The sequence below is a fragment of the Mustela lutreola genome, chromosome 2 (genome assembly GCF_030435805.1).
Source record: "Mustela lutreola isolate mMusLut2 chromosome 2, mMusLut2.pri, whole genome shotgun sequence".
Taxonomy (NCBI): Eukaryota; Metazoa; Chordata; class Mammalia; order Carnivora; family Mustelidae; genus Mustela; species Mustela lutreola.
Window position 1 is genome coordinate 18,153,528 of NC_081291.1, and position 1,104,486 is coordinate 19,258,013.

At 48.1% G+C, this 1,104,486-nt stretch overlaps 43 protein-coding genes, 7 long non-coding RNA genes, 1 other non-coding gene and 2 pseudogenes across 137 annotated transcripts; 17 read left to right on the plus strand and 36 right to left on the minus strand.

The window, feature by feature from the left end:
• Positions 1-23,865: 23,865 nt before the first annotated feature.
• CDC25A (cell division cycle 25A) lies at positions 23,866-50,884 on the minus strand. Of its 4 annotated transcripts, none has more exons than XM_059160782.1 (15): positions 50,223-50,884; positions 49,156-49,229; positions 47,561-47,603; positions 47,012-47,048; positions 46,228-46,326; positions 43,898-44,017; positions 41,140-41,274; positions 40,310-40,384; positions 36,058-36,231; positions 31,349-31,447; positions 29,749-29,811; positions 29,555-29,653; positions 28,342-28,472; positions 26,047-26,158; positions 23,866-25,836 (listed from the first exon to the last, which is right to left on the minus strand). In XM_059160782.1, the coding sequence occupies exons 1-15, from the start codon at positions 50,390-50,392 to the stop codon at positions 25,696-25,698; spliced, it is 1,572 nt and encodes a 523-aa protein (XP_059016765.1). In that variant the 5' UTR covers positions 50,393-50,884; the 3' UTR covers positions 23,866-25,695. The 4 variants fall into 4 exon arrangements, with proteins under 4 accessions (XP_059016765.1, XP_059016764.1, XP_059016767.1 ...); XM_059160781.1 differs by having other exon boundaries at positions 46,228-46,329; XM_059160784.1 differs by lacking the exon at positions 43,898-44,017.
• A 38,890-nt stretch (positions 50,885-89,774) lies between these two features.
• On the plus strand, positions 89,775-91,929 carry CAMP (cathelicidin antimicrobial peptide). Of its 2 annotated transcripts, none has more exons than XM_059160785.1 (4): positions 89,775-90,003; positions 90,654-90,761; positions 90,899-90,970; positions 91,716-91,929. In XM_059160785.1, exons 1-4 carry the CDS (start codon positions 89,806-89,808, stop codon positions 91,866-91,868), a joined length of 531 nt encoding a protein of 176 aa, XP_059016768.1. In that variant the 5' UTR covers positions 89,775-89,805; the 3' UTR covers positions 91,869-91,929. The 2 variants fall into 2 exon arrangements, with proteins under 2 accessions (XP_059016768.1, XP_059016769.1); XM_059160786.1 differs by having other exon boundaries at positions 89,776-90,003; positions 91,740-91,929.
• A 13,988-nt stretch (positions 91,930-105,917) lies between these two features.
• ZNF589 (zinc finger protein 589) lies at positions 105,918-107,076 on the plus strand. The gene is given in 3 exon segments (XM_059160787.1): positions 105,918-106,138; positions 106,141-106,407; positions 106,410-107,076. Coding segments are annotated over 3 exon segments (702 nt in total). The 5' UTR covers positions 105,918-105,937; the 3' UTR covers positions 106,644-107,076.
• A 3,806-nt stretch (positions 107,077-110,882) lies between these two features.
• Positions 110,883-120,099, minus strand: NME6 (NME/NM23 nucleoside diphosphate kinase 6). Of its 7 annotated transcripts, none has more exons than XR_009350693.1 (7): positions 119,826-120,099; positions 117,131-117,227; positions 114,994-115,096; positions 113,865-113,904; positions 113,279-113,439; positions 111,780-111,919; positions 110,883-111,465 (listed from the first exon to the last, which is right to left on the minus strand). XR_009350693.1 is itself a non-coding variant. In XM_059160790.1 (6 exons), exons 2-6 carry the CDS (start codon positions 117,218-117,220, stop codon positions 111,861-111,863), a joined length of 453 nt encoding a protein of 150 aa, XP_059016773.1. In that variant the 5' UTR covers positions 117,221-117,227; positions 119,826-120,099; the 3' UTR covers positions 110,883-111,860. The 7 variants fall into 7 exon arrangements, 5 of the variants coding, with proteins under 5 accessions (XP_059016773.1, XP_059016771.1, XP_059016776.1 ...); XR_009350692.1 differs by having other exon boundaries at positions 110,883-111,532; XM_059160790.1 differs by having other exon boundaries at positions 110,883-111,919.
• Positions 120,100-120,138: 39 nt separating this feature from the next.
• On the plus strand, positions 120,139-145,771 carry LOC131823885 (uncharacterized). Of its 4 annotated transcripts, XR_009350697.1 has the most exons (5): positions 120,139-120,276; positions 120,414-120,736; positions 136,115-136,325; positions 141,633-141,754; positions 145,484-145,771. It is a non-coding gene; the product is annotated as an uncharacterized LOC131823885 (long non-coding RNA). The 4 variants fall into 4 exon arrangements; XR_009350696.1 differs by lacking the exon at positions 136,115-136,325; XR_009350694.1 differs by lacking the exon at positions 136,115-136,325 and having other exon boundaries at positions 120,414-120,616.
• Positions 145,772-167,032: 21,261 nt separating this feature from the next.
• On the plus strand, positions 167,033-183,527 carry FBXW12 (F-box and WD repeat domain containing 12). The gene is made up of 7 exons (XM_059160794.1): positions 167,033-167,144; positions 172,832-173,041; positions 173,612-173,770; positions 174,727-174,937; positions 175,386-175,564; positions 175,635-175,768; positions 183,283-183,527. Exons 1-7 carry the CDS (start codon positions 167,040-167,042, stop codon positions 183,380-183,382), a joined length of 1,098 nt encoding a protein of 365 aa, XP_059016777.1. The 5' UTR covers positions 167,033-167,039; the 3' UTR covers positions 183,383-183,527.
• Positions 183,528-192,884: 9,357 nt separating this feature from the next.
• On the minus strand, positions 192,885-219,249 carry PLXNB1 (plexin B1). 8 transcript variants are annotated; one of them, XM_059160796.1, is made up of 38 exons: positions 219,096-219,249; positions 214,472-214,524; positions 212,694-213,806; positions 211,841-212,023; positions 211,369-211,497; positions 211,171-211,271; positions 210,751-210,883; positions 210,302-210,458; positions 209,951-210,059; positions 209,760-209,868; positions 208,675-209,361; positions 208,344-208,466; positions 208,034-208,156; positions 207,671-207,764; positions 207,423-207,595; positions 207,115-207,266; positions 204,596-204,701; positions 204,315-204,451; positions 203,872-204,048; positions 203,504-203,675; positions 203,072-203,314; positions 202,137-202,313; positions 201,912-202,060; positions 201,304-201,404; positions 200,984-201,201; positions 200,650-200,828; positions 200,443-200,509; positions 200,035-200,181; positions 199,168-199,336; positions 198,768-198,871; positions 198,609-198,693; positions 198,199-198,371; positions 197,848-198,008; positions 197,596-197,743; positions 195,929-195,993; positions 195,710-195,785; positions 194,822-194,896; positions 192,885-193,640 (listed from the first exon to the last, which is right to left on the minus strand). In XM_059160796.1, the coding sequence occupies exons 3-38, from the start codon at positions 213,798-213,800 to the stop codon at positions 193,536-193,538; spliced, it is 6,414 nt and encodes a 2,137-aa protein (XP_059016779.1). In that variant the 5' UTR covers positions 213,801-213,806; positions 214,472-214,524; positions 219,096-219,249; the 3' UTR covers positions 192,885-193,535. The 8 variants fall into 8 exon arrangements, with proteins under 8 accessions (XP_059016779.1, XP_059016785.1, XP_059016780.1 ...); XM_059160802.1 differs by having other exon boundaries at positions 212,694-213,652; positions 219,096-219,248; XM_059160797.1 differs by lacking the exon at positions 219,096-219,249 and adding an exon at positions 218,901-218,968 and having other exon boundaries at positions 214,472-214,525.
• A 1,793-nt stretch (positions 219,250-221,042) lies between these two features.
• Positions 221,043-229,545, minus strand: CCDC51 (coiled-coil domain containing 51). 7 transcript variants are annotated; one of them, XM_059160813.1, is made up of 5 exons: positions 229,468-229,544; positions 224,921-225,043; positions 223,669-223,988; positions 222,502-222,666; positions 221,043-222,025 (listed from the first exon to the last, which is right to left on the minus strand). In XM_059160813.1, the coding sequence occupies exons 3-5, from the start codon at positions 223,939-223,941 to the stop codon at positions 221,270-221,272; spliced, it is 1,194 nt and encodes a 397-aa protein (XP_059016796.1). In that variant the 5' UTR covers positions 223,942-223,988; positions 224,921-225,043; positions 229,468-229,544; the 3' UTR covers positions 221,043-221,269. The 7 variants fall into 7 exon arrangements, with proteins under 7 accessions (XP_059016796.1, XP_059016794.1, XP_059016798.1 ...); XM_059160811.1 differs by lacking the exon at positions 224,921-225,043 and having other exon boundaries at positions 229,468-229,545; XM_059160815.1 differs by lacking the exon at positions 224,921-225,043 and having other exon boundaries at positions 223,669-223,867; positions 229,468-229,537.
• A 27-nt stretch (positions 229,546-229,572) lies between these two features.
• On the plus strand, positions 229,573-231,669 carry LOC131823892 (uncharacterized). The gene is made up of 4 exons (XR_009350698.1): positions 229,573-229,698; positions 229,781-229,836; positions 229,919-230,006; positions 231,459-231,669. It is a non-coding gene; the product is annotated as an uncharacterized LOC131823892 (long non-coding RNA).
• Positions 231,521-234,303, minus strand: LOC131823893 (uncharacterized). The gene is made up of 2 exons (XR_009350699.1): positions 233,948-234,303; positions 231,521-232,051 (listed from the first exon to the last, which is right to left on the minus strand). It is a non-coding gene; the product is annotated as an uncharacterized LOC131823893 (long non-coding RNA).
• A 7-nt stretch (positions 234,304-234,310) lies between these two features.
• Positions 234,311-248,024, plus strand: ATRIP (ATR interacting protein). 4 transcript variants are annotated; one of them, XM_059160807.1, is made up of 14 exons: positions 234,311-234,772; positions 237,064-237,194; positions 237,874-238,044; positions 239,652-239,770; positions 240,913-241,070; positions 241,895-241,987; positions 242,292-242,421; positions 242,865-243,554; positions 246,069-246,205; positions 246,374-246,465; positions 246,924-247,004; positions 247,209-247,461; positions 247,725-247,761; positions 247,844-248,024. In XM_059160807.1, coding segments are annotated over exons 1-14 (2,340 nt in total). In that variant the 5' UTR covers positions 234,311-234,525; the 3' UTR covers positions 247,845-248,024. The 4 variants fall into 4 exon arrangements, with proteins under 4 accessions (XP_059016790.1, XP_059016789.1, XP_059016788.1 ...); XM_059160806.1 differs by having other exon boundaries at positions 247,865-248,024; XM_059160805.1 differs by lacking the exon at positions 247,725-247,761 and having other exon boundaries at positions 234,312-234,772; positions 246,377-246,465; positions 247,865-248,024.
• A 26-nt stretch (positions 248,025-248,050) lies between these two features.
• TREX1 (three prime repair exonuclease 1) lies at positions 248,051-249,963 on the plus strand. The gene is made up of 2 exons (XM_059160816.1): positions 248,051-248,657; positions 248,957-249,963. The coding sequence occupies exon 2, from the start codon at positions 248,977-248,979 to the stop codon at positions 249,916-249,918; it is 942 nt and encodes a 313-aa protein (XP_059016799.1). The 5' UTR covers positions 248,051-248,657; positions 248,957-248,976; the 3' UTR covers positions 249,919-249,963.
• A 244-nt stretch (positions 249,964-250,207) lies between these two features.
• SHISA5 (shisa family member 5) lies at positions 250,208-275,725 on the minus strand. 4 transcript variants are annotated; one of them, XM_059160817.1, is made up of 6 exons: positions 275,523-275,725; positions 273,112-273,268; positions 258,978-259,061; positions 251,920-252,038; positions 251,551-251,763; positions 250,208-251,436 (listed from the first exon to the last, which is right to left on the minus strand). In XM_059160817.1, the coding sequence occupies exons 1-6, from the start codon at positions 275,590-275,592 to the stop codon at positions 251,357-251,359; spliced, it is 723 nt and encodes a 240-aa protein (XP_059016800.1). In that variant the 5' UTR covers positions 275,593-275,725; the 3' UTR covers positions 250,208-251,356. The 4 variants fall into 4 exon arrangements, with proteins under 4 accessions (XP_059016800.1, XP_059016802.1, XP_059016804.1 ...); XM_059160819.1 differs by having other exon boundaries at positions 275,526-275,724; XM_059160821.1 differs by lacking the exon at positions 275,523-275,725 and adding an exon at positions 267,880-267,917 and having other exon boundaries at positions 273,112-273,207.
• A 12,851-nt stretch (positions 275,726-288,576) lies between these two features.
• PFKFB4 (6-phosphofructo-2-kinase/fructose-2,6-biphosphatase 4) lies at positions 288,577-322,616 on the minus strand. 2 transcript variants are annotated; one of them, XM_059160823.1, is made up of 14 exons: positions 322,513-322,616; positions 313,812-313,928; positions 313,571-313,667; positions 309,475-309,541; positions 306,500-306,574; positions 306,085-306,141; positions 305,239-305,360; positions 302,667-302,874; positions 301,935-302,081; positions 295,416-295,520; positions 293,698-293,827; positions 293,529-293,591; positions 292,556-292,620; positions 288,577-290,476 (listed from the first exon to the last, which is right to left on the minus strand). In XM_059160823.1, exons 1-14 carry the CDS (start codon positions 322,574-322,576, stop codon positions 290,417-290,419), a joined length of 1,377 nt encoding a protein of 458 aa, XP_059016806.1. In that variant the 5' UTR covers positions 322,577-322,616; the 3' UTR covers positions 288,577-290,416. The 2 variants fall into 2 exon arrangements, with proteins under 2 accessions (XP_059016806.1, XP_059016805.1); XM_059160822.1 differs by lacking the exon at positions 322,513-322,616 and adding an exon at positions 318,801-318,988.
• A 1,521-nt stretch (positions 322,617-324,137) lies between these two features.
• UCN2 (urocortin 2) lies at positions 324,138-324,464 on the minus strand. Its single transcript, XM_059165174.1, has one exon. The coding sequence runs from the start codon at positions 324,462-324,464 to the stop codon at positions 324,138-324,140; it is 327 nt and encodes a 108-aa protein (XP_059021157.1).
• Positions 324,465-325,622: 1,158 nt separating this feature from the next.
• COL7A1 (collagen type VII alpha 1 chain) lies at positions 325,623-357,094 on the minus strand. The gene is made up of 119 exons (XM_059160824.1): positions 357,007-357,094; positions 356,828-356,913; positions 356,151-356,331; positions 355,359-355,518; positions 355,190-355,283; positions 354,937-355,098; positions 354,542-354,705; positions 354,335-354,464; positions 354,108-354,224; positions 353,849-353,995; positions 353,647-353,763; positions 353,423-353,572; positions 353,198-353,326; positions 352,277-352,420; positions 352,058-352,183; positions 351,812-351,955; positions 351,108-351,227; positions 350,802-350,945; positions 350,348-350,473; positions 350,103-350,249; positions 349,766-349,888; positions 349,283-349,429; positions 348,898-349,032; positions 348,666-348,812; positions 348,450-348,586; positions 347,815-347,941; positions 347,583-347,729; positions 347,324-347,496; positions 347,187-347,222; positions 347,076-347,102; positions 346,938-346,982; positions 346,802-346,864; positions 346,310-346,381; positions 346,177-346,212; positions 346,009-346,044; positions 345,772-345,843; positions 345,583-345,660; positions 345,326-345,352; positions 345,189-345,242; positions 344,984-345,046; positions 344,836-344,895; positions 344,695-344,730; positions 344,447-344,491; positions 344,332-344,367; positions 343,934-343,978; positions 343,815-343,850; positions 343,641-343,673; positions 343,257-343,289; positions 343,037-343,090; positions 342,901-342,960; positions 342,772-342,807; positions 342,585-342,665; positions 342,441-342,476; positions 342,210-342,254; positions 341,961-342,032; positions 341,716-341,760; positions 341,437-341,463; positions 341,205-341,234; positions 341,004-341,084; positions 340,892-340,927; positions 340,780-340,815; positions 340,612-340,692; positions 340,325-340,360; positions 339,897-339,959; positions 339,656-339,700; positions 338,616-338,651; positions 338,507-338,542; positions 338,308-338,403; positions 338,152-338,187; positions 338,017-338,052; positions 337,862-337,909; positions 337,524-337,559; positions 337,264-337,386; positions 336,977-337,177; positions 336,853-336,888; positions 336,720-336,773; positions 336,468-336,536; positions 336,347-336,391; positions 336,159-336,221; positions 335,939-335,983; positions 335,552-335,587; positions 335,391-335,426; positions 335,207-335,251; positions 334,978-335,010; positions 334,837-334,899; positions 334,711-334,746; positions 334,551-334,631; positions 334,353-334,421; positions 334,188-334,223; positions 334,069-334,110; positions 333,866-333,910; positions 333,732-333,776; positions 333,014-333,049; positions 332,871-332,930; positions 332,626-332,733; positions 332,371-332,442; positions 332,174-332,209; positions 331,622-331,681; positions 331,480-331,524; positions 331,222-331,257; positions 331,075-331,110; positions 330,939-330,995; positions 330,720-330,791; positions 330,154-330,225; positions 329,904-329,939; positions 329,528-329,608; positions 329,241-329,294; positions 329,113-329,166; positions 328,977-329,039; positions 328,464-328,526; positions 328,243-328,359; positions 328,070-328,147; positions 327,919-327,972; positions 327,704-327,752; positions 327,155-327,187; positions 326,928-327,014; positions 326,588-326,677; positions 326,284-326,481; positions 325,623-325,952 (listed from the first exon to the last, which is right to left on the minus strand). The coding sequence occupies exons 2-119, from the start codon at positions 356,910-356,912 to the stop codon at positions 325,936-325,938; spliced, it is 8,811 nt and encodes a 2,936-aa protein (XP_059016807.1). The 5' UTR covers position 356,913; positions 357,007-357,094; the 3' UTR covers positions 325,623-325,935.
• Positions 357,095-360,687: 3,593 nt separating this feature from the next.
• On the minus strand, positions 360,688-369,456 carry LOC131823896 (cytochrome b-c1 complex subunit 1, mitochondrial). The gene is made up of 13 exons (XM_059160826.1): positions 369,305-369,456; positions 368,913-369,053; positions 366,975-367,061; positions 365,578-365,707; positions 365,158-365,356; positions 364,538-364,617; positions 363,012-363,127; positions 362,636-362,779; positions 362,357-362,517; positions 362,161-362,246; positions 361,736-361,824; positions 361,326-361,401; positions 360,688-360,881 (listed from the first exon to the last, which is right to left on the minus strand). The coding sequence occupies exons 1-13, from the start codon at positions 369,371-369,373 to the stop codon at positions 360,817-360,819; spliced, it is 1,443 nt and encodes a 480-aa protein (XP_059016809.1). The 5' UTR covers positions 369,374-369,456; the 3' UTR covers positions 360,688-360,816.
• Positions 369,457-378,697: 9,241 nt separating this feature from the next.
• On the minus strand, positions 378,698-380,728 carry TMEM89 (transmembrane protein 89). Its single transcript, XM_059160842.1, has 2 exons — positions 379,256-380,728; positions 378,698-378,888 (listed from the first exon to the last, which is right to left on the minus strand). Exons 1-2 carry the CDS (start codon positions 379,646-379,648, stop codon positions 378,703-378,705), a joined length of 579 nt encoding a protein of 192 aa, XP_059016825.1. The 5' UTR covers positions 379,649-380,728; the 3' UTR covers positions 378,698-378,702.
• A 134-nt stretch (positions 380,729-380,862) lies between these two features.
• SLC26A6 (solute carrier family 26 member 6) lies at positions 380,863-390,857 on the minus strand. 10 transcript variants are annotated; one of them, XM_059160834.1, is made up of 22 exons: positions 390,127-390,750; positions 389,978-390,026; positions 388,663-388,821; positions 388,442-388,581; positions 388,109-388,219; positions 387,395-387,558; positions 387,040-387,204; positions 386,814-386,966; positions 386,411-386,493; positions 386,177-386,324; positions 385,818-385,931; positions 385,616-385,693; positions 385,196-385,291; positions 384,859-384,965; positions 384,642-384,711; positions 383,619-383,711; positions 383,432-383,530; positions 382,926-383,018; positions 382,046-382,225; positions 381,798-381,852; positions 381,383-381,519; positions 380,863-381,150 (listed from the first exon to the last, which is right to left on the minus strand). In XM_059160834.1, exons 3-22 carry the CDS (start codon positions 388,779-388,781, stop codon positions 381,136-381,138), a joined length of 2,220 nt encoding a protein of 739 aa, XP_059016817.1. In that variant the 5' UTR covers positions 388,782-388,821; positions 389,978-390,026; positions 390,127-390,750; the 3' UTR covers positions 380,863-381,135. The 10 variants fall into 10 exon arrangements, with proteins under 10 accessions (XP_059016817.1, XP_059016821.1, XP_059016816.1 ...); XM_059160838.1 differs by having other exon boundaries at positions 389,938-390,026; XM_059160833.1 differs by having other exon boundaries at positions 389,978-390,029.
• A 1,029-nt stretch (positions 390,858-391,886) lies between these two features.
• Positions 391,887-418,125, minus strand: CELSR3 (cadherin EGF LAG seven-pass G-type receptor 3). Of its 5 annotated transcripts, XM_059160830.1 has the most exons (37): positions 413,688-417,889; positions 411,306-411,956; positions 410,721-410,946; positions 410,384-410,499; positions 409,913-410,001; positions 409,648-409,805; positions 408,952-409,115; positions 408,560-408,685; positions 408,300-408,469; positions 407,690-407,875; positions 407,013-407,129; positions 406,454-406,625; positions 406,164-406,305; positions 405,947-406,067; positions 405,464-405,647; positions 405,054-405,155; positions 404,819-404,833; positions 403,609-403,703; positions 403,174-403,383; positions 402,759-402,954; positions 402,348-402,503; positions 401,775-401,949; positions 401,001-401,168; positions 400,630-400,756; positions 400,335-400,541; positions 399,950-400,124; positions 399,667-399,779; positions 399,159-399,238; positions 398,602-398,728; positions 398,036-398,152; positions 397,793-397,941; positions 397,415-397,530; positions 396,947-397,105; positions 396,213-396,413; positions 395,610-395,828; positions 394,940-395,064; positions 391,887-393,593 (listed from the first exon to the last, which is right to left on the minus strand). In XM_059160830.1, exons 1-37 carry the CDS (start codon positions 417,871-417,873, stop codon positions 393,546-393,548), a joined length of 9,888 nt encoding a protein of 3,295 aa, XP_059016813.1. In that variant the 5' UTR covers positions 417,874-417,889; the 3' UTR covers positions 391,887-393,545. The 5 variants fall into 5 exon arrangements, 4 of the variants coding, with proteins under 4 accessions (XP_059016813.1, XP_059016810.1, XP_059016812.1 ...); XM_059160827.1 differs by having other exon boundaries at positions 394,940-395,828; positions 413,688-417,780; XM_059160829.1 differs by lacking the exon at positions 407,013-407,129 and having other exon boundaries at positions 394,940-395,828; positions 413,688-417,872.
• A 7,177-nt stretch (positions 418,126-425,302) lies between these two features.
• NCKIPSD (NCK interacting protein with SH3 domain) lies at positions 425,303-435,546 on the minus strand. Its single transcript, XM_059160843.1, has 13 exons — positions 435,264-435,546; positions 432,644-432,753; positions 432,194-432,398; positions 431,914-432,004; positions 431,237-431,727; positions 429,807-429,977; positions 429,594-429,680; positions 429,369-429,507; positions 429,208-429,288; positions 428,957-429,085; positions 428,740-428,832; positions 428,425-428,597; positions 425,303-426,196 (listed from the first exon to the last, which is right to left on the minus strand). The coding sequence occupies exons 1-13, from the start codon at positions 435,432-435,434 to the stop codon at positions 425,993-425,995; spliced, it is 2,145 nt and encodes a 714-aa protein (XP_059016826.1). The 5' UTR covers positions 435,435-435,546; the 3' UTR covers positions 425,303-425,992.
• A 1,767-nt stretch (positions 435,547-437,313) lies between these two features.
• Positions 437,314-447,713, minus strand: IP6K2 (inositol hexakisphosphate kinase 2). The gene is made up of 5 exons (XM_059160845.1): positions 447,476-447,713; positions 445,345-445,567; positions 442,271-442,446; positions 438,544-438,719; positions 437,314-438,089 (listed from the first exon to the last, which is right to left on the minus strand). Exons 1-5 carry the CDS (start codon positions 447,675-447,677, stop codon positions 437,589-437,591), a joined length of 1,278 nt encoding a protein of 425 aa, XP_059016828.1. The 5' UTR covers positions 447,678-447,713; the 3' UTR covers positions 437,314-437,588.
• PRKAR2A (protein kinase cAMP-dependent type II regulatory subunit alpha) lies at positions 447,697-597,168 on the minus strand. Of its 2 annotated transcripts, none has more exons than XM_059160846.1 (12): positions 596,625-597,168; positions 541,164-541,199; positions 521,358-521,410; positions 518,308-518,391; positions 512,550-512,656; positions 510,040-510,193; positions 502,479-502,580; positions 502,243-502,317; positions 491,688-491,753; positions 489,277-489,418; positions 488,684-488,817; positions 447,697-447,807 (listed from the first exon to the last, which is right to left on the minus strand). In XM_059160846.1, exons 1-11 carry the CDS (start codon positions 596,875-596,877, stop codon positions 488,684-488,686), a joined length of 1,206 nt encoding a protein of 401 aa, XP_059016829.1. In that variant the 5' UTR covers positions 596,878-597,168; the 3' UTR covers positions 447,697-447,807. The 2 variants fall into 2 exon arrangements, with proteins under 2 accessions (XP_059016829.1, XP_059016830.1); XM_059160847.1 differs by lacking the exon at positions 447,697-447,807 and adding an exon at positions 484,940-486,449.
• Positions 469,445-502,527, plus strand: LOC131823905 (uncharacterized). 6 transcript variants are annotated; one of them, XR_009350704.1, is made up of 7 exons: positions 469,445-469,523; positions 469,621-469,770; positions 476,133-476,172; positions 476,553-476,636; positions 479,557-479,642; positions 492,931-493,025; positions 501,854-502,527. It is a non-coding gene; the product is annotated as an uncharacterized LOC131823905 (long non-coding RNA). The 6 variants fall into 6 exon arrangements; XR_009350705.1 differs by lacking the exon at positions 469,445-469,523 and adding an exon at positions 493,455-493,607 and having other exon boundaries at positions 469,536-469,770; XR_009350702.1 differs by lacking the exon at positions 469,445-469,523 and having other exon boundaries at positions 469,536-469,770; positions 492,931-493,068.
• LOC131823904 (transcription factor BTF3 homolog 4-like) lies at positions 548,335-549,359 on the minus strand (annotated as a pseudogene).
• On the plus strand, positions 596,876-603,301 carry LOC131825504 (uncharacterized). Its single transcript, XM_059165011.1, has 5 exons — positions 596,876-596,972; positions 597,103-597,365; positions 598,917-599,036; positions 599,832-599,927; positions 600,309-603,301. Exons 1-5 carry the CDS (start codon positions 596,876-596,878, stop codon positions 600,396-600,398), a joined length of 666 nt encoding a protein of 221 aa, XP_059020994.1. The 3' UTR covers positions 600,399-603,301.
• On the minus strand, positions 603,117-633,564 carry SLC25A20 (solute carrier family 25 member 20). The gene is made up of 9 exons (XM_059160848.1): positions 633,331-633,564; positions 628,064-628,156; positions 622,689-622,816; positions 619,121-619,211; positions 606,484-606,601; positions 605,714-605,786; positions 605,235-605,344; positions 604,632-604,756; positions 603,117-603,969 (listed from the first exon to the last, which is right to left on the minus strand). Exons 1-9 carry the CDS (start codon positions 633,433-633,435, stop codon positions 603,907-603,909), a joined length of 906 nt encoding a protein of 301 aa, XP_059016831.1. The 5' UTR covers positions 633,436-633,564; the 3' UTR covers positions 603,117-603,906.
• A 13,100-nt stretch (positions 633,565-646,664) lies between these two features.
• ARIH2 (ariadne RBR E3 ubiquitin protein ligase 2) lies at positions 646,665-704,599 on the plus strand. Of its 3 annotated transcripts, XM_059160850.1 has the most exons (16): positions 646,665-647,455; positions 650,630-650,689; positions 652,586-652,929; positions 685,069-685,136; positions 689,401-689,464; positions 690,907-691,057; positions 692,136-692,257; positions 693,765-693,874; positions 695,790-695,907; positions 696,891-696,941; positions 697,032-697,053; positions 699,029-699,180; positions 699,991-700,134; positions 700,740-700,808; positions 702,076-702,159; positions 702,384-704,599. In XM_059160850.1, exons 3-16 carry the CDS (start codon positions 652,681-652,683, stop codon positions 702,453-702,455), a joined length of 1,476 nt encoding a protein of 491 aa, XP_059016833.1. In that variant the 5' UTR covers positions 646,665-647,455; positions 650,630-650,689; positions 652,586-652,680; the 3' UTR covers positions 702,456-704,599. The 3 variants fall into 3 exon arrangements, with proteins under 3 accessions (XP_059016833.1, XP_059016835.1, XP_059016834.1); XM_059160852.1 differs by lacking the exons at positions 646,665-647,455; positions 650,630-650,689 and adding an exon at positions 667,427-667,472 and having other exon boundaries at positions 652,789-652,929; XM_059160851.1 differs by lacking the exons at positions 646,665-647,455; positions 650,630-650,689; positions 652,586-652,929 and adding exons at positions 656,935-657,089; positions 667,427-667,472.
• Positions 704,600-711,812: 7,213 nt separating this feature from the next.
• Positions 711,813-725,934, plus strand: P4HTM (prolyl 4-hydroxylase, transmembrane). Its single transcript, XM_059160880.1, has 9 exons — positions 711,813-712,165; positions 712,377-712,458; positions 720,534-720,724; positions 721,538-721,634; positions 722,955-723,117; positions 723,691-723,876; positions 724,584-724,674; positions 724,871-724,994; positions 725,500-725,934. The coding sequence occupies exons 1-9, from the start codon at positions 711,833-711,835 to the stop codon at positions 725,718-725,720; spliced, it is 1,488 nt and encodes a 495-aa protein (XP_059016863.1). The 5' UTR covers positions 711,813-711,832; the 3' UTR covers positions 725,721-725,934.
• On the minus strand, positions 715,804-718,754 carry LOC131823917 (secreted frizzled-related protein 5-like). The gene is made up of 4 exons (XM_059160884.1): positions 718,555-718,754; positions 717,415-717,584; positions 717,079-717,165; positions 715,804-716,754 (listed from the first exon to the last, which is right to left on the minus strand). Exons 1-4 carry the CDS (start codon positions 718,749-718,751, stop codon positions 716,438-716,440), a joined length of 771 nt encoding a protein of 256 aa, XP_059016867.1. The 5' UTR covers positions 718,752-718,754; the 3' UTR covers positions 715,804-716,437.
• A 57-nt stretch (positions 725,935-725,991) lies between the features above and the next one.
• On the plus strand, positions 725,992-733,779 carry WDR6 (WD repeat domain 6). Its single transcript, XM_059160871.1, has 7 exons — positions 725,992-726,346; positions 729,434-731,915; positions 732,024-732,107; positions 732,194-732,310; positions 732,423-732,541; positions 732,641-733,239; positions 733,372-733,779. Exons 1-6 carry the CDS (start codon positions 726,247-726,249, stop codon positions 733,099-733,101), a joined length of 3,363 nt encoding a protein of 1,120 aa, XP_059016854.1. The 5' UTR covers positions 725,992-726,246; the 3' UTR covers positions 733,102-733,239; positions 733,372-733,779.
• Positions 733,303-737,335, minus strand: DALRD3 (DALR anticodon binding domain containing 3). Of its 2 annotated transcripts, XM_059160877.1 has the most exons (12): positions 736,163-737,335; positions 735,793-736,088; positions 735,414-735,670; positions 735,247-735,326; positions 735,037-735,165; positions 734,614-734,675; positions 734,428-734,489; positions 734,262-734,344; positions 734,001-734,183; positions 733,803-733,916; positions 733,631-733,699; positions 733,303-733,537 (listed from the first exon to the last, which is right to left on the minus strand). In XM_059160877.1, the coding sequence occupies exons 1-12, from the start codon at positions 736,325-736,327 to the stop codon at positions 733,418-733,420; spliced, it is 1,620 nt and encodes a 539-aa protein (XP_059016860.1). In that variant the 5' UTR covers positions 736,328-737,335; the 3' UTR covers positions 733,303-733,417. The 2 variants fall into 2 exon arrangements, with proteins under 2 accessions (XP_059016860.1, XP_059016859.1); XM_059160876.1 differs by having other exon boundaries at positions 733,303-733,699.
• A 1,465-nt stretch (positions 737,336-738,800) lies between these two features.
• NDUFAF3 (NADH:ubiquinone oxidoreductase complex assembly factor 3) lies at positions 738,801-740,500 on the plus strand. 2 transcript variants are annotated; one of them, XM_059160883.1, is made up of 5 exons: positions 738,801-738,994; positions 739,503-739,723; positions 739,881-739,947; positions 740,059-740,159; positions 740,239-740,500. In XM_059160883.1, the coding sequence occupies exons 2-5, from the start codon at positions 739,625-739,627 to the stop codon at positions 740,353-740,355; spliced, it is 384 nt and encodes a 127-aa protein (XP_059016866.1). In that variant the 5' UTR covers positions 738,801-738,994; positions 739,503-739,624; the 3' UTR covers positions 740,356-740,500. The 2 variants fall into 2 exon arrangements, with proteins under 2 accessions (XP_059016866.1, XP_059016864.1); XM_059160881.1 differs by having other exon boundaries at positions 738,836-739,431; positions 739,531-739,723.
• Positions 740,501-741,081: 581 nt separating this feature from the next.
• IMPDH2 (inosine monophosphate dehydrogenase 2) lies at positions 741,082-746,029 on the minus strand. 2 transcript variants are annotated; one of them, XM_059160878.1, is made up of 15 exons: positions 745,812-746,029; positions 745,318-745,366; positions 744,997-745,098; positions 744,806-744,880; positions 744,276-744,482; positions 743,685-743,772; positions 743,412-743,611; positions 743,237-743,327; positions 743,042-743,137; positions 742,705-742,776; positions 741,900-742,043; positions 741,669-741,813; positions 741,427-741,570; positions 741,263-741,346; positions 741,082-741,163 (listed from the first exon to the last, which is right to left on the minus strand). In XM_059160878.1, exons 1-15 carry the CDS (start codon positions 745,907-745,909, stop codon positions 741,142-741,144), a joined length of 1,617 nt encoding a protein of 538 aa, XP_059016861.1. In that variant the 5' UTR covers positions 745,910-746,029; the 3' UTR covers positions 741,082-741,141. The 2 variants fall into 2 exon arrangements, with proteins under 2 accessions (XP_059016861.1, XP_059016862.1); XM_059160879.1 differs by lacking the exon at positions 742,705-742,776 and having other exon boundaries at positions 745,812-746,023.
• A 216-nt stretch (positions 746,030-746,245) lies between these two features.
• On the minus strand, positions 746,246-799,600 carry QRICH1 (glutamine rich 1). 2 transcript variants are annotated; one of them, XM_059160875.1, is made up of 11 exons: positions 799,438-799,600; positions 797,911-797,970; positions 787,594-787,923; positions 763,869-764,906; positions 758,003-758,180; positions 757,201-757,355; positions 755,437-755,551; positions 749,777-749,885; positions 749,267-749,418; positions 748,855-748,945; positions 746,246-747,229 (listed from the first exon to the last, which is right to left on the minus strand). In XM_059160875.1, the coding sequence occupies exons 3-11, from the start codon at positions 787,900-787,902 to the stop codon at positions 747,037-747,039; spliced, it is 2,340 nt and encodes a 779-aa protein (XP_059016858.1). In that variant the 5' UTR covers positions 787,903-787,923; positions 797,911-797,970; positions 799,438-799,600; the 3' UTR covers positions 746,246-747,036. The 2 variants fall into 2 exon arrangements, with proteins under 2 accessions (XP_059016858.1, XP_059016857.1); XM_059160874.1 differs by lacking the exon at positions 797,911-797,970.
• Positions 799,601-800,769: 1,169 nt separating this feature from the next.
• QARS1 (glutaminyl-tRNA synthetase 1) lies at positions 800,770-809,532 on the minus strand. Its single transcript, XM_059160872.1, has 25 exons — positions 808,229-809,532; positions 807,835-807,953; positions 807,529-807,676; positions 806,826-806,935; positions 806,593-806,668; positions 806,307-806,371; positions 805,680-805,733; positions 805,489-805,549; positions 805,064-805,135; positions 804,863-804,948; positions 804,598-804,684; positions 803,855-803,954; positions 803,656-803,734; positions 803,465-803,573; positions 803,242-803,372; positions 803,041-803,133; positions 802,791-802,928; positions 802,620-802,707; positions 802,388-802,531; positions 802,181-802,285; positions 801,896-801,988; positions 801,683-801,810; positions 801,511-801,577; positions 801,312-801,437; positions 800,770-800,912 (listed from the first exon to the last, which is right to left on the minus strand). Exons 1-25 carry the CDS (start codon positions 808,269-808,271, stop codon positions 800,862-800,864), a joined length of 2,373 nt encoding a protein of 790 aa, XP_059016855.1. The 5' UTR covers positions 808,272-809,532; the 3' UTR covers positions 800,770-800,861.
• Positions 809,533-811,295: 1,763 nt separating this feature from the next.
• USP19 (ubiquitin specific peptidase 19) lies at positions 811,296-823,042 on the minus strand. 15 transcript variants are annotated; one of them, XM_059160870.1, is made up of 27 exons: positions 822,858-823,040; positions 821,105-821,364; positions 820,808-820,843; positions 820,503-820,631; positions 820,283-820,416; positions 819,908-820,207; positions 819,579-819,795; positions 819,293-819,449; positions 819,111-819,182; positions 818,880-818,995; positions 818,557-818,771; positions 818,271-818,466; positions 818,053-818,186; positions 817,786-817,944; positions 817,591-817,701; positions 816,993-817,103; positions 816,812-816,913; positions 815,730-815,870; positions 815,519-815,637; positions 815,120-815,257; positions 814,721-815,034; positions 814,497-814,607; positions 814,192-814,408; positions 813,956-814,108; positions 813,700-813,860; positions 813,440-813,618; positions 811,296-811,796 (listed from the first exon to the last, which is right to left on the minus strand). In XM_059160870.1, the coding sequence occupies exons 2-27, from the start codon at positions 821,226-821,228 to the stop codon at positions 811,680-811,682; spliced, it is 3,963 nt and encodes a 1,320-aa protein (XP_059016853.1). In that variant the 5' UTR covers positions 821,229-821,364; positions 822,858-823,040; the 3' UTR covers positions 811,296-811,679. The 15 variants fall into 15 exon arrangements, with proteins under 15 accessions (XP_059016853.1, XP_059016851.1, XP_059016848.1 ...); XM_059160868.1 differs by having other exon boundaries at positions 818,557-818,777; XM_059160865.1 differs by having other exon boundaries at positions 818,557-818,777; positions 819,573-819,795.
• Positions 823,043-823,213: 171 nt separating this feature from the next.
• LAMB2 (laminin subunit beta 2) lies at positions 823,214-834,980 on the minus strand. 2 transcript variants are annotated; one of them, XM_059160853.1, is made up of 33 exons: positions 834,864-834,980; positions 834,691-834,776; positions 834,403-834,575; positions 834,178-834,313; positions 834,023-834,096; positions 833,427-833,615; positions 833,271-833,334; positions 832,836-833,038; positions 832,627-832,747; positions 832,119-832,307; positions 831,729-831,908; positions 831,496-831,608; positions 831,147-831,226; positions 830,925-831,057; positions 830,584-830,742; positions 830,379-830,506; positions 828,551-828,683; positions 828,177-828,369; positions 827,954-828,097; positions 827,501-827,732; positions 827,254-827,417; positions 826,950-827,174; positions 826,645-826,862; positions 826,437-826,533; positions 825,979-826,351; positions 825,701-825,885; positions 825,209-825,450; positions 824,783-825,131; positions 824,269-824,476; positions 824,050-824,191; positions 823,790-823,966; positions 823,539-823,698; positions 823,214-823,458 (listed from the first exon to the last, which is right to left on the minus strand). In XM_059160853.1, the coding sequence occupies exons 2-33, from the start codon at positions 834,773-834,775 to the stop codon at positions 823,322-823,324; spliced, it is 5,406 nt and encodes a 1,801-aa protein (XP_059016836.1). In that variant the 5' UTR covers position 834,776; positions 834,864-834,980; the 3' UTR covers positions 823,214-823,321. The 2 variants fall into 2 exon arrangements, with proteins under 2 accessions (XP_059016836.1, XP_059016837.1); XM_059160854.1 differs by having other exon boundaries at positions 834,691-834,925.
• Positions 834,981-850,251: 15,271 nt separating this feature from the next.
• On the minus strand, positions 850,252-854,048 carry CCDC71 (coiled-coil domain containing 71). The gene is made up of 2 exons (XM_059160885.1): positions 853,960-854,048; positions 850,252-851,775 (listed from the first exon to the last, which is right to left on the minus strand). The coding sequence occupies exon 2, from the start codon at positions 851,721-851,723 to the stop codon at positions 850,284-850,286; it is 1,440 nt and encodes a 479-aa protein (XP_059016868.1). The 5' UTR covers positions 851,724-851,775; positions 853,960-854,048; the 3' UTR covers positions 850,252-850,283.
• A 4,117-nt stretch (positions 854,049-858,165) lies between these two features.
• Positions 858,166-863,020, plus strand: KLHDC8B (kelch domain containing 8B). 2 transcript variants are annotated; one of them, XM_059160886.1, is made up of 6 exons: positions 858,166-858,300; positions 859,230-859,738; positions 860,821-860,985; positions 861,321-861,545; positions 861,645-861,746; positions 862,177-863,020. In XM_059160886.1, exons 2-6 carry the CDS (start codon positions 859,363-859,365, stop codon positions 862,371-862,373), a joined length of 1,065 nt encoding a protein of 354 aa, XP_059016869.1. In that variant the 5' UTR covers positions 858,166-858,300; positions 859,230-859,362; the 3' UTR covers positions 862,374-863,020. The 2 variants fall into 2 exon arrangements, with proteins under 2 accessions (XP_059016869.1, XP_059016870.1); XM_059160887.1 differs by lacking the exon at positions 860,821-860,985.
• Positions 863,021-863,782: 762 nt separating this feature from the next.
• Positions 863,783-874,158, minus strand: C2H3orf84 (chromosome 2 C3orf84 homolog). The gene is made up of 4 exons (XM_059160888.1): positions 874,072-874,158; positions 871,594-871,707; positions 864,572-864,628; positions 863,783-864,190 (listed from the first exon to the last, which is right to left on the minus strand). Exons 1-4 carry the CDS (start codon positions 874,096-874,098, stop codon positions 863,783-863,785), a joined length of 606 nt encoding a protein of 201 aa, XP_059016871.1. The 5' UTR covers positions 874,099-874,158.
• Positions 868,557-868,973, minus strand: LOC131825708 (large ribosomal subunit protein eL34-like; annotated as a pseudogene).
• A 326-nt stretch (positions 874,159-874,484) lies between the features above and the next one.
• On the minus strand, positions 874,485-879,756 carry LOC131823921 (uncharacterized). The gene is made up of 3 exons (XR_009350707.1): positions 879,590-879,756; positions 874,869-874,975; positions 874,485-874,771 (listed from the first exon to the last, which is right to left on the minus strand). It is a non-coding gene; the product is annotated as an uncharacterized LOC131823921 (long non-coding RNA).
• Positions 879,757-879,904: 148 nt separating this feature from the next.
• On the plus strand, positions 879,905-923,896 carry IHO1 (interactor of HORMAD1 1). Of its 4 annotated transcripts, none has more exons than XM_059160890.1 (9): positions 879,905-879,946; positions 892,644-892,714; positions 894,650-894,698; positions 896,533-896,704; positions 898,590-898,753; positions 913,730-913,778; positions 913,969-914,056; positions 921,480-921,583; positions 921,931-923,896. In XM_059160890.1, exons 2-9 carry the CDS (start codon positions 892,669-892,671, stop codon positions 923,077-923,079), a joined length of 1,821 nt encoding a protein of 606 aa, XP_059016873.1. In that variant the 5' UTR covers positions 879,905-879,946; positions 892,644-892,668; the 3' UTR covers positions 923,080-923,896. The 4 variants fall into 4 exon arrangements, with proteins under 4 accessions (XP_059016873.1, XP_059016875.1, XP_059016872.1 ...); XM_059160889.1 differs by lacking the exon at positions 879,905-879,946 and adding an exon at positions 884,330-884,407; XM_059160892.1 differs by lacking the exon at positions 894,650-894,698.
• Positions 899,154-899,260, minus strand: LOC131826132 (U6 spliceosomal RNA). The gene has a single exon (XR_009351426.1). It is a non-coding gene; the product is annotated as a U6 spliceosomal RNA (small nuclear RNA).
• Positions 923,897-928,875: 4,979 nt separating the features above from the next.
• Positions 928,876-939,095, plus strand: LOC131823925 (uncharacterized). Of its 2 annotated transcripts, XR_009350710.1 has the most exons (3): positions 928,983-929,261; positions 929,611-929,767; positions 938,216-939,095. It is a non-coding gene; the product is annotated as an uncharacterized LOC131823925 (long non-coding RNA). The 2 variants fall into 2 exon arrangements; XR_009350709.1 differs by lacking the exon at positions 938,216-939,095 and having other exon boundaries at positions 928,876-929,261; positions 929,611-935,429.
• Positions 934,844-988,169, minus strand: USP4 (ubiquitin specific peptidase 4). 4 transcript variants are annotated; one of them, XM_059160893.1, is made up of 22 exons: positions 988,010-988,167; positions 984,753-984,880; positions 980,168-980,298; positions 978,903-979,029; positions 977,691-977,836; positions 977,500-977,561; positions 959,456-959,596; positions 958,286-958,403; positions 953,019-953,192; positions 951,038-951,196; positions 950,003-950,227; positions 949,182-949,265; positions 948,002-948,096; positions 945,529-945,720; positions 944,780-944,868; positions 941,177-941,404; positions 939,968-940,038; positions 939,589-939,707; positions 939,083-939,232; positions 938,028-938,131; positions 935,967-936,055; positions 934,844-935,607 (listed from the first exon to the last, which is right to left on the minus strand). In XM_059160893.1, the coding sequence occupies exons 1-22, from the start codon at positions 988,108-988,110 to the stop codon at positions 935,446-935,448; spliced, it is 2,895 nt and encodes a 964-aa protein (XP_059016876.1). In that variant the 5' UTR covers positions 988,111-988,167; the 3' UTR covers positions 934,844-935,445. The 4 variants fall into 4 exon arrangements, 3 of the variants coding, with proteins under 3 accessions (XP_059016876.1, XP_059016878.1, XP_059016879.1); XM_059160895.1 differs by lacking the exon at positions 959,456-959,596; XM_059160896.1 differs by lacking the exons at positions 934,844-935,607; positions 935,967-936,055; positions 938,028-938,131; ... (3 more) ...; positions 941,177-941,404; positions 944,780-944,868 and adding an exon at positions 946,366-946,462 and having other exon boundaries at positions 945,581-945,720.
• On the minus strand, positions 965,521-977,492 carry LOC131823926 (uncharacterized). The gene is made up of 2 exons (XR_009350711.1): positions 966,551-977,492; positions 965,521-966,116 (listed from the first exon to the last, which is right to left on the minus strand). It is a non-coding gene; the product is annotated as an uncharacterized LOC131823926 (long non-coding RNA).
• A 9,061-nt stretch (positions 988,170-997,230) lies between the features above and the next one.
• GPX1 (glutathione peroxidase 1) lies at positions 997,231-998,383 on the minus strand. The gene is made up of 2 exons (XM_059160897.1): positions 998,075-998,383; positions 997,231-997,788 (listed from the first exon to the last, which is right to left on the minus strand). Exons 1-2 carry the CDS (start codon positions 998,324-998,326, stop codon positions 997,429-997,431), a joined length of 612 nt encoding a protein of 203 aa, XP_059016880.1. The 5' UTR covers positions 998,327-998,383; the 3' UTR covers positions 997,231-997,428.
• A 1,043-nt stretch (positions 998,384-999,426) lies between these two features.
• Positions 999,427-1,057,079, minus strand: RHOA (ras homolog family member A). 2 transcript variants are annotated; one of them, XM_059160898.1, is made up of 6 exons: positions 1,056,923-1,057,079; positions 1,051,468-1,051,545; positions 1,010,327-1,010,483; positions 1,007,179-1,007,299; positions 1,002,052-1,002,182; positions 999,427-1,000,675 (listed from the first exon to the last, which is right to left on the minus strand). In XM_059160898.1, exons 3-6 carry the CDS (start codon positions 1,010,480-1,010,482, stop codon positions 1,000,502-1,000,504), a joined length of 582 nt encoding a protein of 193 aa, XP_059016881.1. In that variant the 5' UTR covers position 1,010,483; positions 1,051,468-1,051,545; positions 1,056,923-1,057,079; the 3' UTR covers positions 999,427-1,000,501. The 2 variants fall into 2 exon arrangements, with proteins under 2 accessions (XP_059016881.1, XP_059016882.1); XM_059160899.1 differs by lacking the exon at positions 1,051,468-1,051,545 and having other exon boundaries at positions 1,056,923-1,057,078.
• A 203-nt stretch (positions 1,057,080-1,057,282) lies between these two features.
• TCTA (T cell leukemia translocation altered) lies at positions 1,057,283-1,060,649 on the plus strand. 4 transcript variants are annotated; one of them, XM_059160902.1, is made up of 4 exons: positions 1,057,283-1,057,753; positions 1,058,030-1,058,132; positions 1,059,239-1,059,318; positions 1,059,753-1,060,649. In XM_059160902.1, the coding sequence occupies exons 1-3, from the start codon at positions 1,057,531-1,057,533 to the stop codon at positions 1,059,279-1,059,281; spliced, it is 369 nt and encodes a 122-aa protein (XP_059016885.1). In that variant the 5' UTR covers positions 1,057,283-1,057,530; the 3' UTR covers positions 1,059,282-1,059,318; positions 1,059,753-1,060,649. The 4 variants fall into 4 exon arrangements, with proteins under 4 accessions (XP_059016885.1, XP_059016883.1, XP_059016886.1 ...); XM_059160900.1 differs by having other exon boundaries at positions 1,059,239-1,060,649; XM_059160903.1 differs by having other exon boundaries at positions 1,057,303-1,057,753; positions 1,058,054-1,058,132; positions 1,059,239-1,060,649.
• A 394-nt stretch (positions 1,060,650-1,061,043) lies between these two features.
• AMT (aminomethyltransferase) lies at positions 1,061,044-1,066,345 on the minus strand. 2 transcript variants are annotated; one of them, XM_059160906.1, is made up of 9 exons: positions 1,066,205-1,066,345; positions 1,065,429-1,065,596; positions 1,064,852-1,064,932; positions 1,063,833-1,063,964; positions 1,063,344-1,063,422; positions 1,062,888-1,063,033; positions 1,062,621-1,062,801; positions 1,062,094-1,062,249; positions 1,061,044-1,061,993 (listed from the first exon to the last, which is right to left on the minus strand). In XM_059160906.1, the coding sequence occupies exons 2-9, from the start codon at positions 1,065,540-1,065,542 to the stop codon at positions 1,061,815-1,061,817; spliced, it is 1,068 nt and encodes a 355-aa protein (XP_059016889.1). In that variant the 5' UTR covers positions 1,065,543-1,065,596; positions 1,066,205-1,066,345; the 3' UTR covers positions 1,061,044-1,061,814. The 2 variants fall into 2 exon arrangements, with proteins under 2 accessions (XP_059016889.1, XP_059016888.1); XM_059160905.1 differs by lacking the exon at positions 1,066,205-1,066,345 and adding an exon at positions 1,065,698-1,066,192.
• On the minus strand, positions 1,066,304-1,070,847 carry NICN1 (nicolin 1, tubulin polyglutamylase complex subunit). The gene is made up of 6 exons (XM_059160907.1): positions 1,070,618-1,070,847; positions 1,069,274-1,069,450; positions 1,068,901-1,069,014; positions 1,068,388-1,068,459; positions 1,067,947-1,068,051; positions 1,066,304-1,067,872 (listed from the first exon to the last, which is right to left on the minus strand). The coding sequence occupies exons 1-6, from the start codon at positions 1,070,747-1,070,749 to the stop codon at positions 1,067,831-1,067,833; spliced, it is 642 nt and encodes a 213-aa protein (XP_059016890.1). The 5' UTR covers positions 1,070,750-1,070,847; the 3' UTR covers positions 1,066,304-1,067,830.
• Positions 1,070,848-1,104,486: the final 33,639 nt, after the last annotated feature.

Sequence of the window (1,104,486 nt, forward strand, 5' to 3'; positions counted from 1 at the left end):
TGGGATCATGACCTGAGCCGAAGGCAGCTGCTTAACCAACTGAGCCACCCAGGCGTCCCCCTAAGATTTTATTTTTAAAGAATCTGTACACCCATGGTCATGGGGCTCGAACTTACAGCCCGAGATCAAGATCTCATATTCTATCAATTGACAGCCAGGCACCCCAAGCATGCAACTCTTGATCTCGGGGTTGTGAGTTTGAGCCCCAGGTTGGGTGTAGAGATTACTATAAAAACAAACTTAAAAACAACAACAAGAAACCCCAAGACCCAAGAGAAGACAGGGATTACTTTTTTTTTTTTTTTTTAAGATTTTATTGATTTATTTGACAGACAGAGATCACAAGTAGGCAGAGAGGCAGGCAGAGAGAGAGGGGAAGCAGGCTCCCCGCCCAGCAGAGAGTCCAATGCAGGGCTCGATCCCAGGACCCTGAGATCATGACCTGAGCCGAAGGCAGAGGCTTAACCCACTGAGCCACCCAGGTGCCCCAATAGGGCTTACTTGACTTCCAAGTCTCCCAGGTGCTCCATCTGTATCTAGACTCTCTCTGTGTCTTCAACTCTCCTCTCACTTCCTCTTGGCTCAAGTTTGATTTCCATCCTGTGAGAGGCCAAGGACCCTTTTGGCTGGTTCAAAGGGAGCACAAAAGGACAAGTTTTTTTTTTTTCTGGGTCCTTAGACCCAAGCAGCTTACATCAACCTCAGTGCTCCTTATTAGAGACCCACAATACATATATGCTAAGTAAATTAATCAAAGCACATCAACCAATAGACCTCATCCTTTTTTCTCAGTCGTCTGACCCTGCCACCAATTCCAGTGTGCTTTCTCCCCACATCAGCAATCCATTCTCAGACAACAGCTGGGTGTCCTACAATTCTGTTCACCTTCAGACACCATTCCCAAGGGCAGATTGTAATCCGCTCTTCTGACTCACTAGCTTTAGATTGGAGGTTTTAAATATCTCTCCCTTGGGTTCAATTAATTTGCTAATGCGGCTCACAGAACTTTGAGAAACATTTTACTTCCTAGATTACCGGTTTATTATCGAAGGATCTTACTCAGAAACAGGTGGAGGGAAGAGATATACAGGGTATATGGGAAGGGGCTCAGAGATTCTAGGCTCTCTCTGGGGGTACTGCTCTCCCAGTATCTGCACATGTTCAACAACCTGGAAGCTCTTCAAACCCCATCCTTTTCTTGGGTCTTTATGGAGGCTTCAGGACAGAGGCTCAACGGATTAAATCACGGGCCACTGGCCATTGGCTCAACCTCTCACCCCTTTGTTTCAGATGTCAGGGGGTGGGACTCAACGGTCCAGCCTTGTAATCACGTGGTTGGTTTTCCTGGCCCCATTCTTAGGTGCCTTCCCAAAGGCACTTCATTAACATAAACCCAGGTGTGGTTGACCCTGGTTTGTTGTAAATACCAAGACACCTAGCAGTTCTTATCTGTTAGGAAATTCCAGGGTCTTTTTTTTTGTTTTAAAGATTTTATTTATTTATTTGACGGAGAAGAGAGATCACAAGCAGGAAGAGAGACCGGCAGAGAGAGAGGGGGAAGCAGGCTCCCCACCAAGCAGAGATCCCGATGTGGGACTCGATCCCAGGATCCTGAGATCATGACCTGAGCCGGAGGCAGATGCTTAACCCACTGAGCCCCCCAGGTGTCCCTGAATGGTTTTGTTTTTAAGATTTTACTTATTTGTCAGAGAGAGAAAGCACAAGCCAGGGGAGTGGCAGGCAGAGAGAGAAGCAGACTCCCTGCTGAGCAAAGAGCCCGATGTGGGGCTCGTGGGGCTTGATCCCAGGACCCCAGGATCGCAATGCAAGCCCAAGGCAGGCCCTTAACCAACTGAGCCACCCAGGAGTCCCATCGATGGGACTTTGGCTTTTGAGCCTCGAGCATAACTTGACCTTTCCTTGATGCGTCAGTGTTGACATTCTGAATCCCTCTTCCGTCAGTGCCTCAGTTTCTCTCTACAATGAAAGCGCTCACATGGGTCTTCTTCATGGCTGTGATTGTGCCTTTTGTCTTCCTGAAGTCTTGGGCCCTGACTCCATCTCTCCCTTGGGCAGGAGTGGGTGGACTGTGTGTTCTCTAGACAGAGAAGATATACAGGTTTTGGTCCGCACTCTCTCTTGGCCTGGGAGGTCCATCATATGGGGCAGATAAGCACCATACAATGAATACAGACAACGATATCGTATTCTAATCATGTAATGTAATAAATATCATGACAAGGACATGGGGTGTCCCGATTGGATGGGCGGGGCCACCAAACGTGAGGTGTCCCAACTGGGTGGAGGCCAGCAGCATGGGCGGTGAAAAAATTCACCCAGGGCAGAACAAAAGAGACAGAAGTTACTGAATCCACCACAAGGACAGGACGAGCCGCGCGTGTAGGACAGCAGAAGAGAGGCTGCCTGCCACGAGGCAGTGGGGAGGGGCCGCAGTTAAAGCACAGAGTGATGGAATATGGCGATTTCTGGAATTTCCCCCTTTTTTGGTAATCTCAGAAACTGTGCTTGTTTGTAATGGGTCTGGTAGGCTACTTTCGAGGTGGGTCGCTTTATGAGTCTGTTTGCATTCACCTGGGAGGTTGCTGTGGGCCCCTTGGCCTCTATCTACAATGGACAATTGTATCATGATGTATAAATGTATTAAAATAACACACTGCGCCCCTTCAATTTACACAATGTTACACATCCAATTTACTCAATAAAATTAATAATTAATTAAAATTAACTTAATTCCAAATAAGGGGCAGTTAAATCAGAAGAGGCAAACCCAGGCAGTCTGATGCCATATCTGACTCTTTAATCATGACAAGCCACTCCCTTCCCTGCTCAAGCTGGTTGGGTGAAAGCCACCTCCAGGGATTTCTCCTGGCACACAGCTCCCCAGAACCCAGCCAGAGATCAGCACTGATGTCAGTGGGGAATCCCGGGCAGCTGGCACTCAGGTCCAGGATCCAGCCTTCAGAAAGGGTCATGGCAGCCTGACTTTGCTCTCCAGGGCACCCAGGGGAGAAAAACGCTGCCTGAAGGCATAATTAACAGACTCTGTGAGGATGGAAGCCCCTGCCCCAGAGAACTTGGCTGTGATCCCACAGGCATCTTATCAGCTTCTGTACCCGCCAGTCCCAGACCTGAGACCCATGGTGTGCTCCACACCCTTCCTTAAAAGCTCCGGACAGAAGGATGATGTTCTCCACTCCAAAGTCACCCTGTATCTGGGCTCTAGTCCTGGCTCCTTTTTTTTTTTTTTTTTTTTAAGATTTTTTATTTATTTATTTGACAGAGAGAGATCACAAGTAGGCAGAGAGGCAGGCAGAGAGAGAGGAAGGGAAGCAGGCTCCCTGCTGAGCAGAGAGCCCTATGCGGGGCTCAATCCCAGGACCCTGAGATCACGACTTAACCCACTGAGCCACCCAGGCGCCCCTGGCTCCTTTTTTATGAGCTGCGATGCCCCTAGGCGATGTGTGAAAGGTGGCAGTACGCCCTTGGCAAATGGAATCAAGGGTCCTCCTCATCATCGTGTTTGAGCTCAGCTGGAGGGGAGAGTAGGTCGATCAAGACAGCTTGTGGGTTTTGTCATCCACAACATGCAAAATGCAGAAAAGCCTGATGGAAAGGACACAACAGGCAAGAGCCAAAGGCTCTTCGTTTCCAGGCTGCAGGGGGACCCAGGACGCAGGTCACAGCCGCCAGCCCCATTCTCAGTCATCAGAAGCAGCTCTTGCCCAGGCCACTTGCTCAAGCTGGGGACCCACCTGTTCTATTTATTTATTTATATTATTTTATTTTATTATTATTATTATTTAAAGATTTTATTTATTTATTTGACACAGAGAGAGAGAGTCAATGAGAGAGGGAACACAAGCAGGGGGAGTGGGAGAGGGAGAAGCAAGCTTCCCAGCTGAGCAGGGAGCCCGATGCGGGGCTCAATCCCAGGATCCTGGGATCATGACCTGAGCAAAAGGCAGATGCTTAACGACTAAGCCACCCAGGTGCCCCTATTATGTATTTATGTATTTATTTGACAGAGAGATCACAAGTAGGCAGAGAGAGAGAGAGGAGGAAGCAGGCTCCCCACTGAGCAGAGACTCTGATGTAGGGCTCGATCCCAGGACCCTGGGATCATCAACTGAGCAGAAGGCAGGGGCTTTAACCCACCAAGCAACCCAGGCGCCCCTATTATTTTTTTTAAGTAAGCTGTACACCCGACATAGGGCTTGAATTCACGACCCCAAGATCAAGAGTCTCTAGCTTCACCTACTGAGTCAGCCAGTAACCCCCTTCCACTCCTGACCTTACTCACGTTAGAAGATCCTGCTAACTTTTGTTCAGCCAACAAGCAAGACAAATGCTCACACTTTGTTCCAAGATAGATCCTGAGGGGCCTGTGTTTAATATGATTCCTCTGGCTCCTCCCTGGGCTCCTGGGCCTGGGTGGGGTGGAGGTGGGGGGCAGAGGGCGGTGCGGTTCTTATTCATCAAGAAGGAAGTGCCGAGCAAATAATTTGGGGCCCAAGCATCTGGCATGAGCACTGGCTTTGTCACTTACCAGGGGGGGGATCTGGAGCAAGTTGTTTCAATTCTATGAACCCCAAACGGCTCATCTATCAATCAAGCAGGTGTACACCCTCCACCTCACAGGGTCTGTGAGAGGGTCACGGAGATACCACATGCAAGTACTTGGTCAATGATGAAAATACACAAATGAGAGGGATTATCATTACGAAATAGCTCCACGGCCAGTTCTACAGGCTGGTATTGGCTCTGTCCTTACTCAGGCTAAGTCCCTTCCCCTCTCAGCCCGTTTGGATAGTTGGGCTAGAAGAATCCCTCTGTTGGAGCAAGGCTGACAGTCAATGGTGACCGTGGTGGGACAAGCCAGGGCTGGGACCTTTGTGTGGGAGGGCCAAGCAAGGCGAACGGACAGCAGCCACCCACGTTGAATGACCAAAAGAGGTGACAAAGATGCTCCCCTAACATGTACAGCATCGAGTCAGGCCTCTTCTGGATTTAAGCAGGGAGGCCGAGCTGGTCCACCTCAGTTTCCTGAGCAGCTCCAGGCCGTAGCCTAGCCCCCGAGAAGCAGGCCGAAGAAGGCCACTCGGAGCAGGTCTGGAGTTTGCAGGACAGGCAGACATTACGTCATTCGCGCATCTGGAAACCACAGACCCACCCTCCCCAGGCCCTAGCGGTTCTCCTCCTTTCTGACCAGGATCTCCGAGTTCTACTCCCTGTGTGTCCTCAGCGCTTCACATTCCGGGCTCCCAAGGACCTGAGAGCTAGGACCTCCTGGGCTTCTGTCCAAGCAGCTTGTTCTAAATTCCCCCACCCTTTAGTCCCCTGGGAGTAAACAATCTAACGTTAAACAAAGCCGGCTGCTTCAGCCTTGAGGAAAAAATACTGGGCATGGGGAGTGCTAGGGTTATTGTTTATTTCTTTGTACCCACGCTCTGTTCCAAGATAGAACCTGAGGGGGCTGTATTTATTGTAAGTCTCTGTCCCTTCTCTGGGCCTTTGGACACTGGGAATCTTGGTCACGTTCACAAGGTCAGTGGGGAGACGGAGCAGCCGTGTTTCAGGTCGGAGACTTGAGTGTTAGCTCATCCCAGCTCTGCCCCCTTATTCGCAGACAAGTCTCTCAGCCTGTCTGAACCTTTGTTTCTTTGTGCACAAAATGAGGCATGGATGATAATGACACGGACATCACCGGGGTGCTGTGAGGACGGAATGACTCAGGGCTTGTCACGGAACTGCGTGCGGGGAGCACTCAACATAGAGACCCACCTGCTGTCCGCTTCCCTTGCATCAGACCCTGGTCATCACCGCCCTGGAGGCTTGTTCAAGCTCTAATTGCTGGCCTTCACCACCAGAGAGCATCTGATTAAGCAGTTCTGGGCCCAGGTCTGAGATGTGCAGTTTTTTTAAAGATTTTATTTATTTATTTGAGAGAGAGAGAGTGAGAGAGAGAGCCTGAGAGGGGAGAAGGTCAGAGGGAGAAGCACACTCCCCATGGAGCTTGGAGCCCTATGTGGGACTCGATCCTGGGACTCTGGGATCATGATCTGACCCAAAGGCAATCGCCTAACCAACTGAGCCACCCAGGCGCCCAAGATGTGCATTTCTAACAACCCTACCCCAGGGGGCTGCTGCTGTGGGTGGCCCAGAGGCCACACTTTGAGAACCACCGCGTTAGACAAAGTTGGCACAGCCCTCCTCTCCTATGTGAGGAGGAGGTGGAAGGACTGTGCCCTCTACTCCCAGCCTGGCAAGCAGGGAACCTCTGGGATGAACCTGGGGGAAGCAAAGGACTTCAGGTATTTGCTGACGTACAACTGACACACCATACCACTCACCCGCTCTGAGCGCAGCATTTGATGAGTGTCCATAAATTTACAGAATTGTGCAACCATCTCCACAATCCAGTTTTAGAACATTCTCACCACCCCCAGAACATTCCCTCTGTGGTCAGTCCCCAAGCCCACCCCAAGCTCTAAGCCACCATTGGTCAGCTCTCCGTCTCTTAAGTTTTTGCCTTTTCTAGAAATATCACATACATGGACTCACGCAGCATGTGGCCTTTTGCGTTTGGGTCTTTCAGGCAGCGGCATGTTTTGGAGGTTCGTGCGTGTGTCAGGAAATCATCCCCTTTTACAGCCTAGTAGAGTTCCTTCGTGGGGGGGGGGGGGGTCTCACAGGTGGTTTACCTACTCATCAGTGATGGATGCCGGAGCTGTTTTTGCTGTCTTATGACTGACACAGCTTTGAACATTCGTGTGCACACCCTCCAGTGGACATGCGTTTTCTTCCTTTTTTTTTTTTTAATCACCAGTGAACTATTTTTTTTTATAAGATTTATTTATTTGAGAGAGAGCGAGAGCACACAGTGGGAGGGGAGGAGCTAAGGGAGAGGGAAAAGCCCACCCCCTGCTGAGCACAGAGCCCCACGCTGGGCTCCATCCCAGGATCCTGGGATCATGATCTGAGCCGAAGGCAGACGCTCAACCCACTGAGCCACCCAAGTGCCCCTGGACATGTATTTTTAAATGCTGTTTTTAAAGGTAAAAAATGATTCCCCTAGACTCTTCCCCACTCCTCAGCATGTCTGCAGCCAATGCCATCAGAGGCACGAAGCAAGGGATTGATTCCAAAGGACTAATGGGAGAATCCAGCCTCTCCTACCAGAAGCTAAGCAGTTGAGATCAAGCTCAGACCCCTCCCCAGGCCCTCCCCCGCTGCAGGCTGGCCTTACCCACTGTCATCGCCCTCCCCCTCCCTCATACCCCAAAAGCCACAACTGAGATCCGGCGATTAAAGGATTTCTGCCTTTCAGTTAAATTAAAATGCCCCAAGCTGCTGGCAGGGAAGAGAATTCAAACAGGATTGACCTAGATCTCTTGAAAGTCCTGGGCCCTCTCTCATCCCTCCTGAGCATCCCTAGGCCTGGGATGTCCCTCGGGGATGAGATCCAAAATTCTGGTCCAAAAGTAGCATCCTGCATGCGCAGCGGTCAGGACAAACTGAGGCCCCAAACACTGGTCTTCTATCCCAGAGACCCCCAAATCTTTTCGGCTATTCAGCTCCCCTGACTCAGTAGAATTCATGTCTAAAACAGTAAGCCTCTTTATATCAGGGATACCCCAGTGCTGTACAGGAAAGTCTTTTTCCTGCTCCACTTCCAACCTCTTCCTTCTGCCCCTCAGTGCCACACAGCAGCAAGGCTATTACCCTGAGCACATACACTGTCCCTCTCGGGGGCCTGGAAGGGATCAATAGAGCAAAGGCTGTTGAGTGGCCTTTGCCCTGAGCCCATTCCAGGAAACCTTTCCTGTGTCCAGACAGTTTTGGGGCTTAAATTCTCGGTTAAGCCATTTGGTAGAGAGGGTTCTGAACTCCCAGTCCAAAGATCGGGGTTTGCGTCCCTGGGCAGGCTTGTGACAGCAGTGACTTCAGGTCCTTTACCTAGCGTGGGGGTGATGCTTTGCCTCCTGCCTGTCTCCAGGGACAGCTGAGATACCAGGAAGAGATGGGGGAGGTACCTGCCCTGAAACTCATATGGGCTAGAGACAGACCCCTTATCTAAGGGATTCAGAGAATGGGAAAACTTCACTCCCAGCATCAGTCAGGTTAGAAACAAGGACCCTTTCAGGGAGACGGTCTCTCAGGAACTGCCATCCTTGGCTGGCCCCCCAGGTCTGCCAAGTCAAACACTGGCCCTGGGCCAGGAGCTAAAGATGTGCATTGAAGTGAGGGACAAAGCTACATTTTTATATAGGAGTGAGAGTTTGGGGGACTTAGGCCACACTGTTGGGAAACACCTGGGCGTTTACTATGTTGTGGGAAAGATCATAGCAAGTGGGACAAGAATAAAGGCCTGGACTGTAAATCCCAGCCTTGCCATCTACTAGCTGTGTGCCCTCAGGCAAGTTATTTAACATCTCTGGGCCTCAGTTTCCTCATCTATAAAATGGAAATAGGCATCTTCCAAGGTTACTGTGAAAATGAAGAATGTATGTGACGTTCTTAATTTTGTGCCCAAAATGACATTTTTCTTCAAGTTTTATTTTTTTAAAGATTTTATTTATTTATTTGAGACAGAGAAAAAGAATGTGTATAAGAGAGAACAAGAGTGGAGGGAAGGGGCAGAGGGAGAGGGAGAAGCAGATTTTCCATTGAGCAGAGAGCCCGATGTGGGGCGTGATCTCAGGACCCTGAGATCATGACCTGAACCAAAGGCAGATGCTTAAACAGCGGAGCCACCCAGGCACCCCATGTTTTCTTTTTAATAAGGCATTTCCCAAGTGCCTGCTGTGCATCGGATCCTCTAGGTGTGTGTTCATATGTCCATGCAGTAGAAATTTTCAAGTGCCAATAATATGCTAGAATTTATGAAATACTCTACTAAAAAAAGAAAGTGGGGCACCTGGGTGGCTCAGTCGGTTAAGCGTCTGTCTTGGGCTCAGGTCATGATCCCCGGGTCTGGGACTGAGCCCCATGTTGGGCTCTCCACTCAGCAGAGAGTCTGCTTCTCCCTCTCTCTCTTCCCATCCCCCCTGCTCACTCTCAGTCTTGCTCTCTCACATAAATAAATAAAATCTTAGAAAATATATATTATTTAAAAAAGAAAGAAAGAAAGAAAGAAAGTGAAGGAGCACCTGGGTGGCTCAGTCGGTTGAGTGTCCAACTCTTTGTTTCTGCTCAGGTCATGATCTCAGGGTCCTGAGATCCAGCCCCACGTCGGGCTCCACGTTGGGCATGGAACCTGTTTAAGGGGTTCCTCTCCACCCCTCCTCCCTCCCTAAAAAAAAACAAAAAGAGAAAAAGGATCTTGAAAAGGATGAAGTGACAATTAAAAAAAAAAATAAGTGAAGATTTATATGGCGCTGGGCCACTTTCAAAGCTCTTTTACACACACTGCCTTGTTTTACCCTTCCACATCCTTCAAGGTGAGGATGAGGAAACAGAGGCTCTGGGGATGTGGCGATTTGCCCAAGACACCAACTAAAATGTGCCACAACAGCCTTAAACTCAGGTCTTCAGATAGTAAATCCAGTTGACTTTACAGGGCACCCCACTTCAAGAAGGACAGGGCAATTAATACATGAGTAGGATGGACACCCCCCTGCCAGTCTCCACCACTGATGCTCCCAGAACCCCGGACACCTCCCCTCATTGAGTATCTTCCGGGGTACCTATTGTATTTACCTACCGTGACTCATCTCCATATTCCAGGAGCCTTCCCCGAATGAGGTATCATATTCAGTGGACAATGCCTGAGTCCATTAGGTTCTTAGTTGCCAACAAGGGCCCGGGTTGGGGTGGTGCCCTGGCTGCCAAGTGGCTGAGGAAGTGAAGGTCTGGCTTCTGTCTGGAACGGGGTGGCGGGGGACTTCAGCAGGAGAGTGTTCAATGACTCTGGGAGCCATACAGAGGGCCAGATGTTCTGCGTCCTGGCCTGAATCTGAAACTGGGTGGGTGGGGAGACCGTGTATGTATATTCAGCCCTAATTAAAGAGCAGAGAATCCTTCTAGCAGAGTCTCGGAGTCCCCCGTGGGTGCTCAGAGCCGGGATCCCAGCCTTCTGCTGGCCAAAGAGGTTCGGGTGGATTCCCGGCCAAGGAGGCCTCACTCCGCACAGGCATAGAGAGACACAAGCCGCTGGCCTTGCCCTGTCCAGGTGCATCAGCCGGGTTCACTGGGATCTGGTCACCCGGAGCAGCAGGAGCCTCAGTACTTAGAGGCAGGGTATGGTTTCTGCTGGGACACCAGATTTGGGGGTGTCCTCAAGTGCAACCTTGAGCATTCCAACCAACAGTGCCCTGCCCAAGCTGTGGGTTCCAAGGAACAATCCGGATTCCCAAGCTCTGACACCCTGGAAAGTACATAAGCCCACTCCCCACCTCGGTTTCTCTAAGGGGAAACTACTGAGCCTAGGGAAGAGCCAGAGAAATGGGGAAAAAATGAGAGAAATGGCAGGATTAGAATAAATGCAAAATAATCACATGGACAAGCCCCGGAGAGAGAGAGCAAAGGGAGAGGTGATTGATGTTGCCCAGCGGAGTCTGAGAAAGCTCTGGTGGGGGAGACTGGCAGGAGTCCCCCCGCAAAGCACGGGAGAGAAAGGTGTTTTGCACGAGGGCACAGCACGTTCAGGGAGAAAATTCTTCAGGCAGGCAAGCTTCTGAGGAACGCTGACCAGTTGGCTGGCTGGACGGGAGGCAGGAAGTAGGCAGGAAACGCCAGTGGGGCAAAATGGGAACAGGAGACCTGGCTGTGACCTTCAGACAGGGGCCAAAAGGCTTGGGACATTGAGCAGCTTTGCATGTGAAAGGGAAATTGGCATTTGTGCTGAGAAATAAAGCTGTGTATGTGGAGGGCCAACTCTGCTCCCCATGGCTTCCTGAGAATATTTTCTGTCACACCCTGTGCCCATTTTACAGATGGGGGATGAGACATAGCAGGGGGTTTTCTACAGCAGTGGCTCTGGGTGAGCAGAGAGCTGGACAGAAGGGACCTAGGCAGAGCCAAACCACCCCATTGAGGGTGAGGACCCTCTCTCATGGAAGGAAGCAAGTCCAAGTTGATTAAAGAATTCTCTCTGGGTGCCTGGCTGGCTCAGTCAATGCAGGTTGCAACTCTTGATCTCGGGGTGGCACATCTGAGCCCTACGTTGAGTGTAGAGATTATATAAATATAAAAACTTAAAAAAAAAATTCTCTCTTCTGATCTTAAGATCTGGAACCTGGGTCCCCTCTCTGGGCCATTGCAGCACCACCCTCAACATCTTAAACAAGGCTTCTGGTCAGGAGCCCCCAGACCATGGCTCTTTGGTGGTGGGGCCCATGGACCTGACGCTAGGCAGAGGCTTAGTGATAGCTGTTCGACGAAGCTTCCTGTAAATAATGCTTTTGGTGGTCTCCTAGCTCTGGCCAACACCTTCAGGAAGTAATTCTCAGGCTCCCTGGTTCACCAAAGTCATGCAGAAAGGAAGGACCGCCATGTACTTCTATGATGCTGCCCAGGGCCAGAGTGCTCCCTCCCCAGTCAGGCGAGTCAGGGAGGGAAGGCTTCCAGGAGGGCCCAGCCCAGTGACCTGCCGGGGGAAGGGGACCTGGGCTCAGGAGTGAGGACAGAGGCTGGTGGAGGCCACGTAGGGAGAGAATATCAGCTTCTCACCTGCGGGGCTGTGTTTCCCCATCTGTGAAAGGCAGAGTCTCATACCTGCCTCAGCAGGATTCCCCGAAGTGGTGGGTGTCGGGAGAGGCTGGAGGAGGGAAAGAAACCAGCCCTGCCTGAGCCAGCAGATGGACCAGGTCCTCTGCTGGGCGGGCCACTCCATACCTCCTTGCTACACGTCAGCCTCAGCTGGTTCTTTGTGGTGAGTCACAGGCCCTCTGTGCCTGCTTCCCCCTCGACCAAATGGGATCCATAACAGCACTGACCTTCCAGGGTTTCATGACATCCAGGTGTGAGGTGATTTGGGTTGCTATCTTGATCTTGTCTGCTGTTTTGTTTTGTTTTGTTTTGTTTTAAGATTATTTATTTATTTATTGGACAGACAGAGATCACAAGTAGGCAGAGAGAGAGATAGAGGAGGAAGCAGGTTCCTGGCTGAGCAGAGAGCCCGATGCGAGGCTCCATCCTAGGACCCTGAGATCATGACCTGAGCTGAAGGCAGAGACTTTAACCCACTGAGCCACCCAGGCACCCCTCGTCTGCTGTTTTTGCAGCTAGGTAGGGGATAAGAGATGAACCAGAGGCTAAACCTGCTGTAACTTACGTGTTGGGCTCCTAATACTCACACCTGGAACTTTGGAGCACTTATAGGGACTGTTCTGAGTTCCTTGTATGTATCAAGTCATTTGAATTCCCAAACTGCCCTGCTAGCATCGCGTCTTGTAGGTCAGAAATCTGAGGCTCCCTTCCCTGTTCCCTTATTCCCTCAGTTGCCCACCGAATCCGGTGCTCGCCAGGCGCTCAGTAGCCTGGCGTTGGGTCAGCCCACACTCGTCAACACACCCAGCCCTCCTGGGCCAGCCAGGTGTCTGGGCAAGCCTTGGAGCTCCCTGTCGCCGCACCCTGTCTCAGCCCCACCTGGCCACCTTCCCTGCCCCGCTGGGTAGCTCGGCAACTGCCAGGGCTTGTCATTCTTCCCCTTTGAGCCCAGTTGTTTGGGTGCCGGCAGATGCCAGGCAGATAGGGAGCCGCAGCTCTCTGCCGGCCCAGCTGCCCTCACCCTCAAGGTACAGGGTAGGCGTGGGGCACGGAGCAGGGGAGAGACAGGGTGACTCCCAGGCTCAGGAGGGCTGAGACTGGACGGCAGCTGAATCATAGTGTTAACTCATCTAGAACTGGAACCCGGGAGAACAAATGCCTGTACGTGTCCATCTGGATCCAAGGAGAGACATGATGTCCTTGAAACTGGCAATAGAGATGTCCTCCACCCAGGAGTGGGGACAACTGATCTTGCTCTTCAACCTAGAATTCAATGGGTCCCAACTTCTCCCCGGATTCTGAACCATGCAGGGCCCATCAGGAACCAGGGAAAGAGGGGACAGCAAATCTTTCCAGCATAAATTAGGAAATTAAGTCTCATGGGAATTCAGCAACTGTGCAGTTGCCCAGGGGAGCGTCCCTGAGCTCAAGAAGGTGAAGGCCAAACACAGAACTGAAGGCCCAAGAGGGGTGGCCTATCCCGGTCCTCAGAGAGCCCCCCAACCCCCACCTTGGCCCTTCCCACCACCCTGGGCAGCCTTGTGTTGGAGGAAGGAAATGTCCTCTGTAAAAGTACTTCTAACAGAAAAAGAAGACAAAAATAGGTAAAGAATGCTATGAGGGACCTTGAAAAAAACCTCCCATCCATTTGAGGAGCCCTGTGTTCCTTGGTGGGATGGGCTCAGCATGTTGCAGAAAGGGGACAGTGGGTCAGGCCTTAGGGAACCTTCTCTCCTCCAGACCCTCTTCTGTGGGCCCTTTTCCTCACGGCCCTGCACACCTGGGGTACAGGTCCCTGGCTGCTTTCTCACCCTGGTGTTCCTGGAACTCCACCTGTTTCCTGACCTGTGTGTCCCATTCCCCTCCCTGTGGCCAGAGACCATGCCTTGATGGTGAGTTGGGGGTGGCCAGTGGCAGAGGTAAGAGGGCCTCAGAGGCTGGGCCCTCACTTTCCTATTTGGGCAGCAGAAGAAATTACCAGGATGAAGCCTGCAAAATCCAGCACGAAGCTTTGTCCCAGTCACTCAACCCAAAGCTCCCCACTGAGGGCTCCTGGAAACATCACCTTACCACTCTGCACCAGTCCAGTGTTCTCCGCAAGCACGCTCAGCTTCGTGCATCAGAGCAAGCGGCTTCAACGAGGAGAGAGTCAGGAATGGCCTCGGACTTGGAACCTGCTGGTTGTTAGCGAAGGAACCAGAAGCAATGCACCCATCTTGCGGTGCCGGCATGTTCTCATCTGGAAAATGGGGGTAAATCCCACTGGGTAAGATTCAAGTGAGACTGGCCCCATGGAAACCAGCAGCCCCCAAGTCAGCCTTCAGGAACTTAAGTCTCATGAGACTCTCCACGGAGAAAAGGCTCCATGGGCATGGAGTTTGGAAAAAAGCTGTATCTTCTAGAATGTATGCCGGCAGGTCAAGGATTCTGAGAAGACCTGCCATAAAGAAACCAGATGGAAATTCTTTAAATCGGGGTTTCCCAGACTTGCCCCAGAAATAATTTGTTTGTTTGTTTTTAAGAAGCATTCCAGGGGCGCCTGGGTGGCTCAGTGGGTTAAGCCGCTGCCTTCGGCTCAGGTCATGATCTCAGGGCCCTGGGATCGAGTCCCACATCGGGCTCTCTGCTCAGCAGGGAGCCTGCTTCCTCCTCTCTCTCTGCCTGCTTGTGATCTCTCTCTGTCAAATAAATAAAATCTTAAAAAAAAAAAAAAAAAAGCATTCCACGGGGTGGTGTTCTGAGTGTCCTTTTGGCAAATGTTAGATGGGCATGGGGTTTGGAGAATGGCCACGGAGTCCACCTTTGTGGGAGGGGAGCGTTGTACTTAGGAGGAGGTGGTGGCCGCCTAGAGCTTAGGTGGGCCTTCCACCTGCTCCTGCCCTGCCGGCGGAAGTGGATCTGATATTGACCTGATGAAAAGCACTTTGCACGGATTAAAGTGGTGAAGGCTTTTCCGCTCGGGTCATGGTCCCAGGGTCTGGGATCGAGCCCAGCATCAGGTTCTCTGCCCAGCAGGGACCGGCTTCCCACCCTCCTGCCTGACTCTCTGCCTACTTGTGATCGCTGTCAAATAAATAAATAAAATCTTAAAAAAAAAAAAAAATAAAGTGGTAAAGGCTCAGGGCGCCTCGAAGGGCTGAGTCGAAAGAGCATGCAACACTTGACCTTGGGGTCGTGAGTTCAAGCCCTGTGTTGGGTGTAGAGATTATAAAAAGTAAAAAAAAGAAATTTTAAAAATGTTAAAGGCTGGGGCACCTGGGTGGCTCAGTGGGTTGGGCCGCTGCCTTCGGCTCGGTCATGATCCCAGGGTCCTGGGATGGAGTCCCGCATCGGGCTCTCTGCTCAGCACGGAGCCTGCTTCCCTCTCTCTCTCTCTCTGCCTGCCTCTCCATCTACTTTGATTTCTCTCTGTCAAATAAATAAATACATAAAATCTTTAAAAAAGAAATGTTAAAGGCTCTACCATGTGATTGGCAATTTCACTTTTAGGAACTCATCCTAAGTAACACAAGTACTTGTGTTTAATGTACGCACAAGAACTTCAGCTAAGGCATCACTTGTAGAGAGAAAGAAAGAAGAAAGAAGGCATCCGCCTCCAAGGTAATGACTGTCCGAACCTGTGTGCTTCAGTGAAAATGCAAATCCCACTTACATAAAAAAGAACTTTTTCTTCTTTCTCCGTGTATGTATACAAATACACAGCATAATATATATGCTTTGTTTTGATGTTTATGGATGATGCTTTGGTGAACATTCTTGTATCTAGATCTCATGTAGTTTATATAGGATAAATTTCTAGAAGCGATATTGTGTCAAAAAAATATTTTTAAGGTGAATATACACAGACACAGAAAAATATAGATAAATGTAGATATATGTCTATATATATTTCCTTATGTATGTATATATGTGTACATATATGTGTCTATGGATACACATGTCTAAATACAGGGGACACACACCCTTATCCATATATCATGTGTATTTATATTCTCTATATATTTATAGATGCATAGAAAAGGGTCCAGAAAGGTACAGGGCCAAGTTCACAGGGGCAAGCTCGTCAGAGGGGTGGGGGGAATCAGGAAAAAGGGAGGGGGGAGAATAGTGAGACTTAGGTACATTTCCATAGTTTTTATTTGTTACCGTGAACATGCATGACTTCGGAAATTTTGGCGAAACTCTGGTTTTAAATTGGGAGGAAGAGCCACTGAAAGTAGACTGCAGAGGATGGCTTTTGTTACGTAGCCAACTTGAAGCCTTTGGTTTCCTGCAAACCTCAAGGTCTGGTGTTTGTTACAAATACAAGCACTACATGGCTGCTGGATCCTCCGATTCACTGGTCTGTGAGTTCAAATAAAATCATTTTTTTTTGCTTGTTTATATTTAAAAAGTACTGGAGATCACAATAACGTGTAACATACCACTTAAAAGAAAGACGTCAGAGCTATGTTCCTTAGCCTGTCCAGTCTTTTCTCTGGAAACAGCCCTTGTAATAACCACCAGTGGGCAGGCTGGTGCAGATTCTTGGGAGGATTTTATTATTGTTGTTGTTATTTCTTAAAAAAAAAAAATTTTTTTTATTAGGTAAGCTCTACACCCAACATGGGGTTTGAACTCACGATCCCCAATGTGCATACATTAAGATTAAGAGTGGCATGCCCTCTCGCATTACTGACCTTCTTTCTGGGATTCTTGCCCATGCTTTGGAAGTATACCCTTTATTTTTATTAAGATTTTATTTATTTATTTGACAGAGAAAGATCACAAGTAGGCAGAGAGGCAGACAGAGAGAGGGGGGGAAGCAGGCTCCCCACTGAGCAGAGAGCCCGATGCAGGGTTCCATCCCAGGACTCTGGGATCAGGACCTGAGCCAAAGGCAGAGGCTTTAACCCACTGAGCCACCCAGGTGCCCCGCCCCTAGGCTCTCTTGATACGTACCACCAATATATGCCTTACGTGTTGTATTCTAAATAATTCCTTAACATACTTCTCCAGTGGATTCTCTTCAGTTGGGTCTAATCTGTATTTAACCCATCAATTGAGTTTTAGATTTCAATAATTATTCAGCTTTATAAAAATAATGAGTTCTGGATGTTAATTCAGAAAACTCCTAGTTATACAGTCCCCAGACACGCGGATTTAATCCACATGTTTGTTTCCGGAGTAAGTTTGTAGCTTTTGGGGTATCATTTGAATTTGCTTCAGGGACAGTTCTCCTCTCCAACACCTAAGACAATACACATGCCTATGTTTAAACAATCATTTCAAAATAAACAATGATAGTACAGTGATTGTGAAAACAAGTTAAAAGCAAAAAAAAATTTATTTGGTTTAAATTTTATTTATGTATTATGTATTTATTGGTTTAAATTTTAAAACATGAAACAAAGCACAAACTGCAAGTTTGTTTTTTTTTGTTGTTTTGTTTTTTAAAGATTTTATTTATTTATTTGAGAGAGAGCATGAACGAGGAGAAGGTCAGAGGGAGAAGCAAACTCCCCATGGAGCTGGGAGCCTGATGCAGGACTCGATCCCGGGACTCCGGGATCATGACCTGAGCTGAAGGTAGTCGTCCAACCAACTGAGCCACCCAGGCGTCCCTTGTTTCGTTTTTTTAAAGGAGAATCTACACCCACCATGGGGCCCAATGCCGGGCTTGAATTCAGGGACTGGAGATCAAGACCTGAGCTGAGATCGAGTCAGAGGCTTAACTGACTGAGCCACCCAGGTGCCCAAAGGGTAATGTGTTTTGTTTTGTTTTTTTCCAAAGGGTAATGTTTTTTTTTTTTTTTATAGATTTTATTTATTTATTTGACAGAGAGAAATCACAAGTAGATGGAGAGGCAGGCAGAGAGAGAGAGAGAGAGGGGGAAGCAGGCTCCCTGCTGAGCAGAGAGCCCCATGTGGGACTCGATCCCAGGACCCTGAGATCATGACCTGAGCCGGAGGCAGCGGCTTAACCCACTGAGCCACCCAGGCGCCCCAAAGGGTAATGATTTTGATGGTGCAAGTCGTACTTTATACTTGAACTATTTTACTGAATCTGCATATTGGTCTAAAATGGAAATTTATTTTCTCATTGTTGTTCTTTTTACTTATTATTTAATGGTTGGTATACTTTAATATTATTTATATTTGCAACAGGCCAATATGTAAATGTAAGTTTAAAAAAATACATGAATATAATTAAAAATTATCAACCCACCATCTTCCCCTTCGTTGTGGTAATATTTTTATTTTTTATTAAAAACTTTTTTGCTGGCTTGCTTAAAGTTCAATAAAACAGTAGAAGAAGAAGAAGTAGTAGCAGTAGTTCTGTGTAAAAAGAAGGCATCCCTCAGAGGTGTCAGCATGACATGTGTGAGGATCTATCCAGGGATGGCACAGGAATCCTGGATTGGAGGGATGAGGGTGTTGCCCAGGCTCATCCTATTTGGATTAGACCTCTATGACCCAGAGAAGTTAAGTTTTACTCAGGGCCACACAGCTAATTAGGAGTGAAGTCAGAATTGGAATGTAAGCTTTATTCCTTGATTAGAGCCTAGGAATTGCTCGGGACCATCCAAGGGGGAAGGATTTAGGCACAGAAAAGACTGAGATGATTCCCACCCAGTGTCATCCAAAATAAACCCAACAAAAGGGCACCTGGCAGGCTCAGTAGGTGAAGTGTGTGACTCTTGCTTGATCTCAGTGTTATGAGCTCCAGCCCCACGTTGGGTGTAGAGATTACTTACAAATTCTAAAATCTTTTAAGAAAGAAAGTTGGAAGAAAGAAAGAAGGGGCGCCTGGGTGGCTCAGTCGCGGAGCGACTGCCTTCAGCTCAGGTCATGATCTCAGGGTCCTGGGATCGAGCCCCACATTGGGCTCCCTACTCAGTGGCAAGTCTGCTTCTCCCGCTCTCTCTGTGATCTCTCTCACTCTCTCTCAGATAAATAACAATCTTAAAAAAAAAAAAAAAAAAAGGAAAGAAAGAAAGAAAAAAGAGAACGAAAGAAACCCAACATAGGTCTGGTGTCTTTCCACGAGGACCACTTTACTGTATTTATTAAAAATGTACACTGGGGTACCCAGGTGGCTCAGTTATTTAAGCAGCTGCCTTCGTCTCAGGTCATGATCTCAGGGTCGGGGGATCGAGTCCCCAATTGGGCTCCTTGCTCAGCTTTGTCTGTCAAATAAATAAATAAAACCTTAAAAAAAAAAAAAAAAGGTTAAAAAAAATATACATACACTAATGGCAGGGCACCTGTCTGGCTAAGTCTGTAGAGTATGCAACTCTTGATCTCAGGGTTGTATGTTCCAACCCCATGGTGGGTGTTGAGATGAAAGCAAAACAAAATGAAAAACAAACAAACAAAAAAACCCAAACACTAAGGGGGGCAACTGGCTGGCTCAGTTGTAGCACACGTCACTCATTCTCAGGATCTTGAGTTCAAACCTACATTGGAAGGCACCTGGGTGGCTCAGTGGGTTAAGCTGCTGCCTTCGGCTCAGGTCATGATCTCAGGGTCCTGGGATGGAGTCCTGCATCAGGCTATCTGCTCAGCAGGGAGCCTGCTTCCCCCTCTCTCTCTGCCTGCCTCTCTGCCTACTTGTGATCTCTCTCTGTCAAATAAATAAATAAAATCTTAAAAAAAAAAAAAACACCTACATTGGACATGGAGCCCACTTGAAAGAAAGAAGTAAAAAATAAGTAATTCGTTTTATAAAATATATATACACTGATAACCCACCCTCATCCGTCCTTTTTCTTCCTCTGTTGGTGCTCCTGCTTCGTGGTACGTGAAGCACATGCTTTTACTAGGCCTTTGGGAACTGCGGCCTGAACAAGGAAGAACAGCACCTTTGCCACACTCAGGGCAGGCAAAATGCCTTTAAATACAGCCGGAAGCCAGGGTGGAGTGGGGAGCTCCTGCAGAGACCCCAGCTCCTCCCAGTTAGTGGTTCCGGGGAAGAGAAGCTGGAAGGCCGAAGGTCTGGGAGGCTAAACTGGGGCACTATCGCCATCTGGTGGCGTATTCCTGCCATGGCCGTGTTCGTGGCCGCAAGCCCCGCGGGGCGAAATGAGAACAAAGGACGCCGGTGGGTGGAGGCGTCCGGCTGGGCGGTTTGTCTCGGCGGAAAGAGCTGACCCGCCCTGGCCGTCGCTGGAAGGGGCTGCCTCCTGGTGATGGTGAGTTCCCTGACCCGGGAGTGTGCAAGCAGGGAGCCCTAGGCCGAGCTTGACACGAGCTGCAGGCATGATCACTTGCAAATCTGAGTGGCCAAGGTCTTCAAAGGTTAGAATCATCAAGGTCATCCGGACTTCCAACCCTCCCGCTAGGTCACAGTCACACAGACGCCGAGAACAGCCCGGGATGCCCCCGCTCGCCGGTGACGCTGTTTCTGCGTCGCTCCTAGGCGCTCCTCCGCCTCCACCCCAGTGTGGGAAGCCTTTGTTCAACCAAGGTCGTGGGGCGCGTTGCAGCCCCAGCCAGCAGAGCTTTCCCTTATCTCTCGGGCCTTCCAGCGGAACGGCCCGTGGCTCCACTCCCCTCCCTTCCCCGTCCTGTCCCTGTCACTGCCATCCTGCCCTCCAGCCTCTCACTGCTTCCCTGAGGCCCTCGGCGCCCCTCCTGCTTCGCCCCCCCCCCCGTCCCCGCGGGGGACCTCTCGCGTACATCAATGCCATTTGGGTGCTTGGGACAAGTTGCTGCCACCACCCTGGATATTTCTCCAAGACCGTTCCTCACGTTCATCCCCCGGCCACCCAGGCTTCTGGACAGACAGACGGCTGCCTACACCCGCCCTGTCCACACAGGAGCCTAACCCGCAAGTCCTCACCTCTTAAACTTCTTTTGAAATAATTTCATACTTACAGAAAAGTTGCAAAAATAGTACAAGAACTTCCTTAGACCGTTTATCAAGAGTCACTGATTTTGGGGGGCACCTAGCTGGGTCAGCTGGTAAAGCACAAAACTCTTGATCTCCAGGTTGTGAGCTCCAGCCCAACGGTTGGGCCTAGAGTTTACTTAAAAAAAGAAAAAGCCATTGATTTTCCACACTTGTCCCCACCCCTCCCCCCCTTTTTTAAAAAAGATTTTATTTATTTGTCTGAAAGAGAGGGCAAGCAGAGAGAGAGAGGCATAGGCAGAGGCAGAGAAAGAAGCAGGCTCCTGGGTGAGCAAGGAGTGTGATGCAGGACCAGATCCCAGGACTCTGGGACCACCACCTGAGCCAAAGGCAGCTGCTTAATGAACTGAGCCACCCAGGCGCCCCTCACACTTGTCCAATTTGCTTTCTCTCCTCTGTATCTTTTATACACACACATTTACATCTTTTTGTTATTATTATTAAACCACTTGGAAGTAAATTACATCACAGTCCTTTACTTTTTTTTTTTTTTTTAAGAGAGAGAGAACCTGGATATGGAGGGGTGAATTTTGAGCAGGCTCTATACCCAGTGAGGGGCCTGACACTGGGCTTGACCTCAGGACCCTGAAATCATGATCTGAGCCAAAATCAAGAGTCTGGCGCTTAAGTGACTGAGCCACCCAGATTGTCCCCCACCCTTTTTTAAGTAGGCTCCACACCCAAGTTGTGGTTTGAACTCAGGACCTTGAGATCAAGAGTCGTGTGCTCTACTGACTGAGTCAGCGGGGCACTCTCCTGTCACACAGTCCTTAACCTTAAATGCAGTGTTATTTCCTGAGAATAAGGATATCCTTAGATACTTATCGAAATCAGGAACTTTAATCCTGAGGCAATCTTTCAACCTCGGTCAACTCCATATTGCAATTTTGTGAATTATCCCAAAAATGTCCTTTATAGCACTTTCTTTTTGTTTTGGTCCAAGGTCCCATATTTCATTTAGTTGTTGGGTCTCTTGAGTCTCCTTTAATCTGGAACGGTTCCTCAGCCCCTCTGCCCTGTGTGACACTGACATTTATGAAGAATCTAGGCCGGCAGCTTTATCAAGTTCCTCAAGGCAGACATTTCCTTTCCTCTTATATTTTTTGCTCTAAGTGCCAATGATCTGCCCAGTTCCTCAGGCTTCGCCTCTTGGGTGGTATGCTTCCTTCTGTCCCTCTTGAGCACTACTGGCTCTACACCTGTCTCAATCCCAGCTTCTCCTCCCCAGAAGTGTTACTCCCATGTGCTCCTGTCTTGAAGGGACTATTTCTCCTACTAGTTGGTGAGCTCCTTGAGAAGAACCTGCCTGTTACACATCGCCTCATCCTGGGGGTCTACCTAGCGCAACTGAAATGTCTGTTGAAGGAGCACGTGAAAGAAACAGCTCTTCTTCCACAGTTGCCCTTCTTCCCAGTAGATCTGAAGTGGGTACTGGGGCATCCAAAGACCGGAGTTACAGAATGTTGGGACAGGGGTAGCCACAGCGCGACATCAACTTCAAATGCCCTTTGTTGTGAGGAAAGGCACCAGGGAGTGAAAAGTGACTTACTGAAGATTCTGTGGCTGGAGAGGTGTGGCCCTTTAGTCATCGCTGGCTCATGCTTTGCTCTTCCTGGAGTCAAGTGGCCTTATGTGGTTTGGTTGAGAAACAGGGTCATAAAAACCAAAGTGAGGGTCACCTAGGTGGCTCAGTCAGTTGTGTGCATCCAGCTCTTGGGTTGGGCTCTGGTAGTTATCTCAGAATCGTGGGATCAAGCCTTGCATTGGGCTTGGCGCTCAGCAAGGAGTCAGCTTGGGATTCTCTTTCCCTGCCTCTCTGCCCCTCCCCATGTATATGCACTCTCTCTCAAATAAATAAAATCTTATGAAAAGAAGTGAGATGCAGAAGAAGGTGCACAAAATAGAGACATTTATGCAGTTTTACATGAAAAGCAGTTCTGTATCTGGTTGCTTAGGAAGCAATCACACTGCCAATGGTAGCAGTTACCTTGGGGGGAATGGGTGGGACTGGACAGTTGACCATTAAGCGCGAATTCACAAACCCCAAGCTCCAGTCACATGCTCTACCGACTGAGCCGGCCAGGTACCCCTGAACTTAAACATTTTTCTACTGAAACCAAGGGATTATGGCTTGCATACAACAGTTGCCCCTAATCTTTTTTAGTGAGCTGTCTTAAGATTCTCAGGGAACTAGCTCTCAACCAAATTTCCAAGCAAGGCTCCAAGGGCAGGGTACATTCTAAAAACAGAACTCTGCCTGTTATTGGAGGATAAGATGAACACAGGGTAAGGCTGGCTTTGTCTTAGCACATGGGCTAGAGTTCAAGTTTAATTTTATAGGCAACAAGGAGCCATTCAACTCTCCAGTGAGAATGGGCTGACCTAATTAGACATTTAGCAAGTTGATTATGGCAACAACAGGCTAAGCCAAAAAGCCGGTGGGCTTTTGCAATAATCCAGAGAGGTGTTACTTGCTCAGAGTAAACTTAAAGAGCAAAGTCAGGGAGAAGTGAGGAAGAGAAGATGCTCTGAGTAGATGGTTGTGGAAGCTTTCTAATGGGCAGAAAAGTGGTTCATTATTCTTTCTGGAGTTCTCCATGATTAAAAAAAGCCAATTTCTTGTCAAGGTCATATACACTCACATGACCCGTGAATCAAATCCTTAAAGAATGGATACTTGGAATAAATAAAGTTTTCATACATGAACTAGAAAGATACAAGCCTCTCAAATAATTTGGGATAAGAAGATGGGTTCAAAAATAGTAGTAAAGTCTGGAAACAAATATTAAAGTTGTTGGTTTTTTTTTTTTTTTAAGGTTTTATTTTTTTTTGACAGAGAGACAGCGAGAGACCAAACACAAGCAGGGAGAGTGGGCAAGGGAGAAGCAGGGCTTCCTTTCAAGCATGGAGCCCAATGTGGGGCTCTATCCCAGGACCCCAGGATCATGACCTGAGCTGAGGGCAGACACCTAACCGACTGAGCCACCCAGGAGGCCGGTTTGGGTAAGCTTTTGATATCCCTATTTCATCTTGCAAATCAATCTGAATGCCAAGTTTTTGGCGTCAGGGTAGTAACTGGCGGTTATTCCGGCCATCCCTGGGACCATGCTACATAGGAGCCCTTTGGCCTCTTGGGGAAATAGCCGCGCCCACCCCCGCACCAAGGGTTTTAGTCAAGTAGGGTCCCAGAACCTTAAAGGGAAACACAATTCTCTTAAATCCATCAAGAACTAGGCAGAGAGTATGGGTTCAGGATTGTTTTTATTTTCAGAGCCTGCAACAGTTGGTCACCCACGCGAGCTAAGCTGGTACAGTCCGAAGGCCATCCCACCTCCCTTTCCAGGCATCCAACCAACAGAATCCCTACCAACAAGATTAGAGACCAACTGAGAAGTGTCTCAATGTGTGGTGAGAGGGGGAAGAGGCCTTTCTCTTTCTTCCTGTTCCCTTCCTCCCCCACTGACTTTTTTCTAACAAGATTGTTTTATAGCCAAATACAACTCAAACCCATAAGAACAGCAACAAACCATCTCCTGTACCACTGCTTCCCTCCCTACCTCCAGAGGAGGAAGGGAAGTAAAAGGGGAGACTGGCTCTTGTGTTTAAGAAAAAGTTGGCTATACCCCAGTGGAACAAAGATGGCGACGAGGCTGGTGCCTGGGGGCGGGGGGGCATGAGCAGGAACCAAACAGGCTTGTCCAGAATCAGCCAAGTCAGCCCCAGCTGACTTGAGACTGTTCCTTTGAAACCCCCATTTCCACAGGGCTAGATGAGGGGGCAACTAGTGACGATCCATCACTCCCTGTCCCTCAAATTCAAACATGATAAACTCAGAAAGTTTTACCTTCAAAATCCACCACGCTGCCTCCTGAGAACCACATTCGGTATCGTCATCTGTATGCACCTATGCCCCTCTCCTAACGCCCAGGACTTCCAGTCCCTCTCTTCACCCTTGAGTGGCCCAGCCAACACTGATTTGATACTCCCTGACTCATACAATGACTATTTTTAGAAAACCAAAAGCTATTCAAGAGTATCAGTGTAACAGAAGACACTGAGCATACACTCCTGTCCCCTATCCCGCAGAGAACCCCCACGCTGCCCTCCCCCCCACTCTAGGACACCTACACTACCACACTCCGACAATGACCTGGGGGTGGCCCAATGGAAGCTACCTGAAGTGCTTTCCTGACTGGGACTCCTGTACCAGCCAGCATCACAGGGAACCGGGGTGGGCAAGAGCAGGGTCACCCCCTCCCACATACACATTGATCTCAGTGGCCTTCGAGGTAGGTCTGGGAGGTTTAGCTTATGTCCTGTAGTCAAGTCTGAGTCCAGTGCCCACTCCTACTGGTACCTCAGTCCTTGGCTTTAAATAGCAGCAGCCCCAGTACCACAGTGCCTCCTGGGGGTGACAGAGCTCCTAGGTCTGTCCCTCGACACATGTTTGCCTCTTCTCTCCCATCTTTTTTTTTTTTTTTTAAAAAGCAGAGGTAGTCCCTGGGATGATAAAACCCTACCCAGAATGGCAGTATTATGACTTAAAGAAGCAGTTAAATAAAAGTCTCCAGGAATTTAAAAAAAAAAATATTAAAGTGATTGATGAAGTTGAATAAATTAAAGATACGGGTTATCCCACTGAGACCGTTCCCTTCCCAGGCTGTCTTTGGTATCTGGCCAGCAGCATTTCTGCTTCCGTGACTTCTCTCTCACTCTCCGACGCCTCCCCTCCGAGAGGACAGTGCCCCGTAAGGCCCCAGGTGATCTGTTCAACACCAGGGGGTCGTCGGGGGGGTGAGAAGTCAGAACTTCCTAACTTGGTGCTCGGAATGGTGCTGTGGCCAGTGACAGCCTTGGCAGCCAGTCCCGAGGCAGAAGGAGAACGTCTTACAGGGACAGAAGAGGCTCCCAGCCCGGGAGCGCAGAGGCAGGGGTAAGGTGAACCAGCCCCGGTCCTCTCTCCGCACGCTGCGCACACGGCTGGCCCCTTCGCTCACGTTTCTCTGCAGCGAAGAGGGAAGGGGGGAGGCACGGAGGGAAGCTCAGGCTGCTGTAGTCCGGTGTGGCCACCCTCACAGCTTCTTCAGACGGCTGTACATCTCCCTTTTGCTCTTCTCCCCTGCCCAGGTCCGGCTCTTGGTGCGGAACTTCTTCAGGTCTTCTTTGAAGTCCTCGTGGTGCATGGGGCGGTAGCTGGGGGGCTCACAGTGAGACTGCAGAGGGGAGAGGACGAGATGAGGGGCCCCCGCCTCACAGCTCCCCCCACGTGCAAGGCTGGGAGCAGCGCCCACTGGGTAGCACGTTCCAGGGCCCGTCTCTGTGCAGGGCAGATCTCCAGACGAGACACAGCCATGCCCACCAGACAGATCGGACCGTCCAAGCTGCGTGAGGGGGTACTACGCCCTCCCGAGACTCCCCCTTACCTGGCATTTCAGGAAGAACTCCTTGTACCCGCCCTTCAGGACATATAGCTCAGGGTAGTGGAGTTTGGGATACTCGTTACCAAGCCGATCTCTCTCTCTCACGTATCGGCACCTACAAAGAAGGCAGGCCAAAGCGAGGTGAGCCGTTGCGACGCAGAGAACATGACACAATGCAGCAAGCGCGGCGGGGCGGTGCGAACACTCCTCACACAGCTTCCCAGTCTCCTGGTCATTTGTGCAAACAGTCAGTGTTGAGCTGTGCGTTCCTGGCCACACAGGATCTCTAGGAAGAGTTCCCAGGTGGTGGGAGGGAGACAGTCTCTCCCCGATGGTCCTTCCTCCGAGTTAAACAGCCCTACCAGCCGGCCCCTGCCCAGCATCCTCCCTGCCCCCACGGGACTGACATGGAGCTGCCCACATGGGAGTGACAGCCTCAGAGCCAGCTCCCCACTGCAGTCTCCGCTCTTGGCACATCCACGACCGGGGTCCCTCCCTCACTTCCTGTGTAAGCCGGCTGCCTTCTTCCTGTGGCTTTTAAAGAGGCTGAGCTGGCTCCTGCCTCAGGACGCCTCCTTGCACCCTCTGCCTGGACTGAATTGTGAAGATCTTACTAACACCCTCACCCGGCCTTGGCTCCTGAGCTCCCGATCCCGGGTACCAAAGCCAAGTCCTCCCAGGGGCCCACAATGTGGTACCCCACCATCGCCGCTCCCCCCCTCTCCCCACTCGGCCACTCCTGCCACCTTGCCATTCCTCCAACGTGCTGGGGGCAAACAGCTCTCATCTTATTTGTCTCCAAAGCACCTTCTAACACACTGAGTAGCTGACTTATTTTTTATTGTCTTTTCTGCCCACCCAGAAAGGCAAGCTCCATGAAGGCCAAGAGTTTTTGCTCTCCTACGTTTTGCTGTTCCCTGCAGTGCCCAGAACACCTTCTAGCAGGCGAGAGGCAACAGGACCTGTCTAGTGAATGAGTAATCCCACTCGTGAAGGAACAGAGTCCTCGCTGAAATTCTGCCTCTTCCTGTGACCAGTTTTGTGCCAAGTTCAGGGCAGGTCCCTGTCCTGGGGAAGGAGGTGGGGAGACAAGTTCCTGCTATGGGTGCACGTGGGCCAGTGAGGCAGAAACAGCAGCGCTGCTGAAGCACATGCAGGCAAAGGGCCCTTTTTTTTTCCTTTGAAGAATTTTTTTTTTTTACATGGGGGCATCTGGGCAGCTCAGTCAGTTAAACATCTCCCTTCGACTCAGGTCATGATCTCAGGGTCCTGGGATCAAGCTCTGTGTGGGGCTCCCTGCTCAGCGGGGAATTGGCTTTTCCCTCCACCTCCTCCCCACTCCTGCGCATGCTCTCTCTCTCAATTAAATAAATTTAATTTTAAATTAAACAATTTTTGGGGCGCCTGGGTGGCTCAGTGGGTTAAGCCACTGCCTTCGGCTCGGGTCATGATCTCGGGGTCCTGGGATCGAGCCCCGCATCGGGTTCTCTGCTCAGCAGGGAGCCTGCCTCCCCCTCTCTCTCTGCCTGCCTCTCTGCCTACTTGTGATCTATCGAATAAATAAAATCTTAAAAAATAAATAAATAAATAAATAAATTAAACAATTTTTAAACAATTTTTAAAAAAGAGATTTGAGTGTGTGTGTGGTGTTGGGGGTGGGGTGGTGGCAGAGGGAGGGAGGGAATCTCAAGCAGACTCCCTGCTGAGCAGAGCCCAAAGCTGGGGACCATGACTTGAGCCAAAATGAAGAGTTGGGACTTTTAACGGACTCACCCCCCAGGTGTCCCCATGTGGCCTGACTTTTGAACTGGTTCAAAATGAAAAGGCTGTGCAAGAATCTAGGCTTGCGGGCCTATGAAAAGTTTACCTTGGCCCACCCTGGTCAAAGCTGCACCCTGCCCTGCCCCAGCCCCCACCCCCCCTCTCCAGCTGTCCCCCTGTTCTCCCAGTACAGACCACACTAGCATCCGAGACAGGGCCAGGCTGGAGAAGGCCCAAAGCCCTTGGCAACAGAAACTGCTAGGTCAAACCTATAAAAAGCCACACTCAAGGAAGCTGTTCATCAAATCAAATGACTGTTTAATAGATAAGAATTTGGGAAAACAATTGCTATACATGAATTTGAACTTTCACAAAGCCAACATTTGCATGCATGCAGGCGAGGGTATGGAAATGACTCAGGAGGTGTGATAGGGTGCTCAGTGTGCTGACGCCTGCCCCGAGCGCAAGCCATCCCCGGCCACATCCCCCCAGTTACGGGGGCCCACGCCCCAGAGCCCAACTGCACGCAACACTCACATGCGAGGACCTCGCTCAGAAGAGAACTCGCAGTGGAACACGACAATGACGCGCTTGCCGTCAGTAGGTACGATGGGCTTCTTGAGTAAGAAGTCCTCGACCTCCTCCTCCATGTGCAAGTTCACCGCACCCTGTGGAGGCACCAGAGACCTTTGGCATCCGTACGCATCACACTTGCCAATAAGGATTCTGGGAGAGTCATCTTTAATTGGGTACCTCATATTCTGTTATGGCTACAGTGGACATGACTGGTATTTATGGATTCAGGACTTTCGAAAGCCACTGAGACCGTGGCAAACACTCACGTACTGAATGTACCCCTTTACTGTATAATAAAATATACACTATTTTATTGGTTAAAAGATTAAGCTGGCACAACCAGTCACTTTCTTCCTGGGAAACTGTGTCACAACACCCGCCCTCCACCCTGCGGCTTAATTCCATTACAGACTTAGAGGCATCACTAAGCCTGGCATAGACGGAAATACGTCCCCAGAGACTGGCTTCTGGTCAGGAGCCTTGGCATGCTCAGGCCTGGCTTAGCAATCAGTGGGTACAACCTAGAAACGCCCTGGATGGTGCCAGTGTGAGGCCTAGGACAGCGAGCATCTGCGGCAGTGCGGTGAGCAGTGCAGGCCAGGCAACGTTCTTCAGTGCCCCAGGAATCGAGGCCTCTTTCAAAAATTCGCATAACCAGCATGCGAGCTAATAAGCAGCCAGGTGTCACACCCCACCCCCCGCTTTATTTTACTTTTTATTTATTTTTTAAGTAGGCTCCATGCCCAGTGTGGAGCCCTATTCAGGGCTTGAACTCACAACCCTAGGATCAAGATCTGAGCTGGGATCAAGAGTTGGAGGACGCTTAACCAACTAAGCCACCCACACACCCTGACCATCCTGCCACTTAAAAAAAAAAAAAAAAAAAAAAAAAAATCCCACATCCGTGGGGTGCCTGGGTGGCTCAGTCTTAAGTGTCTGCCTTCAGCTCAGGTCATGATCCCAGGGTCCTGGGACTGAGGCGGGCACCTGGCTCCCTGCTCAGCGGGGAGTCTATTGCTCTCTCTCACTCTTGTCTCTCAAATGCATAAATAAAATCATAAAAATAAATAAATAAATAGATAGATAGATAGATAAATAAAATCACAGATCCTGTCAGGGCTCCTTCTATGCCTCCCACAACAGCAGGGCTCACCAGCAAGTCTCGGGAACATACCTTGATGTGGCCTCCCTCATACTCATACGGGTACCGGCAGTCGATGATGACAAACTCTTTAATGAGGTTGGCAAACTTGCCATTTAAAACAGATGCCATCTGTGGACAGAAAACCCAGGAGAATCAACTGGGGCTACCAGAAACAGCTAGATGCAAATACCCCATGGGTGGCAGGATCCAAAAAGATGACTTACAATTTCTGGAGAGATGTATTTTAAATCCTGATGCTTCCCAGCAACTGTATGAAAGAGATAACCCTGGGGGCGGGGGGGGGGGGGGGGGAAGAAAAGATACTTAGTAAATCTCAAAAGGCCTATAAATGCAACATTTACACTGCTAGCCTGCCGGGGAAGAGGCAGCTTTATACACAAACCTTAAATAGTACAGGCAGGTTACTCATCTAGGCACTTTGTCAACATCCTGACATCGCATGTTTGCTCATACCTAAAAGGCTATTATCCTTCTTCTCATGTGTAAAGCTGGGCACTCTATCTGAGGTTAGCTAGCTAGTAAGCCAGACAGATGTAAATACAGAAACCTCAGGTAATTTCCTTCCTCCTCCTTGTCAGGAACCTTCATCTCAGTAGCCAGATTGGCAGGAACATGGTGCTGGGCATTGGAGATGGGAAAAATGAGACCTGGCCTGGCCTTGAGGGGAAAGACAGGCACATCGGCAAGTACTCATTAGGGCAATTCGCTGAATCAAGAGCTCACCTGTCCCCATCGCCATGTGTAAGGTCATTATGGCAAAAATAACCAACAGCTTCAATTCAAATGGAAGGTTCCATCAACGAGGACACACCCAGTAGTATCTGCTTGCTCTTCCCTTCAGACAGAATTGTCTCCTATTTTTAATCCCCTTACAGGTCCCTATTCCTTCAAAACCTACCTGGCCGAAATGTGAAACATGGCCCAGACCCGTACCCTCCCCAGTCTTCTAGCTGGGACAAGCCGTCTTCATTTTTCCCAGTCTGCTTACACTGCCCTGACCTTTACTTCCTTCTACTCTGCAGTCCACTGTCCACGGCACAGCAAGTCTTACCACATGAGAAGTGTTTTGAGGGAAGGGACTGGGTCTCATACTGGAATCTTTGCTTAATATGTAACACTGAGTGCTTCAACAAATGCTAGCTAACTGATGAGTAAGAAACTGATCTGGTAGCCTTCACATCCTTGTGGCTGAACCAGCCGTACCTTCTCTGTCCCACCCTTGTATTTCACGGCAACCCAAAGCCACCAAGTCCTCCACTCAGTAAATCCGTATGTATCAGGCCTCAGATCTTCCTCCACACTTCCCTGAGGCCCTTCTCCCTCAAAGACTATGCTTCTCTGCACAACAGAGAAATTTGTAACCTTAGGATTTTCTAAGATAACCTTTTGATACACAGTCATATAGTGAGGCTACGGGTTTATTCTTGCTTCTTTGCACTTTACTGCATTACTGTTTTTATAATCAGAAACACAGTTCCCAAGGAGCCTGGCCTTTGGGTTGGAGTCGAGGTGGCTGGTTGGTGGCTTCCTACTTTGTCTGATCAGTACTGGTAAGGTTGACAGTGTCAGAGAGCAAGATACATCAGATTATGAGACTGTTTCCTTACCTTCAAAAACTTCAAACTCTGTCCCCTTGATCTCAGGGTTGTAAGTTCAAGCCCCATGTAGAGTGTCCCCAAAAATGCCCTTTTGGGGGCATTGCAAGAGCCACCCCAGGGAGGAAGAAAGGCTGAGGGGGGTTCTAGGAAACACCCCCAAGTCCAAATCACATAGCCAGAGCTCCTTGCATCTGTTTAGAATTACCTTGGAGAAGTCTCCTATAAGGTCCCTTGGGTCATTATCCAAAATGTTCTCAATGGTGCCCTTTGGGGAAGATACCAAGGATAAAGACTGATGTAATATCTGTAACAAATCAAAGGTGGAAAATGAGGCCAGGGTTCCGAATAGGACTTTTGAAAACATTCACCTAGAATATGTCACCAGGAGAGTGACATATAAATGTCTATATTTAGCAAATAAAATATTTTCCTTATTTGATTGAATCTAGACTGAAAAAGATAATGTGGGTCACTGACTAGGTCTATTATTTCAGTGTCTAACTCCAATGTTCTGAAACATTGATTTTTCTTCCCTTTTTACATTTTTAAAAATTTTTAGAAGATTTATTTGAGAGAGAGAGAGCGTGTGTGTGCACAAGGAGAAGCAGCAGGCAGAGGGAGAGGGAGAAGCAGGTTCCCACTGAGCAGAGCCCGATGTGGGCCTTAATCCCAGAATCCTGGGATCATGATCTGGGTGGAAGGCAGCCACTTAACTGAGCCACCCAGGTGCCCCTCCCTGCCTTTTTAAAAAAGGGAAATTAAAATTAAGGCCAAGTCTAAATAAATATTTTTTAGTTCTCTACAACTGAGAAGCTCTAGAGGTACAATGAGCATTCCTAAAGGATATTGCGGTCTCTAAATACTATTTCCCACTAAAAGAAACCAGGGTTTGAGGGTGCCTGGCTGGTCAGTCAGTGGAGGTGCGACTCTTGATCTCAGGGTTGTAAGTTCAAGGCCCATGTAGAGTGTAGAGATTACTTAAAAATAAAATCTTAAAAAGAAAAGAAAGCAGGGCTTTTTGAAGAAGCAGTTGACTCCAGGTTGGGACAAGAAATGTACAAGATAAACCTGGAATGCCTTCTGATAGTAGCAAGGAAGTTACCAGACTAGTCAGGCTGTGTCAAAAGGGCTAGTCATGGGGAGGTAAGGATTTCTTTTTTTTTTTAAAGATTTTATTTATTTTATTTGACAGAGAGATCACAAGTAGGCAGAGAGGCAGGCAGAGACAGAGGGGGAAGCAGGCTCCCTGCTGAGCAGAGAGCCCGATGCGGGGCTCGATCCCAGGACTCCGAGATCATGACCTGAGCCGAAGGCAGCGGCTTAATCCACTGAGCCACCCAGGCGCCCCGAGGTAAGGATTTCTTAAGCAGGACACAAAAACCACTGAACAGAGATAAGACTGATGAACTGAAATACATTTAAAACTCAAGAAATTCTGTTCATCAAAAGAACAGTATTAAGAGAAACGGCAAGCCAGAGTGGGAAGATATATAATCTTGTCAATACTACACAGCAATAAAAAAAAAGGCGGGGTAAGGGAGGACCCAACCATGGATATGATATACAACAAATGATTCTCACAATAATAATGCTGAACAAGAGAATCCAGACTTAAATGAATACATACAGTAGGACCCCAAGGATACAAGGTTCAAACACAGGCAAAACTTGGCCACATTCGCAGAGCTCGGATCAATGTTACTGAGGGGAAGCACAGGAGGGGCTCTGGGTGGCTGCCGGGGCTCCTTCTTACGTCATGATTGGGTGTTTATGGGGGACATTCACTTCAAAGAGATCCAGCATTCATTCTGTCTTTCCCAAGGGTGACCAAAGAGTTTGATGCGCAGAAGTTTCTCTTTGTGGGAACATTCTGCCAATAAAGGACGAGTGATGGAACTGCAGGATTGGTTTCTGAAACCTTTGTTAAAGAATCCTAGGCAATAATCATCAATGGCTGCCCAGTGGCGGGCCGCCTGATCGAAGTAAACGAATCACCCAGGAAACAAATGGAACCGCAATCTGATTAAGCCTTCCCAGGGTTTAGGTGTACGGGTGATCCAGAGGATAGAAGACAAAGTCAGAATATCCCACAGGACTGGGAACTCAGGACAACTGGCCTGAGTTCTTCAACCAATAAATCTCAAGAAAGAAACAAAAAGATGGAGCCCAGGGGCCCAAATAATAAGAGACCTAGCGACTAACTGCAAGGCACAGACCTAACTTCATTCAACCTAGATTGGAACAAATAAACTGGAAACGCATTTAGGGCACAATTAATTATAAATGACACCGGGGCATCTGGGTGGCTTCGTTGGTTAAGCATCTGACCTGATTTCAGCTCAGATCAAAATCTCAGGATCATGAGACCCAGCCCCAAGGCAGGCTCCTTGCTGGGTGTGGAGCCTGCCTAAGATTATCTCTTCCTCTCCGTCTGTCCCCTACTCTTTCTCTATTAAAAACAAACAAACAAACTTAGAAATGATATTAAGATTATAAAAAGATAAATCCCAAGTATAGCAAAGAGTATTGATAGACACATACACTAGAAGCTTCCTGGAAGGCAATTTGTTGGCATGTATAAAATGCAAAGTATCATAAATGTTCCTGCCCTTTAGTCTAGAATTCTGTTTCTTTTTTTGAGGGGGGGGTACAGAGGGAGAGGGAGAGAGACTCTTAAGCAGGCACCATGTACACTGTAGAGCCCAACATGGGGGCTCCACCTCACGACCCTGAGATCACAACCCGGGCTGAAATTAAGAGTCAGGCACTTAACCAACTGAGCCACCGAGATACCCCTAGAAATCCATTTTTTTTTTTTTTAAGATTTTATTTATTTATTTGACAGAGAGAGATCACAAGTAGGCAGAGAGGCAGGCAGAGAGAGAGAGGAGGAAGCAGGCTCCCTGCTGAGCAGAGCTTGATGCGGAACTCGATCCCAGGACCCTGAGATCATGACCGGAGCCAAAGGCAGCAGGTCAACCCACTGAGCCACCCAGGCACCCTAGAATTCCACTTTTAATAAGAAAAAGTAAAATGCAGGGCGCCTGGGTGGCTCCATTGTTAAGCACCTGCCTTAGGCTTGGGTCATCATCCCTGGGCCATAGGATGGAGCCCCGAATCGGGCTCCCTGATTGGCAGGAAGCCTGCTTCTTTCTCTTCCACTCCCCCTGCTTGTATTCCCTCTCTCGCTGTCTCTCTCTCTCTCTGTGTCAAATAAACAAATTAAATAAATAAATAAATAAATAAATAAGAAAAAAGAGAAAGAAAGATGCTCATCAAGTATTAGGTAACCAAAGACAATTATAAAATAGGAGATAGCAGGCCTAGGTAGTTTTAATGGCTGTCATCTAGCTGATTTTTTTTTTAAAAAAAGATTTATTTATTTATTTATTTGACAGAGAGAAATCACAAGTAGGCAGAGAGGCAGGCAGAGAGAGAGAGAGGAGGAAGCAGGCTCCCTGCTGAGCAGAGAGCCCGATGCGGGACTCGATCCCAGGACCCTGAGATCATGACCTGAGCCGAAGGCAGCGGCTTAACCACTGAGCCACCCAGGCGCCCGATTTTTTTTTTTTTTTAAGATTTTTATATATTTATTTGAGGGTAAAGAGAGAGAGCACAAGCTGGGGGGAGAGGCAGGAGAGGGAGGAGCAAACTCCCTGCTGAGCAGAGAGCCTGATGTGGGGCTCAATCCCAGACCTATAGGTGTTTCAACCTATAGAAAGTTCATGATATATTATTAGTAGAGAAAGTTCCAAAGTAACAGGAAAACAAACCATAACCAACTATGAGCAAACCATGAGAAGTTAGAGAATTCGATATGCTGAACTTGACACCAAAGAAGATACATATTGTTTGGAGCATAGGTAAACTTTTATATTTTAGAGGCACCTGGATGGCTCAGTGCGTTAAGCATCTGCGTTTGGCTTGGGTCACAATCTCAGGGTCCTGGGATGGAGCCCTGCATCAGGCTCTCTGCTCAGCGGGGAGCCTGCCTCTCTGCCTATTGTGATCTCACTCTCTCTGTTAAATAAATAAATAAAATCTTTAAAAACAATTAAACTTTTATTAGGCCATGACAGGTCTGAATTAAAAGAAAACAATGGAACCAGAATACTTAGAAAATACTGAAAAACATTACACCGTTGTGAAACAAACTTAAAATAACAGGTAATTTGTAGATCCAAGTAGACCAGAAAACAGTGATGTAGCAAACTCAAAGCAGTAAGAAACCATAAGGAAAGTCTGTTCTTCCTAGCCAAAGGACTAAGAAAAGGGCCGCCTATCAAGGCAGAAAACTAAGACAATACCACCACTGTAGGCAACGCCAAGGGAAAACTACTGATGGCCCAACACCAGGCCCAGTCAGAAGCAGGGAGCTAACTTGTTCAGCCCTTGCCCAACTGTAATGAAATGCCCAGTCTCCATTCCACTGGAACGGTATCAGCAGAGCCCCTGTGGGGACCCTGAACCCCCACTCTGCCCAATAATAATGAGGCTTACCCCCATCCAGTGTGTCAAGGGAGGCTGTGTTGGGGGAACCTGAACTTCCACCCCTATCATCCCCGCAGTTATCACAGGCCTAAAACAGAACATTTACATAGACCCCAGTCTTATAATACCCAAATACACAGGATACAATAGAAAGATCACTTGCCATAGCAAGAACCAAGAAGATCTCAACTTGAATAAGAAAAGACAATCAACGGAACCCACCACCACAACTTGGATGCTGGAATTATCTGGCAAGGATTTTAAAGCAGCCATCCTAAAAATGCTTCAGTAGCCAACTGGGAACATGCTTGAAACACATGGAAAACAGTAAGTCTTGGCAAAGAAAAAGAACTAAATGGAAATTTCAGAATTGAAAAATACAGTATCATGCTCCTTGAACGAAGAGGCACCTGCCAGACCAACCTCCTGGGGCTTCTCTGGACTGGCTGCCTCCTCGGGACCGGCCCCAGCCATGCTCTTTCTCCGCTTTGTATTTGCGGGCAGGTGCTCCTCTTGAGATCGATCTGGTCTTTTTAAAACGGACCGGGTGACAGAGCTACACGTGGACGAAGAGTCAAACAGCTTGCATCGATTGCCCTAGAGAGGAAACAAAAGAGACCCATCTTCCATTAAAACCTGCTCACTTGAGGGGCAGCTGGGTGGCTCCGTTGGTTAGGCAGCCGACTCTGGGTTTCAGCTCAGGTCATGGTCTCAGGGTCCTGGAATCGACTAGAGTCAGGCTCCGCATGGACCCTGAGCACAGAGACTCCTGAGCACGGAGTCTGCTTCAGGATTCTCTCCCCCTCTGCCTCTCCCTCCCTGGTTGCTGGAGCTCTCCCTAAAATAAATCTTAAAACCCAAACCAAACAAAAACCCCTGTTCATTTGGGACGGTAAAGAAGATGGGTCATGAGCTTGCTGGGAGGAAACAGACACGGTCCCTTCCTCTAGTCCCAGTGACTGCTGGAGGACTGGGCACATAGTAGCCACTGAGTACCTGATGCCTACGTATACAGCTGACAGGATACGGAGATAAGACAATCAGCTCTCCAAAGCTGTCTACACAAAGTTCCAAAGATCAAATCACTGTTACCTTCCAGCTGGGAACACATTTTTTTTGGTTTGCCTCCTCCCCACTGTTTGTTAACCTGCACCTTGCTCTCAACTGGTTTTAATACCCCACCTAAATCCAGAAAAGGTATGAAGTTGCTAGATCATGCTAGAAAACAGGGCCAATGAGGTGTTAAGATAGTGCTAAGGGTGTACGTTTGTAAGGAACAGGGATGTGCAGAGGAGCAAGTGCCTTCAAAACTGTGTTCAGAAGTCCTCTAGAGAGGCACCTGGGTGGCTCAGTGGCTTGAGCCTCTGCCTTCAGCTCAGGTCATGATCTCAGGGTCCTGGGATCGAGCTCCGCACTGGGCTCTCTGCTCAGTGGGGAAGTAGACTCCCCTCTGTCTGCCGCTCTGCCTACTTGTGCTCTTTGTCTGTCAAATAAATAAATTAATTAAATCTAAAAAAAATATATTAATTAAGGAAAAAAAAAAATAGTCCTCTTGACCTGGTCTTTCTAAGACTAATTTTCCAGAGTCCTGGGGCAGCCACTCTGACCAGTGGTAGGGGCAGTCTGAACTCATGTGTCTGTTCATGACTCAGTATGCCCTGGCTTGGCTTTCCCTTCCATGCAACAATCTACTTTCATACCCCAGTAAACCACTCCTTTCCAAGTTGATACTATAATTGTGATGCGTCCTTGAAATGTTCCGGTTAATCCCTAGCAGAGTGTGCCACTCCCAAACCAACTTTCTCCGAGACCAAGACTATTCCTAAAAAATCTATTCCAGGGGGCGCCTGGGTGGCTCAGTGGGTTAGGCCGCTGCCTTCGGCTCAGGTCATGATCTCAGGGTCCTGGGATCGAGTCCCGCATCGGGCTCTCTGCTCAGCAGGGAGCCTGCTTCTTCCTCTCTCTCTCTGCCTGCCTCTCTGCCTACTTGTAATCTCTCTCTGTCAAATAAATAAATAAAATCTTTAAAAAAAATAAAATAAAATAAAATAAAATAAAATAAAAAATCTATTCCATATTAAAGGAATGTTTTCTGAAAAGCGAGACCAGAGTTCTTTTTTGTTTGTTTTTTAACCTAGAATTGCTGAAAGCATTTTTGGGGAAGAGGATCACTGCCTTCAACAGTCTCAGGGGGAACTGTGAACAACCCCCAGGGCCCAAACCACATTTCCAACACAGCCCAGCAACTGAAAGTCTGCAGTAAGTGTCCTTACAAGGCAAGTCCTTGCTGTGAAGGGCCCCAGAAAGCTATTGGTTAAAAATCTAATTAAACAACAACAAGGGGCACCTGGGTGGCTCAGTGGGTTAAAGCCTCTGCCTTTGGACAGGTCATGATCCCAGTGTCCTGGGATTGAGCCCTGCATCAGACTCTCTGCTTGGCAGGGAGCCTGCTTCCTCCTCTCTCTCTGCCTTGTGATCTGTCAAATAAATAAATAAATAAATAAATCTATCTTTAAAACAAAACAAAAAAACCACCACCAACAAAGAACTGATAGACATTTCCTAAGCTTCCTCACTCTGTACACAATTTACATCTTTCAAAGGGACCTAGTAAATTTAGTCAAAGCATTTGTACTGGGATTGCCCACTAGCAATGCTTATAATTTTTAAGTGATCTTAAGGGTATAGTTCATTTGTCCCATATTGATAGTTCAAGGGCCTAATTTAGGATTCCTTCAACTATTCCCTCCTCTCCCTGTAAATCAGAAAAAGTCTGGAGCACTTTGCCAAATAGTCACAACCAGCGCCTAAGTAACCTGTTTGTAACTGACCCCTCCTCCCTTCCAGTTAAGGGTCACTCTCAGATTTTGGCGTCCCTGGGGAAATCCATCCAACCCCCTTAGACTGGCAGACGGGTGATACCCGTTCACCACCTCACCCCTGCCCACCACACGTCCCCATTCTCCCCCTTCTCAGGGCCATGTGCTTTTCCCCAGATGAACTCTCTTTCATGAATTAACACATCCTGTCCCCCAGCAAGTTCCTACACAGCCTGAGACCTTGAGCAAATGTGCCCTCCCTGTGGGATCGGCCCCTGACTTGCTCACAGCACTCAGGTGGTGGCTCACAGCTTATGGCTCTTCCTAGGGGCATGGACGTACTTGCCCGTGAAGAGTCCACAAGGCCCACCCATTCGATGGGCTACACGTGGCCACACATACAGGGTAAGCTACTGTCTGCTTCCCCACGGGGGCTCCAGAACTCCATGGCTACTGTGTGACAGAGACGTGCAAAAATAATTCATTCCTTGCTGTCGTCGTACTGCTGAAAGGGTGAAGTTTTAAAATGGGAGCTGAATCAAACAAAGGTGTAGCTGAGGATGACAGCGGGGCAAACCCTATGTGGGACAAGATGATGACACACAAGCTATACAAGCTCTAACAATGGCCTATTAAGGACACCGGCTAGAAGGGAAGTCTCAGTGTGAAAGCACAGGCCGAGTTCACCCACTGACACCTCAAACTCCTGGCTGAAGCCAATGTTGGTGACTGCCACAGCAAGCCACCTGCCCCTTCTCAAACTCAGAGCACCTTTCTGAGCAGGTAAAGCAGAGGGCCAGAGGGGGTTCTGCTCTGCAGAGGTGGGACACAGAGCTTCATGGGCCACTTTCGGACCCCACACCAATGAAGAAGCCATCCAAGGATGTGCCTCTATCCCTAACAGTTGTAAGCAAATGCCTGGCTGGGTCCGAGGCAAGTCTAACTTGACCTAGGCAAAAGAAACACAAGTATCTGTCCTAAATATGAGCTGTGAGTGAGTCTATACAGGAGAAACGGAAAAACATAAAAATGATATAAAACTTCAGTTATCTACGAGTAACACTCTCAGCACTTTTAAGCTCCGAAATAATCTGAAACTCCACGTGGAAAATACCTGTAGTAAAACAGAATCTTTGAGCAGAAAACGTTTGTTCCAAACGTTTGGCAGTGTTTGTGCAAATGTTGAAAAGCATGGACAAAACAATCAAGCAAACCTAAGAAAGAGGAGAGCCAGAGACCTAGGGAGTACAGACCTAAGAGGAGAGCCAGCTCCGCACGTAGGTGTGCTCCTCAGCTCCTGGGGGACATCCTGGGTTTTGAGGCCAACCAAGGCCTGGGCCTGTGAACTCAGCCTCATTCAGAGCCAATCCCTAGACTACCTGGCCCAGCACCCACAGCTGAGAACACAAATGTGCCATCCACCACGATCACTTATGAGGGGTTCAATTTAGCAGACATTTTCCTGAAATCTTAAACTAGAAAGTAAGAGAGGTCAGAGTTGAACAGAAGAGACATTAACACACACACACACACACACACACACACACACGACATTAACTTGACCAAAGGTTGGGATAAACGAACTAGGGGTGTATGTATCCCAGCCAGACTTCCTCACACACCAATAAGGAAACAAAGAAACAAAAGAGAACAAAGAAACAGGGTGTTTTACACCAGAGAACATCAGTGACCAGTCAAGGGAAAGGCGCACAGACCGAAAGACAGAATCAAATGCAACTATTTCTGATCCCTGTGGTGATGTGGGCAGAAGGATTAGTTTTCCATTTAGTCTAGTCCACTATGTCCCAGAGGTCTAATTACTCAAGTCTCTCTCCAGACACTCAGGAACAACTTACAAGGTTTGTCGTTCTTCTCATGACAAGGGGAGCTGTCCAGAGACTCGACATGCACGATGGGGTCTCTTCATCATTCTAAAAGAGAAAAACTATTATAAAGATACAGCAGAGCCTAATAGTTTAAAGGCATTAGGTGTGACTCTGCCTGAGAAGCATCAGATAGGCCTGGAGAGGAAGCCTCAACGTTCGCTCCTCTTTCCCATTGCCCAGTATGTTAAGGTCAGAAGAGCATCACATTTCACAATTTGGACACCTGAACATGTAGCTAAAACCACCCCAAGCTAAAAAACCAAGGATTTGTGAGTAGGTAGTTTCTAGCTCTCCAGCTTTACACCAGCTTGTTCTACACCTTCTTGTTCCCAGTTTCTTGTACAAAAAAGACTGTCAGCTCCTTCAGGGTAAGAAGGATCCTCCCGGTGTCTTCTTTTGAACTGTCCCACTTCCACCTCAGATTTAACTAGACTAGGAGCAGAGTCTCTATAAAGAACAAAAATATTGGGGCGCCTGGGTGGCTCAGTGGTTTGGGCTGCTGCCTTCGGCTCGGGTCATGATCTCAGGGTCCTGGGATCGAGCCCCGCATCGGGCTCTATGCTCCGCAGGAGGCCTGCTTCCCTCTCTCTCTCTCTCTGCCTGCCTCTCTGCCTACTTGTGATCTCTGTCTGTCAAATAAATAAAATCTTTTAAAAAAAAAAAAAAAAGAACAAAAATATCAGCCACCCAAAGCCCTGGAGAACTGCAGTTCTTTCTCACGACTTCCCCAGCGTACTCAGTGGAATGGGTAGGAACACACGCGCATGCGTGCGCGTGCGCACGCGCACACACACACACACCTTCAGATTCTCTCCATCAAGAAGGTCCATGAAGCCATCATCCTCATCAGACAAAGTGGCTGTCACAGGGGACTGGGGCATAAAAAGAGGGACGAAATTCCTGGGCTCGCTGCCATCTCTTTCGTTGGAGGAAAGCTGGAAGACAGAATTCACATCTTGTAAATGACTGATCACATTGGATTCCCTTGGATGGGTCACTAGATTTTATGAGGAAAACATACTGTATTTATTAGAAGTAAAATTGTAGTAGCTACTCGTCAAAAGAAAATGCAGCCCAAGATGACAAAGGATTTGATATCTACAGTCCTGAGCAGCATCAGGCCTGGAAGTCTTCAAAAAAACCTCTTCCCAGAAACAATTCACCTTACAGTGGAGTTGGGGAGAGCCTCTAGCAAAGGGCAAGGCTTGCTTTATCAGAGGACTGTAATCCGTGAAGTGGGTTGTGATACAACAGGATAACCGGCTGCAAGGAGGAAGGTGACAGATACAATCTCTGCCCACAGAACTGCCTAGAGAATGCCTATGTGACCCTAGCTTTGATGGGGTTGCAGGGAGAGGAAAGGGTGGCCTGGTTCTACAAAGTCTATCCTAGTCCGTTAGACTTGGAATTTGAATGACAAGTACTGTTTTTAACTGAGGAATTACTGTGTACTGGGCACTATGATATCATCTTAAGTGTTCAGTTCCATTGAAACCTCACAACACACTGAGGGGAGTTACTCCTCCTCTACTTATTTAACAAATCAGGAAATCCATGCTTAAGAGAGGTTACCAAGATCACATGGCTCACCCATTTGACTCCAAAGCCCAAGCTTCTCTCCCCACTATATTCTCTCCTAGGAGAGAACTATTCCTGGAGTAAAAATGAGGTATTTTACCAGGTGACCCTATGTTGTTCTCTGGGGGGTAACCCCCATCTTAAAACTACTATATATTTAATATAGGAAATTTAGACAGATGGCTCGTAAGTCTACCATCTAGAGATAAACATTACTGGGGCACCTCGGTGGCTCAGTCGGTTAAGGGTCTCCCTTCAGCTTGGGTCATGATGTTGGGGTCCTGGGATCAAGCCCCACGTGGCTCCCTGTTCGACGGGGAGTCTGCTTCTCCCTCTCCCACTGCCCCTCCACCCTGCTCATGCTCTCTCTCTCTAAATAAGTAAAATCTTAAAAAGATTCTAGATATAAACATTACTAATACAAATATTGCTGATAGTGAATTGTATCTTTTCCAAATATTTCCCAAAGCCAGGAAAAATGTTCAGAGAAGGATATTTTTCCCCACAGTAAGGAAGCAGTCTCAACCTAAGTCCTACAGACAATCCTTAAGACACAAATCCCTTTGTGGCTGGCCTCCTCTGCTTCAAGCACCTGCTTGCTTCACAGAAGTTCTAGGTGCCTCTGATCCTCCACAAGTGCTCCCGAGCACGCTTGGGGCATATTGTCAAGTTTTCAGCCAGCAGAACCAAGGGGCAGGTAATTTTATTGTGGGGCAACACCCCTGAAGGCTCAGACTAGAATACCACTATTTGTGGGGCGCCTTGGTGGCTCAGTAGGTTAAGCATCTGTCTTTGGCTCAGGTCATGATCCCAGGGTCCTGGGATCAAGTCCCACACTGGGCTCCTTGCTTAGCCAGGAGCCTGCTTCTCCCTTTGCCTGCTGCTCTCCCTGCTTGTGTGCTCTATCTCTCTGACAAATAAATAAAATCTTTAAAACAAAATTTACAATACCAGTATTTGTGACCTAAGTTCTGGGATCCCTAGTGCACACGTGATACAGCAAATGATGGACATGTCACCTATAATTAGGGATGACCAGGTGACCACAATAAACCCCGATGTAGTAGTCTTCAAGGGCACACTAAAGAGATTTAGTTTTGGACACGCAGTACTTAAAAGAATTACTGTGTAGTTGGGAATCAGTAGGTTTTGTTAAATCCTGGTCTTCTATTTATGTGTCCTTTGGCAAATCACCCAACCTCCCTGACCAGACTTTTCCCAATCCGTAAAAGGGGTTAACTCCAGCTACTTCACAGGCTTATGAAGATTTAAAGACCAGAACATATATAGAAGTGCTTTGTGATTATGCTAGACAGAGTAACAATACTGGACCTGGACCTGACAGCACAAGCCAGACTGGAAAGCTGTATTTTCACATGCCAAGTTCCCAGGAAAACCCAGAAACCAAATGCGGTCATTTCGTTGGCCCTCTCTAGCTTCAGCTGTCAGATTGCAGCAGGCAACTTGGGAAGCAGTGACACCTCAGTCTTGCAAAGAAATAACCCTGGCGTAGGTGGCCCCCAATACTGTCAAGTAGCCCATAGGGAGTGGGTTTGCCAGAATCCCTAATAGTTCTCAATAAACCACCTTTGGAAGAAGCCAAGTGCTATCTCTGAACAAAAGCACTCTGGGAGTATCTCTTAGCTCTCAGGAAGCACTATGAAAGAGCAAGTTTTAAGACCTATAATCCCACCGTACACACATTTAGAAGAATGACCCAGAATGCCCCAATCTCCCAGAATTGACAAGGTCAAATATTTCTTGCCAAGTTCAATATTCCAAACATACCATTTCTCATTCTGCTTCTGCCTGTCTGCTCTCCAGACACAGCAAAAACACCAAAAAATGTGAGTCTAGTTTCAAATGACCAAGTCAAGGTAAAGACAACAAGAGCTACTGTAGTGTCTCTGACTCCAGGTTAAAGAGGATGCTTTAATTCTGTTCCCATCAGGAACTCCCCTGTGAAGGCCGGGCACATACCATCCGAGCTGGGGCAGAGTTCTGCCTCTGTGTGAAGAGATCTTTACTCTCCTCAAGTCCATGAGAATGCAGGCAGCCACGAGATGCCGGTCTTATTGGCTTCTTAAACTCAAAGGCTTCCTGCAAGACAGTAGAGTCAAGACATCTTCCACTGTCCATGAAAACCAGGGCCTTGGCTGTTGCTCGGGTGAGACGATCAGGGGAGCAGGCACCGCTCGCCTTTGTAACTGTCTCCAAACTAAGGGTTTACCTGTTTCTGAGCTTAACTTCAACACTGGATCTGTGTCACCAAGAATTTCACAGACTCTGTCAACAGCTAACTTCTAAGGCAGCATTTTTATCTCACCACAAAGACTATTTCCTGACAAAAACATAAATACCAGCCATGTATACAAAACACTGAGTTAAATAGCTACATCAAATCGACAACTTCTAAGCTAAAGCAAAGTGTTTCAGTATAATTGCCTGTGAATGGGAGCCAAAACTTCTCACTCTAGATTTGTTTGAGGATTTTCTATTTCCCACCTTCTTCCTACCAAGAGGAGTTAATTATTTTCCACTTTAACAGTTTTGTACTCCATACTCAAAGCAATGGAAAATTAAGAAAACTACTGTTTTACACAAGAATACGAATGATTCACGTATGTTGAGTGAAAGCCAGAAGTGACAGAATACATTCTGTATGATTCCATCTACTTCAAGTCTGAAAGCACATATAAACCCCCACTTAAGAGCCACTTCACTTGTGGTGAGCGCTCAGAGCAGTAACAGCTAGTATCACAGAGTATTTATATGCCAACACAGCACTCAGAACTTTCTGTGCATTAACTCAGAGAATCATCACCGATCACCCCCATTTTACAGATGAGGAAAGCAAGGCCTTACAGGTTAAGTGATGTGCCTAAGCTCACAAGAGCTCTTTAACTACCATCTATACTGTTTCCCTTCAGAACAAAGTTCCAAGCAGGCAACCCTGGGAAAAGACAAGTTCAGGGGAAAAATCAGGCATCAGTACACCTTTCTTGCGTCCAGTAGAAGGCTATATATATATATATATCCCTCTCTATATATACACATACACAGGCCAAGGCAGTGCTCCAAGCACTTGAGGCAGGAACTCACTCACTTCTGTATTCTCCCTCCAAACCACTCCCAAGTGGCTAAGGGAATTACTGGGAGAATTTACGGAGGCAGAAGGTTTTACATGAAGTCTGGAAGATGATAAGAATCACTTACTGTGGCATTTTAGCGGGTAATGGAAGAGGAGAAAATCGACATGGGGATATAGTGAGGATGAAAGCTGATGAAAGTTCAGCCAAGTCACTGAACTGTTTTGGGTGCTTACTCTGTGCAAGGCACCTGGCAGGTGTGAGAAAAGCCAGGCCGGGGTGTTCTTGGCCTTTTGGATGGTGCACCACAAGCTCACCCTCTAAGCTGCCAGTTTAGTTACTCTGTAATTCCCAGAGACTTGTTGGCCCTGTTCTTTCAATACTGCCAAGAAGCCTTTTCCTAAGCTTACAACTCATCCCAGGTGAGCACAAAGAGGCAGGGCCTGGGCAGACCCTTCTGGAAAAAAGTATTCATGGTGTAATTACTCCTAAGAGCTACCATTTCAGCAAATCCTCCCAGCTGGGAACCATTTTAAATATTTTATATATATTATCTTACTTAATTCCATAATGTCCTACAAGTTTTGCTACTCCTATCTTACAAAGAAACGAAGAGGCCTAAAAAGAAGTAAGGGGGGTGCCTGGATGGCTCAGTCAGTTAAGCATCTGCCTTTGGGTTGGGTCATGATCCCAGGGTCCTGGGATCAAGCCCTGTGTTAGGCTCTTTGCGGGAACCTGCTGCTCCCTCTCCCTCCTGCTCCCCCTGCTTGTGCTGTCAAATAAATAGATAAAATCTTTTCTAAAAGGTGGGGGAGGGTGCCTGGGTGGCTCAGTTGGTTAAGCATCTGTCTTCAGCTCAGGTCATGATCCCAAGGTCCTGGGATCGAGCCCCATGCCTGACATCGGGCTCCCTGCTCAGCAGGAAGCCTGCTTCTGCTTCTCCCTCTCCCACTCCCCCTGCTTGCATCCCCTCTCTCTGTCAAATAAATAAATAAAATCTTTAAAAAAAAAAAAAAAGAGAGAGAGAGAGAGAGAAGTAACAGGTCAGGGACGCACAGCTAATAAGCAAGATTCAAACGCAGGTGTCTCTGACTACAAAGACCATGCATGGCTTTGGTGGTAAAGGTCTAGTCTCCCAGAAAGGAGCCCAGCCATACTATGTAAGCCACTGACACTTGTGGCTTTACCTCTATCCTAGGTTAGTACACTGGTGACACTCACATTTTCCTTGTTCTCATCCTGGTCCATCAGATGAAAGACATCATGGTCAAGAGAATCAGAATGGCTCCTCTTCAGAGCTGGGCTACATCCCAAGAGCTTCTGCTGTCAAAATGAAAAAAAGACATTAGGGTACATGACAATGCAATGAAAGTCAGGTTCAAAAGAAAAACAAAAATGGCAGTGGAGGGGGTGGGGTAGCTTCTCACACACTGCAGGGGTTAACCCAGAAATGTGGCCAGGGTTTCACCTTGCCACAACATGAGATAGAAGATCCCGCTACACAGCTTCCCACCTAACCACACAAGGTTGGTCTATAGCCCTCTCAGCAGAGATTTAGGGTGCCAAATCAACCCCAAAACATCATCTGCAAAAAAAAAAAAAGAATACTTCCTGTATCTAACTGGTTACATACTGTTAGAACTGAAAGGTGAGAGGCTCCTGGGTAGCTCAGTGGGTTAAAGCCTCTGCCTTCAGCTCAGGTCATGGTCTCAGGGTCCTGGGATCAAGCCCCACATCAGGCTCTCTGCTCATCAGGGAGCCTGCTTCCTCCCCCACTCTCTGCCTGCTTCTCTGACTACTTGTGATCTCTATCAAATAAATAAAAAAAATCTTAAGAAAAAAAAAAAAAAGAACTGAAAGGTGAGGTTGTTTAGGTGTTTGGAGTGCTTACAAGACTAAGGAAAAGCAGGTTTTGCTGTCTAAATTAAGTTCTACCATCAAGGTCATGCTGATAACTAAGGAGACAGATAACATGAATTAGCTCGAAATAAACAAGGGAACTTACAGGCAGGAAACTTATTCTCCTCATGGGGTTTTCAAGGCTGCAAAGAAATCAGAAGACAAACAATGAGAATAAAACAAGAGAGAGGTATTCACATTAGCAGATACAGTGTCTAGTCTATAGTCTGGGGAGGGGGCAGTCAAACATCCCCATTTTAAGCAAAATGGAAGAACAGACTTCTGAGGCTGTCTGTCCTGTTCTCACAAGCACCCCCAACATTACTGAGCTTCTAGGTAAAAAAAGCAAGCCTAGGTCTTCTCTTAAAACTCACATTTCTCTTTAAGTCTCTGATGCCAGAGGGTGAAGTAAAGGTTTGGGCAAGACTTGAAGAGAACACCACAAATTACAGTGAAATAAAAGATGGGAAGTCCTAAAATTTGCTGACACAAACAACTCATTCTCTAAAGGCACCAGACTTATTTGCAGGATCCACAAGTCTTACTGGGGGCAGCTAAATCCAGGTCTCTCATCCAGAGCACAAAGAATTTCAATAAAACATTAGTAAGAGGAGTCTTTCCTAAGTATAAACTTTTAAAACCAGTGAATACATACTTTTCTTTACTGTCCAAGGGCCCAGGAGAATCCAGACAGAAGCCTGTGGGAAATAAGAAAACCTCAGGAAATAATACACGAAACACCATCTTGTCATTAAATAAAGCAAAAATACTATTAGTACTGCTTCTTTAAGCCATCAGTCAAGACTCATGGCTTGGACTTCTGCCGGAATTATAGTGGCATCACTATTTGACTGTCAAAAACTTCCTCTCTGCACAAGTCTTAATACTTCCATAGTATATTTGCCAATCCCATTGTCCTTCTTGCAAACACCATCAAACAAATAGGATGTGAGAACTGAACATAATCTTTTAAGAACTAGTTGGTTATTCAGACAGAGATTATCCAGGTAACTTTCTGTTGAGTTCTGACAATGGAAAGAATAGGTACCAGCTTTCTGGAGGAGTTTTGACTTCAAATATTTTATCTTGTCAGAGCGTATGTGTAATCTGAGGGCTTGGAAAAATACATTTTTTTTTTTAAAGATTTTATTTATTTGACAGACAGAGATCACAAGTAGACAGAGATCACAAGTAGACGGAGAGGCAGGCAGGCAGAGAGAGAGAGAGAGAGAAGCAGGCTCCCTGCTGAGCAGAGAGGCCGAGGCGGGACTCGATCCCAGGACCCTGAGATCATGACCTGAGCCGAAGGCAGCGGCTTAACCCACTGAGCCACCCAGGCGCCCCTGGAAAAATACATTTATCAGGCCTATCACAAGCCAAGTCTTCACTGCCTTTAACAAAATAAGACCAAGTAAGGTGCTCATCTCATCAAAGGGAGCAAGGTGTAGGAGACACTGCTCTCAGGATGGCCCAGACCCACCAACGTCTGCTCTAGCCTACACCTTTCCTCACGATAGCCACATAACTGCAGAAGTCAAGTGCTAGCTCTGGTATTCTCATTTGCCACGCTGCTGCAAGTAAGCATCCTATCCCTCATTCTTTTTTTTTTTTTTTTATTTGACAGAGAGATCACAAGTAGGCAGAGAGGCAGGCAGAGAGAGAGGAGGAAGCAGGCTCCCCGCTGAGCAGAGAGCCCGATGCGGGGCTCAAACCCAGGACCCTGGGATCATGACCCGAGCCGAAGGCAGAGGCTTTAACCCACTGAGCCACCCAGGCGCCCCAGCTATCCCTCATTCTTAAGAAGGCTACATTTTAAGATCTTTGCTCTTGCAGTTCCCTAACCTAAAGCATCTGTGTAAATACAATCATGAATTTATGAATTAGAATAAAACGCACTGGCCCGTTTCCTCCATAGCAGGCTCGCTGAAACAATCATTTGACTCTGCATTTCAACTGATATGCTTTTCTGGTCTTGGTGTTATGGTTCATTTTACCCAGCTACTCAACCTCAAGATCAAGCACACACCACCTCTCCATGCATACCCTGGACACTTGTTTCCTCCATAAACTACCACATGGCCTTCTTTGTCCTGTTTTACCAGTGTTTGTCACGGAATCCCAGGACTCTTGTTTACTATCACAACTAGGCACCACGCTCCATTCCTCGGTGAAGTGCACGTTACAAGAAACTCCAAGTCTTGCTCCCCATGTAGCAAATACATAATAAATGTTGGAAGACTAAAGGAATACCTGAATCGGTTGACTCGGAGGAGCCCATTCTCTGCAGACTGCTGTTTCTCACCTCCAGTGGCTGTTCATATTCACTGAAAGCAAGAGAAAGAATTTTCTATAAATTTCTAAAACATAATGACAAGGTTATATACAGGAGACAGGCCATGAGGTTAGCAAGTATCCAGGCTGCTCTCAACCACCTCCTTCTAAGGCCACACCACAGCCCCATTTTGCTACCCAAAACACCCAGTTAGCACTTGAATATAAAAGATGAGCAGGGAGTGGGTAGGCATGGCCTGGGCAAAACTGTAGACAAGAGGACCACCATGCTGGAGTATTTCCTGAAGTGAGAGCATGTGTTCTAGGTACCTGCTAGGATGAAAGGTGAATCAGACAAGTTCTTGCTTTTCAGAGGCTGGAAAACGTACCAAGACCTGTGCTTACAGAGACAATGGGACGTCCAAAACCGAAGGAGAGCAGCTCCACCACAAACACCGTGGGATGCGTATTTTGCCATAAGGAAAAGCCCAGGAAGCGTTTTTGGATGGAAAGCTGAATAAAAAGGCCTGGCGATAAGAAAGCGGGGTGGACATCACGAATGTGCACGGGGTGAGGAACTGTGATGATTTTGCACATACGCCAGGAAAGAAAAATCCATGTCTCTCTGTAGAGAAGGAACAAAGCTAAGATCCTTCGAGATGGTTCTGCAAAGGATGGAAGTGAGCGCCTGGAAGGGTCCGCTTTGCCCTCGTGGGGGTAGATTACAAAGAGCTTCCTGGGATTGGGACAGAAAAAAAGTACAAAACAGTCTGAAAGGGGAGGCCAAGGTGGGGAACCCAGGCCGACCCCACCCCCTACCGGGCCCGGCTCGGGGCTGAGGGCAGCCCTGGAGGGTCCGAACGGCCTCTCCCGCCCCACGTTCCGCCTGGGGGGGGGGGGGGTGCACATGGCGGGCCTCAGCTCAGCCGGGCGGCGGACAGGTCTCGTCCCGCTCTCGGCCCGTTTCCCAGCCGGACCCCCACCCCCACCCGAGAGCCGACTGGAAGTCCAGCGGCCTGCGGCTCCGCTCGCCAGACCCTCCTCACCTGCCCAGCCCCTGCAGCTGGTCCATGGTGACCGTCAGGTTGGTGACAGGCGACAGACCTCCAGAGGCTGGCGCGCCGAACAGCGCTTTCACGACGGGCTGCGGCGCGGGAGGGGTGCTGCAGGCGAAGAGCAGGCGGCGGCGGTGCGGGGGCTCCGGGCCCAGTTCCATGGCGGCGCCCGGCCTCCCAGGGCTCCCGCTCTCTCTTCCTCCGCCTCTGCCTCCGCCTCTGTCCGCCCGCCCGGCCCCGCCCCGCCCCGCCGGCACCGGCCTCGGCCGCGCGCCCCTCCGCGGGCGCCCGCGGGTCAAACACAAACACGACCCCGCGGTTCAGGGACGCGGCTGCCGCGGGCAAGCGGCGCGGACGGGCGGGTGTCCAAACCCGGCAGGCGCCAGCGACATGCACGGGTGATTCCCCCTCACCCCGCGAGGCCAGCGGGCGGGCGGGCGCCAGCAACCTGAAGATTAAATCCAAACAAACGCGTCCAGTCGAGAAGAGAGAGCGGCCAGGGCCACAAGGCAACGGCCTGGGCTCACACTGTCTTCGCTTTTCTCTCTTTTTTTTTTTTTTTGCCCGAACCCGGGGTCGCGGAGCACCAAGTGGACCTTCACCTCCCTTCCGGGCTGTCGCTGCTGAGGTGGCCTTTCGCGGTAATAGCTTCTCACTAGGGACCTCCGCTGCCCCGCCCCCCTTTCCTAGTTGGCGCCAAACGGAATCCACCAATCAGCAAGCAACTTCTCCTCCTCGCACCCGAATGGCAGCTACGCTGGGCCAATGAGAGGAGAAGAAGGAAGAGGCTCGCGTGGCTCGGCGAGGTCACCCGCTCTCCCTAAGGGGCGGGGCCTAGAGAAGGCCGGAGCCGATCCAAATGAGAGGGGGCTCAGAGGTCAATGAAAACTCCCAGCGGAACCTGCGAGACGCGGGTAGAGCGGCGAGACCTCTCTTGCCCCGTTGCATGCTGGGAAGCGTAGTTCGCAGCCCGCACGGCCGTCCAGGCACCTTCCTACCCACTGTGGACACCGCTGCAGGGCCCCTTCCGGGAGGTCCACACACGGAGAGGACATGAGCCTGGAGAGAGCCGTCCCGGCCACTGGGGGCCGGCCCGAGCCCAGCCTTGGTCTGACCTATAACCATGAGGTACTGTAGGCCCCTTTCTTCCCGGGGGCCTCCAGGCCCCAATTTTGTAACTGAATGACCCAAGGACTGGACTCTGTGTCTTGAACTCCAGGCCCCCAAAGCGAAGCACGTCACACTCTTGCGGTGCTGGTCACGAACTGACCACACAGACTTGAATCCTACTATACAGGCTGCTGGACTCCGCATTCATTGCTTACCTCCATTTTAAGTTCACACTGCATTTTTTCAGAATCATTTCCTTCGTTTCTATCCTTTCTTACCCTTTTGGGTGCTCCAAGATAGTAATGCCATAAATACAATAATAGCCAACACTTATATAGTGTTTATGTGCCAGACACTGTTCCAAGTGTTTATCTGTACTAATTCATTTAATCCTTACAACACTGTGGGGGAGGAGTTGTTCCCATTTTAGAGGTGACCGTATTTATTTTTATATCTCCTGCCTCAGTGGCAGGTCCTAGATTGAATGGTTTTATAAAAGGGGCATAGGTACAGTGATCAGGCAGCAAGAGGACTTGTCTATAGACAGCATGCTTATTGGGATTGTATAGTTATTTTAGGGGTCTGCTGGAGATTATGACCATTACCTCTGCTTAGGGCCAACCATTAAATACATTCAATTAAGTGTTTCTTTGAAAATCTTTTGCTTTCAAAGATTTGTATTACACATATAATACAAAATAATTATAGCCTTTAGAAAATACAGATAAGCACAATTTAAAACACCTGTAATTTTACCATCATCGAGGACACAACTGTCAACATTTTAAACTTTTTTTTAAACATTTTAAATTTTTTGCGTGTGTGTGCATTGTAAACATACAATCAGTATTCGTTTCAGAGTCAAATAAAGGAATTGAGAGCTCTCCCTCCTGGGGATACCTTGGGGGATCAGTCAGTTAAGACAGTTAAGTGTCTACCTTTGGCTCGGGCCCAGATTCTGAGGTCCTGGGATCAAGTCTCTCATGGTGCTCCCTGCTCAGCAGGGAGCCTGCTTCTCCCTGGGGCTGCTGCTTCCTCTGCTTGTGCGTGCTCTCTCTCTCTCATGAATAAATAAATAGAATCTTTTAAAAAAAGAAAGTTCTCCCTCCTTGCTTGAGTAGACATTCCCCGAATGGGATCAGCCCAAGAAGACTAACATGTGGAAACACCTAAGCTAGCAAGTCCAAGTACTGGAATAAAAACGTGATGTCTGAAATGCAAAATGGCAGCAGAAGGAAAAGCATAGTTTCACCAAACCATTTCCCCCCATTCACTTGGGCATGCTCTCTGAAATCCCAGAGGACCACTGGGGGACAGTAAGAACCATGCACTGAGCTGGGAGGTCTGAGTTCTAATATGATTTTGCTTTGGGGCAAGTCAATTTTTTGCTCATTCATTTAGTCTCTATTAAGAGCTTACCAATTTGCTATATCCAAACAGAGTCAGTGTTTTCCTGGACACTAGCCTGAAATGCCCTTCTTACCTCCATAGTCCCTTCACTCAGCAAATATCCACCCTTTCCAGGAAAGCTCTACCCTCAGACATCCTAACTAATCTATTCCTCTGTTATCATCCACGTTCCAGGCACCATATGTTTACATTTGATTCTGTGATTATTGGATCAGGGTGAGTCTCCCTGCCAAAATGACTACAAACTTGAAAGGATAGAGACCCAGCCTTTTTCTCCCCTTCGTATAGTACCAGCCAGTGCCTGGTACTCCTCAGAACATACAGATTGAATTACATGTTACAAAGAAAAAGTGTAACCCCTATGCGGAGGGGGAGGGGAAGAGGAAGAAGAAAAAAAGAAAAAGTATGAATGCTTTGAATTTTTTTTAAGATTGTATTTATTTATTTGATAGAGAGAGAGATCACAAGCAGGCAGAGAGGCAGGCAGAGAGAGAGGAAGGGAAGCACGCTCCCCGCCCAGCAGAGAGCCCGACACGGGGCTCGATTCCAGGACCCCAGGACCCCAACCCGAGCCAAAGGCAGAGGCTTTAACCCACTGAGCCACCCAGGCTCCCCTGAATTTTTTTTTTTTTAAAGATTTTATTTATTTATTTGAGAGAGAGAGAGAGAGCGCCCAGAGTGAGTGAGAGAGCACATGCAGGGCCAGAGGTAGAGGGAGAAGCAGATTCCCACCAAGCGGGGATCCTGATGCGGGGCTCGATTCCAGGACTCTGGGATCGTGACCTGGGTCAAAGGCAGACATTTAACTGCTGAGCCACCCTGGCACCCCGATCTGAGTGTTTAAATTTTATTTTATTTTATTTATTTATATGATAGACAGAGACCACAAGTAGAGAGAGAGGCAGACAGAGAGAGAGGAAGGGAAGCAGGCTCCCTGCCGAGCAGAGAGCCCGATGATGCGGGGCTCGATCCCAGGATCTTGGGATCATGGCCTGAGCCAAAGGCAGAGGCTTTAACCCACTGAGCCACCCAGATGCCCCTCGATCTGAGTGTTTAATAAGGGAATCTGATCTGATCTGGTATGTCTCTCAGGAAATGTCCAGAAGGATAAATCCTTAGGAGGTAGAAGAAAGTGTTCTGGCCAGAGGGAGATGCCCTAAGCAAAGGCTCAGAGGCTCATGGAGTCACTGGTGCACAGCAGAGAACAGTGGGAGAAGAGGAGGCTGGGGAGGGCCCAGACTCTGCAAGGGCTTGGGGACCACATTCTGGAACTCGGACTTTGTCTCAAAGGCTATGGGAAACAAAGCAAGGTTTACATTTACATGTTAAGTAGATAACCTTGGCTGCAGAGTGGGGAACTGATTTCAGAGCAGCAGTGGGAGAGCTGGGGAGACCAGTTTGGGGGGATCACAAGGTCCCACCCTGAGAAGGTGGTGACTTGAACGAGGTGGGAGGGAATGCAGAGTGGGGAAGGAGGCCTGCATTGTACCTGTGAGTGATGACTCAGGTGGACCACAGCTGTGAGTGATGACTCAGGTGGACCACAGCTGTGTCTCTCAAATAGTGAGCTACCCTGGCAGGGTTCCACTCCTTGGCAACCACAAAAACTTGGCTTTTAAATCTGCATTAGGTAGGGCAGTGCCTTGTCCATTTTCTTGGGGAAGGGAGTCCCCTTGTTAAAAACAAACAAACAAATCTGCATAATTTCCCATCACTGTATCAGACTTAATTTCTGGGACAAAAGAAGTGTTTCTTTTCTGATTTCATGTTTTACGTATGTTCATTCTTCTTTTACCCACCTGTGCTGGTGGCAGGTTTGGGTTGATTCTGCCTGGTTATGGGAGGCAGCATGAGACTCCACCCAGAGGCTATCAGGTTTCGGTTTAAATTAAGGAGGGGGACCAGTGTAACCAGTATCTTAGATGCTGTCAAGGTGAGCCGGAGTCCCTGCATTCAGAGGCTCCCAAATTCTGGTTCTACAGCACAATTGTCTGGTATTTATTTATTGAGTAGATAATCTAATGGTCTGGTACAAATTCATATGATACCAAAAAAGCCTAGAGTAAATCTCCTCACCCCGTGCCAGCTACACTGTTGTCTTCCCTGTTGGTTGCCACCGTGGTCAGCTTTTTTGTGTTTCCTAGAGTCTGTGTCTATGCTAACAGCTAGTACCTTCTCTTCCACATAGACTTTTGATTTTTCGTGGACAGCAACATGTTATAAACACTGTCCTGGACATTTCTTTTTTCACTTGGTCTATCTTGGAGTTGGTTCAATAACAGATAGAGTTCATCAGTTTCTTTCTCTTTCTTTCTTTCTTTTCCTTCCTTCCTTCCTTTCTTTAAAGATTCTATTTATTCATCTGAGAGAGCATGTGTATGTGATTGGGGGAGGGAAGAAAGGCAGAGGGAAAGGCTGAGCAGGGAGCCCGACATGGGACTCAATCCCAGGACTCCTAAAATCATGATCTGAGCTGAAGACAGGTGCTTAACCTACTGAGCCACCCAGCTGCCCTCCTCAGTTTCTTTTCTTTCTTTCTTTCTTTTTTTTTTAAACTTCTTTTTAAAATTTTTTAAAAGATTTTATTTATTTGACAGAGAACACAAGTAAGCAGAGAGGCAGGCAGAGAGAGAGAGAGAAAGGAGGAAGCAGGGTCCTTGCCAAGCAGAGACCCCGATGTGGGGCTCGATCCCAGGACCCTGGGATCATGACCTGAGCCGAAGGCAGAGACTTTAACCCACTGAGCCACCCAGGCACCCCCACACACATTATTTTGATACGTAATCTGTATTCTTACTATACTGTGCTGGACAACCAGTTTTGATGGATGATATTCTGAGCACGGGCGACGTCTTGTCTCATGGCTAAATGTCTGCTCTCGAATGACAGTGTTTTCTAGTAGGTTCCCATCCATTTCCTCAACAGTGTCACCCACTCCTGCTACTTCTTGAGCCTTGTCCCTGCAGAGATCCCAAGTTCCTGTCTCCAGCCAGAATCTCCCTCCTGAATTCCAGCCCCTCAATTGAGTACACCTAGAAATGGTCCACTGGCAACTCAGCTCTACTTGCCTTAAGATCTCATCTATTTCCTTCCAAGCTTCTGACCCTCCCCAGGGCCCTTGGCAGGAAAGGGCACCGTATCTTCTTTCTCCTCGCTGCTGCCCTGGTCTAAGAGGACTCCCAAGTCCTGGCCCTAAGTGAGTTTTCTAAATGCAAATCTGATCTCTTCTTCCCTCTTCCTCTGCTCAAAGCCCTGCCTGTACCCCCCACATTGCTTAAAGCAGGGGCTCTCATACCTTTTGGACCAGTGACCCAGAACATACATTTCAAAAACTTTCCAATACATCGTTTATTCATACTTCATGCAACACAGTCTTTTCTATTTTATCTTATGTCACTTAAAAAGACCTGGTAATGAGGGGGTGCCTGGGTGGCTCAGTGGATTAAGCATGCACGGACTCTTGACTTTGGCTCACGTCCTGATCTCAGGGTCTGGAGCTCTAGCTACGTGCTGGGCGTGGAGGCTGCTTAGGATTCTCTCTCTTCCTTCACCCCTCCCCACCCTCTTTCTTTCTCTAAAGAAACAAAAACAAACAAAATTGGGTGCCTGGGTGGCTCAGTCGGGTAAGTGGCTGCCTTCAGCTGAGGTCATGATTCCAGGGTCCTGGGATTGAGTCCCGCATTGGGCTCCCTGACCAGCAGAGAGCCTGCTTCTCCCTCTCCCTCTGCCTGCCTCTCTGCCTGCTTGTGCTATCTCTCTGTCAAATAAATAAATAAATTCTTTAAATAAAAAAAAAAGCAAAAGTTAATGTTATGTTGGCTTTCAACCTATAGTTTGAAAAGCAATGGGTGATGGGCTGAAGCAAAACCTTTGGCCCAGGACACCAGATCCTTCACCCTGAGGCACCTTCCTCTCCTGCTCCATCTCCTTTTTCCCTCAAAGCACTCCAGCACCAGCCATGACCATCCTGGCCCTCCAGAAACCCGACACTATTTAGGCCTCCCTGCTTGTCACAGTTCCCCATGGGTCTGGGGTGACCTCCCCTGACCAGTCCACTATTTTCAAGCATTTTCTTCTCTTAAATATGAAGAGTTTCTTCCCTCTGCTCCTGTCTAGGGAGTTTCATACTTGGTTCAATATCCCTATTCTTGGAACACCTGAGTGGTTCAGTCAGTTAAAGTGTCTACCTTTGACTCAGGTCATGATCCCAGGGTCTCGGGATCAAGTTCCCCATCGGGCTCCCTGCTCAGCTGTTTCTCTGCCGGCAGCTCTCCCTGCTTGTACTCTCTCTCTCCATCTGACAAATAAATAAATGAAAATCTTAAAAACAAACAAACAAACAAACAAATCCTATTCTTGTATTCATTCTTCTAACAAATAGTTATTGGTCCCTAGGACAAACCAGGAAGGTTGGAAATAAAAATGCCACCATCCCTACCCTCCAGGCTTCCATCTGCCAAATGCAATCTCACAGAATGATAATTCTAATAATGGAGTCATCACCATGATAATGGTTGCCTTTGTGGTTGGTGCAACCTGGAGGAGGGGAGGAGGTGGAGATGGGGAAGGCTGGAGGAAGTGGGGTACGTCCCAAACAAGATTCAAGCCACTGAAGCTTGAAGGCTGGAGGTCCCTGGAAAAGGGGAATTTAGTGTCAGGCGAGGTGGGGTGCTTTCTAGGGAGAAGAGCCCCCTGAAGCTAGGTGAGAACAGCACTTTTTGGGAACTACTTCGGAGTTGCCCCAGCCAAGTCTTAGAATGGGGGTAGTTGAGAGGGACCCATGAGGGAGGAAGGAGTCCTCTCTTGAAGGACTTGGAGTTTGCGGAAGGGTTGGGTCTGCGGCCCTTGCAAGGGGTGGAGGGTGGGGGATAATGGGATTAGAATTGTTGCAAGTGGGTTAGTGGGGGGAGAGGTCAAAGGCCTGCTAGGTGGGGACGGGCGCAACAGTGCCGCGTGAGGAAAGGTGAGATCCTGAACCAAGGTAGGGGCCTTGGGAATAAGAGGAGGGGAGTGACCTTGGGAGGAACATAGGGCTCGTGGGATCTTGATGACAGGGTTGAGGGGCTCAGGGGGAGGAAGCAGTCTGGAATGAATCCTCTGCAATGACTTAAGCAACTGGGTGGATGGTAACATTATTTCAACACTTGATAACAACTAAGCCTTCAATATCCTGATAGTATTCTTTGCCCCAATAGCCCTTCTGAACACCCCTTTGTCCTCACCTACCCAACTCCTGTGTATATAACCAACCACCCCTCACAACCCAGGGCAGCAGCAGCTCTTCCTGCCCACAGGTCCTGTCCCCGTGCTTTAATAAACCACCATTTTGCACCAATGACGTCTTAAGAATTCTTTCTTTAGTCGTCAGCTCCGAACCTCACCCCACCGAACCTGACTTAGGTTCTGGGACTTCATCACTAGGCAGCATAGTCTTGGAGGAATTTGGTTAAGTTCCATTTTGTGCTTGTGTGCTATGTGAGCTTGGCACTCAGGAGAGAGGTTTGGGATTCATTAGCATGAGGATGGTAAGTCTGTTGAGGAAGTGCAAAAAGTGATTTTGGAAACTGGGTCTTAGGAGTGTCACCATGGAAGATGGGGTGTAGCAGGAGAGGCCTCTATGGAGGTAGAACTGGGGAAGGAACCACAAGGGAGGGACAGGCCTGTCCATGGTTGGGACAGGCCCTGAAGGGAGTCAGGGAAGGTGGCCAGATGGAGGTCTTAGTCATGTTGAGTGGGTGAGAGAGGCGGGAGGTAAGGAAGTAGCCACAGGAAAGCTCTAGAAAGGTTAGAGATGGCACAAAAGGTACATTGTGGTTCATAAGTGCACCAAAACATTTAAACAAATGTTCATAGCTTCATTATTCATTTTAGCCCCAAACAGAGAACAACCCAAATGCCTATCAACAATAGTATGGGCAGATCGAGGTTCTTTCATACAGCAACGAGAAGAAGAAAATCACCCATACTATGGAGGAATCAAATCCGCGTGGAAAATAAACCAGATGCAGAAGAGGACATGCTGTTTGATTCTACTGACATAAAGTTTTATAAAATGGAATCCTTTTTTTTTTTTTTTTAAAGATTTTATTTAGTTGAGGGAGAATGAGATCCGGTGTGAGAGGGGAAAGGTCAGAGGGAGAAGCAGACCCCCTACTGAGCAGGGAGCCTGATGGAGGACCCAATCCGGGGACTCCAGGATCATGATCTGAGCTGAAGGCAGTCACTCAAGCAACTGAGTCACCCAGGTATCCGGAACTCCTGCTTTTTAATCTTTGGTGATAGAAGTGAGTGTACTGGTCATCTATGGGGTGGGGTGGTAACTAGAAGGGACTGTAAGGAGAACTTTGGGGAGTGGATACTATGGTTTCTTGATCTGGGTGCTGGTGGCATGAATGTGTTCACCCTGTGGAAACTCACGGAGCTGCACACTCACGGTTGGTTCATGTTTCTGCGTGATTGGTATATTTCTTAATTTATTTTTAATTTTCTTTTTTTAAAAGATTTTATTTATTTGAGAGAGAGCGAGCATGAAGGGGGAGGGGCAGAGGGAGAGGGAGAAGTAGGTTCCCCGCTGAGCAGGGACCCCCCCCCCCCCCGCATCCCTCCACCCCTGCTCCAGAATGCTGGGCTCAGTTCTAGGACTGTGAGATCCTGACCTGAGCCCAAGGCAGACGTTTAACTGACTGAGCCACCCAGGTGCTGCTTGTTTTGTTTTGTTTTGTTTTTTTTAAGATTTATTTTTGAGTAATTTCTACACCCAACATAGGGCTCAGACCTACAACCCTGAGGTCAAGAGTCACATGCTCCATGGACTGAGCCAGCCAGGTGCCCCTGAAATGTTTATTGTTAATAATACAAATTATTATTAAATTATATATATATATATTTCATATATATATATGAAATAAAACCTGCCCTTCATGCCACTTCCCCCACAGCTATAGTCTTTCCCTTCACAGTTAAACTCAAAAAGTTGTCTCTAATTTCCCTGTTCTCATTTTGTCTTAAACCCACTCCGATCAGACATTCATCCTCTGTACTCTGTGGAAATGGTGTTTGGCAAGTTCTCCAGGGAACCCTCATTTTGCTGAATCTGGTGACCAATTCCTACACTTCGTCCTACTCCCCAGAAGCTGTCTGTTACAGCACTGAATACAGTTGACTACTCCCTTTTAGAAACATTTGCTTCATTTGACTTTCAGGACACCATTCTCCAGATTTTCCTCCTACCTCAAATTGCTCCTATAAAAAGGTGTTATAGAGAGGTCATGATAGGGGGAGCCGTTTGGCCCCGCAAGGGTGGGAACCAGGCATAGGGAGAGAGCCTTGGGTCTCCTGGGTAAGCCAGAAGCTCTTCTGGGCTGGTTCCCAGAGGCATGAGGAGAAATGTGTAGAGTGGATGAAGATTAAGAATTTGAGTGTTATCCTGAAAATGGTGAGTTTATAAAGGGCCTCTGAGAAGCTGTCCCCCCCCCCCCACTATGGAATATGGATTAGATTTAGGGAGCTGGCAGGTCTGTAGGGTCCCCTTCTCTCCAGAAAACATGGAGGTCTTCTCCGCCACTCTTCCCCCTGGTGGTCATGGTGTAGCACCTGAGGTGGCCGCCAGGGGGCACTTGTTTCCCAGGAGAATATTCTCTGGGAAAGAATTGACAAGTGTTGCTGGCAGAAGAGGGGGCTGTAGTCAGAGCAGCTTGGGATGGAAGCAAAGCGTGTGTGGGAAAAAAACGAATGCGCCCTAATTGTTGGGGAGGGCCTGGATCCTCAAACCTGTGTTGTTGGTCTCAGCTGGTCCTTTATCTTATGTGTCAGCCTCTTGGCCGCTCTTGGTCTCAATTTTACCCTCAAGGAAATGGGAGGAATGACCCCTGATCAGTCTACCACACAGAGGCATTAGCAAGAGAGAACAAATAGTTTCAATATTCTTCAGAAATTTGAAATGAAGTGTACTGGAGAGAAGCAGGGGGTTGCTGCCCCTTGCTGTCCCCCATGCTGCCCCTGTGCTGATGTAACCTAATGAGTGTGTGACACTACACTTGAAATTGCTTAAAAGCATAGAGTTGAACAAAAATCAAAATGGCTGTGCTAATGCTTCAGCAAAGCTTGATTTTTAATTTTTATTTATAATTTTATTATTTATTTATTTGACAGAGAGAGAGAGAGATCACAAGTAGGCAGAGAGGCAGCCAGAGAGAGAGAGAGGAAGGGAAGCAGGCTCCTAGCTAAGCAGAGAGCCCGATGCAAGGCTCGATCCCAGGACCCTGGGATCATGACCTGAGCCGAGGGCAGGGGCTTTAACCCACTGAGCCACCCAGGCGCCCCCAGCAAAGCCTGATTTTAAGGTAATCTTTTTCCTCTCTTCCGCAGACCTCCCCTCCTCCCTTCTTGAGCTCTTTTTCTTTTTTAAGTTTTCTTTTTTAATTTTTTAGTAACTCAGGACCCTGAGATCAAGGGTCAAATGCTCCTCCCACTGAGCCAGCCAGGCATCCCCTTTCTCGGCCTTTCGTTTCAGGAACCCGGTACAGCCCTGAAGACAAGACAAACGAGGTTGGCAGCACGTACACAATTCTTGTCAAAACCAGCTAGATCCCATATTTCCCTATAACCAACCCCCTCCACCCATGCCCCAGTCCCTGCCTCCAGGCAGTCATGCCGTTTCAAAGGCCTTAGCCTGCTGCCACCTCCTTTGCCCAGCAAAGCAAGAAAGCTGTTGGTTCCCCTTATACCTAGACTCTGTCTTCGTGTTACGTATTTCAGCTCCAGAGCACAGAGACTGGTTTTCAACCACACACTCATGTACACTAACCACTGTGATTAACTATAGAGTGCTACACACTTTGAGACAGGGATTCCCCATCAGGTAGAGGTGGTGAGGCCTGAGTTAGATCAGAGGCAGCGGGAAGGGAATGGAGGACACTGGAGCAATAGGGAGTCATAGTAGGTTCTAGAGTGGTGGGAGGGCTTCATTCTAAAGGGCCAGGTTTTCTTGCAAGCTTTCCTGGGTTCATCCCTCTGGAAGTGAGAGGTTCTGGGGAGTAACTGAGTTCTTCTTACAGCTTGCAGTTAGCTGGGTGATGTCCCTTCCTCCCCCGACCAGAACATACAGGGAGGGGAGGAAACACTGTGCGGGTGGCTGGAGGGGGCTGGAGACCCACAAGCTGGACCTGTGGTGTATCATTGCCCGGTCCTGGTCTTTCTCAATCCCTGGGCCTCTGGGAAGTGAAATTGTTCCTGAGACTCCCTCCCATCCTGGTTGAGTTAGACTGTCTTGCGCCATCTAGCTGTTAGCTGGTTGACAAATGGCTGCATTAGGCAAGGTCTTGTGGGAGGGTATTGCAGGTGGGAGTCTGGGGGGGTTAGTTTCCTGGACCTGTCCCTTTCCAGCCCTGAGCAGTGCCTGCCCTAGAGGGAATTGAGGCTGGACCTATTCTGAACTTTTTACACCTAAAATCCAGACTCTAAGGCCTGCTTCAGGCCTTCTGGGACGCTTAGGAGTTCTGTGAAAAAATGGGGCAAACTTGAGGAAATTAGGGATAATCAGAGGGAAACAGGTTCTTTTTCTGCAGGACTCATCAGACTCTTTAAATAGCAAATGTGTATTGCGAGTCTCCAAGAACCAGCAAGGGAGGTTTTACATACTTCCTTGAATAAGGGACCCTTTTCATAGAGCCTTGTATGGCCACTGTTCCGTGGAACACACTCTGATAGTACCAGCTAAATCCAGTGTGGCCCCCACATTCATTTCACACATGAGGAAATAGAAATGCAGAGGAGGGAGGGGTTGCCCTCAGCCCCAGGTTGGTGGGCCCTGCTTCTGAGTACGACTTGGGTCTCCCCTCCCTGGGCACCTCAGAGCCTTCCCAAGTGGGCAGGGAGGGGACACTTCAGGCCTCTTCTTCCTCACCACCAGCCCCTTCTCTCACTGGGGCTCCAGGGCCAGCTCATGTAAGCTTGGGTTTTGTGGTCCCAGAGAGTTGAGGAGAGAGAACAACACGTCTTCCTGGAAGGAGATGCCCACACATTGCCGGTGCTTATTTCCCCACTCTACAGCTTTTATTTTATTTTATCTTATTTTAACATAAAAAAAAAAAATCTCTATGCCCAATACGGGGTTTGAACTCACATCCCAGGGATCAAGAGTCGTGTGCTCTACTGACTGAGCCAGAGATGTGGGCCCCCACCCCCCCAGTCTACAGCTTTTAAAATTGAGGTATACATTATCTACCATAAAAGTTACAATTTTAGCAGTTATTTATATGAGTTTTGACAAACGTATGCAATTGTGTAATTATCAGCACAATCAAGATGTGGAACGTTTTCATCACCCTAACTCAATCCCTCAAAAACCCCTTTGTAGTCAGTCACTCTCTCCTTCCCAACCCCAGCCTCTGGCAGCCACTGATCTGCTTTTCACCGCTTCTACTTTGCCTCTCTTGGAAGTGTCACGTGACTAGCATCCTATAATGGGTGATCTTCTGTATCTTGCTTTCTTCCCTGAGCATAACGTCTATGAGGTTTATTCATGATGTGTGTATACTGGCATTTCTTTGCTTTTTATTTACCCATTCCATTCCATTGTGTGGATGTTCCACAGTTTGAGGGGCCTGCTGATGGATGTTTGGGGTGCTCCTGGGTTTGACTATTCTCAGGGAAGTTGCTGTGCACCTTCTCATCCAAGGTTTTGGGTTGGAGGTATGTTTTCATATTTTTTTCTTTAGATAAGCTCTGTGCCCACTTCAGGGCTTGAACTTACAACCCTGAGATCAAGCGTTGTGTATTCTACTGACTAAGCCAGCCAGGTGCCCCACATTTCCTGATGGTGATGACCCCGTAGTGGAATTTCTAGGTTGTATGATAAGCTTACCCTTTTCTTTTCTTTTTAGATTTTATTTATTTATTTGACACAGAGAGATCACAAGTAGGCAGAGAAGCAGGCAGAGAGAGGGGGGGGAAGCAGGCTCCCCGTGGAGCAGAGAGCCCGATGTGGGGCTCGATCTCAGGACCCTGGGATCATGACCTGAGCTGAAGGCAGAGGCTTTAACCCACTGAGCCACGCAGGCGCCCCAAGCTTACCCTTTTCAAAATGATTCCTGGTTGTCCTTCTCCCATCGCCTGCAGACGGAGTGGTGGGGCGCACAGATAGATGGGCTGAGGCTGGGAGAGGCTAAGGGGTAACCTGGGCCTCAGCCTTCCTTCCATCTGTCACAGTAGCTGGTATCTTCACGAGCTGCTCTGTCCTGCCCGGGGCTGGCCTCCCTTTACTCAGCTGTGACATGATAATAGCACTACAGCCCTCCGGGTCTGTCTCAGATGCTCTTTCGGGGCTGAAAGGAGGTGGGCAGGGGTTCTCTCTGGAAGCTGTGAGGGGCCTGCACTCTGAGGGGTGGGACGGACGTTGGTGGTACTTGACAGACAGAATAAGGTCCTGGGAGACGGCCTCCCTTTGAGAGCTCTTTGCTCTCTCAAGGCCATGTGGACATGACAGTAACCAGTTCCTGAGAAACTTGAGAGGATCCTTTTGGCCGGGAACTGAGTCGGCCAGGGCTAATATTTTTGGGGTTATCAAAGGCCACTCATTTTCCATAAACCCATTTGCCTTGGAATATGGAGCTATAAAGAAGGAAGAACATTTTGTAAGGAGACCAAGGAAGAAAGTGTCTCCACCACTGTCCTATACACATGTGGCTACTTAAATTTAAATTAATGCAAGTTAAATTAAGAAATCAGTTATGCAGGGGGCCTGGGTGGCTCAGTCGGTTAAGTGTCTGCCTTCAGCCCAGGTGGTGATCCCAGGGTCCTGGGGTCGAGCCCCTCTTTGGACTCCCTGCTCAGTGGGGAGCCTGCTTCTCACTGGGGAGTCTGCTTCTCTCTCTGCCTTTCTCTCTCTGTCTCTCATGAATAAATAAATAAAATATTTTTTTTAAAAAGATCTATTTATTTGTGAGAGAGAGAGTGGGAAAGAGAGCATACACCCAGCAGGAGGGGCAGAGGAAGAGGGGAAGGAGAATCTTTTTAAAAAAGATTTTAGGGGCTCCTGGGTGGCTCAGTGGGTTGAAGCCTCTGCCTTCAGCTTTGGTCATGATCCCAGGGTTCTGGGATCGAGCCCCGCATTAGGCTCTCTGCTTGGCAGGAGGCCTGCTTCCTCCTCTCTCTCTGCCTGCCTCTCTGGCTACTTGTGATCTCTGTCTGTCAAATAAATAAATTAAAATTAAAAAGATTTTATTTATTTGTTTGAGAGAAAGAAAGCGAGAGCCTGACCATGAGTCAGGGGGGAGGAGCAGAGGGAGAGGGAGAAGCAGCCTCCCCGCTGAACAGGGAGCCTGACCTGGTGCTCAATCCCAGGCCCTGGGGACCATGACCTGAGCTGAAGGCAGATGCCTAATGGACTGAACCACCCAGGTGTCCCAAGGGGAGAGAGAATTTTAAGCACAGTCAGGGCGGAGCCCCATGGTGGGGGGCTTGAAGTGGGGTTCAATCCCATTACCCTGAGATCGTGACTTCAGCCAAAACCAAGAGTTGGAAGCTTAACCAACTGTGCCACCCAGGCGCCCCTCAGGTTGGGTCTCAATTTCAGGGTGGTGAGTTCAAGCTCTGTGTTCCAACTCCACGACCAGCATGGAGCCCACTTAAAAAAAAAAAAGAAGAAGAAGAAGAAGAAATCAGTTTAGGCTCTACTAGCCACATTTCAAGTGCTTAATAGCTATGGTGGTTAATGGCTACCATATTGGATTGCACAGACATAGACTGTTTCCTTCATCACAGGAAGTTCTATCAGACAGCCTGATTGAAACCCCAAACCTTTGCCTTTGGGAGGCTCACTATGTTAGAACATACCTGGTGGACTGAGGCAGGCTCCATAGGGGTCAGCGAGCTTAGAGAAAAGAATCCCAAAGCTCCGGGGGCAGAGCTCATCATGAGACAGTTGACTTCACAGGGACCCTGGGGTTGGCTGGTGGGGGACATGGCCCCTGAGATGGACAGGTGGGTATAGTGAGAACATTTCAAAGGCAGAGGGGTGGGACTGGGGCAGGGTGGAAAAGGAAGTGGCTGGGTGGGGTAGATGTTGGAGGGGAAGGTTTGATGGGATGATGAGGAAGTTCCATTTGAAGTATAGGCAGTGGGCCTTCTCCGGGGTGTGAGGGGGTGAGAGCGTCAGACATTTCAGGAGAAATGAGCCAGGCCTCATGAGGCCATCTCCTTGGCCAGAGCCCCACAAGGGGAAATCGTGACCACTTCTGCTCTGAGTCCTGTCTTCAGGATGGTAGTGCTCTGTTGGGTGATCTCAGCACAACTCTCAGGAGTTGGTCTCAGCCGATCCATAAACAAGGTTGTGGCTGGACCAACCCTTGTGGTTCTTATCATAACAGCAAGATGCTGTTCAGCAGTAATCATCAGGGAACTTCGACGGGGAGGGCGAAAGAATAAAGGTTTATCACTTACAAGTTCTGGAAATTACACAGCACACTTGCGGCCACACAGCAAGGTTTCAGGTAGAGAGAGACAGAGTGCAAGCGAGCAAGGGCCTGGAGTTCTGCTTTTATTGGGGTCAAGGGTGGGGGCCTAGGGTTTCTGAGGCTCATTCTTTATTGGTGAATTTATAATATAAGAGCAGGAATTTAAAGGGTGGAAAGAGAAAAAGCACAGGGCCTAAATGATCAGCTATCAAAATCCACCAAGATCTCTAAAACAAAGCACCCTGGGAGGTCGGGGATAGAGGCCGGGAACCTGGGTTTTTTGTTTTTGTTTTTTTTTTTAAAATCTTGAGGTGTGGCTGGCCTTGTGTTTATTCAAGGTAGCTATCTGGAGCTGATGCTTCTTTGAAGTGGATTCCTCCAAAATGGGTAATCAAAGCTTAAGTCCAGTACTTGCATTACAAAAAAGAAAAACAAAAACAAAAACAAACCCACAACCAACTCTCTGGGTTAACACCACAACCCACCTTGTGGTGTGAAGGTATCCGAGCCAATGTTGAGGACATTAGCTACGCAGGTAGCTGATAAAGTCAGGGTTTGTAAGGCAGAAAGTACAGGTCTAAATAGGATTATAGCAGCAAATTTTATTTCATTTTATTTTTTATTTTTTTAAAGATTTTATTTATGGGGCGCCTCAGTGGCTCAGTGGATTAAGCCTCTGCCTTTGGCTCAGGTCATGATCTCAGGGTCCTGGGATCAAGCCCCGTATTGGGCTCCCTGCTCAGCAGGGAGACTGCTTCCCCCCCTCTCTCTGCCTGCCTCTGTCTACTTGTGATCTTTCTGTCAAATAAATAAACAAAATCTTAAAAAAAAAAAATAAAGATTTTATTTATTTATTTTGAGAGAGAGAGTGAGTGTGTGTGTGCACAGGGGAAGGTTAGGGGCAGAGGGAGAGGAAAAGGCAGACTCCTCACTGAACAGGGAGCCTGATGCGGGGCTTGATCCCAGGACCGTGGGATCATGACCCGAGCCGAAGGCAGCCGCTTAACCAACTGAGCCACCCAGGCGCACCATAGCAAATTTTATAATAATTCTGCAGGCCATAGTGTGAAATAACAGCAGATGGCTACAGATGTAGCCACGTCCCAAACTTAAAGGGTCCTACCATGAAAACAAGTTAATGATCTTGAGGGCCCTGGGACTTTGCCGAAGGATTTGGGCAATATTGCGGAAAGTGTTAATATTTGGGGCCATCCTGTGTAGTAGGTATGAACCTGTCCTGAGTTGCTAGGTTGGTCCATATTGCCTTGAACCAAATTGCTGTAATTCATAGATAGCTTAAGCATGGAGGTTTCCTTACATCCTGAAAAAACAAAACCATCATGTTTCAAACAAAAAAAAACCATTAAAATTACAATCATCTTGGGGCGCCTGGGTGGCTCAGTGGGTTAAGCCGCTGCCTTCGGCTCAGGTCATGATCTCAGGGCCCTGGGATTGAGTCCCACGTCGGGCTCTGCTCAGCAGGGAGCCTGCTTCCCTCTCTCTCTCTCTGTCTGCCTCTCTGCCTACTTGTGATTTCTCTCTGTCAAATAAATAAAATCTTAAAAAAAAAATTACAATCATCTTCATCAATTCATTCAGTTCCATGTAATTAATTAATTCTTGTTGATCTTGATCTTTTGTTGGAGGTCTTATGAAGCCATGATTTCTCCATTAGAGCTCTGTTAATTTTTATCCGTTCAATGGTATGATCTGAAAGTTACCAGAATCTTGTACTTGTCAAAATTGTTCCCATGAATCTCACTGAAGATGAAGCACTTTTGCAAAAGCTTCAGAGGAAAACAGTAACTGTGAATAACAAAAGACTTAAAAATAACTGTGGTTAAAGATCTTATTGAGGGGCTCCTGGGTGGCTCAGTGGGTTAAAAGCCTCTGCCTTCAGCTCAGGTCTTGATCCCAGGGTCCTGGGATCGAGCCCCACATTGGGCTCTCTGCTCAGTAGGGAGCCTGCTTCCTCCTCTCTCTCTGCCTGCCTCTCTGCCTACTTGTGATCTCTATCAAATAAATAAATAAAAATCTTTAAAAAAAAAAGATCTTATTTGAGTTCATTGCAATGCAGTTGACAAAGAAATTTGGTTATTTCAGTGATACAATATTTCAAGATAATAACTAGAATTATAACTGATAAACATAAGGCCAGGGCATATCAGAATTTTAGGAATTTCATACACTCTCTCAAACACTTACATACTTACTTACATAAATACAATATAGAGAAGTTGTAGTTACTTTTTACTTGACAATGCTTCCCATATAATTTAACATATCAAATAAGCCTAATTAGGTGGCTCAGTTGGTTAAGCATCTGCCTTCAGCTCAGGTCACCATCCTGGGGCCCTGGGATCTAGCCCTGCCTCTGGGTTCCCAACTCATCAGGGAGCCTGCTGCTCTCTTTTCTCCTGCTGCTTCCCCTCCTTGTTCTCTCTCTCTCTCAATTAAATAAATAAAATATTTAAAAAATAAGCCTAATTAGTTTAATGTTTCCTTTTCATAAGGAGAGGGAAAAAATATTTTGAGATGATTCAGGGCCCTTCTGGGTAATCTTGGAGTTGAAGTCTCCAAGTCTTCATTTAGAATTTGATTTTGGGGGGGGGGGTTTTATAAAAAATACAAAAGTTTTGGATGCTTGATTAAAAAGGATCACAAGTCACTGTGAAACAATACTTATACATGTAACCAAAGTGACAATAAAAGATTTTATAGGCGGGGCACCTGGGTAGCTCAGTGGGTTAAGCCTCTGCCTTCAGCTCAGGTCATGATCTCAGGGTCCTGGGATCAAGCCCCACATTGGGCTCTCTGCTGGGAGCCTGCTTCCCTCTCTCTCTCTGCCTGCCTCTCTGCCTACTTGTGATCTCTGTCTGTCAAATGAATAAATAAAATCTTAAAAAAAAACATTTTATAGGTGAATATAGAAGATTACATAACTGTAAAAAAAGACTTTAGTTCTTCTTCTTTTTTTTTTTAAAGCTGAAGGCAGATGCTGAACCACCCAGGTGCCTCTCTCTCCCTCCCCAAATATATATACCATTTTGTTCTTTATGCTCCTTTTTCCCATTCTGAAATAACTAGCTTTGCTTTAGGAAGAATTACTTTAGTTCCCTTCAAAATTCATCTCAATACCTCATACCTTTCTTATCCCAAAACACACCCTACTTTCTTCGTAGACAGAAGTTTTAATTGCATAAATTAATTGGGATTCTTAACCCTTATAAACCTGAATTTTTAGGGAAAATGAAGAAGTAAGAAGTTGTGAACTAAAAAGTAAGCAATTATGAACTGTTATACCAGCATTCTTTAGATTGGCAAATTGATGAATACATTTCATAATATCTAGAGACATACATTTCTCCATAGCACAATTTTTCAAAGTGACACAAGATATGTTTTCTAACATCTAACAAGATGTTTTCCAAATATCTTTAGTTCCTCTGTAGTAAGAGGTCAAAAGTAAGTAAACTAAGACATATTTAGCAATTAAGATTTCAGTATATCATCCTGTTTGGAAGTGACATAGGTATTCAATGAATTCCCATCATATAATTTTTTTTTTTTAGATTTTATTTATTTATTTGCCAGACAGAGATCACAAGTAGGTGGGGTGGGGGGAGAGGGGAGGAGGCTCCCTGCTGAGCAGAGAGCCCAATGCGGGGCTCGATCCTAGGACCCTGGGATCATGACTGGAGCCGAAGGCAGAGGCTTTAACCCACTGAGCCACCTAGGCGCCCCCATCATGTAATTTAACTTAGCAAAATATTAAGAGTGGAAGCTATCAAAGATTTGGGAAACCGTGTTTTTATTTTATTTTTTTTTTTATTTTTATTTATTTATTTTTTTATTTTTTTATTTTTTTTAAAGATTTTATTTATTTATTTGACAGACAGAGATTACAAGTAGGCAGAGAGGCAGGCAGAGAGAGAGAGAGGAGGAAGCAGGCTCCCTGCTGAGTGGAGAGCCTGATGCGGGACTCGATCCCAGGACCCTGAGATCATGACCTGAGCCGAAGGCAGCGGCTTAACCCACTGAGCCACCCAGGCGCCCGGAAACCGTGTTTTTAGTTTATTTTTTTTTTTTAAGTCATCTCTACACCCGGAGTGTGGCTCAAACTCATGACCCAAAGATCAAGAGTCTCATGCTCTCCTGACCGAGCCGGCCTGGCACCCTGGGAAAGTATTTTTAAGCAGATACACCATAACACATAATCATTGTTAAAAGTTTACTTAGAAACTGTTATCTCACTTATGTTTACGTAAGTCAGCTGTTCCCAGCAATTACATCTAGACCACTCATGAAAACTTCATCAGACATTAGATAAAGTCAGCCATCGGGAGCCTGCTTCCCTCTGTCTCCCCCTCTGCCTGCCTCTCTGTCTGCTTGTGATCTCTCTCTGTCAAATGGATAAATAAAATCTTTAAAAAAAAAAAAAAAAAAGTCAGCCATTGTCCCAAGCTACTTTCCTTGCTCACCAATTTTGTAATAGAGATAACATAAATTTCTTTGACTAGTAAACCCATGTAATGTAAGCTGTTTGTCTGCTTTGTATTTCATGTTGATAACTCTGAAGACATACCTATTTTAATTAACTCAAACTTAAAGCCAACTTTAATTAAGCCCAAACTAGCTTTTATTTAGTATGATCTCACATCATGTAAACCTGAGAACACTTATTTTAAAGCCAATTAAAATAAAGCTCTTTCACAAATTAAATTTTTAAAAAAGGTTTTATTTTTAAGCAATCTTTATACTCAACGTTGAGCTAGAACTCACAACCCTGAGATCAAGAGTCCCATGCTCTACTGACTGATGCCCCACAAATTGATTTTGACCATACCATCTGGAGATAGAAAAATATTCCGTATCTACAATGTACATGTACACACACACACTAACATACAGGCAGATAAAAAGACCTTATAGTTTTGGTTCTAAAGTTTTAGCCATGAGTCAGGTATAAAAATATAAAAGTCATTAGTTTATAAAAGAACAGTTGGATACAAATTGGGTCTCTGGCAGAGGAACAAGTTATAGTTACCTACTCCAATGGCTAAAGCTTCTTCTTCTTCTTCTTTTTTTTTTTTTCACTAATATTTGTGGAGAAGGCTTTTAAGATTTGTATTTGTCCTTGATAAGTAATGTTAGAGGTTGTGGACTAGATTTTTGGGCAATAGAGCTTTTTAAAATTTTTAAATTTTATTCGTCTATTTGTCAGAGAGAGCACAAGCAAGGGGAGTGGCAGGCAAGAAGAGGCAGGGAGAAGCAGACTCCCTGCAGAGCAAGAAGCCCAATGCAGGACTCTATCTCAGGACCCCGGGATCATCACCTGAGCCAAAGGGAGACACTTAACCGACTGAGCCACCCAGGTGCCCCGATACAAGGCATCATTTTTGATCTCAGTTTCTACTTCTTGATTTTTTTTCCTGCTACCTTAATCTTACATGATGTTACTAGAAAATTTCAGATGACATTCCTTGAGTCCTCTGGTAGGTGGCTGCTTTCCTTTCTAGGGTGTCCCAAGAGATGTCTCTGGGATTGGTGTCAGCCTCCACTAGCACAATACACACAGAGTCTTTGGGTAAAGCCCCCAGGTTTCTGGAGTGTGATACCAGAGTCTTGTGTGTTGGTGTGCCGTGGCACAGAGCATGCCCAGGAAGCTTCCGTGGAGTTCTGCGTTTATCAGCAGGCTAGCGCATGACCTCAGGGCTCTTAGAAGGCACTGGCTCTAGATATTCAGGATGTTTATATTGGTCTGTTAATTTTTTTGACATCGTACCAAGGATTGAACCCAAGGAATCTCATCGGGTCAGTGGACAAAGAGCAGGAGCAGTGAGTGGTGACACAGAGACAAAAGGTCTCTGTTGTATATTTCCCCTCGTGGTGCCATTGGTTTCTGGTTGCAAGGCTATTTACCCTTCTGGGGTAGGACATGTAGTAGCGGCACTACTCCCCTAACTCTGTAGTTGCAGGGAGAGGTCTCCCATCCTCACCTCTGGGAATATTCCTGTGTGTCTTTAGCCAGAGCCTCTTGGGATGTGACAATGGCTTTATGATCCAATTTACCCTCCTTAATTCTTCTTGGCTTCAAGGCAAGAAGGATGCCTACACATATTAACAGTCAATGATGGCCTTTATAATAGGTGGTCTAATTATCTCATTAGAACATAGAGCCTTGAGGGCCACCTGTGGTGACTCAGTGGGTTAAGCCTCTGCCTTTGACTTAGGTCATGATCTCGGGGTCCTGGGATTGAGCCCCGCATCAGGCTCTCTGCTCGGCGGGGAGCCTGCTTCCCCCCTCTCTCTGCCTGCCTCTCTGCCTACTTGTGATCTCTATCTCTGTCAAATAAATAAATAAAATCTTTAAAAAAAAAAAAAAAAAAGAACATAGAGCCTCGACTGTAGCTCTCTTTATATCTTTTAGCACCTGACACCGGGGATGCACCAGGGCACCCGGAGTGAATGAATCCCATTTTATTTTGTTTTGTTTGAAGAGTTATTTATTTATTTGAGAGAGAGACAGCGTGTGCGAGGGAGAATGAGTGTGCGGAGAGGGACAGAGGGAGAAGGAGAGAGAGAATCTCAAGCCTCCTCCCGGCTGAGTGTGGAGCCAGAAGCAGGGCTTGATCCCACCACCCTGAGATCATGACCGGAGTCAAAAATCAAGAGCAGATACTTAACCGACTGAGCCATCCAGGCGCCCTGTGAATCCTTTTATACCTCCGTCTGCTAAACATCAGAATACTTTTCAGTAATAGCTCTGTATAAATAAGCAATAATTTTTATGTTCTCGATTTATTCTTTAGGTTTATAACAATGTAAAGGGGAAAACATTGAAATTTAAAGTCATTTAAATTCAATAAAATATTATATATATATATATGAACATAGCCTGATCACACTGCTCTGAGGACATCATTAGATTATTACGGCAGTGGTGGTGACCTTTTGGGCTGGACACTACAAGCAGCAACACACAACAGAGGCAATATGTGAAGCACATAGCGACCAAATGACACCCGCATGCGGTGCTCCTTTCCTAGATGGTGTTCATTGAGTTAGGTGGTTAATAAGCAAGTCACAGGTAAAGTGCATTCCCCTTGGTTCGTTGCAGGGGCAGTTGTGCAATCCCAACTGTGCCATTTGTTGTATATTGGTCTTGGCCTATCAATGGCCAATGTTGTGGCTAGAGCAGCCCTCCTAGTTCTTGTTATAATTGCAAGATGTCCTTCAGCTGTAACCGTTAGGAAACTCTGAAAGAAAAAAAAAGCAAGTTTATTACTTGTAAGACCTGGGAATTACAAGGCACACTTAGGGCCACACAACGAGTCCCCAGGAAGAGAGAAGAAGCAAGAGAGAGCAAGCCTGGGGTTCTGCTTTTATTGGGGTCGAGTGTGAGGGCCTAGGCTCACTTATTATTGACAAATTTAAAGGAAGAGGAAAAAACCAAGCGACCCAAATGGTCAGTTACAGAAATCAACCAAGATCTCTAAAACAAAGGATCTTTGGTGGGGGAGGTGGCCTGGCTTTTTTTGTTTGTTTGTTTGTTTTGTTCATAGGGCCTCTCAAGCTTTTGCTCCCCTCTGCCATCCAGGATTTCATCTATTTTTCATACCAATCACTAATAATTTGCCAGACATTCCATGTTAATGCTGTGAAGAGGCCTACTTGGTGGCCTGGCTTTTTACCTAGCCGAGTGGCTGGCCATGTGTTTATTTGAGACAGCTGTTGGGCTGGCAGGAAGGGCTACTGAAGATGGCGAAAGTTCCCGCCACAAGACCTGAGCTCGGACAGGAGAACAAAGGCCCAAGCAGGAATCTGAGACCCCTGCCCCGGGCTCCTGTGGACCAATGGGATCCCAATGAGCAGGCGGGATATCCAAATAAGGGAAACTTGCCAAAAGACCCCTGAGCTTTCCCCAAGACCCCTTATTTTTTTTTTTTTTAAAGATTTTATTTATTCATTTGACAGAGCGAGATCACAAGTAGGCAGAGAGGCAGGCAGAGAGAGAGGAAGGGAAGCAGGCTCCCTGCTGAGCAGAGAGCCCGATGCAGGACTCGATCCCAGGACCCTGAGATCATGACCTGAGCCGAAGACAGCGGCTTAACCCACTGAGCCACCCAGGCGCCCCCCCAAGACCCCTTAAAAGCCCCCTCCTCCCTGCGTTGGGTGCGACTTCCGCCACTCTGCTTTCCAGAGTGGCGGAACCTCGCCCGAGGGTGCCCACCTCCTCCCGGCGCAATTTTCCTGGCTCCCCTTCTCCTGAGCCCTGAAACTTCGCCGGAGAGCGTTTTTAATAAATCTTGCCTTGCACCCACTTTGCCTGGTGTTGTGTTTATCTCGCCGGAAAAAACCTTACAACAGCCATCTTTGCTATTTTATTATTTATTTTATTATTTATTTTAAGGATTTTTTTTTTTTTTAATTTAGCACAGAGACAGATCACAAGTAGGCAGAGAGGCAGGCAGAGAGAGAGAGGAGGAAGCAGGCTCCCCACTGAGCAGAGAGCCCAATGTGGGGCTCCATCCCAGGACCCTGAGATCATGAGCCAAAGGCAGAGGCTTAACCCACTGAGCCACCCAGGTGCTACGGAGACAATCAAATCTTAAGCTGACATTTGCATTATAAAAAAAGTGAAAACCAGCTACCTGTCAGGGTTTACACTACGGACTGACTGGGCAGAGGCCCCATTGAATCTTGGCTTTGACATGCTCCAGTGAGTGGATCCCACTGGTTGCCCTTGTTGTTGTTCCCAGGAAGGATTTTGATGAACTCACCTGGCTAGATTACCAGGGTTGAGAACAGATAGATAGTTCTGAGTTATGACTCCAAGCACTTTCCTTGGCTAGGTTCTTTTGGGTTGTACTAGATGTGGAGCTAAAAGGAGATTTGGGCTAAACCCCAGGTCCAGCGCATATAGGGCCTGCCTGGAGATGGTCCTTACTGCCCAGTCCCTTGGGGGCGTATGGCCTTGCCCAGGGAGACTCAAGTTGGCATATCATTTATTTCCCTTCTACCCTCAGAGTCTGGTGGCGAATCCAGGGGCAAACTGAGCTGGGCCTTTCTCCCCACCTTACATCAGGACATGAACTGGAGTTCATTCCAGACCCTAAACTTTACCCTTCTGGAGACAGTAAGCCCCACAGAGGAGCTCGTAAGACCTCTAGAGAACTGTGGCTTTCTGGAAAAGGAGGTAAAGTAGGAATCACACCAGAGAGATCTCTTCCTCAAGGGTCACCATGTGTCCTCTTCCCTGGTTGCTTGGCTTCTGTTCTGCCATCCCTTCTGTCTGAGCCTCCTGGTGAGTCAGCCGGCTGGGCATTCCCTCTTCTTGTGGGTCTCCTCAGAGGGACCGGGAAGCCGAAAGCTGAGAGGGTAGCTTGAGGTAGCAAGGTACCTTCCTGAGCGGGCCACTTCAAGGTTGAAAGCCAAGGACACTCCCTCCAGAACCCAGTGGGGCCTTGAACCAAGCTGAGGAAACCACAGAGAAGCTAGGGTTCGGGAACAGGAGAGGGGATTGTGTTCCTGCTGGGGGGTGGGGCAGCAGGGAGGAAGGCATCTGGGCTTCCAGAGTTTCTCAGAAGATCTGTAGCAGGGGATTTATTTATTTATTTATTTATTTTAAAGATTTTATTTATTTATTTGACAGAGAGAAATCACAAGTACACTGAGAGGCAGGCAGAGAGAGAGAGAGAGAGAGAGAAGGAAGCAGGCTCCCTGCTGAGCAGAGAGCCCGATGCAGGACTCGATCCCAGGACCCTGAGATCATGACCTGAGCCGAAGGCAGCGGCTTAACCCACTGAGCCACCCAGGTGCCCTGTAGCAGGGGATTTAGAAGGGGTCCCCCATGCGATTCAGGCAGATTCCCATCTCCTCAGGAGATTTGCCGCCGCAGGCCAGCTGCACCCAGTGGACATGAAGGCAGCCTCCTCCAGAGCCATAACTCGCGATTAGAATAACCGCCCACTGCTGATGATACAGCACTGCCTGAGGGAAGAACTCTGGGAACCCAAATTTTCCTGGGTGAGGAGAGAGCTCCGCACCTGCCTGTGCAGGAGGGTGGGTCCTGGGAGTGAGCATGTGTGTGGGGGAGTGTGTTTCCTTAAAAAAAACTGGGTGGCTCAGATGGTTAAGTGTCTGTCTTTGGCTCAGGTCATGATCTCAGGGTGCTGGGATGGAGCCCTGAAGGGCTCTCTGCTCGGCAGGAAGCCTGCATCCCCTGCCCCCTCTGCCTGACTCTTTGCCTACTTGTGATCTCTTTCTCTGTCAAACAAATAAACAAATAAAATCTTAAAAAAAAAACAAAAAACAAAAATAAAATGTTTTTAATAGGAATGATTTTTTGTACTTTGTTTTTTGTTTTGTTTTGCAATTTCTTAAAGGATTTTATTTATTTGAGATAGATAGATACAGAAAGAGCATGAGCAGTGGAAGAGGCAGAGGGAGAGGGAGAAGCAGACTCCCAGATGAGCCAGGAGGCTGATGTGGGGCTCGATCCCAGGATCCTGGGATCATGACCTGAGCCAAAGACAGACGCTTAACCATCTGAGCCACCCAGGCACTCCGGGAGTGTGTTTTCTGTGTGTTCCCTCTGACTGAGACTCTTCAGGGGACATGGTGGACCCTTCCCCCCATTGACTCTAAAGTTGGTGACTATCTCTTGTGAGCAAGGAGTCCCCTGCCTTGGAGGTCATTCTCACTGGGGAGAGAGTTCCTGTGGAGGGGAGGGGAGATGCTCTCCTCTCTTCAGCCCTATTCCAGTGAGTTTGGAAACTCAGAGCCCACAGAGCAGCCCTGGGGCCCTTGCCATGACCAAAGCAAAAAAACCTGTGTCTTTGGGGTTGTCATAGTAACAGCACCTTGAGAGCGTGCCTGGGGCCATAGAATTTTACAGCCATGACTGCCCGTGGATATGCTGCCCATCATCTCTGGCCACCTGAGCCTGGATGTGATGCGTGCGTGGCTTTCCTGTGCCATCTGTCCCCTCTGAGTTCAGAGCAGTCCTGTGAGGAGGTCAGGGCAAGGGGTCACCACCACAATTCCCATTTGGCAGAGGAGGAGACTGAGGCCAGAGAGTGGGTTGCCTAAGGTCACAGAGGGAGGTCTTAGTGGGTCAGATCTTTTTCAGTCGAGCCTATACTGTGACCACACCTTTTTCCAAAGCCCACCTGGGTTGAGAGACTGAGATTCGGCTTCAATGGGTATATTAGAAATGGAGGGGCTGAACTGGGAGGTGGCTGGCCAGGGACAAGGGCCGGAGCTTTTCCTCAGGTGTCTGCTGACCACAGAAGAGGACAGAGAGTTGAGGGGTCTCTGCCAGCATTGTGCAGGCCTGAGGGATGCTCTATTCCCTGGGAAGCTCAACACTACTACAGCCTTGGCGTGGCCTCAGTAGAGCCTTGACGCCTCCAGTCTAACCAGCTTGCTTCCCGCCCACACACATGCTTCACTCTTTACATGAACTAGTCACTGCTCATGGAACTTGGTGGACCTTCTCACTGTTACGCCTTGGCTCACACTGTCTCTATTTGCTGTGGTTTTTTTAAATTTAATTTAAAAATTTTTTCAATGTTCCAAAATTCATTGTTTATGCACCACACCCAGTGCTCTATGCAATGTGTGCCCTCCCTAATACCCACCACCAGGCTCACCCAAACCCCCTCTACTGGCTGCATTTACTGGTCATCCACAATACCCTGGCAGCCCCCTCTAACACAGATATTGTGTCCTTGTCCATCTTCCTGCTGAACAGGGAGCTTCTTGGGAGTGGAGATCACCTCTGAGTCACCTCTGGGCCTCCACCGTACACATGGCACAGAATTGAAAGGCCTCAGGACATTCTGGAAGCACACACAGGGCAAAGGTGATTGTGGTTGTCTCTTCCACTTTGGATTTTTTAGTGGACTTCTCGTGGATTCTCTTCATCACGTGAATGGAAGAAAGAATCTCATCGTGATCGGGACTGGGCTTCACCCAGGACCCACAGGGGACCCACATCGGTGTGTGGCTGAGCTTTGTCAAGGGCGACCTTCACTTGTTTCCATCCATTGAGCACTTGGCCCTTCAGGGAATCTGGTCTTTCCAAGCTGCTCTTGCTGTCCCCCCCACCCCCCACAAGGCACTTCCTCCACTTTCTTTCTCCCGGTTTTCTCTTCTTTCTCCTCCTCTTTTTCTTCTTGTAATTATAAGCTCTGTTAAAGGACATAGTCTCCTTAGACAAACTCAAACAAGCACAGTATAAAAGTCCTTTTGACAGTTTGGATCCCTATTCCACTCATCCCAATGTCCACCTCAGAGATAACCTTCATTCTTTGTTTTTTTTTTTTTAAAAAGATTTTATTTATTTATTTTACAGAGAGAGATCACAAGTAGACAGAGAGGCAGGCAGAGAGAGAGAGAGAGAAGCAGGCTCTCCGCTGAGCAGAGAGCCCGATGTGGGACTCGATCCCAGGACCCTGAGATCATGACCTGAGCCGAAGGCAGTGGCTTAACCCACTGAGCCTCCCAGGCACCCGATAACCTTCATTCGCCAACTGGGAGCATACCTGTCCCGATCTTTTTCTAGATGTTTGTATATGTTGATGAGTGCCAAAAAATAGAGGGTCTTATATTACAGTGGTTGATGGTTTACATAAATGGAATCATCTGCACATATTATTCTGAAATTTCACTTGTCCTCTTCATAATTATATTGGCATCTTCCTACTTTTTTAAAAAAAGATTTTATTTATTTGACAGAGAGAGAGCACAAGCAAGGAGAGTAGGAGAGGAGAGGGAGAAGTAGACTCCCCGCTGAGCAGGGAGCCTGACATGGGGCCTGATCCTAGGACTCTGGGATCATGACTTGAGACAAAGGCATACACCCAACTGACTGAGCCACTCAGGTACCCTGGCATCTTCCTACTTTTAATTGAAATATATATGTATATTTATATGAATGTATGAAAAAATGCACTAATCATAAGTATGCAGATTGCTGAGTTTTTGCTAAGTGAACACATTAGTGTAACCAGCCCCCAGAAGTTCCCTCGTCCCTCTTCAAAGGGCTACTTGTCCCTATAATCATGACCCTGACTTTGAATTCCATAGACTAGTGGTGCCAGATTTTAAAACTTATAGAAAATAGAACCATACAGTATATACTCTTTTGCATACAAGCTCTTCATGTATCAGGACATTTGAGAGAATCACCTACGTTGTATACAATTACAGTTTGTTCAACTTTTTGTTGCTGAGTAGTATTCCATTCAATGACCATATCACAATATTGTTATTCTTTTGCTACTGATGGCTATTTGGGTAGTTTCCAGCTCATTCTTTTTATTTTAGTTAGTTAATTAATTAGAAATATTTTATTTATTTATTTGAGAGAGCATGCACACATAAGTGGGGGGGAAGGGCAGTGGGAGAGAGAAAATCCCAAATAGACTCTGCTGAGCCCACCAGAGGGTCCAATCTCATGACCCTGAGATCATGACCCGATCCAAGTCAAGAGTTGGCTTCTTTTTTTTTTTATTTATTTATAAGATTTTATTTATTTATTTGACACAGAGAGAGAGAGATAACAAGGAGGCAGAAAGGCAGGCAGAGAGAAGGGGAAGCAGGCTCCCTGCAGAGCAGAGAGCCTGATGCGGGACTTGATCCGTGGACTCTGAGACCGTGACTAAGACGAAGGCAGAGGCTCAACCCACTGAGCCACCCAGGCGCCCAAGAGTCAGCTTCTTAATGGGCTGAGCCACTCGGGCACCCCTCCAGCTCATTCATTTTTATTTTTTTAATTTTAATTTTTATTTATTTTTAAAAATATTTAATTTATTTATTTGAGGGAGAGAGAGCATGAGTGGGAGCAGGGTGGGGGGAGGGGCAGAGGGCATGGAAGAAGCCAACTCCCTGCTGAGGACCCAGGACCCTGGGATCAGGATCTGAGCCAGAGGCAGACACTTAACCTACTGAGCCACCCAAATGCCTCCAACTCATTCGTTTTAAATGGCTGCCCTGTAGACCATAGAGTGGACATACCCTTTCTCACTGACCTGTGTTTGGATAATTTCTGGTTCCCCAAAACTAGGTCCAGCAAAGCTGCATGGAGCGTCTCGGTTCACGCTTCCTCACCTGCATCCTTGAGGGAGGTTCCTGAAGAGTCGGGTCTCGGGGGTAACACCAGCAATGGCCTGGGCTTCTCCTGGTGAGCCGGTCCCAGGGTGGGGGCAGGCAGCTGTGGATTGATGGCTGCCATCCTCTTTCTCCCTCAGGAGGGTCTCTGATCCCTCACCTTGAAGTTCACATGGGACGCATTCCTCCATGGAGAAGACAATGGACTTGCAAGCAGATATAATAATATCTTCTACGTTATTGACAAGGAGGAGGGGCAGCTGGTGAACATCTTAAGTTTGCATACATGGTCAGCAGGTTAGGCAGGGGGCAACCCAAGTCACTCAGCCAGGGCCCTACTAGTTCTCTTACACCACTTAGCATGGATGGCTTGGAAATCCAGGGCTCTGGGGCGGGGATAGAGGAGGTGTTCACACACAAGCAAGGCTGTGCTTTGTCCAGCCTATGCGTTTTAAGGGCCAAGCATGACAGGGAAGGACATTTGTCTCAGCCAGACCGGGAGGAGGAAGAGAGGCGGACTGGGAAAGGTGGGAGTCCAACGCTGGGGTGAGGTGGTGATACCACTCCCGCACTGACCTCTGCAGGACCATCAGCTCCCACCTCTTGGGCTGGTGTCCTTTGCTGGGTTAGGAGTGGGCATGGGGTGGAGGGAGCCCAGAACCTGGCCTGACCATCTCAGGGCCTAGTTACCACAGCCTCTGAGATCTTGACCCTGATCTACTTTGGCTTGTCCCTTCACTCCAGGCCAAGGGTATTGCAGGAAAGTGGAGCGAGCATCCAGAAGGACCAGTTAGTTAGTTCTACGGCTTGTTCTGTTCTCCCTCTGAGCTTTATGCCTGAGGTGATGTGAGTTGGGCTCACACTCACTTGCTGCTGAGAGTGCCTACAAGGGCAGAATTTTTCCAAAGAAGTCGCAGCTAGTGAGGGTAAAGCAGTGATTCAAACACTGATCCGCCTGATCCTGGAGTCTATGGTCCTGATCAGCCCTTGGGGGTGGCTCTTCCCCCTGTTGATTTTAACATCTATAATGGACCACGTTCTTTATCTGCTTGGACTCCTTTATCAGACCGCATCCTTTATCAGCCACTGAGGTCTGTGCTCGCCAAGACCAACTTTAGAGGGAGGAAAATGGACAGACAGAGAAGCTGGGAAGCAACTTGCCCAAAAGCACTAAGCAAGTCAGTGGCAGAGCTGGGACTTCCAGCTTGGGCACCTAGCCCCAGCCTCTGTGCCCTTGGCCGCTTCTTGGCGTGGCCTTCATCAGAACCCACTTTCCTAGAGCCAATCCCATCTCTCTAACCCCCACTCCTACCCCCGGGGGGAGGGCCAGAAGAACCCCTTTTTGTTTTTTCAATTTTAATTACAATTCGTTAACAATATAGTGTTATATTAGTTTCAGGTGTGCATTGTAACGATTCAGCACTTCCATGCAACACAGGGAACTCATCACAGCAAGTGCCCTCCTTAATCCCCTTCACCTGTTTCACCCATTCCCTCCCCCACCCCCGTAACCCTGAGTTTGTTCCCTGTAGCTAAGAGTCTGTTTCGTGGCTTCCTCTCTCTTTCTCTTTTCCTTTGCTTGTTTGTTTGGTTTCTTGAATTCCACAGATGAGTGAAATCACACGGTATGTGTCTGTCTCCGACTGGTTGTTTATTCTGCTTCCCATTATACTCTGCAGCTCTGTCCATGTCCTTGCAGATGGAAAAGATCCACTTTTTTTTAATTAATTAATTAATTAATTTATTTATTTATTTGGCAGAGATCACAAGTAGACAGAGAGGCAGGCAGATGGAGAGAGAGGAGGAAGCAGACTCCCTGCTGAGCAGAGAGCCTGATGTAGGGCTCGATCCCAGGACCCTGAGACCATGACCTAAGCCGAAAGCAGAGGCTTTAACCCACTGAGCCACCCAGGTGCCCCAAGATCCATTTCTTCTTCTTCTTCTTCTTTTTTTAAGATTTCATTTATTTATTTGACAGACAGATCACAAGTAGGCAGAGAGGCAGAGAGGGGGGGGGGAAGCAGACTCCCCGCTGAGCAGAGAGCCAATGTGGGGCTCGGTCCCAGGACCCTGAGACCATGACCTGAGCCACCCAGGCGCCCCAAAGATCCACTTTCTTGAGGAGTTTCCCTAGTTTCTTTCTGGGAGACATTGCCTGGATCCCCTGCTCACTTGTGTAAAAGCTGACAAGGACCCTGGTGGAGTCTGGGATGCTCACGGGCTTCCTGGCTCAGCTCCCCGTGCCCCCTTGGGGGGGTGGAGCTGGGACAATCCTGAGTGTCCCTTCCTGAGCTCACACGGCAGGGCGCCCCACTATCCACCCCATACTAAGTGCCTTGGGGTCCGGGGCTGCTCAGAGCTGGGCCACAGATGAGCTGGTCTCACCCCTTGGGGGTCCCACCGTCTGGAGGAAGACAGACAAGGAAATGGACCCGGCCGCCATGCCAGTCAGGTATCCCAGCCTAAGACTTCAACTCTTTTTCCTACCTCAGGTCTTTCTGCTGTGCCTCCCCACGCCCTTCCCCACCTGCCCCCTCTCAGGAGCACAGCACCACAATCAGCTCACTCCGTATCTCCTCAGGATGCCCCAAGAGGGGTTCTGTACTTGTTGTCTCCATCCTAATATATTTTGCACACCTCTCACAGACTCACGACTGCCCCACAGAGACTGCACTGTGGGGCACGGTGCTGAAAGAGAGCTGTGTTCAGGGAGCCCCAGGAGCTGGGGCCAAGGACAGTCAGGGTGGGCTTTCCTGAGGAGGGGAGCCTTGTTCTGAAGGAGGGTAGGACTCTGGCAGGTCAGGGAGGCTGGGCTGCGGGGAGTGGGGGAGAGGGTGCTCCAGCAGAGGAAAGCTGCCTGTGCTGGAGGGGGCGGCCCACTGGGCGGGTTCAGGCTTGGAAGGGCTGGAGGCTGGCAGGGAGGCCAGAGGCCAGCTCACAAAGCTCCAGAGTGCCCCCTAGGGTCCGATGACGGGCTGCGGGGTGGGGGTGTGTGTGCTGTGGGGGCTGAGCCCCAGCCAGCATGGCCCCTGCCACATCTGTGACCTTGCTAAGCCCCCTTCTGCCTCTCTCTGGGGACCTCAGTGACTCCTTCTGAGCAATGGGAAGTTGCGATGGCATTGATACGCACTTCTTTGTGCCTGTTCGGAGCTCTTACTTTCTTTCTTTTTTTTTTCCCAAGATTTTATTTATTTATTTGACAGAGAAGTCTGTTGTTCAGTCTGCAGCTAAGAACCTGGAACTTTTGCCCAGGGCCCTGCCTTTCCACAAAACAGCTGCCGCAAGCCAAGCCTGCCAGAATCCCAGGAGGGCCGCTGCTCAGAGAAGCCGGAGAGTCCTTGCCATGTGGACTCGGCCCCAGCCCCACGTGTGAGGGTGTGGGGACCCAGGGGACATTTGGAAGAGCGGGAGGGGGCCTGGAAATCACACTGAGACTCAAGGGAGCAGGGTGAGACCCTGGAGAGAAAATCTCACAGAGTATGGTGAGGGCTTGGAGGGGACAGGGAGAGAGATCCTGGGGAGCAGAGAGGGATTCCCCGGGGACCTAACTGAGCCCTGCCCCCTAGCAAAAGCAGTCCGCTGGCTAAGGATTAAATAGCTTAATTTACCAAATTTACCTGGAGAGACCACTTTTAGGCAACCATGGAGCATTGAAAACCTTATACAAACAGGCCCATTAGGTGGCCCACCTCAGAACATCCCGTGAGCCCTAGCTGACCACTGGCTTACTAACCGGGACATCGGACACCAGACACTAGTACCAGGAAAGGGGGATTCTGTATGTTCCCATACCTCCTCACCTTCTCTCTTAACTACAGCCCCCTCCCCCACCCCTGTGCTGACCTCAGCTACCTTGCAATATATTCCATACACTTCTGTCTCCTTTGTTCTGCCTTGGGTGAATTCTTTCCTGCCTACAAGGCTGGCCTCTACCCAGTAGGGCTGTCCCACATTTGGTGGCCTCATCCCATCAGAGCGCGCCACATTACCAACACTTTGTTTTAATGACACTTCATTCCTGGGTGCCTGGGTGGCTCAGTGGGTTAAGCCGCTGCCTTCAGCTCAGGTCATGATCTCAGGGTCCTGGGATCGAGTCCCGCATCGGACTCTCTGCTCGGCAGGGAGCCTGCTTCCCTCTCTCTCTCTCTGCCTGCCTCTCTGCCTACTTGTGATTTCTCTCTGTCAGATAAATAAATAAAATCTTTAAAAAAAAAAATGACACTTCATTCCTAATATATTCTTATGAACACATTTCTCAGATATGTTAAGGAGATTGAATGCTGAGTTTGGGGAATTTATTCTTCTTGAGGGTTAGTCTTTTTATCATAGAACATAGTCTTTTTTTTGCTATACAATAAAAACTAGCTCTGTATAAATGAAAATTTTAGTTCTTTTGATGTCCCTTAAAGACTGAGTAATTTTCTGATGTGACTTTTTTTAGTGTCTTAAGAATACTGCTCTGTTTTTCAGACTGAGCAACTCAGAAAGTCTAGGAAGTGATCAATTAATTAAAGAGGGCCCTCAAACATTTTGTACCATTTACAGGAATTCAAGTTATAGGAGATTGGTTTGAACACTTGAAGATTTATCTGCAGTGCTACTGGGTCTGCTTTTATGTCTCTTCATAATGAATTTGAGCAGACATGGAAACATAAACTGGGGTGGTGAACCTGAAAAGAGGGAGACAGAGAGGAGGAGGCTGAGGACACAGGGAGGCTGGGGTTCCGGGAACACTGGAGGCCTGGCCCCTCTGACACTCTCAGGCCCTGTGACTCCATTCCTCCCCTCATCCCCTATAGAGATACATGAGTACGTTTTGGACAAATCAGTAAATTTTATCAACTGTGTGAATGGATCATTCAGAAATCATCATGGAGAAACCTTAAAAACATTATGCTAAATGAAAGAAATGAAACTGTTTATATGAAATGTCCAGAATAGGAAAATTCATAGAGACAGAAAGTAAATTAGTGATTGCTTAGGGCTTGGAGTGCTGCTGGGGGCGGGGAATGGGGAGTGACTGCTCACAGTGTTTTCTTTTTTTAAAAGACTTATTTATTTTAGGGAGAGAGAGATTGAGAGCATGCACAAGGAATCAGGGGGAGGGTCAGAGGGAGAGGGAGAGAGACACGCTGAAGAGCCTAGAGTCCGAGGTAGGCCTCAATCTCGGGAGCCCTGAGACCATGACCTGAGCCAAAATCAAGAGTCGGATGCTTAACAAACTGAGCCACCCAGGTGCCCCTCCAGGGGGTTTCTTTTGGGGATGATGAAAATGTTCTAAAACTGACTGTGGTACTGGTTTGCAGAACTTGTGAGTATTCTAAAAATCATCAACTTTACACTTTATTTTTTTAATGTTCTCACTTTTAAATTTGATTGTTTAGTGTTCTGTATCATTTTAAGATCTTTATTTATTTATTGGACAAAGAGAGAGAGAGATCACAAGCAGGCAGAGAGGCAGAGAAAGAGGGGAAAGCAGGCTCCCCACTGAGCAGAGAGCCTGATGAGGGGCTTGATCCCAGGACCCTGAGATGGTGACCTGAACCAAAAGCAGAGGCCTAACCCACTGAGCCACCCAGGCCTCCCCAACTTTACACTTTAAATGGGTGAACTGTGTGGCACGTCAGTCATATCTCAGTAAAGCTATTACAACAAAAAAGTTGATTTGGGACGAGGCATCTGCTTCCCAATCCCTACAGCCACAGGCAACAGATACAATTTACAGGTGCATGTTGCCTTGGCCCCAGCCACGTGGAGGCACAGAAATGTTGGAGCAGCACAGGGTTTATGGATCACTGGCAAGAAGAGGCTGGGAATGGGGAATGGAGCTGGGCAAGGTCACCAGGCAAGCAGGAGGGGCTGCCCAGGTCAGGAAGCTGAAGGCCTCATCTTCCTCATTGGCGGCAAATGTGGAGATGGGAAATCTGATTTTGCAATGGGGCCCTGGCCCCGTGTGGGTATTCTTGCACAGGCCAGGGTGTGATTGCCCACAGTGGCCTTGGCCTTTCCCAGGAGGACACATTCTTTGGTTTGACACTTCCAGTCTCCCCCACCATATACCTTGCAACCACCACCAGGGGAAGACAGATGGGCCCTAGAAGCTGAAATCCGGGCAATATCTGGGTTTCCCCATTCTGGCCGGACAGAGATTCCTGGGACACCATGTCCCAGGCCCCTCTAGGGAATCACTCCAGGAAACAAAGGCATATGCTCTAGAAATGACACATCAGCACCCCCATGATGTGTAGCTTTTCTTTTGATGGCTGTTCTCTAAACCTGGCTCTGGATGCATTGGTTGTTGGACCCCTCTGAGGGCAGAGCCCAGTGCCGGGTCCCAAGAGGGGCCCAAAGATGAAATGGGTCCTGTCCCCTAGGGAACCTGTGAGATGAAGGGAATGCAGAGTCTTGCCCTCAGGAGCCTCTGTCTGGGGGACAGACTTGGCACATTTGAGAAGCCCTGGGGGGAGGCTAGACAGATGGAGTGGCTTGGGGAGTCCAAGTTTGAGGGGGCAGCTCAGGCCTTCATGACTCTTGCCTAAAGGGATAGGTAGCCTTATCCTGGGGACCAGCCTCAGACTAAAGGGAAGGTTGGTGAGCTGCCTCCATCCTGATGTTGGGTGTGGGATGCATCATAGAAGATGCCAGCTGGGGGTGACATTGGGCCAGACCTCCCAGAGAGGCTGACTCTGAGGAAACATGTAACAGGACCCTGGGGCAGTGGGTGTTGGTGCTGGCAAGGAGGGCACAGCTCCCAAACCTGCATGTGGGCATGCACCTATTGGGATATGGTTGAGTTCGAGTCACTGCTGGGCAAGGAGACTTGACCCTGACCTCACTCACAAAAACTCCCCGGGAGGGCAAGATGTGACAGGACACATGTGTCCCCATGCAGACATTACAGGACATGTAATCCCATCCTGAAGATGAGGAGAGCCCACCGAGGCCCAGGAAAACAAAGCAACTTGCTCCAAGTCACACAGCTAGGAAAAGATGGTGCTCACGATGCCCCCATTCGAGGTCGTCTGGCGGTCCGGTCCAGCAGCGGGGAGAGGTGCACAGTGGGAATTGCGGAGTCTGGGCAGAACCGATGCGAAGCCCTGCTTGACCAAGAGGCCACTGAGGCAACAGCTGGCCTGTGAAACTAGGTTGCACAGCAGCCCATTTCTTCTTCCTTCTCCCAAGACTGAGTGTGCAACCAGCATCATGCATCCAAGATGCCACCTTCTGAGGTGCCCTGCCCTAGCCCCCAAGAGTCCCATGGGCTGCTGGAGCCAGAAACTTCCCCAAGGCTCACAGCCTCATGGCCGTTGCACAGGGGAGCTGGGACTAGCATGGCCTCTGGACCCTTCTGTTACTCTGGCTGATGGTTTCTCCCAGCGGTGCTCTCTCCACACCCCCCAGACCCAGCCACCCTAGCCTGAGGTCTCAACCAGAGCATTGGACAGAGAGAGTCATTTGGGGTCAATTCAGAGGAGACTTTCTGAAGGAAGCAAAGAGGAGCAAAGAGGAGGAGGTTGCTCTGACTGGTCAGAGTTCAGGGGAGCCTTCACAAGGTGGAAGGGCATGCCGAGCGGAGGGATTGGGTGCAGAGGTCAAGCAAGAGGAGGCAGCTCAGAGGGGTCTGGGCCGTTTGCATATATAGGGCATCCTGGTGTCTGGGGTGTGCAGGACTGCGGGTGACGGCAAGGGGGAGCAATAAGACTCCAGGCTCTGGGGGTGCCTGGGTGGCTCAGGCAGTTAAGTGCCTGCCTTCAGCTTAGGTTATGATCTCAGGATCCTGGGATCAAGCCCCACATCGGGCTCCCTGCTCAGTGGGAGTCTGCTTCTCCCTCTCCCTCTCCCCCTGCTCATGCTCTCTCTCTTTTTCTCCCTCTCTCTCTCTCAAATAAATAAATAAAGTCTTTAAAAAAAAAAAAAAAAAGAAAAAGACTCCAGGCTCTGATACCAGCTCAGGAGGCATGTGAGCTCCTAAAGGCAGGGGTTTGAAAGAGCCCCTAGAAAATTGCTGTGCATGATAGGTTGTGGCCTGGGGAGAGTCCGGAACCTAGAGAAAGTGGAGTCTGGAGATTATGGTCACACTCCAGAGGAAAGAAGATGATGACAGAAACCAGAACAAAGGGGCGCCTGGGTGGCTCAGTCGGTTAAGCATCTGCCTTTGGCTCAGGTCATGATCTTAAGGTTCCGGAATTGAGTCCCGCATCGGGCTTCCTGCTCAGCACGGAGCCTGCTTCTCCTTCTCCCTCTGGCACTCTCCCTGCTTATGTGTGCTCTCTCTCTCTCTCAAATGAATAAATAAAATCTTAAAAAAAGAAAAGGAAAGAAACCAGCACAGGGGGCTACGGGGGAGGTCTTCCCAGGAAGAAGGACCAGGCAGGGCACACCACAAGCTTTCATCTCAGGGTTCATGCAATGGCACTGAGCAAAACAGCAGACCTAGTGTAGACAAGCAGTGGGTATTCATGGGGGTCTTGAATGTAGAGATACAGACCAGGTCTGTCTCTCATAACTGGTGTCCTGAGAGGGGATGTCCCCAGGGAGATGAGAGGACTGGGAAGAGAAACAGCTCAGGATACAATTCTGCAAACCACCCCCCCCATCCATATTAAGAGAAGGGTCCCTTGGAGGAGATTGAAAAGGAGTACCAGGGACATGAGAGGGAAACCAGGAGAGTGGCATCAGGGGACAGTGGAGCAGGGGTCATCAGTGCCTGTGCAGGTAAAGACAAGGCTTGAGAGGGACCACTGCATCCAGCGAGGGCTGGCCAGCCTATGGCAGCGTGAGTGTCAGAGAGTGAAGAAGGGGGTCCATGAAGGTAGATGACCCTTCCTCGGGCTTGGGTGGGGAGGAGCCAGGGCAATGGGCCATTTTCAGGCTGAGAAAGGAAGTGGAGATGACCCAAGAAAGGGGGACAGCCAGAGCTGAGCCCCTGAGCTGTCCAAGGGCTGGGTCCAGAGAACAGGATGTTGTGGCCTTGAAGGTTTCCCTTACAACTGCCTGGGCAGGGGGTGGTCAGGCTCTAGAGGAGGGGTGGTTACTGTTATTCATTCATCAAACATGAGCTGAGTGCCAACTGGATGCAAGACAATGCCTAGAGCTGGAGATTGAGTGGTGAATATATTATATTACCGTGATTCCTGGGGAGAAGGATGTTGGACAGCTATCTGTCTCCTTTTTTTCCGGGGTACTCAACTCTCTTGAGCATCCCTGGCCATGACACTCCCCTGTGGGGCCCAGGAGAGGCCAACACATTGCCGGGGAGATGGAGAAACTATTTCTTTAGTCACACGTGAGGACCTCTTGCCCGCTGTCCAGCAAGCCCCGTGAGGCAACCACAGGAGGGACTGAGGCAAGCCTCTGTCCACATCCTGGCAGGCAGCCAGTGATGGGTGGGTCAGGAAGGCTCCTGGTTGGGTCTTTGCATCACACTCAGGTTGGGTATAAAGGAGGGACCTGCAGGTTGGGAGGAGGTCGACTTGGGGACCATGGAGACCCAGAGGGACAGCACCTCCCTGCAGCGGTGGTCACTGTTGCTACTGCTTCTCGGCCTGGTGGTCACTCCAGCCACCTCACGGACCCTGAGCTACAGGGAGGCTGTGCTCCGTGTTGTGGATAGCTTAAACCAGCGGTCCTCAGATGAGAATCTCTACCGTCTCCTGAAGCTGAACTCAGAGCCTCAAGGAGTGAGTCGGGGAGGGTGGCAGTGGGAGGGACGCTCTGCTCTGGCCAGCCAGGATGTCCGTGCTGTCCTTTCCTTTGTTCATGCTTTGCTCATGTCAAGAAGGCTTTTCTCTAAGTGTGGTCCAACCTCTTCCAGGAAACCTTCCCAGAGCTGTGTGCTGCCTCCCAACCCCCCCCTCCCCCCCAGCATGAGCGCTTCTTGCCTTAGAATCTCTGCTGTGTGTGAAGAGATGCCAATTCCATTCAGCCTTCTGGAAGTTCTGGGGATGAGTGGGATTACTGGCTCTGGGATGTGACTTCCCTGCCCTGGGAAGGGCTCTACTCAGCCTTGAGATTCCAGTGGCAATGTCTTTTTCTCCAGGAGACCCCTGTTTTCCTGCGGCTCCCTGACAAGGGGGTGCCACTCATTAGAGCTTGTCTGAGGTCTGCTCATGCTCTCAGCTTGGGGAGGGCGGAAATGGGCTCTGCCCTCTTCACCTCTGTGCCTTAGCATGTAGCAAGTATCAGACACACAGCAGGGGCTGTTGAAAGGCTGCTCTCTTAGCTGGGAGGTTGGTGGGGGGCATGGGCTGGGGAAGCTGGGCAGGGATATAGATTAGAGAAGGCAAACATGAGCCTGAGTCTGGTCTTCCCACTTTCCTCCCCTGACCAGGACGAGAACCCAAACATCCCACAGCCAGCAAGCTTCACTGTGAAGGAGACTGTGTGTCCCAAGACAACACAGCAGCCCCTGGAGCAGTGTGATTTCAAGGACAATGGGGTAAGGCTGGGGGTGCTGGCAGATGCCCCCCTGGGAGCTGAGCAAGTGGCTTCCTGGGAATATTTCCAGCCACTGGGGTGAGGCTGGGAGGTTATGGCACGGAGGCTCCAATTTGACCCAGAGCCTCCTCTTCTCAGCTGGTGAAACAGTGTGCTGGGACAGTCAGCCTGGATGAAGACAAGAGCTACTTTGACATCAGCTGTGAGGAGGTGAGTGGCCCCTTCTGGGTTGCAGGGGTTAATGGGAGTGGTGTATAGAACATCCTATGGGCCACTTAACCACTGTCACATCCAGGCAGAGGAAGCCCTTCCTACCCTGGGCTTCTCCCTTAACCTGAGCCTCAGGTCTCCAGGACTGTCTCTACAACCCTTTAGAACAGTGGTTCCCAAAGTGTGATCCTGAGAACCTGGGAATTTGTTAGAAATGCAAATTCTCAGGGCACCTGGGTGGCTCAGTGGGTTAAGCCTCTGCCTTCTCAGGGGTCCTGGGATCCAGCCCCGCATTGGGCTCTCTGCTCAGCAGGGAGCCTGCTTCCCCCTCTCTCTCTGCCTGCCTGCCTACTTGTGATCTCTGTCTGTCAAATAAATAAATAAAATCTTTTTTAAAAATGCAAATTCACAGGCCCCCCTCAGACCTGCAGAATCAAATTCTGGGGTGGGGCCCAACAATTCGTACTTTAACAAACACTCCAGGGGATTTGGACTCCTTTTGAGGCTTGAGAGCTAGTTTGAGTAATAAGCTTTCAGCTGTGAGACCGTGCGAAGTCCCCTGCCTTCCCTAGGCCAGTCTCTTCCTCCATGGGTGCAGGGATTCAATCCAGCACATACTCTAACAGAAGGATAGAGCCAGAGGATGACCCGGAGCCCCAAGGCTCTTGGGGTGGCCCAAGAAGGGGAGTGTCTAGGATGGGAGGGGTTTCGTCTTGACCCTGGGTCCAGACCAGCTCCCATAAAGAATGTGTTTCCTTTTGATGCACAGAACCTGGAAGTCAGCAAATACGGCGGGCTGCGCGATCTCCTCGGGAGAGCGCGGCGGGGTATTCGCAGAATTGGCAGGAGAATCAAGGGACTCTTTACGAAGTATCAGCTGCCCCAGGAAGAGTCCTAAGGGTCTGCTTTGCCCTGGCTCGGGTTTCTACACCCTGAAAAATAAATTTTTGTGAAAGCAACTTCCTCCAAGCTTCAATTTTACTTGTCTTGCCTCTTACTTACCATGACGGAATCTTCAATCCTGGGAGGGCTTGTGCGTGTGTGCGCGTATGCGTGTGTGTGCGCGTGCGCGCGCGCTTGTGTGTGTGCGCGAACACACACGCATGCAAAACACAAAAGTCTGCGCCGCTCTTCCACCCAGAAGGGCATGGGGTGAGGCTGGAGGGCTAAGAGGGCAAGGACGGTGTCTCCATTCTCAGGGTTCTTCCCCATGCCCTTCAAATGCCTCCCACCATCCTCGTTGAACACCCAGCAGTGATGAAGGAGATGCACCCTGTGTGTAGTGGTAGTGGAAAGGCTGCAGAGCTGTTCCTGCTCCCATAGAGATCACAGCTGTGGGAGGGGCCAGGCATTCTCTCAAACACAGGCAGTTCTGTCTCTGGCAGGCTGGGTTCTAAGGTCAGCCTGCTCGTGCAATTCCCATAAAGTTCCAATTCCCCATGTAAAGCCTAACTCTGGGGGCGCCTAGGTGGCTCGGTGGGTTAAAGCCTCTGCCTTCGGCTCAGGTCATGATCCCAGGGTCCTGGGATCGAGCCCCGCATTGGGCTCTCTGCTCAGCAGGGAGCCTGCTTCCCCCTCTCTCTCTGCCTGCTTCTCTGCCTACTTGTGATCTCTGTCTGTCAAATAAATAAATAAAATCTTAAAAAAAGAAAAGAAAAAAAAAGCCTAACTCTGGAAAGCCCACCTCTCCTGGCATCTTCTCTGGCATTGGAAAACATCACTGTTTCTTTAGCTGGGTAGCAGATTTAAGTTGGGGGTTTGTGTTTAGGGATCATATGGTACCAACACTTGGAACTATTAAAAGCAAGAATCTTGGATGCCTGGGTGGCTCAGTTGGTTGGACGACTGCCTTCGGCTCAGGTCATGATCCCAGAGTCCCGGGATCAAGTCCCGCATCGGGCTCCCAGGTCCATGGGGAGTCTGCTTCTCCCTCTGACCTTCTCCTCACTCATGCTCTCTCTCACTGTCTCTCTCTCAAATAAATAAATAAATAAAATCTTTAAAAAAAAAAAAAAAAGAAAGAATCTTGCTCAACAGGTTGAAGAGCTCTGGCTAGGAGAGACATGGGTGCTTAGGACACTGTCAGCGTCTTGCCCACTTGCCATTCAGTAGCTGACTAGAAGCACCTGTGGCTCTTTGCCAGGGGAGTTGGCACTCCGGGGAGTAGCCTCAACCAAAGATTGGCAGGAATTGGTGGAAAAATATTTTCTCTTCCTTGTTCCTTGGGTGAATCCACGCCAAGATGGGTTACACATTGCTCACGTCCCCAGCTGGTTGTGGCCTTGCTGCCCACAACAATGACCTGTTTACTAACACACCCTGTTCTGGCTTCTTCTGTTCCTGTTCCTTCTCACTTCCTTATGCTCCCACTGCTGCTTTCCGTATTTGCCTGCCAAATAAACTCCTTCCCCTTGTGTCCTTGTCTTAGATCTGCTTCTGGGCCAGCCTAAAATAAGACATAGATATCCTGTTCTAAGAGCAACAGGAGGCAGGATATCACATAGCATTTCCTTTGTTATCTCTCACACTTGCTTCTTCCTGGTGAGCAGGTCACACTAAGTTTTCTGCTTCCATGGCTCCTACCTTCCCAAGTTGAGTGGGTTCCACTTGACCCTCCTTTCTGTGACGTCCACTGTTCGTCAACTACTGAATTCCCATGCCCTGTTGTGGGCCATCATTGTGATCACTCTGGAAATCAGAGTTAATTGTCTTAGTGAAGGGACATGGTCTCCTCTGATTACAAGGTTCTGGAAAGGCTCTTCCTTTAGGAAATAGGTTTTCTCTTCCATCAAAGGTATTCATCTTTTTTTTTTTTTTAAAGATTTTATTTACTTGACAGACAGATCACAAGTAGGCAGAGAGGCAGGCAGAGAGAGAGGAGGAAGCAGGCTCCCTGCTGAGCAGAGAGCCCGATGCTGGGCTCGATCCCAGGACCCTGAGATCATGACCTGAGCCAAAGGCAGAGGCTTTAACCCACTGAGCCACCCAGGCACCCCCAAAGGTATTCATCTTTGTGTGATTTATTTAGTTTTTAAAATTTTCTCAGTATTTTATTTAGAAAGTAGTTAAACAGGGGCACCTGGCTGGCTCAGTCAGTAGAGCATGTGACTCTTGATCTCGGGGTCATGAGTTTGAGCCCCACACTGGGCGTAGAGCTCACTGAAAAAATAACATACAGAACCACTGAAATAACTGTATAGTGAACATGTACCCACCTATTAGAATCTACAATCAGTATTATATTTAGATTATTTTTGTAGTAGAGTCAATCCTTTAACAGCTCCTTGGATGGTCTTTGCTCCTTGTGGCTGGTTTGGGGGCAGAAGCATGGATTCAGGAGCCATGTTTTTAGACTGGGTAGCCCTCACTGATGTTTGTGATGGGAGGAAGCACTCCAGACAAAGATCAGAGCCACTGGGGGCACCTGGGTGGCTCAGTGGGTTAAAGCCTCTGCTATCGGCTCAGGTCATGATTCCAGGGTTCTGGGATCAAGCCCTGCATCGGGCTCTCTGCTTAGCAGGAAGCCTGCTTTCTCTTCTCTCTCTCTGCCTGCCTCTCTGCCTACTTGTGATCTCTGTCAAATAAATAAATAAAATCTTAAAAAAAAAAAAAAAAGGCTGGGGAGTGCCTTGGTGGCTCAGTGGGTTAAGCCTCTGCCTTCGGCTCAGGTCATGATCCCAGGGTCCTGGGATCGAGCCCCGCATCGGGCTCTCTGCTCAGAAGGAAGCCTGTTTCCCTTCTCTCTCTGCCTGCCTCTCCACCTACTTCTGATCTCTGTCTGTCAAATAAATAAATAAAATCTTTAAAAAAAAAAAAAAAGAGGGTCAAAGCCGCTGGTGACATTGACCCGTATCAGTCACTGAGGCTGTGGGCTGCCCCCTCCAGAACACATAGTAGGCACCCAAGGAATGGCAGTCCCTCTCTTCCTTTAGTGGAGAGGTTGGGCTGTGGATAACCTGAACTTTCTGATTAATCCAAGGACGACTTTGGTGACTTAAGACTGGAAGGTCTTTTTTTTTAAAACTGCTTTTTTTTTTAATTTATCAGAGAGTGAGAGGGGGAGAGATCGAGCACAGGCAGACAGAATGGCAGGCAGAGGCAGAGGGAGAAGCAGGCTCCCCGCTGAGCAAGGAGCCCGATGTGGGACTCAATCCCAGGACGCTGGGATCATGACCTGAGCTGAAGGCAGCTGCTTAACCAACTGAGCCACCCAGGCGTCCTGAGACTGGAAGGTCTTTAAACATGAGGCAGAGGAAGCGTGTAGCCTACCTGTGGTCTCGCGGTGAAAATTACTGATGGGAGCTCAGAGTTTGGGGCTACGTTCCCTGGAGCAGCCCCAGCACGCACAGGAAGGTCAGGTGCATTGACTGGTGCCTTGTAACAAGCCGGATGCCACCTGTGAGCAGAGAGGAGTAGAGTTTGGCCTTGTGGGCATCTGCTCATCTCCTGCGGAACGTCACTGTGCTGCTCCAAGGATGAACAATATTCCCTCTTTGTGATCTTGGTGCCAGATTTTTGGAGTTTTTGTTTGTTTGTTTTTGTTTTTAAAGCTTTTGATTGGTATAAGAACCTGTGGTTGAAAATAAATCAGTAGGGTGGATATGGAAATGTCTCCATGGGCCTGGATTTAGCCTCTGGCTGCTTCTAGACATACTGTTTGTCACCGGACTGCCCCATAACACGAGCTCCAGCCCCAGAGCACATGAGCTCATGGCTTTTAGGTGGAGGATGGTGGAGCCGTGCTCAGTGGGCCAGGAGGTGTTTTCCCCTCTTCCACACGTTGGCGCCAGTCAGCCCGATGGTTTGTGTGACCAGCAGTGGTCCTCCCTGTTCACAAGGGGCTTTGTGGCATTTGAAAGACACCAAGTGCCTGCTTCTAGTTTGGCCCGATCCTGTTGGCGGGGATGAGGACGTGTACATCAGCGTGGTTCGGGGCGGATGCTGTGGTCTGGTTCTGGGGCCCCGGGGCAGGTCTGGCTGGCCACCTCAGGAGCCTGGGGTGCTGCGTCTTTGGCCCGGGGCAAGCAACCGAGTTAGGGGAGCCTGTGGAATCCAGAAGAAAAACGTGAGGTGAAAAAGCAATCCAAACAAGCCATTAGCATGCAGGGGGTTAGGCCAAGAGGAGGGTCCCATAGGAGCTCCGGGGTGGGCTGGACAGCTGAACTAGAAGTGGTGGTTTCACATGGAGCCAGCAGGATTTCCTCAAGCTGAACCTATAGCCCTGCGGGCTGCTTCCAGGGTGCCTGGAGCCTCGGTCAAGAGCAGGGAGGGGGCACTTAGAAGCCTCCGCCTAAGTTAGCCACTGGGAATGTCTGCTTCTCTCCTTCCCCGCCTCTCCCTTAAGGAAGATAAAGGGTAATCTCCCTACACTGCACATGGGGGAAAACCAAAACCAAAAAACGTGGAAAAGAAACCCCACCCAAGATAGGAAAATGTCAAATAACTTCCCCAAGATAGACAGATTTCCTTAAATTGCCTGGTAAGAGTTTGGTGAACTGAATACAGCCCCGTCTCACCCAGTCACCGCACGGTCTTTATCACATTACCGCTTGCTTGCGAGGGAATGGACATTTCACAGGACTAGTCTGATTCCAAAATCCGAGTAGGGTGCAAATAGGCAAGCCTCGGCTCCAGCTGGTGAAAGAGGGAAAGTTTTCTTGCCCATGGCCAAACTCCAGCGTCAGAGCCATCCTGGGTCTGGCTCGGGCTTCCAGTCGGCCGGCATAGCCCCTCCCCTGCTCTGTCTGTACCCGGATGCTGCTCTGGTACCCAAGGGCACAGCGGAGCTCAGACCCACCAATACCTCCCACACCCTGGGGCTGTTCCTGGCCGATGGTTCCAGATCCAAAGGCCCAGGGATGCAGAGAGGGAAGGGCTTTTCGAAGGTTGGGTGAGTGGAGGGAGGTGGCCGGGGGTTATCCTTGTCCGGATATGGGTGAAGGAGGCTTCTGGGTAAGGCTGCCTCAGGCCGGAGCTGAGGGGCACACTTTCTCCCATAGACACACTTAATCCATCTAGTCCCTAAATTACATTATTCCGTTCCTTCTTGGGATAAGAATTCTGTTGCATTCCCACAATAATGACAATATATTGTATGTAATTACAACCTGATTTTGAATCTGATCTCTTTACCTAATATATGTTCACATCAGAACACAAGAATATGCTGATTTTTTGTTTGTTTGTTTGAACCAGCCTAGTTTGAAATACTCAGCTTTATCTACAAAGGAAATCCCAGTTAAACTGCCTGAGGAGTAGGGATTTTTAAGCCTCCTGCCCTGTATCTGAGAGGCCGTGTGTTGGGTGGACAGAGGACCCCTAGTTCACATTTCGATGATGAAACTAGGACTCCAAAGTGAGGAAGTGGTGGGTTTGGGATTTTCCATGAGTTCTTTTGGATTGCAAATTCAGTGTTTTCAACCGTCATATTATATTGTTTAGTATGAGATAATCTGAGAGGATCAAAGGTCACTAAAAAACATGGAGAACATAAGGGAAAAATAAGTCCTTCATACTTCCTCCCCAACTTAGCTGACTGCTCCAGGATTCAAGACCTAAAGGACACTCTCCATCCTGTGGCAGCTGGGAGCGGATGCCTGCCGCCTCCTTCCTGAGGGCCTGGCAGAGCCTCCTCACAGCAGGTGAACCATGGTCATGGCCCTGAGCATGTGGAGGTCATGGTCCTGACCAGACCTGACCATGGTGAGGGCTCTGGTCATCTGTGGTCACAGCTCTGAGAAAGTGACATTAAAATCTTTCCCATCCTATTGATAGATTGATTGATTGAGATAGAAGTTTACTGAATACTCTGCAAGGGAGTGGCAGGCTAAAATCTCTCCCTAATATATCAAAAAACCATTCTGACTGTGGTCAGAGCCAGGATTTCCCCTCTGCCCTGTCCTTCCCGCATTTCCCTTCCATAGTTTTTTAACAGGAAGAATGGAAATCACTTTGTTACCCCACAAATTAACTATTCCATCCGTCTAGCTCACTGATTATCTACACCCAATTTATAAAAGATAACTAATTATCTACCACCTTAGCATCATTCCCTGCACCAGGGGTAACAGCCCCACCTATGTGGGGTCCATAGCAGGTGAAGTTGGGTTTCCACATGAGGACACTGGGGTCCTGCCCACAAAGACTTACGGTGGAGACCCCAGAGAAGTTAGATCCTGGATGGGAGAATAGCACTATAGGGGTGACTGCTCTGAGCAAGGCAGTGGTCACAGCCCCAGAAGACCTGGAGTCAAGCCTTTGATTAAGTGGGGTCAGGGCCCTTGGCAGGGGGCTGCAGGCTCTGATTACTTGCGTCATGGCCCCAGCATGTGGGGGTCACAGTCACGGTTAGAGGGGCCACATTTCCCATCACCTGGAGTCAGTGGCTCTGATCATGTGGCGTCACGGTCCTGATCACATAAAGTCATGGCACTGTTCACACGCGGTGACAGCTCCCTGACGCACTTCCTTTAGAATCCCCGCCTCCTTCTGACCCACCTGCGGCGCCTAGGATCGCCGCGTGGTCCTCCATGGGCTTGCCTATGCCACTGTCGCCCCTGTCCCCGCTTCGCCTTCCTGTCAGCCTAGGCTCGGAGGTGGGACCCGCGGGCTGTGCTCGGGGTTCGGCGGCTCACGGTGAGTCGGCGGACTGGTTCGGCGGGCCGAAGGGACAAGGGAGAGAGGAGGTGACCGTCCTACTTCCTCCCGCACTTGGACCTCAGGCGCCGAGCTGGTGTCAGCGGTGTCCTAGGCCTCGGCTGCCCCTCAGGATGTGGCGGTTGAGGCTGGGCGCTGTGCGCGCTGCTGAGGACTCCTTCGACTGCTCACCTGCCCTGCGGTGGAGAGGGGTTGCCGTCCCCCTTGGGTCCTGGACACTGTCCATGGTGCTAACCGCCGCCTCTGTCCGGGGGTCAGGCTACACCACCTGTTGTGGCAAGCGCTTCTGAGGAACTACATTTTAAATGTTACTTCTAATTAATTTGTAAGTAAGTACTGGACAAGTCTAAAATATTTCCCCATCAACCACAAGTTAATTAATTAATTAGTTAATTAATTAACTTTAACAATTTTAATTCCGGTATAGTTAATAGACAACATTGTGTTTCAGGTGTACAGTATAGTGATTCAACACTTCCATACATCACCTACTGCTCATCCTGACAACTGCAGTCCTTAATCCGCATCTCCTGTTTCACCCATCCCCCGGCCCATTTCCCCTCTGGTAACCGTCAGTTTATTCTCTATACTTGAGTCTGTTTCATGGTTTGTCTCTATCTCTTATTTACCCCTTTGTTTGTTTGGTTTCTTAAATTTCACATATGAGTGAAACCATATGGTATTTGCCTTTTTCTGACAGACATATTTTGCTTAGCGTTATGCTCTCTAGGTCTGTCCATGTCAGAGCAAGTGGCAAGAATTCTTTTTTTTTTTTTTTTTTTGTGACTGAGTAATATTCCATTATATATAAATACCACATCTTCTTTTTTTTTAATTTAAAAGATTTTATTTATTTATTTGGCAGAGAGAGATCACAAGTAGGCAGAGAGGCAGGCAGAGAGAGAGGAGGAAGCAGGCTCCCTGCTGAGCAGAGAGCCGGATGCGGGACTCAATCCCAGGACCCCAAGATCATGACCTGAGCCGAAGTCAGAGACTTAACCCACTGAGCCACCCAGGCGCCCAATACCACATCTTCTTTATCCATTCATTTACTTATATATCCCTTCGAATTAGTATTTTTGTATTTGGGGAGTAAATATCTAGTAGCATGATTACTGGATCATGGAGTAGTTCTATTTTTAACTTTTTGAGGAAACTCCATACTGTTTTCCACAGTGGCTGCACCAGTTTGCATTCCCACCAACAGTGCACAAGAGTTCCTATTTTTCTGCAACTTCACCAACACTTGTTATTTCTTGTGTTTTTGATTTTAGCCATTCTGATGGGTATGAGGTGATACCTCATTGTAGTTTTGATTTACATTTCCCTGATGATAAGTGATGTTGAACATCTTTTCATGTGTCTGTTGGCCATCTGGATGTCTTCTTTGGAGAAATGCCTGTTTGTGTCTTCTGCCCCACAGGCTTATTTATTTTTGTTTTTGGTGAGACCACATTTTCCTTTAACCTTTGAAAATTTAAGGTCATTATTGAGATGTGCTTTGTCAAGTACACACTTGACAAAGAATATAAACTACTGATAACTTTTCAATATTGATTATCTGTTGAAATGATAGTATTTTATTTTTAAAAGTTTATTTTATTTATTTAAAAGATTTTGTTTATTCATTTGACAGACAGATCACAAGTAGGCAGAGAGGCAGGCAGAGAGAGAGGGGGAAGCAGGCTCCCCGCTGAGCAGAGAGCCCGATGCAGGGCTCGATCCCAGGATCCTGGGACCATGACCTGAGCCGAAGGCAGAGGCTTAACCTACTGAGCCACCCAGGTGCCCCTAAAAGTTTTTTTTTTTTTTTAATTTTAAAATATTTTATTTATTTATTTATTTGAGAGAGAGAGCAAGCAGAGGGAAGGGCAGAGGGAGAGGAAAAAGCAGACTCCCCACTGAGCAAGGAGCCTGACTTGGGGCTTAATCCCAAGACCCTGAGAGCATGACCTGAACTGAAGGCAGATGCTTAAATGACTGAGCCACCCAGGTACCCCTAAAGATTTTTTTAAGTTTTTTTGAGAGAGAGGGAGAGCGCACGTGCAAATGAGCAGAGGGGAGGGGCAGAGAGAAGGGGAGAGAATTTCTTTCTTTTTTTTTGTTTTTTAAGATTTTCTTTATTTATTTAAGAGAGAATGGGAGAGAGAGCATGAGCAGGGTCAGGGGCAGAAGGAGAGGAAGAAGCAGACTCGCTGCTGATCAGGGAGTCCAATGTGGGACCTGATCCCAGGACCCTGGGGTCATACTTGAGCCAAAAATGCAGACTGAGCCACCCAGGTGTCCCTAAATTCGCTTTCAACTGGCCAATCTAATTTGGTCTAATTTTCATCTTGTTTCATCTGCTCCTTATTCTCTATGCTCACATTTTTGTTGATTCTGAGGACTATGTTAAAATTGCCTTAAAATACCCTGACTCAAATTAATCTTTACACTGAAACTTTGGATCCTATTGGATCCATATCAGGCTTTGAAATGTTTTGCTACTCTTGATTCATCCTTTCCATATATTTTTTTTCTCTCATTGCTGAATCTTTTAAAGCAAATCCCATATAATGTGGCATACCACTCTTAAGTATATCACAGTGCAACTCTATTAAATAAGGACAATTTTGCCTTACATAACCACAGTATCATTATCATATGTCACAAAATTATCAGTAGTGCTTCCATATCATTTAACACTTAGTCCATGTTCAGATTTACCTGAACATCTCAAAAAAGTCATTTTGCAAATTTGAATCCAGATTCAGACAAGATCCACACATTCCATTTTTTTAAAATGTCTCTTAAATCTGTATCAATTTTTCCCTCTCCTGGTTTTTCTCCATGGGCCATGAATCTATTTGTAATGCTCTGAATCTAGAATATAAATCTGTTTTAGATAACACTAAAAGGTAATTTTTGCATAGATTATAAATCAAGGGAAAACACTTCTAAACTTTACCAAGAGGTGCTTATCAATATGAAAAAAAAATCACATCATCAATGGCAGTGCTGGTGGCAGTGTTTGAGTCACCACTTATATAGCATACCTGTGTCTATCACCAATAAAATAGGCATATGTGTGTAATCAAAAGACATCTGTATCTGTCTGCATTTGTAACTTCGTGTCCATGATGATCTGCCTATAGCTGTGAGCATCTGATTGCTTTGTTATGTCTCTTAATGTAGTCCTGACAAGAAATTCATATTGAAACGCATAATGTTTTATTGTAAATTACTTTTTAAAATTCCTTTTTGGTATTTTGGATAAGGTATTCCATTATCTTAAAAATATTCTTTGTAGGGGTGCCTGGGTGGCTCAGTGGGTTAAGCTGCTGCCTTCGGCTCAGGTCATGATCTCAGGGTCCTGGGATCAAGCCCCGAATCGGGCTTTCTCCTCAGCGGGGAGCCTGCTTCCTCCTCTCTCTCTGCCTGCTTCTGCCTGCTTGTGATCTCTCTCTCTGTCAAATAAATAAATAAATAAATCTTAAAAAAATTTCTTTGTATAGGCACAATTTATTAAATATATATTTCATTTCAGGACAATAAATGAGATGTTAGAAACCAGGGTAGAAAAGGAGGCTTTGGGAGTGCCTGGCTGGCTCAGTTGGGGGGAAGGTGTGAATCTTGATCTCAAGGTTATGAGTTCAAGCCCTATGTTGGATGTAGAGATCACTTAAAAAATAAAATCTTTGAAAAAAGAAGGAAGCTTTGGTTGTGACAGTGTTGACCATCTTTTATCTGTCTTCTCCCTCACCTTTTAGTTCTTAATTAATTAACTCTGCTCCTATCATTCATTCATTCAAAAATATCTATTGACTCTTCAATGTTAGGCCCAAATGCAGGTTCTTGGGATATATCAGTGATGTGTCTGGGAGGATGGTGTTCCCAACATAGGAAACAGCCAGGGCAAGGCTTCAGGAGGGGAGGTCGGCATGGCTCTGGTGGAGCAAACGAAGGGTGGAAAATAGATAGAGTCAGAGAGGCAGCAGATCACCAGAGAATGCGGATCCTCACAGGCCCTCTGAGGAGCTTGGCTTTTACCCAGAACATAATGGACTTATTTTTTTTTTAAGTTTTTTTTATTTATTTGTTTGACAGATAGAGATTACAGGTAGGCAGAGAGAGAGAGAGAGAGAGAGAGAGAAAGCAGGTTCCCTACTGAGCAGAGAGCCTGATGTGGGGCTCGATCCCAGGACCCTGGGACCATGACCTGAGCCGAAGGCAGAGGCTTTAACGCACTGAGCCACCCAGGCATCCCCATTATGGACTTTTAAAACGAATGTTTTAAGTGAAGGGTCCTATTTATTAGAAATATAGAATAAATATAGATTAAAAAAGGAACAGGAGCGCCTGGGTGGCTCGGTCGGTTGAGCCTCTGACTCTTGATTTCAGCTCAGGTCGTGATCTCAGGGTTGTGAGATCAACCCCCATCTCAGGCTCTGTACTCAGCATGGAGTCTGCCTGAGATTCTCTCTCCCTCTCCACCCCCCTCTCCACCCACCTCTTGCCACCCCACCCTCCACCCTGCTCTTAAAAAAAGAGAAGAGAGAGAATTGGCTTTAGTCCCCCACTCCCACCCATTTCTTCTATTCCTGATCTCAGGGCAGAGCTCTCCAGGCCCCAGGGAATACTACCTTTGGAATGGGTGAGGATCCTGGTAGGACTGGGTTCAGTAACTCCTCTGGAGCAGCGTGACCTAGCTACCCCCCATTTTGTCCTGAGTCAGTGCAGTTGGGCTGGTGTTTGGACATCTCCTGATCAGGATGTCTTGGTGGCAGCTTTACAGCCCTAGACTGCCTCCGGATTTAGTTTATGTGCCAAATTGGGTTAGCTTTCCCCTCAGAAGACTGTATCTGTGTCCGGGGCTTAATTCTTGTTATTTTCTGCAAAAACCTAGTCAAGGCAGCAAGAGTGTCATTTTTTGTTTAGAAGCTTTTTTCTCTCCCTTTATGGACAGATTTAGTAGGATATAAACCTTTGTATGCTAAGTAGTCAGAGTTATCTGTGGTTTGTTTAAGAGCACATCCTGGGGGTGCCTGGGTGGCTCAGTGGGTTAAAGCCTCTGCCTTTGGCTCAGGTCATGATCTCGGGGTCCTGAGATCGAGCCCTGAATCGGGCTCTCTGCTCAGCAGGGAGCCTGCTTCCCCTCTCTGTCTCAGCCTGCCTCTCTGCCTACTTGTGATCTCTGTCTGTCGAATAAATAAATAAAATTAAAAAAAAAAAAAAAAAGAGCACATCCTGAATCCTGTCTTGTCTCTTCTTACTTTGTAGCTGTGGATAAGTTACTTACCCCCTCTAAACCTCAGTTTCCCCATCTATGAAATGATAATAGCAGAACTAAATTTGGTTTTCACGAAAAACATTATATAGCAAAATGCTGGGCCCATAGCAAGAGCTATTTATTTTTTTTTAATTTTTATTAACATATAATGTATTATTAGCCCCAGGGGTACAGGCCTGTGAATCGTCAGGATTACACACTTCACAGCACTCACCATGCAAGTGCTATTTATTATGGCAAATGGTCATGGTAATAACAACTCTTAGAATCCAAATGTCAGGTCATAAAACAAAGACCACCAAAACTTACTAAGAAAAAAAAAATTCTGAGTTTATTTAATTGTCAGATAAAGATATATATACCAGTAGAAAAACTTTTACTAAATAGTTCACAGAGAAATATCAGAGATGTTTAAGGACTAGAAAGGCAGTTTTATGGCATTTGTGCTAATAAAAGATTTTAAAAAATAGCATTCTGCATGGGATGGAATGAATCTGTGGGTCTGTACATATTTGGTGAAAAAATTCCTTTTATTAATCAGGAAAGAGTCTTCAGTTAGGGCCAATAAAGGGTCTGGTCTCCCATGATTTCAAAGAGTTCATGATTTATCATCTTTAGCTGGCTAGAAGAGTTGCAATCCAGTTTTGATGATTTCTTAGGTAAGTGCAGACAAACGGTAAAATTTCTGTAGGTGCTGATTTGTGGAAAACAGAGAAGAGCATATCTTGGACTAATTCGAGGGGCCAAGAGCCAAGGTCACTTAAGTCAGTTGTGCCTTCCTGTCTTTTATTTTGCTGAATCTTTACTTCCTGGTAGAATGATGCATACTAGTCCTCTAACCAGTATCTGAGAATGGATGGGGAAACTCAAATGTAGATTTCACATGTGCTCTTTAACTACTGTTATATACTACCTCCTACATTGGAGGACATCCAGACTGAGTGACTCCTAAGTCACCTGTTCTTTCTTCCCATTGGAAAAGTCACAAAGGACCTTCCCATATAGGTCATAAAGATGGTTCTCTCTTATTGGAAACAAATGTTGTAGCTATTTGTGTCAGTGTAACTGGTTATGGCCTAGAAGATAATTTTAGTATAATTACAGATACTTACAGAGCTGAAGATACCTCTGATGCTTACTTGGAAGACTCCTTGTAAGATAATATGTACAGTAGGTTTTGCTGTGGGTTTTTTGGGATTCAGGTAAAGGATGTAATATTTAAAAGTTGAGTGTGGTACATAATTTGAATCTAACCATGGGAAGACATCAGGAATGCTCCCTATAGGGGCGCCTGGGTGGCTCAGTGGGTTAAAGCCTCTGCCTTTGGCTCAGGTCATGATCCCAGGGCCCTGGGATCGAGCCCCGCATCAGGCTCTCTGCTCAGCTCAACTTTGTATTTTGCTTCCTCTCACTTTCTCTGCCTGCATCTCTGCCTACTTGTGATCTCTGTCTGTGAAATAAATAAAATCTTAAAAAAAAAAAAAAAGGAATGCTCTCTATATATTCTAGAACATGAAGAATGTTCTTTAAAAATAGGGGAAGGAAACTAAAGAAACATAACTAATTATAATATCTGATCCTAGACCAGATCCTGTACTGCAGGGAAAATGCTATAAAAGGACATTATTGGCTCAACTGACAAGATTGGAATATATATGAAACTTAGATACAGGTATGATGTAAATGTCAAATCTATGAAGTTGATAACTGTATTGTAGTTATGGAAGAGAATACCCCTACTTTTATGATACAGACCAAAGTATTTAGGGGTAAAGAACCGTGACATATGCAGTATATTCTCAGGTGTTTCAGAGAAAAAATATACATACATACACATGCACACACACACGTATATATAACATCACACATGTTAACAATAGGTAATTTGGGTAGGGGGTGCCCAGATATTCTTTGTATTGTTCTTAATCTTGCAACTATTCTGTACATTTGAAACTATTTCCATATAAAAAGTTTAAAGAAGTTGAATGGAAATGTAGGTCCTGTAAAGTACATCTTGGGGAAACGGACATGAGTCATTGTGAATGATTAATGGACTAGCTCTTAATCATAAGACAAGGAAGAGGAGCCCAGTGAGCCTTTCCTATGACTACTCTGACTCAGAACTTCCTTTCCTCCTTTCTTCAGGAGAATCAAAACCGGAAGTTCATCCCTGGCCCTCTTGCTTTCTGGCCTTTGGCAAGCAGCAATTTCTCAGTCAACATGAACTACTCAATCACCCTACAGTCCAGATTTATATTCAGTAAATCCACTCCAACCAGGAGATTCTTGCCCAGAGGACCAGCAGCAGCAGCAGCAGTGGCAACAGCATTCTGATAAAAGCCACGGGGCGGGGGGGGGGGGGAGCAAAGAAAATAAAGGAAGAGGAGGTTCTCAACCCTTGTCTGGGAGTACAAATGAGAGGGGGACTTCTCTGGTTTTCCCTCACTCACCCCAGGGACCATCCATAAGCTCCTGGGCAGGCAGCCGAGTACTGAAGGTACAACTCAGTCCAGCCCTTGTGCCCATAGCACAAGCTCTGGGGAAGTGCACAGAGTTCGTGAGAGGGCAGGAACAGTTGAGTTTGGAAAGCATGGACTAGATTTTAGCCAGAAGACAAATCTATTCAGACACAAGGCAGTCATGCGTGTGCAGGGAGTGTGGATGAGGTTTCAGCAGGAAGTCTCATCTCATCAGACACGAGAGGACACACACAGAGGAAAAGCCTTGTGTGTAAGGGAGTGTGGATGAACTTTTAGCTCGCAGTCACACCTCCTCTCACACCAGAGGACACACACGGGAGAAACCCTTTGTGTGCGCAGTATGTGGGCAAGGCATTAGTGAAAAGTAAGACCTTGTTAAGCATCAGAGGATTTACACAGGAGATAAGCCTTGTGTGTGCAGGAACTGTGGAACTGTGGCCAAAGCTTTAGAGTGAAATCACATCTCATCCTACACCAGAGGATACATTCAGGGGACAAGTCTTTTGTCTGCAGGGAGTGTGGTTGGGGCTTTAGTGATAGATGAACCCTCATCACCCATCAGAAGACACATTCTGGAGAGAAGCCTAAAGTGTGGGGGGAGTGTGGGCAAGCTTTTAGCCACAAGACAATCCCCACCAGAGAACAATCACAGGAGAGAGGCTTTACAAGTACATGGCGTGTGGCCGAGACTTTAGCCTCAAGTCTACTCTCAGCACATATCAGAGGACACACTCAGCGGAAAAGCCTTATGCGTGTAGGGGATGTGGGTGAGGCTTTAGCTATAGGTCAGCCCTCATGAGGCACCAGAGGACACACTCAGGAAAAAGCCCTGGGTGTGCAAGGACCAAGGGTGTGTGTTTAGAAACAAGTCAACCATCAGCCATACCAGAGGACACACACAGGGGAGAAGCCTTGATTGTAAGGTTATGTGGACAAGGCTTTAGCTGGACATCACTCCTTGTCACAGAGCAGAGGACATGCTCAGGGAGAAGCCTGTGTACAGGGAGTGCAAAGTGTTAGCTAGAGGTGACCTTGTAAGAAACACTGAGAGTCACATCTGTCCTCCATAAACCCCATTAGAGCTCAGAGAGGGCTTCAGGGACAGTGTTCTAACCCTTGACCCCTCTGTGAGTGTGAAGGTGGCAGAGGTCTAGCTTCTGAGAACAGAGGTACCAAGTGATGCTCCCTTTAGTGGTCTTTGCACCAGTCAACTAAATCTTACTTCCTTCTGCAAGTCCATTAACTTCCATTGACTTCTATGACATTCTCCTGTTTTATTTTTTTTCTATGTCCCTAACCTTTGCTGCATCCTCTTCTGCACCCACTTTTAGTGATTGCTCGGGGTTGAGTCTCTGGCCCGTAATCTGCGGGACACCTCAGCCATGTCTTCCTGCTACCCCTCCAATCCCAGACCCAGGTCCATTTAGCCACACCCCAAAAGGTCTTCAGTCTCAGGACTTAGACTTCATAATCATGCTGCTTTGGCCCTCCCCTGGCAGGTGTAAGATTTCTTGCAATGTCCACATCAGCCTGACAATACCAGGTTTCGGGGCTTTCTCATGGTGCCTCTACAGCGCCCCCGATCTCTGTGTCCAGTCTTTTAGCCGCACACTTGTATCTGTCCTCACTATGCTGCTAAAGCTCTTTGAATCAGAGCCATTCTTGCCTGTGTTACCTCTTACCTGTGTTATCCAGGGCCCAAATGGCCCCTCTTGGTCAACATAAAGGAAAGAAAAAATGTTTGTTTTCTATTAAAATCCACACAGACATTGTAGAGACACCACAGAGGCCTGGCATAGTGAGACCACTGTCAGATCCAGGAATCACAGGAAGAGATGCGGAGGTGACAAACATCCAGGCCAGATAGCTTTGGGTTCCTTCCAGTCAAGAATCATTCCCTCCTGGGTCTGCATTTTTTTTTTTTTTAGGGAGAGAGAGACCATGGGCATGCATGTGAGTGGGTGGGGAGGGGGTGGGACAGAGGCAGAGGGAGAGAAACAGACTCCCTGCTAAGCATGGAGCCTGACACACTAGATCTCAGAATCCTGAGATCATGACCTGAGCTGAGATCAAAAATTGGACACTTAATTGACTGAAGCCACCCCTTCCTTTCTTGAAAAGGGATTGAAATCAGGTCTCTAACGGCCCAATCTCTACAATGACAGGCTCACGGTTTTGTGAGATCTTCAGAATAAAGGATTGTGAGTGGAAGAAGGGATGGGGAAAGGAGGCAAACACTCCAAAGACAGTTGCGGTTCACAGAAGTTCCTGCCCAGGGAGGAACAGTTGAAGTTTTGTTTTGTTTTGTTTAAGATTCTTTTTATTTGTTTGAGAGAGACAGACAGACAGACAGACAGAGAAAGAGAGCAGGTGAGGAGCAAATGGAGGACAAGCAGACTTCATGGTGAGTGCAGAGCTGGATGCAGGGCCCCATCCCAAGACCCTGAGACCATGACCTGAGCCAAAATCAAGAGTCAGACACTCAACCAACTGAGCCACCCAGGTGACGCCGGATCTCAAATCTTGCTTTTTCTTGGACAACAGACCTTACCTTAAAAATGGGTGCCTACACTTGGTTGGATCTTTGGCCTGGACTTGCACATATGAACAAGATTTTGAATCTTACCAGTGAGTTTTGGCAATGAAAGTGACTTTCATCTTGTATCTCAGACCTGGATGTAGTTCTTAGATTTAGGCTTCTGTCCTGGATTTGGATCTCAAATGTGAATATCAGACCTTAAAGACGAACCTTATTTCTGGACCCTGGCCCTATAATTCAGAATGGATTATATGTGACCTTGGGACTAGAACTTGGATTTGGATCTTGGAGCTGGAACTCAACCTAGTACTAGATATTTAATCTGGACTTTAGAGATGGATTTAATCTAGATCTTGGACTCAGCTTATACCTGGGAAGTGCACCTAGAATTGGACCTTGGGCCTGGTCCTTGAACCACAACACTGGATCTAACTTTGGATCCAGACTTTGGGTCTTGACCTGACCTGGACTTTGGAAGTGTTTGAGTGTACCTCAACCTTGAACATGGGGCCTTGAATCTGGACTGTGAACTTGGACCTAGATTTGACATTAAACACTAACACTGGACCTGAGCCTCAAATATGAACATAGATGTTGGACCTGGACCATGGACCTAGACTTGGATCTGGATCTTAGATATTATCTGTGGAAATGCACATTGACCTGCTCCTGAACCTTGTTGTAGGTGTTGGATGTGGAATTGGTCTGTAAATTAGTCCTGATATTAAACCTGGTCCTTAGACATGGACTTTGATATTAGGATTGTATCTTGGACCTCAGACTTGAACACTGAATATTTTAAACTTAGGTCTGCCCTTGGGACCTGAATGTAGAGTATGTGTCTGCATTTGATCCTGGATACTTATGTTGGACCTAGGCTTTGGAAATGAACATGGACTTTGGACCCAGACTTTGACCTGATATGTTGTAGACTTAAAGACCTTGTCCTCAAACTCTGGACCTGGACTTTGCATGTGGAACCTCAGATTTGGGCCTGGATTTTGGACTTGGCCTTTAGATCTCAAACTGGTCCTTGGACATAGACTTGGGACCTTGGACTTGAACATCAAATCTCAACTGTGGAACTCTATCCATGATGTTGGACCTGTCCTCAGACTTGGTTTTTTGGAAATGTTACTTGAACTTCAACCTCTAACCTGAGACTTTGACCTCATGTCCAGACCTCGAACCTAGAAATCAGACCTACATCAGGACATGACCTTAGACATGGAATGTTGATCTGAACCAGAATCCTAGACCTAGACTGGGGGACCTGGGTCTTAAACTGGAACCTTAGTTTGGAATTCAACTTGTCCTGGACATTAAACTCAGATATAGGACTGACTTGGCTCTTGGAACTTACCTTTGACTTTGACTTAGAGGTCTAACTTTGGTCACAGAACTTGGACTTAGGGCATTTGTTTTGGTCTCTCTTGTGGGTGCTACCTCACCATGTTAGTATGATTCCATGAGGGAGGGTAGCCTCAAACCTGGCTAGGAAAGAGAGTACTTCCCTTGGCTGGTTACTGATAGCTGGCACTCCTGATCAATTCTCTTTTGTCAGTTTGCTTGGTGTTTTAAGCTGGACTTCCTATTTAGTCTGTTTAGTTATGGGAAAGAATAGGCCAGATGGGCCTGTCATGTTTCCAGGTTACAGTTTGGTAAATTCCCATTCTGGATCACCTTGTGTTGTTGTGTAGGGAGACCCAAGATGCCCTGCTACTGTGTTGTTCCTCTAGTCTGGAAGTCTCAAACCAGTTCTTCTTTGGAGAACTTTTCAGAGTTCTCCTTGATTGTTTCTTGCATGATTTTCAGGTTTACAGTTGTACTTAGTGGGGAGGGGCAGAGGTAAATGGGTCTACATACATCTACATTTTGTCTAGACTGAAAGTCACTGGTCATTGCTGTTCTAAGTTACTCTGCTCAGAGTTTTGCTATAAAGGTGAGCAGAAATATGGGACAGTGGCATGAAGGAGATGATGTATTAAGGCTTGCTTTTATTTATTTTTAATTTTTTTTAAATTTTAAATAGGCTCCATGCCGAATTACCCAAACATGTTTTCAAAACATATTTGAATTCAAAGGGACTCAGCAGAGAGAGGTGAAAGTGCAGTAGAGACCAGAAAACCAAAAGAGCCAGGTGGGGTTCAGAGCACATAGAAGGCTTAATGGAAAGCAGGACACTTCCTATGTTGTAACAGGAAGAGAAGAGGGGAGCACATGCAGATACATTTATAGATTCAGATGTGAGAAGATTCTCTGACTCCCAGACATCCCACTCTAACCCCAGGGTAGCATGACACTATAAATGCTTTAGCCCATTATCTTCCATGCAAGGTAGCCCCCATGTTGGCACAGAGGCATTGTTCTTACCAAGGTCACAGTGACCTCCATGCTGCCACATTAGAGGTTATTTAAAAGGCTTCATCATTCTGGACTTCTCGATAATATTCAACATTGCTTCTTTCTCCAGAAACACTCTCTCCTCTTGACTTTCCTGATGCACATATCCTTGGATTTTTCCTTCCTTCTCAGGCTATTTCTTCATCTCCTTCGTTAATGTGTGCAAATACTTGTTTTCACAAATTCCATATAAATTCAAGGTTCCTCACTATGCCCTGTATGGTAGATTGCCCTAGTAATGACCCCCCAGTGATTCACACCTCCCAGTACCCATGCCCTTACCTAGTCTCTTCCCACATGGATGCTGGGCTTGGCCACGGGACTTGCCTTGGCCAATGGGATATTAGCAAACATGATATAAACAGAAGCTTGATAAGCTTGTGAATGGGGCTCTATCCTCCTGGAACCCTGAAACAATTATGCTATGAAGCAGCTCAGGATAAAAAACCATGTTTGACCTACCTTCAGCCACATGAGTGAATCCAAGTGAGACCAGCCGAATCACCCAGCCAATCCAGAGACACATAAAGATAAATCATTGTTCTAAGCCACTAGATTGTGAGGTGATTTGTAGTGCAGCAATAGGCAGCTGTTATCCTCATCTAAAACACAGATGTGGCTAACTTTAGTGGCTTTGTGCAATCAGAAAAAAAAAAAGTGAGTCATAGAAACATGCCTCTACTGGGTAGAAACACCTTTGTTCAAATAAAAGGTGCCCTCCTCCACCTGGCATAAGAGGCAGACTTATGCCAGGTACACAGCATGGATTTGGGCCCACACTCAGCTCTGTCACTGGGTGCTTTTATGCACTAGACAAGATGCACACTGTGTGTGAACCTTCTGGGAGATTTCTGCACAATTCTCTCCATTTAGCATAGACCAGGAACTGGGTTTGGAACAGTTTTGTTGTTGTTGTTCTTTAAAATTTATTTTAGAGAGAGAGCAGGGGGAGGGGCAGAGCAAGAAAGAGAGAGAACATCTCAAGCAGACTCTGCACTGAGCATGGAGCTCGACATGGGGCTTGACCCCATGACCTAATCATGACCTGAGCCAAAATCAAGAGTCAGATGCTTAACCAACTGAGTGACCCAGGCATCCCTGGGACAGGTTTAATTATTTCACTTAAGGAGAGAGAGAAAACACCTAGAACAGTGCTCTTAGCCTTTAGGATTTAGTAGAACGCTGACTTTTATTAAGAAAGATAGGCCAAATGGTGCTTATAGAGAGTCACTGCATTTTCCAGGCATGTCAGTTAGGCAAGCTCCTTGAGAAAGACGAATAGTTCTCAAAGAGAGGAGCCATTATTTCTCTGAATCACCCATGAACATTCTTGAAAAGAGGTAGATAGAGAGCTAGATCCTAGAGCAGGTGGCAGTGAGAAGCTAGGTCCTCGGGTGGCTGCGGTGCCTACAGAGATGGTGCCATGATTCCCAGGCCTCCCTGGTCCCAGGAGGTCTCCAAGAAAAGGCTGGGAAATGCTACCAGTCTTCACAGACCGACAGGCTTGTGTCAGGCTGGTCCTGGGCCTCCTGGTCTGGCTGCACAGTGGATGCCTCCCTCTGGGCTGTAGCGCACGGGCCCACAGCGCAACTGGGGCTCCTCTTCCTCATACCAGCGCTGTTCACTGAAGTCAGGGAAGAAGGCTGCAATCTCTCTACTGGCTGAAACCACAGAGTCTATAAGGAGAGGTAAGAAAGAGAAAGGGTTCTTCTAGGGAGTATAGGATAGAGGCAAGAGGCAGTTATAATCAGATTCAGAAACCTGAGCCTCTAGTTCTCTAGGCCCTCTAGGCCCTCAGTCCTGGGGCCACATCTGCTGAGCAGGCCACAGGGGCCAGAAAGGCCATTGGGAGGGAAGTTCACAGCAAGGTTACCTGGCTCTCAATTCCACCATATGGCCTGAGCACCAATGGCAAACCATCCTCCCTTATATGTGGCTGAGGATAGGGAAGGCAGACTCACCAGAGCCATGGGTTGTGTTGCGGGTGTCAGTGAGGCCAAAACTTCCACGAATTGAATCTGGGGCCACGTGACGTGCTCGAAACACTCTGGTGGGTCCCATCAGCGTCCTCCAGAGCTGGATGGCATCCTTGTGGGCCAGGATGTAGGCTCGGATTGGCCCGCTATGTACAGGAGGAACACATGTCAAGAATCTGGCTGTGGGGCTGAGTAGGGTGCACTATGAGCAGGGCACGAATAAAGGCACACTACATCCTGAGAGATACCCTGCTTTTCTAGCTAAGTACCCATGCTGCTTCAAGTTGCAGGTAATAGAAGGCCACTGTGGGTGTACACGAAAGGCCACAGAGGTCAGCAGAGCTGTTAAGTAGCATTCACAATATTATTCTATAGCCCTTGGACCACTAACCATCATGGGACAGGTGGCTACCAGGTCGGTGTTGGCTTAGACATGGTCCCAAGCCATGTTTCTTCAGACACTTAACAATGATTACAACTTGAAAGAGTGTCAAATGAAATCAACAAATTTAGGGAGCAGGGGGAGGTAAATCTTGGTGCATAAAGATGCTGAAATGAAAATGAGAATTACCTGGCCATGAACTCCACCAGCCGCTGATAGAAAAAACGCCCTGCAAAGAGAGAGTAACTTCATCAAGACACTGGTGCCCAAGAGAACTTTTAGTACTTCTGCCTCCTTACTTGGAATAATAAAAGCTGTTTTATTTTATTTTATCTTTTAAAATATTCATCCACTTTAGAGAGAGCGTGCAGATGGGAGGGGCAGGGGAGCTCCATGTTGAGCATAGAGCCTGACATGGGGCTTGATTCCACAGCCCTAAAATCATGACCTAAGCTCAACCACCTGCACCACCCAGGTGCCCCAATAAAAATTCTTTTAGAGGACTTTGGAGTCTGACATATCTGGGTCTGAATCCAGGCCCTGTCACTTACAACGTATGTGGTTTCAGGTAGGTTATTAACTTCCCTAACTTGGGTTCCTAATCTGTGTACTGGAGACCTAACAACATCTATGTCATAGGGCTCTAGAGAAAATTCAGTGCAACCATGAGCATTAGGACAATGTCTAAAAGAGTAAACATTCACTATTAACTACTGATATCATCAAGACATAAGACTAAATTTCTGGTTGGGACTAGGAAGTGGAACCCTCCTAGAAAAAAATATATATATTTGTAGGGAGAGGGTGGTTGGGTTATGGACATTGGGGTGTGTATGTGCTATGGTGAGTGCTGTGAAGTGTGTAAGCCTGTCGATTCACAGACCTGTACACCTGGGCAAATAATACAGTATATGTTAATTAAAATAATTAAAAAGTATATATTTAAAAATATTTAATTAATTAGTTAATTAATTAGAATGAGAGAGCGAAAGAGAGCACAAGCCAGGGGGGAGGAGCAGAGGGAGATGGGACAAGCAGACTCCAAACTGAGTGGGGAGCTAACGTAGGGCTCAATCCCATGACCCTGAGGTCATGACCTGAGCTGAAATCAAGAGTCAGGCACTGAACTGACTGAGCTACCCAGTTTTAAAAGATTGATAATCATGGAAAGTTTGTATATAAAGCAAGACTTTAGAATGGCTGCAATTTGACAACTGGTAGGTCAGAGACAGCCTGCCATTGAGCATCCAGGTAAAAATCTCTCTTGCGTACGTCTTGGGATAGAGAAGCCTCCCACTCAGAGGACTGCTGATCCTACCTTCATGCTCTTTGTAAAACTGCTGGCATTCTTCTTTTCTCCACAGAAGTTCTCTCATTCGTACAATAAGGAACTTGTTGCTCAGAATTTGCTGATGAACAGCCTGGATAAACATCACATCAAAGACAAAAATTGGTCAAAGGGACCATATGAGTGAACAGGAGACCCGGGCTAACCACAAGAACCACGAGGACCCATCAGAGCCCGGGACATGAGGGTCTGTCCCATTGTCAGGTCAAAAGAGAAAGATGGTGGAGGTGAGGTAAAGACCTTCGGTCACATGGCCAGAGCATGAGCCCTGCCGGGTGCAGGGGGCAGAAAGTGCATCTCTGCCCTTCTGTTCCTACAGCTCCTTGAGCAGAAACCCACACGACCCCCCTTCAGACCATCATAAAAATCTCTTGATGGTGGTCCTGCCTTGAGTTTGTCCAACTCTCTCCAAACCATCACACTTGACAGATTAAAAACACCATAACTTACATGTCACACTCTGGTCAGAACCTTATTCATAGAATGAGGTACAACTACTTTAGCCCAGGGCTCAAGGCTATACTTTCCTTGCCCTCCACCTCTTCCAATTCTAGTCCCACTGGCCCAGCCTTCCTGTGGCCCCCAGATCCACCACACATGTTCCTGCCTCAGTATTTCCCTCTGTGGAACATCTGCCCCTGCCATGCACTGACTGAAGTCCACCCTTCCTCTGAGCATGGCCAGGTCCCAACACGTGCATGCCACCATTTCTGACTGCTCTGGTCTTCCTTTGCATCACAGTCAGCTCACCTAGCAGAGCTGCTCAGTTAGTATTTATAGAACTATTGTAGGTAGAACCCTACAATGACCCTCCCCCAGTATCAACAAGATTCTGCACCCTTCTCTCCAGGACTGTGAATATGAAGCAATATGATTGGAACATTACATGGCAAAAGGGATTCTGCAGGTGTAATTGAGGTTGCCATCAGTGGACTTTGCTTTGTTTTTTAAGATTTATTTATTTCTTTTAGAGAGAGGATTTTTGGGGAGGGGCAGAGGGAGAGGGCGAGAGAGAGAGAAGGTGAATCTTGAAAAGATTCCCCGCTGAGTGTGGAGCCCAACATAGGACTAGATCCCATGACCCTGAGAGGATGACCTAAGCTGAAATCAAGAGTCAGGTGCTCAACTGACTGAGCTAGCCAGGCACCCATCAGTTCACTTTGCTTTAATCAAAACAGAGATTATCCAGAGGTGCCCAGTTAATCACATGAGCTTTTTATTTTTTTATTTTATTTTATTTTTAAAGATTTTATTTATTTTTGACAGAGAGAGACACAGCGAGATAGGGAACAGAAGGGGAGTGGGAGAGGGAGAAGCAGGCCACCCATTGAGCAAGGAGCCTGATGTGGGGCTCGATCCCAGGACCCTGGGATCATGACCTGAGCTGAAGGCAGATGCTTAACGATTGAGCCACCCAGGTGCTCCAATCACATGAGCTTTTTAAAAGCAGAGTTTTATCTGGCTAGGAGAAGTCAGGTTTAAAGTGTGAGAAGCACTAAATACACTGCTGCTATCTTGAAATGGAGTGAGCCATGAGATGAGTAATGTGTGTGAGTGGTCTCTAAAAACTCAGAGCAGTCCTTGCCTGAAGGCCAGCAAGGACATGGGGACCTCAGTCTTATAACCATAGGAACCAATTTCTGCCAACAACCTGAATGAATTTGGAAGTGGATTCTTCCCCAGACCCTCTAGCTAAGTACCTGGTCAGCTGATTCCTTGACGTTAGCCTTGAGACCCTGAGGAAAAACCCACCTGAGCCTACTGGACCGCTAAATTCTAGAATTGTGAGATAATAAATGTTACTTTAAGCTGCTAAGTTTATGGCAATTTGCTGTAAGTTTGTGGTAATTTGTTGCACAGCAACAGAAAACTAATATACATGCACTGTCTTGAGGTTTGGTTCTTCTTATTGTATTGGATCCTTATATTTTTAATCTGCCCCAATTCTCCAGTAGATTTTTATAGTCTTCTTAGGGTCAAAATCCACAGCTCCTAGCTTTGTGTCTCGCACAGGACTGTGCTATCAGTCTTCACAAGTGGCCCTGTGGCACCAGAAAGAGATGCAGGGCCCACGGTATACAGTAAGAGGTTTACGATTCCTTCTTACCTCCAGAATCAGGGGGTGAGCAACAGCATCAGGCTTGATCAGGGCCAGAGTAAGCTGGAGAGCCTGAGGGCTCCGCAAGATCGAGGTCATCTCACTCCTGCCATCAGAAAGCTGGATTAGGGACCTATCAGTGGTGTCTTCCCCACCCTCCCGACTCCAGAGCCACGCTGCCTTGCAAGCCCACAGGGATCTCACTCCCAAAGCCTGTGGCAGTTACCTACAAAGGAGTTATCTATTCAGGAGAAATTCAAGTTTAGACACTGCCTGTCCCTGCCAATATTCCCTTCACTTCCTAACTTTTCTTTGTGTTTTTGAGGATTTATAATTTACATTGCTAAACAGCCTGGCCACAAATGTACAATAACTGTTACCTTTCATAAGGTCTTCTATCCCACAGTGTGCTCCCATCAATCCTAGAATTGGAAGATTGGATGGACAAGAATTGGGACCTTGCCAGGATACCCGCAAAGAAGTTTGCCGGATATATACTATCTCTTATCTAATCTTACAGATAGGTCAGGATCTCCCCTGCCCAAATCAAATCCTTTAATACACTCGGTTGTCCTCAATGGCAAGGCTTGTGGACATGCAACTCCAAGGTCCAGGGCCAGCTGTAATTGTTTCGTATCTGAAGCTGCCGAAACAGTGCCACAACAAAGGTCAGTTTAACTGACTAACTGAACCTAGATAGTCGTATCTGTCCATCTTTGTATTCCTAGTGTCTAGCATGGTGTAAGAGCTCAATAAATAGTTATGGAAATGATATAAGAACATGAAAGTTTTTTTGTTTTTTTTTTAACTGGACTAAGATGGGGCACTTGGTGGCTCAATTGGTTAAGCGTCTGCCTTGGGCTCAGGTCATGATCCTGGAGTCCCAGGACTGAGCCCCATGGCTGGATCCCTGCTCAGCTGGGGGTCTGCTTCTCCCACTTCCTTTGCGCTCCCCCTGCTCCTTCTCTCTCTTTCTTCACTCTCTCAAATAAATAAATAGTTTTTAAAAAATAAATAAACTGGACTAAGAATTTGAGATCTCTCCCAACTGTGAAATGCTATTCACATGTGAGAAATTGATCATTTGATCAGGACCAAGAACTAGGTCTCAAAAGATTATCCGGCAGAGCTCCTAAATTTACCAACAAATATGGAGAAGGCTTCCATGAATACACACAGGGTCAGTATGGACAATGTTCTCATTTCTCTAAGGCTGAAAGTCTGACAGTCATGTCAAAGACAGTGCTAGGATCTCCCCTACTCATGTCCTTTCTACAGTTTTCAGCTGGATGCTCCCCTCAAACCAAAAAACTAAGTCTAGTTTAACTGGCTCAAGATCAGCCAACCCACTCTCCCTAATATCCCAGGTTGTGAGTAACCCAAAAGCAAACCAAATCTTCACCATAATCTAGGGAGAGATATCGCTGATCCCTCCCCACCCTCACTCCACATCCACACTCATCACGAGTCTCCTCTCTTTCTCCAGGGCCACCACCCCAGTCCAAGACATCATCAACCCTCCTGGGACTCCTGAAACTCCTCCATGGCCTCTCAATTTCTACTCCTGCCAGCCTCTACAATCTGTTCTCTGCTAAGCAACCAAGGAAGGAAAAATGCAAATCTAATTATATCACTGCACTCCTTAGCCCTTTGCCTGAGATGTTTCCACAGTCCAGAATGTGCCTCCTCTGGTAACCTCCTATTTACCCACTAGCTCTTAGCTGGCTTCCACTATTATATATAGCTTTTTGGACATTTTCTTCAGTTATGTCTCCACCCGTTAGGTCAGGTCTATTAAAGCAGGGGTCTGTTTTGCTCATCATATTATTCCCAGTACCTATGCCAAGTGCCTAGTACATAGCTGCCTCTCACCAGTATTTGTTGAATGAATGAATGAATGAATGAACGAACGACCAAACGAACCTCCTTCAGCTTCTGCAAGGCCAAGCTGCCAGGGGCTCTCCAGGAAAGGATGTGGTTCCTAATGTCAGCTAAGTAAAGACAGTCTTTAAAACAAATGCGGGGGGGGGGGGGGGGGCGCCTGGGTGGCTCAGTGGGTTAGAGCCTCTGCCTTCGGCTCAGGTCGTGATCCCAGGGTCCTGGGATCCAGCCCGGCATCGGGCTCCCTGCTTGGCGGGGAGCCTGCTTCCACCTCTCTCTCTGCCTGTCTGCCTGTCAAATAAATAAATAAAATCTTAAAACAAAAACAACAACACAAAGCAAATGCTGGGGGCTCCTGGGTGGCTCAGTGGGTTAAGCCTCTGCCTTCGGCTCAGGTCATGATCCCAGGGTCCTGGGATCAAGCCTCGCATCCTGCTCTCTGCGACGCGGGGAGCCTGCTTCCCCCTCTCTCTCTGCCTGCCTCTCTGCCTGCTTGTGATCTCTGTCAAATAAATAAATAAAATCTTAAAAAAACAAAACAAAACAACCCAAATGCTGACAGGTCAAGAAAATCGCTCAACTTTAAATTTCCTCTATCAGAGAATCACAAATTACAGAAGTTGCCTGGGCATTCGCCTCCACGCCTGAGGCGCCCATTCCTCTGCTTCCAGGAGGGCAGTGACCGAGCCCCCCTCCTCCCAGGCGCCGCGGGGGCCTGCAACCCCTCAACTCTGTCTCGTCTCCCCATCCCCTACCCTCACCCCGACACCTGAGGCCCACCTCCCCGACCACCAGGCTCTCAGCCCCATTTCTTGACACCAACCCCTCTCCTCGCGGGCCCTCATTTCTCCGGGCCGACAGCCGCGCGACTCCTGGCCTTCGAAGCAGGACCTAAGCGCTCCCCAGATCCAGGGCTGTTCGAACCCCAGCCCAGCCGGAGTTCAGGTCTGGAGTCACCTGGTCCTCCAGCGCGGAGCCCGGCCACCAGGCACTGCGATAGCTAGCCTGCGCGGCCCCCGCGGGGTCCTTCGGGCGTTCGGCCGGGCAGCCCTGCTGGGGGTCCTCGCCCGGAGGCTGCGGACCCAGCCGGTCGCGGATACCGGGTGTGTGAGGTCCGCTTGGGAACGGCGCAGTGAGTGACAGCGGCCGGGCTGAGGCGAGGCGGCCTGCAGCCCGAGGTCCGGCCCCGCTGGTGGCCCTTGTCTCTCCCCATGGGCTTGTCCCGGGCCGCACGAGAGGACAGAGCCGTCTCGGGCGAGAGCGTCCTCTTCGAGGTGGCGCTCGGGCGCCCCCAGGCGGCAGGGAGGGCGGAGTTCCGCGGCGGCCCTGCGCAGGGGTGGGGAGGGGGAGGTGGCGGTCTGAGGTTGGGACGGACTTTCCTTGCCTGATTCGCGCTCTCTTTTCTGTCTAGGCTAGTGCCTGGCATGTGGTTGGTGGCCAGTACTTGGCCGAAGTACGTGCAGGACGAAGAAGCTGTGCGCTGATCTCGAGGGCCGAGGCCGCCTTTGTGAAAGTCTCGAGCTGCAAGCGACGCGGAGACACGAGGGAGCGCAGCTAACGTGGGGGTGACCCAGGGTTCCGGGCTGCGGTCCAGGTGTCAGTAGGCAGTGATCGGTGAGCTAGTCAGTGATCCGGGAGCTAGTCGTAAGGGCCTTGATCTTGTCGCTAAGGAATTTGGGGTGCGATGGGTTACCCAGGAGTCTATTGAAGCCAGTGCAGGGTGCGTTGGGAACTGTGAGTATTCTTGGTGTGTAGTCGGAGTATGGACAGGGGACGGTGTGACAAGTTGGATTTTGGGAGGAGTCATTGAATTCGGGAAGAGTGAAAATAAGCCATAGTTGTCATCATTGTGTGTTTGTATAGATATGTAGATATTTTTTTAACTGACTCTGGTGCCAAATATACAGGTGTCGCACTCCTGACATGTTGGAAGGCAGGTTGGTGTTTGGCAGCTTGTTTCCATCAAGTGTCTTTGGGAAAGTTCAGTCCTGCCTGGCGGGTGAAGGCACAGGTCCATTTCTGCCTTCACAGGATTGAAGTAAATGTAAACATGGGCTACTGTCCAGACGTCAGGCTTCAGTCTTATTTTCCAAATGCATCAGGTCCAATTTTGTTTCCTTTTTTTTTTTTTAAAGTTTAATTTTTAATTTCTACACCCAGGATGGGGCTCTAGCTTACAACCGTGAGACCAAAAGCAGCACGTTCCACTGGCTCAGCCAGCCAGGCACCCCTGTTTTCTACCTTCATCTTCACTAATATACCTTTGAAATAGGGACTTTGCTGATTCTTAGACCATGGTCATTAGTTCACCTGTCTTATACACACACACACACACACACACGGTGTGTGATCACGGTATTGCCCCACATTCACTGAATTTAGAAAGCAAGCCGCCTCTAGCTCATAGCAGATTTTGTCCCTAGAAACCTGTCAAAAGACTCTGCTACTCAGTGGTACATAAGGGAAGGTGAATAGGCGGAAAAGGTCTTGATTCAGTGTCACTGGGACTCAAGTAATTCTATACCAGTTACTCACTTAACTAGTGAGTCTGAACTCAGTTGGGAGAATTACCCATTATGAAGTTGATGAGGACCTGTGTGCATTATATCCTGAGGGGCATCTACCTGTGTCTAATCTTGTCTTTAGCTAGTGATAGTTAAGATGATACCACCTTCCTGCAATGTTAATTTACACTAGTGGCAGCTCCAAATCCCATCTTTGAGATGCCTTTCTTTTTTATCCAGCATATTCAAATTTCTCAGTACTGTTTCTCTTTGGGGGCCTGTGTTTGCATCCCCAGGCTGCCTTGAGGGTGGGTTCCTAGGACCTAGCTTACCCAGCCCCACCGCGAGCAGGCCTTGTTTGGCCACTCCGTTTTGCTGTGCAGTTGGTCAGGCCCAGGACGCTTGGCTCCTGTGTGTGGAGGGCAGGAGGGTGATCCTTTATGCCATGAATTCCAGTTCAGAATCCCTCTGGCAGGTTGTGTGGTTTGCTGGGGTTTTTTTTGTTTTGTTTTTTACTGAAGCTGCTCTTTCTTCTAAAGTTTGTTGCCTCAGGGACCCAGCGAGAATGGAGACCTCTGCCATTGCTCAAGATACGGTCTTCAGCTTCTGGATGTACCCCATGGGGAGTAACATTTCTTTCAGACACTTCTCTTTTGGCATTTTTTTTTTTTTCCCTGTGTTCCCCTGCTCCTTTCCAGAAGGCTCATTGAATTTTTGACTTTTTTATTGTTGGAGAGAAGGAAGACCATGGAGCCTGCTCTTTGCTAGGCTACAGAAAATGGGGAAGGAATGAACTTCCAGGGCTATGCCCTGGAGATTAGTCTCTCAGTTGTTTTCCAAGACGTCTACTTTCTTTTTTCTTTCTTTCTTTCTTTTTTGGGGGAAGATTTTATTTATTTGACAGAGAGAGAGCACAAGCACAGGGAGCAGCAGAGGAAGAAGCAGATTCCCCCCTGAGCAGGGAGCCCAATTTGGGGCTTGGTCCCAGGACCGTGTGGGGTCATGATCTGAGCCAAAGACAGATGCTTAACTGACTGAGCCACCCAGGCGCCCAGATGTCAACTTTCTTTTAAGAAAATGTCTCTTAAAAAAAAAAAAAATCTGTTGGGGCGTCTGGGTGGCTCCGTGGGTTAAGCCTCTGCCTTGGGCTCAGGTCATGATCTCAGGGTCCTGGGATCGAACCCCGCATCGGGCTCTCTGCTCAGTGGGGAGCCCGCTTCTCCCCCTCTCTCTGCTCTGACAGAGCAGGTTTCTAAAGCTATGCATTTCTCCTTGGATTTCCTGAACATAGGTGGTTCCTTAAGACAGTGTTCCAGGCATAGGCTTCTCTCATCTCCATGTCAACCTCTGTGGCTGTGGTAATTTCATCAAGTGGCTTTTCTACTTCAGTCTGAGAGAATGACATATTTTATTTATAAGGAGGGCATTGTTTTTGTTATAAATAAAAACCTTCCATCTTTTAAAGATTGAGGCTGCATTGCAAATCCCAGAACTGTAAAACGCTAGCCAGAGTTATTGACAGACCAGCAAGTGGGGATTGATCCTTAAACGAAGGAGGGAAAAAAGCAACATATGAATTCTTCTGGCTTTGGCCTTGAGTCTAGCTCAGAACATAAGGGATGGAATTTGGGACAGCCTTTCCATGCTGTCTGCTGGGCTGGGACTAACAAAGTTTGGAGCTTACACACTTGTGTTCCTTAGCACGTGTGGAGTTTAACTGTAGTTTAAAGCCCCTGGCCTGTTGAATTACCTAAAAAACATAGTAAAGGACCAAGTACTTGTTTTGTACCGATATCTAAAAGCTGTGTGTAGGGAAAGACTTCCCTGTAGTCAAACGTGTGCCTCAGCACCGCCTGCTCACCAAGATCTTCTCTGCGGCTTAGGCTTTGCAGATGCCCCACAAGAGAGGCAGTGGTTCTGTGGTAAGGTCAAGGTCAGTGCCCACATCTTAACCCTTATATTTTTAAACCATAGCGCTTGTGTAAGGACAGTGTCTTTGCTGAACCATGTGACTGGCTAAGGTACTCATTCATCCCTGCCTTTACATAAAATCAGTTATAAAAACTCTTGCCTGTGAACAAAGTAGCCAGCATCTCCACGTGGCCAACTTGAAAAGTGTGTGAAACTTCTCCAGGACTGGTCCCATCATACATAGCCTCAACTTGTATGTGGTATTTCACTCCCCGCATTCCTCACCAGGTCTGTCTTACATTCTTTGCCAAATCACAAGATCCTAACATTCCTTTGACTTAAACATTCCTTCCCCCCTGCCAAAAGGCAGAGCCTATTCCTGTAAAACTTCCAACACAGAGCAGCAGAACCTGTGGGCAGGTGGCTCCCAAAATAAGGAAGGGAAGAAAGGGCCAAGCTACACTTAACCTGGTTCTCTGTCCCTGAACTTCAGCCAGGGGATGATTTACAGCGAAATGCTGGAGTTGTAGAGAAATCCTTCCTTGTGGACCCAAGGAATCAGTCCAAGAAGCATTCCCTTTCTAAGAGTTAAAAATAACTCTTTGGTTTCAGCCTCCTGTGTGTTGGGAATTGGGGTTGAGAGGTTGGCTTAAAGAAGAAAATGAATTCATTTGGGATGTGGTGAGTTTGATGTGATGGTGGGACATTTAAGCAGAACCAGCCTGGTTGTGGTTAGAGAGTTAAGATTTGGGAGTGGTCAGAGTGGTGATAGTCGGAAATACATCAGTGAAGAACCGACCTTGGGAAAGAATGCAGAGCAAAGACAAGGTCAAAAACCAATCCTTCCCCTGTCAAAGCATAATTTAAAAAACTTGTTTATAAAGGGGGCGTCTGGCTGACTCAGCCGGAAAAGCAGCAACTCTTGATCTCAGGGTCATGAGTTCAAGCTCCATGTTGAGTGTAGAGATTACTTAAATAAATACATAAACTAAAGGAAAAAAAAAAACAAGCAGAAAACCCCACTTGTATATAAGGGAAAGCAATAATTGATTGATTTAATTTAGCAAAAGCAAAAACAGGATTTATATGCGAGAAAGAGTAGCAAGAAAAGAAGGAAAAACCACAGATTGTGTGAAAATTGTGGCTTTTGTTTCTTATGGGTACGTACACTGTTCATCAGCTGGCAGCCAACAAAGAGGCCGGCATTCTGCCCTGGGGCAACAGAACGGAATATAAAATACTAACTTCACTTGCTTATGGGTTCTCCAGAGGACCTTGAGAGTTCTGGTGAGGTGTATGTGTCTGACTATCTCTGGATGAAGAATGTCTCTCGGTGTCCTTCGTAAGTCCCCTCATCAGTTAGACCAGGTCTGTGCTCTTTCCCTCGTCTGGATCGCTGACCTTCTCCCTTTTAATCTGACTCAGCCCTAGTCCACACTAGCCCTGAGCATTTCAGTCTTCTTCTGAGTCTCCAACATGAGCTGAGTATTGTTTTGGGGACAGAGGCTGTATAGCCATATTTAGACCCCTGAATATTAGCAGGCAATGCCAAAAAGAGCAAGGGAATCCTAGGTACTCTTAAAAATATTTGGAACCCATTTCATATTCAGTTTACTCACCGGCCTGTTGAGCTGGGAGATTAAGTCCCAAGGATTAGTTTAGACAAATTTAACTAATGAATATTTGCAAGCCCAGTGAATCATAATTGAGAGCATTTACTTTAGAGAACAAAAATCCTGAGAGAAATTTCTAACTTTGAGGGATGCCTGGGTGGCTCAGTAGGTTAAGCCTCTGCCTTCAGCTCAGGCCTTGATCCCAGGGTCTTGGGATCGAGTCCCGCATTGGGCTTCTTGCTCCACAGGGAGCTGCCTTCTCTCTCCGCCTCTGCCTGCCTCTCTGCCTGCTTGTGTGTGTGCGCTCTCTCTCGCTCTCTCTCTCTCTCTCTCTCTGACAAGTAAATACATACATACATGTATGGAATATATGGAACATACATAAAACCTTTTTTTTTTTTTAAGGATTTTCATTTATTTCACAGAGAGAGATCACAAGTAGGCAGAGAAAGAGAGAGGAGGAAGCAGGCTCCCCACTGAGCAGAGAGCCTGATCCGGGGCTCGATCCCAGAACCCTGGGATCATGACCTGAGCCGAAGGCAGAGGCTTTAACCTGCTAAGCCACCCAGGCGCCCCATCCTTTTTTTTTTTTAAGATTTTATTTATTTATTTATTTGACAGAGATCACAAGTAGGCAGAGAGGCAGGCAGAGAGAGAAGGAAGCCGGCTCCCTGCTGAGCAGAGAGCCTGATGCGGGCCTCCATCCCAGGACCCTGAGATCATGACCTGAGCCGAAGGCAGCGGCTTAACCCACTGAGCCACCCAGGCGCCCCATACATAAAACCTTCTTAAAAAATTTTCTAACTTTGAATCACTGCTTCTGTTCACAGCTGCTGAAACATACTTTCCATAAAAAAAAATATATTTAAACACCTCCACACTCCTTTTTAGATGAAGTGCGTATTTTTTTCTTTTGTCATAAATGTTATAAAACAGAACTTTTCGATCTCCGGAGCTCCACTCCTACCGTGAGCCATCCAGTTTTCCAAAAGCTCAGGCATGATTCTTGGTTTCCTTTTTTGCCAGACTCCCCTCAACCATCCCTCAGCAAACCCGTCCATCGAACTTCCAGCTGTGCACTAACTCCGATCACCTCTGGCCATCTCCTAGCCCAAGCCAGCCTCATCTCTTCTTGTACCATCTAGCCCTTCTGGGGCTTGTTTGTCATACAGCCATCCAATTGGTCTTTTTATTTTAATTTAATTTTTATTTTGTAAAGTAAATACGTATTTTTAATCTACACCCATCGTGGGGCCCAAACTCACAACCTCGAGGTCAAGAGATGCACACTCCACTGACAGCCAGCCAGGCTGCTGATCTTTTTAAAGCATAAAGCAGGTCACATCACTCTCCTGCCTGAAGCACTGCCATGTTTTGCTGCCCTATTAAGAACAAAAGCCATACTCCTCACCATGCTCCTTAAAGCACGACCTGACTTGGCTTTGCCGACCTCTGATCCTTCTTCACAAACCACTCTCCCCTCCTAGCATTCCACCATCTTGTTCCCACCTCAGGGCCTCCGCAGGAGCTGCTCGTTCTGCCCGAAAGCTCTTCTACCCAATATTTGCCCCTTTCAGTCCGCATTGAGTCACCTCCTCAGAGAGGCCTGGCCAGATTTCCTGGTCTAAAGCAACACCCTCTCCGGATCAGTCGGTGAGGCATCTGCCTTCAGCTCAGGTCATGATCCCAGGGTCCTGGGATGGAATCCTACCTCTAGCTCTTTGCTCAGTGGGGTGCCTGCTTCTCCCTCTGCCCTTCCACCCGCATATGCTCTCTCTCAAAAATAAATCAATCTTTAAAGCAGCACCCTCTCCCAGCATTCTCTTTCCCTTCACCCTTCTCTTTTTCCTTAGTACCTGTACTCATCTTTGTTGCTCTAGCCCACCCTTTCTCCTGCCTTAATTAGAGAGATGAAAATCTGGCTAGCAGCCCTCCAGGACTTGCCTCCTCCCTGCATGTGTGAACATGTGTGTGTGTGTGTGTGTGTGTGTGTGTGTGTGTGTGTGTGTGTTGCTTTCGAGGAGAAAAGGTGGTTCCCCTGAGCCGAATGAAGGGGACTCCAGATCCCTTGAACCTCAGGGCCCAGTGTTGCCATGGTCAAATGGGATGTGCAATGGAGTGGTTGGTGTGAAACCTTGACATGTATCCCCCTGGATTTGGGGCTTATGGAACCATAGAACCCGATGCCTTCTGTCTTCCTGAACAGTCTTCCCACAGCAAGGAAAAGAGGAAGCTACCCTCACTCTGCTTCCCCAGCCCAACAAATTCCAACCCTAGTATCTAACCTGTTACTTTAAATTCTTTTTTTTTAAGTTTTTTTTTTTTTTTAAAGTTCTTTATTTATTTGTCAGAAAGAAAGAGCACAAGTAGGGGGAGCAGCAGGCAGAGAGAGAACCAGGCTCCCCGATGAGCAAGGAGCCTGATGTGGGCTCCTTGATCCCAGGCCTGGGATCATGACCTAAGCTGAAGGCAGACGTTTAACTGACTGAGCCACTCTGGTGTAGTTTTTACTCTAAATTCTATATCCTGACCCCTAACCCTGACAGTGATCTAACTTTTAACTTGTAGCCTAACCTTAGCTCTGTTGACCCTGACTCATTCTCTTCTGATACTGACCTTGTAACTCTGACCCTTGGTCCTTAAACTGAAGTCTTAAACCTTAGTTATTTGCCACAGCCCTAATATCTAATCTACAACAGTCCCTCACCACCACTCTAACCTTAACTCCTCTGATACTACTTTCTAACCCTAACCCAAGCCCTTGTCCCTGAACTTCTAACCCTTCAATCTTAGACATGGTTTCTAGATCCAGAGGCCCTGACATTCATCTTCCAACCTTATAATCTTACCCTACTCTCAGCACTTAATCCCTAAATTCTGACCCATGGATTCTAATGTCAAACCCTCACCCATTAACTGCTAACCTCCAGGATCCTGTAACCACAGAGCCCCTACCCTTACTCCACAAATGACAAGACAGTACTTCACCCTACCATGAGCCACAGACAAGGGGAATAACAGCAACTCAAACTGCGTAGGTCAGAGGATGTAGTGAATGCCAGCAAATTAATCCACCAGGCAGAGAACATGAAACAATAGGACTCTTAGAAAGACAGACAAAAAAAAAAAAAAAAAAGAAGCCAGAAAAACTCCCTTAAATACAGGATGTGGTAGACTAGCAGCAACCTAAACAAGCTTTCAAATCTCAGAAGATGGGCAATGAAAGTCCCTATTATTGTAACCGTGCCTCTATGTCCCAACACAATAGCCTCAGCAGGTCATCCTAGACCCACGGTGGAAGAGAACTGTACTTAGTAAGTGGCAAAACTCTCAGACACAGATGGATGGCTCAGTAAAGCCATTGCCCTAGGACACAGAAAAAGAAACCTCAGCAAAATGCAATGACCACCATAACCCAGGAGATAAGAGCCATAGTCAGCATTGCCATTCCCCAGTTTCCCTAGCATAATCACTGGGCTCCAGGAGCAGCCCAGAAACAAGCTAACAACCCAGCTGAACAAAAGACAGGAACCCTATATGAAACCAGCTCTTTCCCCAAATTCCAGACCCTGACCTAGATGGGATCCCAGAATCCAATGTTCCAACATGAACCAAACTTCAAGAAGCAGGCGGAGGAGGAGGAGAAAGGGGGGGAGGAGGAGGGGGAGAGGGGGAAGAGGGGGAGGAGGAAAAGAAAGAAAGAGGAAGAAGAGGAGTCCATGCTCTGATAAAGAAGGAATCCCAGAATTCTCCCTTTTGTCCCATTCCCAACCCCTTTCCCACCACCAGGGTCCCCATGCACGTGTAAGAGACAAAGGACAACTAATGGTAGTAACAGAAAATATTTACCAATGGTACCGAGGAGGTGCTTCATCTTGCTTATGCTCACATGACTTCTACATGTACCTTGTACTTAGGTATAATTTGCTTTAAATTGAAGAACACTGGTGAAACCTAAAATACATACATTAGAAAAGAAGGCTGAAGAATCCATCATCTAAGCCTCCACCCTTTTCTACGAGTTAGAAAAAATAAGCAAACTAAACACAAAATTTATTAAAAAGTCAAAAATAAGAGAGAGATTTCTCAAAATGAAAAAAAATCAAAATACAAGCTTATTTGAAATTTTTTATGTAGTTATACATACAGCAAAGTGAACAAATCTTAACTCTTAAGATTTTAAATATAACTACACCTGAGTAACCATCACCCAGATCAAGATACAAAACATTTCAAGCATCCAAGCGGTTATAATCAATATTCTAAATGAGGTTGGGGAATATTTAAGAAAATATATTTTTTTAAAGATTTTACTTATTTATTTGACAGAGAGAGATCACAAGTAGGAAGAGAGGCAGGCAGAGAGAGAGAGAGGAGGAAGCAGGCTCCCTGCTGAGCAGAGAGCCCGATGCGGGACTCGATCCCAGGATCCTGAGATCATGACCTGAGCCAAAGGCAGCGGCTTAACCCACTGAGCCACCCAGGCGCCCCTAAGAAAATATTTTTAAAGATGAGAGAAAAAAGGAGGAAAGAAACCCTTGGGAGTAATAAGATAATGCTTAGACATTAAATATAAACTACAATAATTAAAATTGTGCCATTGGGATAGGATTGTGTCAGTCATGGACAAAACTTTCAGAATGAGGATTTTTTTTTTTAAGATTTTATTTATTTGACAGAGAGAACACAAGTAGGCAGAGAGACAGGCAGAGAGAGGGGAGAAGTAGGCTCCCTGCTGAGTAGAGAGCCCAATGCAGGGCTCCATCCCAGGACCCTGAGATCATGACCTGAGCTGAAGGCAGAGGCTTAACCCACTGAGCCACCCAGGCGTGCCAGAATGAGGGTGTTGGGTGTAGAAGAATAAATGTTTGAAAAACAATCAAAAATTAATTTTTAAAAATGGTTGGGTATAGACTTGTCTTACAAGATATTTATATTTCTTATAAATCCATTTTCATCAAATAGTGAAGTATATGTATATGTACTAGTCAGTGGTATTCCATGAGAAAGAGTAATGTTCATGCAGTTGAGAATTCATCTAGAAGGAAACACCTAGACTTTAACCTCAACCATATACATGATAAATTCTGCCTGGCTTTAAACGGGAGAGAGTGAAATACAATGATAAAAATGTTGGGATGAAATTTAGGAAAATATTTTTATATCCTCTGCGGTGAGGAAACTTTCCCAAGCAAGATATGGTCTAGAAGTCATAAAAGAAAGGCTAGACCACTTAAATAAGTAAGTAAATGTAATAAAAGACCATGAATGAATTGTAGATCGTGTTGTAAATTATAGCTTTTTGGCAACTACAATAAATAAATGTTCCTTACCAAATGGCTAATAGATATGACTCTACAAATTGATAAGTGAAAACATGTCCAGGCAAGTTACAAAAGAAGAAATGAGTTGTCCTCTACTGCTCTTTGGATTAGAGTTCTAATCATCTTGAACGGAGCCTTTGGAGGAGTCGTTTCTTAAGGCAGAAGTAAAGACTTGATGCATTTCTTTTTTAATTTATTTTTACTTTTTTATTTATCTGACAGATCACAAGCAGGCAGAAGCAGGCAGAGAGAGAGGAGGAAACAGGCTCCCTGCTGAGCAGAGAGTCCGATGCAGGGCTCGATCCCAGGACCCTGAGATCATGACCTGAGCCGAAGGCAGAGGCTTAACCCACTGAGCCACCCAGGCGCCCCAAGACTTGATGCATTTCTATACAAGACAGAAGAAAGAGAAATTAAGGAGTCAATCCCATTTACAGCTGCACCCAAAACCATAAGATACCTAGGAATAAACCTAACCAAAGAGGCAAAGACTTGGGGTCTGTTAGGTGAGGGTGGAGCTCCAGTAACTCCCAATTGCCTGCAGCACATCTGCCTTTAAAATGTAATTCTGGGGACGCTTGGGTGGCTCAGTTGGTTGGACAGCTGCTTTCGGCTCGGGTCATGATCCCAGAGTCCGGGGATCGAGTCCCTCATCGGGCTCCCAGCTCCACGGGGAGTCTGCTTCTCCCTCTGACCTTCTCCTCGCTCATGCTCTCTCTCACTGTCTCTCTCTCAAATAAATAAATAAAATCTTAAAAAAAAAAAAAAAAAGTAAAATGTAATCCTGTGGGGCACCTGGGTGGCTCACTGGGTTAAAGCATCTGCCTTCTGCTCAGTCATTATCCCCAGGGTCCCGGGATTGAGCCTCACATCGAGCCCACATCGGGCTCTCTGCTCATTGGGGAGCCTGCTTCCCACACCTCTCTCTGCCGGCTTTTCTGCCTACTTGTGATCTCTCTGTCAAAAAAAATAAATAAAATCTCTTAAAAAATAAATGTAGTCCTCATCTCAGATCTGGTATCTTCTCCCTCAAAATCTGGTATCTTCTCCCTCAACAATTACCGACTGGATTACAGCATTTATGTAGAGTTCTTGTCTTTTTTTTTTTTTTTTTTTTTTACAGAGAGAGAGAGAGAGAGAGAGAGCAATCACAAGTAGGCAGAGAGGCAGGCAGAGAGAGAGGAAGTAGGCTCCCTTCTGGGCCAAGAGCCAGATGTGGGGCTCGATCCCAGGACTCTGGGATCATGGCCTGAGCCGAAGGCAGAGGCTTAACCCACTGAGCCACCCAGGTACCCCATGTAGAGTTCTTGTCTTTAGCCTTATGTAGCCGGTCAAGATACTGTTCTACAAAGTCACTTAGCTGGGTTAGCTTCTTCCCTACCCCCTTCAGGGTGGTTATGGAATTTAAAACACGGCTTGTGCAATCCTTAGTGTTTGTATTCCATTTTGAGTCCTCCCACATCCTGGCTGGTTTTAATTGTTTATGCCTGTGTATGTGAAACATAACTGTGGTTTCAAGGGAACTTTACCAAAAGATATGCTTGGAGAAGTGCTGCTCCCCCTCATTCCTCCTCTCTTGTTCCCATTCCCCATTTCTTTCCATCACTTCCCCACCTACTCCCTACAGGGAACCATTCTTTTCTGTTTCCGGTTTACCCTGTCTATATTCCCTTTGCACAAATGAGCGGATACAGGTGTAGTTTGGCTTATCCTCTTCTTACACAAATGTAGCCTACAGTAGATACTCTTTGGCATTTTTCTTTCTCCTTTCCGGAATGCCCTGTATGTATCAGCTCACAGAGACTGTTCTACTTTTCTTTTACAGCTGCATTGTTTCGTTATTGTGTGATGTCACCTAGTGTGTTCAACCACTCCCCTATGCATGGACATTTAGGTTGTTTTCAATCATTTGCAATAACAATGCTGCAATGAATGACCTTGTACGTACATGTTTTGTAGAGAGGTCTTCAGAGTTGTAGATTCCTAGGAGTGAAATTACTGGCTTGGGAGGAAAGTGTATACCTAAGTTTATTAGGTATTTGCCAATAGTTTTGTTAGGTATTTCCTTTTGCTATTGATTTCTAATTTTAGTCTGTTGTGGTCAGAGAACATACTTAGTATGATTTCAATCCTTTCAAATTTATTGAACATTTTTAGTGGTCCAGGACATGGTCTATCCTAGAGAATATTTCACATGCACTTGAGAAATACGTGTAGTTCTGCTGTTGTTGGATGGAGTGTTCTACAGATGTCTAGTTAGGTCTGTGATACCTGCATAGGTATAGTTACTCCAGTCTTCTCTTTTACCTTGGATCTTCTGCTTATTTGCTCTATCCAGGATTTAAAAATGGAATATTGAGGGTCCCTGGGTGGCTCAGTGGGTTAAGCCTCTGCCTTCACTCGGGTCATGATCTCAGGGTCCTGGGATCGAGCCCCACTTTGGGCTCTCTGCTCAGCAGGGAGCCTGCTTCCCCCTTCTCTCTATGCCTGTCTCTCTGCCTATCTATGATCTCTGTCTGTCAAATAAATAAATAAAATATTTTTTAAAAAGGAATATTGAAACCTCCAACTGTTATTGTGGAATTGTCTATTTAGCTCCTTAATTTGCCTCATGTATTTTGGAGCTCTATTTTTAGTTGCAAAAATGTTCATATGTCTTCTTGCTGGATTGACTCTTTGATCATTATAAAATATCCTCTATCTCTGGTAGCAATTTGTTTGATACTAGTATAGCCATGTTAGGTTTCTTTTTGTTACTTTTGGCATGCTTCTTTTTTCATTCTTTTATTTTCAACCTATTTGTGTCTTAGGATCCAAAATGTGTCTCTTGTAGCTGGCATCTAATTGCATCATGTTTTTATTCATTTGGTCAATCTCTACTTTTGATTTTAAAGTTTAACCCATTTATGTAGTTGTGAATAAGATAGAATTGTCCTCTGTCATTTTGCAATTTGTTTTCTATTTGTCTTACGTCTTTTTTTTTCTTCTATTCCTCTGTTGTTGTATTTTCTTGTATGTTAAATATTTTTCAGAGTACTGTTTTCATTCCCTTGTCTTTTTTTTTTCTTTTTATTTATTTATGGGAGAGAGAGAGCATGTGGTAGAGAGAGAGTGCAAGTGAGAGGGGCAGAGGGAGAGAATCTCAAGCAGGATCCACACTCACCATGGAGCTCAACATGGGGCTTAATCCCACGACCCCAAGATCATGACCTGAGCCAAAATCATGGGCCACAGCACAAGGTACACAGCTGGCAGTCAACCAGCGATAAGTGTTAGTCCTCCATCAAGGATAGTGTTATTTTCTTTTTAGTCTTGCCAAAAACGGTTTCCACTGTGCTTTGGTAAAGGGCTATGGGAGGGACCACTATGCATGCATTTGTTCATTTATTCATTTATTCCCTTTCTCCTCACACTACAGCCAAACATTTTAATGAGTTCAGAATGACTCTTTTTGTTTATGCGTTTGCATAAAATATGGATTGTTTGTAGTTATTTTTAGTTTGCATAATGGTATTGAGGTACTTGAATTATTCTCTCTTTCTCAGTGCAATATTGTGAGATGTACTCACACTGCCAAATGTACATTTTTAAAATATTTTATTTATTTATTCATTCATTCATTCACTCATTCATGTATTTATTTAACAGAGAGAGAGAGAGAGCATGAGTAGGCAGAGCAGCAGGCAAAGGGAGAAGGAGAAGCAGGCTCTCCACTGAGCAGGGAGCCTGAGACGGGGCTCAATGCCAGGACCCTGGGATCATGACCTGAGCTGAAGGCAGAGGCTTAACCCACTGAGCCAGCCAGGCACCCCAGAAAAGCTTACTTTTAAATTTATATGGAGTTGCAAGAGGTCCTGAGTAGCCGGCACTATTGAAAAAAAGTTGGAGGACCCCAAAATTCCAATTTCAAAAAACTTACTACTAAAATATAGTAACTCTGTGGCACTGGCATTGGGATAGACATATAAAACAATGGAGTGAAATTGAGAGTGCAGGATAAATTCAAACATCTATGGCAAATCAGTTTTTGACAAGGGTGCCAAGACCTTTCAGTGATAGAAGGAATAATCTTTTCAACAAGTGGTGCTGGGATAATGAGATAATCACACGCAAAAGAATGAAGTTGGACCTCTGTCTCCCGCCATAACAAAAATTAACTCAAAAATAGATTTCCAACCTAAATTTAATAGCCAAGACTATAAAACTCCTAGAAGAAAACATAGGGGTTTTCTTCTATACTTTTAGTGCAGCAAGAGCAGCAACAGGGAAAAAAAAAAGATGCATTGAACTTGATCAAAATTCTAAATTTTGTGCATCAAAATACATGATCAGGAAATTGGAAGACAATCTACAGACTGGGAGAATATATTTATAAATTATAATATCTAGTATTCAGAATATATAGAGAACTCTTACAACTTAAAAATAAAAAGACAAACAATGCAGTTAAAAAAAAATGGGCAAAATATTCAAATACACATGTCTCCAGAGAAGGTATACAGATGGCCAACAAGTACTTGAAGATTTTTTTAAAAATATGTTTTATTTATTTATTTGACAGAGAAAGATCACAAGTAGGCAGAGAGACAGGCAGAGAGAGAGGGGAAGAAGGCTCCCCAAAGCCTCTACCTTCGGCTCAGGTCATGGTCTCAGGGTCCTGGGATCGAGCCCGGCATCGGGCTCCCTGCTCAGCAGGGATCCTGTTTCCCCTTTCTCTCTGCCTGCTGCTCTGTCTACTTGTGAAATAAATAAAATATTTTTATATTTATAAATAAATAAATAAAATATTTTTAAATAAATAAAATATTTTAAAAAACTTTTGTAATTAATGTGGTATCAATACAAACTAGATTATTATACATTAAAATCTTTTCATTCCCGTTTTAACTATTAAGAAAATATTTCAGAAAATATTAGTCAATGGAAGTTCTTTGAAAACTGTCTATCTCTCAAGTATCTCCTGGTTTTAACATTTAATGAGTCTGTGATGTTCTAAATTCCCCAGATTGTGCATTCTGATGATCGGATGTCTGTACCGGTGATGGAGGCTGACATGAAAGCTGTTCATCTCACAAGTCTTTTATGGGTTCTAGTGTAATTTTTGGTATTTATGCAGCAAGGCATGCAAGAAAGGCCAGTCCTACCCAGCTTGACATCTCTTGTTGTGACCACAATTATTATTTCTTCTTTTAAGCAGAAGACAAGAGGAAGGAGAGAAAGAAAGTTTTATCTACTCTCCTGTCTTTGCTCTTCTCTCTCTTAAAATATTGGACTTAATCTCTAAATCTTAGTTATCCAAGGGTGTTGCTTTTTTCCTTAAAGGAAAGAGCAGATATCAGGGAATCCTTCCTCTGTCCACAGCCTCTGTCAGGCAGTGTCCTTGATGAAAACCCATGCCTTGCTGTTCCTCTTAGACCAAAGCATTGGCCATTTCATGTCTAACATGTGATGCCCCCAAAGACTAAACCACGTAGCTCACACATGAAAGCTACAAGAAAGTTGGAAGCTAAAGAAAGTTGAGAAGAGTTCCCATTCAAAGATCAATGAATCAACAGCTGGGAAGACTCTTCAGCCAGCCTCCTCCTCCTCTTCTTTGTCAGATTTCTGTTCTTGGTGTGTAGGGGCTTGAGGGTAACCCTTGTCTGCTGCGGTCCCATGATCTGAATGCTGCAGCTCCTTGCTACTTGAGCACTTTCTACATGATACTTGTCGAAGTCAGGCACAACATGCTCACCTCGGCGGGTTTCTGTTTCTGCATAGTGTGAATGGGATCCCTTCCGGGGACACAAGCAAAGGATGGAAGAGATGGAGGAGCAAATCGTGGAGGAGTCACTAGAGGGAGGAGCTAACCAGTAGGAAGCATTCTGAGGAGGTTACTCCTATCCTGGCTACCTTTAGCCTCCTGACTGGGAGAAGGGAGAATAAAAATCAAGACTTAGGGGATTTGGGAGCAGAGATGACATTCACCGCTGTAAGTAACCTGGTCACTGCCACATATGGGTTCACTTGGCTTGATGTAAGAGAAAATCCAACACTTCTTTCTATTCTCAGTGGATTTTGCCTAAAGATGAGACACAGACTCCTGCTTCAGATGTTTTCGTCTAGGACCTCTGACCACTGTCCCTGGTAGTGGGGTTGGGAGCTTGCAGAAGTAATGCTAGATCAGGAGTCCAGAGACTTTGGCAGCTTCAAGGTCCGACCCCTGGCACTTATCCAACAATATGAATATAATATAATATTCTGTGAACTCCCAGTCTGAGCTGTAAGTTCCTCATTAGGATGAAAATCCCTTGCCCTACCAACCGCAAAATGTGATTATTAGATTACAGAAAAGAACATGTCTTGGAGGGGAGACTTTCCTTATGAGCATTACTGAATGCCTTGTGTGTGTGTGGTGCTTCAGACAGCAGTGGTGTCAAACTTGTCCCAGCAGAGGGAGGGAGTAGAAGGAAGGGAACCCAGAGAATATTTGTGGGGCCTTAGGGTAGAGGAGGCAGGATGTACATTTTGGTCCATCTTGGCTGAAGGAATGATCCCTGCAGCATAGGACAGACCTGAACTTGAGCCATGACTCCATCCATTTACTGGTTCAAAATACTTGGCTTCTATCCCACAAGAGAGTATGAACTGATTGGAATAATGCATGGAAAGAGGGCTCAGGAACATAGGAAATGAGCCACACAGTTGATGACTCAGTTTTTACTGTGGTGTTATTCCCACACAAGCCCCCTCTGCCCCCACCTCTCAGAGAAAAGCTCTGGGGCCTATCAAGGAAACTGCCTTTCTTCCCACTCTTGTTCTTGGGACCAAGGAAGTAGAGTTCACCTTTGCCTCTTGTAGGTGAGCCCCTGTGCCTGTAGGAAGAGGGAAATCTGGAAGACAAAAAAACATATTCAGAGGTGCTGCTGCTGTCTTCTGACCTTAAGGGGAAAAGCTAGAATGAGAGAGACTCTGGCTGGCACATGGGAAGCATCAGATCCCATGAGAAGGTGGAGATTGAATAATTGCTAGTGACCAATGATTTAATCAATCATGCCTTTGTGGAACTGTATAAAATTTCTAGACAGGAGAGATTCCATTTTGAAGCTCATTTTCCTTCCTTTTTTTTTTTTTTTTAAAGATTTTATTTATTTATTTGACAGAGATCACAAGTAGGTAGAGAGGCAGGCAGAGAGAGAGGAGGAAGCAGGCTCCCTGCTGAGCAGAGAGCACCATGTGGGGCTCAATCCCAGGACCCTGGGATCATGACCTGAGCTGAAGGCAGAGGCTTTAACCCACTGAGTCACCCAGGCACCCCTCTATTTTCCTTTCTAACTAATGAACTCCTGAACTGGGCCAGAAGGGGTTATTGTATCACAAACAGTTGCTTGTAAAATCCAAACTGGTCCTCAGACCATAAAACTGTTGACATGAACTTTATGAAGACAAAAATTGTTGACGAATATTTGCATCTCAGTTTTATTTGATAACAACTATAAAATAATCAACGAGGTAGTCATCGAAGGCAGCCCAACCGGTTAGCACTGGATTAAGTTTTTTTCTCTTCTTCATATCCTGTAGCTGCCTTCCTTCTTTCTCACAAAAACCGCCTACTTTCCCATGGGAGCAGGACACTTTTTGGGTTACCCCGGAAACTGTGCTTGCCAAATTACGATTCTGAGACCTCTCAGCTAAAGGCCATTGTTCTTTTTCAGCTTTGCCTCTTTTTCTCAGTTGACACGATCATAATGAAACTTCCATAAAAATCCTAGACCAGGGGTCCCTGGGTATCTGGTTTTGGATGGATGCTAGATAGTATTGTCACAATTGTATTAAATTGTGGGATACCCAGTTGGTGTCCACAGAAAATGGGAGGATTTCTTGGTGTGGAAAATCCACATATTTGGTGTCAGAAGTATTGGAGGAGAAGGAAATGGTTTTTTCTTCAGTAGAAGAAGAAAAGGGGTTTTCCCCTTCAGATATGAGAGGCACGAAGAATCGTTTTTGATTTGTTACAGAGCCTCTTAAGATGTGAGAGGCTTGAACAAATTGTTTTAAGTGAGAGAAAGCACCAATCGAAAGTAGAAAATTGGGGCACCTGGGTGGCTCAGTGGGTTAAAGCCTCTGCCTTCAGCTCAGGTCATGATCCCAGGGTCCTGGGATCGAGCCCCACATCGGGCTCTCTGCTCAGCAGGGAGCCTGCTTCCTCCTTCTCTCTCTCTGCCTGCCTCTCTGCCTACTTGTAATCTCTGCCTGTCAAATAAATAAATAAAATTTGAAGAAAAAAAAAAAAAGAAAGTAGAAAATTGAAGGTGAATGAGAGTTTCAGCGTCCAGATGGGAAACAGATGGGCCTGTTGAGTGTAGAGGCCGCCTTTAGGCAACAGGCTTGAGCAATGGAAATCTGAAGAAGGCAAGTGGGTCCACAGTGACCGGAGACCACTGAGCTGATACAAACAGGCTTATTAGGCAATCCACCTGAAATAGCCATGGGCCCTAACTGACCAATTACAGCCACATGCAGTTCCTAAGATTACCAAAAAAGGGAAAATTCCATAAGTCCCCATACTTCCTCCTTCCGCCCTATAACTATAGCCCCTCGCCACCACCTCCGGGCAGTCTCTGCTTCGTTGTCCTGCCTGCTGCTCCCTAAACTTTTATGTCTCTTATCCTGCCTTGGGTGACTTCTTTGACCACTGGCACTCCTGGCCCCCACACAATCAGAATACTCCGCACTGAGATTCCCTACAGTTAAGCATGAACACTGTTTCCTCTCAAACCAGCCACTGACCAGAAATCTGATTCTATTTCCACAGACCCTCAGCACGTTCTTTTAGGGTTTGAGAAATGTAAATATACAGACTCTGGAAATGAGTGTTTTTAAGGTTTGAATGCCTCAGTAGTAATCAGGGACTTGAGAAAGGTCCTGGGTTTGGAAGTTCTGGAGTTTACTCCCAGCTTTGATATCAATGACATTGAGGGAATCCTTTCTTCCTTTGGGTTCAGTTTCTACATCTGTAGAGTTAGGAATTGGGATTAAACAAAACTGAACTGCGCTTCTACTCCTCCCTCCTACCCCTCCCTCCTACTATCCGGTAATCCTGGATATACCCCAGAAAATGAACAGGCGTACGTAACTCACCAACTGCAAAGGCAGCCCACACAGAGATGGCCAACACAAGACAGCATTTGAGAAAACCTCCTTCATGGTGGGAGAAAAGCTGTGAAAATATGCAGCCTTTGATGGCTGGAGAGAGAAAGTTCCATGCGAAGTACGCATTCTCACACAGATCTGACTGACCAGGAAGCGAAGTCTAAAGGCTTCGAGTCTGTTCTTTCCTTAGGCCATTTGAAGTGAATTTTGTCTGATGCTATTAAGTTGCTTCATTTATTTCCCTAGAACAATTGGACATTAGAAGAAAATAATCCCGGGGTGCCTGGGTGGCTCAGTGGGTTAAAGCCTCTGCCTTTGGCTCAGGTCATCATCATCTCGGGGTCCTGGGATTGAGCCCCGCATCGGGCTCTCTGCTCAGCGGGGAGCCTGCTTCCCTCTCTCTCTCTGCTGCTCTGCCTGCTTATGTTCTCTCTCTCTCTCTGTCAAATAAATAAAATCTTAAAAAAAAAGAAGAAGAAAATGATCTCAAAAATGGAATTTTAGGAGATGCCAGAAAAAAGAGCTAGTGAGGACTATCTAGAGGGGATCACTTGGTAAAGAATACACACTAAGAACTTTGCAATTAAATGTTTATAAGTTGATCTTTGTCTCTGATGTAAGAAGGATAGTCACTAGGAAGTTCAGTAACACATGTTAAATCAACAGACAATAAAAGACAGGAAGAGACAAAACAACCCACTCTCATTTCTTAATCTTCCATATTATTACTTTGGTGTTAATATTTAGTAATCAATAATAGTATTGAAGGGAAAGCCATACAGTATTTGCCAACAGCTTACTTGCATTGTTGAAAATATGATAGTACAAGGCAGTTGACATTATTTATATGCGAGTTTCAATCTGTAAGGAAAATTATATACCTAGGTAATTTTTTTTAAGATTTTATTTATTTATTTGTAAGAGAGAGAGAGAGTGAGAGCGAGCACAGGCAGACAGAGTGGAAGGCAGAGTCAGAGGGAGAAGCAGGCTCCCTGCGGAGCAAGTAGCCCAATGTGGGACTCGATCCCAGGACGCCGGGATCATGACCTGAGCCGAATGCAACTGCTTAACCAACTGAGCCACCCAGGCGTCCCTATACCTAGGTAATTTCTGACCAAGACCTCCTGAGTAAAACAAATAGTAAATTATATAACCCTTTTCCTACTCAAACGTTTGCAAATTTGTATGTCCACTTTAGCTGCCGGGACTCCCATAGTTGCTGTGATAAACAGGCTGGACAAGATTTTTTAGTTTCCAGTTTGTTGATAATGAAATAACGATGTGTGTGGGAGTGGGTGGGTGAGGGAGGAAATGTCTTCTCAAGGCTGAGATGCCTGGCAGTAGAAGACCGTGAACTTTGGTTTCAAGGATTTTTATTTTTTAAATTATTTTTGAGTTAACTCTACACCCAGCGTGAGGCCCGAACTCACAACTTGGAGATCAAGAGTGGCACACTCCACTGACTGATCCAGCCAGGCGCCCCGAAGGAAGGGAACTCTGAAGCTGGGAATGTGGTCACCACTGATACCTATTTCTTCCAACTCCAAATTCTGTAATTCTGTAATGCCTAAATCTCACGAGTTTCTATTTCAGTTTTTTAAGCACGCTGTCCACTACCACTTCAGAATCTAGTCGTTCTTGCCAAACCTGGACCTAGCTCATAATGTGTTGCATGGTGCTGATGTTTCCCAGTTATTTGTGTATGGACCCTTGAATATTACTTGTTGCTGGAATTACTCGGGACCCAGCATCAGTTCTCTATTTGCCCTGTTTTTTCACAGATTCACACTGAAAAATCATGTTCACATTAAATAAGTCGATGGTGGTGGGCGGAGGCTAGGTGACTCTGTGGGATAAGATCTACTTTAATTATCAAAACATACTTAGGAATTAGATACAGTGTTATCCTCATGTCACTGATCTGGAAAATGCAACACTGTCAGGTTAAATAACTTGCCAATATCCATATGTCTGATGAGTAGCACAGCTGAGATTTGCACTGGCTCTGGGGTCTTTCACTTTTACACCGCACAGTCTCCAATATGGGTAGCCTCGTTGTATATTTTATGGAGTATTTAAGAACCTAGATGTTTGCTGATTGCAGCTTTGCAGGAAGCTTATTCTTGTTTCTTTCCTCTTACGGCAGATTCAGACTCACGGGAGTGGGATGCTGCTTTAAAGAAAGGAAGGAGTGAGGGAAGGAAAACTGGGAAAAACAGAGAAGGGAGAGGGAGATGAGGGAAGAGGCCGAGGATCACGGATTTCCAGGTACGTTGAAACAAGTCAGAGTTCTACCAGCACGGTAGGAATGGGCTTGTCTCCTTAATTCCCACTGGCATTAGTAATTTCAGCATTTCCCTGGGTTGATGATTAGAAAGTGATATGGCATTGTTATTTTATTATTACTTTTTAAAGATTTTATTTGTTTGAATGAGATAGAGAGCATGGGTGTTGGGGAAGAGGCAGAGGGAGAGGGAGAAACAGACTCTTAGCTGAACACAGAGCCCAGCATGAGACTCCACGGGGGGCTGGTCCCTGGACCCTGAGATCATGACCTGAGCCAAGTCAGATGCTTAACCGACTGAGCCACCGAGGTGCCCTGCCTTTGTTACTTTAATTTGCATTTTTCCACCCAAATGAATGTGAGTACTTTTCTAAGAGGTTGTGTCTCTCTGGGTTGGTCCTTGTGAACCGAAAATTCATACCTTTTCTCCAGTTTTCCTTTAGTCTTTCCTCAGAAATTCATAAGTTATTACTTCTGTGTAACTAATCAAATTTTATAATCTGCAAAGTACATTTTTACTAGATTGATTATTTACATGCTAATTGTATATTAATTATGTTTTTAGAATATATTATCACACAAATATTTTTACATGGTATTTAATCAAGTAATTCCATTTTATTATTACATAGTTTCTGCTTTCTTATCTTCTTTGATATGGTTGTCCCTGCCTCTAAATTTGAGATGTAGTCATGTAGTTCTTTTTGCAAAATTGTATTGCTTTATATCTTTAATTTAAATACTTCAGTTGTCTGAATATTTTAAACTTAAACATCAAAGCTCAGATTTAAATATGGAGTAAAATAGGACTTTGAAAAAAATATTTTACATTTACAGAGAGCTACGATGATGAAATCATTGTCACCAGCTGGCTCAGTCAGTGGAGCGTGTGACTCTTGATCTTGACGTTGTGAGTTCGAGCCCCACGTTGGTTGTAGAGATTATTTAAAAATAAAATCTTTTTAAAAAAAAAAAAAAAAGAAAGAAATAGATCTTTATAAGCCAACAAATAGCTTTAATAATTTTGAAGACGAATGAAAAAATAGGAAAACAAATAAATAAAATCAAGGTGAGAGTCCAATATTGGGTGTTTTATCTTCTAAAAAAAGGAAACAAGTAGATGGCTTAGTCTCCTCTTGGGACACTGTGTTAGGTGGTGCATATTTTTTTACTGACCTGTAAAAAAAAAAAAAATGTTATAAAGAAAGAAAAAGGGGGGGGGGGCCTGAGTGGCTCAGTGGGTTAAAGCCTCTGCCTTCAGCTCAGGTCATGATCCCAGGGTCCTGGGATCGAGCCCCGCATCGGGCTTTCTGCTTGGAGGGGAGCCTGCTTCCCTCTCTCTCTCTCTCTCTCTCTTTCTGCCTGCTTCTCTGCCTACTTGTGATCTCGGTCTATCAAATAAATAAAATCTTTAAAAAAAAAAAAAGAAAAAGAAAAAAAAGGAAATCTGCTGTAGGGAGCCATGCAGCCAAACAGCCGTTTGACCTGGCGAGGTGGCAGAAGAGGGAGCTCTAGACCAAAGCCAAGAGGACAGAAAAGCTGAATCACAGCACTTCCACGATGAAGGAGGACACGGGTGATGCCCAAGCAAAGCACAGAAACGTGCTGTACATATCCAGAAAGTGTAAGAAAACGTAAGCAACTATATACAGTTTGTTTTAGTAAACCGAGCAATACAAAGAGATCTGTTTTCAGCTCAATCACAAAATAGCCGTTCAGGCTTTCTTCCATGATCAGTGACCGTCACCATTAAATACTTCCCTGCATCACCTACCCACCAGCTACCCAAGTCAGCTCTTCACCTCCATTTAACAATCAGCTCGTTCATGCCACCTGAAAGAGCTGATGAAGAAATAGAGTGAAAAGAATAAAAAAGGTAATAGCAGGGATAGGAAAACATGTTTAGGGGAAGAAATAGCAATTAAAAATTATCTGTAAGGATCATTTGATCTCTGAAACCTCCAGACCTACACTGTTACGTGTCCAGTTATATACTGAAGAAAAGAAAGTGGGCAGCTTCTTGCTGATCACAAGCCCTTTGGGCGAGAGAGACACTGTCTCCTTCATTGTATCTGGCTCTGAGACAGAAACGAATGAGAATCTCCCAGCACCTATGCCATCAGAGCATGGGAATGCAAAGATTTTATTCCTTACATATAAGCAGAAAAATTATAATGTTCCTAATATTTGTGTGTAAAACCAGACATTTTTATAAAAGATGATGCAGGAAAATGTAGAATTCTAAAATAGTTTTAAAACAGGGATCCTGGGGGCGCCTGGGTGGCTCAGTGGGTTGAGCCGCTGCCTTCAGCTCAGGTCATGATCTCAGGGTCCTGGGATCGAGTCCCGCATCGGGCTCTCTGCTCAGCAGGGAGCCTGCTTCCTTCTTTCTCTCTCTGCCTGCCTCTCAGTGTACTTGTAATTTCTCTCTGTCAAATAAATAAATAAAATCTTAAAAAAAAAAAAAAAACAGGGATCCTGGGGTGCCTGGGTGGCTCAGTGGGTTAAGCCTCTGCCTTCAGCTTGGGTCATGATCTCAGGGTCCTGGGATTGAGTCCCACATTGGGCTCTCTGGTCAGCGGGGAGCCTGCTTCCTCCTCTCTCTCTCTCTGCCTGTGTCTCTCCCTACTTGTGATCTCTCTCTGTCAAATAAATAAATAAAATCTTAAAAAAAATAAATAAATAAAACAGGTATCCCAGACACGTGGGTGGCTCAGTTGGTTAAGTGTCTGCCTTTGGCTCAGGTTGTGATCCTGGAATCAGGGGATCAAGTCCCACGTGCAGGTCCCTGCTCAGCGGGGAGTCTGCTTCTCCCTCTGTCTCCGACCCTCCCCCCTGCTCATGCTCTCGCTTGTGCATGCTCTCTCTCTCTCTCCCTCGAGAAACTAAATAAAATCTTTAATTAAAAAAATATAAAACAGGTATCCTTAGATGATTACTCTCAATGAAATCAAAGTAGGAACAGAAGGGTCCAGCGTATCTGAACCCCTTTCCAAGTATAACCCATCTTGCTAAATATCCCATTCTCTCTGTGTTCTCAGAAAGTGATAGGGCACAGAATTCCCAAATGTGTGTGTGTGTGTATGTGTGTGTGCTTATTTATCCCAGTCCCAAAGCATACCTTTAATGAAATATTTAACATGATAAGAGATTCTGAATCAGAAAACTGTTGAAGCTTGGGACATAGAACACTGAGGCACAGAGATAAGAAGCCTAGATTTTGCCAAATGATAGTGTACTTTAAGATATTTGAAGACAGTGGGTATTCAAACATTTAAGCTATTCAAAGAAGTGGGTGAGGTTAGGGAAAAGAGAGAGGAAATGAGTTAATAGTTAGAATGGCACAGGCTACTAAAAATAGAGATAGAATCAGAATGTGAGGGGCGCCTGGGTGGCTCAGTGGGTTAAGCCTCTACCTTCAGCTCAGGTCATGATCTCGGGGTCCTGAGATCGAGCCCCGCATCGGGCTTTCTGCTCAGTGGGGAGCCTGCTTCCTCCTCTCTCTCTCTGCCTGCCTGCCTCTCTGCCTACTTGCGATCTCTGTCTGTCAAATAAATAAATAAATAAATCTTTAAAAAAAAAAAAAAAAGAATCAGAATGTGAGTCCTAGTTTTCTGTCAGAGAGAGATACTGGTTATCTGTGTCTGAAAGAGGACTTAAGAACCTCTGTTTTGACCTCAGTCCTACTTTCTAATTGATTCAGTTCTTTCCAGCTTATCTCCTAACTCAGGCCAAAGACCCTTCGGGCAAAGCATCCCTCACAGGAACTGAAGCTACCCCTCAAGCAAAAAGAACTGCCCTGAGCCAACAAGACAGGGATGGTGACTGACCCCAAGACCTGTGGACATGACCTTCACTGCTCACCTGCCCGTACTCACCGACCTTTGTCCCACAGTTCCCTCTTACAAACCTGGAAGTATTTTCAGCACTTTGGAGATGGTCTTTGAGAAGCTAGTCTGCTGCCTTCCAGGAGTCCGCCTCTGTGAAATAAATTCCTATCCTGTTTCTGGATTTTGCCCACAGCGAGTGGCCGCATCTGGTCTGTTTGGGAGCAGGGAGCGAGGGGCACGTGCACCCCTGCAGCCCGGCTACCTTTCTGTTGAAGGTCGCTTTTTTCCCCAGTGAATCAATGCTTCACTAACGCTGCATGGAAGACCAGGTAATAAATAAGAGTGACAAGGTGATAAATAATGATAAATAATGAAATAGTGATAAAACTATCTGAAAAGTCTAGGAGAAGCCTACGGAAGTATCTATATTGAAGAAAGAAAGCAGGGTAACAGCCCCAGAACAAGAGAAAAGGAGATGAAGAAGCATCAACAAGCGATAAAAGTACAGACAGGAATCCCAAACCGAAAAAGTGAAATATAACAAGATACCATATTATCATTAGAGGAAAGATAATGGCTCACCATGTAAGTTTAACTTCCACAGGAACTGGTTTGGCAATAGCGCTCACAGGGAAATGATGTGTGTGTGTTTATTGTAGAAAACACGTATTTGTATGAGACAGTAAGTCACTGAATGCACACTGGGTGACAGTGGATTGCTTGAGACAAAGTACAACACAGCGTAAGCACACCAGCCTGCATGTAACCCGTGTTAATGTGGCGCTGTCCATGTGGCCTCTGGACTTAATTAAAAATTGAGGAGACAGTCTCCCTAAAATCTATATACACTGTCATTCTCCAAAATTGACACATTTCTTGTGCAAACAACACAGTGCTGGCCACTGTGATTAGCATGACTCTGAATGCCCCACCCCCCCCTTTTAAAGCTTTTGAAGGTTTAATGTAGATATGATTTCCTTTTAAAAAAAATATTTATTTGACACACACAGAGAGAGAGAGCACGAGGAGGGGGAGCAGCAGATGGAGGGAAAGGGAGAAGCAGACTCCCCGCTGAGCAGGGAGCCTGATGCAGGACTAGATCCCAGGACCCTGGGATCATGGCCTGAGCTGAAGGCAGAGGCTAAACTGACTGAGCCACCCAGGCGCCCCTAGATATGATTTCTGATAGGCTTTTACAAATACTGAAAGTAGCTTCCAGACCCTCTTCTTTAAAAGATCTTTGGAGATTCATAAGAACTACAGATTTGAAGATTGCAGTTACCATCCAAGGAGGACAAAAATTCAGTGACTTCCCCAAAATTATTAACCTAAAACTATAAGTCCTGATTATCTTTATTTATTTTTCACAAAATGCTCCATAGAGTTTTAAAAAGACACAAAGAGCATTTTTATGTTTATATAAGCATCTTAAAATATAAAGTAAGACCACAAAGCAGTGTGCCAAGTTTTCTTTTTTCTTTTTTTTTATCTACTTATTTTATTTTATTTTATTTTATCTACTTATTACCCTGAGATCATGAGCTGAAATCAAGAGTCAGATGCTTGGGATGCCTGGGTGGTTCAGTGGGTTAAGCCTCTGCCTTCAGGTCAGGTTGTAATCCCAGGGTCCTGGGATCGAGCCCCACATCAGGCTCTCTGCTCAGCGGGGAGCCTGCTCCCCGCCCCTCTGCCTGCCTCTGCCTATTTGTGATCTCTGTCTGTCAAATAAATAAATAAAATCTTAAAAAGGAAAAAAAGAGACTCTTAACCAACTGAGCTACTCATGTGCCCCAGTGTGATAGGTTTTCTTCTGTCACTTGCAAACTCTGGAGAAGACGATCCTCGGAACCCTAGAAGTGCCATGGAAATGTCTACCTTACCAGTTAGGATAAACTGAATTCAACCAGGAATCGAGAGTTCTGGGTTCCAGCTGGACACGGAACTTTGTATGTTGCAATATCTGAGATTCCCGTCGAGCTTAGAGAAGATGACACAGTCACAATTTAGATGTGCGACGGGATAAGGGTGATTATAAGAGCACGGAAAATGAGGCGGGAAATTCTCAGCTTTCTACCCAAATGCATGTATGGTGAGAAGCAGCTAAACTCTGCATGGTAACTCTGAGCTCGCCTGTTTCCAGAGCTGCCACCTGCAGCAGGAATGACCGTCGTTTTAAGAGAACAGCATGCTAATTCTCCGACCTAGATTTGTCCAAGTATTATTATTGAAAATGATTAGCAGTTAATGAAAATGCCCAACAAAATGGTCAAAATTAACTAGAAGAGAAACTTCCCAGTAATTTCCAGGGTGATGGGAAACAGATAACCTCAGATGCAGTAAATGAGTGTAGAGAATCTAATTTCACTTTCCAGAGAGAATTATGGTTCCTTTGAGGAATCGATTTCCCTGAATGTATAATTCCATATGCTTTTCTTCACAAATTTCAGATACTCAGGCATTTATGATATAAAGAGTGAAATAGAGGGGTGCCTGGGTGGCTCGGTCGGTTAAGCGTCTGCCTTCAGCTCAGGTCTTGATCTCAGGGTCCTGGGATCGAGCCCCACATGGGGCTCTCTGCTCGGCGGGGAGCCTGCTTCCCCCTCTCTCTCTGCCTGCCTCTCTGCCTACTTGTGATCTCTGTCAAATAAATAAGTAAAATCTTTTTTTTAAAAAAAAGAGTGAAATACACCAAAAAATGTGTAAAATGGGACTGCCAAGGAGGAAGAAGTAAATAAGCACCCTCCCCCCACTCCGCTAATGTCATCTTAACAAATATTTTGGATTTTGACTAATTCCAAAACTGTTAAGAGGAAAATTAATATAACTACATTGAAGTAGCTCTTGAATTAAACAGGAAGGAAGTTTTGGGGAAATTGATGGTTTCAGCACCCTCCGTGGAACTGTGATTCCGAGGAAGCTAAGAATGAAGGCAGACACTGTCGTGTAGACGGCTCTATTAAATATTTTGGATATGAAAAGAGAGGGCATTTATCCTACATCCTGGGGCCCATTTGTCTTCCCTGATTATCCAGAGAACTTTCTATATCTTGTTCTTGAGAACCAGTTAACATGATGTCAGCATGTCAAGATAATGAAAATCCTGTCAGATTACATGATGACGTAGAACAGAAAAGTTGTGGCAGCTGGGTGGAAAGAGAGAGAATGTGAATGCTTTCTTTTTTATTTATTTATTTTTAAAATTTAAGATTTTATTTATTTACTTGACAGAGATCACAAGTTGGCAGAGACACAAACAGAGAGGTGGGGGGAAGCAGGCTCTCTCCTGAGTAGAGAGGGCGATGCGGGGCTCGATCCCAGGATGCCAGGACCATGACCTGAGCCAAAGGCAGAGGCTTTAACCCACTGATCCACCCAGGTGCCCCTGAATGCTTTCTTATCCAGGTGATTGAAAATTGCTTTAGATTCTCCTTCCTGATAGAGACAAGAGACAACACATGTTAGACTAAGAGCCACATTCCGGAGTTCGTGTTAATCTGTTCCTACAAGGTTAATCTGTCGCCTTGGCTGCTGCTCAGAGAATGGTCCCACAGTTATGTTTATGATAGCTGACTCTCATCCGCCATGATCCATCTTGTTTTCGCAACAGCCATAGCTTGGCCTGTGATGGGACCCGCATGCCCTTTGTCTTTGAGACCACAATTCTACCTGGATACAGTACAGTATTTTGATTAGTTAAGATGGTTTCAGGAGCGTTCACTTGGCTCTTCTTACCTTAGTGAATTTTACTTCACAGGACATAGAACCAACACACGTGCCCTCCCACCAGCCAGGCAGAGCTGTCATGACTTTATAGTCCGAGACCAGAGAAAGGACAATGAGGTAAGTTCACAGAACCACTGGATCCAGTATAAAATGGACATGAGTTGGCTATCTTCTGGTCTTCATATGCTTGAGTTTAACATGAGGGCTGCGATCGATTTTTTTTCTTTCTTTCTTTCTTTTTTAAAATCAAAGTATAGTTGACATGTAATTGGTTCGTGTCAGGTGTACAAAGTTCTGATTCAACAATTATATGCCTTACACAAATGCTCACTGCAAGTGTGAGCGCCATCTGTCACCCTGCAAAGTTGATACAATACTGTTGACTGTAGTCCCTCTGCTGTACTTTTCATCTCCATGACTTATGTGTTTTATACCTCTTAGTCGACCCTGGTAATTGGGTAAGCCCCTTCTCTATATCGAACAGCCCCCAATAGATCTAGGTATCCTTCTTTTCTCAGAGTAGGGTTACTTGGGCCCATGGCCATAGGTCCCACTGGCAAAGGGCTCGTGAATATATGTTTATTTATGCTTACAGAGGCTCTGTTGGGTCCATTCTTAAGGACACCAGGTCCCCATTCAAGCAATGGGCTCTGTGAAACTGGTTTAGATGTCCAAGTTGTATAAGGGCCCCACAGTTATCTGCTTAGTTGCTGACACGAGTCTTCTGCAATCCCATTCTTTATCACGTCATGCAGAAGGTAAGCTGTGCCATCCCTGGTTGCCCATCCTCTCTCATGCCTAGGAACAACGCCGATTTGCCCTCGACACAAATCCGTGTGAATAGAGGCCCCCAGGTTGCAAAGCCAGACTTATTTCCTGTCATAGCCGTCACATGCATCCCACTTCTAACAGTGAGCTGTTACCATCTGGCTCCGGTGGTATGGAATCCCGTTGTCCCCACTGACACTAGGGAGCCCACTTTCTTAGTCACGTTCCTGTCCTCACCAGGACCCTCAGTATACAGAAGCTCACTACTGAGTTTCTTAGTGATGCTGCTGCCTGTCCAACTAATGCATCCTGTATTGCTTTTGTGAGAGGAGTGATCTCTGGGCCCTCTCCTGGACCATATTCTAGTGGGTTCTCTGGAGTCACATAATATTTCAATTCTTTTTAAAAAGTTTTATTTATTTAAGTAATCTCTACACCCAATGTGGGGCTCAAACTCATGACTCCAAGATCAAGAGTCACACACTCGGGGCACCTGGGTGGCTCAGTGGTTAAAGCCTTTGCTTTCGGCTCAGGTCATGATCTCAGGGTCCTGGGGTTGAGTCCCACATTGGGCTCTCTGCTCAGCAGGGAGCCTGCCTCCTCCTCCTCTCTCTCTCTGTGCCTCTCTGCCTACTTATGATCTGTCCGCCAAATAAATTAAAAAAAAAATCTTTAAAAAGAAAAAAAGAGTCACACACTCATCTGACAGAGCCCCCTAGGTACCCCTAATAATTCAATTCTTTTTTTTTTAAGATTTTAAAAATTTATTCATTTGAGAGAGAGAGTGAGAGCATGAGCGGGGTGGGGGGCAGAGGGAGGAGGGAGAGGGAGAAGTAGGCCCCCTACTGAACAGGGAGCCCGTTGTGGGGCTTGATCCCAGAACCCCAAGATCATAACCTGAGCTGAAGGCAGATGCTTAACAGACTGAGCCAGCCAGGCGCCCTAATAATTCAATTCTTGTGTGTTCCCTTGCTGAAGCTTGACCCGCACAGTTTGCCAAGGCAACTCCAGCATCTCCACCTCATTTGTTGTGGCATCAACAGGTCGCATTTTCAAAGAGCTCTCCCAGCAGGATCAAGGGCCAGTGCCATGTGTCTTTGCAAGATGTCAAATCCTGAGTCACTGTGAGTGCCCTCATGTTGACAAACACCCCCATGCCCAGCCCTTTCCAGGCCAGTGAGAACCCTCACAGCGCCCTTCTGCTCCTGTTCCCCCAGTGCCCATCTATACAGATGAGACACGGTGCACCGCTCATTCGGTTCATCAGTTATTTCCTCACCGAGGCCCTGCTGAGACCTGAACCTAGTTACTGGCCTAGGGGTCAGGAAGGGGGCAGCAGTGGGACTTGAGGGGGACAGACAGCATCTTATGCAGAAGCCACTTCGGGGGGCCTTTGTACGGCCACAGGATAATGGGAGCCCTCTCTCCTCTTGCAAAGGTAAGGCGACTGCTTCCATAGACCTAGAGGTTTTGTTTTGTTTTGTTTTGTTTTAAAGATTTTATTCATCCATTTGACAGACAGAGATCACAAGTAGGCAGAGAGGCAGGCAGAGAGAGAGGGAGAGGCAGGCTCCCTGCTGAGCAGAGAGCCCGACGCGGGGCGCAATCCCAGGACCCCGGGATCATGACCCAAGCCGAAGGCAGAGGCTCCAACCCACTGAGCCACCCAGGCGCCCCGACCTAGAGGTCTTTTAGGGGGGAATTAGGGGTTCAGTGGTCTCCGGAGGATCCAAACATATGTTCCTGTCCTTGGTATCAGGGTCTTACTCCTTCAGCTTTAGTGTCCTAATTTAGCAGAGAAGACCTGCAAGTTCTGTGCCCTGACATTCTTTTTTTATTTTTATTTATTTATTTATTTTTAAAGATTATTTTATTTTTATTTTTATTTATTTTTAAAGATTTTATTTATTCATTTATTTGAGAGAAAGACAGTGAGAGAGAGCATGAGAGGGGAGAGGGTCGGAGGGAGAGGCAGACTCTCCATGGAGCTGGGAGCCCCAGTGCGGGACTCGATCCCGGACTTCAGGATCATGACCTGAGCTGAAGGCAGTTAGTTGTTCAACCAACTGAGCCACCCAGGTGTCCGCACTGATATCCTTTTAATTCCACTGCCCTTATAATGAAATCCTGGCCTTAATTTTTGCTGTTTGCCTTCCTGCTCAAGAAATGAGGGTCTAGGGGTGCCTGAGTGGCTCAGGGTCTAATCGGGCCCTGATCTCAGAGTCCTGGGATCAAGCCCCGCATTGGGCTCCCTGCTCAGGGGGAAGCCTGCTTCACCCTCTCCCACTCCCCCTGCTTGTGTTCCTTCTCTCACTGTCTCTCTCTGATAAAAAAATAAATAAAATATTTAAGAGAAAACAAAAAAGGAGTGCTCACTTCGGCAGCACATATACTAAGAAAAAGAAAAAAGGAAATGAGGATCCATTGGTGTCTGGATGACTCAGTTGGTTAAATGTCTCCCTTCAGGTCAGGTCATGCTCTCAGGGTTCTGGGATCAAGCCCCACGTCAGGCTCCCCACTCCGTGGGTAGTCTGCTTCTCCCTCTCCTCTGCCTCTCTCCCCCACCCCTGCTCATGCTCTCATTCTCTCTCAAATAAACAAATACAACCTAAAAAGAAAGAAAGAAAGAAAGAAAAAGAAAAGAAATGAGGGTCTATTTAAATGCTGCCATGGTGATACTCTGGCTCTCTGAACATGTCCATAGGTTATGATTGGCCACACACCCAACTCCAGGACCGTCCAATCTCTTTCCCCACATATAGTTCAAATGCTAGAACTATTGCATAAGTTACTGTTTCACTTTCCATCTGTATCCCATCCCAATCCATTGCATGTCTTTGGAATGTTCCCAAATGTGGCACTTAACACTAGCCATACAGTCCTCACTGTCATCTGACCGACAGTTGACAGGTCTCTATGCTGATGGTCTTGGGATTGGTTCCCCCAAAGAAAATCCCGAGACAAGGACTCAAATGGCATACTTTATATTGAAGAATATCTCCAGGAGGAAAAAAAAAAATGAGGAAGTGGAGAAATGAGACAAGGAAGGTAGAAAAACCATCCATTGTGGCATCAATGAGCCGGTCTCAGAAGTGGTATGGAACAAAGTCAGAATCATTCTTTTTTTTTTTTTAAAGATTTTATTTATTTATTTGACAGAGAGATATCACAAGCAGATGGAGAGGCAGGCAGGCAGAGAGAGAGAGAGGGAATCAGGCTCTCTGCTCAGCAGGGAGCCTGATACGGGACTCGATCCCAGGACCCTGAGATCATGACCTGAGCCACCCAGGCGCCCAGAATCATTCTTTTTCAGTCTGGGAGGCTTCAACATTTCCCCATCCAACTCCCATGTCCCCATGTTTGAGGGGGACCCTCAGAAACTTTATTTCCCCATCCCTGGTCCTGTCTATACAGCCAAGCAAGTTCATGTGGTACCCCTCAGGTTTTGAAAGCCTCAGGCAGAGAGAAGACGCACATACCTGGGATGTAAATCTGACAGTACACTGAGGAAGTCCTCTTGCTTTACAGTTGCAGGTGAACTTGGGTGGCCCAAAGGGGTGGGGGGTGGGATGACAAGAGTGTATCTATGATACATATCTCTGCAATCAATAGACAAATCAGAGGTTCTCTCTCCAAAAGGACCATCAATGGAACTACTCTATTCCTCTTATTGGGGACAGAGAAACTTGCCATATTGCTTAGAGCAAGTTCAGAGAATCACATTTTCCCCAAATCATTATTAATTTTAGGAAAAAACATTTTCTCATTGAAAAGTGTCCAACAGGACTCTTCCAAGATTATGAGATCATATACGTTAGCTGTGGGCATTTCCACCCACATGGTGTAAGAGTTGCTGATTTGCTTTCACCAGGAAGGTGAAACTGACCAAACTGAGATAGAAACATCTAATTATGGAGAGAAAAGTATGGCTTCTCCTAAATTATTTTTCTGTATGAAAGAAAGTGCATCAACCATAAAGTATAATTATGAATTTTTTTAAAGGCTGATACTAAGAAAAAAGACCTTGGAAAATCATAGGTAGCTCCAAAAGACAGTTTAAATACCAGTTGGCTGTGCATGAACAGAATTTTCCACCAGAAAAACAGTGAAATTAAATTTCAACAGTGGAGTAGATGCCGTATGGAGAAATATGGCGAAACTGTCTTCCCCTTCTGTAGCAGAGAGGTATCATCCCTTTGCAACTAGGCGGGCTCACCTGAGTGCCCATGGGCTGCCACAAACAACACGTCCTGTGCGTGATCCTGAGCCAAAGAAACAGTCTTGAAGCCCAGAGAAACTGGCCCATTCTGATGGGCGGAGCTATGGAATGGGCGGAGCTATGGAGCCTCACTGCAAAGGAGGCCCCTTACAGGAAGCATAGATAATTGCCCCCATTTTGCCAAACTTAGACTTCTTTCTCTCCCCCCAAACAACTACTCATTAGCCTTCACTTTTTTTTTTTTTTTTTAAGATTTTATTTATTCACCCGACAGACAGAGATCACAAGTAGGCAGAGAGGCAGGCAGAGAGAGAGAGGAAGCTAAGCAGGCTCCCTGCTGAGCAGAGAGCCCAATGCAGGGCTGGATCCCAGGACCCTGAGATCATGACCTGAGCGGAAGGCAGAGGCTTTAACCCACTGAGCCACCCAGGCACCCCAGCCTTCACATTTTAAAAAAAAGATTTTATTTATTTATTTGATAGACAGAGATCACAAGTAGGCAGAGAGGCAGGCAGAGAGAGAGTGTGGGAAGCTGGCTCCCCGCTGAGCAGGGCCCAGGACTCTGAGACCACGACTTGAGCTGAAGGCAGAGGCTTAACCCACTGAGCCACTCAGGCACCCCCATCACATTTTTTTAAAAAGATTTTTTTTTTTTTTTTGTCAGAGATTGAGAGAGAGAGGGAGAGAGCACAAGAAGGCAGAGTGGCAGGCAGAGGGCGAAGAAGGATCCCGGCGGAGTAGGGAGCTGGATGTGGGACTGGATCCCGGGATCATAGATCCCAGGATCCTGGGATCATAGATCCTGGGATCATGACCTGAGCAAAGGCAGCCGCTAAGCCACCCAGGCGTCCTTAGCCTTCACATTTCTACCAGTTGTCTGTAATTAAGCACTTTACTAATTTGTCTATCTTCCCCCAGAGCAGCAAAAGTCCATTTTCTTTCTAAGGCCTTTCAGTAACAGGCAGTAGTCACATGAGAAAGCCCTGTGGAGGCGTCCTCTGGAACTCCATGAGCTCATCAAATATTTTTCTGGAAAATGTAGATCTGTTCAGAAAAACACAGGAAATAGGTTGGGACTGCTCAGCCACGCATACTATACATTCTTGCCTATTTTGTCTAGTTCTATCAAGAAAAAATATCTAGTTCTACTGTATTTTTTTTTTCAAGGAAGGGTGGGAAAATATGAAGCACAAGCAAACCTCTTCAACTTAGAGTTCTGGATGCCTGTCGCTTCGTTCTTCATTTATGTTGGATGTAACTCGTGTTTGTCTTGCCCTTTGGCTTATTGCTTCTCAGAAGATGAGTGTGTTTGGAATATGCCCCAAATTCATGTACCCTCAAGAGACGTAATTTTTCCCTACCTTTGTCGGCATCGTAGAAATGTAATGAAAAACACCATCTCCCAGGGGCGCCTGGCTGGCTCAGTTGGAAGAGCTCGTGACTCTTGATTTCACGGTTGTGGGTTTGAGCCCCCACGCTGGGTGTAGAGATTACTTAAAAATAAAAATCTTGAAAAAAAAAAATCTCCCAACCCAGGGTACCTCTCCACAAAGGTAGAAGAAAAAGAAATTTCATTATTGAATAAGCATCAAGCCAGAATGTGTTGTGGCTCACTGGCAGTCAGGAAGAGGTTACAAAGACAGGAAGGAATCTCACCCTTTTGAGCAAGCAGATACAATCCCTTACATACATGTTCCCAAGATAGACCATAAATGACTAAGCATTCACCAAGAGGACTTGACAGCACAATTTATTACCTAGTTCATCCTAAATTCACCTGGTAATGGGGTGACAATCTGTGTTAGTTCGTTGGTTTTATACAAAGGAAAAATAACTCTTATCTTCATGACAGGAGATCGTTTTTCAACTGGGAGCAACCCACTGAAGGGAGGCTCCCACCCTCCCCCAGAAACTGCGAGATAGGGGTGCTCTCTCCCTGGACGTTAACATTTTAAAGGGAAGTCTTCTCGGGTCTTTGAGAAAGACATTCCTGGGTCGGAAAGCTGGCAGGTGGCTTATTTCTTTGTTTTCCAGTGCGGTTAGCATACTAACTGGAATAGCATTCTATTAGTCTCAGGTGTACAACAGAGTGAGTCAACAATTCTGTACATTGGTCAGTGTTCATCACAGTAAGTGTACTCTGGCAAGTCTTATTTATTTATTTATAATTTTTAAATTAACATATAATGTATTATTTGCCCCAGGGGTACAGGTCTGCGAATTGTCAGGGTTACATACTTCACAGCACTCACCATAGCACATACCCTCCCCAATGTCCATAACCCAACCACCCTCTCCCTAACCCCCTACCCCCGGCAACGCTCAGTTTGTTTTTTGAGATTAAGAGTCTCTTTTGGTTTGTCTCCCTCCTGACCCCATCTTGTATCATTTTTTCCTTCCCTACCCCCCAAACCCTGCACTTTGCTTCTCAAATTCCTCATATCAGGGGGATCATATGATAATTGTCTTTCTCCGATTGACTTATTTCGCTCAGCATAACACCATCTAGTTCCATCCGCGTTGTTGCAAATGGCAAGATTTCATGTCTTTTGGTGGCTGCATAGTATTCATATATATATATATATGCCACATCTTCTTTATCCATTCATCTGTGGATGGACATCTAGGCTCTTTTCATAGTTTGGCTATTGTGAACATTGTTGCTATAAACATTAGGGTGTATGTTCCCCTTTGGATCACTACATTTGTATCTTTAGGGAAAATACCCAGTAGTGCAATTGCTGGGTCGTAGGGTAGCTCTATTTTCAACTTTTTGAGGAATCTCCATGCTGTTTCCCAGAGTGGCTGCACCAGCTTGCATTCCCATCAACAGTGCAGGAGGGCTTCCCTTTCTCCACATCCTTGCCAGCATCTGTCATTTCCTGACTTGTTAATTTTAGCCATTCTGACTGGTGTGAGGTGGTATCTGATTGTGGATTTGATTGGCAAGTCTTATTTAGGGTCTAAAAAGATTTTATACACTTCGAAGAGACAGAGAAAGAGCTTTACTATTGCAAAATTTCTCAAGGTAATGCTCTAAAAAAAGGGAAGGGAAGGAAATCTCTTCCTTTATTTTCGACAGAGAAAATGAAGGCTCATTTCTCATTCATTTCGTCCTTATATCAGGCGGGAGCCCTTCCGTGTTAGCCCGTGGTTATTAGCAACCGTGCCCTTCAGGGTACTTGCGGTGCTCATCAGCTTAAAATGGATTCATCCATTCCTTTATTCATTGGATTATAATTAAATCTTACATTTCCAGAAACAAGCCTGGACTTCGTTGATTCAGAAGTGAGTTAGACAGATTCCTTTCATCAAAGAAATGATCTTCCTTGAAGGGGGAGAGACAATAAATAGATAAACAAATAAATGTAATTTATTTATTTGTAAGTGAATTACAGGGACTGTTAAGGATATGAAGCAAAAAGGACCACACTTGATGGGAAGTGTTATTTTAGGAAAAACTTTTTTTTTTTAATTTTAAGAAAAATTATGTGGAGGTTGTATTTAAGCTAAGATGTGAAGGAAGAGATGGGGTTCTCCAAGGGAAGAGGAGGGTCATAAGGAAAGAGAAATTGAGAAAAAGTTTGAGATTTGGGGCCTGAACAAGAGAATGAATCTAAGTGACAGTTACTATGCATGAGGACACAGGGAAAATGTACATTGGAAGTTTGAGATGCCTTTTTTTTTCTTCAATATTTTATTTATTTGACAGAGAGAGATCACAAGTAGGCAGAGAGGCAAGCAGAGAGGCAGGCAGAGAGAAAGGGGGAAGCAGGCTCCCTGCTGAGCAGAGAGCCCAATGCGGAGCTCTATCCCAGGACCCTGAGATCATGACCTGAGCTGAAGGCAGAGGCTTAACCCACTGAGCCACCCAGGTGCCCCTGAGCTGCCTTTTAAATATCAAAGTATAAATGTTAAGAAGACAAAAAGCTACATAGTTTTAAACTATGTAGATGCCTAGGAAGGATATGTAAATGTGGGAGTCATCAGGATATAGACCTCATTTAAATCAGGAATCCAGACACCCTTTTCTGGCTATGATGGAGTGGATGGTGGAAGCCTCATGCTCCCACGAAAACCAGATTAAAAAGGAAATATGATTTTAAGAAATGAATCTGTATGACATCATCAGAGAGCAGCCTAGGAAAGTAGGATCTGAGTGGGCAGATGGCAAAAGGAAGTGAACCAGAGAGCCAAGGGCTGTTAATAGCAGGAGAGAGCCTGAAAACCCAGACCCCTGGAGGTCTGGGGAGGGCGGTTGCTAAGGGTCAGAGAAGTAAGCAAAACAAAGATTGAACTTTTTGGATGGCAAGGAAGCCAGGATTTGGGTGGCCAGTGTTCTAGGGAAAGGAGGCAGGAGGATGAGACCCCAACGTATGATTTGGTTTCTCCTTCCTCTTGAGGCATTTGCCAAATTCTTGGACTACATGGAGTCAGGGAATAAGAATTTGGACAGAAAGCCTCTAAAACATCTCCGAGTCTCTCAGGGATAGAGAGGAAAACACTACATTTCAAGACCCAGCAAAGTATAGAGGCCCTTATGATTAGATCGATGGAACATAATACTGAATCCAGGAATGGACCAACGTATGTCACGATCACCTGATTTTCAACAAAGCTGTCAGTGAACTGTAGTAGAGAAAAAACCACCTTTTCCACACGTGGTGCTATATCAGATGGAAAGCTGCACAGAAAAACTAATTCGCAAGGAACTACAGACTTAAATATAAACGCCCAAAACAATAAAGATCCAAGCAAAAAGTAACTTTGTGGTAGGCAAATGTACCTGAAAGAGGAAAAGAACAATTTGTTAAAGAAAAAATGGATTGGGGCGCCTGGGTGGCTCAGTCGTGAAGCGTCTGTCTTCAGCTCCCATCGTGACCCCAGAGTCCTGGAATCGAGTCCCACATCGGGCTCCCTGCTCGGTGGGGAGCCTGCTTCTCCCTCTCCCACTCCCCCTGCTTGTGTTCCCTCTTCATTCAGAACTTCTGTTTATCAAAGTCAGTCCCTCCTGTAAACTGAGATTCAGGATGGGAAATTCATTCCATGCTTGGGTAGAGTGCAAGGTGGAAAAGGACCCTGCGGGTGGCTCGGGGCTTAGTAAGAACAGGGGCAAGGACTAAGGCATGTTCCCAGGGAGGGAGTGGGGCACTCATGCCTTGAATGTGCAGCCTCTGCACCTGTGAAGGCCCATTCTGGCAGGAGAGAGCCTCGGATTCCTCCCATGGGTGAGGAGGAGACTCTTATGTTGCGGGACCTCCCCAAGGCATAACTGGGTGGGAGCGGGGCTCCTTGCTGAATTGAGGCTTCCATCCTTTCTTGGTACTTACAGATGACCCTACAGGTTGGCAGCCAGCCAGCCAGCCACCCCCCATGCTAATGTTTCCTCTGCTACCTTTGTTCCCCTTTGTTTACAATCTTTCTCATACACGTATTCACTCATGCATGCAAGCAGTAAACCAAATATTTACTAAATACCTCCAAGGTGCCAGGCACAGTGTCAGGTCTCTGGACTGATCGGACCCAACTTCAAGAGGCTGGGAGCTCAACAGAGAGCAAGAGTTGCTGCCCGTGGCTCCCTGGAGCCAGCCAGCCTAACCCTACTTCTACCTTCTGTCTCTCTCTCTTCCAGGCGAGTCAGAGAGATCAGGGAAGTGAAGCCTGAGTCCTCTCCCTGGTGAGCACCCCCTGCTCACAAAAGGGACTAGGATGAGTAAGCACACATTTGGTATTTGCTGAGTCAATGATGCATTACAGGGCTGTGCCTGTGACCAGAAGGATGCAATTTAAAGTCACAGGAGACTTGGGAACGCAACAAGCATAAACTGCAAATCTTGGTGCCATCTCTGCTCTCCCTCTGTCCCACCCCAGATCTGTGGTGTCTCTGAGAAAAGAGACCTTGTACATGCCTGGTACCCTGACTTTTGTGTCTGCTGCCCAGAGGACACATCTGTCTCTCTTTTAAGATTTTATTTATTCACTTGAGAGAGAGAGAGCACAAGCAGAGGGAAGGGCAAAGGGAGAGGGAGAAGCAGACTTCCCACTGAGCAGGGAGCCCAACTCAGGGCTCGATCCCAGGTTGCTGAGGCCAGGATCCGAGCTGAAGGCAGCCGATTAACTGACTAAGCCACCCGAGGACACATCTCTTGAGAGCCTGCTCTCGTGAACAGTGGTGCTTATGTTCACAGGCTCAACAGGAAAGTAGCGAAGAAAGAAACGGTTCTCAACTGGCCGGCTCCCCAAGGCTCAGTGCTGAGGAAGCAGATAGAAACATCCATCTTCTCCTGAAAAAGGTATATTTGTACACGTTGGATTTTTTTTAAAGATTTATTTATTTATTTGAGAGAGAGAGAGAGAGCACGTGCTCGAGGGCAAGCAGGAGTGGCAGAGGCAGAAGGAGAGAGAATTTTAAGGAGACTGCACTGAGCGCAGAGCCCGACATGAGGCTAGATCTCATGACCCTGAGGTCACAACCCAAGCCCAACTGTGCCAGCTAGGCACTGCTCTTTGTGCATGTTTAAAAGCTGCTGCCTGAGGGTCAGACTTCCAGTCAGCCTGAATCCAGTGCTGACCAAGATCCTCCCCTTTGAGATGCTGACACATCTTGGCATACCTTCAGCGATTAGGCGCCGCTAAAGAGAAAGTAGGTGACTTGGACAATCAGCAGAGCTTGGGAGACAAGCAAGAGATAGGGCAGGATTGACTGATAAGGTTAATCTCCCACCTGAGGCCACTCTGCTGCTCGCCAAGACTGGGAGAGGTGAATGATCACACAGAGAGTCGAGGACCACAGAGAAACAGAGGCATGTGTTCCAAATGAAAGAACAAGATAAAACCTCAGAAAAAGACCTTAATGAAACAAAGAGAAGTGATTTCCCTGATCTGGAGAAGAAAGGATGAACAGAACACAGAGAAAAAAAGAGAGGGAGATCGCGAGACAAAGTCAGTTTGAAATCACCATTCTTACCCTTTGGAGGGTAAGAGTGGGCAGCAGCCTGAAGATCCGTTCTCACAGTCAATGTCCTGGACCATGAGAGATGGAAGGAAGCTTATCACCAAATTCCAGTCCCGTGTGTTGTTTTGTTTTGTGGGTATTTTGTCATTTTATTGATTCCACATTGGACAGGCTTTTAAAATTTTAGAGAGGGTAAGACCAAGGATGTATTAGAATTGAGTGCTTTTTTGGACATCTAACTGACATAGATATATTCAAATCATTTGTGTATAGAGTTGTGTATACACACACACTGTATGTAACTATAATTCATTCTGGGAAACAAGATTTTCCCCACAAGTGTTGTAAATATTTAGTTAGTTTTTGTTTTAATTTTCTGGATTTGAGGCTTTTAAAAAAATTCCAGGGGTACCTGGACGGCTTAGTCGATGGACATCTGCCTTCAGCTCGGGTCATGATCCCAGGGTCCTAGGATCAGGTCCTGCATCGGGCTCCCTGCTCAGCAGGAAGCCTGCTTCTCCCTCTGCCTGCTGCTCCCCCTACTTGTGCTCTCTCTCTGACAAATAAATAAATCAAATCTTTTTAAAAATTCCAGTATAATTAACATACAGTGTAAAATAGTTTCAGGTGTACATTATAACCATGCAACAGTTCTAAACATGACTCAGCGCCCATCACAGTAAGTGATCCTCTTGATCCCTTTCCCCTATTTCACCCATCCCCTCACCCCCACCCCCGGTAACCATCAATTTGTTCTCTCTGGTTTTTTTTTTTTTTTTAAAGATTTTATTTATTTATTTGACAGAGAGAGATCACAAGTAGGCAGAGAGGCAGGCAGAGAGAGAGGAAGGGAAGCAGGCTCCCTGCTGAGCAGAGAGCCCGATGCGGAACTCGATCCCAGGACCCTGAGATCATGACCTGAGCCGAAGGCAGCGGCTTAACCCACTGAGCCACCCAGGCGCCCTCTCTGTTTTTTTTGTATCTTTTTTCCTTTGTTCATTTGTTTTGTTTCTTAAATTCCACTTATGAGTGAAATCATATGGTATTTGTATTTCTCGGACTAATTTCGCTTAGCACGATATCTTCTAGAGCCATTCATGTTGTTGTAAATGGCAGCGTTTCATTCTTTTTTACAGCCAAGTATCCCTTGTGCGTGTATGTGTGCGTATATATTCCATATATATGTATATATACATATCTTCTTTACCCATTTGTCTATTGATGGACACTTGGGCTGCCTACATATCTTGGCTATTGTAAATAATGCTGTATAAACATATGGGGGCATATATCTTTTTGAATTAGTAGTAGAAATATTGGATCATAGGGTAGTTCTATTTTTAATTATTTATTTATTTAAAAATTTTTTTTTTAAGATTTTATTTATTTCTTTGAGAGAGAGACAGTGAGAGAGAGCATGAGAGGGGAGAAGGTCAGAGGGAGAAGCAGACTCCCCATGGAGCTGGGAGCCTGATCCCAGGACTCCAGGATCATGACCTGAGCTGAAGACAGTTGCTTAACCAACTGAGCCACCCAGGTGCCCTAACTTTTTTTTTAAACATCAGACAGCTCTTGGGGCACCTGGGTGGCTCAGTGGCTTATGCCTCTGCCTTTGGCTCAGATCCCGATTCCAGGGTCCTGGGATCGAGCCCCGCATCGGGCTCTCTGCTCAGCAGGGAGACTGCTTCCCCCTCTCTCTCTGCCTACTTGTGATTTCTCTCTCTGTGTCAAATAAAGAAATAAAATATTTTTAAAGAAACATCAGGCAGATCTTTTTTTTTATGATTTTACTTATTTATTTGACAGAGAGAGCACAAGCAGGCAGAGAGGCAGGCAGAGAGAGAGGGAGAAGCCAGCTACTCACTGAGCAGGGAGCCCAATATGGGGCTCGATCCCAGGATCCTGGGATCATGAACCGAGCAGAAGGCAGTCACTTAATCTACTGAGTCACTCAGGTGCGCCTCTATTTTTAATTTTTGAGGAACCTTCATGCTGTTCTCCACAGTGGCTGACCCAGTTTGCATTCCTACCAGCAGCACACGAGGGTTCCCCTTTCTCGCCAACACCTGTTGTTTCTTGTGTTTTTTATTTTAGGCGTTCTGACAGGTGTGCAGTCCCATGTGCCATTGGCCCATACATGAATATATATGAAGAAAAGCTGAGGATGTATATCAAGGTCTAATAAATTTGAACATACATTTTTGTTGGTATTAAAGTGTAAAGAGTCAGTTAAGAGCTTGCTCATTCATTTGAATTAGATAAACCGAAAAACAGATTATAATTTTATAATCAGTAAAATGGCATTGTTCAGGGAAACTGAGTTAGAAAGGACTAGAATTACTGATATGAAAGATACTGGAAGACTCCCTTTATCTCTCTCCTGAAACCAGAATTTTTTTATGATAATTTCTTTCTCTTTAAAGCACATTCTCTCTTTTTTTTTTTTTTAAAGATTTTATTTATTTATTTGACAGAGATTACAAGTAGGCAGAGAGGCAGGCAGAGTTGGGGGGGGAGGCAGGCTCCCGCTGAGCAGAGAGCCCAATGCGGGGCTCCATCCCAGGATCCTGAGATCATGACCTGAGCCGAAGGCAGAGGCTTAACCCTCTGAGCCACCCAGGTGCCCTGAAGGACGTTCTCTTCAAACTGATTGTCTATGAACCTAATTCAACAGAATGAAAAATGTGTCCTCCCATAGTTGGCAGGTTTGTACTTGATAGGCCTGTCACCGTGAAAGATTTTCCACTGCAAATTCTGAGGAAGAAGACACTTATCCCTGAAAAGCCCAATCTGGTTTTGGATAATGGAGTAGATAACATTGTAGGGAAAACAGGCCTTCCAAGAACCACTCCTGTGGGTCAGGCTGGAGGCAGCAGTTCAAGGAAAGGGGTGGTCGTCACTGAGCCTCGCAGAGGAACTCATAGAAAATACTGGAATCAGTAATCAAGTTCTTGGAAGAAAAGAACTGGGTCACAAGAGAAAGGTACCACCTGTGGGAGCCATCTCTGATGGTCCCTATGCCCTTAGCAGGGCCTCTGTGGGAAAGTCCTGTGGCCCATGCTTTTTCCTCCAACCCGGAAGTGGAATGCGCAAAGGTGGAAACCCAGGGCTGTGCTGGTGCTAGAAGATAGGCCCTGATGGCAAATTCCGTGTCCCAAAATAGACAGATAAACATGCCAAGCAGAGTGCCTGGGTGGCTCAGTCGGTTAAGCATCTGCTTTGGTTCAGTTCATGATCTCGAGGTTCTGGTATTGAGTCCACATTGGGCTCCATGCTCAGCGGGAAGCCTGCTTCTCCCTCTCCTTCTGCTGCTCCCCCTGCTTGTGCTCTCTTTTTAATAAATAAATAAAATCTTACAAAAAAAAAAAAAAAGAAAAAAGAAAGAAAAAGTGCCAAGCTGATTCCCTGCCCTGGTGATTTGGAACTTAAAGGGTGACACACAGAGACTTGAATTTGGTGAATGCGAGTGTGTCCGTGGAAAACTCCTAAACTTCTGACAAGTTCATCCGCCCCTGAGCGGCCCCAGACTCTGCACTTTCGGTTCCCAGCACCAAAGAAGGTCCCGTGGAACAGGTTTAAACAATGGACACGAACAAGCAGGTGCTGGGTGTGGGGGGGGCGGTGCCCTCAGCAGCGTGGATCTGGCCCGGGGTCGGAGGCCGAAGCGTGCCCACCTGCGGCCTGTTTCGTCGGAACCCGATGAGCTCCGGGTGGGGATCCTCCCCAGTGCTGCAGACTTGGGCCAAGACTTTAAATTCGGAGCAGCCGGAGAGGAGACCGGATGGAGGTTCAGACCGTGCAAGATGGCGGTCCCCGTGCCTGATGTGCCGCTCTTGAAAATCTTCTCCTTCCTGGACGCATTCAGCTTGCTCCAGGCTTCCCGAGTGAACAGGGTAAATGCTCTCCACAGGCCGCCCTCTGTTGGGGGGCCCCCTCCCCCCCCACCTCCCCCCCCACCTCCCCCCCACCTCCCCCCTTCCACGGGTCGTCACACAGACCCCCTTCACCGCAGCCCCTCCGCGCTGGCCTCTCGGCGACCCCAGCCTGGGGCCCACGCAGCCTCCCTCCTCGCTTACGTCTACCCTGTTCCGGCCCCTTCCTTCGGCTCCCACAGACCCAGTGCCCGGGTTTCAGCTGCCCGTCTTGACCAGGTGGAGCGCCAGGTCGCAGAAGAGCCGAGGGATGCGCTGGGTTTTGGGGGGTTAGCCTCCTTCGCTCTGAGGGCCTCGCCTTTTGTTAAACGAAAAGGGCAGACGAATATCCAGGTGTCGCTGCGCGGATCAAATGGTCCACTTGAAGCCCCGGGAAACTGCCAGTGTTTCTCCCACAAGAATTCCAAGCACCTGTCTTTGCCGCAGTGGGCCTCTGTGGTTACCGTGTCCTGGTCCCCCCCAGTCTGGGAGGGCTTGGAGAGCCGGGCTAGTGGCTGGTTTACCGCTGAGCGGAGGGCCTGGCTTCCAGAACAGAGGAGAGCAGAGGAAGAGCCAGCCTTGGGGTACTGACCGCCTGCTTACCTCTTCCTTTCTCCCCCTCAGTGCTGGAACAGGCTTGCAGAGAATGACCAGCTGTGGAGGTGAGCAAGGGAAGGGTAAGGCGGGAAGGCAGGGGTGTCCCCTGGGAGGGAGAGGACATCCCAGTGTGTACCGAGGGGGCCTGGGTGGGGCTGCGCTGGGAGAGGCACGAATGGGGCTTACAGTGAGGAAAGGGTTCATGAGACCTGAGCTACTGAGGAGGGAGCTGACGGGGGCTGCCTCGGGGGCTGATGACTCTGTTTCCAGAAACCTGTGTCTGAGGAAATGGAGCTTCTGCAGCTTCTCCCCGTGCCCGGGCTCACAGACCTGGAAGCAGTTCTTCCTCAGACAGACAAAGCTGGAGCACCGGATGGCGAGGGTGAAGCCAGAGGACTTTATCTTCAGAGAAGCAAGTGGGAACCTCGGTACGGGGATAGGGTCCGCTAAAGGAACATGACAATATGGTTTTAAGAAACACACTGTCTCTTTCCCCCGTGTCTTCATTCAGTGAAGACAAAGAAAATGAAGGCTTAGTGGGACTGGGTTGCTGTGGTCACGGTCAAGGTCTCCCTCCATCTTCTCTTGTCCCCCACTGTCTATGGTGCGTGGAGAGACCAGAGTGATCTTTACATGAGCTAAAATCAGGCCTTGTGACTTACTTTCTCCAAAGGCCTCCCGTTCCTCATAGAATAAAGATTTTAAACAAAAAGGAAACTGAGTAACAGGCGTTCTACCATTAACTTTATTCCTAATACCTCTTTTAAAACTCAGGACAGAGGGGTGCCTAAGTGGCTCAGTTGGTTAAGCGTCTGCCTTCGGCTGAGGTCATGATCTCAGGGTCCTGGGATCAAGCCTCACATCGGGCTCCCTGCTCAGTGGGGAGCCTGCTTCTCCTTCTCCCTTTGCCTGCTGCTCCCCCTGCTTGTGCTCGCTCTCTGACAAGAAATAAAATATTAAAAAAAACAAACTCAGAACATTCTCTGATGGAGACCTCTTTATCCTCATTTTACATGTATGGAAACTGAAATGGAGGAGGAAAAATAAGTCGGCCAGTGCCTCAGGCCAATCTGCAGCAGGAACCTACGTATGGATGACTCTAGAACCAGCTCCTCCTCTTCTCCATAATTGTTTCCCAAACTCTTCTTAAGAGGATGCAGGAAAACTTCGTTATCTTTCCAGAGTCCTTTTTATTCAACTGGGCCATCCCTCAACTATCTGGTGAGCCAGTATTGTCTGTGTTTCCTTCTAGGAATCTTAGGACCTATGGCTTATCTGTCAGGATATGGCAACGCAGTGGGTGGAGAGGAGAAGTCAGTCATTTGTACAGTGTCATCAAAGCACATGCTTTATGCCTGGGACCTGCAGGAAGTGAGTATGGCCATCGAGGAGCACAAAGAAGGTCTTGTCGAATCCACCCTGTCCTACACAGGTGGCAAGTGCTGGGGGGCGGGAATGGTACTTGGAATTGGTGAGAGACAGAGTTTCAAATTGGGTCTTTTAACTGGTAATCTGGGACCTTTCCATTTAGATGGTAGACACACAGAAAATTCACTTTTTAATGTGTAGGGTTTTTTTTAAAGATTTTATTTATTTGACAGAGATCACAAGTAGGTAGAGAGGCAGGCAGAGAGAGAGAGGAGGAAGTAGGCTCCCTGCTGAGCAGAGAGCCCGATGTGGGGTTTGATCCCAGGACCCTGAGATCCATGACCTGAGCCAAAGGCAGAGACAACCCACTGAGCCACCCAGGCGCCCATCTTTTTTTTTTTTTTTTTTTTTTTTTTTTTTAATTTTAAAGATTTTATTTATTTGTCAGCATGCACAAGCAGGGGGAGAACAGGCTCCCCACTGATGCAGGGAGCCCAATGCAGGACCCGATCCCAGGACCCCGGGGTCATGACCTGAGCTGAAGGCAGACACCTAACTGACTGAGCCACCCAGGCATCCCTTATGTGTGTTTCTCCATATAGATTTGTACAGGGACTTACTTTCTAGTGGTAACGTGGAACAGCTGTGAGATAAACTTGGGCTGTTGTGCCTTTCCATGACCTATTCTACTTCTCTCTCTCTCAACTGTTGGCATTTGTTATGTTGGCTTTTTCAGAAAGTGGTCTCCAGCTCTAGTCACTTCCAGGGTAGACCAAGGTCTTCTACATCAGGACTAGTAAATGTAGTGCAAAAATCATTAGGCGGGGAATCAGAAGACCCCAAAATGGGTCACAAGTTATTGTATTTTTCTTGGCCTTCCCTGTTTGTATTTCTCTCCTCCCTGTGAAAAGTATTTAATGACCATTTTTCACACAGGGTCTTGTGAACTATGACAAGTAAACCCTTTATGAATATATGAGGTAGCAGGAGAATGATGAAATAAGTCTAGAAGGGACTCCTAAAGTTATACAATTTAAAAAAAGATTTTATTTGATAGAAGAGAACATAAGCAGGGGGAGCAGCAGAGGGAGAGGGAGCAGCGAGCCCGATGCAGGACTCGATCCCAGGACCCCGGCAGACACTTAACTGAGCCAAAGGCAGATACTTAACTGACTGAGCCGCCCGGGCGCCCCTGAAGTTACACAATGTTATATGTCAATTACATTTCACTAAAGCTGAGAAAATCAGGCACTCTCTTGGATAATTTGCTCCAGGGGAAACCAGTCACCATGTCCCTGAGGACATCCAAGCAGCCAAGTGGATGGACTACTTGGCAAAGATCTCTGGCCTTCTGCCAACAGCCATCTTTGCAGTCCTGTGAGTGAATCACATTGGAAGCTAATTTTCTGGCCTTCAGATTGTGTCCACAGTCAACCAAGTGAGGAACCCGAAACCAGTGACTCCCCGCCCGAGTTTTGGACCGTCGGAAGGTGTGTGAGATAAGTGTTTCTTCCTTTGAGCTGCTATGGTGTTTGTTAGGCAGCAACAGATAGCAGATTTTAGTACTCCTTTTCTTGATAATTTAAGGTGTGGAAGAAGCTTTAGAACCAGGTAGTGAAAAGAAGCTGGAGAAACCCTGAGGAGAGTTTGGGACTTTGAGGAGACCTAGCAGAAACCTAGTGGCCTGCCATGAAGCCACCAGTGAAGACCAAGGGAAATGTAAACAAGAGTATTGGACACCAGAGAAAACCGGGTTCTTGTTACAGCTGGAGAAAATTTAGCAACATTGTCACTCCGGCTAATGTGAAAAGGAGTGAAAAGATCCAAGGAATTGAATGCTCTTGCCAAGGAGAATTCTAGGCAGAATGCTGAGTGCGGGCCACGGCTTGCTGCTTGTAGTAAAACAAGAGAAGGAGAGGAGAAAATGATGGTCAGATAAAAGAGAGCCAAAGCTTGCTGGTTCCGAAAATTTGCAGTCTTTCAAGATGGCAAATGGTGCTAAGATTTAAGGCCAAGACTGCAAGCAAGATCAGTGCAGGGCAGTGTTAATAAGCCATACCATAAAGGTGAAGTGGTGACCACAACGTTCTTTTCGACCTCAGAAAGAACTAAGAGGGTGCCTCAGAACCGAGGTCAAGCCATGGACCTCACAGGGTGAAGCCTCATCCTCAACAGACCCAGCCGCCACCCAGGGTGTCGGGATTCCTCTCAAAACCTTGTGGGTGGGGCTCTTGTCTAATGACGTCAACTCCTGTAGGTTCCTTTGGAGACCCACAAAGTTTTCTCAAGGAATCCTATTGGCAAGGGTGCTGCCAGCTTGGATATACAGGGGCTGAAATATCCCAACAGGAAAAAAGGCATTTGAATCCTGAACTCTTACAGGGAAGAAGCACCTGTGACCCTACTCAGCTACTGATTTGGGCTACCGGGTAGGGACGGGGCAGCATAACGCAGAAGGCAGACCCAAGAGCCTAGAGAGTGGAGCCAAGAGTCCTGAAGAATCTTTCCTGGACCTTGAGTCCTTGTCAGTGTACTACCAGCACATTGTCATTAGATCTCGAATTTTCTGTGCAGCAGGGATTCCCACCCCTCTACTGCCCTTTCCCCCCACCCCGGATGAGACGGTCTATAATGTTATCCTTACCTATGGTAGAATGTCCTATCCTTGTATGTTGGGGATGGGGGTCAGACAACTTGGATATTTCTGAGGTTTTCACATCAACATGAGCTGAATCTAAAGAACCTCATCTCCTTAACGAGATCCAGATTTTACGATGATGCTGTAACGGTGAGCTATCTGGGGGCATGGGCGATGGCGAATGTACTTTGCATGTGGGAGAGAGGTGAGTTATTAGGGACTGCAGGGTGCAGTGTGTCTGCCAATCTGGAAGATAGCCTCCATATTCCTTGTCCCGTATTCACGATCCTAGGTAGTCTACTCCCACCCTGAATTGGGCTGACCTTGGTAACCAATTGGACATTGCAGAAATGATGGTGTGTAACTTCCGAAGCTATGTCCTGAAAGACACTTCTTCTCTCTTGAGTCACTGGCTCCAAGAGAGCCAGCCACAGTGTTAGGAGGGCCCTTAAAATGCCCTGCAGGGAAGGTCTGTGTGGCGAAGTACTGAGGGCTGCAGGTAGCCAGCACCAACTTGCTGGCCAAATGAGTTGACCATCTTGAGCCTTATCCTTACGAAGATGACTTCAACCCCGTAAGAGACCCCTAGTCACAAACTACCCAGCCAAGCTGTACCTAAATTTCTTTAATTTAATTTAATTTAATTTAATTGAGAGAGAGCATGAGAGAGGGTCAGAGGAAGAAGCAGACTCCCTGCCAAGCAGGGAGCCTGATTTGGGACTCTATCCCAGGACTCCAGGATCATGACCTGAGCCATCAATAGTTGCTTAACCAACTGAGCCACCCAGGCACCCCATGTACCTAAATTTCTAACAGACACTGAGAGAACAAAAACTTCTGTTTTAACCACCCAGATTTTTGGGAGAGGGTTTATTATTATTTATTTTGCTTATTTCAAAAGCTTCTAGTGTAGTTAACATACAGTATTAGACTAGCTTCAGGTCTACAATGTAGCAATTCAGCAATTCTGTACATCACCTGGTGCTCGTCATGACAAGGGCAGTCCTTAATCCCCATCACCTGTTTCCCTTATCTCCCACTCCGCCCCTCTGGTAACTGTTCACTTGAGTTATGAGTTTGTTTGGGGGCTTATCTCTTTTCTGTTTTGTTAAATTCCACATTTGAGTGAAATCATATGCTATTTGTCTTTCTGACTTACTTCACTTAACATTCTACCCTTTAGATCCATCCATGTTGATGCAAAGGGCAACGCTTCATTCTTTTTCATGGCCAAGTAATATTTCAGTGTGTGTGTGTCTGTCTGTCTGTCTTTCTTTATCCATTCATCTATTGATGGACACTTGGGTTGCTTCCATATCTTGGCTATTGTAAATAATGCTGCAATGAACATAAGAATGCATAGAGCTTTTTTTTTTTTTTTTAAGATTTTATTTATTTAGACAGCCAGAGATCACAAGTAGGCAGAGAGGAGGAAGCAGGCTCCCCACTGATCAGAGAGCCCGATGCAGGACTCGATCACAGGATCCCGAGATCATGACCTGAGCTGAAGGCAGAGGCTTAACCCACTGAGCCACCCAGGTGCCCAAGAATGCATAGAGCTTTTCAAATTACATTTTCCTTTTTTTCAGCTAAATACCCAGTAAAGGACTTGCTGGACCATGTGGTAGTTCTATTTTTAATTTTTTGATTATATTTTCCACAGCGGCTGCCCCAGTTTGCATTCCCACCAACAGGGCACAAGGGTTCCTTTCTCTCTGCACCCTCGTGGGCACTTGTTGGTCATTGCATTATTGACTTTAGCCATTCTGACTGGTGTGAGATGATATTGTGGTTTTGATCTTAAGCCACCCAATTTTGGGATGACTTCTTGCACAGTGTTACAGTGTTACAGACCAAAATGGTGATTACATTTGGGGAGTGTGGAGAAGTTAATAGAGCAAGTACTGGTCGGCTTAGAGGGAGTTATATGATCAATTTGTAATAACTGAATTTTACATATATTTTTGTGTTCTTTTTGATATACTTCACAATTTTTTAAAAAAGATTTTATTTATTTATTTGACAGACAGAGATCACAAGTAGGCAGAGAGGCAGGCAGAGACAGAGGAAAGGAAGCAGGTTCCCTGCTGAGCAGAGAGCCCCATGCGGGGCTTGGTCCCAGGACCCTGGGATCATGACCTAAGCTGAAGGTAGAGGCTTTAACCCACTGAGCCACCCAGGCGCCCCAACAATTTTTTAAAGGCTAAAGAGAAGGGAAACTTTCTTTTGTCTTATCTGCAATGTACAAGATTGATGATGGAATAATAATTATGAGAGTTGATATTCTTTGAATTCCTACTGTGGACTAGGCAGAATTCTTTTTTTTTTTTTTTAAAGATTATTTATTTGGGGGGCGCCTGGTTGGCTCCATGGGTTAAGCCTCTGTCTTCAGCTCAGGTCATGATCTCGGAGTCCTGGGATCGAGTCCCACATCGGGCTCTCTGCTCAGCGGGGAGCCTCCTTCCTCCTCTCTGCCTGTCTCTCTGCCTACTTGTGATCACTGTCTGTGAAATAAAATCTTTAAAAAATATATTTGGAGTAGGGGGAGAGGGAGACAGAAACCCAAGCAAATTCTGCGTGGAGCCTGACATGGAGTTCAATCTCACAACCCTGAGATCATGACTTGAACTGAAACCAAGAGTCAGATGTTTAACCGACAGAGCTACCCTGGCATCCCTAGGCAGAAAGAATTCAAAAAGACTATTTCATGTGCTGTGAAATGTAATACGAGAGCCCTGTAAGAAGCCACAACTGGTAAGTAACTTGCTGAATGTAACACCTTTAGTAAGAGGCAGAACTCACTTGAGCTCAGAAGCCTGATCATTCTTTATGCTGATTGATCGCGCAGTGAAATCTTGCCTTGAATGTACTGTGATGTTCCTTTTCTGTGCTCACTACTCCTCAAATAACTAAGATGTTTAGAATTTTCTTATTCTTTTGCCAGAAGCAAAAAATGGATCTGGAGGAAACTTCCAAATAAACACTGGCAGAAAGAAAGCCCAGTAGGTGTGAAGAGTTCCTTGCACACCTACAGTGTCCTCTCATTCTCTAGGGCACTATGATCTGGTCCAGCCCCGCCCAGCAGTCGAGCATCACGCATCTGGCGACCCTCCCTCAGATGCATCTTGCGTTCACTGCAGATTTGGAGGGAACAGTCAAAGTGTGGAATTGTCAGGATGCGGAAGCCCTGGCTACTCTCACCATGCCACAGGCCTGTTTTTCCTTGGAAATCTGTCTCACAAAAGATGGCCCCTTCTTGATGGTAAGTGAGCCCTGCACCTAGAGAGGGCCCACAGAACAAAATGCCCGCTGCCTTGACAGCTGTTGTGCCCCCATGACTGTCCCATTACTGTCTGTCTTCTTGGAGTCCTCCCTACCACAAACCCTGAGAGCCCAAACATACCCATGAATATTGGCCATAAAAACTCTGCTACCATCTTGGCCTTTGATCTACCACAAGTATGTTTTCCCTAGTCATTCTTCCAGAAAAGGAAAAAAAAAAGCCTCCCTGAATGATTCCTATCTATGTCTCTTCTTTCAAGTGTGTATTGTACAGTACTTGACCTTGGACAGGGATTATGGAGAGAGCCATGGGTTTGGGAAGACGTGAAAAAAGAACAGTGTTGATGTGCTGTGAGTAACTATTCTTGAGAAGAGTGGGGCTTAGGAACTTGTATTTTTGGGGATCATTCTCACGATGCTGAGGTAGCTTTTCCTTTCCATTATGGGATCAAATAAACTGTTATGTTTTGCAACTGACAGTGCTGCCTTCTGAGGGCTCTAGGATTTCCTGTCTCCTTCTGTTGACGTGGTGGTGGTGCTTTGGTCTTAGGTAGGCAACTCTGAAGGTGACCTGTACACACTGACCGTACCGGAGCTAAGGCATGTCTCTAAAGTCAATGCATTCAAATACAGTGTTGACCTCCTACACTGCTCTCCCGACAAGAAATGGACCTTTGCATCTGGGACACATCAGAATATCTTGCCAGTGGTAAGCGGTGCTCTGTGCTTTAATTTTGGGAGGAGAGGGTCAAGCATGAGCAAAGTGGGGTTTAGGAGGTGTTGGAGAACCTGCAGAACTCTGGGAGGACTACACACGGTGCTCCCACCTCTCAAAGGCCGTATCACACGTAGAATCCATTTTTGGAGCCAAGAAACCATGTTCTTTGAAGTGATAGGGTCTGGTTGCAAAAAAATAAGTTAATAAAAGTTTACTCATGAAGCCTGAATCCGCCAAAGAGCTAGAGGAAGGTGAGAGAGGTCTCAGGAAGGTAGGATCTTTGGTAACCTTTTAGCTTTCCTTTACTTTACTTTTATCCACCTTGGCTGGAGGGGGACAAAGAAGTCCAGAGGTAAATGAGAACATATCAGCCTACAGATGTCCCCCTGAGAAAGTCTGTGGCTGTTGAGTCCACCATTTTTACCATGTGGCACGAGCACACCTCACACCAGAGAGCAAGGAGCGGAGTGGAGGCAGCAACAGCCGAACAGCCCATGATGAGTTTGCCAAGAAGGGAAAAATGTATCCAACCAATGACAGCTTGATCTGGGCTCCGGTGTGGCCAGATGATTCTGTAGCTCCAAGCACACCAGAAAGAACAGCTTTGGTGGCTTTGCTCTCCGTGTGACCATGACAGGCAGAAGAGGAAGCCAGTTCTTGGATGTCAGAGACAGGCAGGGGCTACTCAGTGCTTCCTAAGATTCCGAATAAAGCTTTGGCCACAAAACAAGGTTGTTTTTTGTGTTTTGTTTTTTGTTTTTTTTTTAAGTAGGCTCCATGTCCAGTGTGGGGCCTGAACTCCTGACCTTGAGATCAGGAGTCACATGCTCTACTGACGGAGCCAGCCAGGTGCTCCCACAAAACAAGGGCTTTCAGGGAGGTCTTTCTGGAGTCGCTGCTGTCACTTCTCCCTTCATCTAACCGCATGTGCAATACCCTCTCCCCAGGTGTTCCTCACAGAGAGCTTGCTGAAACCGGCAGAAGGCAAAAGCCCTCTGTCCGTCTCTATCCCGTATTCATCGTGCTGCAGGGCCTGCTGGGCCCCAAGGAGGACAAGCAGGATAACAGTGATGTATCGAAGAGGCTCTTTCAGAAAGACCGGATTTACCACCTTCGAGCTAACGGCTGAGAGGACGGGGGACAGAACAGACATCCAAGGTAGGCTGTGCCACATGGGAGACACGGTTTCTAGACCCTTCCACCCGTGTATTCTTTGGAAGCCTTAATTCTGTGGAAAGGGGGCAGGGGATTTCTTTAACCCGAGCCTGCAGGCCTCTCCTGCCCATGCTCGTACTTCTACTATGTTCCACAGGCCCTCCACCCCCTTGGGCAGGTCTGTTCAGATTCCCATCCTGCTGCAGGGCCTGGATCCCAAAGCCTCCTCTGTGCCTGACCTGTTACTGCCCACCGCCCCCTGTTGTGGGGTCCGGGCACCTGTTACTGTGGTCCATGACCTGTATCTGTCACTAGCCTGCCCTTCATCTTCCTCAGCAGACTGAGGTCCCCTGAAAGGAGGGAGTGTGTGTTTGCATTCTGCGTAAAGCTCTTGTGCGGACTCCAGGATCCCCAGTTCGCCCGCACGGATGTGTGTTTTGTATGAACACAGCCCACCAGGTTGCAACTTTCCTGTTGCCGCCTCACATGGAGAGTCCTGTGTGGATGGGAGTTGGAGACGGAAATGTGATCGTCTTTGAGAGCGGGCCGTCCTTGTTCCTCTTCACCATCAGTGGCCACCTGCTGCAGCGATTGGAGGACCACCAGAGGACCATCGGCAACTTATGGGTGGTAGGTACGAGCCTCTGCCCACCGCCCGGCGCTCGGACTCGGGGCTGCTCATCCCAGGTGTCCTTTGTAGGATTCTGTGCACGTCCTCAGCACGTCCATGGATGACTCTCTGCATTTGTACATGTGGGAAGAGGAAGGCCGTTACCCATACCTCAAGAGCTGCTGTCACCTGGAGCACGTGGGCAGGGACTCGGCGCCGAGCTGGTAAGCCCTGCTTCTGCGACTTCAGCTTTCCTCAAAGATTCCAACTCTTCCATATGAAAAAATGAAGGGCTAATAAGTGAGGTTATTAAAAAAAAAATGTGTGTGTGTGTAAATAAACTTGGATCCAAAAAGAGAATTGCTAGCTCTTGGGATAGGTTCACAGCCCATGCAGTACATTTCAAAAGGCTTTCCTGTCTTTATTTGCAAGGTTTATACCTTTTTTTGAGTTCATCATTTGGGTTGCTGCTTTTTGTGTTTTGGTTTTTTTTTTAAGATTTTATTATTTTTGACAGACGGAGATCGCAAGTGGGCAGAGAGGCAAGCAGAGAGAGAGAGGAGGAAGCGGGCTTCCCGCTGAGCAGAGAGCCCGATGTGGGGCTCGATCCCGGGACTCTGGGATCATGACCTGAACTGAAGGCAGAGGCTTAACCCACTGAGCCACCCAGGCGCCTCCTTTTTTTTTTTTTTTTTAAAGATTTTATTTGGGAGAGAAAATGAGCAGGAGCAGAGGCAGAGGGAGAAGTGGGCTCCCAACTGAGCAGGGAGCCTGACGTGGGGCTCGATCCTAGGATCCTGAGATCATGACGTTGATCCAAAGGCAGATACTTGGCCGAATGAGCCACCCAGGCACCTCTCAGTAATTTTAAATACTTCCCCTTCATATCACACGTTCCATATTGTGTAGCATTATATCTTTTCTCCATCTAATTTCTTTTAACAATATAAAGAAATTTATGTCTTTCCCCCAAACAGAGTGCAGTTGTCCAACAAAGTGTGAGTTTTGACAAAAACATAAAGTCTTTTAATCAGAAGTACAATCAAACCACAGAATATTTCCATCATCCCCCAAGTTTTCTTAGGCTCCGTTGCAGACTGTCCCTCCTTCCATCCCCAGCACCAGGCAACCACTGATCTGCTTTCTGTCCCTATTAATTAGTTTACATTTTCTAAGCCTTTATTAAGTGGAATTATATAGTATGTATCCCTTTGTGTCTTGCTTCTCTCGGTGAGCGTGGTTTTCAAGATTCACGCTCCTGTGGTGTATCAGGAATTCACTCCCTTTAGTTGCTGAGTGGTGAGGGCCCTATTGTAGAGATGGACCACAGTTCATCACCTTGCCAGCTAAGGGTCATTTATGTTGTTTGTAGCTTGGGATGAACATGTTTCCATATTTACCTAAGAGGGGAACTGTTGGGTCATATGGTATGTTTGACCTTATAAGAAACTGCAAAACGCTTTCCTAGGGGCTGTCTGTCTTTTCATTCCTACTTGTTTTTTTTCCAGTTTTGTTTTGTTGACTACTTTACATTCTGATAGGTGTGTAGTATGCTCTCATTATAGTTGTACTGTCTATTTCCCTAATGTCAGGCAGCTTTTCATTTGCTTATTTGCCATATCTTCTTTGGTGAAGCATTGGTTCAAATCGTTTGTATGTTTTTTAGTTGGGTTGTTTATTAATATCTATATATTTGGAATATAAATTTTTTTATCAGATAAGGATTTGCAAATATTTTCTCCCATTTTGTGGTTTGTCTTTCTACTCTAACAGTGTCTTTCAAAGAGCGGGTGTTCTTAATTTTGAATCTCCAATTTTTCTTCTAAAATGATTGGGCTCTGGATGTGTATCTAGGAAATCTTTGCCTAACCTGAGGTCACTAAGGTTTTCCCCTTTGTTTTTGTCAAAATTGTATAGTTTGAGATTTTACATTTAAGTCTATTATCCATTTTAAATTAAATTTTATATAGGGTAAGATCTAGATCAAGGTTTCTTTTTCTTTTTACATAGGTATTTAATTATTCAGCACCATTTGTGGGGGGAGAGTTCTTCATTGAATTTCCTTTACATCTTCGCCAAAAATTGACCATATATGTTATATAACATATGTTTTAATTTTATATGTATATATATTAATGTTATGTGTATATATGTAAATGTTATATAACATGGATATGTTAATTTCGGGATTTTTTTGTCCCAAGGACCTATGTGTCTATCCTTTCTCTAATAACACACTACTTTTAAGTGTAACTTCATAGAAATTTTAAAATCTGATGATGTGTGTCCTCCACTTTGTTCTTCTGCAAAATTACTTTGACTATTCTGTTTCCCTTGTTTTCAACATATTTTTGTGTTTTTTCCCCCTACATATATTTTAGAATAATTTTGTAAATGTCTATAAAAATTCTGCTGGTGGGGGGCCCCTGGCTGGCTCAGTCTTTGGAGCATGTATCTCTTGATCTTGGGTAGTGAGGTTGAGTCCCACACTCGTTATAGAGATTACTTAAGGGAATTTAAAAAATAGAATTAAGGGCTCCTGGCTGGCTCAGTCGGAAGAGCATGCAACTCTTAATACCAGGTTTTGAGCCCCACATTGGGTGTAGAGATTAAATATATCAAAAAATCAGAATTCTACTCAGAAACACAAAAATTCTGCTGGAGTTCATACTGGAATTCTATTGGATCTATAAATTTTAGGCGGGGGAATGGCATCTTTACAATTGAGTCTTCCTATCCATGAACCTTATGTCTCTTCAATTTATTTAGGTCTTCCTTATTTTATCAAGTGTTTTGTAGTTTTCAGGATACAGCTTTTGCAAATGTTTTGTAAGACTATATCTAAGTATTTAGTGGTTTGAGTGCTACTGTAACAGTAATATCTTCAGTTTTCAATTTTTCACTAATAGTATGTAGAAATGATTGGCTTTTGAAATACTAATTTTATATCCTACAACCTTGTTAAACTATTATTCAAATAGCTCTTATTAATCTGTAGATATTTTGTGACTTTCCATGTATACAATCATGTCGTCTGTCAATAGACAGATTTTTTCCCTTTGTTTTCCAATCCGTATGTCTTTTAGTCCTTGTTCTTGACTTACTGCATTGGATAGAACTTTCAATAACAAGGGGTGCCTGGTTGACTTAGTTGATAGAGCATGTAGCTCTTAAACCTGGGATCATGAGTTCAAGCCCCATGTTGAATGTAGAGTTTACTTTAAAAAACAAAAAAACAAAAAACTCTCCAGTAACAACATTGGAGTGGAGAGCAGATTCCTTGACTTTGATAGAAAAGTGTTGCGTCTTTCACAATTATGAAATTCACTGTATGTTCTTGTAGTTACCGTTTATTAGGTTGAGGAAGTCGCATTCTAGCTCTTTTGTGTTTAGGGTTTTTATCATGAGTAGATGTTTAATTTTGCCAATGGTTTTCCTGCACCAATTCCTGAGCATATGATTTTTCATTTTTAGATTGTTAACAAGACAAATTACAGTGATTGATTTTTTTTTTTCTTTTTAAGATTCTGATTAGAGGGACGCCTGGGTGGCTCAGTTGGTTAAGCAGCTGCCTTCGGCTCAGGTCATGATCCCAGCGTCCTGGGATCGAGTCCCACATCGGGCTCCTTGCTCAGCAGGGAGCCTGCTTCTCCCTCTGCCTCCGCCTGCCATTCTGTCTGCCTGTGCTTGCTCTCTCCCCCTCTCTCTCTCTGATAAATAAATAAAATTTTAAAAAAAAAAAAAAGATTCTGATTAGAGAACCCATGCATGGGGGGTGGAGAGGGGGAAACGAACTTTCCGTGGAGCAGGGAGCCTAATGCAGTGTTAGATCCCAGGACCCTGGGAACCAGGACCTGAGACGAAGGCAGATGCTTAAGTGCTTAACTGACTGAGCCACCCAGGTGCCCCATAACCATGAATTCTTTATTTTTTTAAAAGAATTTTTATAAAGATTCTATTTATTTGAGAGCATACATGACCAGCATGTATGTGTGTGTGAGAGAGAGTGCACACATGTGCGCAGGCAGGGGATTGGGGCAGCCAGAAAAGCAGACTTCCCATCAAGCAGGGAGTCCAACTCGGGACTGGATCCCAGGACCCTGGGATCAAGACCTAAGTGGAAGGCAGATGCTCAACTGACTGAGCCAACCAGGTGCTCCAACTGTGAATTCTTTAATGGTTATAGTACCATTCAGATGATAGATGATACCATTCTGGTAGTTTGTGGTTTTCCAGTAATTAGTCATTTCATCTAACTTTTTCCTTTTAGTCTTTTACATATCTGTAGATTTCAACTCCTTCACTCCTGATACTGGTAATTTCTTTTCTTTTTTCTTTGTCAGTCTTATACACACACACACACACACACACACCCCATATATATATATATATCTATATATATATATATATAGATATATATATATATAGATATATATATTTAAAGATAAATATATATATAATATAAAACCATATATATGGTTTTATTTGAGAGAGAGAGCATGAGAAGGGGGTGGTCAGAGGGAGAAGCAGGCTCCCCACTGAGCAGGGAACTTGATGTGAGGCTCAATTCCAGGACTCAGGTATCATGACCTGAGATGAAGGCAGATGTTTAACCAATTGAGCCACCCAGGTGCCCCCTTTGTTGGTCTTAATAGAGATTTATCAACTTTAATTATCTCTTCAAAGAAATAGCTTTTTTGTTTTGTCTTTTTTTTTTTTTTCTGTTTCATCTCTATCTACTCTTTAATTTTCTTCCTTTTTGTTTTGGTTTGTTTTTCTAATTTTTGAGGTAGAAACTTTAGATTATTGCTTTGAGATCTTTTTTTTTTTTTAAAGATTTGAGAATGTGTGAGTGAGCTATGGGAGGCACAGAGGGGAAAAAAGAGGGAGAGAATCTCAAGCAGACCCCCTGCTGAGTATGGAGGCCAACACAGGCCCCCTCCCACAACCCTGAGATCACAACCAGAGCCAAAACCAAGAATTGGTCACCCAGGTGTCCCAAGACCTCTCTTTTTAAATATTAGCATTTGATGCTCTAAATTCCTCACTAAGCACTGCTTTGGCTGCAACTTACAAATTTCAACTGATTGTATTTTCATTTTTACTCAGTTCCATATACTTTTTAAAATTCCCTTTCCCCTTTTGACCCATGGATTGACTGTTTTCCAGTTTTTATTTAAATTCTAGTTAGTCAAGGGGCACCTGGGTGACTCAGTGAGTTAAAGCCTCTGCCTTTGGCTCAGGTCATGATCCCAGGGTCCTGGGATCGAGTCCCACATCGGGCTCTGTGCTCAGTAGGGAGCCTGCTTCCCCTTCTCTCTCTGCCTGCCTCTCTGCCTACTTGTGATCTGTCTGTCAGATAAAAAATTAAATCTATTTTTAAAAATTCCAGTTAGTCAACATATAATGTAATATTAGTTTCAGGAGTAAAGATCCATGGATTATTCAAAAGTATGTTTATTTCTCAAGTATTTGTATATTTTATTGCTATATTTTTTATTTCTAGTTTAAATCACTTATAGAGAGCACACTCCACAATTGTTTTTTTTCTTCTATGTCTGTCAAACTTTGCTTTATGACCAGGGAATGGTGTATGTTGGTGAATATTTGATTTGTGCCTGAAAAGAATGTGTACTCTGCTCTTGTTGGGTAGAATGTTCTGTAATTGCCAATGACATTGTCTTATCTGTTTCAGTTCCTCCATACCCCTCCTGATTATTGATCTAGTGGTTCTATCAGTTATGAGAGAAGATAGTAAAATTTTCTGATTATAAATGTGGATCTCTTTTTCCTTTAAACTCCATCAGTTTTTATTTCATGTATTTTTGCAGCTCTGTTACTTGGTATATATAAATTTAGTACTATTACGTCTTCTTGCTTAGTTGGCCCTCTTATGTTTGTGTAGTGTCTCTCCTTGTCCTTGGCAATTTTCTTTGCTTTGAGATCTATTTTGTTATTAACTTAGCTACTCCTACTCTCGATTAATGTCTGTATGTGACATTGTTTTCCATTTCTTTACTTCCAGTCTACTTATATCATTATAGCTGAAATAAGTTTCTTATAGACAACATCTAATTGGCTTGTGATTTTTATGCATATGGTGCACAGATCTGTCTTTCCTCAGGTGTAATTAACTTATTTCAGCATTTGGGAAATGTTGTGTTATTTCCTTTTGGCTTCTATGGTATCCAACGAGAGATCTGTTTTTCAAAGTGTTGTTCTTCTATAGATAAGTGTCACTTTTCTCGGGCTGATTTCAAGTGACTTTTAGTCTTTTGTGTTTTTGGAAAAGGAACCATTGTGCTCCAGTTCCCACTTACAGGTGAGGTGATGTTCATGGTAGCTCTAGGTGATGTTTTTGCAACTGTGCTTGGTTTGCTTTCTATAGTCGTGACAGTGGAGGCTCTAACTATACTTGACACAGAAACTGGAGGAGTAGGTGGAGTTGGTGTGGTGGTGGTGGTCGGTGTACCATCTGTGGGAGCACTCCCTTTAGTAGTCATGCTTGAACTGGCATCTAGTGTGCCTGACTGGATGGCTGAGGTTACAAGGAGGAGAAGAACAGTGAGGGGAGTAAGGGCTTTCATTTGAGATGTTCTTGCTGGCCATCCAAGGAGGAAATCTCAAGTTATTGTTAGTCTTTAGATCTCACCTAACTTTTTTTGCTCTATAGGTTTACCAAATTTGAGGAGTTTTTAGCTATTACTTTTCTCTGTGGGACTTGAAGGCAAGAGGAAGGAGGGCCACCTCTACTCACCTTAGTGCAGGGGAGGAGATGGGCAATAAGGCTCTACCTCAATCTTTGCAGGAGAGGGGTAAAGGCACTAGCCTTGCTTGGGTTAATGCAAGGCAGGGATGGTCAACAGAACTCTTATCCCCTGCCTCCGCCCAGTTTCTCCTGGAGAAGAGGGGTCGGAGTATCACCTCATTAGTACAGGATGAGAATGGTTGACAGGGCCATGCCCCACAATCTCGACATCACCCCCGTGGGGCGGGAGGCATGGCCTCTTTTAGTACTCACCTGAGAGGGCAGGTATCAGCAAAGGGAACAGAATTCTATTTTAAAATATTCTCTGAGGGTGCCTGGGTATCTGTTAAGCATCTACATGCACTCAGGTCATGATCTTGGGGCCCTGGGATTGAGCCCTGTATGGGTCTCCCTGCTCAGCGGGGAGTCTGTTTCTCCCTCTTCCTCTCCCCTCCCCCTGCTCGTACCCTTGCTAGCACTCTCCAATGAATAATAATTTTTAAAAAACCTTTAAAAATATTCTCTCATCATTACTAAATAATATCTCTGATTTGCTATTATCTTGAGAATTCTGGCAGTGTTATCTAAAGCAGATTGGGATCTCAACACTTGCAATTAATAATCACCATAACTGGGGCGCCTGGGTGGCTCAGTGGCTTAAGCCTCTGCCTTTGGCTCAGGGTCCTGGGATCAAGCCCTGCACCAGGCTCTCTGCTCAGCAGGGAGTCTGCTTCCCCCTCTCTGCTTGCCTCTCTGTCTACTTGTGATTCTCTCTCTGTCAAATAAATAAAATATTTTTTTAAAAAATCACCGTAACTGTCAGATCTGTGCAGTCAAAACCAAATCTAAGAATAACTTCAGCGATCAGAGGACCAATTGATTTGGGAAGAATATCCGTATCTGTGTCAGGTTCACATTTAGTAGTATCAGCAATGGATATAACTACTTTCCCACTTGTCCACTGATGATCTTGTCTTTTCCTGTTGGCAGCTATGTCTCCAAAGCAATATGCGATAACATGAGCATTGTATGTGTGGTGTCAAGACTTCGTGAATCCAGCATTCTGGTGATGTATTCCTTGCGTATGTAATGTGGAAACTAATGGAATTAACCTCACATCTCTCTCCATGTAGTAAAGAGAATTCTGTTTGTAAACCGAGAATGACTGTTTAGTGATCTTAGGAAAGAAGTGATGATTAACTACCTACAGTAAATCAGACACTGTAATAAATGCACTATACAGAAGGCAGAGCAACCTATCCTCTGTCCTTGCTAGCAGGGAGAGTATAGAATACTAGGGGAGTAAAATATAACTGGTCACAAATCAATTCAAAAGGAGCTTATATGGGGGATGGTGGGGTAGTATGTCTTCAGATTGAGGCAGGTTTAAAAGTGAGGGCACCTGGGGCACCTGACTCAGTCGGCAGAGCATGCAACTCCTGATCTCAGGGTTGTGAGTTCAAGCCCCATGGGCGTGGAGTCTTCTTAAAAATATATATATATATAGTAAAAGTGAAGGTCATCTGTATTAGTCCATGTTCTCTAAAATGTAAGCAAAACATAAATGTATTAGAAAAGCATAGATGTCGGGGCGCCTGGGTGGCTCAGTTGGTTAAGCAGCTGCCTTCGGCTCAGGTCATGATCCCAGCGTCCTGGGATCGAGTCCCATATCGGGCTCCTTGCTCTGCAGGGAGCCTGCTTCTCCCTCTGACTCTGCCTTCCACTCTGTCTGCCTGTGCTCGCTCTCGCTGGCTCTCTCTCTGACAAATAAATAAATAAATCTAAAAAAAAAAAAAAAAAAAAAAAGAAAAGCATAGATGTCGATACTCAACGGTAGCTAGAAACAACTCAGGATATGGATGGTAGGGATGCCTGGGTGGCTCAGTTGGTTGTACAACTGCCTTCGGCTCAGGTCATGATCCCAGAGTCCCGAGATCGAGTCCTGCATCAGGCTCCCAGCTCCATGGGGAGTCTGCTTCTCCCTCTGACCTTCTCCTCGCTCATGTTCTCTCTCCCTGTCTCTCTCAAATAAATAAATAAAATCTTAAAAAAAAAATATGGATGGTAAAAACAAATGTCCAAGAGGACTAGGAAATAGGACACACGGCAAAAACTAAATCACAAGGAAGTTTCAATTCATGTTTCATTACAGCCACTGTAATGGACATGAAAAAGAACTGCCCCCTAGGTTGTTCACTGGTTCAGGATTCAGAGTTCGGGGAGAGAGTACTAATACATCAAGCCTAAGACCCACAGCTCTGCTGTCCTGGCCCTGAGAGGAGGGGGACATACTCTCATAAGAATGAAATCTCACTAGGAGATTTCTCCAAGGAGCAGTGTGGGTTTCTGGGCTATTAAAATGCCCACCATTCCCTCTTCCTTAAAATAAACTGTGACCAGGAGGATAAAGGAAAGGAAGTCCGTGGAGGGTCTCCGGAGATGGACAAGGTTGGATGGAGAAGCTGGCAGGAAATGTGCTGTACACAGCACCTGGCAGTTCTGGGACAGTCACAGGTCTGGTTTAGATGCGAATCAAAGTCCGTGAGGAGAGTATGTACTAACCCGGGCTGGGAAGTCAAGGTGTCAAGTCACACAGACAGCGGCAGAGTCTAACCCAAATACTTTGGTTTTTACCACAGGAGAAAAAAAGACATTTTCTAGATCTGTGGTTTTTTAAAGATCCTTCTCATTGTCATTTAGAAAATGATTTAAGAAGCAGCCCTAGCCTACACCTGCAGTGAGGACCCTGTCCTGTACCAATTTTACCTCCACCCAAAAAAATGTAGCCGTCGCGACTAAGGAAAGGAAAGCCCGTGAGGCTGTCTTCTTGATTAGAATCCCTGCCATGAAGGGAGTATGACGGAGCACATGGAGGTGGGAGAAGGGACCGAGGCAAGGATCTGTGCCTTATGTGCACAGGAGGACAAAACGCAGTCTGTCTGAGGAAACAGGAGTAAACAGGATCCCACAGCGCCTGCGATTTTTGAACAACTTAGAGATAAAACCGAACTGCTGTTGGGCTCATTTCCGGGAAAGAGTTGGCCAAGATAAGCAGAGAAAACTTACTACACACAGCATCAAACATTGTTCAAAACTGCAAAAAGACAAAAGAAAACCTTAAGATCTATGGCAAAGGGGGTTGAACTGAAGAGAAACCTTCTTAGCTGGGGAATAAAAGAGAGCAAGTCCAGAAACGCCGTGTGCATTATTCACAGAATTTTAAAGGACTCCATGATGGAGCACCGGACCCCTGCCAACGCTGAGGTCAGGTCACAGATCTGTAAGGTGCGGGACCCTCAGAAAAGTAACAGTCCTTTCCTTGTAGGTAAACGGAAGGGAAGTCTACCTCTTAGAGAAGGATGATGTGGAGAGCTGCCTCTTTCAGCTTCAGTTATGGGTGGAATAAAACAAAGAAACCATTCCCTCCAGAGAATTCTTAACTGTAACTACACTCCCCTTGGAGGTGGAGCTACTATCAGTCAAGGTCCCCAAACTAGACAGAGGTCACACCCATTAAGGTAATTTGAGACCAAGGTTTATTGTGGTGAAAAGAATTCAAGAACCCACAGAACTAATAGATCTGATGGCATTTTAGCCCCTCCTTTTTGTAAGCATCCCCACAGGGGGCTGGCAGTTCACTTTTGACCTGCGCTCAGGATTCCAGGCCAGGTTTTGTTTCTGTCTCAGTCGCGGGCGGGAAGCAGCTGCTGGGAAGAGTTAATCTTCCCCTACCTGTACCAGGAGGGTGCCGGCCTAGAAGCTGACTTAGTTACAGAAGGGGTACTGACTCCTCCCGCCCCCCCCCCACCTCTTCTTTGGGTGCCCTGGGCTGGCCTTGCTGAAAGCCACGGCTACTGAGTGGGGGCTTACTGTAGCTACAAGGAATGAAACAGGGCTACTCCTCTTATTAGAACTTCCTTCCAGATATCATTGCTTGAATGGATTAATCCAAGGGGTTTATAGATTTGACTAACACATTCTACTGAGTAAAGACTTCACCAGAGAGAGCAAGGCAGCCTCTCTAGCCCCGGTGTACTTCGCTCTGCTGCGGCCACTGGAGCCAATGGACCTGCTCCTGACACCCAGGAGATGGAACTGTGGAAAAGGAAACCACAGGCCCCACATGGTGTCTCTTGGGTTAAGGTATTGGATCTTGGTTGGCAGACTTGGGGACTTAACCTAGCTGCAGTTTCAGCCCCCCAGAAATGTCACCTTTACGCAGTCTGCGTGGGACTTTCCCAATTAGCTCCAGGAGAGTTACCGCTGTCCCCTGGAGGAGCACAACCTTGCCTAAAACAGTGGATTATTTGCTAATAATCTCCTTTTCCCCCATTCTCTATCTTTTAAAAAACTCTTCCTTTTCTGGAGCCCTCTGGAGCTTTCCTTTACTCACTAGATGGAAACCCTGCCCAATTCACAAATGGATTAATAAAGCCCCTTGGACCTTTAAATTTTACATGGTTGCCTTTTTGTTATCTAACAGAATTCATTGGTGTGAATTGGAGTAGCACCATATGGGTGGTTCCCAAGAGCCCAAGAGATGCCCTGCAGATGACCTTCAACTTTAACCCCTTCTCTGTGGCTGTCTTTCCCTTTGACCTTTACCAGGGCAACCACACCCGTCAGTGGCTCTAGCGCTTGTCAGTACCTCCTCCTGCCTGGGGCTGAATTACATTCAGCAAGTTTCACAATAAGGGACACACACCACATAATCGTCTGCGGACTCAACAGAGAGATCAGATCAGTTCTCCTGGTTCTCTACTACTAAAGGGGCAGACTGGCTAGGAATAAAGGTTTTTTGAAATCCTAGTCTGTGACTTTACAAGTTTCTGGATCCTGAGGATGCTTTATCACTGGCTCCAAAGACAGGCATGAGACCTGTTACCGCAAAAGCCAACTGGCACCAAATTCAGATTTTATTTTGGAAATGGCCCAAACAAGCAGAGTTTTAGCTAGTTGGAGCCTGTCTGCTTTTCATACCCCCCACTGAAACCTTACCCACTGCTAAGCCAGAGCGCTAGGACTATAAGCCCTGGGCTACTGCAGTCATGGGGGACTATTTGACCCAGAGGTCCCCACCCCACACACACATCTGGGCACAGAAGTCACCTGCTCCCATCTCCCCCTCCTCTCTCCCTGAGTATCCTTGCTATCCTCCCCTCCTGGATGGTGGCCCCTGCACCACAAGCTTCCAGACAGGCTCCCAGGATGAGGAACTTCCCCTCCATGCACTGCTTAGTAAAGTTTATGTGTGTTACTACCTCTTGTTCTTTTTCCTTGATGAGCCTTTCAAATCCTTTGAGCCCTTACAGTCCTACATCCCAAATATATAAAGAATTCCCAAAACTCAACAAGAAAACAACCCACGTAAAAATGGGCAAAAGACTTGAACAGCTACCTCTCCAAAGAGGATCCACAAGAGGCCAACAAGATCATGAAAAGGGCTCAACGTTGCTAGCCATTAAAGAAATCTAAATTAGAACCACAACAAAAGGATAGTGTACACCTATTAGATTGGAGGGGGCTAAGGGGAAGATGGACAGTGCCAAGAGCTAGAGGATGTGGAGCAACCGGAACTCCCCGACACCACTGGCCGAGACGCAACGTGCTCCAGCCATTTTTGTAAAGAGCTGGGCAATTTCTTATGCAATAAAACATACACTTAGCATATCACCCAGCAATCCCACTTCTAAGTACCCAAGAGAAATGAAAACTTCTGATCACCCAAAAGCCTATATATAAATCCTTATAGCCACTGTTTTCACAGTCACCAAAAATCGGTAACAACCCAATCTCTTTCAACTGGTGAAAAGTACTCAGCGACATCCGTATAATGAGCTACTACCCAGTAATAAATGCAGACCAACCTCTGGTGCACACAAATCTCTTTGACGTCAGCGTTAGCAACATTTTCTAGATCTGTCTCCTCAGGCCAGGGAAACAAAAGCAAAAATAAACAATTGAGGCTACATCAAACTGAAAAGCTTTTACACAGCGAAGAAGGCCAACAAAATAAAAAGGCAACCTACTGAATGAGAGAAGATACTTGCAAATGATACATCCGATGAGAGGTTAATAGAATATTAAAATTCATAAGATAGCCAAATAGTATCCAAAATAAACAAGTTCTACAACACCAAAAAACGATCCAATTAAAAAAACGGGCAGAGGACCTGAACAGACATTTTTCCAAAGACAACACCCAGATGGCCAACAGACATATGAAAAGATGCTCAACATTATTACTCATCAAGGAAATGCAAATCAGAAACACAGTAAGACATCCCCTCACTCACGTCAGAATGGCTAGAACCAAAAAGACAAGAAACAACCAGTGTCAGGATGTGGAGAGGGAACCCCTGGGAACTGTTGATGGGAAGGTAATATGGAAGACAGTCTGAAGCTTCCTCAAAAAATTGGAAATAGAGGGGCGCCTGGGTGGCTCAGTGGGTTGAAGCCTCTGCCTTTGGCTCAGGTCATGGTCCCAGGGTCCTGGGATCGAGCCCTGCATCAGGCTCTCTGCTTGGCGGGGAGCCTGCTTCCCCCCCATCCCCTTTGCCTGCCTCTCTGCCTACTTGTGATCTATGTCAAATAAAATCTTTTTAAAAACATATTGGGGGGCGCCTGGGTGGCTCAGTGGGTTAAAGCCTCTGCCTTCGGCTCAGGTCATGGTCTCAGAGTTCTGGGATCGAGCCCCGCATCGGGCTCTCTACTCAGCGGGGAGCCTGCTTCCTCCTCTCTCTCTCTGCCTGCCTCTCTGCCTACTTGTAATCTCTGCCTTTCAAATGAATAAATAAAATCTTTAAAAAAAAAAAAAAAAAAAAAAAAAAAAAAAAAAAAAAAAACATATTGGAATTGGAAACACTATATGATCCAGTAATTCCACTTCTGGGTACTTACCTGAAGAAAATGGAAGTGCTAATTCAGAAAGATATGCACCCCTATGTTTACTGCAGCACGATTTCTAATAGCCAAGACATGGAAGCAGCCTCTGTCCATGGATGGCCAAACAGATACAGATTCCACACACATGCACAGACACACAGACACACAATGGATTATTACTCAGCCATAAAATCTTGCCAATTACAACAACAGGGATGTCTCTAGATAGATCTAGTACGCTCAGTGAAATAAGTCAGATAAAGACAAATACCATAGGATTGCACTTACACGTGCAATCTAAAAAATTAAAGCGAAAATGAGAGACACTCATAAACATGAAGAACAAACTGGTGATTGCCTAAGAAGGGGGAGGGGTGGGGAGGATGGGCAAAATGGGTGAACGGGAGTAAGAGGTACAAACTCTCAATTATAAGTCACAGGGATGAAAAGTACAGGACAGGAAATAGACAATATTTTAATATATTTACTGTGGTGAGCATTTCAGAGTGTGTATGATTGTTGAATCACTATGTTGCACACCTGAAATGAATATGTCCACTATACTTCAATTAAAAAGTTTAACACAAAGATTTAAAAATCCTAAATATGACTCCCTTCAAATATAGGAACAAAAAACAAACACACAAACATACAAAACAGGAGAAATGGACACAACCACTGGAGGCAAGGAGGGGAGGAGGAGATACAAAACCAAGACTGAATGAGGTGTAAGAAACAGACAAACCTGGGCCTGGCTGGTCCCTGAAGAGACCCAAGGACTTGGTCCAATAATAGAGTTGGGGACAAAGGGGGGTGGGAGGTGGCACAGGGAACCTGGGCGCCACTCCCTGCCGGGCAAGGGCAGGGTAGGAGGTTGAAGGCAGCTTGATGCAGCACTGTCTCCACGGTTCCGTCTGGGAGTCAGAAGCTGGTTCTAGTCCTCCTCGCTGGGTGACCTTGAGGAAGTCACTCCCTCCAGATGGATTCAACCCCCCCACCTCCTCCGCAGCTCTGGAAGTAGTTATCTCACTAAGCCTATCTCCGTGACCTCTTCTCTGGTTTATGCCATCAGTTTCCCACCAGGACCTGGATCAATACGGCCCTTGACAAACATTTCCTCATTAAATCCTGCCAGCTGCCAGCTTGCGGTCCCATCCTGAGACACAGGGGAACCACGTACCAGTACGTTTCTGCCTTTCTCCCCAGAGGCCCAGCAAGTCAGGGGAGGCGATACTCAAACTAGAATCCAGGTCTACGGCCTTCCTGGCCTGAGGTTGTGGGGAAGAGATGAATTTGGGAGTTGTGGCATTTTCATAGTAGGTGCCTAGCCGGGAAGTCAGGTACCGGGTTCCTGTAGCATCAGTGAGCACCCAGCCCCGGCGCATCCCATGGGCCCGTTACAGGGTTGTGCCCCTGCCAGTTTAGGGGTGAAAAGGCTTCAGTGGTCACTAACCTCTGCTTTGCCCTCCCAACACTTGGGTGATCAATCTTCTGTTGAAACACTCAAGTTTGTTTTTTGCACTAGTCCACTCACTGTTACAGGACTCAGCTACTTCCTTACATGTATCTCACATCTAAACCAGAGCTCAGAGACAAGGCAAGGCTACCTCCTGAGCCCCAGCACTACTAAGTTATCATTGCTGTGATTTTTAAAGAGCTCCAGACACAGAAATACCCATAGCAGCCTCTGATCAAATTCCACACTGTGACCAGAAGGTGGCAGTACACCACCATCCCAAGTCCCCAGTTCCCCAGGGGTTCAGTCCTCCTAGACCTGTGGCTGCTGGGACAGCCCAAAGCTCATTCTGCTTCAAGTACACATATCAGCCACGCAATCCAAACACTTAAAAATAAAACCCCCAAATTGCAATCATGGAACAAATTCCTTTCAAATACTAAGATGTTATCTTTGCCTTAGATTTCCGGTAAATATTTGCAATAGGATAAGCCACCATCCTTAATTAGAACAGGACACTTTCAAAGGGAGATCCATGGAGCAGCACCAGAAGGTTTGGGTTTGAATTTATTCTGAAATGTATTATCCTAAGGAGAAGCTGGGGGGTGAAAAGGTACTGGATACCCCAGTGTCGGTGCCTAACCAGAAGCCTGGGGCAGCCAAGGCCCACCCTGTGTCCCCCAGCATAGCCGACAGCCATCTGTCAGCGCTGCCCAGGAGGATCTGGAGTCCTTCTGCCTACTCCCAAGGTTTCAAGTGGCTTCCAAAATGATACCACCATTTATCAGCACAAATTCAGCTACGACACCATTGAGCACAGTTCTTTAAATGCCAAAAAAGTCATCAAAACTCCCAGATCTTGCCTGGACAATTATTCCAGTATTTAAAGTGGAGAAAGTTCATGTAGGAAGGCAAGTCACTTCCTAAACCCCTGAAGGCGCCCCAGGCAAGAAACAGGGTCCCATTGCACACTAACATGATTGTGTGAGATACCAAGCCACGAGAGTACGCGTTTGCCACCTTGATTGGAAACACAGGAAGACGCTGGTCAGTTTGGCTGACAAGCATGTGATGCTGAAATGGGGCTGAAATGAGGCCAGACCCAAGCGAGCAATCACAGAGCTGTTGGAGCTCTCCGTTCTCAGCTGTGGCGTCGGAGTGAGGACTTAGACATTCCTGCGTTATCACGGACATTTTCATTCTCTGCTTTATCTAGAACAACGTTCTGAGAAGGCTGAGACGTGAAGTGAACGACTCAGAGCACGTCCTCCTCCCGGGCACGCAGGCACCTGGTTTCCTCGTTCTGAAGCACCAAAGCTCCCAGGCTCGCAGAGGATGGGGCCTGACTGCTGACCTCTCTGAGGGGCAGAAGTGGGGAGGGAGTGGCTTCGGGGCAGAGAACAGCAGCTGTGACCACAGCGGGCACAGACAGATCAGCGTGGCTCCCGCTGTCTCAGGGGCAAGGACTCTGAGATGGCTTTAGGGCCCCAGAGAGGAAAGGAAGGGACTCCTCTTGGAATTCTATCAGCCTCAGTCTCTTCAAACTCTGTGAAGACCCAAGTGGCAAGTGGGGATTCTGGTCAGAAGGGAAGAGAGCCTGGGGGGTCTCTGGGCTTGGGGAGTAAGCAGAGAGCCAAGGGGGAGAGGCTTGTCAAGATTTGAGGGTGTTCCTATTTGGCCGGCTGGCCTCCTGCCGAGGCCAAAGGTGGTCTGAGTCAAAGGGGCATCGAGCCCCAGACGGACAGGCCCAGCCCGCAACACAAGACCCGACCGAGACAGTCTCAATGCTCACCTCCAGCTGTGAGTCAGGAACCACCCAAGGTGGCCTTCACACAGGCGGATGGTTGGGTCAGACCTCCCGCCCCGGAAGCAAACGTCCCAGGCAAGAAGGGTGTGGGGAGCCAGGAAGCAGGAGTACAGAGAAGCGGCCTAAGACCCACTGTGCCTGGAGTCACCTGTAGTAGTCCTCCTCTCCAGTTCCTCTCAGACGACAAGACAACAGGATGGCAGCCTGAGAACATCTGTGCTACAGACGAAGCAGGGCCCCTGATGGGACTCAGACCGGCCCCCAATGCCCCGCCTCGGGTTGCAGGCTCCCCAGCCCATCCTGGATGGGGTGACGAGAACCGCCCCCCCCCCACACACACGTGACCCAGGGTACAGATCCCACCTCCCTCCAGGGCCTTCCAAGGCCGGCTGCCACCTCCTATTAGGGGAGGGGCTGGGCTGAGCCCACACATCAGACGCCATGCAGTGTGTTATCCTTTAATGAAGATCTGGGTCAGTGGGGCCACCACTCTCCCCCGGGCGCCTGCAGCAGGTGGCCCTCACCACGGGCTGCCTCTGAGGCAGGGTGGCCTGGAGGCAGCAGGCCCCGCGGAGGGGTCAGTTTGCAGCGGCCTAGCAAAGGCATTCCTCTCTCGGACCTAGGAACGGGACAGCAGCAACAAGGCCAGAGGCAGCTAAACTGAGGTCAGGGATGATAGAGGAGGGCAGGACAGGAAGTGGGGCTCTTCTCCTCCCCCTCTGCATCCCAGCGGGATAAAGGCCAGTGTACAGGAACAGTACAGTCTCTCCAGGGGCTGGAGGCCCCACCAGCCACTCTCTGGAAACCCTTAGTCCCTGACTCCCCACAGACTGACGTCACACACAAAATAGCCCACAGGGTCACTGGGCTCAGGGAGCAGGCTGGGCCCCACCCAATCAGCCTCAAGGCCCCAGGCCTGCGAGGCAGGTCCAGCAGGGCCCAGGCCAGAGCCCCCAGGGGAACTGGGAGCCACCTTCCACTAACTCGGCTTGTCAGGCACTACATACAGGCATCTAAGAAGGTAGTTTCTCCCTCACGGCTCCGGGGCCGCCCAGGCAAGGCTGAGGCAAATGCAGGCCAGGGCTGGCCAGGTCCCTACAGGTCTGTGACCTTGTTCTCCACAGCAGCTGCGATCTGCTGGAGCCGGTAGCCCAGCTGCATCTTCTGAGCTGTGCCGTCCTCCTCCAGGGCAGTGATGATCTGCAACCAAGACCAGCCGGTCAGGGGTGCCCGCCACCACCTTTCCCTGTGCTCGTCCACGGGCTGCCTCAAATGCTGCGGCCTGGTGGGGGGCGGGGGCCTGGGAGCACAGCGAGTCCCCTCACCTCCTCAGAGCTGGGCTGGTGAGGTCAGCATAGGGTTTTAAGGATTCCAGAGGTGAGAATGAGGTACTTTACTCAGTACTTAGCACCCATGGTAATAAGCATCCACCTCCACGGGTAAGATCGCGCTGAGTGGAGGCCACCTGCACCCACCATGCTGACCTTTTCGCCACGAACCCTCTAGAAGCCCTGTTTCAGCCATCGCGGCTCCCCTTGTCCACCACGCAAGAAGCATTTCCTAACTTCCTATTGCCAGGCACTGGGCAAGGAGCAGGGACCCCGCGACGGTGGGCCCCATGCAATCCTGCCCTCGGAGAGCTCCCCGACCCCACACCCACAACTACAGAAGCACAAGCGGGGGCTGCCACAGGGGGCACGGCAGGGCCCGGGAGAGGCCTCCAGATGCCTCACACCCCACCCCCTGCCTCCCTCATGCAGGGGCTTGCGCTGCTGGAGCAAAGTCGCTGTGCCCGCATTCACATCTGTGCGTTCCTCGTTTGTGGCATGACTGTCCTCACTCCAGGCCTGGGCCACGAGGCAGGCTCCTCATCTCTAACAGCAACAGCCACGCCGCAGGTGCCACACAAACACTGGGGTGTGCGATTCTGGCAAGCACCTAGCTGGCTGACTCGTGGGTGCTCTGATCTCGAGGCCCAGTCCAGGAAGGGCCCAGACAGCCCCCTCGCTGGCTCTGCTGTGCCCGCTCCCACCCCCGGCAGGACCCTCCCCGCTGGCAGTGCAGGGAGCCCAGAGGTGGCCATGCTCGGCATGCTGCCACTGCAGACTCAGGAGGGATGCGAGTCAGGGCAAGGTCGGGATATGGGTGGCAGCTGTGTGTCCCTCCCAGCATGTGCCCCCCTCCACCTCCAGGCCACGGCAGATCCTCAGCAGCTCCTCCCCAATGCCTGGGATCCCTGTTGCCACCGAGGAGCCCAGACCGAGGGCACAGCCAGGTTAGAGCACAGCCAGCACCAGTGCACACCCTGCTCCATGCCCTGGGGACCATGAGTCCCGCCCCTTTCTCCATCAGGCCCCGGGGCTCTGTGCGGGTTTGCCCACCTGGTCATAGTACTTGTTGATGTACTTGTAGAGCTCGTGGAGGGCCACTCGTGCCCCAAGGTCCCCAGAGTAGTTCTAGGGAGGAGACAAGAGATGAGAGATGAGGGGTGTCACCAGCCCCTCGGGGGACGAGGCAGCAGAAGGGACAGGTATTGCACAGGAAGCCCCATGAGCACACCAGGGGTCCCGGGTCTGCAGCGTGAATAGGGCCTGGCTCTCTCCCCTTGAGGCGCCAGCTGGGAGCCTGGGGTCCCAGATGGTGGCAGGGCCCCGTGGGACAGGTGCTACTCCCAGGCTGTGACCCAGGGTCAGTCTGCTCTGATCTCCCTCCTGTCTCCTGTGAGGTCACACTAGGCCCCTCTATGGGGCCATCTGGGAGTCTGTACCTCCTCATCAGGGCCACGGGGTTACGATCACCTGAGCTATGAAGCTCCTGGGGGGTCAGGTGAGCACACAAAGCCCCCCCATGCAGCACCACCACCTGTTGTTACTGGGTGTGGTTTATGGGCACATCTACACCCCTGAGGGCAGCAGAGCAGTATGGAGGCAAGAGTAGGCCAGCATGGGCCTCCTGGGATGATGCCAGCCACCTCACTGCCTGGGACCCATCGTCCCCTGACCCCAGCACGGCTGCAGGCCCCCCAGCACCTAGCTGAGTCAGGTTCAGTGGCAGCTGCCCAGACAAGCCTCTGCTGCTCTATAGTGAGGTGCTGGGAGCCCTGATCTTTAGAGTGGTCACTGGAAAATTCCGCATTTCTGCTGATGAGATGGGTCCCACCCCAACCAGCTCACAGGATTGCTGATGTCCCCAGGGCTTCCTGGCAAAAGAGCAGGATCCTCACGGTGGGAGACCTGTGCCCAACCCAAGAAGCAAAGGGAGGGCCATACCCGAGACAGCTCAGCCAGGATGGAGTTCATCTCTTGATCACTGGCAGGGACGGTCTGCCTGATGTCTGCGTAGTACCTGTCAGGGACCATGGGTATGGCGGCTGCTGAGATAATGAGCCATGCCTCACCCCACCAGGGTCCACCCCTGGGCTGCAGCCACAAACCTCCATCCTTCTGTCCACCCATCCCCTTTCCAGATCCACTACCTCACCCTCCTACCTTTCTACCATCCGTTTGTAACGGGGAATATCTCGAGCATATAGAAGTTTGTTGATGGGGGAGTCCTGGGCAGCAGCAGGAAAGAAAGAGGAGAGCCCCTTAGGGTGACCGACTGTCCCGGTTGTCCCCCATTTCGAATATCCCCAGAACCCCTCGGTCCCAGGCATCTGGGACAGTTGGTGCCCCTGGCCCATTTCCTTCTGCAAGGACCTCCTCCGCTCCTCCCCCCCGCCCCACCGATGTCCAGCCTCTGCTCCTGTCCCCCCAAGCTTCTCTCCGAATCATTCCACAGTCATTTCTCAGCTCCATCCGCCTCCACCTGCATCCAGCAGGGAGGAGACATGCAGGCCAGGAGGGTGCAGCAGCGTGTGGGGCCCTGATGCTGCTTCTCCTGGTGCTGCTCATTCCCCAAGTAATCATCTTCAAGATCAGGAAACTAACCCCACTATTTAGTAAATGGCCCCACTCCACCTCACCCCGAGTGGCCGAGCTGGCACCTGAAGCAGGTCTCTCCAGTCAGGACCCACAATTTTGACACACCCAGATCCATCCCCCACCACCGAAGTGGGTTCCAGTCCCAGCTCTGCCCCCCAGCAGTGGGCTCTGGGCAGCACACTTCTGTTCTCGGCACCCGCTGCCTCAACCCGAAGCTGCGGGGAGGGTGAGGCAAGATGGCGCCCCTGCGTGGGCAGTGGTGCGAGTCCCTGGGCCGGAGCCAGCACGTGTGCCTACTCAGCCGCTCTCCATAGGGGGACGCTTGGCATTCCTGGCTAGGGCTATTGCTGAGCTACCCGGCAAGCATATGCACTTTTGCTGGCAAGGGGAGGCAGTGTGAAGGTTGGGGAAGAACCCCGCCACCATGCAGCACCCACCCACCGTGGCCCCAGGTCCTGGTGGCCCCCGTGGTTCTCAGTTCACTGTGGACGGAGTGATGGGTACACACGGAACAAAAATGGGTCCCACAAGACAACACTACAGAATAGAACCGAACTTTCTGTTTCTCCACAGAGGCCTAGAGGTCCATCTCTCCAGAGGTAACAGGCTCCCTTCCTGGGCCTGAGGAGCCACCGGCCCTGCCTGCTGGGGGCCTGAGCAGTTGCAGCCATGTGCCCTTATCTGTCATGGGACTCTGCTGGCTCTTACTGCGGTGACAATACCCCGCCACTGCGTGCTACCCGACAGACAGCCCTGGCCCTGACCATCTGCCTCTCAGCTCCTCTCAGCAGCACCTTGCTCCACGCCGGGCACTCGCTGCCCCAGACTCTCCCATCTACACTGCACTGGCAGCCAGACACCTCCTCCACTCCATGTAGAACTGGGAGTCACTCCGGATCCCTGGGCCTCTGGCTACAGTGAGCCCCGACTGGGAGAAGGGGAGCCTGAGGTGACGTGGGGGCCACCAGGTGGACAGGTGGCTTCTACGGTCCCACAACAGCTCCAGGCTGCCTGCTGGATTTGGTTCTGGAGGGGTCATCTCTGAAGACGAGGCCCTGCCACCTCCTGGGAACAAAGCCCGGCCTGGGACTGGAGTCACCAGCCTCCCCCAGCCCTCCTCCTGGACCTTGTCGGCCAAGCCTGGAATCTGGGTGCACACAGCACTGCCCAGCCCCGGCTCCTGCTTCCCCGGCCCCCCGGCGTGTCCTCCACGTCCGGCGAGACCTACTCACCCGGCCCAGCTTGTGGTCGGCAAGCGTGCAGGCATCCATGAACGTCTGCGCGATGACCAAGAGCACGGCGTCCATGTTATCAGATGTCTGCACGTCGAACACAAACTGAGGGTTTTTTATGATGTTGATCCAGAATCTCAGGGGCAGGCTGCGGGTGGGGCAGGCGTGGCCGGTGAGCACTCGGGGGAAGCAGGAGAGGAGACCCCAGCACGCCTGGCCCACCCAGCTCCAGCCACCGCCACCCCTCCCCACCTGTTGGTCTTCCAGATGTGGACGGTGTCCTGGTCGGAGATGCCGTGCTGCTGGGCCTGCTCGTCCAGCAGGTCAAAGAAGTACTTAATAGCAAGTGGCACGGGGCGGCTGGTGCTGAGAATCACCTGGAAGAGGTCGTCCACAAACTTCTGCAGGGTGCCCTGTGGGGGAGGGGAAGCACAAGAGGAGGGAACCTCAGCCCCAGCCAGGCCTCGGACGCCCAGTGGCACCATGCTCATGCAAGCCCCATACCACCCCAAATCCCCTAAGCAGCCGTCCTCCCCCGCAGCCCAGACCTGAGGCCTGGCCTGGCCCTGACCCCAGCCTCCCTCCCCGCCCGTCCTGCCCCACCTTCATGGACAGCAGGCGAGTCAGGTAGATCTCAGGGATGGCCTTGGCTCGCTCGCGCTCCCCGCCCCGAAGGCTGCCCCTCCGAGGCCTGGGGGGCTCCGGTTCCTCACTCGGCTTCACCAGGTGCCAGGGCCGGATGCCCCCCTCATCCACATCCTCCAGCATTGGGGTCCCTGTGCCAAGACCCCACAGCTCTTCACCCCTCATCAGGTATCACCTTCCCTGGGCCCCTAGGGTCCTGCCAACTTCCAGGAGCAGAGGCATGGGTTGAGGGCTTCTCTCAGTGGAAGGGAAGTAGACACACGCCCACCCTAAGGTCCAGAGGACTTTGCCTGTTACTGGGGACTGGGCAAAGAGAGGACAGAGAACAGTGACTTGGTGGGGGCTGGAAGGGGGTGGGCAGTACTCACGCTCTCCAGGGACATAATCCTGGTTTTCCCGGAGAACGTGCTTGGTGAGGCAGGGGACCAGGGCCACGGTCGCTCCATCTGGGACCTGAGGATCACAGCCAGTGACCCCCTCCACCAGCCCCACCCCCCCACCCCTCCTCCTGCTCTTACCCCTCCCACCTTGTAATGCTGCAGGGTGTTCAGGCGCCTCCACAGACCCTGGACCTCCGAAGTCACATCCTCGTCGGAAAGAATGAGATGCCCAGCCACCCCGGACCGCCACTCTGCGAGAGCAAGGTGGGTTGAGGACTCCCGGGACACCCTTCCTGCAGGTGGGGTCTACCTCCTCCTCCACAGGGGCACAGACCCACCATCAGGGGGCAGCCTCACCCCCACGCTCTGCAAAGACTAGGGCTGCGGGCCCTCACCATGTGAGAGGCTGTCCTTGCAGAGGGACTCCACAGTCCACTGCTGCCCCATGCCCACTGAGCGATAGGCCGCCCCTGCAGGGCTGAGCCAGGGCCAGCCCAGCCTTCACTCTGGCTTGGGCCCCCAGGCTACCCTTCTCCACCACCCTCACCGACATCCAGGGTGCGGGGGTCTGGCCGCTGGGCCAGAGGTACTCCTTTATAAAGCTGGTCCAACATCTTCTCTTTGGCCTGGGAGATGGTGTCACAATCCAGGACCTTCACAGGCACCCCCTGGGCCTCTCCCGCGCCAGGCCCCACAGCCAACAGTGCATTCAGGGTCTACGGAGGCACACACGGGAGCAGTTATGGCTCGTGCCACACCTCAGCTGACCGAAATGCAGGGACAGGGACAACCATGAGGAAGCCACTACCTCCAACCTCCAAGCACTGAAGAGTCCTTAATTCTTGTCTCTTCACTGTCCTCAACCCTCCCCCCCTCGACCTGGCCCTGGGACAGTGGCTCCCTCCGCCGTGACCCTAGCACCTAACGCAGTGCACTGGGTAAGTGAAAGGCAATAAAAAACAAGGGAACACAAGGCCCTCTTGACTCAGGGCCCCAGGTTCCTGGCACAACTGAGGCACCCGAGAGAAGCCTGAGTGAGAAGTGAGCCTGAATGAGATTTTCCCAAAGGCACCCCGTGTGGGTCACTGAGGAAAGGCCTGCCCTAAGGAGAAAGCCACCCAGAGGACGAGGTGGCCGGGTCTGACAGAGCTGGCCTGGGCTTGGTGGGCACTGGTCCTTCAGGTCCTCCGCCTCAAGGACTGGCCCTCAAGCTGCTGTCCTGTTAAGCCAGTCTAAAGCCTCTCCCCAGCAGCCAGCCAGAAGTCAGGCCCGCTGTAAACCAGACGCAGATGTTCACCACGACCACCCACGCTCGTCCTCACCAGGGCCTGACCCCGCTGTGCGCGAACACGTTCACATGCTCTGTCCCTCCCCACTGCTACCCTCCTCCCCCCTCTCCCTCCCCCTGACTCACCAGGGGACGGTATTCCACATCCTCTCTGAGAAGGCGGTTGTCATTCAGGGTGTATTTGGCTTTGCCAGTCACGCTGTCCACTGGTCCCTTGTCTACTTGATGCTTAATTCCCCGAAAAAGCATGTACAGAGGCTCCCCTACTGAGTCCTAGGGGAGTGACAGGCTATGAGGACCCCCTGGGGCAGATGATGGGCATGAAACGGAGCTATATGGGGCATGGCCCACGCTGGGGAGGGGGACGGGCCGCAGAGGGCCTAAGGTGACTGAGACTTGCTGGGCAGGAGTGTCCGAGCTGCCTGGGGGCCAGAAGCTGTGTGGTTGAGAGCCCTGCCCCCACCACGGGGGAGGGGGAGTAAGCCCCTCCCACCCTGCCTCCCCCAACCCTGCCCCTACCCCTGCCTCTCTCACCCTGACAAAAGTGTACAGGCAGATGGACATCCAGTTGGTGAGCAGCTTCTCCACCACGGTCTCCGTCCTGGGAGGACAGGAAAGGGCAGGGGCAGGACGGAGAGCCGTCTGAGCTACAGACTCCTCTACCCCAGGCGGCCTGCCTCAGCTCCTGCCTCCAGCCCTGACAGCTCTCCAGACCCCACAGCCTCCGACAGCCACACAGACCTGCGCAGCATCAGCTTCGGGTTCTTGGCCACGTACTGGGCCACCAGGTCACTAAGCAGCGTGCGGAGGATGTCAGTGAAGTACTCGAGCTTCCCATGCAGAGCCACGGTGAGCAGAGATGCCACGTAGGCGCGGTCCCGAGCCGAGAAGGTGCGCTGGCTCTCCAGGGTGTGGATGAACTGGTCCAGGAGACACGATGGGGAGGGAGGGGCCGATTCAGAACGGGAGGGACAGAGAAGGGGCAGGGCTGAGGCCCGAGGGGCGGGGCCAGGAGCCTCCCTCCCAATCTCCCAGCAGTGGAGAGGCCTGGGGCCTGGGGTGGGGCGCTTGGCACCTTGGTGAGGAAGAGCTTGCTGTTGAGCAGGTTGGAGAGCTGCCCCAGCCCCTGTTCCACGGTGGGACGCCTGCTCTCAGGGACACCCAGGTCCCTGTGCAAGGGTGATTCCTGGTGCCCGGGGAAGAAGACCCTCTCAGCATACACCTTATAGTCGAGGAAGGGGATGCCACTGCCCAGTAGGTCACTGGTGAGATCGGTCATCTCGGTCATGAGGTCTGTGGAGCGGAGGAGGCCGGGTTGGGGCTTGGGACCCATGCCATGGGAGGAGGCTTGGCACTCCCCGGAGCATCCTCCAGGCCTCTGCTCGTCAGCCTCACCTGTGAACTCCTTCTTGCAGCGGTCCCGCACACTGCTCTCCAGATTCTCCAGCTGGATCTGGACCTTCTTGTAGTCCCTCAGGGCCTGCTTGCTCTTCCTCCTGTTCAGCACCAAGGTCAGGAAGGGGGAGGCTGGACCAGAACAGAGCCCTTTCTGGTGCCCCGGGCCCAGGCCTATCTACCCCAGCCTCGCCCTGGCCTAGGCTGGCACCGTCTAACACGGCCATGCCCAGCCAAGCCAAGGCGTCGCTCAGAATAATTTAGCCTGTCCCGTCCTGCGCAAGCCCACCTCCAGTCTAGCCCAGCGGTTTAGTCCAGGGATCAACAAACTACAACCAGGCCAAATCTGGCCCACAGCCTGTTTCTGCCAATAAAGATTTGTTGGCACACGGCCACACTCGTGAGTTTGCCTCTCGTCTATGGCTGCTTCTGCACAGTCAAAGCGGAGCAGAACCACAGCAACTGAAGCCACCTGGCCCACGAAAGCCTAAAATCAGTACTCTCTGGCACCTTCCAGGAACATTTGTCGACCCCTGGCCTCGTCTGCCCTTCCTCTAGAGCCACACCCCCCTCGCTGCCCCAGCCCAGTCCCAGCCGGCTGCACCCACCTGTATATGAAGACAATGATGATGACGCCCAGAGCCAGAAGAGAGGTGCCCACCCCCAAGCCCACCTGGGCTGCCATGGGAAAAGCCACGGGGCTCTCGCCATCGTATTGCACGTGGCCCAGGGAGAAGCGCAGGTTCCCCATCTGCACCTACATGGGAAGCATCCAGTGAGCAAGGTTTCAGCACGTGCCCAGGGCCCGGCCCAGCCCACGCCCACCTACTGACCGTGAACTCGGGCAAAGCATCCGGTGTCTCTCGGAGGGCGTGGTGCCGGGGCAGGGGCTGCTCCATGGGGGGCTCGCAGTACAGGTGGTGGCGGGTCAGCGTCTTCACCACACAGGGGCCATCCCCTATCATGGCCACCACCTCCTCCTTGGACATCGCAAGGTCCAGATTCTCCCCCTGGAACACGAGGTCACTGACAGATTACTCAGAACTCTTCCCTAAGGGGAGGAGCTGGTGGTCACTCAGATCCCATTGGGGGAAGGACAGTCCTGACACCCCACCCCCACCCCTGGCGCAGCACTGATGATGCCTCAGCACTCTTCCCCTGTGGGGGAGGTGGCCGTCTATGGTTATCTCCCAAGTTGCCCCCGACCCTCTTCTGCCCTTCCCGTTCTTCTTCCCCACACTTTCACTCCTCCAGAGCTAAAAATCTGGGCAATCTAAAGTCGCCTCCCCAGCCCTGACACACAGTTACTCACAAAGCCAGAGCCCCTACTGCGTCTGTGGGCCAGTGGTACACAACGGTGGGCTGTCCACCCACAGCCGTCCGGGATGCCCAGCTACTGCACATGTCCGAGCCCATGCCAAGGGCCTGTCCACATTGAGCCAGGCTGCCAAACGGGCATCAGCCCAGGCACCTACTGTGTACCATGCCCCCAGCTATTGTGTGTGCCAGACCATTTACATACTGTCATTCAGACTCCTGCCACAGAATGTGTTGGGACCCAGGCGGCAGGACCCAAGCTCCCGCCCGACGCGGCAGGCTAGGCAGCCCCCACCAACCCCTCAGCCCTGGCCACATGAAGGGTGAAGAGCCAGATCTGTCCTCTGGCTCTTGCTCTGCTGCCATGCACCCCCCACTCCCAGTCTCCCTCAGCAGCAATGTCCAGCAAAGCGAAGGGTTGCGCGGACCCACATGTGAGCAGACACAGTACCTCCACAGAGAGCACGCTCCCGGGCTTATGCCGAAATGGCATGGTGGGGTCCTCGGGGTTGAGGGGCTGCAGGATGGGGTCGGCCTCATAGGAGAAGGGTGTGGGGCTCAGCATGGCGAAGTCAAAGACCAGGTTGTCGAGGATAAATTCCACCCGGACCCAGGGGTCCTCGGGCAGGCCTGGGAGGGCAGGCGTGTGGCACGTGATGAGCTGAGAGGAGTTCACGTGGCACGGCTCCTCAAACTGGGGCAGAGGGAGGAAAGACAGGGAGGATCCGTTGAGGGCCATGCAGGAAGGGGGTCCAGCAAGGACAGGGAGAGCGCCGCTTTGGTACCCGCCACCCACAGCTGTACACAGGGTTGGGAGTGGGGGGGACACGGGGGACAGCTAGCCCCAAGGGTCTCCTCGTAGGGACGCCCGTGGGTCTCCTACATGATGGCCACCACAGGAAGCCCCAGGGGAGCATGGCGTCTCCGGGATCACGCGGCGCCTCCGCCCAAGCCCCTGGCTGGGCAGCAGGGCTCTTGGGGCCACAGTCACTCGGATTCTTGGTGTCTGTACCACATCCAAATTCTGGCCACGGACCCATATCTTACGTCCTCCGCTGCAAGACAGACCATGAACCGTGGGTGGCTTTTGAGAACCCGCCTAGCCCAGCCCAAGCCACATGGTCCCTCTCCCTGCCATTGGCACGGGAGTCACAACGCCCACAGGAAGCCCTGCAACCCCTCCATGCCCTACAGCTGCAAAGACATCCCCCCCACCGCCAGCACATGGCATGCAGCCACTTGGCCCAGCACCTGAGGAAGCTCTTCGTGGGGCCGGCAGAGGTGACATTGGGGTCTGATGTGTACTCGAACTGGCTGTGTTGAAGCCTCCGCTCAGTGGCCCCAAACCACACAGCCACAGGAAGCGTGGCAGGCATAGGGCGGGGGCTGGTCTCACACTGCAGCCGATCGGCCTGCTGCTCCAGCAGCCTACGGAAGGGAGGGACTAGTGGAAGGCGGGCCAGGACACAGGGCCCACTCAGGCCTCCACTCGCTTCCCTCAGAGCCCACTGAGAGCTCCACAGGTGACCCTGGAGGCCGCCTTCCCACAATAGCCCCAGTTTCGGGAAGATTTGGCCACTTTCTGCTGGAGCAGACCTGACCCTCTCCCCCACTTCCGGTCTCCCCAGCATCCTGCCCCTCTGTCTTCTCCCCGGAACACATGGATTTTGGGAGAGTGAGGAAGCAGCCCTCACAGGTGACAAGGCTGGTCTCCAACGACAACTCGGAGGTCCTCCAGCCGCCCAGTCAGGAGCTTGGAGCCATGCAGGGTCAGATGGGTGCCCCCGGCTCTGGGGCCCCGGGTCGGGAAGATGGAATACACCTTCGGGTCCTGTGGGAACAGGGGTAGGGAGAGATAGGCAGGTATGAGGCCACCCACAGAGAAGCCAGGGGAGCCTGAGGCAGACAGAAGGGCCTAGGGTGGGAAGCCCCAGGAAGGCAAAACTAGATGGGCTTGGCGGGGGAGCCACCTCACCTGGTAGGCAAAGTCGTGCTCTGAGATGCCACGTCCTCTTCCTGGCACCTCCACCGTCACCGTGCCAGCTACCTCCCCGCCGCTGGCCTCAGTGACGCACACGAAGCTGTGGGCACAGGGCAGGCTGGGGTGCTGGGCCACACCAAGAGCTCCCTCAAATGGACTCAGCTGCCCCCTCCTTGCCCCCACTCAATCAGGTGTTCTTCCAGCTCCTGAATTTGACAGAGATCCTCTTGCTTTGGAGGGAATGCCTTATGGCACTCCAGGGGGCTCTGGCCCCTGCGAATTCCTATTCACAGTTTCAGTTATTCAAATCCAACCCTGAGGCCCCCCTTATGAAGGGGAATCCTCCTCTCTCTGTGGCACAAATTTATAAGGAGCCCCGGAGGGCTGGCTGTAGGATGAGGGGTTGAGCTAATACTTGGCCTAACCACCACCACGCGTGCCACACCACTCGCAAAGCAGTGGCAACCTGATTTCCTCATGAAAAAAAAGTCCCTGGAAGCCTCTATTCAGGTCGGGGGACAGACGGAAAGGGAAAGTGAACAATCTCAGAAAATGCTGGTTCTCGGCCAGAAAACAAGCTTGGGGCAAATCAATTTCCCCAACATGAAGCTGGCAGCGGCGAGAATCCGTGACATGGTCACACTCACTGCCAGCACGTTGGAAAACAGAACAAGTGATGTGTGAAGTACCCAGGAGAGGCTCCAACTAGCGAATATTTTAATCTCTTTATAAATCACTTTGCAAGTTACCTTTGTCTCATGGTTTTAAAATCATTAACAGTCTAGACGATCACCTCAAGTTTTTGGTCATAACACACTGGAGGGGGAAACCACGTGTGCCAACAAAGTCTGGTTTACTTTTAATTTTTTTAAAAGATTTTACTTATTTACTTGAGAGTGAGTGAGCAAGAGAGAGAGCACAAACTAGGGGGAGAGGCAGCAGGAGAGGGAGAAGCAGGTTCTCAATGAGCAGGGAGCCCGACGCCGGGCTCAATCCCAGGACCCCAAGATTAGGACCTGAGCCGAAGGCAGACACTTAACCAACTGAGGCACTCAGGTGCCCCCCAATGTCTAGTTTAAAATACTTATTACGAGGGGGTGCCTGCGTGGCTCAGTCAATTAGAGTGTCTGATTCTTGATCTCAACTCTGGTCATGATCTCAGGGTCATGAGATCAAGCCCTGCGTCGGGCACCCCATTAAGCATGAAGCCTGCTTAAGATGGTCTCTCCCTCAGCCCTTCTCCCCCACCTCGACCCCATTGCCACTTGCACACATATGCGTGCCCACTCACTCTCTAAAAATAAATAAATAGGGGAGGTGCCTGGGTGGCTCAGTGATTAAGCCTCTGCCTGCGGCTCAGGTCATGATCTCAGGGTCCTGGGATCGAGCCCCATACCGGGCTCTCTGCTCAGTAGGAAGCCTGCTTCTCTCTCTCTCCCACTCTCCCTGCTTGTGTTCCCTCTCTCACTGTGTTCCTCTCTGTCAAATAATAAACAAAGTCTTTTAGAAACTAAATAAATAAATATTAAAATAAATAAATAGGGATGCCTGGGCAGCTCAGTGGGTTCAGCCTCTGCCTTTGGCTCAGGACATGATCCCAGTGTCTTGGGATCAAGCCCCACAACAGGCTCCTTGTTCAGTGGGGACCCTGCTTCTCCCTCTGCCTGCCGCTCCCCCTGCTTGTGCTCAAGCATGCACGCGCTCTCTTTCTCTGACAAATTCTTAAAAATATTTTTTTAAATATTAAAAAAATAAATAAAATCTTCAAAAATAAATAAATAAAATACAGATTACCAAAATAAATAAGATACAAATTATGGGGTCCCAGCATGGGCCTACTCAGTCCAGATCTCTGAGGGTGGGTACGAAGGACCCATTCCATGGTGGCTTTGGACAGGCTGTCCGGGTAACCCAGATATTCAGCTGGGTTTGGGATTTGCTGATCATGGATATCACCTTGGGAGTGTCTTATGTGGGCACCTTTGGGACCCTGCAACTGCCAGCCAGGCTACCATGGGCCAGAACCTCTATCAGCTGCAGGCCTGGGAAGGCAGCTGGGGTCCCAGGGACCGGACTCGGCAGGCGGGCCACAAGTCTGTCATCCTGAGGTGCCCTCCTGCAGCAGTGCCTGGGACAGAGAGGGCAGCTGGCGGACAGCAAGCCCCTGAGCATAGTCATCTGGGATCTGAGAACCTTGCTACCACAACTACGTCCCTGGTCACCAGAAAGCCAGGTGAAAACACCTGGACGGGGCCATCTGTCAGCTCTAGGTAGAGACAGGCCTAGGCCCAGCAGTGACTCCCCGGCAGCCCAGGCCAGGAACATGCACACCTGTGCACAAAGTGGAGGCGAACGCTCCAGGGCCTCAACCCTTGCTCTGAGGCCCTGCGGCCAGAAGCAGGGAAAGGGGGAGAGGGAAGGACAGATGAGGAGTGGGTGGGCGGCCAAGTGCAGGAAAGCCCACCAGGGAGCCCGTGAGGTGTGCCGAACTCCCGCTGGTCCAGCTAACTCACCTACTAGAGACCTCGTACTCCAGAACGTCCACGGCACAGGGCACCCCGGCCACCCTGACCGTGTTCTGTACGTCCTGCACGTGTTGGCCCAGATTGGAGCCCCTGATGGTGACACGGGTGCCTCCGTCCACAGGCCCAGTCAGTGGCTCCACCTGTTCCAAGACATGGACTTGGAACACTTCCACCTGGCAGTCACCCCTGGGCAGCCCGGGGATGCAGACCCAGCCTCCCTCCTTCAGGCCTCCTGCACCCCTGCCCTCCCTCTAAAGGCAGTGGTGAGGAAGGGACACGCCAGCACTGCAACACACCGAGTGGATGAGGGGGGCGGGGCACTGAGCGGCCACAGCTTCGGTCTCGCCACACGCCTCCTGGGCCACGCAGCGTGGACGCTCCCCCTTACACCACACGCAGCCGTACTGGGGCCTGGCAGTTTGGCAGCGGCTGCAGTCCCCATGTCCCACAGAGCAGTCGTACAGCACCACTGGAGAGAGCAGAGACAAACGTGAGAGGCGGGTGTAGAGGAGTCCCGCGGCCCCAGAGGCCCCCACTAGCTCACCATGCAGCCCGTCGGCACTGTCCACACGCAGACGGCCAGCCCGACGCAGAAACAGCCCCACGCGCAGCTCTGGCTGCAGAGCCTCATAGCTGAACTGCAGAAATGGGAGTCGGGTCAGAGCCTGGGGCCGGGGGAGGCATCAGGCCTGGAGGGGGCATGGTCACAGAAAGGACCAAAAGGACTAGTTATCGGAGCACCAGGTCAGAGGTCAGAGTTGGGAAACAGGGACCCCAAGGCACACAGGGTCAGAGGCCAGAGCCGGGGAATGCAGATTCCCACGATGAACGTGGCGTGGCCAGCTGAGGTCAGTGGCCGGCCCATGGTCAGTGCATCCTCGCCCACCCCGGCACTTGTGACCCGCACCTGGTGCCGCCGGCAGGTCACACGACACTGGGTGTCTGGAGGAGGCTCGCACTCCACCCAGGCCTCGACCACCACTTCGCGGCCCTCCAGCTCCATCACACACTCACTGTCTCCTGGGCTGTCCTGGGGGCAGATGACACAGTTGGTGGGGCAACTGGAGGAGCTGGACCCAGTGAGCCCTGCCAGGGCCCCTCACAGAGCCCCCGGGTTGGGACGGAGGGCCAAGCCCTCCTCTTGCATTCCAAGGCTTGCGTACAGCTGACCAACAGCCAAGGAGGCCACACATCCACCTGCCACAGGACACACTCACCTGGAGGAGGCCCAGGTTTCTGCCCAGCAGCTGGACTTCTCGCTCCACGTGCACTGGCATTAGCATGGAATCCTGAACGCTGTCTACACAAGGGCAGGCACTTGGCCCCCGGTTCACCTCCTCCTGCAGACACCAAGATCAAGGCAGTCTATGGCGCCCACCCGGTCAACTTGGAGGCTCCCTGTGCAGAACCCAGGGCCCAAGGCCAGCGTGGAGCTGCAGAACCCACTCTGCCCCTCGATCCCTCCTGATGCAGGATCGCAAGGCAGGTAAGGTGCGCGTCTGCCCTGTGTCCCCTCCCCTGAGGCCTCCTTCCTGGGCTGGGCCTCACCAGCTCCCAGAGCCCGGGGGTGTCGTATTGGTAGTCGAGGCTGGACAGGAGGATGAGGGGGGCGGGAGGGCCCTCGTGCTCAGCCGAGTCTCCATCACCTGAGAGGAGGGTGGAAGTGGAGAAGGCGGGCGTGTCACCCCCCGTCCACTCGTCCGCCTCAGGCAGCTCGCCGCCTTCTCTCGTGAGCCAGTCCGGGGCAGGTTTCACGGAGCCAGCGGCCCCTGGGAAAGTGGTGGTGGGAGCAGTGCCGGGGGGCTGGTCCAGGAGTGCCGCAGAGGGGTCGGCCTCGGGGCCGGGGTCTGCAGGGGCGGGGGGCAGTGCTGCTGCATCTGAGGGCGATGGGTGGGAGGCCGAGAGGTCCTCGGGTGTGGCCGTGGGTCCGGAGTCAGTGGGGGCGGGGACAGCAGTTCCAGGTCTGTTGGGGGGGTCGGGAGGGGGAGGTTCCTCATGGAGAGGTGACTCTGTGGAGGCGGAGGCAGGTACCGGACCAGGACCCGCCCCTGGCCCCCAGGGGCTGAGCAGGGAAGGCCTGTCCCCAGGTGGGACAGCCGAGGCTGTGGCTGTGGAGGGGACCCCAGGCTCCACGGGAAGGGTGTCGGGAACAGAGGTGACTGGGGCCTGGGGGCTTCTGGGAGGGAAGGGGGTGGGTACATCTCCTGCTGGAGGGGCTGGGGAGAGAAGCGGGCTCTGAAGGGGGAGGCAGAGAAAGACAGGAGGGGCCACTCAGCAGGCAGGCACAGGAGCAGGTGGCAGGCAGGCAAAGGGTGTGTTAGGAGGAAAGGAGACCAAGGGAAAGAGAAACAAAAACAGCCCGTTAATTCTCCAAAGGAGAGAGGGGAGGGGAGGGCAGGCTCCAGGGGCATCTGTGCTGAGGTGGGGCCCGAGGCCCAGACCTCCCCTGCCGCTCAGCCACAAACGTTCTCTCCTGAAATTCCAGGGAGTCCGCCACACACAGCAGCTCCGGGGTGGGGGTGGGGGTGGGGGGGCTCGCGACAGAGCCTCACCTAGCAGGGCAGGCACACAGACCCTGGGCCGTCAGAGACACCCGTGCAACCCTGTGGGGGCCAGCTGGGGGTCCCGCTCACCTGCTGGCTGACCACCATCGGCCCGGCGTCACACGAGGCCTTGTGCGTGCACAGCTGCTGCCAGACACACCAGTTACACCCCCAGCGGCTGCTCACACAAGCCTGGCACCTGCACAGAGTGCAGCCATTGGGCAGGGGTCACTGTGGGGGAGCCCGGGGGCCAGGGGTCAGCAGGGGGGTAGGGGACTCACGGCGCAGACGGGCGGAGCTCAGTGACCGCTACACAGTCATACACAGAGAGCGAAGCTTTGGCAATCACCACAGCACCGAACCTGAGCTCCACGCTCATGGACACATGGTCTGCAAAGCAGGAAGAGAGGGCCCAGGGTGAGTGGGGTTCACACCCCTTAGCAGAGGGGAGCACCCAGGGTCTGCAACACGGTCCACAGGGCACGAAATGGGCAGTTGAGGGGACTCAGAGAAAGGTGCTACTTCAGGGCTCCCTGCCTGGATTCACGCCTCACCCCAACTGCACCCCTTGGAGCAAGAAAGGAAGAGGGTGGGGCTCCCAAGCCCCAGAGGTGGCCCCTTCTCTCACCCACCGGCTCCTCTTGGCAGTGCTGGGGCCTCACTAGGGTCTGGGGAAGGGCACATCACACCGGCACTGGTCAGCAGGGCGGGACTCTGGTGATCCCCAAACTGGCAAGAATACGATTCTCCTGGCCACAGAGGCGGCAGGTCAGGCACTGACAGGAAAACCTGCCAAGAGAGGCCAGGCCAGGCTGTTGGAGCCACTGGGCAGCAGGCCAGGGCCTGTTTCCAGGGCAGCCGAGGTGAGCAGGCTCAGGGGCTAGTGGCCCCTGAGGGCTGGCGGGCCCCAAGCCTTCATAAACGCCCTCCAGCCTGGATTAGAAACAGAGAAAGCAAGGCCTCAAGAGAAATGACTGGTGGAAGGCCACGTGGTATTTGGAGCACTTGACACTAAAACGTGGAGTATTGACCCATCACCAGAGCCCTCCCCGTGAGGGACGCGCCCGCCCAGCTCCTTCACCTCTCTCCGCTCTTCTCGGCTGATGTTGGCGGGACTCATGGCTGCCACGTGCAGACAGCCTAGCTCGGGCTGGAAGCTCCAGAGCCACCGCTCTGGGCCCTGTCCCCGTGAGCACTCAGAGTGGCGACTGCACCTGTATGAAAATAATGGGGAACCACCTTCAGGGGGGCAGGGACACCCCCAGACCTGGGGACCTGAGCAGGAGCCTCAGGTGGGCTGTGCCAGGGCTATGTCTACCCTGGCAGGGCACTGATGCCCAGAATGGAGGATGGAGGAAGGAAAGTAGGGCGTCCAGGGAGCAGGGGTTGCAAGTCAAAGATCAGTGATGACCAGGAGTACTGGACAGGGCAATTATGCAGGTGAGGGCAGGAGGCGGGGCTGGGGAATAAGTCAAGGGTCAGGAGTCAGGGGAGCACTGACCTGCCAAGGAGCACACACCACCCACAGTATGGGTCCCTATGAGCAAGACAAGATGCACAGTCCAGGTGTTGACCACAGGAGGCCACAGGAACCTTGAGAAGCTATGACGGTAATCCAAACGCCAGTGACTCATGGGTCCCTGGCACAGCCCCAACACCCCTCCCAGCAGCCAGGCCCCAGCTCCCTCCTGGCACTCACTGTGTTCTGGGTCATGACATACAGATGCTCAAAGGCCCCATCAAAGGTGAGGTCTCTGCTCACAGCAGACCCCTGCTGGATGTTCTGTGTGGAGTACGAGTGGCCATCACTCCCCGGGCCCAAGTAGACCTGAGATCAGAGACAAGTTCTGGGATCCAGGTCCGTGGTCACAAACCCAAGGCCCTCTCCTCTCCCTACAGTGAAGCAATTTAGAAGCAGAGTTTTCTCCTAGGCAGTACAGGTCCTGCCACCCAGCCCTTGAGGAGGAGGTGGGGGAGGTCACAGGTAAATTAACACCCAGCCCTGGGAAAAGAAGCCTAAATCATCTCTCCCAGCCTGCAGGCCAAGGGTGTGTCACAGACCCCCTCATCCTGGCCCCAGGGGTCACAGGTATAGCTCTGCCCAGGCTGGTCACCAGCAGCCTGTTCCCTCCAGACCCTGGGACAGGGCCCACTACCTCCTGTGCACTCACCCTGTGCAGTTGCCCTTGACTGTCACCCAGGAAAGCAATGGTGTGTCCATCCTCTACAGTAACTGCCACAGCTGTCAGCTGAACCCCGGGCCATTCCAGAATGGGCGTGGCTTCCAGTGGTACACGGCTGGCCATGGGGCTGGGTGTGTGATCCGAGCCACAGGGATAAGCATCCAGGGTGTCCTACAGGCAACAAGCCCAGTAAGACCCTCCCTGGACATCCCAATCACCTGGCCCAGCCAGCTCTTCCCAAATGATTCTCTCTTCTCTGCCGGGCCTCCTGGGACAGCCTTATTCCCTCATCCTTCTCCTTGGGAGCCCCTAGAAACCTCACCCTCACCCCAGTCTCTCTGCCTGGCCTTGCCCCAGTTTATGCGCTCAGTCTTCCCCTGGACCACTTGTCCAAAGCCTCCCAAAGCTTGAGTCCTTCTGTCCAAGTCTGCTCCCCTGGGCCCCTGCCACCTGTCCCTCACTCAGGAGGCTGGGTGTGGCTTCTTCCCTGTGTTCCATCCAGAAGCTAGAGCCGAACAAGTCTCAATTTCCCTTGCTCAAAAACTTAAAACAGGGCCCAGCCCCCTACAATCAAGGTCCCTGGCCCACACCCTAGAACCCTCAGTCCCTCCATACAAATATGCCCTCTGCAGTGTCCAGTCCAAGCCCAGTTCCGAACGGCTGGCTCTCTGACCTCTGCACACCACGATTTCGGCAAGGCGTCTTTCCATCACCCAGGCACAAAGGAAGCACATTACCTCTGTTGACCTCATCAGCCCCCACACCACCGCTAGCTCCCCTTCAGAATCCTCGGGCCACCTGCCTAGCTGTGACTGCCAGACAGGGAGGAGCTGGAGCTCACCACCGGCAGCTGTGCGCAGTCTGAATTGACATCGTACTCGATGTAGGCCACCTCCACGTCGTTCTCGGCGCGGCCCTCCCTGGTGTAGCAGGCGTCTCGCGTGCGGTTAGCAAGGCGGTCCACCTCGTCCAGAGGGAAGGCACAGAGGGCAGAGGCTCCAGATGCTCCGGCAGCGGCCGACGGAGGCCGGCCCACGGTTGGTGGAGCGGCCGAGGAGAAGGCTGCGAAGAGTACCTCCCCCTGGGCCTCCTCCAGGGATGTGGCCACAGCCGCAGCCTGGAGCAGCCCGTAGCGGCCCCCCTGGCAGGCCAGAGGCAGCTCCACGTAGGAGTAGTAGTGCTGGTCCCGGAGGCACACTCGGGACACATAGGCACGGAAGGCTCTAGACTGAGCCTGCAGGTCTCGCCGCAGGAACAGGAAGTAGGCACTGGCCCCACGTGCAAAGGCGCTCACGAAGTGGTGGCTATACTCGGAGAGGCGGCCCACGGCCAACTTGGCCGTCTCTTCATAGGAGAAGGCAGTTTGGGGGTCCAGAGGCCACAGGGTCCGGGTTGTGATGGGAGGGATGCCACCCCCCACGCCCCTGCTGGTGTATCCCCGCCCCACAAAGAGAAGGGGCTCCCCAGCCAAGCCCTGGGCCACCAGTCCCACCGTGCTGACCGCAGGGTCATTGGCAGCCACATACTGGGTGTCCCCAGGGCGCTCGGGTCGCAGCAATAGCTGCTCGAGCTGCCCCAGGCGCCGCAGCTCACAGACCCCCTGGTGCACGCTCCCGCACACCACCAGGGCCCCTGGGCTCACCAGGAGCAGCTGGTTCAGGTTGTTGGTGGCCTGGGCTTGGGGGCACTCATCAGGCATCACAGGTGGCAGGCAGTCCCTGCTATCTAGCACGGGGCCAGTAGACACGGCAGCCTCCAGCTGCAGCCCAGGGCTCAGCTGGAACAGGAAGTTGGTGGCCCCTAGGTAGAGAGTGCCTGAAGTGGGATCCTGTGCCAGATGCTGCAGGTGTGTGCCGTTGGGAGCAAAAGCAGCCGGTGGAGAGGGCTGGAGGGCGAGGACCCACCCGGCCCAGAGCGCCTGGAGAAGAGCTGGGCCGAGGGCAGGCATGGTCACCTGGAAAGGAGAGAATTGGAGAACTGATGGGCCACTGGTGGGACAGGGCTATCACACTGCCAAGATGATCCTCCTAACTCAAGGAGTGAGCAAAGGAGGCCTAGGCTTAGATGGCACTATGGTCCAGGATGGCCCCAGGACGGCACACCATCAAAGGGTCAGGACAACTTTCCTGGAAATTTCAACACTGCCCATTTTCTGCAAGCACATTTGTCCCAGGAGGACCTCCATCCTACCCCACCACCCCTTCACCCTGTACCACCCTGTGTCATCACAGAGTCCCAGGGGAAGGGCCAGAGGGCCAGAGATGGGGGAAACATCCCATCCCCAGGGACCAGGGCCTGGAAGAGGCAGCAGCACAGGTGAGGGGAAGGAGGGGCTCAGGGCCCCTAGGAGGGAGAGGACCCCTCTGCACAGATGTCAGCAGCCTGCGGGCAAAGAGGGAGGGCAAGTTCCCATGGGCCATCTGCACATTAGAGCAGAGCAAGAATTAGATGGGGGGCCTTTTAGGCCAGGAATCCAGAAGGAATCCATAGAACCAATGGTGAAATGAGGTTGAGGCTGCCAGGGCTGGGGCCTGAAAGACTGGACACCACCTCGGAGAGCGCTAAGAAGAAGCGGGACTCACACTTCTCCCAGGTGCCTAGGTTTGTAGTCAGGCTCACCTGGCAGGGCCGGCTGGATCAGGAGACAACAGCATGACCTGTGTGGGAGTCACCTAGCCAGGAAGATAGCAGAGCATGAAGCTGGGGGCTGGGCTGCAGGCACGTGGGAGCCCGGGCTCCCCTTCCCGCTGCCCAGCCTGCCAGTGGAACTGGGCCCAGCCTGGCCCTCGGCCACCAAACACATTCCAGAGGGGACGCCTCCTCAGAGCCCACACAGGGAGGGGGAGGGCAGCGGAACCAGGCACCCTCAGGGCCTGGGAAAGGGCAGCTAGGAAGGAGCCCCGTGGTTGGCAGCCCCCCCCCCAGCATCACCCTGTTCCTCTGCAGCCCCTTCTCCCTTCCATGCACTCCCTTTTCACCTTCTGCCCCAAATCTGCCAGGGCACCCAGGTCCATACCCTCCCCAGGGGCCAGGGACTGTCCTAGTCCAGACTGACACCAGCACATGAGCAGACATGGGCTTGCACACCCCAGGAAGCACACATGCTGCCGGCCCCACGTATGCACACGCACACACAAGCACACAGGCCCTAGCACAGGTGCAGACGCATGCAGGCACAACGTGTCCACACATAGACGCACGCAGAAACACAGGCCACATACGCCCCCACCCCCGCTCAGACACCTGCGCAAAGACACAACCTCCTTATACAAACATGTACGTTGCACAGACAGGCATTCCACAACGAGCGCATGGCACACCCACCCACATTCAGATTCCCCCACACACGGATTCATGCACACTTCCCTGGTTCGAGCCCTAAGGCCTACAGGGCCGCAGAAGCTGGCGCATCTCTTGCTATTTCTTCTCCTGCAGGTCAGAGCAGAGCCAGGGCCCAGGGCTGGGGCAGGGGGGAGCGGGGGGAGGCTTGTCCCAGAGGAAGTCACCATGTCCAGCTGTGTTCCCCATCCCCAGGGCCACCTCAGAGCCTGGGTGCCTGCTCTCCTCCCAGATCCCTCCCTGTAGCCCCCCCACCCAAAGCCTGCAAGGAGGAGAAAACCATGACACCACCATCTTCCCCCACCCCGGGGTGGTTCCCAGCCAGGAACACCAGGTTGAAGAAGTGCTGCTCCCAGGCTGGAAGATACTTTCCCTACTTGCCTCTGCCCAGGCCACGTTGCCTGGCCCCTCCCGCCCCCCAGCTGCCAGGCTGTGTGAGGGAGAGTCTCCCTCAGCCCGGGGTCAGCTCCTCCCAGCCAAGACCCCGCCAAGGTGCTACCGAGACTGTCCCAGAGTGAGAAGGCTGGGCCTAAGTCTCGGAGGAGGGTCCAGCAGCCTGGTGGGAGCAGGGGAGCGGTGGCCACAGCCCAGCTGGGCACTGCTCCCGAAATAGCTTGGGGGTTTCCATTTTTAGTGTGCGGAGAACAGGGCAGCTCTATGGGAGCGGGAACAAGGCTGCCTCTGTTTGCTACCCGAGGGGGTGGGGGAAAGGGGACAGCAGGGAGAGTCGTGAACCTAGGACTATGGCAAGGCCAGGCTCCCAGGAGCCCCCCACCTTGTTTCCAAGGGATGGGAGAAGAGTTTCTTCCTCTGGGAAGACAGGGTCTGCCCGAGGATGGGCAGAGACCATCTCCTGCACTCAGCTACTGCTCACTCCCTCTGGCCACCTCCTCCCAGGGATGTGCTAGGGGCAGAAGGTCCATAGTTAGACCAAGAGTCATTCCATTCACTTACAAACATTTGCTCAGAGCCTACTGCATGCCAAGGTTTTCCAGCCCTCAAGGGGCAGCAACCAAGACACTCCCCAAATGTAAAATCACAACTGGGTCGAGTGGCCCACAGGAAAATGGAAGGGATCAGAATAGCTCCTGGCCAGGCCACAAAGGAGGCTGGAGGCTGAGCAGCTCTGGGAAAAGTGAAGGGCCTCTTCAGTCACTAAAGCACCACCCTCGCCCTTCCCTGTGTACCACAGGTGGAGAAGGGGGAAGAGAGGGGCAAGGACATCTTCTCCGCCCTACTGGGCACTTGGATTCCCCTAACCCTCTGCTACAGGCCAGAGCAGCCTCCAGCCCCTCCAGACTGCCCCTCCTACCTCATGGGATCCTCAAGCAGAATCAGAGCATCTCTCTCCCCTGTCTTTGGAGCAGCCCCAGGCCTGAAGAATAAAGGTCAAAGCCCTCCAGTCCACGCCCTCTTCCATCTAATCCGTGCTGGGGCTCCCCCACAGATGCTATTAGCTTCTGCTGGTCTAACTGTGTGCTGTTTCACACTCCTACCCGCTTGGAATGCCCACTCCCTCTCTATCTGCTTAACTCGGACTCCCAGCCATCATCTCCCAGGAGAGCCTACCCTGTCTCCCCCCAGGCTCCTTATGGTGGATGGAATGGACAAAGCCAGCTACCATCCTGATGGGAACAGCAGCTCTGCCTTGGGCTGAGCCTTAGTTCCGGTTTGTAGAACGGGAGGCAGGACTGCTCCGGCCATTAAATACGGAACAGTGTGTGGCTGGTGTGAGTGGCACCGACCAAGGCCACTTTTCTCCCTGTTCCACCCTCTCCATTCTGGACTTAAAGCTCCTTGCAGGCAAGGAGTGTGGCTTTTGATTCAGAGGTCCCAGCCACTGAGCCAGATATTAGCACAAAGCAAGTGTTTCTTACACGTTGAAAGAAGCCCCATCTCACTGCTGAAGAAATCCAGCCAGTAGGGGAGATATGGGGCCCACACCCCCCTCCAGGCCACTTGGCCTCTCAAAGGGACAAGTTGTCAGGCTCACTTTTATTAATAACCAAGCCAGAGCAGACTGTAAAGGCTGGTTTGGAGCCAGGCTTCGTGTCCTCAACTTGCAGATCACCAGATCTCAGGCCTCCTCCAAACTCCTGGGCAAAGCCTAACCTGCCTGTACTGGGGCCCAGTGCTTGCCTTGAGGTCTCTTCTGAGCCCACCTTTCTCTGGACCTCTTGAGCAGAGCCCACAGCTGCCTAACTTCTTTTTGCAAAGAGAAAGTAGTCCTGGGGCTGTCCTCACCAACCAAAGGGGCTAACAAACTCTGCCCTTCCACCTCTGGAGGGGTGATACTCAGGCCCTCATCTACCAAGTCCCAGGGATCAGTGGGACACTGGCCTTTCCTTCCCCTACTCCTGCTCGGTGCCCAGCGTCCCCGAGGGAGAGATTCATTGACAGTGCTGTAGTGCACACTGTTCTGCCCGCAGCCTGCGTGCTGGGGTGGGGGGGCACCATTTATGCACCACCCCTGAGTGCTCATCACCCACCGTCCGGGTCATGTTGGGGGCTGGGGGGGGGTCCCCCTCTGGGGATGCCTAACACAAGGCTCACAGTCCGCCTTGGAGCGTAGCCTGGAAGGGCTGTTGCACACAGAGGGGGAAGCCTCGACCTCCCCATCGGCCCTTCCTCCCTCCTCCCCCGGCCAAGGGGCAAGGACCCCACCAGCGATCCTGGGAGGGCGGGGAAGGGGCCGGCCGGTCCCGGCAGAGGCGGCGGCGAGGAGGGGGCGCGGAGGAGCAGCTCCACCTCCTCTGTCTCCCAATCGCGTTACAGGCGGAGCCGCCAGAGTTTCCTTCAGTGCGGAGAAGTACGGTCCCAACTCTAAGGACCGCGGCTGCCCACCGCTTCCCCAGGCTGCCCCTGCCCAGCAGCATCAAGGCCGAAGCTGCCCACCTCCCCCCGGGGCCGCCCCGCCCCCCCGCCCCCCCGCCCCCCCCGCTCCGGCCCCCGCACTCACCACCCGACCGGGCCCCGCAGGAGGAGCGCGCCGAGGCGGGCGCCGGCCGCTGCGGGCTCGGGATCTGCGCGCGGCGGTCTCACTGCCCCCTGCCCTCCCCCCACCCCGGGAGGTGGCTCCGGCCGCGCCGCAGCTGTTACCCGGAGACCGAGGGGCGGAAAAGCGCGCCCGCTGCCCGCCCCTCCCGCCGCGCCGCTGCCACCGCCGGGAACAAAGGAGACAAAGCCGCGTCGGCCGGGCCGGGCTTCGCTCCTTCCCCCAGCGCCCGCCGGGCCGCCCTCCCCACCCACCCCCCCGCCCGCCGCCAAGGCCAGGCCGGAAGCAGCCGCGAGAGCCGGGCGCGCGGCCCCGAGCCGCCCGGGACCCCGCATTCCAGCCCTGCGGGCTCCGCACTTGCCGAGGGCGGGGAACTCGACCCCTCCCTGTGGGGGCGCGGGCTGCTCGGCGGCGGTAGCCACGGCAACGCGGGTCGCGGCCAGGCGAGCCGAGTGCCAAGAGCGGAGCCCGGGGCGCGGGCGGCCCGGCGCTACTCCGCCCGGCCTCACCTGCGCGCCTCGCAGGAACCGGAATCCGGAGCCCTCCTGGGATGGGCGGGGCCGGGCGGGGGGCGCGCTCGGCACCCACAGGTGTGCTGGCGCCGCGCCGCGGCCCTCGCCCCTCAGCAGCCCCGCGGGTTCGCCAGCCACCACCGCCGCTCCAGCGCCTCGAGCTCCCTCCTTCCCTTCTGCGGCCGCCCTCTAACTTTCTTTATGAACTTCTCGGCGCCTGGTGTCTCCCCACCGCTCCTGCTCTCCACACTCCCTAATGGCCACCCCCTCCTTCCGGCCCCAAACTCTGGCTGTGCGAGAGAAGCACAGGCTTTGGGGTTGGGCCTGGGTTTGTGGCCACCACTAAGCCTAGTAACCTGACCCCCTCCACCCCCCCATACACGCCTTATTTGCTCACCGACAAATGGAGGTGATGCCACACCTCGCCGGCTGTTAAAGGAGCGCACACGGATTGCAAAGTGCACAAGCAAGGACACATTTACTCCTTTTCCTTCCAGGCCTGTACCTGGACCCACCCTCAGCTGAGAAGCCCTGGGCAAGTCTGGACTCCCTCACTGGCAAACGTACCTGGGCCTTTCTAGGGAGGAACCGCTGCACAGAGGCCCAGTTGTGCCCTCTGCCGGGCCCTTCACACACAGCCTGGCCTGCCCACTGCGAACTCAGGAGCCAGGACCTGGCCCATCCTTTGGCTCAAGCCACACTGGGATAGCCTCCTGGGAGGCAAAATCTGTCACACACACACATGTCACACACACACACACACATATCACCCCCATAGTCTCCACAGGCTAGGGAGAACCTCAACCAGGTCTAGGTTACCCACACTGGCTACTGTCCAAAGAGCCAACACCACAGGGGCTCTCCTGCCACCTGCCACCACCCTTCCCATCAAGAGTCTGCTTAACTTCCATCTACCCAACTCTGCCTTCCAATTTCTCTCTCACCAACTTCTCATGTCACTCCTTTCCTCCACCCCTACTTTGAGCACCTGGGTCCTTGCAGCAGCATAGCACACCCTTCCCAGTTCCCTTATCAATGGCCTCTGGCATCAGAGACCCCAGGCCCTCCACCCCACACACACACCCATCACCACCTCAGTCCCCTTGGCTTTCTGCCTGCGCAGCCTGTGAGGAGTGGGGGGAGCCTCCCACATACCTGGAATTCTCCCCTCTTGAAATCCATTCACTCAACTGCACACCCTTTAGGACCTACTTCACCCCACAGCACCCCTTATCTGTACACAGATATGACACCTCCTACCCCCATCGGGTGGGTGAACATCCCACAGAGGTCATTTCATCCCATGCCATCCTGAGGAACCATTACACAAAGAAAATAAGGTCAAGAAGGGAGTGACCAAATGACCAAGGCACCAGGTGCTCAGAGGCTCACAGCCCAAGCCTGGGAAGGGCACTGCACAGGAAACCCTACTGGCTTCACAGGCCCCTGCTGAGAGTGGGCTCCTTGCAGGCCCAGGCAAAAAAGTCCCAGCCCACAGGAGCCCCTCCCCACAGATCTACATACCTTCACCCGCTCAGGCTCAGAAAGGAGTGGCTCTTCCGGGCCTACAGGGAGGACAGAGTACTTCCTGGCTGTTCCTGTTTACTCAAGGACACACAAGGCCATCCATGGACACAACAAGGCCATCCATGGCTGTTTAGCCCAGGAGGTCAAAGTTTGCTTTTCTCTGAAAAGGGACTGGCCAGGGGTTTCCAGGCAGTCCACCCACCACCCAACCCAGCCCCATGCCCCCCACTGCACCTCCTAACTCTGGGAAGCCATTTAGTTCAGACTGCTGATGGGGTAAGCTCTGCCTGTGTACAGGCAGTCCGTAGGCTGGTATGGGAGGACATCTAGCTCTAGCAGAACACTGGGCTGCCCAAAGCTCTCTCTGCACAGGGACCCAGACTGGCTACCAATCTCTAATTATGTCCCCATCAATATTTATCAACCATTTCCCTGATCCCTACCCCCTTCCTTCTGATCGTCCCTCCAGTGTTAGAACCAGAAGGTTCTCCCCACCCCTGCAGAGAAAGTAATCCAGAAACGGCAGAAACCACAGTCAGCAGTGAGTGTACCAGATTCCACTCACTGGAACCCCCCAGGCTATCTGACACAGGAAGGTCAGGCAAGCAGAGGCCAGGCCAGGCAATCCAAAACAAATACCCAGGCCTCAAGGGTAAGTACATCCAATAGGGTCCTGAAGTGAGGATGAGACCAAGAGGAGGTGAGAGAGGAACTAACAGGGAGGGGTGGGGGGGATTACCGTAATTCCAGGACCAACCCTCAAATCCCAAATCTGTCTTGAACAAGAAAAACTCTGTCTGATGTAAATTGCTTTAAGTAACACAAACCCAAAGACATTTTAATTGGATATTAGCATAGAGTTTTGATAATTAACATAAGGAAGCATTTTCTAGAAAGCAAAGTATGCCCGCTGGTCAGCCACAGAGATGGTGCTCAGCCTCAGGGTGAGGCTGCGTGCACCCCAAAGGCTCACTTCATTGTTGAGATTCTCTAAATCCACAGCCACACCTATCCCCTCGGGGCCTCTGGAGGAGGGTCCAGGGGCTAGCTGGCCCTAAACAGCATGTAGAGCACAGGCAGCGTGGCCACAAATGTCACAGAGATGATCAGCGTGCTGTAGATGGTGTTCCTGTTGACCTGGGCTTCTAACCTCTGCTCCATGCCCGACAGTGCCAGGATCATGTTTCCCTGCTCCAGCAAGGAGCCTGGCAGAGCCCCATCTGCTGGCTCCACCAGGCCCGGATGCACCGCAGCCTCTGCAAGCTGAACCACCTCAGCCGTCTGGCTGAACGTCTTTTCCAAGCCATCAAGCCGCTCTCGTAAACCCTCTAGACAGGAACGGACCTGCCTGGAATGGCTGAGCTGCTCTTTCAAGGCGGCTGAAAGGACATCTGTGTCTCTGTCTCGGGTGGGGGAAGTACCTGCCTGGGCCCCAGGGCTCTGCCCGGGCCCAGCTCGTACCAGGCCCCTTAGGTCTACCATGAGGTCGTGGAGGTCCCTCTGCTGGAGGGAGTAGCTGGATGCCTGTTCTCGGATGGCCTCCTGGAGGCTCAGAGGGCCCTTCTGCGCCTCTAAGAGCAAGGCCTTCAGCTCCTGTAGCCGTACCCGATTCACATAGGTGGAGCCAGCCACGCCAATCAGGGCCCCCAGGACTGACCCAATGAGGGACCAGTTCTTGGTTCTCTCAGCTCGAGTGCGCTCCTTCTCGTGACTTTCCCGCACAGCCGCAGAGAAGAGGGAGAACTTCTCTCTCTCTGAGTCTTCGGCACGCAGATAGGTTGCACGAAGCCTCTTCTCCTCCTGCAGAAGCAAAAGCTGTGTTACACAGCAGCAAGGGGGCCCTGCAGCAGCAGCCACGAGCAGACGCTCCTGGGGCCCAACCTCAGCCCAGCATAGACCCCTGCTCCGTAAACCCGCTGGGTGACCGAAGGCAGAGTAAACCTGGTCAGGACAGGGAGCAAAGCAATGGCGGGTGGTCAAGATGAGCCGTACTACCTTCTAACCCAGCAGTGCTGGGTCTACAGAATGTCCTCTCTGGGCCAGTCCCTCCTCCATGGTGCTCCCTCCGTGGGACCCAGATTATACTGCCCTGGACTGCTAACTCCAGGACGAAGTTGGTGGATAGGGTCCAGAAGCCTGGGGCTCAGTGAGGAGGTTTACCTCCTCACCAGACCTCTGACCACAGGCTAGTGAGTGTTCCCACCCTGCCCCTCCATGACCTGCCAGGCCAGGGCCCCTGCCCGGAGAGGAGGGGCTGCCTCCCGAGCTGCCTGTACCTGCAGCATCCTGTGCTCCAGCGTAGCCAGTTCTAGGTACTGGTTATCCTCTCTGGAGACGCGGTCCAAGCGGTCCCTCACCTCCTTCAGCTTGGCCTGGTGAACTTCCAAGTCTTCCCGAGCCTCTCGGACAAGCCCTCGCGCCACCATGAACACTTTCTCTGCCTGCAGAGGGAACGAGGGAGGCCATTTGCGCTTCCCTCCATACCCACACAGGCTCAGCTCCGTGCCCAACAAGCTGTGGCTGAGGTGAGTGGGGTGTCGGTGCGAAAGGGTGGAAAGGAGTCCCTCAGACACAAAATCCTGGCTCACCCAGCAGTCCTCAAAGTGCAGCCCCGGGGCCACACCCATCAGAATCTGCAGATTTATCCATTCAAGTAGAAATAATGTGCTCCTGAGAAACTGGGAAATAAGGAACACTACACACAAAATCCAGCCAACTCTAGTCTGATGCAAACCATAAAGAAGTGGAACCCAGGTTCCTGAGCTGCTCCACGTACGTTATCTTAGCTGGATCTCACAACGAGGCAGGGCCGTGACCTCCATGTTCCATGTTACAGACCCAGAAACACCAGCTCAGCAAGGTCACGACCTCCAGGGGGAGAGACAGTAGGGTGCCTCAAAACCTCCCACCAACCCCAGATTCTTGCCTCTTCACTAGCCTGGTATGCACTAGGCAGGAGCAGGAACAGAGGTGACAGAAGGCGTTTCCACTACCACCAACGGCTGCCACAGGCAGTTCTTTCCAGCTCAGCGTATGATGCTGCCCTGGCCCTGGGCCTATACCTTCACCGGGGCTGTTCTAATTCCACACAGGGCTTTGAGGACACCGTAACGTCCTCAACAACCCCGAAGAGCCCGCGTGGGAAGTGTCCACTGGCCTAACACAATGGATATCAATGGCTGGAGACTGACCGGTACGCAGAAACCCGTTTTCAGGGTAGGAGAACATGGTTACACAGAGAGCTCCACCCCAGGTGGAGCTATCAAACCCAGGTGTCACGTGAGACACGAGTCAAATCCCTCTGTGAATAGTATTCGTTTGAGAAAAGGCAAATGCGGGCATGGCTTCCCAGGACCGTGTGGCTGGTGATGATCTGGCAGAAACCTCAGGCCACATTTCCCGAGTCAGAAGGCAGGGCCCAGCACCCCAACTTCCATCCTCACCTCAGTCACGTTTCCCTGGGCCTCGCGAACCTCATTGAGTCCGACAAACTCTTCATATCTGTCCCACCAGGTTGTGGCCGTGGAGGACGCTCGCTGCCGAATGTCGTGCCCCAGGGCTCTTCCCAGGGCGGTGAGGCGGTGGTACAGCCCCAGGGCCACCTCCTCAGGTCCTTTCTCTCTGGGCTGGCGAGGGCCTGGGCTGCAGAGAGTCCTGGTCATGAAGAGGTCCCTTCCAAGGAGGCCTCTCCGCACAAGCACGCAGCGCACACCCATGACGTGCCGAGTGGTAAATGCGGTGCTGCGCCTTTTCCTCAGGAGATCTGTGGTGGGGGGACGACAGACAGATCAGCTCCCAGCTGAGAAAGGCTGGGCCTGAGTCAGACTGTAGGGCCCAGAGGCAGTTCTGAACAAATATCAGTAGAGGAGTCCAAACTGAGCGTTACTCCGTTGTGCCGGGGGACTGCAGCCACTACAGCCATGGGTGCTCCCAGACAACTCAGGGGAGAACAGGGCAGGGAAGACGATATTTAGGAGATCATGCCTTCCACCTCCCTCAGACGCTCCCATTCCACCCACCTTCCCCACATCCCCCAGGTCTCTGTTGCGACTCTGATGAGAAGCCTGGTGCCCGGTTGTCTGCTAATGTCAAAGCAAATTCTCAAACCTGAGCTGTGCCCATGCTGACAAAACCCCACGGAGGTTCATAAAGACTCCCGGGAAACTGGAACTGAGGGGGGTTTCAGGGAAAGATCTCCGTAAAAGGCCATCAAAACCAACAGTCCAGGGGCACCTGGGTGGCTCAGTGGGTTAAAGCTTCTGCCTTCGGCTCAGGTCATGATCCTAGAGTCCTGGGATCGAGCCCCGCATTGGGCTTTCTGCTCTGCGGGGAGCCTGCTTCCCCCTCTCTCTCTCCCCGCCTCTCTGCAAACTTGTGATCTCTGTCTGTCAAGTAAATAAATAAAATCTTTAAAAAAAAAAAAAAAAAAAACAACAGTCCAGACACCAAGGGCCACAGCACTGGGGAAGCAGAGTTTTGCTCTATGTTCGAGGACACAGGTTGTTCATATCCCAAGGCAGAAAACTCCCTCCTCGGCAGTCCTCTGAAAAGGTAATTCCAGGAGAAAAAGGAAACAAAACAAAACGCCCAGATCTTTTTACAGAGGAGAGCTTTTCTTAGGTTCACATGAGCCCTTCTCCTATGTGCTCTGAGCCTAGGCTGTCCAGGCTCCCAGCTCCATGTCACAATCCTCACCTTCTGTAAGCTTTCTCCCGCCTCTCCAACCTCAGTCATGCTCTACAGGTTAGGTTTCTTTAATCTTTCTCTTTTCAACCTTGCTTTGATGCATGGGCCCCAATGACACCCACTTCTTGTTACCTAAAGAGCACAGGGAGACTCCCATTACCCAGTCAGTCCTTGCCTAAGCCCAGGAGCAGCCAGGACGCTGAGGACCCCCAGAGAGGCCAGGTCAGGTGACCCATGCTCCCAGCACACCTGGGCCAGCACTCCCTCCTCTGGCCAGCGCCCCCCCCCCGCCCCCAGCCCTCAAGTACTGACTCTGGCTGTAAGAGTGACACCTAGTGGCCAAACAACCAGGCCAGAGAGAAAAGCAGTAGGAGCTGTGGACAGAAGACTGGAGAAGCTCTAGGGATGAAGAAAGTGGCTTGTGGATGTAACGGAGATCAGCCCACAGCATCCCAGCCTCCTCCCTCTTGTGCTGCGCTTGGAGAAGCTCAGGCCTTCTAGAAAACAATTTGCCTGACTAGGGACATGCCTCCTGCCCAAAGCGGGTCTGAGCTGAGAGCCACAGAAGGGGACATTGCTGTGACACTGCTTCCAAGCTGGTGCCGCCCCCTAACTACCGGACCCCATCCCTAAGGCCTGAGAAAGCACACAACATCCATGACCCAGGGGTTGAGCTAGCCTGGGAGGCCTCAAGGCCAGCACCCACTGCACTGAGCTGTGACCCCACAATTCTGTGGGTGGACTCCAGAGCAAAGCAAAGCACACAGACTTGCAGCACCACCAAGCACAGCCCCGTCCTTTTCTGCAACTCACCAGAAAGGTGTCCACCTCAGCTGTCACTACTTCCTTTGCCCCCATTCTAACCTGATCTCATGCCACCTCAAGGCTGCTCCCTGCCCCTCCAACCCCACAAAATTTCTACCTTGCCGGATTCAGCAAGCGCTTCCCAGATTTCTTCTCCAAATCTCTGCAGCTTTCAACACCCTGTCTTTTTGAAGTCACTACCCCTCTCAGCTTCCTCCAACCTTCTCAGCCTCCTTTCTCAGCTCCTCCCCTACCAGCTGCCCACTCCTGGAAGCCAGGAGGGTCACCCAACCCTGGCAGCGATGACAGCTACGTCCTTCTGTCTGTCCTGGCTTCCTCCCTGCTGCTCAGAGCCATTGCTCACAACCTGAGGCTCTGTTAATTCATCATTGCATAGCCTTGGTTCAAGCCCCCCTGCACCCCCGACAGCTCCCATCTCACTTACTATGAACACCAGTCCCGCCAGTGGGCAATAAGCCCCGCTCCTCTTGACCGTCATCCCCTTCCCCCTCTCTGCCCCTGACCTCCGCTACAGGCACCCAAACACGCGAAGCCCAACCCTGCTGCTTCCTCCTCAGCTCCAGGCGGCTCACCCTGACTTCTAGGTCTTGGCTCAGACATCCACCTCATGGCAAAGCCTTCCTTGACCATTTCCTCCTGGGCCACCAGGTTTATCTGTCTCCATCAGACACATATTTGCCTTCTTCGCATGTTGCCAAGCCCCTCGCTACAACATAAGCTTGGTCACAGCAGAGACGTTGCTGTGTGAGGAAAGGACTCAAGTTGTTCCTCTGTTCCAGTCCCTCCTCTCACCCACCCAGCCTCTCCCGACTCAAACATCTCACAGGCCTTCAGTCAGCACAGGTAAGGTGTCCCTGCCAGAGGGGGCAAAGTGGAGAGGTATATGGGGTCATCTAAAACCTAAAAGGCAGCCGGTGTAGCTGGAAGACAGCAGAGGAAAGGAGAGTGGGCAGAGGAGAGGCTGAAGAGGTAAACAGAGGCCACTTTAACAAGGGTCTTGAGGGCCAAGTTCAGAACCTTGCCCATCCAAATCAATTCTCCAGTTCTACCCAGGTGACCGTCTCCTACCAACTGCCCATCCTAAGAACCTCCATCACCTGTACCTCTTCCTCACGTGCAGCTGATGACTTGCTTCATTTTTCACTAAGACAATACTTAAAAATTGGAAGACAATTTCTCTAATCTCCTACCGTACCTTCCCACCTGCCAGTGTCTGTCCAGTTTCCACCTTCTCTCTTGCTCTTCAGGATGAAGAATTCATGCTCTAGGAAGACCAAGCTGTGCCCCAGGTCCCGTGCGCCCTCCCCAGCTGACACTACTAATTGATCAAACATCCCTCCAGCAATAGCCCCACTTCTCTGCCCCTCTGTACAGCCAAACTCCTTGATGGATTGTGAGCACTTGCTCTCTCCAGTTCCTCTTCTCCCATCCTCTCTGAAAGCCCTCTCTGATGCAGCCCTCGAAACGACCATGCCACTGGAAATGCTCTTGTCCAGGTCACGTCCACATTACTAAATCCAGTGATCAGATCTCAATCCTCCTCTTACTTGGCCTATCAGTAGCCTGGGACTCATGCCACCTTTTTCCTCCTTGAAATACCTTCTACACTCGGCCCCACTCATCTCCTGAACCTCTCCACATAGAGTGCTGCAGGGCAGGGTCCTCGGACTCCTCTCTCATCCAGTCCCATGTCTTTAAAAGCCATCTACTAGAATGTTATTAAATTAATTATAGTGATGGTTGAACAACACTGTGAATACACTAAAACCACTGAACTGTACACATTAAATAAGTGAATTGTATGGTATGTAAGTTGTATCTCGATAAAACTATTACTTTTTTTAAAAAAGATTTTTATTTATTTATTTGACAGAGAGATCACAGGTAGACAGAGAGGCTGGCGGGGTGGGGGTGGGGGGTGAAGCAGGCTCCCTGCTGAGCAGAGAGCCTGATGCGGGGCTTGATCCCAGGACACTGAGACCATGACCCGAAGGTAGAGGCTTAACCCACTGAGCCATCCAGGTGCCCCAACTATTGCTTTTTTAAAAAAGTAATCTCTATATCCAACGTGGGAGTCAAACTCATGACTTTAAGATTAAGAGTCACACGTTCCACTGACTGAGCCAGCCAAGTGCCCCCCACCCTTCCCCCCTGCCAAAACCATTACTTTAAAAAACTATCAACTATGCTCTGATTTTTCCAGCCCAGACCTCTCCTGTAGATTCCAGGCTCGTTTACCTAGCTGCTTAATCCACATCTCTGCTTAGAAGACTGGGGATCTTAACTTCCCTTTCCAACTTGCCTTTTCCACAGCCTTCTCCATCTTGGTTGATGGAAACTTCAAGTCCAAATCAGACCAAAACCCTCAAATCACCCGACATCCTTCTCTCCCACCTCATATCCAATTCATTGGCAGATGCTACTTCCTTTCTAAAAACAAAATCCCCCCCCCTCTTATCCTTGCCACTGCTACCACCTTGTCCTAGTGACTAACATGTCTCCCTGCTTCTACTCTAGCCCCTACAGTCTATGGTGAACAAAGCAGTCAGTAGTCCTTTCAGAACACAACCCAGGCACCTGGGTGGCTCAGTGGGTTAAAGCCTCTGCCTTCGGCTCAGGTCATGATCTCAGCATCCTGGGACCGAGGCCCGAATCAGACTCTCTGCTCAGCGGGGAGCCTGCTTCCTTCTGTCTACCTGTGACCTCTGTCAAATAAATAAATAAAATCTTTAAAACACACACACACACACACACACACACACACCCAAACCATGTCTCTCTCTGCTCAAACTTTCCAATGGTTCCTCATCTATCTTAATGTAAAAGTCAAAATTCTTTCCATGGTCTCCAGGGAATCCACTTCCTGGGTCTCAATCTTCTCATTCTCCTCCAATCATATGGACCTTACTCCCCCTAGCTTTATTGACATATAAATGGTATATAGCACTGTGTAAGTTTAAGATACACACGCGATGACTCAATACACTTGACAGATATATAAATTGCTAAACGTGTACCACAATAAAGTTAGCTAGCACATCCTTCAGGTAATTACCATGCATGGACTTTCTTGGTGTTGCTGGAACACATGAGGCTATCCCCACAGCAGGATCTTCACATCAGCGGCTTGCTATCTGCAGTTTGCTCAGTTTGCTCCCTTCTCTTTTCCAAGTCCTGCTCAAATGTCCCTGCCATGCCCTCCCATCCCAGCACGCTACCCACTTTGTCTGCTTTATTTTTCTCCATGCACTTACGTACATGACCTGCGATATGTTTCACTTACTTACTTTGCTTAAGGGCTGTCTCACCCACTAGAATGTCAGCTCTGCCAGGGTAGGCATTGTTTTGTTCACTGCTGCATCCTCAGTGCCTATAATACTATCTGCATATAGTACATACTCAACAAAAAAGTACTAAATGAATTAACAGAATTTGCAAAAAGTCATAAGCCGGCTCTATGATAAAATCCAAACTCCTTCCGGTGGTTTCCAAAACTTTACGACCAGAGATCTAGCCCCCGCCCACATTTCTGTCACCTCCCTCCGATCTCTCTCCACCCACGCGTCCTTTCCTCGGTTCCAGGAACGCGCGGAACTTCACGGCTTCAGCACGCGCCCTTCGTTCTACCCCCAATGCTTTCCCCCTGCACGGTCCCAGGCCTAGCACCTTCCGGTTAAGCACCCCTCCTGGCTTCCGGACCCTCCTCCGGCAAGCCAACCCCGACCTCGTACCTGGCGACCCAACGCGGGAACTGCAACCCAGAGGGCCCGCCACTCAGTAGATCTCTGACCCTTTAATGCCCGCCCCCAGAGTTGCTTCCGGCAGCGGGAGGGAAGCTTCCTGACTAGGAGCCAATCAGAGGGCTCGCGTAGAAGTATAGGCGCCGGGGGTGGGAAGGGAAGCTCCGCTTCCGGTGGCAGGGTCTGGGGAAGGGGCGGCAGGCGCCATGTCCGGCCGCGAAGGTGAGTGTGCGGGGGTGGTGGCAGGGCAGAGAGGGACAGGGCCCGGTGGGGACTGAACTGAGCATGCTTGTGTCGCCCACAGGTGGCAAGAAGAAGCCCCTGAAGCAGCCCAAGAAACAGGCCAAGGAGATGGACGAGGTGAGGGCGAGCGCGGAGGCGTGGGTGGGTGCGGAGGGACTGGGAAATTTGCCTGGCGTGAACCCTGTCTGCCTCTCCCTAGGAAGATAAGGCATTCAAGCAGAAACAGAAGGAGGAGCAGAAGAAACTCGAGGAGCTAAAAGCGAAGGCCGCGGGGAAGGGTCCCCTGGGTAAGTGAGGGCCGAGTAGAGTGAGCTCAAGCTGGGCTAACGCTCTGAGCATCAATCAGCCTGGTCCATTTCCTGCCTCATTGGTGAGGTCCTCGCGTCCGCTACGGCGGACCGACCCCGCCAGGCTTCGATTCGCAGCAGCGGGAAGGGGAGGGAGCCAGACCAGCTTTGGAAATGAAATCCCTTTTCTTCCAGGCAGTCTGGTCTGTCTCTGGGGAAGCGGCAGAAATGGAAATACCGAAATTCATGTACCTTAGACACAAAGTCGTAGAGTTGAATTTCCAAATATTGTCCGCTAGTTCTTGCCCCAAATTCGTATTTCACTGTTTTTGCTTAAAACATTTCTTGACTTCATCGCTCATATTGTTAATTCTAGTAAATTCTTTTGCATCCTGAGTCTTCACTTACGGGTGCGCCTGAACATAGAGCCCAAGCTTCTTAATGTGTTATTGTGCTATATGCTTTTTTAATCTAATTCCCCCACCAACCATTCTGCCTCTTTTCATTATGTAGAAAGAATCGCTTACATATCAAAAGATTTTTCAAGCCCAACAGCCCAAATACTTTTCTGTGCTTCATAGATGCTGTTTACATTCGTCAAACTAGTTAACAGTTTCTTCTGTAGTTATTTGTGCCCTATGGGACCACTCAGCCACCCCGTGCCCTGGTGGAGGCTAGAATGGTGGGAGTGTTGTTGTCCAGGGCTTCGCAAGGCTTCTATTCCAGTGCATTTGGTTTGATTCACAGTGCTGAGATCTAGGTATTGTGATTCCTTTTTGGATCGTGAGGTATTTTGTACTTTCCTTTAATCTGTGATTGTGTATAGGGATAATGTCAGTCTTTAGTGAAATCCTATACTACTTGTTTTTCACTCATTAAGCTCTCATTTTTTAAAGGTTCATTTTGTCAGACATTTAGGATCTTCATTATTGCGTTAGGCATATTTAATTTTGTAACTATTTTTTAAGTTATTTATGTGTGCCAAATAGTCAAATGTAAATTGAATAAAATAAAGATACTGAATAACCACACCCCAGGATCATAATCTAGTAATGTGTAATGTGGCAGTTGAGAAAGTGGAATTGGACATCAGACTGCCCAAGGTGGAATCTTGGATTTGTTGTAGACCAGCCTATATCTTTGAACAACACCTCCCTGAGATTTCATTATTTGGAAAATGGGTTGATGGGGGATGGGGATTAAATGAGCCAGTGTGTGAAATATTTAATAGTGTAGGTCGAGGCCAGTGCACAGCCATTATTTGTGCCCCTGCCTCATCCTCATTCAAGTATTATCCCACATAGACTGTTGGTAAAGCCCTGTGCGTGCTTGTATCAAAAAGATTATCCGGCACAAGAGCTGAGCCTTTCTAGGATCCATATCAGACCCCCAGCACTTCTGCCATAAAGAGTATATTTTTCCTTAGCTGAGACTTTTTTTTTCCTTTTGCAGCCACAGGTGGAATTAAGAAATCTGGCAAAAAGTAAGCTGTTCTTGTGCCCGAGGCAATGATGATCCTTAATTCCATTCCTGTTTAAACATCTGGATTCCCTGTCATGGCATCTGTTGCTATCTATAGCTGGAATGAAGTGTTGTCTTAGATCCTGTTGTACATTTAAGAATAAACTTTTGTAAAAAAAAAAAATAAAACAATCATACAGTGGCTCATATTCTCTTTATTTTTTGTCACTCAGTCATTTCTGTGTTAGTTCTGAGGTCAGAGTGAAACTAGCCAGGAATCCTGCCAATGTGTGCTCTTCAGTCTTGGTTCTATCCTGAACTCCGTGTCACCTGGAATTAAACCAATGCATTTGAAGTGGTTATTGTTTTTGTATCATTGTATGCCTGATGGAATATATTACATGAGGTTAATGAACGAATTTGTACTTTTGGGGAGGAAAAAAGTTCTCTTTCTATGAGGACATCCATGTTGCAATGATACAGTCCATTTGTTGTAATGGGATTATTCGTCTTTCAAGTCAGGTGTCCACTAATTACATGCTGCACGTGTACCAGAGGGCAATTCCTGTTGTCAAGGAACTTCTCTGTTATGGGAGAGAAGCAACATTAATACATACAATATGCATTATAAAGGGAATAAAATAGGAAAGGAGAAAGATTCTGAAAGTTCCTAAGAACCTAGCTTACTCTGAAGCCTCCAGGTCTGCATTTACACTAGGGATTCAGAAAGGTCCTTCCTAGGTTCCCATGCTTTAAACCCCACATTTGACCCATCAGCAAATTAAATATGGCCTCTGCATACTTCCTCCAGTATCACCCCCCACACACCCCATTCTGACCTAAAATCCCTCACCTGGGTTATTGTGGTCACATCCACATTTATCTTCCTGTCCCCTACCCTTTCTCCCCTACAGTTTAACCTTCATTCAGGCTGCAGAGTGTCCCTGCTAAACCACAAAGTTACACTTTGTCTCTTCTTGGCTCAGAACTCAGTGGCTTCTTAGGGCAAAATTGAGTCCCCACAATGACCAGTCAGGCATGTGGCTGCCACTCCCTACCTTCTGATACCATTCATCCCCTGATCATCTTGAGCCACAGTGGTCTACATTGTAAGCAAGCTGGCTCACTGTTCTTACTAACTCTTCCTTCTGCCTGTCACTTGTGTATTCTGGAGACTGCCTCTCTTCCTTTAGAGAATTCAAACATCACAGTAGTGAGCTTTTCCCTTACCACTGTCTATAAAGTGGTGGTCCCAGTTGTCTGTTACCTTTATTTTTTTCTCTTTATATTTGTTGATGATCACCTTTGACTCCAGGAGGAGTAAACTGGAGGAGGCAGAGGCTAAATGCATATATATTGGAACAATTCAGTGGCACAAGTCTGGATTTCCCCTCCAAGCTCTTCATATCACTGGAAATTATGCTAATAGTGCTCATCTTTCTCTAATAGCCTGTTTTCAAGAAGGGCTCTAGAACTAGTCAGATTTTGCTAAGTCAAAACTGGAAAAGGTTTTTTAATAGATTGAAGCCCGTTTTATGACTAAGGTACTTGATATTAATAAGGGGGGGCCCTCCTTGGTCCACTTCTGGAAAGTTGCACAGCCAGCACACTCTGGACTTCTGGCATTCCCTGTGGGGCTGAGAAGAACTCCCAAGATCAAGTGCCAGCACGCTGTGCTGAGAACAACCCCCAAGATCCAGCACAACACCACGCCGCTGCCTGCTACTCTGGTGGAACCTAATCCTTCCTGACAAACGAAGGACAATCCTTTCTTCACAAGACCAGAGACCTGCCATAATTAAGAAAAGTGTTCAACATTTGGGCCTACTGAGGGAACCTACTAGTTGTCTCAAAAACTAAACTCTGATATTCAAGATCTACACCCCGACAACCATCTCCCCTTCATTCACTGTTTCCATAAACATTCATAGGACACTTAAAACCTAAGTTTGGTACTGAGTGTGCAACAGTAGAGTCTTACCTCTGTTACTCTCTAACACCCTGTACCCGCTAACTGTCCTGCACACTACTGCTCCCCAATAATACCCTGTCAGGTGCCCAAGTCCTGCTCCTCTTTGAAGGCTTAACCTCTCTTTGCCACAAGGAACACCTACCTGGCATTTGTGTGGCTTCCATGTCAGTGTTGTATTCTCGTCTGAGGAGACTTGTATGCCAGTCTCCTTGCTAAGTCAGTCACTCCCACTCAAACTGGAGGGCAGCCCAGGTGCCACTTTCAAGGGGCAAGGGTCAAGAGGTCTCTTGACCTCCTGAGCCTCCTCGTCCATTTATGACCTGCGCTTAAGACAAAACCGCTCAGGCGCTCTCAGAGAAATGAATGAATGCCAACAGCCTGAAGAGTTAGTTCCCACACTCTCCAAAACAGGCACACTCTTCTCAGGATCACCCCTTCTCTGTGACCTTTCTTCTCCAGACCTATCTCAAATACACACACTCAAAACATTAACTCTTCTCAAAGATACCTCCTCACAAAAGTTGTATTCATACTCCGTCCAACTCCACTCTCCCAGACGCCTCCTCAAGAGGACCTCTGGGTATGTGAGAGGTGAGTCCGGCGGGAGGAAAACAGCGAAGTCATAGAGACCAAACCCCTGAACGCTGCCTGTCACGATTCACAAGTGTACGTGTGAATGTCAGGGCAGACTCCACCGCGGCTGCGCGGAGGGGGCGCAGAGCCACCGGCGCTGTAAGGCTGGTAAGGCTCGGCCCCGCCCCTTGGTAACGTGGACCGCGCAGCACACATCCCGCCGAAGACCCACGGAGACCCACGGAGACCCAGCCACCGGTACCACAGCGCCCAGCAGAGATGGACTGGGGGGCGGGACTCCACCGAGAAAAGCCCGCTCTCAGCGGAGCACGGCGACGCGTTCGGATTAGGTCATTCTTCCGCGCCCGCTGGCTGGAGCCGATTGGCCCGTGGGCTCGGGGGCGTGGCCCTAGCGGCTGAGGAGAGCGGCGGCGCGCGGGCGGTTGGTCCGCGATCCTGCCTCGCGGCGACCAGGCCTTCCTCGGGTGCTCTCGGACAGTGGCCGGCGGAAGCATGGCTGGAACCCCCGCGCCGAGCAGCAGGAGGCGGAGCGGGCTCCCGGCGCCTGGCCCTGGCCCTCCGCCCAGCACCGGGCACCCTCCGACCAAGCGAGCCCGGGGCTTCCCAGCGGCCGCCGCCCCGGACCCCGAAGACCCGTTCGGCGCGCACGGGGATTTCACTGCCGACGACCTGGAGGAACTCGACACCCTCGCGTCGCAGGCCCTGAGCCAGTGCCCGGCCGCTGCTCGGGACGTGTCCAGTGAGTGCGCTTCGGGGCCTTTCCCCGGAGGGTGGTGCAGACCTCGCCAGACCTCCCTGATGGCTGTGGCTTCGGCACCCCACAGAGACCGCTGTCCCGGTGTCCTGCACCCACACTGCCCTCCTAAAAATACAGGAATGGCTTCATTTAAGCAGTGGTTGTATCTCAGAAGGTCTTTTGATTTCGGGGAGAAATGGATCAAGAATGTCAGACAGCCGATTTGAAATATGGAAAATTAGGTTACATTTTAGTTTATAAAGTTTGGGCCACGAAGTTCTTGGTTCTAAGCAGAGATCCTTAGAACACGTCCACCACCACCAGAATCATACCCACACATGGGAACTCATTCTTGTGAAGGGTTTGGGAGGCTCTAGATCTAATGATTACCACTGCGCCCCCACCAACCCCCACCTCCGCTTGGGCCGCAAGAACATAAGAGAGGGGCCTGGCCAGGCAAGAGATGAAAGAGATTTATTCCTTTATACAACCAGTAAGTTGTACTAGGTGCCGAAAACCTTAGGAACTGCAACATACTTAGCAATTAACAAAAGACAAAAAAAAAGCTCCTTCCTTCAGGAGCTTACATTTCTAGCTAGAGAAAGGTATGAAATCTTGTGGAGCTCACAGAAAGATAAAAGTTTTGAGGGCACCTTGCATCTCTACTTGGATATCTCACAGGTATCTTAAATCTCACACATTCACCTCCTGGAAACCCTGTCATTCTCCACTATTGCCAGCGCGGCATTTGGCAGAGTGGACATTCAGAAAATGTTCATTAATGACTAAATATTCTGTACAACAGTGACTAGCACCACTCTCCATCAGATGGCACAAGGCAACAGTTCCCTTTCTTTGACCATCTAATTCCTTTCCAAATCCTATAACTTTACCTTCTTAGTCCACCTCGGGAATCCATCCTTTTTGCATCATCTCTACCATCTCCCTGATCTATGCTACAATCACTCCTTCTGTCTGGACAATAATCTGCTAAATTCTCCCTGTTTCCAGTCTTGACTCCCTGTAAGTCAGACTTTACACCACAGCCAGAGTGATCTTTGCAGAACTCAAATCTGGCTGTGGCTCACACAGATAAAAGTGAACATCCCTACTGAAGCCCTTTAATGACTTCCCACTGCCTCTATTATAAAGATCAGAGTCCTGGGGTACCTGGGTGGCTCAGCTGGTTAAGCCTCTGACTCTTGATATCAGCTCAGGGTCATAAGATCGAGCCCCCATTGGGTTCTGTGCTCAGCATGGAATATGCTTGTCCCCCTCTCCCTGCTCCTCTCTACTTGTGCTCGCTCTCTCTCTCAAATAAATAAATAAATAAATAAAATCTTTAAGGAAAAAAAAGAGGGGCACCTGAGTGGCTCAGTGGGTTAAAGCCTCTGTCTCCGGCTCAGGGCATGATCCCAGGGTCCTGGGATCGAGCCCCGCATCGGGCGCTCTGTTCAGCAGGGAGCCTGTCCCCCCCCGCCCCCCCCCCTCTGCCTACTTGTGATCTCTGTCTGTCAAATAAATAAATAAATAAATAAATCTTTTTAAAAAAAAAGATCAAAGTTCTTAACATGGCCTGCAGGGCTAGTATGGCCTGGCCCTTTCCCACTCTTTCCGAGTTTAAGCTACACGACCTTCATTTCTTGAATTCTCCCTGCTTCCTTGCTATTTCTTGTACATGGTGTTCTTTTCATCCATTTCCCCATTCCTCCTCATCTGCTTAAATTCTGCTCATTCTTCAGCTCCGAGCTCAGTCATCACTTTCTTGGGAAGACTTCCAGTCATTCCTGTTGGATCAAATCCCCTTCGGATAGGCTTTCCTATATTTGTTCTTTTGTGCAGCTCTTATCACAGTTGTAATTTTGCATTTGTGTGAATCTTTTTGAATGTTCTATAAGCTCTGTGAGTGTAAGGACTGGAACCATTAAGCTAACTGCTGTACCTTTAGAGACTAGATTGTGCCAGGTGCTCAGTAGGTGTAGGTGTTGGTGTAGATAAAGGTGCTCAGTAAATATTGTTGAAAAATAGATCACCAACTGCTGATCAGTGAGGTCCGCACAACATGTTTTCAGCCTTCAGATGAGACTCTTAAAATTGGGGGTTGAGGGGAGTGGCAGGATCTGTTATTTTATAAGGATCATTTGTGAGTTTGATTCCTTAGGTTGGAAAATAACTATATTGCTTACTAGAACTTTCTCTAATTTGCTTTCAAGAGTGATTCTTTTCAGCATTGATCGACAGTGCTGTGGGAAAATGTTGGATTCTGAAAAGTATATGGGAACTGTTTTTTACAGATGTTCATAAGGTCCCCAGATTAGATGGGATGTCAAAAACTCCTGTAGGGAAGAACAGAGAATTTGTTCCAGTTCAAGATAATTTTGAATTAGAAGTACTTCAGGCACAATACAAAGAACTTAAAGAAAAGGTAAGTGACTTAACTTGTGGTTCTTATAGCTAATTTAATCATTTATGCATGTGTTGTAAAGCATTGTACAGTAAGATATGTAAATGCTTTAAAACAAGGGTTCAAGATTCAGCCCCACAAAATGGAGGAAGGCTGGGGAAAGCCAGAAAATTCAGACTGAAAGAAACCAAATCCTGAGATTCCTAACAACTAGGCAAGAAAAGAAACAGTGTACACCCAATCCAAAAAGAGATACAAACTTTCTGTCATAGCACTGAGACAAATTTATAGCATATGTCTTATACATATGTTTGCTGTTTTCATTAGCAGTTTTGCAGAAAAGCAGACATCGTTTATATGACCATCTGTAGGTTAGGTCCTTAGGAAAACTAGGAACATAGTGTGAAATTCTGGAACTGTGAAGTGCATGACCCAGATTGTTTAATACTTTTAGAACCTACAGAATCTGTATGTGTGAATGACAGTGTGTCCTTAAGCTAGCTTGCTGAATGTCAACTGTTCCACGAATGGGCCTAGTGGACCATGGCAACATCTAGTTGGTATGGATGTATTTGGGGACTTCTGGTCTGTAGAACATGGTTTACATGTGCTTTTTCCATCTCCACAACTATATGTTGAAACGAGTATATATGTAACTTACCCTTGTAAGCTTTTCACAAGATTGATTTGGGATTTACAGATGAAAGCAATGGAAGAAGAAGTCCTCATTAAAAATGGAGAAATAAAAATTTTGCGGGACTCACTGCATCAGACAGAATCCATGCTAGAGGAACAGAGAAGATCACATTTCCTTCTTGAGCAAGAGAAAACTCAAGCACTTGGTGACAAAGAAAAGGAATTTTCCAAAAAGGTGAACTTTTTTTTTTTTTTCCCTTGTTCTGGCCACAATAACAAGTGTTTTTTGCCTGTTCACTGAGTTCTGTTAGAAGCAATGACCAAAGTGTCTTTAAATCTTCCTGGAAGATTTCAACAGTTGTTTGTCTTAAATACTTTCTGCTATCAGTTAATTACATATACTTTTCTTCAGGCTCTGCATGTGGTTTGGAAAAGGACTTAGAAGAAACTCCTTTGCTGTGGTAGCTATGATAGTTGGTCTTGGCTGGAACAAATCAATAGCTTAGACTTTCCAGAAATAGGCTTAAGTAAGAGCTTTTTTGGCAGGTTAGAAACTCAGTTGACCTAGCTTTGGCCAAAAGAAAATGTACTGACTTCCATAATTAAGTCTGGGAAAAAACAGGTGTGTGGAGGCCTTGAATGACTTAAGCCTTGCTGCAACTTGTCTTTCCTGTCTACTCTATAGACAGGCTCCATCCTTATGGTAAAGGATATGTTCTCCAGCAGCTCTTGGGCCCATATTTCATAGCTCCAAAGCAGACCGAATACTTGCCCCACCACCACTACCATCTCAAGGCTCTCATTGATTGGTCTGACCTGAGTCAGGCGCCTGTCCCTGACCCAGTCACTGCAACCACAGAGATGATAGCTCCTGTTTAAATCACACAGAGGTAGGGAAATGATTATTTATCAGGGGAGGGAGCTGCTGTTCCAGGGAGAAATCACTAGGTGTCCTTACATAACACCATTTTCCTTCAGCACTTTCCAAGGCTTCAATCTCAAGGACCTGGGTCTTATTCTGCCATTCATTCAGCAAGTTAGCAAACTTTAAAGAAGCACTAACCTGTGCCCCGCACTAACAGCAACGGTTGTCTCTCCACATGCATGATGGAAGAGCCAGGGAGTTGTAAGCAGACCAAACAGAGTTTGAATCCAGGCTTTCTCACATATGAGTGGAGAGCCCAGGGTAATGACTTAAGCTTTGTGACTCATTTCCATTATCTGTTCCAGGGAATAACTAAAAGGGCTGCTGTAAGATTTAAACAGCCCTGCACTTGCTGGGAGTGCTGTGACTGGTACTATACTTGGCACGGAGAGTGCTCCCAGAAAGTCACAGCACTTACTCTTGGCTGTAAGCTGGAGCAGGTCTCCCCGTGCTGCATGGCGTTTTGGCAACATTTCCAAATCCTCTCCCCAGACTTTCAAGAAGACCTGGAATCGTACACCACTATGTTCATCAAAAGGTTGACATGTCACTGTAAGATACGGCACCTTGCCAGGTGCCAGGCTGGGCAGTTCACATCCGTCCTTCCTATTTAATCCCCCCAACCATGAAGCCAGGTATTTGTGTTACAGATAAGTTAAAGTTCAGAGAGGCTGAGGAAATGGTATCTGAACCCTCACACACTACCTCGCAATAGTTCGGGTCAAAACGTCTTTCTAGAATACCATGCTGACTTTCGGGAAGAAGGCTAAAGCTTGATAGAAAGGACATTTGTGTCACATCAGACTTTCATACTTATTCTCATGGTTTGCTTTCTGTTATGAGCTTGAGATTTGAAGCCCAGAGATAATTTTGCATGTATGATGGGCCACCAGGAGTATGTTGCTTTTGCCTTCCAGCTCCAATCATTGCAGTCTGAACTCCAGTTTAAAGATGCGGAGATGAATGAATTAAGGTCAAAGCTCCAAAGCAGCGAACGAGCAAATAAATTGGCTGCTCCCTCTATTCCCCATATCAGGTAAGGATGGTGCTGGAGAGAGAGTGGTTTTGCATGGTTTATAGAAAGTATGAATAAGGTCAGGCTAATCTTGAATGAAGGCCATTTAAACTTTGCCATTTGAGCACAGATCCTCTTTCCTAAAGACCTTGAAGGTGCTTTAGATCAGGCTTGAAAGGTTTGGTGCATCACAGCATAAAGGCCTCACACTCCAGGTGGGCTTCCTCTCTGTAGGACTTTATACTCAGGACTTAAAAAGGCTGGAAAGATGCTCTCTGAACTTTTGGGGTGAGCCAGTCTTCATTTTTATGTAATTTGTTTCAAATAACTGATCTTGCCCCAGGTATAAGTGTATTTCAGTCCCAACTACTTGGAACTTTTTTTTCTCATTTGCTGCCCTGGGACCTTTGTGCAACCGTCCCACCTTTGCTGCAGATGTGATCAGCTTGTTAATGGTCTTGTCCTGCCCCCTGCCTGCCAGAGAAGTCTGGCACGCTGTTGATACCAGCCTTGAAATTTGAACAGTATGGGTCAGGGTATCTTTTTTTCTGGTATTGAACATTCTGCTGTCTTTGCTCATAATAGGCAGGGTGTGAAATTGAACTCTCCTTGCCTTGCTTAGTCCAGGTCAGACAGGAGAGCAGAGGGGGTCCATCCTCACCTCTTCACACATCTCTAACAGAAGGGTCCTGGCGTTGTTTGATGTACTCAGAGGGTTAAAACTGCTTCTCTAACACCAAGACCCTGGCACCGAAGAATTGGCTTGGTTTTCAAGTTGCAGGACATGACATGCCTTTTAATAGGAGCTCTTTCTACTGAAAATCTCTGAATTCAGCCTCTGGGGACTATTGAATAAGAGGTTGTTCCACATTAAAAAGATATTTGGGTGGAATTGTAAACAGTACTAGAATTAAAGCCAGTATTTTGGGGTGATTAGAAGAAAATGGAGATGAAAGAGGTTTTCAACAATTTGGAACAAAATGCCTTGAATTTTGCACTGCTATCCTGATAAAGAATGACAAATATAAAATAGATAAAACCTTTGGTCAAAGCACCTAGATGCAAAAAGTTTAACATGTGAATAAGTTAGAAGTTTTATAACCGGGTATTTTAAATGGTTTTAGCAGAATCATTACTTTGCTTTCATAGTTAACTTTTTCCAGTCCTAGGAAAAGCCCTTCTGTGACTGTAAAGCCAGAAGCATGTTCTCCACAGTTTGGAAAACCATCTTTCCCTACAAAGGAGTCTTTTAGTGCTAACATGTCCCTTCCCCACCCCTTCCAGACAGAGCCAGGATACAAGTCCCTGGTGGGCAGAGAGGGTAAGTCAGTCTGTCTCTCATCCATCGCTGTGTAACGAGCTATTCAGACTTGTGGCTTAATACAACAAGGAGCATTTCTCCTGGGTCTGTGGAACAAGAGTGCTGACAGAGCACAGTGGGAACGGTTTGTCTCTGTGGAGACGGCAGTCACTGAAGGCTTGTCTGGGCTGGAAGATCTCTTTCAAAGTAGCTCACTCACATGACTGGCAGCGGAGTTCTCCACATGTGGGCCTCTCTACAGAGCTACTTGGATGACCTCATAACCTGGTGGACGGCTTCCTCTAGAGCTAACCGACCGGAGAGAGCCAGGTGGAAGCCAGCCCTTTTATGGCCTAGCCGCAGAAGTCCCATAGCATCACTTCTGCCACATTCTGTTTGTTAGAAGCCGTGTTCAAGGGAAAGGAAACTAGGCCGCGCCTTTTGAAAAGAAGTGTCTCTAGAATTTGCAGGCGTATTTTAAAGCCTCCCCACTCAACATGCCAGAAACATAGCCAGTATAAAGGAACTTTCCTTTCCTTGAATAAGCTCCTGTTTTCCATGAGAAAGGCAAAAATGTGAAGGTTATTGAGTTGCTCTGGCTCTTGTTTTAATCCAAGGTTTCCATGGTTGAGGAGGTGGAATAGTTTCTGTTTTAAACTCATGATGGGTCTCCTGGCTGGTCCAGTGCATAGAGCACACAACCCCGATCTTAGAGTTATGAGTTTGAGCCCCACATTAAGGGTAAAGTTTACTTAAAAAAAAAAAAGTTTAAAGCCTCATTATGTTCAAGAGTTTCTGATATGCCTCTGCTTTCGTGCTCAAGTTTTGATTCACATTTTATCTAGTTGTAGAGAATAAGAGCCACAGTGACTCCATAAAGCAAGAAGAATCCCAGAAAAATCTTATTGACAGCTGGATGCAGAGATCAAACACTCAAGGTACCAGAACACCAACCCCTCGTGCAGGAGGCTGGCACAGCTCTGGTTGTCTTTGAATTGTCTTTGAGAACCAGCACCCCAGGCAGTCCTTCAGAGGGTCCAGGGGAGTGGTAGTCTGTGACTTCACCAGAAGACTGTAAACTAGAAGGGGCCAAAGCAGGTGTGTCCCAGAGCCCTCAGCACCCACAGGGATCTCAGTGGAGCTGAGGACAGTTAGTGTCCAAGGAACCTTCACTTTTCCTTCTGAAGCCTTAGAAAAGGCCTCCCTTGTCAGAACCTTCTAGAATTACTGTGTCTTCTGCAGGTTCCATTTTGATAAACCTCCTCCTGAAGCAGCCTTTGATCCCAGGGTCATCCCTAGGTCTGTGCCACCTCCTGAGCAGTTGTTCTGAGGCTCCTACAAGTACTCTGCTGCAGCCCCCAGGGTTTGGCAGGTAAGCCTCAGACTCCTAAAAAGCTCATTTAGGGGGGCGCCTGGGTGGCTCAGTGGGTTAAAGCCTCTGCCTTTGGCTCAGGTTGTGGTCCCAGGGTCCTGGGATCGAGCCCCACGTTGGGCTCTCTGCTCCGCAGGGAACCTGCTTCCTCCCCTCTCTCTCTCTGCCTGCCTCTCTGCCTACTTGTGATTTTTCTCTGTCAAATAAATAAAAATTTAAAAAAAAAAAAAAAAAAAAAAAAAACCTCATTTAGGAAGGAGCTCCCAGGAAGCAAGTCCCTTTCTGGTCCTGGCCAGCCTGGGAGGTCTGTGTGCCCATGGCAGGAGTGGGCGGGGGTGGGGTACAGTTTGGGAAACTAGAGAATTTGGCAGGCAGGTTGACTGAAGCCCTTGACCTTGTCTCTCATCTCATGCTTGTGTGTTTTCTTCTTTATTTACTGCTAGTACCTTGACTGGGATTTCAAGCCTGAGGACCACAGGTTCTCGCGATGGGTCATTTCCCCTCTTGGCTCTGAGAGAAGCACAGAACCTGGCACTCACTGGACTGAATCTCATTGCCCGGGATGAAGGCTCCTGTGATGGAGACACAGCAGAGGGCAGCAGAAGGGCCTTCCCACTCTGCCAGCTTTCTGGAGCTGTGCATCTCCTCCCCCTGGTACAGTTCTTTATCAGCTTACACTGCCAGGCTCTGCAAGATTTGGCAGGAGCCAAGAGAAGTGGAGCGCCTGGGGACTCAGCGACACGTTCCTCCTGCGTGAGCTCTGGGGGAGAGGCCAGCCTCGAGGACTCCCTTTGTAACCTGGAAGGCTTCTCTGTGGCATCCCTCAGTGTTCTTCAGCACCTTGTGTGCCACAGCGGAGCGGTCGTCCACCAATTACTGTCCGATGCAGGGGTGGATTCTGCTGCTATGGAAGGAAACCAGAGCCTGGTTCACAGACAAGATCATGGGGATGTGTCCTCAGCTCCAAAGGGGCTTGCCAGTGACCAAGGCCAGCATCCACTACTGAAGATGCTTCTTTACCTGTTGACTTTCTCTTCTTCAGCAACAGGTCATCTTCAAGCCAGTGTCCTGAGCCAGTGTCTTACGATTTTGGTGAAATTAGCTGAAAATGCTTCCTTTGATTTCCTGCCCAGGTATAACACGGCATGGGGTCATGATTCTCTGTGGGTCTTACCTGACCTCTTGAGGTGTATCCCATGGCCCTTATACTTTGCCCAATCTTGACTTTTCTATACTTCTCAGTGCTAAGCCTTGGTTTTATGTTCTGAGGCTTCAATCAAAGAGTTCTTAAGTAATGGAAAGTGGGGCCAGGTGGTAGGAGAACCAAGAAAGTGATTTAGGAAAACCAAGGAAGTGATTTATTTGGCTTAATTCTGCCTCTGTACAGCAGGTAAGCAAAAGACACATGTGATGAAAGAAGGCTTTTAGCCGCTATGGAAAAGCATCCAGTCCCCAGGACAGACAAAGGCTGAACCAAGAGCCTTGAACCTGGGCCATGGATCAGGTGAAGACCGCGAATCATACCACATTTAAATTTGGTGGGGTTCCCTAAGGAAGCAGAGGGTATGGGGTAGCCCGTAAGCTGACCTTGCTGGGAATCTGCCCATCATCACCGTGCCCCACTCTGGCACAAGTCACAGGTTACTTGCTCCTCTTAAGGTTTGTGGGAAGTGGTTATATAGTGAACCTAGCTTGTGAACACTGTAGTCATAATCCTAACATGGGGTTCCAGAGCCTTAAGACTGGGAGGAACTGTAAACACCATTCAGCTCATCCCCCATGCGATAATCCATCTCCTCAGCAAGCCACCAAGAAGGCAGTTCCTATTAGGAGTAACTCCACTGGCTGCAGTTACCTTAAGCTTTTAGTCTCTGTGCTTAGCATACTTGCCTCCTAAAAACACTTCTGGATCCTGCTTTCCATTAGAGGATATTTTGGCTGGGCTGGTCCATGCTAACGGTTGTCCTCAGAGCTGTGGGCAGCATGGTGGGTTCAGAGCTGTTACCCACGTGTCTGGCATAGAGCTAGCTCAGAGGGGCTGGTTGCTTGTTTCATAGGTATTGAATGAATGCCAGGAACCACTTCTTACCAGTCCTGTTGGTAGAGAGACCATCATTCCATCCCTGTTGAGCTTGTCCACAAGAACATGACAAAACAGCTAGTCAGGGGATGCTTACTATAGGTCAGATAGGTGCCTTCTGTTCAATATCTCAGGGGACACCTTACAGCCCTGCATCCCTACACCTAGCTGTAAGCACATGAATATGAATGAAGAGAGCATGCTGGGCAAGTGCCTTGACTTGCCCTTGATCATGATCTGACACCACTTCCAACTTGGTGCTTCTTGGTGTCAGAATTCCTACATCCTTGCAGGCTGAACCCCACTACCACACAGCTTCCTGTTCACCTTGGCATGAAAGCAAAGGACATGTGCTCCAACACTGCAGGGCAACACAAGTAGCCAGGCAGACAGCGGTCTCATAAAAGGGACTTTTGCCCTAACCCTAACCCTCAGACCCATCCATGTCTTCCTACTATATCTGGTGTAGCCATAGGTCATTCCCAGTTACTGGATCATTCCTGGGTACTGGGATGGCAGTGGCTTTTGAGCAAAGAGGTCTCATCCCCAGCTCCAAATAGAACAAGACTATTCTCTCTTGCATGTTTGGGGGCTCTGGAAAAAAATTTTTTAAAAGGCTGATGCTATCCAAAAATAATTTGGAAACCACTGTGTCATATATAAAGATGGATTTTTCTTGCAGATAGTTTCAGGGACTTTACATGAGGACTAGAGACCACTTCTAATGATGAAATTGAGTAACAACCAGGTCAAATCCCAGTTTCCCACAAAGTTCCATGCTCCCTGGTGCCTGAAAACATGGAGCTTATCCACCGAACAGGATCTGCTCTGAAATGATTTCACCTCAAATAGTGGGGACTTGCTTCCTGATTGGCATACTGAGAAATATTCTTAACCCTCAGTGGTGTGTGATGAGACACTGCAGATGCATGATGCATGAAGGGGGCCACATAAAAGTGCCCCTCTCCCCACAAGGTTGTGTGGGTTGAGCAAATGATGGTTGTCTCGGGACTTAGTTCCTAGTTCCCTGTGCCCAAGAGACCTGGGGGAGAGTATACCCAGAGCCCCTCACCCGTGCACGCTCCAAAGGGGCACCTGCTCCTGTGTGGTGACAAAGGATCTGGCGTTTTCAAAAATGGTCTGCTCAGCAAGTGATATAAAATCCAGCCCTAGCCAAGTCTGCATTTGTTACTTCTAGAACCTGGCCACTCCTTGGGTAGTGGGCTTGTAACTTTCACACCCAAGTTAAGGTAGAAAGGCTCCAGGAGCAGTGTGGAAGCCAGGCACCCCAGGTACAGGGAGGCAGCCCCCATCTACAGGTGGCCGGTTAGGGCCTGTCCTCTCTAAGCCACAGCATTATGGCAGTGGAGGCTAGTATCCACTGGTTCACAGGAAGCAAATGTCCTAGCAAGCAGGTGGTAGTCGGCCAGCACTTGAACCCAGGTCTGAACCACAGCTCCTCCTCGCATTGCCTGCTCAAAATGTCCCATTCCCTCTGGTGAAGAATGAGGGTGAGTTGTGGGATGGGGTTATCAGTGTCCCCTCTCTCTGGGCCCCTATGCTGTAGGTTCCAGTGTGTGTTCCGTGTGCTGCCACAGTGCCTCAGCCCTGAGAGCCCCCTGCCCAGCGTGCTGCTGACTGTCGAGCTCCTCTCCCTCCTGGTGGACCATGAGAAACTGGCGCCCCAGCTCTGTTCCCGCTCAGGTAGAGCAGGGCAGGGAGGGGGCGGGGAGGGGGGTGCTGCCACTGCAGGCTGGCAGCGAGGGTGGGAGCAGGGACAGGTCAGAGGCCTCCTGACGGCTTCTGCAGCTTGTGCCCTGGGCTCTGGGTAAGAAGGGGGACCGTGTGTGAGAGGTGGGGCGTCCTTTTCAGAAGGCTGTCTCCTCCTGCTGCTGTACATGTACATCACATCAAGGCCTGACAAAGTGGCCTCGGACACACAGTGGCTTCAGCTAGAACAAGAGGTAAAAACTGCAGAGCCCCTTCTGTGACCTGCTTACCACCCCCTTGCCCCGCCACAACACCTCAGGGCCTCTGTTCCTCCTCCTTCTGGGGGGAACAGAGCTTTCATTCATTTTGGCAACAAGAGTTTACCTAGATGCTAACAAGGGGACCTCAGTTTGGGGGGCTCCACACTACACAAGCAATAAAGGTGGACCCCAGGCTGTCCTGGAACTTGTCAGAGTAGCCTGAGAACTGGCCCACCCTGGCTTTGGGGCCTGGAGGCAGGTGGGTCTCTGGTGAGACACAGGTATTGTCCCTGAGTCTAGCCTGGGAAGGTCCCACAGGACCATTTCTTGGACCCCATTGTAAAGACAGGCAGTTGCTAAGGCAACTGGAGCACTTGTAGAAGCCTTAGAAAGCCCTCACTGTGATCAGGGTCTCATTCTATCACAGATGGAACAGTCTGTTCTTGTTCTAGGCTGTGTGGCTCCTGGCTAAGCTTGGTGTGCAGAGCCCCTCCTCCCCAGTCACTGGCTCTAATTGCCAGTGCAACGTGGAGGTGAGTGCACGGGGGCCAGCGGCCTGGCAGCTCAGTTGGGGGATGAGGCGACCCTATGCAGAGGCCCCTTGCCCCTTCTAAACCTCATGCCCCCGCTCAGAACCCTCCTCACCTGGCGTGGCTAGGAAGGGTACTGTCCAGCTAAGCAGGTTAGTAGGGTACCGGAGCCCTGAGACCCGGCCTCAGTCTTTGCCCTCCCTGCAGGCGGTCCGAGCACTCACGGTGATGCTGCACAGACAGTGGCTGACAGTGCGGAGGGCCGGGGGGCCACCGAGGACGGACCAGCAGAAGCGGACGGTGCGGTGCCTGCGGGACACGGTGCTGCTGCTGCATGGCCTGTCCCAGAAGGACAAGCTCTTCACTGTGCACTGCGTGGAGGTCCTGCATCAGTATGACCAGGTGATGCCAGGGGTCAGCATGCTGATTCGAGGGCTTCCTGACGTGGCAGACTGTGAAGGTAAGCCAGCAAGAGGACCCCTCTCTGTCCAGCCCGCATGCGGTATTTCCCTGAAGTTCAAGGACAGGTCAGACTTCCTGGCCTTAAGTCAGCAGTCTTCCTTCCAGCCTTTGCTGGCGCTGGGGTCCTACTTGCCTTACTGCTCTGGCTCCTCTCTGAGCATAGCAGGCTGCCTTTGCTTTTATCTGTTGAGTTGGCCTGGCAGCCATGGTTTTTCCAGAAACATCCCTGTCTGAATTGCCTTTGTATCACTTTGCTTGCAGTAGCTGAGGGAGCAAGGCCTGGGCGTGGAAGGGACTGGTTAGTTCCCACGGGCGTGGGGGAGGAGCGGTGGGTCTTCCTCCTCGCCCCTGTGCCCAGCACCTCTGGGCCTTCACCGTAGAACCCTGTTCTCTCTGCTCAGAGGCAGCCCTGGATGACCTCTGTGCCGCTGAAACCGATGTGGATGACCCTGAGATGGACTGCAGCTGAGGCCGCTGAACATTGAGCCACACGGTGGCACCAGAACCACTATTTTCCCCTCCGCTTCATCAGATTAAAAGCAGTGAAGGGTTGTTTGAGAACTCCCCAGCCTTGTGATGTTTCCTGAGTCTGACGCTGAGTGGGAGGGATGGAGCAGGAGCCAGACCCAGGGAAGGCTGATATCCCTCCTAAGCCTGGCTGGAGTTGAGACCCGTCCCCATGGTAACGAATCTGCCCTGAGGAAGAAGCCCGGCCCTGCCCAGCCTGTGGAATTGTCCTGAGTCATCGCTTTGGGCTGAGGCCACGGGAAGAAACCATTGTGTGGCAAGGCAGGAGGCAGCTGGGAGCTGGGGCCTACACCTGGGAGACCTGAGAAAGTGGGGCCACGGGGAGGTGCACGGTGGCCACAGCTGAGGTCCCTGGCTGGCTAGAGCCCTGCTGCTAGGCTTCCCCAAAGGGCTGGGCACCACGACCCTTCTGCCGGCGGGCTTTCATGGCATGAGGGCTCTGATGCATTGTGCCAGCCAGCAGGCCCACAGCTGTAAGTCGGAGGCCTCTGTGGAGTCATGAAGGGGGTAGTGCTTGGGGAGGGACAGACCTGGCCGCCTGACAAACAAGGCGGGCCCCACTCAGGACAGCCCATAGGCTGGCTCACACTAAGTTTCACTTCCCGCCACTAACTGCCGGCAGCAAGAACCAGCCAGACCCGAATCACTGCTGCTGCCTGCTGCTCGGTAAGTGAGGACCCCCATGGGGTTGGGGCAGGGTGGGAAAGCCTCATGGCCAACCTAGGCCCAGACCTGGTGGGTGCTAGGGGAGGAGCCAAGCCTTCCCCCAAGACAGTTGAGTCGGAAGCCACCCTCTCTGGCTTCCTGCCCTGGAAGCAGGTCAGGTCCTAGAGCTCACCGACAGTGTGACAGCGCTGGTCTTTGCAGAGAAGGCCAGAGATGTGCTGAGGTGCCCCACCCCACCTGCCTCAGCTCTTCCCACTGGGGCACTCATACACCAACTCCCCACCCCTGCTCCTCCCCAGGCTCCTGGCAGGTACCCAGCATGGGCTCACAGGCCCCAGCCCCAGGACCCGTGCAGACCCTCATTTTCTTGGACCTGGAGGCCACTGGCCTGCCTTCCTCCCAGCCCAAGGTCACGGAGCTGTGCCTGCTGGCTGTCCACAGATGTGCCCTGGAGAGCTCACCCCCTACTCAGGGGCCTCCCACAGTGCCCCCACCACCCCGGGTGCTGGACAAGCTCTCTCTGTGTGTGGCTCCAGGGAAGGCTTGCAGCCCAGAAGCTAGCAAGATCACAGGCCTAAGCACAGCCATACTGGCAGCACATGGACGACTGTGCTTTGACGCCGACCTGGCCGGCCTGCTCCGAGCCTTCCTGCAGCGCCAGCCACAGCCCTGGTGCCTCGTGGCACACAACGGCGACCGCTATGACTTCCCCTTGCTCCAGGCGGAGCTGGCTGTACTAGGCCTTGCTAGTGTTCTGGATGGTGCCCTCTGTGTGGATAGCATTGCTGCCCTGAAGGCCCTGGAGCGTGCTGCCAGCCCCTCAGAGCATGGTCCACGGAAGAGCTACAGTCTGGGCAGTGTCTACACACGCCTGTATGGCCAAGCCCCCCCGGACTCCCACATGGCCGAGAGTGACGTCCTTGCCCTGCTCAGCATCTGTCAGTGGAGGCCGCGGGCCCTGCTCCAGTGGGTGGATGCACACGCCAGGCCGTTCAGCACTGTCAAGCCCATGTACGTGGTCACAGCCTCTGCTGGAACCAACCCAAGGCCATCTGCCTCCACGGCCACTAAAGCCCTGGCCAGAGCCACGGACACTAGTGCCAACCTGGGCAAGGGCAGGAAGCTCAAGGCCGTTCCTCCAGTGGCGGGCCCTGGAGCCTCACCCAAGGAGGGACTGCTGGCCCCACTGGGCCTGCTGGCCTTCCTCACCTTGGCACTAGCCATGCTGTATGGGCTTTCCTTGGCTACACCTGGGCAGTAGGCCAAGAGGAAAGTCTGACCAATAAAGACCCCCTCCTCTCCAGCACTGAGTAGCCGCTCACCTCTACCCTCCTTGGCAGCCTTAGAGGAGCCACCTGTACCTCTGCCCACACTCAGGGACCTGGGGAGGGGGACACAGAGGATGGCACAGTCCGTCCTTCACCCTCCCTAGCAAGATGGTCAGACGTCTGAGTCTAGGAAAGACATGGAAATCCAAGAGTTGCATGAAGACGGGAAATGGCCTAATGCCCACTCCCAGCACCCAGGCTCTGAAAAAAGAAGGCAGCAGCCCCAAATGTTTGCATTTATTATAAACAAAGGTGCAGACCCTAAACTCTCAGAAATACATCAACAGGTACAAAGCTAAGACAGATCTGGTGAGATATTAACAGAGGGACAGGGAACACCGAGGTATTCATGTCTGGGCCAGAGCAGCCACCTAGGGCCCCCTTCCACCTTTGGTCCAGATGGCCCCTTGGCCCAGGTGCCCTAGGTGCCAGGACACACTGTGGACTGGGGTACAGGCTCTGGCTATTCTGTGAAGCTGGTGTCAGGAGAAGCAGGGCCTATCAGAGGCCTGACGGTTCCTCTCCACTGTGGGCCAATTTCCTTCCAGGACCCAGGAGGTCCAGCCTCACAAAAAACGATCACATACATTTTGAAACAGGAAACAGGCAAAATGTTTGGCTAAAAGGAAAACAAAAACACTGCAGGGAGGACACCTGAGTGTGCAGGTGGACAGAGGCTGCCCTGCCGCCCTGTGGTAGGGGTGGCCAGCCAGGGCAGCCAGAGCCGTGGGTGGACGTGGCCCTCCAGCTGGTCCCAGGGAGGATGTGGGACAGTCCAAGCAGACTGTGTTCGGGTGGCCGAGCCTCTGCCTCAAGTGTTTCGGTCTCAGGAGGCTGTCCACCCTCTGCTGGGCATGGCGCAGGCTCTGGCACTGTGGGATGTCTGCTTAGCCGGGCCCCAAGCCTCACCCCCACGCCATGATGGCTCTGGTTCCTCGAAGAGTACCCCACACCCTGGGGACAGGCCATGGCCTTGAACAATGGCTTGTCACTCCACCAAAACCAGAACACATGGGCACGTTGCCCACAAAAAGCCTCACTGTCCTGGCATGGCAAGCCCCGCCGGCCTGGTCTCCCTGGGACGGTACGGGAAAGAACTCCCAGTCTTTGAATTTTGAGATTTCGAAAGAGCACAATTTCAAGTGAGGAAGAGAATGAAGTAGGGTCCCAGCAACTCTGGCAAGGACTGCTCCCCACCATGTTGGCATCACAAGAAGCTTCGTGTACAAATGGGACACAAACACCACGCATGGGGAGAAAAAGACCATGCCTCCATACCCATCTTCTCTCTCTCTCTCTCTCTCTCTCACACACACACACACACACACACACACACACACCCAAGGGGCAGCCAGAGAAGCAGGGACATGTTCAGGGAACTGTCTTCGGTGGGTCCATGTAGGCCGGGTTGTAAGGAGGCTGGCTGGCAGGGTAGGGCATGGCCGCACCTCCTGAAAACAGAAGAGGATACCGGTTGGTTGTGCACCTGGAGGACTGCAGCACGAGGGGACAGTGGCAGGAGATGTGGGGGGCCAGGCAGGGTTGGCGTTGGCAGTGGTACTCACCAGCCAGTGTCTCGTGGTATGCTGGGGGGCCCATAGGCTGGGCAGGGTAAGGCGGGGGGTACTGTGTTGGGTAAGGTGCTGCTGGCATCCCTGGCTGTGGGGGCATGGGGTGGTAGCCCTGGTACGTCGGTCCTGGGTAGCTGGGGGGCACACTTGGAGGCTGAGGGTAAGGGGTGTGCACCACCGTCGTGGCCGTGGTGGTGGTGACCACCGCTGCAAAGAGAATCTCAGTCAGGACCAAGCCCCCCTCACTCCAGCTTAGCCAAGCCAGAGCCCTGGTCAGCAACACCCCCCTGCCCCTGGGCTCTGCACCTGCGCACCCAGGGTCCCGGGGTGGGGGGGGTCTAGGGAGGGGGTGGGCGTGCTTACGACGCGGTGGCCGGCGGCACATCTTATAGAGAGAGCAGCAGGAACAGGTGAAGCAGATGATGACGGTGACAACAGTGAGCACGAAGATGGTCAGGCCGATGGCTACGGTTGCCCCAAACCTGCCAAAGAGCCAGCCGTGACCCAGGGCGCCTCTTGCCCCAGCCCGGCCCTAGCCGTCCACACCCCACCATTCCCAGGGGCACCCTTCTTGCCAGAGGAGACTCGGCCACACAGGGCAACTTCCAGGTGGGGCAACTTGAACCTCCTTCCCACTATTTCCCCAGTGTAAAAGGGGGTTGTTTCGTGAGTCTGTATAAAGCACCTCACCCAGCATCTACCCCTCTTGTGTCCCACCTCTTCGAGGGTCTCCCGATCACACACCCATCTTGTTCACCCCAACCACTCAGCAGCAGGTCCTCGGGCACATGGCTTAAGCCAGTCCCTGGGGGCGACATCAACTAGCTCACGGCCCCTGGGAGCCCACAATTTAGTGCAGGGGGCAGACGCTGAGGAAGAATGGAAGCACAAGGGACAGAGGCGGGGGAGAAATCCCAGGAGAGCAGAGGCCAGTGTGCCCAGAAGAGTGAGGAGAGGCACACAGGGAACACTGGCCCCAGAGAGGGGCTACAGGCCCCCTGGAGTGACAGGGAACCCACTGGGTACCCAGCACCGTACCAGAAGTTCGCATACATCCTGGGCTCCCACGCTCTGACCAGGAGGCCAAGTGGGTAAGCAGAGCCAGGCCTGCCTGATGCCAGCCCCTCAGCGAGGACCATAGCAGAGTAGAGGGGCTTTAAGAAAAGGCAGACCCGGGACGCCTGGGTGGCTCAGTTGGTTGAGCGGCTGCCTTCGGCTCGGGTCATGATCCCGGCGTCCTGGAATCGAGTCCCGCATCGGGCTCCTTGCTCGGCGGGGAGCCTGCTTCTCCCTCTGCCTCTGCCTGCCATTCTGTCTGCCTGTGCTTGCTCTCTCCCCATCTCCCTCTCTGATAAATAAATAAAATCTTTAAAAAAAGAAAAGAAAAGGCAGACCCAAGCATGCTTGGGTGGCTCAGTGGGTTAAGCTTCTACTCTTGGTTCGGGTCATGGTCCCAGGGTTCCGGGATGGAGCCCCGCATGAGGCTCCTTGCTCAGCCTGGGGAGCCTGCATCTCCCTCTGCCCCTTTCCCTGCTCATACTCTCACTCTCACTCCTAAGTAAATAGTTAAAAAAAAAAATCTTAAAAAAAAAAAGAAAAAGAAAGGTCAGGCCCTGGACAGGGAGTTCACCAACATTGACTTTCAAGGGCAGATGGAGTCCCTTGCTCTCCTCTTCTATTGCCAGGGACCAAACCCTAAGAAAAGGCACATGTTTGATGACAGCACCTAGAATATTCAAACGTGGAAGGAGGGGCACCTGACTGGCTCAACTGGTAGAGCAGAACACTCTAGATCTGGGTTGTGAGTTCAAGCCCCACCCACGTTGGGCGTGGAGCCTCCTCACGGCAGGCCCAGGGGGAAGGGGGGGTGTACCCCACTCCACCCCACCCCAGCCCTGGGTGGAGGGGCTTCCCCTCACAGTTCAGAGGGGCAGCACCATCTCAGCAGGGCCCCACACAGCCCAGGGACAGGCTAGTGACAGACTTTTCACACTGAGGATTCCAAAATACACAAACGCATTCACAAACCAGAAACCACTGATCACTGCGCGTCACCTGCCCGGGACTCAAGCACCTCCCAGACCCGCTGCTGCCCCCAAGGAATGGGGACACGGACACACACACACACACACACACACTATGGCGCCCAAGCTCACCCCATGTTAGTTAGCCTCCGCCTTCACTCCCGGGCTTCCTGCAGCCCTGGACTTTCCCTATTTCCATCCTGGGCCACTCAGTTCCAAACTCCTCCCCTTTCGAGGAAAGGAAAGCAAGTCTTGGCCCTCCCCTATCTCTGACGCCAGCGCAGAGCCCTTAAAGACACAGCAAAGCCCAGCGGTGCCAGGGAGGCCCGGAGCAGGGAGGGAAGCCAGGGCTGTCCAGCGGTCCTCCCAAAGTGGCTCCTGTCCCTGCCTTGTCTGCCCTGACCTGGTCTGGCCTCACACCATGGCTGTCCACCTTCCTGCCCTGATGCTGCCCTGGATCCGAGGTGTGGGGGACCGAGCCACACTCCTGCTCAGCCAGCCAGCCCTGTTGCAGCTGTCCTCCTTGATGGGCACCTTCAGCGATCTAGGTCCACCAGCAGCCCTGGGGACCCCTGGAGCTTCCCCTCTCCCACCAGCGCGTGCTCCAAGCCATTAGCCTGCCTCGCCAGGACGACACAGAAGCCTCTTCAAGTGCCTTTGGCCATTCTGCCTGGTCTGATCATGTCACCCTGCTCAAAAGCCTTCTATGGCTCCCGTAGCTCTTGAGATCTCCAGGAATTTGATTTATAATTTACTTGTTAAACTGTATCTGGGGCACGTGTCTGGCTCAGTCGGTGGAGCATGCAACTCTTGATCTCAGGGTTGTGAGTTCAAGCCCCACATTGGGTGTAGAGATTACTTAAAAATTGTTTTAAGTCCTAAAAAAAACCAACCCCTTTATGTATCTATGTGTAATTTTCTGTGTGTGGGTGCATATATATATATATATATATATACATATATATATGCATATATATACACACATACATATATATGATAGTTGAAAATAAAAGAAAAAAATCTATGATTTGTCTCACCAGACAGTAAAACTTAAAATAAGACAAATTTTAATCTTTAGTTAATAAATATTATATAAAACTGATAAATCACTGACCTCTATCTCTTTTTTTTTTTTAAGATTTTATTTATTTATTTGACAGAGAGAGATCACAAGTACACAGAGAGGCAGGCAGAGAGAGAGAGAGAGGGAAGCAGGCTCCCCGCTGAGCAGAGAGCCCGATGCGGGCCTCGATCCCAGGATCCTGAGATCAACCCATTGAGCCACTCAGGCGCCCCTGACCTCTATCTCTGAAACCAGTAATATATGTTAACTAAATGAATTTTTAAAAATAAAATCAAATTTTAAAAAATATCTTTAGTTAACAAAGTCTATTAAAATAAAACTTGTGGGGGCGCCTGGGTGGCTCAGTGGGTTAAAGCCTCTGCCTTTGGCTCGGGTCATGGTCTCAGGGTCCTGGGATCGAGCCCCACATATATATGCTCTCTGCTCAGTGGGGAGCCTGCTTCTCCCTCTCTTTCTGCCTGTCCCTCTGCCTACTGTGATCTCTGTCTGTCAAATGGATAAATAAGATCTTTAAAAAAATAAAATTAAAAATAAAAAAATAAAACTTGTGTGGTCTGGAACTCCCACCTCACCTTGTTCTCTGTGCTCTGGCCACATCACCTTCCTTCCAGTTTTTCAAAGCACCATGCTATAATCTGACCTCAGGACCTTTGCATATATAGTTCCTCCTGCCTGGTCTGCCCTCCATGTAATTAATTCCTGTTCACACTTCAGAACTCAGCTCAAAATACCACTTCCTTGGGGACATCTTCCCTGAAAATCCAGATAAGTTCAGGCTCCTTGATAAATGCTCTGACGGAACTAAATCCCTGTCTCCCTCAGTTTACAAACATATACTCTGTGAGCATTGATTAACGTGCATCTTGCCTCCAGCCTGTGGATTCACAGAGGCACAGACTGAACCTGCTTTGGGCCATCGCTCTATCTCCAGCACCGAGCACACTATGTGTGTTCAATAGGGATTTGATGGATGAAAAATTCACACAGAGACCTCATGGGCAGCACCTAGTAGGGAGGCCAGGCATGATGCTCTGAGGATGGGTAATATTTGAGGGGTGGTTCCAGAGTGTGGTAGGGGCCTATGGTACCCAAGGCCACAGTTCTAGTGGAACCATGCCTCTGAGAGGAAGGAATGGGTTTCCCAACATTGGTGCTACCTCCCAGATCAGACAGTCCAAAGGCCAAGTTCAAAAAGCAGAATCAGCGCAAGCAGAGAGTGTATAGGGCTAAAGGGCGTGGTTCTAGAAGGCTGAAGACTCCTCTTGTAGGGACTGAAGAAGACCCTCTCTGGAGCGGGGACAACAGCATTTTCAGCATCATGCTGGCAAGGCGGTGGACCGGCCATGCCCCCGTGGGTGTGACAGCAGCACAAAGGATGCTGGGAGAGCTGGGACAGGTGTACCACAGCCCCACCGCACCTAAGGGACCTGCATGCCTTTCTCCCATACCGTCACTCACGGCAGTCAGGGCCAGCAGCCACCTAAGTGGGGCCTGCAGCCATGCATTCTACCACTCAGATGCTGAAACACACATCGATCCCAGAAGTAGCAAGGAACCAGAAAGGACAATGATATTAGGGTCCAAAAGAACCATGACAGGGACCGAGGACCCTGTATGCACATGGGGAGCATACAAGCCAAGAGTGGACACAGACACTGACCATTCAACAGGGTAGGATGGGGCTCACCCGCCCAAGTTGAGGAGCAGGCTACAGAAGACCTGGGCCAACCTCCGGCCCATAGGCAACACGGCCACATCTAGGGAGCCGAGGGCCCACGTGGAGGGAAGACACCACCCATGGAGGCTGTGACAGGCAGAGGAGACCTCCTCTGGGTCCCTATGCTCTGACCTGGGGCCTCATTCTTGCAGAACCCAAGGAGTTACCCACAGAGGGAGATGTGGGGGGTTTTCTGCCCCCACTGAAGCTTTCCTGAAGCTCCAGCCATGGCCTGGGCAGCAGGGGATGAACCCCACCACAGAGCCAACACTCCAGCAGAGAAACAGTGCCCTTGGCCAACAGGGCAGCACACAGATGTGTCATTGGTGAGCCTGCCCTTCTGGCTGCTTCCCAAGCCCTAAACCTGTGTAAGGCAGGTGCTGAGCGAGACACAGGGGCACTGGCCAGAAGGCAGGGAGGGAGAGATGGGGTAGCACGACTGCCGTCACCCACGCTCCCCAGTGGGCAGGACAGCCGGGCGGGAGGCAGCAGGCACCCCCCGCACACACAGGCACGCGCACATCTCCCACCAGCCCCCGTTCTGTGCGCACACCTCGGGCAGGAACAGGTGCTCCTGTGCTCACACCCAGTCACCTCGCTGCAGCCACCAGCCCCGGCAGCCTCTCCTCCCGTGCCCCTCGGGGACCTGGTTCTGCAATGTCCCCTCTGTCCCCTCTCTGAGCTCAAGTCTCTACCAGCACCCAAGAAGCCCTTCCTCACCCTGACTCCTCCTCCAACTCCGGTCTGGAGTTCACAGCCCAGTGGCTCCCTGAAGCCTCCACACTCACTTTACCCTACACGTTTCCGGCTCACTCTTCAGTCTGCTGCACTGAACGACTCCTGCCAAGGGTGCCACGGCCTCTGTGGTAGGGAGTCCACATTCCTCAACAGCCCACAGCCCACGCATCTTCCTCTTTCCTTCTGCTTCTCTGAACCCTCCCTCTCAGCATCTCCCGAGGCCCTTCTTCAAATGCTGCTGACCCTCAGATTCAGTCCTCGGCACACTCCTGCCATCCAACCTGAGCCCCTCACCCTGGCCCCCCTCCTGGTCCCAATTCCTTTCACAGGCCTGGACCTCCGGTCCCCATCACCAGGGCAGAGGCCAGGCACTCACCTCCCTGCACCAAGCCCAGTCTCCCTCCAGCTCCCAACACCTGGGACTGGGAAGCCATGGCCGCCACCCCCTCCCAGCCTCATCCTCCCTGGAGCAGCCAGAATGGTCTCCTTCCTAAACACCGCTCAGACCAGCACTGCCCAGAACACTCCACTGTCCTCAGGACAAGGCCCACTCCCGGGCTGCCCCAGGCCCACGCTGGCTGGACAGCAGAAGGTCCTGTGGGGCCCACAGTTCGGGGACTCAGCCAAGGAAGGGCGCCCCCTACATGCGGAGGGAGGGGCTCATCAGGGTGTCATTCTCCCATCAGCCAAGGGCGAAGGACCCGCCCACAGACCTGAGGGCCAAGGCTGGGCCTTGGGCTCTGAGGAGGGCCCACAGGCTGTACCTCTTCCCTCCCCCGTCCCGGGAGCCCTGTCCTGATTCCACTGTGGCCAGTGAGAGCCCGCACCCACCCAGCCCCGCAGGGCAGAAAGGGCAGGTGCATACCTGGACCCCCATGTGGGCCTGGAGCCCTAAGCCTGTGCAGATCTCCTGAGGGGGGCTTCTAGACCCACCAGGGCCAAGGCAGGCAGCACGTGGAACAGACCCCACCAGGAAAATATACACATGGCTGCACGCTGGCTCCGCCCACGTGAAGGGTACGTCACAACACCCGTCGGTGGCAACAAGACAGAGCAGGAACCTGGCCAAGGGAACTGAGGTTTGGGAGACAGTCTTGTTCCTTGGCCCGACAGAAGGGCCCTGACACAGCAACCATGGCTCACAGGCCCTGACACAGGGACCAGGCGTATCAGTATCCCAGCGTCTTTACCACCTGACCCACCATCGCCCTGTCGTGGTCACCACCGTCACCCTGCCACCATCATCACCGTCACCCATCACGACCATCATCCCATCCCCATCACCACGGTCACACCATCCCTGTCACCACCATTGCCCCATCCCTGTCACTGCCATCTCCCCTGTCACTATCACCATCACCGCATCACTGTCACCATCGCCCCATCACTGTCACCACCATCACCCCACCACTGTCACCATTGCCCTGTCACTGTCACCATTACACCATCACTGTCACCGTTACCACCATCACCCTGTCACTATCACCATCTCCCTGTCACTGTCACCATCACACCATCACTGTCACCATCATACCATCACCATCACCACCATCAACTCCATCACCTCCACACCACCACTCGTTCCCCATCAGTCACCAGTGCCCACCCCATCACCTAGGTCAATACAGACCCCCTACACTTGGCCTTTCAACTGTCAACCACAGCCCCCCATCCCCAGTCCACAATGATGAGGACTCGACTTTCCAACCTAAGGATCAGGGAACCTGTTGGTCAGCTACTCTGGGGCCCCACTACAATGCCTCTGTGGCATCCCAGTACCCACAGCCCTCACTCTAGCCCACTGAGACCCTTGTCACCTCCACCAGGAAGACGGACCCTGCCTGCAGGTTTTACTTACCCTGACATGGGGTCGCTGTCCAAGCTGGAACGGAACCTCAGTGCCGAGCCCAGCTGCTCCAGGGGCTCTGTACCGGCAAACACACTGAAAAGAGAAAGCTTCATGATTGACACACCCTAGCCCTACCCAGCACACCAGAAACAAACACTACCTCAGCACACACACAAAATGCACAAGAACCAATCCTGTACGGGCCACAGAAGACTCCTCAAGGCCTCCGGAGGATCTCAGACTATAAGGCCACACACTCCTCTCAGGTGTACCCAGAACATTCTCCAGTAGACACTACATACAAGGCTACAAAAAGAGGCTCCATCGATCTGAAAAGATGGGCACCACACAAAGCTATCTTCTCCAACCACAGTGCCATGAAGTTAGAAATCAGCAAAGGAAGACTACTGTGTGACGAAATGAAAAAAGAAATACTGAACATAACTCACACCTTGAGAAACTAACACGCTACCAAAAAAAAAAAAAAAAAAAAGGCAGCAAAAATAATGTGCCTTAATAAGAAATTATAAAGTAAATTAAGATATATGTAATACAAAAATACAGATTCAAAGGGGCACATGCACCCTGATGTTTACAGCAGCATTATCAACAATAGCTAAATTGTGGAAAGAGCCCAAGTGTCCACTGACTGATGAATGGATAAAAACAATGTGGTATATCGGGGCACCAGGGGTGTGCCGTTGGGTTAAGTGTCTGCTTTTAGCTCAGGTCATGATCTCAGGGTCCTGGGATGGAACCCTGAGTAGGGCTTCCTGCTCAGCAGGGAGCCAGCTTCTCTCTCTTTGCCCCTCCCCCGCACTTGTGCATGTGGGCACACACACACTCTCTCCCTCATTCTCAAACAAAAATATAAAAAAATAAAATCTTAAGAATAAAATCTTAAGAAAAAAAGATGTAGGGGCACCTGGGTAGCTCAGGGGGTTAAGCGTCTGCTTTGGGCTCAGGTCATGATCTCAGGGTCCTGGGATGGAGCCCTGCATCAGGCTCTCTGCTCAGCAGGGAGACTGCTTCCCCCTCTTTCTCTGCCTATCTCTCGGTCTACTTGTGTCTACTGTCTACTTGTGATCTCTCTCTATCAAATAAATAAATAAAATCTTAAAAAAAAAAAAAAGAAAAAAAAGATGTAGCATATCTAAACAACAGAATATTACTCAGCCATCAAAAAGAATGAAATCTTAACCATTTGCAATGATGTGGATGGAGCTAATGTATTATGCTAAGTGAAATAAGTCAGTCAGAGAAAGACAAATATCACATGATTTCACTCATATGTGGATTTTAGGAAACAAAACAGAAGAATGTGTAAGAAAGAAAAAGCAAGAGAAAAGGAGAGAGGGGGAAGTAAACCATAAGAGACTCTTTTTTTTTTTTTTTAAGATTTTATTTATTTATTTGACAGAGAAATTACAAGTAGGCAGAGAGGCAGGCAGAGAGAGGAGGAAGCAGGCTCCCTGCTGAGCAGAGAGCCCGATGTGGGACTCAATCCCAGGACCCTGAGATCATGACCTGAGCCGAAGGCAGCGGCTTAACCCACTGAGCCACCCAGGCGCCCACCATAAGAGACTCTTAACTACAGAGAACAAACTGAGGGTTAATGGAGGAAGATGGGTGGGGGATGGGCTAGATGGGTGATGGGCATTAAGGAGGGCACTTTTTAAAAAAAATTTATTTATTGGGGCGCCTGGGTGGCTCAGTGGTTTGGGCTGCTGCCTTCGGCTCGGGTCATGATCTCAGGGTCCTGGGATCGAGCCCTGCATCGGGCTCCCTGCTCCGCAGGAAGCCTGCTTCTCTCTCTCTCTCTCTCTCTCTGCCTGCCTCTCTGCCTACTTGTGATCTCTGTCTGTCAAATAAATAAATAAAATCTTTAACCAAAAAAAAAAATTTATTTATTTATTTACTTGGCAGAGAGATAGCGAGAGAGGAAACACAAGCAGGGGGAGTGGGAGAGGGAAAAGCAGGTTTTGCGCTGAGTAGGGAGCCCGATATGGGGCTTGATCCCAGAATCCTAGGATTATGACCTGAGTCAAAGGCAGATGTTTAATGATTGAGCCACCCAGGCACCCCAAGGAGGGCACTTTTTATGATGAGCCCTGGGTGCTGTTTGTAAGTAATGAATCACTAAATTCTACTCATGAAACCAGTATTATGCTATATGTCAACTAACCAAAATTTAAATACAAATTTGGAAGAAAAAAATAAATAAAATTGTGCCAAGTAAAAGAAAAATAAATTTAAAAATTAATAAAACTGGGCACTTGGGTGGCTCAGTTGGTTAGGTGACTGCCTTCAGCTCGGGTCGTGATCCAGAGTCCCAGGATAGAGCCTGTGCACTGGGCTCCCTGCTCAGCAGGGAGTCTGATTCTCCCTCTGACCCACTCCCCTCTCATTCTCTCTCGCTCTCTCTCACAAATAAATAAATAAAATCTTAGAGAGAGAGAGAGAGAAATTAGTAAAATTGGATAACAAAAATACAACAGGTTAAAATAAAACAGGTAAAAAACACAGCTAATGCAGTTATTAGAGGGAAATTATCTTTTTTTTTTTTTTTTTTTTTAAGATTGATTTATCACACAGAGAGAAAGAAAGTGTATAGGCAGGAGGAAAGGCAGAGGGAGAGGGAAAGAATCTCAAGCTGACTCCTCCCAGAGCACAGAGTTTGATGCGGGGCTCGATCTCACGGCCCTGAGACCATGAGCCAAACTGAAATCAAGAGTCAGATGTTCAACCGACTGAGCCTCCCAGCTGCCCCAGAAATTTATTTATCTTTAAAAGTAAAATATTAAACTCAAGAAGGTGAGGGAAAACTAATAGAGTCAATCCCCCAAATAAGGAAGAGATTAATAAAGGGATAATAAAGGAATTTAATAAAATAAAGCACAAAAATAAAAAAACATGGGACGCCTGGGTGGCTCAGTGGGTTAAGCCACTGCCTTCGGCTCAGGTCATGATCCCAGCGTCCTGGGATTGAGTTCCACATCAGGCTCCTTGCTCGGCAGGGAGCCTGCTTCTCCCTCTGCCTTTAGCCTGCCATTCTGTCTGCCTGTGCTTGCGCTCTGTCTCTCTCTCTAACAAACAAATAAAATCTTTAAAAATAAATAAATAAAATAAAAATAAAAATAAGAAAGAACAACAACCACCAAAAAAAAAAAAAAAAAAAAAGATTTAAAAATCCAAAGTTGGCAGGCCTTCTGGCAAGACTCATCAAGGAGAGAAGAAAAAAAAAGAAAAAAATGCATAATAAAAAAGAGGAAAGAACTACAGGTACAACAAAGACTTTAAAAGTAATAACTTCAGGGGGCGCCTGGGTGGCTCAGTGGGTTAAAGCCTCTGCCTTCGGCTCAGGTCATGATCCCAGGGTCCTGCGATCGAGCCCTGCATCGGGCTCTCTGCTCAACAGGGAGCCTGCTTCTTCCCTCTCTCTCTGCCTGCCTCTCTGCCTGCTTGTGATCTCTCCCTATCAAATAAATAAAATATTTTATTTAAAAAAAAAAGTAATAACTTCAGGGGCAGGTGGATGGCTCAGTCGATTGAGCAACTGAGCGTTGGCTTTGGCTCAGATCATGATCCTGGGGTCCTGGGATGGAGCCCTCATTGGGCTCCATGCTCAGCGGGGAGTCTGCTTCTCCCTCTCCACCTGCCTGCTGCTTCCCCTGCTTGTAGACTCTCTCTCCAAGAAACAGATGAATAAAATCTTTAAAAAAAATTGTTTCCCTCTTCCAAAAAAAAAAAAGAAAAGAAAATAATAACTTCAGGGATGCCTGGTTGGCACAGCTGTTGAGCATCTGACTCTTGGTTTTGGCTCAGTTCGTGATCTCAGGGTCGTGGGTTCAAGCCCCACAGAGGCTCCATGATCGCTGCAGAGTCTGCTTGAGACTCTCCCCCCTTTCCCTCTGCCCCTTCCCACCGCCCTCTCCTCTCTCACTTTAAAATAAAGAAACTTTTGAAAAATGAAAAAAAAAAGTTATAACTTCATTGGCTAGTATCAAAAAGACAAAGAACAACACGTACTGTGGAGCATGTGGAAAAAGGGGAGCCCGGGTGCGCTGTTAATAGGAATTCGAACTGGTGCAGCCACTGTGGGGAAACAGCATGGAGGTTCCCCCTAACTGGTTACAAACAGAAATACTACAAAATCCGTACATAACCAATTCCACTTCTGGGTATTTATCTGAAGAAAACGAAAACACCAATTTGAAAAGATATGTACACCCCTATGTTCATTGCAGAATTGTTTATAATAGTTAGGAAATGGAAGCAATCTAGGTGTTGATTGGTAGATTAGTGGAAAATGAAGATGGGAGACATACACACACAACAGAATATTACTCAGCCACAAAAAAAAGAAAGAAATCTTGCCATTTTCCACAACATGGATGGAGCCAAAGGGTATGATGCAAACTGAAATGAGACAGAGAAAGAAATACCGCATGATTTCCTTTCTGTGTGGAATTTAGCAAACAACAAACCAAAACAGAGAGACTCATCAATACAGGAAACAAAGATGTGGTTACAGAGGGAGGGCCAGCTGGGGGCTGGGCGGGTGAAAGAGGCGAAGGGGATTAAGAGGTACAAATCTGTGGTCATAAAATAAATAGGCCACAGGGATGTAATGTACGTAACAGCGAACAGGCAATAATATTGCAGTAACTTTGTATGGTGACAGATGGTAACTACACTGATCGTGGGGATCACTTTGTAACATTTGAAAATACTGAATCACTATGATATATACCTGAAACTAACAAAATACTGTATTCAACTATACTTCAATTTAAGAAGAATAACAATAATAACCTTCTTTGGATTCTGATTGGAACAAGCCACCCATGAGAAGGCACTTTGGAACAAGTGGCGGCAGCTAAAGACAGACTGGCATTGAAAATTATTAATGAGTTACTGTTAATTATGCCAAATATAATCATGGTTATATTTATTTATAAAGAACTTGTAAGCGGCACCTGGGTGGCTCAGTGGGCCTCTGCTTTTGGTTCCGGTCATGATCCCAGGGTCCTGGGATCGAGCCCCACATCAGGCTCTCTGCTCAGCGGGGACTCTGCTTCCTCCTCTCTCTATGCCTGCCTCTCTGCCTACTTGTGATCTCTGTCTGTCAAATAAATGAATAAAATCTTAAAAAAAAAAAACAACTAACATTTAAGGAGACATTTTTTTAAAGACTTATTTATTTATTTATTTATTTGAGAGAGAGTGCAAGCGTGCAGGGGAAGGAGCATGGGGAGGGAAAATCTCAAGCAGCCTCCCCACTAAGTGCAGAGCCCAACTCAGGGCTGGATCCCTGGACCCAGATCATGACCTGAGCCAAAATCCAGAGTTGGACGCTCAACCCTCTGAGCCATCCAGGAAGTCCCTGGGAGAAATATTTATGATGTTTTAATTTTTATTTTGTTTTAAAATGATCAGAAAAAAATGGGGGGAATAACAGTGTCAAAGTGTTGGTGACTATGGAAGCAGATGATGGATATGTACAGTTATTATATTATTCTCTCTGCTTTTGTATATATTGAAAATTTCCAAAATTAAATGTAAAACAAAATAAATTAAAAAGCATTAGGAACAATTATATCCTAAACTTGAAGGAAAAGTAAAGCTGAGGAGAAAACATTTTTTTAAAAACCAATGTGCAGGACGGCTGGGTGGCTCAGTCATTAAGCATCTGCCTTTGGCTCAGGTCATGATCCCAGGTTCCTGAGATGGAGATCCACATCAGGCTCCCTGCTCTGCGGGAAGCCTGCTTCTCCCTCTTCCACTCCCCTTGCTTTTGTTCCCTCTCTCACTGTCTCTCTCTCTCTGTCAAATAAACAAATAACATCTTTAAAAATAAATAAATAAATAACCAGTGTGCAGGGGCATCTGGATGGCTCAGTTTGGAAAAGCATGCAACTCTTGATCTCAGGGTCATGGGTTCAAACCCCACGTTGGGTACAGAGAATTCTTAAATAAAAGTAAAAAAAAAAAAAAAAAAAAAAAAATCATTGTGTAGGCTTTGGTGAGCAATAACAGAGCAAAGGAAACCAAGCTAGTGTGTGAGAGGCTAGAAAGATCCATGGAAATAAGGCTGGCACCTGAGGCCCTGTTCTCTGAAGGTCTCAGGTAATAGAGATTAGACCCAGAGTCCACCAGGTGGGCAGGCCCCAGTGATTCCCACTCACTTGGGATGAGACCTCAAAAGCTGTGCCCTGACACCCCGAGAAGAAGGGAGGAAGTGAGCAGACAGCTCAGTTTCTAATCCTCTGTCTCTGTCTGCATTTAGGCCAACATGGTTTTTTGTTTTTTTTTTTTAAAGATTTTATTTATTTACTTATTTGACAGGCAGAGATCACAAGGAGGCAGAGAGGCAGGCAGAGAGAGAGAGAGGGAAGCAGGCTCCCTGCTGAGCAGAGAACCCGACGCGGGACTCAATCCCAGGACCCTGAGATCAAGACCTGAGCTGAAAGCAGCCGCTTAACCCACTGAGCCACCCAGGCGCCCCAACATGGTTTTTTTTTTTTTAAGATTTTATGTATTTGCCAGAGAGAGAGACAGAGAGAGAGCACTAGCGAGGGGAGTGGCAGGCAGAGGGATAAGTAGGATCCCCCCTGAGCAAGGAGCCTGCTCCATCCCAGGACTTTGGGATCATGACCTGAGCTGAAGGCAGAGGCCTAACCGACTGAGCCACCCAGGGGGTCCCAGACGGTCTTAAGAGTACTGTGACCTTGGCAAAAGCAACACAAATTCTCCCTGGAAGAAGTCCTGGGCTCCAAATTTCTACAATCAATTTTGTAAATGTGACATCAGGCACACTATCAAAAAGTTTCAGAAACATGAGGACACAAGACAGCATGAATACAACACAAGTGACCACAGGTAACTGACCACAGAAGTACCCACGGGGCCTCAAATAGCAAAGCCACTGATATTAAACACCACCACATACACAGTTCAAGGAGATCAAAGAAAAAATTGAGCACTTCAGGAGAACATGAAATATAAAAGAAGAAACAAAAATTCTAGAACTAAAAAGCAATACTACAAATTCATAATTTATTAGACACGGCTGAAGATACAATTCATAAACTGGAGAATAGGTCTAATACACATAGACTGAAGCTCAGAGACACAAAAAGACAGTAAATGTAAAGACAGAAGATGGTGGGCAAGATATGAAATATAAGAGGTTTACAAGAGGTCTTACATATTTGTAATTAGGGTCCTAAAAGGAAAAGAGTAAGAAAATAGAGCAGAAGCAATCTTTAAAGAGATAACGGCTGCCAATTTTTCAAAACTGAAGAAAAAAGTAACAATTCAAGAAGTAGTGTGGGGGCGCCTGTGTGGCTCAGTGGGTTGAGCCTCTGCCTTCAGCTTGGGTCATGATCTCAGCGTCCTAGGATCGAGCCCCACATCAGGCTCTCTGGGGAGCCTGCTTCAGCGGGGAACCTACTTCCCCCCTCTCTCTCTGCCTGCCTCTCTGCCTACTTGTAATCTCTGTCAAATAAATAAAGAAAAAAGTCTTTAAAAGGGGGGGGCACCTTGGTGGCTCAGTGGGTTAAAGCCTCTGCTTTCAGCTCAGGTCATGATCCCAGGGTCCTGGGATGGAGCCCCGCATCAGGCTCTCTGCTCAGCGGGGACCCTGCTTCCTCCTCTCTGCCTGCCTCTCTGCCTGCTTGTGATCTCTGTCTGTCAAATAAATGAATAAAATCTTAAAAAAAAAAAAAAAGTACTGTGAACCCCAACCACCACAAAGCCATACCCAGGAACATCACAGCAAAACTGCTGAAAACCAAATACAAAGAAAAATTTTAAAAGTCTTCAAAGGCACACCTCAGTGGCTCAGTCAGTTGAGCATCTGACTCCTGATTTCAGTTTAGGTCATGATCTCAGGGTAGTGGGATCGAGCCCCACAAAAGTCTCCCCACTCTATGAGGAGTCTGCTTGAGATTCACTCTCTCTCTTTCTCTCTCAGAACCTCCCCTGGCTCACACACACACATGCGCACACGCTCTCTCTCTTTCTCTCTCAAACAAATAAATAAATAAAATCTTTAAAAAATAAAAAGTTTAGGGGCGCCTGGGTGGCTCAGTGGGTTAAGCCTCTACCTTCGGCTCAGGTCATGATCCCAGGGGCCTGGGATCGAGTCCCGCATGGGGCTCTCTGCTCAGCAGGGAGCCTGCTTCTCCTCATCTCTCTCTCTGTCTGTCTCTCTGCCTATTTGTGATCTCTCTCTCTATCAAATAAATAAATAAAATCTTAAAAAAAAAAATAAAATAAAATAAAAAGTTTAAAAAGAAGGTAGTCAGGGGGTGCCTGGGTGGCATAGTGTTTAAGCCTCTGCTTTCAGCTCAGGTCATGATCTCAGGGTCCTGAGATGGAGCCCCACATCGGAATCTCTGCTCATCGGGGAGCCTGCTTCCCCCTCTCTCTCTGCCTGCCTCTCTCTGCCTACTTGTATCTTTGTCTGTCAAATAAATAAACAAACCAAAAAAAAAAAAAAAACCTAAAAAATTTTTAAAATTTTTAAAATTTTTTAAATTAAAAAAAAAAAAGTAGTCAGAAAAAAAACATGTTGCTTGCAAAGGAGCAATAATTAATCTGTTAACTGGTTTCTCCAAAGAAACAACAGAAATCAGAAGACAATGGAATGGAATGAGACGCCTGGCTGGCTCAGGCAGAAAAGCAACTCAAGGTCATAAATTCAAACCCCACACTGGGTGTAGAGATTACTAAAAAATAAGTAAATAGAAAAGAAAAGACAATGGAATGAAAGCTTTAAAGTGCTGAGAGAAGTTGACAGCTGCCAACCTAGAAATCTATAACCAGGAAAAATATCCTTTAAGAATGCAGGTGAAATAAAGACATTTTCAGAGAAACAAAAACAGAAAATATGACACCAGCATACCTGCATAAGATGTAGAAGGAACCCGATCTCAGCCGAGGCTTAAAGATGTAGGAAGCAAGAAGCAGCAGCAGAGAAGACAGAGATATGGATAAATGTAAATAAATATTCACTGTCAAAACCAATTAAAATACTTAACTGTCTTTAAGGTTTACAATAGTATTACAAGAAAAAAAGAGGGACATTACACATGATAAAATGAACACTTCATCAGAAAGTCAAACCAGGGGCGCCTGGGTGGCTCAATAGGTTAAGCTTCTGCCTTCGACTCAGGTCATGATCTTGGGATCCTGGGATAGAGTTCCATATGGGGCTCTCTGCTCAGCGGGGAGCTTGCTTCCTCCTCTCTCTCTGCCTGCCTCTCTGCCTACTTGTGATCTCTCTCTCTGTCAAATAAATAAAATCTTAAAAAAAAAAAAAAAGAAAAGAAAAGAAAAAAGAAAGTCAAACCAATCCTAAATATGTATGCACTGAATAACAAAGCATCAGAATTCACAAAGCAAATATTGACAGAACTAAAAGAAGAATGAACATATCTGTGGTCTCTCAGTAATCAATAAAACAAGCAGACAAAGCCCACAAGGACAGAAAAGATCTAAACACTATTATCAACCAACTTGACCTAACTGACACTTCTAAAAGCAATACACCCAACAACTACAGAATATACCATTTTTCAAGTTCATATGAAACATTTACCAAGGTATAGTATATGCTGGGTCATAAAATGAATCTCAATAAATTTCAAAACACTTAAATCTTAAAAGAAAACAACACAGCGGCACCTGGGTGGCTCAGTTGGTTAAGCAATTGCCTTCCGCTCAGGTCATGATCACAGGGTCCTGGGATCGAGCCCCGCATCAGGCTCTCTGTTCCATGGGGAGCCTGCTTCCTCCTCTCCCTCTCTCTCTCTGCCTGCCTTTCTGCCTGCTTGTGATCTCTGTCTGTCAAATAAATAAATAAAATCTTAAAAAAAAAAATTCTTTAAAAAAAAAGAAATTAAAAAGAAAACAACACAATGAGGTCTTACCACACATTCACCAAAATTACTAAAATTAAAACCTTCTAGGAAATAGAAACGATCTAGATCTTGACTGAGTTACTACAGGTGAGAAATATGCATTTATTAAAACTGATCAAACTGAAACATTAAGACTTGTGCATTTTATTACATGTAATTATACCTCAATTTTTAAAAACTGATTTACAATGCCAAGTTTTCAGAGGAGGCACAGCAAACCGGAACTCTCGTACATGGCTGGTAAGAGCATAAACACTACAACAATGCTAGAAAACTGGGGGTAGGGGTGCCTGGGTGGCTCAGTGGGTTAAGCCTCTGCCTTCGGCTCAGGTCATGATCTCAGGGTCCTGGGATCGAGCCCCACATTGGGCTCTCTGCTCAGCAGGGAGCCTGCTTCCCCCTCTCTCTCTCTGCCTTGCCTCTCTGCTTACTTTTGATCTCTGTCAAAAAAAAAAAAAAAAAAAAATTAAAAGAAAAAAGAAAACTGGGCGTATCTGCCAAAGCTGAACACGTGTACCCAATGACTCGGCAATCTGACTCCTAGATATTTACCCAAAAGAAATATGTTCCATTTAAAATTTTATTTAAGTAATTTCTATCCCCAACATGGGGTTTGAACTCGAACCCAAGATCAAGAGTCCTATGCTCCTCCAACTGAGCCAGCCAGGAGCCCCAGAAATATGTTTCTTTTAAAAGGCACCAAGGTGGGGCGCCTGGGCTCAGATGGTTAAGTATCTGCCTTCAGCGCAGGTCATAATCCCAGGGTCCTGCGATGGAGTCCCACAGTCCCACATTGGGCTCCCTGGTCAGCAGGGAGCCTGCTTCTCCCTCTCCTTCTGCTGCTCCCCTTGCTTGTGCTCTCTCACTCTCTCTGTCAAATAAATTAATTAAATCTTTTAAAAATTCTAAAAAATAAAAGGCACCAAGGAGAGGCACCTGGGTGGCTCAGTCAGTTAAGTGCCCGACTCTTGATTTCGGGTCGGGTCATGACCTTGGGGTCCTGAGATCAAGCCCCAAGTCAGGCTCTGCACTCAGCAGGGAGTTTGCTTAAGATTCTCTCTTTAGGGGCACCTGGGTGGCTCAGTGGGTTAAGCCTCTGTCTTCGGCTTGGGTCATGATCTCAGGGTCCTGGGATCAAGCCCCGTGTCTGGTTCTCTGCTCAGCAGGTAGCCTGCTTCCCCCTTCTCTCTGTCTGCCTCTCTGCCTACTTGTGATCTCACTCTCTCTGTCAAATAAATAAATAAAATATTTTTTAAAAAATTCTCTCGTTGGGGCGCCTGGGTGGTTCAGTGGGTCAAGCCTCTGCCTTCAGCTCAAGTCATGATCTCAGGGTCCTGGGATCGAGCCCCACATCAGGCTCTCTGCTTGGCGGGAAGCCTGCTTCCCCCTCTCTCTCTCTGCCTGCCTCTGCCTACTTGTGATCTCTCTCTCTCTGCCTGCCTCTGCCTACTTGTGATCTCTCTCTCTCTCTCTGTTAAATAAATAAATAAATAAGTCTTTAAAAAAAAATTCTCTCTTTACCTCTCCCTGCCCCTCCCCACCACTCATGCACACACACTCTCTGTCTCTCTCTCTCTCACAATAAATAAGTAAATCTATAAAGGGCACCAAGAATTTATTAAAAAAAAAAAAAAAAGTTCTTAGTATCACTATCAGATTAGCAGAAACTGGGTTCCTGGGTGGCTCAGTCATGAAGCATCTGCCTTCGACTCATGTCATATCCCAGGGTTCTGGGATCCGGCCCCACATTAGGCTCCCTGCTCGGGAGGAAGCCTGCCTCTCCCTCTCCCACTCCCTCTGCTTATGTTCCCTCTCTCACTGCCTGTCAAATAAATAAATAAAATCTTTCCTTAGTCTAATAAAAGGTATCTTAAAAAAAAACTACAGTAAACATTATTTTTTTTAAAGATTTTATTTATTTATTTGAGAGAGAGAGAGAGTGAGAGAGAGCACGAGAGGGGAGAAGGTCAGAGGGAGAAGCAGACTCCCCATGGAGCTGGGAGCCCAATGCAGGACTCAATCCTGGGACTCTGGGATCACAACCTGAGCAGAAGGCAGCAGCTTAATCAACTGAGCCACCCAGGCGCCTCCCCCCCTTTTTAAAAGATTTTATTTAATTATTTTTAATCATGAAATGATAAAAGCCTTCCCCTGAGACAAGAATGCTATCTATCATCACTTCCAATCAACACTGCACTAGATATCCTAGCCAGTGCAATAAAGCAAGAAAAATTAATTAAAAGTATAAGAATTAGAATGGAAGAAATAAAACATTAATTACACATGACGTGACCATTTCTGTAGAAAATTCTTAAAAAGTTTTTATTAAAATCACTCAAATTAATACATAAATTTAGTAAAGTCTCTGGATACAAGGTCAATTTACAAAAATGTATTGCCTTTATATCAATAAATAACAAGAATTCTAAACTACACTACTTACAGTACCATCAAAAAGATTAATTAAAAAAAATAACTAAATTAATTTTAAAAAATACAGATGCAGGGAAACTATTTGACAAAATTCAAGATCGCTTCAAGTCCAAGCAAACTAGAAATAGAAGGCAACTTCCTCAATCTGATAGAGGCCACCAATGAAAAAGCTATAGCTAGCATCATACCTAATCCTGTATATTTTCTCCTTAAAATTGAGACCCAGACAGGGAGATCTGCTCTCACCACTTCTATTCAACATTGCACTGGAAGTCCCAGCCTGTGCGACAAGGCAAGAAAAAGGAATAAGGGAATACAGAAGGTAAAAGAAGTAAAGAATAGAAGAAAAAAATGGAGTAAGAACAAAGCAAAACAATATGGTAAGGGAAGAAGAAAGAAAGAGAGAATAGAAGAGAGCAATAAAAAGCACAAAATAAGATGGCAAATAAAATCCCAGAACACCAATAATTACATTAAATTTAAATGAAATGCTCGTGTATTTAAAAAAAAAAATTACTGGAATGGATTTTCTTTAAAAGACTCATGTAAAAATGTAAGGACAACAAAAGGTGTTCACTTCCTGTGAAAGGGGGGACTCTGATCCATCAGGAATCTAGGTAGGCTGGTATGTAGCCTGGGGCTGCCATTCCCAAGAACACCTTAGAAGTCCTACATATACATCTCACTCTCCTGGCAATTTGCTCCCATGTACACTTCCAAGAAATTCTCACATGGTTCCATAAAAAAGAGGAAGATGCTTACAGCAATTATCTATGACAGCAAGCTTAATACTCACACCCCAGAGAATAACACCACAGGGGTGGACATAGGCCAGATGCACACAATGCAGTATGACTGGGTCTTATAAACCCTGAGCCAAATGCAAAAAGTAAGGGTGTTCCTTGCATCCACAAAACAATGTAGACTTTTCCAAAACTGATGGTCCATCAGTAGACCACACAACTCTAGATCTTGGGGTAGTGAGTTTGAGCCCTAGGTTGGGTACAGAGTTTAAAGAACTTTAACTTAAAAATCAATCAATCAAACAACCAATCAATCAATCACAAACAGTGAAAATGACATACAGACTGGTTGCTTATGGGGTGAGAGGGAAATGGAAGGGTATGTGAGATTAAATATATAGGACGGCATGGGCTGGTCTTGTCCAGACCAGTGATGATAACCTGTCACGAGCAGAGAAGCTGGACCCCCTCCACCCTCTCTATCCCTATGATCAAACACAAAAGAAACCCCTATGTGGCAAAGGGAGACCTTGCTTCCAGCCCATGATGCAATGCAAATCCACTGGCCACACTAAGAGGACACGGGCATGGTGCAGGATGCGACCTGAGCTCCAGGGCTCACAAGATGATGCCTACACGAGTCACATACTTCCCCAGCCAGGTGCATGCTTTGCTATAGGGTAGACTCACACCAAGGGGTGCACCTTGTTGGTCCAGGTGCATACCCAGGGGCGAGCCACAGGGCCAACTGAGGCCACCAGCCCTGGGAAACCTGCTCAGCTCAAGACTGAGGGAGCTGGGTGAGCCGGGGCCCTCGAGGGTTGGGGAGAGAAGGGTAGGGGACTAACTGAGTAAGCTCTGGGGGGGGTGGGGTTCAGCCCAGAACAGGGTCTCCACACCCTCACCCCCCATCCCTGGTCCAGTGCTCTACCACCTTGCAGAGCCTGAGAGGCCAGGGGCAGAGCGAACTTCTCCTTCATGCACACTCCTGCTGGGTGCAGACTCAGCCCTCCCACCCTGCGACCACTGTGCACCCACCTGGCCTTGGGCTCTGCGCAGCTTTCCTCGTTCCCCACAAATTTCTTCAGCTCGTCGGAGCAGCAGTATTGGTTGTAACAGTTGCCGCAGCAGAAATCAGGACAGGACTCTGGGAAGAAGTTGTGTCCACGGGAAGCCACACACACCTCACTGTGGGCTGGAGCGGAGAAGCACCCTTGTTCATCGGGAGGCCACAGGGCCAGGTGTCACGCCAGATCTCGGCCATGGCCCGTACAATGGAGCCCCTTCCCCAGCACTGCTAGCAGTCACAAGCATCTGGGGGGCCTTTGAGCCACCCCAGTCACTGGCCACCTCTAGCCACAGCCCCCATCTGCCTTGCCCTCTCCCCTGTCCCACAGCAGAGGCAGCTAACCGGGCTCCCTCTCTCCCCCACCAGCCACTTGGCTTCTGCAGGAAGACTGGCCTTCCTAAGTGGGAGTTCGGTGGGGCCACTTCCTGCTCAGGGACCATCCCAGGTCCCCACTGCCTCAGAATCAAGTCCAGGGTCCACAAAGCATGGGCTGGACTGCCAAGGGCTTTGATGGTCACCCCAACTTTCCAGCTCTATCCACACTCAGCCCCTAACTTCCTCTCCTCACCACTCAGTCACAGCATCCTCAGTCTCTGCTAGACACAGGACTGCAGGGGCCTGGCGCGCACAGACCACACCCTCACACCAGGCTCGCCATGGGCCATGGTCATACCCACCATATATGTCCATGAAGCGCTTAGCCCAGAAAAGTCCATGAAGCGCAGATGCCCAGAAAATGTTTATGCAACTGGTGGCCAGGGTTCCGAGGCAGTGGCCCCACTTCAAGCCCCAGAACCATTACAAGGCTCTCAGCCAGAGTAGGGATCCAAGGACCTTCCCACAGGCTGGGGTAAGGACAGAGCTCCAGTATTCCAGGTCATGCTGAGAGGACCTGACTGACCAGTGTGGGAAATGACCCAAGGCTTTGGGAGACCACAGGCTTGCCAACTTCCAGGAAGATGCTATAACCAAATGTTCCCATGCACCCTTAGACCACATGAGCAGAGCTCTAGTGCCCACCAGCAGGAGGGGGGCGGTCCCAGACTATGCCTGGACAGACCCCGAACAGAACACGCAGTCCAGCAAGACCCAGATGATTATGGTAGCCTGGGGACAGGTCTAATGATAAACCCTGAAGTATGGCTATGTCACCTAGAAAACATCCCAGCCCAGCACCTGGACTCTCGAGACCCAGACTGGCCAGAGCCCCAGGGCGGTGTGCCATGTCTGGAGATCCAGCCTGGTCAGTGCATCACATACAGAGCGAGGCCCAAAGACAGAGGCACTAAGTGACCTCCTAGAGAAGAGATAACTAGAAAGGGGTGGGGAACGGGAGAGGGGTGCTCTGTTCTTGGCAGGTTCAGGCAGAACCCTGCTCTGGGCAAAGCTGGAGGCGCAGAGGACCTGACCACTCCCAGGCTTCCCCTAACCAGCTGTCCATCCAACAGTAGGTTGTATGGTAGTAGGTAAGTCAGCCTGGCCAACGCTACCGGAAACTCAGGTGACACCCCCCCCCCCCCCCCGCCTCCAGCAGGGTCCTTTCGGCCTCTAAGCTGGGGACAAAGACATACACACACCACTTGCTTGGGCCAAGAGCCCAGGACACAAAGGCTCTTCTGGGCCCCAGACAGGCCGGTTGAGACTTGCCAGAACTTACTGGACCAGGGACCAGGGACCAGGGAACTACCTTCTCACTTCCCAGCCCGGGTCCACAGATTCATCTCAGCTCCCCCAGGAAATAAAGCCTTTTTCCTTGAGGAAACCGCTCACCCCAGAGGGATCACTCGGGCTTCCGCCGGCTGGGTCAGGGTCTGTTCCAATTCCTACCCCGAAATGGCCCCCAGCCTGGCCTCCTCCGTCTGTGAATCATCAGTGTACCATCAACACACACAGTGGTGTTTCCTCCAACCCGGGAGGCCAGCCTCAGTCGTCTCCAGGAACACAAGGGCCGTGGGAACAGTGGGTGGGGGAGTCCAGCCAGAACATAGAGCTGAAGGGAAGGCCTCTGATGGAGGGGGCCAGGCCTCCCTTCCGCCATCACCCTAGGCTAAGACCAGGCAGGGACTCCCACCCCAGCCCCTGGGGACCCAATCCTTCCGAACATCTGAGGGAACACAGACCCCACCACTGCCACCCTCACCCAGGGCACAACAATGGTGGCAACTTCCTAGGGTCCGTTCAGACACGAAGGGGAGCTGAGGTCAGGTCCTGGGGGTCTGGCTAACTGCCTCGGGGTTACTGGGGGTGGGGGACACTGTGGGGATCCCGGTGCTGCCTGGGTGCACTCTAGGGACGCAGGAATGGGGCAGCCCCCCCTCCCAGATACACCGGGACAAACGGTCCCTGCCCGGGACAAACTGCCCCCACCCCCAAGGCTCACCACCTGGAGGCGGCGGGAGCAGCAGAAGCAGCAGCAGTAGGATCCGGAGCGCGGGGACCCGCGCAGCCATGGCGGGGCGGCGGACGGACAGAAGGACAGACGGACAGAAGCAGGAGGGGTTGAGGTGCGGCGGCAGCCTCAGCGACCCGTACGGCCACCGCTTCCTCGCCCCGCCCTAGGCGGCCTGTTCCGGGAACCCCGCCCGGAGGAGGGAGCGTAGGGGAGGAGAGCGAGGCCAGGGAGGGGGAGCGGACGCCTCTCCCAGCCTCCCGGCCAGGCCCACGTCCAGGGGCCACGCGGAAACTCCAGCTCCTTCAGGAGGTGGCGGCTCCTGCCCCACCCCCTCACCCCCCGACGTCGCCTTCTGTGCCCGGGATACTTCCAGCCCCCTTCCTCCCCCGCGCCCCAGTTCCCAGCCCTTGGCCCGGAGGGGATCTCCTGGGAAGGGGGAAATCTGCATCCTAACACTTGGGAGGCAGGACACAGGCGGATCCTCACTCGGGACTCACCGGGAGCCGGGGACCAGGTGAGGTGGTGAGAAGAGGGTCCAGAGCAGACCTAAGCACACAGTAGGCACTCAATAAATGCTAATCCAAAGACTCTGAGGAGACTCCATCCACTGGGTTGACCTCTCTATCCCCACAGTCATCCTATGCCCCAGCCCAGGCAGGCTCATCCCCCATCTCAGGGCATGCCCGGTTCAGATGAGCTGTTCTGAGGATGGGAACTGGCAGCTTCCAGGCACTCTAGGCCACCTCCTGGCTCAGGGGAGTCTGGCTGGCTTGCATTCCTTTCTGTTCCAGGACCATGTGCTCACACAAGACTCCTTGAGATGGGGCAGTAGCTACCCCTGACCCTGTCTTTCACTGTGGTCAGGGGTCTGGGCAGAGCCAAGGAAATGCAGAAGGAGCCCTGCCACGACTCTGTTCCAGATGCCATCCCAAAACATCATAGGCTCGGGGAACCACAGTTCTGCCAACTGGGAAGTCCAAGATCAAGTAGCCAGAAGATTCTGTATCTGATGAGTTTCTGGGTTCATAGATGATTGTCTTTTCCCTGTGTTTTCACTTGGCAGAAAGACCAAGGGACCTCTCTGGGCCTCTTCTCTAAGGACACTAACCCCCATTCATGAGAGCTCCACCCCTAAGATCTAATCGCCTCCCAGAGGCCCCACCTCCAAATACCATCACCTTGGGGTTAGAATTTCAACATCTGAATTTGGGGAGGACACAGGTGTTCAGTCTATGGGCAGCATTTTTTCACCCAGGGTTTCTGACCTGCTGCCCACCCCACACCTGGCACGTGCAGTACCTCATACTCAAGGCAGAAAAAATGAGATGTCGCACTGACTGGGCACCCAAGCCTGGGCATACACCCTGTGTCCTGCCGTGTGTTTCTCACCGGAGGACAGGGGCATCGCTGGGACTAACAGACCCCAGAGGACCACCTGGGAGGTCCTCAGTGCGGTGCCCCAGGCTGGGGGGTGAGAAGAGGGAGGAAACAGCTCAGCTTGGTCACCACCTGGACCACCTGGCGAGGAAGGGGTCAGGACTCAGCAGAGGTAGAGGCATGGCTGTCCCCCAGCAGAATGAAGAGCCGTCCCTGATACCTCTCAGCCTTGTCCCGCCCCCTCAGCAATACAGTCTGAAGTTGAACACAGCTCAGGTCCCCCTTCCCAAGGACAACAGCCGCCACACGCTCCCCTCCACGTGCACCTGACCAGCAAGCCTCCCCCACCTCATTCCACACCCTGGGTGCCCAGCCTTCTGCCTCCCACAGACTTGATCTCTCTTCATAACCCAGTCCCTGACCTGAGTAAAGCTCCTAAGAGTTGTCCTTTATTTCATGGGGCGCCTGGATGGCTCAGTTGTTAAGCATCTGCCTTCAGCTCAGGTCATGATCCCAGGGTACTCAATGAGCCCCACATCTGGCTCCCTGCTCTGTGGGAAGCCTGCTTCTCCCTCTGCCACACCCCCTGTTTGTGCTCCCTCTCTCGCTGTGTCTCTCTCTGTCAAATAATAAATAAAATCTTAAAAAAAAAAAAAAAAAGGTGGGGGGAGGAAATGCAATGTTTTCCTACATTTCCAAGGCAATTTAAAAAAAAAAAATAAAAGAATTGTCCTTTCTTACATCCTGTCACTTGTCTTTGGCCTCTCTGCTCTGACACCCCCACCCCACTTCCTCTGGGGGCCTCTCCCCTGGCCTCATCCTCCCTGACCTTCTCAGGATTGGGGACCCCATGCCCTGTCATCTTCCCATATCTCACAGACAAATAGGGGAAGCCTTCATGGGGGAGTCCGGTGAGGGTTCCATGACCCACCCAGAGCTGTGTGCAGACCGGGCGGGGCTGGACACCAAGAACAGCCCATGGCTGAGAAATCACAGTCATGCCCCCGACAGGCATGAGTCTGTGCGAGGGAGGAGGACACCAAGTCTGCGAAGCAGGGGGGGTGGGGGGGTGGGGGGGTGGGGGGTGGGGAAGGTGTCCCTTCCATAAGCCACCTTGGGGAAATCAGCTGCTCTGAGACAGAAACCAAACTCCCTGTGCCAAACGTGGGCATCTCAGCAAGACTGAGGTCCCTCCAATACAACACTTGGTCTCAAGGTCATGAGTTCAAGTCCTCCGTTGCAAGTAGTTTACATTAAAAAAAAAAAGTGTATTCAACAGGATTGAGGGTCGAATGCAGGATACCTGATGGAAGGACCCAGACCAACTGGACTAGCTCAGCCAAAAAGTGTCAGACCACATCTGTGTATGGGATGGAGGGGCCAGGCAGCAGGGGCTGTTGGGCTCAGACCCACCCCTCTGACAGCCTGTCTCCTCAGGCTTCCTCTACTTGCTTTTGGTTCCAGCTGGTGCCCTTCCCTGCTTAGAAGCAGACCCTCCCTTAAATTCTGCACCCCCCAACCCCCCACCCCTGTCTAGTCTACCTGGAATGGCTCACACCTCACTTCAGGGCACACACATTCACTCCCTTCTGCTCTTCCCCTGTCCCAGGCCACTGGCACCACAGGGTCCTCCCCTAAGTCCTCACCCTCTCCCTCTACATTTCCGCCTTGCACTCCCTGCTGGAGTCCCAGAACACTTTATCCTCACCTTCCTCACCGTCTGTCCACCCACAACTCTCCTCTTGCCCCCTCCCCAGTGTGCTCCCAGAGGTCCCTGCCCTCACCTCTCTCTCGAAGCCGGCTGGGCCTCTGAGAGTCCCTGTCCATGCAGCATAGTCCAGGCCCTAAGGACTCCCAGGACAGCACCTCCCAAGAGTTCCTAGGCCTCCACGGACAACTCACACCTGTCTCCTCAGTTCTACCTGGTCACCCAGACTGGTGCTCAACTCCCCCAACTCTGCCACTCTCAGCTCCAGAACATTCTTTTCTTCACCACTGACCCAGCTCTGGTCTCACCACCTCTCTCCATGCTTCCAGTCTTGATCTTCCTAAAGAATAAATCAGTAGCCAGCGCCGCCCCCCACACCCCCCACCACCCTAAACCCTGCAAGGGCTTCCCATGGCTCTTAAGGTAAAGCTCCAATTTTGTTCCCAGCAATAAAATGGGGCTCCTTGTGCTTCCTGGCTCTGCAGCCACTACATACATCCCCCTCACTCCCTCTGATTCACCCTTTAGGTCCCAGTTTAAAACACCACCTCCTCCAGGGAGCCTCCCAAGATGTCAAGTTTGAGTTAGGGCTCCCCTCTACGTTCCCACAGCCCTCGTGGCTCCCCAGCCCAACACCAAACCCTGGGTTATATGGGTGTCTTCTGCTACTCTGGGGGTTCAGTGAGGCTGGGGTAGAGGTCTATCTTCTATAACCAGCACAAGGGCCATGCACATGCCAGAAAACTGAAAAAGGAAAGATCCTTTTCTTTGAAAGGGATCCTCAGGATCCCCTTCAACCCACTAATCACTTTCCCCTGAGTACCAGCCCTGAATCACTCCCCTAGGGGACAGGCTGCCTCAGTGCCCCCAAGCCTCTGTGCTGCCCATAGTCTGGGCCTGTGGCAGCAGCTTGTCTTGACTTTCCTATCCCGGTCCATCTTCCACCCTACTCTGTCCTGGGGCTCCCTCTTCCAGGGCTGCTTGTTGGACTTGGCAAATAGAAGGCAAAGGTAGGAAGTTGGAGAATGTGTGGGTGGGGCTACTCCTCCCCTACTCCTTCCCCAAACTCTTGCCTGCAGTCAACACACCCCACCCCACAGCCACCCCTCTCCCAGGTCCCTGGCAGGGCTATATGCTGAGATATTGGGCCTTTATCTAGAGGACCACAGGAGGGCATGACTTGAGAGATCCCTCTGGTGGACAGATCACAGGAACTGAACGGGACTAAGGCGTGGGCCCACACCAGGTTTGAGTAACCATTCCCTACTTTGCCCCTGCAGGCCTAGATGGAAAGGGCTCCCCATTTATTTTTTAAGATTTTATTCATTCATTTGACCATCAGACATCACAAGTAGGCAGAGAGGCAGAGAGAGAGGGGGAAGCAGACTCCCCACTGAGCAGAGAGCCGGATGCAGGGCTCGATCCCAGGACCCTGAGATCATGACCTGAGCCGAAGGCAGAGGCTTAACCCACTGAGCCACCCAGGCGGGTGGCTGTTTTTGTTTTTAAAGATTGTATTTATTTGAGATAGAGTGAGAGACAGAGCACGCTTGGGTGCGTGTGCACGCTCGTGTGCGTGCACACACAAGTGTGGAGGTGCCCAGAGGGACGGGGGGGGGGGGGGGGGGGGAAGCAGGCTCTCCACCCAGCAGGGAGCCCAACAGACTTCTCAATCTCAACTCTCCCCCCATCATGACCTGAGCCTAAAGCAGACAGTAAACCGACTGAGCCACCCAGACACCCTGAAAGGGCTCCTCCTGATGTTAGCCCCCCAGTGATGCGCCAACCTAGGTGACCCCTTGAACCTATTTACAACCCCATAAACAACCCTTGATTGAACTCCTTTCGAACACTCAGCCTGATGGGAATGGGGCCTTCACTTGTGCTGGGTGGCCCAGATGTGCTGGGGTTCTAAGTGGGGCCCACAGCCCAGAGCCACATCCAGTGATGCCCGGAGGCCCAGTCCTGACAGGGTGTGGGTGTCAGGGCGTGGGCACGGCCCATCAGCCCTGGACTGAGCCTCAGGGACAAGATGGGTGAGTGCTGTTAAAGAGAAAACTGCAGGCCCCTCAGACCAAGTCCCCAAACCAGGGCTTGATCCCCAATCTAATTGCGGTTTCAACCTCCGCCAGAAATGTGGTCTTAACCGGTCTGTCGGGAATTCTGGATGAGCGCCACTGAGTCTGCCACCTGCTGCTCTCCCACCCCCCCACTCAAAGAAAGATGAGGTCATCTGCATGATAAAACACTTGGCTTTGCCCACCCCCCCAAGCCGGGAGGCCTAGAACAATCCTTTTCTTTTGCTAATAACTTTCCCGCTTCTACCGTCCATCTAAAGAAACCCTCCATCTGGTCCTAGTCCTTGGAGCTCCCCTCCACTCAACAGGTGGAGTGCTGCCCAATTAACCAAGTGTTTAATTAAGCCAATTAGAGCTTTACATGTTACTCAGCTGGATTCGCGTTAATTACCAATACTACAGGAGAGGCCCCGGCCATCCCTTTCCACCCAGCACCTGGCCCCTTTCTTCCGCTTCAGAAGGCAGAAATGCCACATACTCACTCTCCCCTGTGTCCTTCGCCCGAGGGCAAGGGCCTTTGTCCAGGCCCAGCCAATCAAACCTACCCGCTCTGGAGTTCCCTCGGGGGCTGGGGACCAACCGGCGGCAGGACTGCTGGGAGCCTAGTTCGTGGGGGCGGGCCTCCTGCAGTGTCTGGGCCTACCGGGAGGAGCACCGAGCTGTGATTTGGGCTGGAGGCAAACTGTGTGGCTCTGTGTCTTGTCCTCTAACCTCCTTGGTGGCTCTGGCTGCTACGCAAGTTCCTTTTTAGAAATTTGCCTTCTTTGGGGGCGCCTGGGTGGCTCAGTGGGTTCAGCCTCTGCCTTCGGCTTAGGTCATGATCTCAGGGTCCTGGGATCAAGCCCTGCATCAGGCTCTCTGCTCAGCAGGGAGCCTGCTTCTCTCTCTCTCTCCCTCTCTGCCTACTTATGCTCTCTCTGTGTCAAATTAACAAATAAAATCTTCAAGAAAAAGAAAGAAAGAAAGAAATTCGCCTTCTTTGATTAAGTTGGGCAGAGTCCTGTTTCCTGCGACTGACAGAGGAGTTGTCCCCAGGGATAGCAGGAGGTGTCCAGACTGGACATTCATCTGGTGGGAGCTAAAGAAATCCAGCTAGGATGAAAGGAAAGGGCTCTAGCTAACCTGGCAGGCTGAAGCCCCCATTGGGGGTGTCGTTTAATACAGAAGAGATGCTCTTTGGGACACCTGGGTTACTCAGTGGGTGAAGTGTCTGCCTTCAGCTCAGGTCATTATCCCAGAGTCCTGGAATCGAGTCCCGCATCAGGCTCCCTGCTCAGCGGTGAGCCTGCTTCTCCCTCTATCTTCTGCTCCCGCTGCTTGTGCTATATAGAAATAATATATAGAAATAATATATTATATATAATATAATATATAAATAATATATACAAATAATATATTATATATAAATATGTAAATATAAATAATATATATATAATTTATATATAAAATGTATAAATAAAATCTTTTAACAAAAGAGAGAGACAGAGAGAGAGAAGCTCTTAGTCTCTGCTTCCTGGCACCAGACCTTCTAAAACACTTGGAATGTACTGTCTTTTGGATGCTAATGAGAAGACTCCCCTACAAGAAAAGGCATACCCCAGATAGGTTCAGGATGGGGGTGAGGAAGCTGGTCACCAAAAAGACCAAGCCAGGAATAGAGGGTAGAAACTTCCAGGCCGAACTGGGGAGGTGGGGAGTGGAGATTTCACTTCTATCAACCAAAGGCCAATGTGGTTTTTGTTTGTTTGTTTTTTAAAGGTTTTATTTATTTATTGGACAGACAGAGATCACAAGAAGGCAGAGAGGCAGGCAGAGAGAGAGGAAGGGAAGCAGGGCCCCCGCTGAGCAGAGAGCCCAATGTGGGACTTGATCCCAGACCATGACCCAAGCCGAAGGCAGTGGCTTAACCCACTGAACCACCCAGGTGCCCCCAAAAAGAAAGATTTTAAGTTAAGACATTGTTTTTTCAAAATTCGAATCCAATGATTTTATGCTCTAAGTAACTTGGTTTCTAGGGGTTTTGAAGGTAAAGTCTCCTGGTACCCCAGTTCTCCTACACCCGTCCTTAAACTTGGCAAAGTGCTTCCGTAAGAAACCTCCATCAAACCCCCTGCCTAGTGAATTCAGGGAGCTTCCGGAGCTGGGAATGCAGGAGCCCTTGGTCATCCTAGAAGCTTGCCCTCCCCTCAGTACCTCGCCCTATGCCTCTCTTCTGTTTGTTTGTTCCTGAATTGTGTCCTTGTTAATAAACTGGTTAATGTAAATAAAGTATTTCCCTGCGTTGTGAGCCAGTCCCGAAAATTACTGAAGCTGAGGAGGGGGCTCATACCTGACGTATGGGCACCCGGTAAGAAGTTACAAGTGGCCCCCTAGAGACTTTTTCTAGCACCTGAAGTAGGGTCGATCCTGTGGGACTGAGCCCTCCACCTGTAGGGCCTACACTCCCTCAGGAGTTGGTGTCCAAATTGAGTTGAATTGTTGGACAACTAGCTGGTGTGGGAGAGTCAGAGAAATCATCATTGGTGTGAAACTACCACCAAATTTAGGGTCCGAGGTGAAGTCAGAAAAGAAAACACCACTGGTGGCCCCTCACGTGAGGGACCCACTGAGGACCAAGGACAGGGTATGGGGAGGCCCAGGGCTTCCCCTGACAACAGTGCGCAAAGGGCCTCAGAAATGCCCCCAGCGTCAGGTGGCTGCTTCCAACAGCGCCAAACAGCTTGAAGAAAGAGAACAGGGTCAGGTTTTTAGCTGCCGTGTGTCCTGGCACAAACGACTCCTCCGATTTGCAAAGGAGCCTCCTGTTTCCAGCGGCCCATGGGGCTGCGGCAGCCCATCATCAAACCTGCAGGCTGATTCTGTGGCTTCCTGGTTAAATACTGACTGAATTCAGAGCCTCCTTAAATCTTTGAGGGGAACGCTAGGCACTGCTCCAGACAGAGCAAGGAGTGTGCACAGCGACACCGGGAAACACTCCACAAGCTCACGTCCAGTGGCAATTGTCATCTTCCTTGACCCGCTGGCGTCACCTGACATGGCAGGCCACTCCACGGTCCACCCACACTCCCCACACTGCTCCTTCCCATAGCCCTCTTCTGACTCTTCATGTCAAGCTGTAATGTGGGCTCCCCAGGGCTCAGCCTAGGTGTCATTTCTTCCCTCTTTACCTTCCCCTTGAGCGCTTGTTCAGTGTCATACCTTAAAGCGTTGTCTATGCACTGATGATGCCATTTCTTACCTCTGGCCTAGGCCTCACCTCCAGACGACAAGAAGCAACTGTCCCCTCAATGCCTCCCCTTGGGTATCTCTGGCATTAAATCTGAATGCGCCTTCACTTGACCTGTAGACCCCCAGCACCACGCTGCCCCCTGTGGCCCTTCCCATGTCCCCAGCGGTGACCTCACCCCTGGGCATGGCCTGTTTCTCATATGCCTTCATCCAAACCAGCAACCAATCTTGGCTCTACCTTCACACTTTAGGCAGAATCCAACTACTTTTCAAGAGCCCCAACACCAACGTCAAGTTCTCTTGTCCAGATTGTCACAGTGGCCTCTGGACAGGTCTCCTGGCCTCCACTCTGCCCCCCTGTGTCCTCACTGTGTCCTGTGTCCTCACTGTGTCCACCACCATTAGAATGTCAGCTCTGTGGGGCGCCTGGGTGGCTCAGTGGGTTAAGCCGCTGCCTTCGGCTCAGGTCATGATCTCAGGGTCCTGGGATCGAGCCCCACATCGGGCTCTCTGCTCAGCAGGGAGCCTGCTTCTCTCTCTTTCTCTGCCTGCCTCTCTGCCTACTTGTGATCACTGTCTGTCAAATAAATAAATAAAATCTTTAAAAAAAAAAGAATGTCAGCTCTGTAACAACAAGGGCTTGTCTGTTAGGCTTACTGCTCTGCCCCCACGGCTTAGCCCACAGTAGGCACTTGATGTGTTAGCAAATGACATAGGATGAAGAGAGATGGAAGAATGCAGAGGAATCTGATTACCATCAACGGCAGCCCCTCTGCACCCCCTTCCCCCGGAAGCAAGGTGTCCTCCCCCGAGACCTGGTGAGGGAGTCAGTTTGCCAGGGGAAGCCGACCCTCCTGCCCCTCTTCCCAAACTCCTTAACATCCCCGGTGCCTTAAACTGTAGATGGGTTCCCGCAGGGCACCTGACGGGCTCAGTCAGCTGAGCACCATATGTGACTCTTTGTCTCAGGGTTGTGGGTTCAAGCCCCATAGTGGGTGTAGAGATTACTTAAAAATAAAATAAATATAAAGATGGATTCCAGCATGTCTGGAGGTCTTATTACCAAGTCAAACCCAGAGGGGAAGGCTTATATATCAAAGGAATTGTAAGACTTTGTTACTTTACCTTGGTCACAATATGAAGAGTATGTGGGAGAAAGGATCCAGGTCTGGGGCCAAGGAGATAAGAACCGAAGTTTAGATAGGGCTGAATTTATCAACACAGGTGCGTCTGCCAGAAATCTGGGATTCCGTGTGCTGGCTTGAGCTACAAGGGGTCGTTCTGTGTGTCTATTTGGCCAGAAGGAAAGCTGAGTCTCACTAAACGCAATTGAGATGCCGAAAGTTCCCTGGTCTCATGTAGAGGAAAGAATCCAAAGCCTCAGAAAGATGCGCTCATTCATTGAAAACAAATGTTGGACTGAGTTTCTCAGACAGCTCACCCAGAGATACGCCCTTCTCTGTCGCTTAGAAGCTCGTTGCTGAGGGGAACGTCTTTCAGAAGTTTGTCTGCCTGGGCAGCTATAACACACCAAGTGGCTTAAACAACAGAAAGTTCTTGTCTCTTGGTTCTGGAGCCGAGGTGCTGGCAGGGCCACGCTCTCTGTGAAGGCACCGGGGAATCTGAATGAGGGCCCAGCCTAACGCAGTACGACCTTACCTCAACTCAGTACATCTGCAAAGATGCTATTTCTATCTTTCTTCTTTTTTTTTTTAAGATTAATTTTATTTATTTGAGAGACAGCATGAGTGGGAGAGGCAGAGGAAGAGGGAGAGAATCACAAGCAGACTTGGTGCTGAGTGTGGAGCTCCACGCGGGACATGATCTCACGACCCTGTCATCACCACCTGAGCTGGACACTTACCCAGCCGCACCACCTAGGTGCCCCCAAAGATTCTATTTCTAAATAAGGTCACATTATGAGGTATCAGGGGTTAGATCCTAAATGTCTGAATTTTTTTGTAGGGGGAACACAATTCAACCTTTACTTACTAGACAATAGAGTCACTGTTCTCCATGTGGGGGATTTTTTTTTTTTTTTTAAAGATTTTATTTCTTTATTTGAGAGAGAGAGAGAGAAGGAGGGAACACAAGCAGGGGGACAGGGAAAGGGAGAAGCAGGCTCACCATGGAATAGGGAGACCCATGCAGGGCTCAATCCCAGTACCCTGGGATGATCTGAGCCAAAGGCAGAGGCCTAACGACTAAGCTACCCAGGTGTCCCCTTTCTTTTTTTTAAAGATTTATTTAGGGGCGCCTGGGTGGTTCAGTGGGCTAAAGCCTCTGCCTTCTGCTCAGGTCCTAATCCTGGGCTCCTGGGATTGAGCCCCGCATCGCATCGGGCTATCTGCTCAGCAGGGAGCCTGTTTCCCTTCTTCTCCCTCTGGTTGCCTCTCTGACCACTCATGATCTCTCTCTCTGTCAAATAAATAAATAAAATCTTTTTAAAAAATAAATAAAGATTTATTTGAGAGAGAGAGAGCATACGCAGTCACAAACCGGTGGAGAAGCAGAGGAAGAGAATGCCAAGCAGACTCCCCACTGAGCTCAGAGCCCGATGATGCAGAACTCAATCCCAGGACTCTGCGATCATGACCTGAGCTGAAGTCAACTGACTGAACCATCCAGGCGCATCCTCCATTTTTCAATTTAAAAAATATATATATATATTTTATTTATTTACTTGCAGAGAGGTCACAAGCAGGCAGACAGGCAGGCAGGGGGCGGGGGGAAGCACGCTCCCTGCTGAGCAGAGAGTCCAGTGCAGGGCTCGATCCCAGGACCCTGAGATCATGACCTGAGCTGACAGCAGAGGCTTAACCCACTGAGCCACCCAGGCGCCCTTCCATTTTTCACTTTTAATAAAATAGTTTTGTTCAAACAACAACATGCCCAGCCCCACACATGACTGATCTAAGCCAAACATGCCAACATTTCCTTTGCCAAGTGATCACTGTATTTTCTTTTAATATATAGTATGTATTTGTTATATTATAAACCTAACTCAAATGTTGCTGAAACCTTTTTTTTTTTTTTTTTAAGATTTTATTTTTAGGGGCGCCTGGGTGGCTCAGTGGGTTGGGCCTCTGCTTTCGGCTCAGGTCATGATCTCAGGGTCCTGGGATCGAGCCCTGCATTGGGCTCTCTGCTCGGCAGGGAGCCTGCTTCCCCTCTCTCTCTGCCTGCCTCTATGCCTACCTGTGATCTCTGTCTGTCAAGTAAATAAATAAAATCTTTTTTAAAATTTTTTATTTTATTTTATTTTTAAAGATTTTATTTATTTATTTGACAGAGAGAGATCACAGTAGACAGAGAGGCAGGCAGAGAGAGAGAGAGGGAAGCAGGCTCCCTGCTGAGCAGGGAGCCTGATGCAGGACTCGATCCCAGGACCCTGAGATCATGACCTGAGCTGAAGGCAGCGGCTTAACCCACTGAGCCACCCAGGTGCCCCCCCCAAAATTTTATTTTTAAGTAATCACTACACCCATTGTGGGGCTCAAACTCACTGCCCCGAGATCAAGAGTCACGTGCTCCACTGACTGAGCCATCCAGACACCCTTGCTAAAGCCTATGCCTTTGGAACAGCATTTCTTTCTATCCAAATGTCCTCTGACCCTAACATCCAATGATGGTCATTGTTTCCTAGCAACGCAAAATGCTATACAATTTTTCAATGCGATGAAATATAATCCCTCTTCCTATGGCTCTGGTAGAACGTTGGACATGAAGAAAAATTCTCATAGTGTTAGATCTTATTCCTTCTGCTGTTGCTTTGCTATTAGAAGTCTTTAACATCTTCTCCCAAAAGTGCTGAGGCCTCTCAGGTGTCCACCCAGGACCTCAGTGTCCAGAGACGGGGGGAGGACCATCAAGCTGTCCCCTAATCTTGACCACCAGGAAGACCATCGCAGCTGAAATCGCGCTGAACTTGGGGATGAAGGCCAGTGGTTTCTGTCACTGATCGTGACACAATTGGGTAAGGCAGAGCCATAGCTACTGGCAACACCGGACCTGACAGAAGCAGCCCGGCCACAGCTACCTCCATCCCGACACACTGGGAGAGGTGCAGATGGGCAGCCAACATGTCCAGCCCCATCGTGTCCACCGAGGAGCAGCCCTGCGACTTGCCCTCCAACAGCCTGGCCCCAGCGCAGGAAGCATGCAGAGTCCAGTGAAGTCCTGGACCAGGAGAAAGGGAAAACCCTACCTGTCACCATCTTCCCCAGCCCAAAGGCAGGTGACAAAGAAAACAGGGCAGAACCAGCCAACACGCTCCCACTCACAACGCCCTGCCGCCCCTCCATCCTTGACCCAGCCCCTGGTTCCATCTGCTCCCCAAAGATGCCATGATCTGGAACCCATAATTTCCCCCTAACGGTCCTCCACCTCAGATGCCCCTTCACACATCTGCTTCCTGGGTGAGGACCCAGAATCCTAGGTTGGCCCAGAGAAAACTCGGCCCTGTCCCTGCCCATGGGCACCAGGCCCAGAACTAACTCCAGGACAAGACAGCTTCCTCTCCAGAGAGGGGTAGGCATGGAAGTGGGAGCTGGACTGAAGATCCCAACACAGACCTATGAGAGTCCTCAATGTGGGAGTCTTCAGAACCAGCTGAAAATACCTCAGAAATGGAGAGATGGCCACAAGCTACAACCTTAGATTCTCATTTTTAATTTTTTTTTTTAAGTAAGCTCTAGGCCCAACATGGGGCTTGAACTCACAACCCGGAGATCAAGAGTCACATGCTCTACTGACTGAGCCAGCCAGGCGCCCCAATTTTTTCTTTAAGTATTTATTGCAAAGAATGCTGGACACAGTGTGATGTGCAGCTGAGATCCACCAACCATCACCCATTCCAGGGAGAATGGGAAAATGTCTTTGACACAAGCACATGTGTCTTCGACACAAATGTTTTGACACGAGAACCGTCATGGATAAAACCTGGCAGCCAACCAGTGGATGGCTGCCCATGCAGAGAACACTCCAGGCAGAGGCGGAGAGGATCTGCCCCAAGCGATGCCATGCCCCCAGACTTCCCTCTGCCCAATCCCAGTCCTCGTAACACTCTGGGTCCAGCAGCTCCTGACTGCCCTCGCTGGTTGTGCCTCGCTGGTCGTGCCTCGGCCAGCCGGTCCTGGAGAGGTGGGGACGTCTCAATGTACATGGCGCCAACCAAAGAGACCCACCAAGGCCAACAAGCAAGCATGTCCAAGTGACCAAGTCATCAAAACTCTGGGGGACATGGAAACAAGGGCTGTGGTCCCCATGTCCCAAAGGCAGTGGCATGGTCCTCTGGTCCTGACTTCAGGGCTAGGGGCTCTGGCAGTCGTAAGTCCAGAAGCTCCTGCCCCAGCCCTCCACCAGGTCTGTCCACGGCCACTGCAGTGCACAAGGCTGAGATGACCAGCCGGGGCGGGGGCACAGGTTCCCCTCAGGGGCAGGCGGTACCTACAGGCTGCAAAGCCCCAGGAGGCTGGGAAAGATGGGCTATTCTGCCAGGGAAGTTTCTAGGTACAATGTGGGCTCAGAATCCCGGACCAGGACCCAACTGTGGACAGCAGGGCCTCCGACTACAGACCCAGACACCCCCCCACGCAGCTTCTCAACTTGCCAGCCATGCCTCCTGCCCAGAGACAAGAGGGAGCCAGGACCCTGGCGCCCAGGGAGGCCAGCCTGCCTCCCTGGGCCCAAAGGAACTCAGGGGTGTATGACAGATAGCAGCCCCCCAGGGTGATTCTCACGCCAGGCTCCCACACACAGGAAGCCGAAGCTGTGCCATGCTGGGAAAATCCTCCCCTGGGCAGGGTGCCCCCGCCTTCCTGCCGGTCCCCTGCTCAGTCTCACGGGCGGAGGGCAGTGAATGCCAGGACAGGCTTGTTTCTCTGAATGGTTCACAGCAAATGCATTTCTCGGCCACCAGGGTCCGCTCCTGTGTGGACACAGCGGTGACGGGGCAGAGGTAGCAAGGGGAGCACAGTAGGGGACGGAGAGGCGGGATGGCAGCCTCTTCCTCGAGCACCTGCGTCGGCACAGGAAAGGGCGTTCACACGGCCACCCCGACTTCATGTGCTTTCACCGGGACAGGCATGGGGCAGGGGTGGCTTGGGCCCCCAGCTCCCCAAAATGTTCCAGCATATGCACGGTCGAGAAGGGGTGACCACAAGGGCCGCACCCCCTGTGGGCTTCTGCTGAAGTGAGCCCACGGCGTTCACGAGCTGCTCCGACACGAGGGCCGGGCCTTGGCGGCTCTCCGGTTCCCGGCGGGCAGGACGGGAGGGGCACCCCCGGGCAGATCCAGTCTGGCCAAAGCTTTACAGCAGCCCATCGGGCACGACGTCTAACCCTGTCACCATCGATGAGGAATCAGGGGGACCAGTGCATGGCCTCTGGGATGTTCCAGCAGAGAAACTGTCACACGGGCCTGGGGGCCTGTCATGACGGCACCTGCAGAGCTCAATATCTGCCTGGGGGTGGCAGTGGAGGAGACATGGTCACTGGTGAGCAGGGACCGTGACAAGGGCTTCCTCCGGGGGCCTCGAGATGTCTACATTCTGCAAAACACACACACAAAACACAGAACGTTCACTCTGTGGCCAGAACAGATGGACACCCACTGTCCTGCTGTCTACTTTACTCATCGCTGCAGTCTTCTGGGTTCACATACTCACCCTCCCAGAGCCCTGGCTGTTGGACTCCAACTCCCAAACTTCCCTAAGAGCGAGGTGCCCAGGAGCCTCTCCACAGGTGAGTGGGTGGACGAGCATAAGAAGTCAAAGGCAGGGGAGGAAGGTGCTTGGGTCCTGCTGGCTCCTTGCTCACGGGACCGGCAGTGTCCAGAACGAGGCCCTCCCACCTCCTGTCTCAGATGTTAGGCAACTGGGAGGGAACAGTGGCTGGGGGCTCAAATCCTCACCGGTGGGGGCAGGGAAGGGCACCCCGCTCCTGGGGGTGCCCACCTCCTGGTCTAAGTCTTGGTGGGCAGGTGTCTGATGAGGCCCCAGGAGCCTGTGTACCCCTCCTCGTCTGCGGCCTGCTCTGTCCTCTCAGCGCCGGGGCGCAGGGTGCCCTGGACCTCCTGAAGCTGGCAGCTACAGACGGGCCTCACCCAGCCACAAAGACCAGCCCCTTCCATGGCTGCGGGGCTCAGGCCTGAGGGATACAGGGCCTGACACTTTCCTCAGCTCCATGAGACGGTGCTATGAGTCCCCCAATCCTGGTGGCCCATCTTCTTGATTGTGGGCCCTCACAACCAGCACCTGCTGAAGCAGGTCACCTGAGGCCACCGTGATGCGCCCGGACTCACAGGGAAGAAGAAATGGCCCCCAGGGGCCCACCTCTGGGTTTGCTGAACCAGCCACTGCAAGGGGAGGGAAAGGTATGACTCTGATGCGGGATGGGGCAGGCTTCCTGGGGGCCCCTTTCCCATCTCAGTTTGCTCCCAAGAATGGGTTAGAGCCCGGGAATCCTGCCACCTAAAGGGAACCTGGGGTCAGCGGAAGGTGGCCTCTCGGAAGCCAGCATGCAGAGGGGGGCAAAGGGGCTGCCAGGGAACCTATGGGTCCCACCCTATAGATGTTCGGCCCCCAGTGCCTGCCAGGTCCAGGGGCTTCTCTTACCATCACCCCTACCCTATCAGTCAGAGAGGGCCCACTGCCTTCTGGACTTCCCTCAACACAAAGGGCACCTGTTAGGACATGCCTTCCCCAGTGACCTATGGGGGCCAGAGGGGGCCTACAGCAGAGTCTCAGGACAAACAGGGAAGAGGCCTGCACGGTGGATGGTCCCAGTGAGGGGGCAGTGCCTTAAGACATCCACATATCTCTGCCAGTAGGGATCAAGGCCAAGGGGCTGCAGGTGAGCAGCCCAAGTTGTGCACCTTTGGCAGGGACCCAGAGCCCCCCATACCCCCTTATGGGGGGCAGGAGGCACAACGGAGACCCCAGGAGCCTTCTTGGTGCACCTGACTCCAGGAATGGGATCCAGAAGGGCCGGTCCAGCCCTTGGCCTCAGTGGAAGAGGTAAGCAATGTGGCAGAGAGACCTCCCATGGACATAGAAAGGGGTTCTAGGCAATGGTTCGAGGAGCTTCTATCTTAAACAAGGCACTGGGGGAACACAGGGTCATGAACTGCTCTGTAGCAGGACCATCTCTATCCAGCACCAACACACTCTTAAACCTGTAGAGCCCTTTCCCCAACAAAAAGCACATACCATTTTAGTTTTTAAAGGTGCTTGAAGTTGGAAAGGATGCCCATGAGGCCCGAACTTAGAGGGGATCATGGAAGAATCTCCACCTGTCCCCTTGTAGGCCTCCTACTTCTTTCCCAGCTGAGGCTCCCTCTCCCGCTGGCTCAGACCTCTACGGTAGGGCTGCTGGGAAGCCACCATACCCAGGGTCAGGTACTTCCTACCCTGGTGGCCCAGCTCCAGGAACTTCCCCACTCCCAGGGCAGCCCCCTTGGGAAGGCCTGGTCCAGAGCCATGACCTTGCCCTGATAACAGGACAGCAGGCTTGGCACAGAACTCAAGTTCTCTCTGGCAGGCACCCCAGCTGGCCCTGGGCCTGGGAGATGCTGTATCTGGATACCCCTGGGAATAAGCTCACCACCCCAGCCATAACCCCGCTGCTACCTGAGGCCTGTCCCGGTGCGTGTTCACAGCCATCACATTCAGGAATATGGACTCCACTTTACAACCTGCCAAAGGGAAGATATAAATCCATTTCCCCTCCTGGAGCCGTAGAGGGTAGAGGCTTCTCTCGGGTGGGAGCCCTGGGTGTCAGAGAACAGGCAGCCATTCTCAGCCTCACCCAGTCCTCCCACCTTAGGCAGCTTTGCACGCGAGGAAGGACGAGGCACACCGCAGCCCTGTGTTTATCATGTGCCACCGTGCAGCCTTGGTGAGAAGCCCAGACACCCAGGAGGGCTTCACTGAGGACATGAGCTGTCCACGGCCGGGGCAGAGCCGTCTAAGCAGCCCCAGGCCTGAGCTCCACATGTTATCGATCCGTGAGCCTTCAGGGCCCCTGAACCACTCAAACCCCAAGCCACAAACACAAGGCCAAATCCACATCACACCAGGGGCTCTGAGCAATGGGCACGAGGGGATGGGCACACAGGGGCCTGACATCAGCTGTCGCTGGGCTTTTTGGTCGTTCTCCCAAGGACACGACCCCCTGAGAGGTGCCTCGTAGCATGTGCTCAAGGTGACGAGCTGAGACCCAGGAGCTTAGAAGGTGGCCTGAAGTCCCTGGCAGGCATAATGAAAGGCAGAGGTGGGGCTCAAATGAGTCTGCCCTCAAGATACTCTGAGTATTTTAAGGCCCAGGTCCTGGGGGCCGTCGGGGTTTCAGAAAAAAACAGAAAAGCCCGTCATGCAGGCGGATGATGGTTAAGGATTGCTGGAAAGGCTCATGTGGCCACAGAAACTAAAACCAAAAAAAAAAAAAAAAAGGAAACCGGGAAAGGCAGTGAGTAGACAGTAGACAGAAAGAATGAGACCCTAAGCCCCTAAGGGGATTTTCAAGGGATCCGCAGAAACATCATGGAGCCCCGTGGAAAGCCAGTGTCTAGCAAGCAGGCCAGTGTTCCAGAAGCTTCCTTACCGTAAGCCACAGGGGTCAGCTTCAGGACGGTGTGCAGCGGACACTTGAGGTAGGGCAGCTGCTCTGTGGACACAGATGGGCAGGACTGGCACACCAGGGACGCTCACATAACAGTCCCTCTATCTCTCTCACATATACACACCCCACCTCCCTGGGGGCCGGCCAGTACCTGCTGCCTTATCAAGGAAGTAGGCCAGGAGACAGCGCATCACGGCCTGGTGACAGATGACCAGTACATTCTCTTGCCTCTCCAGCTCCATGATGACAGGCTCGAGGCGCTGGACCAGGTCTTCATAGGACTACAAGGACAAGCAGGAAGGGTCCCTCAGGCCCTGCTCCAGCAGTAGTGATGGAAATGTTCTTTTTTTTTGGAAATGTTCTTGGTAGCAGGCTACCTCCTCCCTTCCAGGACCCTCACTGTTAGGGGAGGCTATGGCTAGATATCCTCCAGCCTGGCACCCCGGGGGCATGGGCAGTGGGGGTGGGCAGCTCCAGGCTAGGGCCTGTCACTATAGGACAGTGAGATGTCCAGCTTGAGAGGGAAGCTGGGAGGGGAGAAGAACTGGCAGTCTGCGAAAGAGAATGCATCCTCTAGCCCAGGGCCAGGTCCCAGGAGGACTGGAGGGCCGGGCTGGGCCTCAGGCTGCCAGCCAAAGGGGGCCATCTTCCTGCCTACCCACAGGGACCCCAGTGGAACCCCCAGCTGCTGGAAAGTAGGACTGGTAGTAGAGATGCAGCGCCCTTCCAGCCCATGGCAGATGGAACGCACAGAGAGAACCATGGGGTGGGAGGAGCAAAGACCCCCAGAACTTTCTGGAACATGACCCATCAGCATGCCTGAAGGCCCAGGAACAAAGATCCTCATGGTCGAAGTGCCCTGGGCCTCCCCTGGGTGCTGCGAGGTAGCCTATGAGGGAGCCCTTGGACCAACCTGTGGGCCCTAAGGTGTAGAGACTTCCGCTGGAGATCAAGCCCTCTTTGCACACAGTGAGCAGGCCGTCAAAACATTCAAAACACAGCCTCAAGCTGGAGCCGGAAGTGCCCCCCGCAGACTGACGGGGAGCAATGCCCCTAGTTCCTGGGGAATCCTAGATCAGTTCTTTCGGTAACTGTAATTTCCCTGCCTATTTCCCCTGCTATATTCTCAACTCTGAACAGGCAACTGCTTTGCTTCTTTCTATGGTTATCTGGGTTAGTTTTAAATCTGAGCTTTGCCTCACAGTACGATGTAGGGAATAATTAATGCTCCCCGGAGCTTACTTTTCCTGAAGATAGTCTAGCAAGGGGGGCCAAGAGCCTGGCACCTGGGGTGGGGGGCAGCTTCTGCAGCTGTCCACGTATGTCCGTACATATGTGTGTGTCTGTAGGGGTATCTTTATCTGGCCACTGTCCCAGGCCACCTCCCGGAAGTGGGAGATACCCAAGTCAAAGGTGACCAACTTCTGACCTGGGCCCTGGGCTGAGGCAGGAGCCAGTCTGAGGGAAGGTGTCTGAGCACATGGCTTCTTGTGGCCACGACTCAACTGAGGAAGGTCTTCCTAGCCTGTATTCAGGGCCCTGTGTCTGGAGCCAGGGGGAGGGCATGCATGATCCCTGGGATACCCCGGGGAAGGGGAAAGGCAAGGATGTGGAACATCGGAGAGTAGGAATCTAACGAGTCTCAGAGTTGGGAGTCCCGTGCAGCCATGTCCATCTGCCGCCGAAGGTGGGTGGGGACCGCGGCCTGGGTACCATGGAAGGGAAGTGGCATAGATGACACACACACCCAGCCTGGCCAAGTTCTGAGGTCAGGCCCCACCTGCTGCCCACGCAGCCTCCAGAGTCCCCCAGGGGCCCTGGGGCAGATGGCAGGGGGCAGCTGGGGCTAAGCCCCCATATCCCACCTACCTCCCCCTTGGGGTACCGGTACCGGTACTTGTCCTGGTCCCGCAGGGCAAATTCCAGTGGATAATGATCTTGAATTTCTTCGTAGGTCATCTCCTCACAGACACCCTAAGGAGATACGGAAGTCGTCACATCTCCCATGCCAGGCCCGGGGATCAGCCCTCAGTCGGGGACGCGGGGGAGGGCAGGCAGAGGGGACCAGGTTTACGGAGCATTTCCTGGGCTACGGGGGCTCTCCCAGCTTGGAGCTTAGAATCCCTCTGGAAAGAGCAGGCTTGTGGGGACACTGACCAAGGGGGCAGCCCCTCATCTGTAAAGAGCTACCACAACAGTCTTTTTCATCCATTCAGTTTACGCCATAAAAATAAACAGGAATGTGGGCGCCTGGTTGGCTCAGTGGGTTAAGCCGCTGCCTTCGGCTCAGGTCATGATCTCAGGGTCCTGGGATCGAGTCCCGCATCGGATTCTCTGCTCAGCAGGGAGCCTGCTTCCCTCTCTCTCTCTCTGCCTGCCTCTCCATCTACTTGTGATATCTCTCTGTCAAATAAATACATAACAAAAAAAAAAAATCTTAAAAAAAAAAAAAAAACCCAGGAATGTTAACTATGCGTCATTCCTTGTGTCTTCTGTTCTCTGTGCTATAGAAATATGTATTCTGAGTTATGGACTATCGTCCAAGCCATAAAGCAAGATGTCAATTGAATTCCTTTGACACACACACACACTCACACATAGTGTAGATTACCTTCTATAAATGCTATTTTTAAGAAAAAAATCCAGCAAAGAACACTGGTTCTCAACACATGAGTGTGGTTTAAGGGCCCCAAGAGGGGAAGAAGCCATAAAATGTCCTAATAAAAAGTTGCTGGCCTCTGCCTTTGTTCTAAGTTGTTTTCTAGACCAAGCCTTGGGGCAAAGGTATCTATTAAGAAGGAAAGGCCAAGAGAAAAACTTTTAGCTATAAATGTCTGTATGGGGGAAAAAAAGAGAAGAAAGATCTCAAATCAATAATCTGATCTTCCACCTTAAGATACTGGAAAAAAGAAGAGCAGGCTAAAGGCAGAGCAAGCAGAAGGAAGGAAGTAATAAAGACCAGAGCAGAAAGGAATGTAACAGAAAACAGAAGACAGAGAAAAACAATGGAAGCAGAAGTGGGTTCCTTGATAAGATGAACAGAATTCACAGACCATAGATTGACAAGAGAAAAAGCTCCAGTCACTATGATTAGGCATCACAGAGGAACAGGACTACCAAGCTTCCAGAATGAGAACAGACTCTAAGGGGCTATTGTGAACAACTCTGTGCCAACAAATGAGATAACTTACGTGAAATAAGAAAATTCCGAGAAAGACCAAGCATCTTTGTTGAGTCAGATGTGCCCTTCCTGAAAGAGACCATCAAGTCCTAATGCAGGGTACCTGTGAGCGTGACCTTATTTAGAAGTAGGGTTTGGGGGCATCTGGGTGGCTCCATCAGTTGAGTATCGGACTCTTGATTTTGGCTCAGGCCATGATCTCAGGGTTGTGAGACTGAGCCCTGTGTCGGGCTCTGTGCTCAGTGCAGAGTCTGCTTGAGATTCTGTGTCTCCCCTTTCCTCTACCCCTCCCCCAGCTCACACGTGCTCTCTCACTCTCTTTCTAAAATAAATAAAACACATTTTAAAAAAGATTTTATGTATTTATTTGACAGAGAGCGAGAGAGCACAAGAGGACGAGTGGCAGAGGGAGAGGGAGAAGCAGACTTGCCTCTGAGCAGGGAGCCTGACCCAGGGCTTGATCCCAGGACCCCAGGATGGTGACCTGAGCTGAAGGCAGACGTTAACCAACTGAGCCACCCAGGCACCCCTAAAACAAATAAAATCTTTAAAAAAAAAAAAAAAGAAAAGAAAAAGAATGGGGCACCTGGGTGGCTCAGTGAGTTAAAGCCTCTGTCTTCAGCTCAGGTCATGATCTCAGGGTCCTGGGATTGAGCCCTGCATCGGGCTCTCTGCTCAGCGGGGAGCCTGCTTCCTCCACTCTCTCTGCCTGCCTCTCTGCCCACTTTGCGATCTCTCTCTGTCAAATAAATAAATAAAATCTTTAAAAAAAAATATGGGCACTGATAGTGATTCTAGTAAAGGCTCAGATGGAAGTGAAGCATGGTAGAGAGAGCTTCTATCATCTTAGAAATACATATATCCTCAAGAGCATAATAGAAATACAAACGTTGGGGTTCGTATTTCTGGGATCTGGGAACCTGGGAGGCTCCATTGGTTAAGCAGCCAACTGGAGACATCAGCTGAGGTCATGATCTCGGGGTCCTGGGATCGTGCCCCATACCGGGTTCCACGCTCAGCGGGGAATCTGCCTGAGAGTCTCTCTCTCCCTCTTCCTCTGCCCTACTGCCCTCACTCATGCTCTTTCTCTCTCTCTCAAATAAATAAATAAATATTTTTAAAAAAGAAAAAAGAAAAAGAATATGAATGTGAAAGGTACTTCTGGTGAGGCCTCAGAAGGAAATGGAAATGGTAATTTACTGGACACTAAAGAAAAGGCTATCTTTGTTAGAAAATGGCAGAGAGCTTGCTGAAGGATGTTCTACTGTTGGTAGGTTATTTAAAAAAAAAAAAAAGGCAGATGATAGCAAGAGTTGGTAAGGATGCTGAGAAATCACACCCCTCAGGCACTGCTGGTGGGAACATACAAGGCTGTGGCCTGGCAGTTTTCTGCAAGGTTAAATACAGAGTCTACCACGTGGGCCCGCAATTCCACTCCTCTATATATGCCCAAGAGAAAGGACAACGTGTCCACACAAAAGGCTGCACACGAATGTTCACAGCAACATCATTCCTAGGAGCCCCCTAATGCATATCCCGCAAAAGCCCATCAGCTGAGGATTGGATATGTTGTATGGGGTACATCCGTCCAACAGGATACGGGACAACATAACGGGATGAAGCTCGGACACTTGCTACCACACACATGGACCTTGAAAACATGCTAAGTGAAAGAAAAAAAAAAAACACTAAGTCACATACAAAAAAATCGCATAGTGTATGATTCCATTTATATGAAATATCCCCACTAGGCCAGTCCACGAAGACACAAAACAGATGAGTGGTAGCCTCCAGCTGGGGGGAGGAATTGAAAGGAAATGGAGGGATGGGGTCAGGGTTGCTTTTTGGAGCAATGCAATGTTTGCGATTAATTGTGGTTGTGGTTGCAGAGCTGTGGGACTATACTAAGAACCACTGAATTGTACGCGCGTTAGGTAGGTGAACCAGATGGTATGTGAATTATTTCTCAATAAAGATGGTATTTAGAAAGAAAGAAAGAAAGAAACAGATAAGGCCATGAATTGTGGACTGAACTAAGGGAAAAAAAAAAACACACCCCAGTGTTGAAACAGAAGGCTAGCCCAAGGCTGTTTACCAGAACCCAGGAAAAGAACAAAGATAAACAAAGAAGAATGATGACTAGATCACAGATATTAGGAAAAGTGGAAAGATAAAGAAGAGAATTCACCAGCATCTAGGAAAATAATCAGATTAACTACAAAGGGAAAAAAAGAAACAACTGGGGTGGCCTAAGGCTTCTGTGTGAAGCCCAGTGTTAGAGCCGGGACTGAGTCCCTGCAGGGCGCATCCCGGTGGAAACATGGCCGCCGGCCTCCATGACTGCCAGCAGTCCCAGCTGATGGGAGCCTACAAGGCGGTCAAAGGAGCTACAGGAGGGTCACAAAAAGTGCTTACCCTTTTCAAGAGCTCACCAGTTCTCCCCCAAACTCCCTCCTTCCACTCAGTAGATAATTATTTAGTGAGTCCCTACCGTGTTGGACACAAGGAAGACTCAGTTCCTGCCCTCACGTGACCCAGAACCCCTCCCAGGGGCCGGAAACCCCGAATGGTTCTGGACGCTTGTCTTCTTCGCAGTTATCATTTTTTCCCCTTTCCCACATGTTGGTTCCTTGCACCTGGTCCAGTTCCAACCACAGGGCGGGCTGGCATAAATAGGTGAATAAATGAGTAAGGGGCCTGCAGATCCCTCCACTCCTCTTTCTTGCTTGACTGCTAGCCACATTCCAGGTGTCACCTTACCATTCTAGTGTCACCTGGAAAGGTGCCACTGCGGGCGCCTCTCACTGGTCTCCCTTCTCCAGCCTGTCCCCCTTCCTCACCCCCAACAACCCGTTCTCTATGCCAGCTGGGGTGACCTTTCTACAATTCAAATCTGCTCTCATTACCAGCCTGCACTTCAGGCAACGGTGGCCTCGCCTGTTTCAGAACAGCCCTCCAGGGAGAGCAACTGGAAAAGCCAGACAGGAAAAAAAAAAAATTTAATTTGCTTGATATTATCATAGAGCAACAAGGCGGGGAGGCCGTGAGGGGCCGAGGTCTTGGAGAAAAGGGAAGCCCAAAGATAGAAACCTGGTACATGGCATCATTTCTCCTTTTGGGGTTCTGTTGCTTTGAAAGTGGCAGTTAAAAGGATGAGAAGCTGGGGGTGAGGGAGATGGGTGAAGGTGGTCCAAGGGTACAAAATTCCAGTGATAAGATAAATAAGTCTTGAGACATCTGGGTGGTTCAGTTGGTTAAGCATCTGCCTTCAGCTCAGGTCACAATCCTGGGATTGTGGGATTGAGTACCGCATCAAGCAGGGAGCCTGCTTCTCCCTCTGCCTGCTGCTCCGCCTGCTTGTTCCCTCTCTCTTTCTCTCGCTTTCTCACACACACACACAAATAAATAAAATCTTAGGTTATACATACATAAAAAAAGATAAATAAGCTTTTGGGATATAACGTACATCATGGTGACTATAATTAACAATACTTTGTCGTATATTTGAAAGTTGCTGGGGCGCCTGGGTGGCTCAGAGGGTTAAGCCTCTAACTTGGGCTCGGGTCATGGTCTTGGGAGTCGTGGGATCGAGCCCCACATCGGGCTCTCTGCTCAGCGGGGAGCCTGCTTCCCCCTCTCTCTCTGCCTGCCTTTCTGCCTACTTGTGATCTCTCTCTGTGTCAAATAAATAAATAAATAAAATTAAAAAAAAAAAAAAAAAAAAAAAAAAGAAAGTTGCTGAGGGGCGCCTGGGTGGCTTGGTCAGTTAAGCATCCACCTTTGGTTCAGATCATGATCCCGGGGTCCGGCATTGAGTCCCAGGATTGAGTCCCGCATTGGGTTCCCTGCTCAGTGGGGAGTCTGCTTCTTTCTCTTCTCCTCCCCACCACTCGTGCTCTCTCTCTCACTCTCTCTAAAATAAATGGACAAAATCTTAAAAAAAAAAGAAAGAAAGAAAGAAAGAAAGCTGCTGAGAGATCAGATCTTAAAAGTTCTCCTCACACACACATAAAAAATGAATAACTATGGCTGTTGACAGACAACTTATTTTAGTAATTTCGTAATATATAACTCTACCAAATCCTCGTGTTGTGCACCTAAAAGTAACACACTGTTACATGCCGATCATATCTCAATAAAATCGGGATGAGGCGGGGAGGAGGAGAAGCCAAACAGGAAGTAGGGACTGAGTAGACAGAAGCCTGGCCGAGCTGGCAACCATGTTGGGCTGAGGGGCCAGAAACAGAAGCTTGGGCCCACAAGGTTTTCCATCAGAACCTTACAGGCCACATTCTAGGAGAAGGAGGAAGACCTGAACATTGATTGCCCTCTACAAAGATCAAAACGCAGCTTAGCAATTGCTCTATGCCTGAGTTGACTACAGTAACCCACCCCAACCGGCTGCCCAAAGTGAAAGTCAATCCTCTGAGGAGAGCAACATTCACCTGGGCCTAAATTATGTCCAGCACGGTTCATCCAAAACGTCCAGCTCCCAGTCAAACATTTGGAGTGTATCCAGAATACCTAAAGAACTTCTAAAAACCACTAAGAAAAAAAAGGCGGACAATCCAGTCTGGGAAGAAAAAGAATGAAAGACCTCACAAAAGATACCCAAATGGCCAAGAAACAAACTAAAAAACTACCATAATTAAAATCTGTGTGATACTGTAAATCACACTTAATATAAAAGTAGATGAAATAAATCAACAGGGAAAAGATAGATGGGTGGTTATTGGTAAGTGAGTTAACTGGGGAGAGATCAGTTTTTAAGGCTTATGTTGGAATACTAGAAGAAATTTTGGTTGGTCGAGATAGTTAAATTCAAAAGAAGGAAAGTCGTGGGGGGGGAATCCAATCCCTAAAAACTGAAGGAAAGTGAAGGAGAGAGCTGCCCCAGGGCCTTGGCACAGTCGCTCTGGCTGAGCTCTGCTGAGCCCAGGAGCACCGAGCAGCAGAGGGTGGGGGCAGTGAGGGTCCGTGGGGATGGTGAGCAGATGGGGATAGTGAACGCTGCGCAAGGGAGGGGCAGGGACTGCAGCGGAGGGTGGGGGCACTGGGGGCACCTAGCAGCGGCAGGCGGGTACACTGGGGGCACCGAGCAGTGAAGGGCAGGCATTGGGGGCACCCCGCAGCAGAGCGCAGGCACTGAGGGCACCCAGCAGTGGAGGGCGGGGGCACTGGGAGGGCAGCAAAGGGCATCTGATTACCGCGTCGATCTCGTTGAGGACCTTCCACTGCTCATACGGCACACCCAGGGCCTCGGCTGTCTGGATGGTCCTCTTCATCTGGCTCGTCCAGACCTTCAGGTCCTTTATGTTCTGATCACGGATGAACTGGGCCAGACTTTTGGCGAACTGAAATGCATCAGAAACAAATTCAGACTCACAGGCCCAAGGCGGCCCTTCAAAGGACCACAAAGCCATAGGGCACAACAGAATCATGCCACCCAGCCTCAGAACAGAGAACTGACCTCCTGCGAGCACCCACACCCGCGAGCGCTCTCGTTACACGTTCTTACCAGATGCTCCGAATTCCAGTTGTGAAGCATTATGCCCCTCACCATCGCCCACCTCCCAACCGGATGGCCCGGACCACATGGCCTCCCCACAGAGGCCTGAGCATCTCCCCCAGACTGCGGGGCAGCCATCAGCTGCATTGCAGGGACTTGGGTCACTCCCATAACAGCGTGCCTTTCCAAGGAAAGGGGCTCAGCTGGTGATAGCTCACATGGAAGCCAGAGATCCAAGCGTGGTGCTTGGTGACTTTTCCTACATGATAGGAACATTCCAGATTGAATGAAGGTCATCCACCTATATTACACATGAGCTACGAGAGCTAGCGCCAGTCCCGTTGAACACATGCATACATGCACCCAGCTGCCCACGGCTCCCCCCACCACCCCCGAGCAGGCCAGCTCACGTACACACACATGCACTGACCTCCCTGCCCCGGGGGGACAGGCCCGGGTCCCCGCCTATCCGGCCCTTGAGGTTGAGCTCGCTTTCTCCGTGTCGGCAGAGGTAGATGGAGCGGGGGGTCACGTGGATGTTCATGAGGTAGTACACGATACGGCTCTGGATGTGGTCGGCCACGCGGTTCACCACGTAGCTCTGTCCCACGTCCATGATCTTGATGTAGGACAGATCCCTTTCCAGAGAGAAGGGTGACAGAGACAGGTAAGTGTGACTGCGACCCCGAGGGCTCAGCCTGCCAGCCACAGAGCTGTGTCCTCCGGACCACCACGCTTGAGATCACGACACACCGAACGGGCAGCAGATGTGCAAGTGACGGGATGAGGAGGGAGCAACACAACACGTGGGACATCCAGACAGACCCCGTGAGAGGTGCTCAACACTTATTATGTTTCCAAAAGGTGACATCGAAAGGGTCAGTCATACACATTGTGACTGTCACCCCAGCTCTGTGGCCCCCAGGCCCCACTTGCCTACCTCTGAGCTCTTAACGCACAGTCTGTAAGGTGAAGAAGAGAGAGTTTTTTCCAGGCCTGACCTTGAGGTAGCTGGCAAACCTTCTTCACCTCCGCTCCCCTGGCCAGCCACTCCTGGACCTGCCTCTCCTTCCCCCAGGAAGCCTGCTCCTGTACCCCAGCACAGCCGCTTCCCTTGCTCGCTCAGGCTGGGCAGCGGGGCGGCTGGGAGAACCCGCTCACTCGTCTGTTTATGTTTGCTGGGTGTTGGGGAGACAGCAGGGAAAGGCGGGGTTTCTCGGGCATCGTGCTCTGGGTTGGCCTGGGGAGGCCGTCTGAAGGTTCTTAGCTGAGTTCTCACTGTCTGGCCCGAGGGCCTGCATTTAGGTTTAGGGTTGTTACACAAACACCAATAAAAACAGCAGCAGCAGCAACTGAGGAATCCGACAGGAGCGCTCCATCTGGCTAAGCCCCTCTCATGCAGTCAGGTCACAGAACCACAAGAACCACTGTTTTGGGGTGACTGGAGAAACACAAAAAACCACAGAGGCCCAGGCAGTGGGTGCCGACTGGCCTGGGCTGGCCACAGACGCTCAGTCAGTGCAGGAACTGTTCTGTAAAGACGCCCAGAAATCATCTCTCTTCCAGGCGCCTGTTCCCCCTGGTTTGTACGCACGAGATGTTCTCCTATGATCATACAGGACCCATGCCCACGTTTATATCCCAGATGTTCAGGTAATGCTGCACAACTTACCCTGTCGCCTGTGTCTTGGCTATGATCTGCGACTATGCAATACTTTACCAGGGGCCACGGTGTTACTGACTTACCCGCGGCCCCCACTAGGCTATTACACAGAAGTTGGTGAACTATGGCCAACAAGTCAAATTCGGCCCACAGCCTGTTTTTGTAAATAAAGTTTTATTGGAATAGGAGTCATGCCCATTTATTGACATATTGTCTATGTCTCCGTTGCACTACAATGGCAGAGTTAAATACCTCAACAGAGACTGTTCCCAAAGCCTAAAATATTTGCTACCTGACCCTTTACAGATAGAGTTTGCTACTGTAAGAGCCTTAACTGCATGCCCCTTGCGGGTCTGAAGACCCTTCCCCACCCAACACTTACTTTTGCTGGGTTTGCCATTCCAGAAGGAGTCTGTGGAGCTAACCAGCACAGGCCACTGCCAGCTGTATGTAGACAGGATCTGGGCGCTCCCCCCACCCCCACCGCCTCAAAACACAAACTGTGCACTCACAGAACATGAAATGTTTGCAAATGCCCTGCGGGAAGGCCCTTCACACAGAAATTAGGCTTGATTTTATAAGAGAATAGCAGAAAATTCTTTCTTCCTTTTTTCTTCCTTTCTCCCTCCCTCCTTTCTTTTTATTTTTTTATTTTAAAAAAAAGATTTTATTTATTTATTTGACAGACAGAGATTACAAGTAGTCAGAGAGGTAGGCAGGGAGAGAGGAGGAAGCAGGCTCCCTGCTGAGCAGAGAGCCCGATGTGGAGCTCTATCCCAGGACCCTGAGACCATGACCTGAGCCGAAGGCAGAGGCTTTAACCCACTGAGCCACCCAGGTGCCCACCTTCCTTTCTTTTTAGCAAGCTCTATGCCCAATACAGGGCTTGAGCTTAAGACCCTGAGATCAAGAGTCGAATGGAATAACAGAAAATTCTGACTTGCAGAGCCTCACATAAGATAATAGGGGTTCTGCAAGTCACCTCTATTTATTTATTTATTTATTTATTTATTTGACAGAGAGAGATCACAAGTAGGCAGAGCAGCAGGCAGAGAGAGAGGAGGAAGCAGGCTCCCCGCTGAGCAGAGAGCCCGATGTGGGGTTTGATCCCAGGACCCTGAGATCATGACCTGAGCCAAAGGCAGAGGCTTAATCCACTGAGCCACCTAGGCGCCCCTGGTCCACAATTTCTGCCCAAAGGGAAGAACAAGGCCAGACCATCTCTGCCTGTTGGGGCCGCCCTTTAGCCACCACGCCGGCGAGTCACAAGGAGGCAGCCGAGCAGGACCCCCGCCCACCACCCATCATAGCTGCAGAACACAGTGTTCGCCTCACTCACCTGTCCAGGTCCTCATCCAGCGACTCGTACGAGTTCTCATAGCACTCAATGCGCCGCATGAAATCTTCTGTGGCCTCGTCACTGTCGTGGTTCACGTAGTCAGGGCTGCCCAGTTTCACTTGCTGTAGGACCAGGCACAGAGCAAGGACACATGAGGGCTAGAGGCCAGGCAGGGCCAGAGACCAAGGAGGATGCTGTGGGGGGGGTGAGGGGATGCTGAGCCAGAGGCCAGGACAAGGATGGGGGCATGAGGCTGGAGGCCGACCCCAGGAGACTCTTCCGTTAGGAAGAGTCCAGCAGTCCCCCGGTCTTCATTTCCACACTAGTGCCGGCAGACTACTACAGGGCAGCTGAAGGGGGGAGTCCTCATCTTTGTGCCACAGCGGGAGGTGAGGCCACAGGGGCGAAGGGCCTGGAAGCCCCTTCCCAGCTGAACCATCTCCCCCAACCCAGATGTTCATTCCTTGGATAAGGAGATAGGGTGTAGGGGAGAGATGTCAAATCTCTTTCTCTTTCAAAATATAAACATTGCTTCCTACCCCCCACTCCCTACCTGCAGAGGCTGAAGTTCCTCTCCCACTGTCCAGGGAATGACGGTGGGGAAAGGGAGGGGAAGGCAAGAGGAGGGAACAAGAGTGCACGCCCCCCAGCTACAGGGCCCGCTGCATGGGAGAGTCTCCAATCACCTGACCTGGCGTTGTACAGCCTTCCCCTGCCACACCCAAAGCTCAAGAAGCCCAAAGCCAGGCCGGCCTAGGCACTGGTCCAAAACCGCAGATGGACTTCGCTGTCCCACGCCACCTCCGCTGCACTACGATCCCCCACAAGGTCAGAGACACCACTCACCACGATGTTAGCAGCTATGACCTCAGGGTCCACGCAGATGGACTCCACAAAAAAGGTCTACAGCAAGGACGAGGCCGGGCAGGAGGGAAGGAACCACAGACACATTCAGCGCACTGGGCCTGGCTCCACGGAGCTCCCACCTCCCTGAGGGCCAGGCTGACCCCAGAGCCCTTCTTCTGGGGTGGGGACAGGCTCGAGAAGCCCCAAACCAAACTAGGTGCTACCCTACCCAGAACCCTCCCACAAGACACCCACTTCCCTGGAAAGAAAAGCCCAGGCGGAGAGGAAATAGTAACCCCTATACCCCACATCCACCCAGAAGCCCACCTGCCTGACCCCCGCACACATCAGGAGGCTGTGACAGGGACCTGGAGGGTCCGAACCCAACCGAGGAGGTGGACCAAAGACGCCTTACCTTGTAGCCATTCTGCTCCCCAAAATTAAAGATGGTCGCTCTCCGTTCTCGGGTGGTATTCGTTGCATCAAAAACCTAGGACCAAACCAGGGTTAACTCGGACTCTGGCCCCAGAGCGAGGGAGGTGGGAGGCCAGCCAACAGCAGCTGCACAGGGACCATTTTTCTCACAGGGACCAGTTGGTGCCCAGGCCATCTGCCTGGCCAGTCTCTGCAGGGCCTGGGCCAGGCCTCCCCTTCCTTGAGGAACACGCCTCAAGGAAGCTGGAAGGAGTGGGTGCCTGTGCTCCCGGCAGGCACTCAATCCGTGCTTGGCCAACAGGACTTCCTGTAAAACCAGTTAAACATGGAGTGTGGAATCCCCGTTTATCGTCACTCTACCCTGAGACTCCGCAAAGACGGGAAAAGAAGAAGAAAGAGAACAGGAGAGATGTTAGCAGAATTCTGGGGACTAACTTAGAGAAACGGAGAAAAACAAACACAAGCCCTCGGCCAGCAGAGCACACCCACCTGAATGGAATGGGGAGCATCAGGAAAGGGACCCAGGGAAAAGGGACAAGTGTGCAGTGGAAACAGGGGGGACTGCCTGGTGGTGAAACTAAGAGCAGGTGGAGCCCCAGGCCCTCTCCCTGCCTTGTCCAGCCAGGCTGACCCGCCTGGGCCTCCTTGTGAACCGCTGGGACCTGTCCATGTGCCCTCAGGAGTGACCCATTCACTCGCATGTCTAAAACCAGGTTTTAAGGCATCATTTAAAAAAATATATATTTTTTTACTTGTTTATTTGTCAGGGAGAGAGAGAAGGTGAGCACAAGCAGGGAGAGTGTCAGGCAGGAGAAGAAGCAGGCTCCCCACATAGCAAGGAGTCTGATATGGGGCTCGATCCCAGGACCCTGGGATTATGACCTGAGCCAAAAGTAGACACATCCAACCAACTGAGCCACTGGGTGTCCCGAGCATCATTTTTTTTTTTTTTAAAGATTTTATTTATTTATTTGACAGAGAGAGATCACAAGTAGGCAGAGAGGCAGGCAGAGTTAGAGGGGAGAAGCAGGTTTGCCGCTGAGCAGAGAGCCTGATGTGGGGCTCAATCCCAGGACCCTGGGATCACGACCCGAGCCGAAGTCAGAGGCTTTAATCCACTGAGCCACCCAGGCGCCCCCTGAGCATCATTTTTTTAAGAGGGCATTCAACCAGGGCTCATGGGATGCTCCAGCAAAACCTCAACGTGAAAAACAGAGACTACATAGAAAAGAATAAAACAAACTGTGAAAAAATGAAGATGGGACAGGGAACAGAAAGAAATGTCAAACAACAACAACAACAAAAAAAAACCCTTACAACTATTATCTAAAGAGAGATACAAAATACTGTAAGAACCCTGAAACAGAAACAGAGTTCTAAAAAACTGGAACACTCAAAGATAAGAAATGTAGAATTTAGAGATTAAAATATGATCACAGAAATTCCTTAAAAATTCAACTGGATAGGGACGCCTGGGTGGCTCAGTTGGTTAAGCAGCTGCCTTCGGCTCAGGTCATGGTCCCAGGGTCCTGCGATCGAGTACCACATCGGGCTCCTTGCTTGGCAGGGAGCCTGTTTCTCCCTCTGCCTCTGCCTGCCTCTCTGTCTGCCTGCGCTCACTCGCTTTCTCTCCCTCTGTCTCTGACAAATAAATAAATAAAATCTTAAAAAAAAAAAAAATTCAACTGGATACTTGTACAGTAATGTTAAGAAAGTCTCCCTGAAAATAGACCACAAGTGACAGAGGTAGGAAATCGGGAGAGAAAAAAAAGATAACTGGGCCTCGGGTCCAGCATGAAACCACCAGGAGTTCTCGAAAAAGCAGCTCAGAAAATTGGGAGTGGAGCAGAAAATCAACTGTCAGAAACCGGTGGGGGTGGTTTATTAAAGCAATAGGACATTTTCCCTGACCTGTTAGAAAAGAGTTTCACATTAGAAAGGGTGGCCCTGGGACCCAGCACAATGGAGGAGACCACAAAGCCGTCAAGTTCTCCCCAGAGAAAAGGGCATGAGCAGCCCCAAGAGACGAAACTTTTGGGAAGATCAGCAAATCAGAACGCCATGAGGCTTTTCCACACTACTCTAGAAGCCAACTCTACAACAGAGCGATGCTGTGGAAATTCTAAAGGAAAAAATACTTCCCACCTAAACCCAACCATCAGACAGGAGGATGAAAAGCCATTGCCAGACAAGCAAGATCTCATGCAAGGTAATTCCCAAGTACCTTCCTTGGGAAGCTACTGGAGGATGAGCTCCAACAAAACAAGTCAGTGAGTCAAGGAAAAAGAAGACACGGGGGCCAAGAGCAGGGCTTCAACTGGGGAGCCAGGACGTGGGAACTCCTGAGACCAAGAAGGGGACTGAGTCAGGTGGAGCTGGGATTAAGAGCTGCAGGAACCACACCTCCAAGAGGAAAAAGGAAGGAAAAAGCAGTTCCTGTGTTCTCCTGCATAGGGTGAGGAGAGGGGCCTTTCCTATAGACGCCCAGGCTCAAGCTGGCCCCACCCATCCCTCTGACGGGAGGGGCTAGCACATTGTTGGAATTCCATTACCCAGGATTCAGCAGGTTCCAGGAACAGCCACTAAATGCGCGGCAGGATTCTCTCCAGCCCAGCAGAAATCACACTTGATCAAGACTTAGGTAACGCAATCACCCCATGTGGTGACCAACAATTTGAGTATCCAGAAGGGAGACCTACTAGGTCAAATGCAACCACAAGTCCAGAGGGAAATTCCCAGCACACATCCAGCCTGCGGCTTCCTTCTGTATGGCGACTGTAGACTTCCTCTCAGGGCCTGGCAGCCAGAGGCTGCTGTAGCCACATATACCCTCCCCTCCCTGCCAGGCACCTGACAAGCAAAAGGGTGGATGTAGGCAACATATACCCTCCCCTCCCTGCCAGGCACCTGACAAGCAAAAGGGTGGATGTAGGCAGGCTTCCCAGTCCCACTCACCGCCACATGGCCCCCCTCCTCACTGAGGAACCGCCGGACATCACGGAGGGCTGCCAGTGCACACTGCCTTCAGAAGAGAAAACACAGGGTCAGCCCTAGAGGGCCACAGAACATGACACATCCTACCCTGACCAGGAAGGGCCCAGTCCCTGGGGCCCCTACCCTTCTCAAGGTCTCTTTCTCCTTGAGGTCCTTTTCAGTACTTTTGCTAACTCTGCTCCTATAACCCGAAGGCTATGTGCTCCTGGCCACTGGGGATATATATATATAATTTTAAGATTTAATGAATTTATTTATTTGACAGAGAGAGAGAGCACAAGCAGGGGGAGCAGCAGGCAGAGGGAAACCGAGAGGCAGAGGGAAAAGCAGACGCTCAGCTGAGCAGGCAGCCCAACGTGGGACTCGATCCCAGGACTCAGGGATCATGACCTGAGCTGGAGGCAGATGCTTAACCGACTGAGCCACCCAGGCAGCCCCAAAATAAGCACTTTTAAAACCAGATGATTCCTTGTGTGTGAGTGCTGGGGGCTGGTGTTGCTGGCCCCCAGGGCGACATTATACTTAATATTCCATTTGCTTTCCTGGAAGAGCAAATATGTGAAACTCTTATGGAGGAGGGTGCTGTGTCTCTGCCTCTTGCACCTATGTCCACGGACCCTCTGGAAGACGAAATCTTCCCCATGACTAACCATCAACTATATCGCCTTCAGAACATCTCAGCCTTTTGGTTTATTGCTGCGAAATGGGCTGCCATACGTAAGGTCTTCCTCATACTATCCTTTTCTCCTCTAATGTCTGGAGACAGGCAGATCACTCGAGCCTTCTATCTATTACCTGCACTTTTTTTACCCCCAAAGATTTTATTTATTTATTTGACAGAGAGAGAGAGATCACAAGTAGGCAGAGAGGCAGGCAGAGAGCTGGGGGTGGGGGTGGGGAAGCAGGCTCCCCGCTAAGCAGAGAGCCCGATACGGGGCTCGATCCCAGGACCCTGGGACCATGACCTGATCCGAAGGCAGACGCTTAACCATATGAGCCACCCAGGTGCCCCTACCTACACTTTCTTGATGCAAGAGTAAAGTTAGAAAGTTAGAAAGTTCTTCCATTTGTTTGATCTTTGGATTTGGTACACAAACCTGCAGCACATCCAAGGATGGAGCTGTAGGGCCTTTCACCAGCCAGGCCCCAGGGCCTGAGCATGAAGGCACAGGCCAGGCAGAGCAGGGGGCCGGCTGCTGGGGTTAGGGGCAACTTGGTGGCACAGCTGAGTCCAGGTCCCCAGAAGCAGTTCTGCTCCTATGCCTCTTTGTGACCTTTTTGCACCCCAGCCGGTCTTTTGGTTAAAACTTTAAAGAGCTTTCTTCTGGGGCCCCTGGGTGGCTCAGTGGGTTAAGCCTCTGCTTTTGGCTCAGGTCATGGTCTCAGTGTCCTGGGATTGAGCCCCACATCAAGCTCTCGGCTCAGCGGGTAACCTGCTTCCCCTTCTCCCTCTGCCTGCCTGTGTACTTGTGCTCTCTCTCTTTCTCTCTCTGTCAAATAAATAAATAAAATATTTAAAAACACAAAAGAGCTTTCTTCTGCCAAGAAAAACTCTGAATTCTGAGAGTCTGGGCAACGCACTGCTGAAGCCATTTCTGGCCAGCTCTGTGAATGCCCTGGATCCTGGACTAAGATTGGCAGGTTGCTCTGGCTGAGGCAACACCCAGTGAGGGGGATCTCGGGGCTCCAGTGGAGACGTGGGACCAACATCCCGGGAGCCCGAGCGTATGGGGGTGTGGGTGTGAAGCAGGGACAGTCTTGTGGGACTGAGCCCTTCCCCTGTGCAGACTGATGCTAACTCCAGGTGGACCGTGTCAAGACAGACCTGAATAGGATTGTTAGATGCACAAGCATGTGCCCATGGGCGTATGTGCACACAGGCTCATGTATGGTAGGAGACTAAGTGTGCCCGATGGCACGTGTGTTCACGTGACCTGCGTGTGCACACGTGACTTTGTATGCCTTCCCTGGACCTTCCACGGTGCCCGGTGTCAGGGACAGACATCAACGTTGTGTATCCCCAGGGACCTCAACAACGTGTTGGGGTCACCCAGGCCTCTGGACAGTCTAGCCTTCCCTTCTCAGGCTTCCCATTTTAAAAATTCTGATCCTTCTGTGTTGCCATGTACCTGTGGGCATTTTGGGCTGGTTATTGGGAAATGGTCCTGAAGCCCAGGGGCCAGAGCTAGCCTTCAGATCCAGGAGAGAGGGTTTCCAGGAATAGCCAGAGGGCCTGCCTGCAGGGAGGCACCAGTGAACCACCCCCAGCTTCTCCCACTGGGGCCTCTGTTCCATCTGGGCCACCCTACCCTAGCTCCCCAAACTCTCCAAGTCAGCGTTTCCCCCTCTGAGTTAATCCCAATACTCCTACCTTCAGGAGGCCTGAGCTGAATTACTGGTGGGCCCTGGCAGGGCCAGCTCCCTTATTCTTCCCACAGACACTCTGGATTTAGACAGGCCTGGCTTCAGATTCAAACCCTGCGTGATCCCAAGCAACACCATCACTTTCAGACCATGCCTCCCCATCTGGGAGAGTGAGGTGACACCACCGGCCCCCACGCAGGAGAAGACAAACCAGCTAGTGGGTGCCCACAGCTTGAAGTTGTTGCAGAACTGGCACTGGATACAACCTCTGACCTACTAACTGGGTAACACTAGAAAGATGGACACGGAAGTCTTCAGTGGTGTGGGCTTAGATTCAAGTCTGGGCTCTGGGCAGAAATGTGTTATCTCATGTGAGACTCCTGAGCCTCAGTTTCCTCACCTGTAAAATGGGCAGGAGGAGTGACAACGGGCAGCATGCGCCCAACATACAAGTGGGAGTGCAAATACCAGTCCCCTCCCTTTTGTCTGGGTCACAAGAGTCTGCCCCCAGTTTCACCCACAATTGGGCCACAGGCCTGAACAACAGACTCCCCTTCCCCTTCCCTGGTGCTGCTGCACCAGGGCCATGCCCCACAGTGGGGAGCTCTTGCCCCCTGGTGGCCAGAGACCGAGCAGGCAGCCTAGTATCCAGGCCTAGGCCACAAAAGCAGAGCTTCTGGCCTGGAGCTCTGCTTGATTTGGGGAGGTCACTAGAGCTGGGCCAGCCTCTGCTAAATGCGCTAGCACAATGGCCGAACCCCAAGCAACGGTAAGGAGACTTCTTGATCCCTCAGCTGACACCTGCCAAAAAGAGCACAGATCCCCAGACCACCAGTTGGTGTTCTTGGTTCGAGTGTGAATGGGGCGGGGAAGGGAGGAGGTCTGCAAATTCCCATCTCATGAATGAGAACAGGAGGGTGAAGTCTGAGCCACTTGAAAGCAAAGCCGAGGCCTGTCCTACACATGCCAAGAACATGCTAAGCAAATGTCAAATATGCTCCAAATATACAGTTTATCAGGTAGGAAGGGTACGGTTCTGGGCCCAATCCTTCCCGCTCTGTGCCAGAAGGTGGTCCCTCCCCCACTCTGCCCCATCGCGGAGGCCTGTGTCCCCGCACCCACTCAGGCTCCCATCCTTATCAGAGGCCATGCCAGTGGAGGGCTTGGGGTAAGCAAGTGAGAGGTCTCTGCAGCCTGCCCATGACCTGTCCTAGGTCTCCTCAATCTCTCTGAAGCCCCATCTTCCCCTCCCATAGGATGTCCTTACTAAGGTTTCATAAATCCCAGGGAGGGCCAGCCGCCAAGGTGCCACCCTGGGGCACCTGGGTGGCTCAGTAGGTTAAGGGTCGGCCTTCGGCTTAGGTCCTGATTTTAGAGTCCTGGGATTGAGCCCCACCTCCGGCTCCTTGCTCAGCAGGGAGTCTGCTGCTCCTTCTCCCTCTGCCCCTCCCCACTGTCCATGCTCTCTCTCTTTCTCTCTGTCTAAAAAAGAAATAAAATCTTAAAAAAAAGAGGCCCTATAGCCTTGCCTATTGTCCCCATATCCCCAACCCCACCACACCCTGAGAGATCAGAAGACCAACCCTGTCATAGCCCAGTGGGGCAGAGCAAGGCCAGGGCTCAGGAGCAGCTGGGCATCTGGGCTCCAAGGTCTTCTATGTAAACACACATAATTACACACGTACACACTCACTTCCTGATCTTCAGGCCCTCTTCATTGTCTGGAAGGAAAAACTCAAAAGACTTGTACGTCTTGACCATGTCCCGGCGATACTGGCCAACGTTGAATTCTGGGGGAAAGAAAGGCTCAGCTTTCACACAGCAGCAGCCCTCCCCAGTTTTGACCTTGACCCACCCCAGGCCAGCCTTCTCTCTTCCCCTCCCCTCCCCCACAAAGCCCCCAGGCCCCCTTGGAATCCCAGGCCAAGTCTCACCTCGGGTGGGCACACCAATCCAGTTCAGGTAGCGAGTCAGCTTCTTAGAGATGTAGGTCTTGCCCCGGGCGGGCAGGCCGACCATGACAATGAGCGTTGGGCAGTTGGTCATGCAAACTGAAAGGCAAGGAGGCAGATAAGGGCTGGGACACCTCCCAGTGGGCCCCTCCCTCTGCTCCTGCCACAGGATATCAGATGGGCCCGCCAGGCCTCCTGGCCTTAAGACCCTGGTGTCAGCCACCACTGGCATAACCCTGCTGCCCAGGCCTGTCTGGGCTCCAGCAGTTGCAGCAGAATCTCCTCAGCCCCTTATCCTGATGGGTACTGCAGATATAAAGCTGGACCTGCCCCACCCCTGAATGAACAGACAGACAAAGACAAAGGCTGGGAGACAGTCAACGCCCACCTGTCATCCCGGAATCCGCACCCGGCCGCACTTAACCTTTTCAGCATTCCTGCCAGCACAGTTCCACTGCTTATCCTCCCCGCTGGGAATTTTGCCTCATCTGGTACAAAGCCCGGCTCAAAAGCTGCTTCTTCAGGGAGCCCTGCCTCCTAGCCACCTCCATGGTACCCTGGCACACTCCCTCAATCCTGGTCACCCCACCCATGGGTCTGCCCCCTGCACCTGACCACTTGGAGAGAGAGCAGCCCTGCAGCGCCGGAGCCGTTCAGGATCATGCAATCTGGCACAGAGTTGCTGCTCAAAAACTGTGGGGTGAAGAGGAGGAGCAGCATCTTGAAATTCCCCAGGGTGAGTGCCACGGGGCTGAGACCAGAGACCCAGACCAATGTCCACAAGGACTGTCCCTCACACAGCTCACCTGCCACCATCCCACATGCCGGCTGGTCAGCACCCCCCACCCCAAGAAGTTGCCGAGGCCAGAGGTGGGGACGGGTCTGGACACAGCATCCCCAAACCCTGGCCCACTGGGACAGACACCAGGACAGCAGAACTACCAGCCTCACGTGATCCAGCTCAGCTTTCAGTGTGGCCTCACCACAGAAACCTTAGAAAGCTTCCCTTTCACCGTCCCCAGCACATAGGCCATGTGAAACCATAGCAGACAGACAGGTGGCCCATGTGGGGACCTGTCACTGTCCCTCTTTTGCCCCCGGGGCTCTGCAAATGCCGTCTCCTGGCAGCCCTTCTTGGACAGCTTGCTGGGCCCTACCCCTCACTGGAGTTGGAGCACAGAGGCCCCAGGGGCAGCCCCGTTTGGGGCTCAGGAGTCAGGTCTGGGTTCCCATCTGGACTCTGACAATGACTGGCAATTCTGAGCTTTGGTGTCCTCACCTGTCAAATGGGATGAGAATCGCTCAGTGAGGCCCCACTCTATCTCCAGGTAAAAGCCAGAGTGTATCTGGGAAGCCAAAGCCACCTGCCCCACCCTGAGATGCAGGGGCACCTCAGCATCCACTGCCCTTGGGACCTAGGGCACAGAGGCATCTGTCCGTCTCCAGGCAGGTCCCACAGAGAACCAAAAGGCCCTGCGTGCCAGTGGGGGCTGCAGCGCTCCTGGACTGGACATGACCTTTGGACAGATGTGACCTAAACCTTAAGCCTCAGGCAAGGGAAGGACAGGATCCCACAGAATACAGGCTGACAGTGAGCAAGCAGGAACTTGCAGAAAAACCTCAACATTGGCTAAGGTGAGAGAAAAGCAAGTTAAGCAAGGCCCTGTGTCCTGAGGGCCAGTGACACTGGGGCCTGTGCTGTTTGCACAACAGCTGGCCAGGGCTCGCAAGCAAGCAAAGTGCAGTGAGTCGGCCGCTAAGCACAGGGTGGTAGGGGAGACTGCACACCCAGACAGCTTCCCTCCTTCCCACTGTTCCCTGAAGGGCTCTCCCAGGCCTTCAGGAGTGGGGTTCTACACCCCCTCTTCACATCTCCTATCTTCCCAGAGACAGCCCTGGCCTCCTCCCCCATTGTGTGGTGACAGGATCCCCTCCCCGGCCCCCTGCACGGCCAACTGCAGAAGGCGGGTAGGGCGGTCCACCAGGGCTGGGAGCAAAAGCAATAAATCACCTAACAACACCGTTCCTCAAGATAAGCTCCCAAGGAAATGACCCAAAGAAAGCTCAAAGTACACGTGTATTTGCAATAGCTCTGCTTACAACAGCAAAACATAAGCAAGCTAGCAGAAGAGGAATTACTAACTGAGGCCCACAAGAGGGAACACACTACCAGGCCTGAACAGAGAGCATAAGCACCAGGGAAGCTGGGGTTCTGGGCCCCTCGAGAGCCTCAGCACTGGGCAATTAGACAGCAGAACATGAGGCTTATGTGCCCAAGGAGATTTGCAGACATGTCCAATCAATGTACTTCACTGGTTCCTTTTCCTATAAATTTGCTTAGGGCCGCAAGAGCCCTAGGAATCAAGGGGCCCGAGACAAGGCTGGTGCTATCCTGTGATGACTTTCTGATAGACCACCTCAGGGGCCGCTGCAAGCCCTAAAGAAGGTTCCAAAACTGCACCTGCTCCTGAGCATGTCTCCTTGGGCCAAGCTGGGGAAAAAAGAACTCTTTAAAAGAAAGCAATCTGGCACAACTGTCTTGTTCAGAGGGGACAGAAAGTCATCTCCCCTGTTGTCCTGTGCCGATTCCAGTCATGTCCTTAGCCAAGAAGTTCTTGCTACCTTATTGCCAAAAAAGCTATCTCAAGTGCCATTCTTTCTGGCATGCTCTGAGTCCTTTCTTCAGCCCCTGCCCCACCTGTCCCCAGTGCTCCTCCAGGGCTGAGGTGAGGGGTCAGTGATGAAGAAAGGTAACAGGCTCCACGCCCTCATGTGTAGCCTGAATTTCCCCAAAGGAAAAAGAATTGCTAACGGAGAGTAGGGGTAGAAGAGGCACAGCCAAGCAGCCTCTGGTGCCCTCCAGGGACTAGGCACCCAAAGATAACTGATTGCACAGCACAGACCAGCCATGGGCCTCTACAGCCTCTTCTCTGTACAGCCTCTGATCAGGTCAACTTCCACCCATCCCCCACCCGTCCTTGGGGTCTTCCACCAAGTTATAAATTACTACGCAGGAGGTAAAATGCTACATGGCTACATGCACAGGCTCTGGGGACTGTGGGTGCTGCCCAGACAGGTTCCATGTTCACTCATGGCTTACTCTCCGCTGTGAACTCAGGGACCTTCACCCGGGGCCCAAATCCCCATACAATCTGCAGGTCTCATCTTTGGTTTCTTAGGTGCCTCCTCCTCCAGGAAGCCCTCCTGTGCTGGGCCAGTCCAGAATCTCACCTACTGTAACAGCCTGAGACAGGGCCACACACAAGCCCCTGTGCTCAGGCCAGAGCCGTATTTTCACCGCATCCTTGGAGCTTGGAGAAACACAGGCCCCTCCCCACTGAGCCTCAGCATCTTTGCCATCTGGAATGGGGGTTGGCTCACAGCTGATGCTTCAGTTCCTGACTCTGAGGTACTGAGAAGCAAAGAAGGATGGTGACGAAATGACAGCACCACCTGCCACCACTTACCAAGCATCTCCCCTTGAAGAGGCTCACAGCAGCTCCTGGGATCAGGGACAATGACTGTCTCCATCCCACAGATGAGGAACCCGTGGCCTAGCAAGGAGTGTCAGCTCCTTGCCCAAGGTCACACAGCTGAGCAACAATGTGGCTCTTCAAAGCCCAGGTTCTGACTTCTTGCCCTTTATGTAATAACAGTGGCCACCTCCTCATTAGGACAACACAGACTGGCTAGAAGCACAAGGGCAAGGGGCCTTGGCCTTGGCCCCTCCATAGAAAAGCCTGGAAGGAGGGCTGGCTAGGCAGTCACCATTGCCTCTCAGGACCAAGTATTGACTGGAAAGCCATGGCCCCAGGCCAAAGAGCCTGATCATCACCTAAGAATCCTTCCAAGACCTAGATCATGGTCAGAGCCATGACCCACCAGAATGCCTGGTCAAAACCATGACCACCCCCTAACAGGACCTAGTGTAGTAAGAGACACACACAGCCCACCCATAGGACTTACATCTTGGTCAAAGCCAAGGCCTCCAGGCTGGCCTCAAAGCCAAACAAGAACAGAACACTCTCTCCTCCCTTATCATGCCCAAGCAGAGGTCAAGGAGTACAGAGAGACCTTAGCACATCGCACAATCTCCTGATCTCCATTTCTGTATCTGTTACCCAAGTTGGACGAGATGTTCTCTGAGGTCCTTGACAACTTGTAAATTCATAATAATGTTTGCTACTCCTAAAAAAACAAACAAAAAACCCCTTTGTTTTTCTTGGCAATAGGAGGTTGCAGACTCTCTTAAGGACAAGCAGCAAGTCAAGTAAAGTGGATTAAACATTGGGATCCCAGGAAAGGTGAGCCCCTTAACAATCCCACGAATGTCAGCATGTCTCCTGGGCGTTTCCCCCTCTAACGTTACCATTCCCCCACAACCCTGCAGGGTGCACCGTACCCCATGGACACAAAGACAGGTTTATATGAGACAGTGTTCCCACCTTCTTCATCCTCAACACAACTGCACTTCCCTGAACTTCTTCCCAAAGCTTGGTTTCAGCCCCAGAGGTGCGTAGTTAAGGCCAAGGGGCCACCTTCCTCTCACTGGAGGACTGGCGCACCTTTGGGCCTCTGAAAGTTCTGGGCTCAGAGAGGTCAAGCGATTTCCATAAGGCCAACATAGCTCAGACACGGTTCACGCTCTCTGGCCTGAAGTGAATGGTAGGGGGAGGTTCCGAATCCTCCCCAGGCCTGACTTGGTGGTTAGAGACTCGGTGAGAGCGGCCGGCGCCTCCTGGAGGTGATGGTAGCCAGACCTAGTCCTTAGCGAGGGGAGACATGGCCACATATCTGCCTCCGCCCCCTGCTCTACCACACCTGTGCCCGGCTCTCGACCGGTTCCTGCTCCCCTACCATCAGCCACAGCAGCTTCACCTGTTCTCGGTTCCCCACCTGTTCCTGGCCCAGGCCGCCTGATCCACCCATCCCCGGGCACCACCCTGCCCTTCTCCACGGAGCCCGCCTCACCACGGCGCTGGCAGGCGTGCAGAGCGGGCCGCCCATTGCTGTACGGCATCCAGATCTTCTTCAAGGGGTTCTGGGTCAATTCCCGTGGGGACGCCATAACCTGGACTTGATGAGTCGGACTGTGCGGTTTCCGACCCAGCAGCCGGGCCACCTCGGGCCACTCGAGGCCCCGCCCCTCGGCCCCGCCCCTCCTCGAGCCGCGGAGACGCCGCTCCAACTCCCGGCAGGCCCCGCCCCAGAACCAGTAGGCCCTACCCCAACAGAAGAGGGCCCGGCCTCCGACCACGCATGCCCAGTCGCCTACCAGCCGGTTTTGTACCCGGCAGGCCCGCCCTTCACGCGGGGATCGAGGACGCGCATGCCCAGCTCCCCACAGGTTCAAGGCCGGGATGGTGCCGAACCTGCCCGGGATGCAGGAGCCCAGCACGCCAGCCCGGACCGCGCAGACTTGCATCGGCCTCATCCACCGCCTTGCCTTGCGCAGCCTTGCCCCCAGGCACCCTGGTTCCGCTCACTGCTACCACTGATCTGGGCGGGCGTGGGCGGGGGCGGCCAGGAGGGAGGGATCTGCATGCCAAGGAGCTGCGCCTGCTTGACCCGCAGGTCTCAGTTGGTCAGGACCAGTCTGGTGGCCCCTGCGTTATGTCAGTTTCAACCGACGCGCCACTGAGCCGCCCCTGAGCCGGGCGTCCCGACCCAGGACTCTTCCTCGCCCACTGGAGTGACCGGCCCAACCACGCCAGAAAATCTTTTACCTCATGGACAGGGACATCTCAAAATTGTTTCCTCTCTTTACCTTGGCCGCTGGGGAACTCAGGCTAAACTCCAGCCCACCCGGAGCACATGAGCAGGACCTTTTAACCAAGCTTCTTGGGGACTCCCTGAACTCTGGCACTATCTTACTTCTTACAGGATTTCATTCTTACCAATTAAATTGTAAATTGTAAATTTGCATATTTTAAAATTAGGAAAATAGAATGTGGACATCATTGACCTGACAGGATTCTGGTATAGATTAAAATGTGTCAGTGTCTGAGAAATCCATTCTGAAGCACATAAGCAATACCATTTGTATTACTTATCTCTCTCCTGTCTCTAAGAATGCAGTGGAAGCAAAGGGTAAGGGAGAAATCCAGAAGTTCAGGAACCCTGGGTCTTCTTTGTCTCCTCAGCCCAGCTTCTCCCAAGTTCTGTACACTTTCTGTCCTGGGGCCCCACTGACCCTGCTCAAACCTGCCCTCTAGCGATGTCCTCCACAAAAGCCCCAGACAGAATCATGGCACCCTCAGGTTCCCTCTGCCCAAAGTGGGCCAGCCAGGAGCCAGGGCTAGGGGCACGGAGAAGAAGTCTCCACCCAGCGCACCCCAGGTGTGGCACCCCCTCCTTCTAACCTCCCTGCCACACACTTGTCTCTACTCTGCACTTCAGAGCCTGGCAAGGACCCTTCAGATAATTCTGATACAGATGTCTTGCCCCCTTCACAGGAGATGAAGTTTTGGGAGGCAGAAGCCCACCTAGACCCACCCTGAAACCAGCTCTAGCCCCCTACCCCGGGGAGGAATGCCCTGCTCCAGCCAGAGCTGAGCTCTTCCTCCTTCATCCTTCTCTGCCGTGTTCAACGCCGCCACCCCCACCACCCACGAAAAGACAGCTCCCAGCACACCCATGGGCAGGTCCTGATGAGCAGGACTTGAGACAACCCGCCCACTTTCCTACTTCTCCAAAGCCACTCATTCTGTCCCTGACACAGGCAGTCTTGCTGTCTGTCTCCTAGCCATTGCCAAGGCCATCTGGGGCCACCTTGACCTCAGAGACCTTGTCGCCACCCACCCACGCCCTGTCCAACCACGGGAACTTATTGCAAAAGCTACGCGCTCTACCATCCACAGACACCCAGCACTTCCTCTGGCCCGCCCATTCTCCTCCTCAGCCCTCCTGGGATGTTAGTCAAAGGCTGGGGATAGGGGGTAGCCAGAGCAGGGCAGGATGCCAGGGTCATTTCAAGGAAACTGTCCCCACACCCACACCCAGTCTGACCTGAGCCTCCCAGGAAGAGGGCAGCTCTGTACCTCCCACTCTTCCCCAAACAGTCTGACCCTGGGCTGACCCAAACACACCTTCCCAAGTCCCCATATCCAGTGGAAGGCCACAGGTTACCAGCAAGAGAAGCATGGGGCTCCTCCCCAAGGCCAGAGTCTACCTCTGCTCTAAGAATATTCTTCATCTCCCTGCCCATTTCTCAAGTAGGAAACTGAGGGAGGGGAGAAGGACCCAGGGTCACAGAGCCAGCCCACAATGCAGGATGGACTCAGATGAACTCCTAGCCCTTCAAAACCTCATATCTTCCATGTCACCACATTTCCCACCCCTACACCTGGGCTCTGGTTTATTCCCTCCAGGGCTCTCTTGGCTTTCTGCTTCCCCAGCATCAGTAGATGCCCAATAGAACAGCCAACCTTTATGGCTTTTCCCACCTTGGGGCATCCCAAAGTGATGTGGTGGAAAGTGTACTGGGGCGTCAGCAGGCACTGGTGTGTGACTATGGGCTCAGCCTCCCTGTTCCTCCATGAAGCTGTCTGGCCTGCCCGTTGTTAGCTCCAGTGGTGCCCTCTGCAGTGACCTCTGGACCTCTCTCCAGTGTCCCTGGCTACAAGCTCTAGGGTGGCTGAAGTCCTAGATCCTCAGTTCTCACTGCTCAAACTCTTCCTCATCCCTGTATCTGCTGGTCAGTCCTGGCCAGACTTTGCAGCATAAAGGCCCAGGGACCTCAGTGAATGCCACACAGACTCACATGCCGATGCATGGAAGCATGCACACAGAGCCCAACGTGCACGCACACTAACAACCCGTGCACTGACAACCCAGGCCTGCACAGAGACAGGCAGGCTGCAGGGGCCGGCTGCTCTCTACTGCCTCCCTTCCCTTTGATTTCCCTCCTCCTTTCCCCTCTGCTGCCACTGGGAGGTTCAGGGAATTCCCAGGAGCTCCAGCTTCCTCTGGCCACTTCAAGCCAAGGATCATCCCTGGTATCTCCCTGGGCCCAGAGCTCATGGGGGTTGGGGATGAGGTTCCAATTTGGCGGTATGGAGCCATGCGACCCAACAGCCTGTGAACCGTGGCCCACTTGGTCTGACTTGCTGATTCCGGCTGGCACAGAGCACACAGTAGGTGCTCAGAGTGACTCAGGGCCAGCCGAGGCACACAGTAAGGGCTCAGAGACGTTCATGACCAGGGCAGAGCACAGAGTGGGTGCTTAGAGCAGTCAGGATCCACACAAGGCACACAGTAGGTGCCCTAGAAATTCTGGTTCAAGGGCTAAAGCCACTTCATATGAAAAATTTCCCAAATGAGCCTCTGGGCCTCCCCAAGATGATGTGTGACCCCTCAGGGGGGACCTGGACAAACATGACCCCTTGGAGGCCAGCAAAGGGCAGAGCAGGAGCGCCGCAGGCAGCTCCAGCTGGCTGTCCCTCTCTCTGGGCTGGAGGGAGAAGATATTTATAGTTCCCCCTTGACCCAGCTCCCCCCACTCCCCTGCAAGGCGACGGTGTTCCCCCCTCCTCCTTGCCACTGACAGGCTGATGCCCCCTCAAAGCACCCCTACACCTAGAGAGACCCCCCCAACACCCTCGCACCTCTTCCAGCACCACCCCCACTGCGCCCTGGTTTTTCCCCCAATCCCCTCCACCCGCTCCCCGCCGCCCATGCCTACCCCGCCTGCTGCTCCCTGACCCGGGGTCCGTCAGGGCGCTGCCTCCCTCCTCGCCTCTGTCCATCCTGCGAGCGAACTGGCCCTGGGCCGCCGCCCCCTGCAGCCTGGAGCCGGGCAGCCCCGCCCTCCGGGAGCGGAGGGAGCTGCGGTGTGCCCCGTGTGGCCCCGCCTTCCCAGCCCCGCCCCCGGCCCGCCCCCCAGGGCCTCACAACTTGAGAGATCAACAGTGCCCCCAGCCCAGGCAGCAGTGCTCCCGCCCTGTGTGGCCTCCCTCTACAGCCGGAGCAGTCCTTACTGCCCAGGGTCTGCCCTTGTCTCCAGCCAGAGCTGTCCACACTACCTACAGTTTCTGCCCCATCTGCAGGCAAGCCTGTTCACACCGTTCAGAAGGTTTGTCCCATCTCCAGCCCCACAATGGAGCTGGTGGTGTGAGATTAGAGAAAACCTAGTCCTTCCACACCTAGGGGACCAGGTTGGTGAAGTGGGGCGGGGGTGGGGAGAGTGGGCAGAGCAGCAGGGTAGCCAGCGGTGACTCAGCCCTTGACTGTCCCTGCCTGGGCGCACACGACTGTGATCCTCGTTCATCCCATTCTCCAGGCATGACGTTTATTGAGCTCTTTCCTGCATGCCAGAACCTTCACGTATACCATCACCACGTGCTCACGAGAAGCCCGCTGGCATCACTGTGCTCTCCAGAGGAGGAAGCTGAGGCTTGGAAAGACGAGCACCTTTGCTCCGGACAGTTGGATGAGGGAGGTGCAGAGCTGGCTGTCCCAATGCAGGCTGGAGTCCCAGCAGCCTGAGCCACGTGTGTCCAAGGGCCACGGCTGGGTGTGCAGGCGTGTGGGTGGGACAGTGCCTGGCTGTGCGTTGAGTGCACTTCATGCTGGTTTGGGGGACAAGCCCTTGTTCCTCACCGCCCCTTCCCATGCCCTCATCTTGCCCACACACAGTCACAGTTGTCAGAGCCACAGAGAAGCAGTCATCCATGCACGCACACGCCTGCCACAGGGCAAGGCTGCCCCCGCCACAGACTTCCTGAGTTCTGCCACCTGTGCCTGGAGATGCCCCTGGCGGCCCCTTCATCTGAGATGGGAGCTGCCTCCGGGAGCACAAGACATGTGTGTGACCCTCCACGGGCACTTCCCTGTGTGGTGACCTCTGGGGGGCGGGGCAGACCTGTAGATCTGGTCTCAGGCAGACTGAGATAGGTCTCAGATAACACTTCGGGCCGCTGTGTTGAGGTTCCTAAAAGTGGCACAAGAGTAAGCACACTGAGTGTCCGGATGCTTTTTGACCGTGGGGCACCCAGACGTGGCGAGACTCCTCTCAGCACTGACATTCCGCTGTAGTGTCCAAGCTGTCCAGACATATTGGAAGTCTGCGGGGCTCCAGGTGTGGCAAGACTCCATTTGGCCGCCCCCTAATCTGGCAACCTTCGGGGCTGTCCAGATACACCGTGGCTCTGAGAGGCACTCAGCTGTGATATGACACCTCCTGGCAGTGACCCCACAGGGCGGTGGCCGGGTGCCCCATGCCCCAATGTAGTGCCGTCCTGCTCTGCCGCCACCTTCCAGGTCTCCTGATCCAGGGTGGCCCCATCATTGCGACCCCCACTCTCCAGCTCAGCGGCGGCCAACCTGGGCCAGGATGCGAGCATTGGTGGCAGCCCGCTCCCTCAAAGCTCTGGCCCGAGCCTGCTCCAGTAAGATCTGCAGGAGGCCAATGGGGACATCCAGTGAGAGGGTGATGCGGGGACCTGGGCGGGGGCCGGGGCTGGGGTAGCCCCAAGCACTGGAGGGGCCTGCGGTGCTGGCTGAGGTGCTCTCCGAGGTCACGAGGTGGGGAGTGGCCTGGGAAGTGTTCTGGAAGGCTGGGAGAGGGGTCGCAGGGACAAGCAGGGCCCTGCCCCACGTCAGGACCATCAGCACCAGCAGAGCCCACCTGGTCATCATGTGGTCAGGCTGCGAGGAAAAAAGAGGCTCAGGGCAGGGGCTCTGGGCAGCCATGGCACATGGATGAAGACAGATGGGGAAAGCAGACAGACAGGAAGACCCAGGGAAAGAGACAGAGATTAGAGAGGCCCGGCAAGGAAGGGAGAGAGATAGAAGAGACAGAGATGAAAGGACTAGACAGCCAGAGTGAGACTGAGGAAATCAAGACAGAGCTAGGCAGAGCAGGGGCCAAGGAGATAAAGAGAGCACAGCTAGATCTAGATGTAGAGATAGAGATACTCTTGGAGAGGGGAACGGGAAAAGGGAGAGAGGAGAGGGAGGAGACAAACCAGAATAGAGGGAGACTGGAAGAAAAACATGATACAAATAGGGATGCGGGGGCACCTGGGTGGCTAAGTCAGTTCGACCTTCGGCTCAGGTCATGATCCAGGAGTCCTGGGATTGTGTCCCACGTTGAGCTCCTTGCTCAGCAGGGAGTCTGCTTCTCCCTCCCCCTTCGCCCCTCCCCCTGCTCGTGCACACATATTCTCTCTCAAACAAATAAATAAAATCTTAAAAAAAAAAAAATAGGGATGCAGAGACACAGAGAGAACACAGAAGGGCAAAAGAGGAGCCTGAGTTCTGAGGGAGCCACAGATCCAGGACAGGGAAGAGCAGGAAGGGGGTCTTCAAGCCTGAGACTCCAAGGCCCCCTCAGGTCCAGAGACCTCCACCAGCCCAAATCCCAGATCCACTCAGCCCCCAAGGCCCTGCCCATCCCACCCATAGCCACCCCAGTCCTACCAGCAGCAGCCTCCTCCAGGACAAGGTGGGGCCAACGGGGCTGCCCGTGGCTGGGGCCAGCCGTGCGGTGCTGTGGTCCGGCCCTCTGCCCCCATCACGGCCCATTTATCTCTCTCAGCCCCCTGAGGTAGGAGCTGGGGCATGGCCCCTGGCAAGAAGCAGCCCCCCACCTCTGACTCATCCCTTCCTGGGGGGCCGTGTCCTCAATCCCCACTTGGTTTACGCCTTTCTGGGGACAAGTTGGGGACTGAGGGTCACAGGACAGAGGCCAGGGCCAGACAGAGTGACTGTGCACCCATGCAGGATAGTACTGCCCTTCCAGGGCAAACCTGACCCCTGCCACCCCCATCTCCCCAAAGAGTCACAACAGGAGCCTTTTAAAACAGCAGCTTTAATGCCCCCCCCAAATCAGCACCATGTCATCATAGGCCTGGGTCAAGGGGCGGGTCAGATGCAGTCACATCAGCTCCCTGCCCACAGCCACCCCCACACTGAGTCATCTGCTGGGGAGGCAGGAGCCACAATGGGGGTTTGTCCACAGGGGGGAAGGCTAGACCCACGGACCAAGTCACTGAAATAACGGACACGCTCATGCACGCTCACGTGCACACAGGCCTCTAGCACCAAGGGGAGGGACAGCAGGACTCCTCCAGGGGACGCTGAGTCTCAGCTGGTCATCTAGGCCTCAGCTCTGGGCAGCACCTGGGGGGGTGGTGTGATGTGGCAAGTGAGGAGCTGCCTTCAGCCATCTGGCCTCACACAGCACGTAGGCCCCAGAGAGCCACCGGGCAAAGGATTGATGGGGCAGCTAGGGGCACGACAGGGGTGGGGTCTGGCCTCACAGAGGGGATCCTCACTCAGGTCCCTGGAGGAGGGAGCATGGAGGGGGCCCCACAGCGAGGGTTCTCAGTTCAGCTCCTTGGTCTGGGGATCTGTCCCAGGCCCCCCATCGGAGGGGGCTCTTGACCTGAGACCCTGACCAGGACCTGATCTGGGTGGGCTCAGTGTCCCAGGTGGAGGGGTAAGCCCATACCTGTTCCCTGGTTCTGGACCACGCGGGGCGGGCAGCGGCGCTCACAGGCCTCACGGGTCCCGAAACGGTTGGCATTCCCTCCACAGCCGCCATAGACAAAGGGGTGACAAGCCTCTGTGCCACCTGCTGCCACCCGATGGTACCAGCGCAGGGTGTAGGCCGTACAGGAGCCCTCGTCCAGCGGAAGCAAGCAGGGGTCTAGGGCCAGTGGGGGTCAGGGGGTCAGCAGAGCCGGAGGCCGTCAGAGAGGGACTGGGGTCTGTCGCCTGTCCCCAAACCCTTCCGGGCCGGCCCCCACTCTCACCGGCGCCGGCTGGAGCAGCTTCCGGGTCCTGGTACTCCTCCACGGAGTACTCAGAGTATTCGTACTCGTCGTCCTCAGGGGGCACCTGACCTGCACAGAGGGTGAGGGGTCCTGGGAGCGAGGCCGCCGCAGGGCCACATTCACGCTGCCCAACCCTAGCCCTGGGGGCAGGACGGGCAGCCCGGGTCTCCCACACATGTGCCGAGTCTGCACTCTGCCCTCCATGCTGCCCCATGCACGCGGCATTGCCCTGCATGCAGGAGCAATGCTGCATGGGTCTGCGCCCCCACCACCGTGCACCGTGCACCGGGCCCTCCACCCCCCATCCAGCTGTCCTCACCTTCCTCCTCCGCATGAGAAACCCGGAGCACGGGCACGGCGTGGAGCTGGGGGCCTGCAGTGTCGGCAGCATAGCTAGGGAGGGGTCCTGGAGCAAGGGGCAAGGGCCTTGGGGTCATAATGGTGGCCACCCAGCCAAGCCCCTGCTGAGTGGACCCAGGTGATGGGCACAGGAGGGTCTGGGATGAGCAAAGTTGCGGGAGCAGAAGATCCCAGAAAATGACTCACGTGATCCAGATGCGATGAACTGGCCCTGGCAGGCTGGAGAGGGCAGAGGAGGGCAGGGACAGAGATAAGAACAGACAGCAGGAGACAAAGATGGAACAGAGACAGGGAGAGAGACAGAGGGACACAGCCAGGGAGGCAGAGATGGACAGAGAAGGACCGCAGGAGAGAGGGACAGAGAGACCGATGGAGGGAGAGAAAGAACGGGTGGGAAACACAGAGAGAGGGAGGGGGACAGAGAGAGAGAGAGTCAGAAACCGCGGGGCGTGGAGAAGGTACAGGAGCAGTCAGACAGACGGACCGGAGCAGACAGAGCTTCACTCTCTGACGCCCAGCGGGCTGCTCCCACCTCCACCCTCTACGCACCGCCACACCAGGCTGCTAGGGACCCTATGGGAAAGTCCTGTCTGGAAGCACAGGCGTCCTTCTGCCTTTCTATCCATTTCTGTCCATCTCCTTGACTGCTCCAGCCCCCTAAGTTCTGGGGACCCTGCCTGTCCATGGATGGAGTAGGAACGGGACCCAGGAGGCTCTGGGCTGGGCCGCACTCACCGCAATGCTGACTCATCTCCTGACGCACCAAGCCTCGGATGTCACCCTCCTAGGAGCACAAGACCACAGGGGATTATGAGGCACCCATGGATCACGGGAGAGACAGGAGGCCCATGATCCAGGGAGCATGGAGAGGCAGCCCTGAGTCACAGGCCCAGGCCCAGGGGGTCCTGGGTGCAGGAGGTGGGGCCCAGGCCACCCAGGCCTACACTTACCGTCAACGCGGCTTCTCCCTTCTCCCCGCGGGGGCCGGGGGGCCCTGGCCGCCCCTATGCACAATGGATGGGACCTGGCTGTGACCTCTGATCTTAAGGACGCCAGAGGTCACCCTGGTCTCCGGCCCTATGCCCAGGAATCCCCACTCACCTGCTCTCCTCTCTCTCCAGGGATCCCAGGGGCTCCAGGGGCACCCACCACTCTCTCTCCAGGGGGACCTCGCTCACCCTATCAGACGCAAGGATCAAGAGACCAGTCAGAGACAGCAGAAGTCAGAAGTCGGGGAGGTTCAGGCGTCAGGAGTCAGACTAGGAGCTCTTTACCTTCTGGCCCTGAAGTCCTTCAGGGCCTTTGGGACCAACACTGCCCGGTGGCCCAGGAGGACCACTAGAGCCATCACTGCCCCGAGGACCTGGGAAGCCCCCAGTTCCTGGGGGCCCCTGTGGAGAGACAGGTCAGAGTCAGGGATCAAAGCCCCCAAAGATGGAAGCACTTCCAGAAAGTACAGTGTCCTTAGCTTACCATAACCTTGGTCTTAACTTACCCGCTCCCCTTTCTCGCCCTGGTCACCCTTGGGTCCCAGCTGCCCATCAAAGCCTCGATCACCCTGGGGATGGAAAGAAGCATGAGAGACCATCTGCCTTGACTCCTCAGCTCAACAGCCGCAAGCCCCTTGACCCAATGGCCACAATCTTCCATGCCCCAAGCACCCGTGACCCCACCCTCCCAGGACCCTCAGTCTGCCACGCTCCCCATGACCCCAACTTTACTATCCTACCCCTTGTCCTAATTTCACCTATTTTCTTTATATGGACGCTCCAGCCTCCCCTACTGCCTGCCCCCTAGCCCTGATACACATCTCCTCACCGTCACCTCTTGTCCCTTCATCCTAAATCCCCACTGTGACCCCGACCTAAACCTCAAGACCAACCTCACTCTACGCCCCCCAATGTCCCAACTCTCTACAACCCTTTCGACATGAAACCCCCATCACCCTACTATGATCTTCCCTGCCCCATTCTGACCCCCTTACAACCACTGTTGAGAGACCCCGTACCTTGGGACCGATCAGGCCCTCCTTCCCAGGGGCCCCCGCCTGGCCCGGCACCCCTGGCTCCCCCTAGAAAAGAGAAAACATGAGCTGGGCCCTGGCCCACCCATCTTCTTCCCATCCCAGGTGCCCCCACACTCACCATATCTCCCTTGCGTCCTGCCAGCCCAGGGCGGCCTGGGATACCTGGTTCTCCCTGTAGGCATCAGGTGGAGGGGTCAGACGTAAGCCCAGGCCCCGCAGCCACCCACATCCCCATCACCTCTATACCTTATCTCCCTTTTCTCCATCAAGGCCACAGGCTCCCTTTACCCCTCGTTCACCCTGTGGGGAAGAAGCAGTTGGAAAAGTCACTTCCAGATAGATCACCTGGTCACCCCTGATCACATAACCACTTTTCAAATTGGCCTCAGACACTCTAACCTCTGACCTTCCAACCCCTAACATGATACCCCACATCTGATCCCAGATAATCTGACCTCTGACCCCAGATACCTTGCCCTCCAACATCAACCCCCCCGCCCCGGCCAGGAAAACACCTCGGCCCCCCTTCCCACCTTGAGACCCCGGGGACCCATGAAGCCAATATCTCCTTTGTCTCCCCGGACACCAGGAGCTCCATCCTTTCCTGGGGATCCCTGGTGAGGAGAGGGGTCAATATGAAGTCAAAGAACTAGGGGGGATCCAGAGGAATCATTCTGGATGAGAGGAACAGAGAACGCCATGGGGTGAGAGTTACTGCCGGAGGCCAGAGCTGCTGCACGGGCAGGGCTTCCCGAGGGCAGGGGTCACCATGTGGGATCATCACAGCAGTTACTGTGAAGGTAGGGGCCCCCAGGCAGCATGAGGACACCACTGTAAGGTCAAAGGCCAGCACATGAGGACAGGGACCCTGTGGGGTAGAGCATCTCTGTGGGAGCGTGGGCGACTTACCGGGTCACCCGGGCTCCCTGCAATGCCAGGCTCACCCTGTGGGAAGCACAGATGGGGGAGGGCAGTCCTTCAGTGTGACTGTCCCCCATGACTCACGGGGACTCCCAGGCTGCACACACATCCTATGTGAACACACATGCGGCCAACAGCAAAGGAGACTGGAAACCCTCCAACGATCAGAGGACACCCACAAGACAGATGTGATGTGTGTGATGGGTGGTTCTGGGTCTATGCCTGGGGTGGGGCTGACCTTGGGTCCCGTAAGTCCACGAGCTCCCAGCAACCCGGCTGAACCCTTGTCACCAGGCTCTCCTTTGGTGCCCTGTGGGTGTGAGGGGGAGAAGGGCACAATCAGGACCAGACCAGGCTGGGGGTTTGGAGTATGACAGGAACCTGCCAGGTGAGGGGAGCTATAGCCAGAGCTGCTCCCACCCACTGCCCCCAGCGGGGCTCAGTTCTCAGCCCAGACTCTCAGATCTGGGTCCCTCCCTCCTACCACGGGGCCCCCAAACCCACCTGGAGTATCCCTGACCCCTGAGAAGCTCCTTGTCTGTTCCCAGAGGGCCTCTCCTTGAGCTACGTTCCACAGAGCTCCCTGGTGAACTCACATGGAGGCCCTCAACCCCTCCAGAGAGCCCCCATCCTCTCAGCCACCCCACAGCATTGCTACAGCCTCCTGAACCCCCTTTCCTCTAACCCTTCCCCCAAAGCCCCCTATCCTCCCCTCTTATCCTCACAGACCCTCAACAGAGCCCCCACAGCCCATAGAAACCCTCTCCTGACCCCACACAGAGTACCCCACCCTCTTCCCTGTACCTTCTCTCCAGGGTTCCCACTGTCTCCACGAGGTCCTTTGTCACCATCTATGCCTGGAAGCCCTCGGTCACCCTGCGTCGGGGGTCAGAAGTCAGGGTCAGGGGCTGGAGGGTCCTCACCATCTGAGCTTCGGTTCTCGGATCCCCTGGCCCAGCCCCCCGAGAAGCCCCTCCCACACCAAAGGGAGACCCAGTTTGGACATGGGCCAGATCTACTCACCATGTCCCCCTTGGCACCCCGTGGCCCTGGGGGCCCCACAGCCATGGCTGCGTCACCCTGAGTGGACAGGGGGCTGTCAGAGGGGTCCAGAGCACCCTGAGTCGCTGCCTCTGCCCTCCCTTGTGCCCACACTCACCTTGTCACCCTTTAGCCCTGAGGCTCCGGCGTCACCCTGTTGGGTGAAAAGTGTGAATCTCTCCAAAGCAGAGGGGTTCCAAGTCCTGAATTATAAGATCTAGCCCCACCCCCGCTCACCCCAGGGGCTCTTCCCCCCTGTCCTTACCTTCTCCCCACGCTCGCCCCGGCTGCCTGGGGGCCCCTGTATGAGAAGACAACAGTGAGCTAAGAGAATTCAGGGACATTAGAGGAGAGACAGCTAAGGGGTCAGGGGTAAGGCCCAGGGGACCCAGGGGATAGGAGAGATAAAGGCCCAGAGAGTACATAAAAGTGTCAGAAGTCTACAGAATGTGTTCCAAGGGCACAGAGGGTACAGGCAGGGGACAGAAGGCACACCGCTGGCGCTTTTCCTAAGGGGACCCACCATGAGTCCTCGGGGTCCCTCCAGGCCGGGCCGGCCATCTTCACCCTGGAAGATGACATTAAGTTCATTGACTCAGAAGTTGGAAATCAGAAGTGAGAGCTGTGCTAAAGGGAGCCGTGGCTGCAGAGTGGGACATACATACCCGGACACCTGGTTCCCCACGCTCGCCGCGGGCCCCAGGCAGACCTGCTCCAGGGTCTCCCTGGAGAACAAGAGGGTACCGGGGATATCCAAAGGGAATCAGTGAGGGACAGAGGGGGACAGATAGGGTGATGGGGGTCAGTAGAGGTGGGAGGGGGTGACAGGGAGTGGAGGTTTTAGGGGTGACAGAGGTCAGTGGAGGCAGGAGGGGTGGCGGGGGCCAGTGGAAGTTGCAGGAGGTGATGGGGGTCAGTGAAGGCGGGAGGGGGTGATGGGGGTCAGTGTAGTTTGTAGGGATGATGGGGTCAGTGGAGATTGTAGGGGTGAGGGGGTCAGTGGAGGCAGAAGGGATAACAGGGATCAGTGGAGGTTGTAGGGGTGACAGGTCAGTGAGGTTGGGGGTGACGGGGGTTAGTGGAGGCAGGAGAGGAGGATGGGGTCCAGTGGAGGCAGGAGGGGTGACGTGGGTCAGTGGAGGTTGCAGGGGTGATGGGGGTCAGCAGAGGTACAGGGGTTGATGGATACAGGGGAGCCAGCAGCCTTGCCCATCTACCTTGTCTCCTTTGAGTCCAGAGGCCCCAGGCACTCCCTGCGGGCAGAATAAGGTGAGGGTTCTGTGCCCCTCAAAGGCACACACACACACACACATACACACACACACCCAGCCATGCAGTGTGTCCCGGTCCCCATGTGCACAGATCCCAACCCACAGGAATCAGACACATAGGACGTTGGGGCTCTTCTACTCACCGTTGACCCTGGTGGTCCAGGTGGCCCTAAGGGACCTGGGGCTCCCTCTCGCCCAGGGAGACCTGCCAGACCCTACCGGAACAATGAAGGAAAGCAGCAGAGGGTGACTTGGGGACATTCCTCCCCCTTGGCCCCTCCAAGACTGGGAGCCCCCGAGCAGGGCCTGGGCCCCCTTCTTCTCACCTGCTCACCCACTACCAGATGCAGAGGTCCTGAACTCACCAAGTCCCCACAAGCTGCTCCCAGCATGCTTACCCGCTCTCCACTGGGACCTGGCTGACCCATCTCTCCTCGAGGGCCTGTCTGACCGGGGAATCCGACAACACCAGGAGCACCGGGGGGGCCGGGAGGGCCCACATCTCCCTGGAACAGAGACAGCAGAGGGAAGCATGGTCCCCACAGGGCTCCTTTCCAGAACTAGCCCCCGAACGCAGTCTTCTTCACCCTTCCAGCGCGTTCCCTGCCCACTGCCCACCACTGGAGATGGGGCATCAACTTACCTTCAGACCTAGAGGACCAGCTGGCCCAGGGGGGCCCTGGACCCCCACTCCTGGGTCACCCTTCAAGGGAGAGAAGGGTCAGGTCAGGCCCAGAGAGTCTCAGGAACATGACCTCCACCAGGAACACTACAGGGTACACGTACCTTATTACCCTTGAGTCCAGGAGCCCCTTTTTGACCCTAAAATAGTGAAATTGAAATAGCACTTAAGAGGAGCAACATGAACCCAGAGCTGAGACGTGGCCCAAGAATATTCCCAGGGCCGCTTAGATGCGCTCCTGGAGACACAGGACTCAGACATGTACACAAGGACTGACTCACAGGAGCTCAGAGGTGACCATAGTGAGGGCACAGAGGGCAGCTCAGCTGTGAGCACAGATACAGGGGAGTTTGGGCATGACTACAGACATGTAGTGCTCACACAGGACCAGGGGCTTGGGGACCTCAGATGTGAGCACAGATGGGACATCTGAGGAACACGCCAGCGCAGGAACTCAGAGCCACCCCAGGGCAGGGAGCTGAGAGCCAGAACTCCAGGGCTGGGGGACCCGGGAAGCATAAGCAGGTGGCCAAGGAGAAGCCCCCTCAGGACACAGCACTGAGCCTGGGGGCAGCGGATAGGAACCACACATGTGCGCTCAGACACGCCAAGGAGCAGGAGACCAGAAACAGGCACCAGGAAGCAAAGATGGCGCCCCTACCCCCCTACCCCGGGAGCATGGAACCCAAGAGAATTAATCCCTGTGTGCCCCCAGGAGCAGGATCCTGAATGCTGGAAGGTGCACAGGCCTGGGAATGCAGCCTCAAGTCCACAACTGCACTCCTCCTCCCAAGCTCCGACGTGCCCAGACACCAGACTCACATCTTCCCCAGGGTCTCCAGGCTCCCCTGCACGGCCAGCTTCACCCTGCATAGAAAGGGTGGTAGGCGGGTCTAGCCACCTGACCTGGCCCCCCTCAACCCAGTGCTCTGGCCCTTGGGCTGGGCCCAGCTCACCTTCTCACCCCGAGGCCCTGGCAGTCCTCGGTCACCTTTGGCCCCCTGTAGAGAAGGGACAGGAAACAACATGGGCACTGGGGTCACTGATAGAGGATACTCAAGGAAGGAGGCATGAAGCCCAGGGTCAAATGCAACCCTTATTACGGAAGCCGAGGATCACGTGGATGGGTGAACAATGCTGTTGGAGGCTCGACACTCACCGGTTCTCCTACCAGGTCTCCCGCGAAGCCTCCAGGCGCTCCCTGATAAGGGACATGGGTCAGGCAGATGCCTCGGCCTCCAGCACTTGGCCCCTCCCCCAGGCCTCCCCCACACTCACCTTCTCTCCCTTTGCTCCAGGGAGCCCGACCACAGCCTGCGGAGAATGCCCAGTGAGTTACCTCCTCCCCTGCCTTCTCCCCGGCCCCATATGCCATCCCGGATGGGAGGCCGGCACTAGACATGGTGAGGCACAGAGATCGGGGTCAATCAGGGTCAGGATCACCTGTCCAGGAGCCCCCATGGGTCCAGGCTCTCCTTTAGGTCCAACAGGGCCGGGCAGACCTGGTGACCCCTGTGACAGAGCAGAGAGAAGGACTCAGGGCCTCCCCCGCAACCCTGGTCCTGGGGCCCTGCTCTTCTCACTCTCCCCGCATAGGCACCCGTCACAAGCCTGAAGCGAACCTCCCCCTGGAACACACACCGGCACGCCAGGCGCTCCTCTGTCCCCATCTTTTCCGCCGGCACCATCACGACCTGGGGCTCCCGGCTTTCCTGTCTCCCCCTGCGAAGGAGGAGCTCTGTCAGGGGTCTGCCTGCCAACTCGTGACCCCTGGAGCCCGGCCTCGACCCCCAGGACTCACCACTTGTCCGGGCAAACCTGGCGCCCCCTGAGGACCCTGAGGGAGACAAGTCAGATGTGAGGGGGACAGGGGAGAACGTGGGACTCAGAGGGCAGGACACGGTGTCCTTGCAGGGACCTCACTCACCACCAAGCCTGAAGGTCCAGGAGGGCCGGGAAGTCCCACGGCTCCAGTGGGTCCAGGCAGACCCTGGGCGAAGAAGGAGTTCAGAGCGAGGCCTATGCACCCAGCTTCCCGTGGCTCTCACCCATGACCTGGGCCACTCACCCGTCCTGGTGGTCCCGTCTCTCCGGGCTCCCCCTGCCAAAAACCCAGAGAACACATCACCCACAGAAGGATAAGAGGCTCCTCAGTCCCTGTCCATGAGCAAAGGCCCCAGGGAGAGGACACCGTGGTGCTCAGCCCCACTGCAGGGCGACAACATCCCTGGTGTGGAGCCGGCTCCTATGACCCGCCTCTTCCTGTCAGCCACACACCCGCACACACCCGTACTCACCTTCAGGCCAGAAGGACCCTGGGGTCCTGCGGGACCAGCAAGGCCCTAGAAAAAAGTAATAAGACCAGGGGACAGGGTCAGAGTTATCCGTCCAGGCTTGGGGAGTCACACAGACGAGGCCAGGCGCATCAGTGGGGACCAACGCCCAGCCCACCCCACCAGGCCGTGCTCTCCTGTGACTCACCGGGGCACCGGGCGGCCCAGGGTCTCCATGGCCACCCTGTTGGAGAGAGAATGAGTCCGATGGGGAGGAGCCAGTGCCAGCCCACCCCCTTGTGGGAGTACATCCCTTGTGGGATGGGGTAGGATGGGGGCAGGAGCAGGGGAGGATGCAAGGGTACTTACCGCTGGGCCAGGGGTCCCCCTCGGACCTTGCAAACCCTGGATAGAGAAGGGGGCTGCTGAGCCTCACTCTGGGTCCCACCTTCTGGAGCCCACCTGTAGGCTGCCACCTTCCCCCCAAGGTGTAGATCACCCCACACCTCGCACCCAAGGACTGTTCCTCAGGGGTAATACATACTGGCCTTCACACACACACACACTGACCTACACACACACACACTGACCTACACACACACACACACACACATGTCACACGTCTGCACTCACGCTGAGGCTCGTGGGCACGACGCCCCTGTCACTAGTGACATGTGCCCAGAGCAGCCAGCACATGGCACAGAGCAGCTGTCCCCGGGAGCCCAGGCCAGGCTGCACCCCCCCACCACCACTTACCGGCTTCCCTTCGGGTCCAGCCACCCCACGCTCTCCCGGTAGGCCCTGGAGAGAACAGATTTAAGGCCCCACGGTCCCTCTTCCTTTCCCCATCCCGCACTCCCCCAGACAGTCCCAGGCAGTGCAGACTCCAGGCCAGACTGCACTGCAAGAGACTGGGGCTGGCACGGGCCAGGCTGGCGGAGGGGTTGGGGGGTGCTGGGCCATGGCGCAGACTCACCGGGTTGCCATCAAGACCCCTCTGTCCAGGCTCTCCCCGGTCTCCTTTGAGGCCCGGCACACCCTGCAAGAAGAAAGGCAGGTCCTGAGCCCCTAGTCACTATCGTGCACCCACCCACAGGCCACCCCTCGTGGGCTCCCTTAAAGGAATGGAAAACATGGTGTGGGGTCGGGGGGGGCAGGCCTCACCCGGTCTCCCTTGGGGCCCCGGTCGCCATCGCTGCCTGGCTCCCCCTGTAAGGATGACACGTCAAGCTAGGCCCTGGTGCCAGGGCAGAGGGCGGGCCCCCAACTGATCCCACACACTGACCTTGGCGCCCTTGAATCCAGGGGGTCCTTGCATTCCAGAGAGTCCTGGCCCTGGCTCCTCCCCAACCACCTACACATTCAAGGTCACAAGGGAGAGAGGCATCTATCCCAGAGTCATGGAGGGGTCATCCCTGCTCGCAGGATCCCACAGTGGTTTGGGGCAGGGACACCACATGGAGCTTCTGGGGCCCGAGTTAATGGTGGCCTCGTGGTACCCAGAGTCACAGGCCTAGGGCAGGGCCGGGCTGATCACCTTGGGGCCAGGGGGCCCAGGAGGTCCAGGGAGGCCAGGAGGGCCGTCTCTCCCCTGCGGAGAAGAAGGAAATGGCCAGGCTGTCCCAGCACAGCGCCCAGGCAGTCCCGCCATGGAAGCCTCCTCAGCTCACCTGTTCTCCGCGTTCTCCTTTCTCTCCCCGCTCTCCCTGAGATGCAAACATCGGAGCCATGTCAGGGGGCACCCAGCTCCTCCTGGGCCCACATCCCCAGCCCTCCTTGGCTAGCCTCACTCACCCTCTCTCCCGGCCTCCCTGCCTCCCCCGGGGCCCCAGCCCGGCCTGGGAGCCCAGGAATGCCAGGCTTCCCCGGCTCCCCAGCAAGGCCGGGAGGTCCGGGGGGGCCCCTTTCTCCAAGGGCTAGGCCTGGTGGCCCCTGAGGGCCAGGGTCTCCGCGATCTCCCTTCAGGCCACGTTCTCCAGAGAAGCCGGTGGGGCCCTGGGTGAACAGAAGAGTGAATGTGTGGCCAGCTGTGCAATGATGCCGTCCCCAGGGTGCCCCCACCAACCCATGGACACACACACCTCCTTGCCGGGGGGCCCCCGCTCGCCTGGCTCCCCCTTAGGGCCACGGCGCCGCTCCGAAATGGGCAGGAAGCTACCGGAGCTCTCATTCCAAGTCTCCGTGATCTCCCGCAGGGTAGATGTCTGAGTGATGGCAAGGGCTTGGGGAAACAGGGCCTGACCCTGCAGCCACCCAGGTTCCCCTCGCTCAGCCATGTGGGCACCACTAGCTCCGTGGGGCTCCCCATGCGTCCCCACTCCCCAGCCCCCAAACAACCTACCTTGATGCCAATCGTTTCCAGCAACCGCTCCACATTCTGGGGACAGAAGCTGGGGTGAGGGGCGGCCCGCAGAGAAACTTCCATACCTTCTTCCCCAGGCCTCTGGCCCACAGGACTCTTTAGCACTGGTGCAGGTGACACGGGGCTCTAGATGCCCCTCCCTGGTGTGTCCCCATTGCCCGGCACCCCGAATGTTGGCTGTGGGAACCCCAGGAGGGCAGGGGACTGAGCGCACGGCACAGAACCCGTGGGGCCTCATGGCAAGAGGGAGCGGGGAGGGGCGGCTCCTTCACGCCTGCAGCTTCGAGTCAAGGACCGGATCCTGAGGCTTCACTCACCCCTATGCTCCCGGGATCTCCTCTCAGGCCACGCTCTCCAGGGAGGCCCTGGAGACACCAAGAGACAAGCTGCTGGACCCAGTTTCTGGGGGAAGTGTGTGTGCCTAGCTGCGAGCTTCAGCTGCCTAGTCACGTAAAAAAGGTAAGGACCTCACCTGTTCCCCTTTGGGTCCAGTCTCCCCACGCTCACCCTGAGAAGGAAGAATGATCAGGTGGGAGAAATGCCCCAACTTTGCTTAACCTTCACGATGCCCCTGACCCACCATACGCACCATATGCACCACACTCACCTTGGGGCCTGCGTTTCCTGGGACCCCAGGAAAACCCTGAGATAGGACAGAACACAAAGCGGTCACACAGGATCATGGCATCCCGGGAGGGTGTCTGGCGGGAGCATAATGGCCCCTGTCACTCCCAAGTCCTGGAACTCCCCTCCTGGTACTCACCTGCCCAGAGGGGCCCATCTGCCCTGGGAGGCCTGGGGGGCCCTGGAGTCCCGGGCTACCAGGAGCGCCACGCTCACCCTTGGGACCATCGCGACCCTGTGGAGGACACAGCCAACATCAGGACCCCGAGACCCTGGGGTCTGCAAGACACTGCAGAGTCGGGATCTGGGGTCAGATTGCAGAAGAATCCAGCACTCACCTCTCTCCCAGGGGCGCCCGAATCTCCCCTCTCTCCCTGAGGAAGACAAGAGCGCTTTACACAGGGCCCGAACCTGGGGCCGAACCAGACTCCAAGTGAGAGGCTTTACCTTCCTCCCATCTTCTCCGGGGTCTCCAGGTTCTCCCTGTGGGCAGAAGATTCCCATCAGCCTCCAAATTCACTTTCATTGCTGTCTGCCTGCAAGACACTGGCATGGTGGGCCTCAGGTGACCATATGTCTGGGCCGGTAGTTCCAAGCCTCCGTGTGGCTCAGAGCAGGGCCTGTGACCATCTGAGTGCACTGTGGCACTCGGAGGGCACACCTACGGGGCTCTGCTCACCTCGCAGGTAACTGCCCATGGCCTCTGTCTCTGGCTTTCCAGATGTAGCTCCACATCTACGTGCCTCTGGACATGTGTGTGCACGTGTGTGCGTTAGCGTGTGTAGCCTTGCATGGGTCTGTCTGTGTGTCCTGGCAGGTGACCCTTAGTAGGTGTCACCTACTAAGTAGTCTGTCTGCACACCTTCACCCACGTCTACATATGGCCACATCATGTTTATGTGAGATAGACGTGTGTCCACGTGTCCCTGGTGACTTGAGAATCATCTGTATGTCCCAGAATCTGCCCATAAGTCTTGTGTGTGTCTCCTCGATACATCTGGCCATATGCGTACGAGTGACTGTGGATATAACTACGTGTGTCACACGCCAGAGCCTTGGACGTGTGTCTCACCGTACTTCAACGCAAGTCCACATGTGGCCCGGGTTCCACATACGTCTCGGCACCTATGTGGGCTGGGTGAAGGTGCCTGCATGCCAACACGTCTCCAGGTATCCCTGAACGTGGCTTCACACCAGTATGTCTGCACCCCTCCGTCTGTGCCCGTGGCTCTTGGCCTGTGCCCGTGGCTGTGTGTGATCGTGGCAGCTGTCAGCCCATCTGGGCATCATTTAGCGCGGCCCCATGGCTCACCGTCCACAAGACTGCATGCATGTGCACGTGGAGGTGTGTTTCAGGGAGTATGTGTGCGTCTGGGGTAGGACCGTGGGTGTGGACGCATCTCAGCAGGGGCCTTAGTGTGTGGCCCATGCGTGTCTGCACACCTGGGCTGTGTGCACCTGTCCCTGTGTCTGCTCTGGACACTCACGTTTTTCCCGTTCAGGCCAGGCTTGCCATCCTCTCCGGGCTTTCCCTGTGGGGACAGATCACTGATCAGGAATCAGGGCCTGGGGGAGGGGAGGAAGGAGGCGCCCTGCTGGCGCAATTGGTAGTGTGTGACTCTTGAACTCAGAATCATGAATTCAAGTCCCATGGGGGGGTGTAGAGATTACTGAGGTCATTTAAAGAAGTACATAAATGAACTTAAAAAAAAGAAATCTCAGTCTCACCTGGGCTCCAGGGGGGCCAGGTGGGCCAGGGGGGCCATGTTCTCCTCGGAGGCCCGGAAGCCCCTGGAAAAAGTCTTTGCTAGGACTGAAAGAGCCACTAAAAGAGCCCCCAAAGCACACCCGTGGACTGGGGAGGACCCCACTGAGATCCTCCTTGAGGACAGAGATCTTAAAATTTGGAGGTTTCATTGAGATCCCCTGAGGCAGAGACCCCATTGGTTAGGGATCCCCTGCTAAAACTCCCCAGGGAAGAACCTCCAGGACCTGGGGGACCTCCTCAGGCCAAGGCAGAGAAGGTCAGTAAGCTGGACCCTGCTAGAGCCTGCTTGCCAGGGACAGGGCTGGACCAGCTCCCACTGCTCCCACTGATGCTGCGATGTGATGACCAGACCGAGCTGCCCTCCGTCCTGACATCTCCCATCACTTACGTCTCTCCCTGGGTCTCCAGCTTTGCCCGTAGCACCCTGAGGAGAGACTCAAAGTCAGGGAGTCTGCAGTGATTGTGGGCTCAGGAGGACTACCTGCTGACATGGCCACTAGTTCCTGTGAACTCAGGGCCTGAGGGGCACTCACACCCCCTATCCAGGAGGGGTCTAGGAGAAGCCACAAATACCCCATCTGTCCCCAGAGCTCAAGACCAAGAAGACCCAGATGAGGCTGGGGTCACGTGAAGAGGGAAGGGGGGCATGACCAGGCAATAACCGTCACAACTCACGTTCAGCCCGGGGGGGCCAGGGGCTCCTGGTTTCCCATCTAGCCCACCACGGCCATCTAGGCCAGGCGGACCCCGATCACCCTGAGGAAAACAGAGAGGTAAGAGGCCACAAAGGATAAGACAGACCTAAGAGCCTGGCTCACGGCTAAAAACCCTCCCTGCCCTCACCTTCTCTCCTGCTGGGCCTCGGACACCTGGGTCTCCCTGGGGAGAATAAGGGCAGATGAGGGGTGAGGGGAGGAGGGGGACTGAAGCTGCTGGGGCAAAGAGCATCACTCACCTGCGGGCCTGGGGGCCCCCGAAGTCCACTGACACCCTGAGGATAAGGGGAGGAAGAAATCAGACCAGGCCTTCCCAGACCCACACTTCCTCCAGGGACCAATCACACTCACCCTCTCCCCAGAGGCTCCAGGGGGGCCTGGGTCACCCTTGGGTCCTCGAGGACCCTCCTGTCCACGGTCCCCAGGTTCTCCCTGTGGCAGAGACAAGCTTGTTGAAGGAACAGCCCTACGGTCGCAGGCACAGCCAGTCGTGGAGGCACTGGGATGCTTCCTGTGCTCCAAGCCCCGCTCCAGACCCCCGGACCCTGATACCTTCTCTCCAGCTCCAAGTCCGGGCTCCACCTGTCGGGAGGAATGGCCCGTGAATGGTTCAGCAAGGAGAAGCGGGGCCAGTGAGGGGCTGTGGGATCAGTGGAGCTATCAGGAGGCCATGGGGGACATGAGAGCCATCCCACCCCACTGGAAGGAGTGAAGGGACACCATACAGCATCAACAGGGGCAGGCAAGGGAGAGGATGGTAGACCAGACTCAGCTCAACTCTTACCGGCCGTCCAGGGAGTCCTGGGGGACCCTGGGGAAGGAAATGATTATGGGCAATGAGGAGCTCCAAGGTCCCAGGGCATGGCTCAGCTCTGCCCCAGCCTCAATTCTGCTCCTAGATTCCCTGAAGCACCCCGATGCCAAGCCCCAGAAGGCAGGTCGGGCCCGGAGGTGGCCATCAGTGCTCCCCACCTTGACCTTCAGCGCCCTTACATGGTCACTGACCAGACCAAACACTGGAAATCTGCATTCCTCCAGAGCCCAGGATACTGGCACTACTCACCGGCTCCCCGCGGTCCCCCTTGGGTCCAGACGGTCCAGGACTCCCCTGCAGAGAGTCAGGGCGTCAGGATCATCAAGATAACTGGCAGGTTCAGGGAGTTTGGGGCACAAATTGAGGACCCATGGGGATCCTGGAGGCCTTTGGAGGTTGTGATGAAGGGGTCCCAGAAAATTGTGAGGACCTAGCATTGTAGGGTTGGGCTGGGAACCAGATGGTTGGGGTTGGGGTCAGGGGTTAGGACTCACGTTTCGTCCATCCTCTCCAGGATCTCCTTGGTCTCCCTTCTCACCCACAGGCCCCCGAGCTCCAGGTGCCCCCTGGGAAGAGCAGCTGGCCTGAGACAGGCCCTCCCAGCATGTTGCAGGCTTCCCATGACCCACCCCCCATACTGCCCCAGGTTCCCCATCACCCCCAAACCATGCCAGAGTGTCCCATCACCCCATGCCTCCTTCCAGACTCTCCAGCACCACCTCACTTCACCCTGCCAGCCTCACCCGAAGGCCACGCTCGCCAGCTTTCCCAGGCAAACCTGGATCACCCTGGTGACAGAGAGAAAGCCACACTGAGCGGGTGGGTTGGACTCAAACTGACTCGGGGGGAAGGGGCAGAGAAGAGCCTGGCCCCAGCTGGACAGCAGGCAGGGGAATGGACTGGATGACCTGGTGGCGCCCCCTGCCCAGTGGGATCCTAGTTCAAGGGTAGGGGTTTGTGGGAAGGAGTCTCACCGGGGGGCCCTCGTCACCTTTCTCTCCAACTTCACCCTGTGGGACAGGAGAATTAGCCCCGGTTCCCAGATTCCCCCATGAGGCTGACAACATCCTACTCCCCTGTCCCTCAGAAACCCCCTCCCCCAACTCCAGCTTTCTTACGTCTCGTCCTCGGGGGCCGACAGGTCCTGGGGAGCCAGGCCTCCCCGGGTCTCCCTTCTCTCCAGGAGGCCCCAAGTCACCCTGTGGAGGAGGCAGAAGTGAGGTGAGCGGGACGCAGGTAGCAGCCAACTCTTGGGGGGTGGTAACCCCAGAAACCTCCAGGTTACCCAAGGTCACAGGTACTCACCGGGGGTCCTGCTCTTCCGGTGAGGCCAATGGGACCCTGCAGGGCATGGAAGGGGGGACTCATTTGGAGCTCTCAGGTGCTACCTCATCTCCTTCTGTCACACAGCCCCCCAGTCCCACATTTACTCACCCGGTCTCCAGGGTCTCCCTTGGGGCCAGGGTCTCCAGGAAGAACCGAGCCGGGTGGACCCTGGGTGGGAAGGATCAGAAGTCAGGCAGCACAGCCTTCACCTGCCCGACCCCCTAGACACTGTCCCCTCACTCACCCGCTCCCCTTTGACTCCTGCTGCTCCTCTGGGCCCAGGGGGCCCCACATCTCCCTAGAGGTGACAAAGGCCATCAACCATCAGCACCAGCCCCAAGTCCCATGAACCAGCCCCCACCGCCGCCCTGATCCAGCAATCCTGCCCCTCAGGGGCCTCCGGCAGGCCCTATGACCTTGACCTCAACCCTGTGTCAGCCTCCTTTCCCTCTTGTCAAAATTACCTTTTCTCCTTTGGCCCCGGCACCGTCAGGTCCCTGAAAACAAATAGGACAGACACGCTTGGCCACACCTGGGCACCGCAATACTGTGACTGACAGGCGATGGGGTTATATCGAACTACAAGTCACAGAGCTCGTCTCTGTCCTGATGTCTCTGCCCGGCTGGGAGCCAGGCAGGGGTTACACGGAGCCAATGACCTACGTGATGGTCACAGGGTCACAGGTGACAGCCAGGAGTCAGGAGGGGTGTTACAGCATAAGGAGAGTCACAGAGCTCTTAGCTTGCCCAGGGCCCCAAGGTTACAGGGTCCTGGCCTGGAACACTGGTCTACACGCAGGCCAGTGTGCAAGGAGCTGTGCCCAAAGTCCCATCCACCCTTTGCTCACCACTCCAGGGTCCCCAGGGCGACCAGGCTCCCCCTGTGGAAAAAGGACAGAGGCGGGGATGGGTCAGAGACCCACCTAGGAATCCACGTCCCCAATGTCCCACCTACCAAAATCCCTAGTATGGAGCAGGGGTGGGAGGGCAGGGAGAGGACCAGGCCCCAGGCAATGACCCACCTTCTCTCCTCTGCGGCCGGCGGGTCCCGGTGGCCCCTGCATATGGAAACAGTGTGAAGCCAGAGTGGGAGGAACATGGGAAAAGCCCTCTCCCAGTCCCACCACGGTCACAGACTCACTTCGGGCCCCTCGGGTCCGGGACGTCCAGCCACTCCAGGCAGGCCCTGGGGAAGAAGAGCGGACATGCTGGTCCAGGGGGTGGGGGCAGGAGATGGTGGCAGACAAGCGCTAGAGACTGCAGGGGTGCTGGAGAGAGGGTGCGAAAGGCCAGGATTCAGGTGGCAGGGGTCGAACTCAGCGGGGCGACAAGAGACCATGTCAGTGGAAGTCAAGGTTAGTTCAGTAGAGTCAAGAAGTTCAAAGCAGGCCCCAGGGGTTGAGAGTTAGAGCCTGCATGAGCAGCAATTACGTGAGCAGAGGTGGAGGGGCAGGGGGAGTCTAGGCTGAGAAGTCAGAAGCAGGAAGGGGCACAGAACTCGAGTCAGCTGGACACTGGCTTTGGGGTCAGAGGGCTCACCTGGGGTCCCACTGGGCCGGGGGATCCACGTTCGCCCTGATGGAACAGGATAGCTCAGAGCTGAGTCTGACTCCAGAGCCTCTGGGGCCCAGAGAGCCCCCTGGGGTGCACTCACCTTCTCTCCGGCCTCACCCACAGCCCCTTTCAGTCCTCTGTCACCCTAAGGGGAGACAGGGAGGGTGCCTTGACTGTCAAACCCCAGAGAAGGTGTCTCAACCTCTAGCCATCCTGCCCTGGAAGCCACAGCCTGTGACCTGGTGAGAATCCTCTTCTCCTGACCCCGCCCCCCACGGCCCCCAGACCTACAGCAGTCCCTACCCAGTGTGTCACGTTCCACACCTGACCCTCCAAAATGGCACTTACTTTGGGGCCAATGTCTCCAGGAGGTCCTCGTAGGCCCTAGGAGGGGTTCAGAGATTTGGGTTTGGGCATAAGGAGAGCGTAGACGGTGGGAGGCCAAGGCAGCTGGGGCCGCCCCTCGGAGCCCTTGCCCCGTACACTCACCCGCTCACCCGGGCTCCCAGGTTGTCCTGGGAGACCTGGGGCTCCGTCCTCACAGTCACCCTGAAGGAGAAACAGATGAGTAGAAGACCCTGCCCCTGCCCCCGCCCCCACCCCAGAACTGAGACACCAAGGGGATCAGGCTTCCTACTTTTTCTCCTTTCTCTCCGGAGGGGCCAACTGGGCCTTGGGGTCCGGGGTTTCCAGGAAGACCCTAAGAGAAAGTGAATAAAAATGTGAGCCCCAAACTGTGAGGGCTAGCACCCCCTGCCACTGCTCAGCAGAGCCCCAGCCCCAGGATCCACACCCCTGGGCATGGCCCCAAGCTCCCCAGCAGAGCCTCAGGGCTCCCTTACCGGCAGCCCAGGCTCGCCTGGACCAGTGCCGCCATCACCTGGTCCTGGAGGGCCCTGAGACAGAATAGCAGGTGAGATGACAACCACGAAGAATCAAATACCAAGCCACCCCCAGGACACTTTGCCCCTCAACTTACCCGCTCCCCACGATCGCCTTTGTCACCCTGAAAGACAGATCATGGCCCCATGACCCTGGACTACAGCTCCACTCCCCAATGTAAGGGGAAAGGTGAAGGTCAGGGACAAATCAGATCACGAAGGTCATGGGGGCACTGAGGAGTCATGGGGCACTAAGGGTCACATGGAGTAAGAGTGACCAGTAGGGTTCAAATAGGGTCACTAAATCACTAGAGCACACGGAGGTCATGAAACCATACAGGGGTCATGTTGTCACCTTCACGGCCGTTCCAGGGAGTCCTGGAAGCCCCTGGGGTCCTGGGTCCCCCAGTGGGCCACGGGGTCCAGGAAGGCCCTGATGAAAGAGATAAAGTGTAAAGTATGCCCCCACAGACCCCCGCTCCCACCCTGCCTTCCTTTGGTCCCCCACCACACATCACTTGCTCCCACACATCCTGGAACTTACTGGAGGTCCACGGTCCCCTTTCTGCCCAGGAAGTCCTGGGCCCTCGCCTCCAGTGACTCGTCCGGGCTCTCCCTGCAGGACAGAAAGCAGTGGACAGGATTCAGGGTATGGGAGCCATGAGGTGGGAGAAGCCCCTCGAGGGGACTCAGCTATCCCTTATCATGCAGGAGGCCCTGCACAGTGTCCAGCCTGCTCCTCCCTGGGCCACCTGGCTCCCCGCTTCCCCTCTGCACCTACCGGCTCCCCCTTCGGGCCTCGAGGTCCTCGCTCTCCCTGAGGACAAAATAGAGCAAAGGGTGACACCTGGGCACTGGCACTCTGACACTGCACTCCCCCACAGCCCCCCACCCTGCAGAAAGGACTCTGGGAAGACACTGGATGAGCAAAGAAGGGAAGACAACTTACTGGTTCTCCGCGAGGACCAGGCCACCCTGGGGAACCCTGTTAATGGAAGTGGTCAGGACAGTCAGACACCCACCACCCACTCGAGCAAAGAGCCTGTCCCACCGTGGGACCTGCAAGGGCAAGGCTTGCTTACCTTTGAGCCAGGGCTTCCTGGAGTCCCAGGGAGGCCAGGGCTGCCTGGAGGGCCCTCTGCCCCAGGGAAGCCCTAAGGAGGCAAAGATGTCAGGGCAGGAAGAGGCCCTCCCTTATGCCCCTGGTTTGCTGGAGGAGCCCAGAACCCCACAGGTCCCCAAGTGTTCCTGGGGTGGAGCAGTGGGGCAGAGAAGCCACCCTTCTGAGCTCAGCGGGGCCTCATCCTGGGCACAAGGGCAGTGACGAGGCAGAGGGCCTTCCCTGCCTCTGGGATTTAGAACTTACACCCAGGCTCCCTGGGGGAAATCTCAAAACTCCCCTGGTTGTTGTGCTTTAGGCCCTTTCCTGAAGTCTCTGGTGCGGTTTACAACGTCCACTTCGGCTTCTGGGAATACCCTTGTGGTTCTAACCCCGTTCTTTCTTTCTGTCTTTTAAAAAACCCAGGGGACACTTGCAGGAGTGTCTTAGGGGAACCTCAGAGGTTTCCACTCACCCTGTCACCCTTTGCAGCAGCACTCCCTGGGGGCCCTTGGGGGCCAGGAACACCAATCCTGCCCTGAGAGGAAAAAGCAGGTAAGGAGCCTGTGTGCCAGTCAGGGAGCAGAGGACAGGTGTGGGGAGGCACTCACCGGAAGGCCGGGGGGGCCAGGAGGCCCAGCTTGTCCTTTCAGGCCCTAGAAAGGGTGATCAGTGAGCTCTCTACCACCAGTCTTCTCCCAGCCCCACTGACCCCCAACCATTCTCTGCCTCCAACTAGGGTCACTCACCCTCTCTCCAGGTTGCCCCTTCTGGCCCTGGGGAAAGATATGTCCAATGAGGGTCAGAGGGGTCAGCCCCGGGTGTGGCCCTCACCGACCCTCTCAACCCTGGACATTTACCTTTGGACAATGCACCGTGCAAGGTTCTGGCTGTGGCTGTGGATATAAGATCTCCTGGAGGCCGGGCTCTTCTACCAAGGGTCCCCAGGCCCCCTTTCCCCTGCCAGCAACCCCTCCCCTACAGGAGCCTTGCAAACCTGGGTGGTTGAGCCTATCTGACACAAGGATGTTGCCAGACTACTGACTGCCCGCTCCAAGCTTGGACCATCATCCGTAGCAAAGAAAGTCTGGACAGGGTCCACGCCCGGCACCAAGCGACGCAACTGTTCTGGGTCAGCTCCGGCTTGGCCCAGAATCATCACTTTGAGCCCTAAGGAGGGGTCCAGCAGTCTGCATGACAACTGCGCCAAAGCCAGGCCGTCCCCAGGCCCCATCCCCACTGGCCCTCCTCCTCACCAGCAGCCTGGGCCTCACGGATAGGGTTGAAGATGTCACCTCTCAAGGGCTCATCGACAAGCAAAACCATTACCCCTGGTACGTGCTGGCGGCGCCCCGGAGCATCCGGGGCTAACAGATGCCTGTGAGCAGTGACCACAGCAGTGCCTGGGACAAAGAACATGTCAGAAGCCAGGGCCACCAGCTCCCCGTGGGGAAGCACCCAGAGTCCACGTCCAGTGCAGTTCCTTACCCAGGTTGTTCCCACTTGGGTCCACGTAGGGGATGCTGCGGATTTTCTGCAGGATGGCGCCAGGATCGTAGGAGCTATTCAGCGGGAACAGTGGGGAGGGCCGATGACTGTAGGACAGGAGGCCAACCTGGGGTGGGAGGGGTACACAGAGCTGGGGAGGATGGCAGAGCAAGAATGACAGGGCCTGGGGGTGCCTGGGTGGCTCAGTGGGTTAAAGCCTCTGCCTTCAGCTTAGGTCATGTTCTCAGGATCCTGGGATCTAACCCTGCATCGGACTCTCTGCTCAGCGGGGAACCTGCTTCCTCCTCTCTCTCTGCCTGTCTCTCTATTTGTGATCTCTGTCTATCAAATAAATAAATAAAATCTTGAAGGAAAAAAAAAAAGAATGACAGGGCCTGTGGGGGGAGATACAGAGCTCAGGATGTGGGACTACACTCAGGACTACACCTGAACTTGGGGGAGTCAGCAGTGATGGTAGGATAAGGAGCTAAGCAGCAGAAGGGGAGATCTGGAGCCTGGGGAGGGCTGGGATACAGCCTGGATCACTGGTAGAGGGGGCTAATGATCACTGCTGTGAAGCCTGGGTTGGGAAAGGGCTGGGATCAGAAGGAGTCTGGCTATCTCTGGGGCCAAACCTGCACTGCCTGTGGCCCGAGAGGCCCAAGTGCAGACACCAGACGCTCCAGGGCTCGCTTTGCAGCCTCCGCACGATGAGCATTGTCCTGAGTGGCGTGCAGCAGGAACACTACATCCATCAGGCCATGCGCACACACTGCAGGAAGGGCGCTGTTACTGAAGTGTCTAGCCCATCTGGCTACCCCCTTGGGCCCCTCCCACCGTGCCTATCATACCTGGGAGCTGTGTGACAGAGGCCTCAGGACCCCGTACACCCTCCCGGATGGGTATCAGTGAGAAAATGTAGGAGAGGCCAGGCTCTAGACCCGTCACCTGCTGGGAGCTCGAGATCCCTGGAAGTGTCTGCGAGGCCCCAGGGATGTCTGCAGGGGATAAAACCTGGTTAAACGGGAGGCCTCCTGTGGAACCCCAACTGCCAGCCCATCCCAAACTTGGCCTCCACTTCACCTTGGCCAGGGCGTCTGAGTGGCCGCCAGGACAGGATGTAGCTGGATACTCCAGACACTGGAGTCCAGGCCAGGGTCACTGAGTCCACTGAAGTGTCCACCACACGCAGTTCAGTGCTTGGGACACGGGGTGACTCTGAAAAAGGTATCAAAGACCAGGGATCAGAGTCTATGTCTTGAGAACCCAAAGGGGAGAGATCACCTGAGGAGGTTCTTGGGTTAGTGAAAGAAATGTCACGGGAGATCGTGCTGGGGGTCACCCCAGGGGCAAGAGTGGTAGGAGGGCTCCAGGAGGAGTCACTAAGGGTCATAGGGTGCAGGATACCAGGGTGAGTCATCAGTGGGGGAAAGCTCACACCAGGAAAGAGTGGACTCTCTGGGCTCACCAGTGTGTGCAGTCACTTCCGTGGGGGGCCCTTCTCCAGCTGACCCCAAAACGCTCAGCCATATGCGGTACTGGGTGGCTGGTTCTAACCCATCCAGTTCATAGCTGCTGAGATCGGGCCCCAGGACCCGGGATTGTTCCTGGCCACCTGGGGCAGGCATGAGAGTGAGGACCCAAAACACACGGAAGGATGCTACAGACCAGCATTAATGAACTTGCCCACCTCACCGACTGACCCTGCCGACCAGATCCACCCTCCTAACTGATCTTCCCCATTCTCGCTGACCCTGTTCACTTTACTGACCCTGCACGACCGACCTTTATTGATCCCACCCACCGGACTGACTGATTCCGAGCACTGTCACTGATCCAGCAAACCACAGACCCTGCCCACTCACGGACCTCGCGTAACTCGCCAGCCCCGCCCCCAGCCCCGCCCCCTCTGGTCCCTGAGCCAGCCCCCCGACGCGGGGACAGCTCTCACCCTCGGGTCGCCAACGCAGACGGAAGCCCTGTGCCCCGGGCACCGGGTGCCAGCGCAGCCTCAGCGAGTGCTCCCCTCGCTGCACAACGCGAAGGGTCTCCAGTGCTGGCGGAGCCTCAGGCGCTACAGAGAAAGCCCCGGCATCAGGGAGGCCCCGCCCCCACTCGCTCCTGAGCCAATGCCAGACCAATCCTGGAAAGCGCACCGCCCCAACCGGCTCCTCTGCCTATCCGAGGCTTCATCCCTCTCCCTCCTCGACCCCCGCCGTGCACAAACCCCGCCCCCAAACCGTCCACGCCACCAATCCAAGGCTAGCCCCAGCCCGAGCTCCGCCTACGTGTAGTGACGACAATGGAGACGGGCGAGCCCTCGCGGTCTCCGACCAGTGCGGTCACTCGCACCGAGTAGCTGACTCCGCCTTCGAGGCCCCGTATTTCTGCGGAGTCCGTGTTTCCTGGGAGCACCTGCTGTCTCGTGGGACCACCTAGGCAGGCAAACATGGAGCAACAGTCGGGGTGGGGGTGGCTTACCAGAGAGGGCAGTCCCAGCCGGGAGGGACAAGGGCGGATCAGGGAAACATACCCTCGCTGCGGCCCCAGGCCAGTCTGTAGGCTGTGGCTCCAGGGACCCCTACCCAGGTGACCCGCAGAACATCACTGGAAGCATTGAGGATCTGCAGCTTGGACACACTGCCCACGGGTGCAGGGTCTGGGGGCAGAGGCAGGGTAAGGGGCCAGGGGCCACTGGATGGCTGGAGGAGAACGGGGTGGCAGTGCCAACATGGTCCGTGCAAGGAGGTCTGAAGGTCAGTGAGAGGTTAGTATGGACAGGTCAGTACAGGCAACCTCTGAGAGGGAGGAGGTCAGTGCCCCAGAGTGGGCAGGGTGGGGTGGCCAGGAGGTCGCTGAGGAGGGACACTTAGTCAATGTGGAAAGGTCACCGAGCAGTGAAGGAGAGGGCAGCTGAAGCCGACGAGAATACACAGTGGGCTGGGGTAGCTGATGAGATGTTTGCCAGCTGGCCAGGATTCACTCACCTGTCCTCACAAGCACGGAGGTGGGGGTCCCATCCACACCAGCCACACGGGCCCACACACGCACCGTGTACTGAGTATCTGGCTCCAGCCCATCCAGCTCAGCCACTGTGGCCTCTCCAGAAACGAGCTGGGATTTTTCTGGACCTGGGAGTGGGAATGAAGACAGCTCCAGGGCTGGGTAGCCTCTGCCCTCCAATGCCCCACCTGGACCCCTAATTAACCCCCATCCCCCATTCCACCCAGACCTGCACCCACCCCTGTGACTCTCCAAAACCTCCAGTCCCCTCCAAAACCCCTGGTCCTCACCACGGCCTGAGTGCCAGGAGATCCTGTATCCCGTGGCACCAGGAACCCTGCTCCAAGCGATGGTGACAGATGAGCTGCTGGTCTGCGTCACATGGACAGTCCTCACTGGGCCCAGTGGGTCTGAGGGGGAGAGGCAATGGAGAGTCTCATGGAGGAGACAGTGGAGGGTCTGATGGGGGAGGATTGGGGGACCATCTACCGGAAGGCTACAGAACTCTAAAAGGAAACAGGGATCTGATGGGGGAGGTGGTGAATGGGCCAGATCGGGGAAGATGTGGGGGTTCTGACAGAGGAGACAGTTGCAGTCTGAGTGAAGCAGGTGCTAGGAATCTGAGAGAGAAGAGGGTCTGACAGGGAAAACAATAGGGTCAGAGGAAGCAGTGAGGGGGTATAAGCGTAAGTCTTAGAGGAGAGTCAGGTGGAGCAGAAAAGGCCACGGGAGCCTGAGAGATGAGGTGGTGGAAATCCGAGGGCAAAGAGTGTGGGATCTTTGAGGAGAGGCAAAGGAGTCTAAGGAAGGGGGCGCTTAAAAGGAGACAAGGGAGGCCGAAGGGGAAAGCAGGACTCTGAGGGAGAAGGCAGCGGGAATCTGAAGAGGGAGACTGTGACTGATCTGGGGCGAAGCAAGGGTCTGAGAGGGGAGGGCATGGGGGTCCAAAGGAGCACTGGAGATAGATAGCCAAGGGGCTGGGTCAGGCCCTGACCAGTTTGAACCACGATGACCGCAGGGGGACCCTCCTCTCTTCCTCGCAGTGCCGACAAAGCCACCTGGTAGGACGTGCCAGGCCGTAGCCCTGTGATATCTGTGGAAGTGGATTCTGGGGGCAAAGTCTGGCTGGACTCTGGACCTAGGGTCAGAGGAAAGTGTTGACATGGCTCTTGCCTGCCCCCTCCATCCCCCATACCCTGACCGTTCCTCTCCATAACCCTCCCACACACTCCACACCGACCACTGTCTGTCCTCCAGCTAATCCGAAATCCACTGGCTCCAGGAACGGGGCCCCAGGCCACCCTCACTCGTGTAGCATCCGATGCCACGACTCGTAGCCCTGGGATGGCAAGTGGGGTTTCCAGTTCTGGGGGTGAAAGATAGAGATCAGAGGTCAAAATCAGGACTGCAGTGAGCCCGGCAGGCAGCTGTTCCCCCACAGCCCTTCTGCAGTACTCACCCCGTCGGACCGTGAGGATGCTGGCGCCCCCCTCGCGGGCGCCCACCCGAGCAGACACCCGCACAGTGTAGCTTAGCCCAGCCCGGACATCATCCAACTCAAAGGCCGTCTGACTTCCAGGAAGCACCAGAGTCCGTTCAACTCCTAAGAAAGCAGGGTAGGCGGGCAGGGGTCAGTGAGACACAGAGATGTGGGATGATGGCAGTCAGTGACAGACAGTGACACAGGATAATGGACCAGTGATGAATGGAGACCCAAGATGATAGAGGTCTGTGGACAGGGACATGGAATATATGACGAGAGAAGTCACTAGACAGTCATAGGAATTGACAGGTCGGGTGCCTGGGTGGATCAGTCGTTAAGCGTCTGCCTTTGGCTCAGGTCATGATTCCAGGGTCATGGGATCGAGGCCCACATCGGTCTCCTTGCTCAGTGGGAAGCCTGCTTCTCCCTCTCCCACTCCCCCCTGCTTGTGTTCCCTCTCTCTTTGTCAAATAAATAAATAAAATCTCAAAAAAAAGGAATTGACAGGTCATCAATAGACAGGGACATGGGGTAACAGGGGCCAGTATTGGGTGGGGCCAGTATTGGGTGGGGACTGTCCATGCTGAGAGCTCAGCATGGACAGTGGTTCCAGCTAGAATCCCTGAAGGACAGGGACTGAGCTTGTACTTGTGGAGAAGGGGGCGAAGCTGCAGCCAGGGATGTGGGGCAGCGAGTGGAGACAGACCCTGTGAGAAGAGGGGCTGAGGCAGGGCTGGGAGCAGACACCCAACGACAGATCTGGGCTCAGTTGCCACCTCGGGCGATGGATGGAGAAAGCTATAGAAACCCAGAAGCAGAAAGAGATTGGGTGAAGGTGCAGTCAGGCCCCAACAGCTGGATCTTTAATGTGTGTGAGTGTGGCTGTGACCCCCTCACCCTGGGTACTGCGCACAGCAAAGCGGTACTCGGTGGCCCCGGGAACTGGGCTCCAGGACACTCGCACTCGCTGCCCAGGCAGCTCGGTAGCCTGTAGGTCCATCACAGGGCCCACAGGCAGCTCTGGCCCTGTTGGAGAGTGCAGCATGAAAGTCTGCCCGGCCCTCCGCACCACCCCCCACCATCCCTTCCCCTGTCACGAGGCCAGGCCCACAGAGCCCTCACCAGTGGGGACCACGGTGGCAGGTGTGGCCACCTCACGGCCCTCCAGCAGCGTGTAGAGCGTGAGGCGGTACTCAGTGCCCGGCTGCAGCCCATCCAACTGGTAGCGGGTCACGTCAGGGGGCAGCACCACCTTCTGCGGCGCCCCCAAGCCTGCAAGATGACAGGGTCAGGCCAGCTGAAGCCAAGCCCAACCCTGCCTGCCCACCCCTCTCCCCTGCACGGACCACTCTCACGCCGCCATTCCAGCCGGTAGCCACGGGCCTCAGGCACCAAATTCCAGGAAACGAGAATGGACGTGGGGCCCAGGATGACCGGGCGCAGGGTCTGTTCAACAGAGGCATCTGCCCAGGGCACGCGGGACGTCAGCAGTCTCGGTGCCCTGCCAGCCTGCCCACCCTGCCCGAAGAAAGCCCCTGGCCCTCTCACCAGTACGGGCAGTCAGGGAGGTGGTCGCCCCGACACTCCGGCCGAGCAGGCTGCTCACAGTCACCTCGTAGTCTGTGCCAGGCTCCAGGTCACGCAGCAACACTGACCCCTGCCCAGGGCCCAGCTCCTGCTGCTGTGTGACACCGCCTGCACGGGGGGCACAGGAGGGTACAGGGGGACACGGCAGGGGTGGTCAGTGTGCCCTGCAGACTCCGAGCCCTGCCATCCCGTCTGGGGTGCGGGGTTCCCCCTCACTCACCACTGAGGACCCGCCATGTCACACGGTAGCCAGTGGCACCCGGCACGCTCCGCCAAGCCACCAGGAGGCTGTGGGTCGTGGTGTTCTGGATGGTCAACTCCGGCCCCTCCAGGGCAGCTGGGGGAAGGTGCACCAGGTATTAGTGGAGTCAGGGGTGGCGGGGGGTTACTGGGCGGTTAGGGGAGCGGGGTCAGGGGTTAGGGTCAGAGGTTAGCAGAAGTGCTCACTGGTCCGGGCTGTCCCGCTCACGGCCTCCCCGATGCTATTGGCGTAGAGGGCTACCACGGTCACTTGGTACTCGGTCAGTGGCCGGAGACCCTGCAGCTGCGTGCTGGTCTCACCAGCGGGGACGCTCACCTGCCCAGGGTCAGAGGTCACTTTACCTTGCCCAGCTAAATCCCCAGCCCCCCACCTGCCATCCCTGACATCCTTACCTCCCGCCGCTCACTGGACAGTGGCTGCCCCAGCCCTGTCAGAGGAGCATACTGGACCTTGTAGCCAGTCACAGGGCCACTGGCCGCGGTCCACTGTACTCTCAAGGACTGACTGCCTGCTTCAGACAGCACCAGGTCTCGGGGACCGGAGGTTGAGTCATCAGCTAGGAAGGGCAGGGAGTCAGGTAACCAGGCAGGAGGATCAGGGGTCAGACTTAAAGCGGAGCATTGGGGTCAAAGGTCAGGAGCCCCTGGGGTAGCCCCTGCCCTGAGGGCAGGACACGTGGACAGTACCCCTAGCCTGTCAGGGGCACATGGGACGGCATCACCACTCCCAGGTGGGGGGCAGGGGGTCAGGGGTCCAGGTCAGGGCACAAGTGTGGGCAGAAACTCACTGGGCAGGGTCACAGGCACACCCCCTGCAGTCGTGCACACTCTCCGGGAAACAAGAGGCAGCAGGGTCCTCAAGATACTGAAGTCATTGACGAAGAAGAAGAAATCACTGGTGGGCTGTGAGGCAACTCGCCTCAGCTCCTCGGGGTCGGCATTCTTGATCCCTGAGGGGACGCCCAGTCAGACCTCAGGGGTTCCCATGCCCTCTGACAGGCCCCCGCCACAGCCCGTGTGTCATCTCAGCTTGGCACTCACCCACGGCAAACAGCTTGACCCCCTGTCCCTTCAGCCGCTGGGCAGCTGTGTCCACCAGATCCTGGGACTTCCCGTCTGTGATGAGGATACAGACCTGGGGCAGGCGCACGGGGTCAGTCAGTGTGCCTCAGCCAGCTAATGCGGGGGGCAGGGTAGGGGAAGAGATCACCTTGGGGACACCAGGTCGAGCCAGCTGGGGCAGGAAGACGTGGTCAGCCACGTGGAGAATCGCAGCCCCCGTGCGCGTGTTGCCCCCCTTGTAGCTGAGCTCACGGATGGCTCGGATCACATCGCCCCCTGAGCCAAGTGCATCGAGGCCAAACTCTGTCCTGTGCAGGGGAGGGAAGGTGGCAACAGACTCGGGGCCAGGACCTGTTCTGGCCCTGGCTTCTAGGAGGCCTCTGGGGTGAGGTTTGCGAATACCAGGTCCCCTTGAGGATCCTCTTGGTTCTGTGACTCCTGTCCTCCACCTCTGAAGCCAGTCACAATCTCCTTTGGTACCCCTCTGTGCCCTGCCTGGGGCTGGATTCCTTGGGGCTCCCTGCCTCTGGGAGCAGGATGTCTGGTTAATTAAGTGATTGTGGGAGGAAGGGTCCGGTTGTAGGGAGGTGGCCGTTGGCCAGGCAGGGAGGCCCTGTGGGAGGGGAGAGGCCGAAGGCATCAGGAGGCTGAAACAGGGACAGTCCGGTAGGTAGGCAGGGGGCATCTGAGACCCCTGAGCTCCCCATCTCCAGACCAGAACACACAGGGCTGTCTTTGGCAGGACACCAGCCCAGAGGTGTCTCAGGTGTAAGGACTCGACCCAGGAGATCCTTGTCTGTCTCCAGAGGAGGTTGTGGCTCGGGGAAGAGGGGTCTGGGTTCCCCAAAGCCTGGCCTTGGGGTTTCTGGGCTCCCTGCTCCTGTAGGGGGAAAATCCTGGTGAGAGTTCCAGGTCCCCAGCTCCAGGGGCCACCACTCACCGAGGATCATCGCTGTACTGCACCGCAGCGAAACGCACGCCCTGTGCGCTGGCCGCCCCCGAGAAGGGCAGCACAAGTCCCTCCAGGAAACCTCGCACTTCACGGAAGTTGCCTCGGCCGATGGACGAAGAACCATCAAGCAGGAACACGATGTCAGCGGCGTAAAGGCGTGTGCAGGTCACTAGGGCGGGGAGGAGCCGTGAGGCTCTCTCCTTGGAGACCACCCACCCCTCCAGGCACTGTGGTCTCTTGGCACTAAGGGTTAGGGAGGATGGAGTAGGCCGCAGAGGTTAAGCAAACAGGCTCAGGCTGGCTGGGCCCTGGGAGCCTCTGAGGGAGGGACAGAGGAGCCCTGAGCAGACTCTGTGGGGGACTGGTGTATGCAGAGAAGGGATAGCCTGGCCACGGGTGTGGATCTGGGACTGAGGTCGGCCTCGGGGGGCCAGCGTGGAGTGACAAAGAGGGGGTGACCCAGCTTGCATTCAGGGAGCCAGAGTTTGGGATCCAACAGGATAGGATGAGGTTTGGGAGACCAGCAGGGGGAGCGGAGGGTTTGGGGAGTCTGGGGAGAGTTAGCAGGGATGCAGGAAGGGTTGTGGAGGTGGGAGGGGTCCCAGATGAAGGTCACGGGTGACGGGGTGAAGCGCCCGGATGAAGTCCTTCCCGGCGGTGCCCACCTCTCTCCCTGTGCTGGGCCCGCGCGCGGAGCGCCCCTGCCAGGATCCCGGCGCAGAGTGCGGCCACCAGGAGCGGCAGCTTCATCCTGGGTGGAGGAGACGGTCAGCTCTCTGTCCCTCATCCCCCGCAGCTATCGCGGTGGGAGCCCAGCCCACCCCTATCCCTGTCCCGGTCTTGCCTGCCCGTCCACGGGCTCCCGCCGCCAGCCGTTGCTGCAGTCCCGCCGCCACAGCCGAGAAAAGTCCCCGATCAGGGGGGCGGAGCTGCGGGCGGGGTCCCAGGCGGCCCGCCCCCCACCCAGCGTTCCGGAGGCCGCGCCCCCACTACCCCAGCCGGGTTAGACAACTTGACTCTACTGAAGTGTAAAGCCCCCCACCTCCTGTGGCTTCCGGGACTCCCCCCAGAAGGTTCTTGACCCTCCAACCCTGCCCAGGGTCAGAAGCTGTGGCTGCTTTAAGGTCAGAGTGACTAGTGATGACCGCTGGAGGCAGAAATTTAGATAGGTTAGGGGGGATGGAAGAGACGGCAGGATGGTGGTGGGGGGAGGCTGCAGCTGGAGATGACTCACCCCCCACCCCATGGGGGTGCCCAGACAAGCCTTCAGGCCATGAGTCCCGCCGGCCACTCCTGTGATTCAGCCATCCCTGTCTGTCTGGGATCTCCTGTGCCCCACCCCAGTGCCATTGACAGCTGGAGCAGCCCCCAGCAAATGAGAGGCTCTGGGCTCATCCCAGGGAAACCAAGGCACCACTGGACTGCGTCTGCCAAATGCGCCCCCCTCACCTTGGGAAGAGGAAGCCGGGAGGAGAGAATCAGTGTCATACGTGCGAATGCATACGTGTCCATCCCAGCACCCCACACCCCCTGCCATGCCCTGAACCAGTCCCAGGCAGATGCCATCCAGCTGTGTTTGCACGGAGGGGGACTTGTCCACATGTGCAGGGTGGGACCACCCACAGTGACAGCTCAACTCTCAGGAATCCACCCCTTCCTGCCTACACCCCCACTGGTGGCCCCGAGTTCCCCCTAACTACTCGTCCTCCTTCTGGCCTGCCGGAGTCTCCTCCCTTACTCTATTCCTCTTGACGACCCCCTTCTACCCATCATCCCCCACCAGGTCCAGAGGTCACCACGGACCCCCCCCCCCCCGCCTCTCTCAGGGCCCACCTGCAGCTGCCACCTTCATAAGTACCCTTGTGCTGCTGCTCTCCCCTTAACCAGCCTGACTTCCCACCCATTTCCCTAGCTGGCTTTTGTGACTTAGACAGTTCCCTTTGACAGATCTCCAGGTCACGAACGCTGCTGTCCTGAGGACACGAGTATTTGTATGTGCGTGTCTTCATCATAGGGGAGTGATATCAAGACAGCGATGTTCCCAAGAACAGCCGGCCCTGTGTTTTATTTGTTTGTTTTCTGAGAAGCTCAGAAAGTATGTCTACACTCACCACGGCCACAGAGTCCCTTCCAACATCCTGGCCCCGGGCCTCTGCTGGGTCAACAGGCTGAGTGGGGAAGAGATGGGGACAGCTCTTCTTCATCTTCCTTGGGCTCCATCTGGGCCAGTGTTGGCAGTGAGTGCGGGGGGTGGTCTCTGGTATGGCCAGAGCTGGAGGCAATGAAGACCATCCATGCTGCCTGTTTTCCTATTGCCCACATGGCTGAAGCTACAGAATGGCCCCTTTTATCACTGATCCCTCCCCCATCATAGGATACAGGGCTGTGACCCACGGGGTCCAGAACTTTTTCCAAGGTCATGGTGTCCCCAGCCCAGCCCTTGAAGCTGTCTGTTGGGTGAGAAGAGCAGAGAACCAGACACAATCTCCTTACGGAGGCAGCCCCTGCTCCCAAGCCCCCCACCTCTTCTTGCACATCAGAGGCGAGAGCTCACCGTAGGGTCATAGACACATGGCGGTCCAGCCTGTAGGGGCGACTGGACAGCCTGCTGAGAGGGTAGCAGGACCATGATGTGCCCTGGAAAGGAAGGGCTGCCTGCTGTGTGGGGGTCCCTCAAAGGGTGCTGGGAGAGGCTGTTGGGGAGGTTCAAGCACAATGGTAATGTGTGTGACTGGAGCCCCCTGAGGCCACGAGCAGGTATGTGACCATCCCAGTCTCTTGACTCCAGCCTCCTGGCAGGTACACAGGCTAGGGCACAGCTCCAGAGCCCAGCACCTTCCATCTGAAGAGCGGGGTCCCAGAGCTCTGTCCTTCTTACGCTCCCCCTGAAACCTCCTTCTCTGGCTTGTCCTTACCTCTGCCAGGTGGTACCACATCTTTAACTGGGGCTTCTTTTTAGGATTCCAGCCCCACACATCCCACTGTCTTGGACACCTCCAAATTTCTCATCACAACTATGGCCAAATCTAGGCAGGTCGTCCTCTTCCAACCTACCCCTCCTTGGGGTACCCCAGCGCTGCTGGGGCTACTGTCCTGCTTGTGTACCCTGCAGCCCACCCAGCTCTTCCTACGGCTGTGACCCCTGCTCTGCCATAGCACAGTTCCCTGGGGTGCCACAGAAATCCAGCCCGAGTCCCCATGCTAAACCTCAGGCTGCCCAAGTCACTTCTCTTCCCAGTAACCTCCATGGCACCTCCCTCAAAATGTCTCCAGAGCACAGATCAAATTCCCTGGCTTGGTGTGCAAGGTCTGTTGGGACCAGATCACATCCAGGAGTGCCCAGCACCCCCAGAACCTTTCTAAGCCTGGGCTTAGACATCAACCCCATCTTCCAGGAGCTCAAGACTTACTCCCTGGACCCAGTGTGCCACATATGTAAGGACTAGGGGTGGGCCCGTCAGGGTTCTGCCCTGTCTAGCAGGTTCTCTCAAAGTAGGGGGATGACCTGGGACCTCCAGCTCTGGGTTCTAGCGGGCACTCGATAGTTATTTCCTAATTGACAACTGGTGACGGCAGAGATGAGGCAAAGGCACTGGGGCAGGGCAGGAGGGATTCAAGGATTGTCTGGGGCCACTGCAAGGCTGATGCTGGGTGATTTCTCAACCACCTCTGTCCCTTCATCCTGTTCCTGACTGCCAGCGGCACTCCCCCAGGAGAATCAGGCCCCTCACATCCACTTCCTTCCTGGGCTCCCAGGGAACCTGACTGCAGAAGGGGTGGAGACACAGGAAGAGGGGTCTACCTGCTCACCCGCCTCGTGGGGCCAGGGCCTGAAGGGGGACCAGGCAGCTCTGAGCTCCACTGGCTCCTGGCTGCCACAGGTAGATGGGAAGGGGATCATCAGGCCAGCAGCTCAGGACTTGCCTGGGACAGATCTAGTCAAGGGAGGGGGCTCGGGCCCCACTGAGCTCAGGGCTATTCTCGGAGCCTGAGTCAGCGGCAAATGGAGGCAAAGGATTCCTGCCCTGCCTGTCCAGGCAACAGTCAGAAATCAGATGGGAACACTATGCCCCAGGCTATCATCCTCCCAGGATCCCCAGTAAACATTGGAAGGAGGCTGCCTCAGCGACTGTCCTTGGCCCTTCCTGGTCCGTCCAGGAGGCCAGAAACCGCCAGAAGGCATACTACACAGGGCCCACACCAAAGGGCTTCCCTCCTGAGCCACAAGAGTTCCCAGGCAGGGACCTCTACCAGGGCAAAAGCATGGGTTCCCACATCCTACTCTTGGGACAGACTAACTAGGAGAATCCCCCACGTGGCTAAGTGGAAACATCTGGCTTCAGCTCCCTGCAGGCATCAAAGGCTTCCGGCCTCCATAATACAGCCCCCACGCTCGCCCCTGGCTGAGGAGACATCAGCCTGTGGGAAGGTGGAATGATCTGGGGCATACAGAACTGGAGGAAAGTCCCTGCTCCCCCATCCGCTGCCCAGAGGACTCCACAGCAATGCCAAGAGACCAAAACAGTTCTCAACACAAGCCTTTATTGGAGGTAAGGTCATCTGCACACAGGTCTGAAGAACTGAGGTGGTATGTCTGTGGCGGGAAGGGACCGTGAACCTTAGCCTAGCCCTCTTGCCCATACAGCCGTCCTGCCTAGAAACGCAGCCAGTACATGCCGCTGCGGATCCGGTTGTAGTCTGGGAGCTGCTCAATGGGGCCTGTGGAGAGAGGGTGGGGCGTCAGGGCGGGGTACCTGGCCTGTGCAGGGACACCTGGCCCTGTGCCGCACCCAACTCGGAGCTGCCCAGAGCAGCACAAAACAGGCTTTGAGTGGAAAAAGGGAAAAGAACATTCCCCCAGGGGTGCCGAGCCTGTCGCTTCATGCTCTGGCTCTTGGAGCCCCACCCCACACACGGAGGTGTCCGTTACCTGGCGGGTGTGGAGTATTGATGGAGGCACCTTGGCAGGGAGTCAGGGAGCTGCTGGGACAGGTTTTCAGAGCAAGAACTCCCTGGCAGCCAGTCTACTGGGCAGAGCCTCTCGGAGGCCTCAGTTTGCTGCTGCCAGTGCAGGCTGGGGGTGGAGGGAGGGCAGAGGCAGAAGGGGAGGCCAACAAGAGGCCTGAGGAGACAGACAAAGAACAGGGCATCTAGGCCACTCACCAAATCCAGCCACTGCTGGACACTGGTCATAGAAGTACTTGGAGCAGACCTCACGGACCACGCTGGCATCCACTTCCTGCAGGAGAAAACAGAAACCACATTGATGGGCACATTCCAGGGACCACCTCAGCTCAGCCCACCAAGATCTTCCACATGGACCGAGGAGCTACCCCCTCAGCCAAAGGAGAAAGGCAGCGGGGCCCTCCCTGCCGCAGACCTCCGCAGACCCCACCCAGGCCCTCAGCGTTCAGCGCCTCTGCCCCGCCTTCCAACGATGCACCCTGTTGGTGCCAAAGACACCAGGGATGCCTGCGGCAGCAGTCTGCCCCGTGCACTGTCAGGCCTCAACTCCCCGCCCTAGGAGTCTGCCAGGTCAAGACTCCAGAACCTCTCCCAGGAGCCCACGTTACCGCAATGCGGCTTTCCCACTCAGCCAGGGGGATGCGCCGGCCATAGGTCAAGAGACTGCGTCCGATGTCTTCACACACAGGAGTGGTGCCTGCAAGGATCAGGGGAGGCTTACAGGTCCCCCCACCCCCCGCCGACTAGTCCAGTCCTAGAGCACAGATGCTCACTGAGCCTCCAGCATCAGGCCAACACCTGCACCAAAAGCCAACCCCGGATCCCAGCCCCCTGCTCCCATCATCGGCTCCTCTAGTGCTGGGCTGCAGCTGACCTGGCCGTGGCATGCGGGCCAGGATGCGTGGCATCCCCAGCAGGGATGCGGCATGGCCTTCAAAGCTCTCCTCTCCCATCCTGGCTGGAACTGTGGCTACCCTAGGGCCGTCCCTGCCAGTCTGTGCACCACACCCTCCCCACAGAGTGCACGACTCACCATCCAGATGAGCCACTAGGGCATTTCTGAGGACATTTTTGCCCCGCAGCACCTCACTCTCTGTGGCACTGGTGCAGAGGCGCATCCTAAAGCGGGCAGGGGGTAGGTGGTCGTTGGAGGGACAGGGCTGTCCCCGATCCCCACCGTCCTGCTCAAAGGCCCCTCCCAAGCCTAGCAGCACTGGGCCTCCACTCACCACTGGCCCTGCAGGAAGAACATCATGTCGTCAATGCTCATGCGATCGCAGACAAAGTGTGCGCCCAGCAACCCCGTGTCCGCGTAGCAGATGTTGAAGGTCTGGAAACTCTGGCACAACTTGTTGGTTACAGAGACGGCGGCCAGCGGGCTGGACAGGTGCTGCCGAGGGGGAGGATCATCAGCAACCACCTCCCTGTCTGCGGCCCGCCCCGAGCCCTACGGTGCAGGAGCTCCGGGCCTGGCACCCACAGCTCCCGAAGCTGAGCCCCACACTCACTGTACCGCCGCCGTAAGTGCAGTCGTAGTGTCCAATGATGGCATTGGCCACTTGGAGGGCTACGTTGTCTGGGTTGGCCCAGCCAGGCCCCTCTACTGCAATAGCTACGTGGGCCAAGGGCAGAGCATCATCACGGTGACGGATCTGAGGAAGAACATGGCAAGACTGAGAGAGCCAGCACGTCCAGGAGACCGGGGAGCATAGCAGGTGTGGGTGAAGCATGCACATGCATGTGTGAACACGTGTGCTTGAGGCAGCGGCCACAGGACCCGTTCCCCACCCCCAAGGATTCTGGCCTCATGAAGACAACCACGTTCATGAGGGTTCCTCCAGAGGCCCAGGCTGGGAACAACACCCCTGCCCACAGGTGGCCCACCTCGCTGCCCGTGAAGCGGCATGGAGCCAGGGTGGGCACAGTGTCCTCGGTGTACGCCTCTGAGACGCTGCCAAAGTGCTTCTGGGCAAGGTCAAGCAGCTGCCGGTGCTCCACCCCTGCCGAGAGACAGTGAGTGCCGTGACTGGCCAGGCAGCGGGGGCCACGGCCCAGGGTCAGGGAGGCAGGCACAGGCGGAGGGCCCCGCGTCCTGTCTCGGTGGGAGACGGCAGAAGGCAGACACATCAGGACAGGTAAGGGAAGAGAACCCTCCAGAGAGACTCTGCCTCAAGGGGCGGGGTGGGTACCTCCGAACCCAAGAGCCTCCATCACCTTAGCCCCAGGGAAGCAGTGGCATGCCGGGCTTGAAGATGGGTCCCCGGGGATGCATTCTCCCTGACGATGAGGACAAGCCTGGGGCTCCCCAGGCACCAGGCCAGCTGCCCTCCTTTTCCCTCTGATCCTTCCTCAAGCAGATGGCTTGAGGCTGCTGCCCTGGGGCGGGAAGGGGAGGCTAAAGAGAGGGCACACAGGTGCTCTTGCAGGGCCGGGACTCATTCTGGGGACATCCTCAGATGTTGTGACCTCAGTCCCTCAGGACCCTGCAGGACTTCACATCCTCGCCTTTACAAGAGGAGGTCTCTGCTGCTTGAGCATCCTGACCGGCTGGCACTGTGGCCATAAGCAGCCTGCCAGGTACCTCAGCCTTTACTCCTTGCTTCCCCAAGCTCACACCCTGCTGGACACAACACAGCCTCTCATGCCGCTCGTTTAAAATGTCCTTGGTGCCCCAGGTCACAGACCCCACGGCCACCAACCATGCCCTTCCCAGCAGTCCCTTCTACCCACCCGGCTGCCAAGGCCACAAGCTGGAGAAGTATCCTTAACCCCATTCCTGTCCGCTTCCTACCAAGGCCAGTCGTCCTTCAGGTTTCCATCTATGAAACCATCCCTCGCTCCCGCCGCTTCCCACCAGACGCTTGCCACAGACCCTCCCTGGTCTGCCTGCCTGCGCTCTGGCCCCCACATGGCAGCTAAGCCTCGGCCATGACATTGCCCTGCCCCTCTACTCAGGTTCCCCACTCCCCACCTGACCCCCCCATCCTTCAGACCTTGGCTCCAGTAACACATGCTTCAAAAGCACCCCCTAACCTCCAACGTTGCACTTTGCAGCCTGTCATCAAATGTGCATCATCACACCCCAGTGTCCGGCCTGCCCACTAGCAAGGCTGCAAGGAACCAATCTGTTAGCAAGGCTTCCAGCTCCCACCGGCCTGCTATGTGGGTCCCTTGAGGGGCAAGGCAGGACTGCGAAAGACCCGTGCTAACAAGGCCAAGCGGCATCCCTACAAGGCAGGCCCCGGCGGGGGCAGCAGGTCAGAATCCTGCCCCACCTTAGAGGGCATGAGAGTGAGCTCACTGTCCTTAAGGACAGGACAGGAGCAGGAGCCCCAGGGGTGGAAGATCCCCTACGGTCAGAAGCAGAGGAGCCGGGCTCTGGTAACCAAGGATGGTGCCCCAGCACTTACCTCCGGCTGCCGCCAGCACCATGCGAGGGGCCTTGTAATGCCTGCTGAGGTACTCGGTTAGGTCTGCACGAGACAGCTTCCTGCAAGACACACAGCCAGTGGCTCAATGCCTCTCCTAAACCACAGCAGTCTGGGTCCCATAGAAACAGAGCTGAGGAGACAGACAAGGAGAGACATGGCTTCTCTGGGGAATGGGCCCTAGCACAACCTTTGATCCCCTTCCCCATCTCTGCCACCCGCCCTCCGGCCCCCCTCACGTCAGCCCTCAGGACAGGCTCAGTCCTTCCTCTCTGAGGAGGCTGTGAGCTGATGCTGGGATGCTCTCAAGGGGCGGTGTCAGAGCTCGTCCCACCAGAGGACAAAAAACCACGCAGACAGAATCCCCAACACTCCCTCCCTCAGGTTGTCGGGACACACATAGAATCATACCCTACAAGGAGGCCCCTAACTCGAGTGAAGACCACACAGGCATTCAAAAAGACCCCCAGGGAACATATGGCAACAGAGAAAACATTTCCAGTTGTACAAATTAAGAACATACGATGGCACAGGCCGCCTAAAAACTAACTCGTGTGGACAGCGCTTGAGCACGTGCCAGCACGAGCCCAGTCACCCCTCACCTGACATTCCCGCTGGGCCCCTCCACAGCCTGGGCTAGGGGCGTGCCCTGGAACGCCGTGGCATGCAGGTAGTCAAAGACCACATCCCGCATACACGCATCGTTCTCCTGCAGCTCCTGGAGGATCACATCCCGCTCCTTCTCAATCTGGGAGTCTTCTAGACTGCAGTTCTGCACAATGTCGGCCAGGAGCTCCACAGCTGGATGCAAGAAGGGCAGGTGTGGGTACCAGGTGGGCCACTGCAGGCCAGTAATGGCACAAAACCCCCAGGCCTGGCAGGCGTGCTTGCCCTGCTGCAAGAGGATACTGTTGGGGTAAGCCCAATTCTCCGGCCAGTCCAAGCTCCTGGCAGGGGGGGCCTGTCCTCTGCACCCTGAAGTCCTATCCCCTTCCATGCCCTCTCATCTATGCATTCCTTACCTTTCGGCAGGTCCTTGGACAGCGCCTTGATGTAGTAGGCCGTGTGCTCCCGTGTGCTGTAGGCATTGAGATGGGCCCCCATGCTCTCCACCTCCTTTTCCAAGGCATTGCCAGGCCGATTCTTTGTTCCCTTGAACCAGGTATCAACAGGACCAATCAGAGGCCACATGGGAACTCAGGATCCCTATCTTGAAAGGCCAAAGTCCCAGCAGGACCACTTCAACAAAGACTACAGGAATACCGGGCCTATGATCTGTGTTCACCAAGTGCTGAACAGGCCACGGTATCACAGGCTAATAAAATGGAGAGCCAGGGGCCAGGAGAGAAAGGCATGGTCAGTTCAAGTATGGCCTGAAATCCACACCCCCACAGCAGCCTGGCCTTACCAGCATTCTCTGTCACCTCAATGACAGTCACAGTCAGGTCAGATCCCGTCAATGTTCAGGTGATGCTGCCATGACCCACTCCACCCCCATGCCATTCACATGACTATGTGTGTGTTAGTGGACAGCTCTGTGGGACTCAACCCCAGTCGTGTGTGTGCATTTGTGTGTTGCTGTCCACTGGCACACACACCCATGTTGAGATCTATACACACACTTGTGATGCTGCTGCTGCTGCTGGCTAGACTGCCTGCCTGGGTGGGGAGTCACCCTTCTCCATTTCTTCATTCATTTAAAAAACTCAAGACTTCGGGGTGCCTTGGTGGCTCAGTGGGTTAAGCCTCTGCCTTCGGCTCAGGTCACAATCCCAGGGTCCTGAGACCAAGCCCTGCATTGGGCTCTCTGCTAAGCGGGGAGGCTGCTTCTTCCTCTCTCTCTGCCTACTTGTGATCTCTCTCTGTCAAATAAATAAATAAAATCTTAAAAAAAAAAGTTAAAATTAAAAAAATTAAAAACTCAAGACCTCGTGCTAACACGGGCTGGCTGAGGGGCTGAGGGTGGATACTGTCCCCATCTTCAAGACACCTCGGTGTTTACGTCTGTAAACAAGAGATGCCCGGGTATTCTGCCAGAGGAGAGCATTTGACAATAATGCAGGCCAGCCCAAGTCTAGGAATTTATTAAAATGCACGTGTCTATCTACGTGTTTCATGCTTCTGCACCGACGTACACATACAACACAGGCCTGGCCTCTCTGGTGAGGAGTAGGGTCCTGCGGCTCCCTGGGTTTTTTTCTGGCTCTGGGGGCCTTATGCTGGCACTGACCAGATAGGTGCTCACCCAGCAGAAGCTAAGCCCATGTGGTTCCTTCCAGAAAAGCCAGCCAGAGATTGCCCCCCCACCCCCGCAGCTGAAGCCCATAACTGAGGAGGCTGACTTTGCTAACTCGCATCCTCAGAAGGTATAAGAGGCAGCCCTAACCCCAAAGGAGATGTAGGACTTCGGGAGCCTCACCTTGAAAGCCAGATGCTCCAAAAAGTAACCTGCCCCATTGTTCTTCTCAGTCTCGTAACGGCTGCCGACGTCAATCCACACCCCGACCTGGACAAGAAGCCATCAACAAAGGTAACACACAAACTACCCCAGCCCCCACTTACACCCTACCCTAGATGACTCATCAGAAGCCCCAGGTAGGTGGTCACGGTCCCAGAGTAGGGGAGAGCTGTTTTCAGTAGGATTCTTGTGCTTGGAGCTACAGCTGTGCTCTGGGCACAGGAACTGGCTGAAAGACATACTATGTTACCTTTCCTTCCCACTCTATTTGCGGACTGGTTCCCAAGGAAGTTTCTAACTGTGCACACTCGCCTGACCCCATTACTATATGAAATATTATATTCTTTTATTGCTTTTCAGATTTTTTTTTTTTTTTTTTAGGCAAGCAACACTTCATTTGAAAACAACAACTTATTTTCTCCTTTCTAAAAATTATACTCTGTGGGTGCCTGGGTGGCTCAGTGGGTTGGGCCTCTGCCTTTGGCTCAGGTCATGATCTCAGGGTCCTGGGATCGAGTCCCACATTGGGCTCTAGTCCCACATTGGGCTCTCTGCTCAGCAGGGAGCCTGCTTCCCTCCTCTCTCTGCCTACTTGTGATCTCTTTCTCTCTCTGTCAAATAAATAAATAAAATCTTATTAAAAAAATAAATAAAGGTAAAAATTATACTCTGCCTTTGTTCTGATGATTTTCTTTCAACATTAAGAAAGGAGGCTATTGGTTTAGACATTGAACATTTTCTCTTATTAAGCAAGGAGCTTTCATTCACAATTAGTTTTAAAAAAAGTTTTTAACCAGCCTCGAATACTTAACACTGCCAAGTGTCTCACTGGCACCCAATGAGAATCTCACAGTTCCCTCAACAGCCTCCTGGTGTGCTATGAAACATACACCACCTCACTCACTCCCCCCAGGCCACATCTATCTAGTTTTTTAATATTTGCTCATGGCTGATTTAAAATTTTCACATCTACTTTCCCAAGAGATGTTGATATACATACCATATCACAAATTCTTACACTAGTATTTGTTACACAACTAACATCTCAGAAAGAAAAATTAATCTTACGACCCATAGTAGCCTTTGGGTATCACCGACAGCATTCTTTCCCCAGCAGTGGTGTCCCTTACAATCTAGAGCATCTCAGGGTCCATGAAATGCAGCAATCTCTCCCAAATTTTCTCAACAGGCTTTGGGTAGGTTTATATAGGCACCATGTAATACCGAAGCTGCCCATGATCTTTTATTGTGTTTACTTTTATCAAACTTATATAACTTGTAACAACTTATAACACTTCCAACATCTTCTATCAAAGGACATTATTTGTTCCTGGAAAACTGAAAGAATTTGCCAACAAAATGACTTAGCCCTGGAGTTTAGGGTGCAGAGGATTACGCTTGAGAATCCTCTCACCTATTCACGTATCTAGCCAAGATTTCTCTCCTTAAGTCAATTTAGAGGATTTGTATCTTTTGGAACATCATGTTTCTTTGGAATCTTCAAATGCATTCCTTACATAAGTGCATAAGCAGTCCAGCCACGAGATACTTCGGGCTGAGTCTAGCGATCACCTTATGTCTCTGAAACCCACTTCCCTCATGGTAAAATGAAAACAAGATCACCTCTCTCATATGGGCTACTTAAGAAAACGCTGCAAAGAACCTGGCCTCCTGCGTGGCAGGCATCATATGCTAAATGAGCGTGTATTATACTGAGGAAGGCCCCAAGAAGCCAGGCCTAGCCGGCTTAGGGATTAAGGTGGTAGAATCAATCCAGCAGTGAGTGAAGAAGAGTCCGACCCAAACCACAGAGGACTCGAGACCAAGGTCACACCCTGACTTGGGAAAAGACGCCAAGCGCAATATGAACGCGGCCTCCCGAGAGGGGCCCCCGCTCACCGTGCAGGTAGGATGGGAGGACTGCTCGGAGGCCACTCGCAGCCCGTTGTCCAGCACGCTGACCTGTGTCTCTGGCACGCTCTGAAGAGCCTGGGCGAAGGTGGCGGTGCTGCGCAAGGCAGGCGACCTCAGCAGGACCGGCTGCATAAAGGGACGACCAAGACTGAGGGCTGGGTTGCAAGATCTCTCCTCGGCTCACAAGCCAGCAGTGGGATCCCGGTCGCCGCCCCCCGGCCAGTAGCGAGACTCCCATCCCCGCTCAGCGCCGTGACCTTCGCACGGCCCTGACCCCGGAACCTCCCCAATCTCCACCCTCCGCCGCCAACAGTCCGCTCCCCTCCGCGTGCCGAAGCCCCGAGCTCCACAGCCTTGTGCTCTCGCTGTCGTCTCACCGAGCTGCGGGTGCGCAGCAGCCCTCTCGTCCCGGCCCCCACTGCCCGGCAAACTGCGGAAGCCGCCATCTTCTAGCTCCGGTCGGCGTTACGTCGCGCCGCGCAAGCGTAGAGTGGACGCGGCGGCGCCGAGGCGCAGGCGCACTACCGCAGACGTGGGGCTCGGTCGCCTCCTGGCGGAGACCAGGAGTATTTACGCGGGGCTGATACGTGGTTCTGTCCGTGAGTCCATCGGTACCCGCGTGCCTCAGCCCACCTGGCTGTCCACGGCCACTGCGGGCCCTTCCGCGGTCCAGTACATCTTCCCCTTTCCGGGGGAGGCAAAGAGCGCGATGTTTCTCACGAACCGCGGGCGTCCGAATCCACTGCGTGCTCGGAGCTGCCGCGCGGGCCAGGGGCGCCGCTGCCGCGCGTGTCCAGGGATGGGAGCCCGGGGGCTCAGGCCCCAGCGTGGGATGCTGGGGACTCTGAGGTAGCTGCTGATCACGGTTTTCTTTAAAAGGGTGAAGTCAGTAGATTCAGACGGTTGACATCGAAGGAATTGAACAAGATATCGCTAAGAAAAAGGAACAGTTTAGAGGCTGCTTATTTGGGTGGAGAGAATATGGATTCCGTTTGTTCGCGATTGACACGAGCACTGTGCGTGTGGCACTGGACTGTGGCACTGTCACCATGCGCCCTGTGAAACCGACTTCAAATTCAAAGTCATCGGCCTTGAGCCACCTTTCGAGAGGAGCGTGAGAGAAGGCTATTGCTCCCGGTTCCGGACTTACCCGGCTTCCGTGTGCACCGCACACTGTAAAACAAAGAAAACTCCTAATCTGGGGTGTGTGAAATAGCCTTCCTTGTTTGCAACACAAAACCTGCACACACAAACAAAACAAAATTATGTGGTTTTTCTAATAGATCTCATAGGAAAAAAATCCGGAGGAACTCACTTGAAACGAAGCCAAGTGACTTCTGAAAAATTGATTGAAGGCTAGGAGAAGGATGCTACCATATTTACATTTACATTTCTATGTTAATACAGAATTTTTAATTTTTACAAAACAGACGTTACTTTTGAAAGAGCATACCTCTGAACTCCACTTTTACATGACTTATGTGATTTATTGTACTAAAATCTTTGTAATCTTTCAAAAGAAGTCGTACTTAAGATATAATTTTTGTAAAAGCAGACCAAAAGACACTTAAGTATGTGTTTATTAATATTTTGTGGTCTAAAATTATATTATGATCTAGAAGTGAAAAATAAAAATGCAGGAGCGCCTGGGGGGCTCAGTGGGTTAAAGCCTCTGCCTTCAGCTCAGGTCAAGATCCCAGAATCCTGGGATCCCGCCCCGCATTGGGCTCTATGACCCGAGGGGCGCCTGCTTCCTCCTCTCTGCCTGCCTCTCTGACTACTTCTGATCTCTGTCTGTCAAATAAATAAATAAAATCTTTTTTAAAAAAAGAAAAGAGAAAAATGCAATAGAATTGTCTAATTAGTCCTTCTTCCCATTTAAAAAAAAACTTTAGTTTTAAGAAGTTTTATATTTACAGAAAAGTTGAGCAGATAGTAGAGTTCCCATATAGTTTCCCCTGTTACTAACACCTTACATTATTAAGGTGCGTTGGTTGCGGTTAATGAGTCAATATGGGTACACTATTATTAACTAATACATATTCAGATTACCTTAATTTCTTAATATATTCAGATTACCTTAATTTCTACCTATTATTTTTTTCTCTTCTAGGATTCCATCCAGGATACAACGTTACATTTAGTTGTCATGTCTCCTTCAGTGCTTCTTGCCTATGAAGCAACTTCCTCCAGTGACCACCACACTTCCCCCAAGAGCTCACTGCATGCACTTCCTCTCCTCCCATTCTCTCCCAGAGCCACTTCAGTCCAGTCCTCACATCACTCCTCCAAGTGCACACCTGTCATGGTAACCAGTGAGCTTCTTGTTGCTTGGCCTCCTTTAGCATAATTAGCCACTTCCTCCTCCTCCAAGCGTCATCCCTTATCCACCTTCAGGTTCCCACACTCTGCTGTTCTTGTCACACCACCCTGGAGCTGGTTCTTCTTCACCTCCCAATCTTAATACAGCCCAGGGCTCAGTCCTGGCTACCTCTTCCCTTCCCTTTGCTCTCTGGTTATCTCACCCAGCCTCATGGCTTAGCTCTGCGTGCGTACAATGGTTCCTCTATTCCTACCATGTACTCACCACCTCCCCTAGAGGGCCAACGTCTCAATCAAACATGTCTATCACTAAACTCTTCACTCTCCCAAACCTATTCCTCCCACAGTTGCCTTCAACAGTAAATGGCACCTCCATTAACCCAGTTGCTCAGACTAAAAATCTAGGACCCAATCTTGTTGACTCCTCTCTCAAAATTCACAACCAACCCTTTAGTAAATTCTGTTCCAAATAATTTTTTTTTTAAGATTTTATTTATTTATTTGACAGACACAGATCACAAGTAGAGAGGCAGGCAGAGAGAGAGAGAGAAGCAGGCCCCCTGCCGAGCAGAGAGCCTGATGCGGGGCTCCATCCCAGGACTCTGGGATCATGACCTGAGCTAAAGGCAGAGGATTTAACCCACTGAGCCACCCAGGCGCCCCCCAAATAATTTATATATCCAATCTTCTTCAACCTCTTCCCCCATCCCCACAACTATCTTAGGGTGAGAAGGGAAGGACAGTTATAAAACCAGGAAGCGCGTGATGTTGTAGAAGTCCTGGGGAAGTATGTGTTTCAAGAGTTTGGTCAAAAAAGGAAATGTTTACTAAAAGCAGCAGCCATTTCAATGACTTGGCAAGAGTCTTTGATGATTCACTGATCTTTGGAATTTCTTGGTATATGGAATGAGGTGAAGTAAAAATATCCTTCCCCCCCTAACTGAATTATTAAGTAACTTTATGCCCAACGTGGGGCTTGAACTCATGACCCCCAGATCAAGAGTCATATGCTCTACCGACTGGGCCAGCCGGTGCCCCTCTAACAGCATTTCTTTCTTTCTTTTTCTTTTTCTTTTTTTTTAAGATTTTTATTTATTTATTTATTCTAAAGATTTTACTTATTTATATGACAGAGAGGTCACAAGTAGGCAGAGAGGCAGGCAGAGAAAGAGGAGGAAGCAGGCTCCCTGCTGAGCAGAGCACCACATGCAGGCCTTGATCCCAAGACCCTGAGATCATGACCTGAGCTGAAGGCAAAGGCTTAACCCATTGAGCCACCAAGGCACCTTAACAGCATTTCTTGTCCAGACCTTCTTTTTCTATCCATCTCTATCCATATCCCCTTTATTACCCACCCCAGGGATTCTCAAACCTGTAAGCAGGTCTGTGTGGGCTGCCTGAGAAGGCTGTGGCACTAACCTTACTCTTCTTTTTCAATATTTATTTGCTATACTCATCAACTTATTATTTTAAGCTTTTATTTTTATTTATTTTTTATTTATTTATTTTTAAAGATTTTATTTATTTATTTGACAGACCAAGATCACAAGTAGGCAGAGAGGCAGGCAGAGAGAGAGGAGGAAGCAGGCTCCCCATGGAGCAGAAAGCACCATGCAGGGCTTGATCCCAGGACTCTGGGATCATGACCTGGGCTGAAGGCAGAGGCTTTAACCCACTGAGCCACCCAGGCGCCCCTGTTTTAGGCTTTTTTCATGTTTTTTTAAATTTGATTTTTTTTTTAATTTATTTTAGAGAGAGAGCACAAGAGCATAGGGAAAGGGATAGAGGGACAGAAAGAGAATCCTGCATCAGACTCTCTGATTGAGCAGGACTCAATCCCAGGAGCCTGAGAACAGGACCTGAGCCAAAAATCAAAAGTCAGCCTCTTAACTGACTGAGTGAGCCATTCAGGCGCACCTGTTTGTTTTTTTTGTTTTTTGTTTTTTTTAATTTTAGATTTAAATTGTGCTAATATTTACGTAAAATTTAGTATCTTAACTATCATTAAGTGTACAATTCAGAGGCATTGGTTACATTCAAAATACTGTACCACCATCATCATTATTTCTAGAACTGTGTCATCATCCAAAACAGAAACTATACCTATTAAGCAATAATTCACTATTTCCTCCTTCCTCCAGCCCCTGGTAATCTCAATTCTGCCTTCTCTTTCTATAAATTTGCTTATTTTAAATATCTTGTAGAGGTAGGATTATACAATATTTATTGTTAAAAACCAGAGGCCCGAAATAGAGTCGTTTATGCTAAGCCTCAAACCACCAAACCAAACTTTGTAGTTGTCTGTACTCATGTTTTTCACCAGATTTGGGGGGGGGGGGGGAAGTTGACCATAATTTATTCAAATCTTTTCTTCTGCCGTTTTCTCTCTTCTCTGTTCGGATCTCCCCCCCCCCACCCCCTACCACACAGGTTGTTCTGCTTGATGATACTCGACAGGAACTGCACATTTTTTCTTCATTTTTTTTTCTGACCCTCAGACTGGATAATTCCATCTGTCTTACTATCAAGTCCACTGATCCTTTCTTCTACCTGCTCTAGTCTGTTGTTGAACCCTTCTTGTTCTCCATTTCCATTATTATAGTCTTCAACTCCGGTGTTGAGAATTTTCTCTTTATTGATATTCAAATTTTATTCAGATTTTTTTTTCTGATTTCCTTTGGCTCTTTGTCCATGGTTCCCTTTCACAAATAATTCCACTGCCTGGGCTTACTTTGGGATGTTTTCTGTCAAGTTCTCCCCCCCCACCCCCGCCAACCCCTGTGAATGGGTCATACTTTCCCATTTCTTTGCATGTTGCATAATATTTTGTAGAGAACTGGACATTCTGAGTATGGCATGTGGTAATCTTGGAAATCAAATTCTCTCACTCTTCAGGGAATCCTGATTTCAGCTCATTGAGGGGGTGGAGCTGTCTGTTTATGACCTTTCTATACTGTTTTTACAAAGTGTATATTCCTTGTTACGTGCAATTGCTGAAGTTTCTATTCTGTTTTCACTTTGGGCAGCCAGTGACCTGACAAAGATTTCCTTAAATGTCCTGCTCCCAAAGGGAAGGTGGGGGAGTGAGGTCTACTTAAGTTCCCTGCGCCTGGGAAGCTGCCTCAGCATGGGGTGGAAACTGGGAAATTCACTGAAGTGTTTTTTTTTTTTTAAAGATTTTATTTATTTATTTGACAGACAGAGGTCACAAGTAGGCAGAGAGGCAGGCAGAGAGAGAGAAAGGAGGAAACAGGCTCCCTGCTGAGCAGAGAGCCCGATGCAGGGCTCAATCCCAGGACCCTGGGATCATGACCTGAGCTGAAGACAGAGGCTTTAACCCGCTGAGCCACCCAGGCGCCCCATGAATTGAAGTTTTCATCAAACTCTTCCTTGCATGCTGCAAGTGTTCAACTAGACTTCAGGGTTCCAAAAACCTGCCACGTAGTCTCTGCAAGTTCAGTAATTATTTCGGTGGAGAGGAGGATTCCTGGAGAATCTTATTCTGCTATCTTTTGTGATGTCACACCCTGTTCTAAACTATTTATAAGAATAGTCTGTTGTCAGCCTAAAAGAAAAGCATGGATTGATTAGAAGTGTATCAATGCCAATGATTTGGGGGACAGTTGGCAGAGAGTTTCTGGTATCAATATCCTGGTTCTGTTTTAACCCTTTTCTTCTCAATCTTCCTCCCTCCTCTTGCATTTTACCATAAATAACAAGAGCTGAGGCTGTGTTTTCCATTTTACTTGGAAATCTCTTCTATTTAATGTCCATGTTTATCATTTACAAGTTGTTTTCTACCCACCAACAATTCCACTAAGCTCTCTACAGCTACTTAGCCTCCTGTTTCCTCCTGGTCTCTAGTGACATGTTCCTTGTTTCCTTCTGAGCCCTCATGGGCAGCAGTTTTAAAGTCAAGAGATTTCCGCTAATGGTTGAAGGCGGTTTGGGCTTTTTCCATTATGCTCCTTGAACTTCTTCCAGGTTTTCCTCACTGCTCAATTCCAAAGCCGTTCCCATATTTTTAGAGTTTGCTACAGTAGTACTTTGCTCTTGATACCAATATCAGTATTAGTTTTCGATTGCCCTCATAACAAATTACTTGGAACTCTGACTCAGAATACAAATTTGTTACCTCACCATTCTCTAGGCTCAAAGTCCATCATGGATCTCATTAAGTTAAAATCAAGGCATCAGCAGGGCTGTGGTCCTTTCTGGAGGTTCTAAGAGAGAATTGTGTGTCCTTGATCATTTGTGTTGTTGGCAGGATTTAGATCCTGGTAGTTGTAGGTCTGAGGTTCCTGTTTTTCTTGCTGGCTGTCTCTGGAGGTCATTCTCAGCTTCCAGAGGTCACCTGAATTCCTTGGATTTTTGGATGGTGGAAGATCCCTTCTACCATCTTCAAAAACAGGAACAGAGGATCAAGTACATCTCACAATTTAAATCTGACCCAGTCATCTGCCCTCTTTGTCACTTTTAAAGATTTTATTTATTTATATTTGACAGACAGAGATCACAAGTAGGCAGAGAGGCAGGCAGAGAGAGAGAGAGAGAGAGGGAAGCAGGCTTCCTGCGGAGCAGGGAGCCCGATGCGGGGCTCGATCCCAGGACCCTGAGATCATGACCCGAGCCGAAGGCAGCAGCCCAAACCACTGAGCCACCCAGGCGCCCCTCTTTGTCACTTTTAAAGGCTCATGTGATTACATTAGGCCCAAGAAAATAATCCAGAATAATCTCTCTACCCGAAGGTCTTTGACCTTAATTCCATCCACCAAGTTCTTTTTGCCATGTACTGTAACATAGCTGCAGATCCCATGGCCCTCTTGAGGGGCCATTATTCTGCCCAACATGCCCTCACTAGGAGGTACTGACCCCTCCTGCTCCCCAGCCTGCTCCTTCTTACTCTCCAGAGCTCCTTTTTCCACAGAAATTCTGACCGTCTTCTAGTTCCTGGATAAGGCCAAGGTCCGTCCCCACCCTCTTACCAGACTTGTCATTCTGACTGGGGCACTGTCCCCTTCTCTAGTCACCTCACTCTTCAGGAGCCCACAGTTGGCCCACGTCTTCTCCATCCTGATAGGCCAGCACACCTCTCTGCAGAGTGCTTTTTCTGAACTGGTTTCACCACCACCACCGCCCTCCCGTTTGTGAGTACGTAAGGTGGAGCCCTCTCTGTTTGGGACCTCACTGGATCCCGGTATCCGCAATGGAACTGGCAAACTGTGGGTGCTCACTGAACCTTGTAGAATGTAGAGATGGGCCTAGCAAGAGGCTGATGAATCCTAAGCTTCAATGCCCTTCTCTTCCAGGCTTTGGGAAGACTCCCAGTAGTGTGTCTGTAAGGGCAAGTCTTTTTTTTTTTTTTTTCAAAGATTTTATTTTTCGGAGACAGAGCACAAGTGGGGAGAGGATCAGGAGAGGGAGAAGAAAACTCCCTCCTCAGCAGGGAGCCCAATGTGGAGCTCAATCTTAGGACTCCAAGATTACGTCCTGAGCTGAAGGCAGATGCTTAACCAAATGAGCCACCCAAACACTGCGTCTTTTTTTTTTTTTTTAAACACTTGCAAAATGAAGATATTCTCTCTGCATTCAGTTAGAACCTCTGTCTTTTCCCACTCAACCCCTCCACCCTACCTCTCCTCTTATAGGGGACACGGAAGAAGTATAATTTGGGGGGCTCAGGCAAGAGGATGGTGGGTTGGGGATTGTCCCAGCAGACTCCAAGAGGGAGATTAGGATGTTTACCAGGGAGTCAAGCTAGGTATCTAAGGGAAGGAGGGAAAGGGTTGGACCAAGGACAAAAACTAACTGTGATGAGGCGCTTCTATAGCTGAGCTAGACCCACTTGCCGGTCTGCCTTCTCAGTGGCCGGCAGCAGCAGGCTGGGATCTGAGGGCCACAGCTCCAAGTCAAACTCAGGGACACACTTGGTTTGGGTTTAGAGGGACCCAATGTGGTTTGCTCCACTCCTGTGTGTGGTTAACTAATTGTTCCTGTCCTGGTACAGGAGGCCCCCCAGGAACCTCCTGCCAGATCAGAGCTCCTGGTCAGGACAGAAATACAGGATCCTATCGCATTTACAACCTAGGTGCCCCCACAGTGTCCAGCACTAGAAAAATTGTGGCCCACGAAAAGAAAACAAGTTTTGAAATGTCTGTGGAGCCCGAAGCCCATCTTGGAGAAACTCCTCCAGATTCCACAGCTTCTATATGAAGGCAAGTTGATGACCGTTTTCCAAATTTGAAAACCACCCAGACCATTGATGAGACGTCATCAATAACAGGTTAGGAGAGGAATTTTCTAAATGATCAAAAATTAAAACACAAATGCCAATCAACCACGTTAGAAGGAAGACTGGGTTCTTTTTCTGTTTTCTTTTTTTTTTTTTAAGATTTTATTTATTATTTATTTGACAGAGAGAGAAATCACAAGTAGGCGGAGAGTCAGGCAGAGAGAGAGAGAGAAGCAGGCTCCCGCTGAGCAAAGAGCCCGATGCGGGGCTCGATCCCAGGACACTGAGATCATGACCTGAGCCGAAGGCAGCGGCTTAATCCACTGAGCCACCCAGGCGCCCCCTCTTTTTCTGTTTTCTGTAGAGAGTATGTCCCCCCTATGTCAAGCCCCTCATCCAAATGGAGGTTTTCAGAGTCGGCAGCCGGGGGTTCAGAAGAACACACAGTCCAGAAACACGTTCGGACATCACCACAAGCGCATTGTTGGTCTTGATCTTGCATTGTAAGGTCAAGTCTTTAACATTTGTAATCTCTCATTTCTTTCCTCATGTGAATGCACCGGTTTCTATTTTTGAATATTCTTTTTCTAAAACAGACCTTCAACACGCACAGGTCTCAGTACCCACTCGGCCTGGGTTGTCTGCGGTAGAAGGGAGGGAAGAGGGGGTGAAGTTCAGCCCTCATTCCACTTCCAGGGGACTTAGGGCAGGGGCTGCCCAGGCGCCAGACCATGTTTGGGGCTGCCACAAGGATGAAGGCAGCCAGGGCTCACCCTCCAACCACCGTCCGCCCCTCTACCCAACTCTCTGCATCACCAGCTGGGAGCCCTCATGGACTCAGCCAGGTTGTCACCTCCTCTGGGAAGCCCTCCATGGACTACCCAAGTCTGCCCTGATGGTCAAGTCTTGTCCCATCACACTGGGGCCCCTGAGGAGCCCCAGAGGAACAGCTGGATTTGTGGGTGAGACCTTAGGGAAGAGGGGTCTGTTGGTAGGGGCGATGGAGCAGTGTGAGCCCATTCCATCTTCACACCCATCCTGGACAGAGGCCTCCAGTCTGCTGGTTGCAGAAGGAGAAAGGGGACACAGGGACCAGGCAGACCCTTAGAGGAGACACACACACACACACACACACACACACACACACACACACAGGCCTGAGGCTGGCCCAGAGCCTTAGGCCATCCTCAGGTCATCAGGCAAAGGGAGGCATATGTTGGGTCACCCACTCTGGGCGGATATCGCCTTTATTGGGGTCTTCTGTTGGGTGGATATACGCTGCAGGTGGCCCTCAATATGGACCAGGAGGGAATCCAGCATGTGCAGGACCCCAAGGAGCAGGGCGCGGTCTGAGATGGGGGTCCGCCGTTTCCAGGGTCCACTCGGGCTAGTGGTCACCTTTGGATGCTGAGGAAGGACCAAGAAGCAGGAGTTAAGAGCAGGGGGATAGGGTGGGGTTGTGGGGAGAGGCAGCAATGAGACCGGGGAGCAGGGGACGGGAAGGGAGATGGTGATGGAGGGTCGGCGAGGGTCTGCCGTGGGCTAGGGTGGTCACAGGGGGCTGGATGAGGAACAGGGATAGTAAATGGGTGGACAGATGGGGGCAGAGTACTGGCCACAGGGAATGGTCAAGGGCCGATGGGTATGGACCAGCGTAGGGGCCCAAGGCTGTGAGCCAAGAGGGAGAGGACGCAAGGCCTGGGTGGAGAATGTGAGCTCACAGGGTGGGAGCGGAGGCAGGAGGCTGCGGAGGACCAAGCAGCACTGTACTCACCTCGGACTTGGTGGCCTGAGTGCGCCGCCGCTGCAGCACCGCGCGGCCCATCATCAGCATCATGGTGGTGGTGATGGTGACCCCAGCCACGGGGTAGAGGCGGTTCATCCCCAGGCCCATCCAGTGGCCGGCACAGCCCAGGCTACCCCCGCAACCTTCCAGGCTGTTGGGCTGGCATCCCCAGGGCTGAAGATCCAGCCCCACCTGGTACCACAGGGGCCGAGACCAGGCCTGGGAGGGAGCTGGCATGGCCAGCAGTGGCAGCAGTAGCAGGAAGGATGGTGCGAGCAGCATGGCGGCACCAAATGCCCGGATAGAACCCGGATGCCTGGCAACGGGCAAACACCCCTCCCCCTCCCCCAGCAGCGAGCTGTGGGTTCCAGCAGGATCCATGGCCTTTCAGGAGGAGCAGCCTGGCCAGGCAACACTGCTCCCTTAGCCTCCCTCCTGTGACCCTGCTGGGCAACACAATCCCTTCTCTCTTGTGTGACCCTGTTTTGTTTCCTTCAAAGTCGTTCTAACAATATGCAAGTTCTTATTTGAGGTCTGTCTGACCTCTGTTCTGGCCCAGAAGTTTCCCTTACCCAATATTTGCCAAGCACACCACAAGCCAGGCACCATTCCTGAGGCTAGGACATGGCGTGTCAGAGTGGATTAAGAAGCCCTGACTTCCTGGCCTGTGGTTCTGGGGGGTGGGGGCGGGGCAGATGATTCATGAACACAGAGCAGGATGCCGCCGCCACACACGATAAACACGGAGCTGGACAAGGGGCACTTCGGTGACAGGAAGGGCAATGCGGCCTCTGTCCACTGGCCCAGCACTGAGCAGGGCGCCTGGGCAGTACCTGCAGAAGGCAGAGCTCCCGGGCTCCGAGCAGGGAACACTGGCCTTGTTATGAGCATTCCTTGGCACGGAATCTAATCTAATCTAATCTAATCTAATCCTCACCAAGCAACCCACAATGTGGGAATGGTGACATGACCATCCCAGCTATTCCGCCACGGAGACCCAGAAGATTCTAGCCCTCCCCACGCCCCCCTCATTCAGGGCTTCAGCTCTCCCAGAGGAAGGCCCATGGTTGCCCACTGGGCGACATGCCCAGATGCTGACCTTTTAAGGTAGAAGTCAGCACATGCTTCTGGGTGGAGAGTGACCTGCACAGCCCGAGTGACCTAATAATATGAACAGACTTTTTTCCCAAGTCAGTCAGTCCTCCACATGCTTACTTCCTGACACAGGCTAGTAGCACCTGTGGATACCTCGCTTCCCCAGCGGGTTGCTCAGCTTCACTCTCCACCCTCCAGGGGCCGCATTCACTGGGACCATTCCTGAGAAGCAGATTCCACGGTCTTCCAGCTAAAGACACAGGTGCCGAGGGTTGTGCGTGGCTGAGGAGTGTGAACCCGGGGTGCCCCCACCCTGGCCTTGGGCCCCATAACTCTCCCTCTGGCTCTTTATTCTCCCACCTGACTCTGCCCTTCCCAAGCCTTCCCCGGCAACTTCTGACTTCAGCCCACCATGTTGGGGCATAAGAAGGGTGTCAGGAGTCAGGGCTATGGATCACTGCCACTCCACCAAGCCCCCACCAAGGCACAGCAGAGCCTGGTGGTAGGCAAACAGGTCTTTATTTCTAGGGCTAAAAACATGGATCTTTCCCCAGCCCAGCTGGTGCCGGTCTGACTCCAGTGCCCCTTGCCAGGCCCAGGCCTATGGCACTGAACGTGGGAATCCCAGGACCTCCATCCCTGAGCTGCGTGTGTGTGTATACGGAGGGGACTCCTGGGTGACGTCTGGAGGCAGCCCAGGGGCGGGGAGTTTCTCACAAGCGCCTGGTCACAGCCTCCAGAGGTGAGCAGGGGTAGGCAGGGCGGAGGCACGGTCAGAGTTTGGTTGTCTGAATAGGGAGGGAAGGCTCCAGTCAGTTTCCAAAAACACACAGCAGCCCCTTCCCCCAGGACAGCGACCCCTGCCCCTGGGAGCAGCTTCAGTGGAAGGCGGGAAGGGGTACCAGTGGGTCCACTGGGGACAGTGCCATTCAGAAAGGGTGGACTTCCTGGAGGTGGGGGTCAGGGTAGGGACAGGCAGTAGACAGACAAAAAGAACTCAGGAGCCAGAGGCCGGCTCACCGAAACAGGGCTGGCAGGGCTGGACCTCGGGTGCTGGAGGGCAAAGAGCACAGCATCGTGGACAGAAGCAAAGAGATGCTGCTTAGTGATCGATGCATCGAAGAAGTGCCCGGCCTCAAGCTGGGAGACCACAGGAGCTGTGGGCAAGGAGTAGGTCTCCCCTGACTTGCGGAACCACCAGGAACATCAAGCCCCCAAACTCAGTCACCAGAAAACCCTGACCCATTTCACCCATGACCTCTATGCCTGAGGTTACAGCTAAACCTCCAGTCACTCCTAACCCTTGACCCTGCCTCCCAAGACCCCTCTGACCCCCACTCTCAGAGACTTTTCTCTTTGTGCTGCTCGGCAGACTCCTCGGCTAGAAGAGCCCCACTCCCTGACCGGACCCCTTGTGCTGTTCCCCCACACACACCGTGGCAGGCGGCCATGTACACCTCCACCTCGATCTCTCGGAAATCGCGGAAAATCTGCAGCCAAAAAAGCAGGGGCTAGACTCAGAGGGAGGCTCGAGGGCTCCAAGGAAGGACTCAGGCAGGTTGAGGTGGAGAGTTTTGAGAGGGAGCTCAGAGAGGCTCTTGGATCTAGTTTTGGGATCAGGAGGCTTGGGGGGGGGTCTTGTCCTCTCCCATGGCTCTTCTTAGGAGCACCCCAGCCCCTTACGTTCTTCAGGCTCTTGATGCACACAGTGTCCACGAAGGAGAGGGCGCCCAGGTCCAGGACCAGGCTGTGGAAGTGTGGCTGAGGCAGGCCCAGGGCCTTCAGTGTGGACCCGTTTGCCGCCTTGGCATCTTCTTGACCGCTGACTGTTGTATCCTCTAGCTCATTCCCTGTGCTCGCCTGCTAGGAAACCAGACACCCCCTGCAAAGGCTGCCCGTGAAGGGGTGATGGCAAAGACGGACAGGCAAGGACCATACAGGATCAGATGTGGGACCCCGCACACAAACACCCGCCTATATGGGACGTGCAGGGCACATGTGAAAACCTGGACATGGGGGAGCCTCTTGTATGTAAAGACAGGAGGGACACATGGGGACGCAGAGGAGAGGAAGCCCAGACTTAGAGAGCATGCAGAGATGGGCATATACTGTTCTGTTACCTCCCAGGCCCAGGCCTAGGGAGGCTTAAAAAGGTGGGGCGCTGGACGACGGTGCCCCATCCTCAGCCAGCCAGGGTCGGGCGGGTAGGGGGCACACACGACAGCGTGGCACCCCACCTGGGTCTCTAGTTGAGCTTGGCGTCCCTTTTGATCCCATATTTTTCCCCTTAACCCCAATTCCTTCTCTCTACCCATGAGCACAGACTATGGGGTCTTGTGGGCTCTACAAATTCAAAGTCTTTGGATAGCAGACCAGAGAGCCACAGGCAAAATCTATAGCAGATCACTAGGCCTCTCCCTATTGGGCACTGGACCCATCACAGATCCACCCCCCCGCCCCCGCCGGCATGACTACCTCGAAGCCATGGCTTTCCCCGCAGGATGCGTGGACCACTCACATCTCTGCAGCTCACGGCTGCCCCCTCTCCCACCTCCAGCCTCACCCTGGCCATGGAGTCGTCCACATTGTTGCTCTCCACGTCTGTGATGTTGGTGTTGACTTGGACGGAAACAGAAGTGCCCTCGGAGGAAGCAGTCTAGGCCAGGGGAGAAGGGCAACAGGAAAGAGCTGTCCCGGCTGTCACAGGACAGCCAAGCCATCCCAGTCTGGTGTCACCCCCAGGCTTTGGGCAGCTAGGCAGGCCAGGGACTAAAGCTTGGGACCCAGGGCCGCCAGTCTGGGGTCGGTGGGGTTTTAACCAGTTCCAGGAACAGCCAAGAATGGAAGAGGTGGTCCATGCTGTCACTGGCATGGGAGCAGGGAAGAAAACGAAACTCTGCCCAGAGCGCCGACCTTGGGGCGGGGGGAGCGAAGCAGGGGCCCCGGGAGGGGGCATCAGGGAGAAAGAAGGGATGAGTGAGGCTAAGAGCTCAGGAGGCCAGGAGAAAGAGCATGTGGGTTCAGCAACAGGACGGGGGGCAGGAATCCCCAGCTCGAAGGGGCTCCTGCCTGTTTCTGAAGGGTCTTCTGCATCCGTTTCAGCTTCTGCTCCTGCTTCCTGAGCCACTTCTTCTTCTTCGAGATGAGGCGGTCAATGTCCACACCGCACTAGAGGCAAACAACACGGAAGGGGATGTGGACGCTCTGGGGCAGGGAGAGACCCTCTAACACTCACCCTGGGGACCCCCGGACTCACCCTCTTCTTCAGCGCGTCGCTGTAGAGCTCAGCGTTAGCGAAGTACATGGTGGCCGAGGAGCGGAAGACCTTCACGCCTGGGACCTCCCTGGCCTGGGGATGGGGCAGGGCTGGAGTGGCTGAGTGCTCCACTCTCCTGGCTGACTTGTTCTCCTCCTTCCCTCCCCCCATGTGGCCCAGGGCCCCCCATCACCAGCCCAGCCTGCGGCCCCTGCCCTCTCAAGACCTTAGGCCACAAACTTGGCCATATCACCCTAACTCCTCGTCCTGCTCCCTACCCCTCACCCTCATCACCCAGGCCCTCAGCCAGGCCTGTCAAAGCTTCCTCTAGGGCACCCTGTGCCCTCCCTTCCCATCTCCCCCCACTTCTGCCAATAGCCAGGTCAGGCTCTTAGGCCGCCCCTTGGGCTCCACTGCCCACCCTGTGATCAGTTTCCTGCATGTGCACAGAGAGACCCTCCCCGGCTCCCACTCCAACAAGGGCTCGGCACTTGGGCCTGTATAATGCATCCCACCTCCCTTTCCATCCTGCTGAGCTGCCCCCGTCCTGCCCTCCCCTCACTCTGCCTAATTATACTATACTCGGACTCCAAGGCTCCATGTCAGCAGGAATGGGCTTGTTTTATTCCAGAACCCCACTATTAGGCGTGAAGCTTCTCAGGAGGTAAATGGACAACTGGGATGTAGAACTCCACTGATCAGGTCAGCAAACAGCCTCCCCTACATCCTGATGCCCCAGGCTCCTGCATACCTGCCCCAAGGCTGCTCGGCAGGATAAGGCTTGTACTGCTGGCTCCAAGACAGACCCCTCTCCCGGCTCCCCGGTCTCTCTCTGTCCACTCCTCTGTCCTTTCATAGTTCTAAGTAGGAGTCACGGACCCAAATTCCTTCTCTGAAGTTCCCAGGACCAAAGCACCCTCAGCCCCCAGGGTCTTTGCCTGATGCAGAAAGGACTAACAAAGGCCCATTCTACCTCCGTCCCACCCCACCAGGCCGTCCCCCTGCCTAGGCCCTGCCACCCACCTCTGAGTATTCGGCCACATCTTGATAAATATCCGTGTCTGGCACCTGCCCCAAGACAGAGTAGCGGGGCCTGTGAAGGAGAGAGTGTAAGGAGGGGGCAATGAGGGGGTACCAGGGAGCCTCGGGCTACCCATGAATTGTGGGAAAGCTGGGGGAGCCAGCGTGGCCTTCACCTCCCCCACCAGCTGGGATGGGGGGACCGACAGGGGAGACTCACAGCTGCGTGCGGAAGACCACGAGGAGCAGGGAGAAGACGATGGCGATCGCCAGGCCTATGTCCAGGTTCAGCAGGATGGTGGCCACAAAGGTCACCAGCCAGATGAGCTAAAAGAAGGAGGCAACGTGGCTAGGGGAGTGGGAGAAAAATGAAACTCTGCCCTGGGCACTGACCAGCAGTGGTGGGGTTGGGGGGAGGGTCTCAGGGAGCAAAACAGGGGCCCTGGGGGCATCAGGGAGAAAGGAGGGATGAGTGAGTCTAAGAACTCAGGAGGCCAGGAGGCCAGGAAGCCAGGAGAAAGCATATGGGTTCAGCAGCAGGATGCGGGGCCTCTCACCAGATCCATTTGATTTGACTTCCAGAGGGAAGGAATGTCGGTGAACTGCTTCAACATACCCTTCAAGTTCACGATAATGGCAGCCGCCAGCACAGCCTGGGGGAGGGGTAGGCGTGTCACAGGGGCTGTTGGGAGATACCCAGATGCTGACAAGCCTGACCACCCAGCCATGAGCAAGCCTGATGCTGGCATAACTCCGCATGACGCTCACGGCCACCCCTGAGCCAAACACCTTGGATCTGACCCTGAAGGGTTCTAATCCCCGACCCTTGACTCCCAAGTTTCACCGGAGAGAGCTCAACCTTGAAAAACAGGTCATGCACCACCTTGTATTGCTGCCCCTCGCCTCGGACCTGACTGCCCCTTGCCCCTGGCCTGGCCAAGTCCCTCAAGCCTGGCTGGCTGGATGTGGCCACTCACCTTGGGCAGGTCTCTGAAGAGCTCCCCAAGTTTGACGATGATAATGAGGATGAAGAGGGAGGAGACAGCTCCGGCCACCTGCAAGGTGGGAGTGAGCAGAGGGGTGGGGCGGGGGTGTAGGGGTGTGGGGGGGAACGGGGTGGGAGTGCCCAGAGCTGCGTGTGCGCACGTGCACAGATGTTCACCCACGCCCAAAGCCCACCTGTGTGTTGCCCCCAGAGCCCTCCTGCACCAGGCTGCGGGACATGGAGCAGCTCACGGGGAAGCACTGGAAGATGCCCCCAATGAAGTTACTGAGGCCGAGAGCCACCAGCTCCTGGTGGAGAAAAGTGCAGGTGTGTAGTGCCTGCTGCCTGTGCCACTATGTCTAGGCCTAGGTGTCCCCAACCTCCATCCACACTCAATGGTCTCCCGGGCTTGGCTGCCACTGTCCCGAATACCTTGCTCTCCCGCCCTCAATCCCCTGCACGGTCCCAGCATGTCTGTTTGCTATTTCCCTATGTCCCACCTGACACTCCACACCCCCTGCCCCCAGGCCCTGGGGTCTCTGTATACCCAGACCTGGTTGCTGTCCACCCGGTAGCCGTGCCTCAGGGCGAAGATCTTCCCCAGGGAGATGGCAATGGCAAAACCAACCACAGCGATGGTGAAGGCATATCCCACCAGGCTGGCGAACAGCTCGGGGCTGGGGGCCACTGGGGGCACCAGCCTGTGAGGGGCATTTGTGAGGCCAAAGGAGGGAGCCAGCCCTGGTCCCCCAGCCCTCCCTGCCTGGACGGGGGGGCCAGAGCTCACCCTGCAGGGATGTCGCCCACAACATCCACCCCAAATCTAGACTTCAGGCCCACGCCGTAGGAGATGCCTGTGGCCCCGATGAGCTGGGGAGAGAAGACAGAGTCAGGGGAGGGTTCTGGCATCATCAAGGGGGTGGAGAAACCTCTGTGGGGGTGAAGCAAAGCCTTTGGCAGTTGGGGGCGGCTGGGGAGAAGTGGGCCAAGGGGTAAGTTACACCACCACCCTTTGGGGAAAGGAGATGATATCAGGGTCCAGAAGGTACCAACATGGGACCTTCCTGCTGTGGTCACACCCCGTCCTCAGGAACTCTCCCTGGTGCCCACTCCAGCTGGTCGTTAAATCCCGGGGTGCCCACTGGCCGGGATGTATCTTCCCCCCTCCCCACCCTCCGCAGATTCCAAACCGTGAGCAGCTCCCCAGGGATCGGCATGGGCAGGTATCGGTGCAGCTTGTCGCTGAGCAGCTTCAGCAGCACTAGTACCACCCCTGACACCAACGCGGTGACCACCGTGCCAACCACACTCCGAGGCAGCAGCGAGCAGACCTCCAGCACTGTCTGAGGGGAGACAGGGTCACCAGCAGCACTCGTGGGGTGCGCCCCGGCTGGCCCTCCTCCTGCCTGCACTCACATAGATGAGGGACAGCGGCCCAGAGCGGCTGCTCAGCTGGAGGCCAAACACATACTTGAGCTGCGAGACGAAGACCTGCACGGACGCGGCTGTGGTATAGCCTCGGACGAGGGGCTCCGACAGGTAGGTGACCACGAAGCCGAAGCGGACCAGACCCAGCCCCACCTGTGGGGTGGTCATGGGAGGCAAGCGTCAGGGTCGTCAGGTCGGCTACAGCAGAGCCCAGGGCAGGGGGTAGGGGGATGAGGGAGCAGCCAGGGGGAGGAGGAGGGCAGGGATGGGCAGACCCTGAGGGGAACTGGCAGGGGAAGGTCGGGGGCGGGGCGGGCGTCATGTCCCCCCGCCTGCTCTGCACCTGGAAGAGGCCCACCAGGACGCTGAGCGTGGAGGCCAGCTGTACCCGGACGTGGTCTCTGGTCACCTCATCCACGGTGGCGTTCACACCCTGCAGGAAGTTCTCATCCGGGGCCAGGGATTCTGTCACACTGCCCACCATCACAGACATGACAGCAAAGGTGCCTGCAGGGGTAGGTCAGGATGGGTCTGAAGTGGACAGTGCACTGACCTACCCTGGAGCCCTGCCCTTAAGGGGAGAGGTCAGGAGACAGCTGATTCTAGACAAGTATCTTCAGACTGTCAGGCAGATAGACGCTGTGTTGATGGTCAGGTATGAACTCTGAACTTAAGGACTCTTGAGGGTGGCTAGGAATGTTGGTCTGCATCACCTACCCTGCCCCACCTGTGTCCATCAGCCCAGAATCACACCCCTTGCAGAAGGTGAGATGGGGAAAGGGGCTCAGCCTGCCTCAGGCCGGTCAGGACTCTGCTGAGTTCTGGACCCTTTGAGCTGCCTCACCCACCTCCTCTTGGAGCCAGGGACTGGAGCTCTCCTGAATCTGTATCCCCATGGTCAGAGGCCTAGTCCTGCCTGGAAATGACCGTGGACCCAGCACCAATGTTGTCTTCTTTCCTAAGTTCCCTTGTCCCTCCCACTCGGCCCTCCCTCACCCTGTCCTCCAGAGAGGAAGGTGGACATCCTCCTGCAAGGCCCGAGTCGGGCTCCACTCACCCACGGAGATGTGCCGGGAAGTGCCAAACAGGAAGTAGACAAAGACAGGATAGAAAGAGCTGTAGAGGCCAAATACGGGGGGCAGTCCAGCCAGGAGGGCATAGGCTAGGCCTGGAAATGGAATGGTAGCAAGGGAGGTTTGGATGCCAGGCCTTGAAAAGGATGAGGGAATCCCAACCCTAGGTCATGGGCCACAGTTCCAGGGGCAGCGCTCACAGCTTCAGATTATGGGGGTGCACAAGACCACAGGGCTTCTGGCCCGGGGCCTTGAAGGATTGCAGATCATCCCCAGCCAGGACTCAGGGTACAGCCTCCGAGTCAGGTAGGGCTCACCCTGTGGGAGCTGCATAATGGCCACACTCAGGCCAGCCAAAAGGTCGCCCAGGAGCCAATCACGCAAGGGATACCGGGGTAGCCAGGACAAGACTGGGAGGTACTGGAACAGAAGGGCTCGGGCCCGAGCACGGGAGCACCTGTGGATACAATGGTAGGTATTGGGGACAGGGTCTACCTAGATCCTGCCAGGGCCCCCAGACCCCCACCCTCAGCCTTACTGAAACCAGGTTCGCCACTGGTAGGTCCTGGTGGCTGAGGTCCGGTGCCCCAGTTCCTCCAGCTGTTGCTGGTTCATCAGTGGCCGCTCCACATGGTAGTCTCGATTCCTCAACTCCATGGTCTGTGTCACAGGCAACAGTGCCTGTGTGTCCCTCCGTCTGGGGTGGCGAGACCAGAGTCACAGTGAGTGTACCCCTGGTCCGACCTCCCTCACACCTGGGATTAGACTTGACTTTTCTAGGCCTTAAGATCTAGGTAGCTGAGAGCTGGACCCATGCCCAGCCAGAAAAAATCTCTGAACTTTGGCTGGGAAAAGTCTCTCACTGGGCCAAAGTCCCCTATGAAGAGATGGCAAGATGAATACAATCCCTACCTCCGACCCAGGTAGAGCTGCCCACCTGTGAGTGTTCTATCGGTCCCTGTCCCAGGCTGACTGTCCTCCTGACTGTGCCCCCAGTCCCTCCCCCAGATAATCCCTGTCCAGTCTCTGAGTCCCCATCCAGCTGCCCCATGAGCTCAGTGCTGTCTGTCTGAGAGCTTGCACGAGGAAGGGACCCAGCGACCAGGGGTCCAGTTCTTCAGTCAGTTTCTTTTCTTTTTTTTTTTTTTTTTTAAAGGATTTTATTTATTTATTTGACAGGCAGAGATCACAAGTAGGCAGAGAGGTAGGCAGAGAGAGAGGAAGGGAAGCAGGCTCTCTGCTGAGCAGAGAGCCCAGATTCGGGGCTCGATCCCAGGACCCTGGGATCATGACCTGGGCCGAAGGCAGAGGCTGTAACCCACTGAGCCACCCAGGTGCCCCCAGGATCCTCTTTAGAGGGGCTCCCCTCTAAGGGAAGGAAAGTACTGGGGCTAAGATTACCCCTGGGCTTCCAGCCTGGGGGTCCAGGCTACAGACAAATTCAGGCTTGATCTGGAAAGCCAGGGAGGGGATGGCTCTCACATGGAAAGGCAAGCCCCCACCTGAAGTGGGCAGACTTCCCCTCCAGAGCTCCTACGACCAGGCTCTTTCTTCCGTAGGGAAAGCTCTCACCCAACAGGAAAGTTTGCACCAGCCAGGTATGTTCAGTGTTGAAGAATCTCTTATCCACCCAGAGGCTCCCACCTGAAGGGGGGGGGGGACCTCCCTTGGGAATATGCGATCTGTGGGGAGGGAGTTCTCATTCGAGGAAGCATATACTGGAAGGGAAGCTTTCTCTGGTAAGTTTTCACCTGCCAGGAAAACCAGGAAAGTTCTCATCCGCAGGATACTCTCACCTAAGGGAAGCTCTTACCTGGCTGAGGCTCCCACCTGGAATGGCTGAAAGCTCTCACCTGGGAATAGATCCCGGCGCAGGAGTCTTCCCTGAGGGGGAACTCTCCCCTGCTGGGAAAGTTTTCGGGAAAGTGCTGTTCTGTGGGCTCTGACCTAGGGTTAGGATCCCACCCGAGGGGTAGGAACTCGCCTGGGAAGAACTTCTAACCTGGATGTCCTGGCTGGAGAAGGGAGTGGAGTAGGTGCAAGGCAGATCCTCAGAGACTCTGGGCACCGCCGTCTCACAGAGATCTTTGAGCCCCCTTGCCCCTCCTCCGTGAGTCACTCAGGTTTTCTTAAAGGGCTCCCCCACTCCCCAGGCCAAGTGCTTGGAGGGCGGGGTCTCGATCCTGGGCCCCTCCCCCTGGAAGGGCACCTCGGGGCCCCTCAGTCCCACTCAATGGTTACACCTGGGTGGGCTTGGGCCACCGCTATGGGCTCCTTGCGGCGACTTCCGGGCCTCAACGCGCCCAGCGGCTCACCTCCAGGGCCGGGGCTCCTCCACACTCAGCCGCCCCCCGCGGCCCGAGGCTAACCCGCGGGAGGCGCTCGAGTGGCTTCCCGCACACCCCTCCGGGGCGGGGGGTCGCGCGGGCTCCCGCCCCCATCCCCCGCTTCATGGGGCAGCCGCCTGCAGAAAATCCGCAGAGCTGCAAACCAGGGCTTCGCAGGGGGAGGAGGATGCCTGCTCCGGACTTAGCGATACCCCTTCCGAGCTAACCCAAGCCGGCGCCCTCACCGGGGCCACGCAGCAGCTCGCGGACACGGACGCGGGGAACTGGAACCGTGCCCTGCACTCACCCTGAAGCTTCAGACAGCCCCATGGCCAGCGGGCTGCTTGCCGGGTGACGGCTGCTCCCAGAGCCCCGGCGGGAGGCCGCTACAGTTCGGGAGGGGAGACCCGGGCTTACGGCGTGCTCCGAGGGGCCAATCCCTGGACAGGACAGGGTAGGGTTGGGCCAATCAGCGTGCTCGGGCGGGGCCTGAGGGACGCTTTTGGGGCGGTGCGAGCCCTGGGGGCGTAAGATTTAACCCCTTCCTCCCCTAGGGCCTGGATTCCGTTTACCACCACCCACCCCACCCCCTAACCTTGGCTCGCCTAGTCCTCCTTCCTGAGCCGGGTGGAACTTAGCTGGGACTAAGGATCCGCGCTCGGCTGGTGGAAGCCACGGCCCCGGGTACCTAAATATGACAAGGCGGATACCAAGTCCTGGCTTCTTTCGGAGGGTCCCTGCGGGATGGGGAGGTAAAGCCCCCAGATGGGCTGTGTGAGGACGCTGCTGGTAACCACAGTCTTAGCTCTTCTTAGGGTATCCGGTCCCTGGGGCCTCTTCCGCCTCCCACTCAGGCGTCCCCTTAGGACCAGGCAATGTCTGACACTGAAGGTGCTCAGGGCCTCCCTTCAACTCTGTACATCCAGACCTGAAGTGAGGCAACAGAGGTTTCCCTCCAGCACACCTGGCATCTCGCCTGGAAGGCTTGCAGGGAAGGAAGGTGATGTCCTGGCCAGCTGCAAGTCTGAGAGGCTAGTAGGGGTCAATGCTGTTAATGGGTTCAGGGGTTGGCAAGGGCAGTTCCTAGAGGTGGTGGAGCCCTGGCCAGGGCAAATGCCAGGTTAGAATTGCAGGCCCTGAAGACCAAGTCATAGCACTGACACACTGAGGAGAGAGGGTTTCCCTGGCGCCTTACTCCCAGCACCTGTGCTCACACTTCAGGCCCCTGATCACACAGCACCGGTCCAGAACTCAGGGTGAAAGAGATAGAAACCTGTTCCAAATGTCAGATGAAATTAGCTAAAAATAGCTGAATATTGGGGGGGGGGGGCAGCGCTCAGATTTCTCCCAAAGGTCAGGTTGGTTTGAATCATTCATAACCACCCTTCTACCCCACCCACCCCACTCCCACCCCCAAACAGAAAGAGGCAATAACCATTTTCTATAGAAGTTTAATCCCAAAACAGAGCGCGGCTTCACGGAACAATTTACACAGACAGGGAAAGGGGCCAGTGGGCTGGAGCAGGGGATCCCCGGAGGGGGCATCTATAGAAGCTAGGACATAGCAAGGACAACCCCCTCTCCCCACAGTGGGCCCCTCAACCCTTCAAGGGCTGGGGTCATTCTGGGTAAGGAGAGCTGGAGTCCTGGCTGGCAGGATTTGGCACCAGTCAGCAAAGTAGAACTTTTAATCTCCTTGGAAACTGCCTCCCAGGAGTATGTGTGGGGGAAGGGGGGTGTCTGCACAGACCCCCTACAACCCTGCACAACCCATGGTTCCTAGCTATTAAAGGATGCCTACTCTGGAGGCCTTCTGGGTCTGCTGTTCAACAGGGTGCTCAGGGCTGACCTTTGGCCTGGGAGAGCTAGGCGCTAGAAACCCCTCAAGATGGCCAGGTCCAGGGTCCTCCACCCCTCTCCTGCCCTCTCAATCTTTTACTTGTAAACAAAGGGGTGGGGGGGACCACATTTTCAACTGTAAGCAAAGTGTAAAAATTTAAAGTTTTAAGTTGTAAACAAAGTTTTTAAAATGTTTTAAATCTTGACCTGTAAACAAAGTAACAAAATCTAAAAGTCCCCAGTTCTGGATGTCAAAGTAAAAAAAGAGAGTTTTGTGAACAGGGTCCTAACAGTCATTTTTCCCTTTAGAAAGGAATAGAATAGGGTAGAACTAGCAGCCCAGGTGCCTAGGGCCAGGGAGGGTCCTGTAAACATGGGAGGCAGTGGCACCTACATTCTGTGTCTTCAACTCTCTTATTTCTGCTCCCCCTTGCTCCCCTGCCTCCCCCTACCCCTAGGAAGAAATTCTAGCACAGGGCAGTGTCAGGGAATCCAGTGGGACCACAGACAACGTTTGCTGGAAGCAGGGGCTGGCAAACGACCCCCTGGTCCACCCTCTCCAGGAATGTCTGAGTAGAGGCCTAAGCCCCTCCGTGCGAAAGGGAAGCCTTGCTCTGTAAACATGACACGTGCAGCGCCCCACAGCATCAGTCCTAGGTCATAAGGCAGTAAGTGGCAGGGACTCCACATAAGAAACACACACATCCACAGGGAGGGGCAGCACGAGCAAAAGCCCCATGAGGAGGTCGGAGGACCCCTGTTTCCAAGACCAACCCCCAGTCCCTGAAGTTTGGCCCTTGGGGCATCTGAGAAAGAGCAAGGATCAATTCTGTACTTTGGGCCCTAACAATATTCAGATCAACGGGCAGGGGGTTATGTGCCCCTCCTCTCTGAATCCACCCCAGTAAGATGAGAGGAAAGAGCGTGTGATTTGCCAGACACCCGAATGGGGCCAAACACTGTGCCTCTTACCCTCTGTCCCCTTCCCCCTCCCAGCCCAGCCTCAGAACCCCGGGAGACGGGAGACGGAAAAGCTGAAAAATAACATAAGCATATCTCTCTGGTTACAAAGGTACAAAACGTATAAAAGTCCTCCTTTCAGGTCCCTCCCCCTGCACCTGTTACACAGGCTCACACACAGAGCGAGGCGTCTCAGCACTGTGACAACAGGAGAGCAGGGGGTGGGGGTTGGGGTGGGAGGCTGCCTTGGGATCCTCTTCTGTTAGCTCAAATCCTCCACGGCCCTCAGCCGTTCCTAGTCCAGAAGTCTGCCCCTCAGGAGTGCCCCTCGCTTCTGGGAACTCTGTAGAGTGGAATGCAATGGTCAGAGGTGGTTGGGGAAAGAACTCAGTCAGGGGCCTCTCGGCCTCCCCCATGGCCTGGCCCCCCACCATCTCCCTCCTCCCACAACCCCCTCACCTTTTCCTCTCACTCCCCAGCCCCCTTACACCCATTCTGGGGCTCTCAGACCCCTTCAACCCTTCTGCATCCTGAGACCCATCAGCAAATCCCCCTGGTGCCCTGTCGTCTCTCTAGATGCTCGGCAAGCACCTGCTGTGGACAAACACTATGTTAGCTCTTGACAGATTTGGCCTCAAGAAACCTCCACATCTCAGTTACTACAGACCCATTTTACAGATACAGAAACAGAGACTTGTGGAGGTCAAGAGTGACTCCAAAGCCCAAATCCCTGCACAGTTCCCCAGGAACTAACCCCCCACCAGCCTGACATCAAGGCTAGCTGTAGCAATACTCCTAGCTCTCCCTCAGCCCTGCGTCCAGCACCCTTCCAGAGTCCCTGGCACAAGGCCCTGTGCTCCCTGCTCCTCCTTCCTTTCTCCTCCTCTGACTCCCCTGGGGTTCTACTGGTCTCCTGCCGCACTCCTGGGTTCCCTCCCTCCCCACCCCAAGCCTCCTTTCACCCTGCAGACTTCCATAGAGCCTGGCCTAGCTCTTTCTCCTTCCTGAAACTCAACTCTTCTCTTGGCTTCCAAAGCCTGGCAACCCCTGGTGCCTCCCCACTCCCTCTCCAACTCCTGTGTATCCAGCGGCTTCCTGGGTATGGCTGCTGCTCCCTGCACTTCAGATGGCACGCGGGCCCCTGAGATGCACCAGGTCCCAATGTGTGCTCCATCTCGCAGTGCCTACAGGCACGAGGAATTTCACATTGACTAAATAAATACATGGGTAAATGATTTACTTTCAAGATTAGGGCTTCAGCCCGAATGAGATGCCCCCATCCCGACACCACTTCTGGCCCCTCCTGGTCTGTTACCACCTCCGAGGCAAAGCTTCCCAAGCCATGATCTCTCCTTTCCCCCTTGACCCTTTTGATACCATGTTATCTCCTCCTTCTAGGCCTTGGCTCCTGCTCTCACCTCCTCCACTAGCTCAAGCCCTTTGGAAGGCATTTCCCTCACTTCCCTAGCCCGGGAGGTGCAGGGGAGGGAGGCTGGCAGCACTCAGACACCCGGCGAGTCCCTTCTAACCACACCACCTTTCCCTGCCTGTGGCCCGCTGGCTGCACCGAGCCTGGGTTGGCCCACGCTGCCAACCCGCACCCCCATTCTGTGGCAAAACACAGGGCAGGGTCCTCGGAGGGTGCCTTAAGCTGATGAGGGTGTGGGCAGGTGGCCACACCCTGCTTACTCTGAGTCTGGAGACAGCTCCGAGATGCTGTGGGACGTGGCAGAGCGTGGTGTGGAGGGCCCAAGCGCAGAGGCTGTGGCAGAAGGCGTGGCAGTGGTGTGAGGGCCCGAGGGCGTGCTGGAGGACTGCACAGAGGAGGAGAGAGCTGAGGAGTTGAAGGAGGCCAGGATAGAAGAAAGAATGTCCAGCTGCTCTGTGGAGGGGCCGTGGCTAGGGCCACTGGCTGGGTCCTCCCTAACTCTGAGCAGCTGTGGGGGTGGCCCGAGGCCTTCTCGTGAGGGGTGCCGGCTAGGCACATGGTCCAGCGGCTCCCCTGAGTTCGATCTCCTGGACAGAGAATCCAGGGGCCGGGATGGCAAGAGGGGGTCCCTTGAGAGTTGCCGCTGGGGAGACAGGGGTAGAGGCGGGGGCTGTGGGTCAAGGTCCCGGGCACTGTGGGGCAGGGGCAGTGTGTTCAACCACTCGCAGGGCGCCCCTGGGTCCAGAGCATCTCGTGACCCGAAGCGGCCGGCCCTGACCCCAGGGTAGTCCCTGGGTGGCTGCCTCCGTGGGAGGGTACTGCCCCGATCCCTGGGCTCCAGGCGTCCTGGCCCGGCATCCAGGGGTTCCTGGGAACCCGGCCGACTCAGGGGACGAAGAATGGGGGCAGGGGCGTCCTCCAGTCGCTCACGGCTCAGCTGCCGCCGGAGGAGCAGGTCCAGCTGTTCTCGAGAGGAGTAGCGGCTGGCTGGCTGCGAAAGGCTGCCTGTGGCCCCTCCGGCATAGACGCGACCATAGGAGGCGGCTGGCACAGCGCGGTGGCCCAAGGTGGCTGCGCGGCACCAGGACAGCTCAGGAGCACCTCGGGTCTGTGGCACCAGTGGGTACTGCAATCGGTTCTTTAGGATGCCTGCATGAGGGACAAATGGGAGCCAGGGTATGTATGGGGGGGCAGGGGCAGACACTCCCTGGGTCTAGGAAGGCAGCTGCTCCTGCAATCCCTCTGACATGGAGGTGGGGGCAGAAACCCCTTGGGGAGCGGCAGAGGCAGCCCTAGGGATTCCGTAGGGGCAGCAGGACAGAGCTCAGAGTGGGGAAGCAGCAGTCCTCTGTCGGGACAGTCTGACCGCATGGTGCATGAGTAGGGCAACCCCCCCTCACTTGAGATCAGAAGAGGGACAGCCCCCAGGACCTGGCAATGCAGGCCAGGGTCAAAGGGCTTAGGAATCCCCTGGGTTGGGGTAGAAGCTGTCCCTCAATTCCCTAAAGTATCGGCCAAATTCAGGGACTGTACCTTTCCTCTGGCGCTGGGCCCGGCCCAGGGAGGTTTCATCTCCACTGGTCAGGGCCAGGTCCGGCTGGTTGTTGTTGGCCGCGTCCTTGCTGGTATCCAGCCCCAGGCGCCTTTCAGAGCCCCAGGTCTGCAGAGCACAGGGAGTGGCCTCACACTCCCCCAGGGCTGGCCAGTAGGACAGAAGGTCATTGCCATCCACATCTGGGGAGCCAGAGCAGGTTACAGGAGCCTCTGAGCTGACCCCACTGTTACTTCCCCCACTCCCCCTGACCCTCTTGCTCATGAAACCCTGGTCGTTCTGACTGAGCAGAGGTAGGAATGAGTGGGCGTTGCTCAGAAATCAATGGAGAGGATTACAGGTGAGCCTGTCACTCGAGAGGTGGACAGCTACTAGGAGTGGGGGAACTTGGTGGCTGAGGGGCCAAGATGAACCCTGGAAGACCCAACTAGTTTGAACCCTAACCCTCAGGGAAGAAAAGGGGCTGGAGGAATGACATGTCACCCCGTAACATCCCTGACTTTGACCTTGTTACCCAGGCTGTTCCCAGATGTCTAGCCAGCAGAACTGCTAGGAAGCTGGATGGGGAGAGGTGTGCGGGTGCCCGGTGACGACCCCACGTTCCCAGTAGGTCAGTCCCAGGAAGCCTCAGAGGATATCAGTGTCCCTGGGTCACACCCAATTGGAACAGGGGGTGTCTCTCCTGGTCACCGATGGGGTCAGAGTATCCCCTCACCTTTGGGGTGAGTGAGGAGCCTCTCACTCTGGGCCGCGCGGCGGAGTGGACGCTGGAAACGCCCGCGGGTCCGGCCATTGTCCTCGCTCTCCGAGGATGGGATGGAAAGACTTCTCTCCTCCTCCAAAGACAGGTCACTGTCAGAGTCAGAGTCTGCAGCTGGAGTTGGGAAGGTCAGAAGAGGGAGGGCACATCAGCGGCTCGGGAAGGCAAGAAACTTGGGGTTCAGCAAAGAGCCTGGGACTGAAGGTCTTGGGGTGGCTACAGTAGGGAGCTGGGGCTAAGGACCTAGGTAAAGCCTGGAGTGGGGGTCGGTGCAGAATGGCTGGGACTTGGCAGGAGAACCAGGTGTCCCTCGGCGCAGTGACCTGAAGGGAGCTCGCCCCACCACAGTCAGCTGCTGCTCTCAAGAAAGAGAAATGGGGGAGAGATCCCCCGCCTCCCCCGACCCCCGGCCCAGGCCCCTACCTCCACCGGCATCTCGATGGAACATGGCCACGTCCAGGTCAGTGGGGCCAGCATGAGCCTGGAGGCTGTGGTCAGTGTGGTCAGCAGCTGAGCCGTGTCGGACCAGGACGTTGTCCCTGGAAATGCAGGAGCGGCCCCACCACCACCGTCAAAGAGGGATGTGATGGGGTGCTTTGGAGGCTGGGGTGTCTGTGCGCACACAGGCCAACTGCTGTGGAACGGCTCCAAAAGGCACCCCTGGGTGTGTGGCCAGAGGCATATGGGCCCAGGTGCCGAGACAGGCGGAGCTGTCACCCCGGGACCTGGAACGCCCACCTCTGGTCCAGTGGGGCCAGTCTGAGCTGTAGAGCCCCTGCCTGAGAAGGCTGCTCTGCTCACCTGAGGTAGCCGCGGCCCCGCTGGCTGTCTTGGTCCTGGGTCCGGCCGGAGCGGGCACTGCTCACCGAGGACACAGTGGAGGCACCCAGGGTGATGCGGATGAGGCCACTCTCTTCAAAGAGCGCCGTGTTGTTGTAAGCCCCATGCCCCTGCAGGTGGTGGGCACCCACAGGCGTGTGAGCCGGCTCTGCAGAGGTCACCTGGGGCCCCCGCCCCAACTCCCCAGCCCCGAGAGCCCCTCACCGTGCCCGGCACCGGCCTCGCTTCCTCGGGAGCTGCCTTCCTGCCCAGACAGGCCGGTGTCCAGGCTGCCCGAGCATCTGCATTCAGGACACAGAAGAGCAGCAGCACTGCCAGGCCCTGGGCCAGCGAGGGTCAGTGTGGGGTCAACGAGGGGTTAGCGAAAGTCAGTGAGAGATCAGAAATGAGTCACAGGTCAGAGCAGGGCCACCGGGAGGGGGCAGTCGGGGCTGGGAGAAGTCACTGCGGGTCAGCAAGGGCGACCAGTCATTGCAAGTTAGTGTGAGGGAGTGAGGAGCCCAGGGCTGACCCAGGAAGGGAGTCGGGGAGAGTCTTGGAGGCAGCGAGGGCTCAGAGGGGCACAAGTGACCAAGTTGGTGGAGGTCATGTGCGCCAGTGAGCGGCCAGGAGCCGCAGCGCTGGGGAAGGTCAACCCAGGATGGACAGCCCGCCTATCATCAGCCACCCAGCAGGAGTCACCCCTAGACCAGGGCTCGAGGGCCTGCCCAGGGTTGGGGCCACCCGACCAAAGCCCCACCTGGCCCAGGGCAGGGCGGGGTGCCGGTTACCTGGAGGCCGCAGAGCGCGGCGTGGAGGTAGTGGAAGACCAGGACGCTGTGGTTGACCGCCAGGAGGCCGAAGAGCCAGGAGGCACTGACCAGGAGAAGCAGCAGGAAGCAGCTGCGGAGGCTCCCGCTGTGGAGCATGGGAGGACATGGGGGACATGCAGATGTCACGCGGGGCTCAGGTAGGGGACACAGGGGACATGGAAGGACAGGCAATCCCACAGGAACATGGCAGTTTCAGGAGGACACGAAGGGAAGTAAGAGGTCACCGAACGAACCAGGAGGGTACTTAGGGAGCCACGAGGGGACACGGGGATGCTATGAGAGAAATGTGGAAGACAGGGGGGCAAGGCAGGGGGTAGGGGGCTAAGTGAGCCACCCAGGCCACGGGAGCCTCTGCGGAGACAGCAGGGCAGAAACACATGCAGGGCTGGAGGGTGATGGGGGCGCCAGAGAGGGACCACAGGCCAGGGCGGGTAGGACTGTGTCCCTGTGCCCAGAATCCCAAGTCCAGCCTGCCCAGGAGAGGACCCCCCACCTTCCCCAGCCAGCCGACTCACAGCACAGAGGTCTTCTTGGCCTCCCTCTGCCCCGTGGAGCAGGTTGTGCGGGCAGCAAGGAGAAGCATGGTCCCATTCATCTGGACCCGCGGCCAGACATGTGGAGCAGGGGCGGGGCAGAGAGAGACAGAGACAGTGAGAGAAAGAGAGCGACAGGGACAGAGAGAGACTGAGCCATACAGGGAGAGGCAGAACCAGGGAGAAACACGCACACGATCGGGAGATCAGAAACAGAGAGGTCCTTAGACACAGAAGAAGCCTGAGGTAGGCAACCAGGGAGGGACTGATAACTGGAGAAGGAGGTTCGCAGGAAGAGGCAGCCGAGTTCCTGACCCGACACCTCCCATCTCTGCACCAGGGGAGCAGAGGACAGAAGTTGGGATGGAGCCCTGCAAGGCTGCAGACTGTCACCTGGCACCCCTCCACGGACACTGCCACACCTGCTGCGGGGCCGTGCCCTGATACCTGCCATGGCACACCTGGGTGGCCTCAGGTGCAGCCCACTCACCACGACGACCAGGATGACAGGGCCTGCAAAGCTCCAAATGAGAGGCTCGTGGATGGAGATCCAGCAGAAGTCAGGGTTCCCATAGCCCTCAGGATCCAGGCCCACAGCAAGGCCTGTCAGGGAGGATAGGAATGACAGAAGGGGTATGTTCTAGAGCGGGTGCCCTTTTCATGAACAGGGAGAAGTTGAGGAGGAGGGCGGAGCACACAGCACGGGGGACTGAGGTTGGGTAAGGGTCAGGAAGGGGAGTGCGTGACAGAAGCCAGGGGTGCGGGGCCCTCACCCAGGAGCACAGCGGGGACGCCCCAGCCCAGGGCGTGGTAGAAGCGCATGGCGCCACGGTCCACGTTGCGTGGCTCCACCTGCATACGGTAGAGGTGCAGGCCGTGCACGAGGAGCCAAGCGAAGGTGCTGAGGAAGAAGTAGTGCAGGAGGATGGCGACCGCTGTGCACACCAGCTGAAGGCAGGGGGAGGGGGGCGTCAGCACCGCTTCCCCCTCACCCCGCACCTCGGACCCCTAAACCACGGCACCTTACCCCGGCGTCCTGCCCTGACCCTAGGCACCCCCACCGGAGCCTCCCTGACCTCTGACCCTGAGCTTTGGCTCCAGGACTTCCTGGGCTGGGTGGTGGCATGAGGACACAGGCCCCCGGCCCTGCCCCTGCACCTGGTTGTGGGTCCTGTGGATTCCCAGCAGGAAGAGGAGCTCGGCCACGCCCAGGGCCGCCGCCACATTGGCATGGATGCCACGCATGTTGGACTTGAGGCTGCGCAGGCTCAGCAGGACAGTGGCGGTCAGAAGCAGCGCAGCCACAGACACTGCCATGACCACATGTGTGAACACCGCCAGCAGCTCCAGGTCACCCTCCAGCCGCTGTGGGGACAGGGATGGTCGCTGGGGCGTTGGACACCCCTGCCCTTTGGCCTGTCCACATTCCTCAGCACCCAGAACACAGTCCCACCTCACGGGGGGAGGCATCCATAAGGACCCCAAAGGTGCCCGTCCGGCTGCAGCGACATCGGGCGTGAGACCCATTCCTGTGCACCAGCTCGCAGTCCCGTGCTGTCCACATGCCATGCTGCTCCGCCCTGCAGCCACAGGGCAGTTAGACCTACCATCCTTTGGGGCACTGCCCTGTGGCCAGGTGGAGGCGGGGGCAGGGGTGGTTTGTGACATTGTTGGGGTGGGGGGCTGGGGGTGGGGCCGAAGCTGGGGAGCAGCATTCCTCATGGATCTGGGTGCACAGGGACATGGGTGGGAGGCCACCCAGGGCAGGCAGGGTGCTCCAGGGGCCACCAGGGGACCAAGGGTTCCCGGAGCGGAGGTCCTCACGGGCCAGGTGGGTCCCACTGCACGCAGATGGCCTTGCTCCGATTCGCTGTCTGCAGAAGGCGGAACTCCAGGCTGATCGGGGACTCCAGGACACCCCTTAGGAAGTTGCGTCGGTGGAACACAGCCACACTGACCACCGGGGAGTTCATAACAGGGTTCTGGGGGAGCCTGAGGAGACACCCCGCCTGGGCTTGCACACCGCTGACCTCCTCAAGCTCTGAGTACCTACACCTCACGGTCTTCGTGTCGTTGGCATGGCTGACCGAGTCCGGGACGCCCCAGGGCAGAAGCTCTTTCTGGGCCACTTCAAGACCCTGAGTCTCGTGGCCTAGATGGGCTGCCATGGTTCCATATAACTGGCAGGCTCTCTGCACCAGGGGCTTCAGATCAACTGCCCACCCTGCAGCCTGAGCAGCTCCAGACTGTTTGCCTTAAAGGCCCTCCCTGACAGCCCCTTCTGAACTCCGCCCGCCAGCCTGTGCTTGCCAGTCTCTGTCAGCCAGTTTACCTGTCTGCACGTGGCTCCCATACCCCTGCTTCATGCGACCGCCCCCACCTGTGGCTCTCAGTCTGTCTGTCACTGTGCACAACCCATGGACGTGAGTCACAGGGAAGCCTGCATGGACGAGGCTCCCAGGGGCTGGGCACAGGAGATGTCTCAAGACGACGGTGCGCTTGTTCATTTGCCCAACAAGAAAGGGGTGCGAGCCTGGGTCGAAACTTGTAGGAAACTCATGGGTGAAGGGCCTAGAAATAACGCCTTCCCCAGGGTACCTGGCTCCCCGGCGCTCGGCCTGGAACTGGGCAGGGAGCAGCCCCCCCAAGGTGCGGTAAACGAGGAGGATGACAATGGAGATCCCAGGCTCCAGCTCGGGCTCCGGGGGCACTGGAGGAGGGGCCGCACTGGAGGTAGTGGAGTTTTCCATGCTGCTGCTGCTTGTGGACAGAGCTGCCAGGGGAGGGAGAGGAAGCCACCATCAGTGGCCTCTGACCCCAAGCACCCACAAACCCAGCTCTGAACCAACCAAACACAGCATCAAGCATGGGAATCTCTTTCCTGAAGGCCTAGAACTGAGAGATGGGAGGAGCAGAAGCCCATGTTCCCTTCATTCCCAGGGCTGCGTCCTGAATGTCAAGGTGTGGGAGAGATCATCAGGAGTGAGGGAGAGAATCTGGCGAGGTAAGAGTGCTATGGGGGGTTGACATGGGAGGGTCTCATGCAGAGGTCTGACGTGGGGCAGGTCTGGCTGGGGGCAGGTGTGAGGGGACCGGCAGAAGGGCAACATGCTGTCTGGCAAACGGGCAGGGAAACGGGAGCTGGGCCAGGGGTCAGCCAAGGGCTCTCACCTTCAGGCGGGGATGGCCGTGGGGACTGGGAAGGCAGCAGCACGTGTGTGTGAGGGTCCCAGGCATCCTGGCCCCGGAAAAGGTTGCTATGGTAACGAGGGTAGCGACGGGTCCCCCGGGTGGGACTGGGGTGCTCCATGCGATCAATGCTGAGCACTGCCCAGGAGGAAGACGGGTAAGACCCAACCAGGATCTCTTCCCCATGCTGAAGGCCCCACACCCTCTTATCCCCATCTTGTACCCCCATCCCACAAGCCATCGCTTCACGGCTACCAGCACAGAGCGTGTCCCTGCAAAGCACTGAGGGAGGGGGCACAACCTCCTGCCACTGATGTTGACATCCATGTCCCCAGCCCCTCAGGCCTCCAGGTCCTTGCCCCTGCCCCCCCCATCAGGCTAGCCGCCACCTACTGATGTTGGGCGTCACGAGCCCCACGGGATTCAGGTATGTAAGCTCCATATTCCTGGCCAGGGTAGCTGCATACTCCTCCAGATGCTGCACCAGCCCCGCGCTGCCTGGGGAGCCCCCGGGGACCCGCTGCCCCAGGGCTGCCCACAGGTCTCCCGTCTCCGGAGCAAGCAGCGCAGAGCCAGCCCACAGCAGATTCTGGAAGGAGGGAGATGAGAGCGGGCTCAGCGGCCTGAGGACGTGTGAGATGGGCAGGGCGGGGCTCAGGGGTCTGGCTGGGCACTCAGACCCCAGCAGGCAAGGGGCTGGGTCAGGAAAGGACAAGGGAAGAGGGACAGCCTGGGCTTTCAGTTCCCCAGGGTCAGGAGAGGACTGAGCAGGGGTCCCTGGGATGGTGAGCACAGGGCGCGGCCCTACCTCATTGAAGTGGGCGTCCTGAGTGGCTGTCAGACCGAAACCCTGCTGGTGGCTCTCGAAAGCCAGCAGGTGGGCCAACAGTCGGGCGGTGACTCGGACATCCTGGCTAAAGTAGTGGTCTGTGTGGCCAGTCACCTCCCGCAGCCTCTGAGCCAGTTTCTTGGCCTCCACTGTGTCCAGGGCTGTCTTATTCAGCTCCAGGCCATCCAGCTGCCGGGACAAAGATGGACATGGTCACTCTCTGGTCCCTTAAGCCTTTCTCAAAAGCTTCACCAGAAGAGGGGTTTGGCCAGATTAAAGGGCAACCAGGAAAAGTCCAGGAGGTCCACGGCTGGGGCATGAGGCCTTAGGGCCCAGCACAGGCCTGAGGAGGCCAAGGCCAGGCCAAGGGCCAGTGCAGGTCCTGAGGGCAGGGTCAGGTCTGGGCAGTCTCACCAGCAGGTTGAGTTCTCGAAAGGCGGGGGAGGTACAGTTGAAGAGGTCAGGCTCCAGCCAGCCCTGGTCCTCGTCACACAGCCGCACGGCAACACCTAGGGGCAGACGACCCCTGTCAGGCCCAGGGCCTGGACACCTTCACTGAGGAGGTGAGCACAGCACCATCCTCTAACGCAGGGGGACTTCTGAGGCAGAGACCAGAATAATCGGCATCTGTGGCTGGACCTCTGGACACCGCAGCCCCAGCCCCAGCCCAGGCAGGTCCTAGCTGCCTGTCCATTAATTCTAGAGGGGGTCTGTGGGCCATTGTGAGCCACTGGTTACATTAAACTGAGCACCAGGGCTTTCTCTGTCTCTCTTTCTCTCTCCGTCTCTCTCTCTCCCCATCTCTCTCTCTCTCTCTCTCTCTCTCACACACACACACACACACACACACAAGCAGAGACCAGGCCAGGTTCACAGACATGTGGCCCAGGGCAAGCACACACACGTGTACCAGCACTCACATCTGCATACACGTAGATATGTGGACCGGGACAAACACACAGACACACGTGCTCTCTCATGTATGCACATACAGACATGCTGGCACAGACCAGGTTTTCCAGGGGTATCGTGTCACCAAAGTGAGGGTGGGGTGACCGTTCTCACACCACTTTTAACTGCCCCAGTGCTGGACTCTGCTGCCCTCTCTCCCTCGTCTGTGCGACTGGGATGGGGGTTGCATGAGAACGGATGTGGGCCTTAACAGAGCTTATAGCCACTAGCAAGAGGAACCCTGACTTAAACACAGAACCCCCTCCCCTGCAAGACGGACTCACAGACACGTGCACAGGCACAGACAGACACATACATGAGCATGCAAACACAGACCATGTCTGTCCAGCCACTGTGAAAACCTCAAGCAGCAGGGAGGGTTCTGCGGGGACCTCAGGTAGTGGGGAGGGGCCCTTAGGCAGTGGGGAGGAGTCTAGAGGGTCCTCAAACAGAGGGGAGGGGCCTGAGAGGAGCTCAGGCATCAGAAAAGGGCTCCCCACATCCTCAGAGAGTGGGAAGGGGCCTCCAGGGACTTCGAGCAGCTGAGAGTAGTTTTAGAGACCTCGGGCAGCAAAGGATGGGTCTGCAGGGATTTCAGGCAGCAGGAGGGGTCTGCAAAAGCTCTGGCAGTGGGGGGGGGGGCAGCACACCTGAGCAAACATGTACCCCTTACCTGCACCCCGCAATCCTGCCCAGAAGCCAAGAGAAACAGATGGAGGCTCAGTGAGGGCATGGGGAGGGACCCAGAGCCCCCAGGAGGTAATGAGGAGCCCACAAGAACCCCCTCCCTGACTCCCACTTCTTTGCAGGAGCAGGGCCACCCAACTCAGGAAAAGCAGCAGCTCCAGCAGTCAGAGGACAGGCCTACTCCCACCCTCACTGATGCCCTTGCCTACCCAGGTACTCACCCAGCGCCCCCCGAGGACAGGGCACTGAAGCCAACATGCCAAACTTGGTCTGGGGCCACCACACACCAGATCTCAGGGACTTGGGACAGGCATCATAGAGCACTAGGGAGAGAGGAGGCACTGAGGCAGAGAGCTGGGGGCTGGGGCCAACGATAGCCACACCCACGGCTCCTCTACCACCCACGGCAGACACACCCGCCACTCCACTGCTGACCTTATTATGGGAGCTGGCCTATCAGATTCTGTGACAAGTCATTGAAGTATGTGGGGCAAATGTGGTCCCTAGTTGTCAGCGGTCTCCTTTAGGAAAAACCTTCCCGAGCCCCTAGCTAGGGAGCCAAGCCGGCGAGGCGACTTGGTGGCAGCAGGCCAGAGGCAGCCCTGTGTGGAACTGCATGGAACCCGCTCACCTCGGCAGCCGCTGGATGTCACCTCTGCAAAAGGACTGTCACAGCTGTTGCACTGGCGGCCGAGGGCTCCTGGGCGACAGGGGCACTGCCCACTGTGGGGCGCACATGAACGCGAGGTAGAGCCCACCGGGTAGCAGTCACACGGAAGGCAGGAGTCGCTGCCCCGTGGTCGGTAGTGGAACTCCTGTTTGAGAATGGATCAGGGAACTGAGGTCAGAGATCAGGGCTTAAGATCAGGACCTCAGGCCTGGGGAATGAGTGGAATCAGGGGTAATCAGGGGAATCAGGCCGGAAGGAAGGTTGCTCTTCAAACGAAACATAAGGAAGAGATCAGATGTCAAGGACAAGAGGTGGCAGTTAGGTGACAGGACAGAGTAAGAAGTTAGGGCTTGAGTCGGGTAGCAGAGATGAGCAAGTTGGATAAGAATCACAGATCATGGCTGGAGAAAAATTCAAAGGTCAGGGGTCAGGGGCCAGAAATACCTTGCAGTGACACTGCCCATTTGTCTTATTACAGTTGGGGTCAAAGCCCTTGTGAATGTCGCAGTTGCAGGGGCCACAGCTTGGGCTCCCCCACCAGCCCCGTGGACACTGCTGGTCCATCCTGGAGGGAGAGGGCCAGGTGAGATGCCACCACGTCTCAGTAACCCTCCCCACGCCCCACCAGGTCTTTCCATCATCTAGGCCTCCAGCCCCTCACCTGTGCTCACAGTGGTGCCCAAAATAGCCACCCGCACAATCGCAGGTGTAGCCATGGGGGGCTCCTGGAAGGTGGCGGCAAGACCCCTGGTTCTGACAGGGATTCAAGAGGCAGGCATCCACACACCCTGGGCCATAGTAACCTGCAGGTTGGGTCAGCAAGCTTAGGACACCTGGCCACAGCATGAGCGAAAGAAGGCACCCGTTCTTCCCATACCTGCCTCCTCCAGGCTCTTTACCATGAGCCCCTGGTTCCTTCCCAGATCACTCTACCCTACCCCCAAGTCACACCTGGCCAGCAGGTGCAAGAAAAGGTCTGCCAGAGGTCTCGGCAGTCCGCATGGGGTGGGCAGGGGCCAGATGCACAGGCGCTGGTCACGGCACAACCAGGTTCCACGTTCACTCGGTGGCTGGGGGGAAGCAGGGCTGGGGATCCCGAAGGCGTGGAGCCGAGCCACACCCCCTGCGGACAGAGCCACCAAGGCGTGAGACCCATGTCAAAGCACCCCGGTCCCTGCAGAGCCAGCCACCTGAACTGATGACCCCTGACATGCAGTCTCCCTCAGGCCCCCAAAAGACCCAGTCTCTGACCCCAATATCCCCAATTCAGCCCCCCCATGGGACCCCTAATCATGCTGTTTCTGACACAGACCTCTAATGACCCTTGATAATCTAAGCTAGACCCTCACCTCCAACAGTGCAGAAAGGCCTGACTCTCTCTGATGGCTCTGGGTCACATCCCTCCCTGTGCCAACCCCTACGTGGATGCAGCTTTTCAGGTCCCAAGGTGCTCCTAACCTCTGACCACTCACCCTAATGGCCCATACCATGTTCCCATGCTGACCCCCACCTGGATACAGCCAACCAGACCCTGAGGAACCTCCTCTTCACTGCTGGGGGGCAGGCCTCCCACATGGAGTCGCTTTACTTTCAGACCCTGCAGTTCACTCCCCACTGCCATGGTGTCCTGGGGGAGGAGGACAGTCAGCACTGGGGGTGTGGGGGCACCTGAGGGATCCCTGCCCTGCCCTGCCCCAGAGTCAGTCTTGACCTTGTCCTAGCCCTGCACAGCCATCCTCTGTCCCTCTGGACCAGGGGAACGGTCTGGGAATGAGCAGCCCCTGAGTATGGAGGACCCAGCTGGAGCATGAGGGATGCATAATAGCAAGGTTTCGGTCAAGAACTGGGCCCCGAAAGGCCTCTCTCCTGGACCCAAATAGAACACTGACGCTTCATGGCTTTGAATTAGGGAGGTCAGGGCAAGGAGCAAAGGGGGTTTCCAAGCGCTCAGGAATATCCCAGCTGCAGAGGTACCCCAAGACCAGAGCAGAAATCTGCATATCTTCTCGGACATGAGCAGGCCTGGCAGCAGAGCAGCCTGGCTGGCAAGGTAGGCTCTGAGCAAGGGTATAACGAGGGCACTGCAGGGAGAGTGCGGTGCAGTGGAGGGAACCGAGAGGAAATGGACTGGGGAGGGGGTCTAATGGGAAGGCTGAGAATGGACTACCGCAGAGTCAGAAATCAGACCTGAAAGAGGCTAAAGTCCAATGAAACCATGAGGACATGATGGCCCCGGCGGCCCCCTGGCTCCTCCTGCAATTCCAGCCGCAGATCATGCCACCGGCCATCACTGACAGTCACCTGGTCCAGGAGGAGGTGGGCAGCACGGCCCGAACCCCTGCCCACCGTCACGGACAGCAACCCCCGATCCAGCTGCAGATAGAGAAGCACAGCCCTGGGGTCAGGGGCCCAAGATGGGCTGGGGCTTGGAGTGTCAGGAGGTGAGGTCTGGGGGCTCAGATGTCAGCACCACAGGGTCAAGGCTATATTTAGCACACAGGGGATTGTGCCCAGGGATGCCATGTTGCTGAGAGGGAAGTTAGGGGCCAGATGTCAGGGTCAGGGGTTGGGGATCAGTACAGCTAGCACAGAAGAGATATGCTAGGGCCCTGCACCTGCAGAGGATATCATGGTGGGAAGGAAGGTCAAGGGCTAGGGTCCAGAGCAGGGTCAAATACGGTCAGGACACCTGGTAAGAGTATGCAGGATGACCAGGTTCAAACCCAAAGGAGTGTTGCTGGTGGCATCTGAAGTTGAGAGTTGGGGGTTGAGGGAGGGGCCAGGAGGACAGACACACCTGACAGAGAAGCGTGCTGTGTGGCCCAGCCTGAACTTGCATCAGGACCCCCTGCGTCGCCCGTGTCCGAAATGCCAGGCCCAGGTACCACGGCACAGACACAGCCATGTCATTTCCGAAGTCCCAGCTCAGTGTGCCATTGCCTCGGAAATGATGGGGATGGGCCATGGCTGAGGGGATAAAAAGAGCAGGATCACAGGCCCCACCTCAGGAACAGACCTTACCCTGCAGGCCCCTCTTGCCCCGTGCTGCCCACTCACTGAGCCTACAGTCTTTGCCACCGAAGCCCACGGGGCAGTCGCAGCTGAAGCCGCCCCAGCGTTCTGAGCAGAAGCCGCTGTTCTTACAGGGGCCCGAGTCACAAAAGTGCAGCTTGGCCTGGCAGCCTGGGAGAGGAAGGCACATGGAGGATGTGAGAACAAGGGGGAGAGTGGGGGGCACGAGTGCTAGACAGGACACGGGGGTCCAGAGGGGCCAAAAGTGGCCATGATTTCCGCCCTGTGTTCTCTCAGGGTGGAGTTGGAAGGAGGCGGGCCCTAAAGGCTAGGCTATGACACAGTACTTGCCCACAAAGGAAACAAGGGTAAGGTCAGATGTGGAATCACTCCACGGAGCCCTCCACCCCCCTCTCTAATACGGGGGCACGGACTACCTGCCATGGTGCCGTTGTTCGCGACAAAGGCTGCCATGTCCACCCGGCGGCCATCAATGTACAGGTCCCTCATGCAGCCAATGAAGTCCTTGTGCGACACGGGGAAGTTCTCGGGGAGGTTGGGGACACCCCCCAGGAGCAGAGGGCCCGTTAGGTCCAGGGACCTGGGGATCAGGGGTCCGCATCATTGTTGGGATGGGGGCCAGGGTAGGGTGGTTCCTGAGGGCCACAGGAAGTGTGTGTGGGGAGGTAGGACTCAGAGGGTAAAAGTGATCTAGGGGGGAGAGTAAGGCCAGGTTAGGGAAGAAGTTGGGGTCTAACTTCAGTTGTAGGGGTACACAGGAGAGCTCATGATGCACAGATGGTCTAGGGAAAGGTAAAAGAAGGGTCAAGGGCTAGGATGAAAAAGTGGGGCATTTGGGTGGTTGGTGAAGAGTCTGGGGTGCCAAGGGGGGCTGTGGGGCATTAAAGAGAAGCAGGGAGCATGGACACTGGGGACTGGGGACCTGGGGAACATGTGCAGGAGTGGGGGGTCTGGGGCAGAACACAGGGATGGAGCTAGGGTGTGGTGGGTTTTCAGTGTCCTCAGAGAGAGAGGGAAAGGGTGATCTGGGGAAGGGTGTGGAGTGGGACATGTGAAGGGGTGGGCTTCGGCAGGCAGGCAGAGGGCATGGGGATCAGGGGCTGGGGTCTCACTTCTTGGAGCTTGTTTGCACGCCAGCAGCCGCACATGAGTAGTTGCCAATGTCAGCCCCGAACTGCAGAGCCACAGCCACATCGCAGTCATCCACGCTTAGCACAGCCACTTTGTCCTTGGAGGGGCCCTGAGCACCCCCCAGGGCATCTGTCCGGGGCTAGAGACCCAGGCACACCACTCAACAGGATCCCCAGGGTGACCCCTGAAGGGCAGAACCTGGCCTCCCAGCTCCCCTCACACTCCCATGCCAAGGCTGGTGCCCACCTTGTTGTAGTATCTTAGATGCACTGTGTGCCACTGTCCATCACTCAGGCCCCCTGGAACTGTGGGGCTGACCACTGTGTTGGACTCACCTATGGGGAAGATACACATGGAAGGTTGTCTGGTGCTGCCTAGTTGCCTCTCCCTCCCCACCCCCAGTCATAGGAACACAGCTACTCCCAGGATGTAGCATATGGTCCTGGATACGTCAGATCAGTCCCATCCACTAGTGATCGCACTGGCTGGACCAGAGTGTCTCCAGACAGATAGGAGAAGCACACGCATTGGACAGATAGACTTTCCCCCAGGGAATGGCTAGGACGTGAGATCCTCACTGATGTCTGTTTAGCATGGAAGTAGGTATTGAGGGGGTACAATGAGGCAAACCTGAGGGGACTTGAGGCTCCCATCCCCCCCAGCCATCTCACCCACACATGTACACCCGCCCCGACACACATCCACGGAAGCACCCACCCGTGGAATAGGTAAGCCGCACTTGCCCGGCCACGAGCTCCAGGGCCAGGAAGTCGTGCTTCTCGTTCAGGCGCCCGTTGTAGAAGAGTAGCCCACTTGGCTGCACTGTGGCAAACCTGGGTGGGGTGGACAGGGAGCGATGAGAAAGGATGTCGTGATGTCAGGGATAGTGCAGTGACGTCAGGGACAGTGCCGTTTCAAGACAACCCGGTGGGGCATCCCGGGAGGGGTGGTGTCCTGTGGGGCATCAGGATGGGGCAGCTGGGAATCTGGGTCAGGGTCATGGAGGGAGCAGGGACGGCGTAGAGGCGCGCGGTGATACGGGGCTGGCACCTACGAGAGGGACAGCGTGAGGTGGAAGCGCTGTCGCAGGCCTCGGAACATGACGAACGAACTGGGAGGGAAGGAGCGCGCTGCCACCTCGCAGCGCGGGCCTTCGAAGGCGCCGCCCGCCGGGCACTGGCAGCGGAAGCCGCCGTCGGGCCCGTCGGCACAGGTACCCCCGTTGCGGCAGACGCCGGGGACGCAGCGTCCAGCCTCGGTGTCCAGCTCACAGTCTTCTCCTACGGGGGGTCACACCGCGGCGGGAGGTCAGCGCCCCGCCCGCGCGGACTCCAGCGGGCCCCGCCCCTCCAAAGACTCTGAAAGGGCGAGCTCCCTGTGGGCACGCCCCCTGTCAGCCTGGCCCCTCCCCGCGTTCCCAGTGGCCCGACCACGCCCCAGGGCCCGCCCCCTCCACAGCCACGCCCCCTTCACAGCCTCGGTCTGGCGGAGCGAGGCCTCTCTCTATTCCTTCAGCGCCTCCTGCTCCCGCAGGGCCCGGCTCTACCACTTCCGGCCCACTCGACCCCGGTACGCTCAAGACTGCCGCCGCACCCTCACTCGCACTGTAGTTCCGGCCCCAGCCCCGCAGCCTGCCCACCTGTGAAGCGCGGCCGGCACACGCAGGTGTAGCCCCCCTCGCGCCGCGCACAGGCGCCGCCGTTCCGGCACGGGTTGGAGTAGCAGAGGTCCAGCTCTGTCTCGCAGAAGTCTCCCGTGAAGCCGGGCGGGCAGCGGCAGCGCAGGCCTGCGATGGGCTGGATGGGTCGGAAGAGCGTGGAGGCCGAGGCCAGGAAGGGCGCGGACGAGTCGAAGCGCAGCACCGACACGCACTTCATGTAGTTCTCACACGGCTCGCGCAGGCACACGTTGTCGTCGAAGGGCAGCACGTCCAGGAGCGAGCGGGCGGCAAGGGCCGCGCGGCGCACGTATAATTGCTCTTGCAGCTCCTCGGAGCTGAACCAGGGACCCGCAGCGCCCGCCCCGGCCCCGCGTGGCGCCAGTGCGGAGAAGCTCACATTGAGCACCGTGCCCCCCACGTCCGTGTCGTTCTGAATGTTGAAGATGAAGACGTCCTCGGCGGGAGTAGCAAGCACTGAGGCCACGCCTTCCAGGAAGTGGCCTAGCAGTGGGGACAGGAAGCGCTCCTGCCACATGTTCTCAAGGCGCACGGTCAGGCTGTTGGCCAGCAACTCCTCGGTGATGATGACCACGCGCAGCACACACTGCGCTGTCACGCTGTGCAGCCCATCTGCAGGTGGGGATAGGGACAGAGGTCAGTGTGGGCTCAGTGGCTGCCCCTCCCTGGGACTCAGAGGGCTGGGGTTAGTGAATGCCCAGACCCCCAGCACCTCTGAGTCAGCAGGCTGACCTTTCCAGGCACAGGGCATCTGGGGCTTGGGACCAGCTCCTCCAGCATCAAGGAACAAAGCTTCTGCTTCCTATCCCCTCCCTCCAACACCAGCAGAGATCTGAGCCAGCCCATGGGTCAGCAAGTCATTCATCCAATAGCACACAAGAAGATCGCTAAGTGGTCAATAACCCACCCTCCCCCAGGTTATCATGGTCAGAAAGACACCCTCGCTCAGAACTTAAAGAGCTGCCAGGGCCACTGACCACCCACCCCTACCCCCCAGTTTCGCAAAGACAGGAAAACATCCCCTCAAAGAAACAAATGGGGTTCTAGATCAAGGATTACTCCTCCCCTCTCTCTGGTCAGCAAACTGCTTTCCCATGGCACTAAAAGGGGCTCTGGCCCTGTGGCCACTCAACCCCATCCCACAGAACCCTGACTCAGCAAGCTCCCTCTCTCCAGGAAGGTCTTGGACCCTGGCCACCCACTCCCTCCTCAGCATTCTTGGATCAGAAAGCTGCCCATCACCCCAGACCTGGGTCCTGTGATCTCAGTGGCCATCTTTCAAAATGAGGACAAGCTGCTTATATATCTTGTCCCCAGGCCCTAGTACACATTGAACGTTAACTAAGGATTGGTTGTTGAGTGAACTGAGGGATAAAGAAGGCTGTGCCTCCTTTGGCAGAGCCAGGAGTCCATGCTCCAGAACTGGGGAATGAACACCAGCTGAAGCCCAGCTCCCAACCTCTGGAGCAGCAGACAGAATTGCCAGAGCCTCTCCCACCTGAACCCTCCTGTGAGGGAGTATTTGTGAAAGTCTGGGGCTGGAGAGGTAGGAAAGAGGCAGGTGGGAACTCTGGACATATTCCTGAAGGGCTGGGCTGCAGTCAGCCCCTTAGATGGCAGCAGGCCCAGTGTGTGCCCACTCTTTGTCTGAAGCTGCCAGAATAAGCTGCTGCTCTTTTTTTTTTTTTTTTTTTTTTTTAAAGATTTTATTTATTTGACAGAGAGAGATCACAAGTAGGCAGAGAGGCAGGCAGAGAGAGAGGAGGAAGCAGGCACCCTGCTGAGCAAAGAGCCCAATGTGGGACTCGATCCCAGGACCCTGAGATCATGACCTGAGCCGAAGGCAGCGGCTTAACCCACTGAGCCACCCAGGCGCCCCATAAGCTGCTGCTCTTGACCATTGAGCTATTGGCCTCCCTCCCGGTACAGACGAAGGTCGGTTCGGACCCAAAGTAATGCTTCATCTAGACAAGGGTGTGGTGTGGGCTGACTGGCCCATGTTGGCTTTTCCTGTGACCTCCCCAGCATTAACCCAGGACCTGCAGCCTTCTGGGAGTGGGGGCACTATCTCTAGTGTAGTAGGCAGTTCAGATGGTCTTTATGGGGTCTGCTAGATGTCCTAGAATCTTTGGGGTTCTGTGGAGTCTACCCAAGACCCTAAGCAGAGATTATGTGAACTTAACCTGTGAAGTCTATGGCAGATCCTGTGGGATGCAGGAACCCAACACTTTAGGGATTCTTGGAAGGCTTGGAAATCCTTCTTGGTTTGAGGTGCCCTGTGGAGCCCATAAGACCCTGACAGGTTGAGGTCACTGGGTCATCTGTCTGCCCTCCATCCCTTACCTGTGACAGTCACCAACATGGAAGCTACCAGTGGGCGGTTGTTGTCTAGCTTGCGGCTGAGTCGAAGCTCCCCGCTGGTCTGGTTGACCACCAGCAGCTGCAGCTCATTGCCCCGCTCGAAAGAGTAGAAAAGGTGGTCAGAGACATCAGGGTCATAAGCTGGGATGCGTCCAATAACACCTGAGGGGAAGGTGTCTGAACGGTTGGATACATAGTTGTTGAAGAGGATCTGAAAGTTGTTGAGCACAGGGCTGTTGTCATTCTGGTCAACCAGGCGGACGTGCACAGTGGCCCGACTGACTAGAGGGGCAGACGTGGCCTGCACCACAATCACATATTCCTGGCGAGACTCGTAGTCCAGGTCAATGAGTGCAGTCAACTCTCCAGAGAAGATGTCCATTTGGAACAGCTCAGGGATGTTCCCTTCCACAATCTGGTACATTATGTGGGCATTGGGGCCTTCATCAGGGTCTACTGCTGTGATCTGAGCCACCACGGAACCCACGATGCTATTCTCCTTTACTCGCACCTCAAACTCCTCAGCTGGGAAGACAGGTGCATTGTCGTTTACATCCTGCACCGTCACCTGGATGCTGACTGGAGTCCGCAGTGGGGGCACACCTCGGTCCACTGCGTAGGCAGTCAGTTCATAGACTGGCACTGCCTCCCGATCCAGCCGCCTCACTGTACGGACAATACCAGAGGTGGGCTCAATGGTAAAATCTCCATCCCCATCTTCCCCATTCTGGAAAGTGTACTGGACCCGGCCATTGGCATGAGCATCCCGGTCAGTGGCTGAGATCTGCAGGACACTGGTGAAAGGTGGAGCATCCTCGGATACCAGCCCCGTGTAGTGGGAAGCCACAAACTGTGGAGCATTATCATTCACATCATTGACCATCACCTCCACGTAAGTGGTGTCTGCCTTCTGTGGGATGCCATTGTCCCGGGCTGTGATAGCCAGTGTGTAGGTCACCTGGTCCTCATAGTCCAGGGGAGCCTGTAGCGTAATGGCCCCCGAGTCTGCATCGATTCGGAACTGGGGCAGGTTGTCCTCCAGAAGATAGGTGATACGGGCATTCTCACCCACATCATCATCAGAGGCACTGATGACCACCACAGTGCTCCCCACTGGCCGATCCTCATTCACGCTCACAGAGTAGTGAGCACTTTGAAAGACGGGCCGGTGAGTGTTGGCATCTGTGATGTTGATGTGCACATAGCAGTGATCATGAAGGGCACGGTCAGAAGCGGTTAGCACCAGTTTGAAGTAGCGTTCCTGCTTGTAGTCCAGTGGCAGAGCCAGTGTCACCAGACCTACACCCCCCTGGGTGCTGATGGCAAAGCGATTCCGGGTGTTGCCACCTGTGATCTGGTAGCTGATGGCACTGTTGGCATCTCGATCTACAGCGGTCACACTGACCACGGTGGTGCCCACAGCTGCATCCTCATTTAGCCGTAGGTGGTACTCCTTCATTGTAAACTCGGGCCGATTGTCATTAACATCTAGTACAGTTACTGTGACACTGGCTGAGGCCGACAGTGGGGGTGTGCCATGGTCTCGGGCCTCCACACCAAAGAAATAATGCTCCACAGATTCACGGTCCAGGGGACCACTCACAGAGACCCAGCCAGTGGCACTGTTTATCACAAAGGGCATATCAGGTGCCACACCAGTTAGGGAGTACTCCAATCTGGCATTCTCCCCGTGGTCTGCATCCACTGCCTGAATGTGGATGACTGAATGGCCCAGCGGTGCGTTTTCCAGTACAGAGACCTGGAAGGGTGTGCTGACAAAGATAGGAGTATGGTCATTGATGTCCACTACCTGGATGCTGGCCAGGCCTGTGTTGTTGGACAGTGGTGGCCGGCCCGCGTCCTGCGCCCGGATGCGCAAGGCATACTCTCGCTCGGCCTCAAAGTCCAGAGGTGCTACCACTTGGATCTCACCCGTGAGGCTGTCAATTGCGAAATGGCCACGACTGTTGCCGCTGATGATGTTGTAGTGCACCAGTCCATTGGCATCCTTGTCCCGGTCGGTGGCTGTGACGCGTAGTACCACCGTGTGGGGGCGCACATCCTCGCGCACCTGCGCCACGTAGCGCTTCTCGCTGAACTGGGGCGCGTTGTCGTTTTCATCCAGCACGGTGATGTGCACACGCACAGTTGCAGAGCGCGGCCCGGGCTCTTGGCCTTGGTCGCTGGCCTCCACAACCAGCTCGTAGCTTTCCATGTGTTCGCGGTCCACGCGACCGCTGGTGCTTATGAGGCCAGACCGCGGATCGATCTCGAAGGCCGCGGAGGCCGCGGCGCGCGCAGCTGGCGGCCCCACGAAGCGGTAACGCAGATTGGCGTTGGGGGGCGCGTCTCCGTCTGTGGCACGCAACTGAAGAATGGGGTAGCCCTCCTCCACGTTCTCCCGAAGCGTCTCCCGGTATTGCGCCTGCTCAAACACCGGCGCGTGGTCGTTGCGGTCGGCCACTGTAACAGCCACCATGGTGGTGGCCGAGAGGCGCGGCGAGCCGTGGTCCTGCGCCGTCACGCGCAGGTAGTGCCGTTCCATGCTCTCGCGGTCCAGAGCAGCCTCTGTACGGATGAGGCCGCTCAGTGGGTCAATGCTGAACAGCTCCAGCGAGCGGCTGTTCATGAGCGCGGCTAGCGAGTAAACTAGGCGACCGGCCTCGCCTGCGTCCGGGTCTTGCGCCACTACGCGTAGCACCGCGGTGCCCGCAGCCTCGTTCTCGGGCACTAGAGCCTGATAGTTGTACTGCGGAAACTGCGGGTGGCGGTTCGCGGCGCGACGGGGGCGGACCCTGCTTGCTGGGGGTACTCTCCAGACTCTAGGCCGAGCTGGGACCCCCGGGGGGCGCGGCCCGGGGCGCTGCGGGAGGAAGCGGCGGCGGAAGAGGCTACGCGAGCGCATGCGCTCGGGCGTCGGCTCGGGAGCTGTCCGAGACTCGCGCGGTGCTGAACCAGACTCGGGAGCTGTCCTCTCTGTGCGCGGTGCTGAATCCAGCCCAGGGCCAGATCCCGCAGCCCTGGGGGAACAGTCGGACTGAGGGACTGTTCTCCCCGCTCGAGATGTCGCAGTTCTCTCGCCCTGACCCCTGCGCCTCGGCGCCCACAATTCCCCGCAGCAACGCATGGTTCCCACTTTTTTCGGGGTGCCTCTCCCAGCATTCCTCGGGGAGGACACAGGCTTGTAACCACGGGGCCGAACCAGATCGGAAGGGAAGGGCGAGCTGTTCTCCAGGCTCGGGACCCCTGGGGACATAGCCTCTGGAGAGATACTATCTCTTCGCAAGGGTCCTGTCTGACCACAAGAGGAGACCTCTGTGCGCCAGCATAAGAGAGACCCTGGTCCCTGTCCTATTTCTCGCGCGCGGCTGTCTAATGCCTGGACCCCATATTTCGCCTCTAGCCCCGCGTCCGGCTGCTTAGGGGGCCCTCGACCACTCTGGGTGCTTTGCCTTCCCCCTCGGAGCCCCACGAAGACAGGCTCCCTGACTTCCAGACCAGGCTCTCCATCCTCCTGGACCCCGGGCGTTTCGGGACAAAGAGCTAAGGCTCCGCCACCGGTCCGCGCCCCTGGCTCCGTAGCGGCAGCTACCCCTGGGTCCCAGCCTTGGCCCCCGTCGACCCCCAGCTCCTCCCGGCTGAGAGGGAACAAAGAGAGGAGGAGAAGGAGCAGGAGTAGTGGGGTCGTCGGCCCCCTGAGACTCCACCACGGCGGCCGCCTCGCCATCACCCCCCACCTTCCCACACGGCCTCCACCGCCCCTCGCCCCGGTCCGGGCCTTGGGCCCGCCCCGCCGCTCGGGCCCCCTCCCGGGCCCCTGCCGCCGCCCCGGTCCCCCGCCTCTCGGCCTGTCGCTCCGCGCCGCCTCCGCCCTCTGGGCACCATCTACTCCGCGGCCAGAACCCCTTTGGCATGCGGCCCCGGCTTTTGCCGCCCCCACCACAGCATCCCCGACGCTGCTGCCGCCTCCCGCCGCTCCAACATGGCTCCCGGCCTCCGCGATGGTTCGTTCCACCTCTGCCCCAAAGCCCCAAATCCGGTGGTACAGCCCATTGCGCATGCCGATTCTGACTATTGAAGCTATTTCCGCCATCTTTGTTAAGGGCAAAGCGCAACTGCTGCCCGCGGTACTGAACAGGGCTGGAAGGTTCGCTGTCCCTGGATCCATCCTCCTTGCTCTGAGCCACCGCCCTTACCCTCCTTCCTTCTTCAAGGCACGGTCTCCCATCCTTTCTTCTACTTGCAGGTCTTTTGTCCTCCTTCCTGAGGACTCGTTCCGAACTCTGTCCTGGATTTTGATCTGAAAATTTGGTGCCCATGATGCGCAGAGAGCGTTTTCCTGACCCTTGGCAGGGGTACTATGTGCAATCCTGGGGGTGGAAGGGACGTTGACTGGATGGGGATTTGGGACGCCAGACCCAAAGTTAATAGCTTGAACTGTTCGATCAGTGAGTATTAACTCATGAAACATGTCGCGACCATCTGCCTGTTTGGAGCGTCTCTGCAGAGCAGGGACTGTAGGTGACCCGCCCAAGGCATGAGTAGAGACCAAACTCCTCTCTGCCTTGCTGGATCCCAGCAGTCTCCCGCGCTGGGGAACCCTCCACTGGAGGCTACACCCTCCTCCAGGTCGCGGGTCTCGAGTGCTCTGGGATGCCACGTGGAGACCGACGTTGCCACAGGGCTGCAGCCACGGCTTCCTTGGATCCCCGCCCCTCGCCCGCCACGACCGCGTCCCTTAACCCCTTGAAGGGACTAGCGGAAGCTCAACCCTCCTCCTACGATTCAGTACAGTTCTCCCAGCGCTGAGCAACTCCGACGCCAATCGGTCCCAGCTGGCCAATAGACAGACACCGCCAAATGGACGTCACAGAAGACGACACCAGGTTAGGGGAGAACTATTGGCACAATGGGAGGCTCCGCCCCCGACGACCGACTCATTGTCTGAGGGGAGGGTTCTGTGGCTTCCAGGATGGCCGGAAGAGATAATCCTGAAGGCTCTCTACGGTCCCTCCGGCAGAGGCAACAGCGGCAACGCTCTGCAGCGTCATGTGTGAAGGGCGCGGGCGTCCCAGGACCAAGGGGGGGTTTAGGGCTTGATCCCAGAACGCTCCAAGGGGCGCGGCTCCTGCTAGGAACTGACGGGAAACTCCTTGCTGAGGCATCCGGCCCACTCCGACGGTACCTATGACATCATCATCAACCAATCAAACAGCACATTCTTTGGCCCCTTGACTTCTTCGCTTCCGGGAGGTGGGGCTCCCGTGGGCTCCACCTCCCGAGCGCCCCGTCTACCTACCGAGAGCCGGCCGCTGGGCTCCAGAATCTGAGGAACCCCTTAAGGTCGGAGCTCCGCGCCGGGTGTGCAGTCTGGGTTCCACTGGGCGTGAGGGTGGAGCGTCTGCTCGGTCGCTGAAGGCGGAACTCGGATGGGGGCCCAGACCTCCTGTCCAGGGGCTGAAGGAGCGAGGCAGGGGATGAGGTTTTGGTTGCACGTTCGCCCTCCGGGTCCACAATCTAGCGAGTACAGGGCACAGAACTTTACACTAACAAAGGAGGGAGGCAGGCGGAACGCTAGGGGCTGGGCTGCTAGGGTCCCGGAGGAGGTGCCTCCGCCAACTTAGCGATCTGGGACGGCTTCCCGCTAGAGAGAATGCTTGAGCAGAGCCCGAATAACCGAGAGGAAGTCCGCAGCTGCGTGGGAAGGAGGAGCGCTCATCCTAGGTCTTGGAGGCTAAGTGGTCAAATGTGCAGAGGTGTAAAGGAACCGCCTGCCGAGACAGATCAAACTCTGCTGTCTTTACCAGGGCTAGCAGTGGCTTCAGCGGATCCTCCCGTGGAGAGCAAGACCTAGGCTTTTTTTTTTTTTTTTTTAAGATTTTATTTATTTATTTGACACACACACTCAGAGATCACAAGTAGAGAGGCAGGCAGAGAGAGAGGGAGAAACAGGCTCCCTGCTGAGCAGAGAGCCCGAGGCGGGGCTCCATCCCAGGACCCTGAGATCATGACCTGAGCCCAAGACAGAGGCTTAACCCACTGAGGGTTAACCCAGGCGCCCCAAGACCTACACTTCTTAATACCCCTGACACGTGGTGTGACTTCGGTGGCTATCCCTGTCTCCTCCTGCTGTTCCTCCCTCCACTGCAGTCCTCTCTCTGGCTGCTGTACCGTGGAGGCCTCCCTCTCCCCCACCCCTCCGTGGCAGCTTCTACTGCGTCCTGTAAAGACAGAAACCAACTATTTCTGATAGTTTCTCCCTTCAACTCCAGACCTGCCCCTACCTCCTAGCAACATAGCAAGATCCCTGCAGTTCATCCACTGTCTCTTCTTTTCAACTCTAAGCTAGAGGGTCCATCTGGGGCTCAGAAACCTGGGTTTGAGGCTGCTGTGGGATAGATGGAGAGCCGCCCAGAAGACCAGAGGGCAAAGGCTTTGCAGAAACTGCTCTCTAGGACATGTTGGCCTCTCGCATCCTGGCTTTTCCTTCTACCCTGTGTTTGCCCGCTCTTTCCCCCTCAGTCAGGTACCTTGCTGGAAGAGAAAGCCAGAAGACCTGGCCAACCCATCCAGCTAATTATCCAATAGTTCTTTGATCTCACTGAGATCTCCATCATTTCTCAGCTCCCCTGTTCCTTACCTTTATCATTAGCTTTATAGAATCCCGTGTTAGAACAACTCATCTGCCCTGCTTTTCTGAGACAAACATGAGCTAAAATCTAAGCCCACTTAAAAGAGACTAACTGTGGGACACCTGGGTGGCTCAGTGGGTTAAGCTGCTGCCTTTGGCCCAGATCATGATCCCAGGGTCCTGGGATGGAGTCCCACATTGGGCTCCTTGCTCGGCAGGGAGCCTGCCTCTCTCTCTGCCTCTGCCTGCCTCTCTGCCTGTTTGTGTGCTTTCTCTCTCTTTCTGACAAATAAATAAAATCTTTAAAAAAAAAAATAGACTGTGTATTCCTCACCTCTGGAGCAGCAGAACATTATAAGAGAAAAACATTTTACATTCATGACCACAAATCTCAATGTTATATCGGAGGGCATGGCCAGTGCTGTTAAGGCAGGAAAAATAATAAAAAGTTATGAGGATTAGAGGATTAGAAAGAAAAAAGTAAAACTTATGCACAGGTAATAGGGCTGTGTGTATGAGAAATTTGAAAGAACCTATAGATAAGTTATTAGAGTAAGCTTAGAAAAGTTCTTGAACACAAGATCAATATATAAAAATCAGTTGGAGGGCACCTGGCTGGCTCAGTTGGTGGAGCGTGAAACTCTTGGTCTTGGGGTTGTGAGTTTGAGCCCCACACTGAGTGTAGAGATTACCTAAAAATAAAATCTTTAGGGCACCTGGGTGGCTCAGTGGGTTGAGACTCTGCCTTGGGCTCAAGTCATGATCTTAGGGTCCTGGGATTGAGCCCCACATCGGGCTCTCTGCTCAGCAGGGAGCCTGCTTTCCCCTCTCTCTGCCTGCCTCTCTGCCTACTTGTGATCTTTCTCTCTCTCTCAAATAAATAAATAATCTTCTTAAAAATCTCTAATATAAATAAAAATGAAAATCAGTTCTAATTTCTATATATCAGCAACAGAAAATAAAAATTTTAAAAATATGCCATTTACAAGAGCATCAAGTAACAAAATGCCAGGAATAAAGCTAATGAAAGTTATACAATGACTCTTTTACACACACACACACACACACACACACACTCACACACATTACTGAAAGAAATAAAGACATAAATGGAGTGAAGAGCTGTGTTCAAAGATTGGAAGATTCAATATTGTAAAGATGCCATTTCTTCTAAAATTGACATGGACATATGGATTTAATGCAACTCCAATAAAATCCCGGTGTTTCTGTGTGTGTGTGTGTGTGTGTGTGTGTGTGTGTGTGTGTGTTTGTAGACTGATAAACTAGGTTCTAAAATGAGGGCCAGGAATACCCAAGACAGTCTTGAAAACCAAAGGAGGACACCTTCCTCTACTGGGAAGCTACAGAAAGCAAGACTATGGTCCCAGAGCAGGGACAGACTGCTAGAACATAATCCCGAAGACAGGCCTAAAGATTTGTGGAAACTTGAATTTTGACGAGGGTGGCTCTTAAGAGTCAACATGAAGGAAAAAAATGGGTCTTTCAAAAAATGGCGCCGGCTCATTTGTATATCCATGTAGAAGAAGTTAAATGAGAACCCTACTTCATACTACCACATACTCAATTCCAGACAGATTTGACAGTAAAATATGAAAGGAAAGAGAACACAGCTTTTAGAAGACAACACAGAAGAGCTTCTTCATACTTTAAGCAAAGATTTATTAAGATACAAAATGCACTAACCACAAAGAAATTCTGGAAAAAGTTACAACTCTTACAACTAAGAACATCTTTTCACCAAAAGACAACATTGAGGATGGGAGCAGATATTGCAAGATAGACAACCCAAGGACTCCTATGCCACAGACATACCACAAATCAACGAAAGAGAGACAACCCAGCAAATGAATGGGCAAGAGATTTGAATGGGTTCACAAATAATCCAAATAGCCAGTAAACTCGTGAAAAGGTACTCAATCTCTTTAGCCATCAGGGAAATGCAAGTTTAAAAGCAAATACTATGATGGTATACTGGAATGACTTTAAAAAAAAGAAAAGAAAAGAAAAGAAAAAGCTGACAATACAGTTTTGGGAACAAGACGGAGGAGCTGGAACTCAGTATGCCTGGAGGGGGGCATACATTGGTACAGCTACTTTGCAAAACTGTTTGGAGTGTGGGCTTTTAAGCCTGCAGTTCCACTCATGAGAATATACCTCCAATATAATGCACATGTGCAAAAGACATCCTGGGTAACAACGTCCCTGACGGCACTATTCGTAATAGGTAAGAACTAGAAACTGAGAGGTCATCAGCAGTGAGTAACGGAGGATACATCCCACACAACTTTGGCGGTGAACACACTGCAACCACATACTAGGACACGGACAAATCTCAGAAACTTAATGGTGAATGAGGAAGCCGGACTAAGAGTTTATACTGTATGGCTTCATTTATGTCGAGTTCAAATACAGGCGAAACTTACCTGTAATTCCCTCCAGGGAGGACGCATGTGTCAATGAGGGAGAGGGGGCACACACCAGTGGGCTTTGGGGACTGGTGATATTCTATTTCTTGACTTGGATGGTGGCTGTACTAGCATTCTTTCCTAATTCATTCAGTTGTACTCTCTGTATACTGCACTTTTCGTGGTTACGTTATTTTTCCATAAAAACAAGAAAAAAAGGAGCACCTGGATGGCTCAGTGGGTTAAAGCTTCTGCCTTAGGCTCAGGTCATGATCTCAGGGTCCTGGAATCAAACCCTGAATAGGGCTCTCTGCTCAGCAGTGAGACTGCTTCCCCATCTCTCTCTGCCTGCCTCTCTGCCTACTTGTGATCTCTGTCAAATAAAAATCTTTTTAAATTCTTTTTTTTTTTTTTTTTTGTCAGAGAGAGTGAGCACAGGCAGACAAAGAGGCAGGCAGAGGCAGAGGGAGAAGCAGGCTTCCTGCTGAGCAAGGAGCGCGATGCGGGACTCAATCCCAGGATGCTGGGATCATGACCCAAGCCGAAGGCAGCGGCTTAACCAACTGAGCCACCCAGGTGTCCCCAAATAAAAATCTTTTTAAAAGAGAGAGAAAGAGGAAAAAAAAGGTTTTCACCTGTTTGGAGTGTCTGTACCTTTCGGGGACTGAGCAGGCATGTGATCTTCACCCAACGCCTTACCCTGGAGTTGCCTGATGCATAAGTAGCCTGTGGTCCATGGGGTTCGTCCCACAGGCAAGGTGCCAGCACCTCTGTGTACCCACTTCTACCCAAGAGCTCAGCCCAAACCCCCATCCCTCAGTGCCCCTCACAACCTTCTTTGAGTTTTTCTTCTCGGCCCCATCCACCAAATACTCCCATTTGAGTGGCTTAGTTGTCTCTCTCTGCCCTCCAGCCTCACCACATCCCACATTTACCATCCTTCTAAGCAGCCAAAGAAAGCACAACTCCATTCTTGCAGACTTCCCTCGCTGAGGAATTCTGTGACTAACCATCATTCCCCCTTATGGTTGTAATTTTGTGTTTGGAGAGCACCATCAGGGTGTCTGCTGAGGGGGTCGCAGAGCTCTGGATCCTCTCTGAGCACGTTTGCTGCCAGAGGCCAGTATTTAACACTGTCAACGGGGGCTCTTGTGTCACACACACACACACACGCACACACGCACACCAGGCTTACCCCCACCCACCACCCCAGGGTTATACTTTGCTCATAACAGCTGGCAGTATGGAGACAGAGGGCACAGCACAGCCCTGCCCTTCCAAAGTCAGTGTGTGCATCACGATAGGGGACAGAGCAAAGCATGGCTGCTGTCGCACGTTCCTGCATCGGTTTCCTGGGACACCTGTGCTTTTTATGGAATTACGCTCTCTCCGAAGGAGCACCATCGTTCTCTGCTTTCAGCTCTCCAGTGAGGAAGGAGTCGTGATTGGAAGGCCATGGACTTGGGATGTGAAATGCAAGGCAGAAGGCCCCGAGAGTGAAGAGGAGTAAACAGGTTGTGCCTCACCTTTCCACTGGGGGGCACTGTCGGCCCCTTTTCTGGTCCAGCAGGGGAGCTTAGGTGCTTAACCGACAGTCAAGAGTTAAGCTCGAAAAAAAAAAAAAAATAAATAAAAATAAAAATAAAAAAAAGAGTTAAGCTCGGACATCCCTCATCAGCCTCCTGAGCTTTACTTCCGTTGAGTTCACTGTCACATGTTCCTGCCTCAGATTCCCAAGGACCTGTGTCCAGGGGACCCCACCCCTTGCCCTGACCTTTTTGGTGCTTCTTGCTGGATTACAGTTCTGTTGGGAAAATAGTGGAACAGCCCTTGGCCTTCAGCGACCAGAAGTCACAGTATCAGTAATTCAGGATATGTGGGAGTATCGGATGAGGATCGTCCTGGGTGAAAAATGGAGGGAACTAATGAAAACCACTTCTGCCTGGTGTCTGCCTGTGGGCTCCTGACCCTTCCCCATTTGTGGCCAGAGCCTTCATTAACTTGGGAGCCCATAAGGAAAATGAAGCTTTCGCCAGGTGGTCCCCAACTGTCCGCCAACAGTAATGCCAACTCAACCCCATGTCTGCTGAGGTAACTCTTTTTGCCCCCACTGTTAGGATGGAACTTCTGAGGCTGCAAAATGAGGGATCTTGTTGGACCCACGACAGGCGAGCAAGGGAACAGAGCCAGGCAGGGCCTGCACGTGCTGGAAGGCTGCCGTGGGGCCCGCTTCATCTGAGAACAGCTACAAGGGAGAGGGTTTCACCAGGGGAGAAGTGAGGTCTTCGAGGGCAGTCACCTGCAAACAGGCCGCAGAGCACTCATTGGCTTAGCTGTGGCCAGGGAGCAATGGGAACTCAGGGAGAGAGGCTGAACAGGGCTCAAGGGACCTTGATGGACAGGCCTGTTAGGGACCATCCGCTCCCCAAGCTGGAGAAGTCAGGGCAAGCAAGTGACAAGGTCCTGAGGCCCCAGCATCCCCAGCCCATCCTGCCCCACCCCAACCCAGGAGCATGCGGGGTTGCGGAGCACACAGCCTGTTTCCAGATGCCTGTGATTTATTTCCGAAGGTGAGCTGCAGCACACGGGAAAATACACATGGCTTTTCAGTCTGTTTTTACAGAGAAAATAGACTCTCATTGGCCTTCTCAGTGCCATCATGCTCTTCTGCGGAGCTCCAGAAGAGATGGCCCGTCACTAAGATTCTGTGCTCAAAGCAGCAGCTTGGCCAAGACCTCTGGGGTGGGAGCAAGGGAAAGCGACCCCCACGGGGAGGGGGAGCATATGAGCAGCACTCACTGTGAAGCTAAGGCAAAGAACAGAGCTGGCAGAAGGCGCCTCCCCTTACCCTAAGGACATGGCTTGCTGAGGCCCAGGACCCAGACTAGGCAGGAGAGGGACGGGGACTCTGGGCCAGCCTGGGGCAGCAGCAGGACTCTGAGTGTGCATCTGTGTTGAGGGGAGGGGGCATGCTGAAGAGGCAGCCTACCAGGAGATGGAGGGGCTTCAGCTCACACAGGCCCTCTGCCCCAGCAGAGCTCCCAGAGCGTGGTCCCCAATCCCGCACTTGGCCCCTCGCATTGGCTCTCCTTCAGGTTGGGCGGGGGCCCTGCTTAGGTCCCTTCCACCACCACCTGCCCCATGCTGTCTGTGCAAAACATTCTGAGGGCCACACCTCCGTGTCCCCTGCACCCTGCCCAGGGCTGCAGGGAAGGGAGGGAAGGAAGGCGCTAGCTGGGGTCCTCGCCCAGCTCAGGGAACTCCTTGCACATCTCTCGGACAATCATGCGGTCCATCTGGCCCTGGGGCGAGGCTTCCTCTTCGGTCAGGATGCGCCGCAGGGTGGCCTGCAGGTCGGGGAGCCGGTGGCGGTGCTGCAGGTAGGGCGTGGAGCGGATCACCGCGTGCATCAAGGACAGGTACTCCACGCGCAGCTGCAGGAGGAGTGGCTGAGCTCAGGGACCCAGGGGAGGCACTGCCACTGGGCCCGGACAGGAACAGACCACCACGTGGGCCCCCGGGGCCATGGACCAGCTCACAGCACGGAAGATCAAGGCCATACCCTCAGCACCCACCCTGTGCCTGGCCCAGACGGGCCCGTAAGAGCCGCCAAGGAAATGAATGGCTGGACCGTCCCAGACACAGGCAGTCCCAGAATGGGTCAGCCCACGGGAGTCCTGGCTCGGAGAGAAGCAAGGGCAAGCGGCCAGCTCCTGCCCACCTTTACTGTGCGGTCAGAGGCCCCCTGCTGCTCACTTCCCCCTCTCACTCTGAAGATCTCACTCACACCCACAGCTTCAGATACTGACCCATGTTCACACCTCTGGCCGAGACCCGTCCAGTGGGCTCCAGGTGAGAACATCCACTGCCCACTTCTCGTCTCCCGCAGCCCGCAGAGACACCTCTGCTGCACACATCCACCATCACACTCACGACCTTCCCCGTCTTCCGCAAACAGCAGGCTTGCTCATGGTTTGTTTTTTTGTTTTTTTGTTTTTTTTACTCGCTCATGTTTTTTTCTTACTAAAGAGCACACCTGTCCACCTAAACGCACAGGCCAGAAACACAAGTGTCCTCTCTGATAAGCCACCCCTACCTTCAACAGCCCCTCCAGTCTGACAGCCCAGTTGCTCCTTCTCCTCACTGAGACACCCAATCCACTGACCCTCTTTAAGCACTGACCTGTGCTTAGAGGAGTCACTTCTTCAGGCAGCGTCACCCTGTGCCCCCCAAGCCTGGTCAGACTGTAGCACCTGCAAATCCGCTCCCAGCGTCTAAGCAGTGGACAGCCCCAGGGCCCTGCACAGGCCCAAACCTCCTTTTCTACCATAAAGCTCACACGGACGTGCGGCACGGCCCTGCACTCCGGGCTCTTTCCTCTGCTACATTCACGCACCCTTAAGGAAAAGCCCACCTTCTTCTCTCAGTTCTCCGGATCTAAAGCGCCTACACAGCCGGCCTTGTGCTCCGTGGAGAAAACAAGCGGTCTTTCAGAAGGCTCTTGTCCTCCCCTCCGAGCATCCGCATCTCACCCATCCCCGCCAGAATGAGCTGCCCTGGCTCCCCCTGGGGGGTGGGGGGGCATCCCAACACAGGCCTGGGCCGTCTCCCACTGCCTGGTCTACTTGGCTCCTGCACTGGCCCACGCTCCTGAACACACCAGCCATTTCTTGATGCTTACTGGATCATTCCCTCCGGCCCAGAAACCTGCACCATCATCTTCTGCCTTTAAAACACTTCTTGACCGGGGCGCCTGGGTGGATTAGTTGGTTAAGCAAGTGCCTTCAGCTCAAGTTATGATCCCGGAGTCTTGGGATCGAGTCCCACATTGGGCTCCCTGCTCAGCGGAGAGTCTGCTTCTCCCTCTGACCTCTCCCCTCTCATGCTCTTTCAGTCTCTCTCTCTCTCAAATAAATAAATAATTAAAAAAAAAAAAAAGCACTTCCCGACCTATCTCCCTCCCGCGGCCCTCCGCTCTTCTGCTCCCTTCGTAGACAAACTCACAGGCGTTGTCTCCGCTTACACCTTCCAATGTCCACCCCCCACTTCCCTCCACTTCAGATTCTCTCTTACATGTTCCATTCGGACCCTCTTCCCTCTACTCTGCGGATACTGCTTGTCAGTCACCTCCGGCCTCTGGGGGGCAATTCCAACCGCAATCACACTTTGGTTGCCTAACAGAAGGCCACGGCAGGCTTGGCACTCACCTCTGATTCACAAACCTGACCTCGTCCCCCATGGCCATGGCCTCTCACTGCCCACACAGGCTGCCCTGACAGCCGTGGCTGCTTCCTTGCAAGCTTCCCACCAACCCCGAGCTCTCAAACAGTCTAAGCGACATGTCGGCTGTCAGTCAGGTCACATCCCCTCCTCTGAGATCATGAGCTCCTGCCGCAGCCTCTGAGGCCTTGTGGAAATGCCCCTCCTCCTGCCTGACCCCCGGCTTCCTCCACCCCAGCTCCGTCCGGGCAGCCTGGCCCACAACCGCTCACCGGGGTTCCTTTGGGTCTGGGCACAGCCGCCATGGTTCCTAAGTGGCCCCCACGCTGACCTGGCTCCAGCTGCACCCCACGCCCCGTCTCCGTTCCATGGCCTGTCCCCCGCTTCATTCCGTTTCAGCCTCTACACAGCTCCCACCCCTGCCCCAGCCACCTCCGGGCACCTTGTCTCCAGGCGACAGGTCTGCGATGTGGCGCACGGTGATGTCGATGAGCGCCATCATGTCCGTGTGGTAGAAGATGGCGGCCGTGGCAGGGCTGGCGAACACGTCCTGCAGGAACTTGAGGATGGAGTGTGGCGGCTGCGGCTCATGTTTGAAGATGCGCACGGGGTCATCTAGGAGGCGGGAGGAAGGGCTCAGGATGGTCGCTGCGGGGGTGGGGGGGTGGGGGGGCAGTCCAGGCCACCGCAGGGAGTGACGGGTGTCACGGAGGCCAATGACAGGGCAGGGGTGTCGCACGGATTCTCCGGCCCTCACCCCCTCTGTTCAGCAACAACAGCAGCTTCTCAGAGAAGATCTTGACGTTGGAGTGTTTGCTCAGGGCGGTCATGATGACGTTCTGGTCGGGGGCTGAGGAAGGACATGGGTATAAACCAGTGCATGGGCACCAAGCACCAAGCGGGGAGAGCCCCCCACCCCGCCGGCCCCCACCCGCCCTCCCCTTCCCTTCCTGCCGCCGGCCACCACCCCCCACCTGGCAGGTGCAAGTTGAGAGCCAGAAGCAAGTTCATGCAGAGATCCGGCAGCTGCTCGGTGGTGTCCAGGGGCAGCCCATCCTCCACGATGCTCAGCAGGAACTGGGCGAAGGGCATGCCCAGGTGCTCTGGGGGAGGGGCGCACACAGTCTGAGCCCCACCCAAGCACCCACCCCCTGGGTTCCTGTCAGCTGGGGGCAGACGGTCCCAGACTCTCAGGCTCCCAGCAGTGGGGGAGCTGCCCGCTTACCATAGTGTGCGTACGGCACTGCCTCACCCATGGAGAACACCATGGCCAGGATGAGGGCGGAGTAGCAGAGCTTCTGGTGATCTGGAGGGCAAGGCAGGCGGTGAGAGCCCGTCAGGCTGGTGGGGACCCACCACGGGGCAGGCGGCTCCCCCTCATCTCACCCTGCGTGTCAGTCTGCATGTCCCGCGCCAGCTCCACAGGCAGCACAGACGACACGAGTGTGGAGATGATGGCCGCATCCAGGCCGCACATGGCGCCGAAGCACTTGAGGAGCAGCAGCCGCAGGGACGCCCGGTGCTCCTGGCGGGAGACCCCGTGCGCTCAGTGCCCGGAAGCCCCACGTCTGCCCGGCGCCTCCACGCCCCGCCCCCATGCCTCGCACACACCATTTGGTAATAGGCCACCAAGGCCAGGACAGACTCAAACTCATTTCTCTTGCACATTTTCTTGCAAACTTCAGGGTCGGCGTCAGTCTGCGGGGAGGAGGAAGCGCGACAGACTCAGCGGGAGCCACGCAGTCACAGGAGAGGGAGCGGAGTACACGCAGGGGAGACTCCTGAGCCCTGGGGGGAGGACACCCGTGGGCCCCCACCCCGCACCAGGATGTGCAGCAGCTCCTCCAGGTAGCAGCGGATGACTCCCTCGTCCTCGTACAGGGCCCAGCTGCGCTGCTGGGCATCGTCCTTCCGGCGAGCCAGGTCTGCAAAAATCACCTCCAGCCGCTGCTGGTCATGGCAGACCTGCCCGGAGGGCAGGGCAGTGCTCAGGTCCTGGGTTGGGGAGAGAAGGAGGCAGGATTCAGCACACTCCTGGGAGCTTCCTGGCCCATCCCCATCTCCAGGAAGCCCCCAAAGCTGGGAAGTCCACCCAGATCCTGAGGATGTCACAGGCATGAGCTCCAGGCCAAGCGTCCCCCGCCTCACCTCCCAGAGCTGCCCCTGGTTCGTGTCCTTCCAAAGCCTGGGAGGGACCAGCCCCTGGTTCTCTTTCATCCTTCCCCCTGCCCCGCCTCGAGCTCCCACTAAACACCTGCTCCCATGACCCACACCTCAACAAGGAAACTCCCAAGGGCAGCGCCCCACCCATCCCATCCCCCCTCTGCAAGTACCTCCATCGCCCCCAGTCTTGATAACCTGCTGGGACCAGATTCTGCACGAGACACACGTGCGGGGTGCCCTCCAACAACCCGCCTCTCATGCCAGCCCTGCGTAAACATCTTCGTGTGGGAGGCTCCCGACTCTGCCACTGCCTGAATGTGACTGGGATGCCGCACAACACGCCACCAGGCCTTGTCATCTCCCCACCTTCTGTCTCCCAGTGCTTCCTGTTTGACAAGCACCGGCTGTGCCCAGCACAGACGACCCTGCTGACCTGCTGCTCCACCCCCTGCCCACGGCTGCTGGATCCTGGGGCTCTAAGGAGGGACCTTGGGCCCATCTGGTTCCCATACCCTCCAATCCTGCTTCCTGATCAGTGCCCCAACCTTGGCAAAGGCTCCCACCGGCCCCACAACGCCCACGCACCTGACTCACACCTGCGTCAGCACCAAGGCCTCCGCCACAGCTCTCGAAGCACCCACTCCTCCCCATTGCCAAGGCCAGCAGGGCACTCCCCTCTCCCATGCCCTCTGTCCACTCTCCCCCTGCAGCCAGAGAAGACTCTGGGCCACTCACATCTGGTCTCATCCGTCACCTGCTCCGCATCGCACCTTCTCCCACACCGCCTGTTCCCTTGCTCCCCATGTTACAGCCATGCTGGCCTTGTTTCGCTTCTGCCCGCGAGCCAAGTGTGGTCCTGCCTCAAGGCCCTTGCCCAGGCTGAGCCTCTGCCCGGAATGCTCTCTCTCCCTTTCTCCCTTTCCCCTCCAGGGACCAGTTCAAAGGTCACCAGCACCTGGCACAATGAAGGCCGAGCCAGAGCTCAGCACATGCCTGTCAAGGGTTGACACAAGGGTGAGGGCAGGGATGGCGCGGGGGAGGCAGGGCGGCCCCAGGGCGGGGAGGCCCTGGGCCCAGCCGCCCACCCTCACCTTGCCCTCTACCAGCGAGAGGAGGACCTGCTCCATGACTGGCGAGCTGGCCGGTACGGAGGCCTGGATGTGACCCACCACGACGCCAATGGCCACGCGGCAGAGCTCGTGGCTCAGGCCGGTGTTTCTCCGCACGAGCTCCATCAGCTCTGCCCCGATGGTCCTGGGCACGGCAGGCTCAGCCACCGCCTTCTCGTCAGTGGTCCCCAGGCTCAGGGCACCCAGGGCCTCCAGTTCATCGGGGGCTGAGGCCGTATCAACTGCCACCTCCTCTGTAGGGGGCTCGGGGGCTGGCGCCTTGGAGGGAGGGGGCTGCGCTTGGGACACAGTGGTATGGGTGCCTCGGCGCGGCACAGGCGGGGGCGTGGGCGAGCAGCTGGGGCCCAGCTCCGACAAGCTAGAGCCGGTACAGAGCGTGTCAAGGGAGGTGCTGCTGACTGAGGAGCCGCTGGACACAGAGCTGCCCCCGGAGGGCGCGGTGTTGCGGCCGCCTGTGGGCAGAGAGCGGATGCTGTGCTGGGAGGTCCCTTACCCCTCCAGGCCCTGAGCCCCAGCCTGGTTTCTCTGCCAGACCCACCCTGCCGAGCCCAGAACCCCTAACCTTCTGACACAAGCAGACGGCCGTTCCAAGCACAGGGTGCCCATCCCCACCAACTGCCCCAACCCTGCCTTCTCACCACTTCCCGGGGCCATCAGGGCCTCTCGGTCTCGGCGCTTCACGGGTGGGGGTGGCGTGGTGGGAGCCGCTCGGCGAGGCTGCGGTGGGATCTGGGAGGACAGAAGCGGGATCTGGGAGGGCAGGCTGCTGACTCGGGTACCGGCCTGGTGGGGGCCCTGGGCTCTTGGCATGTGCTGGGCTACTGCTCTGCATCCCGGACCCGAGTGGACTCTTGGAGCCTCTGGACCCAGACTGAAGCTCCGCCCACCTCCCTTCCCCAGGGTTCCCTCACCGCATACCTGGTAGAGGCCTCCGTCTGCCCCGAGATACTCGGAGCTGGGCAGGCTGTGCTGCCGTTCGAACCCAGCTCGACACATCCCATTGGGCTGCCTGGCGGCAGCAGCATCCAAATGGTGGTCACTGGTGGACGGGGTCATAGCCGAGGGACTGGAGGCAGAGGGGCCTCTGCGGGACAGGGTCTCTTTCCGGTGGTGGATCAGCTTCCTGATGGAGGGGCAGGGTAACCACTGGGCAAGTGACCTTAAAACTCCCCCAAATTCTCACATGCTCCCTGTGGGATGCAGCGGGGGCCCCTCCAGCCCAGGCTGCTCCCATCTCCCTCCTGCTCCACCCCACTCTGCCTTCCAGACATCCCCAGCACTCACTGAAGGACCCCGACCCTACCATGCTGGGGCGGGGGCGGCAGGGAGGGGGAGGGGGCCGTCCTCCTCCCCTCCCCCCACACTCACTGAAGGACTCCGCGCTGCTCCAGGCTGTACTTGCCACCATCCCGCATGGCTGCATTGTGCACGGCCTCAATGGCCCGGTCAATCGCTTGGAGGACATCCTGCTCCAGGCCCTGGGTGGGAGCAAGGGTGAGAAGTTAGACCTGGGGACCTAGGGAGGGTGAGCCCTGACCCAGCCCAGGATGGAGCCCCATTACAGCGAAATCCTGGAATGCTAGACAGGAGCCCAGAAAGCTGAAGGAGAATATGAAGTTAAGGCTCTCAAAAACTGTGTCACTCAGGGAGCTGGGGCACAGGGTGGCCCCATGCTGCTGCTTTACATATGGGGATCCCAGTCAGGCCCCACAGTGAGGCTCTCAGCTGTCTCCGAACACCAGGGGTCTAGAGCAAAAACACAGCCCAGGGATCCCCAGCTCGAGACCATGAGTACATACCTAGTCTATCCCCAGGCTTGGCTCAGAGCCCAGGCTAACATGCCAAGCAGGGAGCCTCTAGTGTCTGGAACCCTTAACAAATCACTCTGGATCTTGCTGACCCTTCTTCAAACCAAGGTCACACTCCAGAATAGCCCAGTCCTCACAGAGCCTTCTGCAGACCCCGGGGATGGGCCTGAGGGACCAGCTGAGGACGGGCCAAAGGGGTCTCCTCTTTCCATCCCTGCTTCCAGCCCTCATACCCCCTAGTTATTCCAGGAATCTTCCAGTCTTGCCCTGGGAACCAGCAGTCTGTGTTTGTGGCAAAGGACGGACCTAAGAGAGGGGCCTGGCCCCCGGCCCAGATTTCCGTGCTGCCAGACCCAGCAACTCGGGGGTCTAGTCTGCCCAGCCAGACTGACAAGGTGTGAAGAGTAGGGGGTGGCCGCTGTGGGACCATCCACCTCCACCCCTCCCCTGTCCGTCATGGTCCATCAGGGTACATGGAGGTCTCTGAACTGAGGTGACGTCACTCAGAGCAGGGTCGAAGAAGCGTCCCTGACGGGGATGGACAGATGGATACAGAGGTCAGCAAAGCCCTCCAGATAGCATGGGGAATGCCAGAATGCAGGGAGACAGGAGACAGAAAGGGGGACAGAAAAAAGAAACACATATCCATAGGAAACAAGAAAGAGAGAGAAGGGGAGAGAGGGAGGGAGGAAGGGAGAGAGAGGGAGAGACAGGCAGAGGGAGACAACGCAGAAAGAAATTGAGAGCCAGAGACGGAGAAAGGCAGAGCGTCGGAATGGCAGACACAGACAGAGTTAGGGAGACAGAGACAGGGAGATATGCAGAAAGAGACTACGAGGGGATGGGAGCCTCCCTGCCCCTGCCAAGCCCCAAGCCCACTAGCCCTGAAAAGGATCTTCACAGGCCCTTGAAGAAGAGGCTTCCAACAGCCCCCAACCCCAGAGAGGCTGGGTCTGACACGCTCCCTCCGAAGCCAGCAGCCCTAGTGTCCAGGGCCCCAGTCACGCCCCAGGCACTCCTACATGGGAGCAAGCTGAGGGTCCAAGGCCCAGGGCCCATCCCCTCTGGTAAGACCAGATGACATCTCCAAATTTATCCTGTTATTTCTGTCCTGAACTGGGCTGGGACAGGATGTTTCCTAAAGACTAGGGACTAGGATGGGGCGGGGGTGTCTGGCACAGGCCAGGCTTGGAGGCTCCAGGCCCTCCTTTCCCCTGAGGTCAGAATAGACCAGCTGGAGACACTTACACCCCAGCCCCCACAGCAGGACTATTCTTGGGGAAACAGGAACTGGAGATGCGGCCTCCACTGGAAGGAAATAGGGCCATAGTCAAACCAGGGGAAGCCGTGAAGAGATCTCACTTCCTCACAACGGGAGAGGCCCCCACCTCAGGCTGTGGACAAGGAGGGATGAGGCTTTCAATTTCAGAGAGAATTAGTCTGAAAAGACAGGGCCTGAGGCTTGGGATGGGGGAAGAGGGGTGTCAGAGAGAGTAGTGCCAGGGAGTGCCAACAGGGGCTGAGAACTTTGGTTCCAAGATGGTTGGGGGTGGTCTGAAGAAGAGCTTAGGGGGTGGGTGAATACGGGAGAGCAAAAGCCACAGACGTCTCAAGGCTTGGAGGTTTGGAGGGTCATCCAGGGGCTTCAGAGGTCAGTGGGGGAGTGAGGACATAGAGCATGGTTGAGGAAACAGGTGGTGTCCAGGGTGGCCTGGGTCTCCGTGGTGGAGGCAGTGGCTCCAGCTGAGGGTCTGAGGGTGGGAGGCAAGAGTGTGCGACCCGGTGGATCCAGGGAAAGGACTAAGGACTGATTATGGGTCTGAGCTTTCAGTGATCCGAGGAACTGATCAGAATTCGGCAGGACTGTATCTTGAATTCTACTCAGATGGAGCTTCAGATATTGGGTCTCAATGGGTCTGGGATCCCAAGGAGTCTCAGTCCCAGAGTTAGATTGCCGGTCTGGAGTCCTCAGAGTTGGCTGTCAAGGGCCTGGCCTTTTGTAGGGGTGCGGGCTCTTGGGGTCCCAGTCTTCGTGAGTCTGGGGTCTCAGGGTCAGGTGCTCAAACTCCCTATCTGCGGGAGGTCCCGGCGGGGCTGGGGCTCCGGGGTGGGTGCCGAGAGCCTGTGATGGGGCCCAGTCGGGGGACCGCGGAGGCCGAGCCGGGGAGGGGAACACTTACCTGCAGGCGGCGCAGGTAGGCGGGCGGCACGTAGCCGGTCTCGCCACTGCGCGCCCGCGCCGCCAGCCACCAGTGCGCGCTGCTGCGCTCCAACACCAGGAAGGTCTCCCCCGCGGCGAACGCCAGCGCGTTGGGCTCCGCCGAGCGGAACGCGTAAAGCGCACGATACATGGGGCCGGGCCGGGCCGCGCCGGGGCAGTGGAGGCGGCGGGGGCTGCGGAACCAGGACGCCAGGCCGGGAGCGCCGCGATCGCCCCGCCCCGGCCCGTGACACACGACGCGTGCGCGCACCAGCCGGTCCGCCGCAGCCCCGCCTCAGGAGGGGGTCGGCCCCCGCGCCGATCGCAGCGCCCCCTGGCGGCTCCAAGCGGCGCGGCGCGACCGGGCGCGGCTCGAGTTAGCCTCCGGTCGGGTCCGGACCCCCAAGACTTCGAGCCTCTGAGCCCCCGCTCCGTATCCGCCCGGTGAACCCCATCCTAGCTTCTCCCGCCTGGTCCTCCGCTCAAGCCCGGGTGCTGCGATCCGTTCGACCTCCGGAAGGAGCGCTCAGCCTGCAGCCCAACGGCAGAGCGTGCGTCCTGCGCTCTAGTCCCGAGCGTCGCCGCCACGCCGGGAGAGTGGGTCCTGACCTACTAACGGTAGCAGAGTCCCATCGTTGCGTCTCGCTGATCCAACACTTGGAGGCGCCCGCGGGGGGCGGTCTTCTTGGTGTCTACAGGCCGCGTGACCCCTCTCCACCGAGTCCCTACTGCCAGCCGCACGCACCACGCACAGAAACCAGGTTAGCCATTCCCCAGTCCAAATCCTCCAGCCCTCGCAGCCCACCACCTCCTCTCTGCTCTCGCTTCTCTCCACTCCTCTAATACAGGTCTTTGCATACCGTTTCCTCCCTTGGGGCTCACACCCACCCCCCCAACATAATAAGGTCATTATGCTCCCAGTCGCTGTCACGTTGCTCTATTGTCTTTATAGGACCTACAACTCCGAATTATCTTATTTCTGAGCAGACAGGAGAGCTGATGAGGGTGGCGAGGGCGGTGCTGTGTGGCCTTAAGAGCTTGTTTGACCAGTCATCCCCGACCTGTCCTTGATGTCCTGAGAGACACAGGGGCCCAGGGGAGAGGCTCTAAGCGTCCCCGGGGGGGCCTTCTATTCCTGTCCAGGGTCTGGGCCGGCCACATTCCCCACTGGAAGTCTGGGCCCAGTGCAGGGGTTGTGGGCACAAACAGGCCAGTATATACAGTTGGGTTTCGGGACATAGTGCACATAGGCATAGTGGGCCTTGGAGAGGAGGGCCTGGGAGTTTCAGGGAGGTGTGGGGCTGCTGGAACTGGACATCAAGACCCTACCTTTTTGGCACCGGGTCTATGCCCTTCTCCCTGGTGTCTGGTTCTGCAGTTCAAGACCTCCTGCCACACCTCCCAGAACCCTCCTAGACTTGCTGGAGCTGGGTAGATGAGACCAGCGTAGTTGTGGTGGGTAGCAGTGGTGACACGTGGTGTGATTAAGAGGAACACTCTTTCTCACTGGGATCCCCACCTCCTAGGACCTTTGACCATAACCGGAGGCTAACTCGAGCCCGCGCCCAGCCGCGCCGCGCCGCTTGGAGCCGCCAGGGGGCGCTGCGATTGGCGCGGGGGCCGTCCCCCTCCTGAGGCGGGGCTGCGGCGCCCAAGGCTGCCAATAGCCCAGAGCTTGGCAGCTACTTGAGGCCCCAGTTTGGCTCTGGGACATCTGACATCTCGGTTCAGGAGCTGGATCCAAGGTCTGGCATACATGCTGCCCCACTCTGTCTTAAGCTGCGTGGAGCGCAGGGCAAAGACCTGTATCAAGTTCTTTGCTTAGGGGGTGCTGGCATACTAGCCCAGCCCAGACCCCAGAGAGACCTACGGGCCAAGTCAAGAAGCTGTGGTGACTTTAGGTCTATGAGATGGGGGCAGCAGCCAGGAGAATATTCCTGGGCTAGGGTGGAGACAGCACGTGTGCGGCTTCTGTGGGGTCGGGAAGGGGCTGGCTGCCTACCCCTAGTAAGAACGACAGCAGTACTGTGTACAATTAACAAAAAGATTTGTATTAGAACATTTACACTCAGGGAAGAAAGAGGTATCTGCATCATCAAATGTGGAATGTTGAAGAAATAGTTAAAATAAATAAAAGACTCCGAACGCGGTTAGGGCTGGCTCAGGCTGGGACTCACAGAGGCCTCTGCACATCAGCTCCAGGCTGCAGGGGCCAACGGCCTGGCCATACTGGCCTCCTCCCCGACGCAGCACAGCTGTGCCTGGGACACAGAGAGTCTCTCAAGTGCTGGGGCAGCCAGCAAGCTCACTCCCCGCTTTCCTCACTTATCTCTGTGACAATGTCTATCAGGCTCTGGAGCCCAAAGATATAGCCAGCATCCTGGCCCTCATGTACCACGCTGTCCTCGCCATACAGCCTGCAGGTGGTGTGTGCAAAGTCGATCATGCGCACGTCCACAGAGCTGGTGCCGATGGGCTTGTAGGCATAGGCACCAGCAGACTCGTCAGCTGACTCTTCTGACAGGTCCTCCAAGTCCTCAGCATCTGAGTCCAGGGCCACCTCAGGCCATTCCTTGCCATCATAGATGACCAGTAGGGAACTTGAGTAGAAGCGATAGGACTCCTGTCGCTCCAAAACGGCCTTGAGCTCAGTCAGCTTCTTAAGCACAGGGCCCAGGAGCTCACGGCGCAGGTACCGACCATTGTGGAAAAACTGGAAAAGTGCCTCCTTGAAGCCTTGCACTGACAGCTTCCGCCCATGGTACTTGTTCATGAACATAAGCTGCCCACTGCCTGCCTGGTACACCTGTCGGGGGGGGGGGGGGGAGAGACCGGCAGATTAGGTACTGACCGCCACTCTCAAAGCCTGAACCCCAGGGAACAGCGGCAATAGGACAGCCCCAGATCAGAAGCCTTTAACCTGTCAGGTACACCCGTCACACTGTCCTCTCTGATCAGCAACCACTCAGTCAGGATGCAGCCCTCTGACCTGGTTCTGTGCACAGACCCCTCCTGAGTGTATGGGTCGGTGAAGAGGGCCTAACCTCCCTTCCCTAATTCCCGCTCCTGTCCAGAGGTTCTAGACTCAGTCAACCAGGTCAGCCCCAGAAGATTCACCCAAGCATGCATGCTTTTTACCTAACCAGAGAACAACAGACTCAGTCACACTAGAACCTTGAGAAAACAGGATGCCAGGGTTCGGGAGCGGCAGCTACTGGCTGCGCTAGCCAGCCCAGGCTCTAGCCCAGCATTCCCCTCACCTGCATGCCACACACACGGACACCGATGACTGCGGACGTGCTCTGCTGGCACTTGCGGATCTGGTTGGCTGCTTTCTCCTCTGAAGCATCGTCACCGTGCTGGCGGGTACCCATCTTGAGGTCCAGGACACAAGGCACCTCGTAGCGGGAAGTCAGGTTTTCCAGTAAGATGAATTCTGAGTGGTTAAGGACAATCCTCCTTCTGAGAAGGTGCTGCTGCATGGGGCCTTGGCACTCCTAGGGCTCAGTGCCTGCACAGAGGGCCTCAAAGAAGCCCGAGTCCACAGAGGGCCCCATGAGTCCTGCTATCCCCCCACACAGGGAGCCAAAGCCTGGCTGACTAGAGAGCTAAAAGGCATACTCTAAATTCTTGTCAGGGATCTATCTGGGTCCAGCCTGAGGGACACACACACACCATTTCCTGGACTCAGCAAGGTGTGGGAAGAGGGTTCCACACCAGATTGTCCTAAGTTACGAACAGAACATTAAGTAAATCCTGTAACCTTATATGTGAACTGGAAGTATCTGTATGAAGTCATGAAAAAATTTCTCTTTAAAATAAATGTGTATCAGGGCGCCTACCTGGCTCAGTGGGTTAAAGCTTCTGCCTTTGGCTCAAGGTCATGATCTCAGGGTCCTGGGATGGAGCCCCACATCAGGCTCTCTGCTCAGCAGAGAGCCTGCTTCCTCCTCTCTCTGCCTGCTTGTGATCTCTGTCAGTAAGTAAAATCTTTAAAAAATTAATAAAAAATAAAATAAATGTGCATTGGGGCGCCTGGGTGGCTTAGTTAAGCATCTGCCTTCAGCTTAGGTCATGATCCCAGGGTCCTGGGATGGAGCCCCTTATCAGGCTCTCTGCCCAGTGGGGACCAGCTTCTCTCTCTCCCTTCGCCTACTTGTATTGTCAAATAAATGAATAAAATTTAAAAAAATAAATAAATGTGTATTTCCCTGCTAGAAACCCAGGAAGTTTTTTGGGGCAGGGACTGGTGAACTATTTGTTGTATAGCCTGTACACTAGAAATTGTTCTTAAATTTTTAAGTCCTCAAAAAATTATTATATAATACTTCATGACACATGAAAAGTAAGTGATACGCAAATCTGGGTGACCGTAGTTTTATTGGGATATGTCCCACTCATTCATTAATGTAAATAGTGGCAGAGCTGTGACAGCCTGTGCAGCCTACAAAGCCTAAAACATTTACTGTTGGCCCCCTACTGAAAAGGTTTGTCACTCTTGCCTTAGAAGAATAAGGAACTCACATCTGGAGTAGGAAACATACATGACCCTGGACCATCATTTTATACCAAGACAGCCATCAGACTATCGTGATTGTCAGAAGGACTCAAGAGCCTATTTTAAAAGATCAAACATTGGAGAATTTGTGCATCAGTAAAGGTAAAAACTGCAATGGACTAAACCACATCAAATATGTTTAAATTCACAGATGTGTAACAATGCCGAAAAACTCACTGGTCATCTTTGGAGGATGTTGAAAAACCCACTCACTACTCCAAGTATTTAGTAAATAAAAGACAAGAAACATTTACCCTGCCTTTCTCTTTTATCAACTACACCTCAGAATGAGCATATACTTGATGAGAAAATGTTTACAGATTCCAGCTAAGAAGGAACAACAAAACTAAGAAATTTCCTAGTGGAAAAATGGACCTAAGGCGATAGCAATCCAGGAGAGAAAGACAAACAGTGCACTGCTGATGGACAATACCACCTCAGAAGGACTCCTGCCCCCACCCCAAAACTGAACCTGAATGTGATCAAGCCTGAAGATCAAATTATCAATAAAGGGAAGAGAAAGAAAAGAGTAACAAGTAAAGGACACCACAGGAATGTAATGAGAAAAATCCAGATGGTGGGAAACTTCAGAAGACTGACTGACTGACCAACCTCCCTCTCTCCCTCCTTTCTTTAAGATTTATTTATTGGGTGGGAAGGAGAGGGAGAAAGAGTCTCAAGCAGACTGTCCACTGAGTATAAGCCCAACTTGGGGCTTGATCTCATGATCCTGACATCAGGACCTGAGCTGAAACCAAGAGTCAGCTGTCTTACCTGACTGTACCACCCAGACACCCCGAAGACCTAGTTTTTTGACAAATTTCCCAAGAAGAAAAAACAGTATTTATTTAAAAAGACTTAAACATTTCGACCAAATGCAACATGTGAACCTCACCTGAATCCCCATTCAAACAATCCATCAGTAGAGAGATTTATGATGAGGTATCTGGATGGCTCAGTGGGTTAAAGCCTCTGCCTTTAGCTTGGGTCATGATCCCAAGGTCCTGGGATCGAGCCCCACATCGGGCTCTCTGCTCAGCGGGGAGCCTGCTTCCTCCTCTCTCTCTCTGCCTGCCTCTCTGCCTACTGGTCTGTCAAATAAATAAATAAAATCTTAAAAAAAAAAAGATTTATGAGACAATTAGGAAAATGTGGACACAAGCTAGATTTGATAATGAATTACTGTCTACTTTCAAGGAGCAATAATGGTAATAATGTCTTAAAATATTCTTGGAGATCCATGAGCCACTTCAGGAAAGCTCAGCTGGTGGTGCTAAGTTTAAGACAGTCGTGGCAGGAGTTGGACATAAGTGAGTGAACTGCCGAACTTGGGTCACAGGTACTTGTAAGTTCCAAGTATTATTCTATGTTCAACGTGTTTAAAATATCCCCTAGTAGATAAAAGAAAACCCTTTTGCTCTCTTAGCTCTGCTGGAAGCTGGAGGTTGCTAGGCCCCTGTGTAGTGCACAGAATTCTAGCTTTTTTCCTCCTGTGTATTACTACACTGAGTCTCTATGTAAATATGGACAGTTAGCATTTATCGACATGTACCTATTTCTCTGTTAAAAAAAAAACCCAACTTTAAAAAATGGGGTTTCAGAAGGTCAGCAAAGGGTGGGTTTGAAATGTTTGGGTGGGTTAAGTGGGTATTTGACAACATGGCTTTTCCTCTGGCATGTTTGTGATATTTAATGGATATCCTTGCAGTTTAAGATGACACTTTTAAAATTAAACTCTAATGATGACTTAAGCCCCAGCACTTGATGGGAGAATCAGCAGAACCTATAGGATCTTTGGAATGGACATTCTCTATTACAATTTTGTTCCTGTTTATTTTTAAATATCCTTTTTGTTTCATGGAAAGGAAAGATGATGCAAGTGTACAAGTTGCTTTGTTACAATAAAACTAACTAACTAAATAAAAATATCCCCCAATAAAAAATTAAATAAAGCATACTCAATTCTGAGGAATCCCTCCCCCAAGATTTACAAAAAAAAAAAAAAAAAAAAAAAATCCCTGAAACACAGCTTCATGGGCTAGAAAGGGGAAAACGGAAAGCCCCTTGTGCTATGCTTCATGTGCAAGTTTGATGAATCAGGACTGAAAGGCTGGCACCCACCTGCCACCCCACCCTTGGCAGGCAAGCAGGGGATTTCCAAAAACATGAGCCAACTCCTTGGACTCTAGGCCAAAGCCTCCCTGGTATAGGAGGCTGTTCCCTCCGGGAGGTGCCACTCACCTGCTTCCCCACCGCCTGTATTCCCAGACCAGCCCTCGCTCCTGCGGGAATACAGATCTGTCCGCGGCTACCACAGAGGGTGCCCTGGCACAACCATGGCTAGAAAACAAACCCAACTTCTCTACACTCTTTGGCCCTCACCCACCCTTCCGACCCCGAGGCTGACAGACTCTGTCAGCAAAGGATACTGTACTGGTTCCGATGTTTTGCGTTCTCCTTCATTCTCTGTAACTGCTGCTGGTGACACTTCATGCTCCAAGGGTTATAGTGTTTCAGCTGGGAGCTGACGTTCCCCTTTTTCTCTACACTGTAGTACAAGACTTCAGATTTCTTTAACCACTCAAATTCTTCTTCTAATTTATGGCTGTAAGGAGACAAGAAGCCAATCACAATGTCTTATCAAAATTCAGGGCCAAAGAGGCATGAGAGAACTTTTGGAGTGATGGGAAGTTTGAGATCTTGATGGGGTGGTGGTTTCAGTGTGCACACTAAACACTTCAAATGGATACATTTTATTGTTTAGTGTATTATACCTCAAGAAAGATGATTTTTAAAAAATAAAGGGGCCAGCTCAGTTTTTTTCTACAGTAAGGAAAACCCAAGATGCAAGAACAGCCTTTGCGTCCACCCTGGCGCCCCCACGACTCCCTCCCAAGCAGTCCTTACTGCCCTCTTCTTCTAGGCGGTACCCCCGCCCCCCCCCCCCACCGCCCCGGCTTCGGATACAGCAGGTTCCCAGATTCTGAAGGCTGGAGACCAGGGAAAAGCCAAACTAAAATTCCATGGGAATAAGCCAACCTACTTAGCTACATTATAAATGCTTTAATTTATATATATTGTTTGTATTTTTATAAGCTCTGCCAAAGAGTGGCACCTGGACGGCTCTGTATAGGTGGAGGAGCCTCCATTTCAGGGACACCCAACGGACCGTTTTTGTCTCTCACCATCAGCGAGCAGCCTGAGGGGAAGGGACGGCTCTTGTCTCAGTCACTGCTGCATCCCCAGGACGCGGCACAGGGTAGCCGCAGAAGCAACGAGCAACTACAACTCTTTCAGAGCTGCCACCGTGGTTCTTGACCCAAAATGGCATAATTTAATCCAGAGTCTGTTTGTTTTTACCTTGTATGATTAGACTTTATTTCAAAATAAATGAACTAGCAAGTTATAGCCTAACAAAAGGCTAATGACGTTTACAAGGCAGAATAAACAACGAACTGGATGACTTCATTTTGTCTACTTTTTGAGGAGGCAGCAGGGGGGCAGGGGGACTGAGGGAGAGGGAAATCCTAAGCAGGCTCCACGTGGCAAGGGGCTTGATCTCACAATCCCGAGATCATGAACCTCTGAGCCAAAGTCAAGAGTCGGACACTGAACTGACTGAGCCAACCCGGTGCTCCATGTCTGCATTAATATAGTGCATTGAGTGACATAGTCCAAATCTGATTCATCTGAAGTCCGCACTCTCCTTTGTTTATAACTTCCATTTAAAAATTAATTCCGGGGCACCTGGGTGGCTCAGTTGTGGGTGTCTGCCTTTGGCTCAGGTCATGATCCTGGGATTGAGCCCCACATCAGGCTTCCTGCTCAGCAGGAAACCTGCTTTCCCTCTCCTAGTCCCCCTACTGTGTTCCCTCTCTCAAGGCCTCTCTCTCTCTCTCTCTCTCTGTCAAATAAATAAATAAATAAATAAAATCTTTAAAATAAGTAAATAAATAAAACTTAAAAATAAAAATTAATTCCTAGGGTGCCTGGGTGGCTCAATCAGCTAGGCATCTGACTCTTGATCTTAGGCTCAGTTCTTAATCTCAGGGCTGTAAATTCAAGCCCTGTGCTGGGCTCCTCACTGGGCATGGAGCCTACTTTAAAAAAAAAAAAAAAAGTTAAAAAAGAAAAAAATGCACTTAAAAATGTCTTTAAAGGAACATTTTTATGGGGGTGCCTGGGTGGCTCAGTTGGTTAAGCATCTGCCTTCAGCTCAGGTCATAATCTCAGGGTTCTGGGATCAAGCCCCATGTTGTCCCACTCCCTGCTCCTCAGGAAGTCTGCTTCTCCCTCTCCTTATGCCCCTTACCCTCCCCAACCTCAACTCATGGTCTCTCTCAAATAAATAAATCTCTCTTTCTCTCTCTCTCTCTATATATATATGTATATTTATGCAGATTTCCATAAATTTGGTTAAAATCATTTTTATTTTAGGAAGTGCATAAAACTCCCTTTTTGTACACACCCAACCTATATTTGAAAAATCAACTGATTATCTCTTGTCCTAAATGTAAAATATGAAAGAAATGTGTTATTTCTGGGGTGCCTAAGTGGCTCAGTTGGTTAAGTGTCCAACTTTTAGTTTCAGCTCAGGTCATGATCCCAGGGTCCCAAGATCTAGCCCAGCATAGGTTTCGGAGCTCAGCAGAGAGTCTGCTTGAGATTCTCTCTTTACCTCTCCCTCTGCCCCTCCCTGCTGCACAATCCTGTGTGCCTGCATGCTCTCTAAATAAATTTTTTTTTTTAAAAGATTTTATTTATTTATTTGACAGAGAGAGATCACAAGTAGGCAGAGAGGCAGGAAGGGAAGCAGGCTCCCCGATGAGCAGAGCCCGTTGCGGGACTCGATCCCAGGACCCTGAGATCATGACCTGAGCCGAAGGCAGCGACTTAACCCACTGAGCCACCTTTTTAAAGATTTTATTCATTTATTTGAATAAATGAATGGGAATACATTTGAATAAATGAGGGAACACAAGCAGGGCAGTGGGAGAGGGAGAAGCAGCCTCCCACAGAGCAGAGAGCCCGATGCAGGGCTCAATCCCAGGACCCTGGGATCATGACCTGAGCTAAAGTCAGATGCCTAACAACTACCCAGAGCTGCCCAGGTGCCCCTAAATAAACTTTTTTTTTTTTTTAAGAAAAATTAAAAAAAATAAAGGTGACACTCTGTAATCCAAATGTAACCTCAATACTAAACAGAGAAATGGCATTGCCTTTTAGCTTCACCTATAATACATTAAGAAAACGTCTACTACATCTTTTCCATTTTCTATTTCAAAAATCCTGATCTTAAAATGCTAATATTTAACACAAACTTCGAAAGTGTAACCCAGAGTCATTAAAGAGAAGCTGCCGTGTGGGAACTGGCCACTGAGTTACAAGGCACAACTAAGTCCATCATTTGAGTCCCTAGCTCCAAGAGACTGGCCTGTAACTAAGATCCCCTGACACCTCCCCTTCCACGGAGTACAAGGTCCTCCCCCACCTCAGTTTATACCTCTTCATCTTCTCCTCTTTCCGGTGCTGCCTCACCCAGTCCTTGGGGCTCTTCTCCGTTTCTAGAACGTGATGTTTTTTGTTTGTCCACCTCAGGAGCTTACTTTTTGGTTCACAGTCTGAATTGTCTACACTGTCCACAGTTCCATGGTCCCCCTTTAGTGGATATGCTATTAAACATAAGTTCCTGTCTTCATCCTCTTCAAAGCGTACAGATACCACACCTGCAAGGGGGGTGAGGAGCAGAGAGAACTTTTAATTCCACAGAAGATGTGTTATAAATAACATGATTGTAACATTTGTTTTTTTCTTACCCTGTTCCTTAGTCTCTATGTTGCCAGAGGCCCCAAACTCATCTGCAAACCTAACAAATATCAAAACAGCTAGAAAAGATGACACCACACAAGACAAGCGATTAGGGAGCAAACATGGCCGAGAGTCTTCCTCTCTGATGCACTCAACAAGGCAAGAGCCAAAGAATTACAAGACACATTTTTCCATCATTGAAAATGTTTATTAAGTTTTATGTAATTCTTCTAATCCTAAGAGAGACGTGAAAACATTTGCTCTTTATATCTTGCGGGAATTTTTGATGCCCTAAACAGAAACTCCGACGGCCTGAGGCTTGCTTTAAAGCAGAGCCTAACACGGGGAACAAAGATTTGCCCTGAGGGGTAAGAAGGATCCAAGGGAAAGGGAAGACTGGGCAAGCAAAACAAAATAAAGGAGCAAACAAAACAAACCACACAGCACAACAGACACCCTAGCAAAGGCTTCTTGCAGCGCACCCCCACACGGGTGGGCACCCCAAGCCTTTTGTCCTCAAACATGTTACTTTATTTGGTCTTTGCAGTCACAAAAGAACAAAATGAACACAAGGCAAATAGGGTCCGGCCGGGAGCACAGACGCGTGGTGGCCTTGAAAGCAGCTCTCCCCCTTGAGTCTCTAGAACCTGCCATGTGTAATTAGACAGTCTTTGAGGAGGGGGCTGTCAGGTGGGAGCGTTTCAGCAGGTGCCGACGAGCGCCTTACAACCGACTGGCTGAACACCTTTCCTCCCAGGCCTCTGTGGCCTGGGATCACTCAATTTGCTCAGTCCTTGCTGCCCGCCCGCTTGCTCGCTCGCCCGCTTGCTCGCTGCAGGGGAATGCGTGCTCAGAGAGAGATGACACTTCTGAGGTGGTCCCTGGCTCTGGGCGCAGAGGAGCAGAGGAGCTTGGGTGGGGAATTCAGGGGACCACACTTCCCTGTGGCCCGGGGAAAGAACCAGGGGGAAATAGGGGGCAGGGGCGGCCAGCTAACAAGGGGCCTTTGGCTTTGTCCTGGAAAAAACAACAGAGAAGGACCAAGTGAGGGCCCTCAACTCCCCCACCCCCCCACAACACACATGCATATTCAGAGTACAGAGAGAGGCGCCCAGTACATTCTGTCTTCAAACAGCATGTTTCAACAGTCCCAGAAGAACCTAAATTGTTCAAGAGTCTTTTGTATAAAACCAGGCAACGTAAATTTAATTCCTTTAATGGATTCTTTGATTTACAAAATATCCTCCCACCCCAGGAAAGACCACACCATGCTGGTGGCTGATGTCACTCCCAAAAATGCATTATAAAAAGAAAGAGAGAGTCACCATATGTGAATCAAAGGGTTGCCATAACATTGCAATTTCGGGGACATTCCGTAATAGCAAAGGGCTTCAGCTAATCAGCACAGGCCTCCCACTCCTGCATTCCATCTGACTCAACCCTGCTCCCAGCCTACCTAATCACCAGGGCTTCTGGTTTCCTGGAGGACAAAAAGCAGGCCGCAAGGATTCTGGGTAAAATCCTCCCAAAGTCTTCCCCCGCTGTTCCCCCACAGGGGCCTATGGGTTACTGAGATCAAGAGACACCTGAACATAAAACACAACTACACTTCCACCAAAAATAAACTCAAAACAAATCCACAAAACAAAACAATTGAGCAATCTTACCAGGGCTTGCAAACTGAGGGTGTGAGGTGCTGGGCTGAGGGCCAAGAGGAGGAGGAGGGAAAACAGAGTGAGGGGAGGGGTGAGGGCTCCCGGGATGGCTGCCCGGGCCTTCCACCTCTTCGCCAGGCGATGGCGACCCCTATGGCAGCGGGGGCTCACCTTTGTACTGAGGAGTGAATTTGCGCATCTCGGCTGGGAGAGTCTCGTAGAACTGGTGCTCCCTCGGTACCAGGGGCTTGCATAGGGTCGTCTCGTTGAAGCGGAGCACGCATGAGTGCCCCCCGACCTGGTGGACAAAGGGCTCCAGCAGGACGCCCTTGGTGCGGGGCTCCACGTCCATGGCCCTGAAGGCTGGGCTCATCCTCCAGGCGCAGGCGGCAGGGAGAAGGGGGAGGCGGCGGGGTCCAGCGGCCAGCGCGTCCTCCGTCTGTCGTCTGTCCGTGCGTCCGTCTGTCTGGCCTCAAGTCCTCGGTTGCGCGGGCCAGGACGCTCTGCCAAAAGCAAAGAGAGACAATAGCATTGGACGCGGCCTGGGAACCGTCGTAGAACCGCGAGCACTTCAGCAGAAAAACAGCGCGAGCTCAGGCGGGGCCCTGCCCACGCCGCCTACCCGGGCCCCGCCTCCTCACTCAGAAACAAACAGCCAGAGCTACTGCGGGGCGGGGCCAGATTCCGACTCGCAGGGACTGGCCCCAGGTGTCCTCAAACAGCCCGTGCCCTCCACTAGGCGGGAAAAATGCAAGCCACGATATGGTAAAGTCCCATTTCACACCTAATAATTCAGATTAATTTTTACCATTTTCTCTTTTAAAAAATATTTTATTTACTTGACAGAGAGCGAGAGCAGGAACACAAGCAGGGAGAGTGGCAGAGGGAAAGCAGGGCTCCGGGCGAGCAGGGACTCCTATGTGGGGCTCAATCCCAGGACCCCAGGATCACGACATGAGCTGAAGGCAGCCGTTTAACGACTGAGCCACCCAGGCGCCCCATAATCCTTACCATTTTCTGGTAAGACTAACTTCATTTTTTAAAAGATTTTGAGAGAGAGAAAGTGCGCATATTCGCCGGCGCACGAGCTGGGAAAGGGGCAGGGGCAGGGGCAGAAGCAGAAGCAGGCTTCCTCCCCGTAGAACAGGGGAGTTGGCCGGGGGACTCAATCCCAGGACCTCGGAATCACGACCTGAGCGGAAGGGAAGTGCTAAACGGACTGAGCCACCCAGACGCCCCCATACATACATATTTTTAATACTTTTATTTTTTTAGAGTAGTTTTAGGTTCAGAGCAAAAAATGAGAGGATGATAAGTGCCCACAGAAACACCTGCCCCCACACATGCCATTGCCTTCCCGGTTATCAATATCCCCCATCAGAGTTGTAGGTTTGTTATAAAAGACGATGAAACCTACATTGACTCATCATCCTAGATTACATTAGGGTTCTTAGCCATTAATTATGTTTTTATAAAATGCAGTTTAAGGGAAAACCTGCTTACTCACCATCTGGTAAGATTTACTCCCCCAGGGTGTCCACTCCTCCCCCTCAACCCTAAGGCCAAAGACAAGCCCCATTAACCTTATTAACAGTGGAGCTCTGGCCTGGCGTTAATCATTAACGTCTGTATCTAAAAACAACCGATCAGGGCTGGCTAACTCCTTTTAAAAAGATACACAGTGTTCTAGGTCACTGACTATTTTTATCAGTTCTATCCTGATCTCCAAAAGCTGGGGCACACCATTAAGCCAAAGCTGCGCTCCTGGAGTAATCAGGGCTCCCATCCTCTCCTGAGGTTCAGGGCCTTAGACCTGACTTTGCATCCCTAAACACCCCAGATCTCAGCAAAGCAACCTCTATGCAACTGACTTCAAGGGACTTCATGCTAGTTCTCTGTTTTCGGTCTGTAATTTACAGACTACACAGCTGCTACTAGCACTTCTTATAGGGTGTGGGGCATGCCATTATCTGTAGGGTTCTTAATTGAGAACTCTTCCAGTTCCCATTACTCCAAGTGACATACTGGTGATGAGAACAGGTCTGCTGAAGATGTGCCCACTGTCCTCTAGGGTGAGTAAAGCACCTACTACGTGCTGGCTCATTACAGAAACTTACCTCATTTGGTCCTTGGGATACTTTCTGTGAGGAAGACACTATTCTCTCTGTTACAAACAATGAAGTTAATTTGGGGAAGTGAGGAAACTCATCCAGGGCCAGGGACAATAAGCCACAGCTCCCAAATGAACCTCAATCTGTTGGAGGACCTTACGGGGCTACTTCTACGTCCCAGAGTCTTTAAAACTAGTGCCCTGATACAGCACTCCTCTTATGTTACATGGGACATTTAGCCTGGTGAGAGGGTGCCTTCACCATGCATATTTTCTCTTTATATACATAACCTCTTTTAGAGTTTAAACCGATTGCTAATCTCTTTTTAGAAGGATCTGACTGTGGGTCCCAACTGGACTCAAGGATTAGGAATCAATAAGCTTTCCTATACGCAGAGATAAAAACCAAAGGTCCTGATTTCTCTCCTGGCACCACCTTCTCATGACCACAGAAGCCCTCAGCAGGACATGTGCTGAGGAGGTTTCTAAGCCCCAAGGATGAGTACATTCCAGCCATTTCCAGACCCTCTCCAGAAGGTGGAGCTCTGAGACACTTGGCCACACCAGCCCTTTCTTCGGGTCTACACAGACTAGTTCATACTAATCCACTGAAAAGACCTCTGGAGTAGGAGCAATACCAAAGAAAAGCTACTGTACTGACTCACAGTCGGTCTGCCAGAACCCAAGCACAAACCAGGTACCAAGATTATTTGTCAATGCACAAGACACCCCTCATGAACCAGGCTTTAGAAACACAATCCAAGCCTTTCATTAAAGTATAAACTGCTTTTGTCGTCAGAGTAATATTAATACCAATGCAAATCCCTTTCCAACTCTGTTCAAACTTCCTTTAAGTGTATTCAGTTAGGTGGAAGAATCTCTCTCTGGGCATCTCTCTCACCCATCCTTACCCTAAAGCAAAATCTACAACAAAAACTGGTCCTTCAAGGCAACTCTCAGGAGTACGGTGCATAGGTGTGGATGGAGGCCACCAGGCCTGGTGAACGTCTCCATCACCTCCTCCCAGGTCCTCAGTGTACTCATTAGCTGCTGGGTATGATGTGGCACCTTGCCATCCTCCCCCCAGCACCCAACTCTGGCAGTCCGCAGGACACTGCTCCCTGGAGAATCATCATCATCTTGGGTAGAGAGGCAAGAAAAATAAGGCTAATCCTTGCCTGAGCCAAGCTGATGACAGAGAAAACTGCCAAATATGAGCTGGGAGTTAGGGAGACAACGGATTACTGTGTAGTTAGGTGGAGCCAGATTCTAGTCCCAGTTCAGCCACTCAATTGCTTGGAGATCATCTCCAAGTCCCTGGTTCCCTCTGGGTTCTGGTTTTCAGGTTTGTAAAATGGAGAAGAGAGGCATGGAGTAGACCTCTACTGTGTGCGTGGTATAATGCGATTAGTGAGCGGTAACTAGTTGTTTTAATCAAATAGGAAAAAATAGTAAATATAATTGCATTGTACATATAAGGTAAGTCCTATTTTATGATTCTTTCATTAAAAAAAATTTTTTTTTTTGAAGATTTTATTTATTTGAGAGAGAAAGAGGGAGAGATTGAGAGAACGAGTGGGAGGAGGGGCAAAGGGAGAGAAGCAGACTCCCTGCTGAGCAGGGAGCCCAATGTAGGACTGGATCCCAAGACCCTAGGATCATAACCTGAGCCAAAGGCAGATGCTTAACTGACTGAGCCACCCAGGCACCCCATTTAAAAAAAAAAAAATTTAAAAAGATTTAATAGAGCACACGTGCACAAGTAGCCAGAGCAGCAGGCAGAGGGAAAGGGAGAGGGAGAGGGAGAAGCAAAATCCCTGCTGAGCAGAGAGCCTGATGCCAGGGCTCAATCTCAGCACCCTGGGATCATAACCTGAGCAGAAGGCAGATGCTTAACTGACTGAGCTACCCAGATGCTCCTTTGTGCACCCCTGTTTCAATTATGTTTAGTCTTTCAATATGAACGTTAAGTATGGCTTCACCATACCACATATTTCTCACATTTGGGGTTGCTGATGAAGAAGTGGAGCTTTTGTTCTAGCTTCCCTTAGAGGCTGCATCTCTGTGGGAAAATGAAGGATCAAATTTCCTAAGGATTACACACAGCAGATCCGCTCCCTCTCTAATGGCCTCAACCAGGCCAAAAGAAAAGTGCCCAAAAACCTGTTCTTTTTCACCTACTACTCTGTCCCACACGTGGTTTGAGTTCTCAATGATTTTTAAACATCCGAGGTCTAAAGCCCAGTGTCCCAGGAATCCTGAAGTATTAGAAGTTACTGAGAAGCCCATGCAAAATGTGTGGGCTCTGTGCCTAGGGACAGGGGGAATAACCAGAGAATACTGTCTTCAGATTTAGCATCTATTTTAGCCTTCCACATCGTCTCACATTGGTCCATGAAACTATGAACAGGTAAGGAAAACAGAATATAACTCAGCCTAAGACAGGAGGACATAGATTTCCTCCACAGCTCATCCTCCTAAATCTGTCAGATTGGTTTAAGGATCTGCTGGAAACAATGCTTTAATATCCTTGCTTCTAAAATACTGTGGACTGGGGCGCCTGGGTGGTTTCAGTGGGTTGAGCCTCTGCCTTCGGCTCAGGTCATGATCTCAGGGTCCTGGGATCGAGCCCCACATCTGGGCTCTCTGCTTGGCAGGGAGCCTGCTTCCCCCTCTCTCTCTGCCTGCCTCTCTGCCTACTTGTGATCTCTGTCAAATAAATAAATAAAATCTTTAAAAAAATAATAAAATAAAATACTGCGAAGAGTGGCGCCTATGTAGCTCAGTTGGTTAACTGACTTCGGCTCAAGTCAGGATCCAGGATGGAGTCCTGGCATGTGGCCCCTTGTTGGGCTTCTCCCTTTCCCTCTGCCCTCCCCATTCATGCTCTCTCTCCCAAACAAATAAAATCTTTTAAAAATTTTAAAAAAATAAATAAATACTTCAAATAAAACAATGACTCATGAAAACCCTTAAGCCCTTAGCTCACTCATCTAGAATTTAGTTAATGAGGCCACAAATGTGGTCTGCTGGGGCCACCTACTTTGCCTCAAGAAAAGCCCCAGGGTTGGACAGTCACAGGGGATGGTGTGAGGCACACCAGCCTGATGGTGGAAAAACAACACTCACCATTCACACCTCCTCTCTGTGAGCGTGAGCCGCAGGGCCACCACCATACAGCATCTGCATACAACCCACAACTACACAATCCATGACTATACCACCAACATCACTGAAACTCTTAAACACTGTTGGTAGGAACGCAAAAAAAAAAAAAAAAAGGTGGTACAGCCACTTTGGAAAACAGTTTGGCAGTTTCTTAGAAAGTTTTTTTTTTTTTTTTTTTTAAAGATTTTATTTGTTTATTTGACAGACAGAGATCACAAGTAGGCAGAGAGGCAGGCAGAGAGAGAGGAGGAAGCAGGCTCCCTGCTGAGCAGAGAGCCCGATGCGGGGCTCGATCCCAGGACCCTGGGATCATGACCCGAGCCGAAGGCAGAGGCTTTAACCCACTGAGCCACCCAGGCGCCCCAGTTTCTTAGAAAGTTAAACAAATACTTATTATATGACCCAATAATCCTATTCATAGGTATATGCCTAAGAGAAATGAAATCCAATGTCCACACAGACTTGTACATGATCTCAGAGGCACTACTTACAATAGCCAAAAGGTGGAAACCCAAATATCCATCAAATGGGTGAATGAATAAACAGACTATGGTACATCCATATCATGCAACAGTATTCAGCAATAAAAGGGAATCTTGATTCATTATAAAGATTCATCATAAAAGCACGCAAGTGAAAAAAGCCAATCATATATTATATGATTAGATTTATAAGATATGCTAGAAAAAGCACAACTCTAAAAAGTAGATTAAGCAGCTGCAGAGGTAGGAGAATAGGACTGACCACAAGGGGACTAAGAGAACTTTCAGGGGTAATGAAAATGTTATATGCTGTGACTGGGATAGTAATTACATGACTGCATAAATTTGTCAAAATTCATCAAATTGGGCTTAAAATTGATGAGTCCTATTGTATATAAATTATACCTCAGTATAATTTATAGGGATTAAATTTTTTCTTACACTTTTTAATTTACCTTATTTTCATAAGTACATATTATTTTAATAATCACACAAAAAAAAACAGACTTAAAAAGATCATATTAGGGTGCCTGGGTGGCTCAGTGGGTTAAAGCCTCTGCCTTCAGCTCAGGTCATGATCCCAGGGTCCTAGGATTGAGCCCCGCATAGGGGTCTCTGCTCAACAGGGAGCCTGCTTCCCCCATCTCTCTGCCTGCCTCTCTGCCTACTTGTGATCTCTGTCAAATAAATAAATAAAATCTTATAAAAAAAAAAAAAAGATCAAATTAGCTGTTAAATAGCTTCTATATGCAAATGCTTTGGTTGAGATTTACCTTCCCATCCATTCTAACTGGGCTCATTTGCCTCACACTGAGCATCTTGAGACACTTCTGCCAAGATGCCTGGGTCACCATCTTGGTCAAAGGAAGGACTTCCCCTTTCCATGAAGGCACTCCCAGATGGTACAGACTTTCAGAGACAGCCATGTTTTCCCTTATAAATCCATGACACCCACTGCTAAATCTAAAGCCATTTGCTCACTCTGAAAACCCAATTTTTATCAGGGTCCTAATATTTAGCAGACTTCTACCAGTTGCATGGTTATCTTTTTAAATTCTTATAAAGTCAAAGCAAAAGCATCCTTTACAGACAAACAAGCAGAACAGAAGCATAAAGGTCCAATAAGCCTTTCTGTAAAATCCATAAGGAAACAAAAATCAGCATCAAATCTTCTATTACTCTAGCTTCCTTGTTATTTTTCAAGCATGCCTGGAATATGCCTACCTCAGGGCCTTTGCGCTTGCCATTCCCTCTGCTTGGTACATTCTTTTCCCAGGCATCCCTCTGGCCCGCTCTCTTACCTCCTTCAGCTCTTTATGCAAATGTCACTTCTTTAATGAGGTCCTCCTAAGCTACCCCATCTGAAAGGACCATACCTCCTTGTTTACACTCCCTAATACACCTTGCTTTATTTCTCTATAGCACTTATCACCATCATCTAACATATTACATGTCTTCTTTGTCTTATTTATTTTTTGTATCCCCCATCCTGACCCCACCAGAAAACAAAGTCCATAAAATCAGAGATTTCTGACTGCTGTGTTCACTGCTGAAATCTCTAGAGTCCAGAACACCAGCACAGAGAAGGTACTTCACAGGATATGCCTCTAGTCACTACTGCGTCATGAAAACCTGCTGTACACAGATAACAGAAGACTCAAAAGGCACCCACTGCAATTATCCAAACCCAAACTAATCATACAGCGAGTACAACTATTAAAATGAGGCATGCAACACACTTGACCAAATGTATTCTGAGCACTGAACTAGTGTTAATTTTGCATTTATAATTCCCCATCTATCAAGCTGCATTAACTGGGGAGTATAAATGAAGGATCCTGCACCTAAAGACTCATCTGGGACCTGGTGCTGTGGAAACATTTCATGGAAACAAAACTTAAGCTCCTAATGCAATGACCATCTCTTAGAAAATTCTCTCTTGCAGAAAATCAGGCAAGAAAAGAATGGTCATTCAAGAATAAACTTTTAAAATGTGGCCTCGGGGGCACCTGTGTGGCTTTAGGTCGTGATTCCAGAGTCCTGGGATCAAGCCCCGAATCGGGCTCCCTGCTAAGCAGGAAGCCTGCTTCTCCTTCTCCCACTCGCCCTGCTTGTGTTCCCTCTCTCGCTGCGTCTCTCTCCCTCTCTGTCAACTAAATAAATCTTCAAAAAAAAAAAAAAAAAAAAAAGTGGCCTCAGGGCATCTGACTGGCTCAGTTGGTGGACAGCAGGACTCTTGATCTCGTGCCCCACACTGGGTATAGAGATTACCTTAAAAAAAAAAATGTAGCCTCAAGAAGATTAAAATTCTGTAACTTAAAACAAATATACTAACTAGCATTCAGAAATTATGTGTTGGTACTGAGTTCACATCCCAAACACCCAAGGTTTTCAGGTTGCAATGTTATCATTAAAAGAATTATCCAGGGGCGCCTGGGTGGCTCAGTGGGTTAAAGCCTCTGCTTTCGGCTCAGGTCATGATCCCAGGGTCCTGGGATCGAGCCCCACATCGGGCTCTCTGCTCAGCAGGGAGCCTGTTTCCTCCTCTGTCTCTCTCTCTGCCTGCCTCTCTGCCTACTTGTGATCTCTGCCTGTCAAATAAATAAATAAAATCTTAAAAAAAAAAAAAAAAAAAAAAAAAGAATTATCCAGGGCACCTGGGTGGCTCAGTGGGTTAAAGCCTCTGCCGTTGGCTCAGGTCGTGGGAGAGTCCTGGGATTGAGCCCTACCATTGGGCTCTCTCCTCCGCGGGGAGTCTGCTTCCCCCTCTCTCTCTCTGCCTGCCTCTATGCCTACCTGTGATCTCTGTCAAATAAATAAATAAAATCTTTGGAAAAAAAAAAAAGAAAGACAATTATCCTGGGGCACCTGGGTGGCTCAGTCAGGTTAGCATCTGCCTTCCGCTCAGGTTATGATCCCAGAGTCCTGGATCAAGCCCCACACAGACTCCCTGCTTGGTGGGGAGTATGCTTCTCCCTCTGCCTGCTGCTACTGTTGCTTGTGTTCTCTCTCGCTCTCTCTCAAATAAATAAAATCTTTAGAAAAAAATAATAAATAAATAAAAGATAATTATCTCCATCTTTTTTGCAGGCGAAGCAAAGAAAGGCCATGGGTTGGTGGTGGGTCTCTGCTGAAGGCCCCCTTCAGCAACACTGGTGGGTCTGTCCTCCAGCTTTTAATGAGGTGTCTTAGCAAGACAATGCAGAAGGAAAATCATTCCTCACTTTGCCTTGGATTTACCGGAAAGCTGGGTAAAATGACGCAGAACTCCTGGTAACGAAATGAATATACAAAAAGGAGTTTTAGCAAAATAACACCAGGAAGGAAGAGGAAAGCTATCAATGTTTGTCTTGTGGGAGCCACCAAGGATAAGGGCTGACCAGACTGACCCATCTGGGTACATGGCATTGAACTAACACCAACCTCAGGAAAACTTCTACCACTGTGCCACAGAGTTTAAGCCCCGTCAGGACATTTCCCCCTCAACCTTTTTTTAAAAATATTTTATCTTTAAGTACTCTATATACCCGATTGTGGGGCTCAAACTCGTAACCCTGCAATCAAGAGTTGCACACTCCATGGACAAAGCCAGCCCAGCGCTCCCTGTCCCCAATCAAGACATCTCTTATACCCCATTGTGAAAGTACTTACTCCCATGTCTAGCAGAAGAGTGCCATGATGGCCTATCAGAATATTACAAAAAGTCTGCTTACTAATTTTATGATTTTTAAGCAATATGAGAAAACTGTTTAAAAGCAAGATATAAAATTGTATAAGCTATTATTATCTAAACTAGGTCCAAAGAATTACAGAGGAAAAGACTAGCAGAAAGTCCCAGCTATGCCACTGAATCATATATTTAAAAATGGTTAAAATGGGGCGCCTGGGTGGCTCAGTGGGTTAAAGCCTCTGCTTTCGGCTCAGGTCATGATCCCGGGGGTCTCTGCTCAGTGGGGAGCCTGCTTCCTCTTCTCTCTGAATGCCTCTCTGCCTACTTGTGATCTCTGTCTGTCAAATAAATAAATAAAATCTTTTTTTTTTAAAATGGTTAAAATGGTAAATTTTATGTTATGTATATTTTACCACATACACAAAAACTAAAAACAAAGTACCAGCTACTCACAGGGGTCATGGCTGCCTGCCCCCTTCCAAAGCCCTGTAGTCACTGCATTAAAAATGTTGAAAGCCTTCAAGTCTCCCAGCTCACCTATGAAAGAAACTTGATACAGATTTCCCAAATTTGACAACAATCCTAAAAATTTATATGGCACAGATGAATTAGGAAGTTAAAAGAAAGTGTTCTAATGGGGTATCTGGGTGGCTCCGTGGGTTAAGCCTCTGCCTTCGGCTCAGATCATGATCTCAGGGTCCTGGGATTGAGCCCTGCATCAGGCTCTCTGCTCAGCGGGGAGCCTGCTTCCCCCCCAACCTCTGCCTGCCTCTGCCTACTTGTGATCTTTGTCTCAAATAAATAAAAAAAAAATTTTTTTTTTTAAAAAGTGTTCTAAGTTGTCAATAATAGAAAGAAGATGGCCATCAACCTAGGGAAGCAACTGTGTGTCCTTTCTATAGAAATATCAGAATACTGTTGTCACAGAAGAGGCAGTCAAAACGCTGCCCCAAAATGTAGGGGAAAATACTGCAGGTTGTAGTATTTTTCTGCTTTTTGAAATGAATGCGAACTTCTGATTTCTTTTTTCAAACTAAACAAATATTCTCAGCCAAAGCAGCAGAGCCCGGGAGACCAGACACAGTGCTCCGCATCGATTCGACACCTATGCCTGTGTTCCAACACTGGGTGTTCATTTTCTCCCTCGTTAACATTTTATTCTAGTTTTAATAAAGGAAAAGCTCTAAGTTGTCCATAAAATTATTTCATTAAAGCCACAATAATGCAGATCCTTCCCCCAATGCTTAGGGACAAGTAAAACATCAGATTCTGTGCTTTTCTGTAAGGGAAACAGCAGCCTCTCGGATGCTTCTCTAGATCCGCCAGCATGACCACACTGCCTGATCTCTCTGCCTCTGATCAGATTTCTGGAATGAAAGACTAGTGGGTCCCAAGATGGAAGAAAATGAGAAGGAGCTTTCAGCCTACCGACAGGTACGTTCATCAGAGTTACACTGCTAAATTACAAAGTTATAGCAACTTAAAAAGCTTTTTCTAGGGATGCCTGGGTGGCTCAGTGAGTTAAGTGTCTGCCTTGACTCAGGTCATGATCCCAGGGTCTGGGGATAGAGGCCCGTATCAGGGTCCTTGCATAGTGGGGAGCCTGCTTCTCCCTCCACCTGCTGCTCCCCCTGCCTGTGCTCTCTGACAAATAAATAAATAAAATCTTTTTTTAAAAAAAGCTTTTCTGGGGCTTCTGGGTGGCTGAGTGGATTAAGCCTCTACCTTCGGCTCAGGTCATGATCTCAGGGTCCTGGGATCGAGCCAGCAGGGAGCCTACTCACACCCCCTCCCCGTCTGCCTCTCTGCCTACTTGTGATCTCTGCCAAATAAATAGAATCTTAAAAAAAAAAAAAAAAAGGCAGCTTTTTCTAGCTAAAACTGTAGCACCACTCCTTCAAGGAAGTTGAAATTATTAACTCTGGTGTCACACATCCTATCAGAGTATCATTTTCTTATAAAGAATTTTTCAGTCCTCCTTAAAAAGCCCATTACCCCTCTCTGAAGGGCGATCCATCCCTTCCATCTCCTCCTCGGTGCAGTCCAGGACTCCCACCACCCTGTAGGGAACATACACAACAGAAACATACAGAAATGACCACCTCACATTGCAGCTGAAACGGCCGTGAGGTCTCAATCTGAGGGACTTTCCTACTTTGAGTCACAGTTCTCTCTTGTGCCAACAAGTCCACTCACTGGCTTTAGGCAAGATTATACGCTCTCTGAAGGTAGTCGGTGTTTAACCCTACTCCTCTCTCAGCTGGCTTCCAAACCAAATGAGACACGTGAATGTATCCTCTGAAACACAAGAGCCAAAACTGATTCAGTCCTCATGGGCAACCGCAGAACCCGAGCACCCCTGACCTGCCTAGGCCAGCACCCAAGTGCTGTACCTGCTGATGAAGGGACAAGGTGTGTCCTGCACTGCACCAGGTCCTGTGGCCAAGGGGCACAATTTCCTCTGGCTTCTTGCAAAAAACCCCACTCAGGTAAATACGCTCCTCAAGGGTCTACAAAGTGGCCCCGGCTCACAGCACCAATCTGGAAGCTTTTTTTTTTTTTTTTTTTTTTTTTTTTTTAAGATTATGTATTTGAGAGTGACAAAGAGTTGGGGGGAGAGGGAGAGAAAGCGTCTCAAGCAGACTTCCTCCTGAGTGTGGAGCCCAATGCCAGGAGCCCAATGTGGGGCTCAATCCCATGACCTTAAGACTGTGACCTGAGCCTACACCAAGAGTAGGATGGCACTGAATGAGCCACTCAGGCATCCCCCAATCTGGCAGCTTTCATCACAAACCACTCTGCAAAGTGTCAGTGTTCCTCCATGACCAGCAAGAAAAGAATGAGCCACAGGTATGAGAAAAGTCCTGACAGTGGTACAGGTCACAACACTATGCCACTTGCCAGTCATCCTCCAGAAATTCTAAGATTTCTTTCCAAAATAAAGCATAGCAAAATATTTACTATATTTATTTCGAGATAATCAAGTTCAAATACACGCACAGTTCTGAAGCAAATCAGATGCTGACTCCTTCAGAATCACCCCAGCTTGTGCGAAGGGCAGTGATTTCAGTCACTCAAGGGCACATCTGAGGACTGGGAAGGAAGGCCAATGGGGGCACTTCCACTTTTGACACCTTACCTTTTTGTTCCCTTTCTTTGTCTATACAAAGAGCCTCCTGTATTTTTTAAAGTAAAAACACTCTTCTGAGAGTGCAATCAATCATTCCTGGAAGAGGACCAGCCTGTCCCCTCCTTTCCCACCCCTCACCTGCCCTAGACCGGCTGGCCACGTCCATCAGTCTTTCAGAGTCCAGAGTCTGTCACATGCCACACCTGGGACCTCTGCAGGGTTCACTCTTCCAAATGCCCCAGGACCCTGCATCTGAGGCTTACAGTCCTCCCCTGGCCTCCCAAGGGAGGTGCAGCATCCCCATCAACCCACAAGCCCTCATGCATGCAACCCTAGGAAGGTGTTACTGTGTCTGTCCCATAAGGCCTAGCACAGGTACTACAAAGGGCAGGGGCACCTCAAAGGACCTGGGGGAAAAGATACTTGTGTTCCCATACTCTCTGGTAAGAACACAGAGCAAGAAAAACCCAAACCCTTAGCAGGGAGTTGGCAACCAACTTCACTATCTCTCCTCTAGAGGCACTCACCTCAGAAAACAGACACTGTTCATGGAAGGACACATTTCACTGCCTTACATGAGTACAGCATAAAAGCAGAAAACCTGAAAATGTTCATGAAGAACTGACTAATTTAGGAGGACCATAATCTCAGCAATGTGCAATTGAATGGTTTAATAGTGGTGTATGCCTTCCCTGTTGGGTCATTCGAGCTCATAAAAATATACCTTCTGCGGTCAAATACATTACATCCACCCTTCTTCTTCCTTTGTTGAGTAACTCCAGGTAGTCTCTCAAGGAAACAGTCTTGACTCTGTTTAGCATGAAAACCAACATGTGCTGGTCCACACATCTCCACAGAGCACCCTGTAAAAGCAGCTCAAATGAGACCTCCACAGAGACTTAGCATCACTTCTTGCTCATTAGAGGGGAGGACTGAGCTAAGGTGCAATCCTCAGAAACCAAGTTTCAAGCACATTGAACAAATAGCCATCGGAGTGAAAGCTGGCAGGCTCGGAGCTAGGTTAACCAAACGTTGCTGCAGCCTTAGCAACGACACCAAAGTTGCACAGATGTGGGATCTCAATCCCAGATAAAAAGGCAGGAAGGAGGGTTGCAGCAAATCCCTACCTAGCATTAGTTTTACACTTGTAAAACAAAAACAATCTACTATTCTTATAAAATAAGCTTTGAAGGGAGGTGCAAGATTTTTACGTCCCCTAAGACAGTAAGATGGAACTCACACAGTCCATGGGGCCTCTCATTTCCCAGTGTGCAGCTGGGGCTAGAAAAGCCTGGAGCAGAAACAGCAGTACTAGACTTTCTGGCTTCTAACACATCTTACTTCATGAAAAGAAATACAATCTTCCTTAGGCCTGGGATGAGACACTCGATTTCTAAAACACATCTGAGTGTCTCCAGTAAGATAAATGGATGGATACACAGAACCAACAGTACTAAATGATCTCCCGGTTTGATCAACTATGATTTTCAGTCAAATACATGCACAAGAGTTCAAACAACCAAATAAACCCAGCAGTGCAGAGAAAGTTTGTGAAAGAGGTCCAACTGGCCCAGACTGACCTCAGTTGTCCCACGGAGTTTATGACAGCAGGTACTGAAACTCCTTCTCTAAACCACAAGGGTTTCAAAAACATTACCCAAAGCCTGACATCTTCCGTCCGGAGTGGGATGAGATCATCCTGGCAATGGCAACAACAACAAAAACCCAAGTGAAAGAGTGAAAGACCTACCACAGTAAGGGTCCCATGAGCAACTGCTGGAAGTGTTGTTTCTGTTTTCCCGTGGGCAGGGTGCTGTAGGTGCAAACCATACAGCTTCAGCAACAGCTACACTTCACAAACATTTAAAACCAAATCAAGGCACAACTCCTCTGTTCAAACATTTGTTTGTTTACACGTGTTTTGCTACCTGTTCTGACCTGGAGACCACATTTAGGAGCTATCACCCTCCCAACTATTTCAATCTTAACTAAGTGGCATCTTAGTGGCATTAAATACAAAGACTCTTTCTTGTTACTAGAATATTAACTTTTAGCCACCACATACTGATAATGCTGGTGCATTGCCATAGCTTAATCCTTACCTGTAAGACTGTATTAGTGTAATTTCAATGAGAAGAGATCCCTGTTTATGAAAATTTACACTAAAAACAAATATACAGGGGCACCTGGTGGCTCAGTGGGTCAAAGCCTCTGCCTTCGGCTCAGGTCGTGATCCCAGGGTGCTGGGATCGAGCCCCACATTGGGCTCTCTGCTCAGTGGGAAGCCTGCTTCCTCCTCTCTCTCTGCCTGCCTCTCTACTTGTAATCTCTATCAAATAAATAAACAAAATCTTTAAACACACACACACACACACACACACACACATATATATATAAATATATATATGTATATATATATACACACAGGGGCACCTGGGTGGCAAGGGCAGTTAGGCATCTGCCTTTGGCTCAGGTCATGGTCCCAGAGTTCTGGGACTGAGCCCCGCATCGGGCTCCCTGCTTAGTGGGAAGCCTGCTTCTCCCTCTCCCACTCCTCCTGCGTGTGTTCCCTCTTTCACGCTCTGTCAAATAAACAAAATCTTAAAAAAAAAAAAAAACCCCAACCAAACAAAAACATATCATCTTGAAACAGACTGGAGAAAAGGTCTATAAACAGAAAATGAATCCAAGGTGCATCTGAGCTAGACGCGGACCACAGATGCTCAAGTCCAAGACAGTCTCTCTGGGTAAGATGTCCTCATTTCCCCTCCAACCCTCCATGTAAAATGGCAAAATGGTAATGTGCTACAGCCTCCCCATCCCAAGGCAACCACCTCTGGGGCAAACTACCACAACCAACAGCAGGAAGAGCTTGCTTCCTCCCTCCATTTCCAGGGCTTAACTGAGTGCAGTGGTGGCCTTTACAACAGGCCAAAGTGAGCAGTTTCAGAACGACCTAATGGCCAGTGGGGAGGGGAGCTATACTGGGATGAGGGACATAGGATTCCTTCTGGGATGCATTGTAAGGTAAGTGAACCACAGCTCAGTAAAGCTGTTATATAGAAAAAAAAAAAAAATCAACACAGTTAACAGGGTCACACTGAAGAGATCACAGCCAGCTCAGGGTAGAGGCTCTAGTGATAATGTCACACCTCTGCCACCAAGAGTGAAGATCAAGTGCTCAGGAGAGCACCTCCAAATGTGGCTATGACAACACCAAAGATGCACGCAGACAAACTGCAACAGAATTCTCAAAATATGTGAGTAAAAAAATCTAACTTCTAAAGGAACACGTTGTTTTAGATAATAACTAAATGAGTATGTGCAATTAAAAACAATATTGTAGGAGGGGCGCCTGGGTGGCTCAGTGGGTTAAGCCGCTGCCTTCGGCTCAGGTCATGATCTCAGGGTCCTGGGATCAGGTCCCGCATCGGGCTCTCTGCTCAGCAGGGAGCCTGCTTCCTCCTCTCTCTCTCTCTCTGCCTGCCTCTCTGTCTACTTGTGATCTCTGTCAAATAAATAAATAAAAAATCTTAAAAAAAAAACACACAAAAAAACCCCCAATATTGTAGGAAAGTCAACTTCCAAGTACATCTAAGTTTATACACTTTTGAATTGTATCAAAAAAATTCTTTTACGTGTGCCTGGGTGGCTCAGTGGGTTAAGCCTCTGTCTTCAGCTCAGGTCATGGTCTCAGAGTCCTCCTCTCTCTCTGCATGCCTCTCTGCCTACTTGTGATCTCTCTCTCTCTTTCAAATAAATAAAATCTTTTTAAAAAAAATTCTTTTAAATCTCAAATTCAGGCCTGCCTGAATATCCCAGGGTATACATGGTGCTTTACCTCCTCCTGGTGACTGTGTTCATCTATAAACCAGACATGGTCCAGTTTTACAGAGGTGCTCTGAGGCAGGAACAAGAGTAAAACACCTAGCCGCCTGCCTGGCTATCCTCTGCCCACTGCCCTACAGCTCCTGCAAAGAGTCCATGGGGAGACAGAGGTCAAGGAGGAACCGATGGTACAGGAGCGGATAAGGGCATACTAAGCTTGTGCTCCTGGAAGGAAAGAGAAGAGCGGAGGCTTCAACGCCAGGCAGAGGAACAGACTGCCATGGGACATCCTGCCTGGCCTTTAAAGAAAACCCAGATTTTTAAACCAGTTACAAGTATGATAAATTGACCACCGTTACTGGTAGCACTCTTCACCCTGCAGATCTGCTTCCATACACTCTTCTATTCTTTACATAAACAGGATCAGGTTGTGCTGTTTTGCTTTTCTCCCCCAATGAAAATCAGCTTTATTTTTCTCACCTTTTAAAAAAACTGTGATGAAATACACACAACATATAATTTACCTTTTTTTTTTTTAAGGTTTTATTTATTTATTTGACAGAGGGAGAGAGAAATCACAAGTAGGCAGAGAGGCAGGCAGAGAGAGAGAGGGGAGCAGGCTTCCCGCTGAGCAGAGAGCCTGATGCAGGGCTCGATCCCAAGACCCTGAGATCATGACCTGAGCCGAAGTCAGAGGCTTATTAACCCACTGAGCCACCCAGGCGCCCCTACAATTTACCTTTTTAAGCTATTTTGTGATGTACAGTTCGGTGGCACTAAGTACACTCACAATGTTGTGCAACAACCACCACTACCCATTCCACAACTTTTTCATCTTCCCAAATTGAAACTCTGTATCCATTAAACAGTAATTGCCCAGTTCCCCTATCCCCAAGCCACTGGCAACCACCACACAGCTTTCTGTCTCTACGAATCAAATCAGACAACTCTGGTTTCTCATACAAGTAGGATCATTCAACATTTGTTCTGTTCTGCCACTGTTCCCCACTAAACTATATCCTTAGCAAAAAGGATATAGTTTAGTGGAGCCATCTGTCTCTATAGAATTCCTTTCAAAGGCAGCATATTATTCACACAAAATCATAATGTATTTTTAACTTCCCTAACTTACACTAGTTTATCACAATAATAATGCAGTTGAGTGTCCCTGTAGCGGTCTTTGCACTCTTCTGGAAGTATTTCTGTAGGAAAATTCCTTAGAAGTAGAAGAATCGCTGGGACAGAGCACAGAGGTTGAACCCACTGTTTCACTCTTTTGTGTAATGCCTGTGAGCCACCAAGGATTGTGGAGCAGGGTAGTGACATTCTCTGTAGGAAAAATTAACCAGGCAGAGAGAAATAGAAAACCTGGCTTCACAGACACCCAGCGCATCTCTACTGCGATGGCATGGGGTGGACAGTGGCAGCAGGACCCAGCATTTACAGGAGTCTTCTACGTTCTTACTTAAGGAGCAATCAAAGAGATACAATTCTTATACACATTAAAAGCCTATGTGAAAAAGGAGGTTTGAGAGAAGAAAAAAATTTAAGCTTCTTAGAAAGTTCTCAAGCTACTCTGTTACATGCTATCCTATAGACGTGTTTCAGGTAACTTGTGGGCTCATGAATTTAGAATCTGGGTATTTGAAGATGTCAAAAGCAAAGGTAAAGAGGAGAAGGCAACACTGCCTTCACAGTCCTGAGCCTGGGAGTTTGCAGGCGGAAGGAGATGAAAGCAAGAGTACCCCTAACAGAACTGCAAGCTCTAGGAGGCCATCAGGATCAAGACCAAGCTGGTCTCTCCAGCCTGTCCCAGAACGGGCTTCCTTCTCTCATGGGTTCTCTTCTCCTTCATCCCTGGGGTGGGAGGTAGGAAACAGTCCTGACAACTCAAATTCTCCTGCCTCCTCCAGTGTACCCACAGAGCTTTGTGCCCAATCCCCACAGGGAATTAAGGAAGGATGGGTGAGAATCGAGAAACAGGATTTGGTAGATGGTCAGGTGGTGTACCACTTTTCTTAACCCTTCAGGGGTTACTGGCCCCCTGGAGAATCTGAGACATCTGTCTGTGGGTCTCTCCTGAAAAATGCACACCCTCACTGAACTCCACATACAGACTGGAGTGTGGGCACCTGTGGACCCTATCTTCAGAACCCAATACGGGGAATCAAATTAGAGGGATGAGTCAGATATTGAGCATTCCCACGTCAGAACAAAGATGTTTTGGTTCAGGAAGTCAGAAACAGCTCAGAAGACATTTCGCTGAGCTGCAGACACTTATATATAAGGGAATGGTCAAGCACTCAAGAAATAGTCAGCAGATAGTTGGGAACAATGGGATTGAAGCTTGAGTGAACCTAACGTGGAAACAGATTGGGGGGTTACCTATAAAGGAAAGACAAAAGACACTCTAAGAGTAATGTACAAAAAAGGAAGAACGCTGGGTCAGGGACCCCATAGGTGTGAACTGCCCAGGAGCAGAGGGTGTAAGAGGAGGTCTGTAAAGAGACAAAGAGGCAGAATATCTACAATCTCCTGGAAGTCACAGAATCTCCTCCCAGTTTCACATGGAAAATCTAGGGCTCACAGTTTTGGGACTACACGACACAGAGGGAGTCAGAGGGTCTTATACTGTGTAGCCCTTTAGGTCCCTGACAGACCTTGGGTTCATGGTTTGGGGCTCAGTTATGAGGGAGCCTTGGCAAAGCCTTCACAACATCTTCACTGAAGATATACAGGAGCGACCCTTTCAAACCCAGCCACTGTAGACAAAAGGTCTCAAGCAAAGGAAGTGATCAGCAAAAGCCAGCATAGGGGAAATCCGAAAGGATAAATGACAGTTGCTTCAACAAAACAATTACAAGAAAAACAGAATGAAAAAAAAAACAAAACAAAACCCAAAACCAGAAATAGACTATATAATTTAAGAAACAAAAGAGATACTTCAATCAAAAGCAATGTGCAGACCTTATCTGGATCCTGATATGAACAAATCAACTGTAAAAAAATTATGGGAAAACCAGAGACATTTGACCATAACCAGGTATTCAAGTGGGGAAAAAGGTATTATCATTAGTTTTTGTAGATTCAACGGGCGGCTCCTTGTCTCTTAGAGATACACAATGAAATACTCACGGAAAAATACATCCTGAGGCTATGCCACCTAAAAAAACTCAAGTTTTGTTTGTTTGTTTGCTTGTTTTTAAGATGGGGGAAGACAGGCAGTGAGATGAAATAAGATCGACTAGGAGTCAGTAACTCCAACTGGTGATGGATGACAGACCCAATCCGACTATTCATCCACTTTGGAGACTTTCTTCCTTCAGATTCTGAGGTGGAGTATAAATTCAATTTTGGGAAAAAGGACCTTTTCTTGCTACCAGAATATACTGCAAAATATAATACTACTGGTTACTTTTACCACTCGATATCCAAGTTGGCAAAAATAGAATTATTTAAAATACAAAAACATTTTTTAAAATGTAACCAAAGAAGAGAAATCATCTGCTTACCTTCCACTGTACAAAAATGTGTTCAATGTGTTAGGGCAACTATCTCACTAGGTAAAATAACTTAAAGGGAAAATTCTTTCCCAGAGCATCCTCTTTATGAACCAAACAATGGAAAATTTTCACCTCAGCAAGCTGGCCTCAGAGGCTCAGGCTCAACCCTGTTGCCTAGATACCAGTGACATCTCCAGCCCTTACAGAAAGGAGACTGGCTAAGGTTCATCAGTCAGCAGTTGCTCCTTCCTTCCTTCTACATTCCACTGCTCCAACAGACAGGGGGTTGGTATACATACAGTGTACTGGTCTGTCACTCGTAAAGCTCCAAAACACAAAAGAAGTCTATTCCGTCTGCTAAAGTGTATTGTACAATTATATCAACTCTGGTGCTGGTTCTCCTGCCCCTGGTTCCTAACAATTCCTATGAATTCTACTCTAAAGTCACAATGCAAATAAATCAGTTGGGAGTAACAGTTAACAGTCCAACTGACTCTTTTTCCAAAGAAAAAGTTACTAAGAGATGAACTGGCTTTTTATTTTTTATTTCTTTTCTTAAGATTATTTATTTATGTGAGAGACAGCAAGCGAGAAAGAGAACACAAGTGGAAAGGGGCAGAGGGAGAGGGAGAAGCAGACTCCCCACTAAGCAGGGACCCCCCCCCCATGATGCTGGGATGCCCTACGTTGCAGGGATGGGGGGCTCCATCCAGGGACTCCAGGCCCATGACCTGAGCCAGAGGCAAATGCTTAACAGACTGAGCCACCCAGGGGTCCCTCAACTGGCTTTTTATATTGAATATGATAAAGTATTCATTTTGCGGGCTTCTAATTTTGATAGTGGCTAAATTTAAAACAATAACACCACCACCCTGAAACTTCTCTTTAAATACTTAACACCAGGTTACAGGATGCAATTACCCAAAGTCCACAGCAGCAACTTGTGTAAATAAGCATCTGAGTTCACTTAAAATGTAACCCTGCTAAAATTGTAAATACTGCAAATATTTTAAATACTAGAGTTCATCAAAATTACTGTAATCATGATGCTTTATGAAAAAAGAAAATCACAGAACTGGTGAACTGGAACACTTTTGTTAACGCTCTTCAAAAGTTTCAGTACTTTTCCTTAAAACTATCCTTTTTGAAGACTTTATTTTGTTCTGGTCTCATGTACATTTTACTCCCAAAACGTTCCATTCCAAGCAGTAACTAGCTCTATGTCCCTGGTATTTAAGAGCACTAGGTTTTGCTGTTTTCTACCTTTTGTTTTCACAACGTCTGGCCTCATTTTTCTGCTAGTGCAGCTTTCTTAACAGAGGAAACCGAGTAATACAAATCATTAGGATGGGAGGCAAAAGCAGTCTTGAAGCCAATACGAAAGAAATGAAAGCTCCACCCACGGTGAAGCTTACCGCTATTAAAGAAGCCGTCCTCTGATCCATTTTAGGACTTTTTTGGATAATAAGATGTGCAGATTGCCTCACCAGACACCCGCTGACAGGCCCAACTGGCATTCAACGCTCAAAATGGCTGCACATCTGCCGGCCCCAGGTAAACAGCACCTGAGGCGGTGGGCTGGCTCTTCCACCCGAAGACTCAAGGAGAAACCCCCCTCAATAACCCGGGAGCCCGTGGACGCCGCTGTCCTGGGAAGTAAAGACCCAGGAGGTCTCCCCCCACAAAGACCTGGGGAAAGCTCCTCAATGACCGGGGGAGATTCCGCACGGCCAAGATACCCGGGAGACCCCCCCTGATGACCAGAGAAGATTCTGCCCCTCAAAATCAGGAGAAGCCCCCCCCACCGCCCAGTAACCCGAAGACATAACGCCTCTCTCAAACGACCGGGGGGTATCCGGCCCTACGAAGACCCGGGGAGATCTCCCCGCCCCCGGGATCGCGGGGGAGCCCCTCCCCAAATAACCCGGGGACAACCTAATGAGCAGAGACCTCGCCCCTGAACGGCCCGGAGACACCCTCCTCGAAATATACCGGGACGGCAGAGCTATAGGCTGGACAAGGCGGGCGTTACCTGCGGCCTCAGCCCGTCCCGCGGTGCTTCCGTCCTATTGTTTCTCTCCCATCAAGATGGCGGCGGCCGCGCTGAGCCCCGCCCCCCGCGCCTCGCTCCCGGAGCCCCTCGCTATTGGCTCGCACCGGGAGCCCGGCGCGTGGACTGGGCAGCCCGAAAAGCGCTGTTGCTAGGGCGCCGGGAACCCTGGCAGCGGCTTCCGGGAGGGGCGGGGCACGGGGCGGGGCACGGAGCGGGGCCAGGGGTGGGGCGGGACTTTGCGTGCCTTCCAGGGGGAGGATGGCCTGGGAGGTCAGGTGGGTGGTTGGGTGGACGGATGGGCTTTGGGCTTGTGGGGGCAGTGAGGGATCCCTGTGTGAACGGATGACTCAACCAACTGTCCCATTTTTCCAGGGTCCGAGGGGTTTCCCGGGGTGTGGATTTTTCAAGGCTAACGTTGAGATGATCTGTAGCAAACTGGGAATTTCATCACCCTACCAGTTGGATGGACAGAGGACTAGACGGGGATGGATGGAAAGACGGACAAAAGAGTGACTGTAGACGGTGAGTAAAGGAGTGGTTATATGCACATGTGGATAGATGACTAGATGTAGAGGGGAATGGCTGTAGAGTTCTCTAGGGACTGGTAGGTGACCCTGTGCCCAGCCTAGGTCCTGCCAACCTCCACACTGCGGGTCTTGTCTAAGGCTCATTTGTCCTGGGTCCTATGAGATGACGAGAAGGGCTCCCACCTGAATGGATGTGAGTGAAGCTGGGAAATTGGAGGGAGGAGGGAAGTGCTACTGAGAGTGGACAGAGCCTCCTACCTGACCTGCGGTCTTTCTGTGAAGTAGGCCAACATGGCAGCCCCCTGCTGCATGTGCTCTGGGGGTTTTTAGAGATGTGCATTCATGCATATGCTTGTTCATTCAACAGGTATTTACTAAGCACCCATACTCTGTGCTGGAAATACAGCAGTGAACAAAAACAGTTTAAAAGTGGGGGGGGGGCGCCTAGGTGGCTTAGTGGGTTAAAACCTCTGCCTTCAGCTCAAGTCATGATCTGGGGGTCCTGGGATCGAGTCCAACATCCCGCTCTCAGCTCTGCAGGGAACCTGCTCCCCACCCCCCGGTGCCTGCCTCTCTGCCTACTTGTCATCTCTGCCTGTCAAATAAATAAATCTTAAAAAAAAAAAAAAAAAAAAGGTCGGGGGGTGCTGCCTTTATGAGAGTAGGCAGGAAAGCCTTCCTGTGACCAGCTGATCTCTTCTTTCCTGGAAGCACCTTCCCTGTGTGTTTCAGGCCTCCATGCCTTCATGCTTCTCACCTCACTGGTTCTTCCTCTTTGCCTTCTCTCTCTATCTACATTCTCTCATAACCTTATCCAGGTTCATGGCTTCAAATTCCACCTACACGCCCATCACTACCAGAGGTGTATGTCCAGTCCAGATCCTTCCTGAGTGCCTGACTCAGTGCCCAGCTGTAAACTAGGCATCTGCACTCACTTCCACTTGGCATCTCAAACTCAACTTGTGTCCCCCTCACTCTGGCTTAAAGGGATGGCTGCTTAGTCCTTTTGATTGCTCGGTCCAAATGCCTCTTGACTGCTTTCCCACTTACATTCAAGATGTCCTGTTTCTTCCATGGTATCATTTACTCAGAATGAGAGCACTTCTTGTGCTCTCCCGGTCTAAGCCACCACCCAGTCCAAGCCACCACCATCTCTCCCTAAGGCAATGTCAAAGCCACAAGCCCCTCTGCTGCCCTTGCCACCTTCAGTCCATTCTCCACACATCTGCCTATGAATACATACATCAGAATCCTTCATGCCCAGCTCAGATCCCTGCAGTAGCACCTCCCCAAGAAAAAGTCAGAGCTGACAGGGATCCTGTGATTCCCCATTACTCTGACTGCATGTCCTCTGTTCATCTCCAGCCCCACTGCTCAGCAACCTTAAGTTTCTCACAGATCACACCCTGTGCACTCTCCTGGTTCAGGGGCTGGGCTCCAGGTGTTCCTGTACCTGCAATGCACTTTCCACAGATTTCCACAGGACCATAACCTAATGCCCTCAAAGCCCCCCATTTCAGATTGTAGCCTGTACCTTTCAGCCAGCACATGGGATCACCTTTATCCCTTTACCCTTGCTCTACTTTTTTTTCATAGCAGTTACTTTTCTCATGGAGGCATTCAATATCCTTATATGGCATTGCCTGGCTTCCTCCACTAGAGTAAGAGCTCTGTGAGGTGAGAATTTGTTTTAGTCATGGATAGATCCTGAGCACCTCAAATACCAAGTAAACTCCAGAAATACCTGTTGGCTGACCGAATAAGAAGGATGTCTTGTGGTATTAAATGATAAATTAAAATGGGGCAGCAGAAGGTTGGGGCAGAATGAGAATATCCCAGATCAAAGCTAGTCCTGGGTCAGGCCCAAGGCCCCCACACCCAGCAGGATTGCTACGAAGACCAGTCCAGCTTCTGCTCCTGTTCCCTGCCTGTACCCACAGAATAAAAAGAGCCCAAGAGGGGTGCCTGGGTGGCTCAGTGGGTTAAAGCTTCTGCCTTCTGCTCAGGTCATGATCTCGGGGTCCTGGGATCGAGTCCCACATTGGGCTCTCTGCTCAGCAGGGAACCTGCTTCCTCCTCTCTCTCTCTCTCTGCCTGCCTGTCTGCCTACTTGTGATCTCTCTGTCAAATGAATAAATAAAAATCTTAAAAAAAAAAAAAAAAGAGCCCAAGAGGGACCAGTCATTCAACCCCTCACAGGGAAGTACTGCCCCACCTTCCTCTGCCCTCTCCCCACTCTCCCATTCCAGTACTCCTGTGTGTGGAGTTGAGGCTGGACAGGGCGGGGTCTCCCTGGGGAAGACATTAATTTACTCTTATATTTCTTCCATAAGTGCTAACCTGTGCTAGACACTGGGTACATAGCAAGAATGGACACAGTAAGAATTCGAATGATTTATAGAGTCCTTGCCCCACAGTGAGGAGTGTGGGGAAGTAAAAGATGAGTATAACAGTAAAATAAACAACTTAAGATGTGCCTCGGTGGGTTAAGCATCTGCCTTTGGCACAGGTCATGATCTCAGGGTCCTGGGAATCAGGCCCTGCTTAGAGCTCCTTGTTCAGTAGGGAGTCTGCTTCTCCCTCTCCCTCTGCCCCACCCCAAGTCATGCCGTCTCTTTCTCTCTCTCAAATAAATAAATAAACTCTTAAAAGAAAAACCCAACTTAATTATGGACAGTGTGACTAATGGAGAAAAGGAACAAGGGTGATGTGCAGAGTATGTTGTTTACATCTGAGGTAGCAGGAAAGGTCTATCTGAGAAGGATACATCTAGCTAAGATGAACCTAGAGGCATGGCTAAGCAGGGAAAGATCTAAGAGAAGCCATTTCTGGAAGAAAGCATAGCAAGTGCAAAGACCCCAAGGACAGAACAAGCTTGGCATGTTAGAGGAATATGAAGAAGGTTCTAGGGTCTAATGGAAAAAATAGCTCAGAGCTCAATGGAAAGCTCAAAGGCATGAAGAAAAGACCAGGGATCTGGAGGCCAAATCCAGGAATCCCGATATACAACCAGGAATTCCAGAGGGAAAAATGGGGATGGATGAAATAGAGGCATGAACCAAATAAATTACAGAAGAAAACTTTTCTGACATGAAGAAAAAGCTGTGTCTGCAGATGGGAGGTACTGACCTCATTTCCAGGCAGTATGGAAGGGAAAGATGATAGTAAATTCTTCAACTCCAAGGAGAAAGAGAACATTGTACAAATTCATAGATAGATAGAACAAGTTACCTACCAAGGAGGAAGGGCCAACTGGCTTTAAACTCTCCCTCATAACATAGGTAAATTATTTGCCACTTATACGCAGTAAAGGGTCAGTCCTTATGCCTGGAGCGAAGAGGTAGCCATTAATGGAATGGAAAAAAGTACTAGAATTTCCAAATTACCAAGGGGAAAAATGAAATGAATGACATCTTAGAGAAGATCGGAAAGTAGTAGGTAGTTGGTAGTTTCATATAGTTCAATGGAATAAAAAGATAAAATCACAAAATAAAAAACAATATACATAGGGGTGCCTGGGTGGCTCAGTGGGTTAAGCCTCTGCCTTCGGCTCAGGCTGTGATCCCGGGATCCTGGAATCGAGCCCCGCATTGGGCTCTCTGCTCAGCCTGCTTCCCCCTACTCCTGCTTGCCTCTCTGCCTAATTGTGATCTCTGTCTGTTGAATAAATAAATAATCTTTTTTTTAAAGATTTTATTTATTTATTTGACAGATAGAGATCACAAGTAGTCAGAGAAGCAGGTAGAGAGAGAGGAGGGGAATAAGCAGGCTCCCTGCGGAGCAGAGAGCCCAATGCGGGGCTCGATCCCAGGACCCTGAGATCGTGACCTGAGCCGAAGGCAGAGGCTTTAACCCACTGAGCCACCCAGGCACCCCATAAATAAATAATCTTTTAAAAATAATAAAAAAGTAAACATAAAGGAATTAAGGAATGGCAAACATCTTTGTCATACTAAACAACGATACCCTGATCCCCCATTAAAAATCTAGAGACTGGGTTAGAAAGACAAAAAAAAAAAAAAAAAAAGATACATACTGTTTATAACAAAGATACTTGAAACCACAAGAAAAGAAAAGAAAGAAGAAAAGACCAAAAATAAAGGAGTTGGCAGAGAGAAAGATCAGGCCAGCATAAAGTAGAAGACAGCAAGAGCAGCCACACGACACCAGAGAAGGTAGGGTTTAAGGTGACAGGCACTGAGAAAAATAAAGATGGTCATTATCTAACAGAGGCACAGTTCATGAAAAAAATATAAAATGTAACATAATCATAAGCCAACAAACACCAGATACTAAGACTACTTTTTGTTTCAATCAGGAGCTAGACAGGATCAGTATTAACACTATTCTCCTTATACAGTGCTTTAGAGTTCTAGCAAGTGGAGTAAGACAAGAAAATAAAATGTTTTAAATATTGAAAAGACAGAGGTTGCACTATCTTTTTAGTTAATGTCATGAATGGAAATCTAAAAAATCCAAAGGACTTTTTTGAAAACTACAATTAATAAGAGGACATGTTAAGGTGATCAATACAAGAAAAATATGTTAAAAATTTACTATGGGGCACCTGGCACAGTTGGTTAAGCATCCGACTCTTGATCTCAGCTCAGGTTGTGATCTTAGGGTCGTGAGACCGAGCACCCACATCAGGCTCTGTGTGCTGCTTGAAGTCTGCTTGGGATTCTCTCTCCCTCTCCTCTGTCCCACCCACTTGTGCTCTCCTCCTCTCTAAAATAAGTAAATAAATAAATACATAAATAAATATTTTTTAAAAATAAAGGAGCACCTAGGGACTCAGATGGTTGGGCATATGCTTTTGGCTCAGGTCATGATCCCAGGGTCCTGGGATCCAGTCCTGAAGTAGGCTTCCAGCTGAGCAGGGAGCCTGATGTGGGACTCGATCCCAGGGAGGCTGTTTCTCCCCCTCCCTCTGCTATTCTTCCTGCTTGTGCTCTCTCACTCTCTCTTTCAAATAAATAAATAAAATCTTTTCCAATAAAATAAAATAAAAATAAAAATTTACTCCAGGAGTGCCTGCGTGACTCAGTCAATTAAGTATCTGACTCTTGATCTCAGCTCAGGTCTTGTTCTCAGAGTCATGAGTTCAAGTCCCACATTGGGCTCCACATTGGGCATAGAACGTACTTAATTTTTTTTTTTAATTTACTAAATAACTAACAATAACAGAACTATAAAATCTTTGGGGATAATTATGGAAGGTATAGGAATTGTTCTAAGTGGTAAATTTCCTATAGGAAATCATGCTAGGAGTCTCAGAGGGAATGGGGTCAGGATTCATCCATCGCTTGAGACTGGACACTTGCCACTCTGGACAAAATCTGGATTTATTAGCAAAGATGAAGAAGAAAAAGGATTGGGAGGCAACCAACAGAACCTCACAACATGAAAGAATGATCAAGTATATCAGAAGGCAAGAAATGCAAATCAGAGTGAAAATGTAACAATGATGGGGCGCCTGGGTAGCTCAGTCCTTAAGCATCTGCCTTCAGCTCAGGTCATGATCCCAGGGTCCTGGGATCAAGCCCCACGTTGGGCTCCCTGCTCAGCAGGAAGCTTGCTACTCGCCCTGCTTGTGTTCCCTCTCTCGCTGTGTCTCTCTCTGATAAATAAGATCTTTAAAAAAAAAAAAAATGTAACAATGGCAAAACTACAGAGAGAATAAGATGATGAGTGGTTGCCAGGCATTTGAGGGAGGGGGAGAGATAAATAGGTGGGCACGGAATTTTTTTAGGGCAGTGAAACTGTTCTATTTAATACTCTAATGGTGGATACATGTCATTATACAGTTGTCAAAACCCACAGAATGTACAACAAAAAGAATGAACTCTATGTAAACTCTGGACTTTGGTTGATGATGGGTCAACACTGGTCCACTGATTGTAACAAACATGTCACACTGATATGGGGTGCTGATGGGGAGGGAGGCTGTTTGTTGGGCCAGGGAGGGGATATATGGGAACTCTCTGTACTTTCCACTCAATTTTGCTGTGAACCCAAAACCACTCTTTTATTTAAAAAAAGACTATTCAGGGCGCCTGGGTGGCTCAGTGGGTTGAGCCGCTGCCTTCGGCTCAGGTCATGATCTCAGGGTCCTGGGATCGAGTCCCGCATCGGGCTCTCTGCTCAGCAGGGAGCCTGCTTGCTCCTCTCTCTCTGCCTGCCTCTCTGCCTACTTGTGATCTCTGTCTGTCAAATAAATAAATAAAAAGTCTTTAAAAAAAAAAAATTTAAAAAAAGACTATTCAATTTTTTTTTAATAAAGGGAAATGAGCTGTCACTTTCTCTTTAATACACCCGCAGATGTTAAAAAGAGCTGCACCAACTCATGTTTTCCAGGATGCAAGGAAACGGATTCATCCAGACATTATTGACAAAGGTAAGGCTGTTCACAGCCTTTTTGGGGAAGCAATTTGGCAAACTCCAGTAGAATAAAAATGCACACACTTTTGGACCCTATGGTCCCAAAGTTTGGATTCTCACTTATAGAAATGAGAGCACTGGGTGTGCCTTGTATGATTAGGGATATTTATTCATGCATCATGTATAGTGGGGGGAAAATTGCAAAGTGATGGCCTATCCACAAGGCCATGGTTAGAGACATTCTGGTACCTGCACACTGTTCTGGCTACTATGCTGTATAAAAAATTCCCTAAACTCTCCTTAGTGGCTTAAAACAGTAACATTTATTGTGCTCACCAATCTGCCATTTGAGCAAGATTCAGTGGCAACTGTTCTTTGTGGCATCAATCTGGGCAGCTTGGAAGCTGGAGCTGAAATCCTCAGAAGATCCGTCCCTTGAAGCGTGTATGATGCTGGCTGTCAGCTGATCCTGGGGCTGAGGTAGGAACACCCAATATTGACCTCCATAAGCCCTGGGCTTCCTCCCAACATAGTGGCTAGGTTCCCAGGATGAGTGTCCCGAGAGAGGAAGGCAGGTGGAAGCTATATTGCCTTTCTTTCTTTTTTTCTTTTTTTTTTTTTAAATATTTTGTTTATTTATTTGACGGAGAGAGATCACAAGTATGCAGAGAGGCAGGCAGAGAGAGAGAGGAGGAAGGAGGCTCCCTGCTGAGCAGAGAGCCCGATGCGGGGCTCGATCCCAGGACCCTGAGATCATGACCTGAGCCGAAGGCAGCGGCTTAACCCACTGAGCCACCCAGGCGCCCTATATTGCCTTTCTAACCCAGACTCAGGATATACACAGTAGGGCTGGCATATGTGTTCAAGGAGAGGGGAATTAGACTCCACCTTTTGTGGGAGGAGGATCAGAAAGTCTGGGGAACAGGTTTTAGGTCTCCATTGAAAAGGAGGAATTAGAATTGCCACCACCTGAATTGGAGGGACTGCAAGAAGTTGAGATGAGTGGGAAAGATGCAGAGAAGTGTGTACGGAATGATCTAGTGTATACAACAAAGACAGACCACGCTGTGTACATGTACGATTGGCACTTTGTACAGCACAGCTTTGAACTCCACTTATTTGCAAATTTTCATATAAATACAGTACAGTACTGAATATGTATTTTCCTTCCTCTAGCTTACTTTATTGTAAGACTACAGTATCCAAAAAAAGAATACAGTATACAATACATAGAACATACAAAACAGGGTAATCGACTGTTTATGTTATTGCTAAAGCTTCCAATCAACAGTAGGCTACTAAGTTTTTGAGGAGTCAAAAGTTATACACGGATTTTATTCTGTGCAGGAGGTTGGCGTCCCTAATCCCTATGCTGTTCAAGGGATTAACTGTATATATATAATGATTATGTAAGCAAGGAGAACTATGGAAACACGTATCTTTTTTTTTTTTTAAAGATTTTGTTTATTTAGAGAGCACGACCATGGGGAGGGGGCTAGAGGGACAGGGAGAGGGAGAGAATCTCAAGCTGACTCCCTGCTAAGGGCAGAGTCCTACCCAGGGCTTGATCCCAAGACCCTGAGACCATGATCTGAGCTGAAACCAAGAGTCGGACACTTAACGGACTGAGCCACCCAAGTGCCCCATGTCACCATGGTTTTCCAGAAAGTGATGATGATAGAAGGGAGAGGCCTGGTGTAAACAAAAGAGGAAAAGATAAAGACCATGCTAAAACCCAGCAGTTAGGATGACTTCTCCCTTACGCATTTAATTACAGGTGTTGATGCCTCTGTATGAAGAAAGTAGTTACCTATTTATTTATTTACTGTTGTTGTTTTTTAAGTCAGCTCTGTACCCAGTGTGGGGCTTGAACTCCTGACCTGCAGGTCAAGAGTCACATGTTCCACCAACTGAGCCAGCCAGGTGCCCCAAGAAAGTGGTTTTTCAGAGAGGCATGTTTAGGTGGTAACCATCAAGAATATTGAGGTAATGACCACCTTACTGTAGGGCGCCAACAGTATCCTTCCTCTGGGCTCTGTTTTTTGGGAGTGGGGGTGAGAAATCACTGAGCAGAATGTCTGTTCTATGCATCTTTCTGTATTCATTATATTCCACACTTTGAACAAAAATTTAAATTTAGAAAAACAAAAAAAGGCAAAGCAAACTTTCCAGAAGGTTCTCAGTGGGTGGAGTGAAGAGATGGGAGAGGGATCCCAGCCCAGATCACTGGATGCTCGGCCCAGCACAGTGTATATATCTGGAGTGAGCAGCATGGAGAGAACACCAAAAGCCATGCTGAGCGGAGACCTCGCCTCAGGGGTGTTAAGAAGCCAGGCCCCAGGCAGGAGTCAGCCAGGGTGAGAGAGGTTGTCCAAAAGTGGAGGGAGGGAGAGTTGGACCAGGAGGTAGAGGCAGCCTTTCTGTGCTAAAGATCCCAGCGGGGATCCCTTCTTTCCTCCCACACAGGCCTGGCTTGGGATTGGGGAAGGAAAAGCCATGGTCTGCTAGGGCCGGGGCCAAGGGTAGGGTCAGGAGGGAGTGCATGGATAGAGCTGTCCTGGGCTCAGTTCTATCAGAAAACCCTTCCCTGCCTGTTTCTTAAATCAAGCTGGCCTTTCTCGCTCCACACCACCCACTCAGGCCCTCGGCTCCCAAGGGTTGGATGGGTAGTTCCCAGTCCAGAACACGATGTTCCCACCAGGACAGGGCAGGACCCAGGTCCCCCGCTACCCTACCCCCTCCCCTGCTTCCATAGCCCTGGGAAGTGGACCACACGGGGAGGGGCTGGCTGCAAGTCATTCCTGATTTTTTGTTGTTGTTGTTACGGAACAAAAGGCAGGAAAATTACCAAGAAAAAGATCCCACAGGGCCAGGGTGGAGGCGGTTCCCAGCACATCATGCTGGATGCACACCCTGTCCCCACCGCATCCAGGCCACGAAGAGCCTAGAAGGACACTGAGAAACTCCCATTGTGCTCGCCTGGTTTCAGCGAGCCCCACTCTGGCACGCTTTGTGTACCTTTGCCTCACTTTGTAAACCTGGCCCTGGACCAGTTCCCAGGTGCAAAGCTAGCCCTTCTGGGACATAAAACTAGTTATATCTGTTTATCAGGTATGAGAATCACTCACATAGGTTTTCATTTGGGAGGCCAGTTCTCTGTCAGGGAGTAGGGCCTGCTTTCACTGTGAGCCAGAGATGGCCAGCTTGAAGTGAGCACAAGAAGAGTCCACACCAGCCCCTTAACCCCAGCCTCCCACCGAAGCCTGGCCTCCTGTGACTGGGCCTTGGTCCAGTCCAGGCAGGTGAAGGGTCAGACTAGAATTCCACTGGGCCAACACACATGGGCAGCCAAGGGCAGCGGAGTGGATGCCCTCCCATGAGCCTGCTTCCTTCTTTCCAGAGGAGCTGGAGGATCTCCAACTCATCCTCATCTCACCAGTTTCAGCCCGGAGCTGCCAGCCCAGTGGAACCATCTTGAGTTCTGAGGTAGGGGCAGTGCCTGAAGTGGGGATCTGGGGGTCTGGTCTGTCCTCCAGCTCTGTCCTGGGTAGGAAAGCAGTCTGGCTTCCAGAGCTGCCAGGGCTGCAGCTCTCAGCGGGGGGAACAGCCCCCCGTCTGGGGTCATAGGAGCCTGTGTGTGGCCTCATTTCTCATCCTGGGCCTGGGGCCACAGGACAGGACGCCAGGAGTCCAGCCTGGCCCTTGTGCTATTCCAGCTCGCCTGAATCAATGCACAGTGGCCCCAAAGGCCTCTGCCCTGACTGTTGTGCAGATCCAAGCCTCAGCTTCGGGTCCCCCTCTCCTCTAGCTGCCCAGGCTGGGCCCATGACAGGCATGGGAGAGTGTGCTGTGGGTGTCCCTGCATGCCTAGGCCTTTCATCTTCAGAATGAAAATGTCCAGTTTAGGGGCGCCTGGGTGGCTCAGTCGGTTGAATGTTTGCCTTTGGCTTAGGTCATGATCTCCAGGTCCTGAGATCCAACCCTCTGTTAGGCTCTCTGCTCAGTGGGGAGTCTGCTTCTCCCTCTCCCTCTGCCCCTCACCCCCACTCGTGCTCTCTCTCTCTCATTCTGCTCTCTCAAAATCTTTTTTAAAAAATAAAGAAAAAGGAAAAAGAAAGAAAAAAGAAAACGTCCAGTTTAACTATGCTTGGATGTTATGCTGGCAAGTGCTGATTTGCTTATCTGGTGGATCTAGACTTTAGCTATTCCTTTTTACCAGTTTACTAAGAAAACAAAACAAAACAAAACAAAACACGCAACTGAACACTCCTCCCTCCTCATTCTGGGGGCAGGAGGACCTGGCCAAGAAGGGGGTTGCTGGATCCTGGCTTCCAGTAGCATACACAGCGACTTGTGATCCCTGGCTCAGTGCAGTTCTGCACAGGGAGGAAGTGGTGGGCTGATGGCCAAGAAGGCCACAGAGATTTGGCTGGTACTATTTTCATCTGTGTTCCCCAAGAGCTGGCCCACAATGCCCATTCTTCTGCCTGTCAGGATGGACTGATTGGTGCGGTCCTAGTGTCTGTGGTAGCTCCTTTGGTTTCACAGTTCAGCCTGGCCAGCCTCCTGCCCTGCGGTCTACAAATGGGCTAGGCACCACTTGACTTTACTTAAAGACATACTTAAGGGAGCCTGTGTGGCTCAGTGGGTTAAACCTCTGCCTTCGGCTCAGGTCATGATCTCAGGGTCCTGGGATGGAGTCCCACATCAGGCTCTCTGCTTGGTGGGGAGCCTGTTTCTCTCTCTCTCTGCCTGCCTCTCTGCCTACTTGTGATCTCTCTCTGCCTGTCAAATAAATAAAATCTTTAAAAAAAAAAAAAAGACATACTTAAAGGGAAGCCAGTTGGGGCGCCTGGATGGCTCAGTGTATTAGGCGTCTGCCTTCAGCTCAGGTCATGATCCTAGGGTCCTGCAATCGAGCCCCATGTCAGGCTCCCTGCTCAGCCAGGAGCCTGCTTCTCCCTTTCCTTCTGCCCCTCCTCTGCTTGAGCTCCCTCTCACTCTTCTCTCTCAAATAAATAAATGAAATCTTAAAAAAAAAAAAAAAAAGACAAGCTCATTACTGGTTTTATAGGAAAGAAAGAAATGCTCCCAGGATCAAGGATTTTGGCTGGGAAAAAGTCAAAGAGGAAGGGGTAGAATGTCACACAGAAGAGACTTTCAGAAGTTTGATTTTTAGCCCATGACATCACAAAACGCAACCTAGACCCAAAACTCATCTCTGGCCAAGTTTCATCCTGATGTTTAGGATGACTAGGATGAAGGTGACAATTTCTTAGACATCCCTACCTGGAGGGGGTCTCCTTCAAACCTCAAGTTTAGGGGCGCCTGGGTGGCTCAGTCATTAAGTGTCTGCCTTTGGCTTGGGTTGTGATTCCAGGGGCCTGGGATTGAGCCTCACACTGGGCTGGCTCCCTGCTTGGCGAGAGGCCTGCTTCTCCCTCTCCCACTCCCCCTGCTTGTGTTCCCTTTTTCGCTGTGTCTCTACCAAATAAATAAATAAAATCTTTAAAAAAACCACCCTCAAGTCTAGTCTTTCTAGACTAGACACTTTTATAGTGCCCCAGATACTTGTGCAGCCAGAATTACACAATGCAGGCTAGAGCAGGAAGGGACAATGCACACCGCGTGTCCAAACTACTCACTTTACGAAGAGGCAGTGGCTGCCGTGAAGAAGGGCAGCGTCACCAAGGGCAACAACAAGGCACTGGGCGCATGATCATCCTTGAAATAGGAGAACAGGGCTGCTGTCTATGTGAGTCCAGAAACATGGAGGATAAGCTCCGTCATCAGAAGAAAGGTCCAGAATGCCCTGGTGGACCTCAGTATCATTCTTGATAATTCCTGTGGTTTAAACAGTGTCATGGTGTGCCTGGGTGGCTCAGCTGGTTAAACGTCTGCCTTTGGCTCAGGTCATGATCCCAGGGTCCTGGCATGGAGCCCTGCGTTGGGCTACTTGCTCATTGGGGAGCCTGCTTCTCCTTTGCCCTCTACCCCCTGGCTCCTGTTCTCTGTATCTCAAAGAAATAAAAATTTTAAAACAAAACAAAACAAAAAACCACAGTGTCAGGAATGTCCATAGGAGGTCATCAGAATTTGCTCCATGAGGGGTGTCTGGGTGGCTCAGTCAGTTAAGTAACTGCCTTCAGCCGAGGTAATGATCCTGGAGTCCCAGGATCAAGCTCCATGTCAGGCTCCCTGCTCAGGGGAGAGTCTGCTTCTCCCTCTGCCCCTCCATCCCTGTGCTTGCTCTCACTCTCTCAAATAAAATCCTTAAAAAAAATTTATTCAATGCATGAATAACTCATTTCTGACATTCTAATTCAGAAATTGGATAATACTCATCTAAATTCACAAGTCATTGCTCAGTAAGTTCCTGGTCTACACCCAGCATTTTATCTGCATATCCCTGAATAGCGAGGTAACAGTATCCGTGCCATCATCTGTGATGGGGCAGTTGTCCACAGAGAGGATGGGTATGGGTAAAGGAAGCAAAATTCATACTTAACACGAGGCCTTGTGAAACAAACACAGATTCCTTAATCACGATGTAAATAAACTGGTTTAATTCTGTTATTATAAAATAGATGCTCTAAGATCACTGAGGATAAGTACAGAACATACAAGAAGGCAAAGTCCTCATGTCACATGAACCCTTTGAGGCTGAGACTGTGGACATGATCTTATTGTTGTCCTGGCACTTCTTAACTGTTCATAGTGATACCACCACTAAAACTACAAAAGCCAAGTCATATTTAATTATTTTATTTTATTTTATTTTTTTTAGATTTTTTTTTTTATTTATCTGACAGAGATCACAAGTAGGCAGAGAGGCAAGCAGAGAGAGAGGAGGAAGCAGGCTCCCTGCAGAGCAGAGAGCCCGATGTGGGGCTCGATCCCAGGACCCTGGGATCATGACCTGAGCGGAAGGCAGAGGCTTAACCCACTGAGCCACCCAGGTGCCCCAAGTCGTATTTAATTTTTAAAGCCTCGAAATAAGGCCGGTTTGGCTTTGAGACAGCTCAGCTACCAGTTTCTTGAGCTCTGTGGGCTATCTCAAATGTTCACCCCCTACTTGACTCTTTTGTACTACCAGGTTAAGCAAGATTAAACGGGAACATGATTTTGCCAAACAGCTTCTTTTGGTCACTGGGAAAGAAACGTTAGGTACACAAGGTTATCACAGAGTCATTGCTCCTTCGTGTGATAGCCATGCTACTGAGAAGGAAATGATAGAAGTAATCTTGTCAGACAGAGATGCTGTTTGCTGGGCTTCACTGGGGAGTTTATCTATCCTGGCAAGGGACAGACTTGACGCCCTTCCACAGCAGACCCGACAACTCAAATACCATGCTGGGATAGTTAATTTTTTAAAAATTTAAATTTTTTTTTAAAGACTTTATTTATTAATTTGACAGAGAGAAATCACAAGTAGACGGAGAGGCAGCCAGAGAGAGAGAGAGAGAGGGAAGCAGGCTCTCCGCCAAGCAGAGAGCCCGATGCGGGACTCGATCCCAGGACTCTGAGATCATGACCTGAGCCGAAGGCTGCGGCTTAACCCACTGAGCCACCCAGGCGCCCCTAAAAATTTAAATTTTTAAGTTCGTTTTTAAAGATTTTATTTATTTTAGAGAGACAGCATGTGAGTGGGGGTAGGGCAGAGGGAATGGAAGAGAGAGAGAATCCTAAGCCATACCCAGTGTGGAGCCCAATGTGGGACTCAATCTCATGACCCTGAGATCATGAACTGAGCCAAAAATCAAGAGTCATATGGTTAACCAACTGAGCCACCCAGGTGTCCCTAAATTTTTTAGTTTCTAAGTAGACTCCATGCCCAGTCTCATGACCCTGAGATCAAGACCTGAGCTGAGATCAAGAGTCAGAAGCTTACCTGACTGAGTGCCCCTAGGACAGTTAATTTTATGTGTCAACTTGACTGGGCCATGGGGCGGGGATATTTGGTCAGCCATTGTTCTGGGAGTTTCTGTAAGGGTGTTCTGGGATGAGCTCAACATTTAAATCAGTAGGCTGAGTAAAGCACATAGCCCTCTCCAGTGTGGGTGGGCCTCATCTAATCAGCTGAAGGTCCAACCATAACAAAAGGACTCTTTCTTTTTTTTTTTTTTTTTTAAAGATTTTATTTATTTATTTGACAGAGAGAGATTACAAGTAGGCAGAGAGGCAGGCAGAGAGAGAGAGGAGAAAGCAGGCTCCCCGCCGAGCAGAGAGCCCGATGCGGGACTCGATCCCAGGACCCTGAGATCATGACCTGAGCCGAAGGCAGCGGCTTAACCCACTGAGCCACCCAGGCGCCCCAAAAGGACTCTTTCTTGAGTAAGAGAATTTTCCTGCCTGACTGCCTTCAAACTGAGGTATTGGTTCTTCTTGGGCTTCCAGTCTGCTAACTTTCTAAAAGGAACTACTCTATCAGCTCTTACGGTTCTCAACCCTTCACATTTAGACTGGAATGAAATTATCAGCTCTCCTTGGTCTACAGTTTGCCAACTCATCCTGCAGATCTTGAGACCTGCCTGCTCCATTACTGCATAAGCCAATTTCTTATAATAAATTTCTTTACAAACACACACACACACAAAGACACACACACAGAGACACATTCCTTATTGGTTCTTATTGGAGAACCCTAACACACATGTCCAGGCCTCCTATCTAATTTTCAAGAGCTCACATCCCAGTCCCAGCAATGTATCTGCCAGATGAGTACTATGATGGCCTGGAACCCTAAAATGAGAGGACAAACAACACAGGGCCACACCAAAAAGTCAGACATGATTTGTCAGCCTTTATTAACCAAGAGCAAAGCCGAGCCCTAGAGTTTCCTTTTAAAAAACCCAACCTTGTTTATGGCAAACAATGATTTAATTATATGTTCAATACTACAGAGCAAGACTTGATCACTTTCTAATCACTTATTCTTCTGAGATTAATATACAAGTGTAAAACGGTTAAAATAAGATTGTCCCCAATGATTTAAAAACAATTCCAATTGAAAGACATTTCAAACACAATGTGTAGAACTCAGGACCAAAAAAAGACCTTAAAACATTTTACCTTTGAGGTAGCATAATAATGCTGAATTAGATCTCCTTTATTACAATGAGCTTAAGAAAAAAATGAGGAAATCTACCTTTTGCTCAAGGTGGGCTAAATGGTTTTCTGCAAATCCCCCATGAGGTTAGTGACAGAATTTTTTTTTCTTTTTCTTTTTTTTTTTTTTAAAGTATAAAGATAGCCCTGCAGTGTGTAAAAGGAAACCCACAGGGGAAGGCTGCTTCCCATAAAATAGACATTAGAATCACTGAGGAACGTCAGCAGTCAAGACAGGAGGAACAAGAGGTAATTGTAGTGAAAAACCAAAACAACTTGTATCTTGGCAAGACTGGTTTACAAATGTATGTCAAGAACAAAAATTCCAACATCAGCCAACCGAAAACAAAAGATAAAAGATGACATTCATGGGTCTTTTTCCTTTTTCTCTGTGCAAAAATGCTCTTTCACTTTTTCTAAATGAGAGAAGGCTGTTTGTACACTGTGACTTGACATGGAAATGCTTTGTACCCAGGGTGCCGCTGGGCACCAGTGGCACCTCTCACTGACTACCATTGTGAGCAGAGAATCTGGGCATTAAGAGGATGAACATGACCTCTCCGGGCCGGAGAACCACTTCTTGCCACTTTGCTGCTGAATTCACTCATAAACTGCTCAAAGAAAAGCTGCACTCTGACTTCTGAGAACCTACTACAATTATATGTGAGACTGTCAACTAAGAGGACAGCACACATGACGCCCTTCTTCAGAGACTACGACCAAATGAAGAGGGTGGGCATGATAAACTGGGCTTAGAAAGAAGGATAATACTATAGGTTGGGCGTCAAGGCTCAAGGAGTATTTTCCACTACCCCAAATCCACAGCAAAGCCAGGAAAGACGGCATGAAGCTCTAACCCACGGAAGAGAACAACATAAAAAGGATCTCTTCCCAACACACACCTCCGCTTGAGGCCCAACCAAAAGTGCAGGGATTGCCGGGCATAATGTAGACACCAGAGCCCTCAGTCGAACTTGGTCTGCCACCTCAGATTCCCCACGCTGTGAAGAGAACCGGAACACTGTCGGACTCCTGGCACTATTTCACTCACGCTGGTCCCTTTAAAGTCTTCCTTCCTCAAGCCAGACCCCCAAGGGGCCCTGTATGCAGTGAGGGTCTGGACTCATGATCCGTAGGTCAGTCTGTAGTTAGAGCTGGAGGGCTTAAACCTGGATGACTTCTACTCTGTAAAACAGCGACCATCAGTGAGTTGGGGGTATCAAAGAGGCTTCTGTGAGGGGGAAGACTGAACTGGGATGTGCAAGAAGGCCGCATGAGAAGGCCCATGCCTAACAGCCTGGAGGAGTGACTCAGGACACGAGGCGCCCAGCCGGCCCTGACTGATGCTGGCATGGGGGGTACAAGGGAGCATCTGCTCAGTGTTTAAACAGAGTCCTTGCGTAGTTTGGGCTAGGCCTCTGTGACACCCCTAAAGCTCCATATACTTGCTACTTGTGGACGAAACAGGTGTGATTCTTGTCTGCTAAAGTACAAGATCTGCTTTCTTAACTTATTTGATACTAAAACAACGCCCTAGAAAGAATAACCTTGGAAAATCGTAGGAAGAAAACCACATGGGCTTTCCCAGCGCTAGCTGCCTGTTTTGGAGCATTAGTTACAACCTTTCATGATGCTGGGAGCTGCAATGCAGGTTACCTCGCTAGGGCAGTCTGAAGGCAGTCTCCTGCTTTCACTTCACAGAACACAAGAAAAAGGGAGACTTTGACCAAGGTTGTGGTGAGTCACCACTCTGGAAATCTCTCCACTGCACAGTCCATGGCAAAAAGCAGAGAGCCTGGCTTCCGTGGAGAATGGAAGTGACCATGTGGGCTCCATCGTTATCCTACAACAGGAATGACTCAAGCCCCAGCATGCAGTCTCTCAGGGATTTACTGAGTTATGCAAGTTTAAAAAGTAAATCATACTGGAAAGGGCCTCTTGCTTTAATATAAACTTGGCTACAATATTCAAATTCATCTCTATGCAAACTTCATACTGCTCTTAGGATCTCTGGTAGCATCTGGTTCTAAGTCATTCATCCTGAAATATATCTAGTTGAGATAATTCATCAGAATTCTGCTTGATATAATTAAAAGGTTAAAAAGCTTTGAAATACAAGCTAATTTACTTTCCTATGGGGTTAATAACTGGAACCCCAAATATCCCAACACCTTAATTAGAACTAGCTCTTTGCAGTAATTCTATGAAATGGTAAAGGATTCGATTTTTAAAAACAAAGAATTGATCTTCAGGATGAATGCCCGAGTCAGCTGACACACTGAAGCATATGAATAGGTCCAACAGGAGTTCCCTACACACAGAAATAACATTTTTTTAAATTTCAAAAAAATAGCTGCTTCTTCTTTAAAGAGTTTAAAAATTGATAGTTCAACAGCAAAGTTGGTAACAACACTGGAGTAGAAGGAAAGGGCTCTCTTTGTAGTATGACCTCTTGCTGGCACACTGCCATTATTGGCTGGTGGGGCAACTGGAAACAAGATGGCAGGAGTTGCCCAGGGAAGTATTTGGGTCAGATAAAGTGATGGCACATTCAGACCCAGGCTCCTCAGAAATGGACAGTAGTTCACTCAGGCAAACCACACAGAGATTAAATAAAACAAAATAAAATCTACTAAAACAAAACAGAACAAACCAAAACCCCCAACCCAGAAAACCTTCCCTGGCTCTCTACTACCTGAAGAATGTGTTGAACCCAGATTTTTTGCTTTAACACAGGTCCTCACGACCAATCAGTGTGCTCTGGGGTGCTGACCCGCTAAGCCCTGGGGTAGGGCCTTTCCCTCAGCATCGCTGGGAGTTTGGAGACAGCTGTCACGGGCACAGCTGTCTTGTGACAGTACAGGGCCTCAGGCCCACAGATCTCATACTACCTGCCGCCATCTTCTACTGTAAAACCGAACTACAAGTGTGAACATATGTGGACTTTCTCAAAGGACAAATGAGAAGATCAAGGGCTACAACATTTCCTCCCTCGAGAAAGATCAGGGGCGGGAGTCTACAGTTAAGCACGGGTCTGTGCAGACCTGTGATGACTTTCAACAGCAACAGTAGCAGCCAGAGAGGAAAGGAACATGATGACGCTGTGGACTTGGTATCAGGCACTTAAATTGTTGGAGAGACATGCCATTTTGAACCAAAGATGTGACAGCTGGGTTGGAATAATCATTATGAGTGGTCTAATAATGGGCTTTCAGAAGCAAAGTGGAGGAGGTGTGGGTTGAACCTCTGCCCATCTTTTAGTGCTGACTTTCAAGTTTTCTAAATGCCCACGGCCATAGCAACAGCAGCGGCGGGGGCAACAGCAGGAACGGTTCTGTCGTGTCTGTCTTGTGTGTGTGTTCTGTGGCTGACCGGAAGGTTTTGGTGTCACACTGAGAAGGCTCTGGGGTGTGGCACACCTACTGCCCGGGGTCAATCAGATCCAGGCTGGAGCCAAACATCTTCACCAGCTGTTCCTCGTAGTGGGAGATGTTCCTCTTCATGATGTCCATGCAGGGCCCCAGAAGCCTCTCAAATGCTTGTACATCCATCACTGCGTTGTTAAAAAGAGGCGCGAGAGAGAATGAATTCTCTACACCAATAATTCAAGTCACTTCCCTCACCCAAACCTTTTCTCACATATACCAGTTCACCTTAGGGAACCAGACTAGGGGAGGCTGGGCGCTGGGGAAGGATGGGTGTGTCTCTGTGAGGGCAGCCGGACTCTATCCTCTGTCTGCGACTTTGCAGAGCCCGACAGCACCTATTCACTCTGTCCCGATGGAGCCCCGGACACCTGCCTCCGAGACTGCCCGTCACAGGCTATCCTCACTCAGTGCTCAGCAGTGTTTGCTCAAGGGGTACATCCGCCCATTTTTAGCTGGTCCCACAGACTGTTCAAGCCTCGATGTGTGTGAGAACTGGTGAAATGAGTCGAGGCTTTCTGAGAGAAAAAAATATATCGCATGTTGGGAAAAAAAGTATTTGTGCAAGAAGAATTTATTTTTCTTACCTAAACATTTGACATCTCCCACTGCATAAGCCGAAGCAGCTCTAGGTTTGTTGGTGACCAGCGCAAGCTCTCCAAAGTACTGCCCCTTGTGGCAACGGGCAATCTCAACCTCCTGGTTCCCGCCATCCTTGTTGGCTTTAGTCTAGAGCAGATGGAAGACATGACCTAGGCTGATTTCAGAATCAAAGCTGAGCACGTCCAGTTACACGCACTTCTATTCCCTTCTCAGGACACTTAAAATTACTGAGAAATTCACTTTGCGGAGGCACTAACTGTACCATGTACACTGCACAGGCTAATTCATCTCAGCGCTCTGGTTTAATTAGAGGAGTTGGCTTTTACCTGGGGCTTCATCCAAGCCCCAACACTGTTCAGTTAATGGCTAACTATCGAGAGGCAAGGAGCAGACCATTTTCTTTGGAAGGTTTTATATTTATCTTCCAAAGGAAAAAACAACACTGTTCAGTTAATGGCTAACTATCGAGAGGCAAGGAGCAGACCATTTTCTTTGGAAGGTTTTATATTTATCTTCCAAAGGAAAAAAATATGTATGTATTATAACATATATATATTATGTCGATATATATGATCATACTATAGTGTCAATTATATATTAACATAAAATACATATATTTTTAAATATATTATATACATTTACATTATATATATATATAAAAGAATGCTGTCCTTTTGGTAGATGCTGACTTCTACTTCTACTTTTGCTAATTCCTGCTGAATGATGTCAACGTTTCTCTTAGGTAAAGTCACAATCCTGGGTTACTCCTTGAGCATGCCTTTCTTGAGCAATATAGTAACAAATCTTCTTAGGTACTATATGCTTCTTAAGTTAATGGTTCCCTCCAACACCGCACACATATTTTTAGAAGAGCCGAGTGACTAAAAACTTTTCTTTATAATGTTCAACCTGGATATTTAGCGGTTTAACTCTGTATTAAGAAATCAAGCAAGGGGGGTGCCTGGCTGGCTCAGTTGGTTAATCGTCTGCCTTCAGCTCAAGTCATGATCCTGGGATCCTGGGATGGAGCCCCACATCGGGGTCCCTGCTCAATGGGTATTCTGCTTCTCCCTTTCCCTACGCCCCTCCACTTGTGCTCTCTCTCACACATAAATAAAATCTTAAAAAAAAAAAAGAAATCAAGCAGGTTATAATTTGTGCTTATCAAATTACAGAAAATAATGTGGCATATTTTATGTAATATCTAGTGTTTCCTCTCTTTTTTTTTTTTTAAACAAATTCATCTGCTAAGCTAAGCAATAATCTCAGGAAAGAATTATTGAGAATTACTGGTAAGAATTAGTCTCAATCTCTAAGAGTCACTTTGGGTTACATGCAGATAATTCCCTTTACACTTCTGCCCCAACCTGTTTGCTCCAAAGCTGACCTGCTCCATCAGAGCCAACAATCTCCTTCCAATTACCGTAGCATTATCTAGGACTGCAGTTTGTGCCCACCTAGTTCCTTCTTTAGAGTAGCAGTTACCACACGGTCACATGAATGCCAGCCCCCTGGGGGATTTGTTATAATGCGGATTCTCACTCAGGGTTCTAGGGCAGAGGCCAAGCCTCTGGATTCCTAAGGAGCTCCCCCAAACCCCAGGGCCACAGTGCTGCTGGTCCCACATACCTAATACTAATCCGTGATCAGAAGGTGCCAATGAGTATTTGAGAAATGTACTAACATCTATCACTAGTCCAAAAACAATCAGTAAAAGACCATAGATGTTTCAGTCTATTGTTTCATGTGAAACAGATCTATCTTTAATAGAGATTTAATATTTTTAAATCTATTTTTAACAGAGGCGGTAATCATGTTTTTCTTTCTCCATATTTAACTTTTACTAAAGATATTCTTTAAAAGGTTTCATATTAGGTTAGAATTATATTTAACTATTTTAACAAATTCTACATTCTTAAAAAAAAAATTGGAATAGGGAAATCTGGTGACGATGGATTTATGATGAAGACCACTCCTCCCACCTACTGGCCATCAGTTTTCCAGGCCTCACCCATCCATGAAATGGCACAGTAATACTGGTCCTACAAACCTCCTCCCAGTGCTCTAGAAAGGAAGCTTTTTTCATATTCAACACCCACGTGTATGCCTTTATCATATAATTCCTTCACTTTCGACTATGGAGTTTATCTTTTTCTTACTGATTTGTAGGCCAGTATTTCTCATGTTAACGATGCCACAGAGGCAAAGGCAATAGGAACAAGCAGAAATGCACCAAGTCCCCACCACTGGAGGTTCTTACACGTGAGTCTTTGCTAGTCACATACCTCACAGAATGATGGTTTGTTACACTAGACACACTTCACATTATTTAAAGCCAGCAGCTACTTTCTGGGCACGCACCTGACAGAACTTGCACCATCACACAGAGACTCACCTTGCTTCTGATCAGGATGCTCACCTCACCAGACTCTATAATGTAGAAGCTATCAGCCTTTTCGCCCTAGAAAGGGACAGAAGGTCATTAGAGCTATACATATGTATTGGCGAGAGACACATCATTTTCTCGTTGCCTTGATTTGTATTTATTTGCCAGATCTACAAATTAACCAAGGGCTGACAAATTCAGCACAAAACCAGAGGATCCTGGTCACTGGGACTATCAGTCCAACTACAACTGACGCATGTCTCTCACTTCCTAACATGGAATAGTCACATTTCTCCCCATGAGCATGCCCAGGCGGCACACAGATCACTGCTGCTGCTGCTCAGGTCAGTCTGCTATTGAAACCTGTGACCAGGGGAGGGGGCGCAGGGGGACCAGGAGGCAAGACTGCTATAGAAAATATCAAGGTGGGGGTGCCTGAGTGGCTCAGTGGGTTAAGCCTCTGCCTTCGGCTCAGGTCATGATCTCAGGGTCCTGGGATGGAGCCCTGCATTGGGCTTTCTGCTTGGCAGGGAGCCTGCTTCCGCCCCTCTGCCTACTTCTGATCTCTCTCTCTGTCAAATAAATAAAAAATAAATCTTTAAAAAAAAGAAAATATCAAGGTGACTCCTGGCTACCCCTGAGCTTGGGGCCCAGGGATAATCCGGAACATCAAGTGCAGCACCTCGGGAGGACAGCCTGGGTCTGGATAAAGCCCTGTCTTGGCGAGGGAGGTACTTTGATGTGGGTTGATGTCACTCTTGCGAGTTTCAGGCTTTTCTTTTGCTTGCTTGGATTTTAAACCATTTGGCTGAACCAGTCCTTCAGGTATTTCAACAAGTAATTAAGTACTTACTATGTGCCAAGGCACTGTTCTAGGCATGTGAGACGCATCCGTGGACAAAACAAATATCCCTACCCTTGTAGAAATCACAGTCTGAAAGGGCAAATAAACTATAAACAATCAACATGGTGAATCAGCAAATGATACTGTTGTGTCCGAAGGCAATTAAGTACTCAGGGGAGAAAGCAGAGCAGGCACTGTGGGGTCTGGAGGGCTGGGGGAGGAGATGGCTACAGTATACCGCAGAGTTTCATCAAGGTGGTAAAACCTGAGCAAAGGCTACAATGAGGCAAGAGTTCAGGAATTCCGTCTCCGACCTCTCTCTCGTAGCATCTGGAGCAACAATCATCTAGGCTGGGTAATTCAGTACTAATCCTGTGTCTTCATTCCATGTGCGTCTTATGTCTTCAGAAGAATCTACACTTGTGAATTTTCATAAGACTTCAACTTTGATGGCCGCAGAGAACTCCAAGTGGACACCCTAAGGTGGAGGCCGCCATTCCTGAGTGAGTCTAGTCTCAGTTCACTACATAACAATCATCGCTCCATGTGAGTAGAAGCCACAGCTCTGTAAAGGGGGGGTCATGGGTTTCTGTGCTGTTGTGTCGGATAGGTACCCTGTACCCAACAGGCCAAATCAGCATGAAATTGTAGAATTACACAAATTAACTCCCTGACAGGAGTTGCTGAAGGAAACTCAGGGGGATCCAGAGGCAGGATCACCGGCAGGAAGAGTGGTTTCTAGGTCCAAGAAGAGTTTCATAAAGGAAGATGTGATTACCAGTGTTCAGTACTACTGGGAGGTCAAGAGTAGTAATGATTCACATGTGTGGAAACATTCTGGTGACCAAGACGAGAGTGGGGTGAGTGGTATCCATAAGCCAAAGAAGGGACAGGTGGTGAAGGGTGGTGCCTGAGCTCTTTTTGTTTGTTAGGATGGATGTGCTCATTTTTCAAGGCTTCAGCCCAATGAACTTTCACACATGTATGCACCTGTGTGACCGCCCCCTCGATCAAAACAGAAAATCTTTCTGGCCTCCACCCTACAGAGTGTTTTGCAGTCAAAACCACCATGACTTCACTATTAGGTAACTGTTTCTGACTTCTGTCCTTGCAATTTTCCTTAACTTCTGTTAAGGAAAGGAAGGCTGTTCCTTAACTTCATGTAAACGGAATCATACATTGCCTTTTGTGTCTGGCTCCTGCCAGTCCACCTTGCGAGCCCACACTTTGCATATGCCTGCCTGTGAAAGGGATAAGCTGGTTGCTGGAGTAAAAACAGAGCGAGTGGAGGAATGTGAGTGACTCGGGTATTTCTACAGGATCGAAAGAATGAGTTTGATGAACAGGGAGCCCAAATAAAATAGAATCTGCTAACGGTGCTGTGTGCTTACTCCCAGCAGGCATGCTGGAGAGCACTGCATGTACACTGCTTCACATAATCACCTGAGAAGTCAATAAAGTTGGTACTACTGCTATCCCATTTTACAGATGAGTTCCCTCAGATGCTCAAAAGGTAAATAACTTTGCCATAGGAGGTGAGGGAATAGCTGGTGGTTTCAAAACTGAGAGGAGATGGGAAGGAATTATTAGCAAGACCACGTGGACTAATAGGCTTGCTTAGGTAAAAAAGCTCTTCTCTTTCTCTAGACCAGAGGAAGTACCATCTCTGATGCTTTTAATTTTAGTAATTTGCTAATATATCACCAGAAAGGATTATCATAGTTTACAAACAATTTAAGAAGAAAAATTTAAAATAAAACCATGAATGATGAAAATAGTCTATGGAGGGTGGGCGCCTGGGTAGCTTAGTGGGTTAAGTGTCTGTGTTTGGCTCAGGTCATGATCCTGGAGTCCCGGGATCAAGTTCCAGGATCGAGTCCCTGCTCAACAGGGAGTCTGCTAAGCTCTCTCTGCCCCTCACCCCTGTTCTCGTGCTCTCTCTCTCTCTCACTAATTAATAAAACCTTTTTAAAAATGTGTAAGGCTATAATAAGAGAAACTCTGAAGGGAGCAGCTCGCCAGAGGCTCCCCTGCCAGCACATATGGTCTAGAGAACACCCAGAGACAGGCTGAAATGTACACTAGCATCCCACCAGCCTCTGCAACAGGTGGTGGCTTCTGTTCTTTTGATCGCATCTGGGCCCTAACTGGACACCTGCACTAAGCGAGGCTCCTACCCTCAGGCACATTCACATGTAAAGAACAGCTGGTCTGCAGGAAGGGGCTAGTGGCATGTTGGTGCTAAAGAGCCACAGCAGTCAGAGCACAACTGTAAAGAGGAACTTCAGGCAGCAGTTTCTAAATGTTGACCATCACCACCGATCTTTAGGGATTTGGGGAAGCTCTTGTTTTTTTGTTGTTGTTGTTGTTTGTTTTGTTTTGTTTTTGTTTTAAAGATTTTATTTATTTTTTCGACAGAGAGAGAGATCACTAGTAGGCAGAGAGATAGGCGGGGGGTGGGGGGAAGCAGGCTCCCCGCTGAGCAGAGAGCCCAATGTGGGGCTCGATCCCAGGACCCTGAGATCATGATCTGAGCCGAAGGCAGAAGCTTAACCCAACTGAGCCACCCAGGTGCCCCGAAGCTTCTAGTTTTTAAAATGCCATGATGGAAAAAGAAGAAAGGCTAGAAAGTAAATGGCTAAGCAACCAACTCAAGAGAATTGGGGAGGGGATACCAAAATCAAAGCAGAAGAAAGGAAGTAAGATAAAGACAGAAAGTAATGGAAAAAGAAATATTCAATAGGATTAATAAAAGGTGAGAGCTGGTTCTTCAAAAAGACTGAAAGAATTGATAAGCCCCTTGCAAGCTTGAGCAAGAAAAAAAAAAAAAAAGGCACAAACAACAGTATCAGGAATGAAGATAGGAACATCGTTCTAGATGTATATATTTAAAAGGTGTTATGGGGAAGCAATTAACAAAACTAGAAGGCAGCCTATGGAATGGGAGAAGATATATGGGACAAAGGGTTAGCATCCAAAATCCATAAAGAACTGATCAAACGTATCATCCAAAAAACAAATAATCCAGTTAAGTAATGGGCAGAAGATCTGAATAGACACTTTTCCAAAGAAGACATCCAGATGGCCAACACACACATGAAGAGATGCTCAACATCACTCATCATCAGGGAAATAGAAATCAAAACCACGATGAGATACCACTTCACACCTGTCAGAATGGCTAAAAATAACAACACAAGAGCCAACAGGTGTTGGTGAGGATGTGGAGAAAGGAGAACCCTCTTGAACTGTTGGTGGGAATCCAAATTAGTGCAGCCACTCTGGAGAAGTTTTGGAGGTTCCTCAAAAAGTTAAAAATAGAACTACTCTATGACCCAGCAATTGCACTACTAGGTATTTATCCAAGGGATATAATAATACAGATTCAAAAGGGTATGTGTACCCCGATGTTTATAGCAGCATTGTCAATAAGAGCCAAACTATGGAGAGAGCCTAAATGTTCAACCAATGAATGGATAAAGAAGATGTGGTATACACACACACACACACACAGGAATATTAGCCATGAAAAAAGAACGAGATCTGGGACGCCTGGGTGGCTCAGTTGGTTAAGCAGCTGCCTTTGGCTCAGGTCATGATCCCAGCGTCCTGGGATGGAGTCCCACATCGGGCTCCTTGCTCCGCAGGGAGCCTGCTTCTCCCTCTGACTCTGCCTTCCACTCTGTTTGCCTGTGCTCGCTCTCTCTCTCTCTCTTACAAATAAATAAATAAAATCTTAAAAAAAAAAAAAGAAAGAAAAAAGAACGAGATCTTGCCATTTGCAACAACATGAATGGAGCTAAAGTGTATTATGCTCAGCAAAATAAGAGGAATACAAATACTATATGATTTCACTCATGTGTGGAATTTAAGAAAGAAAACAGATGAACATATTGGGAAGAGTGGGAGGAAAGGAGAGAGGAAAATAAACAGTAAGAGACTGTTAACGAAAGAGAACGGAGAGTTGATGGAGACAGAGGTGGGGACAGATGGGCTAGATGGGGGATGGGCAGGAAGGAGGGCACTTGTGATGAGCACTGGGGATTGTATGTAAGTGATGAATCCCTGAATTCTACTCCAGAAATTAATTTTGCACTGTATGTTAACTAAGGAAAATTTAAATCAAAAATTTAAAAAAAAGGTTTCATAGGAACATTATTTGTGCCAATAACACTGAATTTTAGACAAAGATGAAACAGAAAGCATAAATAGTTTAACAATTAAAATAATTTAATCTGTAGTAAAAAATCTTCCTACAAAAGAAACACTGGTAAGTTCCTTAAGATAACCAAGAAATTCTAGCCTTTTCTTTTTCTTTTTTCTTTTTTTTTTTTAAGATTTTATTTATTTGACAGTGAGAGAGAGAGAGAGAGAACATGCACAAGCAGGGGGAGCAATAGGCATAAGGGAGAGAAAGAAGCAGACTCCCCGCTGATCAGGAAGCCCAGTGGGGGACTCCATCCCAGGACCTGGGTTCATGACCTAAGTCAAAACCACATGCTTAACAGACAACCACCCAAGGAATTCTAGTCTTATACAAACTCAGATAATAGGAAGAGAACAGAATCCCAGCTTACATTATAAGTCTAACATCCTGATATAAAAATCTGACAAAGCTGCTATAAGAAAAGAAAATTACAGATCAGCCTCACTTGGGAATATAGCCATGAAATCTTTTTTTTTTTTTTTTTTAAGGATTTTTTTTTTTTTAAAGATGTTTTATTTATTTGACAGAGAGAAATCACAAGTAGGCAGAGAGGCAGGCAGAGAGAGAAAGAGAGGAGGAAGCAGGCTCCCTGCTGAGCAGAGAGCCCGATGCGGGACTCGATCCCAGGACCCTGAGATCATGACCTGAGCCGAAGGCAGCGGCTTAACCACTGAGCCACCCAGGCGCCCTAGCCATGAAATCTTAAACAAAATATTAAGAAACTGGATTCATCAACGTATGAAAAGGATACCACACAATGACCAAGTTGGTTTATCTTAACCAACAAAAGTCTATTTTCACATTTCAAAATCAGATCAATGTAATCACTGAGGCCTCCTTCATAACAGCTAAAAACTAGAAACACCCTTAATGTCCCTCAGCAGTGGGAAGCAGTTTATTCACACACTGACACACTGTACAGCACACCAACAACCTACAGCTGCATACAGCAATGTGGGTGAATGCTGAGCAAAAGAAGATGCAAGTAAAAGACGACTTTCTAATTCCAATGTAGAAATTTAAAAAAATAGCAAGATGGGGCCGTATTATTTAGGATGGATACCTAAGTGGCAAAACTATAAAGGAAAGTAAATACATGACTACCATAAAGGTCAGAAAGGGAGGTAGGAGGGCTGTGACTAGGAAGGAACTCATGAAGTGTAAGGATATTTCTCTGAAAATACCTAGAAAATATATTTCTGGATTATAGAGTAAATTCAGCTTTCCAGGATAAGGATAAATTTCTCTCAAAAGGGTTTCAGCTCATCGGGCTCCTTGCTCAGCAGGGAGCCTGCTTCTCCCTCTGCCTCTGCCTGCCATTCTGTCTGCCTGTGCTCGCTCGCTCTCTCTCCCTCTATCACTGACAAATAAATAAATAAATAATCTTTAAAAAAAAAAAAAATTAAAAAAAAAAAAAAAAAAAAAAAGAAGGGACGCCTGGGTGGCTCAGTTGGTTAAGCGGCTGCCTTCGGCTCGGGTCATGATCCCAGCGTCCTGGGATCGAGTCCCACATCGGGCTCCTTGCTCAGCAGGGAGCCTGCTTCTCCCTCTGCCTCTGCCTGCCATTCTGTCTGCCTGTGCTCGCTCGCTCTCTCTCCCTCTATCACTGACAAATAAATAAATAAATAATCTTTAAAAAAAAAAAATTTAAAAAAGGGTTTCAGCTAAGTTATTCTATTAATGGTGAATAAAACTTCCTACTGCATTTTGGAATTTTCAGATTCCTACTTTTTGCCAAGTTAACAGGTATAAAAATATTTTTCACTGTGGTTTTTAATTTGCACTTCCTCATTACTCAATGAGGCTGAAGCCAATTCATTTTTCACTGATGCCAGAACTATGCTTTGAGAATACAATTCTCATAGTGTCATCCTTCCTCTTAAAAATCTTTGAAAGTTCTTCTCAAACATTTCCACCAAGTATTCTTAGTGCAAGGGCATTACCAGTCTTGGAATAGTCTGTATCAGTGGTTTTCAAACTTTAGCAAACATTAAAATTGTTTGGAGGTGTTGCTGATACCAAAACCAGACAAAGAGATCACAAGGAGGGGGTGCCTGGGTGGCTCAGTGGGTTAAAGCCGCTGCCTTTGGCTCAGGTCATGATCCCAGGGTCTTGGGACTGAGCTCCGAGCAGGGAGGCTGCTTCCCTCTCTGCCTGCCTCTCTGCCTACTTGTGATCTCTGTCTGTGAAATAAATAAAATCTTTAAAAAGAAAAAAAAAAAAAAAAAGACATCACAAGGAGAGAAAACTAGAGACCAACATCCTTTATAAACAAACAGAGAAGTCCTTAATAAGGGAGTTACCCACTACATGCTAGATGGGATGCTGCCTAATTCACTTAGTAAATTAATACTTAATTTATTATTGCTTAATAAGGTAATTATTTAATAAAGCCAATTACATCTTCAAATAAAAAAAACCAAAATTAAAAAAAATTAAATCCCATAATAAATAAAAAAGATAATATATCATGACCAAGTAGGGCTCACTCCAGGATGGAAGCTTGGTTTAATATTCAAAATTCAATCAATATTAAAAAAAAGTAAAGGGATGGGGCGGCTGGGTGGCTCAGTGGGTTAAAGCCTCGGCCTTCGGCTCAGGTCATGATCCCAGGGTCCTGGGATCGAGCCCCGAATTGGGCTCTCTGCTCAGCAGGGAGCCTGCTTCCCCCCTCTCTGCCTTCCTCTCTGCATACTTGTGATCTCTCTCTCTGTCAAATAAATAAATAAAATCTTTTAAAGAAAGTTAAGCAGGGGCGCCTGGGTGGCCCAGTGAGTTAAGCTTCTGCCTTCGGCTCAGATCATGATCCCAGGGTCCTGGGATCGAGCCCCACATCAGGCGCTCTGCTCAGTGGGGAGTCTGCTTCCCCCTCTCTCTCTCTGCCTCTCTGTCTACTTGTGCTCTCTCTCTGTCAAATAAATAAATAAAATCTTTAAAAAAAAAAGTCAAGCAATGTAATTCTTATTTTTAACTAAAAAAGAAAACCCATATGAGCACCTCAATAAAAATGGCAAAAGCATCTGACAAAATTTAACATCTTTTCATGATAAAAACTGAGAAAACCAGGAAGAGAAGGACCCTTCCCTAACCCAATTAACGGTATTTATAAAGAAGCTTACAGTTTACATTATATTTAATGGTGAACAATTAAATACTTTCCTCCTAAGATCAATAACAAGATCAGTAACAAGACAAAGATGTCTGTTCTCAGCATTTCTATTCAATATTGTACTGGAGGACCCAGCCAATACAATAAGGTAAATTAATTAAAAATGAAAAAGAAGGTTGGGCGCCTGGGTGGCTCAGTGGGTTGAGCCTCTGCCTTCGGCTTGGGTCATGATCCCAGGGTCCTGGGATCAAGCCCCACATTGGGCTCTCTGCTCAGCAGGGAGCCTGCTTCCGCCTCTCTCTCTGCCTGCCTCTCTGCCTGCTTGTGATCTCTGTCTGTCAAATAAATAAATGCAATCTCTCTCTCTCTGTCTCTACATATATATATGTGTGTGTGTGTGTGTGTATATAGTAACAAAGCTGACCAAAAGGAACAAACAGAACAACATACAACAGTAGTTTCTGACTCCCAAGAACTTGCACTTTTAACAATTCCTATCAAATTCCCAGATGATGCTGATGTTGCTGTTCCTGGGACCTCACTTGGAGACCCCCCCATCTAGAGACACTGGTGAAAGGGGTCTAGAATAAGCTGAGATCATCCTAATTCTTGCCTGTTTTGTGCCACCACCTAGTGTTCCTAGTGTGCCACCACCTAGTTTCTGGAGAACAGACACTCCAGAAAACACCACAGCTTCTCATACCTCCTGGCACACATCCTGAGGGCCTGGGACTTTCAGAATGAACTAGGGGTCCTTTGGGAGTAAATTAAAGCACCTCAGATTCAGAAGCAAATTCGACCTGTCAACATGTTCCATTCTTACAACTCAGCCTGACATTCTTAACAGACCAGGACACCTGCCCTGGAACATAGCTAACACCCACAGGCTTTTGCTCATACTGTTCCTTTGTCCTAAAAGAACTTTTCCTGACCTCAACTACTGAAGCTGCACTTATTCTAAGCCCAGCCCCAAATGGTATTTTCCCCACAAAACCATATGGAATACTTCCTTTCCTACATTCCACTGACATTCATGTGGTTTTTTTTTTTTTTAAGATTTTATTTATTTGAAAAAAAAAAAAAGATTTTATTTATTTGTCAGAGACAGAGAGAAAGAAATTGAGAGGACAGACAGGGGGAGTGGCAGGGTAAGGGAGAAGCAGACTCCCCGCTGAGCAAGAAGCCTGATGCGGAACTGGATCCCAGGACTCTGGGATCATGACCTGAGCCACCCAGATGCCTCATGTGTTCCTTCATTATAGTGCTTATATCTAGTTCCACCTGCGTATCTTAATAAATGTCTATAGAGAATCAAACTAATTTCTAACTAAAGAAATTATTAACAGTAGGGGTACCCAGGAAACAAAGGCATTTAGAGATGCCACTCATAGTTTTTTTGTTAGTCCTTTTTCTCTGGGAGTTTCTCTCTCTCCTTCTGTGATAATAAGCCTGAATTAGTCCTTGTAGGGCTGGTTGGGCCAACTCTACCCACTGGCCCTAGGGATGGGCTCAGGACTTAGGTTTGACTAATCTGAGTCTTTTCTCCTCCAAGCTCCAGCTCTGGGTTCATGATGGAAACATTACCCAACCCAAACCAACCAGGAGTCTTGTCAGTGTTCCTGCCAGAACCACAGGCAGAGAAGTTTACACCTTTAATTACATATAATTAAAGACGTAAGCATAGTAGATAAGGAAAATTATTACACAATACTCACAATGACCCAGGCCACTGTGTGGTGAGCCTTACAGCACCCAAAAATAACATGAGAGAAAGGCACAAAGGAAACATTAAAGACAACTTAGATGGGGCGCCTGGGTGGCTCAGTGGGTTAAGCCTCTGCCTTCGGCTCAGGTCATGATCTCGGGGTCCTGGGATCGAGCCCCACGTTGGGCTTTCTGTTTGGCGGGAAGCCTACTTCCTCCTCTCTCTCTGCCTGCCTCTCTGCCTACTTGTGATCTCTCTCTGTGTTAAATAAATAAATAAAATCTTTTTCTTCTTCTTTTTTTTTTTAAAGACAATTTAGAAATCTGGTCAATCACTGAAGACTGAAGATCCTGGCTTATGCTGAATTAGCTAAGAGGGCACCTTTGTTCCAAACACAGAAGGTAAAGGGCACAACCTTTAGACCTTCTCCAGGCTTTATCACCAATGGATAAAGCTTACTCAAGGGTTAGAAGAGAATGATGTCCAAAAGAACAAACATGAGAAACCAGCAAAAAGGAAATGGAAGCAAGAGATGTGCATGTGTCTATGACATGAACGCCAATGGGCTTCAGAAGACTCTGTAGGAAGTGTGTCCCAGCAGCTGGCAATATGAGCTCCCACCAAACTGAGAGGACAAGGGATATATCCATCCTTCAGGAGGTGATTCTCAAGGAAAGCGCTGCACAGGGACCTGCTCACCTGCGTGATTATGCGCTCTCCATCCTTATAGACCTTCTCTCCTATTACATCCACAATCTTCATTCGTTCTGACACCTGAAACAATGAACATACCCATAAACTACAAGGAAAAGATCTCAATGGAAAATCACAAGATCTAAACAACACAGAAATGGGTTAAAATAATCCAATATAAAAATTTAATAGTTTTAAATCTTAAATCTCCATAAACAGACTCTTATTTGAATACACTTTACCTCTAGTGATTTAAGGAGGGGCACAGACTCAATAAATGATTCAAACATCCTTCTCTTTTTTGCATTGTTTTTCACTATGATTCTTCTAAAAGTCACACGGTCCTACAAGAAAGAACATGAAAATTCTGGTAAGTGCCTCTGTAAGAAAACATCTATGGTTTAATTAACTGGATGACAGCAAAAATTAGAGGACTATGGAATGTCCTGGGCCAAATAAGTGTTTAATGACATTTTAATCTGAGTCACCACTGGAAGAGAAAGACTGGTAGCCTGTGTCAGACAGATGTCCACTGTATAATTCCTCGCTATCCAGTATTCCATGAGTGCCACCTATGGGTCATGAACAGAATACAAAACTCCCAAACACTTGCAAGCTCACGGTCACTGTTCAATGTGAAAAGATGCATCTTTGAAAAAAAGAGAGAAAACAATCAAAGGGCTCTTGCCCTCAACACGGAGACAATACAAAATATATGGGAATAAAAAAATCTATAGACAGAATACGAAATGTCCTAGGTAAACAATTAAGACAAGAAGAGTAAGCACCACAAGAATTCTGAGGAGGGAGGGAGAGAGATCACAGCAGGCTGGAGTGATCAAGGACATTTTTGTTGCAAAAATATAAATTTTGGTGGGCCGCCTGGGTGGCTCAGTTGATTATGCATCCAACTCTTAATCTCAGCTCAGGTCTTGATCTCAAGGTCATGAGTTCAGGCCCTAAGCAAACAAACAAATATTATATATATAAATTATATATAAACATATACATTTTTAAATTTTTAATATAGTTTTTAAAAAATATAAATTTGCAGGGACCTGAAGGAGGGGGAGAATTTAAATTAATGGAAAGAGAGGGGAAGAAACTCAAGGTGGAAGGTGGGAATGTGAAAGGTCCCTTGACCCCAGCAAACCATGGATTCAGATCAGGAGAGAGCTGACCACAGCTACAGCGAGGCTCTCTCAAACATGTGTACATATGTGTGGAGAGGGACACACAGCCGGAAGAATGTTAATTGTTTAGTTTTAGGTTTCTTGTATCTAAGTTAATTGTACCTTTTGTCCACCTCGGGCTGTCAGGAGTGGAAAGTTGTTTTGTTTTGTTTTTTCCTTTGAAAGCACATAATGAAATCCTCAAGGCTGGCTGAATGAAACATAGCACAGTAAGGACATGTTTAACCATAAATTTGCTATTCTCTGTGATGGGGTGATGGTGGGGTAGAGAAATCACATAGAAGACAACTGAGTTAAGATGTCCAAATGGGTTTCACTGGCTCATAGTCCATTACTTCCAGAGTCCCCAGCCCCTAGCCCATACCATGTTTCATGTGCCTTACAAGAAAAGTCACTTAACTACATGCCATACTCCTACCATGAGCTATGGCAGACTCCAGCCCTCTGTCTAAACTGCTGGACAGATCATTTCTTCTCCATCTGTCTGCTTGAGAAGAGCCATTCGATCTCTGCTTGCTCTAATGGGCTGCATGATTTACCACCACTTTTTTAAAGTCCAAGGTTAGGGATGTATCTTTTAAAATGTTACTGTTATACTTTGGAATATTATTCCATTATCCTTAGAATTCAATTTCTACATGTTCTCTGGGCCAATCTAGGCATGAGTGCTATGAAAAGAGACAATCAAAAGTGAGAAAATGGGAATTATAAAGTTCTCTTCCTTCTATTTGAGTACGCACCGTCAAAAAATATTTTAAAAATCCCCTTACAGTGTCACAAAGATTGCTACAAATGCAACAGCAAACTATTTCTAGCCAACGATAAAACAACTGGTATCTCTCAAAGTGACTTATTCATTCACGTTACAACCCCTTCTGTGCACACTTCCGCCCTACCCAGAGCTCTCATGCTGTGAACAGCCAGCTCCTGCGGCTGTGAAGGGCATGCAAGAGCTCCAGACACTAACCTGGCTTTCAGGGAGCTTCCAGCGGAGCTGTGAAGAGGAAACTCCCACTGTGAGAGAATGGCTCCTTCAGGCAGCACGTGTTCAGAGTTGAGCATGCAGCCCGAAGTTCAAAAGAGAAAAGGGATACTACACTTTCCTGTGATTGCAAGTGTTTCCTCAGTTTCTACTGACTTTCATTTTCACAAGAGAGAACCGGAGCAGAGACTGAGTGTAATGGTCATGGTGGCCTCGGCCCCCAGGAAGAGGAGGAATGTAGAATCCAACTGGAGAAACTCAAGTGACAACTCCAAGTCCTCCCTACTTTGGCCTCCGAAGACCTTGGAAGGTACAAGAAGTCAGGCTGAGGAGGACCCTCCAGGAATCACTGTCCTGGACGTGGTACTAAAGCTTCTGAGAGGGTCTGGGCTATAAAGCATATGAACAAAGCAGGAGAAAAGCAGAGGTCAGAAGGCGTCTTGACAGGATGCTTAAGACAGTAGGGAAAGGAAGAAAAGACTGCAAAGGATAGGGTTAGGACGCAGAAACACAAGGCAGGGATCTCAGAAGAGGAGCCTTCTGGAAGAGAATGGCGATAAGCAGTACTGTAACCATAGAGAGCGCGTGTCGTCATTCTGTAAACCCCTACCATTTGCCAGACCCCGAGGGAGCTGCCTTTTATGTCTATTAAATTCTCATACCCCAACTATGGGGCAGATGGCTTTACAGTCCCAAATTTGTTAAAAAAACAATTCTATTGTGACTTCCTCTTTGACTTAAAAGATTTTTTTAAAGATTTAATTTATTTATTTGACAGAGATCACACGTAGGCAGAGAAGCAGGCAGAGAGAGAGAGAGAGGAGGAAGTAGGCTCCCTGCTGAGCAGAGAGCCTGTTGCAGGGCTCCATCCCAGGACGCTGGGATCATGACCTGAGCCAAAGGCAGCAGCTTTAACCCACTGAGCCACCCAGGTGCACCTGACTTAAAGATTCTTTAGGAATGTGCTACTTAATTTCCAAGTGTTTGGAGATTTCCCTGTTACCTCTCTGTTAACTGATTTTTGGACTTATTCCATTGTGGTTAGAGAACACACTGTCTGATTGCAATTCTTTTAAATTTGTTAAGCTTTATTTTATATGCCAGGATGGGGTCTATCTTGGTGAATGTTCCATGGGCTTGAAACAGTGGGTACTCTACTGTGGTATGGAGTGTTCTACAAATTTCAGTTAGATCTGTTTGGCTGATGGTACGGTTAAATTCCTCTTATATCCTTCCTGATGTTCTAATTGTTCCACCAACTCTTGAGAGACTGTTAAAGTGTACAACTGTAACTGTGGATTTGTTTACTTCTTGTGTCAGTTCTAACCGTTTTTCCCATATTCTGAAGCTCTGTTGTTTGCTATATATGAATTGAGGGCTGCTATATATTCTTGGTAGATTAACCCTTTCACTATTCTGTAATGTTCCTCTTTGTCCCTTGTAACTCTTTTTGCTATGAAGTCTATCTTATCTGATATTAATATAATTAGTCCTGCTTTCTTCTGGTTAATGTTTGCATGGCATATATATAATTCTGTCTTTTTCCTTTCAACCTACCTATGTTATTATGTTTAAGTGAGTTTGGTGCAGACCAGAATAGAGCTGGATCACCTAAACAAATCCATGTTGTCACTGTCATTTAGTTGGTATAATTAGATTATATTTACAGTAATTATTCATATAGGAGGACTTAAGTCTACCACTTTACTATATGTTTTCTGTTGTTCCTCCTGTTTTTCTGTTCCTCCATTTCATTCTCCTGTATTCTTAGGGGAATAAACTTTTTAGAATTTTGATTTATAGAGCTTTTGAATATATCCCTTTGTACAGATCATTTTAGTGGTTGCTCTAGACATTATATTTACATATGTAACATCATGATCTACTGATGTCAACATTTTAGTAGCTGGAATAAAATGTAGAAGCTTTACTTCCTTTTGGGCTCCTCTACCCCCCACTTTAGACTATAACTAGATTTTATTTTAGATTTTATTTTTTTTAAAGATTTTATTTATTTATTTGACAGACAGAGATCACAAGTAGGCAGAGAGGCAGGCAGATAGAGGGGGAAGCAGGCTCCCTGTGGAGCAGAGAGTCTGATGTGGGGCTTGATCCCAGGACCCCGGGATCATGACCTGAGCCGAAGGCAGAGGCTTTAACCCACTGAGCCACCCAGGCACCCCTAGACTATAACTGTCTTAAATATTTCCTCTATATACATTGAAAACCATATCAGACAATAATTTTGCTTTAAGCATATAATACAATTTAGAAAACTCAAGACAACAGTCTTTTATATCTCCTCATAGCTTACTTTTTCTGTTGTTCTTTCTCCATTCTTCATGTTCCAAATTTCCTTATTTTATTACTTCCTTTCTGAAGAACTTCCTTTTGCCATTTTTACTGTTACCAGTAGGCCTTCTGGTAACAAAGTTTTCTTTGATCTGAGAATATCTTCATCCCTTCAGGATATTCTCACTAGGTATAGAATTCTGAGCTGACAGTTCTTTTTTTTTTTTCCCCCCAACATTGAAAAATGCTGTACCACTTCTTTCTGGTCTCCACGGCTGGGAAATCTGGCATCATTCAAACTATTGTTCCCTTAGAGGTAATGCACTTTTTTCTCTCTAGTGGCTTTCAAAATTTTTCCCGTCTAGTTTTCTGAAGTTTGATTATGTGTCTTGGCATAGACTTCTTTGTGTTTATACAATTTGGAGTTCACTCAGCTTTTTCAATCTGTAGGTTTATTATCTTTCACCAAAACTGGGAAGTTTTCAACTATTATTTCCTTGAAGAATCTTTTAATTCTACACTCTTTCTCCTCTCCTTCTGGAAGTCTACTGATATGAAATATTATATCTTTTGTTATTATTCCACATACTCTGTTCACTTCACTTTAGTCTGTTTTCTTTCTGTTGTCCAGACTGGGTAATTTCTATTGTTTTACTTTCAGGTTCACAGATTTTTTTTTTCCCTCTCTAACAGTCATTCTGCTATTGAGCCCATTCAGTGAGTTTTTATTTTGGTTATTATATTTTCTAGTTCTAAAATTTCCCAATGGGATCTTCCTTCTGTCTTCTACTTCCTTCATTGAGAACTTCTATTTTTTCTTCATTTTTTTTTCAAGTGTGCCCATAATTGCTTGTTGATGGCTTACGTTATTAGGTATATGGTAATTATTTTAAACCCTTGTCAGTTAATTGTAATATCTGTGTCATCTCGGTATTGGCATCTGTTGATGGTCTTTTCTCACTCAGATTCAGAATTTCCTTGTTCTCTGTATAAAAAGTTATTCTCTTTCTTTCTTTTTTAAGATTTTATTTATTTACTTGAGAGAGGGCAAGCAAGAGAGAGCATGAGTCGGGGGTGGGGAGGGCAAAAGAAGGAGAAGGAGAAGTAGGTTCCCACTGAGCAGGAAGCCTGATAACAGGGGGCGGGGGGGGGGGCTCAATCCCAGGGCCCTAGGATGATGACATAAGCTAAAGGCAGCCCTTAACCAAGTGAGCCACCCAGGTGCCGCAACACGTGGTTTGGTTTGGTATAATGTTGTGAAATTATGTATCCAATTTAATCTTCTTTTGCAGGCACTCTATTAGGTATAGTGTGCATGAACATGTGGTAGTAAATGTTCAGCTCCCCTCTGGAACCCACTGACCTATCCCTGGCAGGGAAAGTGGGGAGCCAACTAGTGACACTACACAGCATCTCATTTTGCCTCTTTGCTGCTGGGTGAGGCCATAAATTCAGCTTGCTGCTAGCCCCAGTGACACTGTGGGGAGGAAGAAGCAGTTTTTCTTTTGGTATTTGGCTGGAAGAGGGCGATATAATCTGTTTTGCTAGGCTGCCCTTTTCCTGCCCTTTTCCTTTAGCTAAAGGGGTCAGGGTTTTCTTGGGTTTGTTTTTGTTTGTAATTGGTTGGTGGATCTAGTTTGTAGGCTTTTCCAGAACACCATCTGGGTCTCACTCCCTTGTCCTTCTTTAAGTCACCAAAATCCCTAGCCACTCCACCTTCTCCTGTCCATCTTCCAGGGTCTTCCTAATTTTGTTTGTTGTATGATACCTGGACTTTTTTAGTTTTAAAAGAGAAAACTAGGGGCGCCTCGGTGGCTCAGTGAGTTAAAGCCTCCACCTTGGGCTCAGGTCATGATCTCAGGGTCCTGGGATCAAGCCCCGCATCTGGCTCTCTGCTTGGCAGCGGGGAGCCTGCTTCCTCCTCTCTCTCTCTGCCTGCCTCTCTGCCTACTTGTGATCTCTGTTTGTCAAATAAATAAATAAAATCTTTTTAAAAAATAAAAAAAATAATAAAAGAGAAAATTACTGAGGAATGGGGCTATTTCATCTTGACCTGAACCAGGAGTTGTCATCAATACATTTTTTTTTTTTTTAGTTGGCTCCATGCCCAAGGTGGAGCTCAAACTTAAAACCTTGAGATCAAGAGTCACATGTTTTACTGACTGAGCCAGTGAGGTGCCCTTCCATCAATACATTTTTAAAACCGGGTTTATTTTCCCCCATTACTTATTGATCTATGATCTATCCTTGAGTTTTTTGGTTTTTTTTTTTTTTTTTCATTTTTTGAGAGACTGAGAGATAGATGGAAAGAGAGGGAACATGCAAGTAGGGGCTGGGAGGGCAGAGGAAGAGGGAAAGAGAGAACCTTAAGCAAGGTGTGGAGCCTGACCTCACAGCTCTGAGATCATGACCTGAGTCAAAATCAAGAGCTGGACGGTCAACCAACTGAGCCACCCAGGTGCTCCATCCTTCAATTTTTCAATCACTAGGTCCCCAAGTGTGTGATCTATTCTAAAGCCATTCTATCACTCATTTCACAAGACATTCTTAGTTCTACATCAATATACCACAAGAAAGTGCTCTATTATGTTTTAAAAGTATGATTTCATTTGAGGAACTATACTGATAATGCTATGGTATACATTTAATTCTGCTTGTAAAGTAAATGGAAACAAATTATCATAGATGTTAGTATCTTAAAAAGTGAACTTTGGAATTTGTGCAAGAGGATAATTATTTTATTTTAGAAGGAAGACAGTTATAGATTCTGAAAGCTTGATGCAAAAGGAAGCAAGGTGGACCACAGATAACAGAGGAAAGGGATCACAGCAGTGTTGTGCCATAGGCATTCTAAGAAAGTTCTCTTTCCCGGAATATGGCCATCAGCCTTTCTAGTCATCTAAACCTACTGGATATTGGCATGGACCAATGCACAAGTGGATGGCTAGCCAAAGAGAAAAGTTAGTCCTGGGACAGCTAGAGATGGCAAACACTGTTTGTATAGCTCTCCACGATAATTATTTTTCTAGGCTGTCTCTTGCATAGAGAATTATCCCTTTGTCTCTACCTGTCTGATAAAAACATAAATAGAAAAGCATAGTAAGAACCAACACGACTACAAGGTCATAAGACCCAATCTTTTCCCTGTAATTTGGAGTAAATGGTTTGTTGACAAATCATTTTAGGGAAATGGAAAAACACACTGGTACAGGATGTTTCACAATGTCCTTCAGAGAACTGGCTATATAGTGTGAACCAACAGCCCAAGGACAGAAAACCGCGAAGTAAGGGGAATTAATACCATGCTACACAAGGGGAATCATTTCTCTAACTCACCAGTCCCCAAAGGGAGCCTTCCGAAGTGGCGACAATAGTAGCAGCTCTCGGGGTGTTGTACATCAGAGCAAGTTCTCCAAAACTGCCACGGTTGTCATACTGACCGACAGAGCGAGTTTGATTATCTTTCGTTACTAAAATATCATAGGTTCCCCTGGAAGTGTAACAAGAAATAACTTCATTTATTATTTCTAATAACAAATTTTAGACCTGGCAGGTGGTTCAGAAATAGAAGGTACATATGATATAAAACAGGCAACTTCCAAAAGATTTTTGCTGGTTTAGAGAAATATAAGAGATTTTTGTATTTTGACTTTGTATTCTGTGACCTTGCTAAACTCACATATCAGTTCTAACAGCTTTTTTTGTAGCTTGAGATTTTCTAGGGAGGATCATGTCATCAGCAAACAAAGATAATCTCAGTTTTTCTTTTGCAATCTATATGCCCTCCCTCTTCCTGCCTCCTTTTTCTTCTTTTTTCACTGACTTATTGCACTGGCCAGGACCTATAGTACAATACTAAATAGAAGTAATGAGAGCAGATATCCCTGTCTTGTTCTTGATTTTAAGGGGAAAACGGTCGCTCTTTCACCATTAACTATGATGTTAGCCATAGGTTTTTTAAAAAAATTCCTTTAATCTGATTGGTGAAAAACCACATCGATTCCTAGTTTTCTGAGAGTTTTTACATTGGAAAGGTGTTTAATTTTGTCAAATGTTTTTCCTGAAGGGATTCAAATGACTGTATGGGTCTTCTTTTGTAGTTTGTTGAAAACTAGGATAGAGAACAGATAAAATAAAGAAACCAAAAGGTACAATATTCTACCTAATGACTGGTAATGACTGCTAAAGAATATTCAGAACTGACAAACATTTAGAGAAACAGGCACTCTCAATAACCACTGAGGAAAACTTAAATACATCAATGTTTCTGCAAGATAATTAACAATATATTGTTAATTCCTTGGGGTGCCTGGGTGGCTCAGTGGATTAAAGCCTCTGCCTTCGGCTCAGGTCATAATCCCAGGGTCTTGGGATCGAGCCCTGCATTGGGGGGGGGGGGTCTCTGCTCAGCAGGGAGCCTGCTTCCCACCCCACACCCCCGCCAACTTATGGTCTCTGTCAAATAAATAAATAAAATCTTTAAAAAATAATTCCTCAAAGAGACCCTTTACCAGTGATGCCATTTCTAGGCATTCTATAGGAGGTAATCTGGCGAGGGTGGTTCCTTTCAGTTCTGAGAGGGGGGTCAGAAGGAGCCCCCAAGACAACAGTAACGGCTCAAGAACTTACGACACACTAAGGCCAGTAGGTCAAACCCACATGTCTCCCAACATGGCTTACACCTGGAACAGAGCTAAGGCAGTGTATTCATGTGTAAAATTAGCTCCAGATGACAATTAGCAAAATGGCTTCCTGAACACTGGCAAATAATTATAAAGCCCATCGTGCCTAATTGTAAAGGAGACTCTTTTTTTTTTTTTTTTAAAGATTTTATTTATTTATTTGAGAGAGAGACAGTGAGAGAAAGCATGAGAGGGGAGAGGGTCAGAGGGAGAAGCAGACTCCCTGTGGAGCTGGGAGCCCAATGCGGGACTCGATCCCAGGATTCTGGGATCATGACCTGAGCCGAAGGCAGTTGCTTAACCAACTGAGCCACCCAGGGAGACTCTATATTGATAATGGCAACCCAAATATGGGTTTTACTGAGGACTGGGGATGACACTAGATGGGGGGGGGGCAGGCTGTGGACAGAGAGGGACAAGCGCTTTTTTTTCCCCCCTTCTTGAAATCTTTTTTTTTTTTTTTTTTAAGATTTTATTTATTTATTTGACAGAGATCACAAGTAAACAGAGAGGCAGGCAGAGAGAGGAAGGGAAGCAGGCTCTCTGCTGTGCAGAGATCCCGATGTGAGGCTTGATCCCGGGACCCTGGGATCATGACCTGAGCTGAAGGCAGAGGCTTTAACCCACTGAGCCACCCAGGCGCTCCTTGAAATCTTTTTATAAAGAGAAGTTCTTGGGTTGCCTGGGTGGCTCAGTTAAGCACCCAACTCTTTTTTCCCCCTTTTTAAAAACATTTTTATTTAAATTCAGTTAATTAACATATAATGTATTATGGTTTCAGAGGTAGAGGTCAGTGATTCATCAGTCTTATATAATGCCCATTAATCAATACATCACATACCCTCCCTTAATGTGCATCACCCAGTTACCCCATCCCCTCAACACCCTTCCCTTCCTGCAACCCTGTTTGAGTCCTGTGATTAAGAGTCTCTTATGTTTTATCTTTCTCTCTGATTTTGTCTTATTTTATTTTTTCCTCTCTTCCCCTATGATCCTCTGTTTATTAAATTTCACATATGAGTAAGGAGAGGGACAAGCTTTAAGAAGCTTGCACACCTGGTCCTAAGCCCTCTCTGGGCTGAACAAAGCACAGGTTGAGGTACATGCCCTGCATTATGAATCTCATTAAGGGCAGCCACACATCTGCAAAGCTCCATCTCCTACCGTTCTATGACGTAGAAGTTATCTCCATCATCTCCTTGGTCGATGACATGCTCATCAGCTTTGACTGTCCTTTCAAACATGGCATCAAGGACTTGAGACAGTTGTTCCTGTGGGTATACACACGAAGAGAGAAGATGGCTTTGACATTTGCTGGGGTAAAAATGACTATGCTTATCTCTGTCTGCGATTACATAGTGAAAGTGCATATATCAGACTATTCTCCATATTCAAGCAAAATCCCTAAAGCTGTTGGAACATTCAGCTTTGTACCCCCATGACACAGCACAGTTGCTGAGTTTTTCTGAGACAGTAGGGCTTTAAACAACATTCCATAATGTATGCAAAAACAGGCATCTAAGTCATGGTGTGTCTCCTCCCAGTCGCACCCACATGACTGTCAGGTGCCTTGATGGCTCTGCTGTGTCATCTGTAAAGCCACGTGATGTCACCTTCCTACAGGTGTTGATCTTTTTTTTTTTTAATTAATATTCTTTTTTTTTTTAAGATTTTATTTATTCATTTGACAGAGAGAAATCACAAGTGGGCAGAGAGGCAGGCAGAGAGAGAGGAGGAAGCAGGCTCCCTGCTGAGGAGAGAGCCCAATGTGGGGCTCAATCCCAGCACCCTGAGATCATGACCTGAGCCAAAGGCAGAGGCTTAACCCACTGAGCCACCCAGGTGCCCTACTACAGGTGTTGATCTTAACAGTATCATCAAATATAAAGGGCAGGGATGAGAAGTTACTTCAGAGAGAGGCACAACTGCTCTGACTAGCCATGCGCATCACTGAACCTCTCTGAGCCTCCGTTAATTCATACTTTTAAAAGCATTTAATAGTTTCTAGCTCATTAATTTTTATGACTAAAAAAGAAAAATCTAAGGGAAGTATCACAAAAGGGGACTCAAAAACTGACATTAATGGACAACTACTACTGCTTCAAACATGTATATACAACACATACAATTACTTATCACTACCTGCTCTAACAGGAAGGTAACTAACTGTACTGGTAAGTACAGTGAAAACAAAACAATGCTATTAAATTTTAACAAAACAGTGCTCTCAGGGACGCCTGGGTGGCTCAGTTGGTTAAGCAGCTGCCTTCGGCTCAGGTCATGATCCCAGCGTCCTGGGATCGAGTCCCACATCGGGCTACTTGCTCCGCAGGGAGCCTGCTTCTCCCTCTGACTCTGCCTTCCACTCTGTCTGCCTGTGCTCGCTCTCACTCTCTCTCTCTCTTACAAATAAATAAATAAAATCTTAAAAAAAAAAAAAAAAAAAAAAAAAAAACAGTGCTCTCAGTCTAGGGCCAGCATCCTGTTGGGGAGGGAGAGCAGTGACTGTCAGGGGGTACTAATGAATACCAACTTCAGCTCAAAGAACGACTTTCTGCTTGGAAGAATGTGGACTGCAGATGTGGCAAGGGAAAACTTTACTGCCACATAATTCCATGTGATTTAGTGTCTGTCAGTGTGACGGTGCTACCTAAAATAACTGAGTGTCACTAAAAGCATCTCTAGTTCCATAGTTCCATGTGTGTTGAATGCTGAACAAGATGAGAAATACTAAAAAGGAAGTGAGAGTCACGTGCATTCCAAACTCACATGGAATGTGAGCCCAGTGTTGCCAGAAATCTCATGTTCAAATAGAGGTAACAATTCAAATTTTCATGTACAATACAGACCAAACACACACTAGCTGTAACTGGCTTGTGGGCTGTCCACTGACAGCCTCTCGTTCTGAGTTATTCTTCTTTAGGTCTGGACTCTTCAAAAACATCAGTGTTGTAAGATAGAGTGAGGAGTAAGGGGAGGATTCTAGGTTAGAGATGACTAAAATGACACCATGACAACCAAAGGCAACATGTGATTCAGGACTGAAAAATAAAACAAAAAAGCTGTAGAGAACTGGGAAAATCTGAATATGGAGTGGGTGTTAGATAACACTACTGCATCACTGTTACTAATGGTCTTGTGCTAATGTAGGAGAATAACCTCATTCATAGAAAATACATCTTAAGGTGTTTAGTGGCTAAGTGTAAGAAGTCTGAAACATATTCATTAATGGCTCAGAACAAAAGAAAAAAAGCAGTTCACCTGTACTTACGTGTGTGGACATACACACACGAGAGAAAATAAATGTGACAAAATGTTAACAACTGGTCAGTCTAGGTAAGGGTACATGAGGGTTCATGGTATTATTCTTTCAACTTTTTTGTAAATTTGAAATTTTAAAACCAGAAATTTGGGCAATATATTTTTATTTTACTTATTTATTTATTTTTATTTCTGTTCTTTTTTTTTTTTTTAAGTAAGCTTTACACCCAATGTAGGTGTAAATAAATTTTTAAAAATGAAACAAATACACTCATCAGAATGGTTAAAATTTGAAAAGATAGATACTATCAAATGATGGAGCAACTGGGAATCTCATATACTGTTGAAGGAATGCAAAATGTGACGACTGCTTTGAAAAAGATCTGGCAGATTTTTATAAACTCAAACATATACCTACCCTATGACTCAGCAATTTTGCCCTTGGGTATTTTACTGGAGCAATGGGGGAAAAAAGTTCACAAAAAAGACTTGTATAAAATGTCCACAGCATTATTCATAAGAGCTAAAAACAAGAAATAGGTCAGCCTGGTATCCATCAGCAGGGAAAAAAAATGGATAAGCAAACTAGTATTTTCTTTTTTTTTTTGAAGATTTTTTTTTTTTTTTTTGGTCAGAGAGAGAGCGAGGAGAGTGAGCACAGGCAGACAGAGTGGAAGGCAGAGTCAGAGGGAGAACCAGGCTCCCCACGGAGCAAGGAGCCCGATGCGAGACTCGATCCCAGGACGCTGGGATCATGACCTGAGCCGAAGGCAGCTGCTTAACCAACTGAGCCACCCACGCGTCCCTAGTATTTTCATATAATGGCACAATACTCAGCAACAAAAATGAATGATGTAACAGCACCAGCAAGAAGGCCTACTGACACCACGACCTCTTGATATGATGCCCTCAGAAAGAGACAATGTAAGTTCTATAGCAGTCAAGCCAAGAATATATGTCCATAGTTCAGTGATGATGAAACATCAGACAAATCCAAATTGAGGTACTTTCTATAAAATAATGAAGCAATACTCTTCAAAGTGTCAAGATTATGAAAGACCAGGAAGGACTGAAAACCATGACAAAATGAAGAGAAATAAGAACTAAATGCAATGTGGGGTTCTGGATTGGATCCTTAAACCAGAAAAAAGGAAACCGTAAGTGAGAAAAACTGGTGAAATCCCAATAAGGTTTGCCGTTTAACTAGTAGTATTATAACAATGTTAATTTCCTGGTTTTGCTCATTGTTCTATGGTTATGTTAAGATGTTAATACCAGGGGAAGCTGGATGAAGGGTATATGGGAAATCTGTACTATTTTTGCAGCTTTCTTGTCAGTCTAAAATGAATTCAATATAAAAAGTAAAAAAGGAAACGGAATGAACTACTGATACATGCAACAGGGATGAACCTCAAAAACTATGCTGAGTGAAAGAAGTCTCACACAAAAGAGTGCCTATTGTATAATTCCATTTATATGAAATCCTAGGAGAGCCAAAATTAATTTATTATAGAATAAATCAAAATAGTAGTAGCCTCTGAGAGGAGGGGGGCCAGAACTGTTCACAAGGGGGCATGAAGGAATTTTCTGGGGTGGGGCAATGTTCCATAACCTGTTGGGGAGTTCGGATTACCGAAGTGCATACCTTTCTCAAACCTCAGTGGACTCACTTAAAACTTAGGCAATTTCACTGTATACAAACTTTGTATCAAAAGACTGTAAACTAGGGCGCCTGGGTGGCTCAGTGGTTTGGGCTGCTGCCTTCGGCTCAGGTCATGATCTCAGGGTCCTGGGATCGAGCCCCGCATCGGGCTCTCTGCTCCGCAGGAAGCCTGCTTCCCTCTCTCTCTCTCTCTGCCTGCCTCTCTGCCTACTTGTGATCTCTGTCTGTCAAATAAATAAATAAAATCTTTAAAAAAAAAAAAAAAAGACTGTAAACAAATACTGAACTCTAGTTCCAGGACATGCAGGCTGAAGTTCTTAAGGGAAGGTATAATGATATCTGCAACTTACTCAAATGAACCCAAAAAGTAAGATGGGTTAAGTCAGAGGCCAGCAAACAGCTGCCTGTTGTTGTAAATGTTTTACTGGACACAGCCACACCCTTTCATTTATGTTCTGTCTGTGGCTGCCTTCCTGCTGCAATAACAGACTTGAGTAGTTGTGACAGACATTTACTACTTTGTTCTTTAAGAAAAAGTTTACTGACCTCTTTGCTGAAAGATGGGTAGATGGTATATAATATAACAAGCACAGTAAAATGTTAATCATAGAATCAAAGGCAGAGGATAAATGTGTGTTCTGCAGAAGTCTTCCAACTTTATTTTATTTGAGTACTTTCGTGACAAAAATGTTAGAAAAAAGTCATTACATCTGGGCGCCTGGGTGGCTCAGTGGATTAAGCCGCTGCCTTCGGCTCAGGTCATGATCTCAGGGTCCTGGGATCGAGTCCCGCATCGGGCTCTCTGCTCAGCGGGGAGCCTGCTTCCCTTCCTCTCTCTCTCTGCTTGCCTCTCTGCCTACTTGTGATCTCTCCCTCTGTCAAATAAATAAAATAAATAAATCTTTAAAAAAAAAAAAGTCATTACATCTGACATTTTAGTTATGAATAAAATGGTAAAATGGTTTTCTTCAACACAAAGAAAACTGAATATTAGATTGACACAGCAACTCCCTTAGAACATCTGATGATACAAAATTTACAAGGGGTTTTTGTTCAGTAGGTAAAAGCAAATTTTCTTTACACTAATACAGATGGATCTTCTAGGGAAAACAGGAGATACAGACCAGTTATTTCCCAAAACCAGCCTTTCCTTGATGTCATGGTCCTTGTTTTATTCACCTGAGACTAACAAAACTGACTAAAGTTCTGGCTATTCTTATACCCACACAGTCAAGCTACCACATGACTGCTTTATAGATATCAGGGATGATTGTGAGGATGTCATTAAAAGACTTCTCTGCAGGAGTTGGGTTGGAGGGGAACGTTAACCCCATCCTTCTTGTCTCCGCACATTCTAGGATTCTCCAGGAGGCCCCGTACCTCATCCACTCATGCAGCTTCGGCGTGTGGCTCTCAAAGTAAAGAAGTAATGAAATCTGAAGATTCTCTGTGCTCGTGAGGTAGCCTCTGCCCTCTATCTCCACCCAAGGGAGGGAAGACAGGTGCAAGCACAGATCCTACACCAGAGCCCTGCAGCCACACACCACTCCCCGTGTCTGAGGTCTTTGCTGAGAAGAAATCACAAGACATGTCCCTCATCTAAGGCCTGAGAAGTCACACACCTCCAGTGGGTTAACTGTGACCAGAGAAGAGAATTCCATAACACCTTTGGAGAAATTACTCTGCAGCATAAATTCAGACCCTCCAAACTAAGCCAGGGTCATGTGAACGTGAACATTTCCTTTTAAGACAACCAAACTGCAAGATCCTCAAATGGTATATTCTCGGAAGAAGTACCAAAGCAGTTCAGAGAAATACTAGAAGTCATCTGAAATGCTCATTATGAATTATGATTGTCAACACAATGCAAACATCTGTAAGTAGGATGATTCTAAAGTTTTATGCCTCATATGGCTGAGGCTAAGATGACAAAAACTGTTTGAATGACAAATAGGAAAAAAGCTGAAAGACAAAAATATTCTTAAAAACCAACGTTACCTGATCAAGATTTTTGAAAAGGAGAATATCTTTGCAAGCCTCCTGAAGTCTGCATCTCTGTTGATCAGTTTTAGGATGAATCACCTGTCAAGCCAAATAAAACCAGGGAAATATTTTTATTCCGTTTTAAAATTCAACTTTACTTACAGATCGGTACATTTCTTTCTCCTAAAATGTGGGGAAAATTAAGAGCATGTTTACGGACTTTAATTCTATACAAATACCAAGCAGGGCCCTGACCATGGCGGGGCACTGGGATGGGGGCAGAGCTCTCACCCTGGGGCCACTCACTGACCGTGTGCCTGGCAGCAAGTAAGCTACCCCCCCCCCCCCCCGGGAGCCTCAGCATCATCTGTGAAGCGGAGGGCTATTGATCGGTTCACTCAACAGATACTAAGCATCTACTAGGTGCCAGGTACTGTTTCACGTCTGGGGACATGGGGAACGCACAGATAAAAACACCTGCTCTCATCCAATAAATCTGTAAAATATGTTAGAGAGTGACAAGGCCAAGGAGAAAAATAAGGTAGGGAAGGGTGATTTAAAAAAAAAAAAAAAGAGTGTTTATGTGTGTGGAGTGGGCAGATGAGGCCTCACTGAGAAGGTGACATCTGTGTTAAGATCTAAAGGAAATGAGGATGACCTGAGGGAGTGGGTCACGTGGGCATCTCCACAGGAAGAGCACCTCGAGCAGAGGGAAGAGTAAGTGAAAACAAAGCTCTGTGGCAGGTGAAGAGCATGTCTGAGAAAGAACCAGGAGATGGGTGTGACTCAGGCAGAGCATGGGGTGAAAGGTCAGGAAGAGACCACATCGGGTGGCTACTAAGTGAAGAACAGCCTTGAGGGAAGCAAGAGTGGAAGCCAGGAAACTACCATGATTATTCCAGTGCCAGATGGTGGTGGTGAGAACTGGCAGGAGAGGTAGCCATGGAGGTGCTGACAGTAGAATGCTGGATGTGTTTTGAAGACCGAGCCCATTGGATTTGCTGGAAAACTGAACATAGGTATGAAAACAATAAGAGCAGCTGAGGGTGACCCTCGAGTTTTGGACCTGAGCCCTTGGAAACATGGAACTGCCATGAATTGAGCTGGGGAAGACTGTGGGAGGAGAAGAACATAAAGGGAAATCATCAGGAGCTCCGATTCAGCGTGAGGTGCCTACTGAAATCTAAGTGCAGACGGCAAGTCAACAACGGCTGTGTGTGCTGGACTTCAAATATCCACACTTTAGTAGAAGTGGTGCCGTCTGCTAAATGAGTCGTCAGAAGGATTATGTAAGTTATACATGCAGTATGTAAAACAGTACCTGGTATTTAGCAGGTGCTCAAAACCTGTCATTATTTGTACTGTTACTGAATAGTTCACTAAACTAAAAAAAATAATTAGTGCTTAGTATCGCTGTTATAATTCAGAGATTATCTGAAAAGATAGACCTAAAAAGAAGTATATTTCTTAATCTGATGAGAAATAACAGATGTCAAAGGATTAAGTGTTTTAAATTTGTAATATTAAAAAGTTAGTAAAAAACTGCTTTAGGGGCGCCTGGGTGGCTCAGTGGGTTAAGCCGCTGCCTTTGGCTCAGGTCATGATCTCAGGGTCCTGGGATCGAGCCCCGTATCAGGCTCTCTGCTCAGCAGGGAGCCTGCTTCCCTCTCTCTCTGCCTGCCTCTCTGCCTACTTGTGATCTCTGTCTGTCAAATAAATACATAAAATCTTTATAAAAAAAAACAAAACAAAAACAAAAAAACTGCTTTAATTTTTTTGGTTGGGGGAGGGCCAAGGGGGAAGGAGAGGGAATCCCAAGCAGACCCTGCACTGAGCATGGAGCCCAACGCAGGGCTCTATCTCATGACTCTGAGATCATGGTCGGAGCTGAAATCAAGAGTTAAGTTAACTTCCTGAGCCACCCAGCTGCCCCTCCCAAAAAACTGCTTAACTGCTTTAACTTTTTAAAAGTCATCAAGAATTTTATAATATCCAGAATAAATTTTTTAAATTTACATATCTATTATATTCATACAATGGTAGCATTTTATTATTAGAATGCTTCACAAGTCTTTCATGGGCTGCTCATTTTAAGGCATATTTGAAAGATCATTAAAGCTTCTTTTATAATATCAATATTTTAACAATGGTGGTTCAGATACACTTTTATAAAAATAATTTGGTAACTGTACAAAAGTTTAAAAAATCTGAGTTTTTAAGAGAAGATCAAAAGTGAACCGTAGTCCTGCCACAATCACTATTAACATGTGGGATATAATCCCTCCGAAATAATTCTTTGTACTAATAACTACTAGACAGATGGATAAATATATATATATAAAAGTTTATTTAGTTTTTTTTTTAAGATTTTATTTATTTGACAGAGAGAGATCACAAGTAGAGAAGCAGGCAGAGAGAAAGGAAGGGAAGCAGGCCCCCCGCTGAGCAGAGAGCCTGATGTGGGACACGATCCCAGGACCCCGAGATCATGACCCGAGCTGAAGGCAGCGGCCCAACCCACTGAGCCACCAAGGCGCCCAGTTTATTTACTTTTTTAAGTAATCTCTATACTCAATGTGGGGCTCAAACTCACGACCCTGAGGTTAAGTATTAACTTGCTCTTCCAAATGAGTCAGCCAGACACCCCAGATAAATCTTTTAAATTCTTTTTTATTTTAGAAAATGGCTGCAAATTCTCTTGATTTGAGTGTACCATAACTTAGCCCCTGGCAATCCCCTATTTGGGGGCATCGTTCCCATTTTTGCCATGACGACACTGTGATGATCTCTGTTTATACATCCTCAGGAAGGATCCAGCTGTGTGTTAGGGATGACTTCTCCTTCAGGTAACAGCTGAGTCAGTTGGCTTGACTGTGTTTAAGGCTTTGAGAGCTACAGCTAGGTACCCCATCTTACCATAAACTCAACCACTCCTGTTTTCATTCTTCTTAATATCTGTCATTCTGGCAGATTAAAAAAATAGCATTTTGTTGATGGTGTAGATGAGGAGAAGGGGTGAGTGGGGAATAAACAATTCTACCTAAGGCCTTCACAGCAGTTCTTACCCTTGGATCAGTATCTTCCTCTTCCTCATCAGGGTTATAGGTCTCAGCACAGACTAAATTTGGAGAGAAAAACACAAAGAGAAAAGTGAATAAAACAGATGTGTATTTTTACTGGAAAAATAGGAAATGAACACAGTTTCCTGTTATTCACTGTTTTCTAAAACTATAATGATTTTTAAAGCCCTCTCATCAATTAATAAATACATTAAGTACCTACTCATGCCAGGAATTCTATTAAGTGCTAAAATGCCAGCTTTCTAGGGATTGGTAGTCCCAAATAGGAGAGAGCTGCTAAAATATATCATAGAGTAAATCCCACAGTAGTGGCAAGGACAAGCAAGGAGGTATTGTCTCTGTTGAATTTTTACTCAGGGGTGCAAAACCAGAAAGTGTAATGTATGCAATATCACATGGATATGGATATGAAATAGTTATGAAAAAATTATGAAATAACTGTAAAATAATTATTATTTCCAAATACACGAATATGAAATAATTATGAAAAGAATTACAAAATTATTAAAAGAAAAATTGCTGGACATCATTTTGTACATGAAAGACTTAAAAACAAGAATGAATTTTAAACAAAATGAGTATTATGTGTCAGTCTTTGTTCTGGGTACAATATTATATAAATCTAAAATCAACTTGATTTTCTTTGTAGGTAGCCTGTGTTTTTTGTGCTTGGCTGCCTGCAGGACTTGTCTCTGTTGCAATTCAAAGGTTCAGAAAATATTCACTAAACATTTGTTTATAACAGCAAAATATCAGAAATGACCAAAATACCCAAAAATATGATATAAGTAACTATTTGAATAATACACTATAAGAAAGAATGAGGAAGATCTCCATGGGCTGATAGTTGAGTTCTAGGGAAAAATAGTAAAGTGGAGCATATATGTAATATGCTATCACTTCCATAAGAAAGGACTTCTATGAGAAAGAAGGAGAGCTAAGAAGAAGGGAAAATAAATAAATAAATAAATACACACACACACACACACACACACACACACACACACAAGTTGTTTGTTTGTTTTTTTAACCTATTTATTTTTCCAAAGGGAAACAAGACAAGGATAAACCAGGAAGTTAACAGGCAAAGAATGCAAATGGTTCTCAACCCTACACTCAATGCATTCATGTGATGGCTAACAGCTAGGGGACAAACTGATACCTACTGCTCTCAATTTAACTCCTTGACTCTTAGACACATTTACTCACTGCAGCTTTGGTCTAGCTGCATCCCAGCTTCTCTTTACTATTGATTCTCTGAACTCGTGGAATATCTGAGAAATGGTATGTCATGTAGACAGGAGTCCCGTCCCTGCCTAGCCTACAGTACTCTAGTGGGGGCCACATCTCCTGTAGTGTAATGCCATCAACACTCTGCCCACCCAACAGGGATCCAACATCCTTACACAGAGAAAAATTGGGGGTGGGGGACGTGCCTGGGTGGCACAGTTGGTTAAGCAACTGCCTTCAGCTCAGGTCATGATCTCAGGGTCCTGGGATTGAGCCCTAAATCAGGCTCCTTACTCAGCGGGGAACCTGCTTCTCCCTCTCCCTCTGCCTGCTGCTCCACCACTTGTGCTCTCTCTCTCTCTAATAAATAATTTTTTTTGTAAATTATGGAGAAGGAATTTAAGAGGCCAAATACCATTCTAGTCCCTAAAACAACAGCATCAGATGATGTTCTGCAGGATGGTATGCCTAATCCCTGGCTGGTCCAGGCTTTGGGTAGCTGAGCCAGGGAAGTGACAACAGGATGTAGATAATGTCACACCAACTTTCTCCAAGTCATTCCTGATTCTGCAAGATGAGCTCAGCTACATTTATCTCAGATCTGTCCTAATAATTAAGACACAAACTTTCTTGCCTGCTTCTCCCTCTCCCTCTGCTGCTCCCCCTGCATGCACTCTTGCACTTGTTCTCTCTCGCGCTCTCTCTCTCTCCACCCCCCATGCTCTGAGGAAGGAGGAAGTAATAAGGAAACTGCATTGACAGCAGACACTGTTAAACTGCAAGCCTCTTACACTGTTGGTGGGAATGCAAGTTGGTACAGCCACTTTGGAGAACAGTGTGGAGATTCCACAAGAAATTAAAAATAGAGCTTCCCTAGGACCCTGCAATTGCACTACGGGGTATTTACCCCAAAGATACAGATGTAGTGAAAAGAAGGGCCATCTGTACCCCAATGTTCATAGTAACAATGGCCACCGTCGCCAAACTGTGGAAAGAATCAAGATGCCCTTCAACGAACGAATGGATAAAGAAGATGTGTATATGGACCATACACACTATGGAGTATTATGCCTCCATCAGAAAGGATGAATACCCAACTTTTATAGCAACATGGACAGGACTGGAAGAGATTATGCTGAGTGAAATAAGTCAAGCAGAGAGAGTCAATTATCATATGGGTTCACTTATTTTTGGAGCATAACAAATAACATGGAGGACACAGGGAGATGGAAAGAAGAAGGGAGTTGAGGGAAATTGGAAGGGGAGGTGAACCATGAGAGACTATGGACTCTGAAAAACAGTCTGAGGGTTTTGAAGGGACGGGGGCAGGGGGAGGTTGGGGGAACCAGGTGGTGGGTATTAAGGAGGGCACGCATTGCCCTGGGTGTGGTGCAAAAAACAATGAATTCTGTTATGCTGAAAAGAAATTTTTTTTAAAAATCTGAAAAACGAAACAAAACTGCAAGCCTCTTGGTTCTCTGTGCTCGTGATTAAGGCTGTCATTAGCAGCCCAGGTTTCTAAACCAGAAATTTGTAACTCATCATGAGTTTCTTCGTTCACCTCTTATCTAATGAATATCTCAAATTCTACTTCAGAAATGTCTTCTTAGAAAAATGCATTTCAAAACCCTCACTTCGGAAACAGATGAATACAAGAGTGTTCTTATACTAACTTTCTCTACTTCTGCATATGCATGGAAATTTTCACTTAAAAATTTTAAAATAATAAGGCTGCAGGGTTGAGACTGACAGGATTTTACTGATAATGACAAGTCTTGGGCTAGCCTTTTTCCAGGCTTGCTTTTCCTCTGATTTTGAAGGAAAGTATTTTAGCGACTTAGCTTATTTTTATATTTTTATTTTTTAAAAAAGACTCGAAGATCTTTCTTTTAAAAAGATTTTATTTATTCTGAGAGACAGCGAGCATGTGCGTGTGTGCCTGAGCACACATGGGTGCATGGGGGTGGGGTGGGGAGAATCTCAAGCGGATTCCACACTGAGCACACAGCCCAACTAGGGGCTCGATCTCACAACCCTGAGATCATGACCTGAGCCAAAATCAAGAGTCACATGCTTGGAAAGAACCAAGATGCCCTTCAACGGACGAATGGATAAGGAAGATGTGGTCCATATACACTATGGAGTATTATGCCACCATCAGAAAGGATGAATACCCAACTTTTGTAGCAACATGGACGGGACTGGAAGAAATTATGCTGAGTGAAATAAGTCAAGCAGAGAGAGTCAATTATCATATGGTTTCACTTATTTGTGGAGCTTAACAAATATCATGGAGGACAAGGGGTGTTAGAGAAGAGAAAGGAGTTGGGGTAAATTGGAAGGGGAGGTGAGTCATGAGAGACTATGGACTCTGAGAAACAATCTGAGGGGTTTGAAGTGGCGGGGGGTGGGAAGTTGGGGTACCAGATGGTGGGTATTATAGAGGGCACGGATTGCATGGAGCACTGGGTGTGGTGAAAAAATAATGAATACTGTTTTTCTGAAAATACATAAATAAATTTAATTTAAAAAAAAAAAAAAAGAGTCATATGCTTAACCAACTAAGCCACCCAGGTGTCCCTCGTTTTTATGTTTTTAGATATTAACAAACTGAAGCAGCCAATGTTATAGTCTTTAAGTCTTAAGGTACAGCACTGTGCTTTAAACAAAAATAGTTATTTCAAGTAAAATTAATATGAATGGGGGCGCCTGGGTGGCTCAGTGGGTTAGGCCGCTGCCTTCGGCTCAGGTCATGATCTCAGGGTCCTGGGATCGAGTCCCACATCGGGCTCTCTGCTCAGCAGGGAGCCTGCTTCCTCCTCTCTCTCTCTCTCTCTGCCTGCCTCTCTGCCTACTTGTGATCTCTGTCGAATAAATAAATAAAATCTTTAAAAAAAAAAAAAATTAATATGAATGTCTCTATTTGTAGAAAATCATTATTTTATTTTTCAAAACTGCTTTTGAATTTTACCCTCTTCTTCTGAACTCCAGATTCACCTCCATTGGCCTCTTCCCTCTGTTTCCACCCAACCTCTCTACTTCTTCCTAGTCTTGATCCCAAATCACTTTTCTCATCTTTCATGTAAAAATCCATCTTTAACTGTCTCTGCGACTGTTGCCCCAGAGTCTGTGTGATCCCCTATGAAGCCTCAAGAACAACACTAAACGGCATGAGATGCTTAAACCTACTGAAAATGAAGACTAAAAGAGGAGCACAATCCCTTGTTCTAAGGAACTTGACTTGCCACAGTTCTCCAGCAGATGTCACTGGTCAGCAACATGAAACTGCACAAAGTGTCAAGAACCCATCCAGCACAATTTCTTCTGAATTTAATTGATGCTTCTGTCATCCAGAAATGTATCATTTTAAAAAAGATTTTATTTTTAAGTAATTCTACACCTAATGCGGGGCTCAAAGTCACAACCCCGAGATCACGACTTGCCCACACCACTGACTGAGGCAGCCAGGCGCCCCCAGAAATGTGAATCATTAAAATGTACTGGTGAGAGAAAACTCCTTCATTTCTACAAAGAAACAAGCACAGATCCCAGTCACAGCCTGAGGCTCTATGCTTTTCTGCTAGCTCCCATGACAAGTTGACTCAGCCTATGCGTATTAGTCAACCTGGGCTGCCATAACAATATATCCAGCTGAGTGGCTTAAAGAACAGAAATCTATTTTCTCACAGTTCTGGAGGATGGAAGTTCAAGACCAAGGTACTGGCACGTTTTATTTCTCCTGGGGCCTCTTCACTTGGCTCATGGGTAGCTGCCCTCTCACTGTGTCCTCACATGGCCCTTTGTCTCGGTGGTGGACTCTTGGTGTCTCTTCCTCTTATAAGGAAACCAGTCTTATTAGATTAGGGCTCCACCCTAATAACCTCATTTAACCTTAACCGCCTCCTTATTTTAAAGGCCGTTTCTCCAAATACAGTCATATTGGGGTTAGGCCTCACACAGGAATTTTAGGGGGATGCAATTCAGTAAGTAATACTGGGTTTCTAAATTATTTTCAGTAATGTTTGGTCATATTTCACTGGAAGATAGCTGCTGATGGAAAAAAAATACTGAATACTGTGAAAGGATAGCAAGACAAAAATCAGTATTTCAGTCAATTATAGCATGTTCACCTTAAAAGGGAGGGAAGCCTGGGGAAGGAAGAGCACCTACCATGCAGACATGAGTGCTCACCACGGCCCCAGAGTCTCAGCAGACTCTATTGACTTGTCAGAGTCTTCACCAGAGTCAGACACTCCCTGCCCAAATGTGGCATGATGTCAACACACAACTTTCGATTAAAATGCTTTGAAGCTTCAGCACATATTTAATAAAAGAAAGGGTTTTCTGGGGATGAAATTTTTTAATTAGCAGAATCAGACTAACATTTCAAACTCAGACAGTTAATACTACTTTAGGACTATTTCAAGAAAGGTGCCTTTAAAGAATTTATGAACTCTCTTCATTTAATGAATTTATCACATGATACAGGACTGTTCTGCTAGAACTTAAACGTGGAAGGCACAGCTTTTCAATTCCATTGCTTTGCAGTGACGAGACAGCATCAAGGAGGGGAGAGCTCATCTCTGAAGCCACTACATGCACTGGTGTCTGAGCTTAGGCCCACCCACTGCTCTCTCACTATTTCTCTGTGTCTATCACTTCAGGAGCAAGAGGGGGTAATAAACTAAAATCATGTAGAAGATTAACAATAGGAGGGGACATTTACAAGACTGGGCTGAGGGGCACCTGGATGGATCAGTCAGTTAAGCATCTGACTCTTGATTTCAGCTCAGGACCCTGAAATTGAGCCCCTCATCAGGCTCCATACTCATTGGGAAGTATGCCTGAAATTCTCCCTCTCCCTCTCCCCTCTCAAATAAATAAATAAAAAGACTGTATTTATTCATTTGAGAGAGAGAATGAATATGCACAAGTCAGGGGAGGAGCAAAGGGAGAGGGAGGAGCAGACTCCCCGCTGAGCAGGGAGCCCAAAGTGGGACTCGATTCCATTCTAGGATCATGACCTGAGCTGAAGGTAGATGCTTAGTCAAGTGAGCCACCCGGGTACCCTAATAAATAAATCTTAAATGAATAAATTAAACACAGGGCTGGGCTCACAGGAGATACCCAACAACTGTTACCTCTTTTTTTTTTTTTTTTTTAAAGATTTTATTTATTTATTTGACAGAGAGAGATGACAAGCAGGCAGAGAGGCAGGCAGAGAGAAAGGAGGAAGCAAGCTCCCTGCTGAGCAGAGAGCCCGATGCGGGGCTTGATCCCAGGACTCTGAGATCATGACCTGAGCCGAAGGCAGCGGCTTAACCCACTGAGCCACCCAGGCGCCCCAACTGTTACCTCTTTTATGATGCTTTATGTTATGGACTATTAGTCAGACATGCTGAGTTGCTGCTGGAGTCTCTGACACAGCACATGTCCTCACACAGCTAGCTATTGCTGAAATCCTTGGATCACATAGGAGCACCATTCCCTACCTCTCTTTCCAATCTTACTTCATCTCCTCACCCCCAGCCAGAACAGCCAAATCCAGTTCACCCCCGTTCGAGTCTTAAGATATTCTTTCACCTAGAATGCACTCTTCTTGGTACTAGCCAAACGGTAACCATGGTTTACAAAGTCCGGGGCAATTTCTGCCTTCCTGAAAGAAGGGTCTCTTGACTTCTTTTTCTGCCCACAGTAATTTCTCCTCCTGATTTTTGATCCCTTCTTTCGTTCCTTTCTCCTATCCATCCATCCACATTTACTGACATTTTTCTAAGTGTTAACCGTATGCATAAATGAATAAAATGGACAAAACGCTGCCTGATTGGGGCGCCTGGGTGGCTCAGTGGGTTAGGCCGCTGCCTTCAGCTTGGGTCATGATCTCAGGGTCCTGGGATCGAGTCCCACATCGGGCTCTCTGCTCAGCAGGGGGCCTGCTTCCCTTCCTCTCTCTGTGATCTCTTCCCTTCCTCTCTCCTACTGTGATCTCTCTCTGTCAAATAAATAAATAAAATCTTGAAAAAAAAAAAAAAAACCTCTGCCTGATTGGAGCTTACACTCTAGCATATGGAACTAGGCAATAGGACAAATAACTTAGGAGGGAGACAGCACAAGAGAGACAGTAAGGAGAAAATAAAGTGAGGGAGATAGGGTGTGTGTGTGTGTGTGTGTGTGTGTTGGGAAGAAGAGAAACTAGATACAATGAATATGGACAACTCCTTCAAGGACTTTGCTACAAAGATATAGAGGGGGAAAAGGGTGGTGGCTGGAGATGGAAGGGTGGTTTTAAAAAGTTTTATTTTTTTTTAAAAAGTGGAAGTCAGGGGTGCCTGGGTGGCTCAGTGGGTTAAAGCCTTTGCCTTCGGCTCAGGTCATGATCCCGGGGTCCTGGGATCGAGCCCCACATCGGGCTCTCTGCTCTGCGGGGAGCCTGCTTCCTCCTCTCTCTCTCTTGGCCTCTCTGCCTACTACTTGTGATCTCTTTCTGTCAAATAAAAAAAAAAAATTTAAAAAGTGGAAGTCAATGCTGTGTTTCTCTGCTGAAAAGAAGAATCCCGAGGAAGGATAAAGAGTACACAGGATCAAGAGGAGGGAAGTGCGGGAGGGATGAAGGGGTGAACTCTAGTGTGCAGGGGACACTAGACTAAGAGGCAGGTAAGGAAGGATAGATGTGGTGGTGGGAATCTATGGAAACTACCTTCTGTAGCTTCTGTTTTCTTAGTTAAGAACAAAATCATCTGCCAGGCATGAGGACTGAGGAGGAGGTGCAGGTTTCAGGAGAGAGAAGGTATGTGTCCGAGGCAGGCCCCTGGCCAGGGCGGCCTCCGCCATTAAAAGATGGCGCCTGGCTAGTTGCCAGGTTAGGATTGCCTCGTGAGACTAAGCCTAACGCCCAAAGAGGAAGTAAACAGCATTGGTTGCTAGCGAAGTTGTTCGTTTAGGTGCACAGCCTGATTCGCTCCCTCCTGTACCCTGCTCGCTGATTGGTCATGTAAGCGTATATAAGAGTGTAGACTTGCGGAAATAGAGAGAGAGAAGATGCATCTGAACCAGAGTTCTTGTTGTCCTTGCGGGGCGAGGGTAATAGGTATGAAAGGCTTATCTGGGAGAACAGGAGAGTGAAAGAGGTGCGGAGACACAATGGGATTGCTGGCATCCGGAGCCTAGTAGCAGTGAACGCCAGGTACAGAAGGTGAGATCAGTCAACAGGGCTGTGTGTTTTCCTTTCAGTCAAGTACTGCTGTGGTCCGGAAGCAGAATAAGTGGACAGCTGGGCTTAAACAGAATATCGTTTAGACAAGCAAGGAAAAAGGAAATTGAGGGTATGTGCCACAGAATGGTTACAATCGCTGATCAAGGAATTTAAGGTAGTAAAAGATGAGGTGAGGAACAAAAAGGAAGATCAAGTTGTCAGGGTTGGGGCAGGACAGCAAAAGAGTCCAGGCAAGGGCAGGTGGTGGAAGATTAGGATCACTGATGGAGTATGAACAATCATAATGCTTGGGGTACCTGAGTGGCTCAGCTGGTTAAGCATCTGACTCTTGATTTCAGCTCAGGTCATGATTTCGGGGTCATGAGATCGAGCCCCGTGTCAGCTTATGATTCTCTCCCTCTCTCTCCCTCTGCCCTACTCTTAAAAAAAAAAAAAAAGAGTTGTAATGCTTGTCATTTCAGAGTATGATGGGGTGGCTGAAGTAGGGTAGAAGAGAGGAGGTCAAGGAATGGAAGGGCAAGACACTGACAGAATCATCTATGTGGAAACAAGAAGAAAGCAGCTCATGGATTATTAGATAACTAAAACGAGGAGGGCAGGTGGCTTATAGAATATAATAATACGAGGTTTGAAGGGTGAGGAGGGAGAGAGAATAGTCTGGAAGCACTAAGGAGTATAGATACATTTACCCATCTCCTGTCCATGTTACAAGAAATGTAAAAGAGAAGAATCACCATTTGAGAAGCCTGCAGAGCAAGCCAATCTTCAGCTAGATCCAGAAGATGAATGCCACATTCAGAGAGCAGGCTGAGAATGTAGGGGATTTAGATGAAAACTGACCAAGAGGTTCAGAGGGTATAAGAAAGGGTCCTTAGAGGTGGGAAGGGTAGTACTTAGGACACACGCCACCTTCAAGCACATTAACACCTTGACTGTTCCAAGAGACCTGACTTTTGCTTTGTCCTCAGTTTCTGCATCTGTACAATGGGGATAATCATGCATGTACCTCAAAGTGTTAATGTGAGGATTATGTTCAATGATACAAGGGAAGCATTTAGAGAGACCTTAATATTGTACATCTAGCACATAGCCTGGATTTAAAAAAACATTAGCAGGGTGCCTGGGCGGCTCGGTGGGTTAAAGCCTCTGCCTTCGGCTTGGGTCATGATCCCAGGGTCTTGGGATCGAGCCCTGCATCGGGCATTCTGCTCAGCAAGGAGCCTGCTTCCTCCTCTCTCTCTGCCTGCTTCTCTGCCTACTTGTGGTCTCTGTCTGTCAAATAAATAAATAAAATCTTAAAAAATTTTTTTAAAAAACATTAGCTGTTCCTATTTTCTCCCCTGCACAATCATTTTGGATTCTTTTAAGAATCTTTTATTTGGGGGCACCTGGGTGGCTCAGTGGGTTGGGCGTCTGTCTTCAGTTCAGGTCATGATATCAGGGTCCTGGGATCGAGCCCTGCATTGGGCTTTTTGCTCGGCTAGGAGCCTGCTTCCGCCCCACCCCCAGCCCCGCCTGCCTGCTTGTGATTTCTCTGTTGAATAAATGAATAAAATCTTTAAAAAAAAAAAAAAAGAATCTTTTATTTTAACTTAACATTTGAATAATATTACAAAGTTTTAAATCTTCAACAAGATTATAAAATCCAGGGGCGCCTGGGTAGCTTAGTTCATTAAGCAACTGCCTTTGACTTGGGCCATGATCCCAGGGTTCTGGAATCGAATCCCATGTCAGGCTCCCTGTTCTGCAGGACAGCCTGCTTCTCCCGCTCCCTCTGCCCACTGCTCCCCCTGCTTGTACTCTCTCTGTCATGTAAATAAAATCTTAAAAAAAAAAAATCTAAGGAGGAGGGATAATACCATGTACTTGTCTGAGTTCTCCACAGTTTAAGGCCTAAACAAAATGACAGAAACCTCAAGCAGGGACTCATGAGCACCATCTGTGACCTCTGAAGGAGATGTCACTGTACTCTCCATCTCCCAGATCTGTCCTACAGATGTCAAGAGATAGTACTAATTGTTTGGGGGAAAAGGAGGTACAGAGCAAGGATGAAAAAATATGGAAGATAACAGCTCATGGATCTCATACCAACCTTAATTCCCACTCTATTTCTTCTCTGTAATGTCTGCCTACACATAAGAACATATTTTTTTTTCAATCTCCTTTCAACAGACTTTAGTGTACAACCTTACCAAAGGCTTTCTGAAACAAATGAGCAGATTTTCCCAAAGAAAAGAACTGAGACATAGAAAAGGGATTCCTAGTCTCACTACATACTAGGTCATGTGACAATTTAAAATCAAGAAACCTTCCCAGAATGACAGGATATGAATAAATGATATGATACATAGAGCTCACATAGCAATTTTGAAATATATTAACATCCCCACAGTATAATCAAATAAACTCTAGATGCATCCAAAAGTCAAACATTTTAATTTTAAAGAAACTTCCAGAAAATATATTTACCAGCTCTAAAAAGGGGGGACCTTCTCAGCTTAAGAGCAATTATTTAAAAATATATAATATATATTCATATACATATATAATATATACTCATATACATATATATACATATAGTCAATAAATATTTAGTGAGTGCTTGCTATGTGCCAGGCGGTTTTCATGGAACCAGTCACATATTAAAATTTTTGAGTCATTAAAAAAAATAGCAAAATTAAAATAAGTAGTACAAACAACAAGGAAAATTTTGCATTAAAAATTTCAAAGGGGGGGAGGAGTCAAGATGGCGGAGAAGTAGCAAGCTGAGACTGCTTCAGCTAGCCGGAGATCAGCTAGATAGCTTATCTAAAGATTGCAAACACCTGAAAATCCATCGGCAGATCGAAGAGAAGAAGAACAGCAATTCTGGAAACAGAAAAACAACCACTTTCTGAAAGGTAGGACCGGCGGAGAAGTGAACCCAAAGCGACGGGAAGATAGACCCCGGGGGGAGGGGCCGGCTCCCGGCAAGCGGCGGAGCAACCGCGCACAAAATCAGGACTTTTAAAAGTCTGTTCCGCTGAGGGACATCGCTCCAGAGGCTAAACCGGGGCGAAGCCCACGCGGGGTCAGCGTGGCCTCAGGTCCCGCAGGGTCACAGAAGGATCGGGGGTGTCTGAGTGTCGCAGAGCTTGCGGGTATTGGAACGGGAAAGCTGGCTACAGAGACAGAGCCGACAGTAAGCTCGCAGCTCGGTGTTACCTTGAACCGGTCGCAGGCTCGGTGAGCTCGGAGCGCGGCCGGAGGTCAGGCAGACGGGAGTAACTGGGCGCTGTTCTCTGAGGGCGCACTGAGGAGTGGGGCCCTGGGCTCTCGGCTCCTCCGGGCCGGAGACCAGGAGGCCGCCATTTGTATTCCCGTCCTCTGGAACTCTACGGAAAGCGCTCAGGGAACAAAAGCTCCTGAAAGCAAACCCGAGCGGATTACTCACCCCGGCCCCGGGTAAGGGCGGTGTAATTCCGCCTGGGGCAAAGACACTTGAGAATCACTACACCAGGCCCCTCCCCCAGAAGATCAACAAGAAATCCAGCCGAGACCAAGTTCACCTACCAAGGAGTGCGGTTTCAATACCAAGGAGAGCAGCAGAATTCCAGAGGAGGAGAAAGCCAAGCACGGAACTCATGGCTTTTTTCCTGTGATTTTTCTTAGTCTTGCAGTTAATTTAATTTTTTCTTTTTCATTTTTTTTTTTTTCCTTTTTCTCGCCTTCGGGTAAAATTTTTTTTTTTTTAACTGTTACCTTTTTCTTTTTTAACGATTTTTTACTAGTTTATCTAATATATATATATTTTTTTTTACATTTTTCTTAGGTGTTTTCTTTTTTAAAAAAAAAATTCTTTTCTTTTTTTTTTTTTTTCTTTTTTCTTTCTTCCTTTTTGAACCTCTTTTTATCCCCTTTCTCCCCACTCACGATTTTGGATCTCTTCTAATTTGGCTAAAGCATATTTTCCTGGGGTTGTTGCCACCCTTTTAGTATTTTACTTGCCCCTTCATTTACTCTTATCTGGACAAAATGACAAGACGTAAAAATTCACCACAAAAAAAAGAACAAGAGGCAGTACCGAAGGCTAGGGACCTAATCAATACAGACATCGGTAATATGTCAGATCTAGAGTTCAGAATGACAATTCTCAAGGTTCTAGCCGGGCTCGAAAAAGGCATGGAAGATATTAGAGAAACCCTCTCGAGAGATATAAAAGCCCTTTCTGGAGAAATAAAAGAACTAAAATCTAACCAAGTTGAAATCAAAAAAGCTATTAATGAGGTGCAATCAAAAATGGAGGCTCTCACTGCTAGGATAAATGAGGCAGAAGAAAGAATTAGTGATATAGAAGACCAAATGACAGAGAATAAAGAAGCTGATCAAAAGAGGGACAAACAGCTACTGGACCACGAGGGGAGAATTCGAGAAATAAGTGACACCATAAGACGAAACAACATTAGAATAATTGGGATTCCAGAAGAAGAAGAAAGTGAGAGGGGAGCAGAAGGTATACTGGAGAGAATTATTGGGGAGAATTTCCCCAATATGGCAAAGGGAACAAGCATCAAAATTCAGGAGGTTCAGAGAATGCCCCTCAAAATCAATAAGAATAGGCCCACACCCCGTCACATAATAGTAAAATTTACAAGTCTCAATGACAAAGAGAAAATCCTGAAAGCAGCCCGGGAAAAGAAGTCTGTAACATACAATGGTAAAAATATTAGATTGGCAGCTGACTTATCCACAGAGACCTGGCAGGCCAGAAAGAGCTGGCATGATATTTTCAGAGCACTAAACGAGAAAAACATGCAGCCAAGAATACTATATCCAGCTAGGCTATCATTGAAAATAGAAGGAGAGATTAAAAGCTTCCAGGACAAACAACAACTGAAAGAATTTGCAAATACCAAACCAGCTCTACAGGAAATATTGAAAGGGGTCCTCTAAGCAAAGAGAGAGCCTACAAGTGGTAGATCAGAAAGGAACAGAGACCATATACAGTAACAGTCACCTTACAGGCAATACAATGGCACTAAATTCATATCTCTCAATAGTTACCCTGAATGTGAATGGGCTAAATGCCCCTGTCAAAAGACACAGGGTATCAGAATGGATAAAAAAACAAAACCCATCTATATGTTGCCTCCAAGAAACACATTTTAAGCCCGAAGACACCTCCAGATTTAAAGTGAGGGGGTGGAAAAGAATTTACCATGCTAATGGACATCAGAAGAAAGCAGGAGTGGCAATCCTTATATCAGATCAATTAGATTTTAAGCCAAAGACTGTAATAAGAGATGAGGAAGGACACTATATCATACTCAAAGGGTCTGTCCAACAAGAAGATTTAACAATTTTAAATATCTATGCCCCCAACGTGGGAGCAGCCAACTATATAAACCAATTAATAACAAAATCAAAGAAACACATAAACAACAATACAATAATAGTAGGGGACTTTAACATTCCCCTCACTGAAATGGACAGGTCATCCAAGCAAAAGATCAGCAAGGAAATAAAGGCCTTAAATGACACACTGGACCAGATGGACATCACAGATATATTCAGAATATTTCATCCCAAAGCAACAGAATACACATTCTTCTCTAGTGCACATGGAACATTCTCCAGAATAGATCACATCCTCGGTCCTAAATCAGGACTCAACCGGTATCAAAAGATTGGGATCATTCCCTGCATATTTTCAGACCACAATGCTCTAAAGCTAGAACTCAACCACAAAAGGAAGTTTGGAAAGAACCCAAATACATGGAGACTAAACAGTATCCTTCTAAAGAATGAATGGGTCAACCGGGAAATTAAAGAAGAATTGAAAAAAATCATGGAAACAAATGATAATGAAAATACAACGGTTCAAAATCTGTGGGACACAACAAAGGCAGTCCTGAGAGGAAAATATATAGCGGTACAAGCCTTTCTCAAGAAACAAGAAAGGTCTCAGGTACACAACCTAACCCTACACCTAAAGGAGCTGGAGAAAGAACAAGAAAGAAACCCTAAGCCCAGCAGGAGAAGAGAAATCATAAAGATCAGAGCAGAAATCAATGAAATAGAAACCAAAAAAACAATAGAACAAATCAACGAAACTAGGAGCTGGTTCTTTGAAAGAATTAATAAAATTGATAAACCCCTGGCCCGACTTATCAAAAAGAAAAGAGAAAAGACCCAAATAAATAAAATCATGAATGAAAGAGGAGAGATCACAACTAACACCAAGGAAATACAAACTATTATAAGAACATACTATGAGCAACTCTACGGCAATAAATTTGACAATCTGGAAGAAATGGATGCATTCCTAGAAACATATAAACTACCACAACTGAACCATGAAGAAATAGAAAGCCTGAACAGACCCATAACCAGTAAGGAGATTGAAACAGTCATTAAAAATCTCCAAACAAACAAAAGCCCAGGGCCAGACGGCTTCCCGGGGGAATTCTACCAAACATTTAAAGAAGAACTAATTCCTATTCTCCTGAAACTGTTCCAAAAAATAGAAATGGAAGGAAAACTTCCAAACTCATTTTATGAGGCCAGCATCACCTTGATCCCAAAACCAGACAAGGATCCCACCAAAAAAGAGAGCTATAGACCGATATCCTTGATGAACACAGATGCGAAAATACTCAACAAAATACTAGCCAATCGGATTCAACAGTACATTAAAAAGATTATTCACCACGACCAAGTGGGATTTATTCCAGGGCTGCAAGGTTGGTTCAACATCCGCAAATCAGTCAATGTGATACAACACATCAATAAAAGTAAGAACAAGAACCATATGATACTCTCAATAGATGCTGAAAAAGCATTTGACAAAGTACAACATCCCTTCCTGATCAAAACTCTTCAAAGTGTAGGGATAGAGGGCACATACCTCAATATCATCAAAGCCATCTATGAAAAACCCACCGCAAATATCATTCTCAATGGAGAAAAACTGAAAGCTTTTCCGCTAAGGTCAGGAACACGGCAGGGATGTCCATTATCACCACTGCTATTCAACATCGTACTAGAGGTCCTAGCCTCAGCAATCAGACAACAAAAGGAAATTAAAGGCATCCAAATCGGCAAAGAAGAAGTCAAATTATCACTCTTCGCAGATGATATGATACTATATGTGGAAAACCCAAAAGACTCCACTCCAAAACTGCTAGAACTTATACAGGAATTCAGTAAAGTGTCAGGATATAAAATCAATGCACAGAAATCAGTTGCATTTCTCTACACCAACAGCAAGACAGAAGAAAGAGATATTAAGGAGTCAATCCCATTTACAATTGCATCCAAAACCATAAGATACCTAGGAATAAACCTAACCAAAGAGACACAGAATCTATACTCAGAAAACTATAAAGTACTCATGAAAGAAATTGAGGAAGACACAAAGAAATGGAAAAATGTTCCATGCTCCTGGATTGGAAGAATAAATATTGTGAAAATGTCTATGCTACCTAAAGCAATCTACACATTTAATGCAATTCCTATCAAAGTACCATCCATCTTTTTCAAAGAAATGGAACAAATAATTCTAAAATTTATATGGAACCAGAAAAGACCTCGAATAGCCAAAGGGATATTGAAAAAGAAAGCCAACGTTGGTGGCATCACAATTCCGGACTTCAAGCTCTATTACAAAGCTGTCATCATCAAGACAGCATGGTACTGGCACAAAAACAGACACATAGATCAATGGAACAGAATAGAGAGCCCAGAAATAGACCCTCAACTCTATGGTCAACTAATCTTCGACAAAGCAGGAAAGAATGTCCAATGGAAAAAAGACAGCCTTTTCAATAAATGGTGCTGGGAAAATTGGACAGCCACATGCAGAAAAATGAAATTGGACCATTTCCTTACACCACACACAAAAATAGACTCAAAATGGATGAAGGACCTCAATGTACGAAAGGAATCCATCAAAATCCTTGAGGAGAACACGGGCAGCAACCTCTTCGACCTCTGCCGCAGCAACATCTTCCTAGGAACAACGCAAAAGGCAAGGGAAGCAAGGGAAAAAATGAACTACTGGGATTTCATCAAGATCAAAAGCTTTTGCACAGCAAAGGAAACAGTTAACAAAATCAAAAGACAACTGACAGAATGGGAGAAGATATTTGCAAACGACATATCAGATAAAGGACTAGTGTCCAGAATCTATAAAGAACTTAGCAAACTCAACACCCAAAGAACAAATAATCCAATCAAGAAATGGGCAGAAGACATGAACAGACATTTCTGCAAAGAAGACATCCAGATGGCGAACAGACACATGAAAAAGTGCTCCATATCACTCGGCATCAGGGAAATACAAATCAAAACCACAATGAGATATCACCTCACACCAGTCAGAATGGCTAAAATCAACAAGTCAGGAAATGACAGATGCTGGCGAGGATGCGGAGAAAGGGGAACCCTCCTACACTGTTGGTGGGAATGCAAGCTGGTGCAGCCACTCTGGAAAACAGCATGGAGGTTCCTCAAAATGTTGAAAATAGAACTGCCCTATGACCCAGCAATTGCACTATTGGGTATTTACCCTAAAGATACAAATGTAGTGATCCAAAGGGACACATGCACCCGAATGTTTATAGCAGCAATGTCCACAATAGCCAAACTATGGAAAGAACCTAGATGTCCATCAACAGATGAATGGATCAAGAAGATGTGGTATATATACACAATGGAATACTATGCAGCCATCAAAAGAAATGAAATCTTGCCATTTGCAACAACATGGATGGAACTAGAGCGTATCATGCTTAGCGAAATAAGTCAAGCAGAGAAAGACAACTATCATATGATCTCCCTGATATGAGGAAGTGGTGATGCAACATGGAGGCTTAAGTGGGTAGAAGAATAAATGAAACAAGATGGGATTGGGAGGGAGACAAACCATAATTGACTCTTAATCTCACAAAACAAACTGAGGGTTGCCGGGGGGAGGGGGTTGGGGAGAAGGGGGTGGGATTATGGACATTGGGGAGGGTATGTGATTTGGTGAGTGCTGTGAAGTGTGTAAACCTGGTGATTCACAGACCTGGGGATAAAAATATATGTATATAAAAAATATATGTTTATAAAAAATAAAAAATTAAAAAAAAAATGCAAAAAAAAAAAAAAAAAAAAAAATTTCAAAGGGTTAGGCACCTGGGTGGCTCAGTCAGTTGAACATCTGACTCTTGGTTTCAGGTTTCAGCTCAGGTCCTGATCTCAAGGTTGTGAGATCAAGCCCTGCGCCTGGCTCCATACTCAGCACAGTCTGCTTGGGATGCTCTCCCTTCTCCCTCTCCCTTTGTCCCTCCTCCCCGTTCACGTTCTCTCTCTCAAATAAATAAATCTTTTTTTTTTTTTTTTAATTTCAAAAGGTTGGGGCACCTGGGTATCTCAGTTGTTCAGTGTCTGCCTTTGTCTCAGGTCATGATCCCAGGGTCCCGGAATCAAGCCCTGAATCAGGCTCCCTGCTCAGGAAGGCTACTTTCTCCCTCTCCCACCCCCCCTTCTTGTGTTCCCTCTCTTGCTGTCTCTCTCTCTCTCCATCAGATAAATAAATAAAATCTTTAAAAAAAATTTTTAAAGGTTCAAATCATGACAGAAAAATTTACTCAAACTTTTATAAAAAATAATCTGGATCATAATAAAGAAAAATATTGTCAAACTAGTTCCATATAAGAAAATAAAAATAGATTTCTCATATTTGGAAAACATTCATTTTTGTTAATAATCAAAAGAGTGCCAAATAAAACATTCTGAAGTACAATTTTACATCTAAACTAAAGTAGTAGGTACTGGCTATGTTGGTGAGATGGTGGTGGAAGAGAAGCCTTTGTAGGGTGTCTTTCTCCCTGCAGCCTATTCTGTAGGCTGCCTCTGAAAAGCAATACACAGAAAAAAATGCAGGTAATCCTCAGTTTCTGACCAGAGCATGCTACCCAGCCTATGACTGAGGAAACAGTTTTAGTGGCTCAACATTGTAGGCAAGTAGTTAATACAGCATAATTTAGAATACGAGAAATAGTAATAATATGAAAAGAGTTTTTACGAAGAGACATTTTTCCAAAGAAGACATCCATAGCCAACAGACAAATGAAAAGATGTTCAACATCACTTATCATCAGGGAAATGTAAATCAAAACTACAATGAGATATCACCTCACACCTGTCAGAATGGCTAAAATCAACAACACAAGAAACAACAGGTGTTAGCAAGGATGTGGAGAAAGGGGAACCCTTTTGCATTGTTGGTTGGAATGCAAACTGGTACAGACCCTCTGGAAAACAGACAGAAGTTCCTCAAAAAGTTAAAAATAGAACTAGGGGCACCTGGGTGGCTCAGTCATTAGGCATCTGCCTTCGGCTCAGGTCACGATCCCAAGGTCCTGGGATCAAGCCCTGCATCAGGCTCCTTGCTCAGCTGGAAGCCTGCTTCTCCCTCTCCCACTCCCACTGCTTGTGTTTCCTCTCTTTCTGTGTCTCTCTCTTTCAAAAAAAATAAATAAAATCTTAAAAAAAAAAAAAAAAGAACTACCCTATAATCCAGCAATCACACTACTAGGCATTTACCCAAAGAATACAAGAATACGAATTCAAAGGGATACGTACACTCTGAAATTTAGAGCAGTATTATCTACAATAGCCAAATCATGAAAACAGACCAAGTGTCCATTAACCAATGAATGGATAAAGAAAATGTCTATGTGTGTTGGGGGTGTGTGTGTAATGGAATATTACTCAGCCATAAAAAAAAGAGAATGAAATCTTGACACTTGCAATGACATGTATGGAGCTACAGAATATAAGCTAAGTGAAACAAGTCAGTCAAAGAAAGACAAATACCACATGATTACAACCATATATGGAATTGAAGAAACAATACAACTGAGCAAAGGGGGAAGAAAAAAAGAGAGGGAGGCAAACCAAGAAACAGACTCTTTTTTTTTTTTTTTAAGAAACAGATTCTTAACTACAGAAAAGACAATGATGGTTACCAGAGGAGAGATGGGTGGGGGAATGGGTTAAACAGGTAATAGGAGTTAAGGAGTACACTTGTGATGAGCACAGGGTGATGTATCAAAGCATTGAAAAAAAAAAAAAAAGGAAGTTTTTAGAAGCTATAATTATGAATGTGGAAAAATATCAATGATGTAAATGAGACAAATACGTACATATATTATCAGAACTCGAAACGAAACAGAATGAAGGAATTCAGGTAATTTTTATAATGTTCTATAATGCTGCTAACTTACCCTTTTATTTAAAAGATCAGTTCATTTCTTCATTTAAGAAAACCTCACCTTAAAACAGCATTTTAGCAGTATGTTATAAAAGAGAATACATACCTGATACTCGCCGATCAAATCTGCCAGGAATTGGAACTGTAAAACAAAGAAGAAGCAACATTTAGTCATCATTATGTCACATGACCCCATTTTTAACAATAGAACTAAAAGCACTCAAATACCATATGCTGGGTCAATTCATATTCTTCTATAATCAACCACAGTAGTTCAACATGATCACCAAAGGCAATATAAGGAAGAATTTATGTCTTTGAAAACAAGCTCTTTATAACTTCAAGGTACACAAGGTAGCAATTTTATTTCTGTTTACATTTCATGTTCCAACTAAATTGTATCATATCAAATGAATAAGAGGTCTACTAAATTTATTGGTAATGTTATGATATTAAATAGTTAATTTTCTTTTTTAATATGTTTCAAAGATAACCCCAAGACCTGCTGGATAATAGCATTTAAATTACATTTTAAAATACTTTAATGAGCATTACAATAAAATGAAAAAGATATTGACCACTATATTTTCCCTCAGTATGCCCACAGTCAATTTATTAATCAGAAAAATGTCTTTAGGTTAAAAAGAATCACATAAGTTTTCCCTTTGCTATTCTCCTCAACTTTTCACCTTCCATTCCTTATGGTTGATGATTATCTAAATTCTCACTAATAAACAATATCATATATCAGTCATATGATATAGTTTATTACTGAAAAAAATATCAATGATATTTTTAAAGATTTTTTTTTTCAGTAAACCCTACCCAAGGTGGGTTTTACCCTTCAGAGCTGAATCTTATTATTTTTATTGAAAAAATGATGAAAATATGCCTTCTCATCCTCCATAAAAAGATAGACTTGAAGATTAGTGAAAAACAAACTGAAGATGGCTCAGAGAGCCAAACTCAACTAATGTGAGGCCTCTGGAAAAAAACAAAAAACAGACCCAGGAAGGAGACAAATGCTCATTTACTATAACAGGACTAGAATTATCTTTTTGCATAGCATGGGGTAAAAGTCATGTTAGCAACAAACAGGCAAAAATTCAAAAGAAAATTCTAGCCATTACTGATAGAATAGTCCCTTACTACTTCCTCAATGAAGCTGTGGATCTGTCAAAAAACAAAAACAAAAACAAAAAAACAAAAACAAAAAACTATGGATCTGTCAAAATTAATTCAACCACCAGCAAACAAAGATGATAAATTCAGTTCAACAAATACAGGTAGGGTACCTCATAAGTGGCATGCACTGTAGTAGACAATTTGGAAGGCCCTGGTAAATAAAACAAAGACTCCTAGTTTCATGAAGCTTGCATTCTAGCTTGAGGGATGTGGGAGAGTCTCCTTTGATCACTTACAACACATGTTCCTGTCACTCAGGCAGACAGATGAAATGTATACCAACTTAAACCCATAACCCAGGCCTCATGGGATTTCCATGATTAAAATCCCGCTGAACATTAGCATACAACCTAAAATTATAAAAGATACAATGAAAAAAATTAGCATGCGTGCTATCAGGGGATATCTCAAACAAAACGTTAGATATTAAGATTAAGAACTATTATAAAATGAAAACATGTTTAAAACAAAGACATAAAGGGGCACCTGGGTGGCTCAGTGGGTTAAAGCCTCTGCTTTCGGCTCAGGTCATGATCCCAGGGTCCTGGGATCGAGCCCCACATCGGGCTCTCTGCTCAGCAGGGAGCCTGCTTCCCCCTCTCTCTCTGCCTGCCTCTCTGGGTACTTGTGATCTCTCTCTGTCAAATAAATAAATAAAATCTTTAGAAAAAAAAAAGACATAAAAACAGGAATCAGAAGCAAAAACAAACAAAACAGGGAGACTTGAAAAAACATTGGAACTTCTAAGAAAAAAATACACATTGAAATTTTAAAAACTATGATGCAAGGCACCTGCCTGGGTATATAAAATCTTAAAATTCTGGAAAAATCATTGTAAAACATCATTACCAACAACTTACTGCAATAATATTGATTTAAATGTATAGATGCAAATCAAAAGGAAAATTAGAAAATATCTTGAGATGACTGAAAACAAAAACACAATACACCAGAACTTATGGGATGTGCTGCTAAGTCATGCTAGAGGGAAATTTATGGCTATAAATGTCTACATTTAAAAAGAAGAAAAGCCTCAAATTAATAAGCTAATTGTACACTTCAAGGAAGCAGGAAAAAAAGGACAAACGAAATCCTAAAGCAGCAGAAATAAGGAAATTCAGAGTGGACAGAAACTATAAAATAGAGTATAGAAAAAAAAAAAACAGTGAAACTAAAAGTTGGTTCTTTGAAAAGATCAACAAAATCAGTGAACTATTAGCTAGACTGACCAAGAAAAAAGAAGATTCAAATTACTAAAATTAAAGTGGGAACATTACAATGGAATACACAGAAATAAAAAGGATTTTAAGAGAATACTAAGAAAGGCAATATGTCAACAAATTGGGTAACCTAGATGAAACATGAAATAGACAAATTCCTGGAAATACACAAACTTATAAAACTTGCTCAAGAAGAAATGGAAAAATCTCAACAATCTATAACAAATAGGATGGAACTGGTAATCAAAAATCTCCTAACAAAGTAAAGCCCAGGACCAGATGTCTTCATTGTAAATTTTACTAAACATTTAAAGAAATAACACTAATCCTTCTCATGGTTATCCAAAAAATCAAAGCTAAGGGAACACTTCCTAACTCATTTTATGAGGCCACCATTACCCAATACCAAAGCTAAACAAACATAATGCAAGTAAAGAAAACATTCATTATGAATATAGATATAAAAATCCTCAAAAAAATACTGGCACACAAAATCTGGGAACATATTAAAGTGATTATACACCATGACCAAGTGGGATTTATTCCAGGAATCCAAGGCTGTTTAAAATAAGAATATTAGGGGGCGCATGGGTGGCTCAGTGGGTTAAGGCCTCTGCCTTCGGCTCAGGTCGTGATCCCAGGGTCCTGGGATTGAGCCCCACATCGGGCTCTCTCTGCTCCGTGGGGAGCCTGCTTCCTCCTCTCTCTGCCTGTCTCTCTGTCTACTTGTGATCTCTGTCTGTCAAATAAATAGATAAAATCTTAAAAAAAAAAAAAAAAAGGAATATTGGAGCACCTGGGTGGCTCAGTCGTTTAGCATCTGCCTTAGGCTCAGGTCATGATCCCAGGATCCTTGCATGGAGCCCCACATCAGGCTCCCTGCTCGGCAGGGAGTCTGCTTCTCCCTCTCCCTTTGCCTGCCTCTCTGCCTACCTGTGCTTTTCTTTCTCTCAAATAAATAAATAAAATCTTTAAAAAAATAAAATAAAATAAGAATATCAAGCAATAGATATTACATTAATAGAACAAAGGGAAGAGGGGATCCACATTACCGTCTCACTGATGCACACCAAGCATCTAACAAACACTCTTTCATGATAAAAAATAAACTGGGGGGGGATGCCTGGGTGGCTCAGTTGTTAGGTATCTGCCTTTGGCTCAGGTTGGGATGGAGTCCTGCATTGGGCTCCATGCTCAGCAGGGAGCCTGCTTCTCCCTCTGCCTGCCATTCCCCCTGCTTGTGCACTTACTCTCTCTGACAAATAAGTAAATAAAATCTTTAGAACAATGAAAATGAAAATAAAGCATGACAGTACGTTGAAAATTATTTAAAAAAAATAAACTGGGAATTATAAGGGAATTTCCTCAGCATGAAAAAGGCACATATGAAAAACCCACAGCTAACACCAACTCAATGATAAAAGATTGTAAGCTTTCTCCATACAAGACAGAATGCCTGCTTCTACTGAATATATTACTGAAGGTTCTGGCCAGAGCAATTAGGAAAGAAAAAAATAAGAAAAAAATTAGAAAGGAAAAAGTAAAATTATCTGCTTATAGAATGACATGATCTTCTATGTGTAAAACCTTAAAGAATCCACACAAAAAAAATTAGACTTAATAAGTGAATACAGAAAGTTGCAGGATATAAAATCAACACCTAAATCATGTTTCTATATAACAATACAATCGTATTTCTCTACAACTACAATTGCAATACAACTACAACTACAACTACAATGAAAATATTTTTAGAACTCTAATCACAACACATCAAAATGAAGAAAATAATCTAGGAAGGAGGAAAAGATTTGTACACTGAAAACTACAAAACATTGTTGGAAGAAACTAAAGAGACATAAATAAGCCTTTTGCAATGTATATATACTCATGTTGTACACTTTAAATATCCACAATCATATTGGTCAATTGTATTTAAATAAAGCTAGAAAAAAAAAAGAAATAAATGGAAAGCCATCCCATGATAAAAGACTAAAAGCTGTAATATTGTTAAGATGACAATATATTTGGAGTGCCTGGGTGGCTCAGTGGGTTAAAGCCTCTGCCTTCGGCTTGGGTCATGATTCCAGGGTCCTGGGATCAAGCCCCACATTGGGCTCTCTGCTCAGCGGGGAGACTGCTTCTCCCTCTCTCTCTGCCTACTTGTGATCTCTCTCTCTCTCTCTCTGTCAAATAAATAAATAAATAAACTAAAAAAAAAAAAAAGATAACAATACTATTTAAAGCAATCTATAGATTCAATGCAATTTCTATTAAAATTCCTTTAATAAGAATGGGAAAAGCTATCTAAAATTCATGTAGAATCTGGAGCACCTGGGTGGCTCAGTGGGTTAAAGCCTCTGCTTTGGGCTAAAGTCATGATCCTGGGGTCCTGGGACCGAGCCCGACATTGGGCTCTCTGCTCGGCAGGGAGCCTGCTTCCATTTCTCTCTCTCTGCCTGACTCTCTGCCTACTTGTGATCTCTGTCTGTCAAATAAATAAATAAAATCTTTAAATAAAATAAAATAAAATTCATGTAGAATCTCAAAGGATCCCAAACAGCCAACTAAACTTGAAAAAGATAAACAAAGTTGGAAGATTCACACTTCCTGATTTCAAAACTTACTACAAAGTCTCAGTAATCAAAACAATGTGGTACTTGCATTAAGGACAGACATATGGACCAGACCCATGGAATGGAGAACCCAGAAATAAACTCTCATATACATGGTGAATTTATTTTCAAAAACCTGCCAAGATCACCCAATGGGAAAGGAGAGTCTTTTCAAACAAAAGGAGAATCTTTTCAACAAAAATAAAGCTGGCCTCTTACCTTTTCATCATAAAAATTAACTCAAAATAGATCAAAGACATAAAATTAAGAGCTAAAATTATAAAACTCTTATATGAAGACACGGGAAAATCTTTATGACATCAGAGTTAGCAATTATTTCTAACATCAAAAGTGTAGGTAACAAAAGAAATACATAAACTGGACTACATCAGAATGAAAACCTTCTGTGTATCGAAACACACAACAGAGTGAAATGGCACACCATGGAATGGGAGAAAATATTTGCAAATAATTTATCTGTTACATCCAGAATAAAGAATTCCTACCACCCAAGAAAAAAACAAACAAACAAAACAAAACAAAACTGATGAAAAAAATGGACAAGGGGGGCGCCTGGGTGGCTCAGTGGGTTAAGCCGCTGCCTTCGGCTCAGGTCATGATCTCAGGGTCCTGGGATCGAGTCCCGCATCGGGCTCTCTGCTCAGCAGGGAGCCTGCTTCCTCCTCTCTCTCTCTCTGCCTGCCTCTCTGCCTACTTGTGATCTCTGCCTGTCAAATAAATAAATAAAATCTTTTAAAAAAATAAATGGACAAGGATTTGAATAGACTTTTCTTCAGAGAAGATATACAAAGGACCAATAACCACATGAAAAGATATCCAATACTACTAATCAATAAGGAAATGCAGGGGCACCTGGGTGGCTCAGTCAATTGAGCCTCTGACTCTTGGTTTCAGCTCAGGTCATGATCCCAGGGTTGTGTGATGGAGTCTGGTGTGGGCTCTGCGTTCAGCGGGGAGTTTGCTTGAGATTTCCTCTCTCCCTTTCCCATTACCCCTCCCCGAGCTCGCACTCTCCCTCTCTTTCTAAAAATAAATAAAATCTTTTTTAAAAATAGGGAAATGCAAATGAAAAATACAATGAGTTATCACCTCACACCTTTTAAAGATGGCTACCATTAAAAAATAAAACAAAACAAGAACATAATAAAGGTTGGCAAGGATGTTAAGGAATTGGAATACTTTTGCACTGATGGTCAGAATATAAAATGGTGCAGTTGTTGTGTAAAACAGTATGGCAGCTCCTTAAAAGATTAAAAATGAATTACTATATGATCCAGCAATTCCACTTCTGGGTATATGCCCAAAAGAACTGAAAGCAGGTTTTCAAAGAGATATTACAGCACACCCACATACATAGCCAAAAGGTGGAAGCAACCTAAGTGTCCACCAATGAATGAAAAGATAAACAAAATGTGGTTTACATACAATGGGATATCATTCAGCATTTAAAAGGAAGGAAATTTTGAAACTTGCTACAATAATATTTGATGAATGAATTTTGAAAACATTATGCTAAATAAAGTCAGTTACACAAGACAAATACTGTATGATTCTACTTACATGAGGTACCTAGAACAGTCAAATTCATAAATACAGAGAGCAGAATAGTGGTTGTGAGGAGTTAGGGGGAGGGGAGAAGGAGGAGTTATTATTTATTGGGTACAGAGTTTCAGTTTTGCAATATGCAAAGATGTCCAGAGACAGATGGTGGTGATTGTTATGAATGCACTTAATGGCAGTGAACAGCAACTTGATTTTTTTTTATTTAAATTCAATTAATTAACTATAATGTATTATTGATTTCAGAGGTAGAGTTCAGTGATTCATCAGTCTTATATAATACCCAGTGCCCATAACATCATACCCTCCTTGATGTCCATCATCCAGTCACCCCATCCCCGAACCCCCTCCCCTCCAACTACCTTCAGTTTGTTTCCTATGATTAAGAGTTTCTTATGGTTTGTCTCCCTGATTTTGTCTTGTTTCATTTTTTCCTCTCTACCCCTATGATTCTCTTGTTTTGTTTTAACATAAAGATTTGTTTTACTTTCTACTGGGGGAAGAAGGAGAATAAATAGAACTGTTTTCCAATTTGCTCTCCACTGTATACACACATACCCACAAACCAAAAATACCCCAACAAAGAAACAAAACAGGGGCGCCTGGGTGGCTCAGTGGGTTAAAGCCTCTGCCTTTAGCTCAGGTCATAATCCCAGGGTCCTGGGATCGAGCCCCCAAGAGCCCTGCATCGCATTGGGCTCTCTGCTCAGCAGGGAGCCTGCTCCCTTCCTCTCTCTGCCTGCCTCTCTGCCTACGTTTGGACTCTGTCAAATAAATAAAATCTTAAAAAAAAAAAACAAAAAACAAAACCCAGAAAACTGAGAATCAAATACCAAAACACCCTCAAACTGCACCGACACTTCGTATTTTGACCGAAAGAATAGATCCTGGGAGGAAGTGCAAATGCAAAATCAAATGACCGAAAAATGCTGAACCAACGGCATTATCAATATACAAAATATTTATATTACTGAACTAGTAACAGTTGATGTTCTCCATGTCTGTAAAACTTTGAAACCACATAGCTGATTTGTTAAATTTAGTCCATGCCAGCTTCCAAACTCCAGAAGAAATTTCAGTTAGCTTCATTTGATGCCTCATCAAAATTTTCTACAAGATCTGGAAAACATCATCATCCTCTTCATCAATGTCTTCTGGTTTTGTTGCTTTGCTATCCAACACTTGGCCATGGGAACTGTTCAGCTAACTTCCTAAGACTTGTTAAGCTGTCAGCACCAAGCTGACTTAGTATTCCAGGAAGCATTTCTGTGATTGGTTTGGCTTCTGCATGCCCAGTAATTGCAAAGGTGTTAGCAGAAAGGGAAGCTTGGACTTTGGGACTGTTGAAACGAATAACTGTCCCATCATCTTTAATCATGTTCGCCTCTTCAATACCAGCTATATTATTCACAGCCAGTTTTTTTAGAGAACTCTGGAGTTTTTTGTCATCAGCTGTAGCTCTTCTATGTACCACCTTCTTTCTGCAGGCTGTACCCTTGCCCCCTATCCGGACCTGAGCCTGAAGTTTAGCTAGCTTTTCTTGATTCGTGCTGTTGGTAAATCTCAAGCAGGGAGGGTCCTCTAACAACAGCATGTGGCAAGAACAAGATGGCTGCCTCAGTCGAGACAGAGAAAAAAGAAAAATCTTTTTAAAAGATTTTTATTTATTTATTTGAGAGAGAATGTGAGAGAGAGAGAGCGCGAGCGAGAACAAGAGGGGGAGGGGAGGGGCAAAGGGAGAAGCAGACTCCCCGCTGAGCAGGGAGCCTGATGCGGGACTCAATCCTAGCACTCCAGGATCATAACCAGAGCCGAAGGCAGGTGCCCAACCAAATGAGACACCAAGGCACCCCTCTGTTTTGTTTCTTAAATTCCACATATGAGTGAGATCATATGATAATTGTCTTTCTCTGATTCACTTATTTTGCTTAGTATAATACCCTCTATAAACTGCGAATTTTAAATGGTAAATTTTATGTTATTAGCGTTTGTCCACAGTTAAAAAAAATTAAATATATATAAAGCAGAAATTAACACTACAATGTATATGTGTATGTGCATGGGTCCATAAACAAGAAGTGAAAAATAAGGTAAGTGAAGCGTGGCAAAACATTAACAAGTGGTCCAACTAGGAGGAGTTCACTTGTTCTTCCAACTTTTCAGTAGAGTTGACATTTTTCCTAGTGAATAGGTATTTATTTATTTATTTGAGAGAGAAAGACAGACAGAGAGCACGCTTACATGTGATCAGGGAGAGGGGCAGAGGGAAAGGGAGACCAGCAGGACCCTGCAATCATGAACTGAGCTGAAGGCACTGCTTAAATGACTAAGCACTCAGGCAACCCCTTAAATAAATAAATCTTAAAAAAAAAAAAAGAATTCCAAGAGTTGTTTTTTTTTTGTTGTTGTTGTTTTAAACAAAACAAAAAAGAGGTCTTGAAGTCAAATAGCAGAAAGTCATGGTTAGTTTGTATGAAGTAAATACTGTTCTTTTAAAAAGTTTTTATTTGATTTTTTTTTTAAAGATTTTATTTATTCATTTGACAGAGAGAGATCACAAGTAGGCAGAGAGGCAGACAGAGAGAGAGAAGAGGAAGCAGGCTCCCTGCTGAGCAGAGAGCCCGATGCGGGACTCGATCCCAGCACCCTGAGATCATGACCCGAGCCGAAGGCAGCAGCTTAACCCACTGAGCCACCCTGATTTTTTAACTTGAATATAGTTGACATATAATGTTACAACTTCAGGTGTATAACATAGTGATTCAATTTCTCTATACATTATGCTATGCTCATTAAGTATAGCTACCACCTGTCATGATAAGATGCTATTCCAATATCACTGACTATATATTTCCTATGCTGTGCCTTTTATTACTGTGACTTATCTGTTTCATAAGTGGAAACCTGTATCTCTCACTCCCCTTTACCAATCTGTCCATCTTCCCACCCCTTTCCTCTGGCAACTATCAGTTTCTTCTCTGGATTTATAAGGTCTGATTCTGCTTTGTGTTTATTCATTTCTCCTGTTTTTAAGATTCTATATATGAGTGAAATGATATGGTATTTGTCTTTCTCAGTCTGACTTATTTCACTTAGATAATACCCTCTAGGTCCATCCATGTAGTCACAAATGGCAAGATTTCATCCTTTTTTATGGCCCTGAATAGCCAAAGCAATCTTGAGAAAGAAGATAAAACCTGGAGGTATCACAATACCAGATTTTAAGATCTATTACAAAGCTGTAGCATTCAAAACAGTATGGTATTGGCACAAAAAGAGACACACAGATCAATGGAACAGAATAGAGAGCCAATTTGGTCCACTTATATGTTCAATTACTCTATGACAAAGGAGGCAAGAATATATGGTGGGGGAGGGCGCCTGGGTGGCTCCAGTGTGTTAAGCCTCTGCCTTTGACTTGGGACATGATCTCAAGGTCGTGGGATTGAGCCCCACATCGGGCTCTCTGCTCAGCAGGGAGGCTGCTTCCCCACCCCCTCGCCTGCCCCTCTGCCTACTTGTGACCTCTCTCTGTCAAATAAATAAATTAAATCTTTAGGGGCACCTGGGTGGCTCAGTGGGTTAAAGCCTCTGCCTTCGGCTCAGGTCATGGTCTCATGAACTGCAATGGAAAAAACAATTAAAAACAAGAGTCTTAAGGGCTTTAGCTTGAATAAATGAGTGGATGAACATGCTGCTGCCTGATAAACTTCTGTGCAATTTAATTCTAAGTTAATACACGTCTTCTAAGGTTTTACAGGGCCAGGAGAAACGGCTGCTGTCAGAGCCAGATAAACTGCCAAGGCATCCAGAGAATGCTATCAACAGTTACCACAGTCAAAGAGATCACCTTATTCTAATTTCACCACTGTTTACAGAGAGCTCAAAACAGATCACATCAGACTTTATATGGATCGGACAAAATATTCAGCTAGCATAGCAGGTGTAAGAAAACCTTCCAACGGAAAACACCACCTAAAATGTTCTCCAATTTTCATTAGAAACAAATACTGATAAAGGATAAGAAGATTTAAAATGTAACCTGGCCTGAAAACATGTGCCTCGAAAACATTAACAAACGCCATCTCAGTGATCGGTGAAACTAAAATTCCTGATTCCTGATAAAAGGAACTCCTAAATGCTGATGGGCCCTGAAAGTTAAAACATGGTTTTAAACAGGTAGGATATTGTATGTGGTGAGTGATATTAAGATCATGCTAGAGAAATCAAAAACATTTCCAAAAGTCTCTCCTATTTTATTTTATTATTTTTTAAAGTTTTACTTATTTATTTGAGAGAGAAAGAGCACGAGTGGGAGGGACAGAGAGAGAAGAGTCTGAAGCCGACTCCGTGCTGCTTGCGGACCCTGACACAAGGCTCTCCATGTCATGACCCTGAGATCAGGATCTGAGCCAAAACCAAGAGTTGGTGGCTCAACCAGCCACCACCCAAGTGCCCCAAAGTCTCTGTTTTAAATTCAAACATGTGATCAATAAGATAACAGAATCTTTACTATGAATGTAATAGGACATGTCATGAAAACCTGGAGAACATAATCTAAGCACAACTAAGGCAGGGCAGGATTCAGGAGGACGCAACATCCTACAACTGCTAGAAAAGCAGAGAGGAGGCACGCTGGACTTAAATGGGGCCAGCAGGATGTTAGCAGCACAGTTGGGCTGGGAGTTGAGTGAGCCCGTGATTTCAATAAAAGAAAGGGGTATGATATGCCATGAGCAATGTGAGCCAAGAGCACAGAGGTGAGGGTGAAGAGGGGAGCAAGGGTCATTTTGGAAGCCCTCCTATGGCAGAGCAATATTCAGAAGTAGTAAGCTGGTTATCTATATGCACGTTCTTTCTCCTTCAGCAGGAGAAGAGCAGAAAGGTATCATTCAATCTATAAAAAGGGTGCTGTCACAGATTCCAAAATCATAAAATGTCAGAGTGGTAAAGTATCTATGAAGTCACCTGGTCCGGCCATGACAAGTAAGGTTCATCTCCTACGGTAACTCTAACTGATGTCACTGGTCCATCTGAATCACCACTGACTCCTTCCTCTCTTTCATTACTCACACCTACTTCATTAACAACTCCATCTGCTTTCCCTCCCACTTTATTTCTCCTATCAGTCTACCTTTCTCCAGCTCCACTGTCATCCTAGCCTGAAGTGCATCCTTTCTTGCCTGGATGACTTGCAACAGCCTCCACACGTGTTTTTTTTTTGTTGTTGTTGTTTTAAACAAAATGAATGAAAATTATATCTATCTATCTATATATATACACCTCACAATCATCACAGTGTAATATGTAACAGCCAGAAAAAAAAGAAAAGAGAAGTTGTCTTAAAAAAAAAAAAGAAAGAAAGAAACGAAGGAAATGTTGGTGTAGCGAGAGTACAAACCTCTAAGTAGCCATTAAAATGGATGTAACACATCAACATGAATGGACAGGGAGATCTTCAAAATACAGTGTTACGTGAAAAAAGTTGTACAAACCAGGGTTTCCTGAGAGAATTAAGCCCTTAATACAATGATGTAAGTAGACTAATTCCTCAGTTCTCCCACGGATGTCATATAATCAGTACCACTCCAGAATCACAGGGAAATTAACTTGCTGCATACAACAGATGTCTTAAGGCATTAGGGTTTAATTATTTCCTCAGAATTCCATTTGAAAGGGCTACTCTAGGGGTTTAAGGAGCCTGGGTCTCTGAATATGTGGGTGCAGAGGCCTAGCCCTGCCGATGCACATTAGACTGGGACCTGAGCAAGAAAAAAACCAAAACACTGTAATTAACAAGATAAATAATGATTGTACTGGATTATAACTCATAGAAGAACCCATAAATCAATACTGAATATATATTAATAATGCAATCCATACGTAAATAAGAAAGGAAAATTCTTTCTTAGAGTAAAATTCTGACCAATAAAAAAAAAGGAGAGATGGAAAATTTTTTAAATCTCCATTTGGCAAGCATCATCATAAATAATGTTTAAGGCAAGAATCATCAATGGATACTCAAAAGCATGAAGAGAAACAGTATCTTTACAGTCTCAAAGTATCTCCTCCACAAAAATCCACTAATTAGAAAATAATTATAACTTTACAATGGAGTAACCTGGACAGATACATCCTTTACCAACTGATTAAAGCTGACACCACCAGTAATAGGACAAAAAAGACATCTTGTGTCTTCTGATGTAATGCACTGAGAAGGATGCAGCACTACCTCTGTGGTGTTCTTACTAAAAATTTGTAACCTGAATTTAATCAAGAAGAAATAACAGACTAACCCAAATCAAAGGACAGTCTATAAAATACATGGTCAACATTCTTCAGAAGTGTTAAAGTCATGAAGGATAAAATTTGTTTAGTTCAAAAGATGTCACTGTTTAGTTCATAGCTGTCATGTCATTAAGGAGATATGACAATTAATTCAGCATTTGATTCTGGATAGGATCCTGAGTCAGAAAAAAGTTGTTTTGTTATAAAGAACACTACTATAGTAGACAGCTGATAAAAACTAAACATCTGTAGATTAAATATTAGGTACTAGTATTATACCAAAGTTATTTCCTATATTTTGATCACTGTATCGTGGTTATGTAAGAGAATACCATCCCTCCCTTTTTAAAGGAAACAAACTGAAATATTCAGAAATAAAGTGGCATCAGGGCACCTGGGTGGTAGTCAGTTAAGCATCTGAATCATGGTTTTGGCTTAGGTTGTGATCTCAGGGTGGTGAGAGGGAGCCCCACATCAGCCTCCATGCTCAGTTTGGAGTCTCTCCCTCTCCCTCTGCCCCTCCCACTCTGTGCCCTCTCTCCCTCCGTCTCTCTCTAAAATAAATAAATAGGAGAGCCTGTGTGGTTCAGTTGGTTAAGCATCTGCCTTCAGCTCAAGTCATGATCTCAGGATCCTGGGATGGAGCCATGCATTGGGCTCCCTGCTCAGTGGGGAGTCTTCTTCTCCCTCTGTCTCTGTCCCTGGCTTGTGTGCTCTCTCTGTCAAATAAATAAATACATAAAAAATTAAAAAATAAAATAAATAAATAGGGGTGCCTGGGTGGATCAGCAGGTTAAGTCTCTGCCTTTGGCAGAGGTCATGATCTCAGGGTCCTAGGATCAAGCCCCACATTGGGCTCCCTGCTCAGCGGGGAATCTGCTTCCCCCCACCCCCCGCCTCTGCCTGCCTCTCTGCCTACTTGTGATCTCTGTCAAATAAATAAAATAATTTTTAAAATTAAATAAATAAATAAATCTTTTAAAAAAAGGAAATAAAAGGGCATCATGCCTGCAATAACTGATGCTATCTTTAAAATGTTCATAGTAATCAGACATTATTTTAGAATAATTTTTATTTCAATATTGAATTAAAATATCTATTTTGATTCCTGAGTTTTTTGGTACCCACTCAAATTTTGTGTCCAAGGCAAATGCCTCATTCTCCTCATGCTTCCCAGCCCTACTATTACAATTCAGAAAAAAAAAAAGTGTGTTTATAACAGAGAAAAAGAACATGACAAAGCAAATGTGATAAATGTTAACATTTGGGGAATGTGGATATGAGAATTCTCTGTTCTACTTGCACTTTTCTATAAGTCTGAAATTATTTCAAAAGATGTTAAAAAATGAGTTTTGAATGAAAATATGGATATCTGGAAAATTAGAAAATATGTTTATTGGGGAACCTGGGTGGCTCAGTCATTAAGCGTCTGCCTTTGGCTCAGATTATGATCCCAGGGTCCTGGGATCAAGCCCTGCATTGGGCTCCCTGCTCCACGGGAAGCCCCCTTCTCCCACTCTCCCTGCTTGTGTTCCCTCTCTCACTGTCAAATAAAATCTTAAAAAAAAATACACACATACACACACACACACGTACATGTTTATTCCTAAGAGAATGGTCAAGCAGATCCTGACTAATTACAGAGCCTTCAAAAATCATTTTGGAGGGGCGTCTGGGTGGCTCAGTTGGTTGGGCAGCTGCCTTTGGCTCAGGTCATGGTTCCAGGGTCCTGGGATCGAGCCCCGCCTCAGGCTCCCTCCTTAGCAGAGAGCCTTATTCTCTTTCACCCTCTGCCTGCAGCTCTGTGTACTTCTGCTCTCTATTTCTCTGTCAGATAAATAAATAAAATCTTTAAAAAAAAATCATTTTGGAGGGGCACCTGGTTGGTTCAATCAACAGAGCATGTCACTCCTGATCTCAGGATTGTGAGTTCAACCCCACATTGGGTGTAGAAATTACTTAGAAATAAAATCTTTAAAAAATTATGGACCCACGGCTATATGGTCAACTAATCTTGGACAAAGCAGGAAAGAATGTCCAATGGAAAAAAAGAAGGTCTTTTCAACAAATGGTGTTGGGAGAACTGGATAGCTACAAGCAGAAGAATGAGACTAGACCACTTTCTTACACCTTACACAAAAATAAATTCAAAATGGATGAAAGACCTAAATGTGAGACAGGAAACCATCAAAATCCTAGAGAGAACACAGGCAGAAACTTCTTTGACCTCAGCCATAGCAACTTCTTATTAGAAACATGTCACCAGAGGCAAGGGAAACAAAAGCAAAAATGAACTGTTGGGGCTTCATCAAGATAAAAAGCTTCTGCACAGTGGTGCCTGGGTGGCTCAGTCATTAAGAATCTGCCTTCAGCTCAGGTCATGATCCCAATGTCCTGGGATCGAGCCCCACATAGGGCTCTCTGTTCAGTGGGAAGCTGCTGCTGCTTCTCCCAATCCCCCTGCTTGTGTTCCCTCTCTCGCTGTCTGTCAAATAAAAAAATAAAATCTTTAAAAAAAAAAAAAAAGCTTCTGCACACTGAAGGAAACAACAAAACTAAAAGGCAGCCTACAGAGTGAAAGAAGATATCTGCAAACAATGTATCTGATAAGGGGTTAGTACCCGAAAATCTATAAATAACTTACCAAACTCAACATCCAAAAAAACAAATAATCCAATTAAGAGATGGGTAGAAAACATGAACACTTTTATGAAGAAGACATCCAGATGGCTAAACACACATGAAAAGATGCTCAACATCTCTCAGCATCAAGGAAATACAAATCAAAACCACGAGATACCACCTCACCCCTGTCAGAATGGCTAAAAATAACAACACAAGCAACAAGTGTTGGCAAGGATGTAGAGAAAACAGAACCTTCCTGCGCTGTTGGTGGGAATGCAAATTGCTGCAGCCACTCTGAAGAACAGTTTGGAGGTTCCTCAAAACGTTAAAAATAGAACTACCCTGGGGTGCCTGGGTGGCTCAGTTGGTTAAGCATCTGCCTTTGGCTCAGGTTGTGATCCTGAAGTCTTGAGACCAAGCACCACATCAGGCTCCCCACTCAATGGGAAGCCCATTTCTCCCTCTCTCTCTGTCCTTCCTCCTCCCATCCCGCTCATGCTCTCTCAAATAAATAAAATCTTTTTAAAAAGAAAGAAAAGAATGAACTAACTACCCTACAACTGAGCAATTGCACTACTAGGCATTTACTCAAAGGATAAAAAGTACGGATTCAAAGTACATCCAGCTCTCTGCTTGGCAGGGAGCCTGCCTCCCCCTCTCTCTCTGCCTGCCTCTCTGCCTACTTGTGATATCTCTGTCAAATAAATAAATAAAAATATTTAAAAATAAAAAAAGTACAGATTCAAAGTAAGACCTGCACCCCAATGTTTATAGCAACATTACCAACAAAGCCAAGACAGACCAAATGTCCATCCACTGATGAATGGATAAGAAAATATGGTATAAGGGCGCCTCAATAGCTCAGTCCGTTGGGTGTCTGTCTTCTGCTCAGGCCATGATCTTGGAGTCCTGGGATCGAGTGCCACATTAGGCACCCTGTTCAGTGAGCAGCCGGCTTCTCCTTCTCCCCTACCCATGCTCATGCTTTCTCTCACCATCTCTCTCTCAAATAAATGAATAAAATCTTTTTTAAAAAAAAGTTGTGGTACACACACACACACACACACACAGGAATATTACTTGGCCATCAAAAAAAAAAGAAACTGTGCCATTTGCTACAACCTGGATGGAGCTAGAATGCATTACACTAAGTGAAATAAGTCAGTCAGAGAACGACAAATACCATATGGTCTCACTCATATGTGGAATTTAAGAAAGAAAACAGATGAACATATGGGAAGAGGGGAAAGAATAAAAGGAGAGAGGGAATGGAAACAAGCCATAAGTGACTTTTTTTTTTTTTTAAGATTTATTTCAGAGAGAGAAAGAGAGAGGGAGCACTCAATCAGGAGGAGGGGTAGAGGGAGAGGGGAAGCATACTCCTTGCTGAGTGTATAGCCCAACATGGGGCTCCATCTCCTAATCTGGAGATCATGACTGAAGCCAAAACCAAGAGTCGGATGCTCAACTAACCAAGTCACCCAGGCGCCCACAATAAATGACTCTTAACAACAGAAAACAAACTGAGGATTGATGGAGAGAGGCAGGGGCAGATGGGCTAGATGGGTGATGGGTATTAAAGAGGGTACTTGTGATGACCACTAGGTGTTGCACGTAAGGGATGAATCACTGAATTTTACTCCAGAAACCAATATTGCACTGTATGTTACCTAACTTTTTAAAAACCTGAAAACTTCTAATTTCATAAAATAAGATGTTAGTAGGGCGCCTGGGTGGCTCAGTGGGTTAAGCCGCTGCCTTTGGCTCGGGTCATGGTCTCAGGGTCTTAGGATCAAGTCCCACATCGGGCTCTCTGCTCGGTGGGGAGCCTGTTTCCCTCTCTCTCTCTGCCTGCCTCTCTGTCTACTAATAAAATCTTTAAAAAAAAAGATGTTAGTTGAAAAAACATCATGTTTTTGGAGACCATTTAATGACAAGGAAAAACAATACTCCTTGTAGGTTAATCAGAGCAAAAATTGCCTGATGCTATACAAATGTCAGGGTTGGTTTTTTTTTTTTTTTTTAAGATTTTATTTATTTATTTGACAGAGAGATAAAGAGAGATCATAGGCAGGCAGAAGTAGAGGAAGAAGCAGGCTTCCAGCTGAGCAAGAAGCCTGATGTGGGACTTGATCCCAGGACCCTGGGATCATGACCTGAGCCAAAGGCAGAAGCTTAACTGACTGAGCCACCCCAGGCGTTCCTACAATGTCAGTTTTTACATACACGTTTTTACCTGTGCATAAATAAAAGAAAACCACCAAAATGCTAATGTTTTCTTTGGGTGATAGAATCAGGGACAATTTACATTTTCTTTATGTTCATGTATAATTTCTAAATTTAAAAGTAAAAATATATTACTGCTAGAAGAAATACATTCTTTTAATGTAAAATATGAAACAAAACAGAACTATGAATCACCAGCTCTTTGTTAATGAACAGTGAAAACAGTATTGAGAGTCAGAACTTGATGTCTTATCTATTAAAAATTCAGATATTCTTTTCCCAGCTGAAATATGTGGCCCTCTCAAAAGAAAATACAATGAGCTCATTTCATGCTAATTTTATATCTGTGTTCCTTTGTTAACATATTGAGAGATGGATATGTTAACCCATTGATTAATGGGGTGCCTGGGTGGCTCAGTGGGTTAAAGCCTCTGCCTTTGGCTCAGGTCATGATCCCAGGCTCCAGGGATGGAGCCCTGCATTGAGTGAGCTCTAAGCTCAGTGGGGAGCCTGCTTCCCCCCCCCCCTCTCTCGGCCTGCCTCTCTGCTTACTTGTGATCTCTGTCAAATAAACAAATAAAATCTTTTTTAAAAATGTAACTGTGGGCACCTGGGTGGCTCAGTGGGTTAAAGACTCTGCCTTCGGCTCAGGTCGTGATCCCAGGGTCCTGGGATCGAGCCCTACATTGGGGCTCTCTGCTCAGCAGGGAGCCTGCTTCCCCCTCTCTCTCTGCCTGCCTCTCTGACTATCAAATAAATAAATATTTTTTAAAAAATTTAACAGATTAAGCTATAATCAAAAATCAGTTATATGGCATTATTAATAAAATTGAGGTTTATAGAAATATAAATCACATAAGTTCAAGGCGGTTAGGTAAACAGGTAAGGAATATGAAGTAAATGTCTACACAGAGACTATATAAGATCGCAAAAATTTGGGGCACCTGGCTGGCTCAGTTGGAAGAACATGGGATTCTTGATCTCTGGGTTATGAGTTCAAACCTCACACTGGGTGTAGAGATTACTTAAATTTGGTTTTTTTAAAAAATCACAAAATTCAGGGATTAAAATTTAGTTATACATGCCAGAAAAATTAAAAACTCGAATGCAAGTTCATTAATGATTAAAAACAAAATTCTGAGTTATTTTTCATGCTTTCATTCACTTACAAAATGTACCAATCCTCCAGGAACTCTTCCAAAAAATTGCAGAGGAGGCAACATTTCCTAATACATAATTATGATGCCAGCATTAGCCTAATACCAAAGCTAGACAAAGATAACACAAAAAACTTCGGAGCAATAGTCCTTATGAATAGAGATGAAAGATCCTTAAAAAAAAAAAACACCAAAATCTAACAAATCCAACTGAATCCAACAGCACATTGAAAAGATTATACACTGGGGTTCCTGGGTGGCTCAGTCAGGTAAGTGGCTGACTTCTGGTTTCAGCTCGGGTTGTGATCTCAGTGTCATGAGATCAACCCCCACATCTGGCTCACACTGAGCAAGAAGCTGGCTTGAGATTCTGTCTCTCCCTCTCCTCCTTTCCCTCTGCTCCTCCCCCCATCTTGTGCTCTCTCTCCCTCTCAAATAAATAAATCTTAAAAAAAAAAAAAAAAAGAGTATACACCATGACCAAGTAGGCTTTAGCACAAGAGTGGAGGGGTAGTTCATCATAAGAATATCAATGTTATGTGCCACATTAACAGAATGAAGGAAAGAAATCACAGATCATCTTAATAGACGCAGATAAAGCATTTAATAAAATTCAGTAGTCTTCTGTGATTAAAAAAAAAAAAGAGTCAGAAAAATAGGAATGAAAGAAGCCTCATTAACATGAAAAGGAGTATTTATAAAACTCCACAGCTAACATCATACCTAATGGTGCAAAACTGAAAATTTTTCAAGATGCCTGGGTGGCTCAGTTATTAAGCATCTGCCTGGCTGGCTCACTGGGTACAGAATGTGACTCTTGTTCTCAGGGTCCTGAGTTCAAGCCCTATGATAGCCACAGAGTTTATTTAAAAAAACAAAAATGAAAGAAAGAAAAAGAAAAAGGAAAAAAGAGATTCCATTTAAATGGGACCCAAAAGAATAAATACCTAGGAATAAATTTAACAGAGGAAGTGAAAATGTATGTGCTAAAAAGTACAAAACATCACTGAAAGAAATATACTGGAAACTAATATAACACTATGTGTTAACTACACTGCATTTTTTAAAAAAATTAATTATATTTATTGTTTCCTATTTATTTATTGTTAATATATAAATAATTATATATTATTGTTTCTACCAGCAAAAGAAATACAAATTAATTTAAGCAATTCCAATGTTACAGAAAAATACAATATAGAAACAACAACAACAAAAAATTAAAGTAAACCTAACGAAACGGAAGACATCCTATGTTCATGGATTAGGAGATTTAATATTAAGTTGGAATACTCTCCAAAAGGATCTACAGATTTAATATAATCTTATCAAAATTACAATGGTCTCTTTTGTAGAAATGGAAAAGCTGATTCTCAAATTCACATGAAATTATAAAGGCTCGAAATAGCCAAAACAGTATCAGAAAAGAAAAACAGGGGTGCCTGGGCAGCTCAGTTGGTTGAGGGCTGAATCTCAGTTTCAGTTCAGGTCATGATCTTATGAGCCGTGGGATCAAGCCCCATGTGGGGCTCTGGACTCTTGAGTCGGCTTGAAGGTTCTCTCTCTCCCTCTGCTCCTCCCCACAAAATAAATAAATATTTTAAAAAAAAAAAAGAAAGAAAAGAAAAACAAAGTGAGACTTCCCAATTTCAAACTTACTACAAAGCTACAGTATTCAAAACAGTATAGTACAAGCATGAGAAGAGTCATACAGACCAACAGAATAATTGCAAGTCCAGAAATAAACTCAAACATCTGTAGCCAACTGATTTTTTTTCTTTTTCTTTCTATCTTTCTTTCTTCTTTTCTTTTTTTTTAAAAGATTTTATTTGTCAGAGAAAGAGGGAGAGAGAGCATGCACAGGCACAAGCAGGTGGAGGGGCTAAGGGAGAGGGAGAAGCAGACTTCCTGCTGAGCAGGGAGCCCAGTGCAGTTTGATCAAGGACCCTGGGATGATGACCTGAGCTGAAGGCAGCCACTCAACTGACTGAGCCACTCTGGCACCCCAATGTAGCCAACTGATTTTCAACAACAGTGCCAACAATGTTCAACAGGAAGAATTGTCTCTTCAGCAAATAGTGCTAAGACAACAGGATAACCACATGCAAAGAATACAGTTGGAACCCTAACTCCACATACAAAAATTAACTCAAAACGGATCAATGTAAGAGCTAAAACTATAACGGATTTGCAAATGGATTCTTATATTCGACCCAAAAACTTTGTGCATCAGAAGACATTAAGAGAATGAAAAGACAACATACAGAATGGGAGAAAATATTTGCTAATCATGTATCTAATAAGGTTTTAGTATGCATAATATATACGGGATTTTCATGACTCAACAACAAAAGACACATAACCCAATTAAAATGAATAAACAAACAACAACAACAAAAACAGAAAGACTCATAGAGAACAAACCAGTGGTTACCAGAGGAGAGGAGAGCGGGGGGATGACTGAAATAGGCGAAGGTAATTTAAAAGGTACAAACTTTTAGTTATAAAATAAATAAGTCACAGAGAGGAAAGTACAGCATAGCAAAAACAGTTAATGAAATTGCAATAACCCTGTATGGTTACAATGGTAACTACACTACTTATGGTGAGTACTACATCATGTATAGGATTGTCAATCACTATAACATCAAACAACTACATACTATATGTCAACTATATACTTCAATAATAAATTTTTTGATGATTTATTTATTTATTTGAGAGAGAGAGCATGGGTGGGAGGGACAGAGGGAGCGGGAAAGAGAATCCCAAGCAGAATTCATGTTGAACGCAGAGCCCCACACGGGGTTCAGTCCCAGGACCCCATGATCGACCCGAGCCTGAAACCAAGAGCTGGATGCTTAACAAACTGTGCCACCTATGTGACCTAATAATAATTTTTTTTAGTGGGCAAAGGACTTGAATAGACTTCTCAAAAGAAGATATACAAACATCCAACAAGCAAATGAAAAGATGTTCAACATCATTGTCATTAATGAAGAGCCAATCAAACCACAGAGATACCACTTTGCACCCAGCAAGATGGCTTTTATCAAAAAAATGGCAAACGAATCAGTTGGCAAGGATGGAGAGAAACAGAAACCCTTGGACACTTCTGATGGGAATATGAAATGATGAGCTAGCTGTGGCAAACTGGTTGTTCCTCAAAAAAGTATACACAGAACTATCAAAGGACCCAGCAATTCCACTCTTAGGTACATACTCAAAAAGAACTGAAAACAGGTACTCAGAGAGAGATTTGTTTATAAATGCTCATAGCAGCACTAGTCACAATAGCCAAAAGGCATAAACAGCCCAAACGTCTATAAACAGATGAACAGATAAACTGCAGTCTGTCTATACAGTGGAATATTATTCAGCCATAAAAAGAAATGAAGTACTACTAACACATAACAACTTGGATGAACCCTGAAAACATGTTAAATAAAAGAAGCCAGACACAAAAGCTTAAATACTCCTGATTCATATTCTGAATATGAATTATTCAGAAAGGTAAATCCATATATCCATAGAAAAAGAAAGCCAACTAATGGTTGCCAAGGAATGGGGGAAGGGGAACATGAGGAGTGATTACTAGGCACAGGGTGTTCTTCTGGGGCACTGAAACAATTTTGAAACCAGAGGCGTGAGCGTTGCGTAACACTGTGAATGCACTAAATGCTAAATGCCATTGAAGTATAGTACACTTTAAAACAGTTACGGTATGTTATATGAATTTCACTTCAATTTTTAAAAATTAAGCTAAGTGAAAGAAGCCAAGCTCAAAAGACCACATACTGTATGATTTTATTAAAGGAAATGCCCAAAAAAGGCAAAACTAGAAGGAGAGAAGTAGATTAGTGATTGCCTGGGAATGGGGTGGGAAAGGGAAGTGATTGCAAATAGACACAGCGGATATTTTGGGACAATAAAAGTTCTAAAATTGTGGTAAGGAATGTACAGCTCTGTAAATTTACTAAAAATAAATGAATTGGGGGCACCTGGGTGGTTCAACCAGTTAAATTTCTGCCTTCGGCTCAGGTCATGATTCCAGGGTCCTGGGATTAAGCCCACATGTTGGGCTCCTTACTAAGCGGGAAGGCTGCTTTCTCCATCCCTCTCTGCCTGCCACCGCCCCTGTTGTACACTCTCTCAAATTAATTAATTAATTAATTTTAAAGATCTTTTTAAAAAGTTGAATTGTGTGCTTCAAATGAATCAATTTTGTTATATGTATTATACGTCAAAAAATAATTAGAGAACACCATTGAAAGCCCTGAAAGCCCTGAGACATGATTCATATCAATATTAAGTACAAGGAGCATGGAGAGGAAATGAAACAGAGTAAAAAGAGATAAACAGGAAAAAAATATCGCTCTTTTTCATTCAGTAAATATTTATTGAGTGCCTATTACATGCTAGGCATTGGGATTCGGGTGGCGGGCAAAACAAATCACCTGTCCTCAGTGGAGTTTATAATCTAATTGTGGTAATGAACAATAAACAAACATATCCTGGAATACAATAAGGCACAGACTCAGTAGGTTTTGAGGTATATTAATAGGAAGAAAACAATTCATCATACCCTTTTTTCTTTTGGCATTACAGACAACTGTGAGAAAGAAAAAAAAAAAGCTTTTCCTACTTTATGTGAAGCCCTGTGTTCTGTTTAAATTAAAAAATCTAGCTCTGAAACGTGCTCAGATTTTTTAAACTCTGAGAACTTGTTTTTTTTTTTTGTTTTTTTTTTTTTTTTAAAGATTTTATTTATTTATTTGACAGAGAGAAATCACAAGTAGATGGAGAGGCAGGCAGAGAGAGAGAGAGGGAAGCAGGCTCTCTGCTGAGCAGAGAGCCCGACGCGGGACTCGATCCCAGGACTCTGAGATCATGACCTGAGCCAAAGGCAGCGGCTTAACCCACTGAGCCACCCAGGCGCCCCTAAACTCTGAGAACTTGTAAACACAAATGATACCTACAGACAGCAAAAACTTCTCTAATCTTGGGTTAGTCACAGAAATCAAGTTAAATGTAACACTGTATACATATTAAAGCACAAAGAACTAAGGACAAGAGATAAAGACTGGGGTATGGTTCAGATTAGAAAGGAACAGGAGGTACCTCTCCAGCTTCTGGATATAGAAGACAAAAGTCCACTTGATTACAAAGATTTGGGCAACAGAGCCTCAATTCTTCCTCGGGATTGACAGAACTCTCTGCAATTTCCAGAAAGTTTGTGATTAGCTGCTGTGAGCCCTGTTAAAAGTTCTAAGTAAAGCCAGATAAAGCAAAGGGGAGGAAGTTATCAAAAAATGTAGCTAGATAAGCCAAACTGGGGAAGTTATCAAGAATGCTAACAGTGAAGGGTCACTAAGTAGGATATTCAATTGACTTTATAATCCTTTCTATTCACCCAAAGAGTGAACAGGTTTATGGTTTCCCGTTTCAGAAAGATGTATTTTGAATCTTGAACTATGTTTGACCTTTTTGCTGATTTTAAACATTTTTCAATGCCTTGTTCTATTTGTATTTTCATAAAGCTCTATAAGTTTGATATGCACCAGGGTAGAGAATCATTGCTATAAATCAATAACGTATCACAGAATCAGAGTAGTTCAAAGCTTATGAAGTCCTTAATCAGAGCAGCTCTCCAGCAATTCAAAGCATAGCTCTGTCAAGTAGCAAACAGCTAGTTCACTTCTATTTTCTAATTTGAAGACTTGTGGGTTGTTGTTGTTGTTTTTAAAGATTTTATTTATTCGAGAGAGAGAGCATGAAAGAGCACCAGCAGGATGAGGGGCAAAGGGAGAAAGAGAAGCGGGCTCCTCACTGAGCATGGAGCCCACTGGGGACTCCATTCCAGGACCCTGTGATCATGACCTGACCAGAAAGCAGACACATAACGGACTGAGCCACTCAGGGGTACCCCAGCTTTGCATTTTGTAAATATTTAATCACGAATTTCAACATGTCTTTTAGGATGTGAAGAAAATGGGTGGTTTCAATTCTCTAGTTCTAAAGCCTTTTGATATTCAGAAGTGTTGGCATATTTTTGTGAAAGGCTGAATGTATATATTCCATTTCAGATTTTTGTTTCTTTTCAAAGCACTGGCATTTAGAGATGCCATGCTACTAGGAAACTGGAAGATTCTTAACCCACTGAGCCACCCAGAAATTGGAAGGTTCTTAATCCTCCAAGTACACAAATGTTGCAACTTAGAAAAGGGATTGTCAGTCATTTTCCATTCCCAAAGGCACAAATTATTCCTTAAACATTAACACACACTGCATTCAAGAGGTATTACAGACTATTTTGGCTGCCCTCTGCCCTGATGCAAATGTGTGAAGAGGCAAGTCAGGCTTCTGTATCTTCCTTCATATGTCAACCTTCACTTCCACCTTTACCACACCCAAGGCATTCTTAACAACAGAAATCAGCCTAGTTTGTTAAGAAAACTGGAAGCCAATCAACTAAGCCTATCAAATTATTTGCATGAGGAGTATTTGCCGTACTTTCAAATGACAAAGGCTATACCACCAACCTTCAGTCTGGTTCAGTCTTTTATAACATAAGTCATTAATTATTTTTATTTATTTATTTTTAAAGGAACTATGAGCATGAGAGCACACACATGTTGGCGGGGGTGGGGGGTGGGGGGAGTGGGGGGACAAAGGCAGAGCGAGAGGGGAAGCAGACTCCCCCAGGCTTGATCTCCCAACCCAGAAATCATGACTTGAGCCAAAACCAAGAGTCAGATGTTTAACCATCTGAGCCACCCAAGCATCCTGTAAGTCATTTATTCTTAATATTTAAAAAGGCTTTGTAGAATGAGGAGAATGCAAGAGTCATAAGATTTTTTTTTTTTTTTTAAGATCTACTTACAGGAGAGAGAAAGAGAGAAAGAGAGCATGTACCCAAGAGCAAGAGAAGCAAAGGGGGAGAGAGAGGATGCTAAGCAAACTCTCTGCTGACTGTGGAGCCTGACTGGGGACTTGATCCCACCACCCCAAGATCAAGAGCTGGATGTTCAACCAATGAGCCACCCAGGTGTCCCAAAAGTCATAGGAAGATCTGAAGTCAAGGACAGATTTGCAGTTCTAACTTTAGAACTTAACCTCTCTGAGGCCTTGGTATACTCATAAATTCAATGAGAATAGTATTACTTACCACGAATGACCTAGGAGGGACTCAATGACCCTATGTATGAAGGTGCTATGGCTGTAGAATGCTAGGGATATCATAGTTTAATTTTGTATTTTTTCAAAATTATAGATCTTTAAAAGACTGGAGCTCAGTTTCACACTTTCACAGCTGCGATTTCAACGTGTGTACTCTGTTCAAACATTTTTTTTTTTTTTAGTTACAAATTTTTTTAGTTTCACTATGTGCAAGTACTGAGCCAAGAATTTCAAATGCACCACTGAATGCAATTGTCTCAAAAACCCTATTATCATCCCATTTTGTAGCTAAGGATCCTGAGACTAAGAAAATTGCCCTCAAATAAACAATCACAAGGCTAGGAAGTGGTTAAGCCAGGATGTGATTTATCTAAATTTGACAACTCAGGAAAAGCAGAGCTGTGATTAAATACAATGCCCATTTTATATTTGGGGGGAAAAAATCTACCACTGTTTAACTATGGAACTGGAGCGATATACTGTATATTAGGATTCCTCAGCTTGCTGCTGTGGAGGGATCATCACATCATTGCCTGCTCACTGCCCTCACCGCATACGCTCCTGCAGGCATGAACACCCTTCCTCTCTTCTGGATCCCAGTGCCCGGGAAAATGAGCATCTGCCCTACTAAAGCCAGAATGCAGAAGGAATCTGAAGGCTGCAACAGGATTTAGCTGTAAACCCACCTCCACCACCCCTTCCTCTTTCCCCCAAGATATCTGGAGTTACCATTTAGGAGTGGCCTCTCTCAAACTTAGAAGTCCCTGTGGGGCTTCACTCTCAACCCTGCCCCTCACCCTCACTTCCAACCAGGCCACAGGACAGGGTGGATGATCCAAGTTGGGCAAATCACAATGTTTCCACTGCCCCAGCAAAATGACTTGTTCTAGAATGGTAACCTGATCCAAGCCAAACTAAGCAAGGACAGAAATCTTGGTCATTCTTTTCATTAGATTAGGAAATACTATAAGCACTTGGGAGCCAAAGAAGGGTCTTCAGCAGGGGAGTAGTAGGGTCATATATGCATCTTAGAAAGATGATTCCAGTAACAGCCATGAAAAAAGATACCAAGAGAAGAAGACACAAATGAGAATACCAGTAACAGTTCTACACTGATAGTTCTGACAAGAGATGAGGGCTTAATCCAAGAAAATGGTAAAAGGAATAGAGAAAAGAGAATACTTTGGAATTGTTTTCTGTCTCGCTGGAAATACTATCCTAAAAGGAAAAACCTGTCCCCTTGAATGCTACATAGAGAGATGAGCACTGTGGACACCTGATTCATACAATAAGTAACTTTAACTAAATAACCAGAAAGCAGAAAGATGAAGTGGTTATGGGCACAGTCTAAGCCATGCCACTTGGATTTAAATTCAGTGTTATGTCACCTTACTAGCAGTGTGACCGTGGATGAGTTATTTAACCCCTCTTGTGCCTCAATTTCTTCATCTAAACAAACTGGGATAATAACAGTACCTACCTTACAGGGTTGCTGGCATGCAGAAAAGGAAACCCTGGAAATGGTTGATTAAAGACAAGTAGTAGCTCAGCAGACAAACAAGGGGGGAATACAGCATTCCAGGCAGAGAGGAAGGCATGTGCAAAGGAGAAGAAACATGAAAAATGAGCTTGACTCATGACCTTTGCCCTCTCTAGAGCCACATTCCCAGTTCTGGCTAAACGCCAGTTGGAATTCCAGCCTCAGGAACTGTATCTGAAACTCAACTGGTTGAGAATGAAACCAATCACCTTCAGATCTCCTCCTCTCCCACCAGACGGTTTAAATTATTCTCCATGATCTCGTAAACACAGAGACTCTAACAGTGGGTCAAGGATGGACTGGTTAGTCTGATGTAATTCATGTGTCATGGGAGGAGACCAAACACCTCCCAGGGCACTGAGTAGGAGACATGACTATGGCAAGGTCAGAAGAAGCAGTGCGGACTGAGGGTCAAGTCAGAGGTAGCACAGAGCACTGCTAACCCAGGGGCAAAACCAACTCTTGGGAACACAAGTCATCCAGGCCCTGACGAATCATCCTCCGCTGCAGGGTAAAGACCAACTTTGCATCTGGCTTTTCCAGAACTAGGACAGCAACTTCCCCTACCTACCTCAATCCCCTTTAGCTATTGTTATATCGCTGATAATAATTCCATGTTTTCCAACCAAAGGTCTAATTGATAATCCAACTTTATAAAGATTTTAATATGGGTAAGTTCCCTGGTTTTCAAAGTCAGGAGTTCCAGGATCAACGGAAAAGATGCCCAACCAAATTATAGTTATCACAATCATTATAATGGGTACATAGCATACATTATCTGTAATATTCAACACCCTTGAAAAGTAGTCAAGAATTCCCCTTTTAAGAATGAGAATACTAGGGGCACCTGGGTGGCTTAGTGGGTTAAGCCTCTGCCTTCAGCTCAGGTCATGATCTCAGGGTCCTGGGATTGAGCCCTGCATCAGGCTCTCTGCTCAGCAGGGAGCCTGCTTCCCCCTCTCTCTCTGCCTGCCTCTCTGCCTACTTGTGATCTCTCTCTCTCTGTTAAATAAATAAATAAAATCTTTAAAAAAAAAAAAAAAAAGTGAAAATACTAAAGGCCAGAGCTGTGACAAAGCAAGGATATAAACCTAGGTCAGCCTGATTCTGTGTAAGTCAGTTTCCAGTGAATTAACATCAATCAGTCAACAAGGAACTGATCATACATGGGTGTATGGGTATATTTAAAACATCTATTTCCTGGACCTGAAAAACAGAAAAAAAGATCTTAGAAGTGGTGAATCAACTCAAGGAAAACACTCCCTTTTTTTTTTTTTTTTTAAACAATTTTATTCGTTTAGGGACACCTGGGTGGCTCAGGCATTAAGCGTCTGCCTTCAGCTCCAGTCATGATCTCGGTGTCCTGGATTGAGCCTCATGTCAGGCTCCCTGCTTGGCAAGAAGCCTGCTTCTCCCTCTCCCACTCCCCCTGCTTGTGTTCCCTCTCTTGCTGTGTCTCTCTCTGTCAAATAAATAAATAAAAATGTAAAAAAAAAGAAAGATTTTATTCATTTATTTGAGAGATAAATAGAGAAAACAAGTGAGAGGCAGAGGGGGAAGCAGACTCCTTGCTAAGGGAGTCTGACACAGGGCTCACACCCAGGACCCTGAGATCATGACCTGAGCCAAAGCAAGACGCTTAACTGACTGAGCCACCCAGGCACTGTGTAAACATTCCTTTTTTATAACATTCCTGCTAACCCCTAACACTAACTCTTTCACTGGGTTCAGTTCAGGCCCTGATCACTATTCACTTTTATCATTATAATGGCTTATAAGGGGATCTCCCAGTATTCACTCTGGCCCTGCTTCAGACCAGGTCTTCACACTGCTTGCCTTAACAAAGCTTATTAATGGGGTCACCAACCCACAGCAGCATTTCCCAAACTTGTGTGGCCACAGAACTGTTTTAAACTGACAGGACATCAGCTGGCATTCACAATATCTACTGAGTGCTTGGACTGAAACAGAGAGGAAAAAATGGACTTAGTAAATGATGCAAAAAATAAAATAAACTTTATAGTCAAATAAACAGATTAAAAAATTAAGCCATTTTTACTTTCTTACAAATAAAATTTCACAGGTTATAATAAGAACACAAGACACATGTCACAGATGTAATGAAGTAGAAACCATACATCATAATAGTAAATCTGAGTCACACAGTGTAAGATGCAAATCCCATCACACACGTGTTCGTAATGTCCCAGCATTAACTTTCAGAATTATGTGAAAGTGTTTAGAATTCCTTATTTTAGACTTAAAAATGTATTTTAGAAGCAAAATTACTCAATTGTCACTCTTCTTTTTTTTTAAGTCCTCTACCATCTGTAACACTGGCATTCTCCAGCTTTAGCAGGTGGCAAGATAACCCAGGGGCTTCGGACACTGCACAGTGTGTCACAGCTTCTCTCCGGGTCATGTTCAGTGAAGAGTGCAGGAGTATATTTCCATGTTTAAGAAAAAGAGGAAGGAGGGGCGCCTGGGTGGCTCAGTGGGTTAAAGCCACTGCCTTCGGCTCAGGTCATAATCCCAGGGTCCTGGGATCAAGCCCGGCATCGGGCTCTCTGCTCAGTGGGGAGCCTGCTTCCCTTCCTCTCTCTCTGCCTGCCTCTCTGTCTACTTGTGATCTCTGTCAAATAAATAAATAAAATCTTTTAAAAAAAGAAAAAGAGGAAGGGAAAACCATATGGATGTCCTCAAAAAATTCAAAATAAAAATATCATATAGTCCAATAAGTCCACTACTGGGTGTTTACCTGAAGGAAAACTCTAATTCAAAAAGATAGATGCACTGCTATATTTACTGCAGCATCATTTACAATAGCTAAGATAAAAGAGCAACCTAAGTGTCCATTAACAGATGAATGGGTAAGGAAGAGGAGGGGTGTGTGTGTGTGTATGTGTAGAGATATCTATAATGGAATATTATACAGCCATAAAAAGGATGAGTTTATGCTACCTCTGATATGGATGGACGTAGACAATACTATGCTAAGTGAAATAAGTCAGACTGAAAAAGACAAATACCATAGGATTTCACTAATATGTGAAGTCTAAAAAAAAAAGCAAAACCAAACCTGTAAATACAGAGAACAAACTGATGGATGCTAGAGAGGAGGGGAGCCAAGAGATGGACAAAATGGATGAAGGGAAGTGGGAGACAGAGTAGAGGCTTCCAGTTACGGAATGAATAAGTCATGGGAATAAAAGACACAGCTTAGAGAATACAGTCAGTGATACTGTAACAGCGCTGTATGGTGACAGATGGTATATAACACTTGTGGTGAGCACAGGATAATGTATAAACTTGTGGAAACATTGTTGTACACCTGAAACTAGTAACACCGTATGCCAAATATACTCAAAAAGAAGGAAGGAGGAAAGGAAGGAAAAAGGAGTGGAAGAGGGAACAAGGAACCAAAATAGATGTATTCTATCTATGCTCATGCACACACACATTTCAACAGAACAATATATCATTAAAAAAATTAAACATCAGTTGTCCTTAACTTTAGCTATCCATGAGAATCAACTGGAATCTTGTAAAAATTACTGATGCTTTGGTCTCATTCTCCTTCAATTTGCCTCCCAAACTATGAATTAACTGCTTGGATATGGAGTCTGTGCATCAGTTGTTTTTTTGTTTTGTTTTGTTTTGTTTTTAAAGCTTCAAAGGCTGAAAACCATTGTTACAGGAGAGGGAGGGAATCAAGTGGAGGCTTTAAGGGTAGAAACCAGACTTCAAGGAATATACCTTATTTTGTAGATTTAATTTTGAATTGTGTATCTTATACAATTACAAAAATAATACTGAATTGAGAGGAGAACCACACAAATAACAATTTCAAGAGACCTGATCTTGATATCCTAGTGGGGTGTTATCCTAAAGATAGTAAGAACTCAAGAAAATCTTAAACAGTTTTCAAACATCATACTTCTAGTCTCATGATTCTGAGACTGTTATATGTACATCATGGGATTAAGAAAATGAGTAATTATATTATGGAACAATGCAATTTTCTGGCCTTAGAGAAATGATATGCACTAGATTAAGTAAAACCAGTACATCCTGAATTTGAATTGGACATATGACTTACCCCAGTTGCAGTGAGCACCCCTACCATCCAGACTATGGACTTTACCATTTTTAACTAAAGGGAAACAGGGCTCCTTGAAGAGATCGCTGATTCCTGGTCTGGAGCTAAACATGTAATGAGACTGAAAAATCTACCAGAAACCACAGATGATTAAACTACTAGGATCAAGTCAAAAGAAATCAGAGGAAACTTAAAGAGATTCCCATTACACAAAGATGGGATCATATGAGCATCAAATAAGAACAAATGGCAAGAGACTAAAACACCAAATACAATTAAATCCTTGACTTTATAACGGTACTTTTTTTTAAGATTTCATTGGTCATCTTTGGAGGATACTAGAGAACCAACTGATTATTTTGAAAACAAGTAAATAAAAGGAAGGACTCAAGCATTTATCCCGTCTTTCCTGAACAAACTATTCTGCTGGGTGACCTAAGAGTTAATGAGAGGAAGTTTTTCTTTACAGAAGCATTCCAGCATGCAATGAAGAAAGAATTAATGCCCTCTGAAACCCTGGTGAATTAATGAACATAAATCTAAGCAACAATCAACATGATCATCGGCATCATAAATGAGAAGACCAGTTAGCTTTAGGTGCCTTCTAACAGAAGACACATCAAAAGTTATGAAATAGTTGGTGGAGGTGGTGGGGGGTACAGTTGAGGGACAAACCTGAATCTGATTAAGCCCACACAGCAATGGTTCTCAAACTTCAGGATTCATCAGAATCATCATGAGGACTGGTTAAAATACAGATTGCACAGGTACCTGTGTGACTCAGTCGGTTAAGTATCTCCCTTGAGCTTAGGTCAGGATCCCAGGGCCCTGGGATGGAGCCCCCTAGTTGGGCTCCCTGCTCAGTGGGGAGCCTGCTTCTCCCTCTGCCTCTCTCCTCCTCATGCTGTCGCTCACACACTCTCAAGTAAATAAAATCTTCTTAAAAATACAGATTGTAGGGGCACCTGGGTGGCTCAGTCGTTAAGAGTCTACCTTCGACTGAGACCATGATCCTAGGGCTCCCTACTTGATGGGAGGCCTGCTTCTCCCTCTCTTGCTATATTTCTCTCTGTCAAATAAATAAAAATCTTTTAAAAAATTACAGATTGTAGGGCCCCAGCCTCAGAGTTTCTGATTTAGTAGGCCTGGAGTAAGAACAAGAAACTTTATTTCTAACAACTTTTCCAGCTAGGCTGATGTTGCTGATCCTGGAACTTGACTTTGGTAACCACTGCTCTAGCACTAATTATGAATTTAGGGGGAAAATGAGAGAAACTTCGATGCAAACATCATGAGTATGCAATCAGCAAACTCCAGACTGTGAAAAAAAAATCTATAAAATAAACTTTCTTGTACAAATAAGCTTCAAAAGAAAAAGAGAGAGCATGGGGGAGCAGAGAGAGAGACAGAAATCCTATAGTTTAAAATAAACCTAAGAGGGGCGCCTGGGTGGCTCAGCGGGTTAAAGCCTCTGCCTTTGGCTCAGGTCATGATCCCAGGGTCCTAGGATGGAGCCCTGAGTCCTAGGATGGAGCCCTGAGTCCGGCTCTCTGCTCAGCAGGGAGCCTGCTTCCCTTCCTCTCTCTGCCTGCCCCTCTGCCTACTTGTGATCTCTCTCTGTCAAATAAATAAAATCTTTAAAAATAAAATAAAATAGACCTAAGAGATAAATAAAGCAGCCAGGGGCACCTGGGTGGCTCAGTTGTTAAGTGTCTGCCTTTGGCTGGGGTCGTGATCCCAGTGTCCTGGGATCCAGCCTGAGCCTGAGCCCCACATTGGGCTCCCTGCTCAGTGGGAGCCTGCTTCTCCCTCTCCCTCTGCCTGCCACTCCCCCTGCTTGTGCTCTCTGTCAAATACATGAACTCTTTTAAAAAAGAGAGAGAGAAAAAAGCAGCCAAATGTAACCTATGGACCTCATTTGGAGATGTGTGGAGTTTGAATATAGATTGAATATTTGATACTAAAGAGTTATTATTATTTTAGATGTAATAAAAGTTTTGTGGGTATATTTTTAAAACTAGTCCTTACAAATATAAGCTTAAATATTTATAGGTAAAATTATTTCTATAATTTTATTTATTTTATTTTTAGAATTTTATTTAATAATTTTTTAAAAGATTTATTTATTTATTGGACAGACAGAGATCGCAAGCAGGCAGAGAGACAGGCAGAGAGAGAGGGGGAAGCAGGCTCCCCGCCGAGCAGAGAGCCCGACGCAGGGCTCCATCCCAGGATCCTGAGATCATGACCCAAGCTAAAGGCAGAGGCCTTAACCCACTGAGCCACTCAGGCGCCCCAAATTTTATTTAATAATTTGAGAGCACGTGGTCTGAGTGCAAATGACTCATGAGCTGACACATTCCTGCACCAGATCAGGAGAACTGATTTTAAAAATCTTTCCCCAACTCCTTGTTCAACAAAACTGTGCTGGTAGCTCGAAATTAGCAAGGTGAATTTATGGGCAAATACTCCCAAGGGAAACTGGCAAACACTATATAAATCAGAGGTGGTTGCCATGGTATCACTACCATGAAGTTGGGTTTATTACCCTATTCTTCTTACTATTGCCAATAATTAACATTTTCCATCATAAAAAAAAAAACTAAAAAAGAAAACCAGCATTTCCGTGTGGGGAGAGGGTAACTAGTGGGTAGGGTGATTCTGATAACAGATGGTTCATTTACACACTATTTACAAAACACTGCCCTAACACATACATCCCACCACTAAACACAGTCACTTTTTCTGAAATAACCAATGCCACCCACAACCCCTGCCACCATGTACATTAACTAGTAGATGTGACATCTCTCTGCTCCTAAAGTGCCTCCTGACTAAAAAACATCTATCTATAATATAGTCCCATCATCCAAAACTCAAAGAAGATAGCTCCCTTCCAGGGGCTGAGCACTGCTTCTCTATGATAGCACACACAAGCTCCATGTGTCTACTACATCACACTAAAAGCTCCTAAGGAGTAGGGATGGGGCCTTCCCGCCATCTCTTGTCTAGTACAGACCTTGGCACACATAGACTCTAAATATAAATGGACTGAATGAATTATTTCCTATTATCCAGGCTAGAAAGGACTAAAAGCCAAGTCCCCTTTCTGATTACCAACTCATATCTGGACACCAATTTAAGTAGAATTTATAATAGGACTATAAAACTATTCTGACACCAATTGGTATAATTCACTACACTTATGATGCTAATCACCAGAGGAGCATCACAGTCCACAGTTAAAGGACCTGGTCCCCAACAAGACTACCTTTACTTCAGATGCCAGCGGCACTTTGGGAATCCCTACACCATCCACATTTCTGACCACTGACTACAAACTCATAGGTTCCCACAATTCCTCAGTTTTGACCTGCTAGAACAATCCTAGAACAACTCACAGAACCCCAGAAAACATGATACTTACAATTTTATTAAAGATCAAACCAGGATTAGTCAAATGAAGAACACAAAGGCTATGATCTGGAAGGGTCTTAAACACAGAGTTTTCCATTCCCCTCTCCTCATGGAATCAGGGCATGTCATTCTCTTAGAACAGAAATGTGTTCATCAAAAGGAAGCTCCACCAAGCTTTGAAGATTTTTTTCAGGGTTTCGTTCCATAGGCATGACTGAATCATGGGCCACATGATTAAACTCAAATCTTCAGCTCCACTTTTCCCTAGATGTCAGCCAGGCTCAAAGTCCCAATCCTCTAATTATATGATTGGTCCTTCTGGAGACCAGGACCCATTCTGAATTATCTCATTAACATTAACTCAGGTGCAATCCAGGGGACTTATGAATAAGAAAGACACCCCTATCACTTGGGAAATTCTAAGAATTTTGGAAGGCACAAAGGCAGACACATTCTTTATTATGCAACAGTAACAAACTGTTAAAATTCCCTAGCCAACTTACAAAAATAAAGACAAAAAAAGGTATCTAAGACCACTCATTCTAAGAATACTTCCATTCTCACTTATTAGATTTCAGACCACTCCTCTACTAGACTACCCACCATTTTTTAATTTTTTTATGCATTGGGGAGCCTGGGTGGCTCAGTTGGTTAAGTGTCCGCCTCTTGATTTTGGCTCAGGTCCTGATCTTAGGGTTGTGAGATTAGGTGCCTAGTCGGGCTCCACGCTTGGCATGGAGCCTGTTTAAGATTCTCTCTTTCAGCCTCTCCCTCTGTCCCTCCCTCACTCTTGAGCTCTCTCTAAAATAAAAAAAACAAAAAATAAAAAATGATTTTTTTTTTAAAGATTTTATTTATTTATTTGACAGAGAGAGATCGCAAGCAGGCAGAGAGGCAGGCAGAGAGAGAGGAGGAAGCAGGCTCCCTGCTGAGCAGAGAGCCCGATGCGGGCCTCGATCTCAGGACCCTGAGATCATGACCTGAGCCGAAGGCAGCGGCTTAACCCACTGAGCCACCCAGGCGCCCAAATAAAAAATGATTTTTAATGCACTAAATTTAACTATACTCCAAGGGTTCTCTAGTGATCGCTAGGGAAAAAAAAACCCTTAACAACACCAACTGGATGGGGTTCCTCTTTTGCCAGCTGAAAAATTCATTACTTGGGGGTGCCTGGGTGGCTCAGTGGGTTAAAGCCTCTGCCTTCGGGGCGCCTGGGTGGCTCAGTGGGTTAAGCCACTGCCTTCGGCTCAGGTCATGATCTCAGGGTCCTGGGATCAAGTCCCGCATCGGGCTCTCTGCTCAGCAGGGAGCCTGCTTCCTCCTCTCTCTCTCTCTGCCTGCCTCTCTGCCTACTTGTGATGTCTCTCTGTCAAATAAATTAATTAAAAAAAAAAAAAAAAAAGCCTCTGCCTTCGGCTCGGGCCATGATCCCAGGGTCCTGGGATCAAGCCCCACATTCGGCTCTCTGCTCTGCAGGGAGCCTGCTTCCTCCTCTCTCTCTCTCTCTCTCTCTCTCTCTCTGCCTACTTGTGATCTCTGTCTGTCAAATAAATAAATAAAATCTTTAAAAAAAAAAAATCCATTACTTGAGCACTGGCCTGGTAATGTCAAGACAAATCACCTCCTTTTTAAAAATAATGCAGTCACACACACACACACACACACAAAGTCAATAATCTTTCCCAAAAGAGCCATTAAGAACATGGCAAGAGGTGACAAGTATGTCTTATTCACAGTATGAAACAAATCCTCCTCTAATCATAATTTTACTTTTCTTTAAAAATATTGGCTGTGGGGGTGCCTGGGTGGCTCAGTGGATTAAAGCCTCTTGCCTTCAGCTCAGGTCATGATCCCAGGGTCCTGGCCCTGCATTGGGCTCTCTGCTTAGCAGGGAGCCTCCTTCCCTTCCTCTCTCTGCCTGCCTCTCTGCCTACTTGTGATTTATGTCTGTCAAATGAATAAATAAAATCTTAAAAAAAATACTGGCTGTCTCAAAAAAAAAAAAAAAAAAGTGCTTAATTATAACACTGCAAACTGAACAATAAATCTCCAGCCACTGGCTTAGCCAAAAAATCTTTATCCAAATTTCAACATCATTAGTCACTATCTTCACACACAGTATCTGGTGGGGTATCACATCTTAAAACTATTGTTGACAAATTCCCAGACAGGTATCAGGACATGGACTGAGAAAAACTCAAGCCATCTATTTTTAGATCTTAAATTCATTTAAGTGGAAACGCAAATGCATAAAAAATAATACAAGCTAAAAGTTTTCATTTCCAGGCTCTGAACACTCCTACCTTTTTTAATGCCGAAGAATCACAAATTAAATCTTACACTTAGCAGGAAAAATGACATGAGAAAAACTTATGGTGAAGATATAATATACAAGAACAGTCCTAGCAGACCACCTGTTTCTAGAGACGAAAAAACCTGTGCCAACACCTGTCTCAATCTGGAGCCACATCATCTAAAATTCTTACAAAAAGACTTAATGAGCAAAATGTTTCCTCTATTATTTTCCTTCAAGCTGCTTTTTATTTGAAGAGAAAGCCTCGATCCCCTTTTTACTAAGGAAGTATTTAATCCTGAAATAATATCTCATCGTTCAACAGAACTGTAAACTAAGGCTATTCTGTGCCAAAGACGATGAAAACAAGCTCCTCAGTCTCCGGAATGGGCAAGTATGCCCAGCCTGTCCTTGCCTACATATCATGCACTGGTGTTCTCCAATGTATGTGGTCCTTCAGATGAGGACATTTCAAAAGCTGCCCACAGACTACTAAACATGCAGTAGCAAATCTCAGTTTTTTGTGTTAAAACAGTAGATCTTGTGTTCTGTGAATAAGCATCCACTAATTTTACTTTTTTTTTTTTTTTTTAAGATTTTACTTACTTGAGAGAGTGAGAGAGAGAGAAAGAGCAAGCACAAGTAGCAGGAGGGGCAGAGGGAGAAGCAGACTCACCACTGGGCAGGGAGCCTGATGTGGGGCTGGATCCCAAGACCCTGAGATCACGACTCCAGCTACAATGAAGAGTCAGATGCTTAACAAACTGAGCCACCCAGGGACCCCTCAATTTTTTTAAATAATCGTATTTTCGGGGCACCTGGGTGGCTCAGTGGGTTGAGCCTCTGCCTTCAGCTCAGGTCATGATCCCAGGGTCCTGGGCTCTCTGCTTGGTGGGGAGCCTGCTTCCCTCCCCCTCTACCAGCTTCTCTGCCTACTTGTGATCGCTCTCTCTTTCCAATAAATAAACAAAATCTTTAAAAAATAATAATAATAATAAATTACTCAATCATATTTTCTTAGAAAGGGCCTCTAAAAGAAAGTCCACCTTTTCTCTTGTATTTGGAAAATTGTTTCTTCCACAAAACTCATTCTTCAGAGCCATTTTCGAAAAGGGCAAAAGGGTTCTCAGTGTTACTGTGAAAGCTTGGAAGAAGGAAGAAGGCCGCATATCTTTCAGTTGCACAGGTGAAGAGCTGGGTCCCTGAGGAGCAGTAACCTCACATTCTCACACCGAGGAAGCTGATGAGTGTCCATTCCCACCAGGGGATACAGACCCCAGTAGTCTCACCAGAGGAACAGACGTGTTCATCACGATGTGATAAAGACAGGACTTAAATGCAGTCAGTCTCAAAGAGGAGAACTAGGCAGAAGAGGACCAGTGTGTGAGTCATAGTAGTGTGTAACTCACTTTTCTAATTGGAGATTGTCTTGCTCTCTTCTATTTTAAAAACAGTGTGTAAGCAGATCACTGAGGGACATCATTCTTTTTCTAAAATTGAAAATACTTCAATAATAAGAATCAGAAGGCTGGGGAAAAAAATGTAGGCAATCTTCAGCACTCTCAATTAACTATCTCCACTAAAACAAAAAACTAATCCAGGATGTCTGGGTGGCCCAGTTAGTTAAATGGCTGCTTTCGTCTCAGGTCATGATCTCAGGGTCCTGGGACTGAGTCCCACATCAGGTTCCCTGCTCAGTGGGGAGCCTGCTTCTCCCTCTGTCTGCTGCTCTCCTGCTTGTGCCCGCTCACTCTCTCTCTCTGACAAATAACCAAATAAATAAAATCTTTTAAAAATAAATAAAATTTTAAAATTAAAAAAAAAAAACTAATCCAAGGATAATTCAATCACTTAATTATTGATTTTGAGTATCTGGCTATTTCTTTTTCTTTCCTTTTTTTAAATTTGAGAGAGAGAGAGAGAGCACAAGTGGGTGGGACAGAGGGAAAGGCAGAGAGAATCTCTCAAGCAGACTCTTACTAAGCATGGAGCTAACACCAGCTCAATCTCATGATCCTGAGACCCCAAGATCATGACCCAAGCCAAGAGTTGGATGCTTAACCCACTATACCACAGAGGAGCCTGCTGGCTATTTCTAGAAATGTAAAAGTTAGTGATTCCCTTGTTACCATAATTACTTCCTAAATATTTTCATCATAATAGTGACCTTTTATTTTCTTTCATTTTTCCCAACAGATTAACAAGTTTGTAAAAGCAACAAATGGAAAATTCCAACAAATAAAGTAATCCAGAAATAGCTCATCATCTCTCATCAGATAAAGAAGTTTTGAGACTTGAAAGAGGTTCCAATAAGCTACCTTCTCATTAATTTCTAGATAACAACAGATTTTGTAGGAAGAAGTTGATACTTATTTTAACATCTTTATCTATTTGACAGAGAGAGACAGAGATAGTGAGAGAGAACACAAGCGGGGAAGGGAGGGAAAAGCAGGCTCCCCGCTGAGCAAGGAACCCGGATGCGGAGTTCAATCCCAGGACCATGGGATCATGACCTGAGCCAAAGGCAGATGCTTAACTGACTGAGCCACCCAGGTACCCGAACTTGATAATATTTTTTAAAGATTTTATTTATTTATTTGAGAGAGCACACACACAAGTGGGGGAAAGGGGGAGAGGGAGAAGGCAAGGGAGATGCAGACTCTCCACTAAGCAGGAAGCCCAATGTGGGACTTGATCCCAGGATCCCGAGATCATGACCCGAACTGAAGGCGGACACACAACCAACTGAACCACCCAGGCACCCCCAAAAGTTGGAATTTTTTAGAACAAGAACACTTGCCCAAAGAAGGTCTGCATTATAAAAAACCTTTTTAAAAATGCATTTGTTGGGGCACCTGGGTGGCTCAGTGGGTTGGGCCTCTGCCTTTGGCTCTGGTCATGGTCTCAGGATCCTGGGATTGAGCCCCGTGGGCTCTTTGCTCGGTGGGGAGTCTGTTTCCCTCTCTCTCTCTCTGCCTGCCTGCCTCTCTGCCTACTTGTGATCTCTCTCTCTCTCTGTCAGACAAATAAATAAAATCTTTAAAAAAATAAAATAAAAGTGCATTTGTTTCTCTCTCTCTCTTTTTTTTAATGCATTTGTTTCTTTCTCATGGATCCATGGCATTGAAAATAGCCAACAGACAGATAAGCTAGAAAAATCAATAACCTGTTTCAAAGAGATAATTTTCCCTTAGCTTAAACATTCACCTCTGAGACTCAACTCATAAAAGAGAAGGCCTTGAAGTAAAACCTTAAATTACCCTTTAAATTAAATAACAGGGAAGGCAAATAACACTCCTTTCCCCTCTCTGAATATGAGATGTCCCTACTTCCCCCCCGTTCTAACCCATCCAGTCTTTGGGCCTTGCTGCACTAGCAGCTACCTCTCCTCTGGCTCCTCTTCCTCCACATAGGATCACGTTTGGGGTGACTATATCTTAACAAAAGTAAAAACAAAAACCTCCCCTCACGCCCACCTCTCCTTCAAGCACTGGGTCTTCTTCAAAATGTAGTCCCCATGCCTCACTCCCCTCACGCCCACCTCTCCTTCAAGCACTGGGTCTTCTTCAAAATGTAGTCCCCATGCCTCACCTGCATCACCGGCAGCCACAAACACACTCCCAGCCCTGACGACGCCTGAGCCTCTATCCAGTTTAAGTACAGAGAAAGCAGGGTTTTTTTTTTCCTTCTTGTAATGCAAGGGATTGACTTAAACATTGATTAAGGCGGCATTCACTTCAAAGAGGCATCTATTTCAAGAGGGCTAATCTTGAATAAACACATTGGGAGGGGTGCCTGGGTGGCTCAGTGGTTTAAGCCTCTGCCTTCAGCTCAGGTCATGATCTCAGGGTGCTGGGATCAAGCCTGCTTCCCCTCTCTCTCTGCCTGCCTCTCAGCCTGCTTGTGATCTCTATCTCTGTCAAATAAAAAAATAATCTTTTAAAAAACAGACAAACAAACAAAAAACCACATTGCTAGCCACTTGATTAGATGAAGAGCCCAAGCTGCCTCCCCTCACTGAGGCTCCTTTGTTTTGGAGATCTGGTTGATTTTGCTGGATGGTCCTTTGGGCCACTTGTTTTTTTTCTGTTCCTAGGCTTTAAATTCCCCCCTCTTATGTTTTAAATTCACCAATAAAGAGTGAGCCCCCAAACTCTAGGCCCCGACCTCCAACTCTAATAAAAGTAGAACCCCAGGCCTGTGCCTGCTCATGCTCTCTCATTCCCAGGCCTGCGTTCACGCACTCTCCTCCCATCCCACACAACATTCTCGCCGCGTGGTTCCACGGGTGCTGTGTAATTTCCAGGTCCTGTAAATACTAAACTTTTATTTTTTTTTCTTCCTTAAACCTTTCTTTCAAAGTTTCCTAATGGTAATTGCTGAAGGGTGTCTTGCAATCACAATAAAAAGTGCAAGGGCCCATCTACCCACAACAATGCTTAACGCCAGGCTGCGACCAACACAAAACATCCCGAGACTCACAGCTGACTACAACCATGTGAATACCAGCCTTCACCACCACTGACCTCTCCCGTTGCTTCCAACACCACTGACTGACCAATGAATTCTGTAGCTCCCATCTCTGTGCTCTCACAGTGTACGCCATGGTATCAGTCTCCAAAATCAGCCCCCCATTATACACTCACTCATTTACTCAACAAGAGCTTTTTAGATATCCACTATGGGCCAGGTATAATCTAAGCGCTGGAGACAAAGTATAAGACAGAAATTTTCCCATTCCCAAAGAACTTCCATCCTACTGACAGAGAAATAACAAAAAGCCAATAAGAATTCCAGATCAGGGGCGCCTGGGTGGCTCAGTGGGTTGGGCCGCTGCCCTCGGCTCAGGTCATGATCTCGGCGTCCTGGGATCGAGCCCCGCATCGCATCGGGCTCTCTGCTCCGCAGGGAGCCTGCTTCCCTTTCTCTCTCTCTCTCTGCCTGCCTCTCTGCCTACTTGTGATCTCTGTCTGTCGAATAAATAAATAAAATCTTAAAAAAAAAAAAAAAAAAAAGAATTCCAGATCATTACAGAGCTCTGACATAACCATGTGGGGTGCCATTAAACCTCAACAGAGAGATCACTCTAAGCAGGGCAATCCGAAAAAGTCTTTCTGAAGCTAAGTCCTAAAAGAGTGCCACCTGGTCAAAGCCAGGGGAGAAAGAGTGAGGAAGGGCCAGGCACAATCAAAAAGTACTGGGGGAGGGGCGCCTAGGTGGCTCAATGGGTTAAAGCCTCTGCCTTCGGCTCAGGTCATGATCCCAGGGTCCTGGGATCAAGCCCTGCATCAGGATCTCTGCTCAGCGGGGAGCCTGCTTCCCCCTCTCTCTCTGCCTACTTGTGACCGCTCCCTCTCTCTCTGTCAAATAAATTAAAAAATCTTAAAAAAAAAAAAAAAAGTACTGGGGGAGAGAGAGGCTAGTGTAAGAAAGAATAAGCTTAACAAGCAAGGAGGGGTAGGGCTAGAGAGAGAAGGTAAAGAGAAAGGGACCAAACCCTGCAGGAATGTACAGACCACAGAAGATATGTGGATTTCATTCCACTTTCAGTGAGGGGATTTAAACTGAAAAATGACGAGATCTGATCTCCATTTTTAAAAATCTCTCTCAGGGTGCCTAGGTGGCTTAGTCAGTTAAGCATCTGCCTTTGGCTCAGGTCTTGATCCCAGGGTCCTGGAATGAAGCCCCGCATCATGGTCCCTGCTCAGCAGGGAGTCTGCTTCTCCCACTGCCTCTGTCTGCCACTACCCCCTGCATATGCTGGCTCTCTAAGAAATAAATAAAATCTTTAAAAAATAAAAACAAAAAAAAATATCTCTGGCTACTAGGTGGAAAATGGACTGGAGAGGCAAGCAAGGTGTCTGAGAGAAGGAACTACTGTGGTTATCCAAGCACAAAAGGAGAGCCAGGGTCTAGACTGGGTATGACACTCAAAGCACAGCAAGAAAAGAAAAAAACACACAAACTAAACTTTATCAGAATTTAACGCGTGTCCATCAAGATTGTAAAAGGACAACTCACAAAATAGGAAAAAACATTTGCAAATCACATACTGGGTTAGGAACCAGTATCTGAAATATGTAAAAATCTCTTACACCTCAACAACAAAGACACCCCAATTTAAAAACGGACAAAGGGGGGCGCCTGGGTGGCTCAGTGGGTTGGACCTCTGCATTTGGCTCAGGTCATTATCTCAGGGTCAAGGGACGGAGCCCCACAGCACCGGGCTCTCTGCTCAGCAGGTAGCCTGCTTCCTCCTCCTCTCTCTCTCTCTGCCTGCCTCTCTGCCTACTTGTGATTTCTGTCCATCAAATAAATAAATAAAATCTTTTTTAAAAAATGGACAAAGGACCTGAATAGACATTTCTCCAAACAAGATATACAAATGGACAAGCACATGAAACATTATTTCTCATTAGGGAAATGCAAATGAAAACCATAGTAAGATAGAGTTGACACCCACCAGAATGGCAATAATCAAAAAGACAAAGGTGGGGGGCACCTGTGAGTGGCTCAGTGGGTTGGGGCCTCTGCCTTCGGCTCGGGTCATGGTCTCAGGTCCTGGGATCGAGCCCCGCATCGGGCTCTCTGCTTGGCGGGGAGCCTGCTTCCTCCTCTCTCTCTCTGTCTACTTGAGATCTCTACCTATCAAATGGATGGATGAAATCTTTAAAAAAAAAAAAAAAAAAGACAAAGGTGGGCAATGACATGGAGAAAATGAAATCCAAGTACACTGGCAAGAAGGTAAAATGGTTCAGCCACCATGGAAAACAGTTTGGCACCTCCTCAAAAAGCTAAGCTAAGAACTGCCATATAACCTCACAATGCTACTCAAAAGAACTGAAAACAGGTACTCACACAAGTAAATACACAGGTATACAGAACCAGCACTCTTCATAACAGCCAAAAGGTAGAAAATGCCCAATGCCTATCAACTGATTAATGGATAAACAAATCACAGTATATCTCAGGGTCCTGGGATCGAGCCCCGCATCAGGCTCTCTGCTCGGCAGGGAGTCAGCTTCCCCTTCTCTCTCTGTCTGCCTCTCTGCCTACTTGTAATCTCTCTCTGTCAAATAAATAAATAAAATCTTTAAAATAATAATTTGATGAATGGATAAACAGAATGCAAATTATTCATATAATCGAATAGCATTTGGCCATAAAAGGGAATGAAGTACTGAGAAATGCTGTAATATTGATAAACCTTGAAAACATCACGTTAAGTAAAAGAAGCCAGGAGCAGAAGAACACATTTAATTCCACATACATGAAGTGTGCAGAATAAAAATCCATACAGACAGAAGATAGATTGCTGGTTGCCAGGGGGAGAGGGAGAGATGAGCAGTGACCATAATGGGTATAGGGGTTCTTTTGGGGTATCGAAAATGGTCTGGAATTATACAGCGGTGATGGTTGCACAACTTTGTGAATGTACTAAAACCCAATGAATTGTATTCTTTAAAAAGGTGAATTTTAGGTATCATATCTCAATTACAAAAAAAGAAAGAGAAAGCAAAACAGAATCATCAAACATATGGAATCAAAGCTAGTACAGCGGAGGTAAATAATTGAAGGTAATAACTGCAGTATTTCATAGAGCTTGCAAAAAGATGAATGTAAGGAGTGAGGGGAGAAAAAAAAGTCAGAGACTACTCTCATCCCCATCCTAAATTAAGTCTTCAATCTTGGCATTTACCCACACTTTTAAAAACCAGAATGTCAGAGGTCCCCAGGATCATGTCACAGCCCTATTCTCTTTGACCTGGATAGCCTCATCCACTTCCAGACCACACTGATAGCTTCCCACACCTCTCTTCCAGTCTTGACATGCTTCCTGGTTCCAGGCCTGTTGTTACTATGGCTATTTCTACCTGGCCACCCTGCAAACCTATCAAATTCATGCAACCGATCCAACTCTGTCTTCCCCTTAATTAAGAAAAAAAGTGTGTGGAGGGGTAAACACCTGGGTGGCTCGGTCAGTTAAGAGTCTGCCTTCAGCTCAGGTCATGATCCCAGGGTCCTGGGATCCAATCCTGCATTTGTGGGAGGGAGGGAAAAATCCTTGCTCAGCGGGGAGCCTGCTTCTCTGCCTTTGCCACTTCCCCTGCTTAAGCTCTTCCTCTGAAAATAAATAAAATCTAAAAAAAAAAAAAAAAAAGTGGGGGGTAGGGGAAGAAGAGGAGAGGAAGGAAGAGAGGGAGGGGAGGGAGAAAGATTAATCTTAACATTTCTGAGTGGGATATTGTGATATAATAAGAAATATATGTTTGGTCTCTGGCCCTGGTTCCTGGCACAGAGCTCCTAAAACCCTTGGAATTTCCTGAGTGGCCGAGAGGAGTGTCTTGTTATTCCTAATAAGCCCCTATCAACCATAACCAAAGTTGAAGCTAATAAGGAGGATGGGGGCTGGTTACCAGAGGAACCAACCAGGTGACTGGAACTTTCAGCCCCTTCACCTCCAGGGAGGGGAGAAGAGCTGGGAATTGAGCTCATCGCCAATACCCAATGATTTAATCAATTGTGCCTACATAATAGAACTTCCAGAAAAACTCTAAAATAAATGGGTTCAGAGCTTCCAAGCTGAACACACTGAGATGCTCGGAGGGGCACAGGCCCCTTCCCATATACCCTACCCTAGGCATCTCTTCCATTTGGTTGTTCCTGACTTGTATCCTTTATGGTAAAAATGGTTTAACAGTAAGTGAAGTACTTTCCTAAGTTGTGTGAGCCATTCTAGCAAATTATCGAAGTCCAGGAGGGGGTTGTGGAAGCCCCCAATTTACAGATGCTTGTGATTAGCCTCTGAAGTAGGGTCCCATCTTGCAGGACTGAGCCCTTAACCTGTGCAATCTGCATTAACTCCAGGTCGTGTTAGAGTGTTGTGAACAGAGAAACAACAGCATTCCTCTACCTAGTATCTTTAGTAACAGCATCATCCCTGTAGTATGCCAAGAATAATACTAGGTTCAACCCAGATGGAGTGTGAGGAGTAAACCCTGACTTTCCTCTCTCCCTCTCTTTCCAAAAGCAAGAAGTCAATAATCCTTATCAACTAAATCAAAATACATATCTCAAGTATACAACCCGACCTTGAATGTGACCAGAGATAAGATAAAGGTTCAACCTTCCTAAAATGAATAAAATTGAAATTAAAACATTGAGAAAAAAATTCCAAAAATTAGTACTTTTAGAAGAATTTTAATACCTGTGTTACCAAATGTACTGCAAACTTTATATTCACACATGTTGCTGGTGACTGCATGTGGTGATCAGCACAATCCTTCTAAAAAGCATATGACTAGGGTGCCTGGGTGGCTCAGTTGGTTGAGGGACAGCCTTCGCCTCAGGTCATGATCCCGGACTTCCAGGATCGAGTCCCGCATTGGGCTCCCAGCTCTTTGGGGAGTCTGCTTCTCCCTCTGACCTTCTCCTCTCTCATGCTCTCTCTCACTCATTCTCTCATGAATAAATAAATAAAAGCTTTAAAAAAAATTAAAAAATAAAAATAAAAAGCATATGACCATACAGTACTTAATAAATAACAAACAAAAGTACATTTTCACCTAATAGTTCTATTTCTAGCAATATATTCTAGGAGATCAAGCCAAAAATGTTAAAAAGGCTTGTGTACTCTTTGAGGAAGACACGGTCACAGTAGCAGTGGAGCCTGGGGTGCTAGCTCCTACTCCTGACTCCCAGTACTGGCTCTCCCTGAGGAACAATTCCGTCAGGAAGCTGAACTGCACCCATGGCTCTTAAATATAACAGAATATCACCCCTGAACCAGAGGTGGCGATTCACCAAACTACAATAACTGTAACCAGCCGCAACATAAAATCTGTGAAGAAGGTGTATGCTGATCCGATGAGAAGAACAAAGGAAAAGAATCTCAAAATGAAAGGACCAGTTCAGGTGCCTAACAAGACTTGAGAATCACTACTTAGAAAAATCCTTGGGGCACCTGGGTGGCTCAGCTAGTTAAGCATCCAGGTCTTGGTCTAGGCTCAGGTCATGATCTCAGGGTTGTGAGATCAAACCCCATGTTGGGCTCCACATGGGGCATACAGTCTAGTTAAGATTCTGTCTGCCCCTACCTCCCTCTAAAAACATCAAAACAAACAAACTCCTTGTGGTGAAGGTAATAAGACTTGGGATCTTTCTCAGATGAGGATCTGTATGCAACTCACTGGCTCACACAGTCCTGAGATTGTTAAACAGATTCCTTCCATCAGCAGAGCAGGAATCAAGGTTGAAGTCACCACTGCAGATACTTAAATTAACTACCTTCATAAATTATCAATTGCTGGGGTGCCTGGGTGGCTCAGTTGGCTAAATGTATGCCTTCAGTTCAGGTCATGATGCCAGGGTCCTGGGTCAGGCTCCCTGCTCAGTGGGGAGCCTACTTTTCCCTTTCCCTCTGCAGCTCCCCGTGCTTGTGCTCTCTCACTCACTCTCTCCCTTTTTTTCTCTCTCAAATAAATAAAATCTTAAGAAAAAATAATCAATTGTTTAAAAAAAAACCCTATACATAAAATAAGTTCATACAAGCAAACAACTGCAGGCAACCTGAAAGGAGAATAATTAAGTAGAGTATAATATATTCACTTGATTTACAAACTGCAGCAAAAAATCATTATGACAACAAAATACCAGCAAAATACATCCAGCAAAAGGATTATACCTTACACCATGACCGAATGGGATTTATCCCAAGAATGCAAGGGTAGGGGCGCCTGGGTGGCTCAGTGGGTTAAGCCGCTGCCTTCGGCTCAGGTCATGATCTCAGGGTCCTGGGATGGAGTCCCACATCGGGCTCTCTGCTCAGCAGGGAGCCTGTTTCCTCCTCTCTCTCTCTGCCTGCCTCTCTGCCTACTTGTGATCTCTCTCTGTCAAATAAATAAATAAAATCTTTAAAAAAAAAAAAAGAATGCAAGGGTAACTCAACACACAAAATCAATCAGTGTAATACATCACATTTAAAAAATGAAGGGGAGGGGCACCTAGGTAGCTCAGTGGGTTAAGCCTCTGCCTTCGGCTCGGATCATGATCTCAGGGTCCTGGGATCAAGCCCCACATGGGGCTCTCTGCTCAGCGGGGAGCCTGCTTCCTCCTCTCTCTGCCTACTTGTGATCTCTCTCTCTGTCAAATAAATAAAAATAATATTTTTTTAAATTAAAAAATAAAAAATAAATGAAGGGGAAAAGCCACATGATCATTTCAATTGATGTACAAAAAAGCATTTGACAAAACTCAACAACCTATCATGATAAAATCACTCAACAACTAGGAATTAATGGGAATTTCCTCAGGGCACCTGGGTGGTTGGTGGTTCAGTTGGTTAAGCTTCTGCCTTTGGCTCGGGTCATGAGATCAATATCTTATTTATTTGAGACAGATATATATATAGAGAGAGAGAGCATGCCCATGAGCAGGGTGGGGAGAAGCAGAGGGAGAGGAAGAAGAAGACTCCCAGCTGAGCAGGGAGCCTGACGGGCGGCTGGATCTCAAGACTCCAGGAGCCAAAGGCAGACGCTTAACCAACTGAGCCACCCAGGTGCCACAAGGATGCCCACTTTAGTCAACTCTATTCAGGATAGTACTGGAAGTCCTAGCCGCCGCAATCAGGCAAGAAAAAGAAATAAAAAGGCAATCAGATTGAAAAGGAACAAATAAAACTATTCACAGATTATTACATGACCTTATATACAGAAAACCCTAAAGAATCCACAGGTTGCAAGGTATAAGATCAACACACAAAAGTCAGTTGTAGTTGTATACATTCACAATCAACACTCTGATGATAAAATTTAAGAAAACAGGTTTTCTTACAGAAATGGAAAAACTGATCACGAAATTCATATTGATTCTTGATCTTGGGGTCGTGAGTTCAAGTCCCATGCTGGGCATAGAGCTTATTTAAGAAAAAAGAAAAAGAAAGAAAGCAAAGTGGTTGTATTGTGAATGTATTTAATGCCACCGAATTGTATACTTAAAATAGTTAAAATGGGGGACATCATTTGTGGAGCACACAACTCTTGATCTCAAGGTTGTAAAGTTCGAGCCCTCACTGGGTATAGGGATTACTTAAAAATAAAATCTTTAAAAAAAAAAAAAAACTTAAAATGGGGCACCTGGGTGGCTCAGTGGATTAAATCCTCTGCCTTTGGCTCAAGTTGTGATCTCAGGGTCCTGGGATCAAGCCCCGAGTCAGGCTCTCTGCTCAGCAGGGAGCCTGCTTCCCCCTTTCTCTCTGCCTGCCTCTCTGCCTACTTGTAATCTCTGCCAAATAAATAAAATTTTTTTAAAAGTTAAAATGGTTGATTTTACATTATGTACATTTTACTACAATTTAAAAAGGAGGTGTGGAAGAAGGGTGATTTTAGTGATGGTGTGGAGGAGATATGAGTGGGAGGCCTACAGATGCTTACCATAAAAGCCAATCCTAAGACAGGAACAGGGAGGAGGGACAAGATGAGAGAGCCCAGAGAATACTATGAGTGAGTGAGAGACACAGAGAAAGACTAATTCCTAGGTTTATTGCTTTAAAACTTAGAGGAAACACAGTGTAACAAGTATGCTAACAACATCAATTTTTGGCATATGAGTTTGAGAGATGAATGAGAGATGACCAGCTGGCAAAATGAGCATAAACACATATCTGTATCAGCAGAGAAAGTTGTGAAGCTATAGTTTTGATTTTGAAGGTCCAGGTTCAAGGCAGTAAAAAAGCTCAGGAAGAGAGCTGCTCACTGAAGAAAAGGTAACAAACTAAATTCTGGACATCATGAACTATCATTTAAAAGGCAGAGACAAGGCCAAGTGGTGGATGGAAAGCCAGGGGAATGAAGACACAGATGTCAAGAGGGAGGGTGGTTCAACAGTGTCAAAATTCTGCTGAGAGAGCCACTAGGGGAACTGCAGAACCATTATTATTAAGCAATTTTAAAAAGTTCTGCTAATGCTGTTTGGACCAACTCCTATGTTATGTGGTATACACTGTGTAGTACAAAATGCTGGGGAAAATTCCTAAGGAATTCACTAAAAAAACTACTAGAACTAATAAGTTCAGCAAGACTGTAAGATACAAGATCAATATTCTTTAAAAATTAACTATTTCTATATACTTGCAATGAGCCATCTGAAAATGAAAGTTAGAAAACAATTCCATTTACAATAACACCAAAAGAAATTAATTACTTAGGAATTAATTTAAGAAAAGATGTATAAAACCTATATCTGAAAATTACAAAACATTATTATTCTTTAATTCATAAGATCTTCTTTAAAAGATCTAAACAAATGGAAAAACATCCCATATGCATAGCTCAGATGACTTAATGTTAAAATGGTTATTCTCCAAATTAATCTACAAATTTAAGGCAATCTCTATCAAAATCCCAGTTGCCCTCCTTGAAGATGTTGACAAACTAATCCTAAAATTCACATGGAAGGGCACCTGGGTGGCTCAGTGGGTTAAAGCCTCTGCCTTCAGCTCAGGTCATGATCCCAGAGTCCTGGGATCGAGCCCTGCATCAGGCTCTCCACTTCTCGGGAGCCTGCTTCCTCCTCTCTCTGCCTACTTGTGATCTCTGTCTGTCAAATAAATAAATAAAATCTTTAAAAAAATAAAATAAAATAAAATAAAATTCACATGGAAATTCAAAGAACCCCCAAAGCCAAAACAATTTTGAATAAGAACAATGTTGAAGAACTCACACTTACTGATTCCAAAATTACTACAAACCTATAGTAATCAAGACAGTAGTAGTGGCACGCAGACAGATAAGTAGACTGAGAGGGCTCTTTTTGTTTTGTGTTTTGTTTTGTTTTATTTTTAAGTAGGCTCCATACCCAGCATGAAGCCCAACACAAAGCATGAACTCACAACCCCAAGATCAAGACCTGAGCTGAAATCAAGAGTCAGGGGCTTAAGCAACTGAGCCACCCAGGTGCCCCTAGAATCCTTAATGTAAAAAGTTAGAATGTAAAATGGTGCAGCCACTTTTGGAAAACATTCTGGCAGTTCCTCAAAAAGTTAAACATGGAGTTACCACATGGTCAAACAATTCTACTCCTACATATATACGCCAGAGAGAAACGAAAACATATATCCACATGAGAACTTGTACACATGAATATTCACAGCAACATTATTCATAATAGCTAAAAAGTGAAAAGAACTTAAATGTCTATCAACTGATGACTAAATAAAGGTGGTATATCCATACAATGGAATAGTATTCAGCAACAAAAAGGAGTAACAGATTATGTGCTATAATACTGATGAACTTTGAAAATATGATGCTAAACAAAAGCCAAGAGCCAAAGACCATATACTGTATGACTCCATTTATATGAAATGTCCACAAAAGGCAAATCTATAAAGCACATTAGAGGGCAATGCAGATATTGGCATTCATGGCTAGGGTATTAGGTTGTTTTGCGGGTGATGAAAATTGATTGTTCTAAAACTGATTGGGATGATGGTTGCTCATATCTGTGAATATACTAAAACCACTGCGGGGGGAACCACTGAATTATACACTTTAAAAGGGTGAGTTAGGGCGCCTGGGTGGCTCAGTGGGTTAAGCCGCTGCCTTCGGCTCAGGTCATGATCTCAGGGTCCTGGGATCGAGTCCCGCATCGGGCTCTCTGCTCAGCAGGGAGCCTGCTTCCTCCTCTCTCTCTCTCTGCCTACTTGTGATTTCTCTCTGTCAAATAAATAAATAAAATCTTTAAAAAAAAAATAAAAAATAAAAGGGTGAGTTATATAGTACGTGAATTACTATATATATATATATATATATATATATATATATATATATATATATATATATATGCTAGAACACCCACAGAAAGAAATGTTTTATGGTAAGTACAGAAGTAAATCAAGTCTGGATGCCAATTTATTGTTCTCGTGAGGATAGTTACAGTAACTTATTAATACGTCTGAAGTTTTCAGGCTTTCCCAAAAGTTAAATACTCATTATAATACTTCATACTTGGTGTGCTGTTTGACATCAAACACTGTTATTAAAACAAACCAATAACAGGTAATAACTTCTTTGAGTGTTTCAAACAGCAGTTTTATAAACTGAATTGGTAAAAAAAATAAAATAAAAAATAAAAATAATAAACTGAATTGGTGGTTAGCCATACTAAACAAAATCTCTCTTGCTACATACAGATCCACCTCTATATATCCTAGTTCTTATTTTTGGTATTGTGGGCTTATTACCCTAATGTTCCTAATCACTGGATATGTAATGTATTTCTTATATTTTTAAAAATTGTGATAAAATATACATAAAACTTACCATTTTTTAAGATTTTATTTATTTGAGAGAGAGAGTGAGAGAGGGAATGAGAAGGGTGAGAAGGGTGAGAAGGGCGAGGGTCAGAGGGAGAAGCAGACTCCCCACTGAACAGGGAACCCAATGTAGGACTCGATCCCAGGACTCTGGGATCATGACCAGAGTTGAATGTATTTGCTTAACCAACTGAGTCACCCAGGCGCCCCAAAACTTACCATTTTAACCATTTAAGTGTACTACTCATGGCATTAAGTACATCCACAATGTTATGCAACCATCACCCTTATCCAATTTCAGAACTTTATCATCCCAAAGAGAAACTCTATACCCATTAAACAATAACACCCTATTACCAGCTCCAGCTAACCTTTATCCTACTTTCGGTCTCTATGAAATTTACCCATTCTAGGCACCTCATATAAGCAGAATCATATAATATTTGTCTTTTGGTGTCCAGCTTACTGGATTAGCATAATATGTTCATGGTTCACCCAAGTTGCAGCATGTATTAGAATTTCATTCCTTTTAAAGGATGAATAGTATTTCATAGTATATATACATATGACAATTTATTTATGCATTCATCTGCTGATGGGACATGGGTTGTTTCTACCTTTTGGCTACTGTGAATAATGCCACAACGAACACTGGCATGTAACTATACGTTTGGCTCCCCAGTTTCAATTCTTTGGCATATATACATAGCAGTGAAATTGCTCAATCATATGGTAATTCTTTGATTTTTTTGAGGACCTGCCAAACCATTTTTCCACCGCATATAGACCATTTTACACTCCCAACAGCAGTGAACAGGGGCTCCCAATTCTCTACCTTCTCACCAACAATTGCAATTTTTTTTTCATAACAGCCATCCTCATGGGTGTGAAGTGGTATCTCATTGTGTGCAATGTATTTTTAGTCTATTATCTGTAAACAGAAGTTCACCTAGTGTTGATTTCTATAATTATATGTAGCACAGCCATGTTAGAGATACAAACAACAAATATTTACATGCCAATAAAATAAAGCACAGAATTACAAAGATTTAAATCAACTGAATTTTGAAAAAGATATCAAAGATGACAATGAATATAGACATAACACAAAACCTATATATGCCATTTTACTCACCTGGGACTAATGTCTAAAAGACTAATACGTGTACATAAAAATTTCACAAAGCAAGTTACAGTTTTGTGATTTATAGATATGACAGTGAAACAAATGAGGAGTCACTCCTGAAGTAAAATTTTTAGAGACACATTTATCCCTGACAGATCATTGTCACTGACCCCATTTTAAAGATAAGTGAATCTGGAATCAAATAGGTTTAACCACTTGTCTTAGACCACAAAGCAAATCTTTGGAAGAGATCTGGAAAATAACAATTTGACTTCTAGGCTTAAGGCAAAAATCTCATAATTTAATGTGCAAAATATCAAAGAAAAACTGAGAACCATTTCAACTCTTGATGGTAAATAAACTATGGGAAGTTGTCCACAACACTGAAGCTTACAACCTCCAACAGCAATGACAGATAAGAAACGGACTGGGACAGATAAGCTAACGGACCTGAACTGAATGTGGATTCTACTCAAAACTACATTTCCCGCCCCGCCCCCACCATGCTCTAAGAACACTGAGTCTCTAACTCTGTCTCTGTTTTCATTGTTTTGTTAAATTTTGGCGGTTCAAACGTAGGATAATTCTATTGTTAAACTGACAAAGCCTATGATGAAACAAACAAAGAAAATGAAATTGTTCTTTGACAACCTTGCCTAAATCAGATATAGAAAGTGTTACTTGTCTTTTTTTCCTGCACCCTACATGCTAAACAAGATAGTTACTGTTTACCCTCACCGAATTTGATCCAATCGTTTTAGCGAAATTGAAATATATATTACGTATATTTTAAGAAATATTTTAAATTTCAAGAAATACTAAGAACATTTTAAGAAATCCATGCCCAGTTATGCAGAAGTGAAATGACCTGACTGGGATTTGCTTTAAAATACTTCAGCATGAAACAAGATGGGACCGAGGAGGGAGACGAACTGAACCGTAAGAGACTCTTAATCTCAGGAAACAAACTGAGGGGCGCTGGGGGGGTCGGGGAGGAGGGATAGGGTAGCTGGGTGATGGGACATTAGAGAGGGTATGTGCTATGGTAAGTGCTGGGAATTGTGTAAGACTAATGAATCACGGACCTTCACCCCTGAAACAAGTAATACATTGTATGTGAATTTAAAAAAAAAAAAAAAACCACCTTAAGCAAAGCAAAGGGAAAAAAGTAGAGATGAAACATTTGTGACCTATTTAAACTGTTGAATGTGGATGGTGACATATAGTTCTTTTCACCTTTTCTCTCTCTACTTTTGGCTATGCTTAAAGTTTTCACCATAACTTTTCACAAACTGAGTGATTTCCAAAAGAAGTTACTGTCCTGGTTATCGAAGACAAGTGGGCGGATACGAACGTCCTAGTTCTTCGGAACCATCCCGGCGAAGGGTCCCCCCGCAGAGGCGAGGCCGCCGTGGGCTCCGCGCCACCACGCGGGCCGAAGGCGCACGTTTTCTCCCAGGCTGAATCTGACAACTCCCTCGGTGCGCTCCCGAGCTCGGAGGACCGCCCAGCTCCGCTGGGAAGTGGCGCACGCCCGCGGCTCGGGGAAGCCGGACAAACTCCGCTCGCGCGCTCCAAGGTCCCGGCCCAGTGTGGTCGGCCCCCGCAGCCCCTCGAGACCGCCGCTGGAGACCGCCGCTGGAGACCCCCGCACCGCCCCCTCCGTCCCCCCACCACGAACGCCGGCCCAACCCGCCGCCTACCATCCAGGTCCTCGTCGTCCTCCGACTCGGTGTCCGCCTTCGCGTCGGCGACCAGGCCAGCGCCGGGCTCCAGACCCTGAGAGCCGGAAGGAGGGGCGGCGGGCGGGCTGGCGGGCTGCGAGCGGGCCTCGCGCAGGCGGGTGAAGTAGTCCACCGCGAAGTCGACTAGGTCGGGCGGCTGCTGCCGCAGCACCTCCACGGTGTAGCCCTGCAGCAGCTCCGTGAGCCCCGGCGGGATCTGGATGTGGCTCATGCCGGCGGCGGCCGCGAGGACAGGCGGGTCCGGGCCGCCGGCGGCCACTGCCTCCGCGCTCCCTCACGCCGGCCTTTTCGCCCGGCGCCCGCGAGGTCTCCTCCCGCGCGACCCGGCTCTGGCCCTCCTCGCGCCGCGCCGCCCTTCGGCCCGTGTGTGTCTCCGGGCCGCACGACCCTAAGCTACTACCGCCGACCTGGTGCCGCCGCCGCTGTCACTGGGCAGCCGCCGCCGCCGCCGCCGCCGCGGGGACCGACGAGCGGGCAGGCGGGACGGGCGGGGCGGGAGCCCGGGTTGTGACGCACGCGACCGCGGGCGTGCGCGCCCCCGCCGACCGCCGGCCCCCAGTGCGCGTGCGCCGCTGGGCCGCCCGCCGGTCCTGTGCAGTCTCGGGTCGAGTCCCGGGAATGAGTGGTCTACGGCTTAAGGGAGTCTTTGGTTCTTCCCACTCAGCCGGCAAGACCTTTCACATATTGTTTCAACATCCGGTAAGAGCCTCCTCTTTGCCAGCACTTGGTAGGCTCCAGGGACACAGCCTAGAGCCAGAAAGCCAGACGACGCCTGGCACACACGTTACAACTTCAGTGTGGTTCCGGCTGTCCTGGAGAGCAAGAGGGTGCGCTTTAGGGGGTGACATTCAGGCTGACTCCGAGTCCTGGACAGGATCCCACGACAGGAAAATCTTGAGGAAAGCCATCTAAACATAGAGGGCAGCAAGAGCAAAGGGCTGGTAACAAGTCAGGACCACCTTGGTCCCAGGGTGGAGTGGTGGCATGACGGTAGGACCTTCAGAAATCTGGCAGGGGGTCTGTGATATGTCAAACAGGAAAGGCGTGATAGATGGTAGGAGTTTCAGTGATACAGTAATTTGAGAGCCACATGCGAGAAATAAGCCTGTTAGAGTATGTATGCTGAGCGCGGAGTAAGGTGCAGAGCAGGAATCACTTTTGTGTCTCTTCTCCTCTTAAGCACTCCCACCAGGATTCTGCAGGCCTTTGCTCTTCCCACACTCCACCCTGGCCCCACACTGTTTCATGGTGTTGAGTAGACCATAAGGCACTGTTATGCTTTGCCCCTAGGGAGGGGGCATACGTGAACTGGAGAGGCTAGGCTATTTCCCAAGTTGCCCCCTTCACCCACACCAGAGTGAAGGGAATAGAAAAAAGTGATTGTTCTGGGTCCCAGTGCTGACGAAAGGCCAGTGGGCATAGGACAGAATCCTGCCTCTCTTTGCTGGGCCCAGACAGAAAGTAATGAGCTATAGGCTTGGGAACCTCCAAGGCATTTGGGATGGTTAAGCTCCACCAGGTAATTACCCAGTATTAATTAAAATCAGCACTAAGACCTCTCATATTGGCTTGGCACATACCCAGGAGTTCAGTGCTGCTAGGAACTCAGTTTCTGGAAACAGGAGCAACAGATCCCCACTGGTACAGAAGCCATCCACCCTCTAGGCTAGGCAAGCCTGTGATTCCAAACAGCTGTGTCTCCCTGGACAAGTTCCTTGACTCCAGGGGAAAGTCTTGCACAATTTACTTTGTGAGAGCAGGGATAGTGTCCAATTTGTTTCCTTTTTTTTTTTTTCCTTAGTATTTATTTATTTATTTATTTATTTATTTTTTTATTTATTTGACAGAGATCACAAGTAGGGAGAGAGGCAGGCAGAGAGAGAGCATGGGAAGCAGGCTCCCTGCTGAGCAGAAAGCCCAATGCAGGGCTTGATCCCAGGACTCTGGGATCATGACCTGAGTCAAAGACAGAGGCTTTAACCCACTGAACCACCCAGGCGCCCCTCCAATTTGTTTCCTGCTGATTCCTTACCACACACTGTTGGGGAAGGTTTACTGAATGAATGAATGAATGAATGAATTCTTCCACACAGCAAGTGGAGTCAGTGAAACTGCTCTCCTGACCCATCTCAGAACTAGAATCCTTTTCTTTAAAGTGCCCTTTCTGATATCAGTGTATGAACACTTCATTAAGGATGGGTAGTAAGAAGCTAACGGGGCAGGGCTCATCAACTCTTCTCTGCTCTTTAGACCAAGCCTTCCAAGTATTCCAGGAATCAGCCCATATCCAGAAGAACTGTGTGTCACTCCCACTGCACCATCACACCTGGGGATCTGCCTGTTTCAAACAATCCTACAACCAACCCTTTGGTAAGGCAAATTCACAATTCCACTCCCCTACTTGCTCATTCTTCAGGTTTTATATGGTTTTTTTTTTTTTTAAGATTTATTTATTTATTTATTTGACAGACAGAGATCACAAGTAGGCAGAGAGGCAGGCAGAGAGAGAGGAAGGGAAGCAGGCTCCCTGCTGAGCAGAGAGCCCGATGCAGGGCTCAATCCCAGGACTCTGGGATCATGACCTGAGCCAAAGGCAGAGGCTTTAATCCAGTGAGCCACCCAAGTTCCCCCAGGTGCCCCCAGGTTTTATATGTTTTAAAGGGGGACAGGTACCTGTATAGTTAGGACTCTCACCTCAATTACAAAATAAGATAGAGGAAGGCCACTCTGATGACAGAGCTGGGTGTAGGCAGGTTCTCCAGGTCACTTCAAGGAAACTCCCATCAGCTTCTGCCAGGAGTAGGCTGGTTTGCTGTCAGTTGGCCCAAAGCTTGGCCTGCTAGCCAGCCAGCAAACACAGCATTCAAAGGGCATCTTTAGACCTGGAGGGAATGAGGGCCACAGAAAGCAGGAACCCCATAGCTGTTCCTTATCTCACAAACCAGCCTGAGAGTAAGGATGGACAGCCAGCCTCCCAGCCCTACCTGGCTCCCCTCCCTAACACCTTCCAAGAGCAGGGATCCATCTCTGGGAAGCCCTTCTGTTGCAAGTGGAGTCCCAAAAGCCTTCATGAAGGCTCATTTGAGCTGTCCAAAGAAGAGTGCCTTAGAGCAAAAGAGAATACCAGGGCCCTGAATCCCACATCTTCTACCCTCATCCTCCTAGGAGTGCCTTCATTCAAGCCTGTCCAGCTACACCACTAGAGGTTACCATGGCAACCAAACCCACAGACAGCAGGTAACCGGGAAACAGCTGCCACCAGTAAGTGATGGTGGGGGACAAAGCAAAAACAGAGACCCTCAGAAGCAAGAGAAATATAGAGCCTGCGGTAGAGAAGAGGCCTGACAGGTGCTCAGCTCCAAGCACCAGTCCTAGGAGTCACTCCCCAGCAGGCAGTCAGAGCTTGCAGAGACTGCCACACCACCAACCACGGGCAGACGTGAACACAATGGGGCCGGTTCTCAGAGATGTTTACAACTAGTAATCACAGTAACACAGGTGGGGCGCATGTTTAGCCTGACAGCAGTGGGTCTGGTGAAAATGAACATGGGTAAGGTACCAACTATTGTTTCCAATGAAACAGTGGATTTCATGTACTCTTGATAGGTTTATTATTTTAAAGCATTTTTTTTTTCTTTCTAGGAGGAAGAGAAACACCCAAACTCCCCCAGACTCCTCTGGGAGCCTGCTCTTGGCCCAGACCTCCCAGTGTATATACCTTCTGCCCTCTGATACCCTCTGCATACTGGGAGTGGGGGAATGGACTCAGCCCAAGCAGCAACACCTCCCTCTTCTCTGCCCAAAAGTGATCTCTAGGCCATTCCACTCCCCTACCTATCTCCTGGAACCTGTTGGTGATCTGACTACCCCTGCATGCCAGCCCCTCTGGTCCAGTCTTCCCAGCTCATTTAGCATCTACCACCATCAGTTTCTCTTTTGCCTCAGAAGTGTTTATGAGCCTCTGGGACAGGAATGCTTGGTGAAATGGGCTATGTTTTCTCTGTCATCACCCAAGCTGTCCCTCAGCCTCTATAATGCCTCCCTCATGTGGCCACTGCCTTTGGTCCAGGAAGTCTGCTCTATTTTAACAAGCATCCATGCCCCAGGATGGAGTTAATTCCCAGGCCACCTGTTTCTGCACCTGTGAGTCACCCTCTCCCCAGGACACTGTGTCCCAAGAAAGTATCAGTTTCTGCAGCGGACCTTGGGTCAGCCTCGGAGACCCCTCAAGGAAAGAACAGACCCTGGGAAGCAAGGGAAAGGCTGGCTGGAGAGCCATAGGCCTATATGCTCACCAGAGCAGAGAAAGCAGAAAAGAGAGCCCTCAGAGAACACCTGGTCCTGGGGCGTTCCCAGTACCTGTTGGGACTCTCTGCCACCTGTGGCCTCACTCACAGGCCAGTGGCCCAGCTTTGACCCTGTAGTGCAGACATGCCTCCTGGAGCTTGGGCCAAGCAGTCCCAGGACAGCCTCTGATAGCATCACAACCCTTTCTTCAGGCCTGTGGACACCCAGACATAACTCTGTCATCTGCACTCTATTATCGATCTGCCAGTGATCTTGGCAGATCAGCTTACCCGGTCTGAGCATTGGCTTCCACATCCAAAAGTGGGGTAAAAATGCGTGCCCACTAAACATCGAGTTACATGGAGATAAAGTAATAAGAATAGGGGCGCCTGGGTGGCTCAGTGGGTTAAAGCCTCTGCCTTCGGCTTAGGTCATGATCCCAAGGTCCTGGGATCAAACCCCGCATCGGGCTCTCTGCTCAGCGGGGAGCCTGCTTCCCTCTCTCTCTCTGCCTGCCTCTCTGCCTACTTGTGATCTCTGCTTGTCAAATAAATAAATAAAAATCTTTAAAAAAAAAAAAAAAGAATAAACCCATGGAAAGGTTAGAAAGGGCACAGGGGCTTCAGCCTCAAAAGAACTGTAGATAAAGAATTGTAGGTGGAGATAGTATGACCTTACAACAGGAAAATGGCACTACTGTTGCTTCTAATAGGCTTGTTGCAACATTCCACTCGCTGCCCCTCACCTTTGACCCAGTTATACTCTTCTTTGTGCCTGGGTGAGGCTGTTATCACCGGCTGGTTGTTTTAACACCTGCTGTCTGGCTTCTAAATGCTGCCTGTGACAGAGAAATTGTTGAGGAGGGCCCCAGCCCTACCCCCACCCTCACCCCCATCACGGACAGCAGAGATATATCAGGAACAGGTGGCATTTCAAAGTGCATCATAAAAAGGAAGTGCCAGCCAGGAGGGACTTACTTACCATCTGCTCTGCTCCCTTCACAAATACGTCTCCTGGGGCTTCCCTATTTGACTTAACACCTATCCAACAACCAAAGGAGTAGAAAAATCTATCACCACTAACATCAAGGAAACGAAACATTCCATTTTAAAATGGAAGCTGTTTCAAAGGGCAAAATAGCCAGACGCAAGGACTGTAAAAGTGATCCTGAGCCATGGGAATGGCTGTCATTTGGCTAGAATGCAAATGCACTCACAGGGGCTTTCAGGCAAAGGCTGAGGTTGCAGGATTATCTCAAGGACAGGGTGCTGCCAAGAGCTTCAAGAAACACTTATGTGGCCTTCTCCAAACCAGGGAGAGATTAAATAAAGACATCCTGCAGCATTAGGGAGCAGGCATAGCACTGAATTAATCTTCCTAAGCAGAGGGCACATAATTTTCATCTCAGAACAATGTTATTTGTTGTTGTTTTTGCTTGACCATAATTCCTTTCTGGTCATCCAAGAATATCTTCCCAGGAATAAAGTGTCCTTCCTTAAACCCCCAAATCTTTAGCTTCCTGCCAGGCTGGCCAAGCCCACTCTCAGATGGGGGTGGGTCCTTTCCCCCTCATCCCCTTATTCAAGTAATGGCACTAAAGCCTAAGTCCCAGGGTCTCTCTGCAGCTGCTGCAAGGTGGGATGTACCAGCAGAACTCTAACTGTGACTGCCAGGTGGGACAATGCCAGAGAAGCCCAGCTCTGGTAGCCTCACCAGCCACCAGACAAGGACAAATTAACTGGGCTCCCTTACCTCCCCTGGATGTACCTGTGCATCACCAATAGCCTAATTAACAAAGCCCGGCTGGTGACATCAGATCACAGTGACCCCCAAACTCATGATAAGTCAGGATTGCTTCTGGCTTTTAGAACAATCAACTCTCTGTTAGCTCAGGGCAGAGAGGTGAAGAGTGAAAGGAAGGGCTGCAGGCTTGTACTGAGGGCTATGGGAATAGTTAGCAATCAAGCTCCCCCACTTCCCCATCAGGCAGTTGCTGCTAGGACAGTCAGGGAAGGCTGGGCTAGCCTAAACTTCCTCCTCTTCCTCCTCCTAAATCCCCTGCCTGGAGCCACCAAGAAGGATACCAGATCCCTGACAACCTCCACCAAAGCCACAGGCTGCCTGCTGAAGTGACCCAGAATCGAAATAATTTCACACAATGCAAAAATTAGAAACAATATTTATTGTTTCCTGTTAAAATAGGGCGCTCTCATGAGAAAAGAGTGTGTGAAAAGAGCCTTTCCTACACCCCAAGCTTTGTCACTTATCTCAGCAGGCTAGAACTGTTGATTCAAAACCCTCCTCACTGTGTAGGAGGGAAAGCTCTCCATCTACTCCTGGGAAATTAGGCTACTGTACTTTTAGCTTTGATTACTTGCATGCATTAGAAAGAAAAACTCAACCTGTTAACAGGCTATCTGCCCCTAGGCACATTTGCTCAGTCTACTTGGACAGAGAGATGTGGCCTTCCAAGTCCACATCCCCATATGCAGGCCAGGATTAAGTGATAACCCTGGAAATCTGGTGGGTGTTCCTGGGTAGGGATCGAAGACAACACCAACTCTTGGTTAGCTGGTTGAAAACATGCATAGTGTCTCTAGTGAGAAGCTGAGTTTCTCTCTTTCTTGAGTAGTATTTTGGGTGTAGTAGGGCCTGTAGTCCACCAGTAGATAGCTCTCTGACCGTAGGTGGTATCTGGTCTAGAAGCTACTTACTCCACCTCCAAATCCTCTTGAGATCCCTTAAACTGACATGAGTAAATTCAAGTTTCAAAATGGCACACCAAGTTATACCAGGTAGAGGATGTCATTAAGGCAATGGTCTCAACAAGTCCATGTACAGAGTTCTGATCCCACCATTCCCCTCCCTTTGCCTTCAGGACTGCCTAGTCCTGCCCACGGCTTCTCCTCTGTGATAGCTTCTATCTTCCAGAAGCCTTGAGCAGCCTTCAGCCTCATAAGTTGGGAGTGGCCCAATTAAGGAACTTCATGGCAACTTCAAAGCCAAGGAAACAGGCCTGAGAAGGGGTTAAAAGGAAGAAAAAAGCTAGCAGAAGTTGGGACTATCACAAAGACCCCAGCACCATGCTTGGCTGCCCCTGTCAGGACCAGAACCCTTCCGTGACTTCATCAGAACCCCTCCCCAACTTCGTTCCCACCCCAGGTCAGGGAATCAAGCTGTGCTTTCATATTCCTGTGAGGGGAAGAAAATCCATGTCTCAAAACTACCCACTTCTGATGACCAAGACAGGAGATCAAAACCCCTCCCCTTATGGGGCACCTGAGTGGCTCAGATCGTTGAGCATCTGCCTTGGGTTCCAGCTATGATCTCTAAATCCTGGGATCAAGCCCCATGTCAGGCTCCCAGCTCAGCAGGGAATCTGCTTCCCCCCTCTCCTTTTGCCCCTCCCTCTGTTTGTGCTCTCTTCTTTCTCTCAAATGAATAAATAAAATCTTAAAAAAAAAAAAAAAAAAAAGCCCCTCCCCTCAAAGAATTCCAAAGACGATGACAACTGAAGCTTCAGGAAAAGAAGCAAATAAGGAGGCTCTGGCTGAGGGTGGGATTTGGGGAAAACTGAGCCCCCAATCCAATCTTGGAGCAAGCAAAAGTCAGCCCATCTAAACCTAGGAACCTGCTCTAAGCCCTGAAGGGAAAGCATAGCCCCTGCTTTCCACTCACCGCATTGGCTGGAAAGGCTCGGATCATCACTGCATTGAACCCCTTATACAAGGATGTGACTCCTTCGTTCTGGATCAGCTCTCTCAGTACATCTCTGAAACCATTAGGGTATTTTCCAGGAGGTGCTGTGGGTGGAATCCAACTGTTAAGGCTTTAGGAAGTTTCCTGACCTGCCTATAGTAACCTACACGGGAACAGTTCCATAATCAAGTCTTCCTGCTGGGTCACTGCATCAGGAAGAGAACACCCTCCAGGTCATCTGGGACCAGTCCACAGACAACACCATTCACCTTGGGATAAACAATGTCTGGATTACTGATGCTGAGGGAGTGGAGAGGAAAAGTGAAGAACGTAAGAGTCCTTCTGCTCATGGGAAGGCAGCAGAGTTGATCTGACTGCTTATCTCACTTATTTTGTGTTCTGGCCAAAAGGAAATGAATCTAGGGTTCCTAGGACACAAATGACTGTGAGGAAAATGTTGGTCAGAGAGCTGCTGGGTGCTGCTGTGGAGAGTATCTCCAGGGCCCTAAGAGCTCTGCACCCCAGGGGCAGCCAGTTCTGGTACCCAGTCCACCCCCATCTACCCCACTACCCTCCACTAACCAGTCTGGAAGCGGGACTTGAGCACGTCCGGGGGGATTGCCACAGCCCAGTTGAAGATCCCTGCGATGCCCCCAGCCACCAGGATCCGAGGCACACTGAGCTCACTGACACTGCAGAATACCAACCGCAGCCCCAGTCAGACAAAGGCTGTGAGCAAGGCATTCAAACCATCCCCACCCTTGGCGGATGGGGCAGTTACACCAAGGGAGAGGCTGGTCAGAGGGAGGAGGTCCAAGGCCAGGGCTCCTGTGACATGGTAGCTGCCACTCCTTGGAGGAGGTTTCATGAACTTGTTTCATATACTTGCTCCAGCAGGTGAAGTACAGAGTAAGCAGTGTTAGCTGGTCTCAGCAGCAAGGACAGGAAAGTGGACATGGAGCCAGAAGCAAGCCCCACTCTGCCTTCAGACCCACTCACAGTAAAGGGCAACAAACCCATGACGGAGCAAAGTGGCCTCTGCGTTCTTCTGTTCTCCTCACCTCTTTCCCTCTGGCGTCAAGATATTTTTCAGCCACTCATATGTCATGAAATACATCCCGCTTGCTGGAACATCTGTTAGGGGCAAGAAAGAAGCGAATTAAAGAATATAAAATCCTCATGGATTTCTAGAACTTAGAAGAGCCAAGCTTGGTGCTGGCCCTTTCAAGGTTTCCTGGGAAGTTCCTCAGCCACATCTCCTATGTGCAGTAATCATTTTGCATTAATTAGATGCTGCTTTGGGGCAAGCACTGGTGTGAATGAGCACAAACACATGCAACATCACTTCACCTTCAAAGTCCCCTCTGAGTGGTCCCCACGGATACGCCCACTCCATGTTACAACTACAGCCAGCCTCTGGCCTTCCTCCAAACAGCTACAGTAGGACAGGGGTGAGGCTGTGTCTGCCTCTCTGACTGCCACCCCAGCAGCACATGCCTCTTGAAACCAGGGAGAGCCCCACTGTCCCTCATCCCTCCAGCCATGACTGCTATCTACTAGCTACTCCCCTGTAACTGGCACTATCTTGAGTTACATCCTTGAGGGCAGCCTGCCAGAAGGATACAGGTCCTCCTATCCTCATTTGTCTCCATGCTGGCCAGGGATGAGACTGCCCCAAAAACAGGACACACCATGCCAGTCAGAAGTGTAGCCTGTACAATGCCAAGGCATTACCTGTATCCGGGGATACAGGTAAGACCCTCTGTGGCAAGCCCTCCTCCGATGAGCTCCCCCTGCAAGGTGTCCTCAGGTGGAGAACCTAGAAGATTACCTCGCATGAGGGTGAGCACTGTCCCTTTGTAGATGCCTCGGATCCCAGATTCCTGGTATAGCTTCTTGGCACAGTCCAAGGCCCCACTGTACTTGGTTTCTCCCGAAGAAGCCTGAATCTGAGAGGGAGGAAAAAGTCATCAAGTCAGTAGCAGCAACATCAGAGTCAACAGGCTCAGCAGGTTACAGATTACAAGGTGAGTGTGGGAGTGATCATTATTAGACCAATGAAAGACTGCCCTGTCAAACTGCTAGTTATTTGGAACATAGAATATTGGTGGAAATCACTGGGAAATAAGGTTAAATGAAAATATCACAAAGCATCCACACACAAGAAAAAAGTCAACAGAGGAGCTGGAAAATATGTGGAGGAATTCTCTCAAATACAAGAGCATTCCCAATAAAGCCAGTTGGAAGGTCATTCACTTATTCCTTCAACAAATATCCATTGAGCACCAAATCCATCCCAGGCTCTCAGAGATCAGGAAGCTTGATCAAGGAAAGGTGAACAGGAAAGAGCTGTTCAGAGCTCTAAGTGCCACGACACAGATCCTGTGCAGAGCCGGGGGAGGAGCAAGGAGAGGCTTCCATACCAGTCTCTGGCATCCAGGGCCTAAGACCCAAGAGCTTAAGTAAGGCAGGCAGGGGTAATTCCAGAAAAGATCTGAGACAAAAAACCCCATGCAAGATCCACAGCGAGTACAGAGCCAAGAGGAATCACAACACACAGAGGCATCAACCAAAGAATAATTAAAGCTGGAGAGTTAAGGGGCGCCTGGGTGGCACAGTGGGTTAAGGCCTCTGCCTTCAGCTCAGATCATGATTTCAGGGTCCTGGGATGGAGCCTTGCATTGGGCTCTCGGCTCATTGAAGAGCCTGCTTCTTCCTCTCTCTCTCTCTCTCTCTCTCTCTGCCTGCCTACTTGTGATCTCTGTCTGTCAAATGAATAAATAAAATCTTGAAAAAAAAAAAAAGTGAAGAGTTAAGCTTTAACAGTTCCAAGGAGAAACATGAAATAAACATATAAGTTCAATAATTTTCCTACATACCAGCAATAACAATTTGAAAATAATGTGGAGGAATCCTATTCTAAAGATATTATTTTTTTAAAGATTTTATTTATTTGACGGACAGAGATCACAAATAGGCAGAGAGGCAGGCAGAGAGAGAGGAAGGGAAGCAGGCTCCCTGCTGAGCAGAGAGCCGGAAGGAATCCTATCCTGAATAGCAATAAAATATATGTGCGTCAAACAGTAATAGGATTTGCATAAATAAAACTAAAGCACTCCAAGGAACATAAAAAAAAGAGAGAGAGAGAGAGATGAATAGAGTCATCATTCTGATTAGGAAAGTTTTTCCTTGGAAAGACTTCAATTTTTCTAAAAATAATAAATTTAAGACAATGTCAATCATATAGTAATGGCTTTTTAAAATATAACTTCCCCCAATGATCTGGGCACATGTAAATCTGGTATGTCTGAGGAACAGCAAGGAGACCCACGTGACCAGAGGACACTGGAGCTTACTCACGGTGACGTGGGGGCCAAAGAGGATTGGTATGGAATTGATGTCTTATTGTGAGAATCTTCTCCCTGTTTTGTGATGAAGGTGACCTGGAGCAATGTGGCTGCAAATGGAGGGATGAGAAGGGACAGACTTGGCATACACTGAAAGCAAGCTTAACTGTTGAATAGATGGGACATGTACGGTGAGAAAAGAGAGGTATCTCGGATGACTCCTGTGATTTAGAGCTGAACAACTAGAAGTATGGTTGCCACAACTGAGGTGGAGAAGGTTGTAGGCGGAGCAGTTATTGGAGAAGACTGGGAGCTCATTTTTGCACATGATGACACTGAGGTGCCTATTAGCATCCAAATGGAAATGCTGGATAAACTTGTATGGAGTTCAGGAAAAGCCTGAGTTGGAAATATAAATTCTCTCTGCTGAAGTGCAACAAAAAACCCCAGATGTTATTTTTATTTAATTTGGGGGGGGTGCAAAAAAGGTGGTTTTATTAAAGGATGAAACAGGACCCATGGGTAGAAAGAGCTGTCAAAAACCCTAGACTTTATTTTTAAGCAAACATGAGAAGACTCTGAAAGTCCAAAGAAAAAGAGAGACTGGTTAGGAGACTCTGAACTTGAGGAATGACTTGGTGGTAAGTTCCTTGGACTTTCTTTCTGATATATCTCAGATCTGGGGCTGAGAAAACTGGCAATCCAGGAATACGAACAAGCATAGACCAGAAAGAGCCCCAACAAAAGCCTGTGTTCTCTAGACCAAGGACCAAGAAAGGGTCAGCTTAGAAAGATAAGAAAGTTTTAGACAATAAACACTCAACTCTAGCCATACACCATAAAACAAAACCACACCAGCAAACACCAAGTGGGGAACTTGGACTTCCACCCTTGCAGGGCTCTAACAAGGAACCCAACATGCTGTCAGGGTGGAGTCGGAGAAGGCCAGGTAGGGAACTAGGACTTTCATCCCTGACAGCCAGTAACCAGCACCCTCCTATCGGCTGGGGTCAGTGGAGATGCTGCAACTCCCACACCCACCCAGCAGTAAAAAGAAGTGCCCCACCCTGAGGTGCCAACAGAAGCCAAGTCGGGAACCTACACTTCTATCTCCACCTGGCAATACAAGGCAGCATTCTTTCCTTTCCTGCTGGAAAAAGCCAGCTAAAATAGAAAATACGTTATTTACGTAACATGCAAATAACCAGGTTTCAATTGAAAATCACTCATCATATTCCAAACCAGCTAGACCTCAAACTGAAAGGAAAAAGACAAGCAACAGATAACAGAGATGTTACTGTTATCTGACAAATATTTGTTTGGTTTTGGGTTTTTGTTTATCTGACAAAGATTTTAAAGCAGCCATGGTAAAAATCCTTCAATAAGTAATTATAAACATGCTTGAAACAAAAGAAAATATGGAAAGGCACAACAAACAAAGTCTTAGCACAGAAATAGAAGATGTAAGGAAGAACCAAATGGAAACCATATAATTGAAAAATACAACTGGAAAAAGAAAAGGGAAAAAGAAAAATATAACCAAAATAAAAAGCTCAATGGATGGCTCACTCAGGAGCAGAACAGAGGTGCGCCTGGGTGGCTCAGTTGGTCAAGCACCTGCCTTCAGCTCAGGTCATGATCTATGAGTCCCAGGATTGAGCCCTGAATTGAGCCCCACCTCCGGCTCCCTGCTCTGCAGTAAGTCTGCTTCTCCCTTTCCCTCTGCCCCACCCCCCTCATTCTTTCCCTCTCTCAAATAAATAAATAAAATCTTTAAAAAAGAAAAAAGAGCAGAATAGAGGCAAGAGAGAAAAAAAACATCAACTGGAAAACACAACAATGGAAAATTTGAACAACAGGAAGAAAGCATACCGAAACAGATTGAACAGAACCTCAAGACTTGTATGACTATAACAAAAAAATCTAGTTTTGTGGCCTCAGGGTCCCAGAAGAAGAGAAAAGACAACAGGACCGAAAAGGTACTTAAAGAAATCATTGCCAAAAGGTTCCTAAAACTTTCTCAATGTGGCAAAACATACACACAGTTTCAAGAAGGTGAGCAAATACTAAACAGAATAAACCCAAGTAAGTGCATGCAATGACACATCAAAAATGAACTTCTGAAAACTAAAGATACAGAAAAAATTATTGGGGTGCCTGGGTAGCTCAGTCAGTTAAGCATCTGACTTTTGATTTTTGGCTCAGGTTATCTCAGGGTTGTGAGATCGAGCACCGCATTAAGCCCCGCTTAAGATTCTCTCTTTCCCTCTGCCTCTGCCCTTCTTCCCATCAAAAAAAAAGAAAAAATCTAAAAAGCAGCTAGAGGAAAATGACACCTTATCTAAACAATCAGAAAGACCACAAAACTAGGGACAATAGAAAGAAATGGCACAGTATCTTCCAGGTACTGAAAGAAAAGAACTGTCAACCCAGAATCCTACGTCTAGCAAAAATATACTTCAGAAATAAAGGGGAAATCAGGCATTCTTAGATAAAGGAGAACTAAGAATCTGTCACCAAAAGAAGACTTACCCCAAAAGAATATCTGCCCCCCAAAAATAGTGAAAGGAAGTTCTCTACACAGGAAAATGAAAGAAGGAACCCTGAAACATCAGGGATGGAAGCAAGAACATAGTAAGCAAAATTATAGGATAATTATATATATATATATATATATATATATATATATATATATATATATATAATGATACTATGAGAGACATTATATAGTGATAAAAGGGTCAATCTACCAAGAAGACACAGCAATCCAAAATGTGTATGTAACAAACAAGAAAGCTACAAATAACATGCAACAAAACTGATAGCACTAAAAGGAGAAACAGACAGGGGCGCCTGGGTGGCTCAGTGGGTTAAGCCGCTGCCTTCGGCTCAGGTCATGATCTCAGGGTCCTGGGATCGAGTCCCGAATCGGGCTCTCTGCTCAGCAGGGAGCCTGCTTCCTCCTCTCTCTCTCTCTCTCTCTGCCTGCCTCTCTGCCTACTTGTGATCTCTGTCAAATAAATAAATAAAATCTTAAAAAAAAAAAAAAAGGAGAAACAGACAAACCAGCAATTATACTTGGAGATTTCAACTCCCTCTGTCAACAAACTGGTAAAACAAAAAGACTGAAAACCAGCAAAGATAGAGAAGAACTCAATACCATCAACCAACAGGATCTAACAGACATTTACAGAACCCTCCACCAAATGAGAGCAGAATACACATTCCTTCCAAGTGTCCATGAAGTGCTCACTTCTGATGCACATACATTAAAAATCAAGTGACCATGGAACAGACTGGATAGATCACAGGCATAAAACAAGCTTCAAGAACTTTAAAAGATTTTAAATAATACAGAGTTATATCTTCTGATCACAATGGGCTTAAACTAGAAATCAATAACCTCCAACACTTGGAAATTAAACAATACTCTTCTAAATAATTCAAAAAGGAAGTCTCAAAGGAAATTAGAAAACACACTGAACTGATAGGCAATTAATATGCAAGTTAGAAGTGCCTGGCTGGCTCAGATGGGAAAGCATGCAACTGCTGATCTCGGGGTTGTGAATCTGACTCCTACACTGGGTACAGAGATTACTTAAATAAGTAAATAAATTTTTAAAAATACACACACAGAGATAGATAGATAGATAGATAGATAAGAATCTATCTATCTATCTATCTCTATGTGTGTTTGTGAGACACAACTAAAGCACTGCTAAGAGGAAAGCCATTAACACTGACTGCATACATTAGAAAAGAGGAAAAGACTCAAATCAATCATCTAAGCTCTCACCTAAAAAGCCCTTCAAAAAGAAAAGCAAACTAAACCTAAAACAAGCAAAAGGAAGGAAATTATAAAGATATGAGCAGAAACCAGTGTAATAGAAAACAGAAAAAGAGTTGAAGAAATCAATAAAACAAAGAGTTGTTTTCTTGAAAGAATCAAAAACATTAACAAACCTCTAATGAAGCTGACAAAAAAGAAAGAGAAAATCACAAATTACCATACCAGGAATAAAACAGAAGATATCACCAGAGACCATGTAGACTTCAAAAGGATAATAAGGGAATACTACAAACAACTCTACACAGACAAATTTGACAACATAGATGAAAAAACAAAAACATAAACTATCACAATTTGCCCAACATGAAGTAAGGAATTTGAATAGCCCTGTAACTATTAAGAAAATTGGATTCATAATTTTAAGACTCCTCCCCAAATCCCTAAGCCTAGATGGTTTCATTATAAAATTCTATCAAATGTTTAAAGAATTACCACCAGTTCTATACAATCTCCCTCCAAAAACAGAAGGGGAAACACTTCCTAATTCATTTTAAGAAAATAGTATCATCCTGAAACCAAAAGCAGATAAAATAATATAGAAAAAAATGACAGACTAATAATCTTTCATGACTATAGTTGTAAAAATATTTACAAAACATAAGTAAATTGAATTCAGCAATATACAAAAAGATCATACAACATGTTCAAGTTGGTGGGTTGGTTCCAATAATGCAAAGTTAACAGGTTAAAGAAAAACCACTTTGTGATTACATCAATCAATGCAGAAAAGTATCTGACAAGTCAATATCCATTCATGATAAAATTCTCAGAAAAAAAGAGTAACAGAAGGTAAATTTCTCAACTTGATAAAGAGCATTTAAAAAAAAGTACATCTAACATATTTAATAATGAAATAGTAAATACTTCTCTGTAATAGTGGGGACAAGGCAAAAATGTCCATTCTTGTCATTCTTATTCAACACAGTTCTGCAAGTTCTAGCCAGTGAAATAAGGAAATAAAGGTTAAACAGATCAGGAATGAGGAAATAAAACTCCCTATTTGCAAATGACATGACTCTATACATAAGAAATCTCACTGAGAGCTCCACCTCGGGCTCTCTGCTCAGCGGGGAGCCTGCTTCCCCTTCTATCTCTGCCTGCCTCTCTGCCTACTTGTGATCTCTGTCTGTCAAATAAATAAATAAAATCTTAAAAAAAAATAAATCTCACTGATTCTATTAAAAACAACACACACACACACACACAAAAACCCTAGAACTAACAAGGGATTCAGGAAGGTCACAGGACATAAGATTAACATACAAAAATCAACTGTATTTCTATAAACTAGCTATGAACATTAGATAACAAAATTATAATTACAGTACCATTCACAGTGCAATTTTTCAAAGTCAAAAAAGAAAGAAGACTTAGGCACTAATATAAGAAAACACGTACAGGACTTATATGCTGAAAATTACATAGTGCTGATAAAAGAAATTTAAAGTTCTAAATAAATGGAAAGATATACTATGTCCATGGATTGGAAGACTCATAGTAATAAGAGTCAATTCCATCCAAAATGGCCTAAAGATTTAACATAAATCTTAGCAAGATTTTTCCCAATTTTCTTTTTTTTTTTTTTTAAGATTTTATTTATTTGAGGGGCGCATGGGTGGCTCAATGGGTTAAAGCCTCTGCCTTCAGCTCAGGTCATGGTTCCAGGGTCCTGGGATCATGCTCCACATCGGGCTCTCTGCTCAGTGGGAGCCTGCTTCCCCTCTCTCTCTGTCTGCCTCTCTGCCTACTTGTGACCTCTCTCTGTCAAATAAATAAATAAATAAATTTTTAAAAAGATTTTATTTATTTGAAAGAGAGAGAGAGTGAGTGAGCTAGCACAAGCCAGGAGGGAGAGGCAGAGGGAGAAGCAGACTCCCTGCCTGGGAGCCCCACATGGAACTCAATCCCAGGAGGGACCATGACCCAAGTTGAAGGCAAACACTTAACCGAATGAGCCACCCAGATGCCCCTTAATTTTCTAGATTATCCTAAAGTTTATATGAAAACACAAAGGAAATAGAATAGCTAGAACAAGTTTGTTTTGTTTTTTTAAAGAATAAAGTTGGAGGGATCAGATTACTGAATTTTAAGACTTAGTATATGCCTGTATTAAGCCTATAGTATTAGTGGAGGGATAAATGCATAAATCAATGAAAGAAAATACAGAACAAAAGAGTATGCACACAAATATGCCCAATTGATTTTTTTTTAAGATTTATTATTTGAGGGGCGCCTGGGTGGCTCAGTGGGTTAAGCCTCTACCTTCGGCTCAGGTCATGATCCCAGAGGCTTGGGATCGAGTCCCGCATAGGGCTCTCTGCTCAGCAGGGAGCCTGCTTCTCCTCATCTCTCTCTCTGTCTCTCTGCCTATTTGTGATCTCTCTCTCTGTCAAATAAATAAATAAAATCTTAAAAAAAAAAAAAAAGATTTATTATTTGAGGGGTACCTGGGTGGCTCAGTCATTAAGTGTCTGCCTTTGGCTCTCGTCATGATCCCAGGATGCTGTTTCTCCCTCTCCCACCTCCCACCTTGTGTTTCCTCTCACGCTGTGTCTCTCCTCTCTCTGTCAAATAAATAAGTAGAATCTTTTTTTTTTTTTTAAATGTTATTTATTTATTTGAGGGAGAGAAAGAGCATGAATTGGGGAGGGGAAAAGGGAGAGGGAGAGAATCTCAAGCAGAATTCCCACTGAGCACAGAGTCCAACAATGGGCAGGGCTGCACAGGGCTCGATGTCACCACCTCACAATCACAACCTGAGCCAAAACCAAGAATTGGGCGCCTAACCAGCTGAGCCACCCAGATGCCCCTTAAGAGAGTATTTTGAGCAAACAATTTTAATTTGGGGGCACCTGACTTCAGCTCAGATCATGATCTTGGGATCTTAGGATCCAGCCCCACACGGGGCTCCACACTCAGTGCAGAGTCTGCTTGGGATTCTCTCTCCTTCTCCCTCTACCCCTCCCCTTGCTCAGGCACATGCACGCTCTCTCTCTCACTCTCGTTCTCTCTCTCAAATAAATGAATAAAACCTTTTTAAAAAGAGACTCTGTTGGGGCATCTGGGTGGCTCAGTGGGTAAAGCGGGCTAAAGTGGGTTAAAGCCGAAGGTTAAAGCCTCCTTCGGTTCAAGTCATGATCTCAGGGTCCTGGGATCAAGCCCCACATTGGGCTCTCTGCTCAGTGGGGAGCCTGCTTCCCCCTCTTTCTCTGCCTGCCTCTCTGCCTGCTTGTGATCTCTCTCTGTCAAATAAATAAAATCTTTAAAAAAGAGAGAGAGAGAAAGAGACTCTGTTAAGAGGATGAAAAGACAAACTATAAACTGGGAGAAAATATTTGCAAATCATGTATATGTCAAACCACTAGTATCTAGAATAAAGGACTCTCTCAAAATGCAATAATAAAAAAAATTCAATTAGAAAACGGACGAAAACATGAACAGACACTTCACCTAAGAGGATACACAGCAAATAAGCATTGAAAAGATGTTCAACATCTTCAGCTGTTAGGTAAGTACAAATTAAAATGAGATATTACTACACACCTATCAGGATGGCTAAAGTTAAATATAGTGACAGCACTAAATGTTGGCAAGGATGCAGAGAAACTGGACCACTCATTCATTGCTGGCAGGACTATAAAACATAAAAAACTAAGCAACAGTTTGGCAGTTCCTTTAAAAACTAAACATGCAGCTACCATATGACTCAACAATTTGTACTCTTGGGCATTTATCCCAGAGAAATGAAACTTATTTTCTTAGAAAAACTTCTGGGGGCGCCTGAGTGGCTCAGTTGGTTAAACAACTGCCTTAGGCTCAGGTCATGATCCTGGAGTCTCAGGAGCAAGTCTTGCATTGGGCTCCCTGCTCAGGAGGGAGTCTGCTTCTCCCTCTGACCTTCCCCATCTTGTGCTCTCTCTCTCTCTCTCATTCTCTCCCTCTCAAAGAAATAAAATCTTAAACAGAAAAGAAAAGAAAAACTTCTGAACATGAATGTTTACCATCTTTATTCCTAATAGTCAAAAGCTGGAAACAACCCAGATGTCCTTCAGTGGACTATTAAAAGAGAAATGAACAATTCATACATGAAACAATCTAATGAAATTCCAGAAAATTATGTTGAGTTAAAAAAAAGCAACAAAGGGGCACCTGGGTGGCTCAGAGGGCTAAGCTTCTGCCTTTGGCTCAGGTCATGATCCCAGGGTCCTGGGATCGAGCCCCGCATCGGGCTCTCTGCTCAGTAGGGAGCCTGCTTCCTCCTCTCTCTCTCTGCCTGCCTCTCTGCCTACTTGTGACCTCTGTCAGATAAATAAATAAAAGCTTAAAAAAAAAAAAGCAACCAAAAAAGTTTGCCTGGTAAGTTTACTGTAGTGTAATTCTATCTGTATAACATTCTTGACATTATAAAATGGCAGAAATAGAGTACAGACTGGTGGTTGCTGGGGTAGTGAAGAACTGGAGTGAGAGAAAGGAAGTGGATGTGGTCATGGCATGATGGAAACGTTTTGTATCTTTTCTGTATAAATATCAATATTATTGTTGTAATATTGTACCACAGTTTTACCAGATGTTACCTATGTGGGGAAACTGGGTAAAGGGTAAATGTGATCTCTCTGTATTATTTTTATTTTTTAAAGATTTTATTTATTTATTTGACAGAGAGACAGCAAGAGAGGGAACAGAAGCACAGGGAGCAGAAGAAGGAGAAGCAGGCTTCCCGCTGAGTAGGGAGCCTGATGTGGGGCTCAATCCCAGGACTCAGCTGAGCCACCCAGGCACCCCAATCTCTCTGTATTATTGTGATTTTTTCCTTTGTATTATTTTTTCCAACTGCCCAGAGATCTAAAATTGTCTCAAAATAAAAAGTTTAATTTAAAAAATATACAAATTGTAATAAAGCTTGTATTGTTAAAAGCTAAAAAAAATACACAAACTTAAATGACAAATGTAAACCATGAAACAGGCTTGCCACGTATAATAAGTAATTAACAATTACAAAGCTTTTGTAAGTCAAAAAGCAAATGAGCAAAGAACACAAAGAGGAACTTCACAATGGAAAAATACAAACAATGAATATTCATCAAAATAATTAACCTCACCATCATTTAAAAGCATCAAAATTTAAAACAATGCCAATTTTTCACTGGCAGAGATTGTAAATTAGATGACGCAGAGTTTGCTGGTAAGTGGTTGCTCTTCTATTATTGACTGGAATAGAAAGTGACAGGCCGATATAGGGGGATCATTTGGTAATCGGTATTAAAAACTTTTTTTTTAGGGAGGCGTCAGTGGCTCAGTCCATTAAGTGTCTGCCTTCAGCTCAGGTCATGATCCTGGGGTCCTGGATAGAGTCCCACATGGGGCTCCTTGCTCAGCGGGGAACCTGCTTCTACCTCTGCCTGCTGCTCCCCCTGTGTGTGCCCACTCTCTGACAAATAAATAAATAAAATCTTTTAAAACACACACACACTTTTTATTGTTGTTGTTTAAGATTTTATTTATTTATTTGACAGAGAGAGACACAGCAAGAGAGGGAACACAAGCAGGGGGAGAGAGAAAGGAAGAAGCATGAGAGAGGGAGAAGCAGGCTCTCCACCGAGCAGGGAGCCCAACGTGGGGCTCGATCCCAGGACCCTGGGATAGTGACCTGAGTCAAAGGCAGACACTTAATGACTGAGCCACCCAGGTGCCCCAACACACACTTTTTTTAAAAGATTTTATTTATTTGACAGAGAGAGAGATCACAAGCAGGCAGAGAGGCAGCAGAGAGGGGGAAGCTGGCTCTCTGCTGAGCACAAAGCCCTTTGGGGGGCTCGATCCCAAGACCCTGAGATCATACCTGAGCCGAAGGCAGAGGCTTAACCCACTGAGCCACCCAGCAGCCCACATTTTTTTTTTTTAAGTATACACCTTTAGGGGTGCTCAGGTGGCACAGTTAGTTAAGCATCCAACTATTGGTTTTGGCTCAGGTCACAATCTCAAGGTCATGAGATTGATCCCCATGTCAGGCTCCATGCTCAACATGGAGTCTGCCTGGAATTCTCTCTCCCTCCCCCTTTGTCCTTCCCCCTCACTCTTTCCCTAAAATAAATAAATAAATGTTTTTTAAAAAGTATACACCTTTATGGGGTGCCTGGGTGGCTCAGTGGGTTAAAGCCTCTGCCTTCAGCTCAGTTCATGATCCCAGAGTCCTGAGATCGAGCCCCACATCGGGCTCTCTGCTCAGCAGGGAGCCTGCTTCCTCCTCTCTCTCTCTGCCTGCGTCTCTGCCTACTTGTGGTCTCTGTCTGTCAAACAAATAAATAAAAATTTAAAAAAAAAAAAAAAAAAAAAGTATACACCTTTAAACATAATAATTTCAAGTCTGGACGTTTACTCTAAGAAAATAATCAGGTACACACACAAACACTTATTTAGCAAAATCTTCACTATCATATATAATTTGTCATGCCCCTAGATAAAGGATTATTGGGCAAATGACAGCCATGTAATGAAATAATACACAGAACACAATGCTTCAGAAAAATAACCACACAAAAAATTAGGATACATCAAATGAAAAAAGCACGTTACAAAACTAATGCATTACATGACCCCAATATTATTTCAAAAGTTAGTATTTCTTAATATACATGTTTACCAAAAAGATCAGAATTCACAAAGAAACCCTAACAGTGGTTACCTCAGTGGGATGGTATCATGGGTGAGAAATACATTTTTTTCTTTGTGCTTCTCTGCATTATCCAAATTTTCTAGCAAGAATGGTGTGTTAATTTACTTCAACCATTAGAAGAAAATAGAAGTAACTTTTTTTTTGTTTTAAAAGGAGCCCTGTGTGGTAAGGCAGGCAGCCAGTTCATAACCTTGGCCTCTGAAAGGCCAGGCACTCCAAGGTCAGTACTACACTGAGAATTTGGGCAACTGTAGAGACGTAAGATACAATGGATAGAAGCAGCCTCCCTTCCACCTCTGACCAGACATGACTTACCTTTCAGAGTTCCTGAAGTAGCTGTTAATAAGAGTGGATAAGTCTGGAATGACACGTCACAGGTGTGACATTTTGGTTGGTTTGTTATACTGTCCTGGTTCTCGATTCTACTACGATTGCTTCCATGTTCCTGAAAACCTTGAAACTGTTTTGCACACCTGATCTGAAGCCTTTATAAAGGGTGAAAGGACATAAACATCCACACAAAATTGCGCACTGAATGGAAAAAGCTAGCCACCTCCCCCCAATTGACAACCCCCAAACTCCAGATCCCATCCCTTACCTGTAACAAGCACTTGATCCGTTCTCCAGGGGTCATAATTCCTGTGGTGAATACACCAGACAACATCCCAGCTGCAAATATTTGCGGGTAGCTGTATTGAAAACAAAAACCAGCGGCAAACACCGGTGACTAACTACCCAGGACAGAGGCAATCCCAGCAAAGAGATGACTTTCTAAGAAAAAATACGGGGTTAGAGGATTCACTAAATGTGTGATGGGCATTAAGGAGGGCACTTGTTGGGATGAGGACTAGGTGTTATAAGTAAGTGACGAATCACTAACTTCTACTACTTAAACCAACACTACACTCTGTTAACTAACTTGAATTTAAATTAAAAAGAAAAAAAAATAAGCACTTGACTAGGCAGAAGCCCAGCACAAATAAGTCCTATTTTGCACAAAAGCCAAGTTCTAGGTGTATTCTGATGTCAAATTTCCCAGGGCAAATTTCTCAGTGTCAAGAGCAGTATGAGCTTGGTCAGCAAGGCCCCCATCCTCCCCGCAACCTCCCAACCCCCCACCCCCAGCTCAGCTCAGATGGCCGCGCCCATGGGAGGAGCTTTATAGTGAGACACAGTTCCCTCTCTGGGCCTGCCCTGCACCATGACTACACACAACTTTTTAGGCTTCACTGAGCCTTGATTTCCCATTTGTAAAATTCAGGGTGTGGGGAAGCCTCTAACTCAAGGTCTGGGTCTCAGTTGACCCCAGTTCTCCCCCAATCTCACTTCCTCTGGACCACCAAGGCCCTGAGAACATTTTAAGCCAAGACATAAGCAGGACAGCATCGTGGCTGGGGGGCGAGTAGGGGGCTAACCTCCACAGGCTGAGGGGCTGCCAGGAGAGTAGCAAGGACTGGACTAAGATGCTGAGAAAGGCCCAAACAGGGCTGGTACCCAGATAGGCATGACGGGTTCTGTGGCCCTCTGTGCTGGGAATGGTCACCCAGTGGCCAGACACCCAGATCCTCACCCTGACCCTCAAAGAATGAACCACACCCAGTATTCAGAGGAGACTGAGTCTCCAGGCATCTGTAGCTCACAGCTGTCTGTGCTACTCTGCCATCTCCTTTTCTTTCTGGGATCAGTAATCAAGAGTGGCCAGGAGGCAATGGAGCACAAAGCCGTAATTAGTATTTCAAAAGAGCCTCCACAATTTAAAAAAAATGTTGCTGAAAATCTTCAGTTACTCGCCAGAGACTCAGGCCCCTCCTGACCCCAAGCCTCTGCCTGCTGAGCCTTCAAACAGGTCCCCCCAACAAGGAGCCCAATATCTGGAAAGCAGATGTCAAATGGGAGTAGGGAGACAGCTACTGCAGGTCCTTCCCTCCAGGCAGGACATCAGTTTCAATGGCTCTGTTCTTTCCATATTCTCACCCCAGGCAGGGCCCACACATGTACTTTAGGCAGACAAGTCTAGCACACAGGTTGACTGTGTAACAGTCAAGAGACTCCCTCGCAGGCCTCCCTCGCAGGCTCAGTTCACACTACTATCCTCAAGAGAAGCCCTCTCTGCAACTGAACTTCCCCTCATGAGACCAAGTATTCTTTGCAAGATGCCCATACCCCAGGTCAGGTACTAAGGACTAAGGACTTCCCTCTGAATGGGGTCTCTGTGTGTGCACAGGGTACTCTGTAGACACTCTATGACTACCTGGCCCTTTCTGCCACCTCCCACCCAAACCCCAGGTTGGCATCTGTGAATCTGGACCTCTTGGGCATCCACTCCATGGGCCTGGTAGTGCTCATTTTCACACTCTCCCTAAATACCACTCCAGGGAGGGGAAGACGGCAGGGTTGAAGTTCAAAATTTAGAACATAGAAGGATTAAAAGGGTGGGGTCCCAAGTGTCTCAATCTTTGCTCAAGCAGGAAGGGTGTTTCTCTACACACTGATGTGACCACACAGGCAACATAAGCCATAGGCCAAAGTACTAACAATGACCCCACTGTAGGTTTTAGTGCATGGTCCTAGTACATCCAGGAGCTGGCACATGAGCTGGAAGACCAAGTGCTCAGAGAGGACATGTGTCTATGGGATATCTGGACTGCCAACAGTCAAATACAGCTTCAAAAGGACCCCATACATGCCACATTTGTGGCCACCCGTGGCTGTTTATAAAAACTGGGCACATTTAAGGATCACAAGGACTCCAGAAATAGTTTCACATTACAAGCATCTCTATCTATGTCCTAGACCCTTACTCAGCATGCTGTGGCCTAAAGTAGTGACAGAAAACAACCATATAGCACCCTGGGCTTCCTCCTTTGAGCTCCTGGATCTGAAGTCTGGCTAGCCTCTGGGGGTCCTGTGCTGCCTACAGCCCCTCCCAGGAGTTGTCACCTTGCAAGTCTCAGATGAGCCACCCTGCCATCCACACTTCCATTCAGAATTCCCCTGCACCCCAAGAAGCTGGTTTTATGAAAAGTATCGCACAGGGAATATAATATAGTCAATAATATTGTAACAACTTTGTATGGTGACAGATGGTGACTGTACTTACCAGGGTGAGCACTTCATAATGTACAATACTGTTGAATTACTATGTTATATACCCGAAACTAATATTATATGTCAACTATACTTGAATCAAAAGTTAAAAAATGGGGGCACCTGGGTAGCTCAGTAAGGGAGTATGTTTCTCCCTGTGACCTTTCCCCTTCTCATGCTCTCTCTCTCTCTCTCTCACTCTCTCCCTCAAATAAACAAAATCTTTTTTTTTTTTTTTAGTTTAAAAATGTTTAATTTTTTAAAAGTTGACCTATTTGGGGGTGCCTGGTGGCTCAGTGGGTTAGAGCCTCTGCCTTCGGTTCAGGTCATAATCCCAGGGTCCTGGGATTGAGACCTGAAACAGGCTCTCTGCTTAGCAGGGAGCCTGCTCCCCGCCCCCCCCCCCCCCCCCCGCCGCCTGCCTCTCTGCCTGCTTGTGATCTCTTGTCTGTCAAATAAATAAAATCTTTAAAAAAAAAAAAAAAAAAAACTTGACCTATTTTTATTAACTACTTTGTAAATCCTGGGCTGTAATCCTGACTCATCTGCCTCTTCATACTCAAATCCAACTTCTTAAAGTTTATGAAAAGAAGATACACTAATTTATTGCACTCAACAGAGAAACCAGTATTTGAAGTAATTATAATCATGATATAAAAATGATGTAAAACAAAAGTTGAGAACTGCCCTTTTCCCAACCAGGTGATGGAAATCACGGCTGCCACTGTCTTTACTGCAGGACCAGGAACTGTTTGTGGCATTTTACACATGTAGCATTCAGACATCCTGATTCCATGGGGTTGATACTACTAATATCCCTAGTCAGTGACACTACTTCACAGAAGAAATTATGACAACCTGGTAGAGAGGAGGGGAGAGGGCTTTGGGTTGTTTTCTTTTTCCTTTTGGTTCACAGGGCAAAAGACACTCCAGTGCTTCCCTCATGTGGAACAACCAGGAGCCAGGATTAGGGGCCCAGAGGATAGCTGCTTCCTATCTGCTGAGATTTTTTTTCCCTTTAACCCATGTCACATCACCAGGCAGAACAGCTTCAAGTGCTCCTGACCTGAAGTACTCACCTAAGCACATCCTCTGGGCATTTCTGTTGCAGTTTCTTCCCCAAACCAAACCCAAAGAAGCACACGGCGAACATGGGGGTGACCCCGATGATGGGGGCAGCCATGCCCCGATATAGCCCCGTGATGCCCTGCAAGGAATCACAGAAGCAGAAGCTGTTTATAGACACAACTACCCTTCGTACTGCTGAAATGGGGGAGTAGTGTGTCTTCTAACCTGTGGCTTCCTTCCTTTAGCTCTTCTCCAAGCAAAGAGAGCTTTAAATAGAAGAAAACCCCAGAAATAGTTGTCCTCTTATACACTGCTGAAGAAACTGGAAACAGCTTTCATCCTGGAAGACAGTCCGGCAATATGCAGCAGACTCTTTCACCAGGAAATTCTCTGTCGAGAAATTTATTCTAAGAAAATACTCAGAGATGTAAAAATGGAATGACATCAGGCAATTATATGCTCTCAAGATTTTGGAATAGACCAAAAAACTCCCAATGAGGACACCACCAAGACAAATGATGGGAATTCCATGAATGGACGATCACAGCCATTAAATCGCACTGTAACAAGAGACTACTAGGTCTACTTAGAGACCACTAAAAAAGCAGGCTAAAAAACAATGTGATCTGACTTTCTTGGGGTAAAATGACAGGTAATTAAGAAGTTTAGGGGGCACCTGGGTGGTTCAGTGGGTTAAGCCTCTGCCTTCGGCTCAGGTCATGATCCCAGGGTCCTGGGATTAAGCCCCACATCAGGCTCTCTGCTCAGCAGGGATCCTGCTTCCCCCTCTCTGCCAGCCTCTCTGCCTACATGTGATCAATCTCTCTCTCTCTCTGTCAAGTAAAAAAATAAAATCTTTAAAAAAACAACAAAAGGGGGCGCCTGGGTGGCTCAGTGGGTTAAGCCGCTGCCTTCAGCTCAGGTCATGATCTCAGGGTCCTGGGATCGAGTCCCACATCGGGCTCTCTGCTCAGCAGGGAGCCTGCTTCCTCCTCTCTCTCTCTCTGCCTACTTGTGATCTCTCTCTGTCAAATAAATAAATAAATAAATAAATAAATAAAACAACAAAAAAAGTTTTTGTATTTTCCAAGTATTAAGACATGGGGGTTTTATTGTTAGAAATAATAGCATGACTGCACATCAATTTTCAGTTTTCAATACAGTTTTTTCAATACAGTTTGGTGACAAAATCAACTATGTAATAGCCAATAAATAGACAAATAGATAATATCCCCACAAACAAGGTTAGTAAACCAGGGAAGAGGAAGCTTTGGGACCCAGGAGACCAAGGGTTCAACCCAAGAGAGGTGAATGGGGTTTCCAGGATGGCATTGAGTACTGTCAGTCTGGAAAGGAGCCAGTCTACCTGGGAGTATGAAGATGGAGGACTCCAGAAGGGATGTTTCCAAGAAAAACAAAGCAAAACAACTCACATAGAACAACAGATTTAAGGGGCACCTGGGTGGCTCAGTGGGTTAAGCCGCTGCCTTCGGCTCAGGTCATGATCTCGGGGTCTTGGGATCGAGTCCCACATCGGGCTCTCTGCTCAGCAGGGAGCCTGCTTCCTCCTCTCTCTGACTGCCTCTCTGTCTACTTGTAATCTCTGTCTGTCAAATAAATAAATAAATAAATCTTAAAAAAAAAAAAAAAAAAAAAAAGAACAACAGATTTAACTGTTTCGGCAGTGTGGAAAACCAAACAGAAAAGTACTCCACAGAGTACTTTTCAGATATAGGATAACAGAGACAGTGATTCAAAGAAATACAAGAAAAAAAAACCGACACAATTACTAACCTAAACTCAAGAAAAACAGTCACACAAGAAATAAAATATGCCTCATAGTATATTACTTAATTAACTTTTAAACATATAAAAAGCTGTAATCATGAAAACAGTGAACTAGATTAAACCACAAAATATAAAATTATATGGGCAGGGCAGGAAGAAGGGATAAAGAAATGTTAAGACTTAAAATCATCTACCACAAACAGGTAGCTAAAACATATAAAAATGTATAAAATATAGTAGTAAATGTATATTATTTAGGTAGAAACAGCTTAAACTGGAAGAGCTGAAAACAGTTGCCTCTGGAGATTGGGGCATAAATCACTTTGCTACTTTGTTACAAGCCTTTTAATAACAAACCCAAGTGTTTGTATCACTTCAATACAAAATAAGGAATAACTTTTTAAAGGTTTTATTTATTTGAGAGAGAGAGAGCACAAGCAGGGGGAGCAGCAGGCAGAGGGAGAGGAAGAAGCAGACTCCCTGCTGAGCAAGGAGCTGGATGCCGGCTAGATCCCACGACCACCTGAGGCAAATGCAGATGCTTAACCAACTGAGCCACCCAGGTGCCCCAAAAAGGGATACTTTTAAAAAACAAATATTAAGGGGTGCTTGGGTGGTTCAGTGGGTTAAAGCCTCTGCCTTCAGTTCAGGTCATGATCCCAGGGTCCTGGGATCGAGCCCCACATTAGGCTCTCTGCTCAGTGGGGAGCCTGCTTCCCCCTCTCTCTCTGCCTGCCTCTGCCTACTTGTGATCTCTGTCTGCCAAGTAAATAAAATCTTTAAAAAAATAAAAGGGCACCTGGGTGGCTCAGTCAGTTGCGCATCTGGCTCTTGGCTCTCTGCCCCTCCCCCAGCTTGTGTACTTGCACACCCTCACACACACTCACACACTCTCAAAAAACAGATAAAATCTTTAAAATATACATAAACTGTTCCTTCGGGCACCTGGATGGCTCCGTTGGTTAAGTGCCTGCCTTCAGCTCAGGTCTTGGGATCGAGTCCCACTTTGGGCTCCCTGCTCAGTGGGGAGTCTGCCTCTCCCTCTCCTTCTATCCTTACCCCTCTACTTGTGCTTTTGCTCTCTCTCAACTAAATAAATAAAATCTTAAAAAAAAAGCTGTTCCTTAAGAGAGAGCTGCAGGTGGGGCACCTGGGTGGCTTAGTCCATTAGGCATTGGACTCTTGACTTCAGCTCAGGTCCTAATTCCAAGGTCTTGAGATTGAGCTCCGCATTGGTCTCACAGTCAGTGCAAAGTCAGCTTATCCCTTTCCCTCTGTCCACCCCCAACCCTGGATCATGGTCGCATACACACTCTCTCAAATAAATAAATAAAATCTTTAAAAGAAAGAGAGAGAGCTGCAAAAGGAACAGGATGGTGCTACACACTGGGAGGGTCCACAGACACAGGCTGAAGAACCTTCTGTCTGCAGACTCTGGATATTCACAACCAGCCTTCTACAGGGGCCAGCTGTATCAGTCAGCACTCCTGGATCTTACAAAGGTCTAAGACTTACAAAGGTCTAATACTATAAGCAGGCTCTCTTGGGGACAAAGGGCAAAGGCAGTAAACAGGAAAGAATGAAGAGGAAAGAGAAGGTTCTGAGGAGGATCTACAAAAGCAGCATGTTACAAAGTCCTTCCAAAGCCCACAGTTCCCCACCGGGGTTGAGAAGGACACCCAAGTCCTAACCCATGCCTCCTGACAACTCCACTAGCCTTCCTTGGACTACACGGGCCCACCAATTTCCATGCAGCACCAAGACCTCCAGTAGCTTCAGAAAGCAGAGAGCTCAGCGCCTGGGTAGCTCAGTGGGTTAAAGCCTCTGCCTTCGGCTCAGGTCATGATCCCAACGTCCTGGGATCGAGCCCCACATCTCTCTTTTCTGCGAAAAGTCGATTCCTCCTCTATCTCCCTGCCTGCCTCTCTGCCTACTTGTGATCTGTCTGTCAAATAAATAAATAAAATCCTTAAAAAAAAAAAAGAAAGAAAGAAAGAAAGAAAGAAAGAAAGAAAGAAAGAAAGAAAGAAAAGAAAGCGGAGAGCTCAAGCTGCATGGCAAAAACCAGGGGCATGTACACTATGAATTAAAGAAGCCTATTCAACTTTGCAGGGAGTTGGGTTTATACAAGCCATTCTCACCAGCCCCAGGACCAAGCACACTGCTAAGCCACTAAACAGGTGCTCAATGTTTGTTGATCAAGAGGCATGTAATCCCACCTCTCTACCTCCAGGGCAGAGGACTCTGAACAGACCCAAACCCTAATGCCTCAATCAAACACTGGTCAGATTCTGTTCTGGGCAGCACAGAATTCTATAAGAATGCCTTACAGAAGAAAAAGGCAGCACCATCTCAGGCATGGATCCTACAGGAACCCTGGGACCAACTTCTATCCCAGGGCTGAGCCCATCACTTACCAACATCTCCTCTTTATCTGGGTGACATCTACTTCTCAGTTTCCGTACATTTAGTCAGAATTATATGTTTAACAGAGTATTTATAGGAGAGTTGTATTTTAGGAAGCAAAGGAAAAGTTCTCAACAAGGTCTTTTAACATACCTGCCTGGGTGGCTCAAACATCTGCTTTGAGCTCATCACAATTCCAAGATCCTGGGATGGAGCCAGGCTCCCTGCTCAGTAGGGAGTCTGCTTATCCCTCTCCCTCTGCTCTTCCCCTAACCCCCTTCCCCTGCTCAGGTGCTTTCTTTCTCAAATAAATAATAAAATCTTTAAAAACAAATAAATGAATAGGGGCCTCTAGGTGGTTCCATCAGTTAAGTGTCTGCTTTCAGCTCAGGTCATTATCCCAGAGTCCTGGGATTGAGTCCCACATTGGGTTCCCCCTGCTCTGTGGGAAGTCTGCTTCTCCCTCTCCCTCTCCCTCTGCTTGCCGTCCCCCTGCTCTTGCTCTCTTTCTCTCGCAAATAAATAAATATTTAGAAATAAATAAAATCTCATGTTTCCACTCTAAGCGTTATCTAAAAAGTTATTACGTAATTCAATAACCCCAAACCAATTTATTGTCTTTGTCTAGAGGCTTGAAGACTCGCCGGCCTCTCTCACTGTTCATCAGACTGCCTGAATTTTCCTCTAGAATTCACATGAACTTCTTTTTGACTACACTTTTTTTCTTTCCTTTTCTCTTTTCCTTTCTTTCTTTCTTTCTTTTTTTTTTTTTTTTTTTTTTTTTTTAAGTATGCCCAATGCAGGGCTTGAACTCGTGACCCAGAGATCCAGAATCACACGCTCCAACTGAGCCAGCCAGGAACCCCAAGACTTTACACGAACTTCTGACATGGACCTCTATTAAACCATTAAACCAAGACATACAGATTTGTATTTTCTTCTATTTCACATCTCTAATGATTTCATGTGGTCTAATTCTGCCTTCCAAATGAGAGAACCATTTTATTAGCTTCAGTCTTCCATATAAAGCAGTGGCTGGAACTATCAAAGACTCCAGCGCAACCACAAGAGAGCATAGGATGGCAGGATGAGATAGCAGGAACTGTGGGCTATCCCCCCAGAGGGGTAACAAACCAGCTCTGTGAATGTGGTCCTCTGAGTAAGAGGAATGCCCAGCACTTAGATACCATACCTCTCTAACAAGAGTCTTCTGGAAACAGTCAAAGGTCCCAGAATACATGGGTGGTTGTCCAGGCAAACTTGGGGGCTGCGTCTGCAGTCGGACCTGAAACCAGAAGTTAAAATACAGTCATCTCCCAAAAACAGAACTGCCTGCCAAACTCTGAACAGAGAAAACTATGCCTGTGTACATGCCTTTGGCACTCATTTAACCTGCTAGATTCAGACTTCGTTTTCTTCCAGTTTATTCAAAGTCTGCACTCACAGGTCATGAGTACCATGCTTTCTTCCCCCCCTTCATCCAGTTACTTCCACCATTTATTTCTTACTTAATGGATTCCACTATGACCCATGAGATAGGTATTCCCAGCTTACAGATGGGAAGACTGGGTTTAGGGAGTTCAAGTGATATGTCAGTAATAAGGCCTGGCTGATGCAAAGCTCCAGCTCTAGCCAACTCCCCCCTTTCATTTGTGATGGTATGCTGGAGGTTAGGTAAGGCACCCCACAGAGGCATTCTGGAATAACGTGGATTTAATCCTACTTTTCTTGGTTCTCACCCTTCTCAACCTTCTGGTATACCCAATGCTTCAAACTATGGCTTCTTCAAACCTCCCTTCTTACAACTTCTTTTGTCTCCTTTTCTACTCCAGGCATTCTTCAAGGCTTAGCGCCCTACCTATCTGGTCCACATCAATTTCAGAAAATTCAGATTGCAGGGCTTCAGCTTCTGCTCAGGGATGACTATAATTTAGTCATCTCCAGACCTTCTTTCCCATCTTTTTCTTTAAATTTATTTATTTATTTGACAGACAGAGATCACAAGTAGGCAGAGAGGCAGGCAGAGAGAGAGAGGTGGAAGCAGGCTCCCTGCTGAGCAGAGAGCCCAACTCGGGGCTCGATCCCAGGACCCTGGGATCATGACCTGAGCCAATGGCAGAGGCTCTAACCCACTGAGCCACCCAGGCGCCCCCTTCTTTCCCTTCTTTAGGGCTGCCCTTCCAACTGCCTGGAGAAGATCTCCCTACCTCTGGAATCTCACCCTCCTGATGAATGTGCCATTTGAGCAGAGCCACCTAGCCACCCTCTTTCTCAGAATTTGAAACCACAGCATCACCTCTGACTACTTCCTGTTGCTGTTACGACATGGGCACCAAGTCTGTTAAAGTAGTCTTTCCAGATGCTTCCAGAATCCTAATTTCTTCCTCTCTCTGAGTCCTTTCCCAGGGCAAGTTCTAACCCATCCATATACAGTGTAGTGGTTTTCAATTATGTCCACTAATTCTTTAATGCTCTTTCCCCTTCGAAGGTAAATCCTAATTCACTCCCCTTAAATGTGGACCAGACTCAAGTGAGTTCACTTCTATCAAGTAGAATGTGGTGGTATTGATGCTATATGACTTCCAAGGCTAGGTGATAAAAAGGCCAGCTTCTGCCTATCTCTATCTCAGGTTATCTGCTTTGGGAGAAGTCAGACACCATGTCATTAGGACATTCAAGCAGCCTAGACAGGCCATGTTCGGAGGAAAGAAGGCTTCCTGACACAACCAGGACGAACGTGACAGTACGTGAATGAACCACATGGAAGTCAATCCAGATGACTGCAGTCCCAGACAACACCTACTGTAGGAGGAGGTGAACTGTCTTTAGTTCAGTACTTTTTTTTTTTTTTTAAAGTAATCTCTATACCCAACATGGCAGCCAAACTCATCACCTCAAAATCAAGAGTCATACTCTCTGATTCTTGATTTCGGCTCAGGTCATGATCTCAGGGTTCTGGGATCAAGCCCTGCATCAGGCTTCCTGCTCAGCGGGGAGTCTGCATCTCTTCCTCTATACCTCTGCCCCTCCCCCTGCTTGTGCTTGAGCTCTCTCTCTCTCTCTAAAATAAATAAATTTTTTTTTTAAAAAGAGTCACGTGCCAAGGGCGCCTGGGTGGCTTAGTCATTAAGTGTCTGCCTTCACCTCAGGTCATGATCCTAGGACCAAGTGCCACATCAGGCTCCCTACTTGGTAAAACTGCTTCTCCCTCTCTCTCTGCCCGCTGCTCTCCCTTCTATGTGCACGTGTTCTCTCTCTCTGTGTGTCTAATAAATAAATAAATAAAATCTTTATTTATTTAAAAAGAGTCACACTCTCTACCAACTAAGCCAGTCTGGCAGCCTGGTTCAGTATTTTTTTTTTTTTAAGATTTTATTTATTTACTTGACAGAAAGAGATCACAAGTAGGCAGAGAGGCAGGCAGAGAGAGAAGGGGGAAACAGGCTCCCTGCTGAGCAGAAGGCCCAATGTGGGACTCAATTCCAGGGCCCTGAGATCATGACCTGATCCCAAGGCAGAGGCCCAAACCAACGAGCCACCCAGGTGCCCTCGGTATCTTTTTTAATTCTGTTATTAACACATAATTTACACACCAAACATTCACCCTCTTAAAAGTACACAATTCAATGGTTTTTAGTATTTTGAGTTGTGCAACCTTCCTTACAATCAATTTAGAATATTCTCATCACCCCAAAAAGAAATGCCACGCCATTAGTAGTTACTCCCCATTCCTCTCTCCTCTCAGCTCTTAGCAAACACCTACCATCTCTATAAATATGCCTGATATTCACCAAATATTAAGTTTTAATTTTAATTGGCCTATTTGTCTTTTTATTGAGTTACAAGAGTTCTTTACACATTCTGGATCCCAGCCAATATCTGGAACCTCACAAGTGACCCTGAGCCAGGCCATCTGCCTAAGCTGCCCCCAAAATCCTACCTCACAAGGACTATGAGAGTTAATGACTACTCTTGTTTCATATCAGTATGTTTTGGGATAAGTTGTTACACTGTAATAGATAACTGATTCACCAAATTACTTCTGCAGTCTATTTCCTGGCTGTTTTTCCTGCTCAGAGTTCTTGGGCTTCCAAGTCCTTCTCAGGTTGCTATCATACTAACCTTTTCAAAACACCATTTCAGCATGCTATTCCTCTGTTTCTTTAGAATCTCTTATCCTTATATTTCTTAAGGCCTTATAGGTCACCATAAGGCATCACTGTCTAGGCAATGGAGAGAACATGCAAATCTAAACTCAGAGGATAGAACGGTGGAAATCTCCAGAGGCTCCCACTGCTTTAGATCTAAAATCCCTTATATTGGCCTTCGAATCCTCCATGGTCAGGCATAACCTCCCTTGCTTGGTAGGCAGGGAGAAAGGTATCAAAACTGCTCATCCCTTTTTGTGTTTTTGTTTTGTTTTGTTTTGTTTTTTGTAAATCTCATCCTTGTCCTATCATGACCTCCTCCAACCAAGTCAGTAAGAACATTAAAGTACCCCATGGCTGATCTTATTTTATAGCCTGACTCCCACTGCCAAGCCTGTAATCTGCCTTCACTCTTGCCCTCTCCACGCCCAGATGTCTGGGTTTTTCTACTTCTCTAGTCAGAACTCAGCCAGCCCTTAGGGACCTGCCATACAGTCTTTCCAAACTCCCAACTCTGAAATACCGCAGTTCTTGCCTTCTCAGGCCACAACTAGTGACCTTGGACCTTAGAAGGTGCCCCTAGACTAGGCTTTGACTGGAGCCCATGTGGCTCTCTGAGGTCAAAAGGACGGCAATCAGTAATCTGTGATTTGTTTAAGCTTAAAACAGGCTTTCTGGCTGATAAAGACACCAGGGAACATTTTTGGTCATTTACACTTCGGTACAGAGATAACTGGGCTCTTCCTGAAAGGGACATCTGTGGGGAGGAAGGGCAAGAGGATACAGAAGTTAAGGGCAACATTTGTGTAAGGCAGCCAAGAAGGGTTTTGTTTTCTTTCAAGAGAAGTCCCAAATGCCTAGAACTAACACGATGTCTGGCTCCATGGATCAACAGTAGGATGAGAGACAATTCTTCTCTTAGCAGACAGTGCTGCCTACAACAACCATTTTCTGGGAAGCACAACACACACAGCATTTACCATCAGCTGAATAAACATCTGATTTCACATTTCACAGTGCTCTAACCAGCCTGGTTGTTTTAATCCTGATCTTCCTGTAGGATGACTCCAGCTCTTTCCCAGATGAAAGGCAGCAAAGAGGTTGCTGCCCAAACCTGCCAAGAGGAAGTGTCCCCAGAGCTATCTCCTAGGGAAGAAACCCAACCAATATTCTAGTAAGTCCCCTACACAGACTTCCCACTCTGCAAAACTCATGTCGGCTCCCCAGAGGCCCACCCTCCACATGATCTGTCAATTTCCTCCAAATGTGTGTCCAGAAATAATGATAGAAAACTCAGATAGGGGCACCTGGGTGGCTCAGTGGGTTAAAGCCTCTGCCTACCGCTCAGGTCATAATCCCAGGGTCCTGGGATCGAGCCCCACAATGCACTCCCAGCTCAGCAGAGAGCCTGGTTCTCCCTCTCTCTCTGCTTACTTGTGATTTCTGTCATATAAATAAATAAAATCTTAAAAAAGAAAAGAAAACTCGGATAAAGTTTTGAATGCTAAGTCACAGGGCATGGACTTTGGTCTCCAGGAAGGCCTTGCTAGAAGTGTTGCAGGGGGAGGAACTGAGTTGAGGCAGTATGTGAAGAAGACCTGGGAACTAGCTCTGATGAGTTTCCTTCCCAGAGCCTGTTTGATTAGGGCCTCCTCATGTGGGAGTTGTGAGGATCATCCGGGCCCTGGAAAAAATCAGTCGCTTGCTTTCCTTGGAAGCGACTCCATCTCTGAGGTTATCACCTTCCACAGGAAGTCTATCAGGCTAACAGAGGTAATAGGCTGAAGATGGCCAAACCCCTCTCTGCAGCGGGAAAATGAGAAGGAGATGGTGATGGGTGCTCAGAGAATGTGTCAAAAGGCATCTCTAGAAGAACTGCACCTCTGCCTAGCTCTCTCCCTGAGGAGGGCTTTAACAGTGACCTGTTTCAATCCTGCTGATAATGTTATAAGGTTTGCATATAATTAGAGCTTGGGGGGAGGGGTGGGTTTTCTTTCCTGTTCCCAAAGAAGTGGCGCGGGGTCGGGAAAGGATGCCGGACAGAGAACTTTAAATCAGAGCCCTTAATGGACGGTTAGAGGCTGCTCTCTCTGTCTCTTTGGGGCGCAAGGAACAGCCCCCACTCCGCTCTCCAACCCCGCTCCTCCAGCCCCGCCGATCCTCGAAAAGAGTTAAAGGGAGACTTCCTAGACTTCTCATTTAAGTTCCCACGGGCCCCGCTTCTATCCTGGGCTGTGCCTCCTGGGAGACGCTGCACTCTGCGCCCCTCCCGGGCCTCCTCCCTCCAGCCGGCGCCCCAGCCTCCTCGCACCTTGACCGTGTCCAGCGGGTGCCCCACAAATACTAGGCACATGCCGCCAAAGCCGCCGGCCAGCAGGTTCTTGAGCGGGCTGATGGGCTTCGCTTCATCTGCCATGGTCCGTCTGTCGGCCTCGCCGGCAGTGTGTCGGTCTGTTCCGGACGCGTCCTGCTCCACAGCCCCAGCTACAGCGCTGGCAGCGCCAACCTTTCACCCACTTTCGGATGGGCGGGGCAAGAGCCGGGACAGGTTGGGAGGAGGGCCTAGGCAGCCGGGTCTCGCTTCCGCCGGGAGGGCGGCTTCCGGTAGAGGCCCCGCCCCCGATAGGCGGGGTTCGAGAAAGCGGAGTTGGCACCCATACCCTCTGGGCGGTGTTTGGGAGCACGGGCGGTTAGATTTACTCCTCCAGGAAGTCTTCTCCGACTTGAATGTTTTCTACTCTGGACTCCAATTCCTTCAGTCACTCCACTGAGGCCGACAGCACTCTGCTACGTTCCAGGCACCCTTCCAGGTGCTGGAGGCACAGCTGGTAGCTCAGCACACGGGTCCCTGTCCTTATAGAGCTTATAGAGCATAACAAAGATAAAAAGTGAATACTAGGGGTGCCTGGGTGACTCAGTGGGTTAAGCCTCTGTCTTCGGTTCAGGTCTCAGGGTCCTGGGATAGAGCCCTACATCGGGCTCTCTGCTCGGCGGGGAGCCTGCTTCCCCCCTCTCTCTGCTCGCCTCTCTGCCTACTGGTGATCTCTCTCTCTCTCTCTCTCTCCCCTTCTATTAAATAAATAAATAAAATCTTAAAGAAAAAAAAAGTGAAAACTACATAGTGTTTCAAGTGGTGATAACTGCAATGGAGAAAAACCTGGAAAGAGGGTTAGAGAGTATGGGAGACAGCAGGTGAGTCTTTGGCAGTGTTAAGTAGGTGAGGGAGGGTTTCACTGAGGAAGTGAGGAAGTAAGTTCTAAGAAGCAGAGGAAAAGAAAAAGCAAAATCCCTGAGTTGGGCTATGCCTGGCCTGTTTGAGGAACCACAGAGAGGCCTTTGAGGCAGAGGAAGAAGTAGCAGGTAATGACATGGAGATAATACTGGCACATTAAACAGGCCTTGTGTGCCACTATGAGGACATCAGCCTCTCCTCTGAAGGAGATGGGAGACAGAAGCCATTCTGGGTTTGTTTGTTTTTAAAGATTTATTTATTTGAGAGAGAGAGTGCGTGCGCTAGAGCGTGGTGGGGGGAGGGTAAGAGAGAGGAAGAGAGAAACTCAAACAGACTCCATGTTGAGAGTGGAACCCAATACAGGGCTCGAACCCAGGACCCTGAGATCATGACCCTACCTGAAACCTGAGCGCCGTCAACTGACTGCACCACACAGTGCCCTCCATTCTGGGGTTTTGAGCAGGGGAGAGACATAGTGAATTCACAGCATCCCTCTGACTGCTGGATGAGAATAGACTGTAGGGAGCAAGGAAGAAACAGGGAGCCTTGAAGAAGCTAAAAGTCCTGGTCAGAGGTGCTGGCTTGGATGGGGCACAGAAAAGGAAGTGGTGAGAAGTATTTGGATTTTGGATATATTCTGAAAGAAGAACCTAAAGGAATTGTTAATGAGCAAAACATAAGGTATGTGAGAGAGGAGTTAAGGAGGATGCCGTAATGACTCTAGGTGGATGGTATCCAAGTATTCACCATCTTACTTTTTCATCATTTCTGTATATTTAAAAATATTCAGTTAAAAAGCTGTGAGCAGGGATGCCTGGCTGGCTCAGTTGGAAGAACCTGAGACTCCTGATTTTGGGGTTGTGAGTTCAAGCCCCATGTCAGAATTACTTAAATAAGTAAACCATGTCAGAATTACTTAAATAAGTAAAACTTGAACAAACAAAAAAGTTGTGAACAATAGACATGTGGCAGTCATGTCACTGTCATGTCAAGCTGACTTGATAATAATCCTCCTTTATAGTGCTCTCAGGCTAGAGGGAAGCGGACTGGGGAAGATGGACGGGCCGTGTAGGCTGGGCACGGAAAGATAAGTAATCTTTCCATGCCCAGGATCAGGATTGGGATTTGACTGAGACTGGCTGCTCTAGAAGTCCTATAGGAGGGGAGTAGAGGGCAAGGAGGAGGAGGCAAGGGCCCAAAGCCTGTCTTCTCTATGTCATATATTTTTTCTAAGAGGTGATGGGGAGCCATGGAACAGTATAAGCATAGTGAAGACATGATTATATTTGTTTTAGAAAATCTATTTTAGGGGTGCCGTGTCCCTCAGAGGGTTAAGCCTCTGCCTTCGGCTCAGGCTATGATCTCAGGGTCCTGGATTGAGCCCCGCATTGGGCTCTTTGCTCAGCGGGGAGCCTGCTTCCCCCTTTCTCTCTGCCTGCCTCTCTGCCTACTTGTGATCTGTCTCTGTGTCAAATAAATAAATAAAATCTTAAAAAAAAAAGAAAGAAGAAAATCTATTTTAAGGGTTTATTTATTTATTTGACAGAACGAGAGAGATCACAGGTAGGCAGAGAGGCAGGCAGAGAGAAAGGGGGAAGCAGGCTCCCCGCTGAGCAGAGAGCCCAATGCAGGGCTCAATCCCAGGACCCTGAGATCATGACCTGAACCAAAGGCAGAGGCTTAACCCACTGAGCCACCCAGGCGCCCCAAGAAAATCAATTTTAGATGGATGAATCTGTGTTGGGAGAGACTGGAAGCAGGGAGACCAGACAAGAAAGAATTACTGCAGTCTAAGCAAGAGGGAGAGAAGGCATGAAATGAGGCAAGGGTCACTTTTGGATGGAAAAAGCTAGAATCCAGAGGCTAATATTACCAGAAAACTGCAGCCACTCTGGATTTCAGACACACTCCAACTGCAGTAGTCATGGCACCCTGAGGACACATTTGGTCATTATCAGGTGTACAGACTGGGAACCAGGAGAGAGGTGAAGCCAGAGACAGAAGCCAGGAAGGCTTCAATAAAGAAATATATATCCGGGCGCCTGGGTGGCTCAGTGGGTTAAGCCGCTGCCTTCGGCTCGGGTCATGATCTCAGGGTCCTGGGATCGAGTCCCGCATCGGGCTCTCTGCTCAGCAGGGAGCCTGCTTCCTCCTCTCTCTGCCTGCCTCTCTGCTTACTTGTAATTTCTCTCTGTCAAATAAATAAATAAAATCTTTAAAAAAAAAAAAAAAGAAATATATATCCAACTGCTGGAAGACTATACCATGGGGAAATGGGCTGGCCTGTTAGGAGGAGCCCCCACAGCGGAAGTTGTTGCTAGAGTTTAACCGAAGAGAGAGTGATGCCTTTCAGTAAAAGGGATAAAAGGGTTAAATGCTAGATGAAGCTAAGGGATTTTAAACACTCCTTAGGATTAACTATTAGTCATTGGTGACATTTAGAAGAAGCTTGCCAAGAGTGTTGATGTGGTAGGTTGAATACTTAACAGGCAGCAAGAAGGCAGAGGCACTAACAGCAGTTACTTACTGGTTCGAGGAGTTTGGCAGGGAAGCCAACAGAACAAAGATGTAAAGGAAGGTTTAGATTTCAGTGTTTAAGAGGAGACTCAACCTCAGCTCCTCATTTCACCAGAATACAATACAAGTAGTATTCCCCGAGCAGTCAAAGTTTTTTCATAATCTCATAGTAGCGCACTTCCTCAACCTTGTTTTTCTCTAGACTCTATCTTCATCTCTGAGCAAACTGAGCTTCTCCTGGTTTACCACACAGATCTATTACTTAACTGCCTCCCTGCCTTGACCCAGGCCTTTACACTTACTTTGCCCTTCAGGACATAATGTCCTTCTTCCTACTCTATATGATGCAAACGAGGTACACTGAGTTGCTTCCACATGCCTAACCAGTGGTTCTTAACCATTTTCAGGGCAGAAAACCCCTGGTATTCCTTCCCCCAGAAAAATGTACATAGACATATACAGGTTTGCTTTCAGTCTCATGAGAACTTGAAGCCATCCTTGACCTCAGATGAGAAGTACTGTTCCTAGGTCCTGGAAATCAAATATGGGCTAATCTTCCTAATGTCCCTTCTTTGGTCCTTTTTTCTTCTTTCTTTCTTCCTGGCCTCAAATTCTAAGTCTGGGCAGAAATCTCTCCAATCTCTATACTCATCATGGGCTTTACCCTTGCTGCCCACAGGGATCTCAAACTCAGGATTCCTGAAGGTAAGTGGCATCCAGAAAAAAAGAACCCACAAGAAATCTTGAATTTATTTATTTTTTTAAAGATTTTATTTATTTATTTGACAGACAGAGATCACAAGTAGGCAGAGAAGCAGGCAGAGAGAGAAGAAGGGAAGCAGGCTCGCTGCTGAGCAGAGCCCCCCCGCCCCCAATGCAGGGCTCGATCCCAGGATCCTGGGATCATGACCTGAGCTGAAGGCAGAGGCTTTAACCCACTGAGCCACCCAGGCGCCCCAAGAAATCTTGAATTTAAAAGAACTTCACAGATGAGCTGAAATTAAAGTATAGACACTCCAAGAAGAAAATTAGAAAGCTGAAAGATCAAGCTGCTAAATCTCTTTAAAAAAACAATGTCAAAAAAAGACAAGCTGAAAAAGAAGAAAGGGAAATTATGGCACAAAGGACAGATTCAGAAGCTCCCACCTCTCTAATAGTATTTCCAGTAGGAAAAGACAACAGGGAGAGAGGATATAACCAAAGAAATGAAGAAAATATCTCAGTAGGAAACTCACATCTTTCAACTGAAAAAGGCCAGTGAGAACCATCCAAGATGAATAACAAAAGGCATCTATATGTTCTGCAGCAACTTTTCAGAACAAAAGGGAAAAGAATCTTAGAAGCTTTCAGAGTGGGGGGAAAAAAAGGAGCTATCAAGCAAGGAATAAAAATTAAAACATGGGGGAATTATCATTCACCATGCTGACAATAAGACAACAGAAAATAAGTTACAGGGGCACCTGGGTGGCTCAGTGGGTTAAAGCCTCTGCCTTGGGCTCAGGTCATAATTTCAGGGTCCTGGGATTGAGTCCCACATCTGGCTCTCTGCCCAGCAGGGAGCCTGCTTCCCCCTCTTTCTCTGCCTGCCTCTTTGCCTACTTGTGATCTCTCTGTGTGTCAAAAAAATACAAATCTTAAAAAAAAAAAAAAAAAAAAAAAAAAAAAGGAGGGAAGCCTGGGTGGCTCAGTTGGTTAAGCGGCTGCCTTTGGCCCAGGTCATGATCCCAGTGTCCTGGGATCGAGTCCCACATCGGGCTCCTTGCTCCTTGCTTCTCTCCCTCTGCCTCTGTCTGCCATTCTGTCTGCCTGTGCCCTCTCTCCCTCTCTCTCTCTCTCTGACAAATAAATAAAATCTTTAAAAAAAAAGAAAGAAAGAAAATAAGTTCCAACTTCTGAGGTAAAATCATTTTGAACCTTCAATCTTATACCAAGCTGAACTAGCATTCAAGTAGCTGGAAGCAACAAGCATACTTTTAATGAAGAAAAGAAAAACTTGGAAAGTTTGCCACATGCCTTCTCTTTAGGAATTAGTCAGGAATATACTACTTACCGCCAAACAAATGAATCCAAGAAAGAAAATATGGTAAACAAAGAAACTTGCAAAACTAATAGTGATCTTTTTTTTAAATTTTTAATGTTTTATTAACATATACTGTATTATTAGCCCCAGGGGTACAGGTTTTTTGTGTTTTTTTTTTTTAAGAAATTTTATGTATTTATTTGACGGACAGAGATCACAAGTAGGCAGAGGCAGACAGAGAGAGAGCAGGAAGCAGGCTTCCTGTTGAGCAGAGAGCCCGATGTGGGGTTCGATCCCAGGACCTGGGAACATGACCTGAACTGAAGGCAGAGGCTTTAACCCACTGAGTCACCCAGGGGCCCCTGTGAATAACCAGGTTTATACACTTCACAGCACTCACCATAGCACATACCGTCCCCAATGTCCATAACCCAACCACCCTCTCCCCCCTGAAATCCTCAGTTTGTTTTGTGAGATTAAGAGTCTCTTATGATGTGTCTCCCTCCTGATCCCATCTTGTTTCATTTATTCCCTTCCTATCCCCCAAAACCTCCGCGTTGCCTTTCAACTTCCTCATATCAGGGGCAAAACTAATAGTTATCTTCATAATCATTGATATTCAATTAAAAATAAGATTCTTGGGGCGCCTGGGTGGCTCAGTGGGTTAAAGCCTCTGCCTTCGGCTCGGGTCATGATCCCAGGGTCCTGGGATCGATCCCCACATCGGGCTCTCTGCTCAGCAGGGAGCCTGCTTCCTCCTCTCCCTCTGCCTGCTTCTCTGCCTACTTGTGATCTCTGTCTGTCAAATAAATAAAAAATCTTAAAAAAAAAAAAAAGAAAACAGAAAAAAGAAGATTCTTGAAGATTCATATGAAACGTGGTACCTGGCCATATCCAACAGTTTTCTGTTTGTGGTGGATTTCACCATTACCTATTCCTAAATTTTAGAGGCCAGCATAACCCTGATGCCAAAATCAGACAAGGATAGCATTCACATAGAAAAAGGAAACCAGAAACTACTATCACTTAATGCATGAATAACAAAAATATTAAAGGTAAAATATTAGCAAATCAATTCCACAAAGTTTTAAATGGATAAGGTATTATTTCCAAATGTGGTTTAAAATTAGTGAATACCAGAGCACCTGACTGGCTCAGTGGGTAAAGCATGCAACTCTTGATCTCAGGGTCATGGGTTTAAGCCCCACATTGGGTGTGGAGCTTACTTAAAAATCCCATAATGTGTTGGGGCACCTGGGTGGCTAAGCCAATCAAGCAGCTGCCTTCAGCTCAGGTCATGACCCCAAGGTCCTAGGACTGAGCCCTGCCTACCCGTGCTTTCTGTCAAATAAAAAAATCTTTTAAAAAATCTTTTAAAAACCTCATAATGCGGTCATAACACTAGTATAGTAAGGATGACAATCCTATGATCATCTCAATAAATGGTAGTAACTATGTAATATTTGTGGTGGATGTGGAGTTATGAGCTAGAACCTTCTTCAAGGAAGGCCTGGCTGCCCAGCTGTGGAACACAGTAGCAGACAGCCTCTAGCTCTCAGTCCTTTAGGAGATGCCTTAGCTTCAGATAGGTGCCTCCCCTCTAGGCATACCCTTCCCAAGACAGCCTACACCCAGTGACTTAGCAAGTGTACAAATCCAAGTATGTAAAAGCGTGTCAATATCAGTCTGACCCAGTATAAGATACTCTGATAGGCACTGTTCATTCTATTACAGGGTTGCAGGGTTCTTGTCTCCCAGAGTCAAAGAATGAATCTCAGACACAAAAGGATGAATGATAGTTTATTAAGTGAAGTTGAGAACAGAAAGAAAGTTCTCTAGAGTGAGAGGGGTCCCTTCGTGGTTGCCAAATGATATAGTTTTGAAATGTTGGTGAGGTCTGGAGCTGATGACCAAGGAAGAATTCTGGAGAGGTCTTTGGTGCAAAAAGGTGATTTTATTGAAACTTGCGGACAGGACCCATGGGCAGAGAGAGCTGTACTGGGGTCATGCAGAGTGGTCCATTATACACTTTCAAGTTGGGAGGGGATTAGGGATAGCGTAAGCCTCCAATGAATTTTGGAAGGAAGGTTTCCAGGACCTTGAGGGGGCTAGCTATTGTTAGGAAAAGGTCATTTATTACTGTCCAATAAAACCTTAGTCATGAGTCCCTTCGGATGTATATCAGTAGGTCATATGTTTGGGGGAGGATTGCCAACATGTATCATGGGGTGGGTAGAGAGAAAGGAAGTTTCCAAAGGAATTTTTGTATGTTAAAGAAGACTTACAGGCTCCCCAGGGGTTGGGCTACAGTTGCCTTTTACCCTTAGCAAAGTGTCAGCATCTAGGCAGTTGAGTCCCTAGAGGAATGTCACTCTGCCTATTACAAAAACTTGTCAATGGTCTGTAAGTAGTAAGGAAATTAAGTAATTTTTCTCCTGCCTTCATTTCCCACATCAATTCCAGTGCTCTCTGCTGTGTTAATGGCAGCTTCACTGGGCCTGCAAAACAGTTTAACTTTTGCCTCTGCCCAATTCCGCTTCCTGATCCTTCCCTTTATGTATGTTGGTACCTAATAAATACCTTGCTCTCTCAATTCCATCTCAGCACTTGTTTCCAGAGAGTCTGACAAGCAGTAGAGCACATAATCATTCCTTATCAAAAACAAAACAAAGTTGGGGGGTAACTGACTTGCTCAGAGTCAGAGGAGTATGCAACTCTTGCTCTTGGAGTCATGAGTTCGAGCCCCATGTTGGGTGTAGAGATTACATAAATAAAGAAAAAGTAAAAAAAAAAAATTAAAAAAGGAAAAGTACATAGGGACACCTGGTTGACTCAGTCAGAAGAGTGTGTGACTCTTCTTGATCTCTGGGTTGTGAGTTCAAGTCCCACATTGGGTGTAGAGATTACTAAAAACAAAGAAACAAACTTTAAAAAAGGAAAAGAACAGAAAACTGTAAACTTAAGATTTTAGGTAAACTCCCCCCCTTTTTAAAAGATTTTATTTATTCGTCAGAGAGAGCACAAGCAGGGGAAGCGGCGGGTAGAGGGAAAAGCGGGCTCCCCTGAGCAAGGAACCAGATACAGGACTCAATCCCAGGACCCCAGGATCATGACTTGAGAGGAAGGCAGACACTTAACCGAGTCACCCAGGCGTCCCTGTATGTATGTGTGTTTGTGTGTAGATTTCATATATATATATGTATCTATAGATATCTATATTCATATAACATAGATATAGATGTATATTATATAAATACATATGAATATATATCTATATATGATATATATATACAATATAGATGATATATATCTATATATGATATATATAGAATATAGATGATATATATCTATATATGATATCTATATAGATATATATAATATGGATATATATTCATATATCTATATATGATATATATATACAATATAGATGATATATATATCTATATATGATATATATATAGAATATAGATATATATAATATAGATATATATTCATATATATTCATATAATATACATCTATATCTATATTATATGAATATAGATATCTATAGATACATACATATATATGAAATCTACACACACACACACACTTTTTTCATTAATAAAAAGCTATCATCAATATTATTCTGCTTTTTCTTTCTTTCTTTATTTATTTGACAGAGAGAGATCACAGGTAGGTAGAGAGGCTGGCAGAGAGAGAGAGAGGGAAGCAGGCTCCCTGCTGAGCAGAGAGCCCGATGTGGGATTCGATCCCAGGACCCTGACATCATGACCTGAGCCGAAGGCAGCGGCTTAACCCACTGAGCCACCCAGGCGCCCCTATTCTGCTTTTTCATTCAGTGGAAGGTACACTGTTATCCCCATTTCACAAATGAGAAAACTGTCACAGAGAGGTGAAGTTCCTTGCCCAAGTTCACACAACTAGGAAGTCACCAAACTAGGATTCTAACCCTGGGCATCTGGCTCCAGACCCTACCTCTATAGGCCTATAAGGCTAAAGCCTGTGATTGAAAGCTTTGAGAGGTTTTGAATAGGGAATTGACACATTTTTATACTTTAAAAAGATCTTTCTAGATAACGTATAGAACAGATATAGTAGGATGGGTAGAAGTATGGAGACTAGTTAGTTGCTCACATCCAGGCACATATGGTGGTGGTTTGTACTAGAGCAGCAGATGGGGAGAAGTGCCAAACTGGGACAGATCAAGGAGGTATATAGCACTTACGGATTGAATGTGGAACTGGAAAGGGAAAGAAGAGTCATAGACTTGTAAATTTTTGGCCTGAGTAAACAATGAGAGACAGTAGCATTACTGAGCTGCGACACACTTGGGAAATGACCAGTTTGGGGTTAAAATTGAGTTTTGTTTTTGGGACTTCAAATTTGAGTGTTAAGGGGCGCCTGGGTGGCTCAGTGGGTTGGGCCTCTGCATTTGGCTCAGGTCATGATCTCAGGGTCCTGGGATCGAGCCCTGCATTGGGCTCTCTGCTCAGGAGGGATCCTGCTTCGCCCTCTCCCTCTGCCTACCTCTCTGCCTACTTGTGATCTCTCTGTCAAATAAATAAAATCTTTTAAAAAAATAAAAAAAATTTTCAGTGTTAATATAACTTCCAGATGGGCATATTGAATGGACAATTGAATATATTGAATGTGGAGTTTAGGGAATTGGGTAGGGCTAGAAAGAAAAATCTGTTAAGTCATCATTGTGTTGGAGGTCCTTGGGCAGAGACTGGATGAGATTACTAGAGAATGAGTGTAGTTAGAGCAGAGGATGAAGACAGAGTGACTCCATTCCCCTGTGCGGCACTCCTCACAGTGATTTCATACTTATTTCATGATTTCTCTTGATTTTTTTCATCTCTTACTAGACCAAAGCTCCAAAGCTCCGGGGACTATGATCTCCTTCCCCCACCATTATATCTAACAACATGGTGCCTGGCCTTCAGCTGGGCTCAAAGAATCAAAGGCGTTTTTAAGAGGTGATTTGGCAATACAAGCATAGCAGTTGACTCACAATTCCACTTCTAGAAATATAACCCCAAACGTGTTCAGAACCATGCAAGAAGAAGTATATCCAAAGGTGTTTATTGTGACATTATCTCTAATTGTGAAAAACTGGAAACAGATGACCTGCAAAGGGAGCATGGTCAATCTGTAAATCTAGATATATGTGTAAATGCATAGAAAGGATCAGACAATGGTAACAACACCAGATAGGGTAAAGAGAGTTGAAGTGAGTTAATGGGAATATTCACATGTTGCTATCAATAGTTTTTGTTAATATTTTACAACTTTAATATATCAATATATTAGTTGCATAATTAAAATCAATAAAGGTGAAGGTGAAAGCTTGTATGTATAAGATCCATATATGTAATATGTGATGGGACAGATTATATTTTCCAAAGATGGCCACACCAACATATATCCCATTCCACATGTTTTTCTTACAATGTGATACGATGTTGGTTTTCCTCTATCAAGGGTGGGGCTTCGTTTCATTCCTTTGAACCTGAGAGGACATTTGCAATCATTTGGGCCAATAAAATGTGGTAGAAGTAATGCTGTCTGACTTCAAAGGCTAAGATATAAAAAGAGATACAGCTTCCACCTAGCTCTATTCTCTTAAAGCACTTGTCCTTGGAACCCTATCCTTGGAACTCTATCATGGAAACCAGACCAATGTGTAGAGGCCATGTGTGTATGTATTTTGGCTAACAGCTCCAGCTAGACCCCCAGCTGACAGCCACCAAAACCCACGGAATATATGAGCAAACAATGCTTCCTATGATTCCATCTCCTAGCTTTTGAGTCTTCCAGCTGACATCGCAGACACTGAGGAGCTGAGATAAACCATTTTCACTGTGACCTGTCTCGATTTCTGAACCAGAGAGATCATGAGACTTTTAAATATTTCACATGCACACATATTTTGGAAAAGTATATGTATATATAAACATACACATTTCATTTCTTATTCTTATCACTTAAGAGTACATAAAAAATACCTTTCCTGGGGCGCCTGGGTGGCTCAGTGGGTTAAGCTGCTGCCTTCGGCTCAGGTCATGATCTCAGGGTCCTGGGATCGAGTCCCGCATGGGGCTCTCTGCTCAGCAGGGAGCCCACTTCCTCCTCTCTCTCTCTCTCTCTGCCTGCCTCTCCGACTACTTGTGATTTCTCTGTCAAATAAATAAAATCTTAAAAAAAAAAAAATACCTTTCCTTACTAATAGATGCCTTAGTACTGCATCATTGCTAATGGTTTTCTTTATTGTATATTTTACCATAATTTAACAAACTATTACTTTTGGACATTTTGGGTGCTGTAAACGTTCCCTATTTGAATCATGATTCCAAAGCACATATATGTGTACATATTTTTATGATATCCTTAAATATTTGTTTCTTTAAAAGATTTTATGTATTTATTTGGCAAAGAGAGACATAGCAAGAGAGGGAAAACAGCAGGGATTGTGGGAGAGGGAGAAGCAGGTTTGTCATGGAGCAGGGAGTCTGATGTGGGGCTCGATCCGAGGACCCTGGGATCATGACCCAAGCCGAAGGCAGACACTTAATTGACTGAGCCACCCAGGCACCTCTATTTTGGCTTAATTCTTAAATCTCTATTTCCTGGACAGGAACTGCCACTGGCATTATTATCAGCCCAATAAATGGTTATGTAATACAGTAATATTGAAAACACGGTTGTGGGCACCTGGGTGGCTCAGTGGGTTAGGCCTCTGCCTTCGGCTCAGGTCATAATCTCAGGGTGCTGGGATCCAGCCCCACATCAGGCTCTCTGCTCAGCAGGGAGCCTGTTTCCCCCTTTCTCTCTGCCTGCTGCTCTGCCTATTTGTGATCTCTGTCAATAAATAAAATCTTTGGAAAAAAAAAAGAAGAAGAAAACACGGTTGGATCTGTGCCCTTAAGAAACTCACCTTTTGGGATTCCCACGTTGTTCAGTCAGTTAAGCATCAACTCCTGATTTTAATCATGATCACAGGGCTATTAGATTGAGCTTTTGCCCAGGGTACAGCCTGCTTAGAATTCTCTCTCTCTCTCCCTCTTTCTTGCTGTCCCTCTCTAAAACAAACAAGCAAAAGCTCACCTTTAGTAGAAGACAGGTGAACAAATATGGATAATACTTGTTCATATTTGTTCATATATCAAGCTCATGGATGTACATATAATATGTACATATGTACATATATGTACATCCATGAGCTTGACATATGAACAAATTCTCTATTTTGCAATGCAAATAGTGGTACAGAAAGTTTCCTTTTGTTTGCTGGAGAGCATTTATTACCAGTATACCAAAATGAAAGCTTCTACTTCAGATTTCATTTGCAAAAAATATACGTTAGGTCTTTTCCTAGTATCATAATTTAAAGGAATATGTTTCGTGAAGACAAATGAAAGAAGCACATTCAAGTTTAGTAGACTTTTACTTTGTTAACATATATACAATTCGTAATCCTGAAATTGTTAGTCATTGCTATTGATTTTCACTCCAAATTTATTTGGGCTTTCTAGGATTTGTTTCCTTTTGCAGGAGGGAGGATTTCTAGTATTTGCGCCTTATTTAGGTACATGCTCTTAAACTGTTAGCTGAAAACCATGTATAAGAAATACACGAATACACGCATGAAGCAAGAAATAAGAACTCGTTACACACAGATTCTTTGCGTATCCGTACATACACGACTTGTGTATGGGTGGAAATAGTTTGGGTTATGCGAAGACTCGCACAGCCAGGATGCTCCGTAACATCACCCGCTTCACCCTCGCATTTTCACTCGTGCAGCAGCAACCTGAGGGAGTCTCCAGGTCTTTCTATCCACAACACTTGGCAACAGGTCCTAGAAGGAACTGGCAGTCATAATGACGCATACTTCCTAAACTGCTTCTAGAAACCGTGTAGCAAGGCAAATGTGGAATTGAAGAAACGAAATCACGATTCAATCTTGAACGATGAATGGGAAGCGGGAGACCTGGGTGGGCCAGGCCGCGGAGAGTAAAGGGAAAGCCCGGCCGGGTCTGTGCGGCTGGGGGGCCACCAGGCGGCGGGCTGAGAGTGCAGGCAGAAATTCCCGGGCCGGCGCGGCGACCTAGAGCCCCAGTTCTTCTTCCACCAGACAGCGGCCGGGAGACAACGGTCCTTTGGTACTCCATGGACGTCAGCATGTCTGCTGTGTGCACTACACTCGAATACAGTGAAGCGAGCAGTCTATCAGAAAAACGTTGGTTAAAATTATCCCGGCGGGCGGTGCCAGCGGGCGAAAGCCGGAAGAGACGCCCTGACCACTCTCCAATAAGCCGGCTCCTCTCCTCCGCCGCCTCCCGCAGCCGTGGGCACTGGCCATGCCAGGTCACACTCAGGATCGCAGTGCTGGACTGCAGTGAAGCGCGGGCCAAGGGACGCTATCACCCAGCACCAGCCCGCGACCTCGGCGACCTCGGGTCGACCCCGGGCCGGAAGTGACGCAACTGCACTGAGCACTTCCGGAGCTGCGGAGACGGCTCCACCGGAGGAAGGAGCGCGGGCCTTGACCGGCGTCGGCCCGTAGTCTCCGCCGCCGCCTCTGCGCCTGTGTCTGAAACCTCTGGCCCGGCCGGACCCGGTCTAGTCCGCCCGGGCTCAGCGGCCGCGGGCTGCGGCTCCCGGTAAGTGTGCGGCGCGGGTCGCGGCCTTGTTTACCTCGGCGGGCCGGGGAGGGGGGATTGCCTCGTCGCGCGCCTCCCTAGCCCTACCGGGGCTCCGCCTTCATCGCCTCCCGCGAGGTCCCGGTGCCCCCGGGCGCTGGGTCCGGGTCTCAGCGCCCACGCCGCTCGCGGAGGGGCGGCTGAGGGCTACGACAAGGCGGCGGGCGCCTGGCGTTTCGCGGTTTTTCCTTCTCCTCCCGTCTTCCCAGCTCCCGGAGAGGTCGGAGGCCAGTGCCTCTCACCGACCGGCGCCGGCGCCTCTGGGCCCTCCCCACCGGGCGCGCCGGGGATACGCGCCGCCTCAGGGGCCCCGCACTCTAGTTATCATTCGGAGCCCTCGCAGTGCCACCCGCGCAGTTAGTTAACGCTCGCCTGCGAAGGGTCCCCCTGCGCGTGGGTTCGGTGTCCTCGCGGCTGTCCCTGCGCCTCGGTAGAAACGTGCGGCCCAGGAGCTGGGCCGTCGTCTCTCCGGACGCCGCTGTGCTAGCCGCGGGAGAGACAACCGTGTTGTCGGATGACTTCACCTCTGTACTGATTGTTGCTCTGTCCTGTAGAACTTTCTGCCACAATGGACATATTCTATACTTTTGTTCTTAAGTAGGGTAACCACTAGCTACACGTGGCTGTTGAGCATTTGACTTAGGGCTAATGCGACTGAAAACCTGAATTTTAGGGTTTTGTTTATTTTTATTTTTTTTTTAAGATTTTGTTTATTTATTTGACAGACAGAGATCACCTGCCTAAAGAGGCAGGCAGAGAGAGAGAGAGGAGGAAGCAGGCTCCCTGCTGAGCAGAGAGCCCAATGCGGGACTCGATCCCAGGACTCTGAGATCATGACCAGAGCCGAAGGCAGAGGCCTTAACCCACTGAGCCACCCAGGTGCCCCCTGTTTAGTTTTAAAGTTAAATTTTAATAACCACACGGGGCTAGTGGCTACCATATTAGACAGGCTAGTATAGTGTCAGGTTTTGAAACTAAGTTATTGGTTCTTTTTTTTTTTTTTTAAGATTTTATTTATTTGACACACAGAGAGAGATCACAAGTAGGCAGGGGGCGGTCAGGCTGCCCGCTGAGCGGAGAGCCTGATGCGGGACTTGATTGGAGGACCCTGAGATCATGTCCTGAGCTGAAGGCAGAGGCTTAACCCACTGAACCACCCAGGGGCCCCGGTTCATATTTTTAAAGTGCTAAGTAGTTTTCTTCAGAGATGTATCCTTATTAAATGACCATTCAGAGCCAAATGTTATGTCTGGAGTAAACATGTTCAGACTTGCCAAAAAGTTTTCTTGTCAACTTTAAACTGAGAGAGAAGTCTTCAGTTTAGATCCTTTAGCCCAGGGAGGGAGGGTGTCACGTCTCCTCAACATGTGACTTTGGTTCTGGGGGAAAAGTAATTTATATTACTCCTTTTTTGTTTGAGGTGGAGGGATAATATTTAACATCCAAAGGAAATCAGAGCATTGTCATTAGTTCTTTTAATAAGGCAGTGACATTCAGGCCCCTTCAAACAATGTCAGCACTCTTTTGAGTATAATTAGGGATATTTAATTTTGAAAAGATTAAAAATTAAGTTTTTATTTAAATCTGGACCTAGAACTCTCACCAAGTATGAAATGACTTTCTCTTTTTTAGAGGGGAGTATGAAGTTTTCCCCTGCTTTTTGAGTATTTAGTTAGTGAGAAGCCTTTGGGCAACATCTAAGTTCAAATCTGGGGAGAAAGCCAGAGAAAGTGGAAACCTTGGTCTTCTGTTTGTTGTGATTCTGGAGGTAGCTTTGTGGATAGTATTAGGTTCTCTGGAAGGGTGGTGGGGAATTATAAATCCCTGTAGCCAGTGGATCTGGTGAAAGTATTAATTCTGGGTTGCTAGAACTGTGATCCTGGCAAGTTACTTAACCTTTCTGAACTGTGGCTTCCTCATTTGTAAGAAGGGAATTATAGCCACTTTGTAGGGTTGTGAAGATGAGAATGAGTCAAACCTAAAATTGGCCTTCATTAAATGAGAGCAAATATTGGTAGTGAAATACTGTAGATGGGAGCAGTATTTATGAATTTTATTTTCCCAGTAAGCAATATCTTTAATAAAAATACAGGTAAAAGAAAAAAGACATTAAGGGGCGCCTGGGTGGCTCAGTGGGTTGAGCCTCTGCCTTTGGCTCAGGTCATAATCTCAGGGTTCTGGGATCAAGCCCCGTGTGGCCTCTCTGCTCAGCAGGGAGCCTGCTTCCCCCCTCTCTCTCTGCCTGCCTCTCTGCCTGCTTGTGGTCTCTGCCAAATAAATAAAATCTTAAAAAAAAAAAAAAAGATTTAAAAAAAAATCAATTGTTCTTTACTGTTTTAGAAATAACCTTCCATAATCATTGTTTAGACCTTGATTTTCATTTGGTTTATATTTACTTGTCCATGTTTGAAGTATTTTTTTGGAAGTTACAAAGTTTTAGTTTTTTGAGAAATCCTGTAGTATAAAGAAATAGACATAAGATTTCTAATTGAGTGAGCAAATAGTACTTATATAGTCTTGCATAGTGAGCTCTGTATCTCTGAGCAGGTCAGATGACCCTTGAGCATGTCAGAAGAGAGGTGACAAAGGGGGATTAATATTCCGTAGTGGGGATCCTATTGGGGACATTCTTTATTTCAAAATAATTCTTTCATGAGTAAGTGAGATCTGAAATATTGGCAATATTTGTTGTTAGATTATCACCGTGGAAGTTATTTTATACTAAAAATTTCATTTTAAGTCAGTTGCAATTTACTTTGTCCACTTCTGTGCAACATTTAGGTTTGAAATTGTGATAGTGACTTAGGGAATCTGAACCATAGGCATAAGGTGGTGGGTTTTCAAACTGAGGGAGGGAACTGGATATCTATTTACATCACCAGTATTCTAGGTTAAATTCTTATTGACTGTTTACTTTGAGCACTTTGTTTTTTAGAAGGCCATTGAACTCCTCTTGTTAATAACTCTTCTCAATATAATGGTATACATGCTTCTGTGGGACTTAAAATAATTTCATAGTTACCCTGCTCCCTTGCTGCTTATCCTTTTAAATGTCTTCACTTGTTAAAAAATAAATTTGCAAAACCAGGGTACCAATGTCAAAAATATAAATAGAATTTTCTCTTTTCATTTTAGATGGAAATTATATGACAGACTATTTGGGGTGACATCTTGAAAGATCTTCAAGAATTGCAGGTATTTTTAATTTAAAGATTAACTTTCTCCTGCGGGAAAACTACTATAGTTCATTTGTAATTAGGTGATTCTGCCATATAAAACAATTTGTTAAAAGTCAAACTGAAAATATTAGTACTGCTCTCATTAATGTGATTTTTTAGAAAACTGGGCATTTATGGTTAGCATGTCAAACTTAGATTCACTGATGATTTTTTTTTTTTTAAGATTTTTATTTATTTACTTATTTATTTGACAGAGAGATCTCAAGTAGGCATAGAGGCAGGCAGGGTCGGGGGCGGGGAGAGATTCCCCACCGAGCAGAGAGCCTAGTGTGGGGCTAGATCCCAGGACCCTGAGACCATGACCCCAGCCAAAGGCAAAGGCCCAACCCTCTGAGCCACCCAGGCGCCCTGATTCACTGAGATATATATATATATATATATATATATATAATTTTTTTTTTTTTTAAGATTTTATTTCTTTGACAGGCAGAGTTCACAAGTAGGCAGAGAGGCAGGCAAAGATAGAGAGAGGGGGAAGCAGGCTCCCCGCTGAGTAGAGAGCCTGATGTGGGGCTCCATCCCAGGACCCTAGGATCATGACCTGAGCCGAAGGCAAAGGCTCTGACCCACTGAGCCACCTAGGTGCCCCACCGATTCACTGATATTTTTATATTAAAAGGCGTTCTGTGGTCCTTTACCTATTCACTACATGTTCTTTTTTTTTCCTTAACACATTCATTTTAATGTGTTTTAATTTTTATTTTTTGTCTTAATGATGGTTGATTTTTTTGAGAGATTCTTTTTTTTTTTTCCAGATTTTTTATGTATTTATTTTTTTAGAGCGAGAAAGCTTGCCCAATGAGACCAGGGGGAGGGGCAGAGGGAGGAGAGAATCTCAGGCAGACTCCCTATGGATCTCAGGACTTTGAGATAATGACCTGAACCCAAATCAAGAGTTGGACACTTAACCAACTGAGCGGTCCAAGCCACCCCCTTGAGAGCTTATCTATTTCAAATAGACTTCATGTATACTTTTGTATTTAATCTAGATTTAGTTATGTAAGTTATTTATATACCATCTCATCCAGATGCTCTTGCATTTTAAAGTCTTATGAGTTTTTACATTTAAATCACTATTTAAGAGATGCCTGGGTTAAGATGTCTTGTCTTCAGCTCAGGTCATGATCCCAGAGTCCTGGAATTGAGTCCCAGATAGGGCTCTTTGCTCACTGGGGAACCTGCTTCTCCCTCTGCTGCTGTCCCCCCACCCCCACTTGTGCGGTTTTCTCTCTCTCTGACAAATAAAATCTTAAAAAAATTAAATTACTGTATAATATTGTTTCTTGCAGATGATCATTTGAAATAGTACTTGTACAGAAAAGTTAATGGGTATTTGCCAAAATCTTCTCTGTATATTTATAGCTTTCCTTCTCAATTGGATCAATTTCTTTGTGTTGAATACCCGTTTAAGGAATCAGTAGAATCCTTTAAAACTGAAAAAATCAGTTAGGGATTAAGAGATTTTAAATTTTGGTAATTCAGCCTTATGATTGCTTCCCTGGTGGGCCTTCAGCTGTGAGATGTGCCTCTTTCTTAAGGACTCCTATGGGAAGGATAAGTCCTTGGAAATTTGACCCTTTGACATGGAGTAGACAGCCTTCCTGACTCTTTCATTCCAGGCCCTTCATGTGAAGTTACCATTATTAGGTGCTTCTCCTCCTCAAGAAAAGAATTTCGCTTAGATAAGCCTGGGCAGGGAGATGATGATGATGTTTCCTATATGATAGGAGAGTTGGAATAGGCCATAATGGTGATAGGTACAGGCTATACTATTTTGATTCTTCAATGGTTACTGTTATAACTTCTCATAGTGAAAGTAAGTAACATTTATTTTTTTCTTTTCCTTCCTTAGAAGACAAAAAACACTAATGCATTTGAGAAAGTGGTAAAGTTTGGGGGGAGGGGAAAAAGCTGCTTTCCTGATCTGCAACTTGGCTGGATGCTAAGATGTCTGTGGACATGAATAGCCAGGGGTCTGACAGCAATGAAGAGGACTATGACCCAAATTGTGAGGAGGAAGAAGAGGATGAGGACCCTGGGGACATAGAGGACTATTACGTCGGAGTAGCCAGCGATGTGGAGCAGCAGGGGGCCGATGCCTTTGATCCTGAGGAGTACCAGTTTACCTGCTTGACCTACAAGGAATCTGAGGGTGCCCTCAATGAACACATGACCAGCTTAGCCTCTGTCCTAAAGGTGAGCAGTGATGTCAATTCCAAGTATAATTCCCCCAGTTAAATCTAAATACAAGCTTTTGCTAACTGATGTCTCCTCCAGATTGATGGAATGAGTGGCGCTGTAGTGAAACCAAATTTAGGACATGTGTTGGATTAGTTGGACCCATTTGATGCTTTACTTTGTTTTCTAAAATATGCATATTTAAGGCCCTCAAATTCCCAAGTTACTAAAAATTAGGAACGATGGAGTAGATTCAGGATAGACTGGAAGTACATAGAAGCAGAATTATGTAGATTAACATGGTTTCGGTAAGTGAGTCTTATGAAACTTAATGAGGTAAGATATGATTAGCCTCAGAATCACCATCCTCTATACCACCGTGTGTGAGTTTCTGGCAAATGTCTTGAGAGGTACCCAGGATGTGCCTTGAGTCATCAGTGCCCCTGGGCTAATTGAATTCCATTGTTTCATGTACTAATGTTGGAAGAGATTTTAGTTGGTGTTTCCTTGATTTGGGAGGTATTTTATGGAAATTTTAAAGAGTTGGTTATTCCAGCAAGAATCTCATTTTTACCACTGAAATTAGCTTGCTTTTCAATCTTGCACCTCAGGCCACTTTTGTCCTTACCATGTATGTTTTGTGCTATGTAAGACTAGTACCTAGTACACTCACCTAAAACACTATGTACAATAATTATTTTTATGTTCATTTAGACAATTTCCCAGCATGTTTCTTTCTCCTCTAATGTTGGCCATTATGTGAAAGTGGGGACATTTCTCTTATTTCACTGCCCTTCCTTCAAGAACTGCTATATGGATCTTGTTATCTGCCTAAATCGAAGGTCAGGGGAACATAGGCATGATTTCAACCAAATGATTTTCTTGTTGGTATTTAAATGGAAGTAACTAAGGTATGCCATGTGTGATTTCTCTAAAAGCTGCCTTATCTATTAGTTTAGGGATTTTTTTCCCCCAGGTGGTCAGCAGAGGCTCACTAATACCTTAGATTTGGATACTCAGGGCTTTATTAGCAGCTAGTGGGAAGTTGAAATCTACAGCTTTTTTGGTGACTCCTTCCTGGAAGGGTTGCAGACTTCTTGTCTTGTGGTCAGTAGAAAACTTTGAAGAATGGAGACCCATCGGAACCTCTGGATTTGGGATTTCTGCCCCATAGCTTTAGTAAAGCTGCTGGGACCTGTGTTTCCAGAGGACATTTCTGTGGTAGAAAAGACATCATATCTCTTCTTCACAGTGCACAAACCTCTCTGGTCAACTAGTTTCTTTTGCTTTAACCATATTGTCAGGCTATGCACAGTGTTGGTATTTAAAATTAGAAAAGGTATTGTCAGGTGTGTGGCTGTGTGTTGGCTAAGTTCATCAGATGATTCATCTATGCATAAGCACCCTGTTTCCTCTGTGCTACCTTTCCTACCCTTCTGGGTGGGCCCAGATACCTGTCTTTGTTTTTTTTTTTAATTGTGGTAAACCATACATAACATAAAATTTACCAATTTTACATTTTTCCTTGCTATTAAGCTGATACAGGGTTAGGCCCCTGGAAAGTCTCCCCATAGAAAGCCCTCCCTTTCCTCCCTTCGAGTGCCTTCAGAGTCTAGCTTGTACTTTTCCTAGGTAGCCTTCTTGACATTCCTGCAACACAGTGGTTGTACCGTCCTTTGTTCTCAGTGCCTAAACATTACAGCTCCTGTATGTACTAGAGCACATTCTGCAGTCTTTGGACCGCTTACGTTGTTTAACCTTTTCATGTATTTTCGCATGATCTCCGACTAGATTGTCACTGCATAGAGGACAGAAACTGCTTTATACCTTTTCTCCCCCATCATTCCTGTCACAGTGTTTCATCCATAGTAGGTGTTGAATAATTTCTTGGATACTGTGAATTTTGTCAGCTGTTGATGACAGTAGTGATGCTGTTCATATGAGCCAGATTCCGTAGTCCCCTACTGTACATCCTTCTCTGCTGTCAGGAAAAGGCATCATTCTGACCCTCAAAATCATGAAAAGAAGGAGCAAAACAAACTTGGTATAGAGATGAAGAAATAAAAAGAGGTGAAAGAAAGTTGAAACACAAGGAAGGGGTGAAAGAGAAAATGAGGCAAAGGGGAAAACAGTCCATGAAAATTTAGATCACGGTAGAAGATAGATTTTTTTTCCCCCTTCCCTAGGTCTCACTGAGAAGCATGCTAATAACCATTTTCTTTCTGGAGCTGGGGAGCAAGGGTTCTGGCTCTTTTGGTGGCTTGGCTATGCATAAAGGGACTCAGTGGTGTTTTAAGTAGTTTGGGAATTTGACCGAAGAGGGTAGGCAAAAACAGCTTGGTTGAGACTAGAGAGGGAATCACATACAGTCTTCCTTTTTCAGGCTGGCTAAAAACTAACGTTTTCATTTTTGTGATTAATATTTTATGAGATGAGAGGGAATAATTTTAAGTGCTGCGTTTACGGAATGTTGTTTATTGGTGCTTTGGCTATTCTAGCTCCCCTATTGCATGTTTATCTGAGAGTAGAGATCAGTGGTGATCATCCAGATTACTACTGATGTCCCCCGATGATCCTGGTGTTGTTGTACAACTCTGTGACATAATTGAGATATTTAATTCTTTCATATGATTTAGGTGCTATTTGGCTGGTAGGAAATATGATGTGTATGTGGTTTAAAGTTAGAGCCATATGGAACAGTCATTTATGAATGAAAGCTAAGTTTGAGGACTGGCTTGACTTTTTCACTGATTCTCATGTCTGTTTCACTTGTTTTGTTTGTGTGTTGGCAGTTACCTATGGATGGGGCATTGTCTGGCATAAAATTAAGCCTTTTGTTGTCTTTTGAGATTTGATGTCTCTCAAATATTAAAATTCCTATTGTCTGGGACACTGGGTTTTTGGTTTAGTGAGGGCCCCTGGTGTCAGGGTAACTTCCTATACATGTTGTAAAACAAGTCCTTGAGTAAGATCATTAATTGAGAAAGGAAAGTGTCCAAGAAATCAGATTTAAGGGCTAAGGATAGACAACAGAGAAAATGAGTGTCTGTTATTGGGGGGGTAGGGAGACTACTGTGTTCAGATAATGACAAAATGGAAGCTTTGTATTTAGAATTAGCTATCATCTTATACAGATAGGATACAGTTGACCCTTGAACAATGATGGGGACTAGGGGTGCCAATCCCCAAACTGCCAAAAATCCACATATAACTTTTGACTCCCCAAAAACTTAATACTAGTAGCTTACTGTTGACTGGAGGCCTTACCAATACCGTAAACAGTGAGCACATATCCTGTATATTACGTGTATTACATACCAGATTCTTATAATAAAGTAAACTAGTGAAAGAAAATGTTAAGAAAGTCATAAGGAAAAGACATTTACAGTACTGTATTGCAAAAAAATTGTGTATAGGTGGCTCTGTGTGATTCAAACCCATGTTATTCAAGTATCAACTGTAGTCAGAGATTAGATGATTGTCAGGTGAGATATATTGTAGGAGGGAGAAAATCTATGACAAATATTTGTCGTGATTGTGTAGGTCTTTATGTCTTAAGGAAAGTCTTTAAGGAAAACAAAGCTAACTTTAAAACCCTGTCTTTTCTTTTAAAACAAAAACAAAAACAAACCCTGTCTTTTCATATGACACTCACACGAAGATTATTTGATTATCTTACAGATGAAAGAGTCCTTTTCTGGTAATAACAGACATTTTTATTGCAAAATATGTAGTAGTTAGCCAAGAAGAATTTTGTTGTTCAGTGAATCCTGTTTGTTACTGCTGTTCTGTGAAACTCCTGAGGCATTTGCTATCAAGCTGCTCAGGAAGGGGCTCAGCCCAGATAGCCCAGGTTGGCTTTCATTGGTGATGGGCCAGAGGAGTCTCCCCCATGCTACTCTCTTCCTCTCAGCAGTGTGCCAAGGGTGTGGGCAGGAGAGGAGGAATGTGGTTCAGGTCCCCACCCAAATGCATGAAAAAGGAGAAGTAGTAGTCCACTTTGGGCTAGATCCAGTCTAATGGAGCAAAAGTGAGCTCTCTGAGCTTTGTGTTGCAGGAGAACCTTGAAGTTGGAGTAGAAGGGCAGTGCAGGTCACAGCAGTCAAGTCCAAGCCCCACAGGTCGATAAGCATGGTGATGGGAAAGTTATGTTCTGAGCTAGAGCAGGAGACTAAGAAGTAAGTATAGGTTAAAGGGAGTAAAATGTGGAGGATTGTGAATGCAGCCTGGGGTGTCTTTACTATTGGATTTTTAAACTTCTTCATTGCTGAACTGCGCTGTTCACTTCTTAAGCCTTGTGTTCCTTCAGATAGGATTGGAGAAATAAGCTGGTTATAATGAGTGTTTTTACTACAGTTCTTGCTTTATGAATTGTATTAACTGCAGTAGAGGGGAAACTTACATAGAATACTTCATTCTGCCACCCTTTTGCTTAAATTTATTTTAAAATCTAGTGTTTGATATTCAGCAAAATGTGGCTGGAAAATCTTTTATGATTCTTCTTCTGTGGATCGTTTTTCCCCTTTGTGGATGAATCATAATTAGTTTTCAATGCTTCTGACTCCAAGTGCAGAAGTCTTTATAGTCTCATGTTCAAAACAATCTCATTTCTATACATTTGGTACTGATAACATGAGCAATTGATGTTTTTCACAAAATACCTTGTATTTAGTCTTTCTCTTAAGTGGCACCAAGTTTTTGTATAATATCTGGAAAAGACTTTAATTTTACTTATCATGTCAACTTTATTTTATCCTGATATAGTGGGATTTTAGACCATTTTTATTTATATATTTGTTAATGGTACTTGTTGTTTTATTACTATTAATGGGAGTATCCTCAAGCTGGGCTTGGTAACACTGAGTATTTATGCTGAGCAGCCGTCTGATTTCTATTTTTATGACCTGATGTCAGATTTCTTTGCATGCCTGTATCTCAATAGAATCTAGATTAAATTCCTGTGTTTCAAATAGTTGGTTGTTAGTGGGTGTGTCATACTTCATGATGTTTAGTCTGGAAATCTGATGTGCATTTTACTGATGTACAGATTTATTTTTAAAAGGGAGATGAAAAATGTCCAGAGTGACGTTGAGAATTACCTAAGTACAACTAGTGCTATAGTTGTGCCTGTCTTGCCAGTTTAGTAAGGTTATTGTCATCGTTGACTTTGTTTGCTCACTGTGCACTTGGCACCACACGCGTTTACCGCCTTCCAGAAAATAAGCTCTTAATCAGATTCAAGAGCAGCTTTCATTCTAGTCTTTTTCTTGTACTTTCACATTATCATACAAACGATGCATAATCAAGGGGTGGTCTTATTTTATTTCAGGATTTATTTATTTTAGAGAGAGAGCACGCAAGCAGGGGGAGGGGCAGAAGGAGAGGGAGAAAATCCCAAGCAGACTCCCTGCCGAGGCCTACAACAGGGGGCTCAACCCCAGGACCCTGAGATCATGACCAGAGCCAAAACCAGGAGTCAGCCACGGGGTGCCTGGGGCTCAGTGGGTTAAGCATCTGCCTTCAGCTGCCTTCAGTGTCTGCCTTTGGGTCCTTTGGCTCCCTGCTTAGTAGGGAGTTTGCTTCTCCCTCTTCCTCTGTATGTCCCTCCCTCATGCTCTTCTCTCAAACAAATAAATAAAATCTTTGTTTTGGTTTTTTTTTGTTGTTTTTTTAAATAAAATCTTAAAAAAAAAAAAAAGTCAGGCACTCAGCTGACTGAGCCACCCAGGCGCCCCCTTAAGGGGTGCTTTTAATCCTACATTTGTGTTCTAATCCTTAACTTATTTATATTTAACCTTTTATTGTTGAGGTGTTACTATAGTATTTAAAGAAGAAATATCCTTCATAATTCCTTAATCTAAAATAAAAGTTTTATTCCTTGCTTATAGTCCTGCAGGTCTTACCCAAATTTATACATAATATTACTGTGCTTCAATTCATTCATTTAACCAATATTTATTAAGCACTTACTGTGTGCCAGGCACTGAAAAAATAGCATTGAACAACATAATAGGTTCCTTCCCTGATGGATGTTAGATTCTGGTAATTGTTCTGTACATGTATTTTTATATTCTGCTATTTTCTTATATACAAGCTTGCCTCAGAGATATTGCAGGTTTGGTTCCAGACCACTGCAATAAAGCAAAAATCACAATAAAGCACGTCAAATGAATTTATTTCCCAGTGCAAAAAAAAAGTTGTATTTATGCTATACAGTCGTCTGATAAGTGTTCAGTAGCAACTTGTCTATAAAATAATGTAAATATCCTAATTTTAAAATAACGTTGCTGAAAATTGCTAACCATCACCTGAGCTTTCAGCAGGTTGCAATCACTGATCACAGATCACCATAACAAATACAATAATAATGAAAAAATGTGAAATATTGCAAGAATTACCAAAATGTGACACAGAGATAGGAAGTTAGCAAATGCTATCAGAAAAATGGTGCTGATAGACTTACTTGATGCAGGGTTGCCACAGACCTTCAGTTTGTTTTTGAAAACATACATACACACAAAAACAGTATCTGCAAAATATGGTGAAATGAGGTGTGCCTGTATTTTAACGATTTCCCCATTTTTACTTCATCCTCATAAATTACTTTAAATGGCTGAGTATCACACCATCATATTGAGGCTTAATTTGCTCAGACTTTCTCCATTGGGCATTTAGGTAAGTACTTATGTGTTACAGTTCTTGCGGACTGGTTATGTTGGCTGTGAACACTTTTGTAAATGTGGCCTTTGAGTCTCTTGGCCCTTGGCCAGAGCCGGGGCTAGGGGTCAGATGGTTGGGCTCCATTTCCTTTTTTGCCATTTAATATAATGTGACCTTGGGCAAGTTCCTAACATCTCTCAGCTTCAATTTTCTCAACTGTAAAATAATGATAAAAAGACCTCCTTCGCTGCAGTGAATGAGATAATGCATGTAAAGTGCCTGGCACATGAATGTTCAAACAAATGGTTATGGTGGAAGGCAAGTCATGGCAGGGCAAGTGCAGAACAGTGGGATTGTTACTTTCACATATTTATTGCAGTTCCTTAGAACACACTTAGGAATGTGCATTTTCAGTTGCAGGCTAAAAGCCACATTGAGGAAGGTTCTGGGTGGCATATTGCTGATGATGTTTCTAGTGTGCATATGGTAGATGGATCATGTACTTTGGATTTTTTTGTCTTCATGCAGAGCCTCCGGTTCCCTTCTCCTGGGGCTCACTGATAAGAAAAGTAAAAATAACACAAAATGAATTTTGAATTGGGACCAGGAAAAGGATGCAGGGGAATATAGCTTGTCTGTTATTCCTACATTTTTGGTTGACTGCTGTGTTTGGTCTTAGGCCTGCATTGATAGAACTACTTAATGTGAAGTACTTGGATAATTGGGGGTTCTTATTATTGGGGCATCTCCTTACTTTAACTTGTGTTCTGTTCCAGTCTCTGTTTTGTTTTTGTTTTTGTTTTACTTTGCCTTTGTCCCTACTGCTCTAGGAAAAATTTCACAGATTAGATTTCTCTGCCCAAAAGAGGAAAGAGTTATAGGAAGGATTTGAGAAAGGTACAGATGAGATACAGGAAGCTTCTCATCTTGCTCTTCCTAAAATGTGTCTGTCCTGTGGCTTGATTACTCAAATTGACATGAATTATCAGAATTTGAAGCTTATTTATGTTCCCTTTTCTTAGAACTGTCACAAATCTTTATACACATGAAATGGTTTTACTGTGAAAACCTCAAGTTACCAACCAGAAATGGAGAAAAATACAGGGAAAGTGAGCAAAAGGTTGGTTTAGAGATTTTAATAGAACAGAACTGTTCTTAGGATCATGAACAAAGAGTGGTCTCCATCTGGAAAATTTGCCGTCTTTGACTAGTGGCTTCTTTCTTGGCCAGTATATGCTCTAGTCATTCTCATTACTTTTATCCCTTAGTTTAGGCTTTTATTTTCCAGAGTCTGTAGATAGCTTTGCCTCCTTTTAACAAGAAATAACTCCAGTGCCATCAGAATTAGCTGCCTGGAGACGCCTGAGTGGCTCAGTTGGTTAAGCAGCTGCCTTCGGCTCAGGTCATGATTCCAGTGTCCTGGGATCGAGTCCCACATCGGGCTCCTTGCTCAGCAGGGAGCCTGCTTCTCCCTCTGCCTCTTGCCTACCACCCTGTCTGCCTGTGCTCGTGTGTGCACTCTCTCTCTCTAAAAAACAAATTTTTTTTTTTTTTTTAAATTAGCTGCTTGGATTCTCTCCCTCTCTCTTTTTAAGATTTCACTTATTTTTTTTTTTTTAAGATTTTTATTTATTTATTTATTTATTTATTTATTTGACAGACAGAGATCACAAGTAGGCAGAGAGGCAGGCAGAGAGAGAGAGAGGAGGAAGCAGGCTTCCTGCTGAGCAGAGAGCCCGATGTGGGACTCGATCCCAGGACCCTGAGATCATGACCTGAGCCGAAGGCAGCGGCTTAACCCACTGAGCCACCCAGGCGCCCAAGATTTCACTTATTTATTTGACAGAGATCACAAGCAGGCAGAGAGGCAGGCGGGGGAGGTGGGGAGGAGCAGGCTCCCCGCCAAGCAGAGAGCCCGTTGTGGGGCTCAATCCCAGGACCCTGAGACCATGACCTGAGCCGAAAGCAGAGGCCAGGCACCAGAGCCACCCAGGCGCCCCTGGATTCTCTGTCTTAATTGATGATACCACCATCCACCAAGCTGGAAGCTGAGTTACCCTTGACTCCCTTCCCCCCCGAAGCCCTCCCTGTTCCCCAGGCAAAGTTGGACACTCCTGTCTCTGTACCGCTCTGTACATGTGTCTTGCTGTGTATTTATGCTAATTAGAAACTCTTGCTTGTAAGCCAGGGCAACTCTTTGAGAGTTTCTTGTTGATCCGACTGTCTAAGCCAAGTCAACGAATGCAGAAGTTGAGAATTTAACCCCAGACCTCTACTTCTCTAGATTCCCATAGAAGACACAGTTATCAAAGGAGTTCCATGAAGCTGGCTGAATGAAGTCTAAGCAGAGACAGTATATACCTGGTAGATGTATGGTTCCCAGCTTGGGGTGCATCTCAGAATTAGTTTTGTCAATTCTGATGCAGAAGCCTGAATTTTATGCAGACATAATAAAATAAAATCTTATTTTATGCAGACATAATAAAACAAAATTTTCAGAGATGAGGCAAGGTATTCATTATATTTATGTGGAGAATTCATGTGGAAGTACAAAAAAATTGTGAAACAATTCAGGTTATCAAAGCGAGGAGGAAAGGGTGCATTTTCTTTGGCTGCCGAAAGGATGTGTCCAGCCTTCAGAGTGTACTGATTTCATAACTGGAGTAGGGGTAGGGTAAAGACACCCAACTATACTGGCAAGTTTGATAGGTTTCCTGTATTTTTTTTCCTGTAATATTTCTGATGTCTAAACATAACTTCCTGTGTCATCGATATCAAGATAAAAGTGGTTTCTTAGGATCATGGTGATAATGATAGCTGTAAAAATGACAAATAATATCTGCAGTGTGAATGTTTTAAGAGTTTTGAATTTTATGGCGCAGAACACATTCCCCCCTCCCCCGCTAGCATGTTAGCATTGGCTTCTGCTGCAAGATCGTTGGCTGTCCTTATATACCTTTGTATCCCTCCATTTCTTTTTGTTTGTTTGGTATTCAGATGTCTGTAGCAGTTTTATTTGCAATAGCCAAAAACTGGAAACAACCTAAATATCCAGAAACAGGTGAATGAACAAGTAGTGGTATGCCCATTGAACAGCATACTTCTCGACGGTATAAAAAGAGTGAATGGCTTACATAAGCATCATTGGTAAATCCCAAAAAAGTATGCTGCATAAGGGATCCCAGGGGGGGAGAAGAGCAAATATTTTATGATTTCAATGATATAAAATTCTAGAAAATGCAAACCCATTGTGAAGGAAAGTAAAACAGTGGTTGGGGAGGGCAGGGAGAAAGATGATGCTGAAGAGCATGAGGTAAATTCAGGGATGGTTTTCTATTTTGAAATATGAAAATGAAAGTAAAGGCATATTCATGTTATTAAACTCGTAATACAACAAAGAGTAGGTTGAGGGGGGTGGCTTGTGGAGACCTTGCACACAGGAGCCCCTTTGTCCCACAAATCTTTGAAGAGACTGCAGATCTTTAAAGAGACCTGTGAGCTCTAATTTGACTGACAAAGGCTGGAAGAGATAAACGAACTGCAAATGAGGGGGTTAATTAGAAAGTTCTCTGTAAAATAGTCAGCCCTGCCCCCACTTGGTTTCTAGGCAAAATAATGTGCATATTTTTAAGAAATAGAATACCCCCGGGGAGAAATAGGGCCTTTAGAGAGTGTGAGATTGGCTGACATCATTGCTCACTTTGGGGGCTCTTGAGTCTTGGGTATATGCTGCCTCTGATTAAGCACCCTAAAGAAAAGCCTGTCAGTTGACAGTTGACAGGTTCTGTCCATGTACACAGAGTTGGATTCATTTTCCTGACATCCCCCACCCCTTTTAAAATTGTAATACTCTTATAAAATTAACCACTTTAAAGTTGAAAATCAGTAGCATTTAGTACATTCACAGTGTGCAACCATAACCTCTGTCTAGTTCCAGAACATTTTCATTACCCAAAAGGAAACCTGGTACGCATTAAACAGTTATTTCCCACTCTCCCTGGGCAACCACTAATCTGCTTTTTGTCTCTATGGATTTACTTATTCTGTATATGTCATATAATTGGAATCATGCAGTATATGACCTTTTGTGTCTGGTTGCTTTCACTTAGCATGATATTTTCAAGGTTCATCCAAGTTATAGCATTTATCACTACTTCATTCCTTTTTTTGGTGGCCCTTTGTTTTTTAACCAAGAATCACCAGTCATTTGAGGAAAACATGCAAAATGGAAAAGAAACAGGAAAATTGATCTGAGCTGAAACAGACCAGTAGATGGTTTTGCTTGTTTTTAAAAGCATACTATTTAGTAATCTGCTAGATATTCAAGAAGATATGGCATCCATGAAACAATCAGTGTTGCCATCTGGAAGAAACTGTCAATTATGTTTGCCAAGTTAAAAAATATTCCGTAGATAGATCAGAAGATTAAGTCAAGAGAAAATCTCAGCATAAAGCCAAAATACAGGCAAAAATTGATGCGGAAGAAAGAGACATAGAGGATCAATCCAGAGAACCATCATCTGCCAGAATTTCTGGGAAGTGAGAAAAAAAATTGAAAGGAGAGAAATATTTAAAAGTATAAAAAAATTTCCAGGATCAAAAGAAGGGAGCATTCTTCATATTTAAAGTTTCTACCCAGTGCTCAGACGAATAAAGAAAGACCCACAGCTAAGAATTGTGACTGAAATGTCAGAAAAACAAGAATAGAGAGGAAACCATAACAGTTTCTATGAGATACACTGGGTCTTCTAAAAGCAATGGGAATCAGATGTGTCATCCACAGCAGTGACAACCAGAAGGCAGTGGAGCAGCAATCTTCCCAGCCCTGAGGGAGAATGGTTTTGAACCAGATCTGTCATAGCAAAATACACTTGTTTTCAGATGTGCAAGGACTCCTGAAATTTTCTTTCCTTACACCTTTTCTGAAGCAGTTATTTACAGATGAAAATTTTTTAAAAAAGGAAAAATTTCAAGAAATGTCTGAACTAACCTAGTAGTCCAATGAAAAGACTCATGTTACCTGTGCAGCAGGAGCTCTGTTTTACCCTGGAAAGTAGCCATCCCAGATTTGCACACAGATTTGGTGGGATCCAGGAAAAATTTATTTGGGAATGGGAATGGGTAGATTCCAAGCAACAGATAAAATGAAGAAGCTGGAAGACAGTTGGAATACGGTGAAGAAACCATAGAACTTTTTACAAGGGGCAAGGGAATTAGAACAACTATGCAAAGCAGAAAAACTGTATGCAGAAAGTTGTAAGCCAAACACAAATCAAACACATAAGTGGCACAAGTATGAGTAATTGGTGGTGACTGAATAGAAAATGTATTTGTGCCTAATGTATGAAGAATATCCTTCTTTATGGATAGTGGCTTTGGAAGCACAAGGAAGAAAGAGCAATTCTGGTCCTGTAAACAGTATTTTAAAGTTACTGATGGAAGGAACTGAAAGTAGTAATTTAAATATAAAAAGGTTGGGCCTTGGAAGGGGTGGTAGGGAGTGGTATAAGTGCGCTAAATCTGCTAGAGAATTATGGGCATGCTTAATGAGGTTGGTGACAACCAAAAGAATTGGTGGAGATTTCTCCTGGTTAGGAAGACTGGCATGCTGGGGTGGGATGGTGTGGCAGGTATTGTTCCTTTTCATCAAAGTGCTTTTTATGAGCCATTTGATTTTCTTTGTTCATTGGTAATTGGGATAGGTTCCTAACTATTGTTGATTCCCAATAAACAAATGTTTCTTTCCTGAGTGTCTTCCGCTGTTTTAACTTTTAGATAGATGCTGAGAACTGGGAGGGGAAATAGTCTGACCTCTACCATAAAATAATTCTAAGATCTCTTTGCCTTTAGTTTCTGCCATCGCTTTTTTTAGAATGGTGAGAGAGGAGATATAAATAAATCTTTTTCTACTTGTATTTCATATTTTCTGATATATCCACTAAAAGTGCCACTTTGATTATCTTGGTCTGTTGAAAAACTTAAAGTAGCTTCTTCAGACTCCAGCCTGAACTCCTTCCTGTTTCCCCCTTCTCTAACCCTTATTTGATTTTTGTCTCCTCAAACCTCCTGTAACCATCTCTGCCCTTCAGAACCCTCTGCAAACTCAGAGGACCTCTTGTCCTTCCTTTTTTAAATTCTTTTTTTTTTTCTTTTTAACCTTCCTTGGGAGCTGTATCTGGCCTCTTCCTGCATCCCCTAGAGGCCAGAAGATCTTGGTGCCTGTCTGGGTTCTGGAGGAGAGTGTGGGTGTGCAGTGACAGGATCTAGTACTGGTGCTGGCATTGTTCCAAGTGCTTGCGTATGGCAGAAAAGGAAGTTGTTTTAAATTTCTGTCCTCAAGGAGCTTCCATTTCCGATGGAGTTTTATATAAACAGAAAGGTTATAAAAATAGCGTTATATGTTTTAAGCACAGCTAAGGCCAACAGTTGGTAGTTCTGTCTTTGAAAAATGTTCTTGGAGTCCATGGCTTTATCAGTAAGATATGCTAGCCTCTGAGGTATCCTCTAGAGAAGAGTGGGAACATGAATGGTACTGCCAAGCTAGTGTTTGGTATTCCCTCTTACATGCCTCCTCACAGTAGCAGTAGCTACAAGAGGCAGAGCATTATTTGAAATCATTTTTGGACAGGGTGGGCTTATGGCTGCATGAACATGGTAGGAGATTTGGATTTTAGTCCTACAATGTGCAGTTCATTTGATGTCAGCTCCTGTCTGCATTTCTTTTGGTTTGGTTATTGGATGTGACCTTGGTTCATAAAAATGGTGGTCATCCTGCTTACATGGCACCCCCTGGAAAACTCTTAAAATTCTCGTAGGGGCTTAACCAGCCCTTTGTACTAAGTACTTTCCAGAGGTATTTCGTTAAAATGTGCTTCCTAAAAGATAGGCTGGGATTTACTCCGTGATACTATAGCAGGTAATGGATAGATGAGGTATAGATAGAGTGGACCTGAGTGGCCATGAATTGATGTTGGAGCTGGGTGACGGGTACATGATTTTCATCATACTCTTCACTTTTATAGATGTTTGGAATTTTTCATAATAAAAAGTATCCTGGTGGTCAGGGATGGATGACTCATATTTTTGCTTTATTGTATTTTGCATAAAGTTTTTATTTAGTGAGGTCTTTGGGGGTTTTTTGGTATTTATTTTAATGCTTAGAGACAGAGTGAGTTAAGGTTAGATGAGAGAAATCTTCAAATTTAATCAGATTTTTCAAAACATGAATAGCGTGGGTGCCTTGATTACAAGTCAGCTCTCCCACCATGGAGACCTGTAAAGAAAAAGTGAAAGGAAGCAAAGTTGTGATCAGGAGCCAGAGAGCTGACCTCCTAGAAACTGAGAATATGTAGATGTGAAGTATGGGAGAAGTGAAGGCCCACCACTTAAATTAGACTGTAGGGGTGAGCCTTGCCGCAAGTCAGAGCCCTGGTGGGACCCCACTATCACCATCGTTGCTGCTGATTTCATCCCATTCTAGGGTGATAATTCACCTATTCCTTTGTCTCTGTACTTTAACCTTGTTTCTTCCTCTTATCCCTTTTAGTACTTCCTCGCCTCACCCCCTACCCTCCAAGACCTGAATTCATCCATCTTGATCTCCTTAGGCTAGCTTTCCTATGTCATGTCCCTTTCTACCCCAGATCCAGAAGCTCACCCGCAATTCACTCCTTTCCTCCATCTCTGCTGTTTAGTGAATTACTACTAGTGTTTGTTAACAAATGTGATTGGACCACGAAGTGGCTTAACACAGGCTGAGGCATGGAGACCCATTCGTGTAGCCTTAAAAATTTTCAGGCAGTTGGCAAGTAAGAATTCTAAATAAAAATTGAAACTACCACCTGTATTTTTTCAGGCCGTTGATGCTCACTGCCATCAGCTGCATCCTCCCTATGGCACTGGTAAGTGTGGGAAGGGCTGGTGACAGTTTTGGTGGGCTGCTGGATTTCTTTTTTCTGGGGGAAGGATCTATTTGCAAGCCATGTTATTAACTTGTCCCCAAGGGCTGGACAGCTTCAAGCAGCTATAGGTGACTAAAAAGAGGAAGAAGCAACTGACCGTGCTCATGCATTTCCTCTGGAAACTTTTGTCAAGAGCAGAAGCTACTCACTATGTGCCTTGATCCTTACGTAAAATTAGCACGTCCTATACATTATTTTGGAATACTAAACATACACTATCCAGGTGCTCTGGGATGTCAAGTAGTAACTATTAAATATCCCGAAACTCTTAAAACATTGTTTCTAAAGATGGATATTGGCTGTATATTAGAAAGGGTCCAAAATGTTGTATGTTCTTATGATTTTCTTCAGTAGCAAGGTTTATCTCACTCTAGTATTTTAAGTTCTTTGTGGTCAGGAGATCAAGAAATGTTTGTTTCAATGATTAATATAAAATTCTGATAGAGACTTACAAAGAAATTTGTGGTTCTCGTTTACTAACAAACTTGAGGTGGGCTTGGGGACCTGTGATTTTTAAAACTGTTTTTACCACAGTCTGCTTTCTGCTTAGGGACCTAATGGAGAAAATATGCACAGTAAAGTTGAAACATGGGGTGGGACAGCACTCCGCAGAATTGCTGAAGTATAAGCCAATTCCAGATTGCTGGAATTACCTTATCTAAGGCCTTGAAATCCTGCTGCTGTTTTCTTGTAGTGAGTGGGTTGGAGGCCATGCAGATTCAGAAGTTTTATCTCATCAGGGTGGTCTCGACTTTAAGTGACAGTTGGATGTTTACACTGTTTCATTTCTTTAGTCTCTGAAGCCCTTAGAGCATGGAAGGCAGTTGCCTCCAGAATATCTAATGAAATGCAGAGGTGGTGGACTTGTATACTCTTAATCAGTGAGGAGCTCCTTGCTGGTTACTGCAGCTAAAGCATTCATGTACCCTTTATTACATCTCTGTGGGAAACATCTTAGCACCGTTGGCCCATATTCTGCATTTCCCACTAGTCCCTACTTCCCATCCCCCAGGCCCTACTTATGAATTAGGGTCGGAATTGTATACACACTTAACTACATTGTTTATAAGAAACAGAAAGAAGAGCTTAACTCTCCCAGCAGTTGTCTACTTCTTTAGGTTATCAGTGCACAAGCGGTAACTACTGAACATGTTTTGAGGACCCATATCACGGAAATAATTTTTAAGCATCTGTCCCAAATATAGATTGTAGAAGATGAGTGAAGATTTTTGTCTGCAGCCTTTGGGAAATACTGATGACCAGCAGCAGTGTCCTTTCTGACATGCATATAGCTAAGGTTTTCCTGAAACAAAGAACTGGAAACCATTCGAGGGTGTTGGGATTATAAATGCAATGGCAAAAGAAGCCAGACTGGATTTGCAATGCAGAGCAGTGTTCAGGGTAAATGACAACGGAAGGTGATCCCACATTTTTTTTTTCAAGCTGGAAGGAAAGCTCCCAGAGGTTCCTGAACTATTGTTGGTCAGGTTTGAGGGTCTGGAGAGAAAGGGGAGGAAAAGGCAGGGAAGATAAGGCTGCTCTTGGCTTCTGTGCTCTTACCAAATCTTTTGACTCTGGACCACTGGAGACTTGAGGGCATCCTTCAGTCTTTGATGAACTTTTTACTACTATTTGCCTTCCCTTCCCCACCTTGATCAGTCACATTGCCTTCCCCAGCTCCTAGGAAAAATAAGAGAGGAGTTCTTACCTTTGGGGCTTCTGTTCACACTGAGCAAGGCTTAGCCACAACTCTGACGACTCACAGGCCTGAGAGCTGTGCTTTGTGGAATGGCAACATTTAAGGAGCAGAAAGAGTAGGAGCAGTGTCCATTGGAACACTAAGAAGACTTGGTCTAGGAGGTTGAGAGAGAGCCACAGAGTATTGTAAAGTTACTGGCATTATAGATCTTTGTGGAAGTTATATCTGCTTATGCTGAAATTCACACTGTATGATCAGTTAACCTGTGGTCAAACCATGTAGGGAAATTTTTCATTTTGAGGAGTAAGTAAAAGGTCAAAATGACTATTTGATACAGTAGCATAAAGATCAGCATTTTGTTATTGTGACATTTGTTCATGCAAGTTACTGCAATTATGTTAAAAGTCCCTCCTGACTTATATTTTGAAAAATTAAAACAAAGAAGTTTAAGGAATTGTACAGTGGACATCCATATACCTACTAACAAGATTATACAGGTGCTAACCTTTTGCTACATTTGCTTTGATATATATCTAGCCATCAACCAACCAATTTTATTTTTATAGAGATTTCTTAAAGTATTTATATTCCATTAAATTTGCCCATTTTAAAGTGTACCATTAGATGAATTTTAATAAGTTTATGCAGCGATGTAACCATCACCACAACCTGAGTTATAGAAAGAACATTTTCATCATCTGGAAAGTTCTTTGTGTTTGTTAGCCAGTCCCCACTCAAAGCTGCAGGCAACTAGGGATCATCTTTCTATCCCTATGGTTTTACCTTTTCCAGAAACTGCATATAAAGGGAATTGTACAGTATGTAATCCTTTGTGTCTGGCTTCTTTCACTGAGCACAACGTTTTTGAGGTTCATCCATGTCACGTTACGTGTCAGTAGTGCTTTCCTTTTTATTGCTGAATGATTTTCCATGTATGGATATATATTACATTTTGTTTATCTATTCATTCATCAGTTAATGGACATTGGGTTGTTTCCAGTTTGGGGTGATTATAAAATATGCTGCCATGACCATTCTTGTCCAGGGCTTTAAATGGACATATGTTTTCATTTCTCTTGGATAGATATCTAGGAGTGGGATTGCTAGTTTGTATGGTAAGTGTGTGTTTAATGTTTTAAGAAACTGCCAAACTGTTTTCCGAGATGAATGCTATTTTGGATTCCTGCCAGCGTTGTATAAGGGTTCCGGTTTCTCCACATCCTTGCTAGCACTTGGTATGGATAGTCTTTTGGATTATATTCATTCTGTTGAGTATGAAGTGGTATCTTGCAATTTTTATTGGCAATTCCCTTATGACTGATAACGTTAAGGATCTTTTCTTTTGCATATTTATTCTTCATAACTTTTTCAGGTAAAGTATTAAGATCTTTTGCCCATTTTTTAAAAATTGGGTTGTTTGTCCTATTGAGTTGCCTGAGTTCTTTATAGATTCTGAATTAAGGTCTTTGTCAAATACATGATTTGTAATAATTTTCTCCTAGTCTCTGGCTTGTCTCTTCCATCTCTTCCAAGACATTCTTAATGTCTTCGAAGACTAAAAGTTTAATTTTAATGAAGTCCAGTTTATCAGTTTTTCTTTCAAGGATAGTGCTTTCATTGTTGTATCTAAGAAATCTTTACCTAAACCAAGGATGCAGAGATTTTTACATTTAAATCTGTGAACTGTTTTGAGTTCCTTTTTGCGTGCTGTGAAGTCTCTAAGTTCCGTGGTTTGTTTTTGCATAATGATATTTGGTTATCCCAGAACCATTTGTTGAATGTTTCCTCTACTGAATTCCTTGGCACCTCTGTATAAAATTAATCTTAGATGTCTGAGTTTACTTCTGGATTTATTCTGTTTCATTGATCTCCCTGTTTCTAAGCCCATACATACTTCATTGTCTTGATTACTGTAGCTTCATAGAAAGTTTTGAAGTCAGATAGTGTAAGTCCCCCCCCAAAAAAACCCTGCTTTGATTTTGATTAATTTTAATTGCTGTGTTCAGTCTGGAGCTGTGTTGTTCTGTCCAGTGGCTATGACCCCTTGTAGACATTGGGTATTTGAGATGTGGCCAGTTTGAATTGGCATGTGCTATAATTTTAAAATATACATGAATAAAAGGATATGAAATAAAATAGTTCATGAATAATTTTTGTGGATTACATGTTAGAAAATATTTAGATGTATTAGTCTAAATTAAGTATATTATTAACACTTCACCTGTTTTAAATTTTAGTTTTCATTTGTTTGCCGCTGTATAGAAATACATTTGTTTTTTGTATATTGACTTTGTTATCTTACTAAGTTCATTTATTAGTTCTAGTAGTAGTTTTGTACATTTGTTTAAGATTTTCTGAGTAAATAGTCATTTTATCTAGAAATAGAGACCAATTTGCTTCTTCTTTTTCCAGTCTTTTATTAAGGTATTTATGTCTCTCCCCCCTCCCCCCACTTTGTCTTACTGCCCTGGCTAGGACCTCCAATGTGATGTTAAATGGTGAGGGTGGTCATCTGTCATTTTCCTGATAGTAGCATAGTAGCATTCACTGTTTCATCATTGAATATAATGCTTTTCATAGATGCCCTATATCAGATTCAGCAGTTCATTTTTTTTCTGATTTGCTGAGAATTTTTATCTTGAATGAATATAGAATTTTGTCAAGTGGGTTTTCTATAACACAAATGATCATTTTTTACACCTTTATTTTGTTAATTAAGTGAATTACAATAGGAGCTTTCAAATGTTAAATCATCTTTCCATTCCTTGGATAAACCTCATTTCATTATGCCATATTGTACTTTTTCTATATTGCTGGATTTAATTTGCTAAAATATTTGGATTGATTTTTGTGTCTGTTTATAAGGGATACTGGTCTGTAATTTTCTTTTTGTTATATTTTTGTCAAATTTTTTTTTTAAGATTTTATTTATTTATTTGACAGAGATCACGTAGGCAGAGGGCAGGGAGTGGGGGAGGGGGGTGCGGGCAGGCTCCCCGCTGAGCAGAGAGCCGGGATGCAGGGCTCAGACCCTGAGATCATGACCTGAGCTGAAGGCAGAGGCTTAACCCACTGAGCCACCCAGGTGCCCCGTCAGATTTTTTGTATCTGAATTATGTTAGTTTCATAAAATTAATTTGGAAGAAGTATTACTTTCTTGAGTTTCTGAAAGTGTTTAAGATTAGCGTTGATGGGGACGCCTGGGTGGCTCAGTTGGTTGGACGACTGCCTTCGGCTCAGGTCATGATCCTGGAGTCCCGGGATCGAGTCCCGCATCGGACTCCCAGCTCCATGGCGAGTCTGCTTCTCTCTCTGACCTTCTCCTCATTCATGCTCTCTCTCACTGTCTCTCTCTCAAGTAAATAAATAAAATCTTTAAAAAAAAAAAAAAAAAGATTAGCGTTGATGAAGTTCTCTAGTAAAAAGTTGTGGGCATGGAATTTCGTGAGAAATTTTTTGATTATGAATTCCATGTCTTTAATAGATACAGAGTTATTCAGTTTATTTATTTTTTTTTTTTTTTATTTTTTATTTTTTATAAACATATATTTTTTATATACATATATTTTTATCCCCAGGTCTGTGAATCACCAGGTTTACACACTTCACAGCACTCACCAAATCACATACCCTCCCCAATGTCCATAATCCCACCCCCTTCTCCCCAACCCCCTCCCCCCGGCAACCCTCAGTTTGTTTTGTGAGATTAAGAGTCACTTATGGTTTGTCTCCCTCCCAATCCCATCTTGTTTCATTTATTCTTCTACCCACTTAAGCCTCCATGTTGCATCACCACTTCCTCATATCAGGGAGATCATATGATAGTTGTCTTTCTCTGCTTGACTTATTTCGCTAAGCATGATACGCTCTAGTTCCATCCATGTTGTTGCAAATGGCAAGATTTCATTTCTTTTGATGGCTGCATAGTATTCCATTGTGTATATATACCACATCTTCTTGATCCATTCATCTGTTGATGGACATCTAGGTTCTTTCCATAGTTTGGCTATTGTGGACATTGCTGCTATAAACATTCGGGTGCATGTGTCCCTTTGGATCACTACATTTGTATCTTTAGGGTAAATACCCAATAGTGCAATTGCTGGGTCATAGGGCAGTTCTATTTTCAACATTTTGAGGAACCTCCATGCTGTTTTCCAGAGTGGCTGCACCAGCTTGCATTCCCACCAACAGTGTAGGAGGGTTCCCCTTTCTCCGCATCCTCGCCAGCATCTGTCATTTCCTGACTTGTTGATTTTAGCCATTCTGACTGGTGTGAGGTGATATCTCATTGTGGTTTTGATTTGTATTTCCCTGATGCCAAGTGATATGGAGCACTTTTTCATGTGTCTGTTGGCCATCTGGATGTCTTCTTTGCAGAAATGTCTGTTCATGTCTTCTGCCCATTTCTTGATTGGATTATTTGTTCTTTGGGTGTTGAGTTTGCTAAGTTCTTTATAGATTCTGGACACTAGTCCTTTATCTGATATGTCGTTTGCAAATATCTTCTCCCATTCTGTCAGTTGTCTTTTGATTTTGTTAACTGTTTCCTTTGCTGTGCAAAAGCTTTTGATCTTGATGAAATCCCAGTAGTTCATTTTTTCCCTTGCTTCCCTTGCCTTTTGCGTTGTTCCTAGGAAGATGTTGCTGCGGCAGAGGTCGAAGAGGTTGCTGCCCGTGTTCTCCTCAAGGATTTTGATGGATTCCTTTCGTACATTGAGGTCCTTCATCCATTTTGAGTCTATTTTTGTGTGTGGTGTAAGGAAATGGTCCAATTTCATTTTTCTGCATGTGGCTGTCCAATTTTCCCAGCACCATTTATTGAAAAGGCTGTCTTTTTTCCATTGGACATTCTTTCCTGCTTTGTCGAAGATTAGTTGACCATAGAGTTGAGGGTCTATTTCTGGGCTCTCTATTCTGTTCCATTGATCTATGTGTCTGTTTTTGTGCCAGTACCATGCTGTCTTGATGATGACAGCTTTGTAATAGAGCTTGAAGTCCGGAATTGTGATGCCACCAACGTTGGCTTTCTTTTTCAATATCCCTTTGGCTATTCGAGGTCTTTTCTGGTTCCATATAAATTTTAGAATTATTTGTTCCATTTCTTTGAAAAAGATGGATGGTACTTTGATAGGAATTGCATTAAATGTGTAGATTGCTTTAGGTAGCATAGACATTTTCACAATATTTATTCTTCCAATCCAGGAGCATGGAACATTTTTCCATTTCTTTGTGTCTTCCTCAATTTCTTTCATGAGTACTTTATAGTTTTCTGAGTATAGATTCTGTGTCTCTTTGGTTAGGTTTATTCCTAGGTATCTTATGGTTTTGGATGCAATTGTAAATGGGATTGACTCCTTAATATCTCTTTCTTCTGTCTTGCTGTTGGTGTAGAGAAATGCAACTGATTTCTGTGCATTGATTTTATATCCTGACACTTTACTGAATTCCTGTATAAGTTCTAGCAGTTTTGGAGTGGAGTCTTTTGGGTTTTCCACATATAGTATCATATCATCTGCGAAGAGTGATAATTTGACTTCTTCTTTGCCGATTTGGATGCCTTTAATTTCCTTTTGTTGTCTGATTGCTGAGGCTAGGACCTCTAGTACGATGTTGAATAGCAGTGGTGATAATGGACATCCCTGCCGTGTTCCTGACCTTAGCGGAAAAGCTTTCAGTTTTTCTCCATTGAGAATGATATTTGCGGTGGGTTTTTCATAGATGGCTTTGATGATATTGAGGTATGTGCCCTCTATCCCTACACTTTGAAGAGTTTTGATCAGGAAGGGATGTTGTACTTTGTCAAATGCTTTTTCAGCATCTATTGAGAGTATCATATGGTTCTTGTTCTTACTTTTATTGATGTGTTGTATCACATTGACTGATTTGCGGATGTTGAACCAACCTTGCAGCCCTGGAATAAATCCCACTTGGTCGTGGTGAATAATCTTTTTAATGTACTGTTGAATCCGATTGGCTAGTATTTTGTTGAGTATTTTCGCATCTGTGTTCATCAAGGATATCGGTCTATAGCTCTCTTTTTTGGTGGGATCCTTGTCTGGTTTTGGGATCAAGGTGATGCTGGCCTCATAAAATGAGTTTGGAAGTTTTCCTTCCATTTCTATTTTTTGGAACAGTTTCAGGAGAATAGGAATTAGTTCTTCTTTAAATGTTTGGTAGAATTCCCCCGGGAAGCCGTCTGGCCCTGGGCTTTTGTTTGTTTGGAGATTTTTAATGACTGTTTCAATCTCCTTACTGGTTATGGGTCTGTTCAGGCTTTCTATTTCTTCATGGTTCAGTTGTGGTAGTTTATATGTTTCTAGGAATGCATCCATTTCTTCCAGATTGTCAAATTTATTGCCGTAGAGTTGCTCATAGTATGTTCTTATAATAGTTTGTATTTCCTTGGTGTTAGTTGTGATCTCTCCTCTTTCATTCATGATTTTATTTATTTGGGTCCTTTCTCTTTTCTTTTTGATAAGTCGGGCCAGGGGTTTATCAATTTTATTAATTCTTTCAAAGAACCAGCTCCTAGTTTCGTTGATTTGTTCTATTGTTTTTTTGGTTTCTATTTCATTGATTTCTGCTCTGATCTTTATGATTTCTCTTCTCCTGCTGGGCTTAGGGTTTCTTTCTTGTTCTTTCTCCAGCTCCTTTAGGTGTAGGGTTAGGTTGTGTACCTGAGACCTTTCTTGTTTCTTGAGAAAGGCTTGTACCGCTATATATTTTCCTCTCAGGACTGCCTTTGTTGTGTCCCACAGATTTTGAACCGTTGTATTTTCATTATCATTTGTTTCCATGATTTTTTTCAATTCTTCTTTAATTTCCCGGTTGACCCATTCATTCTTTAGAAGGATACTGTTTAGTCTCCATGTATTTGGGTTCTTTCCAAACTTCCTTTTGTGGTTGAGTTCTAGCTTTAGAGCATTGTGGTCTGAAAATATGCAGGGAATGATCCCAATCTTTTGATACCGGTTGAGTCCTGATTTAGGACCGAGGATGTGATCTATTCTGGAGAATGTTCCATGTGCACTAGAGAAGAATGTGTATTCTGTTGCTTTGGGATGAAATATTCTGAATATATCTGTGATGTCCATCTGGTCCAGTGTGTCATTTAAGGCCTTTATTTCCTTGCTGATCTTTTGCTTGGATGACCTGTCCATTTCAGTGAGGGGAATGTTAAAGTCCCCTACTATTATTGTATTGTTGTTTATGTGTTTCTTTGATTTTGTTATTAATTGGTTTATATAGTTGGCTGCTCCCACGTTGGGGGCATAGATATTTAAAATTGTTAAATCTTCTTGTTGGACAGACCCTTTGAGTATGATATAGTGTCCTTCCTCATCTCTTATTACAGTCTTTGGCTTAAAATCTAATTGATCTGATATAAGGATTGCCACTCCTGCTTTCTTCTGATGTCCATTAGCATGGTAAATTCTTTTCCACCCCCTCACTTTAAATCTGGAGGTGTCTTCGGGCTTAAAATGTGTTTCTTGGAGGCAACATATAGATGGGTTTTGTTTTTTTATCCATTCTGATACCCTGTGTCTTTTGACAGGGGCATTTAGCCCATTCACATTCAGGGTAACTATTGAGAGATATGAATTTAGTGCCATTGTATTGCCTGTAAGGTGACTGTTACTGTATATGGTCTCTGTTCCTTTCTGATCTACCACTTGTAGGCTCTCTCTTTGCTTAGAGGACCCCTTTCAATATTTCCTGTAGAGCTGGTTTGGTATTTGCAAATTCTTTCAGTTGTTGTTTGTCCTGGAAGCTTTTAATCTCTCCTTCTATTTTCAATGATAGCCTAGCTGGATATAGTATTCTTGGCTGCATGTTTTTCTCGTTTAGTGCTCTGAAAATATCATGCCAGCTCTTTCTGGCCTGCCAGGTCTCTGTGGATAAGTCAGCTGCCAATCTAATATTTTTACCATTGTATGTTACAGACTTCTTTTCCCGGGCTGCTTTCAGGATTTTCTCTTTGTCATTGAGACTTGTAAATTTTACTATTATGTGACGGGGTGTGGGCCTATTCTTATTGATTTTGAGGGGCATTCTCTGAACCTCCTGAATTTTGATGCTTGTTCCCTTTGCCATATTGGGGAAATTCTCCCCAATAATTCTCTCCAGTATACCTTCTGCTCCCCTCTCACTTTCTTCTTCTTCTGGAATCCCAATTATTCTAATGTTGTTTCGTCTTATGGTGTCACTTATTTCTCGAATTCTCCCCTCGTGGTCCAGTAGCTGTTTGTCCCTCTTTTGATCAGCTTCTTTATTCTCTGTCATTTGGTCTTCTATATCACTAATTCTTTCTTCTGCCTCATTTATCCTAGCAGTGAGAGCCTCCATTTTTGATTGCACCTCATTAATAGCTTTTTTGATTTCAACTTGGTTAGATTTTAGTTCTTTTATTTCTCCAGAAAGGGCTTTTATATCTCTCGAGAGGGTTTCTCTAATATCTTCCATGCCTTTTTCGAGCCCGGCTAGAACCTTGAGAATTGTCATTCTGAACTCTAGATCTGACATATTACCGATGTCTGTATTGATTAGGTCCCTAGCCTTCGGTACTGCCTCTTGTTCTTTTTTTTGTGGTGAATTTTTACGTCTTGTCATTTTGTCCAGATAAGAGTAAATGAAGGGGCAAGTAAAATACTAAAAGGGTGGCAACAACCCCAGGAAAGTATGCTTTAGCCAAATTAGAAGAGATCCAAAATCGTGAGTGGGGAGAAAGGGGATAAAAAGAGGTTCAAAAAGGAAGAAAGAAAAAAGAAAAAAAAAAAAAAAAAAGAAAAGAATTTTTTTTTAAAAAAGAAAACACCTAAGAAAAATGTAAAAAAATATATATATATATTAGATAAACTAGTAAAAAATCGTTAAAAAAGAAAAAGGTAACAGTTAAAAAAAAAAAAAAAATTTTACCCGAAGGCGAGAAAAAAAAAAAAAAATGAAAAAGAAAAAATTAAATTAACTGCAAGACTAAAAAAAATCACAGGAAAAAAGCCATGAGTTCCGTGCTTGGCTTTCTCCTCCTCTGGAATTCTGCTGCTCTCCTTGGTATTGAAACCGCACTCCTTGGTAGGTGAGCTTGGTCTCGGCTGGATTTCTTGTTGATCTTCTGGGGGAGGGGCCTGTTGTAGTGATTTTCAAGTGTCTTTGCCCCAGGCGGAATTACACCGCCCTTACCCGGGGCCGGGGTGAGTAATCCGCTCGGGTTTGCTTTCAGGAGCTTTTGTTCCCTGAGCGCTTTCCGTAGAGTTCCAGAGGACGGGAATACAAATGGCGGCCTCCTGGTCTCCGGCCCGGAGGAGCCGAGAGCCCAGGGCCCCACTCCTCAGTGCGCCCTCAGAGAACAGCGCCCAGTTACTCCCGTCTGCCTGACCTCCGGCCGCGCTCCGAGCTCACCGAGCCTGCGACCGGTTCAAGGTAACACGGAGCTGCGAGCTTACTGTCGGCTCTGTCTCTGTAGCCGGCTTTCCCGTTCCAATACCCGCAAGCTCTGCGACACTCAGACACCCCCGATCCTTCTGTGACCCTGCGGGACCTGAGGCCACGCTGACCCCGCGTGGGCTTCGCTCCGGTTTAGCCTCTGGAGCGATGTCCCTCCGCGGAACAGACTTTTAAAAGTCCTGATTTTGTGCGCGGTTGCTCCGCCGCTTGCCGGGAGCCGGCCCCTCCCCCCGGGGTCTATCTTCCCGTCGCTTTGGATTCACTTCTCCGCCGGTCCTACCTTTCAGAAAGTGGTTGTTTTTCTGTTTCCAGAATTGCTGTTCTTCTTCTCTTCGATCTGCCGATGGATTTTCAGGTGTTTGCAATCTTTAGATAAGCTATCTAGCTGATCTCCGGCTAGCTGAAGCAGTCTCAGCTTGCTACTTCTCCGCCATCTTGACTCCTCCCTCTATTCAGTTTATTTTTTTTTCATTTTGTGTCAGTTTTGCTAAGTAATGTTCAAGGAACTTGTTACTTTCACCTAAGATATGAAATTTATTAAAAATAGATTATTGATGGGGCGCCTGGGTTGCTTAGTTGGTCAAGCGTCTGTCTTCGGCTCAGGTCATGATCTCAGGGTCCTGGGATCAAGCCCCTCATGGGCTCTCTCCTCAGTGGGATTCCTGCCTCCCCCTCTCTCTCTGCCTGCCTCTCTGCCTACTTGTGATTTCTGTCTGTCAAATAAATAAATAAAATCTTTTAAAAAAATAGATTATTTATAATATTCCCTTATTTTTCTTTTAGTATCTGTAAGGTTTGTAGGGACAGTCCCTTTTTTACCCCCGTTATTGGTCATTTGTATTCCCTTTTTTCTTAAATGTTCTGGCTAAGGTTTTTAATTAGCTTTGTTGATCTTCTTTAAGAATCAACTTACAGGATTTATTATTCAGTATTATTTGGTTTGAATTTTACTTATTTCTCTTTGGATCTTTTTAATTTTTTCCTTTTACTTGCTTTGAGTTTAGTCCTCTTTTTCTAGTTTCTTTTCTTTTTTTTTTTTTTTAAGATTTTGCTTACATGCAGGGTGCCTGGGTGGCTCAGTGGGTTAAAGCCTCTGCCTTCAGCTTGGGTCATGATCCCAGGGTCCCGGGATCGAGCCCCTCATCTGGCTTTCTGCTCGGCGGGAAGCCAGCTTCATCCCTCTCTTTGCCTGCCTCTCTGCCTACTTGTGATCTCTGTCTGTCAAATAAATAAAATCTTTTAAAAAAATAAAATTTTATTTATATGCAAGAGCTCTCACACCTGTTTTGGGGATGGGGCGGGGAGGGGCAGGGCAGAGCAGAAGGAGAGAATCCTCAAGTAGACTCCTTGCTGAGCTCAGAACCCAACATGGGGCTTGATCCCAAAATCATGACCTGAGCTGAAACCAAGAGTTGGACACTTAACTGACTGAGCTATCCAGGTGGCCCCCCTTTTTAAAGATTTATTTGTATGGTCTTTTTCTAGTTTCTTAAGGGGACTTGATGTCATTGATTTTTATATTTTTTTCATAGTATCAACATTTACAGTTATAAATTACCCTCTGGCATCATGTTAGCAGGATCTCACCCAGTTCTTACTGTGGTATTTTCATTATCATGTAGCTCAAAACATTTTCTAATTTCTCTTGTGATTTCTTCTGTGACACATAGGTTCTACAGTAATATGTTCTTTTTTTTTTTTTTTTTTAAGATTTTATTTATTTGACAGAGAGATCACAAGTAGGCAGAGAGGCAGGCAGAGAGGGGGGAAGCAGGCTCCCTGCTGAGCAGAGAGCCCGGTGTGGGGCTCAATCCTAGGACCTGAGATCATGACCTGAGCTGAAGGCAGAGGCTTAACCCGCTGAGCCACCCAGGCACCCCCAGAAGTATGTTCTTTAATTTCCAACTATTTGCTACAAAAAAGGGCATCCTTGGTAGAGAATAGTTGGCTGAGTGTATGGGGTGCTAGTATCATTTGGTCTAATGCTGGACTCCAGAGCACAGTGGTTCTTATAACTCTTCCACTAAGGGCTTAAGGTTTGTCTCATCAGTACTGGAAAACACTGATGGGTTTTAAACAGGGTGGGAGCTGATCCTGGCCAGATGTGAGAGCTCTGTAAGAGCTGTTTAGTATTATTACTTTTACATCAGGGTTTCAGGAAGGTATTCCTGAGGGATATAGACTGGAGAGATCCAGACAGTAGTACTGATAGGTTGTTCATTTCTTGAGCAAAACAGTCTAGCAAAGATTCATCTTGATTCTACTAAAAGATTCTGTTCTCCACAATTGAAAACGTACAGAAGAATGGAAGACTCCCCAGCTGTGAACTATTGACTCTAATAGATTCAGAGTGGATTGCTGAGCCCTGTGAGCATCAAACAGTAATGGTGTGAATACTCAGGAAATTCTTTCTTGAGAGCGTTCAGCTGTTTGCACTTTGAGAAAGATAAATTTTTATTTTTAATGCTTTAATATCATCCCCAAGGTTTGTTCTGGCCCTCTTGTGGAAGACTTAAATATTGGCACCCCTGCACCCCCCCCCACATCTTTTTCTGCCCCCAAATCACCGTGTTTGCTTCCTCAGATACTACTGGGACATGTGTACAGTCTGTTCTGTTTAAGATTTTATTTATTTTTGTGTGAGAGAGAAAGAGAGAGCTCTTGCCTGAGCTTGAGCAGGAGGAAGGGAGGGCAGAGGGAGAAGCAGGATCGCCCCTGAGCAGGGAGCTGGATATGGGACTCAATCCCAGGATCCTGGGATCATGACCCAAGCCAAGGCAGATGCTCAACTGACTGAGCCACCCAGGCGTCCCCAGTTCTCTCTTGTGACCCCAAATCAAGGATGAGGTGGCTTCCCTGCTGGGACTACTTTTTTTTTTACTTTTTTTTTTTTAAAGATTTTTATTTATTTGACAGAGATCACAAGTGTGCAGAGAGGCAGGCGGGGGGAGGGGGGGCGGATGCCAAGCTGAGAGTCCAAGGCGGGGCTCAATCCCAGGACCCTGGGATCATGACCTGAGCCGCAGGCAGAGACTTTAACCCACTGAGACACCCGGGTGCCCCCTCTTTTTTTTAATTTTTAAAAAAGATTTTATTTATTTATTTATTTGTCAGCGCATGGAGCACAAGCTCTAGCAGGGAGAGGGGCAGAGGCAGGAGCGAGATGTGAAACTGGATCCCAGGACCCTGGGATCATGCATCACCTGAGCCCAAGGCAGATGGCAGACACTTAACGACTGAGCCACCCAGGTGTCCCATGGGTCTGCTACTTTTAGCATAAATTCTTCTAGGTACTCTTCCTCTACCCCTGTGCTGTTTTTGCTGGAGAGCCTCTTAGAACCTGACTTCCCTGTAGATTCTATGTTGCTACTGTAGGGCAAGGCACAGTCACACTGCATTCATATTGCATTTTGCTTAAATTAATGATCTCTGAGTTCCTTCAGGTTTATAATGGATTATTGAAGGAAAGTCCCTGATTTTCAGTGATATACTGTGGACATAATATGGGCCATTTTCACACCTCCATCTGTGATGTGGGGATCACAGTAGCACTTCCTGCAGAAGGCTGGTGGGAGGTGCATATGGCTGACAAACGTGTGCCTCTTATCTTGTATGTATTGATGTATTCTTGGCTGTGGGGAAGAAGAGATTCGTATCACTCCACTATCAGTTTCATGAAGTGCTCTTCACATAATCTCCTCTCACCAAAACTCAACTCTGCTAGGATACTCTCAGTTGGTCATTAGTGGACTTGCAGTCATTAATAAAATTTCTGTCTCAACAGAGGGTCGTGTTTTGCATAGGTGGGTTGCATGTGATGTGCGAATTCGGAGGTTTTGTTGCTGCTGTTAAGTGCTATTCAGATCAAAGGATCAGACTAGGTAGAGTGCTAAAATTCTGTTTCCTAAGAAAAGTTGAGTTCCATTTTGAAAATCCACAGATTAAAGACATGATGTCACTTAATGATTGGCATCTGTTGAGTGGTCACCCTCTGTCCAGTCCAGTTCTAGGCTCTGTGGATCTGTGAGAAGCAGCCTAACACCTGTTTTTAGCTCCCAGGCTCCACCCAAGCCATCTGTGGTGAGAAGGTAGGGGTAGCTGCTGGACATGATGAGGACTCTGGGTAGTTAAGTGCCTTTGTCAAGACCTAATAGCCACAATATGCCAGGACATTTAGAAGTCAGGACAGAAAATGGTGTAGGACTGATTGGGCCCCATTAGGTAAGAGGTGATAGAAAAGACTCTGTTAGGAGGTCATCCAAAACAGCATCGCTAGCAGTTGTGTTTTTTGTTGGTTTGTTTTTATTTTAATCATAGTCAGAAGCTATATTCAAAGCAGTTATTTAACTTTAAGCCATATGTTTGTTTCTGTTTTCATTTTGTGATCGTGGTTTGCTATAGATAAATAGCTTTGTTATGGCTACCGTTAGAAGAAATGTCAGTTACAATTCAGGAATCTGAGACCTAAAGTCTCTATGGTCCTCAACAGGAAAATACTATAGCAACATGTATGAGTCAGGTGGCTGTTACCTTGCATGGAAGGGACGTGGAGACCCCCACCTTTAGCGAAATGCGCTATCTTGAGAACTTGGTTTTCTCAAGATGTACCTGGGCTGTAGGACAAAAAGGCATTCACTCACTGCACTTTGACATAGTGTCTAATGCTGAGTATACACTGGGACATGTCCTTGTTTAGCACGTATGCTCCTGTTTCCTTTCAGGAGTGACTTGAGCTCTAGGGCCAGGGATTACATGTTGGTCACTGTGTCTTTCCCTCTGCAGTTCTTACCTGTGGACCAGCTGTCTTACGGTTCCTTGGTAGCTTCTGTGTAAAGACTCAGTCCAGTGGGGCAGAGGACCAGGGTTCTGCGTGTCCTCTTGGCTTTCTGGTCTGAAGTGTGCTCCTTGTTTCTCCTTGATTCAGTAGCACCTCGTGCTCCACGCTGCTCTCTCTAGAAGCCTGATTTAGACCTCCAAACACAACCGTATCTTCTGTGGCCCTACGCTAGTCTTGACAACCTCAGGGTGTTCCTTTCTGTAACTAGTCCTCTTCCCCTCCCCACCCCCTTTTTTTTAGCAAGAGAGAGTGAGAGGGAGCGAGCATGAGCATGCGTGAGCTGGGGAGGGGCGGGGGGGTGCGGGGGAAGAATCCCAAGCAGGCTTTCCATTCAGTGCAGAGCCAGACACAGGGTTCTATCTCATAACCCTGAGATCATGACCTGAGCTGAATTCAAGAGTAAGATGCTAACTGACTGAGCCACCCAGGTGCCCTAGTCTGCTTTACCTATTAACCAAGATACTGTGACTATAACACGTACCTGCTGTCTTACTACTGGCTTCTTTGCCCTAAATTAAAATGTGAACTTCTTATGTCGATAACTTATTTCTGTAACATCCTTTTCAATGACTGCATACTAAATCATTGCATGGATCTGTCATATATTATTTACCTAGTTCCTTTTTGTTGGACATTTAGATTATTTTTAATTTTTTACTCTTGCAAAACACTGCTGTATACATATCTTTTATGAGAAAAATTTACAGAAGTAGAATTGCTAGCTCAGAGCTCCTTCTGGGGCTCTTTGATAGCCACAACCAGAGTGCTTTAAAATGTAGGGGCCACAAAAAAAAATGTAGGGGCCACAAAAGCTGTCCATAGGCTTTTAAATCATACTTGTGATCGGGGCTCATTGGTTGCCAGGAATTTGGAGATTTTAAGCAGGGGTGTTTTGATTTGCTGGATTTATACAAGAAGTGCAAGCCTGAAGATTTTTTGCAAGTGACAGGCCTAACTAGAGGTGCACTTTCCATGTGTGGCCTCCTACAGCAGCTTGAGGGAACATAGGCCACATCAGGGAACACACAGCTCTTCTGCTTCAGTCAAATGGTGGGTTGTTACTATAACAGGGTGTTTTTACTTCAGCTTCAAATCAGACTAATTTCTTAGAAGTGTCATTAATGAAAATAAAAAAAGTCAAAGAGATCCAGGAAAGATTATATTAATATTATCACTAAGATTATAAGAGTCCTTTTTTTTTTTTTTATAAGATTTTATTTATTTATTTGACAGAGATCACAAGTAGGCAGAGAGGCAGGCAGAGAGAGAGGAGGAAGCAGGCTTCCTGCTGAGCAGAGAGCCCATTGTGGGGCTCGATCCCAGTACCCTGAGATCATGACCTGAGCTGAAGGCAGAGGCTTTAACCCATTGAGCCACCCAGGCGTCCCATAAGAGTCTGAATTTAAAAAATGAAGCAGAGAACCAAGAGGAAGAATTTGGAAATCAAACCTGGGCCTGCCGTAGACATGAATGCATGCACTTCTCAAAATATGGAGTTCTCCGAAAGAAACAACAGTTGTAATTTGATTTTTTTTCCCCTTTCTTCTTTCTAGGTATCTCATTCAGTTGCTAAACTTATATTAGTTAATTTCCACTGGCAAGTTGCAGAGATATTGGACAGGTAAGGTATTTTGGGGGAAGAGAGGTGGCATTGCCCATAGCCTCTTTCTCTGCCCATTTACGCAGTAGTGATTATTGTTGATGTTTTGGAGTATACTTACAATGTGCATATTATATATTTAAAACATTGGATCATATTGAATATCCTTTTTTCTCTCAATACCTGGCAAACATTTTCCCATGACTGCATCATATTCTTTCTATCTCAGTTTTATTGCTGGCTCAATATTTCATCACGTAGACGTCCCATGCTTTTTCCAAACCCCTGTTGTCAGTGAAATTAGTTCGATTTTTTAATGCCATTATGAATTTGTAATCAGTGCCCTTCTATATAACATTTGCCAACATCTCCATTTGTTTCTTTTGGATATATCAAGTGAGAAATGAAACATTCTTTTGAATCCAAAAGAAGCAAATGGAGATGTTGGCAAGTGTTCTTCAGAAAAGATAGGCCAGCTTACCACCAGAGCCAGACCTCTTGAGGCATAGACCTTAGAGTCTCAAGATGTCTTGGGAGTGGTCAGGAGGAGGGGTTCCTCTTCCTGCTGCCCCTTCTTGGGAGGACTCCCCGTGCCCTGCCTGCAGAGGCGTGTGCTTCTGTCTAGCGTAGGGTTTCTCACCCTCGACATCCATGCCATTTAGGGTTAGATAATTCTTTGTTGTGGGGGCACTGTTCTGTGACTTGTAAGAGGTTTGGCAGAATCTCTGGCAAAATCCATTTGAAAAGACAAAATAACAATAAAAAATGAGCAAAAGACAGAACAAGCATTTCACACAAAAGAAAGCACAAACAGCCATTAACATGAAAAGGTGCCCAACCTCCATAGTAATTTGGGACACTGAAGTTCACACCCCAAGCCTTTGAAATAAAAAATGTTTCCAAGTAACCCCTGGAGAACAAAATTGTCACTAGTGAGAATCACTGGTCCTGTCCCTGCCCTTTCACACACCTATGAGTCTTCCTTTGTATGGCGTGATCTGCTTCATCTGCAGAGGAAGGTCCTGCCTCTCCTTCTCCAGGCTACGACATAACCGGGATGGCTGTACCTGCTGGAGCGGCTCAGCCCTCTCGGGAAGGAGCAAGTGCGCTTGTGATTTCACTGACTACACTCTCTCACTCTCTTATCCCCCAGAGCTGGATACATTTAGATAGACTTTCAAGTGAACTTTCTTTCACTGTCTGCACTGCTGTTTCTACTACCCAGAATTCTGAATCTATGTAGGTTCCAGCAGTGGGGTATCTCTCGCTATTCAAACTCTGTAGCCTAACATGGGAATGGACAAGATGGCTGAAGATAGTAAGAATATGGTATGAGAAAGTAGGAATAAAAGCAGAGGAAGGAGGCATTTTGACTAGGTGGAATAAGGAAGTCATGTGCAGGAGACATTTTTCCCTGCTCAAATTCCTGGATTCTGGGTGTGTTTTCCTGGGCTTTGTGTGCTACTTTGATTGCCACATAATAATTGTTTTTATTTTTATTATTTTTTAAGCTTTATATATTTATTTATTTTAGAGTGAGAGTGTGTGTGAGCAGGGTGGGGACAGAGGGAGAGGGAAAGAATCCAAGGAGACTCCCCATGGAGCCTAATGTGGGACTCTAAAGACCAGAGTCAGATACTTAACCTACTGAGTCACCAGGCACTCCTGGTTTTATTTTTATTTATTTTTATTTTTTTTTTTTTAAGATTTTATTTATTCATTTGTCAGAGACAGAGGGAGAGAGAGCAAGCGAGCACAGGCAGACAAAGAGGCAGGCAGAGGCAGAGGGAGAAGCAGGCTCCCTGCGGAGCAAGGAGCCCGATGTGGGACTCGATCCCAGGACCCTGGGATCATGACCTGAGCCGAAGGCAGCTGCTTAACCAACTGAGCCACCCAGGCGTCCCCTGGTTTTATTTTTAAATGTATGTATGCCATACCTCATTCCAGAAAGGAATTAAGTTTTTATTGTTTCTTTTTCAAAAATATATGTATTTGTACACACATGTGTGATGTGTGTAGGTTAAGGAATGATAAGGTAAAAATACTTAAGTGTCCACCCAAAATAAGAAACCCTCTGATCTTTACTTAGAAGCCTCTGATGGCAGTGTCCGCCTGGCCACACCCCCTTCCTTCCTCTCCAAAGCAACCAGTATCTTGAATTGGGTATTGATCATTTTCTTGTTTATTCTTTTTTTTTTTTTTTTTTTTAAGATTTTATTTATTTATTTGACAGGGGGTGGGGAGAGAGAGAGAGAGAACAAGCAAGAGGAGCAATAGAGGGAGAGAGAGAAGCAGGCTCCCTGCTTAGCAGGGAGCCTGATGCAGGGCTCAATCCTAGGACCCTGGGATCATGATCTGAGCCAAAGGCAGACACTTAAACAAATGAGCCACCTAGGCATCCCTTCTCAGTTATTCTTAAATTATATAACCTTTAGTTGCGTGTGGTTTTGTGTTTTTGTTTTTTTAAGTAGGCTCCATGGAGCCTAGCACTGGACTTGAACTCAGGACCATTGAGATCAAGACCTGAACTGGGATCAAGAGTTGGATGCTGGGCGCCTGGGTGGCTCAGTGGGTTAAGCCGCTGCCTTCGGCTCGGGTCATGATCTCAGGGTCCTGGGATCGAGTCCCGCATCGGGCTCTCTGCTCAGCGGGGAGCCTGCTTCCGTCTCTCTCTCTCTGCCTGCCTCTCCGACTACTTGTGATTTCTCTCTGTCAAATAAATAAATAAAATCTTTAGAAAAAAAAAAAAAAAAAGAGTTGGATGCTTAATTGGCTGAGCCACCCCAGCACCCCTAGTTTTGTATGTTTTTAGAACTTTATAGACATGGAATCATACTGTATGTGTTCTTCAGTTTTTAAAACAAGGCTGCATTTTATGACATCCTGTCCATATTCCTGTCAAAAACCATTTGTGAGGGATGCCTGGGTGGCTTAGTTGGTCAAGTGTCTGCCTTCAGATCAGGTCATGATCTCGGGGTCCTGAGATTGAGTCCCGCATTGGACTTCCTGCTCAGCCAGGAGTCTCCTTCTCCCTCTGCCTGCTGCTCTCCCTGCTTGTGTGTATGTCTCTCTCTCTCTGAGAAATAAATAAAATCTTAAAAAAAAGAAAAAATTGTGACTTCTAGTTTTTTGCTATTACAAGTAATGCAGCTCTGAAAACTTGTGCGTGACTCCTAGTGTCATAAGTTTTCCTACTGTTGAGTATAGAAAGTGAAGATATCTGTTCCTTAGCTTTACTAACTGGCAAAATGTTCCGAAGTGATTGTACTGTGTTACATGCCCACCAGTGGTATATGAGTGTTCCTGATACTGACAGAGTTGAAGTTTTGCAGTCTGGTGGATATAAATGACATATAATTGTGTCCTAGATTAGTATGTTTCATGTTAAGGGGCATTCGTGATTTCTTTTCTGCGAAATGCTTGTTCTGTCTTGGCCCATTTTTATTGTTATTTTGTCTTTTCAAATGGACTTGGAGGAAGTTTTCTTTTTATTTATTCTGAATATTGGTCTTTTGCCAATTATATATGTATTGAATTATCTTCCATTTATAGCCTGGCTTTTCACTTTATGGTGGGTTCTGATGAACTGAACTTCTTAAATGTAATATAATTTGTCAGAGTTTTTCTTTATGCTTTGCATTTTTTAAAGTTTTTATTTGAGTAATCTGTACACCCAACATGGGGCTTGGACCCACAACCCCCAGATCAACAGTCATATGCTCCACCAACTGAGCCAGCCAGGTGCCCCTGCATTTTCTTTGTCTTAAGATAGTCTTCCCTATTCTGAAGATAGCAATATTTCCGGAAAGGAGTTGAAAACAGACTTCAGACTTCGTAAGTATTTTTCCTACAGTTTGGTGTCTTTGAATCAGGGTTATTACTCTCATACCAGTTGAGGGCTAAAAAAATTGAAAAAGATGGGGCTCCTGGGTAGCTTAATTTTTTAAGTGTCTGCCTTCAACTCTGGTCATGATCCCAGAGTACTTGGATTGAGCCTGCTTCTCCCTCTCCCCTTGCTGCTCCCTTTACTTATGTGCTTGCTCTCTCTCTCTCTTTCTGTCAAATGAATAAATAAGGTCTTTCTAAAAATATATAAAATAAAATAAAAAGCTGAGAGAGAAAAAAGTATTTAAGGTAAAAGGAAGCTTGATACTGTCAGAAGGTAAGTAGAGACAAAGGCACTTAAGTGTAACCACAGCACTTGTTGGTCTCATCTGGTTTTATTCAGAGGTTAAAATGTTGGTCTGTATCTGAATCCCTTTATTTCTGCTTTTTTGTTTTGTAGATACAAGTCTAACTCTGCTCAGCTGCTCGTCGAGGCTCGAGTTCAGCCTAGTCCCTCAAAACATGTGAGTGTCTCCCACTTGAGCAAGGCTTCTCCTGACACACATGGCTCTTGCTGTGGCTTATGGTGTTAGTGAGAACCATCTTGCTTTGTTTATAGTACAACATGCTTGAGATTTTTGTTCCAGTATGGGCCTAAATCTTCCGTTTCCATTTTAAAGAGTTTCCTCATGGATGAAGAATAAATCATTGCCAGTCCTGGGGCCTTCTCCAGCCTCACCTTCCTCTTGACACTTACACACAGCCTGTACTCCAGTCCTGCTGGCCTATCCTGTCCCCATCTTTGCTGTGGGAATGGAACTCCTCTTTAAAGACCCACCTCTCACAAAGCCTGTGATCTCTTCTCTCCGAACACCTCTTAGTCATGTCTTGAAATCTTTACCTGCATGATGTGGCAATTCACTCATCTTTCTCAGCTCCCCTCCCAGACTGTGTGCTTTATGGTTAGGAACCGTATCTTACAATGCATAGCAATGTCCTTTGTATTTAGGAGTTTGACAAACACTTGTCACGTGAGTGAAGGCCATGTCGAAAGCGCTCTTTAGGAGGGAGAATCAGGGTTCAAATTAGCACACAACTTCTGTAGCTCTTAGGAGAAAATTTCCAGAAGCATTTTGGATAAACATGAGAATACAGCCTTTTTCCTCCAGTTGCATTTTGTATTCCCAGTGAACTAACCAGAACCTAATGTAAACCTATAGTGGACTTCTCCATCAGTTTGTGGCTTGGGCCAGGGGTCCCGCATTGTCTTTGCTGGTTCATGTAGCACGGCATGGATTCTGGAGTTCAAGCTTTGCAGTTATTTGCCCACATCCTGTAAGGTTTCTTCCCTAGTAGGAGCCTTCCTCATCCCTCTAGGTTAATTGTATGTGATATCTTGCAGTGTGTTAAGGATGAGTTGTGAGTTAGTAAAAACCATGAAGCTTTGTGTTTCAGGCATATCTGTGTGGGAAAAGCACTGTCTTTGATAAGTAAACCTGCTGTTTGGGTTTGCTAGAAGCTTCACATGCTCAGCTCAGTCTCTGAGAACCTCTGTAGTGGGAGCTTTGTGCACCTAATGGTGCGGTTTGTAAAAGAAACCCAGTGGCCTCTGAAAGCAGAAGTTGGATTGAATGACCTTTAAAGACCTTGGCAATTTGGAAATCCAGAGTTTTTCAGCCTGACATTATAAACTACTGTAAGTTCTCCTTTCAGCCTTCCTCTGCCTCTCTCAATCCTAGTGATTATACAAGCCCAGCTCATGTGCCACCTCCTTCAGGAAGCCTTCCTGACTGGTGCTTTCTGTTCAGAACTTTTGGGACACACAGAGCCCACACACTGCAGTTGAGTTCTGACACGTGTTGCAGGGTCAGGCTCGCCTCCCATGCACCTAGCTGCGTCAGGCGCCCCTGTGGTCTCCTAGGATCTGAAGGCTCCTCTTCACTCAGTTGACTCTGTTTCTCCCCAGGTTCCCACGGCCCACCCCCCTCACCACTGCGCAGTGTGTATGCAGTTTGTGCGCAAGGAAAACCTACTTTCTCTGGCCTGTCAGCACCAGTTTTGCCGTAGCTGCTGGGAGCAGCACTGCTCAGTACTTGTCAAGGACGGCGTGGGTGTGGGTGAGTCTGCGGCAGAATTTGTAAAAGGCTGCCATGAAGTATTTATCTTCCGCTTTGCCCTTGCAGGTACTCAGGTCAGCTGCATGTTTTCTTCTGAGCCTGATAAGGGTTTTTACTGTCAGAACCATTAGTTTCTAAAAACATCAGGCTGCACAGTGGCACGATTTTCCCTAGTCCTGAGGATTGAGAGGATTAAGGCTATTATTTGGGCGTATGTGTGAATGTTGGTGTGAGTGCAAGGTGAACTTTTGGGAGAACTCTCCTTTAAGCTGCCTACCACATCTTGATGCCCCAAGTGGGAGCCATAACTCAGAAACCCTCAGAGAATCCTGCTATTTAGGTAGCATAACACAAATCAGGTTTGGCGACTGGTTATGGGAGTGGTTTTTTGTACTATGACTTTGATGGCATCAGAACTCAATTAGCATCCCCCTAACGGTATCTGCAGAATCTCATTGTGTTGGGTGGTGGTCACTTGCACGTAATATTAAATATCACAAAACAAAATTGTTAGTCAAGAGCCATATAGGATTTTTAAAGATTAACCTCTGCATGCCATGGGGGTCTTGAACTCACATCCCCAACATCAGGAGTCGCCTACTCTACCAGCTGAGCCAGACATACCCCAAGAACCATAAAGGATTTTTTTAGATGATACTGCTTTTTTAGTGGTGCTGTTTGTGGTATATATGGAATTTGAGATAAATTTTAGTTGTGTCACTGCAAATACATTAATTTGTCTCTCTCTCTCTTTTTTTAAAGATTATTTTTTTATTTATTTATTTGACAGGTCGCAAGTAGGCAGAGAGGCAGGCAGAAAGAGAGGGGAAGTAGGCTCCCTGCTGAGCAGAGGGCCCGATGCGGGGCCCAATCCCAGGACCCTGAGACCATGACCTAAGCCAAAGGCAGAGGCTTAACCCACTGAGCCACCCAGGCGCCCCCCTCTCTCTCTTTTTAAAATAAATTCTGTGGCTTCAAGGATTTCCTATATAGAATCTGAATTTGTTGGGTGAAGGGAAATACATTACCATCGTGTCTTCTGCAGTGCAGTTATCCGTCATGTTGTTTTGTTCAACAGGAGTCTCTTGCATGGCTCAGGACTGTCCACTCCGAACACCAGAGGACTTTGTGTTTCCATTGCTGCCCAATGAAGAATTGAGAGACAAATACAGGCGCTACCTCTTTAGGGACTACGTGGAGGTATGACCAGCCCCTATCTTTGCACATCTGTCTTCCTGGGCCTACCTTGCATCTCATGCTCACCACAGTCACTTTGTAGATGAGGCGGCCATTCGGTGCTCCAATGTGAAGAAAGAGCTCCGTGGTTTTTACAAAATGGAGAAACCACTAGAGTGGTAGTGAGCAGCACAGGGCCTGGAGTCAGGCTGACAGTGATGTGAATCCCAGGTCTGTTAGTCCTCGCTGTGTAGCCTTCCACCCTTAATTTGACCCCAAGTCTTGGTTTTCTCTGGTAGAATGGTCAGTCAGGCCTCCTCCCCTTCCACACAGTTGCTTAAACAAACTGTTGTATGTCAGGGGATGAACATGAGTCAGGGCTGTCTCAGGAGCTGCTGTTGCATTTGGTTCACTGGGTGATGATAAAGCACAGGGAAGGGATATTGTTTTTTTTTTTTTAAGATTTATTTATCTATTTATTTGACAGAGATCACAAGTAGGCAGACAGGCAGGCGGGGGTGGGGTGGGAAGCAGGCTCCCCGCTGAGCAGAGAGTCCGATGTGGGGCTCGATCCCAGGACTCTGGGATCACGACCCAAGCTGAAGGCAGAGGCTTTAACCCACTGAGCCACCCAGGCCCCCTGAAGGGGGTATTGCTTCTTGTGCACTTTGAAAACTTATTCGGGATTCCAGCATGGTCAGTTTGGGATTTCCTTCCCTCCTCTGGGCTCGGGCTCGGCTCGGGCTTGCAGCCTCAGTGCAGCATAGTTTTCATCATTTTGCTGCTTGTGCCTGAGCTGACAAGATTGACTGACAGGCAGGGTCTTCTCGTGCATGGGCTTGGGATAAACAATGCCTTGTGCCCTTTGCTATTTGCCGCCTTTGGTACATGCATGAGAGTCATTGAGCCTCTCAGAGCTTTTGTTTTTGTTTTTAGGCAAAATTGGTGTGTAACATTATATTGGTTTCAGGGATACAACATAATAACTCAGTATTTGTATATGCTACAAAGTGATCACCAAAGTAAATCTAGTTCCCTCTAACCATATAATTGAACCCCTTCACCCATTTCACACACCCTATTCCCCCTTCCTCTTCTGTTCTCTGTATCTTTGAGTTTTGTTAATTTTTTTTTTTTTTTAGATTCTGCATAGAAGTGAAATCATACCGTGGTTGTCTTTCTCCATCTTATGTCACTTAGGAATAATACTTTCAGATGCACAGCTCCCTAGGCTATGTTCCTTTCCAGACCTTGGTGCCTGTGCACTTTCATCTCACAGACACAGTTTTATATGATAATCTAGCTTTAGATCATTCTAGTGAGTTGCTGCCTAGTTTTAGCTAAATATTCTTATGTCTTCAATATCTGCCTGCCTAATGCTGTTCTTTGTGACATGCTTCCTGAATTCCTATAGCCCCTTGATAGAAGTCATCGGCTGGAAGGACAGAAGGTGTTTGCGCTCTCAGGGAAGTCTGATGTGGAAGCAGTGACTAGGGGATGTCCTCATTGTTTCTCCTTGGTGTGTTCACAGAGTCATTACCAGCTCCAGCTGTGCCCTGGTGCAGACTGCCCCATGGTTATTCGGGTACAGGAGCCTAGAGCTCGCCGAGTACAGTGCAATCGGTGCAACGAGGTGTTCTGGTAAGAGTGAGTGCGGGCACTGAGCATCCCTGGGCTTCTGCCTTGTCCTCCGAAGCACAACTGCCATTGCTGTGGGTGAGGGTGGGTCTGAGAAAGACAGGGTCTGTGAGCCTAACCCGGCAGCTCTGCTCCAAGTGGGCCAGGTATATACCCAGCATCTCACGTTCCACAGGATGTTTCATCATGCTCAGTCCAGAAACAAGAGTGGCATAGATTCTCAGAAAATGTGCTATGGTTTTTATTATGAGACTCATGGCACCGAGATGTGTCTGTGTGGGTTTGTATTTGCCTGCACAGATAATCGTGTGTTACTGTGTTTGAAAGCTACAACCTTCAGTGTTTGAATCTTTCTCCATCTTGGCCTTTGTAGGCTGATTTTATAACACTATAATTCATAAAGGTAGTTTATGTCTGGGGTTTATCCATTCAGTAGGTGGAGGTATAGCTAAAGTGTACTGAAGACTTCCCTTGGGAAAGACATTATTCTGATCACTTTACATACGTTGTCACAACTGTGTACAATTGGTACTATTGCCCTTATGTTATAGGGTGGAAATGTAGAAGCAGGGCAATGGCAGAGCCATAACTTAGGTCCACTTCTATGTCTCTCTCTAATCATGCCTCCCTAAGATGATTCATGGTGGGGCTTCAGAGAAACTATGTGGAAAATTAGTGTGTGTGCATGTGTTCTTGCCTTTCAAAACATTGTTGAGGGACTCTGGGGCTCACCAAAGATTAAGAACCACTAACGTAAGCATTCCTTGGTGGGTCAGTCAGTTAAGTGTCTAACTTTTGATTTCATCTGTTGTCTTGACGTCAGGGTCGTGAGTTCAAGCCCCATGTTGGGATCCATGCTAGGCATGGAGCTTACCTTAAAACAAAACACAAACCACTAATGTAGTTGCTCTCTATACTTTGTACCGCACTTTATTATTATTTTTTAAAGATTTTATTTATTCGACAGAGACAGCACATGTGGAGGGAGAGGGAGGAGCAGGCTTCCCACTGAACAGAGAGCTTCCCAGGACCCTGAGATTATGACCTGAGCCAAAGACACGCCCGTGTCCCACATTATAAACTTCTTTCCCTGGGGCATGGGTTAGACGGTTTGCCTTCATGCATTTACTGTCCAGACATTGTGTTAGCTTGGACAAAAGGGAAATTAAAAACATGGAAACCTAGCCAGGCAAGTGTTGGAGTGCTTTCTTTTCTGATTTTAAGTTTCAGGCATTGTCAGGTGTATCGTGGCCCTGCCGACTGAACGGGTTCTGTCGTGTGTATATCTTGTGCACATCTGACTGGGAGCTGAGTCAGGGCTCCCAAAAAAGTTGATCTTGGTTCTGCCTTGGATCCCAACTTAGCTATCCATCTCAAAGAACCCCACCATGCCCTTTGAGAAGCTGAACTCTAAATTTCACATCCTTTAAGGGAGAATTGACACCGCACAGGATATTTAAGACAGAAGCATTTTTTTTTTTTTTAAGATTTTATTTATTTATTTATTTGACAGAGAGAAATCACAAGTAGATGGAGAGGCAGGCAGAGAGAGAGAGAGAGGGAAGCAGGCTCCCTGCCGAGCAGAGAGCCCCATGTGGGACTCGATCCCAGGACCCTGAGATCATGACCTGAGCCAAAGGCAGTGGCTTAACCCACTGAGCCACCCAGGTGCACCAAGACAGAAGCATTTTATTGAGGTTTATTAGGAGTGTGACTTAGAAGTGCTTAGATTGAAGAGAAATTCATACAGTATTTCAGTATAGTTCTAGGTAAGTAAGGATCTCAAAGGCCTTGAAAAATGACGAGATTTCTTTGAGAAACTCTAACTCAGGATCTGTTGACTTGGATAGAAGGAAAATGGAAAACATGGGACCCTGACCTAACAATTATTTGAATGTTTTTCTTTTCTGGTTTTAAGTTTCAAGTGTCGTCAGATGTATCACGCCCCCACAGACTGCGCCACAATCCGGAAATGGCTCACGAAGTGTGCAGACGACTCTGAAACAGCCAACTACATTAGTGCTCACACTAAAGACGTAAGGACTGTATCTTACCTGTCATGGACCTGCCCTCCTTAATGCTGCCTAGGGCCTCGCCCAGGAGGCTGGACATTTGAGAGCAGAACAGGGCCCCGGGGCCCTTGCTGGAGGCTGCAGACCTTTGCCCAGACTTGGCAGAGTTTGCAGTGGACTATCATAGTATGTGTTGGGTGCATTTCTTTTAATAAAATGCTGAACTACCTGGAAAAGTTTGACCCATGGGGTGACTAATTAGAAAAACCTGGGTTTCTTGAGTGCCTCTGGCCTTTAACAGCCCTAGAAGAGAGGTGGTTGATCACAACATATAGTAAAGAGCAAGGCTCTGCTGCAAGCCCAGGCATACCCTGTTCTCACTCTGAAATTTCCCATGGGAAAACATGGCCGTCAGCCCCTCAAGCCCTGGGTGACTCAGCACCTACCCTGAGCTGGTCATGTGCTGAGTTGCTGCACTCACAGCACAGCTGTGACCATGACCTCATTAAACAGTCTGCTTCGTGGCCGTGGGAGAGCAGAGCATCACACTGGTCTCTGCATTGCTGTCTAGGTTGGGCATCTCTCAGTGAGAGCAAGTGAGTGCTAGTGGCTGCTCCCATGGCCTCTTGCAGGAGTAGGCGTCCAGGCAAGCTGACAGGACTTGGTCCAGGGGGCAGTGCTTGTGTTGCTTTGGCATTCTTCCCAAGCAGGCAGCTTTGTGCTGACTCAGCTGTGCTTAATCTGAGCAGCCTCGTGGCAGAGACAGATGGTGGAAGACTTAGTGGGGCTCAGCCGGTGCTTGGAGTGTTTCAGAGCCAAACGTGCTGACCTCATTTCCTTGAATTGCTGTTCCAGCCTCAGCGACCCGCCACATTTAAGTGAGATGCTCCTCCCCAGAAGGGCTCGCACGATGAGCTACTGGGCACGGGTGCCAGGAGCTTTGTGTAATTTGTCTTAGAACCAGCCTGGTGGTGTGTGAGCCTAACGGCGCCCTTCTGTCTCCTCAGTGTCCCAAGTGCAACATCTGCATTGAGAAGAACGGAGGCTGCAACCACATGGTGAGCAGAAGCCCGTACCCTTTGCATATGTGCCGTGGAGCCTTTGGTCAGCGTTCCCTTAACATGTTCTCTTCTGTTTCCCTCTGACAGCAATGCTCCAAGTGTAAACACGGTGAGTTCCAGGTGTGGTGCACGAGGCCCAGGGGCACAGTCTGCGTTTCTTGTGCTGGGCCTCCACGGCTTGTTTAGTGAGTGCTTTTGTAGTGAAGTGACAAAGGGCGGCCGCAGTCACTTACAGTACCCATCCCAAAGCAGCTCTTAGTCTTTTATCTATCTCTTCTGGTGCTCTTACAATCTCACTGCCATCTTGCTGACACAGATAGAAGTCACAGTTGGCATGACTCTTAGACCTTCATGATCCTCAGTCATCCGAGAAGATTTAGTGTGCTCTTTTTATTTTTGCCAAGGCAGGTAAGTAATGGGGGCTTATCTGTGCTACCTTACAGATAACCTTTCAGAACAGGCTGTTTTATTGGCGGGAGTCACAGAAGAGTCTTCCTTTGAGGTTTTACAAAGTTTCCACAAGGGCTTTTGATACAGCTTTTCAGATCGCCTTTATCAGGAGTAGCTTATTACATGGAACCTGTTGGCTTTGCTTTCCTTCCTGTCAGATGCAGTAAAGAAATTTGTTCAAGTAGAAAGTATGTACAAACAGGTCTCCTTCATCACAGCTTCAGTGCTGAACAGAAGGCCCTGAGGGTTTCTCTTTGTAAGGATTCATCTAATGGTATTCCTCTGTTTTCCCAAGAGCCCACCATAATCAGAATGGACATGACAAGGAATTAGAAGGGAACAGTGACAGTGAAGTATAGCATGAAGTCAGGCTGTGGGTAGTGGCATATTTCCTCAGTGGTATCCCACTCTGTGTTTGAGTGAGAGGGGCGTGTATCATCCACTTAGGACAGTGCATAAGACATGCATATGGTTTAAAGAGAAATGGCAAGTGAACACCCCGGTACCTACCCATCATACTCCTAGTACCCAGGAAGTCCCCTGAGTATCCCTCCCCACAGTCTTCCCATCCCTCACCACCCAGAGTTAGCCGCCACCCCTTGCATTCCTGTATAGTTTGACCACCTCTACAGGTAACCCTGAGCATTGCAGTAGTGTTTAAGACAGGAGCAAGCAGCAAGATTAAGGGGATTGCAGTATTGCTGCTGTTTGGTGAAGGTTCCCAGGAGAAGAGAACGAACTCTGGGTCTCTGAGTTTGGCTTTAGCCTCCCCAGATTTTATATAAGAGGTCCTTTGGAGAAGTCAGTGAACCATCTTGAACCATCTTGAATCCTGGAAAACAGGGTTTACCCTGTCGGAGTCTTTGTCAGAGATAGGATATACATCAGACAGGCTAGAGATCTGGCCATCAGCGGAACTGTGGTTGGCCACCTGCCATTAGACCGCAGTAAATGTTGGATGTTTGGTGGATTTATTTTATTTATTTTTTATTCTAATATTTGGTGAGCTTTTGGTTTTTTTGTTTTTTTTTAATGATTTTTTTTATTTTTGGTCGATCTTTATTTTTACTTTTTGGTTTCCTCAGTGTAGAAGCAGACTCATAATTCTGAGTAGGAACTATTGGGTAGCTGTTGGTTTTATAGAAGTGTTCTTTTTTTAAGAAATGACAAAATAGGTGAAAGCCTTTATTCCTAATTTTTGTACAAAATCGTCTTAGGACAGGCGTTGTGAGGGTGGGCGGTAGTCAGGGCAAACCTGTGTTCCGGATGGCCGGATGGGCCTCACTGGACAAGTTTCTGCGTCTCTCAGTGGCCCTGACACAGCACACCAGTGGTCTTGCACAGTTAGCACCCTCCCGTGTTGGGTTAAGAAGGTACAAAGCTCATGTGCTTATGGAACAGCGAGTATCTGCTGGCTGTTGTACCTAGTGGCAAGGAAGGGCTATAGGGACAGTGTTATGTGTCAAAGAGGAGAGGTGCACATTCCTCCTGGAAACAGGCACCCATAGGAAGCTGTGGGTAGGTAACAACCCCCACACCTCTACCCTTTCACAGGATCTGTCCCACCGCTTTGCTGTTGGAGGAATGTCGGCTTACCTTGTGGGTGTAAATACCTCATTTTCTATTCTTTGCAGACTTCTGCTGGATGTGTCTAGGAGATTGGAAGACCCATGGCAGCGAGTATTATGAGTGCAGTCGGTACAAGGAGAACCCCGACATTGTCAACCAGAGCCAGCAGGCACAGGCCAGGGAGGCCCTCAAGAAGTACTTGTTCTACTTTGAGAGGGTAGGCGTCTTCTCTGGAAACTGCCCCTCATGAGTGGGCTTTTTCCCACTGGCGTGCTGAGGGAGAACTCCCAGGAACTGGTGTGCAGTACGTGCACACAGAAGTCAGGGAGAGGAGCTCCTGTAGTGGGCCTGAGTGATGCTTCCATAAATGTAGCTTATGGGCTCCACAGGGCAGCCATGACCAATAGCGCTCTTTGAATCATGGGTTGAAGGACAATGAGGGGAGCATCAGGTAGTCTTTTACATCTGGTACCATCTTAAGCAGATTTAGAGGACAGTTCCTCCTAGGAAGACCCTTCGGAAGCCCACAGAGTACGGCGCATTTGCTTTCTAAGCAGAGTAGACCAGTGGGTACCCAGCTTTGTTTCGTCCTCAGGGCTGAAGACCTGTTGCCCTAGATGGTAGAGTGATCTGAATGGTAGGCGCTGCTTAGGACAGGGTCAGTATATGGTCTGAGGAAGTCCCCTTCCTGGAGCACCTGAGCGGCGTGGTCGCAGCCGACTAGTGATTTCGGCTCAGATTATGATCTCAGGGTCCTGGGATCAGCTGACATTGGGCTCTGCACCTAGCAGGGTGTCTGCTTCTCTCCATCTCCCTCTGCCCCTCCACCCTGCCCTGCGGGCATGCCCTCTACCCTCTCTCCCAAATAAATAAATTGTTGAAAAGAAGAAGAAAAAGTCCTCCTCCTGCCCTCTCAAGGACACACGTTTCCCCATAAGTTAGATGAAGCTTTGGCCATGCTGTGCCAACCAAGGTGTCTGTTCTGAACTTCCATCTGGACTTGCGCACCTTTCTCTGTGCCCTGTAGTGGGAAAACCACAACAAGAGCTTGCAGCTGGAGGCACAGACCTATCAGCGGATTCATGAGAAGATTCAGGAGAGAGTCATGAATAATCTGGGGACGTGGATCGACTGGCAGTACCTACAGAATGCTGCCAAGCTCTTGGCCAAGGTCTGTACCCCCTCCCTCTTCTGATCCCTGGCCCTGTCAGGCCCAGACATCTGAGGATGGGAGGGTGGGAGACAGTTTTGGGGGCAGGGGAGCCCAGCACTTCGTATCACTTTGTATGCTTCTGCTTCTGGGCCCACAGTTCCCTGGGCTGTGCCCACTGAGGACCCAGCCTGCTGCTGGCTGCCAGGGGATTTCCAAGAAGAGTTCCGCTACCTCAGCCACAGGGAGGGAAGTGCAGGGGAAACTAGAGCCCTTCTTCTTTTGTCCTATCCACGGTCACTCCGAAGAAACTAAGAGATTATCTTTGGACAAGTGTTGAGATAGATGTGTGGACTCTGATGTCCGACTCGAGGGAAGAGCCATTGAGGCAACTGCTGGTGATAAATCACAGTTGGAAAAAGGAACCGTGTGTTCTGTGACCATTTCTGTTTCAGCTTTTCCCATGTTGTCCCCCAGTTCATCCTTGATTGGTTTGGCGTCATTTCTTTCAAGCCTGTACCTGTAGAGCCAGGCTCACTTGCGTGGTAGGGTAAGAATCATGAAAGCCACCAGGGACGCGTGCGGGTTGGGTCACACGTGCACGCGCCTTCTCTCTTCTGTTCCAGTGCCGGTACACCCTGCAGTACACTTACCCATATGCCTACTACATGGAATCTGGACCCAGGAAGAAGCTGGTAAGGCCAAGCAGTCCTGTGCTCTGCCCTTGAGCTTCAGAGATACCCTTGTCTACCCGTACTTTCCAGGAGAGTGGGGACCAGACCTGGGTTGTTGGGAGGGCAAAACTGTCCGTTTTAAAAGGTAGCTCTCCTAGGGCGCCTGAGTAACTCTTAGTTTTGGCTCAGGTTATGATCTCAGGGCGGTGAGGTTGAGCCCCACTCCACGCTCAGCATGGCACCTGCTTAAGATTCACTCTTTCACCCCTGTGTGCATATGTGCTCGCTCACTCTCTTTCTCTCTCAAAAAAAAAATTCAGTTCTCCTCTAGACTTCTCTAAAATAGACTTCAGGCCCTGGCATTTTGTGTAATATCAAGGCAGATACACCAAAGCTCCTGAATGGCCGTAGTTACAGGACACTCTGTGGCCACGTGGGAGGCTGGCACCCATGCTTTAGGAGGACGCCCAGCTCGCACGTTCCTAATTTATAGTGGGCTTTTTTACATCTTTGTTTAATTCTCTGTCTTAGATATGGGTCATGTCCCCTGATGATGAAGTAGTTCGCATGTATTATTTAAATGTTGGAAAACAGAAAAACATTTGCATCATCCGTAATCCCACCAAAAAGACATGGCCACTGTTAGCGTTTTTCAGCCTTTTAAAATTATTTCTACACTTACTGTTAATTATATACCTGCCATTTTGTTGTTATGACCATTTATTATTGCCGCTGTCCTTATTTACCAGGCTACTAAATACCATTTTTAAACTGTGCGTAAATGTTTCATCACATGGCCGTCCCATCAGTTCGGGCGTTCGTTGTTGCTGTTTTCATTACTCTAAGATGTTGAGGAACGCTTCGTGTATAAATGTACAGCGGATGTACAATTACCAAGTCGAATGGTTTGAATATTTTTAAGACTTGATTTCCAGAAGGGCTGGGAAAAGGAAGTACTCTGTGAACACCATGTCTGTGAATATCCATTTTGACTTGTTTTTGCAGCATCTGTTGCCTATGTGGGGAATACTGTCTTCAGTGGCTTAACTTTTTCCCCTCTCTTTCGGGCTGGAGGGTGAGTGTGGCCTTGCCGCCTGGCTGCGCTCTTCAGGTAGCCTTTTGACTGGATTCTGGCTCTGGTGATAGGAGCTAGCCCTGCTCTCTGAGGACCGGCTCAGGGCTGTCTGTAGTTCATACGAGCCTCAGGTGCTGCGTCTGCCCCTCCATCTGCAGGCCCTGGCCCGGCTGCAGCCCCTCTCCTTTTGACCCTCCTGCTCTGCCCATACAGTTTGAATACCAGCAGGCTCAGCTGGAGGCTGAGATCGAGAACCTGTCATGGAAGGTGGAGCGCGCAGACAGCTATGACAGAGGGGTAAGTGTCTCCTTCCTTCTTGGTGCCTCTGTTGCAGGTCTGGGAGGACCGGCTTGTTAGCAGGCGACAGGGTTGTCAGCATGTGGACCGGAAGCTCTGTAGGGAAGGGTGGGAAGGGCAGTGCCTTTGTCCCCTTGAAGCCCCTGACATGGTGGGTGTGGCTTTGGCTGCTCGGTACACTCGGGACTGGGCGGTGCAAGCACCATCTTGCTTCCCTGGTGCAGGACTTAGAGAACCAGATGCACATAGCAGAGCAGCGGAGGAGAACCCTGCTGAAGGACTTCCATGACACCTAGACTGGGACACGGACGCGCAGGAGTGAGGACGATGTGGCTGCGAGGCCTCCCGGCTGCCGAACTGCATGCTGCAGGCTCTGCCTTTCACCACCTCAGGCAACAGCCCGGGCCCCACTCCTAACAGACACTGGCCACACACAGTCCATTTCTGTTTTCTTCTCATCTTTTCGCTTTTTGTTTCTACCAGGGTAGAGGCCATGTTGAATTGGCCTCTTTTCAGGACTTTTAATTCCCCCTGGATGGTTGTTGGGAGGGAGGGAAAGTTTTTTCTGAATGACTATTAATAGTATTAGATCATTACAACTTATGTAATTTTCAAAGGTTGTATAATTATACAAAAAAAAAAAAAGACAAACCATAGAATTACACAGAACCCTTTTTAAAAATAAATTGGCATTGGAGTGTTTTACCCTCTAGCTATTTTACTTAGAATGTAACATGCTGCCTGCCCACCCTGCCTCAGAATGTCTCCAGCAAGAGGGCCCCAGGGTGGTCTCTGTTTTCCAGATTCTCCTGTGTTTGGCCACAACTGGTGTCTCAAGGGAAAAGCGTGGGTGGCAGACGGTGGGGAATTGAGTTGGCCTATGTAACAGGCATGGAGCGCAGGGAATCACATCATGCCTTCTGCCTGGTCCTTGGGGACCCTTTGTGGTCAGGTGTACCTGCCTTACCCTGCAGTGAGGAGATAATACAGAAAGGGGCCTTGTCATAGGGTGTCATCATCTCCGATGGCGTTGTGTGTGGCCTCATCTTTCTTCCAGGTTTCTTTGGGTCTGGCCACTGAGGCCAGAGACCATAACGGTATAGGTGGGGACATGAGTTCAGCACAGTGTTTCCTCTTGTCTCCTAAAGATCGAGATCTACTTTTAAAAGCAATTATTCCCCAAAATAAGTTCATTTTACCTTGGTCCTTTCTTTTGTGCCAGTGTTCCAGTGATATAACTAACCAGGTTCACACACGGCTGTGCGTACCTGACGCTGTGCTGCTACACTGTCTCTGGTGCACTTCAGGGTCAGAGTTCAGCATGGCTCACCCAAGGGCACAGGTCTTCCGGACTCAGGGGCCTTGTTTGCACAAGTGCTTTTCATGTTATCAGGAGTGTGTTCTCCTCCTCCAGAGTGGCTTCTCAGGGGTCTGGAAGTCTGAGGCCAGGAGGGTCCTGGATTTGTGGTCCCAGCTACTATGCTGGAAGGGCTGGCCAGGGGAGACGGCCAGCTTCAGCACAGTTGAGTGCAAAGGAACAGGTGGTTGGTGTGGTGTCCTGCCTGTCCTGAACCTGGTTCTTTGAGCCTTCTAAATGTTACATCTGTGATACCTGGAGTTTTTGTGGCTTGGTTCATTGCCCCCACTCTGAGGTGGGCAGAGCTGTCTGTACTCGACAGGGCCTCCTTCACCTCCTGGAACAGTTGCTTGGGAGGTCTGTGAATATTCCAGAGAAGTCCCTTGATACTCAGACATTCTCACCTCAGTCAGCAGTTTCCCAGGGACCATGTTAGCTGTAAACTGAATCACTCTTGAAGACAGAGGGCAGCTATAATTCTTGGGATCATGGGATACACGGCTGGCTGCAGGCTCCTTGTCTCCCCTCCAGTCCCAACCCAGGCTTTGTCTCTTCCTGTCCTCCTCAAGGGAGGGACTGTGGGGTGGAGTAGGAGAACAAGTTAGGAGTGCAGCACATGAGCCCAGAATTGAATGGCGGGGAGCTCACTGAAGGAGGAGCGGGCCTGCTACAGGACCTGGGGCTGGGTGTCTGTGCTGCCCACTCCGTCGGGTCCTTCCTGTGTCACCGCCATGCAGAGGCGTTGCAGCTCTGTGCCTTATGTCACACCCTGGACATCCTGGGCAGTTCTTGGCCTGCACAGCTACCACATGGTGCACTGGTATCCAGACTATAGTCTGCAGCCCCTGACTTGTGGAGAGCTTCCGTTTGTGCCCCCAGGGGCTGTCCTTGGCCAACATCATCAGGAAGATGGGAAAGGTCAGGCAGAATTGTTCTGCCCTACAAAGGATAGAAGATAAAGGAAGGCATAGTGTTTTCATGAATTTACCATAATATCTTTGTTTTCTTCAAAGAAAAAGTTGAGGCAACGTCATCTGCTCAATGTTGAGTGGTTTATTCAAAATAAAGTTTCTGATTATAAAATTGTGTAGAGTCTTCCTTCCAAGGATCCAGATAACCTCCTGAACCAACACCCCAGGGGATTCTGGCCAATGTGCACCAATTGAGGGCCGTCCTCCTGATCAGCTCCCTCCTCTAGAGAGCTGTGAAGGTCCCAGGGGCCTCTGTTCTGCCTGCCTGCTGTGTCTGGCTTTCTGAGGAGAGGGCATCTACGGAGGGAAGTTGAATATCCTGCCCGTTTTTACTTTCCTCTCCCTCCCTGGGTTGCAGGCCATACCATTCTCCCCACAAGGAGATCCTGAGATTGCGGCCGAGTACCAGTGGGAATGCCCCACAGCTCCTGCAGAGGCCCCGAGTCCCTCCAAAGCAGACGTGGAAGCTTAGGGTTATACAGTATGGGGGTGGGGGAGCTTCACAGGGACTCTGGAGTTAACAAAGCTAGGACTCTGGACAGAAACCCAAGTGTGTGGAGTTTAATCCCAAGGGTTGAGGACAGGAAGTGGAGTTTGGGTTCTGAATTGAGGGGGTCCCCACTTTTGGCAAGAGTGGCAGCAACTTTAGTCATAGTTCAGAGGTTAAGGCTCCAAAGCAGTGTTCAGTATGCACGGGACAAGCAAGGCCAGAGAGGCCCTAGACACTGCCTGTCAATTCCACAGCTGCTCATCCCTGGCCTTCCGGTGTGCTGAGCCCCATGCATGGCACCTGGGCATACCATTGTGTGCAAAAGATCCACAGGCTCTAGCCTCTCAGAGCCTCCAGAGCATGGGGCACACAGATGGAATTCATCACTAGTGAACATCCCAGGACTAAAGGCCTACTATTGTAGATCAGTGGGCAGGGTACCATGGCCTTGGCACTATACCCTTGGGGATCTTAAAAATTAACGAGAGGGCACCCGGGTGGCTCAGTCGGTTAAGTGTCTGCCTTTGACTCAAGTCATGATCCCAGGGTCCTGGGATTCCGTCCTGCAATGGGCTCTCTGCTTAGTGGGGAACCTGCTTCCCCCTCTCCTTTGGCCTGCTGTTCCCCATGGTGTGTGGTCTCTCTCTTTCCAATAAATGAAACCTTTAAAAAATATACTTAAGGGGCGCCTGGGTGGCTCAGTGGGTTGAGCCGCTGCCTTCGGCTCAGGTCATGATCTCAGGGTCCTGGGATCAAATCCCACATCGGGCTCTCTGCTCAGTGGGGAGCCTGCTTCCTCCTCTCTCTGCCTCTGTGCCTACTTGTGATCTCTCTCTGTCAAATAGATAAGTAAAATCTTTAAAAAAATAAAAATAAAAAATAAAAAATACTTTAAAATGAACAAGAGGGGGCGCCTGGGTGGCTCAGTGGGTTAAAGCCTCTGCCTTCGGCTCAGGTCATTATCTCAGGGTCCTGGGATCGAGCCCCACATCGGGCTCTCTGCTCAGTGGGGAGCCTGCTTCCCCCTCTCTCTGCCTGCCTCTCTGCCTACTTGTGATCTCTGTCAAATAAATAAAATCTTTAAAAATAATAATAAAATGAACAAGAGAAGGTAGCATATTCTAGTAACGTCTAGAGGAGGGATTTTCCATGTTGTATCCAGGTAAAGCAATCAGAGCACTGTCCCTGTACTGGGCCCTGTTTTGGGTACTGAGGACAGCTGTTGGTCTTGGCCTAGGTCGGTTTCTGTCCCCACAAGACTAATAGTGCCTAAGCCTGTACCCACCTAGTCCTCCTCACAGCAGCCCCGTGAGGTAGGTGCTGTCACAGTGCACAACACTGAGCCATTCAAAATACGAAGTAATTTGCCCAAGGTTACCACTGCTGGTAAAACAAAAAGTGTTTGCTGTTAGAAACTGGAAATAAGGGGCGCCTGGGTGGCTCAGTGGGTTAAGCCTCTGCCTTCAGCTCAGGTCATGATCCCAGAGTCCTGGGATTGAGCCCCACATCGGGCTCTCTGCTCACTGGGAGCCTGGTTCCCCTTCTATCTATGCCTGCTGCTCTTCCTACTTGTGATCTCTCTCTCTCTGTCGAATAAATAAAATTAAACTAAAAGAAAAAGAAACTGGAAATAATGGGCACGTGGGTGGCTCAGTAGGTTAAAGCCTCTGCCTTTGGCTTTGGTCATGATCCCAGGGTCCTGGGATAGAGCCCCACATCAGGCTCTATGCTCAGCAGGGGCCTGCTCTCCCCACCCCCACTTCTCTGCCTACTTGTGATCTCTCTCTGTCAAATAAATCTTAAAAAAAAAAAAAAAACTGGAAATAAGGGGCGCCTGGGTGGCTTAGTCAGTTAAGCATCTACCTTCAGCTCAGGTTGTGATCCCAGGATCCTTGGGTGGAGTCTCGCATTGAGCTGCTTGCTCAGTCGGCTTCCCCCTCTCTCTCTGCTTTTCCCTCTGCCTGCTGCCCCCTCCCCCTACTTGTTCTCTCACTCTTGCTCTGTCTCAAAATCTTTTTAAAAAACCTGGAAATATGGGGCGCCTGGGTGGCTCAGTGGGCTAAGCCTCTGCCTTTGGCTCAGGTCATGATCTCAGGGTCCTGGGATTGAGCCCCCATTGGGCTCTCTGCTCAGCGGGGAGCCTGCTTCCCCCTCTCGAGAGTCTCTGCCTGCCTCTCTGCCTACTTGTGATCTCTCTCTCTCTCTCTCTGTGTCAAGTAAATAAATAAAATATTTTTTTAAAAAACCCTGGAAATAAGTCCCAATTTTTTAAAAATAAATTTTACTTCTTTGACAGCATAATCAGGCAGAGTAGCAGGGGGAGGGAGAAGCGGGCTCCCACTGAGCAAGGAGCCCGATATGGGGCTCTATCCCAGGATCCCGGGATCATGACCTGAGTCAAAGGCAGATGCTTAATGATTGAGCCACCCAGTCGCCCCCATTAGTCCAGTTTTGGTAATAGAGGCTAGAACACAGCACAAGGCCCAGATGTGACTGCATTAGCAATTAAGGTGGGACTTCCACTCCCCCTTCCCCCGCCCTGTGAGGTGAGGCAGCCTGAGGGTGAAAAGCTCTATGGCTCTTACTTTTTTAAAAAAATGATAATTTAAAAAACATTTTTTTTTAAGATTTTATTTTATTTGACAGAGATCACAAGTAGGCAGAGAGGCAGGCAGAGAGAGAGGGGGAAGCAGGTTCCCCACCAAGCAGAGAGCCGGATGCACTGCTCGCAGGACCCTGGGATCATGACCTGAACTGAAGGCAGAGGCTTTAACCCACTGAGCCACCCAGGCGCCCCAAAATAATAAATTTTAAAATGTGGTGCCTGGGGGCGCCTGGGTGGCTCAGTGGTTTAAGCCTCTGCCTTCGGCTCGGGTCATGATCTCAAGGTCCTGGGATCGAGCCCCACGTCAGGCTCCCTGCTCAGCGGGGAGCCTGCTTCTCCCTCTCTCTCTGCCTGCCTCTCTGCCTACTTGTGATCTCTCTCTGTCTATCAAATAAATAAATAAAAATCTTTAAAAAAAAATAAAAATAAAATGTGGTGCCTGGCTGGCTCAGTTGGTAGAGTATGGGACCCTTGACCTCAGAGTCATGCGTTCAAGCCCCACTTTGGGTGTGCAGCCTATTTAAAAAAGAGAAACATTATGGCCCTTAGGCAGCAAAAAGGCCATAGGTTTTAAAAGGCCAAGTTTCAGTTTATGATGTGGTTGTGAGATTCCCACAACCAACAGCAGGTGGAGCAGAACTAGGCAGCATTCCACACCCCCTCCCGCGTGCCCCAGCAGGCTTGCCTTCTGTTGTCTGGTGATGAGTGAGAGAAGGAGCTGTGTGTGGCAGTGGAGATTAGTCACCTGGGTACAGGAGATGGGAATGTGAGAGAAAGGGGTTTCGAAAAATAAGGAACATGAGGATTTGTGGTGATATAGGTATTTTTTTTTTTTAAGATTTTATTTATTTGACAGACAGAGGTCACAAGTAGGCAGAAAGGCAGGCAGAGAGAGGAGGAAGCAGGCTCTCCTAAGAGCAGAGAGCCCGATGTGGGGCTCGATCCTAAGACCCTGGGATCATGACCTGAGCCGAAGGCAGAAGCTTTAACCCACTGAGCCACCCAGGTGCCCCTAGTGTTTGTTTTTTTTTTAAAGACTTTTTTTTTTAAAGACTTTTTTTTCTTCTTTCAAAGATTTTATTTATTTATTTGGCAGAGAGAGATCACAAGTAGGCAGAGAGGCAGGCAGAGAGAGAGGAGGAAGCAGGCTCCCTGCTGAGCAGAGAGTCCGATGTGGGGCTCGATCCCAGGACCCTGAGATCATGACCTGAGCCGAAGGCAGCGGCTTAACCCACTGAGCCACCCAGGCGCCCCAAGACTTTTTTTTTTTTTTAAGATTTTATTTATTTATTTGTCAGAGAGAGAGAGAGAGAGCACAGGCAGAGTGGCAGGCAGAGTCAGAGGGAGAGACAGGCTCCCTGCGGGGCAAGGAGCCCGATGTGGGACTCGATCCCAGGACGCTGGGATCATGACCTGAGCCAAAGGCAGCCGCTCAACCAACTGAGCCACCCAGGCGTCCCAGCAAGACTTTTTTTTTTTTTTTCTTTTAAAGATTTTATTTATTTATTTGACAGAGAGAAATCACAAGTACATGGAGAGGCAGGCAGAGAGAGAGAGGGAAGCAGGCTCTCCGCTGAGCAGAGAGCCCGATGCGGGACTCGATCCCGGGACTCTGAGATCATGACCTGAGCCGAAGGCAGCGGCTTAACCCACTGAGCCACCCAGGCGCCCCAAGACTTTTATTTATTTGACAGAGACATAGCGAGAGAGGGAACACAAGCAGGGGGAGTGGAAGAGGAAGAAGCAGGCTTCCCGCTGAGCAGGGAGCCTGATGCAGGGCTGGATCCTAGGACCCTGGGATCATGACCTGAGCCGAAGGCAGATGCTTAACGACTGAGCCACCCAGTCACTCCTAATAATAGACATTAAAAGGCTAAAGAGGGGGGCATCTGGGTGGCTCATTGGCTCAGTGGGTTAAAGCCTCTGCCTTTGGCTCGGATCGTGATCCCAGGGTCCTGGGATCGAGCCCCACATTGGGCTCTCTGCTCTGCAGGGAGCCTGCTTCCCCCTCTCTCTCTGCCTGCCTCTCTGCCTACTTGTGATCTCTGTCTGTCAAGTAAATAAATAAAATCTTAAAAAAAAAAATGGCTAAAAAGGAAATGGTCTCAACATTCATTCATGGGTACCAGAAACCATGACATCCTTGGTAAAACTGTGAATCGGTTGGTGTTTTCCCATTAAAGAATTTAGGAGAGGGCACCTGGGTGGCTCAGTCAGTTAAGCGTCTGCCTTCAGCTTGGGTCAAGATCCCAGGGTCCTGGGATAGAGCCCCGCATCAGGGTCTCTGCTCAGTGGGGTGCCTGGTTCTTCTTCTTCCCTTGCTGCTCCACCCTGCTCATGCTCTCTCTATGTCAAATCTTTTAAGAAAATGAAAAAAAAAAATTAGGAGATTAAAAAAGAAGAAGAATAGGGGAAAAAATTAGGAGAACAATATGATTTGGGGGAAATGTACTTGCTCCGGTTGTGCTGTGTACTTGGATGTTGAGAGACTTCGGACCTAACTAGAGTGGCTTAAAGACAAGCTGCAGGAAAGCTGGACACTGCTAAGTTGGTAATAGGACTTTTTTCCATTTGAATCCAAAACATTTCTTTTGTGGCCATTCTATGTATGTATGAATGTATATATGTATGTATGTGCTTCAGAATTCATTTCAGGGAGCAGGGGCTTCAGAATTCATTTCAGAATTCACTTCCATGCACAGGGAGTCCAAGCTCACCTGGTTACCTGCAGACATGTGGCTTCCCACTCGATCTGAAGCAGAATACTGGACGGCTGGTGCCGGTTGGTCAACATCCCGACTTCGGCTGAACCCTAACGATTCCCATTATCACCTCCCCCTCTTCCTCCCCACTAGACATGTCCAGAATGTCTCCTTTGTTTGGGCAGTGTTTCTCTGTAGTATCCCAAGGAGATTGACAAGATGGTCACTGAGGGTGGCTGGATGAGTGGGTGCACCCACGTGCTCCCCACGTGCTCAGGCACTGGTGAAATCCGCCCCTGTGTGTAGAATCTCCAAGAGAAGGAGATGGGCCTGCCTTTGGAGCCCCTGGCCCGCTCTGCGGAGACCAGAAAATGCAGACTCCACTTTTCTGGAAGAAAATGGGCTGGAGAAGGGGCTGTTAACAGGGTAAGGGGAAAACCACTAGTGAGACCGACTCAGTGGTGTGGCTCTTGTCTGCCTGTCCACAGGAAGGGGTTGGCTTCTGCCCTGGGGCCCATGCATCACTGCCTGAGGATAACGCAGTCCTAGTACAGCAGGGAGCATGAAAATGCCCAGGCTTTGGCACTGGGCCGCTGGTATGTCCTCCCTTCTCCATACCTGGTGATAATTTGAGTTTCTTTTCCTCTGAGGCGACTACAGTCACACCACCCTGAATGCGCTCAGTCTTATCCACGTATCCTCTGAGGCAATGGTGTCTCAATTATAGCAAAGTCCCCCTTTCACAGAAAAGTGCCTTTCTCCCTCTTTCCCTGTGCCAACTTTGAGGCAAGAAACGTTTTTGAGTTCCGCAGGTTGTTAGGGGTTTGAGCTTCCTGGTGCCAAGGGCTCCTCCAGGAAGCCCTCTCTGACCACTCCAGACTGGATCCCACGGTCTATGCACGTATGCGACCTTGGACATCCAGCCGCTCCTTCCTAAGGCCTGACTCCTATAGGCCTCCCTGTGAGGTCGCAGAGCGGAACTCCAAGGCATTCTTGGCAGTCTAAGCTGGCAAGCGACAGTGCCGAAAGCTGCGGGTCCTACAGGATCACATGCGCAGTAGTCGGCCTCCGCGGAGGCCCCAGACCGCCGCATTATTGAGTCATCTTTCGGCAGTGCCTCGTCGCTGTCACCCCACTCTCAAGAGCAAGAAAATGCAGGGCATACTTTTCTAGGAAGAGGAAGTGCATCTTAACTAGGGGACGGAGAAAATATCAATGGGGTTTCCTTTAATGGTGCTGCTCTTGTGTGCCCCGGCATTGCGCGTGGGGGAGGGGCCGGCTTCCGCCCTGGGGTGCGTGCATCTCCTCCGGACAGTAACCCACCCCGGGAAGATAAACTCCAGCGTGGACCAGGGTCCAGGGCGCAAGGGAGACTGAGCGCCGCGCAGGGGCGGGCGCGGGCGGCCCCGGCGGGTGCAGCATCCCCAGGCACCGTCTCCTAGAGACCGCGGCGCGCGCGGGCTCCACGGCGGTTGTCCAGGCGACGGCGCCGCGCGGCGCGGGCATCCCCGCGGCCCCTCCCCTGGGCGTGCGCGCGACCTGGGCGCCATGGCGGCGGCGGCGGCGGCCCGGAGACCGGAGGCCGCGAGTCCGCAGTGGGCGCCGCCTGGACACGAGCGGGCCCGGACCGCCGCCGGGCTGGGCGACTGCGAGGACGCGCCGGTCCGGCCGCTGTGCAAGCCCCGCGGCATCTGCTCGCGCGCCTACTTCCTGGTGCTGATGGTGTTCGTGCACCTGTACCTGGGCAACGTGCTGGCGCTGCTGCTCTTCGTGCACTACAGCAACGGGGACGAGAGCAGCGACCCCGGGCCTCAGCACCGCGCCCAGGGCCCCGGGCCCGCGCCGACCCTGGGTCCCCTCGCCCGGCTGGAGGGCATCAAGGTGAGGACCCCCGTCTCGCCGGGTTCCAGGCCCTGCACGGCGAGCCCGTGACCGCCGGCGCGCAGCCCACGACCTCCACGCTGCTCCCTGCGTCGTCTGCCCCGCGCGCACCCCCACCCCTAACTCGTCGCGCTCGGGGCCCGGGCCCCTGTACCCTCCTCGGGCGGCGCGGCCTGGGGCCCGAGCTGCCCGCAGTGCCCCTTTCCCTTAGGTGGGGCACGAGCGTAAGGTCCAGCTGGTCGCCGACAGGGATCACTTCATCCGAACCCTCAGCCTCAAGCCGCTGCTCTTTGGTAAGTCAGCTGGGCGCTCCTGGGAAGGGCCGGGGCTGCGGTTTGGGGGCGCTCGGAGGCTCGCTTTGGCCACGTGACTTCTGTTTTGAAAATGGCTGCTTCGGAGTAGCTTTTATCACCCAAAGGTTTCCCAAAGCGAAGTACCAACGTCCACCTCTGTAATAGGGTCACAGGGTGACCTTTCCACACTCCCCTCTCTGACCCCTACTCTGCAGCTGATCCTTCCGTTACAGGGCTGGGCAATGCGACCCTTAGGCGGTTGTCTAAACACTTCATTTGAAACCATCTTTGGACACTTTCTGCCATCATTAATTCTATCACATTCTAGAACTGGGGGAGGGTGGGAGAGACTGCTAACCAGGACCTAGCTGATCTCAGGGCCTCTGAGGATGAATCTCACTCCCAAAGTGGACCCTGTGGTCTGACGAGGGTTCTTAGGATGCGGTTGTATTCAGCCATAAGTAGGCAAAACCTTCCAGCGTGACCTCATTTGGAACCAGCATCATAAGCTCACAGTTCCTGAGCTCTGGTTTTGCCCTAGGCTTTATGAGATCGTTTCAGTTAATTCTTACAACGCCTATATGAGGTGGGTGTGGATCCCACCCTTACGTTACCGGGTGGGAAAGTGAGACACAGAACTGCGGTTGGTCCGCCAGGCATATACAGCTAGCTCAGGAGCAAAGCTAGGGTTAGAACCCAGGCAGCCTGCCTCTAGAGCCTGTACTGTCTAGCCACCCTGCTAGCTGAGAAGACTCTCGAAGTTCTTGAGACCACCAGTGTCAGCAAGGTGGGGGTTCCCCAGACTTATGACCCTGCCCAGGATAGCTTTGTGCACCCGGCCCTGGGTATCCAGTGTCGGTGACACACTTACCTGTAGACCCGGGGCTGTTCCTGCCTTCTGGGGGATGGTGTGAGTTAGAGGCTTTCAGGAGGGGGCTGGGGACCAAAGCAGAGCGTCTGAGCACCTGCCATTACCTCTGGGGCAGAGGGCCCTGGCTGAGAATTATGCCGAGACCTTTGAGACCTATGAGAACACTGCATGCAGTGTAAGGGGAAATAGGTTATGCTGGTCCCATTGTGGGAGGAGCCCTAAAAGGTTATTGTTACTATGATTATTACTGCTGCATAAGGTTGAATTCTGTGCCAAGCACTATTTTAAGTGCTGGGAACACAGCATTGAACCAAATAGGGAAAAACAAACAAACAAACCAAACAAACAAAAATAACTAACAACACACACACACCTGAAGCTGACATTCAAATAAGGAGACAGACAATAAACAAATATATATGGCGTGTCAGTTGGTGATAAATGATTGCAGACAAATAAGGCAGAATTTCAGCTGGTGTTGACACTTTTAATAGAGTGACCAAGCTAGGCCTCCTTGTGAAAGATATTTGAGCCAAAACCTCTAGGAGCTAAGGGATCAAGCCAGGTGACTGTCAAGAAAGGGTGATCCAGGCAAGGGAGCGACACTCACCCCTTTACTGCTACATTGCTGTGAACAGACAGGCCTGAAGGGGTTGTGTTCTCAGCCTTCTTGGGACCTGTATGTACACAATTCAGATGTATATTAGGTTAAATGAATCATGACCCATAACTGTGACCCCTCAGCCCCTAACATGCAGCTGCTGCATCAAAGTCCTACAGAGCAGAGAATGAGAGACCCAAGCCCCATAAAGTCTAGGAAGCAGGAGAGATCTGGCACAAGGTAAACTGCTTCTCGTTAAGCCTCTGGATGGGTCTGTGTACCGGCAGGTTAGGATGGCTGCAGCAAGAAGCTCCAGCTGTGGCCCCCATTTTCTCCCAACTCTTACATTGACTTTGAGTCTGGTATTAGGCATTGTCCCCGGTTTTACCCAGGAAGTCCTGGGACTTGCTCCTTGACGAAACCACCTCACCATGTGAGGTGAGCCACATGAAGAAGAGATTAGGGATTATAGGAAGTCCACTTGTGAGGCAGGGAAAGCACGGGGGAGAGGATGTCGGAAAGGGGGCAGTTCCTGAATTCTGTGGTGTTAGATGGACCCCCAAAGGAAGCCTTATCTCAAGAAGGAGCAGTGTCTGTCTTCTCTGCCTGCCCATTTAGTCATCACCCTAAAAAGGCAGGAGGGCCCAAGAAGGATGGGCCTACTGTGGGCTCTGCCACCTCTGTCTTGCTACTCTTGGTCCCAAACCTGTCACCCTCAGCCTCAGGGACCCAAGGTGCCAGGGCTTGAGAGGTGGGTGTTCAGGATATAAACCGGGGCAAAGGGATTGGGTTCTACCCCAGAGTGCCCCCATCTCCAGGGGAGGGAGTCCCACAACTTCATGGGGAAGACCCCATGCAAACTCCAGTCTCCCTTTGGGGAAACATTTCCCTGTTTCCCACCTTTGTCCCTAAAGACCTGGGGCAAGTGGGACCTAGACCACCAAAGCCCCACTCTGAGTTCTTGGCATAATATCTGTGAAGTGTGCCTAGTGTGGTAGGCATTCCACAAGGATCTGGACCATCAGAAGTCCGCTGAGGACTTTGACCTGTTTAGTTCAGAAGGGAGGTGTTCCAGTTTTGAGTCATTGTCATCTCTCTGGGGACACTGCCACCTTTCACGTGGCTCACCTCTCCCTCCACCTTACCTCACCCCCATTCTGTGTCTAAACAACAGATTAGTCTTACCGCCCACTTTCTTAAAAGTCTCCAAGATTCCCACTTCACCTCTAAGTGTCATTTGGTGGTGCCTTCCTCTCCTGCTGCTCCTTCCTCACTCCCTGCTGTCCCCAAGCTCATTCTGCCCTGGGACCTTACATGTGCTGTGCCCTCCACCAGAAGGCTCAGACCTGGCCATCCCACAGAGGGTGCCTTCTGGTCCACTGGGCCTGTGCACACACATTCCCTCCTCGGAGACCTCTCCTGACCTCAGACTGGTCTTAAGAGGTTCCCAGATACCATTGCATCAGATTGCCTGGTTTTCTTCTTGTCCCTTAGTAACCCTGGAGACAGTCTCGGTATTTATTTGTCATTCGTACCTCTACCCCTAAAGGCGAGCTGCATGTGGGAGAGGCCTGATTTGTGCAGGCTCAGTAGTCAGCAGCCGGAGTCTGTCTGCTGCCGGTCATGACTGGCTGCCTGGTGAGATTTACTGGGCACTCAGCCGGACCAGCACCTGTCTGTTTGCTCAGAGTGACCTCCCACCACCCTGAGGTGCCCCCTTATTTGGCATTCCCTTCAAGAGCAGCAGGGGTCGCCTCCCGAAGGCCAACAAGATTTTTAGCCCATTTTCCTAACTACTTAAGGTCGATGAATAACTGACAACAGTACACAAAACAGTTTTATCTTAAAACCATGACTGTTTTATCGTAGGATTTCCAAGTCGGCTCAAGAAAACAATTAGGCAGTTACTTAGGATGACAAACACTGGAGGCCCAGAAATAGGGGGAAAACTCTGTGTGTGTGTGTGTGTGTGTGTGAGAGTTCAGGTTGGTAAGCAGCTGAAGGCAGTTTCCGGCATGGACTTCTCCCCACCCCCTGTGCTCTCTGCACAAGCCTGCAGCTTGGTGGGACCTGGGCTCAGTAAAGGTCAGGCAGATAAAACCAAGTCTATGTGGGATTGACAGGCAGCATCCTGCCTGGGAGGAGCTTAGCCCGAGGCTTTGCACCTGCCCTGAGGCAGCCTGGGCTGCTCCGGCTTGTAGGCATTAGCCAGGCTGTCATCCCAGGCCTGGGAAGGACAGAAGGACAGAAAGATTGTCTTGCCTTTCCAGCAAACACTCCCCTGCTAGGGGAGCCAGCCTCCTTCGTGTCTGGGCAGAGCACTGTAGTCTAGGAAGGGGCCCCTTAGCTGTGGCCACAGCAGTGGGCTTCTGCCCTGCTTGGGTCCTTCACGGGGCTTCTCGGGACTCTGGTCTGCAAGTGTCCAAGATGGGCAGCAGAGAGGGGTTTAGGTGTGTCCAGGGCAGCGCGGGTTTTGTGTGGCTGGCTCTCCCTGCCTGTAGGAATCCCTACCGTGGGCACTGGTGATGGTGCCACCTACGCACGGCCAGCTGCAGATGTCGGTGGCCTTGGCTCCAAACATAGGCCGTGGTTACCAGCAGCCGAGGGCCCTGCACCTCCCCACCTAGCACGTAGGTGCCAGCGAGCCTTCCTCGCAAGAGGTTGTGCACGCACGTGGCATCCAGCTGCAGCCAGCGACGCAGAGTAGGGGCCAGTTCCGAGGCAGGCAGTGGGCCCGCCTTCAGCACCTCCAGCCGGGAGTCCAGGTGGCAGTGTGAGAGACCAGAGGATGACCCGTTGCATCGGGAGAGCCTAACCTTCACTGCTGCATGGGATCAGAGGAGTGGGGTGAGGCGCAGGGCCTCTGGGAGTACCTCCCATCCCCTCCACGTGGTGAACCACACCCTCTTGGATGCTCTACTCTGAATCAGGGTCCTGGGGAAGACCTGAAGCCCTGGCTGCCACCCTCCTAGGCAGGTTCAGTGTGTTGTTTTAGCGATGCCACACTTGTTAAAGGCCTTTATCTTGTAGCTCTAACCAGGTAGAGCATTTGAGTGTCCCCTCTTTCATTTGTCTTACACCGATCTGGGAGCTGGGATGGAGGCACTTGTGAGGTGGGTGTAAGGGATGCTGGACGCTAGGGGCTCACCAAAGTCGCTGGCACAGAGCGCATCCAGGACCTCGTTGGACGAGCGGGCGTCCTGCAACTCACAGTCCCTGCAGCTGGCCCGAGGCACTGGGGGGAGGGGCCGAGTGAGGCTCCGTCTGGAGCAAGTGGGGGAAGGGCCGGCAACGAGGGGGGGGGGTATGGGGGGTGGGCCTCCCGCTGGCCCCTCCTTCTTCACCCTTTCTGAGACCCGTTGCTGTGGCTGGTCCCTTGTCTCCCCTACCAGAGAGAGCCGTGTACCTCTGGCTCTGCGGGCAGTGGCTTGGGAGGGTAAGGCGCTGCTGGTGGGCCGGGCCTGGGAGCCGTGGGGGGACTCACGTGGGCGGCCCAGGCGGGAGCCGTTGGAGACAGCCGCGACGCAGAGGCCGTGGCTGGCGGGGAAGCGGCCGCAGTGCAGGATGGCCGGCCAGGGGTAGCCGTAGCAGGCCATGATGGGCGCACAGCTGGCCTGCACGGCCTCACACAGGCTGCGACACGGGTAGATGACCCTGCGGAGGTGGGAAGGATGGAAGGATCGGGGCGACGGGGCGGTCAGGACCGGGTTTCCTGGAGTCCAGGCTAGCCCCCCCCCCCTCCTCTCCATCACCACCACCCCCCACTCAGGCACAGCCAGGGACTTCGCGGTTGCTGGGCAACGACACCTGGTCACCTAGCAACAACTCTCTGCCCCCGCATGTCGTCGTCCTTCCCCCCCCCCCCCCCCACCGGGCTTCGGTCTTCCAGCCCCCACCGTTCTGTGTGGCCAGGGCTGCTTTCCAGCGCACCTCCCCCTCCAGCTGGGGCAGACATCCAGTGCCCTGGAGAAGGGCATATGCGAAGGGCCCTGCCCTCTGGGCCTTAACTCCCCATCTTGGAGGGAGAAAGCAGAGCCCTCCCTCTTGTCCTGAAAGGCATGTGGGAGACTGCAGTGTCTGGCCAGGGCTGGGGTTCGCAAAGAGCAGAGGCCCAATCATTGGATTCTGAAAGAGCCCCTTCTTGGTGCCACTGGCATGGTCACCCTGAGGCTCTGGGAATGTCCCCCAGAGGAGGGACCAAAGGCACTGTTGTTCACCAGGTAGGTTAGGCTGGGGAATCAGGTTTGCGATCTCTGGTCTGGGAGAAAAGGCCCTCAGATGAGCTCCACCTTTTGCCAGGATTCCTTGGGCAGACAGTTTCCACACCCCGCTGGAGAGGGGTTCCAGCCCTCCCAACCCAAAGCATCCTACCCATTTGCCATACCTTGACATTCAAGAGCCCTTGATGCCAAGGGTTCCAACCATTGATGGTCTGCCTATGTCTCCTCTGTTCCATGGGCACCTGTTCCCCTGAGCCAGGAACACCCTGACAAGACAATCCTTCATTTCCCTCCCCACCCCTGTCGCCACCCAGCCTTGAGAGGTACGTTGTAATGGTTAGTGAACAGGCCCTGGCAGAGGAAAGCTCCCCTCCCCCTGCCCCACCTAGGAGTCCCTGTCCTACCTGTCGAGGCACACAGGGGCAAAAAGGGAGCAGAGGAAGAGGCGGGCATCCGGGTGGCACTCCCTGGCCAGCAGGGGCAGCCAGCTGACCGACTGCTGGAGAGCCTCGGCCGTCGTGTCATGGTCCAACAAGTTGGGCAGCCGCATCTCTGTGTAGCCAATGTCGTGGCACAGGGCCATGGCTTGGGGAATGGGCATGCACCGTGTGGGGCCCCGGGGAGCCCCTGCTCCACTATCAGCCCAGAGCACCACCAGGGCCACTAACAGCCACAGCCCTTGATCCATCACCCGTGTTGTCTTCCTTGGTCTTAATGGGCTGAGGCTGAGACCTTTATAGGTCTGTCCCCACACCCCAGGAACCGGTGTTTGTGCAGGTCCCTGGTGCTGGGACCCATCTGGTTAGGCCCCAGTGTGCTGGCCTGGGCCATTTGCATCTGATTAGCACACCGCAGGGGACTGTAGAGTTTGGCGGCATCTTGGGGCCTGCGGATTACCAGCGCTTAATAAACTGAAGAAACCTGGGCCTGTGTTTTTTCTTTTTCTGGTTTACTTTTCTTGTTTGTTTACTTATTTTTTAAGCTACCTGGAGGTGACTGTTGATTAGCAGTTTGGTCTAACCCATTGTCCAGAGCTGCGTGTCTCCCCCCCCCCCCCCGCCCCCGCACCCCGTAGTGGATGGCTCACACCCTTTTTGGGTTTGCTGGGCTGGGAGGTCAAGCCGGCCTGGGTGGGGGCCTTTATCCTGCCCTCTTTGTCACTGCATCTGGGTCATCTATCCAGGAAAGCTGAATGTGGTCTTGAGCATGGACTTTGGAGTATGACAGCCTGGAAGGTCCCTGGCAAGTCTCTCACATCTCTGTGCCTGCAGGGTGTCAGGGACAGGAAAGGCAAATTGAAGGGGCCCAGCTTTCTAGGGTGAGTGTAGGGATTCAGGAGTTGATGACATGCTTAGGACAGGATGCAGAATCCGTGCCACCTAAGTATGATCTGCTATGATAACCACTAAAAGCCCTTCCAAGCCTGGCTCTGAGCAGCCGTTTTCCTTCCTCATGGCAATGCCTGGAACTTAATGCTGGGAGTATGACCCTGAGAGGTGGTAGACCGCTCTGCAGCTCTGAGGGCTCACTGTGGCCACAGGGCCTTGCCTCCAGTCTGTTCCTCTGTGGGCCTCTTGGTCCCCATCTAAGGAAGTCCTCTCTCCTGGGAACGAGGAGAGGAAGCAGGGCCCATGCTCCGGTCTATGAGTGCCCGGGACCACTGGGATGTGGGCTTCCCAGGTGCGAGACTCACTTTCCAGCATGACCAAACTGCTTGTAGAGCTGGCGTGGGGGCATCCAGCCCCTGGAGCTGAGCCCCAAGCCCCCCTGTACTCGGACTTAGAGGCATGATGTTCAGTGTACGCTTGTTCCCAAAGCAAAGGACACCTGGGGCATCTTCTCAGAGCCAAAACCCTAAGAGACACCCACTGACGGGGCAACTCAGCCCTGGACAGATGGGTCAGCGCCCACTTGTGCAGGAGAGTGGACGGCAAGGACTGACCTACAGCAATGAATGTTTTACACTTGGTTTTTATTTGATCCATGCCGAAAAGCAAAAATGAAAGCAAAATCCAGTCACCATCACCCCATTTTAAAGTAGGTACCCAATCAGAAGTGGAGGTCAGCCCTCTGGCCTTCAGTCCCACTCCGAGGTGGGGGGAGCCCCTGCTCAGCTTAGCTCTAGCAAACTTCCCAGGGCTCCCCAGGAAATGGTTGCTGTCAGCATCAAAGAGAAAAGCCCCACATTCCGAGTGCTAGCCAACCTTTGCAGGACAACTCAGTTCTGGGGTCAGAGTGCAGAGCAGAGGTAAAGCCGCGTGTGAAGTCCTGACCCGGGGAGTGCCGGGGCACAGGAGTCCCGCAGGAACTGCAAAGAGGAAGGCACCGGTTGCACCAGTGGCCTGGCTCAGTCCGTGGCCTCCCCCACCTCCTCTTCTGGCAGAGATCCCTGGCTTCCTGAGTGATGAGGAGTGTCGGCTCATCATCCACCTGGCCCAGATGAAGGGGCTACAGCGCAGCCAGATTCTGCCCACTGAAGAATACGAGGAGGCAATGGGCACGATGCAGGTCAGCCAGCTGGACCTCTTCCGGCTGCTGGACCAGAACCACGATGGTCGCCTGCAGCTCCGTGAGGTTGGGATCCTGCGGCCTGGAGTAGGCCCAGGGTGGGAGTGCCTAGAATTATCTTTCCCGTGGCCTGCCCAATTCCAGCCCCACCCCCTTCTCCTTCCCTGGAGAGTTCCTTGCTGCCTCGGGAACCCCAGAAGGTGGCAGGAGGATCCCCCTGTGGGTGATGACATTTATTACCACAGTTCCTGGGTGGTAATGCCATCTGTGGTCTGGATTCCTTGCTGACGTGGCTGGGGACCCACAGAACTCATGGTGGAGGGGGTGGCAGGTCTGAGGGTAGCCAGGAGTCTGTGTCTCTTATATGCCTCTCACACCAGGCTTCTGACAGAGGTCTTGGCAAGGTGGAGGGTCCCTCGCCTATACAGAGGGTCTCTCGCCCCACTGAGCCTGGTCTTCTGGACAAGCCTGGTGATCATGCCCTGGCCAGGCCTCCCCTTGGTGCCTGTTCCCTGTTTGCACCCAGGCCTTGGCCTCCCCTTTCTGACCTGGAGTATCTGAGTGGGTTACAGTCCTGTGCTTCACTCTGCCTCCAACCAGCTGACAGTGCTGGCCATGAAGGCCACAGTCCCAACAGGGCCAGGAATGCCGATGGCCCACAGATCTCTTACTATCTTCCTGGCCACCTCCCGAGATGCCTGTGGGCCTCTCTGCCTACCCTCCCTTCAGCTCAGGGACCTCAGGCTCTGCCCTGTGTCCTCAACCATTACCCCATCACCAGCACCCTTAGCCCTTACAGCAAGAACTGGGCGACTGTCTATGCTCTGGTGGCTCTCCATCGTTGCGGCCACTCCACTGAGGGACCATCTTGTGCTTTAGGTCCTGGCCCAGACTCGTCTGGGAAATGGACGGTGGATGACTCCAGAAAACATTCAGGAGATGTACTCTGCGATCAAGGCTGACCCTGATGGTGATGGTGAGCTCATACCTCGCCACAGTCTGTCCCTGTGAGCCTCCTGCCCGCCGTACACCCAGCTTCTAGAGGAGCCATTGATGGGGAGGCGAGGATGCAACCTTGCCCTCACTCCTGGGCAGTAGGCTGGGTCCTCCCATATGCCTTGGTGACAGTCTAGGGGACAGTGCTTGGAGGCCCTTTTGACCTTAACAGGCAGAGTGTGGGTCCAGGAGGGGAGTTGCTGGCTGGCAGAGGCCAGTGTAGGTTCAGCAGGAGCATAGATCTGGTGAGGCCAGCTTGAACTTGGCCATTCTCCCTGCTCCATCTACTTCTCTCCAGCCAGGCACAGGGTCTTCCCCAGAAGACACAGTCTCTGGTCTAACTAAGATCTTGCTTGCCTTCCTCTTGCTCACCTAGAGTCATGCTAACTGCTGGGGGTGGTTGGGGTAGGGGAGCTGTCGTGCAAGGACCCCATCCCCCTTGGGTAATAACTCCTAGATGTTACTAAGGTGTAGTCATCACTCACATGCCCAAGTTCTGGGTGAGATGGGGAAGGTACTCAGCTCAGGTCTTGATCTCAGGGTCATGAGCTCAAGCCCCATGCTGGGCTCCACGCTGGGCATGGAGCCTACTTAAAAAAGAAAAGAAAAGATAGAAAAAGAAAGAAAGAAAGGTTTCACCCTTAAGTCAATAGATGGACACAAGCTACTCTTCCAGTGGAGCTCCTGCTTTGTGGGTTGGGCAGAAAGAGGGAGCATTCTTGTCTAGGAGAATGGCCCGGCTTTCTTTGTTGAGGGAGACTGCTAGCCCAGCAGGCAGGACTGGCGAGGTAGATAGATGTATTCCACTCAGGACGGGACCTGAGGTCATAAGGGAGCTCCAGGGCACTAGCCCTGAATGAAACCCGATAGCATGGAAGGCTCTGGACAGAACCCAGCACTGACTACTTTCTTTACCCTCTATGGGACCAGAGGGTAGCCAGTACATGCTTTAGAGCCAGGCTGGGGGGCCAGGGGCAGTTCTTGGGGGGGTCCTGGCCATATGGTTCAAGCTTCTTTTGGCCACCCAGCTCTGGCCAATCTTGTAGGGGTTGGGCTTCTTCCTTTGGGGGGCCAAATCTGGGTTTAAACTGAGGAAGTGAACTTCCCTGGGTCTTTCTGGAGGGCCTGATGTGACAGAAGCCAGGTTCATCTGACCCAAGAGTCCAGGGTGGGGGACAGGTGCACGTGAGCCCCCAGTGGCCGAGGCCCCCGCCCCCAGGGGGATCGAGGCTGGTGCAGCCTGCTACTGTGGGCTCCTCACATGGGCTTGGGGGGCACTGACAATGGGTGCCCTGCGCAGGAGTGCTGAGCCTGCAGGAGTTCTCCAAAATGGACCTTCGGGACTTCCACAAGTACATGAAGGGCCACAAGGCAGCATCCAGCGAGCTGGTGCGGAACAGCCACCACACGTGGCTTTACCAGGGTGAAGGTGCCCACCACGTCATGCGTGCGATCCGCCAGAGGTGAGCACATGGGAGGGAGCAGGCCTGTGGGGCCCTCACAGAAGTTCCTGGCTGGGGCCGAGAGGACAGGCTTGGTTAGCTAACTCAGGATTAAGTTCTACTTGTTAGACCAGGATTAGAACCCTTTAAAAGACAGGCAATTAACAAAGGCAAATTAACCGTTGTTGTGGGCCAGCAACACACATTTGGGATTAGGAATAGACTGGAATGTTTGTTTTTTGCTAGTTAGAGAAATGACTTCTTATCTCTGTCCACAGGACCCCCTGCCGCTGAGCAGCCAGGGGTTTTAGATAAGCAACCTCCTTCCTGCAGGGAGTGATCCCCGCTCCCAATTTAGTGGAAATCTCATCTTCCCCACCCAGCGTGGTCTCTGGCATCCCAGGAGAAGGGCTCCTGAGTAACCCCTTCCTGCTCCTACAGGGCCCATCGGCGGGGCGTGGCGGGGGTGGGGGGGGGACTCGGGGTTACCAGGGGAGGTGGGCAGGGGCACAGCTTGTGGCAGGTCCGGGGTCTGGCTTCTTCAGGGTGCCACCTTGCATGGGACTGCCCAGCTGAATGCCTGCTGCCCACCAGGGTGCTACGCCTCACCCGCCTGTCACCTGAAATCGTGGAGCTCAGCGAGCCACTGCAGGTCGTGCGGTATGGCGAGGGAGGCCACTACCATGCCCATGTGGACAGCGGGCCTGTGTACCCGGAGACCATCTGCTCCCATACCAAGCTCATAGCCAATGAGTCTGTACCCTTCGAGACCTCCTGCCGGCAAGTACTTCCCATCTGGGGTGACCTTCCACTACTAGGCCAGGCATTCCCATGACATAAATACAGCCCTGTCCTAACGGGATGTCCCCTGTGTGCGTCCAGGAGGGCATTGGGCCATCCTGGTTGAGGATACCCCATCTCTCCCCCCAGTTTCTTCACCAAGTGGCAGGAAGGGTGGCCATCTTGTCTTAGTGGCCAAACTAAGGTGCCCACAGACACTGAGACTTGTTCCCAGAGCGCTGAGGCAAGGGGCAAGACTGGGTCTCCAGTTTTTTAGGCGTCCCCTCCCCTGGACCTTGATTCTCCCCCACAGCTGGAGGCCTCAGCTTCTCCCTTTGAAGCTGTGTCCCCCTCCCCTGCTTGGGCAGGGAGGCAGGCCTCTTCTCTTCATGTGACTGCTCTGGGTCAGCGCCTTCTACTCCCGGCCAGCCCTCTGCAGGGCTGTGCTGCTCCTGCTAGCCTACCTTTCCCAATAATTTAGCTAAGCACACCTGTGATCTTGGTCGCACAAAACACTGTGACACACAGAAAGAGACTGGGTTTGTGGGAGGAAGGACAGGCTAGGGATATCTTGGCACTGATCTGCAGCGTTGTCACTGATCTCAGCCTGCCCCCATCTGGCCCTTGGGAATCTGGGCAGCTTATCCTCCCCACAGGTAAGCCTACGGGAGTGTCCACAGCTGCTCAGTGGGCCCCCTGCCTTACAGCTACATGACAGTGCTGTTTTATTTGAACAACGTCACCGGTGGGGGCGAGACTGTCTTCCCTGTGGCAGACAACAGAACCTACGATGAAATGGTAAGGGCCAACCAGGCTGTTAACTCTGGTGGGATGGCAGGGCCTTGGGCAATCCTAGTATATACCCCTCCAGAGCTGGGATGACGGGCCCAAGGGATCCCCTGGGCAATTCTGACTGGCTTCCCTTTGGCTGATTTTGGCTGCTTGGCCACACAGTGGGGACAGTTTGAAAACCCCACCATCCTGCTGCCCACAGAGTCTGATTCAGGATGATGTAGATCTCCGTGACACTCGGAGGCACTGTGACAAGGGGAATCTGCGTGTCAAGCCCCGGCAGGGCACAGCAGTCTTCTGGTACAATTACCTGCCTGATGGACAAGGTGAGGGCCTGTGACCAGGCCAAGAGTGCCTTGAGGGAAGCTTCCCTTTATCTAGCCCAGAAGGCCACCCCGGTGGGATGCTTTCGGCACTCTTATGCATGTATTTCTGCCCCTGGTGCCTCCCAAAGGTCCTCCTCAGTGACTCCAGTGGCCAGCACCTGTGTAGCCTCCTGGGTTATCTTGACCCCTGTGACTGATTCCCTGAGGCTCCAGCCTTCCAGCTCACTGGGGCTGGGGACACATCAATCACCAGCCTGGGCTGTGGACAGTCTGGCAGCAAGAAAGCTGGTTTCAGAAGACCAGTGGTGGTGTTAGTGCATTAGTTGGAGAGAGATGCTGAGCCCCAAAGGAGGCCGTGGGGCCAGATTTTGCTACTGATGTGGGGTGGGCCCGCCGATGGGCCACCCTGTCCGTGCCCTTCGCCTGTGTGAGATCATGCTCAGGTCAGCGCCGCCTAGAGCCCCCTCTGGTCACCTCCCTCGGTCACACCATCCTCCTCTTCTAGGTTGGGTGGGCGACGTGGATGACTACTCACTGCACGGGGGCTGCCTGGTCACAAGTGGCACTAAGTGGATCGCCAACAACTGGATCAACGTGGACCCCAGCAGGGCACGGCAGGCACTATTTCAGCAGGAGATGGCGCGCCTGGCCCAAGAAGGCGGCACCGACTCCCAGCCAGAGTGGGCTCTGGACCGGGCGTACCGTGACGCGCGCGTGGAGCTCTGAGGGGAGTGTCGCCGAAGCCCGCAGCCCCAGGCCACCCGCCGCCCCAGGTCAGGGGACCTGTGGTCTCCCTGTCCAGATGCAGGTCAAAGACCTGGCCGATGTCTTGCCCTATCCCCGCCTCCAACCGCGATTAGGGCACAGTTCCTATATTCGTGTTATTTATTGTGTACAGACCCATGCTGCCCCCACCCCAAATAAAACTACACGGCTTCGAGCCGCGGGGCCGAGAAGCCACAGGTCGGGTCGGCATGGGGGTGGGGGAGGTAGATTGGGCCAGTGGGAGCCCGCGGCTGCGCTTGGCGAGCGTCACGTCAGGGGGAGGGGCGAGGACAGTCTCGCCAATGACGAGCTGGATTTCGTGGGGCGAAGGGTCGTGATTGGACACCGGCCGTGGGCGACCCTGGACTCCGCTACCTGTTGCTAAGGCCGGTGCAGAGCGGCTCTGCTGCGCGCGAGGAAGGCTCGTCTCGCGAGAGCGCTAGCTCCCTTCTTGGCCAAAGGCTGCCGCAGCGGCTCGAGGATCGACATGGACGCTCACGAGGACTACGTCTGGCCGCGGGCAACCTCGGAGCTCATGCTCCTCCCGGTCACGGGTCTGGAGTGCGTGGGGGATCGGCTGCTGGCGGGTGAGGTTTGGTGCGCGCTAGCGGAGAAGAAACTGGGCGCTCTCAGGGGGCGGGACCATCAGAACAAAGGGATGCCCGCAAGGAGGAGGACGGGTGGCGGGATGAAGCCTGACCGAGGCGGGCGGGAGCCCAGGAGATGGCGGGCTGGAGGCCCGGCCGGAGGAGCCCAGGAGACAAAAAAAACAACAACAACGATGTGGCTATCGAGTTCCTTCGCAACATGCAGCTGACGTGGAAAAGGCGCTGGGGCCGCGGGAAAATGCGGGAAAACGCAGTGGCTTGGGAGGCGGGGAAGGGAGGGAGGGCGGTGTGTGGCCCCTGCCGGGGGCCAGGAGGGGAGGGTGAGGGTGAGTCCCCCTCAAGGTGGGCGGGTCTGGGGGGCGGTCTGTGGTGTGGGCTCTCGGGGGAGGGCGGGGCTTTGGGCTCCCAGGGGCGGGTGAGGCTCCTCCTTGGAAGGTGGGGACTACGAGGATGGATGGGGTAGCGGGAAACCAGGGATGAGAGCTTTCTGAGTGGGCCAGTGCTTGGGGAGGCAGACGCTGAGGCGGGTTCTCAGATGGTTGCATTCAGGAGATCGAATGTTGATGGCCTTTAGGGGGAGGTCAGGTCGAGAAGCATAGGCCATCAAAAGCCTGGGACCTGGGGTGCATGAGCCTCTGCCTTCGGCTCAGGTCACGATCTCAGGGATCGAGCCACCGCATGGGGCTTTCTGCTCAGCGGGGAGCCTGCTTTCCCTCTCTCTGCTTGATGCTCTGCCTACTTGTGATCTCTCTGTGTCAAATAAATAAATAAATGAAATCTTCAAAAAACAAACAAAAAAACATGAAAGCCTGGGACCTGAAGCAACAGAGCCCTGGAGAGCTTCCAGGCCCAACTGAAAGCCTGGTGACTGATGGTGGTGCTGCTGTTTTTTTAAAGGCCCTGAGACAGGGCATTGTCTTCAAGCCTTGAGAGAGCTGCTTCCTATCCTAAGAGGGTGGTTTTGTGTGTGTGGAGGGGTGGCCTAGCTATGGGGGCTCTGGAAGCCCAAGGTGTAGGAACCCGTGGTCGGACATGGGTTAAACTCCTAAGGCTGAGGGAAGGGATAAGTAGGCAGAAACCCAAAGAATCACAAGAATGAGCTAGGAGAAGAGAAGAGGTGAGTTCCTGGCAGAGGGTAGGCATGCCAAAGGCCTTGAGACCGAATTCATTACTTTGGTGGGGGAGGGGGAGAGTTCCTGTGAGGCTGAGCAGGGATAGGGTCTGGGAGAGGAGGCTGGAGAAATGAGCTGCGGCTATACCATTTTATACCTAGATCTGACTTTATGATGTTGGAGAGAGATCCTGTGAAGGGTTTTAAATGGGGAAATGACATGGGAAATGCAGGTTAGAAAGCTCATCAAGTGAATTCCCCTGCTCCTGTGATTTCCAAAGTGACTTTTAAACTGCTACAATTCTCACATTCCACCCATGTGCATCTGTTATCTCAGTTTCCAGCCTTCTCTGCTCGTGAGTTCAGGCCCAAGTGCATAGGTGCGTTCAGATTGAAGTCCTGCTGGATGCTCCAACTGAACAGGGAGAACAGCAGCCGCTCAGATGCTCCAGCCCAAGCATTTCTTTAAGTCCCCAAGCTAGTCTGGTTGATTTTGACTTCATACTTGTAGCATCTGTCTGTTTCTCTACCTTACTGCCATCATTGGAGGCCATGGCAGCTTTGGCTCCCGATCGCCTCAGCCGCATTCTCTCAGGCCATCCGTGACCCCTTTGTTTCCTATTCCAAGCACATAACCTAGAGTTCTTGCTCACCTCAGGGCCGTTCAGCTTGCTATCTATTGGCCAAGAAATGATCACCCATCTCCCCCACGCCTGCTCTTCTCTGGTTACCGCTGATCTCCAGGACATTTGGCAGCATCCCTGGCTTCTATTCCTAGATTCCAGTTAGCATAACTCCCAGTTCTTACAACTAGAAATGTCTCCAGATATTGCCAGATGTCTTCTGGAGGGAAATCGGTGGAGTAGATTTCCCTCTTTTATAGTAAAGCAATCTGAATAGTTCTTTCCTGGAACTTACCAAAGTTACAACAATGTAGGTTACTTGGGTGATACTGTTTAGTGTCTGCCTGATGGCCTGGAGTCTCAGTTTCCAGGGTCTGTGCTCCTCTTACTCACTACTCCAGTGTGTATAGTTCCTTGTCTGGTTTATGATTGATGCTCACCGTCTATCTATTGAAAGATGGAGATTGCAGGCGAAGAAGGGCGTGAGGGGCTGTTAGTGTCATCTAGCTTAACACGTGATAGACACCCGGGACCAAAGTCACTGTGGTGGGGGAGGATTTGAAAAATCTTTAGAAAATGAGCACATGGGACTAGGCAACTGAGAATTTGAGAAATTGTGGGAAGTTGAGTAGAATAAACGGTGAGCTTCTTGGTTTGGGGATGGGGCTGGATAGAGGGTGGTAGTGGTCAGTGGAGCAATCAGTGCAGTGAGGAGCGTTGAGAGAGCTTGAAGGTAAGCTAGTAGAGTGAGAGGGGCCCACAGGGGCCCACAGGGCAGCCAGAAGGTAGCTAAGGGTCATGGGAGTCGTGGCTGCCAAAGTGGGGGCCACCTCTCCTGGTTTTTCCTGTCAGTGTTGAACATGCTCACATCTGAGCCGCAAGGAAGAAGCTCTTGGAAATTTTATTTATTCATTTGCAAGAGAAAGCACAGGCAGAGGGAGGAGGGGCAGAGAGAGAGGGACACATGCGCTTCTTACTGAGCAGGGAGCCCTGTGGTCTCAGTCCCAGCACCCTGGGATCAGGACCCAAGCCTAAGGCGGACGCACACTGACTGAGCCACCCAGATGCCCCATTGGGTGAGGTTTTGTTTTTTTTTTTTTGTATTTTTTTGAAGATTTTATTTATTTATTTGACAGAGAGAGATCACAAGTAGGCAGAGAGGCAGGCAGAGAGAGAGGGGAAAGCAGGCTCCCTGCTGAGCAGAGAGCCCGACATGGGACTCGATCCCAGGACTCTGAGATCATGACCAGAGCCGAAGGCAGAGGCTCAACCCACTGAGCCACCCAGACGCCCTTGGGTGAGGTTCTGATGTGACTCTGTGCTTTTGTCTAGGTGAGGGGCCGGATGTCCTGGTGTACAGCCTGGATTTTGGTGGCCACCTGCGGATGATGAAGCGTGTGCAGAACCTGCTTGGCCACTATCTTATCCATGGGTTCCGGGTGCGACCAGAACCAAATGGAGACCTTGACTTGGAGGCTATGGTGGCTGTGTTTGGGAGCAAGGGACTCCGAATTGTGAAAGTTAGCTGGGGACAGGGCCGCTTCCGGGAGCTCTGGCGCTCTGGCCTGTGGAACATGTCTGACTGGATCTGGGATGCACGTTGGCTTGAGGGCAACGTGGCCTTGGCCCTGGGCCATAACTCGGTAGTGCTGTACGACCCTGTGGTAGGGTGCATGCTGCAGGACGTGCCCTGCACAGACAGGTGCACCCTCTCCTCAGCCTGTCTGATTGGAGATACCTGGAAGGAGCTGACCATAGTGGCAGGTGCAGTTTCCAATCAGCTCCTTGTCTGGTATCCAGCAGCTGCTTTAATAGACAATAAGCCTGTGGCCCCTGACCGACGAGTCAGTGGGCATGTGGGTGTCATCTTCAGCATGTCGTACCTAGAAAGCAAGGGCTTATTGGCCACAGCTTCAGAAGACCGAAGTGTCCGCATCTGGAAGGTGGGTGACCTCCGGGTGCCTGGGGGTCGGGTACAGAATATTGGGCACTGCTTTGGTCACAGTGCCCGTGTGTGGCAGGTCAAGCTTCTAGAGAATTACCTTATCAGTGCAGGAGAGGACTGTGTCTGCTTGGTATGGAGCCACGAAGGGGAGATCCTTCAGGCCTTTCGGGGCCACCAGGGTCGTGGGATCCGGGCTGTAGCTGCCCATGAGAGGCAAGCCTGGGTGGTCACCGGGGGTGATGACTCAGGCATCCGTCTGTGGCACCTGGTAGGGCGTGGGTACCCGGGTTCAGGGGTCTCAGCTCTCTGCTTCAAGTCCCGTAGCCGGCCAGGTACCCTCAAGGCTGTGACGCTGGCTGGCTCCTGGCGAGTACTGACAGTGACTGATACAGGAGCCCTGTATCTCTACGACCTTGAGGTCAAGTGCTGGGAGCAGCTGCTGGAGGACAAGCGCTTCCAGTCCTACTGCCTCCTGGAGGCAGCCCCTGGTCCTGAGGGCTTTGGACTTTGTGCCTTGGCCAATGGGGAGGGTCGTGTCAAGGTGGTCCCCATCAACACTCCAACTGCAGCTGTGGACTTGACCCTGTTCCGTGGGAAAGTGCATAGTTTGAGCTGGGCCCTTCGTGGCTACGAGGAACTCCTGTTGCTGGCATCGGGCCCTGGTGGTGTGGTGGCTTGCCTGGAAATCTCAGCTGCGCCCTCTGGCAAAGCCATCTTTGTAAAGGAACGTTGCCGGTACCTGCTGCCTCCCAGCAAGCAGAGATGGCACACATGCAGTGCCTTCTTACCCCCTGGTGACTTCCTAGTGTGTGGGGACCGCCGGGGCTCTGTATTGCTGTTTCCCTCCAGACCAGCTCTGCTCAAGGATCTTGGGGTTGGCGGCAAGGTGGGAGCTATCGCTGGAGCACTTGGAGAAGGTAGTGGCAGTGATGGGGAGGAGACCGCCTCCACCGAGTGGGGCCCTGTGTCCACCCTCCCTTCTCTGCATGGGAAGCAGGGTGTGACATCAGTCACCTGCCATGGTGGCTACGTGTATACCACAGGGCGCGATGGCGCCTACTACCAGCTCTTTGTGCGAGGTGGCCAGCTGCAGCCTGTCCTGAGGCAGAAGTCCTGTCGAGGCATGAACTGGGTGGCTGGGCTCCGCATTATGGCCGACGGGAGTATGGTCATCCTGGGTTTCCACGCCAATGAGTTTGTGGTGTGGAGTCCCCGGTCACACGAAAAGCTGCACATCGTCAACTGTGGTGGAGGGCACCGCTCCTGGGCCTTCTCGGATACCGAGGCGGCTATGGCCTTTGCCTATCTCAAGGACGGGGACGTCATGCTCTACCGGGCTCTGGGTGGCTGCACCCGGCCGCACGTGATTCTCCGGGAGAGCCTGCACGGCCGTGAAATCACTTGTGTGAAGCGTGTGGGCACCATCACTCTGGGGCCCGAGTTTGAGGTGCCCGGCTTCATGCAGCCTGACTACCTGGAGCCTGGCAGCGAGGGGCCGGGCCTGACCGACATTGTGATCACGTGCAGTGAGGACACTACTGTCTGTGTCCTGGCACTCCCCACCGTCACTGGCTCGGCCCACGCACTTACAGCAGTGTGTAATCATATCTCGTCTGTGCGTGCCCTGGCTGTGTGGGGCGTTGGTACCCCGGGGGGCCCTCAGGATCCTCGGCCAGGCCTGACTGCTCATGTGGTGTCTGCGGGGGGCCGGGCTGAGATGCACTGCTTCAGCCTCATGGTTACCCCAGACCCTGGCACCCCAAGCCGTCTCGCCTGCCACGTCATGCACCTTTCGTCCCACCGGCTGGATGAGTACTGGGACCGCCAGCGCAGTCGGCACCGGATGGTCAAGGCGGACCCGGAGACCAGGTGATGTGCGCATTGGGAGGTGGGAGCACAGAGTGGTGGCCCGAAGGGCAAGCCCCTTGCCGCTGTTCCCAGGCCTCCCCTAATGGCAGGCCGGTGTGGTCTCTGCAGGTACATGTCCCTCGCTGTGTGTGAACTCGACCGTCCTGGCCTTGGCCCCCTGGTGGCTGCAGCCTGCAGTGATGGCGCAGTGAGGTGAGAGCAGAGGCCCTTGGGTCAAGAGGTGAGGGTTGGAAGGTGTCAGGAATGGGCTCTGAGCTGGGCCACCCTCCGCCCCCCAGGCTCTTCCTTTTGCAGGACTCCGGGCGGCGGCTGCAGCTCCTGGCTGAAACCTTCCACCACAAGCGGTGTGTCCTCAAGGTCCATTCCTTTACGCACGAGGCACCCAATCAGCGACGGTGAGAGGGGCTGCCTGGCGGGCTTCCGTGGGTGCAGGCGGAGCAGGGGAGGGGTGTCCCCTGTTGCTCTCCGCCCCCCTCGCTGACCCAGCTGCCTGTCCCTGGCTCCCAGGAGGCTCTTCCTATGCAGCGCCGCCACTGACGGCAACTTGGCCTTTTGGGATCTCACTGCCGTGCTGGACCACGGCTCCACCGCCCTGGAGCCTCCAGCAGACCCCGGGCTTCCCCACCGTGAGTAGCCATTGTGCAGCCATGGCTGTCCCTCCCCACCTCCCACTGCCCTTCGCCCGTGTGGCAGGCTGGGCCCTGACAACCATCTTCTTCCTTCAGGGCTGGGGACCCCCTGCCTGACCCTCCAGGCTCACAGCTGTGGTGTCAACAGCCTGCACACCTTGCCCATACGTGAGGGCCATCTCGTGGCCAGCGGCAGTGAGGATGGCTCCCTCCATGTCTTTGTGCTGGCTGTGGAGACACCGGAGCTGGAGGAGGCTGTGGGGGGTGCTGAGCTGGTGCCCCAGCTGCATGTGCTAGAGGAATACTCCATCCCCTGTGCACACGCTGCCCACGTGACAGGCCTCAAGATCCTAAGCCCAAGCCTCATGGTCTCCGCCTCCATTGACCAGCGGCTGACCTTCTGGCGTCTGGGGCATGGGGAGCCCACCTTCATGAACAGTACCGTGTACCATGTCCCAGATGTGGCAGACATGGACTGCTGGCCTGTAAGCCCTGAGTTTGGCCACCGCTGTGCTCTTGCAGGCCAAGGGCTTGAGGTTTACAACTGGTATGATTAAGGTGTCCCGCGGTGGCCGGCGTGCCGGGCATGGGACCTGCTCGCAGATGGGGTGGAACAGGAGTGACCGTCTGTGCCCATGCCCGGCGTGAAGGGAGGCGGCGGCCGCGGGTTCCTGGCTTCAGAGCAGGAGCTGGAGGTGAGTCAGGGGCCGTTCAGGCCAACCAAAACCACGCCCCACTGCCTACAAACAGGACCAGACTTTGTATAAAACAGAAGCAATTTATTTTGCCTCCACATCTCTAATAAGATCTTGGTATCTTTTTTCCAGGTGATGACTTTTGTAAACATTCCTAGATATCGGGATCTCTGTGGCCTTAGATGTGGTTCAGTGGAGGGAGACCCAGCGTGGCTAGGCCAGCATGGAGCACTTCACGCACAGCCCGCAGAAGCTGGAGACGGGCAAACATTTGACCAAACAGGTGTGGTCGAGGCTCCTGGAGGAGAGAAGGGGCCTGCTGGTCTCCTCCTTTGCTGCCCTTGCACCCCTGCAAGCTCCCCCCACCCCGCCCCCTGTGCTGTGTACTTACCCCTAGGATGTGTACGCGGTTATAGTATGAGCTGAAATCCATGCTGAGCTGAACCAGGAACTTGCACATCTAGAGACAGAGACTGAGTCACTGGCCGGTCTCTTTGATCTTGTGCCCAGCCCAGAATAAAGCATCAAGCGTGCAGTGTCTGTGCCGGGCTTCTCTGCCTCACCATCTCAGTGTGCGCAGTCGCGTGGAGCCCCGGGGCTGCGCACGCCAGGGCTGCGGTCTGGCTCAGCAGCTCTGGGAAGGGGAGCACGCCGTTGAAGAGCAGCAGCCACTCGCCCTGGGGGGTGGGGGTAGAGAAGGGTGCTGGGAGGGGAGGTTCCCAACCTCCTACAGGTGCCTAGCTACCCAGGACGACACTCACCTCATCCTGTAGCAGTGAGAAATCGAGACTGCTCACAGGTGGAAAAGTAGGGTACAGACCTTGTTCCCTGCTGTGCTTGTACCCCTCAAATAGCGTGGCAAGACGGGCACAGTTATACATGACGAAGGTGCCGCTCTTGGTGCCCTTTGTGGAAATGCTGCCGTCGGCCAGGGCCAGGAGGAGCTGAGGAATGGGGGCACAGCTGCAGGCATGACACCGTGTGTTCCACAAGCCCTGATCCTGTCGGGCCCCCGGGCTTACCTGACTCTGTGGAGCTGTGCTGAGCATCTCAAACTTGATGGTGGCTGCAGACAGAACGCTGAAGACCTCTGTCCAAGTTGGGTCTGTGGGAGTTGAGTCAGTCGGTCTGGGCAGACAAGCAGAGGACCCCCCCCCCCCCCCACCAAACCAGCACCCCTGCACGCACCTTGGCTGAGCTCCCTGCCACGCTTCAGGGCTGCCGCCTTGCACACCTGGGCGTGCCGGAGCCTGCATGAGGAGCAGAGTGAGCCGAGGGTCTGCGGGGAGGGGGCACCTCTGGGGACAGATGGTCTTCCCTCCACCCCCACCTCGACAACCCTGACTTGGTAGCCTCCCTTCCAGCCTGACTCACTCATAGTACTCGGGGGCCATCAGGGCGCTAGCTGCTTTCACTGGGCCACAGACCAGGTGCTTCTGTGAGGGAGAGAGCAGGCGCTTAGCCCAGGTGGCGACACTGCCAGCAGTAAATCTCTCCGAGAACCTAAACCTGGTGCCTGGACTCCCCCAGCCTTTTGCCAGCAAGCTCTGGGCCTCGCTCCCAAGCCCACCCCTCAGCGCACAGCCCAGCCTCCCCAAGCTGTTCAGTGTTCTCTGGAAAGCGCCTCCAGACCCCACCTTTTCCCAGGACACTATACGAGCTGCAAGTCCCCACTCACCTAACATCTCCCTCAAGGCCAAGTGTCCCCTATGGACTCATCCGCCCCTGTGCCCCTTGATGGATTTGCAAAGGTCCTGGGTTGGTGGAGGGAGGGGGCGCTCCAGCATCCCAACCCACCTGTGTGCGAGGAGCCTGCTCATCCAGCTTCCACCAGAGCAAGTCCAACTTCTGTTGCTGGAACTCCTCCTCACAGCTCACCACGTGTAGGGCCATGCAGCCCTCAGCATCAGCGTCTGGGGCCGTGGCCTACAGGGTAGGAGGACGGTCACCAGGCGGGCACAAGGCGCAGCTTGCCAGAGGCCTACAGGGTGGGCGTCAGTCACTAACCAGGCCCGGAGGGCCGTCCCCAGGCCAGTGGCGGACAGCTGCCTGCAGCTCTGCCAGCACGCAAAGCAGATCCTCGGTCACTGCAGACAGAGCACAGGGTCGTTGAGGCTGGCCAGGAGCACACGGTCCCCATCTTCCCAACGACCCTGAGAAGCTCCAGCTCCTACCCAGACACTTGTCCACGTTGGGGTCATAGCCAGCTGTGCATCCCCGCTCTCGCATCACCTCCTTCAGGCACACTGTGCCCAGGACGCCAGGGGGCAAGGCTCCTCCATCGGGGGCGGGGCTAAGCTCTGCCAGCAGGAGGTTCCTCAGGGCTCCGGTGGCGGCATTCTCGGAGGCAGCGGGCCAGTCCACGCGCAGTTGCTGCAGGAAGGTCCGCATGTGCGGGTCCCGCACGGCGGGTACCAGCCGCACACTCGCCCTGGGAAACGAGGACGGCCGTCTCAGCCCGAGCGACCGGCGCAGCTCCACCCCCTTCCCTCCCGCAGCGGCTCTAGGCCCAGGTCGCCACCCCGGCCGGTTCTGGCCTCGCGGCGCGCTCACCCATGAGCGCGCAGAGCTCGCGCCAAATGATCGGCCACGAGCACGGCGCGCAGCTGGCTCAAGCGGAGCGCGCCAGGGGCGCCGCGCAGCGCCGGGCAGTGCAGGAGGACGCGCGGGCCGGGCGCGGCGGGCGCGGCGGGCGCGGCATAGGCGGTCACCGCGCCGAGCACGCGCTCGAAGACGGCGGGCCGCTGCAGCTGGAGTGCCAGACCCGCGGGCGTCAGCTCGCAGCGCAGCACCGGGGCCACGCCGGGGCCTTGCAAGCCGGCGACCGCACGGACCACATGCTCGGGCACCTGCGGGAGGAAGGGCGGTGAGGCGGGCTGCGACGCTGCCACTGGCCGCACATCCCCGCCCCGCTGGCGCCCACCTGTCCATCCCCGAAGCGCGCTTGCAGCGCGGGCCGCGGCGCCAGGAAGTCTCGGGCGCGCAGGTGGCGGGCACGCGTCTCCTTAAACCACACGGGCTCGCCAGGCCCCAGGGCCGTGTTGAGGGCCCCTAGCGTTTCTCCGACCCCCAGGCGCCCTGTCGCCATGGCGACCGGAAGGAGCCGGCGGAACCGGAAGCCCAGCGTCTGGAGGCCGAGCTTCCGGGAGGGCAGACTGGCTGGGGCACATATCCTGTGGAGGAGATACCTGAGCGGACAGGTGCGCCGCAGGGAACCGTGGAGGCCGCTTTCGACCTTCGGCCCCAGCAGTCCCTCTGCGTGGCCCGCCTCCCGGCCCCGGCCCCACGAGGTCCGCCTTAGGCCTAGAGTTCCGCCGTCGTCACCGGCATTAGCAGCCAGGGAAAGGATCCTCGCTACCGGGTGGGACCCAGACCCGACTCTTTAGCTCATCGAAATCTTACCTATTTGTGATAACGTTTCATTCCCCACATTTGACACTTGATCAGACGTCAGAAGTTCCAAGTGAATTGTCATCGGAATAGGGAACCTAGCATTAAAGCCATTTTCACGACCTCCTTAAAAAAAAAATCTCGTTTTGAAGGAATCTGTGTTCTGCGCCTTCAGGTTATTTACAACCATTTCCTCCTTTGAGATTTGGGTCGTCTTTACTCCCGATAAATGCGTACTCTGGTAGAATTTCTTCTCTTGATTTTTGTGGAATTAGAACCGTCACGATACTTTGCAGAATTACCAGTTTTTAATGCTTTTCTTTTAACCTTGTGTACATTATCAGGGATACTCTTGGCCCGGTTTAGGTAACGAGCCATTGTAGGCAAAATAAACAATGTGACCATAAGACCTAGCTAAAAGACTGCTCTCAGTTGGGAGTATCCCACTGCACTACAGAGAGAAAGCTCTTTCCTCTGTCCCATGAGGGCTCGTTTTCACTTCAGTGTAACTTAAATCCCCTTTTCCTCTATTTTCTTTAATGGAGATCGAACCTGACACAGCACAGAGCAGAGTGCAGGAAACCCATAATTACTGCTCTGGAGCAGTGAGAGTGCCCAGTGTTCAGAAAGGAGAGGGATCCTAAGGGCAGGAATTCTGGCAAGACCTCTTTCTGGGGCAGGCCTGCAAGGCCCCTGCTGGGATCGCCGAAAGAGCACTGGGCGGACACGACATTCCCGATGGCTTCTTGGGTGCCCACTCAACGGGAGTGATCGTGTCATTCCAAAGCGCTTTCCATTCCGCAGTCGCATGACCCAGGGACAGCTGCTAACAGGGCTGGGGGCTGGAGGCCAAGCTGGGGACTTCAGCTACTCTAAGTACACGAAGACGGTTGGTGTGGGTTTTCCCCAGGAAGTGAAAGGCTATCTATAGCGAGCTGCGGGCTGGGGTGGCCCTGCTCTGTGGGACTCACCGCCATTGCAGCTCTGTCCAAAGGCCCTGAGACCAACCTCCCTTGTCAATGTTACTCCAGGTTCCAGAGATGACTACAAACCTCGCTCTCCGATGTCTATGCCCACCACTTCCAACTTGAGAGCGCATCTGAGACAGGGGCGAAGACCAGAGCGACCCACATAAAGTATGTCTGGGGGTCAGGGGCTGGCCCACCCCATCGAGGCCAGGACGCTGCTCTGGCAGGAGAGCAGGGAACGAAATCCAAGCGCAGCTGGAATGCTCTGGAGACAACAGCTGCTTTTGGGATTCCGTTGCCCGCTGTCCAGCCGTGGGCGGGCGGGGGGGGGGCGGGAGATAACCCCGGGAGGATGGTGGTCCCTTACCCTGGGGCCAGATCAGGAACCACCCCGCCTCCCATTCCCAGTACCAGAAGACTGACCTAGGAGTGGGCGGTAAAGCCGAGTGTAGTGGGAACGAGGCGCTCACCTGGGCCCCTAAACAATAGGAAGATTGGTAGGGGCCTCCCCTGGGACCGGTCCCGATCCGGATTAAATCCGCAGGGTGGGATTATTCCTGTTGGTCTCATGAAGCCAGGCCACCCGTGCGGTGACCATAGCGGGGAGGGCTTCGGGATCGGCCAAAAGAGAAGTTCCCCCGTGGGGCCGGAGAGGAAGTAAACCCGCGCACCCGCCTCGGGGACACCCCCGAACCCAGGGCCCTTCGTCCCGTGACTCTGCCAGCGCCCGGAGCGCTGGGTGGGGGTGGGGGGGGGTGGGGGGGTGCCCAATGGCGGCGACGGGACCCCCGGGAATCCATTGCGAACGTCCTCCGCCGTGCCGAACCTCCCTCCCCGCCCAGTGGGTAGCAGACGCGTCAACGTTCCCTTTAGGCCACGACACGGTGGGGGCGCGGAGATCCCCGAAAGCCGCGCGGGCACCAGCGACTGTCGCGCCCGTAGGCCCTCTGATTCGGCTCAAGACGGGGGGGGGGTCGGGGAATTCTCGGGCCGCGAGCATGGTGAGCGACGACAGGGCGATGCTCCAGCCGCTGTCTAGTTCAATAGCTGGTCCCGTTCGGCCGGGTCGATCCCACCCGAAGAGCCACAATCATCCGACAGCGGCGTCCCCTTCCGCTTGCTCGGGCCGCAGACTCGGAGCCATTTTAAGGAGAAACCACTCAGCCACGCCCCCTCGCGCTCCCGACAAGCCAATCCACGCGCAGCCACGCCCCGGGAGACGCGCGGCGACGACGCCAACGGTCGCGCGGGCGACGGTTGGGGAGGGGCGTGATTCGCGGAAAGCAAGGGAAACCTGAGCCTGCTGCCCCGCCCTGGGAACCCGACGCCCTAAAGCCTGGGATTAGGGGTTTGGAGGCTGGCTCCACGCCCTGGCCAGGTGTGCGGGACTCGACCAGGTGCGCCGCCGCCCCGCCCCAGGCCCCGGGAGCCCTGCGTAATGGCTGAGAGCCGGGGACTAGGCTGCGGCGGGGGCCCAGGCCGCTCTCTGAGGCCGGCCACGCCACCAGGTGTCTGGCTCCCCCAGGACGGTCTGCGGGGGCCCGGGGCGGGGCGGGCGGCAGGTGCAGACACCGGAGCCCCGCTAGGGGACGGGCCCTCCTGGGACAATTGGCACCGGCCGGTCCATCAAAATCCCGCGCTGGGGCAGCCGGCCTGCGCGGTGCCCTCCGGCACCTAGGGGGCGCTGTGGGCGCGCTGCGGAAGGTTCCGCCACGACCCCCTGACCCGGCGCCGACATCCCCGCACGCCGGTCAGCCATGGTCGCCGCGTTCCTGCTTCGCGGCCTGTGCGGAGCGCGAGCCGTGCTACGCTGTTCCCCTGCGGAGCTGCTGAGGTGAGCCCGGGCCCAGCGTCCCCGATCCCCGCCCCCACGGCCATTGATCCCGGCCCGGCTCCTCCTGGCAGGTTAGAGCCCGAGCACACTACTCCGCAGGGCCCCACGGCGAGGGCACCGGCTCACGCCGGCGGACGACGAGCTGTATGAGCGGACGCGCATCTCTCTGCTGCAGCGCGAGTCCCCGCAGATCATGTATATCGACAGCTACAGCAGCCGCGGCTTCATGGTCAACGGAAATCGCGTGCTTGGGCCCTGCGCGCTGCTCCCGCAGTCGGTGGTGCAGTGGAACGTGAGCAGTGAGGCAGCGGAGGGCCGGAGTCCCGGGCCTGCCCCCCCGATTCTGGCCCTCGCCGACTTGGGCTTTTCCGTTGCTCGTTTGGGGCGCAGGTAAGGGCTCTGTGGGGAAAACCGCGCGAGCTTGTTTAACTTGTCTCCTCCCAACACAGGTAGGAAGTCACTGGGACATCACTGAAGAAAGCTTCTCTCTCTTCTGGTTGCTGGAGCCCCGAATAGGTACTGGAGAAGGGGAGGGCTGAGGTGCTTCCAGCCCTGGAAAGCCAAAAGCCACCCGCCCCAGCCTCCGCACAGAGCTGCCGGAGGCTAGCCCACGCCATCTTTCCCTAGAGATTGTGGTGGTGGGCACCGGAGACCGGACCGAACGGCTGCAACCCCAGGTGCTGCAAGCCCTGAGGCAGCGGGGCATCGCCGTGGAAGTGCAGGACACGGTAAGGTCCGCCCCTCGGGAGCGTGGAGCGGGACCCAGGCCTCGCCCTCGCCAAGCTGATGCAGGCTTTCTCTTTGCAGCCCAATGCCTGTGCCACTTTCAACTTCCTGTGTCATGAAGGCCGAGTAACAGGAGCTGCTCTTATCCCTCCACCCAGAGGGACGGCGCTCCCATCCTTAGAACGAGCTGCAGAATGAACTGCCAGGAATTGACCTGACCTGTCCAGGAGGGCCCTGGCACTTTTTGCAGAGCGCAGGAGTTTCCAGTGCTTTCATTAGCCCTTCCTCTTTGGCACTGTAACACCTCTTTCTTGCCAGCAAATTAATAATTTAATCCACTTTTCCCATTTTGTATTAGGTGTGTTGCTGGTCAGGAGCTGCTGCTGGCTCAGTGGGTTCCTGTGTGGGGGTGTGTGTGTGTGTGTGAAGAAACCAGGGGATCCTCTTTTTATGCAGACTGCTTAGCTTCTCAGAGGCAGGAGGCAGTCCGGGCACCTGCTCCAAACTGCAGATCAATGTATTTGCTCACATATACCTCTGAGAGGGCCTCAGTGCTTTCTCCACAAGATCCTCTAACTCACATTAGAATATGTATGTGGGTCTCAACCTGGTCCCTGTGGCCAAGCAGGAGGCCCTGTGGGTGCCAGTCCAAAGCCCCCAAGGACTATTCCATGACCTGTTCTAAGCAGCCACAATGTGAGACTGAACCCTTGTGAGCCAGGGTTGGCTAGACCCGGCCAGACTCCCTTGTGAGCTGCCACAGGAGGGACTTGATAAATTTAGAATTAGTACCTCCTTCAGATCTGAGGAATAGCTTGACCTCAGGGTCTGAGGCTTTCTCTACAAATGAGTGTCATGTTTGTTGTATGTATCTGTGATAGTGGCCACCACACCTGCCTGTTGACCTCAAAGATCAAGCACCACTTTTTTTTTTTTTTTTCCAAACTTTTATTGAAAAACTGAGGGGGTATGCTGTATCCCTTTTCAGAAAAGCCTCTTCTCATACCTGTAAGCAGAACAACCAGCTTTGAGGTGGGGTCAGGAGGAAGGAGGCATGGCAGAAACCTCTGCCCCAAGGGTGGATGGGTACAGAAGGGTCACTTACGAATGGAGGCTGTGAACACCTCCTTCCACCTGAGCTGAAGATGTTCTCTTCTCAAACTTGAGTTCTCCAGAATACATCATGGCTCTGAAGAAGGGCAAATGTCTGATGTAGGTACCTGGCCCTCAACTAGCTCCTCCACCCATGTCCCGGCTCCCCAGGCTTACCGGACTTGAGTCAAACTCTTGGCACCAATGTCCTGGCAGGAGTGCTGGATGCCAGCGATCAGGTATGGCACAAATTTGTGGATGGACCCTTTGTCCTGCACAGCCCCAGAGACCCCCTGGGCCACTTTGATTTTATCAGCTTCACTGTAGGGAAAGGTAAGGCAACATAGGCAAGTTCAAAGCATGGATGAGCCCATCAGTAGAAGGCTATCAGTACGGGGTAACTGACCTTCCTGTCCCACCTGAAATATCGGTTCTGGCTGCTGAGGTGCTTGTCCATGGCATCAAGAGAACCCATACCACGGTATTTCTTTAGCCGGATCCCATCAGAGAAGAAGTACTCGCCAGGGGCCTCAGTGGTAGCAGCCAGGAGGGAGCCCATCATGACTATGGACAAATGGGTGTGATGGGAACAGACCCTGAGTGGCACTGGGGAAGGAATCCCACCAGACTCCCTGGGTGTCGGGCCTCACCTGTGGAGGCCCCAAGGGCCAAGGCTTTGGCAATATGGCCCACATTTTGGATTCCTCCATCAGCAATAACAGGAACACCGAAGCGCCGTGCATATTCTGACACCTTGTACACTGCTGTTGCTTGGGGCCGCCCGCAGGCCAACACTGTTGAGAAATGGAGGAACAGATGGGTGGGTGGAGTTAGTGGGGACATGCAATGGGACCTGGGCCATAACTCTGCACCCAGGAGCGTTCTGCTACACCTGCATCAGGACTACAGCCCAGCTGAGATTCCTGTCTGGAATGGCTGCTGCCCCATCTGCCTTCCAACAGTTTTAAACAGCTGTGACAGCCTCCACTCAACCCTGTGTGTGCACGTGCATGTGTGCATGGCCCAGGGCAGCCTCAGGCACATGCAGTCAGCAGCCCGGAGAAGCCCCACCCAACTGATACCAAGTGGGGGTTGGGGGTCACCGTGCAGTTAGTATCCAGAGGCCCATCCCTTCCTCCCAGCGGGGTTGGCAGCTCAGGCAAGATAAGGGGAGTGGTCATGTGGAAGGAAGAGTGGCCTTGTTGGTCCTTGAGCTGTGCCTACTGTAGGAAATGTGGGCCAACTAGGGCCTACCTGGGAAGGGGGTCCTGCCCTACAAGCACCCCAGGAAAAGGAAGGAGCTGTGTTCTCCAGCAGCCCCCAAAACCATGGTCTGTCATTCAGTTTGCCCTGCCCACCCATCAGCACCACAAACCCCGGGAGCTACAGCTACAGTCAACCAAGCAGCCGGGCAGTGGGCAGCTGGGCCGGGCCAGTGGGCCGGGCTGGACTTACTATAGCAACCCTTGACAGTAGAAGGGCATTTGGGGCTGTGGGACTTTATGTCTGGAGGGATCTTGGGAGCCACTAAATAAAACAAACAGACCAGAGTTTAGAGAGGGTGCAGAGCAGGAGCAAGGAGGCCAGGCTAGGCAGGGGGGAAGTGGCAGGTGAGGAATGACGAACTCGTCTTCCAGCATGTCACCCATCCAAGGGGCCTGTTTGGCCCTGGGACTGCCCCTACTGGAGGACTCAGTATAGTTCCCATGGGAGTGCTTGGCTCCAGGCCATATGGGGCTAAGGGCCCTGCTGATGTCAGGGTCTCTGAGGGCCCCGCCAAAGCATTTCCTACCTTCCTGGGTGATGCAGATGGAGCCACTGCCCATGCCCACCCGCAGGGCATCTACACCAGCATCAATGAGGTTCTTGGCTTGAGCAGCCGTGACCACTACAGTGAAGAACAGGGAAAGGCTGTGTGAAGGTCTGAGGGGGAGCCTAGTTCCCCTAACACTTGCCCCACACACTTTGGTGCCCAGTCTTGCCTCACCATTGCCTCCAATAACTTGGAGAGAGGGGTATTTCTCCTTGATGTACTTGATCATGTTGATCTGGAAGATGGAGTTTCCTTGGGAAGAGTCCTGGGACCAGGAGAAAGTCCCAGTGAGACGTACTGGTATGAAGGCTGTCCCTACCACCCCACCCTGCCTGTGCAAAGTGCTTACCAAAACCACTACGTCCACACCAGCCTGAGCTAGCAAATCCAGCCGATACTTGTCATCTTCATGAGTGCCAATGGCCGCTCCGCACAGCAGCTGCTTCTTGGCGTCTTTGGAGGCCAGTGGGTAATCCCGGTTCTTCTTCAGGTCTGTCCGGGCAATGATGGCTACCAGCTCATCGTCTTCATTTACAATGGGTAACTTTCCTGAGAGTAGGGAAGGTACATAAATCAGAACCCTGGTCTTTGGTTCCAGAACCCTCCTGTCTCTAGAACTCACCCTTCTTGCTGCGCTGCAGAATTTCATTTGCTTCCTTCAGTGTGATGCCTGCAGGGGCGACCACCAAGTCTTCTCTCTTCGTCATGATCTAGCAGTGAGGGGAGCTGTGAGAAGGGCCCAGAGACCAGACCTCCCAATACACCCTGCCCTGACTCAGGGGTGAGGTTCTACAGACCACCACGAGCACACACCTGTACCCAAACCACCCTCCTCAAATGAACCCAACAGCCAGTGCAGCAGTAATAGTGGCATGGATGAAAACTGAGTAGGAAGGACGTGGTACACAGAACATGCTGTAATGTTACATAGTGGAGAAGAAGGGCTCTGCCGAGGAGGCTGAAGTTGGTCCTTGAGCACTGCCCCCACCTTGGGAGTGGCAACAGAGCATACATGCTGGCAAACACTTGTGCACAATGAGAGCATTTGGTGGGAAGAGATGCAGGAACCCCACAAAGGGGTCAGAGACTTGGCTGGGCATTCATTGATCTTTCCTGGACAGCAGAGACCCCCAGAAATGCCATTCAGGCAACAGAAACCGCACCTTAAGCCTTGGCTGCCAGAGATTGGGTTTGCATTGTCAATAGCACCCACCTCTTCCAAAAACCGGTCGTGCTCTTCCTCCTTGAGAAAATCTATGTCCCTCGAGGAAATGATGCCCACTAAGCGGCTCCCCATCCGGCCCGTGTCGGTGATTGGGATACCACAGAATCCATGCCGGGCTTTGGCTTCAAACACATCCCGCACTCGATCCTTGGGGCTGAGGACCACAGGGTCCGTAATGAATCCCTGCTCATATTTCTGGAAGGGATGGTGAGAAAGAACATTTCTGAACCATCTTTATCAGTCTGAAGCCTGGGGTCTGTGCCAACTCCCCCCTCTGGCAAGTACCACAGGACCAAATCACAATTCAAACCCAGGGATAGTAAACATGGGTGGGCTCTAGGTTCTATCCACCTGGTCCTCTTCTCTTAGGACACAGGGTCTTGTGCTCTTCTCAGGAATTGAACCCCCAAGTGGGGAAAAAGGGATCCTAAATTAGGAGAACAAATCCCCCACTTCCACCCCACTCCACCTCAGTGCAATTCCCAGGAGTTCTTGACCACGATCCTTGCCCTTCTGACCTTCACTTTCCGAACTTCATTGGCTTGGAACTCAGGTGTACAGTTGTGGTGGATGAAGCCAATACCACCTGTAAGCTGCATGATAAACAGAAGACAGCGAAAAAGTGACAAGGAGCAGCATGACTATGTGTGTCTTTGGGGAAGAGTGTGAGTGAGGTCCCTCCTTTTGTCCTTACGCCCACGATGCTCACCGCCATCGCTATGGCCATGCCGGCCTCTGTCACTGTGTCCATGGGTGAGGAAACCAGTGGGGTCTTCAGAGTGATTTTTTTGGTCAGAGCAGAAGTCAGGTCCTGAGGAAATACAGCCAGCTAATGTGGGAAAGCACCTCATAAAAGCCTCAGGGTGGTGTCAGGTCCCCCATAAAACAGGTGCCCTGTATGACCTGCATGTCAATCAGACTATTCCACAGAATCCACCCCCAAGCCCAATCTGCTGTGGTAGCAGAGACAGGGAAGAGAAGTATCTTACCCAACCTTGATGCTCAGGACCCCAATTCTGGCCATACTCACCACCTGGTCTGCGGTGAAGTCGATGTACCCAGGGAGAATGAGAAAGTCACTACGGGGGAGGGGAGCGAATTTGGATTAAGGCTCAGGCTTAAGGGGGCCCGAGATTCCATCCCCGCAAATCATGTCATAGGGCATTTGGGCGTAGAGGGCACTGACCCAGCCCTTGTCACAGGCAGGGCAGACAAATCACAAGGTGGAGATGAAGACGGGACCTTTTCTGCCACCTAGCTGTCATCAGCGACCCTGGCACCCTGACAACTCCATGTGCCGAAGAGAATGGAGCTTCTAGCTTGAAATCTCAAGCACTGCCAAGATGCCTCCTCCATCCCGCCCCACTTCAGATCTATCAAATGGAGCCCCAGAGATGGGTGGGGGATTCTCCGGAACCTGTCTCCCATGCCCAGGTCCAAGCGGGCTCAGTGAAAAACCCCGCCCGGCCTCCCAATCCAGCGCGCCGCCCCTCTTCTCCCCAGGTGAGCCCGCTAGCCCCGCACTTGTAGGTGAGGCCGTCCCCGCAGTTGAACAGCTGCTGTGCCGTGAGCCCGTCGTCTGGCACGTAGGACGTGCCCCCGCTAATCAAGTAGTCGGCCATGGCCAGTGCCGGGCAAAGCCGCGTGTGCCCGAAGACCGCGCCGCAGAGGCCTCAGCCGTCCGGGCCGCGCCAATATAAACCCGCCGCTATCGTCATTCCGCCCTACGCGTCACTGACGTCAGGACGTAGCACGAGCAGGCGGAGCCCGCGCAACTCGCGGGCGGGGCTGAGTGAGCGCATGCGCAGAGCACGCCCTAAGTGTGCAGCCACAAAGTTGGGTGTTCCCAAGGCCGCCCCCTCCCAGAAGACAGTGACCCGTTCAACTAGCAGTTAAGGCTTTGCTTCCACTGGCCCGCTAGCCTCCTCCCAAATAAAGAGGCGATGTTCACTAGCATGTTGAAAAGACGTGCTTGTCATTCTTAATAAACAACTAGATTAAGAATACATAAGAGAAACAGAGTGGTATCTTTATATGATACACGAGTGTATGTTACAAGAATTCCATCAGGCACAGGAGCCTCAGGTTTAAGGCCTCAATGTCAGGCCAAAAAAAAAAAAAAAAAAAAAAAAAAAAAAAAAAAAAAAAAAAAGGCATGGTAAAGTTTTTACTTTAACATCTAAAATGTCACTTGTCAGAAAGGAGGGTGTAATAGAAATTGTCTTTAATAAATCATAATTGAAGTTCCCCTCATTTTCCTTCCATTAAGATGCTAAGTTTATGTCTGAGCATGAAGAAAGAAAAGACCATGGCTCCCCTGTGGTCAGCGACGTCCGCCAGTCAGAGTGGAAGCCAGCTGGGGAGATTCCCTAGAGGGTCCGTCACTAATTCCATCTTTCTGGAGTAAGGGAAGGGGCCACATTTCTCCTAACAGTCCGAGCCCTTTCCCCAGGCCCCAGACAAAAAGAAAAAGCCAGCCAACAACTTTCTAGGACATCTGGCTTTCAGGAAACCCAGAGCCCCCACGGGCTGAGGAATCTGCTGCGGCAGATTTATGGTGACACACAGGAGGCAAAGTTTCCTTTTACATTTTAAACAGAAGCAGTCTGAAAGGCTTCATAACTACACCAATTTAAAAAAAAAAAAAGAAAAAGAAAAAGAAAAAAAACGGAGGCCTCTTCTTTAGTGTGAAAGTCTGTCCATTTTTTTTTTTCCTGGATCATCTCCCTTGCACCATGGCTTAGGGATCTCAGTGCATGGTGCTTGCGTTGGCCACTGCGATGGCCTCCTGAATTTCTCGTATCACCAGGATCCGAGTCAGCATCTGTCCCATTTGCTCTCTGCTGATAGGCTGGACCGAGTACCAGATTGGGCTGTTGGGGGCCACCACTGGCTCAGGCGTCAGATAAAACGTGTCATTCCGGCCTTTCACACTCTGGGGACTGAAAAATATATCAGTTTAAAAGTTGGGTAAAACCAAAACATTCTCAACCTTCCCACCCTGGAATCTTCCAGACAGATGCTATATGCAAAATGTGGGAAGACAGCAGCTTTCAAAAGTATGACAGCATAGCTACCGAATTCCATGCAGTCAACACACAATTACCTCTAGGGCCTCCTTTGGGGCTACTGCCAATACCAGCTGCCTCCCTTCCATTCCTCCCTCACATGCAGCCAGCTGTCATTCCTCTAACCACCTGCCTCTGGATATCAGGGTTCATCTACTTGAGTCTAACCATATTCTACTTGGAACCAATTTCACTGCCTACAAGTCCTCTCTAAGTTTTTGTTCATGTTGTTTCCTCTACCCAGTTCACTGAATTCCCAAATTTGACGTAGGGGAATCTGCCTTCGACCTTGGCTGTGATACTGGACGCTTACTTGGGCTCACCTCCACTCCCTCAAAATTGTGCTGTACTTAGCATATGTGGTCTTCTAACAGTTACATTCACCTATCCACTCAAGATTTATCAAAGGGGGGCGCCTGGGTGGCTCATCCATTAAGCGGCTGCCATGGTCCTGGGATCAAGCCCTGCATTGGGCTCCCTGCTCAGCAGGAAGACTGCTTCTGACTTTCCCACTCCCTCTGCCTGTGTTCCCTCTCTTGCTGTGTCTCTCCTTCTCAAATAAATAAAACCTTAAAAAAAAAAAAAAAAAAAAAAAAAGATTTATCAAAGGGATACTGTGTGCCAGGCCTGCAGTAAGGGCTGATATTCAAGAAATGAGCAGGATCCAAGACTCCCTACCTTATGGAACTTACAGATATGAGACAGTGAACAATTAAACAGTTACATAAATAAACACAAAATGACAATCAGTGATAAGTCCTACAGAGGAAAGAGCCCAAAAGAACAGGTAGGGAATCTGGAAATGCTTCTGATAAAGCTGTTTTGAAAAGAGGAGCAGAGAGGAGTGAACTAGCCAAATACGGGGGTGGGGAGGGGACTCTTGCCCAACAGGGAAAATTTCTAAGCTGAGGACTGGAGGTAGAAGAGCAAGATGCTCTGGAGTGGAGAGGAGCCAGTATGGCTAGAGAGCCACAAGCTACAAGGACATAAGATTAGCAAGGGGGAGTTATACATAAGGCCTTGTTGGCAAGATTAAGATTACTCTTTCTCTATGCAATAAATGGAAACCACTAAAGGTTTAATCTAAGTAACATAAGACCTATAACATAGAAAGATGACTTTGGCATTGCTGTAAAGATGACATTCCAAACTGCAAGGGTAAGAGAGTAAAAGCCAAGGAAAGAAATGCCCCCTAGACTGATGTTGCTAGTGACAAAGGTCAAGGCCAGGAAGATGCAGGGCTATACTATGCTACATTATGGAGGCCACCCTTCTATACTTTCCTTCATCTACCTTCATTCCCCTCTCCAAGACAGGAAACCACATAAAGTCACAAAATAGTCATTTCACTTGCTTTGGGGAAACCAGTCAGGCTGCTTCTCTATTTAGCTTTTTGGAAGTGTGTTTTTACTCTGTTTGGGACTAAAGAATGCCTTGTACACAGGTACAATGCACACATGCAAACATACAGTCACCCAAGCACCATAAAGCTTCCTCACCATTTAAAGAGGTAGAAATCATAGAGCTTGATGGGACATCTCAGTGGATTCTCTGGATTTTCCGTCTGTTCTGCATACATGTCATCTGTAACTATAAAACACACCCCCACCACCAGGAACACAGTATGAGAATGCCTTAGCTCAGGACCAGATTAGGAACCTTAGGCTTCCAGATATCCCAACTAGACTTACTGGGAGGAGAAAGGGTGTGCGGCATGAAGGGAAAGTATGAAGGGAAAAAGCAGCAATCGTTTCTGGGGCATCTCTGCTTCTACAAGAATTTGAAGTTTCTAGGTGGGAAGAAGGGAATGGAGAATTCCTATCCAACAAATCCCAACCTTCACACTCAACACTAACCCCCCAGGCACAAGGGCAGGGCAGGACAAGTTGCAGCTGTTTCTGCAGCCCCTACCTTTCTGGCCAGTCTGGTGTATCCCAAGAGCCTTCAGGTACCGAATACTCGTGCTTTTATCCTTAGGATTAGAGGGGTTCTTCTTTGTCTGTCGCAAAACCTTGGAGAAGGCCAGCTTCATGTGCTGGTCCACTGTCTTCAACAGGAAGTATCTGTACCACAAGTGAAAGCAAGGCAAAGGGAGGGGTGCCAGGAGGAGACTATGACTTACCCTCTGCCATCGGTGTCTCAGAGGAGTCACTGTGCACACTCCCAGAATCTGGACAGGCCCATACCCAAAAACACTGTCTAGTGGAGGAACCATATCAAGACTGATGGCAGGGGTCTCGCAAGGCTGTCTGCCTCACTGGTCACCAAACCAATGTAGCCAAGTGGGACTGAAGGCTTTCAGTAGCCCAAAGGTTCTCAAATATGTGTCAAAGGAATTCCTGTATCTACCTGGATAGTTTCCACCCTCTTCACTGGGCAGATGCCAGCAGTGGCTAAGCATGGAGCTTCTAGAACACTTACTTGGTGTTAAAGAACATGAGGGTGGTCAGCAGGGTGGAAGGGGAGTGAGCCCCGAGCTGCTTGCACTCCCACAGCATCTCCTCAGTCACGTGGCTGGGCAGGACATAGCCTAGGAGGAATAGAGCACTGCTACAACAAGAGGATGGCAGGTGGGCCCTCAGAGGTGTAGGACGGGAGGTGGGAGGCACAAGGACCACAAAAGAGTACAAGTTTAACCAGAAAAATCTCCCTAGGGAATGGCAGAACCATCTGGAAGCTGGATAAAACACAAATGGCTGAGTTCCAGCCCATGTTTCTGGGGTGGGTCCTGGTAATGTGCATTTCTAACAAGTTCCTAAGAACCACTGGCCTGTATGATTGCGCTTACCTGTTAATTCTTCCTCTAATCCACAGTTACAGTGGGGCAAAAGAATACTGAAACACCCAAAACTATATAACAAACTCTGCATATGTGCATACTTCTCTACAAAGAGGGTACAGAGCTTGCATTGTATTTTCAGGCGTTAAGGCCCAAAGAACTGGTACGGGTGCCTGTTGGCCCATGCTAAACCTTTCACATTTTCTACCTCTAGAAAGCAAACCCATTCGTATCCCCTCTCTGGATAAAGGGGAAAATGATATTGGAGAACGATATTCAAACTATTACAGGATTCCCCGACAGCACAGATTTTACTTTAAGAACCCGGTCTGTAAGCAAACTGAGAGCTGGACAGGGGCTAAGGCCAGTGTTTGATCAAAAGCCTTGTGCATCCAGGTCTACACCAAAGAAAAAGGCGACATGAGTTGATCACCAAGCCCCCTTCATGTGTTCGTTCAACAGTTAACGTACAAGTGTTTGTGCGCCAGGCACTAAGGCGGTGATGAAAGCGCTCTCCTGCTGGAGTTGCAGGATCCTCCAGGCAGGCAGTAAGGATGTCACTTCCTAGAAGCGGGGAAAGAAATATTCTGCCCAACACATTCCTCTTCTCTGCTCCTGCCAAAGCTCCATTAAGTGCACTCCAGTCTCTTCAGGGCAGCTCTAGCTCTACTCCCTTTTTGAGGCCTACTGGTAATGAGGTAAGCTTCCCTGCCCTCAAACATATCTGAAGCAGGTGAGTGGCACAGAGATCCCTCCTTGGGGAAGGCCAGTGGTAGAAATGGTCCCACACGTACTTGGCATGTGCTGTTTCCTTGGGTTTACTTCACTCTGCCATTTAATGAGCCTCCCTAGCTTGAACTACTTCTTAACAAAACTGAAAGCCAAGTTTAGGATCTAAAAACCAGGACTCCTGGCATGCGAGAAGGGAGATGCAGACAGGGACATCATATAAAAACTTGACAGTTCTCAATCTGAACTGCAAGCATCGAAATGACCTATTTTAGCTTTTTTTAGTTCTTCCCACTGAAAGGCCTATGAGCAACGACCAACCCAGGAGCAATGAACACCCCTGTGCATCCAGACTGTGCTTCTTAAAATGCCATTTACCACTAAAAGGAACCAGTCTCCACGGAGAACTGACCAATTCCACATCAAGACGGAAAACAGAAACTGTCCATGGTCAGCCTAGAACATTTGGCCAATCAGAAACCAAGGAAATAGAGCCATGTCCAAAGAACTTAAAAGCAATTTAGGAGGTTCCAAATGGCCAAAGATGGAACTATTTGCACAGCAAAAAAGAACTGCAATGGATTGAGCCAAATTAAATATGCTTAAATTCATTAGTTCACAAATGATTTCTTAAAAAAAGAAAAGAAAGTGAACTGGTTATCACTGGATGAAACCAGTGAACCAACTCATTACCATAAAAACTGCTAAACAAAGAAAAGAAATAAGCCCTTATCTGTCTCTCCTATAAAATCCATCATCTATATTGCTAGGTATTAAAAGAGTGATCAAGTGAAAGTTTTGCTTTGTACTTCAGCTAATAATGAAAAAGTAATAATATCAGAATAACACCATCTGCAACTCCTAATGAATTAATGTATACAGACATTATGGGTATCAGTTGGAAGTATATAACCAACATCTATGACATAACCTTGCCAAAAAGAAACACAAAAATCAAAACCTGATCAAAGAAGTCTTTACACGAACTATCAATTAACTGTGAATACAGGGAACAGAAAACTATGTTAAACTACACTATGGGGATGTAATCAGACTGACAATTTAAAAGGCTAGTTTCAGGGTGCCTGGGTGGTTTAGTCAGTTGAGTGTCTGACTCTTGGTTTTGGCTCAGGTCATGATCTTATGTGTGGTGGGATTAGACTCCAAGCTGGCCCCCATGCTGGGCATGGAGCTTGCCTGAGATTCTCTCTCTCCGTCTCCCTCAGTCCCTCCCTCCCGGAGCACTCCCTGGTACTTAATAAATCAATTAATAAATGGCTAATTTCTTCCATAAAAAATTGTAAGAAATAGAATCAAGGAGAAAATTAAAGATTAAAGCTAAATACTAAGACACATTAGCAATTTCAATGTATGGACCTTATTTGCACCTTGACTCAAATAAACAAGATTGTGACATTTATGAGACACTTAGAAATCTGAACAAAGGGTAGGGTAGACTTTGATGACATTATGGAATTATCTTTTTTTCAATTATAACAGTGGCATCATGGTATGTCAAGTATACTAAGTATTTATGAATCAAGTCTAGAAGTTACTTCAAAATAATATAGGAGGGGAAAAGCAGGTGTGCACAAGACACAAGATTTGCCATGGACAGCAGGTACATGGGAATGTCACTTACCTATTCTGTTTAATTTTTGTATGTGCTTGAAATTTCTGTAATACAATTTTTTAAAAAAGCAAACTTGGCATAGCCACACTTGGCTTGAAAATCTGCAAATCATGTAGGGAATCACTTACTTGGTTTCTGTTCTAATGACAGCGCCTCAGAGAGGCCTCCCTCCCAATGCCCTTAACGCTTTCCATTCCCCTGTGCTTTGTTCTTCATAAATTGGCTATTTACACATTGTCTCCCCCCATCAGACTATAAGCTCCATTTAGTTCGTTACAACATTGTATTATCTATACCTGGAATACTTGCCTGGCACACAGCAGGTATTCAAAAAGTATTTGTTTAACCAGTAATTTTTTCTTAAAGTTTAAGCATCTAATTCTGTGGTAATGGATGTTAACTAAACTACATCATTAAACAAAACACACATATATCAATTCATTATGTTGTATACCTAAAACTAATATATCAATTGCATCTCAATTTTTTTAAAAGAAGTTTTTAATTCCAGTTAGGTTTTTTTGATGGGAAAAAAAAGTTTAAGCAGCATACATTCTGCTTTCAAATGCTCTACCACTGAGTTATACCCCCATAAGCAGCATACATTTAATAACGGCAAAGCCAGGATTAAAACTCAGATATTTGTGTGGATTTAAATTTTCAGCTCATTTGAATAAATACCAAGGAGCACAACTCTTGGATCATAAGGTAAGAAAATGTTCACTTTTGTTTTTTTTATTTTTTATTTTTTGAATGTTCACTTTTAAAAGAAAATGTCAAACTGTCTTATAAAGGGATTATACCATTTTGCATTCCAACCAGCAAAGAATGAGCATTCCTGTACTCTCTCTCCGGCACTTGAGGCTGCTACTGTTTGTGATTTTAGCCATTTTGATAGGGGTACAGTGGTATCTCATTTTAGTTTGCAATTTCCTGATGATATCTAATGATAAACATCTTTTTATATACTTATTTGCCACTTGTATATCTTCTTTGGTGAGGAATCTGTTTCAGATCTTTTGCCTATTTTTTGAATCAGGTTTTGCTTTCTTCTTATTGTTGAGTGTTAAGAGTTGTTTGTATATTTTGAATACCAATCTTTTATCAAGTATGTGTTTTGCAAAAGATTTTTTTCCAGTCTAGCTTGTCTTTTCATTCTCTTAAAAGTGTCTTTCATAGGTCATAAGTCTCTAATTTTAATGAAGTCCAGCTTATCAGTTATTTTCTTCCATGGACTGTGCTTTTGGTGTTACATCCAAAAAGTTACTACCAAGCCCAAGGTCACCTAGATTTTCTCCTATGTTATCTATGTTATCTTCTAGGAGTTTTACCGTTTTGTGTTTTACATTTTGGTCTGTGACCCAGTGTGAATGGATTCTGTGAACAGCGTAGGGTCTGCATCTAGATTCATGTTTTTGTACGTGAGTGTCCTGTTGCTGCAGCGCCATTTGTTGAGAAGACTGCTCTTCTCCACTGAACTGCCTCTACTCCTTTGTCAAAGATAAGCCAGTTATATTTGTGTGACATTACTTCTGGGCTCTCTATGCTATTCCGGTGATTTGTCTGTTCTTCCACCAGAAACCTGCACACAATGTTTAGAGCAACTTTATTCGTAATTGCCAAAACTTGGGAGCAACGGAGATGTCCTTCAATGGGTGAGTGGATAAACACACACATCCATACAGTGGATTATTGTTCAGCAATAAAAAGAAAAAGAAGTGAGCTGTCAAGCCATGAAAAAGACATACAGGAACATTAAATGCATATTGCTGGGGCGCCTGGGTGGCTCAGTGGATTAAAGCCTCTGCCTTCGACTTGGGTCATAATCGCAGGGTTCTGGGATTGAGCCCCACATCGGGCTCTCTGCTCAGCAGGGAGCCTGCTTCCTCCTCTCTCTCTCTGCCTGCCTCTCTGCCTACTTGTGACCTCTGTCTGCCAAATAAATAAATAAAATCTTTTAAAAAAAAAATGTATATTGCTAAGTGAAAGAAACCAATCTGAGAGAGCTACATACTAAATTATTCCAACTATATGATATTCTGGAAAAGGCAAAACTATGGAACAGTGAAAAGATCAGTGATTGCCAGGGATGTGGAGGGAAGGGGGATAAACAGGTGGAACACAGAGGATTTTAGACCTGAAACTTATGTATGATATTGTAATTACAGAAATATGTCATTACACATTTGTCCACACCTAAAGAATGCAGCACAGGAGGAGTGAATCCTAATGTAAGCTACAACTTTAGTTACTAATATCAACATTGGCTCATCAATTATAACAAATACCCCACACCAATACAAGGTATTAAATAAACGAAGAAACAGTGTGTGAGAGAGTATTATGGAATTCTCTATGCCCTGCTCATTTTTTCTGTATACCTAAAATTGCTCTAAAAAGAAGAAAGTTTATTAAAAAACAAAACAGACACCTCAGACATTCTACTGTAAAACTCCTGTTCTTTCCGACGCATGCTATTCAGGTGGTTATATGGGTAAAGCAAAAATTATGTTCTATATATGCAGAATATCTATGTATCTATATATACATCTAGATATATCTGTGTGCATGTTCAAACACATGGAAAAAACCCCAATATGTAACATGAGTAACCTACAGATCAAACAGTTCATAATTCTTAATGCAGTGATTCTAATTTTAATCAGTAAATTTTAATTAAAACAAACAAACAAACAAACAAACAAAAAAGAGTACACCAACTCTCCGTGCCCCATGTCCTTGCCACACTGGGACCTGCCGGATTCTCTGTCTGGTATGCAGTGCCCCTTGCATACGAGGCCAAGCAGCACAGAAGCTAAGGCTGGTACCTAGGATTTATAGCCTCCTCACCCACACGCTTTATCACAGGCAGCCACACCGGCAGCTAACCTTTTTAAAACCCAGGTGGGAAAGACATTCAAGGACTAAGAAGACGCTTACCAAGTGGAGTGACTCGGGGCTGAACGTCTTTCAGAACTTCATGTAGCCACTCCGTGAATCGAACATAATAAAGATCGGAGAAAATGTCATCAACCCTTCCATTTTCAAAAAGATACTAAAAGAAAAACAGTAAAAGTTGTTGATAATTTCCTGAGTAAAACTTTCAGGGGAAATAAACACTGTGCTACCAGTATCATCATCTCTCCCTACCCACGTCTGCCTCCTTAACAAAACAATGTAACAGGTCAAAAAGGTCCTGCATATGACATTTCCAGAGTATACTTCAGATCATATGAAATGACTCTGGTAACATTCTGTGGAGAGCTGGTCAATGGGACAGATTTTGCAAACACTATTTCACCCAGGCAGGGCATTGTCTTGTGGTAGTAAAAAACCATAACGCAGGCTCTGGGGCCAGGCTCTTATTAGCCATGGTGTAAGTTAAGTAACTCGTGCGAGTTTTTTAACTTCTGGGGCTCAGTTTTTTTTGTCAGTGGAAATGACTGTGCCTGCCTTCCAGGACTAGGGAGAGCATGGAATGAAACCGAGTATGTAAAGCAATTTACTCAAGTGCCCTGTGTGACTGGGAAGAAAGAGAAATAAAGAGGGAAGCAGACTTTTCTTAGGCTCAGGCAACAGGGTGAATCCCAACCAGCAAGCGTTCCTCCATCACACTGAGGGCTTCACCACAAGAGCACTCACACACTGAGAAATCCACCCCTGCTCTCCTGAACTGTGGGTCCTAAATCAAGTTTCCCTGTTACACTGCACCTAAGATGTCCTCAAAGCCTACCTACAGTTGCATATTCTAGCTAGATTCTCAAATATTATTTTGTGTTAATGCAGAGAACAATGAGAAAATGAGCTGAATATTAATACCAGACTTTGTTTTGGATAGTTACTTTTATGCAAACCATATTTACTTTAATAAAATCTATTATATAAATGCTTTGTATTTTTTTTAAAAAGGCTCTCAGATACTATAACAAATATTTTAGCAAAAGTTTCTCTAGATGATGGGATTATGGCTGATGTTTATTTTATTTTTTTGAAGCAAACATGTTCGATCTTTTGCAATTTTTAAAAATGCACATCAAAAAAACTCAATATATAGTTGATTTCACTCATATGTGGAATTTAAGAAACAAAACAGGATCATAGGGGAAGGGAGGGAAAAATAAAATAAGATGAAATCAGAGACAGAGACAAACCCTAAGAAACTCTTAACTACAGGGAACAAACTGAGGGCTGCTAGAGGGGAGGTGGGGGGAGGATGGGTTACTGGGTGACAGGCATTAAGGAGGGCACATGATATAATGAGCACTTGGTGTGATGTGCAACTGATGAACCACTGGATTCCACCCCTGAAACTAATACACTCTATGTTAATTTACTTAATGAAAATAAAATTAAAAAAATAAAAACTCATTATTAGTTGAAAGAGAACTTCCTTAAAACCACTTGTTTAGGGGCGCCTGGGTAGCTCAGTGGGTTAAAGCCTCTGCCTTTGGCTCAGGTCATGATCCCAGGGTCCTGGGATCGAGCCTCGCATCAGGCTCTCTGCTCAGCCAGAAGCCTGCTTTCGCCTCTCTCTCTTTCTCTCTGCCCGCCTCTCTGCCTACCTGTGATCTCCGTCTGTCAAATAAATAATATTGAAAAAAAAAAACAAAAACCCACTTGTTTATCATTTTACTAATTTCAGTAACCAGCAAATACCCAACAGGAACACAGCTTGAACATGTTCCTCTGGAGTCTGTTTCCTACCTTTTGAATACACAGGAAAATATAGTAGAGCACATCTGGATCATAGGGTTCACCTTCTCCGTTTCGAGCTTCCCGTGTCATTAGACAGAGCCCATAATTTAACTCAGCCACAGCAGAAGAGATGAGATCTTCCTGGAATCTCAAGAGTTGGCGCCCTGCAACACAAGCCAAAGGTGACCCCCAAAGGTGAATGGGGGTCCTGGCAAGAGTAACCTCTTAACTGGCTGCTCATATCCCTGGGAGCGCTCAGGTTAGACAGTGATCATCAGGGAGCTAGGACAGAAACAGTTACCTGCATCTAAGGTCAGAACTGGCCTACTAAGACAATAATCATGTATGCCCTATTTACACTAACGATTTCCTTCCCACAATCCTCCCCACCTCACATACCTTCAAAATTATTATTGGGGCCAAGACATGAAAGCAAAAAACCCGCAAAATCCATACTCTGTAAGGTGAGGAAGAATACAAACATAATGTTAAGGAAGAAGAGCCTTAAAGACAGTCACTGGTTCCTATCTCTTTCCAGAATTCACTCTGCGCAGATCTGCTAGGTTGACTTCAGAAATCCATGTGTACAAATATGCTTGGTCTTGGGCAAACACCATAAATCCTGTTCATGTGCAGCAGGTCAGGTCTGCTTGTTGCCTGTCCTGAATTCGGCATATTATTTCAGATGGTGATCCCTAAACCCCAGAGCCAAAGGACGCCACTTTCCTGCCATCATGTCCTCCTGCTGTTTCAGTACCGTTACATTTTAGCCAGAGTCCAGTCCACCCCACCCCAACCAATAAACACTCACTCCCAATGGGTGCCAGTCTGTTCTGAGCATCCTTCTCTAGCTCAGCGTTCTTTGTCTGGGCCCAGTTTTTCCAGACTTCAAGCCCTTCTTCTGGCTTCAGAGAATTTGGAAGCAGAAGTTCTGGGGAAGGCTGTGGCTGTGACTGTGGTTCAACTTCAGCAACCTGGACAGTCTGAGCCTGTAAGAGAGAAACCATCAAAATGTGCCAGTATTGTTTTGCACCAGACCCTTCCACAAAAATGCTAGAAAAATGTTACCTGTGGTTCTTGTATTAAAAAAGTATCTTTCTTCCACTTGTTATCCTACTTTCAAAGACCACTGGAGTTCTACTCCTTACCCCAAGAACAGTTAAGGCTCCTGCAATGCTTCTCAGCCCTGGCTGGACTTTTGAATCCCTGAATTAGAAATACCAATACCTGGCTTCTACCCCAGAATCTCTTTTTAAAGAGATTACAGTCTTTCAAATACCTTCCCACATAAAAAGGCAATTCTAAAGTTTAGTCACTACTCAGAACTACTGGCCCAAAGCAGTGCTTGCCAAACTATAAAGTGAAAAAAAAAAAAAAAAAAAAAATTCTTGGATTTTCTTCAAGTGTAGATTCCGATTTGAAAGGTCTCAGGTGGGAACTGAGATTCTGCATTTCTAACAAGTTCCCAAGTAAGGGAGCTGGTCTGCAGACCACACGTTGAATTATCAAGTGTCCAGAGTAATGACCATTAAACCTGAGTGCACTTAAAAACATCTGGGATGCTTTTAGAATATATCCACGCCAAGCAAGGAGCCTGATGTGGGACTCGATCCCAGGACGCTGGGATCATGACCTGAGCCGAAGGCAGCTGCTTAACCAACTGAGCCACCCAGGCGTCCCTCCTAAGGGTATTTTCTGAAGACAGGAGGTACTACTCTAGCTTCCTGCCTCCAAAGGAAGAGTTGTCTTGTCCTCAATGGTCTAAAAGCCAAGTTGTGCACACAAAGTGGCACATGAAATGTCCATGAGTGTCAATCACAATCCCCATACTGGGCGGGATAAACACCAACAAAGATACCAGGCATAGGTTCTTGGGCCTCACACACCAGTCTATATTCTGAACAAATTCCTTTGAGGAATTCTCCACGCCAGGGCCTACCCAAAGAGCTAAGGAATGTCAAATCATTCAAACTGAAGGCAAAATAATTTATGACACATAAAGCTCCTTATCAATGAATAAAAGTAAAAATTCTTGGGCGCCTGGGTGACTCAGTCAGTTAAGCTACTGCCTTTGGCTCAGGTCAGGATCCCGGGGTCCTGGGACTGAATCCCACATCGGGCTCTCCCTAGTTGTGATCTCTTTCTGTGTCAAATAAATAAATAAAATTAAACAAACAAACAAACAAACAAAAAACCACAAAAAAAGTATCAGTGTGAGGCTCTTAAATATTTGTCAACCCAGGAGCTCCACTCTAGGCACACTTCTCAGTTCAACTACCATCTCCTTGGAGAGTCTTACCCACTTTTCCAGTTCAGACTTCCATGTTTGTGGAAATGATTGCTAACTATGCAGCTCCAAGCTAGATCTGCCATTAATATACCCAGGGGGTACTTTATGTCTCCATCTTACAACTACCTCAGATTACCATCTATGGAGAGAACTCAACACTTTCCCTGTCCAGATCTATTCCCTTCCTATCTTGTTCAATGGCAATACCACCTACCCAAGCTGCAAATCTAGGAGTCTGACTAAATAAGTAGGTGGGCGACAGGGCATGCGGGGCAGTACTTTGCTTCTGGTCTTTCGCCTGGCCCCCTTCACTATGTGCCTTCCCCCATTAATATAGCATTTCCAAGCATCTTGACAACAAAATTCTTTTACATGTCTAAATGTTTGTCACTGGGTGGGGTAGTAGTGATCCCAACCAGGACGAAAACTACAGATGTAAGTAGGGCTTTGTACACTGTGGTACAGAGTTTTCCTTCTTCTTTATAATGTGGAGTCCTTGGAGAGTTTTAAGCTGGGAAGTGACATCATCCTACATTAAAAAAAAATATTCTGATTTATGGAGAATGGATTGACGGGCAAAGGTGCTAGTTGCCTGGACTAGGATGGCAATGAAGAAGATTTAAGAAATGTTGAGAAGTGTGGTGGTAGAACCAAAGTAGCTTGTTGACGAGTTGGCTGTGAAAAGGGAAAGCAGACTCAAGGATGATTCTTGGGTTTCCGGTTTAAACAAATGGGTAGGGATGGTACCACTTTCTGAGAAGGGAAATTTTGTTTTTCTTTCTTTCTTTCTTTTTTTAAAAGATTTTATTTATTTATTTGAGAGAGAGACAGTGAGAGAGAACATGAGAGAGGAGAAGGTCAGAGAGAGAAGCAGACTCCCCGTGGAACTGGAAGCCCTATGCGGGACTTGATCCCGGGACTCCGGGATCATGACCTGAGCCGAAGGCAGTCGTCCAACCAACTGAGCCACCCAGGCGTCCCTTGTTTTTGTTTCTTAAAACAGGTCATCCACCCACCCACCTAGGAATCTATTTTTAAGTTAACTCTATTACCAAAATGCAGCTAGAACTCATGACCCCAAGATCGAGAGTCACATGCTCTAGCCAAGTGGGCCAGCCAAGTGTCCCGAGAGGAGAATTTCTCAATAGGTGATGCTAATGAAGGGCTGAGATAGCTTCAAGAAATCCAAGTGAATGAAAAATACGCTGCGGGAGGCATGAGAAAGGTTTAAAGGAAAAGGCACGGTCTAGAGATAAAGTTCTGTGTCTCAATGCAGCACAGGGTATAAGACATGGGCTCCAGAGCCAGCCTACCTGGGGCTGAACCCCAACTCTTTTATTTACTAACCATGGCTTTGGTCTTGCTGTTTAATCTGTGTCTCATTTTCTTCACCTATAAAATGGAGATAGTAGTGCATACCTCATAAAGTTGGTGAGTGAATTAAATGACCTGTGTAACACTGAAATAGTGCCTGGCAGATGTTGCCAGTGACTATCACCTTCAGTGGCACCAGCTGTCTAGCGGGTGCTGAAAACCACGGCCATAGACAGAAACTATTTAAAGAGAAAAGAAGGCTAGTACTGAGTTCTGAGGAACATGAATATATATGGTTCAGATAAAAGCACGAGTAAACTCTCCTGAGAAGTAAAAAAACAAACAAACAAAAAACCCAAAACAGTGGTGGATAGGATGAAAACCATGCCAGAGAATTCCAAGAAGGTAAGTATGGTCTATTGTGTCATGTTGTTATGAGATAAAAACAGACATGCCTGTTGGATCTGGCCACAAGAAGTCACTGCTGACTTTGACAAGAACAGAATCAGTGATAAATTGAAGAGAAAATTGGTTAGTAGGCAGAATCAGCTTGTACAGATAATGCCTGAGAACTCTGGGAATAAAGCAAAGTGGAGAAACAGGGCCATAGACAGAGGTGGATGTAAGCTCAAGGGAGGGAGGTTTCACCATAAATCTGGTTTTAAAGGCATGTGGTAACTTTCATAAAGGATATGCCAGGGGAAGAGCACAATATTCTGTCATCAGCTCTCCTTAGGGCTCAACTCAAATCACAGCACAATTATCTTCCCCATGGACTACGAGTACTCCAAGGGAAGAAACTATTCATATCTGTTCCTCAGCACCTGGCACTAAGCCCAATACAGAGGGCAGAAGGATGTTTGTGGTATAAATGGACAAACTCACCTTTCCCACATGATGGGTATTCTTCTCAAATTTTCCTTTTCTGGTAATACCTGACATTCATTCCTGTAAGACTTTCCCAAAGGAGACACTGCCTCTGAAGAACAAGGGCCTACTAAGATGAACTCCCAAAAGGATCTTCTCTTGCTTAAGGGCCCAGAAATGGAAATTGCAGAGCCTGATGAGCATGAAAAGAGGCCTGACCTGCAGACTGAGACGATAAGGACCAGGAAAGCTGAGGAAAGGCCTGATATCCTCCCCATCCCTATGAGCAAAAGGTGAGCTACATCATAATTCTCCAGGCTGGTTTCACCTACATGCAATTAATTCTACACATCCATACTTGATCTTGTTATCACAACTCTTAGGATTATGGAAACAATTCCTACCACAGATCAGGTCAAGCTCAACTCTTCCCTTTGGGAAGATAAATCCTTTGCTCCCTGTACTAACTCCTCTCCCACAGTCCCCCTCTCATGCTGTACTAGGCCATGTCCCCTCTGTCCATCTCTGGCTCTGTCAGGATGCTGCTCCATTTTTGTCAGTTGAAGCTACAGAGATCAAATGCCACTTTTCCCACAAAGACGTCTCTGTTGACTTTTTAACCTAGAATGGTTTCTCAATACCCAGTTTGTTTTTGTGAGTGTGGAACATAAAACGTCACGTCACGCTTGATTATGCTGCCTTATAAGAAATTCAGAAAATAGGAAACATGCATTATCACTCCAAAACTGGTCTATAAGCTACCTGAAGCAATGACAGTTCTACATCTAGGCCTTGGCAGCTGCATATTTAATAGTCCATAAAAAGTCACCTATAATATACCAGCCTCTGAAACTGCTTTGTCAGCCTCTGCTTACAGCCTGAGTTTCTGAGTACAGTCCCTAGTCTAATAGTGCTCTGTTTATACCAGCTCCTTGCATGCATTCCCAGGAGCCCCTGCCCTCTGAGGCACATTGCGTTTAGCAGTCCCATGAGACCAGAAGCCCTAAAGTTTGCTAACAGTCTCAAGGAATAAATTTATCCACACCTCTGTGGTATCCTTAAAAAGATGTAACAATTAGGGGAACCTCGGTGACTCAGTCAGTTAAGCCTCCGACTCTTGATTTCAGCTCAGGTTATGATCTCAGGGTCATAAAATCAAGCTCTGAGTCAGGCTCCACACCAAGCACAGTCTGCTTAAGTCTGCCTCTCCCTCACCCCCTGCTCACACCAACACTCGTCCTCTTAAAAAAAAAAAAAGAAAGAAAGAAAGAAAGAAAGAAAAGGCTTAACATTAGAAAAAAGTGCTAATTTTATTTTTTAAGATTTTATTTATTTATTTGACAGGCAGAGATCACAAGTAGGCAGAGAGGCAGGCAGAGAGAGAGGGAGAAGCAGGCTCCCTTGCGGAGCAGAGAGCCCAATGCAGGGCTCGATCCCAGGACCCTGAGATCATGACCTGGGCCGAAGGCAGAGGCTTAATCCACTGAGCCACCTAGGTGCCCCCAAAGAGCTAATTTTAAATTCGAAATTTCAAGAGAGTTCTATTTTCTGTAAGTATAAGATTATTTCAAAATAAAAAGTTAAGCATTTTTTTCAACATAGCTTTCATAATAGAAAATTAACCAAGGCTTGATTATTTAAGGAACATAAAAAAAAACCCCACTGTGGTAGTTTATCTGACACTCCCAAAGGTGATTAATTTTAACAGGCCCACCAGGAAGTATTTTACATCTGCTAATTCACCTACAGTGTGTCCACAGATAACTCAAAAGGAATAATTTCACAGCCTCTCCGTTGTGATGAGTTTATAGCCTGTGTACTGAACGACAAGGGTTCCACTAGATTCAGTCATTCGTGGTGTAGAGAATAGCTTATTAAACTCAGATAATACTCGGCATGTCCCATTAGTCCTTCCCTAGAACTTTATTCTTCTTAAAAAGGGATGACAAAGAAGCATCCATGGCATCTACCCCCAAAGCAGCTGCTGATCATTTCATCTACCTCCAAGTACCAGGACAGAATGCCTGCCTGTTCTATAGCTTTCACCTGCTGCTTCTATTCCCCCTCCCCAAACTCAACTAAAATATTAAATATACTACTGAAAGACCAACATCATTGCAGTAAACAAGCCAGAGGTTGCCAGGAAGTTCTGTGTTGCACTTGGCCCTGGGGGAGCAGGCTGCCCTACCGGTAAGTCATCACTTACTGAACAAGTAACCTGGAGTTGCTGCTGCTGCTGCGGCGGCGGCGGTGGCGGCGTCTGTTCCTGGGGAGTTTGCTGTTGTGGCTGCTGCTGAGGGTCCCATATATGGACAGTCTGAGCTGTGTTCTGGTAGGTGCCTGCCACAGCCTGCACAGCCACTGGAATGTGGATGTTGCCATTCATGAACTGTGCTGGAAAGAGAGAGTTTGCAAGGGTCTGCACTACCTCTTCATGGGAGTTTTTCACTACAGACGTGGTGCCCACCATCTTCTCCTTGTCATCCTCCAGCTTTACAGCTGCCAGGGCCGTGGGTGAGCCACTGACGTGAACTGCATTGTAGGCTTCCTGGGGAATGGCAATGTGGGTAATGCTCTGCTGCTGAGGATCCCCACGGGGCTGGGCAGAGTAAACAGGGATGGTCCAGGTTTCTCCTGTAGGGCTAGTAATGGTCCCAGTGGCACTGTACAGGTGGGCACTGTCTACTGTCAGTAAGTCTGGCCTCAAAGACACATAACTCTGCTGCTGGCCCTGTGGAATGGCCAGCACGGTAGCCACCGGTTGCCCTGAGATGGCATAGGACACAGTGATGGGCATGTCCACTTTGCGCTTCTTCACTGGCTGGAGGACACTGGCTGTGCCAACCCGCCGTTCCCCTTCCCGGGGTGAGCCCTGCTGAGACGGTGGTGGGGAAAGGGCACCCACGGTCTGGATTTGGATCTGCTGACCCCCGGCAAGAGACTGGCCAGCCACTAGCTGAGCCTGGATCTGCTGATGTGGGATGTGCTCCTCTGGAATCTCTGCAGCCTGGATCTGCTGGGCTGCCTGTACGTGCTGCACCTGGATCTGGGCCGCCTGCAGCTGCGAAGGGCTGGGGCTCTGCAGAGACGGGGTCTGGATGGAAGGGGCTGCCGGCTGTGGTGCTTGGCCTTGGATCTGCACCTGGACCTGGATGGGCTGCTCAGCAGGCTGGTGAACCGTGAGCTGCGGGGAGAGCTGCTGAGCTGAGACCTGCTGCGGAGACTGTTGTACCTGCACCTGTACCTGCAGTGACAAGATGTGGCAGTGAGTGAACAAGGCAACATCAGGAATCCAGCCCCAAAAGGAAGCCATCTCAGGCAGGCTCCCTAGGTAAGGTGAGGAGGAGGGGCTGCCATACCCAAAGCTTCTGAGGAGGTCACAATACCCAAAACCAAATGCAAAACTCTCCAGCATCACACAGCATTCAGAACAACAATTATCTACCAAAGAAAGCAAGGCCATCAAGTGTATCTATGAAGAAAATATCAGATCTTGTTTTAAACTGTGACCCACTTTGTTTTTGCATGTTGGTATAGTAGTACCAGTAGGTAATTTATAAAAATACAGTTGGGTGTATGTTCAAAGAATAGTTTATCTATGGACTGAGTGATAAAAAGTATGGGGACCAATGTTCTAAAAGATCAGTAAGATAAGTACATTCCACAGGTGTGCAATTCTCAACCAAGGATCAAAACTACTCCCACTACAGCCTAGTGAAAAACACAGTAGAGACAAAACTTGTGAAATCCCTTTTGGAGGGTCCTCCCTACATTGCTACTGAAATGCAGCATTAAAGAGTGCTTAACTGGGACGCCTGGGTGGCTCAGTTGGTTAAGCAGCTGCCTTCGGCTCAGGTCATGATCCCAGCGTCCTGGGATCGAGTCCCACATCGGGCTCCTTGCTCAGCAGGGAGCCTGCTTCTCCCTCTGCCTCTGCTGCCATTCCGTCTGCCTGTGCTGGCTCTCTCCCTCTCTCTCTCTGACAAATAAATAAAATCTTAAAAAAAAAAAAAAAAAAAAGAGTGCTTAACTAAGATACTTTTGTTTTAAAAAAGAAGCCAATAAAACCACCCCCCACAAGATTCCTGGTAATTTAACCTAAGGAAGGTTACTATAGCCTGAACCACACATTTCTGATGATAACGCAGCTCATTTCTTGTTGCTGTTACCTCAGCATACAGAGCACCATGAAAGGATGCCATGTATAGTCTGTAAATTGAAAAAAATATAATTTTTCCTCCAGACACACATCTAACACTAGTCTAGGAAGGTAAAAAGGCAGATGAGAGATTATATCTTTATATAAGATATAAGATTATATCTTTTCTCTTTTTTTAAAAAAAAGATTTTATTTATTTGACAGAGACACAGGGAGACACAGGGAGAGAGGGAACATGAGTAGAGAGAGTGCGAGAGGAGAAGCAGGCTTCCCGCCGAGCAGGGAGCTGATGCAGGGCTCAAACCCAGGACGCTGGGATCACGACCGGAGCCGAAGACACACACTTAACAACTGAGCCCCCAGATGCCCCCTGACTCTTGATTTCAGCTTGGGTCATGATCTTGGGGTCATGTGATCAAGTCCCCTTGTCGGGCTCCACCCTCGGAGGGGAGCCTGCTTAGAATTCTCTCCTTCTGTCCCAACCCCTGCTCATGTGTGCATCTCTCTAAAAGAAATCAACTGCCCCACCGCTGCAGTTAGTGAAGCGTCTAACTCTTGGTTTCAGCTCAGGTTATGATCTCAAGAGTCACGAGACTGAGTCCTGCATTGGCTCTGTGCTCAGCAGGGAGTCAACTTGATATTCTGTCTCCTTCAGCCCCTCTCACTTATGCTTTCTCCAAAATAAATGTGTTAAAACAAACAAACAAACAAACCACTGAACTGTATACTTTAAATGGGTGAATTATACAAGAATTAGATCTCAATAAAGCCATCACCAATTAAAAAGATAAAAAAGGAATTTATGTAAAGAGAATAGGCCTGAAGTTAGACTTGAATAGCTGCTGTACTTTTCTAGCTTGGAGTCCCCAAGTTTCAATTTCCTCAGGTATAATAAAAAGGGGGAGGAACACCTGGGTGGCTCAGTCAGTTAAGTGTCTGCCTTTGGCTCAGGTCATGATCCTCAGGTACTGGGACTGAGCCCCTGGAGCCCCTCATCAGGCTTCCTGCTCAGTGGGGAGCCTGCTTCTCCCTCTGCTTGCTGCTCCCCTGCTCGTGCTGTCAAATTAAAAAAAGAAAACAAACAAAAACCTTAAAAAAATAAAAATAAAAAGGGGGAGAACACCTAACTCCCTACAAAGTTGTTATGAGCATAAATTAAGTAGGTACTCAATACCTAGGTTTCCTTCATTATAAGCAATATTTCTTTATACCAGTGAATCTCAGAATACAGTTTCCAGGCCAACAGCAACACCCAGGCCAACATCACCCAGGGACTTGTTAGAAACACTAGTTCTCAGGCCCCATCTCAGAACTACTGAATCAGAAACTCTGGGGAACAGGTCAACAATCTATCTTAACAAGTCTTCCAGGTGACTAATGCATGCTCAAGTTTAGAACCAGTGCTTTACATAAGGTCGTAAAGGAAACTTATGAAACCAGTTACTACAGAACAGTTGTTTTCAAGCTTTTTGGTCTCAAAAAATTATTGAGGATTCCCAATAGCCTCTTTTTTTCTTTTTAACATGGGTATAGTTACTGATATTTACCACACTAGAAATTAAAACCTGGGTATCACACAAACCAGTCACATTAACATAAATAACAACTGAAAGGCCTGTCTAGTTTTACTGTGCTTCACTTTACTGTGCTCACCACATGATGTTTTTTGTTTTTGTTCTTTAGATGAAGATGTGTGGTAACCCACACTGATCAAGTCTACTGGCACTGTTTTTTCCAACAGCATTTGTTCACTTCGTGTCTCTGTGTCACATTTAGGGAATTCTCACATTTCAAATTTTATCATTATATTTTTTAATAGTGACTGGACAACAAGATCTGTGATGTTACTAAGTTACTTGTTGTAACTGTTTTGGGCCCAACAAATCTCACCTATGGAAGATGGCAAACTTAAATCGATAAATGTGTTTGTTCTAACAGCTCTACCAACTGGCCAATTGCCCCTCCTTAGGCCTCCCCATTCACTGAGACAAAAATAATACTGAAATTAGGCCAATTAATAACAACCATTTCTAAATGAAAGCAAGAGTCATTTTCAAAAGCTAGAAATGATTAAATTTAGTGAGGAAGGCATGCTAAATGCCAAGGTAGCCCAAAAGCTAGGCCTCTTATGCCAAACAGTCAAGTTGTGAATGCAAAGGAAAACTTCTTTTTTTTAAAGATTTTATTTATTTAGGGGCACCTGGGTGGCTCAGTTGGTTAAGCAGCTGCCTTCGGCTCAGGTCATGATCCCAGCGTCCTGGGATCGAGTCCCACATCGGGCTCCTTGCTTGGCAGGGAGCCTGCTTCTCCCTCTGTCTCTGCCTGCCATTCTGTCTGCCTATGCTCGCTCGCTCTCCCTCTCTCTCTCTGACAAATAAATAAAATCTTTTAAAAAAAAATTATTTATTTATTTATTTGACAGAGACCCAGAGAGAGGGAACGCAAGCAGGGTGAGTGGGAGGGAGAAGCAGGCTTCCCATTGAGCAAGAAACCCAACGCTGGACTTGATCCCAGGATCCTGAGATCATGACCTGAGCCGAAGGCAGCCACTTAATAACTGAGCCACCCAGGTGCCCCACAAAGGAAAACTTCTTGAAGGAAATTCAAAGTGTTACTTCAGTGAACACATGAATGATAACACTAAACAGCTTTATTGCTGATAAGGAGAAAGTTTAAGTGGTTTGGATAGAAGATCAAGCCAGCCACAACATTTCCCTAAGCCAAAGCCTAATTCAGAGCAAGACCTCAACTTTCTTCAATTCTACAAAGGTTGAAGAGAGGTGAGGAACATGCAGAAGAAAAGTTTGAGGCTAGCAGATGCTGGTTCATGTGGTTTGAGAAGCAATCTCCATAACATAAAAGGGTAAGGTAAAGCAGCAAGTGCTGACGTAGAAGCTACCGCCAAGTTATCTAGAAGACCTAAGATAATTAACAAAGGTGGCTACACCAAACAGATTTTTAGTGTAGATAAAACAAGATTATATTTGAAGAAGTTGCCATCTAGGACTTTCATAGCTAGAAAGGAGAAAGCAATGCCTGGCTTCAAAGCCTAAAAGAAACGCTGACATAATATCAGGGACTCAATGCAGCTGGTGACTTCTTGGTGAAGCTCATGTTCATCATTTATTATTCCAAGGATCCCAGGGCCCTTAGAATTTATGCTAAATCTACTCGGCTTATACTCTATAAACAGAGCAACAAAGGCTGGATGACAGCACATGTGTTTAACATGGTTTACTGAATATTTTGAGACCACTGTTGAGAGCTACTACTCAGAAAAAAGATTCTACTGCTCACTGACAATGCATGTGATTACCCAACGGCTCTAATGGACATGAACAACGAGATTATTGTTCTTTTCATGTCTGTGAATACAACATCCATTCTGCAGCCCAAAGATGAGAGTATTTTTTCACTTTCAAGTCTTATAATTAAAAAAATGTATTTTCTAAGATATATATGCTTGGATATAGAGAGTGATTCCTCTGAACATCTGGGCAAAGTAAACTGAAAACTCTGGAAAGGATTCACCATTCTAGATGCCATCAAGAATATTCATGATTCGGGCACCTGGGTGGCTCACTTGGTTAAGCGACCGCCTTCAGCTCAGGTCATGATCCTGGAGTCCGGGGATCGAGTACCACGTCTGGCTCCCTGTACCACGTCTGGCTCCCTGCTCAGCGGGGAGTTGCTTCTCCCGCTGACCTCTCTCCTCTCATTCTCTCTCTCTCTCCCTCTCCAATAAATAAATAAAATCTTTAAAAAAAAAAAAAAAGAATATTCATGATTCATGGGAAGAGATTAAAATATCAACATTATCAGAAGTTTAAAAGAAATGGATTCTGATCTTCACAGATGACTTTAAAGGGTTCAACACTTCAGTGGAGACAGTAACTGCAGGTGGAAAGAGCAAGAGAACTACAACACGGAGCCTAAAGATGTGACTGAATTGGTGCATTCTCACGATAAAACTTTAATGGATGAAGAGTTGCTTCTTATAGATGAACAAAGAAAGTGGTTTCTAGAGATGGAATCTACACCTGGTGACAATGCTGTTAAGATTGCTGAAATGACGGGGGGCACCTGGGTGACTCAGCAACAGGTCCCGATCTCAGGGTCCTGGGATTAAGCTCAGCAGGCAGCCTGCTTCCCCCTCTCTGCCTGCCTCTCTGCCTACTTGTGATCTCTGTCAAATAAATAAATAAAATCTTAAAAAAAAAAAAAAAAAAAAAGACTGCTGAAATGAGGGTGTCTAGGTGGTTCAATTGGTTAAGCATCTGCTTTCAGCTCAGGTCATGATCCCAGGGTCCGGGGATCAAGTACTGCATCAGGCTCCTTGCTCAGTGGGGAGCCTGCTTCTCTCTCTGCCTGCCAGTCCTTCTGCTTGTACTCTCTCTCTCTGACAAAGAAGTAAAATCTTAAAAGCTGCCACATTCACCCCAACCTTCAGCAACCACCAATCAGCAGTCATCAACATCGAGGAAAGACCCTCCACCAGCAAAAAGATTACAACTCACTCAAAGCTCAGATGATGGTTAGCATATTTTTTAGCAATAAAGTATTTTTAAATTAAGGCATGGACATTCTTTAAGACATAATGCTATTGCACACTTAACAGACCACAGTATAGCATGAATAACTTCTATACACACCGGGAAACCAAAAAATTCATTTGACTCGCTTTATTGCAACATTCACTCTACTGCCGTAGTCTAGCACTGAATCTGCAATATCGTGGAGGTATGCCTGCATTTGCCAAAACAAAAAATTTATAAGAGTTGCCTTTTTTACGTTTTTGCAAAACTCTTTAAGAGCTGACTTAATCGAAGACAGCTGGATTCTCGTATCTGCTTCTGCATTCAGTCTGCTGTGCACATATCATACGTGACCTCTAAAAATCACCACTGGTACATTCATGAGAAATTGGCAGTGAAAAAGGCAAATAACATCTCAGTATTATAGTAAAAACAGCTTTGACCTTAAGCAACCCTGCAAGGGTACTGGTGAGGACTGGTCCTGGACCACCCTTTAAGAACCACTGCTATAGGGGCACCTGTGTGGCTCAGATCATAATCTCAGGGTAGTGAGATTGAGCCCTGGTCAGGCCCTGCACTCATTGGGAAGTCTGCTTGAGATCTTAAGCGTTTCCTTCTGTCCCTCCCTCTGCATGCTCACTCTTTTTCAAATAAATAAAGAAATATTTAAATAAATCTTAAGGGAAAAAAAGAACCACTGCTAGAGTTAAATACATAGACATTTTATAATTATTATTACTTGCTTAAAAACAAAATTTTAAAAATCTGGCTATTGGGGTGTCTGGGTGGCTCAGTCAGTTATGTCTCCAACTCTTGGTTTAGGCTCAGGTCATGATCTCTTTGTCAGAGAGATTGAGCACACACACGGAGCTCTGCGTTCAGCAGGGAGCTTACCTGAAGTTGCTCCCTCTGTCCCTCCCCCTACCGACACTCTCTCTCTCAAATAAATCTTATAAGTAAACTAAAAAACTGGCTATTATCACTAAATCCTAGCCTATATGCTTCATAAGTTTATTGTATCTTTTTTTCTTAAAGACTTATCTATTTTATTTTTTTTTTTAAGATTTTATTTATTTATTTGACAGATCACAAGTAGGCAGAGAGGCAGGCAGAAAGAGAGGAAGGGGAAGCAGGCTCCCTGCTGAGCAGAGAGCCCGCTGCGGGGCTCGATCCCAGAACCCTGGGATCATGACCTGAGCTGAAGGCAGAGGCTTTATTTAACCCACTGAGCCACCCAGGCGCCCCAAGATTTATCTATTTTAGAGAGTCAGAGAGTGAGTGAGCAAGCACCTGGTGGTGGGGGCGAGGAGAGAGAAAACCTCAAGCCGACTCCGGGCTGATTGAGGAGCACACAAGCGGCTTAATTCCCTGACAGTGAGATCATGACCTGAGCCAAAACCAACAGCTGGACACTTATTGCTCCTGCTGTATCTCTTTTAATTGATTTTTCTTAGAAACCATTTATCAACATTCAATCTTCCAACAGAAATGGAAACAGTTATCACAATAACTGTTTAATATGTAATATGGAATCAGAACTGCAGGGGCAGTGGGGGACAGGAATACTCCTCACTCCAGAATAAAGTACAAATAATCTGATGTCATTTTATTATTATTATTTTTTTAAAAGATTTATTTGACAAAGAGAGCACAAGCAGGGGGAGCCTGATGTGGGCCTCAATCCCAAACCCCGGGAATCATGACCTGAGCCGAAGGCAGTTGCTTAACCAACTGAGCCACCCAGGTGCCCAATCTGATGCCATTTTAGATCCAAAGTAGTTAGAATTTAAAATTAGAGGAGTAAGAGTTAAAGCACTTTGTGACATTTCTTTACCAATGTCAACATACTGAATAAAAAATCAAATATTATATGTTCATCATCTTTATTCATAACTATCATAGGTCAGTAAGGATTGTTATATATTATCTCCCAATTTTAAAATTTATATAAAAACGTTAACTTTTTATCTGGCTAATCACAACTACATGGTCATAGTAAGAATTTGGAAACTCAGCAAATAAACACAAAAAATTAAATTTTACTCAGAAAAGCAGCAAAAATGAAGTGAACTGAAAGAACTGTACAACTTCAAGTATTTCTTTGTAGTAAGAGTTGCTCAAAGAGTTCTCTTAAATAAAGGGGGGGGGCACCTGGGTGGCTCAGTCGTTAAGTAGCTGCCTTTGGCACAGGTCATAATCTCAGTGCCCTGGGATCAAGACCTGCATCAGGCTCCCTCTTTGGCAGGAAGCCTGCTTCTCCCTCTCCCACTTGCCCTGCTGTGTTCCCTCTCTTGCTGTGTCTCTCTCTCAAATAAATCAATAAAACCTTTTAAAAAAATTGTACTGATTTATCTAACAGAGAGAGAAAGATCAGAGGCAGGCAGAGAGAGAGGAGGAAGTAGGCTCCCTGCTGAGCAGAGAGCCCGATGCGGAGCTCGATCCCAGGACCCTGAGATCATGACCAGAGGCTTAACCCACCGAGCCACCCAGGCGCTCCTAAATCAATAAAATCTTTTAAAAAAAGAGGAAAAGACAAAAATCTAAGGTAGACATTCAGAAGTTAGTACTGTGATTGATCAACTCTATGCTTTTAACAGGTTTAGCTATAATTTTCAAGGTTATAATACTCCGGTCAAGTGTCTCAAAAGAAAAAACAAACAAACTGACAGACTGATTAACTAAGCAAAAAATATACACAGATTATTAAAAAGCATTTTGAAACTTAAGCCTAGATTTAAGATGATTCTCAATAGGTACAAAAAGGAAAAAGATCATCTCTAAGCTTTCGGATCCTAGAAAAGTTGTATTATCAAATGGGAGAGGGGGACATTTTGAGGGGAATGATTTTTTTTCCTTCAAAAACCACTATTTTCCACCTTCTATCAATCCCTCATAAATCACAGTTTTAGTTTTCTTCACACAATTAAATCATTAACCTTCTCATTTAGCTCCCCTCAGCTTTTCCAGGCTTAATTGCCCCCCCCCCCCCCCGTTATTCAGAAGAGAAGTATAACTGTATTTCTGGGCTCTTGACCACATAAGATGTACGGCACTACTTTCTTCTTGAGCATTCTGACTTTATATTTCAACCTGGGAAGACTGCTTTCTGGGTCTTCTGTACAGCTATGACACTGCAATTAGAGCTCAATTCTGAGCTGGTTTTGTTTTCTTTATTCTCATGACTTTTTTTTTCTCAGATTCCTTACTCCACTGAGTATATTACCAATTAAGTTTTTCAGAAGGTATGTCTGAATGTGATCCATGGAGCAGCATATTCAGCATCAACCTGGAAATTTATGAGAAATGAAAATTTTCGAGGCACCTGGGTGGCTCAGTTGGTTAAGCATCTGCCTTCCACTCAGATCATGATCTCGGAGTCCGGGGATCAAGCCCATCACTGGACTCTAAGCTCAGCAGGGAGTATGCTTCTTCCTCTGTCCCTCCCCCTGCTTTCTCTCTCATGCACTCTTTTAAATAAATAATATCTTTTTTTTTTTAAAGACTTTATTTGTTTACTTAACAGAGAGAGAGAGCAGCAGAGGGAAAGCAGGAAGCAGATTCCCTGCTGAGCAGGGAGCCCTATGCAGGACTCAATCCCAGGACCCCAGGATCATGACCTGAGCCAAAGGCAAATACTTAGTAAACTGAGCCACCCAGGTGCCCCAATAAATAAAATCTTAAAAAAAAATAAAAATAAAAATTCTCTGGAAATTAAAACATGTCAATGAAACATCTATACTCCATGTTCACAGCATTATTTATAATAAGACAGGAAAATGGTTGAGTGTCTGCCAAAGGATGAAGAAATTCTGACCTTTGTGAAACAGATGTACATTGATGGCTTTATGCTAGTAAGTCAGAGAAAAGCAAATACTACATGATTTCACATATATGGAATCTAAAAAAAAAGAAACTCATAGATAAAGACATCAATTTATGACTACTAAAAGTGGGCACAGGGAGGAGGAAGAACAGGATGAATGTGGTCAAAAGGTATTAACTCAGAGCTGTAAGATACAGAAGTGCTAGGGAGATAATGTACAACAGAATGACTGTAGCTAATATGGCTGCATGGTATAGAGAAAAGTTGTTAGGAGAGTGAACCCTAAGAGCTTGCATCACGAAGGGAAAAACTTCCTTTTTCTTAACCTTTTTTAATCTATATGAGGTGACAGAAGTTAACCAAACTTTTATTGTGGTAATCATTTCATGATATATAAGTCAAATCATTAAGGTGTATACCTTAAACTTATACATGCTATATGATCTCAATAAAATTGGGGAAAAATGCGAACATTTAGAAGTGACCCCAGTCCTACCTACACTAAATCAGAATTCAGGGCATGGGGTGAGGGAAGCAGCCATTCTCTCCTTTTTTAAGATTTATTTGACAGGGCACCTGGGTGGCTCAGTGGGTTAAGCTGCTGCCTTCAGCTCAGGTCATGATCTCAGAGTTCTGGGATCGAGTCCCGCATCGGGCTCTCTGCTCGGCAGGGAGCCTGCTTCCCTCTTTCTCTGCCTGCCTCTCTGCCTACTTGTGATCTCTGTCTGTCAAATAAACAAATAAAATCTTTAAAAAAAAAAAAAAGATTTATTTGACAGAGAGCGCGGGCCTTCGGGAGAGTGCACGTAAGAGCAGTAGTTGGGGGAGGGGCAGAGACGCTCAAGCAGACTCCCCACTGAGCATGGAGCCAGGATGAGCCACCCAGGTGCCCTAGCCATTTTTCATTTTAAGAAACTCTCCAGATGAGGGGCATCAGGATGGCTAGGATGGTTAAGGAGATGACTCCTGGTTTCTGCTCAGGTCTTGATATCGGCGGGGGGAGTGGCAGAGATGACCCGTGTTGGGCTCTGTGCTCTCGGAGTGTGCTTCAGGACTCTCTCTCTCCTTCTGCCCTCCACGAGCCTCTCTCTTTCTAAAATAAGTATCTTAAAACCTCTCCACGTGATTCTACTCACCTGGATAACCACTAGTCTAGAAGTCTTATTGGCCCTGACTTGTCAACATTCTTAATTAGTTTGCAGATGGAAAATCTTTTCCTTTTTCCTCAGTGTCATTCATAACCTAAGTAATTCAAAGCTCAACACATAAGGACTAAGTATTCCAACTAAGGAACAATGAGAAACCATGAAGTAACACATGTACTACCAATATTAGGAATCTTTTCTTCCAATCACTGAAACTCAAAACCAAAAAAACGTATCTAGTACCACTTCTTGGATTTTTTTTCCTTCTTCTTCTGGGTAAAGTGTAAAATAAAATCAGTATTTCATTTAAAGGAGAAAAGGGGCACCTGGGGGCACAGTCAAGTCAGTTAAGTGGCTGACTCTTATTGTCAGGCCAGGTCATGATCTCAGGGTCATGAGATCAAGCCCCACGTGATGTTCTGCTCAGTGCAGAGTCGGCTTGAGACTCTCACTCCCTCAGCACCCCCCCAGAATGAATAAACAAATCTTTAAATAAATAAATAAGAAAATAAACTGAACGTGTAGGGTCAATTTCCACATTCTGCCTCATAAACAACTTTTAAAATTACTTTATTTCCACAGGATAGAGTAAACAATTCTTCCCTCACATTCCTCTGAAGCTGTGCTGGTCCAATATCCTCTACCTGTAGTTGGCCATCACCTGTAATGTTCAAACTATAGCGTGCTACAAGTTCAAAACATAACCAGATTTCAAGGATTTGTACCAAAAAAGGGGAAAATGGTTTTTAATATTATACTGATTACATGTTGAAGTATTAGATTAGATTAAATGTGATTAAAAAATCAATTTCACCTTTCTTTTGTCCCCTTTAAAAAACAGTACTAGGAAACTCATGTAGGTCACATTCCATTTCATGTTCTAAGTCTCACTGAGGAGGGATGGTTGAGGACAGTGCTCAACATGGTAGAAGAACACCCCACTAGGTAAGGAATCACACACGCAGGAACCTACCTGCACCTTTTAACAACTAGTCTAGCAAAAATTTAGGGGCCCTGGTAGAATTCCTATTCAACTAACACTCTTCTGAAAATGGTAAAGTCTCTACTCACGTATTAAACATTTACCAAACTCTTATACGAATGAACTTAGAAATACGGTAAGGGAAGAGATTTAAATTTGAGTAAAAGGCTGGACATGAAGAGCCAGGAAAAGGAGCAATACGTGGTTCACTGATCCAAGTGATGATCAGGATCCCAATCAGCCCACAATGTGCCAGTGAGGGAGTAGCTGACTGCAGTCCCATTTTTGGCTGCACACCCATGTTTGCAGAATACATCATAAAACGAGCGCTGCCTCTCTAAGGCAGAAGCCAGACTCATTCTCCGAACCTCTCCTGCAGCTAGTGTGGGCATGTGACCAAAGCTTCCCAAATTAGACACACTGCATGAAATTTGGACTCAGAAGGGAGCAACATGAGGCAGCAAGAACCACAACCTCCATTTTCTGGTGAGAGTGGAGGAATATGGCAGAAATGGAGCAGGATGGCATAGATCCCAATGAGACTGTAGTAGAGCAAGGACCTGTGCCCATGGGTGTGGCAGAAAGTCTCTGCCAGAGCAGGCCAGCAATGTGACCTGAGTCCTGTGCCTGGCTGCAATCTCCAAGACCCATTCTCCAGCCCTCCCACAAATTCCTTGAGCTAACTACTATCCTTTAGTCATTTTCTTTCTGAATAAAAAAGGGGATGAGGGGGAATGTCTAATATTTATAACTAAAAATCAATACCCAGATGGATACAGAAAATATCACACCAAGCTAAAAACCTTAAAATAGCATTTACTCTGGGAGAGGAGGATGTTCAGGGGAGTTACTAGAGATCTGAATTGCATCTGTTAAGTTTATGTATTGAAGAAAAAAAAGAATGGGGCGCCTGAGTAGCTCAGTTGGTTAAGCATCTGACTCTTGATCTCAGTTCAGGTCTTGATTTCACAATCTTGAGTTCAAGCCCCATACTGGGCTCCATGCTGGGTGTGGAGCCTACCTACTTAAAAAAAAAAAGAAAAAAAGGAAAAGAAAAAAAAAAGGATAAAAATGGCACTACCAACAGTGTGGGAATAAATGTTTGGGTACTTTTAAAATATTTGAAAAGTGACTGAGGCCCAAGGTAGGAATGCACTAATGAGAAGAGGAAGAAGAAAACAACAGCAGCTATTATTTATTTATTAAAGGATTACTATGTGCCAGGGAATGTGTTTAGGACTTGATATTTTATATAACCCTCAAAGTAACTACAACATAAATTCTTTTATTTTTATGATGTAGATAAGGAAATGGACTCTGTGGTTAAATCACTTGCTTAAGATGACGTATCTAAAGTTGCAGAGACAGACCAGAATCCTGTTTGTCTCAGAGCCAAGTCTGGCTTTTGATTAACTCTTTGTCATTCTCGGTAATTCCACACTATGATGAGGGGTTACGAACCATCCAGCACGAAGGGGACGTACAACAGCAAGAAGAAAAAGAGAAAGAGGGACAAGAGTTGAAATAACAAATGAAGAGTTGCAAAAGGAGCAAGTGATGAGAGGTCCCCTTCCCCAAAGTACCCTTCACTTAGTGCAGCCAGACTGACCAACCAGCCCTGTGTGAAGCCTCAGTTCCTGCCCTGTAAAAGGGCAGAAGAACAAGCAATTTCATGGATGCGAAATGAAACCCAAACCCTGGGATTCACCATCAGAAGGCCTTCTTTCGGGGTGCCTCGGTGGCTCAGTGGGTTAAGCCTCTGCCTTTAGCTCGGGTCATGATCTCAGGGTCCTGGGATCCAGCCCCGTGTCGGGCTCTCTGCTTGGCAGGGAGCCCGCGTCTCTCTCTCTCTCTGCCTCCCTCTCTGCCTACTTGTGATCTCTCTCTCTCTGTGTCAAATAAATAAAATATTAAAAAAAAAAAAAAAAGAAAGAAAAAAGAAAAAAGAAGGCCTTCTTTCTAACACATGCATCTAACTCCATGTGGATGCTTTAGGAAGCACCCAACTCAAGAGGGTTCTTGAAAGAGAAGTTCCAAATGAATCCCCTTTATCCAGCTCAGACTAACAGACCAGGAACAGAAAACCTGGACCTTTCCTAGTACTATACACACTATCAAGGCATTTATATGACAGCTTTTGTTTTTGTCCTTAGAAGTTGCCTCCTTATCTTACCTAGATGAATGATACTGTGGTATAATAAAAAAATATGTATTTTATTCTCCCTGGCTCCTGGCCAGAGCTCCTAAAATCTTTATAATTTTGTAAGTAATAATAAAAATGCTAGATCCATCTTGTGTTCTATTGAGGCAACTCTTGGTGGGCTCCTCGACGGAGGCTGGTCACCAGAAAGACCAAGCCATGATTAGAAGCTTGATACTTTCAGCCCCACACTCCATTCTCTGGAGAAGAAAGATAGAAATTGAGATACTAATGGATTGTACCTATGGGATATAGCCTCCATAAAAATCCCAGAAGTATGGGGTTCAGGGAACTGATTTGTTGGTGAACATGCCAGGAATGTGGTGTACCCCAATTCCATATGGACAGAAGCTCCTATATATCTTTATCTGGCTATTCATTTTTATCTTCTATCATATCATTTATTACATAATATACCAGCAAACGTGTTTCCCTGAGTTCTGTGAGTTGTTCCAACAAATTATGAAACCTAAGGAGGGGTAGTAAGAACCCCAACTGATAGCTAGTCAATCAGAAGTACAGATGATATCCTAGGACCTTAACCTGTGGGACCTGACACTAACTCCAAGTAGACAGTATCAACTGAATTGTAGGACAGCTAGCTGATGTCAGAGAATTGGTCAATGTGGGAAAAAACCCCACACATTTGGTGGCCTGAAGTGTGACTGTGTTAGTAGTAGAGAGTAAAGGAACACAGTGAAGCTTATTCAGATGGCTACTTCTGTGATTAACCTTTAACATGTACCTTTGTCTCCCACCAATTCACTAAAACTGTTCTAAGGATGTAATTACTCTGTCAAAACTAACAAAGTCTGTGCTGCTTCTAGGCTGGACGGATGCGGAAGTCTGACAGAGGAAACTCTCTAAGGTGGTTAACACATGGTTTTTAAAAAGCAATCTAATTTTGCCATAATTTTTTAAAAAAGCAATTTAGAAAACAGCCTAGGTTCTCAAGACAATAAATTGTTCTGAAAATTTAAGTAACAGTAATACAGACATAATTTTTAATTCTTATTAAAAAAGAGTTAGATTGAGGGGTGCTTGGGTGGCTCAGCTGGTTAAGCAACTGCCTTCAGCTCAGGTCACGGTCCTGGAGTGCCCGGATTGACTCTGGCATCAGGATTCCTGCTCAGCAAGGAGTCTGCTTCTCCCTCTACCCACAACCCCCCCCCCTTCTTATTCTCTTTCAAATATAAAATCTTAAGAAAAAAAGGGGGGGGGTTAGGTTGAGACACTGAGACACAATACAGCTGACCCTTTAACAACTTGTGTTGAACTGCATGGGTCCACTTATATGCAGGTTTTTTGTGATAGATGCAGCAGAGTACTGAATATGTATTTTCTTGGGGTACCTAGGTAGCTCAGTTGGTTAAATGTCATGATCTCATGGGTCATGATCTCATGGGTCAGGACATTGAGCCCTGCCCTACATCAGGCTCTGTGGACTCTGCTTGAGATTCTCGGCCTCTGCCCCCCACACCCTCACATGCGCATGCATACTCTCTCTCAAATAAAATCTTTGAAAAAGGAAAATGTATTTTTTCTTCCTTATGATTTAACACTTTCTTTTGTCTAGATTATGAGAATACAGTATATAATACATGTAACATACAAAATATTTGTTAATTGACTGCTAATGTCTAGTCAACAGTAGGCTATTAAGTTTTTGGGGAGTCAAAAATTACACGAAGAGGGATGATGGTGGCTTAGTCGGTTAAGTGGCTGCCCTTGGCTCAGGTCATGATCCCAGGGTCCTGGAATCAAGTCCTGCATCCGGCTCCCTGCTGAACAGGGAGCCTGCTTTTCCCTTTGCCTGCAGCAAACCCTGCTTGTGCACTCTCTCTCTGACAAATAAATAAATAAAAATCTTTTTAAAAAATTACATGAAGATTTGCAGCTGTGCAGGGAGCCAACACCCCTAACCCCACATTGTTCAAGAGTCAACTGTACCATGGGGCAAAGAGTCTTTTAACCATGTGAATTGAGAAGGCAGGTCTGTTTAGAGGTACATGACAGTACCTACATATGTCACCCCTCTAGCCTCATCCAGTCATTCAATGCACTCTAGTTAGACCCACCTTTTTGCCCTTTTTAAAAAGTACACTCCATACCCAGTGTGGAGCCCAACATGGGGCTCCAACTCATGACCCTGAGTTCAAGACCTGAGCTGAAATCATTTAACTAACAGCTACCTAGGCACCCCCGTCTTTCTGCCATTTAAAAAAAAATAAGCAGGCTCTCACCGTAGGGCTTTCTGATGTGGAATGCTCTTTCCTCAGATAACCACCATGGTTCATCTGCCAACACTTTGGTCTTAACTCAATGTTAAGAGCACACTGAGCTTATCCTGATCCCCCCACCTGTTTTTGTTTCACTCCTCTGCATTCATCACTATATGGTAAGATTTTTCTTATGTAACCATCTCTCTCCTTCCAGGTATAATGTTATACTCCACAAATCAGGGAGCTTTCGGTCTAGCATCTAGAGCAAAGGGCTTTATCCATAGAGACATAAGATGTCTCAAAGAGAAGAAAAGATTAAGAATCATTGTCCTGGGACGTCTGGGTGGCTCAATCATTAAGCGTCTGCCTTTACCTCAGGTGAAGATCCCAGGGTTCTGGGATCAAGCCCTGCATCAGGCTCCCTGTTCAGTGGGAAGCCTGCTTCTCCCTCTCCCACTCCCTGCTTGGATTCCCTCTCTCGTGGCCTCTCTCTTTCTCAAATAAATAAAATCTTAAAACAAAAACATTGCCCTATACCTACAAGTTCAAAGCAAAATATTCCTAAACAGCACTTTTCTTTCATTGCAAAATTAGTTTGCTTTTTTAAAAAGATTTATTTATTTTTAGAGAAAGAGTACATGAAGTTAGCACATACTAAGCAGGGAGCCCAGTGCAGAGTTTGATCCCACAAACCAAAGACAACAACCTGAGTCGAAACCAAGAGTCAGATGCTCACCTGACTGAGTCATTCAGGCGCCCCTTGTGTTTACTTAAAAATTCAAGCCCATTCAATGTCATCAAAACCATCTATGAAAAACCCACAGCAAATATCATTCTCAATGGAGAAAAACTGAGAGCTTTTCCGCTAAGGTCAGGAACATTGCAGGGATGTCCCTTATCACCACTGCTATTCGACATAGTACTAGAAGTCCTAACCTCAGCCATCAGACAACAAAAAGAAATTAAGGCATCCAAATCGGCAAAGTCAAACTATCACTCTCTGCAGATGATATGAAACTTTATGTGGAAAACCCAAAAGACTCAACTCCAAATCTGCTAGAACTTGTACAGGAATTCAGTAAAGTGTCAGGATATAAAATCAATGCACAGAAATCAGTTGCATTTCTATACACCAACAACAAGACGGAAGAAAGAGAAATTAAGGAGTCGATCCCATTTACAATTGCACCCAAAACCATAAGATACCTAGGAATAAACCTAACCAAAGAGGAAAAGAATCTGTACTCAGAAAACTATAAAGTATACATGAAAGAAGAGTAAGACACAAAGAAATGAAAAAACATTCCATGCTCATGGATTGGAAGAACAAATATTGTGAAAATGTTTATGCTACCTAAAGCAATCTACACATTTAATGCAATCATATCAAAATACCATCAATTTTTTTCAAAGAAATGGAACAAATAATCCTAAAATTTATATGGAATCAGAAAAGACCTCGAATAGCTAGAGGAATGTTGAAAAAGAAAGCCAAAGTTGGTGGCATCACAATTCTAGACTTCAAGCTCTATTACAAAGCTGTCATCATCAAGACAGTATGGTACTGGCACAAAAACAGACACATAGATCAGTGGAACAGAACAGAGAACCCAGAAACAGACCCTCAATTCTATGGTCCACTAATCTCCAACAAAGCAGGAAAGAATGTCCAATGGAAAAAGGACAGTCTCTTCAACAAATATGTTGGGAAAATGGGACAGCCACATGCAGAAGAATGAAATTGGACCACTTTCTTACACCACACACGAAAATAGACCCAAAATGGATGAAGGACCTCAATGTGAGAAAGGAATCCATCAAAATCCTTGAGGAGAACACCGGCAGCAACCTCTTCCACCTCAGCTGCAGCAACTTCTTCCTAGAAACATCACCAAAGGTAAGGGAAGCAAGGGCAAAAATGAACTACTGGGACTTCATCAAGATCAAAAGCTTTTGCACAACAAAGGAAACAGTCAACAAAACCAAAAGACAACAGACAGAATGGGAGAAGATATTTGCAAACAACACATCAGATAAAAGGCTAGTATCCAAAATCTATGAAGAACTTATCAAACTCAACACCCAAAGAACAAGTAATCCAATCGAGAAATGGGCAGAGGACATGAACAGACATTTCTGCAAAGAAGACATCCAGATGGCCAACAGACACACGTGAAAGTGCTCTACATCACTCAGCATCGGGGAAATACAAAAAATACAAATCAAAACCACAATGAGATACCACCTCACACCAGTCAGAATGGCTAAAATTAACAAGTCAGGAAACGACAGATGATGGTGAGGATGCAGAGAAAGGGGAACCCTCCTACACTGTTGGTGGGAATGCAAGCTGGTGTGACCATTCTGAAAGGCATCATGGAGGTTCCTCAAAAACTTGAAAGTAGAGCTACCCTACGACCCAGCAATCACACTACTGGGTATTTACCCTAAAAATACAAATGCAGTGATCCGAAGGGGCACGTGTACCCTAATGTTTATTTATAGCAGCAATAACCACAATAGCCAAACTATGGAAAGAACCTAGATGTCCATCAACAGATGAATGGATAAAGAAGATGTGTTCAATATATACAATGGAATATTATGCAGCCATCAAAAGAAATGAAATTTTACCATTTGCAATGACATGGATGGAACTAGAGGGTATCGTGCTGAGCAAAGTAAGTCAATCAGAGAAAGACAATTATCATATGATCTCCCTGATATGTAGAATTTGAGAGGCAATGTGGGGGGTTTGCTGGGTAGGGAAGGAAAAAAATGAAATAAGATGGGATTGGGAGGGAGACAAACCATAAGAGACTCTTAATCTCACAAAACAAACTGAGGATTACTGGGGCTGGGGAGGTAAGGAGAGGGTGGTTGGGTTATGGACATTGGGGAGGAGGGTATGTGCTATGGTGAGTACTGTGAAGTGTGTAAACTAGCAATTCACAGACCTGTACCCCTGAGGCTAATAATACATTATATGTTAATAAAAAAATTTTAAAAAGATAAATTAAAATAAAATTCAAGCCCAGCATGGAGCCCAGTTAAAAATAAATAAACAAATAAAAATTGAGCTCTTCTCCTTAGCACCCCACTCCCAAGCCCAATTACTGTTTTGAACTTTACTACTACTGTTCAAGAACTACTACATTCTGCATGTTAAAAAAAGAGATACTAAACTGGTTTTGACCCTCAGCAATCTGCTAAACATCCTACCCTGTCAAAACATGTAGATCTACCTCGTTCTTCTGGCTACATAGGACAATATACTACAATTGTACCAGTGCCATTATTTGCCATTTCCCTTACTGAGCGACTTGTTTCTAGTGTTACTACTATAATGAGTGCAGCAGTGAATATCCCCATATACATATACACCTGTGAAAACAAATGCAAGGTCAAAGGTATGCACACTTAAGCATTTGACAAGTATTACCAAAACCACTTCCAAGAAGTTACACTAATTTTTTTTTTGCATTGTTTAAAAAAAGATTTATTCATTTGAGAGAAAGAGTAATGGAGAGAGCAAAAGCAGCAGAGGGAGAGGGAGAAGCAGCCTCTCCCCTGAGCAGGGAGCCAGACGCAGGGCTCAATTCCAGGACCCTAGTATCATGATCTACACCTAAGGCAGACGCTTAACTGACTGAGCCACCTATGTGCCCCAGAGTTACACTAATTTATCCTCTCCATACCCTTGCTGTCCTGGATAAAATCTTTATAAATGTTTTCCTATCTATTAAATGAAATATATTTCACTTTCAAAATTTATACTTCCATAATTACTAGTAGTATGAAATATCTTCTGATATGCATATGATCACATGTATTTCTTCTTTCACAAACTACTATATCCTTTGTTCATTTTTTTACTAGGTTATTTTTTCTACTTTCTCGGAGTTCTTCGTGTATCAGCAGCACTATGCAGAAGCACAGGCTCCAGTCAGAGCAGCTTGGGTGCAAACAGTATCTGCTAGTACAGGACCTACCTCCCCTATGCCTCATGTGCTATTTTTAATTTTAAAAAAATTATCCTTTTAAACTAAGTATAGATAGGCCAATAAAAGAGACCAAGAAACCAACATGTGTGTATAGTAACTCCAGGTTTTTTTCTTTTAAGTGGGCATAGAGCTGGGTGTTCAAGCTGAGCTTGAGTTCACAACCCCAAGATCAAGATCTGACCTGAAATCAAGAGTTGTACACTTAACCAACTCAGCCACCCAGGCACCCCTGCATAATAATTTTATAACTGCAAGGCATATATTTGACTCTGATATCACTCAGAAAAAATTTTTTTTTCAAAGTCTTATATAAAGTTGTATTTTCAGTCGTATTTTTATTAATACTGTCTAGCTTATGATTTTGGTAACTTTAGATTAACAGTATCAATTTTTGTAAGTAACAGTATCAATTTAATCTTTATTTAAATTAAATCTACAAAGCCAACTTTTAAATCTTTTTTTTTTTTTTTTAAAGATTTTATTTATTTATCAGAGGTAGAGAGGGGGAGAGAGAGAGCACAGGCAAACAGAATGGCAGGCAGAAGCAGAGGGAGAAGCAGGCTCCCTGCTGAGCAAGGAGCCCGATGTGGGACTCGATCCCAGGACGCTGGGATCATGACCTGAGCCGAAGGCAGCTGCTTAACCAACTGAGCCACCCAGGCGTCCCTACAAAGCCAACTTTTACAAAAATTTTAGAAAATTTTAGAAAAATTAAATCCCTCTGGCTTAAGCCAGTTATTAATGAAAATAGATTTGCCCTAAGAGTTTTTTTGCTTTGGGTGCCTGTGTGGCTCAGTCAGTTAAGGACTGCCTTCGGCTCAGGTCATGATCCTGGAGTCCTGGGACTGAGTCCCACATTGGGCTCCCTGCTTCACAGGGAGTCTGCTTCTCCTGCTGACCTCCCTCCTCTCTTGCTCTCCCTCCCTCATTCTCTCTCTCTCTCAAATAATAAATAAAAATCTTAAAAAAAAAAAAAAAGAGGCTTAATTTTTTTTTTAAGATTTTATTTATTTATTTGACAGACAGAGATCACAAGTAGGCAGAGATGCAGGCAGAGAGAGAGGAGGGTAAGCAGGCTCCCTGCTGAGCAGAAGACCGGATGCGGGGGCTCAATTCCAGGACCCTGAGATCATGATCTGAACTGAAGGCAGAGACTTAACCCACTGAGCCATCCAGGCACCCCTTTGTTTTTATTTTTAAGTGAGAGAGAGAGTGCGCTCAAGTGGTGGGAGCGTCAGAGGGACAGAAAGAAATCTTAAGCAAGCTCCATGCTCAGTGCTTGTATCTCATGGATTTATTATTATATTTACGTTCCTTCTTTTATTTACAGGGGTTTTAAGGAAAGATGATGATGTTAATAGGTGACCTCAATTCACCATCTTAAACAACATTTTAAACTCAAATCTCAAGGCATTTTTTTCCCTTTTATTTTTTCAAAGTGAGCTTTATACCCAGCATGGGCTTGAACTCAAGACCCCAAGATCAAGAGTCACACTGAATGCTCTACAGACTAGTCAGACGACCATATCCCAAACCATTTTAACCTTTTGAAAAATGAAGTCCACGGTTTAAGTAACAGCAGAATAATTTCTTGAACCAAAAAATCAGTCTACCTTTCCTATACACCTTACAAAGAATGGAAAAAATAGAGGTAGGTGCCTGGGTGGCTTAGTCGTTAAGGGTCTGTTTTCAGCTCAGGTCATGATCCCAGGGTTCTGGGATTGAACCCTACATCCCACTCCTTGCTCAGCAGGAGGTCAGCGGCTCCCTCTCCCTCTGCCTGCAGCTCCCCCTGCTTGTGCACACTCTCTCTGTTGAATAATAAATAAAATCTTAAAAAAAATTAAAAAAAAAAAAGAACAAAAATGAAAAAACAATACTGCATTCCTCCACGTGCCAGATGTTTTCTTGTTTATTATCTCATTCAGTATCACTAAATAGTATTATCCCTATTTAACAGATGAAAAATCTAGGGCTAAAAAGATTTAAATCATGTCAACAAATAGGAGGTCAAGCCAGACTTAAACCCAGGAATGCAACTCCAGAGCCCAGATCCTTCCAATATATCTGCCTGCATTCTTAAGGAGCAAAGAGGCCAGTCTTTCTATCTTATCAAACATACCTCTCTACAGTCCTTGCCCCTCCATCACGTTCTACCCTTTCCAATTCTCTTGGTGTAAAAAACATTGAGCCAAAATGAAATAGAATCACAACAGACAGGGGTAAGAAAGCAGCATTTGTAAATGGAGCATACTGTTAGTCTCAGATGAGGAAGCCCTAAAGAGGCACTTTGACCTTCTCAGCAAATGTATGAAGCTTCTTCTCTTTCTGTAAGCTTATTACAATTAGCATTATTTCCTGAGGATTACAAATAGTAAATGCAGACCTAGAAATCTACAAGGGACCTAAGTCAGGGAACAATAAAAATAAATGAAGATCACTGAAATATATTATATCCTTTTAAAACAACTTCCAAATGTCATGCTTTAAATAATGAGGTAAGATGAACCCCTCCTCTGCTCTTGATCTGTTCAGGGTGACACAGATAAAAGAGAGCCTTCTGTTACACACAGCTATATCACATCCAAACCCAGTCCCAGAAGACCACTAATTCCCATACTGTTCAATTCTCCAAAGCAAATGGCAAGTATCTGCAATCTTTTTAGTTTATGGTAGTTGCAAATACTTTTAGTCTATACTATGAAAGCCTCTGTGTTAAATAAAATGTGTTTTAAAAAACCAGAGTACTCCCCCTAGTAAAAATAACCTTGGACATTTGTGATGTGATGTTCCTACTAACCAAAACCCGGATGGCAAATAAAATCTATTAAACAGGATGCACCTCAACATCTCCCTTTTACCTGAACCTGCTGTGGTTGTTGAACCTGAATCTGCTGTTCTTGTTGGGTTTGTGGCTGAACACTGGTGGTGACTGGACAGGCAAGTTCAAGCAAAGACCCAGCCACTTCGGTGCTGTCTGTGTAAATGCAGTTCCCACCCTGTTGGTACACCATGGTAGTGGTAGCTGTCTGCTGGAACTCCTGAAGGGCTTCCGGCCCTTTAGAGGCTAATGAGTCCAGAAATTCCTTCATCCTGTGTTGCGGGACAGACCGCGCCTTCACTCGGATGTACTCTTCAAAGGAAATGGTGTTTTCCAGGGAATTATTCATATTGCAGAGTCCTTAGGGTTCCTAGAAATAAAATAAATGGTCAGAAGTCAAAATTATGCTATTGTTTTCATATTCTGAAATGCAGAGCAATCATGCTTGCATCAGAGTGGAATATTCAGGGTAGCTGTGTACACCTAGATTCCAAAATAGAGTTATTATACCACCTTATTCTTTTTTTAGTTAACAGTATCTAGAAATTGTTCCCATAAACATTTCTTAAATCAAACTATCACAGTGAAAACAAAAAACAAAGGCATGCGTCACAGTACTGGATGAAACAGGCTGAAAACACACTCTCCACCCAGTTCTAGGCCAATGCCATCTTCTCTGCAGAGCCAAGCACTGGACAACAAAAGTCACATGCAAAATTACTCTGTGACCATCACAGAGAGGACAACCAAGGAAGTTAGGAGCAGGGATTCCTACTGACATGTTCAATTTCTGCGACCAACGATGTCCTCGAGTGAAGAATACACATGCCATCTAGCTGTAGCAAGACCCTAGAGAAAGGGAGTATATACTTATATTTCATCTGCCACCAGAAACACCAAAAATCCGTTTGCCGTATATTGCTCACATTCTTTTACAGCACAGCTTACTGGTCAAAAGCACGGATTTTGGAGCCAGCCTGCCAGGGTCCAAATCCCAGCGTGATCTCTCCTTAGCTCTGAAACCCTGGACAAGTTAGTTAACCTTAGTTTGTATATAAAATGGGGACAAATAGTATCTATCATACAGAATTGACATAAAGATTAAACACACTTCACAAGTAAAGTCCTTGGAAGAAAATCCAACATAGACTGCACCATATAAGTACTAGCTGGTATTATTAAAATTAGCTGGGGGAGGGAGCTGAATAGCACTTTAAATTACTAGGTCATTACTAAGATTCAGAGATCAATTTGTCACATTCTTCATTGGGGTATTTACCCTAAGAATGAATCTGCAGGGGTAGATAGTAATTCTCAATTACCTGGGGGACAACCACGCAATCTATCTATGGACTGCTAAGGGCCCTACCACTGCTACTTTCATACTGTTCCCTCCTCTCTGGATCAGAACCACCTCCAGAACAAAAGCAGAAACAGGACAGGAGGGTCTCACAGACGATGTCAACCTTTTTGCCAAAAAGGGCTCTCTGTCAATTGCAAATGAAAAAGTGATTTGTCTCCCTGGGTCATCAAGGAAAGGCTAGAAGGGCATCAAGGCTAGAAAGGCCAGTCTCTTGCACTGCCCAGGTGTTCTGCCTTACGTTACAGATAAAAGGCATATGGGTAATCATCTCATCTCTTTCACTTGACTCTAAACTCCTGGCAGACAAGACCGTGTCCCAATACGCTCTGAATGGCTGACACACAGTAGGTACATACATGCATACATGTACATGTATGTTGGATTTGCAACTGAATGTATAAAGGATTATGGCTCTTTGTCCCTGTAACATCTCTAACTTACAACCATAAATGTTACCCTTTTTCTTGGTAAATAGTTAGTATATATCTTGAGAAAAGAACCTATGTATCTGGGACAAGTGTGAGACCAAAGAAAACATTTAATTCTTACTGCTACTAAGTTATTAACACTGGCAACATTTCTGTGGGACACTGTAAATATACTACATGAGCTATATTTGGGTGCTTTCAAAGAGAAGAGACCCAACAGTAATTCTTTTAATGATGCATATAATATATTCTAAATATATCTTTCCATAAATAAAGTACAACAACACACACACACACACAAGAACAACACGTATACTTTGTCCTGCCTAAAGTCAAATCCTAGGCCACTACTCTCCGAAGAGCCTCTATTTCTCTGGAAAACTCCAAGCACAATGAAGTGCAGAGAACAGCAAGTGCAGGTCAGGTGAGGGCAAGGTTAAAGCCTTTGCTGACAGCCTCTAATCTGAAATTTAACTCGTTTGTCCCTTTCTCACTTCTCTTCGGACCATCTGCCTTGCTCAGTTCTCTCTTCTCTCTGCTACAGCTGCATTCAGATATCTTCTCTCAGAGTTGAAAATTAGGAGGTCTTTCGAAGTCTATGAGACTTCAAAATTCAGCTCTCAATGATGTCATAGCACAAATGAAAAGACAACCACAAAGGACAAGCAACTCATCTTTTTCTAACCTATTCAGAGAAGGACATTCCAGTGTAGGTGACCCAAAAACGCTCACCACACTGGTACAGAATGTGTCAAACCTCTCCTCTGATAAGAGCATCATGACTGGAATTTCCATCTGAAGAAGGTAGCTCTCATAATATAGACCCAACAACATTACAAAATTCTCAGCATGTGACTCTAAATACCTAATCACACTTACCCTTCTAGCTCAAAAAGGGACAAAGGAGAGAGATATATGAACAGAAATTAACTGTTTCTATGCTATGCTATTACATATTTCAGTAGTCCACCTCCATCATAAAAGAACGGCAGAGGGGTGCCTGGGTGGCTCAGTTGGTTGGACGACTGCCTTCGGCTCAGGTCATGATCCTGGAGTCCCGGGATCGAGTTCCACATCGGGCTCCCAGCTCCATGGGAAGTCTGCTTCTCCCTCTGACCTTCTCCTCGCTCATGTTCTCTCTCACTGTCTTTCTCTCAAATAAATAAATAAAATCTTTAAAAAAATAAAATAAAATAAAAGAACGGCAGAGGTCAACTGAAACTTACATTTCCCCAAATTTATTTTCTTTAACAATTAGCTGCATTCCCATAAAATAGTGACAGACTGCTTGAATTCTCAAGACTGTCTGTACTGGAGTCATAGCTATAATGTCAAAGTAATTTTTTTTTTAAGATTTTATTTATTTATTTGACAGAGATCACAAGTAGGCTAAGAGGCAGGCAGACAGAGAGGGGGGAAGCAGGCACCCCCCTGAGCAGAGAGCCCGATGTGGGGCTTGATCCCAGGACCCTGAGATCATGACCTGAGCTGAAGGCAGAGGCTTTAACCCACTGAGCCACCCAGGCGCCCCAACACATTTATTTTTTAAGAAAAAATATTCGAATAGTACAGAAAAATAATTTAAAAATAACCCCACATATAGCTGTTATACATTCTCAACAGCACTTAATATTAATGTCTGATTTTTCATTAACAGAGCACAGTAGGTGCCACATTCAGGGTTTAACTTACTTTTCTTTGATGACTAATGAAGTTGAAAACCTTTTTTTTTTTTTTTGAAGATTTTATTTATTTATTTGACAGAGAGAGACACCATGAGAGAAGGAACATAAGCAGGGGGAAGTGGGAAGTGGGAGAGGGAGAAGCAGGCTTCCTGCTGAGCAAGGAGCTCAAAGCAGGACTGGATACCAGGATTCCAGGATCATGACCTGAGCTGAAGGTAGCCCCTTAAGGACTGAGCCACCCTGGCAGCCAAAGTTGAGTACCTTTTTTGTGTCTATTGATAATTCTGAAATCTTGTTCTTTAAAACGTCATTCTAAGTCTTTTACCAATTTATAAAGTTTTCTGCATTTTGCTACTTGATTTGTAAAAGTTCTTTGTGTATCTTATAAAAGGACACTATATCAAATATATGTGCATTCATCTGTCTTTTAATGTCATTTAATGCAAAGCAACTGTTTTTTAATTGTATATATTTAAGGGGTACAATTTGTAAGTTGATATAATTATGCATTAAGAAATAATCACCACAGTTAAACTAACAAACATGTTAACTGCCTTAAAAAAAAAACACACAAAATAATATGTAAGTATGCTTTCTTGATCTACCAATTTTAAACACTGATCTGTCCTTCAGGAAAGGTAAGTTTAAGGCATTTAAATCATCTTCCTCTCACTAACCCCTGCCAATCACATTTTTATTTTTGCCATGATCAATTTCATAGCTTTAAATCTGTATTTGTAGGCTTATTAATTTCAGAGTATCTCCAGACTTCCCATTATATAAGACAGGGAAATTAAAGTCTGGTGTCCTCTATTTTTGACAAGCATTTAGTGAAGGGAGTATAATTCTAATAAATAAATAGCTTACTTTTAGAGTACAGCATTTCATACCGAATTAAACTTAGGACATTATTTTTTTTTTAAATCAAGGTTCCAATCAAGGTTCCATTCTGCTCCAAGCAAATCCTGTATTTCTAGAATACCATGTTAAGATAAATCATTACAAGAAACCCTAGTCCGACTATAAATTTATTCCAAAAAGCAAAAATAAGATGGATATTCAGTTCTCAGAAAGAATGGAATAAGGAGTACCTGGTTGGTTCAGTCAGTTAAGTGTTCAACTCTTTTTTTTTTTTTTTTAAAGATTTCACCCATTTATTTGACAGAAATCACAAGTAGGCAGAGAGGCAGGCAAGAGAGAGGGGCAAGAAGGCTCCCCACCAGGTGCAGAGAGCCTGATGATGGGCTCGGTCCCAGGACCCTGAGCTGAAGATACAGACACTTAACCCACTGAGCCACCCAGGCGCCCCAAGTGTCCAACTCTTGATCTCAGCTCAGGTCATGATCTCAGGGTCGTGAGTTCAGCCTGGTGTTGGACCCCACACTGGGCGTGGAGCCCACTCAATAAATTAATTAAATTAAAATTTAAAAAGAAAGAATGGAATAAAAGCTTAGAAATGCATCTGCTATAAAGTCTCAAAGTTCATTCAAGATTTCATTAAAACAAAACAAAACAGGGGCACCTGGATGGCTCAGTCATTAAGTGTCTTCCTTCAGCTCAGGTCATGATCCCAATGTCCTGGGATTGAGCCCCGCATGGAACTCCCTGCTCAATGGGGAGTCTGCTTCTCCCTCTCCAGCTCCCCCGTGCCTGTGTTCCCTCTCTAGGTATCTATATCTAGGTATCTCTGTCATAAATAAATAAAACCTTTAAAAAACAAAACAAAACACCAACATCCTGAAGTAGGAAAAGTGCTATAAAACTTAGTAAATGTTGATAAAGGCTCCTCAACGGATATCTTATTCATATTCTGTATCCTTGTGAAAATACATGAAACATTCTATGATAAAAAACACCTTTTGGGGCGCCTGGGTGGTTCAGTGGGTTAAGCCGCTGCCTTCGGCTCGGGTCATGATCTCAGGGTCTTGGGATCGAGTCCCGCATCGGGCTCTCTGCTCAGCAGGGAGCCTGCTCCCCTCTCTCTCTCTCTGCCTGCCTCTCCATCTACTTGTGATCTCTTTCTGTCAAATAAATAAATAAAATCTTAAAAAAAAAAAAAAAAAAAACCTTTTGTATTTTAAACAGTTTAGACTACAAAATATAAAAACACTTTGCTGTGCTCCAAGTTTAGAGCTGACAATGATAGTCAGTGGAGCTTCAAGCAGAAGCCAGGGCTTCCCGATTCCCATTGTTTTTTTCTTTCACTAGGCCCCTAGGAGGTTCTTCACTGATTCTGTCTGTACAAGTCCACAAAATCCTCTGAGAACCAATGAATCAGAGGAAGCTAAAAATATTAACCAACAATGAATTCAATGGAGAACTTAAAAAGTTTTTTAAGATTTTATTTTTAAGGGGCATCTGGGTGGCTCAGTGGGTTAAGCTTCTACCTTCAGCTCAGGTCATGATCCCAAGATCCTGGGATCAAGCCCCACATCGGGCTCTGCTTCCTCACCTCTCTGCCAGCTTGTGATCTCTCTCTTTCTCTCTCTCTCTCCCTCTCTGTCAAATAAATAAATAAATAAAATCTTAAAAAAAAAAAAAAATTTTATTTTTAAGAAATCCCTACACCTAATGTGGGGCTCAAACTCACAACCCATGGATCAATAACTACATAATTTACTGACTGAGCCAGCCAGGCACCCCTTGGAGAACTTAAAAATTTAATGAAAAAGGCCAATTTGAAAGAACATTCCAATCTGTCCATTTATACAGACTAAAACACACATGGCTTGTCTTTTTAACCTGCTCACTTGGCAGTATCTACCAGACTGACACATCCCAATAACGAAAGCACACTAAGTCAGCATCTGACCTGACACCAAAGTGCTGCTCAGAAGGGGGTGGGCGAAGGGAAGGCTTCAGAAATGTATTCAAATATTTTAGACTAGTCAGTGAGTAAAAAAAACACTGAGGAAAAATTAAGCAAATTCTCAATAGTGGTGACCACGGTTTCCTCCTTTGTTTTTGTGATCAGAAAAAGCCCTCCCTACTATAAAATCAGGTCATTATTCACCTAGAGTTTTTTAACTTAACAGTTAAGTTTTTAACTTAACAATTTTTTAATACAATGCTTTGATCCATTTAAAATTTATTTTGTATAATGTGAGGTAAAAGTCTAATTTTATTTTTTCCAAAGAGCAAACAACTTGTCCCAGTACCATTTACTGAATTACTGAAATTCCTTTGTTCACTGACTTGAAATGCCACTGTTATCATATACCAAATTCATATAAAGAAAGTCCACTCCTAAGCATTTATTGAGTGTTCTACAGATCTACTAACACAGTAGCCCCCCCCCCCAAAAAAAAAAACGATGTTAATATCTGGAAGATTCCTTGTCCTCTAAATAGTTTATTTAAATTTAACAAAGAAATAAATTATGTGTGAAAAGCGAACTGATAAAATTGTATTTATATATCCCAATATTGTTTATATAACTAAGGAAAAAAATGCAAAAAACCTGCTAACAGTAGTTCTGCCTTGGTGGTAGATTCAGAGGACTTAAATTTCTTCCTGTGTAATACTCTTTTATATTTTCCACAATTTGTATTAAATCAAAAAGATAATTAAAAATTAATCTTTTCAGGGCGCCTGGGTGGCTCAGTGGGTTAAGCCGCTGCCTTCGGCTCAGGTCATGATCTCAGGGTCCTGGGATCGAGTCCCGCATCGGGCTCTCTGCTCGGCAGGGAGCCTGCTTCCCTTCCTCTCTCTCTGCCTGCCTCTCCGTCTACTTGTGATTTCTCTCTGTCAAATAAATAAATAAAATCTTAAAAAAAAAAAAAAAAAAAAAAAAAATTAATCTTTTCACACACCGATTACACCACAGTAACACACAAACAATTCTGGCTGATCGTAGCATGATTTTTCCCTCAAAACCTAAAACTCTTATTTAAAGACAAAATCATCAAGTATCAGAGCTTGCATAATAATGAAGACTGTTAACTTCTTCAAGATGCTGCTCACAAGGCTGCACAAGGGTGAACCCTGGTAATGGAGAAATGGAAAAACTCTCCACAACCCCCCCAAAGAAGCAAGATTCTTAATTAGCTCCAGGTCAAAGACTTGGTGAGCAACAGTAAATTAACTGATTAATTAAGATACTTCAGAAAAACATGAAGCTGGAGGGATAGTTGAATACTCCCAATTTCTGGGAGTCAAAAAGCAAAGAGTATGGAAAACACTTTGGGGCTCATTGGGGTAGCAGTCTGTAAACAAGCATTTGCTTCTGAATACTCTTAAGCATAGCTGCTTTGCAAAACAATAAACAAAAAACCCCAAACCAACAGACCTAGAAAATTTTCACTTATATACACACCTATCAATCACTAGTTATTTCCCCAGTATCTTCTACTGGAGCTTAGCACAGTGTCTGACAGATTTAGGCCCTCAATGTATGAAGTTATCATTACTTTATCATACCTTTACAAGAAGGTATGATGGACAAAGGTTATTCTAAAGGAATAATCTATTACATTTTCATAGGTCTCTTTGCCAATTTCTTTCTTTTTTCTATTTAGGTACTAAAGGAAGACTTAAATACTCACCAGAATCATCCTATCTTGGGTCTCCTCAAATTTCTGATACCTCTTCCCAGTTTCCCATGCAGTTCCACAAAGCAGGTCTTGAATATAAAATGGACTAAGAGAAGAAACTCTGAGCTGTCTCAGAGTCCTGCCTCTTCCTGTTTACCCAGTCATGTTATTGGGCCCCTCTCACAGTTCACATCTACTATTTGTAGATGGCTCCTTACAGCTCTGTTTAAGTCTAATTTGAAGAACACATTCACATTAAAAAAGAAATCAACTTCTATTTTAAGGAGCTGCAGTCACATCTGTCCTAATTAACATAAAGAATCATTTCAAAGAAGCAAATTGGGAGATACACTTCTATTCTTAAGGATACTAAATCTACACATGGTTTGGGATAAGTATTATCCCACTGGGTCATTTATCTGCCACACACCTTTACCAGAGGAATGCCTGATTTAGGAGCATTTTTGCCATATTTCTATTTTTGGACAACACACTTTCAACCAGGAACTTAAATTCACATTCCCACCAAAGACTGATGAACTGTAAACTGGCACAACCATTTGTATCAACTAGTAAAGTCAAATTCTATCCCCAGGTGTGCATCACACACATATACAGAAAGGTAATTATACAAGAATGTTCAAAGTAGTATTGTTAGTAACAGCCCCAAACTGGAAGGAATCTAGATGTCAAGCAGTAACAAAAGGGATGAGTAAATTATGGTACAGTCATATAGTTGAATACTATAAAGAAACTGGAATGAAGGAACTACAGTCACACACAATGGGGATGAATTTAGCAATGCTTAAAGAAGACATAAAATACAGTATGATTCCATGTACATAAAACTCAAAAGCAAACAAAACTATGTTGTTGAGGGATATGAAGGTGATAAAAGTGAAAAGAAAAAGAACATGATTGTCACAGAAGTCAGAATGATAATTATCTCTAGCAGTTGAGAAGCTATGACTAGGAATGGACCCAGGAAGGGTGCACGGGTGCTGGCATTGTTAAACTTCTTCAAGAGGTTGTAAACCGGGGTGCCTGGGTGGCTCAGTGGGTTAAGCCGCTGCCTTTGGCTCAGGTCATGATCTCAGGGTCCTGGGATCGAGTCCCGCATCGGGCTCTCTGCTCAGCAGGGAGCCTGCTTCCTCCTCTCTCTGCCTGCCTCTCTGCTTACTTGTAATTTCTCTCTGTCAAATAAATAAATAAAATCTTTAAAAAAAAAAAAAAAAAAAAAAAAGAGGTTGTAAACCAGTGGTTCATTTTATAATTTTTCATTAAATTTTATACAGGTCACTTGAATTTACAGGTATTTCAAAAAAAAAAAAAAAGCTTTCTGACAGCCAACAGCTCTACCTAAAATTTTGCTCTAGCCTCAAGTGTGACACCAAAGGCTCATTCTTTCCCCCTTTTCAGCAAAGCAAGAGGTTAATCTATCACTTGTTCATGCAGCCACAATCAGAAATCACAATCCTGGAGAGGACTTAAAACATCTGGAACAAAATGCAGGGCAACTAAGTACAAAGTAACAGAAAAGAATAGGTGCTCATATAACACCTCATTCTGAGATGGAGAAATAAAAGACCATTACAGACAAAGAATGGCCATTTCAAAAGTAGACAAGCAAGAAGCATGACACATAGAGTTCAAACCACAACTGATTAAAAGACAGCATGCAAGCTTTAAGGTAAAGATTCCTGATTCTGAAGCTGTCATAATGCAAGACAGTCATACCTGGAGCCCCTGACTTTGATTACCTTTTGGGAGCAATTAAAATTTTAAGAAATCTGAATCCCTATTTGATCTATTTGAAATGGCAACAACATAAACTGGAAAGGGGATGAGTACAGCAAAGGTTTATGAAAAGGTATACAAACTATTCATCACAAAGGGCTGAAAGTAGGAGATCCTCTAATAGAGAAATCTAAGCTAATGAGCTTACAAAAATATTATATACAAACACCAATTTAAATGGCAGATCTCAAACTTAATAGTTAAAAACAAAGATATCCTGGAACAGGCAGGCCTAAAAGGTATATCAAAATTTTAAGTCTATCTCAAACTTTACTACTTTTCTTTGCACCATTTAAGGTCCTTAGAAAAGCTGTGCGCCCTCATGCGAAAACCTGAAAGTTGCATTGACTTACATTTCAAGGGAAGAAAAGTGTTCAAGCAGCAAACTGTGGCTGGATTCAAAGATGCAGTTCTCCCACATCTTCAATTTCCCAGCACTTAGTAGTTTCTGTCAGACAGCACTCAGAGTAATTGGCAGGATTTGTAATGTTTCAATACTACTAGGAAAAAGACTGCACACATATTTTCAGCGTATGAATGATTTTAACTCACCAGTCACCATGTTGCATGTATTTCTGCTGCTTGTCCTGAGTTCTTAAGACTTGTAACATTCTGAAGAAGATAGAACAAAGAAGTCCTTTCCATCCTCAGCCTCTTTTTAAATTTTAACTTTGTTCTTAAAATACAGTATGTTAAAAGAATTACCCCCATCATTATTGTTTGGTAGCTAATTTTACTTCCTCTTAGCTTCTTTTTCTTTCAACTTAATTAAGCAAGACTGTAAAACAGATGTCTTGTCTTAGAAAAAAGACAAGTGTGTTAAGTGTGTTATTTCTCTAGGACAAACCTAGAACTCCCCTAGTACCATAACAACAACAAAAAAGCCGAAAAGGATTGAAATTCTACATCAAAAGTGACTTCTGCAGTGATATATGAACAGATTTTAGAAATTTCTGTTGGGGAATTTTGTAATTATAAAAGAAGGCAGAGCACAGGTTTCTCAGGTTGTTTAATTTTGTTCTGGTCAACTTTTTGGCTGAGAGATAGCGGGCCTTCCTTAGTCTAACAGAATACAAACAAGCCCCTCCCACCCACACAGAAGAAAAGGCTGCATTTAAGGATCTCAAGTGGAATTTTAAAGCTCCGGTCATTTCAAGACCACAGAAAAGGATCCCCTTCCGGAGCGCACAGAGGTGACGCGTAGGAATTGCGCTTATGGAAGAATTACTTTGCAATGACAAGAAAGCAGGTACCGCTGAAGAGCCTTCCAGGATTAACCTTCCCTCTCCAGCACAAAGCACAAGAACAAGGTGAAGAAACTCGAGGGGGCTCGCTGCCCTCACAGACCTACATAGCTCAGTTTCAGAAACAGGGCAGCACCCTCCCCACACATTAGCCTCAAGTCACTGCATTCTTCAAGAAGAACGAGCAATCTCGCCCGCCTCGCGGAAGAGCGGATCCTCAAGTCAGACGGTAAAGCCGGTCGGTTTCTCCCCAGGCCTAGGCCATGGCGGTCCGGGGACGTCACCAGAGCAGGAAGGGCCCAACCCACAACCTTCCTCACACTGCGAGCCTCCCGCCAGCTCGCCGCCGCTCCACGGAGCAGAGGTGTCCTGCGCGTCCTCGCGGCGGCAGCGTCGCCACCCAACAGCAGGGCGCGCGCCCCGAAAGCGGGGGTCGCGGGCGGGCGCGCGCCACCGAACCCGCTCTAACCCAAGGGCCGCAGCACCAGGAGCAGAGATACCCAAACCGGGAACGCGCACGTCGGCGGCCACGCGCGCCAGGAGGGCCGCACAGCGCGCGCGCGCCCGCGTATAAACAGGCCCGGCCGCGCGCGAGCACCAGTGCGCGTTCGCGCGCCGCACCCACCCGAGTCCCCGACCTGCCGCTTCCCACTCCACAAGGGGCAGGGGCGCGCGAGCCCAGGGACATTCTCCTCTCCGGAGCCGCCCCGAGGTCTCCTGGGCCCAGCGGCAGCGGCCCGCCCGCCCGCCCGCCCCCGCCCGCCGTTGTGTGGGGTGGGCCCGCTGTCTCAGGCCCACAGGTTCGCCACATCTCTGCCCCAGCTGCAGCCCTCACCCGGCGACGTCGTCGTCGCCGCCGCCGCCGCCGCTCTACCCGCCGGCCCCGCCGCACCGCTCGGGGCCCCGGTTCCGCCGTCGCCGCTCCAAGACCGACAGGATTTTCCCCTCACAGCTCCCTGGGCGCCATCTTACATTCAACCCTCACAGCCAATGGGTGCCGAATGCCCCTCTCGCGATAACCGAAGCGTCGAATCCCGCGAGAGTTGAGACTGCCTCCTGGCCAGACTTAAAGGGAACGCTTGTGCCGAGGCGAGAGGCCGGGCCTCGGGATGCAGAAACGGCGAGTAGAGCCAGGAGTGTAGGGCGGAGCGGCCCGCCCTCGGACGCCCCTCCATGCTGGGCGGGGCCTGGGCCGCATACCTGCCTGGAGTAGGAGCCTGGGAAGTTTGGGTGTCAAGCTTGCTCTCTAGACCCACCTTTTGCAGCATGTCTGGGCCTCCTTCAATCGCGCAGCCCCACTTGGGGCGGGGCCCCGTCTCTTGCTTAAGGTAGCCCCCGCAGCCCCTTAACCTAGGCTCTGCGCCCCCGTACCATCGTCCCACCTGGGAAGCCCAGAGTCACTTTCGTGCAGGAGTCCTTAACAGTTAGGAACCCCCTCCTCAATCCGCTGCCTTCCTAATCCAGCCTTCAGCAACCCAGTCCACCTTAAAGCGGGCCTCTGGTAGCCTGGTGTTTGTATACAGGGAAAATGTGGAGGGTGTTAAAGCTGCAGGCACACGTAGACCTCACTAGTAGCCCACACTGCCCCCGAGGGTTATAGACTTTTTTAAAAAAGGGCCTCAGGGCCTTTGCACTTGTTCCTCCTGCCTGGCAAACAACTCCTTGGTCTATAGGGGTTCCCTAAGGAGTTACCTCCTGAGAGTACTTTGAGGCACAGGATTGGTCAGGAACTTCCTCCATCCTTGTACAGACCCCAGGGAGACCTCTCTTGCACGTAGCTGGTCACCCTCTGTCTGCCCAACTAGTCCGTCAACTTAGGCGGCCACCTCACAAGTCTTCCTCTTCTCATTTTACCTGCCACATAGATGGCACTCAATAATTATTTGCTAAATGATTAGACTGAGAACCAGGTGTTTTCATCTGTCTGGGCACACAAGCAGACACAAACCCTTCAGATCCCTCTGGCACAAGTTTCCAAACAGTGGGACAGCACCCAGAGCCTGCTAGCCCCTCATGCCAGGTGCACAGGATTTCGAATCAGGCCCAGATCCCTGCCCTAGAAGTGTATCAGTGGTTTCAAAGGTATGTGCAGTGCACCTCCTCCCTACCCCCAGCAAAGTATCTGAGGTCCTCAGGAGCTGGAAGTGCAGACAGACAACACACAGACTCCAGGGGATTTAGCTGTTCTTTATTGACATGGAGTCTGGGTACCGTTGGCCTCCAGAAGCATGAGGTAGGTCCACGGGGCTTCCTTACAGCTCACACCTTTCCTGGGTCCTCCTTCAGTGTGACAGTCCGGTTGAAGACAAGCTGGATGGCAGAGGGGGAAGAATGACAACCAAGCCAGAACCAGGCTAGGAAGCCCAGACCTCACCAGACCCTACCCTTACCTCCTCCCAAGGGAGCTGAGGGTCAGGACATTTGGGTTCTCAATAACTATGACTTTGGGTAGAGAACTGGATGACTTTGGGCCTCCATTTTATAAGGATTATAACAACCACTATGCCTGACCCCTACACCCTTGAGGAGTAAGAAAAGCAGGGGCCATACAAAATTTTGTGTATGGACCTCTGAACCTGTTTCCTCATCAGTGAACCCCATCTCAAGTGGTAAGGATTAACTAAGGGAATGTTGGCAGAGCACTTAGCACAGTAATGGTAGCCACCATTGTCACTGTTGTACAAAGGGCAGGCAGGTAAACTCGTGTACCTGTCCCTGGCCACTGTCTGGATCCACAGAGAAGTAGCCAAGCCGCTCAAACTGGAACTTGTCAAAGGGCTTTGCCAGGGCCACAGAGCAGTCCACTAACGCTGACTCCACCACTTGTAGCGATGCCTGTGGGCAGGAAACTCAGGGGCTGTCCAGCCAGAGAGACCCACCACCCTCACCTTATACCCCATGAGCCTACCGGGTTCAGGTCACTTAAGAATCCACCAGGCACCTCAGCAGGATCCTCAGGGTTCTTGTGCTGAAATCTGTAGCCAGAAGGAACGTCAAGACCCCAGCTAGGTAGCCATAGCAGGCAAGGCCCATCTTGTGCCCATCTTGTATCTGTCTACACCCCAGCTCTGTTCACTCACAATCTCTCATAAAGGCGAATCTCACAAGTCAGAGGCTGGGACACCCAGTGAATAAAGGCCTTGGGCTTTTCTCCAGTATCCGCCCGTCTACAGGTCACCTCCAGGCTCTCTACACAGCCACTGGGGCCCTGGAAGTCAAGGAGCCTACAATTAGACCCAGGGACAACTGCATGCACCCAGATCCTCCCCACAGCAGGCACTGACTGCTCTCACCTTGACAACATTCTGCAGCTCAATGATGTAGCCTGTATGCCTTAGGCCCACAGGCTGGCCCCATGCCAGGCGCTTATAGCCTGGCTCTGGCTCCTAGAGGTAGGAAGTAGTGTGGACACAGGAGACTGCACAAGTCAAAAGGTACAAGAGGCTTCTCCCCCCACCCCAATGTCTGGCAGGGGCTGGTTCATCTGAAGTAGGAAGTAGGTGGACTGACAAAAGGAGATGAAGGGATCTCAGGACTGGGCTCAACAGCAAACAGGACCCTTCACACCCCCTACTTACTTCTTTGAAGTCAGTCCTTTCAATGAAGACCATGGGTCCAAAGGGAACCTGATGGAAGCCCTTGGTCTCATCAGCTGGAAAGTTGGGAACCTGGATTTCTAAGGACTATAGCAGGAGATGGGTGTGAGTCACACTAGGCACTGGGACCCCCATGTCCAGACCCAGGTGCACCCCTCCCCCAACACATACACAGAGAGGCACACCTACCTTGGTAGCAGGAAAGTTGGTGATGATGACCTGTAATGGCTCCAGCACAGCCATGGCCCGGGGGGCTGTGTCATTTAGCACATCACGCACGCAGGCCTCTAGCAGATGGGGTTCCATTGTGGTCTGTGCCACTGTCACCCCCACCTAGCAGGAAGATCAGCATCACTCACAGCCACAACCACAAACTGCACTGCTCAGCCCCCACCTGCCCACCCAGGCCACTGGGCTATACCCGAGCACAAAAGTTGTTGATGGCCTCAGGTGGAAAGCCCCGCCGTCGTAAGGCTGTGAGTGTGAAGAGCCGTGGGTCATCCCAGTCCCTGCAGGCAAGGAGGTGGTGAGATACTGGCAGTATATGCCACTAGTTACTTCCAAACTTCAGTGAGATAGATAATCATCCTACCGCACAGCACCAGCTGCCACAAGCTGGAGAATCTTCCTCTTGGACACAACAGCATAGTGAAGGTTGAGACGGCCATACTCCCACTGAACAGGGCAATAGACATCCAAAGCATTGCACAGCCAGAAGTAGGAAGAGCGTCTGGGGTGGGAGAGTAGAGTCAGGTCTGGCCACATCAGACCAGAGAGACACCACAGGAAGGGCTGCTGGAATCCCACTGGCCCTCGCCACCCCATAGGCCCAGCTCCCTCACCGGGCCTGGAATTCCTTGGTGCAGAGTGAGTGGGTGATGTGCTCGATGGAGTCACAGAGGCAGTGTGTGTAGTCATAGGTGGGATAGATGCACCTGCAGGGCATAGGCAATGGGCCCCACCATCCAGCCCCACTCTGCCCTACCCATGGCCCCCCCACCCCACTCTACAATCCCATAGCCCCACCCCATGTTCACACCCACCAGGTGTCCCCCGTGCGATGGTGTGGTGTATACTTGACTCGATAGGCCACAGGGTCCATCTTGCCATCCTCCATCACCAACTTCATCCGCAGCGTGGCCTCACCCTCCGCAAACTTGCCCTTGCGCATTGCCTGATAGGACCAAGGGCTCAGACTGCCTCTCAGCACAGGGGCACCTCCTCCTCAGCACCCACCCAGACCCAGCTGCCCCTCTAGAACCCCACCTCAAAGAGCAGCAGTGACTCCTCTACAGGACGGTCTCTCCAGGGTGAGGGCAATGAGTTATGGCCTTTGAGCTCCTCTCCTCGCTGGTGGCACACATAGGCCTGGCCCCTATGGGGGAAGAGGTATGAACGCCCAAGATGGCTATGTCCTGGGAAGCCTGCCTAGTTCTATGTGACAGCCCCGGCCTCACCTATGGATGAGCTCCACGGCCCAGGCATACAGCTGGTCAAAGTAATCAGAGGCATATGTAACCTTGTAAGGACTGTAACCTGAGACAGAAAAAGACTTGGTATGAGCAATGAGCCAGGGACACCCAATGACAAGCCATAGCCCACGGAGAGGCCCGCTGACCACCAGTTCTTTCTTTCCAGCCCTTGCCCAGCCCATACCCAGCCAGGCCACCATGTCGTAGATGGCAGTGAAGAACTTTGCTTCCTCCTTCTCAGGGTTGGTGTCATCAAAGCGTAGAAAACAGATCCCATTGTTGGCCTAGGAGTTATAGAATCTGTGAGCTCTCATATCATCAGCTTCCAGAGTCCAACTCATTAAACTTGGACCTTCTCAGAGCTCTCCCATGTCAGAATTGAAAACACCTTCAGGAGTTTCACTCATCTTCCTGTATCTAAATGCCTTAAACAAAGCACCTTATACCAACTCCAGACACCCTCTTTCTAAGCCTGAGGAGTTGCACTGGGTAGTTCACCAAAGTTGAACTCACTGCCTCAACTTTAGCTTTTTCCCAATGAGCCCAATGGATTCCTGGCCTTTTTTTTTTTTTTTTTTTTTTTTTTTTAAGATTTTATTTATTTATTTGACAGAGACCACAAGTAGGCAGAGAGCCAGGCAGAGAGAGAGGAAGAAGCAGACTCCCCGCTGAGCAGAGATCCCAATGTGGGGCTCAATCCCAGGATCCTGGGATCACGACCCGAGCCGAAGGCAGAGGCTTTAACCCACTGAGCCACCCAGGCGCCCCATGGATTCCTGGCCTTTTATCACATACATGATTCCCCTCCAGTCTCTGTCCGCTCTGGGCACATTATAGCAGCAGCAGGAAAGGCAGGGACACCTTTCTGGTATCAAGTCTTGGGAGCAGCAAGTGGTCACCCTGACTGCCAGATTTCCACATACTCACCTTGGCATAGCCAAAGTTGAAGTTGATGGCTTTGGCATGTCCTATGTGTAGGATTCCATTGGGTTCGGGCGGGAACCGGGTCCGTACCTGAGATGAGGGAAATAGGACATTTAAGCCAAAATTAAGCCAGAACTGAGACTGCCCTCAAGGGACAGATGCTCCTTCCTAGGGAGGCCAGGTGATGGGTTAGATGGAGCAGGCTGAAGGCAGCCCAGGCCCCCTGGCGAGTGACAGGACTAACTTGCCCAACAGTACTTCCACACACCTGTCCTCCAGTGATCTCCAGGTGCTGCTTCAGTAAGTCCATGGTGTGTGGAGTGGTAACATAGCCTGGGGTCTTATAGTTCTCACCTGCCAGGGCCAGAACAAGCCTGAGGACTGCGCTGCAGCCCAAGGCTCCCTACCCTGGCTTTAAGAGTTACTATCAAGATCTTATCTTCCCCAGGATTTTGACCTGCCTGCTCACCAGGTTTGTGGAACTTAAGTGCCTCCCCTCGGAGCTGCTCCATCAGAGAGAGGGCCTGGTCAGCAGCCTCACCTGTGAAGAACAGACCAAAGAAAACTTATCCTCTGATCCTCTGAATATAGCTACCTCGTGCAGCTCAGGGAGGTACTTCTCAGTACTCCCCAAATCCTGCAACCAGAGGAGAACCATACAGGTTCTTCTTTCTCCAACCCCAGAGACAAGAGGTACAGAGCGAGACTTCTCTGTTTCCTCATGCTAGTCTCTGGGTAATGAGAACAAAGGAAACACCAGGAATTCCAATCTGGCAGTGGAAGGTAGGATGATGAGGAAGTTAATGGCCTGAGGAGACTGGGCTACAAGAACCCATCATGTAGAAAGCCTAGAAGTCAGAGAGCTGAATGTTTAAGGGACCTCAAGCCTCTCACCATTCTCCATCATGTCCTTTGCTGTCCTCCGGTCTTTCTCTTCTGGCCGAGCTTTTGACAACTGAGAGAAGCCCAGAAGTTGGGTCAGGTTCTTAGGATCACTGGGGCCACATGCTCCCTTCCCCAGCCGGAAGTCTCACCCCACCCCACCTCATCCCCAGGGAGCCAGGACCATACCCAGGAAACCCCACCTTGGGTTTCTTCTCCAGATCAGTCTCTGTTTTGGGACCCAGAAGGTGAAGAACCTGTGCAGAAACCAGGGCTCGGGCTGAAACAAGAGTGTTCTGCTTCAAGGAGCCTCTGATTGACCCCGCCCACCTACCCAAGGGCTTTCTGGCCTGCCTACCAATATTGCCTTGAAGAACCTACCTAGCCCATCCCACTTCTCCTCCTCACATGGTTCTGCTGGCCCCAAATGCTCTTTCCCCCCTGAGAGTCCAAAATCTGGTGACAAAACAGGTAACAAAAACTGCCATTTACAGAGAGGAACTGTGGGCTCAGCATCAAGACAACAAACTACCTCAGCCATCAGCCTCTTGCGATTCTCACCCATCATCTGAGATGAGGGCCATATCACCTCTGTTTACAAGATGAGAAAATTAAGGTTCAGAGGAAAGTAACTCACCGGAAAACAGGCACGACCCAGAGGCCCAACTCTTTTACTGCCCACCAGGGTGGTGCTCTTCCACACTAGGCTCTATGATCCACCACAGCAGGGAGAGTGTCTCTCCCCCTCCCACCCCCATGTATCTTTCAGTGGACCCTAGGCACTGTCCATGGCAGGGTCTTTGCCTGCTTCAGCTCAAGGAGTTGCTCACCTGCATGTCCACTTCGTGCTTGATCATTTTGCCATCTGCCCACTTGAGCATAGCTCGAGCCTCTCCTAGAAACATGGGCACAAGGAGCTGCAGAAAGGCCAAGAAGGACACTTCCTACTCTCTTTCACAAGAAAAAGTCCTAGCTGACCTCAAGAACCAGCGCCTGGGCCCAACCGGACCACTTTTAAAATGCTCTTTTCCTCCCTCTCCTCTCTCTCATTTATGCCCAAAAAAGAAGGTATGACCAGAGAGAACAACATAGTCCACTGCCCCAGGCCCTGCTCACCCATCAGCAGTCCCATGTTGAAACGATAACGCTCCTCCAGGAGCTGGGGCCGGTGACGATTTATGGCAGCCTCCACCTGCAGAAAGCCAAACCATGTCATTCAGAAAAGTGTCCTTCAAAAATGCTCTAAGGGACCCACACTCTCACCCTGTCTCTTCCTGGGTGGAGAAGCTGAGCCACTCCTTTCTAGGGTCAGTACTAAGGAGGTACCCGATGCCTAAGGTAAGACTCACAGCCTCTTCAATCTGCTCTGGGGTCACCATGACACCCACACCACATTCCTGCTCAAAGTCCTCCGTGTTGATGGGGTCCAGGGGATGGCTTCGCACATACTCAAGGGCAGCTGAGAAAGGAGAACCAATGAGTGGCATCTCAGCTGCAAGAAGTGGTTAGACAAGGCCCTGCCTAGCCCCATGAAACCCCAATAATCACAATTCGGCCTCCTCTGAGGTTAAGACTTGCACCATCCTAGAGAAGCTCTGAGACTACAGGAAAGAATCCTGCTCTGGGGGCGCCTGGGTGGCTCAGTGGGTTAAGCCGCTGCCTTCGGCTCAGGTCATGATCTCAGGGTCCTGGATCGAGCCTCGCATAGGGCTCTCTGCTCAGCAGGGAGCCTGCTTCCCCCTCTTTCTCTGCCTGCCTCTCTGCCTACTTGTGATCTTTCTCTCTGTCAAATAAATAAATAAAATCTTTAAAAAAAAAAAAAAAAAAGAATCCTGCTCTGACAGAAGCTCTCCTTTAGACCCACACCGTTCCTCAGTCAGTTTCACCACGGGGAACCCTTTCCATCCCTTATTGTCAGAGCCTGGGTTTAGAAAGGAACGCAGAAGGAGCACAGAAAAAGGCCACTGGGGGACTTGGCAGAAAGGGAAGACAGGGATATTGGCTGAAGGGAGGAGATGGAGATGGAAGTAGCAGGGCAGGCAGGGGTCTCACCGCTCAGCTGGAGCTCGGTGTGGATCTTCTTATTGGCTATGTAGCTCACAAGGAAAGAAAGACGCCGAGGATCCCTGAGTCGGGATGCCAAGCCATATAGCAGGGTCCCGGTAGCTTTGTCAATAGTGGAGCCCAGAGTCTGCTGCGCCTGGGGTTCAAGGGGTCAGAAGAGAAGCCCCACACCCAGTTAAGAAAAACACGAGTTAGACAGGTAGGTAGGTCGGGGTCGGGGTGAGGATGGGGATTGGGACCTGGTCCGGCATTGAAGCAGTCGGCAGCCAGGGTTAAGGGCAGAGGGACTCCCACCTGGGTCGCCGCCTCGCGCAGCTGCGCACTCAGAGCCGTGTTCTTGAGCGTCTCCCGGGCCTTATGCTCGCTCAGGCCAAGGCCGGTGAAGAGCGAGAGCGAGTCCAGAGCCGCCATGGCTGGGACACCGGAAACCGAAAGAAAACTTTGGGGCCAATCTGACGTTGGCATTAGCTCACTGACCAATAGTAGGGCGAAGCCGCCAGGGAGAGCCAATGGTAGCCATCCTGGAGGGAAGGGGCGGGCTACACAGGGTCGTCGGCGCCATTTAAAAGATAGAGGCCGCCCAAACCGGTTTTTCCGAGCGCTTCACTTCCGCCTACGTTTTCGTGGTGCGGGTCGCTTGAAGTGAAGTGGTGGGGGCGGCAGGACTTTAGGGGAGATTTGCACGAACCTGAGAAGGTGTTCAGCACAGAAGCAGGAAAGCTTGGGACCATCCCATTTCCGTTTTTGGGAGCAACTGCGAGTTCGATAGCGTTTCTGACGTCACAGCTTTGGAGTTGTCATGGAAACAGCTGGGGGGCAGGGGACCGAACTCCGGAGAAACCTGTCAAGACTCCAGCACAGATAGTGTGTAGAATGGCAGATAGAGGGGCTCCCTAAGTCCGGCACTTTTCAGGCGCCCACCTAGACACACCCGGCTAGGAGATATTTGGGCTGAACCTCAACGGTGTTCTGTAATGACTTCTTTTAAAAATCTCCTGACATACATACCCTCCCTTACCAAAGCATGCAAATGTCACAAAAAACTACAGGCAAATTAGACCTGGAAATCCATCTGCAAGTGTTTGACAAGGTATTTTATTGAAGTTAGGATAGGGTGGAGCAGAGGAGATACAATGTTCATGATGAGGCCTGTTGTGCTTGGCGGAATCTCCCCAGTGTCTCACTGGACTTCTAGGACCTGCTGAGAATCAGGCTAAAGGAGAACTGTTTTCTTTGTGGAACTGGAGCTGCTGTGATGGTGAGAAGATCCCCAAATTTGGGATTGGAACTCAAGCTTTTTAGGCTTTGGGGTCACTAATACTTGTGGACCATCAAGAACGAGGCAGGATATCCAGGACTACAGTCTATCCATGTTCTGTGTTCTGCATTGTGGTCATATCCCACTAATGACCAAGTGCCATTTCTGGGCCTACATCTGGGTCCCACATGATGATCACATCCGTTCTGCCCAGGACCACACTGCATCAATACCGAAGTCCATTCCTATGTCTTGGCTCCCATGACTCCAGCCTGATGTCCATCCCAGGCAAGGCCAGGTGCAGGCATTGAGGTAGTGCAGTGGTACCATAAACAGGCACCAAGAAGCAGAGCCTCAGCCACACCACCCCTATGCTGAGTCCACAGCTACAGATACCTAGCCCACAAAATAGGTGCCTTTGATGAGCACAGTGCCTGCCACATCCACCGTCCCCTCTGTACCTGATGCCACCGGATTTATTACAGCACTATTACCATCAAGTCCTGCAGGTCTGGTGATGGCTCCCTCAATGGAGTCAGGACCTACCTCACCTTTTCCGGTTCTCTCATAGTGCCTGCTCTGGGAACCTGTGGCTCTATGTCACAGGATGAGACAGTAGCCCCACCAATGTACCAAGAATGCCACAAGAAGCAGAGGCAAGCTACCCAGTCTTCTGGAGCCCTATGAATTGCCCAGAATAGAACCATGACATTTTATGGCCCAGCTCAGCAGCTGGCTTGCTTACATGGGTCCCTGACACAACTTCAAGGAAAATCAAGAAAAAAATGATCAAGGAGAAAAGCCAGGCAGCAGTCAGCAAGGCGCAGCTTTGGCATGGGAAGAGGCAGGGTCCTGGGGCTGGCAGCACAGAGGTAGTAGGGGCCATAGTGCAGATGCCACAGAAAGGTTATATGGCAGATACAACAGCAGCCAGGTTATGGTCAAGGGCAAAGAGCCCTGTGATCAGTGCATCTACTACAAGCAGACCACCAGTGGCTAGACACTTGGGGCTGCACACAGTTAAGATAGAGCACTATCCTGTTGTACCCCATACCCAGCAGGCCCTCCAATAGTATGCCAACACCAGCCCTCAGTTTGGCAATTCCACCATTTCTGTAGGTTCTCACACCCAGCTCTCCAGGCTCCACTCCATAGCCAGCAACCCTACACTGCCCTTGTGCCATGTTCCCATAAGAAAAAGCCTACACTGGTCACAGGGGTAGCTTTCTCCAGGAGCTCCCTCTGCTTTCCTCCACCCCTAACTCCAAATGAGGCTAAGGTGTCCTAGCAGGGCCCAAATGCTAAGCTTTTTATAGGACTGGCCCCAGAAGCTTAGGGCAGGGATGGATCTACAGGGCTGCCAAAATCCTGCTGCCCCCCGCCCCCCGCCCCTGCCTGCCTTATACTTTTTCTGGCTTAAGAGTTGCCTTATGAGTACCTCTGTTTCCTATCTGCTCTGGCTGGAGACATCCAACCTTACCGTCAAGCCGTTGAACAGAGGAGGAGGCTGCACTGTCCATGAAGAGAGACAAGGAATCTTTTCATAAGATTTGCCCTTGCTATGTGTATGTACAAGGTCAAAGAGGCCCTGAAAGTAAGACTGCAGACCCACTATGGGTAAACAGCTTGGGGGCAAAGGCCAGGAGCCAAGGTCTCAGGGACTTAAGGGAAGAAATGGCCCGCCAGGATCCTGCACCTTCCCATCCACACGAAGGCACCCAAGATGAGCTTCGGGCTCACTGCCTGTCCTTTTGGAGGGTCTCTCTCCACTAAGGGATTTAGATGGTGCTCAGACCATAGCAGTGGTATTCTCCACTAAGGGATTCAGATGGTGCTCAGACTATAGCAAAGAAAGACCTGATACCAGGAAAGGAGGAAGACAGTACTCCCAATGCTTCCTGTTCCCCAAGAAGTCCTCCCTGACCTACTGTCTGGCTGTCAGCCCCAGGCTACCCCAGTGCCTGCACCTTTGACCCCAGCTTCTGGAGCCTCATGGGGTACTCATCCACCCTTTAGGTGTGAAGTACTGACAATGATGCCCAACACCACTGCTTCCACATGAGACTCAGAAACTGGTGGCATCAAAGGGCAGCAGGTAGGCCCCAGAAAGCTGATGGCTTTGTGACCCACGGAGGCTGAGGTGCGAGTCCACCATCTCTCCTCAGTACTTTCAGGGTTTTGCTTTTTGTTTTTTTTTTTAAGATTTTATTTATTTGACAGAGAGAGATCACACGTAGGCAGAGTGGCAGGCAGATGGAAAGAGAAGCAGGCTCTCTGCTGAGCAGGGAGCCCAATGTAGGGGTTGATCCTAGGACCCTGGAATCATGGCCTGAGCCAAAGGCAGCTGCTTAACCAACTGAGCCACCCAGGAGCCCTGCTCTCAGGGTCTTTAACACACCTACGCGGGCGCATGCACACACACATACACGCGCGCACACACACCCCTCTAGAGGATAGGAGAGGTGGCCACAGCACCTGGTGTATCACAGTCACTAAGTCTGCTTATTTATCATTTATTTTTAAAATATATTTAAACAGCAGCAATCACTTCCAAAATGCAAAAAAAAAAAAAAAAATTACAATTTTTAGAATAAAATTATAAGGTTTATGATGCGAGTCAGAAAGAACTGAAGGTACAACTGAGAATCAAATCACGCAACACTGGGGGTGGCTGGAGAAGCCAAGGCCCACGGGTTGGGGGGCGGGGATCAAGCTGACAAGAGGGCCCAACCTGTGAGGTTCCCACCTCAATCATACCCCCAACCCCCACTGATGAAGCCAGTGTCCTCTGGGTTAGAGAAGGAGAAGCGGCAAAGAGCTGGCCCTCTGTTGGGGATTCCACAAACCCAGTCCCAATCCCACCCCACCAGCCAGGGACCTGCTAATCGACCTCCTCCATGTTGCTGTAGGTGGGGGCTGGGCGGTCCACAGAGGGGGCGAAGCGTTCAGGGGCTGTCCGCGTGGGGGCCACCTCGGGGGCCTGGCCAGGGCCTAGTCCCTGCAACAGAATATGAGGACAGGGGTTGGGGGCTGCCCGGTATACTGCCTGGCATCCCGGGGGTGCTGGCTCAGAGCCCGGGCACCCAAGGGAGGGTTCCAAGGCAGGCGCAGATAGCAGCGGCGTTGAGACAGAGAGACAAGATCGGGCCTGAACAGTCTCACTTTATTAACACTTTAAATACAGGAAGCTGCTTGGGCAGGGCTAAGCCCCAGGCCAAGGGTCAGAGCAGCAGGACGCACAGACAGACAACTGAACGGATACCCACCCTAGGATGCTCTGCCCCTGCAGGAGCCAAATTCCCCACCCTCTCCCACCAGATGCACACACCGAGGCCCAAGCCCAGAGGTGGTCCCCACCACAGAGGCAGGCATTGCCTGGTGGGCAGGCAGGTGGGCCAGCTCACAGCAGCTGCCTGCAGGCAAGCTCATCTCCAGCGACTCTGGGATACCAGAGGATAGAACATGTTGAGCACGAGGGCCACCAAAGCTGCCACGGTGCCCAGAACAAAGTACCGGAGGCAGCCTTCATCTAGGGTGGTAGGGCCACGTGGTGGGGGGCCCACCCAGTCTTGGGGCCCCCAGGGACCCAGGGGCACAGGCCCCTCGGGTACCGGTTCCTCCTCGGCCTCCAGCTCCTGCCAAATCCGGGAAGCCTACAGTGTGCGGAAACGGCCATCAGCACCTGGGACAGGGGTGGGGAGGGACCCGGTGTCCCCAAGACCCCTGGCCACGGAATTCCCGCCCAAAGTGACTGGCACTAACCCCTTACACAACCCAAGCCAATCCGAAGGGAAGTGGGCAAGCGGGAGCCACGTGGGCCATTCACAAGATTGTCTAGACAGAGCACCGAGGCAGGCGAATCTTGACAGCATTTGGGCCCCCCAAGAAGCTTCCCATTTGGGTTGGCCAGGGGAGTGGGGAGATGGCTAGCTGGTCAGTTCTTTAGCACGGGACTGCCACAGAGGAGCTCATGGAGGTTAGAGCTGCCAACCCAAGTAATCTGGGTCCCTCCCACCCATGTCCAGTTAGACTATGACCACGGTCTTCTATCAGGATTCCTCTGCATCTGAGCAGAGAGAGCTCAGAGGAGAGAAGAGTAAGAAGAAACCAGTCCAGAAAAGAGATGCAGCTGTACCCACCCACCAGACCTATGGCACCCCATGTCAGTAAGGGGTAGAAGACCCCAAGGACTAAGCAAGGACAGACGCTCACCTCAGAGAGGGTGGCGGCCACCCTAGCCCATGGCCAGCCTGGATAAGGCCTGTCCTGAGTGTACATCAGAACAAAGGAATTATGACAAGTGAGGGTCGGTGGGCTGGCTGGCATGTAAGGAAGGTGCAGAGGGAAGTGGGAAAGCGTAGGGTACAGTTGGACTGTAGCATCCCTTCACCCAGTGAGGTTCAGAGCAGCTACTCAGCCTGTGCCAAGAGGGTGCCTACATGCACGCCAACAGCAACGTGCTGGTGTGTGTGCGCCCTTGTAAGTGTCACTACAGCATGGGGATTCCTCCAGACTCTGAAGTAAGAGGATCATGGTTCCAAGACTCCAGGGACCGATGGCTAGGGGAGAGGAGGCTATGCCCCACCCCCTCCCATCTGTGAACTGAACTCCCTAGCCTGCAAAGCCTCTCCCATGCCTCACCTGGCTGGCAGCAGCCTCAGCTGCAGGGCTCAGGTCTGGGTGGTGCTCAGAGTGACCTGCCCTGGGGGGCCTCTCCACAGGAGAGTTCCGCCGGCGGTAGAAGAGTACATAGGCATAACGCGTCACGACCTGGCTCTCGTCTACTGTTGTCACCGTGCTGTCGTCAAACAAGCGCCAGCCTACAGCGAGGTGGGAAGAGTGTGAACATAACCTGAACCAGCACCGCTACCACCTATCCTGCTAGCTGTGTGCGCCCTCACCCACGTCGCTGCGCTGGCTGCTGCGGTCATTGGGCAGGCGTGCACAGGCGGTGTAGTGGCCGCCGATCATGCCTCCATAGTGGTTGATGACAGCATAGAGGTCGTAGCTAGGCAGCTGTTCCTCTTTCTGACCGATGCAGAACTTGCTCAGGTCCAAGTTCCTGTGATCCCAGCCAGAGAAAGGTGACAGTCAACAGGTACCCAGGATGCTGCCCGCCCTACAACCTGATTTCAGTCACCAGAGCTCATCGCTCACCGAACGGGGAACTCCACCAAGTCATTGATCTTGTCACGCCAGATGAAACTCCGGAAGGAAAAGCGCTTGAGCTGCACAATGAGTACGTTAGGAAGGCGCCACAGCAGCAGCTGCTTGGAGGCCTCTCGGTGTTGTTTACACTGTGGGCAGTACCTGATGGAGGACAAGAGCGGGGGTCAGGACCAGCAGAACTCCACTCCACTCTGCCCACTACCCGCCTGCCGCCCCATCCTCACCAAGCCTCCTCGGGTGCCAGCACCTCGGGCCGGGTGAAGAGGTTCAGGCACTGGTCCAGAGTGAAGTGGCCAGCACGGGCAGCCTCCCCAGCAGAGCCTGGGTCCTCAGCACACTCCAGCTCCTTGGAGGCTACCAACACAAACTCCTGCAGGCGCTCATTGTTGCGCCAGACGAGAGCCAGGCTGCAGTCCTCACCTAGCTCCAGCGGGGAGTCTCCTAGAGATGGGTGGGGAGAGGGGTCATGTAACTATGGAGAGCGGCCAACCCAACCCATCCCATGGCTCCTACCCACAGCCTCAGACACCTTTATCCTCCAACCGTTGCTCTCGGTTAGATGCGTCAATTTTATAGATGAAGAACTGGGGTGTGTGGGCATTTGTGGCTTCACTTGGGTGTTGATATCCGGGCACGGCAGCTATGGAAACAAACAAACAAACAACAATCACAGCTCCTCTACCTACCAGGACCTAAATAAGCTTCCCCCAACCTCCCCCACCCTGGGTGCAGAGCCTTCTAGCAGACTCTTACCTTCGGGCCGAGACACCCTCTCACCAGCAGGCAAGGAACCAACTTCAACTGGCCCACTGGGCAGCACCTCTGAAGAAATTCCACTGGTGCTGGGCACAGGGCCCCGGTCAGGGGCTGCCCATGCCCGTGGGACCCCTGTGTCTCCCTCGGCCACGGGGGTCACCAACTGGAGCTCAGGCGGCTGAATCGGGTCCCTCTCACTGTCCCCAGCCTCCAGGGAGCTAGTGGAGAGCAACGTAGTGCAGCTAGGGCCCTGGGACTCCAAGGCCATGCGGCCAGGCTGGAAGGGTGGCTGGAATACACTCACAGAGTACCTGGCAACAGGCAGCAAGGCGAGTAAGAATCCTGACAAGCCTACCCTCCAACCACCCAACCCTAATCCCATCCCTGAGCACTTACCGGGCGTACCCCTCTAGCAGCTGAGCAAGACGAGCGTAAGTGAGACGTGAGGCAGGTACACTGACCAGAAATGGGTAGCCAATGTTCTCAGGGCGGCAGAGACCCTTGTGGTCAGGCCAGTGGGTTTTCTGGCAGAGCCTGAAGGGAAGGGGGAACTAAGAACAGGGCCTGAGCCCCACCTTCCAGGATTCACCGCTGGCAAATAGCCTCTGGCCTTAGGAACTGCGTATGCCAGCCCCGCCCTGACACCCTCCCCCCCCCCCCCCCCCCCCGCAGCCCAGCAGAGTAGAATGGTAAGTGAAAGGCTTAAAACATGTGCCTTTATGGGGAGAGGAGGTAGGGTGGCAAGTGAAACATGGAGAGGAGGGCCAGGGAGGGGGAGGCGAGGGGGGTCCTCACTGGTTACAGTAGCCAACACGGTAGCACCGGGTACAGCGCTTCAGCTTCTCATCCTCTGACTGCTGCTTCCGCTGGCAGGCTGCACACTTGGAGATGGGGACGCTGGGCACCTGGGGGCGCTAGGGTGGGTTGTCTGGCTCAGCAAGGCCAGCTCGGGTGAGAATATCCCCCTCCCATAGGCCCTCATGCCATCTGGTTGGTCCTCACTTACCTGCTGCACCTCTAGCACCACCACTCGCTCCTTAGCCAACTCTGGGGATAGCAGCTCAAAGCAGAGGAGCGTGTCGGATGGGGACACAGTGTCCAATGAGTGGGAGGGCAGGAACACACGGTGGAAACGATTCTTAATCACCTGGGGACAGAGAACACACAGATCCTATGTGAGGACGAGTCCTTTCTCTAGCCCTGCCTCAGCGCACAAGGAGACTTGGCCCTGAACTTGGGCCTGAACAGCAGAGTGGGGACTGTGGCCCCAAAGCAGCATATGCCTCCGCTGGCACCAGCTTCAGAGCCCAACAGAATAAGCAGCCTGGTGCATCAGAGGGCCTGAAAGCCGGGACTGGGATAGACAGCAACCAACCCAGCACTGCACACTGTGGGCCTCCACTCTGTCAGTTAGTGGGGCCCTGCTGAGACTGCCCCATGGCTGTTGTGGAGGGGCCACATCAGAGGAGGCTCCTTCCCACTTTTTTTTTTTTTTTTAAGATTTTATTTATTTGACACAGAGAGACACAGTGAGAGAGGAGAGTAGAAGGAGAAGCAGGCTTTCTGCCAAACAGGGAACCCGATGTAGGGCTTGATCCCAGCACCCTGGGATCATGACCTGAGCAAAAGGCAGACACTTAATGACTGCGCCACCCAGGCGCCCCCCCCTTCCCACTTTTATCCCCAAAGAAAAGAGTACCTCCAGGCTGGAAGCTACGAACCTTTGGGAAAGACTAGCATAGAGATAGATTCCGGGTAATGTGAGGGATAGAGGGAGAACCACAGCTGCTGGAAAGATAGTCCCGCAGCTCCAGCTCCTTGTATGACAATGGAAAAGCGCTTGAAGGTCCCAACAAAAGGGGGGAGTAAACCCCGACGATGGCAACCTCGGGACCTGAGGGCACTTGTGTTGCACAGCCCAAATGCTTGGCTTCATGCCTCAAGCCCTAGCACACCCATGGGTTTCATGCAGTCACACGTATGTTTGTGGGTACACATACAGATGCCAATGACCATCTCGCGTGTCTGTGCACCCTAGATACCCACACATATCCACATGCCTAAGGGCCTGGGGAAGGACAGATGTACCTCAGCCAGACGCAGGTTCTCAGGCTTCACGTGTACACTCTGAGAGAGTGAGTCCAACACTTCACTTGCGCTGGAGTTCTCCTTGCTGATGCTCACCAGAAACTGGTAACAAGAATAGAATCCATGGGGGAGGTGGGCCAGGGTCTTTGAGATCGCCCAGAAATAGGAGCTTGCTTCTCACCTTAATGGGCTTGCTGTGGGGCTCCCGGGCAAAATAGAAGACGGGGAGAACCTTCTGCTTCTGTGGCAAGGGCACCGGCAGGTAAAGGAATGGGTCAAAAGTGATGGAGACCTGCAGATGCACAAGTGGCACTAGGTGACTGCACCAGGAGTCGGGCACAGGATGCTTATGTCTGGGGAGCCCAATCCAGGCACTCAGATGGTCCTCAGGGCCCTAGGGCCAACCAGGAAACGCTCAGGCTTGAGAATACCAGACAGACCAGGAGGACCACCAGGAGAGAATACTCCCTCTTTCCAGCAACTGAGGCCTTGCTCAGCGTTGCCACTTATCAATCTGACCCTCACTCATACCCCACATGTCTTTCCAAACTTATCCCCACCCCCGCCCCACCTTAGAGCTTGTCTTTGAGCCCAAACACCCCTTTTGTGTCAGTTGGAAAGCTACCCAGCCTGACCTCTGCAGCCCATGCAGAAGGTGAAGGCCTCTCTATCAGCCCCTTTACCCAAACGACACCTAAAGATGCACACACCCTCAACCCCAATTTGACCAGGCTAGCTACAGCAAGCTAGGGACTACTTTCCAGGGGAGCCTGTCGCACCTTGGCACACACAGGGCACACCAGCTTCGACTTATACTGGCCCTGAAATAGGTCTACGATGAAAGAGTCGTTCCTCATCTTATGCCGCTGCCATGCTTCTTCAGCTACCACCTGAGGAGCAGAGTGGTGAAGATCAAGGAGACCTGGGGCCTGGGATATGCCTGAGATATGCCCACCTCTCGCCCCAACCCTGACCTCATCAGGCCGCCCATCCGAGTCCACGGTCTCTGTGTAGGGCTTGTTCTGAATGCGATTCAGGTCTTCATGCAGCCCGTCCAGCAAGAAAGCCATGAACTCCTGGGCGTCGTGCTGTGCATAGCCTGTGAATTGGCTGGCCTTGCTCGCCACAATGGCCTGGATGCGGGGGCCAAGTGTGAGCATGGAGCCCCAACACCCACCATGTACCCAGCTGGCGAGCCTTCCCCACCCTCTCTAGCCAGGGTGGAAGTGGCCACAGATCACCTTCAACTTGGAAGGTTGGAAGGCATGGTGGGTGCCCTTCCACAGCGCCCGAAGCAGTACAGCAAAGCCAATTGCCAGACGCCCACCGGTCCCCAGTGGGTTGTTGTAGTTGATCTCAGCCTCAAAGGAGCGGTCTAGGGACAACAGCCAAGTAGAAGTGTGAGCAGGGAAAGGTATCCCCTCTGCCCGCGGCCCGGGGCTCCTGGCCCTGCTCTCACCGTGGAAGAAGTCCCGGAGCTCCCGAGTGTTAGACAGAGATTGAATGACACTGTTCATGAAGCAGGTGTTGCCCAGATTGACAAGGCCAGTGAAGCCTGGCAGACACACCTTCTTCTCTTCCTCCTCTTCTTCCTCCACACTATCTCCGCTCACGGGGCTATGGGGCATTGGAGGCACCATACATGTGGGCTTGGGCTGTGGGAGTAAGGAAGGGGATGAGAGAGTAGCCCTGAGGCTCTCCAGCCTCTAACCTTGGCTGTCCCCTCCCCACCCCAGAATTCTCACAGAGGCCAGGTGTGGCTCTGGCTTTGGGGCTACATGCTCCATGGGGGTGCGGGCCGCCACACCATCCAGCCCCGTGTCCTCAGAACGAGCCTTGGGTTTTTCCTTCTCCACTGCCCGAGCTTCCTCCTGGCCTGTGAGGGGATGGGGGGCACTTCCTGGTGGGGCTGAATCCAGAGGGGTTGGACCTGTCGGCACGGCAACCTTTGCACCACCCACTGCACCTTAAAAAGGGGGAACGAGGGGGCTGGTGGTTAGCAGCACGTGGAAGGGGTTAGGGGTCCGGGTTATGCGGGCTGGACAATGAAGGGAGCTCGTGTGCAGACCTCGTGCAGCTGGGGCCTCCAGGCCCCCCCAGCGCTGACTTTGCCGCTTACGGAGACAGATGTCAATGCGAGAGGCTGTGAAGCAGAAGGTGCACTGCTCGGGCTCAATCAGGTTCCTGTGGGGAAAGGCTGAACTCAGGGACTTAGGTGGAGTAGGTGTTGGGCTAGATGGGCCAGGGAGATGGAGCCCAGGGTGGGACAGGCATAGTACTGGGGCCAAGAACCACCCACCTGAGCTTCACCTGCCAACGGAAGATGGTATGGGCCCCACAGCCCGGGTGTAGTCTCAGGAAGTTTCCATCCCTGCCGAAGCAAAACAGGGAACAGGGCAAGAGGAAGGGTGGGAAGAAGAGCATGAGATACGCTGTCCTGCCTGAAGTGTGCCGTGTCCTGTGTCCTGCCCTCCCACCCACCTGGTCTGGAAGATAAGTGTGAAGTCCTGCTCGCGGAAGAGTACTCGAGAAGTGTCCCTGCGGATTTCTTTCACGTACACGTGCACCACCACTGAATCTGGCCCCTTCTCATAGGAGTCATTCTTGACGAATGCCAGGTTCACCATGGACTCCGGCTCTACATTGAGACCACAGCTTAGCACTACCCAGGACAGGTTTTGGCCCACTGCTGTTCTATCCCCAATCCACCCGCCAACCTTGCAACCCAACCAGGGCTCTGCCTGCCCACCTCCAGCCCCACCTTTACCATCCACCAAGGTTATAGCATCTGCTGCCACTGCCATCTCCTCTTTGGAACGGTCACCTTTCTCAGGGTCTCTGCTCCGGGTCATGGCTGGGGAGACTGGATCATTCCTGGTGGACACGGTCTTCTCTCCTGCCAAGAGCACTAGATTCTCCTCTGAGCCCAAGAGGCAGGTCTGGGGGTTCAGTGGTGGTACCCGGAGCTGTTCCTCAGCTTCAGCCTATTTGTGGCAAGATTGTGGGCAGGATCAGCTATAGGTCTGGTACGTGGCCCCCCCACTGCAGTCTATCAACCCTCCCATCTCCCAGCTCCCACAGGTACCCCACTCTCACCTGGGTGGCTGTCTCAGCCAAGAAGGGGGGGGCATCACCCCGGGGTCCAGGCCCATCTCTGGACCCTTCCCCCTCTGGCCCTCTTCGGAGATGCACAGCCCTCTTGGCGCTGGGCCCTGCCTGGGCCCCGGGGCCAGCCCCTGCGCCTACCTCACCACGACCCTGGGCCCGCTTCTGGTTCCGGGCTTCCTGTTTAGCCCGACGGGGCTCAGGACCTGGCTCCAGGGCAATGGGAGATGGCTCCTGCCCATTCTCCTGGCACCGCAGCCCTGGTACCGCCTCCTGGGTCCCTAGAGGTTTCTTCTACCAAAGATACAGCAGTCAGGCCCTGTCAACCATGCTGGCATCCCTACCCTACTCTGCTGTGGAACTTACCAGAAGAGAGGGCCATGTGAGCAGAGGCACCTTCTTGGGCAGTGCCAACTGCAGGAGACCACCTTTACGGGCTTGTACTTTGGTGCAAGAACTTTCTATCTCAGCATAGAAGACACCACCCCACTGCCGACCATCTGGAGACAGAGGAAGGGCAGTGAGCTGGGGTGGGGGAGATCAGAGGCTTCAAATATATTGCTGGGCTCAGGGCACATGGACACACCTGGAAGCCGCACCACACAGTCTGTGTCTGTGAAAGCAGCATCCACTTCCTCCAGCCGCAGGGGACCCGCTCCCACACGCAGCTTGACAATCACCTCATCGGCACTCTGCCTCCAGTCAAGCAACAACTCTGTAGGGGGTGTGCCAGTGAAAGTATGAGGGTCTCCATGAACTCCTGTGGGGGTGAACAGCTGCCAGAGACCTACCCCTAACAGAGCTGCTCCAGATGAAGGCTATAGCCCCAGTGCTCCCTCCTCATCCCTAGCACTGTACCACCTGCACCCAAAAGGCCTACTCATTACTCACCCTCTTTGGCCTGCTCCTCCCGAGAGGACGCTGACCCTGACAACAAAGAAAAGAACCGGGAAATGATGATGGGGAGGCATCCTCCAAGACCCCAGCACCCCACCGAACACCATCTTCAGAATCTCACCCAGGTATATAGACCTTAAAGCTGCGGCTCTACCCAGCCTGCTGTGAGTCCTTCTCTCAGTATCAGACCAAAACAGGAGGAAGAGCAAAAATGTCACCTCACAACCCCTAATCTGTATACTCAACAGGGTGGAGAAGGAGACCACAAGCACTTGGGAATGCCACAATCACCTCTCCTAGGATCTCCATCCTTGCTCTCCTGGTTTGCTCGATCCTTCTGCTTCTTCTTACTGGTTGCCTCCTCCAATCCTGGGGGACCTCTCCTTGGGCCTGTGGCACTGGCCCCGCCAGACATCTTGAGCCGCTTGGTCGACAGCCAGAGTGCCCCGGGGTCGGCAACGGCGTCTGGGTCAGGGCTACGGCGCTTTCTTCCTGGCCCAGCTATCTTGGCAACTCTTTGTGGCCAAATTCTCCAACAAGGAACTGACAGCCTAATGAGAAGGGACCACTGATCACCATCAAGGCCCAACAATTTGCACCTTGGTTACAGCCCAGGGCTCAGCAACCCAGAATACAACCAAGATACTACAGAGCAGTATCTCTCCACCACCTAATGCAGCCCTGGACGCTCTCAGACTGTTCTGAAGGAGGAATAAACAATTTATGTAGCAACAACATCTTCTGGCAGAGACTCCTAGAAGCCTACCATAGCCCACAAAGATAGGAGCCTCACTGAGGAGGCACCAGGTCAAGGTAGCCATGGCCTGGAACCAGGCTCCTCAACCAATCTGGAGAGGAGCCATGGCTCCAGCCCACAGGGCTGGCACTCTGAGCAGGGTGCTCACTTTTCCACACTCTCACTGGCTGCTTAGTCACCACCCGAGAAGTAGGAGGTGGAGGAGGAAGGCAGAAAGACAAGTGAGCAGCAAGGGGAGCAAGCTCTGTGGCTGAAGTCAGGCTCAGCCCAGGTGCTACCACTGCCCAGGCAAGGTCCTGGGGTTAAGGTGTCCCACCTGCCACCTGCTGGCTCCCACCCTCCCCTGAACCTGTTCCTATACACTGCTTGGTTTTTCTTCCTACATCCCAACAGGGATTTTTCTTTCCCACTGCTGTCCCAAGCAGAGAAGGGCCTGCAAAAGCTGGGGTGAAAAGGGTATCTAGCTGTCACACTACCCTTTCAGCAGCAACTCTGCTCCAGAGCCAAACCAGGAGGGGCAACCAGTTTGAGAATGAAACAGACATCATCCCCTTCTTTCCTAGGTCCACTCACTCATCAGCACTAGGCTAGAGACCTTCTACCCAGTTTCCCTCAAACCCACCAGTATATTCTGGACTGTTTTTCCATTCAAAATAAAGTTCTCAAAATTGAGATAATAGTGGGAATAAACCATGAATCTAGGACCCATGGCAGCCTCAAGCCTGCTCTGAGATGGCAGCAAAGCAAGTAAGTGACTACTTTGTGTTCCCCAAGGTGTACATGTGGCGGGGACAGAGATGGACATTCTTCTGTGGGGTACTAGTGGGCTGGATCTTTAATGACGACAGATCCAGAGCCGAGGAGTGGACATCCTCCACTTCCTTGCACCAGGCCTCAGCTTAAGGTCGCGTCCCTCCCCATTCTCCCGTGGACACCGAGACAAGAAAGGGCCTCTCTAGAGACCATGCTGGCCTATACTGCTGCGGGGGTTACTAACTAGAGACCAGCGCCCCGGCCGGGCTGCTACTCAGCTCCAGCTTCCGAACCCTGGGCCCGCCACCACCTCCTCCGGGAAGCCGCCCTCGCTCGTCGCCACCCCTCTCGGAGTCAGGAGGCCAACCCCGGGCGTAGAGTAACGGCCCCGCCTGCATCAGTGGGCCCGGCCCGCCGCGGGGCTCGAGGGTTTGAGGCTGGCACGGCCCGTGACCTTGAACAGGCAGCCCGGGGCCCGCGTCGCGGCCTCCCCGGCTCCAGCCAGACAGGCCAGTTGCGGCCCGTCCCACTCACCGAGCGAGGCCGCCGCCGCCAGCCCTCTTAGGGCCCTGGCAACCCGCTCTCGGTTCCGGTTCCGGCGTCTGGTCGGTTCCGGTTCCGGCGCGCCCCTCCCCCGTCCCGTCGCCGCCGCCGCCGCCTCAGCCGCTTGTTTTGTTTCGACTTCTAGTTACGGCCGCGGGTGGCTAAGCGCCTAGCTGGTGACGCACTTCCGGTGGGAGCGGGCACGCGGCGGCGGGTAGCTCCGGGGCGGGCCCGGACGGAGGAGGCGGGGCTCCGGTGCCTTGGCTTCGCCCTGGCCCAGCTGGTGGCGTCCTGAGGTTCCGCCCAGAGACCCCGCCCCTTCCCAAATCAGAGTCCAGACGACACAGTGGGGATTCACAGCGGTTTATTGGGGGCCTGGTCAGACTGGGAACTTCGCCATGCAAAGACAGTAACGGGGGCGGGGCTGCGGGGGTGGGGTAGGAATCCTGCAGGGGTCACTGGCAGGTGTTGTAGATCTGGACCTGCAGGTTGATGGCTTGAAGCACACTACGCATCCTGGCCTCCAGCCCATCCAGCTGGGCGGCTTTGCCTTCCAGGGCCCGCTCGTTCTCCTCATAGGTGCCTTCCAGCTCTAGAAGGGTCAGGTCTCAGCTGAAGGGTCCTTTGCCCACGGACCCACACCTCTGGAGTTCCACCCACCCCAGTCCTCACCTTGCAACCGTTGCAGCTTGTCCTGAGCAGCCTGCAACAAGCCTCGAGCCTCATCCCGAAGCTGCTCTGCCCGCTCCTGCGCAGCCAGCACACCCTGGGCCTTGCGCTCAGCCAAGGCCTTCACCGTCTGGTACTGGTCGCCCACTGGGCCCTGCAGCAGCTGCAGATAGAGACGGCAAAGTCAGTGAGGTGGCACAGTGAAGGCCCAGCCTCTAGCCCAACCCCCACCAGCTGGCTCTGCCTCAACCCACCTGCTCAGCTTCCCGGGCACGACCCTGGGCATTGCCTGCTGTTTCTTCAGCGCTAGAGGCTGCCAGGCTATTCCCTGCTCGTTTCAATTTCAGAGCCTCCAGGAGACCATCCAACTGCTGAGCCCGCTCGCCTGCAGAGCTCAGTGCCTGCTCCGCACCTGCCACCTTCTCCTGCACCTGTCATGGGTGGACACAGGGTTAAACAGGTCTATGGGTGCATGCCCTTAATCTTTTCCCATGATATCCCAGAGAGACCACACCTGGTGCAGGGTTCGCTCGGTGTCCTGTGTGTCAACTACTGCCCCCTGAATGGCACCCTGAGCAGCACCCTGTGCCCTCTGGGCTTCCTCCAGTGCTGCCTGTACAGTTTCTGCCTTCTGTTTCTCACCCTCAGCCCGGCTCCTGAGGAAGAGAGGGAATTAGGGCCTGTAAGTATCAGGACCAGGTGTCAAGGATAGGGGCCAGGGTCACGATCAGACCTTGCCCGCCGTGCATCTTGTAGTAGCTGCTCTGCCCGACGCACATCTCCCACAGTACGGGCCAGGATTGTGTCCACATCCGCCAGGCTCCGGACTCTCTCTGCAATCGCGCCTGCCAGGTGCTGAATCTGCTCAGGTGATGCTGGGATGGAGAGCTCTAGCACTCGTGTGGCCACCATCTCAATGCTATCGGGATCAGCCCCCTCCTCTATGGGGACACAGGCAAGGCCTTAGGCACACAGATTCTCGAACACAGGCATCGGATACAATCTTGGGGCATGGGACCACACATGGAATGTGGGTTTGTTAATAGGCACAGTGATGGAACTATAAGTGGGCACAGGCTTGGGGTCATTGATTTTGGGACCACATAGGCAAAGGTTGAGGGACTAGACATGGGGTGATAAACACAGGTCCAGTGCAGGCCCTGACCCAAGTATGAACCCACAGACACAAGTATGAACACAGACACAGGGAAAACAACCACATGGCCTGGGCTACACAGGAGGCTCACGGCTAAGGAAGTCCTTCACATTCTGGATAAGTTCCCGAAGTTCTTGGTTGGCCTTCTCCACCTGTCCCCTGGAAGCATTAGCCTTGTCCAGGGCTGCCTGGGCCCGCTGCTGTGCCTCGCCTGCCCGCCGACGGGTCTCAGCCACCTGGCTGAGGATGCCACCACCTTCTGCCAGTGCCCGCTGCAACTCTGCCTGTGTGTGCCTGGCCCGGCCCAGTGCCAGGTCCGCCATGGCTACTGCCCCATTGCAGCCGAGGCCCCCACAGCGGGGCTGCCCGTCCTCGTCCAGACAGCCGGCACCCCCACAAGGGCTTGTAGCACAGGGTGCATCCCCCGGGGGTCCACACACCTGCCAGGCACAGAAAAGTCAGGGCCCTGCAGAAGGAACAGCCACAGCCACAAGTCCCACCCCATGCTGTGCCTTACCAGTTCATTTATGGCTGTCAAGCTCAGGGAATGGGTACGGGCAGAGAGCTCGCCTAGTGCCCTCTGGTTGGCCATGTGTTTGCGGTTGAAGTCCTCCCTCTGGGCAGCCATTAGCTCCTCTGTCCGGTGCCTGGTATCTGCTGAGTTGCTCACGGGGCTGGGCACTGTCAAGGCCGATGTGTTGGCACGATGTTCTGCCTCTGCAGACAGACTGTGGGCGTGGCGGATGCTGTCATAGGCACCTATAATAGGCAGAGGCTGGCAGTCAGCTAAAGATCACCTAACCCGGGGTGCCTGGGTTAAGCATCCAACTCTTGATTTTGGCTCAGGTCATGATTTCAGGGTCGTGAGATCAAGCCCCATGTTGGGCTCTGTGCTGGGCGTGGAAACTGCTTAAGATTTCTCTCTCTCTCCTCCTCTCTCTCTCTCAAAAAAAAAAAAAAAAAAGATCGCCCAACCCTGGTCCACCTGCCAAGCTGGCCAACAGCTCACCCAGGAAGTTTGAATGCTTGAGCAGGTCTAGATGCTGATCCAGCTGCCGCAGTGTGAGATTAAGTGCAAGCCCATCTCGCTCCAGACTGCTTAGTGCATGGTTGGCATTGAAGTTCTCATCCTGCACATCTGTCAGTTTTGCCTCCAGCCGGGTCAGGTGCTCAGTGGCCTCTCCAATTTCACGCCTGTGCCAGTGGGGGTGGTGTTTAGAGAAGCTTAGGCCCTGGTCCATTGGGTCTCTACCCCATCCCTCCACATATCCTCAGGACCATCCGCACCGCAGCTCCTCTGTAGACTCCATGAGCTGTGCAGTGGATGCAGCTGAGGCGTTGCGGGCACCCACAATCCCCTGCACAGTCCCCAGCTTCTCCTGTATGTGCCAGAAGCTGCTTTCAAAGGCGCCCAGCACACCCGTCTGCTGCAGCTCCTGTGCCCGCTGTTCCAGACGCCGTGTACGGGCAGCCAAATCCTGGACCACTCGGTCCCAGTCCCCAAAGCATGCGTGGCATGGGTAGCAAGCAGGAAAGACTCCTGAGAAGCCTCGGGCACACTGGTCACAGCGCACGCCTGACACGCCTGGACGGCAGCTGCAGTGCCCTGTGGAGCGGTGACACTGAGGTGTGTCTATTCCACGAGGGTCACAGTCACAGGCTGCAAGAAAGGGCAGATCACAGAGTTAGGGTGCCAATAGAGCATCCCAGGAAGCCCCCTAGCCACCCTGGCCCTGTTGGCTTACCACGGCACTGCAACCCAGGGTCTCCCCAGTGGAGCTCCTGGCACTCAGAACAAGTTCGCCCACCAAAGCCAGCACGGCAGTGGCACTGCCCTGTGAACTAGAGTGGGAACAGGGCAGAGGTCAGCGCCTCCATCAGAGGCTAAGCTCTTCAGACTGGAGACAGACAGCTAGCCCCACCCACCCAGAGATCCACAGCAGGGTCCTATACCTCATTGCAGGTGGGGCCTCTGGCTCGGCTTGGGTGGCAGGCACAGGGCTGACAGCCATGGCCGCTGGTAAGGTTCCAGAAGTTGGGGGCACAGCGGTCACAGCTAGGGCCCTGGACATTGGGGAGGCATGGGCACTGCCCACTGCTTGGGTCACAGTTGCAGCGGTCAGTGGATGGGCAATGCTGGGGATCTGTACCCAGCAAGTTGCAGACGCAGCCTGTGCTGGTCAAGCACATTAATCAAGGGGAGCCCGCACAGCAGACTCCGATCCCCCCCCCCAATCCCTTCCCAATCCCACACTCACGGTGACAGCTCTGTCGGGTAGCCTGCCCATGGAAGCCAGGCTTGCAGTGGGCACAGTGGGGCCCTTCTGTGTGGTGTAAGCAGCGCAGGCATTGTCCCGTGTGGGGGTCACAGGCATCAGGGTCCGTGGGGTCAATGTTCCCACTGCACTCACATGGCTGGCACTGGCCACCCGGCCTTGACGGGTCCCCAAAGTACCCAGGGGCACAAGCATCACACCGCGGCCCTGCCCACAGTTGGGGAAGGCATGAGTGTTCAGTTCAGCTGCCCCACCCTGACCCCACACCTGCACCTTATCTACTCACCTGTGTAGCCTGCCCTACAGTGGCACACGATCTGCTGGGAGTACCCATCCCGATGGCAGGAAGTAGCAAAGTGCCTCCGGCTCCCAGGGCCTTCAGGGCAGGGACAGGGCCGGCACTGGCCCCCATATGGGAGCCGTGGGTCCCCATGGAAGCCAGCAATGCACCTTCAGGGAGTGACAGGAAGAGAGATGTGATCCCGGAGCTGCCTTCCCACCCACCCACCCACTCCTAGTTGCTCCAGGCTCACCTTTCACAGTGCTCACCCCCGGTGTGATCACGGCAGCCCAGGCAAGCGCCTGTGCGGGTGTCACACTCGTCTGCGTGCCCGTTGCAGACACATGGCTGGCAGCTAGGAAATCCCCACTGGCCACGCTGGCAGCGATCGCAGCGAAGCCCGAAGGCCCCAGTTCGGCAGGGGCACTGCCCACTGGTCCCTTCACACAGGCCACTGAGTGCCCCCTCGGAACTGCACTGGCAGGCTGGGGGCAAGGCAGAGGCTGAGCCAGGGAAGGAGTCTGAGGGAATCTAGGTGGGGTTAGGGTAGGAAAGTCGGGGAATCAAAGAGAACTTCCAGTGCCCCAGTGCCGGCAGTGTGGGGCCTAAGGCAGAGTCAGAGAAAGAAAGAAGCATGGTGGGAGGGAGGGAGGAAGCCAGTTGTGGCGAGGAGAGAGAATAAGAGGGAAGAAAGGCAGGCAGGTACCTTGACAGCCTGTGGGGCCAAAGCCGTAGAAGCCAGGGGCACAGACATCACAGCGGCGCCCCACCACCGCAGGCTTACACAGGCACTGGCCGCCGTGGGGATCACACTCAGAACTTAGGGAGCCCTGAGGGTCACACTGACAGGCTGTGGGGCAGGGGGAGAGGGCCAAGTCAGGCTGGGGCCCCACACCTCTGCCCCACCAGCCCACAGCACAGACACTCACGCAAGGCACCGTTGTAGAGGATGGCGGACAGGCTGATGAGGAGGGGGGCGCAGGCCTCAGAGGGAGGGGTCTTACTGGGCACCAGCCCCTCCTCATGGCAGCGGTAGCGTTCAAAGGTGGCACGGCGCTCCAGAGCCTCGGCGTCCCCCCCACTAAACATCTCTAGCACCAGGACACGGGGCAGCAGCACCAGCTAAAGCGATGAGCAAGGAAGAGTGAGGCCCAGACCCAGGACTCTATTGGCACTGCCAGAGCAATGAGCACCCCCTCGGGCCTGTCTCTTCCATCACGGGCCCCTCCTGTCCAGCCGCTGCTACAGGTCCCATCCCACAGACCCTGCCTTCTTGGTCAGCATGGGGAAAGGAGCTATTCACCGAGTCAATGAGGAGGCTGGGTCCAGAGTAGGGAGCATCCATCTGGGCGCCTCCCCCTGTTCGCACCAGCTTCAGATGTACTTTGTAAGACATGCCAGGCTCAAGGCAGACAGGTCTGGGAAACACCATATACCTGGGGGGAGAAAAAGACAGGTATGGGGTTCACCCAGGGTCCCTATTCCCACCAGCCTAGGCCTCCCCAGCCCACACACCAGCAGCCAACTCACTGGCCAAGAAAGATATCAGGTAAGGCTGGGTCATGCTGACAGACAGCTGGACAGACTGACAGAGAATCCATACAGGAGATTCCCATAAACCTGCCTCGCCAGAGTCCTACACCTGTGCAGACCCATCTCTGAAAACACTCCCTACAACCCTGCAACCCACACAGCATTTTCCCAGCACAAATACCTGCCAATTTTTATTCAATGGCCTCCTCATCCTTCCTCCAACCTTGACCTCCAACCTCTGCTCTTCTTCATCAACACTACATCATCCCCCCTCTGCCACCTGGCCTTGCCTTTCCTAGGTCATTCTCATCCTCCTGCAAACCCATGCTAGGGTTCTTTTATTGCCCTTGAAAACATCTTCCCTCAATCCCCAAGTCTCCCTTAGCTGTTACTTTGTCTTTGCTTTCCTTCCCAAGAGATTCCTAAAACTAGACTGTGGTCACTACCTCCATTCTAGCCTCCCATGCCAATGGGGTTTCTGTGCCAACATGCCAAGGGGACAGCCTGTACCAAGCTCACCATTGACCACCATGAGGCCAAACCCAGCTGCCTCTTCTCTGTTTCCATCTCCTCCAGCATTTAGCGACATGTCATGAAAGCAAGGCATCCTTCTTCCTGAGACACTCTTTTCTCCCTTCTGGAATCCTGTCCATACTCCTGATTTTCCCTCACCCCCAGCTCCTCCTCTACTGGTCTCAAACACCCCAAAGCTTGGTTCTGGTCCTCCTTCCTTTCTCTGGTCATTTCACTTAGACCTATCCCTTTAGTGACAAGTCCCAAATTTATATCTCCAACTTGAGACCTCCCAGTAATTCCAGACACAGAAATCCACCCACCCACTGGACTTTTCCTCCATCCCTAAGTACCTTGGAACTGCTTCCCCTATGTCTCTATCCAGTAAAGGGGTCAATCCTCACCCAGATGAACAAGACCAAAATGCTAGAGTTATCTTTCCACTTTCTCTCCCTTGCCTATATGTCTAAGCCATCAGCTCTGCCACTGGAACCCTCTGGAACCTTCATCTTGCCACAATTGCCACTAAACCTCTGGCCAACCCACTGTCACTCAGCTAACTGAACAACCTCCACCTTTAAGTCTATTTTCCATTCAGCAAGTAGACGGACCTTTGTTAAATCTCAATTGAAAAGATGTCTATAATGGATACGGTCCATCATATGCTGTTCTCTCCACTTCTGTGTATTGTTTGAATACTTACATAATAAAATGTGAAAAAAAGGTACATGAAACAAATACAACCCAAAATGTAAGGAAACAATCATCAGACCAGTCACATCCCTGCTCAGAGGCTCTGATGCCTTCCCTTCCCCTGTGGGCATTCCCTGTAGTGACACTGAATGGCTTCCCATTAATTCCAGCCACAGGCCTCTAGAACTTAGACCCCTAAGAGAGCAAGCCTTGTTCTACTCCTTCTTCTGACCTGTGCCATTCCTAACAGCACCTGGAAGACAGCATTCAGGAGAAAGCACTTGAAGCAAGGGACAGATGAATGAGCAGCAGCGTCTTCCAAGTGCCCTTCAGGGAATTATGGCTGGCCCACAACCCTCCACTGCAACAAATGCTACCATTAGTATCCTCACCGGGTTTCTGGTCGCAGAGTCCCTGGGATGTGGTCATCCTTGGGCAGCACATGCCCACATGGGCTGTGGGCAGACACAGGCCCTGGGCGCTGCACGGTCACTTCCATCTCTGCCCATTGCTCAGGGACCTGGGGGGAGGGGATGATGAAGGAAATGCTACCAGACCCAGAGGTTTGGCTCAGGGTTAGGTTTCAGAGGGTCTGACCTGGGGCTCCAAGCGCAGCAGCAGGTCGTAGTCCATGGCTCTCGGCACAGAGGTGACCAGGAACTCCAGCGTCTGACCTTCCTGCAGCCTAACAAAGCCCCGGCCTGTCCAGGATGGAGTCCCACTAGGGGTCGCCAAGCGCTCCACCACGTCGACCATCTGTGAGAGGCGCAGCTCAGTGTGGGTGCTCAGGTAAGAACCATCTCTTCGGCCACAGCCTGTCCTCACACCCAGCTCTTCAGCTGAGGCCCTATCCAAGGCTAGACACCCTGCCCAGACAAAGTACCACCCATAACGCCACCTCTCCAATCCAAGCCCTGCCCCCCAACGTGGTCTCCTACCTGCCCTTGGGTGTCCTCGGCCTCCCAAGTTAGGTGGTCCAGGAAGGGCCGGAAGTAGCCAGGCTGCACCTGCTCACAGCGTCGCCCCACCATGTGCTGGCGACAGCGGCACTGACCTGTGGCCTCATTGCACCTGGGAAGCCCAGAGTTACTCAAGAAGGGCCCTTTATCCTGCCCAGGATCTTTTCCCACCCCTCCTGGGACCCCTTATACAGCACTCACTGGGGATCCAAGGCACCACCCACGTCGCAATCACACGGACGGCAGCCAAGCAGATCATGGCTCAGGCCCCAGTGACCAGGCTAGGGGAGAGGAGGATGCTGGGGGCTAGAAATAGACCCCTTCGCCACCCATCCGGGAATCCAATGACAGCTGTCAGCCTCTACCACCCCTTGGTGAACACAGTCCCTAGACCATGGCTCCCACCCTTCACCTCCCAGACCTGACGCCTCTCAGCCAGGAATGGACCCTAAGGTCTCGGCACCCACAATGGGACACAGACACCACCCTCTCACCCTGTGCTCTGAGGATAAGTGCAGGACCCCAGAATCCCAAGCCCCTCCAGTCATACCAGGCAGCGATTACAGCCACGTCCAGTCACTAGACGCTTGCAGAAACAGGTTCCACTGTTGGGGTCACAGGAGGTGACCCCAGGCACTGTGCCCCGTGCATCACACTGACACCCTGCAGGGAAGGAGACCCATCACACTCTGGGGAGCTGTGGCAGTGCTGCTGTTGAGTTGGGTCAAAAGTAAGAAGTCAAGGGTTAAGGTCAGTACAGGAGCTAGGGCAAGAAGCACATACGCCGGCAGCCTGCAGGGTCAGTGGCACTGAGCCCAAAGAAGCCGTCACGGCATTGCTGGCAGCGAGAGCCCACCACATGTTCTTTGCAGCGACACTGGCCCGAAACCAGCCCCATAGCAGGATCATCATGGGGATCACAGCGACCACCGTCTTGGGAACCCATGGGGTCACAGTCACAGGCTGAGGGCAAAAAGAGATGTAGGATCACCCTTATCCCAACTAGCCCAGCACCACCCATCTCCCAAGCCTCCCGGACACTGGATTCCCAGCCTGGCTCCACCCTCCACCCCCCCCACCACTACAAGCCCCTGCAACCTGGACAGCAGTCTGGCTTCCTAGTTCCTATTCCAGACTCAGCCTTCCCTCTCCCATGCCCAACCCCAGCCTCACAGCGGCACACAGCTGGGTCCCGCAGGTCCTTGCTTGGGTCACGGTAGAAGAAGGGTCGGCAGAGCTCACAGTGGCGCCCAGCTGTATTGTGCTGACATCCATCACACACGCCTCCACTCACGTTGCCAGACGCCAGGTATGCGGCCATGTCAAAGTGGCAGCTGTGGGCGTGCCCATGGCACTCACACTCTTGGGGAAGGGAAAGGCAGGACAAAGGCCAGTTGAGGGACCACGTCCTGTGGATAAGGGGTTTCAGGGTCCCACTGACACAGCAGGTCCCTGCCGCAGGCCAATTTGTGGGTGGGGGGCTCAGGTACTTAAAGGTTTCAGCATCACACTGAGCCCCTGACCAGAGTAGACTAGAAGAGAGTTAAGGGAGTCCTTAGGAGCATCAAGGCCTGGATACCCTTCAGACATAGCCTGGGTGTTAGACGCTTGACCACCCAGTTCTAAGTTCTACCCACAGCACAGCCAGACCACAGCAGACAGGGGCCAGGATCTCACTTACTCCTGCAGGCATGACTGTGGCCATCCTCAGCTGGACGCCAGGGCAAGTCATGATAGAAATCCTGACACTGCTCACAGTTGAGGCCACGAGTGTTGTGTTTGCAGACGCAGGCCCCATGAACCTAGGAGGCGGGCAGGCAAGTGGTCAGCACTGTCCAGCCAGGCCTGTCATTGCTCCCAGCCCTATTCCAGCCAACTGAAGTCCCTCACCATGCCCTCAGCATGGGCTGGTGCTCCTGGGGCGGGTGCACACTGCGAGGCATGTCCATAACAGAAGCAGTTGCCACGCACAACCAGCTCGTAGAGGGCGTAATAGTATTTCTCACGGATCTCCCGCCGTGGGTCAAGCAGGTTGTCCCCCAGTGTGTGCAGCCGTGTCAGGTTCACCCGTAGGTTGGTGATCTTCAGCAGGTCTAAGTGGAGGGGGAAAGGATAGGGAACCAGTTGGCCAGGAAGGCTCTTGTTGCCCCATGCCCACTCAGGGGTTGCAGCTGCCAAGGTCACCTTGGGAGACCTCCTGTCTACTGCTATCTGAGCTAAATTGGACTTGGCACCTGCCCTAAGAAGCACCCAAAATAGCTACTGAGGTCCCAAATAGCAGTTGGACACTAGAACTGTGCCAGGCTCAAAGAGAGGAATACTCACTCTGGATCCGTGGGCTATATGGGTCTGGGATAGGGATGGCGGGATCTAGCACACGATAGATGACCTGAAGGGACAAGGAGCCATTAGAGACACTGGACCCTGCTTCAGGCCCATCGTCCCCCATTTTCCTGCCCCATGTCATATCCCAGCTCTCACCTCGCCTTCAGTAGATGGCTCAATCTCTGAGTAGCGGGACTCACAGACTATGTCATCCCAGTGCCGTGGGGGGGCCAGTGGGACTCCTGGAAAGTCAGCCCCACAGTCATAGGAAAAATATCGATAGACATGCCAGGTGCGTCCAAAGTCAGCTGAGCGCTCCACCAGCATGGCAGCAGGACGAAATGTCTGGGTGGGGTGCATGGCTGATCAGTGAGTATCAGGACTCCAGTCCAGCCCAGGCCCATCAAGAGAGCCCTGCTCCCAGCTGGGGCTTGCCCCTAAGCAGCTCACAGGCAGGTGGGGGTGACCGCTGGAAGCCAAGCAATAATCAGGAAGGGTAGCCACTGCTTGGGGGAAGGCTTGGGGTCATAGGGCCCAGGGAGGCAGCACCTAATCCAGCCTCAGTTTGGGGCAGCATGGGAAAGGCCTGGAGGCAGAAGGCAACAGAAGGTGTGGGAGATGAAGGAACTTCCCATGCAGCCAGAACACAGCATATGAACTCAGTGGGGCTGGGCTAAGGAGCTGGGACTCTGTTCAGGGGCAATGGGGAGCCAAGCAGGGTGATTCAAGCAGGCTCCCAGACATGCGGGCACCTTGAAGGTCATAATGAGGTGCGTGAAATGAAACTCAGCCTCCAAGTCCAGCTGGATGGTGACCACGGGGACACCTGGGGCAGGAGTTGGAGGTCAGGGACTTGAGGCTACAGGTGGGCAACCCTGCTCACCCCATGCCCCGCCCACGACCTCACCATTCTCTGACTGCCACCAGGCTGTCCGGCGCTGTGGTGCAAAGCTGGTAACTACATTCTGGATGCGATGGCTGTTTGGGTTGTCTCTAGCAGAGAAGGGGCGCCGGGAGTCACACAGGAAGCACTTCTTCTCATCCTGGGTTGGGTCAGAGTCAAGGTCAGGGTCAGTGTCTCAGGCAATGCCAGCACCCCCTCCCCCAAGACCCTCATCCCACCCAGCCTCACCTGCAGGTGACTAACGATGCAGTAGGGTTGGGGGCCATGCAAGCCACAGGTGGAGGAGGCAGTCAGTCTGTCAGCACGGCCCACTAGCAGGTCACCTGTGGCAGGGTAGCAGCTTCCCCTGGAACAGGCTGGCACATCCGGGACGAGGGCCTGGGCCAGGGCGGTGGCCAGCACTGGGAACAGTGGGTCAGCCAGTTCTGCTGCGCTCCCACCCAGCAGCCCCAGGGCTGGCTCCCCAGGACCCACCATCACATCCCACAAATCCCAGGCCTTTTCAGGCCCTCTCACCACTCAGCAGTAGGCCCAGTCGAAGCGCCCAGGGCCCGGGCTGTCCCCGCAGGTCCCTCCCTTGGTCCCCTGAGGCCCGCTCCATCCTGAAGAGGAGGGGAATCCAGATGAGGGGTGATAAGAGGTCTGGAGCCTGTGCCCACCTTCCCCCTCCCTTGGGGTTCCCTGCAGACCCTGCCCCGGTAACTCCACGCTGATTTCCCACTCAATCCTCCGGCTGGCCTGGCCGCCCCTCCACTAGAAGAGTCCTGCGACTTTGAGCAAAGTTGAGAAGCATGGCAAGAAGGAAAGCATGGAGTGGATCTTGGCCAGGAGTGTAATACCATGTGGAGGTTCCCCTCCCACCTCTCCAGAAACAACCCTCATTCTAGACACAGGCAAACTCCCCTGCAAATCTTTATTGCGCTCCCTTGTCCAGGCCTGTGCAGAACAAGGGAAAGGGGGTTGGCTTTAGGCCACCACAGTATGGGGGTGCAGCAGGGAGGGGGTGTGGCATGAGCAAAGGAAAGGAGACTGATCTGAGACTTCAAATGGTCCATGGAACACAACTTTTGTCCCTAGCATTGTAGGAGCTGTGGATGTCACCATCAATGAGGTTGCTCAGTCCCGGGGCTCCAGCATAAGCAGGGAGGTGAGAAGGCACACACAGAGACATCAAGCTCCTCTATTTAAGGATGTGGGAAATTTTAGGTTGGCCTGGATCGAGCAACAGGACAAGATGGGGGTAGGAGGAGAGATGGAGAAAGGCTATCCCCTGCCCAAGTCACGGCTCCTGGGCTCTCCATCTCCCTTAATCACTACAACGAGTAGGCACAGGAAGTGCTGTCTCCGTTTCCCAGCTTGAAGGTGGGTGCGGGGCCGTCGACAACGGACAGTGAGTGAATCCAGATCTTATGGCTAAGTATCCACTCCATATCTTCCGGACTACCGGGAGGCCAGAGCCCAGGCCTGGAATGCGAACTGCAAGCTAGTGCCCCACCCTGGCCCCTGGGACCAGAGGCGGTGACCACGGACTCCACAGGTCTGTAGGGCCAGGGCCTAGTGGATCTGAGCTCCCACAGCTGTGCCCACTCTGTCTGGGGCCAGGTGGAGAGTAGCCAGAGCTGCGTGACAAGGGGAGAAAGCTGGGGTTTCTTCTGGGGAATCACCAGGTTTCTCAAGAAGTCTCTCAAGCAGGTCAGCAGTCAGACTACTGGACTTTAAGGGTCTCTGAGAGTTATTCCTGTTATCTGGAGTAGGGGTGTCCAGTTACCCCGGGGTTCTTGTAGTCAACCTGAGGGTCTGAGGGATACTAGAGGTGACTCAGAATTTTAGATCACTCAGGAAAGGATCTACCAGGTTCAAAGGCACTAGATGGCCTCTGTCAAGTTTTACAGGATATCTGGTTTCTCAAGGACAGAGGATCACTGGAGGATATCATGGGGTCCCATGGGGAGTTACTTAAGGTTAGAGTCAACGGGCACTCAGTGGGGTCCTTGGTCCAAGGTCAGGAGATTCTTGGGTCAATCACTCCCAGAGTCTCTCTTACTGGCATGACATCCACAGACCACAGTCAGCAGGTGGCATACACATTTGCCCATAGCCGCCTGTGCTCAGCAGCTCTGCTGCCCACTGCTCCAGGGCCCACGGGGTGGCCACCTTCTTGCCCTCTGTCTGTTCATTCTGCACCAAGGGGTGCTCCAACACTGAGGATCAGGTCCTGTGAGCCACTCTCTGATCTTTGGCCCTACTCCCTGACCCTGGTCCTCAATTCTGTCATGACCTTACCTCTGACCCCAGCTCTAAATGAGTTCTAACCCTAGTCAAAATTCTATCCCTGTTCTGAACTTTGACCCCAGCCCTGACCCTCCCACACCAACCCCGTTCTGACTCTGACCCTCCCATCTGACCCTTATCCCATCCTATTGCCACCCCACTGTGGCCCATCCATTACCTTCTGGCTGGTTCCAGCTGTTCTGCGCCCACTTCAGCAGCTCTTGGACCTCTGCTCGTGCCTGCTGGGCCCGCTCTCCTGAGGCCTGCCCCGTGGCCACCAGGCTATATATCTGTGCCCTTCTGCAACTCTGCCATGCCTAGTAGGGCCACCTGCAACTCAGAGCAGGACTCAACCTGAAACCTACCCCACCTAGATCCTACTGTCTTAGGCATATTGCTACCTAAGGTTCTTGAGGTGGGGGATGCAGGGTAGGGGGTTTTAGAGCTGAGACCCTGCCTCAGCCCAGCAGAGCCCAGTCCCACCCTAAATCCCACCTGTGAGACCTCAATGCCCCATGTACCCATCTCACTTGCCCAGGCCCCCAGGCATGAAACTGTCTCCTGGGCCAGCCGTTGACTCTGGCCTAAAAGGGTCCTGCAAGCCACAGCTGCACTGGACAGATCTCCCAGGACTGGGGTCATCTCCACTGCCAGTGTCATCTGGGCCAGGTGCCCTGCCAACCGGGGGCAAAGGTCAAAGGATCACTGGGAGGTCACAGCAGGGTAGCAACTAAGTAGGGCACTTTCATGGTCTCTGTACTTAGTAGCGCCACAGTATCACAGTGGCTTAAGGATCTCAGGGGGCGAATAGGGGTAATAGCAGCCACTGAACAAGAGGTGTGAAGGAGCTGAGGGGTATGGGTGGGGTGTCACCTCCTGTACACTGGCCTCCAGGCCTCGGGAGTATTCGTTTTGCCGCCTGCAGCCCTCGCTCTGCAGCCCTCATGTGACTTCTCACCTCAGCCAGCACCCCCTGAACATCCAGGGCTTGGTCCTTGGCCCTAGCTGTCCCCTCCCTGAAGGGTGCAGATGATCAGTTGGGCATCCCTTTCCTCCCCACCCTCTGACCTCTGCCTCCATCCTCCTGGCCCTTCACCTGCTCTCCTGGGCCTGATAGAGGATGCCTTCAGCTCTGGGCAGTTCCTGTGGTGTCTGGTGCAGGGAGGGCACCCTGGATCTGAACCCGCAGGAGGGCAAGGCCCACTGCCCCACTTTGGGGAAGGGGCACCACCAGCCCACACCATGCCACCAGCTCCACACTCACAGCACCTGCACCTTCATCTGGGGTAGGAATCTCGATGTGAACTCTGACCTCTGACCCAACAAACCCTGATCCTGACCTCTCATACCCTGCCTCTGACATGACTCTCTGGTGTGCTGGGGGCTAACAAGAGCCAGGTGTTAGGGGCACCTGGGTGGCTCAGTGGGTTAAGCCTCTGCCGTCGGCTCAGGTCATGATCTCAGGGTCCTGGGATCGAGACTCGCATCGGGTTCTCTGCTCATCAGGGGGCCTGCTTCCTCCTCTCTCACTGCCTGCCTGTCTGCCTACTTGTGATCTCTCTCTGTCAAATAAAATAATAATAATAATAATAATAATAATAATAATAAGAGAGCCAGGTGTTAAATTTTCAGGAATTTTGTGACTCAGCTTGTAATTGGTAGGTAGAGTAAAATCAGCGGTGGTGGATTTACTTACACCATGGAAACTGGCAAACACTACATATCAATTCCCTCTGACCTCCAGCCAACTATTAAGTATTTGCCAGGGGACTAGTACTCCCACCTGACCCCTGGTCAGGCCTTATGAGTAGTCCTCATTCTGGAAGGAGTATCATAGCAGTGTCCCAGATGCCCACCTGTCCCTGCCTTCAGCTGTGAACACACACACAACAAGCAGACGGGTACCCAGGAGGAAAGGCTGGGATCTGCACATGCTTGCACATGGGCTAGGGTGGCCACACCCCAGTGCCCCCTTGCCTGAAGCCTTGTCTCCAGGGCCTGGATTCCTGTGGTGCTTGCCATGGCCTGGATTTGCTGTAGCTGGTAGGGGTGGGTCAGATGTGGAATGTGTCTCCTGCAGTCCTATGGCCAAGCTATGGTTCCCTATAACTCCCCCCTTAGCTCCCATTCATGGCCCCAGTGGCTCTGTACTGGTTGCTGATGCTGCTCGAAGGGCATGGCAGCTATGCCCAGGCTATCGGAAGAGTTATAGGAAGCAAGCAGAGCCTACTGGGCAATGCGCAGGGTCCCAGGACAAGAGGGAAAAGCACAAGGTCCAGGAACACAGGCCAGCCCAGATCCCCAACCCCTGCATTCCTGCCAACCAGAAGGTGATCCGGTGAGAAACGCGTGTCCCAAATCCCCTATTGCCCTACACCCAGGTTACTGCTAGAAGAGAGTCCTTGCCTCTGCAGAATCCCTATAGCGATCCATATCTCCACCCACCACTCCAGCTTTGACTAGGAGTCTCAGAAGCTGTGGATCCAATCTGGACCCTGTTGACCAGCTTCTGTTTCAGCTCCCATACAGCTGTCCCTGTCCCTGGCTGGCCCATCCCCTGCAGCAACTGCTCTGTCCACCGCCAGGCCTCTCAGGACTTTCCCAGGATGCTGTCTTGTTCTCTAAATGTGGCCACAAGCTGGGCTCCAAGCAAGGCCTCCTGGGAAAGCAGGGCAGTTGAGGAGACCTGGGCCGCAGCATCTGCAGGGGACGGCAGGGATGGATAGAGGGGAGACTCTGGGCTCCACTGGCTGAGGCAGGGCCAATCAGCCTTCTGGGCTCCCCAGGTACATAAGCAAGGACACCTAGTCCGTTCCTTCTGCACCAGCCTAGCCCCTACCCTCACCTGCCCACCCACCCTACCATTAGGCCCCACCTTGGGCTCCTGCAGCCCTTTTGGGCCAGGCCAAACCCTTGACTCAGTCTAGCTCCTGGGATAAATCTTCCAGTCGTCCACAATGCCTCCTAACCCATGGCTCTCTTTCTACCACAAAATGCCCTGTGGCCCACAGCGTGTGTACCAACACAGTCACTTTCCTCCTGCAGGAAGATGGAGGTATCAGCCTGACCAGAGATATAATGTCCTTTATGACTCCTCACTCAAGAAAACCCACCTGACTCCCAAACTCAGGACTCAGACAGGCCAACCTGAGACCCTGTGAAATCCCTAGCCCTGAGAAGCTAGCTGGAGACCTCCTCCTTACTGACCCAAGACCCCTTGCCTGAATCCAGCTACCCACTCTGTAGGTTGCTCCAGAGTGCCCAAAACAGGGGAAGAAGATTCCAGGAGAATCTGTGCCTGCTGGAGTATCCCCTCCAGGGCCCCGCAGGTGTCTAACTTGCCCCCAGCCAGGTATCCCGTGGTGTAGGGAGGTGACCTTCCAGGCCACAATTTCCAGCTGCAGCTGGAGCAGAGTTAGACATAGGTTCCAGGAGGTGAAACAGGCAGGGCAGGACATGCAGCATGGGAAGCCACTTCTGGAGCCATGGACACATGCCTGGCACTTCATCCCTGAGATGCCCTCTTTGCATAAGCAGGCGCTGTAGATCACAGCTGGGTGAGATGGAACCCTGTGAGTCACAGGCACAGGCTGCCGGGCAGAGACGGGCAAGGCAGGGAGCAGGCAGCACTTGCCCTAGCCTTGTCTCCAAGGCAGCCCCGGAGAACAGCGTGAGAGGGAGGGTGCATACAAGCCTTTGCCTAAGTCACTGCTCAGAACGCCATGGGCACTGGCATCTTCCCTGGCCCCAGAGGTTACATGGCAGGGCAGCCTCTGGGCAGGGAAGCAGCACAATGCTCTGGAAGCTCTATCATCCAGTCACGGGGCAGTTGGGGCAAAGGACTGGCAGATGGGTTTAGAAAAGAGCCACCTGCTGTGTGCCCTCTGAGTGCCCACCTGGCCTGGCCAACAGCTGTTTTCATAAACATTTCTTTGAGTTTTGGGACAAACAGCAATAAATGTGCTGTGCTCTCCCCCAGGAAAGCCCCGCCGCTCTCCTGTTCTCCGTACGAGAGAAGAGTCACCCCTGATGGTGTGGATCATGGGACTGGCCTTCTCACCTCTGCATTCCTGCTCTGTGTCACCCTAGTACTCATGCTGACACCTGGAGCACGAGCAGCCCCCAAATCCCACCCAGCAGGTGCACTGACCCATGACCTGAGGGAAGAGAGCGTGGGCCAGTGAGTAGGAACACTGATCCTCCTCTGGGCCAAGGAGAAGGACACAGGTATTCAGAGGCAGTGTATGCACACCAAGCACAGAGTCTTCTCCCTGCCCAATTCCTGCCCCAGGCAACACCCACAATGATGCCTGGCTGAAGGCTCCTCCCTTTCCAGCTTCCTCTTGCCTGACCTCCTTGGCCAGCCCCCGCCTTCCCACATGGCCAGCCTCCCACAGACCCTCTGGGTTCTCAACTCTTGTCCTGCTGTTCTTTGCTTCTCTGTGTCCTGATCTGAATCCCCCGCTGTCTCCATACCTTCACTCTCATGCCTCCTTCACCCTGACTCCCACCGTCTCTTTGCTCAAGACCAAGAACCCACACTTCAGGCCTCATTTCATTTGTTCGCTGACCACTCTCCTCCTGGAAACTCTTGCTCACAGTGGCTTCCCCTTCTGCCTGCATCAGCTCTTAATCCCCACCCTTTACCTGTGTCTCCTCAGCCTCCCCACCCAACCCCTGCCATGTTCATTCCTCTTGCTGGGACCCATTCACGATCGGTCACCCATGCACTAGCACACGGCTGCATGGGGGGGTGGTCAGGTGTGTGTGGTCTCATGTCTGCTTACACCAAGTCCCACCACTACCTTACAGTTGATGTCACACAAAACCAGAGACTCACACAGCTGTTCACAGCTACACCCCCCCCCACCCAGTGCTGGTGGCCATGTGAACCCTCACACCAGGCACAAGTAACACCTTGTCAGAGACACACACACCTTCACTCACACCTGGGCACTGCCACAAGCCATGTGCAATGTGGCCTCACTCAGTGGGTGACATGCCAGCTGCACAGTGTGTTGTGCATGGCAGTCGCAGGGCTCACAGCCCCGGGGTCCCCTCAGGTTCCAGAAGAGGGGGGCACAGTGGTTACAGTCCCGCCCCAGTGTGTGCGGGCAGTAAGAGCACAGCCTGCTGACCTGGTCGCAAAAGCAGGCTTCAGCCTGAGAGGTGCACCATGCTGGGACAGTGTCCCAGGGGTCACAGCTGCAGCTGTGAAGAGGAAGAGGAAGGATCTGAGGAAGGAGAACCCCACCTGCCTTGGGATGTTCTCACCCATCCTAGCCACACACTCACGCCAGCAGCCCCCAGGATGCAGAACACTGCCATGGAAGCCAGGCCTGCAGTGGGCACAGTGGCAACTGGCAAGGCTGCCTGGCATGTGCACTGCCCACTCACAGGGCTACAGATGGTACCAGTGGCCCCTCGGTGTGGCAGTGACACTCTGCGGGGAATGACAGGGCCATCAAGCCACAAGGAGAAAGGAGATGGTTGTTCCCAGACCCCACTGCAGCCAGTGGGCCCGAAGCCATGTTCCAGACATGCGGCGGTCACAGGTACGACCAATGATATTAGGGCAGGGGCACTGCCCACCTGGTGGGGCGCACTCAGTACACAGGGAACCCTTGGGGTGGCACTCACATGCTGGCAGGAGAAAGAGCAAGAGAAGTTGAGCCTCACGGTGCTTCCTGCACCCCCCACGCTGCAGGCCCCTCAAGCCAGGGCTGCATACTCACCAGGGCCACCCCCGTGGAGCGGGGCCGAGATGCTGCAGGCAAGGCAGGCACGAACCTCAGGCATGGTGCTGGGGAGGCCAGTCTTGGCTGCCTCCATGCTGCCTGCCTTGTGAAGTTCCTATAAGTGCCCCGTGGTCCCAAGGTCCACAGATCTCAGCCCAGGCAACTCCATCACACAGTCTAGTAGGAGGGTGGAGGATGGCAAGAAGAGAGCAGTGAGCCCAGCCTCACTCACCGACACCTACTAATTACCCTTCCTTACAGTGGATCTCACAGCCCCTTCCTGCCCCTTTTCCTAGTTCTCTTCTGAGTCTGTTTCTCCTTCCTGCCCAATGGCTCCCATCTAGTCCAGGCAATGCCACCTCTCGGTCAGAATCACCACAGCAGCCTCCCCCTAATAATCCATTCTCCCCAACGAATCTTCCTTGTTCAAGACCCTGCCATGGCTCCCCACTGCCCCACAATAAAGGTTAAGCCCCTCTCCTGGCGCATAGGTTCTTGGAGGTCTGGTGGCTGCCTGTTCTCCTCCTGTCCTTGGCATGGGCTTTGTGGCTGCCTGGATCAGCCTCCTTACACTATCTATCCACCTGTCTCAATTCTCTTGGTGCAATTCCAGGCCTCTGTGATGCTTACTCCCCAGCTCTACGACATCCACATCACTCTGCTATAATTTGTCTCCCCCAGATGCGGGGTGGAGCCCGTAGGACCTCACAGAATCCAGAAGGATAGTGCTCCCCTCATGTCTCTGCGCCCCCTTGGTCCTCCATAGTTGCAGAATCACGGAGTAGCGTGTCCCTGGTTCAAAGCAGAAAGGTCTGGATAAAACCACAGGTCTGCAGGGAGCAGGGAAGGTGGGGTAAGGAGGCTGTGATCATGTGGCCCCAGGGGTGTCCCATTTCTGATGCCTTCAGTATTTCATCCTATGACCCATGCAAAAAAGACCAACTTCTTAACTCTTGCTGTTTTACCTTCAGTCCCTGTTTTGATTGCTCTACGACATGGTGAGATTCCAGATTGGAGATTTTCCACTTTGAGTGTTGTTTCAAATGTGTTGGTAGCATAATGGAGTTTTGCTATTGGGGGTTTTAGGGTCCTGCCTACCTGTGTGCATAGGTGAAGGCCACCTGGAACAGCTGCTGTGAGTGCAGATGGGCACAGTGGGTGCTCCTGGGCAGGGCCTGAGCACAAACACAGACTAATGCCTGTCAGTCTTCGGTGCCTGCGGTTAGGGGTCAGCAGTCATAGAGCTGCCCCTGCCTCCCACCCAGAATCACCCATTCACCTGCTTGGTACCTATGTCATGGACCTTGGTTTCATAGCGCAGGATAATGTCATACTCCAAGGCACACGGCACTGTGGGCGCCAGCAGAGAGAGGCCAGTCCCATCAACCATATCTACAAACCCCAAGGCAGTCTGCAAAAGCAGGGGCTCCTCTGGGGCCTGGATGTGAGACACAGACTCCCAGAACCAGATCACCCCAGACCTGGACCTCAGGACTTAGGTCCCCATTACCCCAAGACCTTAGGGAGGTCTTGGGACCATATCGTCAGGCCTTGTGCCCCATCCCTACTAAGACCCTAGCAACCTATGACCCCACTCTCTTCTTCATACTCCTCACTTTGGGCAGCTGGGTGCTATAATAGGCTTGCCTAGCAGGGTGGCGAGCACACTGAGGGTCATGCTGTCTCCAAAGTCGTGGCCAGAGCCAACCAGGAGAGGTCCCTGAGGTTTGTGTACAGTGGGCAGGAGCAGGCCAGGGGGTTCCCTGGGGGCAAGCCAGGTGTCAGGGTCCTCCAACATTCTGGCCCTCTCTTCTCCCACATTACCCTGAAAATATGGGTTCTAAAACACCAAATTTCTGACCATGACTTTCTCACCTTCCTAATCTTACTGAGCCTTTTATTCCAACTGGTTCTCTCTATACACTCCCTCCCTCCCCTGAAAACCAAGTCTGAGCCTTGGTTTCCCCCTTGCCCCTACCCCTCCCAGCTACTCCCAGGTGACTGGGGGTTAGCTGGCTGGAGGCCCTGGCAAAGCTCAGCTTCAGCAGTGGCTTGGTCAAGAGCATCACAGAAGTGCCCAGATTAGAGCTCATGGCAGTGGCAGCCCCGGAGGGTGGCACAGGCAGAGGCCCTCCCCAGCAGAACACCTGAGCAAGCACGGGGGGAGGGACAGTCAACTCTTGATTCTTAACACCTGATCCCAATTCCCAGGCCCTGCCTTATGTACCTGTTGCTGTAGGCACCCCCAAAGTCACAGTCACAGGACCAGCAGCCTAGAGAGTCACTGCTCAGACCGCAGAACTCGGGTTGTAAGAGAGAGCAAGTAGCTGGGAAAAGGACAGGAAGATCTGGAGCCTGGGGGGGGGGGTCATATACTGGGACTGCATGTTGCAGGAGGAAAGGGTATAAGCACAGAGCTTGACTGCTTCTCTGCTTACTGCTGAGAGAGGGTGAGGAGACCCCAGTATACTACATAAGTACTTCATAAGAGGTAAGATGAGGACACTGCAGGGGTTGAAGTAAAAGTTAAACAAAGGATTTACATTCAAGGAGAGGCAAAAAAGGATGGAACTGTTTCTTGGCCTGAGTTCCCTCAAACATGTTTGTTGCAAAACACCTTTAAACCCAGTGCTTTAAACCAATACTGTTGTAACTTGTTCTATCGCTTTTCCTTTTTAGGCTCCCAAAGCTCCCACCGGAGGGCATATGCTGGTTCAGCTAGCTGAGGTTGCATTGACCCTGATGACCATCAGGGAGTCAAACCAACCCGTGTGCAAGGCTCAGTCTATAGTCACACTGATTATAGCCTTATACGAATCAGCTTCTAGAAGCTCAGAGCCAAAGACCAAGGTCAAATCAGAACGTGGGTCAAAGCTTACCAGACAACTGCTACAGTCCCATCCAGAGACAAAGCGTTTTCAGTGACAGGCACTGCTGGAGGAATCACAGGCATGAGTGCCACAGACCTGGCCCTGGGGGTCACATCTGCAGGCTGGGGCACAGGGCTCTCAGGGTGCTATTGGGACTGCTACAGGGGTAGGCACATGCATGTGTTATTAGGGCAATGATTGGGGTGGGGAGAGCAAGGACATGGGGTTTGGGGTCCACTCCCAGAGTAACTCACACTGAGAACCTCCTGGGTGGGTAGGGCTGAGGCCAGAGTGATCAGGGTGGCAGAAGTCACAGCACTGGCGCCAGACATGAAATTTGCAGTGACACTGCCTAGAGAAGAGGCCACAGGTTTCATCTGGGCATCACACAAACCATCTCCCAGGGTCCTTACAGGGTCACAGTCACAGGTTGGATCATGGGTCAGAGGTGAGGACAGAGTTAGGTCAGAAGTCACCATGGAGCTAAAGGATCAGGGTCAGAGTTGGGACTGGGGATTTGAGGGCTCACGTTTGCAAGAGTGAAGGGAACGGGGATCCTCCCTGGGATCTCGGTAGAAGAGCTGGCAGAGCTCACAGCGGAGCTCAGCTGTGTTGTGCTAATATGTGTCACACACACGTCCACTCACATTGCCAGATGCCAGACACAAGAGCATGTCAAAGTGACAACTGCCAGCATGCCCACTCCACTTGCATTCTAGGGCAGAACAAGGAAGGTGAATATGGAGTGGGCTGGCCGGGGCAAGTATGGCCAGGCAGAGAGGGCATAGCACCTACTCTGGCAAGTGTGAGGCTGCCCAGGCTCTGCTGCACACCATGGGTGGTCCTGGTACAGGTCCTGGCAGTGCTCACAGTGGGTACCAACTGTGTGGTGGTGGCAGAGGAGGAGGGCAGGGTGAATCTGCCCCAGTCCCCTGAGCTTGCCCACTCCTTCAGTCACAGGATGCCCCTCTCGTGGTGCTCACCATGCCTTTCACATTGGCTTGGGTCCCAGCTGTGGGCTTATACGCAGAGGCCTGGGCATGGCACAGGGAGCTGCCTCTCGCCATGAGCTCATAAAGGACATAGTAGTAGAAGGGGTGTCCCTTTAGGCCTCCCAGCGGTCACCTAGTTTGTGCAGTTTGGGGAAGTTCACATGAAGTTTGTCACACACAGGAGCCCTGGAGACACAGACCTGGTTGGGGGCGGGGGGGAGGGGGTCTCAGGTACACTGGGGATCATTCCTCTACGTTGGGATGGAAGGGGGAGGAATGGGATATGGTCTTGTCTCTCTGTGTCACTACAGACACCTCCTCCAGCATTCATGCTGTGGCATGCCCCCATTCCTGCTCCTCTGAGCATACCATCTCAGGATGACTACAGCCTAATGGTGATTATTCCTTCTGCACAGCTCCCGCTCTGGTATCACTCCTGAGCTGAGACCGGACCATCCCACTGCTTCCTGGACACCCCATCCTGGAATCACTAGATAGCTGAAACCTACTTCCCCAGTGCAATAAAGCATTCCATTCCCCAGCCCACCATCAAACCCACAAATCAGTTTATCATTCAGCCAAACCATCTATGGTATTAGTTCGCTTATTTATCCACTGTTTTTCTCACTTACATGTCAGCTACAAGAAGACCGATACCTTGTCTATCTGCTCCCTGCTGAGCACTGCTCAGTATAGATACTTGGCACACCACAGAGCTCAATGGGCACTTGCTCAATGTACACATGGGAGAGATGGGTCCATGGTTTCTTTCTGCTCTATAGCTTATGAGCCAAGGTTATCTCTTGTACTGCTCCTTTGCCAGATGTGTCTCTCAGAAGAGCAACAGCTGCTTGGAACCTAGCATGGGGACTTGGTGAGCAGTTGGTAATAACCAGTCAAGGTGGATGGAGAGTGCAGAGAAAAAGCTAGTTTTGAATATGTCCTGCTCTGGTACTGACCTGACCAGACTCTGGGCTCTTCTACTGGATTTAGGTTATTTGTCTTGTCTTTCAAGACTCCTACCTTACAAGAAAGATGTTACAACCCAGAGACGCCCTGGCGCCACCTAGAGGCAGCTGCAGAGCTGCAGGGTACTAATAAGGCCCAGATGATGAATCAGGGCAGGGCAACACCAAGGGACCAGGATGGGGGCGGTGATGGAGGCTCATAAAAGGAACAGTTGAGGTTCAGTGATAGGTGCAGTGATGGGGTACATTGTTGGGGGCTGGCAAAGAAAAGTAGTAATGAGATCTGCAATGGGGCCCCACATAGGAGTTATGATGGGGCAGAGATGGAAACAGCTACACATAGAACCTATTCACTGGGCATAGGTATGGGGAACAGTGATGGGACAGGAACAGAGGGCCATAACAGGGCCCACAATAGGGAACCATGATGGGGCAGAGCTGAAGAATGATTCTGGGTTGCCTGCCATCCCTGCCCCACTGTGTACACACAGGACACCCCCCCCTGCCCCGCCCCAGTATCTGGCTGTCCTAACATGTAAGGAGTACAGGATTGGCTCTGGGGATGATTACCCTGAATCTTGGGGTTGTTTGGGTCTTCCACCAGAATGGCTAGGTCCAGAACTTCTGAAAACTACCTGAGAGAAGAAAGCAAACCTGAGCCTCTGGCTTCACCCCAGGGCCCAACCCCCCCTTCCTCTGGGTCTGACCTCGCCCTCGGTGGAAGGCTTGATGCCAGAGCAATGCTGGTCACAAACAAGGTCACTGACTCTGTGGCCAGGAGGAGCAGGAAGGATCCCAGGAAGAACGCCTGAGAAGCTGTAGGCAAAGAATCAGTACACATGCCAGGAGTGGCCGTGGTCCACTGAGCGTTCCAGGAGCAGAGGTGCTGGGCAGAATGTCTGGGGAGAGGAGGGGATCCTTGGGTCACCAGGGGCAAACATCACTGGTGGCCACCATGTCAGAAGGCACAGAGCAAGCCTTCTGGCTGGGGCATTGGAATACCTTGAAAGTCATGGTGAGATGGATAAAGTAGAAGGCACTCTCTGGGTCTAGCTGGATGGTGGCATTCTCAACACCTACAACCACAAGGCTTGTCGGAGTGACCAGGCCCTGACCCTAGACCTGCACACATGGGCACATGGGTACCCTCACCACTCTCTGCCTACCACCAGATCTTGTTGCTGTCACGACCACCACTCCAGATCACATTCTCAATGCTATGGCCTCCATGGTCCCAAGAGTCACAAAAGAAGCAATTATCAGATTCCTGGGGAACGCCTAAGGAGAATGACAAGAGGTACGTGGCCGGCCTCCAATTCCAAAACTGGGGAGCAAAGTCCTCCCCTGCAAGCCCCCAGCAATGACCTGAAGCCCCACAAGTCCAAACCTGCCCAGAAAAACCCAGAGATACCATCTCCAGAGCCCTCACACTCCTCCCCACCTGCAGGTGACTGATAAATTCTGGCCACGGTCAACCAATCAAGTTGCCAGCAGGTAGTTAGCAGCTGCCCCTTGAGCAGCCGGGTGGGGGTAGTGTCTGTTGCCTCTCCCGCAATTGTTCTGAGAGCTGGACTGGGAAGGACAGGGTCTGAGTAGAGATCCTAGGGGGTAACCCTCACCTCACTCTGCCCCATAGGGAGGCCTGGAGAGTTCTTCTCCCCCTCTGGATGGCTCTCAGGGAAACAGGCAACCTCTAACCCCCCGGTGGCAGCAGTAGCAGAACTGAAAGGAGTACTAGACTGCAAAGGAGAAGGCCTAGCCTGGCTGGGGTTCCTGGGCCATGGGAGCTGGAATCAGGCCTGAGAGGAAGAGGCAAGCAGGCTGCCCTTGAGGAGCAGGGTGTGGCCCCATATGCACAAGGTAGATGAAAGCAGGACTGCCAGACAACAAAGAGCATGCAGGGCTGTGAAGCCACAGGCAGGCTCAGAGCAAGGGGGTTGCCAGAGCCTGGGAACCAAGGGAGGCCATGCCCTATTAATGGCACCCACCAGAATCAGAAGAAAAGGTAGGGAAGAGGTACCAAAAAGCAAGCAAAACTTCTCTACAGGTCTGCCATCCAATGCAGCTGGCGCTAGTGAGGCCAGGGTTCAGACTAACCCCCAGAGACAGAGATCCAATTCTCATTCAAATGAGGCTCCCCCCACGCCCGCCCCCCCACCCCTGAAAGGCTACTGGTCTCTAGGAGCCTCTGGGGAATGTGTCCCCCTCCCTGCCAGCCCCAGCCATTGCCTTTCAGTTGGACAGACAGGGAAGTTCTGGCAGATGGGCTGGGGGCTAGTTTTTTTCAGGGACCCAGCCCCCTCTCCAAAGCCGGACTGAAACACACACAGGCCCCTGTCAGGAAGCTTGATAAGGCTGGACCTGGGAACAGTGTGCTTGGGACTCAGGTAGAAATCAATGCTGATGGGGCAAAGCAGTTAGAGAAACTCTCCTGGTTCAGCTAAAACAGTACCTGACTCATCCAAGGAGAAAATTCTGCAGTCAGTGAGGACAGACTCAATGGCTGAACAACCCAGAGCCTTGGCCTTGACTCAACCCCCAAACTGTTGCCACCAGCTGGGTAAGTTGAGACTAGAAGGGCAGACAGAGCAGGCTAGGAGACAAGGCCAGGCTGTCTGAATGGCCCCTGGGGAGCCATACCACAAACATCCCCTTGCCTGGCCTAGAAACCTGCTGGCTGCCGTGTTCCCCACACAGCCACCTTCTGTCCTTTTGCACAGGGCCTGCCTGGATAACAAACCAGTGTAGCCCAAAGGGGAGGTGTGTCACCTGTGAGTGGCTCTGCCCCTGTGCTCAGGGGCTAATTCTCACACTTCTAGAGGCCAGCACCTCCAGAGGAGCCTGGGAGCTGCTCTTCCCACTCACATCGACGACCCGTCTCAGGCCACCAGGACCCCCTTTGGCAGCCCTATTCTTGGGACCACTCTTCCTAGATGCTCAAGCTGGCCTACCAGCAGCTACAAACACAAAAAAGACCATGAAGGGTAGGCCAGGAGACTGGAAGGTGGAAAGGTATAAAACGTGATAGATGGAACAGTGGAGGTACAACTTGAAGAATAACAAATCACAGTGCATCGCGCCATGAGAACACCCTTCCCGCCCACCCATACCACCCCGCATCCTCCAGTCTCTGAAAGGAGAATGGTGGCTCAGAGCCCTGGAGAGGCACCTGGAGTCCTTGGGTTGTAGAATCCATGGGCATTGCACACTGTGCCACTGGCCACACAGACAACTGGGCTCAGTTTCCCCAAACATAACTTTACGAAGGAATCAGGGTGCTGAGTATGGCAGCAATGGCTGGAGATGTATTACAGGGGACAGGTTCACATGGAGGATCCGCTGAGCCCGCTGCCGCACCTCATCGTCCGAAGACCGCCTGTCCACCTTGATGGCCCGGAATTTCAGCAGCTTTGCTGTTCCAGGCCCTAGCCATGCCTTAGGGGATCGGGGCCCAAGTCGTGTTCTTTTCCGGGGAGGAAGATCCTTTGACTCCTCAGCCCTTTTCCTCTTCTGCCCCACAGTCTCTGGGCGGCTTTTTGGGCCCCTCCTTGCAGTCCTGGCCTGAACAGACCCTTTTGGCCTGCCCCTGCTCCTGGGCTGGGTCCGAGCCATCTTGGCCTTGGCCTGTACCACCTTGGTCTTGGCCCGCACTGCTTTGGCCTTGGCCCGCACCGCCTTGGCCTTAGCCCTCACTGCCTTGGCTTTGGCCTTGATCTGTGCTGCCTTGGCCTTGGCCCTGATCCGTGCTGCTTTGGCCCTGGCCCTGATCTGTGCTGCCTTGGCTTTTGCCCGAGCCTTGGCAGCTTTGGCCTGTGTTCGAGCCACCTTGGCCTGGGCAGCTTTGGCTGGTGTTCGAGCTGACTTGGCCTGGGATGTTTTTGTGCCCAGGGCAGAGCCACCTTTCATTCGTAGGCCACTGAGGGACCCGGTGGCCTTGTAGGTCTTGTTCCGGGGTATAGTGCCTTGTTGGGGTCTGGCCCTGGGGCCTCTGTGAGTCAGATTCTTAGGGCCCTTGCCTGTGGCTTTTCTGGGAGCTTTGGGCCGACAGTTACCCTGCCTCTTCCCTGGACCTCTGCGCAGCTTCAGGGGAGAGTCAGCAAGTGAGAGCTGCAGTGACTGTGCCTTGTGCTTGGCACCCAGGCAGGGCATGGGAGCCTTTAGTGGAACCAGGGCCTCAAGGACAACAGAGAGCCGCATAGCAGGGTAGACACCTGGATAGAGGTGGGTGGGGAAGCCCACTGCTGCACCCCGGGCACGGCTGGCACTTGACTGCTTTAGGGAGCTCAGCAGCAGGTTGGTGGTAGCATGCTTGGAAAGGGCTGGTGTGGATGCTTTGGCCAGCCTTCCAGATAGTGGCATAGGGAGCAGCGTGGCCCGGCCTGCAGGCAGCCGCATAGCAGTTCGGGGAGCACTGGCTGGAGGTGATGTGGCAGCGGGGGTGGGGGCACGGGCTTGCAGCTTCGTCTGGCTTGGGGGGTTGGCTGTACATGAACTATAGCCATAGACATCACCGCTGCGAAGGATGGTGGGTTGGAAGCCATCATCCCGCAGGCCCTGCAGGAAGGCTACAAGCTGGGCCTCTGTGGCACTGAGATCCTGGCTCATGGGGTTAAAGACAAGCAGCGCCTCCTCCAGGGCCTTCTTCCCTGCCGTGGAGATCCGCGACCAGGAGTGCACAGCTTTCTCCTCCACATGCTGCACCACGCTCATGGCATTAGGCACTGCAGATCGGCCTGGGTATCCACAAACCAGCGATCGGCACCTCCAAGACAAGAGGAAAAGAATCAATAAGAACGGCACCGAGGGGCACCTGGCTGGCTGTTGGTGGAGCATGCTTCTCTTGATATTGGGGTTGTGAATTCAAGACCCATGTTGAGTGCAGAGATTACTTACAAAAAATGGTAATACTTCGGATATATTGCATTAAAGAAAAGATATCATTACACAAAAACAAAAACAAAAAACAAAAACAAAAACCCAGCACTGAGATAAGGAGTGAGGCAGGTAGATAAGTCCATCAGCGCTTCTCCATCAGGCATTCTCCATGATAACAACTATCCATACAAAGGGCCTGGCCAGAGTGAGCCACTGCTTGGGGCAAAACCCTGGTCTCCTGAACTCCTGGCAGAGTGAGGACTGGGTCAGCAGGGGGTACCCACATGGGTCAGAGGCAGTTCCTTCAAGATAAATGTCCAGAAGCTCATGAGAGCCATCCAAACTGCTGTTGGGTCCCTGGAAGATTTGGGCTTGGTTGGCCCATTTTAATTCAATTCTCCATTTTCTAAGGCCAGAAACCTGGGATTAGACTAAACCCTGGGAATGCAGGTATGTCTTCAAGGGAGCCCTATACAGAAGGCAAGAAAGAGACCATCAAAGTTCTTGGGAGTACACACTGGCACCCAGCCCAGCTTGCCAGAGTCAGAGAAAGATTCCTAGGAGAGGCAACACCTTGATGGGACAAAACTGAGGAATGGAACTCCAGATGGAAATGGAGCAAAGAGGGGAAGAACTTGTGCAATGGCTTGGAAATGAGAAATAGTAAGGCACATTTAATGTGTGTGAGTGGAGTCCGTGGTCAGAGCTCTGAGGTCTAGATGGAAAAACAGTTAAAGGCAGGACAACATGAGCCTTGAAGTCATGACCATCCCTGTTACCCCAGCTGCTGCTGTTCAGGTGTTAGGGAGGGAGGGGTGAACCTCCGACTACCAGAAGTTTTGCTTTCAGAGTCCCCAGACAGGCTCAGAGGTCTGATCCTGGCACTGTAATTGTGGAGAATAACCCCAAAGCAAGAGTAAGACTCTCCTTCAACAGAAACTAAGAAGATACGCAGCAGGTATAAAACACACATGTCTGAGCCATCAACCAGCCAGCCTGGGGGCCAGGCAGCCAGACCAAGAGCCCAAGGTATGGCAGCCAAAGGCTCCAACAAGATGGTTAATAAGGTGGACACTAGAAATTTGAGCTGTCCTAACTAGGGTCTGGAGGCTGCAGACCTCAGTACAGCCCAGATGGGAGTTGTCTGGGAATACCCAACTTGTCCCTGACTTTTTCTCTGAAGAAGCTGTGCGCTGTCAGTCAGGACTAATGTCTAATACCCAACCCAACACCGAGGGTTCCCAAAGGGAGCTCCCCAGCTGTACTGAAGCATTAAAAGATCAGCTGGGATCAGGCAGGTCCCTGGGGCCAGGAGGCGCGTCTGTGCAGCTTCTTCCTACCGCCCTAATAGAGCAGAGGAAGTTTTCAGAATCCCCTGGAGGAAGTGCCCTGGGGCTCTTTGTTTGGAAACATTCTCGGATCCTCAGGTGTCTCGGGCACTTCCTCTCTCCAGAGGCCATCTCCAAGCACAATTTTTGCACATGACTTTAGTTCTTTTATTATTTTTTCTCCAGGGGGTGTAGTTCCCAGGACTGTGAACTGTTGAATAGGGAGGAGCCTGTTTCCCCGCAGGCACAGATATTGGGGGTGAACTGGGGGCTCTTCCGCCCAGGTCGGTCTAGACTCTTGAAGGGTCTTCTGGGCCTTCCAAGAGGCTCCGGAAACAGGCTGCAGTCTGGCCCCTGATTTCCCTTCACACGTGCCCCAGGGGCCGACAGAGAAGTTGATGAAAGATGGGGGACGGGAGAGGCCTCATCCAAGGGGGACCGGGTTGGGGCAGATCAGTGCCATTGGCCTGGGAGTCTGTGTCCCTGGGGCCTGAGCCGCGGATAGGAGCAGGGATCTTGGAGGCAGCAAAACGCGAGGGGCGGGCGGGGCTGGCGGGGCGAGCCCGACCGGGTCGCTCAGCCCCAGGGTGGGGTCGCTGGGCAAGGGATAGGGAGGTGGGGGGAATCTTGGCCAGGCCGGTGGAGGGCGCGGGTCTCGAAAGAGCCGGCCGCCCGGCCCATCCGCCCCGTCGCCTCGCGGACGGCCCCTCCGCGGCGCGGCTAGGCCCATGGCCCCAACCTACCGGCGCCGCCGCGGGGACCCAGGACGCGCCTCTGCGCCGCCTCCGCTGCTCCAACATGGCCGCCCGCTGCGCACCGGAAGTGCGCGGCACTTCCGCTTCCGGGACCTGGCCCGCCCCAGTGACCCTTGACCCCCCGAGACCCCGTTTCCCCCAAAGTCTAGGGACAGAGCAGGTGGGTACCAAGGAAGGCTTCCTGGAGGAGGTGGCAGCGGGAAAGTCTCTAAATCCATCCGGACCTGTGCAGAAGTCTGAAGAGCAGAGGTGTACTCAGACTTGTCCCAGACAGGGCTGCTAGCACTGGATTAGGGCCTGACACCCCCTTTGAGGGACCTGGTAGTGCATCAACATCTGGGAGGAATTCCCTGCAAGCTCCAAGCCCTCCTCCAGGCTCTGGTCCTCCCACAGCCACAGACAGGGCCTACCTCTGTCCCAAGTTCCTGACCAGAAGGAGAGAGAAATGCCCCTTGCTTGCCTGGGAGTGTTGCAGGGGTATCTCCTCAATGGCAGCAGGCCCTCCACTCTTCCCAAGAATGAGGCTTGCATGTGCGATGAAAGGTTGATGTACACACACATGCTGCACACAATCCCAAAGCTGGGCATATCCAATCTGAGAGTCCTAGCATACCAGTGTACTTGCCTAGGAATATGTGCATGGGTGTGGTGGGAGAACCCTTGCCCAGCCTCAGCCCCTTCAATGGCAGGAAGTCCTGCCTCCAGTCTGAACTCTGTCCAGAATGCTTGTCCTTTTGCCTAGGAGACTGGGACCTCAGTCTTGCTACCTGTACCCTGGGGTCAGCAGAGGGCTGGTGGTTACAGGGCCCACTGCCCAAGCAGCATCAGATGTGAGAACACAGATCGAAATGAGCCCTTTAAGTCCAAGAGGTCAGATTCTGACCATAGGCCCCTCTTTGCACCTCTCACCCCCATCCAAGTCCAGGCTGGGAGCCAGCATGGAAGCTCTGGTTTCAAGATGAGATAATGGGGACATATGCTTTTCAGTCAGAGCCTGAACTAGGAGGCAGAAATATTGCCACAACACTTGGATCCTGATATGTACAATGGTGCCATATTTGGTAGCTGAGGGGTAGGTGAAAGCCTGTGGATAGGTGGGTGGATGCTTCATTTAGGGAGTGGTTAATAGCTTTTCTCCCTCCCTGTATGACTTCATTATCCTCAGGCTTGTTCTACATTTCTGCTGATTTCAAAGAGTCTGGACACCCCTAAAGAGAAACACCCAAAACACCCTAGGCTTCATCTGGTAACTCTGAGCTTCCCAGGACCTCAGCACTGATAGGAGGTCCTCAGTACCTTTGAGCATAGCCAAGGTGTCCAACAGTAAAATGCAAACTCTCTTCTTCCTTTGGGGTCCGTGCTTCTAACCCTTCATTCTGTTAGAAAGAAGGGAAATGTGGAGTCCCAAGGTTCAGGGTCTCCTGGAACAATCAGGAAGTCCTACCTTAGTATGCCCAGTCCTCAACTGTGGGTGAATCCAGTATCTGACCCATCTATGGTTGAGAATTAGCTGCCACTCTCAAGACCAATATCACCTCATCTTCTGTGCCAGTTGTCTTCCACAGCTTCTCCAAAGCCAGCAGTGTTGACCTCCCATGTTTAAGGTGAGGCCAGGACTGTGTAAACAGAAGCCAGTCCCATGAAGAGTCAGAGCCAAGCTTCCAGGGATGGCATGGATTCAGGTGTGTCCTGGAAAGGGGAATCCCTCTCTGGTGATGTCCAGCCCAGAATTCAGTACAACAATAGAGAACCAGGTAGGGCAGGCCCATCCCCAGGCTGTATTCCTTGCAGACATTAGAACTGGGGGGATAGTAGGGTTAGGGGTCAGGGTCATGGGTACCTAGCATCCTGAGGGGGAAGATGAACCTTCTTCTGCCTCTTGGTGCTCAGTATGTTCCAGATGGAACTCTGGGGGCAAAGTGTGACTTCACCTGGATTTTGGTAGATGCTGACCCTGTAGGCATAACGGATTGGAAAGGATGAAGTTGGCAGAGACAACAGGGTCATCCCAGGACCCAGCCCTTGCTCTCCATTTGGCACCTTTTGCAGCCCTGAGTGATGGACCTTAGAGCCATTTCCACCTGACCAGAGAGATCTAGTGGAAATCTAGTTGTGAGTGAGACCAGTGGGCCTGGGAGGGATCACCAGGAGGGAGTCTATGTGACAAGAAGAAAAACCAAGGCTGGATCTTGAGGAGCTACTTCCTGGGGAGAAGAGGAAGCAAGGCCTTCAAAAGACGCTAAGAAGGGCGCCTGGGTGGCTCAGTGGGTTAAGCCGCTGCCTTCGGCTCAGGTCATGATCTCAGGGTCCTGGGATCGAGTCCCGCATTGGGCTCTCTGCTCAGCAGGGAGCCTGCTTCCTCCTCTCTCTCTCTGCCTACCTCTCTGCCTACTTGTGATCTCTCTCTGTCAAATAAATAAATAAATAAATAAATAAAATCTTAAAAAAAAAAAACAAACGCTAAGAAGCAGGACGAATTTGAGTAGAGGTGCCAAGGTCACAAGAAATGAGAGTTTTGGGGGATCAGTGGACATAGGGTAGCAGATATCAAGGAGACTGGAGGGGAAGAAAGGGAGATTGGAGGGACTGAGCATACTGGGAGTATCTCAAGGTAGGAAGATTTTAAGTGCTTAATTGGTGGAGAGGAGAAAAGGTCTAGAAAGGGAAGAGTGGGAAATGTAAGGGGTTTTGCAGAGCAGTGTGAACACCCTGTAGAGGAAGGTACTGGTGCCCTAAGTGAAGAGGAAGTTGGGAGCAGAGTCCACGTGTCCATCTGTCTGTTTACTGATTTGCCTGTGACTATGGGTCAATGCACTCTGCTCTGACCATGGATGGAAGCCTTCTAGCTAGATTCTGTAACTGGCCTTGGTACGACCATTTCCATGGAGGCCTTACAGCCAGCCTGTAAAAGGGGCTGGATACCCTCTCTGGTCATGAAAAGGCTCTGCCCACACTCAGGGTTGGCTTCAGAAGTTAGGCTAACCAAGGAGTTAATGCCCCCAAACAGCTTTCAACCCATGACTGATGGAGATTTGAGAATGAATTCCTCAAGCAACCTTTGCTCTGGGAAGCAACCAAGAATGATTTGGTCCCAGTTGCCCACAGTGGTAACTTGCTTGATGACACAGCCTTTATTGGCTGCTTTCTCTTTTTGCCACTCCTCCTCTGGTGCGTCCTGGCCTCACTTTCCACATTAACTGTAGGTACTGGTATTTTCGTTTCCAGATGTGCTTCTGGGGAAAGTGAGACACACACCGTCCATGAAAGAGGAACAAGATAGTAGCAAGCACAGACAACCACAAGGAATTCTCCTAGGTGACCGCCAACCTGCACAAACGTTCTGGCAGCTCACAGACTTAACTGATACTCTGAACATCCTGAAAATAGGCTGGGCCAGGGCCAGGGTCTGAAATAGATAGGCTCCTGTCACACCAGTTTGCTCTCACCTGATCCCAGAGTTGGCCACAGGCAGGCCCAGGACCCTGGACATGAATAGTCACAAAATGTCTTGGGTTCTTAGTAGCCCAGGCCTCAGGCCCTACAGAGTGATGATCTGCATGGGAGGTCCCCTGGCCTCTGACTCTTGAAGCTCATCCCTTGCTCGGAGCTATCCTCCCAGCAAGAACTTCCCCCACACAGACCTGTGGGAGGGACTGTCAGGCATTGAGGCCGGCACTGCCTGCTCCTCCATCCCCTGCTAGCCTCCATGTCCACCGTAAGACCTCTTCCTTGTCTTGCTATGTGCTTGGGGAGGTGCGACCCAGCCACCGCCCCTAAAAGAGCCCCGGGCCACGCCCCAAGTGGCCTCCAGGGGGCGCCGCCGCGAAGCCTGTCTTAGAGCTTGTACGAGCTCAGTGCGGGTGGGCGGGCGCCGGCCCCTCAAGCCTGCAGGTTCTGCTGGCCCGCCCCCCGCCCCCCCACCCCGCGGGTGCTCCCAGGCTGGGTCCCGCTCAGAGCGGTCCCCCACCGTACACGTATTGTGCTGCTCAGTGCTGCCTCAGTTCTCCCCCAGCCCGAGATCGGACTCTAAATCCTGGGCAGGCCCAGCGTCCACATGTCCATCTGTCTGTTTACCGATTTGCCTGTGACTATGGGTCGACGCGCCCTGCTCTGGCCACGGCAGGTGCAGGGTTAAGGAGGGGGGAAGGGGGGAGATTTTCCCGAGTCGGGAGGGGGGACGAGGGGCGGACCCGGTCCAGCCCCGCCCCTCGCCGAGCCGAGCCGGAGCCCCGCCGGAGCCCCGCTGGAGCCTGGCCTCAGCCCCAGCCAGAGCCCGCACGGAGCCGGAACGGCGGACCCCGCGTCCCGGCGGCGCCGGAGCCCCGGCCGGTGAGTCCCGCAGGAGCCGCGCTCAGGGGAAGTTTGGGGCGCGGGGCGCAGAGCCCCAAGCGCTCTCGCCGGGACCCGCCCCCCCGCCTCCCGCGAGCTGGAAGTTTGGGGCCAGGAGGCCATCACGCCGAGGGTCCCAGAAGCTTGGCCCCCGCGGGAAAGGAGAAGATGAGGAACTTGGGGATCTGCTGTGAGGGGGTTCGAAAGTCCAGCTGCTCATTCCTACTGGAAACGCCCTGGACTATGGGAGTCTGGAGTCCTAATGGTCATGGGATCCCAAAATCATCCCCCTCCCTACTTCTGGACTCCAAGGAGAGGGGCCTCTGGGAACCTGGCATGGGCCGAACCTCTAAGAGTAGACCTGAAGGGGGAATGTGGGACCCTGGCGTCCAGCTTCTCCCCTCCCAAATGCCCTGATCTTGGCCTTTTGCTGGTGGGAATGGATGATCTCTATGGAACGGCCCCCAAAAGGGTTGTAAGTATACCCTGGAGTCTGATCCCTGGCTGTCCAGGGCGCACTGGAAGGCAGTAAGGGGAGGGTACAGTAAGACTCTATTCGTGCAGAACACCAGCATGAGGATTGTCAAAAGGAAGTAAGTCAACTGACTTGCCACCTTGACCTAGATCTGAAGGGGGAGGGAATGTTGGGTGTTCTTAGTTGAGGGCAGGGGGTGAGGGGAGAATCCCTCATGCCCCACAGGAAGGGGAGAAGTTCCCTGAGTATTTGGGAATCTGCTCTCTTTCCCACCCAGGAGGGCTCTGAGCTACAGTGGTGTGCTAGCCAGCAAGGGTAGGTCAGGGGTAGGTCCTCCCTGTGCCTTTCCCACCAGTGATTTTGGGCCAGCCCTTCCCTCAGCTACAGACTGCTCAACTGTGTACTGAGGGGCTGCTCAGTGGCCCTGACCCTTTGTTTTCCCTCTCTCCTCCAGGTGAAGGCAAGGTCCCTGAACTGGTCAGACACTGCCTGTGGGCCTGATAGAGTCAAGAGGAGGCCCCATCATGCCCCTCAGTGAGGCCTGCAACCTGAGCAGATAGTATGGCCTGCCACTGGAGGTGAACACCATGGCTACAGGCAGTGGCCGGGCCTTTGCTTGGCAGGTGTTCCCACCCATGCCTACCTGCCGGGTGTATGGCACAGTGGCATACCAGGATGGGCACCTGCTAGTGTTGGGGGGCTGTGGCCGGGCCGGACTGCCCCTGGACACTGCTGAGACCCTGGACATGGCCTCACATACATGGCTTGCACTGGCCCCCCTGCCCACTGCCCGGGCTGGTGCAGCTGCTGTGGTGCTGGGCAAGCAGGTGCTAGTGGTGGGTGGTGTGGATGAGGGCCAGAGTCCTGTAGCTGCCGTGGAGGCTTTCCTGGCTGACGAGGGCCGCTGGGAGCGTCGGGCCACCCTCCCTCAGGCAGCCATGGGGGTTGCAACTGTGGAGAGAGGTGAGTGGCCTTAAGGGAGTCCTTCAGGCATCCCCACACCCTCTGTTCCTTTCTGACTTGGTCCCTTACCCTCAGAGATTGGACAAGAGCTGTATATTTTGCCTGAGTGCCCTGGACACAGCTTTGACTCTTGTAAAGACCGCTCCTACCTAGGTCTGAGTTGAGCTAGCAGCGGCCTTAACTGCCCTTTCCCACTGTGAAGTGGGAGGCAGAGCCCAGGCTGGCCCCCAGCATGCTGGGAGGCCCTAACCACCTCCCTGCCCATTCCTCTTTTCTAAGAGACAAGGAGGGGTAGCCCAATGACTCTCAGGGTTATAAATAGTCTAGGGGAGGGGGAGGGGAGCATGGCCTTGGCTCAGAGCCCAGTAAGTGCTTAGATTCCCTCCCCCCTCTTCCTCCCATATACACATTTACCAGGGAGCCTGAGATGGGAAGACCAAGCTGGTCTGGGGATAGTTGCCATGGAAGCCCTCAGCTGACTGACCCATCTCCCCAAGGCCTCCAGACATACCCCCATCTGACCCGGAGGGTGTAACAGGACCAGAATCTCCCCCAGTGAAAGGATGAGATACAGAGGTGCTGGCAGGGCTTCTGGGCAGAAGGCTTGCAGCCAGCACCCCTACCGACAGGCCTAAGCCCCTCTCCTATCCCCCAGCTGATCCCCAGAGATCCCTCCCCAGGTTGAGTTCTAAGCTTAATAGATCCCCATATGCCCCTCCCTGGCTTAAGCCATCCTCCAGCCTTCTTCCCCTAGAGGAGCCCCCACCTTGTGGCCTCCAGGTCTGACCACCGGTCCTGCTTGGATGCCAGACTTGGTTGCCATAGCATCTCCAGGGAGACAGAGATGAATTATAATTAGATCATCTGCCTCCTGCTCTTCACTTGGAGGGGCCCTGGCCAGAGCAGGAATCCTAGCTCTCCCAGCCCCCACTCTAGGAAGGAAGGAGGGTTTCTCTGCTGTTTGGGAGGGGTACTACAAACATGTGGGTCCCCAGCCACGCCCAGGCCTGACCTGGGCAGCCATCAGGGTAGGGTGCCCTGACCAGGCTGAGGTGTACTCTGAATTGCTCTTTTCTATGCAGATGGTATGGTGTATGCTCTGGGGGGAATGGGCCCAGACACGGCTCCCCAGGCCCAAGTTCGGGTATATGAGCCCCGGCGGGACTGCTGGCTTTCGCTCCCCTCCATGCCCACACCCTGCTACGGGGCTTCTACCTTCCTGCACGGGAACAAGATCTATGTCCTGGGTAAGGGCCTGGGGGATATGGGAAAGGGGCTCAATGTACAGAAACACCTATCCCCATAGGTTGGCTGGGATCAGGTTTAGCCTGAGATGGCAGGACAAGAGAAGCTTTGAGTGAGCCAGGCTTGCTTGGAGGTTCTGACCTTTGGTGGCCCTCCTGGGCTGGAAAACCGTACCCCTGGGCCCGAGGATCTGCAGGGTAGGGGATCCATGCTCTGGTGTGCACACAACTGGGTCTGGGGGGCTAGGGTGGGCAGTGGTGAAGGCTTAGCAACCTGGTGAAGGAGGAGCCTGCTGGGCCTCCAGACTCTTTCCCAGGTGCCCCAATTCCATTGGCAGGGGGCCGCCAGGGAAAGCTCCCAGTGACTGCTTTTGAGGCCTTTGATCTGGAGGCCTGTACCTGGACCCGGCACCCAAGCCTGCCCAGCCGCCGGGCCTTTGCTGGTTGTGCCATGGCAGAAGGCAACGTCTTCAGCCTGGGTGGCCTGCAGCAACCCGGGCCCCACAATTTCTACTCCCGCCCACACTTTGTCAACACTGTGGAGATGTTCGACCTGGAACATGGTGAGCAGTGGCTAGCCTGGGTTGTCCCCCCACTTTCCATGGGATGGAGGGGCACAGTGTATGTCGTGGGGGCTGGATCTGACTTCCCCTTTCTTGCAGGGTCCTGGACCAAGCTGCCCCGCAGCCTGCGTATGAGGGATAAGAGGGCCGACTTTGTAGTTGGCTCCCTTGGGGGCCACATCATGGCCATTGGGGGCCTTGGTAAGTAACTGTGGGGCTAGGGAAAGGAGGTGAACCCAAGACAGGAAGGAAGAGCCCCAAGCATGAGCACTACCTCCTGCCCTTCCGCTGGCACTCCAGGGATGAGGGATTTGTGACCTTCCCTTTCCCAATCTGTGAAGCAGCCAGGGTATAGTCTGCTTAGCCTAACTCTTGGGGTGCCCCTCAGCACCTGATTGATGGCTCTGCACCAGTAGGGGCCTAGGAGACAGAAACAGGACAAGTGACCACTAAATGAATGGACAAATAGAAATCTAAAGAAATGAACAAATGATGAATGGGGGCAGTGGGGGCAAGGCACTGGTAGCTCATCCTGGGGTGATGCCTGCTGAGCCATCTGTGGGCTCCGCAAGCAAAAGAGTCAAGGCCCTTGCAGCCGGGGCCCTTTACAACTTCTTTCTCCTTCCTGCAGGCAACCAGCCATGCCCTCTGGGCTCTGTGGAGGGCTTCAGCCTAGCACGGCGGCGCTGGGAGGCCCTGCCGGCCATGCCCACAGCCCGCTGCTCCTGTTCTAGTCTGCAGGCTGGGCCCCGGCTGTTTGTCATTGGGGGTGTGGCCCAAGGTCCCAGCCAAGCTGTGGAGGCGCTGTGTCTGCGTGATGGGGTCTGAATGCCTGACGGGGATGTGGCAGCTGGAGCAGCGCAGTGCCCCCTGGCACAGGTCCGTGGCTCCTTTTGCTGCTGAAGAAGCTCATTGTGGCTCTGTGGATGCGGGAGGCCCAAGGTCAGGTACAAAGGGTGAGGGCACTTTGTCTTTAGTGCAGGACACATATGCTTATACCCACCTTTATCCCCATTCATTCATGGACCATGCCTAGCTCCACACTTGCTCTGGAACTACTGGGCCCTCTGTCCAACTGGGAAGTGGGAGGATGGAAGAGCTGGCCTCAGGCCCCACAGGATTAGTGCCTACCTGGAGTTGACCAGTCTCACCCCAGTGGCTGTTCCTGAAAAATCCTAGCTGTCAGCCTACCTTGAGGGCCTCTGTGGCCCCAGGAGAGTTCAGGGAGGTCAGAGGACACAGAGGGTGTGGAGGAGTAGATGTAGGAACCTCCAGAGGACCAGAGGAATAGTGGCTTTGGGCCCTTTACACTATTGACTGTGTGACCTTGAGCAAGTCATTTCACCTCTCTGTGCCTCAGCATCCTCATCTGTAAATGGGGATCTCTGAAACCTTCCTGCCCTACCTACCTCACAGGGCTGTTGTGAGGACCCAGGAAGTTCAGATGTGAAAGTAAAAGTGCTGCTAAAATCTGGTGTATGGCCCTCGGTGTGGACTCCTGTGTTGCCCCTGCAACCCCTTGCCCTCCTTCAGGAGCCTTGATTCTCCCAGGGAAGAGGGTTCAGAGTAGCCTTTTGGATCTTGCTTCTGCTCCCCAAAGTGTTCTGGTGTCTTAGCCCCACCTAAGCCTTAGTTTCCTTTTTGGTGACGTAGGATGACTGCTGCCCCCACTGTTCTGGGTGTTAGAGGGCACTCACGGGATGGCCAGAGAAGAGCTCAGAAAACTATAGCAAAGTACCCCAGGGTTGGGATGACCTCCAGGTTCACGGCACACAGGATTTCCTCAAAGTCTCTTCTCACCTCCGTAGGGAGGGGGTGTTCCAGTGGGGGCTGTGGCCAGGGCAGGCTCCTCCTGTCCCAGCTTAGGCAGAACTATGTGGCTTCCCACCAGACCCCCAGAGGCATGGTAGCCTCCCAGAGAAATCAGAGCTACCAGCATGTGCCTCCTCCTCCAGTCTTTGCTGCTCGCTAGAAGGGCCCACTGACTGCTTTCCCTACAGCTGCATGAGTACAAGGGGCGCACAGCTGGGTTTACTGGAAGAATGGATTTGGGGTCCCAGAACTGATCTGCTATGACCGTGGTGGACCTTCTGGGCCCTTAGGCTCCTGCAGGGTTTTCACTCAGTGGCAGGGTTCCCAGGGCAGCACCTCCCCTGCCTAGCACACAGGTGCAATGGGCCTCACCGCTGTCCAGCTTCTAAGAGCCCTTGGACTGCAAGCACAGAAAGGCCGCTGTGTCAGCTGTCCTTGTTTAATAATCTGGACCAGTTTAGACACTCCGAGACCCCAGCATGAAGGTAATGCTGCAGCAGCTTGGGTCTTGGGATCCCTGGGAGGTCAGGCAGTGTGTTGGTTACCGGTCCCGTATTGCTGCTGCCACAGTGGCCACCCCGGGATGGCTGGCAGAAGTTCTGTTGGTAGGTGGTGCTGGTTCGGGGAGGCTCGATCTGCACAAAGTGGATAAGGCGCTGGGGGAGGTCACTGAGTCCTGGGCCTGACCGGAAATTGGCCTGGTAGGAGGATTCAGGGGGCCGCTGCTGGCTCAACTCCAGCTCCTGGGGTGCCCAGCGCAGGAAGGTGTGCCGCTGCCACAGACGCTCCAGGTCTTTCCGCCTTCCGATTCCCTGCAGCAGGCAGTAGGGGCCCTCCTCAACGGTATGGGCCCTTGGCCCACAGTCCTGGCACCAAGCACCCCTTGGCCCCTCCTCAACCCAAGCCTACTTGGTGATGCCAGGCTCCCCTGGCCTGTACCCCCAGCCTCTTTGGCATGCCTCCCCAGTTATGCCCTCCATTCCAGGGTGAAACCTCCAGAAAGCCAGTGGCCCCTGGGATATTTACACATTGTCAGGCAAGCTAGTAGATGAAACCAAAGCAGAGGTACCTTTGTTTGGGAAATGGGCTGTTTCCCAGACAAGAGAGGTTTTCAGGAGCCCTCCCTCCCCTCAGTGTCTTATCCCCACCACCCTACCTCAACTTCAGTCTAGGCTGGGGCCCTGCCCGTTCTCCTTCCTTTCTCCAGCACTCACTTTGTCGAAAGAAGTACGGTTGTCATGCTTGGAGAACAAGTGTTGCTGTGCTGGCTCCTTTAAAGACAGTGAGAAAGAAGGTAAATGGGGGGAAAATGATGCTCACCTGCCCTTCAGATGTTATGTCAGGACCCAGAATGGAGGGAAGCTGCCAGGAGCCACTACCCCTAAACTGCTAAAATTGCCAAAATCCTGAAAGAGCAGCTAGAAATTAAAGCTGTTTGCCTCACTCCTAGGACATCTCATGCAGGTATTTGCCTCCAAATCAAAAGTCTCTAGGGCTGCTGATTGAAAAAGGGGCTGAGGCATCTTCGAAGACATCCTGCCACCAGAAGGGCAGTGGTTTAAGTTTCATGTCAAGTCCTTTAACTCTTAGATTGTCCAGGACCAGGCTTCAATTCTTTCCTCCCCTCTGTCAACATTTAATCCTTCATCAACAACCCAAGCTCTTGGCCCTAAGTACCACCTGGAAACAGCCATTTCTCTATCTAGCTTGAACTCTATCCTGATCTCCAGACTCAATAGCCAAGAAGCTATTCCATATCTTCTTGTAAATGTCTTACAGGCATCTCCAACCACGACTGAGCTCTGGATTATGCCCCAACCCCAGCCCTCCAGAGCCTCCCCCAGGTCAGGTCATGGTAGCTAGATCCTGCCAAAAACCTTGGAGTCCCTTTGATTCTCTTCTTTCACACCCTATATCCAAAGTATCAGGAAATCCTGTTGATTATTCCTTCAACATATGCCCAGGATTGGACCACTCCTTAGCATGTCCACTGCTTTCCCTGATCCAAGAAACACATTCTTCTCTTGCTTGAATTATTGCAAGAGCTTCCTACCTCATGTCTCTACTTCCAAGCCTTCCCTTCCAGTTTATTGTTCTCTTAGCAGGTAGAATAACTCTTCTGATATGTAGATCAAATCATCTTCCTTGTTTGCTGAAAATTTACAATATTTCCTCATGTTTATAAAAGCCAAAGTCAATGTAGTGGTCCATGAGACCCACACAGTATTGATTTCTCCATTATCTGCAACTGCACTGGCATCCTTAATGCTTCTGAAACATACCAGCTATATCCACTTTGGGCCTTTGCAACACCTGGGCCTTCTGTCTGGGACTCTTCTTGTAGCTGGCCGTAGGACTCCCTCTCACTTCCCACTTGGGAGGATTTCTTCAAACACTAACACTATCAGTGCCGACACCCAACTCTGCATTTTCCACCTTCTGGCATACTAGGTGACTACATAGTATGATGTTGCCTAATGTTCCTGACAAGAACGTAAGCTCCTTGTGGGCAAAGATTATTGTCTGTCTTGGTCACATCTATAACTCCAACACTGAGCCCAGTGCCTGGGCAAATACATGTTTGCTGTTTAATTAAAGGACAGGGTTCAGAAAGTCCTCAGGGCATTTGCTTTGGCTTACTTGGAGCCATAGAACCATAACCTATCCCCAGGCAGAGAAAGGCCACCCCCCAGGCCTCCAGACTTTAGTAGGAATCTCTCCTAAGACCATCCAACCTTGACTTTGTGCCTGGTCTCTGGCCCTAGAGTTCCCTGTCCCCAGCCATTCAGCTTCTTCTGCTGCAAACCTGAATGAAGTGTCTGATCTGATGAGTTCAGTCTAGGCTGGGTTGGTGTATGAGCAATGGCTGACAACAGGTTGCTAGATAAAAGACTGGGTTTAGCTTCATCCCAGATCCCTGAATCAGAATCTTCTGTGGTATGTATCTGTGTGTGTGTGTGTGTGTGTGTGTGTGTGTGTGTGGTATGTATCTTTAACAAGCTCCCCTAGCAGGACCTCCTGCCCTAGACAGCTGGTGTTGGTTTCCAAGTAGAATGAAAGCTCCATGAAGGTGGGAAGCCAGCCAGCCTTACCTTTCATTCCTCATAAAGCAAGCTGACACAACAGGGATTAAAAACCCAGGGCCCTTTTAGAAAAAAAACAGGAAAAAATTTTCAGCATTTAGAACTAGGCAAAGAGTTCTTTGATTTGATACCAAAAGCAAGAGCAATAAAATAAAATTGATAAATTGGACCCCATCAAAAAATTTTTAAAGTTTTGCTCTGTGAAAATTTGTATAAAAAGGATGAAAAGACAAGCCACAGACAGGGAGAAAATACTTGCAAATCAAATAGCCCATAAAGGAATAATATCTAGAATATATAAAGAATTCTCACAACTCAACAGTAAAATAACAATCCTATTAGAAAATGGGCAAACGTCAGATGTCTATTGACGGATGGATAAAGAAGTGCATGGAATGTTATGCAGCCATAAAAAATGAAATCTTAATAAATCCATAAATGATATGGATGGAATTAGAGGATATTAAGTTAATGAAATAAGTCAATTATAGAAATTATAGTCAATTATAGAAAGACAATTATCATATGATCTCAGTGATAGGTGGAATTCAGGAAACAATGGAGAGGATCATAGGGGAAGAGAAAAAAGAAAATGAAACAAGACAAAACCAGGGAGGGAGAAAAATCACAAGAGATTCCTAATCTTAGGAAATAAACTGAGGGTTGCTGGAGGGTAAGGAGGTGGGAGAATGGGGTAAGGGGGTGATGAACATTGGGGAGGGTATATGTTGTAGTGAGCAATTGGTATTATAAAAGACTGATGAATCACAGACTTGTACCTCTGAAACAAATAATACATTTTATGTTAATTGATTGAATTTAAATAAAAAAAAGAAAATGGACAAACAAGATGAAGCCATTTCACTGAAAAGGATATACAGATGGCAAATAACACATGAAAAAATGTTCACCATCATTAAACACTAATGAAATGCAAATTGAGATCACAATGAGATATGACATATTTATCAGAATGGCTAAAATAGAGACAGTACCAAATGTTGAGAATGCAGAGAAACTGGATCACTCATACATTGCTGATGGGAACACAAAACGGTACAGTCACTCTAAAAAACAGTTTGGCAGGGGTGCCTGGGTGGCTCAGTGGGCTAAAGCCTCTGCCTTTGGCTCAGATCATGATGTCCTGGGATCCTGCTTCCTCTTCTCTCTCTCTGCCTGCCTCTCTGCCTACTTGTGATCTCTCTCTGTCAAATAAATAAATAAAATCTTTAAAAAAAGAGAAAAAAAACAGTTTGGCAGTTTTAAAAAAACTAAACATACAGCCATCATATAATCCAGCAATTGTACTCTTAGGCATTTAATCCAAGAGAGGAAAACTTATGTTCACCCAAAAACCTGTAGCAGCTTTATTTGTAAGAGCCAAAAACTGGAACCAGCCTCAATATTTTTAATAGGTGAATGGTTATACAAACTGACATATGCATGCTATAGAATACTACTCAGTAATGAAGAGGAATGAACCATAAATCACCTGGATGAATCTCTAGAAAATTATATTGAGCAAGAAAAACCAATCTCCAAATATTGCATGCTATATCATTCTATTTATATAATATTTTTGAAATGACAAAATTTTAGAAAAGGAGAAGAGGCTGGTAGTTGCTAGGGATTAGGGACAGAGAAAGGGTAGAGGAGCAGGAGGCTGGTGGGTGTGGTCATAAAAGGGCAGTACCAGGGATACTTGCAATGTTGGCCAGTGTGTTAACTGTGGTGGTGGGTACACAAACATAAATAGGTGATAAAATTTTATAGGTCTTAATATATACAAGTAGTGTAAGTAAAATGGAAATCTGAGATAGGTGGGTTGCATTAATGTCAGTGTCCTGGTTGCAGTATTATACTATAGTGTTGCAAAATGTTTTCATTGGGGGAAACTGGGAAAAGTATAGAAAGGGTCTCTATTATTTCTTACAACCGGTTATGAATTTATAGTTGTTTCAACAAAAATTTCAATTAAAAAAACCTTGGGAGTATGCAGCAAGTTCTAAATGACCCCCAAATTTCTTCTCCATCTCTATCCTTGGCTAAAAATTGTACACAGCCCTAGAATGTGGATGCCTCTGTTGTTGGAGGCAACTCTGACTCTGAAAACTCACTATGCATGTATTTTTGCCTTTTGATTTTTTTTTATTAATCCAAAAAGCTTCATTAAGAAAAATTTAGCTTTCTGACTTTATGCTTGTGCCTTCAACACTTTCACAGTGTTATTATGCTCCTTGGTAAGGAAAGCACACTTGATCTGGTCATAGACACACTTATCATATAGGGAACCACTACAGGCCCTGCTGACATGTTATTTGTTTGTTTCAGACCACCTCATATGAACTTCAGGTTTTACAACACAAACTTCTTGAAATCAGCCTGGTCACATGCCCCATGTGGATTTTGGTGCTTTCCCAACATTGTTGGTATAAAGGTGCACAATTCTATTACCAAGGGTTCAGAACAGCTTAGTTTTGTTAAAGGCTGTATTATAGGACAGCCTATGATGGTATGTCAGATTCTGGATCATTCTGAATGTCTCTAGACACCATCCCTCAAGAGTGAAAGTCACTGTTCTAATGGTGGTAGCATAGTCTATTGATTTCCACTGACTCAAGTTTTGTTCTCACAATAGTGAAAGCCTGGTAAGAAGTGAAGTCATTTCCTTCCATGTGGGCAGTTCTGAGTATTCTTTTCCCTGGAAAGAATTTCACCTGCATCTTTGTTTCTAGGGATCCTTTTCAATTGAGGTGGTAAAACCCATGGTCTCTGAGCTGATGGGCTTGGGCTTGGGTTCCAGTTGAAGAGACCATGGAGGAAAGGTAGATTTCCTGGGATGGGGCAGTAGTTGCATGTGGGAGAGCTAAGGACCCTTGTGGAGGCTGGGCATTCTGCAGTCAATAGGATGCTGAGTAAGGAGCTCCTGTGACAGACTGAGGCATGTCAGTGGTGGAACAGGGATACAACAATCATGGCACTACCAATGAAGGATCTACTCCAAACCATGAGGCCTTGTGGCTCTTGTCTGACCTTAAGAACGAACAGGACCATTAAAAATAAAAGTAACCTCTTAAAAAAAGAAGAAACAAACAGGACCAGGATTACATGTCCCAAGAGTCAGGCAGGTAAGTACTAGAAATAAGTTAATTCAGTCCAGAAGAGAAAAAGAAAAAGAAGAGAATTTTCTTGCATCTGAATGACACAATTTCTACCTGCCCCAAACTAAAGAAAAGTGGTGTCACATCTTGAAAAGTTTTTCAACAATAATAGCTGCAAGCAGCTGGTTGAAAACTGGTATCTCTTAGCTAATAGAAAAATAAAATGTGCACCTTCCCCAAACAGTTCCACTAATTAAAAGAGCTTTAGACATAGAAAGAGCCACCAGACTGTGCATTTATACAGTCTGAGCCCAACACTCAGAGATCATGCTGTTTGGGGATGCTGGTAATGCTAGTAAATGCTTTGTGTAGCAAGTCTTCAATTAAAACATGTCCCAAAGACAAACCATAAGTGACTCTTAATCTCACAAAACAAACTGAGGGTTGCTGGGGGGAGGGGGTTTGGGAGAAAGGGGTGGTATTATGGACATTGGGGAGGGTATGTGTTTTGGTGAGTGCTGTGAAGTGTGTAAACCTGGTGATTCACAGACCTGTACCCCTGGGGATAAAAATATATGTTTATAAAAAATAAAAAATTATATTAAAAAAAAAAAACAAACATGTCCCAAAACATGTTCCCAACTTCTGTTTCTGGGGGACAGATTGAATGTTCCGTCTTTAGGATGACAGCTGGCACTGGGCTACTACAAACACCCAGAACAAAGTTCCCGGCTTGCCTCTGTCCCTGAACTACCCAGGTCCCATTATTCTCGAGGGAGAAGTGATCCCAGATAAGTGGTCTGGAGCTGCCTTTGGATCCAGCTCTCTCATTAGGCAATGCCAGGCTCTCCTTCAAACTGAGAATGCTAAGGAAATTCAGACTCCATAATATGGCAGCCTCTAAGACCCTGTTCTTGGCCTGGAAAAGCAAGTCATGGAGAATTCAGATGGCAGATCAAGCAGGATCTGGCTAGAGGCTTGGGAGCAAGAAGCTGCAGTGGACAGAGAATGTTCCAGACACTCCTCCAGGTTCCTTTCCATGTTCTCCATTCTGCTGCTGCCCAGGGGGCTGATCTGAGTGCATTTCTCACCAGCCTGCCTTCCCTCTGGCCATTGAAAAGCCCTGGGAAGAGATGGAGGGAAGGAAGGAGAGGTCTCTTCTCTTAACTCCACCCGAGACTAGCCCCCGCCTGTCTGTCTCTCTCCCCCCATGATCACCACTCCTCTCACGGTAGTTGTCTCCAAACCACCCACTCCTTCTGGGTTCTAGGAGCCATACTTTTCCCCCTGTCCATCTGGGCTCAATGGTACTGACCACTTGGTTGTTGCCAGCCTATGATACCACGTTTACCTGAGGCCCTCACATCCAACTCCTTTGCATGCACACTCTGCTGAGTTGTCCTGATTTGAGTGAGATTTTTATTGTTGGGACCCCAACTGATGATCAGTGCCCCCTCCTTGTTTCCAGACCTAGAAGCAGTAGAGGGTCTGGGCCCTTTATCTCTCTCTCTTTCTTCTGTTCTCTGGAAGCCTTTTCCAGCTATTTCTCTCATTACTCCTTTCCAGTCCTCCTTGGCTACACATGTGGGTGGGTACCCAGCCACTTTATAGGCTGCTTCCCTCACCAAAAGAGGCCTCCTGGGCGCCTGGACTACAAGGCTGACTGTGAATTAGGCCATGGGCTTTCATGACATCAAGGAATCTGAGCTTGAGAGCAGTTGTTGGCAAAACTCAAGGCTTACTTTCTGGGCTCTGGAGGGTCTTTCCCCATGGCCACCTACCCAAACTGGGTCCTGACCTTCCGTCCACCCAGAAGAAGCAATGAGCAAGACTTTCCAGCTTGGTACTAGCTCTTCTCCACCCTTTCTATAGGTGGAGATCTGTAAATATGCTATTTCAGGGACGAGTGGCTAGGGCTCATGCATTTTCTGGGGGATAAGCTGGCCTCAGGTGTCAGTCCAGCAGTGGTAGTTCTGGGGATGATGCTTTTGGGTTCCAAGAGAAATAGAAACTGGCCCAGCCACCCCAGCTGCCCCCAGGGCTGCCTTGTACCTGACATCGCTGCAGGAACACTGCTGGAGGCTGGGGCTTGGCTGCAAGGCGGTATTCTTGAGCGCTTTCACTCTTGAATTGGCCTCTGTAGTGCCCATAGAAGCCAGTGTTGTGCTATAATAAGGCAGGCATGAGGGTGAATCCCTCCCAAATGCTTACCCTGAGTCTCAGACCTCAGGGTCCCCAGGCCAGAACCCTCTCCTGGGAGCTACTGTCAGAATAAAAAGAATCTGAGGAGAGAGACACACATCTGTCATCCATCATTAGAACAGTTGGTCTCGCGATGCCTGGGTGGCTCAGTTGGTTTAGCAACTGCCTTAGACTCAGGTCATGATCCCAGGGTCCTGGCATTGCATGCTGCTTCAGGCTCCTTACTCAGCGGAGATTGCTTCTCCCTCTTCCTGCCCCTCCCCCTGCTTGTGATCTCCCTCTGACAAATAAAATCTTAAAAACAAACAAACAAACAAAACAGTTGTCTCAGCTGTGCTGGCCCACCTAGGAGGGTTATGTATGTATGTGCCCTTTCCCTTTTTTTTCCCTTTTTTCCATCCTTCCCCTCTTTCATAAAATTCCAGTATAAACTAGGGAGAAAATGGTGAAAGGACAGAAATATCCTGGTCCTGGTGAAACTTCCTTCTGGTGAAGGAGTGCGACACAGCAAATAAGGTCAGGGAAGAAATAACCTGACCAAATAACTAGATCAAGAGTAACAGGGAACACAGATAGCCCTTCATGATAATGAGGGTGGGACCTGAACATGAGGAGGAGTCAGCTGTGCAAGGAACAGCAGAACAACATTCTATGTGATGGGAACAGAAAGAGCAAAGGTTCCAATGCCAGAAAGAAAGAAAGAAATGTGTTGGAAGAACAAAAAAGAACAAAAATCCTTGTGACTAAAGGATTTTGAGCAAACTAGTCAGGTAAGGTCAGGGAAGGGCAGGCCTCACACTAGTTTAAGAATATGCATTCTCGGGGCGCCTGGGTGGCTCAGTGGGTTAAAACCTCTGCCTTCGGCTCAGGTCATGATCTCAGGGTCCTGGGATCGAGCCCCACATCATGCTCTCTGCTTGGCAGGGAGCCTGCTTCCCCCTCTCTCTCTCTGCCTGCCTCTGCCTACTTGTGATCTATGTCAAATAAATAAATAAAATCTTAAAAAAAAAAAAAAGAATATGCATTCTCAGGGCACCTAGGTGTCTTAGTTGATTAAGTGTCCCCCTGAGACTCAGGTCACGATCCCAGGGTCCTGGGATTGAGCTCCACATCAGGCTCCCCGCTCAATGGGGAGCCTGCTTCACCCTCTCCCTCTGCCTTCCACTTCCCCTGCTCGTACTCTCTGTCAAATAAATAAAATCTTTAAAAAAATATATGGCTTCTCTTCTAAGAGCAAAGGGAGACTTTTCAGGAGGGGAGGGGGACCAGAGAGTTTGGGTTGGGATGGTTCAGAGCACCGAGCAGAGTTTTGAAAACAGGGCCACTGACTGGTGATAAGATCCTTCCCTGGGGACTGAATGGTTCCATCCTGGGCATCTATTGACAAAACCGTGAGCATTTATTTGCTACATATCCTGCTGTTCTGGGGTAAGCAGGGCACCCTCTGAAGCTGGAGCACCTAAGCAAGGGATATGCTTTTCAAAAGACGTACTTTACCAACAGGGATACCTTCTGGAAAGGATTTCAGAGACAGGGACTGACAAAAGACAGAAATGAGCATTTGTGAGAGGTCTAAGAAGGAGATACACTGTATTGGTATCATTAGGTGGATGTCCTGTGGACAGCAGTGATATCTACCCAGGGAGCTCCTAGAGCCCAACTGTTTGTTCTAAGAGCTTCCTGCAAAGGATGGGTATGTCTGGTCCTCCATGATCATAGCTCTGAGCAGAAAGAATGTGACCCAAGTTTGGCCTCTGGCCATCACAGGAGCCTCCTATACATGACTGAAAAGTCCTTTATCTTTTCAACCCACTGAGGGTTTGGGTTGCCCAAGTTGTCTTTTTATTATCTGTTGAACTTGCCCTCTATTGAGTTTATTTTTTATTACTATTAATTTTTTCTATTTAGTTTAGTTCAATATTATTGGGCCACCTTTACTGCATTCCAGGCATGGGACTGGGCATGGGATATACAGGTGGAAAACAGTCTTTGCCCTCAAGATGTTCCCAGTATACAGGGCAGTCAAACTCCAGAAGTTTGGGAAGACCAAACAAAGAACTTGGAATAAATAGGGTGGCTAGATGACTAGGAGGTTCAGCTGGTTAGCACAAGACCAGGACATATAGGAAAGGACATGGCACCAGAAACACTAGGTAGGTTCCAGGGGTAACCTTAGAATGGCAGAGAGGGAGTGGGAAGTTCAGGGTCCTACATCAGCCTGGACGTTGGATGAAATCCTTCTTGCTAAATTTACTCCCATGACTCATTCAAATTTCAGGTACCACCCAGGGGCCAGGAGCGAAGATTAATTGTAAAGTGCATTCTTACCCACGAGCCTACTAAAGCACTTTGCATCTTTCCAGGAAGCAAGTAGAAAAAGCAAACTTTCCTTTTGTCTTTTTGAGGCTATGTCTGAGCAAAGAGAATCTCAACTTCTTGTTGCTTAGTGACAAAAGGAGGTTGTGACTGCACAATGCTGCTGAGATCATTGAGGCATTGCCCAGTCTGCTACCCCTTTGTGCTTCCTGCTCATTTTTACTTCTTTATGAGAGAAATTTGCCCCTCAGCATTAACAGCTTAACAGCTTGGATAAAGCTCTTACATATAGAAACATATACTCTACAGTAGAGTGTGATGAACTCAGTCAATGAAATATCAAAGAACATTTTTTTAAAAAGATTATTTATTTATTTATTTAGACAGACAGACAGAGATCACAAGTAGGCAGAGAGGCAGGGGGGAGCGGGCTCCCTGCTGAGCAGAGAGCTCACGGGGCTGGATTCCAGGACCCTGAGATCATGACCTGAAGGCAGAGGCTTTAACCCACTGAGCCACCCAGGTGCCCCTTCAAAGAACATTTTAAAGGTGAATCCTGCATTGTAAAATTATGTAACCATATTGCCAGGAACATAAATTTCGAAAGCATTCCAGAGTCAGAAGAAATGTTAAAAGGGTTGATGCTTCTTAGGATAAAATTGCTGCTTCAGAATAAGGTTCTGTCAGATTTTCTTTTAGGAGTCTGTAGCACCTGAGAACAGTGGGCAGGTGGCTGTTACCAGGGCCCCAGTAAAGAAGGAAAGCATAACAGAGGAGCAAAAAAAGGTGCACGAAAATATTGTGCTTACCTTCCAAGCTGCCCTTGAGCAGATTACTGTCTTTCTCTTCCATTTGTAACACAGGAACATGAACAGTTCACCCTGTTCACTAACCAAAAGGAGCTGGTAATCATCCTCTAAAAATATGCCAATAAAAAGTTTAACAGCAGAAAACATCACCCTGCTGGGGTCACTGATTTAACCCTTTCAGCCAGAAAACCCACCCTTACTGTAGTTACTCTTATGACCTACTCTCATATGTATTCATAGGTACAAAAATTTTCAATGCAGCATCTTCAGAAGGGAAAAACTGTAAGCAGGTGAGTGTTTCACCAATAGGGCAATAGGAAAGATACTTTAATCTACAAATATATTTATCTTTAAAAAGGTGAGTCAAAAAGTCAAATTGTAGAGGGATGCCTGGGTGGCTCAGTTGGTTAAGACACTGCCTTCAGCTCAGGTCATGATCCTGGAGTTCCGGGATCAAGTCCCACATCAGGCTCCCAGCTCCACAGGGAGTCTGCTTCTCCCTCTGACCTTTTCCCCTCTCATGCCCTCTCTCTTTCTCTAATAAATAAAATCTTTTTTAAAAAAGTCAAATTGTAGGGGCGCCTGGGTGGCTCAGTGGGTTAGGCCGCTGCCTTCGGCTCGGGTCATGATCTCAGGGTCCTGGGATCGAGTCCCACGTTGGGCTCTCTGCTCGGCAGGGAGCCTGCTTCCCTTCCTCTCTCTGCCTGCCTCTCCGTCTACTTGTGATTTCTCTCTGTCAAATAAGTGAATAAAATCTTTAAAAAAAAAAAAAAAAAAAAAAAAGTCAAATTGTAGAAAAATGCACCAAGTATACCACTTATACAATGATACAATCATGCAAAACAATGTTATATATTATTTGCAGATGCAAACATTTGAACTAAAAGTATAAAACATACTTAGAACTGATCAGCATAAAATTTAGGATAGAAGTTACCTGGGGAATAGTATCAGAGAAGGTAGAGTGGAGCTTCAATTCTATCTGTAATGTTTTTATTTTTCAAAGCTTTAAGTATAACTAACACAATAAACCACACATATTAAGTGTACAGTCTGACACATTTTGACCTATGTATACATGCATGAAACATAGCCACAATCAAGGTAGTAAACGTACCCATCACCCCCAAGTTTCCTTCTGCCCGTTGGTAATCCTTCTCTATGGCACTCATTGGTCTCAAGCAACTGCTGGTTGACTGTTGTCATAGATTACTTTGCATTTTCTAGAATTTTATATAAATGGAATCATTTGATATGTATTCTTTGTATCTGACTTCTTTCATGTAGCATAATTATCTTGTGTTTTATCCATGTCATGGTACCTATCAATCACTCATTCCTTTTTTTTTTTAAAGATCTTTTTTCTTTATTTGACACACAGAGAAAGATCACAAGTAGGCAGAGAGGAAGGCAGAGAGAAAGGGGGGGAAGCAGGCTCCCTGCTGAGCAGAAAGCCCAATGCGGGACTCGATCCCAGGACCCTGAGATCATGACCTGAGCCGAAGGCAGAGGCTTACTTAACCCACTGAGCCACACAGGCACCCTCATTCATTCCTTTTTATGGCCTAGTAGTTTTCCATTGTATGGATACACAAAGCTCTACATATACATATATATATATATATATATGTATACATATATATATATATATATATATTAATAGAATTTTAAGAGCAATTTTAGGTTCACAACAAACTTGAGTAGAAGGTGCAGAGATTTCTTGTATACCTTCTGCCCCACGTGTGTATAACCTCTCCTGCTACTAATCTCCCCCACCAGAATAGCACATTTGTTATAATTACTGAACCTAAAGTGACACACCTTTATCCCCCAAAGTTGATAGTTTACCTTAGAGTTCACTCTTGCAATTGTATATTCTATGAGTTTAGACAAATGTATACTTCAATCACATGTATGCACCATTATGCTATCATACAGAATAGCTTCACTGCCTTAAAAATCCTCTGTGCTCCAGCTATATATTCCTTCCTCCCCCCAATCCATGGCAACCACTGATCTTTTTTACTATTTCCATAATTTTACCTTTTCCACAATGTCATATTGGAATCCTATAGCATATAGCCTTTTCAGATTGGCTCCTTTCGCTTAGTAAAATATATTGAAGTTTCCTCTATGTCTTTTGCTAGCTTGATAGCTCATTTCTTTTAGGGCTTCATGTTCCATTGTCTGGATTACCACAGTTTATTTATTCATTCACTTACTGAAAATGACTTATTGGTTTAAGATTTACAATTATGAAATAAAGCCACTATAAATATCCACATGCAGGTTTTTGTGCAGACATAAGTTTTCAAGTCCTTTGGGTAAATACCAAAGAGCATGACTGCTGGAAGAGTATGTTCAGTTTCGTAAGAAACTGCCAAACCATCCTCCAAGGTGGCTGTACCATTTAGCATTCCCATTCCTCACCTACATATGTGTTATCAGTGTTCTGGATTTTGGCCATTCGGATAGGTATGTAGTGACAGCTCATTGTTGTTTTAATTTTCATTTCCCTGATAACATATAATGTTGAGCATCTTTTCATATGCTTATTTTCTGTCTGTAGATCTTTTTTGGTGCAATGTATTAAAAAAACCCTGCGTTGGCCTACTTATTTATTTATTTAGATGTGGAAGAGGGGCAGAGGGTGAGAGAATCTTAAACAGGCTCCGTGCCTATTGCAGATCTTGACGTGGGGCTTGTTACAACCCTGAGAACATGACCCAACCCAAAATCAAGAGCAGGTCACTTAGCCCACTGAACCACGGAGGTGCTCCTGGCCCATTTTAAAATCAGGTGATATTCTTAAAAAATAAAATCAGGCGATATTCTTATCATTGAGCTTTAAAGGGTTCTTTATAATTTTGTTTCTTTATCAGATGTCTTGAATCCAAACACTAATCAGGTTTTTGTCCCCACTAAACCACTCATCAAGTTCACCCAATAATTAATTCTCATTCTTCATTTTCCTTAACCTATCAGCAGCATTTGACATTGATGAAGCAGGCAGTTAGACAGGACCTGGAGGCAAAAGCTGTGATAAATAGGTGACCCATTAGAAGCCTGAGGGCACAACATCCTAGCTTCATGGCTTTTAGCATCCTGGTCTTACTGCTTCCAAAATCCAGGGAATGAAGAGACCACTGGCCACAGATGCAGAACATGTGCTCTCCTTTTCAACCTCTGCTCCAGGGTGACCGCCTATGTTCATTATATTTACATTTTGATTTTTGACCCTCAGTGAGGCAAGATGGTCATGACAGTTCCAGCAAGAACCTGTAGGGCTCAGGGGTGCCTGGGTGGCTCAGTCGTTAAGCGTCTGCCTTTGGGTCAGGTCATGATCCCAGGGCCCTGGGATTGAGCCTGGCATCGGGCTCCCTGCTCGGTGGGAGCCTGCTTCTCCCTCTCTCATTCCCTCCACTTGTATTCCCTTTCTTGCTGTGTCTCTATCAAATAAATAAGTAAAATCTTTTTTTTTTTTTTAATTTTTTTTATTTTTTTTTTAAAGATTTTATTTATTTCTTTGACAGAGAGAGATCACAAGTAGGCAGAGAGGCAGGCAGAGAGAGAGGAGAAAGCAGGCTCCCCGCTGAGCAGAGAGCCCGATGCGGGACTCGATCCCAGGACCCTGAGATCATGACCTGAGCTGAAGGCAGCGGCCTAACCCACTGAGCCACCCAGGCACCCTAAATAAGTAAAATCTTAAAAAAAAAAAAATAGAACCTATAAGGCTCAAAACTCCCTCTTCTAACCAGTTGGAGAAGTCCCTTAGATTGTTTGGAAACAAACTCAGTCAGAGATCTCCCTAGCTGTGATCCATAATTTGCAAATATAAAAAGACACCCCTAACCCCAGAACAGCTCCCATCTCTGAGCCTGCCTACTCTCCCAACTTTTTTTTTTTTTTTAAGATTTTATTTATTTATTTGACAGAGAGAGATCTCAAGTAGGCAGAGAGGCAGGCAGAGAGGGAGGAGGAAGCAGGCTCCCCACTGAGCAGAGCGCCCAACGCGGAGCTCTATCCCAGGACCCTGGGATCATGACCTGAGCTGAAGGCAGAGGCTTTAACCCACTGAGCCACCCAGGCGCCCTGTACTCTCCCATCTTAAACTTAATTGCTTTGTGCTTTCTATTTTCTTTCTGGCAGCCTTTATTCGAGCGGGGATCCTCATATAAGTCTTTCATGGGGAATCCAAGAACTGAGACCTCTACACCTCCAATCTCCCACTGGTAACAACATAGCTCCCCTTTGAAGGATGGTCCAGGCGGCTTCCACAGCACCTCTCTCTCTTGGGTATCCCTCTTCTGTCCCTGACCACACCTGCTTGGAGTCTTTTGCTGCTTTTTCCTTATGTAGGCCTCTAAAGTTGTGTGTCCTGGGGCTCAATACAATCTGTTTTCCATCCATACTCTCATTATCTGTTTCATGGCTTTAAAAACCATCTATAACCATCAGAGACAGAGTTACACAGATCCCTCCTCCCTATACCCTCTGCCCTGCCCACCGTGCCCTCAGATTGTCTCAGTATCTAGCAGGCCGGGTTCCCTGCACTATTTCTCCCCACCAGGCTGCCAGTTCTGTGTCCCCTTTTGACCACGGCCCCTCTCCTCCCAGCGGCTTTCCCTACCCAGGTCTTGTTAGGATCCCTTGAGCCCCAGCAGGTGCCCTAGCCCCTGGGCACCCAGTCCACTCCACATACAGCAGGGTGGGTGAGGTACCTCCTGAGCGGGTCTGCACTGGTGAGGGGATGCCGGCTGGGGTGCGGGTGGCAGCAGGGGTGTGACTGAGGAGGTGCGCGGGTACATCTTGTGAGGCACACGTGGGCCGTGCAGCAGTATGCGGTGAGAGGTAGGCCACCGGGCCAAACCAAGGAACCTGCGGGTAAAACTGTTAGGACCGTTAAAACTGTTAGAACCTTTAAAACTGTTAGAACCGTTAATCTTGAGCAGCGGAGGAGGCGGGCCCAGAGGCGGGGCCTAACCCTCATTGGTGAGATCAGGCCCTGGGGGCGGGATCACGCATGCTCAGGCGACATCGGCGGGACTGGCCTCGAGGCGAGATCAGAGACGCCCCAGGTGGGGTGCTTGCGGGCGCGCGACGGCCCACAGAGGTTGAGGCGGGAGGGGTTTGGTTAGAGACAGCAGGGAGGGGAGGGTGGGGTGAAGGTGGGGGGTGGTTGGGGAACCTTATGGGGCTTTACTATAGGTTCGGGATTTCCGGGGGCCTCGAGGAGTTTCTTGGGACGCTGGCTTGTCCACTTGATCCTTGTGCTGGAGTTCCTAGCCTGTCATTCTCTCCCTGTGACGAAAGACCGCTCTGGGTGTTCAGGGAGACTTACTTTCTGTGTTTGTCCTTGGAGAGCTGTGTTTGTCAGATTCGCAGGGTTCCACAGCCTCTCATCCCGAGTCCGGGATTAGGAGACTCAAAGAAGAGAATTGGCTCAGAAAGTCGGGGTGAACAGGAATCCAGGGAAACCGACTAGGGTTTGCCTTTATTGTTATGCAGTATCCCTTGGCGGTCTCTGGAAAGGACCCTGAAATGATTTAGTCTAGGAGTCCAGAACATGTCTCCTGGTTGAAAAGAGATGAAGATGAGAGAATGGCTGTGTGAGGTTGAAGCGGGTCTTCTGAAGGCCCAGAGTCTGAGGGACAGAACTGGTTTTTTTCTGCGACCTAGTGGAGGAGCCAGAGGAGCCAGAGCCAGAGGCACGTAGAGTACCTCACACTGTGGCTTTAGGATTTTGTGTTGAACACAGGGTGAGGGGTGCTCTCCGAGATCCGTAGGATATTCTCTTAAGTCCGGTTTTTCCTCTCCTGCCTACCACCTTGGCAGGGCTCCCTGTGGAGACAGTCGAATTCCTTGCATGCACTTAAGCCTTTCCTCTGCACCCCCCTTTTAAAAATTTACTTATTTTGGTGATGTTGGGGGGAGGGCAGAGGGAGAAAATCCCCAAATTCCCCATTGAGCGCGGAGGCCAGGGACTCTATGCCAGGATCCATGAGATCACCCCCCCCCCAAACCAAAACCAAGGCTCTCACCCTCAACCGACTGAGCCACCCATGTGCCCCCCCCCCCAACCTTTTCTCTGCTTTTATGCTTCTTCTAATTGGACTGGGGGATTAGAGGAGGAAGAACCCTGCCCCTTGAAAGTTTGTAATATGTGCATCTCAGTTTTCATTTAACTAGTGTCCTACCTAAGCATGACTACCTCTTCCTTACTAGCATCTATAAGGACAGGTTTAGGCAGAGGGGATTTCTGCCCTCTGGGAATTTAAAAGTCTATATCAGTAGTAGGTGATGAGTAAGTGCACAGAGAACAGATAAACTTGAGGCTGAGCAAATCAAGCCCCATGTGGTCCTTAGTCATAGTCAGGGGAGCAACCATGGAATTTTTCCACCTTTATGAAAACTCTTAAGAGCAAGTTAGGTTTGGAACCCCCAATGTAGATATTCTAAACCCCAAGGCATATACTGCATATATTATTCTCCTCTCTCAGCATAAACAGAAATTGAAGATGATAGAGGATGTATCTTCTAGATGTAGTAATAATGGTCTTGAATAATGGTCTTGTAGTGATGTGTATGAAATTATCCAGATTCTAAATCTAGACTCTAGAAGGAGGAATTTTCACAAGTGTGGAGAGGAAAAAAATTAACATAAGAGTAAACATAAGAGTTTATATTTACTTAAATTCTTCCCCTTTATTAAAATATGTAATAAGTCTGTGGTGATCTAGGGATTTGAATGAAATGTAATAATCGAAAACAAATCATATGTATTTTTCAGTTTGTGGATACTTGTAAAGTTTTGCTCTCTTGTCCTAATTTAGCTCTCATTTTTTAAAAGATTTATTTGAGAGAGAGAAAGAATAAGCAGAGGAGAGTAGCAGAGGGAGAAGGAGAAGCAGATGCTGAGCAGGGGGCCATAAGCAGGGCTGGATCCCAGGACCCAGATATCGTGACCTGAGCCAAAGGCAGAGGCTTAACTGACTGAGCTATCCAGGCACCCCTAGTTCTCATTTTTTAAAAACTCGTTTAACAGTAAATATTTTCTATTTGTGCCTAGATTTTGAGGGTATAGTAGGGAACAGAACACACAAAAATTCCTATCCTCAAAGGGCTTGACATTATAGTAGGCTTGGTTGTGCATGCTGCAGTAGACAAAACCAGATAAATTAATAAGATATATCATTATTAGAATAATGGTGTGCTGTGGAGAAAAAGCAAGAGAGAAACAGTAAATATTGAGGTGTACAATTTTGAATAGATAATTTAAGGGAACACCTGGAGGTGGTGAAGGTGGTTTCGCCTATTATGCTGTTTGTTATCTGAGGGAAGAGTGAACCAAGTAGAGGAAACAATATGGGAAAGGGACTTGAAACTGGTTGTGTGCCCAGCAAGGGAGAACAATATAGTGAGGAGCTGAGGAGCCCCATCAGAGGTGTGGAATGGGGTGTAGATAAGGAAGAAGCAAGGCTAAGGGGAGATGGGAGACACTGAAGATAATCTTGAGAACTCCAGCTTGTATTTGAATAGGGTAGAAGCAAAGGGATAATATGATCTGACTTATTGCTTAAACTCTGCTTCATAAAGAAGAGTCTATAAAGTGGGGACAAAGGTAAAATCAGGGAGATCAGTTTGGAGGCCATTCCAGTAATCAAGCTGGTGATAATAGAGTAGTGTTGTCACATTTAGCAAATAAAAATATAGGACATCCAGTTAAAGTTAAATTTCAGGTAAACTACACACACACACACACACACACACACACACACATTTATTTAGTACAAGTGTGTTCCATGCAATATTTGGGAAATTCAAATTTAACTGGATATCCTATATTTTATCTGGTAAACCTATAGTGGAAGGAATGAGAAGTGGACCGATTCTGGATGTTTTGAAGGAATTAACCATAGTATTTCCTGACAGATTGAATGTGAGAAGAGAGTCAAGAGGACTCTTAGATTTTTGGCCCATGCAACCAGAAAGATATAGTTGCCATTAACTGGAATAGGAAGACTAAGATGGAAAATGTTTGGGGGAAAGAAGATGATCTTGGTTTTGGACATGTTGAGTTTAAGGTATATATTAGTCACCGAGGTAGAGTTGTTAGGTCAGCAATTGAATATGGGAGTGTAAATTTCAGAAGAGGGGTCTGGGTTGGAGGTAACATCTTTGGGAATTTTTAGCTAATACAAGGTATTTTTATCCATTTACTTATTGATTTTTTAGTGTGGAAAATTTCAAGCATATAGAAGTAGAAATCATTGGATGAATGAACTCCAGTGTACCTACCCATCACCTAGTTTTACCAAATAACCTAGAGCAGTCTGTAACCTTCGCCAGGTCCCCCAATCTATCTACATTGTTTTAAAGCAAAGCACAAACATTAGATTATTTTATTTTATTTTTTTTAAAGATTTTATTTATTTGACAGAGAGAGATCACAAGTAGGCAGAGAGGCAGGCAGAGAGAGAGAGGAGGAAGCAGGCTCCCTGCTGAGCAGAGAGCCCGACGCGGGACTCGATCCCAGGACCCTGAGATCATGACCTGAGCCGAAGGCAGCGGCTTAACCCACTGAGCCACCCAGGCGCCCCATTAGATTATTTTAAATATTTATTTATTTTAGAGAGAGAGAGAGAGAGAGAGCGCGCGCATGAGCAGGAGGGACAGAGGGAGAGGAAGAGAGAATCTCAAGCTGACTCCACGCTGAGCACAGAGCCTGACTGGAGTCTTGGTCTCACAACCCATGAGATCATGACCTGAGCTGAAACCAAGAGTCAGACGCTTAACCAGCTGAGCCGCACAGGCGCCCCTTGCCTTTTATGCTTTAAAAGAATATAGTCATTTAAACTATAGAATTAACCACTCTGGATTTTGCTGATTATATTCCTCTGGTTCCATTTAACCCCTATATTTTCTGTAAACTGGTCCTTAGATCTAGAAGCTTAACAAGATTGTCTCAATATTTTTAGCAAGTATGCTTGCTTCTTTGGTAATGCTTGGCATTGGCAATGCAGCCCTGTTGAACTGCAACAAGGGGTTCTTACTAGGGCTGGCATCTTTCTTCATGATGAAAAGATCAGTTGAGAGGTTTAGGTGTTTTAAGCCTCATCTATTCATTATAAAGTTCCTCATCAGCCTTTTTTTTTTTATTTAAAGATTTTATTTATTTGACAGAAACATCAGAGGTAGGCAGAGAGGCAGGCAGAGAGAGAGGGGGAAGCAGGCTCCCTGCTGAGCAGAGAGCCCGATGCAGGGCTTGATCCCAAGACACTGAGATCATGACCTGAGCTGAAAGCAGAGGCTTAACCCACTGAGCCACCCAGGCGCCCCCTCATCAGCCTTTTACCTCATGGTTTTTTAGCAGCCATTGATGATCATTGCCTAGATTCATTATTTTCATTGGACTTCCAAAATGATGATAATCTAATGCTAGCATTCATTCCATGTTTATTAGCTGGAATACCTCTATAAAGAAGAACTTTCTTACCATCTATATGTTGGTTATTTTGAGGTACATCTATTCTAGAAAGGTAAGATAAAAGATTGATTCTTTTGCCTATCCTACCAGTTTTCAAAATAACTTGGTTGCCTAGCCTCCAAAGTGACTGATGAGTGTTTTTTAAAAAATGTAATTATATATTTAACAGAGGAAGACCCTTTAAGTTAGCTCTTCAGATGTCTTTTGTCCTGGTAGTCTGATAACTTCCTTATTCTCTGGGACAACAAGATGTCCAAGACTCATCTTGCACATTTCCTGCCCCAGACCTGGTTCCTTTCAGTGGTGAATGGTATTTCAATACCAAAAGCTGGGTGTGAATTATTGGCGCATATGTCTTAGGCAGGGAGCCTGAGGAGTGCTCAACCAGGACCCAAAGATCATGACCTGAGCTGAAGGTAGACACTTAACCATCTGAGCCAATGTTCGTTTAAAAATTTTATGTAGTCAGGGTGCTGGGTGGCTCAGTCTGTTAAGCCCCTGGCTCTTGATTTCAGCTCAGGTCATGATCTTTCAGACCAGGGATCAAGCCCCATGTCCAGCTCTGCACTCAGTGTGGAGTTGCTTCAGATCCTCTCTCCCTCTCCCTCCCACTCAATCACTCTCTCAAATAAATCTTTTTAAAAAACTTTATGTAGTCAGGTTTATAGGTATTTTATTACTTTTGGATTTTGAATCAAAGTTTTCCCCACAAACAGGTTGATGAGGAATTTATCAGCCTCCCCACCCCTTCCCAGCCTCAGTGCTTTTATGATTTTATTTTTTATGATCTCTGATCCATCTGGATATTTTGTTGTGTATGGTGAAAGGACTAGATTCAGTCTTAATCTTTTTTCATATAACTATTCCGTTAACACTACTTAAAAAAAAAAGGATTTTATTTAATTATGTGAGAGAGTGCTAGGGGAGAAGAAGAAGGAGAGGGACAAGCTGACTTCATGCTGAATGCAGAGCCCTACTCAGGGCTCAATCTCAGAACCCCGAGATTATGACCTGAGCCAAAAACATCAGTCAGACAATTAACTGACTGAGCCACCCAGGCACTCCTCAACTCTACTTTAAAAAAAAAAAGATTTTATTTATTTATTTTAGAGAGAGAAAGAGAAAGAAAAAGAGCACAAGCAGAGGGAACACGGGCAGAGGGAGAGGGAGAAACAGACTCCCTGTTGAGCAGGGAGCCAGATATGGGGCTCCATCTGAGACCCTGAGATCATGACCTGAGCTGAAGGCAAATGCTTAACCAACTGTGCCACCCAGGCACCCCTCAACTCTACTTAAAAAAAAAAAAAAGATTTTATTTATTTGACAGAGAGATCACAAGTAGGAAGAGAGGCAGCTGGGGTTGGTGGGGGAAGCAGGCTCCCCGCTGAGCAGAGAGCTCAATGCAGGGCTCAATCCCAGGACCCTGAGACCAGGACCTGAGCCGAAGGCAGAGGCTTAACCCACTGAGCCATCTAGGAGCCCTTCAACTCTACTTTTTTTAAATGTCTTTCCTCAATATATTTGAGATGCTATTTTTATCATATGGTCGTATACATTTCCACTTTCAATTAGATCTATTGTTATAATCTATTCTGGCTTGGCTATCTAATCATATGCTACTATAATGCTGTAAAATTGTAGAAGCTTTATAATATGTTTTTAATACCTGGTAGGGCTGGCTTCTTTCTTCTCTTTCTTCTCTTTCTATTTTAGAATTTTCCTGGCTGGTTTTGCTTGTTTTCATATCTAAATAAGCATTATAATCAGTTTTCTCCCTGTAGAAAAAAAATGATGGTATTTTTATTGGGACATTTCAAAGTTATAAATTAACCTAGATAGATTTAACATCTTTGTGATGTTGATTCTATCAATGAACAGGACATATCTTTCCCATTATATAGGAATGGTTTATAACTTCTTCACATAGGTTTTGGGCATTTCTTGTTAGGTTTTGGGGTGGGTTTTTTTTCACCTTCAGCTGATATAATTGACTAATAAAACTGTAATATATTTAAAGTGTACATCATGATGATTTGACATTGTGAAAGGATCTCACCCATCTAATTAATTACTACATTCATCACCTCGTAGATCACTTTTTTTTTTAATATATGTATGTCTGTATTTATTTGGTGAAACCATTTAAGTTCTACTCTCTCAGCAAATTCCAGTTATACAATACAGCATTATCAACTATACTCACCACATTATTCATTAGGTTCTCAGACCTTATTCATCTTACAGCTAAAAACTTGTACCCTTTTATGAGTGTCTCTTGCTTTCCCCCACCCTCTAGCCTTTGGCAACCACTTTTCTACTCTCTGTTTCTATAAGTTTGACTTTTTTTCCTTTTTCTTTTTAAGATTCTGCATGTATGTAAAACCATGCAGTATTTGTCTTCTCTGTCTGGCTTATTTCACTTAGCATAAGGCCCTTGGGTTCCATCCATGGAACCGTGGAATTTATTGTCACAAGTAGCAGAATTTCTTTATTTCTCATGGCTGAATAATATTCCTCTGTGTGTGTGTGTGTGTGTGTGTGTGTGTGTGTGTGTGTACCTGTACCATACTTTATCCATTCATCCATTGAGAGACCCTTAGTTTGTTTCTGTATGTTGACTATGTGAATAATGCTACAGTGAACATGGAGTGCAGATGTCTCTCTGATATCCTGTTTTCATTTCCTTTGGATATATACCCAGAAGTAGGTTTGCTGGATTATATATGGTCATTCTGTTTTTAATTTCTTGAGGAAACACCATACTATTTTTTATAGTGGCTGCACCAATTTATATTGCCACCAACAATGCAGTTTCCCTCTTCTCCACATTTTCACCTATATTTATCTCTTGTTATTTTGATGATGGCCATCCTGACAAATGTGAGATGATATCTCAGTGTGGTTTTGATTTTCATTTCCCTGATGAATAGTGATGTTGAACACCTTTTCTGTACCTTAGGCCATTTGTGTATCTTCTTTGGAAAAATGTCTATTCAGTTCCTCTGACCATTTATTGGTTTGTTTGTTTTTTTTTTTTTTCCTATGAGTTGTGGAAGTCCTTTATATATTTCGGGTATTAACCCTTTATCAGATATATGGTTTACAAATATTTTCTCCCATTCCACAGGTTGCCTCTTCATTTTATTGATGGTTTCCTTTGCTGTGTAGAAGCTTTTCAGTTTGATGTGGTCTCACTTGTTTATTTTTGGTTTTGTTGCTTTTGCTTTTTGTGTCAAGTCCAAAAAATCATTGCCAAGACTGAGGTCAAGAAGCTTACCCCCGGGGCGCCTGGGTGGCTCAGTGGGTTAGGCCGCTGCCTTCGGCTCAGGTCATGATCTCAGAGTCCTGGGATCGAGTCCCGCATCGGGCTCTCTGCTCAGCGGGGAGCCTGCTTCCCTCTCTCTCTCTCTGGCTGCCTCTCCGTCTACTTGTGTGATTTCTCTCTGTCAAATTAATAAATAAAATCTTAAAAAAAAAAAAAAAAAAAAAGAAGCTTACCCCCTATGTTTTTCCTATAGGAATTTAACTGTTTCAGGTCTTAACCTTAAATTTTTAATTGATTTTGAGTTGATTTTGTATGTGATGTAAGACAAGGGTCCAGTTTCATTCTTTGGTACATGGCTGTCCAGTTTTCCCAGCACTATTTATTAAAGAGAATTTCCTTTCCCTAATATATATTCTTGGCTCCTTTGTCATAAGTTAGTCAACCCTATTATACATGGGTTAATTTCTGGCTCTCTTTTCTATTACATGGATATATGGATATATGTTGAGTTGTTTGTTTTATTATTGAGTTTTAAGAGTTCTTTGTATATTTGGGACAACTGGCTGACTCAGTCAGTGGAGCATGTGACTCCTAATCTCAGGGTCATGAGTTCAAACCCCATATTGGATATAGAGATTACTTAAAAAAATAAGTATATTTTTCTAAAAGGGTTCTTTGGATATTTTGGATATTTTGGATACCTTTTTCAGATGTCTTTTGCAAATATTTTCTCCCAGTATGTGGCTTCTCACTTTCTTGACCATGTTTTTCACAGAGCAGAAGTTTTTAATTTTAGGGAAGTCCAGCTTATTAATTATTTCATTCATGGATAAAGTCTTTAGTGTTGAATTTACAAAGTCATTGGCAAATACAGGGGTCATCTAGATTTTCTCCTATCTTATTTTCTAAGAGTTTTTTTTAATAGCTTTGAATTTTACATTTAGGTCTATGATTCATTTTGAGTTAATTTTTTGTGAAAGGTGTAAGGTCTGTCTAAGTTTTCTTTGCATGTGGATCTCCAGATGTTCCAGCACAATTTGTTTAAAAGAGTATGTTTTCATTGATTCTTCTCCTACCCACTCTGCTGCCAAAGATGAAAAAAAAAAAAAGAGTATGTTTTCTTCATTTTATTGACTTTGCTCCCTTGTCAAAGATCAGTTGACTGTATTTGAGTGAATCTATTTCTGAGCACTCTATCCTATTTCATTGGTCTGTTAGTCTGTTCCTTTGCCAGTACCACACTATTTTGATTAGTTAGCTTTATAGTAAATCTTGAAGTTGGATAGTGTCAATTCTCTGACTTTGTTCTTCTCCTTTAATATTGTGTTGGCTATTCTGGATCTTTTGCCTCTCCATATAAATTTATTTATTTTTTATTTTTTTAAAAAGATTTTATTTATTCACCTGACAGAGATCACAAGTAGTCAGAGCAGCAGGCAGAGAAAGGGGGAAGCAGACACCCCACTGAGCAGAGAGCCCAATGTGGGGCTCGATCCCAGGAGCCTGAGGTCATGACCTGATTCGAAGGCAGAGGCTTAATTCACTGAGCCACCCAGGCACCCTCCATATAAACTTTAGAATCAGTTTGTCAATATCCACAAGATAACTTGTTCAAATTTTTATTGAGAGTGCATTGAATATATAGATCAAGTTGGAAAGAACTGATGTCTTGACAATATTGAGTCTTCTTGTCCATGAACATGAATATCTCTCCACTTATTTCATTCTTCTTTGATATCTTTCATCAGAATTTTGGGGTTTTCTTCATATAGATCTTATACATATTTTGTTAGATTTATACTTAGAATTTTAGGGTTGCTAATATAAATGATATTTTGTGCTTAATTTCAAATTCATTTGTTCACTGCCTGGTATTTAGGAAAGGGATTAACTTTTGTGTATTAATCTTTATCTTGCAACACTGGTATAATTACTTCTTTGTTCCAGGAGTTGTTTTGTTACTTCTTTTGAATTTCCTCCATAGAAAGTCATGTGGTCCAGGGGCGCCTGGGTGGCTCAGTGGGTTAAGCCGCTGCCTTCAGCTCAGGTCATGATCTCAGGGTCCTGGGATCGAGCCCCGCATCGGGCTCTCTGCTCAGCGGGGAGCCTGCTTCCTCCTCTCTCTCTGCCTGCCTCTCTGCCTGCTTGTCATCTCTCTCTATCAAATAAATAAATAAAATCTTTAAAAAAAAAAAAAAAAAAAGAAAGTCATGTGGTCTTGAACAAAGATAGTTTTACTTTTTCTTTTCCAATCTATATACCTTTTATTTCCTTTTATTGTTTTAGTTCATTATTTAGAACTTCTAGTACAATGTTGTACTGAGAGAGGAGGGGGAATGCTTGCCTTGTCCCTGATCTTAAGAGGGAAAACTTAGATTTTCATAATTAAGTATGATGTTAGCTTTGGAATTTTGTGTAGATGTTTTCTATCAAGTTGAGGAGGTTCCCCTCTATTTCCTATTTTGCTGAGAGTTTTTCTCATGAATGGGTGTTGGATTTTGTCAAATGCTTTTTAAAAAAATTCATTTTTTATTAGGCTCCACTCCTGGCATGGAGTCCAACATAGAACCTAAACTCAGGACCTTGAGATCAAGACCTGAGTTGAGATCAAGAGTCGGACACTCAACCAACTGAGTGACCCAAGCACCCCAAATGTTTTTTTAATACCCATTTATATGATCATATGATTTTTCTTCTCTGGTCTGTGACAGTTTACGTTATTTGATTTTCAAATGTTGAAATAGCTTTGCACGTCTAGAATAATTATCACTTGGTTATATATAATTCTTTTCATATATTGTTGCATTAAATTTGCTAATATTTTGTTGAGGATTTTGCACCCATGTTCATGAGAGGTCTTGGTCTGTGGTTTTCTTTTTTTACAGTGTCTTTGTCTCATTTGGTATTAGGATGAGATTTTAGAGAAATGGCATACTTTCTTTCTTAAATATTTAGTAAAATTCACTTATGAACATGCCTGGACAATATTGCCAGTTTTTAAAATGAATTTTCTTCATTTTTCATCTCAATGAAATATTAATTTATTTGTATCATGGATATTAATATTACACTGAACTTCTTTGAAGGTATTCTACACAGTCTAAACTGTGTTCAGGAGTGCTGAGACAAAATAATTAACTCTGGTATGTAGTCCCAACCTTGCAGCAACTTTATTCTTCTCAGTTAAGTGAGCGTGAGAGACTTAGTGTGTTACATATGAGAGTCCTTTGAACTGAGAGTAGGTGAATGTTGAAGTCTCCAGGAGACCATAGATTTGTTTTAAAATAGTAAAGCCACAGTCTCTGAGGAGGTAATTAAGAAGCCCCTAAAAAGTACCAGTATCCATATCCAGGCACTGGATATATGTTCTTGAATCCCTATCTCTACTTTTAAAGATAGGTGTGTTGTCTTTATTTAACTGATGAGGAAACTGGGATTCAAAGAAGTTAACTAATTTGGGGTGCCTGTGTGGATCATTTGGTAGAGCATGTGACTCTTGATCTCAGGTTTACAAATTTGAGTCCCACATAAAATCTTAAAAAAGAAAAAAACCAAAAAACAGGTCAACTAATTTGCCCAAGTTCACAGTATAAATGCAGGTGTCAGGATCTGAACCTTGATCTTGTTCTTCTAAAGTCATATCCTTTCAAGTCATTACCAAGCTGCTCATAAAGGCAGAAACACAAAGTTTCTTGGTTCTAGAACGTATTTAAGATAGAACCAGTGTTGAGAAATGAGAGGACAGAATGCATGGCCTTTGGTAATGGGTTGATATAGTATAGAACATATTTGCCTCCAAATCTGGATAGAACTTGAACTAATTATTTAGTCCATGTGCGTCCTTACAAACTTTTAAGTGAGGATAGCAACACCTGCCTCACAAAATCATTGACCTTGTATCCTGCAACATATCTAGCACTGTGCCCAACACATAGGAGGGTTATGTAAATGATAATAACTTTCACCCCTTGATCCCTGTGATCTATGCTTAATATTCTTGCAAAACAAGTGGTTATAAACACTCCATCTATTTTTTCTAAAAAATTAGAAAACTTCAACATAACAGATTTATCTAAACAAGGTTAAATTTTATGAAAAATGTACTAAAATGTCCATATTTATTCAGAACTTGTGTTTCAGTTTATCTTGATCTCTGTTGGGAAAGTATTTGATGTTGGTCACATATGCCTACCATTTGTGTGGGATTCATTTTCTGATGCTCTCAGTGGTATTATATAATCTGATAATTATGAATGTATGTGACAACAGGGAAACAAAAATTAGAAATTGGGCTTGTTTCATAAAATCCAGGCTCTATGATCATAATAATGAATGTATAATGAATAATGAATGTGTTGGGTTGGCAATGAGCACAGTAGGCAATAAGAGGTATGCTCATAAGAGGTGTGGGAAAACACTTTGCCCAAAGCACTCACTCTTCATCAAGCTTCTTTACTGCCCAAATTCCGCAGTACTCTTGGCATTCCCATATCCTCTGATCTGGGGAGAACTAGTCTTTTTGGGAGAGGTTATAGATTGAGTCATTCATTGTATCAGGCAATGAAAAATAAAGTCAATTGGTCTTTTCCTAAAAGCAGAGTATTAATAGAATAGGATGGCAAGAGAAAAGGACAAGAGAACAAGATGGAATGCAAATTTACTGTTTCACAGATGACTAGGCTCTCCCTGGTGTTAAGAAGGAGGGAGTTTGTATGCAATTTAATAACAGAAAATACCTATTTTATTTTTTTAAAGATTTTATTTTTAAATAATCTGTACATTCAACACAGGGCTCAAACTCATAACCCCCAAGATCAAGAGTTACACGCTCCACTGACTGAGCCAGCCAGGTGCCCTGAAAATACCTGTTTCTGACACACATAATGGGAGTTTTCACCAAATGGATGGGAATATAGTTGCTGAAATGTCCTTATCTACATATAGTTGTTACCAGTAAAGTAATCTTTGGGGGAAAGTTATACTATCTTAAACTTGTAAATTAATATTCCTCTCTTTTTAATAGGGTTAACCATAAGAAATGAATTTTAATGTCTGGAATATCAAAGAGATGCTCAGTATTCCCTCAGGCTCTGGGTAAGTTTTCGGGTTATATACTCTGATACTGAGGATCTTAGAGTTGTATTGTTTTCATAGAAAACCCTTCCCTACCTATTAATTAGTAACTGAGTTACTTCTATAGCTTCTTCCCCTTCTCCTTCCTTCCTTTCACTGCACTCCCATCCTTGTCTTTTTCCTTTTGCTAATTTTCTGATTATAAAAACAATGTAAATTCAACTATGTGTGTCAATTGAGCAGCGGCTCTGTGTCCAGCACTGGGCCTAGAGACTATGGGGCCTGTGAGAATTAGACATGGCCCAACATCTAGAAACTCACTTTGGTTGGAGCAATTACATTGAAACAGCAGGGAGCAAAATCAAGACAATGTTGAGGTACGTATTACATTGTGTGGTACCATATGTAGGTCCTGTGGAGTTAAGAGCCAGCTGTTGACAAGGCTCACTGAGATATTGCCCCTTCCACTACTCCACTGAAGTATTTACATTTGTGTCTGCCAGCCATGCAGTGGGCCTGCCATTGCTAACTTGGTGAATGTGCCCCAGAAGTAGTATATATTTATTAAGGGATTTCTAATTGCTTTTGGTATGTTTTATTATTGGATAGTTTATTTTCTTCCTAACACCTTCCTGAAGACAGTTATTAATTCAATAAAAACCTAGAGCACTGTGCTCTTCTTAAAAAGAAAAAAAAATGCTTACAGTTGATACAGAGTAAGGAAAATCTTTGTTAAATTCTAGATCATAGCTTTAAGATATAAATCCTACATATTTCTATAAGTTCACAGTTTTTTTTTCCAGTCCAGCTAATTATTCTCCTTGACCTAACAGGGGAGTCACAGAGAGCTATTTAAGCTATTTTGAGCAATGATTATGCAACCCATATTATAATATATGTGTGCAGCCCATTACCTTAGCTAATCTTAGAAAATGGTTCCATCAGTGAAGTAATTGCTCTTTCCTGTGCTGAACTATTAGAGTTTCTTTTTGTCTTGCATCAATATATGATGGTTCCTTTGGCTTAGGATATGTAGTTATATGCTATCAAATTATTTTAGATTTGGCTTATTTATTTCTTGGGGGGTGGAGAGAGAGCAAGGACAGGAGGAGGGGCAGAGGGAGAGCGAGAGAGAGAATCAATCTTAAGTGGGCTCTCTGCCCAGAGCAGAGCCCCAACTCAGGGCTCAGTCTTACCACTCTGAGATTATGACCTGAGCCAAAGTCAAGAGTTAGATGCTTAACCAAGTGAGCACCCAGGCGCCCCTAGCTTTAGCTTTTTTTTTTTTTTTTAAGATTCTATTTATTTATTTGACAGACATAGATCACAAGTAGGCAGAGAGGCAGGCAGAGAGAGGAGGAAGCAGGCTCCATGCTGAGCAGAGAGCCCGATGCGGGGCTCCATCCCAGGACCCTGGGATCATGACCTGAGCAAAGGCAGAGGCCCCAACCCACTGAGCCACCCAGGCGCCTCTAGCTTTAGCTTTTTAAACAAGGAATGATTTGTGTTTGTATGTTGTAATGAAAAGGGTGTTTTTTTCAGGTCATACAACAGCATTAAGTAACAAATTCTTACTGAGATCTCTTTGAAATAAAAACTTGAAGACTGTATTTTACTTGTCTGCCTGCTTTTATGCTGTCTCTGATATAGACTCAGTACACTGTGTTCAAGTGTGATTGTATCATTATCAGTATCACTCTCCCTTTAACAAAGATGTGTAGATATCCATGGGAAGCAAGTTGGAAGTCCACAGCTGGAAGTACAAGAATAAGACACTAAAGGTGTGAAAGGGAACACCACCTTGTTTCAAAAACAATGCTTAATGGATCCTTCTGTGCACAAATCTGAGTTGATCGTATTCTTCAGTCTGGATGAGGCCTAAATTAGTCTGCTGGCTTGCCAAAACAAAGTACCCTAAATTGGATGGCTTCAACAATAGAAATTTTATTATCTCAGTTTTGGAGATTGGAAGTCCTAGAATCATATGCCAGCTGGATCATTTCTGGTGAGGGCTCCCTTCCTGGCTTGCTGACAACTGTCTTCTCTCTGTGTCCTCACATGGAGGAGAAAAAAAGAAGGAGGGCAAACTCTCTAGTGTTTTTACTTGTAAGAACCTTAATCCCGTCAAGAAGACTCCCCCCTCAGGACCTTGTTTAACCCTAATTACTTTCTAAAGGCCCCATTTCCAAACACTGTCATGTTAGGGATTAGGACTTCAACATAGGAATTTTTTTTTTTTAAGATTTTATTTATTTGACAGAGAGAGATCACAAGTAGACAGAGAGGCAGGCAGAGAGAGAGAGAGAGAAGCAGGCTCCCCACCGAGCAAAGAGCACGATGCGGGACTTGATCCCAGGACCCCGAGACCATGAGCCGAGCCGAAGGCAGCAGCTTAACCCACTGAGCCACCCAGGCGCCCAACATAGGAATTTTTGGAGAACACAAACATTCAGTCTATAACTAAGGTGTCTTGTTTTTTATATTATGACTCCTACTCTCCCTATAATCCTGCTCCCTTCCTTCCCTGTAGGCACATTCTAGGAGAGTAATGGGAGTTCCAATTCACCTTCTACACACACACTTATATACTTGTTTGGTGTGGTATGATGTAGATTTAAAGGTTATATATTGCATGGAGCACTGGGTGTCGTGCATAAACAATGAATCTTGGAACACTGAAAAAACAAATAAATAAAATGATCTGTTTTAATACAGCTAAAAAGTACTAAAAATAGTACTAATAGCTAATGATTTATTGTATATTGACTAGTCTTATATTTGTTTACTGAAATGTTCAGATTTCTTGTTCATTAAAAAACACTGGGTTCGGGCGCCTGGGTGGCTCAGTGGGTTAAGCCGCTGCCTTTGGCTCAGGTCATGATCTCAGGGTGCTGGGATCGAGTCCCGCATCGGGCTCTCTGCTCAGCAGGGACCCTGCTTCCCTCTCTCTCTCTCCACCTGCCTCTCTGTCTACTTGTGATTTCTCTCTGTCAAATAAATAAATAAAATCTTTAAAAAAAAAAAAAAAACACTGGGTTCTTTGTATTCTAAAAAATGGTTAGGGGTGACTGGGTGGCTCAATGGGTTAAAGCCTCTGCCTTAATAAAATCTTTAAGAATAAAAAATTATATAAATGATACAGAGTTCATTCAATTTTTACTTTTTCTGCACTCTAAATTTTTTGAGATTTATTCATGTGGTTATATGTAAATCTACTTTACTGCTTCTGACTAATGCATCAGTTATATGCATATACCATATTTTTATCTATTCCCTTAGTGATTAACAGATTCAACTTTCTTTTTTAGAGATAGTAAGTGAGAGAATGGGGGGTGGGAAGAAGGGGCAGAAGGAGAGAATCCCAAGCAGGCTCTATGGCCAGCACAGAGCCCTATATAGGGCTCGATTCCATGACCCTGAGATCATGACCTGAGCTGATATCAAGAGTTTGATGCCCACCTGACTGAGCCACCCAAGCGCCCCCCAGATTCAACTTTTTAAAAGATAATGTTCTTTTAATCCCTAAAGATTTCAGGAACTTTGATCCCCCAAAAGGTGTTATAGCCCACAGTGCTGTTGTATAAGGAATCATGGTGTCAGTCCTTAATGTCTGAATTTCCATCTGATTGTTCTCAAATTGCTATAATGAAAATGCCTGGCTTTCAGAATTTGTTTATGATTCTTTATAGGTAATAATGAGAGTGTTCAGGGGGTGAGGAGGTCAGAACAAACTAGTACTCTCCCCAGAATATTCTGAAATGAATAGCTGTGAATTATTATTTCATTTGTTCAGAATGTTTGTCCACTTGATATACTTCTCTTTTCTTGCTTAATTTCAGGACCACTAAGTCATCTAGCTGGAATAATAATCAGGCTGATTACTCCAGTCTCAGTGACTCCCAGTTCCTCTTTGGATCCCAGTTCTGTCCAGAAAGTTCAGAGACTCTGTCAGCACCCTTGGATGGTGTCCACGTGAGACATCCAAAACAATCACAACAGAATTCTCTGGACGTGAGTCTCATTTCCAGAATTTCTCTGCACAAATTTCATAGTCATCATGGAGATAAGCTATAAAGAAGACTTATTATGTTGGATTATATTTTAGAATTATACATTTCTAAGGTTACTCTCCTAAATGAATTTATACTTCATTGGTAACTCAGTAGTCTGATAGACTTGGTAGTCTAAAATCGAAAAATACATATATTGTAGAATATTGCCAGTACCTTGACCCTCAGGGAGAGAGAAATATTGCATGACATTTTCTAAGACATACTATTATTTATGAAAATTTCATAAGAGATAAGAGCTTTAGAAAAATGGGAATAAAGTAACATAAATTTTAAGTGGACATTTTTTCTAAGAAACTTTAGGTGCTTTGTGGATTTTAGTCTACTATGCTACATTATCTCCTTGAAGAGGGACATGAGGATTCTGAGGACTTAGTTAATGGAAAAGGGCCAGAATCAAGAACAAAGTCTCCTGAGTCCTCAATTTTTTGAGACCAACGTGTCTTCTTTCATGGGTCAGAATAATTTTTTTTTAAGATTTTATTCATTTGACAAAGAGATCACAAGTAGGCAGGGAGGCAGGCAGAGAAAGAGGGGGAAGCAGACTCCCTGCTGAGCAGAGAGCCCGATGTGGGGCTCAATCCCAGGACCCTGAGATCATGACCTGAGCCGAAGGCAGAGGCTTAACCCACTGAGCCACCCAGGCGCCCTGGGTCAGAAATATTTTTATATATTTATTTATTTTTGTCTAAAACTAGATTTAACTTTATATATAGACTTAACTGAATCAAATAGAGACTCCATGGATAAGATGAGGTTAGTGCTTTAAGATAATAGGGTATTCTCTCAGATAAGTATTTCAGTAAAAAAATTGGTACCCAGTGATATGAAGGAGGAAATGTACTCCCTGAATGTTTCAGAGTAATTTTTGCCCAAGAATGCAGAAAATGACTCATCACATGCCAGCATGCCTACTGTCCAGTCCATGTCAAACTTACCAACAAGTCTAGTTCAACTAGTAATTGACTTAAACTTATTATATAAACTTTAACATATCATCTCAGAGATAGCGTAAAGAATTCTGATATTGCCTTCAAATTTGTACAGCTGATTTTAAGCCATTTTAGCTGATACTTTATTTTTATTTTATTTTTTTTTAAGTTGGCTCCATACCCAACATGGGGCTTGAACTCATGACCTTGAGATTAAGAATCATGTGCTCTACTAGCTTAAGTCAGCCAGGCATCCTGTATACTTTTTTTAAAAAAAGATTTTATTTATTTGGCAGACAGAGATCACAAGTAGGCAGAGAGGAAGGCAGAAAGAGAGGGAGAAGCAGGCTCCCTTCTGAGCAGAGAGCCCGATGCAGGGCTCGATCCCAGGACCCTGAGATCATGACCTGAGCCAAAGGTAGAGCTCAGTGGCTTAACCCACTGAGCCACCCAGGTGCCCCTAATTTTTTAAGATTTTATTTGTTTATTTGAGAGAGAGCGAGCACAAGCAGAGGGAATGGCAGGCAGAGGGAGAGAGGAGAAGCGGACTCTCCCTGAGCAGGGAGCCAGAAATGATATGGGACTCAATCCCAGGGCCCTGAGATCATGACCTAAGCCAAAGGCAGACGCTTAACTGACTGAGCTACCCAGGCACCCGCAGCTGATATTTTTGGTATTTCTGGGCTGGTAAGGCAGAAACCTTATTAATAAAAAGAGTTGCTTTATTTTAATGTAATTTTCTAATATATATTAAATAAAAAGGAAATACTACATGCCATTTTGTTTTTTAGTATTGTGGTTTACACTTAAATGTGACTACATTGTGTAGAAAATAATGAATGCTATAAATATTTTCACATGTGAAATGCTGTGATTTTTTTTTTCATTTAACAGAGTGAACCTAGTATTTTCACAAAGTACCAGACAAAACCCCCGCTGTTTGGAGCAGATGCAAATGATAGAGGCTTATTTCCTCCACCTTTGTCAGTTGGAAAAGCAAAGGGCCTGTTGGAACAGTTTGAAGAGAAAAAGAAAAGGGCAAAAGACAAATGTGACAGGTATGCAAACCTTTCAAGTGGATGAGACATCTCTTTTGAGGGAAACAGAAAATAGAATATTAATAGTCAAATAATTCTATTTCATCATGATAACACTCTTGTCTTTATTTTAATGTAGCTCATCTAATAATTACTCTTTATAGCTCATCTAATAATTACTCTTTATTTATTTACTTGTCAGTGAGACTTGTGGCAGACTTGAATTTGGCTGCCATAGTTCTGGCCCTCTGAAAAAGTAAGCTAAAGGACTTCTTAGAGAAATACAATAGTCAAGAAATGTTATGTTTATTTTGCCAAAATTCTGCCTTTTAATTGTTCTCTTTTCAGATCACCAGAGTTAGGAAATTAGATAACAGTTGTTTTAGTGTTAAGAATATAGTACACGAATTCTTTTTCTTTTTAAAATATGTAATGCTTCACAAATTTGCGTGTCATCCTTGTGCAGGGACTATGCTAATCTTCTCCGTATGGTTCCAATTTTAGTATATGTGCTGCCGAAGTGAGCACAGCACATCAAATCTTTAAAAAGCTGATTCAAGCTATTCAGGTTGATTTTCTCACTTTGAAATGTTGGTTTTTTTTTTTTTAGATTTTATTTTTAAGTAATCTCTACACCCAGCGTGGGGCTTAAACCCATGACCCCGAGATTAAGAGTCGTATGTCACATGCTCCACTGACTGAGCCAGGCAGGTGCCCCAAAATGTTGGTGTGTTGTTTTTTTTAAAGTATTTTATTGTTAGAGAGAGAGAGATACAGAGCGCAAGCACAGGCAGACAGAGTGGCAGGCTAGAGGCAGAGGGAGAAGCAGGCTCCCTGCCGAGCAAGGAACCTGATGCGGGACTCGATTCCACGATGCCGGGATCATGACCTGAGCCAAAGGCAGCCGCCCAACCAACTGAGCCCACCCAGGCGTCCCAATGTTGGTGTTTTTTAAGATATACCCTAAATTTTATGCACAGTCTTATTTGTTAGTTTTATTTATTTTTTTAAAGGGATTTTTTTTTAAGATTTTATTTATTTATTTGACAGAGAGAGATCACAAGTAGGCAGAGAGGCAGGCAGAGAGAGAGAGGAGGAAGCAGGCTCCCTCTCTGCTGAGCAGAGAGCCCGGTACGGGACTCGATCCCAGCACCCCGAGATCATGACCTGAGCCGAAGGCAGCGGCTTAGCGCACTGAGCCACCCAGGCGCCCCTTATTTGTTAGTTTTATATTCATTTATTTACCTTAGCAAATACATGAGATAAATTAGGGCTCCTAAACTAATTCATAAATAAATAAGTTGAAGTCACTGAGGAAATTAAGTTGTTCATTTCTTGGTAGTAAATTATCAGGGAACATCTTTAGGTATCATGGAAATCAAAACACTGAAGCAGAGATATACTTTATTATTTCTGTGACAGTGAAGATGTATCACTTAGTGTTACCAATAGTACTTTCATGTTGAAAAGCCAGAATTTCTTTAGGGATTCTTAGACTAAGTATCCTTTCTCTTGAATACCTGTCTTCCTTTAGGGAGAAAAGCGAAATGCTCTATTTGAAGTGTTTGATTCTGTTGGTAAATAAACATGTCTTGGACACTGAGAGACTTCTTTCCCCTAGGAATCCAGGCTCTAGGACCCTACCAGTTTCTCAGAGGCCCCTCATGGCTATTAGGGGGCTATAGAGTACTTACCTTCTTACTCCGTCAGTTAGATCAATGTTAAATTTTTTTGTTCTCTGGACATGGGATAATATTTTGTTTGATCAAGATTTCTGCAGCAGGTCAGGCTGGCTGACTCTCTTGGTAGAGCATGCAACCCTTCATCTCAGGGTTGTGAGTTTGAGCCCCACGCTGGGTATAGTGATTACTTAAAAAAAAAAAAAAAGAAAGAAAGAAAGAAGAGAAAAGATTTATGCAGCTAAAATTTTTTTTTGAAATGTCAAATTTCAACATTTTCTTCTTTCCTTCCTTTCTCTCTCTTCCTATATCACTTTTTTTTGTAGTGAAATGAGTTTCTGTTAACAATTATTTACAAGATAGCAAAAATATGTAGCACTTAAATATTAAAATGAGGACTCTGAAGAATCTCTTTCCATTAAAAAACTCAAGCCTAAGGGCGCCTGGGTGGCTCAGTGGATTGAGCTGCTGCCTTCAGCTCGGGTCATGATCTCAGGGTCCTGAGATCGGACCCCACATCGGGCTCTCTGCTCAGCGGGGAGCCTGCTTCCTCCTCTCTCTCTGCCTGACTCTCTGCCTACTTGTGATTTCCCTTTCTCTGTCAAATAAATAAATAAAATCTTTAAAAAAAAAAAAAACCTCAAGCTTAAGATATTGACTTATATGATGGGCACAAAAAATCATCATTTTAATATATTCTGGCAAAAAAAACCGTAATATTTTTAAAAAGATTTTATTTATTTATTTGGCAGACAGAGATCACAAGTAGGCACAGAAGCAGGCAGAGAGAGAGGAAGGGAAGCAGGCTCCCTGCTGAGCAGAGAACCCGATACAGGGCTAGATCCCAGGACCCTGGGATCATGAACTGAGCTGAAGGCAGAGGCTTTAACTCACTAAGCCACCCAGGAGCCCCATTTAATAAATAAAAATCTTAAAAAAAAAAAGTAAACATAATTTACTATATGCCTCTGTAATTCCACTACTAAGCATTTACCCTAGGTAAATGAAAACTTATATCTACACAAAAAGCCTGTACAAAATTGTTTATAACAACTTTGTTCGTAATCACCAAAAACTGGACACAACATGTATGTCCTTAAATAAATGAATTAACAAACCATGGTATGCCCATACAACAGAACACTACTCAGCAGTAAAAAATAATGAGCTACCCAACTACATGGGTGAATCTCAAAGACACTGTGCTGAATGAAAAAAAGAAGTCCAAAAGTTATATGCTATATGACTCCATTTACATGACATTCTGAGAAAGACAAAACTATAGAGATAGTGAATAGATCAGTGATTACGGGGTTAAGGATGTAGGCTGGATTTCACCACAAAGGGGAAGCATGAAGGTTTTCTTTGAATACTGCCCTCCTTATTGTGGTAATGGTTACATGAATCCTGAATTTGTGTCAAAACTCAGAATTGTGGGGGCATCTGGGTGGCTCAGTGGGTGGCTCAGTGGGTTAAAGCCTCTGCCTTCAGCTATGGTCATGATCACAGGGTCCTGGGATTGAGCCCTGTATCGGGCTCTCTGCTTAGCAGGGAGCCTGCTTCCTCCTCTCTCTCTCTCTCTGCCTGCCTCTCAGCCTACTTGTGATCTCTGTCCATCAAATGAATAATTAAATTTTTTTTTTAAAATCTTAAAAAAAAGGGCGCCTGCGCTGCCTTCAGCTCAGGTCATGATCTCAGGGTCCTGGGATCGAGTCCTGCGTTGGTCTCTCTGCTCAGCGGGGAGCCTGCTTCCCTCTCTCTCTCTCTGCCTGCCTCTCAGCCTACTTGTGATCTCTCTCTGTCAAATAAATAAATAAAATCTAAAAAAAAAATCTTTAAAAAAAGTAATTAAAAGATATTATATGGGTTATGAGTGTCAACTACAATTTAAAAAGAGAGTAAAAGATATTGGGTGGCTCATTTACTAGCTAGGATTATATTCAACTGTTTATAACATATGTACACACTCTTAATAACAAAGATTTAAAAAGATAGATGTTTATAAATGCAAAAATCATCCTGAAGTATGTAGTCCAGGACTAGAATGGTAGCTTCATGGTTCTCAAGGATTTGGCTCCTTTCAGTACTCTGGTCTCGCATCTCTAAGGTGTGACCCCTGTCCTCGCAGTGCTTGGTGACTGCTGGAGTTCCAGCTGTTGTCAGAGTTCCAGACAAATGATGGATGAAGGAAAGAAGAAAAGGTATCTTCCTTTCCATTTAGGACTCTTCTTGAAGTTACATGTGACACTCCTTATACCTCACACTGGCTAAATCAGGGGAGTCTGGGAATGTCATCTATCTGGATGGCAGTGCATCCAGGGAGAAAAAAATCAGAATTCTGATTTCCAAGAAAGAAAATGAGGCCCCTTTTATGTTTTTGCAACAGCCTTGCAATTGCTAAGTGCTACCCATCGTGGAGAATTCTCCAAACCCAGCCACAAAATTAGTCCACTACAAATTCTGCTGCCCACTAACCCCTGCCCAGAGGATAGTAGACCCTCCCTGCACCCTTTTACCATTCTGCTAGAGGTCTATATTCCTTCTACTGGAGCCACAGCAACTAGAGAGAGAACTCACGGTTTTTTTCTCCTGACTCCTAGTCTGACAAGTTATGTGTCAGGGAAAGGGCCAGTTCAGGAGAAGCTAAGAAAGCAACCCCTCTGGCACTCTCAACCTCTAGCAGAAGAAAGATGCTCTGCTTCGCTCCAAGACTGCTAACCTGAAGAACTACTTAAAAAGAAAAGAGGGTCAGATACAAACCAGCCTAAAATAAAGACTGTGGACTTTCCACTCTAAGTACAAAGTTGTAAATGGTATAGTAGACGTTGCTTCCAAATGCTTTGGAAACCGAGGACAGGCTCCCAGCTCTGACTGGGGACATCAGGAAAGATTCCACCCAAAGGGGCACATGTAAACTGAATGGGAGTTTTGGGCAGAGATCTTGGGTCTGTCAGATCCTGAAGTGTGCCTCTTGAATCAGTTTACTCTGTGAACCTCCACTAGCAATGGTTTATATGATGGTGCTCTATTTTTAAAAATAAAAATGTATTGTTTCCTATGGACTTTTTTTTAAAAAAAGATTTTATTTATTTATTTGACAGAGAGAGACACAGCAAGAAAGGGAACACAAGCATGGGGAGCGGGAGAGGGAGAAGCAGGCTCCCTGCTGAGCAAGGAGCCAGATACAGGGCTTAATCCCAGGACCCTGGGATCATGACCCCAGCCAAAGGCAGACGCTTAACCACTGAGCTACCCAGGTGCCTTTCCTATGGACTATTTTTTAATCTTCTTTTTAGATTTAATAATCTTTAATGATTATGTTTTATTCCATATACAAAATAATTTCTAATGGTTGCATTGTACTCTATCATGGATTTTTCAGGGGGTTATGTTTTAGCTATTTTATACAGTATGGAAGAGTACCACAAATACACAATGGAAAAGGTTAATCTTTTCAATAAATGGTGTTAGAAAAACTGGCTCCATAGGAAAATAATGAAAAGGGACCCCTATCATATACCATACATAAAAATCAATTCAAAATGGATTAAAGCCTTAAACATAAGACTTGAAACTGTAGAACTCCTAGAAGAAAAAATAATAAATAGTTAAAATCTTCTTGACATTGGCATTGACCATGATTTCTTGGATATGACATCAAAAGCACAGGCAGCAAAACCAAAAATAGATAAGTGGGATAACATCAAACTAAAAATTTCTGCACAGAAAAGGAAGCAATCAACAAAATAAAAAGGCAGCCTACAGAATGGTAAATAAATTTACAAACCATATATCTAATAAAGGGTTAATAAATATATAAGGAGTTCCTACAGCTCAATAGTGTAAAAACAAATAGCCCAATTAGGGCTATTAATTAGCCTTAATTTGGCTAAGTAATTAAGGACAAAGAAACTGAATATACATATATGCAAAGAAGACATACTAATGGCCAACAAGTATATGAAAAAGGTGCTCAAGATCACTAGACATCAGAGAAATGCAAATCAAAACCACAATGAAATATCTTATATCAGGATGGCCATTACTAAAAAAACACAACAACTAAGTGTTGGTTAGAATGTGGAGAAAAATCATAAAAAAAAATGTGGAGAAAAAGGAACCCTTACATGCTGCTGGTAGGAATGTAAATTGGTGCAACCACACTTCTAAGTGTATATTCAAAGGAAATGAAATCAGGATCTCAAAGAGGTACCTGCATTACCATATTCATTGCAGCATTCTTTACAATAACCAAGACATGGAGGTAACCTAAGTATCCATCAATGAGTGAATAAAGAAAATGTGGTATATATACGATGGAATAGTCTTCAGCCTTAAAAAACAAGGAAATTCTGTCACTTGTGACAACATAGATGAACCTGGAGGATGTTAGGCTAAATTAAATAAGTCAGACACAGAAAGACAAATACAGTTGACCTTTGAACAGCACAATTTGAACTGTACAGTTCTACCTACATGTGAATTTTTATAGCACAGTACTGTATTTTATGATTTTCTTTTTTTTTAAAGATTTTATTTATTTTTTGTCAGAGAGAGAGAGAGAAAGAGCACACGCAGGGGGAGAGGCAGGTAGAGAAGGTAGAGGGAAAAGCAGACTCCCGGCTGAGCAAGGAGCCCCGTGTGGGACTCGATCCCAGGACTCTGGGATCATGACCTGAGCCGAAGGCAGTGGACTAACCAACTGAGCCACCCAGGCATCCCTGTATTTTATGATTTTCTTAACATTTTCTCTTCTCTAGCTTACTTTATTGTAAGAATACAGTACATAGTACATATAACATACAAAATTTGTGTTAATTGGCTATTTGTGTTATCAGTTTCTGGTCAACAATAGGCTTTTATGTTTTGGGGAAGTCAAAATTTATATACAGATTTTCAAATGTGTGTGTTGGGGGGTCAGCTTCCCTAACCCCTGAGTTGTTCAAGGGCAAACTGTACTATGATACCACTTATATGAAGAACGTAAAATAGTTCAACTCAAAGAAGCAGAGTATAGTAGGATGACGGTTGCTGGGAACTGGAGTGTGGGACAAACCAGGGAGATATTAATTAAAGGGTACAGAGTTTCAGTTGACACAATATGAATAAATCCTAGAGATCTACTGTACCTCATAGTACCTATATTTAACAATACAGTATAGTAGGGGTGCCTGGGTGGCTTAGTGGGTTAAAGCCTCTGCCTTCAGCTCGGATCATGATCCCAGGGTCCTGGGATCAAGCCCCGCATCGGGCTCTCTGCTCCTGCTTCCTCCTCTCTCTCTGCCTGCCTCTCTGCCTACTTATGATCTCTGTCTGTCAAATAAATAAAATCTTTAAGAAAAAATACAGTATTGTATACTTTAAAATTTGCTAAGATGGTAAATTGTTTTTTAAAGATTTTATTAATTTATTTGACAGAGACAGCGCAAGTAGGCAGAAACAGGTAGGGAGAGAGGGGGAAGCAGGCTCTCCACTGAGCAGAGAGCCCAATGGGGGGCTCGATCCCAGAGGTTTAACCCACTGAGCCACCCAGGAGCACTAAGATGGTAAATGTTTTAAGTGTTTTTTTCACTTCTACTGCTATTAAATAGAGTAAGAGAAAGCTTTTGAGGGACGCCTGGGTGGCTCAGTCGGTTAAGTGTCTGTCTTCGGCTCAGGTCATGATCCCAGCGTCCTGGAATTGAGTCCCACATCGGCCTCCTTGCTCAATGGGAAGCCTGCTTCTCCTTCTTCCTCTGCCTGCTGCTCACCTACTTGTGTTCTCTCTCTCTCTGACAAATAAATTAAAAAATCTTTAAAAAAAAAAAAAAAAGAAAGCTTTTGGAAGTGATGGATATGTTTTCAGAATAGATTGTGGTGATGATCTGATAGTGTATACTTATCTCCAAATTTGTATACATTAAATGTGTACAGCTTTTTACATGTCAACCTTAATTCAATAAAGTGATTAAAAAAATATATAGCTTGAATACTAACCAGTCAGAACAAATGCTGACTATAAGCAATTGACACAGCTATGTCCTCATGCAAGATTGCTGTCAACTTTGCATGTACTATGATTTATATAAAAACATTGTTATTGGACATCTCAGTAAGCAGAAGATTTGATTCAATAAGTTTGATGAATTTTTTTTTTAAGATTTTATTTATTTATTTGACCGACAGATCACAAGTAGGCAGAGAGGCAGGCAGAGAGAGAGAAGGGAGAAAGCAGGCTCCCTGCTGAGCAGGGAGCCCGATGTGGGGCTTGATCCCAGGACCCTGGGATCATGACCTGAGCCGAAGGCAAAGGCCTTAACCCACTGAGGCACCCAGGTGCCCCTGATCAAATTTTTTAATAAAGAAGATCACTCAATTTGAGTGGATATTAAAACCACATTCAAAAACACCACTAGGTAAACTCACTGAACGTAGGGAGTTGAATTTTTTTTTACGCATATCACTGAAGCTTATAATCAAGTACCTGTCACAAAGGAAGACTCAATAAATAGTTGTTGAGGGGCACCTGGGTGGCTCAGTCGGTTAAGTGTCTGCCTTCAGCTCAGGTCATGATCCCAGGGTCCTGGGATCAAGTCCCACATGGGGCTCCTTGCTCAGCAAGAAGCCTGCTTCTCCCCCTCTCTCCCCCTTTGCTTGCATTCCCTCTCTCGCTGTGTCTCTCTCTTGTCAAATAAATAAAATATTTTAAAAAAAGTTGTTGAAAAAATGAGTGGATTTTCAAAGCGAAATAATTAACTAACATTGGACAGTACAGAAATTACCTCCATTCTTAAAAACAGATTGTGGGGTGCCTGGGTGGCTCAGTTGGTTAAGCAACCGCCTTCGGCTCTGGTCATGATCCTGGAGTCCCGGGATCGAGTCCCACATCGGGTTCCCTGCTCTGCAGGGAGTCTGCTTCTCCCACTGACCTCTCTTCTCTCATTCTCTCTCTCTCTCTCTCATTCTCTTAAAAAAAAAAAAAAAAACAGATTGTGTGTGTGTGTGTGTGTGTGTGTGTTTTAGTACAGATAAACAATTTCCTAATTGACTTTTTCTAGAGAAAAGATTAAGTCATAGTTGACTTCCTATGAATCTATACATGATATCAGGTGGGTGGGAAATCTCTACTTTTAAGCAACATTTTTCTATTTTATTTTGTTAAAAAATAATAAAAATGTCTTCCAAGCGAACACTAGCTTTTTATGAAAGTTTCAATTATCAAGCTTTTAATGTTTTCATTGTTTATTAAGCATCTTAATTTAACGACTTTGGGTAAATCAGAACTTAACATTTCAATTTAGACAGGTGGAATCAAGAATTAATAAACAGTTAAGGTAATGGGAGCTATCACTTACACATAAACACTTCACTATAGGGACACCTGGGTGGCACAGTCTATTGAGTGTCTGACTCTTGGTTTTGGCTGGGGTGGTGGTCTTCTGGGCCTGAGATCCAGCCCTGCATCAGGCTCTCTACTTAGCACAGAGTTGGCTTAAAGACTCTCTTTCTGGGGCGCCTGGGTGGCTCAGTGTGTCGAGGCCTCTGCCTTCGGCTCGGGTCGTGATCTCAGGGTCCTGGGATTGAGCCCCACGTCAGGCTCTCTGCTCAGCGGGAAGCCTGCTTCCCTCCTCTCTCTGCCTGCCTCTCTGCCTACTTGTGATTTCTCTCTGTCAAATAAATAAATAAATTCTTGGGGCGCCTGGGTGGCTCAGTGGGTTAAGCTGCTGCCTTCGGCTCAGGTCATGATCTCAGGGTCCTGGGATCGAGCCCCGCATCGGGCTCTCTGCTCAGCAGGAAGCCTGCTTCTTTCTCTCTCTCTCTGCCTGCCTCTCAGTGTACTTGTGATTTCTCTCTGTCAAATAAATAAATAAATAAATAAAAAAATCTTAAAAAAAAAAAAAAAATAAAATAAAATAAATAAATAAATTCTTAAAAAAAAAAAAAAAAAAAGGGGCGCCTGGGTGGCTCAGTGGGTTGGGCCGCTGCCTTCGGCTCAGGTCATGATCTCAGAGTCCTGGGATCGAGTCCCGCATCGGGCTCTCTGCTCAGCAGGGAGCCTGCTTCCCTCTCTCTCTCTCTCTGTCTGCCTCTCCATCTACTTGTGATTTCTCTGTCAAATAAATAAATAAAATCTTTAAAAAAAAAAAAAAAAAGACTCTCTTTCCCTGTCCCTTTGCCTGCCCCCACCTCTCAAAATAAATCTTTTTTAAAAAATTCAATAGGGGCGCCTGAGTGGCTCAGTGGGTTGAGGCCTCTGCCTTTGGCTTGGGTCGTGGTCCCAGGGTCTTGGGATCAAGCCCTGTGTCGGGCTCTCTGCTTGGTGGGGGGCGTGCTTCCCCCCCTCTCTCTGCCTGCCTCTCTGCCTACGTGTGATCTCTGTCAAATAAATAAATATATATATAATATATATGTATATATATTTATATACTATGTATATAATTTTATATTGAAATATATATATTTGTTTCAATATAAAATTATATACAAACAGTATTTAATTTGTATAATATAGTTTTCCCTGTTGGGAGCACTGGTTTCCAAATGTACTAATAAGGAGTGAGGTCCTACGGATAAAGAATCACTCTCAACTGGTGGTATACCATGGTATAACTGGTAGTATAATAGAGTAGGGGCTTTCATGAGCAGCATTTTTGTAGCATTATTAGACTTTAGACATCTTTACGTTTTTATTTTTAAAGATTTTATTTCAGAAAGAGAGAGGGTGCTTAGGTGGGGAGAGACAGGTCAGGGGAGAGGGGGAAGCACGGTCTCTGCTGAGCAGGGAGCCTAATATGGAGCTTGATCCCAGGACCCTGAGATCATGACCTGAGCCAAAGGCAGACGCTTAACCCACTGAGCCACCCAGGTGTCCCAATTTTTTTTTAATTTTTTATTTTTTATAAACATATATTTTTATCCCCAGGGGTACAGGTCTGTTTGTATTTTTTTAATGAAAATTTTACAGGTATGTATTTTTTAAAGATTTTATTTATTTATTTAGAGAGAGTGAGTGGGAGGAAGGAGAGAAAGGATCTCAAGCAGACTCTGGGCTGAGTGTGGAGCTGGTCATAGGGCTTGATCCATGACCCAAGATCATGACCTGAGCCAAAATCAAGAGTTGGATGCTCAACCAAGTGAGCCATCCATGCTTTCCATACATGTACACAGGTTTTAGAAATATAGTTAGGGGGGTGCCTGGGTGGCTCAGTCGGTTGAGCATCTATCTGCCTTTGACGGGGTCATGATCCTAGGTCCTAGGATTGGGCCCCACATCAGGCTCTCTGCTCAGTGGGGATCCTGCTTCTCCCTCTCTGCCTGCTGCTCTGCCTGCTCTCTCTGTCAAAATCTTTAAAAAAAAAAAAAAAGCCACATATGCACACACACATACACATACTTAAAAAAAATACGATTAGGGGTGCCTGGGTGGCTCAGTTGGTTAAGCAACTGCCTTTGGCTCGGGTCATGATCCCAGGGTCCTGGGATTAAGCAACTGCCTTTGGCTCGGGTCATGATCCCAGGGTCCTGGGATTGAGTCTCACATCAGGCTCGTCCTGCTTGGTGGGGAGCCTGCTTCTCCCTCTGCTTCTGCTTGCCATGCCCCCTGCTTGTGCTCTCTGTCAAATAAATAAAATTTAAAAATAAAATTAGGATTATAGTGAAAAACAGCAGGCCTATCTTTCCCCACTTTTAATTCCCTTTTGCTTTTTGAACCAACTTGCAACCCTTTTAGCTACGCTAAAAGCTATGTATTTAGGTGCATATATCTTATGGCATATGCTAGCTAGCTTATATTGTCATTTCTTGTTTTTTTTTCAGCTTCAGAGAATGACTTTCTACCCTGGAATAAGAATTTGCTTCTCGGCCTCCTCCACCATAAACTCTCATCTTCCACCATTTTAGTTAAAATTAGTTTTCATTTGAGATGCCTGGGTGGCTTAAATGCTTAAGCACTTGCCTTCGGCTCAGGTCCTGATCCCAGTGACCTGGGATCAAGTCTCACATTGGGCTCCTTGCTCAGTGGGGAGCCTCTTTCTTTCTCTGCCTGCTGTTCCCCCTGCTTGTGCTCTCTCTCTCTGACAAATAAAATCTTTAAAAACAAAAATCAGCTTTCAATTGTTAAATCCTTATCTAGATATCCTAGAAAAAAAATATATATATATATCTCATGATTAAATTTTCCTAACGTTAAAAATTACCTTGTTTCCTTTTCTGCTGAGTTTTCTATATAGGAATCACAGTTTATTCCCAAATTTTGCAGCAGGACTAAAAAAGACCTTGTTTTTTTTTATTTCTTAAAGATTATGAGAGAAAGAAGGTGTGTGTGTGTGTGTGTGTGTGTGTGTACGCACGCACACAAGAGAGAGAGACAGACAGACAGACACAGGCAGACAGAGACAGAGAGCATGAGCAGGGGGAACCCAGTATGGGGCTCAATCCCAGGACCTGGGATCATGATTTGAGCTGAAGGCAGACGTTTAACTGACTGAGCCATCCAGGCACCTCAGAAGCTTCCTTGTTTTATACCCAAACACATCAGAAATTCTTCAGTGTCGTTTTCTTCTCAGAGTCATCTTCCTAATTCTGATCTGAACTTGGTACACTCTTGCTCTGCAGTGCAGCTGTCATCCTGAGTCCTCTCTTCACCGTCATCCTAAGCGTTCCTACCTCCCCTCTCTTGAATTACCACTTCCTCTCTCCTGTGTTGGCTTCTTTGTTACTTTTTTTTTAAGAATTTTTTTTTTAAGATTTTATTTATTTATTTGACAGAGAGAGATCACAAGTAGGCAGAGAGGCAGGCAGAGAGAGAGAGGAGGAAGCAGGCTCCCCGCTGAGCAGAGAGCCTGATGCGGAACTCGATCCGAGAACCCTGGGGTCATGACCTGAGCCGGAGGCAGTGGCTTAACCCACTGAGCCACCCAGGCACCCCGGATTTTTTGTTACTTTGATCCTATGTCCTTTTAGTTCTTAGTTTCCTCCTTGGATTTGGTGAAACATATATTCCAAAAACTTCCTGACAACAGGTACATGGCACCTAAATAATTTTTTGAGACATTGCTTATCTGAAATTCTTTATTTTCCCCTCATACTTGATTGCAAATTAGGCTAGATATAGAATTCTAGATTGGAAATTATTTTTCCCCAAAATTTCTAGTTGCTGTCATCACCACATCATTTTATATGTTGCTTTTAAGAGGTCTATGCCATTCTGAGACCTGATCCTCTATATATCACTTGCCTTTTGCTTTCTGCAAGTTTTTAAGGCCTTCCCATTATCTGTAGACTTCTGAAATTTTACAGTAGTGTGATTTCATGTGGCACATCATCATCTTTGGGCATCAATGAGTTCCTTTTGACCTATAAACTTGTAGGGTTTTGTTCTGGGAATTTTTCTTTTGTTATCTTTGAAAATCTATTTTTATTCTTCTTTCCTTTGAATCTCTAGTTTTGGGTGTATATTGAATCTCCTGCATTTATCCTCTTTTTTTTTTTTTTCCTGCTGATCTATTTTCCATCTCTTTGTATTTTGTTCTATTTTATGTCCTATTTCCTTAACTGTATCTTCTCTAACTATTCTACTTGTTTCTGCTATTTTTAATTTCTAGATCCCTTTCTTATTCTCTGCTTTTATAATTCAATAGCTTTCTGTTATTAATATCCTTAATTTTTTAAAGATTTATTTGTGAAAGAGAATGCACATGTCTGCATGTGGGAGCGGGGGGAGGGCAGAGAGAGAATAAACCAGACTGCCCGCTGAGCCTGGAGCCTGGCACAGTTAACCCCATGACCCTGAGGTTATGGCCTGAGCTGAAATCAAGAGTCAGATGCCCAACTGACTGAGCCACACTGGTATTCCTAACTCATTAGCTATTTTATTTTAAATATTTTTAGTTTGCTTAGTTTGCCTGGCAATGGTCACAAAAAGTCTATGTTCTTGTCTTTTATAGCTGGACACTAAAATTATATTTTTCAGGTAATGTCCCAATCTCTTTCATAAAAAGCATAAGGTTTGTAGACCCCTAATGATTCTATAAAATCCTCCTTTTATTTATTTATCTTTTAAAGATTTTATTTATTCATTTAGGAAGAGAGAGAGCACATGAGGGGCAGAGGCAGAGAGATACTCTTAAGTAGACTCCTCACTGAGCAGGGACCACCTCCCCAACATGGGGCTTCCTCCCATGACCCCAAGATCATGACTCCAAGATCACAACTTGAGCCAAAAACAAGAGTTGGCTGCTTAACTGACTGAGCTACCTAGCCTCCCCCAAATTCTCCTTTTAAAGTCAAATCGGTGGAGCATCCACAAGACTTGGTATGAAGAGTAGTCCATTTTAGGGTTCAAAAACTGAATCTGCATTTATATTGCAAAGAGTGAAGAAACAAAACCAGTAAAAAATTTTAATGGCAGTTCATGTCTGAATCTTTTCAAAAGTGGGATATTTATTGAGGAATAATTCTTATAGTTTCTTTTTCATTAAATTAATATTGCTGGGACACCTTGGTGGCTCAGTTGGTTAAGCTTCCAACTCTTGGTTTTGGCTCAGGTCTTGATCTTACAGTTGTTAGATCATGATCCAGGACAGGCTCTGCACTTAGCACAGTTTTCTTTGGATTTTTTCTTCCTCTCCCTCTGCTTCTCCCCAACTATAATAAATAAATAAATAAATAAATAAATAAATAAATAAAATCTTTGGGGTGGGGAGAGAGATACACCTGGGTGTCTCAGTGGGTTAAGCCTCTGACTCTTGATATCTTAGGTCATAATCTCAAGGTCATGAGATGAAGCCAGAGTAGGCTCCATGCTCAGTGGGGAATCTGCCAGAGATTCTCTGTCTCTTTCTCCTTCTGTCCTATTCTCTCTGCCTCTCAAAATAAATAAATAAAATCTTTAAAAAAAAGAAATTAATATTACTCACAGAACTATCTCTACCCATTCTTACACTCAAAGAAATAGTCATTAGACTAAAATGTTTCCAGAAATTTTGGACTACCAGAAGGAAGTCACTAGCTTCTGAAGCCATTGTTGCTATGAAAATGAAAGCTGGTCCGTTTTACTGTAGTAACCACTTGAGTTGCTAGTATTTGCTTATTTAAGATACATGGAGAGTAAATTTTAAAAAGAAATAAGTGGTTTGTTTTGGCAATGGTCAGAAAAAGTCTATGTTTTCATTTTTTTGTAGCTGTACACTAAAATTTTTCAGGGTTGAGTCTCCAAGTCTAATCAAGCACTGTTTTGATGCTCTACCAGGTGAAGTCCTGCCATGTTCATGGAATCAATTTTGTTACATACTTTTAGTATTCCACAAGGATTTAATTTCTTTTTTCTCATTTATTGTAGTGAGACTCTATACAACCTCATTTCACATATCAGAGAAAGCATTCACAGGGTAAGTAGAGCTACATGTCAAAGAATTAGAACATTTTACATTTTATGAAGTTTACTATTTACATTGACCTTAATTCATATAGGATTGTAGTATTTTAACTATCTTTTTAAAAATCACTTAATGACGATACTCCAAGTTAGTAAAATAAGGCAATGGTCTGTGAATTCATTCTTAATTTGGGGTTGCTTAGTTGCAGACATCTGTGGAAAAGTCTGAGGAACATCTCAGCTCAAGAAGCCAATCTATTTTGGATGGTTTGGAGACCCTGGCCAAGACCTGTGAGTATCTTGTATTTGAGGTTATCAGCAGAGGGCACTAGTGAGCAGTGAACTGAACTTTTTGACCCTAGCCATGTTTCCTGTCAGGGGTGAGGTTCTGTAGTGTGGCAGATGAGATGATGGGTACATTAGGTTAGCCCTGAAGAGATGTGGATCACGCTCAGCTGGGTAGTGGGGCCCACCTAGATGTTGGGAATGTTCCTGGTCCCTAGATGCCCTCTGTGAAGCATTAATCCTCCACCAGTAATCCCGCTGCCTCGGTAGCTCTGCCAGATTTCTCATCTCACTGCCTCAAGTGAATCAGCAGCATCCCTGAGTCCCTAACGAGTTGCTAGCTGTGCTGTCTATAAAGACATTTTTCCCTTAGGACTTAGAAATAAAGACTGCTCCCTTAGGAGTTAGAAATACTCCAGTCACCTCATCTTCTTCTTGCTTGCCTTGGTTTCAATGAGAGCTGTTTTGTAGTGAATCACAACATCTTTCTCCATTCCAGTTAGTGGTCTGTAAAGTCTCCTGTTCTACCAATTAGTGATTTATGTTTAGATAAAACTATGGGCCTGGCTCTTATGAAACAGAAGAGTCATAACACTGCTGCTCTTGGGGGTGGACACCTCTGTAGGACCAGCAGCTTCTCAACTAAATAGCAAGATGATGACGGCATCTGCACTTGTTTGGATTTGTCTGCGTGTTTATTTTTTTATTTTAAACAAATTGAAGTCAACTTATTTAAATGCCTTGGAATGGATTGCTCATGATTTACAAAAATTGATGCCTTTGTGTGGTTTAGAAATTAATCTCCATCTGTCTGCCAAAAAGCACTGTACTGTCTGCTGGCTTCCAACCTGGGTATCCCACACACAGGGCAACTGTGCGTCTGTTTGGAAATCCGTTCTGGAAGCCTGGGACTGTTGCCCTCACAAGAAGTAGCAAGACAAAGAGCAGAAGCATATCAGGAGTGCTTCCTTTGTATAGCATGTTGGAATAACTCATAGTGCATTCCTGAGGAAAGCACTCCTTTTGCTTTCTACATTTGAAACTAGGTGAAGTACAAAAAGGAGGATTGCAGGCAGCGACGGTATGACATTCTTAGCTCAGATCAGGGAATGGAAGTGCCCAATCTCCCAGTACAAGATCAAGGTGGAGGGAGGACTAAAACCGGGTCTGGGTTATGTAGGCAGAGGGACCCTGATCCTTCATCCTGATGGTTCCTTTTTAGAGGATAAGACTCAGGACAAAGAGCCACATTGATAGGGCAAACAGTAACAGACACTGTGGCATGATATTATTTACAAAGCCGATAATTTTTTAAAAGATTTTATGTAGGTATGTATTTAAAGATATTGAACAGGGGAATGGACAGAGAGAATGGGAGAGAGCAAATCTCCAGCAGACTCCACACTCAGCATGGAGCCCGAGTTGGGATCAATCAGGTCTCGATCCCAAGACCCTGAGATCATGACCTGAGCTGAAATCAAGAGTCAGATGCTTAACCAACAGCTACCCAGGTAATCCTAGAAAGCCTGATTATTCTTGAAAATGGCACAAGTATCCTGTTCAGAGTCATTCCTTTTCTTGACAAGTAGTGATCAGGATCAGGAAGTTAGTCATTGAAAAAGGAACCAGACAAATCCTCTATCATCATATGGTATGGCCCAGTCTAGCTGTCCTGAAGCACTGAATCTGCCAGTCAGTACAGTCTGCAGCCTTCAGTATGCGCTCACTGTGGCTCACAAGGGAAAGGGAAAGATATTGTGCGAAAATGCTCTTGTGTTAATAATGTAATGGGTCCTTTCACAGAATGCGGTCATGAAAACTTTCCCCAGTCACAGTCTGTCTGTTCAACCAGAGGGATCCCTCAAAGTCGTCTAATCTAACTCCTCTTGTCCTTCAGGTGAGGACTAAGGACCAGAGTAATAGAGAATGAGTTACCAAGGCCATTCGCATCCTACTTTAATTTAGGTTTTGGTGGGCTAATTAGTAAAGAGCACTACTACCTAATAGGTATCAGTTCTATTGAAAAATAAGATCATTAGGAAAATAAAAAGGAGTGCTATTGAAAATCAGAAAGTGGGGGCTCCTGGGTGGCTCAGTCGGTTAAGCATCCAACTCTTGATCTCAGGGTTGTGAGTTCAAGCCCCATGTTAAAATAATAAAAAAGAAAGAAAATCAGAAAATGTCTTCTTTGGAAAACAAATAACTCTATACATAAAAATAAATTCCATATAGGGGCTCCTGGTGGCTCAGTGGGTTAAAGCCTCTGCCTTCAGCTCAGGTCATGATCCTAGGCTCCAGGGACCGAGCCCCACATCAGGCTCTCTGCTCAGTGGAGAGCCTGCTTCCCCCTCTCTCTCTCTGCCTGCCTTTCTGTCTACTTGTGATCTGTGTCTGTCAAACAAATAAGTAAAATCTTTAAAAATAAATAAATAAATTCCATATGAATCAATATAATAAGTGTAATAATAAATCATAAAAAGAACTATAAGAAAAATGGGCAACATTTTTAATAATTTTGGAGTGGAGAAATGTCTTTCTAAGCAAGGCACATATAATCATAAAGAAGAATGAGGTCAGGGGCTTCTGGGTGGCTCAGTGGGTTAAAGCCTCTGCCTTCAGCTCAGGTCGTGATCCCAGTGTCCTGGGATCGAGCCCCGCATTGGGCTCTCTGCTCAGTGGGGAGCCTGCTTCCTCCTCTCTCTCTGCCTGCCTCTCTGCCTACTTGTGATCTGTCAAATAAATAAATAAAATCTTAAAAAAAAAAAAAAAAAGAAGAATGAGGTCTATCTTTATGAACCATGTTGAAATGGAAATAGCTATTCATCATTAAATAGTAACAGCAAGGTGCTGCTTATGTGCACATAATTTACTCCAGGACGCAGCTTGTGGAGGACTGTGACCAGTTAGTGAAAATTGGGAAGGCTTTCCTAAAAAAATGGGAGACTCAACAATCTCTTATACATGGAGGCTTCCAGACCTTTCCACAGGCTGTCATCAGCATGGCAGGGAGAGCAAAACTACAGAGTACGTAAATAGAAATGAATAAAAAATTCATCTCCAAAGAAAACAGAGATACAGTCCAGAATATGGAAATGGATTTTAAATGGCATTTTTATAAAACAAGCTAAAAATACCTGATGTTTATGGCCAAAGCAGAAATGAAATGAGTCCCTTTCTACAAAACACCATACATATACATACATATACATGCACACGCACACGATCTATAATCCGTACGTGGATATGCACATGTATCAATGTATCAGTGCAAAGTTCCAGAAACTGCTCATAATGTTAAATTCCAGAAAGTGGAATCAAGGTCTGCATAGGAGAGAATCAGTCAATTTTTCATTGCATACGTTTTTATACTGTTATAGGTTTGAGCTATTTTCTTAAGCTTTTTAAAAGGAAAAAGAATAAACTTTGAAAGTAATGAGCTTGATACAAAAGCTCCTGTGAGAAAAAGAAGATCTCAAACATATATTTCCCAGGGGCCAAGGAAAGAATATACAGGGCCACAGATAGATGCTTTCTGAGTACTGAATCTGGAATTGAACAATTTTCTTGCCTTCCCCATTCTCTGCTTTTGTGGTTGGTAATGTTCACTGTTGCTAAGAAACATTGCTATTTAGGAATTCATCTAGGATAGGATAATTACATTTGCTTTCTACTACAAATATCTACAAGGATGTCTGGAAAAATATTTGACTAATTGAGTTTAGGAATAGGAATCCAGTATTTGAAACATAAGTAAACAGCCTTTTTCTAATTGGTTGACATATGGAATTTAACTTTGTATTGAGTAATAGAAAATTTGCTTTCTAAAAACTTCTTTTTTTACTGTGGTAAAATATACATAACACAAAATTTATCATTTCTTACTGCTATTTTGCAAGACTACACTGACTTGCCTATTTCAGTCATAACAAGCTCTTTCACTTTGCACTTGCTGTTTTCTCTTATCTGAGTAACCTTTCCCTAATCTTTGCAGGGCTAGCTCCTTTCAGTCCTTCTGGTTTCACTTAAATGTCTCCAACTCTGATGACCTTATCCGAAATAAATGTCCCCCACTCTGTTATTTTTGTGATAACCCTTATCATAGCATTTATTACATCTTTCACTTATTTATGTATATATTTACTTTTTATTTTTATTTTTTCCTTTTCAAAACTGCAAAAATTCCTGTATGTGGCAGACAGTTTTGTTCAAGATCGTTTCCATGTTCCTAGCACAGTATCTGATAATAATTTTCAGATGAAACTATAAATATCCAAATAATACATTCAAACACATCATGAATTCTTTCTGTTTTATTTTCTTTCTTTTTTTTTTAAGATTTTATTTATTTATCAGAGAGAGAGAGGAAGAGAGCGAGCACAGGCAGACAGAATGGCAGGCAGAGGCAGAGGGAGAAGCAGGCTCCCCGCCGAGCAAGGAGCCCGATGCGGGACTCGATCCCAGGACGCCGGGATCATGACCTGAGCCGAAGGCAGCTGCTTAACCAACTGAGCCACCCAGGCGTCCCTTTTCTGTTTTATTTTCTCATTAGAGATGTTCTGCCTGGAGCTCAGTCTTCCAGCTCCAAACTGGGCAGGTTACTCCTGAGGTCCCAATCCTAGGACTTGGCTTCACCATCATTCTGAGCATCCTCCTTTCGTCCTCAGTCTTGGATCCCTTTGTTTCCTGGACTTTGGTTTACACTTGTGTTTGGTGATACACATCTTTCAGTAGCTTTCTGAGAAAAAGTATATGGGAGGGAACTTTCTTATACACACATGTTTGAAAATGTCTTCTATCTCCACATGGGTGTAGAATCCTAGGGGAAAATGCTTTGTCCTCAGAATTTCTAAGGCATAGCTCCATTGTCTTCTATTTTTAATTTGCTTATTGAGATGTTTGATGCCATTTTTCTTCTTGATTCTTTATGTTATCTGGGTACCCCCTACTATCCCTTATATGCATATTTTTTGAGCCTCCTGTTTTCCCTTGATATTTTGAGAACCAACTGGAAAAGTGCCATAGAGCATATAATTTAGTAACATAGCAGAAATTAACAAAAAAATGAAATGAGAAAAAAAGATGCCATTTATAAATCCAACACAGAAGATAAACTACCCAGGAATAACTTAACAAGGACATGCAACTCACCCATTTTTTTTTTAATGGCTTCTTCTGCAGGAGAAGGAAAGGCCTTCTCCTGCAAAGTTACAATTTACCCCTTTTCCTTCTTCTACCTTATGATTTACTTAATTATATGAAAATTGTTAATCTATTTAGAACTTCTGTTAATGTAAGAAATCTGAAATGTAAGTCTCCTTTTAGAAGGGGATTATGTTTTATTTTAAAGAGAAACTCTGAATAAATCACTTAAGCTTCATTAGATAGCGTGTGTTAAATTCCTGCCCTTGGACTGACAAGAGAAGACAAAAGAGACAGAATAGTTGGAACATGGGGAACTAACCAAAGCAACTATCAGATTGAGGCAAGTTTTCAAATAAGACTAAATTTGAGAAGGGGTTTGGTTTTTTGGTTTTTTTTTTTTTTTTTTTTTTTTTTTTTACTTTTTGTGGTTTTTTCCCCCCCCAAATATTTTATTTATTTGTCAAAGAGAGAAAGAGAGCACAAGCAGGAGGAGCACCAGACAGTGGGAGAAGCAGACTCCCTGCTGAGCAAGAAGCCTGATGCAGGGCTCAGTCCCAGGACCCCAGGAGCGTGACCTGAGCAAAAGACAGATGCTTAACCTACTGAGCCACCCAGGCATCCCATAAATTTGAGTTTGATATCCTGTCTTTCCAATCACCAGATGTCACTCTGATGTTCCTTCCATTTATTGCAAAGAGTTAAGCACTCTCTTGTTGCCAAATTTTTACCCACCTAAAATGAAAAAAAAATTGTCAAGAATCTTAGAACACCCTTTAAATAATTATGAGAAGATCAAAGGAATATCTGGTGTGTTATTCTGATTATTTGTAATCTATACTTGTTACGCATTTAAAATGTATGTGAACTCACAATAGTTTATAGTGTATAGTAGATCTTCATCAAACATTTGTTGAATAAATGTAAGAGTGTCTTCACATGACCTGCCGCTTAGCAAGAGAGAGGCAACAATTGCAACACAATGCGTTACTCTGTGTGTGTGTGTGTGTGTGTGTGTGTGTGTGTGTGTAAAGTCTCCCTATGCCAAAGAGACAAATCAGTATCAGTCCTGAGTGGTTAGCATTCATGTCACCAAGTTCATTACTGCCCAAATGTAAATAGGACATAAATAAGTGGTGGGTGATAGGTGGTAAGTGATGGTAGAGCACACACATAGTGCCAACAGCGGAGAAAAGGAGCCCCCAAGCTAGCCAGGAAGTGCTGTTTTCCAAGGAGGTGACTGCTGAGAGCAGAGGGAAGAGCAGGAATGAACCGCACTGAGGGGCGCCTGGGTGGCTCAGTCGGTTAAGCATGTACCTTTGACTCAGGTCATGAACCTGGAGTCCCGGGATCAAGCCCTGTGTCAGGCTCCCTGCCCCTCCCCCTACCCATGCACTCTCTCACTCAAACAAATAAAACCTTAAAATAAAAAAAAGAGTTAGTTGCACTAAAGTGGTGATTGAGGGGAATGGGTAGAGTCGAGAAGGAATAGAAGCATAAGTACTCCAAGGGAACAGCATGCACAAGGCCAACGGTGAGAGAGAGACTGAGTAGGAAACAGACCTCAGCGATGTGGAGGCGGACGGAGTGGGTAAGGGGAAGTGAGCCTGGGTCTTCATGGCCAGTTTAAAGGTTTGGACTTCCGGGGTGCCTGGGTTGCCTGGGTGCCTGGATGCCTAGATGGTTGGACATCTGCCTTCAGGTCATGATCTCCTGGTCCTGGGATGGAGCCCCATGTCGGGCTCCCCGCTTGGCAGGGAGTTTTTCTCCCTCTGCCTCTCACCCTGCTTGTGCTCTCTCTGTCTCTTGTGTGTGTCTCTCTCTCTCACATGAATAAATAAAATCTTTTAGAAAAATTGAGATTCAGACTTCATCCAGTGGCCAGTGGGGTGCTGTTGAAAGTTTCAGTATAAGTTTCAGAGGAGGCATGATCATATCTACGTGCTGAAGAGGTCACTTCTGATGACAGGACCAAAAAGGTAGACCAAGGAGGAGGTTGGTGCTGTCATCTGGGCAACAGGTTTCAGAGTCCCCAGGAGGTGCTGAGCTTGGGTCTGCCTTGGTCAGAATGTTCCCAGGGAAGAAGGGAAGAAGAGACAGTAGAAGAACCACCCTACTCTGGCTTCCTCTCCTCACCAAGGCTGATCTGGCTGGAGAGGCCTGGGCACTAGCAGAGCAGGCTCAGGTCATGCATGCCAGATTCCAGCTCCTCCCTTTTTGCTATTGTGGGCTGGGCGGGGTCGGGCATGCCATAGTCTTCATGGAGTGATTGTCATTTTTCTGTATTTAGTGCAAGAGACCGTGCGGGCCCAGAGTGATCTGGTGTTGGAAACGGTGCATGACAAAGGCAACATGGAGCAGGTCATCTTTGAGATACAGAAAAGATTTGAAGCTGTAAGTGTGGATCCTAACCTCTTTCCTCAACTATATTTTTAGCTTTGTCACTAAGACCCAGAGGGATTCCTTTAAAGTCACGATTTTTTTTTTTTTTCCAGCCACGAGCAGAAGCCAAATAGGTCCCTTGGTAATGGGCCAGGGTAGGGGCATTTCCATCTCTAAGATTCTCTGGCATGATGGGGACCCAAGAGGCCCTGCTCCAGAATGTTGCCATGCTTCTTCTGGAAAGCACCCAGCCAGGGACAAGCTTTGGTTCTGCTAGCACATCCTCTGGTTGGTTCCACGTTTCATTGTGCATTCTGAGTTGCAGTGCCTATAGCGCTTTTCTCACTCTCTTTCCCTAGAGACAAGCAGAGTTTATAGAAATGAGATCCGACCTGAAGCACCTTGAAGCTTTAGTGGCCCAGCAGAGTAAGGACTTCCAGCAGCTGTGTGAGCAGCTTGGCCAGCTAAATGTGGCCAGTGTCCTGGCAGAGCTGAAGAGATTGATTTCAGACCCTCGGGTAGCCGGGCATGTGAAAGACAGCACTTCCCAGACCTCACCACCTCTGGCCCAGAGCCTCCATTTCACCAGGCAGGGCAGGTACGCTTCTGAGGAGGCAGTTCTGTGGCCGGCGCAGGCCCCCGCTGCTGTACGGACTCGGAGTATGGGCTCCCTGCAGCCTGGAGAGTTTGGTGTCTGTGGTGAGAAAGCAGAAAGCGGTGCTCTCCAAGAAGAGGCTATGCGGCAGGCAGCTGGAACCAGCAGAAGAAACAGGCGAGTCAAGGACAGGGCTGTGCAGACCAACCGCAGGAACTGGACGGGTCCTAAAACCAGCTCTGAGAACCATGGCGCCGGCTCCCCAGGCCCCGAAGTTCCTGGTGGTAAGGACTGGGTTTCTCCGGGAGCCTCAAGGCTTCTACCCCTGGACTCAAACAAATTTGCAGCCAGCATTAAGAACACCTGCCCAAAATGTCAAGCTGCAGGTGTGTCTCCATGTGATCCTCGTGAACAGAGGCTGGTGACTGCACAGAAAAGCAGACCTGTGGAAAGAGGGAGGAAAGGCAGAAAGCAGGCGCCCAGGAAGTCCCAGAGAGGCAGGCTCCGAGCCAGGAAGCAAGAACAAGCCCCTAGCAAAACCTGTGCTGTCATTCCTAAATACCCTCAGCCGCCAGTTTCTGGCCCACAAAGCCCCCCGCTGGAGCAGCAGAAACCCCGTGCTCAACCCCTGCATCTGTGGAGCCCCAACAGCCCCACAAAGCCAGTCAGCGCTATTCTGGGAGGAAGAGTCATGCGCACTAAGGCAGTGAGGGCAGCGCAAGGAGACCTCTTAGAACTCAGTGGGCTTTCTTCCCAAGACAACAGCCTGCTTGCGACCAGTTCCCAGGGGGACCACCAGATGAGCTGGTTCAGCGACCTCAACCTCGGAAGTTCAGACCCCCCTGTGTGCAAGGAGCCAGGGAAGAGTATGCTCTATGATCTGGGTTTTGATAGCAGTGATGATGGCTTCTGACCCGCCCACAAAATTCTTCAGCTGGTAGTTGATGGGTGGCAGCTGGAAAGACACACGATCCCACACTGAGGCCCGCGAACAGCAGGAAGTCCCTGCCGGCAGCGCGCAGGCTCAGAGGCCCTGCTGGGGTCAGTGCAGGGTGGGTGCGGGGCTGGTGGAGCAGATCTGGGCTGCTGGGTTCCTGGTGCTGCCCATGACAGGCGTGAGAGCTGCGTGCGTCCGTATTTATTGGAGGGAAGTGTGTGAGGACGGTGGTGCGGAGCTGGGCCAGCAGCCCGGTTGCAGGGAATCAGGAGGGCTAGCGAGTGGCAGCAGTGCTCCCACAGAACCGTTGTGTGTGGCAGCACGACTCCCCAACACAACATTTTTGGTCTTCACAGTATTTCCTGCATATAATCAATATTTTTCCAGGCCTCAGGTTTTGTTGTTGTTGTTGTTGTTATTTTTATCCAGTTTTACTGTCAGAGTGCTTGCATTTTTTGATCAGTGGATGTATTACTACAGAACACACTAAATCTGTCCTCTTGTGCACAGAGAAACAGAGACTGTTACGCTGCCAGTGGAAGAGAGGTGACCCACACCCAACAAATGCCCAGAGGGGCGCTGTACACCAGCCACACAGTCCCAGTTTTCTTCTTGGCTGTTTTCCCCCATCCTGTTTTCAGCCATTCTTCAAGCAAATGAGAGCATCTAAGGGTCCAGCAATATTTCTGGAAAGCATTGGGCTTATATGAGACTTTGGCTTTCTTATACAGAGAGTTTTGAATTTTTGTTATACATATATATTTCTTTTGTAATACAAAATAAAACATATAAAACATGTAAAAGCATGGTTTTGGCGGGCATCTGGGTGGCTCCGTGGTTAAGCGTCAGACTCGGCGCAGGTTGTCCTCTCAGGTTCTGAGACTGAGCCCGGAATGTGGCTCTGCACTGAGCATGGAGCCTGCTCAAGCTCTCAGTCTCCCTCTGTGCCTCCCCCGACTCATGCTCTCTCTCAAAAACCCCACAAAAATCTAAAACACTTAAAAGCATATTTTTTTCATTAAGTTTATTGAAGGGATATCCCATCAACTTAATCAAATGGATAAGAGAGATACCATCTTTTTACCTGTAGGCTTTTCCCAAGATGACTTTGATAAATAACATCCTACTCAGACTGGTTTCTCTTCCTTTATTGTTTGAAAGTAAAAATCCTCACTGGATGGATTGGCTTCCAGAATCTGCTCATTTTCTTGTTTTAATACTCCTTAAATTCAGATTAATTAACATACAGTGTGTCATTAATTGCAGGGGTAGAGTTGAGTGACTCATCAGTTGCATAGAACACCCAGCGCTCATCACACCATGTCCCTCCTTAGTGCCCCTCACCCAGTCACCCCGTGCCCCAACCCTGTCCCCTCCAGCAACCCTGTTTGTTCCCTAGAGTTAAGAGACTCTTATGGTTTGTCTCCAGCTCTGATTTTATTTTTCCTTTCCTTCCCCTATGTTCATCTGATTTGTTTCTGAAATCCTACATATGAGTGAAAGGATATATTTGTCTTTCTCTGACTTACTGCGCTTAGTATAATACCCTCTAGTTCCGTGTCGTTGCCCATTTTTAAGGCAGTAGTAAATGACTCTAGGGCCTCTGAGTGGACCATTATAGAAAGCAATGGTTCTTGATTTATTTCTTATTTTGACATTCATTTTCAAGGGGGTGTGTCACACAAAAGTCTGAGTTTAATTTGCCTTCGACACCTTTGACAGGGATATCAGGCACCAGCCTAAGCTGCTCTTACTCTGGTTTCCAGACCGAGGACATCCTGTGGCCTGAAGCTGGGAGCTACAGGCAATGGCAGCAGCCCTTTCCAAGGCCAAGGGAGTAGCCTTGGACTCCCTCTCAGGCTGCCCAGCCTTTTCTCTCCCTGTGAGACTCACTGGATGTCTCTTTACCCTGCCCTCTGCCAGCCTCTACAGCCTTCCCTACTGGTTTCCTCTGTGCAAGGAAAGCATGGGAGGAAGGGGCCCAGCCCCGCCGTAGGTTCCTTCCAGCCCTTCTCAAACTTGACTACAGGTGGCTGCTGTGTGGTTAGCATAAGGCTTGTAGACCATAGGGGTTTGGATCTGGAAATCTTTCAGTTGAAAAGTTTAATCATTTTGGGGTGCCTGGGTGGCTCAGTTAGTTAAGCAGCTGCCTTCAGCTTAGCAAGGAGCCTACTTCTCCCTCTCCCTCTTCCCCTCCCCCTGCTCGTGCTTTCTCTCTCTCTCTCGCAAATAAAATCTTTAAAAAATTAAAAAGAGAAGTTTAATCGTTTTAATTCAAAGTTGAGAACCTGTTGAGAGAACGCCATTAATATTTATGACTGTGGCCTTCCCATTGAAGGGTCTGTCCAACTCTGAAATGCCAAAGGAGGACCCTCTGTTCTTTGATTCTGCTGTGAGTTACGAAATCCTGTATTTCTTCAGAAGTATTTCTTTTTGGAGTCAAAGATCAAGTGACTCAATGTTCTATGAGCTGGGTGTTTTTGTAGAAAGAGCAGTAAATTTATCTCCTAACAAGCCTGGGTTAATTAAAATTACACTGCCTGTCTCTGGTAATCATCAGGAAAGGATATTCTGTTTCTTATTTTATTCCTAAGACTTTTTTTTTTTTTTTTTTAAACTGTGTTCCTGCCAGATTTGGTGAGCGTGACATAGCCCAGGCACATCCCCAAAGCACACAGCGTTTTTGGCTCTTTGGATGCTGAGAGAGATGTGGCTCCACGGTGGGGGGAGGGGGGATGTCGGGGGAAGTCTAGGGACCTAGAGCCCAGAGAGCCACCTAGGGCTGCCTCCCTTTGACAATGACCCCAGCCAACCACATCACCTAATTTTCTTGACATTCAAGTATCAATTTAAATGTCACCTACAGAGAGGTCTTTTGGTGACCTTTTCTGTAGAAGCTTGCCTTACTCACTGCCCATTGCCTTCCCTTGTAATTTTCTCGCACAGCCCCATCTCAAATGGTGTATTGATGTGCACACCTATGTTTTACCCGCCTTGCTGGGGGGGGGGGGGGGACTATAAACCTCGGAAGCAATAACAGCGTCTGCCTCACCCCTGCGGTACCCCCAGCATCCGGGAGAGTGTCTGACACGAGCAGACACTTGACAAATACTGAGAGCAGAGATTTCTTGCTCACCATTTGAACAGTTCCCTGCAGCCCTGTCCCAAAGTCAGTTCTCCAGCATCCCCTTGCAACCTCCCTTTTTAGCATTTTGTCTGAGAAGTTCCAAAGGGCTCCTGATGAGGGGTCTCCCGCAGTATGGCCTCTTCTCTCCCCGGCCAGATGCCAGCAACCCTTCTCCACCCAGAGTGCCCAGAATGTAGCCTTTCTGTATTCAAAAAAAGATAGTTGCTTCCTACAAGGGTTGAGCAGTTTTGAAAATTTTTTCATGCCAGGCCTTAGGCCAAAACCTTTCATCAAATCAGTCATTTTCCAGCTGGCCGAGCACAGAGAGTCCTTCCCCACTAAGGCTAGGATTCATTGTCAAGTAGATTTCCTAAGTAAAACTTTGTCTACTCTATAAATATTTATCTGGAACATAAAATATTAACATTCTCCCACATACTCCAGGTAGAAAGCAGATTGCCAGAGCCTCAGACAGTCTTGCCATGAAAGCCTTTTCAGTAATTATCTGCAATCAGGTGCAGTGGCCTCTGTCGTCTGCATGCCTTCTTCACCGGTCGCTGCCATATTAAACGTCCTGGGGCCAGCTGGTGGAGATGGCACGCTGATACCCAGTGAGCCCCAACCTGGCCATTCAGGAAGAGGGAGCTTGGCCTGAATTAGGCCTCTTTTGCAAATCTCTTCCTCAATTTCTTTGACCACTAACAGCTCACAACCCCTCTAGTAGGAGGATGGTGTCGCTGCCCTACCAGCACATTCCTGGGTGCACAGGGGAAGGACACATGCCCCCAGGTTTTCTGTTCCCTTCTGCCGGTTTGCCCTGGGATAAGAAGTGGGGGTCCAAGAAGTCAGAACAGGTGGGCCAGGAGGTAGCTCTCCTAGTCCCCCAGTGAGAGGGAGCAGGAGGCAGGGGGAGGGGAGCCTGGAGATCCAGAGATGAGAAGACAGGCCCCAGTGCCTGGCTGAGCCGGCTGGAGCCACACAGAAACAGAGGCTTACTAACCGGAAGTGCCCCCAGAGCTCACCTGGCAAGATTTCAGACTTTCGCCCCATGTGGCTAGATAGCCATGTCCAGGAATGTGGAGGACGTGGCAATAGGGACGAAGCTGAAGCCAGGGTCAACATTTCCAGCCCATGGCCATCCCTAAATTCTTTTGAAAGACCTGTTCCTCGGCTCCCAGGCCTTAGCTGTGGCTCTCTGCTCCTTGCTGGCTGACCTTCACGCAACCATTGGCTCGTCTCTCCATTTTCCTACCCCTTCTTCCTCAGCCGTCCTTGCCTGCCCTCCCCCCCCACCACCAGCAGGTCCTAGGAGCTTCTAGGAGCCGACCAGCTCCCACCTTACAAAGTCTTACTAGTCTGCATATAGAGCCGCTTTCTAGTGGCTTGGGCAGGGACACTGGTGGGATGTAGCCAGGGGACCTGGAGACCTCTTACAGGGCTAGATGGGCCCCACTTCTCACGTGCCTTGTGCTGTGGCTTGAATTTGCAGTTTGTGATTAGCAGGTTCCAAAGCTCCTATTTATTCTTGAGGTTGCCTTGTTTCTATTTTGAGTCTGCTAATCCAAATCACAGTTTGGTGTTTCCACGGAAACAATTCAGTGATTGTTTGGTTTGCCAAGATGAGCTGCGGGGGAGAGAACCAAATGACGTAAAACATTTTTAGTTTCTCAAATATGACTGTCATTGTCTCCCCGAGAAGCCTTTGGTCCCAGCCCCCTGAAAACCTGAGGAAGTTGTATTAAAATAAATGTTCTAGACTCCTGTTCCCCTTCTAGCTAAGTCCTTGGAGCCCCACTCCCCGAACACCCCCGCTGTACGTGCGTGAGCACATATCTGCCCAGTAAAGCAGATGACAAAGGGAGGAAGGTCTCCTTGGGGCACCTCAGGGAGTCAGGGATATGGAGACAGGAGTGCATGTCGCCAGGGAAATGGCCATATGGCTCCCCCTGTTAGTCTGGGACTGGAGAGCCAGAGGCTCAAGGCTCACCTGCTTTAACTGAATAGCTGTGTTTCTACAGTGAAGAAAATCTCCTCATTCAAGGATCCCAGGACGAATTACCCCTCTGGTAAATCTGAATTTTTACATAAAGGCTTAGCTAAAATAGCAATATGTCTGTCTGTCCCATGAGGGAGAGCTTGGTCCCTCCCCCATGCTGACCCTTGTTCTCAAGGACCATAGTCTCCTCTAATCCTTTCCTTTGTTTTTTTCAGTCTTCTGTGGTTAGGGCTAGCCCCCTCTCCCCCCACCCCCCACCCCCGTTCCCAGCACCCACTCCCTGTGCAAAGACCCTGGGGGAGCAGGAATGGAATGCTGAGCAGCAGCTCCAAGAGACCTGGAGCTTCCAGTCCCTGGACCCCGAATCCTTAAGATCAAGGTCCTGTGAGTCCTCCCGTTACAGGTCTGGCCTCCGCTCCAGCTTCTGGGGACTGTGAAAGTCAGTTCTGGGCAGTCAGCGGGTAGGGATAACTGTGGCTGGCTGGTGGAGATGAGGGCTTTAAGAAGCTGTGCATGTCCACGGCAGATCAATTAGAAAATATGGACAAAGGGGAAAAAAAGACAAACCCCCTCGTCCCTCCGTGACAATCTCCTGCACATGCTGTGCTCACACACATCTGTGCAAACTGGAGACCAAGTGCACTTTCAAAAAATAAATACTTGAAGTTTCAGAATAACTAGATTTACAGGAAGGTTGCAGTGACGGTTTGTATCCACCCTTCACCCAGCTTCCCCTTGTCTTACGTAACTGAGGCATGTTTTGTCAAAGCTGAGAAACATACATGAACTCTGGCCTTTGTTTAGACTTTGCTGGTTTTTCCATCATCTTCGTTCTGCTCCCGGATGCAATCCCGACTACCACACAGAGAATCAGTGTGTCTCCTTAGTCTTCACTAGTCTGTGACGTGTTTGGAGTCTTTCCTTGTTCTTCATGACCTTGACAGTCTGGAGAGCCAGCCGGGCGTCCTGCAGGACATCCCAGCCTGGGTTTGTCGGCCGTTTAGCTTGTGATTAGACCGGGGACGTGGGCTTTGGGTAAGAAGCCAATGGAAGTGGAGGCTCCTTCTCCTTGGTGGGGGGGGTAGGGGTGGCATCCACATGACATCACTGGTGGTGTCCCCTTTATCACTTGCTTGGGTGCCATCAGGCTTCTCCATAGAAATTTACGGATTTGGGGAGCCTGGGTGGCGCAGTTGGTTAAGTGTCTGCCTTCGGCTCAGGACCTGGGACCCAGCCCTGCACTGGGCTCCCTGCTGAGCGGGGAGCCTGTTTCTCCCGCTTCTGCTGCTCCCCCTGCTTGTGCAAGCTCCCGCTCTCTCTTTCTGCCACATAAATACAATCTTTAGGAAAAAAGAAATGTTTTTATTTTTCCCTTTGTTCCTAGGAAGTGAGTCACTGAGTGGAGTCCAGCGTCAAGCGGTGGTGAAGGGATGCGGTGGGATTAGGTGGATTCAGCGCCACCTTCTCCCAGAGAGACTGTCCACATCAGCACTTACAATTCGGAACGCACTGTCACGAGCCCTGGCTTTCTCGGGGATCAGGTAGACATCTCTCCGCGCACAGACCGCCCTACACCTGAGCAGGGCCTCCCAGGATGCTCTGGGCCTTTCTCCTCATTTGCTCCTGTCCTTCCTGCTAAGGGACAAGAAACTCCCCACCCCGCGGGGCCAGAGTGCTTACCGAGGGAGCCGCCCGCCTGCTGTGGGGACTGAGTATAGGTTGGCTGGGTTGGAGCCTCTGGTTAATCTTGTCCCTCTCTGCCCCAGGCAGGGCAGTGGGGGTGGCTGTCCCGAGGCCCTTCCCATGGGGAGGCCCATCCCATGCCGTGTCCACCCTGCTGGGAAGCGGGAAGTCTCTGCGGGAGAGTGGGAGTCACCAGACCTGGGTCCCTGGCTTTGCAGCCTGTCCTGTGCTTAGGTCTGTAGCCTAAAAGAAGGCATGGCAAGGAGGCCCCTTGGCCACGGGGCCTTCCTTCCCAGTTCTTTGGGTCTTACCAGTAGCCCCTGTGCCAGCCTCCTCACCCCATGCTGCCCATCTGAGCCCAGAAGGCAGGCGCTTCCCTGAGACTCTGCCTCCGGGAGGCATCAAAGCTTGCCTCCCTTCCTGATGATGCCCTTGTCCTTTCTTTCCAGGGGTATGGCTGGAGCCAGCCCCACTAGGCTTTTGCTGCCAGGCTTTTAGGCTTTCAGGCCTAGCTCCTTCTTTGTCCCTGGCCCTTCTGGCCCCAGTGTGGCTTCCACGGTCTCCAGGCCTGGAGTGGGACGCGTGAGGCCTCAGGCATGAAGGTGGATGGGCAGGACCTGTGCTTACCTCTTTCTCCCACTGCCCTGTGTTGGGGACTCGGGTGTCCGACGCGGCGTGTGTGGTGGGGAGGCCTCGTGGGCATGTCCTGTCAGGTGGGGATCCGCCCCTCCAACACAACCATGAGGCCCCAGCAGTGGTCTTCAAGCTGAGCAGGGTTAGGGTTGGGGGTGCTGAGGGGACGTTGATCTGGACATAAGAAGGGTCTGGAGCCCAGGCAGAGAACAGATAGCGCGGCGTGCAAGGGGAGGAGGGCTGGGGGCCACGGTCTGTGTGGGCTGGGCTGGCCTGGGCTGGTCCCAGGGGGTACACAAAGCCCACCCTGGTTGTGGTCCCAGTACTTCTTCAGGGGCCCATGGAAAAGAACACCAGGAGACACAGCAGAGGCCACGACCAGCACCTGCCTTGGGTGCTGGCTGTATTAAATACCAATCAAAAACACAGTTTAGCTGTCAAGAAAAGTGGGAAAAAAATCAACAGTGAGAAACAATTCAAAACAACAGAATAAAAAAATTGGGCTTTCAGCTCAAAAAGGGACACAAGTGCAAGTTAAAGGGTGTGGCATTCTCCGATCCAGCCAGCCACGTGGCAGAGGCCCCCGGGACGCTGACCACTGCCCGAACGGCAGCCTGCTCCTGGAAAGAACCAAAGCTCCAGGCAGCTGTCCTTACTCAACCTGGTACTTGAAAGAGCTCATCAAATTGTAGTCCTCTTCCAAGTCTAGCACAGTCTCCACGATATTGTGATCGTCGAAAGCCTGCTTGAGGCTGCCGGGGTCGCTCTCCGGGCCCTTCTGAGGGCTCTCGTCCACAAGCAAGGCCCAGGCCTCCTCCCTGAAGGGCGAATCTCCACAGCGGCCACACACACGGTTCAGCTCGTTTTCAAATTCTAGTTTCCCAGCCAACTCTTCAATAGTTCGGATGCTCGTATGGTCTTAAAAATAAGAACATTCAGCATTACGATTCCAGTGAGATGTTTCAGGAGACGTTTCAGGCACCAGTGAAAACCCACAACGGGCAGCCCTCTCCGGGGACGTCAGGGCAGGCGGGCTGCCAAACTGGGCCCCAGATGCTAAGGTGGTCTTGGTGCCCACCCCTCTGGCTCTGCGTTTATTGAGCCCAACGACCTGCTGGTCCCCCAGCAAGGACGACTCAGACATGTCTGGGCTGGTCTTGGATCTTAGGGAACTCCCTGACCTGCAGGCATGGCAACACATCCTGTGAGAAAAATGGAGCCTTCAGCAAAATCAGACTGCTGCCCAGGGCTGGCGAGGAGTGTGGGGGATGGTGAGCGGAGGCAGAGGACTCGGACTCCTCTCTGCGGCTACCCCAGAGGAGACACCAGCCACTCGCCCAGTGGCTCCGTAGGTGTCTTGCTCCGTGGCCTCAGGGGAGCCTCTCCTCCCACCAGGCCTCTCTTCATCCCTTAGAACCTGGCGGCCCTTCCAGAGCCAAGAGGTTCAGGCAGTGCCTTTCACTGGGGCTGTCTGTCCACTGAGCAGTGTGAGTCATTTGGAAAAAAAGAGCAAACAAAAAATACATAGTTCCCACACAAAATGTACAGATGTGTAGGAAAAAACCTCTGGCAAGATCTCTAGCACGGTTAACATTGGCTTTCTCTGGGTGTTGGCATTACAGGGGAGACGTGAGTTTCTAACTTTCCTTCTAATCTTGGGGGACCACCAACCCCCACACCCCATCTTTGCCTATGTCCTGTCTCCAGAACTAAGCTCAACCGCCAAGCCCTGGGGACGACTGTCCCTTATGCCCAGGGATTCACTGTAACCAGACATTTATGAAATGACCTGATTCCTGTGCGACTCCACGGGCTATCAGCTGCATGAGGGCCCGGTGCAGAGAGCCTGCCGCGGGCAAAACAGAGGCACCACGTAGACGGATGAGAGCTGAGAGAGTGGTTTTGTTTTTTAAAGACACCTGCCGACTCAGGGGCCTGCGTGAAGGACCTGTCCTCCCAAGGAGGGGACAGGTGTGCCCTTTGTACTCACCGATCATATCAAGCAGATCTTTTGTGACCTCTTGGCTAGAATTGCTGAGTGGCATGTTTGAGTCAACCTTCAAATCTTTCTCCATATCTTTCCTGCAACCCCCAAGTAGAAAAAAAAGAAGAAAAGGTGGAGGGTTAGAGCCTCTTCAAAGAAAACCTTGTGGGGAACTCAGTGTTCATCTTAAAAACAAAACATACTGGTAACTATGCTGTGATTACAGAGACGGTTGGAAACTGCTGAGTCAGTGATGTCGACTAATAATATCCTCGCGACTCACGAGCATCGCTGACAGCGCACTGGTGACAGCACCTTTGTGATGGTGCCTTTCTGCCTACAGATGCCCATATTCACATGTCAGAATGGAACCCACTCAATGGCTTCTTCCTTTGCTGCTTCCAGGGCAGCCAAGATGGCAGGACCCTGAAGTTCCAGCCCATAGGGTCATCCTTGCTCCAGCTCAAGGTGCCTAAAACCAGGCAGTTTAAACTTTACTGGGGAGAGGGGCACCTGGCGGGCTTAGTTAGAACAGCATGTGACTCTTGGTCTCAGGGTGGTGAGGGAGCCCCACGTTATAGACCTCATGTAAACAGAGAATCTTTGAAGCTATCAGGGAAAAAAAGGTCTAAGGGAGATCTTAACGTGAGGTCTAAGACCTCATGAGGTGGGGAGCGGGGGTAGGTTAGGGAGGGGGGTGAAGACCGCAGAAGCAAGGATGAAAGCAGGAAGTAGGGACCAGCCACGCATCTGGCCTCTCCCTAGCAGGGACACTGGAATGAAGATTTTCCTTTCTGCAGTATGAAAAACGAAGTGACTTAGAATCAGGATCTCTAACGTTCACTACCATTGTGGGACCCGCAGAGTGGTCTCTAGGAAGGGTCTGGCAATCCTAGGGGCAGGCAGAAGCGGTGCTGCACTCAACTCAGGAACGTGCACATTTTCAGAAACGAGGGCCCCCCGACGGTAACTTTTTACACTGTCAAGTTGGAATCACCTTAGGCTGTCTTTTCTCCAGTTCTCCCCGTCTCCCGCGGCTCTCCAGAACTGTCTTTCCGGTGCCAAAATGGAGGAATGCATCAATACGTTTTCCTTACTGGTCAGAGGTTTTCTTTTCGGGCATGAAGCCTGTGGCTTTGCATTCACTGGGGCATGGTTGGGCGCAAAGGCTGGGCTCTCGTTCTCAGGAGCGCAGGGGACTGGAAGGAAGGGAGCCGCGGAGGAGGAGCAGGCCGCCTGCGGGTGCCTCCTGCAGAGGAGCCGGTGCACGGGGAGGGGGAAGGAGAGCGGCGCGGCGTCCAGCTCCAGCCTCGGCCGGCCCGAGCACTCCTGGGAATGACTGACGCCTTCAAAGGCCCGGTCAATGGCCGCAGTCAGCTCCTTCCTGCATCTTCGCAGTTTTTCTGACATTTCCCCTAAAAGCGACCACGTCTTTATTATGTAACACATTGGAAATGCACATTGGAAGAGCAACACGAGAATAACGTTACAGACGAAGTCCCAAACCACCCCCAAAGAGCGCATCTCCCGGAGCTTGATCCACGCCACCGGCCAGACGGCAGAGGAACCCACACTCCGGTCGCCCTCCTGCCCAGGTGGCGGGTGTGGCCCGCGGATCTCCCAGAGGAGCCAGCGGTCGGACTGGAGCCCCAGGGACGCCCAGCCCCGCCTTCCCCGGCTCCGGGCCCGCCCGCCCCTGCCGCCCTGCCCGGCCCAGCCCAACCCAACCGCCTCTGCAACCCCTCTCCGCCCTCTCCAGCAGCCCGCAGCCCGCAGCCGGCCCTCGGGCGGAAGGTCCGGAGGCGTGTCCTCACCCGCCAGCGCGGCCACACCGCCACCGGGGCCAACGGTCGCCGCGCACGTCCCAGCCGGTCGCGTGCCCGAGAATGGCGTTCCCTGCTCCCCCCACCCCCGCCAAGGTTAAAGGTCAGACAAGAATGCCCGGACTGACCACCTCTTCTTAAAACCCACTCAGCGCAGCGGAAGCGAGGGCCCCCCCACCCCCACCAGGGAGGGACGCTGCCGGATGCGGGGGGGTGTGGGGGGGTGGTTAGGGAAGGGGGGCGGGGGTAAGACCAACCAGAAACCGCTGGGGGAGGAGGGGCATAATTTCATTTCTTACCAAAGTCGGCGAGAAGGGAAAGGTTCCCATTCTCAAGCCAACGTGGAGAGAAACTGGATGGGCCACTGGACCCAGAAGTTTTGTGTACCAACTTTTTTAAAGTGATATCTAATAAACGCGCCACCCCGTCTCCAACCGTCTCAATTCATCAAGGATGGTGAGGGACATAACAGAACTGCTAGGTTCCACACGAGATTGAGGGGTGGGAGACCCCAACACCAAATATCTTCATTTCATTACGGGGAAGAAAGCTGGAAATTCCAAGATGGCTCAAAGGGAAACAGAAATGGGCTTCAGGGACCAATTTTGAGGGAATTATAAACCCATGTCAGTGCAGAGCAAGGGAGAAGGGGACAACATCAAGTGAACTGGAGGCTTGGTTTACTGTGGGCAGACTGCTGGCGTGACCAGGAACCAGCACCAGAATGAGAAATCCAGGAACTCAGGGCGGCCTGCAGTGGGTCTTCGTGGCCACCGCACTCAATGACAGTGTTCCTCTCGATTCTTTGGAATTCCTCGGCCTTACTCCACTGTGCACCCCCCTCCCGACCCCCCCACACTTTCCAGCTCCACAGGTCTTACAGAAATTTCTCACCACCTGTATAAAAAGAAAAATAATTCAGCCTCTTGACATAACCCTTCTGAGCAAACAGGGTCTTTTTTTTCTTCTGCTCATAAAAGCAGGGGATTTCCTCATCTGGTTTTTAGACGGAACACTAGTAGTCTTCAGAGTGTCAAAGATGTTCTCCTGGGGGATTACACTGGTGCTGAGGGGCAGCAGGGTCTCGGAGGCAGCATCAGTTGGTGTCCATGCTGCAAGCCTCATCATCCCCCGTGCCCTGCTGCGAGCTGCCTGGGCTTGTCCCTCCCTCGGAGGATCCAGGAAAACCAGCGACTGAAGGCGTCTTATAAAATTCATCATCTCGACGTTGGTAAAATAGCACATAAGCCGCTTTTGTCTAAAACACAAGAGGGGAAAAGTTCATTCACCGGTTGGAATGATCACCCATTCTCCCAGCTTTTCGCTCACTGTTCGAAACAGGGCTTTGTTCTCGGGGCTCTGCCATCTTGCCCTGTGCAACCGTGCACAGAGGCAACCAGGAAGGTGACCCTGCCCAGAGAGTGGGGAAGGGCCAGTGCCTGCGACCAAACCTGGAGAGTGAAGTTTCTCATTTAGCAAGGGTTCTGGAAAGAATGGCAGTCAACTCTTTTGTCTACCACTCCTAGCTTCCACTGTCACATTAGGATGGCCCGGGAGACCCTTCTCAGCTTTAATCCATCAGATAAGAGGGGGAATCCAGCACTAGAGCCTACTCACCACTATCTGATCCTCAGAGGCCAGGGACACGTTGCTATCATCAAAATAATACCATTTCCCGTTCAGTTTGTTCTTCGCATATGCAGTGTCTGCCAAGTCAACAAAGAAAATACCTCTAGCAATCACCAGAGAACTCATCTGGCTAGTTTATTAGGCTTGCACTAAACAACAATAAAACGCTAAAAAAAAAAAACAAAGGCCCTGAAATTAAAAGTAATTTGCAGGTGACAACTAAAAGATAACTCCTCTTTTTTTGAAATCTGTTCTTCCTCAAAAAGGGTAAAAATGGGGACCCTGGCGGGCTCAGCAGGTTAAGCATCCGACTCTTGATTTCAGCTCAGGTCATGATCTCAGGGTTGTGATTTTGAGCCCTCACTGGGTTCCATGTGGGCGTGTAGCCTGCATAAGATCATCTCTCCCCCTCCCATAATCTCTCTCTCTTGCCCTGGAAAAAAAAAAAAAAAAAAAAAAGGCGGGGTGGTGGTAAGAATGGAGCTGTCAGGGACCAAGGCTTTAAGCTGTAATTTTGCGAAACTAATCAAAAGAATAGAGAAATCCAATATCAATCTTCAGGATGGCTATAAGTAATCATCCAGAGCCAAGGGACCCACAAAGGAAGCTGACAGTTTAAGATTTTAGCAAAAATGGCTCTCAAAAAAACCGGTCAAGTCAAACTTCACTTGGTCCAGTAGATGGTTACTACTGCCTCTTCCTACCTCTGTATCCTCCAGGGTAATCCCGGTGAGGGACACCTGGGCGTTTGGCTTTGCAGAGCTGGGATGTGGACAAGACGCTTTAAATGTATCTTTCTCTGAAACCGTGAAAAGTCTGAGGCTGGGTAACAATTCCTCACAGTGGGCCTAGCATTCCCCACAGCAAACACTTTCTGTCTTGATTTTATACTATTCCCCAGCAAGATGTGTTTACAACAGTAATCCCAGCAACAATGAGTAGTTCCTGTCCCTTCCAGACTCTACGAAATGACGGACTCTAATGGAGAACTGGTTGCTTGTCTCCACCGACTGCACTGACTTTGGGCCAGCTCTTCATCCCTCACTGCACTGCCTACCCCAGGGTTGAAGAATGTAGGAGAAGGTGCCGAGGGCCTGTCCCTATAGTCCCTCTACCTCTGCCCCTCCCCACTGGCCACCTGCTCTCTCCCTCTCTTAAATAAATAAATCATTTAAAAAACAAAAACCTACACATTCCAGACATTCTGGAAGATAAGGTAAAGAGGAGAAAGTTTCCTTGCTTTCTGCTTTAGCATAGCTGTGATACTGGCTTCTGCAATGACACAAGTCTGAACATGTTCTGGGCAACTCCCCATGTTATCATTCATTTTCTTTTGCAATGGCTGCGCGCTCTTCCAACACATAGGTGGAGAGCAGTGCCAACTGCTGGGTCACTGATGCAGCTACTAATTTTTCACTACAATAGCTGAATCTTTGTGCTTCAAGCTTTTTCCCAATATCAAGTACTTTCCATAGCATAGATTCCCAGAGGCGGGACTATTGGATTCAAGAATATGAAGACCAGGGGGTGCCTGGGTGGCTCAGTGGGTTAAGCCGCTGCCTTCGGCTCAGGTCATGATCTCAGGGTGCTGGGATCGAGTCCCGCATCGGGCTCTCTGCTCAGCAGGGAGCCTGCTTCCTCCTCTCTCTCTCTGCCTGCCTCTCTGCCTACTTGTGATCTCTCTCTGTCAAATAAATAAATAAAATCTTTAAAAAAAAAAAAAAAAAGAATATGAAGACCAGGGATGCCTGGCTCCTCAGTCAGTGGAGCATGAGACCCCTGAGCTTGGGGTCATGAGTTCAAGCCCGTGTAGGGAGGAGAAAGTACTTAAAACTAAGATCTTAAAAAAAAAAAAAAAAAAGAATATGAAGAGAAAGAGAGAGAGAATGAAGCAGTACCAGCAGCAGTTCAACAAAGCCTGACACCTTGACACTACAGGCTTGAGGCGCTGTGTAAGGCGCTTAGGGCAGGGCTCGGCACACAGGAAAGGGCCAGTGAGACTGGCGGAGGGCACGTCAACACGTCAGAGGCAGCAACGCCAGTACTTACAGTGGCCAACCCCCATGGCTCCATAATGATTAGACACGGCAATGAGGTCGTACACATAAGGCCTCGCTGACAGGTCACACACAAACTCCGACATGTTCAGAGCTCTGAGCACAAAACACAAAAATGGTCTTTAATACATTAAACTCAGAGAGAGAAGCGGCAGTAACCCAGCAACCCCTTTAATGCAGGAGGCTGGAACACGGGAGCTGTCGAAGGCAAACCACGGCAGAAGCGGATGAAGAGGCCGTGGCAGCTGGGGCCCAAGCACTGGCTCGGGCTGAGCACTGGCCTGTGCAGGCTGCAGAGAAGCTGCCCGAGGAGCTCCGGCCCTGCACCCCGCGGTGAGGACAGGCTCTGGGCATGGACAAGAGGGCTACAGCCGCTACGTGGATCCTGGCTGGCAGGATCAAAATTACAGCTGGAGCTATAAAAACTTCAGCTAAATGCCAAAACAGGTCCCAGAACACTTTTTCCCCCAACATTTTATTTTGAAAAATTTTGAACATACAGAAAAGTTGAACACATTTTTAGACGAACGTCTACACTCTATCCATCTCTCTACCTCCACTCCCACCCCCCAGGAAGCATTTTAAAATCCGCACTTTGTGGACAAACTCTTACTTGGTGGACTTACTTTCCTGGGCCCATCACTCTGCGTCCTGGGACCTGGGGACACGAGTAGGCAGCCAGTCTCACTCTCTGCCCCAGGGACCGGACAGGTGGCTCTGCGCCCTTGCTGCTGGCCCCCGTCATCCAGGTTTCTGGAGCAGCAGCCCTGTGTGTCTGCACCATCCGGCTGAACCCAGGCCCCCTGGACCCATGACAGATGGTAGGCCCAGATCGGTTAAGGGGATACCCTGAGCCTGGGAAGCGCTTCCGCCGAACAATCTTTTCCCCAGGGGTAGGAGGATGGGGGGGGGTCAGCCGAAGTCCAACTGCCTGCAGCCCAGCAACACACATCCTAATGCAGGAGAATCTCTGGTGACAGAACTCTCAGCCGGCCGGTGCCCCGGTCTCCTGCCGACTTTTTAATTTTCCGAAGCTCGGGGACCCACCTGACCGGGAATTCCACGACTGTGTCGAGCTTATCCCTCCAGTATCGGTTGTAGGAGAAACGCTTGAGGTGGACCACCAGGATCTTCGGCAAGGACCACAGGTCAAACTTCTTAGTGGCCTGCTGATGCTTCTTACAGGTGGGGCAGTACCTGCGGAGGAAAGAGAAACCTCCACTCAGCGGGGAGGCGGCGAACCAGGGCCCCCAAGCACGGAGGGAGGCGCAGTCACAATCCCACAACATCCTCTCCTGCCCTCCGCATGGCTGCTTGGAGAGGCGGGGTCTGCTCTAAACCAGCTTCTGAAACGGGGGTTGGGGGAGATGGCTTTCTCGGTCCGGAAAACAACTGGTACAGAAAGACTGCGGTAGAGGGTCAGTCGTAAAGAAGTAACAAAAAGTGACATATCTCCCTGGCCCCATAAAAGGGTTTTTATGTACATAGATGGACCCAGCAGATCTCAGTCCGGGCTGCACAGGTGTCCGCCCACAGACTGGGGGGCTGCGTACCAGGGGTCATGCTCTCCAAGGGTCTCCATGGTGGTGAAGAGCTCGATGCAGTCTCTCAGGGCCACGGCGGTCTTCTTCTTCTTCTGAGGCTGCAGCATGCTCACGTGCTTCTCATAGGCCTGTGGGGGACAAAGTGCTGACTTTCAGTGGGGACATGAGTTCTTCCCAGGTAAAGCCACAGCCTCCCAAGCTCCTACGCCCAGGATATAATGTATTTTCTGGAGCCTCTGAACATATAATGACAAAATCTTTCAGTGCTTTCCATTATCAGTCTGAGCCAGGGTTTGTTAAATCGCTGGGGAACCGGTGAGACTGACCCAAGTGCACAGCAAGGGCAGAACCCAGCTCTCTTCTGGACCAGGAGTCCCCAGTCCGCTACCTCAGACTCCTGCTCATCATAGTAAAGGCTCCGGGTCTCACTGTCCCAATCGATGGCCAGCGTGGATCGAGCTGTGGAGGAAGACCCAAATGTCACTCATTACTAACGGCCAGCACTCGGGGAAGGAGTGAGAAGAAAACACTCAGGCTGCGCCATCAACTCCTGCCCCCCACTCACCAGCCACAGCAAGACGATGCTCTGCCCTGAGCCAGCCCCCAACATCCTTTGGCAAAGATTCCCTTAGTGCCACAGTAAGCTCCAGAAGCACTAACCATATACGATACCGAAGAAGATGAGGTCAAGATGAAGTGACAGCGACCAGATTTACCCTCCCGCCTTAACTCATGAGAAAACCTGACCCAACAGCAAAGACTGTTTTGAGGAGGGGTACGGGGCAGAGGAAGAGTTCGATTGATCCCCGAGAGAAGGAAAACAAAAAAGGTGCTGCCCCCAGGGCCCAGCCTACTGCCTGCAGTCACTGTCCAGGCCGCAGTGTGCAAGAGACGGGGAAGGAGATAGAATCCGCAATGCACTGACAAGAGGAGGAGGCCTCACAGAGAGGAGGGAGCTGCCGAGACAGGGAGAGAGAGACCTGAGAAGGCCTTAATAAAGCTGGTAACAACACACATTTTTAAAGAGATCCAACAAAAAAGAAAGGGAGTAAAGGAAAGCTAATGTCTTTTCCAGTGAAGGAGACACAGACATGCTTCCGGGCAGGGGTCTTCCCCGACCTCTCGTGCTCTCCACACCACGCGCGTCCTGCGCGGCCTCTTCCGTGGGCTCAGCAGCCCGCGTCACAGGCTCCCGCTAACGAACAGCCCATGAAATCCAGGACCATCATCTAGATGGGTTACATGTCCTGAGCAGTCTTACGGAACAGAAGAAACAGGCACGTAGTCTCATGAGCAAGAGGAGTCCGCTGCCACGCACAAGAAGTGTTATCAACCTAGCACAGAGGCCCCGAGGGTGGTGGCGGTGGAGGGAAAGGACCAGAGGGACAAGCCTGGCAAGATGGCAAGGGCAGGCACTCGGGCCTCGGGAACAGTCTTTAGGGAGATTTAAGCCAAGGCCCACACAAGCGTCTATTCATGGAGCTCCAGGGAGACGGCGAGAGCCCAGTGCAGCAAGTACCGGGTACAAACAAGATTTTCAGACAGATTCTCAGCCCCCTCACCAAGCCCAGTGTGAAAGGTCACAGAAAGTGCTTACAGTTGAGTTTAAGTAGTTTTCCATCAGTTGCAAGGGAATTTATGTCAGCTGTTCCATAGGAGTTCACGAGGCTGAAGGTAAAAAGCCTTTTTGGGCAGGGCTGGCCTTTGACCTTCTTTTGGGTGGTCTCACCGTGGTCACCACTCAGCTCATCCTCCCCACTGCCTTCCGTTTCTGAAAGCTGCTCTTTGCCTTCTTCCTGATGCTCCATTTCTTCTTCGTCTTCCCCTGGCATACAAACAAAAACCAGTGTATACAGTCTGCCACCGCTTCAATGTTAACAATTTACTTCATACCTAACTCTGGTGCTTCCTGCCACAGTTTGTCCCGTGTATGTGAACCTCCATCTAGCCCCTACAAGGCACCTGAATTCACCCTCACCACGAGGCTGTGAGACACACACAGGGGCCCTGCTAACGTGTGATGAGGGAGCGTGGGCCCATGGAAGCTCACCGAGGCCCCGGAGGGTGAGTCAGCAGGCCCACCTGTCATAATGGGGGCCCCTCTACACTTGGTACTTTACTGGGCTTCAACCCACATCCTATGACGTGTTCAACTTCATCATCTGACCCACAGAGAGAAAGGGACCAAAGGGTTAAGAAACATAACTTAAAAGTCACTTTTAAAAATATTTCTATGATCACAAATACTGAGCAAAAGCCTTCAGTTCCTCTACAAGAAACATGCTGACTGTCCCTTCAATAAGGAGTCGGTGAGTGTCTCTCAAATGTAGATGCCAGGCTGGGTCCCGGTGACACAGCACACAGCGCCCTCCCTATCTTTTCTTTTTTTTCTCATTATTCATTTGAGATTGCTGCGTTTCAAGAATTTTGTTTTATGGATTTTTTTCATGGTAATCTACACCTAACATGGGGACCAAACTCAAGATCCTGAGATCGAGAGTCGCATGCTCTTCCGACTAAGCAACCAGGTGTCCCTCAGGAGTTTTAACAGACATTCTGAAGACATACACTTCCATTTCCCAGGTCTTTCCAGAGAACTGGTATGTGTGGCGGCAGTAAAATGATCCATAAACATAGCCATGGTACTCTTTGTTGTGAGGAAAAGGGGAAAGGCAGTGTATTGGGTAAGTAATTTGAACAAAGATGGGACAACTCCAAAAGGTGATGTAAAAGTAAGAGAAGAAAATACTTAAAGTATCAAGTTTATATACTCGGGAAATAGCAGTAAGACATGGAAACTCTGAGAAAAAGAGGACGTTCTAACATAAGAATCCTCTTTTCTAAAGCCAATCTGCTTTAGAGCAATCTGCTTGAGAGCGCTCCTGAGGAACGAAGTTAGGCTCAGGGCAATGCAGCAATTTCCTCTCAGGTCTCAGGACAGCACAGCCACGTATGAGGGTGTGACATGGACCCCCAGGGGCACCGTTCCCAACAGCCAGCTGGCCTACGACAGCAAGCCTGGCCCTCACGGACACTCTTTTTCCAACCAGCTCACTTGGCTCCTGAGACAGCTGCACCGCCCCTTTCACTGCCCAGGTGAGCCTGCCCCCTTCCCTACCTGCTCTCCTGCTAAGAGGGATACAGCCAAAGCCTGCTTCCGCCCCACTCAGTGAACAGAGTCCTGGAACTATAAAAACTGTGTTTCCTGGCTATGCCACTGGCTGCCAGCTACTCGGACAACCTTAGGAAACTAATGCTAGCGCAGGAGTGGGTACCATGGATGAGAAAAGCAAGCAGAGTCCACTGAAGCAGCTACCCCAGATCACTTAGAGAATCAGCAGGAGACAGGCACCACAGGCCTGACAAGGAGCCATGGCAGTAAAGATGCAGAAGTATTGGGGCGCCTGGGTGGCTCAGTGGGTTAAGCCGCTGCCTTCAGCTCAGGTCATGATCTCGGGGTCCTGGGATCGAGTCCCGCATCAGGCTCTCTGCTCGGCAGGGAGCCTGCTTCCTCCTCTCTCTCTGCCTGCCTCTCTGCCTGCTTGTGATCTCTGTCAAATAAATAAATAAAATCTTAAAAAAAAAAAAAAAAAAAGATGCAGAAGTATTTCAGCATTGAACAGAGTTTGAAGTCTATGCACCAAGACTCCATTAAAGGATTCAAAAGCAGTATTTGCAACAATAGCAGTAAGAGATAGAATGTCTACAAAGCAAGGCTAACTGTAACAACAGCAAATACTTCCATGGTGTGATGATTAACTGAGCATCTACTATGTGCCAGGTACTCTACCCCACATTATCTCATTAAATTGTAACCTCGACAATGTGAAAAAGATATTATCATCCCATTCTACAGATGGGTGAACCAAGGTTGAGAGGAATGAAGTGACTTGTTGAAGTCCACCCTACACTTACTTTAAGCTAGGAATCACAGTGCTTGAACCGCCTGACTGCCAAGAACCCACAAGTCACCCCAGGTCTGCTCGGACACTGCCATGGCTACTCTGCCATCTCAGCATGTGAGGCCTGAGCAGAAAACACCCTCCTCTTCATCCCTAGTGGGAGAACATGATATTTGGGTAAGAATAACATAGGACTGGGGCACCTGGGTGGCTCAGTTGGTTAAGCAACTGCCTTCGGCTCAGGTCATGATCCTGGAGTCCGAGGATCAAGCCCACATCAGACTCCCTGCTCGGCGGGTAGTCTGCTTCTCCCTCTGACCACTCCCCTCTCATGGTTTCTCTCTCTCTCAAATAAATAAATAAAATCTTAAAAAAAAAAAAAAAAAAAAAAAAAAGAATAACAGAGGACTATACTAAACGCTCAAGCTAAATTACTTCTCATTTGCAATATCCCGTGAGGACGGAGCCTTATGGGCATTTTCCAATACCAACTCTCACTTTCCAAGACTGTGCATGTCCTGGAGAAATCTGAGCATTTGGATTTGCAGCTAAAAAGTTATAGCAATAAGTTGGAGGACATTTGTGGTTTTATAGTGATAAACCCACTAAGTCACAGAGGCCCCAAAAAGAAGGGTGGCAACCATGATGCAGTGACACAGCTCCCTGTCAGAGATGAGCTTGTGAGCCTTTAGCCACGGGAGGACAGCGAGCGCTCGGGGTTTCCTGCAAACAGCCTGGCCAGCCGCTTTGCACACGGTGGCTTGCTTTGCTCCCGCAGCGGGGGCTATCACAAGTCACCAATCACAGGTAGCTTCTTGGGTAGAATGAAGGAAACACTCAAGAAACTGTCTCTGCCCTCTGACTGGCTGGCCAGGACTCCTGTCCTTCACAGTGGCGCTGCCGCACCAGAGTGACGGCTAAGGGCCAACATGATAGCTCTTCCGATGGAAACCAGGTCATGGAGGCCGTCAAGGCCTGGCTAAGCACCCACTCCGCCAGCACCAATGGACCAGAATCAATTCCTGACTTGGCCTTGTGACTCTGGGTAAGTCACTCAGTCCTGTCAGGCTAGCTCCACCTGAGGTGAAAGCCAACCTACATGTCTGAGAGATTCCACGAGGTGCCCAAATTGTACAACAGGCACTGGCAGCGTGGAGTGGGTGTGAGGGGGTTCCCAGGCCTCCTCTCCAGCCACAGCGCCCACCCAGCCTTACAGCCTCCTTCTCCCGTGTGTGCACCTTTGGAAGAAGAGGGAAGTCAGGAGGGATTTGGTCAGTGACTGCGTGGTGAGTGCTCACCTTCACAGCTGCCCCTGGAGCCATTGCATGCCCCCGGCTCCAAGGGTGAGCCGCCGGACTCCTCAGGCAAAGGCTGTTTTATATAGCGGCTGGGAAAAAAGGAAAAGGAATTATTGTTAGCCATAACATTTACCTGTTTTTCTCCACTACTCAGCTAAACATGGTTTACAACTGACATACAGCCATTCACAGAGCCATTCAGGTAACTAAAAGGACTTTAAAATCGAGGGATGGCTCAGTACTTCAAGAAACTGAGACAAACCCAAAAGATGTTTAAATACCAAGTCACTGGAGACTCTGAATCATCTGTGAATGTCTGTTTCGAGTCTTCTACGAATGTCACGTGGCATCGTCATTAAAAGAAATATTTCTCAGTAACATTAATCGCCAGCTTCAAAATGATAGCGAAGTACTGTGGAAACTGTATTCAAACACAAACTGACATCAAAGCACTAGACGGCCTAAACCCAAAGACTGACAAGTGCAACAGACACAATTCCAGGGACCACAGAGGAAGCTGAGGTTCCCAGTGTCACGGCGCTTAAGAGGTGTCAGACGCCCTGTCTCCACAGCACCTGTCCTGGCGCTGCCAGGGGGCAGGCCCAACTACCTTTTCACAGGACCAATACAGGCACCCAGTGCGGGGCTGGAGTGGGGTGGGGGGTGGGGAGTGGTGGTGTGCGGGTCACTACTGTGGCTGGGCCCGTTGCGATTTTAGGTAACAAGCAAAAAGCGTTCCTGAAACCCACCTGATCCGCTCACAAACAGCCTGGTACAAAGACTCGAGGGTCAGCTTGTGCTTGGGAACAGAAACCAGCAGTGGTTGCCCGTACAGCATGGCCCCAGACGAGGTGCTCGACGGCCTGGACTTCCTTTCCCTGAAGTAGACTGGAAGCGTGACACACTCAGAGCCATCAGCGGAGGTGCCGCAGACCTCGTACCTACGTCAATCACACAAGAAGGCACCTTCAGCAGTGGGCCACTACGAGCAGCAGAGATCTGAGCTGCAGCTACGTGGTGGCCAGGACTGTGGTTGCTGGGACAAACCACACCTCAGTATAAAAGGTGGATAAATCATTTCCAAGATGATTCTAGAAGCTGGGTCAGCAATCCCAAGGGTCACTGTCAGTAAAACGTGAACCTACACAACCTAGGACTCGGGGCTAACATGATTCTCTTCCCCCAACCATGGCCTCGACTCTGTGGTCCTTCAAATGGAACTCAACACAGATGACAGCCATCATCATCTGGACCATCACTGTAGACATAGAGGCCCTGGGGAGGGGGGGAGGGGGCGGTGCCTGGCCACCAAGTTCATCATCTTTTGTAACCAAGGAGCTCAAGTTTTAAAAAGGTTATTCCTACATGCCCTGACCTTTAATAAAACCAAATATCATACAAGAATGTATACCCAGAATATTAGGCAAAGATTCTTTATTTCAAATAAGGAAGCAAATTTCTAAAACTTACTGCCATCTTTGTTCAAAAACATTGAAATTAAAGAATCATATTTATTTTTTAAAAAATTAGAGATAACCAAAGAAAATGCTAAATACAAATCAATGATTTTGAAAAATGTGTCTTACTTAGTGAATACATGGGATTGAGGAGATTTATAGATGTTTTATCCTGGAACAGATGTTACCAAAATTGCTGGCAACCGACTGTAGTCTTTCCCTCTTCCTATAGGGGGAGACACAAACTTACTGATTCAATTTTTGAAAACTATAAACACAAACACACACACACAACCCTCCCCAGATGCCTGGCAAACGATCCTAAATGAAGTATGTGCAGGAGGAGTTCTAAGAACAACTCATAAAAATGTCTAAGACGTGCTCTAGGTAAAGGCCCTACCATCCAGCATTAGGGTCAAGAACCAGGTCTTGGGCGCGAGGCTGGCCCAGATCCCGTGTTGACGCTGTCACTTTCTGGCTGCTATAACAGAGCTAATTGCTCCCCTTTGATTCTGCTTACTCAGTGAATAATGGGATTACCCACCTTAGAGGGCAGTGGGGAGATTTCAGTAACCCAGCAGCACAGTGTTCCACATGCTCAAAAAATATTCACAGTACTAGCGTATTTTCATGACAATTACGACTTCATCTTTAAAACAATTTGCTTCCTTATGTTTAGCACTTGGGCCTCCACAAATTCTTTCATTGGTGGTGGTTTGCCAAGCTCCCCACATGAAAATGCCCCAGCTCCTCTAAGCTCTGCTGCAAACACTGGTTTCTAGAACTGAGGGGAGACGCTGTTCAGAATTGGGCTCAGAAATGGACAGCCTTAGCCCAATGGCCAACATGAGCCCTGGTGCCCTCCGTTTGTAAAGTGAGCGAAAATGGCTGTGAGCAGGAAGGCACAAGTACACAAGTGTGAACAGAACCAGGATCTTGGATGTGGTCAAGTACTCCGTTTAGAGTGATCTAGATGCTGCAGGCCCGAAAACTTAAAGGGAAGGAAAGACCTCCTTTGCGTACTGCAATTCCTCAACCAAAACACAAACCAAAACAATCCTAAAAATTTCAAGTTTCCAGTGAGAGGGAATGAGGGAGAAAAAGCATCGGTGTGGTCCACATCTGAGCTTCCCCAAGCAAGTGGCTGTCAGGGAGCTCGGGCAAGCTCATGTTCCACTCCACCCCACCTGGGAGAGGGACACAAACACAGTTACAGGGCCTTGAAGTAAGGGGACTTGGAAGGGGTCCAGGAGGCCTCTAGAGCTGACAGTGTACTATCCCCACCCAGATGAGAAAACTAAGTCTCAGAGCTTACAGAATGTTAGAATGGGAAAAGGCTATTTCTATCAACCCTCCCTGTCATTCTTGAAACTACCTGTCCATGGAGCCACTGCCTGTACCACATCCCTTCTCTCAACTTCCCATGGCCCCTTGCACAGCTCTAAGTCTTCTTGAGAAAAGCATTTCTGGCAGAAAGTCCACCTGTAGAACCATTACACAGGTCTTCTTAAAAGGTAGTAACTGTTGACAAAAGGCTATGTCCGTGCTAAAAAGAATTATCTGGAATGCCCAGCTCTGAAGTGCCAGGAGGTGCTTAGCGCTGACGGCTGCCCACAGTTCTCTGAACATCCATCCCTTATGCCAGGGAGTCAGGGGAAAGCCACTTGAGCACTGACTACCAGATCTTCTGCTCTGGAGACACCTACAAGGCAAAGCCTCTAGAATGTTTCCTGCAACCCTGCAGCAGAAGCCACTGAGTACTCACACAAAAATGTCATCCCGAGGCATGATGTGGTTTAAACCTTCATCCATTTGGAAAATTTTGTGGAACCGGTGATTATATACATCTGTGACCACCATCTAAGAATCAACAGTAACAGAAAAATTACAAGATGGTTAAGAGCCTCTACGTACAACCAGAAGCAAATGAAAACAATGTGTTGCCAGTGTGGCCTCCAGAGAGACCGCCAGGCCACCAGCCCCAGAACTCAAGGGCCAAGGCCCAAGGGAGAACAACATGACTGCCACCAGCAGAAAACAGGCTGCTGACATCTGTCCTGAGGTTTACAATGGGATCTGCCCTCAAGTGGTAGGGATGGTGGGGAACGAGTGCTGACCAGAGACTGGTAGTCATCCAGAAATCTTCGGAGTGTCCCCGGGGCCAGGAGTCTCTGAAACCATCCTCAGCACATAGCTGAACACACCAAACCCCAACTATACAACTGCCTAAAACCAGCAGGGTTCCAGGAGAGTGGGGCTGAGCAAGGACACTGACCAGCACGGGGACAAGGGAGGGACTCAGAGCATACAGGAGGATGGAGGAAGGGATCTTCACTTTCCCCACCTCCACACAGGGCCAGCCTCACGGAAAGCCCAGCGAGGGCAGGTGCTTTCAAATAAAGATTTCTGGGGCGCCTGGATGGCTCAGTCATTAAGTATCTGCCTTCAGCTCAGGTCATGATCCAGGGTCCAGGGATCGAGCCTACTCAGCGGGAAGCCTGCTTCTCCCTCTCCCACTCCCCCTGCCTGTGTTCCCTCTCTCGCTGTCTCTCTCTGTCAAATGGATAAATAAAATCTTAAAAATAAATAAATAAAGATTTCTATCAAGAGGGCAGGAAAGAACTTCCAGCTTCTCATACCACAGAAAAGGTCATGAGCAAAGGGGCAGGAAAGCTAAGAGCAGAGCCCTACTCCTGGCCCTCTGATCATGACTAGTGTGCCATCAATGGAGGAGAAAGTGTTCCCCGTGGCTGTAGGGACAGTCTCAGACACAGTGTGCACAGTGAGTGAGGGCCAGGAGGTCTGAGGCATCTATACATAATCATGTTTGTGTTGGCCAATAAGAACTACCCCCCTAAACATGGCTCCAAGTTTGAAAATACACTCCCAAGGACTATGAAATGGCCCCAGTAGGCTGAGCGCCACTGACTACCCCCCCGCCTTACGTTTTCCGCAGCAACGCCGGACAGCCGGGAGAGAGCCTCGCACAGGTCAGACACGGCCCCCATCAGTGGCACAACCACACGGTACTGCAAAAAGAAAGATGGGAGGGGTGACAAAGGTGCTCTGCAAAGGGTGGATATGAACTGGTTGAAGCAGGCATCACAGAGTGCAAGATGACCTCTTATGAGTCACATGCGGTCAGGGCCCTGAGGAGTGGTCAGAAGCAAACAGCAAGTCCTCTGCCTCAGCATCCTCCTCCATATTTGGGCAGCAGCAGAGGAGCCCGGCCATCTTTCCCTTCTATATACTGCTTTCTCTCAGTCTTCACTTTCGGCAGTCATCTACTACCTCCTTTAAGGAATGGTGGAAAATTCTACAGACTGCCACATGATGGCATCTATAAGAGGTGAAGATATGAAAGCCAGGAGACGAAGCAGTAGAGTCCTCCAGTAAGCCTGCAGCAGGGCGGGACACTAAGAGCCGGGGGCCATGCCAACCATCTGGCCTTCTGTTCTAGTAGACTCTCGGGGCTGACTGACCAAGAAGTACCCTGCTGCTGCCTCCCAGCATTCAGATGCCAGGACCACTCAGCAGATCAGTCATATTATCTTAGCTGAATGAATGGAGCAGGGGCGGGCAGTGACAGAGAAGCCCAGAGAACCTTCACAACCTTCCCTGAGTGACAGAGGATCACAAAAAGGTCTGACAGAGGCCAGGGGCACACACTCAGGCCAGTGCCACAGGGATTCAGAGGCAGCTGGCAGAAGAAGCCACACTCAGAGTCCCACGGTGAGGGGTACCATTAGGGTGCAGATCCCCTTACCTGGGTAGGTCTGCAGCGAGGGTCAGCAGGAACCAGAAAGACCTCCATGACTCGATCTTTCTTTAGGGGCAGTGGCAGAGTTAGATAGCAAAATGGGTCAAAGGTCACAGAAACCTTAGCACATTCTGGGCAAACCAAAGTAGATTTGAAGAGGCCGTGGAACGTGTCCACAATCACAGAGTCATTCCTTAACCTGTGATTCTCCCAGGCTTCCTTCGCCACCACCTGGAAGGATAAAGATAAAGATAAGTAAGACATTCTCAACACACCTCAGTTGTTTACCCCCCCCTTTTTTTTTTTTTAAAGATTTTACTTATTTATTTGACAGGATCACAAGCAGGCAGAGAGGCAGGCAGAAAGAGGAAGAGAAGCAGGCTCCCCACCAAGCAGAGAGCCCGATGCGGGGCTCAATCCCAGGACCCTGAGATCATGACCTGAGCCGAAGGCAGAGGCTTTAATCCACTGAGCCACCCCGGCACCCCTGCAGTGAGGTTTTAATTTATACTATAGTTCAGCTAATTCAGTCAACTCATAGTCTTTCCTTCAAGCTATAAATACAACTTTAAAGTTTTCATATGATTAAGCCCAATGTGATAGGGTAAAGTTAAATACGAAATTCCCTTTCCATAGATCAGAAAGTAGAAGCAAAAAAAATCAGTGCCTTAATAATGTTAATAATAAACTATTTTAATAATAATGTATGTATTTTAATGAGAGCAGTGACACTCCCAAGGCCCACACTAGAGTCACTTTGGTTTTCAGACTGCCCTAGTTTCTGGTTCAGCAATGGAATTACACTCCACAAACAGACACTGACTTCAAGAGCCCCAAGCAGGAGAATTAGGAGTAACTAGAGTTTGCCTCTTTTTGACCTGAAATGCATTTCTCTACCAGAGCCTGTGTCCATGTCATCAACAGCAAAAGGCAACCAGGGCCCTGGCACCAATACTCAAAGACCAAAAGAATGTCCCTGCAACTCTCGGTAGGAGGCAACTTCCATGAAAAGTTATTGTTCAAAAATCTTCAACATCATACCGCATCTGGCCGCCCATTGGCATCCTTCAGCTCCAGATAGGGTTTCTTCTTTACTCGATTCAGATCTTCGTGTAGTCCGTCCAGAAGAAAAGCTAACAGCTCCTGAGAGTCCTGCTGCTGGTAGCCAGAAAACTGAGGGGCGAAACGTCCCACTTGAGTCTACAACAAAAGCAATCACATCAGAAGGCATAAGATTTAAAGAACCAGTGAAGTCAGATGAGAACCTGCCATCAAAAATAACGTTGCAGGGTCAGCTGGGACAGTAAGGGAGAACATCCTCTGGCCGAGCGGCCCAATTAACTCCTCAGAGCCTAAAGGAGGCCAGTAGTTCTCGCCAGAGAGAGGGCTCAGATCAAAAGCCAGGACAACAGCGGACCTGGCCCCTGGGCCACTCCCCTAAAAGAAGAGTAAGTGAAGGGGGGCACCCCGAGGGGGAAACACCTTGCAAGGACCGACACAAATCCCTCTCTTATGTCCTTCTTTGGTTCAGAATCTCCACGAGAACTTCACAAACAGCATCTACATCAGCCAGAGGAATCCTCCTGTACCTAACAGCCCCCCTGTCCTTAAATGACTGCCTGCCTTGCACTCTTCTGCATCCACAATCCTCAAGAGTGTGGTCCCCAACTAGCACCACCAGCATCACCTGGGAACTTGCCAGGAGAGCACAGTCTTGGGCCCAGTGCAGACCTACAGAATTAGAAACTCTGAGGACAGGTCCAGTAGTCTGGGTTTAACAAGCCCCCCTCCCCCAGAGGTTCCGATGAATCCTGATGTTAGACGATCCATGCTCTCCCACCTGTGTTGCCCAGTACCACAGCCACAGGCCACATGTGACTGTTGAAATTAAAATTAAATACAATAAAAAAATTCAGTTCCTTTCCCACACGAACCACATTTCAAGAGGCTGCCTGGCTGCCATACCAGACAGTGCAGAGAGGAAAAACGTCCATCATCAAGAACCCTAACCTGATTCTAGTCTCTTTCTGACTTCATGGTATGGGGACAGTAATTTACATGTATCTCCCACGGATTAATGTGACCACAGGGGTAAAAAGAATTAGTTTTTAATTTCAATAAACCATTTAAATTTTCTTACTGAGCCAAGGTGCTACAACCCCCCTCTCCTTTGAATAAAAATTCAGCCTCTCTTTTCCTACCACGAGCTTCATGAAGGTTCCTTAAACTCCACTGATGCAGGCTAAACAGGGTCTCTCAGATTTCAAAATATGAAGGCAAAATCCTTCCCCTCAATAGGAAAAAATATTTAAGGCAAGGGAAAGCCCAAGTTGCTCCAAGAGCCCACTGCAGTTCACCCACTCTTCCTAGCCAAGGGATCCAAGTGAGAACTGACTTTCACACCACACTCCTGGAGTACCAACCCAATTCCTGACTTAGGCGGCCCACAGTGGGTATAGGGTCCAGGCTCAGAGAACCTGGGAGTACCCTTCAGATAATACCGGAAATTAAACTGAACTGTTAAACCCTGGCTTAGGATGTTTCCTACTTCAAAATTGGCACCACAGAACACAGCATTCTGAGCAACCAGCCTACAAATGCCCTCTACAGCAGCCCCAGCCCACAGGTGGGGGCTGAGGTCACTTAGAGTAACCATGTGCCAAATGCCTGGTCAACAGAAAAGGAGGATCTCGGGGCGCCTGGGTGGCTCAGTGGGTTGAGCCACTGCCTTCGGCTCAGGTCATGATCTCGGGGTCCTGGGATCGAGTCCCGCGTCGGGCTCTCTGCTCAGCGGGGAGCCTGCTTCCTCCTCTCTATCTCTGCCTGCCTCTCTGCCTACTTGTAATCTCTCTCTGTCAAATAAATAAAATCTTTAAAAAAAAAAAAAAAAAAAAAGAAAAGGAGGATCTCTTTGAGTGGGGCTTTTCATCTCGGACCCCCATCTTAACTCCAAAATGCAAATGGAATAACACCAAATCACTCTCCCCAAAATGGAATAAAGGAAGTATCTACAGCAACCTACTTTGAACATGCGAGGTGCCACGTGAGAGTCCCTTCCAGACCACATCTGTTTAATGAGCTCTGCATAGGCTTCTGCAATCTCCCCTTTCATTCCCAGAGGGTTGTCTCTGTTGATTTCAGCCTCATATTCATCTTTAAGAAAGTAGTCAGTCAGCGGTGCAGTGTTGCTCAAGCACTGAAAGAGAACAGGATCAGAGCTCACACCCCTTCTGAAGCACACAGAGATGAAGATAAACCAAGTTATTAAGGGCCAATGAGGGTTGACACCCAACAAAATGGAAGTTTTCCGCAGACTCTCCACAAGGCTCACAACTGTAAGGGACAGCCTCCCAAAAGTGCAAGTTGGTGGCCTGCCTTGCAGCTAACCTCCCAAGGACATGGTATTGGGGTTCACGCTCACTGTCTAAGAACTGTCTCTGAAATAACTACCAGAGGGCAAAAGCTGAATGGCCCAAGTGCCCGATAGAATACTTTTCTATTCAATGAAGGATGGTTCATTTTTAACATCATGATTTTGAGATTTTTTTTTAAAGATTTTATTTATTTATTTGATAGACCGAGATCACAAGTACATGGGGGGGGCAGGTTCCCTGCTGAGCAGAGAGCCCGATGTGGGGCTTGATCCCAGGACCCCGGTATCATGACCTGAGCCGAAGGCAGAGGCTTTAACCCACTGAGCCACCCAGGTGCCCCATGAGATGATATATATATTTTTTTAACTGGAATTGATTATGACATTCCACTGTCTCATGGGAAGATAAAATATACATAAGCTGGGGACACCTGGGTGGCTCAGCTGGTTAAGCGGCAGCCTTCAGCTCAGGTCATGATCCCAGCGTCCTGGGATCAAGTCCCATATCGGGCTCCTTGTTCGGCAGGGAACCTGCTTCTCCCTCTGCCTCTGCTGTCTCTCTGCCTACTTGTGATCTCTCTCTTTCTCCCTCTGACAAATAAATAAATAAAATCTTTAAAAAATATATATATATACATAAGCTGAAGGCAAAATATCTTACTAGAGCTGAAACATTATGTGGGAAAAGATCAGGAAAGATAGTAGAAAAAATAATGAATAACATCAGTATGCATGTGTACATATTAATTTTAACTCTTCAAATTCAAAAACTTAGTTTGACCAAGTGTTTTTCCTACATCTACTGAGATGGTCATATGGTTTTCTCCTTTATTCTGTCTGTGACTTGGCTAAGTGACACACATCAATTTTTCAGGCGTCAAACTAACAGTTCTCCTGGTACAAATCGTACTTGTTCTACACTTTCATCTAAACATCATTGACTTTGATTTGCTAAACTTTCATTTACATTACTTGTGACTACAATAATGAGTGAGATATGACCATCAAAAATTTTCCTTTTTTAAAAATTTCTGTCGCAAGTGCTGACTGGCTTGGTTGGTAGAGCACATGATTCTTTGATCTCAGGGTTGTGAGTTCAAGGTCCACACTGAGTGTAAAGAGTACTTAAAAATAAAATTTTAGAGGGCGCCTGGGTGTCTCAGTTTGTCAAGTGACTGCCTTTGGCTCAGTCATCATCTCACAGTACTGGGATCAAGTAACACATCAGGCTCCCCCTGATATGTGGGGAGCCTGCTTCTCCCTCTCTCTGCCACTTACCCCTGCTTGTGCTCTCTCTCTGTCGAATAAATAAAATCTTAAAAATAAATAAATAAATAAAATTTCAGGGAAAAAAGATTCCTTGTCAATTTTTGGTATCAGAGTATGCTGCCTTGTAAAATGATTTAGGGAACTGTCCTTCTTTTCCCATTTCCTGAAGGAGTTTATATGACTGGTACCACTTCTTGCTTGAAATCCTTGAATATGGGGTGCCTGGGTGGCTCAGTGGGTTAAAGCCTCTGCCTTCGGCTCCGGACATGATCTCAGGGTCCTGGGATCGAGTCCCGCATCGGGCTCTCTGATCAGCGGGGAGGCCTGCTTTCCCCCTCCCCTCTGCCTGCCTCTCTGCCTACTTGTGACCTGTCAAATAAATAAGTAAAATCTTTAAAAAAAAAAAAAAATCCTTGAATATATTCACCAATAAAGCCATCCAGAACAAGAATTTTCTTTGTTGTAAAGCTTTTAATTACTGAGTCAATTTCTTTAACAAATACAGGACTATTCATATTTTCTATTTCTTCCTCAGTTTGATAAATTATGCTTTTCTAAGCAACTTGTCCAAACTTGTCATCTAAACCATCTTACTGCCATAAAGATGTTTTACTATGTTCATATCTTTTAAAATTTTTTAAAAACTTAATTTAATTGTATTCAGATTTTACTTACTTAACGTAAACTGCAATACTGGTTTAGTTTACTATCCTCTAATCTTTTTAATGGTTACAGGGTCTGTAGTGATATTCTTCTTTCATTCCTAGCTTTAGTCATTTATATTTTCTCTCTTTTCCTCTTCATCAGTTACCCTGAGCATTTACGGCAGTTTTATTAGTATTTTTCTTTTTTTTTTCAAAGAATCACATTTGGCTACATACAGTGTTAATCACCCCTGTATTTCATTAATTCCTGCTCTTCTATTATCCCCCTCCCACTACATTTGGGTTTCATTTGTTCTTTCCCTAGCATTAAGAGATAGAAACTTAAATGATGGTGGGACACCTGAGTGGCTCAGTGGGGTAAGCCTCTGCCTTCAGCTCGGGTCATGATCTCAGGGTCCTGGAATCAAGCCCCGAATCTGGCTCTTTGCTCAGTGGGGAGCCTGCTTCCCCCTCTCTCTCTGACTGCCTCTGTGCCTATTTATGATCTCTCTGTCAAATAAATAAATAAAATCTTAAAAAAAACCTAAATGATGGAATTTAATCATTTTCCCCTGAAATTTACATGTAGAGCTATAGACATCCTCATTATCATTATCTTCATTTAATAGTTGAGGGTAATTGAGGATACAAAGAGTTGAGAAAAACCTACCCATGAAAAGCCAAATCTCAAGTTTCTTTTCTTCAGTACTCTGCTCTTCTCATCTCACCACAGTGGGAAAAAATAATTTCCAAACCTAAGAGTCACCTATTTTTTTACATATGTTTTTATTTTTTCCTTTCTACTCCATGAAACTTCCAAGTTAGATTGTCAGTTCTGTGAGTACAAAAACCATGTCTCATTTGCTGACCACTGAGTCTCTATGTATAGTAAAGCATCACCTTGCCCAAAGAGAAAGGCTGGCTCTTGCCCTTGGCTTCTGTACTTGTACAATTTTTATCTTTTTTTTTTTTTTAAAGTAGGCTCCACCCAACATGGGGCTTGAACTCACCACCCTGAGATCAAGAGTCACATGCCCTACCAACTGAGCCAGCCAGGTGCCCCTTGTCCTTGGCTTCTGGAAAGTACTCTGGTGACACCTGGAATGTTATCCCTGACAGGAATATCTTTGTTTGTCTGGAGGTCATCAGTCATACTGGAGAATCTAATATTGTGATTCCAGTGTTGTGGAGAATCTCACGTTGGGGGGCGGTGGCCATACTTACACTGTCATCTTAGGGTGAGAACCAGCCTCTCGAGAAAAACCACCACCGTGGCCTGGGGAAGCAGGGGATGAGGGTGGGGGGGCCTTGGGTCACATGGTATTAGTCTACCTGGAGACTGAGTTTAACCACCTGGGCAATTAATTAATCATGCCATGTGATAAATCACCAATAAAAATTCTGGAAACCGGGATGCCTGGGTGGCGCAGTTGGTTGAGCTGCTGCCTTCGGCTCAGGTCATGATCCCAGGGTCCTGAGATTGAGTCCCGCATCAGGCTCCTTGCTCAGTGGGGAGCCTGCTTCTCTCTCTGCCTCTGCCTGCCACTCTGCCTGCTTGTGTTCTCTCTCTCTCTCTCTCTCTGACAAATAAATAAATAAATAAATAAAATCTTTAAAAAAGAAAAAAAATTCTGGAAACCAAAGCTCAGGTGAGTTTACATATTTGGCAATACCCCATGCTTACTGTTACACATCAATGCCAGGAAAGTAATGCATCCTGACTCCACAGGGAGAGAACAACAGAAGCTCCACACTGGGGACCCTCCCGGATGCTCCTGATTTGCTCCAACCTTTGGTTAATTTTAACTTGTATCCTTTCCCTATAATAAACTACGACTGTGAGTATAATAGTTTTATTTATTTAAATAAAGATTTCCAAAAAAATTAACATCTTTATTTAAAATATATGTAAAATATTAAATATTATTTTATTAAAATTAAAAATATAAATATAAAAAATTATTGACTTAAATAATGTAATACTTAATATAATAGCAAATTATTGGGGCGCCTGGGTGGCTCAGTGGGTTAATGCCTCTGCCTTTGGCTCAGGTCATGATCCCAGGGTCCTGGGATCAAGCCCCGCATCAGGCTCTCTGCTCAGCGGGAAGCCTGCTTCCTTTCCTCTCTCTCTGCCTGCCTCTCTGCCTACTTGTGATCTCTGTCTGTCAAATAAATACATAAAATATTTTAAAAAGAAAAAAAAATATATATATATAATAGCAAATTATTGAAACTGAAGGCAGTCTTGGGGACTCCCAAACTTGCAGCTGGGATCAGAAGTGAAGGCAGTCGGGGCGCCTGGGTGGCTCAGTGGGTTAGGCCGCTGCCTTCGGCTCAGGTCATGATCTCAGGGTGCTGGGATCGAGTCCCACATCGGGCTCTCTGCTCAGCGGGGAGCCTGCTTCCTCCTCTCTCTCTGCCTGCCTCTCTACCTACTTGTGATCTCTCTCTGTCAAATAAATAAATAAAATCTTTAAAAAAAAAAAGAAGTGAAGGCAGTCTTGGGAACTCTGCCCTCCTAACTCTGCAGCTGGACTCTAACTCCAGCCCACGTCTACCACAGTTTGGTCACACAGAATGTCCCCAATAAATATTTGATCAACAAACAAATGAAGTATCAAAGGAAGGACTTTAGGATTTTGCACAATCAGAGGCATGAGATTAGATAGCTATCACTGGTGCAGTGAATTCTCATCCCATCAGAAACCAACTGGGCAAGTACTCTGATATTTTCTGGGGAGATCATCCCTAGTGGCCAACAAAATTCAAAATACTTTTTCTGTAAAACCAACCCCAGGACTGATTCAGGGCCATTAACAGCGAAAGGCCATTCTGTACTAACCAGTGGGAGGTACCCTGACAGGGATTCCTGAAGTACTAACAAAGGGTAGGCAGGGATCCCTGGTAAAGGGTCCCCCCAACATTTCAGCATGCCTTTCCTAATCACGCCCCAGTCCTGTGAAGAAGCAGTGTTACTGAGATGACAGTTCTCCCCTCTACCTGCAAAGCGGAGTTCATGAAGCAGGTGTTCCCCAGGTTTCCAAGTCCGCAGAGCCCAGGCTGAATGTGAGACGATGGCGACTCCTGACAATTATACGAAGCAGAGAAGCCAGATCCACTGGAAAACACAAGCCACATCAGCAATAAAAGCGAGTGCTGCACACATGCCCTCAGGAAACCTTGTGGGGCTCCTCCAGGGCCTCTGCAATCCCTATCTGGTAATAATTCCATGATACGAGTTCTTCCTACACCCCTAGCCAGCCCTCCAGCCACTCTCCTTCTCCCACCCCTGCCCCTGATTTGACACGACAGCAGGTGGTAAGTACATCCTTAAGGGGAGAAATGCTATCCGAGTTCTCTACTCTCAGGCTTTTGGCAAATGCTAACTATGTTTCCCTCTAGAAGGCTAACTGCCACGTGACTTCACGGAAGAACATGTGGTTACCAAGATTAAGAGCTCACACCTGCTACCACTCACCAGGCCACACTTTGTCCTAACTATGCCTGAGTATTCACGCACACTCTCACCTCACTTTCCTCCTCCTCCATTCAGTCTGTGCTATGTGGCAGGCGCTCATGAGATGCTCGCACAAAGGAGGGGGAAACAGGCAGGGATCCCCCTCAGCGGAGAACCATTCCCTCAGCGCTATTACTGTGCTGTGATACGGCCAGCCCATCCTTTTGCACGAAAAGTGATGACCCCTCCCCAGGACCACCAGTGACTTAGGCTGTGTGCAAAACAGCAGCTCATCTAAGGACAAGCAATGTAAGTGAGAAGCAGGAGACATACTCTACAGTGGATATGAAATGGAGAGAGAAAACACATGCAGCATGTTCCCAAAGGGAAGCCTAACTAGGCTTAGTGTTGCAGCAGAGGAGCTCTCCAGACACAGGCTAGAAAAGGACTCAGAGGGGCGCCTGGGTGGCTCAGTGGGTTAAGCCGCTGCCTTCGGCTCAGGTCATGATCTCAGGGTCCTGGGATCGAGTCCCGCATCGGGCTCTCTGCTCAGCGGGGAGCCTGCTTCCTCCTCTCTCTCTCTGCCTGCCTCTCTGCCTACTTGTGATCTCCCTCTGTCAAATAAATAAATAAAATCTTTAAAAAAAAAAAAAAAAGAAAAAAAAGAAAAGGACTCAGAGGGAGGGAAGCAAAGTGAAAAGGCCTGCTCTTACCCCCTGCTGACACCGGAGCTGTGCATCCCAGAGGTGTTAGTGCTATCACCATTTGCAATGGGAGAGGCAGACACTGAGGAATAGGGACTTGCTGATGATGTTGGAGAGGTAGGAAAATTTCTGCTAGGCGCAGTGCTTGATCTGGGAGAGAGAAGCAGAGACAACGCTACTGACTTTTTGCAAAAAGCAAGCGCTACAGAATGCCTTAGGTCTCTTTTCAAGAAATAAATGTTCTCCATATCCAGTTATTTAAAATAAATTGCCAAAGGCCTACTGTCATACTACTTCAAGATTAATTTTACTTAAGTGAGTCAAAAAATTAATTGGTCTTCCTGGTCTCATTCATCCATGTGGTCGCCCACCCAATCTCTCAGTAGGAAAAACCACAAAGTTGGTCTTTAGGGCATCCTGATTTGATTTATGAATCATAAGCTTCCCTAATAAGAGTTACCAGTGAAAGACAGAGAAAAATGGCAAAAAGAGAGGAAAATCCCCAAAATACTTGACCCGAAATGAGCAGCTGGCTCTGAGTACACTAGAACAGGAAAATGGTAGTTTGGTTTTACTACACTATTCAAGGAGAATTGGTTTTGCTTCCTCAAATTTATCAAATGTGAGTAACCTCTGTTTCAAACTTATGTTTCAATATTTTTCACAATATCTCTTATTTTAGATTTATACCAACTTTCTGATTAATAAATGCAAGTGCCATCCCAAACATTAAGTTGGTATGATTTTTTATCAATTTTCTACTAAAATCTGTATAAGAACATGTAGAAGAAAGTGGATCATTCTGCTCTGTTTCAAATATGTATAACTGTGATTTTCCTTCTTGATTTGGGGTTATTTTTAGACTACAAAATATGATTATGATCCACAGAAGCCATAACCAAATCTGTCAATTCCTTAACAGACATTTCTGGTTGAAATGAAAGGAAACAAAGAAAAATTTTAATTGACATTTGTTTAAAATGTTCTAGAAAATACTGCCAGTAGTTTTCGGAGTAAATTCAGTCAAAAGAAATCCAATGATGACTACATAAGGATGTCTTTTTATATGCTTGAAAATTTACATAAGAAAATCTTTTTTTTTTTTTTTTTAAGATTTTATATATTTATTTGAGAGGAAGAGAATGAGAAAGAGAGAGAGGGAGAAAGAGAGAGAGAACAAGAAGCAGGGGGGAGGTCAGAGGGAGAAGCAGATGCCCCTGCCCGAGCAGGGAGCTCAATGCGGGACTTGATCCTGGGACTCCAGAATCATGACCTGAGCCGAAAGCAGTCACTTAACCAACTGAGCCACCCAGGCGCCCAAAGTTTTTCTTTTTTAAAGACATTTATTTATTTCAGAGAGAGAGAAAGCCAGTGAGCAGGTGGGGGGAGGTACAGAAGGGGAGGGAGAGGGACAAGTGGACTCAGCACTAAATGCAGAGCAGGGGTGGGAGTGGGGGAATCTTTATCTCAGGACCCTGAGATCATGCTGAACTGAGTCAGACAGTTAACCAACTGAGCCACCCATACGCCACAAGACCAAATTTTTCTTAAATTCCACCCCTGACAGACAAAAGACCTCTGTGCAGAAAAGTGACTATCTAGGAAACGCCTGGGCAATTGGCACTTGTCATCAGGCAGCTTTAGAACACATTCTGGGGCACCGCAGGTGGGAAGCATCTTTTTTTTTTTTTAAAGATTTTATTTATTTATTTGACAGACAGAGATCACAAGTAGGCAGAGAGGCAGGCAGAAAGAGAGAGAGGAGTTAGCAGGCTCCCCGCAGAGCAGAGACCCCCATGCGGGGCTCAATCCCAGGACCCTGAGATCATGACCTGAGCCAAAGGCAGAGGCTTTAACACACTGAGCCACCCAGGTGCCCCAGGTGGGAAGCATCTTAAGCTCCAGGGTACAGATTAGTTGAGGCAAGACCTCACTGGGTCTCATGCCACGAACACTCTGAAAACAGAGGCTACAACTCCAAAGGATGCTTCTGCTCCTTTAAAAGACATCTCTCAGTAGCTTTTCACCCAGTTATTTCCTGCTTCTGGGCATGTCTAGTCCTTACCAGTCACAACTAGAACATACCCTGAACCCAAGATCCAGGTCCTGTAACACACTCATGCCTCCCCTACTTGCTCCACTGACCTCTGCATGCTTCTCAGATGTTCTCCAGGCTGAAAGCTGCTCTTGCAGACAAGCCCACCCTTTAGAGATGACCTCAAGTAACCAGAGACCAGCACCTGGCATTATCATTAAGATAACAATGAACTGGTTGGCTAGTGGTAACAATGAACTTGCTGGCTCTACTGGTAGAGCATTCAACTTTGATCTCAGGGTTTTGAGTTTGAGCCCCAAATTCGCTGTAGAGATTATAAAGAATAAAATCTTAAAAAAAAAAAAAAAAAAGAAGAAGAAGAAAAGAAAAGAAAGAAAGAAAAAGGTAACTCTTACTGGAATCCTCACTGCCTTCACAACACCCAACACCCTAAGCTGTGCTCTCCCCACACCAATGCTGTTAACCCTCGTCAGCATGTTCCCACATCTCCACTTCAAGAATACTGTCCTCTTCTACTTCTGGGCAGGCAGCCTCAAAAGGGGGCCATGGTGCAGTTAACCAGGAATTAGAGACCTCAGGCAAGTAAAGTCAGAGGGAGACAGAGTCAGAAAGAGAGAGAGAGGGCAGTAAGGCCTGCTCTACAAAAAACTTTGGAAGCAAGAACACAAAGGTTTGCACAATCCACTAGGAAGAGAAGATCGTCTTAAAATGTTCAGAATTTACAAGATGGCCCTCACTAATAAAAGAGCCGAACACAATTTATGCTGTTCTCCTAACACAACACACATTAAACTTACTCTACAGGTGGGTTAAAAAAAAGGGGGGGGGGGATAGGCCAATCAATGACTTCCCCTGAATAACAAATTCGCTTGTCACATTTTACCACTCCCTCAAGGTTAACCTGTGTCTGCTTGACAGATGCATTGCTGTTTTTTTGTTTTAAGAAAATCCAATCAAAAAGGGTACCTGGGTAGCTCAGTTGGTTAAGTGTCTGCCTTTGATTCAGGTCATCATCCCAGGGTTATGGGACCAAGGGCACCAGGGAGCCCACTTCTCCCTCTCTCTATGCCCCTCCCTCTGCTTGTGCTCTCTCTCTCTAAAATCTTGGGTTGCCTCAGTGGCTTAGTCAGTTAAGCATCCACCTTTGGCTCAGGTCATGATCCCAGGGTCCTGGGGCTGAGTCCCGCATCAGGCTCCCTGCTCAGTAGGAAGCATGCTTCTCCCTCTCCCTCTCCTCCCCAAACCCCACTTATGTTCTTTCCCAAGTAAATAAAATCTTAAAAAAAAAAAAAAAAAAAAATCCAATCAGAGTTTTGATGAATGATTTTAACCCATTTATAGTTATTTTAATCACTTTTCAAGCTGTCCTTAATTCAGCCTCCTTATCTCATGTTTTCTAATTACCAATTCTTAGCTGTTCTTTTTTACTTCCTGCCCTCGATTTCCCTTCTTAGGTGTGGCAGTTTCCTAGCTGTCTTTGGTACTGTAATTTATAAGAAATATGTATTTTTTTAAAAATAATAAGAAATATGTATTTTGGTCTTGTCCAAAATTCCTGGCACACAGTCCCTCAGTAATTTCCTCAGTAATGAGTGATGGGAGCATCCTTTGTTATCCTTGCATTTCTGCCCTTGGTTCGTGAAATAGCTTCAGTGTTAAAAGCAAAAGGAATGTTTTATTTCCAACACACCCCTTTCAACCACCTCAGTTTACATTAATGACTTTTTTTTTTTTTTAAGATTTTATTTATTTATTTGACAGAGAGAAATCACAAGTAGATGGAGAGGCAGGCAGAGAGAGAGAAAGGGAAGCAGGCTCTCCGCTGAGCAGAGAGCCCGATGCGGGACTCGGTCCCAGGACTCAGATCATGACCTGAGCCGAAGGCAGCGGCTTAACCCACTGAGCCACCCAGGCGCCCCTACATTAATGACTTTTAAGAAGTCACAAAGAATGGGGCTTGTCAGAAGATCTAACCATGTGATTAGAGGGTTGGAACTTGTAGCAGCCCAACACCAAACCCCTGGAGAGGGAAGAAGGGCTGGAAATCTGAGTTCAGTTACTATGACTAAATGATTTCATCAACCATGCCTACTTAAAGAGGCCTGCACAAAGATCCCTGCAGTATGAGAACTCTGGAGAAATTCCAGGTTGGTGAAAATATGGAGGTGCCAAAATGCTGGAATGACTGAGGGCAGCTCCTCACCCCTTTCCTATACCCACCTGGTACCTCTTCCATCTCACTGTTGTCGAGTTATAGCCTTTCTTGACAAACTGGTCTTCCTGAGTTCTGTGAATTGTTCTGGCAAATTTTCAAGTCCAAGCAGGGATCACAGGAACCTCTGATTAATAGCCGGTGATCCCAAGCAAAGGAAACAACCTGGACTTGGAACTGGGCCAGTTCTGATGGACTGAGACCTTAACCTGTGGGATCTGATGGTACTTCCAGGTAGACTGTGCTAGAATTGAGTGAAATTGTACAACAGGTGTCAGAGAACTGGATGGTGTAAGAAAAACCTACACACATGTAGTGGCGAGTACCAGTAGAGCAGAGATGAAAAAGAGGGGTCCCCCCATTTTGTCTCCCAGTAAGTTATTCTAACCTTTTTCCTTAGGACCCCAATTTTTTTTAATCTTTTAAAAGATTTTATTTATTTATTTGAGAGAAAGAGTGAGCGAGAGGGAGAGAAAGATCACAAGTAGGGGCAGAGGAAAGGGTAGAAGGAGACTTTCCTGCTGAGCAGGGAGCATGACACAGGGCTTGATCCCAGGACCCTGGGATCATGACCTGAGCTGAAGGAAAACACTTAAGTGGCTGAGCCACCCAGCCACCCCAAGAAACCCAATTTTTAGCCAGACACCTTGCAACCCTGCTAAAAGGCATTTTCTGGCTCCCCTGAAGCCAGGTATGATCATATCATTGGCCAAAGAGAAGCAAAGAGATGTTTTATGTATGATTTCTGGGAAATTTCCTTAAAATGAAGGGTTAGGTCCCTCCTTTTCCTTCCTTCCTCCTCCTTGTCACCTGAATGCAGGTGTAACCAAACAGCTCAGGATCCTAAACCCAGACGGAAGAACCTCTGAAGCAGAAGCTACACATAGCAGAATAACATGACAGAGCGGCTGGGTTTCTAATGATACCAGCACTGGACCGCCCGCCTCAGAAATTTTTTTTTCAAGATTTTATTTACTTATTTGAGAGAGAGAGTGAGCGAGCGAGAGAGCATAAACAGGGAAGAGAGGGAGAAGCAGGCTTCCCATCCACCCCCCAGCAGGGAGCCCGATGCGGAACTTGATCCCAGAACCCTGAGATTATGACCTGAGCTGAAGGCAGATGCTTACCCCACTGACCCACCAGGGATACCTCAGAAATTCCTCTTAGAAAGACTTAAAGCATCATCTTTCTTAAACTGCCTTCAAACCTTTTCTAATCAACACAGCTTATTTTAAAGATATATTTTCTACTTTTACATTTCTGGCAGTTACTCCATTAACTTATTAGAACCTGTAACTGTTTTTATTTTTGCCCATCAACTATTTAGACTTGTAACATTCCCATCTCTCTCAGCTCTGTACTGCCTCTCATTTCCTCACTTGTCTTCCGTGTTGGCATTAGTCAGAATTAACTTCTGGACTGTTATTGAGATGGGTTGCTTTCTTACATCTACCTTACTATTATTCAACTTTTTACTGAAGTACTACATAGAGAATACATAAATCATGAATGTCAAAATCAAGAAATTTGAACCAAATGATTATATCTACATAACCAGTACCCTGACATAGGACACAGGACAGCCCTAGACCCCAAGTGTCCTCTTCATGCTTCTGTGAGTCATGATTTCTCCCATAACTAACCACTACCATGACCTTGAGTTCCCTGGGTAAGTTTTGCCTGTTCTTAAACTTGATATTAAGAGAACATAGGACGCCACGTTTTGTGTCCAGCTTCTCTCATTCAACACTGTTCATGACATACAACACTACTGGGTCCCTACAGACTCTCACGGGGTGAATACAATGGACATCTGGTTTAACTCCAGTTTGTGACTACGACAAGCAAGCAGTACTGTTGTGAACATTTTTGAACCTATCTTTAAGTGAACACGAGATGTATTTCTGTTGGCTGTATGCCTGGGACTGGTTCACAGAGTTGTAGAATATGTACATAATTCTTCCTCTAGTAAGGGATGCCAAATTTCCTAAAATCACCACATCAATTTATATCCCCTAACAGCAGGGCCCAACAATCCAAGGTGCTCCACACCTCAACATCACTTGGTACTATCCATCTTTTTCACTGAGTCATTTTGGTGGGTGTGCAGGAGCACTGTGTTATGGTTTTAATTTGCCATTTTGGATGATTGCAGAGGTTAATACCTCCCCATATGCTTGCTAGCCATCCAGACATCCTTTTTGGTAAATTAAATGTTCAAGATGTTTTGCCCCTTTTCTAATGGGGTTGCCTAACTTTTTCTTACTGACTTGGGAGGCGTTTCTTCAAACCTCTGGAGATAAGCAATGTGTCAGACATATTCTTGCAAATATCTTTTCTCACCCTATGGCTTGCCTTTTTACTCTCTAGTGAACATTTTTAAAAGCCAGTTACGGTGGCGCCTGGGTGGCTCAGTGGGTTAAGCCGCTGCCTTCGGCTCAGGTCATGATCTCAGAGTCCTGGGATTGAGCCCCGCGTCGGGCTCTCTGCTCAGCAGGGAGCCTGCTTCCTCCTCTCTCTCTGCCTGCCTCTCTGCCTGCTTGTGATCTCTCTCTGTCAAATAAATAAATAAAAATCTTTATAAAAAAAAAAAAAGCCAGTGGGGCGCCTGGGTGGCTCAGTTGGTTAAGCCGCTGCCTTCGGCTCAGGTCATGATCCCAGCGTCCTGGGATCGAGTCCCACATCGGGCTCCTTGCTCGGCAGGGAGCCTGCTTCTCCCTCTGCCTCTGCCTGCCACTCTGTCTGCCTGTGCTCGCTCGCTCTCCCTCTCTCTCTCTCTGATGAATAAATAAAATCTTTAAAAAAAAAAAAAAAAAAAAGCCAGTTACCCCTCTACCCATTTCCTCCTCCAAGGTTTCTGGTGTTGTGTCTTCTGTCAGAAATCTTTGCTCACTCCGAAGTCCCAAAGCCCTTGCTTTTTTGGCCAACAGAACACTTCCTTATGAGCATGCTCTCTCTCACATTACTGATTCTACCACATGCCCCTGGGCTCTAAAAGTAATTCCTCCACTCAGGAGCCCGGTGTGGAAAACCTTCCAACGTCAGCTATGCTAAAGGAAAAAAGTATTTCAACTTTACATTTAAATAAGTTTAGCAGGATTCACAATTCTGCTTTTCAAGTTATTTACTTTGATCCTGAAAAAGTCTCTCCTAGGTCCAATATTTTTTCCCCCTAGGTCCATTATTGCTACTGACAAGTTTGATACTAGTCCCCTTATTCCTCTGTGACTTTGTCTTTCAAAAAGATTTGAAATTTTCTCTACATCTTCGTTGTCAGGTTTTTACTGTAGTGTCTAGGCGTGGGATTTCTTCCTTCCATCTGTTGTGTTTAGCATTATTTAAATTTCAGACCTTTCCTCTTTCATGATTTCTGGGAAACTCTGGGTTATTATAACCTCAGACATTTTCCTCCCCTTCCTCTGGTCACTTCCTCTCTGCCTCGGAGATTTCTATTACACAAATGTTGACATTTCTACTCCATCCTCCATAGCACTTCGCTCCGCCTATCTTTCGCCTCTCTATCCCTCTTAATGCTGCACAGAATTCTTAGACCTGACCTTCCAACTTCTTCACTCTTTAGCGACATCCATTCTGCTACTCAACCCATCTCCCAAATTCTTTGGTCCCAAGAATGCCTCCTTATTCCTGTTTCATGTCCCCACTTGCTTTCCTTGATGATACTCATCATGCTTACTCCATGCTCCCAGGAGGCTGGGAGCACAGATTATGCTCCCACTAGCACATGCCATCAATGAGCCATTTTCTTTTCATTCGACTATACCTGTCAGCTACTCGTTATGGCTCCCTTGAGCTATTCACCAAGTGAGACCACACTACTCCTCCACTCACTGCACTGCCTCCAACAAACTCTCTACCACCACCACCCCCAAGGTACACATGGAATCCAGAGTCTCACAAGGTCCATGGGGCTCCCCACGTTGTCCCCTAAACCCTCCAGCCATCAGCCCCAACAAACTCCCACCAGTCTTCAACAAAGCCTGCTTTGGCTTCAGAACGTCCACTGTGGCTGGCACCTCAGCCTCACAATCTTATTCTCATTAATCATTCCACTCACTGCTGAGTCCCTCACTTCTGCTGTGACCATGCTCAAATGGCACCTCAGAGAGGCCTATCACCCTACTTAAATCTGCTCCTTCCCAGGGCACCTGGGTGGGTCAGTGGGTTAAAGCCTCTGCCTTCAGCTCAGGTCATGATCCCAGGGTCCTGGGATGGAGCCCCGCATCGGACTCTCTGCTCGGCAGGGAACCTGCTTCCTCCTCTCTCTCTGCCTGCCTCTCTGCCCACTTGTGATCTCTGCCTGTCAAATAAATAAATAGGATCTTTAAAAAACAAACAAACACACACAAACCTGCTCCTTCCCAAAGCCTAGCACTTGATTTTCCTCCCTGATTTTTTTCCCACAGTACTTAAAAACCATTGTACCTGTGGGTTGTTCTTGTCTACTTACTGTTCCTTGAGAATAGAAACTTTATTACTGTATCCTCAGTATCTAGACCAGTGTCTGGAACTTTTAGGAGAGTGAAGAGTGTACCTCAGGAATCTCGCTCTGGGCTCATTGGCCACAGGACACACTTTGCAGGAAGAATCTAACCTTCAGGCAAATTCAAGGAGGCACTGCTCTTTTCCAAAAGCTATCTCCCTTCACTGGAATCTGAGACCACAAGGTGTGGAAGAGATGGGACAAAGCAACACTGAGAAAAGAAGGCAGAACCTAACAGTCTTCTTTGGCCAGTATATCCAGCCTCTTCCACTCCCAAGTTGTCAACCCTACCTCACAGACCCACCTTCTGTCTCCCCTGGCTGGGGGGTGGGGGGGTCCTCACAGTTTTTAAGTAATTTTCTCTCAGTTCTGTGGCACTTCCAGTTCCAAGAAGGGAGTCAGCAATCTAGGCTAGCCTTCTGACTGCTGCTGTCACAAATTACCAACAACTTGCTGGCTTAAAACAACAGAAATTTATTGTCTTAACAATTTTGCAGGTCAGAAATCGAAAATGATTCTCACTGAGCTAAAGAGCTGTGTTTCTTTGTGGAGGCTCTAGGGACTTCTAGAGGCCACACACATTCCCTGGCTCATGGCCAGTAAAGCCTTTCTATTTGTTTTAAATCATGTGCCCTCCATAATGGCCATCACACAGTTACCCCATCCCTTACCCACCTCCAGCAACCCTGAGTTTATTTCCTATAATTAAGTCTTATGGTTTGTCTCCCTGATTTCGACTTTATTCTTCCCCTATGATCCTATTTTGTTTCTTAAATTCCATGTATGACTGAGATCAAATAATTGTCTTTCTCAGATTGACTCATTTCACTTAGCATAATACCCTCTAGTTCCATCACACTGTTGAAAATGGCAAGATTTCAAATTTTTGATAGCTGCATAATATTCTACTATATTTATATCTATATCTACATATCTATCTATGACACATCTTTTTTCCATTCATCTGTTGATGGACATCTGAACTCTTTCCATAGTTGATTATGGTCAACATTGATGCTATAAATCACTACTTCTGTATCTTCGGGGTAAATACCCAGTAGTAGTCCAATTGTTGGGTCACAGAGTACCTCTACTTTCAACTTTTAGGAACCTCCATACTGTTTTCCACAGTGGCTGCACCAGCTTGCATTTCCACCAACGGCGTAGGAGGATACCCCTTTCTCCACATCCTCGCCAACAAGTCATTTCCTGACTTGTTAATTTTAGTTATTCTGACCGCTGTGAGGCAGTATCTCATTGTGGTTTTGATTTGTATTTCAATGATGCCAAGTGATGTTGAGCATATTTTCATGTGTCTCTTGGCCATCTGTATGTCTTCTTTGGAGAAATGTCGTCCATGTCTTCTGCCCATTTCTTGACTGGCTTATTTGTTCTTTAGGTGTTGAGTTTAAGTTCTTTTTTTTTTTTTTTTTTTTTTTTTTAGATTTTATTTATTTATTTGACAGAGAGAGATCACAAGTAGGCAGAGAGGCAGGCAGAGAGAGAGGAGGAAGCAGGCACTCTGCTGAGCAGAGAGCCCGATGTGGGACTCGATCCCAGGACTGTGAGATCATGACCCGAGCCGAAGGCAGCAGCTTAACCCACTGAGCCACCCAGGCGCCCCGAGTTTGTTAAGTTCTTTATAGATTTCGGATACCAGCCCTTTATCTGGATGTCATTTGCAAATATCTTCTCCCCCTCTGTCTGTTGTCTTTAAGTTCTGTTGACAGTTTCCTTTGCTGTGCAAAAGTTTTTATCTTGATGAAGTCCCATTACTTCATTTTTGCCTTTGTTTCCTTTGCCTCTGGAAATGTATCTAGCAAGAAGCTGCTGTGGCCAAGGTCAAACAGACTGCCACCTGTGCTCTCCTCTAGGATTTTGATGGATTGTCTCACATTTAGGTCTTTCATCCATTTTGGGTCTATTTTTGTGTATAGTGTAAGGAAACGGTCCAGTTTCATTCTTCTGCGTATGGCTGTCCAACTTTCCTAACACCATTTGTTGAAGAGACTCTCTTTTTTCCACTGGATATTCTTTCCTGCTTTGCTGAAGGTTAGTTGACCAGAGACTTGAGGGTCTATTTCTGGGTTCTCAATTCTGTTCCACTGATCTATGTGCCTGTTTTTGTGCCAGTACCATACTGCCTTGATGATGCCACCAGCTTTTGTGTTTTGTTTTGTTTTTTCCAACTTTTCTTTGGTGATTTGGGGTCTTTTCTGATTCCATACAAATTTCAGGATTATTTGTTCCAGCTCTGTGAAGAGTTGATGGTATTTTGATAGGGAATACACTGAATATATAGATTGCTCTAAGTAGCACAGATATTTTAACAATATTTGTTCTTCCAATCCAAGAGCATGGAATGTTCTTCTATTTCTTTGTGCCTTCAATTTCTTTCATAAGTGTTGCATAGTTTTCTGAGGACAGATCCTTTGCCTCTTTGGTTACCAGGTTTTTTTGTTGTTGTTTTGGTTTTTTAAGATTTGGGACAGAGAGAGCAAGAGCAGCAGGGAGGGGCAGAGGGAGAGGGAGCAGCAGACTTCCTGAGCGAGGAGCCCAACTTGGGGCTCAATCCCAGGATCCTGAAATCGTGATGTGAGTGGAAGGCAGACTTTTAACTGACTGAGCTACCCAGATGCCCCTCTTTAGCTAGGTTTATCTCTAGATATCTTATGGGTTTTGATGCAACTGCAAAAAGGGTCAACTCTTTAATTTCTCTTTCTTCTCATTGTTAGTGTATAGAAATGCAACTAATTTCTGTGCACTGATTTTATATCCTGCTACTCTGCTGAAATCCTGTATGAGTTCCAGCAATTTTGGGTTAGATTATCATGTCATCTGCAAAGAGTGAGAGTTTGACTTCTTTGCTGATTCAGTTGACTTATTTTTGTGGTCTAATTGCCGAGGCTAAGACTTCTGGTACTATGTTGAAGAGCAGCGGTGATCGTGCACATCCCTGCTGTGGGGGATGCCAGACATCCCATCCTGATCTTATAGAACTCAGTTTTTTCCCATTGAGAATGACACTCACTGTGGGCTTTACGTAGATGGCTTTTATGATACTGAAGTATGTTCCAACTCTACACTGTGCAGAGTTTAAATTAAGAAAGGAAGCTATATTTTGTCAAATACTTTTTCTGCATCTATTGAGAGGATTATATGATTCTTATTCTTTTATTAATATAGCATATCACATTGATTACTATGTGGAAGTTGAACCACCCTTGAAGCCCAGGAATAAATCCTACTTGGTCATGATGAATAATCCTTTTAATGTACTACTGGATCCCATTGACTAGTATGTTGGTGAGAATTTTGGCATCCATGTTCATCAGGGATATTAGTCTGTAATTCTCCTTTTTGGTGGGGTCTTTGTCTGGTTTGGGGATCAAGGTAATGCTGGCCTCACAGAAAGAGTTTGGAGATTTTCCTTCAATTTCTATTTTTTGAAACAGCTTCAGAAGAACAGGCATTATTTCTTCTTTTAATCTTTGGTAGAATTCCCCTGGGAGGCCATCTGGCCCTGGAATCTTGCCTGTTGGGAGATTTTTGATTAGCCTTTCAATTTACTTGCTGGTTATGGGTCTGTTCAGGTATTCTATTTCTTCCTGTTTCAGTTTTGTTAGTTTATATTTCTCTAGGAATGCATCCATTTCTTCCAAACTGCCTAATTTGTTGACATGTAATTGCTTATAACATGATCCCTTAGTGTTGGTTATGATCTCTCCTCTTTTATTCATGATTTTACTTGTTTGGGTACTTTCTCTTTTATTTTTGATAAGTCTGGCCAGAGGTTCATCAATCTTATTAATTCTTTCAAAGAACAAGCTCCTAGTTTCATTGATCCGTCCTACTCTTCTTTTGGTTTCTATTTTGTTGATTTCCGCTCCAATCTTTATTCTCTTCTCCTCTAGGTTTAGGCTTTATTTGCTGTTCTTTCTCCAGCTCCCTTAGCTGTAAGTTTAGGATGTATACTTGACACCTTTCTTGTTTCTTTAGAAAGGCTTGTACTGCCATATACTTCTGTCTTAGGTCCACCTTTGCTGCATCCCAAAGGTTCTGAACAGTTGTGGTTTAATTTTCATTTGTTTCCATGAATTTTTTAAATTCTTCTTTAAATTTCCTGGTTGACCCATTCATCCTTTAGTAAGATGTTCTTAAACCTCCATGTATTGAGTTCTTTCCAAATTTCCTCTTGTGACTGAGTTCAAGTTTCAAAGCACTATGGTCTGAAAAATACACAGGGAATGATCCCAATCTTTTGGTACTGGTTGAGACCTGACTTGTGACCCAGTATGTGATCTATTCTGGAGAAAGTTCCATGTGCACATGAGAAGAATGTGTATTTTATCGCTTTAAGATGGAGTGCTTTGACTTTATCTATGAAGTTCATCTGATCCAGTGTGTCATTCAAAGCCCTTGTTTCTTTGTTGATCTTCTGCTTAGATGATCTTCTGCATAGAAGGAGGTGTTAAGAGTCCCCTACTATCAATGTATTTCTTTAATTTCGCTTTTAATTGGTTTATATAATTGACTGTTCCCATGTTATGGGCATAAATACTCATAGTTATTAGATAATCTCGTTGGAGAGACCCTTTAATTACAATATAGTGGCCTTCCCCATCTCTTATTAGTCTTTGGTTTAAAATCTAGTTTGTCTGATATAAGTATTACTACCCAAGCTTTCTTTGATATCTATTAGTATGGTAAATGGTTTTCCACCCCCTCACTTTCAATCTGGAGGCATCTTTGGGTCAAAAATTAGTCTTCTGCAGATAGCATACTGATGGGTCTTGCTTTTTTATCCAATCTGATATCTTGTGCTTTTGATTGGGGGCACTTAGCCCATTTACATTCAGAGTAACTACTGAAGGTAAGAATTTAGTGCCACTGTATTGCCTATAGTCACTATTTCTGTACACTGTCTCTGTTCCTTTCTGTTCTATGTTACTTCTGGACTCTCTCTTCACTTAAAAGATCCCCTTTAATATTTCTTGCAGGGCTCGTTCAATAATCACAAATTCTTTTAGTTTCTGTTTGTCCTGGAAGCTTTTTATCTCTCCTTCTATTTTGAATGACAATCTCACTGGATAAAATATTCTTGATGAATTTTTTTCTCATTTAGCACCCTGAATATATCATGCCAGTACTTTCTGGTTTGCCAGGTCTCTGTGGATAGGTCTTCTGCCAATCTAATGTTTCTACCCTTGGAGGTTACGGACCTCTTGTCCCGAGCCGCTTTCAGAATTTTCTCTTTGTCTCTGAGATTTGAAAGCTTCACTATTATATGTCGAGGTGTAGACCTATTTTTACTGATTTTGAGAGGGGCTCTCTGTGCCTCCTGGACTTGAATGCCTGCTTCTTTCCCTAAATGAGGGAAGTTCTCTGCTATAATTTGCTCCAATATACCTTCTTCCCCCCTTTCTCTTTCCTCTTCATCTGGGATCCCAATTATTCTAATATTGTGTTGCTTTATGATATCACTTATCTCGAATTCCTTCATGATCCAGTAGTTATCTCTCTTTTTCTCAGCTTCCTTATTCTCCATCATTTTGTCTTCTATATCACTAATTCTTTGCCCCATTTATCCTAGCAGTTACAGCCACCATTTTTTATTGCACCCCAATAATAGCCTTTTTTATTTCAATTTGGTTAGATTTTAGTTTTTATTTCTCCAGAAACGGATTCTCTAGAGTCTTCCATGCTTTTTATAAACCCAGCTAATATCTTTATAATCGTTACTCTGAACTCTAGTTCCAACATCTTACTTATATCCATTCTGATTAGGTCCCTGTCAGTCAGTACCGCCTCTTGTTCTCTTTTTTGAGGTGAGTTTTTCCATCTTGTCATTCTGTGCAGAGAAGAATAGATGAACAAGAGAACAAAATACTAAAATGGCAATAACAGCCCCAGAGAAATATATACTAAACAAATCAGAAGAAACCCAAAATAAAAAATAAAAAAGTAAATAAATAAAATCTTTAAGACAAAGAGAATATAACCAGACAGGTAAACAGAACAGAACAATACACTGGATCCTGTGTGTATTTTGGTCTGTTAGACAACTAAATCCCAAAATTGTAAAGAAAGGAAAACTTACATATGTACAAAAACAAAATTAAACTTAAGCACATCAATATAAAATTAAATATAAGAATTAAATATAAGAAATGTAGATAGAATATAACTGTAAAAACGAAAATGAAAAAGGACAAAAGAAAAAAAACAAAAACAACAAAAAAAAGAAAAGAGTATAAACAGACCAGTGAATGGAACAGAGCAATATAATATATTCTGGGTGTATTTTGGTCTGTCTGTTTGAAGAAGCTACATCCCAAAACTATAAAGAAAGAAAGAAAAATTTACATATATACAAAAATGAAATAAAATACAATGAAAGGGGGCGCCTGGATGGCTCAGTGGGTTAAAGCCTCTGCCTTCGGCTCAGGTCATGATCTCAGGGTCCTGGGATCAAGACCCGCATCGGGCTGTCTGCTCAGAAGGGAGCCTGTTTCCCCCTCTCTCTGCCTGCCTCTCCACCTACTTGTGATCTCTCTCTCTGTCAAATGAATAAATAAAATCTTTTTTAAAATAAATAAAATAAAATACAATGAAAGGATAGAATGTAACTAGAGATGAAAATTTAAGAAGACTTTTAAAAAGAGAGAATATTTAAAAAAGAGAGAGAGAGAGAGAGTATAATCAGACAGGAGAACAGAACAAAGCAATACACTAGAATCTGGGTGTATTTTGGTCTGTCTGTTACAAGAAACTGCATCCCAGAACTGTACAGAAAAACTTACATATATATAAAAATAAAATGAAATACAATGAAAGGATAGAATGTAACTGTAAAAATGAAAATTAAGATTTTTTTTTAAAAGATTTTTATTTATTTAGTTGAGAGAGAGACAGTGAGAGAGAGCATGAGAAGTGAGAAGGTCAGAGAGAGAAGCAGACTCCCCATGGAGCTGGGAGCCTGATGCGGAACTCGATCCCGGGACTCCGGGACCGTGACCTGAGCCGAAGGCAGTTGCCCAACCAACTGAGCCACCCAGGCGCCCCGAAAATTAAGATTTTAAGAAAGAGTTAATAAAATAAGAAATTGGTTGAAAAGTAAAGAAAAAAATTAAAATTCAAAGACTAAACAATCAGAAAAATACCATGAATTCTATACACTATTCTTTCCTATCGCTGGACTTCTGGAGTTCTCTATGATGGGTAAAAACATGGTCTTAGCTTATTAAGATATTCTTGCTGATCTTCTGGGGGAAGGGCCTGCTGAGGTGATTCTCAAGTGTCTTTGCAGGGGCGAAGTTGCATGCCCTTGACAAGGGGCCAAGCTGAGCAAGCAGCTCCAGATTGCTCTCTGTGGCTTCTGTTCCCTGAAGGCTTTCTGCGCAGCTTTAGAGGATGAGAATGAAAACAGCAGCCTCCCAATCTCTGGCCCTGGAACAGAGCCTGGGGACCCACTCCTCTGTGTGCCCTCACAAAAAAGCAGCCGATCACTCCTGTCTCCCAGGTCTCCAGCCACACTCCATGCTCACCCAGCTTGTGACCGAGCATTTCTATCTCAGGCACGTGACTCTGCTTCGAGTCTCCAGAAGGGGTGGGTCTTGCCGTGGTTCAGTGGAATGCTGGGCGCCTGCTTGGAGAACAGTTGCCCAACCATGCCACAGTCTGCAGTTTATGGCAAAACCAAGCTGATAGCCCACTTGTGGGTTCAATGATAGCAGCTGGCTTCCCCACTACCATGCCTGGGAACTCTGCCACACTCAGGCACCCCTGATGTTTCTGTGACCCCAAGGATCCTGAGACCACACTGTCCCATCTAAGATTCTGCCCCTCTTTGCCACCTGAGTGCCTTTCAGGCAGGGACATCCCTTACCGGAGCTGACTTCTAAAAGTTCTGATTTTGCACTCAGCTGCTGTATCGGTTTCCTATGTTGACTGCTGCACTCCCCCCACCGCTGCAGTTTATCTTCCCATATACTGCCTCAGATTCACTTCTCCACACTTGCAGAAAGTGATCACTTCTCTATCTGTAGCATTTCAGCAATGCTTTTTTTAGATCTCTGGTTGAGTTTGCAGGTGTTCACAACGATCTAATTAACTATCTAGCTGAATTCCTAGGACCCGATGAAACCAAGGTCTCCTACTGTGCCATCTTGGAAAGTCGCCTAGTGAAGTCTTTCTCACATTATCATCACTTAGGCTCTGCTTCTGTCCTCTCATCTCCTGATTCTCCTATCTCCCCAGTTCACCCTGTGATTATACTGAGTCCATCCAGATAATCCAGGATAATCTCCCCATGTCAAGACCCTTAATCACATTTTAATCACCTTGCCATGGAACCTAACATATTCATAGGTTCTGCGGAACAGGACTTAGAAATGGAGAGGTGCATTATTCTCCCTACCACAGCTATATAGCATCCTGTAAGGAACTGGTGACCAGGATCTCTAAAACTGGAGTCCATGGTTAGGCTTCAGGTTATCTGTAAAACCCTTGAGACTGTTGACAAAATATATCTTCCGACATGTTTCTCAAGAAAGAGCCCATAGCTTTCGTGATTCTCAAAAGAGCTATGTATGAGCCCATTACTATCAAACAGTCACTGTCCAAGAACTGACTGAGGGAAGAGAGCAAAAACCAACACTATCTCCATAACTATCAGAACAAAGACAAAATCCTCCCCGGCCCTTGCACTGTAAGAAAAAATCATCACCACTTCTGTCCCCTTCTCAGGACATGCACAATTCCACACCACACACAAACCTCTCCAGAGACAGAGGTGCCTGGGGTCCCAGTTTAAAGGCAGAATAATCCCCCCAGTATGCAAAAAGGGTAACAATAATAGGCCTGTGGGTAAAAAGTGGTGTGGGATCAAACTTTAAGTCATATAGGACCCCATGCCTGAGCCCTCTTCTTTTCCAACCGAGCTTCTAACCACAGGTGGAGAAAATAACAGCCCTTGGCAAAAACAAAGCTGCCTCTTGGTATGCAGCATTCCCAGATCTGGGCCCCTTCTCTTCCTTCTCTCATTCTCAAGGAGAGGCACACCACCGTGTTCACACACTCTGACAGCTTTCCTCAGACAGCTGCCCAAAATGCTGCTTAGCAAAGGCCAGTATCACAGACTCTGGATATCAAACTGAATATGAAATGGATCACTTCTTCCTCTGACCCCGAAAAAATTTTACTTAGCACAAGTAAACGCCTTAGAAAATAGTGTCTCTCTTATACCTGTGTGCCCAGCCATAAGAGAGAAAATGGTCACTTACTTTGACTGCAAGGTCTGCCTCGGCCATGTGCCATCTTCATTTTGGGGCTCAATTACTAGCACCTGAGTGAAAGGGGAAATCAAATAAGGAATATGCAAAAGACCTCACTGGTGACAAGCTCAGAACCAGAAGATATCTTGGCCACACACCCTGGCAGAGCAGCCTGCTGGGCATGGCCTGAGCCCTCCTACCTGACCCTGGTAGAGCCCAGCATCCTGGACAGTGTTGTCTAGCTTGCTCAGCTGCTCATAGGTGTTGCTCATGTACTTGTTCCACAGCCGTGTTTCCCGCTCAGCAGGGATATTGAATAGCTTCCGCATCTCCTTCTCGATGGTTGCTAGAGATGGACAGAAGGATCACTCAGGACTGAAGATCACTCAGACGGACGGAAGGATCACTCACCTCACTCCAGATGCAAGGCTAGTAACAGCCGTAGCAAGCTAAAGCTCATCCTCCCTCCTGTTCGGACCGTCAGTCACAGGGTGCTTTGGAACGAAAGTTCTGACTGACCTCAGCCCCTTGATGATTAAGGCCAAATGTCTTCCATGGGCATCCTCCTGCACTCACACACTTAGAAACCTTCCCTATGCTTCTTCTTCTTCAATAGGTGGGTCCCATTTACAGCACACAAGCAACACAGAAAGGTGACAAAACCTTCCTCTGAAGTTAAGATAAATGTGATTTCGAATACCAGCCCTGCCACTTTCTCACAGAGATTTTTTTTTAAAGATTTTATTTATTTATTTGACAAAGAGACACATCAAGAGAGGGAACACAAGCAGGGGTAGTGGGAAAGGGAGAAGCAGGCTTCCAGCTGAGCGGGGAGCCTGATGTGGGGCTCAATCCCAAGACCCTGGGATCATGACCTGAGCCAAAGGCAGATGCTTAACCAACTGAGCCATCCAGGCACCCCCTCAGAGATTATCTTTTTTTTTAAAGATTTTATTTATTTATTTGACAGACAGAGATCACAAGCAGGCAGAGAGGCAGGCAGAGAGAGATGTGGGGGAAGCAGGCTCCCCACCGAGCGGAGAGCCCATTGCGGGGCTCGATCCCAGGGCCCTGGGATCGTGATCTGAGCTGAAAGCAGAGGCTTTAACCCACTGAGCCACCCAGGCGCCCCCCACTCAGAGATTTTTTAATAAGTAAGTATAACCTCCCCGAATCTGCATTTCCTCATCTTTATCACAGTATCATGTATCATGGTCAGGGAGCATGTCCAAGAGTCTGTAAAACACGATTCCCAGGCCTAGCTCTCCACAAGAATCAGGTCAGGCTGGTAACCACAACCTGAGACTATGTGGGTAACAACTCTGGAGGGGGTGCCTGGCTTCACTCCCATCAGCCACAATGCTCCGTGCTCTCCGTACCCGGAAATTCGGGACACCAGCTCAGCTACTCACCGATAGTGTCTGCCTTGCTGAAATGGCAACTCAGCACATTAGTGGGGTCACTATTCTCACAGAGCTTCAGTTCCAGCAAATAGACCTCCACCTTGCAGTGCTTGACGAAGAGGCCGTGCTCCACTACCTGCAAACAAGAGGCACAGGTGAAGCAGCAGCGGTTCCACACCGGGCAGTTTGGGAAACAATAGGTTTCATCAGTGGTAAGGGGCAGAATCCACACAATCATCACTTTCCCTAAGTGATCAGGGGATCAGGACAGATTTTTAAAGCCGCCAGCATCTGTCCAAGGGTTTCAAATCTTTCTTCCCTTCACAAGAAAGAGAACCAGCTAGCTGTAACAGTGCACAACAGGGAAGTCACTGTTCATCTCTCTAAGTCAGGATAGTGAGGTCTCCCTTGCAGGGTTTGTTGAATGAGAGAACTAGAGAATGTAGCTAAAACCCTCGGGCAGCAGAACACTCACCATATGGCAACACTGTGGGCATTAGGGGACATCTGCCAGACTGGCACACCTCCAGCTTTTTGATCCCTAACCCCTCGCAGGGGCCCAGGTTTCCAGATACAGAAAGAATGTAGTTCTGGCCTCAAACAATGACTGTTAGAAGCATGGCCTCAGGACTACAGATCTTTCCTACGCTGAGAAGGGGAACTATATACCAGGGAGAGTAAGAAATTTACCCAATGTCTACCTCTTAGCAGGCATGTGATTCCCCCTCTGGTAGGACAAGCAAACGACTGTGGGAGTCTTCTACTAAGTCCCATCTACCAGTGGGGTGAAGAATCTGGATTTCTACCTCACAGCCTGCTTTCCCTCAGGAGGTTATGCTTCTCTGGTTTATAAACACCTGCTTTTTGAGATATTCAACAGTGTGGCCCAAGAGTCATAAGCACAGAGGAAAAAGAAGTCTCAGAAAGGTTGTAAGATAAACAAGAAGCAGTACATTACTGTATGTCCACATGACCCCAAGTAAACTTTCTCTCATAGAGCCTTCCAGAAAGTGCTCTCATGGCACTGCTGGACACATCCCAAGCCATGGGCAGCTCTGATGTTTGGAGGCCACTCACTGTAACATCTCAGGTGAGCAGCCTCACTCACCACCACTCACGACCACAATTCCCTAAAGAGAACCAGAAAGAAGGCCTCAAACACCTCTATTCCACCACTTGGGCACATCCAGTAACCCAGAAAACCAATACCAGTCAGTGTCCCCAGGGAGCACTTGCAGACACTGACCAGCAGCTGTGACAACTTGTGTACTCACTTTTCTGACAATGGGCTGTTGGCCTTCTACACAGCCATACCAGTTTAGTAATTTATTCCAGGCCTCCGTTGGGACCAAAACATAGTCCAATTCATCAATTAAATGTTCCTTTAAGGTCTGACTCTCAGGATCTGAAAAAAGAAAACACCTCATAACTCACTGCTCTTCTCCCCAGAAATATTTGTTTTATAGGATTCTCGTGTACTTTCAGAAACAAAATTATTTATAGAACGGGTACAAAATTCCAAAATTCTGTCACTGGCCATAACACAGAGCAGAAGTGACAACTGTCTTCAGCCACGCCTTCATAGGAACATGTATTTCTTCTATAACGAAATGGAGTAGGGAGAATTAAAAACTCCAGTTTACATTTTCAATACGCTTCCAGATTCCACAATGAAAACTGTTAATTATGAACATTTTAACATAATATCCTATTTAGGGAAACTTCATTGAGGTCATATATCTTCTGAAAGATTTACTAAGAAAACAACAAACACATCATTGAGTTAACTTTATTTTACCAAGAGTTATTCAGTATTCTTAGTTTTCCAAAGGCCAAGCTGAAACCCAGCTGGACAACCTCTTATGGAGGGGGGAATGTCTTTAACACCCTAACGTGCTCAATGTGCACCTCACAACCCCCACAGGCAGGCAACATGACTAGGAGTGGATATCCATGATCAGAAACACACTCCTGCAGCTGAAGACCAAGGAACTGGATCAAGGGAAGAGTGATCACCTCCCACCAACGGAGCCTCCCTGTGCCCAGCAACACCTACTCCTGCCATAATGGTTGCACAAGTATCCAGAGCGGTGCAACTTATCTGTAACTCGAGGCATATGATGTTAAAAACCAAAACCGTAAACAGCATTCACAAAGTGACGGGGGCTTCCCATCACCCACATCCCCCGGTGCCCTCCACCAGTTTTTACCCAACCCATCAGCTCTTTTGCCTTTCCTTGCAGCAAGCCTCAGACCTCACCCACCTCTGCCGTTTTCATCTGGAGGGAGAACAGGAAAGGAATTAAATAGCAGCGGAGGACAGGAATACCAAGGTGAGATGGACGAACGGATAAACATGATGGGGTATATACGCACAGCGGAACACTATTCAGCCTTCAAATGGAAGGAAATTGCAACACATGATGCAATGATGAACCCCGAATATTATACTAAATAAAATAGGGGAGTCACAGAAAAACAAATATTGAACAATTCCACTTAAGGGAGGTGTCTAGAGTAGACAGATTCAGACACAGAAAGTAGAATGGTGGCTGCCAGGGGCTCGGAGGAAAGGAGACTGGGAGTCACAGTTAATGGGTAGGGGGTTGCAGTTCTGCGTGGTCAAAAATGTTCTGGAAATTGGTTGCGGAACAATGTGAATATACTTAATACTATTGAACTGCACACTTAAAAATGGTCAAGAGGATAAACTATTATGTGTATTTTACCATTAAAAAGGGGGGTGCACCTGGGTGGCTCACTGGGTTAAAGCCTCTGCCTTTGGCTCAGGTCATGATCCCAGAGTCCTGGGATCAAGCCCCACATCGGGCTCTCTGCTCAGCAGGGAGCCTGCTTCCTCCTGTCTGATTCTCTGCCTACCTGTGATCTCTGTCTGTCAAATGAATAAATAAAATCTTTAAAAAAAAATAAAATCTTTAAAAAAAAAAGGGCTGAGGTCATGATCTCAGGGTCATGGGATCAAGCCCCACATTGGGCTCTCTGCTCAACAAGGGAGTCTGCTTCTCCCTCTCTCTCTCTGCCTTCTTGTGATCTCTGTCAAATAAACAAAGAAAAAAAAATCTCTAAATTTAAAAAAAAAAAAAAAAAAGGATGGATCCTCCTTATTGATGAGCCAATCACTTTCCACAGCCTGTCTGGCACGATTATTAACAGAGCAGGCCTTTTCTGCTGAGGAACAGAAGGATGATCTACTGGTATCAGTCTGCTTGAGACAAAAGCTTCCCCCTGAAACTGACACTTTTCTGGCAATTGATTTATAAATTAAACTTCTGAGTCATAAATTCAACTTTTCTCTGATTTATAAATTAAAAGTCATTGAAGTTATTTACTTCTTGGCTTTCTTGAGGATATATGCTTCTTCGTTTCTAACACTAAGCAGATCTGGCTACACACACTGTGCCAAGCAGCAGCCAGAAATCTCTAAATGTGGTAAAGGAACAACAGCTTTCAGCATCACCAACCCCAAGTACATCATTTCCACAGGCCATTTTCCCCTCTAAGGATCCATGATGATTTTTGCACACATCAAGCTTACACGCTCAGTGCAAATGCAGGGAATATGACTGGAATTCCCAAGGAGGTTCACGACTTTCACTTGAAACAGGACCAATCTAAAGGCATCATGCTCAAAATCACACAGAGGTTTGGGAATGAGGATTTAGTCTCTGCAAATTTCTTTCACAGAGGAGAATAAATGGGGAAAATGAGAGCACAGCTTGGCCAAAGCACAAGGATTTCATCTGATATACAGTAGAGGCAGCTGTGGGAAGCAGAAAAGGGGTGCTCTGCATACAACATAAGGAAGGACAGGCAAGACCCCATCCTTCCCACACTTCCAAAAGCCCTATCCAGCCACTTCCATGTCCTTAGGTGAAAGGTAGCTGGATTGGGACTGAGAGGTGACTGAGAGCCTGGGAACTAAGGGGGTGATTCACCAGAGACAGGTCATTCCTATACTGCCAATGTTCCAAGCAGGTTCTGAACAGAACGTACTTCTCACCTCCTAAGCACAAAGCAAATGTTTCAAGGAAAAGCCAGATGACATTAAATTGGAGGACGATGGAAGAAATGCTTTCCCTTAGCTGAAGGTCATCCAAATGATTTCACAAAGCTCTTCCAGCCCTTATCATTAGTATTCTTATAAGCATTAAGAAATCTTCTATTAAAAAAAAAAAAGAGAGAGGCACCTGGCTGGTTCATCCAGTAAAGCATATAACCCCTGATCTCAGTGTCATGAGTTCGAGCCCCACACTGGGGTTAGAGATTCCTTTAAAAGAAGGTGGGGGGGTGCAGGGGGACAAAAAGTGCAAACACGCTGTTGTGCTCTCTTACGCCAGCTTCATGGTGTGATGCCACCATCTGACCTACATCAAGAAACAAAGCAATGAATTATGATGTCACCTGACATCTCCTAAAACAAGTCTCACCTGGGGCACCTGGGTGGCTCAGTGGGTTGAGCCTCTGCCTTCGGCTCGGGTCATGGTCCCAGGGGCCTGGGATCGAGTCCCACATGGGGCTCTCTGCTCAGCAGGGAGCCTGCTTCTCCTCATCTCTCTCTCTGTCTGTCTCTCTGCCTATTTGTGATCTCTCTCTCTGTCAAATAAATAAAATCTTTAAAAAATAAATAAATAAATAAATAAAAATAAAATAAAACAAGTCTCACCTGAAGCACCGACCATTTTTAAAAACACCCAGGTTAATGTTAAGTACTTGGATCAAACCTCATACATGTCTGTCTTCCTATTGCTCTGATTTTGAACACAATCAACAAACAGATCACTCTCATTCTGCTTGCAAAAGAATCTGAAGCTAAGGGGCGCCTGGGTGGCTCAGTGGGTTAAGCCGCTGCCTTCAGCTCAGGTCATGATCCCAGAGCTCTGGGATCGAGTCCCACATCGGGCTCTCTGCTCAGCAGGGAGCCTGCTTCCTCCTCTCTCTCTCTGCCTGCCTCTCTGCCTACATGTAATCTCTCTCTCTCTCTCTCTGTCAAATAAATAAATAAATAAATAAAATCTTTAAAAAAAAAAAAAAAAGAATCTGAAGCTAAGCAGAACACAGCCTGGGAAAGGTCAATTGTCTTATCTATGCATCTACAGGTACAAGCCCAGCTCTGGTATGTCATGCATCATTTTTTCAATCACTTCTTCCAATGGAAGCTGACCGTGATAATAACTCTACTTTCCACCTCTCCTCACACACTCCTATGACAATCATCATAGGAAAGCTAGATGGATGTAGACAGGTCTGCAAATTGTTCCACTGCAAAGGTAACACAGAAAATTCTGGTGCGCAAATTTCAGACTCCAGATGCAGTTTCAAAATGATAACCTATTTCTTTCCATTCCACATGCTAATCTAAAATCTGACAGCTCTAAAAAAACTAATCCCCAGGGGCGCCTGGGTGACTCAGTGGGTTAAAGCCTCTGCCTTCGGCTCAGGTCATGATCCCGGGGTCCTGGGATCAAGCACCGCATTGGGCTCTCTGCTCAACGGGGAGCCTGCTTCCTCCTCTCTCTCTCTGCCTGCCTCTCTGCCTACTTGTGATTTCTGTCTGTCAAATAAATAAATAAAATCCTTAAAAAAAAAAAAACCTAAGCCCCAAAAAGAAAAATACAAGAAGCACACTCTTGTGTGAAGCAGGTAGTTTAGGGAAAAAGTAGTTTCATTCCTCTCAGAGGGTCTTACAAAGACTTCTGGTACAGATGCTAATCAAGGACACTTGTTTCTATCCATCACAACAAGAAAGTCAGATTCACAACATCCATGTTACTGATAAACATGACCTCAGGTCACTGCCTAGGTGGGTATTTCAGTTAGAAAAGCAACAGGATACTATACCTGAAAAGAGTCCGGAGTTATCTATTGGGCCAGGAAATAGATTGTGTTCACCCACATTGTACATATCCCAGCTGTCGAAACCCACATACTTCTTCCACTGCTTGAACCACCGGCTGTCAATAAGATACCTAGAGACAGATAAAAATTTACTATACCAGAAAAACTGAGGTTGTAAGTTTTTGCAGTTGCTCCTTTAATTTTTTTAATGATCTTTTCACCCGGAGAACACACATGTCCCATTCAGAAACACATTTTAAGAACAAGAGCCGGGCTAGGCCTCAGATGGCACAAAGAGCCTGGCCCAGGACAAGAGTCCATTAAGTGAAATATTGAAAGAATGATTATAGGTGCCCCGCTGACTCAGTCAGTGGAGTGTGTGTACAACTCTTGATCTCGGGGTCAGGAGTTCAAGTCCCATGTTGGGCACAGAGCTTACTTAAAAATAAATATTTTTATTAAACAACAGGAGTCTGGGTAGCACAGTTGGTTGGGTGTCCAGCTCTTGATTTCAGCTCAGGTCATGATCTCATGGTCATGAGACCAAGCCCCATGTCAGGCTCCTCATTCAGCATGGAGTCCGCTTGAGATTTCCTCTCTCTCTCTCCTTCTGTTTCTCCCCCAACTCACGCATTCTTACCCTCTCTCTCTCTCAACAAATAAAATCTTTAAATTAAAAAAATAAAAAAGAAAGAAAGAAAGAACAAGGGGTGCCTGGGTGGCTCAGTTAACCATCTGACTCTTGGCCTCAGGTCAGGTCCCGACCTCAAGGTTGTGAGTTTAAGCCCAGTGCTGGGCTCTCCTCTGGCATGGAACCTACTTATTAAAAAAAAAATAGGGGATGCCTGGGTGGCTCAGTTGGTTGGACGACTGCCTTCGGCTCAGGTCATGATCCCGGAGTCCCGGGATCGAGTCCCACATCGGGCTCCCAGCTCCATGGGGAGTCTGTTTCGCTCTCTGACCTTCTCCTCGCTCATGCTCTCTCTCACTGTCTCTCTCTCAAATAAATAAATAAAATCTTAAAAAAAAAAAATAATAATAATAATAATAATAAGGGGGCACCTGGGTGGGTCAGTGGGTTAAGCCTTTGCCTTTGGCTCAGGTCATGATCCCAGGGTCCTGGGATCTAGCCCCACATGGGGGGGGGGGGTCTCTGCTCAGCAGGGGCTTGCTCCCCCCTCCCCCTCTGCCTACTTGTGATCTCTCGCTCTCTCTCTGTCAAATAAATAAAATAAGTAAATATATATATATATATATAAATTTTTTATAAAAGGAATGAGTGAATAAAAGGAAATGACTGGCTTCAAAATGCTTATTTAAGTGAAGTCCTCCTATGGCTAAAACCTTGTTTGCCCCTTTCATAATGATCTTTATAGAGGTCCTTGTCCAGAACAGAAAGTTTGGTTATACTGCTCAACATGAAAAGCATTAAACTAATTCTCTCTCTGAAAATGGGATAATAACACCAAACAATTCAAGTTTTCTTTGAGTACCAAAGAAGACATTATAAAAAAATGAGTGCTAGGGGCGCCTGGGTGGCTCAGTGGGTTAAGCCGCTGCCTTCGGCTCAGGTCGTGATCTCGGGGTCCTGGGATCAAGTCCCGCATTGGGCTCTCTGCTCAGCGGGGAGCCTGCTTCCTCCTCTCTCTCTCTCTCTCTGACTGCCTCTCTGCCTACTTGTGATCTCTCTCTGTCAAATAAATAAATAAAATCTTTAAAAAAAAAAATGAGTGCTAAAAAAAAAAAAAGGTACACACACATATAATAGTGTCCAGGTATGATACTATACAAATATACAGCCTCTAGTTATTCCTGATCTGGTTATATTTTTAAAGTATCCCTATGAGAAAAATGAAAAAAAAAATAAAAGAATCACTATGCTGTTTTACAACTAAGAAGTAGTAAATCTCTCTGGGAGAAAAAAGCACAACATTTATATTGGTGAGTCCTTTAAGTATTTTTTTTTTAAATATTTTATCTATCTATTCATTTGAGAGAGTGTGGGAGAGGCAGAATGAAAGAGCACAAGCAGGGGGAGAGGCACAGGAAGAGAGGAGAAGCAGTCTACCCGCTGAGCAGGGAGCCCCACTCGGGGCTCCATCCCAGGGCCCTGGGATCATCACCTGAGCTGAAGGCAGATGCTTAACCAACTGAGCCACCCAAGCACCCCAAGTCCTTTAAGTTTTTATAAAAAAATAAACCTCTGCAATCAGGCAGCTTCCCAGAGGCCACAGGATCCATAAGTACATCCAAACCTTTAAAAGGCTCTTTTCCCTCCAAACCCCTTGAACAATATCCTCCAAACACTTTTAGTGTGTGACCTTAGTCTATCTCAAACTTCCTCTGGTTCCTCTGAATATTCTTCATATATCACCCCTATGCAGGATAACTTCTGCTTGCCCTGCCTCTCACAGCTTGGCCAGCTGTACAGCCCTATCTGAGTTCCTCCTAATCCCAATGTTTCCTTTCCCTGGTCAATTCCTCTGTTACCTTAAGTGGCATTATCAACACCACCATCATTTCTTAAAAGATGGATGTTCAATCATATTCGAAGCAAAGCCAAGCCCTAGCTTTCTATTCTCACATGATAATATCGCCCGGGAACATCTTCACTAGTAAAAGTATTGTCCCTTCTACTAAACAGTTAAGAAACCTCATGTCTCAGACTTGCTTTTCTAAACTTTGTACTTTTAATCTTTTCATCTAGGCTCTAAGCTATCCTCTCCCGCTCCAAAATGCTACTGCCACAATTATTTTTGACATTTGCTACCAAAATAACCTGGAGTTCTCAAACATTTGTCCAACTTCTGACCTTGACATCTGTTCGGCAGTTTACAAGTTACAAAAGTATCTCTTCTCCTCAACCCATAAGGTGGGGGTGCCAAATATTGCTACCCTAGCTTTATCAGTAAGGCAAGGGGGTCTGGGAGGTGTGGTCGCCTTCGCTCAAGGTCACACAACGAGTCCTCGAAGGCAAAGGGCTCTTCCCAACCAGAAGGTCCCCGTAAGCACTCCCCTTCTCTCCCTCCTGCAACCCTTGCCCCCACTGGGTCCGCCCTCTGGGGCTCCGAATGGGCCAAAACAACCCTCACACTTTCCCCTAGGAGATTCTCCTGAGAGGCAGGGTTCAGGATACCTCTCAGGGTCACTAACACCGCCCCCGCCCGGCCCCTACCCAAGCCGGAAAAGAGGGGTCCGGTCTGAGGGCCAGAGTCCCTGCCCCTGAGCCTGGGCAGTGGAAACGCGGGTCCGGTGCTCACCACTGCGCCCCTCGTTGGAGCGTGGTCCTCATCAAGGCCCCGAGCTCGGATTTCTGGGTCTCCGCATCCGGTCGCTCACGACAGCCTCCACCTTCCGCCATCTCGTCCGCGGCCCCGGCCCAGCCGGCCCGGACATCCGCCTCGCGCACGGCGTGCTGTGGGCCGCGCCCACGCACGCACGCAAGCACGCACGCGCGCGCGCGCCCTAGCCCCACCTAGCGCCGCGGCCTGGAACTCCCGCCCGTCCGTCTCGCATGCACCGCCCTTCTCCCACGGGTGCGCGACGGAGCCCGGAGAGGACCGGAAGAGGAGGTGGGCGCAGGCAATCTAGCCGCCCCTTCCTCCCGCCTTGCGGGCGGAGCCGCGAGGTGTTTGTTTTGCACCCCTTTCTCCGTCTAGCCCGGCCATCTCTCTTTTAAGCGCTTGACCACAGGCCCCTCGGCACTTCGGGCACCCTGTCCGGGCCCGCGGTGTTAGCCTGCTCTTAGATAAACCCAGGCCAGGTCCGAGAAGCCATGGAACTAGCTCTTCTTGCTTTGAGCTGGAGACCTTAGGCCAGTCGTTAGCGGCCCAAACGTGGGATCGGGGTGCCTGCCCTGGAGGCCCTACAGGGATTTGGGGGACTGCTGGATGCACCACCGCCGTGAGACCGGGACCCGAAGATGTGATCTAGTCATTAACACTCGTCTCAAACAGTATAGACGCCAGAATCGTAGCCCACGACTGAATTCCCCAAACCCTCCACACTGAACTAGCTACTTGCCTTGTCAGGGAGACATGCAGCCGCTGAGTGGCGATAGCAACAGGGGAAGGAGGTGCCCAAGGTGCTGCTTAATTTGTTGCAGCAACAATATGCATTGTCCTGAAACTGTGTTTTCCACTCGACCCTACATACAAAAAGCACAGCCCTCCTCATGGAGTGGGAAGTAAGCCCGGAGCAAGGAAGAGACCGGGCAGCTGGCTAGCAGCTGGGCTAGCAGTTCCTGCCCTCAAAAAGAAGTCACACACACACACACACACACACACACACACACAAAGTGGGGCGCCTGGGTGGCTCAGTGGGTTAAAGCCTCTGCCTTCGGCTCAGGTCATGATCTCAGAGTCCTGGGATCGAGCCCCCGCATCGGCCTCTCTGCTCAGCGGGAACCCTGCTTCTACCTCTCTCTCTGCCTGCCTCTCTGCCTACTTGTGATCTCTATCTGTCAAATGAATAAATAAAATATTTTAAAAAAAGAAGAAGAAGAAGAAGTCACAGTGCGTGACTTCAAACAATCTAATGGGGGAAGAGATCCTCCACAAATAACCCCAGGGTCAAGCAGTGTGTAGTAGGTAAGTTCCATTAAAGAGTATGAACCAAAGACTGTAGACTCCTGAGCTTGTGAAAGGCAGACTTTGACTTGGTAGCATTTGAGCGTGGTTTTAAAAAAACAGAAATTGGGGGGACGCCTGGGTGGCTCAGTTGGTTGGACAACTGCCTTCGGCTCAGGTCATGATTCTGGATTCCTGGGATCGAGTCCCGCATCGGGCTCCCAGCTCCATGGGGAGTCTGCTTCTCTCTCTGACCTCCTCGCTCATGCTCTCTCTCACTGTCTCTCTCTCAAATAAATAAATAAAATAAAATAAAATAAAATAAAAAACAGAAATTGGGGCACCTGGGTGGCTCAGTGGGTTTAAGCCTCTGCCTTCGGCTCAGGTCATGATCCCAGGGTCCGGCTTTCTGCTCAGCGGGGAGCCTGCTTCCTCCTCTCTCTCTGCCTGCCTCTGCCTGCCTTTGCCTACTTGTGATCTCTGTCAAGTATATAAATAAAATCTTAAAGAAAGAAAGAAAGAAACAGAAATAAATGGTGGTGCATGCTACAGGAAGGGAAATTACAGGATCAGTTTCTGGAACAAGAAGGGCAGAATCAAAGAGTGAGGGTTACACCAATTAACCTGGGCACAGACTACTGGAAAGAACCTTCCATCTAAAGCTAAAACAGAGGCCAGAAGGGTCACATATTCTGCTTTAAGATAAAAGATACTGTAAAAGGTTTTGGAGCAGAGACACAGATACTGTAAAAGGTTTTGGAGCAGAGACAAAATGGCTGAGGCTGCTTCATACCACACTGGTGAAGCCCAGGAGAGACCTATTAAGAACCTTTAACTGGAAATATGGCAATGAGGGAGGAGAGGAGAAACATGAGTGTTGGGGATGGAGGAGGGAGCACTGACTAGGTTAAAGCGTGGTAGGGCATTTGAGCAGATTTACTATTTTCATGTGTGGTTTTAGCTAATTGAAATTAACATGAATCAAATTTGCACCGCCTGGGACACCCCCTCGGGCACCATCTGGTAACACAGGGCCTCTTGGCAGTTCGGTAGATAGGAGAAGAAAATGAAAGGAAAAGGAATTAAAACTGCCTTGAATAACTGAATAACCTTATAGTTTATAGCTGTTAATCCTCCGCAGACAAGAGTTACCACCACATGGTAATTCTACATCTGGGAAGCCAACCCTGACAACCTGAGTGCCTTTCTGTGAAAGTTATCTGAACGTGTTAAAAACGTTGTGAAGTGAGAAACACTACCTTTAGTCCTGTTATTTATGGATAAAGAAAGCTGAGTTATCGACATGACTTCAGAACCTACATTCGATGGTGTCTACTCTCTTCTTTTTTTTAACAATTTCTCCTATACCATTTATGGCATGGGTCAGAGTCTTAAGGAAGTAGGACAAATCCTCAGCACTACTAGAAAAGGGGACAAAACCTAATTATAATTAAGAAGACTTTGGAAAACCTTTCTAAGGCAGGATCTCTTCAGCTATTAAATGGCTGTAAAAAAAATCTTGCTCTAATTAGAGGTAGTTCCTTAAAAATATATACTAAGATCACAAAGTGCTAATAGTAAAATGCGAGGAATAAGGTTAAACTTCGTAATCAAAAAATCATTTCAAGGGGCGCCTGGGTGGCTCAGTGGGTTAAGCCTCTGCTTTCGGCTCAGGTCATGATCTCAGGGTCCTGGGATTGAGCCCTGCATCGGGCTCTCTGCTCAGCAGGGAGCCTGCTTCCCCCTCTCTCTCTGCCTGCCTCTCTGCCTACTTGTGATCTTTCTCTCTGTCAAATAAATAAAATAAAATCTTTAAAAAAAATCATTTCAAAGGTATTAAAACATGTTTAATGGGGTGCCTGGCTGGCTCAGTTGCAAGATGCATGTGACTCTTGATCTTAGGGTCATGAATTCGACCCCCATATTGGGTACAGAGATTACTTGAATAAATAGAAATCTTAAATTAAAAAATAGAACGCTTTTAGTGAGTTTCATTAAAATGTTAAAGATTGGGGAAACAATGAACCTCTGCCTGTGTGTTCCTGCTGTTGTGGGTGACCTGTGGGTTTGGGAGGAAATGGGGATTCAGCTCAGGAGACACCCTTGCACCAGGGTCATGTTCTCTGTTGGGCCTTTTACCCTAGGGAGAGGTGTAGGCCTAGTAGGGCACTCATTGGCCTCATAACCAAACCCCAGAGCTGAACAAGCCACCCATTGCCATGGTAGCTTGGGCCACAAGAACAGGAAGGAAAGCATGAAGGGAGCTGCAGGAAACAGGTTTGACTGATTGGTCACATACTGCTTGATCTTGGACTGTAATGACCTAATTGAGAGTTTGTAATGTCTGGGTGTGTGAACTTTAAGCTTTATTTGGTTCCAAATCATAAACTTCTTGCCTTGGCTGGCACTGTGGCTTGCTCTACACCTGACTGCAGTTGGCCTCTCCAAGGTCAGCAGTGGTCCACACTAGGCCAGCAGTGACAGAGCACATGTGGCAGTGTTCACAAATCCTGGGCAGCTTTTGATTACAGCTCTCTTTGGGGGAGAATTATTGTTATTTCCTTCTTGTCTGTGCTCCTTTAACTCAGCCAGGGGACTATGAAAAAGTAAAAGGCTCTAGAAGTACATTTCAGAAGAATTAAATAAACATCTTATCAGTGAGATTATCACCTCTTTTATAGAAGGGTTAGATTACTGGGGAAAGTGACAGGCAAAGACCAGAAGAAATCTCCGAGAGGAAGTGGGATCACCTTTCCTACCCTGAAGACTCCTGCTGTTGGACAGATTCCATTCTGGTAATGCCACTGTTGGTGGCCAGCTGTGCTTGGGCAGAGAGTGTGTGGGTTCCTGGGCCTCAGTGTGGCCAATGTCTTCTCTTCCTCCTCTAATTCTATTACCATCGATGTCTCCCCAATACACAAGTATTTAGCTTTTAATTTTGTTGGTTGCCCTTTGTACAGAGCAAATTCTCAACAGGCATTTCTCAGATGCATGAATATAAGAATACCAGTTACTAGTCATTTGTTCATTTGACTGGTAATCTATCACATACTGGTACTCACAGTCCCTACCCTCCTGAGATTCACAGCCAGTATGGTTGGGGAAGATGTTTTCACAAGTAATTATAGTTGGTGTGTTGTGTGACAAAGTGCTCCAGGAACATGGAGGGTGGTGTTGCAAATCACTTTGCTGGGAAGGAAACGTAAGGAACTGGTATAGGGAAACAAGACACGCTAACATTCCCCCTGGGCTTTTGGGCACGTATGATGAGTCTGCAAGGGATGCCCATGGGACCAGGGTGTCTTTGGATTCACATACTCATGGACACAGGCATAGTTATGTGCTGGCGACAGAGGAGGCTAGGGTAACAGGTGCTCCTCTGCAGGAAGACTCGGATGCCTCCCTGTGGAACCAGGTGGCCTGTAGGATCGTAAGACACCCCCAAGGCAGGCTACACCTTCCCCTGGATACTGCTTGGACTCTAGGCATTTGGATGAAGTGGGCCTGTTTTGTGGTTTCTTACTCTGGCCTTTCTGGCTGTAATTAAACTAGGCCTGGAGAGGGGGGCATTGGGGAGGAGGTGTTCTGTCTGAGAGATGATGATGGAAAGGCTGCTGGATCTCTGCCTAGCACAGCACTGTCATATCAGGTCAGTCTCAGTGCCTCTGGAGGTAACTAACAGTTGGTGATTTTTGTTTTGCTTTCCCACATGACATATCTGAAATTGAGCTTTTTTTTTTTTAAGATTTTATTTATTCATTTATTTTTTATTTTATTTTTTTTTAAGATTTTATTTATTTATTTGACAGAGAGAAATCACAAGTAGGCAGAGAGGCAGGCAGAGAGAGAGAGAGAGAGGAGGAAGCAGGCTCCCTGCTGAGCAGTGAGCCCGATGCGGGACTCGATCCCAGGACCCTGAGATCATGACCCGAGCCGAAGGCAGCGGCTTAACCACTGAGCCACCCAGGCGCCCAAGATTTTATTTATTTATTTGATAGAGCATAGAAAGCACAAGTAGGGGCTCAGTCCTGAGCCGAAGGCAGACCTTAGCTGCTGAGCTACCCAGGCACCCCTGGAGTTGAGTTATTGATGAGGTCAAAGGTAAAGGATGTCGGGGCTCAGAGTCTGCTTTTCTACTACTCGCAGGGTTAGGCTCCAAACCCACGAGCCCTTACTCCTTAGGCAAGAACTTCTCTTGTGGGGTACCTGGGTGGCTCAGTGGGTTAAAGCCTCTGCCTTCGGCTTAGGTCTTGGTCCCAGGGTCCTGGGATCGTGCCCCACATCGGGCTCTCTGCTCCGTGGGGAGCCTGCTTCCTTCTCTCTCTCTGCCTCTCTGCTTACTTGTGATCTCTGTCAAATAAATTAAAAAAAAATTTTTTTTTAATCTTAAAAAAAAACAAAAACAACTTCTCTTGTTTGTGCTCCTAGCTACCAGTTCAGCCCAGCAGTGCCTGATGCAAAGCAAGTGTCTGGTAACTTGTGGGACCAGCTGGAGCTAGGCTTTATATTTAGCGTCATCCCAGCTGTGCCACACCTCCATGCGTGGAAGTATGCCCTTCCAGCCTATTTGTTGATTGTCAATATAATAAAAACCTACCATCTTCAGGGTTCACTGCCCATTCTATATAGATCCATGCTGCATTCTCTTATGGAAATCTTTAGGCAGCGTTTTTACTTAGTATTATCCAAAAGTTTAAACTTAAAAGAGATTTAATGAACTGGGGTGCCTGGGTGGTTCAGTCAGCTGAGCGTCCAACTCTTGATTTCCTCTTGGATCATGATCTCAGGGTCCTGGGATCAAATCCTGTATCAGGCTCTGTGATGGGTGTGGAACCTGCTTGGGATTCTCTCTCCCTCTCCCTCTTCCTCTTCCCCCCACTCTTCCTTTGTGCTCATGCTCTCTCTGCCTCTCTCTCTTAAAAAAAAAAAAAAAAAAATATATATATATATATATATATATATATATATATATATATATAAAGCAATTTATTGAACTGATAGGGTCAGGAATACTTCTGAGAAAATCAACTTATTTTATTTATTTATATATTCATTTATTTTTAAAATTTTAAAAAAGATTTTATGTATTTATTTGAGAGAGAGAGCATGAGCAGGGGGATGGGCAGAGGGAGAGGAAAAGAGAGAGAAGCAGACTCCCAATAAGTGTGGAGGCTGACTTGGGGCTCGATCCGAGGACCCTGGGATTATGACCTGAGCTGAAGGCAGCTGCTTAACGGCTGAGCCACCAGATGCCCCACGGCGCCCCTATTTTTAATTAAAAAAAAAAAAAAGAAAGAAAAAGCTAGGTTTAAATGTTGTTTATGAAACTACATTGAGACAGAATGAGGAAGTCATCTGATAAAGAGCTAACTGTAAGAAGTGTCAGTTTTTTATCAGATTTTTTTTTTCAGTTTTATTGAGGGTTAATTGACCAATAAAACTAAAATATTTAAAGTGTACATATGGTAATTTGATGGACTTCTACATAATTTTATGAGATTTAATGCTTTAAAAACAAAAAGAGAACCCAGAATTTCTGGAAGAACTCCAAAAACGAAAGCTTCCGAAACTGAGTAACAGCAGGGCCCATTTCCTTTTCGGAAGGCCTGCGGCCTGAATGCTGTTGCCGCTCCCAGAATCAAGCAATGCCCAGTGGCCGCTTTAACCGAACACCGGGACCTCAGGCGGCCTCACCGGATTCCTCTGCTCATACTTGCCACTTGAACTGCTGATTCACGATGGGGTGGGGCAGGTGCAGGTCAGAGCCAGCAGCGGTTTCATGGCTGAATGATAAGGAATGTGTATGTGTAGGAGTGTGTGTTTGCATGTATTGGGGGGGAAATGTCCAGTTTCTTGGGGAGGAAGGGGTAGTGTTAACTGGCTTTACTCTGATTCTTCCTGAAGGAGGGAGTTGGAAATGACTTTAGGTTAAGGGAGGCAGGCCGCTTGAAGTCTTAGGAAGATATTCCAGCCAGGGGCAGCCACATTGGGAACTCCTAAGTTCCCTCTTTGGCAACCCCAGGCATAAACTGACAGGAAAAAAAAGTGGGCGAGTAAGAGTGAGTCACCAGGCAGCTCCGGAGGGAAGAGGTTGATTGAAGTCAGTTCGGAAAGCCCTGGGTTCCCATTTAGAGCCTAACCAGACAATGGGGCCTGGGCCACGCTGACCCTTTACAGGAAAGGGGAGAGTTGGAGCAAAAAGTCTGTCCTCACATTCAGGTAGCTGAGTAGGATCCTAAGTGCCCAGAATTTCCAAAGCAGTATCCCTGGGTGAGGGCCATGGAACATAAGCTTTAACAAGTACCCTGGTGATTCCTGGAGGCTCTATGCTTAGCCCCCCAGAAGAGGACCTGACACATCTCGGACACTTGGTTATGTGGCTTCAGCTTCAGCTGCTCCCACCCCCCGCCCCCGAAACCGTACTTGCTGAGGAATGAGGGACACTCAGTCCGCAAGCACTTGCCCCAGCAACCGTTATGAAGTATCCCTTCTCACGGCCCCTTGACTCCATCCTCGTTCCCCCAGCTGTTCCTGTTAGCCGACCCAGGATTGTGAATCCATAGGCCTCCGGCCTAGGCACCGACTGGTTTATTTCTTGTCACTCTCCCCAGGTGATCTCATACTCTCCAGTGGCTACTTACTGTCCCCTTGTCTAGATCTTTGTCTCCCACCCACACTCCTTTTTGGATCCTCTTGTAACTACCTGCTCCAGATATCCCATCTGGATGTCTCATGCAAGATGTCTGAATCTCAACATTCTTCTCCCCAAACCTGCTTGTCCTTGTGTTGTCCAACTCAGTCGGCGATGTCCCCTTCCCACCTCCGACCCTTGCACTCTGCACTCCCTGCCTGTCCACCTTCTGTCAGTTCATTCCGCCGCCGAAAGCTTCTTGACTTCGCTTCAGCTTCAGTGCCATTTCCTCCAGGAGGGACGCATGATCCTTCCTGCTGGGCCAGGCTCTCTTATTCTCCAAGTTCCCTGTACTACCTCAGAACTGCACATGCTTTTAGTAACTATATACTCATTCGGCCGTCCCGAGGACTGCATTCCTGGCAGCCAACAGGATGCATGACACAGGACCGAATGATGAACCCACATTCTGCACTGGGAGACACTGCTAACTTGTTTTCACATCCTTGTCTACCCAAGCAGGAGCTGCATCCAAGCCGCCCAGAGACCCCCTGCGCTGTGATAGGAAGTGGCTACAGGTCTGTCTCAGAAGATAGGCAGCAGGCACAAGAGAGGGAGAGAGAAGTTAGATTCAAACCGCACCTGAGAAGCAGCAGCTTGCTTCCAAGATAAGCCCCTACCCTGGGCTGGAGGTAATTTCAACCGTTAAGTGTCAAGCAGGGCGTGGTCAGAAGGCCCAGTTGTATACTCTTCTCACTCTGAATACATGAGAGGCAACAAGCAGTTAAGGGCAGCCTGGGAGCAGACATAAATAAGCCTGGGTGGCAACATGCAAAGATCTAACAAAGTAATGGGAAAAAATTTGCAAAATTGCTTGGGCCTGGCACTTAGAGAAGCCACAGACTCCGAATGTAAGTGGGAACCCATGGTGTTCTCTTTTACAAATGTCATTTCCTGCCTAGCCCAATACTTAGAAAGGAGGCCTACCGCTGGGATTAGGCAATTGGCTCTTGACTTGTCTTCCTCTTTTTGGAATCTGAACTTCCCTTTTAACAGGACCTTGGGATGGCTCTACAAAATATCCTGGCAGAGGGAAAAACAATGGGACGGGAGTAAGGCTTTCCACATAGGGAAGAGTGGATTCCAGACACTGCATACAAAAGCGCAGGAAGTTCAGGCTTGACTAAAACAAAGGCCAAGGGGTGGAGGCTTAAGCTCACAGCCCTGTGACAATGCGGTTCCCAGGGAAGATGTCCCTAACTGACACAGGACACACACACAGTTCTGCTGACACTCAACACTTTATTACTGAGGATCCTTGTTAGGGAGGGAGTGCTGGGATGGCCAAGAAGCGCCCAGCTCGAGGGATTTTCCTGGAAATCAGGCGTTCCTCCATGCAGATTTCGAGGCAACACCGTCATGGACGAAATCCCCAGAGGGTAGCGCTGTGACTGCCAAGCAGCAGGGACAGGAGGGTTGCCTAGACACGGCCTGGCCCCTGGGACAGCAGGGCTTCGATGTCAGGCTCGATATCGATGGTTGGAAAGCGGCGGCTGTACCGGCGTACAGGCACACCATCTGGGCCCACCAGGAACTTCTCGAAGTTCCAGGCGATGTCGTTGCGGCACACGGGAGACCAGATGATGAACTTGGGGTCGGTCATGAGCGCAGTAGCATCGTCACTGGGGGCAGGCAGAGCCTCTCGCAGGAAGGCGAAGAGAGGGTGCGCTTGCGCACCGTTCACCTCGCACTTCTCAAAAAGCGTGAAGTTGGGCTCGAACCCGCCGCCGGGTCGGACGTACTTGAGGGAATTCAGGATCTCGTCGTTCTTAGCGTTCTCCTGCGGGAGGGAAAAGAAGCTGGAACCCAGGGCTTCAAGGGGAGGGGAAACGTTCGGACCGCAAACGACAAGTTTCTCGATGAGTCATCAGGATCTTGCCCTTCCCGTACAACTCCGAGACAGACCTGAACCCCAGCCGGGAGGAGCGCCGGCGGCCCGCCTCTCCGCAACCAGGACCTGCGCCTGGTTAGCCTGGCGGGCGCCCCGTCTGCGCTCCCAGCCCCAGGTGCAAGCCCGCCGCCCGCCGGCCGCGCCACTCCGCCCCCGCTCTGCCCCCAGAGCGCACCTGATGCCCGAACTGGTTGCACGGGAAGCCGAGCACAACCAAGCCCCGGGGCCCGAGGCGCCGCTGCAGCTCGTTCATCTCGGTGTAGTCCCGGACCGTTGTGCCTCAGAGCGATGCCACATTCTCGATGAGCAGCACCTTGCCCCGCAAGGAACCCAGGCTCAGGGGCTCCCCGCCGCCCAGCGGGCGCGCGGAGAAAGCATACACAGAGCGCGAGGCCGCCGTTGCAGCGGCGAGCGGAGCAGCACACATGGCTGGCTTCCAGAGTACAGTGCGGAGCTGTGGCGGGGAACTGCTAGGACTATGGAGTCACGTGGCACAGACTTTCCCCGCCGCTCTTCCCACCCATCTCAGCCCCGCCTCATCCGGCCTCCGCCCTCCCTGCAGCCGGGTAGGAGGGTGCGGCCTGGCCGGATGCGGGCACCACCCAGGCCGAGCGGAGCCACGCCGTGTAACCACCACCGCCCCACTGGTGGCTTTCCCGAGTCCCCCCCCCCCCCCCCCCAGGGCTTGGGCCTTCTCAAAGGCTTTTCAGTTCAAGGATGGGGCAGGGTCCGAGGAGACTGGGCAGCAACAGCAGCGGGGGCCGCTCGTGGCCCCACAGCCCTCCTAGGCTAAGCCGTATTACTCCTCTTGCCCTGTTGTAGCCAGGTGCACAGAACGAGTTGTGACTCGCGGTGGTGGGGTGGTGGTGCAGTTGGCAGTGGCTGCCAAGGTAAGTTTTCTCTGCGACGAGGCCCTATGGCTCTAGGAAGGTTAAGTTGGAGGAACTGTTCACTGCCAAGGGCAGCCAGGGCTCAGGCTCCAAAATGCAGCTCTAACTCCTTTCCCAGCATTCTGGGGCTGCCTGGCATGTCTTCTCATCCAGGCCTCTGATCTCCTTTCTCCTTTTGTATCTCCAGTGTGGCACTGTCCTTATTAACACTGGTTTTCCCAAGGAGCCACTGAGGCCCAGCCACCTCCCTGGCTTGTGGAGTGGCCCCAGCCAATTTCAGGCCACCTCCATACCTAATCAACCTAACCTGAGGCTCAGGCCTGTAAGTTAAAGACACGGAAAATGGACAGGAAGAGAAAAAATGTCACACTCCAGAGATTCCTCCAGAGGAATGACTGCTTGGAGTACCCTCATGTGTCCTCTGAACACTGCAATCCCACACTAGGCCACAAAACCATCATTTCCACCTTCTTAGGAGGAGCCAGGTTAGTGCCAAACTGCGGGTGGGGAGGGGTTCAGAATGGGGAAAAAGCTGGTATTTCACACTCTGAAGGATACTTCCAAGGAGAGCTAGGCTGGATATATCCTCCCACTCCCAGCCCTGGAGAGAGCAACACAAACACCAGGATACAGGAAGTTTAGAAAACTGCCTTTATTCTATTAGTAGTTGGAAAAATTAACTGGTACAGAAAAAAAGTTTAGTCAGCTGGAGAGGAGAAAGTGAGTGCCACCCAACAGAACGGGCAGCTCCTCTGGAAGGGAACCTGGATACAGTGAGGAAAAGGACACTGTGAACTAGAGCCAGACCCTGCAGTCCGGGTGAGACAGGTCATGCCACCTTCTGAAGTGTCTAAGTGCCTCAGGCATGAAACCAAATTCCTATTTATTTAGCCCAGCTCTGGGGAGGGGGTACTGGGATATGTGGGGCCGAAAACAGGTGATATGGGCCATCTTTTATCAGAGAAACTGACAAAACGGGAATTTTAAAAATGAATTTTCCATCTGACTTTATTTTCAAATACACTTTCTTTTTTAAAAAACCAATACACTTTCTGCAGGGATGACAAATATCAGTATTAGGAAATCCAATTATACAAAAAATACTACATCTAGTCTGGGGTAGATATATTTATTTTTTGGTAACATACATTAAGTGGCACTAATTACACAGTAACTATAAGGTAACTAACATGAAACCACAGAACTGTAACTCTGCCACAGCTGCATAGACTTGGGCCTTTCTGGATGAGCATTTTCAAAAAACTGGATGCCCATCACAGAGCTATGCCAATAAAATCTGTTAAGAAGTAAAGCTCTGAAGTAGGGACTCACTAGAGTACCTTGCAGCTGACAGATGACAGGCAGGACATGTTAGTTATAAAGTAGTTACAGCCTAATTCACAAAAGTTACCAACTGTTTCTCTTTCTAGAAAGAAGCAAGAAGTTAAGAAATTCCTTGAATTAGCGCCTGGTGTGTCAGGTGGGAGAGCAGAGGAGGGCTGTTAGAGCGGTGTCAGAAGGACCCCGGTGGTCAGGTGGGTTGGACATCATTAATAATCACGGTTGGCTTCTAAATACTGGTAGCAAGATGACTTCTGATTTGTAATCTTAGGTAAATTATAGATAAATGAAAAAGGCCAGTAATCATACACTAAGATTAATAAACAGCACTTCAAAATTAACCGCATGAGGGCTGTGCTTGCAGCAGGGTTTCACAAGACAAGGCACCCAGATTTTTTCTTCCCACGTCTGGCTTGCAGAGCAGCTCTCGTGGCCATTTCAAAAACCTCCCTCACTCCATCTTTGGTCTTTGCTGAACACTCCATGTACCCAAAAGCACCAATCCTGTTTGCCATATCTCTGCCTTCTTCAGGTTTCACCGGCTCCTAGCGGAGAGAAAAGAGCACTTTCAGTTAAGTGTCTCATATATGCAAAGTACTCAAATTCAGCTTAAAAGACTTCTTTTAAAAGCTGCCAAAACCAGATTTGAGTTCTGTCTTATGAAATTCATATGCAGTTCTCCTCCCTACCCCAATATAAAATCCCTATCAAACACGCTCTTCTCTGGGACTTGAGAGAGAAAGAAGAGGCCAGAGAAGCCCCATGGATTAGGGAAGGAATCAAGGGCAAAATGATTCAAGCTTTCAGTCCACTTGGTAAGCACTTGGGTTTTCCTGTAGTTAGCTTCACAGAGGATTAAATGCCTCTGGAAGGAAACAGATCCTGACCTTGACATTCAGAGAGACAGCTCAATGGAAGAACCTGGGCCGAAGACCTCAAAGCTCTTGTTCTGCACTGGGGAAGACCTGCCATCGGGCCAGCTGGCTTCTCAGAAGCAAAGATGCAAACTCCATCACCACTTTCATAAAGGCCTCAGGGCTCTCTGGACTCCCTGTCCTCAGGATTTCCTGATCCTTCAGCTGCCACCAATTTAATTTTTCGCCTCACATATACCAACGTAGTAAAAGGAGAGGGAAATCAAGAGCCTGATAAAAAGTTCCTACATTTGGAGCACTGAGTACTGCTGATGTTCCCTTCTCAGGCAGGCAATCCCTGTTTTAGTATATGTGCTGCCGAAGCGAGCACTCAGACAGGCAATCCCTGGAAGCACAGCACTACCTCACAGGAGAGGAACCCATCTCCTTTCTTAAAAGAGGTCTTAAGGACCCTCTGAGTACACCCAATGAATGAGGGACAGGGAGAAAGAGAGCCTTCTGGGACTCTTTGAAATAGCCTGGTTTGTTGGAGTTTCTGTTGGGCTCCCTCAACATCCAACCGTGGGCCCTGGGTTTAAGAATGCTACAAGAGGGGTGCCTGGGTGGCTCAGTCGTTTAAGTGTCTGCCTTTGGCTCGGGTCATGATCTCAGGGTCCAGGGATCGAGCCCTGCACTGGGCTCCCTGCTCAGCGGAAAGCCTGCTTTTCTCTCCCCTACTCCCCCTGCTTGTGCTCCTGCTCTCGCTGTCTCTCTGTGTCAAATAAATAAAATCTTTAAAAGAATGCTACAGGAGGGCGCCTGGGTGGCTCAGTGGGTTAAGCCACTGCCTTCGGCTCGGGTCATGATCCCAGGGTCCTGGGATCGAGTCCCGCATTGGGCTCTCTGCTCAGCGGGGAGCCTGCTTCCTCCTCTCTCTCTCTGACTGCCTCTCTGCCTACTTGTGATCTCTCTCTGTCAAATAAATAAATAAATTCTAAAAAAAAAATGTTTAAAAAAAAAAAAAAAAAGAATGCTACAGGAAAACAGAGGCCTGCCCCAGACCATACCTGCTTCATCTTGGCTAGTTCCCGCCTTGTGTGCTCATCATTCCGAAGATCCTTCTTGTTCCCAACCAGGATGATGGGCACGTTGGGACAGAAGTGCTTGACTTCCGGGGTCCATTTTTCTGGGATATTTTCTGAAAAAAGCAAAATTTTGAGATGCACAATTCTATTTTGAAGAATGTCCAAGAGTCCCAGTTAAACTGCCTTAATAGTATGCTCTACATTTAATGGGAGTCTCACTAGTTTCAAAACCACAGAAAAAGGCAAAATCTAACCTCCTTCCATTAAGCACAGAATCACCAGCTTCTTCCTCAGCCCCCACTAAGGAGCTCAGCTCCTATGGAAGTGGGGCCCAGTTAAAGCCTCTGGAGGAGCAAAGGATCCAGAACACAGGGTGGTTCCACCATGACGCAACCTGACCCAAGGAAGGAAGATATCCATGGGCCATTTCTGTCACTGCTAGCTAATAATTGTGACCACATCTTACAGAAAGGGTCTCCGTTCTTGTGCTACAGCTGGCCCAGGGTCCCCATGTTCTCTCTATACCTTCAGCACCCCCATCATGTAGGTTATTGGTATTTCAAATGGCTCAAGAATGACTTCTGAAAATGAGTAATAACCAGCTTCTTGCCAATACTGCGCTAATTTACAAAGGTTGGACATACATCATGGTGTGTAAGTTGCCCATGTTCAACTGCCCACAACCATGGTCTTGGGCACCGGCAGTGTCAGGCGTGATTCTGTAAAATGGGGTAACAGTATTACGTACCTTACACAGGGTTATTCTGAGTCAATGCATACTAAGTACTTAATAATGACAATCATTTAAATGATCTGCTTGCAATCTGAGGCTATATTTTGGAAGTAAACTGTTCAGGGGTGCCCTGGGTGGCTCAGTCAGTTAAGCATCTGCCTTCAACATGGGTCATGATCCCAGGGTCCTGGGATGGAGCCCCATGTCAGGCTCTCTGCTCCGTGGGGAGTTTGCTTCTCCCTCTCCCTGCAGCTCTGTTTGTGCATGCTCTCTCTCTCATAAATACATAAAATCTTAAAAAAACAAAACAAAACAAAACAAAAAACCTGTTCATTCTTTGACTTCAATACAAATTACCAAAAGATAAGAGTTACTTATAGACTATGGAAAGATGCTCTGTCTTCTGGCTAAAAGACCACATCAGATAAAGAAGCTATGTAAGTGAGGTCAAGAAACATTAATTTAATGCTCTATTCTTCAGCACATAAGATGGACACTTGACTGTGTCCATCTTCCTTTGCTATAGCAACAAAAGAGTCAACTGTATCACTAATGTCACAACCTAAAACTCAAAAGTTTTATTCTGAAACCAAGAGCTTCCCAAAGGAGTACAATGTTTCCAGTCCTCAGAACAATACAGAGTAATACAGTATAAAGGGCCAACCAATCTAACAACAAAGTCAAACAGCCTCAGCCCAAACCTTGCTCTCACCTTTGCACATGTGGTCACTTTCAGTTCAGGTGTGAGAGTGGTCACTTTAAAAGGTAAGTGAGACACCCCTCCCTTGCTCAAACCTTCCAAGAGCTCCCATCTTACTCAATATGAAGGGAAAAGTCCATACCATTAACCATATGGCTTTGCAACTCTCACTCCCATCCCTTCTAATGCTACACTGGATTCCAGCCTTCCCACCTTGGTGACTTTGCATCTCCTGTTCCCCCTACGTGGAAGGTTCTTTGGTTAGGTATCTATACTGGCTTCCTTCAGATCCCTTAGGTCTCTCCCAGAAGTCACCTTTTCAGTAGGGTTGCTGACCATCCTACGGTCATCCTCTAAAACAGAATACTATCATGGCCCATTCCATACCCACCTCCTAAGACTGTTAGTTGTAAAATTTCTTGCTATCAGATTAACTGGCTTTTTTTTTCCAACTGTTTTTTTTTTTTTTTTCTCTTCTGTCTCCCTTAATCTAGAAGTTTCTTCCATAAATAGATGCTCAGTAATATTTCCTGAATATATGAAATTATTACTTCAATAGTCGCCCGACTCCCTGGAACTCAGGACACTCTGTCTTGCCTTCTCTCATCATGAATAACATAAAAACTTAATTTTGGGGGGGCACCTGGATGGCTCGGATGGCTAAGTGTCTGTCTTCTCCTTGGGTCATGATCCCAGGGTCCTGGGATCAAGCCCCGCATTGGGCTCCCTGCCTGCTTGGTGGGGAGCCTGCTCCTCCCTCTCCTTCAACTGCTCCCCTGCTGTGCTCTCCTGCTCTGTCAAATAAATAAAATCTTAAAAAATCAAAAACAAGTTACTCCCCCCACCCCGTTTTTAAAGTAGGCTCCATGCCCAACATGAGGCTTAAACTCACAGCCCTGAGCAAGAGTCTCATGCTTTACTGAGCCAGCCAGGCACCCCTAAAACTTTATTTTTTAATTCAGTGATGGTAATCACCTACAGTATCTTCCACCCCAAAATAATCTGATCACATTGAGGAATATCACGTTGCATGGATTTACAGCGGGGTTGCACGAGGGCCTTTGGGAATTCCAGAAAACTAGAGAGAATCCTTACCATCTAGATCAGAGGTCAGCAAATAAAATCTTAACTGGAATCTACTTTTAAAAAAATACTTGTGGGGCGCCTGGGGGACTCAGTGGGTTAAAGTCTCTGCCTTTAGCTCAGGTCACGATCTCAGGGTCCTGGGATCGAGCCCCACGTCGGGCTCTCTGCTTAGCAGGGAGCCTGCTTCCCTTCCTCTCTCTCTGCCTGCCTCTCTGCCTACTTGTGATCTCTGTCAAATAAATAAATAAAATCTTAAAAAAAAAAAAAAAAAAACTTGTAAAAATAAGGGGTGCCTGGGTGGCTCAGTCAATTAAGCATCTGCCTTCGGCTCAGGTCAAGAACCCAGGGTGCTGGGATTGAGTCCCACATTGGGCTCCCTGCTTCTCCCTCTCCCTCTTGCCACTCCGCCTGCTTGTGTGCACATGTGTGTGCGCTCTCTCTCTCAAATAAATAAACAGAATCTTCAGGGGGCCCGAGTGGCTCAGGCAGCTAAGCATCCAACTGTTGGTTTTGGGTAAGGTCATGATATCCCAGTGGTGGGAATGAGCGCTATGTCTGGCTTGGTGCTGAGTACAGAGACTGCTTCAGATTCTTATTCCCTCCTCCTCTGCTCCCCCTACCCCTGCTTGCTAACACTCTTTCTCTAAAATAAATAAAAATCTTTTTCCTAAAAAAGATTTTATTTATTTGACAGAGAGAGAGAGAGAGATCAGAAGCAATTAGAGAGGAAGGCAGAGGGAGAGGGGCAAGTAGGCTGCCCACCAAGCAGAGGGACCGAAGCAGGGCTCGATCCCAAGACCCTGAGACCAGGACCTGAGCGAAAGTCAGAGGCTTTACCCACTAAGCCACCCAGGTGCCCGTAAAGTAAGTAATATCTTAAAGACTCTTTTTTTTTTTTTTAAAGATTTTATTTATTTGACAGACAGAGATCACAAGTAGACAGAGAAGCAGGCAGAGAGAGAGGGAAGCAGGCTCCCTGCCGAGCAGCGAGCCCGATATGGGACTCGATCCCAGGACCCTGAGATCATGACCTGAGCCAAAGGCAGCGGCTTAATCCACTGAGCCACCCAGGCGCCCAGTAAGTAATATCTTAAAAAAAAAAAAAAAAAACAAGTTTTACTGGAACATAGCCAAGCTCATTCATTATATATATATATTCTGTGGCTGCTTTTGTGATACAACAGCAGAATTGACTAGTTGTGGCAAAGTTCAGTACAACACATGGCCAGCAAAGCCTAAAATATTTACTATTTGGTCTTTTACAAGTCTGCTACCCCAGATCTCAACCAGAATATAGACTCTAGACCTACTACCAGTCCAGACAGCAGAGGCTCAAAACGTAAAATTATCACAGGGTTGGCTGGCAGCAGAGCTGAAACTTTCACACCAACATTCTAACTCCTGATCAAACTTATTATCCTATACCTATAGGTGGGGCCATAGTCTAATAACATCCAATCAAGTTAAACGAAGTTTAGGGGCACGTGGGTGGCTCAGTGGGTTAAGCCTCTGCCTTCAGCTCGGGTCATGATCTCAGGGTCCTGGGATCGAGCCCCAAAACTGGGCTCTCTGCTCGGCAGGGGGCCTGCTTCTCCCTCCCCCTCTGCCTGCCTCTTTGCCTACTTGAAATCAATCAATTTTTCTCTCTGTCAGATAAATAAATAAAAAATCTTAAAAAAAAAAAAAAAAATAAGCAAGCCAGGTTCGTCTGAGAAACCAATACTAAAACAACTGTTGAAAATGACTGAAGTGAACCAAGGGCGGAGAGTACCTGCTCTGTCTTGGGAGTCACTGCACAGAGGGCTCAGTCTCAGCTTAATGCCTTGGGAGGGATAACCTTAGTCAAGCAGTTCAAAATCCATGTTCAAGTCACTCCTTACTAGCTAAGATACTTTAGTGAAGTAGGCAGAGAGAGGGGGGAAGCAGGCTCCCTGCTGAGCAGAGATCCTAGGACCTGAGATCATGACCTGAGCCAAAGGCAGAGGCTCAACCCACTGAGCCACCCAGGCACCCCATACATAAACCTTTAAACAAACACACACACTACCAGGAAATAGCAAATCACCAGTCAAGATATGGCAAAGTAACACACTCAATATGAGGTACTGAAAAAAACGTTGTGAGCACCCAAAAAAGCATTCCCCAAAACACAGTTGAAAAGCTGGCTGTAGGGCGCCTGGGTGGCTCAGTGGGTTAAGCCGCTGCCTTCAGCTCAGGTCATGATCTCAGGGTCCTGGGATCGAGTCCCACATCGGGCTCTCTGCTCAGCAGGGAGCCTGCTTCCCCCCCCCCCTCTGCCTGCCTCTCTGCCTGCGTCTCTGTCAAATAAATAAATAAAATCTTAAAAAAAAAAAAAAAAAAAAGAAAAGCTGGCTGTATCTGGAACCTGCCTACTAGGAGACCTTGGCTGAAAAGTGATCCAGGGCCCAGGCTTTATAGTCCCAAGGCTCTAGGACTCTGGTCACTGATGATTCCTTTTATTAAGTTCATGTTTGCTTTATAACCACTTCATGCACAAAGAGGACCTGAGAAAGCAGGTGTCAGCCAGGCACACACACAGTGACAAACATCAGGCTGTAGAGTTACTCACCTAAACTATCAGGGCTGTCAATGGAGAAACACATCAGTATAACATCAGTGTCCGGATAGGAGAGAGGCCTCAAGCGGTCATAATCTTCCTGCCCAGCTGTATCCCACAAAGCCAACTCTACCTGTGATAGGAAAAATAAACACAAGAATGCAAGGTTAATCCTCCCAACTTTCAAAAGAAGTGGTAGTCACCAAAGAACATTCAAATGGCAAACTGTCCAAAATAGTAAAAGAAGCCTGAGGTGGAGTGTGTTCAAATTGTTTTAGGTTGAAATTTCTCAGAAGAATAGAGTACATGAAGTACATAATAAAGTACATAATCAGTACATAATTTAAAATATCAAGTCAGGGGCGCCTGGGTAACTCAGATAGTTAAGCAGCTGCCTTCAGCTTGGGCTGTGATCCCAGGTGCTGGGATCCAGCCCCACATCAGGCTGCTTGCTCAGCGGGGAGCCTGCTTCTCCCCTGCCTGTGCTTGTTCTTTCCCTATCTCTCTGTCAAATAATACATACATAAATAAATCTTTAAAAGTAAATAAATAAAATACCAAGTAAAAAATGTAATTCGTAAGAAGCACAGTATTTAATTATAAACAACATTCTAATAGAAAGGCAGATGAATAAGGAAAAGTCGAATTGTAAACAACATTCTACCAGGTGTACCAAACATAACAGGGAAACACCAGACCTGAGTAACTTTCCCCAATACATTCTAATTCAACTGCTTCCTTATTTGGTCTTATCATTCTGCTCCAATGTTTAAACACTGTATTTGAGGGGTGCCTGGGTGGCTCAGTCGGTTTAGCATCTGCCTTCCCTTTCCGTCACGTTGTGATCCCAGGGTCCTGGGATCGAGCCCCACATTGGGTACCCTGCTCAGCAGGAAGCCTGCTTCTTCTCCCTCTCCCACTCCCCCTGCTTGTGTTCCCTCTCTCGCTGTCTCTGTCAAGTAAATAAATAAAATCTCAAAAAAATTTTTATTTATTTGACAGAGACAGACACAGCAAGAGAAGAAACACAAGCAGGGAGAGTGGGAGAGGGTGAAGCAGGTTTCCATCAAGCCCCCAATGTGGGGCTTGATCCCTCATGACCTGAGCTGAAGGCAGATGCTTTATGACTGAGCCACCCAGGTGCCCCAAGGTATATTAATTCTAATATACTGATACCCAAGCCTCACAACATAACAGACCTCAGAATAGTATAGCTCATTCCTTCTACCAAATCGCACTACTTGGCCCCTCCATGCTTCATGTGTGCTTAGTCAGACGCATCCAACCCTGACTATCTCCTGATAAATGCTTCAAGGTGTTGGCCCTGTCTCTTGGAAAGGACTTTTCCATCTTTAGTATGTCTGTTCCTGGGACCACAATCACCTAGACTCTTGGATGGTTTCCTAGGCTATTACAGTACACTCTTACATGAACATTCCTAGGCAGCACACTCTCAACTTGGAGGCTACTGAGTTGCTATCAAGCAATTTTATTTCAGGGACCCTAGAATTCTGAATAGTTGGCTTAATGTGCTTTCCATACATGGTACCACAAACTGAAGCTAGGTAGCACTGGGACAGAAAGGGATAACAGGTAAAGCAGGAAAATGAGAAGGAAGAAAGGACATGGAATTATGAGGGCCAATACATTAGGTGCTAGCAGCATGAGACATGTGACTAAATACCCAAGAGGACTGAATATATTGGAGAAGAGGCCTTGTTCTAGTTTCCTTTTCAGCTGACCTACCTGCAGTGGGAATTTCATGCTTCTTCAAAAGTTGTACAGGAGCTCGGTAAGACATTATTTTGATCAAAAGAGAACAGAAAATTGAAAAATATATTCTAAAACCTAGAGGCACCTGGTTGGCTCAGTGGTTAAACAGCTGCCTTTGGCTCAGGTCATGATCCCAGGGTCCTGGGATTGAGCCCCACATTGGGCTCCCTGCTCAGTGGACAGCCTGCTTCTCCCTCTTGTCTGCCTGCCACTCTGCCTACTTGTGCTCTCTCTCTGACAAATAAATAAAATCTTAAAAAATACACACACACACACACACACACACACACACACACACACACATATATATATATTTTAAGATATATATATATATAGTAAACTCTAATTCCAGCAGAGTTTTGCTCCAGTCTTGCCAGTGGACATTTTAGGACAGACATGAAGAAATACTGTCCTTGTTGCCAGTGACAGGTAACTGAAGCAATGGTGGCAGCCTACTTAAGTTACAGTAAAAAACCGTTAAAAAATATTAAATATGAGGATGTTATTTAAATGTCACACTGGTGGGACGCCTGGGTGGCTCAGTTGGTTGAGCAGCTGCCTTCGGCTCAGGTCATGATCTTGGCGTCCTGGGATTGAGTCCCACATCTGGCTCCTTGCTCCGCGGGGAGCCTGCTTCTCCCTCTGCCTCTGCCTGCCATTCTGTCTGCCTGTGCTCGCTCTTGCTCTCTCTCTCTCTCTCTCTGACAATATAAATAAAATCTTTAAAAAAAAAAAAAAAAGTCACACTGGTGACTGGTGTAGATCAGAATACCCCTTTGAGGGACGCCTGGGTGGCTCAGTTGGTTGAGCGGCTGCCTTCGGCTCAGGTCATGATCCCGGCGTCCTGGGATCGAGTCCCACATCGGGCTCCTTGCTCAGCAGGGAGCCTGCTTCTCCCTCTGCCTCTGCCTGCCATTCTGTCTGCCTGTGCTCGCTCTCCCACCCCCTCTGATAAATAAATAAAATCTTTAAAAAAAAAAAAAAAAAAAGAATACCCCTTTGAGATCCATAAAATGACCTCTTGACCTAGTAATATTACTTCAGCGCTGAGTGAAAATATCATGACAGAACCGGGGAGGGGGGAATGTTCATCCATACACAAAGATTGATTTTAGCATTAACTACCTGGCAACAAACTAAATTTCAAACATAAAGCTATAAAAAGGCTTCCATGTAAAATAAACAGGGATGTGAGTAAAGTCTAGATGACAGCAGTTAAAAATGAACAAATCTGGACTATGATGGCAGAAACAGAATCGATTTTGTATTCACACGTCTGTTGTTATTATACTGTGTACTAAAGAGACAAAATGGCCTAACTCTCTACAGGCTCTAAGAACATCTTTGCCTAAGATGCAAAATGAAACCAGTTGTTAGGTGTACTCACCTGCTTTCCATCAACTTCAATATCTGCCACATAGTTCTCAAACACTGTGGGTACATACACCTCTGGGAACTGGTCCTTGCTAAAGACGATGAGCAAACAAGTCTTGCCACAGGCTCCATCACCAACAATCACCAGTTTCTTCCGGATGGCAGCCATGCTGAAACATGAGACAAAGGTGTTATCTAGAAGCAAAAGAAGCTATTCATAGCCTCAGGCTATGACACACAATTTTCTGACCATAAGGCACAAGCCACATCCAAATACAAAATGCTAGTACAACTTTCCACTTGACATCAAAACTCCACACAACTAATGGTTATACTTTAAATTTTCTCTTTTTAAGATTTATTTATTTATTTGAGAAAGGGAAAGAGGGACAGAGTGGAGTGAGGGAGAATCTTTTAGCAGACTCCATGCTGGGTGTGAAGCCTGATGCAGGGCTCTATCCCAGGGCCATTAGACTGCTACCTGACCCGAAACCAAGAATTGATGCTTAACTGACCACCATCCAGGAGCCCCAGACTAATGGTTATGTTAGTTAATGGTAAAAAGACTGAAAGTTTTTCCTCAAGATTAGGAACAAGACAAGAATGGCTACTCCTGCCACTTCTATCCAACATGATAATGGCAATTCTAGCCAGAGTAATTAAGCAATAAAATGAATTAACACATTCAGATTGAAGAGGAAGGAGGAGAACTATCTTAATTTGCAGATCTCACACACACACACACATATGGAAAATCCTAAGGAATCCACTAAAAATCATTAGAACAAATTCAGTAAGGTCACAAGATACAAGATGAACATAAAAAAAATCAAGTGTACTTCTATAACCTAGCAATGAACAAAGTAAAAATGAAACTAAGAGGACAATTTCATTTACAACAGCTTCAAAAAGATAGGGACAGGGCACCTGGGTGGTTCAGTCATTAAGCATCTGCTTTTGGTTCAGGTCATGACCCCAGGGTCCTGGGATCAAGCCCCGCAGGGGTGCTGGGCTTCCGGGAAGCCTGCTTCTCCCTCTCCCATTCCCTCTACTTGTGTTCTCTCTCATGCTGTGTTTCTATCAAATAAAGAAGATCTTAAAAAAAAAAAAAAAAAAAACAGGGATATGTTTAACAAAAGTACAAAACACATACTCTGAAAATCCAAAACATTGTTGAAAGAAAGATGTAAATGAATGAAAAGATATTCATGTTTCTGGATTGGAAGATAATACCTGTTAAATGGCAACATCCTCCAAATTGTTCTACAGATTCAAGACAATCCCTATCAAAATACCAGCTGGCTTCCTGAATTGAGAATCAAAATAAGCCCACATTTAGGGTCAAGTGATTTTCAACAAGGATGCCAAGACAATCTGATGGAGGAAAAAGTATTTTCAACAAACGGTTCTGAGACAACTGAATAGATACACACAAGAGAAAAGAGTTAGAGGGGCGCCTGGGTGGCTCAGTGGGTTAAGCCTCTGCCTTCAGCTCAGGTCATGATCTCAGGGTCCTGGGATCGAGCCTCATGTTGGGCTCCCTGCTCAGCGGGGAGTCTGCTTCCCCCTCTCTCTGCCTGCCTCTCTGCCTATTTGTGATCTCTGTCAAATAAATGAAGAAAAAAAAAAATCACTGTTAAAAAAAAAAAGAATGAAGTTAGAAAGCTACCCCTCAAATCATACACAAAAATTAACTCAAGATGGATTGTAGTCCCGGGGTACTGGGTGGCCCAGTCAGTTAAATGTATGCCTTTGGCTGGGGTAATCCTGAGATCAAGACCTGCAAAAGGCTCCCTGCTCAGTGGAGAACCTACTTCTCCCTCTTCATCTGCCCCGCTCCTGCTCTCTCTCTTGCTTGCTCTATCTTGAATAAATAAAATCTTTAAAAAAGATGGATTACAGGCCCAAATGTAAGAGCTAAAATCATAAAACATTTAACTACTCCCTATTCCCCTTTTCTCTCCACTTGCCCTGACAACCACTATTCTACTTTCTGACTCTGTATGAATTTTACCACTAGTTACTTCATGTGGAAGGATGTGGAATCAAGCAGCATTTGCCCTTTTGGGATTGGCTTATTTCACACAGCATAATGTTTTCAAGGTTCATACACGTTGTAACATGTGTCAGAATTTCCTTCCTTTTTAAAACGGAGTAACATTCCATTGTATGTATATATATTACATTGTTTACCCATTGATCCAATGATAGACACAAGGTAGCCTCCACCTCTTAGCCACTGTGAACAATATATTTAAGAATATACTGAGGACACCTCAGTGGCACAGTTGGTTGGGTGTTCAACTCTTGGTTTCAGCTTGGGTTGTAGTCTCAGGGTACTGGGGTCCTCAGATCAAGCGCTAATTAAGGTTCCATGCCCAATACAGCGTCTGCTTGAGCCTCTCTCCCCTTCTCCCTCTGGCCCATGCCTCCACACATGCTCGCCTGCTCTCTAATAAATTAAAAAAAAAAAGAAAGAAAGAAAAAATGATATATTTATCCCTAACAACCAAAGAAAAAATAGGTAATTGGGAATTTTCATCAAAATTTTAAAACTTTAAAAAAAAAAGATTTTATGAGCACAAGAGGGGAGATGTCAGAGGGAGAGGCAGACTCCCCACTGAGCAGGGAGCCCAATGCGGGACTTGATTGTGGGACTCCAGGATCATGACCTGAGCCGAAGGCAGTTGCTTAACCGACTGAGCCACCCAGGCACCCAAAATTGTTAATACATTTGTCAAGAGGTACCATCCTCCAGAAAATGAGAAGACATGGGGCACCTGGCTGGCTCAGCATATGAGTTTTGATCTCAGAGTCCTGAGTTAAATAAAGCCTCACTCTGGGTGTGGAGCCTATGTTAAAAAAAGAAAAAAACAAGATAACCCCACCGAATAGCAGCAAATGTTTGCAGATAACGTACCTAAGAAGGGATCTGTATCTAGAATACATTAAAAACCCTTAAAAAAGCAGCTTAAGTGGACGGTCTGTCTCGGGGTCTCTCATGAGACTGCAATAAAGATGTTGCTTTGGCGGGGTGTGTGGGTGGCTCAGTCAGTTAAGCATCTGACTCTTGGTTTCGGCTCAGGTCTTGATCTCAAGGTGGTGAGATCAAACCCCATGTCAGGCTCCATATTCAGTGTAGAATCTGCTTGAGCTTCTTTCCCCCTTCTTCTTCCTCACCCTCTGTTCCTTCCTCTGTGCTTATGCATTCTCTAAAAAAATTAAATCTTAAAAAAGGGGGGGCCCAAAGGATCTGAATAGATATGACCTAGCAATTCCATTCTCAGACATACATCTGAGAAAAATGAAAACCTTTGTTCACACAAATACTTATACATAAATATTCACAGCAGCATTAAAATATTCATCATAGGGGCGCCTGGGTGGCTCAGTGGGTTAAGCTGCTGCCTTCGGCTCAGGTCATGATTTTGAGGTCCCGGGATCGAGTCCCGCATCGGGCTCTCTGCTCAGCAGGGAGCCTGCTTCCTCCTCTCTCTCTCTCCTACCTCTCTGCCTACTTGTGATCTCTCTCTGTCAAATAAATAAATAAAATCTTAAAAAAAAAATACTCATCATAGTTGGGGAACCTGGGTGGCTCAGTCAGTTAAGCATCCAACTCTTGCTTTCAGCTCCAGTCATGAGATTACGCCTTTATGTTGGGCTCAACACTCAGAGGAGTCAGCTTGAAGATTCTCCCTCTCCCTCTGCCCCTTCCCTTGCTCGTGCATTCTCTAAATAAGTAAAATCTTTTCCCTTTTTAATATTTTACTTATTTGACAGAGAGAATAAGCAGGGAGAACGACAGGCAGAGGGAGAAGCAGCGCCCCAACCCCCAACCAAGCAGGGAGCCAGATATGGGGCTTGATCCCAGGACCCCAGGACCTTGATCTGAGCTGAACACAGATACTTAACCAACTGAGTCACCCAGGCACCTCAATAAAACCTTGTGGTTTTTTTTTCCCTAAAAAGCAGAAACAGGGGCGCCTGGGTGGCTCAGTGGGTTAAGCCGCTGCCTTCGGCTCAGGTCATGATCTCAGGGTCCTGGGATCGAGTCCCGCATCGGGCTCTCTGCTCGGCAGGGAGCCTGCTTTCTCCTCTCTCTCTCTCTGCCTGCCTCTCTGCCTACTTGTAATCTCTCTCTGTCAAATAAATAAATAAAATCTTTAAAAAAAAAAAAAAAAAAAAAAAAAAGCAGAAACAAACCAAACATCCAACTAATGAATGGATAAAATGTGGTATATATATCCATATAATAGAATAATGTTCAGCAGTAAAGAGAAAAGTGCTGATACATACTACAGTTTGAATGAAACTGGAAAACATTACATATGTGAAAGAAGCTAGCCACAAAGAACCACATAACTGAGTGTCTCCATTTGAATAAAATTTCCAGGGTAACCTGGCTCAGTTGGTAGAGCATGTGACTCTTATCTCAAGGTCATGAATTCAAGCCCCACATTAAACTTTTATTTTATTTTTATTTTAAGATTTTATTTATTTATTTGACAGAGAGAGACACAGTGAGAAAGGGAACACAAGCAAGAGGAGCAATGAACAGGGAGTCCAATGTGGCGGTCGATCCCAGAACCCTGGGATCATGATCTGAGCTGAAGGCAGATGCTTAAAGACTGAGCCATCCAGGCACCCCTAAAATTAAAAAACAAACAAACAATATGTGCATGTAAGTATGTATGTGTATATATATAAAATGTTCAGAGTAGGAAAATACAGAGACAGAAAGTAGGCTGGTGGGTGCCTAAGGGAGTTGAAGGAGGGAGCAAAGAACATGATTTAGTCAGGTTTTCTTTTGGGGATGATGAAACTGTCATGAGATGGACGCAAAGCCACGCCTCTATGAATATACTATACAGTATGACTATATGGCATTGAATTATATACTCAAATGGGTAAACTGTAAGGTATGTGCAGTGTATTTAAATAAAGATGTTACCAAAACAAAACAAACCAGGGCCTTGCCCCCCAGAATCCTTCCATTTGTTAGAGACTAACTTAATGGTCAACTACCCCAATTCCCAATTTTCACCATTCCCTCTTAGAATAGCACTCCAATTTTTAGCTGTGTACTTTGTTGCCTAGTTAAAAGATTACATTTCTGGGGTGCTGGGTGGCTCTGTCAGTTAAGCTGCTGCCTTTGGCTCAGGTCATGGTCCCAGAGTCCTAGGATTGAGCCCTGCATCGGGCTCCCTGCTCAGCAGAGAGCCTGCTTTTCTCTCTCCCTGCCCTTCTGCCTACTTGTGCTCTCTGTGTCAAATAAATAAATAAAATCTTAAAAAAAAAAAAAAAAACATTTCTTAGCCTCCCTTACTTTAGGTATGGCTAGGCACAAAGTTCTAGCCCATGATGTGTAATCAGCAATGCCTGTGGGACTTCCAGACGACTTCCTTAGAGTGAAGTCAAGTCTTCCTTCAAGTCCCATGCCCTTCCCCATTCCCTTCCCCCTTCCTGGTGCTTAAACCTGGAGCCAAGGCTACTTTCTGAACAGCCATCCTGGAATGTGAGGATGTGGATGTGTGTATGAAGTATGTAAGTGCCACACTCTGGAGCTGAAGGAAAAAAAATGTAGAAAGAGCCTGGATCTTAGCTGCTCTTGGGAACCGCCATCTCAGCCCCACACTGCCTACACGTCTACATTCCTTTAATGTGAAAAATAAGTGTCTCATTTAAGATGATATTTTTGGAGGTCACCCGTCTCCCTCCTCTCTCCACCATGCCAGAACCCCTGGGTGAAAAGAACGTACGCCTAAACAGTACAAAGGAGGTTCAGTGCTGAGTTGTGGATCGGCATGGAAGGAAGGACAGATGGGGCAGCTGCTGGGACCGGAGGAATCAGATGGACTTACTGTCCGAAAGGCAGTCCATGTGGAACCGTGAGTGACTGGCTCAGGGCAGGGAGCCGAGAGAGATTACAAGTAGGCAGAGAGAGAGAGGAGGAAGCAGGCTCCCTGCTGAGGAGAGAGCCCGATGCGGGACTCGATCCCAGGACCCTGAGATCATGACCTGAGCCGAAGGCAGCGGCTTAACCCACTGAGCCACCCAGGTGCCCCCATCATAACCATTTTTAAGCTGACAGTTCTGTGACATTGAGTACCTTCACCTTGTTTGGGCAACCACCACCACGATCCGGTTCTAGAACATGGTCACCTCCTGGAACAAAAACTATATTCCTTAAACAGTCACTGCCCCTGTCCCCTTCCCCCCAGCCCCTGGCAACCCCCATGCTACTTTCTGTCCCTGTGAACCAACTACCCTGGGTCTTCCCTATCAGAGGAATCCTACAGTGCTTGTCCCTCCTATGGGCTCATTTCACTTAGTATGTTTGCAATAATCCATGCTGTAGCATGTCTGAGAGGTTCAGTCCTTTTTAAGGCTGCATAATACTCCATTATATGTAAAGATCACATTTTTAATCCCATTATTGGACACTTAGGTTGTTTCTTTTGGCCATTATGAGTACTACTGCATAAACATCCGTATGGAAGTTCCTGTTCAAATCCCTGCTTTGCATTCTTTGGGCATGTAACTAGCAGTGGAATTTCTGGATCAAATGATAATTTTATGGGGTACCTGGGTGGCTTAGTGAGAAAAAAAAAAAAAGATGATATTTTTGAGGTCTTTGTTACCTGGAGTCAAACTAATCTTCAACAACACCTACTCACAAAACCAGACTATCTAAAGGGAAAGCTTCCCAAACTGGAGCAGGTATGATAATTCACTGGGGTACATGAAAGAAACACAAGAAATACATTTGTAAAGTCCAGAAAACCTAAGGACTTTAGCTTTAAAGTTTTAATTGCACTGGCGCGCCTGGGTGGCTCAGCGGGTTAAAGCCTCTGCCTTAGGCTCGGGTCATAATCCCAGGGTCCTGGGATCGAGCCCTACATTGGGCTCTCTGCTCTGCAGTGAGTCTGCTTCCTCCCCTCTCTCTGCCTGCCTTTCTGCCTCCTTGTGATTTCTGTCTGTCAAATAAATAAATAAAATCTTTAAAAAAAATTTTAATTGCATAAACTCCTAAGCAGAAGATTCCATAAGGGGAAGGGCTCACAGTGTTGCCATCATGCATTTATGAGCTCTCATGATGCTTAACGTATGGCAGTCTGTACCTAGCTAAGTATATACACAGACTTTATGAACTTTTAACCAAACCCAAAAGTGATCTAGTGATTTTTTTTTTTTTTAAAGATTTTATTTATTTATTTGTCAGAGAGAGAGCGAGCGAGAGCGAGCACAGGCAGAGTCAGAGGGAGAAGCAGGCTCCCTGCGGAGCAAGGAGCCCGATGTGGGACTCGATCCCATAATGCTGGGATCATGACCTGAGCTGAAGGCAGCTGCTCAACCAACTGAGCCACCCAGGCGTCCCTGATCTAGTGATTTTTAAAGGTCTTTTATTTTTTGCACAAAAGCATTAGATCAAGGATAATGCTAGTAATGAAAGTACAGTAATAAGTATAAACTGGAAATGGATTTGATATCATTCTTTAAAGAGGAGGAGGATGAAGGGGTGCATGCCTGACTCAGTCAGTGCTAAGCGAGTGATTCTTATCTCAGGGCACTAAGTCCAAGCCCCATGTTGGGCTTAGAGCCTACTTTAAACAAACAAACAAACAAACAAACAAACAAATAGGAGCATGCAATCAAAACAGTACTGTATTGAGATCAGCCTTTAAACTATAGCCCAGTACTCTGGCCACTCCTTCAGCTCTGTTTTCCTTTTTTGCTTTGGATTCCTAATGGATATGGGATCTGTCTCAAGGTCCTGTAATTGTTTCACTTGTGTTTTGTCTTGAACCGGACTGCACATCACCTAAGAGCAAAGAATGTATCTTAAGTTTCTTTGCAGCCTTATGCAGTTAGGTACTTTAGTGGGCATGAATGTAGTAGATATTAAATAAATACAAGAAAACCAAAAACCAAAAAACATTTTTTAAATGAGAAGGAGGCAGATTACCTCATTCAGAATCCAGGGCACAGATATTAATGGATTTACCTCTTAAAAATCACTCCTCTAGGTTCAGTCTAACTGCTAACATCTTTTTTTTTTTTTAAGATTTTATTTATTTATTTGACAGAGAAAAATTACAAGTACACTGAGAGGCAGGCAGAGAGAGAGAGAAGGAAGCAGGCTCTCTGCTCAGCAGGGAGGGACTCGATGCCAGGACCCTGAGATCATGACCTGAGCCGAAGGCAGCGGCTCAACCCATTGAGCCACCCAGGCGCCCCTAACTGCTAACATCTTGATAGGATTTGTAAATTATTTACTGTTTTTCTCACACTCTGAAATTCACTTCAAGATTTTATATAGTCACGGGGCACCTGGGTGGCTCAGTGGGTTGAGCCGCTGCCTTCGGCTCAGGTCGTGATCTCGGGGTCCTGGGATCGAGTCCCGCGTCGGGCTCTCTGCTCAGCAGGGAGCCTGCTTCCTCCTCTCTCTCTCTCTGCCTGCCTCTATGACTACTTGCGATCTCTGTCAAATAAATAAATAAATAAATCTTTCGAAAAATAAAATAAAATAAAATAATAAATCTTCCCACGTTCACATTTTCTTCTGGTTACTGTTCTCTCTCTGGCCTGTTTCAAAGAAAAGGTACACATTTCTGCTGCTTCATACCTTCTGGCTTGCTTAAACTACCTCCAACCTGCCTTCTGTCCAAACTACCAAAACTTTTTCAGAAATCATCAATGGCCTCCCTTCACAAAATACAGTCCATATTCTCTCCTTGATATTTTTTGTTGTAACTTATCTCCCTCACAAAAAATGCTGATGTGTTATCTGTCTCATCAGCTACAGCCTCCACACCTAATCACTCCCAGTAAGGCTGGGTTTCCCCCTCATTCTCAATAATACTCAACCTATCTCTGGGCATCTAAATTCTTCAAAAAACACTTCTATGAATGTCATTTCCAAATTTCTCTCTGACCCAGTCCCTGTTCTAAAATTTCTGATGCACCTCAATTCTATACTCTACTTGCATCCCAAATTCAACCTCTTTCAGACATCATCCCAACCTCTGTCCAATCTTCTCTTCCCAGCTACCTCAAACCTCGTGAAGAAAACAAAATTATACTCCTAAAAACTCACTGCAGAAGCTCTGTGGTTTGGGGTACCTAGATGGCTCAGATGGTTAAGCATCCAACTCTTGAACTGACTTAGGTCATGATCTCAGGGTTGTGAGATGGAGCCCCAAGTCTGGCTCTGCACTGGGCGTGGAGCCTGCTTAAGATTCTCTCTCCCTCTGCCCCGCACCCTCTAATAAAGAAGGAAAGAAAAGAGAAAAAAGAAACCTGTGGTTACACAATTCTCTTTTCTGGGGAATTCTGCCCCTTCATGGCTCTCCCTTCCACTACTACCACTACCCACACCTTTGACTTCCCATAATCACTGTTCCAGTTTAAGTCCTCAGTCCTCAGTAAAGCCTACCTGGAAAAGAGCAAAAATCCAACTGGTCTCACCTCCCTTCTGCCCTGCTTGCTGCAGCCAACTTTTCTATTCCCACACCTGCCTGGGCTTTATCCCATTAGGCCTTTGCTCAAAGCCCTTCAGAAAGTCCTCAATGCTGGGGTGCCTGGGTGGCTTAGTCTTTCAGCATCTGCCTTTGGCTCAGGTCATGATCCCAGAGTGCTGGGATCGAGCCTGGCATCAAGCTCCCGGTTCAGCAGGAAGCCTGCTTGTCCCTCTCCACTACCCCTGCTTGTGTTCCCTCTCTCATTGTCTGTCAAATAAATAAATAAATAAATAACTTTAAAAAAAAAAAAAAAAAAAAAAAAAAAGGTCCTCAATGCCAAATCAGGTCAAGACATCTCGGCCTTACCCCTAGAGTCCTCTAAAATTCTAATTTTCTCTTCCCATCTTCTCTCCATTCCTTATCACACATCTAATTCCACTAACTGGACTTGTAAAACTCTCCCACCTCAGCTCAAAGCAATGCCTTATTTGAACATTTTTCTCCCTTCCTCCAGAAAGTAACACTTCTCTGTCCACCCCAAGTTTTTCCCTCTGTTCCAAAGCCTATTCCTTTCTTTCTTTTTTAAAGATTTTTTTTTTTTTTTAATTTTGACAGGCATAGATCACAAGTGGGCAGAGAGGCAGACAGAGAGAGAGAGAGAGGTGGAACCAGGCTCCCTGCTGAGCAGAGAGCCCGATGCAGAACTCGACCCCAGGACCCTGAGATCACGACCTGAGCCAAAGGCAGAGGCTTTAACCCACTGAGCCACCCAGGCACCCCCAAAGACTTGAAACTTATCAAAGATGGACTCTTACTTGGAACTCAAAAGGATAGGACTAGCCCTGCTGCTGAGGTGCACAGTGCTGTGGGAATAAATGGCAAGATGATGCTCTTGTGTTTTCTTTTCACTAGAGAAAGTAAGTGCTGTCTGAACATAAACATTCTCCCCTGAACAATAGTGAGGACAGAGGGTAAGAATACCTTTTTTGTGATGTGCAAATCCTGGTTGACATGGTCACAAGTACTCAGGATTTGGGGTGCCCGGGTGGCTCAATTGGTTAAATGGCTGCTGTCAGCTCAGGTCATGTCTCAGGGTCCTGGGATCGAACCCCATACCGGGCTCCCTGCTCAGTGGGGAGTCTACTTCTCATTCACCCTCTGCTATTCTCTCGCTTATGCTCTTCCTCAAATAAATGAACAAACTATTAAAAAAAAAAAAAGTACTTGGGAGTAATGCCTCGTTCATTTTTCAGGGTGACTCCTCTGGTGCCACTGCTGATTTAGCACTTTCCAAAGCATATACCTCACTGGCCCCATCAGAGGGACAAGCACAGCAACCACAAGATACACTTCACTGCCATGTCTGATAGTGATGCCTACCGCTAATCATAGGCTGGTTGTGGCTCTCAACTCCATTTCTGCCCATTACCTGACATACAACTTCTTTAAGAAAAAAAACAAAACCACACTATACTAACCATTCTCCTGATGTTCTCTTTAATACAAATGGTGTCAGAAGTTCCAAAAACTGCTACAACAGATCCTAACAAACTGTGTGGACCTTCATGAGTGACCATGATACCTACACCCTTGTGTATCTCATGCTCATTCCATACGTCTGACAGGAACTTACTTGATCCTGAACTTTTTAGCCAGAGACAGGTATAATTATCATTCATTCCTATTTTACCAACAGGGAAGGAAGATTAGTGACTAGAATTTACTGAGTCTAAGACCAGTATATTAAAACACAGTAAGGGGTGCCTGGGTGGCTCAGTGGGTTAAGCCTCTGCCTTCAGCTCAGGTCATGGTCTCAGGGTCCTGGGTCTGAGCCCCACATGGGCTCTATGCTCAGCAGGGAGCCTGCTCCCCCCGCCCCCACTGCCTGCCTCTCTGCCTACTTGAGATCTCTATCAAATAAATATAAAAATCTTAAAAAAAACCATTAATTTTCAAACTAAAAAACCATTCTGGCATAAGGCACACAGTTTCCTATCTGTTTTGAGAGATGTTGCTGAAATCTAACTTGTGCAATTGGGTCAGACAACAAAGGATTTACTCACTGCCAAAGAGGCGTGCAAGTCAATCATCCTTAAACTCTATTAGCCTATATTTCTGCCAGTCAACAGATAAACTAGGCCAGGACTGCTCAGCAAACATGTTGTGGAAGAATACCTAGCTGATCACAAGGGGTTAGGTTTGGAGACATGTGAAAAGAAGCTATTCTATTAAAGTGTGGTATACAACAAGTTTCTTAAAAATAGCTTTATTGAAATATAATTCACATACCATACAATTTACAAATTTAAAGTATACAATTCTGGGGGGTCTCATGTATAACACAGTGATTACAGTTAATACTGCATTATATACTTAAAAGTTGCTAAGGAAAAAAAAAAGTTGCTAAGGAGTAAATCTTTTTTTTTTTTTTAAGATTTTTATTTATTTATTTATTTATTTGACAGAGAGAGAGAGAGAGAGAGATCACAAGTAGGCAGAGAGGCAGGCAGAGAGAGAGAGAGAGGAGGAAGCAGGCTCCCCGCTGAGCAGAGAGCCCGATGCGGGACTCGATCCCAGGACCCTGCGATCATGACCGGAGCGGAAGGCAGCGGCTCAACCCACTGAGCCACCCCAGGAGCCCTAAGGAGTAAATCTTAAATGATCTCACCGCAAAACAGACATGGTAATTATGTGACATGATGCAGGTGTTAGCTAATGTATCAAATCAACACTTTGTATACCATTAATTTACACAATGTCTTATGTCAACTTTATCTCAATAAAGTAGAGAAAACAGTATACATTTCAATGGGTTTTAGTATATTACATTATTTTTAGAAGTCGTGATAATATGTAACAAAACTTGGGATGCCTGGGTGGCTCAGTTGGTTAAGCAGCTGCCTCCGGCTCAGGTCATGATCCCAGGGTCCTGGGATCGAGTCCCATATCAGGCTCCTTGCTCGGCAGAGAGCCTGCTTCTCCCTCTGCCTCTGCCTGCCTCTCTGTCTGCCTGTGCTCGCTCCCTCTCTCTCCCTCTGTCTCTGATAAATAAATAAAATCTTTTTTAAAAAATTAAAAATTAAAAAAATATATGTAACAAAGCTTGCCATTTTTTTCAAGTATTAAACTGTGATACTGTGACTTATATATATTTGGTCTTAATCCCTGTTCCTGACACAAGGCTCCTAAAACTGTTGTAATTTCCCAAATTATATGAACAATGGAAGAACTTTTTATGTTTGATATTCTGTCCTCAAACAGCTCTAGTTCCTGAAATAGATCTCGCATGATTGATCAAAGTGAAAGGAGTATCTTGTTATTCATAACTAACCCTCTTTCAACCACACCTGAGTTTATGTAAACAAGGGGACTTTGGAAAATCCCTTAAAGATGGGGGGACTGGTTGCCAGGGGAACCAACCACGTGATTGCAACTTTCAGCCACTCCCTGCCAACCTAGGGTAGGGAAGAGGGAAGGAGGTTGAACTAATCACCAAAGGCCAATGATTTAATCAATCATGCCTACTTCAAGCCTCCAAAAAACTAAAAGGGCAGGCTTCAAAGACCTTCCACGGTGGTGGACATGTACAGGTACTGAAAAAATGGAACACCTTGGGTGGGCAGGCAAGCTAGCGCCATATCCCTTTCCACATATCTTACGTATCTGGCTGTTCTGGGGTTACATCATTTTATAATAAACTGGTAATCTAGTGAGTAAAATATTTTCCTGAGTTCTGTGAGCTGCTCTTAAAAATTAACTGAACTCCAGGAGGAGATTGTGGGATCCTGGGATTCAGTCAGTCAGAAGCACAGGTAATAAATAACCTGGACTTGCTATTGAGGTCTGAAGTCAGAGGCTGTGGAGCAGACTTGTGGGACTAAGTGCTTAACTCGTAGGATTTGATGCTAACTTCAGGTAGATAGTGTCAGAACTGAATAGAATCACAGTCAGTGTTGCGGAACTGCCCCCCCACCCCCCAATATTTGGTGACCAAAAGTGTGAGAAGTAGAAGGTAGTGTAGAGGAGTATTGAGAGTAAAGGATACAAACAGGAGATATTTCTTTCTTTACAACAATTCAGTGGGAATAATTACATTCACAATGTTGTGCAAGCACTGCCACTATTTTTTCTTTCTTTCTTTTTTTAAAGATTTTATTTATTTGAGAGAGAGAGATCCAAGTAGGCAGAGAGGCAGGCAGAGAGAGAGAAGGGAGGAAGCAGGCTCCCTGCGGAGCAGAAAGCCCGAAGCGGAGCTCGAACCCAGGACCCCGGGATCATGACCTGAGCAGAAGGCAGAGGCTTTAACCCACTGAGCCACCCAGGTGCCCCACTGCCACTATTTTCAAAGCTTTCTCACTACCCCAAAGAGAAACTTGTAACCATTAAGCAGTAACTCCTCATTCTTCTCTTCCCTCAGCCCCTGATAAAAACCCCTCTAATCTTTATCAATTTGCCTATTCTAGTTATCTCATATAAATGAAATCATACAGTATTTGTCATTTTGTGCCTAACTTCACACACCATAACATTTAATGTTCATCTATGATGGGGTGCCTAGATGGCTAAGTCAGTTAAGCACCTGCCTTCAGCTCAGGTTATGATCCCAGAGTTCTGGGATTAAGCCCCTTTCCGGCTCCCTGCTCATGTACTCTCTCTCTCTCTCACTCACTTTCTTCAGTAAACACATAAAATCTTAAAAAAAAAAAAAAAGTTCATCTATGTTGTAGCATGTATCAAATTTCATTCCTTTTTTTTTTTTTTAAAGATTTTATTTATTTATTTGACAGACAGAGATCACAAGTAGGCAAAGGGGCAGGCAGAGAGAGAGAGAGAGAGGAGGAAGCAGGCTCCCTGCAGAGCAGAGAGCCCAATGCGGGGCTCAATCCCAGGAACCTGGGATCATGACCTGAGCCAAAGGCAGAGGCTTTAACCCACTGAGCCACCCAGGCGCCCCAAATTTCATTCCTTTTTACAGCCGAACTATATTCCGTGGTGTGGATATACCACATTTGGTTTGTCCATTTACGTGCTGGTGGATGCTTGGCATTACTTTCCCCTTGTGGCTACTGTACTAATGTTGCAATGAACACTGGCATCCTATGAGTACTGCCCAAGTCTCTGCTTTCAACTCCTTTAAGTATACAGCTACACACACACACACACACACACACACACACACACACCCCTAGTACTGTTATATAATTAGTCAATTATATGTTTTGTTTCTTAAGTACTGCCAAAATGTTTCCTACAGTTGCTGTACCATTTTACATTCCCATTAGCAATGTACAAAGGTTCCAATTACTTCACATCCTTGCCAAAACTATTTTAACCATTGCCATTTGGGTGTGAAGTGGCATCTCCTATGGTTTTGTTTTTTTTTGTTTTTTTTTTTTTTAATTTATTTGACAGAGAGATATCACAAGTAGGCAGAGAGGCAGGCAGAGAGGAAGGGAAGCAGGCTCCCCGCTGAGCAGACAGCCCGACGCGGGAATCGATCCCAGGACCCTGAGATCATGACCCAAGCCGAAAGCAGCGGCTCAACCCACTGAGCCACCCAGGTGCCCATCTCCTATGGTTTTGATTTTCATTTTCCTAATGATTAATAATGCTGAGCATCTTTTCATGTGGTTATTGGCCATTTGTCTATTTCTTTGGGAAAAAGGTCTATTCAAATCCACTGCCCATTTTTGAACTGGGCTGCTTCTACTTTCCTGATAGTGTCCTTTGAAGAACACTTGATGAAGTCCCAATTTTATCTAATATTCTCCTTGGTTGCTGTCGATTTGTGTCATATCTAAGAAACCACTGCCAAGTGGCACCTGGGTGGCTCAGTCGGTTAAGCCTCTGCCTTCGGTTCAGGTCGTGATCCCAGGGTCCTGGGATCGAGCCCCACATCAGGCTCTCTGTTCAGGGGGGAGCTTCTTTCTCCCTCTCTCTCTGCCTGCCTCTCTGCCTACTTGTGATCTCTGTCAAAAAACAAAACAGGGCGCCTGGGTGGCTCAGTGGGTTAAGCCACTGCCTTCGGCTCAGGTCATGATCTCAGAGTCCTGGGATCGAGTCCCGCATCGGGCTCTCTGCTCGGCGGAGAGCCTGCTTCCCTCTCTCTCTCTCTGCCTGCCTCTCCATCTACTTGTGATTTCTCTCTGTCAAATAAATAAATAAAATCTTTAAAAAAAAAAAAAAAAAAAAAAAAAAAAAAAAAAAAACAAAAAACCCACTGCCAAATCCAAGGTCATGGGAAATCTTACATTTAGGCTTTTTATCTATTTTAGGTTAATCTTTATACATGATATGAAGTAGAAGTCCAAATTCATTACCTTGCCATGTGGAAATTTAGTTATCCCAGCATTAGGAACACTGTTTTTTCCCCCACTGAATGGTGTTGGTTACCATACTGAGTATCAGTTGACTCTAAATGTGAGGACTTATTTTTTGATTCTCAATTTTATTCAATTGATCTGTATGTCTGTCTTTATGCCAGTACCACACACTTTTTTTTTTTTTTTAAAGATTTTATTTATTTGACAGACAGAGATCACAAGTAGGCAGAGAGGCAGGCAGAGAGAGAGAGGAGGAAGCAGGCTCCCTGCTGAGCAGAGAGCCCGACGCGGGACTCGATCCCAGAACCCTGAGATCATGACCTGAGCCGAAGGCAGCGGCTTAACCCACTGAGCCACCCAGGCACCCCACCACACACTATCTTGATTACTCTTGTACTTAAGTTCTGAAATCAGGAAGTGAGTTCTCCAACTGCTCTGTTTCAAGATTGTTTTAGCTATTCTGGGTCCCCTGGATTACCAAATGAAATTTTAGGAGCAGCCTGTCGAAAGAAGGCAACTGAGATTTTTAGTAAGGACTGCATTGCATCTACAGATCAATTTGAGGATTACTAACACCTTTACAGTATTAAGTTTCTGATCCATGAAGACAAGATGCCTTTCTATTTATTTAGGTCATTTGTTTTTTTCATCCTTCTCCTCCACAACTTCGTTTTTTTCCTACTTATACCTATACCCATAGGCATTTAGCTTAAGGTGGAGAAATCTGTCTTTTACTACTTTGTGGGAAATGCCAGAAATAGTAAACACTTTAATAATGCTGTTAACAAGGTGCCTGGGTGGCTCAGTTGTTAAGTGGTTGCCTTTGGCTCAGATCATGATCACAGGGTCCTGGGATCGAGGCCCACATCAGGCTCCCTACTAGGTGGGAAACCTGCTTCTCCCTCTCTTACTCCCCCTGTTTGTGTTCCCTCTCTCTCTCTCTCTAATAAATAAATAAAATCTTTTTTAAAAAATGCTGTTAACAAACTTTTTATTAACATGTTTAATCCTCATAACTGCCCAATGAGATAGAGCCTAGTTTTCTCATTTCCAGATACAGAAACTGAAGTACCGAAAGGTCACACAGCTAGCTAGTAAGGGGCAGAACTGGGCACTTAACTAATTAAGCAATCTGTTCCAGAGCCCCTATTCCTAAACACTCCATTTTCTTACCCTCCTTCCTCTCCCCCAAATGTCAAAAAGCAATCCTAGAGCTTATAGTGTTCTTTTTGCCTTTGCTACCCAAGTAAACCTTGGTGACAATGTGAAAGAGTCAATGAATTAATATGTAACTGAAGGTGACTGATTACTCTCAATTATTTCTTCTTGAGGTTTTGATGTATTTGATCAAAAGCCTTGTGGTTTGGGGGGGGCACTTGGCTGACTCAGTTGGTAAACCATGCAACTCTTGATGTCAGTGTCTTGAGTTCAAGCCCCACATTGCGGATAGAGATTAGAAATTTTTTTTTAAACAATCTTTATTTATTTATTTATTTATTAAAGATTTTATTTATTTATTTGACAGAGAGAGAGCTCACAAATAGGCAGAGAGACAGAGAGAGAGATAAGGAGAAGCAGGCTCCCTGCTGAGCAGAGAGCCCCATGCGGGACTTGATCCCAGGCCCCTGGGATCATGACCCGAGCCGAAGGCAGAGGCTCAACCCACTGAGCCACCCAGGCGCCCCTAAACAATCTTTTTTTAAAAAAAGATTTTATTTATTGATTTGAGAGAGCGAGAGGGAGATCACAGAGAGGGGGCTCCATTCCAGGATCCTAAGATCATGACCTGAGCCAAAGGCAGACGATTAACTGACTGAGCCAACCAAGTGCCCCAAGATTACTTTAAAAAAAAAAAAAAGAAAAGAAAAAGTCTTTGGATTTTAAAACTATGTTACATTTATTTGGCATTTCCCAGGCAGTTTTCTAGCCTTTTGTGATTTTTTTTTTTGCTTGCAAATTCTTTTTAGAATGTCATTTACATAAAAAGAGGAAGACAGAGTTGCCAGATACCAAAAGTATATTTGAGCTGCTATGAAGTTAGCAACTCTTGGCTCTAGTGTCTCAAGTTTATTTACTCTCACTGGGGAACAGATGATGTCAAGGAAGGGTTGTGGCTTTCTGCACTGCAGGAAACTCTCCTACAGTAAGACTGGTAAGTGGTGGCCAACCCTTTTACACCTCTTTTTACAAGTCTAATGATTTCCTGTAGTCTAACTACAGCCTATTTGCACTCCTACTTGCCTTGCTCATCTAGTTGCAGTGTGGGAGTGGTCTGTCCATCAGACATTTTCGGCAGTTAAGAGGGGCTGCTTCCTGCACTCGAACAGGTAAACCACAAACATGCATTAATATTCAGTCCTCTCCACTTCACACAGCAGTCTTCGGTGATTTTCTCATGTTTCTCTGACCATAATGTAGACTCATATTTGTCTAAATAGCTTCTTGAGGGTTTTCTGAATTGTCCATTTAGCCTAGAGTTTAGTACACAGCATTCTAGTCTTCCTAGCTTAACTGGACTGGAAATTAAAAAGCACTGCTGACTGGACAAAAAGCAAATACTGTATGGCACTACTGACTGACCTAATGCCTTATATTTTTAATCCTTCAATCATTAGTTTTCAATTAACAAAATAATCTTATTGAGGCAAATATCTATCCACGACAATTCAACTAGCTCTTTCCTTTTTTTTTTTTTAAAGATTTTTATTTATTTATTTATTTATTTATTTGACAGGTAGAGATCACAAGTAGGCAGAGAGGCAGGCAGAGAGAGAGAGGGAAGCAGGCTCCCCACTGAGCAGAGAGCCCGATGTGGGGCTCGATCCCAGTACCCCAAGATCATGACCTGAACCGAAGGCAGCGGCCTAACCTACTGAGCCACCCAGGCGCCCCTCAACTAGCTATTTCCTTAAGAATCCTGAGTCTCCAGTCAGTAGTTCTCAAAGTGGTCCTCAGATTAGTGCTATCAATGTCACCTGACAATTTGACAGAAATGCAAATTCTCAGCTCCCACAAAAAATCTATAGAACCAGAAGTCCTGAAAGTGGGTCCATTAATTTGGGTTTAAACAAGCCCACCAGGCGCCTGAGTAGCTCAGCCCATTAAGCGTCTGTCTGCCTTCGTTCAGCTCAGGTCCTGAAAACAAGTCCCATATTGGGCTCCCTACTCAGTGGGGAGTCTGCTTCTCTGCCTCCCTCTGCCCCTCCCCACTGCTCATACTCAAGATAAAATAAAATAACTTTCCACGTGATTCTGACTCGTACTCAACCTTGAGAACCTCTGATTTATTGTATGTGTATCTTCACTGTACAAGTAAAATGAAGCACCCATCACCAGGTACCCAAAGCTAATTTTGAGTGATCTTACAATTTCTCTGAAATCTTTTTATCTGCTTCTTAGTGATCATCTGAGATACTCTGCCACTCTTTTGGCTTCTATTATAAAATTTTGATCTACATCTTAGTATATTTCATAGGCATCTTACTTCCCCAATCATTAAACTTCTTAGTCCAAAGTAATCCTTTTTCACAAAAGCAGCTTTCTAAAATGGCCAACAAACAGGAAGAGGTGTTCAAAAATATTAGTCATCATATCAAATTAAAGCCACAATAAAGGGGATCTGGGTGGTCCAGTCACTTAAGCATCTGACTCTTGATTTCCACTCAGGTCATGGTCTCAAGGCTCATGAGATCAAACCCCATGTCAGGTTCCATGATCAGCATGGAGTCTGCTTGTCCCTCTCCTTCGCCCTTGCCGTCCCCCATGCACACATGCTCTCTAAAATAAAATCTTAAAAAAAAAAAAAAAAAATTTAAAGCCACAATGAGATATTGCCACACACCCATCAGCATGGCTAAAATGTAAAAAGTGCTGTTGGGGGAACCCAGGTGGCTCAGGCGGCTAAGTGTCCAACTCTGGATTCCAGCCCAGGTCATGATCTCAAGGTCATGAGATGGAGTCCCAAGTTGGCATGGAGCCCACTTAAGATTCTTCCTCCCTTCTGTCCCTTCTCACTCTTAAAAAAAAAAAAAGTGCTGCTGGATATGAATTAACTGGAACTTATATTTAGTGCTGGTGGGAGTGTACAAATACTTTGCAGAACTGTTTAGTAGTGTGTACCAAAGCTCAACATTCAATCTTCGGTATAAACCCACAGAAATGTTCTAAATAAATATACCAAATGCACGTGCAAGATTTTCTAATAGAAATCATCATCAGTCAACAGCTGAGTGGACACAGTGTTGTACCAAATAGCAGAATATTACACAGCAGTGAAAAGTAAACCAACTGCTACCTGAAGCAACTTGGGTGAATCTCTGAACGACTGTTAAAATAAACCAGGCCCAAATAAAATCCACCAAAGAAACTCAAATCTAGGCAAAACTAATCAATAGTGAAAGAAATCAAACAAGCCCAGGAGTGCCTTACGATAGGAATAAGGCACAGGGAAGCTTTGGGGATGTTTGTTGTGTTGTTGTTGTTTTTTTAATTTTATTTATTTGAGAGAGAGAGATCACAAGCAGGCAGAGAGAGAAGGGGAAGCAGGCTCCCCGCCAAGCAGACAGCCTGATGTGGAGCTAGATCCCAGAACCCTAAGATCATGACCTAGGCCAAAGGCAGAAGCTTAGCCCACTGAGCAACCCAGGTGCCTCATGTATCATTGTTTTCTTTACTGCTTCCCTCTGACATCTTAAGACTTTTTGAGAGTTTAGTCTTTTTCTTTTTTTTATTATTTTTTTATGTACCTCCCATGCCTTTTCCTTTTCCCCAAGCACAAACTAAGTTATTTAGAGTGGCCAAGGAATAGTCAAGGAAGGTTTCTCTCTCATGTAGTAATCATATAAGGGTGTTTACTTAGATTTTATAAGTTCTTATATAAAATGCAAATGCAACTGAAAAGAGTCCAGCCTGTCACACTTTATGTATTATCACAATCCAGTAGTCTTCCTTACACCTACCTGAGAGAATCAAAAGAAACTGGAATTTGTATTACAAAAATTAACTTGGGGGGGGGGGCGCACCTGGGTGGCTTAGTGGGTTGGGCCTCTGCCATCAGCTCAGGTCATGATCTCAGGGTCCTGGGATCAAGCCCCGCATCGGGCTCTCTGCTCAGCGGCGAGCCTACTTCCTCCTCTCTCCCTCTCTGCCTGCCTCTCTGCCTACTTGTGATCTCTGTCTGCCAAATAAATAAATAAAATCTTAAAAAAAATTTTTTTTTTCAGGATTCAGAGTAAGGTAGTTTATACTGAGGGTTCAGCATCACTCCATTTGTGCTATCATAAGGAAACATCACCACACAGATGATTTGGTACAGCAAGAGAGCTCTGAAGGCCAGAGACCAGTATACTGTATATATTAAAAAAAAAAAAAAATCTAAATTACATAAAAAATAAAAACATTATTTTAATATATTTTTTAAAGATAAAGCCCCAGGTACCTGGGCTTCTTTATAAATAAATAAATAGGGGCGCCTGGGTGGCTCAGTGGGTTAAAACCTCTGCCTTCAGCTCGGGTCATGATCTCAGGGTCCTGGGATTGAGCCCCACATCCGGGCTCTCTGCTCAGCGGGGAGCCTGCTTCCTCCTATCTCTCTTCCTGCCTCTCTGCCTACTTGTGATCTCTGCCTATCAAATAAATAAATAAAATCTTTTTAAAATAAATAAATAGATAGATAGATATGAATGAATGAATGAATAAATAAATAAAAAGGTGGCACCTGGATGGCTCAGCTGGTTAAGCAGCTGCCTTTGGCTCAGTTCATGATCTCAGGGTCCTGGGATGGAGCCCTACAGCTGACACCCTGCTCAGCAGAGAGCCTGCTTCTCCCTCTCCCTCTGCCTGCCTCTGCCTACTTGTGCACTCTATCAAATAAATAAATAAAATCTTAAAAAAAAAAAAAAAAAGAAAAGAAAAGAAAAAAGGAAACATGGTTACCAATATGAAAGAACAGACAATCAAAGGGGAAAATGGAATCAAAGCAAAAAATTTACATCTTCAAAGAGCCCAGAGTGACAAGTGCAGATAACAAGTTGTTGCAAATACTGCTGCCATTCGGGGTTTAAAAAGCATACTTTAATTACAATTTAACTGGAACAAAGATGAACAGAAAGCTGCTCAAAGTTAGGAACCTACAGGCTTCATGAGCCATTTCAATGACAGAAAATGCAAAGTACCTGCTTCTGTATGTTTAGACACCCATCATTAATAACTATTTAACTGCTGGGGTGCCTGGCTGGCTCAAGTCAGTGGAGCATGTGATTCTTCATCTCAGGGTTATGGATTTGAGCACCATGCTGGGTGTAGATATTACTTAAAAATAAAATCTGAGAAACGCCTGGGTGGCTCAGTCATTAAGCGTCTGCCTTTGACTCAGGTCATGATCCCAGGATCCTGGGATCGAGCCCCACATTGGGTACCCTGCTCAGCAGGAAGCCTGCTTCTCCCTCTTCCACTCCCCCTGCTTATGTTCCCTCTCTTCCTGTGTCTCTCTCTGTCAAATAAATAAAATCCTTAAAAATAAGTAAATAAATAAAATCTGAAAACAAAATAAAACAAAAAAACCCTAATAACTGCCAACAAAGTTGACTTTACCAAGCAATGAAGCTAGTGTAGCTAATAAGAACTTCACCTAGAGTTAGGTAAGAAAGATGGTCAGGGGAGGGTGGTGCCTGGGTGGCTCAGTTGGTTAAGCATCTGCCTTCAGGTCAGGTCATGATTCCAGGGTCCTGGGATGGAACCCCATATCAGGCTCCCTGCTCAGCAGGCAGCCTGCTTCTCCCTTTCCCTCTGACTGCTGCTCCCCCTGCTTGTGCTCTGTCAAGTAAATAAATAAAAGTTTTAAATAAAACAAAAGATGTTAAAAAAAAAAAAGACAAAAAAATAAGGTCAAGGATCAAAGATCAGAAATTTAATTTAAACCTAGATCAGGGGCACCTGGGTGGCTCAGTGGGTTAAAGCCTCTGCTTCAGGCTCTCTGCTCAGCAGGGAGCCTGCTTCCTCCTCTCTCTCTGCCTGCCTCTCTGCCTACTTGTGATCTCTGTCAAATAAATAAAATATTAAAATATTAAATATTAAAATAAATAAAATATTTTTTTTAAAAACCTAGATCACAAAGAGACCTTCTGCATTTTTAGGACTGCACTACAGAATCAACGTTTTCTTTCCTTCTTTCTTTGACAGACAGAGATCACAAGTAGGCAGAGAGGCAGGCAGAGAGGGAGAGGGAAGCAGGCTCCCTGCCGAGCAGAGAGCCCGACCCAGGGCTTGATCCTGACCCAAGTCAAAGGCAGAAGCTTTAACCGACTGAGCCACCTAGGTGACCCAGAATCAATGTTTTCCAACAAAGTTCTCTGAAGTTTATTTATTTTTTTTTTTTAAGATTATTTATTTATTTATTTGACAGAGATCACAAGTAGGCAGAGAGGCAGGCAGAGAGAGAGAGAGGAGGAAGCAGGCTCTCCGCCGAGCAGACAGCCCGATGCGGGGCTCGATCCCAGGACCCTGGGATCATGACCTGAGCCGAAGGCAGAGGCTTTAACCCACTGAGCCACCCAGGTGCCCCAAAGTTCTCTGAAGTTTAAAGTCACCTCCAAGTCTTCAGGTAAAGGGTCCAATTCACTGTATTCCATTATCATCTTAGCATCACAATACAATTTTATAAAATTAAGGTATATTTGGTCCTACATACATCTTTCTGCCTAGGAAACCTCCCCACCTCTTGTCTATCTAGTAAATATTTACCTTTCAAAATGACAAGTCATTTCTTTCCTGATAACTACCATTTCCTTTTCCCAACCCACACAACTTACTTCATAAATATTTTCACACTTACTTATCATTTATACTTAATCAAGACTCTTTACTAGACTGAAAGCTGATTTAGGACAAAGGTAGTATTATTCATCTTTACACTACCAATGCCAGACACCATTAGGCTATCTACATGTGTTTGCTGAATGGAAAAAACAAAAACAAAACAAAACCAGAAACAAAAAAACCACTGTGTAATCTACCAGTGGCTGCTATATACAGAAATAAAATTTTAACTTCGATCCACCTTTCAAAGGAAGTGTTGAGAAGCTCTCCTCAACACTGTGAAGAAAGACTTCCCTCATATCTGAATCATATGTAAGTGCAGAGGAAGCTGAAGACTTCTAGGATAGTTACAAACTGGAACACAAAAAAAGTGAAAAAACAAAACAAAACGAAACAAAAACAAAAACCCACATACATGGGGAGGAGAGTCATTGTCTGAAGCACTTGAACACAAGAGACAGAATGTTTGGGCTGCATTCACTCCCAGAGATGGTACTGTCACAGTTTCACTGCCCAACATAGTAGCCATTAGTCACATGTGACTATTTCTTAATTAATATTTAAATTAGTTGAAATTTTGAAATTTACTTCTTTGGGCCCAATGGCCACATTTCAAATGGTCCACGGACACACAGGACTTTAGTACTGGACAGGGCAGATACTGAACAGGTCCACTGTCACGGTCTCCCAGACAGCACTCTTCTAAACAATTCTCCCAAGGCTGTTTGGCAGACGTGGAATTATTAAAACAAAAAAAATTTTTTTTTGGCATGCTACAAGGATCTGCCAAAGGAAACATACTCATAATTTCATTCTATAGATTTTTGAGAACACATTTTATCAGGTCACTTAAAGATAAATTCTGGCAGGTGCTTCCACCCACCCCTCATGCGTCTTCCAAGTTGCTCTCCCACCCACTACTTCAGTCCAATGGCAGTCACCTCCTTGCCAGGTCCAGTGGCCTTGTCTCAATTCCCTTACACTTGGATCAGCCTAACACAAACCATGGGTATTCTATGGGCCACTCTGTTCTAGGTGCTAAAGAGCAGCCTTATCTGGAAGACAGTCTTAGAGAAAAAAATACAATGTAATTAAGTGCTACAATAGAAATTCGTCCTCTCTGGTATGAATAAAGAAAAAAGTAAGCAATTCTGCAGAGGGCTTCAGAGAAGGTAACCTAGACCTAGACCTTGAGGAATGAGATCAAGTACTCTGAAAGGAGTTGTGAAGAGTTAACAGCAGCTTAGGAATACTTCCTAATGTGAGGAGCAGCCCAAGCAAATAACCTCAATGACCCTTAATATAAGAATTCAGAGAGGAGGGGCACCTGAGTGGCTCAATCACTTCGGCTTGGGTCATGATTCCTAGGATAAGGCCTTACATCAGGCTCCCTGCTCAGCAGGAAGCCCGATTCTCCCTCTCCCACTCCTCCTGCTTGTATCCCCTCTCTTGCGGTCTGTCAAATAAATAAATACAATCTTAAAAAAAAAAAAAAAATTCCGAGAGGAGACTATTAGAAAATGAAGCTAGAAATGAGAGTGATGGTTGGACTGGAGGATCTGGAACGTCATGCATAGCAACCTGTATTCTATTCTGTAAGCAAGGGAAGGCCAATGAAACAGCACAATCAGATTGTAATTTACAAAGACACCCTCTGCAGCAGCATGACAGATGGCTAGGAGGCGAACTGAATAGGGAGGAGAAGACCATGGTGAGGGTTTGAGTGTGCCCGGGAGGAGAGTGAAGCCTAATGAAAGGGTGAGGTGGAAGGAGTACAACCTACAGGCTTTTCCTTAACCCCAGACATATCCCCCACTCCCAACCAGCCGAAAGATTATAGCCCAGGTTAAGTTGTAATTACAGGTAAAAACTGCATAGCCCTCAAATGTATGGAATGAGAAGAAGTGATCCATGTATACAGACTACTAGAAAAGTGAAAAAGGTAGGCATCAAGAAGCCAAAGATTACAGTCAGGAAGCTCTGAGGACAACCAGCACAAAGAGAAAGGATGAAGATATTTCCAGGAATGGGTTCATATTCCATGGCTAGTAAAAGGGCATAGACACAGCAACTAAAGGCCTCCAGCAGCACATGGGAAACGTGTTCAGCTGGCCATGAGGAAAGCGTAGCAGACTGTGCTGGATTGAGGAGATGAGGGTTGCAAGAAGGTGGTATAAAATGTTCTTTCAAAAAGTCATGCTACATGCTACCACATGGATGAACCTTGGGAACTTTATGGTAAGTAAAAGAAGCCAGTCACAAAAGCCCAAATATTATGTGGCTGCATTATATGAAATGTCCAGAGTAGGCAAATCTGCAAAGACAGGAAGATTAATGGTTGCCTAAGGCTGGGGGTAGTGATGGAGACACAAAGGAATGACAGCTATAAAGTTTTTTTCTGAGGTGATGAAAATGTTCTAAAATTGATTACACAACTCTGTGAATATACTAACACCCATTGAATTACACACTTTAAATGGGTGAAGTGTATGGTATGTAAATTATACCTCATAAAACTTGTTATCAACAAAGTTTTTTTTAATTAAGAAAAAAAATAGTCTGGAACATGTGGCAGAGGCTATCTGTTGTCTGCCTCATTATCACGCTCCTTTTTGGTCGCGTGGCTCCTAATGAGAAAAACTACATTTCCTGACCTCTGATACATCTAGGTGAGGTCATTAAGGTCTGGCCAGTGGACTGTATGCCGAATTGGGGCAGAAGAGGGAAGAACTGCTACAGCAAAGTATTGAGATTAAGGGGAACACATCTAGCACACAATTGGGGGGGATGACCCTAGATATGAACTATGGACTCCTAAGGGACCGCTCCACTGTAACAGAAGAGGGAGCATACCACAAGAGCCAAACATAGGCAAGTGAGTAGAGGTAGCAGCAGACCCTTCTAACTGCTTCCATTTTCTCAATTAAATAAAAAGCAAGATCATCATTTGACAGCAAAGCTGGGGAAAGGAAACAAAGTTTGAGCTAAAGGTGGTGGTACTACCTAAAAACAGGAGAGGGGCACCTGGGTGGCTCAGCTGGTTAAGCACAGGCCTCTTGATTTCAGCTCAGATCATTTCAAGGTTGATATCTAGCCCCATAGCTCCACACTCAGCGTAGAGTCTGGTTGAGATTCTCTCCCTCTGCTACTCACCCCTAACCCCGCCCCGGCTCTTGTCTCTCTCAGTCTCAAATAAATAAATTCTTTTTAAAAGATTCTATTTATTTATTTGACACGGGGGGGGGGGGAGAGAAAGAGCGAGCACACGCGCTCGTGAGTGCACAAGCAGGAGGAAGAGGGAAAGCCTCCCACCAAGCAGGGAGCCCAATGTGGGGGCTCAATCCCAGGACCCTGGGATCATGACCTGTGCCTAAGGCAGAAGCTTTAATCCACTGAGCCACCCAGGCGCCCAACAGCTATTGTTTTAATTGTTGGAGTCTATTATCTGTAAATTCCAGTAAAAAAGACTATCTTCGGGGCGCCTGGGTGGCTCAATGGGTTGAGACTCTGCCTTCACTCAGTTCATGGTCCCGGGGTCCTGGGATCAAGTCCTGCATCGGGCTCTCTGCTTGGCGGGAAACCTGCTTCCCCCTCTCTCTCTCTGCCTACTTGTGATCTCTGTCAAATGAACAAATAAAATCTTAAAAAAAAAAAAAAGACTGTATCTTCATTTTTATATTCCCTATAACACCTGACAAAGTTAAAACTAGCACCTAACAGAAGTGTTTGCTTACTGAATCAAGGATAAGAAACCTAGCCTTCCTAAATTCATGGATTAAAAACTGCACTGGTGGGTACCTGAGTGACTCATCGCTTAAAGCCTCTGCCTTTGGCTCAGGTCATGGTCCCAGGGTCCTGGGATCAAGCCCCAAGTCGGGCTCTGTTTGGCCGGGAGCCTGCTTCCCTTCCTGTCTCTCTGCCTGTCTCTCTGTCTACTTGTGATCTCTGTCAAATAAATAAATAAAATCTTTAAAAAAAAAAAACAAAAAACTGCACTGGTGTAGGGGCACCTGGCTGGCTCAGTCAAAAGAACATGAAATTTCTGACCTCATGGTCATGAGCCTGAGCCTTTTGCTGGGTGTAGAGATTACTAAAAATAAATAAACTTTTGAAAAAAATGCATTGGTATAAGAAGAGTTAATTTAACTTTCTGAAAGAAAACTTTCAAAATCTCAAGTTACTAAGATTAGACATTAGCCTTCAAATTTACTTCCTCTAAGCACTTCCCTTCTTTTCAAAATTGGCCTTAAGTCTCATTGTTCAAGTAGGAAGTTACTTCTTTTCAAATAAGACTTACAAGTAATAAACTACTATATATAAAACTCCCTAGCCCATAAGTGCATATATGAAACAAAATAAAGATGAGGGGGGGAAAAAGAAGACTAAATATCTGCCTTATCATCTTAGATATGGCAAAAAGTGCTGAAGACAGGGGCACCTGGGTGGCTCAGTCTTAAGCATCTGTCTTCAGCTGAGGTCATGATCCCAGGGTCCTGAGACTGAGTCCCACACCAGGCTCCTTGCTCAGCAGGGGGCCTGATTCTCCCTCTGCCTGTGCTGACAAATAAAATAAAACTTGGGGGGGTGGGGTGGTAAAAAAAAAAAAAAAAAGTCACCCGTTCTACAAACTGAGCTAGCCAGGTGCCCCTTTCTTAGAATACTGTAGAGCAGCAATTTCAACTGCTGAAGAGATTCATTATGGAAGATCAAAAATAATTTATTAATAGCTAAAGCAGTGAAAATTAGAGCAAATTCAAGGTTACCTGAATACAGTGGTGTTTTTCAAAACTGAAACGTTTCCCTATCTAGTGAATAACTATTTAATGACAGGTGTTCTTTCTTTTTAAAGATTTTACTGATTTATTTGAGAGTGAGCTACAAGTGGGGAAGGGGGAGGGAATGAAGAAGCAGACTTCCCGCTGAGCTCGGAGTTAGACTTGGGACTCAAACCCAGGACCCTGAGATCCTGACCTGAGCTGCCACCCACGCAACTCTAAGGACAAGTGTTTTCAGGGTCTTTTAGGATTCCTTTCTTGTATTCTAGGACGGGTCTCCAAGAAGCAGAGAAAAGGCCTCAAAACTCTGCATTACAATCACTGTATCTTAACTTGTAAATGAATAAGCTTGACTATTCTCTATAGCTAGAGGAAGATGTGATCATCACATGCACTCCAATCCCTACCTCAACCACACATTCTAGGAGGGGCCACCCGACACATGTTCTCAAAGAGTTCCAGATGATTCTTACCCCACCCAAAACACTACCAAAAACCTTACTTGACCAAAAAGTGTATTTGGGTTTCAAAATCTGAGTGAACATACAGCATCTACCAAATGCACCACTCAGTAAAATCAGAAATACTCATTACAAAAAAAAAAAAAAAAAAAAAAAGAAGAAGAAAGAAAAGAAAAAGAAATATTCATTATATGGACAGGTCCCAGACAAGCCATACGAAAAGATTCTTCTAGAAATTAATTTCAGTTATAGACAGCAACAGTTATTGGATAATAGCCAGTTAACAGTAGTGGTAAAGAAGCTATACTACCTAAGAGTTAATCCAGGCTCTATCACTTATTAGCTTTGTGTCCCATTACAACGAGTTTCCTTATGTGTCAAGTGGAGAATAAAATCTTCTAAAAAGGGTTCATATGAAGATTAAATCAGACAAAAACAGACTACCTACTGAAAATAGGTCAGTGTTCAACAAATGTTTCTCATTATTATTTAGGTCTTATTTTGGATAAATGGCAAATTCCTCCAAATTCCAACTGTCCAGAACGTGAAGAGCAGCTTGTACTATTATGGCCTGACCTGAAAAGAATGTTGTTCTTCCTAAAATTTCCTAAATTTTTCTACCTAGCAAATATAGTTAACCCATGAACAACATGAGTTTGAACTGCACTGTTCTACTTACATGCAGATTTACATTAGAGTACTAAATTTACATTAGAGTATTATTTCCTCTTCCTCATGATTTTTTTAGCATCCTTTTATTCTCTAGCTTACTTTACTCTAAGAATACAATATATAATACTGTATTAACATACTCAATATGTCTTAATTGACTGTTTATGCTATCACTAAGGCTTCCAATCAATGTAGGCTACTAGTTTCATTTTCAGGGAGTCAAGTTATACTTGGATCTTCAGCTGCACTCCCATTTGTTCAAAAGTCAACTTTAATTAGTTTTCCCAAAGTACGTGTATCACATCCATACCTTATTCCACCCTCTTCTTTCCTACTGATACAACCTCTCATCAGTTCAGGTTTCGCCATCAAATGAGTTTGTGGTTTTCATAACTTTCCAAAAGGCGGCTATGGAAATCCTTAACCTAGCAAGCCTGGGTGGCTCAGTCACTTAAGCGTCTGCCTTCGGCTCAGGTCATGATCCCAGGGTCCTGGGATGGAGCCCCATGTCAGGCCCCCTGCTCCGAGAGGAATCCGCTTCTCCTTCGCCTTCTGCTCTTCCCCTTTGGTTGTGCACTGAGCATGCTCTCTCATATAAATAAATATAAACTTAAAAAAAAATCCTTGAGGTGCCTGAGTGGCTCAGTCAGTTAAGCGTCTGCCTTTGGTTCAGGTCAGGATCCCAGGGTCCCTCTCCCTCTGACCCTCTCTTCTGCTGGTGTGCTCATTCTCTCTCTCTGGCAAATAAAATCTTTAAAAAAAAAAAAAAAATTCCTTACCCCAATGCCAATTTGTTTTAAACATACACACACAATCACCTTCTTCTCACTTTTAAAGCACCTTTTCTAATGCCCTCAAGTCTGATTTTCCTTGAAACATGCTGTTACCTCAGAGAAATGGACTGGACCCCTCCTGCTTTTTCTCTTAGGAAATTGTTTAAAAAAAAAAAAAAAAAAAAAAAGGCTTTAAATTAGGTAAATTGGAGACTGGGTGTGATGTTCATTTAAACCAAACTTCAGGGCTGACGGTAATTTGACTTCTAAAACCTAAATTAGCTGAATAATTTCAGTAACTTGTTCAGGGACTACACATTTTCTAATACTTAATTAGACTCACAGTAAATCTGCCTCTGTGCGTAATTTTTAGCTTATTTTTGGCAGATAAGAAACCACCAAAGATGCTTCAGATGGTGCACTAGGTTACAATGCATGTATTATATGTTTATTAGCCAAACATTCATTATAGGCAGGCACAAAACAGTTCTCCAGCCAAGAAACAGAAGTAGAAATAATTCAACTGTGTAACTATGCTTCTGCTGGATCAAGATCTTTACAATATTTTGGGAAGATAATGAATAAATTTCAATGCAGATAAAATAATAACAGCTTTAAAATGATTAATTTAGCATACTTAAGATAATTATAATTTTACCTCATAATTCTTCAAAGGAACTAATTATGCAAAAGAAGCAGTGATGATTACAGCAAGCTTTCTACCATTTCTCAACGACCCAAGAAATAAAAACACTTAATACAGCACAGCTTTGAACATAACATAATTTTTTTTTTTACTGTACTCGTTAAACAGTGGACACAACAGATGAGAAGTTAAATTCATAAAACTTACATTTTTAACATCCATATGCCTCAATTATATAATCCAGTTTGAAATTTTATATCCTGTGGTAACCCCTTCTCTGCAAAGGATAAATTCCAAGACCCCCAGTGGATGCCTGAAACCACAGATGGTACCAAACTCTATATACTATGCTTTTCCCATATATACATACCTATGATAAAATTTAATTTATAAATTACGCACAGTAAGAGACTAAATAACTAAAATAGAATAATTATAATATACTGTAATAAGTTATGTGACTGTAGTCTTTCCCCACCCCCTCATAATATCATATTGCACTCACCCTTTGTGTGATGATGTGAGATGATAAAGTGCCTATGTGACGAGATGAAGTGATGTCAATGATGTAGGCACTGTGATGCAGGATTAGGCTACCACTGACTTTCTGAGAGATGTCAGAAAGAGGATCAGTACTTCCAGACCACAGTTGAATACAGGTAACAGAAACCGTGTGTAAGAAAAACTAGTATGTTTTATTTCTCTCTCTAAATAAGTCCATATGAATCAGTACTGTTACTGTTAATGACTATTACAAATGCAAAAGTTGTACAGTCTTAAACTTAATCCTGTGAACTTCACATAGAAGAATTATGATCCTACAGGGCACCTGGGAGGCTCAATGGGTTAAAGTCTCTGCCTTCGGCTCAGGTCATGATCCCAGGGTACTGGAATGGAGCCCCGCATGCATCGCACTGGGCTCTCTGCTCAGCAGGGAGTGCTTCCCTTCCTCTTTCTGCCTGCCTCTCTGCCTACTTGTGATCTCTGTCAAATAAATAAATAAAATATTTTTTAAAAAAAAGCGTCCTCCCAATCCCAGGTTTTGTCAATGTCAGTTTCCGCAAGAGGGTGTAGTGTCAATGCAAACTATGCAAAAAACACTTTGGGTGAAACCTGGACACAAAATGTCATATTGCAGTAAGAAAATCTGTAAATCCCAAGACACTGTTTTATGAAATTATAAGACCCAAAGAATATAACCACTCTTAGCCAAAACAATATATCTTATAACTCAAGCTATTAAGCCATGATTTCTTCCTTCTCTCCTTTGCCCTGAATGCACCCCACCTACCCTTCCCCCACTAAGATAACTCATACTTTAGGCTAAGTCACTAGCTCTCAGGAGATTCCCTGAGCTCCCAACTTACATCAGGCCCCTCGGATACTCCCCCAGCACCAAACATTTCTCTCTGCCTCATCACATACCTCCAAAGTTTATTCCTCCCAAACTATTAATATAAGAATCGTATCTGTCTTGTTCACCACTGTCAGATAAGCACAGATGTAAGCACACAGTGGTTATGTGTTCAAATAAAAAATTGAAAAAATACATTTCCAGGAGCAAAGAAGCTTTATAAAACCAATTTGCTGAATAGAGATTTTAAAAAAGAAAACAGTAAAAACAAAACAAAAAACAGTTACAACATCAGCTGTGTACACTAGTGGTAAGGTTATCTCCTAGGACACTTGTATTAGCAGTTCAAGAATTTGCCCTCAGAGAATTAAAGAAAACCCTCACATAAATCAGAAATTTAAGTTATCTGTAACAGGAGTGTTAAAACTCAGGTCCTCCCTATGAACTCAACTGCTCTTATTTTATAAATAACTCTTAATAAATAAGTCTAATTGGCCAGTAGCTGAATTCACAGCAGTTAGAAAAACGCATGCTTGGGTGAGAAAGAGGTGCAGCCTATGACAGGACATAGGAGACAGAAAACCCTGTAAATCAGACTCAGAAGTATAAAATGGGGAGCGAAAGAAGTGCCAATCTGGCCAACACACTCCAAGGACAGAACTCAAAAACTCTTTCCCTTAGAAGGAAAGACCTCAATTATTACACAGCAAAGCTTAAGTCCCAGATACTGCAAGAAGGGGAAAAAAACCAGAAATAAAATGAAATTTAAAGCTTAAGAAAGCAAGCTTCAGTTATTTAGAACACAATGATACAATTTCAGTGGTTTAAGATCTCAACTTTCCCACAAGGCCTATACTGTACCTAAACACACATGAATCCCATTAAAGCTTAAAAGATGTCCTACAATGCATTCTCTGGAAGCAAAGCTATTAGAATTATGAAAGTGAAAATAAAGGTCAAAACACAGACTCTTCTCCAGACAGCCCTAAAAGTAACAACCAAATTAGAAATCTAATTTTTGTTCAAACAATAAACCTGATTTTAAATGCAGATTTTCACAGGCGCTCCCTTCTCCAATACCTTACATTTTACTGTTTTCATCCTTTGTTAAAATACACATCTAAGGGGCGCCTGGGTGGCTCAGTGGGTTAAAGCCTCTGCCTTCAGCTCAGGTCATGATCCCGGGGTCCTGGGATCAAGCCCCACATCGGGCTCTCTCCTCAGCGGGGAGCCTGCTTACCCTTCTCTCTCTCTGCCTCTTTGCATACTTATGATCTCTGTCAAATAAATAAATAAAATCTTGAAAAAAAAAAAAAGCACATCTAAAATAAACAGAATACATACCACTTCATTAAGTCAGAGAAAATCACTACACTGGAACTGTTTCACAGTGCTGAGTAGAAACCTGTCCTATCAACTTCAGGTTTACCCACACCATTAAACACTGGGAAATTAAATTGAAAACATAAAGCCATTTATTTAATCTGCAGACAACACAGGAGACTTCTGGCAAAAAGACTCAAACCATCTGTCCATTTCATAATGCCCTTGAGCCTGGTACTGTCGCTGTTTTGTCACCTTGATCAAGCAGTTGTCAAGGGTTGATGTCAGTTCAAAGGCCTTTAGAGATGAAGAGCACCAGGCCTAAGGCACATAAAGGCAGAGGAAAACCCCACAAAGCCTGTAATACATGGCCAAATGAGAACAACACCAGATTTAAATTCTTCTTTGGGGCTGGAGGAAATAACACATCTGGCTTCCTAAATAACACATCTTACCATTCACCTCAAAATGTATATATTCCAGGGTTAACCTTAAATGAATGGGCAGAATCAGGATTTGACGTCGTGCAGCCTAATCCTCCACTCACATTGCCTACAAGACAATGCCTGTCTGGAGACCTGCCATACAGAGAAGAATAAACCAAGAGGTAGTCCAGCTGCCTAGGTGTTTCAGCAATGACAATACACACCCTGCATTCTGCCACAAACATCTCTATTCCTCTATCTCTATACGATTAGCAGTTGAAAACTCTTCAGGGTGAGGCTTACATCTATTTAAAACTTTTTTTCTTTTTTAAAATTGAGGTGAAATATACACAATATAAAGTTCACCTTTTTAAAGTGAACAGTTCAGTGATACTTAGCACACTGACAATGTTGTACAACAACCAAGTCTATGCAGTTCCAAAACATTTGAATTACCACAAAAGAAAGCTGTAACCTATTAAGCAACCCATCTCCAGTTCCCCTCTCCTAACACCTGGCAACCACTAAATTGCTTTGTGTCTCTATAGATTTGCTATTCTAGATATTTCATATAAATGAAATCTTTTAACATATGACCTTCTGTGTTTGGCTTCTTTCATTTAGCATTTTTTTTAAAAGCTTTTACTTATTTATTTGCCAGAGAGAAAGCACAAGCAGGGGAAGCAGCAGGCAGGGAGAGATGGAGCAGGCCCCCCGCTGACCTGGTGTGGGGCTTGATCCCAGACCCTGGGATCATGACCTGAGCCTAAGGCAGATACTTAACCTCCTGAGCTACCTAGGCACCCCTAGCACAATACTTTAAAGGTTCATCCATTTTCTGGCAGGTATTAGTACTTTATCTTTTTAAACAGCTGATACATTCTATTCTCTGTACATAACCACATTTATTTATCCACTCATCTGCTGGTGGACATTTGGATTGTTTCCATCTTTTGGCTATATGAATAGTGATGCTATGAACATTTATGTACAACTCATGTCTGAGTACATGTTTTCAAATCCTTTGGATATAGATCTAGGAATGGAATTACTGGGTTGTATGTTAACTCTTTATATAACCGTATGAGGAATTGCCAGGGACACCTGGGTGGCTCAGTCACTAAGCATGTGCCTTCAAGCTCAGGTCATGATCCCAGGATCCTGGATTGAGCCCTGCATCGGACTCCTTACTCAGTGGGGAGTCTGCTTCTCCCTCTGCCTGCTACTCCCCCTGCGTGTGTGCTCTCCCTCCCTCTCTCTCTGACAAAGAAAATCTTAAAACAAACAAACTATACGAGGAACTGCCAAACTATTTTCCACAGTGTATCCTACTAAGTATCTTGCCATATAATCACCCAGACCTACTGTTAAGGAGAAAGAATAAGATCTCTATCGCTGTGATGTGAAATAGTGTGCACCTAAAAAAAGGAAAAATATGTAACATAGATACAGACACAGTATCTCTAGAAGGACGCACAAGAAACAGAAGGTTCTCTCTAAAGGATTTAGGGAGGCTGAAATGGGAGAAAGGCTTATTTTTCATGCCCACTCCTTTTGTACTATTTCATGTACATGCTTCATCAACTTCCTTGCTCCAAAATAATATATTTTAAAAAGTTTTTCTAGGGGTAGCCTGGGTGATCAGTTGGTTAAGTGCCTGCCTTCAGTTCAGGTCATGGTACCAGCATCCTGGGATCAACACCCAAGTCCAGCTCTTAGCTCAGCAGGGAGCCTCCTTCTTCCTCTCCCACTTGCTTGTGTGCTCTCTCCCACAAATATTCTCTCTCTTAAATAAAATCTTTTTTAAGATTTTATTTTTACTAATTTATTTGACAGAGAGAGACACAGTGAGAGAGGGAACTCAAGCAGGGGGAATGGCAGAGGGAGAAGCAGGCTTCCGCTGAGCAGGGAGCCCAATGCAGGACTGGATCCCAGGACCCTAGGACCTGAGCCGAAGACAGATGCTTAATGACTGAGCCACCCATGCAGCCCGAATACATAAAATCTAAACAAAATAAGTTAATTAAAATATTTTTAAAGGGGCGCCTGGGTGGCTCAGTGGGTTAAGCCTCTGCCTTCGGCTCAGGTCATGATCTCAGGGTCCTGGGATAGAGCCCCGCATCGGGCTCTCTGCTCAGCAGGGAGTCTGCTTCTCCCTCTCTCTCTGCCTGCCTCTCTGCCTGCTTGTCATGTCTCTCTGGCAAATAAATAAATAAAATCTTAAAAAATATATATATTTTTAAAATGTTAAAGTAATCTTGGGGTGCCTGGGTGGCTCAGTTAAGTGTCTGCCTTTGGATCAAGCCCCACATTGGGGCTTGATGGGCTTTTGGGTCTGCAGTGAGTCTGCTTCTCTCTCTGCCCCTCTACCCCTCCAATCTCTCCCCCCTTCCTCTCAAATAAATAAAATCTTAAAAAAAAAAAAAAGTAATCTCTACACACGGGGCTCCAGCTCACAACCCCAGGATCAAGAACTGAATGTTCCGGGGCGCCTGGGTGGCTCAGTGGGTTAAGCCTCTGCCTTCGGCTCAGGTCATGATCTCAGGGTCCTGGGATCAAGCCTCACATCAGGCTCTCTGCTCAGCGGGGAGCCTGCTTCCCCCTCTCTCTCTGCCTACCCCTCTGCCTACTTGTGATCTTTCTCTCTGTCAAATAAATAAATAAAATCTTAAAAAAAAAAAAAAAAAAAAAGAATTGAATGTTGCAACTAAGCCAGATATGTGCCCCAAGAAAATACTCTTAAAGCCCCAAAGGAAGCAATACAATGAGAGGACTATGCTCTAGAGTAGGAAGAATATACTTTTTTTAAGATTTTATTTGATAGAGGGACGCCTGGGTGGCTCAGCTGGTTAAGCAGCTGCCTTAGGCTCAGGTCATGGTCCCAGCGTCCTGGGATCGAGTCCCGCATCGGGCTCCTTGCTCGGCAGGGAGCCTGCTTCTCCCTCTGCCTCTGCCTGCCATTCTGTCTGCCTGTGCTCGCTTTCTCCCCCCTCTCTCTCTGATAAATAAATAAAATCTTAAAAAAAAAAAAAAAAAAAGATTTTATTTGATAGAGAAGGAGAGATCACAAGTAGACAGGCAGAGAGAGGGGGGAAACAGACTTCCCGCTGAGCAGAGAGCCCGTTAAAAGGCTCAATCCCAGGACCCTGAGACCATGACCTGAGCCGAAGGCAGAGGCTTAACCCACGGAGCCACCCAGGTGCCCCCCGCCTTTTTTTTAATGCAACCCCTACACATAATGTGGGGCTTGAATTCACAGTCCCCAGATCAATCACATGCTCTACTAATTGAGCCAGCCAATTACTCCCATCTTTTATTATAAACTTAAGGATTTTATTTATCTATTTGAGAGAGAGAGAGGGAAAGCACAAGCAGGGGGAGGAGCAGAGGAAAAGAGACAAAAAACAAAGAACAAAAGTAGAATTTTCAACCATATGCTTAAAGTCAAAACAAATTTTTAAAGTAAAAGAATTAAATCTCTGTGTTTTAAAGTAGCTAGGAGGGGCACCTGGGTGGCTCAGTGGGTTAAGCCTCTGCCTTCGGCTCAGGTCATGATCCCAGAGTTCTGGGATCGAGTCCCGCATCGGGCTCTCTGCTCAGCAGGGGAGCCTGCTTCCTCCTCCCTCTGCCTGCCTGCCTCTCTGCCTACCTGTGATCTCTGTCAAAAAAATAAATAAACTCTTAAAAAAAAAAAAAAAAAAAAAAGATGGCAAAAATCTTACAACCTAAGTACCAACATACTAACTCCTACAGTTAAACACACAAAAAGAAAATGCAAACACCAAACACGCTGTGTTTATCCTAATTCAGTCAGGTGGCAGTAAAGAAATTCATGTTGGGGCGCCTGGGTGGCTCAGTGGGTTAAGCCTCTGCCTTCGGCTCAGGTCATGATCTCAGGGTCCTGGGATCGAGCCCCGCATCGGGTTCTCTGTTCAGCAGGGAGCCTGCTTCCTCCTCTCACTCTCTGCCTGCCTCTCTGCCTACTTGTGATCTCTGTCTGTCAAATAAATAAATAAAATCTTAAAAAAAAAAAAAAAAAAGAAAGAAATTCATGTTAACTTTTTGCTTCCTACCAATAAAATCCTTGTCACTCTGAAAGCACATGTTCACTATATAAATACAATGATGTAGAAATACACAGTTAAGAAAACTTTGAAACATAGTCTTCCCCCTTACAGGGGAGGCCATTAATCAAACCACTCTAATGGATTACACAAAGTACTTAAAGGAGTAATCAAGTCTTGTGGACAACAATAGAGTACATACCCAGGGGTCCTGGGCTAGTTGTCTTCCTATGCCTAGTAACTGCGGTGAGCTAATCTTGTCATGGATCAAGAGATTAGGAAGCCACATCTTCTAATTTATCAGCAAAGCCTATGAGCACTCCTCTACAATATATTGTAAATCCCTTCACTTCCACTGTTACCATTCTTGTCCAAGCTCCTAACCTGTCACTGGATTTAAAAAGCTCCCGATAGGGGTGGCTTGGGTGGCACAGTCAGTTAAGCATCTGACTCTTGGTTTCAACTCAGGTTATGATCTCAGGGTCATGAGACAGACACCCCCCTCCCCCCATACTGAGTTCAGTACAAAATCTGCTTGAGATTCTCTCTCCCTCTCCACACTAGAATGCACTCTCTCTCAAATAAATAGCTTCCAATAGGTCTCCCTCCTTCCATTTTTGCCACCCTATAGTCTACTCTCTATACATCAGCTAGAAATATAAAATCAGACATTATTACCATTCCCATAAAAACCCTTTAATAGCTTTCCAACACAATCTGAATAAACTCTAAATTCCCAATTCCTACAAGATCTGGCCCCTGCCTATCAGTAAAAGTTTATTTCTTCCCACTCTTCGCACTTGTTGTTTAGGCTCCGGCCAGTTAAGTTTTGCTGTTCCCTAAAAAAGGTAAGCCCAACCTTTACCTATCACCAGACTTCCCTACTAGAACAGTAATCCAAAAAGCAGGACTATTAATATTTTTATGATTACTAACACCTGATGTGCTTTCTACTTGCCAATGATATTGAGAAAAGTAGGTCAGATTCAAAACCAATAGACTTTTTAGTTCCAAACCAACTGTTCATATTTTTAGGAATAAAGATATCGTAAAACAAATAAACAAAAACCTTCTTGAGGACTGGGACTTTTTTTTTTAATGTGAAACCGTTTATTTTCTTAAGTAAGCTCTATGCCCAAAGTGGGGCTTAAATTCATGACCCCAAGATCAAGAGTTGCATCTACCAACCGAGGCAGTCAGACACCCAGAGAGCAAGAACCCTCTTTGTTTTCTTCAGATGTGTCCCAGGACAGTGTCTGACATATACATATAATAGCTATTCAAGAACTACTTGTTCAACAAATGAATGACAAAACCACAACCTAACTTGGCCATTCTTCTTACCATGCCAAGGAGGATTTCAAAGCCAACCAAAACCACTATTATATGCCTTCACTGGTCAGTAGCCTATCTCACCAAAACATATTCATCCTCTTCACAGCTCACTTCTCCATACATAGAGTTCCCTCAGACCCAAAGAGAACAATGAAAGCTGATCAAAAAGTACTCGGCCGGGGCGCCTGGGTGGCTCAGTGGGTTAAGCCGGTGCCTTCAGCTCAGGTCATGATCTCAGGGTCCTGGGATCAAGCCTCGAATCAGGCTCTCTGCTCAGGAGGGAGCCTGCTTCCTCCTCTCTCTCTGCCTGCCTCTCTGCCTACTTGTGATCTTGGTCTGTCAAATAAATAAATAAAATCTTAAAAAAAAAAAAAAGTACTCGGCCAAGATATTTATCATGGTATCAATTAAGATACTTCGATTTCCGGGTGGCTAAGGTAGTTAAGTGTCTGTCTTCGGGTCAAGTCATGATCCCGGGGTCCTAGGATGGAGTTCTGCATTGGGCTCCTTGCTCAGCAGGGAGCCTGCTTCTTCCTCTACCTGCTGTCCCCCTTCTCTCTCTCTCTATCTCTGACAAATAAAATCTTTTAATTGTAATTAGTTTAAATATCTACACAACCCCTGGATGGGCTTTTATACCAGCTGTTAACATTGCTCCCAACTAAGCCAATATGTCTCTGACCCCTGTTAAGAGGGAAGATTGTCCTCTAAACCTTCATTCTCTAGCTAGCTAATTGCTATTATTAGATAAACCTGAAGCACAAGCTCTGGATAAACTGTATGATAACCAGACTATAGAATAAATGAAAACTTAAAAATGAAAAACAGAAGGAGTAAAATGGGAATGGCCCAGAAGTAAAAGAGTATGTGTATAACACACGAGTCCATCTCCTCAGGAAATGTATCTTCATCTAAAAAAGAAATATCTTGGGAGGCCTGGGTGGCTCAGTAGGTTAAGCATCTACCTTCAGCTTAGGTTATGATTCCAGGGCTCTGGGATCAAGTCCCATATTGGGCTTCTTGCTCACTGGGGAGCCTACATCTCCCTCTGCCTGCCACTCCCCCTGCTTGTGCTCTCTCACTCTCCCTGACAAAATAATCTTTTTTTTTTTAAGATTTTTATTTATTTGTCAGATCACATGTAGGCAGAGAGAGAGAGAGAGGAGGAAGCAGGTTCCCCGCCGAGCAGAGAGCCCAACGCGGGACTCGATCCCAGGACCCTGAGATCACAACCCAAGCCAAAGGCAGAGGCTTTAACCCAGAGCCACCCAGGCGCCCCTCCCTGACAAAATAATCTTTTAATAAATAAATAAGAAAAAAAGAAATATCTGAGGGTGCCTGGGTGCTCAGTTAGTTGAGGTTTGACTCCTGGTTTCAGCTCAGGTCATCATCTTGGGGTTGTGGGATCAAAACCCGTGTTGGGCTCTGTGCTGGGCATGAAGCCTGCTTGGGATTTTCTCTCACCCTATGCCCTCCCCCCCCCCATCTTAAAAAAGAAAGAAAGAAAGATCACTTAGAAGTAAAAAGGGAAGTTAGAAGAGTACCGTATGGAGAGAGAAAAAAATAAGACCAGAGAGAAAAGGTATGGAATAAGATAAAGAATTCGAGACTGGTGAAGAGAATCATTAGAAGTAATTCAACCACATTTCCCTAGAACTTAACATTTATATAATAATCTGTCTTCCATGGGAAAAAGGGAGTAAAAGAAGAGGTGTCTATTTACATACCTTACAAATGTGCTGCAAGACCCACGGCCTGTGCGGCAGAAGTTCTACAAGTGCCTTGAACTTCTCAGATGAAAGGCACTATAAAAATATAAAAATATCAGTAATTATGTCTATTCATTTGACAAGGGAAAAAAAAAAAAAAAAAAAAACCACAGGGTGTAAATAGGCTTGCCCAAAGTTCTGTGAAGTAACTTAGAATCCAAGAGAGAGAAAAAGTGTAGAATTTAATTTTTGATTGATATACCACCAAATAATCACATTTGTACAAGTAATAGCTTCCCTCAGTTAATAAAATGCTCACAGGGCGCCTGGCTGGCTCAGTGGGTTAAGCCACTGCCTTCGGCTCAGGTCATGATCTCAGGGTCCTGGGATAGAGTCCCACATCGGGCTCTCTGCTCGGCGCAGAGCCTGCTTCCCTCTCTCTCTCTCTGCCTGCCTCTCTGTCTACTTGTGATCTCTGTCAAATAAATAAATAATATTAAAATAAAATAAAATAAAATACTCACAATCAACATTATCTTGTGAATATTATAATACTGCCCTTTTCAAAGCAAAAATCAAAAGCAAATGAATCCTATGTAAATTAATTTTCCAACATATAATTTTCAACCACATAGCAAAGTTAAAAGAATCTTAAAATGAATACATCTAATCCTACCTCCTAGACTACCATGAACATTTGAATAATTTGTTTTATCTTTTTTTTTTTTAAGATTTTATTTATTTATTTGACAGAGATCACAAGTAGGCAGAGAGACAGGCAGAGATGGGGAAGCAGGCTCCCTGCCGAAGAGAGCCTGATTCGGGGCTCGATCCCAGGACCCTGAGATCATTACCTGAACCAAAGTCAGAGGCTTAACCCACTGAGCCACCCAGGCACCCCTGAATAACTTGTTTTATCTTATTACACATTCTTCTTAATAAAGCATTACAGAGAAATTACAGGCTGAAAGACAACTGTCAGAAAATCAATGGCTTCAAAAACTTAGGGTAAAGTCATTAGGTCAAGAAAAATAATTTTTTTTTTTTTAAAGATTTTATTTATTTAATTGACAGACAGAGATCACAAGTAGGCAAAGAGGCAGGCAGAGAGAGAGAGAGAGAGAGAGGGAAGCAGGCTTCCTGCGGAGCAGAAAGCCCGACGCGGGGTTCGATCCCAGGACCGTGAGATCATGACCCGAGCCGAAGGCAGCAGCCCAAACCACTGTGCCACCCAGGCGCCCCGAAAAATAATTTTTTAATATTGTCAGAAATGATCAATATTAGTTTAGTGCTGGGACGCCTGGGTGGCTCAGTTAAGCGTCTGCCTTTGGGCTTAGGTCATGTTCCCAGATCACCACATCATGCCCCTTGCTCAGCTGAGAGAGGCTGCTTCTCCCCTTGACTGCTCTGCCTAATACTCCCCCCTGCTTGTGCTCTCTCTGCACAATACTAATACAAATTAGTATTTTAAAAATATATATATTAGTTTACTCTCTGAAGTCAGCATGGACTCAGATCTACTCCTACACTTGGAGAGTGATTCTAGTTATTTAATATCAGATCCTATCATTCTTCGGCTAACGAACATCTAATGAGGGGTGCCTGGGTGGCTCAGTTGGTTAAATATCTGCCTTCGGCTTGGCTCAAGTCATGATCCCAGGGTCCTGGGATCAAGCCCTGCATCAAACCAGGCTCTCTGCTCAGCGGGGAGCCTGCTTCTCCCTCTCCCTGCCACTCCTCCTGCTTGTGTACTCTCTCTCTCAAATAAATAAAATCTTAAAACAAAAGAAAAGAAAAGAAAAAAACAAACAATGATTTCTCCTTTCAGAACAAACCCAAAGAACTTCCCATATCCTAAAGGCCCTGCATGATATGGTCCCTACCCACCTCTCTAATTTCATTTTACCTTCCACTTCTCCATTTACTCCACTCCAAACATTTCAGTTATGTTCTCTTTCCCTTCACTTGAATAGTGAGACACTATTATAAATATGCTTAAACATATTTCCTTTATCCTCCCTCTTCATTAAAGAAAAAAAAACTCAATCTGGGATAAACTGGCTGCAATATAACAGAGTTTATCTCATATTTTGACTATTATTAACTATAAAATGTTAACTAGGATCATCTGGAGGAAGCGCCAATAAATTCAGACCAACACCAACAGAATGAGCAGCCTCAATGCCTATCTGATTTTCTGTCACGACAACCATAATTATGAGTATATAAGGCCTTCACTTAGTATTATAGCACCACAGATGAAAAATGAGTCATTTGAAATAGAAACACTTGAAATAGGAATTTCACAGTAATTACTAACTTTAAACTATCTTGGAAATTTTAATTTATTAATCTCATAAATACTTAACAGTGAACATATTCCCAAAGAGCACAGTATAGTAAAACACATTAACACATGTTTAAAATTTAGTTACATTAAGGTGTAGGTGCAGGCCAACTAAGTTCCACTGGCCAAAGATAAAGGATAAACTGAGTGGTATGTGAAGGTAAAATAACTTTTAGGTACCTTTCACAAGTACAAATATATGTGATTAAAATCCAGTGATTACGTACCATTTATCATTATCACTAGTGCAATTAAACCCAAAGTGCTGTCCATACAAGCTCAGCATGCCCAAATTAGTTCTTTTTAGAAGTTGAAGTATCAGTCTTTCTTCTGACAGAGTTAACATAAATCTCTCAGCTCTAGACAACTAAGAAGTCCCAAAGCAGCAACTCCTCCTCCTGTCACTGCCTGAACTGAACTATACTCCATGGACAGGAAACACCTCAAGATCTACCTGTTTTCACTCTCCTAATAAAAATCAGACTATGAGAACACTCCAACAAACTACCACCACACGCACAGGAAACTATTTACTTGATATGTGCAGTTTCTCTCCATCCCACCTCAAATCAACAGGCAAAAGAGCCCTCAGTCACATTGATAACATCTTGACCTGACCTAATTAGTTGGATTTGGAACAGGGGAGTCTGGGCCTCCCGTTGGAAGAAGTTGTTCCCTCAAGAAGACCCAAACACCCATGGGTCCCTGGCTGGTGCAGTCAGTTACACATCAGATCCTTGGTTTCAGCTCGGATCATGATCTCGGGGTCCTGGGATCAGGCCCCAAGCTGGCCCCAAGCTCAGGGAGTAGTCTGCTAGGCTTCTCTCTCCCTCAACCCTTCCCCACACTCACACTCACTCTCTCTCAAATGGATAACCAAATCTTAAAACAAAAAACCAAATACCTAAAGCTACAACTAGGCAACCAAGGACCCTACATATTCATTTATGTATTTCAATCAACTGCTGCAGAACCAACCAGTTTCAGGGAGGAGAATGTTGTGAAGATAAAGAACTGAAATTTGTTTAGAAAATGAATTTTTCAGACTCAACAAATATAAAATCAGTAATACATAAAAGAAGAAAACACTAGAAGTTAAGTCCTGAATTTTACCTAACTCTAAGCAAGCTGTTTGAGAGTACAAAGAGAATCCCTTGAAGAGAAAATAGTTCTGACCTGCACCTGACTAGACAAACCATCTTAGGTAATTTACCAAGTCTCTGGGACTCAACTTCCTCATCTGCAAATGGGGCTGCGCCACATAAGGCTTGAAAATTTCCTTTTGGGTCTAAAATTCTGGATCTATGAAAAAGTTGGTGGATTCTTATTCTTTTCTTTCCTCCAGTACCAATTTTTTTTTTCTTTTTTTAATTTGACAGAGAGAAATCACAAGTAGACAGAGAGGCAGCCAGAGAGAGAGAGAGAGGGAAGCAGGCTCTCTGCTGAGCAGAAAGCCCGATGCAGGACTCGATCCCAGGACTCTGAGATCATGAACTGAGCCCAAGGCAGCGGCTTAACCCACTGAGCCACCCAGGCGCCCCCTCCAGTACCAATTTTTATGAGGACAGAAGCCATAAGTCTAGGACTAGTCTGACTTAAAGCAAGTTTTCTTCTATTTTGTTATGTCCCCAAGAGCCACCACTGCTCTACAAAAGTAGATGGAACTAGTCTCCAGACAATTTATCAAAAGAGATCTTTAAATAAGTTATCCTTCGGGGCACCTGGGTGGCTCAGTGGGTTAAGCGTCTGCCTTCAGCTCAGGTCATGATCCCAGGGTCCTGGGATCGAGCCCCGCATCGGGCTCTCTGCTCAGCAGGGAGCCTGCTTCTCCCTCTCCCTCTCCTGCTGTGCTTTCCCTCTCTCTCTCTGTCAGATAAATAAATAAAATCTTTAAAAAAAAAAAAAAAAAAAAAATAAATAAATAAGTTATCCTTCACAATGAGAAATTAGTCTTGTACTTCCAGGCCAAACAATGTCACTTGTGCCCAATTTCATACCAGTATCTCCATCAACTTAGCCATATCTAAAGTGATAATCATGAAACGGTATATAAACGTTACACATTCCGGTATCTGACACTAAATGAAAAACTCTCACCACATATAACATTTTTAAGAAAAATTTTCAAGTATTTTTTCCCTTCAGATCTGGCAGAGAGCACTATGATCTGACTGCACACCTGCAAGAAACATTTACTTCAAAGACAAACTTAAAAACACAAAGAGAAGGAAACAAGTCACCAATATTGGTAAAAATTTTAAATCAGGACCACTAAAAAACACAAGTGAAACTAACTCTGAGGCCAAAAACAATGCCTATTTTCCACCATAAACTATTAAACATTGTTTTGACCAAATCGATTTGAGTGCAAACAGTGCTATTTAATAAAGACGGCTTGTAACTGGGTTCAATCGGTAACTACGGACAGCTGTTTAGGTGATTCCTATCAAGGTACTAACTTAATACTAAGCAAAACTGCAAATTAATACTCTATTTCGATGTAGCATAGTTTAAATCATGAAAAAAAAAATGTTTTCAACTGGAATATTCCCTTTTCAATACCCCAGAATCCTAACCCGTAAGATCTCAACACTACCTTACTTACACCTCTCCGGGAATACTTCATTTAAAAAGAAAATCTACCCAAAACATAACTGGACTTCACCCTGTATAAAACGGTGATCCATGTCTCATATTCAATGTAAAAAGCCAAGATGGAGTTGTAAAGAGTTTCTTTCCCATTTCAACTCCCGACAGCCACGCGCGCTTCGCCAGGGCCGGCAGTACGGCGCGGTCTCCCGGCCCGGCTCGAAGCCCCCGCCCTGGCCGGCACAGCCTTGAGAGAGGAAGAGCCGGGGACCGCGGGCGGGTGGCTAGGGCTCCACCAGGCCTGGCCGGGCGGGGGAAGGGGCGCGGGAGGCCGCGGGGCGCGCTTCCGGGGACTGCGCGGGCGGGGCCACCGCTTTGGGGAGCGGGGCCCGGGCCGGGGCAAGGGCTGGGGCCCTGGGGCAGCCGGCTGAGAGCAGCAGGTGGGGCGCGGCCTCGGCGGGGCGGCGGGCGGGCGGCCGGAAGAGTGCCGGGCGGGCCCGGGGCGCCGCGGCGCCAGGAGAGAACCCTCTCGCTTACCTTAGGCGACGACTCGCAGTCCGGTCTCTCTGCGCCGAGGACGCCTGTCCGCGAGTCGCAAGCTCGGAGACGGGCGGGTGGCTAAGGAGACGGCAGCACACTAACGAGAGAACCGACGGAGGACGGCGGGCGGCGGGCGGGGAGCAGGGAGCGCGAGCGAGCGAGGGCGGTCGGCGGCGGGAGGGCGGGGAAGCGACGTGCGCGCCCCCGCGTGCCAGCGGGCTCGAGCCAGGCCCAGTCGCGGCCTCGCGCACGCGCGCGCACTCACAGCTCAGCCACGATTGCTCAGGAGCGCGTCCACGCCCTAAAAGCAAGGCGCTCAACCAATCACTGCAGCCGCGTGGGGCATCACGGGAACTCCGGGGCTATAAAAGACCTGGTTGCTATTTTATGCTCTCCGACTCACTCATCTTTTAAGCAAGCAGGGTGGGGCTAGTGCGCGTGCGCGGTTTTAGTACTCCTCCCCAAACTGCCAACTCTTCGCGCAAGCGAAGTAGGCGCTCCTTGCCTGCTTTACGCGTGCGCACTAATGGGCCTGGCCCCGGAAGTCCAGACGCCTGCGCAGTGGGGACTACAATGACAGTCCCCGGGTGGGGCATGGGCCAGTCATGGCGGAGCCTTGGTCTGGGGAGTCTTTGCAGGCTCTCCCGACCACTGTGCTGGGCGCGCTAGGCACCCTGGTCAGCGAGTTCCTGCGGGAGTGGGAGGCGCAGGACATGCGCGTGACTCTCTTCAAGCTGCTGCTACTGTGGTTGGTGTTAAGTCTCCTGGGCATCCAGCTGGCGTGGGGGTTCTACGGGAGCACGGTGACAGGGCTGTATCACCGCCCAGGTGAGGCTCCCCACCCCCACCGGACCTTACCATTGGGCTCCCCAGAACCCCCTAGACTACCACTGGTCCCCTAAGAACCTTATCACAACTTAACGCTGTACCCTGACCCATTGCCAACATGCCATTCCATGCCAGAAACCGCGGTACACCCATCACATTGTAACTGTTCCCTTGAACCGCCATCAGACAATACTCCTAGTCCCTTTAGGGCCCCCACGAGACTCCACCAGACAACACCACTGGCCTCTAAACTCACCTGGGCTGATACCTGCTCAGATCCCCACCCCCTGCCTGCTGCAGCTCTGGATGTGTTCCTGCCCCCAGGTCTGGGCGGCCAGAACGGATCCACACCTGATGGCTCCACGCATTTCACTTCGTGGTGAGTACATATGTGCCCATGGCAACCCCATGCTTGGCAGGCAGAGGACACACCTGTGCTGGGAACAGGGACAGGGGCAGGAAGTTCTCAGAGCAGGAGTCCACCAGTTTAGTGGCTTTTACAGCAAGCTCCAAGGCCTGCAAGTAGAGCTCAGGCTTTGAGTGACACCAGTTTGTGAACAGCCCATCAGTAGCCTGTTCAGCAACCTGTGAGACTGGTAGTGATCTGAGATGAAGTGGCAAGTCTGTTGGGTTCCACTCTGCTGCAGGCCCCTCAATTAGGAAGATAGGAGCCTCTGTCCTTATTGCATTATCCTTATTGCACTGACTGGCCTCATCAGGGTCAGCCTTGTCATCTGTAAAACATCAAATCACTAATCAGAGCATTCATTCAACTAATCTCTGAGCTTCTACCATATGACAGCAGCCACACTAGGTCCAAAGAAAAGGACAACTCAGGCCTTGTTTACAGGGGGAGCCAGAGATTTAAAAGGGAGGGCAGCAAAAAAAATTAATAGATAATAAAAAATAAACGGGAAGGGCAGAAGAGCAGGGCGTGAGGCCAGTCAGAGTTTTCTTCCAAAACAGCTAAGCTGAGGGCAAAGGCTGGGGAGTGGTTAAGTGTACCAGACCAAGAATGGATAGCACAAAAGCCAGGGCAAGAACAAGTGTGTCATACAGTTAGACTAGACAAGGCTGGGACACTGTAGTCAGACGTGAAGGGACCATGAAACCCTATCCTAAATCTTGGGAAGCTACTGAAGGACTCAGCAAGGCTATGGCCTGATCAAATCTGTCTTTATAAATGCCAATAAATGGGGTCCAGTAGAGAAGGCATGAGTCTAGTTAAGAGGCCTGCCACTGCCCAGGTCCTGGGCAACTGGGGAAAGACAGGAACACCACGATAAGGCAAGGAACTAGGAGGAAGAACGTGTCAGAGGAGAAAGGTAGGGGAACCAGTGTGGGATATGGGAACTCAGTAGAGTGGTCTAGATTGTAGTGTGGCCTTATTGAGCCCCCCTCAGCCACTGAAGGGCTAGAAAGAGCCAATTAGGGACTGTTGGGCTGCCTGTGGAATAACTCCTCTCTTCTCTCCATCATTTTTAGGGAAACAACAGCAAATGAACCTCTCAAAACCCACAGAGAATAAGGGAAGGCAGCAGAGGGATCTCCAGGGACATCACCGGGTCTGCTGGTTCCCACACTGGGTTCTGCTGCTACCCAGACCCAAGAGACAATGGCAGGGAGATCAGGTTTGGGGGCAGGGAGTACCCCAGTGCTTACAGGCCTGGGCCTCCACTGCCCTTGGCCTTGCTTCCAGCAGGCGCAGGCATTGGGCCAGTCAAGTTTGCCTCTACCTTGATCTGGGTGCCTTAAGGAGAAGGCATGCTCCTCCCTCCTCTCTCAGGAGTCAGCTCAGGAGAAGCGTCTGGGTTGGGGAGGCCAGCAGTCCATTTTCTGCTGTGGCTTGTTCTTGTCCCTTCCCATCCCCCTGGGATGTGACCCCATAGAAATTCGTCCTGAGAGGAAACCTGAGGTTGACCATCTCTGGAATTTGTAAGGGAAGCCCATTTTCCCCTAAGCTCTAGGTTTCTTGAATTTGTTTTTGTTTTGTTGGCAGGGAGCCAAGGAATTCTGGACTAGACATGGCCTTATCCTCTGTTGTTACTTAGCTGGCCATTCCAGTGGAAGGCAGGGGGAGCTGGCGCTGCCCGGACTTGGAGGCACCAAACATGCACCTCCCTGGCCCATCCAGAGCTTTCCAGGTGTGAGTCAGGCTATGGAAATGGTCTCTTCCTGGATATGAACTTATTCATAGTCCTCTCAGTCCTTGTTGGCAAGCTGGGTGCCTGAAAGAGGCTGAGCCTCGAGGGGTGACCTTCCACCCCCCACTGCTTAAAGTGCCCATGGGGTCATACCCTGCCCCCTCCCAGGGAGATACTGAGCAGTTAAGGAGGAGTGATCCTGTGCTACTGTGCCCCGCAGCTTCATCGCTTCCCATCTTGACCTGGAGTTAAAGCAGCTTCATTCTAAGAAGCCACAGGCTCAGCTCCTCCCCACAAGCACCATCTCAGCCCCCAAGAACCCTCAACCGGAAAGAGCCACAGGCCTGCCACCTACACAGTGGACCAGGGGAGCTTCCAAAGGTGTGGGTGGCACAATGCAGTTTCTAAAAGCAGCATATTGCTAGAACTGCCTCCTTTCCTGAAGGCCACACTCCCAACCTGCTTCTGCTGGGCCACCAGCTACCTCAGTGTCCCACCGCCTGCTTTCTCTATTAGAGGTCACATTTCTATCTGGCAGCCTTTGGCTAGGCCACTTTGGCAGCAGAGGTGCACTGGACGTAGGCCCACACTGAACTGGTATACGTGGACCTACTCGGGAGCTACCTCCTGGCTGGTTAGGATGACTGTTTTGCAGCCCCAGCCCTACCCATTGACACCACCTCACAGAATCAGGGCCTCACGTTTCACCCCCGGTTTCACTGAGGATGTGGCTTATTAAACATGGAAGTGCACTGGCTGTGTGATTATTCAGACAGGACAAGGGTGCGCGTGCACAGGGGAAACTGGAGCGGGAACAGTGGGGCTACTGCCACTCAGCGTCCAGGATGCAATGATTTGCAGAGGTGGAGAGGCTCAGCTCCCTGGAGGAGCAGTGGTGAGTGCCTGACAGGAGGGGCACTATCCTCATTAATTTGCAATGATTTGCAGAGGTGGAGAGGCTCAGCTCCCTAGAGGAGCAGTGGTGAGTGCCTGACAGGAGGGGCACTATCCTCATTAATTTTTCTAGACCCGCCCCTCTCAGGGAGAACCCACTCTGAGCCTGCCTCAGAGGCCAGGCAAGCAGGCACTGGCCTGGCACCCCAGGAACCATGTGGCCAAAGGACAATGAAGCTAGAGACTAGCAAGCAAGAAGAAAAGGAAACTCATTTAATGTTTGTTGGTTTTTTTTTAAGAAGTCGGCAGAGTCCAGAATGGGCCCCGGGGGCAAAGGTCAGCCAGGGTAAGTCAAGTCTAGGAGGAGGCCCTGCCTGTCCTACAACAGCCCTGGGGCTCAGGACCGGTGGTGAGCCCGGCATGGTTTGCTACTGGGCAGCAGGCTGGGCTAACTTGGGAATGTGGAAGAGTGAGTCTGTTCCTCCTCAGCTGTCCCCAAGTTTACACAGGCACAGCAGCCCTACAGGGCCAACCCTTGGTGAGTCAGGAATCATTCCTACCCAGGGAGAGGCAGCAGTTTGCATTCATGGAAAGTAAACTGAAGAAGATGGCCGGCACTACCCAATGTAATAACCCCTCCGCAGCGTGAGAAACCATGGTGAGGTAGGTTGGGCAGGCTCTATCCCCTTCCTAAATGTCAGCCTCTGCTCCACAGCCAGCACCTGGCAGAGTGGAAGGGAGAGATGCCAGAAAGCTTCTCGTAACCCTCCAGGAGGCAGACAAGAATGGGGTCAGTGGGGGCACAGGTTAACATTTCATGAGCTGGTCCCTTGCTCAGAAATGGGATCTTGAAGTTGGAGAGGCACACGAGGGGGTAGGATTGGTGGGATGGGCCCCCCTCAACCAGACAACCAGAATCAACCACCGCCCCAGTGTATTCAGCCTCAGTTTTGTGACTAACCCTTACAGAATGTCCTCCAGGTCCAGGCTCCTAGATGGGAGAGGCCCTGCCCCAAGCCACTTTCACTTGAGGGTATAATAATTTGTGGTCACAAAGGGCATCTTGCTGACCACGGCCACTTGCTGCTTCCGCCGCACCTCTACCAGCAGTGGGGTCCCTGGCCGGCTATACTCACTGGGCACATAACCCATGGCCACATTCTTCTTCAGGCAGGGAGAGGGGCAGCCACTGGTCACAGTACCTGTGTGAGCAAAGGCCGTATGTCAGCATCACCATGCCAGTCCAATGCCCACCCTCCTGGGGAAGGAACAAGGGCTCTCCAACTTCACTGGTCCACCTACCAATCACAGTGCCCTCCGTATTCAGGATGGGGCTATGTGCCCGCATTGGCGCCCCCTCGCAGATTAACCCCACACGTTTCCGCTGCACCTTGCCCTTCAGCTGAGCAACAATGACTGAGGCTCCAGGGAAGTCCATGGCAACTCGACGGCGCTTCCCTGAAGCATGACACACTGGGATTAAGCCACAGTCCATAGACCCCTGGCCACAGGAGGTCTTCCTTACAGGGACCCCAAAATAACATCCATCCAGCAGTGAGACCCCTTTGCTCAGGCTCCCCAAAGCTCCATTCCTCCCTGCCATGCAGTCAGCCACCCACGTCCTGTCCCCAGGTCTTAGAAGCTGTGCTGCCCACCTCAGCCGGCTGAAGATCCTCAGCATGTAATGAGCAAAGGTGTAGTGGCACCTTCAGGGAAAGGAGGCTTAGGGAGGCTGAGTCACGGGCTCCAGGGTACACAGCCTTGGGAGCAGTCACGGGCTGGCCACACTAGTCTCCAAGATTCTATCCCTGAGTGACAGCCCAACTCACCCAATGTCCAGCTGAGGCTGCCTTCCACAGGCGTGGTGTGGTCATCGATGTCATTCCCATACAGGCAGAGGCCTGCCTCCAGGCGCAGGCTGTCCCGGGCGGCCAGTCCTGCCAGCTTCACCTCTGGGTTTTCCAGCAGAGCTGTTGCCAGGCGGACTGCCGCCACCGCTGGCACCGAGATCTGCATGAGACACCACAGAGCAGGTGGGCAACGGCTCCAGAGACCTGTCCCCCTGTCCCCTACCCTATACCCACTTCTTGACCTACCTCCATGCCATCCTCTCCTGTGTAGCCGCAGCGGGTTACACGGCAGTCAGACACACCAAACACCTCCATCACAGCACTGGTCATGAAGGGCAATTTCCTCAGGTCCTCTGCTACACCGGCCTGCAACACCTGTGCCGCTGTGGGGCCTGAGCCCAGGGAACCAGTGACCCAGAGTCCAGGTCCCCGTTTCCCCTCGAAGCTGGACCACAGCCTTTACTCAGGGGCCAGAATAAGACCTGAGCAAGTCCTACTAAGGGCTCAAGGTGGGAGAAGATGCTCCTGCCCACAGCCCCTGAGCCTCACAGCACATGGAGGGAAGGCCTAATTCCAAACTTAAAATTATGGCCCACGAATAGCACACCATCCACACCTTCCTCCTGGAATGGCCCCTGTGCTGAACAGTCAAAAAAGCCAGCGAGGCAAAGGCCGGCTCCAACCCCAGCCTGGCCTGCTCACCTTGCAGGGCTAGCAAGGCATTCTCCACCACCTCCAGGCTCACGTCCCTGCCCGTGTTCTGAAACTCCCTGACCTTGTCCTGAAAGGAAAGACACAAACACCACATCAGCTTCTGGGACCGCTTACTGAGCACCTACGGCGGGCTGGGAGCTGAAAAGCTGGGCAGAATAGGCTGGTTCCCATCTTACAAGGTTATATAACTAATTGGTAGGAATGCCCCAAGCCCAGGTCTGCCCGTGTTCACATGGGGCTCTGGCTTCCACCCTCACCAGAGGATGCTCGCCTGGGAGCCGTGGCCAGTCTTGCCTGCTCTACTCCCCCATCACTGAAACCTGGTATTCTCCATGGAGGGCCCACTCTGGCCTGCTGTTCACTCAACTCAAAGAGGTATGATCGAAACCCCTTGTCCCTGCCAGGTCTTTCCTGGACAGCAAGGATGCTGCTCTGTGAGCAAAGAAGACAGGGTACCTAGAAACAGACGGGCTGTACCTGCATGAGAGCCAAGTCCTTGTCCCAGCAGCCAGCGTTGGACACCACATACAGGTAGCCCTCAGAGGTGCTGGTCACAATCAAGTCATCTAAAATGCCTCCAGCCTCATTGGTGAACAGCGACAGTGTCCCCTAGTGCCAAAGTGGAACGTCTTTGCCTCCAGGTCCAGGAAGCCCAGGTCAAGTATGAGTCACACTCACTCCTGGGCACACACAGCCAGCCACCACCAATTCGTGAACCCTCAGGCAAAGGGTTGGGAGGGGAGGAGGGGCAAGCAGGAAGGCTAGGTAAGCCCAGGCCCTTGCCCAGCCCAGGATTTGGATCTTCATGCACCAACAAAGTTTTTTACCCCTTCCCCATCTTTGGAGACCTCCCTGATCTGGTGGGGCCTCTGCACTTTTCCCCAATCAATACTGAGCGCCATTTCACACTTAATCCAGGGCATCTAGGACTCGCTGCTTCATCCCACCTAGACCTGAGACAACTCAGTCCATGTCCCAAACCCCAACACGGAGACTTCAAAGTCCATCTTGATGATACCATAAGTGCCGCAGCAATATGCCAAAATACTGTGAGGCCGGCCTCACAAGCCTCCCCACTCGATGGAAGGAGCCTGAGGTTGAGAGATCACATGAATCACCTGGGGATCTTGTTAAAACAGGTTCTGATTCAGCAGGTCTGAAACAGGGCCCAAGAGTGTATTCCTAAGAAGCTGTTGGTGATGGCGAGGCCGCTAATTTAGGGGCTACCTTTGCATTGCAAGGCGTTTGACAGCATGAAAGGCCACAAAATGACATAAACCTGGGTTTCTGGCTTCCCAGCCTGATCTGTTAAGGATGGAGTAAGCCCCCTCCCTGCAGATAACTGGATGTCTGGACATACCCAGGGACCCCATTGCCCAAGACCACAAGCCCTGGGAAGCTATGTCTGAGCCACTGCTGCACCCCCACCCCTCCCATTTGCTGGCTCAAGACTAAGAACAGACACTGAGCAGAAATACAAGAGAAGAGGGGCCCACCTGGTTTGGCCTTAACTCTGCAATATCTCCAACCACTAGACTCTCCATCAGCTTCACTCGGTCACAACCAAGTATCTTGGTCTGGGAAAGAGATCAAAAACCTCATGCCACTGGGCAAGGACTGCCCACAGTTCCGTCCAACCCAGCCAAAATGCCTGAGCAGTCCTTTAACTCTGCAGGTGGCAGAGCCCCACCTGACTCCCCTACATCCCCCAATACAGGAGTGGGTGCAATGGAGAAGGTTAGGGAACTTGAAAGGGTCCAGCACCACCCTGAATTACCCCTTTTCCAAACCAACACCCAGGAGAGTCGATGGGAATGGGTGTCAGCCCTGGGGAACCCAGGACATAGAGGCACGCCACTGAGTGGGAGCAGGCTAAAGAGATTAAAGAAGAGACAACCAAGAGACCCTCTGAGTTAATTTCCTGGGGGCCACAGTCTAGGACACCGGGGACGTCCACCTCTTCTGCGAGGATGGTGGCCCTTGGAATCTGGATCCCCACAAAGCCGAGGCTTGCTCCACTGTAGATGGGGAGGAAGCCCTGACTTGGGCAGCCGGCATGCTCCCCTGGCTCACCTGCAGCATGTGGGACACGTCAAAGAGCGAGCAGTGCCGGCGTGTGTGCAGGTGTGAGTCAACGTGGCTGTCCCGGTATTGCACAGGCAGACTCCAGCCTGCAAACGCCACCATCTTCCCGCCATGAGCCAGGTGAAAGTCATAGAGTGGTGTCCTGCGGAGTACGTCCTGCGGGTGGCTGGGTTAAGGGCCACCAGTGTCCCGACCTCCACCCTCTTCCCTCCCCCACCTCCAAAACTGGCACCCTCCCCCGGCACCCTCGATCCCACCTGTGCGCAACTGAACGGACGGCCCAGGGCCGCTGGAAGTGCCTGCAGCCGCAAGCCCAGATGGGCCACCATGCTCACTGCCCGCTGCATTGTTGCCTGCAACTGGTGCGGCCGGCACACAGAGGCCACCACGCTGCCAGGCACGCTGGGAGATGTAGTCCCAGCTCTGCTTGGACAGGTCTCTCTCCCACAAAGGGGATCAGAAGGGGCGGGTAGCCCCAAAGGCAGGCCGCCCCAAGGGCAGGCGGGGCTTTAGCGCAGTGAGCAGGGACTCAAAGCTGTAGGGAAAGAGCCCCAGGCGCTTCTAGTTGATCTTCCAGGGCCAATTAGGCTGTCCAAACCAGTTAAGCTGCTCAGAGACAGAGCTGGGGGCTAGGCCTCCCCTTGCGGACAGCCCTGCCTCCAAAAGGTCAAAGTTCTACAAAGGGCCAAAAGGCCTTAATTGCATATTCAGGACAGAGGAGTGTAGGGTCACATGGGAGAAGGGGAGGGGGGTGGAGAGGATACACGAGGGTGGAGCTAGCCTTGCAGGCTGAGCTCCTCAGCAACCCCGCCTCTAGCGAGGGTCTCCAGCTTTCCCACTGGGAAGACACAGGCAGCCAGCAGTCACGCATTCCACAAGTATTTATTGATCTTGCTGCACATTAGGGCCTGTGCTGGGTATCAGTGGAGTGCAGTCCCTGCCACCAACCCCAGGGACCTCCCCACATTCTTACACACTATATCCCCAGGAACCTCCCCCCCCACTCTCTGAGACACACGCACTCTCTCTCTCTCTCTCTCTCTCAGTCTCACACATGCACTCTCTCTGAGGGCTGCTACTCCCTGAGCACAGGATTGTGGTCATTACCCTCTTAGCAAAAACTGAACAGGGCTAAGTAAATGACCCTGCAGGCAACACCTGCAAGAATTCTGGTAAGAGGGCGCCTGGGTGGCTCAGTGGGTTAAGCCGCTGCCTTCAGCTCAGGTCATGATCTCAGGGTCCTGGGATCGAGTCCCGCATCGGGCTCTCTGCTCAGCAGGGAGCCTGCTTCCTCCTCTCTCTCTGCCTACTTGTGATCTCTCTCTGTCGAATAAATAAATAAAATCTTAAAAAAAAAAAAAAAAAGAATTCTGGTAAGAGCAGAGAGTGGCCACCGGAAGGGATCTGATCTTCCTCCAGAAAGCTGTTGAGCCACACAAATGTCCAACTCTCCAGGTCTAGCACAAGTAACAGCACTGCTGCATCATAGCCCCTGGGGGCAAAGACAGGAAAAAATGGAAAAGGAAGTTTTTCTCGTAAGGGCAGCCTGCCTTATTCAGCAGCAAGCATGGGGTTGTAGCAGACCTCAGCCTCTTAAAAGACACCAGGGACAGCGCTCACCTGGACCCACACCTCTCTTTTATCCTAGAGAATGATTCCTGGAAGGGGGTAGGTGGGAGAATGGACAAGGATGTACTTTGGGCACAAAGGTCGCAGAACTCCTTCTCAGACTTCGGCCTTGCCAGAGGCATCTGCCCAGCTTGGCTAGGCAGACCCATCTGGACACATACCAAGGAGCCAGCTCAGAGACCAAGGGGTTCAGGCTGCCCAAATCTCCAGCTTTGCTCCCTAGGCGGGCAGGAGTGAAGACCAGAAATTTCTTCTTAGGGGCATAACACAAAGGGAAAGAAGACCACTAGAGGGCGCAGAGGCGCAGAAAGAAGAAATGGGCTCCTGTTTTTGATCTCGTTTCCAAAGTAAGTGGGTGTAAAGGCTGTAGCAGCCTTCCAGCAATAGTGAGAACACGCTTAGTAGATCACCCCAACCCAGTGCACTCAGGGTGAAGCAGCAGGCAGGAGACTGGAGTGTGCATGTTGGCCGGAGGAGCAGAGGACACAAGGGGAATCTTAGTAAGTAGAACTGAAGTGTTTTTAGGGTAGTAAAAGGAGTTTCGGGTTGCAGTCAGATGAGGACAGAGTACACCCCTGCCGAGAGCTCATGCTGAAGCAACACAGTGAGCCCCCAGGAATCTTGAATCTGTGAACATGGCCCAGACCCAGTGGACATGCAGGCAACACTCGGAATGCACAGGGAAAACACTCCAGCCTCTGGTGGCCCAAACCGGGTCTGGGTGGGCACGGAAGGCCAACGTCTTGGCTAACAGCCATGGTTCAAGTGTAGGAGAGCAAGTTCAGGTCGTAACAGCCATCCACCTGCAACACAAAAGACCATGAGATCTGAACCGCTCGGAGCAACGGGAAGGAAGCAGAGGGAAGCACTCACTCACATCAAAGCGGCCGATCCTTGTGGAGGTGTGACTGGCCCGGATCATCTCTGTCAGCGCCCACATCTGCTGCACCTCGGAGGATACCCTGCTGGGGTCTGGGAGACCCTGCTCCAGAAGGAGGGGTCAGTGGCCATGGGTATCTCCCCAGCAGTGCCCTTAAAGCTCCAGAGAGACCAAGTTGGGCTATGCGGCCCACCAAGAGAGACCAGAAACATTCCCAGATGACTTGTGAAACATGAGGTTGGGGCCCAATGTGCGGGAGGCTGCCCAGCCCCACTGAGAGATGCCTCAAAGCCCATGGACCACCCAAGAGGAAGATGGCACAGACTGAATGAAGGGCCCTGGGTCCAACCTCAGATTCTTGTAGAAAGAGGCCCACCTGAGCCCGTGCTGGACACAAGAGCTTTGCACACAAGGTTCTGACCCACGATGAGGGCTTACCTCAATGAGGGGAGCAGGCTGCTCACAAGGCACTGGGTGGGAGAGCCACTTGGGGAAGGTCATGGAGGGGCTCTGCAAAGCAAAGGCATACTCCCCTAAAGGAGACAGAGTGGAAAAGCCCAAAGACCAGATTCCCTGGTCCTCAGAGAAGACAGAGGGCACCTGAGCCTCAGATACTGAGAAAACCCTGTTCAGAGGTCCATGAGGTCCAAGGGGCCATCAGACTACCTAAGAGCTTAGAGATTACTTAAGCTTTTCTGCTATGCAGAAGGCCCCAGGAACAGAAGTATCTCCCAGTACCTGAAGGCTCAAGCTCTGAGAGAGGTAGGTAGCCTCAAAAGTTCAGGGGTATGAGGACATGACCTCTCCTCTCACCCTTAGCTTCCAGTATTCCCTCCTGGCTAATTTCCTTCTGAGTCTTGTCCACTCCCGACCCCACACCCAGCTCTCCTAGCCATAGCTAAGAGCCTTCTAGGGAAAGGGCCAACCAACAGCTCTGAGCTGGTCACTTACCTTTGGTCCCTGCTGGTAAATCTGCAGTTCTTCCACTGTGAAAGACACCCACAGTGGTGATGGCTGTCGAAGAATCAGGCGCAGCTCCAGTACTCTGGCCATGTCACACAGCATCTGACATAGATACACACACACACACACAAGGACCCAGCAAGGCCCAAGCTCACTGCCCAAGAGCCTCCCAACCAGCAAGGAGCCAAGATGCTGCCTCCCCAGGCCTTTAGGAAGGAAAAAAAAAACACCAGTAATCCCTCCAAGGTGCAAGCCCAGGCCAGCCCTGCCTCCCCTCTTCCCTCCAGGTATCCTGGCCCATCCCCAATCCTCCTGTGAGCCCTTCTCTGGACTTCCCCAGCCATGCTGAGTCCCAGCTGACCTGGTGCTTAAACAACGATATATACTCCTGGGCTCCCTCCTCACTGTGTGGGTCAGGCATGAGGCAGTAGTCCCGCAGGCAGGTCACCCATTTGGGTGGGGTGTGCGTTGAGGTGTGCTGGCGAACACGGATGCTCAGAAAGGCTGTGTAGTAATTCTTAAACATGATCTCCTGTAACTAGAGCGCACACAACCCACCATGACAAATCAGACCTAGCCCCAGGGCCTGAGAGGCTCAAACATACCATCTTCTCCTCCCCTTAGGAATGTATTCTTCCACCAATCTAACAATTTCAACAAACATCCACTGGGGCCCAAAGACAATTTCACTCTCCTAGAAGAGCTCACAGTCCAAAGGAGCAGGTCATGCAAATAATCAATGACCGTAAATCTTCTCACAGGTCTAAGATGCTGCCAGAACCCTAACTCTGGAGGAGGCAGAAAAACGTACAGATGAGGCCTCAAGAAGGAGGAGTTCACCAAGTGGACCGGAAAAGAGAGAGTGTAAAAGTAACATAAGCAAAGGGGCACCAAAGGTTGAGAAAACCTGGCCCCTCCTGAAACCATAGTGATTCAGCCTGACTACAGCAATCCTCATCACTGCACATTCATCAGAGTAACCCAAGTAAGTTGTTTTTACTATAGATGTACAGGCTCCACCCCAGACCTACTGAATCAATATTTACAGGGTTGAGCCCTATAATGAAGTTTCGAAGCTTATGGTAAGGAACAGCTTGGAGAGGACCACACACCACAAGACAAAGTGCATGGGGTCAAAAGGCAGGCAGGGCACAAATGGCTCCAAATGTCAAGCCATTAGAAAGTGGACTTTGTCCTCTGTGCTGAGATCTTGTAGTGTCAGTCACTCTCGTAGTGTCAGCCGGCAGATGTGGACCGGCAACTGGAGACTGGAAACTGGAGCCATTGGGATGATCCGGATGAGGAATGCGCTTTACCTGACCTCCAGCAGGGACTGTAGGGAACGCGCCAGAGGCAGGTTTTGGGGTAAAGCATTGTCTAATGATCCCCACCCCAGTGGTCAGGAACAAAGTGATCTTTCACCTCTCTCTGGTTCACAATTGCATTTCCACCATCATCCTACTTCCTTGGCACTTCTATGCTTGCCCTGTTCTGGACATGGGGAAGAGATGTTGAAGAGAACACGACAGAAAACGGCAGTCTCGTAAATATGCGATAACTGAAGTAATAAATAAATGGTTAACTGATTTGCAAGGGCCAGGACACTGCAGAGGCTTTCGGTAAAAAATTAAATCCCTGGAACACGCCCGAGTTCCCAGGTTAGCCCCGCCCAGGAGCCCCGGTCGCGCCCACGGGGCTTGCTCACCTCGAAGGGCGCGACGCTGGGGAAGGTGACATCGATGACCAGCACACCAGGCCGGCCTTGGGAGGTTCGCACGTCGCCCACCTGCAGGGCCACGGTGCCTTTCACATGGCAGGGCACCGACACGCGGGACATAGTTTCAGCTGCCTCGACCAAGCCCAACTGGCGCTCCTGGCCCCTGCAGTAACTGGCCCTTCCCGGCGTCCCCAGCAGAGCCCCCCAAGAACTACAACTCCCGGAGAGACTCGCGCTGGGTCAGCCCAGCCAATTACTGATGCCCTGTGCCGGCCGGGAGTCGGAAGTGCTTGAGGAAGTGCTCCTTCAGCCAATCATGGCGCGAGCCTTCGAGCGCGGTGAGCCCTCCCCAGAAACGTCTGAGAGTAGCGGAATGGAAGAGATCCTGGTCAGTCTCTGCGGGCCAAATCTTGCTCCGTTAGTACCTCTGTGCAGGGCGGTGGTTGTTTAAAGCATATAAGAACACTAATGAGCATGGGGCCCGGCAGACATTGATCGCAAAAATATGTGTGAACACTCCTCCCCCTTTTTAATGGACAAAGGATTTGAACAGATAATTCACAAAAGAATATAAATAGCGAGGGGCGACTGGTTGGCTCAGTGGGTTAAAGCCTCTGCCTTTGGGCTCAGGTCATGATCTCAGGGTCCTGGGATCAAGCCCCCGCATCGAGCTCTCTGCTCAGCAGGGAACCTGCTTCCCCCTCTCTCTGCCTGCCTCTCTGCTCAGCAGGGAGCCTGCTTCCCCCTCTCTCTGCCTGCCTCTCTGCCTACTTGTGATCTCTGTCAAATAAATAAATAAAATCTTTGAAAATAAAAAAATAAAAATTTAAAAAAGAATATAAATAGAGAAAAAATATGAAAAGATGCTGGATATGATTAGTCATCAGGGACGTTCTAATCAGAACTCCCATAACCCCACTGAACAGGTTAAAATTAAAGACTGGCAAGAAATTGGAGTGCTTGGAACCTTAATCCCTTGATAATTTCCAGCCATTTTGAAAAAGTTTGGCATTTCTTTAAAAACTAAATTCATGCCTACAATATGATCCAGCCATTGTACTTTTAAATATTTACCCAAGAGAAGTGAATGCTGCATAGGCCCGCCCGAGGACTGTTCTTAATAGCCAGAAATAGGAAATAATCCAAATGTCCATGAGATGAACGGATAACTAATTGTGGTGTATCCATGCAATGAATACTGGTTAGCAACAAAAAGAAATTAACAAATCCAAGTTTCTATCAACATAGGAATGGGCAAACAAATTGTGGTATATAGATACAATGAAATTACACAACCTTAAAGATGAATGAAACTGATAAATGCTTTAGTGTGAACTTTGAAAACATCATGTTAAGTGATGGACAAGAAGGACAAATATTATATTATGATACCACTTACATAAGTACTTAGAATAGGCAAATTCATACAAAAAGTAAAACAGAGTTGCCAAGGATGAGAGGGGAAATAAGTTTACTGTTTAATAGGTACAAAGTTTCTGTTAAGGATGATAAAAAAAAAATTCTGGAAATAGTGGTGTTGATTATACAACACTATGAATATACTTAATGCCACTGATTTATACACTTAAAATGAGTAAAATGGTAAATATGAATACCAAGGGTTTTTTTTTTAATTTTTATTTATTTGACAGAGAGAGATCACAAGTAGGCAGAGAGGCAGGCAGAGAGAGAGAGGAAGGAGGAAGCAGGCTCCCCGCTGAGCAGAGAGCCTGATGCAGGGCTCGATCCCCGGACCCTGGGACCATGACCCAAGCCAAAGGCAGAGGCTTTAACCCACTGAGCCACCAAGCGCCCCTCCAGGTTTTTTTTTTTTAAAGGAAGTGAACAACTAGTATGCACACCAGCACCATTAAGTTTCAAGTGTACTATGTTAAGCAAAAAAATCAGGCCCAAGGGCAACTGGGTGGCTCAGTTGGTTAAGCTTCTGCCTTTGGTTCAGATAATGATCCTGGAGTCCTGGGATCAAGTCCCTCATCAGGCTCCCTGCTTGGTGGGAGTCTGCTTCTCCTTCTGCCCTTTACCCAGGTCATGCTTGTTCTCTCTCCTTCTCTCAAATGAATGAAGGAAATTCTTAAAAAAAAAAAAAAAAAAAAAAAGACCCAAAAGAGTACATTGTATATGATACCACTTACATGAAATTGTAAAAAAGGCAAAGCTAATATATAGTAATATAAATCAGAACAGTTTTTCCTGGGGCAGGAAGAGAAGGGAAGGGATTGACTATGAAGAAGTACAAGGGAATACTTTGGGGTGATGGAAAGGTTCTATAACTTGATTTTGGTGATTTGTAATTTTTTTAAAAGATTTTATTTATTTATTTGTCAGAGAGCACAGCAAGGGGAGCAGCAGGCAGAGGGAGAAGCAGGCAGAGAGAGAAGCAGACTTCCTGCTGAGCAAGGAGCCCTATGCAGTACTTGATCCCAAGACCCTAGGATCATGACCTGAGCTGAAGGCAGATACTTAACTGACTGAGCCACCCAGGCATTCAAAACTTGATTGTGGTGATAGTTACATTTGTATAGACAATTTTTAAAACTTATGAAACTGAATGTTTAAGATTTATGGATTTTTAAAAATATTTTATTTTTTATTTTTAAAAAGATTTTATTTATTTATTAGTAAATAAATAAATAGGAGGGAGGGTCAGAGGGAGAAGCAGACTCCTTGCTGGACAGGGAGCCCAATGTGGGACTGGATCCAGGACCTCCAGGATCATGACCTAAGCTGAAGGCATTTGCCCAACCAACTGAGCCACCCAGGTGCCTTAAAGATTTTACTTTTAGGGCGCCTGGGTGGCTCAGTGGGTTGGGCCTCTGCCTTCAGCTCAGGTCATGATCTCAGGGTCCTGGGATCGAGTCCCGCATCGGGCTCTCTGCTCAGCAGGGAGCCTGCTTCCTCCTCTCTCTCTCTCTGCCTGCCTCTCTGCCTGCTTGTGATCTCTCTGTCAAATAAATAAATAAAATCTTTAAAAAAAAAAAAAAAGATTTTACTTTTAAGTAATCTCTGCACCCAGCTTGGGGCTCAAACTCATAACCCCATGATCAAGAATCACGTGTTCTACAGACTGAGCCAGCTAGGTGCCCCAATTTTTGTGCATTTTGACTGCATCTATATTATACCTCAATATACATGATTTTATTTATTTATTTATTTATTGAGAAAAAATTTTTTTAAAGATTTTATTTATTTATTTGACAGACAGAGATTACAAGTAGGCAGAGAGGCACGAAGAGAGAGAGGAGGAAGCAGGCTCCCTGCAGAACAGACAGCCCAATGTGGGGCTTGATCCCAGAACTCTTAGATCATGACCTGAGCCAAAGGCAGAGGCTTTAACCCACTGAGCCACCCAGGCGCCCCAATATACATGATTTTAAAAGAAAAAAAAAAGCAAAGCAAAAAATTAATGTTAACTATTATGTTTATCATCATCACCATCCTTCTAGGCACTTGTGGAAACAGTGCCTCAGATATCATTGGGTAAGCCTGTTTTATTGATAACAAAGCTGAGGCCAGAAGTGTTACAGAGATTTCCTAAGCCAATAAAGCAGTATGAAGTAGAGCTGGAAACAGGGCCTCTTTTGGGCTCCTTCCTCACAGGTAGAACCTTCCAGGTAATAATCAGCTTTGGTGACTGGGGCCTATTGAGGAACCCAAAGACACAGGCCCAGTGTAACCCATAGTGCTCTCAAAGTGGGATACCAGACAGACACAAAACCAGGATTCCAGGCCCGCCCAAGGAACAGCCTGGAAGACTTGTGCCTTCCTAGTCCAGGTGCCCCCAGAGACTTCCAGGGACAGAAAACATTCCCTGTTTTCTTATCTTCTCATTAGCTGTTGTGTAGTGAGTACGAACCTTTAATAAATAAATGAATAAATAAATAAATAATATGTAGTAAGTGCTAACCCCTACTAAATGAAAAACAGGAACAAATTGCAAACTAACCACATAGCAAGTAAAGCCTAGACCATATGCGTGTAGTGATAAGATTAGCGCGGAGTAACAAGTTGTAAAAATTTTAACTTGTGCGAAATATCGTAGACCTTACGACGTGTTTATGTTTTTGGTGTGTAAGCATAAGAAAAACAAGTGATGTGATGTGTTTATGAAGGAGACTTAGCACAGTATATAAAGAGGCATCGGGTTGGACTGAGGTGAAGCGAGTTCCCGGTCGGGAGAACATCATCTCCGGTGCTACCAACACCCGGACAGTTCTGTTGCCGACCACTCGCTGGTTCTCAGTCTCAACTTCTGCGGTGACCTCTCTGTCTAGATTGTGAGGCGACGTCTCCTTCTCTGAGACAATGTCAGCGGACCGTGACCAGGCCACGATAGTGGTGCGGACCTCATCCCAATAAAGATCAAGTGAGTTACATCATCATATCCATCTCTCTATCTCTTCTTTACACGTCGCGACCTCCTGGCGGGAGGCAGGGGTTTTGCTCGTGACACTGTTGTCAGGGGAAAATAATTTTTTTAAAGATTTTATTTATTTGACAGAGAGAGAGACAGGGGAGAGAGAGCATAAGTAGGGGAACAGCAGGAAGAGGGAGAGGGAGAAGCAGGCTCCAGTGAGCCTGATATGGGGCTCCATTCTAGGACCACGTGATCAAGGCAGCCGCTTAATGACTAGCCATTCAGGCACCCCCAGGGGAAAATAATTGGTGTCCTTGGGTCTCCTGGACTGGCCATCACTGTCTCCATTTGGACTCAGACTAATGATTCACTCCCTGGGTTCCTGAGAGTTTCCTCTTTCTGAAGACCACCTCATGGTCAAGAGAGGCTTTCTCAAATCCCAGAAGATAACAGGCCCCTTGGACATCAGGAGGATATATATAAGTTCTGGGCTCTAGGACTCAGCTCTGAAAGCATAGGCCCAGGGTCACCAGCTAGACCCCAAGACTTAACCTTTACTACTCGCCTATTAGTACGCACCAAATTTTGTCCCACATTTTCCCCTAAGCTCTCCTTTCCAGCTTATCTCTTAACTCAGACAACGGACCCCAGGGACGCAACGTGCTGTGATGGAAACCAAAACTAGCCCTCAAGCAATAACGCCTGCTTGGATAAAGAGCTCCGACAGCCCAGACAGCCCAGACAACCCAAACCGGTTTGAGCTGAACCCCTGACTCATGCCTGGGCAGATGGACCTTGGAGTGACCCATGGAGTCACCGACAGGTACCTTTACCTCTTCATAATACTGAAGTCTCCACCCGAGCTGAAGCACAAGCCTCATTTACATAACATGCAAGGTATGGATAGGTGTGTTTCCTTAAGGCACATACATGACCTTATGCCTACTTCTCCATCCGATGACAGGGCTCCCATTTCTTGTTCTTTTTTTTTAAAGTTCATTTATTTACTTATTTTTAGTAATCTCTACACCTGCTGTGGGGCTCAAACACAAGACCACAAGACCCTGAGATCAAAAGTCACATGCTCTTCTGACCAAGCCAGCCAGTACCCCAAGGTTCCCATTTCCATCCATCCTAACCCTAGGGGGCACCAGGTTGGCTCAGTCAGAAAAGCATCTGGCTCTTGATCTCAGAGTCGTGTGTTTGAACCCCACAGTGTGTGTAGAGATTACTTAAAAATAAAATTTAAAAAATATATAAAATAAGTCAGTATATAAATATTCATCCTAACCCTGATTAAAGGGAACCTATTCACCCTTTCTCTGGGAGTCAAGGTTGGAAGTTATTTCCTGTGATCTCCTTCTTTGCTGCACATAATATTTCCTTTGTGTAACAGCTCCTCCCGGTGTAGTTTCTGTGACTCATCAAGGAGCAAATTCATGTTATTCAGTTACAATAGCAGACACAGACCTGTGTGGTCCTTCACTGCAGATGGGTCTTGCCTCATATCTTCCTGGTAAATAGCCACCTCCACTCCTGCCCCTCTAATCCATTACCTACTCTGTGGCCAGACAACCTTTTCAGTGTGAAATCCTCCTGGAATCCTTCTGCTTCAAGGTCAAATCCAAAAGCTCTTTGGTAAGTCCATGAGTCCAAGGCATGAATAGCCCCTACCTCAGGCTACTTAAAACCTGCTCCCTGGGGGGCACCTAGCTGGCTTATTCAGAAGAGCACATGACTCTCCACCTTGGGTTGTAAATTTGAGCCTCAAGTTGGGCATAGAGATCACAAAACAAACAAATAAAACAAAAATAACTTTAAAAAAGAAAACCAGTCCCCTTCCCCAACACTGCTACCTTCACTTGAGTTCCTCCCACGTGGTGCTCTCTCTTTTCCTTCTAGCCTGCTCACAGAACATTCTTTAGATCACTTCTGCCCTACCACCAATCACCTATCTACCCTTCAGTTCTTGCTTTAGATTTTGATTTTTTAAGGAGTACTTTCTTGATCTCCTGGACTAAGTTAGATCTTGTACATTGTCAGAGGCTTTCCACATTTTATTGTAATCATCCCCCCAAAGCCTGTCTCCCACACTGGGCTACACGAGGTAAGAGAGCAGGAATTTAGTCTGTTGCCTTGTATCCCACATCTCCTAGCATCATGCTGGGCATAGATGGTGCTCAATAAATACAATCCAAATGAACAAATTGTTCTATTTTAGGGACTTCTACTTCCACCTAAAATGGAGTAATTGGGGAAAAAGATTTATCCCCCTGCCGACCTGAGCCAACTAAAGAAGCCCACAAAATATGTGTAACAGGGGCGCCTGGGTGGCTCAGTGGGTTAAAGCCTCTGCCTTCAGCTCAGGTCATGATCTCAGGGTCCTGAGATCGAGCCCCACAGGGGTTCTGCTCTCTGCTCAGCGTGGAGCTCTCTGCTCAGCGGGGAGCCTGCTTCCCCCCTCCTCTCTCTCTGCCTGCCTCTCTGTCTACTTGTGATCTCTATCTGTCAAATAAATAAATAAAATCTTTAAAAAAATATATGTGTAACAATCATTTTTAGACACTGTCCATCAGACACCACAGAACAGTGATCCCTAAAAGAGGAGAAACAACAACAAAAAAACACTCAATGATTATCCCAGCTTACCGTCTGGAAAGAATTTCCAAATAAAATGAGGAAGAACTGCGAAGGAGTCTGTGTTGAGGAGACAAAACTGGGAGTTTGGGGAGGCAAAGATGACTAGAAGCTAGACAGGACAGAACTGCAGAGAGAGATGACTCCAGAGATCCCTAGGGGGGATCCCCTTGAGGTTTCAGCTTAATATGATCAGCACATGCACTTGAGGAAACTACCCAAGGCCAGACAACCAGACAAAGAACTACCCAAAAGAATTAAAAGGTGATAACACCAAATCTTATTTTGACCCAGAAAGTTTGTGTTCCCATCAACCATTAGTTAAAAAAAACGAACAAAAACAAAATGCTAATGAGACAGGGAAGCTGAAGACCCCATAAAAATAGCCATTTTTTCCCTTTGCTTTAGCTTTCTTTTTTAAAAAATTCAATTAATTAACATACATGTATTATGTGTTTCAGGGTCACAAGTCTGTGATTTATCAGTCTTATATAACACCCAGTGTTCATTATAGCACATACCCTCCCCAATATCCATCACCCAGTTACCATACCCACCCCCCAACAACCTCAGTTTGTTTTAAGATTAAGAGTCTCTTATACTTTGTCTCCCTCTCTGGTTTCATTTTGTTTCATTTTTTCTTCTCTTCCCCTATGATCCTCTGATTTGTTTCTTAAATTCCACACATCAGTGAGATCATATGATAATTGTCTTTCTCTGATTGACTCATTTCACTTAGCATAATACTCTGTAGCTCCATTCACATCACTGCAAATGGCAAATTTCATTTTTTTCCTAAAGATTTTATTGATTTATTTGACAGAGGGAGAGACCACAAGGAGGCAGAGAGGCAGGCAGAGAGAGAGGGGGAAGCTGGTTCCCTGCTGAGCAGAGAGCCCGATGTGGGGCTCGATCCCAGGACCCTGGGATCATGACCTGAGCCAAAGGCAGAGGCTTTAACCCACTGAGCCACCCAGGTGCCCCGGCAAATTTCATTTTTGATAACTATGTAATATTCCTCTCTCTCTCTCTCTCTCTCTCTCTCTCCCTCTCTCTCCCTCTCTCTGTGTGTGTGTGTATTACATATTTTTGTGGTATTTCTTTTTTTTTAATTTTTATTTATTTTCAGCATAACAGTATTTATTATTTTTGCACCACACCCAGTGCTCCATGCAATCCATGCCCTCTATAATACCCACCACCTGGTACCCCAGCCTCCCACCCCCTGCCCCTTCAAAACCCTATGAAACTTTCAGAGTCCATAGTCTCTCATCATTCTACATATTTATCCATTCATCTGTCAGTGGACATCTGGGCTCTTTCCATAGTTTGGCTATTGTGGACATTGTTGCTATAAACATTGGGGTGCAGGTTTCCTTGTGTATCACTACATTTGTATCTTTGGGACCTCTGCTCTGGCTTCTGTTGTTACTAGAATGAGCACCTCACCCTACTCTACACATACCTAGTAATTCAAATAGCATATGTCTTCCTTGTAAGGGATAGAGAGATAGTGATATCTTCAGAGTCTTCTGGCGCAATAGATCACATCTAAGGAGTGATGGGGCAGGGTCATCATAAACATTATCCAAGACCACTGACTCCCAACACCTTGACACCAAGACGCTTAACTTCAGGAAATAAATGACTTCTGAAGAGCATCCGGATCCTCTCCTTGTTCTGACCAGTTCCTGATGCTTAAAAGGACACATGCACCAGACCATAATCTCCAATAAAAACCCCAGGCCTCAAGCAAAAATGAGACTCATGTTCTTTCCAAGTCTCCTGGACACTCTGTCCGTATGATTCTATATACATAAATCTTCAGTAAACTCTGCTTTCCATTCTTCATGAAGCCAAGACCCTCTTAGCTAGTCATGCAGGACCCCTTCTGAGTCTTCTGACCCAGTCTGCCTCCATCACTAATTCATTGTGCAAAGTGCCTAGATATTGCTTCAGTTGTGCATAAAAATTTGCCTTAGACTAAAATCTGCTCAGACACCACCTAACAAGAGCTTAAAATCGAGCCTCAAAATGATCAAAATGCCTAAATGTATCCAAGAACAAAGGTCACAAATATTTATAGGAACGCAATAGTATCAGCACTTAAAAAGGTAAAACTTGCAAAGTCTGGCATCCAATTAAATATTACCAGTCACAGAGCACCTGGCTGGATCAGTTGATAGAGCATCTGACTTTTTTTTTTAATATTTAATTTATTTATTTGACAGAGATCACAAGTAGGCAGAGAGGCAGGCAGAGAGAGGAGGAAGCAGGCTCCCTGCTGAGCAGAGAGCCCGATGCCGGGCGCCAACCCAGGACCCTGGGATCATGACCTGAGCCGAAGGCAGAGGCTTTAACCCACTAAGCCACCCAGGCGCACCAAGCATCTGACTTTTGATCTCAGGGTTGGGAGTTCAAGCCCAACATTAGACGTGGAGCCTACTTAAAAAATTATAAAAATTAAAAAATTAAAATTACCAATCATGTAAAGCAGCAAAAAAATGACCTATAATGAAAAGAAAAATCAAACAAGAGAAACAGACCCAGAAATAACTAATTCTAGAGTTAATAGACAAGGACATTAAAACTCAAACATGATATTCCCTATGTTCAAGAAAGTGGAAGACAATATTAATGTTAAAGAAAGAGGAAGACAGGGACGCCTGGGTGGCTCAGTTGGTTAAGCAGCTGCCTTCGGCTCAGGTCATGATCCCAGCGTCCTGGGATCGAGTCCCACATTGGGCTCCTTGCTCCACAGGGAACCTGCTTCTCCCTCTGACTCTGCCTTCCACTTTGTCTGCCTGTGCTCGCTCTCGCTCGCTCTCTCTCTGACAAATAAATAAATAAAATCTTTAAAAAAAAAAAAAAAAAAAAAGAAAGAGGAAGACAATATGAATTTAGTTTTTTTGGACTTTGCTGTGTTGTGTTGGTGAGTTCGGAGCCCATGGCCAAGGAAATATTCTTGAGACCTCTTTGGTGCAAAATGGTTTTATTAAAGCACAGGGACAGGACCCCGAGGCAGGGTTTCTGCCTGTTGCTGCCTAGTACTCCCTCATGCCTGGGGATTGTGATGAGCAAGTGATTGTATACCCTGGGGTTGGGAGAAGTAAAGATAAAGGAAGTTCCAAGAGCACTTTAAAAAAAAAAGATTTTATTTATTTATATGCCAGAGAGAGAGAGAGAATGAACACAAAAGGCGGGTATGGGGAGTGGGCAGCAGGCAGAGGGAGAAGCAGGCTCCTGGCTAAGCAAGGAGCCCAATGTGGGACTCAGTCCATCCGAGGGTTCTGGGATCAGGACTTGAGCTGAAGGCAGAAGCTCACTCAACTGAGCCACCCAAGTATTCCCCCCCACTTTTTTTTAAAGACTTTATGCATTGGGGCACCAGGGTGGCTCAGTGGGTTAAAGCCTCTGCCTTCCGCTCAGGTCATGATCCCAGGGTTCCGGGATCTAGCCCCGCTTCTGGCTCTCTGCTCAGCAGGGAGGAGCCTGCTTCCCTTCCTCTCTCTCTGCATACATGTTGTTAGGTCGCAGGCTCCGGGAGTGCAGGAGGAACAATAGAAATGACCTCAGGGTCCCACCCCAGGTCATGTCTCCATAGGTAACCTGATACTTATGCTGGAAACAGATAAAAGACACCCCTCCCAACTCCCTCCCAGTGCGACTTCCCCCACTCCCCTTTCAAGAGTCGAGGAATTTCGCCCGTGGGTTCCCACCTCCTCTCAGGGCAACTTTCTTGGCTCCCCTTCTCCTGAGCCCTGAAACTTCGCGGGAGAGTGCCTTTAATAAATCTTGCCTTGCACCCACTTCGCCTGGTGTCACGTTTATCTCGTCTATAAAACCTTATACTTGTGATCTCTGTCAGATACATAAATAAAATCTTAAAAAAAAAAAAAGACTGGGCGCCCAGGTGGCTTAGTGGGTTAGCCTCTGCCTTCTGCTAAGGTCATGATCTCAGGGTCCTGGGATGGAGGGTCTCTGCTTGGCAGGGAGCCTGCTTCCTCCTCTCTCTCTCTGCCTGCCTCTCTGCCTGCTTGTGATTTCTGTCAAATAAATAAAATCTTAAAAAAAAAAAAAAGATTTTATGCATTTATCTGTCAGAGAGTGCACAAACACAAGCAGGAATAGTGGCAGAAGCCTCCGGCTGAGCAGGGAGCCCTATGTGGAACTTGATCTCAGGACCGTGGGATTATGACCCAAACCAAAGGCAGATGCTTAACTAACTGAGCACCCCCTACCCTGTGCACCCTGCCTTTGTTTCCTACATCAAATATAACACCATATGTTAACTGCACTGGAATTAAAATTGAAAAAAAAAAAAGAAAAGTTGGGGTGCCTGGGTGGCTCAGTTGTTATAAGCATCTGCTTTTGGCTCAGGTCATGGTCCTGGGATCTTGGGATCCAGCTCACATCGGGCTCTCTGCTGGGTGGGGAGCCTGCCTCACCCTCTCCCACTCCTCCTGCTTGTGTTCCCTCTCTCTCTGGGTCTCTTGTCAAATAGATAAATAAGGTCTTTAAAAAACAAAGTAAATAAAAAATTAAAAGTTAAAGAGAAATGATGAGCATATTTAAAGATTTTATTTTTATGTAATGTGGGGCTAGAACTTCCAACTCCGAGTTCAAAAGTCATATATTCTACTGACTGAGAAAGCGAGGCACCCCATGGTTTGTTTTTGTTTTCTGAGCATGTTGTGTTATATGTAGATGGAGAGAGAGAGAGAGAGAGAGAGAAAGAGAATAAGGAATTGGCTCATGCTGTTTTGGAGGCTGAGACCTCCCCAAGATCTGCAGAAGGCAACCTGGAAAACCAGAAGAGTCAATGTACAGTTCAAGTTCAAGTCTGAAAGCCCAAGAATCAGGAAAGTTGATCTCATAAATTCTAGTCCAAAGCCAGCAGGACCAAGACCCAAGAAAAGCTGATATTACAGTCTCAGTCCAAAGGCTGGAGAACACCAATGTTTCAGCTCAATCAAGCAGGAGGAGTTTCCTCTTACTAAACTTTTCTGTTCTTTTCAGTTTTTCAATTGATTGGATGAAGCCCCCCCATATTAGAGAGGGAAATGTGCTTTATTCGGTCTATTTGAATATTAATCTCACCCAGAAACACCCTCACAAACACACCCAGAATAATATTTAGCTAAATGTCTAGATATTCTGTGGCCCACATAAAAATTAACCATCACAGAGCATTTTGTTTATTTGTTGGTTAAAGTTTTGTTATTTTTAAAATTTATTGTTATTATTTTCTAAATAGACTCCACCCCCAGCATAGAGTCCAATAGGGGGTGAAGTCATGCCTCCCAGACCAAGACCTGAGCTGAGATCAAGAGTCAGACACTTGGGGCACCTGGTGGCTCAGTGGGTTGGGCCGCTGCCTTAGGCTCAGGTCATGATCTCAGGGTCCTGGGATCGAGCCCACACGTCGGACTCTCTGCTCTGCGGGGAGCCTGCTTCCTCCTTTCTCTCTCTGTCTGCCTCTCTGCCTACTTGTGATCTCTCTCTGTCAAATAAATAAATAAAAAATCTTAAAAAAAAAAAAAAAGAGTCAGACACTTAACTGACTGAGCCACCACCCAGGCTCCCTTAAGATTTTATTTTTACATAATCTTCACACCGTTAGGTCTACTTTGGTCTATAGCATTGTTTAAATCTTCTATTTCCTTGTTGATCTTCTGTCTGGTTGTTCTAGCCATTATTGAAAGTGAAGGATTGGAGCTGCCAGTTATTATTATAGAACTATCTACTTTTCTGTCCAATTCTGTTAATTTTTGTTTTATGTATTTTTGGGCCTTGTTGTTAGATGTGTATATGTTTATAATTGTATCTTCTTACTGTGTTGTCCCTTTTATCAATATTATTTCTTCCTGGGGCACCTGGGTGGCTCAGTATGTTAAGCCTCTGCCTTCAGCTCAGGTCATGATCTCAGGGTCCTGGGATTGAGCCCCACACTGGGCTCTCTGCTTGGCAGGGAACCTCCTAACCTCCCCCCCTGCCCAACTGTCTGCCTCTCTGCCTACTTGTGATCTTTGTCAAATAAATAAATGAAATCTTTAAAAAATATATTATTTCTTCCTTTAGGTTGCTCGGTTGGCTTGAAAGGCCCCCCAGTGTCGGGTCCGTGACTAAAGGAGCGAGCGAGACTGATACAAAGTGAAGGTCAAGCAAAGCTTTACTTCACACCAAGCTTCAAGAATCAAACAGACCAGCCGGGGCCAAGCCTCTTACAGAGAGGGTGATCCCTCTCTGCTTTACAGACTAGCTTTTAAGGGCAAAGGCCATGTGGTTGGGCCTGACTACGCACAGGTGGCCAATGAGATTATAACACACAGAGAAAGCTACACAGTCATGCTAGGTCACACATAAATGACCAATTGAATTACAATTTACCCTAGTAGACATTTGAACTAACCTATCACCTTGGTCAGAATTGGCGCCCTAAAGGTGGGCCCATACTCCTTGGTAGATAGGGAGACAGTATATGCACCCCCCCCCTCCGCCCCATTGGATGTCTCCACCTGGCCTGACTGAACCCTTGTATTTGGGCTTTGTTACCTGGGACTGGTTTCCTGGACTTGTTTTTAAGTAAGTCCCTGGGGGGCCGGGCAGGGACAGTTTAGGTTTATTGCATAAACAACAAAATGACTAATCCAAGATGGAATCACTCTGGATAAATGGGCCCTTACAGGCTCAGTCTGTAGAGCACGTGACTTTTTTTTTTAAGATTTTATTTAATCATTTGAGAGAAGAGAGAGAGAAAGAGAGAGAGAGAAGCAGACTCCCCACTGAGCAGGAAGCCAGTCACCAAGCTCCATATCAGAACCCTGAGATTATGACCTGAACTGAAGGCAGACACTTAACCGCCTCAGCCACCTAGGCACGCTGAGCATGTGGCTCGATCTTAGGGTTGTGATTTCAAGCCCCATGTTGGGTAGAGATTAAGATTAAGGTAGAGATTTAAGTAGAGATTACTTAAATACATAAATATTAAAATATATTTCTTTGTCCCTTATAGGCTGTTTTGACTTAAGTCTATTTTGTCTTATAATAACATAGCCGCCCAACTTTCTTTTGGTTACTAATTGCATGGAGTATATTTTTCTACACTTTTACTATCAACCTCTCTGTGTCCTTCTATCTAAAATGAGTCTCTTACAGATAGCATATAGATAGATCTGGGCTTTTAAATTCCAATCTTCTAAACTTTTACTAGTAAGGTTTAACTCATTTACATTTGATGTGATTCCTGATAAAGGATTTACTTGTGACATTTAGTTTAGCTGTAGGCATTCTGTATGTTTGTTGTTGTTGTTCCTTAATTCCTTCCTTTCTGGCTTTTTAAAATTTAGTTAAATTTTTTGTAGTGTACTACTTTGTTTTCCTTCTTTCCTTTTTTGTATTTATTTATATATATATATATATATTTTTTTTTTTTTAAAGATTTTTATTTATTTATTTATTTGACAGAGAGAGATCACAAGTAGGCAGAGAGGCAGGCAGAGAGAGAGGAGGAAGCAGGCTCCCTGCAGAGCAGAGAGCCCGATGCGGGACTCGATCCCAGGACCCTGAGATCATGACCTGAGCCGAAGGCAGCAGCTTAACCCACTGAGCCACCCAGGCGCCCTATTTATATTTTTGTATATTTGTTTTGTTTTGTTTTATGTAAGCTCTACACCCACTATGGGGCTTGAACTCATGACCACAAGATTGAGTATCCTGCTCTATCAACTGAGCAAGCCAGGTGCCCTTTGTATATTTTTAAACTACTTTCTTGATAGCTAACTTGGTATTATAATTGACATCTTAAATTTATAACAAGTTCATTTAAATAACACCAACTTAGGGGCGCCTGGGTGGCTCAGTGGGTTAAAGCCTCTGCCTTTGGCTCAGATCATGATCCTAGGGTCCTGTGATGGAGCCCTGCATTGGGCTCTCTTCTCAACAGGGAGCCTGATTCCCCTTCTCTCTCTGCCTGCCTTTCTGCCTACTTGTGATCTCTGTCTGTCAAATAAATAAATAAAATCTTAAAAAATAAATAAATAATACCAACTTAGTTCCAACAAATTTCTAAGCAATCTATTCCTATACATCTCTGTTCCTACCCCTCTGTTCTTTATATTGTTATTATCAAAAATAATATCTTTAGGGGCGCCTGGGTGGCTCAGTGGGTTAAGCCACTGCCTTTGGCTGGGGTCATGGTCTCAGGGTCCTGGGATCGAGTCCCGCATCGGGCTCTCTGCTCAGCAGGGAGCCTGCTTATCTCTCTCTCTCTCTCTCTGCCTGCCTCTCCATCTACTTGTGATTTCTCTCTGTCAAATAAATAAATAAAATCTTTAAAAAATATATCTTTATATGCTTTATGACTGCTAACATAAATTTATAATTGTTTTATGCATTTGTTCTTTTAAAAATAAATATTTTTAAAAGATTTATTTATTTGAGAGAGAGCACACACACAAATGTGAGTTGGGTGGAGGTGCAAAGAAAGAGAATCTTAAGCAGATTCTGCCTTGAGTGTAGAGTCAACCCTGGGCTCGATCTAATGACCCATGAGATCATGACCTGAGCTGAAATCACATGTGGGATCCCTAACCAACTGAGCCACCCACATGCCCCAAGATTTTATTTTTAAGTAAACTCTAAACCCAATGTGGGGCTTGAACTCATAACCCTTAGATTAAGAGTTGCATGCTCTACCAACTGAGCCAGCCAGGGGCCCTGCTCTTTATTTATTTATATGTTTATCTTCCAAGTTTTTATTTAAATTCAAGTTAGTTAACGGGTAGTGTAGTATTGGTTTTAGGAGTAGAATTTAATGATTCCTCACTTACATATAACACCCAGTCCTCATCACAAGTACCTCCTTAATGCCCATCACCCATTTAGCCCAACCTCCCCATCTCTCCTCCAGCAACCCTCAGCTTGTCCTCTATAATTTTTAAAAAATATTTTTAATCCATTTATTTGACAAAGAGAGACACAATGAGAGAGGGAACACAAACAGGGGAAGTGGGAGGGGGAGAAGCAGGGAGCCAGATGCAGGGCTCTATCCCAGAACCCTGGGATCATGACCTGAGTGGAAGGCAGATGCTTAATGACTGAGCAACCTAGGCACCCTGTCCTCTGTAGTTAAGAGTCTCTCTCTTTTTTTTAAGTTAAGAGTCTCTTATGCTTTGTCTCCCTCTCAGTTTTTTTTTTTCCCCCTCTCAGTTTTTATCTTATTTTTCCTTCCTTTCCCCTATGTCCATCTGCTTTCTTTCTTAAATTCCACATACGAGTGGAATCATACAGTATTTGCTTTTCTCTGACAAAAACAATATTTTAATATTATTTAATATTAAACTTAATTTTTATTAATAATAATATTTAATAAAATTATATGCTATATATTATTTATAAAATAACATATTATAAAATAATACTATTTTAATATTATTTGTTTAATAAAATTAACATAATACCCTCTAGTTCTATCTATGTCATTGCAAATTGCAAGGTTTCATTCATTTGTTGGCTGAGTAATATCCCATTTTATATATATATATATATATATACCACATCTGCTTTATCCATTTGTCAGTCGATGAGCATTTGGGCTCTTTTCATAATTTGGCTATTGTTGATAGTGTTGCTATAAACATTGGGATGTATGTGTCCCTTTGAATCAGTAGTGTAATTGCTGGGTTATAGTTCTATTTTTAACTTTTTGAGGAAACCCCATGCTGTTTTCCAGAGTGGCTGTACCAGCTTGCATTCCCACCAACAGTGTGAGAGGTTTTCCCTTTCTCCAAATCCTCACCAACATCTGTTGTTTCCTGATTTGTTAATTTTAGCCCTTCTGACTAGTGTGAAGTGGTATCTCACTGTGTGTTTTTTTTTTAAGAGTTTATTTATTTATTTGACAGACAGAGGTCACAAGCAGGCAGAGAGGCAGTCAGAGAGAGAGAGGGAAGCAGGCTCCCTGCCGAGCAGAGAGCCTGATGAGGGTCTCGATCCCAGGACTCGGGGATCATGACCCAAGCTGAAGGCAGAGGCTTTAACCCACTGAGCCACCCCGGCACCCCCTCACTGTGGTTTTGATTTGTATTTCTTTGATGAATGACGTTGAGCATTTTTTTCATGTGTCTGTTGGCCATTTATATGTCTTTGGAGAAATGTCTGTTCCTGTCTTCTGCCCATTTCTTGACTGGATTGTTTTTTTGGGTGTTGAGTTTAGTAAGTTCTTTGTAGATTTTGGTTAGCAGCCCTTTATCCCATAGTATCATTTGCAAATATCTTCTCCATCCCATAGGTTGCCTTTTAGTTTTGTTGATTGTTTTCTTCCCTGTACAGAAGCTTTTTATCTTGATGAAGTCCCAACAGTTCATTTTTGCTTTTGTTTGCCTCGCCACTGGAGATGTGTCTAGTAAGAAGTTGCTGTGGCCAAGGTCAAGGAGGTCGCTCCCTGTGTTCTCCCCTAGGATTTTGATGGTTTCCTGTGTCACATTTAGGTCTTTCGTCCATTTTGAGTCTATTTTTGTGGGTGGTGTGAGGAAATGATCCAGTTTCGTTCTTCTGCATGTGGCTGTCCAGTTTTCCCAACACCATTTGTTGAAGAGATTGTCTTTTTTTTCACTGGACATTCTCTCTTGCTTTATCAAAAATGAGTTGACCAAAGCAGCCCTGCCTCTTTTTTTTTTTTTTTTTAACATTTTATTTATTTATTTGACAGAGAGAGATCACAAGTAGGCAGAGAGGCAGGCAGAGAGAGAGAGAGGAGGAAGCAGGCTCCGTGCTGAGCAGAGAGCCTGATGTGGGGTTTGATCCCAGGACCCTGAGATCATGACCTGAGCTGAAGGCAGAGGCAGCTCTGCCTTTTATTTATTTATTTATTTATTTATTTATTAAAAAGATTTTTATTTATTTATTTGACAGACAGAGATCACAAGTAGGCAGAGGCAGGCAGAGAGAGAGGAAGGGAAGCAGGCTCCCTGCTGAGCAGAGAGCCCGATGTGGGGCTCGAACCCAGGACCCCGGAATCATGACCTGATGATGACCTGAGCCAAAGGCAGAGGCTTTAGCCCACTGGGCCACCCAGGTGCCCCAGCTCTGCCTTTTAAATCATATAGAAAAAAGAGATTAAAAAAAAAAGAGAAATTACAGACTAAAGTAAAAATACAATGATACTGGCTTTCATACTTACTGAATTACCTTTACAAGTGTTCTTTTTTTAATTTTAATTTTATTTTTTAGGATTTTATTTATTTATTTGACAGACAGAGAGAGAAGGAATACAAGCAGTGGGAGTGGGAGAGGGAGAGGGAGAAGTAGACTACCCACTGAGCAGGGAGCCTAATGTGGGGTTCAATCCCAGGACCCTGGGATCATGACCCGAGCTGAAGGCAGACGCTTAATGACTGAGCCACCCAGGTGTCCCAAGTGTTCTTTTTTAAAAATTTATTTTATTTTTAGGGACACCTGGGTGGCGCAGTTGGTTGGACGACTGCCTGCAGCTCAGGTCATGATCCCGGAGTCCTGGGATCGAGTCCCACATCAGGCTCCCAGCTCCATGGGGAGTCTGCTTCTCCCTCTGACCTTCTCCTTGCTCATGCTCTCTCTCACTGTCTCTCTCTCTCAAATAAATAAATAAAATCTTAAAAAAAAATTTATTTTATTTTTAGAGAGAGAATGAGTATACACTTTAAGAAAATTAAATTAAATTATTTTAATTTAATTTAATTATAATAAAATAAAAATAAATAAGCAAATGGTTTAAATTTTCTCCGTTCTAATTTCTATTATAAACATCCATAGATATCATTCACATAAAATCCCTCCTAAGCCTCAGTAATTTTAAGAGTGTAATGTTGTTTTGTGATTAAAAATGTTGAGACTCACTACTCTAGGGTTTATTTCCTTTTTAAAAAATGTGTATATTTATGGGGTGCCTGGGTGCCTCAGTTAAGCATGTGCCTTTGGCTCATGTCATGATCCCAGGGTGCTGGTATCGAGCCACCCATCAGGCTCTCTGCTTAGTGGCGAGCCTGCTTCTCCCTCTTGCTCTGCCTAATTGTGCTCTCTCTCTCTCTTTGTCAAATAAATTTAACAAATCAAATAAATAAAAACTTTTTAGAAAAATATTTTATTTATTTATTTGACAGAGAGAGAGAGAGACCACAAGTAGGCAGAAAGGCAGGCAGAGAAAGAGAGGGAAGCAGGCTCCCCACCTAGCAGAGAGCCTGACACGGGGCTAGATCCCAGGACCCCGAGATCACGACCAGAGCCAAAGGCAGAGGCTCAACCCGCTGAGCCAATCAGGTGCCCCATAAATAAAAACTTTTTAAAAAGTATTTTTATTTGTTTATTTACCTATTTAAGTAATTTCTACACCCAACATGGGGCTTGAACTAAAATCAAAAGCCACTTGCTCCTCCAAGACAGCCAGGTGCCCCTCTAGGGTTTATTTCTGATTGCAGTATTATGCTTATAGGAGAATGCATATCCTTAATTTTTTAAAGATTTTTTTAAAATATTTTATTTATTTATTTGACAGAGAGAGAGAGCACAAGCAGAGGGCAAGGCAGGCAGAGGGCGAGGGAGAAGCAGGCTCCCCACTGAGCAGGGAGACTGATGCAGGGTTCCACCCCAAGACCCTGGGATCGTGACCCTAGCCGAAGGCAGACGCTTAACTGACTGAGCCACCCAAGCACCCCTTTTTAATTTTAATTTTATTTTTTTAAAGTAGTTTCTTTTCTTTTTTAAGATTTTATTTATTTATTTATTTGACAGATGGAGATCACAAGTAAGCAGAGAGGTGGGCAGAGAGAGGAAGGGAAGCAGGCTCCCTGCTGAGCAGAGAGCCCTATGTGGGGCTGGATTCCAGGATGCTGGGATCATGACCTGAGCCAAAGGCAGAGGCTTTAACCCACTGAGCCTCCCAGGTGCCCTCAAGCACCCCTTTTATTGATTTGAGAGAGAGAGAGTTGGGGGGGAAGAAACAGAGGGAGGAGAGAAGATGTCTAGCAGGCTCCCTGCTGAGCCCCAAGCCTGAGGTGGGGCTCAGCTGGATCTCAGCAGTCTGATATCACAACCTGAGCCAAAATCAACAATCGGATGCTTAATCAACCAAGTCACCCGGGTGGCCCAGCAATGATCTTTCACACTGTACCACTGGCCTGCTTCTTATACTCCTCAATCCCCTACTCTGACCACACTGGCCTCCACATCGTCCCCAAGCTCACGTGTTTATTCCCTCCTGTTTGTCTGCTCATTTGTCACTTCTCAGCCCCAAGAACTCCCCATCTGACATCGTGTTGCACATATATTAGTTTGTATGTTGTCTGATTCACGCTCTGGAACAGAGGGTGCCTGTTCACTAGAAATATAATGCTGGGGAGCAGTGCTAGCTCAGTCGGTGACACATGTGACTCTAAACTCAGGGTTGTGAGTTCAAGCCCCATGCGGGCTCGAGATTACTTAAAAATAAAGTCTTCAAAAAAAAAAAAAAAAAGAGGGGTGCCTGGGTGGCTCAGTTGGTTGTGTCTGCCTTTGGCTCAGGTTGTGATCTCAGGGTCCCGGGATGGAGCCTGGTGGTGTCCAGCTTCTTGCTCAGCAGAAGTCCCCTTCCCCATCTGCCTCTGCCCATCTTGTGCTCACTCTCTCTCGCTCGCAAATAAATAAATAAAATATATTTTTTAAAGTTAGTGTTTGCTGAATTAATGAGAGAATGAAATGGCTTTGCCCTCCTTGGCACTGTCTTCTGGGCCTGGTGTAGGTACTAACCTTACGGGAACAGCGCCAAGCTTGCAACCCTTACACGCAGGGCAGCAGCGCCACCTGCTGGGAAGTGAGTCATGCTTCCATTAGAATCATGCTTCTCCCATCCAGGCTGGTGGGACTGGCACAAGCTGGAGGTGGGTTCTGGATGCCCAGAATGGTATTCTTCACTTGAGCCTTAGACCCTCAACTTGCCAAAGGTCTTTTCTAGACATTGTCAGTATCACCACAGCAGCTATTTTTTTTAACTTTTTTTTTTTTAGTAATCTCCACACCGAATGTGGGGCTCAGACTCACAACCCCGAGATCAAAAGTCTCATGCTCTCTGACTGAGCCAGCCAGGTGTCCCCCAATACGACTATGGTATTGAGAATCTCATGGATAATCAGAAACAAGACCATGATGGGCTTCTCACCTGCATGATCCATACCTGAACTCTGGAAATAGCTGCCGGAAAGAGCCTCCTGCAAGCCAACTTTCTGTCCAGTCCTTCTAAACTTCTGTTCAACCTAGGCCTTTTGAGAACCTGCTGAAAGCCAACCTCCTCCAATACTGTGCTCTGTGTGTGTATATCTGCACACACACACACACACACACACACACACACACACACTCTGTCTCTCTCTCTCTCACATACACAAGTTGTTCTTGCTTGTAATGTTTGGGGATCCAGAAAGAGTATGTATAAATTTGTCCTGAGTGAATGGCACCACAGTCCAACGGCATAGTGGGTCTCTGATAGCAATCAACTTTCTGATCTACGTGGGGAAAGCTCCTGGCAATGTTGAACAAACAAATCAGGATAAGAATAGTAATGAAGATTGGCTCTTGAGTGGCTCAGTGGGTTAAGCCTCTGCTTTTAGTCAGGTCATGATCTCAGGGTTCTGGGATCAAGCCCCTCATTGGGCTCTCTGCTCAGCAAGAAGCCTGCTTCCCCCTGCCCCTCTGCCAGCCTCTCTGCCTACTTGTGATCTCTTTCAAATAAATAAACAAAATCTTAAAAAAAAAAAAAAAGAATAGTAATGATGATAATAATAATCACTGGCACTTACTTAGCATTTACTATGTGCCAAGCACTGTTCTCCTGATGTTCGTGTTCTTCACTCCACCCACTCCCCTTTAAGGTAGAAATCAGAAGTATTTTTATATTGCAGGAAGAAAACTGAGTGGAGGACACCTGAGTGGCTCAGTTAAGTATCTGCCTTCGTTCAGCTCAGGTCATGATCCCAGGGTCTGGGGATCAAGTCCTGCATCAGGCTGCCTGCTTCTCCCTCTCCCTCTGCTTCTTCCCCCACTCATGTTCTCTTTCTTGCTCTCAAATAAGTAAATAAAAATCTTTAAAAAAAAAAAAAAGAAAGAAAAAGAAAACTCAGTGGAAAGGTAAAGAACTTTCCCAAGGCCATACCGTCAGTGAGTTGCTGTACTGGGGTTCAAGTCTGGCAGAAGTATACCACGTTGTGTATAGAATCTGGTCTCAACCTTATGAATTTTCTTACTTAGCAAAATTAGCTGAGTATTTTAAAAAAGATTTTATTTATTTATTTGACAGACAGAGATCACAAGTAGGCGGAGAGACAGGCAGAGAGAGAGGAGGAAGCAGTCTCCCTGCCAAGCAGAGAGTCCGATGCAGGGCTTGATTCCAGGACCCTCGGATCATGACCTGTCCAAAGGCAGAAGCTTTAACCCACTGAGCCACCCAGGCGCCCCTTACTGAGCATTTTAAAATAAGATTTTATTTATTTATTGGACATAACAAGAGAGAGAAAGAGCTCAAGCAGGCAGTGCTGCAGGGAGAGGGAGAGGGAGAAGCAGACTCCCGGCTGAGTAGGGAGCCCGATGCGAGACTGGATCCCAGAACCCTGGGATCCTGACCCAAGCCAAAGGCAGATGCTTAACTGACTGAGTCACCCAGGCTCCCCAATTGAGCATTTTTTTCACAGAAATATACAGCAGTAAACAATCTTTGCCCTCATAGAGTTTTCATTCTAGTAGAGAAGATAAGACAAATAAAATAGTTTACATATGATGTCTGGTAGTGATAAACACTCTGAACAAAATGGCCAGAGACATATCCAACATACTCTTTTTAAATTATTTAAATAATTTTTTTGAAATTTTAAAAGATTTTATTTATTTATTTGACAGACTGAGATCACAAGTAGGCAGAGAGGCAGGCAGAGAGAGAGAGGGAGAATCAGCCTCCTCGCTGAGCCGAGAGCCAGACACAGGGCTTGATCCCAGGCCCCTGGGATCATGATCTGAGCCGAAGGCAGAGGCTTCAACCCACTGAGCCACCCAGGCACCCCTATAAATTTTTAAAAGATTTTTATGTATTTATTTGTCAGAGAGAGAGAGAGAGAGAGAGCACACGTGCACCAGTAGGGGTAGAGGCAGACAGAGGGAGAATTAGACTCCTCGATCCCAGGACTCTGGGATCATGACCTAAGCTGAAGGCAGCCACTTAGTCAACTAAGCCAACCAGTCACCCCACATCCAACATACTCTTGCCAGGATTTAGCCAGGGTACTTTGTTAAAGGTCCTCTGGATCCTAGGGCAAGCAGGAGTTCTTTCCTTACTTCCTATTATGGATTCAAAGTTGCCAGTTGGCAGCAGGAGATAATAAGAAATGAATAAAAAGGGCAGGCTCTGCCTAGAGGTAGCCACACTTGGATAGTTTACCAAAGCCCCACATTAGTGAAAGAAAGACTCCCTTTCAAGATGAAACCAATTGGGAGGGCTGCACTGGGGAAGTGGAGCATAGGGTCAAAGGTTGGGAGGACATGAGATTCAGGCAGGACCCAGAACTATGGGCGTGATTTGGACTTGTGCCTCCTGGAGCTCGAGGCCTGATACACAGTAGGTGCTTGGTAAATGTGGTGAATGACAGAAGGTGTGTTGATAAGTGTATATGTGATTGAAACCCCAGAACGTCAAAAGCTCCCAGAGGCCCACCTATTGACCGCCAGATTCATCTGCATGGGTAGAAGGTAGTTGGGCGGCAGACGCTCTTGGGGATCTGGGGAAGCCTAGTGTGAGTGGGACAGCCCACCTCTGATGAGTGCAGGTCTAGATTCTCAGCTGGTTTTAAAGCTGTTCTTTCTTTTATAGTCTCCAGTAGGATGGGTTGAAATAGCTCCAAGGAGATGGCAGAGCTGAGGGGCCCCTTGAAGCTCCCCTAGTCAACTCCTCAGGCTCTAGAGGGCAGTACAAGTCAAGATGGCCAGGAGGTGGCCCAAGACTCACAGCCAGTAGAGGCAGAAAGAGACTGGAATTTCACCCACTTTCAGCACACTCCAGGGGCTCCTAGCCTGGAGTCCTTCCGAGCACTGCCAGATGTTTAGGACCCTTTTGAATTATAGGCAAGATTATGTGTGGGGGGAGTGTTTGTCTGGGAAAGTGTTGATAGCTTTTTCAGATTACGGAGGTAAGGAAGGTTGGGGACCCTGGCCACGGGGAATGAAATCCATGGTACCCCCTTCCCAGGTTCAGTCCCAGACAGGACCAAGGCTGCCTCTCCAAATGTTGACTGGCAGCCCCACCTTCTCCCTTGGGGCCTGCTGTTGGGTACTCAGCCACACCATCCTAGACTCTCTGTGTCCAATCAGAGGCATGGCAAGAAACAAGACTTTCTCCTGTCCATGGGGACTGCTGGGCACAGCTGGGAGTTTGGAACAGTTTCCTGCAGCTGCTGGGGACAGGAAGCCAAGGAATGTGTGTGCTTCCCTGGCTTTCCTGGGACGCAACTGTCCTGCCACTGTAGTCACTGGGCTCTACCAGGCCCCACTCTGGGCTTCACTGTTGGTACATTTTATCCCATTATGAAAGGAATCTGGAACAGATGACTCTAGTGTTGGGCAATGCAGGTCCAGCTGCCTATCTTGTTAGTGCCCCTATCTCCTTCCCTGGGCTCCCCCTACTTGGCCCTCACTCAGAGCTGTTCTGCTCGGAGCCAGGCAAGTTCCAGCAAAGTCTAAGAGGTCTGGTCAGGGCCTGCTTGGGCAGTCACCTTTGCCCGATTGTTGTCCATCTGGGCAGGCCTAGACAGACTCGGCTACTGCTGAACCCCTCCTGGGAATTTAGCAAGCCAACAGGAAACTCAGCGGCTCCCCTCCCCAGAGACTCAGCTGCAGGGACCCCTCCTCCACTTGGCCACCTCAGCCCAGGCAGGCTGCTTGACTCCCCTCCACACACCTTGATTCCTATGTGCAGCATTCCCCCCTGCAGAGCCGAAACACATGCTTCTTAGTTTCCCAGCTGTGACTTCTACTTTTCTGCTTTGGGCCTTCTTGCATGTCTGGGGACAGAGTAGATGCTCAGTAAAGAAAGGGCTTTGTGATTTGACTTTCCCACTTCCCTGCCCTCCACCCAGTTCCTTACCCTTTTCCAGTTCAGTACTGAAGTGAACTTGGATTACATGCCGGAACTCTGTAATCTAATAATCCTGCAGAAATTTATAATTGGGCTATCCTGAGAATACCTTTGTCCAACCACTGGCCCCCAGGACTTTTTGCTGCTCTTTGAAATAGGCTGGCTGACCTGGAGGCCTCTGCCTTTTCTTCCCCACTGAAGTTATCCTGCAACCTCTTCCCTCCCCTACTGGGTCCTGACTTACTCTCACAGATCAACAGTGTCAAGACTCTGCCAAGGAGAGGCCGAGTGGCCACTGGTTATGTGCACAAGTGGGGAGGGAAGTCAGGGACTAGGTCATGTTTCTTCCATGTCTGGAAGCCCCTCTCCTGAGTCCAAGCCTCTGTATTCTGGGCTCCTGTGTCCTGCTACTTGAAGTTTCGATGTAACTGTATCTATTTGTTCCCTCATTCAGCAAGTGCCAGTGGAGTCCCTTACCCTGGGGGCAGGCACAGTGAAGGCTGTAAAAGTGAACACAGAGCCACAGCTTGGCCACTTCCTGTGTTACATAATCTTTGGTAAGTGACTTAAATCTTGGGCCTCAGTTTCCTCATCTGCAACATGGGACCAATAACTGCCATGCAACGTTGTCTGGGGGCATGGAGAAATTTTGTGTGTCCAAGGGTAAGAAAAGAACCCAGTGAAGGTAGATGTTATTATCAAGGGCTGTCTTTGCCCTCTAGTAGCTTGGGGTCTCCTAGAGATGATGGGAAGTCAGATGCTAGGAAGGCTTGTGGGTGTTGTTCTTGAGTAGGATAAGCAGGATTTGGGTAGGTGGAAGAAGAGGGACCCTTACAGGTGTTATTCTGCAGGGAGTTGGAGAGAAGGGTTGAGACTGGTGGGTTTTGACTAGCCTAGGGCAGGTCCCGACAGCCCTCAGTGGTATAGGGTGAGGCTTAAATTTGTTCTGCAGGTGGCTGGAAATCCTGAAGGTGGTTGGCTTCTGGAGTTTGGGCAGTGAAATGCCAATTGGACTCATGGGGAAGTTTCTCCAGAAGGCTCCAGGAGACTTCATTTCCAATCAAATGTTCATTCATTCATTCCAATGTTATTAGGTACATTTTAAATGCCAGGCCCTGCCTCAAGTTGGAGAGGTTCCTGGGATGGAGGGGTTGTTGTTGGTGGTGGTGGGGGGCGTGTAGACTGACACAGATCGTCCAGTCTGTGCTAGGGATAAATTTTAAAGAATTTTTTTTTTAATTTATTTATTTGTCAGAGAGAGAGCGAGCGAGAGCGAGCACAGGCAGACAGAGTGGAAGGCAGAGTCAGAGGGAGAAGCAGGCTCCCTGCGGAGCAAGGAGCCCGATGTGGGACTCGATCCCAGGACGCTGGGATCATGACCTGAGCTGAAGGCAGCGGCTTAACCAACTGAGCCACCCAGGTGTCCCTAGGGATAAATTTTAAATCTGACATAATAATATGGGGTGCTCATCAGGGATCCAGAGCAGGGACACCTGCCCAGGCCAGAAACTGAGACCGCAGTGAGTAGGAATGAGGTAGGCTAAGTGGAAAAAGAATGCTGTGGGCAGAAGGGTTGCATGTGGGAGGGCTCCAGAGGAGCTGGCAGATGCCTGGCGTTTTTGTAGCAACTGAAAGAGGTTCCCTGTCACTCGGGTCACGCGCAAAGGAAAAACTGGGGTATGGGGTGCTTGGCTGGGGACTCTTGATCTCAGGGTGGTGAGTTCACAGCCCACGTTGGGTGCAAAGATTACTTAAATAAATAAATATTACCCCAAAAGGTAGGTTCTATGCCCAGTGTGGGGCGTGAACTTGCCACCTTGAGATCAAGAGTCCCCAGTTCTACTGACTGAGCCAGCCAGGCACCCCTGGACATAGAGCTTACTTAAGAAATAAAAATAAAAACTGGGGTGCAAAAGAACTGGCAATAGGTATTGAGAGAAGCAGAAGTGGAGATGTATGGGGAGGATACAGGGTGGAGAGGTGGGAGGTAAGGTATTATATGGGAGCGGTCAAGCTGGGCAGGGGAAGGGGATGTTAGGGGAGGGGGAAGTCCGTGTCCTCCAGCAGTAGGAAGTCAGGCAGCGTCCCGAGTAGGACAGGTAGGTTGGTCTGTAAGTCGGCTCTGGCTGCTCCCACATGAGGACCGGCTCAGTGGGTAGTGTGAAGGCGGCCTCCAGCAGAGGACAGGGCCCCACAGTCCTTCTTCCCCGAAGCCCCCTCTCATTGTTTTATGGGAGAAGATCCTCAGAAGACCAAGGCCCGAGAAGTCAAGGGAGATATGCGGGATAGGGGGCAGGCACCTCACCCTCAGGCTGACAGGAGGCAAGGGGACCTTGGCCCTGGAGGAGCCTGGGAGAAAAGGCAGCTGTTGCTTCTTGCAAAGGTGCAGGTGGCCCACAGCTGTGGTGGGTCTCCAGGACCAAGGGTCAGGGACATTTGAAAGGCAGGGTTGTGGGTGGGCCTTGGGGCCATCAAGACAGGCGAGGAAAAGGTCCTGGCAGTTCAGCCTGAGGCAGAGCCTCACAGCGGTCCAGCTGTCAGGGAACAGCTGTGGGCCCGGAAGAGGGAGGCAGGCGGGGCAGCAACAGGTGAGGAAGCTCCCTGGTTGCTGGGCCGTGGGAATGGAGAATGACAGCCAGTGAAGAGTTGGGGGGGTGGGGGGGGAAGAGGGGAAGGGGAGCATCTGCTTGCCCCTTGCCTTTCGATGCAACTGGAATTCCTCAGGGAAGGAAATGCTAGGGTAGAGAAGGGAGCTAGGGAGGAAGCCAAGTGCTCTCCAAACCCCTTCCAGAGGTTCTCCCGAAGTCCATCCTTCTCCAAGGGGTGCATTGTCTCCCGTGGGACCTCTCTGGAGCCCCAGCCCACACAAGTCCCTGGGTTGCTTTTTCCCTCTCTTCTCCTCCTCAGCTCCTCATATGCACTTGTGTTCAGGCCCTTCTAGGAAGGAGAGGAAACAACTACGGGCCTTTTGTAAAACTTTGGCCCACAAGGGTCAGAAAGGGAAAGCGTCTGGAGAGGGAAAGGGGTTTGCCCAAGTGCCCATTCAGTCAGAGGCAGGAGCCAGGGCCCCTGCTTGTGTGCACCAAGCCTTCAGGGCCTCAACCCTGGACTTCCCACTAGTACCCACCCACCTGAAGTGCAAGGAAGCCTGGGGCACCCTCAGGCCCTGCCTCCTGTGATCTGAGGGGACTCAGTGGGGGTGAGCTTGGTCCTATTATTTGTGGGTGCAGCAAAGAAGCCTGTAAAGAGGCCCAGTTTTCTGTTTACCTCAACAGCAGGGCTGCTGACATTGAATTAATCACTGAGGGTCCCAGGAAGCAGGATACAAGGAAGTTTCTGGCAGAAGGAAGGTAGGGGGTCAGTTGAGGCCAGCCTTCTTTCTGGGGCCCCTCCAACATGAAACGAGCAGCTGCTGGGCCCTGGCTCTGAGGTCCAGGATATCCCTTTCAGAAGCAGCCTTCCCTCCACCCCCATGTCCCCACCTTTGTATTATGCCAGCTGCCACATTCACTTATGTGCCCGGGAACACGGGGCTGGGGCTGGGGGAGGCAGAGTTGAAACGTTTCTTAAAAAAATAAAGGAAGGAAGGAAGGAAATGTTTTCACCTTTTCTGGAAAAACTCTCTACCCATCATCTTTTGGTATGGGACATGTCAATGCCTCTGCATGGAGCCATCACCATGCTTGCTGCCAGCCATGCCCACACCCAGAAGTTCAGAGCCCTGGCTTCGAGCTGGGGTCTCTCTTACCTCAAGGGCCCATACTGTACCCAACCTCCAGTGCTTCCCATTCCAGGTCTTCCTGGTCTCTGGGGTCCCTTGTCAGTTTCAGCCTACTGATGGACATAGACCCTCTCCTGCTCATTCATGGGTGACCCCAGCCAGGACCTCAGTCCAGCTTGGGTAAATGGCAACTGCAGGGAGGGACCTTTGAAGGTCACTGGCCTTGAGCAGTAAGCAGGAGGGAGATGGATCAGCTGACCAAGGCCTCCCTTGCCTGCCAGATGACACCCTACCTGTCACCCTACCTGCCTTCTTTGCACCTGTGTCTGGCAGCAGCCTCAGGGGAGTTGGGTAGGGGACTGCCCTGGACCCTGTCTTAGGCAGGATCCTCCACCTCCTCCACACTTACCACTATCCCCCTACTCTCTCCCACCTCCACCTTGGCCCAGTCCATGGACTTCCTTCCAGCCAGGAGTTGGCGGTAGGTGCTCTGTTCTCTGGTGGGTTCTGCAGGGTCTCTCCTAAACCCCAACCTGTAAAACCTACTAGGAGCTGCCCCAGCCCAAGGGAATGGATATTCCCTCCCCGTCTCCTTCCTCCTCTGGAGCTGGGAGGAGGGGAGCCACTTCTCTGCATTCCAGGGGAAGGTGGAGGCAAAGAAACTGCGAAATGTTGTCTCTAAATGCTTGTTCTGACTTGACTTCTGTGGGGCCTGCTGTCCCTCCCACACAAGACCCCATCTCTGTCCCTACCCCTGCTTGCTCTCTCACCTCTCTTTCCCCACCTACCAGAGGCAGGGGAGCTCCAGGGCTGGGGCCAGGCTGCTGCCCCCTCATTCCTCACCCCACCACATTCCTTCCAGGAGGCCCGAGGGCACCATTCCCACTCCCCTCCTGGTTGCTCGCACCCTTCAGCTTCCATGCCCCTTGCTCTTGGGATCCTGTGCTCCTGGCAAAGCCCCCCAGTCCGGTTAAATCCAGCTCTGGCGCCTATCGTCACACTAGTTGTTTTGTCCTTTGTTCACTCCTCCATTCACTGCTCAGGCCATGGTTAACTCGGGGGTTCCTCAGATCTGCCTGCCCACTCCTTCCTCTGTTTTACCACGGCCATTCCCTAGGCTTGTGCTATTCCTTCCCTTGAAAACCCCAGGGTTCCGTCCTTCACCTCCTGCAGGACTTACTTCCGTGATGAACTGGACCACAGAGCAGCCCCTGTCCTGCCCTCGCATCCCCTGATTGAGGGCACTGACTTACTCCCTACTAATCCCAGCCCGTGGTTGACTTACTTATTTAGTCTCTATCTGGTTACACTTGAATTTGGGCTCCACAACAGCAGTGCTTGTTCCTTTCGTCCCTCCCTGTGTTCTCAGCGCACAACAGACTCAGTAAATATCTGTGGACTGACAACGTGTGGTGGGTGTTTCATCCTGGTCCGGACTCAGCCACATAAAGTGGTCTTCTGTCACTCTCCGTGAGCAGGCAGGTCTGAAGCCCACACACATCACTTGATGATGGGTTGACCAAGAGGTTCAGGGAAGGCAAACAGCTTATGAACGATCACAAAGTGAACTTGGCTCTTGGTCCCAGCGGGGACTTATTCTTCATGTGGACACAATGGGAAGCTTGGCTGAGGGGCTAATATTCACTCTTTGTCCTTTTAGTAGCTTCCCTCAAATTGGCTCCCAGAAATGTTGGGGAGTATCAGACCACAGGTGAGGGCTCCTAGAGGCCCTGCCTGTTTCTGTCAGCACTCAGCCTAGGATTAAGACCGTTGGTTTGGGTCCAACACATTCTAGTGTTCCAAGGGCTTACCCAACAGCCATGATAACAGAATGAGAATCAGTGATTGTTGGGAAACCCATTTATGTCTCTTGACTAAAGGATGCTAAGGGGAACCCAGGCTGATGAAACAAACAGGCCCAGATCTTAGGCCCGCTCTGAGAGGAAGAGGTGTTTCTGTCCTAGAGAAGTCAGTGGCGGATCCCCGAGCCAGACCAGACACGTGACTGAGAGCAGAGAGGGACTGCCAATCTGGTTGAACCAGAACGGTATAGGTAACTTCTCCCACTGCTGGGTTGGGGCTGGCTGGTCAGTGACTGAAGAGAATGAACAAACAGGACCCTCGGTTTACTTGCTTTCACGGGCTGCCTGGCCGAGACCAGACATAATCTGGTGTTTAGTCCAGTGTTCAAGGCCGTAAACTCTGTGTTTTAGGAGCCGTCGCCCAAAGTCAGCCTTGGAGGACTGTATTATCTCAGAGCTAGCAGGGAGTGGAATGTGGCCGAGACATTAGTGTCCACCCAAGGGGAAGAGGTGATTTTTATTCATTCACTCAACACTTATTCTTGCTGTGGGGTTTCTGTCCCCAGGGGATTGGATACCTGTAGATAGACAGGTGTGGAACCTGCTGGCTGACTGGAGGAAGGGCCTGTGCCAGACATGTAGAAAGGGGTCTAGTGGAAGTACAGGAGTGGAGGGCCCCGCAAGAGAAGGAATTGGCTTCTGGGAAGGCTGGTGGTGACCCGCAAACACGCCTACTGGCAGTTTCTTCCGGATGAACTTATCAGCCCTTTCTTTCTGCCAGAGCTACCAGACAATCCTCCTTCTGTTAAATCCAGACAAAAGGGACCCCTCCCTTGCCCTGACTTGGCTGGCCCTGCTTGGGCATTTGGGTCAGAAGCCTCCATCCTCAGCTAGCCCTGCCCCTTGCCCCTCTTCCTTGGGCCCGGGGGAGCAGCAGTGGCAGGAACCTCCTTTCCCTTGGAAGAGTCTGAAGCTGGGCACCAGCCCTTAGCCTTCAATTTGTTGGGAATATGCCAGAGAAAAAGTCCTGGAATCAATCCTAGAACCAGAGGAAAGTTTGGTCCATGTTGGTATCTGCTGGATTTTATCTGAGCTGGAACCAAGGCTTTAGCCCTAGGTAAACACTGAGGCATTTGCCTTCGGCTTTGCACAGGGCTTGGGACATTTGTGGTGACTACCAACCAGGAAGTGAGGCAGGCAACATCTCATTCTTTCCTTCTCAAACAGAAATGGAGCCTCTACGATGTGCAGGCAGTTAGGTGGTGGTTGTAATATGGGGTCAAACAGACTGGTCTCTGGCCTCAAAGGCTCATGCTCCAGTGGGGGAGACAAACCCAGATCAGATCATTGTTCTGGAGCCTCTGGCTTGGGGTTTAAGTGGAGGAAGCTTTGGAGGCTGAAGGGCCTGGAGAGTTGAAGGCTGTAGGTCTAAAGAGTCCTATTTTTTTTTTTTTTTTAATTTATTTGACAGACAGAGATCACAGGTAGACAGAGAGGCAGGCAGAGAGAGAGGAAGGAAAGCAGGCTCCCTGCTGAGCAGAGAGCCCGATGCGGGGCTCGATCCCAGAACCCTGGGATCATGACCCAAGCCGAAAGCAGAGGCTTTAACCCACTGAGCCACCCAGGCGCCCCTAGAGTCCTATTCTTAGTTTCTCCCCCAGCCCATACCATATGGGCCTCATGGGCAGTTCCTCTTGGGTGTTTTCCTGGGCCTCACTTTTGGCTATTCCCTCCAACTGGCTGTGATTACCATCCCAGGTGGCCTAGGCCCTCCTGGGATTCTAGAATAGCCCCCAAGGGTGAGTCATTGGGGACCTCGTGCTGAACACTAGGTTGGGTTATGCAGTGGGAGGAGAAAGGCTTTGAATTCCAGGACTATAGAGAATAACAGGCCTTTCCCTTTATGGCCCCTGGTTAACTTAGGGGCCCATGAAATTGGCTGTCCACCTCCCTCTTTACTTACCTATGGGCTCTGTGGGAGCTGCTTGGGTTCCAGCTGGGGCTAATTAGGCCCCAGAAGGCTGGTCAGTTCTGGCCAGCCAGGCCTTCGTCCTTCTAGGGCCTGGAATAGGGAGGATGGAGAGAACTCCAACTTCAAACAAAAATGAAAAAAGCCTGTTATGACATCCAGAGGTTAGAGCCATTCTGGGCTGGGGGGAAGAAAACATGTGAGATCTGCCAGGAGTGAAGGGGTAGGGAGGGGGGACAATATTAGGGCCAGCCTGGGGGCCACAGAGCCTCCAAAGTAACCCCAAACCTAGAGAAGCAAGGACTGGAAAGGATTTGGCTGTAAGGGCTTCAGGCACACTCTGGTTGTTGTTCCCTCCTTCCAGGACTATCCCACCTTCTGGTACCAACCAGTTGAGGCCCCTTCCTTGGTCAGAAATCTGGGGGCTGCTTAAGCATGGGGCACTGGGACTCTGGAGGCCAGAATGAGGCCTGGTGCTTCATCTAGGAAGACCAGTGCTAAAAAGGAAGAAGGGAAGTTACTCTGGGATCCATGGATGATCAGTGAGGATTAGAAGTGGCCAGCAGCTTCTGTGCAGATGGTAGGAGGGAAGTACTTTAGGAGGCCAGTACCCACTGATATCTTTTGTTTTGGAAAAACATATGTATATAACTATACAGTCAGGCACTAACATACCCCGCAGAACCTAGGGGTCGCAAAGCAGTGCCTGGTGTATGTTGGGTTGGGGGTGGGGTGTGTAAGGAAACTTAGTAAAGAAGTGAATGAGAGAATATATTTTATTTAGAAACCCAAGTAAGTTTTCACATTCTTAACTTTTCAAAGCAGCAGAATTTTAAATTTGGATTTGAGAGACTAATAATTTTTTTAGTTTTAACATCTGAAAGATGGTTTGAGGCCTTTTCCCTGGATTTCAGTTCCTTTTCTAGTCTGTGTGAATGAAGTTTGGAGCCTATGCATTTAAGTATAAAAAAATCAAGGGGCATCTGATTGGCGAAGTTGGAAGAGCATGAGCCTCCTGACTCCAGGCTTGTGAGTTCGAGCTCCATGTTGGATGTAGCGCTTACTTAAAATAAATAAATAAATAAATAAATAAATAAATAAAAAAAATCAAGGGGCACCTGGGTGGCTCAGTTGGTTAAGTGTCTGCCTTTGGCTCAGGTCATGATCCCAGGGCCCTAGTACAGAGCTCCTCCTGGGGCTTTCTGCTCAGCAGGCAGTCTGCTTCTCCC

What these genes read in the sequence shown, in the direction of transcription:
- CDC25A (XM_059160781.1), bottom strand. Translation starts at nt 50,392, where the DNA reads ATGGAACTGGGCCCGGAGCCCCCGCACCGCCGCCGCCTGCTCTTCGCC. An exon ending in CTCCGAGTCAACCGATTCAG is followed by an intron (nt 47,604 to 49,155) that starts GTATTCCTTTAG and finishes TATTTCCCACAG; the next exon opens with GCTTCTGTCTGGATTCTCCT. An exon ending in TTGATGGAGAGAATCTGAAG is followed by an intron (nt 40,385 to 41,139) that starts GTGTGTGTGTGT and finishes TTTCTCTTTTAG; the next exon opens with AATGATGAAGAGACCCCATC.
- CAMP (XM_059160785.1), top strand. Translation starts at nt 89,806, where the DNA reads ATGGAGACCCAGAGGGACAGCACCTCCCTGCAGCGGTGGTCACTGTTG. An exon ending in TGAACTCAGAGCCTCAAGGA is followed by an intron (nt 90,004 to 90,653) that starts GTGAGTCGGGGA and finishes TCCCCTGACCAG; the next exon opens with GACGAGAACCCAAACATCCC. An exon ending in TTGACATCAGCTGTGAGGAG is followed by an intron (nt 90,971 to 91,715) that starts GTGAGTGGCCCC and finishes GCTCCCATAAAG; the next exon opens with AATGTGTTTCCTTTTGATGC.
- NME6 (XM_059160788.1), bottom strand. Translation starts at nt 117,220, where the DNA reads ATGACCTCGATCTTGCGGAGCCCTCAGGCTCTCCAGCTTACTCTGGCC. An exon ending in GTTTTACAAAGAGCATGAAG is followed by an intron (nt 113,905 to 114,993) that starts GTAGGATCAGCA and finishes CTCTCTTTGCAG; the next exon opens with GGCGTTTTTTCTATCAGCGG. An exon ending in CTGGTGGAGTTCATGGCCAG is followed by an intron (nt 113,440 to 113,864) that starts GTAATTCTCATT and finishes TCCTGTACATAG; the next exon opens with CGGGCCAATCCGAGCCTACA.
- FBXW12 (XM_059160794.1), top strand. Translation starts at nt 167,040, where the DNA reads ATGGCTTATCTGTCAGGATATGGCAACGCAGTGGGTGGAGAGGAGAAG. An exon ending in GGACAGAACAGACATCCAAG is followed by an intron (nt 174,938 to 175,385) that starts GTAGGCTGTGCC and finishes GTATGAACACAG; the next exon opens with CCCACCAGGTTGCAACTTTC. An exon ending in AGGGACTCGGCGCCGAGCTG is followed by an intron (nt 175,769 to 183,282) that starts GTAAGCCCTGCT and finishes TCCTGTTGGCAG; the next exon opens with CTATGTCTCCAAAGCAATAT.
- PLXNB1 (XM_059160796.1), bottom strand. Translation starts at nt 213,800, where the DNA reads ATGCCTGCCCTCGGCCCAGCTCTTCTCCAGGCGCTCTGGGCCGGGTGG. An exon ending in GGAGACCAGCCTTGTCACCT is followed by an intron (nt 204,049 to 204,314) that starts GTGAGGGCTGCT and finishes TCCCTTCCGTAG; the next exon opens with GCTGCTGGAGCAGCAGGCCG. An exon ending in CTCGCCTGCTGTCCATGAAG is followed by an intron (nt 198,009 to 198,198) that starts GTGGGGCAGGAC and finishes CCTCCCCCACAG; the next exon opens with GGCACCCTGCAGAAGTTTGT.
- CCDC51 (XM_059160809.1), bottom strand. Translation starts at nt 227,208, where the DNA reads ATGGTCGTTTCGAGGGCTGCATCAGAGAGGGCTTTCAGAGAGGATGGG. An exon ending in AGACACTGGCAGGTGGGAAG is followed by an intron (nt 223,989 to 226,931) that starts GTACGGTAGGAG and finishes CCCCCACCACAG; the next exon opens with ATCTCCTGAGGAAAAGGCGC. An exon ending in CCCAGGGAAACGTGACTGAG is followed by an intron (nt 222,667 to 223,668) that starts GTGAGGATGGAA and finishes TTCCCTCTGCAG; the next exon opens with GCAGAGAAAGTGTTCATGGT.
- ATRIP (XM_059160804.1), top strand. Translation starts at nt 234,526, where the DNA reads ATGGCTGGAACCCCCGCGCCGAGCAGCAGGAGGCGGAGCGGGCTCCCG. An exon ending in ACAAAGAACTTAAAGAAAAG is followed by an intron (nt 237,195 to 237,873) that starts GTAAGTGACTTA and finishes TGGGATTTACAG; the next exon opens with ATGAAAGCAATGGAAGAAGA. An exon ending in ATTGCCAGTGCAACGTGGAG is followed by an intron (nt 247,005 to 247,208) that starts GTGAGTGCACGG and finishes CCCTCCCTGCAG; the next exon opens with GCGGTCCGAGCACTCACGGT.
- TREX1 (XM_059160816.1), top strand. Translation starts at nt 248,977, where the DNA reads ATGGGCTCACAGGCCCCAGCCCCAGGACCCGTGCAGACCCTCATTTTC.
- SHISA5 (XM_059160817.1), bottom strand. Translation starts at nt 275,592, where the DNA reads ATGGCTGCGCGGGTCCCCGCGCTCCGGATCCTACTGCTGCTGCTTCTG. An exon ending in GCTCCCGCCGCCTCCAGGTG is followed by an intron (nt 273,269 to 275,522) that starts GTGAGCCTTGGG and finishes TCTCCGCTCCAG; the next exon opens with CCCACAGTGAGGTGTGTGTG. An exon ending in TGCGCAGAGCCCAAGGCCAG is followed by an intron (nt 259,062 to 273,111) that starts GTGGGTGCACAG and finishes TTCTCTTTTCAG; the next exon opens with TGTGTTTGCCGGTACAGAGC.
- PFKFB4 (XM_059160822.1), bottom strand. Translation starts at nt 318,897, where the DNA reads ATGGCGTCCCCACGGGAATTGACCCAGAACCCCTTGAAGAAGATCTGG. An exon ending in GCACGCCTGCCAGCGCCGTG is followed by an intron (nt 313,929 to 318,800) that starts GTGAGGCGGGCT and finishes CTTGCCTTTCAG; the next exon opens with TTTGCATGACCAACTGCCCA. An exon ending in ACCGGTACCCCAAGGGGGAG is followed by an intron (nt 293,828 to 295,415) that starts GTAGGTGGGATA and finishes TTGTCCTTGTAG; the next exon opens with TCCTATGAAGACCTGGTCCA.
- UCN2 (XM_059165174.1), bottom strand. Translation starts at nt 324,464, where the DNA reads ATGACCAGGTGGGCTCTGCTGGTGCTGATGGTCCTGACGTGGGGCAGG.
- COL7A1 (XM_059160824.1), bottom strand. Translation starts at nt 356,912, where the DNA reads ATGAAGCTGCCGCTCCTGGTGGCCGCACTCTGCGCCGGGATCCTGGCA. An exon ending in CTCCCTGACTGCCCGTACTG is followed by an intron (nt 353,764 to 353,848) that starts GTGAGAGGGCCA and finishes TGCCCTGGGCAG; the next exon opens with ATGCCTCTGTTGAACAGACC. An exon ending in CAGGGCCTCGGGGTGAGAAG is followed by an intron (nt 333,777 to 333,865) that starts GTGAGCTGGGCC and finishes CTTTCTATGCAG; the next exon opens with GGTGAAGCTGGCCGTGCAGG.
- LOC131823896 (XM_059160826.1), bottom strand. Translation starts at nt 369,373, where the DNA reads ATGGCGGCTTCCGCAGTTTGCCGGGCAGTGGGGGCCGGGACGAGAGGG. An exon ending in CCTCCCATCCTACCTGCACG is followed by an intron (nt 367,062 to 368,912) that starts GTGAGCGGGGGC and finishes CTTCTTGTCCAG; the next exon opens with GTCGGGGTGTGGATTGACGT. An exon ending in GCACTTACGGCGGCGGTACA is followed by an intron (nt 362,518 to 362,635) that starts GTGAGTGTGGGG and finishes CCCCCTCGGCAG; the next exon opens with CACCTGTCCAGCCCGCTGGC.
- TMEM89 (XM_059160842.1), bottom strand. Translation starts at nt 379,648, where the DNA reads ATGGATCCTGCTGGAACCCACAGCTCGCTGCTGGGGGAGGGGGAGGGG. An exon ending in CTCAGGCCACCAAGTCCGAG is followed by an intron (nt 378,889 to 379,255) that starts GTGAGTACAGTG and finishes GTCCTTCCTCAG; the next exon opens with CATCCAAAGGTGACCACTAG.
- SLC26A6 (XM_059160831.1), bottom strand. Translation starts at nt 390,781, where the DNA reads ATGGGGCTGTCTGAAGCTTCAGG. An exon ending in ACCGGGTGGACAGCAACCAG is followed by an intron (nt 385,932 to 386,176) that starts GTCTGGGTATAC and finishes TTTCTCCACCAG; the next exon opens with GAGCTGGTGGCTCTCGGCCT. An exon ending in GTGGTCTTCCGCACGCAGCT is followed by an intron (nt 384,712 to 384,858) that starts GTGAGTCTCCCC and finishes TCTCCTTCACAG; the next exon opens with GCCCCGCTACTCTGTCTTGG.
- CELSR3 (XM_059160827.1), bottom strand. Translation starts at nt 417,765, where the DNA reads ATGCGCAATGGGCTGTACCACCGGATTTGGGGCTTTGGGGCAGAGGTG. An exon ending in CACCTCACGCTGTCCCTCTC is followed by an intron (nt 410,500 to 410,720) that starts GTAGGTGCCAGC and finishes CACCCCACCCAG; the next exon opens with GTTTGCCACAGTGCAGCCAA. An exon ending in TTCTTGCACCTGCTGGCCAG is followed by an intron (nt 406,306 to 406,453) that starts GTGTGACTTGGG and finishes CCCAACCTGCAG; the next exon opens with GTTACTATGGCCCAGGGTGT.
- NCKIPSD (XM_059160843.1), bottom strand. Translation starts at nt 435,434, where the DNA reads ATGTATCGTGCGCTTTACGCGTTCCGCTCGGCGGAGCCCAACGCGCTG. An exon ending in GAGCAGCGCGGAGTCCTTCA is followed by an intron (nt 432,399 to 432,643) that starts GTGAGTGTGGGG and finishes CCCCTCCATCAG; the next exon opens with GAAGCTGATCCACCACCGGA. An exon ending in GTTGTTGCTGAACAGAGGGG is followed by an intron (nt 428,598 to 428,739) that starts GTGAGGGCCGGA and finishes CCCGCCTCCTAG; the next exon opens with ATGACCCCGTGCGCATCTTC.
- IP6K2 (XM_059160845.1), bottom strand. Translation starts at nt 447,677, where the DNA reads ATGAGCCCAGCCTTCAGGGCCATGGACGTGGAGCCCCGCACCAAGGGC. An exon ending in ATTCACTCCTCAGTACAAAG is followed by an intron (nt 445,568 to 447,475) that starts GTGAGCCCCCGC and finishes CCCCCCTTGCAG; the next exon opens with GTGTGGTATCTGTACGCTTT. An exon ending in AAAACATCGGAACCAGTACA is followed by an intron (nt 438,720 to 442,270) that starts GTATCCTTTGCT and finishes TTAACCACTCAG; the next exon opens with AATTCATCTTACTGGAAAAC.
- LOC131825504 (XM_059165011.1), top strand. Translation starts at nt 596,876, where the DNA reads ATGCCGGCGGCGGCCGCGAGGACAGGCGGGTCCGGGCCGCCGGCGGCC. An exon ending in TTTCGCCCGGCGCCCGCGAG is followed by an intron (nt 596,973 to 597,102) that starts GTCTCCTCCCGC and finishes GTCACTGGGCAG; the next exon opens with CCGCCGCCGCCGCCGCCGCC. An exon ending in ACATATTGTTTCAACATCCG is followed by an intron (nt 597,366 to 598,916) that starts GTAAGAGCCTCC and finishes TCTGCTCTTTAG; the next exon opens with ACCAAGCCTTCCAAGTATTC.
- PRKAR2A (XM_059160846.1), bottom strand. Translation starts at nt 596,877, where the DNA reads ATGAGCCACATCCAGATCCCGCCGGGGCTCACGGAGCTGCTGCAGGGC. An exon ending in AACTTCTACGTCATAGAACG is followed by an intron (nt 510,194 to 512,549) that starts GTAGGAGATGGA and finishes TTACACTTCCAG; the next exon opens with GGGAACCTATGATATTTTAG. An exon ending in GCATCCTGATCAGAAGCAAG is followed by an intron (nt 489,419 to 491,687) that starts GTGAGTCTCTGT and finishes CATCTGCTCTAG; the next exon opens with ACTAAAGCCAACAAGGATGG.
- SLC25A20 (XM_059160848.1), bottom strand. Translation starts at nt 633,435, where the DNA reads ATGGCAGATGAAGCGAAGCCCATCAGCCCGCTCAAGAACCTGCTGGCC. An exon ending in TTGACGCCAGAGGGAAAGAG is followed by an intron (nt 605,345 to 605,713) that starts GTGAGGAGAACA and finishes GGTATTCTGCAG; the next exon opens with TGTCAGTGAGCTCAGTGTGC. An exon ending in CAAGTCCCGCTTCCAGACTG is followed by an intron (nt 604,757 to 605,234) that starts GTTAGTGGAGGG and finishes TTCCACCCACAG; the next exon opens with CACCTCCTGGAAAATACCCT.
- ARIH2 (XM_059160850.1), top strand. Translation starts at nt 652,681, where the DNA reads ATGTCTGTGGACATGAATAGCCAGGGGTCTGACAGCAATGAAGAGGAC. An exon ending in AGCCTAGTCCCTCAAAACAT is followed by an intron (nt 689,465 to 690,906) that starts GTGAGTGTCTCC and finishes GTTTCTCCCCAG; the next exon opens with GTTCCCACGGCCCACCCCCC. An exon ending in ACGGAGGCTGCAACCACATG is followed by an intron (nt 696,942 to 697,031) that starts GTGAGCAGAAGC and finishes TCCCTCTGACAG; the next exon opens with CAATGCTCCAAGTGTAAACA.
- P4HTM (XM_059160880.1), top strand. Translation starts at nt 711,833, where the DNA reads ATGGCGGCGGCGGCGGCGGCCCGGAGACCGGAGGCCGCGAGTCCGCAG. An exon ending in CCCGGCTGGAGGGCATCAAG is followed by an intron (nt 712,166 to 712,376) that starts GTGAGGACCCCC and finishes CCTTTCCCTTAG; the next exon opens with GTGGGGCACGAGCGTAAGGT. An exon ending in TTACCTGCCTGATGGACAAG is followed by an intron (nt 724,995 to 725,499) that starts GTGAGGGCCTGT and finishes CTCCTCTTCTAG; the next exon opens with GTTGGGTGGGCGACGTGGAT.
- LOC131823917 (XM_059160884.1), bottom strand. Translation starts at nt 718,751, where the DNA reads ATGCCCATTCCCCAAGCCATGGCCCTGTGCCACGACATTGGCTACACA. An exon ending in GCCCCTGTGTGCCTCGACAG is followed by an intron (nt 717,585 to 718,554) that starts GTAGGACAGGGA and finishes CCACCTCCGCAG; the next exon opens with GGTCATCTACCCGTGTCGCA. An exon ending in GCTCTGTGCCAGCGACTTTG is followed by an intron (nt 716,755 to 717,078) that starts GTGAGCCCCTAG and finishes GATCCCATGCAG; the next exon opens with CAGTGAAGGTTAGGCTCTCC.
- WDR6 (XM_059160871.1), top strand. Translation starts at nt 726,247, where the DNA reads ATGGACGCTCACGAGGACTACGTCTGGCCGCGGGCAACCTCGGAGCTC. An exon ending in TGCAGTGATGGCGCAGTGAG is followed by an intron (nt 732,108 to 732,193) that starts GTGAGAGCAGAG and finishes TCCGCCCCCCAG; the next exon opens with GCTCTTCCTTTTGCAGGACT. An exon ending in AGACCCCGGGCTTCCCCACC is followed by an intron (nt 732,542 to 732,640) that starts GTGAGTAGCCAT and finishes TTCTTCCTTCAG; the next exon opens with GGCTGGGGACCCCCTGCCTG.
- DALRD3 (XM_059160876.1), bottom strand. Translation starts at nt 736,327, where the DNA reads ATGGCGACAGGGCGCCTGGGGGTCGGAGAAACGCTAGGGGCCCTCAAC. An exon ending in GGGACGGCCCTCCGGGCCTG is followed by an intron (nt 735,166 to 735,246) that starts GTTAGTGACTGA and finishes CCTACCCTGTAG; the next exon opens with GCCACGGCCCCAGACGCTGA. An exon ending in TGGCAGGGAGCTCAGCCAAG is followed by an intron (nt 734,345 to 734,427) that starts GTGCGTGCAGGG and finishes CAACTCCCACAG; the next exon opens with ACCCAACTTGGACAGAGGTC.
- NDUFAF3 (XM_059160881.1), top strand. Translation starts at nt 739,355, where the DNA reads ATGGTCGCCGCGTTCCTGCTTCGCGGCCTGTGCGGAGCGCGAGCCGTG. An exon ending in AGTCGGTGGTGCAGTGGAAC is followed by an intron (nt 739,724 to 739,880) that starts GTGAGCAGTGAG and finishes CTCCCAACACAG; the next exon opens with GTAGGAAGTCACTGGGACAT. An exon ending in CCGTGGAAGTGCAGGACACG is followed by an intron (nt 740,160 to 740,238) that starts GTAAGGTCCGCC and finishes TTCTCTTTGCAG; the next exon opens with CCCAATGCCTGTGCCACTTT.
- IMPDH2 (XM_059160878.1), bottom strand. Translation starts at nt 745,909, where the DNA reads ATGGCCGACTACTTGATTAGCGGGGGCACGTCCTACGTGCCAGACGAC. An exon ending in GCATGGCCATAGCGATGGCG is followed by an intron (nt 744,881 to 744,996) that starts GTGAGCATCGTG and finishes TTTATCATGCAG; the next exon opens with CTTACAGGTGGTATTGGCTT. An exon ending in TACTGTCAAGGGTTGCTATA is followed by an intron (nt 742,044 to 742,704) that starts GTAAGTCCAGCC and finishes ATTTCTCAACAG; the next exon opens with TGTTGGCCTGCGGGCGGCCC.
- QRICH1 (XM_059160874.1), bottom strand. Translation starts at nt 787,902, where the DNA reads ATGAATAATTCCCTGGAAAACACCATTTCCTTTGAAGAGTACATCCGA. An exon ending in AACTCCAGGTTACTTGTTCA is followed by an intron (nt 758,181 to 763,868) that starts GTAAGTGATGAC and finishes TCTCTCTTACAG; the next exon opens with GCTCAGACTGTCCAGGTTGC. An exon ending in GCCCCGAGTCACTCCACTTG is followed by an intron (nt 749,886 to 755,436) that starts GTAAGCGTCTTC and finishes TATTCCTCCTAG; the next exon opens with GCTATGTCCTGCCCAGCCAC.
- QARS1 (XM_059160872.1), bottom strand. Translation starts at nt 808,271, where the DNA reads ATGGTCCCAAGCTTTCCTGCTTCTGTGCTGAACACCTTCTCAG. An exon ending in TCTTAAGTGACCTGAACCCG is followed by an intron (nt 801,438 to 801,510) that starts GTAGGCTCATGG and finishes TCCTGCCCACAG; the next exon opens with GCATCGCTACAAGTGGTGGA. An exon ending in CAGACAGTGGCCAGGGACAG is followed by an intron (nt 800,913 to 801,311) that starts GTACACGAGTTT and finishes TCTGCCATCCAG; the next exon opens with CTTGTCTTCAACCGGACTGT.
- USP19 (XM_059160855.1), bottom strand. Translation starts at nt 821,228, where the DNA reads ATGTCTGGCGGGGCCAGTGCCACAGGCCCAAGGAGAGGTCCCCCAGGA. An exon ending in TCCAACCTTCCAAGTTGAAG is followed by an intron (nt 817,945 to 818,052) that starts GTGATCTGTGGC and finishes CCCCGCATCCAG; the next exon opens with GCCATTGTGGCGAGCAAGGC. An exon ending in TGGTGCTAGAGGTGCAGCAG is followed by an intron (nt 815,638 to 815,729) that starts GTAAGTGAGGAC and finishes AACCCACCCTAG; the next exon opens with CGCCCCCAGGTGCCCAGCGT.
- LAMB2 (XM_059160853.1), bottom strand. Translation starts at nt 834,775, where the DNA reads ATGGAGCGGGCCTCAGGGGACCAAGGGAGGGACCTGCGGGGACAGCCC. An exon ending in CCTCTACAACGGTGCCTTGC is followed by an intron (nt 828,098 to 828,176) that starts GTGAGTGTCTGT and finishes CCTGCCCCACAG; the next exon opens with CCTGTCAGTGTGACCCTCAG. An exon ending in CTGTAGGGCAGGCTACACAG is followed by an intron (nt 827,175 to 827,253) that starts GTGAGTAGATAA and finishes AACTGTGGGCAG; the next exon opens with GGCCGCGGTGTGATGCTTGT.
- CCDC71 (XM_059160885.1), bottom strand. Translation starts at nt 851,723, where the DNA reads ATGAGCGTGGTGCAGCATGTGGAGGAGAAAGCTGTGCACTCCTGGTCG.
- KLHDC8B (XM_059160886.1), top strand. Translation starts at nt 859,363, where the DNA reads ATGGCTACAGGCAGTGGCCGGGCCTTTGCTTGGCAGGTGTTCCCACCC. An exon ending in GGTTGCAACTGTGGAGAGAG is followed by an intron (nt 859,739 to 860,820) that starts GTGAGTGGCCTT and finishes TTTTCTATGCAG; the next exon opens with ATGGTATGGTGTATGCTCTG. An exon ending in GAACAAGATCTATGTCCTGG is followed by an intron (nt 860,986 to 861,320) that starts GTAAGGGCCTGG and finishes TTCCATTGGCAG; the next exon opens with GGGGCCGCCAGGGAAAGCTC.
- C2H3orf84 (XM_059160888.1), bottom strand. Translation starts at nt 874,098, where the DNA reads ATGCAAAGTGCTTTAGTAGGCTCGTGG. An exon ending in GTGCTTTAGTAGGCTCGTGG is followed by an intron (nt 871,708 to 874,071) that starts GTAAGAATGCAC and finishes GCCTTATTATAG; the next exon opens with CACAACACTGGCTTCTATGG. An exon ending in TGTTCCTGCAGCGATGTCAG is followed by an intron (nt 864,629 to 871,593) that starts GTACAAGGCAGC and finishes CTGTCTTTAAAG; the next exon opens with GAGCCAGCACAGCAACACTT.
- IHO1 (XM_059160890.1), top strand. Translation starts at nt 892,669, where the DNA reads ATGTCTGGAATATCAAAGAGATGCTCAGTATTCCCTCAGGCTCTGG. An exon ending in CACAACAGAATTCTCTGGAC is followed by an intron (nt 896,705 to 898,589) that starts GTGAGTCTCATT and finishes TTCATTTAACAG; the next exon opens with AGTGAACCTAGTATTTTCAC. An exon ending in GGAGACCCTGGCCAAGACCT is followed by an intron (nt 914,057 to 921,479) that starts GTGAGTATCTTG and finishes TTCTGTATTTAG; the next exon opens with TGCAAGAGACCGTGCGGGCC.
- USP4 (XM_059160893.1), bottom strand. Translation starts at nt 988,110, where the DNA reads ATGGCGGAAGGTGGAGGCTGTCGTGAGCGACCGGATGCGGAGACCCAG. An exon ending in CAGCAAGGCAGACACTATCG is followed by an intron (nt 977,837 to 978,902) that starts GTGAGTAGCTGA and finishes GTCCATCTCTAG; the next exon opens with CAACCATCGAGAAGGAGATG. An exon ending in CTCCAGGGGCAGCTGTGAAG is followed by an intron (nt 941,405 to 944,779) that starts GTGAGCACTCAC and finishes TTTGTATGCCAG; the next exon opens with GGGAAGACGAAGAAGAAATG.
- RHOA (XM_059160898.1), bottom strand. Translation starts at nt 1,010,482, where the DNA reads ATGGCTGCCATCCGGAAGAAACTGGTGATTGTTGGTGATGGAGCCTGT. An exon ending in TTGAAGTTGATGGAAAGCAG is followed by an intron (nt 1,007,300 to 1,010,326) that starts GTGAGTACACCT and finishes TTCCTATCACAG; the next exon opens with GTAGAGTTGGCTTTGTGGGA. An exon ending in AACTAGCCAAGATGAAGCAG is followed by an intron (nt 1,000,676 to 1,002,051) that starts GTATGGTCTGGG and finishes TCTCTCCGCTAG; the next exon opens with GAGCCGGTGAAACCTGAAGA.
- TCTA (XM_059160900.1), top strand. Translation starts at nt 1,057,531, where the DNA reads ATGGCGGAGCCTTGGTCTGGGGAGTCTTTGCAGGCTCTCCCGACCACT. An exon ending in AGGGCTGTATCACCGCCCAG is followed by an intron (nt 1,057,754 to 1,058,029) that starts GTGAGGCTCCCC and finishes ATACCTGCTCAG; the next exon opens with ATCCCCACCCCCTGCCTGCT. An exon ending in TCCACGCATTTCACTTCGTG is followed by an intron (nt 1,058,133 to 1,059,238) that starts GTGAGTACATAT and finishes CATCATTTTTAG; the next exon opens with GGAAACAACAGCAAATGAAC.
- AMT (XM_059160905.1), bottom strand. Translation starts at nt 1,065,787, where the DNA reads ATGCAGCGGGCAGTGAGCATGGTGGCCCATCTGGGCTTGCGGCTGCAG. An exon ending in CAGCCTCAGCTGGACATTGG is followed by an intron (nt 1,062,250 to 1,062,620) that starts GTGAGTTGGGCT and finishes GTCATGCTTCAG; the next exon opens with GGAAGCGCCGTCGAGTTGCC. An exon ending in TACGGAGGGCACTGTGATTG is followed by an intron (nt 1,061,994 to 1,062,093) that starts GTAGGTGGACCA and finishes TTGCTCACACAG; the next exon opens with GTACTGTGACCAGTGGCTGC.
- NICN1 (XM_059160907.1), bottom strand. Translation starts at nt 1,070,749, where the DNA reads ATGTCCCGCGTGTCGGTGCCCTGCCATGTGAAAGGCACCGTGGCCCTG. An exon ending in TTTACCAGCAGGGACCAAAG is followed by an intron (nt 1,068,460 to 1,068,900) that starts GTAAGTGACCAG and finishes TTTGCTTTGCAG; the next exon opens with AGCCCCTCCATGACCTTCCC. An exon ending in CAAGGATCGGCCGCTTTGAT is followed by an intron (nt 1,067,873 to 1,067,946) that starts GTGAGTGAGTGC and finishes TTTGTGTTGCAG; the next exon opens with GTGGATGGCTGTTACGACCT.